This window comes from Meles meles, chromosome 13 (assembly GCF_922984935.1).
Source record: "Meles meles chromosome 13, mMelMel3.1 paternal haplotype, whole genome shotgun sequence".
Classification (NCBI taxonomy): Eukaryota; Metazoa; Chordata; class Mammalia; order Carnivora; family Mustelidae; genus Meles; species Meles meles.
In genome coordinates this window covers 33,156,718-34,167,265 of record NC_060078.1, presented here as the reverse complement: position 1 = coordinate 34,167,265, position 1,010,548 = coordinate 33,156,718, and the positions used below count along the sequence as shown (strand labels likewise).

General features: G+C 38.6%; 18 protein-coding genes, 1 long non-coding RNA gene, 2 other non-coding genes and 1 pseudogene across 70 annotated transcripts; 14 read left to right on the top strand and 8 right to left on the bottom strand.

The window, feature by feature from the left end:
* The first annotated feature begins 4,756 nt into the window (after nucleotides 1-4,756).
* SYNPO2L (synaptopodin 2 like) lies at nucleotides 4,757-14,352 on the top strand. Its single transcript, XM_046026418.1, is given in 5 exon segments — nucleotides 4,757-4,822; nucleotides 4,824-4,862; nucleotides 6,059-6,210; nucleotides 6,677-7,191; nucleotides 10,625-14,352. Coding segments are annotated over 5 exon segments (2,913 nt in total). The 3' UTR covers nucleotides 12,766-14,352.
* A 2,014-nt stretch (nucleotides 14,353-16,366) lies between these two features.
* On the top strand, nucleotides 16,367-23,173 carry MYOZ1 (myozenin 1). Its single transcript, XM_046027650.1, has 6 exons — nucleotides 16,367-16,398; nucleotides 17,581-17,671; nucleotides 18,837-19,015; nucleotides 20,579-20,822; nucleotides 21,193-21,358; nucleotides 22,708-23,173. Exons 2-6 carry the CDS (start codon nucleotides 17,599-17,601, stop codon nucleotides 22,937-22,939), a joined length of 894 nt encoding a protein of 297 aa, XP_045883606.1. The 5' UTR covers nucleotides 16,367-16,398; nucleotides 17,581-17,598; the 3' UTR covers nucleotides 22,940-23,173.
* Nucleotides 23,174-43,451: 20,278 nt separating this feature from the next.
* Nucleotides 43,452-144,501, top strand: USP54 (ubiquitin specific peptidase 54). Of its 18 annotated transcripts, none has more exons than XM_046027327.1 (23): nucleotides 43,452-43,548; nucleotides 85,479-86,008; nucleotides 90,894-90,986; nucleotides 106,375-106,509; nucleotides 108,559-108,672; nucleotides 108,802-108,884; nucleotides 109,302-109,407; nucleotides 109,520-109,666; nucleotides 111,070-111,219; nucleotides 112,809-112,977; nucleotides 114,491-114,661; nucleotides 117,319-117,450; nucleotides 117,606-117,986; nucleotides 118,212-118,443; nucleotides 120,791-120,924; nucleotides 122,217-122,384; nucleotides 125,288-125,407; nucleotides 126,334-126,529; nucleotides 128,498-129,894; nucleotides 136,639-136,763; nucleotides 137,112-137,252; nucleotides 140,975-141,161; nucleotides 143,182-144,501. In XM_046027327.1, the coding sequence occupies exons 2-23, from the start codon at nucleotides 85,862-85,864 to the stop codon at nucleotides 143,739-143,741; spliced, it is 5,088 nt and encodes a 1,695-aa protein (XP_045883283.1). In that variant the 5' UTR covers nucleotides 43,452-43,548; nucleotides 85,479-85,861; the 3' UTR covers nucleotides 143,742-144,501. The 18 variants fall into 18 exon arrangements, 17 of the variants coding, with proteins under 17 accessions (XP_045883283.1, XP_045883286.1, XP_045883282.1 ...); XM_046027330.1 differs by lacking the exon at nucleotides 43,452-43,548 and adding an exon at nucleotides 57,923-57,941; XM_046027326.1 differs by lacking the exon at nucleotides 43,452-43,548 and adding an exon at nucleotides 65,526-65,586.
* On the bottom strand, nucleotides 55,519-59,188 carry LOC123955373 (annotated as a pseudogene).
* Nucleotides 144,502-146,673: 2,172 nt separating the features above from the next.
* Nucleotides 146,674-201,665, top strand: PPP3CB (protein phosphatase 3 catalytic subunit beta). Of its 7 annotated transcripts, none has more exons than XM_046027341.1 (15): nucleotides 146,674-146,827; nucleotides 163,497-163,697; nucleotides 164,429-164,553; nucleotides 167,740-167,851; nucleotides 169,937-170,082; nucleotides 170,354-170,493; nucleotides 170,598-170,675; nucleotides 170,782-170,876; nucleotides 173,815-173,940; nucleotides 185,695-185,772; nucleotides 190,303-190,329; nucleotides 192,404-192,485; nucleotides 193,802-193,899; nucleotides 198,593-198,622; nucleotides 200,047-201,665. In XM_046027341.1, exons 1-15 carry the CDS (start codon nucleotides 146,743-146,745, stop codon nucleotides 200,223-200,225), a joined length of 1,602 nt encoding a protein of 533 aa, XP_045883297.1. In that variant the 5' UTR covers nucleotides 146,674-146,742; the 3' UTR covers nucleotides 200,226-201,665. The 7 variants fall into 7 exon arrangements, with proteins under 7 accessions (XP_045883297.1, XP_045883296.1, XP_045883299.1 ...); XM_046027340.1 differs by having other exon boundaries at nucleotides 192,401-192,485; XM_046027343.1 differs by lacking the exon at nucleotides 190,303-190,329.
* Nucleotides 201,666-203,980: 2,315 nt separating this feature from the next.
* On the top strand, nucleotides 203,981-213,686 carry MSS51 (MSS51 mitochondrial translational activator). Of its 3 annotated transcripts, none has more exons than XM_046027348.1 (6): nucleotides 203,981-204,332; nucleotides 204,491-204,617; nucleotides 209,132-209,374; nucleotides 209,652-209,807; nucleotides 210,846-210,970; nucleotides 211,169-212,606. In XM_046027348.1, exons 2-6 carry the CDS (start codon nucleotides 204,586-204,588, stop codon nucleotides 211,846-211,848), a joined length of 1,236 nt encoding a protein of 411 aa, XP_045883304.1. In that variant the 5' UTR covers nucleotides 203,981-204,332; nucleotides 204,491-204,585; the 3' UTR covers nucleotides 211,849-212,606. The 3 variants fall into 3 exon arrangements, with proteins under 3 accessions (XP_045883304.1, XP_045883303.1, XP_045883305.1); XM_046027349.1 differs by lacking the exons at nucleotides 203,981-204,332; nucleotides 204,491-204,617 and having other exon boundaries at nucleotides 209,069-209,374; nucleotides 211,169-211,735; nucleotides 212,055-212,148; nucleotides 212,483-213,686; XM_046027347.1 differs by lacking the exon at nucleotides 204,491-204,617.
* A 5,094-nt stretch (nucleotides 213,687-218,780) lies between these two features.
* ANXA7 (annexin A7) lies at nucleotides 218,781-245,652 on the top strand. 5 transcript variants are annotated; one of them, XM_046027080.1, is made up of 16 exons: nucleotides 218,781-218,943; nucleotides 220,003-220,059; nucleotides 225,152-225,206; nucleotides 226,616-226,671; nucleotides 226,965-227,169; nucleotides 227,893-228,003; nucleotides 228,994-229,058; nucleotides 229,477-229,542; nucleotides 235,503-235,605; nucleotides 235,820-235,914; nucleotides 238,128-238,241; nucleotides 238,514-238,684; nucleotides 241,267-241,437; nucleotides 241,517-241,592; nucleotides 243,178-243,290; nucleotides 245,193-245,652. In XM_046027080.1, exons 4-16 carry the CDS (start codon nucleotides 226,627-226,629, stop codon nucleotides 245,313-245,315), a joined length of 1,458 nt encoding a protein of 485 aa, XP_045883036.1. In that variant the 5' UTR covers nucleotides 218,781-218,943; nucleotides 220,003-220,059; nucleotides 225,152-225,206; nucleotides 226,616-226,626; the 3' UTR covers nucleotides 245,316-245,652. The 5 variants fall into 5 exon arrangements, with proteins under 5 accessions (XP_045883036.1, XP_045883035.1, XP_045883032.1 ...); XM_046027079.1 differs by lacking the exon at nucleotides 220,003-220,059; XM_046027076.1 differs by lacking the exons at nucleotides 220,003-220,059; nucleotides 226,616-226,671 and having other exon boundaries at nucleotides 218,848-218,943.
* A 5,901-nt stretch (nucleotides 245,653-251,553) lies between these two features.
* CFAP70 (cilia and flagella associated protein 70) lies at nucleotides 251,554-375,475 on the top strand. Its single transcript, XM_046027864.1, has 28 exons — nucleotides 251,554-251,951; nucleotides 253,931-254,033; nucleotides 255,231-255,417; nucleotides 280,495-280,593; nucleotides 280,763-280,842; nucleotides 287,678-287,857; nucleotides 290,608-290,790; nucleotides 292,788-292,882; nucleotides 297,222-297,321; nucleotides 299,361-299,495; nucleotides 307,337-307,507; nucleotides 307,691-307,771; nucleotides 309,277-309,368; nucleotides 317,802-317,862; nucleotides 318,192-318,386; nucleotides 319,877-320,008; nucleotides 325,521-325,646; nucleotides 331,335-331,468; nucleotides 331,590-331,705; nucleotides 331,904-332,131; nucleotides 346,973-347,131; nucleotides 347,684-347,805; nucleotides 349,267-349,419; nucleotides 349,936-350,097; nucleotides 352,320-352,409; nucleotides 356,215-356,316; nucleotides 373,376-373,423; nucleotides 375,196-375,475. Exons 2-28 carry the CDS (start codon nucleotides 253,971-253,973, stop codon nucleotides 375,274-375,276), a joined length of 3,375 nt encoding a protein of 1,124 aa, XP_045883820.1. The 5' UTR covers nucleotides 251,554-251,951; nucleotides 253,931-253,970; the 3' UTR covers nucleotides 375,277-375,475.
* LOC123955633 (anaphase-promoting complex subunit 15-like) lies at nucleotides 278,058-278,657 on the bottom strand. The gene has a single exon (XM_046027866.1). It carries the CDS (start codon nucleotides 278,622-278,624, stop codon nucleotides 278,259-278,261), a length of 366 nt encoding a protein of 121 aa, XP_045883822.1. The 5' UTR covers nucleotides 278,625-278,657; the 3' UTR covers nucleotides 278,058-278,258.
* On the bottom strand, nucleotides 338,150-338,764 carry LOC123955632 (60S ribosomal protein L32-like). The gene is made up of 2 exons (XM_046027865.1): nucleotides 338,706-338,764; nucleotides 338,150-338,510 (listed from the first exon to the last, which is right to left on the bottom strand). The coding sequence occupies exons 1-2, from the start codon at nucleotides 338,762-338,764 to the stop codon at nucleotides 338,150-338,152; spliced, it is 420 nt and encodes a 139-aa protein (XP_045883821.1).
* A 1,708-nt stretch (nucleotides 375,476-377,183) lies between the features above and the next one.
* On the top strand, nucleotides 377,184-378,804 carry MRPS16 (mitochondrial ribosomal protein S16). Of its 2 annotated transcripts, none has more exons than XM_046026519.1 (3): nucleotides 377,184-377,448; nucleotides 377,821-378,081; nucleotides 378,561-378,804. In XM_046026519.1, the coding sequence occupies exons 1-3, from the start codon at nucleotides 377,421-377,423 to the stop codon at nucleotides 378,692-378,694; spliced, it is 423 nt and encodes a 140-aa protein (XP_045882475.1). In that variant the 5' UTR covers nucleotides 377,184-377,420; the 3' UTR covers nucleotides 378,695-378,804. The 2 variants fall into 2 exon arrangements, with proteins under 2 accessions (XP_045882475.1, XP_045882476.1); XM_046026520.1 differs by having other exon boundaries at nucleotides 377,186-377,381.
* Nucleotides 378,805-379,025: 221 nt separating this feature from the next.
* Nucleotides 379,026-386,427, top strand: DNAJC9 (DnaJ heat shock protein family (Hsp40) member C9). Its single transcript, XM_046026518.1, has 5 exons — nucleotides 379,026-381,257; nucleotides 381,413-381,553; nucleotides 382,092-382,346; nucleotides 384,628-384,714; nucleotides 385,068-386,427. Exons 1-5 carry the CDS (start codon nucleotides 381,078-381,080, stop codon nucleotides 385,185-385,187), a joined length of 783 nt encoding a protein of 260 aa, XP_045882474.1. The 5' UTR covers nucleotides 379,026-381,077; the 3' UTR covers nucleotides 385,188-386,427.
* An 843-nt stretch (nucleotides 386,428-387,270) lies between these two features.
* On the bottom strand, nucleotides 387,271-465,582 carry FAM149B1 (family with sequence similarity 149 member B1). 8 transcript variants are annotated; one of them, XM_046026505.1, is made up of 15 exons: nucleotides 465,385-465,582; nucleotides 461,087-461,222; nucleotides 459,487-459,614; nucleotides 451,070-451,117; nucleotides 437,204-437,346; nucleotides 436,088-436,204; nucleotides 424,311-424,478; nucleotides 419,457-419,644; nucleotides 399,007-399,131; nucleotides 396,789-396,895; nucleotides 393,937-394,161; nucleotides 391,902-392,022; nucleotides 391,526-391,651; nucleotides 388,906-388,984; nucleotides 387,271-387,636 (listed from the first exon to the last, which is right to left on the bottom strand). In XM_046026505.1, the coding sequence occupies exons 2-15, from the start codon at nucleotides 461,136-461,138 to the stop codon at nucleotides 387,563-387,565; spliced, it is 1,701 nt and encodes a 566-aa protein (XP_045882461.1). In that variant the 5' UTR covers nucleotides 461,139-461,222; nucleotides 465,385-465,582; the 3' UTR covers nucleotides 387,271-387,562. The 8 variants fall into 8 exon arrangements, with proteins under 8 accessions (XP_045882461.1, XP_045882459.1, XP_045882467.1 ...); XM_046026503.1 differs by having other exon boundaries at nucleotides 459,485-459,614; nucleotides 461,087-461,191; XM_046026511.1 differs by having other exon boundaries at nucleotides 451,070-451,186; nucleotides 459,485-459,614; nucleotides 461,087-461,147.
* Nucleotides 465,583-465,718: 136 nt separating this feature from the next.
* Nucleotides 465,719-503,009, top strand: ECD (ecdysoneless cell cycle regulator). Of its 3 annotated transcripts, none has more exons than XM_046026502.1 (14): nucleotides 465,719-465,880; nucleotides 467,115-467,332; nucleotides 469,990-470,107; nucleotides 473,766-473,853; nucleotides 473,967-474,145; nucleotides 475,627-475,819; nucleotides 476,377-476,505; nucleotides 478,306-478,434; nucleotides 487,168-487,253; nucleotides 496,270-496,376; nucleotides 496,511-496,691; nucleotides 498,236-498,303; nucleotides 499,828-500,042; nucleotides 502,400-503,009. In XM_046026502.1, exons 2-14 carry the CDS (start codon nucleotides 467,128-467,130, stop codon nucleotides 502,628-502,630), a joined length of 1,929 nt encoding a protein of 642 aa, XP_045882458.1. In that variant the 5' UTR covers nucleotides 465,719-465,880; nucleotides 467,115-467,127; the 3' UTR covers nucleotides 502,631-503,009. The 3 variants fall into 3 exon arrangements, with proteins under 3 accessions (XP_045882458.1, XP_045882456.1, XP_045882457.1); XM_046026500.1 differs by having other exon boundaries at nucleotides 467,095-467,332; XM_046026501.1 differs by lacking the exon at nucleotides 465,719-465,880 and adding an exon at nucleotides 466,169-466,292 and having other exon boundaries at nucleotides 467,095-467,332.
* Nucleotides 503,010-504,085: 1,076 nt separating this feature from the next.
* Nucleotides 504,086-519,637, bottom strand: NUDT13 (nudix hydrolase 13). 5 transcript variants are annotated; one of them, XM_046026512.1, is made up of 9 exons: nucleotides 519,551-519,637; nucleotides 513,448-513,539; nucleotides 510,378-510,517; nucleotides 509,029-509,163; nucleotides 508,137-508,243; nucleotides 507,238-507,363; nucleotides 506,966-507,077; nucleotides 506,081-506,235; nucleotides 504,086-505,174 (listed from the first exon to the last, which is right to left on the bottom strand). In XM_046026512.1, the coding sequence occupies exons 2-9, from the start codon at nucleotides 513,528-513,530 to the stop codon at nucleotides 504,980-504,982; spliced, it is 1,053 nt and encodes a 350-aa protein (XP_045882468.1). In that variant the 5' UTR covers nucleotides 513,531-513,539; nucleotides 519,551-519,637; the 3' UTR covers nucleotides 504,086-504,979. The 5 variants fall into 5 exon arrangements, with proteins under 5 accessions (XP_045882468.1, XP_045882470.1, XP_045882472.1 ...); XM_046026513.1 differs by lacking the exon at nucleotides 506,966-507,077 and having other exon boundaries at nucleotides 505,039-505,174; XM_046026514.1 differs by lacking the exons at nucleotides 510,378-510,517; nucleotides 513,448-513,539; nucleotides 519,551-519,637 and adding an exon at nucleotides 508,827-508,902 and having other exon boundaries at nucleotides 509,029-509,166.
* A 1,790-nt stretch (nucleotides 519,638-521,427) lies between these two features.
* P4HA1 (prolyl 4-hydroxylase subunit alpha 1) lies at nucleotides 521,428-624,849 on the top strand. Of its 3 annotated transcripts, none has more exons than XM_046027207.1 (15): nucleotides 521,428-521,641; nucleotides 551,234-551,341; nucleotides 553,487-553,583; nucleotides 554,496-554,647; nucleotides 557,182-557,319; nucleotides 575,229-575,468; nucleotides 578,097-578,293; nucleotides 581,953-582,129; nucleotides 584,912-584,982; nucleotides 601,643-601,742; nucleotides 614,643-614,696; nucleotides 617,818-617,883; nucleotides 621,836-621,904; nucleotides 622,403-622,499; nucleotides 623,790-624,849. In XM_046027207.1, the coding sequence occupies exons 2-15, from the start codon at nucleotides 551,266-551,268 to the stop codon at nucleotides 623,858-623,860; spliced, it is 1,605 nt and encodes a 534-aa protein (XP_045883163.1). In that variant the 5' UTR covers nucleotides 521,428-521,641; nucleotides 551,234-551,265; the 3' UTR covers nucleotides 623,861-624,849. The 3 variants fall into 3 exon arrangements, with proteins under 3 accessions (XP_045883163.1, XP_045883162.1, XP_045883161.1); XM_046027206.1 differs by lacking the exons at nucleotides 521,428-521,641; nucleotides 584,912-584,982 and adding exons at nucleotides 536,290-536,524; nucleotides 586,001-586,071; XM_046027205.1 differs by lacking the exon at nucleotides 521,428-521,641 and adding an exon at nucleotides 536,290-536,524.
* Nucleotides 624,850-645,630: 20,781 nt separating this feature from the next.
* LOC123955866 lies at nucleotides 645,631-645,733 on the top strand. Its single transcript, XR_006821410.1, has one exon. It is a non-coding gene; the product is annotated as a U6 spliceosomal RNA (small nuclear RNA).
* Nucleotides 645,734-669,486: 23,753 nt separating this feature from the next.
* On the top strand, nucleotides 669,487-702,903 carry PLA2G12B (phospholipase A2 group XIIB). 4 transcript variants are annotated; one of them, XM_046027012.1, is made up of 4 exons: nucleotides 669,487-669,832; nucleotides 690,936-691,012; nucleotides 695,334-695,499; nucleotides 702,484-702,903. In XM_046027012.1, the coding sequence occupies exons 1-4, from the start codon at nucleotides 669,622-669,624 to the stop codon at nucleotides 702,603-702,605; spliced, it is 576 nt and encodes a 191-aa protein (XP_045882968.1). In that variant the 5' UTR covers nucleotides 669,487-669,621; the 3' UTR covers nucleotides 702,606-702,903. The 4 variants fall into 4 exon arrangements, with proteins under 4 accessions (XP_045882968.1, XP_045882967.1, XP_045882966.1 ...); XM_046027011.1 differs by having other exon boundaries at nucleotides 669,490-669,832; nucleotides 690,936-691,024; nucleotides 702,487-702,903; XM_046027010.1 differs by having other exon boundaries at nucleotides 669,490-669,832; nucleotides 690,936-691,024.
* OIT3 (oncoprotein induced transcript 3) lies at nucleotides 694,897-731,665 on the bottom strand. Of its 2 annotated transcripts, none has more exons than XM_046027007.1 (9): nucleotides 730,698-731,665; nucleotides 726,305-726,679; nucleotides 725,416-725,523; nucleotides 720,984-721,106; nucleotides 716,133-716,255; nucleotides 714,242-714,402; nucleotides 712,232-712,647; nucleotides 707,318-707,417; nucleotides 694,897-695,074 (listed from the first exon to the last, which is right to left on the bottom strand). In XM_046027007.1, the coding sequence occupies exons 1-9, from the start codon at nucleotides 730,756-730,758 to the stop codon at nucleotides 695,003-695,005; spliced, it is 1,539 nt and encodes a 512-aa protein (XP_045882963.1). In that variant the 5' UTR covers nucleotides 730,759-731,665; the 3' UTR covers nucleotides 694,897-695,002. The 2 variants fall into 2 exon arrangements, with proteins under 2 accessions (XP_045882963.1, XP_045882962.1); XM_046027006.1 differs by lacking the exon at nucleotides 694,897-695,074 and adding an exon at nucleotides 704,700-705,516.
* A 4,353-nt stretch (nucleotides 731,666-736,018) lies between these two features.
* Nucleotides 736,019-941,063, bottom strand: MCU (mitochondrial calcium uniporter). The gene is made up of 8 exons (XM_046027009.1): nucleotides 940,886-941,063; nucleotides 779,085-779,154; nucleotides 760,519-760,689; nucleotides 759,345-759,449; nucleotides 747,675-747,835; nucleotides 745,999-746,202; nucleotides 739,513-739,629; nucleotides 736,019-737,972 (listed from the first exon to the last, which is right to left on the bottom strand). Exons 1-8 carry the CDS (start codon nucleotides 941,030-941,032, stop codon nucleotides 737,895-737,897), a joined length of 1,053 nt encoding a protein of 350 aa, XP_045882965.1. The 5' UTR covers nucleotides 941,033-941,063; the 3' UTR covers nucleotides 736,019-737,894.
* LOC123955812 lies at nucleotides 853,531-853,676 on the bottom strand. The gene has a single exon (XR_006821372.1). It is a non-coding gene; the product is annotated as a U4 spliceosomal RNA (small nuclear RNA).
* A 51,820-nt stretch (nucleotides 941,064-992,883) lies between the features above and the next one.
* Nucleotides 992,884-1,004,906, top strand: LOC123955014. The gene is made up of 4 exons (XR_006821208.1): nucleotides 992,884-992,982; nucleotides 993,879-994,364; nucleotides 996,482-996,556; nucleotides 1,004,713-1,004,906. It is a non-coding gene; the product is annotated as an uncharacterized LOC123955014 (long non-coding RNA).
* Nucleotides 1,004,907-1,010,548: the final 5,642 nt, after the last annotated feature.

The window sequence follows — 1,010,548 nt, the reverse complement described above, 5'->3', positions numbered from 1 at the left end:
CATGTAGCAAGTAATAAGTACTTGACTAGTGAGTGAAAGGATATTTAGAGGGGCTCCTGGGTGGCTCAGTCCGTTAAGCATCTGACTCTTGATTTCCGCTCAGGTCATGATCTTGGGGTCATGGTCTCAGGGTTGTGAGACCAAGCCCTACATTGGGCTCTGCACTGGTTGTGGAGCCTGCTTAAGATTCTCTCTCTTTGGGGCGCCTGGGTGGCTCAGTGGGTTAAACTTCTGCCTTCAGCTCAGGTCATGATCTCAGGGTCCTGGGATCGAGCCCCACATCGGGCTCTCTGCTCAGCAGGGAGCCTGCTTCCCCCTCTCTCTGCCTGCCTCTCTGCCTACTTGTGATCTCTCTCTGTCAAATAAATAAATAAAAATCTTTAAAAAAAAAAAAGATTCTCTCTCTTCTTCTCCCTCTGCCCCTCCCCTAGTTTGTTCTCTCTCTCTCTCCCTCTCTCTTTCTAAAATAATAATAATAATAATAAAATTTAAATTTTGAGAAAGGACATTTAGATACTCTTTTTACTGATGTGATCAAGTTACTACCCAAGCTAATAAATGGCAGAGCAAGATTCCAAGTCCAGTCTAGACACTAAGCCCCAAGTGTTTTCTGACTACATGATACACCAAGGCAAATAGCATTTAGCACACCAGTAGAGCAACTATTCCAGGAAACTCTATAGCTTTTGATAACTCTACTTACAGCATCATTATGTTATGATCTATAACAGAAAGAGATCTCTTCGAGTACATTCATTGAATGGAAACCTAAAAATAGGTAAAAAAAAAAATATTATTAACATGGGTTGGCATGTTTATGGCACACCATTTGTAGCCATCTTTCCATGACCACCTGTGCACCAGAAGAAGTTATTTAATTTAGCCAACATTTACTGAGCACCCATCACATCAGGCATTGCTCTCTGGCTTGTTGATGGGCTACTGCATATAGTCCTTTCAAATTTCTCACCATCTAGGAGGAAGACAGGCCTATAAACAAACTACAATATTGACTGAGAAATGCAATAAAAATATGAATGAAATACATATGTTACCCAGAGGAAGGAAGGATTAATTCTATAGGAAGGAAATTGGGAGATGGGCAGGAAAGGCTTTATGGAAGAGGCAAGAATTCAAGTGGGATAAGGACTGATTAGAATTCCTCTACATTGCCCAGCATTGCACATTAGAATCATCTGTGGTACTTCTTTTTTTAAGATTTATTTATTTATTTATTTGAGAGAGAGAGAAGAGAGAGAGTACACAAGCAAGGGGAGAGGTAGAGGAGAAGCAGACTCCCTGATGAACAGGGAGCCCAAGGTGGGCTTAATCTCCTGACCAGGAGGATCATCACCTGAGCTGAAAGGAAGAGTCAGATGCTTAACCAAGGCACCCCTTCTGTGGTACTTTTTAAAATGGCGAAACTAGGTGCAATAACATGGATGGATCTAGAAGGTATAATGCTAACTGAAATAAGTCAGAAAAAGACAAATATCATATGATTTCATTCACATGTAGAATTTAAGAAGTAAAACAGATGAACAGAGAAAAAAGTAATAATAGACTTATTATATATTTATATAAATAAGACTCTCTCTCTCTCTCTCTCTATATATATATATATATGTCTTATATATAAAAAAAAGACAATAGAGAATAAACTGATAGTTTCCAGAAGGGAAGTGGGTGGAGGGACAGGTGAAGTAGATGAACTGATGACCACTGAGTAATGTATAGAATTGTGAAATCACTGCATCGTACATCTGAAACTAAAACTGTAACGGTGTATGTTAACTCTTATACGGGAATTGAAATAAATAAATAAACAAACCAATAAATCAATAAATAAATAAATTTTAAAAGAAAGAAACATGTACAAGATTTACACAAAGAAAGTTTAAAACACTTCTGAGGAACATAAGATCAAAACAAATGTAAATGCATCCCATTCATTCATTCATTCATTCACTAAAAATAGCACTTACAGCATGCCAGGCATTTTTCTAGGCTTTGGAGAAACAAAACTGAACAAAACAGAGAAAAATCCTTGCCATCTAGGAATATTCCAGTGGGTAGCAAAATCTAACATGAAAAATATGTCAATTCTCCCTAAATCTATAAAGTTCACAATACCAATAAAAATGCCAATAAGGGGCACCTGGGTGGCTCAGTCAGTTAAGCATCTGCCTTCAGCTCACGTCATAATTTCAGGGCCCTGGGATGGAGCCCAGTGACAGGCTCCCTGCTCCGCGGGAAGTCAGCTTGTCCCTCTTCCTCTGCCCCTCTGCCCCACTAGAGCTCTCTCCCCTCTCTCAAGTAAATAAATAAATAAGTAAATTTAAAATGCCGATAGGACTTTGAGGAAGCAAAATATATTTAATATTATTGCAAAAATGGAACGTGCATCCTTGCAAAGATTCTGTAAAAACAAAACAAAACAAAACAAAATTCAAAGTATACTGTGATCCCAAAGTATACCTGTTTAATGTTGCTATGAAAGAATAGAGAGAGCCTGTCCATGCTGCCAGCCTGAATGAGGTATTAGAGTTATGACTCAATGTTACACTATCAATCATTTCTCCCCAAGAGGGAATATAAAAAGAACCAGATTTCCAGGAACAATGAGCCTTGAGTGGGAAGGCTGGCAAAGCTTCTGTGTCTACCTCCCAGACATTAGTCAGAGTCTCGATCTGCTTGGATATACCAAAGGAAAAAAGTTAAAAACAAGAAAGGGAAGGAGGGAGGGAAGAAAAGAAAGGAAAGGAAAAGAAAAGAGAACAGAAAAGAAAAAAGAAATAGCATAGACTTAGGACATTCAGAACCCATTGTTAGGCTATGTTAGTGTTTCGTGATACTGGCTTGCATAAAATAAAGGTATGGCAGAAGAATTGTGTTCCGGGGCACCTGGGTGGCATAGCAGTTTAAGCCTCTGCCTTCAGCTCAGGTCAAGATCTCTGGGTTCTAGGATCAAGCCCCCCATTGGGCTCTCTGGTTAGCAGGGAGCCTGCTTCCCCCCCATTTTTTTTAAGATTTTATTTATTTATTTGTCAGAGAGAGAGAGAGATCACAAGTAGTCAGAGAGGCAGGCGAAGGGGGAGGGGGAAGCAGACTCCCTGCTGAGCAGAGAGCCCAATGCGGGGCTGGATCCCAGGACCCTGAATGAGATCAGGACCTGAGCTGAAGGCAGAGGCTTAACCCACTGAGCCACCAAGGTGCCCCTTACCCCCCTCTCTTTGCCTGCCTCTCTGCCTACCTGTGATCTCTCTGTCTCTGTCAAATAAATAAATGAAATCTTTAAAAAAGAGAAAGAGAGATTAAGGTGTTAAGATGACAATTACGCCTTCATTGAAAAAAAAAAGAATTTTGTTTTGTTCTGTAAAACTCTTGCTGTCTAGATATTCTTGCGTCGTTGCTTATTTGAAAAGTAGAATTAGGCTTAGACTAGAAAAGGGAGTTACTTCTTTTTTTTTTTTTTTAAGATTTTATTTATTTATTTGACAGAGAGAGATCACAAGTAGGCAGAGAGGCAGGCAGAGAGAGAGGAGGAAGCAGGCTCCCTGCAGAGCAGAGAGCCCGATGCGGGGCTCGATCCCAGGACCCTGAGATCATGACCTGAGCCGAAGGCAGCGGCCTAATCCACTGAGCCACCCAGGCGCCCCAAGGGAGTTACTTCTAATTTTTGGCAAGTCCCTAAAATTCAGGAGCTAAATGAACAGGGAATCGCAAAGTGAACAATTACAACAGTTGCTGAAAGTGGGAAAACATTAAAAAAATAAAATGGGAAAAAAATAAAATGAGGGGTGCCTGGGTGGCTCAGTGGGTTAAGCCTCTGCCTTCAGCTCAGGTCATGATCTTAGGGTCGTGGGATCGAGCCCCACATCAGGCTCGCTCCTCGGCGGAGAGCCTGCTTCCTCCTCTCTGTCTCTCTCTCTCTCTGCCTGCCTCTCTGCCTACTTGTAATCTCTGTCAAATAAATAAATAAAATCTTTAAAAAAAAAACTAAATAAAACAAAATGAAATAAAACAGCAATACTGGGTACCAGACCAATAAATTCTGAATTCCTAGAGCTGAGACCTGGGAATCATTATATATATACATTAATAGATTATTTCATTATATAATCCTATATAGTGTCTTGTATTTGGAAGCCAGGAGCTTTAAAAGCTCTACTGCACTCAGCACTGCAGTGAGGTATGGATCTCCATTTTGATTAACAGGCACATTAATACAGCAAGGGGGCACACTTCTGGGGAGCTTGTGAACTTACGGGACAAGGCCAGCCACTCCTTGCCATGGAACTGAAGCCCCTGCTGCTGCCACTTTGAAATGAGCTTTGGAGGAAAGCAGTTGGGATTTGTCTGTGATCCTATCAGGGAAGGCCCAGTCCCTGAAAGTATGTATATTAGTTGGAGCTAGTACTCCGAGTCCTGAGTGAAAGACCCATATAGGAGAATGCGGGAAAGGGGAGGGCAGAAGTTTTTACTATAATTAGCTTTGGATGTAATACAGCTGGGGGAGGGAAGGGAGTAGAGCCGGCAACTATTTTGAGCAGGGTTCAGATTGACAGGACATGTGTACTGGACTGTACTGATCCCAGGGCCAAGTTGCCTGCCTGCGGTGTGTGATGTGGGGGGGAAGGCCTGGGGCAACAGGAGTAGGACAGCCATACAGACAGGCCGGACGGGGGTACCAGCGCCTCGACTTCTCTCCCTGGGACACTATCCAAACTCCGAGGGCCATAGGCCAAGCTGAGCGATGGGTGCTGAGGAGAAGGTGCTGGTCACATTGTCAGGGGGAGCCCCCTGGGGTTTCCGACTTCAGGGGGGGGGCCGAGCAGAGGAAACCTTTACAGGTGTCCAAGGTAAGGGAGAGCCCCTATAATTGAGGTTTCAGGGAAAGGGGAACCCAGGGGAATCTGGAAAGAGTCATGTGGTGGCCTTTGGGGGAGAGGTGGGAGGCTGTGGAGAAGAGGGGTGGGGGTGGGCAGGTGGGCAGGGAAGCATGCTCGTCTGGTGGGAAGAGTAGTTTCTGAGCACAAGCTTCTTGCAGGCGGGGCGGGGGGTTGGAGGGCTCTTAGAGAAGAATTCCTGGTTTCTGGGAGCAGAAAAAAAGAAAGACTGCCTCCGTTCTCTGTGGCACCATAGAAGCAGGGGCCCAGTTCTGGCCGTCCAATCTTTGCATTCCTGACTCTATGCCTCTACTCCAAATTCCAGGAATATAAGGAAGGTTCTAATTTTTCTTTAACTATATTGGTATGTGATGAGCTGAGGCTGTCTTGCCCAGTCCTGCCCTGCCCTGCCCTACCCTGCCCTACCCTGCCCAGGCCTTCAGGGCTCCTCTTGAGGCAAGACTTTTTAGGTGCTAGGAGGGTTATGGCAAGGTCTGGCCTGTCAGATGAAGCTGTTATGTGGTTTCACCATACAGGCTTAGTTTTCTCAACTCTAACATGTGGGTAATAACAGTACCTACTACATAGAACCATTCTCAGAATTAAATGTAATAATACATGTAGAACGCTTGGCACCATACCTAACATTTAGCAACCACTCAACAAATAATAGCCATTACTACTATTATTATTACTTTCCCATATGTACATCCGTGTGCATGCACGGCACACATAGACACACACAGCTACAATCTCCCAGAATCTGCTAGACTCCCTCCAGTCTGGAATAGTGTTCTAAAATCTTGACTGTGTAGGTAATGGCCTAGGAGAGAACTATTGGCTAGTAAAGATACTGGCCTTGAAGGGAAATCTTTAGGGGATCCAACTGCCATTTCTAGTACCCCCGCTCTGCAGTTTCCCCTAAGCCTCTTTGATCTGGTGATTACCCTACCTCCCCTCATGTGATGTACGATGCGTATTACTCCCTCTAATCTGTGCCTTCTTCCCTCTAGATAGGCCCCCTCAACTGTAGCTCCATTTTCCTCCCCATCCTTTCTTACCCTGCAAAGTATATCCCCTCCATGCATAGGTCCTGCCTGTCCTGACTCCTTTCATTCCATTCCCACTTAGAGCCCTCCCTCACCTACAATCTCTCCTCCCAACCTCAGATCCGAAGACGGAGCCAGGCTGGCAGAGCAGGACTCCGAGAGAGGGACCAGCTTTTGGCCATCAACGGGGTCTCCTGCACCAGCCTCTCTCATGCCAGTGCCATGAGCCTCATTGATGCCTCAGGGAGTCAACTGGTCCTCACGGTGCGGAGGTATGGAACCCTCCCACCCCAACCCAGCTCACCCCCCTAGCCCAGGGCTCCCAATCCCTGTCTCAGCTCTATGTCTTACTGGCCTGGCTTCAGCTACTACTAAGTGCCCACTTCTGCTTGTAAGTTTGTGCTGGAGTATAGATGTTTGTCAGTGCCTCCCAGGGGGGTCCAGTGTATCTGCAATTAAGGGCTGGGGATATCAAGTGGGTATTTGAGTGTGTGTGCTTACTTTGAGCCCACTTTGAGCCCTTGTCTGTCTCCTTACCATCACATCTCCCTCGAAGCCCACGTCCACTCACAGCCCTTCCAGCACATTTGCCTCCCAGTTTGTCTGCAGATCCCCACTCTTCCCTGCCTATTCATTCAGTCCCCTCTCTCCCTCCCTTCCTTCTCCCATCCCCTCTATATCTCACTAGCTGTCAGTCACCCAGCCCATTTCTCAAGTCCTGTCCTCTTTCCCATCCAGGGTAGAGGATGAGGAGCCTGTGCGGTCTCCATCCCCTGGTGAGCTTCAGGTGTTGTCACCCTTATCTCCACTGAGTCCTGAGCCCCCTGGCGCTCCAGTCCCCCAGCCTCTTCAGCCTGGGAGCCTCCTCTCGCCCCCTGACAGTGAAGCTTACTACGGAGAGACAGACAGTGATGCCGATGGCACTGCCGCCCAGGAGAAGCCCCGCAGACCCCGCCGCAGAGGCCCCACGAGGCCCTCCCCTCCAGGAGCCCCACCTGATGAGGTCTACCTGTCCGACAGCCCTGCAGAGCCAGCAGCTGCAGCCGCTAGTCCTCCCAGTCAGGGTGACAGCCGTGTGAGCTCCCCATCTTGGGAGGGTGGGACAGCCCTTCAGCTACCCCCAGCCGAGGCCCTGCTGTTGCCCCATGGTCCCCTCCGGCCTGGCCCTCATCTCATCCCTATGGTGGGGCCTGTTCCCCACCCGGTGGCAGAAGACCTCACTACTACCTACACCCAGAAGGCCAAGCAAGCCAGTAAGTGCCCAAACTCTTTTTTCCCTAGCCAGGATCTTTCGGTCTGAATCCTAAATCTACCTCTCCATAACCATACTTTATGCTTTCTTTGGATATAATACTGGGGACAAGTGGAGAAGAGAGACGAGTAGAAGGGGGAAATAATTATTCTCACAGTCCCCATTATTTTTACTGTTTGAACCAGTTTAGCAAAAGGTGTAGGTGCTTCAACCCAACCTAGGAACAGAGTGAGTAGGCAAGTTGGAAAGGGACATGAAATCAACAAACGGTTGGCTTTTTGTTGTTGCTCTGGTTTTGCTAAGTGTAGGACAGGGTGAGGGCAGCATTCAGACATAATGCAGGGGAGTATTTGGAAGCAGAGCAGGGGCTTTTTCAGTGTTAATTTCAGGCATAGCATCAGAGCTACCTTTGACCTTTCTAAGTTCATCTGCGTTCCTGGGGACTGGGTGCATATGGGATAGTCACGAGATCTCTAGGAAGTGGTAGAGGGAGGGATCTTCTACTCCTTATCTCCTGCAAGAATGTAAGCCTGGGCAGAAAAAGCAGTACCACTTATCTCAAGCTCTTTGCTATTTTTGATGTGAGCTACAGAACAAGGTCTAATGGTGAACTTTCTCCCCGTCCCATGCCTCTACTCCAGAGACCTTTTCTTGTCATGTTGAAAATCTAGGATTACCCCCTCTACTTCTCATCTCTCATTCCTCCCCTCTACCATTCTGATTTCTGATCCATAGAATTTTGTGTGTCTAAGTCTGGAACGGGACTAAGGACATTGATTTAGAGTCTGACATCCCTGAGAATGTCCAGTATCCCACAAAGAAATTCCAGATGCATGCCCAGGATCCCATGCTTATCCCCAATTCTCATTTTAGCACCCCTCCCTTCCTTTGGTGCTGGGTAAGACTGCAGTTAGTTGCTCAGGGATATTTTTAGCCAAGCAGACCTCATTGTTCAGCGGGGTGAGGGTGGGAGGAAGGGTAGGCAGGTGTCCACGTCCATCACACCGGGGCTTGTGGGGCAGCAGAGAGAAGGGAGGGGGCTAGGCTCCAAAAATAGCACAGTGAGCTCATTAAGCTGCCAGCTCTGGGGACAAGACAAAGGGGCTTTAAAAGGCGTGGGGGGTGGCTCAAGCTGGTCCTGCTCCAGCCAACACTGCATTTCTCAGCATGGAAACCTTTGAGCCCATCAGCCAAGAGCCCTTCAGCCAAGCCAGCTGCAACAAAGCCCCAGATCCAACTTCTGGGCTCCAGGACCCATTCTATGCAGGTACTACCCTTCCACAGCCAAGAGAGTTCTGGGATCTAGAATGGAGAGGAGTACATCAAAGGTTTAGGAAGGGATGTCTTAGGGAAAGGTCTTATTCCCTTATTCCTTCCTCCTTTTTGACTTCTTCTTTCTTTTCTCAGGAGAGTTTCACTGCCCCTTTCTCAGAATGGGCTGATGCTATGGCCACATGTCAAAGGGGTTTGTGACTGCATGAGCTATAGAAAACTCATGGGGAGGGAGTGTGTGTGAGAGAAAGAAGTGTGAATCTGTGGATACATGAAGGCATGTATATGGGAACACATGGGAGAATATATGCGTGAACAAGCAAGTGTCTGTATACATGTGTACCTGGTGTCAAGAAAGCTTTAATAGTCATAGTTACTCACTGTGGGCCTCAGGGCTGCCATGAAATGCTAAATTTACCTACACTACCTCATCTAGTCCTCATTGCAATCCTATGAGATAGCCATTATCATGCTCATTTACCAATGAGGAAACTGAACTTTAATGAAGTGAAGTAACTCTACCAAGAACCAAAAACCCAAACCGAACACTGACTCCAGTGCCTATCTCTCATGCCACAGCATGAGGTTTCTGTAGTACAAACGTTGGGATGGGTGGCATGAAAGCCCTAACTAGAAAGGAGCTTGGTATCTTGAGTGGAAAGTGGATGGAATTTCAAGAATTTTTCAGGAGGAACTGGGGATCATAGATCAGAGAGAATCTGTGCCCAAGGCAGGGTCCTAGCAGTGGGGCAGGCTCTCCCATTTCCTGGCCCCACCTCCCAGGCGCCACATGGCATGGGAAGCCCTGCCCAGGTTCCCCTTAGTACCTAGTCCTTGTGTGGCTGCCTGTTAGTGGCTCTCTACCTAGAAGGCTGACCCCCAAAGAAGCCCACCCCACTCCAACCCCAGCTGGGTGGGGGTTGGTTGTGGAATATATTTAGCTGGTGACCTTGAGATATCCTAAAGATTTGGAAGGTTGCACTGGAGAGCAGCACTCTGGCTTTTCCTGCATCTCGGATCTGAGGCTATCCCTGGCTGTGAGTAGCAGGGGTGTGAGGCACAGAGAAGTGCCCTGGTGGTTGGAAGGCCAGTATCAGTTGTAAAATTTTGTCCAAACTGTTAGCAACAGGGTCTCTGCAGGGGCAACTGGGAAGGAGTATGCATGTGTGTGAAGGTATTTGAGCGACTATGTTTTGTGGGGGTACATGAGTATTTATATGTGTATATGTGAACTAGGGTGTATATAAGCTGGGGTATATGTGAATGAGAGAGAAAAGTACATATGAGAGAATATGCCCATAACTGCCTCCACTAGACCCGTATTCTTTTTTTTTTTTTAAGATTTTTATTTATTTTACAGAGAAAGAGAGAGATCACAAGTAGGCAGGCAGAAAGAGAAGGGGAAGAAGGCTCCCTGCTGAGCAGAGAGCCCGATGTGGGGCTCATCCCAAGACCCTGAGATCATGACCTGAGCTGAAGGCAGACGCTTAACCCACTGAGCCACCCAGGCGCCCCTAGACCCATATTCTTGTTGAACTGTGTGGTGGGTGTTATTTCCATGAATGTGTATGATGTGCACTACATAATGTGGGTGGAACTGTGAATAAAGATCCTTCTTCCTAAGGGTCCTTTGTGTCCCTATCATAGGGGTAAAGGGGGGGAAGAGGAGATAAGTCCCTAAGTTGCTGAAAAACCCCCTAACATGGTCTCATTTTATCTCTCCCTGGGACCGGCCTCATCCCCTGGCTGCCATGGGAAGTGATTGTCCTCTACCCTACCCCCCACCCCCAGCATTGCCAGCCAGCCAGGAATGGTGGGAGGCAGGGGAAGAATGTATGCGGGGTGGGTAAGAGCACATCTCCGGGAAGTTAGAATCAGAGTAGATGGGAGAGAGGTTAGTAGTAGAGCTGTGATCAGAGTAGTGTCAGGGAGCCAACTAGACTCTGCCTTCCCTTCAACTGTCCTTGGTTTCACCTTTCACCTACCACTCTGCCCCAAGTGGGAGGACTTTATTACAGGCAAGAGATATTGTGGGTCAGGCCAGTTAAAAGACAGAAGGTGGGAGGACTGCAGAAAGTGGCTGGGCTGGGGGTTGGGGTGGAAGCTGTGGGGAACAGGACTAGAAGAGGTTCACTGACCATTCTCCCTTCCGGCCTCCTCAGAACTGCAACGGGCAGAGAGTCTCCAAGAGAAGATTGTGAAGGAGGCCAAGACCAAATGCCGGACGATTGCATCCCTACTAACTGCAGCCCCTAATCCCCACTCCAAGGGTGTGCTTATGTTTAAGAAACGACGGCAGAGAGCCAAGAAGTACACCCTAGTGAGCTTTGGGGCTGCGGCTGGGACAGGTGCTGAGGAAGAAGACGGGGTCCCTCCAACGAGCGAGTCGGAGCTGGACGAGGAGGCCTTCTCTGACGCCCGCAGCCTCACCAACCAGTGCGACTGGGACAGCCCCTATCTGGACATGGAGCTGGCCAGGCCAGGCTCCGCTGCAGCAGAGGCACAGGGCGGGCAGCTGAGTGAGGCCTCCGGCAGAGGGGCCCAGCTCTTTGAACAGCAGCGCCAGCGCACAGCCTCCAGCACCCAGGAGCTCGCCCCGGATGGTCCAGCAGCCATGCCCAACGGGCAGGGCCTGCAGTCACCACCTCGGGCCCAGAGTGCTCCTCCGGAGGCAGCGATGCTCCCATCCAGCCCTTCACCAGCCCCTGTAGCCAGCCCCAGACCCTTCTTCCCAGGCGGTGGAGCCCCAACCCCAGCTCCAAACATCTTTAACCGGTCAGCCAAACCCTTTACCCCAGGCCTACAAGGGCAGCGGCCAGGTACCACTTCGGTTATTTTCCGGCCCTTAGCTCCCAAGAGGGCGAGCGAAAGCCTGGGAGGCCTCAGCTCCGCCCCACCGCCCTTCCAGTCCCCTCCACAGGGACCCACCCTTCTGCCCTGCCACTTGCCAGCCTCCGGTTCCCCCAGCACTCCACGCTCCTCAGGCCCCGTGACAGCCACCAGTTCCCTGTACATCCCAGCCCCCAATCGTCCTGTAACGCCAGGAGGAACCCCAGAGCCCCCCGCTCCTCCTAGCGCTGCTGCCAAGACCTCCACCGCTTCTATCTTCCTATCGGCCCCTCTGCGACCCTCTGCGCACCCAGAGGCTCCCGCCCCAGGCCCCGGGGCACCTGAGCCCCCCAGCGCTCGGGAGCAGCGCATCTCCGTGCCAGCTGCCCGCACTGGCATCCTCCAGGAGGCCCGGCGAAGGGGAACCCGGAAGCAGATGTTTCGTCCGGGAAAGGAGGAGACGAAGAACTCGCCCAACCCCGAGCTGCTATCGTTGGTGCAGAACCTGGATGAAAAACCCCGGGCCGGGGGAGCGGAATCCGGTCCAGAGGAGGATGCTCTGAGCCTCGGAGCTGAAGCCTGCAACTTTATGCAGCCACCAGGGGGCAGGAGTTACAAGACTCCGTCTCACGTGACACCTAAAACCCCGCCTCCAATGGCACCCAAGACCCCGCCCCCAATGGCTCCCAAGACTCCACCTCCAGTGGCGCCTAAACCCCAGTCTCGAGGGTTCCTTGATGGTCTAGTGAATGGGGCAACGCCTTTGGCTACAGTCCCTGAGCCCGCAAGGCTTCAGGGCAGGGGTGGGGAGCTGTTTGCCAAGCGGCAAAGCCGAGCAGACAGGTATGTGGTGGAAGCTACACCTAGTCCTGGCCTTGGCCTTGGCCCTCGTCCCAGAAGCCCTTCCCCTACACCCTCATTGCCCCCTTCCTGGAAATATTCACCCAACATCCGTGCCCCACCTCCTATTGCTTACAACCCACTGCTCTCACCCTTCTTCCCCCAGGCTGCCCGAACTCTCCCTAATAAGGCCCAGTCCCAGGGTCCTCGGGCGACCCCCAAGCAGGGTATCAAGGCTCTGGATTTCATGCGGCACCAGCCCTACCAACTTAAAACTGCCATGTTCTGTTTCGATGAGGTTCCCCAGACTCCTGGCCCCAGCTCCTTAGGGCCCCCCAAAACTGCCCGGGTGCAGGAGATTCGCCGATTTTCCACTCCAGCACCCCAGCCCACTGCAGAACCCCTGGCTCCCACTGTGCTAGCCCCCCGAGCAGCCACTACATTGGATGAGCCCATCTGGAGAGCAGAGTTGGCCTCAACCCCTGTCCTTAGCCCACCCCCTCCTCCAGAGTCCCCCAGGGGTCTTGGGACTTCCCCCAGCTCCTGTGGCTTCCAGGTAGCCAGGCCCCGGTTCTCAGCCACCAGAACTGGATTGCAGGCTCATGTGTGGAGGCCGGGGGCAGGCCACCACTGAGCAGGGCACAGCTCCCAGGACCAAGGAGAGGTGGAACACCCAGTTCCTATAGTTGCTTCTCCTACCCATCCCATGCCCTGTCTCAGGCATTTGGAGGCTAAATACCTCCTGCCAGAGATAGTTTTGGAGTTGGTGTCCCATCCTCCTGGCTCCCAACCTCCCCGCTGCTTTGCAACCTATTATCTCTGCTTTGTTATCTGTGCTTCTCTTTGTCTCTGTAGTTCCTTGCATCAATCTCTATCTCAGTCTGCACCCACACCCCTCCGCTGGTCTCTATTTCTCTACATTTGTGCTTTCTGTGAACCTCATTTTAACATTCAATGAGAAGCACATGGAGAAGTTACTAGTGAGACCTCAGGCAAGAAGCTCACCATCAGGCAAGACTCAAAGGGACTAACTTGATCTCTGTTTGCCCTAAATCGCTTGCTACTCCTCACTCTCATTTCCCAAGCTTGGCTGGCATGTATCTAGATATGTATGTGAGCGTGTGTGTATGTGTATATGCAAGTGTGTTTGGCCACAGATGTGTTCTTATGCCTGGAGCAAGAGTAAGAGGTGTGGTCTAAATAAAGACCCAATCTGGGTCTTCCCTCTATAGTGATTAAAGAAGGGTCAGATAGCCCCTCATAGAGAGTCTAGTGAGGAGAAAGAGATTGACTGAAATTAAAGACCAGTGCCTGTAGCAGGGGTATAGCATCTTGTGAAACTCACAGATTATGAGAAGACCTGAAGGGCAGGGTCAGTATGTAAGGGCTGAGTTATACCAGCTAGACCCAGAACAGAACTCAGAATTCTATTCAGGGGGTGCCTAGCTGGCTCAGTTGGAGAAGCATGTGACTCTTGATCTCAGGATTGTGAGTTAGAGCCCCACACTGGGGGTAGAGAGCACTTAAATGAACGAATAAATAAATAATAGTTCTATTAATCAGGATTTCAGAAAGAGGCCATGTAAGAGGCCCATACTGAGCTACAAGCTTCCAGGAAGTGAAAAGGAAAGGCAGAAAATTTCCTCTGGAATGGAAAAATGATTGGCTTCATTGCCTCATGTACCTGAGACAGAAAGGAGGGGGGAAAGAGCCATGGTGTGGAAAGTGAGGCAGAAACCAGAAGCAGAGTGAATGAATGAAATTGACTGAGCTACAGGGAAGAGCATGGGGAGAGAGAGTGCAGTTTTGGCAGACAGGAGAGTTGGATTTCAAGAAACTCACCATGTACAACGGGGACTAGGAAAAAAATTTGAGAGAGAAGAATGCATTTGTTAGAATGAGGACAGATGATGGTCGGGGGATGTGAGAGTGTGGGCTGAGTGCCAAAAGAATAAGTAGTGTCTGTTCTACCTCCTTTGAGTCTGTCCTTCTACCTTCTGCAGCTTGTCATGATGACCTGGGAAAGGGCAAGGAAATAACCCAGAGCCAAAACCTCTTTTCAGCCCAACCCCATCCCCCACACCCTAGCTCTTGTTCCTTTTCAGCTTCAGGTCCTGATCTCTGATCCTAGATGGGTACGGACTCCCCTCTCACCGTGACCACCACCAGTCAGCCACGTTTGCTGCTTGATCTGGATTGATCATTTCCTTTGCATATTGAGTGTGAGTCACAGTACTTTGGTTTGTGCACAAGAATAAACTTAAGCTCCAAACCTTCTGTTGCCATCATCTCTTGTAGTTTTATACCCAAATCCTGATTCTCCTCCATCTTCTCTAACCCATTTCCCGATCTCCTGATTCCTTACTTCTTTTTCCACTCCTGCCCTATTTTTCACTCTTTGTCCTTCACTCCCTGGTCTTTTGCTCTTCTTAGTAGTTCTGTCCAACTCAGATTTAGCCACCTGGACTATTCCCTTTGGTTCTCTCTCCCTACCTTCTTCACCCAGATTCTTTCCTTTTCCATCTCCTGCTCCATACTTCCCAGTCAAGTCCTCAATTTCAGAACCAAGAGGAGTGGAAAGGCCCTTTGAGCTTTTGCTATCATCATTTCCTAGCTCTCTGGAGGAAGAAATCATGTTTCCATGGGAAAGCAATGCCTGGAGGTGACGGTGGGGTGGGAGAGGGAAGGAGAAAGAGGGTGGATCAGTGTGGATTGAGTCTATACAGAAGAGAAGGCACTGGAGACAGGCTAGAATTAAGGACTTCTGAGAAAGTGCTGTTATTCCAGCAGGGGGCATATTTGTGCAAATAACCAGGCCCAGGACCCGGATGCTCCCGTGTCAGTTTCAGAATTCCAAAGGAAGGGCCCACTGAGCCATAGGTTGACTGTTGTCTTCATCCACTCGGTAGTTTTAGGTACTCAGTCACAGGAGACCAAAATTTTGGTTTGTTTTTGTTTTTGAGAGGAGGTTGGTGGTGATGACAAAAATCACCATTTGCCATTTTTATTTTTTATTTTAATTGCTTCTGTGGGTTGGGAGGGAATGGAGAAAGAGGATTAAAAGATGAGGGACCTGGAGGCTAAACTGGTGGTCTAGGCAGAGGCCAACTAGAGGGGTGCAGGATGATCTTTCAGTCCCTGGCCTGAGCTTGGAAAGTTCAGGATGTGAAAAGGACACGGTCAGGAAGAGCGGAGAGCTAACAAAGTGAAAGAGGGGCATTCTGGAAGGTGCAAAGTCACTTCCTAAAGCTGCCACAACAAGGTGGTGGTGACTGCAACAAAAGTGCAGCAGCAGCTGGTTCCAGAACCTGAGCAGGTGGAAGAGGATCCAGGATGTTCAGGCAGCTACTGAGGACAGGTCTGGGTAAATGACAGGCTTCCCTCATGGAGGCTCTCAAACTTGTGCCCTTGCCCAGGGGATCCTCTGGAAGAGTATGAATGGGACAGTCTAGACCCTAGGGGATGCGTGCTCCCTTTGAAGTAAGTCCCAAGTGAGAACCCTGGGGAGAAAAGGACCTGGCATACATGTACTTCTCGGCCATGAACATGTGTCTTGCAAAGCAGGCCGAACTGAGCACCCCAACAGCAAATGGGGATGAAAAGGCAAAAACTGGTCAAGTCTTCCCCACGTCATCTCTGACATCATAGGAAGCACTGGATTTGGTTAATTTGGTTCCTTAGCCTCCCCAGATCTGGCTTTTCAGGAAAGACCAACCCATTAAGGAACTTTCAATGAGCAGCTAGCTCCATTGTGTACAGACTTCCTTTCCCCAAACATAGCACCTTAAGCCATTCCACCCCCAAAATGCACCTGGATTGGTTTTGGGTGGCTCTCCAGACATGTTCTCCACATTCTTTCTCTCCCACTCTGAATTCTTATCCACCACTTTCTGCTTGCTTCCTCTTTCCATTTCAGTTTTCAACTTCTCCGCGAATGCTTCTTTGGTTCTCAGACCTTAGGTGCCAAGAAAAGGGAATCCCTAGGCAGTCTGATCCTGGCTCAGACAGCTAAGTGGGAGAATCCCAAAGGCCATTCCTCCCCTTCCTGAGCCTCTGGGCAAGGAGGGCGGGATCTTGGTTCCAGGGTCTCAGTACCCCCAGTGCCATTTGAGCCGCCTGTACTCATCATCTCTATTAATAACTACCCTCCCTCCTCCACTGCTGGTGCTGCCCCCACGCCTGCCCAGCTCGGCTTCTCCGGTCACAGCAGCTCAGTCCTCCAAAGCTGCTGGACCCCAGGGAGAGCTGACCACCGCTTGAGCAGCCGGTAAGTTTCCAGTTCTATGGCCAGAGGGGCTGGAGCCCATTCTGTTGACTGCTGTGCCTGTGTCCGTAATTGTACCCTTGATCCTCCCTTATCTATGTCCTGCTTCCAGCTGTTTAATTCAGGGGAGCCACAGCGTTGGAAGGAGAGGGGCCCAGGAAGGTGGGGGGAATGGAGATGTTGGCGGAGGCACTGGAATAGTAGGAAGGGGAGAGCCTGGAAGGAAAAAAAAAAGAACTTAGCCAGTTAGGACTGAGAAAGGGATAGCGAATGCCCATTTAGCAGTTCCTGGAGTCTGGCCTTAGCATACCCCGTTAAGTTAGTAGAATTGCAGACATGTTGTGAAACAAGACTCAGCAGAAGACAGTGTTTTGCTGAGTGTCAACTTCTGTTAAGGAGGGGCTGGAGTTTGAATCTTTTCCCAGCTTGTCCCCCTCCACTGCCAGATTCTATTATGACGTTTCTGTCCCCCACCCATTCCCAACTGTTATGATCTTGCTGAATTGACATGCATCAGGGTTCAAATGCTCTCAGCCCTCCTCTCCATTCTAGCTCTGGGGCCTGGGGCAGGAGTGACTGAAAGGGAGCAAGGAACACTGCTGTGACCTCCCAGGCCACACTCCAGCTGGCCCAATAGGGGAACAACAACCTCTCCTTCCTATGGAGAATGTTTTTGGCTGAATCTCCTCAACCCTGGCAGAACATTTTTCTGCCACCATGGGGCTTGAGGAAGACTGAAGAGAGACCAGAGTTTGGGAGTGACAACCCCAATCTGAGAGCCCCATAAAAATAAAAACTTAAAGTCACACCAAGCCAATGAAACCTGGGTGCAGTACCCTGTCTGTGTGTTACCTGTTTGTTTTACCCATTGCCCCAACACATACTGTGTTCCTAATTCCTGTACGAACTCTATTTACATAGTAGAAAATAGGTGGATAGAAGTTAGGAGCAGAGGGCACATCTCTACTTTCTGCCTTGCCTCCAAGAAAAGAAAAATCCTAAAGCAATGGATTTTTACCTTTTGGGGGGGTGGAGATTTATTTATTTATGTATTTATTTAAAAATTTCATGAAACCCCTTCATCTGAAACCCTTAACCCCAGGTTAAGAAGTACTGCCTTACTGTAGATACTCCCCCTTCCCAGTTCCTGTCCACCCTCCAACTCCCCCTTCCCACTTTATCCAGGTTGCCTCTGCCTCCACAATGCCGCTCTCAGGAACCCCAGCTCCCAACAAGAAGAGGAAATCCAGCAAGCTGATCATGGAACTCACTGGAGGTATGGCATGTTTGTACCCTCATAGTGTAGGACTTCTTGTTGAGAACATCTCAGGCCCGAGAGTCCAAGAAAAATCATAAAGTTATATATGTCTTAAGGTGAAGAGATGTGAAGGGACAAGAGAAATTCTGGGGGATGGGGGCAGGAAGAAAAATGGAGAAAGGATTCAACACTGACCCCTCACCCTTCCACCCTTTTCACCTTGTAATGTGAGACAATAATATTCTTGCCATATCACCCATGCAGGTCCAGGACAACAGGGCTCACAGATTGGTGAGGTATGTGTTTGAGGAAGAGAATAAATACATAGGACGCACATATATGTATATGAGTGACACACAGCAAAGTCTCAATAAATGGTTAACTTCCTTCCTTTCTACCCCAGAGCTAGGGAGCCTGTGTAAGTGCTTAAAATGGAAACATACTCAGGCAGTTTTTCCTGGGGGGCAGTAGGAGTATACGCATGTAAAGAACTGTCCCAATACCCAGAGGGTGTCTGTAGTCAGAGTTCACTGAGAGGGGAAGAGAGGGAAGGAGTCAAGACAGATCCGTATTTATTTATTTATTTATTTATTTATTTATAAAATATTTAATTAATTTATTTATTTGAGAGAGACAGAGATAGTGAGAGAGAGAGAACATGAGCAGGAAGGAGGGGGAGAAATAGATTCTCTGTTGAGCAGGGAGCCTGATGCAGCGCTTGATCCCAGGACCCTAGGATCACGACTTGAGCTGAAGGCAGACACCCAACTGACTGAGCCACCCAGGCGCCCCGACAAATCTGTATTTAGATTTGGTGTTGGCCTTTGGGCTTGCCCGCATGGATAGTTTCACCAGTGGTCTCCATCCATGATGTTCCTTTAGTCCTTTTGCCCCGCACCCCATGCCGGTGACCCTTCTGCTTCCTTCACCCTCTCCACTCTATCATGCCCACTGCTTCCACTCTGCATTCCAGTTCCCGCGCATCGTCTCCCACCCCAAACCCAGGATATAAAAATCTCTCACAAACAAGGTACAGTTTGACCAGATGTCACAGATAGTATCTGCTTCCCTCTGTCATCTCTGCAGGAGTCACAAACTTAGTTGTGGATGGCATCTGGATTCTGAGCCTAGAAAACCCTACTTTACTCTTGTCCTTGTCTCTTCCTCCCCACCTCCTTGAAAGGTGGACGGGAGAGCTCAGGCCTGAACCTGGGCAAGAAGATCAGTGTCCCAAGGGATGTGATGTTGGAAGAGTTGTCGCTGCTCACTAATAGGGGCTCCAAGATGTTCAAACTGCGGCAGATGCGGGTAGAGAAATTTATTTACGAAAACCATCCTGATGTCTTCTCTGACAGCTCAATGGTGAGTTTGGTACAACTCTCATAGCCCTGTGCCTCTCTTCTGACAGCTTCTTCATAAGCCCTCAATCTCCCAAATACTACCAACCTCCCCTCCCTGCAAATTTATAAGCTTATGAAGTCCCCAGATATATTAACCCCCTAACAGCTCAGGGTGAGTTATAGCCCACGTTGGAAATTCAGTCTCTGTCTTAGAGCTGGTGAAGGGGAAGGGGTGAAGAGTACACACCCTCAGGGAGAAAATTCCTTCCCAGCATGGCCAAGTGTTAAGGACAGGGCTGCCAGAGAAGACACAGGATACCAAATCCTGTATTTTAAAGTTGAGATATGCATGAATAATTTTTTAGTAAAGTATGCCCCATGAAATATTTGAGACATAAAAATTCAATTCAATTCAATTTTTAAAACACAGGATACCAGTTAAATTTTAATTTCAGATATACATTGAATACTTTCTTACATATAAATATGTGCCATGTAATATTTGGAGTGTAATTATAGTAAAAAAAGTATTTGTTGTGTATCTGAGATTTAACTTTAACTGGTGTCCTATAATTTTATTTGATAAATCTGGCAACCCCAGGAAGAGGTAGGTGCTTTTTATAACCATCTTCTTCTTGAACCATTCTTTTACCTAAAGGGTCTGTCTAAGGACTCCCTGAAACTATCCTCTAAGATCCTGTGTCCCCTAGTGAGGATCCTTTTCCCAAGAGAGGTAGGGATTGGAAGGGTGCCAGGCACAAGATGTTATAGCTGAGAAGGAGGGAATCTTCTCCATTACCTTTCTTCCCCCTCCACCTTTACTGGGCAGCCAGGGGAAGTGGAAATAGATGCCTACATGGGGCCAGAGTCAGGAGTGTCTGTCATTGGTCCTTACATAGGAGCAGAGGAAAAATGCTGAGCCGGTCATATCTAACTTTAGGAGTCCAAAAGCCCTCGTTCCTGGCTGGGTCTGGTTACAGTGGTTGGAGCAGAGGGGTGTGCATGGTGGGGTGGCTAGGAGAGCCTCCTGAAGGAGTTGGTGGGGTTATTTTTAGGCTTTGGGGCGGAATCCAGGGTTGCCCTTCCCCCTACCTGCTACAGTTTCACGGCCGGGAGGTCTTGGTTCAACAGGCACCAAGAAGGAAAAGGAGAAGAGAAAGAGAAAGAAGAGAACTCTGCCTGTTAGAGAAGATTAAAGAAGCGGACAGGGCAGAGATCTACCTCTTCAAATTAAGCCTGGGTTCTCTGTCCCAACCCCATCCTTTTAAATTTTAACTGAGCAGAAATCTTGGTGCTTTTTGTCTTGGTAAGGATGGGAAAGGGAAGTATAGAGAATGAGTTGCCCCATCTTAAGGTGTAATCGGAGGAACTGAACCAGGGGTGTCCTATCCCTAAAGGAGAGTTTAATTCCTCTCAGCCAGGTTATCCACTGTCCACATACTGGAGAGGGAATCTCAGAGGATTAAGTATCTTCTGGTTAGCCATGCTCTCTGATCATCTCCTCCTTGCTGTGCACACCCATATCTTTGCATATTCCCCCGTACCCATTGCCTAACCTTCCCCTCACTTTGTCCTTTCTTTTCAGGATCACTTCCAGAAGTTCCTTCCCACAGTTGGGGGACAGCTGGGCACAGCTGGGCAGGGATTCTCCTACAGCAAGGGCAGCAGTGGAGGCCAGGCAGGGGGAAGTGGTTCTGCCAGACAGTATGGCTCTGACCAGCAGCACCATCAGGGCTCTGGATCTGGATCTGGAGGTACAGGTGGTCCAGGGGGCCAGATGGGCAGAGGAGAAGCTGCTGGAACAGCAGGAGCTGGTGAGACAGGAACAGGCAAGTATCCTTACCCAAGAGTAATGTGTTTGGTTCCTAGAGCAGAGATGTTCCCAGGAATGAGACCTAGATTGGGTTTAGGGAGCAAGAGAGGCCTGCTGAGATGCCTAGATGGACCCTCTGGGACCAGGAGAATACCAAGATGTATCTATTTCACGCAGAAGCCTTGTTTTTCAGGCTTTCTGGCTTTTCAGTTTCAGTCACAGACCTGACCCCAGGCTATCATTATTCCATGAAACTAGCACAATTACCGGGATGTTATGTTTTTGGTCTCTGGCCCCAACAAGTTCCTTAGCGCAGGGATGTAAGACTAACTTCCACTGGCTACTCACGTTATTATTGACTTAATTTTCTCTCCCATGGCTGTCAGGAGACCAGACAGGCGGAGACGGAAAACATATCACCGTGTTCAAGACCTATATTTCCCCATGGGAGCGAGCCATGGGGGTTGACCCTCAGCAAAAAGTGGAGCTTGGCATCGACCTGCTGGCCTCTGGGGCAAAACCTGAACTCCCCCAGTATAAGTCCTTCAACAGGTAGGGGTTATGAAGAAGGAACCAGATGTTTTCCAGTGTGTGGCACAGTGTCCTCAGCTGGGACGGACACTTTGGTTCAAATGTTCCAGAAGGAGGCTGAGGAGGGAGGGAAGGAACTTGGGGGCCCTAATAGAAGGTCTTTACTTTTTTCACATTAGCCCAGAGAAACAGTGCGGTATGATGAAGGAAACATTTGCTGGGGAGCAAGATTTTAGTTCACTGTACCACTTATTAGTTGTGCTGGTCATGGGAAAATCACTGCACTTCTGAGCCTTGGTTGCCTTGCTGTAAAACGGGAATAATATAGAATGCTTGGGTGGCTCAGTCAGTTGAACATCTGCTTTGGGCTCAGGTCATGGTGGGTCCTGGGATTGAGTCCTATGTTGGGCTCCCCGCTAGTGGAGAGTCTGCTCCTCCCTCTCCCTCTGGACCTCCCCCCATGCTCGTGCTCTCACTCACTCTCTCTTTCTCAAAAGAATAAATAAGAAAAAATTTTAAAGGGAATAATACATTACATGTTTAAAGGACTCTTGAAGTTCCCTTCATTTAAGGTTAGGATTCCATTACTGTCCTTGTAGTATGATTCCATTTTTTTGTACTCTAGTAAGGTTTAAGTATCTATTCTTTTGGAATTTGGCTTCTTTGGACTGTGGGTAGGAGATCTGTGTGAAAGCAGAATAGGGAAACACTAGAGAAGGGTTTTGTATTTGATCCTAAATAACCTGAATTTTCCAGGCAATAATTCCTCTCACCAGGCCAGGGCTATCCACTGGAGGTAGACTGGGGGTTGTGAGTGTGTGGGGGAAGGGGATGGTGTTTCTACATTGTAATTTAAGGTGGTCTTAGAGCCTTGGGTCTATAATGTCTGAGTCACAACTCTCCATGAAACTCTTTATTCAGTACCCACTAGACTCCTTTTCTCATTATTAGCTCTGGGGAAACAAGCAAACCAGGTGTGGGGAATGGAGTACTAAGGGAGAAGAAGAATAAGGAGTGCAGAAGCAATCCCCCCCTCTTTTTTTTTTAAATAAAGACTTTATCCATTTGAGAGAGAGAGAGAGAAACCATATGAGCAGGGAGAGGAGCAGAAGAGGGAGAGGAACAAGCAGACTCCCTACTGAGCACGGAACCTGACTCTGGGCTCAACGTGGGGCTTAATCCCAGGACCTCAAGATCATGACCTGAGCTGGAGTCAGAAGCTTAACCAACTGAACCACCCAGGCACCCTGCAGGAGCAATCTTAAACTAAAATTCACAAACTTCCCCATCCCCCAAACAGGGTAACATCTTACTGATAAAGCTGTTCCTTTTATTCTGATTTTTAATTAAATAATGTGTCCCCTTTTCAGGACAGCAATGCCTTATGGTGGATATGAGAAGGCCTCCAAACGCATGACCTTCCAGATGCCCAAGTTTGATCTGGGGCCCCTACTGAGTGAACCCCTGGTCCTCTACAACCAAAGTCTCTCCAACAGGCCTTCTTTCAATCGAACCCCTATTCCCTGGATGAGCTCTGGGGAACCAGTAGACTACAACGTGGATATTCAGATCCCATTGGATGGGGAAACAGAGGAGCTGTGAGGTGTTTCCTCTTCTACTTTGCATCAGTTTTCTCTTATCAGGTTCCAATTTGGAAAGCGAATGCTGAGCAGGATACCCCTACTATAAATCCAGTATCCTTGTGGGAATGGAGGGAAAAAAGAGGGAGATACTTGTCTTTCTTGTCTTCACTCCAAGTCCCCACTCCAAGCATCTCACCAACTCAGAGCTCCCCTTCCACTTGCTCTGTATGGAACCTGCTCTTTTATGGAATTTGCTCTGCCACCAGTAACAGCCAATAAACTTCAAGGAAATGAACTCATTCTTCCTCTGATATTTAAGGGCAGATCAAAACTGAGGCTAACAATGCACAGAGACTAATTTAAGTCAAGTACTGAACATTCATTATTCAGACTTCAAGACCAGACCTGAGCTCTGGTTGCTTATACATCCACACCCACACCCATACCCACCAGACCATATTCATAGGTGTATACAAAGACATAGTTATTCAATAGTACATAAGATAAGCATGCACAAACACATGTGCTGGCCCATATGTGGGCAAAGCTAAGAAACTGTTGTGCACTGTGGTTAATAAGTAGGTGTTGGTGATTCTAGTGTTAGCTCTCTTTGTGTAGCTGACCAGAAACTTGGATGATCAGGATTACCCAATTATCACAGAACTAGAGCATACCATAGAGTTTCCAGATGACAACAGAATGGGCTGAGGAACACGTGGATCAAAGATTACAGACTCAGATTACAGAAAGGATGGCATACAATAGAGGGCCATGTTAGAATCCAGAAGAAAGTGGAAGAAACCATGTGTAGTATGCCTGGTTCTGTGTGAACACATCAAGAAAAGATCTAAGGGTCACGAGGGTACTTCAGCGGTATTCAGGAAGCACTATAATTGGGAAAAAAACCATGACAGCCCAATAGGGATGAGCAACAATACTCTTTTCATTTTAATTTTTATTTAAAGTATGTGGTTTTTTATTTTTCTTAAAGATTTATTTATTTGATAGAGAGAGACACACATCAAGAGAGGGACCATAATCAGGGGGAGTGGGAGAGGGAGGACCAGGCTTCTCACAGAGCAGGGAGCCTGATGTGGGGCTGGATCCCCGTACCCTGGGATCATGACCTGAGCCGAAGGAAATGCTTAACTGACTGAGCTACCTAGGCACCCTCAAGTATGTGGTTTCTTTAGAGTCCCAGATTTGCCTCTGTGTTCCACAAAATGAGAGTGACACAGACCAGGAAGAATAAATAGATGATTTAATAGGATGTGGGAAAATAACTTCTGAAAAGGGCTGAATTAAGCCAACTTGATGGGCCATTAATGATTTTAATAAGTTGCTAGACTCTCCCTAGATGAATCCAGTTTGCATGGACCTTGGGTCAACATGACAGTTACCTTGATGATTTCCCTTTGCAACCTAAACAAATTTCAGGGGATTCGTACTTCCTCTAAAGTTGTATAACAAACTCTATTTCTTTGTGTATTTTTCTTTTTCTTTCTTTCTTTTTTAAGATTTTATTTATTTATTTGACAGAGAGAGAGAGAGATCACAAGTAGGCAGAGAGGCAGGCAGAGAGAGAGGAGGAAGCAGGCTCTCCGCTGAGCAGAGAGCCTGAGGTGGGGCTCAATCCCAGGACCCTGAGACCATGACCTGAGCTGAAGGCAGAGGCTTAACCCACTGAGCCACCCAGGCGCCCCTATTTCAGTAGTCTTTATACCCAACATGGGGCTTACACTCACAACCCTGAGACCAAGAGTCATATGCTCCACTTACTGAGCCAGTCAGGTGCCCCCCCCACCAACTTTTTAAAGTTACTATCCCTGCTGTTTATTATTCACAAAAATGTATGAAGTATTTGCACTAAATGTTACAATGCTTATACTATGTACATTTGAATGTAGTACATACAAATTTTATTTTTTAAAAAAGATTTATTTATTTATTTGAGAGGGAGAGTGTGCAAGTGAGGGGAAGACAGATGGAGAGGGGGAAAGAGACTCTCAAGCAGACTCTGCTTAGCGTGGAGCCCAGTGTGAGGCTTCACCTCCTGACCCTGAGATCATGAACTGAGCCAAAACCAAGGGTCGGGTGCTCGCTTCGGCAGCACATATACAAAACCAAGGGTCGGATGCTTAACCAACTGCGCCACCAGGCATCCTGCACATGCACATTTTAAATTGAAAAGTTAATTTATTATTATTTTTTAAATTCAACTAATTAACATGTAGCGTACTATTAGTTTCAGAGGTAGAGTTCAAAGATTCATCTGTTGCATATAATACCCAATACTCATTACATCATGTGCCCTCCTTAATGCCCATCACCCAGTTACCCCATTCCCCTACTCACCTCCCCTTCTTCAACCCTCAGTTTGTTCCCTACAGTTAAGAGTCTTATGGTTTTCCTCCCTTTCTGGTTTTTTTTTTTTTTAAGATTTTATTTATTTATTTGATAGAGAGAGATACAGTGAGAGAGGAACACAAGCATGGGGAGTGAGAAAGGGAGAAGCAGGCCTCTCATCAAGCAGGGAGCCTGTTGTGGGGCTTGATCCCAGGACCCTGGGATCACGACTGGAGCTGAAGGCAGATGCTTGATGACTGAGCCACCCAGGCACCCCTCCTCCCTCTCTGTTTTTATGTTATTTTGTTTTTCCTTCCTTTCCCCAATGCTCATGTTTTATTTCTTAAATTCCATGTGAGTGAAATCATATTTGTCTTTCTCTATCTCTCATATGATATTTGTCTTTCTCTGACTGATTTTACTTAGTATAATACCCTCTAGTTCTATCCATGTTGTTGCAATGGCACAATTTCAATCTTTTTGATGGATAAGTAACATTCTCCTCCTTTTTCTAAAGATTTTTCTGTGTGTATTTTTTAAAAAGATTTTATTTATTTATTTGACAGAGAGAGAGAGATCACAAGTAGGCATACTCCGCTGACCAGGAGGCCCAACATGGGGCTCGATGTGAGGCTCGATCCCAGGACCCTGGGTACATGACCTGAGCTGAAGGCAGATATTTAACTAAGCCACGCAGATGCCCCAAGAAGTCTACTTGTAGGTCAAATTATTATTATTATTATTTTTTAAAGATTTTATTTATTTATTTGACAGAGAGAGATCACAAGTAGGCAGAGAGGCAGGCAGAGAGAGTGAGAGGGAAGCAGGCTCCCTGCCGAGCAGAGAGCCCGATGCGAGACTCGATCCCAGGACCCTGAGATCATGACCTGAGCCGAAGGCAGCGGCTTAAACCACTGAGCCACCCAGGCGCCCCTTGTAGGTCAAATTATTATCAGAGGTTGCAATGGTGGTTTTCTTTTCCTTTTAAAAATTTCTTATTTAAATTCAATTTAATTAACATATACTGTGTTATTAGTTTCAGAGGTGGAATTTAATGACTTACCAGTTCCATGTAACATCCAGTGTTCATTACTTCAAGTGCCCTCCTTAATGCCCATCATCCAATTACCTCATCCCCACTCAATGGTGATTTAATGTATTAAAGTGCACACTTACACAGGATCCAGCCAGTGGAATCCTCAAGCTTTGCTGTCTTTGCCTGTACACTGTTCTGTTAAAAAATATTTTCTTCAAAAATGTTTCATACATTCGAATACAGTTCATAGAAGCCACATACTGGCAGCAGATCTAGCTGTCTATACTGCTCATAGACATTTTCTGTTTGTCATCATTGTGTTTTAGTTATTATTTTATTTTATTTTATTTGTCATCATTGTGTTTTGAAACTCAGGAGCTCAGGGAGCTACCCTTTAGATAGGTGCTTGTACTCTCCAATGAGTCCTAGTCCCCACTACTTTTTTTTTTTTTTTTTTACCAGTAGATCATCTTATTGTTACTTGCCTAGCTTCTGCAATCATTTGAGTTAGCCACTTCAAGAATTTCTTCTATGGAAAACACAATGCCCATAATACCATCCCCCAGTCACCCAGGTAGGGTATTCTCTAGTCTGCGGTCTAGAGCTTTTCTTTCCGGTACTAATCACTAGTCACATGAAGTTATTGAGCTCTTGAAATGTGCCTAGTTGAAATTGAGATGCTCTGTAAATATAAACCCCAAATTTTGAAGACTTAATGTGAAAAAAGTAAAATACATCAATAATTTCAAAATATTTTTAAAAATTTAAAATATTGTTTACATATTGAAAGATTTTGAATATGTTGGGTTAAATAAATTACAAAGATTAATTTCATATTTCTTACTTTTTGAAAACGTGGCCACTAGAAATTTTAAGTCACATAATGCAACTCACAATATATTTCTACCAGACAGTATTGGTCTAGACTATCAGAACTATTCAGGGGCTTTGAGGGAAGAATGTGAACGTCCCACTTATTCTATTTTTCTATTTTACTCTTCCTTGTTCACCAACGTTTTTTCTTGTTTTTAAGTCAAGTGCAGCAGTGAGAATGGAGAAATAGTAGAACAAGGAGTTCTATCTGTAAATCAATTGAGATAATTTACTATCTTCAGATCAAGCTCACCAACGTCCTTCAAATCCATCTTCTGTTCCAGATGTTATTCAGTCTGCATTTACAGTTGTCTGAGAGCAGAGAGAAAGGCCTACAACTAAATGTTGAGTCAGGAATTAAGGATGTGTCCACAGAGCAGCAAGCAACAAGTGCAAAGTTCAAATCATAGACCCGTGCGGTCCCTTTCCCGCATTCAAGGCCAAACACCTGTTCTTATGTTCGATTTTTTTTTTAAACCGTTTATTTCATATTTTGGTCTGGCGAACTGATAGAGGAGTGGGGGACCCCTATCAAATAAACAATATTTCTGTGAAACCAAATACCATTTGCAAACCAGTGTGAGAAGAACGAATGAAAACTACTTCTAAGAAGGTTATGAGGAGATGGTAAGGTCAATTTCTGGCTTGCTCACTCCACCCATAACCACTCTGTAAGCATAAGGAAAATGCCTGGAAAACTAAACTTCAACTGAAGGCGACACTGCTCTAACTTCGAGGCACTTGGAGGATGCCACATCCCTGAAGTTATTCCAGTGTAGGGTTCGCCATACTAACTTCCCCCAGCTCAGCCCGTGCTCCCTGCAATAGTTTTCCGACTCTCTCCCGCCAGATCTTTCCTTGTCCTCACCAACCACCAGAGCTTTCCAGGCCACCCCTAAAACGCCTGGCAGCCGCCATCTTACCAACTACTATCGCGAGATATACTTATCCTTCTCGAGCTTGACTCGTTTACTTTCTTGCGAGAAGCTCTTCTCGGCTGTTCTCGCCGTTAGCCGAGGAAAGTGTCGCGAGAGCTGGTTGCCTTGGCTCCCTGTAGCTATAGCAGCCGCGGCGGTTAAGGATGCGGCGGCAGGAGCTGTGAGTGCGACACCCTCAGGGGGGCGGGGTCGGAGGTAACGGGGTGCAGGGGGGTAGCCCTGGTTGTGGGGTAGGTAGGGAGGAATGGGCCCAAGTGAGACGTGTGAGGGATAACCTAGGTCCCGTGTCTACAGGGACCTGGCGCCGGTCTGTACTGGGGCACTCACAGAGGGCTAGAGCTGCCGGGAGGTCCAGTGGGAGGGACTCGGGTGTAGTAGGGTTCAAGGGGCAGGGGCCGGAGCGTGGAGGGTGTGTGTATTGGCAGGAAGAGGGTTACGCGGACTCAGAACTGGATAAAGGGACCGGACTACATCGAGGAGTAAGTGGGAAGAAATGGGGTATCGCGAAGAGGAGGGTATGTTGAATGGGAGCACGGAGGTTGGGCCCGGTTTGCTTTGCACTGGGGGGATGGGGGCCGGTATCGGACCCTTCGCAGACCCTGAGGGTCCGCAGAACGCTGGTCTAGGACTGCGCGCCAGGACCTGGGTCCTAAATGGCGTGGCGGGAATGGTGGCGTCCGGGACCTCCCCTACCACCCGCCCCTTCCAAAGAAATTCCCCACAGACTGTGAGATGTGGAAGTAGGGTCCTGTTGAACTAGTATTAGTTGGTGAGGTTCTTTCTGCGGAGAGATTGTGAGTGGGATAATGAATGATTGCTGCTGTAAAGTGTGGGGTGGGGGCGGGAGAGAAATTCTTGAGGGGAAAAAAAAAAAAAAAAAAAAACAACCCTAAGATGTGCGTCCTCCGGAGCGTATTGAGTTGGAAAAAGGGGTGTGTGTGCTGAGATCACGTTTCTTCCCAGATTCATTCAAGTATAGAATTCCTTTACGGTGTACTTATGAGATTATATATGCTGTGTAAAACCAGTTTAGCTGATACAGTAGAAGAAGTGCAGTACGACACTTAAGCCTTCCACGAATATAATTTAAAAACTAAGAAAAGTGTTTCTATTGCAGCAGCAGCAGCAGCAGCAAGCTGAACACTAGGGTTAGATTTAGTTACGTTGAATATAAAACTGAGTGTGCCCAAAGTGTGCATGTTCAGGTTATTTGCCTTTTAAGAAATGGATGAAGGTTTTTGTTAGTTTGTTTTTTAGGAGATAGAACAAGTTTTGAGTATCTGCTAATTTGAGAATAAAAGGAATCTCCCAGGAGTTAAAATCAAGGAGAGGGCAAAATATTTAGTTTCTGAGTCTCAGGATTGTTTTGTGGAGATGGGTTTGGACCACTTTGCTTCTGAACTCTTATTTCTAGTGCAAGCAATGACTTCAATTCAGGCATAAAAATAACCTACCCATTTCAGTCTCCAGATACAAACTTTCTGATAACTTTTCTCACTATCTTTTGTAGGTATAAATTTGCAGGGTATAACCTCTCTTGATTATGTAACTGGATTTTCCATTGTTGAGGTTCACAAATTCATTAATTAGAATAATGGCTTTTAAATCCTTCTGGCACTAGCCTTGATGTGGTCATTTGACCTATTTATTTGATATGTGTTAGACTAAAACTTTTAATTTGTAATATTCAGAGCTAAACTTTAAAGTAGAAGTGCTTTTCTGAGGCAAGATGCAGCTTTATGTGGTTGGGTCCAAAAGATTGCTGCATGAAGCCATTAAGGAGCTTTACTGAGTTCCTATTATGTATACAGTATGGTGTTAGGCATTGAGGGGGGGCGGAATTCATTCATTCATTTACCCATTCAGCAAACATTTATTGAGACCTATTTTGTGTGATTAAGAAGCCTCAGGATAAGCTTTGCTCTCTGTCTTGCAATGCTTAGAACCTAGGAAGGGAGAGTGACAGAGAACAAATAATTACAATGTAATAAGCACAATATGTGAAAGCAAGCTCGTGAAACAAGGTTCTTGCCCTCAAGAGTTTACCTAGTTGACAAGACTAAAAAGGAAGAAATAATTTAGAAAATTACAAAACATTAAGCAAATTCTGAACTGTGCTGCATAAGTAGAACATATGTTTCTCAGAAGAGATAAAAGTTATAATGAAAGCTTGAGAAAATTGACAGGTCAGTTGATAATTTAAGTCTTTTGTACTCTTAAATACCACTGTATGTTCTTAAGTCAGCAATAAGCGTAATAACTAACATTTGTTGAGTAATTATTAGTGTGCCAGGCACATTTTCTCATTTTATCTTTATAACACTACTCTTCAGCTGGTACTACAATTTTAAAGACAAAAAATGGAAGCTTAAAAAATTAAGGAAGTTGCTAAAAATCACAGAGCTAGTAAATGGCAGATTTAGGGTTTGGAATTGGAAATATGTTTGCTTGGAAAAACCTAAGCAAGATTCCTTTCTTTTGCAGGGAGGGTACCTTGGGATTGGGGGGCCAGAGATTGAAGGTGAATTGGCCAGAAGACCAGAATTCAATCTCTTTATCTTTGTTCATAGATATTTCTCCCTCACATATTTACACTATATATGGAAACTAATTTAAATATTAACATGACACTAAATATGAGATTTGTATTATACAGAGAATTGAGTAAATTGCCATATTCATGTTGTATATAATTGTATAAGGAACTATGTTTGGGAAAATAGTTAACAAGCAATTGTTAACGGTTGCAGTTCTAGAAAGTGATCATTTTAATAATGGAAACGGTTATCTATCTTCACATTCAGTGTAGGGCAAATTTTATTGTAACAGACTTTAAGAGATCTAGTCACTTTCTTTCTTTCTTTTTTTTAATGGTTTTATTTCTTTATTTGACAGAGAGAGATCACAAGTAGGCAGAAAGGCAGGCAGAGAGTGAGGGGAAGCAGGCTCCCTGTCAAGCAGAGAGCCCGATGTGGGGCTGGATCCCAGGACCCTGAGATCATGATCTGAGCCGAAGGCAGAGGCTTAACCCACTGAGCCACCCAGGCGCCAAACACTTTCTTATATTGCTTTTTTTGTATTGAGAAAAATGTATATACATATCACATGTATTTATGTATTTGCATTCAGACTTTTTAAACTCTATATTCTAAAGTCCAAAATGTGATTTTCTGGTTGGAATTCAAATTTTATATCTTAATATATGGTTTCTTTAGAAATCTAAATGAGAATGATAGATACCATCACTGTTAATACTTAGATCTAGACTTAATGATTAGAGGTGGATGAGTCCAATCCATTTCCTTTTATATTAAGGAAAATGAAGCCTTGAGGAACTTTTCAATGACTTGCTAAAGTCACACAGCTGCAATGTCCCAGGTGTCCTGACTTCCAATTAAGTATTTCTTCTACTGTATCACATTGCCAAATTATATTTAATAATTGCTGTACATAGAGGTATAGATGCTCTCAGCTACTTTCAGGAAACCACTGTTGTCAGGAGGCTACTGACAGATGAGAGTACAAACTGATTATTTGTTTCCCTTATACTGTACTTATACTTCCTAATTATACTTAAAATAAATGCATTCAGGTTGTTTATTCAGAAGCTTCTTACATTTCGTTTGTTATATTTCTGTTTCACTTTCTTTTTGTTTTAAAGATTTTATTTATTTATTTGACAGAGAGAGAGACAGTGAGAGAGGGAACACAAGCACGGGGAGTGGGAGAAGGAGAAGCAGGCTTCCTACTGAGCAGGGAGCCCAATGTAGGGCTCAATCCCAGGACCCTGGGATCATGACCTGAGCCTAAGGCAGACGCTTAACTGGCTGAGCAACCCAGGTGCTCCTCTGTTTCACTTTTTTGTGTCTAGCTGCATTATTGGCCCATTTTAACAAATGTTGATGTGCCTTAAAAAAAGTGGAGGGATACAACTATGTTGTTATACATACTATTCTTTTTTCTTAAATATTTATTCATTTATTTGTTCGTTTGTTTTAGAGAGAGTGCATGTGAATGGATGCATGAGTGAGTGAGGGAGGGGCAGAGGGAGAGAATCCCCAGGCTGACTCCCCGCTGAACATGGAGCACAACCTGGGGCTCGATCTCAGGACCCTGAGATCATGACCTGAACCAAAACCAAGATATTCAACTGACTGAGCCACCTGGGTGCCCCTGTAATACATAATATTCTTAATACACACATACAGATTTCAGGGTGAGTCAGGTGACGTTTTTTTCACTGAGTTGACTTTCTGCAACTTTTCTGCGTCTATAGGCTGGAATAGCATGTGGGAGTGAAAAAAATTCTGTGTTTTCTAACATCTTTTAACTAAGTGGGCTGAGTGCCCATGTTTTTCATGTGACTTATTTTTGAGGCATTGAGACATTTTTCTAAGAAAGATTTAGAGTAAGAGAGTGAGATAAGAGGAAGATCCTTGAGGGCAGAGCATGGAACTTCTATCCCAGAAAGGTTGAAAATTGAAATAGTAGTTGAGAATGTGTAAAGTGGATAATGGTCTAAAAGTATTCTGTAACTCTCAACCTCCACAAAAGAAGACCTTTTCTTCTACTTTGATGCACATACTCTCTGGAAAGATTCTATTCATTTACACTCCTCCAGGGATGGGAGTGGGAAAAGTATTAATTTCCCAGCATTTACATCAGCAATAATAAATAGAGATTGAACAGATTAAAAACAGTTTATTTGATGGATGAAAAGTGATATCTCATTTTATTTTATAAAAGATTTTATTTATTTATTTGACAGAGATCACAAGCAGGCAGAGAGAGAGAGAAGGAGAAGCAGGCTCCCTGCCGAGCAGAGAGCCCAATATGGGGCTCGATCCCAGGACCCTGAGATCTTGACCCGAGCCGAAGGCAGAGGCTTTAACCCACTGAGCCACCCAAGCACCTCATGATATCTCAGTTTGAATTTCGATTTCTGGGGCACCTGGGTGGCTCAGTAGGTTGGGGCCTCTGCCTTTGGCTTGGGTCATGATCCCAGGGTCCTGGGATCGAGCCCCGCAGAGCCCCGCATCAGGCTCTCTGCTCCGCGGGGAGCCTGCTTCCTCCTCTCTCTCTGCCTGCCTCTCTGCCCAGTTGTGATTTCTCTCTGTCAAATAAATTAAAAAAAAAAAAATTTAAATTTCGATTTCTTTGATTGCCTGTGAAGTTGAACATATTTCCATATTTGTTTTTCTCTCTAGACTTCACTGTTTGTTTTTTAAATCTTTTTAAAAAATTATTTTTATTAACATATAATATATTATTTGCCCCAGAGGTACAGGTCTGTGAATTATCAGGCTTACAAAATTCACAGCACTCACCGTAGCACATACTCTCCCCAATGTCCATAACCCTGAACCACCCTCTCCTTACCCCCTTCCCCCGGCCACCCTGTTTGTTTTGTGAGATTAAGAGTCTCTTATGATTTGTCTCCCTCTCGATCCCATCTTGTTTCATTCTTTTTTTAAGATTTTATTTTTAAGTAACCCTACACCCGAGGTTGGACTTGAACTTACAACCCGAGGATCAAAAGTGTGTGTTCTATTGACTGAGTCAGCCAGGTGCCCCAAATACTTAATTTTAAAAAAATATATATTTTTTTATTTTTAAGTAATCTCTACATCCAACATGGGGCTCAAGCCTATAACCCTGAGATCAAGAGTTGTATGCTCTTACCAACTGAGCCAGCAGATGCCCAATTTTTTTTTTTTAAAGATTTTATTTGTTTATTTGGCAGACAGAGATTACAAGGAGGTAGAGAGGCAGGCGGGGCAGTGGGGGAGGGCGGGGAAGAAGACTCCCTGCTGAGCAGAGAGCGGGATGCGGGGCTGGAGCCCTGAGAATTTATATCTTTACACTGTTGAGACTTCCCATTTAGAAACAGGATATTCTTGGGTGCCTGGGTGGCTCATTTGGTTAAGCGACTGCCTTTGGCTTGGGTCATGATCCTGGAATCCCCGGATCGAGTCTTGCATCAGGCTCCGTACTCAGTGGGGAGTCTGCTTCTCCCTCTGACCCTCTCCCCTCTCAGGCTGTCTGTCTCACTCTCTCTGTCTCAAGTGAATAAATATAAAATTTTTTTTTTTTTAGAAACAGGATATTCTCTTTATTCAACTTAAAAAAAAAATCCTTCAGAAAAGTTTATAGTTCTCTTCATGTTAATCTTGAACATGTCGAATTTTTAGGTCTTTTACAGTTATTTAAAGTTGTTATGGCAATTGGGATCTTTTACCTTATGACATTTTAAAAAATTGGTTATTGGGGCGCCTGGGTGGCTCAGTGGGTTAAAGCCTCTGCCTTCGGCTCAGGTCATGATCCCAGGGTCCTGGGATCGAGCCCCACATCGGGCTCTCTGCTCCGCGGGGAGCCTGCTTTCCTTCCTCTCTCTCTGCCTGCCTCTCTGCTTACCTGTGATCTCTGTCTGTCCAAAAAAAAAAAAAAATTTGGTTATTGCTGACATATAGAAAAGCTGTTGATTCTTCTATGTTGATCTTAAATTGAATTTCCTTACTAAATGATTTTATTAAATACAATGATTTTTCATTTGATTCCTTTGGATTTTCAAGATAGTCATATTTCCAGTTGGTGTCTATGGCAGTTTTCATTTTGGCATACGCACTTCTTTCTTTTTTTTTTTAATCTATTTTTAAATTTTTTTTTTAAGATTTTATTTATTTGTCAGAGAGAGAGATCACAGGTAGGCAGAGAAGCATGCAGAGAGAGAGGGGGAAGCAGGCTCCCCGCCACTGAGTAGAGAGCCCGATACGGAGCTCGATCGCAGGACCCCAAGACTATGACCTGAGCGGAAGGCAGAGGCTTAACCCACTGAGCCACCCAGGCGCCCCTACACATTTTTTTATTTTGACATGTTTTTTTAAGCTCTATATCAGAAACTATTAAACCTTTATCATATAGTTTGTAGTGTTTTTTTGTTGTTGTTGTTTTAGTTTGTGACTATGGGTAGGTAAAACACTAGACTGGGATATTGGGTTAGAATTCTTTAAACCAAGTCTGGTGAATGAAACTATGAATTAAAACAATGGGAAAGCCCACTTTTGGGCTTTTTCTGTTTAGGTTTGGATGTCCTTACAAGTGAAAGGCATTAACTAAAAGGTAAAGGAAGGCAGAGGCTGACAAGGATAACATTCTAGGAGCTGTGAGTGTTGAGGGATTTTCCAGACATAAAAGAAATTGCTGAGCATTTGAGTTGGAATGGTATAAGTATGGAGTTGGGAAAATAATGGGAAGTGCTAAGGGATATTTAGCTGCTATAAAAACCATATTACTTCCCATAATAAATATTTATTTTTATTTTTAAAAGATTTTATTTGTTTATTTGACAAACAGATCACAAGTAGGCAGAGAGGCAGGCAGAGAGAGAGGGGGAAGCAGGCTCCCTGCTGAGCAGAGAGCCCCATATGGGGCTCAATCCCAGGACCCTGGGATCATGACCTGAGCTGAAGGCAGAGGCTTTAACCCACTGAGCCACTCAGGCGCCCCCAAGAAGAAATATTTAAAATGGATTTTAATGTTCAGATTAATGTTGAGCAAGTCACCAGCCTGATCGTACCTTCTCTAAGATTTTAAGTTGGTTTATTAATATGAAAAATATGGACACATTTTTTATGTTTATTGAAAATTAGTGGGAAAGTAGAATTCACATTGAGGTTCACTTTTCAGTCTTTTTCTCCCAGGGAGTACATCTATAGAAATGGCTATCCAAATTTTTTGTTTTGGGGACAGTGCTATATAGTAAATTTGTCAACTCTCTCATTCTCATTTATATCAGACATGCACATTAACATTTATATGATTGTAGTATATACAAAAACTTTTTTATCTTTAAAAATTTTTTTAATCTTCTGTTGCTTTTTCAGAGTTTTTCGTATTTCTTTCTGTTTGGCTATATAAATGTTCTTTATAGACAAGTGGCTTTCGAGAAAAAAGCTATTAGCCCAGTTGTTGGTGTGCAATGAATGAACTTTTCTGAAATCCATGTTTCAGTATTTAAGTACTTTTTACAAATTTTTAATTTTTATAGCTTTTGTATATTTATTTGTCAGAGAGAGAGAGATAGCAAAAGAGGGAACACAAGCAGGGGGAATGGGAGAGAGAGAAGCAGAGCTCGAACCCAGGGCCCTGGGACCATGACCTGAGCTGAAGGCAGATGCTTAACTGACTGAGCCACCCAGGCACCCCTAGAGTAAATTTTACATTCCCATCAGTAGTGTATCAGTGAACCAGTTTCTTTGCACCTTCACCAGCATTTGGTGGTGTCACTACTTTTTATTTTAGCCATTCTGATACATGTGCTGTCATACTGCATTGTGGTTCTGATTTTCATTTCCCTGATGGCCAATAATGTTGAACATCTTTTCAATTGCTTATTTGTCACTTGTATATTCTCTTTGTTGAAAAATCTCTTTATATCTTGTGCCCATTTTCTAATTGGCTTGCTTGATATTTTACTGTTGAGTTTTGAGAAATCTTTATATAACCTAAGTACTAGTTCTTTGTTGAATATATGGTTTGCAAATATTTTCTTCTAGTCTGTAGCTTATTATTTTTTCATTCTTTCACCTGGGCTTTTTTTTTTTTAAGATTTTATTTATTTATTTGACAGACAGAGATCACAAGATCACAAGTAGGCAGAGAGGCAGGCAGAGAGGCAGGCGGGGCGGGGGGAGCAGGCTCCCTACTGAGCAGAGAGCCCAATGCAGGGCTTGATCCCAGGACCCTGAGATCATGACCTGAGCCACAGGCAAAGGCTTAACCCACTTAGCCACCCAGGCACCCCTCACCTGGGCTTTATAGAATAAAAGTTTCCCCTTCTTGATTGCAAGTCCCCTGTCATCTCTCAAAGGTAACCACTCATGAATTTAATACTTCTCTGACTAGTTTATACTCTGTAGCCTGTTAGTGTATTAGAAGCTTATTGTGGCAGAAGTAAAAATACTGCTGAGGTCCTGTGGAAGGCTAAGGCAGGAAGACATACTTCTTAGATTTTTTTAAGTCGAAACCTGGTTCATCTTCCTTTCAGAGATGGCTGTACATGAAGGTGTACAGAAATATTTGTTGAATGACTACTTGGTACCCAGGTACTTCTGATTGAAGATATTTAGTACCTATATATTATTTTGAAATGATGTCTACATATCTTTTGGATTAGGATTGTTAGGATCCTTTACCAATAAATAGATAGCTGTGACAGAGTAGATGTTTTCTTAGAAGTGGAGAAACTGAGTAGCAAACTTGAGGTTTCAGTATTTATTTCTAACTGCATATAGTACATTTAGCTACCTTGGTTGAGACTTGTGGACAGAACAAACAGTAAGAGATGTACAAGCATTACAATTCCTGGTACAGGAAAGTAAGTTGTAAATTCTGGAAAAAGGGGTTAATTCTGGTGAGGTTTGATGCAGGGTAGGGACCTGTTGAAACAAACAGCTCAGTGTTCACTGAGTAGCAGTGAAGGGCCTGACCCTGACCTCCACTGGAGCTGAAAATGTAATCCTCCTCTAGTGAGGCCATAACTGCTGTCTGAACTTTGTGGTTGTGTGAAGTGGCTATAGCAGGAAATGATTCCATGGTACCAGGCATGTTTAGGGAAGGACTTGTTCTAGTTCTGGTCAAGTGGTTGCACAGGTTGTGGGTGTCACTTTATTTATTTATTTAGTTATATTTTTTGTGGGTATCACTTTAAACATACAAAGACCTGTTCACTGGAGGAGGAGCAGCTTCCTGAGGATCAGGTACGTATCTGAAGGGATGAGCTCATCCTTCTAACCAGACCTGCTCTAGACGCTGAGTGAATGTTTTCCTAATTGCAAGTCCTGCAGCTGGGAGAAGCAGGAAGTGGTTGAAGCTTCAGGCAGTTCGTGAGTAGCAAAAAAATAGAAGCAATTTTGGGACTCTTTTGAAACATGTGGCTGTGAATATCAGGTTGAAGGTGACACACATTGACACTCAGTCTTTGTCTAAGTTGAGGATTGCTGTAAAGTGGTGGGTCGAGGAAAGCTTTGGTGGTTCTAACTTTAATGATTCTTTTTGAGGTGACTTAATAATTTATTTTTCATACTGTCTTGTTTGATTTTGCTGCTTTAGGAAATAAGAGTTCTGGGGTCTCCTTTTTAATTTCCAGAGATGGAAATTTTTTTCTTTATGACTTTTTTGAGCTTCGGTGGATGGGACTTATCCTACTTTTGAAGTCTGCTGTGCTGGCTTTCAGAGCTGTATGCATTATTCTATTTTATTTTGTTTTAATTTACCTACGCTATTTACTTTAAGTAAGGCTCTTTAAAATGAAGTTGGTTTAGGGGTGTCTGGGTGGCTCAGTTGGTTGTACATCTGACTCTTGGTTTCAGCTTGGGTTATGGTCTTGGGGTCTTTGGATAGAGCCTGGTGTAGGGCTCCCTGCTCAGCAGGGAGTCTGCTTGAGATTCTCTCTCTCTGCCCCTTCTCCTATCCACCCCACCCCCCTGCCCCATCATATACACGTGCACTCTCTAAATAAGTGAATAAATAAAGTCTTTAAAAAATGAAATTGGTTTAAAAAAAGAAATATTATTATTTTTATTAGACTTTTTATTTTGAGATAATTCTAGATTCACGTAGAGTGAGGAAAGATCTGATAAACCCTTTTTAAAAAAGATTTATTTATTTGACAGAGAGAGAGTGATCACAAGCAGGCAGAGAAGCAGGCAGAGAGAGAGGGGAAAGCAGGCTCCCTGCTGAGCAGAGAGCCCAATGTGGGGCTCTATCCCTGGACCCTGAAATCATGACCTGAGCTGAAGGCAGAGGCTTAACCCACTGAGCCACCCAGGCACCCCAAGAGATCTAATATACTCTTTATGTGGTTTCCTGAATGGTAACACCTGGCAAAACTATTGTACAGTATCACAACCAGGATATTGACATTGATACAGTGAAAGTAGAAAATATTTTCATCACCACAGTATCCATTATGTTGCCCTTTTATAGCCACACCCACTTCCTTTCTACATCCTTTCTTTAACCCCTCTCAGCCTCTAATCAAAACATCAGTTTTTGGGGCACCTGGGTGGCTCAGTCATTAAACATCTGCCTTCAGTTCAGGTCATGATCCTAGGGTCCTGGGATCCAGCCCCACATTGGGCTCCCTGCTCAGTGGGGAGCCTGCTTCTCCCTCTCCCACTCCGCCTGCTTGTGTTCCCTCTCTCACTGTGTCTCTCTCTGTCAAATAAATAAAAATCTTTAAAAACAAACCCGCCCCCCCCCCCCCGAAAACATCAGTTTCTAAGCAAGAGAATTTAAAAAAAAACATTTTATTTATTTGAGAGAGAGGGAGAGAGAGCACATACAACCAGGGTGAGAGGCAGAGAGAGGGTGAAACAGGCTCCCAGCTGAGCAGGAAACTTGACATGGGGCTCTGTCCCAGGATCCTGGGATCATGACCGGAGCAAAAGGCAGCTGCTTAACAAACTGAGCCACCCAGTCACCACTTAAGCAAGAAATTTTATGTGCAATCTTAAGTAGTTTTGTATTATAAATCCACATAGCCTTAACGAAAAGAGCTGTGGACTGGGATAGAAGATTTTGGTTCACTGTAGCTCTGTGACCTTGGGCAAATAATTTTAATTTCTCTGTGCTTCAGCTTCCTTATGCATAAAATGGGATAATGGTATATTAGTTTCTATCTAACCTATTTATAGGATTTTGAGAAATTGTAAAGTTCTTTAAAAAATAAATTCTAGATATATCATTAGCAACAAGGATGATAGTTTTTTTTTTTTTTTAAAGATTTGATTTATTCATTTGACAGAGTGAGAGCAGGAACATAAGCAGGGGGAGTGAGAGAGAGAGAGAGAGAGAGAGAAGCAGGCTTCCCTCCAAGCACGGGGCCCAATGTGGGGCTGGATCCCAGGACCCTGGGATCACAACCTGAGCTGAAGGCAGACGCTTAACTGAGCCACCCAGGTGCCCCAGGGTGACAGATATTTTCAACCTAGAAAATAGAAAGCAAATTTTAAACCAGAGGGGTGCCTGGGTGGCTCAGGCAGTTAAGTGTCTGCTTTTGGGTCAGGTCATGATCCCAGAGTCCTGGGGAGGAGCCCTGCATTGGGCTCCCTGCTCAGCTGGGAGCCTGCTTCTCCCTCTCCCTCTGCCCCCCCGACTTGTGCTTGCTCGCTCTCTCAAATAAATAAAATCTTTTAAAAAGTTGTAAACCGGGTGCCTGGGTGGCTGAGTGGGCTAAAGCCTCTGCCTTCAGTTCAGGTCATGATCTCAGGGTCCTGGGATGGAGCCCTGCATCGGGCTCTCTGCTCAGCGGGGAGCCTGCTTCCTCCTCTCTCTCTGCCTGCCTCTCTGCCTACTTGTGATCTCTCTCGGTCAAATAAATAAATAAAATTAAAAAAAAAAAACAAAAAAAAAAAACCAGTTTCTGGTTATAAACCAGAAACTGTAGCCCAGGATGTTAAGAGTGAATGCTTTAGGGATGCCTGGGGTGGCTCAGTCTGTTAAGTGGCTACCTTCGGCTCAGGTCATGATCCCAGGGTGCTGGAATCGAGTTTCACATCTGGCTCCTTACTTGGAGGAAGCCTGCTTCTCCCTCTGCCTTTGCCTGCCACTCTGCCTGCTTGTGCTCTCTTTCTCTTTGACAAATAACTAAATAAAATCTTAAAAAAAAAGAAAAGGGTGAACATTTTAAAATGAATTTAAATCTTACGGCTCAATTAAATTTCACAGTACTGAATTAACTGATGATCTCAGAGCCATTGTTGTTGATCTTTGAGAAAGAGAGACAAATGTTCTGATATCCAAAAAGAAGAAAGTACTTGGAAAATTGTAAAGTGGATGTTAAATCCTGGAAAAATTATAAACGATTAAATAGATGATATGGGATACTAAATGAAAGGAATTTGTATGAGGTGATTTATCGAAAATTACTTCTATTTCTGCTCTTGAATTCTGTTACTTCTATTTAGAAGTACGAGGTAGTAGGTCAGGAAATTGTTCTAGTTATATTCTTAATCCCACACTTACACAGTTTTTCATGATGCATTTATGACTGATATGTAGTAAAATGTGGCTTGGCTGATAAATTAAGTGAATGTGTAGAAGATTGAATAATTGGGCCCACTTAGATTGTTGGCTTCACCAGGAAAATCTTTGGTGGATTATTTTTGAACCTTGGGTAGAGTTAAAATTAAAAAAAAAAAAAACAACCATGTTAATTATGTAAGTATTGCAAAGCTGTAGCAGTAGTTAATATGGCAGATGATGAAAAGAGCCTTAAAAATTATAGCCATAGAATGAACTTGTAGGCCCAAACTGAAATTAATTTAAAAGAGATAATCTCTGCGTTTAAATTCAGAATCTCAAATTCTGAGATTCTGAATTCCTCCTCCCCCAGGAGTAGCTGGGTAGAGTAGTTAGTGTGAAAAATTATCTGAAAATTTTGGTTAATTACAAATGTAGCATGAACTGGCTATGTAATGTGCTGCTAAAAACACTTGCAGCTATATTATTAGAAGTTCATCCTGGTCACAAAAATATTGGTTCCAGTATATTTTCGTGCTCGGTTGGAAACACATTTTCCATGTTTGTTTAAATGGACACTGACAAAAGTTGAGAGCACTCCAAGGAAGGCAGGCAGAATTGTACATGGTCTGAAAGCCATTTATATAGGAAACTTTGGGGACTTGTGGAAGGTGGTGTTGATAAGTTTTAAAACTGCAATTATAATAAAACACCCATAATCCCACCATCCAGAATTAACTGCTCTTAGCTGTTCTTTTAGAAATATAAAAAATTGAGATAAAGCCGAATCCCGACTTTCCTCCTTCTTCCTACAAGGAACTCTGGCTTATTTTTATCAAGGTAACACATCTCCATAGTTTCAAAATTCAAATAGTATTATATGCTTAGAAGGAAAAATAGCAGTTATCCCACCTCTGGAGGAAACCGTAGTCATATATCTTAAATATTTCTGTTTCTTTTTTTTTGTTTTAAAGATTTTATTTATTTATTTGAGAGGTAGAGATTGCACACAAGTTGGGGGCAGAGGGAGAGGGAAAAGGAGAAGCAGACTGGGCAGGGAGTCTGATACAGGACTGGATCCCAGGACCCTGAGATCATGACTTGAGCTGAAGGCAGATGCTTAACCGACCGAGCCACCCAGGTGCCTGGATCTTAAATATTTCTTATAGCATAGTCGTAACACTTGCGTTTAAAAAATATTAAACCTATATACAGTGCCATAGAAGATGAACATTTCGTTCTTTTAAATGCATATATGTCTTTTCCCTTATATTCTCAATATGGTTATATAATTTTGGGGGGCTAAATCATTATTTTTTTATTTTACACAAATGTTGAACCTGAGCTATATAATGTATAATGATTATAATTATTTTCTCATACAACTTTTAATTTTCCTTAGGCATAATTAATTACCTTGTTTTTTTTATTTGCTCAGCTTTCAAAGTTCAACTTACTAAATTATTCCCAGATTCTCAGCCAGGACCGTAAAGCTCTGCCCCATTCATTCAAGTCCAATAGATAATTTATAATTTTTTTTAACCCTTAGAGATCTACTTTGTATATTCTGTATGTTCTATATTCTGCTCTAGCATGGATTGGTTGGTAGGTAGACCTGCTCTCTAGATCTCAACGCTGGGATTTCCTTTTACTATCATCCTGGTAATTCTGTTTCCTGAATTACTTGTCACTTTCTTTCTTGGTTCTCCAGAACCTCTCTGAGAGTTAACATTTATGAGAATTAAATTTTTTGAAATCTTGCATATTTGAAAATGTTTTTTTCTATCCTCGATATAAAATAATACTCTATTTAATAGAATTTTCTGTTGGAAATAATTTCCTCATTATTTAAAGGTGTTGCTTTTTCTTCCTGTGTTGCCCATGAAAAGTCTAATATTCTTTTTATTTTATTTTTACAAAAACAAATGGTAGTTTTTAAAAATAAATAAAAATATATAATTTATAGGAATACAGACTGGGCATTTGCAATATGCTTACTTCAGAAGTCTACAGAAAATGTATTGTTTTTATATGCACTTTGCTTTTTTTTTTTTTTAAGATTTCTTAATTCATTTATTAGAGAGAGAGAGTGAATACACAGAGGGAGAGGAAGAAGCAGACACTCCACTGAGCAGGGAGCCCAGATATGGGACTTGATCCCAGGACCCTAGGATCATGACCTGAGCTGAAGGCAGACACTTAACTGACTGAGCCACCCAGGTGCCCCTATCTGCACTAATTCTTATGAAGGAATTGGGATCTGACCATTGAGGTCATTATGCTCCATTATTCTTTTTTTTTTTTTTTTTAAGTAGGCTTCGTGCCCAGTATGTGGAGCTGGAACTCATGATTCTGAGATCAAGACCAGAGCTGAAATCAAGAGTCGGATACTTAACCGACTGAGCCACCCAGGTACCCTCCATCATTTTTGTTTTTAAACACTTTTTTTGTTTAAATATACATAACATAAAGCTTACCATTTGAACCATTTTTAAGTGTATGCTTCTGTGGCATTAAGTACATTTATATTGTGCAACCTGATGCCATTCTGATTTCATTCCTTTGAATGATACCTTTTTTTCCTTCTCTCTAGATACTTACAAAATTTCCTCTTTATTCCTAGTGTTCTACAGTTTAGAATTATTTGTGCCATAATGTGGATTTTTAAATTCATTGTGTTAGGGGCTTTGTGATTTCTTTAAAATTGAAAACTTATGATCTTAAAATCTGGGATATTTTTTGTACTTTTCTTTGATACTTTCCTCTTCTCTTTTTCTGGAAAGCCTGAATTGATTCTCTGTTTTAAAATCCATTATCTTTTCTGTTTCTCTGTCTTTTTATATTTTACATTTTGGGAGATGTCCTTAAATTTGTCTTTCAAATCTTCCATTGAACTTTGTATTATTTCTTGGTTTAGAGATGCAAAATCTTACCTTTCTGAGAAATACATTCTAGATTTTTAAGTTTTCTTATATTCTCTGGATTGTCTGTCTCCTTCAAGCTCCACCCCCCATCCCCATTTGAGTACCATCAGCTGTATGTATTTATAGGTATTCTTTTGGGCCTGTCAATTTTCCCAGACGGAAGTCCTCCATTTTCTTGCTGGGGGAGCTTGGAGTCTGACTACAAGTGGTTTGGTGCTGAGAGGGAGAAGAGGGTTGGGGGATCTCCCCATTTAGTATATAGACTTTCCACTTAATTTCCATGTGCTTTTTTAAGATCGAAATTTTTAAATTTTAAATTTAAACTTAAAAATTGAATTTTAAATTTAGATACAAATTTATTTATTTGAGAGAGAGAGCGAGTAAGAGAGAGTATGAGAGGGGAGAAGGTCAGAGGGAGAAGCAGACTCCGCATGAAGCTGGGAGCCCAAAACGCAGAAGGCAGTTGCTTAACCACCTGAACCACCCAGGCACCTCATTTAACTTCTTCTTAAACACATTTTTTTTTTTTTAAAGATTTTATTTATTTATTTGACAGATAGAAATCACAAGTAGGGAGAGAGGCAGGCAGAGAGAGAGAGAGGAGGAAGCAGGCTCCCTGCCAAGCAGAGAGCCCGATGCGGGGCTCGATCCCAGGACCCTGGGATCATGACCTGAGCGAAAGGCAGAGGCTTTAACCCACTGAGCCACCCAGGCGCCCCTTAAACACATTTTTAAATTGCTTTTCCATTTTTAAGTTCCACCCCACATTCCCTCCTGCAAGGGGTTCTAATCCTGAGCCTTCCCTGGGTTCTGTAGTAGGAGTATGTATGCTTTTGTTTGCCAACATTTACCCTCTGGTTCTTTCTCTGGTATGTTAATCAATTACCACACATTTATCTGCTTTCCAGCTTCTAAAATTTTGTGTAAATTCTACCCCTGTTTTCAGTTTCTTTGTCTTTATGGATTTTTACCTTTTGCATTCCTTGACTTATTTTTGGTAGAGAATTAAATTAGGAGGGTGTGGAGGTAAATTGTTTAATTAATATATTTAAACAGAAATGCAATCCATTTCTTATAATTTTGTATATGTATAAAATGTATCCACATCTAATATATAGTAGTGCTTTATGTGTTTTGGAAATTTTACATAAATGGGAGTGCCTGGCTGGCTCACTCAATAGAGCATATAGCATGTGACTCTTGATCTCTGGTTGATCCCCATGTTGGGTATAGAGATTACTTTAAAATATTTAAAAATAAGGGGCTCCTGTGGGCTCAGTTGGTTAAGTAACTGCCTTTGGCTCAGGTCATGATCCTAGAGTCCTGGGATCGAGTCCCACATCGGGCTCCCTGCTCAGCAGGGAGTCTGCTTCTCCCTGTGACCCTCTCCCCTCTCATGCTCTCTCTTGCTCTCAAATAAATGAATAAAATCTTTAAAAAAATCTTTAAAAAAATTTTATATGAATGGGGGTGCCTGGCTGCTCAGTCAGTAGGGCATGCAACGCTTGATCTTGGCATTTGGAGTTCAAACCCCATGTTTGATGTAGAGATTACTTAAAAATAATAAAAGCTTAAAGAGAATTTTTACATAAGTGGATTGTTTTAGGGATAATTCTACAACTTTTTTCCTCAGCGTTATATTGAGATTTAATGTTTAAATAGATGTAGTTCATTTTTGAATGCTACATAACAATAAATCTTAAGATTGTAATATATTGTATTTTCTTTTGATGAGCATTTAGATTGTTTTTGTTTTCTTTCATAAAGATATGTGTGAGAATTTTCCTAAGCTATGATGAGAGGTGAAATTGCTAGGTTACTTATCTATTGCTGTATAACAAACTACTTCAAAATTTAGTGACTTAAAACAATAAATATTTGTTAGCTCATGTTTCTATGGGTCAGGATTCAAGGTGTGTGCTACCCTATGACCCAGCAATTTTACTACTAGGTATTTACTCCAAAGATACAAATGTAATGATCCGAAAGGACACCTGTACCCCAGTCTTTATAGCAGCAATGGCCACAAAAGACAAACTATGGAAAGAGTCCAGCTGTCCTTCAAAAGATGAGTGGAGGGGCGCCTGGGTGGCTCAGTGGGTTAAAACTTCTGCCTTCGGCTCAGGTCACGATCCCAGGGTCCTGGGATCAAGCCCCAAGTCAGGCTCTCTGCTCAGCGGGGAGCCTGCTTCCTCCTCTCTCTCTCTTTCTGTCTACTTGTGATCTCTGTCTGTCAAATAAATAAATAAAATCTTTAAAAAAAAAAGATGAGTGGATAAAGAAGATATGGTGTATATATAAATACACACACACACACACACACACACACACACACACACACACGCACAATGGAATACTACTCAGCCATCAAAAAATGAAATCTTGCCATTTGCATTGATGTGAATGGAACTAGAAGGTATTATGCTAAGCGAAATATGTCAATCAGAAAGACATTTATCATATGATCTTACTTATATGAGGAATTTAAGAAACAAAACGGGCGCCTGGATGACTCAGCTGGTTAAACATCTGCCTTTGGCTCAGGTCATGATCCTAGAGTCCCAGGATCAAGCCTGTGCAGTGGGGAGTCTGCTTCTCCCTCTGCCCCTCACCCTGCTCATGCTCTTTCTCTCTCTCTCAAATAAATAAGTAAAATCTTTGGGAAAAAACAAAACAAAACAAAATTGAGGGTCATAGGGGAAGGGACGAAAAAATGAAACAAGACAAAATCAGAGAGGGAAACAAAATGTAAGAGACTTAATCATAGGAAACAAACTGAGGATTACTGGAGGGGTGGGGGGGTGGGAAGATGGAGTAACTGGATGATGAACATTAAAGAGGGCATGTGATGTAATGAGCACTGGGTGTTATATGCAAGTGATGAATCACTGACCTCTACCTCTGAAACTAATAATATGTTAATAATTGAAAAAAGTTCACTTATTTGAATATGAAAAAAATAAAGTTCTTAAGTTTTGATTACAAAAAAATAAGAGGAAGCAAAGAGTGTCTCTCATTGTTTGCAATCAGGTTGTTAGCTAAAGTTTTGGTTTCCTCTGAAGATTGAGCTGGGGGAGGATCTGCTTCCAAGTTCTCTCATGTGATTATTGGCAGGACTCAGTTCCTCATGGGTTGATTGACTGAGGGCCTTCATTCTTTGCTGGTTTGTTGGCTAGGGGCCTTTTTCAGTTCCTTGCCTTGTGGGACTCAACACAGAGCAGTTTAAAACACCACACCTGGCTTCCATGACAGTGAAGAAGACAGAAACCAAAGTCTGTAACCTAATTTTGGTAATGACATCCCATCACCTTTCCTGTATTCTGTTTATTACAAGTAAATCACCAGGTCCAGCCTGTATTCCAAGAGTGGGGATTACACAAGGGCATAAATAAGGTTGTGTACCACACTGAGTCATAGTCATACTAGAATATTTAGCCTGAAAGAGGTGATTAAGGGAACATAGGAATTTTGTCTTACATATTTGGAATGCTTATGTAAAGAGGAGATAGTAGATCTGCTTACTTTTAGATCAGAGATTGAACTTAGAATGGTGGGTGTAAATTAAAATCTGTCTTGGGGTGCGGGGGGCTCAGTTGGTTGAGCATCTAACTTTTAGTTTCAGCTCAGGTCATGATCTCATGGGTTGTGAGATTGAGCCCCGTTTGGGGCTCCCCAGTCAGCAGGAATTCTTCTTGAAATTTCGCTCCTTCTGCTCTTCCCCAGCCTGTGTGCATGTGTATACTCTCTCAAATAAATAAATAAATCTTCTAAGAAAATTTGCTGCTTTATGGGATAATGTACTCTCTGTTCTTGAACATATTCTGGCAGAGGCTGAGTGACCCCTTATAAAAAGGATTATAAAAAAGTGTTCTTGGGGGGTGCCTGGGTAGCTCAGTGGGTTAAGCCGCTGCCTTCGGCTTAGGTCATGATCTCGGGGTCCTGGGATCGAGTCCCGCGTCGGGCTCTCTGCTTAGCAGGGAGCCTGCTTCCCTCTCTCTCTCTCTCTGTCTACTTGTGATCTCTCTCTGTCAAATAAATAAATAAAATCTTAAAAGTGTTCTTGCATTAGTTTAGAAAGCTAAGTATATGCTCTTTAAAGATTCTTTCTACTCTAAGATTCTGTAATTACAAATGAATGAGTTTTAAACTGTTCATATTTGAATAGTCTGTTCAGGGAGAAGTGTATAAAAATACATGTGTATTTGTACATTTGAGGTTTTATTTATTTATAAGTGAATCAGTATTGAACTTTTTTTGCTTCTTTTGTAAATAACTTCTTTCCATTTAATGCAGATATTTTAGAATTTTTAAAAAATTATTTATTTATTTATACATGAGAGAGAGAGAGAGAGAGGCAGAAGCAGAGGAAGAAGCAGGCTCCCCAAAGAGCAGGGAGCCTGATATGGGATTTGATCCCAGGACTCTGGAATCATGACCTGAGCCAAAGGCAGACGCGTAACCATCTGAGCCACCCAGGTGCCCCAGAGGTTTGATTTAAAAGACCCGGGCTAAAGAAATGAAATCTTGCCATTTGCAATGACATGGATGAAACTAGAGGGTATTAGGCTAAATGAAGTAAGTCAATCAGAGAAAGACAATTATATGATCTCCCTGATAGGAGGAATTTGAGAGGCAGAGTCAGGGGTTTGGAGGGTAGGGAAGGAAAAAAATGAAACAAGATGAGATCGGGAGGGAGACAAACCATAAGAGTCTCAATCTCACAAAACAAACTGAGGGTTGCTGAGGAGAGGGTGGTTGGGTTATGGACATTGGGGAAGGTATGTGATGTGAGTGCTATGAAGTGTGTAAGCCTGATGATTCACAGACCTGTACCTCTGGGGCAAGTAATACATTATATGTTAATAAAAATAATAATAATAAAGAAGACCCAGTCTAAGAAGTTAAGAGGAGAGCTATAAATTTTACACTTTTAATTACTGAAAAAAAGTCAGTGTTCATATCCTGTTTTTATTTTATATTCCTTTGGCTACTCTAGGATGTTTACTAATATAATTCTTATTTTAAAATGTTAGAAGTGACTAATTTTTTTTCTTCCAGCAAAAAATATTTTTATTGTAAAAAAAGTAGAAAATACAAATAAGGAAAAAATAAGAAGTAAATACCCTATAATATTCCTGCCCAAAGATTATATTAACTATATTAATATCATGATATAATGACATATAATCTCTCTGACCTTTTTTTTTTTAAAGATTTTATTTATTTATTTGACAGACAGAGATCACAAGTAGGCAGAGAAGCAGGCAGAGAGAGAGGAGGAAGCAGGCTTCTCACCAAGCAGAGAGCCTGATGCGGGACTTGATCCCAGGACTCTGGGATCATGACCTGAGCCGAAGGCAGAGGCTTTAACCCACTGAGTCACCCAGGTGCCCTCTCTCTGACCTTTTAATTTAATATGCGCGTGCACACACACACACACACACACACACACACACACACACACACGTTGTTGGTGGTAGTATGTTCTATAACATCATCGTGAACACTGAATTAATGAATACTGAATTATTGCTCCTAGAACAAATATGGGATTAGGTTCCTGTGTACCTCTGGTTATATTTTCATTAACTGATTAATACCTAAATTCATTTTATGTGTGTTGTTTAAAGAGACCTTATTTATTTGGATTTTTTTGAAGAGTTTTAAAAAAAATATCTATTTTTGAGAGAGAGAGCGCGTGCGTGAGCGAGTGCCCAAGAGTGGGGCGGAGTGGCAGTGGGAGAAGCAGGCTTCCTGCTGAGAAGGGAGCCTGATGTGTAACTTGATCCTCGGACTCTGGGATCGTGACCTGAGCCAAAGGCAGATGCTTAACCGACTGAGCCTCCTAGGTACCCTAGGGACATGTTATTTAATATATATTATTAATTCATTTATGTTGAACTCACAACAGATAGCCCTGTAATTTATGCCTGAATGAATGTTTATAACATGTACCATCTCCAGAAGGCACATCACAGCCTTCTTACACTTAGAAACACTGGACAGTCCTTTAGCTCTATGCTTGGAGGTCATTTTGAGCAGAAATCACCCAACCAAGAATACAAAAATATGAAAAATGTGACACCACACCACAAAAAAGGACTTTTTTTTAATAGTATGAAAGCTGAACCAAGAAGGCCAAGCATTTCATGGCCTAGTTTGACCTTAGCTGGGAGTGTGCATTTCAGGCAACTCAAAATTTTTACCATTCTGTACATGTCCATTGACCAGAGAATTGCTGCAAATATTGATTTTGGGGTGACAAATGTATTTTGACAAGTAGGCAAATTTGCATATACAGAATCCATGAATAATGAGGATTGACGTGTGTGTATGTCGTGTGTGTACATAGTGGCTTCTGTTTTCCTTTTTTTTTTTTCCAAAGATTTTATTTATTTATTTGACAGAGAGATCACAAGTAGGCAGAGAGGCAGGCAGAGAGAGGAGGGAAGGCAGGCTCCACGCCGAGCAGAGAGCCTGATGTAGGGCGTGATCCCAGGACCCTGAGACCATGACCTGAGAGAAGACAGAGGCCTAACCCACTGAGCCACCCAGGCGCCCCTCCATTTTGTTTAATTATATAATTATATGTTACATAATTATATAAGAAAGAAGTAATTATATAAGAAAGAAGAAATTTTGAAAGTACTGTTATAATTTGCTCCTTTCACCTAACATCCTAATCATTCAACAAGTATTTATATTTTGCCCACTGTGTATTCACATAGTGTTCTAGACTCTGGAGATGCCATAGCAAACAAAATTGACAAAGTGTCTGCCTCAGGGAGCTTACATTCTAATAGAGAAAGTAGATAGTACTATCTGGTAGTGTTAAGTACAACAACAGCAAAATAAAGCAAGGTAAAGAGGGTGGCAAGTGGTCATTTTAGTTTTAAAAATTTATTTTTTCATTGAAGTATGGTTGAAATAGGCGGTAATTTTAGGTGAAGGGAAGTCCCTTTGAGGAGGGTAATATTTAAGTCGAGACCAGAAAGAAATGAAGGTTCAGACTATACAAAGAGCTAGGGAATAGATTTTCAGAGGAGAGAATTAGCAAGTGAAGAAGTCTTGAGATGAGAAGTTACTTGGAATCTTTGAAAAATAAAGGGCAAAGAGCAGTAAAGATGAAATTATTAAGAGAAGTAGAAGCTGGATCATGAGAATTTAAGATAAGGAATCTAGATTTTATTCAGAACATATCGGGAAGACAACGTAATGACAGTAATTTATTAAAGATTATTCTAGTTGTTGTGTGGAGTGACTGATTATAATGGAAGCAAGGGAGACTGAATAGAAGGTTATTGTAGTATTATTCTAGGCAGTAGATATAGGTGGCTTTGTCTTGGATGGTAATAGTGGAGGTGGTAAGAAGGGATATGTCTTGATAGTAGCACCCATAAGATTTGCTGATGGATTGGTGAGATGTTAGGGAAGGAAGGAAGTCAAGCATGGCTCCAACTTTGGCCAGAACAAGTGAGTGAATGGTAGTACTATTTACTGAGATACGGAAGAGTGTGGAGTAGCTGAGTGGGGTGTGTTTGGTGAGAGTTAAGTTATTTTTCTTTAGGACATGTTAGGTTTGAGACACCTGGTAGACAACCAAGTGGTGATACTCAGTCGGAAGTTGAATGTACATGTTTGGACCTCAGGGGAAGAGAATGGATCTGGAGATTAAGGGTATGATGTTTATGTGTTTATGTAATGTTTATGTAAATATTCATCTACAACATATTTTTTTATGATTGAATCATGATCCTGTCAGCAAGCCCTCTTGGTCAACTATAGACCTCTGACAGTTAAAACTGGAAATAGACAAGACCACTTAATTCATGTTCAAACTAAACCCTGTTGTGTTTATTTTTTATGGTACTTTGTTAATGCATTGACAGAGATGTTTGCAATGACCAAAACATTCCAACTAGCAGACCAGAAAAGCCCTGAGAGCAATAGAATGTCTAGAAGACCACATACCACGACATTCCCTTCCCTGCCCATAATTACCACTGAATACGTATGGACCTTCACCCATGATCAAGTGCTCTCTGCCTGCTCTCTCATGCTACCCCTCTTAACCTCCCCCTGTAAAAATCTAGGTGTCCACCTTGCTGGCAGAGAAATTGGTTGGTAAGTCTTGAGGCTGCCACCTCCCCCGGTTGCCAGCACTTGAAGTAAATCTCTCCCTTTCTCTTTTCCAAGCCCTCATCTCTTGAGTTATTGACTTCTCTTGGGATGAGTTTATCCAAATTTGTTTGGCAAAAGTCTGGGAAACATCCAGGAGCTGTGTCTTCAGTTTGTCCAGTCTGCTTGGGGTTCTTCGGGATGGGGCATTTGGCCACAGCAGCACTGTAGGGCTTACATGTGTTTCCTGAGTTAGTGGTTATGACAGGCCATTCTGTAACATTCCATTGTATTTATATGTACTGTATTTTTTCTTTAAGATTTTATTTACCTGAAAGAGAAAGAGAGCACGAGAGGGGAGAGGGTCAGAGGGAGAAGCCGACCTCCCTGCTGAGCAGTAAGCCTGATACGGGACTCTATCCTGGGACTCCAGGATCATGATCTGAGCTGAAGGCAGTCACTTAACCAATTGAGCCCACCCAGGTGCCCCTATATGTACTGTATTTTGTGATGAATAATTTTGTTAATCCATATTTTAGACTAATTCCTATAGGGTATTTGCAGTAAAGTTTTGACATTAATGAGAATTAGCTCTATTTGCGCCAATTAAGGGCATTGTCCCTCACAAGACTTTCTGCATTTGAGATGCCAACCACAAGTTCAGGAATCTCCAGGCCATCTGTATTTCTGACCAAATTCAGGAGTTCTGAGCTCCTCAGATTTGATAATTCACTAGAACAACTCATAGAACTCAGGAAAGTGCTGTTCTTATGATTACAGTTTTATTATAGCAAAAGGAACCAGCAAAAGGGAGAGATGCATAGGGCAAGGTCTGGGAGATTCCGAAAAGCAAAGCTTCTGAGTCCTCAGGATGTGTCACACTCTCAGCACATCGATGTGTATTACTAACCAGAGAACCTCGCCAACTCTGTGTTCACAGTTTTTACTAGGATTTCATTAGGTAGACAGGAATGATTGAATCATTGGCTGTATGTTTGAACTCTGTCTTCAACCTCTTTCTATTCCCCAAAGGTCAGGCTAATATCATGTGGCTCAGTACACCAATCCTTTAATCATGTGGTTGGTCTTTCCAGCATGGGCAGCCCTCATCTTGAAACTAGGGGCCCAATGTCAGTCACTTGGTTAGCATAAACCCAGTGTGGCTGGAAGAGCCCACCTTAAATAACACAGACACTCCTATCAGTTGGGAAATTCCAGAGATTTAGAGGCTTACCTCGCAGGAACCAGGCACACAGACCAGTCAAATTCTTTATTATACAATAGTGTTAAAACCCAACTCAGTTATTACATCCTTTGGAAAACCTTACTTAGACTTTCCAAGGGCCTTTGTTCACATCTCTGTTACAGTTTTTCTTTTTCCCCTCATTAGTGAACACTTTGAAGGTCCCCTGATTTTGGTCATCTTTGTGTTTTTTTTTTTTTTTTTTTTTTTTTGTCATCTTTGTATCTCAAATATTAGCACTATATCTGGCTTACAGTAGTAAGTAGGCTCAGTAAGTATTTAATGAATTACAATATTTAAGCTATAGTTCAGGAGAGGAGAAGTTCAGTGTAGAATTATCTTATTAGAATTTCAAAGATCAAATAGAATTGTGGTCTCACTTCATTTCTTCTTATTGCATTCATCACCATTTGCTCTACTTGAACATTTTTATATCTTTCTAATGTGGACATCAAATATGCAAAAGAAAAAAGGAGATTTTGCTTTTTAAAATAATATATCAACAGTATTTAAAGAGCAGCCGTTTCTAATGCATTTAAAATATACCAAATTTCTACTTAAACAATTTATAGAGACTGCATTGTCATATAACATAAATATTATCATGCTGAACCTCAGAGAATCTTTGTTTCCTTCTGATGTGAAGGGTGAATAAGTTCTGGGCGCCTGCGTGGCTCAGTTGTTAAATGGCTGCTTTCAGCTCAGGTCATGATCCTAGGGTCCTGGAATCGATCCCCATATTGGGTTGCTCAGCGGGAAGCCCGCTTCTCCCTCTTCCACTTCCCCTGCTTGTGTTCCCTCTCTTGCTGTGTCTCTCTCTGTCAAATAATAAATGAAATCTTTAAAAAAAAAAAAAAAAAGGATGAATAAGCTCTAATGTCCTCTAGTGTGCCCTATCTGTGCATAGGTAGAGAGTACTTAGTAAAAATGGAATAATATTCCCTAAACCACTCTGTATTAAGATAAATATAAATATAAATACAAATATAAATACACATATGCACGCACACATGCGCACACACACACACACACGGATTATCCAAGTATATTTATGGGATGGTTTCCCACTCATCTTGATTCAGGGTGCTTTTAATTCTTTTTTAAAAATTTATTTTAAGGGGCGCCTGGGTGGCTCAGTGGGTTAAACCTCTGCCTTCGGCTCAGGTCATGATCTCAGGGTCCTGGGATCAGAGCTCTGTATCGGGCTCTCTGCTCAGCGGGGAGCCTGCTTCTTCATCTCTCTCTGCCTGCCTCTCTGCCTACTTGTGATTTCTTTCTCTGTCAAATAAATAAATAAAAATCTTTAAACAAAATTTTATTTTAATATATTTATTGTTTGTTTTAAATAATGACAGTTTAAAATAGTGACACCAACAAAGCCAGTATCATTATTTAAAATGTTTAGCATAACCAGAACCCTGCTGAGAAATGTAAGATTATAAAATTCATACAGTTTTTAATTCATCCATCAAATATTAATTAAACATCTAAAATATTCCAGATACAATATTAAGCCCTGGGGACTCAAAGATTAATACAGCATGATAACTAACATTAAGAAGCTTATAGCTTTTGGGGCAAGACACAACATTCATCAGATCACTGAACAATGTATGGAGGTTAAGTTAGAGATTAATGCAGTGCTATGGGGTGCTTACCACGAGTGTGAATATAGTCTGGAGACCTTCCTGGAGTGGAGTGGTGGTGTGTGAAAGTGGGCATAGATGCTTTGCAAACTATAAATACTATGCAAATATAGGCAAGTATTATTGATAGGTGTTCTTAACAAAGAGTTCCACCTATAGGAAAAGATAGTTAAATAGTCTAAAGTGGAAAATGATTACTCATTTTTGCTAAGACTTATACTGCTTTTTCCTTGAATGGAGCTGCTAAAATACTACCTTGTGACTAGTGTTAAGGGAATGTCCAGAAAAAGCAAGAAAAAATTACCGGTGCATTTAGCATAGAATTTAACTTTGAAATCATGTGGCCCCGGGCTGTACATTGTAGGTATTAGATAATGTATATTCAGTGACAGTCACAAACTTGGTCATTGCTTCCAAATAGTATTAAGACCTTAATTCCATAAGGGTGATTTTAGTTCTGCTTCCATCTGAAGGAGCATCCATCTGTAAGCCTTGCTTTTCCTTCTGTACACTGGCAAAGGACAGTGGAGAAGCCAACACACTAAACTACTGTTTGTTCATGGCCAAAGATGGTACTGATTTTGTAGCATCCTGGACACTTCACATCCACCCATGAAGTAGGAATTGGGGCTCTGCATGAGGCACTTCTTGTGCTTACTCTTTTCTTCCTCCAGGGATGGGTAGAGGAGGTCCTCTCATTGGGAGGTCTCATCACTGGAAAGCAAAAAACAAAAACAAAAATAAAAGCAAAAACAAACCTAATGTCTTTATAATTTTTATCTAGGCTGGTTCGTATGAGACAGTATTTCACTGGGATGTATCCTTTTTGGAGAAGTAAAGACACTAGAAATCATTTGCATGAGATTTATTTTTTCTCTATTACATAATTTTTCGTTTTCTTTTTGTTTAGAATTTAAAAAACATTTATTTATTTATTTGAGAGGGACACACAAAGAGAGCACAAGCCAGGTGAGGGGCAGAGGGAGAAGTAACTCCCTGCTGAGCAGGGAGCCTGATGTAGGGCTGGATCCCAGAACCCTGAGATCGTGACCTGAGACAAAGGGAGATGCTTAACCATCTGAACCACCTAGGTGCCCCATTACATAATTTTTCATTTGCATGAGATTAAAAAAAATGCATTTTAAGAAATCTGATTTTTTAAAAATTCCTATCCTTTTTCCATAAGCTTTTAAACACATTATTTAGAACAGTTTTTACCGATTTTTTAAACTGATTTTTATTCTTATCCTTTTTTCATAAGCTTTAAAACATGTTCTTTAGAACAGTTTTAGATTACAGAAAAGCTGAGATGATAGTATGGAGTTCTCTATATATTTCCTCATCCAGTTTTCATTATTACTAACATCTAGAGTAGAGTTATTGCAGTTAATGAATCAATATTGGTACATTATTATTAAACACTTCAAATTTCCTCAGCTTTTATCTTATGTCTTTTCTTTGTTCCAGGCTCCCATCCAGGATACCGCATTAATTTAGTAGTCATGTCTCCTTAGGCTCTTCTTGACTGTCACAGATTTTTCTTGTTTTTGATGACCTGATAGTTTTGAGGAGTACTAGTGAAGTATTTTTAGGATGCTTCTCTTCTGGAATTTGTCTGATGTTGTTCTCATAATTAGACTGGGGTTGTGGGTTTTGAGGTGTGTTAACCTTACTTTTTTTAAGAGATTTTATTTTATTTATTTATTTATTTATTTATTTAAGATTTTATTTATTTATTTGACAGAGAGAAATCACAACAAGGCAGAGAGGCAGGCAGAGAGAGAGAGAGAGAGGGAAGCAGGCTCCCCGCTGAGCAGAGAGCCCAATGCGGAACTCGCTCCCAGGACCCTGAGATCATGACCTGAGCCGAAGGCAGCGGCTTAACCCACTGAGCCACCCAGGCGCCCCAGAGATTTTATTTTTTTGATAGAGAGACACAGCGAGAGAGGTAGCATGAGCAGGGGGAGTGGGAGAGGGAGAAGCAGGCTTCCTTGCAGACCAGGGAGCCCATGCAGGGCTGGATCCCAGGACCCTGGGATAATGACCTGAGCTGAAGGCAGATGCTTAACAACTGAGCCACCTAGTTGCCCCTGGGTGTGTTAACCTTAGAAATAAAACAGTCTTACCAGCAACACTGTTTATTTTACCAGCAAAAATACTTTTATTTGGGAATAACAGAGAATTGCAATTCAGGCTATGCAAGCTATGGCAAAGCCATAGGCAAATCTCACAAACAAAGGAGTGGAACATTATTTTAATGGAGAAAGAGGAAGTTGGGAGGGGTTGTTTTGAACAAAAGTCCATTGGAGAAAAGCAAGATTGTAGGGAGATTTTTCAAAGCCTGAGTTGCAGAATTAGATTTTTTTTTATATGAGACGCAGTTCTCTGTTGGGACCTTTAGTTGACGATTCTTTTCCAGTGATGATTCTTCTATTGGATTTGTAATTGAGTTTCTCCTGTAATTGATATTGAGTGGTACAGCTCCCCCTTCCAGCCTCCCCTTCTAGCATCTGGAGTCTACTTTAGTGAGGTTTCCCTTTATTAGTTTTCACGAGTGGAAGATCACAGACACAGTGCTATTCTTACCACATCATATCAAGGGTATATATTATCGACATGATTTATCATTGTTGATAATGACCTTAATCACCTGGCTGAGGTCAAATTTCTCTGCTAAAGTTAGTCTCCTCCTTCCCTTTTTCTATGCTGTACTTTTTTTTTTTTTTAAAGAGAGAGCATGGGGGAGGAAGAGAGAGAATCTTAAGCTGGCTCCACACCCAGTGCAGAGCCCAGCATGAGGCTTGATCTTATGACCCCAAGATCATGACCAGAGCTGAATTAGGAGTCGGATGCTTAACTGACTGAGCCACCCCGGTGCCTGTCCATGCTGTAGTTTTTGGAACAAGGTCTCCATGCACTTAAGGAGTGGGATTTATGGTCCCCATCTTTGCAGGTGGAGTAGCTGATAAATTATCTGGAATTCTTTTGCAAGGGAAATTTGTTCTTCTCCATTTGTTTATTTAATGATTTCCTTATTATCAGTATGAACTCGTAGATTTTTATTTTATACTTTATATTTTATACTTTGTTTTATTCTTATTTTATACTTTAGATTTGGCTTTTTAAATTTTATTCTTTTTTATTTTATTCTTATTTTATACTTTAGATCTGGCTTTTGGAAGCTCATTCCGTTTGTCTTCTGTGTCCCTTTCAGATACCTCTGTCAATTAAGGATTTTTGTTTTATTTTTACCATTTCCTTAGTTTCTGACATTACAAGATGCTTGGGCTTATTTTGTGTATTTCCTTTGCAGTCCCGGAATCAGACATTTCTTCAAGAAAACTGGGTTTCTTTTGTTGGAGAGTGGTATTAGGAACTAAGTTGGTGTGCTTGTTACAGCTGGGGTGTCATTGATTCTAAGCATTCTTAGGTGACAGAATAAGTAAATATATGTGTATATGCATACATATAAATCTATACATATTTCTAGATGTAACCATCCATATTTTTATTAGATGAAATACAAGTTCATATTCTAACTCTAATCCATTACCACATGGATCGTTTTAGCCTTTTCTTCCTGCTTGTCTGTAATCTCCCATTCCAAAAGTGAGAAACCTTCTACCATCCACCACTCAGTTACCTAATTATTCAGGTTCAGTAAACATGTATAGTGGTTTGAGAATTGTTAACCTTTACACCTGTGGGAAACAGCTTTATTAGCTAGAGTACAATGCTAATGCGTGGTTCCCTGTGCTTTTAGTCTAAAAGACTCCAGTAATTTCCAAAGTTATGTAAGTCAATACCTTTATCCACTGTCCTCTTCAATGATGTTGTTTCATAGTTTTGTATATTTTTATTATGGCAAATTTCAAACATATCAAAAATAAGGGAAAGAATACAATGAACCACATGTACCCATCATCAGCCTCAAGAAAATTATTAAATTCGTGATTAGTCATGTTTTATCTGTATTTCCTCTTATGCCTTCCAGTCAACATGTGATTAAGAGGGAACACAAGCAGGGGGAATGGGAGAGGGAGAAGCAGGCTTCCTGTGGAGCAGGGAGCTGGCTGCGGAGCTAGATCCCAGGACTCTAGGATCATGACCTGAGCCAAAGGCAGATGCTTGATGACTGAGCCACCCAGGTGCCCACCCTCATTGGTTATTTTGAAGTAAATCCCATGTATATTATTTCCTCTGTAGATATTCCCAAATGAGATGTAAGCATAATTTAACCAGTCCCCTATTGCCAGTTTTTATTTATTACAAGTAGTGCAACTATAAATATCCATTTATATTTATCTTTGCAACTGAAGGGTGAATTTCCAGAAGTTGAATTGTTGAGACAAATATATAAGCATTTAAAATTGAGAACTACTGCCAAATTTATTTTAATACCACCAAGAGTAAACAAGAATTTATCCTTCTCTTACCTTCACCTACACTGATTTTGTCCAACTTTTAAATATTTGGCAATCTGAGATCTGAAAAATGATATATATGTATCTTTTTTTTGCATTTCTTTAATTATAAATGGATAGGACATTTTTCCTATCTTTAGTGGTCTTTTTTTTTTCTTTCTGTGAACTGTGCAATTAAATTCTTTGCTTGTTTAAGAAAAGGAAATAAATTGTCACGAAGGTCCAATTTCTTTTCCTAAACCATTAATACTGTGCTGTCTTATCTCCCTTTTCCCTTACTCCTAGTTCAGATTGCCAACTCAGGAGTGGTATTTATGTCCCTTCAATGAAGGTAGATACCTGCCCACTTTTTTTCTTCTGTCCTCTTTTTACCCACCAAAGGTTCTTAGCTCTCTGTTTTCTGTGAGCTCTGGATATAGATTGTCTATCGAACAGATGGGTTCTTTTTTTCCCAAGATTTTGTTTTTCTTTGACAGAGAGATTGAGAGAGAGAGATTGGGAGAGAGAGAGCATAAGCAGGGGGAGTGGCAGACAGAGGGCAAGGGAGAAGCAGGCTCCCCACTGAGCAGCGAGAGCCCAATGTGGGGCTCTATTCCAGGACCCTGGGATCATGACCTGAGCTGAAGGCAGACGCTTTACTGCCTCAGCCGCCCAGATGCCCCTCAAACAGATGGTTTTTAAGTCAGCTTCTGAGGGAGTCTTCTAGGGAAATATGCCCAAGAATCCAGAGGAAGGATTTCTACAGACGTGGGGGACTGTTGGTAATTATTTAACAAAGAGAATGCCCAGGGAATATCACTTCAGCCTGCTTTGTTCATTTGTTTTTTTTTTTTTTTTTTTTTTTTTTTTTAAGATTTTATTTACTTATTTGACAGAGAGAGACATAGCGAGAGGGAAACACAAGTAGGGAAAGTGGGAGAGGGAGAAGCAGGCTTCCTGTGGAGTAGGGAGCCGGATGTAGGGCTTGATCCCAGGACCCTGGAATTATGACCTGAGCTGAAGGCAGGCACTTAACAACTGAGCCATCCAGGTGCCCCTGTTCATCTGTTTTGTCTTTCCATGCAAACACAAGACATGAACTCTGACTTTTGCTGCTGTGCCCTTTTGATGGCATTTTCAGCCTTCTTTTTGTCAGAGTGAATTATCTGTCTCCATGTACTTTGGACATAAGTGTATTCAATAGTATTATTGTTGGTTTCTTCATTTAGGGAAATGGTGATTGCATTCTGTCCTGGATTAAATGACAATGTCAGAGTATAAAATGTAATGACAGACTGATTTTCTTTGCTTTTATATTCTTTAAAAACACCTGTTCAAAATCTCGTACACATAAAAGTTGTTTGCCAAGCATTTGAAGCCATCTAGTTTACCAAGTGGCAGCTGCTGCTGTTCATTGGGCAGAGTGTAGAAAGAGTTCTCATATGGTTCTCCCCCACAGTTTATCCTATTATTAATTTTTTATATTAGTATAGTTCATTTGTTACAAGTAGTGAACCAAAATTGATATGTTGTTATTAGCTGAAGTCCATAGTTTATTCATATGTCTTCAGTTTTTACCTAATATCTCTTTTCAGTTCCAAGTTTCTATCTAAAATTCCACATTAGAGGTGCGCCTGAGTGGTGTAGTTGGTTAAGCATCGGACTTTTGGTTGTGATCTCAGTGTCATGAGATGGAGCCCTGCATCGCTCCACACTTGGCATGGAGTCTGCTTAAGATTCTCTCTCCATCTCCCTGTGTCCCTCCTGCTTGTGCCCTCTTTCTATAATAAATAAATCTTTAAGAAATGTAAAGTTCTGTATTACATTATTTGTCCATTCTTGCTGGCTCCTCTTAGCTATAATGGTTTTGCATACTTGTTTTTGATGATCTTGACAGTTTTGAAGAGTACTGGTCAAGTACTTTGTAAGATGCCCCTCTATTGGAATTTGTCTCATATTTTTCTCATGATTAGACTAGGGTTGAGGTTTTTGAGTAGAGGATCACAGAGATACTGTATCATTCTCATCCAATCATATCAAGGGTATGTATTATTGATGTGATTTATCATTCTTGATACTGAGCTTGATCACCTGGCTAAGGCACTGGTGGTCAGGTTTCTACAATGTAAAAGTTAGTCCTGCCTCTTTCGGTACTCCATTGTTGACAGTTTTTCATGTTCTCATTATTCATTTGTATATTTTCTTTGGAGAAATATCTACTCATATCCTTTTTTAATTGGAGTTTTAAAAGGCATCCATTTATCCTTTGGATTGTTTTTTATTACTCAGTTGTAAGAATTCTTGATATGTTCTAGATACAAGCCCCTTATATATAATTTGCAAATATTTCATCCCATTCTTTGGGTTGTCTTATTAATTTTGATGAAGTCAGATTTATCTATTTTTTCTTCTGCTTATGTTATACCTAAGAAAACTGCCTAACTCAAGGTCATGAAGATATATGCTTATTTTTTTTATAAGTTTTATAGTTTTTATTCATTTGGACATTTTACCCCATTGTGAGTTAATTTTTATGTGTGGTGTGCTTCAGGAGTACAACTTCATTCTCTTGCATATGGATATCCAGTTGCCTCAGTGCCATTTGTTAATGAGAGTGTTCTTTCCACACTAAATTGTCCTGGCACAACTGTTTGATGTTTAAGGTTCAGTTAAATATAGCGAAAAATTTAACATGTACTTTTTAAAAAAAAGATTTTATTCATCTACTTGACAGAGAGATAGAGAGAGAAGGTATGAGTAGGGAGAAGGAGCAGAGGAGGAGAAGCAGTCTCCCTGCTGACCTGGGAGCCCAATGCAGGACTCGATCCCAGGACCCTGGGATCATGACCTGAGCTGAAGGCAGATGCTTCACCGACTGAGCCACCCAGGTGCCCATGGCATGTACATCTTAACAAATTATTGGTAACTCTGCCCAAAATCAGTTGAAGTTTGCTCAAGTATGGTAGAAATCTCAGAGGCTTTCACTACTGTTAGAGAGGACCAAAAATATTCAGGAAACAATATTGCCAAAAATATAAATTACTCTGCTGACACTTGCCACAATTGTAGACTCTAGGGTTCTCTCTCTTTTCCTTTTTTTTTTTTTCTTAAATATTTTACTTATTTATTTGAGAGAGACAGTGAGAGAGAGCATGAGTGACGAGAAGGTCAGAGAGAGAAGCAGACTCCCTGTGGAGCTGGGAGCCCGATGCGGGACTCGATCCCGGCACTCCGGGATCATGACCTGAGCCGAAGGCAGTCGTCAAACCAACTGAGCCACCCAGGCGTCCCTCCTTTTCTTTTTATTTGAGTGTAGTTGACACACAATGCTATATTAGTTTTGGGTGTACAACTTAGTGATTTAACAGGTTTTCACCACGAGTGTAGCTACCATCTGTCCCATTACATCATTAGTACAATATGATTGACTGTATTCCTTATGATGTGCCTTTTATTGACTTATCTATTTCATTACTGGAAGCCTCCCTCTTCCCTTCACCCATTTTGTCCCTACTTCCAGCAACCATCAGTTTATTCTGTGTTTATGAGTAGAAATATATGTATTTGTCTTTCTCAGTCTGACTTACTTCATTCAGCATAATACTGCCTAGGTCCATCCATTTTATCTCAAATGGCACAATCTCACTGCTTTTATGGCTGTGTAATATTCCATTGTATATATACCATATTTTCCTTATACATTTGTCTACTGATGGAAACAGATTGCTTTCATATATTGGCTATTATAAAAAGTGCTGCAATAAACATAGGGGTGCATATATCTTTTTGAATTAGTCTTTTTGTTTTCTTTTTCTTTTTTCTTTTTTTTTAAAGATTTTATTTATTTCTTTGACAGAGATCACAAGTAGGCAGAGAGGCAGGCAGAGAGAGAGGAAGGGAAGCAGGCTCCCTGCTGAGCAGAGAGCCTGATGTGGGCTGGATCCCAGGACCCTGAGACCATGACCTGAGCTGAAGGCTCAGGCGCCCCATATTTCACATTCTTATTGCTTTCTAGGAGCTTTCAGTCTAATTTAAGAAAATTTAAGCCCTTGTTCTAGAGATATGTTGGTCAATATTCATAATGATAATGCTCTTTGAAGTAATTTTTAGGATGCAAAATGTAATTTAATATATGAATTTAAAGGATGGTGATATTGTAATAGTAGAAACCCAACTAAATGGTCTCCGACTGCCTTTCCTCTTTTTTTTTTTGAGAGAAAGAGAGCATTTGCATGAGTAGGGGTGCGGAGGAACAGAGGAAGAGAGAGAATCCCAAGCCTGAGATCATGACCCCTGCTAAAATTAAGAGGATGATGCTTAACCTACTGAGCCACCCTGGTGCCCCTTTCCTCTTTTTTTTTAAGAGTCCATTTGTGTGAGAAATACACAAGTTTTCTTGGATGGTATTACTACCTAGGCCTGTTCTTAATAGCCAAAATTTCTCCAAAATATGCCCTTAGAATCAGGGTTTTTTCCCCTTTTTTTTCTCTTGTCTGCGATATACGTCTTCTCAGTACTATGTATTTAAGTGAAATGATCAGATATTTAAGGTATACACACTATCACTGTGAATAAATCTCAGAATGAAAACTAGATACAAATTAGCTGTATAGTTTTTCTTGTTTTCCATGGACTTTCTAGTATAGTCTCCCTTAGAGTATAAGGTAAAAAGCTAGAGTATTTTTGGGGCACCTGGGTGGCTCAGTGGGTTAAGCCTCTGCCTTCGGCTCAGGTCATGATCCCAGGGTCCTGGGATCGAGCCCCGCGTTGGGCTCTCTGCTCAGCAGGGAGCCTGCTTCCCTTCCTCTCTCTCTGCCTGCCTCTCTGCCTAGTTGTGATTTCTCTCTGTCAAATAAATAAAAAATATTAAAAAAAAAAAAAAGCTAGAGTATTTTTGAGGGATTCCTTGTTAACTAAGATCAAGTCTGTTTCGTAGTTTCATTTTCCAAAACTCCAGTTTTACAGCTCTGAATTAAGCTCCATTTTTTCCCCCCCTGTGAGCATATAACCTAGAGATCAAATGCTACTGTTTCTATGGGCTTCCATTTGATATAAACCAATCTCTACCCTGTTCCTCCCCACTTCAAGCCTCCATAGTTTATTTAGAAGTCCACAGACTTCTTCACTACCCTCTGGAGTGCTAGAATCAAGAGGCTTTTATTTTCCAATTTGGCTCATACTCTGGAGCCTCTCAGCTCTTGCCTTTACTGCCAACATCAGTATTATCATTAGCATCTCAGAAATAAAAACCAACAAAAATGGTTTTGCTTTGGGGTTACTCCAGGAGGGAGTCACTTTGGCTTTTCTTAGAGAAATTCTATTTTTCTTTTATGACTTTAAGAGAGGCAGAATGTTCTTTCATTAAATTGAACATTCTGCTGTACCCTACCTCACTTGCTAGTGGAGACCAATTATGAAAGGTTGTAGTGTCAGTAGGACACTACAAGTAGGAACTTTTTAGCCTGTGTTCTTCCATTAAATCTGCCTCTACTCCCCATTTCTCTTGATTGCTTTATTCAAGTCTTAGAGGTAGTTTGTTCTTGCTAATGATATTTATATTTTTTTTCCCCTGAGGTCTTTATCTCTTATGGTCAAAGGAAGGCTATTATATGTAATACTCCTTGCATAGTACTTGAACAATGTGACAAGTTTTGTGGAAGGACAATTTGAAAAAGTACTGGTGTAACCAGTCATCCAGGTTTAGGATCCCAGGACATTTAGACATGACTTCTGAAACCATATATATCACTCTCTTGACCTAGCAATCATGCTCACAAAAACCTTCCTATAGGCAGTTTGGCACTTACTTCGCAGACACCTGTAGTTACTCAATTTATTTTAGGTGGAGAGGCCCAGTGGTTGATGCAGGGTTGTCTCTGTTTGCGACAGAATCTCCTGTGCAATCTTTTTTTTTTAACTACTTATTTATTTATTTATTTGAGATATGCAGGGGGAGCGAACGGCAGGCAGAGGGAGAAGGAGAAGCAGGCTCCGCGCTGAGCAGGGAGCCAGCTGCTGGACCCAATCCCAGGACCTAGGATCATAACCTGAGCTGAAGGCAGAAGCTCAACCCACTGAGCCACCCAGGTGCCCCTCTCCTGTGCAGTCTTGAAAAGGTAATAAGAAATGTCAAAATATAAGGGAGCCTGGGTCGCTTAGTTGGTCAAGTGTCCCAACTCTTGATCACAGTTCAGGTCTCAATCTCACAGTTGTGAGTTCAAGAAATAACTTCCAAGAAATAACTCATGCAAGGTGGAATATGATTATATAGAAGAATTTTACATGAAGGATTTTCTGAAGGGCTTCAGAAGAGATTACAACCTGTTAGGGTGAGATTTTCCTGTGGATCACCTCCCTTGCCTGGCTAATACATGAAAAGTCATTTATGTAGTTACATTGTAATCAGGGTTGAAGATCTCTAATTCTTCCCCAGTTACTCTAGTTTTATTTGATTAGCCCTACAACAAATATATAACCATCACTGAATGACTTGATTAGAGAGTTTGACCTGGATATTTGTATATTCTTTTTTTGCAGTTAGCACTAATCAATAGAAATTCTGTGTCTCACACTTTGGAATGACATCTCCACCCCTACCTACCACCAGGAAACCTGAGTTAGAATGCTAATGGTTAGCAAAAGAAAAGCAGTATTTTTTTTTTTTTTTAATTTGGGCACTCTTACTGTTGTGAAAGGAGTGTTTTAGTTTAGTATATTGTTAAAATGTAAGAACTTAATTAGTTTGGGGCAGTGCCTGAATCCGTTTCATTTTACTAATAAATCTTAATTAAATCTTTTTAAAAGTCAACTCATATTTTCTCTTGCAACCTATAGAAATACAATAGACCTTCATATTTGATAAGGCTTCTGCTGATGAGTTTTTAATATGACTATGCTTATAAAACAACTCCTTTCAATAAAGTTATTTTATAACTGGGTGTAATACGTAGAAGGGTGTGTGTTGGTCCTCTGGGGCTTTTGTGCCCTGCCTGCAAATATAAGTTCTGGTCTGACTGATCACATGTTTGGAGTCAGGACTCTGTCTGCTATTTGTTCTTGGTGATATAACTTGGCTTCTTCCCCTGAGAGAGGGGTGGAGATCTTTCACTGTCCTTGCCTTTGGTTTTGGCAACCTTTGAGATCCCAAGCATTTTAGAATTGATTCTTGAATTCAGAAAGCTCAGTTCACACAATAACTTTCTTTAAGAGTATGTCTTGTTTAAGGAGGTGTTTTGCTTTTTAAAGTGATATAATTTAAGTCCAGACAGTCTTGGAATTCTGAATTAAGGATTCAAACAATGACATTGTTTTGGTTATTCTCTAAAGTACTATGAATGTGTCTTCTAGTGCTCCTTTTGAGTGTAGTGCAAAGGACTATTTTTTAGGGCTGGCTCTCTGGAAGCAGCTGCTACTCTGCAAACCTTATTGTTACATTGCTGACCTTTGTCATCAGGAATGCCCCTAGAGAAAACAGACTCCCTAATTGTTTTTCTTAAGCTCTTATGAAGTTTGTGATATGTCCTTTCAAGTTGCTTTTGGTTACTTTCTTAAGTTTACTTTGTTTACATTTAATTGGAGGCCCCATCTTTTTAGCTTTATCATAAATTGTCAGTTCTGAGTTCCTGGTAGGTGGTAAAAAAGAATTGCCCTTTCCCTGTTATCCTGTTCTGCAGGAAACCTTTGTGCTTTAGATTCACAGTTTCCCATTGTTGCTAGTTGCAGTTGTCTCCTCCCTTCTGTACTCTCCCCTCCCCGCAACTCTAGCTCTTCCCTTGGTCCTCCTCATTCCTGGTTCTTCCTTGCCCCATAAATGCCCTTGGGATTGCTGGAGTTTGAACATGCTGTCTGGTAAGTTAATTGTCTGTGTGGCAAAACTGCAAGTAGATAAGGGATTTCGTCTTTGTGTCTGGTCATTCTTTGTGAAGTGTTGCTTTTAACAGCAAAGGTTTAAACTTTGAAATTGAGGTTGTAGGGCTGTCTTCACTTTCAGGAGAGCTTCTGTCATATGACTGTTGTTTTTGCTCTTCGCTCTTGTCTATTCAATTGTTAAGGCTTTGGAAACGATTTTTATTATTGCTTTAAAAAACATTCTCATAGATTTTCTTGAGCTCATTAAGATTAAAGCAAATGTTATGGGTTTAATATTTTAAGTTTCCTTCAAATGGAAGTATATTTGTGATATTTTTATATTTATTTTCAGTATTACCATACTGATAAAAGTAATAATGAAGAAAAGATCTATTTTGTGGCTGAGGGGGAAAGTAGCATTTGCTTCTAGACTCAGAATGATTCTTTTTTCCTCTCAGCAGAATATTTTTGGCAAAATTCACTAAGACTTTAGTATTATGTTCTTAATTCTGGGAAATGGTTCGCTGAATACTTCATGATAACAAATGCTTCTGGGAATTATTTTTGGGGAAGTTAGATTTGTTTATTAGCTCCTGCTATAAAATCTCCAAGATCTAGAATCCTTTTGAGAGTAAAATATTAATATTTAGTGTTCAGATTGAGTTGAATATCACCTTAATAATGGACTTTATTATTTCTTTGTGTTGTATGTTTTGATCCTCAACTAAGAAGCACACACCTTTGGTTCTCAAAAAGTATTGCTAATTAAAGTCATTTTTATGGTAGACAATGTAAGGGAAAACTTGTTTGTGGGATGTTACTTACTGTTCAGTTGAGTCATTTATTCAAGTGATAGTTGTGCTTGTACTATAATGATTTCCTGAGTTTCTGTGATGTGGCAGGTGCTAGTTCCTATGCTAAGTACTTTGCATTTACTTCTGATTCCCAGTACAACCCTGCCACATAGGTAGCATTGTCCCTCTGGGAAGCAGTCATGCATAGGGAGAAGGGACATGGGTTTTTATTTTCTGCAAAATGAGAATAATCCTCATTTAGATTTCAGTAGATTTCAGTGGATTTCAGTAGATTTCAGTGGATCCCTGTCCATTCCTCCACCTTCTGCCCCTGTAGAGTTGGGGTTCTTTATAGATGCCCTTCTTTTCTTGGTATCCTCTGTCACCTTCCCAGTCATGTGCTTGGTCTTTCACACTGGAATTGCTTGTGCCATTCAGTACCAGTGTTCTCCCAGCAGTAATGAGTCAAGCTGGTGCAGTCAGTGGCTTCCCTTCCTATTTTCCTCTCGTTGATAGAGCCATCATGCTTTCATTATTGTTTGTGCCGAAAGAATTTGGATAGTGGTGTATTTATAATGATTCATAAATAGTGCAGAGCTGCAATCAAGCCCTTGAATTTAGGAAACTTAGGGGCTTAAAAAATTAAGGGAAAAAATTTCTAACTCTTTTTTTTTTTAAAGATTTTATTTATTTACTTGACAGAAAGAGATCACAAGTAGGCAGAGAGGCAGGCAGAGAGAGAGAGGGAAGCAGGCCCCCTGCCGAGCAGAGAGCCCGATGCGGAACTCGACCCCAGGACCCTGAGATCATGACCTGAGCCGAAGGCAGCGGCTCAACCCACTGAGCCACCCAGGCGCCCCAAAATTTCTAACTCTTAAGTTATTGAGCCAGAGGATAATACAGGGCAACTTCATGCAAATCATAGTTATCATTTTGCCTAATATAGTTATCATTCTGGGGCCTAATTTAATTGCTATGGATTCTCTTTCCTTTAACCCCTGCTGTTACTAGTTTGATGTCATTAGCAGTGTGTTTTAGAGAGAACATTGTGTTAGTCCTTCTGGCCATAAAGAAGAGTATCTTTATTCCACAGACCTTTTGGAAACAGATTGTATGATTTAGTACGATATGATTTATATAGTAGATTCAGGGAAGAAACAGAGAGATGATTTATCATACTTATAACTGAGTTAATCTCTAAACTGAAAAACGTGTTTCACAAAGTTTAGTTCTTCATTTATTCTTTTATTTAACAACTATTGAGCATCTCTTGAGTGTAAGGCAGTGTACCTTCCTATATTGTATTCTAATAAAGTACAGATATATTGGTTAAGTACTGATTAATGAAGTTCCTGAGGGAGGGAATATGTCCCAATTGGAAAGAAGCAGTATTTAGACAATTCTTTGGGAAATGATTTAATATAAATGACTGTTGCTTCCTAATAGGTGTGACTATCATTAGTCTCTGTTACTGTAAGTTGCCAGCAGAATGGCTTTTTCAAACAGTTTTCCTGAGTGGAAAGGATTACTTGTATTAGGTGGTATTGGAAAGATGGGAGCGGGAAAGGGAGTAATATTCCTTATTGAGCAAAATGCTGGATTTGTACACAGAACACACATTTTTTGTGTGTGTTTTAAGGGGATTAGTGGCAGATGAGGTTGGAAATTGTACATGGGTTAAGATTATAGAAGGTCATTAAGGCCAAGGAGTTTTGACTATGTTTTGTCACTGAAGTTTTCTAAGCTAAACAGTGATTGATCAGAGTTTGCTTTTGGTAGAGTTTTATAGACAGGATTAGAAAGGTAATGGAAGTCAATACAGTAGTCTATGTGAATTGTATTGAGAATGCATTATTTTTAGATTACATGTGCCCTCATTTTGATGTGGTTGTGTTTGTGCTATCAATTATAGTTTAATGTCATAGGATTTTTACATTAAGTTTATGTGTGTGTTTGTGTGTGTAAAAGAGAAAGGAAGAAGGAAAGAGAGAGGTATAGGGGATGGCCAGTTATGATTTACTTTTTTTTTTTTTTTAAAGATTTTACTCATTTATTTGACAGAGAGAGATCACAAGTAGGCAGACGGCAGGCAGAGAGAGGGGGAAGTAGGCTCCCTGCTGAGCAGAGAGCCCGATGCGGGGCTCGATCCCAGGACCCTGAGATCCTGACCTGAGCCGAAGGCAGAGGCTCCAGCCCACTGAGCCACCCAGGTGCCCCAAAATTGATTTACTCTTTTTTTTTTTTTTTTTTTTAAAGTAAACTCTGTGCCCAATGTGAAGCTTGAACTCAAGATCCTAAGATCAAGAGTTGCATGCTCTATCAACTGAGCCAGCCAGGTGCCCCCTCAAGCCATCATAATCGGAGCTCCTATTTAGTATTGTCCCCAAGAATTTTGCATATATAATTTTGTTGAGTACTCTCAGCAGATCACCTTTACTGTAGGTAGTAAATGATCTGAAAGTGATGGAGTGGGTTGTGAAATGTAGATTCATCTTATTCTTTATCATCATCATCAAAGCATTTATGTCTCACTAATACCAGGTACTGGGCTAATTATACATGTATGCATTATCCTCATAGCAATTCCATGACTTAGATGTTATTTATTAATCCCAATTTATTGATGAGGTACCTGAGACTCCAGTAACTGATTCAATAACTTGGTCATGATGTTGTTAGTTGTTAGACGGTGGAGTCCAGACCTGTTCCACCTTCTAACTCTGGATCCCTAAGTTGTATAATTCATATTGTGTTCCCTGGGAATGGTACCCCTTGGATGTCCATTGTGAGCATGGTGTTTCCTGAGGTTATGCAATGTAGTTGGCCCTGCAGAGGCTGCACTTTTAACCACTATGTTCTTTTTACTATCATGCTGCCTCCCTCAGAAGTCAGTAAATTATCTATAGAGCTCTGGATCCTTATAAGGATGGACTAAGTAGCCTGCAACTATTATTTCTTGTTTTTTCAGTTATAACAAAGTGAAATATATCTTCTTGCTCTTTTATTTTCTTCCTAACTGGTTTTGGGAAATTTGCTGTAAATGACAGTTTTCTAAGTTCTTATGAAAGGAAAAATAAGGCTTTCTATTTTTTATCAGCATACAGTTCTTCTTGTTGTACATGATGTAATAATTTGAAGCTGCCAAAGTCCAACCCTCAGGAAATTGTTTGAGTTGAGTAACTGTATTCACTGGGGAGTTTGAGATAACTAGCCCATAAATCAACAAATAGCTTAGCTTTTTTTAAATGGTTGTAGATGTTTATCTGTCTTTATTTTCAAGCTTGAATCAGAAGCAAATATTGATTTAATTGATATAGTCTCGATTAGGAAAAATCTGCAGTATCTCAAGCTAGCTATGGGCATTTGGGGGGCTCTTTTACTTAAGGAAAGTCAGAATTTATTAAGGTGTTGGAATTGGTTGTTCTAGGTACTTATTCCTTCAAACAAAAATTTTCTCTTTATTAAACTTTCAATGATTCAGTTCCTATTATATTCAACCTCTGTAAAAAGATGCCCTTAAGGAATATATGTTATAGTCCATGTACACAAATAACTGTAACATGAGGGAGGATGGGAATGCTCCACATGTACTGGGAGCACAAAAGAGGATGAAATGAGTGAAAATGGAAAGGTGGGAGAGGAAGAGAATCTGGGAAGGCTTTTTTTTTAATATTTTATTTATTTATTTGAGAGAGAGTGAGCGAGAGAGAGAGCAGACTCCCTGCTGAGCAGGGAGCCCAATGTGGGGCTCAGTCCCAACACCCTGGGATCATGACCTGAACTGAAGGCAGATGTGTAACCGAATAAGACATTCAGGCGCCCTCTGGGAAGGCTTTTGATGCAGCTTTTACTTGTAGGATACTTACGATTTTTTTTTTTTCTGATACTTATGATTTTTAACAAGAAGAAATGGATAGGAAAGGCACTGCTGATGGAGACAATATTAGAGCAAGGCACTGAGGAAGTAGAGTATGGAGTGTATTATTATACAGAAATGAGTCCAGCTTACTTGGAGTGGAGGATGAGTGAGGGACACATAATAGGTGCTTAGTGAAATGTCTGATCAATGAATGAGTGAGTAGAAGTTGTGGCTGAAAATGGTGGTAAGATCTAAATTCAAACTTTGTGCAGGCGCCAGACATATTGAATTCAATCTACAAATAAAAGTTAATTTTATACTGGCAGAATATGTGAATATAGAAATATGCAGTATAAAAGTCACAATCATGAGAATGGGTCAATAAGGAAAAAATGCTGTCAAAGTAGGTCCAGTTGACTGCTTTTTTTTTTTTCTCTTGAAGTTTGCTATTTTTCATGATTTTGCCCTGTTAGTATTAGAATAAGAAGACAAGAAAAAGTTAAGGGAGAGAAACTTGTAAAAAATTCTTCCATTAATTTTCCCCTTCATGAATTAGAAAATTACCATTTTTCTCTAGCTGAAAGAATGCCCCTTCTGGGAGCCATTGAAGATTTTTGAAAAGGGGAGTAATGTGATATTTTAGGAGTCCTGTGGTAGCTATATGTGGGATTGGAGGCTTGGCAGTGAATCAGTAATGTGGTGCCCTGGTCCAGAGGTGGTGAGGATCTGAACCTTAGCAGCAGCCACAATGAGAATAGAATGAAAGGAAATAGATATCCAAATCAACTCCCTTATTTCTTTTTTTTTTCTTTTTTAAGATTTATTTATTTATTAGAGAGACAGAGATCACAAGTTGGGTGGGGCAGAGAGAGAGGGAGAGAGAATCCTCAAACAGACTCCCTATCAAGCTTGAAGCCCAACGCGGGGCTCCACAGGACCCTGAGATCATGACCTGAGCTGAAACCAAGTGTCGGCTGCTTAACTGACTGAGCCACTCAGGTGCCCCTAGCTCCCTATTTCTAAATAAAAAATAGTTATCAGTTATTTATTTTTTAAGATTTTATTTATTTGACAGAGAGAGAGCATAAGCAGAGGGGAATGGCAGGCAGAGGGAAAGGGAGAAGCAGGCTCCCTGCTGAGTAAAGAGCGCAGCACTGGGCTCATTCCCAGGACCCTGGGACCGTGACCCAAGCTGAAGGCAGATGCTTAACTGACTGAGCCACCCAGGGGCCCCAGAAATAGTTATCAATTATTGGACAACTTTCATATTGTTGGTGTCGTAGGTGTCTTCAGTGACTGGTTACCTCTGGTCCAGAGTCATTTCATTGTATCTTTAAGTCAAATGAGTTTAAATTCTACTTTTGGCTTTACTTTGTGTAAGAAGATGATGAATTATAGATAATATATATATGAATTATGGATAATTTAGAAAATACACCAAAGGATAAAAAATCCATAATTCCATCACCCGAATAACACCCCTATTTTTTAATATTTATTTGAATTTATAAACTTTTTTTTTTTAAAGGTGACACAGAGACAACTTTTTTTTTTTTTTTAAAATTTTATTTATTAGACAGAGATCACAACTAGGTAGAGAGGCAGGCAGAGAGAGAGGAGGAAGCAGGCTCCCCACGGAGCAGAGAGCCCGACACGGGGCTCGATCCTAGAACCCTGAGATCATGACCCGAGCCGAAGGCAGAGGCTTTAACCCACTGAGCCACCCAGGCGCCTCTGAATTTATAAACTTTTATAATAGTTTATTTTAGGAAAAATCCAGCTCTGAGAAACAGGTTCCTGAACTAACAGAACAAGCCATTAACTGCTGTGCTGTGATGTTAAACATAATGAACCCAGAGATTTCACATGAAAGCTTCATAGGCTTCTAGTTTACCAGGATCACAAACTATGTCAATGCCTTCTCTTTTGCTATAAATCTTAGTCCATCTACCTTTATACATATAGATATTAACCTTCCAAATGCCTCTGTTCCCCGCTGGGCCCAAGGTTCCATCTCCTTCAATGAATTATTTACACAATTTAAAGTTTTTTTTTTTATTTTGAACCAATTTTGGACTTACAGAAAAGTTGGAAAAATAATTCAGATAAAGGAATTTTCATATCTCCTTCAGCCAGCTTCCTCTAATGTTATCTTTTTTTTAATTAAAGGGTTTTATTTATTTATTTTTTATTTAAAGATTTTGATTTATTTGACAGGGAGAGACAGAGAGGGAACACAAGCAATGGGAGTGGGAGAGGGAGAAACAGGCCTCCCGCCGAGCAGGGAGCCTGATGCAAGGCTCGATCCCAGGATCCCGGGATCATGACCCAAGCCGAAGGCAGATGCTTAACAACTGAGCCACCTAGGCGCCCCAAGACTTTTATTTATTAATCTAAGAGAGAGAGGACGAACAGGGAGAGCAGCAGGCAGAGGGAGCAGCAGGCAGAGAAGAAGCAGACTCCCTACAGAAGGGAGCCCCATGCGGAGCTCAATCTCAGGACCCTAGGACCATGGCCTGAGCTGAAGGCAAATGCTTAACCTAGACTTAGCCACCCAAGTATCCCTAATGTTATAAGTGCAATGATGAGAACCAGGAAGTTAATATTTGTATAGTACTGCCAATAATTTAAGACCTTTTCAAATTTCACAGGTTTGTCCACCGGTGTTCTTTTCTATTCCAGGATCCTGTCTAGGTTCTCACATTGCATTTTAGGTGTTCTTCTTCCTTAGTTTCCTGGATTCTGTAAAAATTTCTGTCTCTCTTTGTCTTTTATAACCTTAATGTTTTTGGAGAGTATTGATCAGTTGTTTTGTCAATTGTCCCTGAATTTGGATTTTTCTGGCGTTTTTTCATGAGTGGACTGAGATCATATGGTTTAGATAAGAATACTATAAATAATGTTGTGTCTTCAGTGAATTATTACCATGGGATACATGATGTTAGTATATATTATTGCTGGTGATGTTGACCTTGATCACTTGGTTAAGGTGGTTTCTGCCAGGTTGCTCCATGGTAAAGTTACTATCTTTTCCTTTATAGATAATAATCTTGGTGGGGATATTTTGATACTATCATTTGCATAAATGTCATATTCTCTACACATGAAATTAGTAATGTTTACTTAGAGACGTCATGAACTTTATTAGGAAATAAATCCCCTTTAGGAGACCTATCCCCTTCTAAGCTTCCTGCACCTTATATCTGGTTTCATCAAAGGATCCCCAGGCTCTGCAGCAACAAATCCTTTCTAGTCTTCATTGATCTCAGCCATATTCATGTCACATTCATAATGAGGTCTCCAATGTTAGTTACCTGTAGATCTCTGAACCTTGTTTACCTCACTATCTCTTAGGGTGACAGGCTTTTCCTGGCTCACTGTTCCTCTAAACCTCATCTCTCTTTATGGATAAGCCAGTTTCATTTCAGCAAATATTTGAATGACTATTTTGGGTTTTTTAGGAACAGAGGCAGAGAGAAGCTGACTTTGTTGGTGAAGGATGCAGTAGGGGATAATTAGAGTGATTTTGGCTATAGCCTGGTTTATTACTTTGGTCTGAGAAAAATGGTAGCAAATTTTGAGGCACTGGATATACTCTTGTGAAATAATTGTTCTTTGTATTTCATTAATACAGAGAAATAAAATGTTTTTCTAAATTTAATTAGCTTCTGGAGCATTACATCTAATGCTGGCAGTCTTGAGCTATGATCTTTAAAATTTAGCCCTGTCATTTTTATTCTGTCAGCTGTGGGTCCTCAGTGGAATTATTACAGCGGGCTCAAGAATGCAAAATCCAGGGACACCTGGGTGGCTCAGTCGGTTAGGCTGCTGCCTTCAGCTCAGGTCATGATCCTAGGGTCCTGGGATTGAGTCCCGCCTCAGGCTCCTTGCTCAGCAGGGAGCCTGCTTCTCCGCCTCTGCCTGCCACTCTGCCTGCTTGTGTGCTCTCTCTCTGATAAATAAATAAATAAATAAAATCTTAAAAAAAAAAGAATGCAAAATCCAAATGTGCATCAACAGTATAATTTAGCTATTTAGTGCTATTGAACTTTATACAATGAAAACATATACTACATGTTACTTTAATTAATAAAATATAAATTTATTAATATTGCTGAATTTAAAGTAGCTTTTTGAATTACATATTTTTTCAATAATATATACCTTAGAAACCTAGTTTCTGTAATATAACTCAGATTCTAGGGGCCTGGAAGCTTATATAATTGAGGGGTTCCTGTTTAAGGAAAACATTTTATAAAAGTGAAAATTAGGGGGCGCCTGGGTGGCTCAGTGGGTTAAGCCACTGCCTTCGGCTCGGGTCATGATCTCAGGATCCTGGGATCGAGTCCCGCATCGGGCTCTCTGCTCAGCAGGGAGCCTGCTTCCCTCTCTCTCTCTCTCTCTGCCTGCCTCTCTATCTATTTGTGATCTCTCTCTGTCAGATAAATAAGTAAAATCTTTAAAAAAAAAAAAGTGAAAATTAGATATTGGACCTTGAGGTCCTGTGTAAGAGAGGGAACCTGAAGCTTAATCTTCATTAGTTTCTTTGTAAATCTGCCTCTAATTGTGGGGGTCTGCAAAAAGGTTAGGACCCAGTTTTCTATCATCTCACACATGGAAAAGTTTTTAGCCTGCTCATAGGAAGCTAGTGTGTTCAGATTGGGAACAATGTGGGACATACAACTTAGTATCTCTACTACACAAGAAATAATAGGTAATAAGGTAACATGCTTCTTTCTCAATTTTGGCTTCTAGTTTCCTAGAAGTTTACCTGATACTAGAGACAACAAAGTAAAGCAGGATGTTTTGATGTAGTAAGTTCCAGGAGCTGTGTAGTAATGATGACTAAATAAGTATAAAGAAAATTAAAGGTTAAATAAATACAAGTATTTATGTTCAGATTTTCTATTTCTTCATGATTCAGTCTTGGTGGGTTGTATATTTCTAGGAATTTATCCATGTCTTCTAGGTTATCCAGTTTTTTGGCATATATATATATTTTTTAAGATTTTATTTATTTATTTTACAGAGATCACAAGTACACAGAGAGGCAGGCAGAGAGAGGGGGGAAAGCAGGCTTCCTGCTGAGCAGAGAGCCCGATGTAGGGCTTGATTCCCAGGACCCTGAGATCCTGACCTGAGCCGAAGGCAGAGACTTAACCCACTGAGCCACCCAGGTGCCCCTGTTGGCATATATTTTTTAACAGTAGTACAGTAGTTTCTTTTCTTTCTTTCTTTTAAGATTTTATTTTTTATTTGACAGAGAGGGACACAGCGAGAGAGGGAGCACAAGCTGGGGGAGTGGGAGAGCAGAGAGCCCGATTCTGGGCTCAATCCCAGGACCCTGGGATCATGACCTGAGCCCAAGCCAGATGCTTAATGACCAAGCCACCCCGGCGCCCCTCTTGTCTTTTTTTTAATTTAAAAAAACCTTGATTTTTTTCTTCCAAATTTTAATTTAAATTCCAGTTAGTTAACAGAGTGTTATACTGGTTTCAGGTGTAGAATTTAGTGATTTATCACTTACATAAACTGTATTCATCACAGCAGGTGCACTCCTTAATGCCCATCACCTGTTTGATGTATCCAACACCTCCCCCACCTCCCCTCTAGTAACCCTCAGTTACTATAATTTGTTCTCTATAGTTACGAGTCTTAACAATAGTTTGTTTGCTTGGTTTTTTCTTTCTTTTTTTTCAAGATTTTATTTCTAAGTTATTTCTACACCCAACGTGGGGCTCAAACTTATAATCTTTTTTTTAAGATTTTATTTATTTATTTGAAAGAGAGAGAGTGAGAGAGTACACGGTTGGGGTAGAGGGGCAGAGAGGGGAAGAGAGGGAAGGAGAAGCAGGCTTCGCGTTGAACAGGGAGCCTGATGTGGGACTCAATCATAAGACCCTGAGATCATTACCTGAGCTGAAGGCAGGCACTTAATGACTGAACCACCCCGGCACCCTCAAACTTACAGTCTTGAGATTAGGAGTCACATGCTTCACTGACCGAGCCAGCCAGGTGCCCCTTCACAGCAGTTTCTTATGATTCTTAGTATTTCTGTGTTACTGTAACATTTCTTTCATTTCTGATTTTGTTAGTCTTCTTTCTTAGTCTAGCTAAATAGTTGTCAATTTTTTTTCTTTTCAAAAATCCAACTCTATCTTTTCTATTCTCTTTCTTTTTTTTTTTTTTAAAGATTTTATTTATTTATTTGACAGCGAGAAAGAGAGAGAGATCACAAGCAGACAGAGAGGCAGGCAGAGAGAAATAGAGAGGGAAGCAGGCTCCCTGCCGAGCAGAGAGCCCAATGTGGGACTCGATCCCAGGACCCTGAGATCATGACCTGAGCTGAAGGCAGCGGCTTAACCCACTGAGCCACCCAGGCGCCCTTCTATTCTCTTTCTAGTATCTGTTAATTAACTTGTTTATGAGAGTTCTTTCACAATATATACATATATCAAATCATCATGTTGTACACTTCATTATATACTATATTATAATTTTATTTGTCAATTATACCTTAATGAAGCTGGAAAAATTTATGAACAAGTTTTTTGGCTCCTTAGAGTCTATTCAGTAATAGTAAAATATAGATCACTATAACTTTTTCAGAGTTGAGAGCAACACAATAGTAGAATTCTTATATGCTCTTTTTCTTCTATCTTTGATTGATTACTCCATAGTTGTAGCAATTGGCTGGAAACTAGTAAATGTGGGTAAAGATGATACGTTTTCTGTACAGTTTGTGAATAAATAGCTGCCAACTTAGAGACAGCAGGCTACTTGGCAGCTATTGATTCACAAACTGTACAGAAAACGTATCATCTTTACCCCATTTACCCAGGCACCCAAGATTCTATATTGAAACTGTATGTGGAGGGGCGCCTGGGTGGCTCAGTGGATTAAGCCGCTGCCTTCGGCTCAGGTCAGGATCTCAGGGTCCTGGGATTGAGCCCCGCATCGGGCTCTCTGCTCCACGGGGAGCCTGCTTCCTCCTCTCTCTCTCTGCCTGCCTCTCTGCCTACTTGTGATCTCTCTCTCTGTGAAATAATAAATAAATAAAATCTTTAAAAAAAAAAAAAAAAAAAAAGAAACTGTATGTGGAAAACTGCTACCAAACAAATAATGAATGCTCACCAAGTTTCTTTCTTTTCTTAAAACTAAATATCAGTGGGTGCCTGGGTGGCTCAGTTGGTTAAGCATCTGCCTTCAGGTCAACTCATGATCTCAGAGTCCTGGGATTGAGCCCAGCGTTGCTGGGGTCCCTGCTCAACCAGGAGTCTGTTTCTCCCTCTGCCCCTCCTCCTGCTTGTGCTTGTGCTCTCTGGTGTGTGCTCTGTGCTCTCTCAAATAAATAAAATCTTTTAAAAAAATTTTTAAATAATAAAAGAAATACAGAATCTTGCTTAATTTTTATGTCTATTAGATGATGATTAAAAGCCACCACCACCTGATAATGGCAATGATGCTGTATGTACAAATGTATTGAAATTTAAATTAAAACAGCTCCATAGCCTATTGCCTAGAACTCCTCTCTCACTTTGCCCCTCACAGCAGCAACCAAAGGACTCACAGCATTCTGCAAAGAACAGTCCTTTGTACATTTGTCTACTTCTCCCTCTTCCACTGAGCCAGATATGGGCTCGATCCCAGGACTGTGAGAATATGACCTCCACTGAAACCAAAGAGTTGGAGGCTTAACTGACTGAGCCACCTAGGCATTGCTTAAATAAATCAAAAGAAAAAGAAGAAGAAGAAGAAAAAAAAAAGAATTACTTTCCTAGAATCTCACCAGCCCATAGCTGTGTAATATCTCTTAAAATGTTTATAGTGATGGTGAGGAAAAGCCTGAAGTTTTAACTGAGTCATATTATTATTATTATTTTTTTTAACTGAGTCATATTATTATATGTGCTGCCGAAACGAGCACTTAACTGAATCATATTAATATAAAAATACCTTCCTTGAGAAGATGAAACAGTTAATTTGGAAAGTTAAGAAATATATAGCTCATACTTTATATATATCTGTAGAGTCACAATTTATAAATAGAAAGATGGATTATATGACAAATGGAAAAAACTTTGATAAACTTTTGTGATACTATGGGTGCCTGGGTGGCTCAGTCGGTTAAACGTCTGCCTTTGGTTCAGGTGATAATCCCAGGGTCCTGGTATTGAGTCCTGCATTGGGCTCCCTGATTTGCAGGGAGCCTGCTTCTCCCTCTGCCTCAGATTTTCTCGTTCTCTCTGTCTCTCATGGTAAATAAGTAAAATCTTCAAAAAAATTATTTGTGATAATATGTCTGGCAATAACAGATATATGGATATAACACAATTGACTTCTGACCTCTATCCAGTCCCTATTCTTAAATGGGGTGGGATAAAACTCCGTACCCTTTAGGGATGGAGGGTAACATAGGTAGGGGGGAGGATCATAGAAACATTGGTATAAGGGAAACACTGATCTTAAATAATGGAAAACTTTGGGGCACCTTGGTGGCTAGGTTGGTTAAGCCTCTGACTCCGGATTTGGTCTCAGGTCATGATCTCAGGGTCTGAGATTGAACCCTGCCTTAGGGCTTCATGCTCAGTGGAGTGTCTGCTGGAGATTTTCTCCCTACTCCCTCTGTCCCTCCCCCCACTGTGTATGTGCATGCACACACATGCTCTCTCTAAAGTAAATAAATCTTTAAAAAATTATTGAAAATATATAGGAGTTAAGAAATGGGTGCTATATCTTCAGGCTGGGGGTAGTCAAGTAATTTTTTTTTAAGAAATTTTATTTATTTATTTGAGGGAGAGAGAGTGAGAACAGGGGGAGGGCAGAGGGAGAGGGAGAAGCAGGGAGCCAAATGCAGGGCTTGATCCCAGGACCCTGGAATCATGACCTGAGCCAAAGGCAGAAGCTTAACCCACTGAGCTACCCAGGCACCCCCATCATTTCATTTTATAAGTTCTCTCTTTTTCTTATTAATGCTTCCAGTGACTCCAGGATCATGTACCATCAAGGCAGCCAGTGTTAAGTGCTGCAGAAAAATTACTAAGAATGAGGACTATGGAAAAGCCAGTAGGTTTTACAATTAGGAGATTTCTTTAAATGGAGATATTCCATGAAGTAAAATTTTGGTGGTGGTGGAGTAAGGATCAGTACCATGTCCTGAAGAGATTGATGGTGAGCATAAAGAGGTAGCAGCTGTAAGTTATTAATTGTAGAGACATTTGGCAGTGAAAGGTCCAAAAAAATTTGGGACACTAGGCATAGGAGTTAATAAATTCAAGGTGGTCTTTGTTGTTGCTGTTTTTGTTTTTCAAGAATATAGGGTATCTCTGTGTGAATGTCTTTAAAGAGAAAAGAACTCATAAAGAGGAGATGTTAGAAAGTAATGGTAATAACAGTCATTTATACAGTAATTACTATATGCTAGACATCGAATTAGCACTTTGCATAAATTAAATTTAATTCTTATAATAACAAACAAGATATTATAGATGTAGTTGGGGATTATTGACATATGGAATTGAGGTAGTTGCTTGTTGATTTATCAGGGCAATACAGTTTCTTTTTTTTTTTAAAGATTTTATTTATTATTTATTTGAGAGAGAGACAGAGATAGAGTGAGCGGGAACAGGGAAGAGAGGGAGAAGCAGGCTCCCCCTGAGCAGGGAGCCTGATGTCCTGGGAACCCACCCCAGGACATGGGGATCATGATCTGAGCCGAAAGGCAGACGCTTATAGTTTCTTGAGTAAATTATAAGTAAACCGCAAATTACAAGTAAACCAGCAATATATATACAAGTTATAATTGAGTAAATTATAAGTAAACTGCTATCTAGAATAATAGAAAGTAGAAACATGAGCCACTTTCCTGGTTAATTGTTTGGATATCTCAGTGTAGTGCAGTTTGACTTCTTAATGTTTGTATTACTTTTGGCGTTAATCACTTGTAATGGGGCTACTGTTCCTTCATTAGAAACTCAGATACTCATCATGGTTTTTCCATTTGAATCATTTATCAATTGGACATGGTCATTCTTTGTAGACCTTCTAAAATGTTACACTGTTTCTTGTAGTAGGCTCAACTGTTTGCCTTTTTACAAATAGAAAGTTAAACTTCGTATTTTAAAAATAATTGTAAAGAAAATTAAATAAAATTCAAACGTTTCTCCAAGCACATAGATAAATTGTTCTGATATATCCCTTGTCTTATGTGAGGTCTAGTGCTCTTTTTATATGATTAGAGGACTTATTCCTGGTGGCTTACAACTTTCTAGTATCCTGAGGTCCCCAAACCAGAATTTACTTATACTTCTAGGCATTGCGGTTTGCTCATTCAGTGGAACTCGTTATTCATCCTCTGTTTTGCAAACTTGCTAGCACTTTGGCATGCTTATTAGTAAATCTTAACCAGTGTGTTAAATCGGTATTGTGCCATTGTTTTACAGAGCCCCCCCCAAAACAAAGTCCAGGACATTTAAGTAGTTAGGATTATACAAAGTAGTAAAAATGTGGAAATTGAACCCATGTCTTCTACTTCCAGGTCTAGTCTTGGTCCCATTTGTATAATATCATAATTCAACATCACTTGTTCTTAGAACAACTAGACATTATACTGTATTTTAAACTGTTTCATAGAAATAGTATTAAAGCTTTATTCCATTTTATTTTACCCTCATATCTATACTGTTTTGAATTTATCTTTCTCTTTTTCTCCTTTTTCTTTTTTTCATATTTTAATTTGGGATGGCTAATATCTTCTGGCTACCAGCTTAATGATTTTAGTCATTTTTGCATTAAATCATGAATACTACGTACATTACAAAGTAATTTCTACATAATTTTAAATTCTTTTTTTTTTTTTTTTTGCAGATATCAGTTCTCTTTCAACTTAAAAAAATGGTTTAAAACTTACAGTGAAGTTACAAGTTACAAGAAATGGTACAAAGAATTCCCATATCCCTTTCAGCCACATTTACCTTTTGTCAACATTATTGCTATATTTGCTCTACCATTCTCCCTTTCTCTCCATATTTACAAGTATTCACATACCGACACCCATATATATATATTTTATTTTCTTCTGAACCATTTCAGAGTAAGTTGTAGACATGCTCTTTTACCTCTAAATACTTGAATATTGCCTAAGAAGTTCTTTTTAAAAATAGGTTTTTAGATTGATGTGGGTAAAACTTTTAATTGATTTTGTCATATATCTTACTAGATGGCACAGTAGAGGGATTATGTTGTTTGGTGTTGGACCTATAACTTAAGTGAAATGTTTTGTCATCAGTATTTCTTGGGATCATTTGTTACTCGCTCTCTTGGCCCTATTTCTGGCTCTTACCTCTAGTTTCTGACACACCTAGAGCCGGTGTGAGAGCTTTTTGCCTTACCCTACATAATGCTGCCATTCAGAGCCTGAGAATCTTTTTTTCTGTGACTGCTTTTTTTTTTTTTTTCTCTTTGCTCCCTGAACTCAGGGGTGTGTATCATAGGGCAGCCTGAGTTTCAGTAAACTCCTAATGTGGGTGCTGGAAACCCTACCTGTCTGCCAAGTCCTTTTGGCTGTGAGCAAAGTAGAGACTTGGTACTTGTCATTCCTTTGCAGCAGTTGAGCTAAAGGAATGCTGCCTGGCTTGTTGAAGTTGCTTAGTAGCTCTGAATGGGGTGTGTATGAGGGTGTGTATAGAGAGTTGAGGGTCTTTTAATCTGTGTGGGAGATATGGGATCCTTCCAGGTGCCATGCTAATCATCAGGGAGTATTTATTGAGTTCCTCCTTATGGCTAGCACTATGATAAGAGCTTTTGAAAGTCTAATAAAATACATAATTAAAGTCATAGATTTATAATAGTTAAAAAAATTCTAGTTCTGCCACTTACTAGTTGATTTGGGCAAGTTAAGTCTCACTGCTGTTCTGTAAAATGGAACTGTTAACACCTCATAATAGAGCTATTGTAAAGAGTAAATAAAGAATGTTAAGTATAGTGTTTACTACTTGTCTGACACTAGTTAGTATTTCATTTCATACAGTCATTCGGGATATATGACCGATACCATATAAAACAAATAGAGAGTAATAAAAACAAATAGAGAATAATATGACACTACAGTTTGTAGTCAAATACTTTAATTGTGACATGTATATTATAAATAGTCTGGGAATTTAGAGAAGGGAAAGAACAGTCTTGTGCAACCATTTCATGTTCCTGTGCCTCAGTTTTTCCACTGGATATACTGGGTAGTGCTAGGTGATCTCTTAGAGAATGATTAAGATGCTTTTTAGGTGGTTCATTTGATGATAGGAACTAAGGAAGGGAGAAGCTTGGGGAACTGTTGGAAACCAAATTTAATACTTAACATTCTTAATTTTTTCCTTATATGGACATGGCAGCCTTATAGGAAAGCTTAAAGCCGGAGATAGAAGTATTTCCTTCCAGGAAAGGTGTCTGCTTTGGTATTTCTCCCCTGTTGCTTCACTGGCATTTTTAATTAGTTGAAAATGAATGTTGGTCAACAAATGGCCACTGATTATGAGTGCCTCAGATTTAATCTGAGAATTAAATTATTTGTAACCCAAATTATCTCTCTGATCCTCTGGCAAAAATAAAACACACAAACAGGGCAGGAGATTTAGTTCTCTAGGACTTGGTGTTAAGGACATATGGCTTACTTGCCTTGAGTGTTTCTCTGAGATGGGACATCTTTCCTCAGAACAGAGTCCAAACTGATAACTTGGCCTTCCCCCCTTTAAACAGTCTTTCATAGCCATGAACATGTAAATGTAAAACACCTTTAAAAATTTCTTTATTCATAATATCTAACAGAAACTGTTCCAATTCTTCACTGGTATATATTTACTTGGTAATATTTTTGTTACTCTGATTTTGGAAAGTTGGTATTTGGTTTTTGTTTTTGTCCCAATCAACTTTCTTCTAGAAAATTTCAGAGAAGTTTCCTATGAAAGTAAATCTGCTCATATCTTTTTTTTTTCTTTCCTCTTTGGCTTGACTGCTTCTCCTTTTTGTTGTTGTTAAGGTTTTTTGGGGTTTTTGTTGTTGTTGTTGGGGTTTTTCTTGGGGGGGGTGGTCATTGTTTGCCAAGGTTTCAAGTTTATAGTGAGAGAGGTGAGGCAACATTGATCTTGGCAGAATAGCACAAAGCCAGTAGAGTCATTAAGTGACGCAAGCTTTTAGTTTTTTTTTTTTTTTTTCTTTTTGTTAAAGCTGTCTGGCAGAGCTGGCTATTCTAGTCACAGAGGAAACGAAGAGAAGAGACTTCTGAAATTCTGGGTGGAATGTTAGAAGACTTTAGGGGTGTAGTAAAAAAGAATAGCAGCAATTAAGAAAAAAAAAAAACCGCGAATAATTCCAACATATTTTTTACCTTTGTGGATTTTATGTCAGTTGTTTAGAACTTGAGTTTTTGCGTTAGATGATGATGGGACAAGGAATACAGAAGGTGAGGAGGGTTGCACTGAATTCTTGCTTATTTCTCTGCTTCTCCTTCCAGTTGGAAAAAGTCTTCAGTCTACAAGAAGCATCATCAACAAGTCTAAGAAATACATCCTACCGTGATCCTGGATTCTGCTGGAGTTGAGGACTACAGCCACTTCACCACTATTTTATGGAGGCAATTCAAGAAAAATAGGAGGACACAATACCTAAGGATTTCTTTGTTTATGTTAGTACTGTGCCATGTTAAATTTTGGGCATGTGGATCTAAGAAGATACCTGAGTTCCTTGAGCTACACAGATGATGTTTGGAAGGTTGTAAACTCAAAATATTTCAACATAAATTCATTGAATTCTGGATTCTCTTTTACAAGTCAGGACTTAAACAGACAGAAACGATACAAAGCCTTTTCTGAGTTTTCAAGCTAAATGTGAACAATAATGTCTTGGAAAAGAAATTATTTTTCAGGGGGCCGTGGTAGTGTCCAAGGGATGTTTGCACCTCGAAGCTCAACCTCCATAGCCCCCAGCAAAGGCCTCAGCAATGAGCCAGGACAAAACAGCTGCTTCCTCAACAGTGCCCTGCAGGTAAGGGCAATTTCTTTCTTTCTGGTGAACTGTGACTCTTGGTTGCTGATGCTATATTTCCAATAACTCTTTTTTTTTTAAGGTTTTATTTATTTATTTGATAGAGAGAGCGAGCACAAGTAGGCAGAGAGGTAGGTGGGGGGGGGGGAGGCTCCCTGCGGAGCAGAGAGTCTGATGTCGGGCTCGATCCCCCAATAAATTTTTTAAATATAATCCTTGATGGTCTCTGTTTAAGGTTAGCAGGCTGAGATAATTTTTAAGCCTATCTGTGTGATCTTAGACAAGGTACTTATCTCTTTGAGATAATTACCTTTTTTGTAGGAAAAAGGGATTAATAATGATAACAGAAATAATAACTGACTACTGCTTACCTGCCTGAAGGGGAAAGTACATGGACTTAATACTTGTACATGGATCTTAATACTTGTTTATTGGTGCGCCTGGGTGTCTCAGTGGTTAAGCGTCTGCCTTTGGCTCAGGTCGTGATCCCAGGGTCCTGGGATCGAGCCCCACATTGGGCTCCCTGCTCTGTGAGCCTGCTTCTCCCTCTTCCTCTGCCTGATGCTCCCCCTGCTGTGCTCTCTCTCTGTCAAATAAATAATAAAATCTTAAAATAAAAATACTTGTTTGTTGAATTTCTTTTTGCTTCCTTTTTTACCTTTTGAGACCAAACTGTATTGCCCTACTTGCTTTTCTCTAGTAAAGAAAGCAAAGTTCTTTCCACTAGTCAACGGCTTCTAGGTATATTACTCTTGTCTTCATTAGAAGGTTCTTAGCATTCAGGTTCTTAACATATACACTGAATGGAGTCCAGTCTTTGTCCATTTCTTCTTCTTCCTCTGAGCTCTCTTGTAGTCGTTCATGATTGGTGTCTGGTCAGATATGCTTGAACAAATGTAGTGGAAAGTAATTTCCCTAAGGTGTGATTGTCTATTCTAGATTTTCCCTTTTGGTATTGGTTGCCACACTAGTGATAACAGAATCCCAAAGCTTCTTGTCTGCCTGCCTTCTTTGCCTTGTCATGCCCATAGAATGTTAAGTTCATCCCCTTTGGCCTAACTTTCAAGCAATTACTTTCCCCTCTTTTCTGCTCCTCAGAATAAGAGTAAGTGAAATTTGCCACCCAAGATAATTATGCTTGGGTAAAATATTAGTGTTATTGTTCAGATGTAACGAGAAAAGAAGTTGCTATGAGAAGAAAAGACAAGGCAATATATTTGGTATAAAAAGCAGTGGACCCTCTCTCTAAAATTAATCTTTTTTTTTTTTTAAGATTTTATCTATTTGACAGACAGAAATCACAAGTAGGCAGAGAGGCAGGCAGAGAGTGGGGGGGAAGCAGGCTGCCTGCCGAGCAGAGAGGCTGATGTAGGGCTCGATCCTAGGACCCTGGGATCATGACCTGAGCTAAAGGCAGAGACTTTAACCCACCCAGGAGCCCCTAAAAATAAATAAATAAATCTTAAAAAAAAAAAAAAAATGGAGGGAGGCGGCCCTGATGGCTCAGTTGGTTGAGCAACTGATTCTTGGTTTTAGCTCAGGTTGTGGTCTCAGGGTTGTGAGATCCGGCACTGAGTCGGGCTCTGTGCTTAGTGTGGAGTCTGCTTGGGACTTTCTCTACTTCTCCCCTGTCCCTCTCTCCTGTTCTCTCTCATTGCCTCTCTTTAGAATAAATAAATAAATCTTTTTTTTTAAAAAAGCACTGGGAGGGTGCCTGGGTGGCTCAGTGTTGGTTAAAGACTCTGCCTTCAGCTTGGGTCATGATCCCAGCGTCCTGGGATCAGCCTACCTCGGGCTCTCTTCCCCCTCTCTCTGCCTGCCTCCCTGCTTACTTGTGATCTCTCTCTCTGTCAAATAAATAAATATAAAAATCTTTTAAAAAATAAAAAAATAAAAATAAATAAAGTACTAGACTTATGAATTAGTTTTAGTGTATCTGTAGGCTTGTGACCTTGTTCAGATAATAGTATTTCAGTTTCCTCATTTGTAATATAAGACTCTTGCCAAGCTTATTTATGTAATAAAGTTTCATACTTGGGGTGCCTGGCTGGCTCAGCCAGTGGAGTATCTGATTCTTGGTCTCACGGTTGTGAGTTCAGGACCTACACTGAGTTAACAGATTACTTTTAAAAAGTTTTATACTCTCGGTTTTCAAATTTTTATTGGAAAACACTAAAAAATCCTATGCTGTTAAGCCTAGAGAAAGAATTTAACTATATTTCCTCATTACTACCACAAATTTGAGGCAGTTGGGTGGGGTTTGTTAGTTTTTTTTTTTTTTTAAAGATTTTATTTATTTATTTGACAGACGGAGATCACAAGTAGGCAGAGAGGCAGGCAGAGAGAGAGGAAGGGAAGCAGGCTCGCTGCTGAGCAGAGAGCCTGATGCGGGACTCGATCCCAGGACCCTGAGATCATGACCTGAGCCGAGAGCCTGATGCGGGACTCGATCCCAGGACCCTGAGATCATGACCTGAGCCGAAGGCAGTGGCCTAACCCACTGAGCCACCCAGGCCCCCAGTTTTTTTTTTTTTTTTTTTTTTTTTCCACAGATGCTGCATGTGAGTTTTTTGAGTGACATTTCATAAATTAAAAAATAATATTTTTGGATTTTAGAAGCAGGCAAAAAGGGCACCTGCGTGGCTCAGTGGGTTAAAGCCTCTGCCTTCCGCTCAGGTCATGATCCTAGGGTCCTGGGATTGAGCCCCGCATTGGGTTCTCTGCTCGGCAGGGAGCCTGCTTCCTCCTCTCTCTCTTTGCCTGCCTCTCTGCCTACTTGTGATCTCTGTCTGTCAAATAAATAAATAAAATCTTAAAAAAAAAAAAAAGGAGCAGGCAAAAAAAAAAAAAAAGTGTTGATATAGGTGTGTGTTTATCTCCTTCCTGGCCACAGTCCTGTTTTTATAATTCTGTTTTTTCCTGTATGCTCTGTTTGTATTGAAACAACAATATTTATGACTTTCTGTTCTAATTTCCAGTACCATATGGAGCACATAATACACACAAACACACATTTATAAATCCATACTTAAAGATTGAGTCATTGATGGTTTTGGAGTGCCTATTGTAATTGTGTTACAAGTTGAAAATAATTGTTTCTATAAACTAATATTCTATCTTTTTTAAAAAGATTTTATTTATATTTATTTGAGAGAGAGAGAGAGAGCACATGTGGGGGGAGCAGCAGACAGAGGGAGAAACAGGCTTCCACCCAGCAGGGAGCCCGATGTGGGACTTGATCCCAGGACTCTGGGATCATGACCTGAGCTGAAGGCAGACACTTAACTGACTGTGCCACCCAGGCATCCCGTGTTCTGACTTTTGTTATGAATGCTATGTTGGCCACAGATGTATTGAAACCATTTTGTTTATTATAAAAAGATGTTACTTATTTGGGAGTACAATGTATTTCAAAGAACTTCTGGAATATATACTTTGAAGACACATAAGTAAGAAGAAGCTCCAGAAGTACAGTGCCTTTTCAGATATGATGCCATTTAAATGTTTTCTAAGCAAGCGGAGCTTCCTGAGGCATTATGCTATATATTATACCATTTCTTTTTTAGCTAAAGTCCATAGTGTATTCACATTTCCTTAATTTTTGCCTAGTATCTTTTCCTGTTCCAGGATCCCATTCAGGATACCACAGTTACGTTTACTTGTCATGTCTCCTTAGGCTTTTCTTGGCTCTGTCAGTTTCTCAAAATTTCCTTGTTTTTGATGATCTTAACAATTTTGAGGAGTAATACTATTCATGTATTTTGTGGGATGTCCCACTATTGGAATTTGTTTGATATGTTTCTCATCATTAGACTCTTCTGGGTCTTGAGAGGAAGACCACAAAAATAAAGTATCCTTTTCATCACATCATATCTAGGTTACATACTATGAACATGATATATCACTGTTGCTATCACCATTTTTTTATTCTGTTGACATAAAGAAGGTCATACATCTCTCAGAAAGGTCCAAAATTGAGAAAGCTAGCAAAGACAAAATTCTACACTACAATTCAAGCTCTAAGTAAGTTTTCAATACCATATGATTTCCACTTACATATGGAATCTAAAAAGCAAAACAAATGATAACCAAAAAGCAGAATCAGATCTATAAATATGGAGGAAAACTGATGGTTGTAAGAGGGAAGGGAGATGGGGGGGTGGGCAAAATGGTGAAGGGGGTGGGAGATATAAGGCTTCCAGTTATGGAATGAATAAGTCATGGGGAGGGGCATTTGGCTGGCTTAGTTGGTAGAGCATGTGACTCTTGATCTCAGGGTTGCGAGTTCAAGCCTCAGGTTGGGTGTGGAGATTACTTAAAAGAGTAATAAAACCTTAAAAAAAATCATGGTAATAAAAGGGAACAGCATAGGGAATATAGTCAGTGGTATTTTAATAGTGATGAATGTGACAGATGGCAGCTACACTTGTGTTTGTAAGCACAACATAACAAATAGACATGTGGAATCCCTATGTTATAAATCTGAAACTAATGTAAGTGTATCAACTATATGTAAAAAAAAAAAGTTTGTTCCAAAAAAATTTTTTTTTCTTGTGTGGATCATTTAAATATACCCTATTCTGCAGCTTTTAACCCATAAATTAACACTTCAGGATCACATTTAATGTATGTTATACCTTATTTTCTCTGTGTAAACTTCCTTCATTTTCAAATTAATGTATTTTTTTAGAATATAGTTATCTGTCCCTCATGTTAGCTACCTTACCCTTTTGTGACATTTGTTTTAATATACTAGAATGAACTTTTCTCTTGGGAATGAAGATATATTCCGTAGTCATTACCTATGTTTTTTTAAATTCTTGACTCTAAGATCAGATGGAGGCTTTTTGTAGAGTAATGAAGTATTTCCTTCCTTTTTTGCCAGGTTTTATGGCACTTGGACATCTTCCGACGTAGCTTTAGGCAGCTTACAACTCACAAGTGCATGGGCGATTCCTGCATCTTTTGTGCTCTCAAGGTAAGTTCTTCAAATCTGTTTCTTCTCACCACCATTAGGCTGCCAAATGATCAATTTTGAGGTAGTTTGGTTAATCAGAGTGATTCTAAAGAATTTCTTATTAGTGCAAAGATGAATATGATTAGTTTTTCTTGCTTCGAGAAATTGTTACTTGGTTTAGGTTGTCTGTTTTTTTGAAACTTTTTTGTCCATACAGCTCTATTTAATATGATAGGATTTTATTAAAATGTACTTAGATTTTAAGTATTATCTGAAGAGCTAATTCTAAATTTTTATTTCGAAAGGATAAACAACCAGGTATTTTTAGTAGAATTAACTATTGTCTGTTAAAGCTAAATTTAGCAACAAACTCTTCCTATTGAAAAAAACCAGTACTAACATTTTTCTGTTCCGTAATGTTTCCCCCCATTAGCACATTTAATAGATTCATTATACCCATTCTCGACCCCATTGTCTGACTCCCAAGTTTTTCATTTCTGAATAAAATGAAACCCAAGGATTCGGAGTGTGCTGCAATAGAGGAAGAACTAGGTTGTATAAAAGGCCCCATTCTCAATTACTTTATCTGTTGTCCAACATTGAGCTTCTCTGTGTTTTTTTTTTTTTTTTGTTTGTATGTACAATGGATTATTTATGGCTGGATGAGTCTGCATGAGTTCTGATAAGCATACAGTGTCATTTTTCAGACTCAAGAAGTCATTCTTGGTTTGTGACAGGGATGCTTGAGTGTGGTCTTTATATATTTAATTTAGTTGTTTTTACATCTTGGAGTAAGAACTATAACAAAAATCCAGGAGAATTTCCCAGTTATTTCAGGTGTTCACAACAACTGATTTGAAACAGTTTTTTGAGCAGCATCACTTTGGAGTTTTAAATCCATATTGGGCAGATATCTTTAGAAAGAGATGACTGAGTCTTCTGAACATTTTATCGCTTGGGTCACAAATATCTTTTTTCTTTCCCCCTTGGAAGCACTGGAATTTTTAGCAAAGTATATGTTATTGATTAATTGGGAGTTTGAATGTGAATTTTAATGAAACCAAATCTTTTACAAATTGTAACATTTCTGACTATACCCATTCAGACATAAGTCCATCCACAGGAGTATTTGGCTTGATTTTCTGAAGGGCACATTAACATTAAGTATCTAATTTTGGGTCAGCAAGAAATATAGTGGTCCACTGGCCAGCAAATCCAAGGAAAGTCTAGTTCGTGGCATTAAAAACCTAAGTAAGGTACTTGCTAGAGAAATTTGAATCCTGGAGAAATCCCTGGTAGAGGAATCTCTTGAAAGTAGAAGCTCTCATCTGTACCAGGAAGTAATGATAAAACTTATAAGACCCCGTGATGTAACTTTGATTAGTCAGGACTGTGTCATCCTCTTCATTGACCAAGGTGGGATTCTGATGAACTGGCTGTACCAGTCTTGTTATGTTTTAATTTCCAGAAGTACAAATTGTTATTGTGATATAAATTAGTATCATTATAGAAGCCAAATAGATGAAGAAAACCAACAGTGGGACTTCATGGGATACCTTCTGAGTACCCAAGTAAGAAAGGAAGATATTTTTCAACTTATGAGGCTGAGGATGTACTTTGGGACTCTTTCAGAGAAGCAGTTGCTTATGGCAGATAGGTAAATGGGCTTGGGGAATCAAAGGCTCTGTTTTAGATCTTCATAATTCTGAGGAGTTCTAGTATTTTCCTCATCACATCATTGTCTGAGCTATCAGTGAGGTTTATTTTCCTTCACTGCTTCTTTTGTTATATTGGGAGTATATTAAAATTTTTTTTTTAATATTTTATTTATTTGGCAGAGAGAAATCACAACTAGGCAGAGAGGCAGGCAGAGAGAGAGGAGGAAGCAGGCTCCCTGTGGAGCAGAGAGCCCGATGCGGGGCTCGATCCCAGGACCCTGGGATCATGACCTGAGCCGAAGGCAGAGGCTTTAACCCACTGAGCCACCCAGGTGCCCTGGAGTATATTAAAATTTTGATGTTTTCCCGTAAAGTGCTTTTCAGTCCCTCAGTGCTATATAAGTGTTAAATAATTAAGCTCTAAATAATTAAGTTTGCATTCTTTTAATTATTGTATACCTCATTTGAAAATTATAAATAAACTTATATTGCAAATGGATTAATTTGACTGTGTGGATGAACTGAATGTGGTTCTAAGAGTTGAGAAATTTAAATTGTTAGAATAGCCATATTCCTTCATCCAGGAGGATTTCATTTCTGAGAGAAGAGAAGGAATGTTGAGTGTTTGGAAGAGTAAATCTGGGATGGACCATCAGCACCTGGAATGTCTCTTTTTTGTTCCCTACTTTAATTTTTTTTTTTTTTTTTTTTTTTTTTTAAGAAAGAGAGATGGGGGCAGGGCAGAGGGAAAGGTAAATCTTAAGCAGTCTCCATGCCCAGCAGGAGACAACCCGAGATCATGACCTGAGCCAAAATCAAGGGATGGATGCTTAACTGAGCCACCCATGTGCCCTTAAAAATATTTTTATGGAATATGAAATAATATGATTCATCATTGAACTAGATTCTAGTTAGTATAGTAAGACAAAAGGATAAATATTAGAAAGAAAGCAGCAAAGGTATTATTTACAGATGATATGATTGGCTATTAAAAAAAAATCTCAAAGTATCTGCTGATATAGCAGTAGAATCAATAAGAGGACTTAGCAGGTTGTTGCCTGTAAGATTAAGGTATAACATTCAATTGTATTTCTGTGTACTAGCAACTAACAGAAAATGCAACTTAAAAAGAGTTTTTATAATAATAACCAAGAATATAAAGTACATCTGAATAACTCTAACAAAAAGATATGACATTTATATAAAATCTCCACAGAGATCCAGTATAATGAATAATCACAAAATGAGTATCTTGTAATAACTCTTTGGGTGAAAATAGAATACTCTCAGTACCATAGACATTCACCCTGCCTTCCTTCTCAGTCATAGCTCCGTCTTTCTGCCAGGTGTGGCCACTTTTCTGATGTTTGTGGTAATCATTTCCTTGTTTTATCTGAATAGTTTTCCTACCTATGTATCCATTCTTAAACAATCTAATTTAAAAATTATCTGTTTTTAAAAAATTACTTCACTGTAAAAAAAAAATACTTCACTGTAAATGGAATAATTTTTAAAAGATTTATTTATTTTAGAGAGATAGAGGGAGTGCAGCAGCACAGAGGGGAGGAATAAATGGGAGGGACAGAGGTAAAGAGACTCTTAAATAGACTCTGAACTGAGCATGGATCCATCTCAGGACTCTGAGATCATGACCTGAGCTGAAACCAAGAGTCAGTCACTTAACTGACTGTGCCACTTAGGTGCCCTGTAAATGGAATAATTTTATATAAATTTGTGTATGTGTGTGTGTGTGTCTTCTTCAGTGCAGCAATATGTTTATAAGATCATCATATTTTTATGTGCAGGTTGACTTTGTTCATCTTCATTATTATATGGTATTTCATTGTATAGAGAAACCAGTTTGTTTATTCCATTGCTGGTAGACATTTGGATTATTTCGAGTTTTTAATTTTTTATGAACAATATTGCCAAGAACATTCTTGTATATATCTACATATGTATACACATTTTTTGCATATATGCCCAGGAATAGAATTACTGCATCATAGGATATGTAGATCTTCAAAATTTTTTTTTTTTTAAAATAATGCTAACTGTCTTCCAGTATTTCCATAAGTCAGTATATTCTGACTGGCAGGTTTGTCCTGGAAGTTGAGAAAATTGGTTCTGAAATTCTTTTTTTTTTTTAAGATTTTATTTATTTATTTGACAGAAAGAGACACAGCAAAAGAGGGAACACAAGCAAGAGGGAGAGTGGGAGAGGGAGAAGCAGGCTCCCTGCTGAGCAGAGAGCTGATGCAGGGCTCTATCCCAGGACCCTGGGATCATGACCTGAACCAAAGGCAGACGCTTAACCGACTGAGCCACCCAGGTGTCCCTAATTTTTCCATTTCTTAAATTGGGTGGTGGACGCATGGGCATTTCTTTATTATTATTTGACTAAATATATATATCATGCTTGTTTATAATTTAAATGATGATTTTTATTTTTATTTTTAAAAAGATTTTATTTATTTATTTGACAAAGAGAGACATACTGAGAGAGGGAACACAGGCAGGGGGAGTGGGAGAGGGAGAAGCAGGCCTCCCGCTGAGCAGGGAGCCGGAGGTGGGGCTCGATCCGAACCTGAGCCGAAGGCAGATACTTTTTGACTGAGCCACCCAGGTGCCCCAAATGATGATTTTTATTATTTCTACTACAGGGGTGCCTCTCAGGCTCAGTCAGTAGAGCGTGCAACTTTTGATCTCAGGGTTCAAGCCCTATGTAGAGTGTAGAAATCACTTAAAATCTTGACAACAACAACAAACGTACTATAGTCATTTTAGAAAGCACACTAAAGCGTAAAGAGGAAGGCTGGAAATTGCCTGAATTGCATCACAGAGACTGTCATTTCCCTTTATGCCTCTCTTCTGGTCAATGATATTTCTAGTAATAAGTCTTTCCATCCACTTACAATAAAAAGAATGCTTTTTTTCCAGACTCCTGAGTTGCCTCTCTCTCTAGTGTCATCCTATTTCATTTGTTCTAACCTCAGAACATGCTGGAGTGCTGTTTTGAAGTTACTCCCTTCTAGTATAACCTTGAAGGGTCTCCCTGTTAACTCTTAAATCACTTAAAAATGTATGATTATAGGCATTTAAAAAACTAGTTTCTTTTCCCTTTCTTTCCTTCCTCAGGCACTCTCCATTTATGATAGCAGATGGTACACTCTCTATACCTGCCTCTTAGACATTGCAGATGGTAGTCACTTTGCCTGGATCCCTTGGTGCCAAATCAGTAATAACAATAAAAAAACAACACATCCCTTTTATTTTTTTATTTTATTTTTTTTTATTTTATTTGACAGAGAGAGAGGTCACAAGTAGGCAGAGAGGCAGGCAGAGAGAGAGGGAGAAAGAGGCTCCCCACTGCGCAGAGAGCCCGATGCGGGGCTCGATCCCAGGACCCTGAGATCATGACCTGAGCCGAAGGCAGAGGCCTAAACCACTGAGCCACCCAGGCGCCCCAACACATCCCTTTTAAATCCAGCCACATCTAGTCCTTTCAGAACTCCAATTCAGAAACTTATCTTCTTCCCCCCGACTCCAGAAATATATCTTCTTTTTTTTTGTTAAAGATTTTATTTGAGTGAGAGAGAGCACAAGAGGGGAGAAGGTCAGAGGGAGAAGCAGACTCCCTGCAGAGCTGGCAGCCGGATGGGGGACTCCATCCCAGGATTCTGGGATCACGACCTGAGCAGAAGGCAATGGCTTAACTAACTTAGCCACCTAGGCGCCCCAGAAATGTATCTTTTTAATGAAGCTTAAAAAATATTACCTCTATCTAGACCCATGACTGTGTTACTTAATAGTATTTAGCATGGCTGGATGAGTTTTTGGGAAGGTGGTTCAGCATTTCCTCCCTGTTGGTATTCCTTACAGTGCTTGCACCATAATGTAAACACTTAACTTTTCTGGGTTCATATATTTTTTTTAAGTATTTCTTAATTTTAGTTATAAAGTTTTGGGTATTTGCCTTTTTCTTCTCTTTTTTTGTCTTTTATGCGCTCTCTCACTCTTGTTTTACTTGAGATTGTCACTGTGACTTTTAGTTTTAAACTTTTTTTTTAAAGTAGGTCTACTTAATCTGGGAGTTTATGCCTCATTTAGTTAGGGAAGGATGAGATGTATGTGTTGGTGGGGGTCCTGGGGATTTGATGGTGGGAAGATCTGAAGAGTCAAAAGCCTCGGGTTCTGTCAACAAAGCAGTTACCTGGTATCCTACAATTAAATTACATTAAATTACTTTGTGGTGTCCCAGTGTGGGTGTAGTTCTATATATTTAAATCCCATTTTTTTCCTCTGCCTCCTATTTAGAAATTAGAGGAATGTTTGGTGAAGCAAATAAGAATTCCTTTTTGCTGGTACTTCGTGTCATATTTGCATTCTTCAGTGCTAAGGTTTTTTTTTCTTTTTTTCTTTTTTTAAAGATTTTATTTATTTATTTGACAGAGATCACAAGTAGACAGAGAGGCAGGCAGAGAAAGAGAGAGGAGGCAGGCTCCCTGCTAAGCAGGGAGCCCGATTCGGGGCTCGATTCCAGGACGCTGGGATCATGACCTGAGCGGAAGGCAGAGGCTCTAACCCACTGAGCCACCCAGGCACCCCTGAAATGTGAAATTCTTATATCATAGATTTTTTTTCAAAATAGAAAACTCCAGAGTTCTTGTATTTGAAGTACTCTGTAAGAACTTGCCAGTTCTATAAAGTCAGACTTCCTTATGTTGATACATAATTGTTTAGCTCTAGAACCCAGTATTAAGAACAAGAGGAGACACAAACATGTTCCTAGATGAGTCAGAAGCTAGCCAACTTTCCCTTAATCTAATGTTTTGGGTGGAGGATTTGCCCTTCTGAGTCTGGCTAGAAGATATATATCCCTGCTTTTCTCCACTTTTTCCTTTACCTTGCACCAACCATTATAATGCCTTTACTGTTGGTCTTATGTGAACACCTTTTGTATAGTATTTTTGCTTTTTCTTCTGCTCTCTGAATGTTTGTCAGTATTTTTGTGCCTTGTGACCTTGGCAAGGTACCATCGTATATATTGTATCCAGAGCTTACAATTGCTTTTTAGTGGTTTATACACAATATTTAGGGTAATTCATTTCTTTTGGTTCTATAAAATGTACTAAGTTTTTTTTTCCTGTGTTACTTTATACTAAGTTCCTAAAGTAATTTCAGCCTTGAAATCTTGCATGCTGATTATAAATGATGCTTTCATTAAAAAAGAATTTGTGTCAGTGTATCTGTCTTCTTACTTTGAACCATAATGCCTTCCAATGCTGATTTAGCAAAGAGAAGCGATTTGTGTGCTGATTACCCTGTTTTTTCTGAATCCACAAATTTATTTCCATCTAGTGTTACTAAAAGATATTTCCTGACCTGAACTGTTGTCATGCCTATAGCCCAGAGCTCTTACTTATTATTCATATTGAATCTGCCCTTTTGCCCCCAGCCCCCAGGGTATGATTTTACTTTGGTGTTGGCTTATTTATTTATCTATGTCCAGGGGAGGAAATCCGTCCTCTGTCCTTAGTATGCCACAAAGATTTTGTTCTCCTTCCAGGGATTGTGCTAGAGGCTTTGCAGCGTGCCAAGACGTAGGACAGAGTGTTTTTTGTTATAGGCAAAGGAGAATGCTTCATTGATTGATTAAATTCAACAAATCTTCTCAATTAGTGATTTTTCTTTTAAGAATGCTAGTACAAGGCATCAAAGCCAGGGAATGATGGTGATGGTGAGGGTAGCTGGGGAGGAAATAGGTTCTTGTTTATAAGGTGTTGTGTAATGTAAGTCTTGGTAGAGCAGTAAGACTTTTGAAAGGGGCAGAAAAATCTGTGTTCTATAGAGAGCCCCACCTGTTAATTGGGAGATTTGAGAGTGCAGAGCATAAATACCTCAATATATTTTAAGTATGTACTATATAGTTGTTCCTCTATTGGGTATGGAGGCATAAGCACAGGAAGTAAAGTGGTGTAAGAAATTACTCATTGTTCATTATCAGTCCAGTCTTTTTTTTGGTAGATTATTGGAATAGGAGGTTCTTCATGTCTAATAGTCATGGTCAGTATCAGAGCAGAGTAAATCCATTATGCTGGACTATTTAAACCAGGAAATTAAATTTATTTTTATTTATTTATTTGACAGAGACAGTGAGAGAGGGTACACAAGCAAGGGGAGTGGGAGAGGGAGAAGCAAGCTTCCCGCGGAGCAGGGGAGCCCCATGCGGGGCTCAATCCCAGGGCCCTGAGCTAAAGAGATGCCCAAAGACTAAGCCACCCAGGCGCCCCAAAACCAAGAAATTAGATTTCTAATATGTTCCCTGGAAATTTTAGCTGGTAATAAACAGTCTTCACGTGAAGAAGGTATATACTTATGTCTAATGCAAATATCATCTTGAGTTGAACTTGAGTTGAACTTCTTTGTTTTGCTTATCTGTGGGATATGAGCATATATGTGTGGTCTTTTGGTTAACCTTTCTTAGTCTTAAAATCCTAGTAGGCTGTACCAAAATATTCTCAACTAATTTAACCATTGACATAACTTGGATAGTATAAAGTTGAGTCTTTTACCCTTTTTAAAATTTGGGGTTTAGAATTTTGCATAATACTCAAATAGAGGGATGTGGCTGCAAGGAAAAACATAGTAGATCGTCATGATTCTTTCCTTTCCACAGTTTATGGCAGAACCTGAAACTTAAACAATCTCAGAATCTTTGTGCATATCCAGAAGGGTCCCCCTTTTCATTTCCCTTGTGGGGTAAGTGGTTATGGTATTGATTCTCAAAATTTGATTTAAATACTGTTGGTAATCTCTAAGGTCCTGTAGTTTTGATCTTGACAAAAATTAGCAAATTGACTATTATATTTTGTAAAACCTCACCATTAGTTAATGATTTCCCACTATAAAGCAATACCATCCTCTGGTGAATTTGGCCTGCCTCTGTTCTGTGGCTCTCTGTTCAGTGTCTTTTTTTTTTTTTTTTAAAGAGGTAGGGGTTTTGTTTTTTTGTTTTTGTTCTTGCTTTAAAGATTTTATTTATTTATTTGACAGACAGAGATACAAGTAGGCAGAGAGGCAGGCAGAGAAAGAGAGGGGAAGCAGGCTCCCTGCTGAGCAGAGAGCCAGACCCTGGGATCATGACCTGAGATCATGACCTGAGCGGAAGGCAGAGACTTTAACCCACTGAGCCACTCAGGGGCCCCTCTCTGTCCAGTGTCTTGAAGTCTTGGTGTTTCTTTCTGTGTCTTTGTGTGTATGTGGGTGTCTGTCTCTTTTGTACTGGTAGCAGAAATGAGTTTGATAGGTAGCTTGTGATGGTCTTTAACTTCGCCACTGCAAGTCCACAAAGTATTGGGTTATGGGCTCAAAAGAGTGTAAATAAAGCCCATGGAGAGATATGGTCTTGGTAGCTGAATGTACTTAAAAGGACTGGTATAGGATATGCAGATAATTATCTAATTGTGACGTCCAGAAAAGGTAGGTATTTTTAGACATATGGTTAAGGAATCCCAATAGAGAAAATAACCAGCTGTTCTCTGCCTTTTCCAATGTTGGAGCAAGAGTTTCTATTAAACTGACTGGATATTTGATGATATTAAGGAATTACTATTACCTTTTTTTAAGTGTGGTAATTATATTATGGTTATGTTTTAAACAAAAAGAGTTCTTTTTTTTTAGAGGCATACCCTGAAATGTTTACAGATGAATAATGTCTGGTATTTGCTTCAAAATGATCTGGGAATGGGGTAAGTGGGTGGGTTGTATATATGAAATGAGATTGGCCACAGGCTGATAATTGTTGAAGATAGATTATAGGTACATGGGAGTTTATTGTGGTATTTTGTCTACTCTAGTATGTTTGAGATTTTCTGCAATAAAATGTTAAAAATCTAATATTATTGTTTTGGGTGCCAAAATGGCAAATATTTACATATTCTCTTCTTGAAAAAGAATGCTCGAGAGTCCTTTGAACACATAAAACTAGTGAAAAGTTCTTTTTTCTAGTAGTCTTCAAGGAGTAGTAGCTCTTTTATCTTTCTTTCAGAGGATTGTGTTTACAAACAGGCTTGATTGGCCACATTCAGGTTTACAAGTTATTTAAGTCTCTGATTTCTAGGAAGTGTGGAGAAAAGGAGTGATTATGAGAGCCAAAATGATGAGAGATTTGGGAAGCCCAGGTCAAGAAGAGAAAACCTAAGAACTGAGTTAGTAGCAGTGCATAAAGTGTGTCGTGCCTTTGCAAGTTATGGTTGGACAGCCTTCAGGGATGAGTTGGACTGCTAACTTTCCAATAACTTAGGGCCCATAAAGCATCAAATTTAGTGATGGCCCTTTTCCTTGACCCCCATCTTCTCTATGCATGACTTCTTTTAGATGCAAGGCTAGGAAGTCCTGAGAGAGAAGTAAACAGCTGTTCCCCGCCTAAAGACAAAAGTCTGTGTTTTAGGGGGAAAAAACTTAAGCAACAGCTGCATTTGTAGATGCCAAAGCACAAAGACTTTCTGTCTTTATGGCACTTTTATCTTATTTACACGGTTTTTACTAATCCAAATAATTATGTGCTCATGTGGATAGAATTGTTTGCTCCATGATCCAAGAGAAATGGGTGGGGAAGCACCTGCTTTTAGTCATTAAAGTCTTATTGCTTTTGCACTGCATCCAAGAAAATACTTAACAGACAGAAAGTAATTTGCCTTTTCCTGAGAATAAAAAGGAAGATCTCTTTGGTTTCACTTTGTGAAGAAGAGCTGAGCGAAACCTCAAAGGTGGGTTTTCTCTGTTTACTGAAATGAAACCATCAGGGATCCCATAGGGAAAGTGATTCCTGGGTTTGGGTTCTTCCTGCCCTTTCTCACTCCCTGCCACAGAACTCAGCAATTGGAAGAATACCAGTTTTTGTTCCTTATTGGTGCTACCACCTGTTCTTATTGCTGAACTAAATGTTCTTGGCTTTCTTTGGTGTGAACAGGATCTCCCTCTGGGAAAGGTGGGAGGAGGGTGAAAAAGGGAACAGGAGGAGGCCCGTTCCAGCCCTTGTGCTCATGTGAGAGGGACACACAGGGGTTAGTGTGCTGCCCTAACAGAGGGGCTTTGTGCTACAGCTTCTTCCAGAGCTGCAGCTCCACAGATGCATGCTGGGAGAGCTCAGCCTGCTTCATCCCTGATACACTTGCTTTTTCCTAACAATAGCAGAGCAAGACTGATAATAATAGTTACAATAAAATAAAGAGGATGCAGGCATTCTGAATACATTCAGATACTCATTGTGTATGGAGACCATTACCTGTAATTAAGAGATGAGAAAAGAGTATAGTTTAGAGACATGATGACACTGAACACAAGTCGGATTTGTTACTACATACCCACTGTGCATGTAGGCAGAGCTCTGACTTTAGATCTTTCCCTTTCTGTGCTGAAACCGTTCTTAGATAGTCATGGGAAATCTGCCTCTTTTAAGTAAGAGCAACAGAAAGAGAAAAGTTTGGTCCTTCCTACCCAGATTTCAGAGACTGGGGAGGTAGCTTAAAGTAGATGCATTTCTGACCCAAGGTCAGTGGCAGACAGGCTCCTTAGTAACCTAAAATATAATGACAACAACAACAACAACAACAACAATGGCAGCTAATACTTAGCATTTATACAGCCAGGCAATAGTCTAAGATATAGATAGAGATACAGATAATTTATTTAATCTGTAAATATCCCTAGGAAGTAAATACGATTGCTAATCCTCTTTTAAAAGAGGAAACTGAAAACTAGAAAAGTTAAGTAGTTTTTCTAAGGTCATAGAAATGGCAAATAATAGGACTGGGATTATGAACCCATGTAGTCTGGTTCCAGAGTCCATGCTCTTAACCATTACTCTATACCCTCTCTCAGTGGAATCCTGTCCTTTCTCAAGCAGGGTCATCTGAACCACAGACCACACAACATGACTGGAATGACTATTTTAATTCTCTTTGGATAATAACATAACTACTGCTATGCATAGGAGAGAAGTTAGTTCATTAGGAATTGTTGATGCCTTAGAGTATTATGGCTTAATTCTTGAGGGACCTCAGCTGAGAAAGACTAACGGGGCTGTAGTTTGCAAATATTACATTTGTACAGAACTGTCATGAAGCCAGTTTTGGACTCTGGACAAAGAACCAAACCTCATCCATCCCATGCTCTAGAGATAGAGCCTTCGTTAGCAGTAATATCTTAGCATTAATCATTGAGAATGGCAAGTTGGGATGTGATAGTGGTTACTTAGTGTTTTCAGTGGTCAAACCACTCTTAATTGTAGAAGCAGTCACTGCTTCTTTGGCCACCTTTTCCTTTGTTTCTCTGTTCCGCTGTTTCAGAATCCTGTAGGATTGGTTGTCCTCTGAGAATGTTTAACTGTGGACCTAGACCATTCCTTTAGATCTAGTTTAAGGGTCACTGATAGACATTTTTCTGTTTCCAGCAACAAATTATGGTAGGTCCTGCCTTGCCTTTACCTGATCTTAAATATATTTGTGAAAAATGTCTAGGTTAGGGGCGCCTGGGTGGCTCAGTGGGTTAAGCCACTGCCTTCGGCTCAGGTCATGATCTCAGGGTCCTGGGATCGAGTCCCGCATCGGGCTCTCTGCTCAGCAGGGAGCCTGCTTCCCCGCCCCCCTCTCTCTCTGCCTGCCTCTCCATCTACTTGTGATCTCTCTCTGTCAAATAAATAAATAAAATCTTAAAAAAAAAAAAAAAGAAAAAAGAAAAATGTCTAGGTTAATCCAAAATAACTTGGAGTACTTATAATAGATTTCTCCCAGTTCCTAGCTCATAAAATAATACTAAATATGTATTACCAGTAATGTCTCCTCCACATCATATAGAATCCTTTGTAGGGAATAATAGCAGGTTATGTAGCAAATTGTTCTTGAGCTGCTTTTGGGGAAGCTGTTCAATGTGTATGAGGAGGAACAGTGTTACTAAGAGAGTAGAATAAGGAAAAAAAATAGTTCCAACTTGAAATTAGCAGAATGAGATTAAATCGCATTTTGTATTAACTAGTTATATTACCTTAAGAAAAAATTTCAACTTTTCTAGGTGATTCTTTATTGACTTTTAAAAAGGAGGGGACTAGGGATACTTGGGTGTCAGTAGGTTAAGTGTCTGACTCTTGATCTCAACTCAGGTCTTGATCTCTGTGTCAGGGTTCAGGCCCCATGTTGGGCTCCCCACTGGGCATGGAGCCTACTTAAAAAAAGAGGGGACTTAATATCTTAATAAGATCTACTCATATCACATCATCCAGCCATCCAGCCATCTGTCCATCCATCCATCCATCCATCCAAAACTAGTTATTAGTTGCCCTCTATATGCCAGTATCCTTCTAGGTGCTGGGAATAATATAGCAGGGAATTAAAGGACAAAAATTTTCTGTCCTCACACTTAAATTCTAGAGAGTGTAGTCAGATAGTAAATAAGTAAAATACAGGGTATTACAGATGATATAATACATGCCACAGAGAAAAATAAGACAGGTGAGGGTGGAAGGTTTGAGGAAGAGGGGGTGGAGCTTGCAATTTTAAATAGAGTGATCAGGGGACGCCTGGATGGCTCAGTTGGTTAAGCATCTCCCTTTGGCTCAGGTCATGATCCCAGAGTCCTGGGATCAAGTCCTCATTGGGCTCCTTGCTCAGTGGGGAGCCTGCTTCTCCCTGTGCCTACCACTTCCCCTACTTTTGCTTTCTCTCTTTTCGACAAATAAAATCTTTGAAAGAAAGAAAGGAAAGAAAAAAGAAAAAGAGGTAGATCCGTCAGGAAATACTATATAGTGAGGGTAGTATTTGGATGAAAATCTGATGAGTGAGTGACTGAGCTGCTTATATTACAGTTCAAGTAAAATGAGGACCAAGAATTGACTATTCTAGGTTGGTGAGGCCTCCTATTCTTAGATCATATAAGTAGGTTTATAAAATGGTCTCGTTTCTGGTCTCATTAGTAAGTCTGAAAAATAACTAAGGGTTTCTTTTTATATGAAGAAATTACTAGCAAGAATGTTAAGTAAGTTATACTCTTTGGTGTGTTAATATGTAACACATCATTGAATTTATTGTTTGGGTGGTTTAGTGAGGATCTGGGCCACGTGATGGCCCATATTATAGTTTTTATGGGGAATGTCTAATACGTATTCTGGACCATATTCTAGTTTTTGTGGAGAATGTCTAATACTACTTGAGAAGGACTCATCAAGCCAGGTGCCACTTGTTGCTACTCTGTTTCCATTCTCTGGATATCACATTCATCATTGTTTCAGATCAGGTAAAGATGGAGGAGATAGATACATTTAATTATACCAAAATTTAAAAACTAGTCCACATAAAAGACATTAGAAGACTGCAAGAAGATATTTGCCACAAGTCATATTCACAAAAGATCCAGAAAAACTAAATGTAGTTAGAAAGACTCAAATTAACCAGTTTGTGTGTATTAATTAATTGCTGACAAGGATATGGGGAAATTTATGTATATTCATTTACTGGTAGAAGTAAAAGTTGACATAGCTTCTCTATAATGGCAAAAAATTAGAGACTGCCAAAATATCTGTCAATAAAGAAATAGATAAATAGATGTCACATAGACATCTGATCAAATACAATACAGCAGGGGAAAAGAATGAATTGTGTGTGTGTGTGGGGGGGGTGTACATTATGGACAGTTCTCAAAAATAACGCTGAATTTAAAAAAGTAAAAGTGTGATATTTTGTATATAAATAAAAATATACATAAAAGTATACCATAAATGACTCTTAATCTCACAAAACAAACTGGGGGTTGCTGGGGGGAGGTGGGATTGGGAGAGGGGGAGTGGGCTATGGACATTGGGGAGGGGAGGCGAACCATAAGAGACTATGGACTCTGAAAAACAACCTGAGGGTTTTGAAGGGTCAGGGGTGGGAGGTTGGGGCAACCTGAGGGTTTTGAAGGGTCAGGGGTGGGAGGTTGGGGGAACAGGTGGTGGGTAATGGGGAGGGCACGTTTTGCATGGAGCACTGGGTGTTGTGCAAAAAGAATGAATACTGTTACACTGAAAAAATAAATAAAATGAAAAAAAAAGTATACTCTGTATTTAAGGATATATATAAGTCCATGTGTATACATATACACACATACACAAATACACAGGTATATAGAAGTATTAGAAAACAGAAGACTGTGCAACAAACTCATGATAGTGAGTGGCTGGTAGAGAGTGGGTGATCTTAAATGGGACTTCATCTGTAGATTTGAAATAAATGTGTTGCTGTGTTTATTTCTGGGTATTAGACAAGTTGGTTTTTGTTTTATTATTCTTTGTCCTTTGAGTAATTCTAAATTAGGAGAAGGGAGCCAAGTTTCATAGGATGAGCCCTCAGAGAATTATTTACCAAACCATTTATATATAATGTCCTTATTTACTATGGATCTTCTACCTTTGTATCAGAGGAAATGAGGTAACCCTATATTACATTAACTCATGACAGTGGTCTCTCCTAATGTTTTCTTGGTGGTATCACAGTCAGATGGGAGAGCAAGGATCCCTGCTAGCACAGATCATGCCCTTTATTCTGACTCTTGATTTTTTACTTCTTTGTTGCTAACTACAAGCATGTCAACTCATGGGAAGTACATTGGTTCCACTGTCAAAAGCACAGACATGCTAGCTTGACAGACTGGGATATGTAGAAGCTTAATAATAACAACACTATGCTTTTTTCCCTTGTCTAACCTCTTCCCTACAGGGAATCTTTAACCAGTTTCAGTGTAGTAGCGAAAAAGTGCTTCCATCTGACACTCTCCGCAGTGCTCTAGCAAAGACTTTCCAGGATGAACAGCGTTTCCAGCTGGGAATTATGGATGATGCTGCGGAGTGCTTTGTAAGTGTTGGCCTCTGGACCTCTTTGATATGAGGTGAGACTGTTGATGGTCTCCATCAAGGACTGGGTACTTTACTGTAGTATTTACTCTGCCCTTGTATCTACAATTAGAACTAGGATTAGGACTAGGAATTTCCGGAGTTTTTCAGAGCTCTAGGGTGTCTCTGCTAATGAAGTAGGAATTGCATAATGGGTTTATTCTTTTTCCTTTGGGTTTAGAGTAGTTTTGTGCTTGCCATTGCATAAAACAGTGGCTCTTGCCTTCAAAGGAGAAGGGCTCATTAAAATACAAATTGCTATGTCCCACTCCCTTGAGTTTCTGATTCAGTAGGTCTGGATTAGGGTCCAAGAATATCTAGCCAAGTTTCCAGGTGATGCTAATACTAATGCTGTTGGTCTGGGGACCACTATACTTTGTGAACTCCTGCGTTACTAATGATAATTAAACAGAGAATAACTGAGTCCCTAACACAAGTGTAATTTGCTGTTTAGGTAGCTACATTGCTCCCAGTGACTTTAGTAGAAGACTCTTCAGAACTCTGGGTTCTAATTCTAGCCATCTGCCTTCAAAAGACTCTCTCTGTGTATCCATTAAAAAAAATCTGAGAGTGATCTATATTCCATTACAGGGTAAAATGTCACCAGAATCAGAGTTACACCTGAGAAACTGGATCATATACTGCTGGTGGGAATGTAAAATGGTAGAGCCACCATGGAAAACAGTTTGGCAGTTTCTTAAAAAACTAAACTTGCAAGTTATCATATGGTTCAGCAGTTGCATTACTGGACATGTATCCCAGAGAAATGAAAACTTAAGTTTATACAAAAACCTGTACATGAATGTTCATAGAATCTTTATTTGTAATAGTCCCAAATTGGAAACAACCCAATGCATTTAATGGTGAATAGTGAAACAAACTTTGGTACTTCCAAACCAGGGATTACTATGCAGTAATAAAAAGGAATGACTGATTTACACATCAGCTTGAATGGATTTAAAGGGAATTATGCTGAGGGAAAAAAACACGGTATCAAAAGGTTATATACCTACCATATGCTCCCATTTATGTAATATTCCGAAATAACAAGCTTATAGAGATAGGAGAATAGATTAGTGGTTACTAGGTGTCAGGGTTGGAATTGGGTGGGTAAGGCTGTAAAGGAATAATGTGAGGGAACCTTGTGATGGAACAGTTTTATATCTTGATTGCATGGTTGTTATATGACTCTTTACATGTGAGAAAATTGTATAGAATTATAGACACAAATAAGTGTGTGTAAAACTGGTGAAATCTAAATAAACTCTGTAGACTGTATTGATGTCCATTTCTTGGTTTGGTTATTGTACTATAGTTATGAAAGATGTTACCATTGGAGGAAAGTTGGTGAAGGGTATATGGACCCCCTACACAATTTTTTGAAACTTCCTATGAATTTATAGTTACTTAAAAAGTTTTTTTTTCTTTTTCCATTTTATTTATTTTTTCAGCGTAACAGTATTCATTGTTTTTGCAAACACCCAGTGCTCCATGCGAAACGTGCCCTCCCTATTATCCTCCACCTGTTCCCCCAACCTCCCACCCCTGACCCTTCAAAACCCTCAGGTTGTTTTTCAGAGTCCATAGTCTCTTATGGTTCGCCTCCCCTTCCAAATTTTTTTTTTTTTAAATAAACATATAATGTATTTTTATCCCCAGGGGTACAGGTCTGTGAATCGCCAGGTTTACACACTTCACAGCACTCACGATAGCACATACCCTCCGCAATGTCCATAGCCCCCTCCCCCTCTCCCAATCCCACCTCCCCCCAGCAACCCCCAGTTTGTTTTGTGAGATTAAGAGTCATTTATGGTTTGTCTCTCTCCCAATCCCATCTTGTTTCATTTATTCTTCTCCTATACCCCTAACCCCCCAACAGTTTTTTTTTTTTAAAGTAAAGGTATTCTTACCTTCCAAGAGGATTACTATTTCTCTGAGTAAACTGCCTACCAATTTGTGCATTTTTCTTTTAAGTATCACTGATAGACTGCTTTTGTTCTTTCCCTATTAGGAAAACCTCCTGATGAGAATTCACTTCCAGATTGCTGACGAAACCAAAGAGGATATATGTACTGCCCAACACTGCATCTCCCACCAGAAATTTGCAATGACATTGTTTGAACAGGTGAACCTTATCTCTATCTACATCACTTCTTCTTCAAGAACATTTTATGCTGGGATGTGGGGTATTAGATGGGTGCCAAAACAATTAATGACTGTGGCTGCTTGGTTTTGCTTTTTTACCTGGGCCCAGTGTGTGTGTACTAGCTGTGGTGCCACTTCTGATCCACTGCCTTTCATCCAGATGGTACATTACATCTCCACTACTTCCCTTTGGTGAGTCTTAAAGGGTTCTCTGTACCCTTAGGTACTCCTTAAGTGATTGAGTTTTCACTGATGGCATCCATATAGCATTTATTTTTATTGCTAAGACTATATGCTATATTGTAGGATCTCAGAACAACTTTAAAGTAACCTTTGTTCTTCTTCCCTCCTCTCCCAACTTTTCTTAGGTTCAGTTCTGGTTAACAAGGTGGGAGGTGAAATGAGCTTTGGATTTTGGGACAGGCGCTCATTGTGTTTGGGACAGTGAAGCTGATCAGGACAAGGGCTTTTGGTATAGTGAGCATAGTGGGCAAAGGAAGAAAATCAAACATGTGACTTAGGAGTTTGTATGAATAATCTATTTGATTTAGTTATAACTCTGAGTAACTCCTACCATCATCTTCTACCCTTCCATTCCCTATCTTGAAGCAATCAGGCTATTTGTATGCTGGAAAGACGAGAAAAACCCTCACCAAGCATGTTTGGTGAACTGCTGCAAAATGCCAGCACCATGGGGGATCTGCGGAACTGTCCGGTGAGTTAAGTCAGGGGTAGAGTTCAGAGTGGGGAGAGGAGCCCTAAGATTAGTGGAATCGAGGCAGAGCCAGTGGGAAACATCTCAAACTAGTCTTATGTATGTATTTCAGAGCAACTGCGGAGAAAGGATTCGGATTCGCCGTGTGTTGATGAATGCTCCACAGATTATCACAATTGGGCTGGTATGGGACTCAGACCACTCAGACTTGGCAGAGGATGTCATTCACAGCCTGGGTACCTGCCTTAAGCTGGGTGATGTGAGTGTTAGTTACCTTTGTCTCTGACTTGGAGTTCGTGTATCTTAGTATTGCTTAAGTGCAGTGAACACTAAACACAAAGGTATATCCTAGATGACAAATGTTATAGAGTTTTGGACAAATATACTTGTTATATGTGTACACATACATGTGCATGCATGTACCTGCTCACGTACCTCCTTTGGGTAGGTGGGAAAGGCTTTTTAGGAAAAATGGGATTACGTTGGCCTTGAAAGACAGGATGTGCGGAGCTTAGCTACTGATAAAAATCAAGCAGTTTATAGAGTTATTATGTGTCCTACTCATTGTTTATACCCATGTAGAGTAGGAAGGTGTATTCAGCCACAGGTGGAGATAAGGTCAAAAAAGTGAGCAGGCCTGACTAGAGCTATGAGAAGTGAAGGGGTTAAAGTTGGTGACCTGAGTTTTATAATACAAAATTTACAGTGAGGAATCAATGTCTGTTGAGAAGATAATGAAGTAGCTTGGAATAAAATTGAGTGGCTTAGTGGTTTTCTGTGCATCTGTTCAGAGAAATAGGGAAAAAGACTTCAAGCCTAGGGTCCTTAACTTTGTCAGCTCCATGCCCTAGTAGGTATAGCCAGGGTTTTCCTTCAGTTCAAGAGAAGAGCCAGAAATTCTGTAGTTTCCTTTCTACTGGTTTCTTTCTCTTACAGTCCCGGGACTGAGGAGATCTCTTGTCATTCTTGAATGTCACTAAGCTGCAACTGAGAATAAATGAACTATCTGGGACCTTATTTTAGGTCTCCTTCCCAAGGAATATCTGACATGAGTAGGTTATGCACAATTAAATCTCCTTTTTCTAAATTTCTGTAGTCTACGTCTTCTATATTGTTTTAGTTTTGTTTTATTTTTATGATTTTCTCACTCATATAAGTTTCTCAAAGCAAATATCCTTTTTCTTCAAATTTTTTTGTATATGTCTTAGAACCTATGGCACTGCTAGACATCTACGAATTGAAGTACTGATAACCAGCATGGTGGTATTGCTCTTCCTAAGGGCATTTTTACCCCTTAGTTAGGGTCTCAGCAGGAAATTTATATTTGTGGCACCAGCTGATAAGTAACTTTTGAAACTTGAGTGTTTTTGTTTTGTTTTGTATTTTTCAACTTTCTTGGTTCCTCTTATGATAAGCATCAGCAATAAAATATTATTGAAAGTACGAAGATACATCACCACCTTACCAGTTTACTGGCCACTGTCTTGTGTTTTGTCTTTTTACGTTCATTTCTGATGATTAGTATAGACTAGGGAGAATTTTAGACTGAAGAGTGGAGAAACAAGTCAGTACCTCAATAAGAAATGATGGAGTCTGTGGAGAGGTGATTTAAGAGGGTTGAGTATGTGATTGTTTTTTTCCATTCTCTTTTTTCCCCCACAGCTGTTTTTCAGAGTGACAGATGACCGGGCCAAGCAGTCTGAACTGTACTTAGTAGGAATGATCTGTTACTATGGCAAACATTATTCTACATTCTTTTTCCAAACAAAGATCCGCAAATGGATGTATTTTGATGATGCTCATGTCAAGGAGGTAGGAATATTTAAGCCCTTCTTAAAGTGTTTGGTGACTGCAACCAAAAAAACTAGAATAATTACTTGTCTTCTTGTCTTCAATGTTTATTTTCATTGTTTGATGTCTGTTTACCTATCTGTTGAATTTATGAAAGGGTCAGTCTTATCTTCTCCAAGTAGATGGCAAGTTTCTCAAAGATAGGTTGGATATATTTTCTGTTATTTTCTCTGACTTGTCACCATGCAGTCAGTACAGTTTTGTGTTTATAGTTGACAAAGTTTTTTTTTTTAAATGTATTAATTGGTTGATTTGAGTGAGAACAGTTTAATGCTTCAAATTAGGCTAAAAGGTTAGCATGAAATTCAGAATTTCAAAGTTGGAATTATCAGTGGGTAATCCTTTGTCCCAGAGCTGCTATCAATTATTCTCTGATTGTTACCTCCCTGAAGTACCTTAACATGTTTTGGGGATAGTGTAGGAAAGAAAAAATGGGGCTATGAGAATATTTAAAGCTGGAAACTTGTTACTGTTTAAGTCACAGAGTCCATGACTGAAGTAATTAAGGTGATCTGTATGAGTTAGGAAGCTTCATGAGGTAAGATTAGCAGGAGGAGACTCCTGAGTATAATTTACACCAATCCATGGACATTAAGCAGTGTCTTCTACAAATAGTAAAGTCTGTCACATTTCTTGATTGTCTCTGTTTTGCTGTTGTAGTTTTGGGCAATTTATATGAATTCCTTGAGCTTTAGCATTTTTATTTGAAAAATAATACTTGCCTTATAAGATTTTAAATGAGATTTATATGTAAAAGGATTTTTTTTAGTTAAAATAATAACTTAGTTATAAATTTACTGAACATCTATTATGAAATAAGCACTATGCTAGTTGTTCAACTCTTAAGAGCACACCTTCTCAGAATGTGACTGGTTCGAATTTAAGAGAGGGTGAGTTTAGGGATTTGATTGGATTGTTTCCACGCCTCTCCTGTCACTCTTTTGCACTGCTTTGGCAGTGCTGAATCCAGCTCAAAGCTAAGGCCAAGGTTCAGCTGTCTATTCTAAGCAGTTTGACATTTTATGTCCTGCCATGTGTGAACTCTGAAATGGAATGCCATTTATTCTAAGGCAGTCTGTGAGAGTTTCTGCCTGCTCTTTAGCTTCATAAAAGTGATTTTAATATTTAGATGAAAATTATATAATTTATAGAAGTGATAGCATTGCAAATTTCAAGCAAGAGCTTTAATCTGTGAAAAGAAATTGATCACCAAAGCAGCTGAAGTCCCCTCACATAGCTTATTCACCTTTGAGAGCTTTCATTTATATTTCACAACTAAATTGATGTTTCACAGGAATAAAAGTAATTTTATTCATCATTCCTACCTCTTACAGGGGTTTACTACTTTCTAAAAGGATTTAACAACAACAACAAAAGATTTAATAAAAAATTTATAAAATTTAGGTCTAAGGTCTCTTTTGTGGTCTCTTTACCCAATTTTTGTCTTTTTGTCATTCTTATTTTCTTTAGAAAAACGGAATAGGAAGCTATGTTTTGGATTGTGGATACAAAATATAACTGTCATGTTCTTCTGATTGTTTCTGGTTCAGATTGGGCCCAAATGGAAGGATGTGGTCACCAAATGCATCAAGGGGCATTATCAGCCTTTGCTACTGCTTTATGCAGACCCTCAGGGTACTCCAGTGTCTACCCAGGACCTGCCTCCCCAGGTTGAGTTCCAGTCATACAGCAGAACGTGTTATGATAGTGAAGATTCAGGTGAGCAGTCTAGCTCTTTACTTCTTCCTTCTTCCTGAGACAGTTAGGACTCATACTTAAATCATAGCCCAACACAATAGCCTAGCTTGTAGATAGAGGATCTGTTAGAGATGGAAAGAAGTGCCAGCTCGTGCTGAAGCCCAAGGTGTGCCAGGCTTTGTTTCCTTCGGCCTTCAAGAATGTTGTTGCCTAAGTCACCTGGCCCTGATTCAAAAGTGAGAAGGCAATTAGGTTGATTTAGCCTGAAGTAATAAGTTTGTGAGGGAGACTCAGTGTTTAACCTTCTAATAATGTAAGATGACTGATTCTTGCTGTCAATTTAACAGTGACTTCAGCGAATTGTTAAGACCGAGAAAAATTTTATGAGTTACTATAAGACTATTCATTTTGTTTGGGATAAGAGATTTTTGTTTTAAAATGCCAAGTGTAGTAGCAGTGTCCTTCAGCCTATGAATCAGATTTTCACTTCTAATTCAACTGTTTGCAACTTAAATCATGTTTTCCTGTAGACAATTTGCAACTTGATGGCTAAAGTCTCAGGATAGCTCATAGAGGCTTATATTATATTAGAAATATAACCCTAATAGTTTTGGCTTGTTTTCTAAAAAGGAGGAAAAAGAAATATCCTTTTCATTTTATAGATCTAGGACTGTTCTGGAGTATAGTTTTGAAAGAGAAGATGCTTGTCCTTGAAACTTTTTTCCCTACCTTTTGTGCTTCCCTCCCGCTTGGCATCTGGTGTACCTACCCAGACCTTTTTCTCCCTTCAGTCAAACACGCATTTCCCCTTTTGTGCTTTTCTGAGCAAGTTGTTCAGAGAAAAGTAATCTGATTGAACTAATTTACTCCAAAGGATATGTAACAGCCCTAGGGTGCCTGGCACCTGGGTGGCTCAGTCCTTAAGCGTCTGCCTTCACTTGTGCCTGCATCAGTCTCCTTGCTCAGCGGGATGCCTGCTTCTTCCTCACCTACTCCCCCTGCTTGTGTTCCCTCTCTCGCTATCTCTTTGTCAGATAAATAAAACCTTTATAAGTAAATAAATAAATAAAGGCCCCATAGTTTATCAGATGTATTAAAAATGCTTACAATGTCAATTAAATTTTTTTTTAAAGTGATATTTCTGGCAATGTAGGAGAAAAATGATGGGCTGGGAAGCAACTGGTTATGTATGCCAGGTCGTCCTGGGACTCTCCATCTAAATAGATCTTACTTTTCACAACTTTTTCCTTTCTTCCATTTTCCCCCATAGATTTTCTAAAAGCCCCACAGTTTTTCACAGTGGCAGGCAAAGTGAGGGCTTCAGCAAGGTAGGGGCAGGAGTAGGAGGAATTGTTTGTGTCTGGGTTATCTGGAAGTTGGGTGTTGGGAAGAATGGCTCTGGTATATCCTTCTCACTCTTCCATCTAGGAAATTCTTGCCTTATGGACCTTTGTTGCCATCCAACTCTTTGCCTTCCCTCTGTCACTGTCCTCTCTTTCCTTACTTTTGCCTATGTGTCTCCTCCTTCCCTCAGGGAGGGAGCCCTCCATCTCAAGTGACACTCGAACAGATTCCTCAACGGAGAGTTATCCCTACAAACATTCCCACCATGAGTCTGTGGTCAGTCACTTCTCTTCTGATTCTCAGGGGACAGTCATCTATAATGTGGAGAATGATTCCATGTCTCAGAGCAGTCGGGACACAGGTAGGGAGTTATACAGTGGACGCTGCTTGCCTGATTTAGTTCCTACATAGAGATTCTCCCAGGGAAAAGAAACTGGGGCAAGTTAGAAATGTTAGTCATGGAAAAGGGAGAAAGGCACAGAACTTGGGTAATTGACTGGGATGAAAAGAAGCAACACAACTCTGAATAAACAATGATAACTCCATTACACATATGCCTATTAACACCAGCATGTCAGTAAGAATGATTGTAATGTGATTATTGATGTGATTGCTTATTTCAAAATCTGCTTTTTGTTCCTACTATATTCTCGAGCCCTGTCCTTCTCATAGTTTCCCAGTAACCTTTGTGGTCTCGCTCCTCATCATGTTTTCATGTCAGGCATTATCCCAAGTGGAGGGCTTTGAGAGAAGGGGCATATTTATGGGCATGGGACACTTGCTTATCACCTTGCTGGGCTTCCTGAAGGACAGAAAAGCAAAAGAAGGAAAGCTAGCCTGTTTGTTATTGTGTGCTCCATGCAGAGAACATTCTTGAGCTGTTCTGTTAATCTGTAGAAGAATGTGCCTCTTGTCAGTGGAAGAAATCAGTACAGAGCATGAAAGGAAGAGAAGTGCATGACTCACTGCCGAGATGAAAAGTTTATCACCTAATGCATAGAACAGTGCCCATATTCTTAGAAACTTGGAAATTAGTGAGCTCATGACTTCAGATTGGTGGTTCCTACTCTGTGCTTGACTTTTTTTTTTTTTTGAGGTTTTTATTTAAATTCCAGCTGTTAACGTACAGTATAATATTAGTTTCAGGTGTACAATATAGTGATTCAACACTTGTCATACAGCACCCGGTGCCGCTCACAATGAGTGGCACTCCTTAATCCCCATCACCTATCTCACCTTTTCTATAAATATTCGTAGTATGTATCTCTAAAACAAGAAATCATTTTTTAAAATATCATTATCACACTTAAAAATATTAATAGTTCCTAAAAGCCACTAAATAACCAATGAGTGTTCAAAAACATAAGTATCTTGGTTGGGGAACTAGGTGGTGGGTAATAGGAAGGACACGTATTGCATGGAGCACTGGATGTGGTGCAAAAACAATGAATACTGTTACGCTGAAAATAAATAAATTAAAAAAAAACAAGTATCCTGTAAATTTTTTAATTTTTTATCATTTTTTAATGGTTTGTGTGCTTTATTCTGAATCCAAGTGAGGCCTACACTTGATAAGTCTTTTTCATTTCTTTTAAGCTATAGGTTTCTCTATTTTTCCTTGTAGCTGATTGTTGAATAACTAGGTGTAGCTTGTCCTATAGATTGCCTACATTCTGAAGTTTGCTGATTATATTCCTATGGTAAACTCTAGCATGTTTCTCTGTTCTCTGTATTTCTTGTAAATTGGCAGTTGGATCTGGAGGTTTGGTTAGATTCATGTTGAATTTCTTTTGATGACTATTGCATTAGGTGATTACTTTGATTTTTTTTTTTTAGACTGTATTTCTGAAACTGTGAATCAGGGAGAAGTCAAATAACAGGATAAACAAGGCATATTTTCCAGGAGAGTCAGGTTTATGTTAAAGGTTTGTGAATGGCCAGGGGTAGGGGAGTGTACTACCATTGGTGTAACATTGCCAGATTTAGTTACGCCAAGTTATTTCCTTCTTTCTGAAATCTTTCCTTTGGGCCCGGAGGTAGCAAAGGATCAGAGCAATAGAAGATTACGTTGGTAATTTCTGAAAATAGGTAGCATATCAGTACCCTGCTGATATGTGAATTTGTACAAAATTTTTCATATATTAACATATGAAAACAAATTAGCTCTTGGTGCATTTGAGAACCTAGAGGATTTTCTCTAAACCTGTTTTCTAATTTAATTCAGTTGCTTAATTCACCTTTGGCTTCCAGCAGTTTAGATGATTATATCCTTTATAATCTGACCTTTGCTGTTATTATATCATACATTTATATTCTGTGGCCATGAAGCAGGGCAAGTCATGTAAAAGAGCCCATATCTCCTGGGCTTCCCAGTGATCAGTACTGAGGAATTATGAAGTGTAATCTCTGGGTGAAGCCAAGTTTGGTAAAGCACTCTTTGGAGATGGGAATGAGAATTATTCAAAGTTCAAATGCCCTTCTAAATGATTCACATTTCAGGAAGATTTAGAACTGAATCCTAAAGCCACCCACAATCAGAGAGCTCTTGTGGGCAAAGGCTGGGGAACCTGGGTCAATACCAGATACAATAAAAAAATTAGGCTTTACTTGGTATGTGTTGGTAAATGAAAGGAGGCTCTGTCTTTTATTTATGGGAGTGAAAATATGTTGATACATGACATTTTTATACAATCTTTATATCTGTCACCTTTTAAAAATTACCAACTAATGTGTCCTTTCTGGGTCACTGGGAAAGATTATAAGCAGAATCAAGACTGCTAATTGGTCAGGAGACATTGTCAATTTTCAGGCTCCCATTAAATACTTGCGCTTCTCTGCATTTATCTATTGAGAGATTCCTGCTACACTTAAATCAGATAGCCCTGGCCTCTACAGCTTCTGATTCATGGGTATACTAAATTTGTGGCACTGTTATGAATCCCAGAGGGAGACTAGGTTCTCAAGAGGATGGAGGTCAGTCTCAGAAACCAGCTTACCCCCATTTCCTTGTTCTTTCAGGACACCTGACTGATAGTGAATGTAATCAGAAACTCACATCCAAGAAGGGGTCACTGATAGAACGCAAGAGGAGCTCTGGCCGGATTAGGAGGAAAGGCGATGAGCCACAGGCCTCAGGGTACCACAGTGAAGGCAAGCCATTCTGCACTGTTTGTCTTTCTTCATTCATTCTGGCAAACTTGTGTCATACTCCAGACTGGCTTTTCCTTTCTGCTTTCACATTTTGGGGTCTGGGTATCTGTGATCATTTTAAACATTTATGTTTATTTAATTCTTTGTGTTTTTAGGAGAAACACTGAAAGAGAAACAGGCCCCTAGGAATGCCTCTAAACCATCCAGCAGCACCAATAGACTAAGGGATTTTAAAGAGACAGTCAGCAATATGATTCACAACAGACCATCCCTGGCTTCTCAGACCAACCTAGGATCTCCGTGTGTGGGGAAGGGAGGAGACCCGACTGACAAAAAGTCTCCTAGGAACCTGTCTTTACACTGTCGTGACTGGGAAGTAGAGAGTACCAGCAGTGAGTCAAAATCCAGTTCTTCTAGCAAGTATCGTCCAACATGGAGACCCAAACGAGAGTCTCTGAATATTGACAGTATCTTTAGTAAGGACAAAAGGAAGCACTGTGGCTATACCCAGCTTAGCCCCTTTTCTGAGGATTCAGGTGAGGAGACAATTAGGGAAGAATTGGGCTTTTGAATAAAGTTGACTTAGGCATTTAAAAAACCTGGATTTTCTGGTATACTTAGCAAGGTACATTTTTATGCTGATGCTTTTGGAGATAGGAGTTCAGTGAAGGAGTAGCTGGAGGGAGGGGTTGGTTATGTCTTAATTTGAAGCTGATGCTAAAAAGACCTCCTTTTCCATACTTGTCCTTTGATCCGGATAGCTAAAGAATTTACACCAGATGAACTAAGCAAGCCACCTGCTTACGACATTAAAACTGGTGGACCAAGCCCCCAGTATAAGCCCTGGGGCCCCGCACGGCCAGGCTCTCACCTTTTAGAACAGCACCCTCGCCTAATACAGAGAATGGAGTCTGGCTATGAGAGCAGTGAGAGGAACAGCAACAGCCCTGTCAGCCTGGATGCAGCCCTGCCTGAGAGCTCCAGTGTCTGCAGGTATTGTTTGGCCTTTGAATAGTGGCATTGTCCCTTGCAGCAATGTGAGCCACCAGGAGGCTTTTCAACTCACAGGGGTGGAGAAATGGAATTTATTAACAATCAACTTTCTTTCTTTCTTTTTTTAAAAATAGAAATAAAGTTGATATACCATGTTATCTTAGTTTTAGGTGTACAGCATAGTGATTGGACAATTCTGTATATTACACTATGCTCACCCCAATACATATGGTGACCATCTGTCACCATAGAATGTTATTACAATATTATTGACTATATTCTCTATGCTGTACTTTTTATCCCCCATGTGACTTATTTATTTTATAACTGAAAGTTTGTACCTCTTAATCTCCTCTGTTACTTTACCCTTCCCCCAACATTCTTTCCTCTGGCAACCACCAGTCTGTTTTTGTATTTGTGATTCTGTTTCTGTTTTTTGTTTTGTTTTGCTTTTTTAAAGATTTTATTTATTTATTTGTCAGAGAGAGAAAGAGAGAGCACAGGCAGGCAGAGTGTTAGCAGAGGCAGAGGGAGAAGCAGGCTCCCTGCCAAACAAGGAGCCTGATGTGGGACTTGATCCCAGGACGCTGGGATCATGACCTGAGCTGAAGGCAGCCGCTTAACCAACGGAGCCACCCAGGCGTCCCTGTTTCTGTTTTTTATTTGTTCATTTGTTTTGTTTTTTAGGTTCCACATATAAGTGAAATCATTTAATATTTGTCTTTCTCTGATTTTATTTCACTTAGCATAACAACCTGCTGGGTCCATCCATGTTGTTGTAAATGGTAAAATTCCATTCTTTTTTATGGCTCAGGAATATTCTGTTGTGCACATATACCTTATCTTCTTTTCCATTCATCTCTTAATGGACATTTAGGTTGCTTCCATGTGTTGGTTGTTGTAAATAATGCTACTATTAACATGGTGGGGGGGGCTCTGTCTGCTTTCTATGACAACAGCACCCTCTGCTGGAAGAAGGAGCAAAAGCATCTGAGAAAGGAGAGAACTTTATTATGTGTAAAAAGAATTACTTAGTAAATAACTTGTAATGGAAGAATTAGTGAATCAAAACATAGTTCTATGATCAGAGAGAAAATACAGTTGTTATTTATTCTCCCATTTAGGATGGTTTCTTTCTTTTTCTTTTTTTTTTTTTAAGATTTTATTTGATGGAGAGATCACAAGTAGGCAGAGAGGCAGGAGGAAGCAGGCTCGCCGCGGAGCAGAGAGCCCGATGTGGGGCTCGATCCCAGGACCCTGAGACCATGACCCAAGCTGAAGGCAGAGGGTCAACCCACTGAGCCACCCAGGCGCCCCTAGTTTCTTTTTTATAAGGGTCACAGGGATTCTGTGATTTATAAGTCAGTGATACTCATAATTCCAAAAGGTAATAATAATGATTTAATAGTGTTCATTGTACCTTATTCCTGGGGCACAGTTTGCTTTATAAATTTCAGGTTTTCATATGTTGTTTCTACTGAGTTGCCACAGAGGCAAGTTTCTTAACAGAGTTGCTGTTTGCAAAGAGTGACTATATCTTCTACAAGGGTGTTAATCATATACTCATATTTTCCCACTGCTTATCGCTCAACATGGGATCCAGAATTGTCCAATCACCTGTTAAGTTTACACATGAGAAGATGGCTACAGAGGTATAAGAAAGAGGAAGGCAATTCATACAAGAGCTTATGTTTATTAATTCATTAAATAAATTTTGTGCCAGATAGTGCTAGATGCACAAAATATGAATGAGGTGAGATAAGATGGGGGAACTACTTTCAGAAATAGTTTAGCAGGTACTTTAACTATATATTAGCTTAATGTTTTATTGTTGTTTTTTAAAAAGATTTTTATTTATTTAGGACACCTGGGTGGCTCAGATGGTTAAGCATCTGCCTTCGGCTCAGGTCATGAACCCAGGGTCCTGGGATCAAGTCCTGCATTTGGCTCCCTGTTCCTTGGGGAGCCTGCTTCTCCCTTTGCCTCTGCCTCTGCCCCCCCCATGAATAAATAAATAAAATATCTTTTTAAAAATATTTTATTTATTTTTAAAAACATATTTTATTTATTTATTTGAAGATTTTATTTATTTATCAAAGAGAAAGGGAGCAGAAGCACAAGCAGGGGAAGCAGCAGGCAGAGGGAGAGGCAGGGTCCCCGCTAAGCAGAGAGCCTGATGTGGGACTCGATCCCAGGACCCTGAGATCATAACCCGAGCTGAAGGCAAATGCTTGACTGACTGAGCCACCCAGGAGCCCCTGTTTTATTGTTTTTTTGAGGGAATTTAGGAGTGTTGCAAGTTATCACCCTTCTGACGTTTCCACTAAACTCTGGTTTGCTTTTGAAGGGATCCAAGTGCTAAGAGATCAGCTGGGTTGGCACCTTCCTGGCGTCATATCCCAAAGTCTCACAGCAGTAGCATACTGGAGGCAGACTCCATAGCATCCAGGAGTAACTGGACAAAGAATCAGCCCCTCTCAGGTAAGCAGAAAGACACTGGATTTCAAGGGCTGGATTTGACTGCCAATTCTATTCGGAAAATAGCCTTACCTGAGCCCATCTGAAATTAGAGGACAGTTGTATTTTAAATTTTCCATCAGTATGTAAATATGGAGGCATTTGAGCCATCCCATCTTTAGATTTATCTGTTTTTTGTCCTTCGTCATGGCTTGCCTGTTTGTTCTTTACTACTTGGGGAGAGCCCTTGTGGAAATAAGAAGGAACAGAAATATGGTGAACAGTGTCAGTAGCACCTGTAATCCTCAGAAGAATAAGTTCTCAGGTTTTTTCCCTTGGTATAGAGGAGCTCATGAGAATGGATTTCTTATTGTTTAGTTCTATGAGTTGAGATGATGAAGGGAGACATGAAGGCTATGGGTGAAACTAGGGAATAAGTAGGTCAGACCTATCCTTATCCCTGCCTCTATATCCTGTCCAGTATCCCTGCTTTCTTTTCCCTAATTGAGTGCCTTGTGTCCTCATACTCCCTCCTCCTCTTTTTTTTTAAAGAATGCATGGGCAGGGGGAGGGCAGAGGGAGAAAGAGTCTTAAGCGGACTGGACACTGAGTGCCGAGCTCAGTCCCATGACCCTGAGATCATGACCTGAGCCGAAACCAAGAACCCGATGCTTAAGTGACTCTACCACCCAGGCGCCCCTACAAACTCTCTGTTTACTAGATGTTTTACAAACTCTTTAAAGAGATGCTGGAAGTTAAGGCCAAGAAATTGACTTGCTTGAAGATTCCCAATGAATTAGTGGCAACACATAGCTGAGAATGCTGTCTGTTAAGAGCATGGATTATGAATTTAAGCTATTTGACTTTAGTTCAGCTCTACCATTTATCATCTTTGTCACCTTAGGCAAGTTATTTGTTTATTCTCTTCGTGTCTCTGTTTCTTTATTCTTAAAATGTGGGCAATAATAGTATCTATTTCATAGGTTGTCATAAGAGTTAAATGAAATAATATATGTAAAAGTACTTACAAACTATCCATCACAGTTTTAAATGCTCATGGTAAATGCTCAACCAAATGTTAATTTTCACATTGTTATTGTTCTAATAAAGCCACTCAATAAGTATATTACCATCATCATTATAAGCCATAGCCCAGATTTCATCCTGAATCTGATGTGGAAAGCACTGTCCAGAACATGGACTCCAAATTGAATCGAGTTCCAAAGGAAAGGCAGTGCAGTGGCCATAAATGCAGCAGGTGCCTAGTCTTATTTATGGAAATGCGACAATTTCTCTTCTCCCTTGCTTATATTTAGGTGGGGAGATATCTTCCAAAAGCGAACTGGATGAACTGCAGGAGGAAGTGGCCAGGAGGGCCCAGGAACAGGAACTTCGAAGGAAACGGGAGAAGGAATTAGAGGCAGCTAAAGGGTTTAATCCTCATCCCAGCCGCTTCATGGACTTGGATGAACTGCAGAATCAGGGTAATTGTTGTAAGCATAGGTTGTGGGTGATGGACAGCGAGAGAAGGTGGGGGGGGGATTATTCAGGCCTGTAAATTCCTAAACTATTTAGCTAAGTTGTATTTTATTTTATTTATTTATTTTTGAAAATATTTTATTTATTTATTTGACAGAGATCACAAGTAGGCAGAGAGTCAGGCAGAGAGAGGAGGAAGCAGGCTCCCACTGGAGCAGAGAGCCTGATGGGGGGCTCAATCCCAGGACCTTGGGACCATGACCTGAGCTGAAGGCACAGGTCGGTCTTAACCCACTGAGCCATCCAGGCACCCCTAGCTAAATTGTATTTTATCATAATTCACTCATTTTAGTGAGAACTAGTGAAAATAGATGACAAGTCTATTGATTGGAAGACAGGCACTGATTTTGGGCTCACCTATTGAAAGTCTATAGTTTAGAGATAGTGTATTGTTCACGAAAAATATTTCCCATGAGTATCTATAGAAGGTATAAATAAAACTAGTCATAATTCAGAAACAGCACAACAGGGCAGTGGGTGAGCTACATTGATGAGGGAAATTCTGCTTGCTGGGCAGAAATATACTCTTGAAATTGCCCACCTGTAGCTTCAGGGAAGTAAGTCTACCAAACAGGTTCTAAGAACACAAAGTTTGATTGCCTTTTGATCCTCTGTGGATTTGTTTCCCAATCTCATACAATTTTCATGTACTTTACAAGCTTCATCAATTGCCCCACACTAGTTACTTTTCTTCTTCAATTGCTTAGGATGTCATTTTGTATCAGATGAGACTAGTCTTCAAAATAGGAGTTTAAAAAGACTGAGTTATATATCTTAAGTAGACTCCTGAAACTTTTATCTCTGTTTTTCTTTCTATGAAATGAATTTATTGTTCTTATTATTCAGTATCCCCAGATGTAACAAATTATGGATACTATAGCAGTGCAAAGAATAGGGGTCAGTGCTATTTTGGATGGTTGCTTTCTTGTTGACCATTTCCTACTTTTTGTCAACACTTAGAGAAGCTTAGTGGGCTAATTTAGGGCCTATTTGGGGACCATTTTTCTCCTCTAATCCTGCTGTCTTTTGATTTGAGGCAATTGTTGCTTTATATTTCCCAAGGCACTGTATCTGTTTCCAAGTTAGTTTTAAATTCCTAGTTCCTTAGTTGTCCCCACATTTGGATAATTTGGATAGTCTCCTTTTCCTTTTCGTCCTTAAGCTATGTCACATTTGGATCTCGGGTTTATATTGTTTCTGAAGGAGGAGTCTTGTCATCTCCTTCCCTTACTTTCTTTACTTCCTCTGTTAGTTGGGCAGTACATGAAAGTTGAGAGAGAATCCTTCTGGCCACATTTCATTGGCAGTTCTCCATATACTTTGATTCACAATCTCCTGGAAGAGCAAGGAATGGAGTACTAAGATTCTAAGATTAGAATTAAAATCTAGTATGGTGATTGATCAACTGTAGTTTGACTATATATCTATAGAGAACTTTTTTGTTTTAATGGCTCTCACTACCACCTCTGATTATAAAGATTATATAGATTAAAAAAATTTTTTTTTAAGATTTTATTTATTTATTTGACAGAGATCACAAGTAGGCAGAGAGGCAGGCAGAGAGAGAGAGAGGGGAAAGCCAACTCCCCGCTGAGCAGAGAGCCTGATGCAGAGCTCAAGCCCAGGACCCTGAGATCATGACTGGAGCCGAAGGCAGAGGCTTAACCCACTGAGCCACCAGGCGCCCCAAGATTATATAGATTTAGTCAATGTTAAATATTACGAGAAAACTTTAGGCTGTATTTCTTGATGGACCTGAATCCTGGGTTCTTCAGAACCAACTTACTACTTCCACAGCCTTCCCATTGCTCTCTAAAAGCCATGGTGAATTAAGGAGTGAATATTAGGGGTTTGGAAGAGCCTTTCTTATCCAGCTGGAGGTAAGTGGAGGATGGGGACATTATGACTCCAACATTTTGATATTTTTTTCTTGTGAGCTTGTGAAAACTCATCATTAATCCCAATTGTGGGTGAATTTACAATACAGCTTACTACCAATTTATGGTTATGAGTGAGTAAAAGCCAAGGGGGACCATAAACTTGAGTGTTCTTTTACAAAAGTTGGCTGTACAGTACTTTCTTGCTTTTTCATCTGGCACTGTACTCGAACTCTTTTTGCGCCTGCTTTGGTAGACATATGCTTTCAGAGGAGGAAGGAATATTTCATGCTCAGTGTATGGGAATGTGACTCCTGCAGTCAGCTTAGTAAGGGAGGGTATGATGAAAAAAATACTTAGCACTGCTGATAGAAAGTATGTGCTTGCAAACCAACAAGGGTTGTTCAGTTGCCGTGGTAGGTGTATTAAGTTTAGGAACTATAGAGCACCTGTACCCAAGAGGTATACTAATTTTCCAGTTGAGAGTGGCACAGAGAGGACTAATTTGATGTAGGAAAGAAGTTTTACAGATGGCTTTCCACAGAGTCGTGAAGCCACTTTTGCCTTAACATAGCAGTAGAGGTCTCCATGGAGGTCTGGGACATTCTGACACTGGCTGGCAAGATGTATCTTATTGCACTGTGGAAAAACAGATCAGTTCCAGGCATAAGAGTCCACCCTTCTGCTATAGATAATATTTTGGTCTTTTCTTGAGGGTCCCCTTAAGAGCGCTTGGAATTGGAATATGTGGTGGATAATGACATACTCCTCTTTCATGGCCTTGGCAATATCTTGGTTAAGGCAAAAACGGATATCCTACATGTTTCAGAGAATTCTTCATGGCAATGAAGAGTTAGAATAAAGGTAGATCAAAGGCTCAGCAAGGAGCTGTGTGCACTGAAGGGAAACGTCACTACATAGAAAAAGTTGGAACAAACTGTAATGAAAATGAAAAGTGCTGGCCCTTTCAGGGAGGAGTGACGGCTTTGAGAGGTCCTTGCAAGAGGCAGATTCAGTGTTTGAAGAGTCGCTGCATCTGGAACAGAAGGGAGACTGTGCTGCAGCTTTGGCTTTCTGTAACGAAGCTATCTGTAAGTAACTCTAACTGCTATAGCTATGGCAATTTTAACTAACTTTGCGATAGGTATCATTAGAGTCATCACTTAGATGGGATGAAAACAGCTTTTATGTCTCCTCACTGTCACTGTCCCAAACTGAGTTCTTTTAGGCTATCTTTGCCCTTCAGATAAGTGTGCCACATGCTGTCACTGTGGCCTATGGATATTTACTGGAATAACTTAAGCCGGAGTCCACAGATGAACTATCCAGTCATGCCTACCTTCTTATCCCAAGATAAAGTTAGACCTCAGATTTGAGGTTAGTCTGCTCTTTCTCTAGTCACTGACTAGGTAGGTGGAGCTTATGGCAAGAGGAAACGAGTATATTGACCTCGACTTCACAGGCCTGTGACTTTGCACCGCATATTTGATTTGTGTTTCTGCCCTGCTTTCCTGGTATGCTGCACCATAAAGTACAGTGAAGGACTAAGGCTTAGAATTTGTATCTGGTTCTTAAATGTGACCCACAAGAAGCTGTGTTCTGTAAAGACAGATGCAGATTTGGATCTTATTTCTGCTGTTGGCTGTCGGGAAGGGGAAGTTGGGAGCAAAGTGTGGAGACCAGAGTCGGACAGGTCAGTTGCCAAGGACGAGAGTGACAGTCTCTAAGATGGAAGCACCAGTTTCTCTTCCTGACTCATTTTAGTTTAGCTTTTTGTTTGTTTGTTTGTTTGTTTTAAATTTGAATTAACCTGTTTGGCCTCCATGGCTTCCATGAATGTTCCTTAGAGCCAGAGCAGCTCTGTACCCTGGACAGTATGTGCATGGTCCACGCCTTGCATTCCTGCTGCATATTTTGAGTTTTACTGCATATCTTTGCTCATTTTTGGTTCAATTTTATTTTTATTTTTGTTTGTATTTTGTGTTCTGTTTCTGCTATATTTTCTTTTGCATTTTAGCTAAACTAAGACTTGCCCTGCATGGTGCCAGCTCTAGCACGCACAGCAGAGCCCTAGTCGATAAGAAGTTGCAAATCAGTATTCGAAAAGCGCGGAGCCTGCAGGAACGCATGCAGCAGCAGCAATCATCGGCGCAGTCGTCGCAGCCCTCAGCCTGCTTCCCCTCTCAGGGGGCGGCCCTCCCTCAGCCAACAAGGTAGTGCCTGCTATCCACTGTAGTTTATGGACACCAGGGGAGGAAATGACCACGGGTGCTCCATAGAGCTCTCCTTGTCTTGGTGTCTACAGAGGACAGAGAAGAGTCCTCTGGAAAGATTTTCTTCTCAGGTCAGACATACGGTGGAAAGCTCATCCCACTACTGGTCCTTTTCTTAATAGTTCATAGAAAGATACAGGAAGTGTGGCATAATCAATAGACTGTCCATATTTCCTGTGGGTGAGTTTGTCCTGGGACTTGTGTAATAACATGATTATTAAATCTGTACATATTGTGTTTTCAGACATAGCAATCTGAGCTCTACTGTAATAGAAACCATGTGGTTTGTTTTGGGGATTTCAGTGCTTCCTGTCTCTGGTGGAAGCAGAGAAAGCAGTCTTTGCTCTGACTGAACCATAGAGAAAAGACACAAAGATTCCTTTTGTTTGCTTTGCTATGGGCAGCAATAGGAAAAAAGTTACTGGGGCCACTCATGTAGTTTTCATACTTTAGCTCTTGAATTTGGTTCTATTCAAAATACATAGATTTAAGTTAAAATTAATTTTGGCTGTTAATAAGCCTAAGTAGTTCTCAGAATATAAATATTATTAAAACAGCTAACATTTATTGAACATTTCAAAAAAAGATTTTATTTATTTATTTTTAGAGAGAGCAGGTGAGCAAGAGAGAGCTGGGGAAATGCAGAGGGAGAGGTAAAGAGAGAATCCAAGCCCAATTTAGGGCTCAATCCCACCACCCCAAGATCATGACCCAAGCTGAAATCAAGAGTCAGATGCTCAACTGACTGAGCCACCCAGGCACCCCCATTTATTGTCCAGGCACTAAGCTAAATACTTCAGTTCTCACAATAACCTTAGGAGATCAGGCCTGTTACTTAGCAATATTTTCTGAAAGAGGAAACTCAAGCTCAGGGAGTATAATATACATAAGGCACCCAAGATTCCTCAGCTAGTAAGTGGTAGAGGTGTGGACTTCAAATCCAGGTCTGTTTAACTCCATCGGGTCTCCTCCATAAGTATAATAATATATTCTTTATAATGTTGTAAGGGTAACTGGGTGGCTATGACCACAAAAGTTGATAGTATATTATCATTCAAATTTAATGCTAATAGCTAGGATCTTCCTTTTTCTTCTTTTCTCCTACAGTATACCTAGTAGTTGAACACTGATCTGAGAACCTGTGAGAGATATGTTTGAATATAAATGATTTAGGCAGCTAAACTCTTTCTAGAAAACTTACGCCACTTGATATATGTGAGTAATTGAGGCTTTTATTTAAGTGCATCTAACAGAGTTTTTTAGGTCAGAAATAGAAAACAATTAGTAAGAAACCTAGTAAATGCGGTTAATTTCTAGTCTTACTCCCAAATCTCAAGAGAGTCACAATGCATTACTTTGGGAAAATATCTCAGTGAATAATAAAACTGAATCCAGATTATGAAAACACACTTGAAGTGGCTGAATTCTGTGTAATCCCATGAATCTGAATTACCCTGTACTCTGTAAATGTGCCTTTTAGTTCTTTTGGCTGGTGTGCCTCTCAGGACCCCAGGTATGAGTGATTTCTAGGCTTTACTCACCTTCCATGTCATCTGCATGTGGGATTAGCAATTTTTATTTTTTAATTTGCAAGAAGAATATGATTGGAATGGGACTTCAAAGGCAGTGAAGACTATTGACAAGGACTTCACTTAATATTACTGTGTGCAACTTTGGTGAGGGCATTTAATAGAAAGAATTAATATTACCTAGTGCTTGGGTTTGAGCTGACCATGTGCCTGCCTTCTCTTGTGAACCTCTGAACTGTTGACTCTACTTGTGCTTGTCTTTTTATTTTTACCATTCCCTTTGTGGATGGCTAGAAATGGGAACCAAATGAACAGGTCTTTTTGTAAGTGATCTTGTCATTTAATGCAGCTTATAACTGGTTCTCTCCATTTATTTCAGTGAACAGCCTATCCCGCTCCAAGTATTGTTAAGCCAGGAGGCTCAACTGGAACCCTGCACGAATACAGAGTTTGGGGCCAGTTCTTTCATCCACTCACCTGCTTCCTGCCATGAATCACACTCATCACTATTCCCAGAGTCATCTGCCTTGTCTGCCTCACAGCACAATTCCCCTAGTAGGTCTGCCTCAAACCTTCTGACTTCAGTTGAGGAGGACAGCATTGACCCCTCTGCACTCCACAGGCAGGCCTTACCTAAAACACCAGGGAGGACTGAGAAGAATGCTCATTATGGTTGGGAACCATTGGATATACCAGAGGGTAAGCTGCAAGGCTACAGGGTTGACAACAGCAGCTGTACCAGGTTCCCCCCACAAGAAGGAAGAGGCATTGCTCAAGAACAGCTATTCCAAGAAATGAAGGATACTCCTGTCTCATCCCAGGTGATGCCTTGGTCACGCTCAGCTGGAACAGATACCTCTGAGAGAGGAGATGCACACAGTCTAGGCTGTAGTCCTTCCAGTTCATCAGCTCAGCCCAGCCTTCCCCTGTACAGGGCCTGCCACCCCGTAATGCCTGCTGCTTCCTCACCTACGCTTCACTCTCCTGATACTGTGCAGAAAACTAACCAATGTCTCCAAGCCCAAAGCCTCAAAACTTTGTTGACTTCAAAAGTGGATGGAGGCAGTGAGGATCCCTATAAGCCAGAGTTTCCCAGCACAAAGGGGCTTGTCCGCTCACTAGCAGAGCAGTTCCAGAGGATGCAAGGTGCCTCCACAAGGGATGGCATAGGTTTTCAGGATAGAAGTTTGACAGATAGTCTAAGGAAGAACTCTTCCCCTTCTGACTGTAAGCCTCCTTTCCTCCAGGGTCAAGGGAAAGGCCACTGGCCTTGGGCAAAACAACAATCCTCCTTGGGTGGTAAGGACAGACTACCTTCCTGGGAAGAGCCAGCTAATTATCCTTCTGTTGCCATGAACTCTGGGCAGCTTAATAGTGAAACTTCTAGGGGAAGACAGCCCAGGTTGGCAGAACCAAGCATGAACCAAGGAAAGCCATCTCAAGTGAGAGATGCTAGGCCTAAGGAACTAGGCAGCAGTGTCAACTTGGGGACTTCCTTGCCTTTGGACTCTTGGGTGAATGTCACGAGACTCTGTGATTCGCAACTTAAACATGGGGTCCCTGGGCCAGGAATGAAGTCCTCCCCCCATGAGTCCCATACCTGTGTAGCCTATCCGGAAAAAAACCACATCCTTTTGCATCCACATTGGAACCAAGACACAGAGCAGGAAACCTCAGAATTGGAGTCTCTCTACCAAGCTAGTCTTCAGGCTTCTCAAGCTGGCCGTTCTGGATGGGGGCAGCAAGATGTGGTCTGGCACTCCTTTAACCAAACAGGTAGGGATGCAACCATGGGCGGGGAAGTGGGGGACATATAAAAGCTGAAAATGAGAGGACAAGATCAGAAGAGGGGTGGTAGTCTGTCCAAATAACATCCCCAGCTTAGGAGGTAGTAGCAGATCTTCTGATTTTATTCATAAACACTTTAGGACAAGAGCTAGACTTTTTTCTGGCTAGAGTAGAATCATTGTCTAGTTCCCTCCTCCTAAAAGAAGAGATCAATGAATATATGCCCAGGGCTTCAGCATTATGCAGTGCTAAGGAGTGGTTCATAGGTCTTTGAGAGGGACTCAGCATGAAATAGGGGAGACTGAGAAAAAAAAAGTTACCCTTCTATGGCTTAGGAGCTTGAACTAATCCAAGATCCAGTTTCCAGATCCGGCTTGTAACAGGAATGCCCACATTGAGCCATATATCCCAGTGTGGCATTGCCAGATCATACTGAGCCAGAAATAGCAGGTTCTTCCTTGATCTCTTCAGGAACTACCATATATAGAATTTTCAAGATTGTATGCCTGTTCACTGTCTACCCCTTAGATTATATTGTGTAAAGAATGAAGTCTACACCTTAAATGGACTTCACAGACTTAGTTCTGGAAACTGAAGACATGAAGAATATTTATAACTTTGAGGTACTTGAGAACGCCAAAGCCTGAACTATTTTCCTGGTTCCGTCATCAACTGTCAGCATAAATTTGAACAAGTCACTTACTATCCCATGGCCAACTTTTTACCTGTAAAATTAGAGAATGGGTTCAGTGATTTTTTTTTTTATTTTAAAGATGCCTTCCTACTCTTAAAATGATATATATGATTCTATGAAATTGAACTCAGAGAATTTTATCTTTAGCTCGGTATGACAGTTTCCATAACAGCACAGGTTCCTTGCATGCTGCCAACTGATGTTTAAATACAGCCATACGAGTATTTATTGAGTACCTAGAAGCTGTTCCTAGAAGCTGTTAGTGGGGGGATATCACATAAATATAAGATTTGATATTAAGGTAAGTTTTTTAGGGTATGGATCATAGTGTAGACTTTGCAGTACTGTTTATTAAGTGCTCCCTAGGTACACGGGACAGAGTAGTATGGGAAAAATTCTAAAGAATGAGGAAAAGTTCACATCTACCTCAATTAGCTTTCTGTCTAAGGGAGGAAGAATATACAAATGTCAAGTATTTTACGCATAATAATAAACACATATAAAAGAATATATTGCAATTAATTAACTAACTGAATGTCAAGCAATTATATTACCAAAAAAACCCAAACAAACAAAAAACTTACGTTACCTAAAATAGGAAATTTTTCATTGTAGATGCTTTTGAAAATACATAAAGTAACAAAAATCACTGATAATCCCACTCATAATTCCATTAGTTTACTTCTGGCTTTGTTTTTTTATGCATATATACGACGTATTTATTTATTGTTCTTACAAAGTCATTACAATATATGTATGTGGTTTATTCTCATGATATTTTTACATTATATCCATAAGCATTTTCCCTTTGAAAAAAACTACTCTTAAGGACTGGTAATATGCTGCATATGAATATACTGTAATACATTCAACCATTTTACTATACTTCATATACTTCGAATTTTTAGATAAATAGATGATGACTATCTTTGTATGTAAGTGTTTGGCCACAATTCTGATTAGCTCCTCAGAATAAATTTCCAAAAGGATAATAACTAGTTGAAGGTTATATACGTTTATAAATCTCTTGATATGTACTGGTAAATTAGCCTTCAGGAAAATTATGATTCTGAAAACAATTTGAAAGAGTACCTACTGAACATTACTTTTTTGCTTAAGAGGGAACAAAAATTAATTAAAAAAAATCCATCTGATGAGTCAGTCCTCAAAATCCCTGTCAAACCAAACTAGCCTTTATTTTAACATAAAGAAGTGATCAGGAGGAATAAATCAGGAAGTAGGTAATGAAGGGAAATGCCAACTAGGATCTTTGTATAATAGAATATATCTCTAGGGGAGTCCCTCTTTATCTTATCGTAAAGCATTTTTTAAGTACCAAGGTACTTTCTCACCCCAACTTTATTGATGTAATTGACAAATAACATTGTATAAGGTTAAGGTGTACAGTGTGAAAGTTTGACACATATATATTGTGAAATGATTACCACAATAATGTCAGTTAACACAACTGTCACCACAGATAAATTATAGGTTTTTTTGGTAAGGACATTTAAGATCTACTCTCTTAGCAACTTTCAGGTAAATAACACAATATTGTTAATTACAGTCACAGTCCTGTACATTAGATTCCCAGGATTTATTCATCTTCTAACTGGAAGATTATATCCTTTTGACCATCACCTCCCCATTTCCCTATCCTCCAGATGCTATCACCTACCATTCTATGTTTCAGTAATTTGTCTCTTTTTAGATTCCACATAAAGTAAGATCATGTAGTATTTGTTTTTCTCTTATTACTTAAAAAAAAGCTTTATTGATATATAATTTACATACCATACAATTCACCTACTTACGTATAATTCTGTTTTTTAAGTATATTCACAGAATTATCCATCCATCACCACAATCAGTTTTAAAGTGTTTTCATCACCCCATAGGGCACCTGGGTGTCTCAGTGGGTTAAGCATTGGACTCTTGATTTTAGCTCAGGTCATGATATAAGGGCTATGAGATCAAGCCCCACATTGGGATCCGTGCTCAATATGGAGTCTGCTCGAGATTCTCTCCCACTCTATACTCTCCCTCCCACCCAGCACATGCTCTCTCTCTCTAAAATAAATAAATAAAAATTTTAAAGTGTTTTCATCACCCCAAAAAGAAACTCAGTACCCATTAGTAGTCACTCCCCATTTCCCCCTACGGCCCTAGGCAATCTGTAATCCATTTTCTGTTTATAGATTTGCCTGTTTTGGACATATGATATAATGGAATTGTACAGGATATGGTGTTTTGTGACCAGATTAATTTTCATGTTATAATTTCTTTTTTTTTTTTTAAGATTTTATTCACTTATTTGAAGAGAGAGAGAGAGAGAGAGCAGGAACACAAGCAGGGGAGTGGGAGAGAGAGAAGTGGGCTTTCGCCAAGCAGGGGGTCCGAAGTGGGGCTTGATCCCAGGACCCCAGGACCATGAGCTGAGCGGAAGGCAGAGACTTAATTACTGAGCCACCCAGGTGCCCCTAATTTTGACATTATAGTTTCTAAAGAATTATATAAATATTGCCCTTGACATATATTTCTAAATTTCACAGAATTTTGAAGTTAGGCAGACATCATCTTAAAAATAATTTTTTGTTATAGAAAATTTCAAATACATTCAAGAGTAATGAGTTAATGTTACAATAGTCCTCTGATAAGCCAGTACTTATCACTAGCTTCCGGAGTGATTATCTTAACCACTTATCAACATATGGCCAATTCTGATATAGCTATAGTGCCTCCCTCTCCCCCTACATTTTCCCTCCCTACTGGATTATTTTACTATTTATTTGTAAATGTTTTATTTATTTATTTATTTCCTTAAGTTATCTCTATACCCAATATGGGGCTCAAGCTCATGACCCCTAGATCAAGAATTGTGCAGAATAGAGTTGTGTAGAGTCAGCCAGGTACCCCTCTACTGAATTATTTTAAAGCAAATCCCAGACATTTTATTATTTCATGCATAAACAATTTGGAATGCATCTCTAAGAAATAAAGACTTTTTTTATAAGGCAAAACTATAATATTATACATAAAAAATTAACAATAATTTTTAATATAGTAACTAGCCAGTATTCACATTTTTTCAATTGTCCCATAAATGCCTTTTCATAGTTAATTTCAGATTAGGATTCAAACAAGATCTACACATTGCATTTTGTTGATTTGTTTTAAGGCTTTATTAGCCTATAAAATTCCTGTCTTTTTTTCCCCTGTCAAAGGGGAAATTTGGCCATTTGTCAAGTCTACATTCTAGATTTTACTAATTATATTCTAGTAGTTTTGAAAATATGTTCTTCTACCCAATTTTTTGTAATCTCATAGTTTGGGGATAGAGGCTTGATTAAAGCCAGGTCAATTTTTTTTCTTAAGTTTTGTTTTATTAAGTAATCTCTGCACCAGTGTGGGGCTTAACTCACTACCCCAAGATCAAGAGTTGTGCGCTCCTCCAGTCAGACAACCCTCAGTTGTGTTTTCTTTTCTTTCTTTTTTCTTTTTTGTTAATAAGAATATCTTAGAGGTGGTATTTTGTATTTCTCTCTTTTTAAAAATATTTATTTATTTATTTGAGAGAGTGTGTGTGCATGCATGAGCCAGGGGGCAGGGGCAGGGGGTGAGTGAGACAGAATCTCAAGCAGACTCAGGCTTGATCTCAGGACCCTGAAAGCATGACCCGAGCTGAAATCAAGAGTCAGATGCTTAACCACTTAGCCACCCAGGTGCCCTACTTTGTATTTCTTCTTATATCAGGAAGTGTATGATGTCTAGTAGTTTTTCTTCTTGTAACTGTTGATCCATGAGTAGACATCATTCTAACTCTGTCTTCTATCAAATCCATATATCCCCTCAACAGTACTCCTTACAGGTGGCCATTTTCACCTCTGCTGAAATATCTTTAAAAGAATCAGCCTATTCCCTTCAGGAGGTTCCAGCAGCCACCTCCTTGTCTCGTAATCAGACTTTATGAAAAGAACATCACATTCTAACGATTACAGCTGTAATTCTTAAATCTGGCTGCCCATAGTAGTCACCCAAGGAGTGGCTTTTTAAAAAACAGAGAAATAATTTTATATAAATGGGATGACAGCACACATGCTGTTTTTTTTTTAAAGATTTTATTTATTTATTTATTTGACAGAGATCACAAGTAGGCAGAGAGTCAGGCAGAGAGAGAAGAGGAAGCAGGCCCCACGCTGAGCAGAGAGCCCGATACGGGACTCGATTCCAGGACGCTGGGATCATGACCTGAGCTGAAGGCAGAGGCTTTAACCCACTGAGCCACCCAGGCGCCCTGCTGTTTTTATTGTAGACATTTTCTTATTTATTTCTCCTTCTGTTACATAAATTCCTACCTTTTATCCTCCACCTTCTAGGGAATAAGGTAATGTGCATATTTCTGTATTTTTCTGTTAATATAATCCTGTGTAGACCTACATATACAGTAGGGTGTTTTGCCTTGGGATAATATTACAGACTCTTTTTTTCCTTTTACGTTAACAGTCCTTCATGAAAATTCCTCCAGGTCATCTAGTTTAACTCAGTTCATTCTTTTTAGTGAGTGGCTGGGCATATTTGATATTGGAGATACCTTAGTGTATTACCATTCTGCTATCAATGGGCATTACTTCATTTCTAGTTTTTTGGCCGCTACAAATAATGCCTCAGTAAACTGGTATTTTTGTTTCTTATTCCTAGGAATAGAATTGTTGGATAAAAGGGTAAATAATATTTTCAATTTTAATGGATATTTTTAAACAGGTTTTTTTTAGGAGGACTGTAACATTTCAAATTTCCTTCAACAGTGTTTGGGGATATCCTCCTATACTTTTTGGGGAAACCTTTGTTTTATTTATTTTTAAAGATTTTATTTTTAAATAATCTCTGTGCCCAGCTCCTAACCTAGAGATCAAGAGTCACATGCTCCAGTGACTTAGCCAGCCAGGTGCCACTCCAGGAAGCCTTTTAAAAATAAGTATTCCCAGGCTCACCACAAAGATTCTGATTCAGCAGGGCTGTGGAGAGATAGAGGAATCTGTATTTTTACAGCTCCTAGATGAATCTGAGGTGGTATTAGAACTTCTGTACCAGGAAATACTAAAAATAATATTTTAGCTTGGCATCAGGAATATCCTCCTTTAGCCAGATACATGTATTAGAATCAAAATATCAAATCAAGACGTGAATTGGTGATAGACATACATTAAATGTAGGTCAAGGGCATGTGCATTTTCAGAATGGAAGGCTTAATTAGTTGTATGGGGTGAGCCCCTCAGGAGTTACATATCCAGTTTGGAGCAGTTCTTAATAATCTAGCAAAATTTTTAGGAAGAGATAAGCATTTAGTGATTGTTTAGAATTTAAGCAGTTAATGATTGAGAGAATCTGATGGGGAAATAAAAGGGTGTTACACATTCAAAATGTCATTGAAGAGTTCTTGCTCATAGTAATAGGAAGTGAAATCAAGAGACTTGAATTTTAATTCTGATTGAACTACTTACTACTTTTAAACCCTAGAACTCATTTTCCTGTTATATAAAATGAGGAGGTTTGATAAATGATTATTATATTCATCTCAATTTCTAAGTAGACTGAAGATAATGTTCCCTTTGTCATCACAGACACTCTGGAGAACAACTGTGTTAGACAGTTTCCTCTGTATATATTATAAGTCTTGGGCACAAGTCTGACAGAAGCAAAGCTGATTGTGTTTAAAAAATTGAAATGAGGCAACATGAGACATTCAGCTGTCTTTCTACAGAGCCCCTTCTGTACAAGTTCTTCAAGGCTTGTGTCCTGAGACCCTTGTTGGCCTATAGGAAACTATCCATATTCTGAAATTGTTTCTACATTACAGGAGCACATCTCTATTCATTTCAGGAATACATATTTGTTATTTCATGAAAAGAACTCCTGAGGGTTTTTTGTTTGGTTGGTTGTTGGTTTTGTTTTTTGTTTTTTGTTTTTTTTCTGTCAGGCTGACGTTAGGCTCCAGGAGAAGAGATGGCTTCAACTTGTATTTATGTTTTCCTCCTCAGGCTCTGCAGATGGTGTGGGGAGGAGGTTGCACTCAGCCCCTGGCCTTGGTCTCTCAAAGACCCCAACAGCAGAAATGGAGCACAGTCTCCATGAAACCAGCACAGTGCCTGCTTCTGCTTCTCAGGTAGCAGCCTCAGGTCCTACAGTGCTGGCATGGGGTGGTGCGTTGGGAAAGGAAGTGTGGAACGATATGAGTGGTAGGGTTGGTGGTATGGCAGGAGCGTGGTAATGTGGGGCTGTTGGAAGAGCTATGGTCTTGGAAGAGCAACCTTGGAAGAGCAAGGTCTATGATTGGACTTCTTTTAAGTAAGAGGAGATTGCCACATGGCCACTACCTTTCAAATACATTTAATTCAGGTTGCTAGTAGTGAGGTCTTACCCTATTTTTTCCTATACCCCTGGGGACAGGGTCTGTGGGAAAACCATAGGTCTGGTGTTTCGTGTCTGCCTGTGTGTGTCTGTGTGTTTGAAGGCTGCACCTTGCCGAGGCCCCAGGAGGGAATATGGGGAGGATGATCAGTACGGTGCAGAGAACTTTCACCGCATCTCACGCAGTCTCAGTGGCACCGTTGTCTCAGAGAGGGACGAGGCTCCAGTCTCTTCCCACAGTTTTGTAAGTAGAATCAGGGTCTGTCTATTCAGAGCACCCTCTTTCTTTTGCTAAGATAAAAATACAGTGTAGGTAGAGGGGCAGGGGAAACTAAAAGTTGTAATTTGGGGGAAAGCCATGTGCATTCAGCAAAAATGATGACACAGTCATTACTTTATTGACACACATTTTGTTGAGCCCAGAGGAATGTCCCTTAGTAGCAGCTATGGAAGGTACATTATAGGGTTCCCTAGGGTGAAAAGAGTCCTAGTGAGTCTCAGAAGCAATGGCTGCTGATTAGGTCAAAACCCATTGCACTAATCAAGGGAAGAAGGGAAGACATGGGATGGGGTATTGTTTTTGCCTTTTCCTCCCCACTCCAGTATAAGATTGAGTGGGGTCTGGTATGCTTTCATGCTAAAATGAAGCAGGTGCATTAGCAAGAAAAGGAAAGTGATATAAAACAGTCGTCCTCGAGGCTTTTCATATGGAATCAATACAGTGATCTGTAGATGAAAGGGACAGGGACACTGAAGTCAGCAGAAATCAATAACTCAAATATTTTCAGTGACTGGGTTTATAAATTACCCTTTTGAGAATTCCAAACACTTGCCCAAGGCAAGTTGAGTTTTGATTACAATGGAGGTCAGGATGCAAAGCTCTAGTGCGTTAAAGCTTCACCAGGTCGGTTCAATAAAAATTGAAAAACCGGTTTTAAATACATGATAAAAAAAATTAAATGGTATAAAGGATATATAGTGAACTAAGTCTCTGTCCTACTAGGCCTTTAGATCCAGTTTTCCTCCCAAGTAACAGTCATGTTTTTCCAATTTATTGTTCAAAATTTCCTAAATAACTCTAAACACCTTGCCATTCTTTTTGGGATAGGTGGTTGTTTCTGCCTAGCATTTGTTCTTATGTACTGTTAGTGAATTTAATGGCAGACTGTTATTTTTCTAGGGAGTTGGCTTCCTCTCTCCTGACTTCTATATATCATTAATTTATTCACTGATTCATTCTTTAAAACAAAGGCTGATTGGGCATGTGTTCTAGGTATTGTGCCAAGTGCTGGGGATACAGTGGTGGGTGAGCTAGATGTAGTCCCTGGTGGCATTGCCTTTACAGTCTACCTGGGGAGACAGATAAATAATTATAATATGATAGGATTTAATGCTATGGAAGCATAATAGAAGGGACATCTAAACCAGATTTGAGGGATCAAGAAAGCTTCCTGAAGGAAGTAAAGCAACTATAGCAGGTAAAGGAACTTGAAGCAGATACTCACTGAATCAAAAGCAACTCATTTGGTATGCAGAATTAGATTCTGGGGAGGGAAGGACAGTGTTGACAAATGAGACTGGAAAGAATATAAACAAGAGTCATATCATGAACCACCGTATGGAGTTTGGGAGAATAGAGAGAAATGGACATGTTGGAGAGCCAAAGAGGAAGTGAAAATCATTGGAAATTGGTGTCTGATTGGATATATGGAGAGGAGAATCATGGAGAATCAACCCAAGAATTATGGGTTGATAATGATGTATTTGAGGGAAGAGATATGTATAGTATTGGATATATCATGCTTGTGATATCTGGTAGGCCTTTGGATGTGACACCTTTTTTTTTTTTTAAAGATATTATTTATTTATTTGACAGAGAGATCACAAGTACGTAGAGAGGCAGGCAGAGAGAGAGGGGGAAGCAGGCTCCCTGCTGAGCAGAGAGCCTGATGCGGGACTCGATCCCAGGACCCTGAGATCATGACCCGAGCCGAAGGCAGCGGCTTAACCCACTGAGCCACCCAGGCGTCCCTGGATGTGACACTTTAAAGCTTGAAGTCAAGATTCAAGAATCATAGCCATTGAAAAGAGGAAAAGAATATTGTGAAAAGAGGAGAGAAGCCAGGATATATCCCTGATGAGTATCATATTTAAGTGGTTCATCTGAAGAACCCTTAAAAGAGTGAGGATCAGAGAGATAAAAGGGAAACTAGGAAAGTGTGGCATCACTTTCTTCTGTGCAGGAGAAAGGAATAGTTAGTTGGCTATGTCACATACTGAGAGGATTGGCACCTGGTCCTTAGGCTGTATGGTAAATGTCTCTATAATGTACCATGCTGTGGTAGGTACTATGATCATGCCCTGATGAAATAATTCTGCCCTTGATTGGCTTACAACCTAGTTGAAATATGATATACTAGTATGTAGATTATTTTATTTGATTTATTATTTGTTAGGTGCATATAATGTTCCAGGTCCTGTTGAGGGTGCTGGGAATACTGGAGGAAAAAGAAATATATTCTACCAGGGGAGAAAGACAATAAACAAGTAAACACCAAACAATGTGTAATCGAGAAGAATAGAACAAAGCAAGGGGAGAAGGACTAAAGAGGTAATAGTGGTTATTCTCAGTGGTTATTGAGGGAAATCAGCTCTAAGAAAATAACATTTGATCAGAGACTTCAGTGATATGATGGTGTGAGCCATGAAGACTATTCCATGTAACAGAAACAGTTAAGTGAAAAAGCCCTGAGTTAGAATAATCTTGGTGTGTTTGAAGGAACATTAAGAAAGTTGTAGTGAAAAATGGTAGAGATGAAGTGAGAAAGGAATGGTAGAGATAAAGTGAGAAAGATCAGCATTGCTAGCACAGAGCAAATTGCAGGCCACAATAAGGAAGTAGCAGGCTTGGAGATAGGAAGATCAGATTGGAGGCTGTTGCACTGGTCCACTTGAGCTTAAATATAAAAATTGTAGGTAGAAATGGTATTTCTTGACAAAGGCAACTAATGGAATCATGGATGGGAAGTGCAAAAGTAAGGGCAATGTCAACATTTGAATCTAGGTGACTTAGGAAAATGTGGTACCAGGAGGTGCAGCTTGGAAGGATATTGGTTTCATTTGGGGCATATTAGTGTTTTAAGTATTAAAGGGGATATTTCTGAGACTTTACCACAAAAACGAGATGAGTGGAGTACAGAACAGGACACAAGCATCAGTGATTACAAACTTGACTGGCAGAAGACTGGAGTGCAGCAGTAACAGGAGAGAAGGTGGAGTAGTAGAATTCCTAATTATACATTTAGGGAGATACATTTTTAGTTCCCAGTATTTAAAGTGTACAGAGTTTTCTTTTTCAGTCTTGGGCTTTCTGATTTTTCTTTTCTCTTTCTTATTTCTCTATTTTTAAATTTCTATCTCAACCTGATTCTAGTGTTAGCATTAAAGAGTTTGCCAGGGTGCCTGGGTGGCTCAGTGGGTTGGGCTGCTGCCTTCGGCTCAGGTCATGATCTCAGGGTCCTGGGAACGAGTCCCGCATCGGGCTCTCTCCTCTGCAGGGAGCCTGCTTCCCTCTCTCTCTCTCTGCCTGCCTCTCTGTCTACTTGTGATCTCTCTCTGTCAAATAAATTAATAAAATCTTTAAAAAAAAAAAAAAAAGAGTTTGCCAAAGACCTAGATGGTAGGGTTGGGAAGATGAGGGCTATGAGAGAGACAGGTTAATGGAAGAGGATCTGCAGTTCCATGTCTCCACTTCCTAGTGGTCTAGGGATATTCCTAGAGGGGCTGGTGGAAAGAGTAACTGAGTAAATTGGGTCCCCCTATAGCGCTAGGCATATTGGTACTCGAATCCCCTCCATCTCTCCCTGCTTGCCTCACTGTGTTTACCCAACCATATCCGACTGTGTGTTAATCTTCATCTTTATGTTTTTTTGTTTTTTTTTGTTTTTTGTCTTGTCTCACTATAAGGATTCATCAAACACGAGGAAAAAGCCTTTGGAAACCGGGCACCGTTGTTCCAGCTCCTCTTCCCTCCCTGTCATCCGTGACCCTCCTGTGTTTCTCCTTGGTCCCCAACTGTACCCACCCCAACCACAGTTCCTGTCCCCAGATGTCTTGATGCCCAGCATGGCAGGGGAACCCCATAGACCCCCAGGTAACTCCCCAAATCTAATTATCATGTGCCATAATGTGATACCTTTCTAGAGACAACCTAGAAAGATAAAATCAGTACACGTATGGGGGCAGGGTGGAGCCCCAAGGTAGGTAGTAAAGGGATATGAATTACCACTTTAAGATCAAACATTGGTCAAGAAGAATTGTGATTGAATCATTACTTAGTTAATATGGTTGGTTGGTGTAGATCCTTAGTCTATCTACCCAAGAGAATGAACAGGGTCTATCATGATAAGATAAGCTTTTAAACGACCAAGAGGAGTTAATATCGAGTATTTAGGACCTTCCCCAAACAGAAAGTATCATCTCTATTAGCTAGTTTCTATCCTACTATCCCCTGAGTCTCAGCTGAGGGATAGTCTAGAAGGACAAGGAGTGAATGGGAGACCTGGAAACACTTTGTATTTGGAATACCTATGCCGTGTATACAGACCCAGACAATTTTGTGAAAGGTGGATAGCATCCTTCTGGTTTTCTTTCACCCGCCATAAGATTTGCTATGTTTCTTCCTCGCGAAGAGGCTGAGTCTACTTAAAGCAGGGATTCTCAGTGGGAAAGGGAAAGTACTACTGGCATCCAGTGAGTGGAAGCCAGGGATGCTGCTAAACATCCTACAGTGCACAGGGCAGTTTACCTCCATGACCCGCCCCTCTGTAGTAGCCCCTCAAAGTATCAGTGGTGTTGAGATTGAGAAACCCTGGCTTACAGATATAAATGCCCTGGGGCAGGGTGTGGTGGTGGTTCTAGAACCGAAGGCAACAGTTGTATTATAGATATGTGTCCACATTTTAGGGAAGTTTGGATAAGCAGGCCTTCTGGATAGATGAACTTCCTATTACTCAGTGGAGCAGCCAGGTAGTCCTCCCTGTTTGGCAATTGTTATGGGCATCTGTCCCATTAGGCAACATTTAGTGTAGCCTATTCTGGACTAAATGCTATAGTGAACATAGGGGAGAAAGAAGGCAGCTTTCTGTTCTTAAAGAGCTCAGAGCTGTAATAATCAGGATATACATACATACAGGAGTATACTGCAGATGTTGATGGGTTATAAAATAAAGAATCGAAAGTATTTTTTAGAAGTGATTTTTCTTTCTTTCTCTCTTTGTTGTTGTTGTTGTTGTTGTTGGGTGCCTGGGTGGCTCAGGCAGTTGGGCGTTCCAACTCTTGTTTTCAGCTCAGGTCTAGATCTCCGGGTCATGAGTTCAACCCCTGCATTGAGTTCCATGCAGGGTGTGGAGCCTACTTTAAAAAAAAAAAAATAGAAGTGACTTTTTAAGATTTTGTATTTTGTTTCATTTAAGTAAAGGGGAATTAATGTATAGAAAAGGCATTCCACACTGTGTATGTGGTAGGAGTAGTGTGAACAAAAACAGAGATCTCAGGGACTGAGCAAGAATGTAAGCAGAAACAGATTAAATGGAGTAAAAGTACATATTAAGAAAAGCAGAGTGATGTTTTGGAGTGGTGGCTGTAAGAGTAGAGTTGTTATAGTGAGTTATCTATTTGTAATATTAGAGAGCCATTTGTCCGGGGGGCGGGGTGGAGGAAGAATTATAGTAGAGTGAGGTTTCTACCTCACTCTAGTATGACAACATTTGCCCAGGTTGGATGTAAGAGACTTGATTTTGATGTATATTAAGAATTTTTTAAAAGATTTTATTTATTTATTTGAGAGAGAGAGAGAGAGCAAGTAAGCACAAACAGGCAGAGCGGCAGGCAGAGGGAGAGGGAGAAGCAGATTACCCACTGAGGAGGGAGCCCGATGTGGGGCTTGATCCCAGGACCCTGTGATCATGACCTGAGTATAACCAACTGAGCCACCCAGGCGCCCCTAAGAATTTTTAAAAATGAAATTAAAAGCAGAGCTAGACTTCTTCTTTCCCATATGTGTATGCTCTTATGGCTATGGGGAGTTGAGAGGAATAGTCAGGAATGGTCCTTTGGGAAGGAGAATGGTTTTCTGAAGATGCTTTATCTTTGGTTTCTTTTTCTCTTCCCAGGAACTTCGAGGAGTGTCCAGCAGTTTCTGGCTATGTGTGACGGGGGTGAAACTTGCCAGGGGGTCAAGTACACAGGAAGAACTCTGAACTACCAGAGTCTCCCCCATCGTTCCAGAACAGATGCCTCTTGGGGGCCATGGTCAGATACTAACCAGCATATTGGGGCCAGATTCCTGAGTACTCCAGGGTGCAAGCCTCAGCTGACACACACTGCCACACTACCAGAAAGACGCCAGGGCCTTCAGGTTCCTCATGCTCAGTCCTGGGGGGATATTTTCCATTCTTCCTCTCGCCCTCCCATTGTTTACCCTGTGTCTCCACCACCAAGCAGTCTTCATGTACCCTTGAGGTCAACTTGGAATTTAGGTCCTGTTCCTGATTCTCGAGTCCCTGGTCCTCGAAGAGTAGATATGCCCCCAGATGATGACTGGAGGCAAACCAGTTATGCCCCGCAGTCTGGGCCCAGGAGGACAGGGGGAGAGGAGTTTCTTTTTGTTCTAGCGGATGCTCCTGGAAGAGAGCAGATAAGGGCAAGGGCCCTGCAGCACAATAGATGGTAAGGGTTACCTCTTTACTTTCCTGGAGCCACAGCTTTCTCCGTTAGACTGTACTGTGGAGGAGTTAGCACCCTGCGTCCCTCCAAGGTCCTGCTAGTCTCATCTCAACATAGAGTTGGCAGTTTCTCCTAGGGATACCTGGAACCCCTAACAAGACCTGGCTTCTTGAGGGGAATATTTGAAATTCCAATTTCCATCACCTAGCAAAAGGAAGCAACTGCTGTTTAGGGTTTTATTTGAGCCACTTTAAAGATGAATCCATATTACCCTGGACACTAGCCATTCCTTAGGATCTTAGGGTCACCATTTTATCCCTGGATCCTTTATGCCCCCATATGCACCTGAGCGTTCATCTTCTTTTCCCTGCTATACTGCCAACTTCTATTCTTTGTTTTACCCACCTATCTGTATTACCTGACCTTCTGTCTTCCCCATACCCCATCCTTGGAGGGGCATGTAGCTGTGTGGTCATGGTACTGACCATATCATTAAGGGCAGTCTACCTGCCAGGTATTATGGACTGTCAACCTTCCCTGTTCCCCCAAACCTTAGGCCTAGAATGCAGAGCTGCCAACATTAACACTTGTCCTTCTGAACAGATGGAGTCAGGCACACTAACACATCTTCCTGTCCTCAGCAGCAGAGCCATTACTGCCACTTGCTCAGTCACTGTTGTAAACCCTCAGAGTCAGCTAAACTATTTTAGGGCCAAACATACTGTTTTTGTAAAGTATTTTCATTAATAAATCTTTAAGATAGTTGTATTTAATTCCTTGTCATTTGTCTATTTAATGCCTTTTGTATGCTCTTGCTCTTTTATATTGGGGGTGGGGGGAAGGCCTGAAGAAGCAAAAAATACCAATTCCCAGTGGCCTGGGGCTCCCAAAGAGAGAGCCATGGCACAAACATACATGTATATATGAGCGTGAGTGTGAGTGTGTGTGTGTGTGTGTGTGTGTGTGTGTCTGGCTTTTGATGAAAATGAGGAGCTAAATAGTTTTGTTTTTTTTTTAAGATTTTATTTATTTATTTGACAGACAGAGATCACAAGTAGGCAGAGAGGCAGGCAGAGAGAGAGAGGAAGCAGCCTCTCCCCTGAACAGAGAGCCCGATGCGGGGCTCAATCCCTGGGATCATGACCTGAGTCGAAAGCAGAGGCTTTAACCCACTGAGCCATCCAGGTGCCCCAGGAGCTAAATAGTTTTAAGGATAGTTGAAGGAAATACAAATCAATGGGCCCCTAAAGTGGAGTTAACTTTCCTTGTTATTACCGGTGCTAGTATATTTCTTATTCCTTTCTGGTTTAGAGGCCCTCAGTATATTACATACTTCCTCCTTTCCTCCTTAGGGTGATTTTCTTGGGATTCATTAGAAACTCACTCCTGATCTACATACAAGTTTGTGATAGGCCTCCAATCCCTTCCTTGTTCTCTTCCCATGGCTGCCCCTCCCCTTGCCTGCCTTGTAGAATTTCTGCATTTCTCTGGTGGTTCTCAAATCTTTGAATCGGGTGGTTGGTTGACAGTGAAGTGGAATAACTATTGCTCAGAAAGGTCCATTTTCTTTTTTTTTTTTTTAAAGATTTTATTTATTTGACAGATCACATGCAGGCAGAGAGAGAGAGAGGTGGAAGCAGGCTCCCCGCTGAGCAGAGAGCCCGATGTGGGGCTCGATCCCGAACCCTGGGATCATGACCTGAGCAGAAGGCAGAGGCTTTAACCCTCTGAGCCACCCAGGCGCCCCTGAAAGGTCCATTTTCATCTTTCCCCTCACCCCTCCCAAATTCTCCCTCTAAAAGATATTTTGTGGGTTCCCTTTGCAAAGAATACCCTTTGGACACTTACCTCCTCTTTTACCTTTTGCTCCTTTTACCTCAAATCACTAAGACTGACAGAAGAGGTAGAATGTTTTTCCTTGAGGCCTTTGGACCACTGCTTAACATCCTCCATTGTGAACAGATTCTGAGTACATTTAGTATTCATCAGGAAGATGGGCAGGAGTTTCGCACCCCACTTGGATCCTATGCCATCAAGACGTAGATCTTAGTGGATACACTGGCCTCTGTCCACGATTCAGTACATCTCTTACTGTCATACACACACCTTCTAATAATTGTTGATTGAACCATCAGTCAGTTCTTGTCCCACCATCCCTTTTCCCATGAAGGTCCATCTCTATAAAGTTTCCATAAGTCAGCTGGGCTCAGATTTTGTATGTGCACAGAAGTATCATGTGAAGTATTATAAGAAACATTTCCAATTTCCAATTCTCTATATACTCCTCTGCCTTCCAAATCTGTTTTCTGAGTGGATCGAGAGGCAGGCTGTGCCCTTTTCAGGTGAATTCTGTACACTTTGAACATCTCTTGGTGTCATCCCTTCCTTTCCCCTTACCTGCTTTTGATTCTGAACCCTTGGAGCCTATTCTGCTCTACCTATATTTTAACCCTGTACCTTCAGACTCTTGACAGTTCCAGGCTCTAAACATAAGGGCCAGCTTCTCAAACTCCATTTTGAACAGTCACTTCTCTCTAGAACCTGCAATGCCACGTCTATTTTCCTGTCCGTTACCAACCAAAGTACCCAGATTTGGTAGCCAAACTGTTATACATTTTTTTCTCTACTAGCAGATTCTGAGGTTTAAGTCTCCCCGTCGTGTCGGGAGCTCCAAGAGAACCAGTGTTATGTTTCCTAGCACTTATTCATAGCAGCTACTAGCAATCGATAGCCCGTCCTCTTCACTCTCTATTGTTTCTGCCTGCCTAGAATTTTAACTTGATCCCTTGGCCTCGTCCTGTTTCTCTCCCAGCCTCAGTAATTTTGCCCAGGTCCCTAGAGTCTGCCCCGCCCCCGCCCCCGCAAAGCGCGGTGCATGCCGGTCTTAGCCCCTCTGTAGGGAAAGGGTCCGCCATGTTCCCCGGCGGCGCCGCCGCTTGGCTCTGGTAGCCGCCGCCCCCGCCCCCAACCCCGCCCGGCCCAGCGCCTAGCCGAGCCCCGGGCCCAGCATGGCCGCCCCGGAGCCGGCCCGGGCTGCACCGCCCCCACCCCCGCCCCCGCCGCCCCCTCCCGGGGCTGACCGCGTCGTCAAAGGTGAGAGGTGGACGAAGCCCTGGGGGCCTGGCCTGAGGAGCTGTGTGTGAGGGCGGGCGGGAGACCGTCCCCTCCGGAGCGGGCCCGGAAGGGCGGGCGAGTGACTGGCTGTCTCCCTTGGGGAGTGGCCCCTGGGCGGGCCCCTGCTGGGTTGGGCTGAATCCGTAGCGGTGCCTCCACGGTCTCTCACGCCTTCAGGCCTGAGACCGGGGTTTCGCTCTTGCGGTCTCCTAGCCGTAGGGGTGAGTCTCCTAGTCGCATTGAGCCCTTTTCTTTTTTCTCCTGGGCCTGTCAAAACGGCCCAGAGGCCGCGATTAGCTTCCTGCCCCGCGACAGCTGCACGCCTGGCTTCCCTGGGCGGACCGAGGGGCTTGGAGACCTTCAGCCACGCGGGGCCGGGCGATGAGCAGTCAGAAATCACCTCGGCTTTGGCCCACGCCTGCTCCCCAGTGACAGCCGTCAGCCCGATTCGCGCCTAGTTAGCGCCAGCCGCAGGGGTTCGCGCTTGGCCCTCAGGTGTCACTCCACGCGGAAACTGGGGGAACCATGTGGGATTGGACAAGGGTGAAGAGACAGGCAGGATTTGGGGGGCCCGGCTTTAAGTGCCGAATAGATGGAAATAAGACAGCATAAAAGGAAAAAAAGCGGCTTGTGGACAGAAAAAAGCATTTACTTAGAAAACCGGCCAACACTGGTCAAAGGCCAAAAACCTTCACCTTGGAACACCCATAGAATAAAAATTAAATATTTCTCAGCTGGGACAGAATTTATGTTTACCCGCGACAGATTAGCAGATTAATTTAAAATAGAGATACTGAGGGGAAATTGTTGCTTAAGATGTCCATGCTCTCACAGAGCCATCAACTTCAAACACCGCTGTGGAGGTGAAAAACAGTCTGAAATGGTTTTTCTTTACTGTGTAGCTTGGTCAATAAATTGACATCATTTTAGAATAAAGTTTTCTTTGTTGTTTTACGTTTCTTTTGGAAGGCCAGAGACTTCTTGTTTTCATTCAGCTTCTCAAATATAGTGGCACAATGTTTAAACACTGTTAGTCCAGTTTTTGAAATTTGACCAGATATGTTTCTATTAAAATACTTAAAAACAAGAAAGCTTTTTCCTTTGTGTTTTTTATTTTAACTTTTATTTTTTGTAATTTTAAATTTAATTTTATTTTTTAAAAGATTTTATTTATTTGACAGAGATCACAAGTAGGCAGAGAGGCAGGCAGAGAGAGAGGAAGGGAAGCAGGTTTTCTGCGAGCAGAGCCCAATGCGAGCTCCATCCCAGCACCCTGGGATCATGACCTGAGCCAAAGGCATAAGCTTTAACCCACTGAGCCACCCAGGTGCCCCTATTTTAATTTTTCAATTTGAGCCTCCTTTAATAATTACACTGATATGTATCCAGGCTTGTGTAGATAATTTTTTTTTTTTTTTTTTTTTTAAAGATTTTTTATTTATTTGACAGAGAGAGATCACAAGCAGACAGAGAGGCAGGCAGAGAGAGAGAGGGAAGCAGGCCCCTGCTGAGCAGAGAGCCCGATGTGGGACTCGATCCCAGGACCCTGAGATCATGACCTGAGCCGAAGGCAGCGGCTTAACCCACTGAGCCACCCAGGCGCCCCTTGTGTAGATAATTTTTAAAAGTTAGTAGTATAGGGGCGCCTGGGTGGCTCAGTGGGTTAAACCTCTGCCTTCGGCTCAGGTCATGATCTCAGGGTCCTGGGATAGAGCCCCGCATCAGGCTCTCTGCTCAGCAGGGAGCCTGCTTCCTCCTCTCTCTCTCTCTCTCTCTCTCTCTGCCTACCTCTCTGCCTACTTGTGATCTCTTTCTGTCAAATAAATAAACAAAATCTTAAAAAAAAAAAAAAAAAGTTAGTAGTTATCCAGTTGGACCAGGCCTTGGAATGAGCTGAATAAAGAGTTTATGGAATCCTTGTCCTGAGAAATCTTTATAAAAAGAGAACGGGGGAGGAAAAAGAAAAGATTGGTAGTTCAGACTGGTTGTCCTAACATGAAATCCTGGAGTTCTGTAGGGGTTGGGGAGCAGAGACATGGGCTGCCTCTTCATTTTCTGACTGTATATCCACGTTGTATGTTCATTCCCCTGGGCACTTTTTACCTTGCTATTAGATAGCACAACTAGTCACATTCCTGAGCAATGACTTTGTGCTCTCCTTATGCTTGTGAATCTTCTTGTTTTTTGCCATATATATGATAATGTTTTCCTGTATTGTACTGCTTTAATACAGTAAAAATAAGATTCCAAACACCCTTAAGGGTGAGTTGTGAATCCAAGATGGTCACATTTGTAGATTATTGATATGGAATTAAAGTCATTTGATTTAGGTAAATAGGAAAGGAGCTTCTTGGTGTAGAAAATTGTAGTTAAATAGAGCTCATAGGTGTAACATCTCTTGTGCTTATTATGTTCTTCACCAAGACAACTTTCATTTCTTTATGGAATTTGTTAGCACTGGAATGCCTCATAAGGATCACATGTTTAGAGATGGTGGCAACAGACTGGTTTGCACTGCTCATGGAGTCTCCGTTCTGGCTTCCTCAGAAATTACTGGGAAATACACCTTTTATACAGAAATTTGGTTTTGGATTTCATCTTCAGGGTTCTTGCCTACCTTCTTTCAATAATTGTACCATCATGTTATATTTGATGGTAGAGAACACCCTTGTCAGAACATACATGACCACAGTGCTCCTTAAACTTAAGTTCAACTTGTTAAAATCTTGTAAGATTAGTATGTGCTAACTTTGTATCTATATCATTTCATAGTCATAATATCATGGAGATCATTTTTGGCATTGAATACAAGTGGTCTTTCATTCCCTGAACCTTTTTAGTCAGGAGGTCTATATTTTATGGTCATGATGGTATCAAAAGGGCTATAGATCTTTCTGTGTTTAATATCATGTGTCTAAAGTTCATATGAAGTTTGAAATCTTGGAATATCGTAGGTGATTCATGTATTAATTTAATTAGCTTTTCTCTGACATTAAAATTATTAATGGTGATTCCATATTGCTGATTATGGGTGATTAGGTTTCCTGGCTAGTGAAAGCAATATCTTTTTCTTTTCTTTTTTTTTTTTTTTCAGATTGTATTTATTAGAGAGCAAGAAAGCATGGCAGGGTAGGGACAGAAGGAGGGGAATGAGCAGACTCCCTGCTGAAAATGGAACAAATGCTGGGTTTGATCCCAGGACCCCAGGATCATGACCTGAGCGGAAGGCAGAACCACCCAGGCTCCCCACCAATTTTATTTCTGAGCCTGCTCCAGCTGCTGCTGGCTTAGGTCAGATTCTTGTGTTTGAAAGTTGCTGTAGCCCAGTGGTTTAGGTGAGATAGTATGCCCTCTTAAGTCTTATTTCCCATTACACATTTTTCTATTCTTCCACTAAGATAAGTTGGAAATAAGAAAATGCAAACAAACTAAGAAAAAGGGCTAATTGTATCTGCATGAGTGCCTTAACTGCCACATCAGCAAAATTGCTATGGGTAATTAAAGCATAAAACCCTGATTTTATGTATATTGCTCTCTCTCCCCTCCCTCCCCAATTTACTTGACTTGAATTATCTAGATACTACCCTACCTTTTATTTCCAGATATTTTAAAAATGTACTTTCTATGTAGATGTGGTGGTCTCAGATTTGTAAAACTCTATTGTCTCTTGAGATCATTGAATCTGTTAGTCTTGATAAAAGAATCCACCTTTATCATTAGAGGGCATTGTCTATATTGTGTATGTTCATTTTAGTATGCACACTGACTTTCCTTTGCCTTCAGTATATTTTCTTTATTTCCTAGGTTATATTAACCTTATCTCTTAAATTATCAGACTTTCAGATTGAAAGAAAATGCTGAAGAGTTTGTGTGTGTATGTGTGTGTGTGTGTGTGTGTGTTAAGTTTTTAAGCTGATATATTTCAAATAGCCAGCTTCGTAATTCATTTCTGTTCTCTTGCCAGCTGCCCTGCTTATAACTCTGAGGTCATTTGGCTCAAGTGTTTTCCAGTAGGTAGCTTTATTAGGATTGCTTATTTTCATTACAGATTGTTAGATGACCCACATAGGTCTTTGGGTCACATGGCTACTTTAGTGTTTCTTGCTAGTTCTATTTCATCATATTTTAAAGCAACTTAAATTTTAATTTTTTGTTTACTAAATGTATTTTGTGGACTTACCTATCTAAAAAGATAACTCTTGAAAATGATTTTTCTTTTTCCTTCCACCCCCATTAAACTGTTAAGCATTCTAAAATAAATCTTCAGTACCATGTGTCCTAGGGAAAGCAAAGGAACAGAGAAAATAGTGTCTGTGAGTGTGTGTATATGAGAAAGACAGACAGAAAGAGATGGAGGGAGGGAGGGAGGAAGGGAAGGAGAGAGAACATTGTGGTAACAAGTCATCTTAGAAGGAAAATGCCAAGGAAGAAATATAGCTGCTCAGTAGTAAGGCAAAAGCTTTAGATTCCAGAATTATTGAATAATTAGCAAGAGTTGTTAGGAAAAGTTTGATGAAAAGATTCTTGATTTATTAAATGAGGTGTATTTTAATACCAATCATCTGACTTCATTTTACCATAAAACTGTTTATTTATGCACAGATAAAATTAGGTGAAGATAATTGGGCATCCTTCTATGTTATGTAATATTTATTTTGGAACATCAAAGTAATCAAATAGCAAATATTTATTGAATGCCTGCTGTATGCTAAAAACTGTAGGGAGCAACAGAAGTATAAAAAAAAAGAATGAGGGGTGCCTGGGTGGCTTAGTCGTTAAGCGTCTGCCTTTGGCTCAGGTCATGATCCCAGAGTCCTGGGATCGAGTTCCACATTGAGCTCCCTGCTCTGCAGGAAACTTGCTTCTCCCTCTCCCACTCACCCCGCTTGTGTTCCCTCTCTCGCTGTGTCTCTCTCTGTCAAATAAATAAAATCTTCTTTAAAAAAAAGAAAGAGAAAAACAGTCCTAGTCCTTGGAGAAAAAAGTATTCATGAGAAGTTGTTTGTATATGTCATAAGGGTGGGTGCCATTAATAATTGCCAGATAAGTGACTGAGCCAGCAAGAGAGTTCAAAGGAGATACTCATGACTCTGGAGTGGAATGGTCTAACAAGAGTTTATGTAAGGAAGAAGGAGGCCTTGAAGGAAGGATAGGATTTAAATAGACAGAGGATTGGGACCATCTATGTGCAATATTTACTGAGTACCTGCTTTGTACCAAAGCATAATAGGCATTGAGGAGACACAATTGAATTAGATATAATTAAGTAAGATTCTCTTGGAGTGCTGGCAGTCTAATGGGGGAGGCATTATTGCAACTAAATAATATAACAAGGTATGTACGAAGTGCTATTGGAACTGTAAAGAAGTTGTTGACTTTCTTATTTGGAGAGAAAGCATCAATGAGAGGATTATGCTTTGAGGTAGGGCTTGAAGGATGAGTAGAATTTTTCCAAATAGAAGGTAGGACTGGAGGGGCGCCTGGGTGGCTCAGTGGATTAAGCCGCTGCCTTTGGCTCAGGTCATGATCTCAGGGTCCTGAGATCGAGCCCCGCGTTGGGCTCTCTGCTCCGCAGGGAGCCTGCTTCCTCCTCTCTCTCTGCCTACTTGTGATCTCTCTCTCTGTCAAATAAATAAAAATAAAATCTTAAAAAAAAATAAAAAAAAAAAGGTAGGACTGGAGTAGAGGAAACGGCAGCAGAAAGGCATGGATGGAGTTTGGGGAAAAAGTTTGAAACTGTGTAACAGTAGTGTGTAAATGCTTGGCTGTGAGTGGCGGGAGATGACATTAGAAACCATCTTTGGTACACTAAGTTGAGGTGCTGAAACTAAAGCTATCAAGCAGTATAGCCTCTGGATGATGAAGAGGCTTTGGAGTTCAATTGTCTGGGTTTGAATCCTAGGTTACCTTAATAACCTTTTCACTGTGGACAAGATACTTAATATCACCAAGCTTCAGTGTTCTCATTGGTAAAATTGAATTAATAAAGTATTTTTACAGGGTTTTTGAAGGATTAATGGTGATAGTCCATGTAAAGTATGTACCTCAGTGCATGGCGTGGCACATGATTGTCTCTTACGATTATTGAATCTGTTAGTCTTGGTATAAGAATCCATGTTTATCACTTAGAGGGCATTGTCTGTATTATGTGTGTGTTCATTTTAGTACGCACACTGTGACTTTCCTTTGCATTTGATATATTTATTTCCTAGTTTATATTAACCTCTTAAATTAACTAGTGGTAGCCATCATCATATTTATTGAAGGTTTTAAAATAGAAGATTGACCCAATATCTTGGTTTTTGAAATGTAACGTGGTATTGTATAGAACAAAATATTAGAAGGGGAGAGGCTTATCAGGGTGTCAGAAATTAATTATTAAATTTTAGCAAGAGAATTCTGAGTGTTGTAGAGTGGGCAAAATTGAAAAGATTGTAGTAATTCTAGGTGGGGGGAGTCCTTATTCAGCATCTTAGGACCAAAGCAGTCCAAGTGCAGAATGACCAAAGCATGCATTAAGGGAAAGAGAGAAACCATATATGACACAAATTCTGAATAATTTTAGAAGTAGATATATTGGGGCATCTGGGTGGCTCAGTTGGTTGGGTGTCTGCCTTCGGCTTGAGTCATGATCCTGGGGTCCTGAGATCAAGCCCAGCGAGGGGCTCCTTGCTCAGTGGGGAGCGTGCTTCTCCCTCTCCCTCTGCTGCTTTTCCCCATACATGGGTGCATGCTTGCTCGCTGGTGCTCGCTCTCTCTTTAAATTTTTTTTAAAAAGTAGATATATTGGATCAGTTATTGGGTATGCTAACAGGTACAAGACCAAAACTTTTTTTTTTTATTTTTATTTTTATTTACTTATTTGACACGTAGAGAGAGAGATCACAAGTAGAGCAGCAGGCAGAGAGAGAGGGGGAAGCAGGCTTCCTGCGGAGCAGAGAGCCCGATGTGGGGCTCGATCCCAGGACCCTGAGACCATGACCTGAGCCGAAGGCAGCGGCTTAACCCACTGAGCCACCCAGGCGCCCCAAGACCAAAACTTTTTAAGGAAACGATCAGACTAATTTTGCTTTAGGGATTGATTAAATTGAGCAATTGTAGTTAGAGGCAAAGATTGGAAAGACATGTAAAAGACTGAAATGGTCAAAGAGGGAAGGATCTTGGAAATACGTTTGTGTCACCCCCCCCCCCCCCCCGCGCCTTTATTTTTTAGGTTTTTTTTTTTTTTAAGATTTTATTTATTTATTTATTTGACAGACAGGAATCACAAGTAGGCAGAGAGGCAGGCGGGGTGGGGGGGGGGGGAGCAGGATCCCTGCTGAGCAGAGAGCCCAATGTGGGGCTCGATCCCAGGACCCTAAGATCGTGACCTGAGCCGAAGGCAGAGGCTTAAACCACTGAGCCACCCAGGCACCCCAATCTCGCAGTGTTTTGTACAAACAAGAGGGAGGGAAAATAGAACTGAGTTAGATTGTTTTTTAGTACACAAAGCAGTAAGTACTTGAACTAGCATTGCAGCAATGGAGATGTAAAAAGATGAAGAGAATTTGAAGAATCAGTAGGACTTGGAGTCTTAGAAGGAACAATAACACCAAAATTTCAAGTTCCAGTGAGAGAGAGGTGATAACCATGTCAAAAATAAGACATGAAGGGGAACCAATTTTGAGGGAAAGGTACTATATTGAAATAACCACCACAGATTAAAAGGAACCCTAGGGATACCTTGAAATTTTGAGGACTGTACTGTAGGATTTATTGAATCTTTTTTTTTTTTTTTTAGAGCATGTGGTCAATGCATGGCCCCAGAGTGGGATTATACCTATTTTCGTGATGAGGAAACTTTTGATGACTTTTTGAGCCAAAAGACATTGTCATTTTGTTGGTATCAGACAGATTGTATTGGAGTAGCATTCTGAAGACCTCAATTTCAACCATGGTTCTACCCCTTACTAGTTGAAACACCTTGAGAAAGCCATTTAAGTTCTCTGAACCTCTTTTTATTTATTTATTTATTTATTTATTTATTTATATTTATTTGACAGCGGGGGCGGGGAGAGATCACAAGTAGGCAGAGAGAGAGAAGGAAGCAGGCTCCCACTGAGCAGGAGCCTGATGTGGGGCTTGATCCCAGGACCCTGGGATCATGACCTGAGCTGAAGGCAGAGGCTTAACCCACTGAGCAGCCCAGGTGCCCCAAGTTCTCTGAACCTCTTCTCCCATTTATGAAATGGGTATAAAAACCTGCCCTACCAGACTTCCAGATGCCTCTGAAAATCTTACACGTTTATGTATGTGAAAGTACTTACTTTGTAAACTGCAAATAAAGCAGTATAAATATATTGTCATTGCTATATAAATTAGTGTCCAGATATACAAGTGTTTTAGAAACTATATCATTAATTCAGTAAATATTGATTAATAGCAGTGTTCTAATATGTAGTGTTGAAAGACATAGCTCCCTCCCTTCAAAGAGTTCATAAGTACATGGGGGAGATATATTTACAGTGCAATTAGTAAGTGCCATGATATAGATGTGGATTATAGGCTATGATATAGGACCACAATGGAAGGGACACCATTAACTTAGTCTGAGAACATGAGGAAAAGTTTTCAAGAATCGGAACACTGGAATGTGGTTTAAGGACAAGAAGTTAGTTAAAAAAAAAATGCTAATAGTGTACCCCCAAACAACAGGGCATGAAAAAGTACAGAGATTTTTTAAAAATGATATAATTTTAAAAAAGAAAATAAAGTTTCTGGAGTGTAGAAAGTATCTGGAATGTGAGGTAGTGACAAGATGAGGGTTGGAAATGTAGGCAAGGTTCAGATCACAAGGGATCTTGCATGCCATCTGAAGATAAAGAATTAGGATTTTGTATAATAAAGCCAGTTCTGAAACAAGAGAAGGTTAAGATTTGAATTTTAGAAAGAATATACTGACTGTAGTAGAGTAGGCAAAATTTGAAAGATTGTGTAATTCTAGGGGAAAAAATCCTTACTCAGTGTCTCAGGACCAAAGGAACAGATCAGAGAATTATATAGGAGTTATTGGCCATGTAGGGTGAGGAATAAAGGGAATTCGAGGATAATTCCTAATTGGGTAACTATTGGTAATTTTTTTTTAAGATTTTATTTATTTGACAGAGATCACAAGTAGGCAGAGAGGCAGGCAGAGAGAGAGAGGGGAGCAGAGAACCCGACGTGGGGCTCGATCCAAGGACCCTGAGATCGTGACCTGAGCCGAAGGCAGAGGTCTTAACCCACTGTGCCACCCAGGCGTCCCCTATTGGTAATGGTTTAGAGGGAAAAATCATACCCTAAATTCTGTACATAATAAGTTTGAGATATGTATTGAACATCCAAGTACAGATATTTGATAGTTTACAAAGGATCTGGAGTTTAGGGGAGAGATCTAGACTGAGCAATCTATTTGAGGGTCCTCAAAATGTAGATTTGAGTTGAAACTATGGTTATGAATGAGATCACTAGTTCAGAGCAGTGTGATAGGAGGGCCAGAGACAGAATCTTAGGACACACATTTAAGGATCAGGTAAACGACTAGAAGTCCATGAAATAGACCAATCAGCTGTGACCAGAGAAGTATAAGAAAGACCAGGTGAGTGATTTCAAGAACCCAAAAGGAGAGCTGTAGGTGGAGGAATAGAGCAGAAGCCAGAGAAATATGGACTGAGGAAAATAGATAAAAAGTGAGAAAATGAAGATACCCATTGTAGATTTGAATACCCTTTCAAGAAGCTTAATTGTCAAAAAGGATATATATGGCAGAAGCAGGGATGAGTCAGGGTTACTTGTTTGGATTTTTAGATCTTAAAGATGTGTAAGTATGTTTATATGCTCAAAGGAAAGACCCAATGGCGAGTCAGGCAGGGGAAGCAATAAGACCATGGGAGGGTTGGGGAGGGTGACTGAAGTTAAGAGGTTGGGGGAGTGGGATGCAGGAACCAAATGGAGTGTTTAGTAAAGGACAGGAGGAATACCTCTTCTCTGAAATGGGGAGAAATTTAAATACGCATACTGGTGTAGATGTGGATGGAGAGGAGCAAGAAAGTGATGTTTGGTCTGAAGGCCTCGATTTTCTCTGAAATTGGACACAAAATTGATAATCGAGTAAGAGCTAAGGTTGAATGAAGGGTTCAAGAAAGAGGAGACCATTTGAAATCTCCCCTGAGGAGTATGTGAGAGAGAATATTTAATAGGATTGCTGAGAAATGCACATGACTAAGGTGAAGACCATGAATTTGTAGTAGCACTGGGCCATTTTGATGACTTTATACTAAGCACCCAAGTTTAGAAGCCAACTCATCCAAGAATTGCAGTTTTTTTCACTTACTGGTAGAATAGGACAAAAGGGCAAACAATTTAGGATGTTGGTTAAAAAGTGGGTAGATGATGGAACACCTTTAAAATTGTAAGAAGCAAAGGGATCCAGAAGGGAGTTGATAAGGAGGGCTGTCCATTTTGTTTGTTTCTTTCTTTCTTTCAAGATTTTACTTATTGATGTATTTATTAGACAGAGTGAATGGGGGGGGGGGGTAGGAGCACAGGGAGAGGGACAAGCAGACTCTTGTGCTGTGCTCCAAACCCGACAGGGGACTTAATCTCAGGATTCCAAGATCATGATCTGTGCCAAAATTAAGTGTCACTTAACAGACTGAGCCACCCAGGCACCCCTCCAGTTTCTTAATGAATTGAAGAACAGATGGAGTAATGGGAGTGGAACTGGAAGGATAGGAGGTTTTAATCATGGAGCGAGAGATTGGAGTTTAGAATTTAAGAGGCAGAGCAGTAATTACGGCCAAGGCTGAGGAATTGAAGAACATCTCAGTGCCTTTTTTTTTTTTAAGGTTTTATTTATTTATTTGACAAGAGAGAGATCACAAGTAGGCAGAGAGGCAGGCAGAGAGAGAGAGTGGGGAAGCAGGCTCCCTGCTGCACGACACAAGGCTCCATCCCAGGACCCTGAGATTATGACCCGAGCTGAAGGCAGAGGCTTAACCCACTGAGCCACCCAGGCGCCCCAGAACATCTCAGTTCTTAAGTTTTACATAGATCATCCCACATGGACTTAGATGATGGGTTTCAGTGGAGAAGGCTTGTTGAAGGCTTGGAAGCCAGGAACCAGAGTTTCGTGTGAGAGATGACTAGAAGTTTAGTAGATGGCAGGGACAAGGATAAATTAGTTGGAAGGCATGAACCCCAAAGGAGAAGATACTTTTTTCTTCATTGGAGTGATGAATTGGAAGTGGTAATGTGGAGCTGCACTAAGACCAAAGCCTTCTCTGATGAGAGTAGTAGAGTGTGGAAAAATGTGCAGCATCCATTTTGAAAAAAGTGTCTGAAAAATGCTGTCCTTCAGGGAAACTAAGATTTAATTAAGCTAGAGAGATGATAGCATTACGTGAAGATCTTAAGCAGGTGTGTGTGTATAGGGGAGAGCGGTGAGTAAAAAACATAAAATGAGCGTTCAAAATGAAAAGGATTGAGAGAAAGGAGAACTGCCAGAGATGGCCTGGTGTAAAAGAAATACAGAGAAAAATTCAGAAACATAGATGATAGGAGGGACTTTATTTGGATAGTTACCAATAATGGTAATGATGAGAGGCCCAAGTTTCTGATTGATACTTTATAATAAAGTTTTTCAGTTGGCGTAGGTTGCGGGCCCTCCACTTGGTGTTGGGGGCCTCATGGGACTAATAATTTGTAGCCTTTGCTTAGAGTTGGGGTACAGGTTTAGTTAATTTCTAGGATCCCTTGCCCAGTAGTAGAAAAAGAAGTATCTGTGGGCTTCCCTCATCCCTGATCAATATGTATCCATGGTTTATTTTTCCAATTGCCTAAATTAAAACTTCCTTTAGACATTTTTTAAGCCACTTTACATTAAATCTGGATGAAATTAGCTTGTGGATGTTATTGATTACTATACAAATATGCACTTCATTCCAAAATTTAGGTTAAAGGGAATTTTCCAACAGAACAGTTACATCAAAATGAATACTACCAAATCAAGTTTTCTGGTCTTGGAAACTTGGTGATTTGTGATTATCTTGTAGCTCTTTAGCTTATTCCAGCTAATCCTTCTTTTTAGCCACGTTAGTTTTTGACTGTTTACATTATATTTACATATATTTATGTTCTGCTTTTTCCCTATCACAAATATAGACGAGTAGGAAAAGTAGTCTGAAAATAAGGAGAAGGCGCCTGGGTAGCTCTGTTGGTTGTGTCTACCTTCAGCTCAGGTCATGATCGCAGGGTCATGGGATCAAATCTTATATTGGGCTCCCTGCTCAGCAGGGAGTGTGCTTCTCCCTCTGCCTCCACCTCATGTCAACCTCTCATGCATGTGCGCATGCAAAAATAAATAAAATCTTTTAAAAAAGAAAAGGAGAAAAAAATATACAGGAAGAAAATCCTAGAAAAGCAGGAATAATTGACTGAAGATGAATTAGAAATAAAAAGAAAAACCATTTAAAAGCCTGAAAATAGATGGGACTACTTTAAAATGCCTTAGGAATTACAAAACAAAGTAATAGTTGAGAATATTAATTTTTGATGAAAAAACTTTTTTTTTTAAGATTTTATTTATTTATTTGAGAGAGGGAGAGCACAAGCAGGGGGCAGAGGCAGAGGGAGAAGGAGAAGCAGACTCCCCACTAAGCAGGGAGCCCGATAAGGGACTCCATCTCAGGACTCTGGGTTGGGATCCTGACCTGAGTCAGAGGCAAACGTGGGTTCGACGCAGCCCCACAGGTGCCGGAAAAAAGTTTTTTAATTCTCTAGACCAGCAGGGTTAATAATTAACCTCCATCAGCTAAATCCTATTTGCTTGGCTTTCTTTTGCCTGGTCAGATCACCTGCCACAGCTCCTTTCTCCTACTTCCCGAGAGGACGTGCCTTTTCCCTTTTATATCTTTCCACATGACTTTTCTTATGTACTGACATACCAAAATGTACTCTTAATGATGAAGTTTTAGAATATAGATGAGGTTCAATGACATAGAGTTTGGAGGTGATGGACAATAAAGAATTCTTGAGATGTCTTTGGTGCAGAATGGTGGTTTATTAAAGCACAGGGACAGGACCAGTGGGCAGAAAGAGCTGCTGTCCTGGGTTTGTGAGGAGTGGTCCATTATATACTTGTAAGTTGGGAAGAGGGTTGGGGATGGCCGAAGTCTCTAAGGAATTTTGGGAGCAAGGTTTCTTGGACCTTGAGGGGCTAGCTATTGTTTGGGGAAAAGGTTATTCATTACCAGTAATAAAACCTTTTTGTGAGACCCTTTAGATACATATCAGTGGGCCAGAAGCTTGGGAATGATGGTCAACACTATCTTAAAGGGTTTAGAGATAAAGTTTTCAAAGGAATTGTTAAAGTAGACTTACAGGATCCTGGTTGGAGATAGCGGTTGGTCAAGCTAGGATTGCCCTTTGCCGGTAGGAAAGCTCCAGGTGGAAGCAATTGTGTCCTTGGAGGAATGTCACTCTACTTGTTTTAAGGCTTTGTTAGTGGGTAAGGATATACGATAATTTTTCTTCTGCCTGTTTCCCACATCATTTAGAAACTTCATTTTCTACTTTCAGTGTTGTGTTGTTAGAACAACACTGATCTTCTGTAGTTTTCATCTTTCATTTATGGTGGCAGTTCTTCACCCTTCCACAATGTATCCATTCCTTAAAATGTATCCCAGCTAGTTTTGAAATGTAAAAGTATGCCTTGGGATGCCTGGGTGACTCAGTTGTTTGAACAATTTACCCTCTGCCTTCTCCTGAGGTCATGATCTCTGGCTTCCCTGCTCAGTGGGGAGTTTGCTTCTCCCTCTCCTTGTGCCCCTCTCCCACTCATGCTGTCTCTCTCAAATGGATAAATAACATATTTAAAAAAGGAAAAAAGCATGCCTTGAGTTGAAGAAGTGGAAAAGCATAGGTCTATAGATGATTTACTCATGAGCATGAAGGCAACGTATACTTTTTTTCAGGTGAATAAAGACATTCTGGTTGTTGGTTAAAAAGGGGGCAACACCTCAGTGTGAATTGCAGTGGGACATTCACAAATTGTATGAAAACATTCATTAACATTGGTGACTGGTTGAGTTGAGAGGATGGGGAATGGTGTCCCAGTTGGGTTTTTAGGAAGTTGTATATTTTGAATAGAATTCAGCCAGTAGTAGAATTATGTTGTTACTGGAAAGTGTACATAATCTTGAATGCATCATCTTAAACGGTATCTGTTTTCCTGAATAGAGTGATAAAAAAATTCTCTTGGCCTGTTGAGAAAAATATGATTCTATCTTAATCTCAAAAATTCATACTTGAGATAATTAACCTTTCATTTTTATAATGTCCTAAAGTAACTTGTGATTTCTTTAGTAATCAGTTATTAAAATCTGTAGTTTTTAAACAGTTGATTTACTGATAGGGTCAAATTTGGTTTATTTAATCTTTGGCTAGAGAAAAAAATAACTTTAACAGTTTTTTTTTTTAAATTAGAATGTAGGTATACTATATTTGGGGGAACAAAATGTATTTTAATGCTTTGTTCCAAATGTGGTGAAAAGTAGTGGAAATTAATATGTTCTAATGAGAAAATAAGGAAGTTCAAATTTAAGTGTCAAAGAAAGCAAGAGGGATTGGTGATTTCAAAGCCTTTTAGAATTTGTTTGACATCCTTCTGCCTTAATTCTTACTTCACTTATAAAATATTTTTTAAAAATTATGTATTTATTTATTTATTTATTTGACACAGAAAGAGAGAGCACAAGTAAGGGGAGCAGCAGGCAGAGGGAGAGGTTCGCAGGCTACCCGCTGAACAGAGAGCCTGATGTGGGCTCAGTCCCAGGACTCTGGGATCATGACCTGAGCCGAAGGCAGCCGCTTAACTGACTGAGCCACCCAGGTGCCCCACTTCTAAAGTATTGAGTTCTTGGGGCGCCTGGGTGGCTCAATGGTTAAGTGGCTTACTTCGGCTCAGGTCATGATCCCAGGGTCCTGGAATCTTAACACCACATCAGGCTCCCTGCTGGTTGGGAAATCTGCTTCTCCCTCTACCACTCCCCCTGCTTGTGTTCCCTCTCGAGGTCTCTCTCTGTCAAGTAGATGAATAAAATCTTTAAAAAAGTATTAAGTTCTTCCTAATTTGTTTTCCTGGTAAACTAGAACATATTTATTATTCTTTCTCAGGTCATTGATATAATTCTTTTTTTTTATAAAGATTTTATTTACTCATTTGACAGAGAGAGAGAGAGATCACAAGTAGGCAGAGAGGCAGGTAGAGAGAGAGAGAGAAGGAGGAAACTTCCAGCTGAGCAGAGAGCCCATCGCAGGGCTCGATCCCAGACCCTGAGATCAGGACCTGAGCCAAAAGCAAAGGCTTAACCCACTGAGCCACCCAGGTGCCCCGAAGTCATCGATATAATTCTAACCCAGGCTCCTGTTTTCAGTTTTTGTGTTTGTTTGTTTAAGTTGAAATGTGAAGAAGCAGTTGGTCCTGTACATTTGCAGTCTTCTATATAATAATTGATCATTACAGTGATGATTCTGAAACATCAGGAAAATACTATCTACTGAATGCCCGAATATAAAGTGAGTTTTTTCCAAAACAATTTTTATTTCAGAAAAGAGAGAGCTGCCTTAATTTGAGTCTGTATATACTTTTACTATAAATTTCTCTATTTTTTTATTTTGAAAAACAAAGTACTATTTGGTAAAGAGCCTAAAACTGCTTCAAACTGATTCTGAATGTATGATAAAGTCACTTGTTGGAGTCAGTGAAAAGGAATCTAATAAATTTAATATAGTAATTTTTCCTAGCTATATGACCTCAAAATTGTGCTAGATACTATTGAAAATAGACCTTATAGTTTTCCATTCCGTTTAACAAATATGCAGTTTGAAAGAGTACAGTTGATAATTAATATATATGGGAACTCTGGCTTAAGATAAATTTGCAGTGATAGCATTTTATATATGTTTAAAAAGTGTGTATCAAACAAATGGAAGTGAAGATTTGCCTTTGATGTGCATTAAGATTTTGAATGTAGGTGGTTCATGGAGTAGGAGGAAAAGCAGTATTTCAAAATTATCATGATTTATTAATGTTGCCTTAAATGCATATGTGCATCTAAATTAAATTGTATAAGTATTTGACTTTTATCTATAGCTCTAAAAGTTTCTTTTCAAGTTGGCCAGGAAATATTGCTTTTAACTTTCTAGGAAACATGGTAGTTCACCTTATATTTGGGATTTCTTTCTATTCAGGCTTATGTGGTAATAAATTTACATTTATTGTACTTCATTAAGGTAAAGAGTGTGTAATATGATGCGCGAGTTCTGCTAAAAAATGTTATGGCGTAAAGAAAACTTTAGTTATCCTGAAAGAGCTTTTAATTTTTGAGGCAGTTCATTCTCTAATAATTCTCAACAAAGAACATGTTATTATACATAGATTAATAAAAGTATAATTTGATTACTCTTCTTAAAAAACTCTTAAAAATATTAATACCTCTATCCAGTAAATAAAGAAGGAATAAAAACTCCAGCTTTTCAGGTTTTACTCTTATTTACCTAGATCCATTGATAGTTTTTATGTTACTGTATTAATAGTGATTTATTTTTTATTAATTAAAAAAAATTGCAGCTGTACCTTTTCCCCCAACACATCGCTTGACATCTGAAGAAGTATTTGATATGGATGGGATACCCAGGGTTGATGTTCTGAAGAACCACTTAGTAAAAGAAGGTCGGGTAGATGAAGAAATTGCACTTAGAATTATCAATGAGGGTGCTGCCATCCTTCGGAGAGAGAAAACCATGATAGAAGTAGAGGCTCCAATTACAGGTACACTTGTTTATGTTTTGGATATTATTTTTTTAATCATACCATTATTTAGTTGCTCGGATCTAAGGCTGTTTACTTTTTAATCTATGTTATACTAAAATAATACTACAAGGACATTATCTTGAATTTTGAGATAATTTTTTGTAATTTTTTTGGTTTTTGCCTATTTTCAGTGAATAAACATGATCTTAAAGTACCTGAGTGCAGAAGTTGGTCTAACTCGCTTTTGTGAAGGTTTCATCAGTTGTGTTGGCCATAATTCAGTTTGATTCAACAAATTCTTATTTACTTTGCTTTCAATTATTAGGGGCAAATACCTCAGTGTAACATAGCAGTCAATAGAAAGTATTGCATTAGGATGGAGATTATACTACCATCATTATAAATTTTGTAATCCAATTTTAGTATATGTGCTGCCGAAGCGAGCACTAAATTTTGTAATCCTAAGACCTATGCTTCCCTTCTTAAAGAGGAGCTTTATAAATTTAGGTGAAAATTCTGTCACTGACTACAAATTTCATTATTTTGATTATTTCTTGTTCTAGATCTTGAGCACATAAACACTTGTACACATCATCCCTATTAGGACTCTTCGTAGATTCTAAGACTTCCTGCTGAGACCTTTTCTTGATAGAATTTACATTATTTCTTATGTAAAAGAAATTAGAATTTAAGTAAAATTTGTTATTTCAGAGGTTATTTTTTCATATCTAATAATCTTCTTGTTTCAGTGTGTGGTGACATCCATGGCCAATTTTTTGATCTGATGAAACTTTTTGAAGTAGGAGGATCACCTGCTAATACACGATACCTTTTTCTTGGTGATTATGTGGACAGAGGTTATTTTAGTATAGAGGTAATAATCATATACTATCATTTGATTTGCTTTTAAGTGTTACCATAGATGATTTCCATTAATTCCTAGTAAAATAAGTTACTTAAATTACCTATATTGGGTTCTTTTTAATACCTCTGCTATTCTGAAGTTTTTAGGTAAAACTACTACTTATTCTCTTCTGCTTTTCAAACTCTTTTATTTTCTTTGTATTACTCTGTTTATGCAATTATAATTGCCATTTTTCCTAGCAGAAATTATATGTAAACTGAGGGTTCTTTATTGTCCTGTTATCCAGTGGCCCTAAGGAGCTAGTGCTATTTATCTCTCTTGCCCCTAAAGGCATTACCCCATGTGAAAAAAGATTAATTGAATTTTTTCTGATTAAATAAAACATACTATAATGCTTTTATTGCTTAAACCCTAGTGCTTCTATTCCACCTTCTATAGCTATTAAGACCCAAGTCTTTTGTGTGTTGTGAAAGTATTCATTTCTTTTAAAAAACAAGAGGCATTAAAATGACCTGTTGATCATTACTTAACAGCTCATGGTTCTTTTTGCTCCATTTATTCTCTAATTATATAAAAAAAATTAAAAGTAAATGTAAAACTATTTGCATTTTCTAATATATGCATTTCTCTTTCTTTTTTTTAAATGAAAATGTGGCCGTATTGTAATGTTGTTCTGTAACTTGCTTTTTTCATATATCCCTATACTGTGATGTCTTTCCAGGTCAGTATATATAAATTTATAGAATTTTTAATAGCCACATTGTATTCTATTGAATAAACAAACCACAGATAATATCGTTAGACACTTAAGGTGGTCTTAATTTTTTGCCATTATAAATGATGCTTCAGTGAGTCTGATTATTTATACTTTTTTGCACACTTGCTGAATTATTTCTGTGGGGCAGATTCTTGGAGGTAAACTTACTGGATGAAAGCTCTACTAATAGATATTTCTGTGGTGTTGAGTATTTACTGTGTTCCAAGTATATCCTAAGCACTTAACACACATTAATCCTCACAGCACTATGACATAAGTATTGTTATTTTATCCATTTTATAGATGAGGAAACTGAGGCTTGGAGAAGTTAAATAGCTTCCCCAAGGACACATTGTTAGTAAGCAGTGCAGCCAGTCTTATTATGAGGCTGTACTCTTTTTTTTTTTTTTTTTTTTTAAGATTTTATTTTTATTTTTAAAGAGAAAGCAAGCAGGGGAGAGGGCAGAGGGAGATGGAGAGAGAGGATCTCCAGCACACTCCACACGGAGCTTGCAGCCCAGTGCTGGGCTCCATCTCATGACCTTGAGATCATGACCTAAGCTGAAATCAGAAATCAGTCATTTAACCAACTGAGCCATCCAGGCACCTCCTAAGCCTGTACTCTTAACCACCTTTCCCAGTAGTAGATAATTGAATCTTTACCTGGTGAATTTCCATGCTGGTTCCTGTTGTTTATATCTTCTCCAGTATTTTTAACCTCCTTTCTCAGGTATACTAGGATTCATGGTGAGGAAAGGAGTTCAGTGCTCTTTTTGCTCAAATTCCCTAAGGAATTTTGTTACCTCTGAGTTCTTCCTTTATTCATAGTTCCATCACCACTATACCTCAAACTTTCCTCAGAGCTTCAAGGAAACCAGAAAATGGCCCTTCTTAATGAAAAAGATAGGGGCCTTTGACAGAAACAATAAAATGAACAATTTTAGAAAGTTTTTTGGTAACTAAGCATATTGGTGTTTGTGTCCTTGTATTCGAGTGTTTTGTGGCTGACTTAATAGATTTTATTTTTGAAAAGGAAAATAATAAAGAATCAAAATAAGCAAAAAGGAGAGGTAGAATTTAGTATTTCTCTGGCTTAATTGCTTTTTTTCCTTGTGAAAAAATGTAGGTGTGAATAGTTACACGTTTTAATATACCTTAACTGGTTAAAAATAAAGTTTGTTTCCTTTTTGTTTATAATTCTATAAACCAAGCCAATTTCTGTATGAAATATCTTTCCTTTTTTTTTTTTTTTTAAGATTTTATTTATTGAGAGAGTACAAGCAGGAGTAGGGGGAGGAGGGAAGGCCAGAGACAGAGGGAGACAAAATCCCAAGCAGACTCCATGCCGGACATGGAGCCCAACTTGCAGCTCTTTGATCCCATGACCTTGAGATCTCCACCTGAGCTGAAATCAAGAGTCCAACGCTTAACTGACTGAGTCACCTAGGTGCCCTGATTTCCTTTTTTTTAACCAAATAAGTAAAATTTTTAAAACCAAATAAGTTTCTTATGTTAAATCTATTTAAAGGGGTGCCTGGCTGGCTCAGTCGGTAGAGAGTGTGGCTCTTGATCTTGGGTTTGTGAGTTTGAACCCCGTGTTGGGTGTAGAGATTGCTTAAAAATGAGTCTTTAAAAAAAAAAAAATATATATATATATATATATATATAATATATATATAAATCTATTTAGAGAAAAGTGTCTGCTATACTGTTAGTTTAATGTTCTTATTTAAAAAACTATACTTTATTTGGATCAGTTTAGGTAATAAATACCTACTTCAGGTAAGGTAGCAAGCATAACCAACAAAACAACATAAGACATGGCTATTGCCTTCAGAGGGCTGCATGGCATAATGCTTAAGATCAGAGGGTCAGAATCCCGTCTCTATTATTTAAAAGTTTTGTGATTTCAGACAAATTACTTGAACTCTTTGCTTCAGTTTCCTTATTTGTAAAATAGAGATTATATTACATACTTTATAGGGTTGTTTGAGGAATAAACAAGGAGTGTTAAATACATGGCACTTGATACATTGTAAGTACTCAATAAATGGTCAATGCTTATTATTTTTGACATTATTGTTATTTTATTTATTGATATACCTAAGAAGGACACCAGTCTGCTAATTGTTTTTAATAGCAAACAATCTATAAATCTAATGTAATTACATAAGTTTAAGTCATTCACTCAATAGATATTTGTCACTCTTCTGCTGTTTACTAGGTACTTTTCTAGGAGTGGAGGGTGAGAAGTGAATAAGATGACAAAGCCCCCGATTTCATGGAGATTATATTTTAGTAAAGGACAAAGAGAAAAAGGTAGTAAAGAGTAATAGAGATTGTAAGGGCAGTAGGGTTAGAGGAAAATGAGCAAATATTAAACAACTTAGTTTAATAAAAATAAAAAATAAATTCACTCAAAACATTTTCTTTTGCAGTGTGTCTTATATTTATGGGTCCTGAAGATTCTGTACCCAAGCACATTATTTCTTCTGCGAGGCAATCATGAATGCAGACACCTTACTGAATATTTTACCTTTAAGCAGGAATGTGAGTACTGTCATGAGAAATATTTGCATTTCCTCAGTATTCCTGTGGAGTGATATGGGTAGTAAGACTTTATAGTATAACATATAAGAATTTTGTGTCCAAACATATAAAGCTTTGAAGATTATTGTTTAGAGAGTTCTTTAGTGTTTAATGGTGTTTCATTCAGATGTTTTCATTTCAGGGTTTCCTATTAAGTTTGATTTTATAAATATATTTAGAAATGGCTTTGGGTTATATAGCTTTAATGTTTAAGTGATTTTTTTTTTTCCTAACAGGAAGAATAAAAACCAAAAGGAAAAAAATAGTTGTTGCATTGGAGATTTTTGTCCCCCAATATTGAAGCTCTCCCATGAAGATTCTTAAATTATTCATCCTGTCCTCATTTCATATTGCTTCAAACATGCTATTAATGAATTGAAATTCTTAACCTACAGTGTTTACTCTATTTCTCTCTTAAATTATTATGGCAATGGCAATCTAATAACCAGAAGCAAGAATATTGTATAGAGCAGTATTTGACCTTTTTTCACACCTCTTAACTGTATGCTTATTAAGTTAATATTCATGATTATAATAATTCTTAGAGTTAAGTTCTAAAAACAGAAATAATTTCAGAATTATGGAGACTCAAACATGATCCAGTAAAGATCATATTACTGGAGACGTCCAGTAAAAAGAGAAAAATATAGTGGTAAGTAATGGCAGAGAACACAAAGTCATATAACTTTAGGGATCAGGTGGGTAACCTAAATGAATAGGTTATGAATAACAACATAATAAAAATAATGAAATAATAAAATAGTAAAAAATGAAGTAATAAATGGATAAAAGATGAGCCCTGGAAAGTGCATACTTGACCTGAAAGCAAATAATTTAAAATTTTTATTAAACCCCAGTGCTGGAAAACAGCAGACTACCAGTTTAGAACCTCTGGTTGCTATTTATAGGTTTTTCTCGTTAAAAAATTTTAATTTAATTTTTTATTTTATTTATTTACTTGAGAGAGAGTGAGTGAGAGAGAACATGAGCAGGTGGGGAGGGGCAGAGGAGAGGGAGAAGTAGACTCGCCACTGAGCAGGGACCCCCCCCCCCCCAATATGGGACTGGATCCCAGGTGAACTGAGCCGAAGGCAGACGCTTAATGAACTGAGCTACCCAGGTGCCCCAGATTTTCTCATATTTGAATGTTACTCTGTTCAAAAGGGGAAAAGGAACCAAGCTCTTTTTTTCTTTAGATGATTAATAAAACTACCCACAAAAATTATAGCAAAAACGTAAAATAGCCAGGAATTTTAATGATAGAAAGGAGCAAAGGGATGTGTATGATAATCTTAAAAGTAAATGACAGTTGGATTTAGTGGAGTTTTGTCTCTCTGGTGTCATTTTGGCTTCATGCTTCATTGTCCATTTTAAGCATTCATTGTAGACTAGAGGAACCCCTCTGTTCTTCCAATATATGAATAAATTATCTTTTTTTTTTTTTTTCAATTGGGTGGACCTTGAGTTTTGTTGTGATGTTGTAGTAGTCCTGCCTATAACAAAGTAGTCACTGACTCTTAGGATAAAGTATTAAAACTAAGCTTTAAGTATACTTCTAAATTTAGCCTTACTTGGCCTGTAAAGGTAAAGGGTTGAGCTGATTTTAGAGATTTGACTTAATTTATTTTAAGTAATATTTTATGATGATCTACTGCATGCCCAAATTTAGAGGCAGCTAATATTTTGTCTTGGAAGACCAATACTGCCTATTTTACTGATTCTCATAGGGCAAGATGCTTGCCTTTTTAAAAAATGATTGTATACAATAAAATTTACTCTTTCTTGTGTTGAGTTCTCAGTTTTGACAAATGCATAGAACTGCCCATCCCCACAGTCATGATGCAGAAAAGTTTCATCATCTCATAAATTCCTTCTTGCTTCCTTTTCATAATCACCCCCATACTCATTGTCAACCTCTGGCTACCACTTGGCCACTTGTTTTCTGTGTCTGTAGTTTTCTTGCCTTGGTTTTAATAGTCAACTTATGTATCTATCTATCTTCAAAATAATAGTAATGTGATTATCAATTATTTTTTCTTTTTCTAGGTAAAATTAAATATTCAGAAAGAGTCTATGAAGCTTGTATGGAAGCTTTTGATAGCCTGCCTCTTGCTGCACTTTTAAATCAACAATTTCTTTGTGTTCATGGTGGACTTTCACCAGAAATACACACACTGGATGATATTAGGAGAGTGAGTATATATTGCAGTTCCAAGGTTGATTCCTATTTATAGTACTTTGTTGGGTAGACAGTAGAAGCTTCAAACTTCTCTTCACTGCCAAGATTAGGTAATGGTAAAAAAAATTAATATACTGATATTTTAAGGAAATATCTTCTAACCATTCAGAACAATGTAGTATGGACAGTATTCAAAGTTGGTACCACTTTCCTGTGTCCATTCTATTCTCACTTTTTGACAAGTTATTTCTGTTCTTTGTTTCTTTCTTTTCTTTCTTTCACAGTTAGATAGATTCAAAGAGCCACCTGCATTTGGACCAATGTGTGACTTGCTATGGTCCGATCCTTCTGAAGATTTTGGAAATGAAAAATCACAGGAACATTTTAGTCACAATACAGTTCGAGGATGTTCTTATTTTTATAAGTAAGGAAAAATATCCAAGATTAAACACATTTTAGTTGTTAAAATAGCATATGTTTCATATAGAAAACCATTATTTTACTTAATTTGCTTTTTTCCCCCCACAGCTATCCAGCAGTATGTGAATTTTTGCAAAACAATAATTTGTTATCGATTATTAGAGCTCATGAAGCTCAAGATGCAGGGTAAGAATTCTGTTTCCCTGACCCAAATTAACATCTTATGTACAAATCAAACTTAGTAACTCATGATTGATGCTTTACGATGCATATTAAGCTATTTGTTTTACAGCTATAGAATGTACAGAAAAAGTCAAACTACAGGGTTCCCTTCATTAATAACAATTTTTTCGGCACCTAATTACTTAGATGTCTACAATAATAAAGGTAAGATATTGTTGATAAAAAATTGTTAAACAACTTAGCATTTTAATTGACTTTTAAAAAAAATAATAGAAATGAGGCATTGTTCGAAACTGTAACTATCCAAATCTTGTTATAAAAAAGTATAAGATATAAGGGAGGGGAGAAAACAAGAAATAAAAATCCAAAATGTGAAAACCTAAATCATATGTAACCATTCCACAACTTGGCACTCACAGAAGCTATCTTACAAAAAAATATTCTGAATTAAGTCAAGAAACCAAACATGATTTTCTCAGACTCCCCTTTCTTAAATCTTTCCCCTTATAATCAAGAGAATGTTTTCTTATTTACATAAAGCTGTTGCTGCTTTGACCATTTCATGTATTTACACTGTATAGTTAATTTAGTTTATCATGTTTCTTGTTTTATGTTCACTGATCTAGTTTCTCTTTCCCTTTCTTATTCCCTACTTTCACCTCTTATCATTACCCCCTGAAGATTAATAGTTGAACTGTCTTTGATCAGTTCACTCTGACCTCTCAGATATATTCCTCCCTTTTTTCTTACATCTTTTTTCTTTACCTGCTGTTCCACCAGTTTCCATTCCCTTTCCTTCTGTTCAGATTTGATCTGTTTATAATAATTTGGTTTCATTTAACTTTGAACATAGCTTATTGACAGATAATGCCAAAGGATCTTAATCTAGTTAAGTGTGTGCCAAGGAAATTGAAGATGAGCTTGTGTATGTTTATGTAGTGCACATTTTCAGAAGAGAAAATTAAGAAGCCATCTCCTATTCTGTCTTGACATGTCTGGAATTCAGTTGACGGTGCCATAGTTTCCAGGGTCACTGTAGCAGATGTGCCAGGAGGAAAGAACAGAAGGTTAAAGACTTTTAAAAGTATTAGAGAGATAATGAGGTCATTGCTAAATATGGGTCATGGAGTTCAAAAGAGGAACAGAAGAGGTTTTTTTTTTTTAATTATTGGAGATGATGGTTAAAAGATTAAAACATTTGCCTGAGATCAAATAGTAGCATGCTATATAACTTTGATACAGAATATGTTACAAAAACTCAATACTATATTAGTTACCCAAAAAACCCTATACCTTGACTGAGTTGCTTATCTTCAGAAACTACTGTCAATGCAGCCTTTAAGGATTATGCCAGTGCTAAAATATTCTTTTAAATTACAGAATTTCAAATTATAAATTTTAGAACTTGTAGAGAAGTTACCTAATGATGTATGGCTTCATTTTTGAGGAGAAATGTATCTAAGTTTTGACCCTATTCTTAAGAACAGAATAGAGGGCTACATTTAACTTTGTGCTCTAATGCCTCATCTGTAACCTACCCTTGTCAGTATTGCAGGACCTAGTGTTCAGTGCTCAGTTGATTATTGTCTAATTGGTTGTCCTCTGTTAGTTTGATTTAGGGGTTAAGGGATCACTTTTCTGAGTATTCAGAAGAGAAACTCAAACCATTGAATCTGTCTTGTCAAAATCAAATGTCTCTTAGTAGTGATTAAGTCTGTATATAGTGTTAATGATTTGAGTGCTTACATGGTATGTATGTTTGTAATGTTTCATTTCACCTGGAAGGCAATTTTCTAGATTCTCTGTTTTGCTTTAAAACTTAAAACTTGGTATCATTCCTTAATTTCTGATGCTAAATTTAAAATACTTTTGTTTCATAAGGGAAACAAGCATATTACTTGTGCCTTTGTATTAGCCAGAATCCCAAATCTTGGAATTTAATATCTGCATTTTTGTGCTTTTCATTAAAATGGAAAAAAAAGTAACCGCATAATTACTATAATACCTACAAAACATTTTATACTTTTATATACCTTCATGTGAAATAGATCCTCTGATCGTATAACAAACATCTGAGGTAGTCAAGGTGGACATATTAGTCCTGTTTTATAAATGAGAAACAGATTAGTTAATTTACCAAGCATTGCAAAGCTAGTATGTGTTGCAGCTTAGATTGGAATCTAGCCTGTCTAACCCAGTATTCCTTAAAATAATATAACCAGTGGCTGAAATCTGTGTAGTTAATTTAAGATATTATTTCTTTTAATGTATTGAAACATTAGAAAGATACTTGAAATTGAGATGAGTATGTTACCTTTGTGTTATTTGGTTATAATATTTTCTTTTTGGCATTTTAGTGGAATTTTTTCTTTTTCTTTTTTTAAAAAATATTTTATTTATTTATTTGAGAGAGAGAGTGTGAGAAAGAATGAGAGGGGAGAAGGTCAGAGGGAGAAGCAGACTCCCCATGGAGCTGGGATCCGGATGTGGGACTTGATCCCGGGACTCTGGGATCATGACCTGAACCAAAGGCAATTGCTTAACCAACTGAGCCAACCGGGCAGCCCCAGTGGAATTTTTTTCTAAATGAAATAAAACATTTCTTTGTAGTAATTTCACTTGATTTCCCATATTAAATGAAATAAATACATTCATACAGTCATAAAAAACTGCTTTTTTTCTGGGTTTGTTTTTGATTTTTGCTTCATTCCCATCAGCAATGCTTTTCAGGTTGCCTGTAACTAAAAAGATCCTCTTAAATTCCTCCAACTTGTAGGAACTTTTAACCTAGAAAATTGCTCATTGCCATTCTGTGTTTCCTCTAAAAATTGATTTTTCACAATTTTGGATATAGTAAAAGTGCATGTTCATCATTGAATTGTAAAGTAAAATAAACACCTTAGAAAATCTGGAAATTTCATTAATAATAAATATAAATATGACTGTGCTCTACATAAAAGTGTGTTAAAAACAAAAATGTGCTATTACTAAAAATTAGTTCTTATCTCCCTCTAGTAGTCCTCATTCAACTCACACCTTGATTCCTCATCCCTTTAAAAACAGTATTTTTTTGCTTTTATGTATTACAGAGTTTTGGAGCTAAAGACAAGTTGTTACATTCACATTCAAATTTATCTTACAGCTGCTGTATTAAAGTATGAAAATAATGTGATGAATATTCGACAGTTTAACTGTTCTCCACATCCTTACTGGTTGCCCAATTTTATGGATGTCTTCACATGGTCGTTACCATTTGTTGGAGAAAAAGGTATGATTCTTTTTTTTTTTTTTAATGTTTTATTATTGTCACATTTACTCCAGTTTACTATTAGAGGCACATACTTGATAAAGGAAACTGAAGTCTGGTGTCAGTGTGGGTTCAGCTCTACTTGTGTCAGTGGGTGTGGATATGAGAGCCTCAAAGATATTTTGGTTAGCTGTTTATAGCCCCCATGTGAGGGTGTCTGGGGGACTGGAAGAAGACTTATAAATAGCCTGATGTTGTCTTCAGCTGTTGGGTTTTCTTTCTGTTTTTCTTTAGCTTACATATTTTATGAAAGAATGGGAGGATGGCTTTGCTTTAGAATGACACTTTTGCACATTTTAACACCACTTTTGGGGATGTCAGAGTAATTGATAGAAGAATTTAATAACCCTAGTTTTGGGCAGTGTTAGTCATAGCGGTTCTATACTCTGAGAAAAATGATAAGAAGTTCAGGTTCAAATCTAATACTACTTCTCCCATGTAAAAAATATGTATACAAATTTAGTGGTAATGCTTTCTGATAATTTCTATTAATAATATGTTAGTATATATTTAAATGGCTTTTTAAGAGAAATGCTATTTAAGAAATTTGTTGGCGGCGGGGGGACCTGGGTAGCTCAGTGGGTTAAGCCTCTGCCTTTGGCTAAGGTTATGATCTCAGGGTCTTGGGATCAAGCCCCGCATCTAGCTCTCTGCTCAGCGGGGAGCCTGCTTCCCTCTCTCTCTCTGTCTGCCTCTCTGCCTACTTGTGATCTCTCTCTCTCTGTTAAATAAATAAAATCTTAATAAAAAAAGAAAAATTTTTTTCTAGTTGTATAGAATTTTTAGGATTTCCTTATTTCATCACATTCTTCTTTTCTATTTTAGTGCTAATTTTTCCACAAGGCAATGCCTTGTGGAAAATAAGATTATGAGAATACAGACATGATAATAAAACATTTTGTTCTAGGTCCCTTTTTTTTTTCCTCACCTCTTCCATGTTACAAATGTTCCTTTCTGTTTGGGATATGTTACTTCTGGCAATGCAATTTTGGGTTCTAAAATACAGAGTTAATACTTAAATTCTTGTATTAAACAGATTTTTTGAAGATTGCCTTCGGTCTTCATCAGTTACTCAGTAGGTCAACATTAAGCTAATATGGAGATAGAATTACCCACTTTAGCATTTGAGAAGGGGGCCAGTTAAGGGCTTAGGTGCAAGGGATGCATTACACTTATAACCTTCTATCTTTGGTGTATGAGAAATAGTTCAATCATAGCATCATCGGGCTAAAGAGAATTTAAGAATTCATCTTGCTCATTCTCCTGCCTTCAGGCTAGACTGCAACTCAACTATTTTAATGTAATATAAGTAGGGTGGGGGGTGGTAAGAATGGGGAGCATAGGAGGAAAATGGACATTTCATAAATTCTAATTTGATTCTCTAATGTCTCCACAATAAGGAAATACTTCAGTTATTAACTAGTCTAAATATTAGTGCTATCGCTGTTTAAATAAGGAAAGAAATAGAGATAATAGGGGCACCTGGGTGGCTCAGTGGATAGGCCTCTCTACCTTTGGCTCAGGTTATGATCTCAGGGTTCTGGGATCAAGCCCTGCATTGGACTCTGCTCAGCAGGGAGCCTGCTTCCCCCCCCATTCTCTCTGCCTGCCTCTCTGCCTACTTGTGATCTCTTTCTCTCTCTCTGTCAAATAAATAAATAAAATCTTTTAAAAAAGAAAGAAATAGAGATAATAGATTCTCTTAACTAATGCACCTATCAAAAACCAGGACATCTTAGAATTTTAGAACTAATAGTGAACTTAATAATCATGTAGTCTGGCTCCTTTTGAGAAATAAGAAAATTTAATCTAGTTTCTCTGGATATCTTGTAAGTGAAGATGGTGAATCAGGTTTCTATATGCTCCTATATTTGAAATCTGCTACTATGTAATCTTTTGTTCTTTTTTTGCCACTCTAAATCATCTTATAAGATGAGGAAGTATTCAGACCTTTTGACCAGTTTTGTTTTTTTCCTGTGGATCTTCTCCAAATTATTCATGTCTTTCTAAAAATGTGAAGCTCGGATTTGAATATGGACACAAATAGAATCCTAAGCAGTGTTGAGCACAGTAAGATTTTTTTCACTCTTTGCATATTTTTCCATTTTAATATCTGTTAGTTGTTTATATAGCATAACTAGTTGATTCTAATGAAAATTTTCTTTTGTTGTGAATAGCAAATGACATCTCATTTGTTCCACTTTGAAAAAGCCAGTTTGACTCTGATCTAGTCTCTGAGAAGCAACTGACCTAAGCCAGAGGCTTCCTTAGAGGCTGATTTAATCCTAAAGTTAGATGAAATCTGTAGTTTTTAACCTTTTAGAGACTTTGCTTTTTTAAAAAGATTTATTTATTTATTTGAGAGAAAGAGTGTGTGTGAGGGTGCATGTGTGCAAGTTCAGGGATGGGGAGAGGGAGAGAATCCTCAAGCAGACTGCTGAGCATGGAGCATGTTGTGGGACTGGATCTCATAACCCTGAGATCATGACCTGACCTGAACTTGATGCTTAACTTAACCGACTTAACTGACTGAGCCACCCAGGCGCGCCTGGGCTTTTTATTTCTTTTTCTTTTTCTTTTAAAAAAAAAACAAACCGGGACGCCTGGGTGGCTCAGTGGGTTAAGCCGCTGCCTTCGGCTCGGGTCATGATCCCAGGGTCCTGGGATCGAGTCCCGCATGGTCTCCTTGCTCGGCAGGGAGCCTGCTTCTCTCTCCACCTCTGCCTGCCTGTGTACTCTCTCTCTCTCTCCTTCTCTCTGACAAATAAATAAAAAAAAAAAACAAACCTATGTTGGAAAATTTCCAACATGCACAAAGGCTGAGTGAATAATATGGTGAATTGCTGTGTACCAGTTACTCAGCTTCAACATTTATCAAATCATGGCCAATGTTGTGTCATTTATATCTCCATCCACTACTCCCCACCCTACACTTTAATTATTTTGGGTCATATTTCAGCTATTTCTTTTGTAGCTATAAATATTTTAGAATGAATCTCTAAAAGGTAAGGACTCTTTCTTATTATTAAAGTAACTACACAAAAACCTTTTATTAATTTCTTAACACATACCCTTTTGAGAATCTGATTAAAGTTATGGACTTTTGTCCCAGAAAAATTCATATACAAATATATGTATATTTGTACATAAACATAACATTGTCAGTGTGGTTGTAGATCTGAAGTGAATTGGTAATCTCCCTCAGGTTTACTGACCCCAATTTAAGAACTCTGTTCTAGAGGATCCAATATAGTGTGATCTTCTATAGAAGGTCATACATGTAAGATTTATTCATTTAGTAGATTCTTTGGGGGAAAGTCTGTTTTATTCAAGTTACTAAGGATACAAAAACACAAGTAAGATATAGGTCTTTACAAGTTAATAGAGGACTTAAGATACATAAATAATAAAAATATAATACTAGGTAAGTGCTCCTAGAGAAACATAGTTTTATCGGAATTGAGAGGAGGGTTGGAGAAGGGATCAAAGTAGCATTTGAACCAAGGCTTGAAGAATGGTGGAATTGGAATCGTGCTGATAGATATGGGTGAGAGAATTCTAGGTAAGAGAACTTTCTAAGCCTGAGTCAGAAAGCAAGAGAGCGTAAGACCACTAACAAGTGTTGAGGGGTTTAGATTGATTTACAGTTAAGATGTATGAAGGACAATAGTAGAAAGAGAATGAAAAGTTAATTCAAGACTAGATGATGAGGATCTTGATCACCACGCAAAGAGTTTGGAGCTGTGATAAATGGTGGGAAGGAACTGAAACAGAATATAACCATGATAGTCATTCAGAAAAATTGGTGAAATGGACTGGAAGAAAGACTTGAAATTGGGAGACCTGTTATGAAGCTCCATTAAGACTCAAGTGGATATATAATGAAGCCCTGGTAGCATGAGAAATAGAGAGCAAGGGAGAACTAAAGAGGTAAAATCAGTAAGACTTAACAGGATTGCATGTTGCAGGGGAGGGAATGGTTGAAGATGACTTGGATATTTTGAGTCTGGTGATGATATTGCCATTAACACTCTGATGAAAACCTGCTATTTTAGCAACCCCTCACTCCAGTTGTAGCTGCTCTTGATCTTCACTGGGATTGCTTGGCTTGGCCTTTGATCATATCATTTTCTCACTAGTCAGATCCCTCCTCGCCTCTCAACATACCTTCAGATTCCTTTCTCTTTTTTTTCTACTTCGCTTATCTTATAAATCTTAGCCCCAGTAAATGCAACCATCCATTTTCTCCATTCTCACAGCCAGAGTATAGAGCACTGCTAGAGATACTTACACAGCCTTATGCAGTGGTATCACCCTTTGATTGCTAGCATTGGTTGAGCTCTTGACAGTACCCCCAAATTCTTGACAGTACCCCCAAAATATACCCTTAGGGTATATTCTCAATTTAATTTTTCTTTTTCTCTTAAACACTCTTTTTGTAGCCATTTCTCTCACTCTCAGAGGAAACACATACCACTAGTGGGAGCTTTCTCCATTTACTGTTCCTTTGCTTTATAAACTGCACTCACCTTGAATTCCGGTCTTGTTGAAGAGATGACCCTTCCATTTAGGGCTAGAACTACTTTTTCTTCTTCTTCTTCTTTTTTTTTTTTAAGATTTTATTTATTTATTTGGCAGACAGAGGTCACAAGTAGGCAGAGAGGCAACAGATAGAAGGGAAGCAGTCTCCCTGCTGAGCAGAGACCGATATGGGGTTCGATCCCAGCACCCTGAGATCATGATCCAAGCCAAAGGCAGAGGCTTAACCCACTGGGCCATCCAGGCGCCCCATGGGGGCTAGAACTTCTGACTTGAGTCTGGATTCCATTATGCTTCTACTTTTTTAGGAACCTTGCTTCATCTGTTCTTCTGTGTCTTCTGTGTCTTCAAACTCTCTCTACTAAGTTCTTCTATAAATTGTTCAAATCCATCCGATCTTTATTTTAAAGACAAATAACATTTCCCCCATTTGTTATTTTTCCTTGTCTACTACTATGCTATTACTTTCTTGCCTTTCCTTTGGAGGATGAAAAGTGCTATATGCCTAAAAGCTACTATTTATTATTCATAAATGACTTCTGGTAGTTTTGAAGATAAACCTTAACCTGTCACACGAGGTCTTTGGATCTTCCCTACTTTCTCTTCAGTCTCATTTCTCTCCTTCTTGTCTTAGTCTCTGTTTTCTAGCACTAAGGCAGCATAACTGATTCCTGAATATGTTATGCTCAATTAAGTTTCATGTCTTCCTAATTTGTCTTTATTTTTTCATAACAGTTTTACTGAGATATAGTTTATGTCCCATATAGTTAACCTGTTGAAGTCCTACAATTCAGTGGTTTTTAGTATATTTGTGGAGTTGTACAATGATCATTACAGTAATTTGGAAACATTTTTATCATCCTTCCCAAGAAGCACTGTGTCCATTAGCAGTCACTCCCCATTTCCTCCTACCTCTCCTTGCTGGCCCTAGGCAACTGTTACTCTATTTTCTACTTCCATAGATTTGCCTAATCTGGACATTTCATGTAATATAATTTGTGATCTTTCGTGACTAGCATCTTTCTATAATGTAGTCAAAGTTTATCCATGTTTTAGCATGAATTAGCAATTTGTTCCTCTTTGTGACCAAATAATATTCTATTATCTGTATATACCGCTTTTTTTTTAAATTTAGTTTCTCTCTTTTTTTTTTTTTAAGATTTTATTTATTTATTTGTCTTAGAGAGAGAGAGCACACACACAGGCAGAGTGGCAGGCAGAGGCAGAGAGAGAAGCAGGCTCCCCGCTGAGCAAGGAGTCAGATGTGGGACTTGATCCGAGGACCCTAGGATCATAACCTGAGCTGAAGACAGTAGCTTAACCAACTGAGCCACCCAGGTGTTCCTGGATATACCACTTTTAAAATAGAAAATTTATTTTGGCTAAGGAGGGTAAAGAAAAGTTTAATTGCGGTGTAGTTAATAATCAGTGCTACATTAGTTTCAGTTGTACAATTCAACAGTTCCATTTAGTATTCAGTGCTCATCAAGATAAGTGTGGTCTTAATCCCCTTCACCTGTTTTACCTGTCGGGTCTGTTTTTCAGAGCAGCTGTATAGTCCCGCTGGCATTGCACAACAGTGCCATTTTTTTCAAATTCTTGCCAACATTTGTAATTGTGTATTTTTTATTATTACCATCATATTGGATGTGAAGTTGTATCTCATGGTTTTGATTTGCATTTCCCTAATGAATAATGGTGTTGAGTATATTTGTATGTGCTTATTGGCCATTTGCTTATCTTCTTTGAAGAAATGTTTATTTAAATAATGTGTTTATTAGAAAACAAATTTTTTTAGAAAAAGAATTTTTAATTGAAGTATAGTTGGCATACACTATTATACTAGTTTCAGGTGTACAGCATAGTGATTTGACAATTATATACATTATGAAATGCTTACCATAAATAGAGTTAACTACCTGTCACCATACAAAGCTATTACAATATTATTATTATATGGGCTGCCGAAGCAAGCACTATTACAATATTATTGACTATATTCCCTATGCTGTACTTTTCATCCCTGTGACTTACTTCTTTTATAACTGGCAGTCTGTACTTCTTAATCCCTTTCACCTATCTTGCCTATTCCCATCCCCTCTCTGCCAGTGATGAGTTTCTTTGTATTTATGAGTCTATTTCTGTTTTTTAGATTCTATGCACAAGTGAAATAACATGATAGTTGTCTTTTCTGTCTGACTTATTTCAGTTAGCAAAACATCCCATACATTTATCCATGTTGGATAAGATTTCCATGTTGGCAAGATTTCATTCTTTTTTTTAAAGATTTTATTTATTTATTTATTTGACAGACAGAGATCACAAGCCAGCAGAGAGGCAGGCAGAGACAGAGAGAGATGGAAGCAGGCTCCCTGCTGAGCAGAGAGCCCCATGCAGGGCTGGATCCCAAGACCCTGGGATCATGACCTGAGCCGAAGGCAGAGACTTTAACCCACTGAGCCACCCAGGCGCCCCAATTTCATTCTTTTTTTATGGCTGAGTAATATTTCATTGTGTATATATACCACATCTTCTTTAAACATTCATCTACCAGTGGACACTTAGATTGTTTCCATATATTGGCTATTTTAATGCTGCAATAAACATAAGAGTACATATATTTTTTTGAATTTGTGTTTTTGTTTTCTTCAGGTAAGTCCTCAGAAGTAGAATTACTGGATCATATAATATTTCTATTTTTAATTTTTTGAGGAATCTCCATATTGTTTTCCATAGTGACTGTACCAGTTTGCATTCCTTCCAGTAGTGCATGAGAATTTCCTTTTCTCTAAATTTTTGCCAATACTTGGTGCTTATCTTTTGATACAAGCCTTTCTGACTAGTGTGAAGTAATATTTCATTGTGGTTTTGATTTGTATTTCCCTGATGGTTAGTGATGTTGAACATCTTTTCAAGTGTCTGTTGGCCATCTGTATGTCTTTTTTGGAAAAATATTTATTCCAGTTCTCTGACCATTTTTTAATAGGATTGTTTGGGGTTTTGGTGTTGACTTGTATGAGTTCTTTATATATTTTAGATATTAACCTTTCATTGGATATATCATTTGCAAATATCTTCTTCATTCAGTAGGTTGCCTTTTCATTTTTTCTTAAAGATTTTATTTGTTTGTTTGTCAGAGAGAGAGAGAGAGCGCACAAGCAGGGGGAGCTGGAGAGGGAGAAGCAGCCTCCCTGCTGGGCAGGTTCTCCCCCCCCCCAACCCCATGTGGACTTGATCCCAGGTCTGAGCTGAAGGCAGATGCCCAAATGACTGAGCCACACAGGTGGTCCGGTTGCCTTTTCATTTTCTTGATGGTTTCCTTCACTGCGCAAAAGCTCTTTAGTTTGCTACAGTCCTAATTGTTTAGTTTTGCTTTTGTTTCTGTTGCTTGAGGAGAGAAAATATTGCTAAAGGCCAATCTCTAAGAGTTTGCTGTCTGTTTTCTTTGAGTTTTATGGTTTCAGGTCTTTTAGGTCTTTAATCCATTTTGAGCTTATTTTTTGTGTATGGTATAAAAAAGAGGTCCAGTTTCTTTCTTTTTTTTTTTTGCATGTAGATTTCCAGTTTTCCCATCATCGTTTATGCAAGAGACAATCTTCTCTATTATGTATTCTTGTCTCCTTTTCTATAGATTAATTGATAAGCATGGGTTTATTCGTAGGCTTTCTATGCTGTTCCATTGGTCTGTATGTCTTTTTTGTGCCATCATTCTGTTTGATTATCATAGCCTTGAAGTATATGGGCCATTTGTTTATCTTCTTTGAAGAAGCATTCATTTAAATCTTGTGTTTATTTTTAAAATGGTTTTCTTTTTATCTCACCTTTTTTTTTTTAAATCACTGAGTTGTAAGAGTTCCTTGTGTGTTCTAGATGCAAGTTCCTTATAAGATAGATCATTTGTAAGTATTTCTCCTTGTTCCTTGAGTTGTCTTTTCACTTTCTTGATGGTGTCTTTTGAAGCATAAGAGTTTTAAATTTTTATGAATTCCACATTCAGAATTTGATGAATTTATTTTTTGTTGTTGTTGCATGTGTTTTGGGGGGTCATGTTTAAGAAACTGTTGCCCAATCCAAACTAATGATTTTCCTCTATGATATCTTCTAAGACTTTTATAGTTTTAGCTTTTATATGTAGGACTTTGATCTTTTTGTTTTTGTTTTTGAGGGAGAGAGAGAGCGGGGAGGGTGAGGGTGAGGGGAAGATGGAGAGGGAGAGAGAGAATCTCAAGCAGGTTCCATATCCAGTACAGAACCAGATGTGAGGTTCAGCCTCACAACCCAGAGAACTTAACCTGAGGTAATCTGAAATCAAGAGTTGGACACTTAATCGACTAAACCACCCAGGTGCTCTGGTCTTTGATTCATTTTTAGTTAATTTTTGTATATGGTGTATAGTGAGGGGTTCAGCTTCATTCTTTTGCATGTGAATATTCAGTTGTCCCAGCACCAGTTGTTGAAAAGACTGTTTTTCCCTCACTGAATTGTTTTGGAACCCTTGTCAAATATCAGTTGAATTAAAACGTGAGGTATTTCTGGACTCTTAGTTCTGTTCCATTGATCTATAATGACTACTTCATACTTTTTCTAACTTATGATTAGAAAGCCTTATCTGCCCTCTCCACCTGACAAACTCCTATTGCATGATTCCTCTACCAGAAGCCTTCCTTTTCCCTATAGGTCTTTTTGTATAACTGCATTTTTATAGTATAGGGTTTATCACTTTACTGTGGTATGTGTGTGCATATATATATCTGCATATAAATAACTCCTTTAGTAGTTAGTAAACCTCTGCAAGGTAGAGACGGGACCTTCTGTATCTGATTTCCAGAGCTTTAGCACAGTGCCTGGCATGTGGTGTGCTATTAATATATTTATAGGAGGAATAATAGGAGCAGTATTGAATTTTGTTTTGGATGTGTTCATTTCTAGGTATCATTAGGACATCCAGGGGCTAATATTTAATAAGCATTTTATTTATTAATTGAAACTTGTTTATACCTTTTTTTTTAAGATTTTATTTATTTATTTGACAGAGATCACAAGTAGATAGAGAGGCAGGCAGGCAGAGAGAGAGAGAGGGAAGCAGACTCCCCGCTGAGCAGAGAGCCCGATGCGGGACTCGATCCCAGGACACCGAGATCACGACCCGAGCCGAAGGCAGTGACCAACCCACTGAGCCACCCAGGCGCCCCTATACCTTTTTAAAAATACTCATGTGTCAAATATTTATTGAATGCCTCTTGTCTGTCAATCGCTGTATTAGACTCTGAGGTACAATAATAAACAAAACATCATCCTGCATTTATGAAGCTTTCATTTTAGTAGGAGAAACAAGCAATATAAAATGGCTGAAGATGGTTAGCAATAAAACTATCAGGGAAATCCGGTGACTGAAGGCAAGGTCAACACTAGTGATATAGACTTCGGAATCATCTTCACAAAGGTGATACTTGAAACTGTATAGTTACAGATGGAATGGCCAGGAGAATGAGCATATAAAATCACCAAAAGATTGTGGAGAGGGCGCCTGGGTGGCTCAGTGGGTTAAGCCGCTGCCTTCGGCTCAGGTCATGATCTCAGGGTCCTGGGATCGAGTCCCGCATCGGGCTCTCTGCTCAACAGGGAGCCTGCTTCCCTCTCTCTCTCTCTGCCTGCCTCTCTGCCTACTTGTGATCTCTCTCTGACGAATAAATAAATAAAATCTTTAAAAAAAAAAAAAGATTGTGGAGAGAGAGTCTTGAGAGAATATGTAAATTTAGGGGGGAAATAGTCTGATATGTAGGAAAACCAAAAGAGTAGAACTCTGCAAACTAAGGGAAAACAGAAAGGAAAAATACATAGAATGGTAAAGGAGTAAGCCTAAGAAAGAACCACGGGTTCAGGTTATTAGTCATTTGTAATCTTAAGAATTAAATTTTAGGGGACCTGCTAGAGTCAGTTTTTAAAAAATTGAATTCTGAGTACTCCTGGGTGGCTCAGTTGATGGATCATCTGACAGGTCATGATCCCAGGATTGTGAGATCTGAGCCCCATATCTGGCTTTACACCAGAAGTGGAGCCTGCTTAGGATTCTTCTCTCTCCTTCTCCCTTGACCCTCCCCATCCATGCTCTGGCTCTTAAAAAAAAAAAAAAAAATTAATAATTCTAGGGCTTTTTTGAAACAGTGAAACTGTGCTGTAACTTTTTTCTTACTCTAAGGAAATGCTGTATCCATAGATGAAGAATTTAAATGTATACATTTTGATGTTATTCATGTCTAGGGGGCTTCATTTTTTGTGTAGAATCTTTCTAAGACTTGTAATCCATTGAATTTCTTTTGTTTTTAAGACCTTTTTTTTTTTTTTAAAGATTTTATTTATTTGAGAGAGAAAGAGAGAGCGAGAGAGCACGTGAGCACAGAGGGAAGGGCAGAGAAGGAGGGAGAGGAAGAGGGAAAGAATCCCAAGTAGACTCCGTGCTGAGCTTGGAACCCAACTTGAGCCTCAGTCTCAAGACCCTGAGGAGCGCCTGGGTGGCTCAGTGGGTTAAGCCTCTACTTTCGGCTCAGGTCATGATCTTAGGGTTCTGGGATCAAGCCCCCTATTGGGCTCTCTGCTCAGCATGGAGCCTGCTTCCCCTTCCCCTTCTGCCTGCCTGTCTGACTGCTTGTAATCTATCTCTTTCTCTGTCAAATAAATAAATAAAATCTTTAAAAAAAAAAAGAAAGAAAAAGAGAGATGCTGAGGGGCGCCTGGGTGGCTCAGTGGATTAAGCCTCTGCCTTCAGCTCAGGTCATGATCCCAGGGTCCTGGGATCGAGCCCCGCATCAGGCCTCTGCTCAGGAAGCCTGCTTCCCCCTCTCTCTCTGCCTGCCTCTGCCTACTTGTGATTTCTTGTTCTCTGTCAAATAAATAAATAAAATCTTAAAAAAAAAAAAAGAGAGCTAAGAGAGAGAGAGACCCTGAGATCATGATGTGAGCCAAAACAGAGTTGGATGCTTAACTGACTTCAGCCACCCACATGCCCCAAACCTTGGTAATTTTTTTAGTTTCTTCATTCTTGCTTTCAGAATGTATGTCTTCTTGGGTTAAAGATCATTGACCATTGTATGAATAATTGATATGTGTACTTATAGATAGTTGAATTTGGTCCACTAACTTGTAACTGTTGTTTTTTCTTTTTTCATTTTTGAATAGTGACAGAAATGTTGGTAAATGTTCTGAGTATTTGCTCTGATGATGAACTGATGACTGAAGGTGAAGACCAGTTTGATGGTATGATTTTTCATTTTACTATTTTTTTTATTGTGAAATGGTATCTTTTAACTGCCCAGCTTCAATACACACTCTTTTGTGAAATGTAGTCATTGTTCTCAAATGGTTATGCCAATTGATAAGAGTCAAGACACTTTTTTAGGTACTCTTTAAGATTTTTTCTTAGCGATTTTACCTTTTTTCTGTTGGTATGGGGAAGATGAATTTTGGGAAAAGGGAAGTTTGGAAGAACAGAAGGAAAGGAAAATTGAAAGTACTAAAGAATGTGGTTCTTCATGAATATGGACACTGCTTAGAGAGAGAATAAAAATGCTTTTTGTTTCATTGGTACAGTCTTCTTAGTGCATCAGAAACATACCAGAACCCCCAGTGTTGTTGTCACTGTTTTTTCCCAAAAACTAAAGTAGGCTGTTCCCAACCTGTGAGTGGTTGTGTTCTACAAGACCACTTACTGGTTTAATTTGATTTTCAGAAGCATCTTTTCCATAGAAACAAGATTAGATATGGCTGTTTGCTCTTCTATAAGCCAACCAGTGCACTGATATACATTTATAGTATAATTTAATACCATAAAACAAAATTCCTTTTATTTTTATGTCTTGAAATTTTTATTTAAAACTTTAAAACTTTTAAAATATTTTTTAAACTTTAAGTCATTGAGAAACAAAAACGTAAACATCTTAAAGCTGAGAACTGTTTCCTTCTGTATGCTGCTCACATCTTTGTTGCAGCATTCTTTTCATAGTTGTAATCAGTATGTAATTGTTTCCATATATTAAACATGGTCTACATTTTGGTACAACTTAATAGCTACATATTTCTAAGTATATTAATATACCATAATTTTCATAGTTAATCTCATGTTTTTGGCATTTGTGTTGCTTTCAGTTGTCCTTATTATGAATAGCATGCAATGCATATGTTTGTACAATAGCTTTTTTCTTGGGATAAATTTCTTGAAGAGAATTACGGACTTAAATATGTGTTTTAGCTTCCTTATTTTAGCTACGAACTACCAGATTACTTTGCAGAAGAATTGGACCAATATGAAGTACTTTTAGCAATGAATCTATTGACCTCTTTCTCCACAGTCCCCTCATTGGGTTTTGGTCATTTTTACTTATTTTGCTTGGTAGCTACATAGTAGTGAACTACACTTGCTTTAACTTACATTTTTTTGATTTTCTGATGAATTTTAATTAAAAAAAAATTACTGTCTACTTTTTCAAGTGTATAAACTGTATATCTTATTTGACTACCTAATTAAGTACAATCTGAGTAAAAGCTATTTAGAAATTTCTCTGCTTACAAACAGGTTTAATTCTTAAACACTTCTGCTAAGCCCATTTGTTAAAAGTACAAAGTGACTGTACAAGTGTCTGCTACTGCCATCTGTTGGTGGCAAGCAAAGATGTGCTTTTACTCTGGCTTATAGTTTTGTTATCTGAAATAAATTATATCCATTCGTTTTTGGTTTAGATAATAGGCCTTAATGAATAATATTTTTTTTATTTTAGTTCTCCTTTTGTTTGTGTGGAAGTTTTAGCTCTACCATATTTCATTGTATTTGTCTTTTACATAAAATTTTTAAGTAGTTACAGTAAAATACTTTTTCCCTATTCTGCCACCTTTTTCCCTTTTCTCTTGTTAGACTAGGTCTGGGTTCAGACTCTAGTTTCTCATAGTTGTTATATGACCTCAGGCAAATTTTTTAGCTTCTGAGTCTTATTTTTTTATCTTCAAAATGAAGATAATAGTACCTACTTCATAATCTTACAGGTGTTGATATGACTGAAATAATTTTTGGTTCATAGTTCACTTATTTCTTCAGATAAAGTTTTCTTTTATATGTCAAATTCTGTGAAATATCAAGTAGTAGTTTTAATTGGTATCTCATTAAATCCATATCTGCATCTAGGAAGTTTTGTTTTATTGTTCCAGTTTTTAGTATATGTGCTACCGAAGCGAGCACTAGGAAGTTTGGTTTTAATATTTGCTTCTTTAAACTGAGATCAAGATCTCTTGCTCTATATAATTAGTTCATCTACTATAATTACTACATTTAATATATTTAATGTATAGTTATTCCATTTAAAAATCACATAGTTTTTCTCTGAAAAAATCTGTTATTGTCAAGTTAAATTAATACTATAGGATTTTATATCCTTATATTATTACAACTGGTGTCTCTTAACATATATTCTGTGTGTAAGGTATATATTATCTATTTGTGGGTTTATCTTATGACAGCTTGGATCAGCAGAATTATTTCCTACAGTAATTTTTATTTACTTTAACTTAACTTTTAAAAATGTCATTTGCATAAGGCTGCTACTGTTATTTATTTTTCTACATTTTACTTTTATTTTTAATTTTTAAAAATTTGTGTCAATATCATTAATAGTGATTTTTTAAAATTGTATTTTAAGTAGTAATGACAGTTAATGCTTTAGTCCTCTTCCTATAAAAAAAAATTTCCTTGTTACGTCTGTTATATTTGGTTTAGATACTTATGATTTATACAAGGACAGGGGCTGAATCACTTTTGGGATTCAACCAGGAATATGTATAAAATTTTACTACATTCCAAATGAGATGTTATGTATCTAATTAACATTTTTCTCTCAGTGATAAATTATGCTTATTTATCCACTTGTTATATCATTCTTGCAGTCCAAAGATGAATTAAGTTTGATCATTAAAGAGATTTTGTAACTGTATAATCTTGGAGAATTTAACTTAACTTCCCAGGATCTTTTCATCCATGGGTTGAAGGAATAGAAAGGAAATAATTTTAAAATTTGGTAAGCTGTCATTTATGACAGTGTTTCTGTGTGAAAATACACTGAGTTCCAGCTTTGAATACTAGAAATAGATCTCCCTTCACTGCCAACATAGCAGATGTAATTACTCCTCATTTCTTCACCCTTCCATACCAAATATTAGGAGTAGATACTCCAAGAAAATTTTGAAAATATGAATCTGGGAGTTTGTATGGAGGAATGAGAATGGCTTGGGGGAGACCATTGAGAGATGGAGGAAATGGGAGGAGATTAGGGTAGATACTAGGATGGGATAGGGAAAAGAGCTGCTGGAACTGGGTTTATTTCCCTTCCTTAGTCACATTCCCATACTCTTTCCCTTAACTCTGTACATCTTTTGTCCTTTCCTTTCACCATGATAGCATGCCTTTCGTCCTCTCCTTCCTTTTTTCCTGTTTAGCAGTAGAACCATCCAGTGAGCTGGGCACAGGGAGAAATCTGACTTAGAAAGAAAACTTGGTGGTGTAGGGATTGCTGTGGAGGCAGAATAAGAGTTTAGCTTTTCTGTGGGAAAGGGAGAGAGCAGGAATGGAGATATCCCAGTGGCAGGAAGGAAAGAATTGTTTTTGCATATTTAAGGGTGAGATTGGGTAAAGGAGTAAGACTCTCTTCTTAAGTGATGATCCTTGGTATTCTGCAGTATTTAATGTATACGTGGAGTTATTTTTAAAGGCAAAAATTTGCATAAACATTGCATATGTAAGTGCACAGAGCATTCCTTTTAGAGGTATTATTTAATCATTAAAGAAAATTTCTGAACACTGATTCCTGTGATATTTAGAATGCATACTGTTTCTTTCAGATATTTATCTTTTGTCTTGAGTTTGGTAAAGGAAATACAGAATCCACATGTGTTACAGTTTTACTAAACTAAAACTTCGCATTTCCTGTAATGGAATCATGTATCTCTGCATTAGAATGGAAGATATGGAAAGCTCAAATGAAACATTTCTGCTGCCTACTCTTAGAGCTATTACTTGCTTTGAAACAATCTGTTGCTATTTCTGCAAAAAGATGTCCCTCCAACTCCCAGATTGGATTGGGAACGAAAGCACATACTGTTGATCCTGAGTATGTGCAAAAGTTCTACAATTCAGAGTCAAGAAATTATGTGTTCTTGTTATTATGGAGTGTGGGAGGCATAGCCTTTCCGTTATTTTAAGTGGGTAAGATTTTCCATTGAGGTACTTTATAAAGTTACCTACATTTCTCTGTATATACTACAGATTTTGCAGATGTTGGTGTCCTTGAAGAACCACATGAGTTTGTATATCATTTGTGTCATTACCCTTCACTTAACATACTACCATGGGTGACACATTTCCTTAGCGGTATCAGTATAAATGTGCGATTGTTGTTTGCACAGTCTTTTATCAGTCTTATGTGTTTTCACGTGTTTTTTTTTTCTGTCCCTAATTTGTCTACTTTCATCAGATATTATAGTCATTCTGTCCATAATTTCTTCTGACCACATATCTTTTAAGAAATCTTTCCTTTAGAGTCCTACCCAGTGGCATCCCTCTTTTATTCACCAGATCCTACAGTACTACATTTTTCAAATTTCGAATATGAGGGCCTTCATTTTTCTCCCTTTCTTTCTACATTCATTCTTCAGTACCACTGCCAAGTTAAATCTCTATCTTTTTATTTGTCTCAACCACCTTTTCTCCATCATTCACTTCCTTTTTTCTGGACTCTCCATCTGAAGAACGGCTCATATATGGCAATAAAAAAGGTACAGACCAGACAGAGTAACATTGTTTTGAAATATGACTTCCTAAGTTATCCTCATGTCCATGTAAGTTAGCACATTCATTGAGTACCATTTATGCAGAGTCCTTTTGGGCCTTGTGCAAATTTAGTGTAAGTGCTATCTGAGATAGAATTTGATGTTTTTAGAAGTCATATTCCAAGATATCTGTCTTTCTGTGCATGGAAATATTTTTCCCTCTTTTTCATTCCTCTTGTTTTAAAATTTCATTCTTTTGCTTATTTGTAATGTTTTGTACTTTTCCCTGCATGATTAGGGGTGTTTGATTGTCTGTCTTATTCCCCAGAGTAATTTTACTGTGGATATTTACTTTACTATTATGCATGATGTGTTTGTAGACTGATTTAAAATCTTGACTTGTATAGTGTTTTTATATTCCAGTGATTTTTTAAAATTTGAAATCAGTACAGTTTACGTATTATTCAGTTTTACAGATATATAAATTAAGGCTGAAAATATGAATGTACCTCATTGCAGCCATCCTCTCCTATCCCCATACTCCTCTCCCCCAGTCTAGCTATTTTTAAAATTCCATCAATTTTAAAACAATGTTTATGTTAATTAATTCAAAGAAATCAGACTTACCTTATGTTCTTGGACAAAACCATTAATAAACTTAGTTTTGTCATCTCTAAAATGAGGAGATTAAACTTTGCATTATTCCTAATGTCTCTTCAAATTCTAATGTTCTATGATGCTGGGACTTTTAGTAATTTTTTTTTTTTTTTGCATCTTAAAAATAGCTGCATAGTACCATAGTACCTACACAGTTTTGAACTCGCAAGAGCTGTAGCTTCAGTGCTCATAATATTACCCTTTGGAGCATCATAAACATAGTCATGGAACCTGTTTTCTCTAAAATACGTCTTTTGTTTTCGTCTTTGGAATTGGATTTCTTTTCTGTTTCCTTGCAGTAAGGTCCAGTCATCATCTTAGTTTTTAATTATATGGTATTTGTGGGCTGCTTGAATTTTAAATGAGATGCTCTACACCAGAAAACTTATGGTTGTTCAGACCTCTGTATATCCACGGCCCCTTTTAGTCTAGTCTTTTTAGCCTTTCCTTAACTTTCTCCTCAACCATGGTGCTTCTATATGTGTTTCCATCATGCTGAAGCACAGTTCTAAGGAACCACACTCTTGGGTCCAGAGTGATTCTAGTTGCTGTATATGAGATAACAGGACTGGGATTGTTGTTGTTCTTTCTGGAGGCCAGGGGAAGGAAGATACAACTTTGAGTTTTTGCTGAAGATCAAGTTATTATGTTCTGTTATTCTCTTCTGTGTTGGTGATAGGCAGTACAGCTAACCCTTTAGAGAGGAAACATAAGTGATCCTTTAGCCGTGTTTTTTACGGAATCTTTTCTCATTGTTCACTCTCCCTGTGTCATACTCATCTATGGATGTAAGAACTTATATATATATTTGCATGATCTTGAGCCCATTTAGTCCATGAGGTTAAGATGTGCATTATAATTGATATGCTGGTATGGTCCTTAGTTCATCGTCATCTGCACAGTAGTTATCTCATACCATTGTTTTTAAACCCACTTTGAACAAGGAACTTACTCTGTCTTAGGAAGATGGGATATTTCCAGCCTGCATGTCAGAGGCTTCATAGATAAACAGAAGCCTATACAGAGTTATTACCAATTCTTGTTTGTTAGTCTGCATGCATAGGCCCTCATGAGAATTAAAGACTATAGGATTGTTACCCTTTTTCCCCCCTCTGGTTTGTGATACAAGTTGGGTTCTAGTTTCTTTCCCATTGCTGTTTTAATGACTAGCAGTAGTGTGAGAGTCATGTTTGTGGATTACTTTTCATTTGTATCTGTATCAGACCCCAGTATTAGACCAGTGCTAAGCTAAACATTGAAGGAGTGAGAGGCTTTCTGGCATGAGTTCACCTAGTCTCCTCCATGTGAGCTGGTGGCAGAGGGTTTGATGGGTTAAGATGAACATGGTATAGGTTAATACAATGATGCAAGTGTGGATGCCCTAAACTTGAGTCTTTTTTTCTATTTATTCCATTGAAAGTAGGTTCAGCTGCAGCCCGGAAAGAAATCATAAGAAACAAAATTCGAGCAATTGGCAAGATGGCAAGGGTCTTCTCTGTTCTCAGGTAATGATATATTTTCCTGATTATTTGCTTTACAGAAATTCTTTCATTGTACTTTGCTATAAGCAGACACCCAAAAGCAATTTAGTAACATTCTTCCTATAAAGAAGTTAGTTTTACATTTACATAGTGAAGAGCAGAACACAATTCCCTTTGAAACTAGGGTTTTTGACCCTGGCAATTACTATTGCTCACTTTGAGTATGTGTTACTTTTCTGTGATGAAAGCACTAGTTCTACACCTTGAAAATTAGAGTAGGATAAGAAGGAGAGGGTACCTTTGAGAGTATGCCTGATGGACTTACTCGTCCGTATAGGAAGTTCCTTTTCTTGGAGCCACAATCTTCTTAGGGTGAATTCAGGAAGACTAGGTTTAAAGGCACACGTAAATGGGTCAGTCCTTAAAAATGTATTTGCAAAACTGGTTATATCAGACATTTGAACTCTATGCCATAGAAATAACCATATTTTCTTGGAGTGCCTGGGTGGCTCAATCATTAAGCATCTGCCTTCGGCTCAGGCTATGATCCCAGAGTCCTGGGATCAAGCCCTGCACTGGGCTCCCTGTTCAGTGGGAAGCCTGCTTCTCCCTCTCCCATGCCCCCTGCTTGTGTTCCCTCTCTCTGTGTGTCTCTCTGTGTCAAATAAATAAATAATCTTTGAGATTTTATTTATTTATTTGAGAGAGAGGGAGAGTGAGTGAGCATGGGAAGGGAGAGGGTCAAAGGAAGAAGACTCCCTGCCAAGCAGGGAACCTGATGTGGGACTTGATCCTGGGACTCCAGGATCATGACCTGAGCAGAAGGCCGTCGCTTAGCCAACTGAGCCACCCAGGTGCCCCAAAAATCTTTAAATTAAAAAAAAATATATATATATTTTCTCAATTATATGATTCTCATTGACGATGAATCTCATCATATATTTAATAAAGCTTCTTAGGAAAAACAATATACACCTCACTTGTAAGGCATATCCTCTTATCTGAAACATTTAAAATATGGAAGAAAATATCTTAGACTTGAGGAAAATACAGTAATAACATTGAATGTCATAAATTATTTACATGGCCTAACCTCTGGGCCCCATCTCCTCTTTCAAACTATGTACTTTTTTTTTTTTTTTTTTTAAGATTTTATTATTTGACAGACAGAGATCACAAGTAGGCAGAGAGGCAGGCAGAGAGAGGGGGGGAAGCAGGTTCCTGCCAAGCAGAGGACCCTGGGGTCATGACCTGAGCTGAAGGCAGAGGCTTTAACTCAATGAGCCACCCAAGTGCCCTTGTTGGAAGTCTCTGATGTTTGTTATGTCTCTTTGCTATAGGGAGGAGAGTGAAAGTGTGCTGACACTCAAGGGCCTGACTCCCACAGGGATGTTGCCTAGTGGAGTGTTGGCTGGAGGACGACAGACCCTGCAAAGTGGTAATGATGTTATGCAACTTGCTGTGCCTCAGATGGACTGGGGCACACCTCACTCTTTTGCTAACAATACACATAATGCATGCAGGGAATTCCTTCTGCTTTTTAGTTCCTGTCTCAGCAGCTGACACAGGCAGAATACTATATGATAGGGAGTGTCTGCTTAATAACCTGACCGGGGCAGAAAATTGATAGAATGGGTATTACTTTCAACTGAAAATAATGGTTAGTCTCTCAGCTTTCAGTGAAATGATATGGGAATGGCTCATATCATAATGTCTAAATATTTATTTATTTTTGTTTGTCTAATGCACCCTTTTCTTTTAAAAGCCCCAGTTTCAGAATGTCAATCAAGTATATCCATATTACTAAATGGAAATGTAATTCCAAGTTTCTTATTTTTTATTTTTTTAATTTATGTAATTGTATTAGACTATGCTTATATTTTCAGATACTTAACTTTAGAATTAACAATCTGCCTGGGCCCCAAACATTACTTATGCACTTCACTTGCACTTTGTGCAAGGCTTTGTACCCTGGTAAATGATGCCAAAGTTTGTTTTCTGTGGTGTTTGTCAAATGTTCTATGTATAATTGACTGTCTGTAACATGCTGTTTTCTTCCTCTGCAGATGTAGCTGCTTTCCTAAATCTGTCTGTCTTTCTTTAGGTTAGCTGTATGTCTGTAAAAGTATGTTAAATTAAATTACTCTACCAGACGCTTGTCTGTCTTTTGATGTAGAAGCAACTTTGTAGCACCTTGTTTTGAGGTTTGCTGCATTTGTTGCTGTACTTTGTGCATTCTGAATATGAATGTAACATTAGATATTAAGTCATTGTTATAAGGGGTTGAACTTAAATCCTGTAAGTCAAAATTGAAAGGGTGTTATTAAGTGTGCCTTTATTTTGCATGAAAATAAAAAGAATTATACGTAAAGCATTCCTGTAATCTGGCTCATTGAATATTTTATATTTAAAAAAAAACTTATTTTTTTGGCGTAAATATTTGTGTAAATACTGGGTTAACTTTTGAAAGCCCATTACATATTAAATAGAAGAGTGATGTGAATGTTTTAGAGTATACACAAAAACTCAAAGACTAGATTTCTTTCCCCTGTGGTTGGAAAGCAAAAAATGTGATATGGAATAGCTTTAATCTACATGTTTTATTGTAGCCACTTTTGACAGCCCTCCAGGGGTCATTACTCTATTGAAACAGGCAGGAACAGATCTGATGTTTTCTTTAGTCATGACTAACTTTCTTCCTGGTGTTACGATTAGTGAATTTTTTTAAAGCAAAAAATAATTCAAATTTTTGAATAAATTTAAAGTAGATTGACTTTTCAGTCTTATTTCACTCAGTCTCATAATAAATGCCTAAATAAATAAGCAAATTTTTCCTGTAGTAAATAATTTCTCCTTCTAGCCTATACATGTTCTATTTTATATGTTAGTGTGTTGTCTGCTACCAGCACTGGTATATGTGAGAAGTACAGCTGTGTTTTAAAATGATAGTTTCAAATTTTCATTCTGAGTGAGGTTTCCTTTTTTTTTTTATTAAAAGAAAACCTGCTTTGATTTTCTTTACATTCCTTGCTCTCCATTTTTCTTACTATATTATAGACATTAGCAAAGTGAGCTAAAAAGAATTTCGCTAAAACTAAGACCTTAAACATTCAATAAAACTAGCAAAAATAAGTGTTAATAGAAAAGGAAGAACTTTAGTAGCTTGAAATATGTTATACTCTTTCTCTTTTTTGTTCATAAAAGAAAAAAATGAAAGGCCTTATGCTTTAATATATCTCCAGTACAGTCATCTCCATTATCCTTGGATATATTATTACTTTGACGTTGTATCTACAGCAAATCTTTCTTTCAGATGTCACAATTAGTACCTGCTAATTATATGCTTTGTTGGCAGCTCAGCACTTCTCATTCTTAATTTGCATGCAGCCTGAAGCTCAGTCTTCCAACTTTGACCTTACCTCCAAGTGCAGGAAATGTTTGAAGGACAGCTTTACTCTAGGGATTGTATTCCCACAAAGAGTGAGTTACAGGACAGTACTGAGTTTAAGGGGTCTAATTTGAGAAACTAGATAGCTCCCTAGCTGTGCCAGCGATGGCTCTTGATAGTGTGGAGCAATTTTCCTAGCATAATAAGATAAACCCATTTTGAAGCACATAACAAGACTCATACAGAAGCTACATCTGTGTGATTTAAATTTTTTTTCTAATATCTTAGTAGACATGTTCCCTGATATGAATAACTAAGAGTTAAGTATTGCAAAAAGGTTTTAAAATTCTAATACCTCAGTCCTGTCTTCAGAAAATAGTCCGATTGCCTTCTCAATAACCTTAAAGTTAATTTATATTTCTTGAGTGTTTTCACAAACTACACACTCTTTTGGAATAGGAATTGAGTACATTTTCTTCAAGGAAATTTATTTGGGAGCTAGCCCTATAACGCTACCTTCACCAGGACATATATGGGAAAATATGTGGCCATCTCTTTAAGTAATGCCAAGTTCTTCTCTATTATTTATCCCATGTAGTATTGAGGAACACAGTTTGTGACAGCACTGTACATAAACTTACTAAGGCCATGTCAGGATGCCATATAAAACTGAAAACAGAGGAAGAACAGTGTCTTTCAGATTGAACTTTACAATTATCAAATCTCTTTCCAGCTTAATGTTTAAGTTTCAAATGACCTTTTTTCAATTCTAAACATTCAGGCTTGATATGGCATGCAATTTTGAGTGTGATATGTATTTTGTGTCCTCAAAAGGATTAGAAGCATTTAGAAGCTTCTGGAAAGAGCAGAGAATATCATTTGACCTAGAACATGCTTTAACATATAATAGGATGGTTTCAGAAGTATGTTGTTGCATTTCATAATTTGAAAAATTTATTAATAGACTTTTAAACTACTGATGCACTCAGATATTAATTCTTATAGTAATATCAGGTTTTTAATTTATTACCATATATAATACAAGTTATGAAATATTTCATATAAAATCACTTCTGTTACCGTAAGCTCTTTAAAACATTCTGATAGGCATTTTTTCCCCCATTCAGTGTCTAAATTATAAAGAAAATAGTCCATATTTTGAAGAATAGAAATTGTAGGGCTGATCAAGAAGAGGTGGGTCATTTATCCCAGTTTTCTGTGTGGGAAGATACAAAGAATATATTCCAGGTGTACAGAGCTAGGTTTTTTAAAATGGTGATTTGTACAGTGGGTATACAATAAGTATGTCTGCTTGGATTTGTAATACAGTTTAACAGTTAAGGAAAGTTAATTCTTTTTTATTCAGTGTTCATCCTACTTTTTCTGGGTTCCCAACTCACTTTACTATCTGGTTAAGATTAATGAATTTCTGATTTAGATCTACTTTAATTCCCTAGATTAATCAGTTTTCTTTCATATTAATAACTGCTTTGGACAAAATTTATTATTTCTAAATCTAATTGTCCTTCTAGAAGAAGCAAAATAGAAAGGAGGGGCTTATTGTTATAAATATTCTGAGTGTGTGCACTTTGGGTAAAAAATGGAGAATTTGCAATATTGTCAGGCAACATTGTCCTCTGCGGTCTTTGATCCTGGTCCTCAGCGTGAGTGCTTGTACAGTTTGAACCCAGAAATGAGCCAAAAGAATGTTTCACTACAAAATGTATGACTAAATAATGTTGTGATTCTTTAAATGGGCCAGAGACAAGTTATACTACTAAGAATGCATTTCTCCCTTGTATGACCTATGTGTATGTCCATATCATACAGTAATTAGGATTTATTGCCTGTAAGACCTCGCTTCTATCTTGATTCCTCTCTAGTTGGTAGATGGGCTTGAAAAGATATATATATTGTCCTTTTTATCTTCATTTGAGAATGCATGCTATTAGTACCTGAGGCAGATTTGAGTTCATGATAAACTGAAAATAAATAGCTTTTTTAAAAAGGCTATAGATATTAATATCTTTAGATATTTGGGACACCAATGTTAGAATAGAAAGGAAGTTCCTAGAAGACAAGAAGGGTCTTTTTAGGTTATCCACAATCAACAGAGCTACAGAACTGTTCTGCTTCGAGTAATTCACCAGGTTTATAGCCCTTAAGTTTCATCGTGGCCGTACTGACTTCTGCAGCTTTTGCTATGCCTTATGAATTAGAAGCAAAAGGAAAAGCATTACGGACCCTTCTACTTTATATCTTGTGGAACAATTGATAATGAGAATTGTTTCAGTTAGATGGGGGGTGGGGAATCTTCTGTATGCTCTTCTGCTACAATTCTGCCATCATAATTTAACCATAGAGAATTCCCTTGTGATTGTGATGGATGTGATATAATAAATATGTTGAAAACTTCTAAGGCCAACAAAATACTGAATTCACAATAGGTAATTAATACTGGAGTGCATTTGCATGGGTGCTGAGGTGTCTGTGTTTATATTAGGTCCATGTGTTCTGTGCTCTGAGCGGTGTTGTCATAGTGCTGTGTGTAAACTGTGCTGTGTCAGGAATTGGGGGATTGGATGGGGCTCTCTAATATGGTTACTATTTATGTTAAATTGTAAATGATGATGTAGTATGGGATACTGTGATATTTTACGTGATCATTGCCTTTTCTGCTGTACAATATGACCCTTCTCATCTCTCTCATTCATTTTGCATGCCTCTGCTCACTTCTGTACAGCCACAGTTGAGGCTATTGAGGCTGAAAAAGGTACGATCAGAGTCCTTGCGCTGGGCAGAGATCTGTGGTGTGTGGGTGGGCATCAGAGAATGTCCTATGGGTGTGTTTTACTCCTAGTTTGCACAGCCCAAGATGAATCAGACTCACTGACTCATCAACTTTAATAGTCACATTCCTCTTTTTTTCTTTTCCTTTCTTTTCTTTTCCTTTTTTTTTTTTAATTACAAGGACCAATGATAATCTGGTTTGTCCCTTTCCTAGTATTGTGCATAACCAACATTTACCATTCCTGAATTCTTCAGAGTGCAGCATGTTATGCTATATTATTATAGCATTTGAAGTTGCAAAGAAAGGTCTATTCTACATTTTGCATGTTTCTATGCTATTTAGATAATTTTTTTCCCAAATGAAACCCCCTCTAGGTATAGGTTTGAGTTGGTTTTTTACTCGTTTTCAGTAATTCACCTGAGAGTACAGGAGCTGTCACTATGATTTTTATTTTTTTGCTGTTTGGCCTAGAGTTTGCTGATAATATTTATTCATATATATCATATGTTGGCTTGATATAACATCGCTAAATGCTTTGCTGCCCCAACCATTTATTTGGTTCACATGCACAGACTTTGAGTCCCAGGAATTGCACATATTATAAAGCAACCAGATTATAACCAGTGGTATGGAAATCTTTTGTGTGCACAGTTTAATAGCAGAAAAAGCATCATTCCAGATGAAGTGAATGAGAAATTAAAACAATTGGAGGAGGATTGTCATTTATTTTGATTTGGGTTTCCAAAGAACGTACAGTGAATGGCCATTGAATTAAGGAAGACATTTCTTAAAAATATGAAACTGAATACTTTATGCTACCAGCCATATATAGATCTGACTCCTGGAGGCATTTTCCACCTTTTTCATTTCATTCTGGTGGTGATGGGGTGATGATACCTTGACCTCCAAGATAGTTCTGATCTGCTAAATTTTAACATACTTTGCCTCTTTCTCCTCCCAAGCCCTTGGTACAGATTTGTATGTCAAGGTTAACCTTGTTTAGCCTCCTCACTTGCCCTTACTCTTGTTGCTGCCTTACTGTGATAGTCACTGGTGATTTTAAGGTCTGAGGTAGGAGAAACTTGATATAGTAATAGAAGTCAGACTGAGACCCTGAGACCATTGCCTGTAAGTTAATTTGGGGGTCAGGGAAGGGTTATTTTTGTGAGTTCTCTTTTAAAAGCTATGCTAATACTTGTCATCTATGAAGCTATCGTGTTTATGTTTAGGTTTAAACATTTCACATTTTAAGGGGAAGTCTGGTATGGGGGTAGGATTCAGTTAAAATAAGATTTAAATATTGCTACATACAGCTAATTTCTTTCTTCTTAAAAATCATTAATTATGTTTTTGAAATCTCAGAAATGTTTTTCTATTACTGACTTTCAAATTTGCATTTTGTTAAGCAATACGAGGATTCTCTCCACCACATAGAATCTGCAGTTTTGAAGAGGCAAAGGGTTTGGATAGGATCAATGAGAGAATGCCACCCCGGAAAGATGCTGTACAGCAAGATGGTTTCAATTCCCTGAACACCGCACATGCCACTGAGAACCACGGGACTGGCAACCATAGTGCCCAGTGACCCACGGCTTCCCAGGGACTCTCACATCTCGGGCCCCAAATGGACAGATCACCCCCAGGATCTGGAGGGGTCGGCCAAGCTGACTGTAAATGTCACAGTCCCTTTGGAGAAACCATTGTGCTTTTTGAGACCCCAGCCCCCTTCCTGGATGGAGGCTTGAGGGCCCTGGGACATGTGGTGATATCTGATAAGATTGAGTCATCGCTGCCAAGGTGGAGAGCAGTGAGCAAGGGGCTTGGGGCAATTTCCAGTGGAGGGCAACTATACCTCCATTTATGCTTGTGGTTCACACATTTAAGTTTACAAATGAGATTTCTTTTCCCCTCAGTAGAATTAGATTTTGTTTTTTAACCATGACTTCAAATGCAATCCTAAGAGCTAATGTGGACTTTCCCCGCCCATGAAATGTCTTTAAAGGATGAATTAGCATGGTCTTAAAATACATTTCTGAGGTTACTAAGCTGTATTTTGAATTATGGGCAAAATGCTGAGAAAACCAGTTGGCATTTATACAAAATGCTGACCTCAGGTCTATAGTTCTTAAATGTGGCTAATTCTGTAATATAGTCTTGGTATTTTTCAATTATGAATGCATAACCTATTTCTAGGCAGACTCTCTTACTTGAACACAAATCCAAAAACTAATTTAGAATCTTTTTTGCCCAGATCTTTTGAAATTTACACCCCAGAGATTTAAGAAGAAAACCTCTAAATTTCAAAATTATGAAGAATTACAGAATTACTCATTTAAGGTACTTTAAAAGAAGTTTGTACATTGTCAAAGTAAATTTTAATTCAAATCATGTCTGTAAAACTTGACGTATTTTGTGTATGCATGTTTTCATTTTGCAAATATTTAATATATAGACCTATGATGTACAGGTACAACATGTATAGGTTACCTAGATGTTATGAGAAATTTTAGTTTATTGTGAGTACTCAAGTTGCTTAAATAGCCACCAGGGTGATTTGCTGCTGGCTTTCTATCATTTTTATGTTTTCATGCAAAGGAAATTTTAAAATGTTCTGGAAGTGTTTTTGATTAAGCAATGCAGCATAGAAGCAATGGTTCTGTTCAATCATTCAGATGTTAGTGGAAGCATAAAAGTCAAGATTGCATGTTGAACCTTTTCTTTTGATAGTTACAGAACTGCTTGGTTAAACTAAATGGAACCATGTGCTAATTTTTCACAATTATTGACCTGTATTGATTGCCACTGTAGTTTGGTATTTCCCTTTACTTTGGTGGCCTGCTTCCCTCATGCCCTGGAATACAGCTCAGAGCTCCAGGCAGCGGAACCATCTATTGTTTTGTTTGCCAGAAAGTGCACCCTGTACGGTCTCCTGTCTAAGTTGGAAATATTATGCATGTGCAGGACTATTCGAGTATTTTATAAACAGTAGCACACAATAAATTCCATGCATGGGCCGCTGCTCCTATCTCTGTGTTGGGTTTTATTTGGAACATGTAGTCTGATTTGACCTCATGCAAATCAGAAAATCCTGTTAATAGGTCTGGGATATAGCCTTCAGAGATTATCTCATGGATGGTTCATGGTAATTTGATCAATTAAATTCTTATCTTCATAAATTTTCTTTTTTTTTTTTTTAACTTTGGTTACATTTGTCTTACATAAGCATTAATAACTGAAAACTAGAATACTTTGGGTGCCTATTATAGGCCTCCTAAATCTAATACTTAAAATCACTATTTCATTTAACTTTTAGTTGAAAGAAAATGTTACTGTGTAGAGTTTTATTATAGTAGTATTGGGAATTTATTGGGTGTTTTAACAATCAGAGAAAGAATATTCATGATACTGTATTTTCTTGCCATCACATTCCTTTCTTTTCCATAATCAAAATAAGTATGAAATTTTGCAAATTGAGGGAAATTGGGATATTGCTCAACATTTTATAATATAATCATATAGTGACTTAACAGTTTTCAATAATAATTATAAAGATGCACATTACAAAGCATTAATTTAATTTGAACTGTATATACTTGCCTTATTCCAGGTAGCAAACAGAACTCAAATTGTTGATTATTACACCTTGCAGTTGCTGTATTATCAGCTTGCATACATAGCAGTCCTTGAACCATCCTTAAAACTACTGTGCACTGCATACCTTTAAAGGTTCTTCTGGATGTTATTGTTTTATGAAAACTCTGCATCTCTAAATTAAGAGCTTAACTAGTATATCAGGTACCAGGAACTTTCTCAGCCCTTAGGTCCATCACTGGGATTCTTGAGTAAACATAAAACATCATTAACAAGCTAGAAGACTTACGGGTTGATGGTAAAGATTAAAAAGAAGAAGAAAGTGAGAGAAAGGAACAGAATGCCGAAAAGTGGTATACAGTAAGAGTGGTAGAAAAATCACCCAGTGCCTCATAGACCACTTCCTAACTGTTAAATAAGAACCTCTTTCTAGTCTTTCTTTGTAACTGCACCATAAAAGTATTTTTTAAGGTTTCACAATGAACCATAGAAGCATTTTAAGGCTTTTTAAAAAATGTAACTTACGATGAAAGCAAATTGAAAAGTTCAGATCTTTCTAAATTGTAAATTTGAATGTCTACCAAAGCTAGTAGTAGTGATGGTAAAATATAAATTAATATTCAGTATCAATTTTTTCTTTATATTATATCCCTTTATATTAAAAAATGACACTTGTGTGTTAGAGAAGACCATCTCTGACTTCCTGTGCCTTCTGCAGTTCAGCCATCGCTCACAGTACTCATAACCTTTAAAAGTGCTGCCAGTTAAATTTGAAATAGGCCTGAAATCTTTGCTTAAAATTACTCTTGTTTTACTCAGGATTTTTTCGTATTGCTACTGACTTACTTTCTTCCACAGCTATTCTGAATAATATGTAATGTTTCATTGCATCCTTAACACTTACTTTTACTTTCCCTGTGTGTAGTTGATTTCTACAGTTTGGGGTTCCTTTAGAATCCATCCTCTGCATCTATTCATATGTAAATTTTGATTTGCCACATTCCAGGACCTCAAATTGACTGTAAGTTGTTCTGTTCCCCAGTTTGATGATGTTCACAGAGGCAGGTAAGTGACCTGCTAGGACCAGGTATAAGCAGAAAGTCAGGTCTTGCAGTCTTATAGGACCACTGCCCTGATAACTTCTGGTAGACTCTGGAGCTTGATAAGTAAAAAGGAGCTCGGAATGTGTAATCAGGTTCCCTGGATCAGCATTCATTGTAGGAAGGAATAAGATGTTTGAATTGATTATTTTATATTTTCTGTCCTAGAAATTGTGTATTTTTAGCCAATAATATTTTGGTTTTGTTTACTCTATTCCTCTATTTATTCTTCTTTTGAAATAAGTAAGTGAAGTGTGCCTGATGACATTTACTCAGAAAGTACCTTGCTCTCCTTTCAGAGAAAGTGAATTTTACAAATTAATTGTTTCCCCTACAATTGATTTCCTTCTGTACCATTAAATGACCATTTGTATTCTTCTATCTTAGGTATTATGTTTTGTTTAAGCCCAGATTGATCATTGTTGAGTTGTATTTGAGCAGTGTTTGTTACACTCAAAGGGACTTTGGGCTTGGGTTAACTCATCCTGGGTCTGGATTGACATCCAGAACTCCAGGAATTCTGTTGATCTGAGCTAGTGCCTACCTTTCCAACCAAATAATGACTTCTGAACTAATCCCAGGATTTTTGTTTTTGTTTTGTTTTTAATTTTTTTTTCTCTAACTCTGGACTGAGAGCAGAAATGCTGCCTTAGTGAGAGAGGTTCAGGAAGCAACAGGTTTCATCTTTCCTTAGCCTGCCTGGCCTTTGGTGAGTTTGGGAGTGTTGACAGAGTTCTTAGCCTTCTTGGTAGAGAAGGAAGGTCAGAAGGAGAGAAGTCCACGGGCAGAGGGCCAGGTCTCTCCTTACCTCGTTAGGGATAGCGTTGTCTGTCTGGTTGGCAGGACACACCGAATCACAGAGACTCAGCATTTCAGCAGTTTGCAAAGGAAAGTGATATGAAGCGACAGCTGCAAGTCAGCCACAACCTAGATAGGAGGAGGTCAAGCATTTACTTCACTTGGAAGAAAGAGAGAAGGAAGGAAGCCGAGGGCTTAGCAGGGTAAGTTACTTTTCCATCAAACCATCTGCTTGCTTAGTTTCTAGTTGAGTAAAACATTTATCACCCCTGGGAGTGTTAATCACTGATTAAGCAGCCGAATGTGCTTAATAATAGCAATATTCTTAATATATTCCTCCTTTTCTCTTTCTCTTTCCCAGCTCCTTATAGGATGCCCCAGTGACTAGAATCATTTCTCCCTTTCCCTACCTCCCCAAAGATGTTTTGTGTTTGCTGGTGAATTAGAGAAAATTAGATGGTCCTTCCTGGTCTGGAGATAGTGAGAAGGTAACTGGTTTAGGTGAAACTTGAGGCTTTTGGTGATGAAAGAGAAAAATGGGAGACCTGGTCTGGGAATAGGCTAATACTGGAGGGAATTTGGAAATGAAAGATAAGAGTTTTTCTAGACTGTGCAGACTGTCTCCTCTTTAGTCCTTGGTGTTGGTGTTTTCTCTTTTACAGGAATAAATTAGAGCCCAAGTTATTGGGGATGGCTAGAAAAAAGTTGAAGTGATTCCTTGTAGGTGAGGTAGACTCTGATCTCTGGAAAATTCTGAAAGCTTATTATAAATAATTCCTTCCAGCTTCTCACTTGTCCCATCTGTTTTTTTGCCTTCATTTCTCAGTCCTGTCCCTCCCCACAAACTTGGAGGATCCTGGGGCTCATTGCAGGAAAGTTAGAACTAGGGAAGCTGGGTCTGGAGCTAGGGTACAGAAACTCAGATATAAACCTCATGTAGATACAAATGTACCTTCTTACCTTACCTTACTCTACCTTCTTCCCAGAAATTTAGTTCATTTGTATCATGAACGTGCTCTAGACACAGAGGAAACTATCAAGGATCTCATCACCACCACTCCTCCCCAAACTGATCCCTGTACTTCCCAGACAGTTCAGCCAACCCCCAGAGAGCCAAGAGTTAATCTTCCATTGGAGAAAGACCTCTTTGGAAAGGCAGATTAAGTTGGGAAATACACTTCTGGTCTTAATTGGCTTCCATTGCAGCACAAAGGCTAGTTGAACATCAGGAATATATATTTATTATTACTCCTGGGATTTAAGACTCTTGACCTACCTCAAATCAAAGATAATTTTTCTCTATACCTTTCAAGAAAGATGAATCCATTCTTTCAAGGTTCAAGAAGGTATCTTGCCTGAAGAGGCTGGGTAGATAGAGCAGAGGAATGCTTCTCAAGTTGCAGTGATTTTGGAAATTGGACGAGAATGTGTAGTGATTAAAAATGGAAAGAAGGGGCGCCTGGTGGCTTTGTCAGTTGAGCGTTCAACTCTTGATTTCAGCTCAAGTCATGATCTTGGGGTTATAAGATTGAGCTTCAAGTTGGGCTTTGCACTGAGTGTGGGGTCTGCTCAAAATTCTCTCCCTCTCCCTTTGCCCCTCCCCGGCTGCTCACACAGGCTTGCTCTCTTAAAAATATAGATAGATAGATAGGATAGATAAATGAAATAAAGCATATATTTTTTAAAAGTGGACAAAAAGGTCAGTTGTTGGAAATGGGGTACTCAGGTGTGAAGGCATCCTTTAGTAAAGGGACATGATCCTTAAATCTTAAAATAATCTATCACCTTGAGGTCTAATTTCTTCTGTATTGGCGAGAATGTAGAAGATATATACAGATGAGCTTAGCTATTCCTGTTCTATAGACTCTGAAAACATCCATTTATCTGTGGGATGAGGGGAGAGATTACAGGGTTGCAGTGAGAGGATGAGAGAGAAGTACAAAGGAAAATACAGATTAGTTCCCTCATTAACTAAGGACAACAGTTTGCAAGAGCCATGTTGTAAAATAACAGATTTTTTTTAAGTTTTCATTTTAATTCCAGTTAGTTAACATACAGTGTTATATTAGTTTCAGGTGTATGGGGTGATTCTGGGAAGTCTTTGTTTGTTCTGCCACCTACACCTCAGCTGAATGATGATTCTTGGAGTTTTTTCCCTAAGAGATCTGGTCCAGAAGGATTAAATGTCAGACTATTTTTGGAACAAAACCTGATCCCTGATTTGTACTTTAATAGTTACTTTATTCACAATAAAACCAATCACTATTAACGTTTTTATCCTCTGCCATTTTCCTGTCCCTAGAGGCAGTTAATCTGAGGGTTAATAAATTTTTAGCTTCCTGAGATGCCTGGGTGGCTGAGTTGGATAAGTGTCTGTCTTGTGGTTATGATTTCAGGGTCCTGGGACTGAGTCCTGCATTGGGCTCCTTGTTTAGTGGGGAGCCTGCTTCTCCTCCTGCCTACCGCTCCCTCTGCTTGGGCAGGCACTTGAGCGGGGCACGCTATCTTTCTCTGACAAGTAAAATCTCTTTAAAAATAATTTTTTAGCTTCACAATCTCTACAGATACCTTTTTTAATTTTTTTAATTGAGACAAAATTCACATAACAAAATTAATCCTTTTAAAATGAGCATGGTATGTCTACATTCACATTGTTATGCAACCACGACCTCTATCTAGTTCCAAAACATTTTCACCATCCCAAAAGAAAAACCTATAACCATTTAACAGTTACTCCCCATCCCTCTTCCATCCAGCTCCTAGCAGCCGTGAATCTGCTTTCTCTTTGGATTTACCTTTTCTCAATATTTCATATAAATGGAGTCATATAACGTATGATCTTTTGTGTCTGACTTTCAGTTAGCATATTGTTTTCAAGGTTCACCCACATTATAGCATATTATCAGTACTTCATTTCTTTTGATGGTGTCCTATCCGAGAAATTGCCAAATCCATATTATGACACTTTTCCCTATGTGTTCTTCTAAGACTTTATAGTTTTAGTTCTTATATTTATGTTATACTTAATCAAACTCATACCATTCTATTTCATTAATTCCTACAGTGTTCCCATCTACAGTTCTATACTTATGCTCTTTTCTGTGCTTAGAATTCCTTTTTCTGTCTCCATTTATTCAAAGTATTACCATCATTAATGGGTCTGTTCTGACTGCTCTGTGCTTTATAAAGTCTTCTACAGCTTAACTAAGAAGACTCTTTTCCTTCTGATCTCCCATTAGTACTTTAGTTTCACTTTTTTTACAGGATTTATATACTGCCTTATATTATAATTTACATTTGATCCCTCTTTAAGACATTTAGATATTAAGTATATTTTGCATATTTGTTTCCATTATAATTTATAAATGATTATATGTGTTTAGCAATAAATATTTTTTGAATGAATGGATGTTTTTATTTTTCCCAATATAGTTCCTTTTGTTTACTCATTCCTTTGGGAAGGAATGGGAGAAGACGAGGGGGGAAACCTAGGTAGTGGGTAGATAATGGGATTAGTTCTACTACAAAGCTCAGCTCTTTAGGAAACTTTCCTCATAATTTGCGTAACTTGCTTTGACTACAGAAATCTTAATATTGTGGTGCTGATTTTGTATTGCATTTAATTTCTACTTCTAGGTTGAGTGCTTAAAAATGTGATGATAGGTCTTTTAAAATGAATGTTTTATTTCTCTAGCTAGGTGAGGTTGACTGATTCTCCAAATGGTTGGTAGTTGTTTGTTTGGTTTTTTTTTTAAAGATTTTATTTATTTATTTGACAGACAGACAGAGATCACAAGTAGGCAGAGAGGCAGGCAGGAAGAGAGGGAGAAGCAGGCTCCCCGCTAAGCAGAGAGCAGGATTCGGGGCTTGATCATAGGACCCTGGGATCATGACCTGAGCTGAAGGCAGAGGCTTTAACCCACTGAGCCACCCAGGTGCCCCTAAGATTTTTATTTATTTATTTATGACAGACAGAGATCACAAGTAGGCAGAGAGGCAGGCAGAGAGAGAGGAGGAAGCAGGCTCCCGAGAGCCTCACGTGGGGCTCCATCCCAGGACTCTGAGATCATGACCCGAGCTGAAGGCAGAGGCTTTAACCCACTGAGCCACCCAGGCGCCCCCTAGTTGGTTGGTAATTTTGAACACCCAAAATTTCTGTTGCTTTTTCCTCCCTTATTTTTTTTTTTTACTATTTTATTTATTTGACACAGAGAAATTACAACTAGGCAGAGAGAGGAGGAAGCAGGCTCCCTGCGGAGCAGAGAGCCCGATGCGGGGCTCGATCCCAGGACTCTGGGATCATGACCTGAGCGGAAGGCAGAGGCTTTAACCCACTGAGCCACCCAGGCGCCCCTTTCCTCCCTTATTTTAAGTTGATTTTTTCAATGCACTAATAATATATGAATATATTCTTAGTATTCAAGAGTCAAACATTACAGATAAGTCTACAGTTCCTTTTGATTAACCCAGTTCCTATCCCATTACTTCTTTCCCTCTGAGTTAATCATTGTTACTGGTTTTTGTTTTTTTTTTTAAGATTTTATTTATTTATTTGAGAGAGAGAGAAAGCATGAGAGGAGAGAGGTCAGTGGGAGAAGCAGACTCGTTGCTGAGCAGGGAGCCTAATGTGGAACTTGATCCCAGGACTCCAGGATTATGACCTGAGCCAAAAGCAGTTGCTTAACCAACTGAGCCACCCAGGCGCCCCTGTTACTGGTTTTATATGAGCCCTGCCAGACCTTTTTCTATGCATTTACTTACATACATAGTTTATATTTATATAGAACTTCTTAAGTGATACATATATAATTATGTTGATATATAATTATTTTCCTCCTGTTTTTTATAACTGCCTGTGGTGATCAATCATCAGTAGATCCTAAGTAAATCTTAGAGATAGCTAGGTCTGAGAGACTAATGAAAATTGAAAGGTCAAACATATAAAAACACATTGTACTTGTCTAGCTTGCAAAATTTCATTCTGTATCTGTTCTACATATAGTCCCAGGTGTCAGTGGACAGCCATGGCTCCAAGATTCCGGCAACGAAGGCACAAGAAACCCCCTTCGTCGGTGACTCCCATGGTTGTGACCCCACCCACAGTTGTGACCTCTGTGCCTCTGACCCTCTCAAAACCTGACCCTAGCATTGATGCACTTGGCTTCTTCTCCTTGGAGAATAATGTTCCTGGCCTATCCCAGCTAATCCTTCAAAAGCTAAACATGAAAAGCTATGAAGAATACAAGTGAGTGTCTAGCTCTGTGGAAGAGTAATATATTATCTCTGGGAGAAGTGATTTCAGAAAGTAAGGAGGGAATAGAACTTGGGGAATATGGAGCATTTACAATGAGGGAGTTTCTCATCCTGCCTTTTGCAAGATTTATTACTATAGAAGAAATATAATTTGCTCATGTGAGAAATAGTGGGAATAGATGGAAATAAATAGGAGGCAAGGTTTAGGTCATGAATGATTCTGGAGATATTCTTTTTCCTGTTGCCACTTCTCCTTGCCATTTCTGCAGGTCGGTGCTAGATGGGGGTGCTTCTGTATCAGGCTTTGGATTTCGATGCCTTCGAGAAATGTTCCAGAAGATGGAGGACACATTCCAATTCTGTGCTCACTGTAGAGCTCTTCCTAGTGGCCTTTCAGACTCCAAGGTCCTGCGGCAGTGCAAGAGGTGACTAGTTGGGGGCTAATAGGAAAGTCATCCAGAAATGATCCTATTCTAAGACTTCATTGCAGGAGGAAAGGTCTAAGAGTTTTCAGAATAACTTTGGGCTCAGTCCTCATTTTGTGGGGATCCGGACCACAGAAAGATTAGAAAAGGACTGGGCTCCTGCTTATTTGGGGTATTATGGGGAAGTCAGACAATGGTACAGTAGTCCCCCTTATGTGCAGTTTCAAGTTCTATGGTTTCAGTTATGTGTGGTCAACCACAGTCTGGAAGTAGATGACCTCCTCTGGCTATTGTCACAAAGTTAATAGCGTAATGCTGAGTCACAGCACCTATGTTATTCACCTCACTTAATCTTACCATGTTGAAGGCATTTTAGGCATTTTATCATCTCACATCACAAGAAGAAGTGTCAGTATAGTACAGTAAGATACTTTGAGAGAAAGACCACATTCATATAACATTTATTATAGTATAATGTTATTATCATTAATCTTTTACTGTGCCTAATTTATAAACTATCATAGGTATGTATATGCAGGAAAAAACATAGTATATATAGGGTTTGGTACTATCCATGAGTTCAGGCATCCACTGGAGTCTTAGAACATTTTCCCTGTGGAGAAGGGAATAATCTGTATAATCTACTGTATAATTTTCTCCACTTCCTTCCTCTCAAGTATTCAATGGGTAAGATCCTGTCTGTTCTGGGGAGGATGGGGTTGAGCCACACCTGTGATAAAAGGGCAGCTGCAAACTCCTAATGTTTTTTTTTTTCTGTAAGGGATGTAAAAAGTGAGTTGTTCCAGATACAGACTGAGGTGTACTCTGACCCAAGAGAATAATTACATTCCTAGTCTCTCATGCCTCCTCTGACAAATGTAATCTCCAAAATTGGTGCATCAGCTCTAACTCCTCTCCGTAACTTCCCTACTCAGTGATCTTTCTTCCTAGATACAGGAAGTGTAAATTCCCTTCCCTAGACATCCCCCAATCACCTTTGAGGTGTAGGAACATCTGTTTCTGGGGCTAATCTTTCAGGTGCAGAAATGTCTATTACTGTGGTACAGAGTGCCAGAAGTCAGACTGGCCAGAGCACAGGAAGATTTGTCAAGAGCTGCGTCTGATAGCTGTGGACCGTCTCATGGAATGGCTTCTAGTCACAGGTGAAGTGGTGGTACTGGAGAACTCTGCCACAGCAGTCATAGTTGGTTGTACTTAGAAAAAGATATGAAAGCATGTTGTTATGAGGAAAACATGAGAAACTCAGTGGGGCAGTCCTGGTCACAAGTAGGAAGAGTAAATTTGGAAAGAATATTGAAGCCAGGAAAGGATTAGGTCACTCTTATCCCTTCTTTCTACAGGTGCTTTTGTCCTACCTTCAGGACCTTGGCCATGCATGGCTGAAATTGTACAGGGCTGGGATACCTGGTTTTCTATGCGGCATTTACAGCTAGAAGCTACACTGGATGCTGTACTAGGTAGTCATGCCATGAACACCCTGTGGGCCAATGTAGGGCGGCCAAGGCCAGACCCAGATGTCCTGCAGGGCTCTTTGAAACGGCTGCTGACAGATGCCCTATCACGGCCCTTGACACTGGGCCTTGGGCTTCGGGCCTCAGGGATAGATATTGGGAAGACTGGGGGAAGCACAGTGCATGTGGTTGGTGCTTCCCATGTGGAGACATTCCTCACTCGCCCTGGGGACTATGATGAGCTTGGCTACATGTTTCCTGGACACCTAGGCCTCCGTGTGATCATGGTGGGTATAGACGTATCTGCTGACTTTATACAGAGCACCTCAACTTCCCCCCTGGAACCTGGCACAGTTCAACTTAGTGGCCATAGGGGCCTCTATCATGACTTCTGGGAGGAACAGGTAGAGACTGGACAGATAGCCCATCCAGATTTGGTGGTGGCATTCCATCCAGGTAAGAGTCATTCAGGGGAATACTGGTTGGCTTTTCAGGGAATTTTTCATCCTGATTCTTGTATCTCCTCTATTTGGAACCCCACTCATTTGGTCAGATTAAACATACTATGATGACAACCTTGGTTGATCATTAGCTATGCGTGCTATACTTGGGTTCAGAATTTTCCATTGCAGAACCTGGGGTGGATGGTGGTGGTAAATGAGCACTGGAGGTGAGCAAGGTGAGGGGAGGGGTGGACACAAAAAATAAATTGCTTAGGGTCTACCTCAGCCTTTCTCCTCTCTATATCCATTTCTGTTATTTTTTTTCCCCATAGGTTTCCATGCTTCCCCAGATTTGATGGAGGCTTGGCTGCCCACCCTCCTGCTACTTCGTGATTATGAGATCCCTACATTGATCACTGTTTACAGGTTCCAACCTCTTCCTATTTGTGATACCTCCCTCCCTCACTCATACCTCTCTCTGTATAGATGAGCTCATTTCTCTCCCACTTCCTCATCTTCTGTCTTCTGGTGAGGATTTTCTTCCTTTCTAATCCCCTTGGAATCAAGTCCTATGCTAGTTAATCAGGTACTCAGTGAGATATTTGGGAGAGAAGGATACCCTGGCCTGTCTAGCCTTAGGTAATTTGGGGGATTACTGAGTCCAGAAATATCAAATTCTGAGGAATTTCTCTCCTGTGTCTCTCATAATTAGCAGAGCAATTTCTCCCCCCACCCCTTTTTTTTATTCTGTCTCCTATAGCCATCAGGAGTTGGCGGCTTCTTTGCAGATTCTGGTGGACCTGGATACACACATCACTGCCTGTGGAGCTAACCCTTTCGCGTCCCTCAAACCTGAACAGGTCTATTCCAACCCCAACAAGCAACCAGTATACTGCAGTGCCTACTATATCATGTTTCTTGGAAGTTCCTGCCAGCTGGATAGGAGGCAACTGGAAGAGAAAGTAGATGGTGGGGTTTAAATAGCTGAGCCAGATCCTGACTGGACTTTCAGAAAATTGGGAGGTTGTAATGAAAGTACCCTGCTGATGTCAGGTTGTTGCCAACCTTGAAATCCACTATATTTTAAACCTTGGCAACTTGTCTAGGTAAAGAGTCTAAGCTGAATGGGAGTTCCTATATGATTTGACTCCTTTCTAAGAGATAAGCCACAAGTAGCTTCCAGAGACAGGATTCTAGATTTAATGTGTGGCAAGAAGCCCTAGTATCACTCTCCAGAGCCTAGAATTCCTGACATTTTCCTTTCTGAGAAAGTTGTACCTTTTGACTTGAATCACATGCTGCCAGGGAAAAGAATGGCACCTTCTTTTTTTCTGGGAAAAGACTTTCTTATCCAGCAATCTAGGCTGAAAAATGGAGAGGTGTTAATGACTTGAAGTGGTATAAGAATAGGCAATAGAGAAGTGGCCAGGAACATGGGAGAGGTTGTGAGGATTGGCATATTTTTCTATTTCCTGGCTTTTTCTAAGTAAATATCTTATTTTCTTCTTGCTTGGGGCCTTCTAGCCCTAGAACAGCTTTTTGCCTTGTGTTGTATTTAAATATTTCAGGGTAGGAGCACCTGGGTGTGCAGTCATTGTTGAGTTTCTCACTCTTAAGCATAAACTCTGCTTTGGTCACAATCTCAGCATCATGGGATTGATCCCTGCATTGGGCTCCATGCTCAGGGAGAATCTGCTTGCTATTCTCTCTCCCTCTCCCTCTACCCCTGCCACTTGTACTCTCTAAAATAAATCTTTTAAAAAATTAAAAATAAATATCCCAGGGTCTATTGGACTTTAGTTGAATAAACTGGAGTTGTTATTACCTAGTTTATACCACAATAAACTTAGTTTGGGGCTTCTTAAGTTACTTGTTTTGTCCTATGTCCTATTCACTGGCAAGTATTACTTGTCTAGTCACAATACCTCAAGACTGGAGGTTTCTCTCTTGCTAAAGGAGTGATTAACACCAGCTCTCTGTTTGGGCCTGCTACTCTGCCACATCATATCTCATGCCATCCTTCTCTTACCACATTCTCAAAATTAGGATATTCCTTAAGTATTTGTTCCTATAGCCTTGCCATGACCTCAGCCTCCCATCCCTAACCTTAACACACACATACACATTTTTATTGCCCAGTCTGATAGGGGTAATGTTAGAATTCATGTGTTCTGGGGTACCTGGGTGGCTCAATTGGTTAAATGTCTGACTGTTGATTTTGGCTCAGGTCATGGTCTCAGGGTTGTGGGATTGAGCCCCATGTTGGGTTCTACACTGGGCATGGAGCCTACCTTAAAAAAAAAAAAAAAAGAGTTAAGTAAAAATGTTTGCAAAGTTGGAGGACTCACACATTTCAATTGCAAAGTTAACTATAAAACAATGGTAATCAAGACAGTGTGGTACTTGCCTAGGATAGACCTATAGATCAATGACATCACATTGATAATGCAAGAAATAAATTGAGAAGCAAGAAATAACATTTATGCACAATTGATTTTTGACAAGAAGAATAAAACAATTCAATGGGAAAAGAACAAACTTTTTAATAGCTGGTGCTGGAACAACAGGTTTCCATATGCAAAAGGAGGAAGTTGGACCCTAAGTTCTAACTAAGAATTTCTTCTTAGTTAGAGAACTGAGTTCTCTCAATGGCAACTGAAAAATTTAAGATAGCATACTAACCAACTAACTGATGTGAACATCAGTTAGTTGGTTAGTTGAAGTTGGTTTTCAATTCAGTGAAATTATAATATTAAAAAGTTTATCCTGGGGTGCCTGGGTGGCTCAGTCGTTAAGTGTCTAAGCATCTAACTAGTCAGTAACTAACTTCAGTCCAACCGAAGTTGACCCCCCCAACACACATACAACACACAAAAATTAACTCAAAATGGATCAAAGACCTAAAACTATTCAACTCTTAGAAGAAAACATAAGGGTAAATCTGTGTGAAGCTGGATTGGGCAATGGTTTATTAAATATGATATCAAACCTATAAGCAACCAAAATAAAAATAGATAAATTAGACTTTATCAAATTTAAAAACTATTGAAAGGACACCATCAAGAAAGTTAAAAGAATGTAAGAAAATATTAGTAAACCACATATCTGATAATGGACTTATATCCAGAATATATATTAAAGAATGATTATAACTTAACAATAAAAGAACAAAAAATCCAATTACAAAATAGGCAAATATCTGAATAGGTATTTCCCCAAAGAAGATATACAAATGATCAATAAGCACATCAAAAGGTACTTAACATCTTTAGTCATCAGGAAATAAAAGTCAAAACCATAATGAAATAGCACTTCATCCACTAAAACAATGATAATTAAAAAGAGGAATAAGTTTTGGTGATGTAGAGCAATTGTAACCCCTCATACACTCTTGGTGAGGCTATAAAATGATGCAGCCATTTTGGAATACAGTCTGGCAGTTACTCAAGAAGTTAAATTTTGAGTTACCATTTGATCCAGCCATTATCTTCCTTGGTATGTCCCATGAGAATTGAAACCATGTACACAAATGATCATAGCTGCATTATTCACAATAGTCAAAAGATAAAAACCCAAATGTCCATCAACTTATGAATGGTTAAACTAGTATATCCATGTAATGAAATATTGGCCTTAGGAATTACTGATTCATGCTACAACATGGATGAACCTTGAAAACATGTTCGTTGATGTTCATGTTAAGTGGAAGAAGTCACAAACACCACATAATATATGGATACATTTATATGAAATGTCTAGAATAGACAAATCTATGAAGCCAAAGTAGATTAGTGGCAGCATATGGATGTGGGAGATGAGGGAATTGAGGTAATGGGTTAAGGGTGTGGTTTTATTTGGGGGGTGATGTAAATGTTCTAAAATTTATTCTGGTGGTGATATAGCTCTGAATATATTAAAAACTCTTGAATTGTACTGAGTGGACTAGATCTTTATAAAGCTGTTACCAAAAAAATTTTTTTAACTTAGTGTAGGGGTGCCTGGGTGGCTCAGTTGATTAAGTGTCCAAGTCTTGATTTTGGCTCGGGTCATGATCTCAGGGTTGTGGATTGAGCTTGGGCTCTGTGCTGGGCAGAGTGTGCTTGAGGTGCTCTCTCTCTTCTCTTTCTGCCCCTCCCCCCAGGGGGAAAAAATTTTAGAAACTGTAAAAATGGAGAATATTGGCTAAGTGTTTAATGCAATGCCTAGCATAGTTCATACTTAATAAATGGTACCTATTGTTAAATCCATACCATTTTAATTTTACACAGCAACATAAACCTTGAGCTAGCATACTGTGTAAGTATTGATTTGATGATGGAAAAACCAGTTGGATGGGTCTTGGTTCAGACAAGATAATGCGGGTGCCAGATAAGGTAATAAATAGTGTTAGGCCTGTGGTCAAAGGAACGAGACTGATACAAAGTGAAGGTCAAGCAAAGTTTTATTTCACGCCAAGCATCGAGAATCAAACCAACCGTTCAGGGCCGCCTTTACAGAGAGGGGGGACCCCCCCCCCCCACCAGGCCTCACAGACTTTTATAGAGCAAAGGCCATGTGGTTGAGCCTGGCCACACACAGGTGGCCAATGAGATTGAACACAGAGAAAGCTGCACAGCCATGCTAGGTCACACACGGATGGCCAATTGAATTACAATTCCCCGCATAGTAGCTATTTGAACTAGCCTATCACCTTGGTCAGAATTGGCACCCAAAAGGTGGGGCCCACACTCCTTGGTAGCTAGGGAGACAGTATGCGTGCTCCACTGATTGGATGTCTCCATCTCGCCGAACTCATCCCCGCATTTGGCCTCTGTTGTCTCCACCTGACCTGACCTGCCCTTGTATTTGGGCTCTGTTATCAGGGACTGGTCGACCAGTAGAATGCTACTGGTTTCCTGGACTTGCTTTTAAGTAAGTTTCCCTGGGCCGGGGGGGGGCAGGGTCAGTTTAAGTTTTACTGCATAAGCAACAAAATGGCTGTTCAACCAAGATGGAGCCACCTTGGCTAAATAGGCCCTTATAATAGTAGAAGGCATAGAAAGGGAAGGGGTAATTTCTAACAAGTAAATTGTGACATTTTATAGAAAAAGCATGGAAGTAAAGTCTATAGGGTTTGGTTATTGATTATGATGGGTGAAGTGGTATATATCTCTCAGAATCAGATTAGGAGAGAGAAACCGCACAGTAACAAGTGACACAAAAGTTTCCAATTTAGTAATCTGGTGGTGAGAGTACATAAAAGTTTAAATGTCTACCTTCGTGCTAACTGCTGAGAAATCTAAGACAGCTTCTGCCCTTAAAGTGCTTCCAGTTTAATAGAAGAAGACTAACTTAAGGGAAATATATTTCTTAACTAAGCAAATGAAAAAAAATTAGCATTTTAAAAACCATTAAAAATCCTGTAGGATAGTACTAAATTGGATTCTGACATGCTCATTTCAGCAGGTCTATCAGAGCCATTTTTCCTCCAGTATTAGATATAGCTCTGCTTATTTGATCACCAGATCAACTGTTGACTTGGGTTTTGCCGGCCATTCATTTGGGGGAATAATTTTTCTAGAGAATAAATTGGTCTATGTCATTCCCTTGATTCAACTTCTCCAGTACCTTCCCACCGGAACCAGAATAAAATCCAAATTCCTGGCCCACCCTCATGAGGAAGCTTTTGAGTAGAAAAACCTGTAGAATGACAAGTTGGTGGTTCTCAGACGTCAGTGTGCTAGAACCACCTGGACGGTTTGTTAAACAAATTGCTTGGTTCCACCCCAGAGTTTGAGTCAGTAGATTTAAGGTGGAGCCCCAAATCTGCATTTCTATCAAGTTTCCGAGTCAAATTCCTGCTTCTTGTAGGAGGACCATACTTTGAGAACCACTGTAAAAGCTTAACTGGTTTTTGCTCTGAAATAAACTTTCTTAATAAGTTTAAGATACTGGTCTGAAAAGAACCTAGATGTCCATCAACAGATGAATGGATAAAGAAGAGGTATATATACACAATGGAATACTATGCAGCCATCAAAAGAAATGAAATCTTGCCATTTGCGACGACGTGGATGGAACTAGAGGGTATCATGCTTAGTGAAATAAGTCAATCGGAGAAAGACAACTATCATATGATCTCCCTGATATGAGGACATGGAGAAGCAACATGGGGGGTTGGGGGATAGGAGAAGAATAAATGAAACAAGATGGGACTGGGAGGGAGACAAACCATAAATGACTCTTAATCTCACAAAACAAACTGGGGGTTGCTGGGGGGAGGTGGGGTTGGGAGAGGGGGAGGGGGTTATGGACATTGGGGAGGGTATGTGCTATCGTGAGTGCTGTGAAGTGTGTAAACCTGGTGATTCACAGACCTGTACCCCTGGGGATAAAAATACATTATATGTTTATAAAAAAAAAAAAATTGGAGGGGGAGGCGAACCATAAGAGACTATGGACTCTGAAAAACAACCTGAGGGTTTTGAAGGGTCAGGGGTGGGAGGTTGGGGGAACAGGTGGTGGGTAATAGGGAGGGCACGTTTTGCATGGAGCACTGGGTGTTGTGCAAAAACAATGAATACTGTTACGCTGAAAAAATAAATAAATTAAAAGATACTGGTCTGAGCCCCTGAAATGACCTCAGACGTTTAATGCTAGTGTTCGTGTCAGATGTTAGGGCTCTAGTGTAAGGGAACCTAGAATCACCCAACAACTCGTCTGGAGTGGTTTTGATTTATAATGCATCTCGAGTTCTGACTGTCTAGGATCCCAGTAAGTTTTCATTCATTTCATACGGATCTAACAAAAGACAAGGTCTTTATCTCAGGGAGGATGGTACATCAGAGGCCGAGAGGCTGCACCTGGCCTTGAGGGTGCGCGGCCCTTCTCAACCGCCCGTCACAGAAAGGGCTGAGGGATTCCTTAAAACCGCTGTGACTGGAGAGAGCGCTAAAGGGATTGGGGATGGTCCCTGGGGCCAAGAAATGTGATAAAACTGGCTGGTCCAGGCGGAGGGAGCGTCTCCTCCCGCAGGTGGAGCGGCAAGGTACGAACCACGCCGAAGCAGGAGAGGGGCAGAGCCGGGTGCCGCCCCCTCCAGCTGCAGGGGCGTTCCCAGCTGCCGCAGCGATCCTAACGGGCTCGGGCGGAGGCCCCTGGAGCTCCGCCTCCTCGCGCCCTCCCCCGGCTCCATCTTGCCGGCGACCAGGGTTAGGCTGTGACGCTGCTTCCTCGGGTCAGGTGAGGAACGGTGCCCCCACCCCCTTGTGTGCCCCTTTCCTGGGTCACCTCGCTCATGCCAGCTCTGAGGTGCGCTGTCCGGGAGATGGCGGGGCCCGGCGTGTGTCCCCGCGGTAAGCGTTCTGTGGAGGTGCCTGCGGGCCTCCGGGGCGGCGGGCCTCCGGGGCGGCGGGCCTCTCGGCGTGTGGGTCTCAGGATCCTGGCTCCCCTCGCGGGGGTTTTCCGGCGAAGGCGCACAGCATTGGGGTAGACGAGGCGGCCGGCCTCTGTGCCACTCGGATGCTCGGTGGTCGGAGAACAGAGGGAGCAGTGACACCCCGCGCGCAGGCCGGTGGACCACAGGTGGATTACAGGTGGAGAAATTGAGGCCAGAGGATGGCCGTGCTGAAGTGACCTCGAGGAAGGCTGAGTAGGGAAACCAGCAAGGAGCAACGAAAGCTGTCTGGCTGGTGACTAGATTTTCTGGTGACACAGCAAATTTTGGGAAATTTGACCTGTGCTTCACTAGGCCTGGGACAGAATGCCTAAGCCTAAAATTGTACGTTGCCTCAAGTTTATAGTTCTGGAAGCTGTTCTAGGAAATAGCATTCCAGATTTGGTTCCTCTTCCCTGAACAGCCGCAGAAGTGTGCTGATATCAGGCCGACTGTCCTGAGCGAACACTTCCTATACAGCGTGAGGTGGCCGAGGTCCACCATGAAAGTGACGGAAACGAGAAGTCCTAACTACCTTTAAACTCCCTAGTATCTTCTATCTGATAGGAAGCTGATCTGATAATCTGGTGATTAGAGTGTAATGAATTACGTCTCAGGCATAGAAGGAGTTTCAAGCACTAGATGGCAGGGAGAAGAGAGAATTTTGGCCACTCCAAATTTAAGCTGCTTTTTAGTCCTCACTGGCAATGGCTGACTACCCTGTCCCTTACTCTAGTTTTCTATCCAAAGACCCTTTATGACTGACTTAAATTGGCCTTCCCCACCAAGAGGCAGGTTTTGGGAAATTGTAGTAGCTCCTGTTGGCCATTTTCATTTGCCCTTTCTGTTTTATATTTGTTTCATAGATCTGCGATAGCTGCCTCTTGCGTTCCTGGGCTTCCTGCCATCTTCAGACTCATATAGTGAGACCTACCCCTTTTAGTAGCTGACTCACTGGGTGGAGATGGTTTGGAGAACCAAGAATGATTTCTAGTCTTTTAAAAGTAGTTACGGGTGGAGAATGTTTAAAAGGATATATAAGCTTTTGTTTGCCAGTCTAGTCTTCCTACTCCTTGGTCAAAATGAGTAATTTGTTGAGTCACCCTGGAATTTGTTTATTTTTTCACAAAAGCTTTTTAAATCTACCTTTTGAATAGATGATACATGCACAACTCCAAAAGGGCTAAAAGTACATTGAAAATTGATTTTCCTTTTCAGTATGCCTCAGCTGCCTCCTTGGAGGCAGCTACTGGTTTTCCTGCCTTTTTGGGGATACCTTCAGAGATATTCTCCTATACATACAAGCACATAAATGTATTTTCTACACTTATAATTGGCAGTTTATGCAGTTTTTACCTTGCCTTTTCCCCCTACTTACTGTGGTTTAGAGATGGTTTCATGTATGAGTTAGAAAATACGATTCATAGACCAGCAACATCAGCATCACCTGGAAGAATCTCCTGTCCCATCTCAGAAATGAAGCAGAATTTGGATTTTTTTTTTTTTTAAGATTTTATTTATTTATTTGACAGAGAGAGAGATCACAAGTAGGCAGAGAGGCAGGCAGAGAGAGAGGAGGAAGCAGGCTCCCTGCAGAGCAGAGAGCCCGATGCGGGGCTCGATCCCAGGACCCTGAGATCATGACCTGAGCCGAAGGCAGCGGCTTAATCCACTGAGCCACCCAGGCGCCCCCAGAATTTGGATTTTTAACAAGATCCCCAAGTTATTCACATACACATTAAAGTTGAAGAAGTAAAAAAAAAAAAAAAAGTTGAAGTTCTGTTTTATCTAGTACGTTCAAAGAAGGGAGAGAGATTTGAGCTTGTTAAGTCAGGGAAGGGGAGTGAGCCCAGGCATGAGGGCCAAGTCAATTAGTAACAGTGGCTGAAGCAAAGGCATGTTGGGAATGGTTCAAGTGGTAGAGATTTCACATTGGAGGTTAGGTATTGTTAAGAGATAAAGTGAATAGATGAATTGGAGCCAGTACTAAGAAGACCTGAAGGTCAGTCCTATGAATTTTTATGTGATACTCCAGCAGCAGTCTTTGAGGAGTTTTGACTTGAAGAGTGATATACTGAAGGAGGAGCATTTCAGGAAAATTGTTAAGTGTGAGAGTATATGCAAGGACATAAATAGAAAAGTAATTTTAGTAAAATAAGCACCAAGTGATGAACACCTGGTCTAAGGATATGACCATGAGCATAGAAATTACGGGAAAAGTAGAAGAGGCATTTCAAAGGAAAAAGAAAAACATTGGGTTGTTTACTGTACTTAGTAATAGATAATTTAAATAGTACTAGTAACCGGATTTTTCCCCCCAGGTTTTTGTTCAAATCCCAATCAGCCAACACACATAAGGTATTCGTTTCAGGTGCAGACTTTAGTGATTCATCACAACACCCTGTGCTTATCACAAGGGCCATCCTCAACACCCATCACCTGTTTAACACCCCGCCCTCCCGCCCAGTAAGCATCACTTTGTTCTCTATAGTTAAGAGTCTGTTTTTTGGTTAGATAGAGGATATTGAGTGATCTGGTGGGGAAAAAAATGAGTATTTAATTCCACACCAATACTGAAGGTCTCCTGGCTGACTTCCATCTTAATATAGTCCTCATTCTTTTTTCATGATTGTCCATCTTAAAATTATATCCCACCTTTTGCGTTGCACATGGTAATGTTCAGTTTCCCTGCCAATGTATCCATCGCCTTTGAAAACAGTTTAAACCTCTGATCATCCTTTAACTCTCCAATCTTAGTACAGTGTTTTAAGGTAGATGCTAAAAAAACGGTTATTTGATTTTATGTAGATATGCCAGGCATATTGTATCTGATCACCAGTAGTTTAAGATATGGTCAGGCTCTAAACCGGTATTGTTTTGAATATTTGTTTTTTCCCCTCTGTTTATTTGCATTGTTTTAGGTTAGTGGTATTTTCTTCAAATGCAAAAGGCATTTACACACATACATACGTATGTATATATTTGTGGCTTTTTGCTTCACCCTGGCTGCATTTGTTTTACATGAGCTGTGTTTTATTTATTTTAATTTAAATTCAATTAACATATAGTATATTATTAGTTTCAGAAGCAGAGGTCAGTGATTCATCAGTTGTGTATAATACCCAGTGCTCCTCACATCACCAGTTCCCCTCCCCCCTCCCCTCCTCCCCTCTAGCAACCTTCAGTTTATTTCCTATGATTAAGAGTCTCATGGTTTGTATGAACTGTCTTTTTAAAAAAACCCTTTATTATGGAAAAATTTAAACATGCAAGAGTGGCAGAAGAGTGTATCGAATACCCACATACTTGTCACCCAGCATAAATAACCCACTCGTGATGATCCAGTTTCATCTATACTCCTGCCCAACCCTTTCATATTATTTTGAAGTGATTCCAGGATATTACAGCATTTTATATATATTCAGTGTGTATCTCTAAAAGATCAGATGCTTCACAAAAATCATACCAATATGACATCTAAATATGTAATATGTAATAATTTCTTAATATCATCAGATTAATAGGTTATTGTTTGCATTTCCAAAGAGGAATGAGTTCCTTTTGAAGAAAAACACTTTGAATTCATTATTCTTTTTAAGAGAGGGAGAGAAACAATCTTAAGCAGGCTCCATGCCTAACACAGAGCTCTATCTCACAACCCGGAGATCATCACCTGAGCTAAAATCAAGAGTCAGACATTTAGGGGCGCCTGGGTGGCTCAGTGGATTAAGCCGCTGCCTTCGGCTCAGGTCATGATCTCAGGGTCCTGGGATCGAGCCCCGCGTCGGGCTCTCTGCTCCACAGAGAGCCTGCTTCCCTGCCTACTTGTGATCTGTCAAATTAAAAAAAAAAAAAAAAAAAAAAAGATTAAAAAAAAAAAAAAGAGTCAGACACTTAAACAACTGTGTTACCCAGGCACCCCTCAGTATGGACTATAGTTCAGGAAAACCATAGAGTTGATAAAAGGAGATTTCTCAAAGATTGCAGATAATAAATGAAGAAAAAAATGCTAGAATTAGATCTAGGCATTGGTTATCAACCATGAAAAAGAGAAACGGCTGATCATTTATGTGTTCCCTGATAGAGGCAAACAATATTTTCTAAGTATGTGTGCCAGAAAAGTAATCTGATCAAGCTTCTAGATCTGACTACAAATTTTTAGTAAGTAAATAACTGTTAAAGATTATCATGGAGATTCAATTGGCAAAATCCAGATAGAGGGAGATTTCAAGACAAACTGTCAGTTCCTTCAACAAGTAAGCTGCACGGAAAAAAAAAAATAGGGGAGATGAGGCTTTTACAAGAGATTAAAGAGACATACCAACTGATTAGAATATATGGACCTTATTTGTATACTGATTTGAACAACCAAACTGTGAAAATTATTTTGAGACATTTGGGTAAATTTGAACACTGAGTGGACATCTGATAATAGGAAATTAAATTTTTAAGATACAATATTGGTAAATAACTATGCTTAAAAGAGTCTTCTTTTTACAGATAGTATATTGACATATTTATGAGTAAAGGGGTATGATGTCTAGGGAATTGCTTTAAAATGATCTAGGGAAGGGGCACCTGGGTGGCTCAGTCAGTTAAGTGGCTGACTTTGGCTCAGGTCATGATCTCAGAGTCCTGGGATCAAGACCCATGTTGGGCTCTGCGCTCAGTGGGGAGTCTGCTTGTCCTCTCCTTCTACGCACCCCCACCCCACCCCCAGCTTATGCTCTCTCTCAAATAAAATCTTAAAAAAAAAAAATAATCTAGGGAAGGGTACCAATGCAATAGAATTAACTATGACTTCATAATTACTGAAACTGAACATGAAGGTTATGTGAACTTTCATTATATCAGGTTGAACTACAACAAATTTTTATGTTAACACAGGATTTCAGTAATGCCATGCAGTTCAATCTAACAGTATTCTAAAATTTTTGAATTTTCCATAATAAACAAGTACAAAATAAAAAACAGTAAAAATACTTAAAAGACAATAGAAATTTGAACACTGACATATTGATGATATTATGGTTTTATTTTTAAAACAGCCCTGTTAATTAAAAAAAGTTAGTTTGTAGGTATGTATAGTGAAGTATGTATAGATTAAAATGGTAAGATGCCTGGGATTTGCTTCAGAATAATCCAGTGGAGTGATAGGGAATGAAGGAGAGTATTGAAAAAAAAAAAAATTGGCCATGAATTAGTAATTACTGCAGCTGAGTGTTGAATCTATGGGGTTTTTTACACCACTAACTTTACTTTTGATTAAGTTTGAAACTTATAAAAAGGTATGTGTGACTATAAAATGTTAACTTTTTTTTCCCCCAAAGATTTTATTTATTTGACAGAGAAAGACAGTGAGAGAAGGAATACAAGCAGGGAGAGTAGGAGAGGGAGAGGCAGGCTCCCCTCCGAGCAAGGAACCCGATGTGGGGCTGGATCCCAGGACCCTGGGACCATGACCTGAGCCGAAGGCAGACACTTAACTGACTGAGCCACCCAGCAACCCCAGAATGTTAACTCTTAACCATTGTTTCCTATAATGTTGCATCACCAAATAAGGGGATATCTGTGGCACCTGAAAAGCCTTTATTTTAATATTTACATGTTCATTTTAATGTTACCTTCTCAAGAAACTATCATAAGTTTTCCACTTATGGAAGTGATATATGAAGTAATCATAAAATAAACATAAGTGAAAAATTATTCGGCTTAAAAGATACTCTAAATATTCCACAAATAATAGTACTGGTAGTATTCAGATATGACAGATTGTGTGGTATGAGGAGAATGAAGTTGGAACATTTACTATGCTTTACTGATTCTACTGGTGTGAATGGTGAAATGAAGAAGCATTTTACAAATTTGCTTATACCTTTACTATCTACCTATTGAATGCCTGACAGACTCTTTTGAAAAAAGATATATTTTGTATAAAACTGTAAACAATATATATCTTCCAAGGACTTAACCCTTATAAAAAAAAATTACAGAGGACTTTTTTTATTGTTACAGAATGTCATACCCAGGCTATCCCCCAACAGGCTACCCACCTTTCCCTGGATATCCTGTAAGTATTGCCACTTTAAAGAGTCACATAGCTTGTGTACTTGGAACCAGCACTGTGTAAGACTAGCCCATGACAGATCTTACAGGTACGCTAGAGCAGGGGTCATTATCTCAATTGCCCAGAGGTACTGAGTAGAAGAAGTGTGTTGGGTGGGTATTATGGATGAATGAGACAGCACTTGCCTCACTTAGGAAAGCCAGCAGCTACTCAGCTGTAGCCTGAGCCATGGTGGGAGGCTGACTCAGTGTTGCTAATACTCCATTTCTTCAAGTAAAGCCTGAAATGTGGATTTGATGTGAAATTGCCTCATCTTTTTAAAGTGGAAAATTAATTTTTTTAAAGGTTAAATGTTGTATGAGCCAATAAAACATATATGTAAGTTAAATCCATCCCATGAGTCACTGATTTTTAACCTTTGTGTTAGAAGGTTTAAAATCATTAAGAAGGGCTTGACTCAGCAAATTGCAGTAGATTAACGGTCCCTGGATTTGTATTTCTGAGACTGAGTATTTGAAGTTCATTTCATAAATGTGCTACTAGGTTCTGCCTTGTTGATGTCTGGATTGTGAGGACTAAACTCACAGCTGAGACATTTAATTGAGAATTACGCATTTCAGTTTTATACTCCCTAACTGTGTAAGGCTTCTTTCTAACTCTGGGAGAATACAAAGAGAGGCCTATGCAGGTTAATGAGAATGTGTGAGTCCTTATGTAAAATGAATAAATAACTCTCCTGAATTTATCATAGGAGTGATGAGAATTATGACTATGTTCCCAGGCCCCTATATCCTGAACCGGATTCTGGCCACCATTTTGTCAGTGTGGGCTAATTTCTGAAACGATAACCCCAACCTCTAAGTGACTTTGCACAATAAAAACTCATTTCTTACTACTTTAGTTCCTAGAAGTCGGTGGGAAGGTGGGAGGGTGGGAGGAATCAAGGAGGCTTTAGTCCACGTAGTCTCTCAGGTTCCCAGGCCCCTTCCACACACTGGCTCTTCCATCCTGTGCCATAGAGTCCTCCCCTGGATTCTCTGCTTCCATTTGCCTGATGAAGGAAAAGAGGATGAGAGCGGATAGAGGATTGCGCAGGAGGTTTTTAGGGGCCGGCTGGAAGTGGTGTACATCACTTTTGTCTCTGCTCATTCACCAGTACTCAGACATATTCTACTTAATTGCAGGGGAGTCTGGGAAAGGTAGTCTAGCTTTATGGCCAGAGGAGAAAGTTCAGTGAATACGTGACAGTCTCTGCCACTCTGAACTGGGCTCCAAAATGTCATACCCTATGTATGACTCAGGTCAGTTTTCTTCTTTTTTTTTTCTATTATGCAACAGGTTTAGGTGTGTTACAAGAGAGCTGTGAATTCTTCTCTTTAGGATAGAGAGCTGTATCTTTCTCATATTTCCAGGTGCTAGAAAAATGAAGAAACTGATGAGCTTTGTTAGTTTTTCTGGAAGACTTCAGGTTTGTAAAGAGTCTAGATCTTACTCCCAGATAGAGAAACAGACCGCTTGCCTGACACTGAATTTAAATAAAATTTAACTGAGCTCTGACAAGCAAGTGTCCTGACAAACTGTATACTGGAAAACTAGTAGAAGATACTGAGACTTTTAGTGAGATTTTTAAGGTGTAAAAGAAAATCTAGACCTTAACAGTTACTGCTGTTTCTTTCTTTTTTTTTTTTTTTTTTCCTTTTTTTAAGGTGGGTCATATTTCTGGGTGATCACATTCATTTGAAAATTTTCTTATTTTTGCAGCCTGCAGGTCAGGAGTCATCTTTTCCCCCTCTGGGTCAGTATCCTTATCCTAGTGGCTTTCCTCCAGTGGGAGGAGGTGCCTATCCCCCAGCCCCAAGTAGTGGCTACCCTGGAGCTGGAGGCTACCCTGCCCCTGGAGGTTATCCAGCCCCCGGAGGTTATCCTGGTGCCCCACCACCAGGGGGAGCTCCATCCTACCCAGGAGGTGAGTAATGAGTTGTGGCATTAGTGATGATTTGGATTGCTTGTTTTGTATGAGGTCAGAGTTGCTCTTAGCCTACTTTCTACCAAAGAGGGTAAGAACCTAGCTGGCAAGATAGAGGGATAAAGGTTCTTAGGGAGTATGAAAGCTGGAAACAGTCTTAAAAATTCTGTTGTGAAAAAAGAATAAATCTCATGGTAATAAAGGACCAGTATATAACAGTTTGCTTGGTTATTATTTTTTTTAAAAGATTTTATTTACTTATTTGTTGGAGAGAGAGAGAGAGAACAAGCAGGGGGAGCAGCAGGCAGGAAGGAGAAGCAGACTACTTGCTGAACATGGAGCCCAATGTGGGACTTGATCCCAGGACCCCAGGATCAAGACCTGAGTTGAAGGCAGACACTTAACTGACTGAGCTACCAAGGCATCATGTTGATTATTTGTAATCTTAAGAACTGATTATGTTCAGTTAGCATGATTGTGATCTTTAAGACAGCTTTGTTAAAAGGTAAAAAAGCTTAGCACTTTTGTATTGTAAGTTATTTACGCAGATGAATGAAATAAAAATTTTGTAATGGAGAAGGAATTGATAAGTTGAATTTAGACCAGAAGAGACTGCTGTTACAGCATTAATAGCCTATTTTTTCCCACTGTTCTTAGTAGATATTTTCCTAAATTTAACTCTTCAATCGTAAGAACTGTCACTGTATTCATTCTTTTTTCTAGTTCCTCCAGGTCAAGGGTTTGGCGCCGCACCAGGTGGAGCAGGCTTTTCTGGCTATCCACAGCTGCCCTCACAGTCTTATGGTGGTGGCCCAGCACAGCTCCCACTACCTGGTAGGTACCAACTATCCAGAGAAAAACAATAGTATGCTGTCTTAAATCTTTCAGTTGCCATTGAGAGAACTTAGTTTATGTTTGGGATAGCCTTCAGTAAACTTTATTCTAAGTACTTCTGTAAATAATTTTAAATACATGGTTTTGTGAAATGGGCTAATTTGTTGGAAAAGTTTAATCAGTAAGATGGAAATAAGTACCCACTTTTTCAGTTACAAAGTATCTGTTCCAAAGCCAAAAAAGAAAACCTTTAGAAGCTTCTCTGCTTACTCCTATATGACTCCTAAACTCTCAGAACTATGTCCTGACATCCTTTCCAGATGGAGTCGGAATTTAGTTTGGTTTGAGTGTTTAAAGAAAAAAAAAAAGGATTATTTGTTAAATTGTGTAGAACATGAAATATTTTAAAAGGTTCTTATGACCAAAATTGGTATTCTTTCTGGTTTTTTTAGAATTTTTATTTATTTGATAGAGCGCAAGCAGGCAGAGTAGCAGGTGGAAGGAGAGAGAGAGTCAGGCTCCCCTCTGAACAAGGAGCCAGATGTGGGGCTCAGTCCCAGGACCCTGGGATCATGACTTGAGCCGAAGGCAGTTGCTTAACCCAGGCGCCCCACCGAAGTTGGTTTTCAGTTCAGTGAATTATAATATTAAAAAGTTTATCCTGGGGTGCCTGGGTGGCTCAGTCGTTAAGCATCTGCCTTGGGCTCAGGTCATGATCCTGGGGTCCTAGGATTGAGCTCCGCATCAGGCTCCCTACTCAGCGGGGAGCCTGCTTTCCCTTTACTACTCCCCCTGCTTGTGTTCCCTCTCACTGTGTAGCTCTGTCAAATAAATAAATAAAATCTTAAAAAAAATAAATAAAAAGTTTATCCTAGTAATTAACACAGTGTGAATGTTCTCATATCTTTTCCATATTCATAGTAGTCAATGCTGTTTTGAAAAATTAAATCCTTTAAGACCTGTTTACTGTAATTTTTTTTTAATGTGTAGGTGGCTTTCCTGGAGGACAGATGCCTTCTCAGTATCCTGGAGGACAAGTTCCTTACCCAAGTCAGGTATTTCTGCTCCTGTTTTTATATTTCATCCAATTTAATTGGATAATGCCAAAGAAGGGCACCACTCCTTTGCTGACATTAGAGATTTCCAAGAAGCAGAGGAGATGGTTTATTATAGTCACTTGAGATTCTTATCTTTGCTCTGGTAGACTCATTGCTCACTTCCGTCCATCTTTTGCTGTAAGCGTGTCCTGATTTTAAGAAGACAAACATAGGTCTCTTCCCACAGGTGATGATACTCATAACTTTAACATAGAGATTGACTTGGGTTCTTGGTGTTGGTTTTCTTTTTCTTCTCCCCTCACTGACAGTTAAAACTATGAACTTGCGTGACTGCGTAATTGGTATTTCTGGCAGTGTTTGAGAAAGTGTGGATTTGTTTCCTCTTTTACCCTCATAATGTTCTACTCTTTTTCAGATAAATACAGAATCCTTTCCTTCCTATCCTGTTTTTTCTCCTGTTTCTTTGGATTATAACAGTGAAGTGAGTAAGGTTTTCTAATGTTCACTAATTACTAGGTCTCCTGTATGTGCCTTCATTGCTTTTTGATTTCTCATGTATTTGTCTCTCATAACTTCCTTGAGGGCTCAACGATATCTCATTTATCATTTTGTCCTTGTAGTGCTTGACAAGGCTTTAACCATGGTAGCCAATTAATGTTTGCTGAATTGATTCCTCAACAGCCCTGGGAGGTCTCCCATATATCAAATTTTTGCCCCATCTCTGTATAGCCGTTTATTTTAATACTGTTTAGTTTTTAATTGCCTTAATTCTTTTATGTCCTGTGCAAGTTACCAGGAACACAAGCAGTATACTTTTATGCTTCTCTTTGTCTTGATTTTCTTTATTATATTAAATATAATAAATAATAAAAAAGAAATATTAATATATTTCTTTATTAACATACTATTTATTCATAAAGATCTATCATTTTCAAGCTTTTTTAAAGCTGGACTGGGAGGGGGGTTACAGTGTTGGAAGCGAAACACATTAGCTGTTTTCTGGTTTACTTTCTTGATTTAAGGTATTTGAGCTCCAGAGAGATTAAGAAACTTGTCCAGAGCCACACAGCTAGTGAAAGACAAAGCTAAGACTAGATCTAGCTCTTCTGACTCCCAGACCAGTGGTCCACCTGTCACACAGTGCTGCTTTGCTGATACTGTAAATGATGTTCCTCCAAAGCACATAGAGAATTGCTTTTGATCCTTTCTTTTTTTGGTCCTTTTTAAAAATTGAAGTTGATTGTTAATCATATTATAAATCTATAACTATTTTAATAATGTATGAGAATTTTAATTTTATTTTAGCTTAAGCATGCTCATAGTTTTAGAAACATTTTATGACTGAATATAAAAGATTTTCAAACATAAGACACTGAAAATGAAACACACATACACATGCAATTCCTATGTAACAATTATGTTACAATACGTAACAATTATTACCTTAAGATAGAACTAAAACCAGTAGGTGGAAATTTACTGAGTGGTAGATTTTGGAAGATCTTTACATGGAAGTGGAGCAGGCTACTTTGTGAGGAGAGAGCTCCCTGTCCCTAAAAGTCCTCATGTAGAGGGTGTGTGTGTGTGTGTGTGTGTGTGTGTGTGTGTGTGTTTAGGAAGATGAAAATTTCTGTCTTGGTTGGGCATTTGGGTCAGGTGACCTTTCCTAATTGACCCAAATTTTGTTTTTCAGCAAGAAGGTTGGCATCAAATGAATGTCAAAGAGTGGAATTTTTGGTGACAGATAGTGTGGGCTTTGCTGTGCTGAGAGATTTTCCTGAGTTTGAGTTTTGACCTCTAGAACATAGACCCCAGTTTCCTTTAATTCAGTATAATGGCTGAAGGATAGTATTTTTGATGAAGATTCACTTCAAATATAGGCTTTAAACATAGAATAAGACAATTCCATTTTTTCCTACAGATGAAAAATGGAGTAGTTTTTAAAAGTATTTATTTATGTATTAAAAGATTTTATTTATTTATTTGATAGAGAGACAGTGAGAGAGGAAGCACAAGCAGGGGGAGCGACAGAGGGAGAAGCAGGCTTCCCGCCGAGCAGGGAACCTGATGTGGGGCTTGATCCCAGTACCCTGGCATTATGACCTGAGCTGAAGGCAGATGCTTAACAACTAAGCCACCCAGACACCCCAAGATTTATTTTTTTTATAGAGAACACATGCACGTGTGGTGGGGAGTGGCAGAGAGAGAGAGCATCTTAAGCGAATTGCATGCTACATAGGGAGCTTGACCTGGGGCTTGATCTTATGACCCCAAGGTCATGACCTGAGCCAAACCAAGAGTTGGACACTTAACCCACTACACCACCCAGGCACTCCATTTATTTGAGAGAGAGAGAGCCCCCACAGTGCAGGGGTAGGGGCAGAGGGAGAGGGAGAGAGAAATTCAAGTGGACTCTGTGTTTGATCTCACGACACTGCGATCACCATCTGAGCCGAAACCAAGAGTCAGATGCTTAACTGACTATTCCACCCAAATATCCCAGTTTTTGTTTGTTTTTTGAGAAAGAAGAGGATAACAGAACATGAGACTCATCAAATAGTACATGTTGAGGGTTAGTTTCTCTTACTGCCTAGTCCAGTGTATTATAAACAAAGGCTTTTTGCACTACTTAGGTTTTAATGAAGGTGGTTACATCAAAGGAAGCCTGCTTAGTTTTCTTTGATACCATAAGACTCATATAAAGGCTTATGTTGAAAAAAAATTTATACTTGAATATTTGGAGTTGATAATGGTTTCAGTTTTTTCTTAAAACCAGTATACAAATATTTGTTAGTTCCGTGCTTATATTCCTGGCTTAGAAACTTCAGAGTACAGGATGGTTGTTAGAAAAAAATGTTGGTTTGAGAATATAGGTAAGTTTGAGAATTATTGACCCTACAAATGTTTGCTAAAAGATGGTTTGTTCCCTTTCTCCCCATTTACTTCGCTCCTGTAGTTGCTGGCATATTGCTGTATTCAGTGAGTATAACTTTAAATGCAGTTTCAGTTGCCTAAAATGCAATTGAGTCATTTTACATTTTGCAGTCATGTTGAATACATCTTTAAATTATATTTTAGAGATAATGGGTTAAATAAAATACATTATTAAGACTCAGTTTGGGGACGCCTGGGTGGCTCAGTGGGTTAAAGCCTCTGCCTTCGGCTCAGGTCATGATCCCAGAGTCCTGGGATTGAGCCCCACATTGGGCTCTCTGCTCAGTGGGGAGTCTGCTTCCCCCTCTCTCTCTGCCTGCCTCTCTGTCTACTTGTGATCTCTGTCAAATAAATAAATAAAATCTTTAAAAAAAATTCAGTTTTAAGAAACTCTGGTGGGATATCATTTCACTTCATCCCATCTCTCTTAGGCTCTGATTTGAATAGTTTAAGAAAACTATTGAATTGTTTCCTAGCTGTGTATTTTTAAATTTTCAAATAATTTCAGACTTAAAAAAAAGTTATAAAGATTGTACATAGGGGGATTCTGGGTAGCTCAGTCAGCTAAGCATCTGCCTTCAGCTCAGGTCATGATCCCAGAGTCCTGGGATCAACCCCTGCATTGGGCTTCCTGCTCCCCCAGGAGCCGCTTCTCCCTCTCCGTCTGCCTGCTGCTCTCCCTGCTTGTGTTCATTCTCTCTCTGTGTCAGATAAATAAATAAAATCTTTAACAAAAAACTGTAGGGATGCCTGAGTGGCTCAGTTGATTGGGCGTCTGCCTTCAGCTCAGTTCGTGATCCTGGGGTCCTGGGATCGAGTCCCAGGTCGAGCTCCTTGCACAGTGGGGAGCTTGCTTCTGTCTCTGCCTGCAGCTTCTCCTGCTTGTGCTCACTTGCTCTCTCTGATAAATTTTTTTTTAATTGTACATAGAATTCCTGTATACCCTTTACCCGGATCTCCCAATATTAACTTCCTACATAAACACAACACAGTGATCAAAATCAGGAAATAACAATGATATAATAATATAACCCAGCTTATAGACCTTATTCAGGTTTTACCAGTTGTCCCAATAATGCCCTCCTTTTCTGGTTCAGGATCAAATCCAGTATGAAACATTGCATTTATCATCATGTCTATTAAGTTTCCTCCCCCCCCCATTTTTATTTTATTATTTTTTAGTAGTGTCTCTGCCCCACATGGGTCTCGAACTCATGACCCTGAGATCAAGAGTCACATGCTCTACTGACTGAACCAGCCAGGCACCCCTCTTAAGTTTCCTTTTTTTTTTTTTTTTTTTTTTTAAGATTTTACTTATTTGACAGAGATCACAAGTAGGCAGAGCAGCAGGCAGAGAGAGAAGGGGAAGCAGGCTCCCTGCTGAGCAGAGAGCCCGATGCAGGGCTTGATCCCAGGACCCTGGGATCATAACCTGAGCGGAAGGCAGAGGCTTAACCCACTGAGCCACCCAGGTGCCCCTTAAGTTTCCTTTAATGTGACACAATTCTTCAGTTTTTATTGTTCATGACCTTCACACTTTTAAAGAGTGCTACTACTACTACCAGTTACTTTGTAGAAAATTTCTTGGTTTGGGTTTGTCTGATACTTTCTCATGATTAAGGTTAGGTTTTGCCATTTTGGAGGGAATATCACAGAAATGATTTTGGATCCCCAGTGCATTATATATCAGGAGGCACTTATTGACTTACTCTGTTACTGGAAATGATTGATTTTGATCACTTGGGTCTGCCAGGTTTTCTACTATAATGTTACAAACTATGCAAATACCTTGGTTTGCATCATACTTTTAATAATTTTAGCATCCATTGATGATTCTCTCCGGAAACAGTTACTACCATGGCATTTGTTATAATGATTTTTAAATTCCCCCATAGATTTGTATTTTTAAAATACAGTCCCTATTTTGCTTTCTGGTTTATTTCCTATGTCATCAATGAAGAATATTCTACCTCCCAGAATCTCCAATCATTGTTCCCTTTCATTTTGTGCTTTCTTTTTTTTTTTTTTTAAAGACTTTATTTATTTAATTGACAGAGAGAGATCACAATTAGATAGGCAGGCAGAGAGAGAGAGAGGGAAGCAGGCTCCCTGCTGAGTAGAGAGCCTGATGCGGGACTCGGTCCCAGGACCCCGAGATCATGACCTGAGCCAAAGGCAGCGGCTTAACCCACTGAGCCACCCAGGCGCCCCATTTTGTGCCTTCTTATTATAAAACATTTTATTTCATCTTTGATAATGAGGGCCTATAGAAGAAATCGGAGATACTGTCAAAATTATATTGCCTGGGGGTACCTGGGTTGCTCGGTCAGTTAAGCGTCTGCCTTCATTCAGCTCATCATGATCTCAGGGTGCTGGGATTGAGCCCTACATCGGGTTCCCTCCTCAGCGGGGAATCAGCTTCTCCCTCTGTCCCTCCCCCTTGTTTGTGTGCTCTCAAGTAAATCTTTAAAAAAAAACAAAAAAAAAACCTATATTGCTTGTCTGAAACCTCATTGGGCAGCTCAAGGTCTACTTAACTGAAACCCTTATTATATTATTGTCTTTAAATCAAACACCGCTGCTCATCTCACACTATCCAGAGATCGATCTCTTTTTTCCTCCTGTTCTACTAAGAAGAAAATCAAAACTCAGGAAGATTTTGGCAAGTTTCACAAGCTTGACTTTCTTCTCTCCTAAAAGTTTGGCATTTAGCTTTCTTTTGGCAGGAAGAGAATAGGTCTTTCTTGCCTGCTCCAGAATGCACCTTCATAATAAAATACTCATATCCTTTGTCCTAAAACTTAAACATGGCCTCCTTGACTAAGAGTGTTGACTGGGGAAGTCTTAAATCTTTTTTTTGATTATTTATTTATTTGACAGAGAGAGAGGTCACAAGTAGGCAGAGAGGCAGGCAGAGAGAGAGGAGGAGGAAGCAGGCTCCCTGCAGAGCAGAGAGCCCGATGCGGGGCTCGATCCCAGGACCCTGAGATCATGACCTGAGCTGAAGGCAGCGGCTTAATCCACTGAGCCACCCAGGCGCCCCTGACTGGGGAAGTCTTAAGTTGTCTTCCTGACAGCAGAGAGTCCTGACTTTTTTTTTTTTTTTTTAATTGTATTTCTTTTACTAAAGATGTTGAGTATTTTTTCATGTTTCTTTTTTCCCCAATTTTATTGAGATATGAGTGACCTGTAACATTGTATTAGTTTTGGGTGTGCAATATGATGATTTGATCTATTTTTATTTTTTTATTTATTTTTAAATTTTATTTATTTGAGAGAGTGCAAGAGAAAGTGAGCCAGAGGAGGGGGAGAGGCAGAAGCAGAGGGAGAGGGAGAAACAGACTCCGTACCGAGCAGGGATTTGGGGCTCAATTCTGGGACTCCGGGATCCTGATGAGCTGAAGGCAGGCACTTAACTGACTGAGCCATCCAGGTGCCCTGATGTATTTTTATATTATGAAATGATTAGCACAATAACTGAGTTGGATTTTATGCCTTGTGTTTCAGCCTGCTGCGATGACTCAGGGAACTCAAGGAACAGTCCGACCAGCTGCCAACTTCGACGCCATGAGAGATGCAGAAATTCTTCGTAAAGCAATGAAAGGTTTTGGTAAGGAAAACAGGTTTTTAATCTTATTTATAATTTTGATCAATTGAGTCTAAAGTACAAATAAGCTTTATATTACAAATCAAATTTATGTGTCCACCTGTGCACATGACTCAGTGTAGTCTGGCACCAGGCACCTTGTGAGCGTCTAAGAGATGTTGTCAAGGAATACCCAAGACAGAATTCATCCTTACTTAAACATGTATGGTTCTTTCAGGGACAGACGAGCAGGCAATTGTGGACGTTGTGGCCAACCGTTCCAACGATCAGAGGCAAAAAATTAAAACAGCTTTTAAGACCATGTATGGCAAGGTACATATATTTTTTTCTTTTCTGGCCACAGACAGTGGCCTGTAGATTTTACATTTATGTCAGGTTGGATACTATCTTTTTATTAGTGCTGGTGGTGCGTAGTAGAGACAACTAGATTTCAGACACCCCAGGAGTGGTGTGTTCACTATTTCTCTTAAAAGCCTTTCTAATTTTGGAGTAGTCCTTGATTTCATAGTCCTACTCGTACCTCAGATGATGTCTGATATATGATAGATGCTCAGGAGAAAGTAGATTATGGCCATAATAGCAGAACTGATAATAGATAAATTTATATATAAAATAGGTAGATAGGTAAATAGTATAATAGAAAAACAGTTTGGTTCTCAGCCTTCTCTATACAGTGGGATTCAAGGACTTGTTATACAGCCCCTGCTTTTTCTTGGTGTTTGGCATCCTCTTCCACGCCTCTCCCTCCCTCTAAACATACCCTGTATTAGGATGCATGCAACTTTTTGTCATTCCCTGCACACATTCTGGTCTTTCATAACGCTGTGCTTTGTATACATTGTTCTCTAGGCCTAGAACACCTCTTCCTCTTTTTTTTTTTTCTTCATGGCAAGCACCTTCTTGAGGATTTAGCTTGCATCAGATACTCTGTGAAGTTTCTCTCCTTTCTCAGGGCAGAGTTTTGCTGCCATTTTCACTGTGGTACAGTCGCATTTTGTAAAACCTCTGCCATAACTGATCTCCTTGCCTACTCCCTGCAGCAGTGAGCTCCCCTCAGACAAACCATGTCCTCTTCATCTGGGCATTTGTAGCACCAAGTACAGGAGTAGTTACAAATAGCCATTTAATAAATATTTCCTGAGTGGATGATCAGTGACAAAATCCAGCAAGATTCTAGGGCTAAAAAGCGCTGTTGCTTCTGAGATCTGAAGGGGAAAGCTGGATAGCATTATTTTTCCATTTAGATAGAAGTCCTAAAATTTCCTAACATTCACTGGATCCGGTTTACTTTTGTCAGAATGGGAATAGAGGTTCATTGGTTTGTCCCACTTCACCTATTCTACTCTGCCTTACTCTCTCTGCCTGGCCCAGGTCCACTTCTTTAGTCTTAAAGCTGATTAAGTGACACAAACTCTAGATTTCCTTATAGTTCCACATCAGATTCACTATACTAATATAAGTATTTTCCTTATTATGAATCTCTTTAGTTAATATATGCCCTATGCTGTGCTGTCCTGAATTTTCTCCTGTATTAGTTTTGAATTAAAACTAAATTTGCACCCTGTGTTTGTTTTTGTTTTTTTTTTTTTTGCTTTTGTTTTTGTTGTTTGTTTTGCACCCAGCCACCTTTTCTCTTGGCTTCCTGGTTTTTAAAATTAATTAATTAATTTTAATTAATTAATTAATTAATTTTAAAGATTTTATTTATTTATTTGACAGATAGAGATCACACGTAGGCAGAGAGGCAGGCGGGGTGGTGGGGGGAGCAGGCTCCCCCTGAGCAGAGAGCTTGATGTGGGGCTCGATCCCAGGACCCTGAGATCATGACCCAAGCTGAAGGCAGTCAGAGAAAGACAAATGCCATATGATTTCACTTACGTGTGGGATTAAAAAACAACACAGATGAGCATAAGGGAAGGAAAAATAAGGTAAAATCAGAGAGGGAGACAAACCATCATAAGAGACTCTTAACTATAGGAAACAAACTAAGGGTTTCTGGAAGGGAGGGAATGGTGTAACTGGGTGATGGACAACATTAAGAAGGGCGCTTGATGTAATGAGTACTGGGTGTTGTATGCAACTGATGAATCACTAAACTCTACTTCTGAAACTAATAATACACTATGCTAATTAATTGATTTTAAATTAAAAAATAATAGGGTGCCTGGGTGGCTCCGTTGTTAAGCGTCTGCCTTCGGCTCAGGTCATCATCTCAGCCCAGCGTCAGGCTCCCTGCTCAGCCGGGAGCCTGCTCCTCCCTCACCTACTGCCCCTGCTTGTGTTCCCTCTCTCACTCTCTGTCAAATAAATAAATAAAATATTTTTTAAATTAATTAATGAAAAATTCATTTGCGTGAGTGTAGCAAACTCTAAATGTATATATTTACTTGTTTTTAGTATATACTATTCAAATTTGAAATTTTAGGTTTTCATAAAGCAATTCCATTTTCCATATTTTTCTTAAAAAATTTAGGCAGTAAAATTTGGAGAACACACATACTTAGTTTGTATTTGTAATTAAACAGGATTTAATCAAAGACCTTAAATCAGAGTTAAGTGGAAATATGGAAGAACTGATCCTTGCCCTGTTCATGCCACCTACCTATTACGATGCCTGGAGTTTACGGAATGCAATGAAGGTACTGTATCTCATTTACTTTGTATATTTTATCCTATTTCAAATGTAAAACCCCACAAATTACGGCAGTGTTGAATTTACAGTGATAGCTAAATCAATACATTATATCATATCATCTGAATATAAAGAGAGCTTTGCAGGTCTGGAGGCCAAAGTAGTATTCGATGGAATAGTAAGATTTAATTATTTACAGCAGTTTTTTTCTTCTTCTTCTTCTTTTTTTAAATTTTTGTTTATCTTTTTTATAATTCTCCCTTTCCTCATTTCACATAGGGAGCAGGAACTCAGGAACGTGTATTGATTGAAATTTTGTGCACGAGAACAAATCAGGAAATCCGAGAAATTGTCAGATGCTATCAGTCAGAATTCGGACGAGACCTTGAAAAGGATATTAGGTCAGATACATCCGGGCATTTTGAACGTTTACTGGTATCCATGTGCCAGGTGAGTATACCATGAATGTATGTTGATAGAGGGAACATTCTTCACTTTCTATGAGCAGTGAGCATTCCTTATTACTTTTAGTATTTAGCCTACTCGGAATCTTGCCATCGTTACGAGGGGCAACACAGAATCCAACATACAAATTTCTTTGTAGTCATAATTGAGATTTATTTCTGTAGATCTAGCTTTTGTAAGGGATTAGAAATTAACTTCTTTAGGGCGCCTGGGTGGCTCAGTGGGTTGAGCCTCGGCCTTTGGCTCAGGTCATGATATCAGCGTTGTGGGATCGAGTCCCGCATCAGGCTCTCTGCTCGGGGGAGAGCCTGTTTCCCCCTCTCTCTGCCTGCTTCTCTGCCTACTTTTGATCTTTCTCTCTGTCAAATAAATATATAAAATTTTAAAAAAAAGAAAATAACTTCTTTAAAGTTATATGGAATCAGAAATTAACTTGAGGCTCTGTATTTTAGGCTGGGGATGAAATCTTATACTTTAAGCTTAGCATTGTACTGTCAGTTAAATTGGACCATCAACTGAAAATAATGCAGGACCATCACGAAAGTGCTAGAGGAAGTGAAAACTGTGTGAGGAGAGCCCGAAATGCAGAAACATTTCTCAGACTTCATAGTAATGTGGTGATTAGCACCTTATTTTGATTTCCCAGATGTGCTGGAGAAGTGACAGAAAATTCTTCAAATAGAGTATTTGGAATGATATTAAACATACTTATAGATGAGATGATCAAGGTTCATTTGAAGGAAATGATGCAGAAGACCAGCAAACTGATTCAGTATCAGGAGTCAGTGGCTTTCCTGCTAGTATACAAGGTTGGACAGTCCCGAGGGACCTGAGAGTAGACGACAGGCTCTTCAGAGCAAAGGGAGATAGTGGCAGGAAGCAGTACCCAGAGTCAGTGGATGTAGACATGAGAAAAGAAAGCAGATGGTTGAAAAGAAATTGAATTTACTTATGATGGAATAATAGAGTAGAAGAGTAGATTGGATTTAAGAACAACAGCAAGAAACACAAGAAGAAGACAAAAGCAGGAATAGAGACTTAATACTCATTTTTTAGTGCTATTAAGTGGTTATTAAGACTTTATATGAGGTGCTGAGTTTCTTTATGCAGAATTCAAAGCCCAGCTACTTTATAAAGTAAAGGGACCTCTTTCAGGGAATGAGCAGAAAAATGAGGAAAATGACCAGGAAATTGAGATTGGTATTCTGTGTTTGAGTCCAAAGGCAGTCATCTGGAGAGTTTTTCCTAAACATCTTTCATGTGCTATCTTTAGTCTCCCTTTTAGAATATGCTTGTATATTCCTTGTGCCCAGTGGTCTTAAGGATACAACATCTCACCTTCAGGAACACCTCTCTCCATTTTGTTCCACAGACAGGCATAGAGACTGTAGAGGGCAGCCCTTTCCTTCTTTTGGATTTGTGTTTCTATTTTTGAGAGAAACCAAATGCCCGTCTAAGCTTAGCTCTTGCTCAGACCCAGAGCTTCCTTTCCAGCTCTCTCCTTCCTCTTCCCAGGGAAAAGTTTGGTATACAAATTGGCACAGTCTAGCAGAACTTTAGTTATTTATAGCTTCTTCTAAAAAGTTCGTGTGTCCTTGTGTGTATACAGTCAGAATTTACATGATGTATCATTACACTTGGCTGAAGGAAAAGAGGTTCACGAAGGCTCCATATTATATATTCCCTCCCTTGACTTAAATTGTTTGAGGGCAGGGACCTTGTCTTTCTTGTGTCCCTACCACCTAGCACATCCTGTTGGTTCACTTTCTCTGGAGAACCCTGACTAACAGAGCCTCACACAAAACAAGTGCTCTTTAGCTTTTAGCTGCATGAATGAAAGCAAACTGGAACTCAGTATAACACATTGATCTTAAATCCCAGCTAATGAAAATTATAATTTCTTGAGTGGTAGTTTATATCTCCTAGTAGAGATGTTTTTTTCTTTTTTTTTTAAGTAGGTTTTTTTCATTTTTTGTTTTTAATATTTTATTTATTTATTTGACATACGGAGATCACAAGTAGGCAGAGAGGCAGGCAGAGAGAGAAGAGGAAGCAGGCTCCCTGCCGAGCAGAGAACCCGATGTGGGGCTCAATCCCAGGACCCTAGGATCATGACCTGACCCAAAGGCAGAGGCTTTAACCCACTGAGCCACCTAGTCGCCCCTAGAGATGTTTTTCTTTGTGTTTTTGGGGGGAAGGGATGAAGATATGCATGACGTTGGGAATGAAGATATACATGACAGACTTTATGCATTGATCTTCAGTAAATTGTCCCTTTAAGTCCAAAAGTGACTGTAGATTTTTTTTTTTAAAGATTTTATTCATATTTGACAGAGATCACAAGTAGGCAGAGAGGCAGGCAGAGAGAGAGGGGGAAGCATGCGCCCCGTGAGCAGAGAGCCTGATGCGGGGCTTGATCCCAGGACCCTGACACCATGACCTGAGCCGAAGGCAGAGGCTTAACCCACTGAGCCACCCAGGCACCCTCAAAAGTAACTAGATTGTTAAAAAAAATTTTCAATAGAACTTGTATCATGTTTTCCAATTCTTGCCTTCTTCTCTTGCAGGGAAATCGTGATGAGAACCAGAATGTTAACCACCAGTTGGCTCAGGAAGATGCTCAGCGTCTCTATCAAGCTGGTGAGGGAAGACTAGGGACAGATGAATCCTGCTTTAACATGATTCTTGCCACAAGAAGCTTTCCTCAACTGAAAGCTACTGTGGAGGCTTATTCCAGGGTATGAGCTTTTCTTTTGAAGATTTGGCTTAAGTTTTAAGTTGTGAAAGTATTTTAACCCCTGTACTTCTTGTTTGCAGGTGGCTAATCGAGATTTGCTAAGTAGTGTTGCCCGTGAATTTTCTGGAAATGTTGAAAGTGGTTTAAAGACCATCTGTAAGATACTTTTACATTTTGCTTTGTTTTGTTTGTAGATGTAAAAGCTTTGAATTGTTCATTCTATTAAGTGATGAAATTAATATAGCCTCCTGGGAATCTGCTTAGGCAGAGGCTGAGCCAGTCCTATGTTTTTATATATGTAGTTCCCTATGAATGGTGGTGGTGGGATCAAAAAGGGTTATTTGGTCTTTATTCTATATGCCTTTCATGAAGACTGAGCAAGAATTACAGTAGATGTAGCATTTCCATTGAAGTGAATGGGAAAGCCTTAAGGAACTACAAGTATGATCACACAAAGCCTCATTTTGAGCTCCCAGAAAATGTTTTGTTTTTTTTTTAAAGATTTTATTTATTTATTTGAGAGACAGAGCATGAGCACAGGTGGGTGGAAGGGAGGGAGGTAGAGAGAGAGAGAGAGAGGCAGACTGCCTGCTGAGCAGGGAGCCCGATGTAGGGCTCAGTCCCAGGACCCTGAGATCATGACCTGAGTTGAAGGCAGACACTTTGCTGAGCCAACCAGGTGCCCCAAAAAACACCTTTTTAAAAAAAAAGTTTATTTATAATCTCTCCACCCAACATGGGCTTTGAACTCACAACCCCAAGATCAAGACACAGTCCATTGACTGAGCCAGCCAGGTGCCCCTCAAAAAACAACTTTCAGATAGGATCCAGTAAGACCCCTTTCCCTTTTGAAATAATAATAAAAAACGAAAACTTCCTGGTGTTCTTTGAGATGGCCAATGAAATGGAAATTTAATTCTCATGGAGAATATATGACTAAAGAGAGTGTTATTAACACATTGGTATTAACAATTGAGTGTCCTACAAATAGTACTGTAGTAATTGTAGGTAAAGCAGTCATGTAAAGTTAGTATATTTCTACCATCTGCAGGAAGAGACTTTGTTAATTTTCCTAAGAGAAAATGTCAGACTTACTATCATTCTCAAATTTTGACTCAAATCTGTTTATTTTTATTTTTTATTTTATTTTATTTATTTTTAAAGATTATTTATTTATTTGACAGACAGAAATCACAAGTAGGCAGAGAGGCAGGCAGAGAGAGGGGGGGAAGCAGGCTCCCGCCTGAGCAGAGAGCCCATTGCGGGGCTCCCATGATAACCTTGGGATCATGACCTGAACTGAAGGCAGAGGCTTTAACCCACTGAGCCACCCAGGCACCCCACAAATCTGTTTTTTATACTGGAACATATCTCTTATCCTTCTGTCAGCCAAATGATTTATTTGATACCTAGAATTCAGATTTCAGTCATTATTTCTTTTAAGTAAGGTATTTACCAGGGCTCCATTGTCACAGATTTTCTTCCTTGAAGGGGAAAAAAAGGTAAAGAATCTAAGCTATTGCATCTATGGAAAAAATATGGGATTTATTGGCTAGAGGGAATCCTCCAGAATTAAAGGTATCCTGTCTGATGCAGCTAGAAAGATGGATGAATACTGAGAAAAATCGAGATTTCTGAGGTGACTCTAAGGAAGGATCAGAGGCAGGCTGGAAGTGATAAATGAAGCTGGAGCGTGGATACCTTGTCAAGGCATCACATGTGAAGTATCTTTGACTTGCAGTGCAGTGTGCCCTCAACCGCCCTGCCTTCTTTGCTGAGAGGCTCTACTATTCTATGAAAGGTGCCGGCACAGACGACTCCACCCTCGTCAGGATTGTGGTCACTCGAAGTGAGGTGAGGCTTTCTTTTCTTATCTGATCTTACTTGATTTTTTTTTTTCAAAGATTTATTTATTTGAGAGGGAGAAAAAGGGAGGGAGAAAGAGAGAAAATGCAAGCGGGGAGGGGTAGAGGGAGAGAATCTTCAAGCAGATTCCCCCGCCCAACCTGAGTGTGAGTCCATGGAGGGCTCTGTCCCAGGACCCTGAGAGCATGACCTGAGCTGAAATGAAGAGTGACATGCTTAACCAACTGTGCCATCCAGGTGCCCCTGAGCTTACTGGATTTTTGAATGTTGATTTCCTAAAGGTTCCTCAGCTGATGATTAGGAAGGATGTTCTCCCTTTGTCACCTCTGGTAGAGGTTATATAAAGCACAGTGTTCACTCTCCTCAAGCCGTGAGAGAGCATTGGTTTGGGGAAACAAACCACTGTGCCAAGAGATTTTCCTACTTGAGAAGGTCTGTGGAGAATACTGATTTATATCCAGTTGGAAAATATTTATCTTTTCATTTTGCTAATGTAAAAAATTGTATGACAGATTAATCCAATTGGATATAAAAATTCTTGAAATTTAGCATGCCTTCTAATTACAAAATTATTTTTAAAACCTTTTTCTCTTTACCTAAATATACCTCGAATGCTTTCCTTTCTTTGACTTTCTATATTTATTGCACTTCTTCTTACTTGAAAGAAAATGTGCCACTAAATTATGGTAGAAAAGGTAAATCATTTTTCAAAAGACAACAATCATATGGTATTTTTTAAAAACTTTGTGTATCTATACTCAGACCCAAGTTTTCTAAGCATGATCTCTTTAAATCACAATAAAATATATACAACACAAAACTTAACATTTTAACCCTTTTATTTCTTTATTTATAGATTTTATTTAACAGAGAGAGATCACAAGTAGGCAGAGAGAGGGGGGGAAGCAGGCTCCCTCACATTTTAACCATTTTAAAGTATGCATTCCAGTGGCTTAAATTAAGTGCATTGACATTGTTGTACTGCCATTACCACCACAACTTTTTTACCTTGTAAAACTGAAAATCCATACTCATTATAATAATTCACCATTCTCCTTTCTCCCCAGCCCATGGCAGCCCTTCTGCTTTCTCTTCCTATGAATTTGACTATTCTAGGTACCTTGTATAGGTGAAATCATACAGTATTTACCCATTTGTGACTGGCTTCTTTCACTTAGCATAACATTTTCAGGACTTATCCATGTTGTAGCATGTGTAAGAATTTCTTTTTAAGGCTGAATAATATTCCTCTGTATGTGTAGACCACATTCTCTTACTCATCTGTCAGTGGACACTAGGATTGCTTCCACCTTTTGGCTCCTGTAAACACAGGTGTACAAATATTTGCTTGAGTCCTTGCTTTTCACTTTTGTGTATATACCTGGAAGTGGAACTGCAGTATCATATGGTAATTCTGTTTTATTTTTTAGTATATGTGCTGCCAAAGCGGGCACTCTGTTTTATTTTTTTGAGGAATCACCAAACCTTTTTCTACAGCGGCTGCATTGTTACATTCCTACCAGCAGGATACAAGAGTTCCAGTTTCTCCACACCCTTTCCAACACTTGTTATTTTCTGTGTTTTTGAGAGTAACCTTCCTATCAAATGGTTTTATTTTTTTAATGGTTTTTAAATAACCAGTATTTTGAGGATAATAGATGAAACTGGTACAACCCTTCTTCAGTATTTTTACAGAATAGTGAATCTACCCTTCACTGGGTGATGCCAGCAGTGGTATGAATGCTAGCTGTCAAATGTTTGTCACTTGGTGTTTTTTTCCGCCTTCTGTCTTGATTATAATTATGCTCTTTTCACTATTAAAGAATAATTCTAATCTCAGTTTTCTTTTAACAGCTTTTTTCTAATATCAAAAATATCTCTTGCATGCAGATTGATCTTATACAAATAAAACAGACCTTCAGTCAGATGTATCAGAAGACCCTGGGCACAATGATTGCGAGTGACACAAGTGGAGATTACCGAAAGCTTCTTCTGGCCATTGTGGGCCAATAGGAGGGATTTTTTTTTTTTTTTTTTTAAATAAATGAAGCATATCCTTCAGTGATTGACCTGCATGCAGCAGTATCAACCATCACTTAACCAAAAGAGCTTTCTACTAAGGACTGTGTCAGGGTATTGTGCTTGGTTTGCACATGTGGTTACTGCCTTAATTCCAATGATATTTTTTCTCTATATACAATCAATTGGAAGCCATATCACAATGATGTAGTACTAATGCAATGGTTGTAAGGCATAATTCGCACTGTTCTTATCCTAATCAGGATCCCAAATTGGAATAAAAATCACAGCAATTTCTAAGTCTGCATAATAAAGCTGAATAAAAGAAAAAGTTGCAAAACTCTGCCTTCCAAAGCACATGCAGGTCCATTGGACAACTATAGTTGGTAGTATGTCAAAACTGTATTTTTTAAAGATTCAGCTCTTTGGACCTAGAAGAGAAATGTGCATCTTATTTTACATAAATTGGTATTCTGTATTTATAAACATTAAACTTTCCATGTAGGAAAAGGATGAGTATTGCCTGTAGCAACTTTTTAAAAAGGGATTATATGTTTATATGTGTAAAATATATAGCCTACCTTTATGTTTACTAAAACTCCCTAAATATCTTCATTGTTCCGTGGTTTTGAAAAAAAATTATGAAAGACTTTAAAAATTAGTAACAATTTAGTCATGATTCAAGAAAGTGAAGCTTGACAAATAGGAGGTGCTCAATTAGTGAATGAAGCTTATAGTATCTCTGGGAAAATTGGATCCTAGCTCCTTGGAGTAGTCAGGAGCTCACTCAGTGGTGTAGCAGGATGATTACAAAACCCATTGGTTTATCCCCACTACTATGCAATTTCTTATTGAGTATACTGAGCATTATAATAGGTAGTCAGGACAAATACAAAGAAAGAAGATTTGTAATATACTGGGGATTCTAAACAAAAATTAAGATACAAAAAACCTGTAAATGTTAGGTAAGTTCTGTTGAGGATGAGAGCCCTATTCTATGTGTGAAGCTCCCCAGCACAAAGCAGAAATTCAATACAGGATTGCGAGTGAGTGTACTAAAAATTGAGAAGAACAGTAAATATCAATTGTAGTTCAATGAACATTGTTTTTGTGTAAATACCAAGGGGCATATAAGGTGGTATAAGATACAACCTTATTCTAAGGGAGATAGACCTCTCTCTGTACAGTTGTGGTGAAGGCAAGATACCTGGGTAGAAGGATAATGAGTTAAGATGGATGTTAATTACTTTGAAATAGTTTCATTGAAAAAGTTTTGATGTAGATGTTGAAAAAGTAACAGTGATGGAATTTGGTAAATACGAGAAGGGGGGGTAAGGTATTAAGATAAGATAGGAGCAATATATTTTTAAACTTTCTGAAAATTGAGATATAATTCATATACCATTCACCATTTTAAAGTGTACACTTCAGTGGTTTTTCAGCATATTCACAAATTTGTGCAGTCATCACCATAATCAATTTTGAACGTTTTCATCATCCAAAAAGAAACTTTAGACCTACCAGTAGTCCCTCCTCATTCCCTCTCCTCCTGTCTAGCCCCTGGCAATCACCAGTCCACTTTCTGTTTCCATGGATTTGCCTATTTTGGGCTTTTCATATGAATGGAATCATTCAGTATGTGGCCCTTTGTGTCTGGCTTCTTTCAGTTAGCATACTCTTTTTAAGGTTCATCTGCTTGTAGTGTGGGTAAATACTTCATTCTGTTTTACGGCTGAATAATTCACTGTAAGGACTTTTTTTTTTTTTTTTTTTTTTTTTTGGTCTGTGCACCAATTGATGGACATTTGGGTTGTTTTCACCTTTTGACTCTTATGAATAATGCTGCTGTGAACATTTATATACAAGTTTTTGTGTGGACATGTGTTTTCAGTTCTCTTGGCTTTAGAACTAGGAGTGGAATTGCTGGATCACATAGTATCTTTATGTTTAACTTTTTGGAGATCTGCCAAAATGTTTTGCAAAACAGCTGCACCATTTTACAGTCCTACCAGCAGTGAACGCACCTTCCAATTTCTCTTCATCCTAACCCAACACTAGCATTATCTGTTTCTATAATTATAGCCATCCTAGTGGATGGGAAGTGACCTCCCCTTGTGGCTTTGATGTGCATTTCCCTAAAGACTCTTCTTGTGCTTATTGGCCATTTGGATTATCATCTTTGGAAAAACGTCTTCTAATACTTTGCCCATCTTAAAATTGGGTTGTCTCCTTATTGTTGAGTTGTAAGGGTTATTTATATATTCTGTAGAGTAAAGATCTTGTACTTTTTTTTTTTTCCTTTTATGAAATGGTCAGTTTAGGTGCAGCCACTAGAGGAGACAGAGGAGAGGCTGAGGAAAACTATTATATTCAAACATCCTAGAGACGAGATACTGCCAGACACAGGGCCATAGGTGAAAGACAACAGGGTAGTCAGGAGGCCGAGGGGAGTGCTTAGGCCATGATCTTTATTGGGGTTTCTGGAAAGGCATAGCAGGACAGGGTAAACAGTAAAGTATTGGCTAGTTTGAGTAATTTTGTAGCATTTGGGCTACATGAGTGGTCTTTTAATGTCCTCATCCTGGCCACGGGATAATGAAGGCAGAGGAAAATTGCCTCCTGGGGTGAGGGCCTGATAGAGAAGGTATAGCTCTGGATTGGTTAGTTTGCATATCAAGGCATGCTCCCTGCTGGAACTTTGGCCAGCTCAATGAATGGGTTTACCAGGGAGGAGGTAGTCTCTTCCTAGTCAGAAGTTTTTTAAGATAGAAAAACATAATATACCAAAAATTATATATCCACTTAATATAGATTTACAAATATTTTTCTCCTGTGCTGTGGATAGCCTTTTTATTTTCTTTAAACTTTTTTTTTTTTAAAGTAATCTCTACACCCAGCATGGGGTTCAAACTCACAACCCCAAGATCAAGAGTTGCATCCTCCACCAACTGAGCCAGCCAGGTGCCCCTTTTTTACTTTCTTGATGGTGTCCTTTGATGCACAGTAGTTTGAAATTCTGATGAAGTTCAATTTTTTTTTCTTCGGTCACTTGTGCTTTCACCGTCCTGTGCAAGAAACCATTGTCTAACAAAAGGGTAACATAATTTACCCATATTGTTGTCTTCTAATATTTTTATGGTTTTAGCTCTTATATTTAGGTCTTTGACATTTTTAGTTCATTTTTATATATGGTGAGATAGATGTCCAACTTCTTTCTTTTGGATTTGGATATATGGTTATCCAACCATCATTTGTTGAAAAGACTATTCTCTCCCCGGTTGACTGGTCCAAGCACTCTTGCCAGCAATCACTGACCATAAACACAAAGTTTTATTTCTGAGTTCTCAACTCCATTCCATTTGTCTGTACATTTATTGTTATGCCTTGATTAAGCTGTACTTAATGACTTGATAAAGAAAGTAGCTTTGTAGTAAGTTAGAAATTGGGAAGTGTGAGTCCTCCAACTATGTTCTTTTTCAATACTGTTTGCCATTCTGGCTCTCTTGAATTTCCATATGAATTTTAGAATCAGCTTTGTCAATTTCTGCCAAAAAAAAAAAAAAAACTCCATCTGGGATGTTGATTGCTTTGACTCTAAATCAATTTGAGGGTGAGCAATACATTTGATTGTATTGGATGCTATCAGAAATAAATTGACTGGAAATAACAGATTAGCTATTTAGAAATGAGTCTCTTGGAGTAATGAGAAAAGAGTTATTGGTATATGAGTCATTTAGTGGAGGTCTTTGAAACCCAAACTAAAGAGTTAAATATTACAGCTTTTTTTGGCCTCCAAACTTATTTGTATATGTAGATGATTTAATTCTGATTCTCAGTACTATTGTATTTTCTGTAGCACTGAAGAGCTTCTTTTCCATATTTCCTTAGGAAGTTGAGATTTTAAATCAGTCAAAAAAAAAAAAACAAACAAAAAAACAAACATTTGAATGCCTTTCCTTGTAAGGACTATAGGAAATTCAGAGTGGCCACTGTTAAGCATTCCCGGAGAATAAAAGAACTAGAACACAAGGCTTTGCCCTCAGGCGCTCTACACTGTCATTATTGACAGCGATTAATTATGTTTAAGGAAGTGACACCTATACTTACGTTTCATGCCTAGATATCATGAGTGATCCAGTTCCCTAGTGAAGACTTAATAAGCCTCACTTATTACATTAAAAAAAAGTATTTCATGCACAAGGTAGGATGGCTAGTTCAGTGCAAATTCATTCATAGCCCTCACCTGGGAAGAAATCCAGAGAGAAATGCCTTAATAGTTCCATAGGTCTAATTTTTTTTTATTACAACACCACAACCTTTAAGAGATCTTTTCTTAATTTTTATAATTTTAAGGTTTATAGCAGAAATAAAATTTATTTTTAAAATTTGGCTCTGGTAATTCTATATCCTCAGATGTTTCCATGGAGAGTGGTATGTGTCTGTGTGTATTGAAATAATTGTAAATGTACAGAAAAGTTGCCAAAACAGTGCAAAGAATTTCAATGTCACTTTCACCCAGGTTCTCATATAGCTAACATTTTATTGCTTCATTGCTCACTGTGTTTGTGTATGCACGCGTGCATGCATATATTCTTTATTATTAATCTTTTTCTGGACATTTTGAGGGTCGACAGAGGAAACTACAGATGTCATGTTCCATGACTCCTAAACACTCTTGCATATTTTCTGCTGAACAGGGACAGTCTCCTACATAAAAGCAAACCTTCCATATCAGAAAATCAATTTTGGTACACTACCATCAGATCCACTGAGGCCGTTCAAATTTTGCTCACTGTCCCAATAGTGTCTCTCTTCTGGACCAAAATACTCTCCAGGAATACATTTTGCCTTTAGCTGTCATATATCTTCATGTCCTTCATGTCCAATAGTCCTTTAATTTGGAACAGTTCCCCACCTTTTATGTCTTTGACAGTTTTAAAGTACAACACATACTTTCAATAGGGTGGCCTACAGTCTAGCCCCTCTGATGGTAGGAATATCACAAAATGATGCTTTGTTTTTCCCAGTGAGTCTCGACAGGAGGCATGCAATGTAGACTCTTCCCAACCCTGGTGGTTAACCTTAATCACATGATCTTGTTGGTTTCTTCATTTCACCATTTATTTGTAACTGATTAGTATTCCAAAATCATCCCAATACCCTCTTCTCATCAAACCGCCTCCCACCAACTTTAGCATCCACTGGAGACTTCTACCTGAATCATCCATTTCTATAGTGGGTGTCAAATGGTAATTCTCTATTCCCATCATTTCCTCTGCCTTATTGGATTGGAATTCTGTTTTTCTTTCTCCCCATTTGTTTATATCAGTGTGAACTTGTAGATTCCTATTTTACCCAATGGATTGTAATCCATTATCAGTTTATTTTGATGCCCAAATTGTCTCTGATTTGGCCAGTGGGAACCCCTTTAAGCTGGCTCCTAACATTGCAACATTTGCAGATATGTATATTGTTAAGGTTCATCCATGTAGTAGCTGTAGTTAATCATTTAGACTGCTATGTAATACGCTATTTGTGGCTATATTATCAGTTTATTCACTCTTCCATTGATGGGCACTTGGATTGTTTCCATGTTTTTGCTACTGTATTTTACTGTTCCAGAACTCTGTTGAGTTTGAAATGTATTAAAATTTGGGATTAATATCATATACTTCAAGTCTGTTTATTGTATATTGTGTAAGTATTGAGCACTAGAAGTAGGACTGTTTTGCTGCCTCACCAACAGTATATCAGAGGCTCACTTTTAAATTTTTTTTCTTCCAAGTTTTTATTTAAATTCCAGTTAACAGTGTAATGTTAGTGTCAGGTGTAGGATTTAGTGATTAATCACTTGCATAGAACATGCAGTGCTCAATCCAAAATGTGTACTTCTTAATACCCATCACCCATAACCTATATTCTCCTCCACCTCCCCACCCCACTCCCATCCAGCAACATTCTGTTCTTCTACAGTTGAGTCTGTTTTATGGTTTGTTTTTTTTATTCCCCTATGTTCATCTTTTACGTTTCTTAAATTCCATATATGACTGAAATCATTGGGTATTTACCTTTGACATATTTCATTTAGCATAGAGGATCACTTAAAATACTGTTAACCTGCATTTTTCATGGAGAAAGATTTAAATGACCGGTTTTCAAACCCGTGAAACGGGCTTTTGTTTTACCTTTAAATTTCCTCATTGTTTTTCTCCTATTTACGTAGCGATCTTGAAAGAAAAGGGTCGAGAAAACAAAATCGAAAGCTGGAAAACTTTAGGCTTATGCCAAGGCAAAGTTGTACTTGCGGACGAAGCGACTCTGGCAGGAAAGCTCCCGCCCATGCGCACAGTTTCCAGAGCGCAGGCGCAGAAACCCCCCAACCGCTGTTGCCCTCCGCGAAAACTTTATCGCGAGTCTTGGGATAAACTTGTGGTAATTGCCGGAACTAAATTCTCGCGAGAGGTAATTAGTTGCCATAGTTGCGCATAACACTTTTGCGGCGGCCTCCGGTAAGACAGCTGTATCGCTCCCCAGAAAACCCTCTGCGACCACACCCCGTTCCCTCAGTCTCTTCTCTTCAGCTGCAGCCGGTTGGAAACGCAAGGCCGCCTCCGAACACAGGGCACTCTGGTACGGACTTAAACGCCCTCGACCTGGCTAGGCGCGGAAGCTCCTGCCAACCTCTCAGGCCTCCCATTTGAAGCCGGGCTTAAGCCCCCTTTCCGCTTTGTCCCAGATACTCCGCAGTAGGTCCACACTGCACCTCTGTCCCCAGATGACACCCCGTCCATCCTGTCCTTCATCAAACCTGTTTCTGATGTGACTGTTCTCTTGCATTTTCTTAGAAAAAATTGTTTTTAAGTAATCTCTGCACTCAACGTGGGTCTCTAACTCACAACCCGGAAAGCAACAGTCTGATTCTCCACTAGCTGAACCAGCTAGGTGCCCCTCCCTTGCATTTTCTTAGGAGTAATATGGCAAGAAATGAATGCCTCTTGGGGGCAACAGGAGCCGCCGCCCCTCCCCCGCAGCCTGACTGCCCTGACCGTTAGTAACCAGCCAGATTTCTTGCATTCATTATACAATGAATATGCTGCTAAGACAAGGGATAGTGCCAGGCACTCAGGGACTGTAAATATGAACGAGAGATTACTTGTCTTGAAGGGAGAAATTGAGCATTCAGGAAAAGCAGTGCGCATTAATAACACCATAAGTGCCCTTATTTCATAGGTTAAGCAGTTTTACTATTTTAGTGGATATTCACACCAAATGTGAAACACGAGAAGTTTATATTATCTTTTTTACAGAAGGTCAAACTGAGGCTCATAGAAGTTAGACTTTTGCCCAGGGTCAGGCTAGTGAAGGTCTAATTCATGTGGTAGTATTGAAAAGGAGAGTAATGTAAAAGATCATTTCTAATGTGAATTTGATAAGGAAATTGTCAGGGTCACTTAGGCCCAGAATGAGCTTGGAGACAGGGTGTTGAACAGTGATCTGAGATATTTGGATGACTGAAAGAAGGAGTAGCTGAGAAGAGGCAGAATAAAGCCTGGGGACAGCAAAGTATTGCCTTCTTTTTTGTACCACAGTCCTAGATAGATGTACCATAGTGTGTCCTCAGTAAACGTTTGAATTGCCTTAGTTCCATTTTGAATTAGGCAGAAAATCTTTTTTTTTAAAGATTTTATTTATTTATTTGACAGAGCGAGATCACAAGTAGACAGAGAGGCAGACAGAGAGAGTGAGAGGGAAGCAGGCTCCCCGCCGAGCAGAGAGCCCGATGTGGGACTCGATCCCAGGACCCTGAGATCATGACCTGAGCCGAAGGCAGCAGCTTAAACCACTGAGCCACCCAGGCGCCCCAGGCAGAAAATCTTTCTTAAATATATCCAATTTATTTTTGAAATTGTGTCATTAGTTTTGTAAAATAATTAGACAATGTCTCTGACTAAATAAGATATATGTCAGAATTTTTGCTGGTGGACTAACCATGATTCTTTGTGGCTGTTTCTTTACTGTTATATTTTTGTAAAAGTGAGAGATTAACCTTTGAGGGGAGCTTTGTACATTAAAAAAAAGTCTATTGGGTGCCTGGGTGGCTCAGTAGGTTAAGCCGCTGCCTTCAGCTCAGGTGATGATCTCAGGGTCCTGGGATCGAGTCCCACATTAGGCTCTCTGCTCAGCGGAGAGCCTGCTTCCCTTTCTCTCTCTCTGCCTGCCTCTCTTGTGATTTCTCTCTGTCAAATAAATAAATAAAATCTTAAAAAAAAAAAAGTCTATCAAAGAATACAATGAAAGATGGAGGCTGGGGTTGGGAAGTAAGGGAGATGGCATTCCTACCCTCTTTTCTTGGAATGATTTGTGCTTGGCGGGTTAATTATATGCGTAAAGATCATGGTAGCACTAACTGATGGAATCCTTCTTGTGACCAGCTCTGTAAAGCACTATTTACCAGCAAAGGTTGGAAAGGGTACAAAAAAGTGCTGGACGATGCTGGACTAGCTATGGCATTTTCCTAGGTTCTCCCCTAGTATTGGTCAGGTGTTGTAATGTGAGTACTTCTGCAGCTATGGTACTTGAGGGGACAGCTTGATTCATTATGTTTACAGAGACCAAAGAAAACCAGAGGAACTTTGCCCAAGTGCCGCTATGGAACAGGTGTCATCAACAGGCAGACCTGTGCAGATCACTGTGACAGATGGATATGACTTGGTAAAGTTATTTTTGGAAATTAGAGAAGTTCTTAGTTTATTCATTCTTCTTGAAAGTATATTTGTCTTTGAGTTCAGGTTTCCCTTTCAAACATCTGTCTGCAGGTTGCCTGAAGATGTATTGGAAGCACCAGCTGGAAGAATGCTTTTGCACCCTCCTATAACACCAGACCTGCTGGTCTTAACATTGCAATGGCATTTCTTTCTCAGTTTTCCTTTTTGTTAGACTATATAATCAGCAGGTCACATCACTCTGTGTGTAAAATACCTGGGAATTTGAGTACTACATTTAATGGGTGAAACAAGAAGTGATTTTTGTTTTTTAGACAGAAGGTCTTTCCTTCTGAAAAAGATCTGAATTCTTCCAGAGTTTCTCTTGTGATTAATTTCACTTGGTTAATTTAAATAATAAAACTACAATGTAGCTTAAAAATTACAAGAATAATGAAATGGCAAAGTATTCATTCACTATTATGAAGTAAAATAGCTCATTCCAAAACAGGATGTAATGAATGATCTCTACTTTGTTTTAAAAGGTTATATAAGGGGGCGCCTGGGTGGCTCAGTGGGTTGAGCCACTGCCTTTGGCTCAGGTCATGATCTCGGGGTCCTGGTCATGATCTCGGGGTCCTGGGATCGAGTCCCGCGTCGGGCTCTCTGCTCAGCGGGGAGCCTGCTTTCCTCTCTCTCTGCCTGCCTCTCTATCTACTTGTGATCTCTCTCTATCAAATAAATAAATAAATAATCTTAAAAAAAATAAAAGGTTATATAAGAGATGTATCTATAAGTGTGTGTGTGTGTGTGTGTGTGTGCTTACACACACATATATATTCATAGGAAAGACTAGAAAATATATTCTAAAATGTTTCTGATGCTTGCATGTTAGAGTGAGATTATAGGTAATTTGTTTTCCTGTGTGCTTTTCTCACTTTTTACAATGTTTCATAATATACTTTTATAATCATATAAACATAAAAGTTATTTTTAGAAGCTCCCAACATAATAGCATTTAAATAGAATGTTACAGTTAGCTACAACTAGTTTTGTTTAATGACTTTCTACCTGCTCCTTTTGTATTTGTGATATAGCTTGTTAGGAAAACATGGAAAATGCTATTTAGTTCAAGTCGAAATGATTTGCCAGATGGTAGGAAAATTCTGTATTTGAGTATGATTGTAAAGTCTCTTTCTTTCAACAGAAAGGTTTTAAAGGAGATACTCCAGTTACTTTTATTCGTGCAGAATTCAATCAAGTGGTTTTGGGAGACTCTGCAAAAGTTACGGTTTCTCCAGAAGGAACTGCAAAATACAACTTCACGAGCAGTTTTGAATACAGTCCTGAAGGAGGAATTACTTTAGATGACCTTGCCCACAAACCTGTGTTCTGTAAGTCCTTGTGGTACTAAAAGTATTAATTATGTTGAGTATGTTATAAGGAGATCCTGAGATATTAGTAGCTGTTTTGGGGGACAAATGAATAGAGCTTACCTTTTTCACCTAGGAATAACATGGTATACTTTGAGTCCTACCTGCTTTTAGCAGTGGTCTTCATGGCCTGCTAATTTTAATCAGTTTGTAAAAGCCCTTTTGACATTTGACTGAACTTTGCAGCCCTTATCTCCTAAGCTGGGTTGGGAGCTTTTCCTAAATATTCCTATATTTAGGGTTGCCAGATTTAGGGAAAAAAATTAAGACACATATATACTAAAAAGTTATTCATTGGTTATCTGAAATTCAGATTTTATTTCAAATTCAGATTGTATTTTGCTTGGCAACCCTAACTGTAATTCTGTATACAGTACTTCTGTACACTTTTTTTGAAATTCAGTCTGTATTTTATTTATTTCAGAATTTCTAGTGCCTAGAAATATCTGGGACATAAAAGGGCTCAAAAAGTGTTTGCTCAGTGAATGAATGAATGAATGAATGGATATATGACTTCTGTATCCACACTTTTACAGTTTCTAAGTACACAGTATTATCTCTGACATACTTTGTTCTTACACCTATATACTAGTCTAAGGCTTTTGTTTTAATCTATACTCTTAATTTTTGTTTTGTTATTTTTTTAGTGGCACATCTCCTGTGGTACCTGCCCCAAACCACAGATTCCAAGATCCCAGACCCAGAGAAGTGGGTCCTGGGAATCATACAGTATTCTAGAACGTTGCATTCTAAACTTTTTTTTTTTTTTCCATAAAAGTCACCTGAGGCTCTCGGAGAAAATAGTCCTCAGAGTCCTACCCTAGACTACTAAATTCATGATTGCCAGGGAAGGATCCTGGATGGAAGCTGCATGTAGGAACAAGTCTCTGGTACTCCTGGGAAGCACTACTCCAGAAAAGTGATTTCTACCTCTGGCCTAGCTGGTAATCAGTCACTCATGGAGGCATCCATCTGATCCACACTATCTGATCACTCTCTTCTACTTCTTTCATCTTTGCTTTGTGCTTCTCTGTCACTCCCAATCCCAAATAAGGGGAGTCAGTGTCCTAATTGCCTTCCTCCCTGTCATGTTAGTTGGGAAAGGCAGAACAGGAACATTGTTTTAAACGTGTCATTGAACCCATGAGAAAGAGAGGGCCAGCCCTTTGTTCCAGAAGCAATGCAGAAACTGAAACCTGGAACTCTCGAACAGTTGGTATTGATGTGTGGTGGTGTGGGGGGAAAGGACAGTACTCCAGAATCTAGGGGCTTAGGTTTTAGACAAGCTAAGGGGCTTGTTTTGGGTCTTAGACAAGCTAAGGGGCTAGGTTTTAGACAATCTAGGGGCTTTGGTCTTGGACAAACAGAGAACTTGGGCTGCTATAGATGGGAGTTGAGACTGAGACCAATCCCTTTACCACAAGCCAAGACTCTCAAAAAGAATGGACTAGAAAAAAAAAAATCCATGCCCTGTCATATGTATCTAGCCATTGAATAGATGAAGAAAGTCTTTACTAATAAATAATAATCATAAGTTTATGCCAACCATTAAATAACATATATTTTCTTAATATACACAGGGAACATTTATACAATAGAAACTGACCAAAAACTAGACAATATAAGAAGTCCTGCCATATAACAAAGAATCAATGGCATACAGACTTAGTTTTCTGATCAAAATGCAAGTCAACGAAATTAGAAATCTGTAACAAAAGCATAAAAGAAAAGAATCCATTTGGAAATTTTGAGGCACACTTATGTCTAATTCATGGGACAAAGAAGAAATCATAAGAAAAACTATAAAGCATTTAGAATCAAACAACAGTAAAACACCAAATACCAAACTTGTGGGAAAAAGCTAAAGTAATACTTAGAGGTACATTTATGTTCTCGAGTGCAGTCATTAGCAATCAAAAGAGATTTAAAATAAAACCTGGGGGGCGGCACCTGGGTTGCTGAGTCCGTTAAGGATCCAACCCTTGATCTCAGCTTAGGTCTTGATCTCAGGGCCATGAGTTCAAGCCCCATGTCTGGCTCTATGCTGGGTGTGGAGCCTACTTTAAAAAAATTAATAAAGTAGAATCTCTGGATATATATACGTTCCCCTATTCCTTTCACTAAGTACATCTGCAAACCTCAGACGTTTTATGTAAAACAAACATGAGGGACTCTGAAAGGTGGAGAGAAGAAGGAAACATGAGACATGAGGAATGACGTACGGTGAACTGCCTGGATTTTCTTTTTGCCTTGTATATCCCAGACTTGATGCTGAAGCAACCAGCAACCTGGAAACATGAATGAGTGCAGACCAAAAAATGAAAAAGAAAAAAAAAAAAAAGGAAAGAAAGAAAAAAGGGGAGAGAGAGACCTCTGCTCTAACCAAAGACGACCAGAGAATGGGCAGCCTTACAAGACAAGAAACTCAGTAACTACTCTGCACCAGCCAAACACCACAAACAAAAAAATGGCCCCACTCACAATCAAGCTGTATGGAGGACTTAGACTTGTATTCTTGCAAAGCTGAAATTAGGTGCCCCAGCTGGGTGGTGGTCAGGAATACCAAATGGAAGCCAGGGCTTCTCTGCTGTCTGGTCATGAACCCTCTTTCTTACCATCAGGTTTTAATGGAGACCACATAGGGTGCCTGGATTTCTGCCCCAATCTATCAATAACAAGATGCCATTCTACTGTCCACTGGAGTGGTATCAGAGGAAGCCTAAAGTAGGGTTGAGACTTGCCGTCACCTAGTGGTATTGAGTCTACACCCACTGTGGTATCACTGGAAAAGAAGTAAGGAACCAGACTCTCACTCCTTGTCATCAGTAATGAGGAACTGTCCTCCCCTGTCCCCACCACCAGGTATCAATAGAGGCTAAGTGGAGTTAATAGTGGGGACAATGGGGAAATGCCCCTTCCCTTCCTCTGTTGGAGCAGTGTTAAAAAAAAAATCCAGCTAAAACAGATGGTTTAAGGTCCAGAGTTTCATAACGTACAAAAGTCCAAGATTACATGAAAATCACTCATCATACCAAGAACCCCAAGATCTCAAACTGAATTTTATTTTCTTCGACTATATTAGCATTTTATTAAAAAAAATTTATTATGTTCAGTTAGCCAACATATAGTACACTATTAGCTTTTTATGTAGTGTTCAATGATTCATTGCAAACTGAATTTTAAAAAACAATCAGAAGATGCTAACACCAAGATAACATAAGAATTCTTAGACAAAGATTTTTAAAATAATGGATCAGTGAGCAATTGCAAACATGCAAAATAGACTCAGCAGAGAAATTGAAGGCCTTAGAAACAGAAGATATAAAGAAGAACCTAATGGAAATTTTATTTTATTACTTTTTAAAGAGTTTATTTATTTATTTGACAGAGACAGAGATCATAAGTAGGCAGAGAAAGGAGGAAGCAGTCTCCCTACTGAGCAGAGAGCCCAATGCAGGGCTTGATCCCAGGACCCTGAGATCATGGCCCAAGCCGAAGGCAGAGGCTTTAACCCACTGAGCCACCCAGGCGCCGCCTTAATGGAAATTTTAGATCAGAAAAATACAGTAACTCTTATAAAAAGCTCAGCAAATGGTCTCAACAGCAGAATGGAGGAGACAGGAAAGAATCAGTGAATTGGAAGATAGAAAACAGAAATACCCAATTTGAATAATAAAAACTCACCAAATTTGGCAAGAGACATACATCTGTGAATCAAAAAGCTGCTCAAACTCCCAGTAGGATAAACCCAAAGAAATCCATATTAAGAAACATCATAATTAAACTTCTGAAAACTAAAGACAGAATAAAAATCTGAAAGCAGAGGAAAACAATTAGAATGTTACCAGTTTGTCATCAGAAACCATGAAGGTCCAAAGAGAATGGCATAGTATTTTCAAAGTGATAAAAAGAACTGTCACCCAGAATCCAATACCTGGAGAAAAGATGTGAAGGGAAAATTAAGACATTCTCAGATTAAAGAAAACAAAGTCATTAGCAGACCTACCCTGAAAGAATGACTGAAGGAATTTCTCTAAACAGAACAGAAATGGTAAAATAAAGTACCTAGTAACACCAGGAAGGAAGAAAGAGGGTGGTAAACAAAAATGTGGGTGAATAAAGTAAGCTTTCCTTCCCTTTGAGTTTTTTTCTAAATTGTGTTTGACACTTGAAACAAGGTGTAACACTGATGCAGTTCTACAGGAATATTGAAAGAATATTTTAGGCAGTTATAAACAGAAAAGGTAAAGGGACATAAAGGAAGGTGAAGTTTTGGTACTTCAACTATTGAAATGATGACACCTGTAATAGGCTATAATAAGTAATATATATAAAATGCAGTACCTAGAGCAATAACGAAAAAAAACTTACACAAATACTCTTATAAACATTCGGGTACACGTGCCCCTTCGGATCACTATGTTTGTATCTTTAGGGTAAATACCCAGTAGTGCAATTGCTGGGTCATAGGGTACACAAATACTCTTAAAAGTATTATAGATATATTAAAATGGAATTCTAAAGAATCTTCATGCAGTCCACAGGAAAGCAGAAAACAAATGAAAAAAAGAGGACAAACAACCCCAGCAGACTTGAACCCTAACATATTAACAATTACATTAAATATATCAAGAGACAGAGATTGCAGAATAGTTCAAAAAAACACAACCTAACTATATGCTGTCTACAAGAAGCTTGAAATACAACTCTGTAGTCAGCTATGTAAAAGGATAGAGGGATAGAGGAAGATACACGTGCACACATTCATCAAAAAAGTGGAAGTGACTGTATTAGCATCAGATAAAATAGGTAAAAGCAGAAAGCAATAAAATGAAAAACAATAGGGAAAGATCAATGAAATGAGTAACATACTGGTTATTTGAAAACACCAAAATTGACAAAACTTCAGGAACCCTAGCCAAAAGCAAGGAGTGAGGGGGAGAAAAGGCACCACAGATTATCTATTAGAAGTGAAATAGGATAACATCACAGATGGTAGACATTAAAAGAATAATAAAGAGAAGAACAACTCTACATACATAAATTTCTTAAGAAAATGGTCCAGTATTTTGAAAACCCAAATCACAACTCATCCTATGTAAATAAATAAAGTTGCCCTGTAACTGTCAAGGAAATTGAATTCATAGTTCGAAATTTCCAGAACCAGAGAGTCTTAATAATTCTACCAAAGTTAAAAATAATAACTAACACTAATTGTACACAATTTTCCAGCAAGTAGAAGAGGAGGAAACAATTCATTTTATGATGCTAGTGTTACACTGATACCAAAACAAGACAAAGTACACAAATGGAAAACTGGAGGCCAGTAATGTCATGAATATAGACACAAAATTCTAACAAAATACTAGCAAATTGAATTCAATAAGTAAAAAGAATCATACAACATTATGAAGTGGGATTGATTCCAGGAATCCTTGGTTTGTTCAGTATTTGAAAATAAATCAATGTGTTCTACTATATTCATAGTCTAAAGAAGAAAAAGCATTTGGTCATATTGGTCAAAACAACAAGTGGCAAAATTTAACACCAATTCATGATAGAAACTCTCAGAAAAATATAAATAGTGGGAACTTCATCAACCCGACAAAGGCTAACATTATACTTAATGGTGAAAGATGGAATGCTTTCCCCCTTAGGTTGAGAACAAATCAAGGTTTGCTCTCACCACTCTTATAAACATAGAGCTGGAAGTACTAGACAGTGCAATAAAGTAAGAAAAAGAAATAAAAGACATCTACATCTGAAAGGAAGAAATAAATCTGCCCCTATTTTCAGATGACACTGTTGTCTATGTAGAAAATATCAAGGAATATGCAAAACTTCCAGAAAGGAAAAGTAAGATCATAGGATGCAAGGTAAATGCACAAAAGCAATTATATTTCCATATACTAATGATAAATACATGGACTAAAAATACATCATTTGCCATTGCTTTTTAAAATGAAATAGTGTAAATTTAACAAAACATATATAGCATTTATGTGCTGGAAACTATACACTGTTGAATGAAATTTTAAAGAATCTTTATAAATGGAGGAACACACTGTACTCATGGACTGGAAGACTCAACATAGTTAAGATGTCAATTCTCTCCAGACTGATATAAAGGTTAAATGTAATTCTTATCAAAATCCCAGAAAGGTTTTCTTCTAGATATGGAAAAGACTATTTTAAAGCAAAGAAACTAGAAAAAACAATTTTGGAAAAGAATAAAATAGGAATAATCACTATATTTGATTTCATGATTTATTATATAAATACATTAATTAAAATTGTGTGCTGTTGGTGAAGGGATAGACACATAGATCAATGGAAAAAACAGAAAGAGATCCATCAAATATGCCCAATGATTTTCTTAAGATTATATTTTTAAGTAATCTCTACACCCAATGTGGGGCTCATACAACTCTGAGATCAAGGGTCACACACATGACCAGTTGAGCCAACCAGGCACCCTTGCCCAATGATTTTTGATCAAAGTGCAAAATCAATTGGAGGAGAGGTAGTCTTTTCAACAAATGATGTTAGAGCAATTGAATACATGTATGCAAAAAAATGAACCTTGACTTTAGTCTTGTACTAATGCAAAAATTAACTCAAAGTGGACCATATTTAAATGTGAAATGTAAAGCCACAAAACATCAAGGGAAAAAATGAGATAAACTTCAGGATCTAAGGTCAGGCAAAGAGTTCTTAACACCAAAAGCATGAGCTATAAAAGAAAAATAAAAACTGATGAATTGACTTCATAAAAATTAAAAACTCTTGCTCTGTGAAATACCTTATTGAGAGGGTGAAAAGACAGGCTACAGAGTGAGAGAAACTATTTGCAAATCACAATCTGACAAAGCAATAGTATCTAAAATATATAAAGAATTCAAGATTCAACAGAAAAAATACTTCAGACAAACCAATTAGAAAATAGGCAAAAGATATGAAGAGACAGTTTACCAAAGAGGATATACATGTGGCACATAAACATTTGAAAAAGTGTTCAATATCTTTAGCCATTAGGGAAATGCAAATCAAAACCACAATGTGGTAGCACTATACACATATCAGAATGGCTAAAATTAAAAATAGTGAGGGGTGCCTGGGTGGCTCAGTGGGTTAAAGCCTCTGCCTTCAGCTCAGGTCATGATCCCAGGGTCCTGGGATCGAGCCCCACATCAGGCTCTCTGCTCAGCGGGGAGCCTGCTTCCTCCTCTCTCTCTGCCTACTTGTGATTCTGTCTGTCAAATAAATAAAATCTTTTTAAAAAAATTAAAAATAGTGAAAACATCAAATTCCAACAAGGTTTTAAAGAACCTGGATCACTGTTCCTTCCTGCTGGAAATGTCAAATGTCAGAATTTCTGGTGGGAATGTTAAGTGTCAGTCCAGAAAGCAGTATGCAATTTCTTTAAAAACAAAACATGTAAAACGCCATATATAATCCAGTAATTGCACTCCTGGGCTTTTATCCCAGAAAATGAAGACTTAACTTCACACAAAACCAGTATATTGTCAAAAACTGGAAACAACTGAGATGTCCCTCCATGGGTTAAGCAAACATATAGCCATACTATGAAATGCTGCTCATCAACAAAAATGAACAAATTACTGGGACACAAACCAATCTCACTGGATCTCCAGAGAATTACGCTGAATGAGAAAGCCAATCTTAAAAAGACCTACTGTAAAATTACATTTATATAACATTTTTGAAATGACAAAGCATAGAAATGAAGAACAAATTAGTAGTTGCCTGGTATTAAGAAGGAGGCTAGTGGGGGTGACTTTAGACGGGTAACATGGGTTAAAAGGATAACTAGAATCCTTGTGGTGATGAAATGATCTGTATCTTGACAGTATCAATGTCAATGTCCTGGTTGTGGTATTTTACTTGAGTTATGCAGGATGTTACCATTGGGAAAGACGTGTACAAGATAGCTTTCTGTATTATTTCTCACAATTGTATGTGAATCTGAAATTATTTCAAGATAAAAAGTTTAATTTGGGATATTCTATTCTAAAAGGGGGGAGAAAGCACGGTAGTGAGAAGAGTCATGAATCTCAACACCACTGGACTTAGAAATGATAAAGCATTACTGTCTGCTCAAGAGTGAAAGAAAGTATGCAAATTAATGAGTCGACGGAAAGCCACCTCTCTTCTGCATAGAGCCTACAAATTAGACTGAAACCAGGAAGGTAGTGGTGGAAAAAAAATTCTTTCTGAAGACCATGAGTGCCCTCTGCAATATAGTGTCTGTCATCTTCTCTTTGTATTTTCTTGAGACTACTTCATGCAGAGAACCTCTTCTTTCCAACTCATCAAGAGTTAAACTGTATAAAAAAATTTCCTCTTTGCTAGTGGAAGTTGTTAACAGTGTATAAGTCTTCTAAAAAGATGAAAGAGGGCTTCAGCCATTTCATTTTTGAAGCTCTGAGTGTATTAAAAAATTGACACGTGCCCAATGGATACAAAATTGTTTAATTATGGCATATGTTAAGCTCTATCTTTAATAGAATGGTTCTCTTAACATAAAAAAGATTAAAAGCAAATGAGTTTGATACTTAACTCAAGAAGCTACTAAAATAACAGAGAACACAAAAGAATGTAAAAAGAAAGAAATAAGAACAATAATTAATTAATTAGAAAGTGAGCACTAGAAAAGAGCTACAAAATAAAACCTGTTTTAAAAGATTAACAAAATAGACAAAATTTTGGCATGATTGAGCCAAAACAAAACCAAACCAAGAAAACAAACAATGTTAGGAAGAAAATGTGGCTTTAATACAGATAGAGTATACTCTTGAAAATTATAAAAATAATATTTTTGAAGATTCTGGGAAGGTAGGCAAGTAGGAATTACCAGGAATCTGTCTCCCACCCACCCAACACTTGTACTGCCACATTCTGTCTGATAAAACTATTTTGGAACTCTGGAGTCTGTTGAAGGCTTGAAACTTTTAGGGGAAGATTTGGATGGAAAATTGTGGTTAATCTTGGTTAATTTCAGATCTAAACACAGTAGAAGCTGCTCATTCCTCACCTCTAGACATGTGGCAGGGAGCCATGTATGTGTTCTTCTAGTAGGTGCACACAGCTTGTTGGAGCCAGAATGAGCTAAAAGGACCTTGTCCTCCAAATCTTGTGGATCTGTGCTCTGCTGATTGCTGCTTCTGATCACAGAGGTGCAGACAAAGAGCCTATTAGGTGTTGTTGCACCTCTCTCCATCCCATTTTTAGTAAGAACCTTCTTCTCCTATTGAAACCACCAAGGGATGTAAAGGGCAGCATCCTTCCTCCCCCCGCCTTACTTTTTCTCTTTTTCTTCATTCAGGAACCAGGCCTTAACAACTAAGACACTTAAAAACAACTGCAAATAAGGTGGTAAACTAGGAAGTGACCATGCATGTCCAGGGAAAGGCTCAGAAAAGACCTGAAAAGACCTTAACTTTACACCTCAGGCTGACCCTCAGCACAGAGACAGCCTCCAACAATAGCAAATAAAAATAAAAACAACAAGAGACAGTAAACTCTGGGAAGGGGGAGAATCTGATTTCTAGACTTATCCCATTATTAGATTCAAATATCCAAAAAAATCAAAGGCATACAAAGAAACATGAAAGTATAGCCCATTCAAATTAAAAAAAATATCACAAGAAACAACAGTGTTGGTGAGGTTGTGGAGAAGAAACCCTCATGCACTGTTAGTGGGAATGCAAACTGGTACAGCCACTGTGGAAAACAGTATGGAGTCTCCTCAAAAAATTAAAATAGATGGGGCACCTGGGTGGCTCAGTTGTTGGGCATCTGCCTTCAGTTGGGTCATGATCCCATGATCCCTTGAACCAAAATCAAGAGTCAGTCCTGGGATTGAGCCCCACATCGGGCTCCCTGCTTGACAGGAGGCCTGCTTCTCCCTCTCTCACTCCTCCTGCTTATATTCCCTCTCTTGCTGTCTGACACTCTCTCTCTGTGAAATAAATGAATAGAATCTTTTAAAAAAATTAAAATAGAATTACTGTATGATCCAGTAATTCCACCATTGGGCATTTACCCAAAGAATATGAAAACACTGATCTGAAAAGTTAAATGTACCCCAATGCTTACTGTGGCATTAATTTACAATAGCTAAAATATGGAAGCAACACAAATGTCCATCAGTAGAGGAATGGATAAAGAAAATGTGATATGTGTATATATATACACACATTATATATATATGAATATTACTCAACCATAAAAAGGAATGAAATTTTGCCATTTGCAACAAAATGCATGGATTTAGAGGATATAATTTTTTTAAGAATTTATTTTTTTATTTGGCAGAGAGAGACAGTGAGAGAGGGAGCACAAGTAGGGTAAGTGGGAGAGGGAGAAGCAGGCTTCCAGCAGAGCAGGGAGCCCAGCATGGGGCTTGATCCCAGGACTCTGGGGTCATGACCTGAGCCGAAGGCAGCCGCTTAACGACTGAGCCACCCAGTGTCCTAGAGGATATAATGTTAAGTGAAACAAGTCAGAGAAAGATGAATACCATATGATCTCACTCATATGGATTTTAAGAAACAAACAAAAAAGAGACAAATAAAAAAAAAAACTAGACTCTTAACTATAGAGAACAAACTAGTGGTTACCAGAGAGAAGTGGGTGGGAAGATGGATGAAATAGGTGAAGGGAACTAAAAGCATGCTTATCATGATGAGCACTGAGTAATGTATAGGATTCTTGTATCACTATATTGTACACCTGAAATTAATATAATAGTGTATGTTAATTATACTGGAATTAAAAATAAGTAAAAAAATTTTTAAAACAAGAAATATTTCAAATCAACAATCTAACTATACAACATAAGGAACTAGAAAAAAGAAAAGCAAAACTCCAAAATCCACAGAAGAAATCATAAAAACTAGAGCAGAAGTGGGCAAAATACAGAATAAAAAACAACACAGAAAATCAATGATCAAAAGTAAGGTTTTTAATTTTTTAAAAAATATTTATTTATTTGAAAGACAGCGATCACAAGTAGGTAGAGAGGCAGGCAGAGGGGTGGGGGAAGCAGGCTCCACACTGAGCAGAGACCCTGATGCGGGGCTTGATTCCAGGACCCTGGGATCATGACCTGAGTTGAAGACAGAGGCTCTAACCCACTAAGCCACACGGGCACCCCAAAAGTCAGGTTTTTAAAAAAGGTTATTCATTCCTATGGAGAGAGAGCATGTGTGCGCGCGCACATGAGATGGGGAAGGGACAGAAGGAGAGGGAGAGGGAGAATCCCCAAGCATACTCCACACTGAACATGGAGTCCAACATGGGGCTGGATCCCAGGACCCTGAGATTATGACCTGAACCAAAATCAAGAGTCAGATGATTAACTGACTGAGCTACCCAGGTGGCCCCAAAAGTCAGTTTTTTGAAAAGATCAACAAAATTCACAAACCTCTAGCCAGATGGATGAAGGAAATATTGAGAAGACTCATATAACTAAAGCTGGAAATTAAAGTGGGGATATTATTACCTATCATACAGAAATTAAAAGTATAAGTGAGTACTCTGAAAAACCGCTCACCAACATATTGGATAACCTACATGAAATGGACAAATTCCTAGGAACACAGAACTACCAGATTAAAGCACAAAGAAAGAAAATCTTTTTTTTTAAGATTTTATTCATTTATTTGACAGACAGAGATCACAAGTAGGAAGAGAGGCAGCAGAGACAGAGAGGGGGGAAGCAGGCTCAGCAGGGAGCCTGATGCAGGGTTCCATCCCAGGATCTTGGGATCATGACCTGAGCCAAAGGCAGTGGCTTTAACCCACTGAACCATCCAGGTGCCCTCAAAGAAAGAAAATCTTAATAGAACTATAAGGAGATTAAATCAGTGATTAAAAAATTCTCTCAACAAAGAAAAGTCCTGAGCCTGATGGCTTCACTGGTGAATCCTACTAAATACTTGAAGAACTAATCCCAATACTGCTGAAACTTTCCCCCCCAAAAAATGGAGAGGAGGGAATATGTCCCAGCTCATTCTATGAGACCAGTATTATCCTGACACTAAAGCCAGACAAGGACACTATAAGAAAACTACAAACCAGTATCTCTTATGAACATTGATGCAAAAATGCTCAACAAAGTACTAGCAAACCAAGTTGAACAGCATACTAAAAGGATTATGCACCATGACCAGTGGAATTTATTTTTGGAATGCAAGAATGACTCAACATAAAACTCCATCCATGTAATACATCAAATAAACAGAACAAAGAAAAAACCCCACATGACATTTCACTTGATAGAGAAAAAGCTTTTGACAAAATTCAACACACTTTCATGAAATAAACACTCAGCAAAGTAGGAATAGAGGGAAACTACCTCAAAATGATAAAAGCCATATATAAAAATTTCTCAATGAACACTTTACTCAATGGTGAAAGACTGAAAATATTTCCTCTAAGATCAGGAACAAGGCAAGGATTCCTGTTTTCACTTCTTTTCAAAATATTAAAAGTTCTAGCCAGAACAGTTAGGCAAGAAAAAGAAATAAAAGACATCCAAGTTGGAAAAGAAGAAGTAAAATGATCTCTGTTACAGATTATATGATCAATTTTATATATGATTATGTGAGAAAACCTTGAAAAGATTACACACACCCCAGAATAAATAATACAAATAATTTTGATAAAGCAGCAGTATATGGGGTGCTGGTGTGGCTCAGTCAATTAAGTGTCTTACTCTTGATTTTGGCTCAGGTCATGATCGGTGGTGAGACTGAGTCCCATGTCAGGCTCCATGCCCAGCAAAATCTGCATGCGTTTCTTTCTTCCTTTGCCCCTCCCCTCCATTCTCTAAATGAATGAATGAATGATTGAATGCATGCATGCATGCATAAATAAATAAATAAATATTTATTTATTTATTTATTTTTTCAGCGTAACAGTATTCATTGTTTTTGCACAACACCTAGTGCTCCATGCAATACGTGCCCTCCCTATTACCCACCACCTGGTTCCCCCCCCCCCCCACCCGCCTTCAAAACCCTCAGGTTGTTTTTCAGAGTCCATTCTCTCTTATGGTTCGCCTCCCGCTCCAATTTCCCTCAACTTCCTTCTCCTCTCCATCTCCCAATGTCCTCCATGTCATTTGTTATGCTCCACAAATAAGTGAAACCATATGATACTTGACTCTCTCTACTTGACTTATTTCACTCAGCATAATCACTTCCAGTCCCATCCATGTTGCTACAAAAGTTGGGTATTCATCCTTTCTTTTTTTTTTTTTATAAACATATAATGTATTTTTATCCCCAGGGGTACAGGTCTGTGAATCACCAGGTTTACACACTTCACAGCACTCACGATAGCACATACCCTCCCCAATGTCCATAACCCCCTCCCCCTCTCCCAACCCCACCTCCCCCCAGCAACCCCCAGTTTGTTTTGTGAGATTAAGAGTCATTTATGGTTTGTCTCCCTCCCAATCCCATCTTGTTTCATTTATTCTTCTCCTATCCCCCAACCCCCCATGTTGCATCTCCATATCCTCATATCAGGCAGATCATATGATAGTTGTCTTTCTCCGATTGACTTATTTCACTAAGCATGATACCCTCTAGTTCCATCCACGTCGTCGCAAATGGCAAGATTTCATTTCTTTTGATGGCTGCATAGTATTCCATTGTGTATATATACCACATCTTCTTTATCCATTCATCTGTTGATGGTATCTAGGTTCTTTCCATAGTTTGGCTATTGTAGACATTGCTGCTATAAACATTCGGGTACACATGCCCCTTCGGATAACCATGTTTGTATCTTTAGGGTAAATACCCAGTAGTGCAATTGCTGAGTCATAGGGTAGTTCTATTTTCAACATTTTGAGGAACCTCCATGCTGTTTTCCAGAGTAGTTGCACCAGCTTTCATTCCCACCAACAGTGTAGGAGGGTTCCCCTTTCTCTGCATCCTCGCCAGCATCTGTCATTTCCTGACTTGTTAATTTTAGCCATTCTGACTGGTGTGAGGTGATACCTCATTGTGGTTTTGATTTGTATTTCCCTGATGCCGAGTGATGTGGAGCACTTTTTCATGTGTCTGTTGGCCATCTGGATGTCTTCTTTGTAGAAATGTCTGTTCATGTCCTCTGCCCATTTCTTGATTGGATTGTTTGTTCTTTGGGTGTTGAGTTTGCTAAGTTCCTTATAGATTTTGGATACTAGCCCTTTATCTGATATGTCGTTTGCAAATATCTTCTCCCATTCTGTCAGTTGTCTTTTGGTTTTGTGAACTGTTTCCTTTGCTGTGCAAAAGCTTTTGATCTTGATGAAAGCCCAATAGTTCATTTTTGCCCTTGCTTCCCTTGCCTTTGCCGATGTTCCTAGGAAGATGTTGTTGCGGCTGAGGTCGAAGAGGTTGCTGCCTGCATTCTCCTCAAGGATTTTGATGGATTCCTTTCTCACATTGAGGTCCTTCATCCATTTGGAGTCTATTTTCGTGTGTGGTGTAAGGAAGTGGTCCAATTTCATTTTTCTGCATGTGGCTGTCCAATTTTCCCAGCACCATTTATTGAAGAGGCTGTCTTTTTTCCATTGGACATTCTTTCCTGCTTTGTCGAAGATGAGTTGACCATAGAGTTGAGGGTCTATTTCTGGGCTCTCTATTCTGTTCCATTGATCTATGTGTCTGTTTTTGTGCCAGTACCATGCTGTCTTGATGATGACAGCTTTGTAATAGAGCTTGAAGTCCGGAATTGTGATGCCACCAACTTTGGCTTTCTTTTTCAATATTCCTTTGGCTATTCCAGGTCTTTTCTGGTTCCATATAAATTTTAGGATTATTTGTTCTTCTTTGTTCTTCTTTGTTATTTCTTTGGAAAAAAAATGAATGGTATTTTGATAGGGATTGCATTAAATGTGTAGATTGCTTTAGGTAGCATAGACATTTTCACAATATTATTCTTCCAATCCAGGAGCATGGAACATTTTTCCATTTCTTTGTGTCTTCCTCAATTTCTTTCATGAGTACTTTATAGTTTTCTGCATATAGATTCTTAGCCTCTTTGGTTAGGTTTATTCCTAGGTATCTTATAGTTTTGGGTGCAATTGTAAATGGGATTGACTCCTTAATTTCTCTTTCTTCTGTCTTGTTGGTGTAGAGAAATGCAACTGATTTCTGTGCATTGATTTTATATCCTGACACTTTACTGAATTCCTGTACAAGTTCTAGCAGTTTTAGAGTGGAGTCTTTTGGGTTTTCCACATATAGTATCACATCATCTGTGAAGAGTGATAGCTTGACTTCTTCTTTGCCAATTTGGATGCCTTTAATTTCCTTTTGTTGTCTGATTACTGAGGCTAGGACTTCTAGTACTATGTTGAATAGCAGTGGTGATAATGGACATCCCTGCCGTGTTCCTGACCTTAACGGAAAAGCTGTCAGTTTTTCTCCATTGAGAATGATATTTGCGGTGGGTTTTTCATAGAATGGCTTTGATAATATTGAGGTATGTGCCCTCTATCCCTACACTTTGAAGAGTTTTGATCAGGAAGGGATGCTGTACTTTGTCAAATGCTTTTTCAGCATCTATTGAAAGTATCATATGGTTCTTGTTCTTTCTTTTATTAATGTGTTCTATCACATTGATTGATTTGCAAATGTTGAACCAACCCTGCAGCCCTGGAATAAATCCCACTTGATCGTGGTGAATAATCCTTTTAATGTACTGTTGAATCCTATTGGCTAGTATTTTGGTGAGAATTTTTGCATCTGTGTTCATCAAGGATATTGATCTGTAGTTCTCTTTTTTGGTGGGATCCTTGTCTGGTTTTGGGATCAAGGTGATGCTGGCCTCATAAAATGAGTTTGGAAGTTTTCCTTCCATTTCTATTTTTTGGAACAGTTTCCGGAGAATAGGAATTAGTTCCTCTTTAAATGTTTGGTAGAATTCCCCTGGGAAGCCGTCTGGCCCTGGGCTTTTGTTTGTTTGGAGATTTTTGATGACTGTTTCAATCTCCTTACTTGTTATGGGATGTTCAGGTTTTCTATTTCTTCCTGGTTCAGTTGTGGTAGTTTATATGTCTCTAGGAATGCATCCATTTCTTCCAGATTGTCAAATTTGATGGCGTAGAGTTGATCATAGTATGTTCTTATAATTGTCTATATTTCTTTGGTGTTAGTTGTGATCTGTCCTCTTTCATTCATGATTTTATTAATTTGGATCCTTTCTCTTTTCTTTTTGATGAGTCTGGCCAGGGGTTTATCAATCTTATTGATTCTTTCAAAGAACCAGCTCCTAGTTTCATTGATTTTTTTCTATTGTTTTTTTTGGTTTCTTTTTCATTGATTTCTGCTCTGATCTTTATGATTTCTCTTCTCCTGCTGGGTTTAGGTTTCTTTCTTGTTCTTTCTGCAGCTCCTTTAGGTGTAGGGTTAGGTTGTGTACTTGAGACCTTTCTTGTTTCTTGAGAAAGGCTTGTACCGCTATATATTTTCCTCTCAGGACTGCCTTTGCTGTGTCCCACAGATTTTGAACTGTTGTGTTTTTATTATCATTTGTTTCCAAGAATTTTTTCAATTCTTCTTTAATTTCCTGGTTGACCCATTCATTCTTTAGAAGGATGCTGTTTAGTCTCCATGTATTTGGGTTCTTTCCAGCTTTCCTCTCGTGATTGAGTTCTACCGTCAGAGCTTTGGGAATGATCCTAATCTTTTGATACTGGTTGAGACCTGATTTGTGACCCAGGATGTGATCTATTCTGGAGAATGTTCCATGTGCACTAGAGAAGAATGTGTATTCTGTTGCTTTGGGATGAAATGTTCTGAATATATCTGTGATGTCCATCTGGTCCAGTGTGTCATTTAAGGCCTTTATTTCCTTGTTGATCGTTTGCTTGGATGATCTGTCCATTTCAGTGAGGGGAGTGTTAAAGTCCCCTACTATTATTGTATTATTATTGATGTGTTTCTTTGATTTTGTTATTAATTGGTTTATATAGTTGGCTGCTCCCACGTTAGGGGCATAGATATTTAAAATTGTTAGATCTTCTTGTTGGACAGACCCTTTGAGTATGATATAGTGTCCTTCCTCATCTCTTATTATAGTCTTTGGCTTAAAATCTAATTGATCTGATATAAGAATTGCCACTCCAGCTTTCTTCTGATGCCCATTAGCATGGTAAATTGTTTTCCACCCCCTCACTTTAAATCTGGAGGTGTCTTCGCATCTAAAATGAGTTTCTTATAGGCAACATATAGATGGGTTTTGTTTTTTTATCCATTCTGATACCCTGTGTCTTTTGATTGGGGCATTTTGCCCATTAACATTCAGGGTAACTATTGAGAGATATGAATTTAGGGCCATTATTAGCCTGTAAGGTGACTGTTACTGTATATTGTCTCTGTACCTTTCTGATCTACTACTTTTAGGCTCTCTCTTTGCTTAGAGGATCCCTTTCAATATTTCCTGTAGAGCTGGTTTGGTGTTTGCAAATTCTTTCAGTTTTTGTGTGTCCTGGAAGCTTTTTATCTCTCCTTCTATTTTCAATGATAATCTAGCTGTATAGAGTATTCTTGGCTGCATGTTTTTCTCGTTTAGTGCTCTGAATATATCATGCCAGCTCTTTCTGGCCTGCCAGGTCTCTGTGGATAAGTCTGCTGCCTATCTAATATTTTTACCATTGTATGTTACAGACTTCTTTTCCTGGGCTGCTTTCAGGATTTTCTCTTTGTCACTAAGACTTGTAAATTTTACTATTAGGTGATGGGGTGTGGACCTATTCTTGTTGACTTTGAGGGGGGTTCTCTGCACCTTCTGGATTTTGATGCTTGTTCCCTTTGCCATATTAGGAAAATTCTCTCCAATAATTCTCTCCGATAGACCTTCTGTTCCCCTCTCTCTTTCTTCTTCTTCTGGAATCCCAATTATTCTAATGTTGTTTCATCTTATGGTGTCACTTATCTCTCGAATTCTCCCTTAGTGGTCCAGTAGCTGTTTGTCCCTCTTTTGCTCGGCTTCTTTATTCTCTGTCATTTGGTCTTCTATATCACTAATTCTTTCTTCTGCCTCATTGATCCTAGCAGTGAGAGCCTCCATTTTTTATTGTACCTCATTAATAGCTTTTTTGATTTCAACTTGGTTAGATTTTAGTTCTTTAATTTCTCCAGAAAGGGCTTTTATATCTCCAGAGAGGGTTTCTCTAATATCTTCCATGCCTTTTTCGAGCCCGGCTAGAACGTTCAGAATCGTCATTCTGAACTCTTGATCTGACATATTACCAATGTCTGTGTTGATTAGGTCCCTAGCCTTCGGTACTGCCTCTTCTTTTTTTGTTTGTGGTGATTTTTTCTGCCTTGTCATTTTGTCCAGATAAGAGGATATGAAGGATCAAATAAAATACTAAAAGGGTGGCAAAGACCCCAGAAAAATGCGCTGTAACCAAATCAGAAGAGACCCCAAATTGTGGGGGGGGGGAAGGGGATAAAAAGAGGTTCAGAAAAAAAAAGAAAAAAAATTTAAAAAAATAAAACAAATAAAGAAAAAATATAAAAAAGCAAGAAAAAATATATATTTTAGTTAAACTAGTCAAAAAAACGTTAAAAAAGAAAAGGGTAAAAGTTTTAAAAAATTTAGCAGAAGAAGAAAAAGGAAAGAAAAAAATTGAAAAAAAAATTGAATTAACCGCAAGACTAAAGAATCATGGGGAGAGGGGCACCTGGGTGGCTCAGTGGGTTGGGCTGCTGCCTTCGGCTCAGGTCATGATCTCAGGGTCCTGGGATCGAGTCCCGCATCGGGCTCTCTGCTTAGTGGGGAGCCTGCTTCCCTCTCTCTCTCTCTCTGCCTGCCTCTCTGCCTACTTGTGATCTCTCTCTGTCAAATAAATAAATAAAATCTTAAAAAAAAAAAAATCATGGGGAGAAAGCCATGAGTTCCGTGCTTTGCTTTCTCCTCTGGAATTCCGCTGCTGTCTTAGGTATTGAACCTGCTTTCCTTGATAGATGAACTTCATCCTGGCTGGATATTTTGTTGATCTTCTGGGGGAGGGGCCTATTGTAGTGACTCTCAAGTGTCTTTGCCCAAGGCGGAATTGCACCACCCTTACCGGGGGCCGGACTAAGTAATCGGCTGGGGTTCGCTTTTGGGAGCTTCTGTTCCCTGAACGCTTTCCGTAGAGTTCCAGAGGATGGGAATGAAAATGGTGCCCTCCTAGTCTCCAGCCCGGAGGAGCCGAGAGCCCGGGGCCCCACTCCTCAGTGCGCCCCCAGAGGACAGCACCCAATCACTCCCGTATCCCCAGCCTCCACCCGTGCTCCGAGCTCACCCAGCCCGTGACCAGTTCAAGGTAACCCCGAGCTGAGAGTTCAGTCCTCAGCTCTGTCTCTGTACCTGGCTTCTCCGTTCTAACACCTGCGAGCTCTGCGACACTCCGACACCCCCGATCCTTCTGTGACCCTGCGGGACCTGGGGCTACGCTGACCCCATGTGGGCTTCACCCTGGTTCAGCCTCTGGAGCAATGTCCCTCAGTGGAACAGACTTTTAAAAGTCCTGATTTTGTGCTCCGTTCCTCCGCCGCTTGCCGGTCCCTCCCCCCCGCCGTGGTCTATCTTCCCGTCGTTTTAGATTCACTTCTCCGCCAGTCCTACCTTTCAGAAAGTGGTTGATTTTCTGTTTCTAGAATTGCTGTTCTTCTCTTCAATCTCCCGTTGGATTTGTAGGTGTTTGCAATGTTTATATAAGCTATCGAGCTGATCTCCTGCTACCTGATGTAGTCTCAGCCTGCTACTTCTCCGCCATCTTGACTCCCTATCCAATAAATCTTTTTTAAAAAGCAGGATACAAATTTAGCATACAAATATCAGTTATATTTTTATATACTAACTGTGAACAACATGAAAAGCAAGTTATAAATCAATTCCATCAGAAGGAATAAAATACCTAAGAATTAATGTAACCAAGAAGACAAAAGACTTGTACAATGAAAATTACAAAACATTGCTGAAAGAAATTAAAAATGACACAAATAAATTGGAACATATCCCATATTCATGTATTGGAAAAGTTAATATTGTTAAAATGTCAATACTACCAAAAGTGATTTACAGATTCAATGCAATCCCTATCAAAATCCCATGATTTTTTTTTCAGAAATAGAAAAATCAATCGTAAAATTCATATGGAATCCAAGAGACCCCCCAAAGAGCCAAAATGATCCTGGAAAAAGAACAAAGTTGGAGGTCTCACACTTACTGTTTTCAAGACTTACTACAAAACTAGAGTAACTAAAAAAGTATGGCATTGGCAAAAAGGCACATACAGAACAATGGAACAGAATAGAGAGCCCGGAAATAACCCCTCACACATCTGATCAAACGATTTTTGACAAAGGTACCAAGACCATTTAATGAGGAAAAGACAGTATTTTCAACAATAGATGCCAGGAAAACTGGATACCCCTATACAAAAGAATGAACTTGGATTATTACCTAACACCGTATATGAAAATTAACTTAAGATGGATTAAGGACCTAAATGCAAGACTCTAAACAATAAAACTCTCAGAAGAATATATAGGACAAAGCTTCATGACATTAGATTTGGCAATGATTTCTTGGATAAGATACTAGAGGCACAGGTAAAAAAGAGAAATTAGGGGCGCTTGGGTGGCTCAGTTGGTTGAGCAACCAACTCTTGGTTTCAGTTTGGGTCTTAATCTTGGAGTCAAGGGATCAAGCTCCCGGTTGGACTCTGCAGTTGGTGTGGAGTCTGCCTGAGATTCTACCCCACTGTGTACCTCCACCCACCCCAGCTCACACTCTTTCTAAAATAAATAAAATCTTGGGGTGCCTGGGTGGCTCAGTGGGTTAAGCCGCTGCCTCGGCTCAGGTCATGATCTCAGGGTCCTGAGATTGAGTCCCCCATCGGGCTCTCTGCTCAGCAGGGAGCCTGCTTCCCTCTCTCTCTCTCTGCCTGCCTCTCTGCCTAGTTGTGGTTTCTCTCTGTCAAATAAGTAAATAAAATCTTTAAAAATAATAAATAAAATCTTAAAAAGAGAGGGAGAAATTGGACTTAGTGAAAATTTAAATATCTTGTGCATCAAAAGATCTATCTATGAGTAAAAAAGCTGCTCACTTGTTTAATTTGCAAGTCATATATCTGATAAGGAATTAGTATTCAGAATATAACAACAAAAAAAACCAACCTGATTCAAAAATTGGCAAAGGACTTGAATAGACATTTCTCCAAACATCTACAAATGGCCAATGAGCACATGAAAAGGTGTGCAACATCACTAATCATTAGAGAAATGCAAATCAAAACTATAATGAGATACCAACTCATACCTATTTGAATGGTTTCTATTTAAAAAAATAGAAAACAACTGTTGGCAAGGATGTGGACAAATTGGAATCTGTATGCACTTTTGGTAGGAATGTAAAATGGTATAATTTCTATGGAAGCTAGTCATTCCTCAAAAAATTAAAAATAGAATTATATGATCCAGCAGTTTTACTTATGGGAATATGTCCAAAATAATTGAAAGCAGAGTTTTAAAGAAATATTTGTACACTGATGTTCATGGAAGCATGATTCACAAAAGGTAAAATGTGGAAGGAGTCTACATGTCTGTCGACAGAATGGATAAGCAGACTTGTACCATATATATATACAATTGAATATTATTCAGCCTTAAGAAAGAAAGTCAGGCATATACTACAACATGAGTGAACTTTGAGTTCAATATACTAACTGAAATAAGCCAGTCACAAAAACACAAACGCTCTATGGGGCACATCATCAAATATATAGGGACAGAGGGCGCCTGGGTGGCTCAGTGGGTTAAAGCCTCTGCCTTTCGCTCAGGTCACAATCCCGGGGTCCTGGGATCGAGCCCCGCATCGGGCTCTCTGCTTGGCAGGGAGCCTGCTTCCTCCTCTCTCTCTCTCTCTGCCTGCTTCTCTCCCTACTTGTGATCTCTATCTGTCAAATAAATAAATAAAAATCTTTAAAAAAATATATAGGGACAGAAAGGATCCTGGTGGTTCCCAGGGAGAAGGGAGAATGGAAATTATTTTTTAATGGATAGAGTTTCAGTTTTAGAAGATGAAAGGAGTTATGGAGATGGATGGTGGTGATGGTTGCACCAAAAATGTGAATGTGTTTAATACCATGGGTATGATGGTAAATTTAATATGCATGTTACCAGATAAAAAAGATACTAAAAAAGAATATTTTTCAATTACTTTTGAAAACAAAGATCACAGAGTTTGATAACATACCACATAGGTGTGTATGTTATCAAATTGTATTATCTTTGCCAAAAATACTACAGATGAACCTAAGTTTACAGGAAACAAGAACTGAGAAACAAATTAAACACCATGGGGTGGGGGAGACAAATCCAGAAAACAAGATATTCTGCAAATTAACTGGCCTGATGTCTTCATCAGTGTCATAGAAAAAAAAGTGTATCTGGGAGCGAAGACTTCTTTTTTTTTTTTTTTTTTTTTTTTTTTAAGGGGGGAATCAGTCCTGTGTCTTTATTAAAGTGAGTTAGAAAGAGACTATACCTGGCAACCAAAGGATAAAGTACTAGGCAGAAAGGTGGGTTGGGCTCGGGCCCTGGGGAATCAAGGGCAAACTGATGGCCTGGGAGGGGCCAAGGAGACCAGTTCCTGGCAGCAGCTGAAGAGATACCCAAGGGTGAGCTTTCAGGCACTGGGGAAATCAGCTGGTTCTGCAGGGGATGCAGGGTAAGTTGGGCTGGCCTGGAATTTCCCTGAGGCCACCCTGCCTTGTCTACCTAGATCATCCACTGGTCCTGATCCTGTTCGTTGCCTTCCATGTCCACCTCATTGACCTCTCCATCATCAGGCGACTCATTGTAGTCATTCATCTCATCCATGTCCTGCATGTGTTCATCATCCTCTGAGTCCTCTTCACTATCTTCGTCATCATCTTCATCCTCCTCTTTCTTGTCATCATAGTGCTCTGAGGCCGGCTTGCCAATAGGTACCAAGTTGTTGTCTTTCTCTGTGATGCTCTGGAGCCAGGCCTGATGTTGTTGTTCTTGCTGCTGCAGCTCTGTCTCCTCCACACAGGGTCGATCCAGGTTAAACCAGAGTGTCTCCGTCACACGGGGAAAGAGCGAGGGAAACAAGGTGGACATGGCTCCTAGATGCGCCGGGAGGCAGTAGCCAGCGGCGACCCGGAAGCACTTCTCTGTTCTTTTTTTTTTTTTTTTTTAAGATTTTATTTATGTATTATTTGAGAGAGAGACAACATGAGAGAGGGGAAGGGTCAGAGGGAGAAGCAGACTCCCCGCAGAGCAGGGAGCAGACTCCAAGTTCATGACCTGAGCCAAAGGCAGTCGCTTACCAACTGAGCCACCCAGGCACCCAGAAAAGACTGTTCTAAGTGAAAAGACATGTAAGAAACATGAGGACCATATGTTCTTATCCAAAGAGACCATATTTTGGTCTTTGGATCCTAGTTTGAACAAACAAGCTGCAAAATAAATTTGGGGATAATTAAGAAATATTAAATGTAGACTGGACATTAGATGAATTAAAGAATTACACTTAATTTTATTATTATGCACTTGGTAGATTGATAAAGTTATTGTGATTATGTAGGAAAATGCCATATTCTGAATTTGTATACTTTAGTATTTAGGAGTAAAATGTCATGATGTCTGTAATTGACTTGAAAGTATTTCAGCAAACAAGAATAGATGAAGCAAATATGACAGCATGTTAACTATTGTTAAATCCAGGTGATGGCTATATAGATATTCATTCAGTATATCAGTCGCTCTACCTTTTTTTTTAAAGATTTTATTTATTTATTTGAGAGAGAGTGTGAGAGAGGACACGAGAGGGGAGAAGGTCAGAGGGAGAAGCAGACTCCCCGCAGAGTTGGGAGCGCGATGCGGGACTAGATCCCAGGACTCTGGGATCATGACCCGAGCCAAAGGCAGTTGCTTAACCAACTGAGCCACCCAGGTGCCCCAATTGCTCTACTTTTTTGTGTATTTCAAATTTTTCATAACAAATGTTAAACACGTACACTGAGTAATGCTGCAGTGAAAAACCTGGTACATACTTCACATGCTGTATAAATCACTCTAAGGTCAGTACTAAGTCGTTCGCTAGGCAAAATGGAAAGACCTAGAACAGTATTTTTCAAACTACAGACTGAGACTTTCTAGTCATTCCTAAAATTGATTGAAGGAGATCATGACCAATGATTGATCGATTGATTGATTGATTTCTTTCTTTCTTTAATAAAGGTTTTATTTATTTATTTGACAGACACACAGAGAGAGGAAACACAAGCAGGGAGAGTGGGAGAGGAAGAAGCAGGCCTCTCGCCAAGCAGGGAGCCGGATGTGAGGCTCTATCCCAGGATCCTGGGATCATGAGCCTAGCTGAAGGCAGCCACGCAACAACTGAGCCACCCAGGCACCCCATGACCAGTGATTTCTTATACATGAAATAGAATACAAAATGCTTAAGAGTTTTCAGTTAGTAAATAGGAATATTATGTGGAACTTTGTTTTAATTGTTATCAGTTACTTTTAACATAGGTGTGTACCTGATTATGTTGTAAAGTCTGTTTTTTACTATAACGTGTATGCAAAAAGTTTAATAGGTATTTAATAGTATTATTCTTTTTTTAAAAAAAAGATTTTATTTTTCATTATTTATTTGACAGACAGAGATCACAAGTAGGCAGTGAGGCAGTCAGAGAGAGAGGAGGAAGCAGGCTCCCTGCCAAGCAGAGAGCCCAATGCGGGGCTCAATCCCAGGACCCTAGGATCATGACCTGAGCTGAAGGCAGAGGCTTTAACCCACCGAGCCACCCAGGCGTCCCTTTAATAGTATTTTTTTCCACCAGAAGTCACTAATAATGGGGCCTTCTCAGGTTTCAAGTTAATTTCTCTTAAATCTCTTTGATGATGCTTTGTTTGCTGCCCGGTGATTATCTGATGGATGACCCAGACATGTTCTCATTTTCTTTGTTTTGATTTTTTCTAGTAACTATGACTGAAGTTTTACCAAAGGAAAAGAAACAGAAAGATGAGAAGACCTTAATTCTTGGTCAAGCTGTGGTGGACCTTCTTCCTTTACTGGAAGGTCAGATGTGTGAGTCGCTCAAAAGCAGATATAGGAAAGCTCATGAAATTTAGCTCCATAGAAGTGCAAAAATTAACCTCAGTGAATTTGAGGGATTTTATAAAAAGATGAGACCATTTATCTCTGCCTAACCCTTCCTTCTATGGCATGGTTTGCCTTCTTTTTGCAGGAGAGAGTTCATTTGAAACAATGGTCCCCTTGCACCCGGTGCCAGGCTCACCTTTAGAACCTCTTCGGTCAGGTGTAAAGGTAATCAAAGTTAATCTCAACTTTCAGCCTGTCGTTCAGTCTACCAAGTCTGTTATAAAGATTTGATTCAGTTGTGTCCAGTTCATCAAGTGTATTCTTTTCACAGGCACATAGAGTGTTAAGTTCTGGGAAACAAAGATAAATAAATCAGAGTCCTACTTCAGGAGTCCATAATCTCCATGTTGTGGGTTATAATCAGTGTGATTAAATAGTGGAGTGGGGCATGTGGACACAGAGTAGTTATTGGTTACTTTGCCCAGGGGTACACATAGAGAAAGCTTAACCATGGAAATGCCTCTTGAGCTATATCCTGATGGATTAAGTTGAATAATACGTGAATGCATCTAACACACTTTCTGGCAAAGTAAGCCTGAATTGGTAGACTGTGGTCATCTGGTTTGTATTCCAGGCTGTGTTTTCCATTCTTTCTGGGAACCAGTAGCTTCCTGGAACATTACTTTTGCCACTCTGGTGAAAGTGCACTCACTTTCAGCAGATACCAGAACTGACTTCTGTTTTGCAAAGGTAAAAGAGAGAGAAGGGCCCAAATGGCCCAAATATTCTGAATGCAGTTTCCTGATTAACCATTGCTGTGGAGTCCCTTCTTGTTGATTCTGACCTTGGAGCTGCCATACTCCTCTGTCTGCTATGGTCCTCTCCCTCTCTTATTTTTGGCTGTGGTTGTTTGTTTGTTTGTTTGTTTTAAGATCTGATTTAATTTGCCTTCTCTCTTTCTTTCTAGGATTCCTGTAAATATGTAGTCCACTGATAGCACTGATAGCATTTCTTTTTTTCCAGGGATATTGTAGCATTATTTTTTTATTGGATGTAAAGGTGTAATTTAGTATCTTTCTGTAATTCCATGTGACTTGTGCTGGAAAGAGGTATGTGTCTGAGCTCAGTCTGCCTTCACTGGTCCAGTCTCCCAGCTTATGTACTTAGTTGTACTTATGTTGATTTTCCTTACATATCTTTAGAAGAAAAATTAGTCAAATGGATTATGAGTCCTTAGGATGTTTGCTCATAGTATTCCTGTGTTTACTTGTTTTACACATTCAATGAAAAAATATATGACACTTAGTATCCACTCACTTGAGAATTCTCACTAATTTTATAGTTAAGCATCTACACTGGTTATTCTCGAGACTCAAAGAATAAAATGACATAAACCTGACATTGGAAAAGAGTTTCCAATTCACCTTCAAGTATTCCCTGTCTTGATTGAGTGATACAAGTTAGAAAACTTAGGAACACTTATCTTTCCAGAGACATGTTGATCAGAGGTGTCACATTCTTCAATGCCTCTCTTTCTTAAAATCTTCTTCCCTTTGGTGTTCTCTTTTCCCGCTCCCAGACTATATCTTCTCAGGTTCCTGCACCAGACCTCTTTCCTCTGCCTGTGTCTTATGTGTGAAGGTTCTGACCTTGGCTACCTTTTCTTCTTAGTCTGTGTTCATATTCCTGGGCTGCAGGGGGGAGGTTACTCATTATTTAACAGTCACCAGTATGAGTGCTTTCTTGGACCCTAAATAAAACCAATGCCCAAATCTGCCTTTCAGCACACCCAGCCTTTTATTCCTCCTAAGTGCCTCTGGACTCTTCCCTTCTTAGCTTTATTCCTACTCTTTATTGCCTTATAACCTCTCATTGGAACATTACAAATAGCCTTGTAACTGCCCTTACCTCCCTCCAGTTTTGCCTTCTCATTGCTTTCCAGGTGACTTAAAAATATGATCACATCTCAATCCCTTTTCAGTACTATGTAGTTCTTGAATTCCCCTCCCGCTTACATGTTAAGGTCCAGATTCCTTTGCAGGCAAGGAACAGCTTTTATAATAGGAAGGGGCCACTTGTTTAGTATCATATCTCAGACTCCCTTTCTTATGCTTTATATTCTAAAATCCTGAACTACTTACCCCTGAACAAAATACACCATGCTGTTTTAATTCTCTCTTATATGAACTCTTCTTTTTTGTTCAGAATTATTTTTTTCCTTTCTCAACTTACCTAAATTGAAAACTTTTATTTATTTGTAAATTTAGGCATCACCATCCCTCCTCCCCAAGAATTAATTATTCACTTCCTCTTTGGTGCTCCTTGGCTAGGGCATTTTATACAAGTCTCTATTATAGCATTTATCATAAATCATGGAATTACAATGTGAATCCCATAATAAAAGAGGCCATGTCTCCTTTATCTTATATTCCTAATGTAGTGGTAAAGTGCCTGGCATATAATTAGCAGCCAATACACATTGTATTTTATTTATTTCTTATATGGAATGCTTCATGAATTTGTGTGTCATCTTTGTACAGGAGACATGGTAATCTTTGTATTGTTCTACACCAACAATACACATTTTAAAGTTTCTTTCTATTGTATCCTGTGTGAAAACATTGAATATATACATATATATCTATATCTATACCTATATCTGTATATATACGGGTGTATACGTATATATTTGAAAAAATATTTTCTTGTTGAAAAGTACATCTCCCACCCTCCATGCCTGTCAGCCCATGGACTTGTCAGGATGTTGTTCAGCCAACTTCAGGGCCACATGGGGGCCAGTCTGTGATGTACTTTGAGGAATTTCAGAGAGGGGCCTCCCCTGCCTGCACTTAACCTGATGGTTCAAGGGTCCCCGTGGCTAACATTTGTATTGTGTTTGCAAAGCTCCGGAGTCTCAAGTTTGGGCTGTTCCAGGCAAGGAGAAAAATGAAAGATTTGGGTTTTTTCCAGAAAAAAAAAAAATAAAAATAAAAAGCACATTAGCCAAATCAGAATTTCTATTGGAGATATAACTTGGAAATTTCTCATTAGTAGAATATGTAATTCTTTTTTTTCCTTAAAGGATTATTTGAGAGAGAGAGAGAGAGAAAGCGGCAGGAGGAGCAGAGGGAGAGGGAAAGAGAGAATCTCAAACAGACTTCCCACTGAGTGTGGAACCCAAAGTAGGGCTTGATCTCAGAACACTTGAGATCATGATTCGAGCAGAAACCCAGAGTCAGATACTCAACTGACTGAGCCACCCAGGTGTCCCAGTAGAATATATAATTCTTTAACAATATTAATTATTCTTGTTAATGTTGATATCTAAGCAAATAAAAATGAACAAATTATTTTTCTCATGTCTAATTAAAACAAAAAAAAACAAGAGCTGTGTTGATAGCCCTACTTGGATATATCACTAACATTGAATCCTAGGTAAGTCTTCTAAAAAACTAATTTTTTTAATTTTTTTTTTATTTTTTTTCCATTTTATTTATTTTTTCAGCGTAACTAAAAAACTAATTTTTTAAAAAATATTTTATTATTTACTTGACAGACAGAGATCACAAGTAGGCAGAGAGGCAGGCAGAGAGAGAGGAGGAAGCAGACTCCCCACTGAGCAGAGAGCCTGATGCGGGGCTCAATCCCAGGATTCTGGGATCATGACCTGAGCCGAAGGTAGAGGCTTTAACCCACTGAGCCACCCAGGTGCCTCAAAAAAACTAATTTTTGAGCTTGTTCATGCTACCAAGAAATACTTTCTCACCTATGAAAATGGAAATATATATATATATATTTTAAAGATTTATTTATTTGACAGAGATCACAGGTAGGCAGAGAGGCAGCCAGAGAGAGAGAAAGGGAAGCAGGCTCTCTGCTGAGCAGAGAGCCCGATGTGGGGCTCAATCCCAGGACCCTGGGATCATGACCTGAGCCGAAGGCAGAGGCTTTAACCCACTGAGCTACCCAGGTGCCCTGAAAATGGAAATATATTAAAGGATATGATTTTCAAATATTTAGTAGAAAAAACCCTAAAATTTTATTTTATTTATTTGTTTGTTTACTTTAGATTTTATTTAAATTCAAGTTAGTTAACATATAGTGTATTATTAATTTGAGGGGTAGAATTTAATGATTCATCAGTTGCATATAATACCCAGTGTTCATTACATCAAGTGCCCACCTTAATGCCCACCACCCATTACCCCATTCTCCCATTCACCTTCCCTCTAGCAACCCTCAGTTTGTTCCCTATAGTTAAGAGTCTCTTATGGTTTTCCTCCCTCTCTGTTTTTATCTTATTTTATTTTTCCTTTCCTTCCCCTGTGTTCATCTGTGTTGTTTTTTAAATTCCCTATGTGAGTGAAATCATATGGTATTTGTCTTTCGCTGATTTATTTAACTTAGCATAATATCTAGCTCCATCCACATCATTGCAAATGGCAAGATTTCATTCTTTTTGGTGGCCAAATAATATTCCATTGTATATGTATATACAACATCTTCTTTATCCATTCATCAGTCGATGGACATCTGGGCTCTTTCCATACTTTGGCTATTGTGGACATTGGTGCTATAAACATTGGGGAGCAGGTGCCCCTGCTCCAGAACTGTTTGTATCCTTGGGATAAATACCTAGGTGTGCAATTGCTGGGTCATAGGGTAGCTCTATTTTCAACTTTTTTTTTCTTAAAGACTTTATTTATTTGACAGAGAGAGACACAGCAAGAGAGGGAACACAAGCAGGGGGAGTGGGGGAGGGAGAAGCAGGCTTCCCGCAGAGCAGGGAGGTGGGGCTGGATCCCAGGACCGTGGGATCATGATCTAAGCCAAAGGCAGATGCTTAATGACTGAGCCACCCAGGCACCTATTTTCAACTTCTTGAGGAACTTCCATACTGTTTTCCAGAGCTCCAGTACCAGTTTGCATTCCCACCAACAGTGTATAAGGGTTTCCCTTTCTCTGCCTCCTCACCAACATCTGTTTCCTGAGTTGTTCATTTTAGCCATTCTGACTAGTGTGAGGTGTTTTCTATCTCATTGTGGGTTTTTTTTTTTAAGATTTTGTTTATTTATTTGAGAGAGAGACAGTGAGAGAGAGCTTGAGGAAGGAGAAGGTCAGAGGAAGAAGCAGACTCCCTGTGCAGCTGGGAGCCCGATGCTGGACTCGATCCCGGGACTCTAGGATCATGACCTGAGCCGAAGGCAGTTGTCCAACCAACTGAGCCACACAGGCGTCCCCTCATTGTGGTTTTGATTTGTATTTCTCTGCTGCTGAGTGATGTTGGGCATATTTTCATGTGTCTTTTAGCCATTTGTATGTCTTTGAAGAAATGTCTATTCATACCTTTTGCCCATTTCTTGATTGGATTATTTGTTCTTGGCTGTTGAATTTGATAAATTCTTTATAGATTTTGTGTACTTGCCCTTTATCTGATCTGCCATTTACAAATGTGTTCTCCCATTCTATAGGGTCCTTTTAGTTTTGTTAATTATTTCCTTTGCTGTGCAGAAGCTCTTTATTTTGATGCAGTCCCAATCTTTCATTTTTGCTTCTGTTTCTCTTGCTTCTGGAGACATTTCTAGTAAGAAGTTGCTGTGACCAAGGTCAAAGAGGTTGTTGCCTGTGTTCTTCTGTAGGATTTTTTTTTTTAAGATTTTATTTATTTATTTGACAGACAGAGATCACAAGTAGGCAGAGAGGCAGGCAGAGAGAGGAGGAAGCAGGCTCCCCGCTGAGCAGAGAGCCGATGCGGGGCTTGATCCCAGGACCCTGGGATCGTGACCTGAGCCGAAAGCAGAGGCTTTAACTCACTGAGCCACCCAGGTGCCCCTCTTCTGTAGGATTTTGCTGGATCTCCCTGTCTCACATTTAGAACATTCATCCATTTTGAATTTATTTTTTTGTATGGTATAAGAAGGTGGTCCAGTTTCATTCTTCTCTATGTGGCTGTCTAATTTTCCCAACACCATTTGTTGAAGAGACTGTCTTTTTTCCATTGTATGGAAATGAAATTCCATACAATTTTCCATTGTGTGGAAATATTCCTGCTTTGAAGAAGGTTAGTTGACCATATAGCCAAGGGTCCATTTCTGACTTCTGTATTCTGTTCCATTGATCTATGTGCCTGTTTTTGTGCCAGTACCATACTTCCTTGATATTTAAAGCTTTATAATGTAGTTTGAAGTCCAGAACTGTGATGTATCCAGCTTTTGTTTTCCTTTTCAACATAACTTTGTCTATTTGGGATCTTTCCTGGTTCCATACAAATTTTAGGATTGTTTGTCCCAGGTCTGTGAAAGATGCTGGTGTTATTTTGATAGGGATTGCATTGAATGTGTAGATTGCTTTGGGTAGTATAGACATTTTAACAATATTTGTTCTTCCAATCCATGAGCATGGAATGTTTTTCTATTTCTTTGTGCTTTCCTCAGTTTCTTTCAGAAGCATTCTATAGTTTTCAGAGTACAGACGTTTTACCTCTTTGATTAGATTTATTCCTAGGTATCTTATAAAGTTTTCGGTGCAATTGTAAATGGGTTGATTCCTTGATTTCTCTTTCTGCTGCTTCATTATTGGTGTATAGAAATGCAATAGACGTCTGTGTGTTGTTTTTATATCCTATCAGTTTGCTGAATTCCTGTATCAGTTCTAACAAGTTTTGGGTGGAGTTTAATTTTTAAAAAGTACTACATTTAAATTACAAAAATCATCACAGAATATAAACTGGCAAAAAAACGCAACCCAATGTCACTCATGTGAAACTACTATTAACATTTCAGTATAGGACCTTCCAATCCCTCTGCTATATGTATTTGTATACATATGTGACCTCAGTAGTAGAGGGGAAAGGCCTCTGCCTTAGGAAGAAGATTCTTATCTCAGCTATAGTTCTAACTCATGGGACCTAGAGAAAGTTATTTGAATCCTCTATGTGGAAATAAACTTGACCTTCTTATCTTGAATAGTGATATAAAATACAAATAAGATAATGAAAAAAAGGGAAGGTAAGAAGGCCTCTGGCATTTTCAAAATGCTGCGTAATTTTATTGTTTTTCAGCAGTGCAGTCTTGAAGTTAAAGTGTTTGTGGCAGAACCCTTGCTGACCACAGCGCAGATTTTAGGAGGCAATCTACTGAAAGTCACATTGGAGGCTGCCTACTCTGTGCCTGAATCTTTTGTTCCAGTAGGGCCTATGCAAAACTACATGGTTGGTCTGCAAGTTCCATCAGCTGGAGAGGTAAAGCCCTACAGCCAGATATTTATATAAATTTAAATACTCCTGTGGTCATCTCTTCCTCACCTGCTAAGATTTCATTCAAAACAAGCTCTATTAATGGCTGAGATTTTTTTTAGGTTTAAAAAAATTTTACATGTAGATATCTATAGTTTACCTATTTATAATAGTGTATATTACATATAATTTATTTCAATAAATACACATTTATGGTGGAAAATATGTAAAACATTTTAAAATTGACTATTTTTAATGTGTTTCTATACATTACTTTTATGCATATATTTTGTAGATTTTGTACAGTGTACTTAATTATACAAATATTTCTCTTAATTCCAGGTTATTTTCTCAGTCCAAATTTCCTTTTTTTTTTTTTTAAGATTTATTTATTTATTTTAGAGAGGCGGAAGAAAGAGTGCAAGTGTGTGGGAGGAGGGGCAGAGGGAAATGGAGAGGGAATTTCAAGTAGAGTCCTTGTTGATCGCAGAAACTGACAAGCACCACTGGATCCCATGACCCTGAAATTATGACCTGAGCCAAAAATCAAGAGTCAGATGTTCAGCTGACTGAGCCACCCAGGTGCACCCTTAGTCAAAATTTCTATGGAGTGATTGTGTTGGATTTTTTGAGGCTCTTGGTAGAGATTCCCAAATTGCTTGCTACAAATGTATAATTAGTTAATACTACCATCTGTTTTATTCCATCTACATTTCAGTGGGAACGCTTCAGTTCCTCCTCACCATTTAATTCTCACCAGCAGTATAAAGGCTTCTAATTTCTCCATATCCTGGTCCACGTTTATTATTTTTTGTTTTGTTTTGTTTTGTGATGATACCCATTCCAATAAGTGTGAAATGGCATCTCCTTTTGTTTTAGATTTGCATTTCCCTAATGACTGATGACGCTGAACATGTTTTTCAACCCCTATATTGCCATTTGTATATTTTCTCTGGGGAAATGTTTATTCAAGTTCTTTGCCCATTTTTGAATCAGGTTGTTTTTTGTTGTTGAGTTTTAAGAGTACTTTAAATATTCTAGCTATTAATCCCTTTTTGTGAATTTTTTCTCCCATTTTTTATTTTGTTGCAGTGTTTTTTGCTGCACAAAAATTTTTAATTTTAATGGAGTTCAGTTTTACTATTTCTTTCTTTTGTTGTCTGTGTCTTTGGTATCATAACCAAGAAATCATTTCTTAATCCATTGCCATGAAGTTTTCCCCCTGAGTTTCCTTCTAAGAGTTTTATAGTTTTAGCTCTTATGTTTAGGCCTTTGATTCATTTTGAGTTAATTTTTGTATGTGCTTTAAGGTAAGGGTACAACTTGATTTTTTTTGCATGTGGATAATTAGTTTTCTGCATCATTTATCAGAAAGACTGTCCTTTCTCCATTGAGTGGTTTTGGCATGCTTTATTTTGACAATTTTTGCCAACATTTTTTTTTTTAAAGATTTTATTTATTTTAAGAGAGATTACTTAAGAGAGACACAGCAAGAGAGGAAACACAAGCATGGGGAGTAGGAGAGGGAAAAGCCAGTTTCCCACAGAGCAGGGAGCCGGACATGGGACTCAATCCCAGGATCCCGGGATCATGACCCGAGCTGAAGGCAGATGCTTAATGACTGAGCCACCCAGGCAACCACCAACATTCTTGTTTTTATGGAGGAGTAGATTTTCAGAGGTCTTTACTCTACCATTCCAGAATGCCTCTCCTTTACAAAAGTTTTTTAAGCTAACCCAAACCACTAGAATTGGTGAATTATATCTATGACTATTTTAAATTTACTGGAAACTGCAAAATTGCTTTCCATAGTTATACCAATTTATATTTCCATCAACTATGTAGAGAATACCATTCCATTCACAATATTGCCAATGCTTGCTATTTTCAGACAGATTTTGCCAATCTGCAGTTTAAAATGATATGTCAGTGTTTTAATGTTCATTGCAATTGTTAGTAAGGATATCTAACATGTTTTTATTTAAATGGTGGATTATGTAATTTCCTTTTCTATAATTTGCCTATTTATATCTATCAATTTCCTATTGCAAGTATATTTTAGATAAATTATATGTAGGAAAGTGCCCATATTATTAATCCTTTGTCAGATTTAAGTTTATTTTTAAAAAGGTATATCACAGGAGTGCCTGGGTGGCTCAGTGGGTTAAAGCCTCTGCCTTCGGCTCAGGTCATGATCTCAGGGTCCTGGGATCAAGCCCCGCATTGGGCTCTCTGCTCAGCGGGGAGCCTACTCCCCCCTCACCCCCGCCGCCTACTTGTGATCTCTGTCTGTCAAATAAATAAATAAATAAATCTTTAAAAAAAAAGGTATATCATAACTCCCATATAGATATAAAATAACAAAGAGGATATAAACCAAAAAGGGCTCAAAGGACAGTCTGAAGAAATAACCCATATATAAGCAATCAGGAATGTTGAAATGAATTTGCTAATAATTCTAAACTCACCATCAGCCACAGGGCAATAATCAATTACACTGCCACTGCGCAAAATATATTTGCATAGCTACGGACAATAATAATTTGCATAATTATCAATTTTTAATAAGTTAAATAATTATAAAATAGCACAAAGACAATGAAGGGTGCAGGCTCCTCTGTAGAATCAGATAATCATAGGAGGAAGGGTCTGTTAGACAACACCCAACACTACACTGAAAAGATACTTCAGTAATCTTTTTTGTTCATTTTGAAGCCTTTACAAAATTTCCTGATGTATGATAATTTATTCTGTAGAAAGACTATCCCATTTTGTTCAAGAATGGAACTCTGAAGCTTGGAGGGGAAAGAGAACCTGTTCCCAGGCCCAAAAAATGGCCAATTGCCAACATTCTGGCTCCAGGAGCTAATTACATTCCTGATAGTTTCATTGTTGGTGGGCCCTATGAGGAAGAAGAAGGAGAACTCAACCGCCCTGAGGTGAGAGAATTGTGCAATTTTTTGGTGATAAACTAAGTGCACAGACAGATGCCAAAATATTTTTTTAAATCACTGTAATATATATATATTTGTTTGTTAAAACAGTTGTCTAATTCTAATGAAAATGTCTCCTGACTTAAGTTCAACAAACAAAATAATTTATTAAGTTCAAATTTACTATTTATTTTAAATTTATTTATTTATTTTTAAACATTTTAAAAAGATTTTATCTATTTGATAGAGAGGGAGAGCATGAGCAGGGTGAGGGGAGGGGTAGAGGGAGAGGGACAAGGAGACTCCCCACTGAACAGGGAGCCCTACTCCATGCTGGATCCGAGGACCCTGGTATCATGATGTGAGCCAAAGGCAAATGCTTAACCAGTTGAAACACACAGATTTATTTATTTTTGAGTAGGTAATAATATGAACATTGGTCTTGCATATAAAAGCAAATATATCTATTCAAAGGAAAAAAGGAAGACTCACAAACAAAAATATTTGGGAGAATGAAGTTTCCTTGCAAAGAGTGCAAAGGAGTAAGATTTCAGAAAGACTGACTTACAGACATTAGCAAAGTAAAAGTCAGGGATAAAAACTGTTTTTCTTTAGGAAGTCTAGATTTATAGGAAGTATTCAAAATCCTATTATTTTCAGAACTAGAAACTTTCAGGAAGATACTATTTTTCTTTTAAAATTTCAGTGTGTAAAGTGTTTATTTATTTGTTTATTTTTACTTTATTTTTTAAAAAAAATTTTTTTTAAGATTTTATTTATTTATTTGTCAGAGAGAGAGAGGGAGAGAGCGTGAGCACAGGCAGACAGAATGGCAGGCAGAGGCAGAGGGAGAAGCAGGCTCCCCGCCGAGCAAGGAGCCGGATGTGGGACTCGATCCCAGGACACTGGGATCATGACCCGAGCCGAAGGCAAGATTTTATTTATTTATTTGACAGACAGAGATCACAAGTAGACAGAGAGGCAGGCAGAGAGAGAGAGAGGGAAGCAGTCTCCCTGCTGAGCAGAGAGCCCCATGCGGGACTCAATCCCAGGACCCCGAGATCATGACCTGAGCCGAAGGCAGCGGCTTAACTCACTGAGCCACCCAGGCTCCTATTTTTACTTTATTTTTAACTGTTTTTTTTTTCACTAAGTATATAAAGTGCTTAATCATATTGAAAGCAGAGAAAAATGTCAGTTTTGCTTTATATACACACATATATATACATACATGTATTCTTTCCCTATTGTTTGTTTGTTTACTGAAATGATGACATAGTCCCATTTCACAACTTGCTTTTTAGTGTGTCTTGGTGATTTTTCCACAATGCTACCTAAAGAACATTCTTACTCTTTTTCTTTCTTTGCACTTGCTATATGACATGACATCATATATGGACATACTTAAATTCACTTACTAGTCTTCTATTGCTGGATGTTTAGATTGTTGACATTATTCTTTTCTTTTTATTCTTCCCTCCCTCCTTCCTTCCTTCTCTCTTTCCTTCTTCTTTCCTTCCCTTATTCTTTCTTCATTTCTTCTTTCATTCTTTCTTTCTACATCCTGTACTTGTCGAGAGCAGAGAAAATGCCGCAAGCATAATTGCAAATGTTTCTTGAATGAGTTAGTAATCATTAGTGGAAACATTCAATACAATAATTTGTAAAATGAAGATGGTTGTTATTTTAAGTATCTGACTAAATATTTTAAATAGTTGTGGGCACCTGGGTGGCTCAGTGAGTTAGGCCTCTGCCTTTGGCTCAGTTCGTGATCTCAAGGTCCTGGGATCAAGCCCCGCATAAGGCTCTCTGCTGGGCAGGGAGCCTGCTTCCTCCTCTCTCTCTGCCTGCCTCTCTGCCCACTTGTGATCCCTCTGTCAAATAAATAAATAAAAATCTCTAAAAAAAAGTGTTGTGATCAAATCCATTAAAAGAATGCCCCAAAGATTGAGCAGGATGAAGTTATGGTAGACTGAGAAATCAAGTTTCTTACTATTTTACAGGACAAGGAATTTAGGAATCAAGCAGAGAGCATAAAGAAAAGGATTATCTGGGACTTGGAAAGTCGCTGCTACCTTGATCCTCCTGCAGTGGTCAGGTAGGAAGAGAAAGGGAATATGTCTAACTACCAAAGATTGTAGGTGGGAAGAAATGTTACTTTTGTTAATTTTATCTATATTTGAATTAAGGTAATCTGAGAATCTCTTCCATCATATTTGCTAATAACAGAGGCTTTTAGTGTCAGTGGCTTAACCAAGGTAGATTCTGATTTCTTTTCATATAAAACAAATATATATTTTTGTTTATATAAACATATAAAAACAAATCTAGAGGTGGTATATATGGTAGCTTCACAGTGTTATCAGGTATCTAGGTTTCATCTTTCTTTTTGTTCTACCTTCTTTAACATGTGCCTTCCAATTACCTTCTTTTTTTTTTTTTTAAATGCTTATTCGACAGAGAGAGATCACAAATAGGCAGAGAGGCAGGCAGAGAGAGAGGAAAGCAGGCTGCTTGCCGAGCAGAGAGCCCGATGTGGGGCCTGATCCCAGGACCCCGGGATCATGACCTGAGCCGAAGGCAGAGGCTTTAACCCACTGAGCCACCCAGGTGCCCCCCAACTACCTTCTTTAACATGTCCCTTCCATCTTGTTTCATGGCCCAAGATAGCTGCTGGAGCTCCATCCTGCACATTTACATTCCTCACAGAAAGTTGGATGAGGGGGCAGTGTTTATGGATAAAAAAGGACACATGCTAGTTGTATTACCCCCCCTCCCCCATAGAACCTTCCTAGAATCTGCAACCTCAGTTTATATCTCAAGAGCCATATCTAGATGCACAAGAGGCTGGGAATTGTATTTTTGTTAGACATGTTGTTACTCAGACTAAATCAGGAGTTAGATACTAAAGAAGAACAGGGCACTTGATATTGTTTCAGTAACTACATAGCTTCTGTTACAGTGACCTGAGGGGTAGGGAGAGGATGAGAAATAGAGGATTATAAATATAAGTATAATTTGAATGAGCAACTCTGGTTTTCTTTTTCAATTCATAGACTATTTTTTTTAAAGATTTTTATTTATTTATTTGACAGAGAGAGATCACAAGTAGGCAGAAAGGCAGGCAGAGAGAGAGAGGAGGAAGCAGGCTCCCCGCTGAGCAGAGAGCCCAATGCGGAGCTTGATCCCAGGACCCTGGGATCATGACCTGAGCCAAAGGCAGAGGCCTTAACCCACTGAGCCACCCAGGTGCCTCTCATAGACTATTTTTAAGGACAGTGTTAGAATTACAGAAAAATGAGCAGATATTTCAGAAAATTCCTATATACCTCTGGTCCCCCACATGAATGTGGTATATAATATGAATATATATTGTTGGGTTTGACTTGCTGATATTTTGTTAAGGATACATTTTTGTTATTATTACTTTGAACAGTTATCTATTTGATAAAAATAAGTTAAAAATAAGAAAAATTTGAAAATTTATTTTACCTTAATATTGTTCTCTGATTCTCTTCTTTTCTTTTTTTTTTTTTTAAAGATTTTATTCATTTATTTGACAGAGAGAGAGATCACAAGTAGGCAGAGAGGCAAGCAGAGAGAGAGGAGGAAGCAGGCTCCCTGCGGAGCAGAGAGTCCGATGTGGGGCTTGATCCCAGCACCCTGAGATCATGACCTGAGCCGAAGGCAGCAGCTTAATCCACTGAGCCACCCAGGCACCCCTATTCTCTTATTTTCTTAATGCAGATCCAAGTTTCTGACCCATATCATTTTCTTTTTCTCTGAAAACTTTAAGCATTTTTTTTCAAGGCAGGTCTACTGGCCATAAATTCTCTCCATTTTTGTTTGACTGAGAAAGTCTTTATTTTTCCTTCACTTTTGAATAATAATTCCCTGAGTATAGAATTCTAGTTGGTGATTTGTTTTTTTCCAAAACATTGAATATTTAACTCCATTCTTTCCTGGCTTGCATGGTTTCTGAAGAGAAACCAATGTAATTCTTATCTTTGTTTTTCTATAGGTAAGGTGAGTTTTCCCCTGCTCTATCTTCTTTAAAGATTTTCTCTTTCTCTTTGGCTTTCTGCAGTTTGAATATGATATACCTAGGTGTAGATTTTTTTTTGTATTTATGATGCTTAGTGTTCTCTGAGCTTTCTGTATCTGTGGTTTGGGCTCTGTCATTAATTTAGTAAAATTCTCAGTCATAATGACTTCATGTATTTCTTTGTTTCTTTTTTCTCTTTCTTCTTCTGCTAGTCCCATTATACCTTTTGTAATTGCTCCATAGTTCTTGGATATTCTGTTATGATTTTTTTCATTTTTTTCTCCTTACCATTTTAGTTTGGGAAGTTTTTAGTGACATATCTTCGAACTCACTGATCCTTTACTCAGCCATGCTCAATCTACTAAACCCATCAAATGTATTCTTCATTTTTGTCAGTGTTTTTAATTTCTAGCACTTCTCTTTTATTCTTTCTTTTAAAAAATTTTTTTAAAAGATTGTATTTATTTATTTGACAGAGAAAAATAGAGACAGCAAGAGAAGGAAAACAAGTAGGGGGAGTGGGGGAGGGAGAAGCAGACTTCCTACTGAGCAGGGAGCCTGATGTGGGACTTGATCCCAGGAACACTGGGATCATGACCTGAGCCAAAAGCCGACGCTTAACAACTGAGCCACCCAGGCACCCCTCTTTTATTCTTTCTTAAGGTTTCCATCTCTCTCCTTACATTTCCGTCTCCCTATTATGTTATCTACAGATTGTCTGCTTTTTCCATTAGAGTTCTTAACATATTAAACATAGTTATTTTAAATTCCCTACATGATCGTTTCAAAATATGTGTCATATCCAAGTCTAGTTCTTATGTTGTGTCTCTTCTGTATTTTTTTCTTGCTTTTTGTATTTTTTTCCTTGTAATTTTTTATTGAAAGCTGTACATTATGTATTGGGTAATAGGAAGTGAGGTAATTAGGGTTTTTAGTGTGAAGTTTTCTGTTAATCTGGCTAGGAGCTGGGCTGTGTTTAACATTTGTTATATCTTTTTTTTTTTTTTTTGCTCTTACCCTGTTGTGTTGGGGTTTGCCTAAGAACTTTTCTTAGGTAGGATCTGTGTTTTGCAGTTTCTCTGTTATAATCCACTGTTACTATACTGGAACCCTGTTGATATGGCAGGAAGGTATTGGGAAGGAGAAGTGTTTTATAATCCTGTGGTGTAATCTCAGTATTTTAATGGTTTGACTCCCTGGACTGTGACCTTCAGAAGTGTTTAACAGCATTTTTTACTTCTTATGTGAGACTTCTGACTAGACAGAGCTCTAGTCAGATAAGGCTCTGGTAAAGCAGTTTCCCTTAAAGAGTAGGCATTTGTTGTGGATAACAGTCCAGGCATATTTTGAAATTGTTCCTTTTCCCTTCTTCCTGACTAATAGGATTTTTCTCATATCTTCACCATGAATATTTTATGGGGCTCCTTGATTTCAAACCAAAAAACTATGGGGATCCCCTAAGACTGGGCTTCCAGGAGTCTATAATCCAGCCTCCAGCAGTTTGTCAAAATTACCATTATAGTGTTTCCACCAGTTAGTGGCTCTGTTGCTTTCTCCTACTTGTACGCTTATCTCAGCTGTGATTCTCTATACTTTCCTGTATCTCCAGATTTCAGGGTGGTGATTTGTCCCCATGAACTTAATTCTTAGATGGAGCTAAGAAAGGTCATTGATTTTTCAGTTTTACCAGCTTTGTTGTTGTTGTTGTTGTTTGTTCTGAGAACAGGAGCAATAGCTTCTAAGTGCTTTATGTGTCAGAGCTGACGCTGTAAGTCCTACATTATTTTCACAGGAGAAATAAACATATTTCGTACTATTTACATACATGTCTGATTATTTCTTTAGAATAAATCACTAGAAGTGGAATTTCTGGGTCAAAGATTATGACCATTTTAAGGGTTTTCCTTCATATTGCCAAACTGATGTCAAAAATGTAGTTTGTCTCTACCAACAATTCAGTAGAATTATTTTTGGAATTTTATAGATTTGGAAAGGTTTAAAAACGACCTGCCTAATAAAGATATTTATATACGTGTGCCTATTCTGCTACTTTCTTTTAAAAGAGTTATTTATTCATTTTGAGAGAGAGGGGGGAGAAGAAGAGTGCAAGGGCAGGAGAGGGAGAGACAAAGGGAGAGGGAGAAAAGAGAGTCTCCCAAGCACCCTCCACACTGAGCCCTGAGCCCCATGGGGGGTCTCAGTCTCCCAGGGATCAGTCCCATGAGCCCAAGATAAGGACCTGAGCCAAAACCAAGAGTCAATTGCCTAACTGACTGCACCACCCAGGCACCCCTCCATTACTTTTTAAAGGAGAGGAATACTTCCCTTTAAATTACGCTAATCTCATTTTTTTTATATATATAATGCTAATGGACTGGTTTTTGAATTGCAGTCTTCAGAAGCGAATTGCTGATTGTCGATTTTGGCCTGTAGAGATCACGAGAGTTCCTCTGACTACGGCACCCAAAGGGAAAGCTGCAAAATTTGATAAGGTTAATTTGTTTGCTTAAAAATATTTATATAAGAAAAATCTGGTTAGACCCAACATTTTATTCTGCTTCTAATTCTGATACCAAAGGAGTGTGTGAACTGATGTGACTACTCTCTAGAGTGACGATCTTAACCTGATTTGCCAAGTAGTTTCCTGTGTTAGCACTGAAAATCTCATGTCCTGGAAACTCTCTTGTCCCTGGAAAATCAGGATAACTAGTCACTCTAGCTCCTCATTGTCTACTAAAAATTGTTTAGACTTTATTCCCAGACATCCTATTTCCCTTTAGCTCTTTATTATAGTTTTACCATCAATAAAACCACACAAAACAGCCATTTTTATAGATCACAGTAGTTAAATATTGGCAATATGGTTCAACCTAATGCATCTTCCTGAATTTCTTTTAGACATGCTACTTATAATGTTTCAGGCTGATAATTAGAGTAATAGAACTCATTGATGTACATTATTCTGAAAAGATCTAGCTTTGTGAGCCTATAACATGTTCTCTATTGTGAGATGCTGGTCTTTTCTGCTTGTTCATAAACTCGTTGACGGTAGGAATCCTGTCATAGACTGCTTTGTATCCTCCACAGCACCTAGCATGATTCATGGTATATGGGAGATACTTAACAAGTACTGAAATTATTTTATTGATTTTTAAAACAAAGTTTTTTGCATAATAAAAATACTACTGCTAGTAATCACTTCTCCCTTTGTAATATATAATGTACATTGGCTAACTTTCCTTAACAACACAATGTTATTACATGAACATAGGACTTTTTTTTTTTTTTTAAAGATTTTCATTTTATTTATTTGACAGACAGAGATCACAAGTACGCAGAGAGGCAGGCAGAGAGAGAGGGGGAAGCAGGTTCTTTGCCGAGCAGAGAGCCCAATGCGGGGCTCTATCCCAGGACCCTGAGATCATGACCTGAGCTGAAGGCAGAGGCTTAACCCACTGAGCCACCCAGGTGCCCCTGAACATAGGACTTTTTAATCTAATTTCTAATTATTACAATATGTGAAATCAAAGAAATTACTTATAATCTTGTGAGGATTAAATGTGTTTTCTTTTTTTTTTTTTTAAAGATTTCATTTATTTATTTGACAGAGATCACAAGTAGGCAGAGAGGCAGGCAGAGAGAGTGAGAGGGAAGCAGGCTCCCTGCTGAGCAGAGAGCCCGATTCGGGACTCCATCCCAGGACCCTGAGATCATGACCTGAGCCGAAGGCAGTGGCCTAAACCACTGAGCCACCCAGGTGCCCCTTAAATGTGTTTTCTTTCACTAAATTGATTTTTTCCTTATTAAAGTTTTCTATGGCAAACCATACGAATAAAAATTGTGTGGTTATATTAATTAACATGTTATTCATCTTTGTAATGGGAGTTTAGATGAAATTAGAGATGACTAATACATGATGGAAGACTATCATTCTTTCTTGTCATCCATGGCAGATATTATTGATTAATCAAAACACTCTTTCTTTCTGAACTCAGGTAAGGATACAGAATCTTTCTCAATACAGTACTCTGAAACAAATCCACCAATTTATAAGAATTTAGGCATAAGTTAAAGTCTATTTGTCATCACTGGTCTGAATGATTTGTAAGGTCCCTTTCATTAATAAAAATCTATAAACTAAGGCTAAAAGCCACAGCTTCTGAGTCTTTAACATTTTTGTTGTTTTTATTTTATAAAGCTTCACTTTTTCCTTAGAAGCAACATGGTGAAATTGACTTTTTGATTGAATACATATATTATCAATTAATTTGAGTATGTGTTGATCTAACTACTGCTTTTACTGCTCATTAACACTGTTTATGTGTATTAATTCAGTGATCATGGTATTATTAAACTCATTTTGAATATAAAGAAATGTAGATCCAAAATATCTATGTAACTGGCCCAAAGCCAATAGTTATGTAGCATAGCTAGTTCCTAAAGCCATGTCTTTGAATGATTAGGTCAGAGCTCCATATCTTATGCTACATTGTGCTATAGCACTAACAGCTCTCTGGTTTTATTCCTTTAGGCTGATGATGAAGGTCAGCTTTCATTTCACGGTGTGGCTTATGTTAATATGGTCCCATTGCTGTATCCAGGTGTGAAGAGGATTCGGGGAGCTTTTCATGTTTATCCCTACCTAGACAGTACAGTCTATGAAAAGGTAAGAAAAAGTTATATAAAGGTATTGTTCTAATTTATCCTTTATTTATGTGTTTATTTACATCTTTAACATACACATCTTTGCAATTAAAATTTGGGACCAGTTGCTATACTAAGGTATAAATCTTGCAGTCCATCTGTCATTGAATCCTAAAAACTTTAGGATAATGAAAAGCTAAAAACTGGAAACAATCTAAATCTTCATCAACAGGTGAACAGAAAAACAAATTTTGTTGTATATCTGTATAATGAAATACTACTCAACGGTAAAAAAGGAATGAACTATTGATACCTGCAACATGGATGAATCTCAAATACATTATGCTAAATGGAAGAAGCCAGATAAAAGAGCGTACCTAATGTGTCATTCCATTTGAATAGAATTTTAGGAAAATTGTCTGTTGTGACAAAAAGCAGACCAGAAGTTGCTTGGGAACAGGAATAGAGCAAGGGATAGATTATAAAAGAATATGAGGGAAGTATTAGGGATGAGGGAAGTGTTGGTTATATTGATTCTGGTGATGGTTTCAAATGTGTATATATGTGACAAAATTAATCAAATTGTATAATTTAAATATGTAGTTTATTATATTTCAGTTTTACTCAGTAAAGTCAAATACACAAGCTTTAGGATAATGAAAGAAGTCTATTATGTTAAGTATGCAAAAACTTAAATCCATGAGCAGATTAATGAGCTACAATATGGTTCTTTCCATTTTCAGGTGTTAAAATGTTAAAATCAACTATATATCTTTTTACTTATCTATATATCTACATATAAATTGAGAATATATATATATATGTATATATGTCCCCCCCCAAATAAAAAGTTGATTTTACCATGTTGTTTCTTAGGAGAAAGTGAGTCTTTATAAAACACAACAATAATAACAAAAACATATTACTGTTCATCATTATTAGGACAACTATTTTTCAATAATAGAGTCATGAAAGACCTGTCATCTATTTACAAACCAAATGAATAAGATTCTTTCTATATAAGTATCCTTTATCAGAAATCACACTTACAGGGATCTATCTTAAGAAAATAATTTAATAGGATCAGAAACTGCATATTCATAACAAATTTTTGGGATCTATAATAATAAAAACTAAAAATAAGTTTAAATGTCTAATAATAGAGTAAGATTTGGTAAATTATTATAAATAAAAATGATACAATATGTGTCCATAAAAAAGATAATTGTTAATGTTTTATAAATAGTTAAATGGACAAAAAGAAAGCCAAAATGTTACATAGAGCATAGATCAAAATAAATTCCAAATGAGTTTATTAAAATAGTTAAATGTGAAGAATATAAAAGTAGAAGTGTCTATTAATGGAAAGATATGAGTTCAGGGAAGACTTCCTAGGCTTAAAAGCAATGAAAGATAATAAAAGATTAGATTACCAAAAGGGGAATAGCTTCTACAATGTAACTGAAAACTGGGGGGAATATTTGAATACATATCTGAAAGTATTCCTAAAATATAAAGCACCTTATCAAATTGATAAGAAAACACACCAATTTTTTTAAAGGGTGCTGCTTCCTGACGGCGCACTGGAGAAGAATGAGGCACAAACAAGTCAGCTGCAAGAGAAAGGGAGCAGTGGGTGACAGTAGAAAACACTCTCACCCCGAACAACTCCTCAGTCCTGTATTTATTAGATACTAGACAGTAATCAACAAAGGGGCTGAAGAAGGCTGTACATTAATCATATGCCTTGTAGATAAGAAGGAATAGGAATTATTTATTGACTATAAGTCTTATAGATAAGCAAGAAGAAAAGAAGGATATGCCTGGTCAAGCAGTATAAAATTTATAGTTGAGCAAGCACATTCAAAGGGATTATCTAATTAGCCACAAGTGGTCTCTGGAGTAGGGGAGATAACAGAAAAAAGAAGCAGGCAGTGTTCCGCCTTGAGAGAGCTGGGCATCCCCAGCTGCTCAGCTTCAAGGACGTATATCATCCTCTCCCCCAGAGGCCTGTTGCCAGTATATATTTTTCTTAAGGCTATATCTAAGCATGCTTGGTAACTAGTATAATTTCTCATGGGTTATATTTTAAGCAGTACATTGTTCTGAGGGACAGTTACAAAAGGGCAAAGTACGTGAAACAGCAAATCACAAAAAAGAAATTCCAATGGTGAATAAGTATAAGAAGAAACATTTGGCTTTATCTGTAATCAAAGAATTGCAAATTAAAATAATAATAAAATATCATTTTACCTGTAAAGTTAGACAATTCTTTAAAATATGATAATGCCCATTGATGGCAAAGATATAGTAAAACAACAACTCTCATTCACTGCTAGGGTGTAAATTAAATTAGTACAAATTATCTACAAAAAAAAAATTTTTGTCAGTATGTATTAAGAAGTTTAGAATACTTAAATCTATTCCCATAGTATTCCTACTTCTCTGAGTCTATTTTAAGGGACTAAGTAGAATTGTGTCCAAATTTTACTACATGAGGATATTCTTTGGCATCTGAGGGAAACAGTAAATCATAATTGAAAGGTTATAGGCTTTGATGTCAGTCAGCTGCTAGTTTGAATTCTGGAACAGCCATTCACTAGCTGGGTGACTTAAGGCAAGTGACTAACTTTCTCTCAACTTTAGTTTATTATTCATCAGTAAAATGAAGACAATGCTTGTTTCCTAGCGTTGTTTTACATATTAAATGAGGTAAACTATCTGAAGTACTAGGGGTATAGTTGATACATGAACATTTTGATCTTTTACTTTTATTATATCCATATGGTTGGAGAATATTGTGTACACATTAAAAATTATCCTTATAAAAACATGAGATGATGCATGTGATTGTCTATTAAATTCAAAATCAGGATATAAAATTTCATTCAATATGATCACAACCTTTAAAAAATATGATCACAATTTTTAAAATATATAGAAAATATTAGAGAGGACATCTTTCTGTCTATGTCTGAGGGAGTAGGTTGTCAAATTTTCTACCTCTCCCCTTCCAAAAGCAGCTATAAAGCTGGACAAATTGACAGAAAATCATTTCATCATTCTAGAGATGGACCAAAGGCATCAAAAAACTGAGAGTATGAATGCATGAAAAACTATGGATTCTGAGGCATTATTGCTTAGGGCTGCTCCTAAAACTTCCCTAAACTCTTCCCTACTCCATCCACTCCTTTGTCTTTTTTTTTTTTTTTAAGATTTTATTCATCTACTTGACAGAGAGAGATCACAAGTAGACAGAGAGGCAGGCAGAGAGAGAGAGGGAAGCAGGCTCGCTGCTGAGCAGAGAACCCGATGCGGGACTCGATCCCAGGACCCTGAGATCATGACCTGAGCCGAAGGCAGTGGCTTAACCCACTGAGCCACCCAGGTGCCCCCATTCCTTTGTCTTAATCAGTGCAGTGATTCTTCTAGAACAGGATAGGCTGGGAGGACTACAACTTTGCTGCCATAGAAAATTCTAACAATTTGGAGCAGTGAGTTAAGGACTGATGCCCAGTGATGTTGTTGGTTGAAATGGAGATCTTGTGGAGAGCAACCAGTATAATTGTAATGAGAGTCCCAGGAGACAAGAGAGAGTAAGAGGCAGAAGTGATACATAAAGAAATAATGCCTGATCCAGATGGCCCACAGACACATGAAAAAGTGCTCAACATTACTTGGCATCAGGGAAATAGAAAATCAAAAACCACAGTGAGATACCACCTCACACCAGTCAGAATGGCTAAAATTAACAAGTCAGGAAATGACAGATACTGGCGAGGATGCAGAGAAAGGGGAACCCTCCTACACTGTTGGTAGGAGTTCAAACTGGTGCAGCCACTCTGGAAAACAGCAGGGAGGTTCCTCAAAAAGTTGCAAATAGAGCTACCCTATGACCCAGCAATTGCATTACTGGGTATTTACCCTAAATATACAAATGAAGTGATCAAAGGGGCATGTGTACCCAAATGTTTATAGGAGCAATGTCCACAATAGTTAAACTATGGAAAGAACCTAGATGTCCATCAACAGATGAATAGATAAAGAAGATGTGGTGTATATATATATATATATATATATATATATACACTATGCAGCCATCAAAAAACCCTGAAATCCTGCCACTTGCAACAATGTGAATGGAACTAGAAGGTATTATGCTAAGCGAAATAAGTCAGTCAGAGAAAGAATTATCATATGCTCTCTCTGATATGAGGAATTTGAGAGGGGGGTAGATATGAAATGAAACAAGATGGAACTGGGGAGGGAGACAAACCATAAAAGACTCTTAATCTCAGGGAACAAACTGAGGATTGCTGGGGGATGGTGGGGAGGGATAGGGTGGCTGGGTTATGGACATTGGGGAGGGTATGTGCTATGGTATTGTGAATTGTTTAAGACTGATGATTCACAGATCTGTATTCCTGAAGCAAATAATACATCATATGTTAATTAAAAAAAAAAGAAGAAATAATGTCTGGAAATGTCCCATGTTTGATGAATACATTAATCTACATATCCAAGAGGTTCAAAGAATCCTTGGTAGGATAAGCATACAAAGATATACAATATAGACATTATAGTGAACTGTTAAAAGACAAAGAGAAAATCATGAATTCAACAGGAGAACAACAACTCATTGGTTATAGGGGTACATGAGTGTAGTTAACAGCTGATTTTTCTTCTGAAACAGTGGAAGTCAGAAGGCAGTAGAATAACATATTCAAAGTGCTGAGTGAAAATCTAGCAATCAAAAATGAAGGCGAAATAAAGACATCCCAGGATAAAGAAATATTAAAAGACTTTGTTACTAACTCATTTGTCTTGGAAGAATTAATAAAGTTCTTCAGCTTGAAAGGATATGGCACCAATTACTAATGTGAATCTACCAGAAGAAACAAAGAGCACTAGAAATGGTTAAATTTAAGTTAATATAGGGGCTCCTAGGTGGCTTAGTGGGTTAAAGCCTCTACCTACAGCTCAGGTCATGATCTCGGGGTCCTGGGATCGGGCTTTCTGCTCAGCTGGGAGCCTGCTTCCCCTTTTCTCTCTGCCTGCCTCTCTGCCTACTTGTGATCTCTCTTTCTCTCTGTCAAATAAATAAATAAAATCTTTTTAAAAATCTGAGTTAATATAAAAGATTTTAGAAATATATTTTTAAACTTTTACTCTTAATTTCTTTTTTTTTAAGATTTTATTTATTTATTTGACAGACAGAGATCACAAGTAGACAGAGAGGCAGGCAGAGAGAGAGGAGGAAGCAGGCTCCCCACGGAGCAGAGAGCCTGATGTGGGGCTCGATCCCAGGATTCCGGAATCATGACCTGAGCCAAAGGCAGAGGCTTTAACCCACTGAGCCACCCAGGCGCCTCTTACTCTTAATTTCTTTGAAAGATATTATATAAAGCATTAAATATATTGTTGAGTTTATAACATATATAGATTTAATTTATGTGATAATGATGGCATTAAGGAGGGAGGATAGTATGGAACTACAGTGCATTAAAGTCTCTACATTATACCAGAATTAAGTTAGTATTAATGTGGTATAGATCATGACTACTCAGGATGTTGTGTGTGTGTGTGTGTACATATACATGTACACAGATACATATGTGTATAAATGTACATAAACAAAGGAATTAAATGGGAGCATCACAAATATTTAACATAAAAGAAGGCACTTAAAGAAAGAGGAGAGGAACAAAAAAGACAAGATATATAGAAAGCAATGCAAAATGGCAAACATACTTGTAAATACTTCAACAATAACTTTATATGTAAGTAGCATTAAACAACCCAATAAAGGGACAGAGATTACTAGACCAAATTTTAAAAAACAAGAATTGTATGCCTGGGTGGCTCAGTCAGTTAAGCATCTGCCTTCGGCTCAGGTCGTGATCCCAGACTCCTGGGATTGAGCCCCGCATCAGGCTCCCTGTGCTGTGGAGAGCCTGCTTCTCCCTCTCCCTCTGCTGCTTTCCCTGCTTCTGTTCTTTCTCTGTCTCTCTGTCAAATAAATAAAAATATTTAAAAAATAAAAAATTAAGAATCAATGATATGCTGTCTAAAAATGGACGCACTTAGATTCAGATACACATAAATTGTAGTGAAAGGATGGAAAAGATATACTCTGCAAATGGAAATTGTGAGAGCTGAGTGGGTATATTTATATCAGACAAAAGAGAACTCAAGGAAGTATTACTAACAACATAGAATGGCATGTCAGAAATATTAAAGAGTCAATTAAAAAGAAGATAGAATTTACAAATTTATATACTTATTATGCATAGTAAGTATATAAATTATAATTGTATACATACCTAACAACAGAACCTCATAGCACTTCAAGAAAAATCCACCAGAATTGAAAGGAGAAATAGATAATCTGATGGTAACATTTAGAAATTTCAATATTCCGATCTCATTACTTGGTAGAAAAACTATTCAGAAGATCTATGTTAAACACTAACTTACCATACAACCCAGAAAATCATTTTTAAGAACTTACCCAAGAGAACTGAAAGCCAGCATTTACACAAAGACATGTGTGTATATCAGTGAAACAATCACTGTAATGAAGATAATGTAAATATCCATTACTTGTCTCCTCCAACCAAAGTTTTTTGTGTTCCCTGTTTTCCTCTCATACCTCTGACCACTCTTCTCCTCTTTGTTTTTGGTCTGGCTTCTTTCACTCAGCATAAATTGTATTTATATTTCATCCATGTTCTTTAATTAAAAAATTGTTATGAGATTCTCTTTGCAGTCATTTAAAGTTTGAATTTTCTCATACAAAGTCTTTAGTGTGAACTTTAAACTTGCCCTATTTTTCCAATTATAGTTGATAGCCCAGTAGTATACTAGATAATATTTCTTTTCTTAAAAAGATTTTATTTATTATTGATTTGACAGACAGAGATCACAAGTAGGCAGAGAGGCAGGCTGAACAGAGAGCCCAATGTGGCTGAACAGAGAGCCCAATGTGGGGCTTGATCCCAGGACTCTGGGATCATGACCTGAGCCAAAGGCAGAGGCTTTAACCCACTTAACCACCCACGTACCCTAGATAATATTTCTTTTTTTTTTCCTAGATAATATTTCTTATACAGAAATAAATTCTACCACTTAAAGTTAATCTGGAATTGTGCGTGAAAGATTAAAAGCTTTCTGGGAATAAGAATTACGAAACACCAAAATCGGGCAAGGTTGAAAGGTTTCCTCATAATAACTTAAAATTTTTTTTATTTATAAGATTTTATTTATTTATTTATTTGACAGACAGAGATCATAAGTAGGCTGAGAGGCAGGCAGAGAGAGAGGAGGAAGCAGGCTCCCCGCTGAGCAGAGAGCCCGATGCGGGGCTCGATCCCAGGACCCCGAGACCATGACCTGATCCAAAGGCAGAGGCCTTAACCCACTAAGCCACCCAGGTGCCCTAAAATTTTATTTATTTGTTTATTTATTTATTTGAGAGAGTGAGACAGCATGCACAAGCAGGGGGAGTGGCAGACAGAGGGAGAAGCAGGCTCCCTGCTGAGCAAAGAGCTAGATATGGGACTAGATGTCAGGACCCTGGGATCATGACCCAAGCAGAAGGCAGATGCTTAGCCATCTGAGCCACTCAGTGTCCCACCTCATAATAATTTAAATAATAGCATAGGCAGATAACTTTCTATGATGGTTTTACCTGTTCAATAAATATGGCAATCAATAAAATTTTCCATTTCCCCTATCTCCCTCTGATTCTACAATGCTGAGATTATCTAGAAAGCTAAACGATGTTAAAGAATAATGTGAGTTTCTTTCAAATTTGTCTCATTTGCCTGTGATTCACTGCTTTCTTTTGTTGTTTCTTTTCAGACCAAATGTTTATTCAGCTTGTTCCGGGATACTGGCCATCTTTTGACTCAGAATAATAAAATAGGAGGATTTAATTCTCCATTGTCGAAACCTATTGTTTCTAAGAACCTGAAAGAAGACAAAACAGTCAAAGAAAAGGAATTGGAAGGAAGGCTTAGGCCTGGGGATTTGGTAGGTTGTTTAGAAGGTGATGATTTTGCTAGTTTTATTACATGCCAGAGGCTTGCACTGATTTCTTATCTGGCAAATTGTGTCACTTTAGTTTGGATTTTGTTGCAACATAATGATCATTGTTCCTAACACTGTAAGACCATATAAGAATTCAGTTTTTGAGGTATGTTCATTTTCTTTCAGCAAGCACCTAGTATAAAATCTCAGAGCTCAGATACTCCTTTGGAAGTTGAACCCTCTCCAAGCCACAATCCAGAAGGACAGGTAACTGCATAAAGAGTTGGAAAATTAAGTATGATATTGTGAAAAATACTCATTATTTTAGTTACCATCCCATATTTCCCATGACTAGTTTATGACTTTAGGTAAATTTCTTTGTCTTATTGAGATTCTCTAAAATGAGCTGGTAGTACCAAGTTAACTTTAAGGTCCTTTCTAACATTACAAGTTTATGTCTTTCATTAGTCCTACTATATTATGCACTAGGAGGAATGCAAAGATTTATAATCTGCAGCATTTACTTATCTGTGTTCAGGAACTCAATGGTCTGGTGGATGAAACAGATTTATACATAACTAACCATAATATGGAATTTTGATGAATGCTGTAATAGAGGTACAAATAAAAGGGCAGTGAGGGCTCAAAGAAGACAAATTAATTACTCCTAGAATGGAGCAATCTCAGAAGGCTACATGGAAGAGGTAGCATCTGCTCTAAGTAGTGAGAGATGAAGAGAAAAATTTGCCAGATAAAGATGAGGGGTAAGCATTTCAGGGCCAGGGAATAGCTTGAGTCAAGGCACAAAGAAGGTAGCAGAATTTGGAGTATATCAATTAATTTAGTGTATGGAGTAGCGAAATGAAAAGAAAGAGATTCTAGAAGGAGGTGAGAAAGGAGAGGCTACACTGAGTTGTAGAAAGGCTTGTTGAAAGCCTTGTTAAAAAGTTTGGGTTTCATTATATAGGTGATGAGGGACTCTTGAGCCTCATCTTAGAGACTCACATGAAAGGTTTTTAAGTCATGTGGAAATAAGACCTTATATGTATTTAATGGGCAGAACTCTTGCAAGGATGTGAAAAAGAGTGAGGTTGGGGTTAAGATATCAGTTTATAGGTTTTTATTATAGTAGAGATGAGTGTTAGTGCCAGTTTGATTTAGGGAAGAGGTCATAGAAAAAGAAAGACAGAAACTTGAAGAGGCAAGATCTGGAGTTGGGAAGTTTGAGGGTGCTGAGGAAGAGAAGCTGCAGATAACTCAGGTTTCAAGAGAAAAGTCAAAAGAGAGGCCAATATAAGGGAAAGGATAAGTTCAGTTTGGGAGATGTTGTATTTAGGATGCTGGCAAAATTCTGGGTAAAAATGTCCATCAGGTTGCAGTTGGTAGATGGTGATGTAGCTGCTGTGAGTGGGACTATCAGAACGTTATGTGAATATTTCCATAGGACTTGGAAGATGTGGTGGCAGAAAGAATAGCATTCACTTAAAACAGTTCTAAGAAAAGTATTGAACAAGTTAAACAGCACTTCAGCTAGGATAGAACTTTCCAAGAATAAAATTGAAAATGCTTTTCTGCAAGAGATAACCACTGTTACCTTTTCTTTCCAGTTATTTTTCTGTATTAAAAATATTTTGACAGTCAAGATCATGCTATATACATATATTTGTACCTGCAGTTTTCTTACTTGTATTATGAATGTCACGGTACTAAAATTTGTTTATATATATCTGTTTTTAATGGAAAGAATAAATTAGAGAAAAATATCTTTACAGCAATATATAGAAGCAGGGACATACATTGTGTTGGAGATTCAGCTGGACAAAGCCTTGGTTCCGAAGCGAATGCCAGAGGAGCTAGCCAAAAGGTGTGTAGCAATGGTTCTTATACTTGTTTTGCAAAAACATTTTAGGTATAAATAAAAGGAATTCAGATTGTCCCCATAAATATAATTTTCCTAGGCTAAGTGGCAGAAAGTTTTTTGTTTTTTTTTCCCTCAGATGAAATTTCTTTTGTTACTGTTGTTTTCTTATTACAAAAGCAGTATATGCTCATTATAAAAAAAAATCAACATTTTGAAAAATTGAGATCAGCAAGTATATAAAAACACTCAGATTTCTACACACCCAGTGATAACTGCTTTAAAAAACTGGTACTTATCCTTCTGGAGTTACTGTAAAGTTTCTGTGTTATACACACATACCACAAACATACACACCCATGTCACATATAAATAAATATGATTTTAAAAAATGGTTTTTATATTGTACCATAGTCCTTTGATTGTGTTTGTAGAAAATTATCCATTTCATCTATGTTATTCAATTTGTTGATATACAACTGTTCATGATATTATCTTATTATTCTTTTTATCTCTATAAAATGGGGAGTAATGTTCCTGGAGACCCAGATAGGAGGCTTGACTTCACCTTGAGATCATGACCTGAGCCAAAATCAAGAGTCAGATTCTCAACAGACTGAGCCACTCAGGCACCCCAGTTACAGATTATATTTTTATACATTTTGTGCCTATTAGGAAAGATTTCTAACTACTATTTTATGCATTTACCTTCAAAAAACAAATACACAGGAGTTACAAACCAAAAGTACAATAATACTCATTTTCATATTTACCTTTACCAGTGTTATTTCTTCAGTTACCTTCCAGTTACTGACTAGTGTCCTTTCATTTCAGCCTGAGAGGCCCCTTTTGGCATTTCTTATAGATTAGATCTTACTAATAGACTTTTAGGTTTTGTTTGTTAATTTTTTCTTCATTCTTGAAGGGTAATTTACTATATATAGAATTTTTGGTTGACATTTTTTTTCTTTCAAAACCTTAAATATGTTACCCTAGTACCTTCTGGCCTCCATGGCTTGGGTTATTCTTATTGACATTATTGAAATTATCTGTTTATCTTATGGGACAAATCACTCCTCTCGCTGTGTTTTGAGTTTTTCTCTTGTCTTTGGCTTCTTACAATTTGACAATGATGTGTCTTAGTATAGATATCTTCAAGTTTATTCTGCTTGGAAATTGTTATGCTTCTTGGATATATAGATTCATATCTTTCTGGCCCTTTGCCTTTCTCTTCTCCTTCTGAGATTCCCATAAGGTGTATGTTGGTCATACAAATTGTGTATGTTGATGGTGTCCCACATATTTTAGGCCCTGTTTACTTTTTATTTGTTTTTCTTTCTGTTCCTCAGACTAGGTAATTTCAATTATCCTGTCTTCAAGTTTGCTCATTCTTTCTTCTGCCTGACCAAATCTGTTGAACCCTCTAGTAATTTCATTTCAGTTAATGTACTTTCAACTACAGACTTTCTATTTAGTTCTTTAAAAAATTTCTATCTCTTTATTGATACTCTGTTCTTATTTTGTTTATACATAATTTTCCTGATTGCTCTTAATCCTTTGTGGTTTCCTTTAACTCTTTGAGCACAAGTAAGTTGTTTTATTTCACATCTTTTTGTAGCAAGTCCAGTGTCTGGGCTTCCTCAGGGACAATATCAATTTATTTTTTTCTTTTGAAAGAGCCACATTTTTATGTTTTTTTAAAATACATCTTGTGATTTTTTTTGTTGTTGAAAACTGGACAGTTTGATATTATAAAGTGGGAACTTTGGGAATCAGATTTTCCCCTTCCCCAGGGTTTGCTGTTCTTAATTTTGAAGTTGTAGGTTGTGTTCAGCTAGTGTTTTGATTGAGATTTTCTTGAATGCTAGGATCTTGATATAATCAAACAAATAAAAATAAAACAAAAAAAATTTTTTGTCTTTATAGATGATTACATGCTGGGCATTCTCTCTGGTTTCTTTCTTTTTTTTTTTTTAAGACTTATTTATTTATTTACAGAGAGACAGAGCACATGTGAGCAGGGGGAGCAGGGGGACCACATAGAGAGGAAGAGAAGCAGACTCCCTGCTGAGCAGGGAGCCTGAGGCAGGGCTCAATCCCATGACCCCGAGACTGTGACCTGAGCCAAAATCAAGAGTCAGACACTTAAATGACTGAGCCACCCAGGTGCCCCTGGAACAGTCTTTTATTGCTTAACTAGGCTGTTTATAATTCTGCCTTAGCCTTCACTTCCTCTTGTACTGGGATACAGATCAGTCAATGGTGGAAGCTTAAGGTTTTCTCAAGTCTTTTCTGAACATGTATCTCATCCTGAGCATATGTATAGCTTTCTAAATTCTTCTGTACAAGTACTTTCGAATACCCTAATTTCCCAGAGAAACCTGCTTTTCTTCCAAGGCCTTAGGTGGTTTGTTGTATATCAACCACAATCTTTTGTCCCACAGAACTATGGGTTTTTTATAATCTTACAATATTTTTGAGCAATGTGCACCCACTGGTTTTCTTCTGTGAGTGGATTTCAAGATAGGAGAAATAGTATTGAGTGCCTTATGTCAGTCATTCAGGTAACCCCAGAGAGGTTAAAACAAATGCAGTAACTTGTGAACAAGGACTGCTCTGCTTCTCCAGAATCAGAGCCTAGTGTGCCACACTGGAAATGCAGGTTTCCATTTTCAATATTGCCACTGAGCTGGGAATAGCATGAGGCAAGGGCAAGTAAAAATGCCTCTAAGCTTGCTCACTATTATAGTTGCCTTTTTTTTTGGTTTTCAATATCTGGTTCATTGCTGTAAACTCTTGACTATCTTCCACAGTTCTCTCAGAGTTGGTTCAGACAGTTCTGATTATTGTTTTCAGTGTTTCTACAGAAGGATGGGTGAGTTTAGAGTTTTTTACTCTCTCATTTTGCTGACATCTAGACTTTACCTTTTGATGCAAGGGACACTATGCTCAATGCAGGATGAAAGGAAAGGAGATTATTTATTACAAATATTTTTAAGGCCTTTGAAAAATATCTGCAAGTTGCCTTCCAAAAAGTTTGCAGTTCCACAACTGGTGTATGAGCCTGCTCTTTCTTCATACATTCACCAACACAATAATTTTTTGTATTTGCTATTTTGACAGGGGAAAGTTTATCATTTTAATTTTAATCCACATTATAAATGTTTTAGTGAGATTAAACATTTTTTCACATATTAGTCATTTGGAAGTCCTCTTTTGAAAATAACTTGCTTGTAGTGGCACATTTATCCTTAATACCAAAAAGTTTCAAAACTTTTAAAAACTTTGCACTTAATCCCTTTCTGAAAATAAGTTGATAATATTTATTATAAATGATATATATAAAATAAAATTGATAATCTGGAAATAGTTGAAAACTCAAGCCATGGAAACAAAGAGAAAGAAAGTGTTAAATAGAACTTTCATAAATAAGCATCAAATCTTTTTTGTTTAACAAAACGGAAAATGCTATAAATTATGCAGCTCTAATCCTAAAGGAGGACCCATGCTAGTTCCAAAAGAGATCAGATATCTTCCTGACATTAGTTTCTAAAACAGATTTCTTATTTGAGCTCTTACATAGGGAATACTTAGTGACAAAATAACAGCAAGTTTAATGAAAGTTTTATAGCAAATGTAGGTGCAAGTTTTTTATAATTTTTTTATAATTTTTTATAATTTTTTTAATTGACGTATAATTGAAATTTAACATTTTATTAGTTTCAGGTGTACAACATTCAATAGTTGTAAAACTGAAATGATTACCACAATAAGTCTAGTTAATATCTGTCACCGTGCAGAGTTGTACAAAAATTTTTTTCTTGTGATGAGAGCTTTTAAGGTCTACTCTTTTAACAATATTCAAATATGCAATACAATATTTTTGGGTTTCTTTTGAGTTTTATTATTTATTTTTAGTAATCTCTATACCCAACATGTGGCTTTAACTCATGACCCTGAGATCAAGCATCATGTGCTCTTCCAACTGAGCCAGCCAGGTGCCCCTCAAATATGCAGAACAATATTATTTTTTTTATCTTATTTTTTAAAGATTTATTTATTTTTTAAAATTTTTAAAAAGATTTTATTTATTCATTTCAGAGAGTGAGGAGGGAGAGAGAGAGTGCACACACGAGCATGATGGGGGGAGGGTAAGAGGGAGAAGCAGACTCCCTGCTAAGCACAGAGCTGGATGTAGGACTCAATTCCAGGACCCTGAGATCATGACCTGAGCCAAAGGCAGATCCTTAATGAACTGAGCCACCCAGGAGCCCCTATTTATTTATTTTAGAAAGAGAGAGAGAAAGCCTAGTAGGGAGGTGCAAAGGGAGAGGGAGAGAGAATCTCAAGTAGACCCCCTGCTGAGTGCAGAGTCTGATGCAGGGCTCCATCCCACCACTGTGAGATGAAGACCTGAGACACCCAGATGCCCCTGCTCTTGGACTTTAAAAAAAAATTTTTTTTAATTTATTTATTTGACAGACAGAGATCACAAGTAGACAGAGAGGCAGGCGGGGGTGGAGGGAAGCAGGCTCCCTACTGAGCAGAGAGCCTGATGCAGGGCTCAATCCCAGGACTCTGGGATCATGACTTGAGCCAAAGGCAGAGGCTTTAACCCACTGAGCCACCCAGGTGCCCCTAGAATTTTTAATTAGATATGGTTATTACCTGTGAGTTTTTCTTTGGCTGTAGAGAGGTAAAAGGCAGATTTCTCCTTCAAGCTACACCAAGTGTCAATATTACAGAGCAAAGGCGAAGTAAGAATGGCAGTGCTAGAATATTGGACCCAATATTCATAAAAGTTGATTTGCCTTTGGTTCCTGGCTGAGACATACATGTACCTAACTGCTGAATCTTTGTCAATGTATATATTTAATGCATTCTTAAACATAAAGAGAAGCACAGTTATGTTTACAATAAAAGAAATACAAATTTAAAAACTACCCTGAAATACCTTTTTTTAATTGCAGAAGATAAAAAAAGCTTAATAACTCATTAAGTTTTTGGTGAGCACATTAGAAATATGTCCTCTCATTCAAACTAGTGAGAGTATAAATTGGTAAAAATCCTGGGGAGGACAGTGTTGTAATAGCTATTAAAATACATAAGCATGTGTCTTTTAACCTAGTAACTCACTTCCAGTAACTTTTTTTTTTTTAAAGATTTTATTTATTTATTTGACAGACAGAGATCACAAGTAGGCAGAGAGGCAGGCAGAGAGAGAGGGAGAAGCAGGCTCCCTACTGAGCAGAGAGCTGGATGCAGGGCTCGATCCCAGGATCCTGGGATCATGACTTGAGCCAAAGGCAGAGGCTTTAACACACTGAGCTACCCAAGGTGGCCCTTCCAGTAACTTCTTTACAGATAAATGTTCTTAGCAAGGCCATTAATGACTACTGCATTATTAAATCCAATGGTCTTTTCAAGGTCATTGTGACCTGTTATTAGTGTTTAATGATTCAGTCCTCCTTGAAGCTCTTTCTTTACCAGGCTCTCAGAATACTATACTCTCTTGGTTTTATTCCTCCTCCTCTGGCTTCTTTATCTCTCTAGCCTCTAAATGTTGGAGTCTCTCAGAGCTCAGTCGTTGGACCCTTTTCAATCTACATTTACTCCCTTGGTTTTTATCTAGTCCCATGGCTCTAACTACCATCTATGTGCTGATGGCTTTCAAACTTGTATACAGACCATGGGCCTCTCTTTTTTTTTTTTTTTTTTAAAGATTTTATTTATTTGACAGACAGAGATCACAAGTAGGCAGAGAGGCAGGCAGAGAGAGAGGGGGAGGCAGGCTCCCTGCAAAGCAGAGAGCCTGATGTGGGGCTCGATCCCAGGACCCTGGGATCATGACCTGAGCCGAAGGCAGAGGCTTTAACCCACGGAGCCACCCAGGCGCCCCAGGCCTCTCTCTTGAACTCTGGATTCATACATTTAATTCTCACAAACTCTCTGGTCAGAATCATTGTAATCTCTTACCTGGTCCCCCTACATCTACTATTCTACCCTTCAGTTTATTCTTTTTATAAAGTAACAACTTTATTGAGATAATAGTTCACATACCATTCACTTCACCCATTTAAACCATACCCAAACCAGTGGTTTTTAGTATACTCACAGAGTAATACAGCCTTCACCATAATCAACTTTATAACATTTTTCTTACCCCTAAAAGAAATCTCATACATATTAGCAGTCACTCTATATTTCCTCCCAACCCTCATGCCATCCCCTCTCCCAGAACTCCCCAGCCCTAGGCTACCATGTATCTACTTTTTGTCTGTATAAATTTTCCAGCTTTGGACATTTCATATAAATGGAATCATACAATATGTGGTATTTGTGACTGGCTTCTTTCATTTAACATAATGCTGTCAAGGTTTAGCCATACTGTAGCATGTATCAGTACTTCTTTTCTTTGTTGTTGAATAATATTTCACTGTATGGGTATACCACATTTTCCCCCATTCTTCAGTTGATGGACATTTGGACAATTTATTTTAATATAGCCTTCTATACTGACTGTGTTAAAGTGGAGGTCAACCCATGTAACTAACTCCTCTGCTCAGAAACTACCGACCCCCTGGCACACTCTGAGTAAAAGCCTAAATCCTTACAATGGCCTACAAGTGACTATGTATTCATTATGCACTTTGCTCTCACTTTTCCTATCCATTCATACTTGGCTTCCTGCTGTTCTTCACACATGCGAAGCACACTGTTGCAGCAAGGCCTTTACACTTTCTGTTCCCTTTTGTCTGTACTTTCCTTATCCCAGGTATCTACACACCTTGCTTCCTCACTTCCCTGAAGTCTTTACTCAAATGTTACCATCTCAGTAAGTGTCTTGATGAAATGTGTTTCCCTGCTTCACCACCCTAGCCCCCAACATAGCCCGTCTGCCTTCCTGCATTATTTTTCTCTGTGGCACATATCACTAAAATATTTATCTTAATAATTGCCTTTCTTTAGAAAATATAATGGACATTGGGGAGGGGAGGCGAACCATAAGAGACTATGGACTCTGAAAAACAACCTGAGGGTTTTGAAGGGTCAGGGGTGGGAGGTTGGGGCAACCTGAGGGTTTTGAAGGGTCAGGGGTGGGAGGTTGGGGGAACAGGTGGTGGGTAATGGGGAGGGCACGTTTTGCATGGAGCACTGGGTGTTGTGCAAAAAGAATGAATACTGTTACGCTGAAAAAATAAATAAAATGGGAAAAAAAAAAAGAAAATATAAGTTCCATGAATATAAGTTCCATGAGGACAAGGATTTTTGCCTAATTTGTTTAATGCTCTATTCCCAACACTTAGAAAAGTGCCTGATGGGTGGTAGGCACTCAGTATATGTCTTGAATGAGTGAATAAATAACTTTGTCTCTGGAGAGGAAATTGGGTGGCTGAACAACAAGGTTGTCAACAAGGAGACAATTTAGTATATATTGTTTTTATACCCCATAAGTTTTGAATCATAGGATATAATACCTATTAAAATAAATAAAACTAGGGGCGCCTGGGTGGCTCAGTGGGTTAAAGCCTCTGTCTTCAGCTCAGGTCATGATCCCAGCGTCCTGGGATCGAGCCCCGCATCGGGCTCTCTGCTCAGTGGAGAGCCTGCTTCCCTTCCTCTCTCTCTCTGCCTGCCTCTCTGCCTACTTGTGATCTCTGTCTGTCAAATAAATAAATAAATAAATAAAATCTTAAAAAATAAATAAATAAAACTAAAATTAGAAATAATGAGCAGAGGTATATAATTACATAGGACCTATTAAAGAAAAATTGAATTTGTATATATATATATATATTTATTTTAAGATTATTTATTTATTTTTTTGACAGACAGAGATCACAAGTAGGCAGAGAGGCAGGCAGAGCGAGAAGGGGAAGCAGGCTCCCTGCTGAGCAGAGAGCCCGATGCAAGGCTCGATCCCAGGACCTTGGGATCATGACCTGAGCCGAAGGCAGAGGCTTTAACCCACTGAGCCACCCAGGTGCCCCGAGGACACTTTTTATCATAGATGAAAAGGAAAGAAAAGTATTGACTTGCCTGTACCATTTAGACTTCTAAAACTTCATTCTTTCAGAGACTCTGTGGAGTGCACTTATATCATAACACCCATTTCTTGCCAACTCCTGAGTCAAGCAGTCTCTTGAGTGCAATAACACTTTTAAAAAATGTATAAGAGTAAAACCAGAGCTGAAATTAGCCAAAAGTACAGCTTTGCTGATTTCTAAGTAGCTGGCTTCTTTCCCGTTGAATCCATAGCCATATACTGTTCTGTGTTTCACATCTAGGCTTTTACATGAGAGAATTATAATGCTCAAGCATGATGTGGAAACAAAACTTATATCTCTCCCGTACAGGCCCTTTGGAAGTAGGAATAAGAGAACATAAATCTGCAGATAATAAAGTTTGGTTTTGTTTTTATCATTTTTTTCGGTACAGGGTCAAGGAAATGATTCCTCCCAGGCCGCCTCTTACCCGTCGGACAGGAGGAGCTCAGAAGGCAAGTGCCAAAGCCATGGTGAAACTATAAGTAATAAAGTGTTGAGTGCACCAATTTGAAAATAAGGCATGAATTCTTCAGTATGTTTTCTAGAAGGGGTGAAAAATTGTAGCTTCACATATTTCTCTTCCTGGTTCTGTTTGTGACCAGTGACATACAATGAATAATGAATAGTGTTTCCTCTTTGGCTGGTAGTCTCTGAGCTGAAAAGTAAAGGGCAATTTATACCTAAAGCATTATTGAATGTAAAATCCAATCCAGTTTCAGAATTCTATTATATATCTTGATCTCTTTGAGGCCTCTTTACCAGATATTTTGTATTTTGCTAGGCAGTGAGTGACTACCACATGCAGATCAAGAATATTTCTAGAGCTATTCTGGATGAGTATCATAGGATGTTTGGAAAACAGGTGGCCAAACTGGGGAGTAACATGGATAGTGAAACCATGGAGGAGCAGAAGTGCCTGCTCAGCTATGAACTTAACTGCTCTGGAAAATACTTCGCTTTCAAAGAACAGCTCAAGGTAAATATTCATTTAATTGTTCAGTGGATTTTTATGAGGCATCTTCTCTACATTCCTAATTCTTAGTTTTTCTCTGGTCATGTTCAGCTATGCTTCCACCATTCTCGCTGTTGGTGCCAAGAGTTATGTTCCATCTGATAGAACATGAGAAGCTCCACTTGTGCAAAGCCCTGGTGTTAAGTCTTTCCTTGACGCTAGGCCAGATTTTGAGCCAGGTTTCATATTGCTGTGGCAGGTAGAAACTCTGTACCTGGTACTGATTCCATGACTAATTCTCGGTCTCCCATTACCTACCTTTCATAGTCCACAGAATCACTAAGATTTGAGAAATATTACTTAGTAATAATCTTCTGCATCATAATGGTTAACATTTATTGAGCATTTGCAGTACACCAGACAAATTTTTAAATGCTTTGTATTTTACTAATTTAATCCTAACAACAACCCTATGAAGTAGATAGTCTTCATTTTACAGTTGGAGAAATGCAATATTAATTGGTTAAGTAATTTCCCCAAGAGCATAGAACTAGTAAAGGGTAAAGATGAGAATCAAATTCAGGCAGCCTTCTTGCTCCAGAATTCACATTCTTAACTGCTATTCTGGATTGCCTCTCTGTGCACATTTATCATGTGTCCTGTACTGTACTTAACAGATACAAAGAAAGCACATGGAAGTAATAAGGTGAAAAACAACTGATGCCCATGGAGGCGAGCAGTTCTTCTCAGTAGGTGGCATATTCACAACTTAGTTTGATTCCTGGTTCTACCATTACTAGCTGAATGGTCAAATGACTTTACCTTTCTAAGCTTTAATTACTTTGTGTAATGATGAGGAATAATACTAATACTATCATGTGGGGTCATTATGAGAATTAAATAATATGATGCATGGAAAGTGCTTAGTACAAAACCTGGCAATAATGTTAGCCGGGGGGGGGAGTGGGGGGACTGTCATGGCTACAGCAAAATGTTATTTGTACAGCATTTTAAGTTTTATCACCTACTTGTTATCTTTCTTTGGCTTCTCAGTCATCTTCTGAGTAAGGTAATGAGACCAGAAGTACACATCCATATAACAAATGAGGAAAATGAGGTAGTAACTTCAATTTTTGAGGTTGTACAGTGGCAGAATTAGAAGTAGAATTCCATTCTCTAGACTGTGAAATCACACCTTTTCCTCTTGTATCATGTGGTCACCATGAGAGAGGTAATACATAAACCTAATACTGAGTTCTTCTTTAGCTTTATGGCTCTCTTCATATGATATGTGTTCTGCATTAACGGTAGTAGAGATGACATCAAGAAAAGAAGTCATGCAGAGTATGCTGACTGAGGGAAAATCAGAGACCTGACATTCTAGTAGTTACCAAGGGAGAAATCAATTACTTTCTGGAGTTCTGATGAGCCTTAGACCAGGGCTCAAGGGAGGCCTGTGTTGTCAGTGTGGTGCTGGACTCTTTAATCGAATGGATGATCTATGTCTCTTATAGCATGCTGTAGTAAAGATTGTGAGAGAGAAGTATTTGAAGACAACGCCATTTGAAAGCCAGGAGGAACTACAAATGTTTATTAGTGAGCTTTATGTGTTCTTGGTGGATCAGATGCATGTGGCCTTAAACCAGGTAGGTGCTCAAGAATTAAGAGCCCTGGGGCACCTGGGTGGCTCAGTTGGTTAAAGCCTCTGCCTTTGGCTCAGGTCATGATCTCAGGGTCCTGGGATCGAGCCCCGCATCGGGTTCTCTGCTCGGCAGGGAGCCTGCTTCCCCCCTCTCTCTCTGCCTGCCTCTCTGCCTACTTGTGATCTCTGTCTGCCAAATGAATAAAATCTTAAAAAAAAAAAAGAATTAAGAGCCCTTCTTTTTCTCCATAGGACATCAGAGTCTCTGAATGATTCCTTCCTTGCTTGCTTCCTTTCTTCATTCAGCAAACATTTATGAGGTGTCTACTCTGTTGCACTGACAAAGATGAATAAGAAACTGCCTAAATTATAAAACTAGTTTTTGGGAGAATGAGGGAGAATAATCCAACTTCCTGGCATAATAACTTTCATAACTGTCGTAAATGTGATGGATAAAAGAAATATATAAAATCAGCTAATAAAATTATAAAACAAAAATCATCATTTTATTCATTCTGTGAGTGTGTACAATTTTCAGTTTGCTCTCCATGATTGGCAATCAAAACTAAGAAACATTATGAGCTTTCAGATATTTTACTTCAATGACAATGATACTTCAAACATGCCTTTTCTTTCTTTCTTTCTTTTTTTTTTTTTTTTTTTTGAGAGGTGGGTGAGTAGGGCAGAAAGAGAGGGAGAGAGAGAGAGACTCCCAAGCAGGCTCCCTGCCCATTGCGAAGCCCCACACAGAACTTGATCTCACAACCCTGAGATGATGACCTGAGCCTAAATCCAGGGTTGCATGCTTAACCCACTGAGCCACCCATGTGCCCCCAAACGTGCCTTTTCTATTTGACTGTTAGCCTACTCTTCTCCCATTTGTCTCTTTCTATCTATATTTGCACAGCTTGCATATTGTCTTCATTTGCTCATTTTTAAATGTATATAATTGTGGTTTATTTGAAAACAATGACGAAAATCAAAGTCTTTTTGTCCCCTTGGTTGTCTCAAAGCAGCCATGGTTCCTCAAACCTTCTGTTTGTTTTTCCCTTTACTGTCACCATTACTTTTTCTTTCACCTTGTCTAGCCTTTCTGGAGGGGGAAGGTGAGGAGTGTCTGATATCCTAGGATTAAGAAAATAATTCTACCTTGAGCACAGATGATTTAGTAAATTGCCTTGAGAGTTGAGCATGAGATAGTAATTACTGTTGCCTTGTGCTGTCAAGGAATCCCTGTCTAGTAGAGAAGAGAGACATCAAATACAAATAAGTGCTGTAGGTGAGATAAGTGCAGTGATATGGACATATCCATGGGAGAGCAAGTTAGGGGACGCCTAAAGAGTGGTCAACTTCACCCTGAGAAAGGTGTCAGGAAAGGATTCACAGAAGAGCTGTGCCTTGAGCTTGAAGGCTAAAAATTTTCCAGGTGGATGTTTCAGAGCATTTAAGTCATAGGGAACATCACAAAAGCTTGGAAGATTGGAAGTGTGTGGCATATACAGAGACTGCATATCATTTAGGAATGGAGGTTGAAGTGGTTAAGGGACATAGAAGTAGGAGTTGAAGCCAGGGATCAGTTCCTAGTAGGGGGATTGAGAATGTGGATGGAAGCCTTATATGCTACACAAAGAAGTCTTGACTTTTTCCCTTATTAGCATTTGGAAGCAATAAATTTAATTACATTGTAAGTAGAATAATATGATCAGATCTACATTTTATGAAAACCACTCTGATGGCAGTATGTCATATGGGTTAGATGTGATGAAACTGGTAGTGTTAACCAGTTATTATTTGGTAATAAAGGGGTCAAAGATTCTTAAGTTTAAGGCTCAATGATGGGGTAGCTTATAGTACCATTAACTAGAACAGGAAATACAACACAAGTGAATTTGGTAGGAGGCAGGTGATTGTTGAAATCACTTTTAAACATTGGTTCTTGTGGGGTTTTTCTCAAGAGAGAGATCTGAGCTGGAGAGAAGATTTGGGGAACCATGAGTATATACAGGCATTACTTGGAGATATTGACAGTTTGGTTCCAGACCACCACAATAAAGCAAATATCACAATAAAGCAAGTCAAATGAATTTTTTGGTTTCCCAGTGCATATAAATATTTACACTATGCTGGAGACTATTATGTATGCAATAGCATTATGTCTAGAAAAACAATGTACGTATCTTCGTTAAAAAATACTGTATTGCTAAAAAATCCTAACCATCATCTGAGTTTTCAGTGAATTCTAACCACAGATCACAGATCACTGTAACAAATATAGTTAACAATGAAAAAGCTTGAATTATTGTGACAATTACCCAAATGTGACACAGAGTCACAAAGTGAGCAAATGCTATTAGAAAATGGCACAATAGGGGCGCCTGGGTGGCTCAGTGGGTTAAAGCCTCTGCCTTTCGCTCAGGTCATGATCCCAGGGTCCTGGGATCGAGCCCCGCATCGGGCTCTCTGCTTGGCAGGGAGCCTGCTTCCTCCTCTCTCTCTCTCTCTGCCTGCCTCGCTCCCTACTTGTGATCTCTGTCTGTCAAATAAATAAATAAAATCTTTAAAAAAAAAAAAAAGAAAATGGCACAATAGACTTGCTTGACACAGAGTTACCACAAATCTTCAATTTGTAAAAAAAAAAAACAAACAAAAAAATGCAAAAGACCAAAAAAACCAGTATCTGTGAAGTGCAACAAAAGATATGCCTTAGATACTAGTTAAAATATGATCATAAATGAAGCTGCTGAGAAAAACATGAGTCGAGAGAGAAGTGAGCTGTCAGTGGAACCCTATCAAACAGCAGCATTTAAGGGATGGATGAGTAAAAGAATTAATGGAAGGAGGGGCACCTGGGTGGCTCAGTCATGATCCCAGAGTCCTGGGATTGAGCCCCGCATCAGGCTCCCTGCTCAGCGGGAAGCCTGCCTCTCCCTCTCCCACTCCCCCTGCTTGTGTTCCCTCTCTTGCTGTGTCTCTCTCTGTCAAGTAAGTAAATAAAAATCTTTAATTTAAAAAAAAGAATTAATGGAAGGAGATAAGTGAATTTTTAAAAAGGTAAAAGCCAGAAGACAGTGGTATCACAGAAGCTACGGGGAGATAATTTTAAGAAGAAAAAGTAGTCAACAATGTCAAATATTCCTAGGAGTTCATGGGGAGCGAGAATTGGAACAAGGTCATCAAAAGGTATAAACTTCAAATTACAAGGTAAACTAGTACTAGTGATGTAATGTACAGCATGATGACTAATGCTAACACTGTTGTATGATATATGTGAAAGTTAAGGGAGTAAATCTTAAGAGTTCATATCACAAGAAAAAAATTTTCTTTTTTTCTTTTTCTTTTTATTATGTCCATTTGAGATGATGGATACTAACTAAACTTATTGTGGTAATTATTTTATAGGACGTGTCTGTCAAACCATTATGCTCTATGCCTTAAACTTACACAGTGATGTATATCAATTATATCTCAATAAACTGGGGGGAAAAAGAAAAACAAAATTTGAAAAGTTTTTATTGAATCTGAAAATAAAGAGGTTATTAACTTTCACATAGCAATATCAGTGAGCTAATGGAGTAGATTCAGATTATAATGAACTGTGGAGTAAATGAGTGATTAAGAAGCAGGTAAATATAAATTCAAGAAGTTGGAAGATGAAAGGAAGGGAGGGGAAAGTAGTAGCTAGAAATTATAGAGATTTTCTTTTTAAGCTAGAGATGTCTTTAGCATACTCATAGGTTTGGGAAAAGGAGTTAGCAGATGGGAAGAAACTGAAAATAGAAGGAAAGAGAGAATAATTGATGGCAAAGCCCAGGGTATATACAGGTGGGAAAGGATCAAGAACAGAGAAGGATGTGATGCTTCTTCCTCAGACTGAAAGGAAGGATATACAATGGATACAGAAATAAACTCTCTCAGTGCGGAGTTCATTAGCTGAGGAATTTCTGGCCTAATGATTTCCATTTCCTCTGTGAAATAATGTCTTTGCGGACAATGAAGGGAATAACATTTGAATAAAAAGCATGAAGAAAGAGAAGAAAATTTAGGTACTACATCATAGCATTATGGAATTTGTTGTTGAACAAGGACAACTACATAGATTGCAGAGAGTCTGAAAGGCCTTCAGCTAAGGCTGAATGCCAAAGAATCTGTGGCAGCCCAGATATTTCTTTGTGTATGCAGTTTTCCTCAGGACCTGTTAGCAGCTCTTGTCTAAGACTTAAGAAGTCAGATAGTAGGGTTGTTTTAATTGGGAGTCTTCAGACCAAGTGCAGAAGAAAGACAAGGATGCCTGGGACCTGAGTGTGCTGGCGAGAGAGTAGTATGAGTGGATGATCATGAGGTCCAAGCTTACCCACTTGGGAAAGATAGGCATATTGGAAATTATGGAAATAAAGTCAAAGCGCAGTTTTCAGGGGATTAAGTGACAAAAGGACTGAAGACTTGTAACATAGATTCTGGGAGTGGGATATTAGAGGTAGAGTATTTCTGGTTTGCAATGAAGTGTGTTGCTGGAGGGATTTGGAGGTCAAGATCATCAAAGTTAAAAATAACAAAGAACAGCCTTCTTCCATGATCAGGAACTTTCTTTGGCCCATCTCAAATTTAGCTTTACTCTCTACATCCCTTAGTTACCCTACTTGTTAATGTCACTGATAATATTTTTACTTCTTTTTTTTTTAAGATTTTATTTATTTATTTGACAGAGATCACAAGTAGGCAGAGAGGCAGGCAGAGAGAGAGAGAGAGAGAGAGAGGAGGAAGCTCTCTGCTTGGCAGAGAGCCCAATGTGGGGCTCGATCCCAGGACCCTGGATCATGACTAGAGCCGAAGGCAGAGACCTTAACCCACTGAACCACCCACTGCCCCAATATTTTTACTTGTAATTAAAGAATTTGGGGAGGTCTGCCTTGACAATATCTTCTGATCCAGGAGATTACTTACTATACCAGAACTGCTTTCCTGGGTGGGTATATGGAGCATAATATTTTGGGGAGTTTTCTCCTACATTCTGACTATTTCTAAAATGTTTCCTTTCTGGGATATGCTTACATATCTCACTAAAAGTACAGAAGCAACTTCCAAAGCGTCACCCTTCATCTCCTGTTTTTTCAATGTTTGAAGACTAGCTAGTGTTTGCCAACCTTTTTCATGTAATGGCACCTAAAAATGATAATATTTTTCATGTACACTAGAGAAAATGTAAGAAGCTGTTTGAGGTCAAAGGAGGCTTACTTAGAGATTTTTTGACTGCCCTGAGGGTTGAGGAGAATAGTTCTGCCCAAATTAATTTTTACTCAACTCTATGAGCTTAGCTTGTTGGTATTCAGACACCTGAGCTTCTCTTTCACCCTTGATATTTCTCTCTTGGTTCACTCTCACTCTCTTACTATATTGACAAGACTGTAAGAAACCCTAATATCATTTTCAGCCTTATAACTGGGGTCTCACGTCTAGTTTATTCTTATAAGACTCTCTACTTGTAATTGTTTTGTTTTCTTTAACATCTCGATGACAAGACCATGCCAGATGATATCCAAGGTGCTGTTTCAACCATCTATACAAGCAGCGAACAGCTTCGACTCTTTGCATTTGAAGCAGAAGTCAATGAGAACTTTGAAATGGCAGCAGTGTATTATGAAGAGGTAATTAAATGTCTTGCCAGTGGTAATTGTTACTATTATTTGTATAATATGGGTATAACAAATAGTTTTTAATTATTTAAAACCCAACAGGACTGATGAAAAGATAGACACATAAATCAATAAAATAGAACCTAAAAATAGATCCACACAAATAAGGACATTATATTTTTGACAGAGGTGTAAGGAAATCAATAGAGAAAAGACAGTCTTTTTAAAAAAATGGTATTAGAACTATTGGTCATCCATATGCAAAAAAATAAACTTTGACTAAAAAACAACAACAACAAAAAAAAACACTTTGACTTAAGCCTCAAACATTGTATAAAAAAATCAATTTAAGAGGCACCTTGGTGGGGCACCTGGGTGGCTTAGTGGGTTAAAGCCTCTGCCTTCAGCTTGGGTCACGATTCCAGGCTTCTGGGATAGAGCCCCGAATTGGGCTCTCTGCTTGGCGGGGAACCTGCTTCTTCCTCTCTCTCTCTCTCTCTCTGCCTGCCTCTCTGCCTACTTGTGATCTCTGTCTGTCAAATAAATAAATAAAATCTTAAAAAAAGAAAAAAAAAAGGCACCCTTGGTGGCTCAGGTGGTTGAGCATCCAATTCTTGCTCTCAGTCAGGTCTTGATCTCAGTGTCATGAATTCAAGCCCACCACTGGGCTCCAGGCTGGGTGTGGAGCCTACTATAAAAAAAATCAACTTAAAATGAACCATAGATCTGAATGTAAAACATAAAACTATGAAAATTTTAGAAAAAACAAAGGAGAAATTCTTCATGACCTGGAGTTTAGGACATGATGCAAAAGCATGATCCATAAAAGAAAAATAGGATAAATGGAACTTCATCAAAATTAAAATGTGTGCTTTGTAAAAGATAGTATTAAGAGAAAGAAAAGAAAGGTAGATATTAGGAAAAACATCTGCAAAACATATATCTGACAAAGGATTTGTATCCAGAATATTAAGAACTCCCAAAATTCAACAGTAGAAAAATGATTAAATAAAAATGGGCAAAAGATTTAAAAAGATATTTCTTTTTTTTAAATTTTTTATTTATTTCTTATTTTTTTATAAACATATAATGTATTTTTATCCCCAGGGGTACAGGTCTGTGAATCGCCAGGTTTACACACTTCACAGCACTCTCCATAGCACATACCCTCCCCAATGTCTATAACCCCCCTCCCCCTCTCCGGAACCCCCCTCCCCCCAGCAACCCTCAGTTTGTTTTGTGAGAAATAAGAGTCACTTATGGTTTGTCTGAAAAGATATTTCACTAAAGAGGACATAAATATGATAAATAAGAACATGAAAAGATGTTCAACATCACTAGCCATTAGGGAATGCAAATTCAAATCACAATAAGGTGCCACTACAATACATTAGAATAACTAAATGAAAAATGGTGACAATAAGAGGTGCTGGTGGGGATACAAAACAACTGAAACCCTCACACTTTGCTGGAGGAAATGCGTAATGATAAAGCAACCCTGGAAAATAGTTTGACAATTTCTACTCCTGGGTATTTACCTTAAAAAAGTATAATCTTAGTGGTATTCCCATGCATTTTGGCCATTTGTAGATCTTCAGAGAAATGTCTATTTAAATCCTTTGCCCACTTTTCAGTCACTTTTGTTTAATTTTTGTTGTTGAGTTTTAGTAGTTCTTTACATATTCTGAATATTCTTACCAGTTACAGGTATATGATTTGCAAATATTTTCTCCTGTTCTGTGAATTACCTCTCTACTCCGTTGAGTTTCTTTTGATGTACAAAAGTTTTTTTTAAAGGTTTTTGATGAAGTCCAATTTGTCTTTTTTTTCTTTTGTTAACTGTGCCTTTGGTATCATATCCAAGAAATCATTGTGATATCCAGAGTCATGTTACAGTTTTAGGTCCTACATCTAGGTCTTTGATCTATTTTGAGTTATTTTTTGTATATGGCACTAAGTAGGGGTCCAACTTCATTTTTTACATGTAGATGTGGATACCCAGATTTCCTAGCACCATTTGCTGAAAAGATTCTCCTTATATATTGAATGGTCTTGGCCTCTTTTTCAAAAATCATTTGACCATATATGTGAGGGCTCTCTATTCTATTCCATTGTTTTATATGTTTATCTTGATGCTAGCACCACACAGATTACTATAACTTTTTAAGTTTTGAAACCCGGTATCTGTTTTTATGCCAGTACCATGCTGTCTTGGTGATCACAGCTTTGTAGTAAAGCTTGAAGTCAGGCAACATGATGCCCCCAGTTTTGTTTTTCTTGTTCAACATTTCCTTAGCAATTCAGGGTCTCTTCTGATTCCATACAAATTTTAGGATTGTTTGCTCTAGCTCTTTGAAAAATACCGGTGGAATTTTGATCAGAATGGCATTAAAAGTATAGATTGCTCTAGGAGGTATAGACATTTTAACAATGTTTATTCTTCCAATCCATGAGCATGGAATGGTCTTCCATCTTTTTGTGCCTTCTTTAATTTCTTTCATGAGTGTTCTGTCGTTCCTCCAGTACAGATCCTTTACCTCTTTGGTTAGGTTTATTTCCAGATATCTTATGGTTCTTGGTGCTATAGTAAATGGAATCAATTCTCTAATTTCCCTTTCTGTGTTTTCATTGTTAGTGTATAAGAAAGCAACTGATTTCTGTACATTGACTTTGTATCCTGCCACATTACTGAATTGCTGTATGAGTTCTAGTAGTTTGGGGGTAGAGTCTTTTGGGTTTTCCGTATAAAGTATCATGTCATCTGCAAAGAGAGAGTTTGACTCCTTCATTTCCAGTTTGGATACCTTTAATTTCTCTTTGTTGTCTGATTGCTGTTGCTATAACTTCTAATATTATGTTGAACAAGAGTGGTGAGAGTAGGCATCCTTGTCATGTTCCTGCTGTCAACGGGAAGGCTGTGAGCTTTTCCCTATTGAGGATGATAATTTGCTGTGGGTTTTTCATAGATAGATTTTATGAAGTTCAGGAATGTTCCCTCTATCCCTATAATTTGAAGGTTTTAATCAGGAACAGATGTTGGATTTTGTCAAATGCTTTTTCTGAATTAATTGAGAGGACCATGTGGTTCTTCTCTCTTCTCTTATTGATTTGTTCTATCACATTGATTGATTTGTGAATGTTGAACCATCCTTGCAACCCAAGGATGAATCCCACCTGGTCATGGCGGATCATCTTTTTAATGTGCTGTTGGATCATCTTTTTTTTTTTTTTTAAAGATTTTATTTTATTTATTTGACAGAGAGAGAGATTACAAGTAGGCAGAGAGGCAGGCAGAGAGAGAGGAGGAAGCAGGCTCCCTGCAGAGCAGAGAGCCCGATGCGGGGCTCTATCCCAGGACCCTGAGATCATGACCTGAGCCGAAGGCAGCGGCTTAATCCACTGAGCCACTCATGCGCCCCTTGGATCATCTTTTTAATGTGCTGTTGGAGCCTATTTGCTAGGATCTTGTTGAGAATCGTACCATCCATACTTATCAGTGATATTGGTCTGAAATTCTCCTTTTTGGTGAGGTCTTTGCTTGGTTTGGGGATCAGGGTAATGCTGGCTTCATAAAAAGAGTCTGGAAATTTTCCTTCTGCTTCAATTTTTTGAAACAGCTTCAGGAGAATAGGTGTTATTTCTTCTTTGAAAGTTTGGTAGAATTCCCCAGGGAATCCATCAGGTCCTGGGCTCTTATTTTTTGGGAGACTTTTGATCACTGCTGCTATCTCGTTACTTGATATCGGTCTATTCGGGTTGTCAATTTCTTCCTGGTACAATTTTGGAAGTTTATAGTTTTTCAGGAATGCATCCATTTTATCTAGGTTGCTTAACTTATTGGCATGTAACTGTTGATAATAATTTCTGATGATTGTTTCTATTTCCTTGGTGTTAGTTGTGATCTCTCCCTTTTCATTCATAATTTTATTAATTTGGGCCTTCTCTCTTTTCTTCTGGATTAGTTTGGCCAATGGTTTATCGATCTTATTGATTCTTTCAAAAAACCAGCTTCTAGTTTCATTGATGCGTTCTACTGTATCTCTACTTTCTATCTTACTGATCTCTGCTCTAATCTTGAATATTTCCCTTCTTGTGTGTGGAGTTGACTTAATTTGTTGTTGATTCTCCAGTTCTTTGAGGTGTAAAGACAGCTCGTGTATTCTGGATTTTTCCATTTTTTTTTTAAGGGAGGCTTGGATGGCTATGTATTTCCCCCTTAGGACCGCCTTTGCTGTATCCCATAGGTTTTGGACCAAAGTGTCTTCATTCTCATTGGTTTCCATGAATTGTTTAAGTTCTTTGATTTCCTGGTTGATCCAAGCATTCTTAAGCAAGGTGGTGGTTCACTTCCAGGTGTTTGAATTCCTTCCAAACCCTTCCTTGTGGTTGAGCTCCAGTTTCAAAGCATTGTGATCTGAGAATATGCAGGGAATAATCTCAGTCTTTTGGTATCAGTTGAGCCCTGATTTGTGATCCAGTATGTGGTCTATTCTGGAGAAGGTTCCACGTACACTCGAGAAGAATGAGTATTCTGTTGTTTTAGGGTGGAATGTTCTGTATATATCTATGAGGTCCATCTGGTCCAATGTGTCATTCAATGCTCTTGTTTCTTTATTGATTTTCTGCTTGGATGATCTGTCTATTACTGAGAGTGGCATGTTAAGATCTCCTACTATTAATGTATTCATATCAATATGACTCTTTATCTTTATTAACAGTTTTCTTATATAATTGGCTGCTCCCATATTGGGGCAAAAATATTTACAATTGTTAGATATTCTTGGTGGATTTAAGAATTATGTGGTGTCCTTCTGTATCTCTGACTAGTCTTTAGTTTAAAATCTAATTTATCTGATATGAGAATCACTACCCCAACCTTCTTTTGAGGCTCATTGGCATGAAAGATGCTTCTCCATCCCTTCACTTTCAGTCTGGATGTATCCTTAGGTTCAAAATGGGTCTCTTGTAGACAACATATGGATGGGTCCTGTCGTTTTATCCAATCTGCAACCCTGTGTCGTGTTATGGGCACATTTAAGCCAAGTATGAGTTCTCCAGTTTTGTTCTTTTTCAAGATTGTTTTGGCTATTCAGGGTCCCTTGAGAATCCATGTAAATTTTAGAGTGTTTTTCCTATTGCTACAAAAATTATTGAGATTTTGATAGAGATTGTATTGAATCTGTAAATTGCTTTGGGCAGTATTGACATTTTAATAATATTAAGTCTTTCAATCCATATACATGAGATGTGTTTCCATTTGTTTATGTCATCTTTAATTTCTTTTAACAATGTTTTATAGTTTTTACTCATTATGAGATGCTTTTTTTTACATATTTGTACTTAAACTTATATTTGCCATCTCAAGACCATGACAGAATTATTATATGTGGATCTTTAAAATGAACTATAAAATGAATCTATGTTCCTAAGTAATTAGAGGAGTTTATGGTGACCATAACATCGACACTAAGAAGCAATGACTTGAAGATTTAATTTAAAAATTATTCCAATAAGTATTTATTCACCACATACTATGAGCCAGAATAGTATCTGTGCTAGATATTCAGAATTCAGTGGTAAATTTTAAAAATATGACAGTTTCTGCTTTCATACAACTTAGAGTATTTATGGTTTTGTGGGCATAAAAAATATGACATAGTATTACAATAACTTTGGTCCTCCTGGTGCTTCATGTGATAGAGGTTGGTCCGTGAGCCCCAGAACCTGGAACACTGGCTGGACTATGGTGCCTTCTGCCTCCTAACTGAGGACAACATCAAAGCACAGGAGTGTTTTCGGAAAGCCCTTTCCCTCAACCAGAATCATATCCAAAGGTATGTGTGGAAGGGAGATGAAGAATGAGTAGGAGCACATAAGCTTCTATATGAAATTGTCTTGGTTCCATGACTGTGACATGGGACCATGTTGTGAATCACGTTGGTGGTCTCTTCTCAGCTTGTTGCTGTGTGGTGTCCTGGCTGTCCTTATGGAGAAGTATGAGCAGGCAGAAATTTTCTTTGAGGATGCTACTTGCTTGGAACCTACTAATGTTGTAGCCTGGACTTTACTTGGTATGGTATTTTCCTGTGATATGAATGTGTTTTCTTCCATTATAAGATTCTCCCTTTATCTTTTCATTCTTTAATGGCTCATCATATAGTTCTTAAACTTTGGTAAAATTAGGAAAATAGAAGTGAAATGTTGCAGTTCTTCGGTTTCTGATGGTGGAAAAACCAGTCACATTTATTTCAACATCTTTCTTTCTTTAGGTTTGTACTATGAAATTCAAAACAATGATATTCGAATGGAAATGGCATTTCATGAAGGCTTCAAACAACTTCAGGCACGAACGCTTCAGGCACAATTAATAAAGCAGAGGAGCACTGGTCCTTTTGAGTACACTGGAGAAGGAGGGAAATTAGAAGAACACAGTTTAGGTCCTTGGGGAATCACTAATGGTTCTTCTGCAACAGCAATGAAGGCGGAAACCCCAGCAGGTAGGACCGGGAAATGGAGATGATGAATGACTATTGAAACAATCACTGGCCTTTTGAATAGGGCCTGGCACATAGTAGGTAGTAAATAATTGTCAAATGAGTCAGTAGATGGAGTTTTGAGTTATCCCAGGGATACCAGGAAAGATACCTCATTCATATGATTGGGTGTCTGCAGCTATTGTTGCCATTCAGGTTTTTTAATCTTAGAGAATTTACTGTTTCTGTGTTCCAATAAGAGTGGTATGATTGTAACAGAGTAAGTTTCTTTCATTTTCCCCTCACTTTCTTTTCCAACACTCTCAATCCCTCTCTTGTGATTCTTTTTCTTTATCTAAGATTTATTTATTTATTTGAGAGAGAGAGAGCGAGAATATGAGCAGGAGGGGCAGAGAGAAAAGGAGAGAGAATCTCAAGCAGACTCCACACTGGGCATGGAGCTGGATCTGGGGCTTGATCTTAGGACCTGAGATCATGACCTTAGCAGAAACCAAGAGTCCGACGCTTAACTGACTATACTGCTCAGGCACCACCACTTCTCTTGTGATTCTTAAGTTTATTTATTTATACACATGTGTGCATGCACACATGTGCACACACACACACTCTCCCTTTTTTCCCTGTTCTTATCATTCTCCTTTCCTCCATTTTAGGAAATTGATCATTCTAATCTGTTTAATATGTGTTTTTGTTTATGTGTTTCTTGTATATGTTATTTTGTTTATGTGTTATTGCATATTATCATTTGTGTGCATTTGTTTTTAACAGTTTGAAGTATAATTGACATTTCATAAACTGCACATATTTAACACATACAAATTGATATGTTTGACATCTGAACACAACCATGAAAACATCACCCCATCAAGTTAATAAACATATCCAAAATCTCCTAAACTCTCCTTGTGCCCATTTGAATCTCTTTCTCTGGCTTCCATTTTCAGACAACTCCCAGGCATCTCTCTGTCACCATCAATTAGTTTGCATGTCTAAAATTTTAGAATTCTAGAAAATTTCCACCATTTTCTAGAACTTCTAGAATTAAATAGGATCACATAGTATCTTCTCTTTTTTCACCAAGCATGACTGTTTTGAGTATCAAACATGCTGTTGTCTATATTAGTAGTTCATCTCTTTTTATTGCTAAATAGTATCCCATTATATGAAGATACCACAATGTATTTATCTATTCACCTGTTGATAGATATTTGGGGTGTTTCTAATTTGGGACTACTAAAATAAAGCTGCTATGGATATTTGTCTACAAGTATTTTTATGGATATACACTTTCATTTCTTCTGGATAAAATATTTAGGAGTTGAATTGCTGGGACCATGAGTTATTTAGCAGTATGCTTTTAATTTTCTATTTTAAAAAATTATTTAAATTCAATTTATTAACATAGTATACTATGAGTTTCAGAGGTAGAGTTCATTCATTCATCAGTCTTCACTTGATCTTAGCCAAAAGGCCGAGAAGCGATCATTCATCAGTCTTATATAACATCCAGTGCTTATTACATCACATGCCCTCCTTAATGTCCATCACCCAGTTACCCCATCCTCCTACCACTGCCCCTCCAACAACCCTCAGTTTGTTTCCCATGATTAAGAGCATCTTATGGTTTGTCTCCCTCTCTGATTTTGTCTTGTTTTACTTTTCCCTCCCTTCCCCTATGCTCCTCTGTTTTGTTTCTTAAATACCACATATAAGTGAAATCATATAATTGTCTTTCTCTGATTGACTTATTTTGCTTAGCGTAATATCCTCTAGTTCTATCCACATCATTGCAAATGGCAAGATTTCTTTTTTTTTTGATGGCTGAGTAATATTCCAGGGTGTGTGTGTGTGTGTCTGTTCATCTGTTGATGGACATTTGGGCTCTTTCCATAGTTTGGCTATTGTGGGCATTGCTGCTATAAACATTGGGGTGCAGATGCCTCTTTGGATCAAGGATCATTACATTTGTATCTTTGGGTTAAATACCTAGTAGTGCAATTGCTCAGTCATCGGGTAACTCTATTTTCAACTTTTTGAGGAACCTCCTACTGTTTTCCAGAGTGGCTGTACCAGCTTGCATTCCTACTAACAGTGTGAGTTCCCCTTTCTCTGCATCCTTGTCAACATCTGTTGTTTCCTGACTTAATTTTATATGCTTTTAATTTTCTAAGTATATGGGGATTTTTCCAGACATCTTTTTAAAAAAATATTTTATTTATTTTTTTGAGGGAAAGAGAGAGAGAGCACACAAACAGGGGGAGGAACAGAGGCAGAGACTAAAAAAGAAGCAGACGCCCCACTGAGCAGGGAGTCTGATGTGGGGCTCGATCCCAGGACCTTGGGATCATGACCTGAGCTGAAGGCAGACACTTAACCAATTTAATTTCACTGTGGCTAGAAAAAACACTTTGTATGATTTGAATCCATTTAAATTTACTTTGACTTGTTCTATGGTCCAGGGTGTGATCTTCTTTTTAAAAATTTCGTTTTATTTTTTCAGTGTTCCAAGATTCCTTGTTGATCTATCTTGATAAATATTCCATATTCACTTGAAAGGAACGTGTATTTTGCTGCTGTTGAGTGTCCTGTGGAATTTTAGTTAGGTCAAATTAGTTGATTATATGTTCAACTCTCCTATATCCTTTGTAATTTTATGTCTTTGAAGTTTTGTTTGAATAATTCTTCTTGCCTCAAGTCACATTTCTTCTAACTCTATAATCTTCATTTTATGTTTAAGTTTATTTGGATTCCATCTTTGAAAATGATGCTAAGTAGCATCCAGTTCTATTTTTCTTCATTATAGGGATCTAGTTTTCTCAAAATTATCTATTAAACAACTGTCTTTTCTGTTTTAATTCAAGGTATATGTCTCTAAGCTTTTTAATATGTCTACTGGTCTGATCTTAAAATATGGTATTCTTTTTATTGCTGTAGTGTTGTAATATGCCTTAATATCTGGTATGTCCGTTTCTTCCATTTACTTGCCTTTTTATACCTGACTTACCTATTCATGGACCTTTATTTAACTATATAGATTTTATAGTGTCTATCAAGTACATAAACAATTCAGTTGAAATTTTTATTTGGACCCTATTGAACTTATAAATTATTTTAGGGATGATTAACATCTTTGTTCTTAAATTCTATTCTATCCAAGTATATGGAAGGCCTTTCCATATCCTCAGATCATCTTCTGTGTCCTTTATCAAAGTTTTAACATTTTTTGCAATGAGTCTGTTTAAGTAGTTAATAAGAACTTAATAGATACCATTGCTACCATAAAGTATCTTATTTTAATTATACTTTCTCATTGGTTATTACTGGCATTTTTAAATGTATGCTATTGATTTTGATATTTTAGACTTTAGTGTATACTATTGTTTTTTAGGTTGAATTTATATATGACTACCACTTCTATCGATTCTAATAGATTATGTATTCTATTTTTTTCCCTAGAATATGATTATCATATCATCTGGCAACAACAATAATGATAGGGTTACCTTTTCTCTCCCAATCCTCATACTACTCATGTCTTCTATCTCCAATAATATGTTATATATTAATTGTGGTGGTCAACCTTATCTTCTTTCCTATCTTAATGGGACTGAATTTAAAATTTGTCAGTTAAATATAAAATATGCTGTAAACTTTTTCTAGAAAACTTTTATAGAATTAAGGAAGATCCCTTCTAATCCTAGTTTTCAATGAACTTTTTCTTCATTCATAGGTGTTGGACTTTATAAAATTCTTTTTCTGCATCAGTTGAAAAAAAATGATTTTGAACTACATTGATAGATATGTTTTATATTGAACAATCCTTGCATTCAATGGATAAATCCTACTTGATTATAATGCATTATTTTTTAATATACCTTTGGATTTGAATAGCCAATACTTTATTTTAGATCTTGGCATCTATGTTAATAAATAAAATAGCCTATAATGTTCTTTTGTCACCTGTTTTATAATCAAGATTATTAGGAAACTTTTGTTCCTTTGTTATTCTTTATCAACTTATATATGATAGGAATTGTTTTTGGTTTGAAACATTGACACAATTCAACCAATAAAACAACCAGGACGTGAGTTTTGTAGCAGGAAAAGGTGTCTGACTACCATTTCATTTTCTTAATATTTATGTTCTTTATTTCTTATTTTGTTATTCATGACATTTTATGCTTTTTAGGAATTCATCAATTTCATCTAGGTTTTTTAATTTAAAAAATTTTGTATTAATCAGTTGCTTTTAATAGACTTCATTTTTTAGAAGAGTTTTATGTTCACAGCAATGTTGAAAGGAAGGTTTGGAGATTTTTCATATACCTCTGCTCCTACACATGTGTAGTATCTCCTATTATTAACATTCCTGATGACATATGATGAGAAGTATCTTACCATATGCTTATGTGCCATTTATATATCTTCTTTGATGGGTATATATTAAGGTCTTTGGCCATTTTTTAATCAGGTGTTTATTTTCTTATTATTGAGTTTTAAGAGTTTTTTTTTAAATATAATTTTCTTTTTCTTTTTTTTTTTTTTTTTTAGATTTTATTTATTTAATTGTCAGAGAGAGAGAGAGAGCACAAGCAGGGGAAGTGGCGGGCAGAGCAGTCAGAGGTAGAAGCAGGCTCCCCGCCAAACAAGGAGCCCGATGCAGGACTCGATCCCAGGATCCTGGGATCATAACCTGAGCTGAAGGCAGCTGCTTAACTGACTGATCCACCCAGGCGTCCCTTAAGAATTTTTAATATATTTTTAACTGAGATATAATTGACATATTATTTAGTTTCAGGTGTACAACATAATGATTCAACATTTATACATATTGCAAAATGATCACCACAATAAGACTACTTAGCATTCGTCACTACACAGTTACAATTTTTTGCTTTTGATGAGAACTTTTAAGATAGCTCTTTTGGCAATTTTCAAATATACAGTAGAGTATTATTAATTATAGTCACCATGTTGTATATTACCTGACTTATTTATTTATTTTTAGATTTTATTTATTTATTTGACAGATAGAGATCACAAGTAGGGAGAGAGGCAGGCAGAGAGAGAGAGAGGAGGAAGCAGGTTCCCTGCCAAGCAGAGTGCCCGATGCGGGGCTCGATCCCAGGACCCTGGGATCATGACCTGAGTGAAAGGCAGAGGCTTTAACCCACTGAGCCACCCAGGCGCCCCTGACTTATTTATTTTTTAACTGGAAGTTTGTACCTTTTGACTACCTTCACTCATTTCACCTACTCCTATTCCCTGCCTCTGGCAACCATGAATCTGTTCTTTGTATCTATGATTTCAAGGCTATTTTTTCTATTTTTGTTTATTTTATATTTCACATATAAGTGAGATCATATGGTGTTTATCTTTGTCTGACTTATTTCACTTAGCATAGTGTCCTCGTGGTCCATTCATGTTGTTACAAATGGCAATATTTCATTCTTTTTATGGCTAAATAATATTCCATTGTGTATATGTACACATTTTCTTTATCCATTCTTCTATTGATGGATAATTAGTTGGCTTTCATGTCTTGGCTGCTGTAAATAATGCTGCAATGAACATAGGAGGGTGCATATATCTTTTCAAGTTAGTGTTTTCATTTCCTTTGGATAAATACCCAGAAGTGGAATTGCTGCATCCTATGGGTATTTCTAGTTTTAATTTTTTGAGGAAACTCCATACTGTTTTCCATAGTGGCTGCATCAACTTACATTCCCAACCACAGTGCACAAGGGTTCTCTTTCTCCATATCCTCACCAACACTTGTTATTTCTTGTCTTTTTGATGATAAGCATTCTAGCAGGTGTTAGGTAATATCTCATTGTGGTTGTGATAAGCATTTCCCTGATGATTCATGATGTTGAGCATCTTTTCATGTGTCTGTTGACCATTTGTATGTCTTCTTTGGAGAAATGTCTATTCAGATCCTCTGCTCATTTTTATTTATTTTATTTTTATTTTTTTGTAGTTTTATGGTTTTACACAGATATGATGTGCACAACAAGCTATCTATTCATTTTCTTTGCTGTGCAGCCTGGGGTTGGAATTGGTGACTCTGATTGCCAGCTGGTCTGCTCTTTCTGCAATTGCTTTGTGGTTCTTGGAGGAGACATTGTGAACAGTCTCTGCACAGTAAGATTTGTTGCATATCAGAAGCACTTCAAGCTCCTTGACATTGTGGATTAGGATCTCCTGGAAGCCACTGGGCAACATGTGCTTTGTTTTCCTGTTGCTCCCATAACCAATGTTGGGCATCAAGATCTGGCCCTTGACTCTTCTATGTACCCTATTGTCAATGCCTCTGGGTTTCTGCCAGTTGTGCTTAATTTTGACATATCGATCTGACTGGTGCCAGATGAACTTCTTGGTCCTTTTTTTTTTTTTAAGATTTTATTTATTTATTTGACAGATAGAGATCACAAGTAGGCAGAGAGGCGAGCAGAGAGAGAGGGGGAAGCAGGCTCCCTGCCGAGCAGCGAGCCCGATGTGGGGCTTGATCCCAGAACCCTGGGATCACGACTGGAGCCAGAGGCAGAGGCTTTAACCCCCTGAGCCACCCAGGTGCCCCCTCTTGGTCCTCTTTTTAATGATCTTGGACTTCACCAAAGGTCTGAGGATAGCCATGATGCCCAGTAACAGATGGCCACCACCTCCGCAGACAGTGCCTAGGAAGAGAGGGTGAGAGGTCCTCTGCTCATTTTTCCTCCCTCTTAAAATATTTATTTATTTACTTACTTACTTATTTATTTTTATTGTGTTATGTTAGTCACCATACAGTACATCATTAGTTCTTTTTTTTTTTAAACATATAATGTATTATTGCTTCAGGGGTACAGGTCTGTGAATCATCAGTCTTACACAATTCACAGCACTCACCATAGCACATGCCTCCCCAATGTCCATAACCCACCCACCCTATCTCTCCCCACCCCACCCCCCAGCAACCCTCAGTTTGTTTCCTAAGATAAGAGTCTCTTATGGTTTATCTCCCTCCCTGGTCCCATCTTGTTCGTTTTTTTCCCCCTCGGTTCCCCCCAGGACTCTCTGCTCTGCCTCTCAAATTCCTCATATCAGAGAGAGCATATGATAATTGTGTTTCTCTGACTGACTTATTTTGCTTAGCATAATACTCTTTAGTTCCATCTATGTCATTGCAAATGGCAAGATTTTGGGGGTTTTGATGGCTGCATAGTATTCCATGGTATATATATACCACATCTTCTTTTTTTTTTTTCCATTTTATTTATTTTTGTATATACCACATCTTCTTTATCCATTCATCTGTTGATGGACATCTAGGTTCTTTCCATAGTTTGGCTATTGTGGACATGGCTCCTTTAAACATTTGGGTGCATGTGCCCCTTCGGATCACTACAGTGCAATTGCTAGGTCATAGGGTAGCTCTATTTTCAACTTTCTGAGGAACCTCTGTACTGTTTTCTAGAGTGGCTGCACCAGCTTGCATTCCCACCAACAGTGTAGGAAGGTTCCCCTTTCTCTGCCTCCTCACCAACATCTGTCATTTCCTGACTTGTTAATTTTAGCCATTCTGACTGGTGTAAGGTGGAACAAATCAACAAACCTAGAAGTTGGTTCTTTGAAAGAATTAATAAGATTGATAAACCCTTGGCCAGACTTATCAAAAAAGAAAAGAGAAAGGACCCAAATTAATAAAATCATGAATGAAAGAGGAGCGATCACAACCAACACCAAAGAAATACAAACAATTATGAGAACATATTATGAGCAAATATACACCAGAAAATTTGGCAATCTGGAAGAAATGGATGCATTTCTAGGGACATATAAACTACCACAACTGAACCAGGAAGAGATAGAAAACCTGAACAGATCCATAACCAGTAAGGAGATTAAAGCAGTCATCAAAAATTTCCCAACAAACAAGAGCCCAGGGCCAGGTGGATTCCCAGGGGAATTCTACCAAACATTTTAATACCTATTCTCTGAAACTGTTCCAAAAAATAGAAATGGAAGGAAAACTTCCAAACTCATTTTATGAGGCCAGCATTACCTTGATCCCAAAACCAAACAAAGACCCCATCAAAAAGGAGAATTACAGACCAATATCCTTGATGACTATGGATGCAAAAATTCTCACCCAAATACTAGCCAATAGGATCCAACAATACACTAAAAGGATTATTCACCACAACCATGTGGGATTTATTCCTGGGCTGCAAGTTTGGTTCAACATCTGCAAATCAATGTGACTCAATATATTAATAAAAGAAAGAACAAGATCCATATGATATTCTTAATAGATGCTGAAAAAGCATTTGACAAAGTATAGCATCCTTTATTGATTAAAACTCTTCACAGTGTAGGGATAGAGGGTACATACCTCAATATCATAAAAGCCATCTACGAAAAACCCACAGCCAATATCATTCTCAATGGGCAAAAACTGAGACCTTTTCCTCTAAAGTCAGGAACACGGCAGGGATGTCCATTATCACCATTGCTATTTAGCATAGTACTAGAAGTCCTAGCCTTGGCAACTGGACAACAAAAAGAAATAAAAGGCATCCAAATCTGCAAAGAAGAAGTCAAACTTTCACAGTTTACAGATGATATGATACTTTATGTCAGAAATGCAAAAGACTGCACTCTGAAACTGCTAGAACTTATACAGCAGTTCAGTAAAGTGTCAGTATATAAAATCAATGCACAGAAATCAGTCACATTTCTATACACCAACAACAAGACAGAAGAAAGAGAAATTAAGGAGTCGATCCCATTTATAATTGCACCCAAAACCATAAGATACCTAGGAATAAACCTAACCAAAGAGACAAAGAATCTGTACTCAGGAAACTATAAAGTGCTCATGAAAGAAATTGAGGAAGACACAAAGAAATGGAAAACATTCCACGCTCATGGATTGGAAGAACAAATATTGTTGAAATGTCTATGCTACCTAAAGCAATCTACACACTCAATGCAATCCCTATCAAAATACCATCCATTTTTTTTTCAAAGAAATGGAACAAATAATCCTAAAATTTATATGGAACCAGAAAAGACCCTGAATAGCCAGAGAATGTTGAAAAAGAAAACCAAAGTTGGCAGCATCACAATTCCAGACTTCAAGCTGTAATCAGCAAAACACTATGGTACTGGCACAAAAATAGACACATAGATCAGCAGAACAGAATAGAGAGCCCAGAAATGGACCCTCACCTCTATGGTCAACTAATCTTGGACAAAGTAGGAAAGACTGTCCAATGGAAAAAAGACAGTCTCCTCAACAAATGGTATTGAAAAATTGGACTGCCACATGCACAAGAATGAAAATGGACCATTTCCTTACACCACACACAAAATAGACTCAAAATGGATGGAAGACCTCAATATGAGACAGGAATTGATCAAAATCCTTGAAGAGAACACAGGCAGCAACCTCTTTGACCTTAGTCGCAGCAACTTCTTCCTAGATACATCGCCAAAGGCAAGGGAAACAAGGCAAAAATGAACTATTGGGACTTCATCAAGATCAAAAGCTTTTGCACAACAAAGGAAACAGTCAACAAAACCAAAAGATCACCAACAGAATGGGAGAAGATATTTGAAAATGGTATATCAGATAAAGGGCTAGTATCCAAAATCTATAAAGAATTTATCAAATTCAACACCCAAAGAACAAATAATCCAATCAAGAAATGGGCAGAAGACATGAACAGACATTTCTGCAAAGAAGACATCCAGATGGCCAACAGACACATGAAAAGGTGCTCAAGGGGCGCCTGGGTGGCTCAGTGGATGAAAAGGTGCTCAAAATGGCCTCTGCTCATTTAAAAAATCAGATTGTTTTTTTTTGATGCTGAGTTGTAGGAGTTCTTTATATATTTTTAATATTAACCCTTTATCATATATATGATTTGCAAATATTTTCTCCCATTCAGTAGGTTGCCTTTTCATTTTTTTGTAGGTTTCCTCTGCTGTGCAGAAACTTTTTAGTTTTGTATAGCCCCTCTTGTTGATTTTTGCTTTTATTGACTAACAATGTGCATCTTGATTATGGTAGTGTTTAAAAGAATCTATAAAGGGGATAAAATTGCTTAGGACTACACACACACATATATACACAAATGCATATGAGAACTGGCAAAACCAGAATGAGGTCTTTAGTGCATTTAAGTATTGTACCAATATCGGTTTCCTGGTTTTTGTATTACACCATACTATAGTGGTGTAAGATGTCACCTTTGAAAGGTACTATATAATACCATTGACAGTATTATATAATAGGTAAAGAGTACCTATTACTATATGTAATAGGACTATATGTTTTACATTTGCAACTTCCTGCGCATCTATAATTATTTCAAAATGAAAAGTTTAAAAAATCCTTACAAGTAGCAATTGAGAGCACTTAAGTGGAGTCTCAAAATATAAAGCTCCATGTAAACTGAAGACAAAAACACAACCTTAAAAAGGTAATATTCCAAACTTATCACTTCTTTATTACTTTACTACATTTTATTATAATCTGTGCTATTGAAGTTATTTATTTATAATTGTATTCTTAAGTAGAAATGCTATGTAATGGTATTCTCTTGTGCATCCCTTCCTAATTCTGCATGCAGTGATGTAACATTGGTTGCTTGAAATCAGCAATAATAGGAGAATTTATATCATGGAAATCAGCAAACACTATAAACCAGCCTTCAACATATCCAAAAGCCAATTGTTGAACATTTACCAGCTTATCATTCAATATATAGGAAAACTTTAAGTACTTGTAAATTAAACAATATGCTTCTAAATAACCCATAATCAAAGAAGTCACAAAATAATTTGAACTGAGTGATAATGCAACAAATCAAAATTTGTAAGATGAACTAAATTAGTTCCCAGAAGGAAATTTGTAGCTTTGAATGCCTCTATTAAAAAAAATAAGAAAGGTCTAAAATCAGTTATCTAAGAGTCTACCTTAAGAAGCTAGAAAATAAATTAAATTAGACCCAAAGTAAGTGAAAGGAAAAAAAATAATAAAGATCAGAGTAGAAATCAATGAAATAGAAAGTAGACAAGAATAGAGAAAAATAATGAGACCAATAGCTGATTCCTTGAAAAGATCAATTAAATAAATAAATCTAATTAGGGGAAAGAAGAGAGAAGATACATAGTACCAATATCAGAAATGAAAGAGGGAACACCTCTGCAAATCTTATAGATATTAGAAAGATAATAAGGAAGATTATTAATAACTTAATGCCAACAGGTGTGAATGTAATGTAATGTAATGTGAATTTCTTGACAGACAGACATACAAAGTATGTCAGGAAGAAAGAGAAAATCTGTATAGACCTACTCTCCTAAGGAAGTTAAATATGTAATTAAAAAAGAAAAGACAAAACTCGAGGCTTAAACCATTCCTCCCACATAGACTCAGAAAATACAAGACAGAATATTTCCCACAGTTTGATCACAGTTATCACTGTGATATTCAAAACCAGACAAACCCATCCCAGGAGAGTACACACCAATAAGCCTCATGAACCTAGACACAAAAATTCTTAACAAATATTGTTCCATAAAATTTAGCAATAAATATAAAAGATAAATATCCAATTGAAGTAACTTTGTAAGCTTGGTCTTACATTTTTAAATCAATGCAATTTACCACTAGAATAGCTAAATTGTTTTAAAAATTGATAACACTAGTTTATGACAAGGATGTAGAGTAGCTGCAATTCTCAAACATTTGTGGTGGGAGTGCCAAATGGTAACAGTCACTTGGAAATACTGGCAGTTTAAAACTAGTTAAACACACATGTGCCAGCAATTTTACTCCTAGCTATTTACCCAAGAGAAATGGAAACATTGCAAAGATTTGTACACAAATATTCATAACAGATTTATTTATAGAAGGCAAAAACTAGAAACAATCCAACTGCCTATCAATAGGTGAAGGGATAATAAATTTTCTCTTATCTACACAATCAAAAACCATTTAACAATAAAAAAGAAACAAATTACTGATACATACAACATGGATGAATCTCAGAAACATCATGCTAAGTGAATAAGCCAGATGCAAAAGAATACATGTTATATGATTCCAAGTAAATGAAATTCTAGAGAATTCTAGAGAATACATATTGACAGAAAGCAAGTTAATGGTTGCCTTGGGCTGGGAGTTGAGGATTAACCTCAAAGTATTTGGGGTTTTGGGGGTATTAGAAATCTTTTGTATCTTAATTGAGCTTTTTGGGATATTAGAAATATTTTGTATCTTAATTGTGATAGTGATTACATAAATGTGTACATTTGTTAAAATTCACTGGGGGCGCCTGGGTGGCTCAGTGGGTTAAAGCCTCTGCCTTGGGCTCGGGTCATGATCCCAGGGTCCTGGGATCGAGCCCCACATCGGGCTCTCTGCTCTGCGGGGAGCCTGCTTCCTCCTCTCTCTCTGCCTGCCTCTCTGCCTGCTTGTGATCTCTGTCTGTCAAATAAATAAATAAATCTTTAAAAAAAAATTCACTGAAGTATATACTTAAAAGGGAATACTTTATTATAGGTAAATTATACCTTAGAAAAGTTGAATATTAATATTTTTCACTAAGATCAACACCTACTTCTCAATCATCAGTCTGAAGTATTTTTTTTTTAAGATTTTATTTATTCATTTGACAGAGAGAGAGATCACAAGTAGGCAGAGGCAGGTAGAGAGAGAGGAGGAAGCAGGCTCCCCTCCCAGCAGAAAGCCTGATGCGGGGCTAGATCCCAGGACCCCAAGATCGTGGCCTGAGCCGAAGGCAGAGGCTTAACCCCCTGAGCCACCCAGGTGCCCCCACCCAGGTGCCACTCTCTCCTTCCTGAAATACATGTGGCATTGCATCCTACATCTCCCAACAGTTTGGGTTTCCTTTGTTAGCTTCTCTTTCTTGTTAAACTCATTAGAGGTAATCATCTCCCAATAATACAGTCTTACTTTCTAAGAGCCAACCTGCACTCAGTTTCCATTTTACTACTGATAACTCTCAAATTTCTATATTTAGCCCTGACATCCCTCCAGAACCCAGGAGCTGGATTTTTCTACTAGTAAAGTCAACTGCTCATCTCCCAAATTGACTCTACATTACTATATTAAGCACCCAGGTCTATGATCTCAGTCATTTCTGCTTCCTCTTCCTTTCTAGATTGAACTTCCCCCATCCCTATAACAGGTTAATTCTCAGGACTATCTGGTTCTCTTTCAAAATGCTCCTTGCATCTTCCCTTTACAACTTCCACTACTTTTCATTACCAAATATCCAGATTGTTGTAACAGCCTTTCTACAAACCTCATTGTCTCCATTCTGTATTTTTTATTCCTTGCTTCATAGCACTGCTAGAGTAATTTTCATAAAATACCACTTTCATTTTCAGATTTTTCTGTTCAAACCTCTTTATTGTTTTCTCCTTTTGTTTACAGAAGAAAAATCCTAACATTAAAATGCCAGTACAGGGGCGCCTGTGTGGCTCAGTGGTTAAGCATTGGCTTTCAGCTCAGGTCATGATCCCAGGGTTCTGGGATTGAGCCCCACATCAGGCTCTCTGCTCAGCAGGAAGCATTATTTCCTCCCCAAACCCCGCTTGTGTTCCCTCTCACTGTGTCTCTCTCTGTCCAATAAATAAATAAAATCTTTTTAAAACATGTCAGTACAGTCTAGCTCCAACCTTTCTCTTAATCTTCTCTATATTATTCTCAATACCCATTAAAATAATTAGCTCACTACTTTTGTGCTTTTGCCAATAGCATGCTCGCAACCTTAAATGCCTCTCCCCCTTTACCTATCCAACTTCTGGCCATTTTTCAAAGCCATATCTTTTGCTCTAGCTGAGGGTGACCTCTTCTGACTGCGAACCAACTGGCCACTGTTCATTTCCTCCCTGACGTTGCTTTTTATTTTATTTTATTTTTTTCAAATATTTTATTTATCTGACAGAGAGAAATCACAGCTAGGCAGAGAGGCAGGCAGAGAGAGAGGAGGAAGCAGGCTCCCCGCGGAGCAGAGAGCCCGATGTGGGGCTCGATCCCAGGACCCTGGGATCATGACCTGAGCCGAAGGCAGAGGCTTTAACCCACTGAGCCACCCAGGCGTCCCGCTTTTTATTTTTATTCATCAAACATTTATTTATTTGAGAGGCAGCAAGACAGGTTCAAAAGCTTCAGCAAGTTATTTAACTTCTCTGTGATTCACCTTGTTTAAAGGAGCATAGTAAATGTTGTGAAAAATAAAGATTATACATTAAGGTTTTTAGCACAATCTTTAATACAATTCCTGGCATATAGCCATGTTCAAATAAACTTATAATGATGATAATGGTGTTTTTGAATACTAAGATGAAAAGAATTCCTGTTCTTCAAGAGTTTTAATTTAATCTAAAAATATATTAACCTCATTTAGATTCCTCTTCTGGGTTTAGCAAATAACTTTTATAATAGGTATTTGTTTAACATCATCATAACTTAGGTTAGCAGCAGGGTTGGACTAGGGATTATAGTTATAGAAGCTGAGCTGTCAATTTAGCCTGTACTCTTTATTCAGAAATATGAAAAGTCTGGGACACCTGGCTGGCTCAGTCAGTGGAGCATGTGACTCTTGGTCTCAGGGTTGTAAGTTTGAGCCTCATATTGGGTGTAGAGATTTCTTTAAAATAAAATCTTTAAAAATTATATAAAATGTCTACAAAACAAGTCTGTCCATGAAGTATTTAGGAAATATGTTTCTTATGCTTTGAAAATAATTATATTTTTCCTCTTTTAATATCCAATGGAAGAAGGGTTTTTTTTTTTTCCTCATTAAAATTTGATCTATTTAGGACCAGGAGCTCCAGCATCCATTCTAGATGACTTTCTTGAAGAGTCCTCCAAACTGCTTTCTGACTCACAAGAACACATTTTACCCACACAATCTCAGGATCCAACTGTTAGCCAAAAACCATCCAATATACTTCTCAAGGAGATACCAGTGAAAAAAGGTACTTAGGAATAAAGATTTCCACTTGAAATAAGGGCATAAACTAACTAGAAAAGATGAAAACTCTTATGATTACCAAAATGGTAATCTTGTTTGAATTTGATTAGTTTGTCATATTGCCTATGTTCCTTCATATGAGGCTAGACTTTGATAATCCGAACTCAGTAGTGCAACCCTTTCAATAGGCAAGAATTTATATTTAGCTCAGAGAAGTGACTAACTATAGACTTCAGATTTTTTAACAGTGATTCTTCATTTTTAGAATATCAATAGGTTGTGTTTCACATTCAGGAAGATATGAATACTTTTAGAATGCATTTCATTTGGTTGTAACTTGCATTTGAAACACCAGTAGACTAACCTTGAGAACTTTTGAGATCTTTGGGAACCGTTACTATAAAGGAATTTGTTGCTTTTCAGATTATAACCTCTCTCATAGATTAGATTAGAATACTCTCGTTGCTCATTAGTAGTAATGTAGCTCACTGTCTGAGCTTCTGACATTTTTTTCCTTTACATCTAGTCATCTATTCTTTTAATTTAATATTTTCAGAAACCTCAAAATGTCAAGATTCATCAACCTTTTTGCATCCTAGCCCTCATGGTGTTTCCCAAACTCCTGCCACCATCTTCATGGAGACCATACGTTTCTTGATGAAAGTCAATGCTGTCCAGGTCAGAATATTTGGAAAAGGGCATGTAGATGGAAAGTTTTTAGTGAACTACTTATTCAACCCATAGTGGTATCTTTCCAAGCTTTAATATGCATGATGCAGAAATCAAACATGCTTTTGAGAACACACTCTAGGCCTAATGGTGTGAACATCCAAATATGAACCACTCTCTACAGAGAACATCAGAACAGCTCACTGCAAATCTGTTCCCTCAGAATACCAGTGGAGCAAAATTGGACTCTAAAGGCTTATGTAACCTGATATCAATTTATTGTCAGAACTCATATTATGTGAGTGTCCGGGGTTCACAGGAACATAATCATATCTTTCTTCCTTTCTAGGTAGTAAATGTGGGGGAATAAAAATACTAAGTTTTTTGAATTTGTATAACTGGGCTGGATATGTGACTAGCTTCAGATTTGACTTACGCATACAGTCACAGATAGAACTACTCGAGAAGAAGAAGAGCATCCTGTGAGGTCTACCTACCACATGGGAAACAAGAAATATTTCCATGAAGCAAGTAGTAGGAAAGAGAGCAAGATCCAGGAACCAGGAGAGTTGGCCCTGATCCTGCAGAGTATATGTTCCATTTGAGGGTGGCAAGCTCAAGAAAGGGCAAGAATTATGACCTGACTAGGAGTGGGCCACATTAAACAGGAACTTTTAACACATTAATCTTTCCCAGTAGAGAAACATTTCTGTTTCCCAGATTAAATCTGTTTCCCAGATTAAATAAGTCCCTATCCCCACCACCCCATGCAAAGAGCCAGAAATGTAGGTAGAGGGAACAGCTCCAAAACCTCCTCCCACTATTTTTCTAAGAAGGTGTAAGTGTTAACGGGAGTTTCTATAGGATAGGCTAAGATGGGAATGGAGGGAGAAGAAAAGTAGAGCTTCTCCCTCTGCTTAGTAAGTACATCTGACTTTGTTAAATTTTCAAACCTTATATAGTATTAAAAATAAAGAATAGCCCGAAGTATAAAACTGGCAAACATAGATGAGAGAGTTTGTCAGAAACAAACATTTATGTTTCTAAGATCCTGAGCCTAGAATTTTAGAAAAGGGGGTTTTGCCTCACTAAGTTTCCTCAATAATTGTAGCTGCCTGAATATGTTAACTCATGTGTCAGTGGAGTGGTTGATGAAGAGCTTTTGTTTGCTGCATAACATACATGCAAAAATTCATCTAGTTTTCTGACCAGCAAGACCAGAATTGTTCAGTACTGCAGATTTTTAATTTGGAAATGTCTGTATTTGGTGACTAGGTGAATAGTGGGTAATGGAACCATGATGTGCTGAATCTTTATAATTCACCTCTAACCTTTTGAAGTTGGTAATCATTTCATTCTATAATATGTTTCTTATTCATTATTATCGAGCATAATATTCAGCTGCAAGAGCTATGGAACTGACACAATGCAGCTATTATACACTCCTTATAATCCAGTTTTTCCTCATAGTATGTGCACAGAGTGCTTGCACATGAGCTGTTATGCCCTCAAGGAGGCCCCAGCTGTGAGTATTACTTGGTGCTGGCCCAGACACATCTTCTCAAGAAGGACTTTGCCAAGGCAGAGGAATGCCTTCAACACGCAGCCCAGATGGACTACCTGGTAATAACTTTTTTCTAGAACCTCTTGAGTATAGTTTGGGGGAGGGGCAAGCAGGCTTTCTTAAAGGTGATGATGCCATATCACAGGTAGATTTCTAGTTACTAGAGGTGGAGGTCTTCAACTTCCAGTAAACTCATCTATTTCCTTCCATTTGTTTTTCTCAAGCAGTTATGAGTTTTGCAAAGGGCAGAGAAAAGGATAAGGATAGTTCTTTGGCTGATAATTGATCTATTTCATATTTTCTGCATTTCTTCTTTTTTTCTCACTGTGAACATTCTCTTGGTTATGTTTGAATGTTTTTCTTAATATTTACCCCAAAGGCAAAATAGTTTTGAAAAATGCAAGAAAGAAATGAGGGAGCAGACCTAGAAAAATACCTCCCAATGCAACTGAATGGCCCTTTTTCTAACTGAGTGCTATTAGAAAAAGAAGAGGACTAAGTCTAATTTTAAATGTTAAACAAAGATCATTAATGGACTTTTAAATAATACTACTACTTGTTCTTTACCTTTTCAGAACCCTAATGTCTGGGGCGTGAAGGGCCATCTCTATTTTCTAAGTGGAAATCATGCTGAGGCCAAGGCATGCTATGAGCGAACCATTAGTTTTGTAGTGGATGCTTCTGAGATGCACTTCATCTTCCTGCGACTGGGACACATCTATCTAGAAGAGAAAGAGGTGAGGGACAGAGGATGGAGAGTAACCGTGTAAAATAATCAGGTCATGGTCGGGGACCTGAATTCAGTTCAAACATTAACATCCATCTGTGTGGACCCAACACAGTAATATGATATTGATACTTTTATATCCAAAGATAAAGTGATTTGACCAACATTAGATAAACTAGTAATTAATAGAAGTAGGATTCAAATCCAGGCGGTCTAATATTGGAGTCTGTGGTTTTAACCATTATGATACTAAAAAGTTATGTAGAACTCAATAAATGTTATCATAGTTAATATTTAAGGTAACTTTCTTTTATTAGCAGTAGTAGAAACATTCTTAGCTTGACTTAACTAATGGAAAATGTCAAAAGAACTTCTTCAAACTTCTTCCTCAACATAAAGCGTTATATTTAATTCAGCTGAGGCTAACTCCATCCACAGGGAACTCTAACCTGACTCCTTTGTAATTACTCTCCATATTTTAGGAATCACCCCAAGATCTTCTAAAAGAAACTTTGGGGGCACCTGGGTGGCTCACTGGGTTAAGCCTCTGCCTTCGGCTCAGGTCATGATCTCAGGGCCCTGGGATTGAGCCCCATATTGGGAATCTCTACTCAGCAGGGAGCCTGCTTCCCTCTCCCCCTACCCCCAACTCTGCCTGCCTCTCTGCCTACTTGTGATATCTCTCTCTGTCAAATGAATTTAAAAAATCTTAAAGGAAAAAAGAAACTTTCTGTTATGGAAAATTTCAAATACATACAAAGTATGGGGTACCTTGGTGGCTCAGTCAGTTAAGCACCCAGCTCTCCATCTCAGCTCAAGTCTTGATCTCAAGGTTGTGAGTTCATCCCCTGCACTGGGCTCCTTGCTGGGTGTGGAGCCTACTTAAAAAACAAACAAAAAACACAAATAAATACTAAGTAGACAGAATAGTAGAAATGAACTAATGTGGACCCACCATCTCATATCAACAATTATCAACACTCTGCCTTTTGACTTTAGGGTTTTGTTTTGACTTCATTCTATTTCCACCCCTAGAACACCCAATTATCTTTCTATTTAAAATAAAGGGATGGGATGCCTGGGTGGCTCAGTGAGTTAAGTGTCTGCCTTCAGCTCAGGTCCTGATCCCAGGGTCCCAGGATCAAATCCTCCATTGGACTCCCTGCTCAGCATGGAGTCTGCTTCTCCCTTTGGTTCCCCACTGTTTGTGCCTTCTCTTTCTCTGGCAAATAAATAAATAAAATCTTTAAAAAATAAAGCAACAGCAGCAATGAGAAATTGTGATGCCTTATAATTTAAGTATGAAGGCCCCCCCTTAGGCTTAAGAAAGAAAAATCATTATCCCACGACAGTGAAGTAAATAAGAAGTTTTCTTTCTGACATCATTGCAAGCTACATCTGAACCCAGCTTCTGACTTAAATAGTCACTAGGCAAGCAATTTCACTGGGCAAGCAATTCTTAGGCTATTTGCTGAGGCTTACCCATAGTTACGTCTCTCATATTGGAGATGTGAGATAAGAAGAGGTATAATTCTTTTGGAAGTTTGTTTCTTGAGTTTTTCTGAATGTTTCCTGTATTACTCAGCACTAAAAAGAAATAAACTAGCAAACCATGAGGAAACATAAAAGCAGCTAAAATACATATTGCTAAATCAAAGTAGCCAATCTGAGAAGGCTACCTACTGTGTGATTCCAATTGTATGGCATTCTGGAAAAGGCATAACTATAGAAACAGTAAAGAGATCAGTGGTTTTGAGGGGTGGGGGAAGGGAAGTGATGAATAGATGGAGGACAGAGGATTTTTAGGGCCATGAAAATACTCTAATAATGGATGCATGTCATTATACATTTGTCCAAACCTATGGAATGTATAATACTAAACATGAACGTTGACTTTAGGTAATGATGATGTATCAATGTAGTTTCATCAGTTGTAACAAAGGTACTACCCTGTTGGAGGATGTTGATAATGGGAGAGGCTATCATGTGTGGCAGCAGAGAGTATATGAGAAATTGCTATACTTTCCTCTCAGTTTTGCTGTGAACCTAAAGCTGCTCTTAAAAAAACTTGTATCTTAAAAAAAAACAAACAAACAACAATTTAAGGACTCATTTAAGGACTTATCTAAGATTGGTCTTGAGTAAAACTACAGAAGTCTCATGACTATCCTAGCAATATAGCGTTTGAAACTTCCAGAAGAACAATAGCTTAGTCGTGCTTTCTTTCTACAGTATGAAAAGGCAAAGAAAACCTACATGCAAGCCTGTAAGAGATCACCTTCATGTCTTACCTGGCTAGGACTGGGAATAGCCTGTTATCGGGTAAGAGGATAAAGGCTTGAGATTAGGCCTGTGAATATAGCTGACCTTGATTCCTTGGGCTTCTAAGCATCCTGGTAGTTTGTAATGATGGTGAAAAAAGTTACTTTTCAAAGGTGTTCAGTAAACGAAATAGTCAATCCATACTGTAAAAATACAAGTCTTCAAAATCCCATAAAAATCTGAACCAGGAAGCTATATAATAAAAAACTTCATGTTACTTGGTACAGAAGCTCATAATTTCATGATGTTATCTGTAAGGAAAAAAAAGATATGATAAATGAAGAATTTACTCGATTAAAGAAATTTATTGATGCTTATTAAGCTCTGTGGCCCTTCTGTTTCCAGGAGGAGCTGCTGTAGCTTCTGGGAGATCTTTTGCTGAGTTAAGTGAGTTAACTGTCTTGAATGCATTTCCCCCAGGCTTCTTCATGTATATATGAAAGCAATTTTAATGTACAAAACTTTTAACATTTGAATGCATTTCCTGCAGTCTTCTTCATGCATATATGAAAGCAATTTTAATATATAAAACTGTAAATAATATATTTACTGCTTTTTAATATTTTTTTCTACTTAAGCAGTATAGCACTGATATCTTTTTGCATCACCAAATAGTCTAAAACATGATTTCTGATGCCTTCATTGTGTTGCCTGGTTTGGATGTGTAAGTGAATTGACCATGTAATATTTCATACTAACGAGGACACTTCAGAGGATGGAAAGGGTGCTATCAATAATTACACTGGGACACAGGGACTGTCCCAGGTCAACTGGGACATATGATCATTTTTACAAAGGCTGTGTACTCCCCTGTTCTACCTTCCCAGAAAGAATATAAAACATAGCTGTTAGAAAACTGATAACACTGTCAAAAGAACCAGAAACTAGCTCTACAGACTATTCAACATAAGTCATGCTTCTGTTTGTTTTGAGTACTTTAAATAATACTTTCATTGAGATAGAAACTAAAAACAAAACAAAAATCATTTTTTTGAACTTTGTGTAAGTTTTTATTAAATTACCGATTAGGGACACCCCCCCCACACACACACAATGTGAACTTTCCGAACCAATGTACAAAACAGAAATCTTAATAAAAGATAAAGTTAAGCCCCACCACTAAGATGTCCAAGTAATCCCTATTCCCCATAAGTATTTTAGTCATACTATACCTATGTGTGGATATATCATAATTTTTTTGACCAATCACTCATTATTGGGCATGTTGTTAGTTTCTACTATTATACTATTGTAGATGAAACTGGGATAAACATTCTTGTACATAAATCTCTGTGCTTAATTCTTTTTATTTCCTTAGGATATACCCTTAATGTAGAAAAATTTTAAAGTCTTTAAATTATAGTGTCAGTTTGCCTTCTAGAAAGGGTGTATATTGATTTATACTCTGCCAGGAGGTATGAGAGCGCATTTCACTGTTACCTCATCCATAATGGGCATTATTTTTTGCCAATGTGATCGATACCTTAATTTGCATTTTCATCAATAATGAGGTTGAAATATGGGATACACATATCTTTTGACTTGTGAATTATCTGCTCATATCCCAGGTCCCATTACCTTTCATTTCATTGCTATCAGGCTTATTACTTTACCGCTTTACCCTTACCACTTTACTGGCACTTCTGACAGAAGTTCCCTTAACATTCTAATTGCTAAATGCCATAGATACTTAGATGAATTTCTGGCACTTAACCCTGTTGACTGCTTTCTTCCTGAAGCCCTCTCCTCCCTTGACTTCTACAATACTTCATTCACATCCTTCCAGTTCTATGCCTTCTTCTCTGATACCTTTCTCAGCCTTTTTTGTCAGCTCCTACCCTTTTACTACCATAATTGTTGGGTCCTCCCAGGTTCTACAGTCAGCCCTCTTGTCCTGTCAGCACATTTATTTACCCTAAGGAAAAAATACATCTACCCAGTGGCCTAAACTACCACTTGTGCCCTACTGAATTCTAAACCTTTAATGCATAACACTTTTCAAGTTCTGACCCTTATATCAAACAGTGTAATGGACAGCTCCATTTTCATGGTTCCCTAGACACCTTAAAATGTGCATATCTGAAATACAACCTAACTTAACCCTGAAGGATTCTCACATTCCTTAAGCCTACACCTTCTCCTGTATTCTGTGTCTTGGTAAATGGAGCTGTAATGAACCTGATCAACCAAGCCAGAAACTTAAAAGGTATCCTAGTCTACTTCTCCTGTTACTTTTAATTAGGCATCAAATATCCTATTGATTTTGTCTCTTCCACGTCTCTTGAGTCTATTGTCTCCTCTCCATCCTATTTTTATAGCTCCAATTCAAGCCTCATACCTTCTTCTTCTTCTAGCATGATCTCTTGTCCTACCTTAATCCATCTCCCACAATGTTATCAAAGTGGTCTTTAAAATATGCAAATATTGTGTTACTCCCCTACTTAAACTCTTCAGTGGCTACCCCTTGTTTCAGAATAGAATTCGCATTCCTTTGAATGAACACATATCATCTGGTACCTAACTCTTTAGTTTTATCACTCACTTTATTCTCCCTGATCTCTCTCTCTCTTCTCCAGCCCCACAGGCATTCTTAAGATTGTTTCCTGACCACACCATACTCTCCTGTGCCTCCATGCCTTCGTATATGATATTCTTTTTCCTGGGAATGCCTTTCTTCACATTGTATAGCTAATAGACTCCTATTTATCCTTTAGGACTCACTTTAGTGATATTTGCTCTCAGAAGCTATCCTTTAATTCCAGGGTACAATTATTCCCATTTTCCTATGTCCCTCCACTAGATCTATATATGCTTCTATTATAGAAATGTTTACTCTGTATTGGAACTATTTATGTTTGGATTTTCATTTTTTTTACTTATCTGTCAGTGAACTCTTTGAGAAGTTGTATTTTATCTTTTTATTCACAGTACCTAGCATACCACTTGTCACAGAATAAATCCTTAGTAAGTATAATTGATTAATTAACATTGATTGAATGAAATTGGTTGAATAATGAATCAATACATTGACTGAATATTGAATCAATATCTTAAAGACATTTAAAGTGTGGACCAAAGTATGGGCATTGCTGAAAGGCCATTCTTCATTGCCTAGAAACTCATAATTTCCTTTTCAAAACAGAAAAAATGAAGAGGTACTATATTGGTGAAAGGAGTGCCTTATTTCTTCCTTAGGTGATCTTTTGGAAGATTTTATAGGCAGGAGCAATGATATCCATATGTCCAGAGCTCAGGGAGCATTTTAGAGCCTGAATATTGTAATGATTGCTCAAGATCATATTGGTAATAACTAATATTAGTATTTTGACAGGTTAATAGGACTTTAACCTTAAGAAAGGGATGCACAATGTAAAGGAAAAAACAAAGTGTATCTGACATCCTACTGTGTGTGGGGAAATCATAGAATGATGCATGCACAGTAGTTAATACTTCTGGTTTTCCAATCCTGACACCTGAAGCTCCATGGTTCACGGATGCCCTGATGGAATTGCTGTAGAGGGAAGGAAGAAGAAAGGCGTGTAGTTGAGAGCCTAAGAGGCAGAACTCCAGATTTCTCTACTTGCCTGTTTAATCCAAACAGTTCTTTTTTTAACAGGTTCATATATTGGGCTACAACATACAATTTTGTTTGAAGAGTTCTGAGCTGAAAATTTTAAAAGGTGAAAACTGTTTGTATAGGTCACATTACCAATGTTATTTGGACATAATGTTTTCAACTAAACTGACTCCAGCTGGCTTAAGGGAAAACTGCTCTGACTTAACACACTTTTCTTTTTCTATCAAGCTGGAGGAGCTCACAGAGGCTGAGGATGCTCTCTCTGAAGCCAATGCATTGAACAACTACAATGCTGAAGTATGGGCATATCTGGCTCTGGTCAGCCTGAAAGTGAGTGTTTATTAACCCTACACAGTGCCCTTTTAGGGCAAAGATGTAAGGAAGTGAGTAAGGCAAGAGATAGGTAGATGGCCATTAATTGCATGGTAGTTGAGGTTTAATGAGCTTCAGATTTGGTCATTATACTGATGAGGAAGGAGAGGTCCAGTCTGAGAAGCTGCTACTTGGAATGTGCTTAAAAATCATACACTCACGTGTATTTGTCTGGAAGGGAGAATCTAAAAATGAAAGCAAGCCATTTGGACTTGTTGGTCACAGGTGAGCAGGAGTGGAGTGGGCCAGGGCTGATCGCCAGCCAGGATTCTGGATTAGGTGGCTTCCCTGTGGTACTTTCAAGTGGCTCTGCAGGCCCCAGCCAGGTTACACTAACTAAGCCCAGTCCTGCACATCCCCTTCCTCAAGATGAAGGATGTGGTAATCCGAGTCTGGTCTAGGACTTGGGTTAGGGAAGATAAATGGGGAGCCATGTAAGAGCAGTGATTGATGGTGCAGTGGGATAGCAGATCATGCTACGAGGCAATGAGCTGTTTGTTGGACAGGTCTCTTGACCTGCCTGAGCTCTCAAGCCTGGGACACTGGTATGCATTCCTTGTATAGTCATTCAAATTATGCTCTGGATCTACAAAAAATTCATACGTACACTCTGATTTCCCCCTTTATTAGTTATGTATAGCTTAGAAAAACTGTATAAGAATCCACTGATAAAAACAAAGGTGGACTAAGGGCACCTGGGTGGCTCAGTTGTTTGTGTCTGACTCTTGGTTTTGGCTCAGGTCATGATCTAAAGGTCATGAGCTCAAGGCCATAAGATCTAGCCCCATGTAGGGCTCCTCACTTATTGGGGAGTCTGCTTGAGATTCTTCTCCCTCTCCCTTTGTTTCATTGCCTCCCCCACTCATCCATCTCTTTCTAAAATAAATAAATAAATCTTTAAAAAAATAAATAAAGGTGACTATAAAGGTGAAAACATAAATAGTTTACCAACAAACATAAATGGATTATTCAAAAATCTCCTGTAGACTAGAGCAGTTTTTCCCAGAGAGCCCATTGTTTTAAAAATGGGCTTGATACCTACAAAGCACTTCTTTTTTTTTTTTTTTTAATTTTATTGTGTTATGTTAGTCATCATTCAGTACATCATTAGTTTTTGATGTAGTGTTCCATGGTTCAGTGTTTCCATATAACACCCAGTGCTCCATGCAATCCATGTCCTCCTTAATACCCAACACCAGGCTCTCCCATCCCCCCACCCCCACTCCCTTCTAAAACCCTCCATTTGTTTACCAGAGTCCATAGTCTGTCAGGTTTGTCTCCCACTCCTATTTCTCCCACTTCATTTTTCCCTTCTCCTAATGTACAAAGCATCTTCTTTATAATTGTGTGGTTTTTTTTCCTCTGAGGCCAGAATTCGGGAGAGATAATTTAGATATTTACCTGATACTAATCAGGAAATACATGTTATTTATATTTAAATTATATTTAGTTATATTTACGAACCTCATTCCTGAATTCCTTTTTCATTAGTTTCATTTAAAAAAATAAATACACTTTTTATTTTTTTTTTAAAGATTTTATTTATCTATTTGACAGAGTTCGCAAGTAGACAGAGAGTCAGGCAGAGAGAGAGGAGGAAGCAGGCTCCCTGCTGAGCAGAGAGCCCAATGTGGGGCTCGATCCCAGGACCCTAAGATCATGACCTGAGCTGAAGGCAGAGGCTTAACCCACTGAGCCACCCAGGTACCCCAATAAATACACTTTTTAAATGGGAATATTCTTGTATCAGAATATAAGCAAGGTCAAAGACCATCAAAAGAGATGCTCAACTAGCCTTCCTAAAACATTCCTTCCTGTTAAACTGTTGGCTGAGGGTGCTTATCCTTGACATTTATGGGAGATTAGGTAGGGTGTATTGTGGGAATTTGTGATAACTCCTTTATCTATAGAAAATAACTCTCCCATACTTAAATAACTTGTATGTCAGCTTAAGATCAAATGGGAAATAATAAGAGTAGCTTTCAGTTTTCCAATGGCCAATATAACATCAAACTGACAGGAAGTATTATGACTTGAGTTTTTACCCCAACTCTGCCACAACTAGCTATCGGATTCTAGGCAAGTCACTTAAACTTGCTGGACCTTGATTACTTCATCTTTTATTTTATTTTATTTTGAAGATTTTATTTATTTATTTAACACACACAGACAGAGATCACAAACAGGCAGAGAGGCAGGCAGAGAGAGAGGGGGAAGCAGGCTCCCTGCTGAGCAGAAAGCCCGATGTGGGGCTCAATCCCAGGACCCTGAGATCATGACCTGAGCAGAAGGCAGAAGCTTAATCCACTGAGCTACCCAGGTGCCCCGATTTCTTCATCTTTTAACTCAAAGGGTCAAATGAACGATTTTAGTATACCTTCCATAGAAACTGCTGGATTAAATAGGAAAAAAATTAAGGCTATGTAAGATTTGAGTAAAAACAATTAACAAGATTGAACTCAAACTAACAATATAGAATGCTACACTTAATAATTAAAGAATATGTATTCTTTGCAAGTATGAATGAATTGTTCATAAAACTTGACCATATACTAGACTACAAAGAGAGATTCAACAAATACATATAGATAACACTACAGTGAAATTATAAGTAAACAATTATATGATAGGCCAGATTGGGGCCCTGGGTGGCTCTTTCGGTTAAGCATCTGCCTTCAGCTCAGGGCATGATTCCTGGGATTGAGCCCCACATTGGGCTCCCTGCTCAGTGGCAAGTCTGTTTCTCCCTCTCCCTCTGCCCCTTGCCCTGCTTGTGCCCACACACTCTCTTTCTCAAATAAATAAATAAAATCTTTTTTAAAAAAGATAGGCCAGATGACATATATACATTTATAAACTTGAATTCATACTTGTAATTAATTCATAAGTCAAAGAAAAAACCATATAACAATTTCTTTTGGTAGGTAGAATTCTAAAGATTACCCTGCCCCTGCCACCAATATTATTCCATCAAATACATCTATGGGTATTGCTGTTAAGGGATTTTGCAGATGTAATGAAAGTTGCAAGTCAGTTGACCTTAAAATACAGAGATTATCTGAGTGGGCCTGTACCAATCAGGTGACTCTTAAAAAGCAGAGTTTTTTTCTGGCTGGGGGCAAATGGGGAAGTCAGAGATATGCAAAGCACAAGAAAGATTCAACACACAACTGCTGGTTTGAAGATGGAGAGGGGCCACATACCAAGGAATGTGAGTGGCCTGTAGAAGCTAAGAGTACTCCCTACTCACAACCAGCAAGGAAATGGGGAACCGAATTCTGCCAGTAGTCTGTATGTGCTTGGAAATAGATTTCAGGTAAGTACCCAGCTCAGCAGACACATTGATTTTGGCCTTGTGAATCATACCAGACCCTGACCAATGGAAACTGAGATATTGAATATGTATTGTTTTAAACCACTAGGTTTGTTGTAATTAGTTACACTGCAATATAAAACTAATACAGGCCTCCCAGTAGATTCCCCCCCCCCCATTTTAAAAAAGATTTTATTTATTTGAGAGAGAAAGAGAGAGAGCATGCACACAAGGTGGGGGATGGGGCGGGTGGAAAGGGACAAGATGACTTCCTGCTGAGTGCAGAGCCAGACATGCAGAGCCAGATGCAGGACTTCATCCCAGGACTCTGGGATCATTACATGAGCCAGTCAGATACTTCCCACTGAGCCACCCAGGTGCCCCAATTTTTCCCCCCAGTTTTATGTAGAAATCATCAACACACATTCTGCTGAATTTTTATAATAATGGCCCCCATTTAATAGTGGCCCCCATGTCCACTCCCTTTGCAATGTGATGTTGCCACTCCTCCCATCAAGAGGTGGATTCTCTTCATTTCTCCACCCTTTGGAATCCAAGCTGCACTTTCTTTGACCAGTGGAATATGATACAAGTAATGTTGGATGAGTTCTCAGAGTCTAGGTCTGTAGAAGCCCTGCAGCTACTGTTTTTGTTCTCTTAATGCCCTGGGATCATCAGCTGTGAAGAAGCCCATTTAGCCTATAGGAGGCTCAAAGTCCACCTGAAGTAGAGCTGAACAATCCCAACCAATAACTAACCTCAATTTGAGTGAGGCCACCTAGGACCTTCGAGCCTCCAGCCAAGTTTTCAGAAGACAGGAGCTGCATGAGTGATTTCAAGAAAAGCCAGCAGAAGAAAGGCTCAGATTGCTCAAAGAATTGTGAGAAATAATACATTGTGTTTTAAGCTATTAAGTTTTAGGGTAGCTTTTACATTCAATAGATAATTAAAATGGGAATGAAAACAAAACAAAACAAAATCACTATACTTTGGAATTATGGGATATAATTAAAACAATATTGAGAGGATAATATATAGCCTTAAATACATATATTAGAAGGTTGAAAAATCAACAAATAAGCATTTAAATAAAGAAATTAGTGAAGACCAAAGAAGGGATAATCAAGAAAATAAGGAGTAAATACTTGAAACTAATATAATGTTACATGTCAATTATATCTCAATAAAAATACAAGGAAAGAAAAAAGTAGAAGTAAGTGAAATTTAAAACAAGGACATAATAGAATTAATATCATAAACTGCTTTTTTTTAAAGACTGTAATTAGACAAAGCTCTGTGTGACTGATTAAGGATTTAAAAAAAGAAAGAAGGCATAAATAATGAATTTTAGCAATAAAGTGGAAACTGAACTGCAGAAAATGGGCTAAAATTCAACCCATTCATGATTCTTAAAAAAGGAAACTAGCTTTTTTTAAAACTAAAAATGTGTCTTTTAAAATCTGTACTATGAGGGGCACCTGGGTGGCTCAGGGGGTTAAAGCCTCTGCCCTCCGCTCAGGTTATGATCCCAGGGTCCTGGGATCTAGCCCTGCATTGGGCTCTCTGCTCAGCTGGGAGCCTGCTTCCTCTCTCTGTCTGCCTGCCTCTCTGCCTACTTGTGATCTCTGTCTAATAAATAAATAAATAAATAAAGCCTTTAAAAAATAAAAAAAACTCTACACTATGATATGAAATGATGGAAAGTTAGAAACATTTCTCTTTTAATTTTTTAAAATGATATCATTTATTTTTTATTTTTTATTATTTTTTAGTATTTTGATATTTTTGTTTTTTAATTAACAACATATACTGTATCATTGTTTGCAGAGGTACAGGTCTGTGACTCATCAGTCTTATATACTACCCAGTTTCATTGCATCACATATCCTCCTTAATGTCCATCACCCAGTTACCCCAACCCTCCACCCCCCCTTTCCTCAAGGAACCCTCAGTTTGTTTCCTTGATTAAGAGTCTCTTATGGTTTATCTCCCCTCTGGTTTCATCTTGTTTTATTTTTTCCTCTCTTCTTCTGGCTTGATGATTACAACTTTGTAATAGTGCTTGGAAGTCTGGCGTTGTGATTCCACCAGTTTTGTGGGGGTTTTTTCTTTCTTTTCTTTTCAACATTCCTTTGGCTATTCAGGGTCTTTTCTGGTTCCATACAAATTTTAGGATTATTTGTTCCAGCTCTGTGAAAAAAGTTGATGTTATTTTGATAGGGATCTTATTGAATGTGTATAGCATAGACATTTTAACAATATTCGTTCTTCCAGTCCGTGAGCATGGAATGTTTTTCCATTTCTTTGTGTCTTCCTCGATTTCTTTCATGAGCATTCTATAGTTTTCTGAGTACAGATCCTTGACTCTATGGTTAGGTTTATTCCTTGGTTTTGGCTGTAATTGTAAATGGGATCAGCTCCCTAATTTCTCTTTCTTCGGTCTCATTGTTAGTGTATAGAAATGCAACTGATTTCTGTGCATTGGTTTTATATCCTGACAATTTGCTGAGTTCCTGTATGAGTTCTAGCAATTTTCAGGTGGAGTCTTTTGGATTTTCCACATAGAATATCATGCCATCTGCAAAGAGTGAGCGTTCTTATTTGTTCTTATTTGTTCATTCAAATGCCTTTTCTTTTTGTTGTCCGATTGCTGAGGCCAGGACTTCCAGTACTATGTTGAACAGCAGTGGTGATAATGGACATCCCTGTCATGTTCCTCTCCTTAGGGGAAAAGCTCTCAGTTTTTCACTATTCAGAATGATATTTGCTGTGGGCTTTACATATATTGCTTTTATGATACTGAGGTATGTTCCCTCTATCCCTACACTGTGAAGAGTTTTAATCAATAAAGGATGCTGTACTTTGTCAAATGCTTTTTCTGCATCTATTGAAAGGATTATATGGTTCTTATCCTTTCTTTTATTTATGTAATGTATCACATTGATTTGCGAATGTTGAACAACCCTTGCATTCCAGGAATAAATCCCAGTTGGTCCTGGTGAATAATCCTTTTAATGTGCTGTTGGATCCTTTTGGTGAGAATATTTGCATCCATGTTCGTCAGGGATATTGGTCTGTAATCCTCCTTTTTGGTGGTGTCTTTGAATGATTTTTGGATCAAGGTAATGCTGGCCTCATGGAAAGAGTTTGGAAGTTTTTCTTCCATTTCTATTTTTTGAGACAACTTCTGAAGAATAAGTATTAATTCTTCTTTAAATGTTTGATAAAATTCCCCTGGGAAGCCATCTGGCCCTGGGCTCTTGTTTGTTGGGAGATTTTTGATCACTGCTTCAGTTTCCTTGCTGGTTGTGGGTCTATTCAGGTTTTCCATTTCTTTCTGTTTCAGTTTTGGTAGTTTACACGTCTCTAGGAATGCATCCATTTCTTTCAGATTGCTGAATTCCTGGGACCAGATGAAATTAATGTCTCCTACTCTTCTGCCATCTTGAACTCCTAAGTCTAGTAACATTTTTTTTAAAGTCAGGTATAAGACAAAGATCCCTGCTATCATCATGTCTATTCAATGCTACAGGCATACCTCATTTTTTTTTTAAAGCATTTCATTTATTTATTTGACAGGGGGAGAAGATCACAAGTAGGCAGAAAGGCAGGCAGAGAGAGAATGAGAGGGAAGCAGGCTCCTTGCCGAGCAGAGAGCCCGATGTGGGGCTCGATCCCAGAACCCTGGGATCATGACCTGAGCCGAAGGCAGAGGCTTAACCCACTGAGCCACCCAGGCGCCCCGGCATACCTCATTTTATTGTACTTTCATTTTGTTGTACTTTACAGATATTGTGGGTTTTTTATAAGTAGGAGGGTTGTCATAACAACCCTGCAATAAGCAAGTCTGTCTATCAGCACCATTTTTTCCAACATAGTTGCTTATTTCATGTCTTTGTCACATTTTAGTAATTCTCAGAACATTTCAAACTTTTTCATTATTACATTTGTTATGGTGATCTGTGATCAGTGGCCTTTGATGTTACTATCAAAGTGTGTCCATATATGGTGGTAAACTTAATTGATAAATGTTTTGTATTCTGACTGCCCTACTGACTGGTTGTTCTCCATGTCTCTCCCTTTCCTTGGGCCTCCCTATTCTGTGAAAAATGACAGTATTGAAATTAGGCCAATTGATAACCCTAAAGTAGCCTCTAAGTGTTCAAGTGAAAGGAATAGTTGCATGCTTCTCACTTTAAATCGAAGCTAGAAATGATTAAGTTTAGTGAGGAAGGTATGTCAAAAGCTGAAATAGGCCAAAAGCTAGGCCTCTTGTACCAGCTAGCCAAGTTGTGAATGCAAAAGAAGAGTTTCTGAAGGAAGTTAAAAGTGCTGCTCCTGGATACCTGGGTGATTCAGTTGGTTAAGCATCTGCCTTCATCTCAGGTCATGAGCCCAGTGTCCTAGGATGGAGACCTGTGTCAGTCTCCCTGTTTGGTAAGGAGTCTACTTCTCCCTCTCCCTCTGCTCCTACATCCTGCTCATGCTCGCTCTCTCTCTCTCTCTCTCTCTCTCAAATAAATAAATAAATAAATAAATAAATAAATAAAGTCTTTATTTTAAGTACTGCTCCTGTGAACACATGAATGATAAAAAAGTAGAACAGCCTTATTTCTGATATAGAGAAAGTTTTAGTGGATCGATCAAGCCAGTCACAATATTCCCTCAAGACAAAGACTATTCCAGAGCAAGTCCCTAACTCTCTTCAGTTCTATGAAGGTTGAGAAAGGTGAGGAAGCTGAAGGAAAAAAGTTTGAGGCTATCAGAGTTTGGTTCATGAGGTTTAAGGAAAGAAACCATCTCCATAACATAAAAGTGCAAGGTGAAGCAGCAAGTGCTGATGTGGAAACTATAGCCAGTTATCCAAAGAGCTAGCTAATTTAATTCATTAAGGTGGCTAGACTAAAGAGCAGATTTTCAGGGTGGATGAAAAATCTGTATATTGGAAGACTATGTCAACTATGACTTTCATACCTAAAAAGAGGTCAATGCCTGGCCTCAAAGCTTCAAAGAACAGGATGACTTTCCTGTTAGGGGATATTTGCAACTGGTGACTTTAAGTTGAAGCCAGTGTTCATTTACCATTCTGAAAATCCGAGGGCCCTTAAAAATTATGCTGTGTCTACTCTGCCTGTGCTCTACAAATGGAACAACAAAGTCTGGATGACATCTGTTTACAACAGAGTTTACTGAATATTTTAAGCACACTGTTGAGAACTACCACTCAGAAAAAAAAAATCCTTTCAAAATATTACTGCTCATTGACAATGCACCTGGTCACCCAAGAGCTCTGATGGAGATATACAATGAGATTATTTTTTATTCCTGCTAACACAACATCCATTCGGCAGCCAATAGATCAAGGAGTTGCTTTAACTTTCAAGTCTTATTATTTAAGAAATTCAGTTTGTAAGGCTAAAGCTGCCGTAGATAGTGGTTTCTCTGATAGACTTGGGCAAAGTAAATTGAAAACCTTTTGGAATCCAGTATTCACCATTCTCAATTTCATTAAGAACATTAGTGATTCATATGAAGATCAAATATCAATAATTACAAAAGTTTGGAAGTTGACCACAGCCCTCATGGCTGATTTTGAGGGGTTAAATTCTTCACTGGAGGAAGAAAATGCAGATTTGGTGGAAATAGCAAGAGAACTAAAATGAGAAATGGAGCCTGAAGATGTGATTGAATTGCTGTAATCTCATAAAGAAAACCTTCACAGATGAGTTGCTTCTTATGAATGAGCAAAGGAAGTGGTTTTTGAAATGAAATCTACTCTGGCGAAGATGCTGTGAAGATAGTTGAAATAACAACAGAGGATTTAGAATATTATATAAATTTAGTTGATAAAGCAGTGGCAGGGTTTGAGAGGATTGATTCCAATTTTGAAAGATGTTGTACCATGGGTAAAATGCCGTCGAACAGCACTGCATACTACAGAGAAATCATTCATAAAAGGAAGAGTCAATTGATGAGGCAAACTTCATCACTGTCTTATGTTAAGAAATTGCCACAGCCATACCAAACTTTACCAACCTTCACCTTGATCCATTAGCAGCCATCAACATTAAAGGAAGACCCTCCACCAGCAAAAAGATTACAATTCACTGAAAGCTCAGATGATGGTTAACATTTTTTTTAATCAATAAAGTATTTTAAATTAAGGTACATACATTGTTTTTTATAATGTGACTATTATTGCTCACTTAATAGACTATTATATAGTGTAAACATAACTTGTATATGTGCTGGGGAACCAAAAAAATTCATTTGAGTTGGTTTATTATGATATTCACTTTATTGTGCTGATCTGGAACAAAACCTGCAATATCTCTGAGGTATCCCTGTGGCAATAACACACAAACATACACAAGACACTGGAGGAAAAGGAGGCTACAAACTGAAAGATGTAATAAAAAGTTTCACTACTGAAAGCGTAAACAAAAAAAAAACAACAAAGAATGGTGGTTACTGTTGGGGGAAAAAGTTGGGGAACAGAGAGGATAGGGACAGGATAGAAGCAAGACCTCTTAATGTATATCTTATTATATCCTTCTGATTTTTTAATGGCATATATGTATTATCTACTCAGTAAAGTTTAACACAAAAGAAGTGGATTTGCAAGGTTGCTGGATAAAAGATTAATATAAAAAATCAACATCATCAAAATCAAATATCATCAGAAACAACCAATTTGAAAATCTAACTTAAAAAATCCTATTTAAGGTCTGTATGGATAAAAGTATAAAACTTTATTGAAATGTATAAAAGAATATCTAGTAGAGATACTATGTTCATGCACAGGAAGTTTCAATAACATGAGGATGAAAAAAATTCCCAAGTATCTGATTTAAATGCAATTCCAATAAAAATAATAAAAATAATAACAGGTTTTTTAGGAACTTGGTCAAGCAACCTTAAAATTCACTTGCCCGATAAAGACACAAATATACCAATGACAATATAGACAGGGTAATAAGGAGTGAAGGTTTTTCTACCAATTACTAAGCCTTATAATGAAGCTCCAATAATTAAAACTCAGTGGCACTAGTGTAGTAATAGTTAAGTGGAACATAATTGCTAGACAGAAGTAGATCCACATATATATGGAAACTTAGGTTTTGTTAGATTTTGATTACTCAAAAATAATTGGGGTTGGGGCGCCTGGGTGGCTCAGTGGGTTAAAGCCTCTGCCTTTGGCTCGGGTCATGATCCCAGGCTTCTGAGATCAAGCCCCACATCAGGCTCTCTGCTCAGCCGGGCCTGCTCCCCCCACCACTCTCTCTGCCTGCCTCTCTGCCTACTTGTGATCTGTCAAATAAATAAATAAAATCTTTTAAAAAAATTTGGGTGTCCTAGGAATTTACCCTGAAACTGTTCCTCCAACAACTAAAAACTACACATGCATAAGATATTGATTATAGTATTATTGCAACTGCAAAATATTGGAAACAACATACATAGGAGAGTATTTGAATAAACTATGGTATATCCGCATAATGGAATACTATGCTGCTGAAAGAAATAATGGAGAAGATCTCTATGAAATGATGTGGAGTGATTTCCAGGATAGATTGTTCAGTAAAAACAACAACAAAACCTAAAGTGCAAGATTTTCTATAGTATACCACCTTTTGTATAAAAAGGAAGGGAAAAAAAGAAATTATACACAGATTGGTTCATTTGTGCCAAAAAAAAAAAAAAAACAAAACCCCAACCAAACAAACCATAGGAAGGAAAAACCAGAGATTAATGAGACTGGGTTAAATAGATCATAGACAGACATAGGGTGGAAGGAAGGTAGAGAATGAGGGGGTGATCCTCTGTACCTCTCTGTACAGAACTGACTCTGGAACCATGTTAATGTTTCATTTTTAAAAAAGAAAGTAGGAAATGGGAGATTGTATAATATCATAACAACAACAACAACAAAACAAAACTACTTCCCATGAATAACATAATAACACTAAAGGTGGGAAAAAGAGAACTAATTCAATATACTTTTGAAAAACTATTTGAAATATATACTCTCAGACTAAAGAGGAAAAAACATCTATACAAATATTGGATTTCAGTAAGCTGCTTTTTTGCAGAGTCATTAGTTAGCAGTTCTAAAATTACTAAGTATTCTATGATTTGGCAAATAAAAGATTATATTGTGGGTAATGGGAGTCAAGTTTCTTATTGCTGGAAGAGTTACAAATATGGAAACCAGGAAGATAGAATGACCTTGCGTGGAGGATTAAAATTGAAGATACTGACAAAAGCCCCTGATTTGATGGATTTTATAAATAGATATTATATGTAGTTGGGAATTCATGGGTACACCTAATGCTCAGGTCTTGAAAATCTAAAATTGGAGTCCATTAAAAGAAACTAGGGCATTTGTCCGGTTAAAAAAAAAAAATAAAGGAATCATAGGTTTCTTGGGAATGGCTGGTTCTAGAACTTGGATAGGGAAAATACAAGATGAAACTGGAATATCTTTTTGAATCAAAGTAAAAAGTGTTCAAAGAAAGATTGAGACATATCAAAAAACACATAGGGAAAAAAGAAAAGACAAAAGGACTTGCATAAAGGGGAGCCCCCAGTGGTCCTAGTTTACAAATGAGAATCTATGAGCCCACAGTAACATAACTGAACAAATAAATGAATGGTAGACAAGAACGCTTATAGTGGAAGGCCAACTATTAAATGACTAAGGAATTCAGGAATTAGAAAATCACAATTTGGAAACCACCATAATAATAATTAATTCAGGAAACAGTCATCGAAAAATGCTGAAATTATAGATGAATGTTTATGGAGTAAGAAGATATTTACATAGTCTCAAAGTATTTCTCCATGAGATATTTATAAATTACAAAGGGAAGCATAGTAAGGTTATAGTAGAAAAATCTGGCAGATAACAATCTAAACAAATCACCAGTATTACCATCAGCATTTGCCTCCTGATCAGATGCAACACAACAGCATTTTTTGTGGCATTCCTGCCAAAAGTTCAGAACCGATATAATCATGAAGAAGCATCAGACAAACACAAGTTGAGGAATATTTTACAATTACTGTCCTGTATACTTTTCAGAAATGCTAACTAACGTCATGAAACACAGACTCGAGAAATATTCCAGGTTAAAATAAAGGCTGAAGATGAATTTTGAATGCTAGGCATGATGCTAGACTTTATTTTGCTATAAAAGACATTTGTGGAGCGGGGCTCCTGCGTGACATGGTTGGTTAAACACTGAACTTGGCTTTGACTCAGGTCATAATCTCAGGGTCATGGGATTGAACCCTGTGTCTGGCTCTGTCCTCAGCTCAAACTCTGGTTGGGATTCTCTCTCCCTCTCCCCCTCCCTCTGCCCCCTGCTTGTAATCTCTCTCTAAAATAAATAAATAAATCTTTTTTTAAAAGGCATTTGGGGGACATTTAGAAAAGTCAGAATGAGGTATATAAATTAGATAATAGTATTGTATTTATACTAATCTGCTGATTTTGATAATTACACTGCGTTTGTGTAAGACTGTCCTTGAAAACACATACTGAAGTCTAAAATTACATCATTCTGCAATTTATTCTCAAGTGGTTCCAGAAAAGTTAAAATACATGCTTTTACATGTGTGTGTATGTGTACAGAGAGAACTATTTATGTAATCTGTCTTTAACCTGAAATTATGTTGAAAAAATTAAAAGGTAATTCATTAAGATAATGCAAATTAATAACACCATACTACATAATCACTAGAGTGGCTTGAATAAAAAAGACTGACAATACCAAATATTGACAAGGATATGGAGAAACTGGGACCCTCGTACATTGCTGGTGGGGTTGCAAATTAGTACATACACTTTAGAATACAGTTTAGTGGATTCTTGAAAAGTTAAACATTTACTTTCCACATATCCCAGTGATTCCACTTCTCTATATCTAGTTCAGAAAAGTGAACATATGTCCACACAAATGTTCCTCTATTTCATTGCAGCATTTAATAATAAAGACTGGAAACATTCCGAATGTCCATCAGTGAATCAACAAACAAAATGTTGTATATGTACACAATGAAGTACTACTCAGCAATAAAAATGAAATTCTGGGGGCGCCTGGCTGGCTCAGACAGTGGAGCATGGGACTCTTGATCTCAGGGTTGTGAGTTCAAGCCCCATGTTGGATGTGGAGTCTACTCAAGAAAAAAATGAAATTATGATATATGTGACAATATGAATGAACCTCAAAAACATTATGCCAAGTGAAAGAAGCAAAGTTCAATAGATTATATATTATTTTATTCAATTTATATGAATTTGGGGAAACTATTGAGATAAAAATTTATCCCTAGTTCCCTTAGGGCCAAGGATGGGAATTGGGATTGATTGCAAACAGGAATGAAGGAACTTTGGGGGAGTGATAGAAATCTGCTAAAACTGGATTGTGGTGATGGTTGCACATTTGAACCTTAGAATTAGTGAATTTTGTGGTGTGTAAATCAAATCTCAATAAAGCTATTTTAAAGACTATAAAGCCCCCCCAAATGTGGAACAAATGAACTATTCAATAAATACTAATGGAGCAACAGGCTATCCATATGGAAAAAATTAGTTCACATACACACACACATCCAGCTGGTATAAAGGCCTAAATCTTAAAACCTTGGCCTGCTTAGGAGAAAACATAGAGAACACCTCTATAGCCTCAGGATGTGCAAGCTTTCTTATGACCATAAAAGCACTAGTCAGAAATAAAATATCAATAAATTAACAACTTTTTAGCGGGGAGCTTGCTTCCCCCTCTCTCTCTGCCTACTTGTGATCTCTCTCTCTCTCGTCAAATAAATAATAAAATCTTAAAAAAAATAAATTAACAGCTTTAAAATTGGAAACATGCATAACAAAAGACACTAAAAGCTCAAGGACTTTATTATAAATACTTGCAAAATTTATAACTAACAATTATAGTTTATATAATTATATAATATAGCTATTACATAAATATGTCCTACAATAAGGGAAAAGACTTACAAACAATCTGAGAAAAACAGTCACAGAGGCGCCAGGGTGGCTCAGTCACTTAAGCATCAGAGTCTTGATTTTGGCTCAGGTAATGATCTCAGCGTTGTGAAAATGAGCCCTGCTTTGGGCTCTGCACTAGGTGTGGAGCCTACTCGGGATTCTCTCTCACTCCCTCTTCCTCTGCCCCCTGCCTCAAAATAACTTTTAAGATTTTTTGTTTATTTGACAGACAGAGATCACAAGTAGGCAGAGAGGCGGGCAGAGAGGAAGGGAAGCAGGCTCCCTGCTGAGCAGAGAGCCTGATGCGGGCCTGGATCCCAGGACTCTGGGATCATGACCTGAGCTGAAGGCAGAGGCTTTAACCCACTGAGACACCCAGGCGCCGTCAAAATAATTTTTTAAAAAGAAAGAGAAATGGTCACAGGATAGGAATATATAATTTGCCGAAGTAGAAATTGTTAAAGTTAATAACTGTATGAAAAGAAGTTCTGCCTTGGGGCGCCTACGTGGCTCAGTGGGTTAAAGCCTCTGCCTTCGGCTCGGGTCATGATCTCAGGGTCCTGGGATTGAGCCCTGCATCGGGCTCTCTGCTGCACGGGGAGCCTGCTTCTTCCTCTCTGCCTGCCTCTCTGCCTACTTGTGATCCCTCTTTCTGTCAAATAAATAAAATCTTACAAAAAAAAAAAAAAAAAAGAAGTTCTGCCTCACTTGTAATCATGAAAATGCAGTTTAAAATGACAATGTGGGGCACCTGGGTGGCTCAGTGGGTTAAAGCCCCTGCCTTCAGCTCAGGTCATGATCCTAGGGTCCTGGGATTGAGCCCCACAGCGGGCTCTCTGCTCAGCAGGGGGCCTGCTTCCTCCTCGCTCTCTGCCTGACTCTCTGCCTACTTGTGATCTCTGTCAAATAAATAAACAAAATCTTTTTTGAAAATTTAAATAAAATGACAACGTGACAGGGTGTGGCTCAGTTGGTTAAGTGTCTGCCTTTGGCCAAGGTCATGATTCCAGGATGGGATTGAGTGAGCAGGGAGCCCTCTTCTCCCTCTCCCTCTGCCTCTCCCCTGGGCTGGTGTGCTCTCTCTCTGAAATAAACAAAATCTTTTAAAAAAATGACAGTGTGGCAGAAATTCACATCTATCAGATTGGCAAAAATTAGTCTGATATTATCAACATTGATAAGGATTCTCGTAATTGGTAGTGGATATAAATTGGTATGACTACTTTGAAGTGCAATATGGTAGTATTTACCCAAATTCATATCTACAACTTGGCAATTTTATTATCCATATACATTCCTAAGAAAAATACCAGAAGACATATACAACAATGTTTACTGCAGTGTTTTTTCATAATAGCAAAACAAATTGCCACTCTTTTTAAAATCATTTTGACTGTTCCAGATCCTCACATCATTTGGACCTCTGCCTCCCTAAGGCAGAAGTGAAAGGTAATACTGACAGAAAAGGAAGTTGTGCTAGAAAATGAACTGAAATTCATGAACCTCAGGGGGGAAATCTTTGAAGTGTAGATATTATAGGAGAGTCTTTTAAATACTGAAAGTTTTGTGAACAGTAAAAATTTACCATGAACTAGCACTGATCAGGAAATTAGACTAGATATTCACTAGTTTCCTTCTAGCCTGAATATTCTGTAGTTTCCTTATCTATTTAATATTCTGTATTATGCATGTAGTTCCTATTTATGTATTTCTCGTGACATTGCATACTCTAATTTGTTATGCACAAACTTTTAAAGTATAATAGTGAATTCATATTATTCTCATTTAACTCCTAGATTACTCTCATTTAACTCATTTAACTCCTAGAGTGCTTCATTCAAAGAACAACTGGGAGGAATAGTTAGTGTTCTCATCTCATATCCAGATCTGCATGGAAGTAATTCCAGTATCTGCTTTTTCTAATACATAGGATAAAGTATAATAATTAAAAACTTGGACTCTGGAGCCAGGCTGCACTGTTTAAAAACCTAACTCCTCCATTTATTAGCTTCATAACCCTGGGAAATTATTTGTCCTCTCTGTGCTTAGGTTATTTCCACCTGTAAACATAGAATTGTAAATAATAGGTTTTCTCCTAGAGTTGTTTGAGGTTTAGGAATGAAAGTATGTGAAGTGCTTAAAACAATGTAAACAATTAAGACAATGTAAACCACAAAGTATTATATAGATATTATCTATTATTAACAGAATGGCTTCAATCCTGAGAGAAGCATGTAATTCATCTTTAAGCTTTTTTTTTTTTTCATTTTAAAAAATTTTCTTTTTTATTGTAGTATTATTTTTTAATGTAGGCTCCTTGCCCAAGGTGGAGCCCAATGCAGGGCTTAAATTCAGGTCCTTGAGATCAAGACCTAAACTTAAGTGTCAGATGTTTAACCAACTGAGCCACCCAGGTGCTCTTCTTTAAGCTTTTTGAATCAAAGACTGTATGTGTGTGTGTATATATATATTATGTATATATATCATATATATGTATCATATATTATATATTAATATATATTTATATATGTTATATAATCATCTATCACCTTTCATTTTCCTGCTTCCCCTTTGAATTCAGAGGTTCTTAATTAAGAAGGTATGAAGTCCTCTCTTTTGGTAGAAATATTTGTGGCAACATACTTTCCTACCATTATGTTTATGTCATTATCACCAGCTGCTGCTCTTTTTTTCAGGCTGGACGGCAAGTGGAAGCAGAGCAGGCCTATAAGTACACAATGAAGGTACGATGCAGACGCCTCTGCAGTTTGTAGTGTACTGAGCTTGGGCAGTTGGGAAGAAGATGCTGACTTGATTTAGGACTTCAGAGCATTCCGTCATTTCATAATGTGAATATTTTTCTAGAGGCTCTTCTTATCATCTTTGCCATTATCATAGGGCTGCTGGGGGTTTGGAATAACCAAGCCACCCAGGTGTCCCACCCCCCTCCCCCTTTTTAAAAGATCTTATTTGAGAGAAAGAGCAGAGCTAGAGAGAGAGCACAAGTGTGTAGGTGGCGGATGTTTCTACCTCTTTAGAGAATTTGGTTTAATGGAAAGACAGATGGCCAGGGTGTAAGTAGACCTGAATTATGGTCCTAGTTTTACCACCAACTTTACTGTGTTAACTGAGCCTCATTTTCCACATGTACACTGAAGGAATATAGGTCAACAAATTTCGTGTGAAGGGCAAAACAGTATTTTCGGCTTTGTGGGCCAAACGGTCTCTATTGTGTCTATTACCCTCTGCCCTTGTGGTGCAAAAGGAGCCACAGACAACACATAAACAAATGAGCATGGTTATATTTCAAATAAAACTTTACTTAACAAAACAGCAAGCTAGATTTGATTCGTAAGCAGTAATCTGCCCACCCCTGGTCTATTATATTATGAATTACAGTTCATAATTTGTGGCTTAAATAAAGTTTTATTTTTCTCATCTAGTGAAAAGCCCAAGGCTGGTACCGGAGCTCCACAATGTCCCCAGGGACCCAAACTTCCTTTTTCTTTTTTCCAAACTCTATCTTTCTGTTCCACCAATCATAGCATGCAGTTCCCATCCTTCATAGTTTCAAGACAGCCATTGTAGCTCAAACCACCATATACATGTTTCAAGCAAAATAAAGAACAAGAGGGAGGAAAGAACAAGGAGGACATGTTAGCTATTACCCTTCCCTTTAAGAAGCAGTGACTTTATGGGAATAAAAGATATAGCATAGGGAATATGGCCAGTGCTACTGTAATAGTGTTGTGTGGTGACAGATGGTAGCTGTACCTGTGAGCAGTGTAATGTATAGATTTAAAATCACTGTGTTGTACACATGAACCATAGTGTGTCAACTATACTCATAAAAAATAAAGATGTTTAATTCACACGTACATAGCATTTGATGGTAACGAAAATCGTTTCCAGAGAAAAGTATCTACTTTCGGGTGTGGAGAGAGTGCGGGAGAAGCAATGACCTTGGCCTACATTTCACTGGCCACAATTGGTCATAAGGCTACCCCTAGCTCTAACAAAAAAAGGAAATGAAGCTTTTTAGCTGGCTGCATTCCTGCCCTGAAAAGAAATGAAGATTTTGGTAGAAAGAGAGTGGGTATTCAGTAGGCAACTAAATATCTCTACTACACATCTAGAGGCTAAAAATAAATTCAGATCTAGTATCTGTTTTGTGTCTTTGATTCCTGTGACTTGCCAAACTGGAATATTGTAGTCAAGATAGATTGGGTGATAATGTGAATTTTTAAAAAAATACTTTATTATTAAAGTTATTTAACAAAAAATACACAAGTTGTAAATGTTCATATTACTTGAATTTTCATAAAGTGACCATGTCCATGTAATCAGCAATGTTCTGAGGTCTTTTAACGGAGTCACCATGAAATAGGGAATACAGGAAGAGCCCAGTTTCAGGCCAAGAAACTATACTCTTTAACTGTGGCCCAGTAAATGAAGGGCCTCCATATCGGTATATCAGGTATGATATGTATCCTTCCCTTCCTTCCTTCTCACACAGCTGAAACTAAAAGATAAGGCTCTGCTTGCAGAAATCCACATGGTACAGGAGGCAGTTGGCTTTGGAAATCCATCTTTCTGACATCCTTCCAGCTGAAGATCTGTGTGGAACTCTGAGCTCCTTTCCTTCCCAGAGAGATTAAACCCTGGACATTTCACAATATGAGGCCTGGGGATGGAAAGTACCATCCCCATTCCCTTATTTCCATTGGCTAATTTACTGGATGGCTGTTACTGGATATTTTACAGGCTGACAATAAACTGGATGACAATAAAAAATGAAAAAGATTCAAAGTTCATCACTGTGGTTGTGGATTTAATTAAGGTCTACTGAGGTATATATAAAAATATAATTACTTATTTATGTAATTAAGGTAAAGTGGGTTCATTATTAGGGTTGCTGTTAAAAGCTTACCAGGTCATTCCTGGACTGATAAGGCCAACTTCTAAGGTCTCTGGCTAGGTTCACTTTCTGGAACTGTAAGGACCTATTTAGCCAGAGCGCTTCCATCAGTCAAACGATAACTTTGTTGTCTAAAACTTAAACTGTCCCTGCGCCCCTTCCCCCAGGGGACTTACTTAGAAACAAGTCCTGGAAACCAGCCTCAGGTAACAAAGCCCAGATACCAGGGTGGGTCAGGCCAGGTGGAGCCCTCGGATCAGTGGGGGAATGCATACTGTCTCCCTGGCTACCAAGGAGTATGGGCCCCACCCTTTGGGTGCCAATTCTCACCAAGGTGATAGGCTAGGTCAAATGTCTACTATAGGGTAAATTGTAATTCAATTGGTCACTTATGTGTGACCTAACATGACTGTGGAGTTTCCCCTGTGTGTTACAATCTCATTGGCCACCTGTGCGTGGCCAGGCCCAACCACATGGCGCCTTTGCCCTTAAAAGCTAGTCTTGTAAGAGGGGCGGCCCCAAACGTTCGGTTTGATTCTTAATGCTTGGCGGCGAAATAAAGCTTTGCTTGACCTTCGCTTTGTATCAGTCTCGCTCCTTTTAACCATGGACCCATTATTGGGGGACTTATCAGAACTTGGGAATTAAGGCATCAATTTCTAAGGTGGACCTAAAGGAAGACTACTCTGCTGGGTCACTGTATTAGGACAAACACATTAGTTGTAGCCAGACCCTTTGGATCCAGTGGTGAACAGAGCTGAACAGAGAAGTCTGCTGAAGATGGAGGTATTGACTACCTCTAAGCAAGGGTATCTTCATGGATCTAAATCACAAGGGCTCCAAGAAGACTCCATCAACTTTAAAAGATGCAAAACTCTCAACTGAGGCCAGTATTCTAAGACTAAAGATGACAAAGGAACATTTACTTAACTCCTGTCCTGATCACTGCGTAGCAAAACCAGGAATCAAGACTCCTCTTCCTTAATTTTTTAAAGAAAGTGCAGAGAATAGGAGGAAGGTGGGAGAAAGGAGGGAATGTGGGAGGCATATTAATAAACAAGAATAAAACAAACCCTACATTCATTTATAGTCCGCGTGCAGTCTTGGTTCTAACGCTACTTTCTTTAAGAAATCCTCCTGAGGCAACAAGTATCAGGGTCTCTTGTCCTCTGCTCCCCCAGGACTGTGCGCTGTCTACCTCCGTGGGCTCCGGCGTAAACGCAGCATCTGCCCCACGTGACTGTGAGCTTCCTATGGGCAGGACAGCGCCCTTTCAGGTAGGCGTTCTCAGCACTGCCCTTTGGATCTAAACACGTGCTCAAAAGTTCGCTGGAAGAATGGATTTGTGGAACACTTCAGCTCTTCCGGCCACTCCCTGGGATTCTCCCAGTATTCCTCACTCCATCACGAACGCAGAGCCCGGTGCAGGTCGAGAACATCCACACAGCCAGACTGATGCTACCACCCCCAATATACGCGAACTGCAGCGCGCCTTTTTTACGGCAGTTTAAGGTACGTTAGGGTCATGGCGTTGCATTATGGGAAGTGTAGGGGCGGGAAAGCGGAAGGGGCGGGGCAAGCGGAGTCTTCCCTTCCTCCTCAGGGGCGCTAGGGCTTGGGTGGCAAGGTGGTGTGGTCGGGGGTGTTGCGGTGTGTACTTTGCGTTTGTCCTTTGCCCCACCCGAGGCGGTAGAGCTGATTGGTGGCGGGAGGCTGTGCACTTGGAGGCGCGGCAAGTGGCGCACAGGCCTCGGCGCACGTTGGCTGCACCATGGTCCAGCTCAGTGAGTGACCTTCCGGGTGGTCGCGGGGCCGGGGGGCGTATGGGACCCGATGAAGCAGCTCTTCTAGGTGAGCTGGAGACAATCCGAACTTGCAACAGCCACACTACCTTATGTTTGTCCCTTTCCTCGGGTTTTTCTCACTTAATCTTTCCTTAAATTTATGAGACAAATGGCGTTCAGTTTCTAGATAGGCGACTGAGAGTCCGTTGTGGTCACAGAGCTATTAAATGGCAGGCTGGTGTTGAGCGGATTGAGGGGGTAGTCATTTCTGCCTGATGTGCATGAGAGGAGATACCGTCTAAACTGGGTTGACAATAATTGGTTGAATAGAAGCAAGCCACTTTGCCCCTTCAGTTGAGGAAGGGGCTTGTTTTATCTATCTCATTTTGCCCATTTCATGTACTCGGTTCTTGTGTGTTAACAACTTAATTCTCTGCAGCTACTGTCCTGTGCAAAGCCTACCGTGGAGGTCATTTAACCATCCGTCTTGCCCTGAGTGGCTGTACCAACCGGCCTTTCTACCGCATTGTGGCTGCTCACAACAAGTGTCCCAGGGATGGCCGTTTCGTGGAGCAGCTGGGCTCCTATGATCCACTGCCCAACAGTCATGGAGAGAAAATCGTTGCTCTCAACCTAGAACGGATTCGGCATTGGATTGGCTGTGGGGCCCACCTCTCTAAGCCTGTGGAGAAGCTTCTGGGTAACTGAGCTCTAGCCTTACTTCATTGAGGGGATTTTCAGTTGAAGTCACTTTCAGGATGATAAGAGTTAAGAATGATTTTCATTACCTCAGGCTGCTTAGGGCTAGGGTGAAAGCTGAAGTTGTGATCTAATTGTCATTTTGACTGGAGACCCCTTTTGTGGACTCTTATGAGACTTCCTGAGTGAATGGGATTTTGTATTGAAAATGGGAATAGTGTGTCTTGAATGGCTGTCTGTCCATTTATCTTTTTTCAAATAAGGACATTAGCATTAGGAAGTAACATCCACTGTCTCCCAGTAGTAAATGGAGGAGAGGGAGTTGGGGGAAGAGATAAAACAGTTTGGCAAGAGAGGAGCGTGTTTTAAATCCATGCGGTAGGTCAGGACTCTGTTAGACCTCAGCTCTGTGAGGCTAAGTTTCCAGGGAATCATTGGCTTATACCATGTTATAATGAATGGAAATCCTGTTGCTTTTAGGTCTTTCTGGCTTTTTCCCTCTGCATCCCATGACGATCACAAATGCTGAGAGGCTGCGAAGGAAACGGGCACGCGAAGTCCTCTTAGCATCTCAGAAAACAGATACAGAGGCTACAGAAACAAAAATGAGCTGACTTCAATGAGCAAAGCATTGGGGGAAAGGTCAAAGTCCTGTTAAAACACTTATGCAGAGCGCTTAGTTTTATTAGATTTGGAGGTCAATAAATGGGAGTTTTCTGCATCACCCATGCTCTTCTGGACTGTCCTCAGCTGGATTCAGAGAGTAATTTGTTCTTTTTGAAATAGAGCTGGGTCCAGATACTAATGAGCTTTTTTAGTCTTCACTGGGAAAAGACAGTGGCTCTGGGGTGTGTTGGACTTTTGGGTTGCGCCCTGGATCTCTCAGACAACTTTCCAGTCTGCTGCCTTGCAATACTTCCCTGTTTGAAAGCCCCCAGCAAGCCAGTCCATGGTCTGTCTGTGCAATTCCTTCCTTAATCATTTATGGTCAGCCCACTAGCTCAAGAACACAGTTACTTTGTTTGTTTATTTATTTATAGAGTTACTTTTTCTTGTTTGACGTATGATCTCAAATTTACAAAGGAAGATTTTTTTAAAATGAGATTTTAGGCTATAATAGCATACTTTTAGAATGAGAAGAAAGGTAATATTGAAAAGTACCTACATACTTTCTTGACCCTTTAGAGGTAAAGGTTATTCATGAGGATTATTAGGTATCATGAAAGGGGGTAAGATTGTCTCCATTTTATTGAAGAGAGATTGAGGTTCAGATGTGGAAACTTGCCCAACGCCATCTCTTTTTATTTGGGCAGAGCTAAGATTCAGACCCCAATATGCATATCTGGAGAGCTCTTTCCAACACATTATATTGTCTGGCAGGGTGGGTGTGAGATGAGCAAAGATGAAAGGCTTTTCAAAAGTCCACTTAAAAAGCCAGTGATAGAATGAGGCTCAGGTGTCATGAGTTTGGTTAACAAATGACTGGCTGTGCCCCAAGCCTAAAATGTCACATCTGCCTCACCAGAACTGCAGGACAATCACAAGTGTGGATCAGAGGATTTTAGTGTACACTCGGGTGATATAATTTCAAATTCTGGCACAAGACTAGGATATAGAGCTGATAGAGGAGACACTAAAGCCCTATCAGTGTACCAACTTATTTTCTGGGTTTTATATATTGAGAACAATTATCAGCCATCTCATTATGGGGTGAAGAGTCTCCCAGGGTTGTCAGTGGTGGGCGTCCCTGCTTTGAGGGGACTTTGAAGGCAGGGCAGGCTGAGAAGAACGGACTGGATTTGATCATGGATTTGGGAAAGAAAAATGCTATGAAAACCATGGGAACTCTGGAAGTTAAAGAAAATAATACACTCTGGAGAGTTTAAGGTTTTGGGATAAGCTTTAATTGGTAGAGCAGAGAAGAATGATTATGAAAAGTATTGACCAGTAAAGGGAATTGCTGGGAAATGGGTTAAGGTATTATTTTCATCTATTGGGTTTCTGCTAACTCAAGTATTCACTTTATGCCCTGATCTATCCTTCCTCTGTGATTTGTATACACATACTTCTGTGTGAGCACATCCTGTCCCTAATTTCCAGGTTTCCGTAGCTCTAGCCTTACTTTGGATCTGCTGACACAGTTTCACACCATCTCTTAGTTGATTGCATCAGCTTATGTTGTTGTCACCTCAAATCCAACACGCTCAAACCCAGCTCTGCATTAAAAAAAAAAAAAGGAAAGAAAGAAAAGCCTTTGCTTCAGCAACCCTAGTTTTACTCAGTTGAGGGTTTGGGTTATGTTACCTTAACCGAAGTAGAAGTTGATTAGGAACTGGAAGGTGAGTGGGTATGATTCTGTAATAAATATTAGTTTTTAAAAGACCAGTATTTTGTGCTTTTGGTTTACGCATTTTTCTTGCGGGAATTAGGGAAAGTGCTTCCCTAGAAGTTCCAGCCAGTAGGTTGCAAAATTACCGGTTCTTAGAGTTTTGCGTACACTTGTCAGGATCACTGAAAAAGAAATCTATGTAACGATGTTGAACCATGTCAAATCGCCAAAAGCTGGTATTATGCAGTTTTTACTTTAAAAAGGCAAACAAAACAGTAATATGTAGTTTCAATGTAGTATGGACGTGCCATATATTGAATGAACTGCACTGCGACACTGGTGAGAAGATAAGCGCCAGGTTTCTCGAGTAAGGAGTAGAGGGCGTCTGGCACTGGAACCTCCGGTAACCACAGAGGAGGAAGTTCCTGCGGCTGCTGTGGTCTCCACTTAAGTCTTGGCCACACCCTCGCTTTGCAGCTGCCGTAAAGTGCGACGTCGTGCCACGCCTATTCGGCGCTTTTTATGACGCAGTAGCCCGTGGTTTTTTTTTTTGTTTTTTTTTTTGTTTTTTTTTGCGCGGGAAAAGGGGGCAGTCTGGAACTCCAACCCGTGTTGCTGGGGCAGGCAGTTTCTGTGGAGTTGCCGCTCGTCCCCTATCCCTGCCGGCTATGGGGTTACTGGAGCTGTGCGAGGAAGTGTTTGGTACCAACGACCTTTACCGAGTGTTGGGCGTGCGGCGCGAGGCCTCGGACAGCGAGGTCCGACGCGGCTACCACAAGGTGTCCCTGCGGGTGCATCCGGACCGGGTAGGCGAGGACGACAAAGAGGACGCCACCCGCCGCTTCCAGGTGCGCAAGTCCCGGCCCCTCTGGCCGCCTGCATTTTTCTCGCCTCCCAGGCGGAGTGCGCCCAACCGGGCCTGGTGTTTTTCTCGTTTTTATTTCTCGCAGCGCGGTTTCAGCGAGGGATGCGAGGGTGACTTTTTGTTGCTCTTAACCCGCAGATCCTCGGGAAAGTCTATTCTGTTTTAAGCGACAAAGAGCAGAGAGCATTGTACGATGAGCAGGGAACAGTAGACGAAGATTCTGATGTGCTCAGCCAAGATCGGGACTGGGAGACGTATTGGAGGTTACTTTTTAAAAAGGTAGAGGACCCTGGAAATTTCTTTGTGGTGATTCTCTTCATTCAACAAACGTTTACTGAATGCTTTTAAGGTACTGTGCATTTTATGTTGCGTAGGAATGAGGAATTTCTGTTTCATCTTAAAATACACGTATGTGCAAGTATTCTTCGGGAGATAACATATCTTTGAAGAAGAATACGTCTGTTTAACCGTCAAACATACGTACTTTTACTGAAATGGGTCTTTAATTTCCTGTTGTAGAGCAATTGCAGGGGAAAGGTTTAATATTTCATAAGATAATGCTTTATTTTACATATCGACATGTAAGTCTTGAGTTCTGGGAAACTTCCCTTAAATTTTCCTGGTCTGTAGTTCAGTAGTTTGAAGGTTGGAATAGGGAAAACTCTGGAAAAGCTTTGGCATAGAAAGTGTGGTTCCTTGCAACAATTTCAACTGAAGCACCTATTGTACTTGGGACTTTCAGCACCTCACTCTAGTTTTACTCATATACTTTTTATTTAAAATTCTCAGAGTTAAAGCATGTTTCTCATTTGTTTAGATATCTCTGGAAGACATTCAAGCTTTTGAAAAGACATACAAAGGTTCTGAAGAAGAGCTGGCAGATATTAAACAGGCCTATTTGGATTTCAAGGGTGACATGGATCAGATCATGGAGTCTGTGCTGTGTGTGCAATACACAGAAGAACCCAGGATAAGGAACATTATTCAGCAAGCCATTGATGCTGGAGAGATCCCATCCTATAATGCCTTTGTCAAAGAATCGAAGCAAAAGATGAATGCAAGGAAAAGGAGGGTAAGATTTTGAATGCTGTTTTTTTATATGTCAGTTGATTCCAAAAAGAATGTGAGGGTATTTACAAAAATAGAAATATATAAGGTTATTGAGATGAGAGTAAGGGTTAACTCATTTCTTTTCTAATAAAATGAGCATATGAGCTCATTAAGAGAAACTTTTCCCTCCTAGTATGCTCAAGAGGATTTTGCTAGGTGGATTGTTTAATATCATCTTAAAATAACACTGAAATATTCTTTATGTGGGCCTTCTTGTAGCTTTGTCACGGCTTTCCTCAAGAGATAAAGTAACGGAGTTCAGATACATAAGGTGGATAATGGTTCTCACTTGGTTAAAAGACGGGGAGAGGGTGACTAAAACTTTCTTTTTTTTTTTTTTAAAGATTTTATTTATTTATTTAACAGACGAGTAGGCAGAGAGAGAGAGGAGGAGGCAGGCTCCCCGCAGAGCAGAGAGCCCGATGTGGGGCTCGATCCCAGGACCCTGAGATCATGACCTGAGCCAAAGGCAGAGGCTTTAACCCACTGAGCCACCCAGGCGCCCCCTAAAACTTTTTTTTTTTTTAATATTTTATTTATTTGACAGAGAGAAATCACAAGTAGGCAGAGAGGCAGGCAGAGAGAGAGGAGGAAGCAGGCTCCCCACGGAGCAGAGAGCCCAATGTGGGGCTCGATCCCAGGACCCTGGGATCATGACCTGAGCGGAAGGCAGAGGCTTTAACCCACTGAGCCACCCAGGTGCCCCAACTTTTTTTGAACTGTGTCTTATTAATACAGATTTTCTTTTGTTCTTGCCCAGATTGACTCTTGAATTGGACCCAGAATATACATTTCTAAAAAAATGATTTAGTTTATTTTGATGAAAGTGTCTTCCCGAACACACTTGAAGAGAAACCTTGTAGCTTCTGTGGCGTTGGTTAGGATAGGGATGATGGCAGGGAAAAGGAGCTTGAAGACAGCTAAAGTTCTGGGACACAAGCCTTTGTGTCACTGGTCCTTTGGGGAGGACCAGACTGGTACTGAAGTAACCATTGTCTCAACCTGGCTTTCCTAGTGGGAGCTCAGTGGAGAGTAGTGTCATATTTTAGATCTCTGGTGGGTGCCTTATTTTCTGTGGCTGAATTGGAGGTGGAGATAGGTCTGCAGTTTTGATACAAGATACATACAGGAGAAAGCTTGGGTGGGGGTGTGCGTGCATGGAATGTGTATCAAGATTATCATTTTGGGGGTGCATTGCTGACTTAGGCAATAGAGCATCTGACTCTTAATCTCAGGGTTATGAGTTCAAGCCCAACATTGGGCATGGAGCCTGCTTTAGAGAAGTCGTCATTTTGGCTTATAGGCTGCATTTGTTTAGGCCCGCTCTGACAGTTTCAGCTGGTAGTCATTTTCTCCAGTGCAACTGAGCACAGCTGTATCCAGTAATAGGATATTAGCTTGAGAAACTTAGAGTTGGGGGCAGGTGGATGGCATAGTTCTTTAGAGAGACTCCAGCAAACCTAGGGAGTGGGTATACAGTTTTAAAAGAATTTAATGCAAGGACTCAAAGTAGACAGTGAAAATACTTTTTATTGGAATAACAAAATCCTAATGTGTCAGCATTCCAGTATTAAGAGTGTTCATTGCTATTTAGAAAATTGACTGGGGTTTGGGACCTATTATAGTGTTGTTGCCCTAAAGGAACAAAGTCATTAACCTTTCCCAAGGTATTCTCCCCCCCCCCCCCCCAAGGTATTCTTATGGTATTTTGGAATCAGTGCCATGGGAAAATTTGGCAGAAGGTGGCTTTGAAATTAGGTAAAGAAAGGTTAAAACTGAATTTGTTAGTGTTTATTCTGACTACTTGGGAATTTAAAACCAGGGTTACTACTCAAGGCTGCCACCAAGTCACATGTAGTTAAAAAGTAGGTTTCCAGAGGAGAGGAATTCGAGATGCCTGTAATCTGGGCAACATTTTTGAAGACATCCTTGATTAAATGACCTTTCCTTGCTCTCCTAGCATTTTGTTTTTATTCTTACAGCATGGTTTATGAATACTAAACTACTTGCTACCCCTAGCTAGTAAAAATGGGGAAAACTCAGAAATGCTTATTGGAATCAGAGGATCTACTGCACGCTGTCAGCAGTGTTTTCTTTTAATGAATGACATATTTATGTAATTGTCTTGTTTTAATCTATGTATCCGTCAAATTGAAAGGTTCATAGATTTGCTTTTGGGAAAGAGGGTATATTTTTAGTATATGCTAGGTTGCCATGGAGTCTAATGTGAGTTTCTGATTTAGGCTCAGGAAGAGGCTAAAGAAGCAGAAATAAGCAGGAAGGAACTGGGCCTTGATGAAGGAGTAGATAACTTGAAATCAATCATTCAGGTAAGCCTGGCAGGTGTTTTTGAAGGTTGTTGCTACTTTTTTCATGTTCTGATCCCTACTGCTGATACCTTCTTCCTAGTGTATAGTGTTGTATTTTGTTTTCTTCTTTAAAAACAAGTCATATACTATATTTTCATCCTTTTAAAGTGCGTCATTTAGTGGCTGTTAAGCATATTCATCAAATTGTAGAACAGCACTAATAACAGAACATTTTTGTCACCCTAAAAAGAAGCTCGTTGCTCATTAGTTGTCATTCCCCGTTCTCCCTTCCACCAGCCTCTGGCAAGCACTGTGTATTTTTGTCTCTGGATAGCCTTGTGTTTTGAAAGCTTGTGTTTTAACTTCTTAAACAGAGCAGACAAAAGGATCGGCAAAAAGAAATGGACAATTTTCTGGCTCAAATGGAAGCAAAGTACTGCAAACCTTCCAAAAGAGGAGGGAAAAAAACGCCTCTCAAGAAAGAAAAGAAATAATGGAATTTTCTCTTCAAAAGTCCTTAGGTGTTAATTGGTGCCATTGTAGCCAAGATACAGTCAAGATTTGAAGAAAGAAGTTAACGCTGCTCTTGAGAAAAGCTGTCCTTCGAGCCTAAATAAATAATTCAGCTCGACTCTGTAAACCAAGCAGAATCTCTCAACCTGATTTTAGTAATCCTAGAAATCCCCTGACATTCTTTGAGGTCCTGCATGAAGGAATTTGGAGATTTTTGTGGGAATGGGGGAGAGTGATGTACTTCCTGGCAGTGCTTGCATCTGTGATCTTCTATACAAAGAACTCGTATCTAGAATGTGGGTCTGTCCCCTATTGCCTTTAGCCGTTCTTTTGCCGCACGAGTGTGCACACAGCCGCAGAGTATTCGGAGTGACGTGTATGATACTAGAACAGTAACTCTGCCTAGCTAGAATGCTTTCAGAACACTTGGTGGACATCTGTCTTTCAAGTATTTGCCAATTTGCTTTCAGGCTTAATGTTCTTGAATAGATCCTCTCTCCTTTTTGTTTTACTCAGCCAGGTTTTGTACCCTGCTAGAAGTATAGGAGAAAACAGATGTTGAGGTTACTTCAAGCATCTTTGTAAGACTTGTACGTGATGAAATAAACAAGTTAAATATGACTGTTAAGTTCTGGGGCCTTTTAAATGATCCCAGTGATCATTTAAACTATGATCTAGGAAAACTAGTGTTGAGAGAAGAGAGAAGAAAAGTAACCAAGTTAGCTTTATAGTAGGTAGCTAGATTTAAGTAATAGAAAGAAGTGTCCTGCCTGTAACTGTTGAATGTCTGTCCTTAGGCAGGTCGCAGATCTTGTTTGAACTTGTTTCCTCATCTGTGAAAGGGTGAAGGAGTTGGGCTAAATGACTTCCTAGGGGTTCCTTCTGATTCTCTTAACTTTGAAAGGCAGGACATCTCGATCCAGTGGTTTGTTATGCACTCATGTATTGATTTGTGAGAATAGTGTCGAGATGTTTACTTATATTTAGTCAAATTGGTATGTACTTTTCGGAATATATGGACATTTTTTTGGCAACTGATAACTTAAAGTCTCTGAGTTATAGACTCTTATGCATATGGTATTGAATACATAACAACCCTTCTGTTACTGAGTTTTATGTATGATAATTAATCTGAGGTAAGCATATGACACATTTTTAGTTTGTGATTACAAACAAGTTAAAAAATACTCTTTAATTGTATTAAAATATAATTTAACGCAGGTTATTTGAAGCATCTGTCTTCATATGATAGCACTAGTACACTTCGATAAAATAAAAATTACCCCTATTTATGATCTTTCGAATTTATCCCCTCTAAAGATTTACAGTAAGATCTAAAACTGGTATCATCAAAATTAAAGTTCAGTGAAATTTAAATAAAATAAATTTAAGCCATAGTTAAAACCACTGCTGCATTTATGAGTGTCCTCCCAAAAAGGTCCGTGGTGAAGTCAGAAGAATGCTGAAGTTCTGTACTTCTGGTCTTAGGATATGTTTATGCTAAACTAATTACCAGAGTTTCTGAAATACTGAGGTACTGCTGGCTCACTAATAGGTTCTATAAATTTTTGAAGTCTGCTTAGAGTTTAAGTAGAAAATCAGTAAGGTGAGTATAACAGTTAAAAAAAAAAAATATATATATATATATATATGACAACTGAGGTCCTTTAAGAAGAAAAGAAGCATAGTCTAGTAGGAAGCAGGCCTTGTGAGGCTGAGCTGTCCTATCTGAAAATATATATACATTATGACTTATATGAGTTAGTTTATACCGATGCTCCACATTTATGTCTTTACTTAGCCTTTCCATATCTCTTTGCCTATAAGATTGGACATCTAAAGAGAAAGCTTTAGGAATGACACCTGTTTGATGAGTAACTCAGATTTTTGACAGCTTTGTCTCCTAAAACTGCCTTAAAAATGAGTGCAACTCTCCAGAAATTCATACAAGCAGAAGTATTGTGAGGCTGGTGATAATGTTATCAAACTATTATTTGCTTTTTGTGTATGTATAGTCTCATAGAATCCTATAGTAATTGAGCTGATCATTGTTAACAGACAACATGAGATTTGGGGATAATAATTCATTTGTTACATCTTTGGGTACAAATTTTAAGTCCAGTGGAATAGGTTAACTTAGGCTGAAAGAAGACAGGAACTGGAGAGAGAAACAGTACCCATGTAATCTTTGGCGGATCCTCTTTTTTTTCTCAGTTATACCAGATTAACACTTCATGAAGACGGTTTTATGTGGTCTCTTGTATACAAGCTTTGTGTCACAAGATGACGGCACACTGATTCATGAAATTTTCTCACGTTGTTCCCTGCAGCCTGAAGCAGTTTCTTCTCATTTCCCCTATGGTCCCTGCCTGTTTCTAGAGACTGGTCCGCCTCTGTTTTGAGATTTTGTAGACCCATGTAACTGAGGACCTGTCAGACAAAGATGACATCATAGAGTAACATTAGTAGACATTCTAGATTTGGTAATCTCAAGTTCATATTTAAGGGCTTTTCTGCTTCAATTATCAGTTGGACTTAAGTTTGAAGACTGGGACTAAGTGATAAAGTATATATTCATCCAGGCAATAAAAACCACATTTGCATTATTTTATCATGTAAAACCAGAAAAACCATTAAGATACGAAATCTAGTTTTAGAGAAGAGGCCACTGGGTGCCTGGGTGGCTTAGTCATTTAAGCGTCTGCCTTCGGCCCAGGTCATGGTCCCAGGGACCTGGGATTGATCCCTAATATGGGCTCTGCTCAGTGGGGTGTCGCTTCTCTGCCCTTCCTTGTACGCGCATGCCTGCGCTCTCTCTCAGATAAATCTTTAAAAAACAAAAACAAAAACAAAAACCATTAGAGAAGAGGCTACTAATTAGAAAGGACTAACTTGTCTGTCTGAAATGTTACAACTGTCAACAAGGTTGAATGTAGTAACTCTAGCTCAGAGGCAGCATTGCTTCTGTATGAGGACTAATCCAAGAAAGAATCCATGGAAAGCATTCAGAGACTACCAAACAATGCTAACAGGAAATGAACAAGAGAATTCACTTGGATGACAGAGATGGTTTGAGGCAGATTACTTTTGATTACTCTTCTTAACAGGAAAACATTTCAACTGCCCAATACTTTTGCTTTCACCTACAACATAAAAATGACCCTGATGGTTGTGAATATATTTATAGGAAGAATTAAGATATCCTTAAGTTTTCTCCCCTTCTATGAAAATATAATCTATAGAATATGACTTAGAAATCAAAACATAATGGGATGGACTCAGACTCCGCATGTCTTGATATTTTTGAATTTCTTTTTTTTACCTCGGCCTAGTAGGTTAACTGACCGAAGCAGTTTATTCTATAGCGCTATGGTTTTTGCTACGTAATAAAATCCATGCAGTGTTCGAATGTTATAAACATGACTTATTTAGCATAAACTTTTTAGATTGGAAAAAAAAAGTAGTTTACTTTGCCAGAGTGGTGAGAAGTTAATGTATATATCTGGAACTTGGCTCTGAGCAATAGAGGTCTCCTCTGTTTCTCTTATTATCCCATTTCCAAAAGGAATTTGAGGTGATTTACAAAGATGTAGGGAAACAAAATACGATAAAATCTAGAAGAAGGGAAAATAAACATAGAAAACAAAGGCAATGTCTTAACATAGGCACGTCATAGTAAAATAAGAGCCGTGGTCCCACCTGTCACTGCAGATCCTCTACCAGGTCGGGCCTGATGAGGATACTCAACAGCACACGAATGATGATACTGTGTATCTGGCTGCAAAAGAGAAAAGATGACACACTTCTTATGATGTGACTTCTCCCAAAGGATAATGTGTTAGTAGGTTTACAGGGAAAACCTTGAAACCAGACAACCATATAAATGGCATTGTCTGACAGTCTGAGTTTGCTGAATGCATTCTTTTTTTTTCAAGTAAAAAATTCCAAGTCAGAGGCCCACAGATCTATTTGTTAACATGTAAAAAATGTTTAGGTTCTTTTTTTAACTTCAAGTTCTAAACTTAACTAATATGCCTTTAAGAAAATCTTAGCACTTAAAAAAGTCCATATGGTTTAATATTTTTTAAGTATAATTTGCTGCCAAGGGAATTTTATCTAATTAGACTGCTGACTGTTTAAAACAACAGAATGGAGCCTTTTCAGTAACCTTGAAACACCCATGACTTTACCTCCATACTTGAGATGGGACTCTCAACATGAAACATTTCAAAATTACCTCAAGGAATTTAAAGATTTTTAGACATGACTAAAATACTGAAACGCAAATACCAAAAAAAGCTGTCAGTGCCATTCCGCTGGTGCTTCTGGAATAAAGAACATCCCTCTCTATTCCCTGCCAGAGCACTGCCGTCAAGAGATCTCAGGAATTTTTTCTGGTGAAGCCCCATGTTTTTTTTTTTTTTAAATTGGGGTCACCAAACTTAAAGTAGGGGACCAGACAGTAGATATTTTAGGCTTTGTGGCACATACTGTTGCGGCTATTCAACTCTGCTGTCGTAGTGGGAAAGCAGTCCTAGACAGTATATAATGAGTATGGCAGCTCTACTCTAATAAAACCCGATGTACAGAAACAGGCCATTTTTGTGGGAAGCCAAATGGCCCATAACAGTTGCTTGCTGACTCCTCTTTGAGATGAGAACACCAAAGAGCAGAGTGCTAGTCTGAAAGTGCCAAGCCAGGGACCCGGATCTGGTGTGCTGAGTTACACTGAGCTACCAGCTCATCTCCCTTTGCATGACAGCACATTGGGAGAGAACTAGCTAAGGTACGAAATTCTTACTTTATTGTTATAAACATCAGGGAAAAAAAAGAAACTGAAATGACTTCATCTGTTTAGTTTAATTGCTAAGGCAACCAAAAATTAAATATTTTATAGGGAATCTAGCTGTAGAATATAATCATCAAACACTGCGTAGCAAATGCTCTGAATCAAATTATGAGACAATTAAAAGAGGTTTTCAGACTTCCTAGGATTCATGTAGAGTAAGAATCAGCAATGCTCGTGTTTCTCTTTAGCTTCTGTTTTTGTTAATCTCTCCCTAAGTAAAGCATCTTGAGGTTTGTTGAGTAGTGTCCCCCACCCCCTACCCCTGCCAAAATTTATGTCTGCCTGGAACGCGTGAATATGACTTTATTTGGAAATAGGATCTTTGCAGATGTAGTCAAGATAAGATGAGGTCATATTACATTAGGGTCAGCCATAAATTCAGTGATGCGTATCTTTATAAGAGGGAAATTTGGACACAGAGACACGCAGGGAAGAAGGCTGTTTGAAGGCAGAGGCGGAAATTGGGAGTGATGTGGCTGCAGACCAAGGAGTACCAAGAATTGCTGGCGACCACCAGTCTAGAAGAGCTTAAAAAAAAACATCCTTCCCTACAGCCTGAAGAGGGAACATGGTTCTGCTGACACCTTGACTGGACTTCTAAGCTCTGGAACTGATAGAATAAGTTTCTGTTGTTTTAAGCCACCCAGTCTGTGGTGATTTGTTATGGTAGCCCTGGGAAACTAATAGACCATCTCATTAATTTGTTCTCACCGCTCTTAATGGAGAATTGTATAGTGCTTGAGGCTGATACAATACAAGGCTTATAAGTCGGAATAAGTGGGCTTCAGATATCACCATCCTGAAAAGTGGCATAGGATTTGAGGCCCCTGGCCCCTGGCTCCTGGACACTGCAAGTGGCTCCAGTTCCCCAGGCTCTTCAAATGCTCCCCACAAAGCAGATGCGGTGGGGCTGAGTGGCTGGCCTATAACTGGGTAAGGTCAGTGCAGGACCACCAACCTCCCAACTAAGCTTTTTCTAGTACTTGGCTTAAAAGTAAAAGGGCCAGTAAATGCACATTAAATGGTAAGGTGATGGGAGCATCTCAACACCAATTTAAAAAAATGTCATGACTTGCCATCCATCAGACCACATCATAATCTGATAGCACTTTTGCTGTAACTCCCTAAGAGCAGTGTGAGAGGAGCTATGCTGATTTTGATGTATTGGAGTTTAACATTTTTTTGCTTATTCTCAGAAATATCTAATAATTTAATATTTAACAATTTAAATTGCTTAAAATTTGTGACTTACGTATAAAGCATTTTACCTTATTACCTTTTAAAATTCTATTTGAATGTCAGAGGCCAGTTAGAATTTCAATAAAATGTACTTACAATGCTCTTTTTATGGTTAAGAGCCTCTGCTTTTATTCTTAGAGTTGATTAAGGGACTATGTGAAATTTTAAGTCTGCCAAACTAGTTTTTTTCATTCCCCAACTGTCAAGACCATAGAGGAAGTATGTCACTACCAAAAATGATTGAGTTGTATTGGGCCTGGAGAAGAAGTCAGGTAGAAGGAGCCTCTCCTGGGGCTGCTGATGGTTAGGCTCATCCACCACCGCACTTCGAGCTCGACTGGAGTCGCCGTGGGTTTTCTGCAGGGAAGGCAAGGATTACAGAAACTGTTAAAGCAATTTGTAGTGCGAGCCATGCATGTCCTACATCAACCCAAGTAGGCATGGTAACTGTAGGCCAAGCAGCTCCAGTTCGGTTGTCATAAAGTTAGGATTCAGTTTGTACTCTTGAGAAAATATAGTATAAATTAATTCCAGAACAGGGATCCTGCAGAATTACTGTCCATGAGGTTTTGCAAGCATATGGAAAGGCAACAGGAGAAACACATACCATTTGTCTTTGTGGCCCCACGGTGCCCAAGTGTTCCACGTCAGCTGTGCCAATAGGGGGCAGCAGATTGTTTCGGCTCAGGGGCATTGGTGAGGGAGAGAGCGAGTCAGCGGCTACTGGGCTGCAGATCCCACCAGCAAACACCAAGATATGAAAGGATAAAGTTATAACAATAGAAACAAACTGATTAGAATCAAATAAATGAGGGAGATGAGTTTAATGTCATGCACAGAATGCTTCCTATGTTTTTTTTTATTTTTTTTAATTTTGCTTCCTATGTTTTTAAGTAAAGCAATCTCAGTGAAAGGATTTTGGAAAATCAAGAGTTGAGGAGTTGGTTTTCATAGTATTTGCTGATTTGTGTTGAAACTTTATCCTGGGCACATAGCAGAAGTCGACCCTTTGTCTCACAGAGAGCTGGTGTTATACTATTTTGGTTTTAACCTATTACGGATTTGTAATTTCACATCTGGTGGAATTCACAGTTCTGGGCCTTTTGGTTGTCCTTTTCACTAGTAACAGTAGTCATTCCTTATCCATTGTTTTGTTTTCCATGATTTCAGTTACCCATGGTCACTGGGGTCCAGAAGTCGATGATTCTTATTCTGATGTATTGTCAGAAGGTCACTGTAGCCTAATGCTGCCTCACAGTGCCTCCATTGTTAACCTCACTTCATCTCATCCCGTAGACATTCTGTCGTCTCACATCATGACAAGAAGAAGGGTGAGTGTAATACAGTGAGATATGAGAGAGACATTCACATAAATTTTATTCCAGTATACTATTAAAATTGTTCCACTTTATTATTATTAGTCTCCTACCATACCTAATTTAGAGGTTAGACTTTATCATAGGTATGTATCTATAAGAAAAAACAGTATATAAAAGGTTTGGTACTGTCTGCTGTTTCAGGCTCCGTGGAGGGTCTTGGGACATATCCCCTGTGGATAAGGGGGGACTACTGTAATTATAAGTGCCAGGTAAATTTCTTAAACTTTTCTTCCATGGCATTTCTAGCAGTTTGTAGCATTTCTCATACTCAAGACAGTACCTGAAAATCAATGATACTTTCATGTCCCAGAAGAAACAAGGTAACTTGTTTCCACTTTTTAAAAATTGTCAGAAGGTATGAGGATTAATTATGCTTCAAGAACGCTCATCCTCAAATGAGTGAATCTATTATCAATACCAGCATCAACATAGTCAAATAGTGGGTAGGTGAGAAGAACTCTGGTATCCTGACAAAGATTTTTGGGCGTTACGGACATCTCTTTTAGTGAATCTATTGGGATAAATTAAAACAAATTGAAGTCAAATAACACGTTGGGAAAGAAGTATAAGGACATCTATAATTTAGAAGCTGAATTCAAAACATAGTTCCAGCCATATTATCTTATACCCCTGATGATAGTCTTAGACTCAAACATCCTAAGATGTTTTGTGAATCAACACCTAATGAAAGAATTTTATTTTAAAAAGTAGGCTTCTAAATGTTTTTTGCATGACAAAGCTCATAGTGAATTAAGGGTGGGAAAAGGAAAAAATATGGTTAGTGTTATTTCCTAGGAAGAGCCAAGGTATATTTTTCCCGGTATATAGACAAGTACTTATCTGAGGTTAAAATGTTATCATTTGTCAGTGGAATAAGCAGATCCCAGTGGTACAGAAAAATATTAAAGGAGAGTTATTTTGGGATGAATTTCACTGAACACTGAGGAAAGTGATAAGATACATAGATCTTATTCCTTTGATAAGTGTCACTGAAGTATTCTAGCTGATATTTTATTGTAGAAGTAAATAGCTAAATAGCTAAGTAAATAGCTAAATCAATACATCTAATACCTGAATTTTATTCAGATTTAACCACATTTCTTTCTCTGTTGGATTTAAACCAGTGTATAGTCCATCATGAGAATATCTAATGATTAGTTTCTAGGCATATATTTCAATCTTACATTTACATTCATTCTCTATATAAAATTATTCTTCATTAGTTTTACCACCGTTTCCCCAAATTCTGCTTTTGAAACCTACACTCGGGATCCTCTGAGTATTTCTTCCATGGGTCTTGGCGTTCCAGCGCGTGAATGGCTTGTGCTGATGGGATGCAGGGTACGTGGAGGGGGATTCCGTCTCCTGGCAGACTGTACTGTGTATAATAGAGCTGATGTACTAAGCTCCAGGGCTCGATTTGGCCAATTTCGAGTTGAAAGGATGGTACTGGATCCAGGTCTCATAAGTAACTTGTCATCAAGATCTCTAGTGGCCAAATCAGAAACCCACAATGAAATATCAACATTGGTCTGTATAGGGAAACAAGACTCAAAGACTTAGACTATAAAATATATTCAAGGGAGGAAAAAAAGCAAAAGTAAATAACCTAGTTTATACGAATCACATAATCTAGCCTCAGGCATGAGAACATGTTCGTACAAGGACAGCATTTTAGCCATACAGGTAATTTACTAGAATGGAGACTTGGGGGTGCCTGGGTGGCTCAGTTGGTTAAGTGACTGCCTTTCGCTCAGGTCATGATCCTGGAGTCCCCGGATGGAGACCCGTATCAGGCGCCAGCTCCACGGGGAGTCTGCTTCTCCCTCTGACCTTCTGACCGTCTCCCTTCTCATGCTCTCTCTCTCTTTCAACCAAATAAAATAAAATCTTAAAAAAAAAAAAAAAGAATGGAGACTTGGGAAAGCAAGTCCATTATTCACCTGCCATGACAGTCACTTCTTCAGTTACAGTGAAGGCTGACCTGAAGATTCCCTGCTCTGGAGTGCTTCCTGAAAGTTCACCTCAGGGACTGAGATTCCTACCATATCGGAAGCCTTCTTTGTGCTGAAGGAAAGACTTAGTTGAAAGGCAAATAATTACTGCTTAGGAGCAGTGTGGTACCAGCGAGGATCCCACCCTAAGATTAAAATGCTGAGCTCATTGGAGCCTGAGTGGGGCCGGGGGGGCGGCGGGGGGGAGTGTGTTTGGTTCCTTGGAAAGCTGGAGCAGGCAACCCGTCCAGAGCCTCACGCTGCGCAGGGCACTGGGGCTACTGTAGGTCGCTGTCTGCACAAGCAACTAAAGTTCAGCACTTTCCTATAAGTACTCTGATAAGTAGAATACTATGCCCAAATAGTTAAGGAACTTCCTCTGCCCTGCAGATTCCAGTTTTTGTTTTTGTTTTTGTTTTGTTTTTTTAAGTGGGTGCAGTACTTGTAAGACACCTGAGAGACACTATTTGGACAAGGAAATGGAGGGAAAGAGAATTAAGCTCTGCCACATGCTCTTTTGGCTTTCAGCAAGTTCTTCACACTTCGAGGCCACTTTGCTATCCTGTAGTGCAAAATATACCTCAGTGTTTGGAGGACTTTGAAGGGCAAATACCCACCAAGAGATGGAGCTAAACCTTGAGCATTACTCACAAGAGATTGTGCTGGTCTTCCTGCCGTCATAACCATTCACTTACTAGCCTTTTCTTTACACACCTTAACTGCTTTCTGTGACAGAAGCTTTAGCTACTTTATGCTTACCTTTGTCTTCTGAACTACTCATTCGTTATTCTGGATTCAGTTATCACCTTTAGCCTTGTAACTTCTAGATCAACTCCAAATCTGACGTTTTCCATATTTCCGGTGAGATGGCTTGGCATTGAAAACTCAATATGCCCCAAACCAAATTTATCTTTACCCCACAACAAACTTCCTTGAGCTTTGAAATTTCAGAGTTGACTTTGGTTCCTCTATTTATATAGAATCTGATTTCTTTTGCAATATCTCCTAAAATAATACATTCCTTTTTCCTTTGGGACAACCCTGAGTATTGACTTTTAGTAGCTTATGCTTGAACTCCTGTATTAGAATCTTTACCTTCAGTTCCTCCTGCTTCAATTGAGTCTACGTTCTTCTGTTGTAAAATCTATTTTTCAGATTCCTGACTTAAACTGTGTGCCCCCCAAGTGACATTCATATGGTGGTAGGAATGTCAAATGGCATACTTACTTTGGAAAACTGTATGGCAGTTTCTTACAAAGTTAAACATACACTTTACCTATCCTATGACAATCTCTACATATTGACTCAAGAAAAATAGACCATAGGTCCACAAAAAATACCTGTGCAAGAATGTTTGTGGTGCCTTTGCATAAGAGCCGCAACCTGGAAACACCCCATATATTCATTAGCAGAAGAATAGAAAACAAATTGTAGTGTATTCTTACAATAGAATATTACTTATCAATAAAAGAAGGTCACATGCAACAACATGAATGGACCTCAAAAACACAGCATTCAGAACCTTCTAGTCTGGTCACAGCCTTCATTAACTTCATAGCTTCTTCCTTGTGAATCACACCATGATCTATTTTAGTTCTGGAAGATTGTCAGTGATATTTGGTCAGAAGCATTAAAATTCTGACCTATCCGTTTTCTTACTATAGCAAAACCGTTCTGCTTTCCCTTCTAAATAGTTTGTATTTTTTGTCTCCAGACCTTTTCCTACACCATTCCTCCTACCTAGAATAGTCTTGTTGCTCTTCTCTGCTTATCCAAACTCTCATCTTTGAAGGAAAAGTTCATACTATAGTTAGCCACCCAAATACCCCCCTTCTTTGGGACTGTCATGCATTCACTCTGATGAGTACCACACCCTGACATTCAGTCTCAACAATGTGGTTAAGTCTCTTTTTACCCACGTGTGTTTTCTCCTTCCAGTTACATTATCAGCTCCTTGCGGGTGGAAACCATTTCCCTTAGATGTTTTTACTCCCCAGATGTCTCTGTGGTTGCTTGGTAGGTACTCAATATATGCATGATGATTGACTGATTTAGCTTTCCTTCTTTTTTCTCAGTGATCTAGGTAAATTTTAGAGTCTATTAAAATTTTACACTTCTTACAGTAGCTTGTCCATTAGGGAGAGATTTCTTGGCTGTAGAGGCATCCCATGAACCAAGAGACCATTCACATTTGGCTGATGACCACTTGCTGCTTGACAGAGATTCATCTATATGTCAAAAGAAAATGTTACTTGTTACTGGTTGGTGAAGACATTTGCTGTGTTTCCCAACTTTGCCAAAACTTAATATTTTCAAATTAGATAATCTGTGCATTTTTCTTCTATGCCTTAACTTTTATAACGTTTTGGCCATTAGTTGAGCTGGGGCTTCAAGTCCGCTGTCAAGATGACAAGTCAGACTCCTTTTCTCTTCATTTCTAAATGACAGCAGGTAAGGGAAGTCTGATCAAACTGAGATGAAAGCAGTTAACAGCCACTCAGGGGAGCGAGAACTCCATTACTATCATTATTTACGTTAGAAAAGAAAACCTAAGAAGAAAAAATATGGAATAAATATAGAAAAAATTAAGAGTAAACTCTGACATAATCTCTTTCACCATCAAACAGTCTTATGCTCTGCACAAACTAATCCCTTATCTTTCACTACCCCGGGGCAGTCAGCTATCAGTCATAACCTAAGTTCTGAAGACTAACTGGCAAGAGTTCTCGCGTTAACAGGATTTAATCTTCCACGGACTGACGTTGCCACCTTGGAGTGCGGTTGATTTTCTGTCAGGTCATCAGTTCAGTGCACTTTCTGGCCAGCTCCTCTGCCACGGCATGCACTTCCCTCCTACTTTCGCTCAGGAATATGTGAATTAATGCTTCCTTTTCCTTGGTCATTTCCTTGGTCATTCCTTCTTTTTCCTTAGCCAGGAACATTTAAGTTAATTATGCATAACTTAGGGTACCTAACCCATAGTCAGACCACTTTGGCATGTTAGAAGTACTTTATTACCACGAAAGGAACATTAGTTCACCTGGTTAATCCTCCAGTGTGGTAAGAAGATATGGATGGGCCTTGCTGATTTTATTTTTAAATAACCCATTTGTAAATCCAGTAGCACAATATCAGGCCAGTAAACCAACAAAGCAAATACTAAGTCTGGTAGTGAAACCCAGGGTTGGTGAGCATGGCTCAAGGATTAGAATCCCCCTGCAGCGCCCCCATCCTGTTTTGGTTTTTTGTTTTGTTTTTTTGGTTTTTGGCCAGAAGTAACACTGGGAAACTATCATGTAGGAACTAGATAAATCATTACACAGGGATGAGACCAGGCTCTTTAGCCTTCTGTAAGAAATGACCATGTTTATGCTTGTCCACAGACTTCACTGGGACCGCTTGTTCCTTACTTTGGTTTGCCTTTTACACCTCAGTTATTAACCAGTCCTAAACACTCAAAAGGCAGAAAAGTCAACAGATTCAAATATCAAAAATAAAAACCAGGTAGGCTGAGATAAAAGAAAAGGGAGTCAAGTGGAGAAATTCAAAGGATAGGATGTTAAGGCCACAGAACATCTGAGATTGGTCCCCCTTTCTGTCATATCCTTTATTCTTCCCCCAAACAGACTTGGGCCACATAGCTGATTATACATTGCATAACTTAAGGATGACTTAAAAAAAAGAGGGGACTGAGGGGTACCTGGGTGGCTCAGTTGGTTAAGCATCTGCCTTTGGCTCAGGTCACGATCCAAGGATTCTGGGATCAAGCCCCTGCATTGGGCTCCCTGCTCAGTGAGGAGCCTGCTTTTCCTCCCTCTCATTCCCCCCTCCCCCCCCGCTCATGCTCTCTCTCTCTCTCTCAAATAAATAAATAAATCTTGAATAAAATATTTTTAAAAAGAGGCCATTTGTTAAAAAAAGCTGACTGGAAATTATCAATCCTAATTTGCTATTAATTTTTTAAAAATTTCTTTTAGAGCGCATGTGTGCACACATAGGGAGAGCTGGAGGAAGGGGAGGGGCAGAGAGAGGGGAGAGAGAATCTTAAGCAGGCTCCAGGTCCAGTGCAGAAACTGCCCCAGAGCTTGATCTCACAGCCCTGAGATCATGACCTGAGTCGAAATCAAGAGTGGGACCGACTGAGGCACGCAGGTGTCCCATTATTAATTTTTTAAACTTAAACTTATCAATGCAAAGAGTCACTGTCTTATTATGATAAACACATAGCTTTACTGAAAAAAAATTGGGTCATAATAAAATTAAGGCAGATAACTCTGAGCAAGCTTCTTCTGGCAAGAATAGCCCTAGGTTCTCCAGTATATTCCTGTGTAGAGCTTACTGGATTTGAGGTGATGGACGGCACCTTCGACTGTGGCACTCGAGGTAACACCAAAGGCTGTGGTTCACTCAGCACGCAGGGGCTTTCTGAAGCTGGTCTGGTGATTGCAACATTACTCTCATCATCTGAGCAAAGGAACAGAATCTATTACCCATGGATATCTTCAGACCCACAGCAAAACAGTAAAAAAATCTTCCCCAAGAATTCCTAATCTCAAACTAGGCTTCACTCATTTTTGCAGCCCAATTTCATACCACCTGCATGTTTAAAACAACAACAACAAACAGCCTTAAGAAGTTAGTTAGAGTGTTTGCCCAGGCTGATGATGCCTATTGGTACCCAGCAGAAGGAAAAACAAAGATCTCTAGAGCAAAGATATCCAATAGAACACTTGGGGTTAATGGAAACACATTTATTCCTTATACAACCCTATGTTAGTATTATATTGTTCCATTGATTAAAAAAAAACTGAATCACAGTGAGTTTAAGAAACTTGCATAGGGTACAAAGTTAGTGTCAGAGCCAGAGCTCAAATCCAGGTTTGTTTGGTAACAAACTGCTTTTAACCATTCTAGGATATGACTTCTCACAGGGATAAATTTTAGAGCAGGAGTTGGCTAACTATGGCCCATGCATTGACCAAATATGATCCATTGCCTGTTTATCTTATTGCAGTAAAACATGTATAACACAAAATTTACCATTTTAACCATTTTAAAGTGTTCATTTCAGTGGCAGTTAAGTACATGCATAATGCGCAGTCGTCATCACTGGTTCCATAACTTTTTCATCACCTCAAAGGGAAATCTCATGCCCATTACTATTGCTGGTTTTTGTAAATAAAGTTGCAACACTACTTTATTTTCATTGCTGTATAATACTGTCTTATATGAATGTATCACACTGTAGTGCTGTGGGACATTTGGGTAGTTGCAAGTTTTTATTTTCTAGTATGTGGTGCTAATATGGACATTCTTATGTATGTTTTAGTGACATATATAGTGCATACAGGGAGTGTACATAACCACATTCTGTCATGCTCATATTGTTTATGGCCACTTTCAAGGGCAGAGTTGAGTAAATGCAACAGACTGGATGGCTGGCAAGGACTGGCTCTTATACACAAAGTTTGGTGACTTCTCTTTTAGGGGGTCAACTCACTGAACAATCGTCCACTAAACCACTTAGAGATCCTCCAGCTCCATTTCAAGATCAGTTTCTTGAAGTTGGACTTGATACTGAAAATTGAAGGATTTCCTTTATTTACCACTGGTAGTGTTTATTATTACTGCAGTTCAGATGTAACTATGGACTTTATCATTTATCTGTTATTTCCAAAAACTTAAACTCATATGATATAAATCAGGGTTTTTAAAAAAGATTTTATTTACTTATTTGACAGCACACAAGCAAAGGGAGGGACAGGCAGAGGGAGAGGGAGAGGCATGCTCTCCACTGAGCAGGGAACCTTATGCAGAACTTGATCCCAGCACCCTGGGATCATGACCTGAACCAAAGGCAGATGCTTAACCAACTGAGCCACCCAGGCACCCCTAAACCAGTTCATTTTTAAAGGGCGTTAGTTCTCGAGGTGCCTGGGTGGCTCAGTAGGTTAAAGCATCTGCCTTCAACTTGGGTCATGATCCGGGCATCCTGGGATCGAGCCCTGCATCAGGCTCTCTGCTCAGCAGGGAGCCTGCTTCCCTTCCTCTCTCTCTGCCTGCCTCTCTGCCTATTTGTGATCTCTGTCTGTCAAATAAATAAATAAAATCTTTTTTTTAAAAAAAGGGTATTAGTCCCGTTTTCCAATTCCAGCATTATTTATTTTTAAGATTTTATTTATTTGTTTGTTTATTTATTTATTTATTTATATGAGGGGGGAAGGGGCAGAGAGAGAGGAAGAGAGAGAATCCTAAGCAGACTCCCTGCTGAGTACACATGGGGCTCGATCCCACAACCCTGAGATCATGACCTGAGCTGAAATCAACAGTTGGATGCTTAACAAACTGAGCCACTCAGGTGCCTCTCCAATTCCAGCTTTAAAAGAGAACTTGACATGCATACAACAGAGTGGCTTAAAGAAGAATCCACATAGACAGGATCAAATGTAGCAAATGTGGAGCAACTGGAACTCTCATACAATACTGGAGAGCGTAAATGGGTGCAACCACTGTGGAAATTTTTTGACAGTCCCCACTGAAGTTGGAATAGCATATCTTATGACCTAGCAGTGCTACTCTAGTACATATGTTCACCAAAAGACATGTACAAGGGGCACCTGGGTGGCTCAGTGGGTTAAGCCTCTGCCTTCAGCTCAGGTCATGATCTCAGGTCCTAGGATCGAGCCCCGCGTTGGGCTCTCTGCTCGGAAGGGAGCCTGCTTCCCCCCCTCTCTCTCTGCCTGCCTCTCTGCCTGTTTGTGATCTCTCTCTCTCTCTCTGTGTCAAATAAGTAAATAAAATTTAAAAAAAAAAAGACATGTACAAGAACATTCCTGACAACACCATATGCTTTCAAATATAAATTGCAAACGACTCAAATATCCATTAACAGTAAAATGTGATCTACCATATGATAGAATATGATATAACAACAAAACTATTATTCTAAGCAAAATAGTAGTTACTACATATTTTTGGATATGTCTCCCCAAGAAGGAAAACAAAAGCAAAAATAAAAAATGGGACTATATCAAACTAAGAAACATTTGCACAGTGAAGGGAATCATTAAAAAAAAAAAAAGGTAACCTACTGAATAGAAGATATTAGCAAATGATATTCAGTAAGAGATTAATATGTGAAATATATAAAGAACTCATACAACTCAACACCAAATGATGTGATTTAAAAATGGGCAGAGGATCTGAATAAACATTTTTCCAAAGAAGACATACTGATGGCCAACAGACACATGAAAAGATGCTCAACATCACTAATCATCAGGAAAATTCAAATCAAAACCACAATGAGACCTCACACCAGTCCCCTTGTCTGATTGCTGTGGCTAGGGCTTCCAATACTATGTTAAATAAAGTTGGTGAGAGTAGACATCCTTGTCTTATTTTTTATCTTAAATGGAAAACTTTCATGTTTTCACCATTGAGTATGATATTAGCTGTGAGTTTGACATATGTGGTCTTTATTTTGTTAGGTATGTTTCTTCTCTACCCGTTTAGTTGAGAGTTTTTATCATGACTGGATGTTGGATTTTGTCAGATGCTTTTTCTGTATCTACTGAGATGATCATGTGATTTTTATCCTTCATTTTGTCAAAATCCACATTGATTTGTGGATGTTGAACCATTCTTGCATCATTGGAATAAATCCCACTTGATCTTGGTGAATGACTCTTTTAATGTAGTTTCTTAAATATTTATTTATTTATTTATTTGGGGGAGGGACAGAAGAAGAGGAAGAGAATCTCAAGCAGAATCCCCACTGAGCATGGAGCCCAACACATGGCTCAATCTCACAACCCTGAGATCATGACTGAGCTGAAATTAAGAATCAGCTGCTTACCTGACTGAGCCACCCAGGACCCCCTCTTTTAATATAATTTTAAGTTCCATTTGCTGATATTTTGTTGAAGATTTTTGTACCTGTATTCATCAGGGATATTGGTCTGTGACTTATTTTTTATTTTTATTTTTTTTGTAGTGTCTTGTTTTGGTATCAGGATAATGTTGATTTCATAGAATGAACTTGGAAGCATTCCTTCCTCTCCTAATTTTTGGGGTAGTTTGAGGGGGATTTTTGTAAAATTTAATTAATTAATTAATTAATTAATTTTTTTTGAGTGAGAAAGAGTGAGCAGCAGGGGAGAGGGAAAGGAAAAGGGAGAAAAAGTATCACAAGCTGGCTCCACACCCAGTGCAGACCTTGATGTGGGGCTTGATCCCATGACCTGGAGATCATGACCTGAGCCAAAATCGAGAGTCAGATGCTCAACTGACTAAGCCACATAGGTGCCCTGAGAGCAATAGGTATTAACTTGTCTTTAAATGTTAGCTAGAATTAAGCTGTGAAGCCTCATGCCCTGGACTTTTCTTGGGAGTTTTTTGTTTTGGTTTGTTTTGTTTTGGAGATCTGCTGTTTATTTTTTTAAAAATTTAAAAAGATTTATTTAGAGAGAGCATGAGTAGGGGGGAGGGGCAGAGGGAGAGAGAGAACCCTCAAGCAGACTCCCACTGAGCATAGAGCCCAACGCAGGGCTCAATCCAATCCTGAGATTGTAACCTGCGCTGAAATCGAGTTAGATGCTTAACCGACTGAGTCACCCAGGCACCCCATCTTGGGAGTTTTTTGATTACCAATTCAAAATTTTGTCACTAGTAATTGATCTGTTCACATTTTCTATTTCTTCCTGACTCAGTCTTAGAGAATTGTATATTTTTGAAAATTTACCTATCTCTTGTAGATTGTCCAATTTGTTGGTATGAACTTTTTTTTTAAAAGATTTTATTATTTTAATTTGACAGAGAGAGACAGTGAGAGAGGGAATACAAGCAGGGAGAGTGGAAGAGGGAGAAAGAGGCTTCCCACTGAGCAGGGAGCCCGATGTGGGGCTCGATCCCAGGACCCTAGGATCATGACCTGAGCTGAAGGCAGACACTTAATGACTGAGCCACCCAGGTGCCCCTGGTATGAACTTTTTGATAGCAGTCTCTTATAAGCTTCATATTTCTCTGATGTAGTTTGTAAGTTCTCTTTCATTTCTGATTTTGAGTCCTTTTTTTCTTGATGAGTCTGGCTAACATTGTATCAATTTTATTTTTTTCAGTTTTATTTTTTCAGAAAAAACAGCTCTTAGTTTCAGTGAACTTTTCAGATTTTTTTAGTCTCTATTTCATTTATTTCCACCCTCATCTTTATTATTTCCTTCCTTCTGCTAACTCTACTATTTCTAGTTCCTTTATGTAAATTTAGAATAAAACTTTTCTTGGTTTTTGGGGTAGCCCTGTTTTGCTGTAACCTTCCTTCTTAGAGTTAGTTGCCCTTGCTGTGTCCCAAAGATTTTGAACTGTCCTGTTTCCACTATTATTTGTCTCCAGGTATTTTTTCTCCTCTTCGATTTTTTCATTAATACATTAGCTATTTGGTAGTATGTTGTTTATCCTCCATGTGTTTGTATTTCTTCTAGTTTTCTTGTAACTGGTATCTCATTTCATACCATTGTGGTTGGAAAAGATACTTGATGTGATTTAAATATTTATTTGTTTATTTTAGAGAGGGAGGGACAGAGTGAGTGTGAGGTGGAGTAGGGGCAGAGGGAGACAAGCAGACTCGGGGAGCCGGACTTGGGGCTTGATTCCAGGACCCTGAGATCATGACCTGAGCCAAAATCAAGACTCAGACACTTAAACAACTGAGCCACCCAGGTGCCCCTAATATGATTTAAATATTAAATTTATGGAGACTTGTTTTGTGGCCTAATATGTGGTCCATCCTGGAGAATGTTCCATGTGTACTTGTTCTATGTGTTTTCTGCCATTTTTTGGATGGAAGGTTTTGTATATATCTGTTAACTCCATCTTGGGTAATATATCATTCAAAGCTAATTTCCTTATTGATCTACTGTCTGAATGATCTATCTATAATGTACACAGGGTGTTAAAGTCCCTTGCTATTATTGCATTACTGTTGATGTGTCCCTTTATGTTTGTTAATGTTTGCTTTATATATTTAGGTGCTTCTATGTTGGATGCATAGATACTTAGAATTGTTATATTCTCTTGTTGGATTGATCCCTTTATTATGTAATGCTTCTCTTTGTCCCTTATTAAAGTCTTTTAAAGTCTGTTTTTTCTGATATAGGTATTATTAGTCAAACTTTCTTTTGATTTCCATTTGAATGAAATATCTTTTTCCAACCCTTCACTTACTCTGTGTCCTTATATCTGAAGTGAGTTTCTTTTAAGCAGCATAGAGATACATCTTGTTTTTTTATTCACTCACCCAATTTCTTTTGATTGGAGCATTTAGTTGATTCACATTTAAAGTAATTATTGATAGGTATGTACTTATTGTCATTTTGTTAACTGTTTTCCGGTTATTTTTGCATTATTCCCTGTTTCCTTCTTCTTTTATTATTCTCTTCCATTGTGGTTTGATGCCTTCCATTATTGTTATTTTTGGATTCCTTTCTCTTTTTTGTATGTGGATTGGTCAAAGGTTTTCAATGTGGTTACTATGAGGTTCATATATAATAACCTATGTATATATAGTAGTCTATATTAAGTTGATGGTTGCTTAAGTTTGAACACATTCTAAAAGGACTTGACTTTTACTCCATGTTTTACGTATATGATATCATATTTTACATCTTATTTTGTGTATCTTCACTTATTTTTTGTAGATATAATACATGTTACTACTTTTGGATTTTAATCTTCATAGTAGTTTTATAAGTGATTAATTACTACCATTATTGCATGTTTGCTTTTAACAGTAAATTTTTTTTTTGCTTTCAAAATTTTTACTTCTAGTTACATCCTTTTTGTCTCTACTTAAAGCTCTGTTAACATTCTTTGTAGGGCCAGTTTAGTAGTAATAACTCCTTTAACTTTTGTTTGGGAAATTCTTTATCTTTCTTTCAATGTTGAATGACTTTGCTGGGTAATGTTTTCTTGGTTGTAGGTTTTTCATTTCAGCACTTTGAATATATAATGCCACATTCTTCTGGCTTGCAAAATTTCTGCTGAAAAATTACCAGATAGCCTTATGAGGTTTTCCTTGGATGTAATGGTTCCTTTTCTCTTGCTGCTTTTAAGATTCTCTGTCTTTAATTTTTGTCATTTTAATTATTGGTATGCACGTCTTTGGGTTCATCATGTGTGAGGTTCTCTGTGATTCCTTGGTCTGAATGTCTGTTTCATTGTCAAGTTTAGGGACTTTTTAGCTATAATTTCTTCAAATAAATTTTATATTCCCTTCTCTCTCTCCTTCTAGGACCCCTACAATGTGAATATTATTACACTTAGTGTTATCACAGAGTTGCCTTTACCTATCCTCTTTTAGAGTTCATTCTCTTTTTGCTATTTCAGTTTGGTTGCTTTTATCATCCTGTCTTCCAGATGACTGAACCATTCCTCTACATTCTCTAATCTGCTGTTGATCCCTCTGGTGTATTTTTGTTTGTTTGTTTGAGGGTGTGGGGTGAGGAAAAGAGAGAATCTTAAGCAGACTCCATGCCCAGCACAGAGCCCATTGCAGGGCTCGATCCCACAACCCTGATATCATGACCTGAACTGAAATCAAGAATCAGACGATTAACTGACTGAGCCACCCAGGCATCCCTATGTATTTTTCACTTTAGTTACTATAGTTTTTTATCTGACTGGTTCTTTTTGTATATATATATTTTCTATCCCTTTCTATCCCGCACTCTTCTATCAAGTCTGGTGAGTATCTTTATCAGGTAAATTGCTTATTTCCATTTCATTTAGCTCTTTCTCTGTTGTTTTGTCTTACTACTTCATTTAGAACCCATTCCTTGGTCTCTGATTTTTTTTCTTACTCTGTGTTTGTTTCTATGTATTAGGTAGGCCTGGTTTTGAAAGTTGTTGCCTTATGTAGAAGGTATTCTGTGGGTGCTCTGTAGTGCAGTCTACCCGGTCATGAGGACCAGGTGCTGCAGGGCTGTCCCCTATGTGGATTGTCTTCACCCTCTGGTTGTACTTGAGCCAAGGCTACTATAGGCACACTGGTGGGCAGTGTTTGCTTCTTGAGCAGCTCAGTGAGAGGCCTGGTTGCATTCACTGTAGGCTCAGTGGTGAGCAGGACTAGCTAGCCCTCAGCCCCACTGTCTGCAATGACCCACTGTGACAGCTACAGGTGTGGTATTGGGCAGAGCTTCGTTCTGGACTGGCTAGCTGAGAGACTGATCAGCAGCTACTGTCAGCATGCTACTATCAGCGTACTGGTGTGTCGGGTTAGCTTCACCACACCCCAGGGCAGGCATTGCTTTGTAGGTGAGCTGTTTCTGGCCAGGACTGACTGCCAGGTCTCATGGGGTAGGAGCTGCTTTTGGAGGTGACTGTCAGGTTGGTCAGGTTAGGTGGGGGGAGCCTGGAGGGTAATGCTGCGGCAGAGCAAGTAGTACCAACAAGAAAGATGGAGGTGTCAGAACTGCCTTCCATGGGTGTCTGGCTATCTACGTTGGGCAAGGGAAAGGATAATAGTGCCTGCAAGTACTTCTGTTCCCAGAGAAAGCTGCCACACTCTCTGCTTCTCTGGCATATGTCCTAAAATCAGTCAAGAAGTCTTCCTGTAGAGATAGGAAGATGATGGTGGAGTAGGAGGACCCCAGGCTCACCTTGTCCCTTGAATACAACTGGATACTATAAAATCATCCTAAATAGCCTAGAAATTGACTTGAAGACTGACCAAACAAACTCTACAACTAAAGGGAGAGAAGTGGTCACATCAAAGAAGGTAGGAAGTGTGGAGATGTGATTTAGGGGAGAAATGGATCATGGCTGCTGCAGATGGGAGGGAGCCATGGATGAGGAGAAGGTTGGGAGAGAGAGAGAGAGGCACACAGAGGAATGCACAGGGAGACCATTTCCCCATAGACACTGGCTTCGAAAATGAGAGAGGCTGAATTTCATGAGGTCTTGCAACCAATAGGGCTTAAAGCTTAGAATTTAAAAGGTCAGCAAGCTTGGCTGGGATAGAGCCCAGAGGGCACTGTCCTGCTCTTAGAGAGAAGGTAGGCAAGGAACCTGGGGACATACAGTATGGAAACAGCAATCTGAAGAAAACATAGGGCACCGAGTAGAGAGATTATTTGCTCTTCTCAGAGTGTGTCCCTGAGGCAATATTCACAGAGACATCTCTCCACTGTTCTCAGAAAGAACAGAGCTGGCCAAATGCCCTTTTCTCCCCCAAACCCCAGCATAAACACAGAGCCACCTGCAGGAAGCAACACAGCACAGGGGCTGCCTAACTTGCTTACACTAAGCCCTGTGCTCCAGTTGAGCTGCCCTTCTCAGTCATGCTAACTTCGTCCTAGTGTAGCAGACCCCTCCGCCAGAAGACCAGCCAAACCCCTCCCCCAACCATATCTCCCAACCAGAGAGTTTTGCAGGGCCTCAGTTCCAGTGGAAGTAGTGACACGTCTCATTTCGCAAGCAGACCAGGGCACATGTAGTTAAAACTCACCACATTCAAGCCAGGGACCAAACACTGCCCACAGCAGGAAAGGAGAGCCTCTGGGAATAACTGGCTGGAAGGATAGAGCAGCCAGAACACAATAGTACAGCACATGCAGCACACACTGGAGACACTCCCTGAAGCACCAGGCCCTGGGCACTACATGACCTCTTCTTCATAAGGCCATCACTTTCAGAAACAAGAGACATAATTGGCTTTTCTGACACACAGAAGCAGACATAGACTTAGACATAATGAGAGGACAGGAATTCATCCCAAATGAAAGAAAATAAAATAAGGTCATGTCCAGAGATCTAAGCAAAACAGATATAAATAGCATGCCTGATGGAGAATTTAAAGCAACAATCATAAGGATACTCACTGGATCTGAGAAAAGAAAAGAATGGAAAACATCAGTGAGACTCTGACCACAGAGGTAAAAGAGTTAAAAAATCATACAGAGATGAAGAGTGCAATAAATGAGATCAGAAACACACTTGATGCAATGAACAGCAGGCTGAAGAAGCAGAGGGACAAATTAATGACCTAGAGGAAAAAATAATGGAAAGCATTAAAAAGAGAGAAAGAATTATAAATATGCATAGTGGGAATAGACATAGGGAACTCAGGAACTCTATCAAATGTAATAATGTTTGTATTATAGGAGTCCCAGAAGAAGAAGATAGATAAAAGGGGGCAGAAAATCCATTTGATGAAATAATAACTGAAAAATTCCATAATCTGGGGAAAGAAACAGGCATCCAGATCCAGGAGGCACAGAGAAATCCCATCAAAATCATGAAAAGCACACTCTACCCCAAGACATATTGTATTTAAATTTGCAAAATAAAGTGATAAAAAACTATTAAAAGCAGCATGATAAAAGAAATCATTAACTTTCAAGGGAAAATCCGTAAGGCTAGCAGATTTTTCAACAGAAACTTGGCAAGCCAGAACAAAGTGGCGTGATATATTCAGAGGGCTGACAGGATAAAGTCTGCAGCCAAGAATACTTGATCCAGCAAGGCTATCATTTAGAATAGAGATGAAGAGTTTCCCAGACAAATAAAAACTAAAGGAGTTTGTGACCACTAAAACAGCCCTGCAAGAAATATTGAAGGGGACTCTATAAATGGAAAGAAGAGATCAAAAGTGACAGTAGAAAGGCAGGAAAAACAAAAGCAGTAAAAATATTTCTGTAAGGGGCACCTGGGTGGCTCAGTGGGTTAAAGCCTCTCCTTTCGGCTCAGGTCATGATTCCAGGGTCCTGGGATCGAGCCCCACATCAGGCTCTCTGCTACGTGGAGAGCCTGCTTCCTCCTCTCTCTCTGCCTGCCTCCCTGCCTAGTTGTGATTTCTCTCTGTCAAATAAATTAAAAAAAATATTTCTGTAAGTAACATCAGTCAAGGATCTCACAAAAAGGCTATATCTAAAATGTGGGTAGGAGAAAAAGAATGGGTTCAACCTTAAGTGATCATCAGCTTAATATAGGCTGTTATGCAGAAAAGGTTATATATGAAAAAAAGGTTATATATGAACCTGATGGTAACCATATATCAAAACCCACTAATAAACATGCAAAGAATAAAGAGAAAAAAAATCCAAATATATCACTAAGGAAAATCAGCAAAACATGAGAGAGAAAGACAAGAAAGAAACAGAGAAATGCTCCAGAAAGATCACAAAACAAGTAATAAAATGTCAATAAATATATAACTATTATAATTACCTTGAATGTAAACGGTCTGAACACTCCAAAAAGACATAGGGAGTCAGGGATTTAAAAAAAAAAAAAAAAAGACCCCGGGTACCTGGGTGGCTCAGTGGGTTAAGCCTCTGCCTTCAGCTCCTGTCATGATCTCAGGAACCTGAGATCAAGCCCCGCATTGGGCTCTCTGCTCAGCAGAGAGCCTGCTTCCCCCTCTCTCTCTGCCTGCCTCCCCCTCTCTCTCTGCTGCCTCTCTGGCTACTTGTGATCTCTCTCTCTGTCAAATAAATAAATAAAATCTTAAAAAACCCAACAATATGCTGCCTAGAAGACACTAATTTTAGACCATAAAGACACCTGTAGATTGAAAGTGAAGGACAGAAAAACATTATGCAAATGGAATAGCAATACTTATATTGGACAGACTAGACTGTTTAAACTAGACTTTAAAAAACAAAGACCTGGGGCGCCTGGGTGGCTCAGTGGTTTAGGCCACTGCCTTCGGCTCAGGTCATGATCTCAGGGTCCTGGGATCGAGTCCCGCATCGGGCTCTCTGCTTGGCAGGGAGCCTGCTTCCCTCTCACTCTCTCTGCTTGCCTCTCTGCCTACTTGTGATCTCTCTCTGTCAAATAAATAAATAAAATATTAAAAAAAAAACAAAAAACAAAGACCTGTAATAAGAGACAAGGGCACTGTATAATAATAAAGGGAATACTACAAAAGAGGAGCTAACAATTGTGTATAGTTATCCATCCAACACTGGAGCACCTAAATACATAAAACAATTACAGACATAAAGGAACTAATCAATAATATAACAATAGTAGGGGTCTTTAACTTAAATCAGTGGACAGGTCATCTAAACAGGAAATCAAGAGGGAAATAATGACTTTGAATGACACACTGGACCAGATGGACTTAACATATATATTCAGAACATTTCCTTCTTAAACAGCAGAATACACATTTTTAAATTATATATGGAACATTATCCAGAATAGATCACATATTAGGCCACAAAATAGGCTTCAACAAATACAAGAAAACTGAAGTCATACCATGCACCTTTTCTGATCACAACATTATGAAACAAGTCAACCACAAGAAAGACTGGAAAGACCACAAATACATGGAGGTTAAATAACATATACTAAATAATAAAGATTAAAGCAGAGATAAGTGACATAAAAACTAAAAAAAAAGAAAAAATAAAAGAAAACAGTAGAACAGATCAATAAAAGTAGAAGGTGGTTCTTTGAAAAAAATTAACAAAATTGATAACCTCTAGCTAGATGTATCAAGAAGAAAAAAGAAAGGACCCAAATAAAATCACAAATGACAGAGGAGAAATAACCACCACCACAGAAATACAATTATGAGAATATTATGAACATAACAAATTGGATAACCTAGTAAAAATGGATAAATTTAAAAAAAAAATACAACCTACCAAGACTGAATCATAATGAAACAGAAAATCTGAACACCAGTTATTAGTGAAGGAGACTGAGTAAAAAAAATAAATAAAATAAAAAAAAAATCCCACCAAATAAAAATTCAGGACCAGATGGCTTCACTGGTGAATTATTACAAACATTCAAAGAAGAATTAATACCAATCCCTACTCTTCCAAAAAACAGACGAGGAAAGAAATCATCTTCTTCTCCTCCTTTTTTTTTTTTTTTTTTTTTTTTTTTGAGGCCAGCATTATCCTGGTACCAAAGCCAAGGATACCACAAAAAAAGTACAGGCCAATACCCTGATGAACATAGATGCAAAAATCCTCAAAAAAATCTTGACACACCAAATTCAACAATACATTAAAAGGATAATATATCAAAAAAATAAAAATAATGCATCATGATTGTTATTAATCTAGGAATGCAAGAATGGTTCAACATCCACCAGTCAGTATGATACACTACATTAACAAAATGAAGAATAAGTATCATACAATAATCTCTATAGATGCAGAAAAAACATTGACAGAATTCAACACTTTCATCAAAAGTGGGTGGGTATAGAGAGAATGTGCCTCACCATTATAAAGTACATATATGACAAGCCCACAGAAAACATCATGCTCAACAGTGAAAAGCTAAAAGCTTCCTCTAGGATCAGAAATAAGGATGTCCACTTTCACCACAGCATTGGAAGTCCTACCAAAAGCAGTAGGCAAGAAAAAGAAATAAAAGGCATCCAAATTGGGAAAGAAGAAATAAAACTCTCACTATTCGCAGATGACATATACAGAAACTGTAAAGATTCTATCAAAAACTGTTAGAACTAATAAATGAATTCAGTAAAGTTGTAAGATACAAAATCAATACACAAGAATCTGTTGTGGGGCGCCTGGGTGGCTCAGTGGGTTGAAGCCTCTGCCTTTGGCTCAGGTCATGGTCCCAGGGTCCTGGGATCGAGCCCCACATCGGGCTCTCTGCTCAGCAGGGAGCCTGCTTCCTCCTCTCTCTCTCTGCCTGCCTCTCTGACTACTTATAATCTCTATCAGATAAATAAATAAATAAATAAATCTTTTTAAAAAAAAAGACTCTGTTGTATTTTTATACACTAATAATGGACTATCAGAAAGAGAAATTAAGGGAAAAAATCTCACTTATAATTGCATCAAAAAGAATAAAATACCTAGGAACATATTTAACCAACGAGGTAAAAGACCTGTATAGTGAGAACTATAAGACATTAATGAAAGAAACTGAAGAAGACACAAATAAATGAAAAGGTATTCTGTGCTCATAGATTAGAAGAATTAATATTTCTATGAGAATTAAAATGTCTGGGGTGCCTGGGTGGCTCAGTGGGTTAAGCCTCTGCCTTCAGCTCAGGTCATGATCCCAGGGTCCTGGATCGAGCCCCGCATTGGTCTCTCTGCTCAGTAGGGAGCCTGCTTCTCCTCCTCCTCTGACTGCCTTTCTGCCTACTTGTGATCTCTGTCTAAATAAATAAAAATATTTTAAAAAAAGAAAAAGGAACCTAGAATTAAAAATGTCCATACTAACCCCCCAAAATACAGATTCAATGTGATTCTTATCAAATTTCCAATGGCTTTTTTTCACAGAAATAGGACAAACAATCCTAAAATTTGCATGAAACCATAAAAGACCCCAAATAACCAAAGCAATCTTGAGAAAGAACAAAAATGGAGGCATCTTGCTCTCATATTTAAAACATAGCTATAGCATATAGCATATACATAGCTATAGTAATTAAAACAGTATGGTACTGGCATAGAAATAGACACATGGATCAACAGAACAGAATGGAGAACTTAGAAATAAATCCATGCATGTATGTTCAATTAATTTATAACATGAATACAACGGGGAAAGGACAGTCTCTTCCATAAATAGTTTTTAGAAAACTGGACCAGTATCTCACACCATACACAAAAGCCAATTTAAAACAGATTAAACCCTTGAACATAAGACCTGGAACCACAAAACTCCTGGGGAAAAAAATAAGAGGTAAGCTTCTCGGCCAAGACCATGATTTTTTGAATCTCATGCCAAAAGCAAAACCAAGGAAAGCAAAATAAAACATCAAACTAAAAAAGCTTCTGCATAGCAAAAGGAAAAAGCAACAAAATGAAAAGGCAACCTAGTGAATCAGAGGAAGTATTTGCAAATCAACTATCTGATAAGGGGTATTAATCCAAAATATATGAAAACATATACATGGCCAAAAATATCCAAGTTAAAAATGGGCAGAGGATCTGAGTAGACTTATTCCCGAAGAAATACAGATAGCCAACAAGTACATGAAAAGATGCTCTACATCATTAATCATCAGGGAAATGCAAATCAAAATCACAATGAGGTATCACCTCATATCAGTCAGAATGGCTATTATTGAAAAGTCTAGAAATAACAAGTTGGCAAGGAAATGGAGGAAGGGAACGCTTGTGCACTGTTCATAAGAATGTAAATTGGTGTAGTCACTATGGAAAAAAGTATGGATGTTCCTCAAAAAATAAAAAATAGGAGCACCTGGGTGGCTCAGTCCGTAAAGCACCTGCCTTCAGCTCAGGTCATGGGATTGAGCCCACATTGGGCCCCCTGCTCAGTGAGGAGCCTGCTTCTTCCTCTGTCCCACTCCCTCCTTCTGCTCATGCTTTCTTTCAAATAAATAAACGAAATCTAAAGAAAAATAAAGTGTTTTTAAAAAATTAAAAATAGAGGTACCACATGATTCAGCAATTCTACCTCTGGGTATTTATCTGAAGAAAATGAAAACACTAACTTGAAAAGATGTATGTACCTCCATGTTTATTGCAGCATTTATTTACAACAGCCAAGATATGGAAATCATCAATCATCAATAGAGGAATGGTTTAAAATGTATATATACAATGGAATATTCTTCAGTCATAAAAAAGAATGAAATCATTCCATTTGTGACCTTGAGGGCATTATGCTAAGTGAAGTAAATCAGAGAAAGAAAAGTACCATATGATCTTTCTCACAGATGAAATCTAAAAACGAATAAAACAAAGCTCATGGATAAAAGAAAGGTGGTTGCTAGAGGCGGGGGAGGGGGGAACTGGACAAATGGGTGAACATTTTTTGGTTTTTGTTTTTAGAATAAATTGAATTAAATTTTTTTTCGTATCTATAAAAATTAACAATCAACAGACTCACACTTACATACTGGTTGAAAGTTTTAAAAAATGCTTTTAATGAAATAAAATTCATATAACATAAAACACCATTTTAGCCATTTTTACAGTATACAGTTAACTGGTTTTTAGCATAGTCACAATATTGTGCAACCAGCGCCACTATCTAATTTCAGAAAATATCTGTTACTCCAGAGATACCACATACCTCTCAATTTTCTTCTTCCTCTATGCCTTGGCACCAACTAAACTACCTTCTTTCTCTATGGATGTGCCTGTTCAGGACATTTCATCTGAATGAAATCATACAATATCGGGCTCTTTGTGTCTGGCTTCTTTCACTTAGCATAGTATTTTCAAGGTTTAATCCATGCTGAAACATGCAGGATTACTTTATTTTATGAAAGAATAATATTACATTGCATGGTTTATTAGTTACTTAGCCTGCTATAACAAAATACCACAGATGGGATGGCTTAAATAACAGAAATTTATTTTCTTACAGTTCTGGAGGCTAGAAGTCCAAGACTGAGGTGCTCTCTGGCTTGTAGACAGCTTTGTCCTTGTGTGACCTCTTTTCTGTGCATGCACGGAAAGGGAGCTCTGATGTCTCTTCCTCTTCTTTTAAGGACACCACTGTATAGGATCAGGGCCCCACCCTTATGACTTCATTTAACCTTAATTACCTTCCTGAAGGTCCCATTTCCAAACAGTCAACATTGGAGGTTAGGGCTTCAACATATAAATTCTGAGGAGGATACAATTCCATTCATAACAGCTGGATATAACAAATTTGGTTTCTCCATTCGTAGCTGTGGACATTTGGGTTTCTACTTTTTAAAAAATATTTTATTTTTAAGTAATCTCTAATACCCAGTGTGGGGCTCAAACTCACAACACTGAGATCAAGGGTCATATGCTCCACCAACTAAGCCAGCCAGGTGCCCCTGATTCTACTTTTTGACCATGACAAATAATGCTGTTGTGAACATTCAGGCACAGGCTTTTGTGCAGATATGGTTTCTGTTCTCTTGGTTATATACCTTTGAATGGAATTGCTGGGTTATAGGGTAACTTTATGTTTAACTTTTTGAGGAACTACCAAATTGTTTACACAATGGCTGCACCATTTTACCTTCCCACCAGCAATGTATGAAGTTTCCAATTTCTCCACATCCTCACCAATACTTGTTATTGTCTTTTTTTTTTTTTTTTACTACGTAGCCATCCGATGGGTATGAAGTAGTATTTCATTGTGACTTTGGTTTTGGTTTATATTTCCATAAAGAATATGATGTTGAACATCTTTTCATATGCTTATAGGCCATGTGTAATCTTTGGAGAAAAACCAATTCAAGTTGTTTGTCCATTTTTCAATTCGGTTGTTTGTCCCTTTGTTGTTGAATTGTACTTTATATATTGTGGATGCTAGATTCTTATCATGTGTTGGATTTGCACTTATAGTCTCCCATTCTGTAGGCTGTCTTTTCACTTTTTTTTATAATATCCTTTAATATGTAGTTTTAAAACTTTTGATAAAATCCAGTTTATCGATTTTTCTGTTGTTGTTTATGGTCTTGGTGTTGTATTTAAGATTCCACCGCCAAATTCAAGCTCATTAAGATTTACTCCTCTGTTTTCTTCTAAGAGTTTTATAGTTTTAGTTCTTTAATGTACGTTTGTGATCCATTTTGAGTTGATATTTCATATGTATTGTGAAATAAGGTTTCATATTCATCTTTTCCATGTGGCTATCCAGTTGTTTTAGCACCATTTGTTGAAACTATTCTTCTCCCATTCAGTGGTCTTGGCACCCTTGTTGAAAATCAATTGGCCATAGATGTGTGGCTTTATTTCTGGACTCTTGCTCCTATTCTGTTGACATAATCTATATATCACTTCTTATGCCGATACCACACTGTTTTATTTAATGTAGCTTTGTATCAAGTTTTAAGATCAGGAAGTGTGAGGTCTTTTTTAGTATTATTTGGGACATTCACTCAACCTGTAAATCTATTTGGGGAGTATTGCCATTTTAATATTAAGTCTTCAAATCCATAAACACAGGATGACTTCCCAATTCTTTAGGTTGTCTCTATTTTCTTACAATATTTTTTTGTAATTTTTGTAGTTTTCAATATAAAAATCTTACATTTCCTTGGTTAAGTTTAATCCTAAGTATTTTATTTTTTGATGCTATTGTGAATGAATTTTTTCTTAATTTCATTTTCAATGATTCATTGATAGAGACTAGCAGAATTTTGAGAAGTATGATAGAGAAACCAAAAATTGCCTTGAACAGACTTAGTAGAAATCTGGATTTGGAGGGTGCTGTAGGGGAGGGTTTAGAAGGAAATAAGGAACATGTTGTTAGAAACTGAAAGAAAGGAGGTCCTCATTTAGTGTAAGAAAGCTTAGTGAAATGGTCTTCTGTGGTCAAGTGGAAAGCAGGACTTTTAAGTGATGATTCTGGTTATGTAGCTAAGGAGATTTCCAAGGTGTTGAAGGTGAGGCCTGATTTTTTTTTCTTGCTACTTATAATAAAACATGAGATGAGGAAGAGAAAGTGAAGGAAAAATTAATAAATATAAAGAAATCAATACTTGATGATTTTGAAAATTCTGTATCTTTAGATGGCAAAAGAGTTTAATGAAAGAGGGCTGTCAGACCCTCAAAATGCTACTGGCAGGAGGCAGTCTGATAAAACTACTTAGCTGCACGCTTGTGCTACATTTTATGAAAAAGGAAGGATGACTCAGAGGGTAAAACCAAGAGCCCAGGGCACCTGGTGGCTCAATCAGTTAAACATCTGCCTTCGGCTTGGGTCATGATCCTGGAGTCCCAGGATTGAGTCCCGTGTTGGGCTCCCTACTTGGCAGAGTCTGCTTCTCCCTCACCCTGCTCTAGTGCTCTCTCTCACTCTCAAATAAATAGATAAAATCTTAAAATCAAGAACAAAAACCAAGAGCCCAGAGGTTGGAACATAGAGCTGAGAGGATTATTTCTAGGATTGGAACTCCCAGTATTTTCCCAACTGGACTTCAGAATTGTTTTGTTGTTTTTTTTTAAAGATTATATTTATTTGACAGAGAGAGAGAGAGATCACAAGCAGGCAGAGAGGCAGGCAGAGAGAGAGGAGGAAGCAGGCTCCCCGCTGAGCAGAGAGCCCGATGCAGGGCTTGATCCCAGGACCTTGAGATCATGACCTGAGCCAAAGGCAAAGGCTTTAACCCACTGAGCCACCCAGGTGCCCCTGGACTTCAGAATTGCTATGAACCTTTTTTTACCTTCCATTTCTGCACACACACCTCTTATCTGGAATGTCCGTGATCCTTTCCCTGGCCCATTACTATATGTTGCATGTATTGGGGTAAGGTAACTGTTCTCTAGGAGTGGACTGGCTGGACTATATCATTAGATGTTTATATACCTGTGTATATAGCCTTTAGTTTCACAGGTCTATAAATGGAAAGGAATTGTGCCCCAGTAATATTACTTAATGTATCACGGCCAGCAACTTCATTTGTATCAGGGCCTGATTTAGGTGCTAGCATTTTGGACTTGAGCGCCAATGCTATAATAAGATGAGTTTCTTGGAAGCCTTGGGAGTTAAATATATTTTGAATGCTGGAGCCCATGAATAATTGGGGGCCAGTGGGAAGACTGTAATGGAAAGACTCTAAGGTGGTCCCTCTGTGATTCATACCTCTTGGTATTCACACCTTTGTGAAATCTGCTCCCTTTGAATGTGACTTGCTTCAGACCAACAGATTATGGTAAAAGTGATGAGATGTCACTCCCATGAATGTATTATGTTCCATAAGCTTCTGTTTTGCTAGCTGACTAGCTCTCAGTCTTTCTTGCTGGCCTTGAAAAGGAAAGCTGATGTGATTCCTACAGCTACAAGAAACTAGATGCTTCTAAAAAGGGAAGTGGATCATTTCCTAGTTGAGCCTCTACGAGAGAACCTAGTTGTGGCCAATACCTTGATTGCAACTTTGTGAGATCCTAAGTAGAGGACTACTAAGCCATTCTTGGGACTTCTGATCCACACATCTGTGAGATAATAAATGTGTGTTGTTTGAAATTGCTGTTTGTGATAATTTTTTTTGTAACACAGAAAACCAGAACAATTCTTAAAAAGCTAAATATACATTTAACCATATAATCAGACCATTCCACTCCTAAAAATTTATCTAAGAGAAAAGGAAATGTATATTCAAAAACTCCTTATTCAGTAACATGCAGACCAGCTGTACATGTAATAGTCACAAACTGAAAACAATTCAAATGTCCATGAACAGGTAAATGGATAAAAAAAATTATGAAACAATGGAATACTTGTTAGAAATAAATTGCTAACACACAATTACATGGATGAATCTCAAAATGATCACACTGAATGAAGGAAGCTACTAGCTAAAAGTAAATACCGTGATTCCATTTATATGAAACTCTACAAAAGAAAAACTAAACTATAGTGACAGAAAGCACATTTATTGTCACTTGGGGATGGTGGATCAAACACGGGCAGAAGGGAAGGATTACAAAGGTCATGAACTTTTGGGGTGATGGATATGTTCATTGTATTTACTGTTTTGTGGTTTCATGTTTGTATACATAGGTGAATTTACCAAATTGTACACTTTAAATATGGTTTCTTGTGTATCAGTTCTTCTTAAGTAAAGCAGTTTTTAAAATGTATTTGCCACTTGTACATTTTTTTTCTCACAAATAACCATATTCAAAGAAATCACAGTCTAGTCATCATAGAATGGGCCTTGTTACTCATCCATTCATTCTCAAATATTTTTTCAGTATCTGTTAGTGTCTGTGGGAAATACAAATATGAATCTTTTACACTAAGGAAGTATATAATCTGATAAAATAGTTAATTAGGCTTTGGAAATCATCAATAATTATTTTTTAATATTGTTTTCACAAAGATCCTTACCAGAAGCAAATCCCTCCCAATGACTACGTGTCAGCTGCTCCATACAACTCAGAACCTTGCTCCATACGTCGTCAAACACATAAGCAAGGACATCCTCTTTCATGCAGTAAAATGGAGCAATGGGAGGGTATCCTAATTTCTGTTTCTCTGAAGCTGCTTGTAATTTCTTTCCTTGAAACCCCTCTTCCCTGTAACAGAAGCAAATAAGACTTCATGGTTATTCTTTTTTTTTTTTTTTTTTAAGATTTCATTTATTATTTGACAGAGAGAGAGAGACAGTGAGAGAAGGAACACAAGCAGGGGGAGCAGGAAAGGGAGAAGCAGGCTTCCCGCCAAGCAGGGAGCTCGATGCGGGGCTTGATCCCGGGACCCCAGGATGCTCGATCCTAGGACGCTGGGATCACTACCCAAGCCGAAGGCAGACACTTAACAACTGAGCCAATCAGTTGCCCCCAAAATTCATGGTTATTCTTTACTGTGTGTTCACCACTGTCCTTTGTGCTTCTTAAGGAGTGTGGTTTGTGTGCCCTTCTCCACCGCTGACTCGGCGTAAATATGTTAGCAGATGTGTTAAGCTGCCTTGTAATCTAAGGGAGTTCTCAAAGAGGAGAGTGAATTTCCCTTTTTACTCCCATCTTACCCACTACTCTGCCCCCTCCCCAAAAAGAACAAGAAAAAGAAGACTGAGACTCAGTGTATATTTTTTAGCTTTAAACAGATGAACACCGTCAATTAAGCAATAAGCTATGACAAGCATACAGAAATAATCTTTTTGTTGTAATTGGATACCATTTAGGTTAATATTAATGTAATATCTAATCATGGGCATATAACTGTGCCACATAATTACTTGAGGCAATGTTTCATTGGGGAAATAGTGTACTTTTACTAATCCAAATAAACGTTTGGTAGTTGGCTGGAAAGGAAAAGGGGGGGAGCTAAACAGCACAAGAAGCTACTCTGAGGCTCTTCTGGAGACCGTGCATCTATCTGTAGGCCAGAAACTCTCAGTTAGCCATGTCTTCTCTATCGCAGAGTCCCAACAGCCCCAGTATTTTGGGGGCAAAACTCTAGCTGACAGATGTACTTACTATGATAGATGTATTATAAATTAAGATAAAGCAAATTCTGGAACAGTTGGAGTACAAAAAAATATTTTAAGGCCTCTACAGTAAAAATTATCCCTAGGGTAGCAGAGGTCTCAAAAATTAAATGGGAAGCTGTAAGCAGGAAAGAAGGATGCTAAGATGTTTGTACAGGGCAATTTAAGACTTTCTCCTCTTCTTCTCCCAGAAGAGCTGGACTGGCTTTAAGTTGGGGAGAAGGCTGATTAGTCTTAATTATATTTAAATTTGTTTCTTTTTATAGGATATAAGACTTTCGTATGATGAAAAAAATTCAAATTATACAGAAGGAAATGTATATGTGCAGTGAAAAATAAGTTTATTATCTCTGTCCCCCTCAGTCACCATTCCCAGAAGCCAACATTATTTATAGTTTGATCTAGAGAAATAGTTACATTATACACTATGCTGCACCTCTGTCTTTTACTTAACAATGTAACTGGCCCTTAATCCCTATTAATACAGATCAATATGCCTCTTAAAAAATAGCTGCAGGGGGGCGCTTGGGTGGCGTTAAGCGTCTGCCTTCGGCTCAGGTCATGATCTCAGGGTCCTGGGATTGAGGCCCACATTGGGATCCCTGCTCAGCTAGGAGCCTGCTTCTCCCTCTTTCTCTCCCTCTGCCCCCTCCCCACTGCTTGTTCTCTCTCTCTAAAATAAATAAATAAAATCTTAAAAAAAAAAAAACAAACTGCAGAGTATTCCATTAGATATACCACAGCATATCTAACTGGCCAGTTACTGACCAACCAACCTTTTGTTCTTATAGTCAGTACTGTATTTAATATCCTTGTACATAGTTCTTTGGCTACACGGGTATTACATCTGTAGGATAAATACCTATAAACAGAGTTACTGAGTAAAAGGATATATTTCCAATTGGAAAGATATTGCCCACTTTCCTCTAAAGAGGAAAAATCTCCAGTATTGAAAAAATTTTTCAAGTAATTATAAAACCTCTTTATTTTTTTTCTCTGCCAGTCTTGACAGGTAAAATAGTATCTCATTATAGTTTTAATTTGCATTGCTAATTGTGAATGAGATTGAATTTTATTTCCTTTATTTAAAATCCATTTTCTTGGGTGCCTGGGTGGCTCAGTCAGTTGAGCGTACAGCTCTTGGTTTCAGATTAGGTCATGATCTCAGGCTTGTGGGATTAAGCCTCATGTAGGGCTCCATGCTCAACGCAGAGTCTGCTTGTCCCTTTCCCTCTGCTCCTCCTCCCACTTGCATACTCTCTCAAATAAATAATAAAATCTTAAAAAAAATAATAAAATCCGTTTTCTTTTTATGTGAACCATTCATTTTTTAAAAGATTTTATTTTATTTATTTGACAGAGAGAGATAGTGAAAGAGGGAACACTAGCTGGGGGAATAGGAGAAGGAGAAGCAGGTTTCCTGCAGAGCGAGGAGCCCAACGTGGGGCTTGATCCCAGGTGCCTGGGATCATGACCTGAGCTGAAGGCAGAAACTTAATGATTGAGCCACCCAGGCGCCCCAAACCATTCATATTCTTTATCTGTTTTGTCCTTGATATTTTCCTTGTTGATGAACATATGAAGGAAATTAAGTCTTTGTGTATGTATAAACTGCAAATATTTTGCCAGTTTGTCATTTGTCTTTTGAATTTATGAGGTTTTTATGTAGAAATTGTATTTTATGTAGTTTTTAAGAATTTCTTAAATGACTTATAGATTTTGTGTTATGATTAGTTATAAAGGCCTTCCCTATTCCCAAATTATTTTTTTAAAAAACCATCTTTCACATTTTATTCTTCTAAATTTATGATTTCATTTGCCACATTTAAATTTTTTATATATTTGCAATTTATTTTATTTGAAGAATAAGTTAGCAACCTTATTTTTTTAGATGATTTTTTTCCTATGTTGCATCAAAATCATCTGCTGACATTATTATATATCCTGATTTTGTACAGGCATTTTGGTTTATTTCTGGGCCCTTAATCTTTTCTTTTCTTTTTTTTGTTTTGTTTTGTTTTGTTTTGTTTTGCCCTTAATCTTTTCAATTAGAAACATTCTAAAGGTTCAACTACTCTGTCACTTTTTATTTTTATTTTTAAATTTCATTTATTTATTTGACACAGAGAGAGAGATCGCAAGTAGGCAGAGAGGCAGGCCGGGGGCAGGGTGGGGGGGAGAAGCAGGCTCCCTGCTGAGCAGGATGCCTGATGTGGGGTTTGATCTCAGCACCCTGGGATCATGACCTGAGCCGAAGGCAGAAGCTTTAACCCACTGAGCCACCCAGGCGCCCCTACTCTGTCATTTTTAATCAGTATCTCAGTGGCAGTTCTAAAGGGAAGGCTGCCTTTCTAAAAGTCTTCCTATGTTAGGGCACCTGGGTGGCTCAGTCAGTTGGTTAAGCATCTGACTCTTGGTTTTGGCTCAGGCCATAAATTCAGGGTTGTGGGATCAAGTCCTGCATTGGGTTCCATGCTCAGCACAGAGTCTGCTTGAGATTCTCTCCCACACATTTCCTCTCCCTCTGTCCCTCCCCCTACTCATGCATTCACACTTTCTCTCTCTCTCAAATAAATATATTCTTAAAAAAAAAAAATCTTCCTGTATTACCTGAAAATTAACTTTTATTTATCTGGAAAAGGGAAAGAAATGCCCTTGGGACACCTACGATACATTTAAATCACATTTTAAGTTAGTTAAATCAACTTTTTAAAAAAATATAAATTAAACCAAGGGAGAAGACCTTTGCTTTGAGGAAAAGGAAGAGAAATTAGAGATAATATGAGCTAAGCCAGATGAAGTGAAGGTGAAGAGGACAGTCTCTAGAAAACCATAAGTACATAGTTACTACTCTCTTCCAACAGTGAGTTTGCTCAGTGGTGTTATATATAGAAATCTGGGTTATGTTTAGCTGACCCTAGAATTGTTTACACTAAGCAGGAGAGTAAGCATGGCTCAGCGGGAAATATGGTAGGAAGGCCAGAATCATGTGACACAGTAGAAACTAGATCTAACTATAGCCTCATTGCCTAAAACGAAATTCTCACTTCCATATGTGTTGCTCTGACTATAAATTCTGGAACTTTTGAAGGCTTAGAGGAATAGCTTAAGAGGTTACTGTTTGAGAAAGGAAGCATAGAATAATGAAGATAGCACTGGATTTAGTATAAGATGAATAAAGTTTTAGGTTTTAGCTTTACCTCAGACAAATCATTTAACCACTCTGATCCTCATCTATCCTATAAATAATATCTATGTCACAGGACTATTGCCAGACTACAGTAAGAATGGATACAAATATTATTAATTGTAAAGTCTGTGCTAAGTTAAGGTTTTGTATAAACTATATACCTTTCAAACATGATTTATGTAAACAAAGTTCACACCTCTTCAACTAGGTTCTTTTGAAGAGTTTCAGAGTTTCTATGAGTTAACTGGTGATGATTTACAAAAGGTAAAATCAAACTATGAGAAGAAAAAAAAATTAACTCATTTTAAATGTTTAATCTCAGAAAGAGGCAAATGACGTGTACAGGAAGAAAATACAAAGGAAGGAAGTCTGGTACAAAGAAGCAACAGGAATTTGTATCAATTTAGCACATGAACTCTGGATACCTGAGAAGTGATAGGAAATAAATAATCAAGTGACATAAATCTAATTATAGGTAATATTGGCAGTATACTTTAGAAAAAACAGATATTAATAAACAGAATAGGAGGGGAGTAAATCGCTTTAAAGCCATAATACTCACATATCAGTGTGGTCGAAAGCTAGGTATTCCTCTATTATTCCTTCAGAGAAGATTACACAGTCTTCCTCTTCTCTCTCCATAGAATACAAACTAGGGGATTTGGCAATGGAAGATGCTTTATGAGCATAAGAAGATGAAAAATGTAACTTCTTTCCCCTAATACCAAATCTGGGAGAGGAAAAAAACAAATATTAATTATGGACAACATCAACAGTTCTTAGAGCATCTCAGTCATACAGGTTTCAGCTCAAAATCCATTGTCCTACTGACACCTTCCTAAACTACTCTAAGCCTTAATACCTAGTATTTCTCAGTACAGGAGGAATAAACACTAACCATAAACCTACTCTGCCTACTATGCAGGATTAAACACTGCTCATTATCTTTTCAGATGCAACAGCTAGGACTAGTGCTGGGATGTATATATCCCAACTAGTGTTGGGATGCCTGGGTGGTTCAGTCGGTTAAGTGTCTACCTTCAGCTCAGGTCATTACCCCAGGGTTCTGGGATTGAGTTCCACATTGGGCTTCTGGCTCAGTGGGGAGCTTGCTTCTCCCTCTGCTTGCTGCTCCCCCTGCTTGTGTGTTCTCTCTCTGATAAATAAAATCTTAAAAAGAAAGAAAGAAAGAACGAACAAACTATTGGCAAGGAGGTAGAGAAAAGGGAACACTCGAGCACTGTTGGTGGGAATGTAAATTGGTGCAGCCACTATGGAAAACAGTACAGAGGTTCCTCAAAAAATCAGAAATACTACACAACCCAATAATTCCACCACTGAGTATTAACCTGAAGAAAATGAAAACATTAATTTGAAAAGATATATGCACTCCGATGCTTACTGCAGCATTATTTACAATAGCCAAAATATGGAAACAACTGAAGTATCCACAGATAGATGAATAGATAAAGAAGATGTGGTGTACACACACAGTGGAATATTACTCAGCCATAAAAAGACTGAAACTTGCCATTTGCTACAACATGGATGGATCTAGGGGGTATAATCTTAAGTGAAATAAGTCAGACAGGAAAAGACAAATACCATATGATTTCACTTAAATATGAAATCTAAAAACCGAGACAAATGAACAAACCAAACAAAACAGAAACAGACATTACACAGGACAAACTGGTGGTTGCTCAAGGGAATGGGATTGGCCAAAATAGGTAAAAGGTATTAAGAAGTATAGACTGCCAGGGCACCTGGGTGGCTCAGTGGGTTAAGCCTTCTGCTCAGGTCATGATCTCAGGGTCCTGGAATCAAGCCCCACATCGGGCTCTCTGCTCAGTGGGGAGCCGGCTTCCCCCACCCCAGCCTGCCTCTCTGCCAACTTGTGATCTCTCTCTCACTCTGTCAAATAAATAAATAAAATCTTTTAAAAAGTAAAAAGTTAATGAAAAAATTAAGAACATTTATTAAGAATTACAACTTTCAGGTACCTCCGGAGGTTATATGCTCATTTTAGTAACTCCATCATAGTCAAAATGCGTATTCCTTAAGGACAGGATTTCCTTCAGAAAAAGCCAGTCAAATCTGAGTAATCGTTTTTTTAAATGGCTCTGTTTAACCAAATATTAGATTTAACCAATGTATATTTTGTGTTATTCTTCACACTTTTTTGTACCTTAGGTATTTTTTAATGGAAAAAAAAAAAAAGAATAAACCCAAGGTAATTTTCAGCAAGGCTAGTGGGAAAATCTTATTAGAAGACATTTTGGAAATATGTATTGGCAGCTTTAAAATAAAAATACCTGTTTGATTCCATTCATTCATTTATTTTCTCTGTAGGGATTTCCTTCAAGGTTATGACCTACAAGATTTAGCTATAAAAATTGTCATTATAGAATTGTTTATAATTGCAAAAAATGAAAACTAGCCCAAGTGTTCCAAAATACACAGTTGGGGATTGGTTGTTTAAATAATGAAATATTCATGCAATGGAACATTATGAGGTCATTAAATTAATGTTGTGGGAGAAAATGGAAGATGTCCACAATAAAATGGTAAGTATAAAAAAGATTATAAATATGTAACTTCATAAAACTATACACATATGTGGCCGAGAAGGGTAGGTGCTCCCCAATATCCATTCTTTCCTAGTAAATAATGCCAACTTAATTCAGTAGAGCAATACATCCATCTCAAAGACTGCATTTCCCATTACCATGTAGTCAATGTAACTTATGAGATATGAACAGAACTGTTTTGTCGGATGCTGGGAAGGCTGTTTAGAGAAAAATGGCTTGGCTATTTTTTGCCCTTCTGCCTTTCCTTTCTGCTATCTGGAAAGTGAATGCCATGTTTGGAACTCTATCAGCCATCTTGGACCATGATTCTTCATATGTTAGAAAAAAACATCCTGATTTAGCATGATATAGCAACAAGATGAAAAGAGTCTAAGACCCTGAAAACACCATGCCACCACCATACTACCTTTAGATACTATTCCTCCAGACTTCTTTTAAAACAGAAACAATCTAGGGGTACCTGGGTGGCTTAATCATTTAAGTGTCTGCATTCAGCTCAGGTCGTGATCCTGGGGTCCTGAGATCAAGTCCCACATCAGGCTTTCTACCCAGCATGGAGTCTGCTTCTCTCTCTCCCTTTGCCCCTCCCCCTGCTCATACTTGCTCTCTCCCTCTCTCTTTCAAATAAATAAATAAACCTTTTTTAAAAAATAAAAACAAAACAGAAACTTATATAAGCTATTAAATAAAGTGTACAGTATATAGGAAGTGGCTGGAAAGGTATGGCTAGACTGTGCAGAAATTTGTGTGTTAACTTGGGCTAATTGTTAGCAATAAAAAGTACAGTTTTTAAGAAGAGGAATGACAAGATCCTTGCTTTAGAAAATTACGTGGCAGAGCCCCTGGATGGCTTAGTTGGTTAAGCGTCTGACTCTTGATTTTGGTTCAGGCCATGATCTTAGGGTCATAAGATCACCTGTGTTGGGCTCCACGCTCGGTGAGGAGCCTGCTTCAGATTTTCTTTCTCCCTCTCTGCCCTTCCCCCGCCCCAAGCCCTGCTCACTCGTTTGCTCTCTCTTAAAAAAAAAAAAAGAAGAAGAAGATCGCTGTGGTGGTGATGAAGAAGATAATGCACATCTGACTCTTGGTTTTGGCTTAGGTCAGATGGTCTTATGAATCCTGAGATTGAGCCCCGTGTTGGCTCTGCGCTCAGTGGGGGAATCTGCTTGAAGATTCTCTCCCTCTGCCCCTTCCCCAACTCCTGCACATACATGTGTGCACTCTTTCACTCTCTCTCTTAAATAAATAAATAAATCTTAAAAAAAAAAAAAGATAATGTGGTTAAGGAGACTAGTGCAAAAGATAAAACAAGAGCAGATAGGCTGACGAGTGTCTGGACCATAGCAGGAGGCACACTGTATTTGGGGATGGAGAGATGGTTAAGAGGTGAGAAACAGTTTGGAGAACCAACACATGTAAATCGGCTGGTATTACTGTTTACAAAAAGTCTCAGATTTGAGACTTAATGTTTTTTAAGTCTCTGTTCTGAAATTCTAAACAGTGATTCTCAAATCCAGCTAACAGATTCATGCCAATTCATGACAACATTTTTACTGATCTACACCTAAAGGAGGAAAATAAGAATAGTGCCCAGGAAGACTGCCAAATCTCCTTTCTTGAAAAGGATTGTCCTTATTTTGAGATTATGTACTTCATGCTTTTTGTGTGTTAATACGTCTTTTCTTTTACAAAATAGTGATGTTTATTTTTGTTTTGTTTTGTTTTTTACCATAACAAACAAAAGCTGTCAAACGCTGGATACCCAGTATTCCTTATGTTATCGCGCTACTGTGTCATTCCATTTGTATTATTAACCAATCATTTCTTTAATCTGTGGTAACTTTAAAAAAAAATTTTTTTTTTTAATTTCTTTATTTGACAGAGAGAGCACAAGTAGGCAGAGAGGCAGGCAAAGGGAGATGGAGAAGCAGGCTCTCTGCTGAGCAGGGAGCCCAAAGCAGGGCTTGATCCCACTAACAGAATTTTTTTTTAAAAATTAAGGATTTTGTGGTGGAGACAGCGTGAGTAGAGGGAGAATCAGGGGGAGAGGGATAACCAGACTGCACTGAGCATGGACTGAATATGGGGCTCGAACTTAGGAGCCTGAGATCATGACCTGAGCTGAAACCAACTGAGCCACCCAGGTGCCCCTTGGTTTCATTTTTAAGTAAACTCTACAGTCAATGTGGGGCTTGAAATCACAACCCCTTACCCCCACCCCAGGATCAAGAGTTATATGCTCTGTCAATCCACGCCCCAAAGATTTTTTTTTTTTTGAAGTAATCTCTACATCCAACATGGAATTGTACATAATTTGCTTAGTAAAAAAATAATAGTGGTCTTGCCTAATCGTGTATTGCTCTGGTAGTAATATTTAATTTGAGATGTTTTCTTGTGAGAGGAAAAAAATCATGGCATTTTATTCTTCTCCCAAATGCATGGAGGATATAATGACTTTGCTAGGTTTTTTAAACAAAGTTTAATTTGGAGCCAGTCCATCCAGGTATAGTAAGCCTTCATGGAGGTAATCACTGCGGTAATCACCCCCACTGAGGTAAACACTCTCAAATGTGGTTGAAAGGAACATGTGGCCAAGGGCACCTTCCTGACCAGCATCTGAAAAGTATAATTAGCCACTCTTAACTCCATTTCAGACCAACCTTATTATCCAGTGGACCTCTAGAAAGGATTGAAGTAGGGGAAATTTACATGAAGGAGTTATTTCATGATGCCAAAAGGAAGAAAACGTTTATCAGAAAGGAAGTAAGACTGGATGAACTTCCAGTATAACTGAAGTACCTCCATGGCTTTGGAGAGCTTCAGAAAACTCTTTATGTCTAAAAAAGAAAAAAAAATCTGATTTGTAATGAGCTTAACTTCCCCTTCCATTTAGGATAGTTGTAAAAAAGAAATCAAAGAAAATGAAAACAAAGGCTATAATTTATATTGAGTGATACAAGGGAGGTAGGCATAGGACCAATAGCAGCCATACCATACCACCTTAATGATTTTTGTGAATTGTGGTAAAAAATATAATTAAAATTTCCATCATGGGGCACCTGGGTGGCTCAGTGTGTTAAGCCTCTGCCTTCATCTCAGGTCATGATCTCAGGGTCCTGGGATCAAGCTCTGCATTGGGCTCTCTGCTCAGCAGGGAGCCTGCTTCCTCCTCACCCCTCTCTGCCTACTTGTGATCTCTCTCTCTCTCTGTCAAATAAATAAATAAAATCTTAAAAAAAATTTCCATCATAAGCACTTTAATTTTTAAAAAAGATTTTATTTATTTATTTGTCAGAGAGAAAGAGCAGGAACATAAGCAGGGGGAGTGGGAAAGGGAGAAGCAGGCTTCCCACTGAGCAGGGAGCCCGATGTGGGGCATGATCCCAGAACCCTGGGATCACGAGCTGACACTTAATGACTGAGCCACCCAGGCGCCCCCATCATAACCACTGTAAACTGTACAGTTCAGTAGTGTTAAGTATATTCACATTTTTATTGTGTAGCAGATTTCAAGAACTTTTTCATCTTGAAAAACTGAAACTCTAATACCTATTAAATACTAATCCCCCTCCGCTCCCCGCTCCTGGCAATTACCTTTGTACTTTCTATGCTTCTGACTATGCTAGATAAATGACGTGAGTGGAATCATACTGTATTTGTCCTTTTGTGACTAGCTTATTTCACTTAGCATATGTCTGAGTTTCATCCATGTTGTAGCATGTAAAAGGATTTCCTTCTTTTTATAGTAACATATTATTTTATTGCACATAAATATCACATTTTCTTTAGCCACTCATCTGTTGATAGACATTTGGGTTGCTTCCAGATATTTTGTCAATTGTGAATAATGGTGCAGTGAACATAGTTGTACAAATACCTCTTTCAGATCCTGCTTTCATTTTTTTTCCCCCTTTGGATACATATAGCTGGGAGTGGGATTGCTGGATCATATGATAATTTTATTTTTAATTTTTTAAGCAACTTCCATACTATTTTCCACAATAGCTACACCATTTTACATTTCCACTAAAAGTGCACAAAGGTTCCAATTTCTCTGTATCTTTGCCAATACTTTTTATTTTCTATTCTGTTGACAGTGGCCATCCTGATGGGTGTGAGGTGATATCTCATTGTCGTTTTGATTTGCACTTTTCTTATGATTAGTGATGTTGAGCATCTTTTCATATGCTTGTTGGCCATGTATGTATCTTCTTTGGGGAACTGTGTAGTCTAGTCCTTTGGTCATTTTTGAATAGGGTTTATTGTTGTTGAGTTGCAGAAGTTCCCTTTATATCCTGGATGTTAAGCCCTTATCAGATATGTGATTTGCAAATAGTCACTTCCATTCCATAGGTTGCCTCTTCACTGGATTGACTGGTTTTTTGATGCTCAGAAATTTTTAAGTTTGATGTAGTCCAATTTATTTATTTTAGCACTTGCTGTTTATGCTTTTAGTGTCATATCCAGTAAATCACTGCCAAATTCAGTAGCCTGAAGCTTTTCCCTTATGTTTTATTCTAGCAGTTATATAGTCTTAGGTCTTACATTTAGGTCTTTAATCTGCTTGGAGTTAATTTCTTTTTTTTTTTTTTTAATTTCTTTTCAGCGTAACAGTATTCATTGTTTTTGCACCACACCCAGTGCTCCATGCAATACGTGCCCTCCCCAATACCCACCACCTGGTTCCCCCAACCTCCTACTCCCTGCCCCTTCAAAACCCTCAGGTTGTTTTTCAGTGTCCATAGTCTCTCATGGTTCACCTCCCCTTCCAATTTCCCTCAACTCCCTTCTCCTCGCCATCTCCCCATGTCCTCCATGTTATTTGTTATGCTCCACAAATAAGTGGAGTTAATTTCTATATGTGGTGCAAGGTAAGGTTCCAAATTCATTCTTTTGTATCTGGGTACCTAGTTTTCTCAGCACCATTTGTTGAAGTGTCCTTTCCCCATTGTGTAGTCTTTGCACAATTATTGAAAGTCATTTAGCCATTTATACAAAGGTTTTTCTATTCTGTGCTCTCTATTCTTTTAGTGATTTTCAAGGATTACAGTTCTACACATAGTCATACTTTTTAACATCTTGGTAGGTATTATAGTTAGATTATTTTTGCTGAGGTATGTATTTAAAATAAAGGTAGACAGATCCTTATGCTACCTTGAAACAGTAATGAGCATATTTTTTTTTCAAGTGGAAATGTCCTTAAGCTCATATTCTCATGGTCCTTTTTTGTCTGTGTTTTCTCCTTATGCTACCACTATCTTCTATTATTTTATGCTCCTGAAATTCCATTTTGACGTAGGCACTAATTTGTGTTTTGATTGATAACATTGTTTTGCAACCATAATATCAATGTATACATTAATTCATTTTCATATCATTTGGTATCATATGTTATGCTTTAATTTAGTAAAAAAAAACACTGAATGCTAACCACGTTATAATCACTGTGCTAGGTGTTAAGAAATACAAAGAAGAAAATACTGTATTTCTGTCTTTTTTTATTGTACCACTTTTCTCTGGCCCAAGAACTCAAGAATAGAAACTGTACCAAATACCTAGTTTAGTGCATTTGACACCTTAAAGAAAGCCAATGTGAGAGAATTAGTGAATGAGAGAGAGAATGACAGGAAGATAATGAGAGATGTAGGCTTAAGTCAGCTTATGATATAATTTTATATTTTTATCTTAAATTCAGTGGGAAGTTCTTGCAGATTTTTAAGTGGGAGACAGAAAGTGTCAACCCTTAATTTTAAAAGGAAAATCAGGTATAATGTTGAGTGGCAAGAATGGATATAATTTGAAATATTATTTTTGTAGAAAGTCTCAGTCATTTATAAACCTCATTTTGTGGCAAATTGATTTGTTAAACTGAAAAAAATAAAAATGAATTCATGACATATTTTTCCATACCTCTTACAGCAAAAAGTAATAAAACAGCAGCAGCACCAGGTTACAGACTTCACTACCCAAATTTTGTTCTCAAATACTCTTAGCCTCTCAACAGAAGTAGGTCTCCTTACATTTCAGCTGATTTTATTTCTGGAGAAAAAAATTAAATATAGGCCTGGAACATCCTGCTGTAACCAGAAAGCAAGGATACCGTCAAGACAAAAACAAAAGAACTAGCTTGACATGGCCAAGTTGTAACAATCTGAGCATCAATAGTAATTTTGATTAATTAAAATATATATTTTTCAATGTTCTGAGTTCAAACTGGTATCAAGAAAATATCAAGTATGGACAAAGTAGTAGTTACATGAAAGTAAATATCATAGATTATGTTTGTTATTGCTTTCCATAAGCAGTAGTATGATAATGAAGCTGGATAATTTGTTTCATCTAGGTATATGTCTGTGTATGAAGTATAGATAGATGTTTATCTGTATAGTAAATGAAAGTAATAATTGAAAACTGTAAGCAAATAGTCCAGAAAAGCAAATCCAAAAATAAGAAGAGCTAGTCAGCAGCGGGGTAGCAAATAGAAAGGAAAGAAAGGAAGCTTGCAGTATGTTGCTGAATGATTTAGTCAGATATCCTAAAAAAAGAGGGACTAATTGCTCAGGCTTGATTACTTATTTCCTTGGAGATGAGTGTCTAAATGGAACTACTACTTATAAAATAATAAGGCATATATAAATATTATTCTAACAGGTAAATATATTAATGACATGACATGAATTATGCAATTTTGGTCAGTGAGAAAGAATACATCATTTCTGTGGAAGACATTACTTGGTAAAAATCTGGGGAAGTTACATAAAAAGAGTAAACTTTAAAAGGCTTATTGATGTAATACACGAGGTTAAAATTTAAAAAGAAAGCTCAGCCTAGTGACAAAAAGCTTGAATTTAAATCCTTTGAGAAAAGTAGACAGATCCCATGATCTAACTATTTAGTTGATAACCCAGATCCTATAACCATAACTGGCCTAATGCAGTAATGTTTTACTTTGTGGCTTTTGAAAAGTCTACAAGTCCAAAAATATGCATCAAAACTACTGCTACTAAAACTGTTAGCAGTTGATTCAAATAAATAAAACTACAGTCTTGGTTAAAAAAAAACAAAACAAAACTAGGAACAACAACAACAAAAGAATTAAAACTATGATATTTTACAATAGATTTAAGGGTAAACATAGGTTTTGAAATAATTCTATTTAGGTTTTTAAAAATATTTAAATTCCAGTTAGTTAACATACAGTGTGATATTAGTTTCAGGAGTACAGTATAGTGATTTTAACACTTGTGTACATCACCCAGTGCTCATCACAAATGCACTCCTTAATCCCCATCACCTATTTCACCCATCCCCCCCACAACTCCCCTTTGCTAACCATCAGTTTGTTCTTTACAGTTAAGGGATTGTTTCTCTTTGTTTTGTTTTGTTTCTTGAAGTCCACATATGAGTTAAATCATATGGTATTTGTCTTTCTCTTAGTTTGCTCAACATTATACTCTCTAGATGCATCCATGGCAAGATTTCATTCTTTTTTATGGCTGAGTAATAGTCATGTGTGTGTGTGTGTCTGTGTGTGTGTGTGCGTGCACGCGCGCGCACCCCCCTCCCCCCATCTTCCTTATCCATTCATCAGTTGATGGACACTTGGGCTGTTTCCATAATGCAGCTATTGTAGATAATGCTGCTATAAACCTCAGGGTGCATGTATCCCTCTGAATTAATGTTTTTATATTCTTTGGGTAAATACCTAGTAATGTGATTGCTGGATCATAGGATAGTTCCATTTTTAACTTTTTAAGGAACCTGCATATTCTTTTCCAAGGTGGCTGCTCTAGTTTGCATTCCCACCAACAGTGCAAGAGGGTTCCCCTTTGGGCAATTGGGTAGTTCAGTTGGTTAAGCATCTGCCTTCAGCTTGGGTTATGATTCCAGGGTCCTAGGATGGAGCCCCCTGCTCGGCGGGAAGCCTGCTTCTCCTTCTCCCTTTGCACCTCTCCCCCACTCATGCTCAGTCTATCTTGCTCTCTCTCTCTCTCAAATAAATAAATAAATCTTTTAAAAAAGAGGGTTCCCCTTTCTCCGCATTGCTTGCCAATACCCATTGTTTCTTGTATTGTTGATTTTACCCATTCTGATAGCTATGAGGTGATAGTTCATTGTAGTTTTGATTTGTATTTCCCTGATGACCAGTGATGCTGAGCATCTTTTCAGGTGTCTGTTGGCCATTTGCAGGTCTTCTTTAGAAAAATTGTGTTCATGTCTTCTGCCCATTTCTAAATTGGATTATTAATTTTGGGGATGTTGAGTTTTATAAGTTCTTTATATATTTTTGGATACTAACCCTTTATCAGATATGTCATTTGCAAATATCTTCTCCCATTCCAAAGGTTACCTTTTAGTTTCTATTGATTGTTGCCTTTGCTGTGCAGAACTTATTTTGATGAAGTCCCAATAGTTTATTTTTGCTTTTGTTTCCCTTGTCTCAGGAGACATATCTAGAAAGAAGCTGTGATAGCCAAGGTCAAAAAGGTTACTGCCTGTGTTCTCTTCTAGGATTTTTATGGTTTCAATTCTCACATTTAGGTCTTTGTTCTATTTTTAGGATTTTATTTATTTATTTGAGAGAGACAGAGTGAGCATGAGCAGAAGGAATGGCAGAGGGAGAAGGATGGGGAGAAGCAGACCCCCACCTCGCAGGGAGCCCAGGATTCTGGGAAATTGACTGGAGCCAAAGGCAGATGCTCAACTGATGAACCACCCAGGTGCCCCCTTTAATCTATTTTGAATTTATTTTTGTGTGTGGTGTAAGAAAGTGGAATAATCCTATTTAGATTTATTTTGCTGTTTTTTAAAGAGTTTGAGGTATTCAAAAGAATTAGCTGTTCTAAATAATATACTAATTACACAATTTAAGCTAATAAACTATTAGTTCAATTTCTGTAAAGATAGTAAGTCATAATTAATACTACACGTTTAAGAAAATATCAGTTTTTCGGGGCGCCTGGGTGGCTCAGTGGGTTGGGCCGCTGCCTTCAGCTCAGGTCATGATCTCAGGGTCCTGGGATCGAGTCCCGCATCGGGCTCTCCGCTCAGCGGGGAGCCTGCTTCCCTCTCTCTCTCTCTGCCTGCCTCTCTGTCTACTTGTGATCTCTGTCTGTCAAATAAATAAATAAAATCTTAAAAAAAAAAAAAAAAAAAAAAAAGAAAATATCAGTTTTTCAAAATTTTTTCAAAATATCTTTTTTTTTTTTAGATTTTATTTATTTATTTGTCAGAGAGACAGATTGTGTGAGCACAAGCAGGGGGAGCGGCAGGCAGAGGGAGACGCAGCCTCCCTCCAGAGCAAGGAGCCTGATTGTGGGACTCAGTCACAGGACCCTGGGATCATTGCCTGAGCTGAAGGCAGATGCTTAACCAACTAGCCCCCAGGCATCCCTCAAAAAATCTTTCAAGTGTTTCTCAGACCTCTAAATTTTTCTAACCCAGTATATCTACACTTTATTTCAAGAAGGAAGTGCCTGTATTTATAGATAAACATAAATGCAGAGATAGAGATGAATCTAAATAACAAAAATATCCTTAAACCCTAGGGAAATGTCTTACTTTTCAAACAAAAAAATTATACAACAAAATTCTTATGTGCATAAAAATGATAGTCAATCTTAACAGAATTTTCTGTGCTTTATTAAATACCAACAAGTAAAAAGTTTTTTAATCCCCTAGCATAACTGGCAGAACGTAACACTTACACATTTGGATACATAAATACTCACATATTAGAAATACTTACATAGTAGAATCTCTTTCTTGAGAAAGTGTTGCCTCATGTGAAGCTGAAACAACAGAAGGGGATCTAGGATACAGTCCATAACCTTCACTTGGAGTGATTATCTGCCTACCCAGAATCCTTCAAAATGAACAACATAAAAGAGACAATTAAGCACCTTTACCTGTCATTCATACAAAATGTAGATATTTTTGGAACAAATTTACTGGCTCTATATAAAAGTCCAGTACATACTTAGTCTGATACTGATTAAGAATAATTCTTGGGGGCGCCTGGGTGGCTCAGTGGGTTAAGCCGCTGCCTTCAGCTCAGGTCATGATCTCAGGGGCCTGGGATCGAGTCCCACATCGGGCTCTCTGCTCGGCGGAGAGCCTGCTTCCCTTCCTCTCTCTCTGCCTGCCTCTCTTGTGATTTCTCTCTGTCAAATAAATAAATAAATAATCTTTAAAAAAAAAAAAAAAAAAAAAAGAATAATTCTTGGGAGAAAATGTGAATCCAGAGTCTTATTAGAGGTATAGCTCTCTTCCAAAAAATGGAGATGGAAAAGATAAGGCCACAGCCTCCCCACTGTTGAAAAAATCCAAGGAAACTGAGCAAATATTTGTAATTTTCCCTCTATCCTCTAATCTTCATTAAATCTGCCAAAATGGATGAAAGCTAGGCCAATTTAGTGAAAACTATGAATTATATTCTTAAGAACATGATGCTTTATAAATTTTAAGTCATAAGTACAGTAATGTGGTTTCTGAGGAACATTTCCTAACAGCGTATGTCTGCTTTCAAGTATACATAAGAGTTTTCTTGTAGACAACAGTGTAAACAAATACATTTTCTGACCCTCTTGCTCAAAAGAAGAGCTGTTTGGACAGCCACAATACACAGATCTCAGCTACTGGTATAGAAATTGTTTTACTCAGGACAACATAGTGGTGGTTAGGAAAACTCCAAGAAACTTCCATCAACTTGAATTTTCTCTCAACTGAGTCTGTATACCATATGGCCTTATTTAAATTCATTAAAACCAAGCCTATGAAGATTTCAAAATAGCAGGGTTTTTTGATATCTGCTTTACAAGTTTTAGTTAGCCATGAATACAAGCCAACCATGGGGCTCTAATACCTGAGGTGAGGAAAGCTACATGTCCATTGTTGGCACTCTTCTTGTAGACTCTTAGTATGCACACTCAACTTCTGCTCATATAAGAGCTCATCAATGGCTGTGAACATTGCCTGGACTTTTTCAGTGGCATTTTGATCAAGTTCCTAGGAGAAAATACCACACCAAAATATTTAGGTAACCTTTTAAAATCATAAAGGTTGAAAGCAATCAAATTCTGTTTTCAATACTTTATCCATTTCAAATATTGTTGAATTTCCATGAAAGAAAAGCTATTGAATTTTCGTATCTTATAATATTCAGATTTCCTTTATAGTCTTATTCAAAGAAAAATTATAGAAATGTTTATTTTTTAAAGTAACATTTTCTTCATCATAAAAATACTATGTTTATTGTAATTTTGAAAGACCCAGAAAAGTATGAAGAAAAATTAAAATTACCAATAATTCTACCAAATATAATGACTGCTAATTTAAGTATAGTTGCTTGGTTCCAGTATTTTTTTTTAGAGCTCTCTCAGTCAATCCTATATATTTGACTGTTGAACAACATGGGGCTTAGGGGTGCTGACCACTACCTCCCCCCAGATGCACAGTCGAAAATCCATATATAACTTTTGAGTCTCCAAAACCCTAACTACTAATAGTCTACTGGTGATTGGAAGCTTTCCCAATATCCTATATTTTATCCATGTATTACATACTGTATTCTTATCATAAAGTAAGTTAGAGGTTATTGAGGAAATCATAAGAGAAAATACATTTACAGTACTGTACTGTTTTGAAAAAAATCCACATAAAAGTGGATCCACACAGTTCAAACCTGTGTTATTCAAGAGCCAAGTTTAGTCTGTATTCTTCAGTTGCAGTTTAGGTTATGGCCCTGCCCTCTGTAATTCTTTAGCAGCAGCCATAGGGATGGCTATGAAATGTAAATCTGATCACGTTTTCTGGTTTTCTGCTTACCTTCTACTTCATCTGTATTTATGCATCCTTTTATATTCTGGTGGAAGAAAAGTTAAACCTTTTTCAAAAGTATAAGATAAGAAATCTGTATTTTCACTGCAAGAATGAAAATCATCTTCTACCCAATTAAAAAGGCTTGCTAAATAGATATGAAGGTTAACTTTAAAGACTGTTGACCTTAACAAAAACAAGGGTCGGCTATTTTATAAGCAAAATGAGCTTATTTGGGAGTAGCAGAAAAGTGGAATTGGGGACAAGCAAACTTACGGCAAACCACAGGCAAGTCCAGAAAAAAGGAGAGGGGCTTGCTTTTATAGGTGAAAGGAGAAAGCTAAAAAAAGGTCCGTTATGGCTTCTCATTGGCTGAGTGTGGTGGTTTCTCACTAGCTGGGCTGTTGCTGGGTAGGAAGAAATTCTTCCTTCTGTTAAGGGTATATAAAGTAAGCTTCTTCTTGTTGGGGAATACAAGTTATGGCTTCTTATAGAGGTTGGTAGTGTGAGAGAGATCTCCTTTAGGGCTTCTCAACTCTATGTTTAATGACATGTATTTATTTTCACAGGACTCAACACAAATAATTCTAAATAAATAAATAAATCTAAAAATTCCTTACTGTTTTCAAACCCCTGTGGGGGTACAATGGGACTTTACTAGTCTCAGTGAAATTTGTTATTTTTTTTCATGGAGGTCAAAATTCATTATTATAGATAGAATGGGATAATGTTGAGAAAGAAGTGACTAGGCACAATCTCCTAGCAAGATTTCTTTTTTTTGCATTTTGTGCATTTTTTTTTAAATTTTAACTCCAGTATAGTTAACAATAGTGCCATGTTAGTTTCAGGTATACAATACAGTGATTCAACAATTCCATACATCACCCTGTGTTCATCATGACAAGTGCAGTTCTTAATCTCCATTATTCTTTCACCCATTCCCCAGCCACCTGCCCTTTGGTAACCATGTTTGTTCTCAATAGTTAAGAGCCTGTTTCGTGACTAATTTATTATTTTTTTCTATTAAATATTTACCTACTTAAATACTGTCCTCCTTGTTGGTATTTGCCTATTAAAACTTTTCCCATTCCTTTATTTTCAACATTTGGGTGTCATTCTGTCTTTGACAAATTTATTTAAATAGCATTTAGCTGGAATTTTAAAATCCAATTTCGGAGTCCCTTTTATTACTAGGTGAATTTTATCCATTTTTACTTATTGTAATGTGCAATATTTGAATGTATTTCTACCATTCGTTTTGTGTTTGTATTTATCCTTCTTTTTCTTGTGTTGTTTATTGTCTTTTCCTTCTGTTATATTGATTTCCTTATTTCCCCTATTAATTTGGAAGTTATTCATTATGTTTATATTCTATTAGTAGTTACACTTAAAATTTTAGCATCCATAATCCCTTATTTTTCTAACGAAGTCTGATGTTTTTTAGCATTTCGGTTCTCCACTGAAACAAAGCAAGAACTTTGATCATTTCACAATATATACATATATAAAATCATTATATTGTATATCTAAAACTAACATAAAGTTATTACAATTATATATCAATTTTTAAAAATTAAATTTAAAAACTAAAATGGGGGGAAGGAGAACACAGATATGAGCCATGTTGTGTGAGGATAGAATCCACAGAATTTGATGACTGATTTGATGAGAGAGATGGTTAATGAAGATGAATCTGAGCCTCTGTGCTGCGTGATAGAAAGGATGATGCTACGGATGCCTGGGTGGCTCAGTCGATTAAACCACTGCCTTTGGCTCAGGTAAGATATCCTTAACTGAGAAGATCTTAGTGGTCTTTAAACAAAGTAACCAATCGGTACCATATGTTTTTTGTTTAACTTTTTATTTTGACCTAATTTCAGACTTAGTATCAGGTATCTTTAAAGTAGGAGAGGTAAACACTTGAGACTTCTCAGGAAACACTCTTACCAGTTCTTTTTTAAGCTTTAAGAACATGTGGATAATGAAATCAATATAAACTCTTATTAAATAATACCCCCCAAAAGTGAAATAGGATAAAGTAGAACAGAATGTAAATATAATAGTATTACTCATAAAATTATTACTTTATGGAACTTTGTCTTCTGTTTTATGTACACACAATGAGTCAACTACATGTCTATGTCAACTACATGTCAATTACATGTCTTAGTATAAGTTGCAATTTTAAAAGCTTGATGCCACCAATCTAGACAGGGCCCAACAAGCCATTTTTCTAGTGGAAAACCTCCCTACTTCAGTTTACAGGACTAGAGTATTGACTGGAACAGAAAGGGATACAGGGGCTTGAGGCATCTTTCATCACTTTGACAATGAATGACAACCCAACTATGTAAAATATATTTTTTAAATGACTTTGATGTGCTTTAACTTCCCTCTAATATTTTTCATGTAATATTTTGAATATTAGTATTAGTGTTGTTTTTAACACATAGGATGTTATCTGTTTTGGTAACTACTTAGGTTTACCAATATGCTTTGCCAATTACTTTGCTTTCTGTTGCTTCATGTAACCCATTCCTTTCTTCTGCCTCTTTCTTCTTGGTATAATCTATCTTTTTTTTTTTTTTTAAAGATTTTATTTTATTTATTTGACAGTGAGAGAGAGATCATAAGTAGGCAGAGAGGCAGGCAGAGAGAGAGGAGGAAGCAGGCTCCCTGCTGAGCAGAGAGCCCGATGTGGGGCTTGATCCCAGGACCCTGAGATCATGACCTGAGCCGAAGGCAGCGGCTTAATCCACTGAGCCACCCAGGCGCCCTGGTATAATCTATCTTTTAATAGTTCTCTCAGTGTATATATATGGGTGGGAAACTCTTGTTCCATAGATGTTTAAAATGTCTTTATTTTGCCTTCACTATTGAATGCTAATACATCATATATTTATATATCTCATTTATCATATATGAGATATATCAATTCACATATATATATAAAATAGATAGATATATATGAATTCATATATGTGAATTGATATATATGTATGATATGTATATACATGCATATATATATATATATATATTACATACACACACCTACATATATACATACAATTTAGCACTACCAGAAGTGTGTGAGCATTAAATTTTGTTCCACATCCTGGCTAAAACTAGGTATTGTCAGTCTTTATAGTTTTAGCAGTTTTACTAAGTATGAAATGGTGCATCATGACAGTTTTAAATTTGTATTTCTCTGATGATTAATGATACTGGCATATTTCTATATTCTACTTGGTCATATATCTTCTTTCATGGAGTTCAAGTCTCTTGCCCATTTTTTCAAATGCTTTGTCTTCTTAATATGGAGTTTTAAAGTTTTGAATACAAGTCCTTTCTCAGATATATGTACTATTGCAAATATTCTCTTCCTATCTGTGGCTTACCCTTTCATTCCCTTGATGGTATATTTGAAAGCACAAAATATTTTAATTTTGATGAAGCCAAATTTATCCATTCTTTTAGGCTTGTGCTTTTGGTGTGTCATATCTGTATACTGTTGTCTTGCACATTTTCTCATATTTTTTTCTAAAAGATCAACAGTTTTTTTCTCTTACATTTAAGTTTATAATTTTGAGTAAATTTTCTATATGGTATAAGCTAATCTGATTTCATCTTTTTGCATCTGGATATCTATGGGAAATATTTATTGGGAAAAAATACTTTCCCTATTGAATTGCCTTACCATCTTTGACAAAAATCAAGTGACTCGGGGCGCCTGGGTAGCTCAGTGGGTTAAAGCCTCTGCCTTTGGCTCAGGTCATGATCCTAGGGTCCTGGGATCGAGCCCCACATCGGGCTCTCTGCTCAGCAGGGAGCCTGCTTCCTCCTCTCTCTCTGCCTGCCTCTCTGCCTACTTGAGATCTCTCTCTGTCAAAGAAATTAAAAAAAAAAAATCTAAAAAAAAAAAAATCAAGTGACTCTAAATGAAAGGGTTTATTTCTGAATTACCAGTTCTGTACCATTGATCATTATGCCTGTCCTTATGTCAATACCACACTGTTTTGATTATAGCACCATTTTATTAAGTTTTGAAATATGGTAGTGTAGGTCTTCCAACTTTCTTCTTTTGTACAAGTTTTGAGCTTTTGTTAAGTTTATCCCTTTTGTTGTATTGTGAATTAAATTTATTTTTTATTTTTATTTTCAGACTTGTTCATGTACAGTTGTTCATGTTCACGTTTCTACAATGTGTAGAAAGATTCTTAAATTTAGGTACAATTCATATACATGAAATTTATCTTTTTGAAGTGTGCAAGTTAGTGGTTTGGTGTATATTTCCAGTGGTTTGTAGTATATTCACAATTGTGCAACTATCACCAGTAAGTAATCCCAGAAAATTTCATTACCCTGAAAAGAAACCCTATCTCCATTTCTCTTTCTACTCAGTCCCTGGCCACAGCTAAACTACTTTTTTGTCTCTGGATTTGCTCTTCTGGACATTTCATATAAATGGAGTCATATAATACATAGCCTTTTGTGTCTGGCTTCTCTCACTGAGCCTGTTTCTAGGGTTCATCCATAGTATATTAGTGTATTAGTGTATGTGTATTAGTACTTCTTTCCTTTTTATGGCTGTTATAATTATATATATATATAATTATATATGGCTGTTATATATTAGTGTATTAGTGTACATGTATTAGTACTTCTTTCTTTTTCCCTTCTTATGGCTGGATGATATTCTACTATGTAAACATGCCACATTTATAACTGATTTTTGCAAATTGATCTGATATACTGTGACCTTCCTGAAGAACTTCTTTGTTCTAGCAGATTTTGTGGGGGCAGAAAGAGTGTGACGTCTTCAGGATTTTCTACACCATGTCATCTGCGAATGAAGATAGTTTTATTTAGTCCTTTCCAATGTGCATGCCTTTCATTTCCTTATATTATCTTATATTATATTATTATATTACACTGATTAGAACCTCCAGTACAATGCTGAATAAAAGTGGCAAGTGGAACTGGGTATTAACCCAAAGAATATGAAAACACTAATTCAAAAAGATATATGCACCCCTATGTTTACTGCAGCATTATTTACAGTAGCCAAGATATGGAAGCAATCCATGTATCCATCTATAGATGAGTGGATAAAGAAAATGTGATATATATATCTATATGAGATATAGATAGATATAGATATCTCCTACACACACACACGCACACACACACACACACACACACACACAGAAGAATATTACTCAGCCATAAATAAGAATAAAATCTTGCCATCTGTAACAATGGATGGCTCTATGGATAGATCTAGAGAGTATAATGCTAAGTGAAATAAAAGAAAGACAAATATTGTACAATTTCACTCCTATGTGGAATTTAAGAAACAAGACAAATTAAGACAAACCAAGAAACAGACTCCTAACTATAGAGAACAAACTGATGATTACCAGAGGGGAAGTGGGTGGGGGCATGGGTGAAATAGGTGAAGCAGATTAAGAGTTATGATAGTGCTGAGTATTGTATAAAATTGCTGAATCACTATATTGTGCACATGAAACTAATATAATACTGTATGTTAACTATACTAGAATAAAAATAAAAATAAATTAAATTAAAAAGTGGTATCTGGATATCCTTACCTTGTTCCTGATCTTAAGAGGAAAATATTCAATCTTTCCCTATTACATACAATGTTAGCTATAAGTTTTTTTTAGATGCACTTTGTCAGGTTGATGAATTTCCTTTTTATTTCTAGTTTCTTGAGTTTTTGACATGAATGGGTGTTGGATTTTTGTCAAATGTTATTTCTGTGTCTACTGAGATGTCATTTTTTGCCCTTTATTTCATTACAATGATGTATTAAATTAATTTTCTCATATTTAACAAGCTGTGAATTCCTGGAATAAATCCCACTGGGTCAGGGTAAATAATCCCTTTATGTTGCTAGATTTGGTTTACTAATAATTTAAAGGTTTTTGTCTGATTTAAGAAGGATATTAATTTGTAGTTTCTTACGATGTCTTTGTCTAATTTGGGTATCAGGCTAATAATGGCCTCACTGAATGAATTAGGAACTGTTCCCTCTTTTCTGAAAGACTGGCAATATTTCTTCTTTAAATATTTAAATAAATTCTAGAAATACAATTGATTTTTTGTATTTCTACAGTTGATTTTTTATATTGACCTTGAATCTTGCAGCCTTATTAAACTCTATTAGTTCTAATAGTCAAATTTGTTTGTTGGATTCTACAGAATTTTTTGCATACAGAATTCTTGTGATGTCCTTGTCTGGCTTTGGTAGCAAGGTAATACTGGCTTCATGGGATGAATTGGGACATATTCCTTCCTCTATTTTCTGAACAAGTTTATGAAAGCTAGTTATTATTTATTCTCTTTTTTAAGGATTTTATTTATTTATTTGACAGACAGAGATCAGAAGCAGACAGAGAGGCAGGCAGAGAGAGAGGAGGAAGCAGTCTCCCCACCTAGCAGAGAGCCCAATGCGGGCTCGATCCCAGGACCCTGAGACCATGACCTGAGTTGAAGCAGAGCCCTCAACCCACTGAGCCACCCAGGGGCTCCAGTTATTATTTATTCTTTTAAGTACTTGGTAGAGGGGAACCTGGGTGGCACAGTGGGTTAAGCCTCTGCCTTCAGCTCAGGTCATGATCTCAGGGTCCTGGGATCGAGCCCTGTATCAGGTTCTCTGCTCAGCAGGGAGCCTGCTTCTCCCCCTCTCTGCCTGCTTCTCTGCCTACTTGTGATCTCTCTCTGTCAAATAAATAAATAAACTTCAAAAAAATAATAATAAGTACTTAGAATTGGCCAATGAAGCCATTTATGCCTGGGTTTTTCTTTGTAGGAAGATTTTTAATTACTAATTTATTTAATTATTATAGATCTATATGGATTTTTTATTTCTTTTTGAGTCAGTTTGGCAATTGTGTCTTCCTCAAGATTTGTCAATTACATCTAAATTATCTAATTTCTTGGCATGAAGTTTCTTATTACATTCCCTTAAGTCCTTTTCATTTCTGAAAAGTCAATAATTATATCCCCCTCATTCACTTCTAATCTTGTTAATTTGTGTGTGTGATTTTTTTTAAGATGAATTAATTAATTAATTAATTAATTTATTTATTTATTTATTAGAGAAAGAGAATGAGAGGGAAGAAGGTCAGAGGGAGAAGCAGACTCCCCATGGAGGTGGGAGCCCAATGTGGGCCTCAATCTTGGGACTGGATCCCAGGATTCTGGGATCGTGACCAGAGCTGAAGGCAGTTGCTTAACCAAGTGAGCCACCCATGCGCCCTGTTTTTGTTTTTTGTTTTTTTTTCTTGATCAGATTACCTAAAGACTTTTCAATTTTGTTGAATTTTTCCAAAGAACCAACTTTTGACTTTATGATTTTCTCTTGTTTTTTGTTTTATATTTTGTTAATTTCTAATCTGTATGGTTTTCTTCTGCTTCTTTTTTAGTTTCTACAGGTAGAAGCTCATGTTATTGACCCTTTTTATGTAGGCATTTTTATCTGTTTTAAAATTTTTATTATTATTTTCAGGTGCACATGATTCACTATTTGTATATATTGTGAAATGATATATTGTGAAATGATCACAATAAATCTAGTTAAAATAGGCCACCATACAAAGTTACAGAATTTTTTTTCTTGAACTTTTAAGATCTACTGTCTTAGCAACTTTCAGATATGCAATACAGTATTACTAACTATAGTCACCATGCTTTACATTACATCCCCATCACTTATTTGTAACTGGAAGCTTTTAAATATTGACTCCCTTCACACATTTTGCACAACCCCCGACTCCCATCTCTGGCCAACACCAATCTGTTTTCTGCATCTGGGAGCTTGATTTTCTCCCCCCATAGGATTTAAAGCTATTAATTTTCCTCTAAGTACCACTTGAGCTAAATCATACAGATTTTTGATATTTTGCTTTTCCCCTTTCATTCAACTAAAAATATTTTCTAATTTCCCTTGTAGATTTCTTCTTCAACCCATTAGTTAATTAAAAGAGAACTGAACTTCCAGATATTTGGGGATATCCCAGATTTCTTGGTGTTGATTTCTAACTTAATTCTAGCATGTTTGGAGAACATACCTTGTATATTTTTAGTCCTTGTAGAGTTATGAGACATGTTTTATATATGCAAAATATATATTCTGTTGTCTTTGGTGGAATGTTAGATCAAGTTGGTTAATAGTGTTGCTTGAGTCTTTAGTATGCTTGCTGATTTTCTCTCTCTCTAGTTGTTCTATCAAGTATTGGGAGTAGGGTATTATTGAAGTCTCTTGCTCTAATTGTTGTCTGTTTCTCCTTCACTTCTGTCAAATTTTACTTCATGTACTTTAAGCCTTTATTGTTAGATATGTATATATTTGTAATTACTTTATTTTTCTAATGAATTGACCTTTTTTATCATTATGAAATGTCTTTTTTTTTCTAGTAGTAGTCTCTATTTTGTCTGCTTTGACTTTTTATTTCTGTGCCCTTTCATGATCTTCTCTATATCTGCTTGCTGCTTGAATACATGGAGAGCTTATCAGAGCACTATGACTATCTTTTTTAAAAAGATTTTATTTGTCACAGAGATACAGAGAGGGAGCACACAAGCAGGGGAAGCTGCAATCATTATCTGAGCCAAGCAGATGCTTAACTGTATGAACCACCCAAGTATCCCAGCACTATGACTATCTTATTTCCCAGATCTCCTTGATAAATTTCTGGATAGTTTGCCAGTTCAGTTTTTTGCCTTAGCCACTACTAAATCCACAGACTATCTGAGCCACTATTTTGCCTTGTTTTTATGCCACTGAGTTTGCTGTTTTGTTTTTTTTTTATAAAGTTTATCTTTTTTTTTTTTTTAAAGATTTTATTTATTTATTTGACAGACAGAGATCACAAGTAGGCAGAGAGGCAGGCAGAGAGAGAGGAGGAAGCAGGCTCCCCGCGGAGCAGAGAGCCCGATGCAGGGCTCGATCCCAGAACCCTGAGATCATGACCTGAGCCGAAGGCAGCGGCTTAATCCACTGAGCCACCCAGGCGCCCCTGCTACTGTTTTGATGATGGCATTGGGTATAGTCTGTCCAAGTTCCGCTCCACTCTGGTGGTTGAGTTGCTAGTTTTCATGGCTTGTTCCTTTGTAATAGAACAGGCTCTCCTTGTTCTTAAAACATGGTTCTCCTGATTTTCATGAATAACTGCTTTGCTGTTTTAAGTACCTTTGGTCAATTTCAGGGTCCTGAAATGGTTGCTTTGATCATTTTATCCAGTTTTATTGGTACTTTTGGGGAAAAGGATTTGTCAAGCTATTCATTCTACCATACTAGAAGTCCCACCTCATAATTTTCCTTTATGATTACGTTTTTGTCAGGTCTTCGGCATCAGTATTATGCTGGCCTCATAATGTGAATTAAAAATGCTCCTATTTTTTGGAAAAAGTTTGTGTAGCTGTTATTTCTTCCACAAAAAATGCATGATAGATTAAGTATTGAAATCACCTAGGCCTACAGCTTTCTCTAAGAGAGTTGTTTGATTCAGGTTCTTTATGTATTTTACAACTATTCAGATTAAAGAATTTGTCCATTTTATCTAAGTTGTAGAATTTATTGGCATAAAATCAATCCTACTATTAATATTCTTTTAGTGTCTGCCATCCAAGTACTAACCAGGCCCGATCCTGCTTAGCTTCCGAGATCAGACGAGATTGGGCACATTCAGGGCGGTATGGCCGTAGACTTCTTTTAGTGTCTGTAGGATGTGAACTAATCTTTCATCTTTCATTCATGGTATTTGTAATTTGTGTTTCCTTGCTTTTTCTTGACCAGTATCACCAGAGGTTTTATCAATTATTAATCTTTTCAAAGGATCAACTCTTGGATTTGTTCATTTTCTCTTTTATTTATCTGTTTTCTATTTCAGTGATTTTTGCTCTTCATTATTTCTTTCATTTTTCTTGGGTTTAATCTTTCCTAGCATCTTAAGGCAAAAACTTAAATTATTCATTCAAAGCTGTATTCTTTTATAAAATAAGTGTTTAAAGCTACAAACTTCCTTGTAAAAACTACATTAGGAGCATCCACATATTTTGATATTTAGTGTTTTTGTTATCATGTAGTTCAAAATACCTTCTAAGTTTCCTTATAATTTGATATTTGGAAGGGTGTTAATTTCCAAGTATTTGGGCTTTTTCTAGGTATCTGTTATTGATTTCTAATTCTCTTGTGATCAGAGAATATACTCTGTGAGATTTAGTCTTTTGAACAATATTGAGACATTTCACAGTCCACCATACAGTCTGTCCTTGTGAACACACTACATGTGTGCTTCAGAGGAATATGTACTCTGTATTTGTTGGGTGTAGCATCAGATCTTTCATATTTTTACTGATTTTTTTATTTAATTTTTTTTTCAGTGTAACAATTCATTGTTTATGTACCACACCCAGTGCTCCATGCAATACGTGCCCTCCGTAATACCCACCACCAGGCTCCCCCAACCTCCCACCCCTTCAAAACCCTCAGATTGTTTTACTGATTTTCTAATTGTTCTACTAATTACTAAAATCTTTAACAATAATTGTGAATGCACTGATCCCTCTCTTTAATTTTATCAGTTTTCTTCATCCATATTGAAACTCTATTAGAAGTGTACTTATTTAGAATTGTTATGCCTTCCTGCTGAACTGTTATAGAGTGAATTGTGTCCTCTTAGTTTGAATTCATGTGTGAATTCCTATATTGCAGCCTAACCCACAATGTGGCTGTATTTATTTTAAAGAGGAAATTAAGGTTAAATGAGGTCATAAGCTCTTAACTGTAGAGAACAAACTGATGGTTACTAGAGGGAAGGTGGGTAGGGGGTGGGTGAAATAGGTGATGGGGATTAAGGAGGGCACTTGCTGTGATGAGTGCAGAGTATTGCATGTACATGTTGAATCACTAAATTCCACCCCAGAAACTCATAGTACACTGTATGTTAAGTAACTGGAATTTAAATAAAAATTGGAGGAAAAATGAGGTCATAAGGGTGAGACCCTAATCTAATAGGAGTGATGTTCTTGTAAGAAGAGGAAGATATCCAAGATCTCTCCACCTGTGCACAGGCCTAAAAGAAAGGCCATGTGAGGATACAGATTCTAGGAGGAGAGGCCTCACCACAAACCAACCTGGATGGAACCTTGCTTTTGGACTTCTAGCCTCCCAGAACTGTGAGAAAGTAAGTGTCTGGTGTTTAAGCCAGATAGTCTGTAGTATCTTGTTATGGCAGCCTGAGCTAAGACAGATTGCCTCTTATCTCTAGGAAATATTCTTAGGACAAACTCCATGTTTTCAAGTTTACTTTGTCTTTTATTAATATAATCATGTCAGCCTACTGTGTTCATGATATATCTTTCTCTATATTTTAAATTTCAACCTATTTGTTCCTATATATCTGTAGTGCATTTCTTCTACATAGTATACATACAGTTGATTCTTGCTTTTTTATCCATTCTGACAATCTCTGCTTTTATTTGGAGTGTTTAATTCACTTACATTTGTTTTAATTGTTGACATGGTTGAGTTGAAATCTACCATCTTGCTATTTCTTTTCCATTTGTCCCTTCTGTTTTTTGGTCCTCTCTTATTCCTTTCCTTTTTTTCTTTTTCCTTTCCTGACTTATTTGATTAACAAATCAAATATCTGTTAGTAATGCATTTTATTTCCCCAACTGGCTTCTTAGCTTATTCTTACAATTTTAATACTTGCTCTAGAATTAATAATATGCGTTTATAATCTATCAAAGTCTAGTTAAGAGTCAATATTTTAGGGACGCCTGAGTGGATCAGTTGGTTAAGCGGCTGCCTTCGGCTCGGGTCATGATCCCAGCGTCCTGGGATCAAGTCCCATATCGGGCTCCTTGCTCGGCGGGGAGCCTGCCTCTCCCTCTGCCTCTGCCTACCTCTCTGCCTACTTGTGATCTTTCTCTCTCTGTCTCTCTCTGACAAATAAATAAATAAAATCTTTAAAAAAAAAAAGAGTCAATATTTTACCACTTCATACCTCCTTCTTCATACTTCCCACTTCTCTCAATACCTGACACTTCAAAGTGTAATAACCTTAATAGTATAACCCCATTTACAGTCACACATCCTTTCAGCTGTATTTGTCTCATCTTTAGTTCTACAAGTATAAATTCCATCTTGCATAAGTAAGAAATCACAAAAAAATACAGAATTTTATATTTATCCACTTATTTACAATTTCTAGTGCTCTTTATCTCCCCCTGCCTGGCATATTCCAACTGCTTCATCTTCCATGAACTCTGATCTCTGTTCCTCAGCACAGTGGAATCACCATGCCTTGTTTGGACTCTGGCTCACAAATCCATAGTCAGAAAATTACCCCCAATTAGGAGCCAGGGTAAACAGGGCTCACTTCCTTTCTCTCAGGAACTATAGATATATACTGTCTGTTATCCAATGCCTCAAGAGATACCCAACATGAGGTTTCAAAGTCAAAACAGAATAAGGAAAGCATTAATCTGGGAGGGCACCCAGGTATATGAAATTTGGAACCTAAGCAGAGTAATGAGGGTGTCTGTATAGGAAGATGGCCTATTGTATGGTAAGAAACCAAGAGGGGTAGAGAGAAGGTCTAAGTAGTTTTCCTGACCCTGAGAGTGCAAGAGGGATGTTCTAGTTACTATGGCATTATAAGAAATCACTCTAAAACTTAATGACTTAAAACAGCAATGATCACATATTATCTCTCCAGGTTTACATAGATCAGGAATTTTTATAGATCACAGCAGGAATGGTTTATTTCTTCTCCACAACATCTGAGATATCAGTTGAAAAACTTGAAGGCTTGGACCTGAATTCATTTGAATGCTCATTCATTCACTCAAATATCTGGCAGTTGATGTTGGCTTTTACCTGAGTTTTTCCATGTGGTCTGGTCTGAACTTCCTCACAATCCAGTGGCTAGATTCCAAGGCCAAGTGTTCAGAGAGAGAGAAACAGAGGCAGGCAGAAGTTGTGTTACCCTCTGACCTAGAAAATCATGTAGCATCACATTCACTGCATGCTACTGACTGAGGCAAATAATCCATTCAGGTTCAAGAGGAAAAAACTCTCAATGGAGAAGTATCAATATCTTTTAAGAAGAGCATGTAAAATGGGATATATACTGGCATGACTTTTGAAAATAGAGTGCCATAGTTGGTGTTTTCACATGGGGGAGCAGGTTGTTTCAGGGTGTTGGAGCACAAGTTAGATGAAGAGGATGTCCAATGGGAGGGCAGCCAGCTTGTAATGCTGGTACCAGAACAGAGAGAAGAAGGCTACTATGTGGGGAGTAGGCAGCCTCACACAGGATGACAGTCCAAGCAGGGTGAAGAAGATGCCAGTATGGAAGTCAGGACTACAGTGGGTGTCTGGCTCTGAGCAGGGTGAAAAGAACATCCAATGGGTGAAAGAGTGCAGGGGGCAGTGACCAGTACAGGGTGTTGAAACATTTGTGAAGTGAGAAGGTATCTCCAGAGGTTAGGTGGCAGTGGCATTGTAGGAAACTGGTTACATTCAGGGGGATTTATCAAATAAGTAAATATGTTAAGGATAATGGAACCCAGGTTTCTTATTATCAAGGAAGAAAGTTACAAATAAGGAAAAGGAAAAAACTAGAGTGAACTTTGAATAACTTTGAACAACTTAAAAGCAATGGGCACACTTAACACCCAAATATTTCTTTCTAAATATGGCACTAAATAAGCCTGGAGTATCTTGTGCCAGAAAGTAAGTAAGTGCTCAAAGGATGAGAACATGTCAAAATGGCACAGAAGCCAGTATGAAGGGCATTCCACTGGCTAAAAGCTGGGACATTATGAACTTCAAGATAAATAATAATGATATATTACAACTCACAGAATGAAATAGGAAATCTGTGAGTACACTGATGTAAATAAATTCAAAAATTGAAAGTTTGATGAGGAATAGGATAGTAGCTACATAATTCCAAAGTTACTTCTCCAAAAAATACTTTTTTTTTTTAAAGCTTTTATTTATTTAAGAGAGACAGGGAGAGCACGAGCAGGGGGAGGGGCAATGGGAGAGGAAGAAGCAGACTCCCCACTAAGCAGGGAACCCAACTGGGATCATGGTCTGAGCCAAAGGCAGATGCTCAACTGACTGAGCTACCCGGGTGCCCCTCCAGAAAATACTATTAAACAACAGAAAAAAAATTAAGGTGTAAGACACCACACCTTAATTAAGTGATCAAAGTGAACATCATCAATGATGGGACAAATGGAACCATGTGTCACCAAATAGAATGCAATGAGAAAAACAAGCTCGTATCTGTGATATTACAAATTGAGGAACTATTCCAGATGAAGACTAAAGAGATATAACAATGTTAAGTGAACTTTGGGCTATAAAGGATATTATTGGGACAACTAGTGAAATTTTAATGGGGGTCTAGAGATTTTAGATGGTAGCCACATTTCACTGTTAGTTTCCAGAATTTGATCTTACACTCTGGTCATGTAGTGTCTTTGTTTGAAGGAAATACACAAAAATATTTGGTATGAGGGATTATCATGTCAGTAACTTACTCTCAAATTATTCATGAAAACAAGTTTTTTTGTACTGTACTTGTAACTTTCCTGTAAATTTGAGGTTGTTTCAAGTTTTTAAGAAAATACCCTATGTAGCATTTGCAACTCTGATCTCAAAACTTGGATTTCATTAATTAAGACACAACCTTAAAAACAAAATAATGGATTTCATACATGTGATACCCGCAATGAAATGTTTGTGGAATACAAGGAAAATAGAAACATTCTCTATATACTAACTAGAAATCTTAAAAAACATAATCATAGCAATAAAGGTTGACAATAAGTGTATCCTTCAAAAAATTATAATAGTTTTCATATGACCCAGTGATTCTACTCGTAGGTATATACCTAAGAATATTGAAAACATATGTCTACAGAAAAATCTGCACACAAATATTCATAGTAGCATTATTCATAATAGCCAAAAAGAAAAAAAGCCAACCCAAATATCCATCAAGTGATGAATAGATGAACACAATTTTGGTATTTTTGGAATTATATTCATCAATAAAAAAGAAGTACTGACACATGCTAAAACATGGTGAAATCTTGAAAATATGTGAGGTGAAAGAAGCCAGACACAAAAGGTCATATACTGTATGGTTCATTTGTATGAAATGTCAGAATAGGCAAATCCACATAGGCAGAAAGCAGATTGGTGATTCTCAGGGGGCTGAGGGACTGGAGGATTGGGGAGTAACAGTTAATGTGTATGGGACCTCTTTGGGGGGTGATAAAAATGTCCCAAAATTAGTCAGTAGTGATGGTTGCACAACCTTGTGAATATACTAAAAACCACTTTATTGTTCACTTTAAAGGAGTGAATTCTATTTTATGTGAATATCACAGTAAAAAAAATTCAGTGAAAGTTTAATCTAGTATTAAATAGATGAGAAATCTATTAACATATAAATAATCAGAAATTTTAAAAACATGACAAAGAATATAAATTTTGGCCAGAGGCCAACATTATCCTAGAACTCATTTCACTTGAAAAACAGGTACTGTACACCTATATAAGAGCAATAAATCAATTAAAAATGGTGATCACAATGACTAAGGGGTGCTCCAGCTACTTAATATGAAGGGATCATGAAATATTAAACATCCTGCTAGGCATGAGATATTTCTATACAACAAATACACCCAAAATGCCAAAAATGCCCATGCTCAGAAATCCTGAACTAGTCAGTAAATGGTGCTAAAAAAATTCATTATCCATATGGAAAAATTATGTTCCTGCTATATATCATATACAAAAAACAATTCTAGGTGGATTATAGACTTAAATATAGCAATTATGGAAGTTATAAAGCCACATACTAGGAAAAGATATTAGTAATACACTTAAAAAAAGATGAGTGTATGATTGCTACTACTAACCAAAGCAGTAACAGTGGCTTAAACAAAGTTTTTTTTTCTCATAAAAAAATTAGTCTAGGGGTAGGCATTAAAAAGCTGATATAGTGGTTCCATGGACATCAAGGACTGTTTTCTCTATCATTTCCATTCTCAGTGACACTTCATGGTCCAAGATGGCTGCTGCATCTAGCCCCAGTTCCATGTTCCAGGCAGGAATTTGGTGGAAAGGGGTAAAATGGAAAAAAAGGCATTCCAGAAAGCTTCATCTCCTGACTTTTGTGTACAATTCATTAGCTACCACTACTTGTAACAGAGGCTGAAAAATAAATTTTCAACTGGGCATAATACCTGAAGTTCTATAGGGGGAATGGATATAATGTAGGTATCTGACAGTCTATGTTATAAACATCTAGAACAGGGGTCAGCAAACTAAGACCAGTGCTCCACATCTGCCCCACAGCCTGTTTTGTAAGTAAAGTTTCATTGGAACAGTCACACCCATTTATTTACCCATTATATATGGCTGCATACTCACAACAGTGAGAGTTGAGGGTCCTGATGGGGCCTGCAAAGTCTAAAATATTTCTACTTTACCAAAAAAGTATACCGACCCCTAATCTAAAGATAAAGGGCTCCTATTAATTAATATGAAAACAACAAAAAATAAAAATAAATGGATATGAAATATAAACAGGCAAGTCACAGACTACAAATATGTGCAACATCATGTATGAACTTTCCAAACATAATGCTGAGCATAAGAAGCCAGATACAAAGAATACATATTGTATTATTTCATTTATATGAAGGGCAAAAATTTAAAAAGCTAGTGAAAAAGGTCAGAATAGCAGTTATCTTTGGGGTTGAGAGAGGGCATCCAAGAGCCTTGTAGGATGCTAAATACCTGTATCTTATCTGGGTGCCATCTCTCTCTCTCTCTCTCTCTCTCTCACACACACACACACACACACACACACACACACACGATATGTAAGTTGTGCAATTTTTTTTTCTAACCAACCCAATAACACAGATACCTTCTTTTAAAATCTAAAAGTCTGGCAAAGATTAAAAAATTTGGTAAGTCATTGCTCTGGTCAAAAGTAGAAAAGGGGGCGCCTGGGTGGCTCAGAGGGTTAAAGCCTCTGCCTTCAGCTCAGGTCATAATCTCAGGGTCCTGGGATCGAGCCCCGCATCGGGCTCTCTGCTCAGCAGGGAGCCTGCTTCCCTTCCTCTTTCTCTGCCTACTGCTCTGCCTACTTGTGATCTCTGTCTGTCAAATGAATCAATAAAAAAAAAAAAAAAGTAGAAGAGGGGTGCCTGGGTGGTTCAGTCATTGAGTGTCTGCCTTCAGCTCGGATCATGATCCCAGGGTCCTGGGATAGGGTCCCTGCATTGGGCTCCCTGCTCAGCGGGAAGCCTGCTTCTCCCTCTCCCACTCCTCCTTGCTTGTGTTCCCTCTCTCGCTGTGTCTCTCTCTGTCAAATAATAAAATCTTAAAAAAAAAAAAAGTAGAAGAAAACAGGCCCTTCCATATATGTTCCTGGTGAGACTGCAGATTGGAATAACTTCTAGAGACCAATTTGGCAACAGCTTTCAAAATTACGAAAGCATATATCTTTTGATCAGCAACTCCAGCTCTAAAAGCTTATCCTCAGATATATTCACATTTATTTAAAATAGTCTATGTACTGTGCTACAAAGGCAGCATTTTTTGATAATAGCAATGAGTATGCAGCCATTAAAGAATAAGTAAAGTTTTACAATAATATTCTTCAACATATACTGTTAAGTGGAAAAACAACTGGAACTAAATAGTGTATACAATAAATTTTATGAAAAAATAAAAATAATTAAAATGTACAGAGTTAGCAAAGGAATCAATTAAATTTGTTAATGAAGAATTCTTATCTGGTTCCTTATTTTTTTTTTCAGTATTTAAATTTATTTATTTTTTCAGCATAACAGTATTCATTGTTTTTGCCCAACACCCAGTGCTCCATGCAATACGTGCCCTCCCTATTGGTTCCTTATTTTAATTGAAGTAACTTTAGTGTTTTGACATTTAAACTGATATTTCCTATTCAACTGGCAAATAGTTATCAAGTCTCAAGGGTTTCCTCCTTTCTTATTGAGAATTTTTATAGTGAATCATTTTTGAAATGTATCAAATACTCTTTCAGCATCTATTGGTTTGATTTTTTTTTCATTTAATTCATCGATGTTAAATATACTACATTTGCAGGTACTGACCCATCTTTGTATTCCTAGAATAAACCTTATTCGATTATTAAAAAAATATCAACCCAAAGCATATAAAGCTAAAATAGAACAGAACTGGGTTATCTACTTCTGTGACCATTGGCTATAAAATTTTAAATAACTATAATTATGATAAAAGAGGAAGGTCTATCTTCACATAATTATATTAACTTTAAATTTTAGAATATTTTTAAATTTTAGAATATTTTAAAAGAAATAAACCTAGACTATAAAGTCCAGAATGATTATAAAAAATAAATATATTTAGGAAAGTGGTATGCCATTAATTAAACTGAAAGGAAGAAAAACACCAAGACAGTTCCAAGGTAAATAAAATATATAAATACTAACTTCAATTGTAATATCAGTTGCAACTTGCAATAAGATATTTTACTTAAATAATAAAATGATAAACTAAAGGAAGATCTAAATAAAAGGACTGTATTTCTAGCTAGAATACTATGTTAAGATGAGAAATGATTGAAATGCATATATAAAGTATTTAGCACAGTGCCTGGCATCTACTAAAAATTCAATAAATTTTAATTTTCTCTACACCTTCCCTAATCTAATATAAAGTTATAATGCTAGACCAATTAAATCCCTGATGAACATTTTATAAAGTTTGAAGCAAGTGGAAATAAAATTCAGCTTAAGATGTAAAGAGGACACAAATACTAAATAATATATGTTGTTTAATGAACACTGGTAGATTTGCCCTAAATATTTTAAAAATACAATGAAAACTACATGATTTTAAATCAAATATAGAAAAATTGTTCAAACAAAATAGGTTTGACAGCATAAAAACTTAGTTCATACCTTACACCATATATTATTTAAAGTCTGCTGAGTTAAAAAGATGAACACAAAATTCTATAAAATGCTATTAAGAATACTGTAATAGTCCATCTTTTTTTTTTTAAGATTTATTTATTTATTTGACAGAGATCACAAGTAGGCAGAGAGGCAGGCAGAGAGGAAGAGAGAAGGAAGCAGGCTCCCACTGAGCAGAGAGCCTGATGTGGGGCTCGATCCCAGGACCCTGAGATCATTATCTGAGCCGAAGGCAGAGGCTTAACCCACTGAGCCACCCAAGCGCCCCAACAGTCCATCTTTCTAAAGATAAAATCCTGACTAGTATAGAAATGAAGGTAGTAGAAAGAAGTAGTAGTAGAAATCAAGGTCAAAAGTGAAATGGTAATATTGGATCATTAAAAAAATCTGCTACACAGTAAATAACAAAAGGAAAGCAAAGGGAAACATTTGTATGACATTCATAACTTATAAAGAAGTACTAATTGCAATGCAAAGACAACTAATGGAAATTAGGATAAAATTTATATTCTTTACTATGGCCTTGTATCATCTAGTCCTGCCTGCCTCTCTGATTTCTTATGGTTTCTCTGCCTGATATCGTTCCCCAACCACAGTGACCATTTTTCAGTTCCATGAGCACACCAAATACTTTCCCTTGGAAACATGAAGCTCTTTTCGTCCTTAGGGCTTTTGCACATGCTGCTCCTTAACTGTCAGGAAAGCTCTTTCCTCACTCTTCACACAGTTAACTCTTTAATCTGTAAGTTTCAGATCTATCCTATCTGATAATCCTATCTAAAGTAAATCCCCCCTATAATGTCCTGTTTCAGTACCCTGTCATCTTCCTTAGAGCACTTCTCATCTTTGGTATTTTACTTGCTCTTGTCACTCTCCCTCATTAGACTATTCAATTGTGTGAGTCTCACTCACCCTATATTCCCCAGTACAATGTCCAACAACAGATGTACTAAATAAATATCTACTGAATTAATGAAGAAACACTGAAAACTCAACCATCAGATAATAAGGGAAAGCTCTGGGGCGCCTGGTGGCTCAGTGGGTTAAGCCTCTGCCTTTGGCTCAGGTTATGATCTCAAGGTCCTGGGATAGAGCCCCACATCGGGCTCTCTGCTCAGCAGGGAGCCTGCTTCCTTCTATCTCTCTCTGCCTGCCTCTCCGCCTACTTGTGATCTTGCGATCTCTGTCAAATACATAAATAAAACCTTTAAAAAAAAAAAAGGGAGATCTCTAATTATGATATTAGGAATATTATATAAGTATATATAGCTATTCAAATTGACAGGTATGGAAGTAGTAAAAGAAATATTTATATGGAATAATGGTGAATGGAAAAGCAGACCACAAAAGAGGATGCACATATACAACTAAGTAAGGAAAGTGTATATACAACCAAATTCAAATTACTGGAAAATAATTCATGGTGATAATAATAGGCGATAACAATTAGCAGACTTTCGTAAAGAAAAACAAGTTGCTGACAACAATATGGTATAAAGTCAGTATTGTGGAAAAGTGCTTACAAAATAATATTAAGTGAAAAAGGCAGAGCATAACATTGTATGTACACCATGATTACAGCTAGGTCAAATTAATATAGACTGAAAGAAGACACAGAAATAAAAATACATAATATTGCATCAAGGCAAAAATGTGCATAAAATGTGACCTTAAAGTTTTCTTTTAAGGTTTTAAACTTAAAAATAATATTTTATAATGGGAGATAGCCATAAATAAGTAAGTAAATAAATAGTCAATCTCATCTCAACACCTAATAAATAATGACTAAATAACATTTTGGATACATATCTTTAGTCCTTTTTTCTAAAATTCATATAAGCAAAAAATATATGTAAACTCAAAATAGAACCACACTATCCATACTATTTTTAATCTGCTTTTTTCATTTAATCTTATATCATATTCATTTTCCCAGTCCATAGTGGCTTAATAATCAAGTTCTAAAAACAATTTAGACAACAAGTTACATTAGTGGTGGAGAGACACATTAGTGGACTACACAAAGCAAAAGTAGACCCATGGCCCAGATCCATATTAACCTATAACTGTTAAGTCAAACATTAAGCATTTCTAAGGATCTGTATCCATAAAAACAAGCAAATACTGAAAGAGGGTAAAAACTGATAAGTATTAAAATGTAAAGAACCAATCTTCATAGAGTGAAGGAATGAAATATACTGACAAAAGTGACAAATCCTAACCCCCAGAAAGTCTCCCAAGCATTCCATCAGACCAGTAACATACAACTCACACCATAGCCCCAGGAGAAGTCCGAGCTGCCTTCCGTAGAGATCCCTGTGCCTGTATAGCTTGGAAAAGCAGATCTTGAATTCCCAGTGTCAGCTGATGTAAAAGACGATTCTTGTGTGATGTCAGACTCACTACGTGCACAATTTGGAAGGAAGAGAGAAAACAGAAAAATTGTTATACTTTCTCAAGTTTCTGTAGCAGTAACTACTCAGCAATTTACTAGGTGACAAGCATGCATACAAATATATCCACAGAAACAAAAATAAATGAAGAACTTAACATTTAAGCATCATGGAAAAATCCTAATTCCTATAGAATTGATGACAGTGATTCTAAATAATTCTAGTCATAGTTTACAACAAATACTTTAACATTCCACTTACAACATCTACCCTTGAAAACTAAAGACATTTCAGAAATATGAACAGTAATGTCTGAACTTGTATGGCACTTTTACAGTTTACCAAGCACTTTTATAGATGTAATTCCATTTTATCCTCACAACACCTGGTGATGTAGAACTCAGTTTACCCCCTTTTAAAAAAATTTTTAAGTTATATTTATTTAAGTAATCTCTACACCCAATGTGGGGCTCAAACTCATGACCCCAAAATCAAGAGTTGCATGCTCTTCCAACTGTACTAGCCAAACACGCCAATTAACCCCATTTTAAAGACAATCTGAGACTGAGTTCTAGGTATTGAAATTAGGTTTCATGACTATAACTTTTCTGTGATACCACACTGTTTCTCAGAACCCTCTTTGAAAGTACAGCATGCTGTTTGTTTGTTTGTTTGTTTGTTTTTTAGAGATCTTATTTATTTGATAGATCACAAGTAGGCAGAAAGACAGGCAGAGAGAGAGGGGAAAGAGATGTGGGGCTCGATCCCAGGACCCTAATATCATTACCTGAGCTGAAGGCAGAGGCTTAACCCACTGAGCCACCCAGGCGCCCCACAGTATGCTGTTTCTTAAAATGGTAACTGTAGCTAATACTTATTCATTTACCATATGCCAATCATTGTGCCAAGTTTTACATACTTCATCTCATTTATATTCACAACACCCTTTAAGAAATACAACTATCTGGCAAGTAACTTGCCTGTTGTTACCCAGCGAATAAGTGACAGAACCAGGATTAAAAATGCTATGTTGGGGCTCCTGGGTGGCTCAGTTGTTAAGCATCTGACTTCCGCTCAGCTCATGATCCCAGAGTCGTGGAATCGAGCTGCATAGAGCTCCCAGCTCAACAGGGAGCCTGTTTCTCCCTCTCCCCTTCCCCTGCTTATGTTCCCTCTCTAGCCCCTCTCTCTGTGTGTCAAATAAATAAATAAAATCTTTAAAAAAATAATAAAAATCAGATGTTAGAATCTTTCTGAGTCTTGGCTTTTAACTATGTCATAACACTACTTTTCAAGCGTTGTAAGTACGATGTTTCATTAGCTGTTTCAGAATAAAAACTGAATGGTACTGAAAAGGTGATAAAAGTTCTTGTTTTGTTTCATTAGTAGAAGACTAGATATCAAGCCTAAGTCAAAAAACCAAAAAACACTTTTGCCATTATCAAGTGTAATAAGCAAATGAGTACACTTTGTGTTATTACCTTTGGGAACTTGTGTCTTTTTCATGGCTGTCATTGGTAGAAGAAATTTCATCTAGTTGTTCTGGAAGAGGATGATGATTAATAGCATGTTTTGTTATTCCTTTCCTGTGAAAGATTTTTTAAAAAGTTATATTTCCTGTAAAGAAAAAATATATTCTTTTCAATAACTTGACTATAGGTTAGTCACCTACTTCCAGCTGCTCTGTGACTGCACTGTACTATATGGTAGCCCCTAGCAACTAGCAGTTAAAATGTGGTTAGTCAGTGTGGTGAGCACCAGATATTGTATGGAAGTGTTGAGTCACTATACTGTACACCTGAAACTAATATTACACTGTATTTTAACTAACTGGGATTTAAATAAAAACTTTAAAAATGTAGTTAGTTGGGCATGAGATGTGTTTTAAGTATAAAACAAGGGATTCTGATGTCTCAGTACAAGAATGTATAATAGAGCATCAATAATTTTATCTTGATCACATGTTAACATGATAGTATTTTGGATATTCTGGGTTTAAAAATACATTCTTAAAGTTAGTTTCACTGCAAATTTTTTTTTTAAAGATTTTATTTGACAGATAGAGATCACAGTAGGCAGACAGAGAGGCAGGCAGAGATAGAGAGGAGGAAGCAGGCTCCCTGTGGAGCAGAGATCCCGATGTGGGGCTCGATCCCAGGACCCTGGGATCATGACCTGAGCTGAAGCAGAGGCTTTAACCACTGAGCCACCCAGGCACCCTCACTGCAAATTTAAATTACAGAAAGTTATAACCATAAACCTTTTAGAACAGCTAACACAAAATATGGTTGTAACACCCAAGGCGAGCAATGATTTGGAGAAACTAGATGTCTCATACACTGCTGATGGAAATGTAAAAAGGTACAGCAACTCCGGAATAGTCTCATAGTTTCTTTATTTTTAAAGGTTTTAAAAAAAATTTATGAGAGAAAAAGAGAAAGGGAGCATGGGGAGAAACAGAGGGAGAGGGACAAGCAGGCTCTGCACTGAGCACGGAGCCCAACATGAAGTTGGATGTGGCGCTTCATCCCAGGACCCTTGAGATCATGACCTGAGCTGAAACTTAACTGACTGAGTAACCGAGGAGCCCCAGTCTCATAGTTTCTAATAAAATGTGTACCAGTGTCAGTTTCCTGGCTTTGACACTACATAAGTTGTCATCATTGGGAGAAGGTGGGTCAAAGGTTCATGGGATTCTATGTACGATTTTTGTAACAGTGAGTCTATAATTATTTCAAAATAAAAAGTCAAAAAATTAATTTCATCTGTTTCTACTGTTTTAACGTGACTACCTGAAAATTTAAAATTCCGTATGTGGCTGTATTATATTTCTATTGGACAGAGCTGCTCTAGAGAGTTCAACTTGTACATCAGATTAAACTAAGGGATCAATTATTATATGTTCCAGTCTCAATCATCTATAGTAGACTTTCCTCCCCCCACAAAATTCTGCAATAAAATAAGTTTAGGGAACATGATAAGCTAAACAAAGTACATAGGTCTCTTTAGAGTCTTCAGTTTGCAAATGTATATTATAAATCTCTAATACTCTTACCTCATAGGCAAGGAAAGTGAAGCACAGAGAGATTAAGTAACCTGCTTAAGGTCATGTCTATGAAGTGATGGAGCCAGGATTCAAATCCAAGTACTCTGGCTCTGAGGCTTCTCACAACAAATGAATAATTTGAGATTTTAGTGAATGGAACCATTTTTGTGTATAAAGATAAAGCTAAGGGCGCAGTCGGCAGAGCTTGTACTTGAAATTATTTCTCAAATGGTGGGGATGAATTTGTGCAGAGCTATTTGTACTTCTCTCATTCAATGATCTACAACCAAAAACTTGTCTCCCATCCAAGTACTAACCAGGCCCGACCCTGCTTAGCTTCCGAGATCAGACGAGATCGGGCGCGTTCAGGGTGGTATGGCCGTAGACTACAACCAAAAACTTGTCTTTGAGACAGTGGTAGTAAACAGAAATGTGAAAGAAACATAAGTCTGTCAAAGAAATCTGACCATGAAATGATTAGATAATACCAAAGAAATACTAAATTTGATCATAGCATTGTTTTCACATAAGAAAATACTTAGGGGCACCCGGGTAGCTCAGTTGGTTGGGCATTTGTCGGCCTTTGGCTCAGGTTGTGATCCTGGGGTCCTGAGATCTAGCCCTGCATTAAGCCCCACACTGGGCTCCCTCCTCGGCAGAGAGTCTACTTCTTTCTTTCCTGCTGCCCCTCCCTCTGCTCGTGTTCTTTCTCTCCCTCAAATAAATAAATAAAATCTAAAAAAAAAAAAAAGAAAGAAAGAAAAGAAAATACCTATAATTTTTAGAGATGCACACTAAGGTATACAGGGGTGAAATGGTAAGTGTCTGGGGTTTTGCTTTCTTATTTACAGATGATGGACAGAGAGGCTGAAAAAAGATAGATGAAGCAAATATATGAAATTTTTGATAACTGTTGAATGTAGGTGATAGGTGGTTCATTATATTATTCACTATACATGTATGTTTGAAATTTATCACTTTTTAAGTGTTAAGCTGTGTGTTGAAGATTGCTTTTTTTTTAAACTCTTCAATATTTGTAATTTGGAACTATTACAGAGAAAACTAAAGTTCCTTCTTCAAAGCAAATTATCATTCTAACACCTAAAGTAAAAATTGTTTTATTTTACTGTCATTTAGATACATATAATCCCCTTGTCTTCATTATTCATATCATCCTGACTCCTCTAGAAAATCATCTTTGAAGAGAGTTGCCTTTAGAGAATAGAGAGTATCAATCAAATCAACAATAGAGAACAAGTAATGTAACTATATTGGAGTAATTCTCACCCACTAAATGCCTACCAACAATTTTTTCCACAAATGATTTTTTTTTTTACTCTCAGAATGGTCAGAATAATTATAAAACAGATTTTTAGCTAACTCCTGTTCCCTTTACTGGAAAATTACTTTCTTTTTTCTACTTCCTAAAAAGCTTATTATTCGAATTGCTACTGTGTAGATATCCTATTACTTAGTAGATAATAAGCTTCTGAAAGGCAAGGAAGGATCACAGATTTTCTTTGTATGGCTACTGTACCAAGTAAAGGTGGGAAAGGACAGGAAATCACCAATTGCTGAGGATCTACTATGTGTCAAGCCCTGTGCCATCACTTTAGATAGGCTTTCAGAGAAAGTCTTAGTCCTATATTACAGAAATGGATGCTCAAATATTAATCTGCTGAAAAGTCGCATGACTAGAAAAGAGCCTAGCCTGAAACCCAGACTGACTGAAGATCCCATGCTTGCTATTACCATGTATAATTAGTATTTACTTTGTAAATGTATGGTTGCTAAAATTACATAGCTCCAAGGCAAAAAAAAAAAAAAAAAAAAGTTGGAACTTGAGGATTAAAAAGCCCAAGCTCAAAACCTATTGGTTATATAATCTTAGGATTGTAACCTTTCTAATATTTCATATTCTGAATAACTGAAAGATAATCATACCCATCGCACAGAGTTGTTGCAAGGATCAAGATGTGAAAGTCTTTTTGAAAGTATAAAGTATCAACAAATATACAACCTTATCATTACTTGCTAAATTACAACACTTCACCAGGGGTGGGAGGTGGGTTTTTAAGCTTAAATATTTGTTCTCTAGAGCAAAACTTATCCTTAAGGATTCTGATGTTTAACCTCAGAGGTGGGGAAGCAGTATACGTAACGATTATGACTAAAGCTTCGGAGTCAGACTGACACCCAGGTTTGTGTGCTCCACCACTTTCTGCCTGTATAATCTTTGGCATGCAACAATCTTAAATCTGGGATCTTTATTTGTAGAATGTGCAAAATAATAATCCCGATTCTGTATCCTTGCTGATAGGATTAAGTGAGCTAATGCATATAATTAGCTTTGCACTGTGCCTGGCACTAGATAAACTTAACTTTTCTCTAGCACTCAGCTATTAGTAACTTCTCGATTTGTCAATGCCCGTTGACAGGCATGAAGCACTGGGGAAACTACAAATGCCGCAAGAGGGCCCGTCCCTGAGTTCAGGAAGTGTAGCCCAAGAGGGCCAAGTCCTAGGACAGTACAAGTGACATGCCCTTAGCTGGAGATGGAGGCAGACCGGGCAGCGTCTGACAAGTCTGGGAGGAGAGAATTCCAATGAAAATTTTCCTTCCCCCGCCCTGGGAACGGAAAAGTGAGAAGTTGGGAAGGGTCCCAACCAGAGCGCCCGAGGTCCGCCTCAGCCTCCCCCGGCCCGGACTAGTTTAGCAGAGCAATCCACTCACAGCTCCAAACTCTGAGGCACCGCCTTCCGAGTGTATCTGGAGATCATCCTCCTCTTCCTCCTCTGCTGCGGAGGGGGCGGGCACGCCAGGGTGGGGGCCTCCGAACCTGGCCCTCCGGCCGGCTCCGGCCCGGCCCCCTCCCGCCACCTTCCGGCCCCGTCACGCCCCGTCGCCTAGACTCCCGACCGCCGCCACTCCCTGGGTCCCCACCCCTCCAGTTCTCGGATCCCTGCTTCCCCGTAGGGGCGGAAGTGACTAATGCACCGGGGCACCCGCGTAATGCTCCCGTGGACGCACAGCAGTGACGCCACCGGGGGTTCCGGGGCCGAGCGAGTCTTTCAGAGCTTCCGCTGGCTTCAGGTGTCCGCGAGCCGTTTGGACTGACCTTGAGCAAGGCTTTGGCAAGCTACTGGCAGCTCCCGACCGGCTCACGCGGTGGGAGGGGCGGTCCAGGAAAGGTTCCGCAGCGGAGACGCGTGGGGGAGGCCAGAGAATCGTAAGCGGAATTGGCTTCCCTTTGTCGAATGGAGGGAGGGAGTTTAGTCCGAGTAAAGAACACTAGACTCTAGCTCAGTCCTCGACTGCGTGGTCGCTTCTGTATGTGCCAGTTTTCTCACTTGTACAGCGAGGAGTTAGCCTGCGTGACCTCAGAGTCCCTTCCAGTTCTGACACGGTGCTTCATAAAAATGTGTGCTTGGCGTTATGGGCTGGGTGGATGGAATTATCTGTCCCTCTGGGTTGAGAAGCCAAGTGATGATTTGGACAGACTGGGTAGAAGATGCAGGTTCCTTTCGACCTCGTTTTATTAGCCCATGAGAAGACCGAGTAAGAATCAAACTCGAATTGTGCCTTAGAATGGACCATCCAGTACAGTGCCTCCCTTTCCCAAGCCTCATTTGGCCGCAATAGTAAGCGAGTACTTTCGTTGTAAGGGAAAACCCTTAGAACCTAGAGATACCTACCGCCTCTTAACATACCGAAGTTATGTACCACCACCATCACCACCACCACCACCCCCGAAAAAGGGGCAGTTTTAGGACAGCTGCACGATAAAGAACCATGCACAAATTATTTTGGTGTGAGATGATAGGACATGAATGTTTTGGGTTCCTCTAAGCCCTACAACATTCATAAAAAGAGATTTAAATTCTTCAGAGTGAGGGAGATTGCCCTAAAGAGCTTTTAAATAAAAACAATTTAAACTGGGGGAGAAATTTAGAAGTGAAAGAGTTACATTCTCTTTCTACAGTTAAGGAAAAAGCCCCAGAAAGAGAAATTGAGGTGCTCAAAGTGACAAAACTGATTAGTGGCAGAACTGGGACTTTTGATAGTATTTAAACATAAGATGTTACTGTTGTGCTTCTCAAAGTGTGTTTCACACACAAATGTTAGTATGAAGGTAAACTTTTTTTTTAATGTATTTTTTCCAAACGTTTTTTATTTTATTCTTGCATGCTATTAGTGAATTTGGGAATGTGATACTCGATTTCCATTTACTGTATTATGTCAGAAGTTCCTTTAATTTCAAGTATGAAAACATAATCTTAAGTATAAAACATCATTACAAGAATATTAAATAGGTGTTACTATTCATACTTGATCAAGGCAAAAAATTAAATGATAGCATCTGGATAACTGAATTTTGGAAAACGATGAAATCATGTTCAGAGAATTGAATTTTACTTCTCCATTGTTCTATGCGATTTATAGTATTGAAACTTTAAATGTAGTTTTCAAAGAAGAATGGAGGAAAATATGAAGCTTGCTACAGTGGAAGACACTGTGGAATATCACCTATTCCTGACACCAGATGAACCAAGGGACCCAGAAAAGCTCAAAGAGATTCTTCAAAAGTATATTGAGAGGATAATGACTCATTTTGCACCTTTGCTGGTCCCCTATATCTGGCAGAATCAGCCTTTCAATCTCAAATATAAACCTGGGAAAGGTAAGGCTCTTTTACTTATTTTGTTGTGATATGTGTGACTTCTGAGTCTGACAGCAGTGATCTATAATAGTCCATAGTTTGCTCAGTGTTATAAGCAGATTTATAACCTGAACTTTTTTGATCAGTGATGCTTGCCTTTATTTAGTTAGGACCGTAAACTTACCAAAAAAATTTTTTTAAATTAGTTTGATGAAAGCTTTCTAATAGTAATTACCTTGAGAACTAATATATACTCAACATTATTGGACTATGGCTGTTTTTTGGAACTTTACTCTGCTGTGCTGTAGTATACGTAGGTACCTATACTAAACAGGTTCAGGCATCTGGCTTCCTTAACCATAGCTTCCATTAGTGGTTACTCTGTATTCCTCGTTCTTGATCATGTGTTCAGCAGGCTGCCTTGTTTGACAGTTGTGAAACTATGTGGCTCTGCCTGGCTTATAAAGAAAAATAATTGGGCTTATGGCCATTATTTGCTACTCAGAATCATTTTGAAGTTGCTTCACCGCTTCTCTCTGTTGTTCGTGCTTGATATGTGACCTCTGGCCAAATATGGCACTTTTTCTTATCATTTCATATGGCTTTAGTAAAATGAGGCAAAAATAGGTGACCGTGGCTCTGATTCATGCAGGGTCTTCTTTCAGATCAGGAGTCTGGCATCTTTTGACACTGTCAGTCTAGGTCTCAGTGTAGTGTTTATCTGTTATCTTTTGGCTGGCAGTTGCCAGATGTGTTCCCTGTTGTTAATTTTATTGAACCCCTATTCACTGAAAGACATGTGATATTTATTCGCAAGAACACCGTCACATTAGCACAGTACACCAAAACCAACTCCTTATCTTTTTCCTAGAAAATAATTTTTGCCCAATGTTTTCTTGTCTTGCTTAATGATGTTATCTACCTAGTTATTCAGTTTGTTAATAATTCAAAATTATACTCAACTGCTCACTTGGCCATGTTCTATCAAGCACTAAATCCTAGCGTGGTTACTCCTAAAGTAAGACCCCTTCTGTACATTTGTTTGGCTACAATGTAGACCCTCTTTACCTCTTCATCTGAAAGACTACAGCAGCCACCTAAATAACCTGTGGTTCCTGTATCTCCAGTTCTTCTCTCACACTGATGCCAGTGACCTTTGTAAAACACAAATTTGATCACATCAGTCTTTTGCCCAATATCCTTCACTAGTTACCCATTGCTTCTGGATAAAGTTCAAATTGAAGTTTAATATATAAGGTAGATAAAAGTAGACACTAATTGGAGCTTCTCTTGGTTGAAGGAATTTGAGAGATCTGGGGTGCGGAGTAGAGTTGGTTGGGCTGGTCTTCCTGCTTTTTTTTGCCATGGCAGCTCTTGGGACGCTTCACAGTGCGCTTGTTTGACCTTTAGTCTGTTAATGTGGTTGGTTACATTGATTGATTTTCATATGCATTACATTGCATTCCAAGAACAAATTCTACTTGATCATGGTGTATAACCTTTCAGTGTGTTGAATTCAGTTTGCTAGTATTTTGTTGAGGATTTCTGCATCAGTATACCAGGGATATTGGTCATAGTTTTCCTGTATTGTCTTTGTCTGGCTTTAGTATGAGGGTGATGCTGGCCTCATAAAATGGGTTTGGGAGTGTTCCCTCCTCTTCAGTTGTTTTTAAGAGTTTGAAAAGGATTGATGTTAATTCTTCTTTAAATGTTGGTAAAATTCTCTAGTGAGCTTTTCTTTGTTGGGAAGTTTTTGATTACTGATTGAATGTCCTTTACTAGTAACAGGTCTGTTCAGATTCTCTATTTCTTTGTGATCCAGTCTTTCTTTTTTTTTTTTAAGATTTTATTTATTTATTTGACAGAGATCACAAGTAGGCAGAGAGGCGAGGGGTAGGGCGGGTGGAGCAGGCTCCCTGCTTAGCAGAGAGCCTGATTGGGACAGTGGGGGTTGGGATCCTGACCTGAGCCGAAGGCAGAGGCTTTAACCCCCAGAGGCACCCAGGCGCCCCAGTGATCCAGTCTTGATAGGTTGTGTGATAGGTTTCTAAGAATGTGCTCATTTCCTCTAAGTTTTCCAGTCAGTTGGTCTACAGTTGTTCATAATGTTCTCTTATAGTCCTTTTTATTTCTGTAGTATAGGTTGTAATGTTGCCTCTTTTCTTTTTTTTTTTTTTAAGATTTTATTTATTTACTTGATAGACAGTGATCACAAGTAGGCAGAGAGGCAGGCAGAGAGAGAGGAGCATAGCTCAGATACCACATTATATATGCTCAGATCCCCCTTAGCGTATACATCTCTTCATCTTGTTTTGAGATGGCATGGTGGTCCATCTCCTGTTATCTAGACCCTTGGGTCCTCACAAGTAGGCAGAGAGGCAGGCAGAGAGAGAGGAGCATAGCTCAGATACCACATTATTTATGCTCAGATCCCCCTTAGCAGATACATCTCTTCATCTTGTTTTGAGATGGCATGGTGGTCCATCTCCTGTTATCTAGACCCTTGGGTCCTCACAAGTAGGCTTCTTATATCCTGTTCAGGACTACAGCCCCAGCTCCTGTATGGTACCTACAGCATGGTCAGTCAGTCAATGTTTGTTTATTTGAATGATTACTTGTATTTTTATGTGCACTGACAAATTTATTTGGTTATATGATTGCTTTTCTCTTGTTTTTAGGAGATGTTCCTGCTCATATGTTTGGCATGACAAAGTTTGGCGATAACATTGAGGATGAATGGTTTATTGTTTATATAGTAAAGCAGATTACAAAGGAATTTCCAGAGTTAGTAGCAAGGTATTAGTTATTTTAATAATCTAAAGGAATTCTCTTGTTGAGACTGACTACATTTTTACCCAATTAGTAAATTTTTTTTCGGTAATCTGGTGGAGACTACAAATTTGAGACATAGATTTTGAAAGTGACTTTGTGTTTTCTTCCTTTTCTTTTGTGGTTGTAACTTCCTTTAGTTGAGGAAAAATTAAAGTACATTGGAGAGCTTAACTTCCAAAATTTTTAAACAAAATCTTCCTATTTTAGTTTTTTAAAAATAATTCTCATTATGAAAGACTAAATACATACATGATGCCTGGGTGGCTCAGTCAGTTGGGTGTCTGCCTTCAGCTTGGGTGGTGATTGCCGGGTCTTGGGATTGAGTTCCGTGTTAGGCTCCCTGCTCAGTGTGGAGTTTGCTTTTCTCTCTGTCCTTCCCCTGACTCATTCTATCTTTCTCTCTCAAATAAATAAAATCTTAAAAAAAAAAAAAGTTAAATACAAATGGTAAAAAAAAATCCAAACAATAACAAAGGGTGTACTACAGTTTAAAAAAATCATAGGCAAAAAATCCCATTTGTATGTACATAACATATTTTACAAATTTCTTTATAGTGTCTTCCTCTATTATACCTTAACATATATCTTTTTTTTTTTTAAAGATTTTATTTATTTATTTGACAGAGATCACAAGTAGGCAGAGAGGCAGGCAGGGAGGGGTGGGGAAGCTGGCACCCTGCTGAGCAGAGAGCCCGATGTGGGGCTCAGTCCCAGAACTCTGAGATTATGACCTGAGCCGAAGGCAGAGTCTTAACCCACTGAGCCACCCAGGTGCCCCTTAACTGTATATCTTTTTGAGAAATACAGAAAAATTGAACAAAAAATCAGGGAACAATTGTATTGAAAGCAAAGTAGATAACACTGCATTCTAAATCTATTTAAAATGGGAACTGGTAGTTCTCTGTAATTACCAAGTTGTGTCAACAGAGGGCGTTTCACCTAATTTTCCACATACTATCCTCATTTTCCTGTCAGTCCGCAAATTGTATTCTATTCCCCCAACCTCTTGCCCAGCAAAACAAAAAGAAAAACAACTATGAAAACTTATTATTATATCGAAATTTCAAACACGAAAGTAGCGAGAATGCACTCATATGTACTTGTCACCCAGCTTCAAGAATTTTGTAATTGGACAATTGACATTGGTCAATTCATGGACATTCTTACTTTAACTAGACCTTTCCCTTATTCCCCCATTACATAGCAAGATTATTTTAAAGCCAATCACCAACAGTGCCATTTTGGTCTTTAAATACTTTAAGATGTAAATATAAGAGATAATGCTTATTTTAAACACTACTGTTATTACACCTAAAAATAATTAGCAATAATTTCCCAATAAATGATAGAATTATAAGGAAACAAACACAGAGATACTCATTTCTATCTTTACATGCATATTAGGGAGAGAGCAATGCCTTTTGTGTGTGGATTCTGCTATTTATTTTATTTTTTAAAGATTTTTTTTTTTAAGATTTTATTTATTTATTTGACAGAGAGAGATCACAAGTAGGCAGAGAGAGAGGAGGAAGCAGGCTCCCCGCGGAGCATAGAGCCCGATGCGGGGCTCGATCCCAGGACCCTGAGATCATGACCTGAGCGGAAGGCAGCGGCTTAATCCACTGAGCCACTTACTTGAGAGAGAGACATATACACACACAGAGCATGAGTGGGGGAGGAACAGAGGAGAGGGAGAAGTAGACTCTCCACTGAGCAGGGAGCCTGACGTGGGGCTCCATACTAGGACCCCAGGACCATGATCTGAGCTGAAGGCAGCTGCTCCAGATTCTGTTCTGTATATTATGATGGCTCATACCTACACTAGGCCTGTAAAGCCCTTTCAGTAATAAACATCCATTGTCTTAGCAGTTTTTTAAACAAATTAGGAAAAGGAAGAACTTCCTCTATGTCTCTGACAAGTTAATCTTCTTTAGGTAGTGGTCTAACCCATTTTCTGCCCTGGTTTGAAACCTTTCATTCTTTTTGTGTAGAAAACTTAAGTTCATTCTCATTGACTCTGCTAACATTTTTTTAAATTAATTAATTAATTGAGAGAGAGCACAAGCAGGGTGAGGGAGAGAGGGAGAAAGAGAGGAGCAGACGCTCCACTGAGCAGGGATCCTGATGCAGGGCTCAATCCCAGGCCCTGGGATCATGACCTGAGCTGCAGGCAGACACTTAACCGACTGAGCCACATTTAAAGCTCTTCACAAAATGATATAATTGTGCCTTTTTTTTTTTTTAAGATTTATTTATTTTAGAGAGAGAGAGAGCACGAACAGGAGGGGCAGAGAGAGAGGGAGAGAAAGAATCCCAAGCAGACTCTGTGCTTAGCAGACTCTGGGAGCCCAACCCAGGAGCCCGACTCAGTTTCACAGCCCTGAGATCACTACCTGAGCCAAAACCAAGAGCTGGGCACTTAACCGACTGTGCCACCCAAGCGCCCCATAACTGTGCATGTCTAGTCTTGTTTTTTACTAATTGTCATTCTCCAAATATCCACCTTAAATAGCTACCTCTATGATTTTGCTTATACTATTCCCTCTCCCAAGAACATCTCTCCTTTTCTCCTTATAGCCACCCATTAAAAGGGAAAAAACATAGAACAGTATATAAACTATGCTACCTTTTGTGTGACAAGAGGAGAAAATAAGAGTTTATATTCCTATTAGCTAAATCATGCATAAGGAATCTCTAGAAGGATAAACAAGAAATAACAGTGGTTGGAGGGTAAGAAAAGGGCATATAAGGACAAAAGTAGGAAGGAAGCTTCTTCATTGTGTAACTTTTTATGTATTTTTTGAAGTCTTACTTATTCAAAAATTTAAATTTAGGGGACCTGGGTGGTTCAGTTCATTAAGCAGCCAGTTCTTAATTTTGGCTCATGTCATGACCTCAGGATCCTGGGATCGAGCCCCACTGGGCTCTCTGCTCAGTGGGGGAACTTGCTTCAGGATTCTCTCTCCCTCTGCCCCTCCACCTGCTCACATGGTAATGCTTTCTTTCTCTAAAGTAAATAAATAATTAAAATCTTTAAAAAATTTTTAAATTTAGAAAAGTGATAAAAATGAGGCAAAATGGGCACCTGGGTGGCTCAGTGGGTTGAAGCCTCTGCCTTCAGCTCGGGTCATGATCCCAGGGTCCTGGGATCGAGCCCCACATCCGGCTCTCTGCTCGGCGGGGAGCCTGCTTCCTCCTCTGTCTCTCTCTCTCTGCCTGCCTCTCTGTCTACTTGTGATCTCTGTCAAATAAATAAATAAAATCTTTAAAAAAAAAAATGAGGCAAAACAAAAGTATCTCTCAAGGTCCAGGTAACTTCCATAAATGCTTTCCTAATCTTGGCGCTAGGTGATTTTTTAATATTTTTCATATTTTTGTCTGGTGTTATTTATGTACTTACTTTTTCTCCTTATCATCTCCTCTAAATCCTCCTTCAATTTTAGAATCTCCTTCGGTACTTCCTTCAGTGTCTTACATATTATTTGCTTTATTATAATAACCTACACATAGCATGTACTCAGGTATTTACTAAAATGAAAGGAAAAATATTAGAATAAATGTGTTTTGATTCATTGCATATATATGCTTTTTGAATGCATAATTGGAATTTCTTTTGCATTAGGATTGAAGACAATGATGGTGAATTCTTGTTAATAGAAGCTGCTGACTTTCTCCCTAAATGGTTGGATCCTGATAATAGTGCCAATAGGGTAAGTATACCCAAATTTGGAAAATTTACAGAGATGAAATCTTGTAACATTTTCCGTATGTACCTAGAGTTTGTCAGTGCCCAGAATGAAAATTAAAATGTCTCATTTTGCAGGTGTTTTTCTACCATGGAGAATTGTGCATTATTCCTGCTCCAAGGAAACCTGGAGCAGTGCCCTGGTTACCCACCACACCCCCAACAGTCCTACAAGCATTGAATATAATCTCAACACACCCAGAAGAAATTTTGGCTTCAGAATCTATACGAGCTGCTGTGAATAGGCGCATCAGAGGGTAAGGAAAATATTTTCATTGTTAGTGAAGGAGTCTTTTGATTTAGTGCAGCTTAAGTCTTTCATTGCATGTAGAATTTCTTTCAGCTAGTTCATTTTCATTTTGTCTTCCTCCTTCATGAAAGTGGCTAACAGATTAACGTATGTTCTGGGGCACCGGGGTGACTTAATCGGTTAAACATCTGCCCCTGGCTCAGGTCATGATCTCAGGGTCCTGGGTTTGAGCTGCATGTAGGGCTCCGTGCTCAGTGGAGAGCCTGCCTCTCCCTCTCCCTCTGCCTCTTCCCCTGCTTGTGCTCGCTCTCGCTTGCTCTTTCTCTGTCAAATAAATAAATAAATAAATAAATAAAATCCTTAAAAAAAATAAATAGATACACTTGCATGTTTTAAAATTAAGGAATAGATACATCTTTTAATTCTCATTCATAGGTGTTAATATTCTACTCCCAATATTTTTGCATTTATTTACTTAGATACTGTAGCTAAGTATTATCTATATCCATAGATAAAAATTTTGAGACCAATAGGAGTGAAAACCTAAGGGAGGACAATGTACTCTGTGGTTCTAGGGCACTGGATGGCATTCTTTGACCTATGTGGAACACTTTAGGCTCTATTCACAAGACAGCCTTTACCTAGTAACATTAATTTGGCCTTTCATATTTGAGTACCTATTCAATGTTTAGCACCATTCAAGTTTTAACAATATAAAATCTCTTAACTTTGCTCAATATACTTTGTACCATTGTTTTAGAAGAATAAACTCTGATTTTATCCTTGTTCCAAAGAATAGTAGGGTTTTTGTTTTGTCTTTATTGAACTACCTTTTTTTTTTTTAAGAATTTTGTTATTTATTGTAGACAGAGAGACAGCATGGAGTGGGGGGCATAGAAGGAGAGGGAGGAGCAGACTCCCCAGTGATAAGGAGCCCCATGTGGGGCTCAATCCCAGGACCCTAGGATCATGACCTGAGCCAAAAGCAGATGCTTAACCCAGTGAGCCACCCAGGTGGCTCACTGACCCTGTTGAACTACCGTAATTCCTTTTCATTATTTTCCATTTTTTCCTACTTTTTCTCTTTCTCTCTCTTCTTTTCAGCAGTTTTTAGTGTATATAGTAGCTTTAACTTCACCTTCCTTGTCATTCATTGTACCTCTTACTCTTGATGAACTAAGACAATATAAGAGGAAGTAAATGGTAGAAGAATTCTAGATGTTTACACATCATAAAATAAAAATGATTATGGGGCACCTGGGTGGCTCGGTCGTTGGGCGTATATCTTTGGCTCAGGTCATGATCCCAGGATCCAGGGTTCGAGCACTGCATTGGGCTCCCTGCTCACCGGGATGCCTGCTTCTCTCTTCTCTCTCCCTTCTCTCTTCCCTGGCTTCTGTTCGCTCTCACGCTGTCTCTCTGTCAAATAAATTAATAAAATCTTTTAATAAATAAATAAAAATAACAATGATATGTTGCTTGTCACAGATACCCAGAAAAAATTCAAGCCTCTCTTCATCGTGCACACTGCTTCCTTCCAGCTGGCATTGTAGCAGTGTTAAAGCAACGCCCCAGACTGGTGGCTGCAGGAGTCCAGGCATTTTACCTGCGGGACCCCATTGACCTGAGAGCCTGTCGTGTTTTCAAGACTTTCTTGCCTGAAACACGAATAATGACATCGGTAAGATAGCTCTCTTGGTCATTAAGTTTCTATCACTGGAAAGAGAGTTAAACATCATTCTAATTATGCAGTAGAAAAAACTGGAAATAATTCTATTTCCTCATGGCAAGTTAATATACTTTTTTTCTTTTTTCTTTTCTCCCATCTGCGGAGGAAGATTTCAAGAGACTTCATTTCCTATTTTATATCTAAATGTTTCTTAGATAGTTTCTGACCCTATTTTTCCTATTTTCTTTTCTTCTTAAGAATAAGACATTTCATTTCTTCCAGAGACTTGAGAATTATTCTTTATCTTCTACCCACCCAAATTGCCATATAATGTAACTAATGAGAAGAGTTCCATTAGTGATTACTAAAAAGTAGACAGTGAGGTTGGTTTTGTGGCATGTGAACTCTATCTCAATAAAGCTGTTAGTAAAAAATGTTGGCAGTGAATAGGTTGGATCTTCTTTGCATTTCCTACGAATAGAAGCTCATAAATAAAATTATGAACTGTGAAATGATAATCAAATTTTTACTTTTAGGAAGACTCATGTATTTTGTGTTTCAATGTCCAGGTGACTTTCACTAAATGTCTGTATGCACAGTTGGTACAACAAAGGTTTGTGCCAGACCGGCGGAGTGGATACAAGATGCCTCCTCCATCTCATCCCCAGTATCGAGCCCATGAATTGGGCATGAAGTTGGTAATGAACCATAAAATTTTATATTCTTCCTTTAGGTAAAAGGGGTCTTAATGGCGTAGTGGTACAGCAAAGGAAGTCTAGAAATATACCTTACTTTTGTGAGAATGTAGTAAAATATGGCATCTTAAACAAGACGGAAAAATGGGGTATTCAGTTAATGATAATAGAACAGCTGTGAAGCTGTCTGAAAAATTAAAAGTTGATTCCCTCACACCTATCCCAAAATAAATTCCAGGTGGATCAAATACTTAAAAGAAAACACTGAAACCATAAAATCTGAAAGAAAACACAGGAGAATTTTTGATAATCTGAATAGGAAAGACCTTTTTAAGCATGACTTAAAACTTGAAGCTATTAAAAATAAAAAGACTGATAAATTTGATTATTAAAGATTAAACATTTCTGGGGCACCTGGGTGTCTTAGTCAGTTAAGCATCCAACTATGATTTTAGCTCAGGTCATGATCTCAGGGTTGCTTAAAATTCCCTCTCTTCCTTTCTCCTCCTTCTACTCCTCCTCCTCCTTTAAAAAAAAAAATTAAGCATTTCTATGTGGGAAAGCAAAACCCCATAACTAAAGTCAAAAGATAGTAAACCTGAAGAAAGCATTACATTTGCAATTGAAATTACAGAGAGCTAATTTCTTTAATTTAAATAGAGTTCCTTCAAGTCAATATGAAAAAAATACTAATTAATAAAAAATGTTCAGAAACTGAACAGAGTCCACAGGAAAGGAAATGCAAATGATATTTAATCTAAACGTAAGAAAAATGTTGGCCTTTGCTTGTAATAAAAGTAATGCAACTTAAAGCTATAAAACTGTTTTCTACCATTTGGCAAATATCAGAAAGTTTGATAATATATATTGGATTGATGAAAATATATATAGAAGGAGATACTCTCAAACATCATTGATGGGAGTGTGAGTTGATTCAGTCTCTTATAAAAATTTGTGACTATCCATCAGTATATAAATGCACAAACCCTCCTGCTCAGCATTTTAACTTCTAGATATTTATCCTCTGTATATTTTAAATGTGTACAAAGACATATGAGGGTACTCATGACAGCATTATTTGAAGTAGTAAAGATTAGAAACCACCTTAATGTCTGTTTGTAGGGGAATAATTAAATTATGGTCTGTCTATGCAATGAAATGGTTAACTTTGTATGATCATATAAAATGATCTCCAAGGCATATAACTTAGTGAAAAAGCAAGGTTTAGAACAGTGTATGTTGCCATTTAATGACCAAAGGGATGCAGTAGGATATACAGACACAGACCACACATCTGCTTGAATGCATACATTACTTCTGAAAAGATATGCAAGAAATTGGTAATAGTAGTTTTCTCTTGAGTGGTCAGGAAATCTTCCTGTCTGACTTATTTTGCCATGCTAATTCATTATATTTTTTAGTCCAAGGACAATTAAAATGAAGTGATTCCCTTCCTTCTCTTTCCTATGTTCATGACCTTGCTGAACTCATTTTATAATTTCGGTTAGACAAGAAACCTTTTAAATGCCTTTTAAGCAAACAAGAGAGTTTAAATTTCTGGTTTTGTAATCAGCAAGAAAAGAAATCTCTTTGAGGAGGACAAGAATGTTTGTAGTATTTGCTTTTCCTTTATAATTTTTAGTAATCTATAGAAATTGAAAAACTTGGAAATAGTCAGATTTTTCATAAAATTCAAAGTGTTATAAATGTCCATATGCCCGTATGTCCAGTCACCTAGATCTTAAGTGTGGCTAAGTGGAAAGAAAGTAACTTAATAATGAAAATTCTGTCTATTCCATCTAGGCTCATGGATTTGAGATCTTATGCTCCAAATTTAGCCCACATTTTTCTGACTCTAAGAAATCCTTCATGACTCCCTCACCACTCTGGGCTGGCTTCCTTGAAAGTCTGAAAAAGAATGATTACTTTAAGGTAGGACTTGCAAAGCATTTGTAAAATTGTACAATCCAGGGAAAATCAAGCTGGTGCATTAGAGTCCTATGGTCCATATTTAATGTGTAACATGATTATAGACATGAGAATTAAAAAGGACCATTCTAATTCAGTGTTAATGAGGGGGTGGCTATGAACTGTTTTCGGTATTTTGGAAAAATTACTAACATTTACATAGAATGGGTCCAGGAGTCAAGATGGCGGAGAAGTAGCAGCCTGAGACTACATCAGGTAGCAGGAGATCAGCTCGATAGCTTATCTAAACATTGCAAACACCTACAAATCCAACGGGAGAGCGAAGAGAAGAAGAACAGCAACTCTAGAAACAAAAAATCAACCACTTTCTGAAAGGTAGGACTGGCGGAGAAGTGAATCTAAAACGACGGGAAGATAGACCGCGGGGGGAGGGGCCGGCTCCCGGCAAGCGGCGGAGGAACGGAGCACAAAATCAGGACTTTTAAAAGTCTGTTCCACTGAGGGACATTGCTCCAGGGGCTAAACCGGGGTGAAGCCCACGCGGGGCCAGCGTGGCCCCAGGCCCCGCAGGGTCACAGAAGGATCGGGGGTGTCGGAGTGTCGGAGAGCTCGCAGGTATCAGAACGTAGAAGCCGGCTGGAGAGACAGAGCCGAGCACTAAACTCTCAGCTCGGGGTTACCTTGAACTGGTCGCGGGCTGGGTGAGCTCGGAGCGCGGCTAGAGGCTGGGGATACGGGAGTGATTGGGTGCTGTCCTCTGGGGGCGCACTGAGGAGTGGGGCCCCAGGCTCTCGGCTCCTCCGGGCCGGAGACTGGGAGGCCGCCATTTTCATTCCCGTCCTCCGGAACTCTACGGAAAGCGTTCAGGGAACAGAAGCTCCCAAAAGCGAACCCGAGCCGATTACTTAGTCCGGCCGCCGGTAAGGGAGGTGCAATCCCGCCTCGGGCAAAGACACTTGAGAGTCACTACAACAGGCCCCTCCCCCAGAAGATCAACAAAATATCCAGCCAGGACGAAGTTCATCTATCAAGGAGAAAGCAGATTCAATTCCTAAGACAGCAGAGCAATTCCAGAGGAGGAGAAAGCAAAGCACGGAACTCATGGCTTTCTCCCCATGATTCTTTAGTCTTGCGGCTACTTCAGTTTTTTTTTCTTTTTTCAATTTTTTTTTCTTTTTTCTTTTTTCTTCTTCTGCTAAATTTTTTTTAAAATTTACCCTTTTCTTTTTTAACATTTTTTGACTAGTTCATCTAAATATATATATTTTTTCTTTCTTTTTTATATTTTTTATTTGTTTTATTTTTTAAATTTTTTTCTTTCTTTTTTTTTTTTTTTTTTCTTTTTTTTTCAGAAGCTGTTTTTATCCCCTTTCTCCCCCCCACAATTTGGGGTCTCTTCTGATTTGGTTACAGCGCATTTTTCCGGGGTCTTTGCCACCCTTTTAGTAGTTTATTTGATCCTTCATATCCTCTTATCTGGACAAAATGACAAGGCGGAAAAAATCACCACAAACAAAAGAACAAGAGACAGTACCGAAGGCTAGGGACCTAATCAACACAGACATGGGTAATATGTCAGATCAAGAGTTCAGAATGACGATTCTGAACATTCTAGCCGGGCTCGAAAAAGGCATGGAAGATATTAGAGAAACCCTCTCTGGAGATATTAAAGCCCTTTCTGGAGAAATTAAAGAACTAAAATCTAACCAAGTTGAAATCAAAAAAGCTATTAATGAGGTGCAATCAAAAATGGAGGCTCTCACTGCTAGGATCAATGAGGCAGAAGAAAGAATTAGTGATATAGAAGACCAAATGACAGAGAATAAGGAAGCCGAGCAAAAGAGGGACAAACAGCTACTGGACCATGAGGGGAGAATTCGAGAGATAAGTGACACCATAAGACGAAACAACATTAGAATAATTGGGATTCCAGAAGAAGAAGAAACAGAGAGGGGAGCAGAAGGTCTATTGGAGAGAATCATTGGAGAGAATTTCCCTAATATGGCAAAGGGAACAAGCATCAAAATCCAGGAGATGCACAGAACCCCCCTCAAAGTCAACAAGAATAGGTCCACACCCCGTCACCTAATAGTAAAATTTACAAGTCTTAGTGACAAAGAGAAAATCCTGAAAGCAGCCCGAGAAAAGAAGTCTGTAACATACAATGGTAAAAATATTAGATTGGCGGCAGACTTATCCACAGAGACCTGGCAGGCCAGAAAGAGCTGGCATGATATATTCAGAGCACTCAACGAGAAAAACATGCAGCCAAGAATACTCTATCCAGCTAGGCTATCATTGAAAATAGAAGGAGAGATAAAAAGCTTCCAGGACACACAAAAACTGAAAGAATTTGCAAACACCAAACCAGCTCTACAGGAAATATTGAAAGGGGTCCTCTAAGCAAAGAGAGAGCCTAAAATTAGTAGATCAGAAAGGTACAGAGACAATATACAGTAACAGTCACCTTACAGGCTAATAATAGCACTAAATTCATATCTCTCAATAGTTACCCTGAATGTTAATGGGCTAAATGCCCCAATCAAAAGACACAGGGTATCAGAATGGATAAAAAAACAAAACCCATCAGTATGTTGCCTACAAGAAACTCATTTTAGACGTGAAGACACCTCCAGATTTAAAGTGAGGGGGTGGAAAACAATTTACCATGCTAATGGGCATCAGAAGAAAGCTGGAGTGGCAATCCTTATATCAGATCAATTAGATTTTAAGCCAAAGACTATAATAAGAGATGAGGAAGGACACTATATCCTACTCAAAGGGTCTGTCCAACAAGAAGATCTAACCATTTTAAATATCTATGCCCCTAACGTGGGAGCAGCCAACTATATCAACCAATTAATAACAAAATCAAAGAAACACATCAATAATAATACAATAATAGTAGGGGACTTGAACACTCCCCTCACTGAAATGGACAGATCATCCAAGCAAAAGATCAACAAGGAAATAAAGGCCTTAAATGACACACTGGACCAGATGGACATCACAGATATATTCAGAACATTTCATCCCAAAGCAACAGAATACACATTCTTCTCTAGTGCACATGGAACCTTCTCCAGAATAGATCACATCCTGGGTCACAAATCAGGTCTCAACCGGTATCAAAAGATTAGGATCATTCCCTGCATATTTTCAGACCACAATGCTCTGAAGCTAGAACTTAATCACAAGAGGAAAACTGGAAAGAACCCAAATACATGGAGACTAAACAGCATCCTTCTAAAGAATGAATGGGTCAACCAGGAAATTAAAGAAGAATTGAAAAAATTCATGGAAACAAATGATAATGAAAACACAACGGTTCAAAATCTGTGGGACACAGCAAAGGCAGTCCTGAGAGGAAAATATATAGCAGTACAAGCCTTTCTCAAGAAACAAGAAAGGTCCCAAGTACACAACCTAACCCTACACGTAAAGGAGCTGGAGAAAGAACAAGAAAGAAACCCTAAACCCAGCAGGAGAAGAGAAATCATAAAGATCAGATCAGAAATCAATGAAATAGAAACGAAAAAAACAATAGAAAAAATCAATGAAACTAGGAGCTGGTTCTTTGAAAGAATCAATAAGATTGATAAACCCCTGGCCAGACTCATCAAAAAGAAAAGAGAAAGGACCCAAATCAATAAAATCATGAATGAAAGAGGAGAGATCACAACTAACACCAAAGAAATACAGACAATTATAAGAACATACTATGAGCAACTCTACGCCAACAAATTGGACAATCTGGAAGAAATGGATGCATTCCTAGAGACATATAAACTACCACAACTGAACCAGGAAGAAATAGAAAACCTGAACAGGCCCATAACCAGTAAGGAGATTGAAACAGTCATCAAAAATCTCCAAACAAACAAAAGCCCAGGGCCAGACGGCTTCCCAGGGGAATTCTACCAAACATTTAAAGAAGAACTAATTCCTATTCTCTTGAAACTGTTCCAAAAAATAGAAACGGAAGGAAAACTTCCAAACTCATTTTATGAGGCCAGCATCACCTTGATCCCAAAACCAGACAAGGATCCCACCAAAAAAGAGAACTACAGACCAATATCCTTGATGAACACAGATGCAAAAATTCTCGCCAAAATACTAGCCAATAGGATTCAACAGTACATTAAAAGGATTATTCACCACGATCAAGTGGGATTTATTCCAGGGCTGCAGGGTTGGTTCAACATCCGCAAATCAATCAATGTGATAGAACACATTAATAAAAGAAAGAACAAGAACCATATGATACTCTCAATAGATGCTGAAAAAGCATTTGACAAAGTACAGCATCCCTTCCTGATCAAAACTCTTCAAAGTGTGGGGATAGAGGGCACATACCTCAATATTATCAAAGCCATCTATGAAAAACCCACCGCAAATATCATTCTCAATGGAGAAAAACTGAAAGCTTTTCCGTTAAGGTCAGGAACACGGCAGGGATGTCCATTATCACCACTGCTATTCAACATAGTACTAGAAGTCCTAGCCTCAGCAATCAGACAACAAAAAGAAATTAAAGGCATCCAAATTGGTAAAGAAGAAGTCAAACTATCACTCTTTGCAGATGATATGATACTATATGTGGAAAACCCAAGAGACTCCACTCCAAAACTGCTAGAACTTGTACAGGAATTCAGTAAAGTGTCAGGATATAAAATCAATGCACAGAAATCAGTTGCATTTCTGTACACCAACAACAAGACTGAAGAAAGAGAAATTAAGGAGTCAATCCCATTTACAATTGTACCCAAAACTATAAGGTACCTAGGAATAAACCTAACCAAAGAGACTAAGAATCTATACACAGAAAATTATAAAGTACTCATGAAAGAAATTGAGGAAGACACAAAAAAATGGAAAAATGTTCTATGCTCCTGGATTGGAAGAATAAATATTGTGAAAATGTCTATGCTACCTAAAGCAATCTACACATTTAATGCAATCCCTATCAAAATACCATCCATTTTTTTCAAAGAAATGGAACAAATAATCCTCAAATTTATATGGAACCAGAAAAGACCTCGAATAGCCAAAGGAATATTGAAGAACAAAGCCAAAGTTGGTGGCATCACAATTCCGGACTTCAAGCTCTATTACAAAGCTGTCATCATCAAGACAGCATGGTACTGGCACAAAAACAGACACATAGATCAGTGGAACAGAATAGAGAGCCCAGAAATCGACCCTCAACTCTATGGTCAACTAATCTTCGACAAAGCAGGAAAGAATGTCCAATGGAAAAAAGACAGCCTCTTCAATAAATGGTGCTGGGAAAATTGGACAGCCACATGCAGAAAAATGAAATTGGACCACTTCCTTACACCACACACGAAAATAGACTCCAAATGGATGAAGGACCTCAATGTGAGAAAGGAATCCATCAAAATCCTTGAGGAGAACGCAGGCAGCAACCTCTTCGACCTCAGCCGCAGCAACATCTTCCTAGGAACAACGGCAAAGGCAAGGGAAGCAAGGGCAAAAATGAACTATTGGGATTTCATCAAGATCAAAAGCTTTTGCACAGCAAAGGAAACAGTTAACAAAACCAAAAGACAGCTGACAGAATGGGAGAAGATATTTGCAAACGACATATCAGATAAAGGGCTAGTATCCAAAATCTATAAGGAACTTAGCAAACTCAACACCCAAAGAACAAACAATCCAATCAAGAAATGGGCAGAGGATATGAACAGACATTTCTGCAAAGAAGACATCCAGATGGCCAACAGACACATGAAAAAGTGCTCCACATCACTCGGCATCAGGGAAATACAAATCAAAACCACAATGAGATATCACCTCACACCAGTCAGAATGGCTAAAATTAACAAGTCAGGAAATGACAGATGCTGGCGAGGATGTGGAGAAAGGGGAACCCTCCTAACCCTCCTACACTGTTGGTGGGAATGCAAGCTGGTGCAACCACTCTGGAAAACAGCATGGAGGTTCCTCAAAATGTTGAAAATAGAACTACCCTATGACCCAGCAATTGCACTACTGGGTATTTACCCTAAAGATACAAACATAGTGATCCGAAGGGGCACGTGTACCCGAATGTTTATAGCAGCAATGTCTACAATAGCCAGACTATGGAAAGAACCTAGATGTCCATCAACAGATGAATGGATAAAGAAGATGTGGTATATATACACAATGGAATACTATGCAGCCATCAAAAGAAATGAAATCATGCCATTTGCGACGACGTGGATGGAACTAGAGTGTATCATGCTTAGTGAAATAAGTCAATCGGAGAAAGACAACTATCATATGATCTCCCTGATATGAGGACATGGAGAAGCAACACGGGGGGGTAGGGGGATGGGAGAAGAGTAAATGAAACAAGATGGGATTGGGAGGGAGACAAACCATAAATGACTCTTAATCTCACAAAACAAACTGGGGGTTGCTGGGGGGAGGTGGGATTGGGAGAGGGGGAGTGGGCTATGGACATTGGGGAGGGGAGGCGAAGCATAAGAGACTATGGACTCTGAAAAACAACCTGAGGGTTTTGAAGGGTCAGGGGTGGGAGGTTGGGGCAACCTGAGGGTTTTGAAGGGTCAGGGGTGGGAGGTTGGGGGAACAGGTGGTGGGTAATGGGGAGGGCACGTTTTGCATGGAGCACTGGGTGTTGTGCAAAAAGAATGAATACTGTTACACTGAAAAAATAAATAAAATGAAGAATCATAAAAGTCCAAAAAAAAAAAAAAAACATTTACATAGAATGCTAAAAGTTATTTGTATCAGAAGAACAACTTCGCCAAATCATAAGGCAAACATGAAGACACCAAACAGAAAAATTAACAAAGACATGGATTTAAAAAATTACGAAAAGAGGGACACCAGGGTGGCTCAGTGGGTTAAGCCTCTGCCTTCGGCTCAGGTCATGATCTCAGGGTCCTGGGATCGGGACCTGCATCAGGCTCTCTGCTCAGTGGGGAGCCTTCTTCCCCTCTCTCTCTGCCTGTCTCTCTGCCTACTTGTGATCTCTCTGGCAAATAAATAAATAAAACCTTAAAAAAAAATTACGAAAAGACAACTAGCACATTTTTCTTAAAATATTCACTCTCACAAGTAGTAAGGCTATATGTCTGAACACAATAATACTTTTTCACATATGTGAACAAGGATCTGTATGATATTTAGTGCTATTGAAGGTGTAGTGAAGTTAATACTCCTATTCATTGCCATAACGTGGCAAATTGATAGAACTTTAACTGGAAAATAATTTGCTAATGTGTTCCAGGAGCTATAGAAAGGTTCAAAGGTTCAAACTCAGAACCTTTAATTTGAATGATGTATTTTAAGGAAACATCCGAGAAGTAAAGAAAAATTCATTAAGAATATAATGATACAGGAACAGACATTTCTTCAAAGAAGACAGGCCAATGGCCAACAGATACATAAAAAATGCTCAACATTGCTAATCTTCAGAGAAATGCAAATCAAAAATCACAATGACATAACACCTCACATCTCTCAGAATGGCTAAAATCTAAAACATAAGAAACAGCAAGTGTCGATGAGGATGTGGAGAGAAAGGAATCCTTGTGCACTGTTGGTGGGGATGCAAACTGGTGCAGCCACTATGGAAAACAGTGTGGATATTTCTCAAAAAATTTAAAATTGAATTATATGATCCAGTAATTCCACTACTGGTTATTTACCCAAGAAAATGAAAACACTAATTCAAAGGGATACATGCATTCCTATGTTTATTGCAGCATTATTTAAAGCCAAGATTATTTATAGCCAAGGGAAGCAACCCAGGTGTCCCATCAAGAGATGGATAGGTAAAAAAGATGTGAGATATATAGAAAGATAGATATATATATATATATATATATATATATATATATATATATGACTCAGCCATAAAAAAAGGAAATCTTGCCATTTACAACAACATAGATGGATCTAGAGGGTAAAATGCTAAGTGATAAAAGTCAGAGAAAGACAAATACCATATAATTTCACTCATGTGGAATTCAGTAAACCAACCAGATGAACAAAGGAAAAAGGCAAAAAATGGACTCAACTATAGAGAGCAAACTGATGGTTACCAGAAGGAAGGTGGGGGAACAGGTGAAATAGGTGACGGGGAATTAAGAGTCCACTTACTGTGATGAGCACTGAGTAATGTACAGAACTGTTGACTCACTATATTGTATCCCTGAAGCTAATAGAACACTGGAGGCTAACTGTATTGGAATTAAAATTTTTTAAAACATGGTGACACAAAGACTAGCAATATGGAAAGGTGCTTATGATATTGTAGTCTATTTTTGAAAGAATATAAAATACTAAGTATGAATGCCAAAATAAACATACATGTGAAAAGCAGAAGTGGTAGTTAAAGTGGGATTATGCTATTTTTGGGTCTATTTGTACTTTGTTTTATAAATTAATTACTAATCAATTATTTTTTAATAACTAATTAAATATTAGAAAATGGTAGGAAATCTTCCAAATTGGAAAGAGGTCCTCAATGGTGAAAAGAATTAGGAACTACTACACATAGCCCAGTGCCCTTATTTGGAGAAACTAGAGGCCAAAAAGGTACATTAGTGACAAAACAGAGATTGGACTCAAGCCTCATGATTCCTGAACAATGTATCACATACTGCCTCCCTGAAAATTGCTGATGAGCAAATTATTTTAATGATAGCATGTAAATAATGTTCTGATAGGCCTTTTTTTTTTTTTTTTTTTTTTAAGGGACTGATAGAAGGTTCTGCTGAGCACCAGACAAGGCTAGAAATGGCAAAGAACTACTTCCAACTCTCAGTAAACCGATCAGAAAGGTGAGTTCATCACTACGTAACCATGACAGCAGAGTGGTGACCTGCTGGAAGTTAAGGAGTTCCTCATCTTGAGAGAGTTATAGAAGTTGGAGTTGCCGTATTTAAAGAGTTAATGGCAGGATCATGATTGCTGAAGGGGCTGAATTGGGGGAGAGGAGATTTTGCTACAGATCACTGGGTCTGGCACCTGTCGTCATCGTCATCATCATCTAATGGCTAACATTTATTGGTAACTATAATGTATAGGCCACTTAAATTTGTTATCTCTCTCTTACAGTCCTGCGAAATAAGTATGATTATTGTTCCCTGTTTACAGCAGAGAAGCTGAAGCCAAGAGAGATTAAGTAGTTTGCCAAAGGTCACACAGCTAATAAGTGACAGATACAGGATTTGAGCTCAGGCAGTCTGATAATGAGCATATGCTTAATTCCTATAGGAGCCCTTGGCTGTGTCTGGCTACTTTTAGGTACATAAAGCACATATTTTAGGTACATAAAGCACACATTCCTCTTTCAAATCAAATCTCATTCTGACCTGCCATACATTTCCTGGGGGAAGAAAGAAATGAGCACAAGGTTGGGAGGAAGTGGCACCCCTCTTTAAAATTTAATAAAACCGAGGTCTCATAATGGTGGCATAACATATCTAACCCCCGGCCAACTGTAATTATAAACTTTGGTGAGACTGTAACAAACAGTTATTTGAAGCCAACAAAATAAGGCAAAAATTGAAGGAAATAGGACCCTCAAAAAAAGATCACAGTAGATGGCAGTCCATATTATCTGAATTGTCCCCTGAGGTCACTTCCTAGTCAGTGCAGCACCAAGGAAAAAATAGAGCTCTAGCTTTAGTCTTTAGTCTTTCGTCTTACTGAGCTCAGGAATCAAAGGTCAGAATTTGAGTATGAAAAAAACTTCAATTTGTGTGTGCAGAATTGAATTTGAGGTACTCAAAGCTGTTAAATAACATGAGAGAATTTCTTTGTATATATTATGGTTAAAAGGTCCCAAGTTGTGCGTGTTTTTCATTTTGTTTTTGGACTTCTTTTTTTTTTCCAAGTAAAACTTATTGGATTTGAACTCTAGTCATTTTGCTTGCGTCACGAACGTCACTTATTTGTGTAATAGAATGTTCTTTGAAGACTGGTGAAGCAAAGTCGATGCTGAGAGAACTCTAACCTCAGTTGTCTGTGAGATAATAATGACTTTACAGCGGTTCTTAGTCTCAGAACTGTCTGCCTGTGCCTTTGCACTCCCATCGGTTTTATGGCAATAATTGGTGGTAAGAGGATTCCTTCTCATATCATTTCAGAAAACTTGGGAAAGGAGACTAAAAGAAATGGCCATCATGGTTAGGAGAGTCTCCCCTAGATGATTCCCATCTGCCTAGAAGGGCCACTCTGCTTGTGGAGAAGTGTTACCTTACAGACGGGTTAAAGATATGTCAAGAAATTAAGAGAGACTCGTGTAGGAGAGTTAGGGCTCCTGGCACAAAACAAGATAGATTGGTGGTTGGGTAGTCCTTTTGAAATAATGAAGTTTGTAGGGCACCTGGGTGGCTTGGTCGGTTAAGTGTCTACCTTCCTCGCAGGTCATGATTTCAGAGTCCTGGGGTCAAGCCCCATGTCGGGCTCCCTGCTTGGTGGGGATCCTGCTTCTCCCTCTCCCCCAGAGCTCATGCTCTCTCTTTTACTCACTCGCTCTAATAAAGTCTTAAAATAAGTTCATTGTTGTTACAAAATAACATTCACTCATAGCAAATACAGAAGGATGTAGTAAGGAAAAATTCATACCAGAAAGTCAACTACTATTATCATTTTGCTCTACTGCCTTCCATGATTTTCCCCCCATATTCATCTAGTTATTTTTAGAACAGTTGTATACTACACAAAAATTTTGTATCCTGTCCATAATTTTTACTCCTTATTATCTTACTTTTTCCCATGACATTAAAAAGTCTTTATAAGCATAATTGTTAAGGAGCTGCATAACACTTCAGTAAATAGATATAATTTACCACATTTTTACTACTGGAGAAAGAATTTAAGTAGCTTATATGTCCGACATTTTATTTTATTTTATTTTTAAGATTTTATTTATTTGACAGAGAGCACAAGCAGGGGGAGTGGCAGGCAGGGGGAGAGGGAGAAGCAGGCTTCCCGCTAGGCTCAATTCCAGGACCCTGGGATCATGACCCAAGCTGAAGGCAGATTCTTTTTTTTTTTTTTTAATATTTATTTATTCATTTATTTGACAGACCAAGATCACAAGTAGGCAGAGAGGCAGGCAGAGACAGGAGGAAGCAGGCTCCCCACTGAGCAGGGAGCCCTATGTGGGACTTGATCCCAGGATCCTGGGATCATGACCTGAGCCAAAGGCAGAGGCTTTAACCCACTGAGCCACCCAGGTGCCCCCCAAAGGCAGATTCTTAACCAACTGAGCCACCCAGGTGCTCCTACATGTCCAAAATTTTAGAGTGTTGTAAAAGAGACTCCCATTCCCAAACGAGGATAACTTCTGAACAGTTTAAAACCAAACTCACAACTCCCTCCAGACCTGTTTTTGAATTCCCAGTGTATTCGTTTTTTTTTTTTTTTTTTAAATACCTGGGTTAATTCACAGCACTCACCATAGCTGTGAATTGTGTAAGACTGATGATTCAGCCTTATTTGTACCCCTGAAACAAATAATACATTATATGTTAATAAAAATAATAATAATATAAAATGGTTGTTTTAATTAACTAAAAAAAGAAAACATGCAATTAAAATTGTGATGATGTGATTTCTTTAAAAAAAAATAAATAAATAAACCTGGATTAGTATCACAGACTGTTTCCCACTCTCTTTTTAAAGTACTGCTGTCTCCTTATCACCTAAACTTCCTGGCTCTCCTTGGATCCAGTCTCTTTTTTTTTTTTTTTTAAAGATTTTATTTATTTATTTGACAGATAGAGATCACAAGTAGGGAGAGAGGCAGGCAGAGAGAGAGAGAGGAGGAAGCAGGCTCCCTGCCAAGCAGAGAGCTTGATGCGGGGCTCGATCCCAGGACCCTGGGATCATGACCTGAGCGAAAGGCAGAGGCTTTAACCCACTGAGCCACCCAGGCGCCCCTGGATCCAGTCTCTTGATCCTTTTTATTATTATCTTGTGTCTTACATTTTTCTTTTTTACTCTAAGTAGCTACTCTAATTACTTGTTTCTTTTTTTTTCTCCTCTCACTTATTTCTTACTCTGGCAATACCTAAATTTGTTTTCCAACTGCTAGCAACTCTTCACTTCCAATGCAACCAGTTAGACCCAAGAGAATATGCTTGAAATATGCTTCAATCATCTTCAGTCACTCTTCTAAAAATTATTAGAGATTGTAATAGTGAAAAACTGAACAATGTATTAGTGTCCATCAATAATAGATAAATGAATTGCATTGTATTTATATGATGGATTACTATCCATTAGTTAACCAGAGATTAGCTAAATGTACATAAATCTAATCCAGGATTTCTCAGCCTTGGCACTGTTGACATTTTGGACCAGATAATTCTTTGTTGTGGGGGACTGCTCTGTGTATTATATGTTGTTTAACAGCATCCCTGGCTTCTACCCAATAAATGCCAATAGCACTCTACCCCACCCCCAGTTGTGACAACCAAAAATATGGCCAGACATTATCAGATGTCCTCTGGGGGCAAAAGTGTCCCCAGTTGAAAACCACTGATCTAGGGGCGCCTGGGTGGCTCAGCGGGTTAAAGCCTCTGCCTTCGGCTCAGGTTGTGATCCCAGGGTCTGGGATTGAGCCCCGCATCGGGCTCTCTGCTCAGCATGGAGCCTGCTTCCCTTCCTCTCTGCCTGCCTCTCTGCCTATTTGTGATCTCTGTCAAATAAATAAATAAAATTAAAAAAAAAAAAAAAAGAAAAAGAAAACCACTGATCTAAGTAAATAGATTTTGAAAACATGTTGATTGAAAAAGGCAAGTTGTAAATATGTAGAGTATGGATGCTATACATATAAAAATGTTTAGGACACAAAATGTCATGTTTTTTTTTAATTTTTTAATTTTTTTATAAACATATAATGTATTATTAGTCCCAGGGGTACAGGTCTGTGAATCGCCAGGTTTACACAGTTCACAGCACTCACCATAGCACATACCCTCCCCAATGTCCATAACCCCACCACCCTCTCACTCCTCCCCACTCCCCTCAGTTTGTTTTGTGACACTAAGAATCTCTTATGGTTTGTCTCCTTCCTGATCCCATCTTGTTTCATTTATTCTTTTCCTATCCCCCAAACCCCCCATGTTGCATCTCCACTTCCTCATATCAGGGAGATCATATGATAGTTGTCTTTCTCCGATTGAATGTCATATATTAACAGATACATCTATATTCATTTGTTCAACAAATACTTACTGAGAGAAAAACTTCAGTTTGTGTGTGCAGAATTGAATTTGAGGTACTCAAAGCTGTTAAATAACATGAGGGAATACCTTTGTATATATTATGGTTAAAATATGTCCTATGTGCCAGGCCCAATTCCAGGTACTGGGAATAAAACAAATGAACCCAAAGTGTCCCTCTCCTTATGGAGCTTACACGCTAGTGTAGGAGAAAGACAGTAAATCACTATATGATCTTAGATGGTGGTAAGTGCTTTGAATGGAAAACAGCATATGAGAGAGAGGTATAGGCACGGATTCTGATGCAGGGCTCAGTTCCATGAACCTGAGATCATGATCCGAGCGAAGACCAAGAGTCAGTGCACTCAACTGAGATACCCGGGCACCGCTAGACCGCTATTCTGAATAAGTTGATCAAGGAGGCCTTTCCAAGCAGGTTCTGTTTGAGAAGAGATATAAATGAAGTGAGGGAATGAGGCATACGGGTATCTGGGGGGAATAAAATTCCAGGGAAAGAGAACAAACAACAAATACATGCACATGTGCACGTGCACACACATGCTCAGTGGACCAGAAGCATTATTTGTGGGAGCAGTCACCTCTGGGTAATAATGAAATGGACTGGAACTGATAGTGTTGGTCATCAAAGGAAAAATATTAGCTTTATCTATAAATTTTTTAAGTATGGGCATTCTGTTACTTGTTTAATTTTTTGTGTTAAGGCTAATCAGTCATACCTTTAGACTAGAAGTAAGTATAGCAGTATTAAAATTCTACGTGGTAGGATATGGACATTTGTTGTATCATCCTTGTTTTTCTGCTGTATCTTTTGGACTTGTCTGTATTATTTAAATCTCTTAAAACAAAAATTAAAAATAAAAAAGAAGCCATCAGTGATTACCCACTGCTTATTTCATTGAGTCCAAACTTAGCCATTTCAGGCTCACTGTGCTCTCATCCCTGTCCATCTGTTCAGCTTCGTCTTCGATGCTTTTGCCAGACTGAACACCATTTGCTTTGTGAACATGTTCCTCACTTCTTCGCCTTTATACAAATGCTCATTTTCTCCTTTGCCTGAAATTCCTCGACCCTATCTTACTTGTCAGAATCTTCCCCATTCTGGATGCCTGGGTGGCTCAGTTGGTTAAGTGTCTGCCTTGGGCTCAGGTCATGATCCCAGGGTCCTGGGATTGAACCTCACATTGGGCTCCTTGCTCAGTGGGAGTCTGCTTCTTCCTCTCTACCTCTGCCCCTCCCTCTGCTCATGGACTTGCTGTTTCTCAAAATAAATAAAGTCTTATGAAAACATCTTCCCCATTTTTTAAAAAACGCTTTATTTATTTTAGAGAGAGAAAGAGAGCCTGTATGAGCAGGGAAGGGGGGGGACAGGGGGAGAGAAAGAATCTCAAGTAGACTCCCTGCTAAGTGCAAGGCTCAATCTCAGGACCCTGAGATCATGACCTCAGCTGAAATCAAGAGTTGGACACTTAACCAACTGACCAAACCACCCAGGCCCCCCACCCCATTCTTTAAGGCCTAACTCAACTACTTCCATTGTCTTTTTCATTTCTTTTTAACTTTTCTGTAGTTACTGTAATTAATTACCTTCTCCTGTGATTATTCATAGCATTTGGTCCAACTCTTGATTTCAGCTCAGGTCATGATCTCAGGGTCATGATACTGAGCCCTGCACACAGCAAGTGGTCAGCTTGAGATTCTCTCTCTCTCCCTTTTCCTCTGCCCCTCTCCCTGCTTACGTTCTCTCTCTTCTCTTTCTCTCTAAGATAAATATGATTTTATACTGTGTAATTTATTACGGTTACTTGTGTATTTCTTTTTCTCTCTCCTAGTAATATTTGCATAATATGTAGTAGGGATAATTTCCTGTCACTTACATGATTTAGAAAGGTATGCAAATCTTTATTTAAATGAATGTAAGTCCATTAAACTTTATTTGCACCATTCTAAATAGATCAGACAGTTTCCATCAGTTACACAGATCATATTGCCATCATAAAATAACATGCTTGGGATGCCTGGGTGGCTCAGTTGGTTAAGCATCTGCCTTTGGCTCAGGTCATAACCTAGGGGTCCTGGGATTGAGTCCCGTGTCAGGCTCCCTGCTCAGCAGAGAGTCTGCCTCTCTCTCTGCCTGCCGCTCCCCCTGCTTGTGTTTTCTCTCTCTCTGGCAAATAAATAAATATTTTTAAAAATAATAATAAAATAAAATAACATACTCATCGTACAGATAATATCTCTGTGTGTATTTCTTCATCAGTTTATTGTAGGAGGATCATAAGTTAGTATCTGAACACTTGATTTCAAGACTGCTCTAACTCAGTGACCTTTCAGATGTTATAGAACTTCACTGAGCTCTGGTTTTCTCATCTGTAAATGAGAGGATTATTACCTCATAATAGTAATTAGAGAACTGAATAAGAAACTGTATTTAAAGGGCTAGCCTAGGGGCACCTAGGTGGCTCAGTAGTTTCAGTGTCTGCCTTCGGCTCAGGTCATGATCCCAGGGTCCTAGAACCAAGCCCTCCATGGGGCTCCCTGCTCAGGATGAGCCTGCTTCTCCCTCTCCCCCTACCTGCTGCTCCCCCCGGCTGTGCTCTCTCTCTGTCAAGTAAATCAATAAAAATCTTTTTAAAAAAAATTTTTTTTATTTATTTCTTATTTTTTTTATAAAAATATAATGTATTTTTATCCCCAGGGGTACAGGTCTGTGAGTCGCCAGGTTTACACACTTCACAGCACTCACCATAGCACATACCCTCCCCAATGTCCATAACCCCCTTCCCCCTCTCCCAACCCCCTCTCCCCCCAGCAACCCTCGGTTTGTTTTGTGAAATTAAGAGTCACTTATGGTTTGTCGCCCTCCCAATCCCATCTTGTTTCATAGGAGAAGAATAAAAATCTTTAAAAAATAAAATAAAGTGCTAACCTAGCATTTCATACATGCAATATTAATTTTAGTTCATACTTTGTTCTGGGTTTTCTTTTCCTCGTATGTATGCTATCTATAAATTGAAAGAGCTGTACTGTCAGCAGCTTCATAATTGTCTTCCATGCTTTCTGCTGCAGAACCAAAGGCAAAGCTGAAATGGATATACCTCTGAGCTTCCAAACTCCCATTTCAGTCAAAGCAGTTTTTCTTTCTCAGCTTTACTGAAAAATAATTTGAGGAACAGAATTGTAAGATATTTAAAGAGTACATCATGGTGATTTGATATTTGCACATGTGAAGAGATCTAGTTAATTGGCAGTTCCATCACCTCATATATTTATCTTCTTGGTGGGGCAATTTGAACATTAAAGTTCTACTGTCTGAGCAGATTTCATTTATATGATACAGTGTTATAGTCACCATGTTTTACATTAGATCCTTAGATGGTTTTCAGAAACTCTGTACCCTTTTACCAGCCCCTCCTTATTTCCCTCACTCCCTAACCCCTGGCATCCTCTTTTCTACACTCTGTTTCTATGAACTTTACTTTTTTTTTTTTTTGACATTCCACATACGTGTGACACCATGCGGTGTTTGTCATTCTCTGGTTTATTCCATTAACATATTGGAATCCTTCTTTCTCATATATATTTCTTCTTTATCCTTCTTTCTCACATATATTTCTCTGCATAATACATTTGTATATATTATATGTATTTGTAATATAATTGTATCGATTATTATTTTTTATTATTATTATATTAATTAGGTACATCTCCTTTATCCAGTCATCCACTGGTGGGCCCTTAGGTGGTTTCTGTGTCTTTAGCTATTGTGAGTAATGTTGCAGAGAAGGGAGTTGCAGGCATCTCTTCAATATCCTGTTTTCTTTTCCTATATATATATATATATATATATATATATATCCAGAAGTAGAATTACTGGGTCAGATGATAGTTCTGTTTTTAATTTTTTGAGGAATCTCCATACTGTTTTCCATACTGGTTGCACCCATTTTCCCCACCAATGCACAAGGGTTCCCTTTTCTCCACATCCTTACCAACTGTCTTATCTTTTTGGTAATAGCCTTTCTGACTGGCGTGAGGTGGTATCTCATGATGATTTTGATCTGCATTTTCCTGATGAAAAGTGATGTTGAGCACCTTTTCATGTGCCTATTGGCCATTTGTACATCTTATATTCAGGTCCTCTGCCCATTTTTAAATCAGATTGTTTTTAACTGATGAATCATTGAACACTACATCAGAAACTAATGATGTAGTGTATGTTGGTTAATTGAATATAAATTTTAAAAAGTAAATCATATTTTTTGTTTACTATCAAGTTGTATGAGTTCTTCATCTATTTTGGATATTAACCCTTTATCAGATGTATGATTTTGCAAATATTTTCTTGCATTCAGTAGGTTGTCTTTTCAGTTTGTTGATAGTTTCCTTTTCTGTACAAAATAGTTTTTCTTTGAGCTCTTTTATATTTTAGAGTTCCTGGTAAAATTTTAAGAAAAAGGGGGGGGTCTATAAAACAATTGTTTAAACATGAATTAGACTAGATTATTCCTCCCAGCTTTAAAATTCTATTTTTGTGATTATTTTTCTAAGCTGTCTTATAAAAATATCCCCATGTCTTTTTTTTTTTTTTTTTTTATAGTTCTCTTGCTATGAGCCCAGGTGAAGAAATCTTAACCTTATTACAGACCATACCATTTGATATAGAAGAGCTTAAGAAGGAAGAAGCTAATCTTCCCCCAGAAGATGGTAAGTGTGGACCAGGATAGAGCAGAAGTGTTAGGAAAAATGAAAATATTCCACAAAGTCTCACAAGGCCCTCTTCTGAGAGTACCTGCCATGTTCAGTGTGGTATGGCGGTGTCATGTTTTCTTCTTTTTCAGATGACCAGTGGTTGGATCTCTCACCAGATCAGCTGGACCAGCTGCTGCAGGAAGCTGCTGGCAAAAAAGATGCAGAGCCAGTTTCCAAGGAGGAAGAGAATTATGACTTAAGTCAAGTCTCAGAAAGCATGAAAGCTTTCATTTCCAAAGTCTCAACCCACAAAGGAGCAGAGCTGCCTCGGTAATTTGTGTTAGAGTATAAATATCTAAGTAGCTAGAATGCAGATGTTGAAGTCATCTAGTCATTGCCATTTCCACTCTTGTTTTTCTTTTCAGTAAATGATTTGTACTGCTGTGTTTCCCTCTTTTACTGCCTAGTACCGTGATAATTTATCTGGAGTTGTATTTCTAATAGCCTGATTCTTTGCAATTCTTAAAGTGAGTCAGAGAGACTACTCAACAGATCTAAAAATGTCCATCCCAGAGCTGTGCAAGGAAATTGTGTATTTTATTCTTTAAACTTTTACTCAGAACCTTATGGACTCTTAACATCGAGCTCTCAGCAAACCCATACTTCCAATCAGTCTGCCACCCACAAGTTGATGGGAAGCTTCACATTCAAAAGAGGGGTGTAAAAGAGTTTATCAGAGGAAGAAATAATAACAGAAGAAATGGGAAGTTACATTTGGCAAGTAATAGGAAAATAAGGCAGTTGGAATTGCCAGTTGTACAGCAAATATATCTTTATTCATGTTGATGCTCTTGAGCCTCATGAGAAGATTAAAATTTATGTTCAGTATTCTGTTTTTAAGAAAGCAGAGATAAGGAGCGCCTGGGTGGCTCAGTCACTAAGTGTCTGCCTTTGGCTCAAGTCATGATCCCAGGATCCTGGGATTGAGCCCGGCATCAGGCTCCCTGCTCCGCGGGAAACCTGCTTCTCTCTCTCCCACTCCCCCTGCTTGTGTTCCCTCTCTCACTGTGTCTGTCTCTGTCAAATAAATAAATACAATCTTTAAAAAAAAAACAACAAAAAAACAAGAAAGAAAGCAGAGATAAGGGGGTGTGGAGGTGCCTGGGTGGCTCACTCAGCTAAGCCTCTGACTCTTTATCTCAGCTCAGGTCTTGATTTCAGGATTATGAGTTCAAGCCCCATGTTGGGCTCCACCCTGAGCATAGAGCTAGCTTTAAAAAAAAGAAAGCAAAGATAAGAGAAAGTATGTTCTTACTTCTAAAAGTTTAATTCCTAAAGAAACAGACTTTTTTTTTTTTAATTAACCCAGAGATGTGATTTCTTCTGCTAATGCTATATATATATTTATATCTTGTGGGAGGTGCAGGGTGGGTAGGTCTCTAAATCAACATAAGCTAAATGTGCATAAACAAAGTGAAATTTTTACTTTTTTTTTTTTTTTTTAAGATCTTATTTATTTTTGCAAGAGAGGGGCAGATCGTGAGCACAAGAGGTGAGGGAGAGACAGAGGGAGAAGGAGACTCCTGGCTGATCATGGAGCCAGACTCGGGACCGGATCCCAGGACCCTGGGAACATGACCTAAGCTGAAGGCAGATGCTTAACCAGCTGAGCCACCCAGGCACCCTTTACTCTTATTTCATCAGTCTTTCCCATTTCTTTTGCCCTGCAAGACCATTTAAACTACAGTTTTTCTTGCTGCACTTCTTTTGAGATCATATCTCTAGTAGTTTTCCTAAGAATGGCACTGCTTTAAAAAAGAAAGTTCCAGAGAGTTGTGTTCAAGATAAATGGTCTTTCTCCTTTAATCTTACAGAGAACCTTCTGAGGCTCCAATCACTTTTGATGCAGACTCTTTTCTTAATTATTTTGACAAGGTTTTAGGTAAGTTACAGTGTGATGTTTATTTTCATTTTGAAACTATAAGTAGCAAGGCTATTGCTAGAGTACTAGAGCATTGGGTCTGTTGGAAATCAAAGTATTTGCTTTCTCTTGATTATTTTGAATTGCTTTCAACCATGAACTTCTGTGCAGTTGAATGATTTTGTAGAGGATACTTACCTCAGTGCCTAACATAGTAGCTGCTCATTGAATATTTGTTGAATGAACGAATGCTGTGTGGCTAGAGATGGTTTTATCGTGGCTTCCATGTTATACTGCTTTTTCTCTTTTAGACTACAGTACTTAACACTAATAATACAAAGACAAATAGCCCAATTTTAAAAATCAACAAAGGATATAAGCAGGCAATGCCTTGAGGAAGAAATATAGACAAATAAATATTTGAAAATACTTAAAACTGTTTCTAATAAGTAAATACACAATACAAAATAAGAACTTATTTTTTTGCCTATCATATTGCCAAAGATTTAAAATATTGACAATACCCAGTTTTCTCAAAGGGTTGAAGAAATGGGTACTATCAAACTGTGAGCATGGAAATGTAAGATGTCTTTCACAGGGTAGTTTGGAACTCTAGAAAGTTTATAACCTTTGACTTAGTTATTTCACTTCCAGGAATTTTCTCTATGAAAAGACATGTATGTGCTAAAATGGTGATTATAGGGGCACCTGGGTGGCTCAGTGGGTTAAGCCGCTGCCTTCGGCTCAGGTCATGATCTCGGGGTCCTGGGATCGAGCCCCGCGTCGGGCTCTCTGCTCCGCAGGGAGCCTGCTTCCTCCTCTCTCTCTGCCTGCCTCTCTGCCTACTTGTGATCTCTCTCTCCGTCAAATAAAAAAAAAAAAAAAAAAAAAGATAAAATGGTGATTATAGCATTGTAGTAGAAAAAAGTAGAACATCCTAAATATCCATGAAGAAGGAAATGGTTAAATAAATTATAGTACAACCGTATTATGAAATATTATGCAATCTTAAGAAAGAATGAGGTCCATCTATATGTTTTCACAAAGAAGGACTTGCATGACATATAAATAAGTAGAAAAGCAAACATGGTTCAATGTGTGTATGTGTGTGTGTGTGTGTATACATATATATACACCCTTGTGTTTTTATACATGTGTACAGAACTGCATAAAGGCCTGAGTACCCACCAAACTATTAAAAGATGCTTAACTCTGGGAAGAGAGTGAGAAGTGAGACAATAACAACTCCATATGGCTTGAATATTTATATCAAAATATATTCATGTATTCTGTAGCTTTTAAGTTTTTTAAGTAAAAAATTTTAGTAATCAAATTCATAATAAAAAAATAAAGCTATATTTTTCAGCTCAGCCTGTGTACTTTTCTGCAAATATCTGCCCACAGTACCATTTTCCAGAAGAGAATTTTATGAAGTAATTTATCTCTGTATATTGGTCCTTTTCTGCAGATAATATTTAACTCTTTGAGAGGTGTAATCACTGAAGAAAAAATTACCATGTGGCTCTTTCTGTGTTGGGGTCGTAGGGCCAAGTTCTCATGAATCAGACTCCGATGATCTGGATGAGGAAGACTTTGAATGTTTAGACAGTGATGATGACTTGGATATTAAAACACAGGAGACAGAGGAGGATGCATCTGTGAAAGGAACTCTTAATAATCTCAAGTCATACATGGCTCAGATGGACCAGGAATTGGCACATACCAGTATCGGCAAAAGTTTCACCACCCAGAAGCAAATGGTACGTGAGTGTTTAACCTCTTCTCCTATCTGAATATCTTAGTATTATGAAGGAGAGCTAAAACTGTATTTTATCTTACTTTTTTTTTTAATTTTTATCCTTTTATTGGTGATGAATTTGATTTTTTAATTTGAAATAAATAAGAATACAAGATTGCTAATGTTTCCCTAATAGGATGAAGGATTATTAATTTCTTTCTCCTAAATATAAGCTTATTATATTACTTATTCTATGTTATCCATTATGATTTAAAAAAAAAATCATGGTTACATTCTACTACTAACAGCTTACACAGACTTTAAAAACAGAAAGGAGGAATAAGTAAATAAAAATTAACTAATTAATTAATTAATTAATTAAATTTAAAAAAAAAAACAGAAAGGAGGGCATCTGGGTGGCTCAGTGGGTTAAAGCCTCTGCCTTTGGCTCAGGTCATGATCTCAGGGTCCTGGGATTGAGCCCCATATCGGGCTCTCTGCTCAGCAGGGAGCCTGCTTCCCTCTCTTTCTGCCTGCCTCTTTGCCTACTTGTGATCTCTGTCAAATAAGTAAATAAAATCTTTAAAAAAATAAAAATTAAAATAAAAACAGAAAGGATCTTAAGTAAATCCAAATTATTTTCAAGTCTTAATAGTGTTTGTTCTATGTTTTCTTAATTTAGGACCAATTAAAGAATTCACCTTCCACTCATTTTTTTATCCTAGTGTTTATACCAGCAGTGTCTAACCTGGACCTAAGAGACATTATGAAAGAGAGTGGACCCTGGAGTCTTGGGGATTAGGGTTTGAAGTCCAGCTCAGCCATCCACTGTGAATATATATCCATTAACCAGTAATCCTTAAATTGTAGAATTAACGTGAGAACTAAATAAGCCAACAGTGAAATTCATATTAAGGCCCTTAATGAATGTTATTCACCTTGCTTTCATCATCTAAACCACATTTAAACTATAATCACTTCAAATATTGCCCAAACCTAATAGGAACCAAGAAACAATATCTTAGATTTATCTAAAGCAGTGTTTCTAAAATATTAATATGTATATGAGCCATCTAATGACCTAAATAAAATTGAAGTAAAAAAGAAATTAAAGTGTAGTAAATAAAATGTAGATTCGGGTTAAGTAGGTCTAGGGGGAAGCCTGAGATCTTACATGTCTAACAGGCATGTAATGAGCATACTGCTGATTCCTGGGCTGCACTTTGAATAGCAAAGATACTAAGGCCTATAAATCAAGCTACAGTCTTTCACATTCTTTCCCCAACCTATGAAACCACAGAGGTTCAAGTAACACTTCAAATTCTTGGTGGTTTGAGTCCACAGAGCCTCAGGTTTTTACTTGAAGTTTTTTCATTGGGGAAAAAAAAGGAAATTAGTTTCTTTCATTTAGAGAAAAAATTAGATTCTCTTCTATTTATTTATTTATAGATTTATTTATTTATTTATTTGAAAGAGAAACAGCACGAGACGGAGAGGGTCAGGAGGAGATGCAGACTCCCCGCTGCTCAGGGAGCCTGATGCAAGACTTCATCTCGGGACTCCAGGATCATGACCTGAGCTGAAGGAAGTTGCTCAACCACCTGAGCCACCCAGGCATCCCAGATTCTTTTTTTTTTTTTTTTAATGTTCATATTTGCCTATCTCTTTTAAAACTCTTAGGCAAGGGACGCCTGGATGGTTCAGTGGGGTAAAGCCTCTGCCTTCGGCTCAGGTCATGATCTCAGTGTCCTGGGATCAACCCCTACAATAGGCTCTCTGCTCAACAGGTAGCCTGCCCCCCTCCCACCGTCTGCCTCTCTGCCTACTTGTGATCTCTGTCAAAAACAAAACAAAACAAAAACCTCTTAGGCAAGCTATGTCTCCTTAGCCTTGGTTATCTCCCTTGGGCTATTTGAAAACAAGGAAGAAACCCAATTTATAGAAACTTTTCCTAGAAAGAAGTGTGTTAAAAATCTTTGGAACCAGGACGCCCAGGTGGCTCGGTTGGTTAAGGGGCTGCCTTTGGCTCGGGTCATGATCCCAGCGTCCTAGGATCAAGTCCCATATCGGGATCCTTGCTTGGCGGGGAGCCTGCTTCTCCCTCTGCCTCTGCCTGCCTCTCTGCCTACTTGTGATCTCTCTCTCTCTCTGACAAATAAATAAAATCTTAAAAAAAAAAAAAATCTTTGGAACCAAATTCTAATATGTGTGTTAAATTGTGAAGTTATTAGACCTCATTTTTATTTTCTATTATTAAGGATAAGAAATTTCCTTTTTAATTTAGAATTCAGTTTTACATTGTTGCTTAGTTTTTATTGTAACTACCATCTAATCTAATGGCCTGCTATCCCATGATTTTGTTTTCTCTCCATAAATAAGGAACCGCTATCCCAGACTACCAGTAATAATTCAGATGAGGAAGATTCTGGTGCAGGAGGATCTGTTATGACACCAGTGGATGTAGACCTGAACCTGGTTTCAAATATACTGGAATCCTATAGCTCCCAAGCTGGACTGGCAGGACCTGCGTCGAACCTTTTACAAAGCATGGGCATACAGCTGCCTGATAACACTGATCACAGGCCCACAAGTAAGCCGATAAAAGATTAGCCAGCACACCTAGCCTCCCTTTTTTTCTTCTTAAATAAATATGGAGTCTCAACTGTGCTCATGTCTAGTTTAGATGACTCATCTAGTTAAAATGTTTCTTTAATACAAGTTTCACAGGCTAACTTCTCTGTGAACCCCAAATGTTGTCCACTCTGCATAAGTCTTTGTGATCTCAGCTGAGGTACATACAAGGTTTTGAAGTCAGTAGAAGAGAGAAAAATCAAGCCCCTGGACAGCCCGAGAGATTTACACAGTCTGTGTTTAGAACATTAAGCTTATCTTTATTGAGGATTAAAGGAAGAGAAAGGAGGGTGATAGGCAAAAATGTGAAATGAATGAATCGCTTTTTTATTCAGTTACCAGAAATGACCTTAAGCCAGGTTCACTCCAGTGGTAAATACATTTGTTCTAATATTTTACCTGTTTGTGCTCTCCTGCTTCATGGACTGAGTGGCCCTTTTTATCCTTAGCACCTTCATCACTCATTGCCACATGAATATTGTCCAGCCAGATAGGCCCTGTACCAAAGTTCCTTTTCTTTATCTGCCATTTTCAGTACCCGAAGCCTGCCCTCTTTTGCCTCAACTTTCAGATATCCTTGGAGTTCTAAGAAGCAAAGCCCTCTTTCCACTCACTGCCAGGAAACAAAGTTCAATGTTGCAGCTCTTCTATTAGCCTCTCATCTTTCCTTTTCCAAAACAACACGTTAATCCAAAAGCAAACAGTTACTCCGTGGTAAGTTTGAGAAACTCATAACCAGGAATCCTGCACACTCCCCTTTCTATCAGTATTTTCAGATTAGGGATGTGTACACATGTGCTCACAAACACACCCACATAGAGACAGAAAAGATTGGGAGATGGTAATACACATGGACCCTGAACTGTTTTCTTCTAACTGCAAGATATGAAGAAATCTCAGGACCTCTCTTTCGAGAGTGCTTTTCCCTTCTACATGCTGGTTCAGTTCAGGTCAGGGCAAGCTGCCAACCTAACAGGACAATCAAGTCCCATCACATACTATCCCTCAACATTTCCTGGTGAAGGCACTTTGAGTTCTCCAAAGCACTGATGATTTGCTGGCAATGGCAAAAGCAGTGACCTTTTGGGATCAAAGAGAAATTCAGCACTTCATCTTGTCTAGTTCTAGAATCTCTTTTGCTTAGTCCTGTAGACTTTAATGTATGAATAATCTTGGGATCTCTGCCACTTTTGTCTTTTATCACAAATTAGTGCCTGAAATCGTCCGAAGATATAAATCTTTCCCACCCAGTCCTGTTTTCAAACAGACCGAACAGTATTTCTTCTGCCCATCACTTCAGTTGTTCCACACTTGGAACCTGGACTTCAGTGTTTATCATACAAATAGATTCCTTTTCTCCCTCCTCACCCCCTGCCCCAGATTCTCACTTTCTACTATTTCCTCACTTCATAAGGCAAAAATACACATCTGAACCAGGGTGTGGAAATTTTATTTTATTTCCTCCAGATAAATCCTCCCCTATGAGAAGGTGTAGAATGACATATATAAATGGATGAGCAATCCTAAATTTAGTTTATCCCATAAAACAAAAAATGGTTCACCCTCACTAATCCCTTAGCTGAAGTTATAATACTTAACAGTATGCAAATGGCAGTAACCATTTTATATTTAGGAAATCAGACATGGCAAAGTGATCATCTTTTCTTTGGGTCATAAGCTGTCCAAGTAAAAAAGACTTAGCTATCTTAAGCCCCACTGGGATGCAGTTGCCTCAGCAAAACATCACTGCATCTGATATATTACTGAGTACTCTGAGGAAGACCTTGGCTCCCACTTTCTTTATCCCTTCAGATGACTTAAAGAAATATGACTTTTATTTAAATACCATGTACAAAATAACTACCTGTACATGAGTTTTTAAATGTTATATTGTTCCATTTCTCCTAATTCTATGAGGATGAAAAGTAACTCAGTAGTGGGTTGAGATTTGCTGTATGTCTTCACTACTAAGTTAACATTAAAATTATACCAGGCACATTTTGGCAGTTAGTGTAAACTCAGCATTAATGAGATATATGCCAAAAAGTGTTTGCTTCCAAGACCTCGGTTGAAACGGATGCACGGGGGCCTACTTTCAAGCTAATGCTTCAGACTTCCCTCTGATTTTGACATCAGTTTGGCATTTTGATTGCCTATGAATAGGAACTTCCTTAACACTGCTATTAGAGGCATCCTGCTGCAGGGTCACCTCCCACTCCGTCTTACTATGAAGTTGGAGATGGCTGTTGGTCACCTCCCCTTTTATCAACTGAGCTCTCTTATGCCCTTCCAGGATACTGAGAAGGGACCTAGGTGGCTCAATCTGGGCTAAGCAGGCAGGGTAGAGCAGGACGGCTTTTCCACCCACTCCTTAATCAGTTGGTGGGCAATGGCTAACTTGGGGGGCAACCAGAATGTCCCGTTCTGTTGCTGAGTATATGGACTGTTTTTCCTCAGGGCTGTGGCCACCTCATCATGTCTGAACCAGCCAGCTGCCTCTAGTTCTTTCAAGTTCACCTGGATCTAAAAGACATAAAGGAAAACAGAATGTAAGGTTAGGAGTACAAAATTTAGAATACTCTCGCCAAAGGTGAGAAAAATGTTCCCAGAACTAAGCAGGACCTGGGATCTACAGGCTGGGAGATAATTAGTTTTAGATACTGCACAGAAGCAAAAGAGGCATAACTAAAAGGTGAGAGTTAAATATATTTTTTTAAATAGTGTAAAAGAAAAAAAGTGGCTTTTAAAAGTCCCAGAAACACAAATACTGAAATACTAAAGAGTGGTTAACAGTGAGGTGTAATATATAAGTAACTTTTGATTAACTTTCAATTTAAAGAAAAACATAAAATTACTCCTCTCTAAAGGATAAGGGATAATTACTGATTATCAAAGGCACATTGTATCCACAGGAAGCTGAGACAGATGAGATATTATTAATTCTATGCAAACCAAAACACAATAGACTTTGGCGAGTAAGGACCACAATGCCATCTATCGGATGCTGCAGAAGAGCAAGATGAGGTTGGATAAGACAACATCTAAATCCTTTTCACCCAGAAGTTCCTTTGATTTTATATAACTGGTCCCCAACATCCCAAGAGACTTGAACAATAAGACCAACCCTGAAATCAGTCATTTAATTTGATATATTTATTATGTGCCTACTCTTTGTAAGATGCTCTGCTAAGTCCTGCTGAAAAATAGTCACGTAACTGAGATACATACAAAGAAGAATGGTAATTGTGTGGCTGTTCTGAATTTGCATGGAGATTGTTTCCTTTATAAGATTGCAAACTCCTTAAGGGAAAAATCCTACATTACACATCTTTGAATAACGTAGACAATGCTGGACTAAACAGGTGCCTACTGGCCAACGTGGGTGAAGCAAAGGAAATACCACAGCATAAGGGAAGCGTCAGAACTTACCTCTGTCTGCCCTGGTTTCACAGTTGCATGACAAGCAATCATGAGTGAGCTATTAGGAAAGGGCCAGTGCTGGGATGCAGAGTACTGCAGTCTTTCCAGCTCCAATCCCACCTCTTCTGCAACTTCTCTCCGGACAGCCTCTTCCAGACTTTCACCTATAAGCACTCAGATTAATTCAGGACAGCCCTGCAGTGGGAAGGGTGATACAAATGCCCATCTGTGAAAGGAGCCCAAAACTGCTCCAAAGTTTCAATGAATTATTCTTGGGGAGAGCCCTAAATCCCTGAGTCTCTACAACAACAGGACTCAAATCTGGAGTTGGGTGCTGAACTACAATACTTATACTGTTAGTTACTTAGTGAGACTGCAAAGTAAGAGTGACAATTAGAGAGGCTACCGCTGACCTCAGCTTTAACAAAATTCTAATGCCATGTTTCACCTTTTGCAAATTTTATCCCAGTAGACTGAGAAAAAAACCCTATAAATATCTATTGAATTCTGATAAATACAGTGCATGCTGAAATATTTAGGGAGAAGTGTACTAATGTCTGCAAACTATGAATCAAAGAAGAAAATGGATTGATAAATGGATAGAATGGATATATATGTGATAAAGTAAATGAAGAAACCAAGTATAGGATCTAGGTGGTAAGTGTATGGGAGAGTATTAACTGTATAATTCTTTGGGTATAATTCTTTCAGGTATGCCATATGTTTGAAAACTTGCCTAATACTGGACAATTACAATGCCAGAAGGCAGTTTTTTGACTTGTCAGGGAACAGTGTGCCTGCGACTCCGGAACAGCAGCAACAAGATAAAGAAATACCTACTACTGTTAAGCTTTCGTGTCCTATAGTCATCTGTACATGCCCTAAACTTCTTACCTATATCACAAAAACCTGCCAAAGCAGAATACATTCCCTTGGGAAAGGAACTCTGGCGAGCAAGCAGGCATCGAGTCCCATCTGACACTAGAGTGATCACCACAGGAGCCATCTAGGAAAAGGGAATGGAAACTTAGACATTAGGGTTTTGGGCCTGTTAATGGGAGGAAGGAATGAATAACTAAGGAAAGCCTTTTAACTGTATAGGCTTCTATCCCTAGGACAAGCTAGCACACAGTCTTCCTGGATGTCTGTCCTTAAGTAGTGCTTACTTGTGGATAATAGATGATCTTATTAGAAGGGCACACACGCTTGCTGCCAGCCATATTCTTCTTGGTGGGCTGCCCACTTCTGCTACAGAACTGATGAGCATCATGCCAACGGAGAAGAGCCTGAGCCTAGGAATACAAAGATAGGCTGATTTCATTTGGAGAGAATGTGAAGCTCATCTCTAATAGGGCTGGGCCTAGTATTTAGAGCAATTCAAAGGGAAATGCCAAGTCCTTTCCAGCTCACCTACTTTAAGTGGGTATCAACTGTTTGAACTTTAAAAAAAGGAAACTATCTGGACATACTCCTCTAGCATTTGAAATATGAGTAAGAGAAAGTATGATTCATTTAAAATACATAGAATATATAAACTATTATAATGAATGCCCCATGTACTTAGGAGCCAACTTAAAAATAAGATATTTCCAATATTTCCAGTGTAATGCCCCATCAGGTACTCCTCCCTAATAAAAGTGGGATTTTTTTGCAAAAAATGTTTAGAGATGTCTTTTTAAGTTAAATGAACAACCAAAAGCACTTTAACAAGTGAAGTCTAAAGCTGTGAGGATAAGTCATTAAAGCAATCAAAGTAATTTCTCATAGGAATAACATAATGATGTATGTTATGCTATGGGTCATTAAAAATATCATGAGGCTGATAGATCTACATGTCCTTGGGAGAAAATGGTCCTGTGAAAAATAAGGGCAAAAGAAAGGAGAATAAGCAATCTCTCTACAGCACATTGTCCTCTCCCAAGGTTTATAGGAAGGACTGTGATCTGCCTGCTCGAGAGGAAACCAGATGTCATTCTAGCATGGGTGAATACATAAACACCCATTGTATTCACCCATAAACACTGCTTTACTAAATTCCCTCTAGAACTAAGAAGTCAGACTCTACCATGGTCAGCAAGGAGGCATCCTTTGTGTTCAGCTGAAAGAGAGCCTTCGTCAACTCAGTGAAAGAGCCCTTGAGCTCTGTCTCCATTTCTAGTTTCTGTAAGGAAGCTAGAAAATGAGAACAGAGGATGAAATGAAACAAACACTGAACTTTGCCTTGGGGCCCCTCTCAAGTGTTTCCCAAACTCACCTAATAATACTTAACTAGGGAAAACAAAAAATATACAGGTTCTCAAGCCCCAACCTGGGGATTCTGAACAGCAGGTATATGAGGCCCAGAAATCTTTATTTTTTAGTAAGCACTGGGTGACTGTTTACATTCAGGCAAATCTGAGAGACATCAGAGCATAGTATTTCTCAAGATCCTCTTCAGAGTAATAAGAATATTTGCACTAACCACACACTATCCCTGGAAAAGAGGTAAAATGGCACCTCTAAGCTCCTATCTGCTCCGCGTAACAGCATCATGACATTGACAACTAGACCCAGAAGGAGTCTGTAAATGAATGAGCCCAGTAGCAACCATGAACCTTATACCAAACTGGTTCCCAAAGGCAGGTTTGAAGACCCTGAGCATGGTAACATGTTTGTTCACCTGAGATAAGAATGATGTCATGAAAGAGTTAAGAAATATAAAATGTGTAAAGGTACAGAGAATAAAATAATAAACATCTGTGTAGCTACTACCTACCTTAGAAAGTATTAAAATGTTCTTTATCTTCTTATAAATGATGACAGTAGATGGGTAGTATTTTTTTATATCCTAACTTTAAAAAAAAAAAAGGTTGATAACCTTTGGTATTCATAAAATTTTCTTTGAAATTTTACTATTACATGAGATCCCAAAGTCTGAGCACCACTGGGAAGTACTCATTAGAAATAATGTTCTATACCATTTTTGGAAGAGGAGCTGTTTAGACCTAGATCCAGAGCAAACCATGCCTCATGCTGTTCAGAGCATCCAATCAGGACAGAGTCTTCTATTCTTTGTGTGTCCTGTCCAAACTTTGCCAGGAGTCTTTCCAACTCTAAGAAACAAAAGGAGAAGGGAAGAAAACAGAGGTTTTCATTAAATTACCATAGCCATATTAACCTTCTAGGAAATCATCCACTTCAGCTTGAAGTAGGTACACCTGCTTCTAGCCACTGCCCTGCAGCTAATTCGCTATGTAATCTTGGTCTAATCACTTAGTCTCTCTAGACCTCCATCTTCTCATCAGCAACCTAAAGTGTTTAGACTAAAAGAATTCTTGCTGTGTACCACTGTATTCTATGATTGTATCATGAAAGGAGAATATTCCCTAGTTCAAAAGATACATGATAAGTTAATGTATCACGGTGCTGAAAAAAAAAAAGTGTCATGCTTAAAATGCTAGAGACTAAATCAGTTACATATAATTTAGATTACACTGCATGGGTGGCCTGGAGTAGACTATTCATCCAGGATCCCAGTCTGTGTAAGACAAGTGCTGTATAGGGAGAAAATATGTCCTCTTGTGCATGAAGGACATATTTCTTTGTTCATAATACAACATAACATTTTTTCTGTTGGCATCCTGATACACTTCTGCACTGCTAGAAACTACCCATCCAAGCATTTAACATCTGACTCATGGAGGAAATTCACTGCCTTTGTATTTAGAAGTCAGTCAGTGTATAGTGACATCATATAATACTGAAAGTTTGAACCTTGACTGCTAAATCCCAGTGCCTTAGATATCTTTATTTACATACCCTAAAAGAGTTCTCAAATTAATTTTAATTCACTTTTACTTTTGATCCTTCTAAAAGAAATGAAGTTATGATGCAAATCTTAAATAGTAGAACAGTATGCAATTCCATGGAGGCTGAAAATCACTGGTTTAAGCAGAGCTGGGCAAATATTTTAGGTTTTATGAGCCATGTGGCTCTCTGTCATACCACTCTGTTCTGCCACTGTAGTTCGAAAACAGTCACAGGCAATATGTAAATGAATGAGCACAGCTGTGGTTCCAAAAACCAGCAGTGGGTTCCAATTTGGACAGCAGATTCACTGACCCCTAGTTTAAGGCAATAGTGGTTCATACCGTCACTAAATAGTATATGGGCAACTTGGGTTTAAACACTAAATAATGAATTGGTAGAAGTAACTTGAAAAATCTGGACTCTAAAGTTGAAGGAGCCTTCTCAGGGGTTTGATATGGATGAAATTCTGCTTAATGGCCACAGGCTGGTCTACTCTACTGGTCCTCTTTGGGCTTACCTAGTAGGTTATGCCGGGGGGCCTGGTATTGGTGTCCAGATTTCTGAAGCAAAGGAGCCAGGCTATGAAAGAGATAAAATGCTCCTGTCTGCTGGGCTTTTTTACATGCATCATCATCTTCCTTCAGCTCAAATAAATACCTGTATTTTGGAAATAAAGCATTATTAAACCACACTTAGTTACTTGTACAGCATTCATCTTTCAGAATTTGGTTCTTGCATCCCTCTCCTATCACGGTTATTTCCTTTTATTTATATCCTAAATTGCTTTTTCCCCTGAAAGACTATGATCTTCTTAAGGGCAGGGTCAGCCTTAGTTCTGTATCTCCAGTAATTAGATATTGAATGGCTCAATTCAATAAATGTTTATTGAATTGAATTTCAAGGGTAATAAATATTTACTGAATTGAACCTCAGGGTACTTTGCAAATATTACACTGTGAGGCAAGAATTTATATGCAATGGAGTGAAAGGAAAACAAGTACAGTGATAAAACATCAACCACAGAATACCTAGGGATGAGTGCAGACTTTATTATTATAGATGAAGAGCCAACACCATACTTTGAGTTAACTCTCTTTCAATCTAGGGATGATAAAGAGCAGATGTTAACTTCAGTGCATTCCTGCTTCCAACACCTAGCCCCCTAGGTGGACACCATTAGCTCCTTATCTCTACCAAAGAGACCACTGGTGGGAAAGTGAAGCCTATACTTGACCTACACTTACTTAATAAGTGTAATATCTTCAATGGTCAAAATACAAATGTAGAAAAGACAACATCCTATCATTAACTTCTCTAGAAGAAATAGTACTGGATCCAGATCTAGGCTTCAAGCACCTTCATTAAAGATTACCTAAGTTTATCCCTTCAAGAGCCTTGGAAATCAGGTCAGGGTCCACATGATTCGGGAGTACTGAATATAAATTCTCCTTCTGGACCCTTAGGGATAACCATTTTTGCCTATTAAAAGCCCAAAACAGACTCAGATTTATGGCAGATTTTGTCACTGAAGTAGGCAATGCAGTTTATAGGTATTTCCTGTAGGATCTGGGAGCTTTTGTAACACTAACAGAGTTAGCTTCACATAAAACTACAAAGGAAAATGATAAATGTGCCCCAGCGGCATCTTTAGGAACGTATTTTTGACTGTATGATAAAAGGGGTTACAATGAGCTCTTTATAAACACAAGACCAAAGAAACCTGAGATTTTAATACTCATGGTATTTTTAAACTTATTATAAGATACTGTCACTTCCTGGGGCAAAGACTTAATGCATGTCAAAGGAGAGACTTGTGCCACTTAGAAGTTAGCAAATATAAACAATAGAACAAACAAAGCTGCCCTCCTAAAAGAACAGTAAGAGTCATACAACCTGAGCTTTATTTACCCTAATGACCCCAAAAAGCAAAACACCTACAAAAACACTCAGGTTAAGGTCTTAAATCTGGGGCCTCACTGGAACTGCAACTGAGATCCCAAACGTTCCTTACATTTTCCTTCTTGATCAGGAACACTAATTTAAAAAATCCATTTTCCCCCATTAGTTATAGTAGTATGGAAACAACACTAAGATTATTGGACATAAACTTATTTTCCTATTTGTAAAAATAAAAAGTCATCCCATAAAAATCAGAAAATACAGTTAGCAATTTGTTCAAAAAAGGGAAATCATCAAGAATCTCACCCTTCAGAGATGATCACTGTTTACACCTGGGAATTCTTTAAACTATTTATTGTGCGTACCTGTACATAGATAGGTGTATTCAGGATCATACCTACTTGTAGCCTTTTTTCTTTAACATTCTTTTCATGCCATGTTCTTTATTGATAGGATTTCATTCTCTCATGATTTTTTTACTCATTTTAAAATCATTTTAATGCAGTCAGTTTTAGACCATTCAATAATTGTACAGTAATTCAGTCATTGTTCTCAGAGTCTCAGCCTGGGAACTACAAATAACCTAAAATAATATAAGTACCACAATTTCCTTTTCTCACTTTTGTTCACGTATCGTTGTGTGCTTATGTGCCTTGAAATTCTGGACTGGGCACTCACATTTGGCAGAGCTTTTCCAGTAGGAGGCCCTGGTTATGAGTGTATTTTTCTTCAGAGGAGTTTCACCTTTGCTTCTGCAAGGTGCCCAGTGGTCTTATAAGTCTACAACTACTACTGACATTCTTTTCTTCGGTTGGGGTTTGGGGGACATAACACAGATGGTGCAAATTTAAACCCTCAAAACTATGAGAATAGCTAGTGATTTCAAATTCACAGATTTCAAATTTTCCCAGGCTGTAACAAAGAAGTCCTTTACCATCTTCCTGTACTGGAGTAGGGTTTTTGGTTTTGATTTTTCTCCTAGTCTACCTCTAACTGGTAGTTTAGTTCTTTCTTAGAGGGTGAGGGGTGAAGTAATTAGAATTATCTACCTTATTTTCAGGAAACTTCATGAACTATTACTATTCCGTATAGTTTTTAATTTCATCATAGGGGTGTATCATTGTTTAATTAATTTCTCCCTTCTTGGTCACTCATCGATTCAGTAGTCCTTTAGTGCCTACTATGCACCTGGTATTATTTTTTTTAAGATTTTATTTATTTGACAGACAGCGATCACAAGTAGGCAGAGAGGCAGACAGAGAGGGAGTAGGAAGCAGGCTCCCCGCAGAACAGAGAACCCGATGTGGGGCTCGATCCCAGGACCCTGGGATCATGACCCAAGCCGAAGGCAGAGGCTTTAACCCACTGAGGCACCCAGGTGCCCCGCACCTGGTATTATTTTATACACGGGTACCAGAGGAGTACCCGTATGCAGAGGGGTACCAGAGTGGGAAAGACAAAGTTCTTATCTTAATAGAACTTAATATTTAACTATGTCAGATATTTTAGTTATTATTGGAAATTTAGTTTAGAATTTTTCCAATTATAAATAATTTGTAATGACTATCCTTATATGTAAATCTTAATCATGTATTCTTCATCCTCAATATAGGATTTTGAGATATTTGTATTTTATAACTTAATGGGCCAAAAAGAGAATAATAGAGCTCAGGTTGGTCACAACTCACCGGGTCTTAGCGACATAAGTTGACAGCAGCCTAAAGTACCAAAAAGATTTTCTTCTGCAAGCAATTCTACAATACAGGGACATTGTCAGGTCCTTAGAGAAAAGAGAAGTTAAAAGAAAAAAAAAAAGTCATAGTATGCAATTAAAGTAATGAATCACCAAGATGGTTATACTTTCAGCCAGGATAGGATTACTTTTTAATATTGAGAAAAGAAACTGAATAGTAGTCAGATGATCTGGCTTCTAAATTGCATTTGTTCCACTAACTAGCTGTGGGATTTCAACTTCTCAGTACCCCTTTTCTAATCTATGAAATTGCAACCTGTTCTGCCTACCTAATTGGTTGAGACTCTGCTATCTACAAAAAAATACATTCCTCCTCCTAAGAATTGTTGCTAAAAGGTAGCTGCTAAGCCACAATTTACATTTCTCTCCTTCTATCTAAGCAGTGCCAAAAGTAGGTTTTAACAATGCAGTGTGAGTGTAAGTGATGTATATCTCTTCTAGGATGAAGCAGCCATGAAGTGGGTATGCCTAGAGGCTCCCAGGTGGCTCAGTCGGTTGAGCACCAGACTCTTCGTTTCATCTCAGGTCCTGATCTCAGGGTGGTGAGGTCAAGCCCCATACCAGTCTCTGCCATCAACCTGGAGTCTTCTTGAGATTCTCTCCCTCTCTCTCTGCCCTTCCCCCCAACTCGGTGTGTGTGCACACTCTCTAAAGTAAATAAATCTTTAAGTAAAAATTTAAAAATAATAATAATTTTTAAAAAGTGGGTATGCCATCATCCCCTTTCCTCCTCCTGCTTGTAAGACTCTGGAATGGCAGAGCCATTAGATGGAGAAACCTGGATCCTTGAATCACAACATGGAGAAAAGCCACCTTCCAACTAAAGTACTCACACACAAACACTTTGGACGATTTATGAGTGAGAAATAAACTTCAGCCATATTAAGCAACTGAACTTTTAAAGTTTGTTACAGCAGCTAGCATTACTCTAAGACCAGGTAAGACTGGGAATGTCTCCAAGTAACTGAAGTAAGTTTCTCAGAATATATGATAGCCAAAGTCCCTCTGAGAATGAAGAGGAATCCTATAGGTTAATAAAAATATAAAAATCATGGCCATCAAGAAAATATTTCAAAAGGCAGCTATGCAAATCTACATGAATCTAAGATATTTTCTATTTTGTGTGTCTCATTGTGAGAGAAAAAAAATTCTGTATCTTATGCATCCATTCTGTAGAAGGTGATTCCTGTTATTTTTTTTTTAAAGATTTTATTTATTTATTTGTCATAGAGAGATCACAAGTAAGCAGAGATAGGGGGAAGCAGGCTCCCCGCTGAGCAGAGAGCCCGATGCGGGGCTCGATCCCAGACCCCGAGATCATGACCCGAGCCAAAGGCAGAGGCGATTTAATCCACTGAGCCATCCAGGCACCCCAAGATGATTCCTTTTAAATTGTTTATCAATAAATATTTTATTCCCCCATTGGCAATAAATTCAAGAAGTTCCACTGAAACAAGAAAATCAGCACAAGTAACCAACCACCCTTTTAACTGTGCCCAGGGGAGGAAGCTTTGACACTAAACAAATTACTGAGGAACATCTAAAGTTTAGGCTTACTTCTTGGTTGCATAATTATGAATCACTGATGACTAATCCTTTGGACAGTTTTGGCTACAATCAGTGTCCTAGCCAAGGGTAAAATACATTTAGCAAACAACATTCAACAAGAAGTATTTACTGAAAACTGACTTTATGCAAGGTCCTTTAAGGAACACAGAAATATACTGGATGAAAAACCTGCTATCAAGGGTCTCTAGTAGGAGAGAGAAGACAAACAGCTTTCCCAGAAGGCAACATGTGATATGTGGGTTAAAAAGCATGATAGAAGAGTATTAAAAAGCATAATTCCTAGTTTAATAACCTAACGACTTGTGTGATATACTGGAAGAAATATATTTACGTTTCTTGTACATAGATATGTCCTATGTATACGTCTCATGTACAAACTCTGAGAGTGTAAACTGGTATAGTATTTTGGGGAAGGGCAATTTGGGAATATCTATCAACAGGGTAAATAAACATCCTTTTCACCTAGCAATTCCACTTCTATGAATTTATCTTATAAAGAAAAGGATAGGTATAGGAACATTAACTAAGAAGTATGATAAAGGGTAATAATATACAGCTCTTAAAAATAAATAGAAGAGGGGCGCCTGGGTGGCTCAGTCAGTTAAGCGTCTGACTCTTGGTTTTGGCTCAGGTCATGGTCTCAGGGTCCTGAGATCAAGCTACACGTCAGCAAGGAGTCTGCTTGGGATTTTCTCTTTCCCTCTCCCTCTGCCCCCTCCCCTACTCTCTCTCTCTCAAATAAGTAAAATCTTTAAAATAAATAAATACAAGGTAACAGTGGAAACATTCATATACAGTAACAGGGAAAGATATTCACAATATATGTTTAAGTAAGAAAAGCAAGTAATATTTGGTTTACCACGATATAATTAATTTATAAAGGAAAGGACATAGGGGTGCCTGGTTGGCTTCGTTGGTTAAGCAACCAACTCTTGATTTTGGCTAATGTCATGATCTGAGGGTTGTGGGATTGAGCCCTGTGTTGGTCTCTGTACTGAGCATGCAGTCTGCTTAAGATTCTCTCTCCCTCTCCCTCTGTCCCTGCCTGCCCCTACTTCTCTCCTTCTCTTAAAAAAAAAAAAAAAAAAAAAAAAAAAAAAAGAAGAAAAGAAAAACAAAAGGACATATACATATCAGTAAACATAAATATACACTTATTTGTATTTTTAAAGTGACCAGAAGTACACATAACCAAATCTTTAACAGGATTACCTCATCACAGTCCCAGGGAGCCAAAAGGAATTCTTTTTGTTAGTTCCTTGAATCCTGAGAGCCAAGAGCTATTTGGTTGAGCTATTAACTACCAAATGTGTGGCCCACTGGCCTTGGCTGCCTGATGTTTCGTCTAGTTTCTGTTACTAAATTAACCTTAGCCAGTTGTGGATTATCATGGCCTGCTGACTCATGGGATGGTGGTCACAGTTTGTAAAAAACATAGTGAAGTTCTTAATGTAACTTTGAAAAAACATTAACAATCAAGAGGAAAACCAGACTTATTTCAACTGAGAATTGTACCTTCATTGGTATAGTCATAAACCTAGTAGATAAAAATTAAGTCTAGAGGCGCCTGGGTGGCTCAGTGGGTTAAAGCCTCTGCCTTCAGCTCAGGTCATGATCCCAGGGTCCTAGGATTGAGCCCTGCATCAGGCTCTCTGCTCGGCGGGGAGCCTGCTTTGTCCCCTCTCTGCCTGCCTCTCTGCCTACTTGTGATCTCTGTCTGTCTAATAAATAAATAAAATCTTAAAAAAAAAATCAAGTCGAATTCCTTTTCTAAATGGTCCCTTTCATATTTTCATACACATCTTATATAAAAACTATAGAGATTATTGAAAAGTCAAAGAAGAGAAAGTGATTTCCTTAAAAATCAGCTTTAACTGTAATTTTCTCTTTGAAGTATATAATTTGAATTATAGAATTAACATAATTACATTATAGGACATCTAGAAGAGAGAATTGTGAGGGTGTCCATAATATGACCACATAAATATAACTTATGTATTTTCTAATCTTTTTTACATGTACAACTTTTTTTTTTAAGATTTTATCTGTTTATTTGACAGAGATCACAAGTAGGCAGAGAGACAGGCAGAGAGAGGGAGGGAGGGAAGCAGGCTCCCCACTGAGCAGAGAGCCCAATGTGAGGCTTGATCCCAGGACCCTGGGATCATGACCTGAGCTGAAAGCAGAGGCTTTAACCCACTGAGCCACCCAGGTGCCCCTTTACATGTACAACTTCTACATATTTGTAATTAGAGGACACATTTTTGTCAACTGGCTTTCACAAAACACATCACAAGCAGTTTTCTATGTTTTTGTATAAGCTATATAATATTTTTAGCTGCAAAATAATACATTCAGGTAGACTCATCCTTATTTGGCTAAACATTCCCCTGATTTTAGACATTTAGGTTGCTTGGATTTTAAAATTACCAGAAATAAGATACCACTAAATACCCGTGTGCTGATATTTTCAGGCTACTTCTTTTAAGTTTCCCAAAGTAGAATTACTGGGACAAAATTTAGTTTAAAATCATATGGCTCTTTCTACACATTGCTGCATTTACAAGATTCAGTAGTGTTTGGCTTTAAAAAAAAAAATCCTTTCATTTTATATGTTTGTAATAACTACCGAGATTAAAAGTGTTTTGAGATTTAATAGTTCTAGTTTCCCTTTTGCAAACTGTTTGATGTCCTGTGCTCATTTATTTACTGTGGTTTTGACCACTCTAGGTTTTTAGAATATTACAGTACATTTACAGCATTTTTATAACATGAGCACAGAAACACAGTACAGGAACCAACTGGTATATGTGTTGCATTTCTTTATGTACCTCAGTCCAAAAAAAAAAAAAGAAAAAGAAAGAAAGAAAAAAGAGGTCTTTTAACAATGGTGATATGTGAAATTACTTTTAAAATGAAAATATAATTTCTTAAAACTCCACACTATTTAGGAATCTAATGCAGGGAAAATGTGTTGCTTTTTTCTAAATGGTTTGTGATTTTTTACTCTTCTGGAGGTCTTCAGTGTGATGTTTTATTTAAAGTGTATTGGCTCAAGGGCTCACCTTTAGTAAACATGCTGGAAAACAACTGGTACACCTGCCATGATCCTCAAATCCACATTACAAACAGAATTGTTTTTGTTTGAATTGGCAACTATTATGGTATTTTATTCCTGATGGCATGCTGGGGATAAAAGTTCACTATTCCTAAAATAAGTTTTGGAAGAAAATACTAGCACCGTTATTTTACATTAGATGACAAGCTCAGGCTTGCCTTCTCTTTTACAGTCTGTGCTTATCTCCAAACTGAGGAAGGAACAGGGAAGTAAGCACTGAAGAGACTCCGGACTTTTATTTTCCCACTGACTGAATTTGTGATCTGGAGCTGTCATCTAACTCCTTGGAGCTTCCTTTCTGTCTCACTTCTCTTAGGGGAAGAAGGAGAGAAAATGGATCTGAAGTGTATTACAACCATGTCAGGTTTCTACATAATTCTCAGATCTGTTGAACTGTAAAATCTTTAAGGGGTGGGATTGTATCTTCCTAGCACTGTTTCTATCACAATGTAAAACATAATATCGATCGATGGGTGAATGAATGAGTGAACGAATTTATCCCATTTTACAAGTGAGGAAGATAAAGCTTTAACTAATCTGAAATCACAGTTTTAGACAATAGCAGTTTCAAGCCCAGGGCTATCTGGCTCCAAAACTCTTGTTTTGATGAGAAATACATGGGAAAGCATTTTTCAACATTCATTTATGATTATTGTCTTTAAAAGTACAAGGACTGATAAAGATGAAAGATAATATTGTTTTTACCAAAAATTATTTGATGAGGAGGCAAGGCTGTTAAGATTAACAATATCTCTCAAGCCCCTGTAATAAATAATTCCTACATTTTTTATCCTGTTCATTTTAAGAAGAAAGACTACTTTGTAAAGTACTACAGCATGAAGAAAGGGCCCATCTCGAATCTCTCTGGTTATTCTACCAAGAAGTTTGGTAGACTTTGAGAGAGCCCTTTTCAGTCTGTCTATTCATTACTGTGGACCTCAGTGGAATGAGGAAATATGCAAAACTGAGGAGCCAAAGGGTACAGATTTCAAGGTCCCCTTAAGTAGCTTTATGATTTGCTTTCTAAAAATGTTTCCTCCCTCAATTAAAAAATAATGCAGACACAAGGCAAAAAAGTAAGCAAATTCCGTTTTTAAATGACTCTCCAAGAAAGTACCAGAAAAATACTAGCTTTAGTTAGAATATTAGCTTTAGCTTTAGTTAAAAGGATAGTTCTTTAAGTTACGATGCAAAACTGGGCCATTCCCTGGTTCCTGCAGTAAGGAAACGACTAAGCTAAAAATCACAAAATGCTGTGACCGAGAGCTTTTTTTCAAGTTTTGATTATGCCTTCCCATAAAATCCCTCCTTTGCTTAAAACCTCAACAGTTTTCTGTTCCGCTGTACTCACTCTGAATTTGGGGGAGGGTGCCTTCCTAGGCCTCAGGAATCAGCAGAAACCAGGGAACTAGTAAGGCTCCTGGGAAGTAGGGCTTTCCCGCCCCAGTGGCCTCCGCCACACTTCCCAGAATACCCTAAGAGATGCACTCTGGGAAATGTAGTTCTGTTTTCATGCTAGCTGTTAAGTCTTCCAAGGTTAACCATGGTTGTAAGCGTTCTTTTGCCACACTTCCCAGAATTCACCTAGAGATGAACCCTGGGAATTGTAGTTTAATCCAGAGGCATGTTAAAATCCACTACAACAGCAAAGTTAACGATGAGTGTCAAAGGCAAGATCTAAGATCTTCTAAATCCATTACCAGAAAAACTACCAAACTTGTCTTTGGAGAAGCAGTAGATTCACTTTTTAATAACAAAAAGATAGTCATTAAACCCATCCTAGTACACAGAAGGCATACTTTGTGGGGAATGAAAGGGGCAGGAACTAAGCTAACTTTCAAACTTTCTGCCTCTGCCCACTTTAGAACTAGTTCTAACATTTCATGAAATCTGCCAATTATAAAGGACCTGACTGTGTCTAAAGGTGTGTAAGCTTATGTCAGAATGCATCCCTTGATCAACCAGGGCAGGATTCCACAGCACTGAAAGCAGTCTAGAAAAACTACTTTGGTTCTGCTCTTTTCTTGCTTTAAAGTTGCTTGCTTGTAGGAAAAGACAGTTTTGAAGGATCTTCATTCAACATGTATTTAATAAATACCAACCTGGGACTGTTAATAGGCAGCAGATACAGCAGGGGTGAAAAATGGAAAATTTCTGTCTTTGTGCAACTTACATTCCAAAGGAAAAAACAAGTAAATATACAATGTGTTTGGTTATAAGTGCTGAGGAGAAAAATAAAACAAGATAAGAGGAGGGAGGATTTTGCTATTTTATGTATGGTGGCCAGCCTTAATGTAAAGGTGATATTTGAGCAAAGACAGTGAAAGAGTTGAGGAAGGAAACCAAGTGGAAATCTATGTGAAGAGATTCGTAGACAGGAGAAAATCAGCAGATGCAAAGGTCCTGGGGAGGAAGTGTAACTGGCAGGTCTGAGGAAAGCCTAGGACAAAGCATGATAGTCAGAGATGAGGTCAAAGTGTAGCCAAGTATCAGATCACATAGGGCTTCACAAATCTTACAATTCTTATCGAGCGATTGTAATCCTTTTGGTTTTTACTTTGAGAGGGATGGGATATGACAGAAGAATTTGAGCAGGAGAATGAGATGATTTGACTTACATTGTAAAGGAATTTCTGTGTGTGTGGAGGGTAAACTACAGGGGATACTAGTTATTAAATCCTGGATGTTATTATTAATGTGTAACTTGGTTACATGGGAAGGAAGAATAGTAACTCTGGTTGACCAGCCATTTCTTTTGGATCTTTCCATTAACACATGAACCCAAGCATTTTATCAGATTGATTCATTGTTCTTAAGGAAGGCGCAGAAAACTCGAGGAATACAAGATTATAAAGTCAATAAATTCCAAAGACATGGGGAAACATGCTTAGAGAAAGTTAGGGCTCTAATAATTTTTAAAAAAATCAAAATAACTCTATTTTTAAGCTACTAAGTATAAAGTGCTATATAATAAGAATAATGGTATGGTCGGAATCCTCATGTTCCCTCAAAATTCATATGTTGAAATAATAACCCCAATGTGATAGTATTAGGAGGTGAGGCCTTTGAGAGGTAATAGGTCATTAGGGTGGAGCTCTCATGAATGAGATTAATGCCCTTATAAAAGAGGCCTAATGGGGCACCTGGGTGGCTCAGTGTGTTAAGCCTCTGCCTTAGGAGAGCCCTACATCGGGCTCTCTACTCAGCAGGGAGCCTGCTTCCCTCCCCCCTCTCTCTGCCTGCCTCTCTGCCTACTTGTGATCTTTGTCTGTCAAATAAATAAAATCTTTAAAAAAATTAAAAGAGGCCCAAGAGGACTCCCTTGCTCCTTTTACCATGTGAGGATTTGGAGAGAAGTCAACAGTCTGCAGCCTAAAGGAGGGCCTTCACCAGAACCCAACCACGCTGGCACCCTGCTCTTGAACTTTAGGACTCCAGAACTGTAAGAAATAAATTTCTGTTGTTTCTAAGCTACCCAGTCTGTCGAATTTTGTTATAGCAGACCAAATGGACTAAGACAAATAGAGAAGATTTTAACTAGGCATTTACTGTGGTCTAGGTACCATGCAAAGTGTTTCATGAATTGTCATTAGTCCTCACATCCTGGGATCAAGCCCAGCATCGGGCTCTCTGCTTGGCTGGGAGCCTGCTTCCTCCTCTCTCTCTCTCTGCCTGCCTCTCTGCCTACTTGTAATCTCTATCTGTCAAATAAATAAATCTTAAAAAAAAATCATTAATTGTGTTAAACCATCACAGTGCATGATTAGTAAATACAACAAATATGGTATAAATAACCATAATTCTTCTAATGTTTTTAGGTCATGGTAAGGTAAAAATGATTGTTCCTCAGACATATTTAAGTTTAAATCAATGGCAATGTTTAACCATGTAATAAACATACCTTTTTAAGGGCAAAAATTGACCCTCGAGTGGTTGAATCCCATTCTAGCTTTTAGTGGTGAAAGTAACAATGTATTTATGTATTACTTATTTTTAAAAAACATTTATTTTGGGGTGCCTGGGTGGCTCAGTGGGTTAAAGCCTCTGTCTTTGACTCAGGTCATGGTCCCGGGGTCCTGGGATGGAGCCCCATGTCGGGCTCTCTCTGCTCAGCGGGAAGCTTGCTTCCCTTCCTCTCTCTCTGCCTGCCCCTCTGCCTACTTGTGATCTCTGTCTGTCAAATAAATAAATAATATCTTTAAAAAAATAAAATAAAAAACATTTATTTTTCTTAAAGATATTATTTATTTATTCGTCAGAAAGAGAGAGAGCACAAGCAGCAGGCAGACAGAGAAGCAGGCTCTCCCCTGAGCAGGGAGCCTGATGTGACTGTGCCAGAGCTAAAGGCAGCGGCCCAACCAACTGAGCCACCCAAGCCTCCCAAAAGATTTATCTATTTTAGAGAGAGAGCACGCACGCTCACACATGAGCAGGGGAGAGGCAGAGGGGAGATAGTGAGAGAAAATCTCAAGCCGACTCAGGGCTAATTATGGAGCCCCACGCAGGGCTCGATCCTCTGACCCCAAGTTCATGACCTGAGCCAAAACTAAGAGTTGGGTGCTTAACCAGCTGGTCACCCAGTCACCCTGAAAGTAACAATGTATTTAAAGATAAGTGTTTATTAATTCATTGAACAGTCTTTATTGAAAACCTGTCATATGCCAGCCATCATGCTAGAATTGAGGTTATAATTGTGAATAACACACTGTCTCTGCCATCAAAAATTAATTATGCATCTATATGTGTGTATTATGTGTGTTTGAGAGAGAGAGAATGAGTTAGCACGCAAGCATGTGAGAAAACAGCTCATTTACTCAGTCTTCAGCCACTTATGGGAATGGACATAGAATGTAGGGTCTACTTGAGCAAACTTGGAGAGAAATTATAACTTCATTCTGCTGGCAGGTTTATGGTTGGATAGGTCTCATTACATGTGAGACAAGAAAAAGATCTTAGCAAACAGGTGGGAAGTGGTTTATGCGAGAGTCCCTTAAATAATAAGCCACTTGCAAAGAGCCCTATCTGCATAGCTAGTGGTACCATAAACACTGGGAGGTCCTTACGCTTCTCTTCAGGAGCAAGGTACAATAGGTTTCCTTCTCCTCTACCCAAATACAGGATAATGCTTAATTTGAATACACGATTTTGTTAGCATAATGCAGTCACTCAGTTGACTGGATTTCTGTTTCCTTTCAATCGAACTCTTACTGTCTTTGCTTTTGCTCCCCAAACCCCTTTTTTAAATGACTGTGAACCATTTCACTGTAGTTATTAGCATTTCCATCAGAATATTGACAGAAGTTAATAAAAAAAACTACCAGTTTCATTATCAGTTGAAAGGTCTGGCAAAAGGCTTTCAATAGTAAGTTATGACTATAGTCAAATAGCTAGTGTCTTGTGTAATTTCACCTTTACCCCAATATCTAAAGAGGTTCTGAGTATTAGAAAAAGTGTATATTGTGTGTCATTATATCTCCAAAGCAAATATATTTTTTTCTGTTACTTCATCTGGTAATTATTTTAGTTCTTTAAGCCTCACTTGGAAATAACCCTAAATCTCTAGTACTTTGTAATGTTGGTATTATTCAGATACATGATCATTATGTTTTCGATGTTGGATGGAAAGAATTTAGGGATTTCCCCCTGATTTACATGATCCATACTCTCTTTTTTCCTACCTTACAATGGAAGCTTGGGAGGTAGCTTTTGTCAATGATCTATTATAACAATAATGCTTCATAACAAACAATCACAAAGGCACAGAAGCTTACAGCAAGTGTTTATTAGCCACACAACTGGAGAGCTTGGCTAGGTGATTCTGCTGATCTCTATAAGCTCATTTTTATGCCTAGAAGTGGTACACTGTTAGATAATTGAAAATGGTCTTGGCTAGGATAATGGGGGTGCCTTGGCTGTGCTCCATGTGTCTCTCATTCGCTAGCAAGCTAGAATGGGCACATTCTTTTGATGATGATGACAGATGGTAAAAGCACACGTGGAAATACGCAAGTCCCCACAAGAGATCACTCTTACTTCAGATACCAACTACAAGTTTTAAGGTTTCCCAAAACTATTCTCGGGTTTTTTTTTTTCCACCTAAATATTTTATTTATTTATTTATTTATTTGACAGAGAGAGAGAACACAAGCAGGTGGAGCAGCAGGCAGAGGGAGAGAGAGAAGCAGGCTCCCTGCTGAGCAAGGAGCCTTGTGCAGAACTTGATCCCAGGACCCTGGGGTCATGACCTGAGCTGAAGGCAGATGCTTAACCGACTGAGCCACCAGGCGTCCCCATTCTCAGTTTTGTTAGGACTCACAGAACTTACTGAAAGCTATTACACTCATGATTATAGTTTATTAGAGGGAAAGAATACAGATTAAAATCAGCCAAGGGGAGAAGCACATAAGGTAGAATCTGGGGAAGTACCAAAAGTGGAGCTCCCATTGTTCTTTCCCCACACACTTAGGATGCATTACTCTTCCAGCATTAATGAGTGACAGTATATATAGGATGCTGCGGACCAGGGAAACTCACTTGAACACTGGAGTCCAGAGTTTCTACTGGGGCTCCATCATCCAGGGCTCCCACTGTAAATCACATTGTTGGGCTTTCTGGTGTGGACAGTTCCTATTCCAAGGCTATTGGGTATGGCCAATCCTTGCCTAAGTCACATTGTTAGATTCTCAGTGGGCTCCAAGATCACCAGGCAAACAAAGACACTCCTATCAGGCATGAGATTACCTCCCAGAAACCAAGGACAAAAGCCAGACCTCATTTTGGGAAAGGTAAATTTTTTCAAGACATAAGCATGAATACAGGAAGTAGGGAAGAAGTATGACTGTTAGTTCAACGAATCTAATACAGCAGCTCTATTAAAAGTATTCCTTGGGGCGCCCGGGTGGCTCAGTGGGTGAAAGCCTCTGCCTTTGGCTCAGGTCATGATCCCAGGGTCCAGGGATTGAGCCCCGCATCGAGCTCTCTGCTCAGCGGGGAGCCCACTTCCCTTCCTCTCTTTCTGCCTACCTGTGATCTATGTCTGTCAAATAAATAAATAAAATCGTAAAAAAAAAAAGTATTCCTTAAATTGGTATAGAATATTAAACAGTGTTCTTTAACTTTAGGATTGACTTAAGAACTAACATTAATCCCATAGACTAATTATAAAATTAGCATCGTTCTCTTTACCCCTTGTACCCATTAAAATTGGAACTAATCATTCCATTTCATAATTTTTGTGGAAGTCATTGAAACAGATCTAAAACTCACCAACTTTGGCTCTATGATTAAAAAAACAACAAAACATGGGGCGCCTGGGTGGCTCAGTGGGTTAAAGCCTCTGCCTTCAGCTCAGGTCATGATCTCAGGGTCCTGGGATCGAGCCCCACATCAGGCTCTCTGCTCAGCAGGGAGCCTGCTTCCTCCTCTCTCTCTGCCTGCCTCTCTGCCTACTTGTGATCTCTGTCTGTCAAATAAATAAATAAAATCTTTAAAAAACAACAACAACAAAATAAAACCTCACACATTCTATACTATACAGCATCTGATGATGGTCACTCTCCTATTAATATTGTACTTCATGCTTCTTCACAAATTCTCAAAACAACTATCTCAGTCGATTCTCATCTTGTTTTTGTGTCTTTGGTGGGGCAAATATTATTATAGTCATTTGGTGGATGAAGCATGAAAGTTAAAGCAATTCACTTAGGGCACCCTTCTATACTGTTAATGATGGACTAGAACCTGGGCTCACTGATTCTTCCAATGCTCCTTCTAGATCAAAGTTTTTCCACCTACCGAATCTTATGATTCTGTGACTAAATGAATTCCAGGGCCTAAACTCTGAATCTTGCTTCACCAAATAAAGTTGAGTTTTCTGGCATTCCCGCCTGGTTTGTTTGAACACATGACAAGTTCCTTTGGGTGGAAGAATGCATAGACTAGCCAAGCTGTACAAATCTTTCAGACAGCTAAGTCAGATGCTGTTTGTTTATAAACAAAAGCATTCTTCTGAAATGTAACTTTATTGTTTTCAATAAAAATATATTTTTTAAAATTTGTAAATATATCTTATGCTTGACAGAATAGTTTTTGGACATTCTCCTGCAAGCTGTAGCACTTGAAAATATGTAATACTTAGGACTCAAGTTATTTATTTATTTATTTATTTATTTTTAAATATTTTATTTATTTGACAGAGAGAAATCACAACTAGGCAGAGAGGCAGGCAGAGAGAGAGGAGGAAGCAGGCTCCCTGCAGAGCAGAGGGCCGGATGTGGGGCTCGATTCCAGGACCCTGGGATCGAGACCTGAGCCGAAGGCAGAGGCTTTAACCCACTGAGCCACCCAGGCACCCCGGACTCAAGTTATTTATATTTAAAGAGTGATACATTGCTAAGGAAAGATACCAGAGAATAAGAAAGGAGTAGCTGGAGTTTGATACAGCTGTCATGCTATTCAAAAATTGTTCGCAACCAAAATTAATAAATTAATGCTAGATATAATTGCCTGGAAAATTGTAAGTGCTCAATAAATATTTGTTGAATGAATAAATGAATAAGTGAATCACTAAAAGATTTCCTTATTACAATACAATTGATCCAAATAGAGTGTAGGCAAAAGTTGCTTGGTAAAAGGTAGTAGTCTCTTTTTTTTTTTAAGATTTAAAAAAATTTATTCATTTGAGAAAGAGAGAACACGCACAAGTAGGGGGAGAGGCAGAGGGACAGCGAGAAGCAGACTCCTCTCCAAGGTGGGAGCCTGTCATGGGGCTCGATCCCAGGACCTGGAGATCATGACCTTAACCGAAGGCAGACCCTCAGCCATCTGAGCCACCCAGGTTCCCCTCTTCTCCACCTTCTTTTAAAGTTAGTTGTCACCAACAAATTTGCTTTGGCCATTGAAAGTGACATGTAGAACAGTGCTATTTTCTGGTAACCAGTGTCCGCACCTGACAATGAACACACCTCTTCTTCTGTCAGGTTGTTAATATTGGGGGTTGGATCAATCTAGTTAGGAGGGGAGCTGGGCTGGGGCTTCGTACATCACAGACTTGAAATTCATTTAGCAGGAAGACGCTGTTTCCTTAGCATGGGGGCTGGTGTTTCCGAGAGTTTCTCTCAGTGTTCCTGCTTTCCCTGTGCTTTTTTTTTTTTTTTTTTAAGACGTTATTTATTTATTTGACAGAGAGACACAGTGAGAGAGGGAACACAAGCAGGGGGAGTGGGAGAGGGAGAAGCAGACCTCTCACCAAGCAGGGAGCCCAATGTGCTGCTGGATGCGGGGCTCAATCCTAGGACCCTGGGATCACCATCTGAGCCCAAGGCAGATGCTTAATGAATTCGCCACCTAGGTGCCCTCTCTTGTGATTTCAATTGCCCCTGCATTCTTATGCCACAGAGGGGCTCTCTCTCTCTCTCCACACTCAGTGTTAGGCTGGATTTGTAATAAAGATTTTCTATGTCCTAGTCCAGTGTCAGTCTTAGGGAGAGTCAGTGTGTCTGGGCCTTGGGAGGTAGGAGTTCTTCAGTCCCCTCTCTGTGGAAGCCAACTCAGCCTGTTGTCTACGGTTGATCTTGGGCAAGAGTTTCTGCTCCTCCCTCACCAATAGTGGATCTTAGTTTATCAGCGTAGGATCCAGGGTCTAAAAGAATTTCCTGCCTCCCCTGCGAAGATAAAGGGCTTTCTTTCTATAGATCCCCTAACCACAAGTGATCTTTGTCTGTGCCCTGGGGGCCAATACGTTTGCTACCCCTTATCCAGTGGCTTATGGCTTTTACTGCATAGGATAGAAGAGTCTGAGGAAAGACTCTGGGGGTTTTAGGCCGATTCCTAGTAGCTACCAATTACCTCCTTTATGTTCACAACATTTGGTGTTCTTTATGATCTCCTGCCCTGCTTCTAATCATTCATCTCAGTACCACTGAACTTGTGGGAAAAACTTGCAAGTGCAATTTCCTTTTGTGTCTGAGGCTCCAAACTGACATACTAGCCTACACATGACCATTAGCAATTTGTTAAACATTTTGGTGAGTTATTTCCTACTCTCCCGAAGGTCTAAACTGTGTGGCCCATTTCTCCTTGGAACTCCAGTTACTTGGTTGCCTTGCAAACTCAGCTATCTGGTGTGCTCAAAAAAATGTATGATTTTGCAAATTATCTGGCTTTTTTGTCATTGTGGGAGCAAAATTCTTTGCACTTTTTTTTTTTTTTTTTTAACATTCTAAGCAGAAGTAGAAGTCACACCTACCCTGAAATGCTGGGCAGTTTGGAAAGTCTTAAGGTTGGCAACGTGAGGGATGAATTCTAGGTAGGCAGCACACAGTGTCCATTTCAGGTACAAATATAATCAATAAATACAATTCTGGTAATATGTTTTATAAAGGAAAAGTTAGACTTTGTTTAGGCAGTACATAGGTTAAGATAGACTAAGCAATACGGAAGTTATAAATGAGTTTTAGTGAGTTAACATGATAGAAGTTTGTTTTTCACTCAAGCTACACACCCAGTGGAGATTGTCAAGGTAGTGCAGAGTTTGAAGCTTTTTCATCGTGGCAACTCAAGAGATCTGTACTGATTAAGGCTTCATCTCGATATGTGCTTCCACGGTGACAACAGATCTCGGAAGGGACCATGATGAAACATATTTTGACTTTCATACATGTCACTTTCAATGGCCAAAGCAAATTTGTTGGTGACAACTAACTTTAAAAGAAGGTGGAGAAGAGGGGAACCTGGGTGGCTCAGATGGCTGAGGGTCTGCCTTCGGTTAAGGTCATGATCTCCAGGTCCTGGGATCAAGCCCCATGACAGGCTCCCACCTTGGAGAGGAGTCTGCTTCTCGCTGTCCCTCTGCCTCTCCCCCTACTTGTGCCTGTTCTCTCTTTCTCAAATGAATAAATTTTTTTAAATCTTAAAAAAAAAAAAAAGAGGAAGATGGAGAAGAGCAGACCTTTCTGTCTGGGAAAAGTCTTAGAAATATTCGGTGAACGGTACTAATGAATACTATGGGGAGGTAGCCTTGTCTTGCCAACCAGCAGTAGAAAGACATGTGCAGTTAATGTGTGGCTGACTGAAGTTTAGCAGAAGTAATCTAAGGAAACCACAGATCAATTTTAAAGTAGAATCACAAGTAGAGAAGTTTCATTTTTATATAAGATTTCATTATAATATGGAAATCTGCTTAATATTGACAAACTATTAATTGGCAGAATAAGTTTGAAACCAGTGATGACCCTGTCATTTCAAATCTAATAAGATTCAAAATCAAACTCTTCGACCGCTCTGCAAATTTAGCTCACTTTCCCAGCTTCTTTTTTTTTTTTTAAATTATTTATTTGACAGACAGAGATCACAAGTAGGCAGAGAGGCAGGCAGAGAGGAAGGGAAGCAGGCTCCCCGCTGAGCAGAGAGCCCGCGGTGGGCCTCGATCCCAGGACATCATGACCTGAGCTGAAGGCAGAGGCTTTAACCCACTGAGCCACCCAGGCGCACTCCCAGCTTCTTTATTTTGGTTGTTGATACTGTTGGGGTCCGTTATCAAAGGAACGAGACTGAGACAAAGTGAAAGTTATGCAAAGCCTTATTCTATGTCAAGCATTAGAAGTTAGACTGACCCGCCAGGGCAACAAGACTGAGACAAAGTGAAAGTTATGTGAAGCTTTATTCTATGCCAAGCATTAGAAGTCAGACTGACCGGCCAGGGCCGCCTCCGAAGAGAGCGACCCCCTCCCAATCTCACAGACTGGTTTTATAGGGCATAACCGCAGACCCAAGGTACATGACTTCTATTGTTAAGGCATTTACTCCCGCAATCCATACCCGGAACCATACCAGGAACTACTGGGGCGTTTATTCCCGGAATGAAGTCCATGGCTATAAACAACAATATGGCTACCTGGCAATATGGAGTTGCTCTGGCTAAGCAGGCCCTAATAGTTAAACAGGTTTTAACATTAAATTGGCCCTAACAGATACCATTTTTCTGGCCAGCTTTCCAAACTAGAGACCATGGCACTTTTTTTGTGTAACTAATACCAGCTTGAGGGGCCAATATGAGGTCATATGCCTTTTGCTATTAAAATTAAAGACCTTAATGCTTCTGTCCTGCTTATTGAGAGGGCTTTCTTCCTTTCCAGAGTCCTCTTCCTCAGATAATTCCCATGCAAGAATGCTTCCTAGGTAAGAGGTCAGTCCTAATTACTACATTCACTTCTAGGGCAGAACATTAGGAAATTTACTCAGACCCTCGGGAAATGTCACTGTCTTCAGATATTGTTTCAGTCATAGTCATATAAGTGATGAGTGTATTAGTTTCTTATTGCTTCTATGATAAGTTATCACCAGCTTGATGGCTTAAACAGTGCAAATTTATTATCTTACAGTTCTGTAAGTCAGAAGTTTGCCATGGGTCTCACTGGGTTAAAATCAAAAGTATTGGCAGGGCTGTGTCCCTTTCTGAATTGTTCTAGGGAAGAATCCATTTATTTGTCTTTTCCAATTTTTAGAGACCTCCCACGTTTCTTGGCTCCTAGTCCCCTCTCTCCATCTTAAAATCAGCAACATAGCAAATATGTCACTTTGCTTCCATCCTCACAGCTCTTTCTCTAATCACAGCTGGGAAAAGTTTTCAGCTGTAAAGAATCATTTAACTGAATTGGACCCACCTGGATAACCCAGACTAATTTCTCCATCTAAAGGTCCTTAATTATATACAGAAAGTTCTTTTGTCAGGTAAAATAACATATTCACAGGTGCAGGGGAGTAGGATGTGGACATCTTTGAGGGGCCATTGTTTTATCTGCCACAGTGAGCATCCCCATTGAGGCCACATGACCTAGATGGTCTGGCCACCCCATTGCAACCACTTTCCTTAATGCCGCAGTGATAGGATGTTAGTAACTGGAATGGTTTCCAGTTTTAGCTGCATTCACCTCTTGACTCCTGTGTTCCTACTCATGATTAAACAGGAAGTCCCTATTGCTTCTACTCCCAAGGCTCATCCCCATGCCCAGTGACATGGGGAACTCATATTTTTACATTGCATTTTCTTTTGTGACAGGTAACTAACACGATATTGCCTCATTATTTAAAAATACTTCAGTGCCTTCCTGTTGTACTTATTACAGTACCAAACAGGTCCTGCCTAATTTATCCTCAGCATACTGATCATCCTGGTTTCTCCCTTGCTTATGGAACTACAAATATACCAGGTTTCTTTTAGCTTCTTAAATGCATCAAGCTTTTTCCTGTCATATGCTTCTCACACATGCTATTCTCTCTCTTTAGAATGCTCTTGTTCACACACTTCATTTGGCCAACTCAGGTCCCAGTTTATATGTCACATCTTCAGCAATGCTTTCCCTGTATTATCTATGTAAATTATGTCCCTACTGTTATTCTTTTCCATAGCACCTTATTTTCTTTTATTATAATTAATATTTATTTATTTAGTGTAATTTTGGTTTCCTTCAAAGGACTCCCAAGTTATATGACAGCAGGAATCATATATCACGCCATCCAATAAGATTATAAACTCTTTAAGAGACTGTCTAATTAAAGTTTGATCTTCCACAGTCCAACAGGCAGTGTCTTGGACACCGTTGGTAGGCATTCCATAAATATTTATTCAACGAATCTTGGACTACTAATCTAGACTTCACTTTCTTTCTCTTCTAATTTACATAGCATAATATTCTAAAACATTGCTTCCATCATCTTAATCCCCTGGTGAAAAATTTACCCACTCTTACCTATTTTATCCAATTCAACTTTATTATTTCTCCTCTCAAGTAAGGCATGTAGCATTTTATAATCCTCACAATTCAGTACTTATCTACTCTTTCATATGATTTCTAATTGTTTCATATGACCGCAATTTGATTAAAACTCCCTTCAATAAGTCTACATTTTCGATTTTGGCTTTCCCTTTTCTTGGAAGCAACCGTCATTCAAAATGTGAAATAAAAAGCTGATTTATTATTTTCTATGTGTAGAAGCACTACACTTGTTTGGTCCAGTCTCTCTGCTGGTCTTATATGGTATTTTGTGAAAGGTGGAGTTCAGGGATTGACTGACTTTTAAAGATGGGAGTGGGTTGGGTTGACATCAGCTATGAAAGACCAATTATTCTGGTGGAGAGACTGTTTACAATGGGCTGATTTTCAGAGATGTATTCACAAGAGTAAGGCTGTTGCCCTTTGGCTAACTTTAAAAAATGGGAAGTTGTCACTGACAGGCTGGTTTTTTAGAGACTTGTTCAGAAGATTGAGTTACCACCATTGATCTATTAATTGAGCTTAAATTACTTCTGTTCATTAGTTGTTACCATAGCTATATAATAATATTTTCCTAAAAATATGGGACTTTTGATACTTTGTTCAAGAAATATTTTATTGTTGAACATATTCAACTTTTTTCAGATGCAAGAAGAGATTGGAGGTTTATAGTATGGCTAGAGCAGTTCTGTTCTAATGTTTGGTCTTTTTTTTAAATTTTTTAAATATTTTTATTTATTTGACAGAGATCACAAGTAGGCAGAGAGGCAGGAAGAGAGAGAGGGAGAAGCAGGCTCCCCGCCGAGCAGAGAGCCTGATGTGGGGCTCGATCCCAGGACCCTGGGATCATGACCCGAGCTAAAGGCAGAGGCTTTAACCCACTGAGCCACCCAGGCGCCCCGGTCTTTTTTTTTTTGTTAAAGATTTTTATTTATTTATTTGACAGACAGATCACAACTAGGCAGAGAGGCACACAGAGAGAGAAAGAGAGAGAGAGAGAGAGAGGAAGGGAAGCTCCCTGCCGAGCAGAGAGCCTGATGCGGGGCTCAATCCCAGGACCCTGGGATCATGACCTGAGCTGAAGGCAGAGGCTTTAACCCACTGAGTCACCCAGGCGCCCCGAATATTTGGTCTTTCAAAGGGGGAACTGTATCATTCTTTCTCTGTTCTCCAAGGTATCTCTCATTTTCATTCTAACCAAGCAGGGATGATCAGGTTGAGTAGTCATATATGTTGTCCTTTTTGGGCAACCAAACCATATTGATAGGGACAAGTTAGACATTATTTTCAACTTCACAACTCATTGCTGATAACATCATGTAAATTTTTAGGATTATCATTACATTTGGAAGAATCTCAAATTAGAGTGTTTGATATGTGACTTAAAAGAGTTCAGGGCATATCAGTTTTCTTTAAACTGATAATATTCTAACTAGTAGTTGTGGATATCCTTATTCAATTCTAGCAGAAAAGAACTTCCTTTTACTAGGTAAGCATTAAACCTTTCATTAAAATTTTATACATTTGGGGGCACCTGGCTGGCTCAGTTGGTAGATCATGAGACTCTTGATCCCGGGTTGGGGGTCCCCGTTGAGTGTAGAGATTACTTATTTATTTGCTTTTTTTTTTTTTTTAGACATCCAATAAATAGAGGGATATCCCACAGATTAGTTTCAGGCTCCCTAAGTTTCACCTTTTCGTCTGCTCCAAAAATACGTATATTTTTGATGATAGAGCATAGGATGCATTCAAATAGCTATAAAATGTCTGGCCCCGCACCTTTGTTTTACAGTGATGGGTGGGTTGGCACAATGGGTGGTAGGAGTATTCTTGGATGCCATTCCTACACTGGGACAGCTGGCAATATTTTAACTATGCAGAGAAGTGACTGTGAGTTACAAAAATATATCCCACTAAACTAAAACCAAATGTATTCTAACTCAACTTCCCTCAGCTAAATTTAAAAAATGCCTGCGAGCCACTCCTACACTGCTAGACAAGGGGAAGTGTGACAGAAGAGAAATCAGTGAGGAACCAATTTGCAGTCTAAAGATTGCAGTTAAAATTTTTGTGAACTGTGTGAACATACTGCTAAGGCCTCTTCCAGGGCCTTGGAAGAAGGTAGTGCAAATGAAGTTCCCTGAAGCTGAAGTTTTCTTAGCTTTGCATTACATTTGCTTTGGGGTCTGGGGCCATTTTATCTGTAGGGTGGATTGTCAATTTTTAGTCAGCTCATATAGGGCCAGTGGATATGTTGATTACAGTTCCATTTGAGGCGAAGATTTGCCTCTTGTGTCAAAGGGCTTTAGGTCATTTGTTTAGACTAGAAGTTCTCGAATTCTTTGGTCTTATGACCATTTCATTCCTAAAAAGTATTGAGGACTCCAAAAAGCTTTTATGTGGCTCATATCTGTCAATATTAATGGTATTAGGTGTTGAAACAAACATATAAAATATTTATTAATTCATTTAAAAACAAAAACAGTGAATCTATTACATGTTACCAAACATTTTTAATAAAATAGAACTATTATTATTTTTTAACAATTCCTATTTTTTCTTTTATGTTTTGTGTCTAGTTTATTTTTAATTTTTTGAAGATTTTATTCATTTATTTCAGAGAGAGAGAGAGACAGCAAGAGAGGGAACACAAGCAGGGGGAGTGGGAGTGGGAGAAGCAGGCTCCCCACTGAGCAAGGAGCCTGCCACCAAGATGGATCCCAGGACTAGATGACCTGAGCCCAAGGCAGATGCTCAACGACAGAGCCACACAGGTGGCCCGAAACAGAACTATTATTTCGTTGGTTTTTTTTTTTCTTTTTTAAGATTTTATTCATTTATTTGACAGACAGAGATCACAAGTAGGCAGAGAGGCAGGCAGGGATGGTGGGGGGGGGGGAGCAGGCTCCCTGCTGAGCAGAGAGCCTGATTTGGGGCTTGATCCCAGTACCCTGGGATCATGACCTGAGCAGAAGGCAGAGGCTTAACCCACTGAGCCACCCAGGTGCCCCAGAACTATTATTTCAAAGCAAAAAGCATTTAGTGAGAAGAGTGGCACTGTTTTACGTTTCTGAGAATCTTGTGCTCGCTTCGGCAGCACATACATGTTTCTGAGAATCTCTGTAATGTCTGGCTTAACAGAATTCTCACATCTGCTTCTGCATTCAATCTGTGATATCTGCAATATCACCAAACATGTAATCTCTGCAAAAGCTCAGTCTCAATAGGATGTAATTTTGATCTTGTGGACCTCTGACTACACATTGACAACCGCTGAGTTAGACATCATTGTATCTATTTTCTGGATGCCTAGGGCTTCCAAGTACCCGCTATTTCTGTATCTATATAATCTACTCCACCTCCTAGGTAAGAGTCAAATGTTAATTGTTGCTATGCTTTTTGGCATACATGGAAAACTTTAGAAACAACTTTAATCAATCACAAGTCTTAGAGAAGTCATTCTTCCCTTTTACTGACAAGGGTAATAGGATCTTCTTCATTGTCTGCTCCTTGAGGGCAAGGCTTTGTTCCTTCAGGAATATAATGGCCAAGGCAAACGTTAGACTAAGACCAAACACAACATTGGGTGTCTTTTATGGTGTAACAACAGCATCTAATATTTACCAAGTCCTTTCCGCGTGCTAGGCAGGTACTAAGTGCTTCACATACATTATCTCATTTAATTCTCCTATTCTTTTTAATTCTATTTAATTCATTAAATTCTCCTTCTCCTATTCCTATGAGGAACCTACCATCATTCCCATTTTACAGGGGAGGAAACTGAAATAAAGAGAGCTTAATGCCCTGCGTTGTTTACAGGGCTGAGCCAGGAACTAAATTTAAAAAAATCTGTCTCTGTAGTGCGTATTCTTTATCTACTGATAAAGTATAAAGGTGGCAGAGTGAGATTCGTATAAATTTAACAGTAGAGGTGAAAAAGGCAGGTTTTTAAAGCACAAAGCCTCCGGGCCACGACAGCAGATACACCAAGGATGCACTGTATTATTTTCCACCCGAGGCTGCTTTTCTGCTTCATTCTCTACGCTCCCATGTTCCTCTTCTCAAATTTAAGTAATTTCATTGCAGGTGGTTTCGACGCCCAGGCCTGAGGCCGATATTGAAATTAACGCGTTTAAACAACTTGATGAAAAGCAAGGAGGCAACAAGTACGAAAGGCGACGACGGCGTGGCGAACACCCTGCGCAGGCGCAGGCATGCCGGGCCCTCTCGCCCGCCCCCTCCCCGCTCCGCCTGAGACTCTGGGGCAGGAGGGGAGTACGGGTGTGGGCCGCGGGTGCAGACCGGAGGGAGGCGCGGGCTGGGCGCCTGCGCAATCGCCGCGGCGCTGGTGTGATCGAGCTCACGTAGCGAGGGCTACAGTCGCCTCCTCCCTAGAGCTGCTGTCGCAGCCTAGAGGTTATAAAAGGGCTAACTGGCTCCCTCTACTGCCCAGTCGCGCCGCCCGCGGGCTGAGGGGAGGGAGCAGGTATCCGGCTCCAGAGCAGGCTGCAGGGGATTGAGGAACGCGCCGTCCCTGCCGCCCCACTTCCCAGGTGAGAGGCTCCCCCGACTCTGGAGACTGTAGCTGGGGCCCTGGGACCGCTGTGGCCCTTCTCCGGCAGCTGTGGCGGTCCGCTCCCTGCCCGCTCTGGTGGGATGGCTTGGGGGCGGAGGGTTCTCCGGCTCACCACAGCAACCTGAATACCTTCTTTTCTGGAGACTCGGCCCCGCGCCCCCTCGCTGCCCCAGAGGCCCTTCTGCCCTTCTCCGTGCTTCCCTTCCCCGCCTCGTTGCCGGGTCGGCGCCCCCGACCGTTGGGGCTGTGGCAGCCTCTGTCCCCGCCCTGGGAACCAGGACTTCTTGAATATTCCTTCCCTCCCAGGGAGGGCTCGCCCTGTTGATTATTTTTCCGAGCTGCTCTCATACCTGGTCCTCCGTACAAAAGCTGGGGGGAACAGCGAGGGCGGGGCGTGGGTTTTTGGCCTCCGCGGCGGCAGATGGTTAGCATGTGGCGGAGTGGAGAGCGGATTTTAAAGCTTAGGGCAGGAGGCGAGGCTCTCGAGGCATTTCTGCCCTACCGAAGAGTCGTCGGGTCCGGGAAGCGGACCTAGTCAGGGAAGTTCGGGCTCGACTCATCTGTTGCGCGCGGGGTGTTGCCGGAGCGCTAGATGCTGCCCGCGGCGCCGAGTTTCGGGCTGCTAGGTTGAGGAAGGCGGCTGTCAGTTCACCCAGCCACGGGGGAAGCTACTCTTCCTTCCCTCATCTTCCACGAATTTTTTTAAAGGCACATGAGCGTCCCCCACCATCCCCCTTCTCTTTCTCTCAGCAGAGAGAGTGCTGCTTTTTAGAAGTCCACATCAGTTAAAACGAGTGTCGTGGTTGTGTGAGAACTTTGAGTTGGATTTCACGAGAGCCTCCCAGATGTATGTTTCAAGGGGGAGGGAGGATGGTACCATTTCTATTTCTAGGAGACTGTTTCTCCTAAATAATCGGATGTATTAAGTGGAGTTTAGTTTTCAGACACTTAGATGCCTTCCGGGGAGTGAAGACTCTCGGAATTTGGCACTGTTTGCTTTAAGAAAGGGATGAAGAAGCAGCGAGCTCTCCTTTTAGGAATTGATCTGAAAGGCCACAGAGACTTGCCAATTTCAACTTAACTGTTTCTGGTTTCTCGGAGAGCTCTGGCTCTCGGACTTTCCCTTGGAGTGCCCTCCGAAGGGATGAAACAGCCACTACGTGAGTGGGGGAGGGGAAAAGACGTGGCAGCAGTGTTCTTTCCTCAGGTTTTTGCTCCTTTTTGAAAAAGAGTTTCTGGGAAGAAACTTATTACCCCTTTTAGGTTTAGGTGGGTGAATAGCTTTATGAATGAGGCAAGTCTTTTTCTATGATAAATCAGATGAAATAGTAGGAAAATTGCGATTGAATTTATAAAATATTTTAGAGGGATTTTACTGATTGAGTTTCTATGGAGAAAATGGATACCTTAAGCAGGAAATATTCAAGAAGCTGAAAGTGAACAACTTATAATGTGTTGCCTTAATTTGAAATTTAAATAGGCATTCCCTGTGTTTTTTCTTTAATTTTGGCTTTTAGCCTGTGAATAAAATTTCAGAATCTTAAATAAGAACCTCACATTTTACCTTTTTCTTGCTGTGGGAAGCATAGGTTTTATCATTCACCCTCAAAAGCCGTGTCAGTTTTGATTTTGAAACATTATGCCTTGAGTCCTGCCAGTATTTTAGAAAGCTGATGATGATAGAAAGAGGCGTTTAGAAAGAATGCCTCTTGTAGATTTAACTCAGACTAACTAGGAAAAGGACCACCTTGTCTCTTTTTTAGATAATGCTTTTTCCTTTGATATCTTAATATGAGTTTTATTTTGAAGTACTTAAAGCCAGGACTTAGATAAGTGGACAATTACATTGGTCGTTTTGTACCTTGGTAACCAAGGTAGTAAACAGATAAAAGAAATATATACAACCTTTAATTACTGTAGAAAAATTTAGACAGTGCAAAAGACTTTTGAAAAAAGAAAGCTTCATACCACCTAGGTGGTCCAGGTTGTTGCAGGTGAACCTTGGCTTTCTGATGAGATGTTAACCTTTTCTAATGCTGCAAAGTGGGTTGTATACTGACAAATATTATCACTCATAGGGCTATTAAGTTCCAGTTCCTGCTTTTATTCCAGGGATGCAGCAGGAGTTATTCCAGGGACCCAGTGGTAAAGCTATGAGCTTTCATTTCTATGGAAGGAATACCTTCTTTTATTTAGCAATTAATTATCAACTGGGATATAATTACTGCTCTTAGATTTGAGAAGTATACCCTGTGAGATACATAGTAGCAGTTCTCAACTTATTTTGAGGTCTTGAAATCTGTTGGGAATCTGATAGAAGATATGGATCCTGGATCAGAAAATGGAAATTTGCACATCTGCATGAAGTATTATGTGACATTTATAGATACATCTGTAAACTGGATAAGAATAAAAGATGTATGAAGTTAATCTTTAAGTACATCTACTTATCTTGAGGCAGTGTTTCTTGATTATTTCTGAAAGTGGAACTGAGCTGTAAGTCTGACTGGATTTGAGTATATAGATGATAGTAATCAAGTTTTGATCAAATGGTTTTAGCAAAAGTTGATAGGTTGGTGGGAGAATTGTTGAATTGCTATTGTCTAGGCAATCATACATGATATTGCTTCCCCCTCTTCCCCTCCCTGCATGTTTTAATATGTCTTTGGTTTTACTCTGAAAGTAGAAAATGCTTGAATGTAAACAAAAATAAGTTGCATAGGCCCTTGGCATACAGTGAGTACTTGCATCTTAAAACTAAATCATAATGGTGTATTTGTATCTACAGTATTTGAATATGCAAGCCAAATAAAGTGTGTATGTATATTTGTGAAAATAGTTAACGCTTCATTCATGTTCCTACCCAATCTGTTTATTTGTACACATTGAAGCTATCTTCTCACTAGTTTTCCTCTGGCCAAATATTGTGCCTTAATAAAAACTGGAAGTTCAAAAGACTTCATTAAAATTACTCCAACAATTTTTGAACTTGATATAATGAGAAACATTCCTTTTCTTGATGTTGCTTTGGATGATCAGTATGACTATTAGTATATCTGGTTGGACCTTGGCAAAAATACAGTGTAGCAGTCATGCTTCTTACATAGTGTCATCTGTGAATGCATACTATCTTAGACCTTTTCCTCTTCCTGCTTAGTGTTTCATATAAATATGTCCATGTTTTGGTGATTTACATATTTTCCATTTAAAAAATAATATTGTGATAGGTTAATGTACTCAGCCTTTCTCTCTCGTTAAGCATTTGAGCTTTTCCTCCATGATACGTAGTGCAAAGAGAAGGCTGTAATTTAGTGGTTTCTTCTATCCACCTGCATAGCTACAGTAAACCAGTAAACTTTAACACATGACAATAAACCTTTTGTCAATAATTTTTCCTTCCCCAGTGAAAGAATTTTCTAGGGGCATTAGACTGGGCTCTATAAAGTTTTTTAAATCTACCTGATAACAACTAAAGCGCTCTATATTTTTAAAGTGTTGTTTCATATATTATGTAATTTGATCCTTAAAATAATTCTGTGAGGTAGTTTTATATCATCCTTATTTTTCAAATGAAGAAACTGAGGCTCAAAGAAGTCAAGTAATTTGCTCAAGAATATAGTAACTTTCAGAACTAGGACTTGGACCCAGATTGTCTGTTTTCTGATTCACATTTTAGTACTTCATTCTTGGTAAGTGATCAGATTGAGTCTGAGGAAGTGGAATGGAAAAAAAATTTAATAGCATATTACCAAAGTATTATAAGTGTTTTCAACATCCAGGGTTGAAATAAAGTAGGGTCCCTGGTTAGTATAACTAACTTAATCATTCCACTTAATTTCATTTTAAAAACATTTATAATGTGTCTATTAGACTGGGAGACTCAGAAGAGTAATAAGAAATGTTTTGTAGGATAAATGAAACATGAAAGTTACATGCCATGCAAGCATGTTACTAACATTTCACTTGATGTTAAATCTGAATAAGTGCTGAATGGAAACCCATGTCTAGATTGATATCTTCTGCACCCATGAATTCATCTCTCCTTATTCTAGTATATATGACTTTATTTCATACATCTTTCCCTGAACTTGACAACTTTGGATCTGGCATTAGGAAAAAGAGGGAATTGAAGACTAGAATGAGAAGAGGGAGACTAGGGTTAAGAAAAAGCTGCCCAGTGTCCATTAGGGGATATGAGGTGACCAAATAAAACATTTTTGGTACGTGAATATCCAACTAGACTATCCTTGCTCTGTTGAGTTGCCTTTTATACTTTTCCAAAACCAAACAGATTATTTTCTGTGTCTAGATTCTCTATTTTGTTCCACTGATCTACATGTTTCGTTGAAAATTCTGCTTTTGGAATATTTGCCATCACCTCATATTCCTTACTCAAGCTTAAAAACTCTACAGTGTAAAAATCTAAGTTTTATGTTTCACTTGTATCCTTAGGGTGGTGAAGACAGTAAAGTTTTCTTATCAGAACTTCCTAGGTAAATAAAAAATAGATGAAATTTGTTTTGGAGCAAAAGGGATTGATGGCGGTTTTTGTGTCAGCTAGTAGAGCTGGGGAGTTAAACATTTGGATTTTCTCAGTCTGTCCATGATTTGAATTTGTCTCTTCACTTCAGTGCTACTTTGACTTTTTTTTTCTTTCCAGTTTACTTGTTTACTTACAGAAATAGAAATGTTCTACTAAGTGTTTATTAAAGAAAATGCAGAAGTTGAGTGAAGATTATTGTGATCTGACCTCTCAATTGTTAACTTTTTTTGAGTTTTTAGTTACTATATAAAATTTTAAAGTGTGTGTGTTTATACAAAATCTTTAAACTTAGAAATTAGACTTTAAAACTTCTCACATATATGTTTACCACTCTCCAAATTAGAAAACAAACCTAGTTTTAAGAGTTTGAATCTGTAATTGCTGCTTTTTATATTACTGCTGGGTTTTTAATGCCCTAACCAATATTAATTGACATTTATGTTATTAGATACACAGTTTGATTACTGTAACAACTAGTTTGTACAGCCAAGAGAAGTTACTGCAAGGTCTTTCTTAAAATGAGAAATACATAGACAATGTTAATATTTGGAAATACTAGCATTGATAAGCAACAAATCATATATAATTTAGTGGTTACTTCTTTTCCCTTTTCCCTTCCACTGCCTTTGTCCACTTCTACTCAGATTTTTTTTTTTTTAAAGATTTTATTTATTTATTTGACAGAGAGAGATCACAAGTAGGCAGAGAGGCAGGCAGAGAGAGAGAGGGGGAAGCAGGCTCCATGTTGAGCAGAGAGCCCGATGCGGGGCTCCATCCTAGGACCCTGAGATCATGACCTGAGCCAAAGGCAGAGGTTTAACCCACTGAGCCACCTAGGTGCCCCTCCTACTCAGATTTTTAAATTACAAAAGTCTGCATCTGTCTGCTAGAAGACTAGGCTGCTGCTTGTTCCTTCCTTCCCACCATTCTCCAAGTCTTTTCTTTTCCATGTCCCTTGGGACACCTTTGGCAACAAATCCATGTATTCTTAAGTTCTTCCCCACATCCAAAAGTAATGTTTCTTAAGTGTGTTCTATGTGCAAGTATCCTCCTAGGCACTGCCATCTAAATTACTGGTTGTTGTTTTTTTATTATTATTTGCTGGTAGTCAAATTTGACCTAATATTTTGATGCCTTTTTTGCTTATTCAGCTTTTTGCTAAGGGATCACCAAATAAAGGCAGGCATTGATGAATCTTACTAATTTGGGGGCTTTTACTATCACTTCTGATAAATTTTTTATATTTTTATTTTATATTTATATTTTATATTTTATATTCTGTATCCTGGGCATAAGAATTCTGACCTTCTCCCCCCCCTACATTAGGAAATGTATGCATTTCTAACTAAAGTGTTTGAAATAGTTGAGAGGTATATTATACAGTTTAAAATACATAGTTTAAGAGTCAGTGAAGAATGGCACCATTTCTTTCTCAAACCTTCTGCATCAGCCTACATTTATTTGTAAAATGTTTTTGGTTTAGGGGAACTTGACTTTTCTAATTGAAACAAACTTTAAACATTGAGTTTAAGTTCACATTTTTTTAAACTGATAAAACTTTTTATTTCACTTTTGAATTTTTACATTTTTCCTGATTATTCCATGTAAAGTGGAAACTAGAACTGTTTAAAAGGCATACACAAATCTAGACATCAATAACTGGGGATTTTCTTTTTTGCTATGCTATTTTCACAGCCACAGATGTGCTTGCTAAGGCTATATAACCATCACAGAAGTAAAGGTGAGGCAGAATACTGGTAAAGAAAAAGCAAATTTAAGTTCAATTTTAAATCCAAATTCCAGTTTAAATCTTTTTTAAAAATGGATTAAAATATTGATTCTATTTAAAAAAATATTGATTCTAAACTCTATCTCTGATATAGAAGTGGCACTTACTGGATTTCTAACCATTAAGCCAAAAAATTACCTTGTTATTTATTTTTCCTATAAAAATACTAACCACAGGGTTAGACAAACAATTAGGACTCTGGGTTAAACAGAAACCCAGCTCATACTAACACACAGTGGAATTTATGTAAGTATTGTGGGGATAGGGGGTTGTCTTAACAATTGAGGTCAGGAATGTGATTAGACTTTAAGAATATCAGGAGCATCAGAATGTTTTCTTCTGTCTTTTGTCTATCTTCCTCTCTGTATATTTGCTTCACTTTTATTCTTTGCAGATAAACTTCATTTACTCTTTGACCTATATGTCAAAACTTGGTCCATTACTTCTCCTGAGCTTTATATAATTCAGGCATTCAAAGAGTGCCTATGCTTTTTTTCTCAATTTTATTTTCAAAATTTCCAGGAAAAAACTTTGGTCACTTGGTGAGGGAAGAGGTATCACACTGTATTAAATGACTGATGAAACTATGAGGATGAATTAAAGGTAGATTGGGGCAGTTTCCAGAAGAGAGAGTAGTGGTGGTAGAGGCACCCTATAGGCAAAATAGGTGTGTGTTTTTAAATGATACTATATTCAGGTTCTTCCTGACAAGGAAAACTTTGAGTTTTGCAAGAATCTCCAAAAAACAGACTATATAGTACTTCAGTTAAGCCTAATATCTTGATTTAGAGCTTCTTTCCAACTAAATTTCAAAATGCTGTTCAGTTGGAATTACACCAGCGACTGGGTTCACTTCTCAAGTACAGAGAGCTGTGGGAAAACTAGCATGATTCCTGAGTTTTTGTTAGAAAAATTGGTCATAGCCATTAGAGCACTTGTCTGTTAGATTGTATGTACTCGAGATGTGGCTTACTCTCTTTGGGAGCATAAGTATGACTGGAATTCATGGTGTTAAGTTAAAACAAATGGCAGTTTGCCAGAGGGATTATAGGAAAGAGCTGTAATATAACTATTCTATTAGTAAGTACTCTTAGTTGTCTTAGAAAATCCATCCTACTTACATGGGAGAGACATGCCAAGTCTTGGTATACACCATATTGTTGTAGCCTGAATTAGAAGCCTGGATTTGTGTTGGTCTTTTGCATTCATTATAAAAAGTGTTAAAAAAAAAAAAAAAAAAAGTCTAACATAGATGTTGGGAAGACCAATAGTCGAATGTTGGATTTGTATGAGGTTAAGTAAATTTAAGCAGGAGCCCTCTGAAAGAAGATTTGGAACAGCTGTGGAAGGTATGGAGCGACTGGTAGAAGGAGACCTGTGGAAAGTTTTTAGTGTCAGAGAAAGTTTAGGTTAGAATATCAAGCATTCTTTAGTTGACCTTATTAATTTTTAATGACTTATCTGGAAAAGATCAAGTTTTTAAAATGTTGAAATTTTTTCTTGGAAGATAAATGTTAGACTGAAAGGTTAATATAATTATTTGCCAGACCCTGTTCCTGGTAATTCATTAAGTAACTTGTACATGCACTTCAATGAATCCTGATAACTCAAAGTTGTAAATATTTACAATGTAGTAGAACTGTTTTAAATCTGTTCCCAGGTTTTATTGACTTGTGAGTGTGTGGGATTGGACTTTTTTCTGGGAGAAGGACTGTAGGATAGTTTTGGATAAATATTATACTACGCAATTTATTTTTATTCGGGCTTACCTGAGAATATGTTTTCCAGAAAGATTTCTTCATACTTTTTTCCTTATAGTTTCTAAAATACAATACTCATGCATATTAAACACGTGTAATGTACATGTATGTTATAAAAATTAAATAAGCACTCATGAGCCTACCACCTAACCAAAAACTAAAATATTATCAGTAATGTATCTGTAGTGTTTCTATAGTAAATTTAATGCTAGTATGAATTTGTCTTTGACTCCCCTTTGACTTTTTTTTTTTTTTTTGGAGTCCGGTCTTTTCAGGGAGCTGAGATTCACCTTCCTTCCATCCTCTTTAACCCATTTACATTCTATTTCCAGCTTGTTGGAGGATTTAGAACAGGAGACATTGTTATCTTACTATTTAAAAAGGTTTTTTGTTTGTTTGTTTGTTTTTTTACTTTAAGTAACCTCTACACCCATTGTGGAGCACAGACTTTTACAGCTCTGAGATCAAGAGTCTCATGTTCTACCGACTGAGTTAGCCAGGCGCCCCTGTATCTTACTGTTTTTGATAAAACTCCGGTGTCTTTTAGGATGCTTGATTCTTAGATGCTTATAATGATTTGCTATGCAAGCTGCTAACTGATTGAAGATGGAAATAAATGGAAGTGAGACATCAGAAGTAAGGAAACCATTGTTTTAAAAACCTGTGATTGGTAAAGATATGCTTGCTTATTAACAACTATCTAGTTTTAAAAGAGATTGGAGGAGGGGTGCTCGAGTGGCTCATATGGTTGAGGATCTGACTCTTGATCTCAGTTCAGGTCTTGATCTCACAGTCTTGAGTTCGAGCCCCCTGTTGGGGTCCATGTTGGGAATGGAGCCTACTTTAAAAAAAAAAAAAAGATTAGAGGAACTATTCACTAGAATAATTAGACATTGAATTTTATTTTTCAAAAAATAAATTGAAGTAAAATTTTACTCTTTTAAAGGTAGAAAGCACCTTTTGTGTGATTTTAACGGATGTTTGTATCTGGTTTTTCAAAGTGTAATCCCCAGACCAGCAGCATCACCATCACCTAAGAACTTATGTACAATATCTACATGTCTCAGACCTTTAGGGGATTCTGATAGAACTAAAGAACCACTGCTGTATAAGGCTGTCTTCATTTGTTGGGCAAAGTAGTTTGGAGTAATGCTATGTGGGTGTGAACTTTATATTGCAAATGATAGAAATCCAGCTTTTTGTAGTTTAAAATTCCTTAAAAAGGGAATTTAGAGGCTCCCTTTACCGGGTTGGGAGCCGAAGATTTTTCGGGTAGCTCACAGATTCAAAGCAATAATTGGAAAAATCAGGACTATGGAGCTTGGAAATGTCTCTGGGTGACTTTGTTCTGTTTATAGATTGGGTTCCTATGTGTCCTGGACACTCTGACAGTGTAGTTCGTGGCTGGATATTTGGGTTAATTTCATATAAACTTCCTATCTTTGTAGCAGAGAGAGAAATCTGGAGGCTAATACAATTAGAATGTAGAAGAGGCACAAATGTGGATCGTACTCGTTAGCTACTTTTTTGTATTAAAGAGGAGTTACCACTTCATTAAAAGCTTAGGGTGATGTACATAATATGGGAGTTGATGTTTTATTATTACTGTAGGTTTATGATTTTGCACAGAGTTAATTTTTTGTCACTATAAAAGTAAATATACTCTAGGACATCTGGAAAATACAGAGAAATAGAAAAAAATTACCTAATGTTCTGCTGTCCAGAAACAACTACATTTTGGTGAATTTCCTCTGTATATTTTCATGCATAGTTATTATCATATTATGATGTTAATTTTTTTCTTTGTTTTTGACCCATATTTATTTATGACTTTCTGTCAGCATAGTGGAAAGTTAATCTAATTCAGTAAGATTCCACTAGTGTTGTATGATGTTAATTTATTTTAAGACTTCAGTTTTTTAAAAGCAGTTTTAGGTTCACAGCAAAATTGAGAGGATGGTACAGAGATTTCCCATATGCACCCTGCCCCTACACATGGACAGCCTCAACATCCTTCACGAGAGTGGTACATTTGTTGTAACTGACTGAATCTACATTGACTCATTATAATTACCCGAAGTCCATACATAGTTTACATCACCCATTCACTCTTGATGTTGTATATTCTGTGGATTTGGACAAATGTATGTCTAAAAAATAAATGATGTATTTATCATTATGATATCTTAGAGTATTTTCACTGCCTTAAAAATCTTCTCTGCTCCATCTCTTCATTCTCCCACCTCCCAACCACAGGTATTTTTACTGTCTTCATAGTTCTAGAATTTCTTTTGTTGGAAGCGTACAGTACATAGCCTTTTCAGATTGGCTTTTTAAACTTAGAAATATGCAGTTAAGGCTTGTCTCCCTTAGAAAGATCCCATGTTTTTTTCATTTTTTCCCTCCCTACCCACCACGACCATCTCACAAAACAAACTGAGAGTTGCTGCGGGGTGGGGGTGGGGGTAGGGATAGGGTGGCTGGGTTATGGACATTGGGGAGGGTATGGGCTATGGTGAGTGCTGTGAAATGTGTAAGCCTGATGATTCACAGACCTGCACCCCTGGGGCAAATAATGTATTATATGTTAATAAAAAAATAAAAAAAAATATGCATTTAAGATTCTTTCATGTCTTTTCATGGTTGGAAAGCTCATTTCCTTTTAGCATGAAGTAATACTCCATTGTCTGGATGTGCCAGTTTATTTATCCATTTACCTACTGAAGGACATTTTGGTTGCTTCCAAGTTTTGGCATTTTGAAGAAATATAGGAATATCCATGTGCAAGGGGTGCCTGGGTGGCTCAGTGGGTTAAAGCCTCTGCCTTTGGCTCAGGTCATGATCCCAGGGTCCTGGGATCAAGTCCCACTTGTGCTCTCTGCTCAGCGGGGAGCCTGCTTCCCCTACCCCCCTCTGCCTCTCTGCCTACTTGTGATCTCTGTCTGTCAAATAAATAAAATCTTAAAAAAAAAAAAAAGACATCCATGTGCAGGCTTTTGTGTGGACATAAGTTTTCAAATTTGGGAGTTAAATTGAAAGGAGAACAGTTACCAGATTGTATGGTAAGAGTGTGTCTGATGTTTTAAGAGACTACCAAACCGGGGCGCCTGGGTGGCTCAGTGGGTTAAGCCTCTGCCTTCAGCTCAGGTCATGATCTCAGGGTCCTGGGATCGAGCCCCGTATCGGGCTCTCTGCTTGGCAGGGAGCCTGCTTCCTCCCTTCTCTGGCTGCTGCTCTGCCTACTTGTAATCTCTCTCTCTCTCTCAATCTGTAAAAAAAAAAAAAAAAAAAAGAAAAAAAAAAAAACAACTTAAAAAAAAAAAAAAAAAAAAGAGACTACCAAACCATGGTGGCTTTACTGTTTCGCATTCTCACCAGCAATGAATGTGAGTTTGTTAATTTTTAAATTTTATGTTTTCATTTAAATTCACAAGTTAAAGGATATACTCATTTTTTAAAAAGTGAGTGTGCAAAGATGCACTTCCTATGTTTACTGCAAAGTTTCTTTCTTTTGGTTTTTAAGGTTTTTTTATTTATTTGACACAGAGAGAGATCACAAGTAGGCAGAGAGGCAGGCAGAGAAAGAGGGGAAAGCAGGCTCCCTGCTAAGCAGAGAGTCTGATGTGGGGCTCAATACCAGGAACCCGGGATCATGACCTGAGCTGAAGGCAGAGGCTTAACGAACTGAGCCACCCAGGCGCCCCAAGGATATACTCATTTTAAGTTCTGTGACAGATTTATAGCACCTTCTTTACATATTTTTAATTGTGAATTTGTTAAATTTAATTGTTCGTTTGAAGGACAAAAAAATGGGTCTTTGATAACTGAGTGAACTTTTCTGTTTATTTATAGTTCTTCTGTGACTTTATGCATTCTTAATCTTTTCTATTAATATCTTAGTGTTTTTTTTATTTGTATGAACTCCTTAAATGAGCTCCATTTCCTTTAGTTTCCTAGTTTGTACTATATAGGGTTTTGTTTTTTGTTTTTTTGCTAGAGCATGCATGCTGTCCTTGAGCAGGGAGAGGGAGAGAGAATCTCAAGCAGGCTCCATGCTCAGCACAGAGCCCGACGTGGGGCTCAATCTCAGGACCCTGAGATCATGACCTGAGCAGAAATCAAGAGTTAGACACTTAACCGACGGCGCCCTGTTTATGGGGTTTTTAAAAAACACATATAAGCCTAGATTATTTTGTGTACTCAAATTCCATCTGGCTTTTGATAGTTTATTTGTTCTATCTTTTTTAAAGTTTAAAGATTCTTTTCTCCTTGTAGAGATCCAGTAACCTTTCTTTTTGTTATTTTTTGTTGGTTATAGCTCTTTAATACACATAGAATTGGTTTTGCAGCATGATGTGAGGTAAAGGTGTTTGTATTCTTCATTTGATTAATGCTTTGTATTTCTGTGAGTTCTATCATTGTTGAAATGCAGTTTTCAAACTTTGGTTCTCGATTCATTGAGGGATTTAAGGACTTTGAAAGATGACAAAAAAAACCCCTTGAGTTACAAAATACATTTTAACTGTGAAAAAATAACCTCTTACCTGACCAATCTAAACCATCTCATCAGAGTTGAACATTTGGACAGCATTTCTGATTAGCCTTTTGTTAGTAGAGCAAAAGCATTTATATTTTCTGGAAATAACATTTATTCATGAAGAAAATTATGGCAGAAATCTGTGTAAACAGTGAGAAGATTCTAGACTTTTCAGACAGCCCAGGATTTTGAAAAAGGCTTGTGCTTTGGCAGGAGCCCAAGAGAGGAAGTGTCTGCATCTGCTGCATTCTAGAAGCCTTCCCAAAGAGTTACTGTAAAGCAGCCAAGAGAGCAGTGTATTTCACTACTGTGTGGTTCTGGAAGTATCTGGAAGCTTGTGGCAAACTTGAGGCAGGAGAATGTCGGTTTCTGTGGTGATCTATTTTTTATTCAAGAAGGGGAAAGGGGTTTTGTTTTTGTTTTTTGTTTGTTTGTTTTGGCGGAACAGGGAGCTTTCCAATGTGGACTTGAACCTGTTGGTTTAGGTGAAGTCACTTGGAAAGAGTCAGAAGTGCCTGCTCAAAGAGGAATAGGGAAACAAGAAGAGTAACCAATGGGAGCCTGTTACTGGGGCAAGAGGTACTGTAATAGTAACTTCTGTAAAGTAATAGGGAGGACTTAAAAGTCCATGTATGTGATGGTGAAGGAGCAAGAAAAGAGTGCTGTTGGGGCATTTGGGAAAGAAGGGTAAAATCTTTTCTGATGGTTAGTTGATATTTGCACCTGTTGTGAAGAATTCGTTCTAGAAAAGTCAGTGCTACCAGGGACAAAGAAAAAAGAAGAGCTTTGCTGCCAGCTTTAAAAAAAAAAAAAAAAAATCCGTAGCTGTGTACTGGGCTAAGTAAGCATTTTTACATAGAACATAGTAGATAGAAAAACCTCAGCACTAGGTCCCTTGAGAGAAATTGCTAACGTAAATCGACAGGCTGTTTATTCTTTTTGGATTCTGTACAACTTTTTAAAAATAATAGCTTTTATTGAGATATAATTCATGTACCATAGAGTTCACCCATTTAATGGTCATGATTCAGTGGTTTTTAGTACTTTTACTGTGTTCTTCAGCCATCAATTACCACAGTCAATTTTAGAATGTTTTCATCACCCCAAAAATCTATAACTTTTTTTTTTTAAGTAGTTCCATGCCCAGCGTGGAGCCCAACACGGGGCTTGAACTCATGATCCTGAGCTCAAGACCTGAGTTGAGATCAAGAGGCAGACATTTAACCAACTGAGCCACCCAGGCGTCCTGAAAATGTACAACTTTTTTTTTTTTTTTTTTTTCTTTTTTTTTTTTTTTAAGATTTTATTTATTTATTTGACAGAGAGAAATCACAAGAGAGGCAGGCAGAGAGAGAGGGGGAAGCAGGCTCCCTGCTGAGCAGAGAGCCCGATGTGGGGCTTGATCCACGCGGGACCTCGAGATCATGACCTGAGCTGAAGGCAGAGGCTTTAACCCACCGAGCCACCCAGGCGCCCCAAAAATGTACAACTTTTAATTGAACTTGTTTTAAAATTGAAAGCCATGTAGGGAAAACATGGAACAAGTTAGGAATTTAAAGGATAAAGCAGTGGCTCTGAAAACTTTTTTTCCCTTTAAAACATTCTAACATTTTAGAATGTATTTTGGTAATATTTAATTTAAATTACTTTAATGGAGTAGTATATTTTTACGGGAAATTTATAGTTTAGATGTAGATAACAGAAAACTTATTTTTCAGGCTATATGAAAGAGGTACTATCTAATCATTTTAATTATAGTAGTAACTAAGGAGAAAACAAACGGGTTGAATTTTTAAAGCGTAAATATCAGGTGATAACAAACCTTTATATTTTTCTTTAAGATGAAACATAAGGTTAGTACTTTACTGGTATGAAAAGTAAGATAGTAGCTCTTGTTAATTAAATTATTAAATCAACTTTTAAGAATTAACAATAGTCTATGGGCAACCTTAGTGTCTGACATACATTTTGTTCATAGAAAAAATTGGTTAGGAACTTTTCCTACCTTCCTTTTTGTTGTTGTTGCTATTGGTTTAATGGCCCTATTTCTCTTGTAGGTGTGTGATCCTGAAAAATTAAGTCTTCCAAGATGATCTGGTGTATTTTAATTGTAGGGGTTCTACTTCCCCAGTCTTTGGCCCATCCAGGCTTTTTTACTTCAATTGGTAAGTCTTACTCTTTTTTGGTTTGTATTGATCTTGCATTTAAAAAATATCCATTTTTTTAGTGTTTTGGGTTTGTTTGTTTTTTTAAGATTTTATTTCTTTATTTGACACAGAGAGACAGAGAATAAGCATGGGAGTGGCAAGGGAAAGGGAGATACCAAGTGAGAGGAAGAAGCAGGCTCCCTGCTGAGCTGTTACTAGGATCATGACTTGAGCGGAAGGCAGCTGCTTAACCAACTGAGCCACCCAGGCGCCCCATTTTTTTAGTGTTTTTAAATCAGTAAAAACAAATACAGTGTATTCCTAGAGACTGAAGCACTGATTTAGTTCCTTTCCCCCACAAGTCTGTTTTTAAAATTTAATTAAAAAATTTTTTTCTGATCACAAAAACAGTACATTTTGAGGTTAAAACTTAAAAAAATTGGGGCATCTGGGTGGTTCAGTGCGTTAAGCCTCTGCCTTTGGCTCAGGTCGTGATCTCAGGGTCCTGGGACTGAGCCCCACATTGGGCTCTCTGCTCAACAGGGAGCCTACTTTCCCCTCTATCTCTGCCTGCCTCTTAGCCTATTTGTGATCTGTCAAATAAATAATTTTTTTTTAAATTTTAAGAAAATTTAGAAAAGCATATCAAGAAAATTCTTTGTTAATGAGTCCACTTAGATAATTTAATAGTCTTTTTTTAATGCGGAGGTACAAATAATACACTGTACATGATTTCATAACCTGCTATTTCCATTTAAGAATCTACTATGAGGGGCGCCTGGGTGGCTCAGTGGGTTAAGCCGCTGCCTTCGGCTCAGGTCATGATCTCAGGGTCCTGGGATCGAGTCCCGCATCGGGCTCTCTGCTCGACAGCGAGCCTGCTTCCCTCTCTCTCTCTCTGCTTGTGATCTCTGTCAAATAAATAAATAAAATCCTTAAAAAAAAAAAAAAAGAATCTACTATGAACACAAGTTATTTTTTTCTATATCATAATTTAAAAAAAATCTTTGAAAGTATTACTAAAATAGCATATGGTTAAAGAAGAAACAAACAAAAATACATAGAATGTAAGACTTCCACATGTCCTCTTTCCCCCAGAAATATTTTTCATGTTTGATATGTATCCTTTTATGTTTTCCTATATGTATACTTCATCTGCCTTAAACGAGATGTTTTCCTTCATGCTGTTAACCAGTTCTACCCTTGTGTGATTGGAGTGCTAACGAAAACACAAGTATTATATTTTTGTTATCTAATTTTGTGATATACAATGGGGAGTCGTCTTATCCCACTATAAATAACTGCACATGGATGCTTTGAATTTCATTTGTAAAATGTACCTTTTGTTAGTGTGGTTTTAGTTTATTGAATACAAATTTAATTCTAATCAGTCTCAAGAACAAAAAAAGGTGAGAGCAGAGGTAGGGAAGAAGAAAAAGTAGTGTTGTTTTGTAATTTAAAAACAAATTTTTAAATTTTAAATTATTTTTATTTTTTTAATAAACTTTTTTTTAAAAGATTTTATTTATTTATTTGACAGACAGAGATCACAAGTAGGCAGAGAGGCAGGCAGAGAGAGAGAGGGGGAAGCAGGCTCCCTGCAAAGCAGAGAGCCCGATGTGGGGCTTGATTCCAGGACCCTGGGAATCATGACCTGAGCGGAAGGCAGAGGCTTTAACCCACTGAGCCACCCAGGCGCCCCTAAAAACAAATTTTTAGAACAACTTGCCAATATGGTCCAGTTGGCAGAATAAAGTAGCTTGAAAGTTAGAATTGGAACACAATTGTCTTTATTTAGTTAAAAAGAAAAAAGATGTTTTCTCCAACATATCTGAGTTTAAAATCAGTTCAATCTTATCAAAAGAATGAAGCATTCCCTTTTTTTTTTTTTTTTTTTAAGATTTTGTTCCTTTATTTGAGAGAGAAAGCATGAGAGAAAAGAAGGTCGGAGGGAGGAGCAGACTCCCTGTGGAGCTGGGAGCCTGTTGCGGGATTCTATCCTGGTACTCCAGGATCATGACCTGAGCGGAAGGCAGTTGCTTAACCAACTGAGCCACCTAGGTGCCCCAGAATGAAGCATTCTTGATCATTTTAAAATTATTCTAAAATACTTGTGTTGACCACTGTGGGTATTTGATAAACCTTCCCTTCTTCTCCTTCTAGGTCAGATGACTGATTTGATCCATACTGAGAAAGATCTGGTGACTTCTCTGAAAGACTATATTAAGGCAGAAGAGGACAAATTAGAACAAATAAAAAAGTAAGCAAAGCGTTCTACTTATTAGGATTCAACTCCACCTGGATGTTTTCATTCTAGAGCTAAAACATTCTTTGAGTGAAAATGGAAGCCACCTGTCTTAAAAACTGGCTGAAATGGCTAAAATAGGAGCATTGAAAACAAGAGTTAGGCCTGGGCCAGGAGTTTAGATAAGGATATAAATGGGGATAGGTGTTGAATGACAGTTTCTCAAATGGTTGCTAATATCTTCTGTCTTCTTCTAACCTCTCTAATCAAGTCATCTTCTAGAGCAGTTTTCAAATTCTATTTATCCTTCACTCCTTTGGTTCCATTCTAGAGATTACAGTGATAAATATGTTAATTATTAATTGATACAGTTTTTCCTTACCTGCTGATTTATTTTTAACTGACTCAGGCTCAGAGTTAATCCTGACTTGAGAATTCCTGCCTTTTATTTAGTGAGTAGGTGAGTAGTCAGGGTTTTTTTGTCTATTTGTTTTAAAATACAGTTTTTAGATACTGAATGTAAAATTTTGGTGTTAAGTTTGATTTAAATGAACATGTTACTGATGTTCGATTGGGCTAATTTGTATTTTATAACCAATTATTTGGCTTTAAGGACCTGTGCGGAGATGAATTTTTAGACCCTTAGTACAGGGATCCAGTCACACCTTTTCTAAGATAGGTTCCATTTACTGTAGCCATTTGAGAGAAACAAAACTAAAAGAAAAAGATTATTATATTTTTATTTTACCAAGCTAGATTTTACCCATAATAGTCTTGGCTTTTAAAAAATTTATAATTTCATTTTAAAAAGAGTTTTTAAATACAGTTTTCACTCTTAAACCTGGTCTTTTTTCTGAGTGCTTTATTAAGTTGTGTTCTTCCTTATTAAGTGTATGTGTGCTCCATTTATATGTCTTATGTGTATAGATGGGCAGAGAAGTTAGATCGACTAACCAGCACAGCAACAAAAGATCCAGAAGGCTTTGTTGGGCACCCTGTAAATGCATTCAAATTAATGAAACGTCTGAACACTGAATGGAGTGAGTTGGAGAATCTGGTTCTTAAGGATATGTCAGATGGTAAGTCAGATGGTAAGACTAAGGAGCCAAAAAAAGTAAGACAATATTGCTGCCATGTGTGGAAATGCCAGTACTAATAAATTCATTTCCAGAACATCAAGTGTTCGGTGTTGTGACTAAATTGTTGCAGGGGTATATTTGGTTTGACTGGAGTTAGTCTATATCCTGAATTCCTTAATTTAAAAAAAGGGAATAAAAACTGGAAAAAATGAAAATAACTTTAGTGTTAAAAAAAAAAATAAGTAATTTCTGTTGTTGGTGACTAGCGCTGGTGCTTTTTGCTTTGAAATTTACAAAAGTTTATCAATTATTTGATATACAGTTTCAATTCTGAGAGTAATTGTTCCCATTTTAGGATTATCTTCAGATGTCAAAAATTTATGGATAAATCTCCATCATCTCATCTATTGTTCATGTATTGGGAGTGCTACTATAAGGAAAAGTGTTAGCTGTGTTCTATATAGTATTTTGAATCTTAGACTTCTTTTACTTCAACAATAAATTAAAAAACTAAGACCGCAAACAGTAACAGTGAAGGTCTTTCTAATTAAAACAAAGTTGTATTTGGAGTATTGAGGTGTTTTAGGTATTTTAGTAGCAGACACAGAAAACTAAGCCTAGAGTTTAGGAATTAGAGGGAATATGCTTAGATAAAATACTTGTTCAGTGACTAAAGGTGGAATGAAAAACAGCAAGAAGAAGGGATAGAACTGAGTTAACTATGTAAATGAAAATACTCCAAGGGTGCGTATGAGTGTTTCTAAGCGGTAAACTATTAGGCAAAGGACAGAAAGCCTCGAGGAGAAAAATTAAGGCAAGCCCTTGTGAAAACTGCATTGTGAGAAGGAAATACCAGTGATTATTTGATACAGCACCATGACAACATTTTTAAAGTCCTGTATGTGTGTGTGCACACACATATACACATTTATTTATTTATGAAAGATTTTATTTATTTATTTGACAGACGGATCACAGGCAGGCAGAGAGGCAGGCAGAGAGAGAGAGGAGGAAGCAGGCTCACCGCAGAGCAGAGAGCCCGATTTGGGGCTTGATCCCAGGACCCTGGGATCATGACCCGAGCTGAAGGCAGAGGCTTTAACCCACTGAGCCACCCAGGCGCCCCTACACATTTATTTATTAACTTAATTTTTAAAAAATTCTCAATATTTTGATCTTTATGACCTAAGTTCTTTGATAAGGTAAACTTTGAGACTTTGATGTTCTAATCTGTGGTAGTCATCCCATAGTGCTGTAATACATATATTTTTCTTCTTTTTTAGGGAGGGGATTTAAGCAACTTCTTGGATTTATTTTGAGTCATAAGAAAATCTGTAAAACTTGTTGTAAAATTCCATGTGGACATTGTGACTACGGATTGATCTTAAAACTAAAAAATATGCTTGATACGAACTTTAGCCCTCTCCTAGCTAGTTGTTCATTTGTACATTTTCATTAACATAAAAATGCCTGGCTGATCAAATACACACACAAAAAAATTTTTGCTGATCAAAATACACAGTTGCCTGTAAGTAAATGTAAGAGGAGGGAAGTTTCATATCTAATTTTTATTTGCAAATGATATTATTATTAAAATTTTAAATTACTTGTTTTTGTTTTTTTAGTTCCTTAAGGAGTATTTAGCATCCATTCTCCTTAGGCATTATATAATTATCATCATTACTTTGTTAGTTTGGCTGTTGCTATATTTTATATAAAACCTTTCAAAATTAAAATTAGGGGCACCTGGGTGGCTCAGTGGGTTAAGCCTCTGCCTTCAGCTCAGGTCATGATCTCAGGGTCCTGGGATTGAGCCCCACATGGGGTTCTCTGCTCTGCAGGGAGCCTGCTTCCCCCTCTCTCTCTCTGCCTGCCTCTCTGTCTACTTGTGATCTCTCTGTCAAATAAATAAAATCTTGAAAAAAAATTAAAATTAGATTAAAATTAGAACAAATCTTGGTCGATCACTATATTCAGTAATATAACAGATCTAAATATATTTTAATAAATGAGCCACTTTATAATCTTAAACATGTAATTCATCTCTCTCCCCCCTCAAAGGATTATACCAAACTTTGTATATTTACATATTTATATAATGAGTGACACATGGAAGAAGAAAATAGAACTTTTTAAAAATGCATACATTTACCATCTGTTATCCTAAAGTATAATTGGTTGCCAATGGATGTCATTTTCAAATCCATAAATCCATTTTTCAAGCTTAGTGGAGGCTCTTTTGTGTAACTAAATATGCAGTTATCATGTTGATTTTTACCTAATATGATGTGATTTATGCAATGACTTCAGATTACTTAAGTGACATTAGGATTTGGGAAGATTAAATAAGTTAGAGGTATTTCAAGTCTTAGTGTATTTAGTTTTTTTTTCTTGTTGAGCATGTGGAGCTTTAATGGCATGGTAGAAAATTATAATAAAATTAATTTTGAAAAGTCCTTGTGAGCACTGTATATTGCATATTGGAAGTCTATTCTAGAGTTTTTCTTTTTCTTTTCTTTTTTTAAAATTTCAAGGCTTTATCTCTAACCTAACCATTCAGAGACAGTACTTCCCTAATGATGAAGATCAGGTTGGGGCAGCTAAAGCTCTGTTGCGTCTCCAGGATACCTACAATTTGGATACAGACACCATCTCAAAGGGTAATCTCCCAGGTAAGAATTCTTCTAGCATATATAACATATATTACCTAGTTGTTCTATTCAGTCCATTAGAATGTTAATCTAAAAGAAAACTTTTGCATTTTAAGGCTTTTAACATTAATTTATTTCACAGTCTTTGAAGGCAAAGACTCTCTTTCCCTAGGACTTAATAGTTGTGGGTAAGTTTATAGCTTGTTACTGTGAAAGCTTAATATTATAAGAACTTAACTTTAGGCATTATTTGCCTGGAAAAAAAACAATCAGTTTTCCTTATGTTTTTCTTTAGAACATCAAATGTTTGTAAAGTTATAAAGGAATTGGTGTACACAGATTTTTAAAGTGGTCTTTTTTTTTTTTTTTTTTTTTTTTTTTAGATTTTACTTATTTTTTTGTTGGAGAGAGTGCACAAGTAGGGGGAGTGGCAGGCAGAGGGAGAAGCAGGTTTCCTGCTGAGCAAGGAGCCCGATGTGGGACTTGATCCCAGGACTCTGGGATCATGACCAGAGCTGAAGGCACTTAGCTGAGCCACCCAGGCATCCCTTTTTAAAGTGTTCTATAATGAACATCCTGCTTTATGACCCATTTTTGGCAAAACCTTTTATTTAGGTTACAGCTGGTATCATGATATTTGTTTTAAAAATCTTTCATTGTGCAAAAAGTATATAACAAGATTTGTCATCTTAATCACTTTTAAATGTGCGGTTTAGTGGCACCAAGTACATTCACACTGTTGTGCACCCATCACCAGCATCCATCCCCATAGCTCTTTCCATCTTGTAAAACTAAAACTGTACCCATTAAACAATAACTCCCCATCCCCTATTTTCCCTAGCCCCATCATTTTGCTTTGTTTCTATAATTTTGACTATCCTAAGTATCTCATATAAATGGAATCATACAGTAATTGTCTTTTTGTGATGGGCTTATTTCACTTAGCATAATGCTCTCAAGGGGCATTCACATTGTAGCAAATGTCAGAATTTCCTTACTTTTTTTTTTTTTTTTTTTTTAAGATTTTATTTATTTGACAGAGAGAAATCACAGAGAGGCGGGCAGAGAGAGAGGAAGGGAAGCAGGCTCTCTGCTGAGCAGAGAGCCCGATGTGGGACTCGATCCCAGGACCCTGAGATCATGACCTGAGCCGAAGGCAGCGGCTTAACCCACTGAGCCACCCAGGTGCCCCATTACTTTTTAAGGCTGAATAGTAATATGTATATATATATATACACACATATATGTATGTGTGTATATATATATAAAACATTATTCAGTACATATATACTATGTATATATATACATACATATATATGTGTGTAATTGAAGTGTAATTGCTGGATAGAAGTGTAATTGCTGGATCCTGTGGTAATTCTATTTTTAGTTTGTTTTTTTTTTAAAGATTTTATTTATTTATTTGACAGACAGAGATCACAAGTAGACAGAGAGGCAGGCAGAGAGAGAGAGGGAAGCAGGCTCCCTGCTGAGCAGAGAGCCCGATGCGGGACTCGATCCCAGGACCCTGAGATCATGACCTGAGCCGAAGGCAGCGGCTTAACCCACTGAGCCACCCAGGCACCTTATTTTTAGTTTTTTGAGGAACTGCCTTACTATTTTCCACAGTAGATATATTATTTTACATTTCCACCAAAGTGCAGAAGGGTTCCAAATTCTCCCCCTACTCTTCAACACTTGTTATTGTCTCTTTTTTTGATGGTAGCCACCCTTATGGGTGTGAGGTGGTATCTTACTGTAGTTTTACATTTCCCTATCAGTGATGTTGAGCATCTTTTCACGTGCTTTGTAGCCATCTGTATTTCTTTCTTGGAGAGAGGTTTATTGAAGTCTTTTGCCCACCTTTTTTTTTTTTTTTTTTGAAGATATTATTTATTTATTTGAGAGGGAGAGAACAAGAGAGAGAGCACAAGAGGAAGAAAGTCAGAGGGAGAAGCAGACTTCCTGCAAGCAGGGAGCCCGATGCAGGACTTGATCCTAGGACTTTAGGATCACGACCTGAGCCGAAGGCAGTTGCTTAACCAACTGAGCCACTCAGGTGCCCTTTTGTCCACTTCTTAATTGTTTTTTTGTTGTAGTTGTTTTAGGAATTGTCTACATATGCTGGATATTAATCCCTTATGAGATACATGATTTGGAAATACTTTCTCCCGTTCTGTGAGTTGTCTTTTTACTCTGTTGATAATGTCTTTTGATGCATGAAGTTTTTCATGAGGTCCAGTTTATTTTTTCTTTGGTTCCATTTGCCTTTAGGACCATATACAAGAAATTGTTGCCTCATCTAATGTCATGAAGCTTTTCTCCTATGTTTTCTTCTTAAGAGTTTTTTTGTTTTAGGTCTTACATTTAGGTCCTTTATGCATTTTGAGATAATTTTAACATGTGTTAGTGTAAGGGTCCAACTTCATTTCTTTTGCATATGGATATCCAGTTTTTCCAGCACCACTTGTTGAAAAGACTGTCCTCTCCCCATTGATTGGTTTTGGCATTCTTGTCAAAAAGTATATGATCATATATGTGAGGATTTATTTCTGGGCCCTCTGTTCTATTCCATTGATCTTTATGCCATATTAATACCACACTGTTCTGATGACTGTAGCTTTTTTTTTTTTTAAAGATTTTATTTATTTAATAGGGTATGAGCAGGGGTGAGGAGGGGCAGAGGGAGGGGGAGAGGCCGACTCTGCTGAGCTGGAAGCAGGACTTGATACCAAGACCCTGAGAGCATGACCTGAGCCGAAGGCAGAGGAAGGCAGATACTTAATCAGCTGACCCACTCAGGTACCCCTGAAGACTATAGCTTTGTAGTAAGTTTTGAAATCTAGAAGTTTGAGTTCTCCAGTTTTGTTCTTTTTCAAGATTGTTTTGACTGTCTCTTGAAATTACATATGAATTTCAGGATGGGTTTTTCTATTTCTGCAAAGAATGTCTTTGGGATTTTGATAGGGATTGTATTTAATCTGTAGATCAGTTTGGGTAGTATTGCCATTTTAATAGTATCAGGTTTTCCAGCCCATGAGCATGGGATGTGTTTCTATTTATTTATGTCTTCTTTTATTTCAGCAATGTTTTGTGGTGTTCATTGTATAAGTCTTTCACCTCCTTGATTAATTCCTAAGTATTTTATTCTTAGAATTGTTTTAGTGGGGATGACCGAGTAGCTCAGTCAGTTAAAATTTCTGCCTTTGGCTGAGGTCATAATCCCATGGTCCTGCGATCAAGCCCTGCATTGGGCTTCCTGTTCAGTGGAGTCAGCTTCTCCCTTTGCCTGTCCTTTCCTGTTCTCTCTCTGTCTGTCTCTCTCTCTGAAGTAAATAAATAAAATCTTTCTCGAGGTAATGACTGTTCTGAACTTGGTTGTATTCATTTGTCTCTTTATTCTTTACTGCATACATTGTTGTGTTTTTAAAATTTTAAATAATCTGTGTATCTTCCTGCAACCTTTTTCACTCAATTTTTTGAGTAAACTCATCTAACTGCTGTATAGTATTATATGACAGAATAGATTTATTCATTCATGCATGGATGGACATTTTGGTTATCTCCAATTTTTTGCTGTGTCAAACACAATTTCAGTAAACATCCTTGTTTATGTATTCTTTGGCTAATGTAATGCAAATGTTTCCTTAGGGTATAAGAAGGTAGGGTATATGTTTCTTCAGCTTTACCAAATGTGGCCAAATTTTTCTCCAGAGTAGATGCACCAATTTATACTGTTACCAGCAATGTATGAGAGTTCCCCCACCCCCACCCCCTTTTTTTTTTAAGATTATATATATACAGAGAGTATAAGCAAGGAGATCAGCAGGCAGAGAGAGAGGAAGAAGCAGGCTCCCTGCCGAACAGGGAGTCCTAAGTGAAGCTTGGTCCCAAGACCCTGAGATCATGACCCGAGCTGAAGGCAGACCCTTAACTGACTGAGCCACTTAGGCACCTCTGCAGTTTTTGTTTTAGAGTCTAGTTTATCCAATATGAGTATTGCTACCCTGGCTTCCTTTTGACATTCATTTGCAAGATAATGGATTCTCCATCCCCTCACTTTCAATCTGCGGGTGTCTTTAGGTCTAAAATGAGCCTCTTGTAGGCAGCACATAGATGGGTTTTGTTGTTTTTTTTTTAAGATTTTTATTTATTTATTTATTTAGTTGACAGAGAGAGAGAGATCACAAGTAGGCAGAGAGGCAGGCAGAGAGAGAGGAGGAAGCAGGCTCTCTGCTGAGCAGAGAGCCCGATGTGGGGCTCGATCCCAGGACCCTGAGATCATGACCTGAGCCGAAGGCAGCGGCTTAATCCACTGAGCCACCCAGGCGCCCCTGGGTTTTGTTTTTTTATCTATTCTGTTACTCTTTGGTTTTTTTTTTGTTTGTTTGTTTGTCTTTTAAAGATTTTATTTATTTATTTGACAGAGAGAGATCACAAGTAGATGGAGAGGCAGGCAGAGAGAGAGAGAGGGAACCAGGCTGCCTGCTGAGCAGAGAGCCCGATGCGGGACTCGATCCCAGGACCCTGAGATCATGACCTGAGCTGAAGGCAGTGCCCTAACCGACTGAGCCACCCAGGCGCCCTACTCTTTGTTTTTTGATTGGAGCATTTAGTCCATTACATTCAAAATAATTATCCATAGACATGTATTTATTGCCATTACCTAATTGTCATTGTTTTTTGTTTTTTGTTTTTGTCATTGTTTTTGAAGATTTTCTCTGATCCTTTCTCTCTCATGTTTTGCTGGTTTTATATTTACTGATATATTTGGATTTCTCTCTCTTTATTCTTTGCATATTTATTAGTGGTTTTTGGATTGTGGTTACCCTTAGGTTTGTATATAACTGCTTCTGCATGTAGCAGTTTTTATTAAGTTGATGGTCATTTAAGTTCAAACCTTTTCTTTACTCCTCTCCTCCCTGTGTTTTGGGTATACGGTGTCATGTTTTATATCCTTTTATTTTGTGAGTTCCTTAACTGATTTTTTTTTTTTTACAGAAAAATTTATTTTTACTACTTTTGTGTTTCCTACCTTTATACTGTCCTTTTTAGTCTCTCCTGTTTACTCAGAGTCCCTTTAATATTTTTTACGGGGCTGATTTAGTGGTCATGAATTCCTTTACTTTTTGTTTGTCTGGGAAACTCTTTATCTCTCTATTCTGAAGGATAGCCTTGCTGGATAATCTTCTGCAGGTTTTCCCCATTCAGCACTTTGAATATATATCATGCCACTCCTTTCTGGTTTGGAAATTCCTGCTGAAAAATCTGCTCACAGCCTTATGGGGCTCCCTTGTATGTAACTCTCTTCTTTTGCTGCTTTAATCTTTTTTCTTTATCACTATATTTTTTCATTTTAATTATGCTATATCTTGGTGTGGATCCGCTGTTGCTGATTTTGTTTGGCATTTTCTGTTCCTCCTGGATCTGAATATCTGTTTCCTTCCCCAGATTAGAGAAGTTTTCAGTTATTATTTCTTCAAATAAATCCTCCTCTCCTTTTTCTCTCTCTTTTTCTGGGACTCCTGTAATACGAATGTTACTACATTTGATGGAGTCATTGAATTCCCTTAGTCTGTTCTTGTTTTGCATAGCTTTTCTTTCTCTCTTTTGTTCAGCTTGATGACTTTCCATTTCTCTGTCTTCTATGTCATTAATTTGTTCCTCTGTTTCTTCTAGCCTGCTGTTCATTTCATCAAATGTGTTTCTCATTTCATTTAGTGAATCCTTCATCACTGCCATTATTCCTTATTTCTGTGTTAATGGTCTCACTGATGTCTTCCCCTTTCTTCTCAAGTCCAGTGATAGACTTTCTGCATGTAGACCAGATAGAGAATTCATTGCATTAAATTCTCTATCAGGTGTGTTACTCATATATGTTGTTTTTTTTTTTAAGATTTTATTTATTTGACAGAGAGAGACACAGCGAGAGAGGGGACACAAGCAGTGGGAGAGGGAGAATGTGGGGTTCGATCCCGGGACTTGAGCCAACGGCAAATGCTTAATGACTGAGCCATCCAGGCACCCCACTCATATCTATTTCACTTAGATTTCCTGTCATGACTTTGTCTTACTCTTTCATTAGGGACAAATTCCTCTGTCTTCTCATTTTGTCTAAGTCTCTGTGCTTGTTTCTCTGTGTTAGGAAAGTCAGTTACATCTCCTGTTCTTGAGGGTAATGGCTTTATGAAGAAGAGGTTCTGTAGTGCCCTGCAGTATTATGCTTTCTGTTCTCCAGGTCCTGGTACTTTCAGGTGTCTCCACTGTGCTGTGTGCTGCATGTGCTCTGCTGTTGTGTCCTGGCCACTTTATTCTTCAGGCCAGTCAAATGCAGAGCTCTCTTTGCCTGTTGTGGGCAGTTTTTAGATCCTGGCCTGAATGTGGTGAGTTTTAACTAGGTGTGTTCTGGTCTGCTTGTGCAATGAAACCTGTCGCTACTGCCACCACCAGAACTGAGGCTTGGCAAAACTCCCAGATTGGATGTAGTGTTGGTGGGGGTTTGGGCTCATCTTCTGGAACTGGGGCCAAGGTGACTGGGAAGGATGGTTCTTCTGGATTCAGCTGGGGATGGGGTGAGGTGAGGTGGGGAGGGAGATGAGAGGAAGTAGCAAATACCAGCACTGAGCTGGTTCCTGCAGGTGGCTGTGTTTATGCTGAGGGGCATGGGAGGGAAATGGTGTCTGCTAGTTACTTTGTGCACAGAGGGGCCTTTCCAAGAATGCTGCTTCTCTGGGACATGCTCTGAGATGAGCACCTTTACCTCCTGACAGTGTTCTGCAGATGTTCTATAGATTACTGTTTGAAAGGCTGTATGTACACAGGATGTTGGCCTTGCCTAGTCTCCAAAAGAGCCTTAATGTCTTTCAAGCTCTCCCAGAGTCAAGCACACTGACCTTTAAAACTCTAGGCTTTTACAACCTGCTGGTTGTAAGAACTCAGGAAATTCAGACCCTCTCACTTTCCAAGCCAGCTGTTATGGGAATTCCTTTTCCCCATGTGCTCCCTATGTGTTAGTTTGTCTCTTGGCTTTCTTGAATACCACAGCTCCCACCCAACTGCAGTGGCCATGATCCTTCTCTCCCAAACTACCACTATGCACTTCCTACCTTAATGTGGCCTCTTCTCTACCTTTAGTTGTGGTGTTTATTCTGTCAGTCTTCAGATGGATTTCTGGGGTATTTAGGATGATAGTTATCTAGTTGTATTCATGGGAGGAGGCAAGCCTACGGTCTACCTGCTCCACCAACCATCTTTCCCTTCCTGATTCTTAGAACTGTTTGTTCAAAGGGAAATGTCAGGTAAGTAGTATTTATTTTATTATTACCTAATTTTATTTTTTTCCATGTATTTGTCTTTTTGTTGTTGTTGTTAGTGTCAGAAAGGGTATTATGTGATTTCCTTTATAAGGCATAAAAAGAGCCCTATGGAACATGACTTTCTTTTTAATGTTGTTTATAAAATTTTTTTTTTAAGATTTTATTCATTTATTTGACAGACAGAGATCACAAGTAGGCAGAGAGGCAGGCAGAGGAAGAGGAAGGGAAGCAGGCTCTCTGCTGAGCAGAGAGCCCGATGTGGGGCTCGATCCCAGGACTCTGGGATCATGACCTGAGCCGAGGGCAGAGGCTTTAACCCACTGAGCCACCCAGGCGCCCCTGTAAAAACTAAAAAATAAAGGTAGTGACATAATGAGCTTCCATGTATCCATTACCCAGCTTCAAGTTTTTAACACTTTGGCATTCTTATTTTCTACCTCCCTGCTTTTAATTGTTGTTTCTACTGGACGATTTTTTTTTTTTTTAAGATTTTATTTATTTATTTGACGGAGAGAGAGATCCCAAGTAGGCAGAGAGGCAGGCAGAGAGAGAGGAGGAAGCAGGCTCCCTGCGGAGCAGAGAGCCCAATGTGGGGCTCGATCCCAGGACCCTGAGATCATGACCTGAGCCGAAGGCAGCGGCTTAATCCACTGAGCCACCCAGGCACCCCTCTACTGGACTATTTTAAAAGCAAATCCTAGATATGTCATTTTATTCATAAATAAATATGTATATCTAACTGATCAATCAGGTCTTTCTTTTAAATAACAAATCACTTACTATTATCTAACCTAACAAAGTGACAGCATTTCCTTAATATAATTAATACCCAGTCAGTGCTCAGTTTCTCTAGTAATCTCAAAAAGGTATCTTTCTACAGTTGTACATTTTAATTTTATCTTTTTTTTTTTCTTTAAGATTTTACTTATTTGACAGAGAGGACAAGTAGGGGGAGCAGCAGGTAGAGAGAGAGGGAGAAGCAGGCTCCCCATTGAGCGGGGAGACTGAGGCGGGGCTCGATCCCAGGACCCTGGGATCATGACCCAAGCCTAAGGCAGACACTCAACACACTGCGCCACCTAAAGCGCCCCTTGTTTTTTTTTTTTTCCCCAAAGATTTTATTTATTTATTTGACAGAGAAATCTTAAGTAGGCAGAGAGGCAGGCAGAGAGAAGGAGGGAAGCAGGCTCCCCACTGAGCAGAGAGCCGACATGGGGCTCGATCCCAGGACCCTGAGATCACAACGTGAGCCGAAGGCAGAGGCCCAACCCACTGAGCCACCCAGGTGCCCCGAGCCCCTTGGTTTTATCTCTTAAATCTATTTTATTCTTCTCTCCTCCCCTCTTTCCCCCACTCCCATTCCACTGATGTAGTTGGAAAAACCTGGTTATATATTTTGTGAAATGTACATTGCCCAATATTTTCTTTTGTGTTAATTTGTTACTCTAACTCCTGTATTTCCTACGAACTGGTCAGAGCTTGAGTCTCAGTTAGATGCAAGTTAAGTTTTTTAATTAACTCCATAGGTGGCGCTCTGAACTTTCTGTTGAATTGCATGACTAGCCACCCAACATCTCATCACACTTTGTGTGTGACTGATGAGTAGCTTTGGTGGTGGGAGACTGATAAGTCCATATGAAGTTTTCCATGAGTTTTCTTATCATTGTTTTCGCAGACTTTGATGATCCTTGCCTAGAACTATTAGGGGTTGAAAAATGGTGATTTTCTTATCCCATCATTTCTTCTACTTTTATTGGCTGGAATTCCGTCAGTAAGAACTTTCTTTCAGAAACCATTTTTTTATCCTGAACCAGAGTTTGTATGTGAAGGGCAAGATAAATCCTTGATTGTTATTCTTGTGTCAATTTTCAGAGTGAGTTAATGTCATAATAACTTACAGTAGTGACCAGCGATTTTTATCTGAAGTATCATTACAAACTCATGGATTTTTATGTATTTTTATATTTCAGTCCATTATTTTTATTCATCTGATGCCCAGTTATCCTGTTTGAGGCCAGGGGGATCCTCTTTACACTTGATCACTTGATCTTAGCCAAAAGGCCGAGAAGTGGTGGGGGTGGGGTCCTCTTTAGATGGGCTAATTTGTCCTTTTGAAATGATCCTGTTATTCTTTGCTATTAAGGAATTTAATTTTTGGCAGTTTTTTCCAAGCTTATCTTATAAATTTCTACCCCAAAGCAGGAAGAATCAGGCCTTGTCATAGTGAACCTTGTTTCTTTTTAATTGGGAATGATATAGGGAGTGGAGTGGATCTAGGTTTTAGGGATAACTGTTGCTATTTGTCATTGATTCTAAGTCTTTTCAGTGGACAGAGATAGGAAATATGTGAGTTCCTGTTAATTTCCAATTGAAATGTAAGATTATAGGGTTTATACTTACATCTCTTTTGTGTCAAAACTCTTGGTTCCAATGACATTAAACATAATTAGTTTTTTGTATTATCCTATAATAGACCTAAAATAATTTCAGAATAACCGTACTTATATTGTTAGTAACATTAAGATTTTGAGTGCAGTTTATTTCTTTGTACTTTTTATCCTTGGAATATAGGTTAGTCTGGATGCGATCGGTTAAAATATCGTTTGAAAAACACCTGAAGTAGTTCATTTCTTTGTGTAGTTACACCCTCAGTGTTGTATAGTTGGGTTTATTCATTTCAGTACTTTTTCTCCAGTTTTTAGGGATTGTTCTCTTTTTATTATTATTATTGTTTTTGTTTGTTTCTTTTGGAAGCAAATATCTTAGGAGTGAAATGGCTGGGTTGTATGGTAGGCATATATTTAGCTTTTAAGAAACTGCCTAATTTTTTGTACCATTTTACATTCCTTTCATCAGTATGATTTCTTCTACATATTTCAAACACTTGGTATATTCTGTCATTTTAATCTTAGCCATATAATGGGTGCATAGTGGTATCTCATTGTTTAATTTACATTGTTATATATATGTTATAACTGATGACTAACAATGAACATCTTTCCCTGTGTTTATTGGCTAGTCGTATCTATTCTTCGGTGAAGAGTCTGAGAGTTTTCTATATATTTTGGATATAAGTTCTTTATCAGATAATGTGTTGTGAATATTTTAACCAGTCTCTTGTCTTCTTATTTCACATTAGTGCCTTTTAAGAGAGAAGTTTTAAATTTTGATCGTTTAATTATCAATATTTTATTTTTTAGAGGTGGGGGAGGGACAGGAGAGGGAGAGAGAGAATCCAGGTAGGCTTCACACTCACTGAAGAGCCCCAACATGGGACTTGATCTCACAATCCTGAGATCATCACTTGAGCCAAAATCAAAAGTCAGACACTTAACCAACTGAGCCACTCAGGAACCCCAATATTTTCTTCACTTATGCGTAGTGCTTTGGTGTCAAATCTAAGAAATCTTTTTCTCCCCGAGGTCTGACATATTTTTCTTGTTTTTTTTACCTAGAAGTTTCATAGTTTGAGATTTCACATTAAGCTGTAGGATCCATTTTGAGTTGCTTTGTATATGCTAGGCAGTAAAGATTTTTTTTTTAAATATGAATACTTAATTTGTGGAACAACATTGAAAAGACTTTCTCCATTGAATTGCCTTGGCATCTGTCAAAAATCACTTGGTCTATCTCTTGACTTGATTCTATTCCATTGATTTATATGTCTACCTGTAATTAATACCAAACAGTCTGAACTATAGCTTGTGGTTTTTGTTTCTTTTTTTTTTTTTAAAGATTTTACTTACTTGTTTGAGAGAGCAAAAGCAAGCCCAAGTTGGGGGGAGGGCCAGAGAGAGAGTGTGTAGTAGACTCCCTACTGAACAGGGAGCCCAATGTAGAGCCCAGGCCCTCCCTGGGATGATGACCTGAGCCAAACGCAGATGCTCAACCACTGAGCCACCCAGGTGCCCGTGAACTATAGCTCTATAGTAAGTATTGAAATCAAACAGAAGAATCCTCTATCTCTGTTCTTTGGGAAAATTGCTATGGCTATTCTAGAGTCTTTGAATTTCCATATAAATGTCAGAATCAGTTTGTCAGTTTCCCAAAAAAAATGCCTATAGGAAAAAAAAAATGCCTATAGGAATTTTGATTGGGGTTGGGTTGAATCTTGCACAGAATTTGGGCAGCATTGTCATTTTAACAATACAGACTTTTTCTAATCCATGAACACATTATATCTCTCCATTTATTTAGGGCAAAGAAATTGGGGTAGGAGACAAGATATTTTGACCTTAAGGTTAAACCACCATGAGTCTAACTGTTACTGTTTGACCATTGGTGTCAAAAGTTGGAACAGGGGCACCTGAGTGGCTCAGTGGGTTAAAGCCTCTGCCTTCGGCTCAGGTCATGATCCCAAGGTCCTGGGATCCAGCCCCACGTTGGGCTTTCTGCTCAGCAGGGAGCCTGCTTCCCTTCCTCTCTCCTTGCCTGCCTCTCTGCCTACTTGTGATCTCGGTCAAATAAATAAAATCTTTAAAAAAAAAAAAAAAAGTTGGAACGAACTCTCCTCTGTCTCCTCCTTTCCCTGCTTCCTCTTTCTCCCCCTTTAAAAAAAAAAAAAACTAAAAAAGATTCTTTTACTTATTTGCAAGAGAGAGACTGAGTGGGTGTTGGGGGTAATGATATGTAACCTGTAGTTACATACAGGTTTTTCCTATATGTAACAACCATTTTAATAGTTTTTCTCTTTCCACTGTTTATTTTTGAAAATAAAAGCAAATGTATACATATTTCTGTTCCTTCTCAACATAAACACAGAAAGTATGGTAAAATACTTTGTGTACCATGGTGTTTTAATTTATTGATATATCCTAGATATCAATTCATATCATATATAGAAATCTTCATTTCTCTTTATGTCTACATTTTACTCTTTTTTTGCGGAGGTACTGTACTTTATATAACCAGGCCCCTAGGATGATTATTTGGTTTGTTACTTGTCTTTGGCTATTATAAAAATAATGCTGCCAGTATCCTTGTACATATATTTTTGGTTTTTGCTAAGTGATCTTTGGAATATTTTTTCTAGAAGTGATGCCAAAGAATAAATGCATAGGTAATTTTGCTAATAGTGTCTCAGTTTCCCTCCGTAATGGTTGTATCATTTTGCATTTCTTTTTTTTTTTCCAAGATTTTATTTATTTATTTGATAGAGACGCAGTGAGAGTGGGAACATAAGCAGATAGTGAGAGAGGGAGAAGCAGGCCTCCCGCTGAGCAGGGAGCCCAATTCGGGCTAGATCTCAGGACCCTGGGATCGAACCATGAGCCGAAGGCAGATGCTCAACGACTGAGCCACCCAGGTGCCCCTCATTTTGCATTTCTACCAATAATATGTGAGAGTGCCTATTTCCCTGCAGTGTGACCAAAAAAATGTTGCCAGTGTTGTCAGACTGAGATTTCTGCCAACCTGATAGTTCACTTTAATTTATTTTTCTAAATGATTTATTTTCATTTTAGAGAGAGAGTACACACGTGAGAGCAGGGGGATAGGGAGAGAGAGAATCCCCAAGCAGACTCCCCATTGAGTGTGAAGCCCAACACAGGGCTGGATCCCAGTACGCTGAGATCATGACCTGAGCCAAAATCAAGAGTCAGATGCTCAGCTGACTGAGCCATCTAGGTGCCCCAGTTCACTTTTGTTTAGATTGGCTAATATGTATACCAAATTTTTTTTCTTTTCTTTTTTTTTTTTTTTAGATTTTATTTATGTATTTGACAGATCACAAGTAGGCAGACAGAGAGAGGGGGAAGCAGCCTCCCCTCTGAGCAGAGAGCCTGATGTGGGTCTTGATCCCAGGACCCTGAGATCATGACCTGAGCCGAAGGCTGAGACTCAACCCAGTGAGCCACCCAGGCACCCCTGTATACCAATTTTCTTTATCATTCTTTCTTGTACCTCATACTTTCCTTGTAGAATGATTTTCCTCATCTTTTAGGAGTGCTTTGGTGGCATGGTTGGTTGAGTATCTGACTCTTGGTCATGATATCCAGCCCCACACAGGGCTCTGTGCTCTGTGTGGAGTGTAAGATGGTCTCTCCCCCTGTCCCTTAACACACTTTCTCTCTCTCAAAAATCTTTAAAACATCTTTAAAAATATGTTTTCCTCATCTTTTTTTTTTTTGAAGGTTTTATTTATTTGACAGACAGAGATCACAAGCAGGCAGAGAGGCAGGCAGAGAGAGAGGAGGATGCAGGCTCCCTGCTGAGCAGAGAGCCCGATCCCAGGACCCTGGGATCATGACCTGAGCCAAAGGCAGAGGCTTAACCCACTGAGCCACCCAGGCGCCCCTGTTTTCCTCATCTTTGAAACACATCCTTAAGAAGCCTTTACATATATATATTACATATATATGTTGGTTTTGGATTCTTTGTGCTTCCTGACTCTCAAGTTTTATGTGCTTTAATTCTGGAAAATTGTCTACTTCCACTATTATTTCTTTAGTGCCTCTCCTATATTCTCTCTGTTTTCATCTGATGGGACTCCAACTAGACATACTAGACCTTATTTTTCTTCCTTTTAACTAGCACTTTCATTTTTTTTTTTTAAGATTTTATTTATTTATTTGACAGAGATCACAAGTAGGCAGAGAGGCAGGCAAAGAGAGAGGAGGAAGCAGGCTCCCCGCTGAACAGAGAGCCGGATGGGGGCTCGATCCCAGAACTCCAGGATCATGACTTGAGCCAAAGGCAGAGGCTTTAACCCACTGAGCCACCCAGGCGCCTCTAGCACTTTTTTTTTTAAAAGATTTTATTTATTTGAGAGAGAGTGAAAGAGCATAAGAAGGGAGAAGGTCAGAGGGAGAAGCGGACTCCCCATGGAGCTGGGAGCCCAATGCGGGACTTGATCCTGAGACTCCAGGATCATGACCTGAGCCGAAGGCGGTCGCTTAACCAACTGAGCCACCCAGCCCTTTCATTTTTATCTCTCCTCTGCTACCTCCTGGGTAGTTTGTCCCATGGTAATGTATTCAGCTCTCTCTTTAGGTTTATTTTTTTATTATTTTTTTTTATTAAAAGATTTTACTTATTTTATTTGACAGACAGAGATTACAGGTAGGCAGAGAGGCAGGCAGAGAGAGAGAGAGGAGGAAGCAGGCTCCCTGCTGAGCAGAGAGCCCGATGAGGGGCTCGATGAGGGGCTCGATGTGCGGCTCGATCCCAGGACCCTGGGATCATGACCCCAGCTGAAGGCAGAGGCTTTAACCCACTGAGCCACCCAGGCGCCCCTCTCTTTAGGTTTATTATTCCCTATTTTGTTTTGTCTAACTTGCAATTTAACCTGGCCTGTAAATTTTATTTCATTGATTCTATTTATCACTTCAGGAAGTTCTGGTTTTTTTTCCTCCCACTCCTATCTCCCTGGTCTTTTAGGGTGTCTTTTATGTTTTTCTTTTCTATTTTTTTTATTTCTTTAAACATTTTAATCATAGTTATTTTGTATTCTTAACCTCATAACACCAGTATCTGAAGAACTTGGGGATGTCTAATACTGTTTTAAAATAGTTTTGCTGCTTTTGCTCATAGTGGCTCTTTCCATCTTGCCTTTTATAATTTTGGATTGCGTATACTTCTTCAGATTCTGTGTGGTAATGTTGCAAAACTTGAGCTAAGGGTGCATTTGGCCAAGTATAAATGTTGCTTTTGCTCTCAATTTAACATTTTGACATATTTCTTTCTAGATCTTCCTGGCTTTCCTGTATGGCATTTGAAATTATCTTTCTTAGTCGTCTGGGTGGCTCAGTTTGTTAAGCATCTGCCTTTGGCTCAGGTAGTGATCTCAGAGTCCTGGGATTGAGCCCCATGTTGTTATTGGGCTTACTTCTCAGTGGGGTGTCTGCTTCCCCCTCTCCCTCTGCTCCTCCCCTTCACTCAGTGGGTTGGGCCGCTCGGGTTGTGGTCTCGGGGTCCTGGGATCGAGTCCCGCGTCGGGCTCTCTGCTCGGCGGGGAGCCTGCTTCCTCCGCTCTCTCTGCCTGCCTCTCTGCCTAATTGTGATTTCTCTCTGTCAAATAAATAAATAAAATCTTTAAAAAAAAATTAAAAATCTTTAAAAAATTATCTTTCTTAGTGGAAAATGCTGTTCCATAATGTTGATACATTGGCCTATACCTTTCCTTGCTTTTAGTTTATTATAGTTTTTAGCTATAGTAGTTGGTTCAGCTACAAAAATTGTTTATAAAAGGTGTTTCTTCCCCAACCACTAGTACTAAACTCAAGAAAATAATTGGAAAATAGTGTTAATTCATAGGCATGAAATTATTATTCTAGTTTTATATTGTGGGATGTCTTAAGAGTAAAGTTACCAGTTTACAACTCCCTCCCCTATTAAATTTTGCCATTTTATGGTATAATATGACACAAACTTCTAGAGTCATAATGTACAGATTGCAATTCTGGCTCTTTGCTGTGTGACCTTTTGCACAGTAGTTAACCTCTATCTTAGCTCCTCATCTGGATTGCTTTGAGAGTTAAATGAGTGACAAATGCCTGGCACATAGTAAGGCTTCAGTAAATGTAGGCTGTTTAAAAGTATTTTTCTTCAAGGTTGTTGTAATTTCATATTTCTTTAACAATTAGGCTCTTTCCCACTTTTTAATTTTTTTTGTTTTATTTCATGTGAAGTGTCAAATATCTTTTAACTAGTTTTTTTTAAAAAATAGGCTCCACACCCAGCACGGGACTTGAATTCCCAACGCAAGCTCTAGTGACTGAGCTCCCCAGGTGCCCCATCTCCTTTTCTTAAGACAGAAGTTTTACTTCACAAACCAGTTGACATACCAACACCAAAAGCATAACTAATTAAGGATTAATTAAGTTAGACTTTGCCAAAATTAAAACTTCCGTACGTTAGGGGCACCTGGGTGGCTCAGTGGGTTAAGCCTCTGCCTTCGGCTCAGGTCATGATCTCAGAGTCCTGGGATCAAGCCCCATATCGGGCTCTCTGCTCAGCAGAGAGCCTACTCCCCCTCTCTCTCTGCCTGCCTCTCTGCCTACTTGTGATCTCTCTGTCAAAAAAATAAAATCTTTAAAAAAAACCAAAAAACAAAAAACAAAACTTCTGTACGTTAAAGTATACCATCAAGAAAGTGAAAAGATAACCCATACAGTGAGAGAGACTATGTTAAAATCATAATTCTGATCAGAGACCTGTACCCAGAATATATAAAGAACTCTAAAAATAATAAAAGGAATCAAGTTTTTAGTATTTTATTTATTTATTTGACAGACAGAGATCACAAGTAGGCAGACAGGCAGGCAGAGAGAGAGGGGGAAGCAGGCTCCCTGCTGAGCAGAGAGCCCGATTCGGGGCTCGATCCCAGGATCTTAAGATCATGATCTGAACTGAAGGCAGAGGCCCAACCCACTGAGCCACTCAGGCGCCCCTTAAGAATCAAATTTTTAAATGGGCAAAGGATTTGAGTAGACATTTTCCCAAAGATGATATACAGATGGACAAAAAACACATGAAAAGATGCTCATCATCATCATAAGAGAAATACAAATCAAAACCATAATGAAATACTACTTTATACCCAACAGAATAGCTGTAATAAAAACAAATGGACAACAAGTATTAGGATGTGGAAAAATTGGAACCTTCATACATTGCTGGTGGGATTGTAAAATGGTATTAGTACTTTGGAGAACAGTTTGGCAGTCCTAAAATGTGTAAGCATAGAGTTGCCATGGGACCCAACAATCGCAGTACTGCCTATAAGGCAGTTGAAACAATTTGTTGAAAACAAATGTTCACTCGGAAACTTTTACATGAATGAACATAATAGCATTATTCATAAAAACCAAAAAAACTAGAAACAACTTGAATGTCCATCAAAATACAGTCTCTTCATACAGTGGACTATTATTTGGCAAAAAAAAAGATGCTACACCATGAATGAACCTTGAAAACATGTTGAGTTGATAAAGCAATCGCAAAATTCCCTATGTTAAATGATTCCACTTATATGAAATAACCAAAATAGGCAAATCTATAGATACGAAAAGTAGATAAGTGGTTGTCTAGGGCTGGGACAAAGGGGGAGATAATGGGTAGTGACTGCTAATGGTTACAGGGTTTCTTTTTGGGGTGATGAAAGTGTTCTAAAATTAGATTACGATGTTGGTTGCACTACTCTGAATATACTAAGAACTGTTGTGTTGTTTGAATGAGTGAACTTTATGGTATGTAAATTACATATTATTAATGCTGTTGGAGGGAAGGGAAAAGAGAAGGAACCAATTTACTGGTCCATCTTTCTTCCTGTCCATTCACTTTTTTGTCCAGATTATTGGTTAGGAGTAAGGTGTTTGTCCTATGGTGATTCCTGCTGTACTAGAAAATTGCATGCTTCAACTTAATTGATGTTTCATTTTGGTATGATGGCTGATAATTGAAGTCTTGGGTTTTCTAGGTCCACGACCCCTATTAGTGTGATTCTTACCATGCTCCATTACCTTGTAGATTGTTCCTTTGTTCATAAATTTAGGATGATTCTTGTTTTTCCTACCTCAGAAGGTTGTTACAAAGTTCAAACGAAAGTGAAATAGCACTTCAAAAGCTGTATAGTCCTAAATAAATATTTTTAAAGTTATCTTTATTTTCTTTCCTTAGGAGTAAAACACAAATCTTTTCTGACAGTTGAAGACTGTTTTGAGTTGGGCAAAGTGGCCTATACGGAAGCTGATTATTACCATACAGAACTGTGGATGGAACAAGCACTGAGGCAGCTGGATGAAGGCGAGGTTTCTACCATTGATAAAGTCTCTGTTCTAGATTATTTAAGCTATGCGGTATACCAGCAGGGAGACCTAGATAAGGCACTTTTGCTCACAAAGAAGCTTCTGGAACTGGGTATGTTAATTTGGTCTAAATTTATATATAAGTTGCATATGATAATCATTATATATAAGTGTCAAGCTATATGACAGGATAAATATATATATATAATTCTGATATATGACTATGTTGTCTTATATATGTAATGAATATGTATAATTCTGATACATAATTTGTCATATAACTTTGGTACTTTTTTTTTCTTTTTCAAGTCTTTAAATTCCAGTTAGCACACAGTGCAGTATTAGTTTCAGGTGTAGAATTTAGTGATTCATCACCTACACACAACACCTGGTGCTCACAAGTGCCCTCCTCAGTACCTATCACCTGTCTGACCCATCCTCCATCATCTCCCCTTCTGCAACCATCAGTTTGTTCTCTGTAGTTAAGACTCTGTTTCTTGTTTTGCCTCCTTTTTCTCCCTTATGTTCATTTGTTTTGTTTCTTAAACTCCACATGTGAGTGAATCATATGGTATTTGTCTTTCTCTGACTTACTTCACTTAGCATTATACTCTCTAGCTCCATATATGTCATTGCAGAGTTTTCATTCTTTTTTATGACTGACTGATATCCTCTTGGGTACTTTTTATTTGTTATAAGTCAAGAGTCTATCTGTTAGACAAATGTTATCCTCCATTTATCTACTAAATAAATGGCAACTCATTTTTCTTAGCTAACACAGTGGCTGTGTTTCTCTGCGGTGTACTCTTTAGGAACTTCAAAATTGTACCTGACCTAACTAGCTCAGTCAAAACTGCTTATTTACCATGTTGTCATATTAAATATTAACTAGTTTCCTTTGAAGAATATTTTAAAATTGCATTTCATATGTAAAAATAGTGGTTTGAAGTAAATAGACTGAAAATAATTTGTCATATTCAAATGTTAGATAATGCGGTATCCTATGAGGAGTTAGTTGGTCACTAGTATTTTGAACTTGTTTCTCTAAGTATGATCCAAAGACCACGTGCATCAAAATTACTTGGATGCATTATTAGAAATGAAAAATTCCTTGATCTCCACCCCAGACCTACAAAATCAGAAACTCTGGGGGTAGAGTTGAATGCTAATAAATTCAGGTGGCCTTTGGTTTAAAATGAAGCTTTGAAACTTTCTACTAATTTATATTTTTCTGAACAGGTTAATATGTGTATGTTAGAAGAGGCCAATAGTTTAAAAGGATTGGTCTTCATCATCTGAAAATGAACTTCTGACAGGTTATTTCTTGATTGAGTGAATTAATAAATTATTAGTTCAAATACTCTTTTTTCAGTGTTTTGTAGTGATTTTTTCCCTCCTGACTTAGAGTCATAATAGGAAATTTTTTTTTAAATATTTTATTTATTTGAGAAACAGAAATCACAAGTAGGCAGAGAGAGAGGAGGAAGCAGGTTCCCTGCTGAGCAGAGAGCCCGATGCGGGGCTTGATCCCAGGACCCTGAGATCATGACCTGAGCATGAGGCATAAGGCAGAGGCCTTAACCTACTGAGCCACCCAGGCGCCCCCCATAATAGGAAATTTTTTAAAGTAGAAAAGATATGGAAGAGTTCCATAAGCCAATCACTGGAAGATACTCACAAATTTTGTTTCCTTATAGTATATACTCCCTTTCCTGCACATACTCACTTTTCTTTTTCTCTTACAAAATTAAGATCATATTGTATATTACAGCATACATTTTGAGCAGTTTCTCAAAGACAAGTATTTTACAAATCTAAGGCTGGATATCCTAAACACAATATCACAAGTAAAGTTTCTATGTATTGTTCTGTGTGTGTGTGTGTGTGTGTTGGTTTGGATTTTTTTTTAACCCCCCTCTGAGTTAGGTGGAGTAGTTCTCTTTTCCCCTACTAAAAGATAGCTAAAAATGATGACTAGCAATTCAGAGGCAGTTAGTGGATTCTGGCCTATTTGAAAATTATAACTTCAGTTTCTCTTTTTTCCATCTCACTTAGAATTTTGGAACTGAAATTCTCTTAGCCCTCAGAAGTAGGCTCTGTTCTGCATTTGTGATGTATCTGTGGTCAATGTTGCTTTTGAACTGTATACACTCTCTTCCCCATGATTACATTTCAGTCTCAGAAAAATCTTTTCCATTGCTTAAAATAAAGAGAATGAGTAATATTTTAGAATTCATTTGGTATCAAATGAATCATAATTCATTTGGCTGATTAATAAGTTCTAAAAGTAGAATATTTGATACTTTGAAATAAATGGCTGATTCCTTCTCCAGAACTCTTTTTATATAGGGTGACTGTGTGTGATTTACTTGGGGGCAATACTGGTTTATACCTATTGTTTTGGTACAATAATTTTTTTAAAAAGATTTTTGTTTAGCTATTTGAGAAAGCGCGTGTGCGAGCAGGGTAGGGGTGACAATAGAAAGAATCTCAAGCTGGAAGCAGGGCTCATTCCACAGCCCAGATCAAACCTGACCTGAAATTAAGAGTTGGTTACTTAACTGCCTGAGCCGCCCAGACACCCCTGGTATAATAATTTTTATTAGTGCCTCCTTTCACTCTCATAAGTATCCTGGTTTGGAAGGTAAATTATATGGTCCTCTATTTTTATATTACTATATTCCGATGCTTGAAAGACTGTAAACTTAACCATGGTCATGCTTTCTTCTTTACCCAATAGATCCTGAACACCAGAGAGCTAACGGTAACTTAAAATACTTTGAATATATAATGGCTAAAGAAAAAGATGTCAATAAGTCTGCTTCAGATGACCAATCTGATCAGAAAACCACACCGAAGAAAAAAGGGGCTCCTGTGGATTACCTGCCAGAGAGACAGAAGTACGAAATGCTGTGCCGTGGGGAGGGTATCAAAATGGTAAAGTGGAAAAGCCAATTGTGTGTATGTGTGAATGTGTGTGTGTGTTTGTACATAGTTCTAGAGAGAATCAGAGTTCTTTTTTATTGAATCCTATGTGATAAATATTAGAATTAACTACTTAAAGTATTACAGTATGTTTATTGTGGGTGTCACACTTAATGTGCTCCAACTATTAGTAAAATAACTTTAGGATAAAGCTTACGAATCATTATGCTATTTTATTTATTTTTGGTGATAGAACTCTTTGCATAGGCCAAAAGAGGCTTATTTTTATAAGATGGAGGATCAGATAATTTAAGGGACGTGATAAGGTTTTTTTCTTATGTTTTAATGCAAAAGATAATTCTGCAGTCTTAAGCAGAAATAATACACCATCTTAACCTGTCCTATAAAACAAAGAACTCATCTATACAATAATGTTTTGTGGTTTTGCTCCTAGTTGACCTTAACTGGATTGCTTAATGAAATGTGTTAATCTATTTAAAAAAATACTTAAAATGCAGAAAGAGTTTTAGCAGATTTTGACTTTAACATTTATTTTGTTAAATACTCAAATGTGTCTATAAATATCCCTTTCTTTATTGTATATCTATATTTATGTACTTAAAACTCAGAGTACTAGTGTTTCAGGGTGTTAATAGATAAAAGGCCATAAACAAAGAAGTTCAAATCTGGGGAACATAGGTTTTTGTTCACCCTCAGGGCTTTTCAGAGCCTTTTTATTATAATGTACATTATGGATATGTTATACATTGCTTCCCAACATTAATTGATCACATGCATGGAACCCTTTTTTAAGGTATATTGTGTGGTACTAGTTTTCAGTTGAATGCAGGCATATATAGAAGGAATTAGTGAATTTTTGAAGTACTTTTAAATGTAAACATTTGAATAGTATTTCAGGTTTTTCTCTGCTACTCATAAACTCAAGCTGGGCTGTACCTTTTGGTATTGGTGACTTCTTGATATTTGAGGACTTATTATTGACAACTTAATCTCTAACAGCAAATGCATAGATCATATCTATGTTGACACTTGAGAACTAAGTTTATGGACTCCTGGAAGAACATGCTTACTTTTGCTTTGAATGCTAATGAGTAAATACAAGGATAATAAAACTCTATAATAGATTCACAAAACATCTTTTTTTAATTTCACACCTAAATATTTTATTACATATCTATTGAAGATAAAGACTCAAAAAATAATCGAAAAACCATTGTCACACCTAAAAAAAAGTGCACCGTATTTCCATAATACCATAAATCTGGTTAGTGTTCAGATTTCCAGTAGTAAGCAGATACTTTATTACCTTTAATAACTCTTGAAGAAGAGGGGCGCCGGGGGCGCCTGGGTGGCTCAGTGGTTTAAAGCCTCTGCCTTTGGCTCAGGTCATGATCCCAGGGTTCTGGGATCGAGCCCCGCTTTGGGTTCTCTGCTCTGTGGGGAGCCTGCTTCCTCCTCTCCCTCTGCCTGCCTCTCTGCCTACTTGTGATCTCTGTCTGTCAAATAAAATAAAATAAAATAAAAAAAAGAAGAGGGGCGCCTGGGTGGCTCAGTGGGTTAAAGCCTCTGCCTCTGATCCCAGGGTCCTGGGATCAAGCCCTGCATGGGCTCTTTGCTCAGCAGGGAGCCTGCTTTCCTTCCTCTCTCTCTGCCTGCCTCTCTGCCTACTTGTGATCTCTGTCTGTCAAATAAATAAATAAAAATCCTTAAAAAAAAAAAAAGCTCTTGAAGAAGAGATCAAAATAGAACCATAGGTATAAAACAGAAGTCTGCTTAATTCACCAATTTGTTGATGTGACACACCCATCAACTCTGCCCAAAAACAAGGATCATCTTCATTCTCAGAATAGTTAAATTCACTTCATCATTGTATCAAAGACTTAGAATAAATAAACCTTTAGATTTAACTCTAGGTAAATAAAGTACATGGAGAATAAGCATGCATCATTATTTGTCTTAGTAGGTTAGCTAATAATTAAAACAGAGTAGGGGCACCTGGGTGTTTCTCTTGGTTAAGCATCTGCCTTGGGCTCAGGTCGTGATCCCAGCATGCTGGAATGGAGCCTGCTTCTCCTTCTCCCTCTGCTGCTCCCCCTGCTTGTGCTCTCTTACTGTCAAATAAAATCTTCAAAAAAAACCCAAAACTAGTATTATTTTTAGTTCATATATGATATACTTGTTTAATCAAGAGAAGAATCAGCAGTGGATAATTTATTTAGTTAATATAATATACATTGAAAGGAACATTTATTTGTTTTGTCAATGACCTTTTTTTTTTTTTAAGATTTTATTTATTTATTTGACAGAGAGAGAGAGAATACAAGTAGATAGAGAGGCAGGCAGAGAGATGGGGGAAGCAGGCTCCCATTGAGCAGAGAGCCCCAAGATCATGACCTGAGCCGAAGGCAGAGGCTTAACCCACTGAACCACCCAGGGGCCCCGGAAATGACTCTATTTTTAATACATATCAGTAAAAGCACCTGCCTTCCTTAATAAGTTATTTTCTCTTTTTCAGAATTACTCATTTTCATCTTTGTTTTTTAAAACTAAATTTATTTATGCTGCAAGCATCTAACAGGGAGGTATTTAGGAAAACCTGGTGAGGTTTTGTTTTGTTTTTCCTTTCAAAAACTTTTTTCCTGGGTGCTTCTTAGTTACTTTGTGAAGTTTGGAGCAATGCAGGTCATTCCTTTCATATTTTCATAAAATATTTCATTATTTCATTTATATTTAGACACCTGAACTTTATTTTGATGAGACATGGGTTAAAAGTGAAACCCTACCTTTTTTCTTATTCAAGGCCTAGCATTCTCTCCCAGAAAATAATAATTAATAAAACTTAAAAGAAAAAAGGGGTGCCTGGGTGACTCAGTGGGTTAAAGCCTTCTGCCTTCGGCTCTGGTCATGATCTCGGGGTCCTGGGATCGAGCCCCGCATTGGGTTCTCTGCTCGGCGGGGAGACTGCTTCCTCCTCTCTCTCTCTCTCTCTCTCTCTCTCTCTCTGCCTGCCTCCCTGCCTAATTGTGATCTGTCTGTCAAATAAATAAATAAAATCTTAAAAAAAAAATGGCATTGGGAAAACTGGAGAGCAACATGCAAAAGAATGAAACTGAACCACTTGCTTATACCATACATGAACATAAACTTAAAATGGATTAATGGTTCTCTGCTCAGTGGGGAGCTTGCTTCCTCCTCTCTCTCTGCCTATTTGTGATCTCTCTGTCAAGTAAATAAATAAATTAAATCTTAAAAAAAAAAGTTTTTAAATATTTTATTTATTTGACAGAGATCACAAGTAGGCAGAGAGGCAGGCAGAGACGGGGGGGGGGGGGGGGGGGGGGGAAGCAGGCTCCCTGCTGAGCAGAGAGCCCGATTGGGGGATAGGGGGCTTGATCCCAGCATCCTGGGATCATGACCTGAGCTGAAGATAGAGGCTTTAACCCACTAAGCCATCCAGGTGCCCCAAAACTTTTAAAATCTTGATGTCCTATTTGATGCAAAATACTTGCAGAGTACTGTGTTTTATATATTCTTCCATCAATGCTCTATGTATCCACAGGCATGATTATTGTTTCTTTTTTGCATAGGAGCAAGCATTAAAACTATTATTACTCTAATATGTTTTATCATTTTCTTAACTTTATGTTTAGACTCCTCGGAGACAGAAAAAACTCTTTTGCCGTTACCATGATGGAAACCGGAATCCCAAATTCATTCTGGCTCCAGCTAAACAGGAGGATGAGTGGGACAAGCCCCGTATTATTCGCTTCCATGATATTATTTCTGATGCAGAAATTGAAATTGTCAAAGATCTAGCAAAACCAAGGGTAAATAATTTTTTTCTCTTTTTTTTTCCTCGATTTACTCTACCTGTGTATCAGTTTTGCCTTTGCAAGATTATAAAAATGATAATATGGCACTAACACCACAGATAGTTTTAGATATTGTTGTCACAACATAGTAGAGTTGTAAATAAGCTCTACTTATACTAGTTTTCCTCAGTTTGTTATTAACACAGATAACATACCCTGCAGCTGGGTTTTAAGCACTTAATTATGAAATTTTTATTCACACTGATTTTTATTCACAGATGTTTCAGCATCTTCCTGAAAAAGTTTTGTATGTATTTTCAAACACTTTAGTCTCATAGGCTAATCAAAGACCAACTTTCTTTTATCTTCTATATTTTTATCTGAAAGAATACTTGAAGTATTTTTATTTTCCTCTGGGCACAGTATTCCTGGAAAGATACAATTGCACAAGCATCATGCTAATTTGAAACGAGGACATCATAGTTTTCTGAATTTAACTCCTATCATTTTTCTTAAGGAAAACAATTTTTAAAAAAATTTTTTATTTAAATTCAACTTAACATATAGTGTATTATTAGTTTCAAAGGTAGAATTTAGTGATTCATTAAGGATATCAATTTAATGTAAATGCAATCCCATAAACTTCATGTATAGCATAAAAGTTCTTCTTTTATGAGAATTTGAGAAAGACTACCCTTTATGCTTTTGCCTTTTTTCCCCATCAACTTGTTCTTTTTTTTTTTTTTTTAAAGATTTTATTTATTTATTTGACAGAGAGAGATCACAAGTAGGCAGAGAGACAGGCAGAGAGAGAGGAGGAAGCAGGCTTGCTGCTGGGCAGAAAGCCCGATGTGGGGCTGGATCCCAGAACTCTGGGATCATGACCTGGGCCGAGGGCAGAGGCTTTAACCCACTGAGCCACCCAGGTGCCCCCCCATCAACTTGTTCTTAAAACCTATTTGATCTCATTGTTAGTAATACAGACTGCCATCACTTTTGTAAAGAGATTGTTAAACAAACATTAGGCACATCTGTGCTTTCATTATATAGGAGTTGACACATTTTTTCTGTAAAGGTGCAAATAATAAATATATTTTACGTTTTGCTGGCCATACCATCTATCACAACTAAAGTCTATGTTGTAGTGTGAAAGCAGCCATAGAAAATATATAAGTGAGTGTGGCTATATTTCAATAAAACTTTATTTCCAAAAACTGGCAGCAGGCTGAATTTGGCACATGGGCCGTAGTTTGCTAATCCTTATTACAAAAATTTAATTATCTGGGTATCTGTACTCAAAATAAACTTAAGGTCAGAATTTTTGTTGCTGTTAAGTTTTACTATTCCAAATCGGTACTTTTTTTTTTTAACCAAAGATTACATTTTAAGTGAAAAAGACTGGTATAATATGTATAGATACTGTCCAAGGCAATTCTTATAAATCTTTCAAACAGAGCACTACTTATATCACATCATATTCTGTCAGTATCTTTTCAGTTTCTGTTTTAATCCATTCTTTGTGGTCAGTAAACCCAGTAAAACAAAATATTGTGGTAGAATTTTTTTTTTAATTAATTTATTTATTTTCAGCGTAACAGTACTCATTGTTTTTGCACAACACCCAGTGCTCCATGCAATACGTGCCCTCTCTATTACCCTCCACCTGGTTCCCCAACCTCCCACCCCCCCCGCCCCTTCAAAACCCTCAGGTTGTTTTTCAGTCTATAGTCTCTCATGGTTCATCTCCCCTTCAGTTTCCCACAACTCCCTTCTCCTCTCCATCTCCCCATATCCTCCATGTTATTTATTATGCTCCACAAATAAGTGAAACCATATGATACTTGACTCTCTCTGCTTGACTTATTTCACTCAGCATAATCTCTTCCAGTCCTGTCCATGTTGCTACAAAAGTTGGGTATTCATCCTTTCTGATGGAGGCATAATACTCCATCGTGTATATGTACCACATCTTCCTTATCCATTCGTCCCTTGAAGGGCATCTTGGTTCTTTCCACAGTTTGGCGACCATGGATACAGATGTGGTAGAATATTTTTTTTAAGAATTCATTTCAGTTTTAGAGGGCAAGTCTTACATCTTTGGATTCAGAGGCCTCAGTCTTCAAAGGGGATGCCTTATTTGGATTATTTTAATCAAAAAACTCAATGCCAGTAAAAATTATATACACTTGTTAATCTCAGGATTATCATCTTTTTTTTTTTTAGTTTGAAGTCATCATCTTCACTGTCCTCTCTTTCCTACTGTTTTTGTACATTTGTGAGTTCTTTTCATCTGCCTCTGCTAAGTCCAAGATTATTTCACTGAATATGTGAAATACATGAACAGATATGTTGAAGGAAGAAAAGATGGACCTTGAAACAAATTTTGGACAACATTAACCTTTATAAACAGTTCCATCACTAAAAAAATTAAAATCAAAAGTTGGAAATGGATCATTAACTACAAATAGCCATTCTTATAACTGTAGACTTCAAATTTTAGAAATTTCTTTCCTCACAGTCCCATCTTGCAACCACTGAAAGAAATTTAATTTCTAATCTCTTTTGTTTGTGTATACTCCATTCATGCAAAGCAAAAACAAAATTTAAAAAACAACAAAAAAATACGAAAAGCTAAAACCAACTGTCTCTCAAAGCTCAACACAAGGTGACTGGAAGTCTGTGGAATTATTTTCTCTTTTCATCCTCCTTTGTAAAAATCCCAGAGTTCTGACTGGATAAATGTGATTCAATTTTTGTTTTGTTTTGTAATGCAACATTTTGATGGTTGGCTTCACAGCTGAGGCGAGCCACCATTTCAAACCCAATAACAGGAGACTTGGAGACGGTACATTACAGAATTAGCAAAAGGTAAGAGATGTGTATGTTGCATATTTTGCCCTCTAATGAGTGTTTTGTACATCCTACAGGAATTTTCATTTAAGGGAAGTAGGTCATTTTCAGTCTCCAGCTCAAGTCACCGCCAATTTATATACGCATGGATAAATTGCTTTGTGTTTCACAGGTCTTTCCCTTTAACTAGAAGTTCTTTTTTTAAATCTTTAATTGGTCTCTTGTTTTTAGGGAATTAATATGCTTTGCATTTCTCTTCAGGTCAGGAATCAAATCTCCAGGAAATGGCTTGATACTTATTTTCTTTTCCTTTTTCTTGCCAAAAGGAGGGGAAAAAAAAGAAAAAGAAAAGAAAAAAACAGCAGCTTGGATTAATCTGGGAGTAGTCTTTGTTTATATAGTTCTCTTAGTCATAAATGCTGCAGTGAATTCACATCATTCTTTATAGTGATTCGTATTGGCATTTGTTCATTCATCTTGTGAAATACCATTGTCATTTGGAGTAATCTGTATTCCTCCTGTTATTTTAAAAAACTTGCTGACTAGAAAGTTGGCAATGGAAAGCACAGAGTTATGCTTCTGATCTCAGTCTTCCAACTACTATTACTCAAGAACTTATTTGCCTTTTACTTCACCAAAGAGACTTAACAGTTTTATCTCAGAGAGAGTTTTAAAAAGTAAAGAGACTATTAACTATTCTTTTGTCAAAGTACTTAAAGGACATTAAACTTCTAGATCTGAGAAAGCTCCTGTGAAACCCAGTGCTATAAATCATTTACATACAGCTTCAAATGATTTTTTTAAAAAAAGTGAAAGGACAATAAATCTACAACAAAAATGTCAACCCATTTTCTCTTAATTTGGAAGTGGCTTTTCTTATTGCCACCTGTCTAAATGTTTTTGCTGATTTGAAACCATTACCTACCATCCAGACTAATCTGAACTCTTCCAATCACCTGTGGCTTGGCAAAACAAAACAAAAGCCCCAAATTGCCTGCTACGTGAGTAAGTCCTTGTCCTTTCTCTTTTTTTGTAGCTGAGCCGAGCTACAGTACATGACCCTGAGACTGGAAAATTGACCACAGCACAGTACAGAGTATCTAAGAGGTAAGGGAGTAATGGAGAGAATTTTAGTCCTATTTGAACCATTTTCTTTCTTGAGAATCTAATTTTCATAAAACCCTGGTGTGGTTTCTAAGACCTAGGCTTTAGGCATGACAACCATGCCTGAATTTTCATTATAGACTAAAAAACAGACATGGTTATGGGGCAGTTAACAGATATTTTCCAGAAGTAACTTACTAGATTTCAAAATGCCTGCTGAGACTCCTCAGACCCCACCTGAAAAGTGAAGTTGTGTTCCCATATTGAAGTAAGAGAAGTTCCCAAAGAACCTTCATAGAAATAAGGCCTAATTTGGCTTCTACGGTAAAGCAAATGTTTAAAAATCTCTGGGTCACCAGAATAGCTGTAGGTATTTAGAAAGTGCATGCCTTGATGGATTCCATTACAAATCCTTTTTAAGCCAATTGGTTTCACATTCTTTGCTTTTAACAATGTTTAAAGAGAATGTACTTAAGTTATTAACTGATCACTGAAATAATTTTTAACAGATTACTGTGTAATTCATGTATATAACTTTGAAGCCCACAGAATAAGTGACATTATTTCAACAGAACTCCTTTTCCATCTACTTATTTATGTAATGGAGATTTCTTAGCTTTCCTAAAAATGAGGGTATTGAAAATAACAAAATAAGCTCCTTCCATTTCATCAGAAACATCTTAATATATTTTCACTTTTTATGTTGGGTAATGATAGTTTAATCACATTATTTAGACTAATGTGTACTAATGATAATTGTAATAATTCATTCCAGAAGACATTATTTTTAACAATTAGATCTTTATGTTAGAGGAATTTATATTTTTATCAATTTACAAAAGTATTTTTGTTGTAGACAAGTATAATGTAATAAAAGACTTCCAGGCATAGAATATGTTTCTGTAGGACAGGGCTTCTCAATCTCAGCACTATTGACATTTTGGATCAGATAATTCTTTGTTGTTGGGGGTTGTCATAGCTTTGTATGATGTTTAGCAGCATCACTGGCACCCACTAGATGCCAGTAATGCCCTTCATCCCAGTTGTGATGATCAAAAATGTCTCCAGACATTGCCAAATGTTCCCACGTAGGCAAAATTCCCACTACCACCCCCCACCCCCCCCCGCCCAGAGACTTCATCTCACCACCCATGTTGAGAGCCACTATTCTAAGACAAGAATGGAATGAAAATGCAGTTCAAGGGGGAAGAAAAAGAATGATATGAAAATTGCCCAAGTACTAAAAAAAACTTCATTCATGTATTTTTGTTAAAGTGGATCATAGTGGCCATCAAATCGTTGTGGTATTTAGATTCCACTGGATACATTAAAAAAAGATCATTTTTTAGAAATTACCACTATTTCAGTGTGCCATAATTAAATTCTTTGAAACTATTTGATGACAAATTTGTCAACTAAAAAAATCTGCAGAAAATACATAGATTTAACAACTATTTTAGGAGTCACTGAAACAAAAAAAATTTTGAATATTACTGCTGTAAGTCATGGCAAAAGTACTTTGAAGGCTGTACAGAACACATTGTTTCCTTACTCTTTTTGGCAAAGCTGTATGTCCTTCATATGGTAATAACCTTCAGCATGCCCACACATATATCCTGGTTTCCTAACTGTGTGGTCCATGCTACCTGCCCCAGCACACTAGAAGACATGAAGAAAACTTAACTTCTGTCATACAGTTTTGATTTCGGGGAGACTAAGAATTTGTAGAAATTAATTTGGATAATGTTTTGATACATGATTTATAATGCTTCTGTGCATTGTAGTTAACTCTAAATTTCAAGTTAAGCTTCAGCTAATTTTCCACTCTATTACAGAATCTTATTCGTGTCTTAAAAAATTAACCTTTTATTTTTTTAAAGATAAACCATTATATATTTTATCAACATTACTACATGGTTTTAGGCATTTTTACTGTCACATGGCTTGTTTCTAAATTCTCCAGATTTGGTTGCTTTTAGGAAGCACATAAAAGAAAATTTCATGAACTTAGTTCTTTGGAAGTCCTTTTTGGAAATTTTTTATATATACAATGGACCTTTTGAAGAAATATCCAGCCCACAGAGTCACTGGACTCTTACCAATAAGGCAAAATAAATTACTCTTGGAAAGGTAATCTACGGACTTTTTTCATCAAGAACTAAATATTTCTAAACATTTTAAGCTTATTTTAAAAATATCCTAATTTTATAGCTCTGAGAAGCAATTTTACTGGACTTTTTAGAAAGATACAACCATATTTTATATATGTGCTGCCGAAGCGAGCACCATATTTTATATTATAAATGTCAATAGAAGGCTTTTAGCCACCAGCATTAGAAGTATTAAAAGACTAACACCAGAATAAATTCACCCAATCTCAGCAAAGTATGCAGTGTGTGTGTGTTTGTGTTCCAGAAAACCTAGTGACAGTGGAATTCCACAGCACACTGATACTCATATTTACTCCTAAGGAAGATCGTTCAGCAAGTCTCTTAAAAATAAAATATGTATGTTGAGAGAGAGGCCTTAACTGTTAAAGAAGGAATTTGGTCCATAAAATATCCTAAACATTTCATATTTTAACAAGTAAGTTTTTGCTGTTTGGAGAATTTATTGGCTATGCCAAGACATTTTCTACCCATTACTGGAATCTGAATTTTGAAGATTCCTACAAGTGAAATAAACGAGTGTTTTAGGTTTCCTTCAGACATTATATCTCTGAAAAAGGCATCCCAAATGTAAAACAGAAAAATTTAGGTGTACTGATGTCAGTTAATGTAGTTCCTTTTGCTGTGGGAACATCTGTATTTTGAATGGGCCAGAAGGGAATTTCAAATATCTGTATTTTGAGAAATTTCTAAGTGATTGCATCATCTTCCGTGGAAGGAAAAATATGTTCCAGCATCCTAGCAGATAGAATTTTATTTGGCTAAAGTATTTGTAGAAATCCATTACTGTTTATTTACTTCATTGACTATCTCTGAACTTGTGGTAAATCATCTCTGTCCTTTCCATTATTAAAAAACAGACAAAAAAACCTAAAATGTACTACAGCTTACTAATGGAGATGCTGATAGTTTTGGCTAAAGCAGAAAAACGGAATTTTAGTTTTGGAAAAGTAAACATTGAGTTACATTCTCTGAAAAGATAGTTTAGTTATGTGAGCTCATAAAGTCCGGTTAAAGTAGTATTAAGGGATATGCAAATAAACAATCTAGTGTGGTGGAAAAAGCTTCTTTGATTCTGGTAGGTTATTTTTAGAAGTGATTTTCATTTTCTTACTCTGATACATAGATTTCCTATAATATGACATTTTCTTATACTTAAGACTTAATTTACCCATGTACATAAGGAACAAATATGATATTAAAACATTAATATAGTATGGGGCAAATACAAATACCTTTGAATTTTTCAGATTTTTTTTAAATTGGAGTCACATTTAACAACAACATTACCCTCGTTAGATTGAACAGTGTTTCTCAGATTGAGGTAACTGAAAAGGACAGATCTATAGTATGATTGCATAATTATCCCACTAAGAATCAAAGGGCCGGGATAAATTCACAGGCTAGATGATTGGCCTTTCTTTGTTTACCATCAAGCACTTATAGAAGAATTATTGAAAGTTTGCTCGCTGTAACTGGCACTTAGAGTCCTGAATTATTTTTTGCCTTTGGAAAAAAGCACACAGTTTTTATATTAGCTAATTGTAAAATTCATTTTCACTTATGTTGGGTTAGAAGAAGAAGGTAGTGCAAATTATATCACTTGCATTTTCCTTTGGAAGTTTTGTAATAAGCTCCAAAACCTCCAAAATTTTTGGGCTATTTACTTGAACGTGATGTCTTGATTAATATATTAGAAATATAATCATGCAGTGTGAAAATGTTGCTCCTTACTCAAAACAGTCCAGGGGCATGTGGATGACTCTGTTGGTTAAGTGCCCAATTCTTGATCTCAGCTCAGATCTTGATCTTGGGGTTGTAAGTTCAAGCCCGGTGTTGTGGGGTGTGGAGCCTACTTAAAAAAGAAAAAAAAAAAAGCATTCCAGTGATACTATAAAAAATCACATATTAGAAGAAATGTTGAAACATTATTCTGAATGTACAACTTAGATTTGGGATTCCTATGAGTAAGACCAAAAGGAATATTGTCTGTGTTATCTAATTAGTAATGGAAAATACTGTAACCTTACATTCTAACTTGGTTAAAAACACTGAGTACTTAGAAGAAAGAATCTTGATTTCTGTTGATTTAATTTAATGTAGGAAAAAGACTTGCAAATCATAAAGAATAGACAGTTAATACATGTTACAGTATCCTCAGTGTCTCCACTGAACTTTTGAACAATGTTACAACAATATAAATTCATGGCTAATTTCTTATATTACCTGGTAGATCTATAACAGTGTTGCTGAAGACAGTTTAGGAGTTGGGATCCAGGTGAATGAAGTGTTTTAAACTTACAAAGTTCTCCAGCTAACGAGAACCTTTTATTATATTTTGGAGAGGGTTTCAGGTGAAAGTCAAATTAAGTGTAATAACTTTATATGCATAAATAGAGTTTATTTTCCTCTCTAGTGACAGTAACAGAACACAAATAAGATAACAGTTTATTTTTTAACCATTAATCATTAACAACTTTAAGTGCTAAGCCTCAGACTTTCCATTGAGATCACTTATGGTATAACTAAAAGTGCAAAATAAGACTTCTAAATAAAATATTTTTCCTTTAAGATTGGCAAAAAATGAAAAAGATTGATACTGGCAAGTATTTTATGAAATGGGCACTTATAAACATATGGTAAAAGTATAAAATACTTTATGGGAGAACAGTTTGATATCATTCATCAAAATGTAAAAGTCATCTAGCAGTTCCACATCTAGGAGTTTAACCTACAGAGATAGGCCCACAAGTGTGCAAAAATATACAAAAATTGGGGCGCCTGGGTGGCTCAGTGGGTTAAAGCCTCTGCCTTCGGCTCAGGTCATGATCTCAGGGTCCTGGGATCGAGCCCCACGTCGGGCTCTCTGCTCAGTGGGGAGCCTGATTCCTCCTCTCTCTCTGCCTGCCTCTCTGCCTACTTGTGATCTCTGTCTGTTAAATAAATAAATAAAATCTTTAAAAAAAAATATACAAAAATTTTCATTACAGTATTATTTGTCAAGGAGAAAAAGTAGAAATAACCTTATTTAACCAGTGCTTTATTGGTAGATCTTCATGGTCATTTTGAAAGTAAAGATACTTTATTTTAAAATGAAAAGCAGGAGCACCTGCATGGCTCAGTTGAGTATTCGAATCTTGGTTTTGGTTCAGGTTATGATGTTGGGGTCATGAGATGGAGCCCTGAGCCAGGCTTTGCCCTTGGAGCAGAGTCTGCTTGAGATTCTCTCTCTCTCTCAAATAAATAAATAAATAAATATTTAAAAAGGGGGAAAAAAACGGGGTGTCTGGGTGGTTCAGTCAGTTAAGCATCTGCCATCTGCTCAGGTCATGATCTCAGTGTCCTGGCATCAAGCCCAATGCCGGGTTCTCTGCTCAGCGGGGAGTCTGCTTCTCCCATGCTCTTCCTCTGTGCTCTTCCTCATTCTCTCTCAATAAATACAATCTTTAAAAAAATTTTTTTTAAAGAATGAAAAGCAGTACCTAAAAAAACCCCACTGGAATGGGAATGTAAAGTGATAATAGTTGTTATGGAAAAGACTCTGTTATTTCCTCAAAAACTAAACATAGGGTCACTATTTGATCCAGAAATTCCACTGCTAGGTATATACCCAAAAGAATTCAAAGGAGGGACTCAAGCAGATACTTGTACATCCATGTTCATAACAGCATTATTCACAGTAGCCAAAAGGTGACAGCAACCCAGGTTGTGCATTCATGGATGAATAGATAAACAAAATGTCGTATATCTATATAATGGAATATTATTCAGCCTTGAAAAGGAATGGAATTCTGATACGTGCACAACATGGATGAACCTTGAGGATATCATACCAAATGAAATAAGACAAAAGGACAAATATTATGTGATTCTGTTTATGGAAGGTGTGTAGAATGAAACACTCATGCAGACAAAAAGTGGATTAGAGGTTACCAAGGACTGGGAGGAGAGAGAAATGGGAAATTATTGTTTAATGGGTACAGAGTGTTTGGGATGATAAAAAGTTCTGGAAATAGTGGTGATCATTGTACAACTTTGTGAATGCTACTGAATTTTACATTTAAAAATTGGGCTAAATAGGGGTGCCTGGGTGGCTCAGTGGGTTAAAGCCTCTGCTTTCAGCTCAGGTCATAATCCCAGAGTCCTGGGATGGAGCCCCGCATGAGGCTCTCTGCTCGGTGGGGAGCCTTCTTCCCCCCTTCCCCCTTCTCTGCCTACTTGTGATCTCTGTTAAATAGTAAAATCTTTTTTAAAATAAAAATAAAAATGAGTTAAATGGTAAATTATATTACCACAGTATTTTCTTTAAACTGAGGTAATGCTTTATGGATTGCTTTGGAAAGATGTCAGAAGTACTTTCAGGGGGAAAAAGTGAATGTATATTGATGTGGGAGATTGGAAGATGAGTAGATTAGTATTTTTTGAAAAATTCTCTCTGTATATTTGTTTATTCACAGGGAGAAATGTTGAGATGATATGTACCTGTTTGTTATAATGTACGGTTTATCTGTGAGGAGTGGGACTAGGAGAGGGAGGGATTTTTGTATATTTTTGCATTGTTTGAAATTTTTTAAGTATTTCTTTTTTTAAATAGCTTTATTGGGAGATACACAAACCATACAATTCATTGGTTGAAAATGTACATACAGTTAAGTGGCTTTTAGTATATCCAGAGTTGTGTGTCCCTCACCACAATGAATTTTATTTTATTTTTTAGAAGATTTTGTTTATTTATTTGAGAGTGTGAGAGCACAGGCGGTGAGAAGCAGGCTGCCCATTGAGCAGGAAGCCTGATGTGGGGCTCAATCCCAGGACTCTGGGATCATGACCTGAGCTGGAGGCTTAACTGGCTGAGCCACCCAGGTGCACCTCACCACATTGAATTTTAGAACATTTTCATTACCTGAAAGAAAAATTTTGCACTCCTTAGCAATAACTACCCAATCCCCAGCCCCCCCCCCCACCCCCGCTCAGCCCTGAGTGACCACTAATCTACTTTCTATCTTTATGGATTTGCATGTTATTGATTTTTTTTTTTTTAAAGATTTTATTTATCTGTATGAGAAGAGAGCATGAGCAGGGGGATGGGCAAAGGGAGAGGGACAAGCAAACTCCCTGCTGTCCCTGTTGTGCACAGAGCCCAACACAGGGCTTGGTCCCAGAATCCTGAGGTCATGACCAGAGCTGAAGTCAGACACTTAACTGACTGAGCTGCCCAGGTGCCCTGTTCTGGATATTGCCCACAAACAAAATCATATAATATGTGGCTTTTTTTTTTAAAGATTTTATTTATTTATAGACAGAAATCACAAGTTGGCAGAGAGGCAGAGAGAGAGAGAGGGGGAAGCAGGCTCCCTGCTGAGCAGAGAGCCCGATATGGGGCTCGATCCCAGGACCCTGAGACCAGGACCTGAGCCGAAGGCAGAGGCTTTAACCCACTGAGCCACCCAGGCGCCCCAATATGTGGCCTTTTGTACCTGGCTTCTTTTACTTGCCATATTGGTAAGATTCATTGATGTTGATGTAGGTATCTGTACCTCATTCATTTTCATGGTTGAATAACATTCCATATATGGATATATCATATTTTATCTTTTATTCATCTGTTGATAGGCAGTTTAGTTGTTTCTACTTTTTGGCTATTATGAACAATGCTGCTCTGAACATTCCTGTACAAGTTTTTATGTGAACATAGGTTTAAATTTCTCTTGGGAATATACCTGTACCTGGGACTGAAATTGCTAGGTCATATGGTATCTCTATATTTATCCATTTGAGGAACTGCCAAACTTTTCCAAAGTGGCAGTACCCTTTTATAATCCTACGAGCAACGTATGGGTTATTCCAGTTTCTTTACATCCTCATCAACACTTGTTGCTGTCTGTCTTTTCGATGATTATAGCATCCTAGTGGGTGTGATATGCTATCTCATTAGTGGTTTTGACTTCCATTTACCAGTGGCTAATGATGTTGAGCATCTTTCCATGTGCTTATTGCCATTTGTATATTTTCTTTGAAGACTATTTAGATCCTTTGCCCATTTTTAAACTGAGTTGTCTTTTATAGTGGTAATAGTTCTTTTTTTTTTTTTTTAAGATTTTTTTTTTATTTGACAGAGACAGTGAGAGAGGGAACACAAGCAGGGGGAGTAGGAGAGGAGAAGCAGGCTTCCCACTGAGCAGGAAGCCCAATGTGGGGCTGATCCCAGGACTCTGGGATCATGACCTGAGCCAAAGGCAGATGCTTAACAACTGAGCCACTCAGACGCCCCAGTGGTAATAGTTCTTTATATATTTTATTTATTTATTTTTTAAAGATTTTATTTATTTATTTGGCAGAGAGAGAGATCACAGGTAGATAGAGAGGCAGGCAGAGAGAGGGAGGAAGCAGGCTTCCTGCAGAGCAGAGAGCCTAATGCAGTGCTTGATCCCAGACCCCTGAGATCATGACCTGAGCCAAAGGCAGAGGCTTACCCCACTGAACCACCCATATGTCTCTTTATATATTTTAGACACAAGTCAGACATTTGATTTGCAGAAATTTTCTTCTATTCTCTGAGTTGGTTTTTTTGCTTTCTTGATGATGTCCTTTGAAGCACAAAATTTTTTGAGCATACCCAGTTTATTTTTTTTGTTGTTGCTTGTACTTCTAATATCATAGCTAAACTAGTGTCTAAGATCACAAAGATTTACACTTAATGTTTTTTTTCTAAGAGTTTATAATTTTAGCTTTTACATTCAGGTCTTTAATCCCTTTTGAGTTCTTTTTTTTGTTAGTTGTTTTTTTAAAGATATGAGGTAGGGAGCCCCGCTTCTTTATTTTGCATGTGGTTATCCATTGTCCCAGGACGGTTTGTTGAATATAACAGATGTTTCTTGCTTTCATACACACACACACACACACATACATACATACATACATACATACATACATAACATACATACAGACATATACTGGGCTTAAACTCAAGAGCTTGAGTTCAGGATTTGAACTGAGATCAAGAGTTGGATGCTTAATTGACTGAGTTACCCAGATGCCCCACATTTCTTGGTTTTATAATTTTAAAAGTATAAAGCGAAAGACTGGGATGGTAATTTGTAAGAATAGCAAAAGTGAAGGCATTCTTGGTAGCAGGAAGCTTAGGCTGAAGAGTAAGCATTGTCAAAAGATTAAAGATAGAAAGAGAGGAAGTAATTGATAAATTGAGTTACAACTTCTTTCTCCCTGTTCTGAGTTCCTAGTGGAACTAGGAGCTAATCTAGTATGTTAGGGTACCTATCTTTCTGGCTGGCAGCAATTTGACTTAGAAAGGTAGGTTCAATAGTGTAAAGATCCAGTCTCTGTAAGGCTGAAGGATGATGCTTCTGCCAAAGTCTAAGAGAAAAGGTAGGAATAGATGCTTGTGGTAGCAGGGAAGGAAGTTGAGGGTAACAGAAGTAGGAGACAGGTTCTTGGTGGGTGATAGGTTCCAGGATGGAATAGGAAAAAGTCTCAAGATGCATCTAGTTTGAATTTTTGAAAAGATATTTATTTTGAGAGAGGGAGAGAGCGTGCGCAAGCGTGCATGAGCAGGAGGAGGGGCAGAAGGAGGAGAGAGATTCTCCAGCAGACTCAGTGCTGAGCATGGAACCCAAAGCGGTGCTTGATCTCACAACCCTGAGATATGACCTGAACCAGAACTGAGTTGGTTGCATAAACAACTGTGCCACCCAGGTGCCCCTGAAATTTTAATAGTATACTTGCCAGTTTTGTATTGTAGTTATCTATAAAAATCAAGTCAGTAGTTTGTGGATTATAAACTTAAAAATCTATCAAATTGTTGCTGGTTAGAAAGACAGGTACACTGACAGACTAGATTAGCTTCTAGTTCTACTAGGAACTCAGAATTTGGAGAAATAAATTCCTAGTATATTTATCTGCTACACCCTTTATAATAGGAAAATTCTTGGATCCCTCCTACTTCTGATACACTGAGGAATTGTCAGCCAGTCCATATAAATTTGCAAGGGCTCACCAAACAAGTAATTATGGTAAAGTGGAATAAATCTTGGATTAGTTCTGAGAAGTCTCTATAACTCTTCAGTCAGCAAATATTTATTGAGCATCTCCTGTATGCCAGGCACTGTAATAGGCTCTGCAGATATAGTGGTGAGCAAAACCAGGCAAAATTTATATGTATTGGGACTAGTAGTTGAATGAAGACCTCTTACCTTAATTAAAAATTAAACAATAAATTAATATACAGTTACTATGATAAATTCTACAAATTAAGATATATAGTGCTATAAAAACATTAGGGGCAGCTGTCTTCTCCACTTTAGGGGCATGGAGGTAGCCTCTCCCTGATGTGCTCAGTTGCAGGCAGTTGCCAGCTCTGAGATGAATGGTTCTGTGGATACAGCTACCACCACCCTGCACCTTCTAGATCAAGGGTGATTCCCATAGTTCATCCAGCCAGTGCCCACCGAAGTCACTGTGGTCTTGTTATGTATCAAAAGTACTACAAGTGTGATTGCTTTTGTGAAGAGCATCTCATTTCCTTATATCAGAGAAATGTTAAGAATTAACTGCAGAGGAAAATACTTCTTCCCTCTTGGAAGGAAGAGTGCCAACAGAACCTCAGTCTTTTGAGGTAACAGGCTGAAGAGGATTCCCATTAGGTTAGGGTATTTTGACCTTTGTAGCATCTGGGAATGGGATGGATAGTCTGCAGAAGATGATCCAGACTGTGGTAGGTAATGTGTGCTGCTAGAGATCTCTGGATGGAAAGACTGTGATACTGACACAAAGGCAAGGCTTCATGTGGAAGGCAGCATTTTACAGCTGGGAGAATAAGATAGAATAAGATGGCATTCTAGCAGCTAGGAAATGGAGAAAAGCTGGGATGATGATGTATATCTATTCTTTGGGGAGGTAGAAGCACAGAAACTATGACGTGCATTCTACAGAGGAAGATACTCTTGAGCTTGTGGATAGTCCTTGATGCCAAGTTTGGACATAAAATGGAGACAGTTATTGAAAGACTGCAAGCAGCATTGAATGCTTGGTCAGCAACCACCTGTTTTTTGACACATTAGAGGCTCATGCTGCTGAGGAAATGGACATGCATGTAGCGATGGTGGTGAGACATGGCTAGGTGTAGTTAAGAAATGATGAAAAGCCTATAGCTTCCATCAGATCATTCAGCAAACTACTTATCCTTTTCAACCTAGAAAAGAATTTCTAAGGAATACAAACTGTTTCTCATAGTTTGTCCCTGTGGTCTAGTTTATTTTAATGGTAAAAGTAGCTTACTTTAGAAATACACATATATACACACACACACATATGTAGGCAAATATGTATGTGCTCAAATTACTTTCTACAGGTACGTGAGTGCTAAAAATCTCCATTCAGTGAAATTTAAACTTATTTTAAAATCTATTTCTATAAAAGTTGTTTGAAACTACAACACTAACCCCTACTGAGGGCCAAGTATAGTTGATAGAACTATATAGGATCATGACCTGAGCCGAAGGCAGCTAGCTGCTTAACCAACTGAGCCACCCAGGTGCCCCTATCCTGGTTCAGTTCTTTTTTATTTTATTTTATTTTATTTATTTGGCAGAGAGAAACCACAACTAGGCAGAGAGGCAGGCAGAGAGAGAGGAGGAAGCAGGCTCCCCGTGGAGCAGAGAGCCCGATGTGGGGCTTGATCCCAGGACCCTGGGATCATGACCTGAGCCGAAGGGAGAGGCTGTAACCCACTGAGCCACCCAGGTGCCCCCTGGTTCAGTTCTAATAGCATGTCATGTCAATTTAATGTTGTGATTAGGAAAAACAACTTCCTCCTCCTTCCTTTTCCTCTTCATAAAAATAAAGCAGTTTTGGGGTGCCTGGGTGGCTCAGTGGGTTAAAGCCTCTGTCTTTGGCTCAGGTCATGATCCCAGGGTTCTGGGATCGAGCCCCGCATCGGGCTCTCTGCTCAGCAGGGAGCCTGCTTCCCTTCCTCTCTCTGCCTGCCTCTCTGCCTACTTGTGATCTCTGTCTGTCAAATAAATAAATAAAATCTTAAAAATAAAAAATAAAGCAGTTTTGATAGGGAGGAGTCAAGGAAGTCTTCTCTGAAGAAGGATGACTAAAATGATAATCTAAAGTCTGATCTTTGCAAAGTGAAAAAGAATATTCTGGGCAGAGAGAAGAGCATGTGCACTAGCCTTGGGGTTAGATGGAATATGTTCTTGAAGAAGTGATCCTGGGGCACCTGGAGAGAGACAGAATATAGTGGGAGAGGCTACAAAGGAGACCAAAGCCAAGGAACGAGAGAGACTGAAGGAATTATGGAGAATTAGTGAAGAGTAGTTTCGGAAGGATGAACAGTTAGCTACGACTAAAAGAGCAAATACAAGGAGAATTGGAAAAATCTTAGTAGCACAGTAGTTATGGGTGATATTAGCAAGAACAGTTTTGATGGAGTGGTAAGGGAATGAAGCTAGATTGGAATGGATTAAGAAATGAAGAATTGGGGCTCTTGGCTGGCTCAATTGGTAGAACTCTTAATCTTGGGGTTGTAAGCTCAAGGCCCACAATGGGTGTAGAGATTACTTAAAAATAAAATCTTAAAAAAGAAATGAAGTCTGTGGAAAAAGTTGCCTTACCGAGGGAGGAAAAAGAGGTTGGTAGCTGGAGGAAGACAGGCCTTGAGGGAAAGAATGTTTTTTTAAGATTTTATTTGAGAGAGAGCGAACAAACACAAGTTTCAGGAGCAGAGGGACAAGCAGACTCCTTGCTGAGCAGGGAGTCTGATTAGGGGCTTGATTCCAGGACCCTGGATCATGACCTGAGCTGAAGTCAGACACTTAACCCACTGAGCCACCCAGGTGCCCTGAGGGAAAGAATTTTCAGTGTTTGTTTGTTTATTTTTAAAACATTAAAAAAAATTTATTTGAGAGAGCAAGTGAGCACACAAGTGGGGCGAGGGGTAGAGAGAGAAGCAGACTCCACGCTGAGCAGGGAGCCTGATGCAGGACTCAATCCCAGGACTCTGAGTTCATAACCTGAGCCGAAGGCAGACATTTAACCAGCTGAGCCATCCAAGCACCCAATGTTTGTTTATTTATTTATTTAAGGGAAGGGAGACTTAAGCTCAATTAAAAGCTGTGGGAGGAATTGGAGGGGAAAGCTGATTATGTAGGAGAGAAAAGGACTAATCAATGATTTATGCTTCCTAAAATGTCAGAAAATTATAGATTCTAAGGCAGAGGATTCACCTTAGATTATGGAGAGAAGTTTCCTCTTTGGAACTAGAATGAAGGAGCTAGATGAACCAAAAGAACAGACAGATGCAAATGTAGGTAGATTGTATGGTTTCTCTTTTCTCTGAAGTAGTAGGGGTATGTACTGAGAGACAGGGGAAGCTGAGGTGGGTTGAGAGTAGGAGTAGGAAGGTCCCATTTGAAGTTGATGTTCTTGAATTATCAGTGGAACACATTTGTCCTATTTCATGACTTTTCCCCAGCAGGGTTTGGTAACACAGGTATGAGCTTAGAGAAAAAAAATTCATTGAGGATAGTATTTTTGCCAGACAGTTTAATTTAGGCATTTAGCGAGAATGTTGTTGAAATGATGGATCATGAAATCAGGTTGATGAGAGAAGTGAAGAAAGAAAAAAGCTGATAGACCAGGAAAAAAGCATATGCAAAGGAGATAGTTTAATTTGGGGTGCCTTTTTTTATTTAGCTGTAGTCCCATACCATAAAATTCACTCTTTGAAGTGTATAATTCAGTGGTTTTTAGTCTTTTTAGTTGTGCATCCTTTACCATTATCTAATTGCCAAACATTCCCATCACTCCAAAAAGAAAGCCTGCATTTATTGGCAGTGACTTCCCATTTCCTCCTTCCTCTGGCAGTCAGTCAGTCATCTACTTTCTTCATCTGTTGATTTGCCTATTCTGGATATTTCCTATAAATGGAATCATAGTATGTGGTCTTTTGTATCTTATTTATTTAACATCATGTTTTCAAGGTTCCTCCATATAGTGGCACATATCAGTACCCGATTCCTTTTCAGGGCACAATAATCCATCATATGGATGTATCACATTTTATGTATTACTTATCAATTGGTGAACATTTGGATTATTTCCACTTTTTGGCCATTATTAATAATGCTGCTGTGAACATTCATGTATAAGTTTTTGTATGAACTTACGAACTTTTTTTTTTGTTTAAGATTTTATTTATTTATTTGACACAGAGAGAGAGATCACAAGTAGGCAGAAAAGCAGGCAGAGAGAGGAGGAAGCAGGCTCCCTGCTGAGCAGAGAGCCCGATGTGGGGCTCCATCCCAGGACCCTGGGATCATGACCTGAGCCAAAGGCAGAAGCTTTAACCCACCGAGGCACCCAGGCGCCCCACGAACTTATGTTTTAATTTCTCTTGGGTATATACCTGAAGTGGAATTGCTGAGTCATGTATGTTTAACAGCTTGAGGAACTGCTAAACTGTCTTCCAAAGTGGCTGTACTGTTTTTACATTCCTACCAGCACTGTATGAGGGTTTCTTCACATTCTCACCAGCATATGTTATTTGTTTTAAGTGGGCTCCACGCCCAGAATGGAACCCAACATGGGGGGTGAATTCAAGACCCCAAGATCAGGCTCTGAGCTAAAAGTTGAACACTTAACTGACTGAGCCACCCAGGTGCCCCTGTCCACCTGTTTTTATTATAGTCATCCTACTGGGTGTGTTTTGATATCTTTAAAAACTTATTTTTATTTATGCAAGTAACACATGAATTTTTTTCTTTTTCTTTTTTAAAAGATTTATTTAATTTAGAGAGAAAGAATGTGTGAGCAGGGTGAGGGGCTAAGGGAGAGAGAATCCAAAGCAGACTCCCCACTCAGCATCATGACCTGAGCCGAAATCAAGAGTCATATGCTTACCTGACTGAGCCACCCAAATGCCCCTACATGATTTTTTTTTTCTTATAAAATATTTATACTATCAGTACTTAGCCTGATAAATACTATCAGGCTAAAAACCCTCTGACCTCCACCCCAGTCAGTTCTTATAAACCTTATGTAAAAAGAAAAATTGTTTTCACTTTGGTGTGTATTTTTACAGAATTTTTAAGAATTCTCAATGTAATAGCCCTATATAGCCTTCTTACATTAATACAATGTTTCCAAAGAAACTCTGTAATAAATGAGTTTTTTCTTTTCTAACCTTTAACTATAAAATCTAGCATTTTTTTTTAAAAATTACAACACTGTTTAGTAAAAATCGTTTAGTAAAAAAAACAAGCAGGCCAACGAAATGCTTATAGGTAAAGGCTTATTGTCCCATATATTTTGGCTTTTAAAATGATGGCTATTAGTCTTTCTATATTGAAACATAGTAAGTAATATTTTCTTCTCGTTCTTAGTGCCTGGCTCTCGGGCTATGAAAACCCTGTGGTGTCTCGAATTAATATGAGAATACAAGATCTAACAGGACTAGATGTTTCCACAGCAGAGGAATTACAGGTGGGTAATCACATTATTCTTAAACTACATGCTGTCACATTATTTCTTTATGCTTTTCAAAAGATGCTTCAGATGAGATTTCCTAACATTGTACAGTCACTGGATAGGTATTGTAGGAGAATTTGGGACCCTAAAAGTGAATTTGGAAGCTGAAGCCAAGCAAACTGATCTTAATGGGAAAAATTAGGATTAGTCTGTGGTCTCTAAAATTTCTTTATAAAACATTAAAAACTCTAACTATTAAGTATAAATTTATAGGGAATGAACAGTATGTAATACTATATTACGCACACTATAATTTTTGTCATTCCTAACAGAACCTGTCAGGTAACCAGGGGTAGTTTTGTTTTGTTTTGTTTTGTTTTAAATGTGTCTTTTTCTCTTTTCTATTGAGATAGTATTCACATACCATAAAATTTACCCTGGTTTTATTATATGCACATGGTTCTGCAGCTATCACCACTATCTAATTGTAAGAGTATTTCATCACTTCAAAAACTTTCAGCAGTCACTCTCCATTCCCTCTCCCCAGTGCCCCTGGCAACTACTAATCTCCTTTCTGTCTATGAATTTGCCTTTTCTAGATACTTCATATAAATGGAATAATAAAATATGTGGCCTATTGAATCTGGCTGATACCACTTAACATAATGTTTTCAATGTATCAGCACTTTATTTGTTTTCATGCCTGAACGATATTCTATTGTTTGGATGTACCACAACTTCATGTATCTATCAGCTGAAGGATATTTGGGTTGTTTGTTTGTGCTTTTTGACTATAATGACTAATGCTGCTATGAACATTTGTGTACAAGTTTTTGTACAAACACATAAATTTCTCATGTGTGTGTATGGAATAACTGAGTCATGTGGTAACTTTAACATTTGAGGAATTGCCAAACTATGTTCCAAAATGGCTGCACAATTTTATAATTCCATTGGCAGTGTATGAGGATTACAGTTGTTCCCTTGTTCTTGTCTGTTTATTTTTCTCATTATAGCTTTCATTTGCATTTTCCTGATGGCTAATGATGTTGAGCATCTTTTCATGTGCATATTTGCCTTTTATTTCTTTGAAAAAATTTTTGTTCAAATCCTTTGACTAGGGGCCTGGGTGGCTCAGTGGGTTGGGCCTCTGCCTTCAGCTCGGGTCATGATCTAAGGGCCTGGGATTGAGCCCTGCATTGGGCTCTCTGCTCAGCGGAGAGCCTGCTTCCTCCATCTCTCTCTGCCTGCCTCTCTGCCTACTTGTGATCTCTGTCAAATAAATATCTAAAAAAAAAAAATCCTTTGACTATTTCTCAATTGGGTTGTTTGTGGTTTTTATTGAGTTGTAAGTGTTCTTTTTACTTTCTGGATATAGGAGCGTTATCAGATATATGGTTTGCAAATATTTTCTCCCATTCTGTAGGTCATCTTTCATTTTCTTGATGGTGTCCTTTGGCACAACATTTTTAATTCTGATGAAGTCTGTTAGGTCTTTTTTTGTTTTTTGGCTTTGGGATTTTTTTTAGTTGCTTATGGTTTCTTTTTCTTTTCTTTCTGTTTTACTAAATTCCAGTAGAGTTAACATAAAATTTTATATTAGTCTCAGAAGTACAATATAATGATTCAGCAGTTTTGTACATTACTCAGTGCTCATCATGATAAGTGTCCTTTTAATCCCTGTCATCGGTTTCACCCATCCCCACCACCCATCTCCTATCTGGTACATCCTCTATAGTTAAGTCTGCTTTTTCGTTTGTCTCTTTTTCCTTTTGTTTCTTAAATTCCACATATGAGTGAAATCATATGGTATTTGTCTTTCTCTGACTATTTCACTGAACATTATCCTCTCTAGATCTATCCATGTTATTGCAAGTGGCTAGATTCCATTCTTTTTTTTTTTTTTTTGGCTGAGTAATATTTTGTTGTGTTTATATACTATAACTTTACCTATTCATCTGTCAATGAACACTTGAGTTTCTTCTCAATTTGGCTGTTGTAAATAATGCTGCAATAAATGTAGGGGTGCATATTTTATTGAATTAGTGTTTCTGTATTCTGGAATTACTGGATCATGTGGTAATTCTATTTTTAATTTTTTGAGGAACCTCCATACTGTTTTCCACAGTGGCTGCACCATTTTACATTCCCACCAGTAGTGTATGAGGGTCCCTTTTTCTCCACAACCTCGCCAATACCTGTTTCTGCATTTTTCATTTTAGCCATTCTGACTAGTGTGAGGTGGTATCTCATTGTGGTTTTGATTTACATTTTCCTGATGATGAATGATGTTGAGCACATTTTCATGTGTCTGTTGGCCATTTCTATGTCGTGTTTGGAGAAATGTGTGTTCATATCTTATGCCCATTTTTAAATTGGATTGTTTGTGTTTTGGGTGTTGAGTTGTATAAGTTCTTTTGTATTTTGGGTAACAACCCTTTATCAGATACGTTGTTTGCAAGTATCTTCTCCCATTCAGTAGCTTGCCTTTTAGGTTGTTTTTTTTTTGTTTTTTTGGTTTTTTTTAAGATTTTATTTGGCAGAGAGACACAGAGAGCGGGGGAACACAAGCAGGGGGAGTGGGAGAGGGAGAAGCAGGCTTCCCGCTGAGCAGGGAGCCCAGTGTGGGGCTTGATCCCAGGATTCTGGGATCATGACCTGAGCTGAAGGCAGACACTTAATGACTGAGCTACCCAGGCACCCCTGCCTTTTAGTTTTGTGATTTTTTCCTTTGCTGTGCAGAGGCTTTTAATCTTGATGTAGTCCCAATAGTCTTTTTTTGCTTTTGTTTCCCTTGCCACAAGAGACATGTCTAGAAAAATGTTGTTACAGCCAATGTCAAAGAAATTACTGCCTGTGCTTTCTTCTAGGATTTTTATGGTTTCCGGTATCACATTGGTTCTTTAATCCATTTCAAGTTTATGTTGGTGTATGGTATAAGCAAGTGGTTCAGTTTCATTCTTTTGCATGTTGCTCTCCAGTTTTCCCAATGCCGTTTTATTTTTTTTAAGATTTTATTTATTTATTTGACAGACAGATCACAATTAGGCAGGGAGGCAGGCAGAGAGACAGAGAGAGGAGGAAGCAGGCTCCCCGCTGAGCAGAGAACCCGATGCAGGGCTCGATCCCAGGACCCTGGGATCATGACCTGAGCCAAAGGCAGAGGCTTTAACCCACTGAGCCACCCAGGTGTCCCCCCACCCCACCCCACCCCCCGCCAATGCCATTTGTTAAAGAGACTGTATTTCCCATTGCATATTTTTGCCTCCTTTGTCAAAGATTTATTAGCCATATAATCGGTTTATTTTCTATTCTATTCTCTTGATCTGTGTGTCTGTTTTTGTGCCAATACAATACTGTTTTGATTACTACAGCTTTGTAGTATATCTTGGTATCTGGGATTATGATACCTCCCATTTTGTTATTCTTTTTCATGATTGCTCTGGCTAGGCGGCACTTGGGTAGCTCAGTGAGTTAAGCGTCTTCCTTTGGCCCCAGCCATGATCCCAGAGTCTGGGAAAATAAAAAAATAATAGCTAGGAATAAACCCAACCAAGGAGCTCCTTGATTGGGTTTATTCCTAGCTATTATTTTTGGTTAAATTGTAAATCGGACTGTTTTCCTCATGTCTTTCTGCTACATTATCAGTGTATAGAAATGCAAATGGATTTCTGTATATTGATTTTGTATCCTGTGACCTTACTGAATTATCAGTTTAAGTAGTTCTTTAGTTGAGTCTTTAGGGTTTTCTATATATAGTATCATGTCATCTGCAAATAATGAAAGTTTAATTTCTTCCTTACCAATTTGAATGCCTTCTATTTCTTTTTCTTGTTTGATTGGTATGGGTATAGCTCCTAGTACCATGTTGAATAAAAGTAATAAGAATGGAGGGGCGCCTGAGTGGCTCAGTGGGTTAAAGCCTCTGCTCTTGGACATTTGTTTGTTGCAAGTTTTTGTTTACTGATTCAGTTTCATTGCCAAATCAGGTTCTATTTTCTGGTTTGTTTTTTTTTTTTCTGATTTGGTTTTAGGAGATTAATACATTTCTAGGAACCTACCCATTTCGTCTAGGTTGTTCAATTTGTTAGGATATAATTTTTCATAATATTCTTACAGTTCTTTGTATTTCTGTGGGGTCAATTGTTATTTCTTCTCTTTCATTTCTGTTAATTTGAGTCCCCCCCCTTTTTTTTTGATGAGTCTGGCTAGAGGCTTATCAATTTTGTTGATATTTTCAAAGAATCAGCTCCTGTTTTCATTGATCTGTTTTCACAGTTTCTGTTTCATTTATTTCTGCTCTAATCGTTATAATTTTCTTTTTCCTACTGGTTTGGGGTTTTGTTCGTTGCTCTTCTAGCTCTTTTAGGTATAAGGTTAGGTTGTAAATGTGAGATTTTTCTTATTTTTGAGGTGGGTCTTACTGTAAACTTCCTTCCTAGGAGAGCTTTTGTTGCATCCCAAAGATTTTGAACCATTTTCATTTGTTTGCATGTATTTTTTATATTGATTTCTTGTTGATCCATTCATTGCTTAGTAGCATGTTATTTAACCTCTATGTATTTGTGTTCTTTCCAGATTTTTTTTTTTGTGGTTGCTTGCTGGTTTTATTGCATTGTGGTCAGAAAAGTTATTTGGTATGATTTTAATCTTTTTAATTTGTTGAGACTTGTTTTGTGACCTAATATGTGATCTGTTCTGGAGAATGGTTCACGTGAACTTGAATGTATATTCTGTTTCTCCATGTGCACTTGAATGTGTGTTCTGTTTTAAGGTGGAATGGTCTGAGTATATCTATTAGATCCATCTGGTCTAGTATGTCATCCAAAGCCACTCTTTTCTTACTGATTTTTTTTTTTTTTTGCTTGAATGATCTGTCCATTTATGTGAGTGTTAAAGTCCCCTAGTATTATGGTATTATTATTTCCTTTGTGTGTGTGTGTTTTTAAGATTTTATTTATCTGAGAGAGAATGTGAGTGACAGAGAGCCGGAATGAGGGGAAGGGGCAGAGGGAGAAGCAGACTACCTGTTGAGCAGAGAGCCCAACGTGGGGCTCCATCCCTGGACTCTAAATTCATGACCTGAGCTGAGGGCAGATGCTTAACCCACTGAGCCACATGGTGCCCGCCCCCTTATGTTTGTTATTAACTGTCTTATGTATGTGGGTGCTCCCATGTTGGGTGCATAAATATTTATAATTGTTATATCTTCTTATTGGATTGTCCCCTTTATAAAGTGTGTCCTTGTCTTTTGTTACAATCTTTTTTTTTTTTTTTTTTTAAAGATTTTATTTATTTATTTGACAGAGAGAGATCACAAGTAGGCAGAGAGGCAGGCGCAGAGAGAGAGAGGGAAGCAGGCTCCCCGCGGAGCAGAGAGCCCGATGCGGGGCTCGATCCCAGGACCCTGAGATCATGACCCGAGCCTAAGGCAGCGGCTCAACCCACTGAGCCACCCAGGTGCCCCACAATCTTTGTTTTTTTTTTTTTTTTAAAGATTTTATTTATTTATTTGACACAGAGAGATCATAAGTAGGTAGAGAGGCAGACAGAGAGAGTGAGAGGGAAGCAGGCTCCCTGCTGAGCAGAGAGCCCGATGTGGGACTCGATCCCAGGACTCTGAGATCATGACCCGAGCCGAAAGCAGCAGCTTAAACCACTGAGCCACCCAGGTGCCCCACAATCTTTGTTTTAAAATCCGTTTTGAACAATGTAAATATTACAGTCCTGGCTTTCTTTGCATTTCCACTTGCATGATAAATTCTTTTCCATTCCTTCACTTTCAGTCTGCATGTGTCTTTAGGTCTGAAGTGAGTCTCATAGGCAGCATGTAGATGTGTCTTGTTTTTTTTGTCACCCTGTTTTTTGATTAGAGTTCTTAGTCCATTTACATTCAAAATAATTATTGACAGGTATGTACTTACTGCCATTTTGTTGTTTTATGGTTTCTTTTGTAGTTCTTTTTTCTCTTCTATCATGCTTTGGTGGCTCTCTTTAGTGATACACTTGAATTCCTTTCTCTTTATATTTTTGCATATCTGTTACCAGTTTTCGATTTGTAGCTACCATGAGGTTTATATATAAAACATCATATGCATATGGCCGTATATTAAGTAGATCACTTAAGTTTTTACTTCTCTACCCCCACTACATTTTAGGTATATGACATACTGTATATCCTTTTATTTTCTGAAACCCTTGATTGATTTTTATAGATAGGCTTAATTTTATTGCTTTTGTGCTTCCTACTCTTCTTACTCTGCTTATGGTCTTTCCTTTCCATTCAGAGTCACCCTTTAACATTTCTTATAGGGCTGGGTTAGTGATCATGAATTTCTTTAATTGCCATTTGTCTGAAAGCTATCTCCTTTTATTCTGAATGATAGCCTTGCTGGATAGAGAATTCTTGGCTGCAGGGTTTTTCTTCTTCTTTCAGCACTTTGAATATATCCTGGCACTCCTTTCTGGCCTACAGAGTTTTCTGTTGAAAAATCTGCTGGTAGCCTTACGTGGTTTCTCTTTTTATGTAACTGTTTTCTCTTGCTGCTTTTAAAACTCACTGTCACCACTTTCTGCCATTTTAATTACTATGTGTCTTGGTGTGGACCTTCATGTTGATTTTGTTGAGGGTTCTCTATATCTCCAGGAGCTGGATTTCTGTTTCTTTCCCTGGATTTGGGAACTTTTCAGCTATTATTCTTGAAATAAATTTTCTTCTTCCTTTTCTTTCTCTTTTACTTCTAGAATCTGTATAATGCAAATATTACTACGTTTGATGGTGTCATTGAGTTCTCTTAGTCTATTTTAATTGATTATCTTTTTTTCTCTTTCCTGTTCAACTTGATTTTTTCCCCACTATTCTGTCCTCCAGGTCGCTGATTTGTTCTTCTACTTCCTACTTCTACTTCCTACTGTTTATTCCCTCTAGTGTATTTTTAATTTCAGTTATTGAGTTGTTCATCTCTGATTGGTTCTTTCTTATGTTTTCTCTTTGTTGGGGTCCTTCATTTTGTTCTCAAGTCCAGTGAATATCTTTATAACTATTACTTTAAATTCTCTATCAGGTATATTACTTACCTGTTTCACTTAGGTCTCTTGTAATTTTGTCCTCTTCTTTCATTTTGTGACTTGTGTCTATTCCTGTGTGTAAGTCAGCTATGTCTCCTACTCTGGAAAGTAGTGGCTTTATGAAGAAGAGGTCCTGTTGTGCCCTGCAGTGCAGTGTGTCCTGTTCACCAGAACCCAGTGCTCCAGGGGTGTCTCTTCTGTATGTCACATGCACCCTACTATTGTAGCTGAGCCACGTTTGCCTTTAGTCCAGCCGTGTGCAATGGCTCTCCTTGACTGTTGTGAGCAGGATTTCGTCCCTGTGTTGTTAGGGGGCCAGTCTGGGGCTGCTGTGGCCTTAAGTTGAGTCAGAGCAGACATCTTCCAAATATGTAGTAGCACCAGACTGCAGGGTACTTTTCCTGAGAAAGCTTTTTTGGGGGGACAGGGCCTGCAGTCAGACCAGCCCTCTGCTGGGCCACAGTCTGAGGCGTGTATATTTATCCTCACCTCTCCCCAGGGCAGTAGTCACTTTGGAGTGGTGGAGGCCCCAGTCAGAACTACTTGCACACTGCTAGGCTTGTGGCACTGCTTTGGATGGACTCTGGCTTAGAGTATATTAGAGAAAGCCGGGACTCATGGCACTAGCAAGATCTGCCCTGGTTTGCTGTGGGAGAGGGCTTACACCCCCTGGGAAAACTCCTGCCCAGTCTAGAATGGAGGGCTAGGTCCATCAAGGAGCTCAGGGAATGAGGAGGTGTGTTGTTGGTAAGGTTCATGCAGGTCTGCTGTGTGAGGGGATCTGAAGCTGCCTGGGATGGAGAGACGTGTCTGCAGAAGAATGGTGAGGCAGGGCTCTGTTAGCAGGAGAGTGTTCTGCTGCCCTGGTTCCCACAGGTATCTGTGTATCTAGGCTGGGGGAATGAGGGAGGGAAATGGCACCTTCTAGCTCTTTTGTTCTTATAGAAGTGTCCCCCAAACCCCTGTTCCTCCAGCACATGCTCTGGGATTAGTAAATAAATCTCCTTCCTATATACCCCAGGCATTTTTCAGACTGCCTCTTCTATGCTTTATTTCATCTGGACTCTTTGTTGCATTGCCTATTTAAGGGCAGGGACTCAGTTTCTTCTAGCCCTCCAGCTCCCAAGAGCTGAGCTTGGTGATTTTTAAAGTTCCAAGTGTTAAGCCCCACTGATTGTAAGAACTTGAGAAGTCAGGCCTCTCTGATTTGCAAAGCCAGATGTTATAGGAATTCATATGCATATAACCATGCATGTCCCCCATGCCTGGGGCAGAGGTCTGTTCCTCTTCCCTCTCCACTCCATTGTGTCCCTCCTTCCCGTAGGCAGTCTCACAGTCTGTTTGGCTCACAGCCATGTCTCAGCCCTTGCTGCCTCTTTGTTGTGGCCTCTTCACATTTAGCTGCGGAGAGTCTGTTCTGTCAGTATTCAGGTCATTTTCTGGGTAATTTATGCTGATTTGGTATTATCTAGGTATATCCATGGAACAAAGTGAGCCTAGGATTCTCCTGCTCTGTCATCTTAGTCCCTGATTGCTTGTGCTTTAGATGTCTAAAGAAACCATTGCCTAATGCAAGGTCACAAAGATTTATACCTGTGTTTTTTCCTAACAGTTTTATCCATACATTCCGATCTTGATCCATTTTGAGTCAGTTTTGAATATGGTATGAGGTGGAGGTCAATTTCATTCTTTTCATGTGAATATCCAATTGTTCCAGCATAATGTGTTTAAAAAATGATTCTTCCCTACTGAAATGTCTTAGTAATTTATAAGTATTAAGAATTAAAGTGCTTTATTTTTTTGCACTTATCAAGTATAGTTTAAACATTCCTTTACCTTCTCATTGTGAAATGATACAGAGTAAGCATGTTTTCTCTGCGTTTGCAAATTGTCATACTTCCAAGTTTGGGTTTTCAACATTTTATCTTTTGTGCTTTTAATATAAAGTATCCATGAGGGTTTTTTTGTTTTTTATTGTGAAGATTTCTTTCCAACATTATTTCCTCCAAGACATCTTTCTCCTTTCCATCACAATCACTTTCCATATGTTAGTAAGTTTGCCTTCACCAAGTTCCTCTGGCTGCATAGCTAGAGTTTCTTGAATAGCACAAATGGAAACCTTCCCCCTTGTCAGTTCTTTTTCCTTCGTCCCCATTTAGGTTTGATTTGAATTTTACTTAAAGCATCATTAACTTTCCATATCTGTGCTGTACGTTACCTTTTTTTTTTAAGCATATAAAATGTTTTTATTTGTTTTATGCTTCAATTATTCTAGTATGATATGAACACATGTAAGAAATCATTAAACCCTAGGGAAATTATAACTGGAAAATCTTTGCACAGTTACCAAACAGAACACATGTAATCTGCATAATTTGTGATGCTTTTAATGAAAAAGAGAACAGATAATAGTGTGAGATCTAAACACTTTAACATTTTTCTCAGTGAATCTATGATTTTTTTTTTTTATTTCTCAGGCTGTAGATCATTGGATATAACAAAGGAATTATGACAGTGTAAAATAGAGTCCATCATATCTTTTTTTGTTTTTTATAAACATATAATGTATTTTTATCCCCAGGGGTACAGGTCTGTGAATCGCCAGGTTTACACACTTCACAGCACTCACCATAGCACATACCCTCCCCAATGTCCATAACCCCACCCCCCTCTCCCAACACCCCCCCCCCCCAGCAACCCTCAGTTTGTTTTGTGAGATTAAGAGTCACTTATGGTTTGTCTCTCTCCCAATCCCATCTTGTTTCATTTATTCTTCTCCTATCCCCTTAACCCCCCCATGTTGCATCTCCACGTCCTCATATCAGGGAGATCATATGATAGTTGTCTTTCTCTGATTGACTTTCTTCACTAAGCATGATACCCTCTAGTTCCATCCACGTCGTCGCAAATGGCAAGATTTCATTTCTTTTGATGGCTGCATAGTATTCCATTGTGTATATATACCACATCTTCTTTATCCATTCATCTGTTGATGGACATCTAGGTTCTTTCCATAGTTTGGCTATTGTAGACATTGCTGCTATAAACATTCGGGTGCACGTGCCCCTTCGGATCACTACGTTTATATCTTTAGGGTAAATAACCAGTAGTGCAATTGCTGGGGCATAGGGTGGTTCTATTTTCAACATTTTGAGGAACCTCCATGCTGTTTTCCAGAGTGGTTGCACCAGCTTGCATTCCCACCAACAGTGTAGGAGGGTTCCCCTTTCTCCACATCCTCGCCACATCTGTCATTTCCTGACTTGTTAATTTTAGCCATTCTGACTGGTGTGAGGTGATATCTCATTGTGGTTTTGATTTGTATTTCCCTGATGCCGAGTGATGTGGAGCACTTCTGGATGTCTTCTTTGCAGAAATGTCTGTTCATGTCTTCTGCCCATTTCTTGATTGGATTGTTTGTTCTTTGGGTGTTGAGTTTGCTAAGTTCTTTATAGATTTTGGACACTAGCCCTTTACCTGATATGTCGTTTGCAAATATCTTCTCCCATTCTGTAAGTTGTCTTTTGGTTTTGTTAACTGTTTCCTTTGCTGTGCAAAAGCTTTTGATCTTGATGAAATCCCAATAGTTCATTTTTGCCCTTGCTTCCCTTGCCTTTGGCGATGTTCCTAGGAAGAGGTTGCTGCCTGTGTTCTCCTCAAGGATTTTGATGGATTCCTTTCTCACATTGAGGTCCTTCATCCATTTTGAGTCTATTTTTGTGTGTGGTGTAAGGAAATGGTCCAATTTCCCCAACACCATTTATTGAAGAGGCTGTCTTTATTCCATTGGACATTCTTTCCTGCTTTGTCGAAGATTAGTTGACCATAGAGTTGAGGGTCTATTTCTGGGCTCTCTATTCTGTTCCATTGATCTATGTGTCTGTTTTTGTGCCAGTACCATGCTGTCTTGATGATGACAGCTTTGTAATGGAGCTTGAAGTCTGGAATTGTGATGCCACCAACTTTGGCTTTCTTTTTCAATATTCCTTTGGCTATTCGAGGTCTTTTCTGGTTCCATATAAATTTTAGGATTATTCGTTCCATTTCTTTGAAAAAAAATGCATGGTATTTTGATAGGAATTGCATTAAATGTGTAGATTGCATTAGGTAGCATAGACATTTTCACAATCTATTTGTTCTTCCAATCCAGGAGCATGGAACATTTTTCCATTTCTTTGTGTCTTCCTCAATTTCTTTCATGAGTACTTTATAGTTTTCTGAGTATAGATTCTTAGCCTCTTCGGTTAGGTTTATTCCTAGGTATCTTACCGTTTTGGGTGCAATTGTAAATGGGATTGACTCCTTAATTTCTCTTTCTTCTGTCTTGGTGTAGAGAAATGCAAATGATTTCTGTGCCTTGATGTTATATCCTGATACTTTACTGAATTCCTGTACAAGTTCTAGCAGTTTTGGAGTGGAGTCTTTTGGGTTTTCTGTACGTTAACTTTTGTTAGCCAGTTCCCTCTTCCAGCTATCCATTTTTGTAAAATCTCACATGGGGAGGAAACACAGTTACATATTTTGCTGCCTGTGTGTGAACTGAATAACAGATGTGCAGTGACCAGTCACTGATGGACTTTGATAGAAGTGATAGGTAATTGATCATGATGTGCAGCTATTACTTACATAGTAATTTCTGGTCTAAAGCGCTAGCAGCAACATTAGTACTTTATACAGTTACAGTTAATACGCTGTGGTAACTGAAATTTAAGCTATGTTTTTAGGGGTCTGGTGTTAATGATTAGCTTAACATGCATTTTGGAACTGTGCAAAGAAGGGTTGTCTATACTTAAATTTGCTTAAGTTGCCATTTATTCATTGGTAATCTACAGCTTCCTTGGTATTCATTATATTATTAAAAACTCTTGTATATATATATCTTTTTCTTTCCTGATCGGTGTTTATTCTTATTTGCTTAAAACCTTCACAGAATTTTTCAAGCTACTTGATACAGTTTAAACTCCTTAGTAGGCTGATCCAACCCAACATATCTACACCATAAGGAATCAAATATCCAGAGTAATAATTTACATAGGACTTGGACTTTGCTGTGGGCAACACTCGTTTAAATATGTTCTCCTTTCATTTCATCAGCAGTGCTGTTTAAATCCCATTCTCCTTTCATGTTGTCATATTGGGATGCAAGGAAGGCATTAAGGAGGGTATCCTTCTCCTTAGTTTTCAAATAAGAAAACTGAGGTTGTATTGAAAGTTACATATATAATATATATTATATTATAGAAAGCTAGAACTTACACTCAGACCAGATACTTTTCTTACTTTCTTTTGCTGCTTCACACTGGAATTGTCATACCAACTGAAATTGTTAGCACTCTCTAGCAGGAATAATTAAGTTTCGTGTTAACTTCCTCCCTCTTTTACCTTAGGATAAAAAAAGTAGGAGGAAATTTTATTAAAATAGATTGGGAGTTTCCCAGCATTTGGGGCTTTGGAAAATATGAGTCTTAATTTAAACTCCAAAGGAAAGTGTTTAATAAAAATTAATAATAGAAACCTCAAAACTCTATCCTAGAAAATTTTAATTCTAAACATTTTAATTTTAAAATGCTAACTCAAATTTTAATTTAAGTTATGTATTAGAGGAAAACATGTACCCCAAACATGTACTAAAGAAAAGCATATTAACTAAGGTTCTAAAATAATCATGTAGTAGCTATCCTAGATTTTTATCCTGGTTCCTTAAGAACTCATTGATTTAAACTGCTTTGCTTCTCATTTCTCTAAGAGTACGTAACCATGACATATAAGACACCAAAATAGGACTTATTAATTTTTTGAATAGTAGTTCTTGATTCTTTTTAATGAATCCTTGTTCCTTTCTTTCAGGTAGCAAATTATGGAGTTGGAGGACAGTATGAACCCCATTTTGATTTTGCACGGGTAAGTTAAAAAAAAAATGGACGTAAGCGTTCTACTGAAGCTCAGGCATGACATGTTAATTCTGTTCTTTTAGTATTAAAAACTTATAGTCTGTTTGCAATTTGTGGAAGTACGGTGGAATAGAGACCCTATAAAACCTTTTCAGCAGTTAAAAAACCCTTAGATACACGTTAAAAAAAAAAAAAAAAAAGATACTTTTAAATGCATTGCTGAGCCTGGAAGAAAGTAAAGGAAATTCCCAAAGGCAAAATGAACAAAGAAAACCTAGAAACTAAAATTAGAGTTAAAGGGGGTGGCCAAAAAGTTGAAGCTGAAGGCATATGCCTCCAAGAGTCGAGAGCTTTGGAGACTAACAGCTCTGTGAGAGGACCTACCCCTGTGTAAGCTACTGAACCTGAGAGACCCATGCATAAAACCCGAATCTCCAAAAGGATAATATTCTCAGAGAAAGAATAGCCTTGAAAATAATCTGCTTTGAGTTATGAGCTTTAAGGAGAGTTGCCTGTCATCACCCGGGTTGGGGCTGGGGAATGCAATGTGTATGAGAGCCTTTTCTGGGAGTTTGAAAGCATTGCCGTGCTCCCACATGAACCTTGGATTTGAATTTTCACTACCCTGGAAGAGCAAATTTGTTCAGTTAGGTAGTACTCCTTGGTACTCCTCCCTGAAAACAGTCATCCTCATTATAACACCTCAGGAATTTTAAAGATTAAGGTCAGTCAAATATGAACTCTAATATTAAAGAAATCACTAATCACTAACTGGTAATAAGACACCATTGGTGAGACTGAAGTACCAACAGATTTAGATGCCCCAGGATGTTAGGTACTTCAGTTAACTGTATAACATTCTTAAAAATAGAAGGATAAATATTAAACTTTCAAAATGATTTAACATATTTGAAAAACAAATAGAAGCTATAGGGAGAAAAAAGTGTTGAAATTTAAAGTTTGGATAAATTACAACAGGCTAGAGACTGAAGTAAATCAGCAAATTAGTGATGAATCTGAAGAAATTATAAGAATACGCTGAGCCAGAAAAATTAAAAAATACAAAATAGATGTAGAGAAACACTGGAGAATAAATAATACTGAAGCAGTTTGCTAAAAAGATGTAACTTTTCTTTTTTCACATTCAGCTATACATTTTATATATATATAACCAAATCTTAATTAATTAAGCTTTATCATAATTATATGAATTATAGGGGCACATGGATGGCTTAAGTCAATTAAGCATCTGCCTCTAGCTTAGGTAATGATCCCGGGGTCCTGGGATGGAGCCCCATGTCAGGCTCCCTGCTTGGTGGGGAGCCTGCTTCTCCCTCTCCCTCTGCAGCTCCCTTGATGGTGCACATGCTTTCTCTGTGTTAAACAAATCTTAAAAAAAAAAAAAAGGTAAAATGAATTCAGAGAGAAATATTTTTTAAAAATTAAGTGAATTCTAAGAACTGTCTCAGGTATTTTAATAAACATCTTGATCTTTTACCATTTTAAAATAAGGGTATAATCTTTTGAAAGACAACAGTCTTTATTGTGTTATAGCCCTTGGCCAGCTTTAGTCCCAGAATCCTAGATTTCTTCTATGTAGGCCAGTAAAGAATATATTTTTAGTTTCTTTCCCTTCTATTTTCAATTACTGAAAAATGTCTGAGAGTCTTGGATGATGGGAAAGAGTATAAAATTCAAGCCCTGACATTAGTGCAACTAAATTTTTTCTTACTTTCTTATTTTGAAATCATTACAGATTCTTAGGAAGTAGTAAAGAAATATACAGGGAGATCTCTTGAACCCTTCCCTCAGCTCCCCCCCCCCCCCCACAGTGTTAGCATCTTCCATTACTATAGCATATTATCAAAACCAAGAAATAAGCTTTGGCACAAGCCACCAAACTTATTCATGTTTCACCAGTTATATTTACACTAATTTGCGTGTATGTGTGTGTGCAGTTTTACTACATGTGTAGCTTGTGAAACGGCCACCACAGTCAAGGTGCATAACCGCACCATCACTGCCAGACTCCTTATGGTACTGCTCTGGAGACGTACATACCCTTCTGCTTCCCGTGCCTAACTGCTGGTAACCACTAATCCAACTTGTTCTTCTCCATAATTGTATTTCACAAATGTTAGATAAAGGTAATATGCAGTATATATCCTTTTGAGATCTTCTCATTTCACTCAGCATAAGTCCTTTGAGGTTCATGTTCTTACCAAGTTTAATAATAGTGTGCTCTTTTTATTGCTGAGTACTATTTCATAGTATGGACACATCTCAGTTTGCTTAGTCACTCATCCTTTGAAGGACATTTTGGGGCTATCAAGGTCCTATTTGGAGCTATCACAAATAAAGATAGCTTTGTGTAAATTTGAAAAATCCATTTTCATTTTTCTGGGATAACTGCCAAGAGACTGTATTGTATTTTAATTTAGATTTTTAATTTGAGACAGAGAAAGAGCAGGGGGTAGGCACAAAGAGAGAGGGAGAAGCAGACTCCTTGCTGAGCAGGGAGCCTAAAGTGGGGCTCCATCCCAGGACCCTGAGATTATGACCTGAGTCAAAGGCAGATGCTCAACCGACTGAGCGACTCAGGTGCCCCTAATTTAGATTTTAATAGCCCAGATGTGAATTCTCCAGCCAGATTAAAGTGCTGACTGTCCAAAAGAATGAAAACAGTAGCAGTAAACATTTGAATGGCTCATGAGTTCAAAGTAAATCTTAAGGTAAATTTTTTACCCACAGAGTAGAGTTCATGAATGTGGCTAAAAGGCCCTCATGTCTTATTTGTTTTTTGGGGGTTTTTTTTTTGTTGTTTTTTGGAAGCAAAACTATAGGCATGAATTTTATTAATGATCTGTAGGTAGCCTAAATAGTGAAAACCAGTATCTACTAATAAATCTGGGGTTTTTCCCTATAGTGGTCTTATCAAAAGTATTCACTGTACATGCTGAATTGGCATCAACCAGTATTTGAGTGCCTGCTATATATTGTGCACTAGACTTTATAAATGAGTCTTTTGGGGTTTTGGCATATCCTTTAGCATATTACTGGTGTTTAGTTGCCACGAGAAAATTTGCATTACTGAATTTTATACTATTGAATTCATTGTGTTTTATTCACAGAAAGATGAACCAGATGCTTTCAAAGAACTGGGGACAGGAAACAGAATTGCTACATGGCTGTTTTATGTAAGTTACAGCTAAAATTTTTATTTTAAGATGGGATTTTTATTACATGACATTTATTTTGATGTGTTCAGGTGTTTGTTTTCCTTAGCCCTTATTTGATGTTCTGATTTAGAGTTTTTACAACTGAGTAACAGGAGGGGTTTTTTGCATTTATAACTTCTTCAAATTGTAATATTAAAGCCTGAATAAGAATGCTAAAATTAGCATTTTAGCGCCTGGGTGGCTCAGTGGGTTAAAGCCTCTGCTTTCGGCTCAGGTCATGATCCCAGGGTCCTGGGATCAAGCCCCGCATCTGGCTCTCTGCTCAGTGGGGAGTCTGCTTCCCACACCTCCCCGCCCCGCCCCTGTCTTTCTTTATGCCTACTTGTGATCTCTCTCTCTCTGTTAAATAAATAAAATATTTTTTAAAAAATGCTAAAATTACTAACAGTCTCTCTACTTGGAAACAATCATAGTTGATATTTTGGAGTATGGACTATCTGTTAATATGTGTATATAGGCATCTCTATATATACTCACACACATTTTAAACTTTTTGAATTTTTTGTTGCTATATGTCAGAAAAAGTTTACAAATCATCAGTACTATAACGATAAATTTTCACAAAGTGAACACATTTGATGTAAGCAGCAGCCAGGTCAAGAGCACATTCTAGGGGCACCTGGGTTGCTCAGTGGGTTAAAGCCTCTGCCTTCCGCTCAGGTCATGATCCCAGGGTCCTGGGATCAAGCCCCGCATCAGGCTCTCTGCTCAGCAGGGAGCCTGCTTCCTCCTCTCTCTCTGCCTGCCTCTCTGCCTACTTGTGATCTCTCTGTCAAATAAATAAAATCTTAAAAAAAAAAAACACAAAAAAAAACACATTCTAGCACCCTGGAAGCCCCATTAAGAGTAACCATTTTCTTTTCGTCGGGAGTGAGATAAAACAGCAAAAATAGATGCCATTTTCCTATCATTCAAATGGAGATAGGGATGAAAGTGCAATGAAATAAAAAGTCTAGATATAAGATACATCTTAAGTTAACAAAGGTTACAACAATGTAGGAGATTATATTTTCCAAATATTATACCAATAAGTCCTGTCTTACATGTTCTTTTTACATGACACTGATATTCTTACCGAGTGGTACGGACTATGTCCTTGGCCCCTGAACCTTGTAATTGCTTTGATTAGTAAAATGCAGGAGAAGTAGTATTATTTGACTCCTGAGGGTAGGTAATGAAAATGCGGTGCATTTCAGCCTTGCTTTTTGTGGAGATATGCGCTCTGGTAATCCAGCACCATGCTGGAAGAAGCCCAGACCACATGCAGGTATTCTGGACAAAGCCAGTCTCAACCTCAGCCTTCAAAATGACCCCGTGCCAGTCATCCTCTGACTGCAAATGCATGAGAGATCCAGAGCAACAACCAGGAGTGAAGCCTGCTCAACCTCACAACCGAGAGAGATAAAAAGTAATTTTAATCCATTCAGTTTTGTGGTGATTGTTATGAAGCAGTAGAGAACTGGAGCAAATATTATGACCAAAGTTAAGATTGCTCATATACCTAAACATATAGAAAAAATTAAAAAAAATTTAAAAATATCCTAAGTTTTTAAACTTTAATAAACAATGTGAAAATGGTTACTCTTTTTTTTTTTTTTAAGAATTTATTTATTTGACGAACCATAAGAGACTATGGACTCTGAAAAACAACCTGAGGGTTTTGAAGGGTCAGGGGTGGGAGGTTGGGGTAACCTGAGGGTTTTGAAGGGTCAGGGGTGGGAGGTTGGGGGAACAGGTGGTGGGTAATGGGGAGGGCATGTTTTGCATGGAGCACTGGGTGTTGTGCAAAAAGAATGAATACTGTTACGCTGAAAAAATAAATAAAATGGGAAAAAAAAAAGAATTTATTTATTTGACAGAGAGAGAGATCACAAGTAGGCAGAGAGCAGGCAGAGAGAGAGGGGGAAGCAGGCTTCCCACTGAGCAGAGAGCCCGACGCGGGGCTCGATCCCAGGACCCTGAGATACGACCCGAGCTGAAGGCAGAGGCCTAAACCACTGAGCCACCCAGGCGCCCCGAAAATGGTTACTCTTTTTTTTTTTTTAAAGATTTTATTTATTTATTTGACAGACAGAGACCACAAGTAGGCAGAGAGAGAGAGAGAGGAGGAAGCAGGCTGTCCGCAGAGCAGAGAGCCCGATGTGGGGCTCCATCCCAGAACGCTGGGATCATGACCTGAGCCAAAGGCAGAGGCTTTAACCCACTGAGTCACATCTAAAACAAGGGACTTAGAGGGGCACCGGGGTGGCTCAGTGGGTTAAAGCCTCTGCCTTTGGCTCAGGTCATGATCCAGGGTCCTGGGATCAAGCCCTGCATCGGGCTCTTTGCTCAGCGGGGAGCCTGCTTCTCCCTTTCTCTCTACCTGCCTCTCTGCCTTCTTGTGATCTCTGTCTGTCAAATAAATAATAGAGTCTTAAAAAAAAAAAATCAAACTCTGTTTTCTTTATTGTAACATTTGCTTGGCAAATCTTTTTGTTTTCAGTGTTTCTAAGTTCCTTGTTTTATTTTTTTAAAGATTTTATTTATTTATTTGACAGACAGAGATCACAAGTAGGCAGAGAGGCAAGCAGAGAGAGAAAAGAGGAAGCAGGCTCACAGCTGGCAGAGAGCCCGATGCGGGGGCTCGATCCCAGGACCCTGGGATCATGACCTGAGCCAAAGGCAGAGGCTTTAACCCACTGAGCCACCCCGGTGCCCCTCTAAGTCCCTTGTTTTAGATGTGACTCTTGGATGTAGCATACTTGGGTTTTGCTTTGTGATTCAGTCTTTATGATCTGTGCTTCCTCCATTTGGAAGATTTGTGTTTTTTTTTTTTTTTTTTTTTTTTTTTTAAAGATTTTATTTATTTATTTGACAGAGAGAGATCACAAGTAGATAGAGAGGCAGGCAGAGAGAGAGAGAGGGAAGCAGGCTCCCCGCTGAGCAGAGAGCCCGATGCGGGACTCGATCCCAGGACCCTGAGATCAAAATTTTTAAGATTTTAATTCCAGTATAGTTGACATACAGTGTGATACAGTTTCAGGTATACAATTGAGTGATTCAACACTTCCATACATTACCTGGTGCTAATCACAAGTGCATTCCTTAATCCCCATCACCTCTTTAAATCATCCGCCCCAACTTTCCCTCTGGTAACCACCAGTTTGTTCTCTATAGTTAAGAGAGTGTTTCTTGGTTTCTGTCCTTTTTTTTCCCCTTTGAATCCACATATGAGTGGAATCATATGGTATTTTCTGTGTCTGACTTACTTCACTTAGCAAATACTCTTTAGCTCTAAGTCATTGCAAATGGCAAGATTTTATTTTTTATGGCTAAATAATATTCCTCTGTGTGTGTGTGTGTGTGTGTGTGTGTGTGTATACACACACACATCTTCTTTATCCATTCATCTTTCAGTGGATACTGGGGCTGCTTCCATAATTTAGCCATTGTAAATAATGCTGCAGTTAATACAGGGGTGCATATATTCTTTTGAATTAGTGTCTTCATATACTTCGGATAAATAGTAGGAGCACGTACTGTTACTACTCTAGACACTTAAGCTCAGCAATGAACAAGTGAAAAGTCCTGCCCCCGGGGAGGTTGTATTTCAGTGCTATAAATGCCTAATTATACCCCTGTGTTACTTGATTTATTGGTTTTAAATGATGTCTTTTTACCTCTGGCTATGAGATACAAAAGATATCCTTATCTCCCTTCCTGGCGCTCTCATTTATTTTTTTACTTAAGTATGTAAACGTAAACCATATGTTATTTTGTTTAAAAACTAAGTAGCATGCACAAACCTTTCTATGTTAGGTAGAAGTCCAGATGTTCTCCTGTTCCCTGTGGTATCCTGTTTTCCTCACAGTGGCATATTTAGCTTTATTGTACCAGTGCTTCTGATAATACTTCTCTGGAATTCTTATAGATGAGTGATGTTTCAGCAGGAGGAGCCACTGTTTTTCCTGAAGTAGGAGCTAGTGTTTGGCCCAAAAAGGTAAACTTGATTTGTTTATTTTAATTTTGGGGGTCTCTTTATTTTTTTCCCTGAGGAAGAGATGCACCTCAATTTCATGGTTTAATTAATGAATTACATTTTTAAAGGCAGAGATACATGTAAGCCTTACTAGGTAAAACTTACGTACTAGGTATACCAAGTAAAATTTTGAATATTTTTATGGCACAGTTTACCATGATTACCTAGAAGTAATGAACAACCAAGGATTAGTACTTAAAAGTTTTCGTTTCTAAAATGGGTTCCATATGATGTTTATCCCTCCATCTTGCTACTGTAAGATTTGTTAAGGAACTTTGATACTAACATTTCCATATGATCATCAGAATTTTGTAAATGATTGTCATATTTTTAGAATTTTATTAGAAAAAATATAATGCTGCCATAGATGAGTACTTGCTCACAGAGGAAAATTTAATTCCTGCAAAAAGTGATAACCTGCTATCTTATTTAGAGATAATTTTTTATTATTCTCCACAGGGAACTGCTGTTTTCTGGTACAATCTCTTTGCCAGTGGAGAAGGAGATTACAGTACACGGCATGCGGCCTGTCCAGTGCTTGTTGGAAACAAATGGGGTAAATATTTCCTGTATTCTCTTGTGATTTCTCCTAACATTGAAAGGGATTCAGCCACGCCAGTTTCTGATCGTAATATAAAGTTTGCTTTTAACAGCTCAGAATTCTTATGACAGATTTTAACAGTATTGCCACTTGAATAAGGTAGTATCTTTCCCCCAAGGAGTTTACAATGGTCTCTGATGGAGACAGGCGAATGGATAAATTAGAATATGGTATGGTACACACTAGTACAGAGACGTAAACAAGATGGTAACTCCTTATAGTTGGGGAGGCTTCTTCAAAGCTTAATTTTAAAATTTGGTCTTGAAGCTAGAGCAGTATGTTTTCCAGGCCTGTTAGAGACGGGGGCCAGGACTCATGTGAAGCTAGGGAGACACTTAGGGTCATGCTAGTGCAAATGACCAGCCACATGAAAACAAAATAGAAACATACTGTTTAACTCCATAAATCCATTTCAATATGTGTCACTAGCCACATTTCAAGTATTTAGTAGCCAAATGTGTCTGTCTAGTGGCTACCATATCAGACACAGCAGGACTAAGAAATAACATCCGATGGTTAGGATTTTAAAAATCTTCCCTGGTGATGTTTGGCAATCACTGGACTAGAATGAAGAGAGGCCAGTGAAGGGGAGAACATTTTAGAAGGCTCTTTTTCCTTGTCTAAGTGGGCAAGGATGATAGCCTGGACTAAGGCAGCAGCAAAACTGTTGGAGAGTAAAGAGATTGAAGAGGTATATAAGAAAAAGTGACAGGATTTGATGACTGAAAGATTGGAAACAGGAGTTGAGAAAAGATAAAAGTAATTACGGGTCCTAGTTTAGATATTTGTACACATTGATGCCACTCATTGGGCTTTCGGATATAGGAGGAGTAGAAAATTCCATGTGAGGTACACTGAAAAGCAGTATCTTGAAATCAAGGAAACTCAATGAGCACATAATAGTAGTGACTGTAGGATGGTTCCTCTAGAGTGGAGGTTTTACATTCATTTTTTAAAAGTCTCTGTTAGAGGTTGTATTTTGCAAACAGGTTAAACAATGTTCTGACTGTACCTACATCTTAATTCCAATTGTGTTTCATTTCAAGCCTTTCATTGAACATCAGAAATTTAGGAAATGCACATACATAGACTATCAATTGAGTTTTTAACATTTAGAGAAGCTTTTAAGAGTACTCAAGTACCATCTGCCTTCATCTTATTTGGTCTTGAACTTACAGCTCATGTAGGGACTTCATTAAATTAGTTAGATAATAGAGAATCTTAATATATTTTTTTCTCTCACAGTATCCAATAAATGGCTCCATGAACGTGGACAAGAATTTCGAAGACCATGCACCTTATCAGAATTGGAATGACAAACAGGCTTCCCTTCCTCTCCTGTTATACTCTGATGTGTCTGATATGCACATTGCCCAGTCTTCACTTTCCAGAGTTTACAATTGACTAACACTCCATGATTGATTTCAGTCATGAACCTCATCCAGTGTTTCATCTGTGGACAATCACTAACTTTGTGGGGTTTTTTCCTTGTGAAAGTAACACTAAATCACCATATTGTACATATAAACCTTTAAAGTTCAGTTGGTATCACAGAGGATAAAGCAAGGTAGAGTTAAAAATGAGGAATTTTTACACTTCTATCTTAAAGAACTTCTAGGTTGGCTAAAGAAAACAGTTTAAGCATTTGATTATAGTATTTCACTACATCTCAATGTTCAGGGGATAGGCTAGAATGGGCCATGTGATTAAGTATGTGCCTAGGTCTTAGGTCTGCCTGATCTTACTTCTCTGGGTCTGCCTGAAGACTAGGAATAAACTAGTCCTCTAATCTGGGTTCCATTTGATGTTTGCCCCATATGCTATTCTAAGTTGATTTTTCTTCCTTCCAGATCTTTTTAAAGAAAGTATACTATATTTTCCCAGTCCCATTCTTTTCTCATAGCTCCTCTGTGGTGAATTTAGTCTGGGTTAAAATACTTTGCTTAAACAATTTTTTAATACAAAGCCCTGTATAACAACACTGGGTCTTAACTAAAATGATCATTAGCCTGTTTTCCCCCCTTTTCATAAATGATGATTTTGTCCATAAACTTTGCTGTTTTTCTTAGTGCTAATACCTTGCCTCTTGCTATATACCTTGCTATAGCAGGGTGATGATGTTGGCATTCTGGTAAAATATTGTGCCTTAGGAGACTGGAAATATTAAAATGTACAAGTCCTTTTAATGATGAGGGAATTGATAAAAAATCCTTTCTAAAAAGCCAAAATGTTTGTTTTTCTCAATTCTGAGATGTGTTGTGACAACAATGACCTATTTATGATCTTAAATCTTTTTTTAAAAATGTTTCTGTTTTCTGTGTGGTATTTTTTGTATTTGAATGTGAATGCATGCTATAGTGGCAACAGGTGATTTCTGTTGGTTTTTTTTTTTTAATGCGTAGGACTTAGGTTTATCCCCCTGCACTCTAATGTCACAGGGTCATGGTAGAAAATTGAGACTGTTTGAACTTTCAGATACTTAATCAAAATCAGCTTCCTTCAAAAAGAGCTCTACAACTTTACTGTGGTTATGAAGTTATTACACTAATGTTACTTGAGCTTTCTCTTACGCAAAAATAAGGTGGACTATACAGCTGTGACCCTAATGAAGTCTACTAATGACCTTTCATACTAACTTTTTACATTTCTTATGGTGAATCTTAGTTCATACAAGGGATTTCTATCCTTTATGCACTATTTAAATATAAATTTAAGAAAGTGTTACTTGTCTGGGTAAGAAGGTATTATTACTTTCACCGGTTAAAAAAAAATCAACTGTAAAATTCCTTTCTCCCCAAATACCCTTTGTTTCACCACCACAACTATTTTGGTAAGAAATATTGAGCATTAGCTTCAGTATTTTAATCTGCTTAGATTTTGTGACCATAGATGATTTTTTAAAAAAAAAAATCATGCTAGAAGCAATGCAAATGCAAAAGTATAGAAATAAAATGGGGGAGGGTTCAGTGAATGGAAACTAACCTTTATTTCCTTATGTGTTTTAGCAAGTAGAATAAAAGTAATATATATTTCAGAGGAAATGACATTTCTAAAGATTCCCTTATTATATCCAACCCAAACTCTCCATGAGGATCAATAAACTTTTTTCAGTATTAGATCTTACAGAACCCTCCCATGTTTCATTACCCACTATTTTTCTATACAAATGGAAAGGAGAAAAAAAATCCTGTAAAAAGTTTTGAGTCCAGTGGTCACTGCAATCTTTTTTTTTTTGATGGAGAACCTTAAAACCAGTGAGGACTTCATGCCAGCCCTGGGTGCCCTGGGGCACAGAAAAAAAACCCCATGGTTTTATTTGTTTGTTTAAGATTTATTTGTTTGACAGAGATCACAAGTAGGCAGAGAGGCAGGCAGAGAGAGAGAGAGGAGGAAGCAGGCTCCCCGCTAAGCAGAGAGCCCGATGCGGGGCTCGATCCCAGGACCCTGGGATCATGACCTGAGCTGAAGGCAGAGGCTTTAACCCGCTGAGCCACCCAGGTGCCCCCAAAAAACCTCATGGTTTAAAAGGAGCAACTATATAAAGGAACCGTGCCAAAGGATGGCGGAGCTGTTGGAACTCTCTTTAGTTTGGAGGGGCTGGCAAGTGCCATAGTTTATGTTCCCCTTCAGTTTGATAGCATGGATAGAGGCAGGGTCTGGGCGCTGTAGCAGGCTTATCACCTTAGTGAGACCCAGGCCTCTAGCCTATGCCAGTCCCAGCCATCCCACCAAAGCAACTTCAGCTGCAGCCAAGATGGGGCACACACAGAACACCCTTAGTGAGTGCTCACTATACCTCAATATAGCCGTCTCAGGCAGTTGATACAGGCGCAGAGCACCCCAGAACACTCCAAACCTGCACCTGAGGACTTGTCAGCGCACCTGTGGCACAATACTCTAGGCACCCCTGTATGGAGTGCTCCAGGATTCTCTGGCCCATAGCCTGTCTTAGCTCCAGCTGCTCATGGAGGGCACCCCCTCCACTGAGCCCCCCAAAACACCCCACCTTGCACCCACATCAGTTTCAGCTGTCCTGCCCAGGTGCCCTCTGCACCAAGAGCCCCAGAACCATGGCCACTTGAGCTACGTTCACCTGGCCAGGGCACACTGTGGAGTGCCCCAGAACCTCCCAGCCCACACTCAGCGTTGGCTTCAGCTACCCTACAAGGGTGCCCCGTGCATGGAGCACAACAGATTTCCCAGCTTGTGCCTCATCAGAGTACCCTCTTCAGAGATTCCAGGGACTTCCCTACTGCATATACACTTCAGCTTCAGCCAGCCTGCCATGGTACCCTCTGCAGAGAGAACCCAGGGACCGCTTTAGACTATGCCCATTTCAGCTCTGGCCATCCCACAAGGATAGCCCCAGCACCCCAGCCTTTGCCACACACAGTTCCAGCCAAGCAAACAAAGTCATCAGGTACACACAGTCTACATGGGATGGCCATACACAAGACCATTCCTTTGAGTTTAGAAGTAGCCGTTCCATTTAATTCATAGAAATAAACACAAAGTCAAGCAAAATGGGGAGACGAGAAGTATGTTGCAGAGAAAAGACAAAACCTCAGAGAAAGAATTAATTGGATATAAGTAATATGCCTATTAAAGAGTTTTAAAATAATGATCATAAATTTGCTCACTACACTGTAGAGAACAAGAAAACAAAATATTAAAAGAATTGAGTTGAAGAATGCAGTAACAGGGTGCATGGGTGGCTCAGTCGGTTGAGCATCTACATTCTGTTCAGGTGATTGTCCTGTGTTGGGCTTCCTGCTCAGCAGGGAGTCTGCTTTGCTCTCTGCCTCTCCTCCCCAACATTTGTACTCTCTCTCTCAAATGAATGAAGTCTTAAAAGAAAAAAAAAATGCCATACAGGGAATCAACAGATTAGCAAATGTAGAAGAATGGATCAGTGGTCTGAAAGATAGAAAGCAACCAACCTGAACAGCAAAGAAGAATTTTTATTTTATTAAGGAGGCTCATTCCCAGAGTGTAGGAGCCCAACATGGGGCTTGAACTCATGACCCTGAGATCAAGACCTGCGCTGAGATTGTGAATCAAATGCCTAACTGGTTGACTGAGCCACCCAATATCCTGAAAAAAGAATTTTTAAAAATCAGGATACATTAAGGGATCTCTTGGACATCATTAAGCAAACAAACATTCACATTATAGAGGTCCCAGAAGGAGAAAAGAGAGAGTAAGGGGCAGAAAATTTCCCTTACTGGGGGAAGGAAACACATGTAGGTACAGGAAGCAGAGTGCCAAACAAGATGAACTCAAGGTGGTCTACACAACAACACATAACTAAAATGTCAAAGATTAAAGAGAATTCAAAAAGCAGCAGGAGTGGGGCGCCTGGGTGGCTCAGTGGGTTAAAGCCTCTGCCTTTGGCTCAGGTCATGGTCTCAGGGTCCTGGGATCGAGCCCCGCATCGGGTTCTCTGCTCAGCAGGGAGCCTGCTTCCTCCTCTCTCCCTCTCTCTGCCTGCCTCTCTGCCTACTTGTGATCTCTCTCTGTCAAATAAATAAATAAAATTAAATTAAAAGGCAGCAGGAGTGAAGAAAATAGTTAGGTATGAGGGGAAACCCCATAAGACTATCAGGTGATTTTTCAGCAGAAAGTTATAGGTTAGAGGGGAGTGGCTGCTGAAAGGAAAAAACCTGCAACCAAGACTACCTGTAATATTACCATTCAGAGTTAAAGGTGGGGCACCTGCATGGCTCAGTGGGTTAAAGCCTCTGCCTTCAGCTCAGGTCATCATCCCGGGGTCCTGGGATCAAGCCCCGCATCGGGCTCTCTCTGCTCAGCGGGGAGCCTTCTTCCCACTCCCTCTCTCTGCCTGCATCTCTGCCTACTGTCAAATAAATAAATAATCTTTTACAAAAGAATTAAAGGAGAAATAGTTTCCCAGGTGAGAGTTAATTACTACTAAACCAGTATTACAAGAAATGGTAAAGGACTTTTTAAAAAAGATTTTATTTATTTGTCAGAGAGAGAGTGAGCACAGGCAGGGAGAGGTGGAGGGAGAAGCAGGCTCCCTGCTGAGCAAGGAGCCTGACATGGGACTTGATCCCAGGATGCTGGGATCGTGACCTGAGCTGAAGGTAGCCACTTAACCGACTGAGCCACCCAGGCATCCCTAAAGGACTTTTCATTACATGTAAAAGAAAAGGCCATAATTAGAAGAAAATTCTGAATAAAAAGATGTATGGTACCATATACTGAAAACATGGTGGCAGGGGATTTAAAAAGTTTTTTTACAATGTGTTCAAACTGAACCATCCACTTTATACATACATATTTAGGATGTTATATCTGAACCTCATGGTAACCACAAACCCCAAACCTGTAACCCATACACAAAAAATACAGAGAAAGAAAAACAACACTAAAGAAAGGCATCAAGCACAGCAAGAGAAGAAAAGAAGAACTACAAAATCAGTCAGAAAACAATGAACAAAATGGCAATAAGTACATACCTGCCATAATCACTTAAAGGTGAATGGTTTAAATGCTCCAGTCAAAACACACAGGGTGATGGAATGGGTAAGAAAACAAAAACAATCTATATGCTGCCTATAAGAAACTCACTTAAGGCTAAAGACATATAGACAAAGTGAAAGAATGGGAAAAGGTTCTCCATGCAAAGAGAGGCGGGGAGGGGGGGGCGGTTGGGAAGAGGCCAGGGTAGATATACTTTTTTCAGACAAAAAGAAGACTACAACAAAAGACAAAGAAGGCCATTAACAATGATAAGAGATCAATCCAACCAGAGGATATAATAATTGCAAATATCTATGCACCCAACATTGGAACACATGAGTATTACAGCAAATATTAATAGCCATAAAGGGGAAAATTGACAGTAATACAATAATAGTAGATGACTAACTTATATCAATGGATAGGTCATCCAGGCAGAAAACTAATAAGAAAACAGTGTCGTTGAATGCCATATTAGACTGAATGGACTTTACAGATACAGAACATTCCATCCAAAACCAATAGAAGACACATTCTGTTCAAGTGCACATGGAACATTCTCCAGAATAGATCACATATTGGGTCACAAATCTCAATACATTTAAGAAGACTGAAGTCATATCATGCATCTTTTCTGACCACAATGGTATTAAATTAGAAATCAATCACAAGAAGAAATCTAGAATAAACAGATATATGGAAGTTAAGTAACACGTTGTTAAACAATAAATGGGTCAACTAAGAAATCAAAGAGGAAATAAAAAAAATACACTAAGACAAATGGAAATGAAAACACAATGGTCCAAAGTCTTTGAGATACAATGAAAACAGTTCTAAAAGGACAATTTTCAGCAATACAGGCGTACCTCAAGAAACAATAAAACAAAAAATCTCGAATATGCAATCTAGCCTCACACCTAAAGGGGCTAGGAAAAAAAACATCCAAGGCCAAAGTCAGTAGAAGGAAATAAAGATCAGAGTAGAAATAAATGAAATAGAGACCAAAAAACAAACAAAATCAACGAAACCAAGAGCTGGTTCTTTGAAACAAAACTAAAAAAACTTTAGCCACACTTGTCAAGAAAAAAAGAGATAACCCAAATAAATGATGTCAGAAATCAAAGAGGAAGAGTAACAACCCAACACTACAGAAATACAAAGGATTATAAGAGACTACTACAAAAAAATATGCCAACAAATTGGACAACTTAGAAGAAAGAGATTAAGTTTTAGAAACTTCCTAAACTGAAGTAAGAAGAAAAACAAATTCCAAACAATAATTACAAGTAACAAAATTGAATTAGTAATCAAAAAATTTCCACCAATCAGAAGTCCAGCACTACATGGATTGACAGGTGAATATTACCAAACAATGAAGAGTTAACACCTATTCTCAAAATAATCCTAAAAAATAGAGGAGGGAAAGCTTCCCAAAACATTCTATAAGGCCAACATTGCCCTGATAATAAAACCAAAGACACTACAAAAAGAAGAAAACTACAGACCAATATCCCCTGATGAACATAGATGCAAACATCCTCAACAAAATATTAGGAAACCACAATTGTTAACAATATATTATTAACAATACATTAAAAGGACCATTCACCAGGGTGCGGGTGGCTCAGTCAACCATCTGACTTGATTTTGGTTCAGGTCATGATCTCAGGGTCATGAGATTGAGCCCTGTGTCCTGCACAGGTTCTGCACTCAGCTTGAGATTCTCTCTCCCTCGCCTGCTGCCCCTCCCCTTACTTGCTCCTGTGCTCTCTTTCTTTCAAATAAAACTGGGATTAAAAGGATCACTCATGGGCGCCTGGGTGGCTCAGTGGGTTAAAGCCTCTGCCTTCAGCTCAGGTCATGATCCCAGTGTCCTGGGATCGAGCCCCGCATCGGGCTCTCTGCTTGGCAGGGAGCCTGCTTCCTCCTCTCTCTCTCTCTCTGCCTGCCTCTCTCCCTACTTGTGATCTCTATCTGTCAAATAAATAAATAAAATCTTTTAAAAAAAAAAAAAAAAAGGATCACTCACCAGGATCAAGTGGGATTTATTCCAGGCATGCAGAGATGTTCAATATTTGCAAATCAATCAATGTGACACACCACATTAACAAAAACAGAAAAATCATGATCACCTCAATAGATGCATTTGACAAAAACCTAACATCCATTGATGACAAAAACTCTCAACTCTGGGTTTAGAGGGAATATACCTCAGCAAAATAAAGGCCGTATGTGAAAAACCCACAGCTAACATCATACTCAGCTGTGAAAATCAGAGCTTTTCCTCTTAAGATTGGGAACAAGACAAGGATGTCCAGTCTCACTAGTTTTATTCAACATAGTACTGGGAGTCCTAGCCACAGCAATCAGACAAGAAAAATAACAGGCATTCTAATTGGTAAGGAAGAAGTAAACTGTCACTATTTGTAGATGGCATGATACTGCATAGAAAACCTAAAGACTCCATCCAATAACTACTAGAATAAATGCAGTAAATTTCAGGATATAAAAGTTATACGTAGAAATGTGTTTCTATATACTAATAATGAACTACCAGAGAGAATTAAGAAAACAATTTTATTTACAATTGCACCAGAAAGAATACCTAAAAATAAAAAAGGAGCTAAAGGACCTATGCTCTGGAAGCTATAAAACATTGATGAAAGAAATTGTAGATGACAGAAAAAACTGGAAAAACATTCCATACTCATGGATTACAAGAATTGTTAAAATATCCATACTACTCAAAGCAATCTACATATTCAATGCAATCCCTACCAAAATACCAATAGCATTTTTTAACAGAATTAGAACAAATAACCCTAAAATTTATATGGAAGCATAGAAGAATCCAAATAGCCAAAGCCATCTTGAGAAAGAACAAAACTAGTGGTATCACAGTTCCAGATTTCAAGATACACTACAAAGCTGTAGTCACTGAAGTAGTATGGTACAAAAGCAGACACATAAATCAATGGAACAGCATAGAGAGGCCAGAAATAAACCCGTGTATAAGGTCAGTCTATAGCAAAGGTGATAAGAATATATAATGTGGAAAAGACTGTCTCTTCAATAAGTGGTGCTGGGAAAACTGGACAGCTTCATGCAAAAGAATGAAATTGGACCACTTACACCATACACACACAAAAAGAACTCAAAATGGATTGAAACTTAAATGTGAAACATGAAATTATAAAACTCCTGAAAGAAACATAGGCAATAATTTCTTTTACATTAGCCTTAGCAACATTCTTCTAGATAGGTCTTTGGGTGATGGGGAAAAAAAAAACAAATATAAACTACTGGAAATATACCAAAACGACAGGTGTTTTTATAGTAAAGGAAATCAATAAAACAAGAAAGCAACTTAGTGAATGGGAGGATATATTTGTAAATTATATATCTGATAAGGGATTAATATCCAAAATAAATTAAGAACTTATCCAACTCAACACCAGAAAGACAATGTGATTTAAAAATGGGCAGAGGACCTGAGTAAACATTTTTCCAAAGAAGACACACAGATGGCCAACAGACACATCAAGAGATGTTCGACATCACTTGTCATCAGAGAAATGTGAATTAAAACCACAATGAGAGGAAGATGGTGGAGTAGGAGGACCCTGGGGTCACCTCTTGCCTTATTGGCCATTTAGAGAGCACCCACACCAGCATAAATAACCCAGAAAGCAACCAGAAAGCTGGCAGAACAGATTCTCCATGGCCTGACATAGACAAGAGGCCAGAGTGAAGCAGACTGACCCTCTCCAATCACTCTTGGCAAGATCCCATCAAAGCATTGCCACAAGCCTGCCAGTGTGCAAGCTGCCCAAATGAGGGCCAGCACCACTCCAGAGTGAGTCCTGCTCCAGGGAAAGGAGGAGAGAACCACAGCCAGTCTGACTGTGACTCCAGCAGTGGGCTGGGAAAAGGTAGCTGGTCTCAGGTGCTCACAAAAGCTGCTCAGGGGACAACACAGGGATGGTGCCTGCACTTTGCTGCTACTTTATCTCTGGTAAGTGCCTTGTCTGACTCAACTCAAGCCCAGGGCAGCCCCTGACCGGCCCACTAACACTATGGGGACCAGACTCTGCCCACAACAGGCAGAGAGACATTGCAGGGTGAACTGAAGGCAAATACAGCTCTGCTACAATGGCAGGACACCCCTGTAGCAACACACATAGGAGACACCCCTGAAGTGCCAGGTTCTGGGAACAGGAGACATTGCACTGCAGGACCTCTTCATAAAGCCACTACTTCCCAGTGTGGGAGACATAGCTGACTTTGCTAACACAGAGAAACAGACACAGCATTAGACAGAATGAGGAGACAGAGGAGTATGTCCCAAATGAAAGAGCGGAACAAAATCAGAACAAGAGACCTAAACAAAATGGAGATGATTAATATATCTGATAGTGAATTTAAAGTAATGCTCATAAAGATACTCACTAGAATTCAGAAAGGAGTGCAGTACCTCCATGAAATCCTCCACCAAGAGATAGTAGACATAAAAAGAACCAATTAAAGCTATTGGACTCACTGAATGGACATAAAAATAGACCACTTGGAAAAAATAGCAAACAAGAGGAAGTAGAAAAATGGATCAGCCACCAGGAGGACAGAATAATGAAAGTAATCAAGCTAAGCAGGTGAGAGGGGAAATCAAGATGCAGAATAAGAATAGACCCAGGGAACTCAGTGACACTGTCAAGCATAACAGTTTCATGACAGGTGACCCAGGAGGAGAAGAGCAAGAAAAGGGGGCAGAAGATTTGTCTGAAGAAAGAATAGCTAAAAACTCCCTGAATCTGAGGAAGGAAAGAGAAATCCAGATCCAGGAGGCACAGAGAACCCCCAACAAAACCAACCAAAAGAGGTCTGCACCAAGACATGAAGTAAATAAGATGGCTAAAATAATGATAAAGAGAATTTTAAAAGCAGCAGGAGAAAGGAAAGCAGTGACATACAAGGGAAACCCCATATGGTTATCAGTGGGTTTTTTCAGCAGAAACTCTGCAGGCCAGAAGATACTGGCATGATAAATTCCAACTGCTAAAAGGAAAAAATCTACAACCAAGAATACTCTATCCAGCAAGTATTTCATTTAGAATAGAAAGAGACAGTTTCCAAGAAAAACAAGTTAAAAGTAAAACCAGCCACATCCCTGTCACACATGATGCCATCAGCCTGTGGGCCCCAAATCTACAGTCCTGCCACTCTCCTGCCCAAGTCAGTAAGCACTGCCTGCCACCTGCTCAATGCCAGTCAACACGCCTTCACTGCAGATTGCCAAGGGCTTAAATGGCACCCTTCCCCTCAAATTCCAACCCCTGTGCTCAAGTTTGTGCACAAAAGTGGGCATAATTATAACAGCAGAATGAAGAAACCCAAACAATGACACTAATTCTGTGGAATATATAAGGGATAAAAGGATTTCACTATTGGGGCGCTTGGGTGGCTCAGTGGGTTAAAGCCTCTGCTTGGTCATGAGGTTAAAGCCTCATGGCTCAGGTCATGATCCCAGGGTCCTGGAATCAAGCCCTGTAGCAGGCTCTCTGCTCAGTGGGGAGCCTGCTTCTCTCTCTCTGCCTGCCTCTTTGCCTACTTGTGATCTCTGTCTGTCAAATACATAAATAAAATCTTTAAAAGGGCGCCTGGGTGGCTCAGTGGATTGGGCCGCTGCCTTCGGCTCGGGTCGTGATCTCAGGGTCCTGGGATCGAGCCCCGCATCGGGCTCTCTGCTCCGCAGGGAGCCTGCTTCCTCCTCTCTCTGTCTGCCTCTCTGCCTACTTGTAATCTCTCTCTCTGTCAAATAAATAAATAAAATCTTTAAAAAAAAAAAAAAAAAAAAAAAAAAAAAAAAAGGAATTCAGAATAGAACATTTCAAATAGAACACAGAGTTATATGTGCCCTCCTTAATACCTCCACCAGGCTTACCCAACCCTCCATAGACAATGAATCTTGGAACACTGAAAAAATAAAATGAAGTTTAAAAAAAAAAAGAACACAGAGTTATAGGTACTTTTATATTTCAGGGCATTTTAGAGAAATGAACTGTATCTTGAGTCAATCTTTTCTAGAAAAGGCATTCACTAATTTTAAGTGTAGAAAAGACTCAGAATTATTATTATCATGTCAATTTTAAAGGCATAAATGTAAACTCCACTGCAATGTAGGTTTTACATAGGTTTGAATATATCAGGAGTTAGATTACATTATGTAAAATAACTACATACTCTTATCCTTTGATATCTGCATAATAAAACTTATTGTAGTCGTTAACTCTTAGAAGATAAATCAACTATTATGTAAGTTATTTTTAGTTATGTTCTATTTTTACTTTACATTTATAAGGCAACAAAATTAAGGCTTTGTAACATGAAAAAATTGTCAGACTTCTGTTGTGAGATGGGAAAGAAATGGCCCTTATTAAAAATAATCAGTGTTATCTCTTTCACATTCCCTTTTTAATTCTGCAACCATAAGAAAATATTCTATAGAAAGTTAAGCTAAGGTAATAATTAAAAGTGCTCTGAAACAGTGCTACTTAGAGCAGCCTGCAGAGGAGTTGCATGGAATTTGTTACTGGTCCACCACAAGATAAGAAAATTAATCAAAATGTAAATAAACTACATTAATAAGTACAAAATAAGTTTTGTTCTGTTGACTTTCATAGCTAGATTTTCAAGATGAAAAAAGCAGTGTGTTATTTACATTGTGTTACACATTCTTATCTCAGTGAGAACCAGCTTAAACAGCATTGCTCTAAAGCATACAAATTGTTTGATTCTGCATTTTTAAGAGCTCTAAGAGTTAATATGTGTGGTTTGCATCTTGTTTGGGATCGGGGGAGCAAATTCTGAATATCTTAACATAATGGGGAAAACCACTTTGGAATAATTATTTAGCTTTGCACGTAATGTATAAAGGAATTAAGAGTATCAAGATCAATGTATTGTCTAGAGGAAGATAGCAGATTAGGAAGTTCCAAACCCTTGCTTCCCCTTGGAAACATGAAATAAACAACTAGAAACCGAGTAAGATAACTTTATACATGTCTAGAGGTCTGAAAACAGCCAAAGGTTTACAATAACAAAATGAATGCCCAGTCAAGAAAAAGCCACACTCAAAATGATAGGAAATTTTGCCCTACCCTAAAACTGGTGCTGAGTAAGTGGTAGGAAGTAGTTGCCCAATTCCTCGTTTCCTCTCTTGAACCACAGGGAATGGAGAAGGCTTAGATTTTTGTTTTTTGTTTTTTAACATTCTAGCCTGTTTGGAAACTGTCCAAAGGACTGGTCCACTACACCTAACTTAGAGTTCAGATAAGAAAAAGCTTATAACCAGAAAAAGCCCCGGGAAGCATCAGACACTGTTAAAGGTATATGGGGCAAGATATATGTTAGCCAAGAGATTACAGGTAGCCCAATATAATAGAAGAAACCCCAAACAAGCTGGGATGAGAGTTTAAATTAAGAGATTTAAAAGTGGCCATGTATATGGGAAGATTAACACACACCCCCACCCCACCCCCCCACACACAGGCCAAAACTCATGCCAAGAAAAGACCTGAAGTCTCCACTCCAGGCTGATCTCAGGGATCAGATCTTGTCCTGCTAATTAACCGAAGGTTGTCCTCAGCATGGAGCCATTCAGCAAAACTGGGAGGTATGGATTTTTTTCAAGTATCTGATTTTCTTTTCTTTCTTTTTTTTTTTTTTTAAGTATCTGATTTTCAATTAAAAAAAAATCACAAAACACACAAACTGAAAAACATGGTCCATTCAAAGGAAGAAAACAAAAATGGAAGAAACCATCCCTGAAGAAACATGAACACTGGAGGTATTAAATAAAGACTTTTAAATACCTGTCTTAAATATGCTCAAAGAACTAAAGGAAAACAAACAAAAAAACTAAAGGAAGTCAGGAAAAATAAGAGTATCAATAAAAGGATCAAAACTATAAAAAGACAAGCAAAAATTCTGGAGCTGAAAAAATACAGTAACTGGATGGAAAAGTTCATTAGAGACGTTCAGCTGGAGACTTGAATCAGTTGAAGAATGTATCAGCAAACCTGAAGCAAGTCGTTTGAATTGATCAAATCTGAGAAGCAAAAGGAAAAGAATGAGAAAAACAATTGTACGAAGCCAAAGGGACTGTAGGACACCATCAAGCGGCCCTGTATACACATTATGTGAATCCCTGGAAAGAAAGTTGCTGAGAGAGCATTTGAAAAAAATAATCAAGAGGTTTCCAAATTTGAAATTGGGTATGTACAAATTCCAGAAACATAAAGAATCCCAAGTAGGAATCCCAAGTAGGTTAAACCCAAAGAGAATGACATTGAGATGTTTAACCAAACTCCTGAAAGACAAGGACAAGGTGAGAATTTTGAAAGCAGCAAGAAAAAAATTGACTTGTCATGTACAAGGAAACCTAAATAAGATTGTCAGTGGATTTTTCAGCAGAAACCTAGGAGGCCAGAAGGCAGTGGAATAATACATGTGAAATGATGAAAGAAAAAAATGTCAATCAAGAATTCTATATTTAACAAATTGGTCTTATAAAAAAATTAAGGAAAAATTAAGACATTCCCCGATAAACAAAAACTAAGGGAGTTTATTACTACTAGATCTGTCCTACAAGAAATGCTTCAAGTTTCTTGACTTGAAGCTATATTGACTTAAAGCTATAGAAAAACATAAGTATCTATAATAAAGGTAAATATATGGATAATACACAAATCAATATTATGGTTTTAATATGTAACTATACTTTTTTCTGTAGGAAAAAAACCTAAAAAATAAATCTGTGTAATCTGTGTTAATGGGTGCACAACATATAAATATATAATTTGTGACTTCATTAACAGGGGAATGGAGCTGTAAAGGAGTAGAATTTTGTGTGATTGAAGCTAAGTTGGTATCAATTTGAAATAGATTGTTATAACTTTAGGATATTATGCATAATCTCCATAATAACCATAAAGAAACTACCTATAGAACATATATAAGAGGAAATGAAAAGTAATCAAAATGCACCATTACAAAGAACCAGCTAAGCACAATGAAAGGCAGTAATGTAGGAAATGAGGGACCAAGAAAAAGCAAAAACAAAATGGCAAAAATAAGTCCATCCCTGGGCGCCTGGGTGGCTCAGTGGGTTAAGCTGCTGCCTTTGGCTCAGGTCATGATCTCAGGGTCCTCGGATCGAGTCCCGCATCGGTCTCTCTGCTCAGCAGCGAGCCTGCTTCCCTCTCTCTCTCTCTGCCTGCCTCTCTGTCTACTTGTGATCTCTCTCTGTCAAATAAATAAATAAAATCTTAAAAAAAAATAAGTCCATCCCTGTCAGTACTTACCTTAAATATAAATGAAATAAACTCTCCCATCAAAAAACATAAATTGATATAATGGCTTATAAACATGACTCCAATATATGCTGTCTACAAGAGATTCATTTTACATCTATCTTCTTAAAGATTTTATTTATTTGACACACAGAGAGAGACACATACAGCTAGAGAGGGAACACAAGCAGAGGGAATGGGAGAAGGAGAAGCAGGCTTTTCCCCCAAGCAGGGAGTCTGATGCGGGGGTCGACCCCAGGACACTGGGATCATTACCTGGGCCAAAGGCAGATGCTTAACCACTGAGTCACCCAGGAACCCCCCCAGGAACCCCTTCACTTTACATCTAAGACACACACAAGTTGAAAGTGAGAGGAGGGAAAAATATACTCCCTATCAAAATCCCTGTGATTTTTTTATGGAAATAGAAAAAGCCATCTTAAAATTAATATGGAATTTCAAGAGACCCTAAATAGCCAAAACAATCTTTTTTTTTTAATTTATTTGACAGAGAGAGAGAGATCACAGGTAGGTAGAGAGAGAGGAGGAAGCAGACTCTCCGCCGAGCAGAGAGCCTGATATGGGGCTCAATCCCAGGACCCTGGGATCACGACCTGAGCTGAAGGCAGAGGCTTAATCCACTGAGCCACCCAGGTGCCCTAGCCAAAACAATCTTGAGTAACAATAGAGGTCTCAGACTTCTTGATTTCAAAACTTACTACAAAGCTACAGAAATCAAAGTAGTATGGTACTGGCATAAAGACAGAAATACAGACACTTGGAATTAAAATAGCACAGAAATCCTCATAATTCAGCAACAAAAGATTTTTTAAAAATGGATGAGGACTTGAATAGCATTTCTCCAAAGATAAAAGAATGGTAAGTAACTACACAGAAAATACTCAACATCCTGAATCATTAGGGAAATGCAACTCAAAATCACAATGAGATACTTCCTACCTTTTACAGTGATTATCACAAAAAATAGAAAGTAGTAAGTGTTAGTGAAGCTGTGGATGAATCAGAATCCTTGTGCTTTGCTGGTGGGAGCTGCTGGCAAGTGATATGGTCATTTCTCAAAAAGAAAAATTAAACAGAGTTACCATATGAAGCAATTCTATTTCTGGGTACGTATCCAAAAGTAATGAAAGCAGGGACTCAAAAAGGTATCTGTACATTCATTTTAATAAAAGCAGGTTTTGCTCACAACCAAAAGTTAGAGGCAACCCAAGTATTCATCAACAGATGAATGGATAAACAATGTGTGGTATATACATATAATAGAATACTATTTGACTTAGAAAGGAAGGTTATTCTCGGGGCGCCTGGGTGGCTCAGTGGGTTAAAGCCTCTGCCTTTGGCTCAGGTCATGATCCCAGAGTCCTGGGATTGAGCCCCGCATCGGGCTCTCTGCTCCACAGGGAGCCTGCTTCCTCCTCTCTCTCTGCCTGCCTCTCTGCCTAGTTGTGATTTCTCTCTGTCAAATAAATAAAATATTAAAAAAAAAAGAAAGAAAGAAAGGTTATTCTGTCCCATGCTATATGGATGAACTCTGTAAATATGCTGAGTGAAATAAGACACAAAAGGACAAATATTGTATGATTCCAATTAGATGAAGTATCTAGAATAATCAAATTCATAGACACAAAAACAGAATAGTGGTTGCCAAGGGCTGCAGCCAGGGATTAATGAGAAGTTATTGTTTAATGGATACAGTTGCAGCTGGGAAGATGAGAAGGTTTGGAGAGAGATGGTTGGTGACCTTTGCACAACAACAGGAATGTACTTAATGTACACTTTGTAAATTTTACTATAATAAAAGAAGTTTGAAAAAAAATAAAATTACCCTGTGATCCAGCAATTCCTTTTTTGGGGTATATACCCAAAAGAATCAAAAGCAGAGATTCAGAGAGATATTCACATACCCAAGTTCATAGCAGCATTATGCATCATAACCAAAAGGTGAAAGCAATCCAAGTGTATTGACAGATGACTGGATAAAGTAAAAAAAAAAATTTTTTTTAAGAGGATAATTTTTATTTTTATTGTTTATTTTTTAAAAGATTTTTATTTATTTGACAGAGAGAGACACAGGGAGAGAGGGAACACAAGCAGGGAGAGTGGGAGAGGGAGAAGCAGGCTTCCCACTGAGCAGGGAGCACAATGCAGGGCTCGATCCCTGGACCCTGTGATCATGATCTGAGCCAAAGGCAAACACTTAACGACTGAGCCACCCAGTACCCCCAGGAGGACAATTTTTAAAATAAATAAAAGAATCAAGAAGAAAATGACATTGAAAATAAGCAAAGAAGATCTAAGGAATTTCTAAGTAACAAAGTGAATAGAATAATGCTTAAAAATATTAAGGAGGGTATGTATTGTGTGGAGCACTGGGTGTGGTGCATAAACAATGAATCTTGGAACACTGAAAAAAATAAAATTTTAAAATCTTAAAAAATTATATTTCAATAAAACTTTCTCTAAGTGTCTACCATTAAGTTTTTGATTATAATATAACTGCTTAACATTAAGCCTTTGATTGTCAAGGTATCCATTTCAAAGACACCCATTTCCAGTATCTCCATATCCATCAAAGATATTGCCGACTGTATAATTGTATTTTGCTACAAGCAAAACAGCTGGATAAGGAAGCAGGCTGTCCCCACCATCAAGTTCTTCTTTTAGAAATTCCTGGGTAATCTGGATAAACGAACACTTGAGTGTCCCTGCTTTTTCCTTCCCATGCACTAATTTCTACTCTTACGCTTGGATTTGCCAGTAAAGAATGAACTTAAAAACCTCAGGCACAGCACCTTCAGACCCTAATGAAGACAGAGCTCAGGTCTGTGCTCCTGCCCATTCTCTCTTCCTGTGATTTTTGTCATGTAATCCTCAGGCAGGTCCTGTAGCCTCCAGAATCTGCAAGTAATAAATGTTGTTCTTCTAAGTCTCTGATGGCTTTTGCTAAGGTGTACCCAGCAATCATAAGAATGACAAGGGATGCTCTGGCACCAACACTGACTTCAGTCTAGGAAATTTCTATTGGAGTTTGCCACCAGTAATACGGTCTCAGGCAAGTGTCTCAGGATTTCCTAGGTGACAACATCATTATCAAGAGGCTGGGACTGACACAACACTTTCCTTAAGATATTTAAAACTAGGAGTGCCTGGGTGGTTCAGTCATTAAGCATCTGCCTTCAGCTCAGGTCACGATCTCAGGGTCCTGGGATTGAACTTCTCATCGGGCTCCCTGCTCAGCGGGAAGCCTGCTTCTCCCTCTCCCACTCCCCCTGCTTGTGTTCCCTCTTTTGCTGTTTCTCTGTCAGTTAAATAACTAAATAATAAAAAATAAATAATTAAAATATTTAAAACTACATATTGAAAAAGAACATTGTGTATCTGTGAATAATGAGTCAAAATGACCAACACCAAAACATTCTTGTAAATTATCAGATTTTAAAGAAGGAGAAAATTTCTTTGAGCATTTTGACAAAAAGTCCACATGACTTATAAGCAAGAGAAAATTAGATCATGATCAGATGTTGACAGCAACACTTTAATCTCAGAAGAACATGGGTTAATATATTTAAGATAGTCAAGGAATGAAAATGTGAAAAAGAATTTTATATCGGGCATAACTAATATTCAAGAATAAAGGGCACAGACAAATCTATGAACATGTAGGAATTTCCATGTTTCTATGATCCCTTCCCAAGAAATCTAGAAAATGAGCTTCAAATATCAGGAAATTATGAAATAGTTAGATACAAAAGACAATGAAAGCTGTGGGATACAACAGCATTTATAGGAAAAGTAACTTTTAATGTTTATAGTAAAATATAAAAATAGTTTTAAAATCAGTGTATTTACAGAGCAGCTACTACAGAAAACAGTATGGAAGTACTTTTAAAAAATTAAAAATATGGTGGGAGGCTGGGTGAGCCTGGTGGTGGGTATTAAGGAAAGCACGTATTGCATGGAGCACTGGGTGTGGTGCATAGACAATGAATTCTGGAATACTGAAAAGAAATAAAAAAAATAAATTAAAAATAGAACAACCATATGATCTAGTAACTCCACTTCTGGGTATTCATCTAAAGGGAATAAAAGCACTAATTTGTAAAGAAATAAGTGCCCCCCATGTGCACTGCAGCATTATTTACAATAGCCGAGACATGGAAGCAACCTAAGTGTCCATCAATGGATGAATGGATAAAGAAAATGTCGGGGGGGAATGTGTGTGTATACATACAATGGAATATTATTCAACCATAGAAAAGAAGAAAATTTTGCCACTTGTGACAAGATGGATGGACCCTGAAGACATTATGCTAAGTGAAGTAAGTCAGTCAGAGATAAATAGTATGATCTTATTTATCTGTGGACTCTACAAAAACAAAACAACAAAAAAACCTGAACTCACAGATATAGAGAACAGATTGGTAGTTGCAGAGGGAAGGGGGGTTGGGTGAAATTGGTGAGGTAGTCAAAAGGTACAAATTTCCAGTTATAAAATAAATAAATCCTGCGAAGCAATATCTACCCTTTTAATTATAGTTAATAATACTGTATTGTATATTTGAAAGTTGTTAAGAGTAAAGCTCACAAGTTTTCATCATATGAAAAAAATTGCAACTGTATGGTGATGGATGTTAATGATTTATTATCATGATTCTTTCACAATATATATAAAGACTGAATCATATTGCACATCTGAAACTAATATAATCTTGTATGTCAGTTATGAAAGAAAGAATGAAAGAAAGAAGAGAAGAAAAAGAAAAGAACAAAAGAAAGAATTATTAGGCCCAAATGTCAATAGTGCCCAAGTTAGGAAACCCTGATCTCAGCAGTCTGACCAAGAACAGGTGATAGAGGGGCGCCTGGATTGCTCAGCAATCCAGCAATCCAGCTCCTCTCTCTCTGCCTGCCTCTCTGCCTACCTGTGATCTGTCTGTCAAGTAAAAATAAAATCTTTAAAAACAAAAATAAGAACAGGTGATAGAAATGTATTAATTGTGATGAAGTATTTTCTTGAAGAAATTCAGAGAAAGACAAATACCATATGATTTCACTCATATGTGAAATTTAAGAAACAAAGAAGATGAACATAAGAGAAAGGAAGGAAAAATAAAATAAGATAAAAATAGAGAGGGAAGCAAATATAAGAGATGCTGAACTCTAGGAAACAAACACAGTCACTGAACAGGCAGCAGGGACAGGGAAGGGATAATCGGATGATGGGCATTAAGGAGGGCACTTGATGTAATGAGCACTGGGTGTTATATGCAACTGATGCATCACTAAACTCTACCCCTGAAACTAATAATACACTATATGTTAACTAAATTGAATTTAAATAATTTTTTAAAATTCCGCAAGTAAAACCCCTCCATTTTTTCCCAAGGAATACTGCAGTTGAGCTTAAGAGATATACACATCAGATATCATGTTTTTCTTTTTTTTTCTTTTTAAAAACATTTTATTTATTTATTTGACAGACAGAGATCACAAGTAGGCAGAGAGGCAGACAGAGAGAGAGAGGGAAGCAGACTCTCTGCTGAGCAGAGAGCCCGATGTGGGACTCGATCTCAAGACCCTGAGATCATGACCTGAGCCGAAGGCAAGCAGCTTAACCCACAGAGCCATCCAGGTGCCCCATGTTTTTCATCCCATTATTTTTTTCTTAGAATATTAAATCTTAGAATATTAAAGGACATTATAAAAAACATAATAAAATAAATATATTTAATTAGAGAAAGAATAGAGAAAACCCTTATTAAGTATGAAGGAAATAATTAGTGCTTAAAAGAAAGTTTAGAACACTTAGTATCAATCAACATTAGAAAAAGGTCCAGGGGCGTCTGGGTGGCTCAGAGAGTTAAACCTCTGCCTTTGGCTCAGGTCAGGATCCCAAGGTGCTGGGTTCGAGCCCCACGTCCAGCTCTCTGCTCAGCGGGGAGCCTGCTTCCCGTCCCCCTGCCTGTGATCTCTCTATGTCAAATAAATAAATAAAATCTTTAATAAATTAAAAGAAAACTGGAAAAGCCATACAATGGAGTAATACTCAGCAACAAGAAGGAATGAAGCATTGATACATGCTGTAAGATGGATGTACCCTGAAAACATATGCTAAGTGAAAAATCAGTTACCAAGGACAAAATATTGTATGATTCCATATACACGAAATGTCCAAAATAGACAAATCTATAGAGAACAAAAGTGGTTGCCTGGAAATTGGGTAATCAGGAAGTGATGCTAAAGTGTATAGAATTTTCTTTTGGAATAATGAAAAATGTTCTAAAATCAACTGATAATGAATACACAATTCTGTGAATGTACTAAAATATATCAAATTGTATATTTTAAGTTGTTGAGTTATATGGCATGTGAGTTACATTTCAATAAAAATGTTTTTAAAGGTTAGAAATAGAACAAATTAAATCAAAAGCAGAAGGCAACTTCACAATAAAGAGCAGAAATAAATAAAATAGAAAACAGACCAAATATAGAGAAATTAATGAAACCCAAACCCAATTTCTTGAACAGATTAAGTTGATTAGCTTCTAGCCAGAATGATAAAAAAACAGAAACAAATTACCAATATTAGGAATTTAAAAAGGGACATTACTACAGTTTCTACAGACATTAAAAGGATAACATTGGAATATGATGAACATCTATATCAATAATTATACAACTTATATGAGCTGAACCCATTTATTGAAAGGTACAAATTATCAAGAAGATATGGTCTGAATAGCTCCATATGAAGTAAAGAAATTGAATTAATAATTAAAACCATTACCATAAAGCAAAGTTGGTGCCTAGATATCTTCAGTAGTAAATGCTATAAAAAAATGTACAGAAGAACATCAATCCTATACAAATCCTTTAAGAAAATAGAGGAAGATGAAAGCTTTCTTACTCATTTAAGAATTAAGCATTACCTTGATTCTAAAACCATGCAAAAACAATAAAAGAAAACTACCAATAAAAGCTCTTGTGACCACAGAAGCAAAATATCTTGCAAAATATTAGCAAGTCCAATTCAACAATAAATAAAAAGGTTAATATTCTATGACCAAGCCATATTTATCTAGGAATACAAGGTTGGTTTGACATTCAAACTTCAATCTGTGAAATTTACCATGTTACCAGAAGAAGAGAGAAAAAATGATCACATGATTCAGTAGAAGCAGATAAAACTTTTGACAAACTTCAACAGCATTCATATTTTGAAAAATAAAGCAGTGCTCACTTTGGCAGCACAGACACTAAAATTGGGGCAATACAGAGATTAGGATGGCCCCTGTACAAGGGTGACAGGCAAATTTTGAAGTGTTCCATATTTTTTTTAAAGACTTCATTTACTTACCTGATAGAGAGAGAACGCACAAAGACAGGGGGAGTGACAGAGAGAGAGGGAGAAACAGACTTCCCGGTGAGCAGGGAGCCAGACATGGGCTCAGTCCTAGGACCCTGTGATCATGAACTGAGCCAAAGGCAGATCCTTGACTGACTGAGCCACTCAGGTGCTCCAAGTGTTCCATATTTTTTTAAATGATTTCCAGTTCAGAAAAAAAATTAAAGCAAACTAGCAAGAGAGAAACTTCTTCAACTTGATAAAGGGCACTTATAAAAACCTTTCCTATCATCAAGTATAAATGGTAAAAGACTGAATGTTTTCTCACTATGTCTGGAATAAGACAATGTTTCCTTTCCCCCCTCTTACTTAACACTGTGCTATGGCCTGAATGTTTGTGCCCTTCCCCCACCAACTGATATCTTGAAATTATAATCCTAACTAATACCATCATATTATGATATTAGTTGGTGGAGGCTTTGAGAAGTGATTAGGTCATAAGGGTGAAGCTCTTATGAAATGGATTAGTGGTCTTATAAAAGATTTTACAGAGCTCCCTAACCCCTTTTACCATGTGAGGACACAAGAACTCTGTGCCCTGGATGAAGCCTCACCTGAATATGTTGGCAGGTCGATCTCAGACTTCCAGCCTCCTGAACTATGAGAAATAAATTTGTATTTTAAGCTACTTTGTCTGTGGTTTTTTGTTATATCAGTCCAAATGGACAAGACACATTATATGAAGATCCTAGTCAGTGCAATAAGGTAAGAAAAAGAAATAAAAGGCACATACATTGGAAAGGAAGAAGTGATCTTTATTCACAGGTGACATAATTGTGTTTGCAGAAAATTATAGGGAATCTACCAGAAAAAAAAGCTTTAAAACCAATGCAGATTGGGGTTCCTGGCTGGCTCAGCTAGAAAAGAATGTGACTCTTGATCTTGGGGTCATGAGCTCGAGCCCCATGTTGGGTATAAAGATTACCCAAATACATACATATAAAATAAGCTTAGGGCACCTAAGTGGTTCAGTAGATTAAGCATCTGCCTTTGGTTCAGGTCATGATCCCTGAGTTCTGGGACTGACTCCCACATTGGGCTCCCTGCACAGCAGGGAGTCTGCTTCCTCCCTCTATCCCTGCCCCCTGCTCATGATCTCTCTCTCAGCTCCCCTATCTCAAATAAATAAATAAATGAAATTTAAAATAAACTTAAAAAAATTAGTACAGAGGCACCTGGGTGGCACAGTTGGTTAAGTGTCTGACTCCTGGTTTCAGTTCAGGTTGTTTTCTCAACCTGGGATTAAGCCCTGTGTTGGGTTCCAGGTTGAGTGTGGAGTCTGCTTGGGATTCTCTCTCCCTCTCTCCTTCCCCACCCCCATTCTCTCTCTCTCAAATAAGCATTTTTTAAAAACTACTACAGATTAACAATAATACAAAGTCCATATATAAAAATCAACTTAAAATGGAATTTAAGGGGTGCCTGTGTGGCTCAGTCAGTTAAGCCTCTGCCTTCAGCTCAGGTCCTGATCCCGGGGTCCTGGGATTGAGCCCCACATCAGGCTCTGTGCTCATCAGGGAACCTGCTTCTCCCTCCTGCTGCCACTCTGCCTGCTTGTGCTCTTTCCCTCTGTCAAATAAATAAATAAATAAAACCTTTAAAAATTTGAATTTAAAAAAAGTATATGTAAGACCCAAAATGTTAAATTTAGAATTAAATCTAACAAAATATGTGCGTTAGATCTGTATTGAAAAAATATTTTTTAAAAAATCACTGAACAGGGGCATCTTGGTGGCTCAATGGGTTAGGCCTCTGCTTTTGGCTTGGGTCGTGATCTCAGGGTCCTGGGATGGAACCCTGCATTGGGCTCTCTGCTCAGCGGGGATTCTGCTTCCCTCCCTCTCTCCACCTACTTGTGATCACACTCTCTCTGTCAAATAAACAAAATCTTAAAAAATAAAATAAAAAAATCACTGAACAGTATTTCAAAAACCCTAAAGAAATGGAGATACAGATCATATTTATGATTCAGATGACTAAATATTATTATCCCCAAATTCAACATGATCCAAGTCAAAATCTAAGCAAGTTTTTTTTCCCCCAAATTGACAAGCTCATTCTAAACTTTATATGAGAAGAATGTAGTAAGAAAAAAATTGGGGAAAAAAATGAACAAAGTTGGAAGTTTTATATGACCTGATTTAAAGTTTTATGAAACAACAGTAGTTAAGATTGTGTGTATTGTTATAAGAATAGACATATAGAATTAAAAATAGAGCTTCCCTATGACCCTGCAATTGCACTGCTGGGTATTTACCCCAAAGATACAGATGTAGAGAAAAGAAGTGCCATTTGTACCCCAATGTTTATAGCAGCAATGGCCACGGTCACCAAACTGTGGAAAGAACCAAGATGCCCTTCAAGGGACGAATGGATAAGGAAGATGTGGTACATATACACGATGGAGTATTATGCCTCCATCAGAAAGGATGAATACCCAACTTTTGTAGCAACATGGACGGGACTGGAAGAGATTATGCTGAGTGAAATAAGTCAAGCAGAGAGAGTCAAGTATCATATGGTTTCACTTATTTGTGGAGCATAACAAATAACATGGAGGACATGGGGAGATGGAGAGGAGAAGGGAGTTGTGGGAAATTGGAAGGGGAGATGAACCGTGAGAGACTATGGACTCTGAAAAACAACCTGAGGGTTTTGAAGGGGCGGGGGTTGGGAGGTTGGGGAACCAGGTGGTGGGTAATAGGGAGGGCACCTATTGCATGGAGCACTGGGTGTGGTGCAAAAACAATGAATACTGTTACACTGAAAAGAAATTTTAAAAAAGTGGGAAAAAAAAGTGTAATTGAGAGGCACCTGAGTGCCACAGTCAGTTGAGCATCTGACTCTTAGTTTCAGCTCAGGTCTGATCTCAAGGTTGTTAGATCCCGCTCTACCTTGGGCTCCCTGTCTCTGCTCCTCCCCACAGCATTCTCTCTCCCTTTCTTTCTCTATCTCACTAAAATAAATAAATAAATCTTTTTAAAAATGTAAAAAAAAAAAAAGAATAGACATATAGCTCAACAGAACTAAGTACAAAGTCCAGAAGTAGATAAATATATGTAGTCAATTGATTCTTGTCAAAGGAGGCAAAGTAATTCAAAAGGAAATGTACAGAATTTTCAACAAACATTATTAGAATAACTGGGTATTTATCCCTTTTCCTACCTGCCACATGTGTCATTATCAAACCTCAACTGATACCTCACACTATACACACAGAAGAACTTGAAACAGATAATATACTTGAAAGTGAATGGTAAAACTATAAAAATTTAGGAAGATATACAGGAGAAAATCTTTGTGACCTTTGTGGTGTCAAAAATTTCTTAGGGCATAAAAAGCATTAACCACAAAAGAAAAAAATGTTGATTTTACTAAGATTTAATACTTCTATTCTTTGAAATATACTAAAGAAAATGAAAAGATAAGCCACAGATTGGGAGTAAATATTTGCAAGATGTACGTGATAAAGGACTTATAGCTAGATTAATAAGAAGATAGCCCAGTTTTTAAGAAAGCCAAAAGTTTCACAGTCACTTCACCAAACAAGATAAATGAATGCCCCCAAAACATATCAAAATATACTTAATTAAGATCATTAGTCATCAGAGAAATGCAAATTGGAGCTAAGTAAGATACCACTACATACCAAATAAATTTAAAAGATTTTAAAGGGCTGACAACACTATGTGTTGATAAATATGTAGAGCCACACTGAAACTTTCATATACTGCTGGTGGAAATGCAAGATGGTACATATACTTTGGAAAAAAGTTTCACAGTTTCCTATAAATGTAAGAATGTGCTTTGCATATAACTCATAAATTTCATTCCTTGGTATTTATCCAAGAGAACTGAAAACATACCCACAAAAACTTACTTGTAAACGAATGCTCATAGCATTTTTCATGATAATTAAAATCTAGAAATGACTCAGATATACATCCATAGGAGAATGGACAAAACATGGTATGTCCATTTAATTGAATACCTCTTAGCAATAAATCAGTGATATATATAACCACATGTAACAAACTCTGAAACATGCTGAGTTAAAGAAGCCAAATACAAAAGAGTAAATATTCTCATTAAGCTTTCCCCCTACAATAGTATATAATCTGTAGTGAGAAAGTAGATTACTGTTTCTGAGAGCCAACAGTGGAATAGGGGTATGGTAGGCATTTGACTAGAAAGAGCACAAAGGACATTCTGGGGCGAAATTGTTTCCCATCGTGGTAGTTACTCAGGTATATCCCTTTGTCAAAACTCTTATACGATGTATTTAAAATATGTGCATTTTATTGTATGTAAATTATTCCTCAGTACAAATTTTAAAAATTAGCAAACAACTTGGCACTGCCAACTATAAATAAAGAATATCCTAACTAGGTATCATCTATCCCAAGAGTGTAGGGATCAATATTTAAAAATCTATTAAAATACAGTCTTAAAAATATAATATTAATTGTTGGGGAAAGGTGTAGGACATACATTCCTGATTTAAAACAAATAAACATGGGGTGCCTGGGTGGCTCAGTGGGCTAAAGCCTCTGCCTTCGGCTCAGGTCATGATCCCAGGGTCCTGGGATCAGTGCTAAAACCTCTGCCTTCGGCTCAGGTCATGATCCCAGGGTCCTGGGATTGAGCCCTGCAAGGAGCTCCCTGATCAGCAGGGAGCCTGCTTCCCCCTCTCTTTGCCTGTCTCTCTGCCCACTTGTGATATCTGTCTGTCAAATAAATAAATAAAATCTTTTAAAAACCCCCAAAACAAAAACGAGAACTCTAAAACTAGAAGTAGAGGGGAACTTCCTTAATTTCAGTAGGGGTATCTACTACACACTTGTAGTAAATTTCATACTCGATTGTAAAAGTAGTTTTAAAGCATTTCAGTTAATGTCAGAGGTAAACGCAGGTGCAGCTTTTAGGCAATAGACTTGGGCAATGAAAACTTCAGCAAGGCACAACGGTCCATAGCGACTCCCTAGCTGATGCAAACAGGCTTATTAAGTAACCCAGCTTGAACTAGCCCCAGGCCTCACCAATCAGGAGGCCATCCCACAGTAAGGTCAAAATGCTTGCTAGCACTTCTTTGACTGAAGATGTTTCCCAAGGGATTGCTGGGAAACTGGCAGAGTAGGAAGATGCTAAGCTCCCCTTGTCCAAGGGACACAACTAGATAACTCTCACATCAGTGTAAATAACCCAGAAAATGACCCGAAGACTGGCAGAACAAACTCCACAACTAAATGTAGACAAGAGCCCACATCAAAGACAGTAGGAAGGGTGGAGACCTGGTGAGGAACCAGACAGACCTCAGGACTGTCTGTGGGAGGAGTGGACCCACAAGTGCTGAGAGGGGAGAGAAACAGACAATCACAGCAGGGAGACTGCATGAGGATGAAGAATCCCCAAAACATTTGGCTTTGAAAACCAGAAAGGCAGAATTTTAAGAGTTCTTACAACCAACAGAACTTAAAACCTGGAATTTAAAAAATCAGCAGGCTTAACTCAGAGAGCTGGGAGGGCAACAGGAAACAGAGTCCCTGCCGTTAAAGAGACAGCACCAAAAAAAGCCTGCAGAGATACAGCACAGAAGCAGCAGTTTGAAAAATGCCTGAGCATACGGGAGGAAGGATTATTTACTAATCTCAAAGGTTGTCTGGAGGGACAGAGATGGTTGGGAAACTCCTCCAGGAACAAAGGAGCTGGCAGGCAACATTTACCTTTCCCCACTTCCCAGCATTAACACATAGCCACCTGTGGAAGCCAGTGTAGTGACACCATACACCACCTAACCTGCTTACTGCACCCTGCTTCCCCAACTTTGGCAGACCTGCCCCTCCAGCCAGGGTTGCCTCAGTCCTGGCACTGTGGGCTGCCCCCCACCCAGAAGTCTGAGCAAACTTTGCTAACATTGTGTTTCCCAAACTAAATGTGGGGCCACAGTCCCAGTAGCAGCAAAGTCCCTCCTCCCAGGGGACCTGTGCACAAACCTTGCTAAAACTCCAAGTCCTGCCCACCCCCCACATTTGTGGATTTGCCCCCTCTAATCTCTATGCCAGAGTCCATTCCAAGTGGGGCCACAAACCTGGCAGTGTACAAGCAGCCCTGACAGGACCACCACCACTCTGAAGTGACTCCTGTTCTGGGGAGAGGGAAGGTTATCCACATAAGCCAGCCTGACTGTGATCCCGGCAGTGGGCTGGGGGCAGGCAGCTGGTCTGACTGCAGGCCCCACCTATCAACAAAGCTTCTCAGGGCACAACACAGGGAAAGCACCCTGCAATTTGGTAGTATTGCATCTCTGGCAAACTCCTACTCTGACTCAACTCAAGCCCAGGGCAGCCACAGACCGATCCACTAATACCACAGGAACAAAACACTGCTCACCAACAGGCAAAGAGAGTCACTGCAGATGACTGGACTGAAGGAAAAGGCAGGTTGGTCAAACAGCGAGGTGCACTGAACACACATAGGGGGAGACACTTCTGTAAACAGAGACACCACACTGCACAACACTAGAGGATCTCTTCTTTATAAGGCCACACATTTCAAGAGCAGGAGACATATCTGACTTACATAACACAGAAACAAACACAGACAGGTAAACAAAATGAGGAGACAGGGGAATATGCCTCAAATGAAAGAATAGGAGAAAACCACAGCAAAAGACCTAAGTGAAACAGAGATGAGATACCTGACAGAGAATTTAAATAATCATAAAGATACTCATTAGACTTGAAAAAAGAGTGAAGGGCATCAGTGAGATCCTTAATGAAGAGGTAAAAAAGAATCAATTGGAGATGAAGAACACAATAAATGAAATTAGATGGAATAAATGGTAGACTAGAGGAAGCAGAAGAATGGATCAGCAACCTGGAGGACAGAGTAAAGGAAAATAATCAAGCTGAATAAAAAAAAATTATGCAAAATAGAATAGACTTAGGGAACTCAGTGACTCCATCAAGCCTAGCAACATTTGCATTATACAGATCCTAGAAAGAGAAGAGAGAGAAAAGGAGCCAGAAAACTTATCCAAAGAAATAAAAGTGAAAAACTACTAAATCCAGGTAGGATCCAAGAGGCACAGATCCCTCAGCAAAATCAACCAAAGGATGGGCAACTGGGTGGCTCAGCTGGCTAAGCATCCAACTCTTGATTGTGGTTTAGGTCATGATCTCAGGATCATGAGATTAAGCTCCACATCAGTGGGCATGGGGGCATGGAACCTGCTTAAGATGCTCCTCCCTCACCCTCTGTGGTCTGTACCATCCTCTTCCCCTTCATGCACTCTAAATCAATCAATCAATCAATCAAACAACCAAAGGAGGTCCAACCAAGCATGTAGTAATTAAAATGGGGAAAAGTAGTGAAAAAGAATTTTAAAAGCAGCAAGAGAAAAGAAAACAGTTACATACAAGGGTAACCCCATGAGACTATCAGCTGATTTTTCAGCAGAAATTTTGCAGGCCAGAAGAGAATCAAATGGCATATTCTAAGTGTTGAAAGGAAAAAATCTGCAGCCAAGAATACTCTAACCAGCAAAACTATCATTCAGAATGGAAGGACAGATAAAAAGTTTCCAAACAAATGTCAAATGAATGCATGACCACTAAACCATTCCTACAAGAAATGTTAAAGGGGACTCTTTAAGTGGAGAGGGAAGACCATAAATAAGAGTAACAAAAGTAGGGATCATAAATACAGCAAAAATAGGGGCACCTGGGTGGCTGTTAGTTAAGCATCTGACTCTTGATTTCAGCTCAGATCATGATCTCAGGGTCATGGGACTGGCCCTAGCTCAGGCTCCACACTCAGCAAGAAGTCTACTCGGGGTTCCCTCTGTCCCTCTCCCATTGCCCCTTCCCCACCCCAGCATGAGCTTTCACTAAAATAAATAATTTTTTTTTATAAACCAGTAAAAATAAGTATACCTGTAAAAATCAGTCAAGAAACTCACAAAATAAAAAGATGTAAAGTATGACACCATATACCTAAAATGCGGGAGGGAAAGGAGCAAAAAAGGATGCAAACTTAAGCTACCATCAACAATATAGGCCCCTATATGCAGATGTTATATACCAAATTCATCCTGAGGCCAGCATTACCCTGAACCAAAACCATAAAAAGCTGCAAAAAGAAAGAACTACAGGCCAATATTTCTGATGAACACAGATGCAAAAATCCTCAACAAAATGTAGCAAACTGAATCAAAAAATACTTTAAAAGAACCATTCACCACAATCAAGTGGAATTTATTCCATATACAAGGGTGGTTCAATATTTGTGAATCAATCAACATGACACATTACATCAATAAGAGAAAGGATAAAAACTATATGATCATTTCACTAGATTCAGAAAAAGCCTTTCACAAAGTACAACAAGCATTCATGATAAAAATCTCTCAACAGGGGCACCTGGCTAGTTCAGTTAGTGGTGCCTGTGACTCCTGATCTTGGGGTTGTGAGTTTAAACCCCATGGGCTTAGGGCTTACTTACTTACTAAATAAATAAATAAATAAATAAATAAATAAATAGCTTCAACAAATTAGGTTCAGAAGGAATATACCTCAGATAATAAAATCTACATATGAGGGGTGCCTGGGTGACTCAGGCTAAGCTTCTGCCTTCGGCTCCAGGTCAGGATGCTGGGATTGAGCCCTGAGTCAGGCTCCCTGCTCAGTGGAGAGCCTGCTTCTCCCTCACCCTCCGTCACTACCCCCATCATATCCTTGTTCTCTCGCTCTTTCAATCACAAATAAATAAAATGTTTTTTTTTAAAAAAAACTATATATGAAAAACCCACAGCTACTGTCATATCAATGGGGACAAACTGAGAGCTTTTCCCTTAAGATAAGGAACAAAAGGGTATCTACTCTCACCACTTTCATTCAACATAGTACTGAAAGTCCTAGCCACAGCAATCAGACAACAAAAAGAAAAAGCATTCAAATTGGTAAGGAAGAAGTAAAGCATTCATCATTTGTAGATGACATGATAACTACATGTACAATACCCTAAAGATTCCACCAAAAAACTACTAGAACTGATTAATGAATTCAGTAAGATCACAGGATATGAAAATCAATGCAGAGAAATCTGCTGCATTTCTATATACCTTAATGCAGCAGAAAGAGAAATTAAGAAAACAATCCCATTTAAAATTGCACCCAAAATAAAAGAATACCTAAGAATAGGGGTACCTGGACAGTTCAGTGGGTTAAGTGTCCAATTCTTGGTTTTGGCTCAGGTCATGAGCTCATGGTTATGAGACTGAGCTCCAGTTGGCTCTATGCTAGGCTGAGTGTGAGTCTGCTTTGGATTCTCTTTCTCTTCTTCCTCTGCTCCTCCCCTGCTCATGCACTTGTGCTCTCTCTCTCTCAAAAAATAATTAAAATTTAAATAAAAAGAATATCTAAGAATAAACTTCCCCTGCACTGAAGCAGGTATATGCATAGAAGATCTGAGAAAGTCTTAGAATCCTTAGTGAGGATGACAGAAGTTCCTCCTCTCCTAAAGGCATTCATTAAAAACTAGAGGAGATGACCCTTACTTCAAATGTGAAGACAGCAACACAAGACTTTAAGGAACATGAAAATCAAATAAACATGACAACACTAAAGGATCACAATAATCTTTCATTCACCAAGAATCCTAGGGGAGATGGCTGAGTATAAGGACCCTGAGCACACACCAACCCATGTTTATAGCTAGATGTCACTCAAACTGGGTGTATAAACCAAGGATGATCCAAAGATGGGCAGAACAAACTCCACAACCAAATGTAGAGAAAAAAGCTGCATCCAAGAGGTTAGGTAAGGCAGAAACAGTTGTCAGGAGCGGGCTCTAGGAGGGAAGGAGCTTTTGACACAAAACAGGGAAAGCACCAGGGAGCCCACACAGGAAAGACAAATTCTCATAATGTCTGAGGGCTGAATTCTAGGAGTTGGCATAACTAGCAGGACTTGGAGTGAGCACAAGCAGGCAGAGTGGCAGCAGAGGCAGAGGGAGAAGCAGGCTCCCCGCCAAGCAAGGAGCCTAATGTGGGACTCGATTCCAGGATGCTGGGATCATGACCTGAGCCGAAGGCAGCTGCTCAACCAACTGAGCCACCCAGGTGTCCGGAGGCTGGAACTTTAAAAGTCAGATGACTCAGCACTGGAGCCAGCAAGATGAGTGATCCTGAGTCCTCACCCAGAAGAGACAATAGTCCATGGAGCAGCAACAAAGAAGGAATGGTTTGCCTAACACCTGGGACAAATGGGAAGATCTATTTATTTATTATTATTTTTATTAAAGATTTTATTCATTTGAGAGGGAGAGAGAGCACAAGGAGAGGGGGACAGAGGAGAAGCAGACTCCCTGCAGAGCAGGGAGCCCCATGCGGGAGGATCCCAGGATGCTGAGATCATGACCCGAGCTGAAGGCAGCCGCCCAAATAACTGAGCCACCCAGGCACCCCGGAGATCTGTTTATATGGCATTTGGAGCATGTTGAGGGACTTCTCTGGGAACAAAGGAGCTGGCAGGAGCCATTTTCCTTCCTGCCCCACCACTCCCAGCATAAACAGAGAGCCACCTGAAGGAGGCAGCACTGTACAGACACTTGCTACCTAACCTGCTATTGTTGCACTGGCCCCTGAGAGCTCCTGAGGACTCACCCACTTGGCCCCGGGGTTAAGTGCACATTTTGTGAATGCCATTGTGTGCCTTGCCCAGCCACTGCTCTTTGAGGACTCCAGCTAGGACTAGTGGTTCAGTGCAAATTATGCTAACACTGCCACTTCCTCAGAGCTGGACTGCTTGGGTCTCCCTAGCACCAGAGAGCAAGGACCGCCAACAATAGGCCGAGTCAGTGCAGACATCTGGACTGAAAAGAAAAGTCACTCAGACAAAATAGGACTCAAACAACACACATAAGAGATGGCCCTGAAATAGCGAGTTTCTGATAAACAGGCGACACTGGAGTGGAGGACACTGCAGACTCTCTGCATAAAACCACCGCTCCAAGAGCAGAAGACGTAGCTGACTTGCCTAACACACAGAAATAGACACAGCAAGGCAGACAAGACAGAGGAGTATGTCCCAAATGAAAGAGCAGGACAAAATTATAGCAGGAGAGCTAAGTGAACAGAAATGAGTAACCTACTGATAAAGATTTAGAGTAATGACTATAAAGATACTCACTGGACTTCAGAAAAGGGTGGAGGACATGAGTGAGACCCTTGACAAAGAGATAAAAAAAAATAACATATCAGAAATGATGAACTCAGGGCGCCTGGGTGGTTCAGTAGGTTAAGTCTCTGCCTTCGGCTCAGGTCATGATCTCAGGGTCCTGGGATTGAGCCCCACATCGGGCTCTCTGCTCAGCAGGGAGTCTGCTTCCCCCTCTCTCTCTGCCTGCCTGCCTCTCTGCCTACTTGTGATCTCTGCCTGTCAAATAAATAAATAAAATATTTTTTAAAAATGATGAACTCAATAAATGAAATTAAAAATACAACAGATGGAATAAATAGTAGGCTTCAGGAAGAAGAGGCATCAAGAGTTCCATCTTCAAGCAATTCTTCAAGGACTGGAAAGGAGGGTGGGCATCTCCCTGTCCCCCTCCTCCTGCCTGTTTTCACTTTCCCCAGCAGCCTGATGAGTGCTGAGGTGCCCCCATGGATGTTCAATAAAGGAGACTAGGGTTTTTCCAGAAAAAAAAAACCAAACAAACAATGGGGACAATGCAACAAAAAGTTATAATAATAGTAAATATGTATGCATCCAAATACATAACAGTTAATCACAAACATAGTGGAACTAATTGATAGCAATACAGTAATAGTAGGAGACTTTGACATCCCACTTACACTGATGGACAGATCAACCAAACAGAAAATCAAAAGGAAACAGTGGCTTTGAATGACATACTGGACCAGATGGATTTAGCAGATATATTCAGAATGCTCCCTCCTAAAACAGCAGAACACACATTCTTTTCAATTGTACATGGAATGTTCTCCAGAATAGATCATGTATTAGGTCACAAACCATGTCTCAATAAATTAAAAAAGACTGAAGTCTCCTGTACCCCTGAAACAAGTAACACATTATATATATATTATATTTTAAAGACTTTATTTATTTGACAGAGAGAGAGGTCACAAGCAGGCAGAGGCAGGCAGAGGGGAGGGGGAAGCAGGCTCCCTGCTGAGCAGAGAGTCCAATGTGGGGCTCGATCCCAGAACCCTGAGATCATGACCTGAGCCGAAGGCAGAGGCTTAACCCACTGAGCCACCCAGGTGCCCGATAACATATTGTATATTAATAAAAATTAATTAATTAATTAATTAAAAGACTGAAGTCATAACATACATCTTTTCTGACCACAATGCTCTGAAACTAGAAATCAACCACAAGAAAAAATGTGGAAAGGCCACAAATACATGGAAATTAAATAACATGTTTCTAAACTATGAATGGGTCAATCAAGCAATCAAGGAGGAAATCAGAAAATCTACAGAAGCAAGTTAAATGAAAACACAATGGTCCAAAATCTTTAGGATGCAGCAAAAGTGGTTCTGAGGATGTTTATAGCAATATAGGCCTACCTCAAGAAGAAAAATCTCAAGTAAACAGCCTAACTTTACACCTAAAGGAAATAGAAAAAGAAACCAAACAAAACCCCAAGCCAGCAGAAGGAAGGAAATAATACAGATTAGAGGAAAATAAATGAAATAGAAACTAATAAAACAATAGAACAGAGCAATAAAACTAGGAGCTGTTTCTTTAAAAGATCAACAAAGTTAATAAACCTCTAGTCAAACTCATAAAAAAAAGGGGGCCTCAAAATTGCAAATGAAAGAGAAATAACAAGAAACACTACAGAAATGCAAACAATTCTAAGAGAATATTACGAAAAACTATATGTCAACGAATTAGACAACCTAGCAGAAATGGATAAATTCCTAGAAATATATAACCTACCAAAACTGAAGCAGAAAGAAATAGAATATTTGAACAGACTGATTATCAGCAAGGAGACTGAATCAGTAATTTCAGTTATCAAAAAACTCGCAACAAACAAAAGCCCAGGACAAGACAGTTTCACAGGTGACTTTTACCAAACATTTAAAGGAGAGTTAATACCTGTTCCTCTCCAACTATTCCAAAATATAGAAGAAGGAAAACTCAAATACATTCTATGAGACTAGTATCACCCTGATACCAAAACCAGATAAAGATCCCACCAAAAAAGTGAACTACAGGCCAATATCTCTGATGAACAAGGATGAAAAAATCTTCAACAAAATACTAACAAATGGAATCCAACGGTACATTAAAAAACACTCATTCGGGGTGCCTGGGTGGCTCAGTGGGTTAAAGCCTCTGCCTTCGGCTCAGGTCATGATCCCGGGGTCCTGGGATCGAGCCCCGCATCGGGCTCTCTGCTTGGCAGGGAGGCTGCTTCCTCCTCTCTCCCTCTCTGCCTGCCTCTCTCCCTACTTGTGATCTCTATCTGTCAATTAAACAAATAAAATCTTTAAAAAAAAAATACTCATTCCCCACGATCAAGTGGGATTTATTCCTGTATGCAAGGGTGGTTCAATATTTGCAAAATCAATATGATACAGCACATTAATAAAAGATAAAAAACACATAATCATTTCAGTAGACACAGGAAACGCATTTGATAAAGTACAACAGCCATTTGTGATAAAAGCCCTCAACAAAATAGGTTTAGAGGGAACATACATGATAAAGTCATACATGAAAAACCCACAGGTAATGTTATACTTAGTGGGAGGAAAACTGAGAACTTTCATCCTAAGGTTAGAAACAAGACAACGATGTCTACTCTCATCACTTTTATTCAGTATAGTACTGAAAGTCCTAGCCACAGCAATCAAACAACAAAAAGAAATAAAAGGAATCCACATTGGAAAGGAAGAAGTAAAATTTTTATTATTTGCAGATGATATAACACTATATATACAAAACCTGAAAGACTCAACCAAAAGACTACTAGAACTGATTAATGAACTCAGTAAAGTTGCATGACACAAAACCAATGTGCAGAAATGTGTTGAATTTCTATACACTAATAATAAAAGAGAAGAAAAAGAGAACAATCCCATTTAAAATTGCACCAAAAATAAGATACTTAGGAATAAACCAAAACAAAGAGGTGAAAGATCTATACGCAGAAAACTATAAAACACCAAGGAAAGAAATTGAAGATAACACAAAGAAATGGAAAGACATTCCATGCTCATGGATGGGAAGAACGAATGTTGTAAAATGTCTATACTACAAAGGCATTTAGAGATTTATTGCAATCCCTGTCAAAATACTAACATCTTTCACAGAACTAAATCCTTAAATTTGTATGCAACTGTAAAAGACCCTGAATAGCCAAACCAATCTTGAAAAAGAAATACAAATCTGGAGGTATCAACAATTCTAGATTTCAAGTTTTACTACAAAGATGTAGTCATAAAAATAGTATGGTACTAGCACAACAATAGACACATAGGTCAAAAGAACAGAATAGAAAGCCAAGAAATAAACTCACAATTACATGGTCAATTTACCTACAGTAAAGCAGGACAGAATATGCATTGGGAAAAAGACAGTTTCATCAACAAATAGTGTTGGGGAAACTGGACAGCAACAGTCAAAAGAATGAAACTGAACCACTTCCTTACATCATACACAGAAATAAACTCAAAATAGATTAAAGACCCAAATGTGGGACTTGAAACCATAAAAATCCTAGAAGAGAGCACAGGCGGTAATTTCTCTGACATCAGCTATAGCAATATTTTCTAGATATTTCTCTTGAGGCAAGGGAAGTAAAAGCGCAAATAAACTATTGGGACTACATTAAAATAAAAAACTTCTGCACGACGAAGGAAACAATCAACAAAACTTAAAGGCAACCTACAGAATGGAGGAAGATATTTATAAGTCACATACCCGATAGTTAGTATCCAAAACATGTAAAGAACTCGTACAACTCAACACCCCCAGAAAACAAATAATCCAATTAAATATGGGCAGAAGATGTGAACAGAGATTTTTCCAAAATGACATCCAGATGGACAACAGACCAAAAGATGCTCAACATCACTCATCATCAGGGTAATACAAAACTACAATAGGTGTCACCTCACACCTGTCAGAATGGCTAAAATCAACAACACAAGAAATAAAGGTGCTGGTAATGGTGTTGAGAAAGCGGAACCCTCTTGCACTGTTGGTGGGAATGCAAACTGGTACAGAGTCTGTGGAAAACAGTATGGAGATTCCTCAGAAAGTTAAAAATATAACGACCCTACAATCCAGCAATTGCACTACTAGGTATTTAACCAAAGAATACAAAAACACTAATTCAAAGAGATATATGCAACCCTGTGTTTATAGCAGCGTTATTTACAATAGCCAGGATACAGAAGCAGTGCGTGTCCATAGATTGATGAATGGATAAAGAAGCTGTGGTACACACACACACACACACACACACACACACACACACAGGAATATTATTCAGCCATAAAAAGAATGAAATCTTTCCATTTGCAATGACATGGATGGAGCTAGAAAGTATAATATTAAGTGAATAAATCAGAGAAAAACAAATATATTATTTCACTCATATGTGGAATTTAAGAAACAAAACAAACAGCAAAGAGAAAAACAGAGAGAGAAACAAACCAAAAAACAGAAAATCTTAACTATAGAGAACAAACTACTGATTACCAGAGGGGAGGTGGGTAGCAGGATGGATGAAATAGGTGATGGGGATTAAGAAGTGCACTTGTTATGATGAGCACTGGGTGATGTATGGATTTTTGAATCACTATATTGTACACCTGAAACTAATATAACACTGTATGTTAACTATACTGGAATTAAGTAATAAAAAAAAATCAGGCCACACTCAAACAAATCTTCTAGTAACCAGCCTCTGATTTTGTTCCAAGGTTTTTTAAAAAGCACAATTATAGTAAAACATCACATATTTAAAAAGAAGTAATCAGAGAAAATGTTCTTATATAATGTGATGCCAAAAAGAGAAATAATCATCTCCCTTTAAGGGAGGACTAAGGAGCTAGACATAGATATCTGTGATTTGTTTTTTTAAAGAAATCAGGGGTGTCTGGGTAGCTCAGTCTGTTGAGCGTCCCACTCTAGATTTTGGCTCAGGTCATGATCTCAGAGTCGTGGGACTGAGCCCCACATCAGGCTCCATGCTCAGGGTAGAGTCTTCTTCAGATTCTTGCTCTCTCTGCCCCTCACCATCCCCCACCCCAGCTTGTAAGTACACGTGCTCTCTCTGTAATTAATACATAATCTTTTTAAAAATTTGAAAAAAGAAAAAAAATTAAAGAAACCAAAAGAGGGGCGCCTGGGTGGCTCAGTGGATTAAGCCACTGCCTTCGGCTCAGGTCATGATCTCAGGGTCTGGGATCGAGCCCTGCATTGGGCTCTCTGCTCTGCAGGGAGCCTGCTTCCTCCTCTCTCTCTGCCTGCCTCTCTGCCTACTTGTGACCTCTCTCTCTGTCAAATAAATAAATAAAATCTTAAAAAAAAAAAAAAAGAAAGAAACCAAAAGAACTGTTTTAAGGTTGTTCAATGAGGTACATGAGAACACAAAAAGACAATTCAGTGAAATCAGGAAAAAAATACAGGGACAAAACAGGAAGTATAAGAGAGACAGAAGTCATAAAAAGAACCAAACAGAAAATCTGTAGCTGGAGAACACATGAGTAAGATGAAAAATGCAATAGAGAACACTAACGACAAAATGGGTCAAGCAGGATAAAACAAAACAAAACAAACAAAGTGTGAATTAAATAGTGTGAATTAGAAGATAGGACCTTTGAAATAATCCAGAGAAGGAAAAAAAAAATAGAGAAAGCCAACCTAATCTATGGGATAACATCAAAAGACACAATTTGTGAATTATTAGAGTCCCAGAAAGAGAAGAGAGGGGAAAGAGTCAGAAAGCTTATTTAAAGAAATAGTGGGAAGGAACTCCCCAAATCTGGATAGAGATGATAATATCTAAGTTTGTGAAGCTCATTGGTCACCAATGAAACTCATATTAACTTGAAGAGATCTTCACCCTTATACAACACATTAAACCAGATGGATTTAACACACATATCTAGAACATTCCATGCAAAAATAACCCCAGAATACACTTTTTTCTCAAGTGTACATTCTCCAGGAAATATGTTAAACCACAAAACAAGTCTTAATAAATTTAAGAAGATTAAAATTATATCAAGAATCTTTTTAACAGCAGTAGGAAACTAGAAGTCAATCACAAGAAGAAAAACAAATTATAAGGGAAAAAAATCACAAATACGTGGAAATTAGGGGCGCCTGGGTGGCTCAGTGGGTTAAAGCCTCTGCCTTCAGCTCAGGTCATGGTCTCAGGGTCCTGGGATCAAGCCCTGCGTCGGGCTCTCTGCTCGGCAGGGAGCCTGCTTCCTCCTCTCTCTTTCTGCCTACCTGTGATCTCTCTCTCTGTCAAATAAATTAAAAAAAAAAAAAAAAAGGGAAGTTCACACAGTGATAAATGCCTACATTAAGAAACAAGGAAGTTCTCAAATAAACAACCTAGCTTTATATCTCAAGAAACTAGGAAAAGGAGAACAAATGAAGCCCAAGATTAGCAAAAGGAAGAAAATAAAGACCAGAATGGAAGTAATGAGTTAGAGACTAAAAAGAGGAAAGGAAAAAAATAGCTGAAATTGATAGCTGGTTTTTTTAAAAAGATAAACAAAATTGAAAAACTTTTAGCTAGACTGACCAAGAGAAAAAAAAGGATATAACCAATACCACAGAAATACAAAGGATCATAAGGGACTACTATGAATAATTGTACACCAACAAATTAGGCATCTAGAAGAAATGAATAAATTCCTAAAATATACAACCTACCAAGACCAAATCAAGAAGTAATAGAAAATCTGAACAAACCAGTTATAATAAGGAGATTGAATTAGCAATAAAAAATCTTGCAATAAACAAAAGAACAAGATCAGATTGTTTCACTGGTGAATTCTACCAAATATTTAAAGGATTAATACAAATTCCTCTCAAACTCTTCCAAAAAATAGAGGAGGAGAGATACATCCAAACTCTATTTTATGAGGCCAGCATTATCCTGATGTCAAATCTAGACAACACCACTAAGAAAAGAACAGTACTGGCCAATATACCCAATGAATATAGATGCAAAAACCCTCAACAAATTATTAGCAAACTGAATTCAAGAATACATTAAAAGGATCATACACCATAATCATGGGGGATTTATTCTAGGGATGTAAGTTTGGTTTGATATTCAAATTAATCGGTGTGATATGCCACATTAATATGATGAAGGGTAAATATCATATGATCATTTCAATAGATGGAGAAAAAGCATTTGGCCAAATTCAATAAACACTTATGATAAAATCTCTCAATAAAATGGATATAGAGGGAACATACCTCAACATAATAACATCCATATTTGACAAGTCAACAGCTAATATATTCAACAGAGAAAAGTTGAAAACTTTTCTACTAACATGAGGAACAATCCCAGAATGCCCATTTTCAGCACCTTTTTTTTGTTTGTTTGTTTTTAAAGAGAGGGAGCAGGAGGAGGGGCAAAGGGAGCGAGAATCTTAAGCAAGCTCTACACTGTGCATGGAGACCCACACAGTGGCTCCATCTCACGACTCTGAGATCATGACCTAAGCCAAAATCAAGAGTTGGATGCTTAACTGACTAAGCCACCTAGGTGCCCCCCAAAACTGTAAATTGAACCATTGCAAGTTAGGGACTCTCTGTACACAGACACCCATAATGTGGTAATGAAAGTAATTGAAGAAGACACAGTGGAAAGATACGCTATGTTCATGGACTGGAAGAATATTAAAATGTCCATTTTACCCCAAAACATTAATTGATTCAATGTAATTCCCATCAAAATTCCAATGCCTTTTTTCACAGAAATAGAACAATCCTAAATTTGTATGGAACCACAATAGATTATGAATGACCAAAGCAATCCTGAGAAAGAACAGAGCTGGAGGCATAACTTAATGAGTGCAAACTATACTACAAAGCGACAGTAGCTAAAACAGTATGGTATTGGCATAAAAGCAGACACATAGATCCATGGAAAAGAACAGAGACCCCAGAAATAAACCCAGGCATATATGGTCAATTAATTAACAACAAAGGACCCAAAAATATAAAATAGGAAAAGGACAATCTCTTCAATAAATGGGTCTGGAAACACTGGACAGCCACATGCGAAAGAATGAAAATGGACTACTACTATCTCTCACTATAAACAAAAATCAACTCAAAATAGATTAAACATTTGAATGTAAGACCTGATACCATAAAACTTCTCAAAGAAAACGTAGGCAGTAAGCTCCTTGACATTGACCTTGGTGATTATTTTTTTGGATTTGACACCAAAAGCAACAAAAATAAAAATAAAAAAGTGTGACTACATCAAAGTAAAAAGCTTCTGTACCACAAAGGAAACCAACAAAAAATTAAAAAGAAACCTATGGAATGGGAGAAAATATTTGGAAATCATATACCTGATAAGAGGTTAATATCCAAACTCATGCAACTCAATAGCAAAAACCAAACAATCCAATTAAAAAATGGGCTGAGTGTTCTGAACAGACATTTTCCAAAGATGACACCAGGTGAACAACAGGTACACGAGAAGGTACTCAACAGAACAATCATCACAGAAAAACAAATCACGTCACACCTACTGGAATGGTTGTTATCAAAAAGACAAGAAATGACATGTATTGGTGAGGATGTAGAGATTTATTTATTTATTTGACAGAGATCACAAGCAGGCAGAGAGGCAGGCAAAGAGAGAAGAAGGGGAAGCAGGCTCTCTGCTCAGCAGAGAGCCTAATGCAGGGTTTGGTCAGGACCTGAGCCAAAGGCAGAGGCTTCAACCCACTGAGATACCCAGGCCCCCCAGTGAGGATGTAGAGAAAAGGGAACCCATTGTGCACTGTTGATGGGAATATAAATTGCTACAGCCACTCTGGAAAATAGTATGGGGGGGGGTGCCTGCATGGCTTCATCTGACTCTTGATTTTGGCTCAGATCATGATCTCAGGATCATGAAATTGAGCGTGGAGGCTGCTTAAGATTCTCTCTCTCCTCTCCTTTTGCCCCCAACCCCCAGCTCATGCATGCGCACACTCTCCAAAAATAAATTAAAAATAAATAAAAAAAGAAAACAGTATGGAGGTTCCTCAAAAAATTAAAAACAGAACTATCATATGATCCAGCAATTTCATTTCTGGGTTATATATCCAAAGGAAATGTAATCAGAATCTTGAAAAGATCTATGCTCCCATGTTTGGTGTAGCATTATTCACACTAGCAAATGTATGGAAACAACCTAAGTGTCTGTGTACAGGGAACAGATAAAGAAAATGTCACACACACACACACACACACACACACACACACACACACACACACACAGGAATATTACTCAACCATGAAAAAGGAAACCTTGCTATTTGTGACAACATGGATGGAACTTGAGGGCATTACATTCAGTGATATGAATCAGACAAAGAAAGGCAAATACTGTGTTATATCACTATTTTATGTGGATTCCAAAAAAAAAAAAAAAGCAGAAAGCATAGAAATAGAGTTGAGAAGTGGTTGCCAGAGGTTAGGGGTTGGGGAAATTGGGGGAGATATTGGTAACAGGGCACAAACATCTAATTACAAGACAAAAGTTCTGGGGATGTAATATACAAGATGTTAACTAGAGTTAACTAGAGTTAACAATATTGTATTGCATACTTGAAAGTTGCTAAGAAAATTGGTGTTAAATTGTTCTTACCACAAAAATGACATTGTAATTATGCAAGATGAGGGAGGTTAACTAATGCTGTTGCGGTAATCCCTTCATGATATTTAAGTGTATCAAGTCAACATGATCTACATCTTAAGTTCACAGAATATTACATCAGTTGTATCTCAGTAAAGCCGGGAGAAAAGAACTACGCAAAGAGGGACTTGAATAGACATTTCTCCAAAGATGATAAACAAATAACCAATAAGTACATGAAAAGATGCTCAATATCACTCATCACTGGAGAATGTAAATCTAGAACAGTGAGATGCTATCTTGCACCTAGTAGGGTGGCTACTGTTAGAAAGGAAGGAAGGTGTTGAAGGGTCAGGGGTGGGAGGTTGGGGCAACCTGAGGGTTTTGAAGGGTCAAGGGTGGGAGGTTGGGGGAACAGGTGGTGGGTAATGGGGAGGGCACGTTTTGCATGGAGCACTGGGTGTTGTGCAAAAAGAATGAATACTGTTACGCTGAAAAAATAAATAAAATGGAAAAAAAAAAGAAAGGAAGGAAGGAAGCAAGGAAGAAAGGAAGGAAGGAAGGAAGGAAGGAAGGAAGGAAAATGAAAAGGAAAATAATCAGTGCAGGTGAGGATGTGGAGAAATTGGAACCCTTGTGCACAGCTGGGGGAATATAAATGGTGCAGCCACCGTGGAAAATAGTCTGATGGGTCCTTGAAAAGTTTAATATAAAATTACCACAAGATCTAGCAAATCCAATTGTAGGTATGTTCCCCAAAGAATCGGAAGCAGGGACTTGAACAAGTATGTTTATACCAATATTCCTAACAGTATTATTCATAATAATGAAGTATTGGTAGTATAACATGGATGAACCTTGAAAACATTATGTTAAGTGAAACTCTCAGACATAAAAGGACAAATGTATGATTCCACTTCTACGAGGTGCCTAGAATAGGCAAATTACTACAGACAGAAAGTAGAATAGTGGTTGCCAGATGCTGGGGAAGAGTGCAATGGGGAATTACTGTTTAATACGTATGGAGTTTCAATTTGGGATGATGAAAAAGTTCTGAAAATGGGCAGCGATGATGCAGAACAACACTGAATGTACTTATTGGGCTTAATGCTACATTTTAAAACGGTTAGAATGGCAAATATTATGCATATTTTATCACAAAAATAAAAATTTGATGGTATCAAGAAATAGGGGAAAATATTATTATTAGTTCCAGTAATATCTGCATCAGCACAAAGATCCTTCTCAAAATTAAAACTTATCAGATATTATTTGTAAGCTTGCATTTGCCAGGAGCAACGGACATTGCTTTCGAGGATATGAATTGAAAATGAAGTTAATAGGAGTGTGAATCTTGAGCTAGTAAATGCATTTGTAGAAGTCAGAAAAAGCTTAAGATCAGTGAAGACATCACATATTACTAAAGTAGCGTATTCTGTAGGATACAAAATTATGACTCTGAAAATACTGTTGTAATTTGCAAGTTTATATTGTTACTCAGTACTCAGTTATCAGTATTATCCCAGGATATCTTACGAGTAGTAAGACCTTTTAAAAGGAAAAGCTTTATATTTGAGTTCCTTTGGTGCACTTTTTTCCTGCTTTTTGAAAAACAGCTTCTCACTTCCATTTTGACCAGGCCCCACAAATCATGTACTTGACCCTCGCTCTGATCCCCCTTTTACCAGTAACAACCTGCCCATTTCCGACGGAGTCCTTTTGCCTTTCTAGTTCACCTGTGTCATCTCGCAGAATGGAATGATGTCTGCCCTGCTTCGCAGAATTGATGTGAAACAGTGGTTTGGAAAATGCAGGTGCTTCAAAATACTGGTGGCATTTTTGTTCATACAAAGTATTTTTTAACCATTGCCCTTTCTGGAGTCGGAGTGTCTAGACAAATAGATTTCTTATCTAAAATAAATGTAATTCATCATTTCCTATGGAATTTTCCAGACTTCTGAGAGAGAACCTAAATGACTCATTCTGTTCCTAAAGGTATGATTTATCTAGACTAGTGATCTCATGGATGGAATTTATTTCTTTCTATGACTAAAAGCCAAGTATGAAAGTGATGCCAAACACTGGACCCCAGTCAAAGGTCCTAAAGCCTAAAATTTCAAATACTGTTTCTGATAGCCCCCTAACTTCTAAGCAGCTCCGAGTAAAAAACAACAGGAGAGCAGAGCTCCCACAACACCGTCCCTGGGCAATCTGTAGGTCTCGGACCCCAAGTGGAAAAAACACCGCAGGAAGCAAAGAGGCAAAAATGTCCCAGCACCAGGGCGGCTGCACTTAGGAGCTCTGCCGGATTCTGAGGATGGAGTCTGAGAGCCAAGAAGGGACCAAGGCAGAAGTTGGGGTCCCAAATCTGAAAGCCCCGTTCATGCACACTCAGAGCACACTCTGACTGTACACTGACCGTTGGTACAGGTGACAGTGTTAGCCCACGGTCACTGGGGGGTTCCTGAGCCCTCAGGACATCCTGCCAAATCTCCCTAGAGACCATGCACGGGTGACTGACTCCAGGTGGCAGGGACCTGGGGACAAGCTCTTGTGTCAAGCAGCTAGCAAGCCCTGAAGGACCAAACTCAAAGTTGATCAGTAGGTTAACAAGCCGGTTGGGGGCAGAATTCTGGTTGCTCCACTGCTCCCTGCTCCTGGCCTGTGGGATCCACTTTGAAGTGTTCTCGCTCACTGGCCATCCCTCAGACAGGCCCTCCCACTGCCTAGCCTTTGCCCTTTCTAATTGCCCTGATCTCATCCCAACCTCCATAGCTGTGTTTAAAGTCCACCTCTGGGGAACACACAGATTGAGTGTTCGAGATAATCCCCTTCCCAGTCCTGCTTGACATCTGGCCAGCAGGCCGCGGACCTGGACTTCCTGGGACGCTGGCTGGGGTTTGAGGAAAGACCTCAGTACCTACCTGTCTCCAGGATGAAGCTGGCCACGGGCTTCTTGATCCTGTGGCTCCGCCTGGAGGGTGGCCTGGCTCAGAGTGACAGCAGCCCCGAGGCTGAGGAGTCCTATTCAGACTGGGGCCTTCGGCACATCAGGGGCAGCTTTGAGTCTGTCAACAGCTACTTCGATTCCTTTCTGGAGCTGCTGGGAGGGAAAAATGGAGTCTGTCAGTACCGATGCCGATATGGTGAGTGCACGCATGACTTCTCCTGGTGGACTGCAGACAGCTGGAGTGGGGGACCCCGTCTGTCATGCTCTTCCTCCTGTCAGCCCCCTCCTAAGTCGGCCTGCCAGACTCAACAAATACACACACAGGACTCCCGGTGAAATTTCATTTTCAAATAAACAACCAATAATTTGTTAATGTATTTGAAATATTTGGAACCCCCTCATGCTGACACATTATTGCTTGTTTGTCTGAGATACAAATTTCACTGAGCTTCCTGTATTTTTTCTAACAAATTTACTCCAGGGAGCCTGGTTCCCTGGGGCCATTTTAATGAATTTGTTGTGAGGCCAATTCTGAGGAAGAAGAGGCAGGGGTGGGGGTGGGGAGGGGGTGGAAAATGAGGGGTCTCTGGGAGGAGTTCCTTGGGATTAACACTGGAGATGAACATTTGGAGAAAATTCCACCAGCTGGTGAAACAGCTTCCTCAAGTCACACTGCGCTGAACTTGGAGATGGAGTCTCCTTTCTCCCTCATGCAATTCACACCTTCTTTCTGGCTCTGTCGGTCTCTGAAGCGCCTCAGTGTGTCTGACCCTCCCAGGAGGGTGGTCCCTGCTGCCGCTGCCTCAGTCAGCAAGGGCAGGCCTGCAGTGGGTAGGGAGGGCTTGCTGCCAGCCCTCTCTGCCCACCATGGGACAGGCCCTCAACAGGCCTCGCACTGTCCCTCAGGCCTGGCGTCTGATGTACAGTTGTGAACGGGAAGGAGCTCTACCTGCCTGAGTTGTAAAGAGGGGACCTGGGCACCAGCATGCCCATGTGCCTGCCAGGCGTCGTGCCTGGTGTCAGGTCCCCCTTTTCTGCACCGGAAGTCTTGGAAGGGCAGCAGAGAGTGGGGCCCTGGACCTCGCAGCTGGGAGGTGGGGGTAACTTTAAATGCAGCCGAGCATGTTTTCAAAAGATACAGGTTTATGTAGCATTCGTTTTATGCTTTAGTTTATCAAATATTTCATCTTGAGATTGGATGAAAAGGGTGAATCAGGCTAGCTTAGCAGGAAACCATTTGAGAAATATTTTCACCAAACACTTAACAGATAAAACGCAGCTTCGAGAGAGACTCAAAAAAGCTGCTTAATTGCTGGACTCACCCCTTCTGTCTGGCTCACTCCCTTCTACCTTCGAGCCAGGGACATCACTTCCTGATGAACCACAAGTGACTCAGAGACAACGGGTCATCCTTGCAGTAGAACCAAAAGTCTCGCAGGACACATGTTTTAACCACATACAGTTATGGTGAACAAAGGAGCTGCATCATCTTTGAGATGATCCCTTAGGGTAAAAAGTCATCTGTGCTAGGACCCCCTGGACACCTCCTTGTCCAAGGTGGGTTGGACACACGCAGGGTGGCCTTGTCACTGGATTGGGCTCACCCAATCTGTATCAATGGCAGAGGAAGGGGGTTAACTGGCTTCGCTGTTGAATAAACACAGGTGCTGTTTTCCTGCCTGGAGGCAGTAAGAGACTCAGGTGTGTGCTTTGGCAAAGACAGAACCACAGGAATTTTTTTAAGGAAAACAAGAATCATACCTTCTACTTCCTTCTCGAGCAAAGGAGCGTGAAAAGATTTCAGCAAAATTTGGTTGTAAGCCTCTACCTGGGCAGGGTCAGCAGTCAGGGGTGGGGGATGGGGGATAGTCAACAGAGACATCGCAGGAAGGCAAATAACTCCACTCTGAAAACAGAGCCCATAAGGAGGGGCCTGAAAAACACGTAGGAAATACGGGGTTAAGCCTTATTACCTTTGGAACTCAGTGGAGCCGAGAACCTGGGAGCTGTGGCCAAAGAGTACGAAAATATCCTCTCAGGTTGACTGTGAATCAAGTAGTCCTTGGAACAGATAATGCCTAATCATTAACTGGGTCTCTGTCCTTTCGCAGTTTGCTTTGTGATACACTTCTCGTGCTTCTCTCTTTAAAGCAGTGGTTCTCATAGCTTCTCGACCTTTTGGCTAAGATCAAATGTAAAACAGTGGTTCTCAAACTCCCCTATGCTTTGAATCATGCGGTGGGCTTGTTTAAAAAGAGGCTGCCCCGACCCTCCCCACCGCCCACCACCATCCCCCATGTTTCTGACTGGGTAGGGCGGGAGGTCAGGGATGGAGCCAGAGAATTTGCATTTCTCAGAGTTCCCAGGTGATTCTGATGCTGCAGGTCCCGAGACCACACTTCTGAGAGAGAGAAATATCTGCTTTGAAGGCTGCAATCTTTTGTCAGAAGAAATAATTTAGCAACAATTAGTCTATAAGAAAAAATTTCTATTTGATAGGTACTTAGCCACTACTTAAAACTGTAGTTCTCTATCTTAGAGAGTCCTGCACTTAGGATGCACCTGGGGGCTTTTGAAACGCCTGCAGCCCAAACCAATGTAACCCGAATCTCAGTGGCTGGGAGACCTCAGTATTTTTAACGTTTTCCAGGTGATTTACCAAGTGCAGTCAAGGTATGGAGCGCTATTTTAGGAGGTCATTCTTGGAGAACTTCAGCCCCTGGGTTGTTCTGACAGTGAAGGTGTATTTGTGTCCTACAACATTGCGTCAATGTTGGTTTCCCCACTTCTTAGATCTATAATAGCTTGTTTTCATGTCAACACACAAAATCTGTAATTGCCAAGGATTGGGCTATAAATACAATGAGATTCAGCAGGAATCAATAACGGATGTAACCCAACTGCTAGATTCTGGAACTGCACAGGTGGTTCTTGAACCAGACTTTGAGAAATCACTAGTAATGGAAAAATCATGGGTTTGAACCGTGGGTGGGGGTGCAGGAATTCCATTGCCAGCAGGGACCTTGGGCAAGTTACCTAACTCTCTCAACTTTTGTTGAGTCACGTTGACAAATAATGTTAATAACACCTACCTTACAACCCACAGGTTGTTATAAGAATTAAAGATAATATATTTAAAGAATTACTGCTACGTATGGAGCATGCCAGATACCAAACAAATTTTATAAACGTGATGAGGATGATGGTCTGATGAACAGGTTAACTATGTATTCGGATTCTTCCCGTTCTCTTTCAAAATAAAATTCTAAAACACAGAAACCCCAGTGGCTGGACAACACCCTCTCAGCTTCTGGAAGAAATCATTGCATGATAATTTAAGTGTTCTGTGCCTTTACGAAGGTCTCTGGATGAGAGCATCTGGTCCAGACTTTCTGTGTCTCGTAAAGCATGGTGGAAGATACTGTCCACATTCATACTTTAATAAAAGGACCTCATGATGAATTTCTTCTTGGGTTTAGTTCTAGAAAACATATCTCTAAATATCAGACTTGTTTTTTTCAAGAGGGCTTTTTATGTGTGAAATCTACAGCAAAATCTTAGGAACCGGTGAGTTTGTATATTTTTCCAGGGAAGGGATTCACAACCTGCATCCGATTCTTAAGGGGATCCATAGCCTGAGAAAAGGAAACAGCCGCTGGTTTAGAGGCAAAGATTGTTCTCGTGCTGGGGCGACCAACTGTCCCGGTGTGCTGGTGACAGAGAGAGAAGAGTCAGGGTGGGGGTGGGGATTCCCGGGGTGTGGATTCGCAGTACTGACATAAGGACAGTCCCAGGCAAACCAGGACGAGTTGGTCATCCTCCCTCCTGCACTAACGTAATCTGTTTTAGTGACTGAAATAGAGTTATTGCTTCAGTAAAATTGTCGTAGTTCTGCTTTGTTCCCTTGATGTGTTCCTCATGCTATAGTTGAGTGTTTCTGGAAGGATATACATTTTTTTTTTTTAAGATTGATTTATTTATTTGCGAGAGAGCGTGCACACTTGAGAAGGTGCAGGAACGGGGGAGGGGCAGAGGGCGAGGCCAAGAGAATCTCAAGCAGATTCCCCGCTGAGTGTGGAGCCCAATTTGGGGCTTATGCTAGGACCCTGAGATCATGATCTGAGTCAAAATGAATAGACGCTTAACGACCGAGCCATCCCGGCGCCCCGGAAGGATATACATTCCAAATAAAGTACTTTGATTCTTTAGAAGATTTCTAGTGGAGCACAGCTGCTTCGAGAGCCAGCGGGGTGGGGAGAAGGGACACACCCTCCCGGGGAAGACAGGACCCTTGACCTGGGTGGTAAAGCCCAGACGTTTTTACTGTTCTTTTCAGTGAGTGAACCGAGAGGAAAGAAAGGTTGGGTCCGGGAGGCAGTGTGGTGCCTGTGGCAGAACTCTGGTTCTGTGGCTAGCCCTCCTCCTCCGTCTCCCTCATTTGTCTATTGAGTGTCTGACGTGTTTTATGGTGTTTCACTTTGTTCAGAAGGTTTTTTCATTTTCAGGAGATCAAGCCTGTCAGTCTTTTTCTTCGTGGCTTCTCAGTGTTGTGTCTTGCTTAGAAAGCCACCCTCACATCACAGTTATAACAACCTTCTGCTGGTTTGTTTTCTGTGAAAGCAACCCTAGCTAATATGTAATGAATGACTGTGGCTGTGCTCCAATTAAACATTTTTATGGACACTAAAATTTGAGCTTCATATAATTTCCACATGACACAAAATATTATCCTTGTTTTGACCCCCCCAACTGTTCAAAAATATGAAAAGAATTTTTAGCTGGCAGGCTATACAAAACAGGCAATGGGCTGGTCTTGGGCCATTGTTTGCCAACCCCTGCACCAGAGGATCAAGTGGTCAACTTCCCACTCCTGTAAATAACCAACACCAGAAAATAAAATTAATCTGTGGACATAGTACATTATTGGTGCTTAGACTCGAAGTATCAAACTGCAAAGACTCAATGCAACTCAAAATAACTCAAACAATAAGTTGAGGATATAGTAAATGATTTCTGCCCAGATTCAAACCATTGCCTTTTTTCTTAGAACTTTTCTCTCAGGCTTCATTCCTAAATGGAATTCCTACAGCTATCATGAACTATTAAGTACCAAAAAAAAAAAAAAATCATCATAGCAGGACAGGTAGGAAGTGTCTGGAGTTGGAGTTCCATTAGCTTTCAAACTGGTTTATTAGAATTTTATCTTCTGTGAGTCATCAAGTGCAAAAAGGCAGAGGGTAACCCAGGAAACTGCACTGCATCTGTTGCAAAAGCTCTTAATCAACAAAATTATTAAAGAGATAAGTTTTATCACAAAATTTACACATTTGTTTCTTCATGAAAAATCTCCCCCCTAATTTCTATAAAGCTTGTATGTGTGGGACATTTGTAAAAGAACAATCCAAAGAAAAAATAAAATCACCATAATCATCTCACCTACAAGAGACAATTCACATTTAATCTATGGCATAGCGTGATTATTTTCATATGTGTAATTTGATTGCTAACAGTATTTAATACACTTTACCCATTCCCCAACTCCAAAGGAGTTACATACTGTTACAGACACACACTATACATACTGTAACAGTATTAAATACTGACACAGACACATAGACACACACACACACACGTGTGTGCGCATGCACACACATAGTAGGTTAGTACTATATCAGTGTAGGTTACATTTCTCAAGAACTTTGAAAAGTCATGTAGGGGTTACTGGTGGGTTGGCGGGCTCCACCAATAAGCACAGTTCCTCGCCATTACAAATAAGAAAAATGTTGGGTGAAAGGAAAACATTTTAAAAAATACACCCTCAAGCTAGAATGGCATAAAGGGAAACCTATATGTTCCAGTTGGAGGGGAACAGTAGTGTCACAGGGGTGAGCGGGGGCTGATGCTAAAAACCTTGAAGTTTTTAGTCAGAAACATATGTAGACTCTAGGAGGGGAGGAATGGGTTTTTATACTCATACAAAGAGGGGCACCTGGGTGCCTCTGTCAATTAAGCGTCTGCCTTTTGCTCAGGTCAAGATCCCGGGGTCCTGAGATGGAGGCCTGCATCAGGCTCCCCGCTCAGTGGCAGGCCTGCTTCTCTCTCTCCCTCTGCCCCTCCCTCCTGCTCATGCTCTTTCTCAAATAAATAAATAAATAAATAAATAAATAAGCTTTTTTTAAAAAAGCTATAAAAAGTACTCATATGAAGAGAGAATATTAACTTTCTCTTGGGAGAATTGGGAATTTGGAACTGAACAGGCTGTATAAAGCTTAGAGCCTGAGGATTTGCCCAGTCTGTTTAAATGAGTTAGAAAAAAGTCTATCCAATAGTCCAAGAAAGTAGCAGGGATGATTTCCATCCCCCTGTGGGCTGAGGCTTGAAGGCCGACTAAACAACACCCACCAAAAGATCCCTACTCCAAACATATTCTATTCACAAGTGAGGAATTCGAAATTCTACAGTTGGCCTGGTGTGAGTTCCCCAAGCTGAGAAAGTAACATAAATACTAGTGTTTACAGAATCTTAAGACTCCTCGAGCCATAGCAAAGGTAATTGAGGAACCACTTTGTAGTACATGACCAGGGCCCAGGAATTCCTTTAGAAAAACAAGCCCTTCTGAAGCTGAAGTCTTACTAAAATATTACACACCATGTGAAAAAATAATCCAATAAGAGGGAGATGCAAGAGACGTTAAAAACTGATTTAGCGGGGCGCCTGGGTGGCTCAGTGGGTTAAAGCCTCTGCCTTCGGCTCAGGTCATGATCTCAGGGTCCTGGGATCGAGCCCCACATCGGGCTCTCTGCTCCGCGGGGAACCTGCTTCCTCCTCTCTCTCTGCCTGCCTCTCTGCCTAGTTGTGATTTCTCTCTGTCAAATAAATAAAATATTTAAAAAAAAACTGATTTAGCATCCCAAAGACTGGAGACCATAAAATAATATAACAAGAATATTTGAAATTATTAAAGAAATAAAAGAAGGACTAGAAAACAAATTTTTTAAAAACCCAGAATTCAGTGAAAATGAATATACAGATTTAAAAGAAGGATCAAATAGGATTCCAAGAAGTGAAAATTATAGTCATTGAAAGAAAAAACTCAGTAGATGGATTAAATAGCAGATTAGTGAACCTAGAGAGAATTTTAGTGAAATGAAAAATAGACTTGATGAGCTAGTCAAAATTCAGTACAGAGACAGAGGAAAAGATGGAAAATGTAAAAGAGAAGTTAAGATATATAAAGGATAGGGTTAAGAAGATTTATCATTCAATAATATGAGGCCCAGGAGAAGAAAGTAGAGAGAATGAGGAAAGGAAAACGTTCAGACAGTGGCTGTGAATTATCCAGATGTGTAGGAAACCAGGCCTTTGGATCATTCCAATCAGGAGAAGAGTATATAATCCACACCTAGATATAGTGCAATGAAACTGTGAGGAGATGAAGAAATTGGAACCCTTGTGCAGTGCTGATGGGAACGTAAAATGACGTAGTTGCTGAAGAACACAGTTGGATAGTTTCTCAAAAAGTTCAGCATTGCCTTACAATATGACCCAGCAATTCCACTCCTTAGGTATATGTCCCCAAAAGAATTGAAAACAGATATTTAAACAAATACTTGCATACTAGTGTTCATAGCAGCACTCTTCACAATAGCCAAGAGATGAAAACAACCAAAATGTCCATCAATGGATAGATGAATAAACAAATTGTGGTATATCCAGAGAATGGAATAGTATTCAGCCATAAAAAGAACAAAGTACTGATATATCCTACAACACAGATAAGCCATGAAAATATTATGTTAAGTGAAAGAAGGGACTGACAAAATGTAACATATTGTGTGATTCCATTTATTCAAACATCCAGAATAGATAAATCCCTAGAGACAAAGCAGATGAGTGGTTTTCAGGGGTTGGGAGGAGGAGAGAATATGTTTAATGGGCATTTGGTCTCCGTTGGAGGGTGATGAAATGTTTTGGAAGTAGAAAGAGACAATGGTTGCACAACATTATGAATGTACTGAATGCTGAACTGTATTCTTTAAGATGGAAATGTGAATTTCACCTTAAAAAAAAGAAAGTAGACAGACTTCATGAAAATGAAAAGCTTTGGCTATTCAAAGAATACCATCAAGAAAGTGAAGAGACAAGCCACAGAATGGGAGAAAGTATTTGCAAAGAAGACATATGAGTGGCCAATAAGCACAGGAGGAGATGATCAACATTATTAGTTATTAGGGAAATGCAAATCAAAATGACCATGAATACTGCTTTACACTCACTAGGATGTCTGTAATCAAAAAGGCTATAACAGGTGGGGAGAGGATGTGGAGAAATTAGAACACTTACACATTGCTGCGGAGAATGTAAAACTGTGCCACCACTTTGGAAAATAGTTTAGTAGCTCCTCAAAATGTTAAACAGAGTTAGCATCTGACCCAGAAGTTTTATTCCTCTGGGGAAATGAAAACACATTGTCCACACAAAATGATGTTTGTAGTAGCATTTTTCATAATCACCAAAAAGTGGGGAAAACCTCAATGTGCATTATATTTACTCACAATAAAAAGAAATACTGATCCATAGCTACAAAATGGATGAACCTTGAAAACATGATACTCAGTGAAAGAAGCAGACAGAAAAGGTCACATATTGTATGATTTCATTTATGTGAAATCTATAAATCTATAAATAGGCAAATTTATAGAGACAGAAATTTGATTAGTGACTGTCTAGTGCTGATAGGCACATCTTGGAAGAAACATACCTCCACTTCTGCCATATTCTCTACAGCATATAGACCAACCCTGGGACAACACACGAGGGCATGGACACCAAGAGATGGGGATTCCTGGGAGCCATCTTGAACTGTGATCTCATATACACGTCCTACCAGAGAAACAAATACCAAACAGATTGTGGCAGAGACTGCTTTGTATCTCCTATTATCTTCCCCCTTTTCTATAGTAATAAGTCCCTCCTCCCCAATTTTAAGCTGGGCTCATGGATACCTACATTGAAAAAAGACTTAAATTCCTAGTCCACTTTTGCAACTAGGTATTGCTCTTTGATTAAGTTTGGCCAAAGGGAAATAGGAGAAAGTGATGTGTGTACCCTTCTGGAGGGTGTTGTTTTTTTTTTTTTTTAAGATTTTATTTATGTATTTATATGAAAGCAAGAATAAGAGAGAGCACAAGAAGGGGGAGGGTCAGAGGGAGAAGCAGACTCCCGGCTGAGTAGGGAGCCCCATGAGGGACTTGATCCTGGGACTCCAGGATCATGACCTGAGCCAAAGGCAGCTGCTTAACCAAATAAGCCACCCAGGCACTCCTGGAGTGTGTTTATTAAAGAGTGGGGGCTGTGACCCTTCTACCTCCTCTTTTCATCCTGCTGATTGCAGTATGTATGTGGTACCGGAAGCTCCATCTTGAGCCATGAGAGCCGGGTTGCATTCTAGGGCTGGTAGAGCAGAAGGCTAGAAGCATCCTGGGTTCCAGAAAAGTGCAGATTTGCCATATGAGGCTTATGATCCTTAATTCTGGATTATGGTATATTCTATTTTGTTTAAGCATCTGGATAATACACTATGTGGGGAACAGAATAAATGCATGGTAAAAGTTATAATACTCTCTTGAAGGACATGAAGGAAGACCCAAGTAAATAGAAAATTATGCCCATGTCTGGGGAGAGAGAATATTCTAAGAAAAGTCAGTTGTCTACAGAATAATCTAAAAAGTCAATGTATTTTCAAACAAAATCCTGCACTATCTCTTGTAGAATTTACTAAGTTGACTCTAAAATTCAATTATAAGACAATAGGTCCAAGAATAGTCAAAAAAAGAATAATAAGGAGGGTGGGCTTTAAAGCAGAGACTAGGTATCTAAAAATTAAAACAAGGGAGTGTAAAGGTGGCTTCAACTGTACTTGTAACATTTAATTAAACAAAAAATATGGATAGCAAGTTTGGCTATGTTAACATTTATTATGTTTGTGTAATGAGTACATGGGTATTTGTTCCTCTGGAGTTTTTCTTCAGTTTTGAAATATTTCATAATATCAAATAATTAAAAATGAAATACCTTGTAGGAGAAGGTAAAAGAAAAGAATGAGAAAAGAAATGCTATGTGCCTCACTCTGAGGATTAATTCTTAGCTGATTTCCTCAGTCTTTTCCTCTGTCTTGCATTTCCTTAAAAAAAAAAAAAAAGGCAAAGGAATGTAGTGGAATGGAAGAACATAGGCTTTGGAGACATAAAACAAGAAATCAGGATTTATATGCCATTTCCCCCACTTAGCATACAACTTAGATAAATTACACTCCCCTTAGTCCTGTTTTCCTGATCTGGATAACAGAACAAAAATACTCATTGCCAGGACTGTCCTGCAAGATTCTCTTTATCTATAACATTGACAAAGCTTCTCTCTACAGAACTGCAAGATTGTAAAATAACTCAAAAGCCATGTAGCAGAAACTAAGAAATTATATGCCTGTCAGATTGTTTCAGCTTGGTTCTATGATACAAAGCTTCAAATACTGCCTGGTGATGTTTTCTTTGCTCTTTGATCAACAATGCTTTGCTTACATTTATGGAATCTTGAAAAATTTTCTTCAAGTTATTCCAAAAAATGTTTGAGTTACTGTTAAAGTTCTGATTTGCTAAGCATGTGATCAGTGTTCTGTTTTGTCTCACAGTGGATGGAGGAGTAAGACACCTCGAGATTTATTTTATTTTAAGATTTTATTTATTTAAGAGAGAGAGACAGCACAAGCAGGGGGAATAACAGAGGAAGAGGGAGAGGGAGAAGCAGGCTTCCCACTGAGTAGGGAGCCCATCGTGAGGCTCAATGCCAGGACCCTGGGAACATGACCTGAGCTGCAGGCAGACACTTAACTGACTGAGCCACCCAAGCGCCCCTATTCTATTTTGTTTTTAAAAATTAATCCAGGGGCGCCTGGATGGCTCAGTGGGTTAAGCCTCTGCCTTCAGTTCAGGTCATGATCTTGGGGTCCTGGGATCGAGCCCCATGTCGGGCTCTCTGCCCTGCGGGGAGCCTGCTTCCCCCTCTCTCTGCCTGCCTCTCTGCCTACTTGTGATCTCTGTCTGTCAAATAAATACAGAAAATCTTTAAAAAAAATTAATCCAGGGGCGCCTGAGTGGCTCAGTGGATTAAGCCACTGCCTTCGGCTCGGGTCATGATCTCAGGGTCCTGGGATCAAGCCCTGCATCGGGCTCTCTGCTCCGCAGGGAGCCTGCGTCCTCCTCTCTCTCTGCCTGCCTCTCTGACTACTTGTGATCTCTCTCTCTGTCAAATAAATAAATAAAATCTTTAAAAAAAATTAATCCATTCATTTTAGTGAGAGAGAGAGCATGGGCACAAGCTGGGGGAGGGGGCAGAAGGAAAGAAAGAGAATCTCAAGCAGACTCCCCGCTGAGCATGGAGCCTGACGTGGGACTCAATCTCATGACCCTGAGATCGTGACCTGAGCTGAAATCATGAGTCAGAGGTTTAACTGACTGAGTCAACCAGGTGCCCCAAGACACCTTGAGTTTAGTTCCATTTTGCCATGAACCTGATCTCCAAAGTCATGCACTTAAGAAACATTAGAGAAAGGCCTATATTGTTAAATACTTTCCTCTTAGGACCACCTTTCCTGTATCCCAAAGGTTCTGAACTGTTGTGTTGTTTTTTTTTTAAAGATTTTATTTATTTATTTATTTGACAGACAGAGATCACAAGCAGGCAGAGAGGCAGGCAGAGAGAGAGAGGAGGAAGCAGGCTCCCTGCCGAGCAGAGAGCTCGATGCAGGGCTCCATCCCAGGACCCTGGGATCATGACCTGAGCCGAAGGCAGAGGCTTTAACCCACTGAGCCACCCAGGCACCCCCTGAACTGTTGTGTTTTAATTTTCATTTGTTTCCATGAATTTTTAAAAAAATTCTTCTTAAATTTCCTGGTTGACCCATTCTTTCTTTAGTAGGATGCCCTTTAACCTTCATATATTTGTATTCTGCTCTTCATCCTTGACAACATCTGTCATTTCCTAACTTGTTAATTTTAGCCATTCTGACTGGTGTGAGGTGGTATCTCATTGTGGTTTTTTGTTTATTTAAAAGATTTTATCTATTTATTTGACAGAGATCACAAGTAGGCAGAGAGAGAGAGAGGAAGGGAAGCAGTCTCCCTGCTGAGCATAGAGCCCGATGTGGGGCTCGATCCCAGGACCCTGGGATCATGACCCGAGCTGAAGGCAGATGCTTTAACCCACTGAGCCACCCAGGTGCCCCTCATTGTGGTTTTGATTTGCATTTCCCTGATGGCAAGTGATGTTGAACATTTTTTCATGTGTCTATTCGCCATTTGTATGTCTTCTTTGGAGAAATATCTGTTCATGTCTTCTCTCCATTTCTTTTTTTTTTTCTTTCTTTTTTTTTTTTAAGATTTTATGTATTTATTTGACAGACAGAGATCACAAGTATGTAGAGAAGCAGGCAGAGAGGGAGAGAGGAGGAAGCAGGCTCGCCACCGAGCAGAGAGCCTGATGCGGGGCTTGATCCCAGAACCCTGAGATCATGACCTGAGCTGAAGGCAGAGGCTTTAACCCACTGATCCACCCAGGCGCCCCTTCTCTCCATTTCTTGACTGGATTATTTATTCTTCGGGTGTTGAGTCTGATAAGTTCTTTACAGGTTTTAGATATTAGCCCTTTATGTGATAAGACATTTGCAAATATCTTCTCCCCTTCTGTAGGTTGTTCTTTTAGTTTTATTGACTATTTCCTTTGCTGTGCAAAAGCTTTTTATCTTAATGAAGTCCCAATAGTTCATTTTTGCTCTTGTTTCCTTTGCCTTTGGAGACATGTCTAGCATGAAGTTGCTGCTACCAAGGTCACAGAGGTTGCTGCCTGTGTTCTCCTCTAGGATTTTGATGGATTCCAGTCTCACATTTAGGTCTTTCATCCATTTTAAGTTTGTTTTTATATAGTATAAGAAAATGGTCCAGTTTCATTCTTCTACATGTGGCTGTCCAATTTTCCCAACTCAATTTGTTTGAAAGACTGTCTTTGACCATTGGATATTCTTTCCTGCTTTGTTGAGGATTAGTTGAGTATAGAGCTGAGGGTCCATTTCTGGGCTCTCTATTCTGTTCCCTTGATCTATGTGTCTGTTTCTTGTGCCAGTACCTTGAAGTACCAGAGTCTGTACTTGTACTTGTACCAGAGCTTCAAGTCTGGAATTGTATGCCCCTAAATTGGGAGCAACCAAATATACCAATTAATAACAAAATTAAAGGAACACATTGATAATAATACAAATTCTGTTCCCTTGATCTATGTGTCTGTTTCTTGTGCCAGTACCTTGAAGTACCAGAGTCTGTACTTGTACTTGTACCAGAGCTTCAAGTCTGGAATTGTATGCCCCTAAATTGGGAGCAACCAAATATACCAATTAATAACAAAATTAAAGGAACACATTGATAATAATACAAAAATAGTAGGGGACTTTAACACCCTACTCACAGCAATGGACAGATCATCTAAGAATCAACAAGGAAACAAGGACTTGGAATGACACACTGGACCAGATGGACTTCATAGATATATTCCGAGCATTCCATCCTAAAGCAACAGAATATACATTCTTCTTGAGTACACATGGAACATGCTCCAGAATAGATCACATACTGGGTCACAAATCAGTTCTCAACTGGTACCAAAAGATTGGGATTATTCCCTACATATTTTAGACCACAATGCTTTAAAACTTGAACTCCATCACACTCAACTGCCACTGTTGGTGGGAATGCAAACTGGCGCAACCACTTTGGAAAACATTATGACCTTCCTCAAAAAGTTAAAAATAGAGCTACCCTATGACCCAGCAATTGCAGTACTAGGTATTTATCCAAAGGATATAAACCTAGTGATTCAAAGGGGCAATGCACCCCAATGTTTATAGCAACAATGTCCACAATAGTCAAACTATGGAGAGAACCCCGATACCCATCAGCAGATGAATGGATAAAAAAGTTATGGTACATATACACAATGGAATATTACTCAGCCATCAAAAATTGAAATCTTGAGTTAGAGGAGTCAAGATGGTGGAGAAGTAGCAGGCTGAGACTACATCAGGTAGCAGGAGATCAGCTCAATAGCTTATCTAAACATTGCAAACACCTACAAATCCAACGGGAGATCCAAGAGAAGAAGAACAGCAACTCTAGAAACAGAAAATCAACCACTTTCTGAAAGGTAGGACTGGCGGAGAAGTGAATCTAAAACGATGGGAAGATAGACCGCGGGGGGAGGGGCCGGCTCCCGGCAAGCGGCGAAGGAATGGAGCACAAAATCAGGACTTTTAAAAGTCTGTTCCACTGAGGGACATTGCTCCAGAGGCTAAACCAGGGTGAAGCCCACATGGGGTCAGCGTGGCCCCAGGTCCCACAGGGTCACAGAAGGATTGGGGGTGTCGGAGTGTCACAGAGCTCGCAGGTATTAGAACAGAGAAGCCGGCTATAGAGACAGAGCCGAGGACTTAACTCTCAGCTTGGGGTTACCTTGAACTGGTCGCGGGCTGGGTGAGCTCAGAGCGTGGCTAGAGACTGGGGATATGGGAGTGATTGGGTGCTGTCCTCTGGGGGCGCACTGAGGAGTGGGGCCCCAGGCTCTCGGCTCCTCCGGGCCGGAGACTAGGAGGCCGCCATTTTCATTCCCGTCCTCCGGAACTCTACGGAAAGCGTTCAGGGAACAGAAGCTCCCAAAAGCGAACCCCAGCCGATTACTTAGTCTGGCCCCCAGTAAGGGCGGTGCAATCCCGCCTCGGGCAAAGACACTTGAAAGTCATTACAACAGGCCCCTCCCCCAGAAGATCAACAAAATATCCAGCCAGGACGAAGTTCATCTATCAAGGAAAGCGGGTTCAATTCCTAAGACAGCAGCGCAATTCCAGAGGAGGAGAAAGCAAAGCACGGAACTCATGGCTTTCTCCCCATGATTCTTTAGTCTTGCAGCTAATTCAATTTTTTTTTCTTTTTTCAATTTTTTTCTTTTTTCTTCTTCTGCTAAATTTTTTAAAACTTTTACCCTTTTCTTTTTTAACGTTTTTTTGACTAGTTTATCTAAATATATATTTTCTCTTTCTTTTTTATATTTTTTCTTTATTTGTTTTTTTTTAATTTTTTTCTTTTTTTTTCTGAACCTCTTTTTATCCCCTTTCTCCCCCCCACAATTTGGGGTCTCTTCTGATTTGGTTACAGTGCATTTTTCCGGTGTCTTTGCCACCCTTTTAGTATTTTATTTGATCCTTCATATCCTCTTATCTGGACATAATGACAAGGTGGAAAAAATCACCACAAACAAAAGAACAAGAGACAGTACCGAAGGCTAGGGACCTAATCAACACTGACATTGGTAATATGTCAGATCAAGAGTTCAGAATGACGATTCTGAATGTTCTAGCCGTGCTCGAAAAAGGCATGGAAGATATTAGAGAAACCCTCTCTGGAGATATAAAAGCCCTTTCTGGAGAAATTAAAGAACTAAAATCTAACCAAGTAGAAATCAAAAAAGCTATTAATGAGGTGCAATCAAAAATGGAGGCTCTCACTGCTAGGATCAATGAGGCAGAAGAAAGAATTAGTGATATAGAAGACCAAATGACAGAGAATAAAGAAGCCGAGCAAAAGAGGGACAAACAGCTATTGGACCACAAGGGGAGAATTCGAGAGATAAGTGACACCATAAGATGAAACAACATTAGAATAATTGGGATTCCAGAAGAAGAAGAAATAGAGAGGGGAGCAGAAGGTCTATTGGAGAGAATTATTGGAGAGAATTTCCCTAATATGGCAAAGGGAACAAGCATCAAAATCCAGGAGATGCAGAGAACCCCCCTCAAAGTCAACAAGAATAGGTCCACACCCCGTCACCTAATAGTAAAATTTAAAGTCTTAGTGACAAAGAGAAAATCCTGAAAGCAGCCCGGGAAAAGAAGTCTATAACATACAATGATAAAAATATTAGATTGGCAGCAGACTTATCCACAGAGACCTGGCAGGCCAGAAAGAGCTGGCATGATATATTCAGATCACTAAATGAGAAAAACATGCAGCCAAGAATACTCTATCCAGCTAGGCTATCATTGAAAATAGAAGGAGAGATAAAAAGCTTCCAGGACAAACAAAAACTGAAAGAATTTGCAAACACCAAACCAGGTCTCCAGGAAATATTGAAAGGGGTCCTCTAAGCAAAGAGAGAGCCTAAAAGTAGTAGATCAGAAAGGTACAGAGACAATATACAGTAACAGTCATCTTATAGGCTAATAATGGCACCAAATTCATATCTCTCAATAGTTACCCTGAATGTTAATGGGCTAAATGCCCCAACCAAAAGACACAGGGTATCAGAATGGATAAAAAACCAAAACCCATCAGTATGTTGCCTATAAGAAACTCATTTTAGATGCGAAGACACCTCCAGATTTAAAGTGAGGGGGTGGAAAACAATTTACCATGCTAATGGGCATCAGAAGAAAGCTGGGGTGGCAATCCTTATATCAGATCAATTAGATTTTAAGCCAAGACTATAATAAGAGACTATAATAAGAGATGAGGAAGGACACTATATCCTACTCAAAGGGTCTGTCCAACAAGAAGATCTAACAATTTTAAATATCTATGCCCCTAATGTGGGAGCAGCAAACTATATCAACCAATTAATAATAAAATCAAAGAAACACATCAAAAATAATACAATAATAGTAGGGGACTTTAACACTCCCCTCACTGAAATGGACAGATCATCCAAGCAAAAGATCAACAAGGAAATAAAGGCCTTAAATGACACACTGGACCAGATGGACATCACAGATATATTCAGAACATTTCATCCCAAAGCAACAGAATACACATTCTTCTCTAGTGCACATGGAACCTTCTCCAGAATAGATCACATCCTGGGTCACAAATCAGGTCTCAACCGGTATCAAAAGATTAGGATCATTCCCTGCATATTTTCAGACCACAATGCTCTGAAGCTAGAACTTAATCACAAGAGGAAAACTGGAAAGAACCCAAATACATGGAGACTAAACAGCATCCTTCTAAAGAATGAATGGGTCAACCAGGAAATTAAAGAAGAATTGAAAAAATTCATGGAAACAAATGATAATGAAAACACAACAGTTCAAAATCTGTGGGACACAGCAAAGGCAGTCCTGAGAGGAAAATATATAGCGGTACAAGCCTTTCTCAAGAAACAAGAAAGGTCTCAAGTACACAACCTAACCCTACAGGTAAAGGAGCTGTAGAAAGAACAAGAAAGAAACCCTAAACCCAGCAGGAGAAGAGAAATCATAAAGATTAGAGCAGAAATCAATGAAATAGAAACCAAAAAACCAACAGAAAAAATCAATGAAACTAGGAGCTGGTTCTTTGAAAGAATCAATAAGATTGATAAACCCCTGGCCAGACTCATCAAAAAGAAAAGAGAGAGGACCCAAATAAATAAAATCATGAATGAAAGAGGAGAGATCACAACTAACACCAAAGAAATACAGACAATTATAAGAACATACTATGAGCAACTCTACGCCAACAAATTTGACAATCTGGAAGAAATGGATGCATTCCTAGAGACATATAAACTACCACAACTGAACCAGGAAGAAATAGAAAGCCTGAACAGGCTCATAACCAGTAAGGAGATTGAAACAGTCATCAAAAATCTCCAAACAAACAAAAGCCCAGGGCCAGACGGCTTCCCAGGGGAATTCTACCAAACATTTAAAGAAGAACTAATTCCTATTCTCCGGAAACTGTTCCAAAAAATAGAAATGGAAGGAAAACTTCCAAACTCATTTTATGAGGCCAGCATCACCTTGATCCCAAAACCAGACAAGGATCCCACCAAAAAAGAGAACTTGATGAACACAGACGCAAAAATTCTCGCCAAAAGGATTCAACAGTACATTAAAAGGATTATTCACCACGATCAAGTGGGATTTATTCCAGGGCTGCAGGGTTGGTTCAACATCTGCAAATCAATCAATGTGATAGAACATATTAATAAAAGAAAGAACAAGAACCATATGATACTCTCAATAGATGCTGAAAAAACATTTGACAAAGTACAGCATCCCTTCCTGATCAAAACTCTTCAAAGTGTAGGGATAGAGGGCACATACCTCAATATTATCAAAGCCATCTATGAAAAACCCACCGCAAATATCATTCTCAATGGAGAAAAACTGAAAGCTTTTCCACTAAGGTCAGGAACACGGCAGGGATGTCCATTATCACCACTGCTATTCAACATAGTACTAGAAGTCCTAGCCTCAGCAATCAGATAACAAAAAGAAATTAAAGGCATCCAAATTGGCAAAGAAGAAGTCAAACTATCACTCTTCGCAGATGATATGATACTATATGTGGAAAACCCAAAAGACTCCACTCCAAAACTGCTAGAACTTGTACAGGAATTCAGTAAAGTGTCAGGATATAAAATCAATGCACAGAAATCAGTTGCATTTCTCTACACCAACAACAAGACAGAAGAAAGAGAAATTCAGGAGTCAATCCCATTTACAATTGCACCCAAAACTATAAGATACCTAGGAATAAACCTAACCAAAGAGGCTAAGAATCTATACGCAGAAAATTATAAAGTACTCATGAAAGAAATTGAGGAAGACACAAAGAAATGGAAAAATGTTCCATGCTCCTGGATTGGAAGAATAAATATTGTGAAAATGTCCATGCTACCTATAGCAATCTACACATTTAATGCAATCCCTATCAAAATACCATGCATTTTTTTTCAAAGAAATGGAACAAATCATCCTAAAATTTATATGGAACCAGAAAAGACCTCGAATAGCCAAAGGAATATTGAAAAAGAAAGCCAAAGTTGGTGGCATCACAATTCCGGACTTCAAGCTCTATTACAAAGCTGTCATCATCAAGACAGCATGGTACTGGCACAAAAACAGACACATAGATCAATGGAACAGAATAGAGAGCCCAGAAATAGACCCTCAACTCTATGGTCAACTAATCTTCGACAAAGCAGGAAAGAATGTCCAATGGAAAAAAGACAGCCTCTTCAATAAATGGTGATGGGAAAATTGGACAGCCACATGCAGAAAAATGAAATTGGACCACTTCCTTACACCACACATGAAAATAGACTCAAAATGGATGAAGGACCTCAATGTGAGAAAGGAATCCATCAAAATCCTTGAGGAGAACGCAGGCAGCAACCTCTTCGACCTCAGCCGCAGCAACATCTTCCTAGGAACAACGTCAAAGGCAAGGGAAGCAAGGGCAAAAATGAACTATTGGTGTTTCATCAAGATCAAAAGCTTTTGCACAGCAAAGGAAACAGTTAACAAAACCAAAAGACAACTGACAGAATGGGAGAAGATATTTGCAAACGACACATGAGATAAAGGGCTAGAATCCAAAATCTATAAGGAACTTAGCAAACTCAACACCCAAAGAACAAACAATCCAATCAAGAAATGGGCAGAGGACATGAACAGACATTTCTGCAAAGAAGACGTACAGATGGCCAACAGACACATGAAAAAGTGCTCCACGTCATTTGGCATCAGGGAAATACAAATCAAAACCACAATGAGATATCACCTCACACCAGTCAGAATGGCTAAAATTAACAAGTCAGGAAATGACAGATGCTGGTGAGGATGCAGAGAAAGGGGAACCCTCCTCCACTGTTGGTGGGAATGCAAGCTGGTGCAACCACTCTGGAAAACAGCATGGAGGTTCCTCAAAGTGTTGAAAATAGAACTACCCTATAACCCAGCAATTGCACTACTGGGTATTTACCCTAAAGATACAAACATAGTGATCCGAAGGGGCACGTGTACCCGAATGTTTATAGCAGCAATGTCTACAATAGCCAAACTATGGAAAGAACCTAGATGTCCATCAACAGATGAATGGATAAAGAAGACGTGGTATATATACACAATGGAATACTATGCAACCATCAAAAGAAATGAAATCTTGCCATTTGTGACAACATGGATGGAACTAGAGGGTATCATGCTTAGTGAAATAAGTCAATTGGAGAAAGACAACTATCATATGATCTCCCTGATATGAGGACATGGAGAAGCAACATGGGGGGTTAGGGGGATAGGAGAAGAATAAATGAAACAAGATGGGATTGGGAGGGAGATAAACCATAAATGACTCTTAATCTCACAAAACAAACTGGGGGTTGCTGGGGGGAGGTGGGGTTGGGAGCGGGGGAGGGGGTTATGGACATTGGGGAGGGTATGTGCTATCGTGAGTGCTGTGGAGTGTGTAAACCTGGTGATTCACAGACCTGTACCCCTGGGGATAAAAATACGTTATATGTTTATAAAAAAAAAATTGGAGGGGGAGGCGGACCATAAGAGACTATGGACTCTGAAAAACAACCTGAGGGTTTTGAAGGGTCTGGGGTGGGAGGTTGGGGGAACAGGTGGTGGGTAATAGGGAGGGCACGTTTTTGCATGGAGCACTGGGTGTTGTGCAAACAATGAATACTGTTACGCTGAAAAAATAAATAATTTTAAAAAAAGTTAAAAAAATTGAAATCTTACCATTTGCAAGGAAGTAGACGGAACTAGAGGATATTATGCTAAGTAAAATAAGCCAGTCAGAGAAAGACAAATATCATATGATTTCACTCACATGTGGAATTTAAGAAACAAAACAGAGGATCATTGGGGAAGGTAGGGAAAAATCAAACAAGACTAAATAAGAGAAGGAGTCAAACCGTAAGAGAATCTCAACTATAGGAAGCAAACTGAGGTTGCTGGAGAGGGTTGGGGTGGAGGAATGGGGTAACAAGGGTGATGGGCATTAATGAGGACACGTGATGTAACAATGAGCACTGGGTGTTATACGCAACTGCTGAATCACTGACTTGTACCTCTGAGACTAATAATATACTATATGTTAATTAACTGATTTTAAATAAAAGAATAAAAAGTAAAAGTTAGAAAAGAAAAAATAAAACAAAACACGAGAATTGTTAGTAGATGAATGCTCATAAAATTCTTAGAGATTAGGAGAAAAACACCAAACTAGTCTGAAAATTATTACCCTTTTATGACATTATCATCATTATCACCATCATTACCACCTAACTGGAATGTGACTATCTGGTGAGGAATGATGACTTTTAAAGGAAAATTTGAATATGATTTTAGATAATTTTTATTCGATGAATGTTTCCAAATGCTTAATTTCCTAATATTTCTCCCTGCTTTTTTCCTCTCTTTCTCCTGCTAGGAAAGGCACCCATGCCCAGACCTGGCTACAAGCCTCAGGAGCCCAACGGCTGCAGCTCCTATTTCCTGGGTCTTAAGGTACCAGAAAGTGTATGTACCATTATCATTATTTTCTTAGTTGATTGGTTTTAATGAAGGAAAGTCAATGAGTTATCCCTGATGGGCATGATCATTTATGGAATATAGGCAGTAAAATTGTTTTAAATTGGAGGGATGCCTGGGTGACTTAGTCAGTTAGGCATCTGCTTTTGGCTCAGGTCATGATCTGAAGGTCCTGGAATTAAGTCCTGCTCAGCAGGGAGCCTTCTTCTCCCTCTGCCTGCCGCACTCCCTCCTTGTACTCTCTCTCTCTCTGACAAAAAAGTAAATAAAGTCTTCAAAAAAACTGGATACAGAGTAAGGGAGATAATTTTCAAAGAATGTATCTGATTTCCTCTTATCAGAGGCAGCTGTCCCTCAAATAAGACCTTGTGTAATAAACTTGAAAATCACCACTGCAAGTATCAGCCAAATTTTAAGGACTCACACAAAACTTCCTATGAAATCTAACAAGTCTGACTTAATGTAGATTCAGTGAGACTTTTCCTGTGATGTGCTGGAGTCATTGGCACTGAGCAGCAAAGACTTTTCAAAGTGGTTGATTTCATGCTGGTAACATCAGATTGGATATTAAGAGTATTAAGATCACAGTAATCTACACATACCCAACCACATACAAGCCTCCAGCCCCCAGCCGCAAACCCCACCTAGCCACTGGCTAAACATTTCTCTTCATGCTGCTGGCCATTTCTCAAACTACTGACCTCTCCTGAAAACAAATAATAAACTGATTGATTTTAAGACCTCTTGGAGGCCCCTTTATCTGTTTGACTTCAAAAAAGAGGAGTGATGTAAAATGGAGGTGGATGGAGGTAGATTTTGAATTCTGCCTTAATCAGGCAAAAATTTCACTTTTCAGCTGATTCAAAAGATTTTACTTTGTAATAGTTTTCTAAGCAGCATAATCTTTATTCTTCTATCAAAAATGCTGCCCTCTGGGGCATGTGAGTGGCTTAGTCAGTTAAGCCTCTGCCTTTGTCTCAGGTCATGATCTCCGGGTCCTGGGACTGAGACCCTCATCTGGCTCCCAGCTCAGCGGAGAGTCTGCCTTTCCCTCTGCATGCTGTTCCCCCTGCTGGTGCTCTCTCTTTCAAATAAATAAAGAAAATCTTAAAAAAAAAATGTTGCCCACCATTATGGCATTTTTGTGCAAATTGGGAAAATGTCTCCTTTCCTTTTCCATCTGTCAGAAATTTATCCTAATATACTGATTGTTAGAAGAGGAAATTTGCCATTAACTAGACATTTTTCTTTCTTTCTTTTTTCAAAGATTTTATTTATTTATTTGACAGAGGGAGAGAGATCACAAGTAGGCAGAGAGGCAGGCAGAGAGAGGGGAAGCAGGCTCCCTGCTGAGCAGAGAGCCCTATTCGGGGCTCGATCCCAGGACCCTGAGATCATGACCTGAGCCGAAGGTTAAGGCAGAGGCTTAACCCACTGAGCCACCCAGGTGCACCATCTATCTTTCCTTCTTTCTTTCTTTCCCTTTCTTTCTTTCTTTTCTTCTCTTTTTTACAGATTTATTTATTTGAGAGAGAGAACCATGAGAGAGGAAGGGGAGGAACATAGAGAGGGAGAGAGAATCTTTAGTGGGCTTCTGCTGAACATAGAGCCCAACAAAGGGCTGGATCCCATGACCCTGAGATAACAACCTGAGCCAAAACCAAGAGTCAGACACTGAGCTGACTACACCACTCAGGCACCCTGCCTAGACATGTTTCTTAAGAAATGAACAAATCTATGATGTCTTGTGGGGAGCTGTCCCCTTTGATAGGATGCTTTTGAACATTGCACCACCCGCATGGCCATAGGCCCAGCCTTGTCCACAATCGACAACACATGTATGGAGACAGAGGAAAGGCAATCTTTTCAAATATTCCTTTATATTAGAGAAATCCCTTTTTTGGCTTTTTTAAAATTTCAGCGTAACAGTAGTCATTGTTTTTGCACCACACCCAGTGCTCCATGCAATACGTGCCCTCCCTATTACCCACCACCTGGTTCCCCCAACCTCCCACCCCCTGCCCCTTCAAGACCCTCAGGTTGTTTTTCAGAATCCATAGTGGCTTTTTTGGCTCTTATACTTGATACCAATTTGGTAGCTATGGAAGCCGTATCGAAACGGATATAGAAATGTACAAGTGGATGGAAATTATTAAGATGGACACATTAATGCTTCAGCAAGGCTTGACTTGAAAACAAATTTTTCCCTTCCTCATTCTTGAAAACTTCCCCTTCCCATCACTGTTTTTCTGTAGAACTTTTGTTCTAGGAACTCGGTATGGATGTTGATGCTTAGCAACGAGATGCGGATGGCTGGCATCGGCATGTGAAGACATAGGGGACACGGCTGGTAGCACGAACCAGATTCCTACTGACACTGCCCAATCCTGTATTTTCCTATACATCCTCTCTCAGCCTCTTACCCCAGGATGGGCTCAAAGTCTGGGAGCTATTAGTCCTGCAGCCTCCTTTGCCTGACAAAGGAGTAAACGATGTCCCTTCCTTATCCCCAAACTGTCTTCACATTACGTATCTTGGCTCCGGAGCCCAGAGGTCAGTTTTCAACAGCAGGCACTTTATTTTGGGAGTAATGTCATTTGGTTTATTGGTACAAGTATTGTTTAGAACTAGTTCAAGTATTTCCAATTTAGTTGACTTGAATGATCGCAACAATACTCATCGAATTTTCAAGGACCTCTGCTGGGATATATGTTTAATTGGAAGCATGAAGTATAAGCAAAATGGAAGGAATCAGATGATAGGAATCTGCCCAGAAATGCACAGCCCAGGCTGTTGCCTTGTCTAATGAGTTACGTAATGTACTCTTCATGTAACCATGTGTTTGTTTTTTTCTCTCAGAAGGGCATTTTAAATAGCCAATGTCCATATTCTGCCCTTAGGTGGCCTTGGAGTAAAAGTTCAAATAATGGACCATTTAAGGTGGAAAGGATCTGTAATAACTGCTTAATCAGTCACTCCCCACCCATACCGTAAACCCAGATATTCACAGTCTCCCCTCAGTCCAAGACTCTATGATCAGAAGAACTGCAGAAGATTGTAAGATTCTGTTCCTATGTCTAGACACCCCGATCCAAACTATTTCACAGACCACAGAACCGTCACTCTCTGCAATCATTCATTCTATCGTGTCCTTGCCTTCCTCCAGAGTCTTTATCAATTCTTACCAGTTACTTTGGAAGTCAGGGCCCTCCACCAACTTGCCTTTCTCTCTAAGTAAAAAATAATAAAAAAAAAAACCACAAAGAAATACATCTGTGCTAAGCCCTTGAAAGACTAAACAAACTGACTTGCTCACTTATGATTTGCTCATATATGATTTGTTCTCCTTTCTTTACCTGCTACACCCTAAGGTCTATCTTCAACCCTGATAAGCTTCTCAAAAAAAAAAAAAAAAGCAAAAACAAAAACAAAAAACAACCCCATATAAAGGTATCAAACTCTAGATGTGGCATTCTATGCACCTCGTTGCTCAGTTTATGCCACAACATTTGCAACTGTTTATAGGATGCTTAGTACATGTCCGTGTGTGTGTTAGATCTCACCATTGACCGCAGTCCGCCCTCGGTCAGGAGCCAAGGGTTCTAGGCCCCACCCTGCTCCCTGACACATACACACACTTTTAAAACTGTGCCGTGTGGGATGGGTCCCTAATAAATGCTGGTGACTTCTTTTTTTTTTTTTAAAGATTTTATTTTATTTATTTGACAGAGAGAGATCACAAGTAGGCAGAGAGGCAGGCAGAGAGAGAGGAGGAAGCAGGCTCCCTGTGGAGCAGAGAGCCCGACGCGGGGCTCGATCTCAGGACCCTGAGATCATGACCTGAGCCGAAGGCAGCGGCTTAATCCACTGAGCCACCCAGGCGCCCCAATGCTGGTGACTTCTTGATGAATGGAGGCTTAATTTTTCATACCTCTGAGCCTTTGGATCCTTTGCTCAAGCAAAATCTCATATGACATAGCTTTTGGTTGAATTCAGAGGTGACAACCTTCTGATCTCTATTTTCATCACTGCAGTGGCCTGCAAATTTGAAAATTACTACAGTTAAAAGAAGAGGAAAATGAGCTGCTCAGAGTTAATAAACTAATAACTAAACCATGATTGAAACTTAACATCTGGTAACTGTCAACTGGACAGATTCTCTCGAGTGTCTGGTGTTTTGGAATTGATCTGAATGTGTAATAGGAATTTGAGGGCTGGCTAGTTCATAACAAGGAGGGCAAGGTTGCCTCAGGTCCTTGGTCTGAACATGGCATTTTCTTCCTTCACTTTTCCCCAGATGGACTTGGGCATCCCAGCAATGACCAAGTGCTGCAACCAGCTGGACGTCTGTTATGACACTTGTGGCGCCAATAAGTACCGCTGTGACGCCAAATTCCGATGGTGTCTCCACTCTATCTGCTCTGACCTGAAGCGAAGCCTGGGCTTTGTCTCCAACGTGGAAGGTAGGCATCTTAAGGGCGTCTGCTGGTGAGCGGGGAGATCAGTTCCTGTTTTCATACAGAAATGTATCCAGAGCCCCTTTACACAAAGAAACCATTAGAGCTCACCGAACTTTCTTTCTAGAACACCGTGACAAATCTAAGAAGGGTGAAGGAAGATTCTGGGCATTCCTTCCCTAGGGTTCTTGCTGCCCTGCCCAGGAGCTGCTGGCCCCACTCCTGATGGACAGGGCCACACCAAAGCCTTCCCAGAGATATAAAAATCTATCCTTTAAAACCGGAGAAAGAGTTGCCCAACTGGCTTTGGCTATTCATTCCACGATTAAACAATTTTCCATATCGGGAGTTATTCTGTATAGGACCACTTGGTTTGGTTTAAGCCCTTTTTTCCTTATTTTATTCTCACTTGGGCAAAGAATTTTAAAAAACCTATCCTTTCTACATAAAGCCCTGTGTATTCTTGAGGATAATTATTTTTAAACAACTGCTTAGCTACTCAGTTTCTAGCACTGATTGTGTCATTTCTTTTCCCTAATTTGCCTTAAGAAAAGCTTTAATCATTTAGTTTCCAAAGCCAGACCATTACATCCAGGTTTTAGTATTATGTAGTTTTAGATGGCAAAGTTTGACATTTAAGCTTCTAAGGAGCTGGCCTCGTGCCACTGAGAAAGTCAGCAGTAGAAAGAATCTTGTATTGTTTTCATAGATTAATGTCTGGTGTGTAGTCTTAAAAGGAATGTGCGAAGGCTTGAATATATGAATAATTAATTAGGCCCCATAAAAAGGAGTATTATCCTATCCGTACTGACAAAAGGTGAATAAGTACCTGCTTCTAATCTAGGGTCAGGTCAAGTTGCTTCCTCTAAGCAACGTTCTATTGATTCTTTTTCCTAAATATCTCTTTGACATACCACTTGCCTGGTTACTGTAAGTTAATCTAATCTCTAGGTCCCATCCAATCTATTTTCCCTATAGGGACGAGACATATTTTTGTGCCACATGAATCCAGTCATTTCCACCCTCTGTGTAAGTCCTTCAATTGGTACCTCTTCCTTGGGATTAAATCCAAACCCATATGATATACATAGCCTTTTCTGATCTGGCCCTATCCTACCTCTCCAGCATCATAGTACTTATTTTTTTTTTAAAGATTTATTTATTTGACAGATAGAGATTACAAGTAGGCAGAGAAGCAGGCAGAGAGAGAGAGAGAGAGGAGGAAGCAGGCTCCCTGCTAAGCAGAGAGCCCGATGCGGGGCTCGATCCCAGGACCCTGGGATCATGACCTGAGCTGAAGGCAGAGGCTTTAACCCGCTGAGCCACCCAGGCGCCCCCATAGTACTTATTTTTGATTTCTCTCCTGACTTCTGCCATTCCAAACTCCTTGAGTTGATGGACCATAACTTTCTGTCTCTACAGGTCCCTCTGCTTGGAACATTCTTTTTTTTTTTTTTTTTTTTAAGATTTTATTTATTTATTTGACAGAGATCACAAGTAGGCAGAGAGGCAGGCAGAGAGAGAAGGAAGCAGGCTCCCTACTGAGCAGACAGCCTGATGTGGGGCTCGATCCCTGGACCCTGGGATCACAACCCGAGCCAAAGGCAGAAGCCCCAACCCACTGAGCCACCCACGCGCCCCTGCTTGGAACATTCTGATCATTCATTTTTTGTTGTTGCTGAACAGCTTTATTGAGATATCATTCACATACTATACAACTGAACCATTTAAATGCTTTTAAAATATGTTCAGAGGACTACGTGGTCAGCCCCACAATCAATTTTAGGACATTTTCAACACTCCAAAAGGAAATCCCATAGCCATGAGCAATCTCACTCCATCTTTCCCCTGCCCGGCCCTTGACAGCCATGAAGCTACTTTCTACCTCTATTGATTTGCCTATTCTGGACATTTCATATACGTGGAATCATAAAATATGTGGTCTTCTGTGACTGGCTTCTTTAACTCAGGAATGTTCATCCATGTGGTAGCATGTATCAGTATTTCATTCCTTTTTATTGCTAAATTATATTCCATTATATGGATATAACATATTTTCTTTATTCATCAAATGAAGGACATTTGGGTTTTTTCCCACTTTTTGTCTATTATGAACAATTCTTGTATAAACACCAATGCATGGGTTTTTGTGGAGACATATTTTTTCATTTCTCTTGAGTATATATATCTAGGAGGGGAATTCTGGGGTATAATGGTAATTTTATGGCAAACTGTTTTTCAAAAAAGCTGTACCATTTTACATTCCCACCAGCAATGTATTAAAGTTCCAATTTCTCTTCATCATTACCAACCCTTGTTATTATCTTTTTAAAAAAGTTTATTTATTTAAGCAATCTCCACACCTAACATGGGGCTCAAACTCATGGCTCTGAGAGCAAGAGTCACATGCTCTCAAGGAGCCAGCCAAGTGCCCCTCTGTCTTTTTAATTATAGACCCCAGTGAATGTGAAATGGTATCACATTGTAGTTTTGATTTGCATTTCCCTGATTACTTATGATGAGCATCTTTATATGTGTTTATTTGGCTATTATATATCTGCTTTGGAAAAAGTTCTGTTCAGATCTTTGCTTTTTTTTTTTTTTAAGATTTTATTTATTCATTTGACAGAGAGAGAGATCTCAAGTAGGCAGAGCAGCAGGCAGGGGTGGGAGAAGCAGGCTCCCTGCTGAGCAGAGAGCCCGATGTGGGGCTCAGTCCCAGGACCCTGAGATCATGACCTGGGCTGAAGGCAGAGGCTTAACCCACTGAGCTCCCCAGGTGCCCCAGATCTTTGCCTCTTTTTAATTTGGATTTCTTGTCTTTTTAATATTGAGTTATAAGGGCTCTTTATATATTCTGGACATATGTCCCTTACTGAATGTAGATTTCACTAATATTTTCTCTCATTTTGTGTTTTTGTTTTTTGGGTTTTTTTTTTTTTTACATTCTTGATGAAATTACTTGTAAAGCGGAAGTTTTACATTCTGATTAAGTCCAATTTATCTATTTTTTCTTTTATTGCTTCTACTTTTGGTGTCATTTGTAAGAAGGCTTTATCTCAAGATCACAAAGATTGCTCTTCTAAGAGTTTCTTCTTCTAAGAGTTTTGTTTTAGCTTATATATTTAGGTCTATGATCTACTTTAGTTAATTTTTACATATGGTGTAAAAAAGAGGTCCAACTTCATTCTTAGGTACTTGGAGATACAGATGTTCCTGCATATTGCTGAAAGACTGTTCTTTCTCACATTCAGTTGTTTTTGCACCCTTATCAAAAATCAATTGAATATAGATGCAGTGTTTATTTCTAGACTTTCAATTCTATTCCATCAATCTATGCCAGTGCCACACTGTCTTTATTATTGTGGTTTTGGGGTAAACTTTGAAATCAGGAAGTATTCTTCAACTTTGTCCTTCTTTTTCAAGATTGTTTTGGATATTCTGGATGCTTTGCATTTTCATGTGAATTTTAGGTTCAGTTTGTCAATTTCTGAAAGAATTGGCAGTTGGAATTTTGATAGGGCTTTTATTAAATCCGTAGATCAATTTGAGGCATATTACCATCTTAACAAAATTAGGTTTTCTGATCAGTGAAAATGAGTGTCTATTTATTTGGATCTTCTTTATTTTCTTTCAATAATGTTTTATAGTTTTCAGAACACAAGTCTTAACACTTTTGTTTAATTTATTCATAAGTATTAATTTATTCATTTTGTTGTTATTATAAATAAAATTTTATTTCATTAATAATGTACAGAAATACACCTGATTTATATATATTGATCTATTATCCTGCAACCTTGCTGAACTCACTTATTAATTTTAATAGATTTTAGTGGATTCCTTAGGTTTTTCTATACAAAAGAAAATGACCTCTACATATCATCTTCCTTTCCAATTTGGATGTCTTTTAAATATTCCTCTTGCCAATTCTCATGTCTAGAACTTCCAGTACAACATTGAATAGTACAATATTGAATACTGAATAGAAGTGAGAGAAGTGAGAACAATGTAAGAGCAAGTAAACAAATGGTACCAAGCAACCAGAGAGCCAAAGAAGAAATCAAAAGAGAAATAAAAAAAATATATTGAGGGCACCTGAGTGGCACAGTCAGTTAAGTGTCTATCTCTCTATTTTTTTTTTAAGATTTATTTATTTTTATTTTAGAGAGAAAGAGAAAGAGTGTGGGGAAGAGGGGCAGGAGAGAGAGAGAGAGAGAATTCCAAGCAGACTCCCTGCCTTGCGCAAAACCTGATGTGGGGCTTGATCTTGATCCTGAGATCATGACCTGAGTTGAAATCAAGAGTTGGACACTTAACTCTCAGAGCCACACAGGCGCCCCAGCATCTGTCTCTTGATTTTGACTAGATCATGATCTCAGGGTTGTGAGACTGAGTCCTGCATCAGGTTCCATGTTCAGTGGGGAGTCTGCTTGAGATTCATTCCCTCTGCTTCTCCCCCTGCTCTTTCTCTAAAATAAACAAAATTTTTAAAAATATATTGAGACAAATGAAAATGAAAATACAACATTCTTAAACTTATGAGATGCAGAAAAAACAGTTCTAAGAGGGAAATTCATAGCCATAAATACCTATATCAAGAAAAAAGAAAGATCTTGAAAAAACTCTAGCTTTACTCCTCAAGGAAATAGAAAAACAAAAGGAATGGAACCCAAAGTTAGTGAAAGAAAGGGAATAACAAAGATCAGAGCAGAAATAAATGAAATGAAGGCTAAAATAACAATAGAAAAGATAAATGAAATTAGGAGCTCTTTTTAAAAAGGTGAACACATAGGCAAACCTGTAGCTAGACTCACTAAGAATAAAAGAGAGAGAACTCAAATAAATAAAATCAGAAATGGAAGAGGAGACATTACAACTGATACCACAGAAATACAAAGGATCACAAGAGACTACTATGAATACTTATATGCCAGCAAATTGGACAACAGAGGAGAAATGGGTAATTCCTAGAAACACACAGCCTACCGAGACTGAAAAATGAAAAAATAGAATCTGAATAGACTGATCATTGTAGCATGATGGAATCAGCAATTAAAAATCTCCCAACAAATGAACAAGATGGATTTTTAAAGTGGCTTCAACATTTAAAGAAGAATTAATCATCCATTTAAATGACTTCATCATTTAAAAAAATTAATACCAGGGCGCCTGGGTGGCTCAGTAGGTTAAAGCCTGTTCATTTAGCTCAGGTCATGATCCCAGGGTCCTGGGATCAAGCCCCGCATCAGGCTCTCTGCTCTGCGGGGAGCGTGCCTCCTCCTCTCTCTCTCTGCCTGCCTCTCTGCCTACTTGTCTGTCAAATAAATAAATAAGATCTTAAAAAAAAATTAATACCAATCCTTCTCAAACTCTTCCAAAAAACAGAAGAGGACACAACACTTCCAAATTCACTTTATGAGGCCAGCATTACCCTGATACCCAAACTAGACAAGGACACCACAGGAAAAGAAAATTAGAGGTCAATATCCCTGATGAACATACATGCAAAAACCATCAACAGAATTTTAGCAGACCTAACTCAACAATACATTAAAAGGATCAGACATCATAATAAAGTAGGATTTATTCAAGGGATGCAAGGATGGTTCAACATCAGCAAACCAGACAATGCGAAGCACCACATTAACAAAATATCATACAGTCATTTCAATAGATGCAGAAAAAGCATTTTAATGAAATTCAATATCCATTTGTGATGAAAACTCTCAACACAATAAGTATAGGGAGATCTCAATATAATAAAGGCCACACATGACAAGCCCACAGTTAACATCATGCTTAATGGAGAAAAGCTGAAAACTTTCCAAGATTAGGAATAAGACAAGAATGCTCACTTTCACCACTTTTATTTAACATAGTATTAGAAATATTCTAGCCAGAGCAATTAGACAAAAAGAAGAAATAAAAGACATTCAAATTGAAGTGGGAGATGTAAAATTATCACTATTTGCAGATGACATGATATCATATATGCAAAACCCTAAAGACTTCACCAAAAAACTGTTAGAATTAATAAATTCAGTAAAGTCGCAGAATACAAGATTAATACACAAAATCAGTTTTGTTTCTATACTCTAATAATGAATTATCAGAGAGAGATATTTAAAAATTTTTCATTTACAATTGCATCAAATGAATAAAATACCCAGGAATAAATTTAACCAAGGAGGTGAAAGACCTGTGCATTGAAAACTGTAAGACACTGATGGGAGAACTGAGAATGACACAAATAAATGGAAAGATACTCAGTGATCATGGATTAAAAGAATATTCTTACAATGCGAATACTACCCAAAACAATCTACAGATTCAATATAATTCCTATCAAAATTCTAATGGAACGTGTTCTGAGATGCCTTCCCTAATAACTCTTACCCTTGAGAGAGAAAGACTCTTTCTGTGGGTTCCCAATCAACCTTGATATCACTTCCATAATGGTGTAGTGTAACCATTTGTTTACTTATCCATCCTGTCCACCTCTTTGTCCAAACCGTGAGTACTTGGATTAGGATCTCTTTGGTCTTTGTGTCCCTGATGCCTAAGAGAATTATTGACCAACATACATGTTTTTCTAATGAGTGAATTGTTATTCATCCCACACTTGAACAGAAAAAGTTATTGGAAACATAGTAGAGTTATTTAGGGAGTATTCTGCAAAAATGATAGGGTTTCCATGGAGTGAGCATAGTGGTATGGGAGCTTCTGATTGCTAAGCATGATTTTGACCTGGAGGCCCATAAAAGAAGGATATCCCAAAGTATATTCTGCTTTACCTGATTGAATAGAAGCTTATGAAAATGCTTCTCTTTCATGTATGTTTTCTTTTTAATTCTGTATTTGGATTACCGCCTTTACTTTCCTCCAGGTATCATGTCATCCTTGGAATTACATTGCTTTTTAAAATTACTCAGACTACTTGGGATAGTCTTGTATATTAACCTTTTATCTCTCTTCATCTTTTTCAAGCAGCCTGTGATTCTCTGGCTGATACTGTGTTCAATACCGTATGGACCCTGGGCTGCCGACCTTTTATGAATAGCCAACGGGCAGCCTGTATCTGTGCAGAAGAGGAGAAAGTAGAGTTATGAGAAAGAGGTGATCCCTTCCTGGTTTTCAGTGACACCACGGCTCTCGTTCTCTGAGATGATAGTGTGGCAGATGTGTCTCATCCTTGCTTCCAAAAGTTTGGATATCACAAAGCAAGAGAAAGAAAACCTTGTTCTACTGCTGAGAAGTGAGTCCCATCCCTTGAGGAGCATTGGAAAAAAGCCATGGAGTGATTTGAAGACCACTCTTCATTTTAACAATGGTTTCTCCAACCGAGACACATTTTCTGGCAATTCAGTTCTTAGTTTAAAGACTAAAATAAAGACTAAAATACTGGGATTCCTGGACTTGGTTTTTATATTCACAAGTGAAACATTGGAGAGTCCACCCATTTGGGAGGTAAGGACTTTCCTCTGGTCCATCTTTCAGTTGCCAGTAAGCATCTCACATTTAATAAGTAGTACTTTTTAGAAAAGAGATGAATGACGTCCATTCTCACCACTCTGCTTCTGTTTCACTTAGAGGAGAACAGAACCCATCCTGGTAAGTTCCATCATTGATAACCATCATTCCCACTGGTGCTTGGAGAGATGAGAACAGGAGGGCAAGGTCAGAGACTTACCTGGATAAGGCCAATGAAGGTGGAGGTCAGATGGAGTTAGGTGTCTGAGGTTCCATTTTTTTCCTTCAATGAACTATTCCTGTTGATATTCCCAATTCCCAAGTGGTGTTAGTATCATATTAAAATCTGAGAAGTAGGTGGTAAAAATTGCCCTTGAAAATACCTAGGAGAAGTCCCTGAAATCTGAGGGGATACAAATGGTCTGTCCCTAAACTTTGGTTCTCAATCCTGACTGCAAATTAGAATCACCAGAGGAGCAGTAAGAAACAAACAATTTCTGGGCCTGTTATCTACCTATGGGTGTTTTATAAATGCTTCCCACCTGATTCTGATGCACTGGGAAGGCTGAGGTCCACTAAGATCAGGGGTTGGCAAGTGAAGCTCATGGGCCAAAGCAGGCCTAACATCTGCTTCTGTGAAGTTTTATTGGACCACAACTGTGTTTTCATTTGTTTACGGCCACTCCTGTGCTACAACCTCAGAGATAAAATAGTTGTGACAGACTGGCCAGAAAGCCTAAATGTTTACCATTTGGCCCTTGACATAAAAAGCTGGCCAATTGTTGACCTAGGTCATTCTGTCTTTTCTCTTCCTTTTGTTGATTTTACTGGTTCCATTAAGAATTATTGATGATTGGGGCGCCTGGGTGGCTCAGTGGGTTAAGCCGCTGCCTTCGGCTCAGGTCATGATCTCAGGGTCCTGGGATCAAGCCCCGCATCGGGCTCTCTGCTCGGCAGGGAGCCTGCTTCCCTCTCTCTCTCTCTCTCTGCCTGCCTCTCTGCCTACTTGTGATCTCTCTCTGTCAAATAAATAAATAAAATATTAAAAAAAAAAGAATTATTGATGATAACCATTTTAAAGAGAACAAGAAAAAAAACTGTTTCTTGATCTTATGTAAAGTCAAAAATTAATTGGCATATTAAGAAATTGGATTCAATTGCATATAACATTTTAAATATAAAATTGCATATAAAATTTATTCCTGTGGTTTATAATATTTATTTCAATAAAATTTATTGAACATCTACCTACAAAATGGAGTATGGTATAATTTTACAAATGGACTATGGTATAATTTATTCTGGGGGCATAGAATGCCAAATAACAGGGCATATGGTACCAAATTTTAATTTTTTTTACAGTTCAGTCGTTGAACCTCTTACATGCAAGTTAATAAATTAAAAAAAAATTTTTTTTTAATTTGACAGAGAGACACAGTGAGAGAAGGAACACAGCAAGGGGAGTGCGAGAGGGAGAAGCAGGCTTCCCACCGAGCAGGGAGCCCGATGTGGGGCCCAAACCCAGGGCCCTGGGATCATGACCCAAGCGAAAGGCAGATGCTTAGCAACTGAGCCACCCAGACACCCATGTTGATAAACTTTTTAAAGATTTATTTATTTATTTTGGAAGGGGGGAGGAGGGCAGAGGGAGAGAGAATCTCAAGTAGAGTCCATGAATGGGGCCTGACATGGGGCTCAATCTCATGACTCTGAGATCAGAACCTGAGCTAAAACTGAGAGTTGGATGCTTAACCCACTGCACCACCCAGGTGCCCCGCATGTTAATAAATTTATTAATTGAAAATATTTCACTTAAGATGGTATAAAAACTTCAAAAAAGAAAACATCATGCAAGGGGAAAATCAAATAGTAACTTTTAGTACACACTTACATCGATAAACTTCCTAATGCCCTGTAAATATTCTGTGCTTGAATTGAAATTTCAGGGTATAATTATTATTGACATATTTAAGGAGTTACTGGGTATTTAAGTCATAATTTCAAGCAACTATTTAATTTATTTTAAGTCTGTAGTTGGGAGTGTCATGCCCAACTTTTGGTTGTAGTGGTCCTATGTATCCTACACTAGGTGTTTTATTGTAGGGAGGAAACGTGGGAAATGGAGCTGCTTTCGGAAGGGAGAGTGCAGCTTTCAACGTCAGGAGGATGAAGCCCCATGTGGGTCAGGTCAGTCAGTTGTGAAGTGACTTTTCCAGTAGGGTCCCCAATCAGAATGAGTCCGTTATGGAAGTCTGTCTAAACCCACAGTATGAGGTTTAAAGAATGTCGTGTTCTAGGGTATTGACTGATGTTCTCAGTGGGGAGAAGTTCTAAAAGGAGGGCAACCCAGAGCCAGGAGTCGGGTGTGGGGCGGTCCTAGTCCTCCCAGTCGATCCTGATCGGGCCACCTGTCAGCATCTGGCTCTGGGGACCAGCTGTATCCTCTCCTTCCACTGCCTCACGACGCACTCGCCGGTGGCAACCCTGGGCACAGCGGGAATGCTCATCCAGCCGTCCACAGACAAGGACCTGGCAGTGCAGAAACACTTCCTGGAAAGACCATAAAGGATAATTAAGAAAAATAGTGATAACAGATGCAGCTCGTAGGGCCCCGTCTGGAAGCCAGATGCTATACCAGATGTTTCATATATAGTATCTCATCTCATATAAACAACAGCCCTCTGAGGTAGATGTTGTCATCCCCATTTTACAGATGAGGAAACTGAGACTTAAGTTAGTTTGCCCAGATTCACACCATTGGTCAGGTGGGCAAACACATGGAGTCACGTGGGTGATCTAACCCCACCCCCACCCCCAAGCATAACTCCTGCCTTTGTATAGGGACAGGAGAGACCTTCGAGAAGGGAGCACCTAATAACGTTAACATCTTTGTTCTTCACATCAAAGTCTGGGAAAAACATTGGTGCCTGCATGCTTCTGTGTAAAATAACAAGTTCTTTGTCCAAGCTTCTTCCTCTAAATTACCTCCCAAATCATGCTGCCTGCTTGGGGAGGGAGATCAGGATTAGCCATCATGGTTAACAGTTGTTCTAGAACAGTGATATGTCAGGAAAGGACATGAATTCACTTAAATGCAGTGTGGAAAAGATAGTTGGTCTCTTAAACTTCCTTTGGTTTAAAAGTTTCAACAACTCTATTGAAAAAAAAACCACAAAGTTTCCACCTTAACATTCTCTCTATTGCCTCTTATAACCTCTGTGTGTGTTTTTTTCAAAAATGCAGCATACCAGGGCACCTGGGTGGCTCAGTGGGTTGAAGCCTCTGCCTTCAGCTCAGGTCATGATCCCAGGGTCCTGGGATTGAGCCTCACGTCAGACTCTCTGCTCGGCGGGGAGCCTGCTTTCCTCTCTCTCTTTCTGCCTGCCTCTCTGCCTACTTGTGATCTCTGTCTGTCAAATAAATAAATAAAATCTTTAAAAAAAAATTGCAGCATACTCAATATGCATGTAAATTGTTATGACATATCACTTTTAATATCTCCTTTTCCTATATTTCTCATTTTAATAACTGCTTAATATTACACTAATAAATATGTGGTAGCCCTGTTAGGGGGCTTTTTCTCCTTCTCTATAACATCCAATAAATCTCATTTTTCTTTTTTCACTTGTTTTTGAGAAACTGTCAGAATTAGAATTTTTAGATAAAAGAATCTGATGATTTTATGGTTATTACTACATATTACCAGACAACTTTCCAGATACCATACCCATTTATACTGCCACTATATACTTCTCCCTATAACCTTGCAAGCATTGTGATTTATAATTTTTATAAATTTAATATGTATAAAATAACATCTTATAATTGTTTTAATTGGCATTTTAAGTACTGTTTTCACTGAACAAATCACTATTTGTCTTTTCTGTGAATTTTCTGCCCATATCCTTTGCCATATGACTACCACACAGGCTTTTCAACCATACCCCCCCACAACAATTTAAAGTTATGATCATAAAGGGGCTGCTGGGTGGCTCAGTCTGTTAGGCGTCTGATTCTTGACCTCAGCTCAGGTCTTGATCTCAGGGTTGTGGGTTTGAGCCCCATGCTGGGCATAGAAATGACTTAAATAAAATAGAACTTAAAATAAAAAAAAATAAATGATCATATAGTATTTTCTTTGAACAAACACAGTGATTTTACTGGAAGAAAGGCAGATAATTGTGACATTCTAGATAGCTAGTTCTGCGGTGTTTTTCATAGAGGTAATGCGGATCCCAACTGTGAGCTCACAGAGAATGTCAACAAACAAGCAGGCCAAGAAATGAGGGTCAGGCCTGAGGATGGGGGAGGGGGTGCGGTGTGGGTTCCAAGATAAAGGTGTTAAGCTCACCTTGTGGTCTTTGCCCACAAACTTGAACACTGGGACCTGGAAGTGCTTTGCTAGGTGGTCCCGGGCCGTGTACTGCTTCACGGAGTCATCTGAAACACAGCTGAAAGCAGGACAGGAGAGCACGTAAGACTTGATGGCTTCAGCAGAGATGGAAAAACAATCTGGTCCAATGTGTTTAATCCAAAGAAATGCTGACTGGGTGGAGGAGGCTGGGCTGCACTCAAGTTTTTGGAGAATGAAGGAAAAATGAAATTCCCTCCCTGCAAAGTCGTCTTCAGCCCTGCTCATGAACACTGTCTGTCCCATCTCTCATTCTCTGTACCCACGAACTGGGCACAAGGACCTCTCTATACGTCAATGTATTAAAGCAGGAGCAACAGCAACCACATTTCTTTCAAGGATACCTTTTGAAATGAAGATATCTCTGATATTTCCGGAAGGCTGTGTTTTCATTTGTAATACATCACAGGAATTCTGCATTCATGTCCTTGATGATTGGTTTAAGATTTCAAAAATATTTATTGGGCACCTAATACATACTAAACCCCAAAGGGGGTTCAAAGGCGAGCAAGCCTCAATGTATGCAACACAAAGCTGCATAAAGATTTAAGTTCCAGAGAGAGTAACTGGTTCTACTGGGAAGGTTCATTCTCCTCCCAACTGTTGAACTTCATTTTTTCCCAAATTTAATGCAAAGTTGTAGTTTGATAGGGTCTTGGGGTTTCCATCTCAGGTCTACTCCTTAAAGTGAAAGTCCTAGGCTCACCTCAAGGTTAGCTGGGGAAAAGAAGTCTTACTGATTCTCAATTTTGAGACCAAGGTTTAGTATTTGATGAACATTTTCTCCTGAGAGGACAGGGATTACACTTGTATCGTCTTTCCCACTGTGAATTTTAAAGGAACTTTAAATTCTGGGTGTATTTTCCTTTTTCTGGATACCTATTAGTTCTTGTCTACCAGTCCAGGAAAAAAAAAATGTGGGGACCAGAAAGAAAAGTCTATGAACCTGGATCTTTGCTTCACATGCTTACAGACCACTTTCTAGTTCATTGCTAAGTACTGTTTCAGTGCAGTTCAAAAAACCCAATAAAACTGTTTAAAAAGAAGACATTGTGATATATAATACTCCTAGTCCATATTCCCTTGACCTGAAGAGAATCTAAATATATTATGCAATTTCAGTTATTTCTTGTATTTATGTTCTCATTTTCATTTTCTTGAGATGAAGTTAATATATACCATCTTTTGATTATGTTCTGTAACAAATACCTATCACATATCTAATCTGTGCAACGTGTTCTGCTGGGAGCCGCAGAGGCTATAAAGATGAATAACATGGTCTATGATGTCAAGAACTTTACTGTCTGTATCTAGGACAAAAATAGTAACATGATATCAAAATGGCACTTTCATCTAAGGGCCTCACCATTTTCAATTACTTTTACCTAAAAATACCATTGTTTTTCTTTAAGAGAGAAAATGAGGCAGGAAGAGTTGTTATGGGGTAATATACTACAGAATAGGACCCAGGACAAATTCTGGCTCTTGACCAGGTGTTTGCTGTGATTAGACAATGTGGTTCATCAACTCTAAGTTCACATGCTAAAAGAAAGTAAGGATGGTATAGGATAATCCAAAATAATCGATTACTCAGAAGTTGTCCAATGTTTCACTTTGGAATTCAATGTTTCTTTTTCTGGAGATTACCTTTCTAATTCTACTTTGCTGAGGTTTGCTCTAAGTTGCTTTGCATTCTCTGAGCAAACGTCAACTAAAACTGGAGAGAAGTGAATGAGCTGTGTTGAGTATCAGGGGGAAATGACCTGATTTAAATGCAAGCTGAGAACAATGAATAATCAAATAATTTATAAATGTAAGCTTACTGCATTATGTTTATTTTAGGGCTCTGGACTTGCCTCAAATGATTATTATGATAAATACCCATTCAATAGTTCATTTGACAGCTATTTAATGACCCTTACTATAGGATAGTCACAGAGGGGAAAAGAAAAGGAAGGAAAATTTCTAGCTCAGGGCGGAAGGAATCAAGGAAGGCTTCATGGAGGAAAGAAATCCAACTGAATCTTGAAGGAATAGGGAGACTTAGGCAGGAAGAAAAGGAGAAGATTTCTGCAGAGGAAACAGCAGGTGCAGCGAGGAAGGTGTAGGAAATAATAGAGTCTGGGAATTGCCTGTAGTTCCCTTTGTTAGGAGCAGAAACTGGAGAGGGCAGAGGTCTGTGTGTGAGGCACCATGAGCCAAGCTCAGTGCTGGATTTTATCTGGAGGAATCGTCTCACAGACACCATTCCAGTACTCTCCATTATTGTGCCAGAGATGGGACCATTTGACTGTTTACTAAATAGACCTCTACTGCTGAGTTTTTAAATTCTTGCCTCTGGCTTTTAAGCATTTTAATTTCTCCTGCAGCATATTTTTAGCTTTTAGCTATTCTGTATGAGCTAAGGGCTAGAAAATTAAAAAGCACAACTTCTTAGAACTCTCTAAAATAAAAAGTAGATAGTCCTTAACTGAGCATCTGAATAACAAATATATAAATAAACTTTACAAGCTTTACTAAGATTGTAGATTACATGTTTTGTCAGTAAGCGAGTTATGATTATGCATTTATTTTTGCAAAAAGTAAATACAGGGGTAGGAAAAGACTCTTGGAATGAGAGAAATGTTCCCTATCTTGACTGTAGTGATGGCTTCAATGAATGCATACATCAGAACTTACCAAACTGTACACTTTCAATGTGTATACTTGTTGTATGAGAATGGTATTCCAATACAGCCATTAAAAAAAAGGGGGGTGCCTGGGTGGCTCAGTGGGTTAAAGCCTCTGCCTTCAGCTCAGGTCATCATTTCAGGGTCCTGGGATCGAGCCCCACAAGGGGCTTTCTGCTCAGCGGGGAGCCTGTTTCCTCCTCCCTCCCTGCCTGCCTCTCTGCCTACTTGTAATCTCTATCAAATAAATAAATAAAATCTTAAAAAAAAAAAGGAACCCACATCTACTCCCCACTAAAAGTAAATCCATTCCTTAATTTCCTTAGCATTAGGTATGCGAATGAAAAAAAAAAAAAAGAAATAATAAATGATATTTCTACTTTTCATTTTAAACCTTTGTGGAGGTTATTTTAAGATGGCAAGAAATCCAAAGAGTTACAGACACCTATGAGACCTGTTACTGGCCATGCAAAGCAGCTCAGAATGATACATTTTCCATGTTCTGAAAACAAGCTAAGGGAGGCTACAAGTACTCCTGCTAGCAAAGAGTTAAATTTACCAACCAAAAGAAATCAAGAGTCATCAAAGGTTTTCAGCAGGGATCTGACTACATGTGTGTGTGTGTGTGTGTGTGTGTGCGCGCGCTTGTATATATATATATATATATATATATATATATATATATATATATTTTTTTTTTTTTTTTTTTTTTTTTTTTTTTTACCCCTAACTTTTAACATTTGTTTTTCTTTTGACTGGTTACCCAGGGATTCTTGGAGCTGAGATTTGAGAGTTGGGATTCAGGGGGCTGTCGTGAGGCTGTGTTTGCTATCCAGGTGAAAGGTAAGGGCTGGAATTAAGACAGAGCAGAACAGAGGGAACAAGTCTGGGGGTACTGCTTCTTCCACAAAAGCCTCTTGGTTGATCCCATGTGCTTCAAAGCTGAACATCCCTGTGCAAGAGACTGATGGCAGCAGATGGAGGATGCCTGCGGTGAGAGAGCCAGTAGACAAAACTAAGCAGACATTTCAGAGTCCATGAGGTCCATTAGTAAAGGGCAGGGTCCAGGTGGTGCTCTTGTTATATCATTTCCCTTTCACTGAGCTGTGGGTCCTGACCCTACCTGTGCTACGTCCCACCTGACACTGAGAACAAGGAAGAAGCTGATAAGATTCTACCCTGAGTTTGGGGTTTGCGTGTCATTTTCCTGGGAATGTGAGCAATGGGTGTGACAACTGCTAGGCCTCCAACAGGCTCGTGAGACACACACAGTTCTCAATCCAGGGATCCTTAGGAAATAAGGAAATCTCTTTTGTATAAAACAAACAAACAGGGGCGCCTGGGTGGCTCAGTGGGTTAAGCCGCTGCCTTCGGCTCAGGTCATGATCTCAGGGTCCTGGGATCGAGCCCCACATCGGGCTCTCTGCTCAGCAGGGAGCCTGCTTCTCCCTCTCTCTCTGCCTGCCTCTCTGCCTACTTCTGCCTACTTGTGATTTCTCTCTCTGTCAAATAAATAAACAACAACAACAACAACAACAAACAACAACAAGCAAACAAAAACCAAATTTCACTTGATCATTCTTCTCCTAAAACCTTCTAAGTAATTCTTGTCTCTCCTTCACTACCAAGCTTCCTAAGAGGAGCTGACATTTGCTGCTTCCTCTTCCTCATCCGCCTGCCATTATCTGCCTTCCCCCAGCCCCGACTCGCCCACTCAATGCTCTACCCTCTCTCTGGTCAGGTTAATCAATCCTATGTTTCCAGCAGAAACAGGGATGATTCTTGGTTCTTTATCTCTCTCTAGTCCTGACCTTGTTCCTGGGTTGGATACACATTTCCAACTGCCTGCTGACCTTCTCTTCCCATGTATCCTGAAGGCGTTTACAATTCAATAGTATTATCTGGACTTGTCCTATTCAATATTTCACCTCAGATCTGCTTTTCTCCTTATGGCCTTCCATCCGGGTTAACGGCATTGAGTCAGTCATCCGTGCTAGACCCCCTTGGAGTCATTCTCAACTTCCTGCTCCCTCACCAGTTTTTACTCCAATGTCAATAAATGGTTTTTGAACCAATTCAGAGCTCACGGAAGTGCCCTATGGTTTTAGGAAATGACTGTGTATGCTGTGCACTTAGAAATCGGGTATGAACTGGGGATAATAAATCGTGTAGGCAGCATAATTACCCATCCTGGATGAGGTAGTACTTCAGGATCTCGTCGATCTTGGAGGTGGGGGTGGCAAAGCAGCTCTCTACCAGGCTTTCTAAGCCATTCACGTGCACCACAGGCTCAATGCCAAAGTAGAGGGAGTCTCGAAGCTTGAGGGTGGGCAAAGCTTCTCGGTAGGGCTCTTCAAACTCATTGTCCTTGAAGATCTCCAGAGTGAATGGGAAGATTCCATGGCTGCGGCTCATGATTTCCAGGGGGGTATTTCGAAGGTGGGGAACGTACCCTTCTGAAATGGTGTACAGGCGTGGAAACTCGCAGGTCACCGGGATCAGCACTTTGCTGGTTCGGATGATGATGTCCCCACTGCTTCCTGGGGTCTGCTTGGGTAGACCTGTCACAAGGTTGCTTGCCACAATCTTGTCATTTACCACCTGAGTCAGGCCAGGGCCAGGAGAGGAAAAAGACTGTAAGTCTATTTCTCCAGAGCTCCCCAATCCACCCTATCCCACCCTCCCACCCAATCCCTTTCTTGACTGTAACATTCTCCACGCTTCTATTTACATCAAAACAATTAGAGATTTGGTTGCTGAAGCCTGAAGGCTTTTTAAAACATCTCTTCTACTCTTTTTAGCGAGATGCTCTGACTGTTAAGAATTTTATATACTACTTCATGGTCAACCCACACATTCCTTTGGAGTACTACTCATTAAACCTGAGCTATGCAGAATCAGCAAATTCAAAGCTCTGGTATTTTAGGAAAGAATGGCTTCAGTATATTATTTTTTTTTCTGGAATCCTAGACCTGCTGATCAGGCTGCGGCCTGACCTTGTGCTGAACTCATCCACAGGCCCAGAACTTCAGCTACCGCATTTATGCAGACGGGAATGCAGACGGCTTTTTCTTTATCTCCAGCTTTGTCTGCTCCCCAGGGGGCCAGCAACTCCAACCCACCGCAGGGCATTTCCACTGGATTATTCACAGATACAATAAACACAATTTGCCTGATGTGGGATCCCCTTCTCCTGGGATAGCACCCCCAAATCCCACCCCGGTTCTCATTAGATTCCTGATTTTCTCCATCAGATTCAATAAATAAATATTTGTTTAATTAAATGGTTGCAAGAACCGCGGCCCTGATCTTCTGGATCCAGGTCCCCTTTATTTCCATCCGTCTGGTACACTGCTGATCTCATCACTACAGCGCCAGCAACCTCACTCTGGGGGATAAAGCCCAAATATCTCACCCTCACACACAAGGCAGATCCTTGGAAGCACAGTCTTCCCCCACCTACTTCTCCAGTTTCCTTTTCCAATACGCGTTCCTTGCCAGTCAGTCCGCACTGCCCATTCACTCAGCATAAGCCTTAAATATTCCCATCTCCAACACTGGCTCACTTGTTTCCCATCTGAAACGGCCTTTCTTTTCCTCTCTGTCTGGATACGCCACACACAGGCTTCTGCCCCATTTCAAGGCCCACTTGTCTAGACTGCTCCAGTGTTTGTCCCTCTCTGGACTGCAACGGCACCTGTCCTCTCTATCACTGTTTCTTATTTATATTGTGTGTGTGTGGTCACCTCAGGCCTACTGCGCATGCGCCCCAACGTGAAGAATCTTATTTCACATCCCTCAGACTCCGGTGCACATTCTTAGATGACAGTATCAACCTTTTCCCTCTACCTAGTTCAACACTTGAACTCCCCTGTTATTGGTCAGAGGAGATGCAACCGGCCTCCCGGTGTTGGGGCTGATGCACTCGGGGAAATGTCTGCTCATATCAGAGAGACAGGACTACCGAAGAAGGGAAAAAGCAGAATTCTTCTCACCTCCCTGCGCTCACAGGGCCAGGACCACAGCAGATGCTCAATAATACATGTGTTAAATGAATGGCATATGAGTTTTTGAGCTGCATTCTTTCATGTGGAAATATTTCATCTATGACAAGCCACACAGCATACCTCTGTCAACTACCTCCCAAATAACTGGCTTTTGGTCATCCCCCAAGTGTCCTCCAGCAAGAACCTACATCAACCACCGTGCCACACGTCTTGAGGGAGAAGAGGATGTTGACGTGGGTGCCATTGGACACTCCTCTGCAGGAGGTGTTGGTCAGGAAGAGCTCCAGCCCGCCAACCAGGTCCCTGGGGATGCTCACTTCAATGGTATTCGACTTGCACAACACGGGGACTGTGGCAGAAAGGGGGCACTGTTAGAACCGAGAAATCCGAATTGGGAGAAGGATAAGGAACGCTTCTAGGAGAAATAATTTTACCCTCCCACAACTTGAGCTTTTTGTTCCGAAATCTAAGAGACTCAAAACAAGTTGGTGAATGAAACCAGGACTCCCCCAGCTGTGGTCAAATAATTCTCCTCAAACCCACTGATCTCCAAATGAGGAAATATTGCTCAAGTTTTGATTCAACATTTATTTCAAAGTATGGATAGCATAGTTCTAAGAACTGAAACACCTCACGGAATAACTTTTAGTACAATTTATTGTCAATACAGAAAAAGTACTGCTTTGATATATGCTTAAATTACATAACAGTACTGCTCTGACTTTACCATTAATTATGTCTCATAAAACAGAGGTAATAAAAAAGGTAATAAAAACAATGTTAGTGTACTTGGGGACGAGTTCCAAATTACCCTTGCATTGTTCAGTAAACCATAAATGCTGACTATAAATTCTACTTTAACTTAATATGAAAAGGATTGCTTTTCTTTAGTGTTCCTGTGTTCACTTTTCCAGGCTCTACAAATACCCTAAAAGGAATATTTATGGCGACTGTCAGAAAATATGTGAGAATATATCATAACAATGACACAGCATAAAGAAATCAAAGGTAGGTGCTCATTAAATATTTGCTAGATGGGATGAGTTAAGATTCGAACATAAATAACTCGATTTCCAGAAAATAGTTGTCAGAAGACTGTTGATGCTCATATTGTAATTGTAGGGAGAAATCAGTTCTCTAAGGCTTTCAGCTTAGTTTCACTATGCAATTATCTGTTAGAAAAGAAAGGAACTGCATCAATGTCTTAGACTTCAAAATTAACTACTAATTATACTACTAATAATAGCAATTAGGGGGAAAATTTGTAAGTAAAAAGCAAAGGAAACTGTATGACCCAGCAATCCCATTTCTGGGTATATGTCAAAAAGAATTGAAAGTAGGATCTCAAGGACATATCTGCGCACCCTTGTTCATAGCTGCATTGTCCACAGTATCTCAACCACAGAAGTAACTCAAGAGCCTATCAATGGATGAGTGGCTAGACAAAATGTGGTATATAAATACAATGGACTATTATTCAGCCTTATGAAGGAAGGGAATCCTGGTGGTACAAACATGGATGAACCTGGTGGATATTATCCTAAGTGAAATAAGTCAATCACAAAAAAACATAGACCACAGGACCCCACTTACACGAGGTGTCTAAAGAAATCGACTTCATAGAAATAGAAATAGAAATAGAAATAGAAATAGAAATAGAAATAGAATAGTGGTTGCCAGGGCACGGTGGGGAGGAAGGAATGGGGGATTGTTGTTTCAAGGCTATAGAGTTTTAGTTTTGCAAGACTAAAAAGTTCTGGAAATCTGTTGCACAACCATGCGAATATATGTAACACTACTGAACTATACATTTAAAATTAGCTTAGGTGGTCAATTTTCTGCTATATGTTTTTTTAACCACAAGTTCTTAAAAAGCAAAGGAAAATTAAGTTTTTGGTAATATGTTCTTAGAGAGCTTCTCTTTTGAATGATCCCAGAGTAAAGATGCATGGATACCCACTGCCGAAGGAGCTGGTGTCCTAATAGACGAGAATCTTGACCTACTTGAGTGAGGAAGGCAGGGAGGTTTGGGGCGGGGCAGGGGGTGAAGAACAGAGGTTGAGCCCATCCATGTACTACCTTGGCATGTATGGTTATCCTCAGACAGCACCAAGCCCCGGGGACATTCACACTGGTAGCCCTTCTCAGACACAAGGCAAAGGTGGCTGCAGCCACCATTGTTACTGTGACATCCTTCGACGTCTGCAATAAAACCAAAAGAAAAGGACATGAACTTGCAGGCCTCTTCCCCGAAGATTCTGATTCTTGGGATGGCACTTGGCATCAGGGAATACACTTGGCTCACCACAGTATCACTGGAGCCTAATTCAGTCAGTAAGTCATGTAGGGAAGCCCATGAAACACTGTTTAAGTGAGTTGGGGGGAATCAGAGGGGGAGATGAACCACGAGAAACTGTGGACTCTGAGAAACAAACTGAGGGTTTTGGAGTGGAGAGGGGTAGGGGGTTGAGAGAACCTGGTGGTAGATATTATGGAGGGCACGTATTGCATGGAGCACTGGGTGTGGTGCCTAAACAATGAATATTGGGACACTGAAAAAATAAAATAAAGTAAAATGGAAAAAAATGTGATTGCTACGAAGAGCAATCTTACAACATGCACAAGCTCTAACCTCTTCAGCTGGTCATTTTGTTGAACGTCTTTCAGTCTGGATTTGTCTGTTTTTCTCAGGGTGGTGTTATAGTTTGGGGGAGGAAGACCCACAAGTCACTTCTTAATGGCTGTAATATTTATGGTACCCATTTTCAAATTTTATAGAGTATTACTGATGTAAGGGGACTGACAGAATAGAAATGTAACTAGACTAGTTAGGTGGATGAGTTAGTGATTGTCAGTTGGTTGGATCGCCAGACCCTCCCCTCAAATCTCTAGTAATAGTGGAACTGGGATATGTGTCTCAGGCTGACAGCACACTAAAAATGAAGCCTGGACGACACCCTTAGTCCACTCCACTAAGCTCTTTGTGACATACCTCTTTTGAGTACATTTTTAAAAGTTACCTTTTAAAAAGTTTTGCATTTTGGGGGAGCACTTGAGTGGCTCACTCAGTTAAGCGGCCAACTCTTGGTCTCAGCTCTAGCCTGGATCTCAGGGTCATGGGTTCAAGCCCCACCGAAAAAAAAAAAAAAGGTAAAAAGTTTTGCATTTTCAAAAAGCATACTCAACCAGATGGACAAGAAAAAAGGATTCAATTGAAAACTAAAGGAACTACCACATAATTTTATAGTTAGTAGAGAAAAATTAATGACTTTTGTGGGCTCTAAGACATTATCTTTTATTAAACTCTAGCCCATTGTACAACCTTGTAAGTTTTCCCGGTACACAGCCACACCCATTCATTCATCTATTATCTATGAGGGTTTTCTCACTACAGGGCAGACCTGAGTAGTTTCAACAGATTCCATATGATCCACAAAGACTAAAATATCTACTTTTTGGCCTACACAGAAAAACTTGCTGCCCTTGTTCTAGGGGTAAGATAAATTTTAAAAATGCTCTCAAATCATCTCAGATGGTCAAAGAAAGATATAAACTGATTTCCAGTTATAGTCAGAATTCTCAGTTCAATAATAGTAAAAATTATGTATTTCTTTGGAACATCAGTAAATTAACTGGGGATGAATAAATTTTTGTGAAACATACAGAGAGTATAAACTTACAGTGCACTAATCCTTGCAAAAGTTAAGACAGATGAGGCTATTACCTGTTTATAAATCTTGATACTTAAAAATAATAAAAGTATAGGCAGGGGTTTTTGAAACAGCTGAACATGACATATAACAATGTAGACGACAGCGTAAAAATATACTATAAAACATTAAGATCAACATTAATGGGACTTTTTTTTTTTTTCCTAAAAATGATCTTCCTGGGGTCCTGGGTGGCTCAGTCTGTTGGGCATCTGACTCTTGGTTTTGGCTTGGATTGTGATCTCAGGGTTGGAAGATCAAGCCCCACGTAGGGCTCCACACTTAGTGGGGAGTCTGCTTGGGATTCTCTCTCTCTCTTTCTCCCTCTATCCCTCCCCCTGCTCATGCATGTGCTCTCTCTCTCCCTCTTTCTCTCAAATAAATAAACTTAAAAGTCAATCAGTAAAAATTATTTTCCTTAAGTCATTTAATTTCTCGGGGTCTCAATTTCAATATTTGTAAAAAGAAGGGGTTGGAGTAAATATTCACTCTGGATATTTCCAGGTCTAAAACTGCAAAGCACAAAATAAGCTGAAATTCTGAGTTAGCTTAAAAGATATAAGTCTCTTATGAGGATATTCCAAAATGTTTGGATAGATTTGCCAACTGGAATTGTGGGTCATTTTAGTTATCTTTCATTTATTCTTCCATATTTCCTTCTAGGAACATAATTTTCATAATAAAACAAAACAATAAAAATTATCTAAAAGTAAAAAGAGTTTTTTATTTAAAAAAAAAGTCTAATTTTACAGACTAACCAAAGAAAACAAATATGTTTGAACTATCAATAAAACTTAAAGGTTTCAGAGGCACATGGGTGACTCAGTCAGTCGAGTGTCTGACTCTTGATTTTAGCTCAGGTCATGATTTCAAGGTTGCAAGATAGACCCCTGCAACATGCTCCTCACTTAGCAGGCAGTCTGCTTGAGATTCTCTTTCCCTCTGCCCCTCACCCTCCCCACCGTGTGTTCTCTCCCTCTCTCTAAAATAAATAAATAAATCTTAAAAAAAACCTCTAAGGGTTTCAAATATGAATCTTAAGGCTAAAGTATAACTCATGTACAAATTTTATCTTCTGTTAAAATACTTTTTGATCGGGATTATTAGGTTTTAAAATTATATGAGGATTAACAGTAATATTTCCAATAAAATGCTCATGAATAATTACAAATGTTCCTCACGGAACATTTCATTAATATTCACATATGCAAAGATTATTACATAAAATAATTAAGATTTAAGGAAGATTCAGGACATTATCCTTATTCAATAAAATTTAAAGTACATTTAGTCTTGTTATAAGGGACAGTAGTTTGATATTCTGGCTAATGGTCCTTCAGTGAATAATGCAAATTTTGTTGCATGGAATAAATTATGGGAACTAGCCATAATTTTTCCTTTTGGGGTAGTATTTTATTATGTTGAATATAACTAGAATAAAGTGAACTCTTATAAACAGCATTATACCACTAATTCAATTAGCCTCAGGAACAAATCATATGTCCTCTGTAAATGATAATTAAGCCATTTATCTCTTTATATAATCTTCAAAGAGGTGTTTTTTTTTTTCTTTTGTTCCCTCAACTCCTAACATCATGAGATTCAGACTTATTTAAGTAGAAATGGTAACATTTTAGTTGTGATAATTTGCAAGGGCAAATGTGCCTTACAGAAGGGACATTATCTAAATTTCCTATCATTGTCACAGTATACAATTTCAACTATTTGACATATATTACAAATTCTTTTTTATTACTTAATCATGTAAAATATACATAGTCTTCCTGTTGTCGACTGAGCACCTGACTCTTGGTTTTAGCTCAGGTCTTGATCTCAGGGTTGTAGGACTGAGCCCCGTGTGGGGCTCCACGCTCAGTGGAGAGTCTGCTTGAGATTCTTTTCCCTTCCCTCTTCCTCCCCTTCTGCTCCTTCCCCCTGCTCATGCTCTCTCTCTCTCTAAAATAAATGAAATCTTGGGGTGCCTGGGTGGCTCAGTGGGTCAAAGCCTCTTGCCTTCGGCTCAGGTCATGATCCCAGGGTTCTGGGATGGAGCCCCACATTGGGCTCTCTGTTCAGCGGGGAGCCTGCTTCTTCCTCTCTGCCTGCCTCTCGGCCTACTTGTGAGCTCTCTGTCAAATAAATAAATAAAATCTTAAAAAAAAATCGTAAAAAAAAAAAAAAGGATGTTACTTATCTCCCCCACAGTATATCAATCTCCAGTAAATGCAAAGCATAGAGGGGGAATAAAATGGCTTCTTGTGAACCAGTTTCCCCAACCTCCAAGATGGTAAGACTCACCTAATGGAACTTGGTAAAAACACAAACTGTAAGGTCCACCCCACTGAACAATGTTTCCAGGAAAGAGGCCTGGGAACGGCCAGGTGTGAAAGCATCTGGGTGATTCTTCTTTTTTTTTTTTTTTTAAAGTTTCCGTTTCTTTCTTTCTTTCTTTCTTTTTTTTCTTTTTTATAGATAGAGATCACAAGTAGGGAGAGAGGCAAGCAGAGAGAGAGACAGGAGGAAGCAGGCTCCCTGCCAAGCAGAGAGCCCGATGCGGGGCTCGATCCCAGGACCCTGGGATCACGACCTGAGCGAAAGGCAGAGGCTTTAACCCACTGAGCCACCCAGGCGCCCCTGGGTGATTCTTCCTAACAGGGATGCTGGAGAACCACTGCTATAAACCATTTGTTATGCTACCACCTCTATTATCTTGCTGCTGCAAGTTTGTTCCTTGGACCTGTGGCAGAGATGGCACCTAAACGTTATGTAGAAATGCACTATCTTTGCCTGAGCCCAGACCTACTGAATCAGCATCTGCATTTTAAAAAGATCCCATACGATTTATGGGCACATTAAAATTTGAGAAACACATAAAACCCTATTTTTATTTCCCAAATTAAAATGTGGGAGGGAACCTGGATGGCTCAGTCTGTAGATAGCCTGTGACTGTTGATCTCAGGGTTGTAAGTTTGAGCAGCACGTTGAGGGTAGAGTTTACTTTAAAAAAAAAAAAGAAAAGAAAAGAAAAGAAAATGGCTCTCTGCCTCTTGCAAAATGCAAGAACTCCCTCCTTTCAAATATTGAAGATAAAATCAACACTGAATTCTGCCTGCAACATGACCGTCCTCAATGACAATGTTGGACAGTTTCAAGAACATCAATGAAGGAATAGTGGTTTAGTCTGGGCTCTTGATTTGAATCCCTTCTTCCCCATTCTCACCTTCACATGTCTTGCCATCACTTCTTAGCACACGGCCAATGCCACACTCACAGCGATACGAATTTTTCAGGTTTACACAGATCTCACTGCAGCCACCATTGTTTTGCTCACATTCGTTTTCATCTGTGGGAAAGAGACCACACCACTTATGTCCTGTTTGCTGAGCAACTCCATCTTTCCCCAAGCCCCTTAACAGAATCTTCACATCTTTAAGAGCCTGTTGGTTCATTGACTTCTTTGCTATGATCCTTATAACCACTTCCATCAACCTGGTCTCTTCAACCAAGTTATTTGTCCATTTGCCCCAGCTAGAGCAGCAGGCACTTAGCCATTTGCCAATTAATCCCCTTCTAAGACCAAAACAGGCAAAATGAAGTTTTGGGGGTTTTTTTGTTGTTACCTGGATTCACCTATTTTTTTTGTATGGGTGAATATCACTTTCTCTAGTGAGTTCCTGAAGATTTGCTAAAAAAAGATAGACTTGAAAATCAAACTGTATTTTAAATACATCGAAGGAACTTATATCACAGAAGTAAATAGCTGATAAAAATTTTGTGTGAAAGTCTTCTCTTATAACATGAACAATAGCCCTTGAAGTCTATTTTATTTTTTTATAAGATTTTATTTATTTATTTGACACAGAGAGAGATCACAAGTAGGCAGAGAGGCAGGCAGAGAGAGAGGAGGAAGCAGGCTCCCCGCTGAGCAGAGAGCCCGATGCAGGGCTCTATCCCAGGACCCTGAGATCATGACCTGAGCCGAAGGCAGAGGTTTAACCCACTGAGCCACCCAGGCAACCCTGAAGTCTATTTTAAATATTGGACTATTTCCACACTATACTTAAGCAATGATTGCTAATCTTTTTAAGAATATGATGAAGGATATGGACTCTTGCAATTAAAAAAGGCGTAGCTGGGAACAATTGTCGATCCCCTTCCTTCTACAAAGAAAAGGAAGCTTGGGAACTAAATGTATCATGGCTTGGGGTTGGGGTACTGGGATTTAAACAACCACGGGGTGGTAGAAGGCATGGCCTTGGGCCCAGGAGAGGATGTGAGCTACAACAGAAACCCTGCTTATCTCCATGACCTCAGAAAAGATATCCCTATGCTGAAGCGGGGAGTAGAAGAACTTTGCCCCAAGGCCCACGGACGTAGTAAGCAAGCCTGCTCTGAGGCTCCAGGAGAGAGAAAATCCTTTATAAACAACAGGAACCCCAAGTCAGGCCTTGCCATGGTTGAAACATGAACTTGCAGCTGAGAAATTGGTATAAAATTTGGCTTGGACCAACGAAGCTTCAGTGATACCTGACAGAAGCATTTGAAAAACCGCTCTGTAGGCAAACCTCCACAAATCAGGCGGTCAGTGTGGTTCCACAGAAACACAATTTCGACAGAAGGTGGTTTGCCACGAAACACTACACAGGAGGAACTGATCCACTATGAGAATGACTTGGCAAGATAACAAAAGGGTGGCTTTCAACTGGAAATAACAGAATAATCCAGAAAAATCCATAATACAAGGACTTTAAAAATTACTAAGCAGATAAAAGAAAGGATAGTAACCAAGATAAAAGAAGTGAGCAAAAAGACAAGGCAGATTTGAAACCAAATAAACACAGCACTTGTAGAAATGGAAACTATAGGGATGTCTGTGTGGCTCAGTGGGTTAAGTGTCTGCCTTCCCCTCAGGTCATGATCCCAGGATCCTGGGATAGAGTCCTGCATTGGGCTCCCTGCTCAGTGTGGAGTCTGCTTCTCCCTTCTCCTTTTTTGAATGATTGGAGTATGTATTTTATACCTAGAGCACATCTCAATTTGGATGCTAAATTTTCATTGGAAATACTTGATTGGTATTTCGAGTTGGAGCCACTACCACCTGGAAGGTGGATGGGGACAGAGACGCTAGCAGCTCTCCTGAATGTGGCCACACGCTGTCCCAAGCCTGCACAGTTTACCTTGAGACTGATATATATATATATTTTTATGTGAGAGAGTAATACACTTGTACTGATTTAAGCCATTGTTATCTGGGAGTTTGTTGTCATTTACAACCTTAGATACTCTGTGTCCCAGCCATTCCACTTTTATGGGTTTGCTCTAGAGAAAATCTCACGCATGCAGTATCATTTTAATGTCAATTTTAAGAACAAAAGCAATGCTATATATTCTTACGGGTATATACACAAAGAATAAAAGCCTAAAAACAGGGACCAGAAGAATACACACTAACTTCAAAACAGTGATTGGCCCTGGAGGGTGGAACAGGAAGATGAAAAAGGAGATGGAGTGAGATGGCTTTACTTGTATTTGTAAAATTTTATTAAAAAGAAAAAGGAAGAAAAAAATTAACTGTAGTTAAATCTGGGTACATGAGTTATGTTATTATAGCATCCTGGCCAATAATGCTACTGTATTATTTTCCTTTACTCTTCACTCTGGCTGAAAAAAAGTACATAATTTAAAATGAAGAATTAAAAGTATCTTACACTTTTTTTTAAAAAAAGGAAAACTGACATATGCACGTTAATACAAAATTTTGCCTTTAATTTCAGGGAATTCATGATGTTCCTGAAATTGACAGGCAGACCTCAGGTAGGAACTGGGGGTTTTCTCCTATGCACTGCTAGGCAATTTATCCTAGATAAATTGTTATGCAAGAGATGTGTATGATATGCAAATTTTGGCCTAAAAGGGCAGTAAATAGACATATATATTTGTATTTTTTATATTTGCCTAAAGAAACGCTGGGAGCATACATAAGAAAATAATATAAGAGATTATCTGAGGCTCAGTTAAATCTCTGCCTTTGGCTCAGGTCATGATCCCAGGGTCCTAGGATCGCGTCCCACATCGGGCTTCTTGCTCAATGGGGAGCCTGCTTCTCCCTCTGACTCTCTACCTTGCTCTCTATCTTACCTAGTCAAAAGTTATATTGAAACAAAAGCTGAGGGGTATCAGGTAGCTCAGTTGGTTACGCATCTCTTGATTTTGGCTCAGGTCATGATCTCATGGGTTGTGGGATCAAGTCCCAAGTCAGGCTCCACACTCAGTGTGGAGTCTGCTTGAGATTCTCTCTCTCTGCCTCCCCCATTTGCATGCACATGCTTTCTCTCTCTCAAATAAATAAATTAAAAAACAAACAAACAAACAAAACCCACAAAAGCTAAGTAATGAAACAAAGCCTGTCTTAAAATGACATCAAATATTTTCCAAGCGTGTATGTGTGTGTGTGAGAGAGAGAGAGAGAGAGAAAGAGAGAGAGACAGAGACAAAGATGGAGGGAGGGGGGAAGATCAAAGAAACCATCCTCTCCTACATCCCAAACCTTTTAGTATTAAATCACACAAAGTCCATCACATAAGAGCCCTAACAGCTGGTATGGGAAGGCATAAACATGCTCATAGAATGGTCAGTGGGTTCATTCAGGAGGCTGAAGAACAAAAATTTTTCTAAAATAAGAATCTTTTTATCTATTTTTCAATCGATTCCCCATTCTATTGTGACCAGTTACTATTCTTCTTGAAGAAGAGGGTATGGGCCAATCCCCCCTTTCTATCTGTATAACTTTTAAATCTATTTGAGTCTGCATACAAAAAGCTTCATAATGGGAAAAGATATGATCTTCAATCTTGGGTTTCTCAACTCTCTTTTCTTCCAGTTACAGACAACAACACATGTGTACAAGTAAACAACTCTAGATTTCCTAGAAAATAATCTGACTCTCCTTTCTTGCTACTCAGAGAAACCAAAATTATGGTAGTGAAGCTGTAGGAGTTTGTCCTTAGATAATTCTAGACCAAAGTCATCTAACAGAAATACAAAGCAAGCCACATAAGTAATTTAAAAATTTCTAGTAGCCATATAAAAAATTCTAATAATACATTTTATTTAACTCAATATGTCTAAAATATTTCATCTCAATATAAAATCAACATTAAAATCATTGAGACATTTTCCATTCCTTTTTTTGAATGAATTGAGTATGTGTTTTACACCTAGAGCACATCTCAGTTTGGATGCTAAATTTTCATTGGAAAAACTTGATTGGTATTTAGAGTCATAAAATTTACATTTGATTACTCAAGTTGTCCCAAACATTTTCAGTTTTCCAATGACTGAGCCAAGTATCAGTTTTTAAATTAAAATTAAGTAAAATTAACACTGAGTTTTTTTCAGTCATACTAGCTACATTTCAAGAGCTCCAAGCCACACATGTCTAGGGGCTGCTGTACTGCACGGATCAACTGAATCTGTCTCCGCTCACGATATAAATTTGGTTTAAGGCCTTAGTCATGAACTAAAAAAGGCAAACACTATTCTAAGTGTTTAGAGACACAAACTAGAAAAACAACAGAGCTTTGCGTCAGGAAGGGTTTGATGTGTCCTTTTGATCGGAATGGCCCATTTCTACTTCAAGATTAGTTTCTTACCAAAGCATGTCTGCCTGTCGGGGCCTAGCACTGTCCCTGGAGAGCACGTGCACTCGCTGGTGTCCACACAGGTGCCATGGCAGTCCTCGTCGCAGATGTCATAAAAATCTGTGGAAGGATGAAGTTGACTTTGCATGAGAGGCAAGGACCAGGGGACACTCTCATTCGTGAGAAAGCCTCATGAGTTCAATCATAAGGTATGAGTTCGTGGACAACATTGAGAGAGTTCTCGTTTTTCAGGGTTTATGTGACCCAATGGAAAGGGATACTGCCCAGGGACATCTGTCATTCAGAACAATGGTTCCCAACTTCAGATCCAGGGGCAGATAATCTCTGCAAATCTAAAACCTCACGAAGCTGTAGAATAAAGAAGTATTTTGCCCTACTCTTCTATGTACTCTGTTTTTTAAATGCATATAGATTTCGATAGGACTAACACAAAAATTCATTTAAAAAATATTCCCGACCTCAAGTAGCTTTTTTTCCATTACATATCATTTAATGAAATCAGTGGATACTAAGCACAATGCTAACTTGTGAATGTCTGATATACATCTTATAAAGGAGTCCTCCATACTCAAAATGGTTGGAAATCCACTATGTAGATAACCCAAATCAGCACTTCATTTCCTAATGTTTTGTTTGAATGGGACAAAGAAAATAAAAAAGAACTGATCAGAGTCACAGCTCCTCTCCCTTTCTGTTTCTTTAAGACATTTTCGGAAACCCAAGAACAGATCACAGAAATCACAATCTGAAGTTACCTGTGGCCCTAAGTCAATGTTATCCAGACTCTGAGATAGTACCATAACCGGATTTCATATGGTATTTTCCTGATGCCATCTGATGCCTCATGGGGGAGGAAAAAGAGCACAGAGAAGGTACTCACGACCACAGTAGACATGAAAGCAGACACTGGGCTTGGTTAGACGGTACACGTAGTAGCCTCCCAGGCAAGCCTTGACTTCCACCGTGGTGTTCCAGAGACAGCAGTTCCCATTGAAGCTGGCACAGGCCTGGCGTTGCACGATGCCATCACCTTCTAGAGGGTGGCTGCCATTGAGCCAGACGGGGGCATGTGTTCCACAGTGGTTTTCTGGTATGCAAAAGGTGGGCATGGCATCCCCTGCCATGCCCGTGAAGCGGTACCACTCCCCATCCACATGGTTGTCACAAAGAGGGTGTCCTTGAGACTCATCGAACTGATGGTCAGTGTTCCTCCACGGCTCATTCAAACTGATGTAAGCAGAACAAGGATCTAGGGCTGGGAATGAAAAGACACGTCAGAGGCACCTTGTGAAGTTTCTAATTACAATGGCAATAGCCTGAGTCCAGCTTCTTGATCTTACATTTTGGTTTTTCTTTCTTTCCTTCTTTTTTTTTTTTTAAAGAAAGAAATAACCTAAAACCCCCCACAGTAGCTGTTTAAGATTCCTCACGTTGACTTAAACATTTTTATAAATGCCTTTTACAAAATTATTTTGAATCTGTTTAAGGTTTAGTGTTACTTTGGGACCAAAGTATCCCAGATTTATCCAGAGTAATCATTTGCTAGAGGATAGTTGTTCAGACCAAGGGAGGTTAGGATTATAGTCTTGTTGAACTCTGTAGTGGTCAGAAAATATTCTGAATATTATGTTCAACTGGAGGCCATATTATATGAAAGCATGGACAAACCTGGTATCCAGAGAAAAGTGACCAGACTTGAAAGGAGTAAAAAAAAATTACCAACTGGAGAAGAAGCTAAGAACTATAGTTTGGAGGAAAAAAAGACCGAAGAGTGTGCATCAGTTCTCACTACTCTAGGTTTTCTGGTACGAGAGCAAGACCAGACTGCTGGGAGAGAACCTTTTGGTTCAGGTATGGAGTAATGGAGAGGACTTTCAGTGTTGTAAGCTCTTCATCTTTGGAAATTTTCAAAAACTATTTCGATGTTCCTTTGTAAGCAAGATTGTGGATGAAAGTTTGCCCTACTGTGAAGTGTGTTTTGTTAATAAGGTACACAGCTCATTCCACTGAAAAGGAAAATACCTCTGGCACATGTCTGCTATATTGAAATACACAGCATACTGACATATTATCACCAAAGATATTCTCAAAGTGAATGTTGGTATATATGCCATCAGCTCATTGAAAATATGAACTCTGTGTATAAAAAATCAGCATGGCACCACTATGTATAATAGAGCCAAATTTCTCAAGCTTGCATTTTTAGTGCATAAATTGCATGGACAAATAACTCACCAAAAATATTTTAATGACTAGAGACACCAGTAACCCCAATAGTCTCGTTGTTTCTCTCAATTTCAGGGAAGCATTGAATTTATGTAGGGAAATTGTCCTTAGGAAGAGCCTATAAAACCAAGAAATTCTAGAAAGGAACACCAGCCAGAGAGTACCACCCTTTGTAATGCACAGGAGGCAGACTTACCTAACATTGTAGGCAGAGAATTTACATTAAGGCCAATACATTTTGTAGGCAGAAAATTCAGTTTTAGCAAATACTGCACAATAATTAAATATGATGGGCCATGATCATAAAATTTAAGTTGTCTAGAAAATATTTTGGATTTTCTCAGTCTCCATTTCAAACTCCAGCTCACTGTCTAAATTCAGTCACATACAGAGGAGGGTGTAGCCTAGTGCTAATGACCCCAAAGAGAATATGATAGTATGGGACAGGAAATAAATAGGCTGTTGCATTTTCTGGAAATAACACGTTTGCAGAGTTGCACATGGCAGGGGCCACTCCCTCTTTTAAAATGTCCCTGAGATTTCCCAGCTGTGCCCTGGACCATATTCGATGTCACTTGAGGGCAGGGAATGTCCTCATACAGACTTTCCCCTCTCAAACTGCAAATTCCCTCATCTGCTCTCCCAGCTGTGGTTCTCTTAAGAAGCAAGGTTTCCAGGGCAATTTCACAGGTGATTATAAATTCATAGAAGTGGTTGGTTGATCTCCTTGGCTCTAATTTTATAAGAAATGGTTAGGTACTCAACTTTTAATGGCTTTTGCAGAAATTCCTAAACCGCCCTCAATAACTATTTCATGATTTATAAAGTTTTTCCTTAAATGTAACTGTCATTTCTTGTGTTATTTATTAAAAGTTCACTTCCTCTCGTTGAAGGGGACATATGGCCCAAATGGGGGAAATTTACCAACTAGCTTCTATAAAATAAGTACATTTTTTAACTTCCCCACGCAATATTTCTTCCTTCCGTCCTTCCTTTCTTTTCTTTCTTTCTAGTTTATTAATTTTTTTTTGACAGAGGGACAGAGAGCACAAGAAGGCAGAGTAGCAGGCAGAGGGAGAGGGAGAAGCGGGCTCCCTGAGGAGCAGAGAACCCCATGCGGGGCTCTATTCCAGGACCTGAGCCGAAGGCAGACTCTTAACAACTGAGCTACCTAGGTGCCCCACCCACCCAAGCAATATTTCCTGACATTAAGTAACCCATTCCTCTCCACCCGTCAATCCTTTAATAATCTGGCCACTGGTACTCTTGTATTCAGTCTCCCCTGGGAGCCTGGAATTCGGTATTATGCACACTGCATTCTTCGTTGCCTTAGTACACACTCCTTACATGGGAGACCTTCAGAAAGACGCCCGGGGGTTCCTTTCAAAGTTGAGTCCGGGCCAGGCCCGCCAGAAAGTTCCTCGGTCTTTACCAGAGTCCTGCCTGGCGGCCCCTCCCGACTTCCCCCACCCCGGACGCCCGGACGCCAGCGTGTCCCCAGGGCCAGCCCCTCGCGGCGGCCAAGTGCGCAGAGCAGACCGCAGGCTGCGTCCCTGCCCTTCCGCTCCCAGCAGTCCAGGTGCAGGGGACGGTGCCCCCGGGCTGGGTCCTGGGTCCGGAAGCTCCCCGCGTTCTTCCTTCCTTCTCCCTCCCTTCTCCCTACGCCCCCCCTTTGCTTCCTGCCCCCTCCTCCTCCTCTCCTTTCCTTCCCCTCCTTTTCTCTCACTTCCCTCTGCTTCCTCGGAAGACTCGCTCCCTGCTCCCCACCCCCCAGAGCTTTCCCTTTATCTCCCTTGTGGCATTGAGTCAAACGTCCTAGAAGGGCTGCAAAAAATAGATAACAAAAAAGATCTGGGATGGGAGATGTGGGATGGGAACAGGAGGTACTAAAGGGAGAGTAAGTAAGAAAGAAAGGGAAGTGGTAATTCCGAGGTGGTGGGGCGACTTTTCCTTAGACAAGTCTTGGCTAATTATTGGCAGCAGATAGATACAGGGTGATTAAACTTAGTTCAAAACTCTAATAGATTTTTTTTTTTTTAATGTCAGCTCTAGATTTAGGGCATACTTGAGAAAACAGAACAGAGTTTCCATATACTCGGTGCCATTTTCCCTATGATTAAACATCATTCGTTGGTGTGGTATCTTTTACACAATTAATGATCCAGTAGTAATGTATTATTATCAACTCAAATCCATAGTACAGATTTCCTTAGTTTTTGCTTGTGTCTTTATTCCAGGATCCCATCCAGGATACCATATTACCTTAATTTCCACATCTCCTTAGGGTCTCAAGCCTATTTTTAATGTGTACCCTTGAAGGTGCCAGCGCAAGATCTGAATTATCGTGAAGAAATAAATCAGGGTCGATTAAACAGAACTACACAGAAGAGCCAAGAAGGATGGCTCTGTCCAACTCAACCTCCTCTCACCCTCTCTTCCAATTAGAACTTAAATTCTATTGGAAAAAGGAGAAATGCATTAGTAACTGGAATTGAAACTTCGTTTTGCCTTCTTGGCAACTTTTGTGCCAAGGCTGAGAAGGGAAAGAGTTTAAGATTCCCTCAGTCTATGCAATAGTCGTATTTTTCAGATGTCCAGACTGAGAAGTTCTGTGTCTTTCACAGGGATAGAGTTTTCATTCAGCACCTTGTAGTCATTAAAGAAAAACAAAGCAAAACAAAACAAAAAAAACCCTCTATCCTCAACTCTAAAGGTTCTATTTTTGCTCTTAAATTTGGAATTACAAAAGTGCCTATTACATAAAGAGGTTAGAATTCTTACATGGACTCCGAGAAATATTTATCTAGTGGAAAGCTGTTGGGGACGGTAGGTCCACGGGAATTCCGGATGCCCAGGCGGGAAGCTAACTGGAACATGAAATAGGAATTCTTTGAAAATATATCTATGGTAGGTTATCATAGGTTTTCTGACACTATTCTAAAACCAGTATTTAAGATATTGGAATTTAAGATACTCTTAATCTGGACATAATAGCAAAGTCCTACAACAAAAAGTGTGTTGTGCCAAGTACTCAACACAAGACTCACCCACTGGTGATGCAGGTATCATTGTGATGAAGAGGCAGGTGAGAAGCAGGGACTGAAGCATCCTTCTGGACCAGCCACCAGAACAGATTGGAAATCCTCTTAATTCCAGTTGTCCTGTGTCCCTTTCTTTTTCAAGCACTTTTTAAAAAAAGGCCACTAGGCTCTTCTGAAAAAAGACTTTACAGTACTGGCTGGGGCTTTATCAGAGGAAGAGGATGAGTGGGATACAGTATCCCTTGCTCTGGCCCTGACCCCAGATAGAAACACTGTTTTACACTGTCAACAGGGTTATTGATATTTTTCTTTGGGGGGGGGGGGGCCCATCACAATCCCTCATCCTCCTTTTGTTTTCTCTCAGAAGTCTCTGCAACAAGGCCCCCAGTATCTTATCCAGAAGGAAACTCTAAATGAAGGACATCCCCTCTTGTCAAAATCTTGTTTTGTGACTTCTAGGAATTAATTTCGTGATGTTGCAGCCCTACCATTGCTTACGGAATGAGAATGGGATAAAGCCAGACTGATGTAGCTGGTCATTAGGAAATGTCTTGGTCAGATGGTGAAGGAGTTTACAATAGCACACAAAAAAGTAGTAAGGAAAGGTGTGGAATGGGGACGATATTGTCCTGAAGCAAGCTCTTAAGTGTGTTCTATGATGGTCCTTGGTCTCAAAATTTTCTAAAGAAACCAAGCTTAGTTGTGTTTTTACCAATTCGAGCAGCAATACCTCATGTTTTCATAGTGCCTTTCTTCCCCAAATTTAAAATGGTTTAGTTACTTATTTTACTAATTCTCACACTAAGATAGAGGTAGGGGCTTCAAATTAGGAATGACTCATTAAATTAACAACACTAAAAAGTGATATTTACTAGAATTTCATTTTTAGACCAAAGAGGCAAAATGAAAGGATCTGTGTATTGCATGTCCCCAGACAAAAGAATGCTAGCTCCCTGACATTCTATGGTGTGTGGACACATTGGGGCGCCTGGGTGGCTCAGTGGATTAAGCCGCTGCCTTCGGCTCAGGTCATGATCTCAGGGTCCTGGAATCGAGCCCCGCGTCGGGCTCTCTGCTCCGCAGGGAGCCTGCTTCCTCCTCTCTCTCTGCCTGCCTCTCTGCCTACTTGTGATCTCTCTCTCTGTCAAATAAATAAATAAAAAAATAAAAAAATAAAAAAAAAAAAAAAAAAAAATCAAAAAGAATTAGTAAGCACTGTTAATGAAGATAATGAGAAGGGGAAGGACAAAAAGAATTGTGGGGGGGAAGGTTTTGTTTTTATTTTTATTATTTTACCATTTTTTTCAAGTAGGACACGCCTAACATAACATGGAGCTTGAACTCATGACCCTGAGATCAAGAATCACATGCTCTACCAACTGAGCCAGCCAGGTGCCCCAAAGTTATTTTTTTTTAAGTACTTTATTAAAGAAGGATATGAATGAAACCAAAATTTCTCCCTCCCAATCTTACTTGACCTGATGCTTTGGGCTTCTATCATTCTTATCCTTTCTCTCATCTATGTTTCTTGTCCTAATCAAATTTCTAGTGACTGGGGAAGGAATATTTATGGTCTTAGGAAGTAATTTATAAACTTGTCTTCCTAATCTCTTATCACAATCTTTTCCGGCATTCAAATTATTGTGGCCCCTTTCCTCTAAGGGTTTCAGTTCAATTAAACACGAGTGCCTACTAGGGGCCAAGTGCCATGCTGTCTCTTGTTTTTGACAGTGATGAAGGTAAAAGTGGTTCCCACAAGTACAGAGTTTACCATGCTCTAGCATGGGGTTTCCTGTGATCTGAATTTATAGTTAGCCACTTTATCACTAATGCTAGAAGAACACAGGCAACTTGACCATTTTTAGCTTATTACGTTGCAATTTGATGGCAGCAATTGATGGTTCTAGGACTGAGGAACTGCCTCATTGCAGTTAAGAGTTAGTGTTAACAGAAAAAACAAAACCCTGCAATTTCCTGTCCCTGGAAAACTATCTGAGTGTTTCATATGTGTTGCAGAGAAACAGAGGACGTGCGCATGAGATAAACCCAGATTTGCTGCCAGGATTGATTGCCAGAGTCAAGGACTTTTACAGATAGCCCTTTGGTTCTGTAAACAAGCATTCCCAGGATGGTAAGACTTTTTTTTCTTATTCCTATTTTTTCCTTTTTCATTAACCTGCCCTCTCATTTTAATTTTGAAATTTTAATTTTAATGATGAAAAATTTCAAACATATACAAAAGTAGAAAGAATAAGGAACATAGCTGCAATTACTAATATTTTGTCAATTTTTTACACTAAGATGCATTTCCCTCTAAGGGAATTTAATGCACAAGGGGGAAATAGATCAGTTAGGAGGTAGATAAACCAGTTGGCTGTTCAGGAAAGATCTGAGCTTACCTAACAATTTGAGAATTACTGGCATATAAATGGGGGTGGGTGGGTGAGATCATCCATGGAAAATGGGGTCTGAGATGGAACCCTGGAGAAGCCCAGCATCAAGATGTGGGCAGAGGAGGAGGATACTGCAAATAAGACCAAGAAGCAGAAATTTAAAGATGGAAACCCAAGTCGAGTCACAGGAGCTGAGGACAATGTCAAGAATGAGGGATTGCTTGATGAATGAGACATTTATAAAACCTATGCAAATGAAAATTTGTAAAGTGGGTCAATTTTATATTCAGTGTAACTCATTAAAATTAACATATACATTTATCCTAAGGAATTATGTAGTATGTCGGGAAGACAAGGAATTCATACTTACTTGGGAGAGCAACAAACTAAAGATTGTTGGTGGTAATAAAAATGAATCACAACTGGGGCACCTGGGTGGCTCAGTCAGTTGAGTGACCGACTCTCGATTTCACCTGAGGTCATGATCTTGGCATTGTGGGATGGAGCCCTGCTACTGACTCCATGCTCAGTGGGGAGTCTGCTTGAGATTTTCTCTCCTCTTTTTTTTTTTTTAAAGATTTTTATTTATTTATTTGTCAGAGAGAGAGAGCAAGAGCGAGCACAGGCAGACAGAGTGGCAGACAGAGACAGAGAGAGAAGCAGGCTCCCTGCCGAGCACGGAGCCCGATGTGGGACTCGATCCCAGGACGCTGGGATCATGACCTGAGCCGAAGGCAGCCGCTTAACCCACTGAGCCACCCAGGCGCCCCTCATAACTCTCTTTTTTAAAAAAGATTTTGTCAGAGAGCGAGCAAGAATGAGCTCAAGCAGGGGCAGCAGCAGGCAGAGGGAGAAGCAGGCTTCCCTCTGAGCAAGGAGCCTGGTGTGGGACTCGATCCAAGAACCGCGGGATCACGACCTGAGCTAAAGGCAGACATTTAACTAACTGAGCCACGCAGGCATCCCAGAAAAAATAACTCTTAACAGTTTTGGTGAAACTGAGTTCCAAAATCTAAGAAATTCCACTTTTCTGTGAAATCTTGCTACATTGATTTTTAAAATTCAACTTATTTGGTTTTTTTTTTTTTCCCCCAAGATTTTATTTTTGAGAGAGTGAGCATGAGCAGGGGGCAGGGGCAAAGGGAGAGGGAGAAACAGACTTCCTGATGAACAGTGAGGCAGGGCTCAATCCCAAAACCCCAGGATCATGACTTGAGCTGAAGGCAGCCACTTAACTGAGTCACCCAGGTGCCCCTATTTTTGTTTTTGTGAGCATCTACTATGTGCTCATCACAAATTCTCCTGACACTAAGCAAGATACAATAGTACATGTAACATGAGCTCTATTCTTTCCATTTACCATATTCACCATACTCACCAGCCTCTGTCACTCTGGTTGTTTGGTCATAGGATTCACTGATAAGTTCTGACATAGATGTCCTCTGGTTTGACTAGATCAACGGTTCCCATCAAAATCGCCAGAAGGACTTATTAAATACGGATTGCTGACCCCATGCCTAGTTTCTGATTCAGAAGGGATCAGAGACTTGCTTTTTTTTTTTTAAGATTTTATTTGTTTATTTGACAGAGAGAGAGAGATCACAAGTAGGCAGAGAGGCAGGCAGAGACAGAGGAGGAAGCAGGCTCCCCACTGAGCAGAGAGCCAGATGCAGGGCTCTATCGCAGGACCCTGAGATCATGACCTGAGCCAAAGGCAGAGGCTTAACGCACTGAGTCACCCAGGTGCCTCGAGAACTTGCATTTTTAACAAGGAGATACCAGATTGCCACTCCAACAATCATACCACAAGAGAACCTTTTTACTTTTGCCAGCTTTAAAGGTCTATCATCTTTTAGTAAAAACCGCATTATTTACACTAATGGGTTTACCTCTTCTCATTATCTCCACTGAAAATTCACTAAAGCCTAACAATGTTGTTGAATATGTAGGCATTATTCTTGAAATAAAAACATTTTCAATATTATCTTCTTACACTCTACTTCTGTCCCAGGGATGTCTGCCAGGAGGCTCTCGTACATCTCACATTGCACTGAATACAGGCGTTTAACGTACGCTTTTTGATATGCCTTCAATGGAGTAGGTAGCATGTGGTATTTTCCTGTTTAGTGATCATTATTTGCTTTGATCAAATTTGATACAAAGTCTTAAAAAATGAATATTTAATCTTGGTTCATTCTTGGACAGTGTTCTGAAGTCCAGGAGACCACACTGGGCAATCTGGTGTCTAATATAATGGACAATTTTCCTGTTAATCAGGATTTAAGGATATTAGTCTCAGTACTGCCACTGGCTTGACTCTGCCTGTAGAAGTCACTTAACCTTTGATGGCTCTGGAAAATTAAAATACTGACCATCTCAGATTCAGGAAGCACTAAAGAAATGCCCGTTTTTAAAAATTTATTTGTTTAATTAATTTATTTATTTGGCAGAGAGAGAGAGCGAGCGCAAGGAGGGGGAGTGGCAGGCAGAGGGAGAGGGAGAAGCAGACTTCTCGCTGAGCAAGGAGCTCATGCTCTCTCTGTCAAATAATAAAATCTTTAAAAAAAATGCCTGTTTAAAAAATACAGGCTCTAGGAACCAAATTTAATTTCAATGATATTGTTATAAGAATTAATTTTAGGGCGCCTGGGTGGCTCAGTCGTTAAGTGGCTGCCTTCAGCTCTGGTCATGATCCCAGCGTCCTGGGATCTAGGCCCACATTGGGCTCCCTGCTCGGCAGGAAGCCAGCTTCTCCCTCTCCCACTCCCCCTGCTTGTGTTCCCTCTCTCGCTGTCAAATAAATAAATAAAATCTTTAAAAAAAAAAAAGAATTAATTTTAGAAGTAAACAGTTTTCCACTAGAATCACAGGAAAGTAAGTTTTGTTGCTGCTGCTGTTGTTTTTGGTTTTGCTTTAAAGAAATAGAAGCTAAAGTTCAAAAATTGAATAAGTATTTATTGTTCCAGAAGGTACATTGCTTTTTATACATATTTCATAAATGATACAGGATTTTACACATGTTCAATATTTTGCTATTTGTTTAAAGGACTTTTCTCCACATTTCCCTCCCTTGCCTCCCACACACCCTGAAAGGATTTGCTCATTGCACTGTGCTGTTTCTTCTTAAAAACCCTGCACACAAACAGGATAGATGATTTAAAAATAATTCACAGAGCTTAACAAAAATAAATGAGGGAAAGGGTTGAACGACTCGGGGGCACTGGAAGGAAGGGGAGACATGCATCCTTTCATTCCATCATGCCAGCGGAAGGGGCGGCGGCAGGAGCAGAGCAGCAGCGGTCTCGGCAGGCCTTCAACCTCTGCAAGGCACCTGGAGTCTGGGTTTGTCATCGCAAGTGTTTCTTTTCATACACAATGATCCCAAAAGAGGAAGAAAATGAGAAAGGACCTCCTTGCCACAACGAGGAGGGGCGAATCGTGTGAAAGAAAGAGCCGATCAGCTGTGTGGCAAGCCTCATCATCCTTTCCATCCTGCCCCCACAGTCGTTAAAAACAGGATATTAGACACAGATTCCTTTGACTCTTCAAGTGCAGATGTCATCTGGAAATATGGTAGAAAATATTTTGATAGAGTATAAGATTAATTCTTCCTTCTCTCAATTTAAGATAAGAAAAAAGAGGGTGAAGAGGGTAGGTTGAAGGAAGCCGTAGAAATGTATTCCTGTATAAAGATAAGTTGCACCCTTGGAGATCCACACACTCGATTTACAACGACTGAAGTGGTGGAGGTCGGGGGGCTCACAAACAGTGTGGAAGTGTGTGTCCTTCAAGATAAAGTCTCCAGACAAGGCAGCGCCATCTGGGTGGGCTGGAATGCTGTCACACAAGCAGATTAACAGCAATGAGATTATTCTGGTTTGAAATGGCTAGAGAGCCATGATTTTTAGCCAATTTGTAAACCTTACGTCTTCCTGATTTGGTAATATAGCTGAATACCGCCCCCCCTCGGATTTGAGTTATGGAGGGAGAGGGGAATATCAATAGGATAGTTAAATAAAGGAGGGAAATTCTGCCTCCTCTTAAAGATTAATTAATAAAAAACAAAACAAAACAAAACAAAACAACCTCATGCAGTGTTGCCAATGATTCCTAGATACTGATCCAGAGCACTGGAATATACAGACATCGAAGAAGGTATTATGGGATAATCCAAAGTGTCAATTATTAAACAGTCGTAAGTTGATTCCAACTCTCATATGGATAAAATTAGCATAACCAACAGGATTGGGTGGTCAGAAAAGGGACACGAATAGGAGAGATTCCTGGTCACTTTGCAGAGACTGGGTCCAATTTAAAATAAATGCTAATGACATGGGCTCAGACTCTGTTTGCCACCCGCATACCTTGAGGATGTGCCTTTCTGGTATCTTTATTTACTCCTATGTCAAAAATAAGAAAAGTCAAATAAAAAAAAAAATTAGAGCTGAATGGGGTGCTGGTGTGTTACTGTTTTGCTGACCCTGCAAGAAGATGCAAGAAAGGAACACCCCCAGCATCCTTTCTCTTTATGAATCTCTCAACTATATAATGCATCATTTTCATCCAGAAACTAAGATGCTTGATTAAGACAATATTCACTAAGCCCTTTGAGCTTATATTCCACAAAGCCTGATCCTTAGATTTTAACTTCCTCTTCTTCCCTAAGATCCTTTTTGTTTTGTTTTTTAATTAAAGGTAAAAACCCTCTACCCCGACTTGGCTCCCAGCTTCCACCTGCAATGCTTTAATTAAAAAGGCAAGAGTTATAAACAGGTGTTCCTTCTGCCAGGATTCAGAGGCTCTTCGTAGATCAATCTTTTTCACCAATTTGTCGAAGGGGCAGATGTACTTGTAATGGGTCTCTCAGTCTCTTAAGGTCCATTTCTGCCTAAAATAGAAACAAAAGGTGAGAAAAAACTGGCTAGTGAAGCTTTCAATGATATTATCGTCTCCTGAGAAAAGGTAATTGTCTTTTTCTACATCACTATGAATCCCAGAAATCATTTCAATTACTCTCAAATTGAGACTGCCTCAGAAGCAAAGGGCTTTAAAGGCAGAGGACAACCAAGGGGGACCAGAATGGAAGTCTGCCCTGGCAGGATCGCCTGTCAACAGAGCCTCCAGGAAAGGCTGTGCTGACAACAGGGCAGGACTCAGAGGCTCAGGAACGTGGGAGCATCTGATGCACCCTGATGGCGTTTCTCAAACCTTTGCCTGGATCTAGAACTTTAATTTCCGTTGCTCAAGACTTGAGTTGTTCCTCCAGTAGTTGTTTCAGTTTTTTTTTTGCTTAGAGTGATTTTAAAATCAGGGATGTGCTGTCAACGGCAGCACTTTCAAAACTCACACTGGCTGGGACCTCAGCTGGTGGAGCTGGATTAGTCAGCTGGGGGTAGGGCTGAAGCATTCGTAGTTTTAACAGCTCCAGGGATGCTTCAGCCCCACCCTCAGTCTAATGCGCTCCCTCCGGTTGAGAACCACCACACAGAGCAACAGAAGACATAAATCAACTTAGGCCAAGGCAGGAAGACAGACTAAGCCTATTCAAAGTACAACCCCACCACCAATAAGGGACAGAAAAGAGCAAACAAATGTTAAAGAGGATGGTAGAGTTTCTAGAGATTTTGAAAAAAATCATTGAAGTCATATAAGACTACAGAGAAGAGCAGGGTGCCTGGGTGGCTCAGTGGGTTAAAGCCTCTGCCTTCGGCTCGGGTCATGATCTCAGGGTCCTGGGATCAAGCCCCACATAGGGCTCTCTGCCTATTTGATTTCTGTCTGTCAAATAAATAAATAAAATCTTAAAAAAAAAAGACTACAGAGAAGAGGAATGAAGATTTATTCAGCAAAATCAAAGATATTGGAGGGACGCACAGGCAGAAATTTGAAAGAGGTAACTGTTACGAAAAATAAAAGACATCTCTTTTAAAACTGCATCTTCTAGTTCAATAAACTCTGAGACTTGTGCCTGGCAAACATTTCCAGTAATCTTTTTTACCTGGATTTTATTTTTGCCCCATGGCCACCACACATTTTAGGTGGAAAATCTTTGGAAATTGTTGTAAAAAGATTTTATAAAGAGAGAAAAGTAAAAACAGACAACTTTAAAGAAACAAAAAGAAAAAAAGTAAAAATAGTTCTACAAATTTCAATATGCTACTATTAATAGGATAGATAGGACCCATCGCCTTTTCACCTGCTGTGTTCTAAAACTTTCCAGAGAGGTGTCCATGCTAAAATACACATTTTTATTAACTGAGGAATAATAAATACAGGAAGAAGAGGGTGTGATCATTCTTTCAGAGTTTACCCACTGAAGCACTGCAGTTCTGGATAATGATAATAATAATAACAATAATAATTATTATTATAATACCAATACTATACAAAATGGGGCTGGAATTTATTTTTATTTTTGGAAAACTTACCTGAGCAATTGCATCCTTGAGTTGATTATATTTCTCTAGGTCAAAACGTGACTTTTTGGCTCCTTTATGGAAAAATAATAAGTATTGTCTGTCTCTGGCTTCTGGATAAACATATTCCTACAAATTAAAGGAGAAATTAAATTATTAGTCCTTAGAACACTATCTTTACAAAATGAGCACTAACTGCTGATTAGGTTCACTACACGTGCAAAGATATATACTGATATAGGTGCAGTGTTAAATATTTCTTTTTTTAAAAATTTACTTTAAACGAATCTTTTAAAGATTTTACTCATTTATTTGACAGAGAGAGAGAGAGCGAGATCACAAGTAGGCAGAGAGACAGGCAGAGAGAGAGGCGGAAGCAGGTTCCCTGCTCTCAGAGAGCCTGATGCGGGGCTCGATCCCAGGACCCTGGGATCATGAACTGAGCTGAAGGCAGAGGTTTAACCTACTGAGCCACCCACGTGCCCCTAAATATTTATTTCTTGAACATTTTTTATTGTCAGACACACATGTAAGAGTACACAAAAATGTACATCACAATGAATCATCACATAATGAATAAGCTAATCACCATCAGATAAAGAAAATCAAACACTGCCAACAACCTGGAAGACATCCTCCCACCTCTTCCCAATTATTAGCCTAGTCTTCTTTCCCAAACTCATCACTATCTTACCTTTTATGGTAATTATTTTCTTGTTTTCTTTACAGCTTTACTGCTTAAGCATGAATCCCCTTGAACTCTATGGCTTAATTTTACCTTTTTTTTTTTTTTTAATTTTATAAAAATGGAGTCAGACGGTAGGTATTGTGTACGGCTACTTTTGCTTAATATGTTTGTGAAATTCATACTTTTGTAGTCCATTCATTTTCATTGCTAAGTTATATTCTAGGTATGACTACATCACAGTTTATTTATCCATTGTACTACTACTGTTAGACTTTGGGTTGTTTCCAGGCTTTCCTTTTATGAATAACGCTGCCTAGAACATTTTTGGGCTTATCTCTTCTACTGGATGTACACCTATGAATGGAGATTCTAGATCATAAGGTATGCCTGTGTTCAAATTAAGAAGTGATATAAGGGGCGCCTGGGTGGCTCAGCGGGTTAAAGCCTCTGCCTTCGGCTCAGGTCATGATCCCAGGGTCCTGGGATCGAGCCCTGCATCGGGCTCTCTGCTTGGCTGGGAGCCTGCTTCCTCCTCTCTCTCTCTGCCTGCCTCTCTGCCTATTTGTAATCTCTATCTGTCAAATAAATAAATCTTAAAAAAAAAAAAAAAAGAAGTGATATAAAACCTGTTTCCAAAATGGTGGTACCAATTATACTCCCATCAGCAGGATAGGAGAGTTCCCATCATTCCATATCCTTGACAATACTTGGTATTGCCAGTTTAAAAAAAGAAAAAAAAGCCATTCTGGTGTGTGTGCAGAAGTACTACCTTATTTTTCAAAAACAGCTTTAATGAGATATAAATCACATACCATACAATTCATCCACTTAAAGTATAAATGTTTTGTAGTGTATTCATGAAGTTGCACAACCACCACTACAATCAGTTTTCATCATCCTCAAAAGAAATCCCATTCTCTAGGGACACCTGGGTGGTTCAGTGGGTTAAGCATCTACCTTCCACTCAGGTCCTAATCCCAGTGTCCTGGGATGGAGTTCCACATGGGCTCCTTGCTCAGCAGGAAGCCTGCTTCTCTCTCTGACAAATAAATAGATAAAACTTCATCTAAAAAAAAAAGAAGAAAGAAAAGAAATCCTGTACTCTAATAATCACTTCTCATCTCCCTCAACATCTCCAATTCCAGGCAACTATTAATCTACTTTATGTCTCTACAGTTTTGCCTATTCTGAACATTTCATATAAATGGAATCATACAGCATGTAGCCTTTTGTGGGTGCCTTCTTTCAAGGTTCATCCATTTGTAGCATGTATTGGTACTTCATTTTTTTTTGTTGTTGCCAAGTAATATTCCATTGAATAGATATGCAACATTTTATTTATCCATTAATAAACTGATGACATTTAGGTTGTCTCCACTTTTCTGGCTATTATGAATAATGCTGCTATGAATATTCCTGAACAAGTTTTTGTATGAACATGTTTTCATTTCTCTTGGAGACCTACAGCACTTTCCTGATCACTCATGAGCCTGAGGCATTTTTGTTTCATATATTATTAGCCATTTGAACTTCCATTTTTAGATGTGCTTATTCAAATCTCTTGCCATCTTTTTCTATTTGGGTTGTCTGGTTTTTTCTGACTGATTTATAGGTTTTGTTAATATATTCTGGTTATGGATCCTTTGTTGGGTATATGTCCTACAAATATTTCCTCCTAGCCTGTTTGCCCTTTTAATGGTGTATTTTTTTTTTTTTTAGATTTTTATTTATTTATTTGACAGAAAGAGATCACAAGTAGGCAGAGAGGCAGCCAGAGAGAGGGAGGGGGAAGCAGGCTCCCTGCTGAGCAGAGAGCCCGATGCAGGGCTCGATCCCAGGACCCTGGGATCAGGACCTGAGCCGAAGGCAGAGGCTTTAACCCACTGAGCCACTCAGGCACCCCTAATGGTGTTCTTTAATAAATAGAAGTTCTTAATTTTTTAAAAAAGATTTTATTTATTTACTTGCGAGAGAGAGAATGAGAGAGGTGGGGAGGGGTAGAGGGACAGAGAGAGAAAAGCAGATTCCCTGCTGAGCAGGAAACCAGATGCTGTGGGGCTCAATCCCAGGATTGGCTCATACCTGAGCCAAAGGCAGACACTTAACCAACTGAGCCACCCACGCACCCCCAGAAATTCTTAACTTTAATACAGTCAGCTTTATCATTCTTATTCTTTATGGTTAGCACTTCATTCTGGGTAAGAAATGATTTCCTAATCCACAGTAATTGACATATTTTCCTATATTGCCTTCCAGAAGTTTTATTTTATTTTTTAAAAAGATCTTATTTTTAAGTAATCTCCCACACCCAACATGGGGCTTGAACTTACAATCTTGAGATCAACAGTTGTATGCTCTACAGACTGAACCAGCCAGGTGCCCCTCTTCCAGAAGCTTTATTGTGTTAGCTTTCATATTTAGATCTATAATCTATCTGGAATTAATTCTTGTTAATTAAGGATGTGTAAGGATGGGGTCGTTTCATTTTTTTTTTAATACGGATATTCAATTGTCCTAGCACCATTCGTAGAAAAAGACTCTTCTTTCTTTGCAGTGTTATCTTTTTAAAATCAAAAGTTCATTTATACCACATCTGTTTCTATATTCTCTCATAGATTCCATTGGACTATTTGTCTTTGTGCCATTATCTTAATTACTATAGTATTATAAATAAAGCTATAGTCTTCCATATCCTGTAGAGCAAATCCTCTTACCTAATTTTTCTTGTTCAAGGGTTCACTGGCTTTTCTTAGACTTCTACATTTTCACTGAAATTCTAGAAACAGCTTATTCAAATCTCCTCCCCTTCATCCTCAGAATTGTTGGAATTTTGACTGGGGTTGCACGGAATCAAACAGATCAATTCGTATACAACTGACATTTTTTAATATTTACTTTGCCGTCTGTGAACATGCTCAGAAATTCCCTTTAAATTTATGTTTTTCTGCACAGAGATCCTGCACATCTTTTGCACGGTTACTTCTAGTTTCATTTTATAATTGTTGCTGGCATATAGATATGCAATTGATTTATGTATATTGACCTTATATCCAGTAACCCTATGAAACTCACTTATGGATTCTAATTAAATACATGTACATGTTTTTATATATTTTCTTTATGTATGAAGATCTTTGAATAACATCAGTTTTCTTTCTTTCTTTCCAGTCTTTATGTTTTTTTATATTTTTTCTTCCAGGGATAATTTATGTTTGCTTCTGCCCGGAGTCTATGAGCACTAGCAGTTTTGTATTATCACTATTCTAGGAATACCTTAGTCTACTTGAGATGAATGAAGTTGGGCTATAGTTCAGAGAGAACCTACAAGAGGCTCCTCCTTATTCGATAATGGTAGCTATTAGAGGTTCCAAATCAAACAATCTCTATGGTTTTGATCCTTCTAGATCATCAAGTATTGCTCAGCTTCTTGGTCTCTGTCTTACCCTGCTTAGTCAGCATAAATCCCCAGAGGTATAAGCACACTCAGCACCAGGTTCACCTTCCTGGAATTTCTCTTCTTCAGGTCCTTGCATGGTAATTTTTGCTATCTTATAAGCTCTCTAGTGTCTGTAGGCAGATATATTTAACGTTTTATCTAACTATTCTAACTTTTCCTCATGGGAGGATTGGTCTGATGCCTAGTATGTCATAAAAGAAGCAGAAGTGAATATTGAATTACAATGATGACAATAATGGATTAATAGTAGCTAAAGGCGAGGCATGCCTGGGTGGCTCAGTTGTTAAGCTCTGTCTTCAGCTTAGGTCATGATCTCAGGGTCCTGGGCTGCAGAGAGCCTGCTTCTCTCTCTCCTACTCCCCCTGCTTGTATTCCCTCTCTCCCTGTCTCTTGCTCTGTCAAATAAATAAATAAAATCTTAAAAAATAGTAGCTAAAGGGAAATAAAAATTGGGGAAAAAAAAAAAAACACACCCTGAATGCCTCACCACCTAAGATATTATAGTCTAGTAGAGGAGTGAAGACATTATATGTGAATAATTATAATACAAGATAGCGTAGGATAAGTGAAATGAGAGGTACAATGTACTACAAGAATTCAGAAGGAGAGTTCAAAGTTGTCTGTAGGGAACTGGCCAAAGGTTCATGAAAGATCAGTATTTAAGAAACCTTGAAATATAACAGGTAGAGATCAACAGGGAGAACTCTCCCAGTTGATGGAATGATGGGAAGTAAGGAATGAAGTGGTAGAAAGCTCAGGGCACTTGGGGGAATAAGGAATATAATTTTATTTGTTTAAAATACATAGTAAGTATACTGTAGGGAACTGACAGATCTTTGGAGAAGACAGGAAGGAACCAGGTATGACTATCAGGCTAAGGAGTTTGGACTTCAATCAATAGATAAAAAGAACCTATTAAAGGGGTGTGTATATGAGGGACAGGAACAGGGAAGAGAGGAGAAAGAGAAGGAAAGAAACACAGACAGACAGACAGACAGACAGACAGCAAAGCCATGTCCAGAGCTGTGCTTAGACATGACTGATCTGGTTGTTCAGTTCTGTTCACTCAGAGTAATGAGTATGAGTCAGACACGGGACTAGGTGCTGGATACTCTGGGCAAACAATGGCTGGACATGAACAGTTTATTGTCTCTCTTCTCTACTAGACAAGTTTGGGAGGCCCAGAAAGGTTAAATACCATTTTGGGGCTTTCATTTTCTCACACATAAATAGGCCTGTGACCAGTGGTCTAACAACAATAGAAACAAAATGCCTATGTTCAATCAGAGTTATATAAAAATATAAGAGAAGCAATTCTCAGCTTTGATACCTAAGAAAATAGAAAAAGGTTCTCATGTCTCACTTACTGCAAATGTTTTTATCAAGGGAAGTTGAATCTGTGTGGTATCACACAGATAATAATGAATGATAGTAAATCCTTCATACTTTTTAAAGTGCCAGAGGATTTTCACGCTACTGTAAAAATAACACTGGCAACAAAAATTAGTTCCAGATACTGATATTTAATAAATGAGTCTTGGTTGCTAGAGAATAGGCCAGGCATATAAAGTGATTAGATGTCTAATTTTCATCTCTCTTCTATGAAGCAAAAACAATAACAAAGAAGCTTACTTATACTCTTAATATACTTAGAAATAGTCCAGAGTTGTATTTAACTATCTGATTAGTTATCACCATCTTGCCATTCCAAGAATTCAATAAAAACCAAAAGCTAGGGTGCCTGGGTGGCTCAGTGGGTTAAGCCTCTGCCTTTGGCTCAGGTCGTGATCTCAGGGTCCTGGGATCGGGCCCCATATCGGGCTCTCTGCTTAGCGGGGAGCCTGCTTCCCCCCCTCCCCATGCCTGCCTCTCTGCCTACTTGTGATCTCTGTCTGTCAAATAGATGACTAAAATCTTTAAAAAAACAAACAAACAAACAAAAAAACCCAAAAAACCAAAAGCCAAGCCAACTTGGCTGAACAAGCTATCCTGCAGCAGATCATTCTTCTCTCTTTGCCCTCTCATTCTGTAACTTACTGTAAGGTATTTTTTTCTAAATTTAATGGCTTATATGGCTCACTTTATAGTCTGTGAGCTTCTTGAGGTCAGGAGCCATGATTTACGTCCCTACCTTTAACACTGAGAATAGAGCATAATACACAATTAGCATGCATGTGCACGTGTGCGTCTGTGTGCATCTGTGTGTGTGTGTGTGTGTGTGTGTGTGTGTGTAGGATTAAAGAGTACTTAAGGGGAGCTGGCTTTAGAAAGAATATGAGAGAAAAGAGAACTATTGTGACAACCAAAGCTTCATTAGCATCTCATAAGAAGTTTCTGGAAGAGGAATTCTTACCTGGCGTGTCATTACAAAATACGCATACATTGCCATGGCACTTCCGTAAGTGATAAAGTAGGTGACTGGCTCCATGATGTCCCAGGAATATTCCCACCAGGTAAGCCGGGCCAAAATGCCAAACTGTGTGGCCATGTAGGCAAGTCCACCCCATAGCACCAAAGTGGTCCTCTTCTCAGCTTTTCTGCTAATCTCAATTCGTACCTACAGAGCACACATGATCAATCAATAATACGGCTTTCTGACACAACCAATTTTAAATTTAAACTGTTTCACTTTCACGGAAGAAATAGGGCTCATAATCAGGACACCTAAGTCTCCCTTCTAATAAACGTAGCTTGTCTACCTAAACAGTATCTGTAGTTTTCACTGAATATTTATAGGAGTAACACTTTCTTAGGACACTTGTGTTTTATGTTTCATCTCAGACGTATGAAAAGATGAAAATATGGTGAAACTACAGGAGTAAGTTAGTGTCAACAACTCTTTATCCAGCTACACATTATCTTTTTTGAGGGAGGGTATGAAAATACGCCAGTGTTCTCTTACTGGAGCATACAAGATTTCATCTACCGTCACTGTTTACTCACGGGGTCTGCTGGGGGCAGAAAGTACAGAGAGTCAGAGCACGGACTCTGGATTCAGAGCAGCTGTGTGCAGGCCCTGCTCTGTGTGTCGTCATCAGTGTATATAGAGTTTTCCGAGGACGAAATAACGGACTACAGGTCAAATATTTGCAAGTTCCCAGCACATAGTAAATAGTCAACAAAAGATGATAATTACTATGTTATAGCTGGTACATTAAAAAAATGCTTTTTTACATCTTGAAAATGCCAAATTTAAATCTCATTCTCCTTCACAACAATTCAAGTCTGATTTATCACATTTCTAATGATCTTAAATTTAATGAGAACCTTGAGATATACATTCATTATTTTTAAGGAAATGAGAAGAAGCACAATATTAAGAGTATTTGTTCCCTCTTAATCTCTGATAGTCTAATTTCTTACAACGAAAATATCTGCATCATCATTAAAAATAAGAATGACATGCTTATTATAAAACACCTGGAAAAATGTAAAGAAGAAAACCAGTCATCACTCTACCACTCTATTAGCATTTTGGAATATACTTCTGATATTTTTCCTGTAGGTTACATATACATATCTATAAACATGCATAGCTATATGCGCAACACATTTAAAAATTAGATCATAGTATACACTAATATGCACATTATTTTATAATACACTTTGCATCAAATATCATAATATTCTTCTATTGCATATGTAGATTAGGGCTACACAATCATTTTTAACAGGTGCATAATATTTCATATAATATTGATTCTTAACTTGGCCAAAATCATTACCCACTACATACATAACTTTTCTCAATCCAGTAATTAACCCAATTGTTGCAAAGGTCGTAAATCGGGTTATGGGCAGACATTTAAAGCTCAAAGTATTATGTCCATTATGAAAACTCAAATCCATTCCTTTTCAAGTTTTTTCTTAGCTTTGATTGGACTTTGTTATGGTTCAGTTCCCAAAACTAAAGGACTTGTTTGACTGACACAACTCAATTACAAAAAAAAGATGGAGGGGGGAAAAAGCAAACATATATGCTCTAGAAAATTACTGTTGAAGAGGAGAGTCTGAGATTTGAATGGGCACCTTTTCCAGGGGAGCCAGTTGCTCTTTGAGATCCTCTAATCTTTCAATAAGCTCCCTTTCCTTGTTTAACTGGTGCTGCTCGATGCACAGCGTGGTGTACAGCTGCTGGACGAGTGTCTTTACATCATTCAGTGTTGCTGCATTTTCATGGCTTAAGAGGTCTGAAAAAAAAGGGGTTACAATTTTCTTTTCGTATTTGCCTTAGATGGAGCATTCCTATTCCCAGAGCTATTAGACAATAACAAAAACAAGACATACTCATTTGCTACAGGAACCCCACCATCCGTGTTCAACTGAAGGAAAGTGATAGTTCCTTTTCAAAAAAAGAGGTATCTGCAAATCCTAGAAAGTCAGTTCATATTTAGGTGACTTGAAAATTTTGAAGCCAACATCTACTTTTATATTCTTGGAAGTCAAAATGCTACAAATAAGATTATAAATAATAATCTTCATTAGATAAAAACAAAAAAGGGGTGCCTGGGTGACTCAGTTGGTTAAGTGTCTGTCTGCCTTTGGCTCAGGTCTTGGGGTCCTGGGATCAAGCCCCACATAGGGCTCCCTGCTCAGCAGGGAAATTGCTTCTCCCTCTCCTTCTGCCTCCTGCTCTGCCTACTTGTGTTCTCTCTGTCAAATAAATAATTAAAATCTTTAAAAAATAAAAACAAAAATCTTAGGCAATATGTTAACTAGTAGAGAGGTTCAGAATTTATCATGCTTATCAAAATGCTTATCTATAATTTGTCTGTGTTCCTGCCATTTTAATTGGTGATTTTCTTCCTGTTTAACACAGGAAAAAATACACAGTATTTCAAATTTGCAAATACAAAGGAATAAATAAAAATACAATTATCCTAAAACTCTTAGTTTCCATACACCTTCCCCCTATCATATCAAATTTGACTTACCCCTGTTGGGAAAAGAATATAGTTGTTTGGGCTGAATATCATGTTTTAGAGGGCATGAAGTTAAGAGAATGATTGAAAAGGTAACACATTAAATTCTTTGATTCAGCATCCTCTTCTGGGAGTAGCACGTGTTTCCAGAAATCTAAAAATTTTGTTTTGAAAGATCTAATTTAAAAAATCAGCTGATCTCAGTTGTCAAAGAATAAAAACAAAAAACACAAGAAAGAAAACTTTTGCTTTAAAATCTTGTTAGCCTGATGATTCACAGACCTGTACCCCTGGGGCAAATAATACATTATATGTGAATAAAAAATCAAATCAAATCAAATCTTGTTAGCCTTAAATGTGACGTTTTGTTATGTACAGCATAAGGTAACTCATCTGAATCAAAATAAGCCATAGTCAGAATTAGCCATGCATTTAAACTTTTTTCAAGGATGTCCTTTAGTACAGTTATCAAAGAAATTCAATCAACGAAAAATTCAAGTAAGGGCAGCAAATTGGATTAGAGAAGAGCTGATACAGTAAAATGGTAGCACAGTATCTTGCACACTTCAGTAAATGTGTGCTGAGTTAATGGGAACAGACAAAAGCAAGAACACTTTGAGTTCTAGAAGTCATCTATGTCAACAGGGCTTTCTTTGCACTGAAGTTGGAGCTCACATTTGCATATGGCTTTAGACTTTCCAAAGTTACCAGAACAGAAAGCTGCACTCTGGAAGGCAATAGCTTATCCGGAATGTTACAGTGCAGTGGTAGAGTCTGTGTCTCTTGACCCCATGACTGGAACTGAGTTATAATGTTTCTACTAGGTCAGTAACAATATTTCTCCTGAAAGCTGGGTCCCCTTTCAAAAAGACATTTCTTAAGTAGTGATCAATCATCTACAGTTAACAAAATCTCTTTACATACATTATTTAAATCATGTTATCCTCACAATAACAGTATGAGTAAACTTGGCAGCCAAAATTTATAAAAGGGGAATCTGAATCCGAGAGATAAGATTAACAAATGTTTTTGTACTAGGTACTGATCTAGTCACTACAGAGGAAAAAAAATCAAGTATGAGGTGGTTGCTCTCTTTAGTGAGGTCTAAAACTAATACTCACAAAGTTGCATAGCTCTTAGGGAATGGAGAGAAATCATCTGACTGGTAATCCGATGACTTTCCTACTGTATGCTCTTTCTTTTTCCATTTTAACTTTTTTTTTTTAAAGATTTATTTACTTATTTGAGAAGGAGAGGGAGAACAAGGGAGGGATAGAGGGAGAGAAAAAATCTCAAGCAGATTCCACGTTGAGCATGGAGCACAATGGGGGGCTTGATCCCACAACCCCAAGATCACAACCTGAACTGAAACCAAGAGCTGGATGTTTAAAAAACTTGAGACACCCAGGTGCCCCCATTTTAACTTTTAATACTGTATTTGCTTAGAAGTCCAAGGAAGGAAGGGAAGTAAGGAAGGAGGGAGGTAGGGGAAGAAGAAAAGAGGAAAGGAAGCAAGTAAGCAAAACTAAACAGAATCTCTTCTCTTCTTTTTCCTAATGCACCATGGACATGTTAATGATCAAGCATGTATAGATAATCATATCCTGAAAATCCGTAAAGTTGGAAATCAGACTTGGAATTTGTCTTACAAAAATTTACATTTACAAAAATGTACGTCTCTATTAGAATACTGTTCATTGAAAGCTTGTTTAAAAATTAATATTTGTTTTAAGGGTTCTGCTGTGTAGAACATTTATTTTTTTATATCAATATTTTCTTTTATGGCTTCTGGGTTTTATGCTATAGTTAGGAAGCTCTTTTTCAATCCAAGGTTATAAAAATATTTCTCTTTAGATTGGCTTTCAGGTGCTCGCTTCGGCAGCGCATATACTAGATTGGCTTTCAGTACTTTTAATATTTTTCTTTTTCAAAATTTAAATTTTTGATCCACATACCCTTTGACACAGCCTTCCACTTCCAGGTATTTTTCTTACATATACACTCATAGACTTCTTAAGTGATACATATTCAAGATTATTCGACATTACAGTATATACTATAGCAAAATATGAAAACTATGTAAAGTCCATCATTAAGTTTCTAGATACTTTCTTGTCTCTCTTTTGTGTTTTGCGGATTTTCTTTAGTGATATATTTGGATTTCTTTCTCTTTATTCTTTGCATGTTTATTAGTGGCTTTTAATATATGGTTACTATTAGGTTTGTATATAATTTGTTCTGTATACAGCAGTCTATATTAAGTTGGTGGTCGTTTAAGGTTGAGCCCATTCTTTTCTCCTCTCCTCCCAATGTTTTAAGTATACGTTATTACATTATATATCCTTTTTTTAGTGAGTTCCTGGAATTTTTATGGAAATACTTTTTTACTGCTTTTGTGTTTTCTGCCTTTTATACTGTCACGTTTGGTCTCCCCTTTCCACTCAGTAAGTCCCCTTTAATATTTCTTATAGGGTTGGTTTGGTGGTCATGAATTCATTTAACTTGTTTGTCTGGAAACTCTTTACCTCTCCTTCTATTCTGAACAATAGCCTTGCTGGATAGAGTATTGTTGGCTGAAGATTTTTCCGATTCAGCACTTTGCCTGTATCATGCCTATCCCTTCTGGCTTGCAAGTATCTGTTGAAAATCTCTTGCTAGCTTTATGGGTTTTCCCTTGTAAGTTACTGGCTTCTTTTGCCTTACCATTTCAAGAATCTTTTATAATTACATTTGGGAAATTTAGTTACAATGTATCTTGGTGTGGATCTGCTTTTGTTGATATTGATGGGAGTATTATGGTGCCTCCTGGATCAGGATGTCTGTTTCCTTCCCCAGGTTAGAGAAGTTTCCAGCTATTATTTCCTCAAATACATTTTCTGCCCTCTTTTCTCTCTCTTCTTCTGGGACTACTAAAATACTTACATGTTATTATGTTTGATGGAGTCCCTGAATTCCCTAAATCTATTCTTATTTTGTGTAATACTTTCTCTCTTTTGTTTAGCTTCATTGCTTTCCATTACTGTCTTCTAGCTAATTAATTTGTTCCTCTGCTTCTTCCAGGCTGCTGTTCATCACATCAAGCATGCTTTTAGTTTATTGCACTCTTCATGTCCGATTTCCTTTTTAAAGATTTATTTATTTATTTATCTGAGAGAGAGCGAGGGGGAGAGAGAGCATGAGGTGGGGAGGCACAGAGGGAGAAGTAGAAGCAGACTCCCCACTGAGCAGGGACACCCCCCCCCCCCCCCCGGTAAATACAGGGCTCGATCTCAGAACCCTGGGATCATGACCTAAGCTGAAGGCAAATGCTTAACCATCTGAGCCACCCAGGTGCCACTGTCTGATTCCTTTTTAACTCTTTTATCTCTGTGGTAAGGTTCTCAGTGATCTCTTCCATTCTTTTCTCAAGCCCAGTGAGTATCCTTATGATTGCTGCTTTAAATTCTCCAGCAGGTGTGTTACTTATAAGTTTGCTTAGATCTCTAGCTGCAGCTTTATCTTGTTCTTTCATTTGGGATAAATTCCTCTGTCTTCTCATTTTGTGTTAGTCTCTGCCTGCTTCTGTGTGTTACAAAACCCAGCTATGTCTGCTGCTCCCTCTTCAATGTAGTCTCTTCTCTCCCATTTTTTTAAAAAAGATTTTTATTTATTTGAGAGGGTGAATGAGATAGAGAGTGAGTGAGCATGAGCAGGGGAAGGGGTAGAGGGAACAGGAGAAGGAGACTCTCCTGCTGAGCTGGGAACCCAATGTGGGGCTTGATCACAGGACCCTGGGATTATGACCTGAGCCATACAATGGCAGACACTTAACTGACTGAACTACCCAGGCACCCCATCTTCTCTCCCTTTAGGTGTGGAGTTTGTTTTGTCAGTCCTTAGGATGATTTCTGGGGTATTTAGGATGATTTGATAATTATCTAGTGTACTAATGGGAGGAGGTGGTCTAGGGTCCTCCTATTCCACCACCATCTTCCTCAGAATCCACTCTTACTTCTTCAGCTTCATCTACAATCACATAAGGTCTCAGTCCTATAATAAATATCTTATTCCAAAATACCTATATGGTTCTGCCTCCCCAACTGAACCCGGACTGATACAAATACTATGTATGTATATATGTATGCCATTATTATATTATAACATATATATATAAAACATGTTATAAAAAGGGAAAAAAGTTATGCATTCATATTTTCTGACAAATCCATCAATAATATTTGTCAAGAAACATAAGAAACTAAGAACTGTGCTTGCTGGTACAGAAGGAGCAAAGGGTGGATGTAGAACAAGGAAAAGAAAACTTTTCCCCATACATTTTTTGACTTTGGGAGTTAACCTTGTGAATGTACTACCTATTCCAAACAAATAAAAAAATTTAATGTGCAATCACACACCTTCTAACAGCAATTAAAAAACCATGAAATGATAATTCAAAGATCAATCTCACAGATGTTCAACTACTAAAGCCCCAGTAAACTCAAGAAAATTGGCTTTATTTTGTTAGATTTTCTTGTCAGGAAGAATATGGTTCCAAAGTATTGTCATAGTGGAGGAAAACATCAACCTCAAATCCTTGACCCAGAAAAATTTGCCCACATATTTGGAGATGAAATTATGAAAGAAGACAAATCTGCTAATGGCTTAACAATAACACTTTTGGATGACTTGTGTATGCTTCACTAAAAATGCAATGAGATATTTGTTAACATTTCTGCACATGTCATCAGTGCCAGGAAATTCAGGTACAGAAAGGCAAGGAGATGTGTTAACCAACAAGGATTAGAAGTCTTTTCAGCTACTAGAATGGTTTGAGAAGGACTTTGATTGAGTCTCTGATAAAGTATTTGTTACTGTTTGTATTTAGTTTGCCCATTTAACTGTTCCTCTCAAGACATTTACATCATTAAGAGAGAAGCAAGGGCCCCAATATCCTCTGGATGGATATATGGGGAAAGGGCTTAGTGGTGCCAATCAAAATGATTCTCCTTATCACAACAACTTTCAACAACCAGTGAGTTAGATTATATTCTCTTCCTCCCCAATAACTAAGTGGAAGGTAGTTTAATTACTACTTCACCAAGGACTGAGATAAAAGACCTTTTGTACTCCCTTTCCATATTCCTCCCTCCATTCTAGATTTAGGTTAGGTTTAAATAATCTAATTGCTAAAACAGTTACTCTTCTCATTCTGCAGTGGGCAGAGGGCAATCCAGCCATACACAGCTATGGTAGCCAAAAGAGCGCAATGATGCTTATAGCTAGCCTTAGTGCTATGACCTGCCCCCTTGGTTTTTTCTGCCTCTTCCCTTTCAGTTTTGGGCTTAGGTACAAGGGTTGTCAGCACTTAGGTATCCATAATACTTATGGACTGTCAATCCCACATACACATTAAATGGGCCTTTATTAGATCCTCTATCAATAAGCCCTTTATTCTCAGTGCCTGGTGTAAGTGTGTAAAGTTCAGGTTTACTGATACACAACATACAGCATTTTTAGTTCTAAAGTGCTACCAACAGGGAAATGAAAGGGACGCCTGGGTGGCTCAGTCCATTACACATCTGCCTTCAGCTCAGGTCATGATCCCAGAGTCCTAGGATGGAGTCCCACATCAGGCTCCTTGCTCAGTGGGGAGCCTGCTTCTCCCTCTGCCTGCTGCTCCTCCTCCTTGTGCACAGGCACTTGGTCTCTCTCTGACAAATAAAGTCTTAAAAAAAACAAACAGGGAAAAGGAAAATAGGAGAGAAGTGAAAGTTAAACGGTGGTGGGGGGGCGGTGTTGGCAGAATTCAAAACTTAAAAAACTGTCCTAGAAAAGTTCTCCTTCATTAACTCTTTTATTAGATTTGTTCCATTGCTCCATATATATATAAAATCCTCGTGTTCCTCTCATTTGATACCTGAGCTCTAGTACCTTCAGTTTCTTTTCTGTTTAGCCTTTTCACTAAAAAGAGTATGTGGAGGGGCGCCTGGGTGGCTCACTGGGCTAAAGCCTCTGCCTTCGGCTCAGGTCATGATCCCAAAGTCCTGGGATTGAGCCCCACTTCGGGCTCTCTGCTCCGTGGGGAGCCTGCTTCCTCCTCTTTCTCTGCCTGCCTCTCTGCCTACTTGTGATCTCTGTCTGTCAAATAAATAAATAAAATCTTAAAAAAAAAAAAAAGAGTATGTGGGGAAGAGGAATATGCCTACTCATCTGGATGATTGCCAACTTTCTCAAACACAAAAATTCATACTGCTCTCTTGATGCAGTTGAAAAAGTGTGGTGACTTGGATGCCAGTAATATCTTCCTCACAGCGGGAGAGGAAGATAATATGGTGGAAACAAAATTAAAACCTATTTTATACATTATCAAAAGGAAATGATTTTCCTTACTATTTTTTTAAGATATTTTAAAAAAATTTAAATTCTCATATAGTTAACATACAGCGTTATATTAGTTTCAGGTGTACAATATAGCGATCCAACACTTCCATACAACACCTGGTGCTCATCATAACAAGTGCCCTCCTTCATCCCCTGACCTGTTTCACTGATCCCCCCGCCTTACCTCTCGTAACCATCAGTTTGTTCTCTTTAGTTAAGAGTCTGTTTCTTGGTTTGTCTTTCTCCTTTGTTCATTTCTTTTTCTTAAATTCCACATGAGTGAAATCATATGGTATTTGTCTTTCTATGACTCATTTCACTTAGCATTACACTCTCTAGCTCCATCCCATGTCATTGCAAAAGGCAAGACTTTGTTCTCTTTAACGGCTGAATAATACTCCATTGTATACATATATGCACCATATCTTCTTCACCCATTCATCTATCAGTGGACACTGGGGGTGCTTCCATAATATGGCTATTGTAAACAATGCTGCTATAAACATAGGGGTACATGTATTCCTTTGAATTGTTTTTGTATTTTGGGGGTAAATACCCAGTAATGCGATGACTTCATCATAGAGTACTTTTATTTTTAACTATTTTAACTGTTTTTAACTGGCTGTATTAGTCTCCTTTTTCTTTATATCCTCACCAACACTTGTTGTTTCCTGTGGTTTTGATTTTTACTATGTTTTAAAAGTTTGGCTTCTCTGAGAAATGGTATGTAATGGCACAATTTCTCATTGTTTAATAACAGAATTAAGAAAGCTATGATGTATGAAAAAATTTTTTTTAGATTTTATTGATTTATTTGAGAGAGAGGGAGAAGTAGGTTCCCCACTGAGCAGGGAGCCCAACATAGGGCTTGATCCCAGGACCTCAGGATCATGACCTGTTTCGAAGGCAGCTGCTTAACCAACTGAGCCACCTAGGTGCCCTTGAAAACATTTTAAATACTGAAAAGATATCTTAGGGGCACCTGGGTGGCTCAGGTGGTTGAGTGACAGGCTCTTGGTTTTGGCTCGGGTTTTGATCTCATGGGTCATACCCCTGTATAGGGCTCTACACTCAGTAAGGAGTCTGCTTGAGATTATCTCTCTCTGCCCTTCCCCTGACTCGTGCGGTCGCTCTCTCTCTCTCATAAATAATCTTTTTAAAAAAGATATTTTAAAATTCTATACCAATGCTATTGAATTACCAAATTTCACATTTCAATTTATAATTATACCATGAATTAAAGACTTTTGACCCTTGCAAACTAAAAAAAGCTTTTATTTTTAGGTAATCTATACACTAAAATTGGGGCTCAAATTCATAATCCCAAGATCCACAGTTGCATGCTCTACCAAGTGAGCCAGCCAGTAGCCCACAAACTTCATATTCGAACTGACTTCTAGGGAAGCCTGCTAGAACTCTGAGATATAGATAAAGATGTAGATAAAGTTGTTAGAATGATGAATTGATTAGCAGAGAATCAAAGAGAATATCTCCCCCTTCCATTTTCTACCTTTACTTTTCATTCAACTTGGGAATAACCCTACTTAAAAATCTAAAATATTCATTTCTGCTTTGAAAACACAGTATTAGACAAGATGATCAGAATTAGTTATTGATTAAAAGCCCCTAGTTTTCCACAACATAATATATAGAAGCTTACTGTCCTCCTTATTATATTTTATGTAAGGATGTATTAGTGAACTTTTAAAATTTTACTAACAGTAAATTTAAATAGAATGAATTCTCTAAGCAATTCACATACACACACAAAATACTCCTAAGTAGAATGCTCTCAAGGTCTACCCAGTCTGTCACAAACGGCAGGTTTCCTTTTTTTTCACAGCCGAATAACATTCCATTATATGTATGTACCACATCTCCTTTATCCATTCATCTGCAAACAGATAATTAGGTTGTTTTTATATCTTCACTACTATGAATAATGCTTCAATGAATATGGGAGTGCAGGTATTTCTTTGAGATCCTGATTTCATTTCCTGGTTATATATCCGAAAGTGGGATTACTGGATTATATGGTATTATGGTATGGCCAGTCAAAGAGTAGCCAAACTTCCAATTGTAAGATGGAGTAAGTTCTGGGGATCTACTGTAGAGCACGGTGACTATAGTTAACAATATTGTATTGTATACTTGAAATTGACTGAGAGTAGACCTTAAGTGTTGTCACCACACATACTCACACAAGTAATTAGGTGAGGTGATGGAGGTGTTAATTAATCCTATTGTTGTAATCATTTTGTAATATTAAAGTGTATCAAATCATCACACTGTGTACCTTAAACTTACAATGCTATATATCAATTATATGTCAATAAAGCTGGAAAAGAAAGAGCAAATTTAAAGAACAACAACAATAACCAAAAACTGAGTAAACTAAGGCCTGTACTTCTGTTATTTTAAAGAGAACTTCTAGTCCCCAAATCAGGGAATAAAGAAAAACATATCAGCATAGCTGGCATGTAGCTACCAATCCCCAGTCTACATATCCAGTTATTCCAATGTAATAAAGTCTGGTTCAGTAATGGCTTACTCTTTAAAGCCTACTTTCCCATTCTCGCTGTATTTACTAGACTTTTTCTAAGCTAGTTTCATTTCAGCTAGCTTGCACACAGAAGAGAATCTGCCTTTTGAACAGCCAAAATGCTACCACCTTAACTCACTTATTTCACTCAACACAGAATGACCACCTGAGTCAATGCAGGACACAAAAATCACAGTGCCTTCTACCTGAGCATTAACAAAGAAGAGGAATAAGAATTCAGAGAACAGATTAGTCACTTCTGGTTGGCTGGGAGTCAGAGTGAGAAAGAACAGAAAGAATAGGATTATTAAAAACCTTCATGAAAGAGCCGACCTTGACAATTTTGACACAAGGAACAGGTTAGGAAGAAAGAAAAAAGGCACCTTAGAGAAAGGTGAGCAAACACTGAGATGGCAAAGAATGGCACAGTTCAGAAAAAAGCAAAGGAATAGAGGGCAGAGGAAAAGTAGACAACATGTAAGAGAAAGACAAAAACTTTTAAATTAGATGTGGACCAGATTTTGGAGGCTTTCAATGTTCACGCTTTCACTGAGAACATTTTCTACCTTAGACAAAATTCTCAAAAGCAGAATTGAAAAGAACGGACATCTTAGGAGGCTGGTGATAATGGAAGGGGCATGAACAACAGCAGTCATTGACGATAAAGATCAAGGGCAGAGAGAGAAAAGTGACCAAAAAAGACCCAAATCGAACGCTATTTTAGAGAACTATCTAGCATCAGTACTGTGCAGAGGCAGATTAGAGTCTGGGATAAAAAGAAAAATCAGCAATACCAACTGCCTTCATTTAAATTTTTTTTTAAAGATTTATTTTATTTTATTTTATTTATTTATTTGACAGAGAGAGATCACAAGTAGGCAGAGAGGCAGGCAGAGAGAGAGAGGGGGAAGCAGGCTCCCTGCTGAGCAGAGAGCCCGATGCGGGACTCGATCCCAGGACCCCGAGATCATGACCTGAGCCGAAGGCAGTGGCCTAACCCACTGAGCCACCCAGGCGCCCCATTTAAATTTTTGATATTTTGTTCATCATGGGTTTTTTTGCATTAACTTTAAAACAGTTCATTAAAATATTATTTATCTTGATTACTAAGTTTTTTAGGGGCACCCTCTTAAAATGTCCACCTGAAGGGGCGCCTGGGTGGCTCAGGCAGCAAGCATCTGCTTTTGGCTCAGGTCATGATCCCAGGGTCCTGGGATCAAGCCCCACACCCGGCTCTCTGTTCAGCAGGGAGCCTGCCTCTTCCTCTCCCTCTGCCTGCTGCTCTGCCTACTTATGCTCTCTCTCTGTCAAATACATAAATAAAATCTTTTAAAAAAATTTGCTCTGAGGCAAATACTACAATTTTTATATAAAAAATATACAAATCAGAAGTTCCAAAGGACTACTATTACACACTAATTGACTTTCACGCTACTGACCTTGAGCCATGAAAGGAAAAAAAAAAAGATTAATTCCTGTTACAAATGTTTAAGAGGATAGGAAAGTCCTATTTTTTTTTAAAAGTCCTATTTATTTTTAAAAGATTCCTCCTGCAATGTTATTAAAATAATGTGACTTTTAGCTCGTATAGAGGGAAGGAGCTTAATTTACGTGGAATATCCATTTCTGTGAAAGAGTGACAATATCCAATAATAAAGCATTCTAGTGTCCAAGGCAGAATCCAAGTTTCAGTCAGCGTACTAGCCAAGTACTCAAGAGTGAGGTACCCAATGAGTTGTTCAACTGAAAGAGTTTATCTGGATGTAAGACTTTCAGTTTCTTTGAATATTATCTGCTTCTCAAGGTTATGCAGGGAAAAACAAAGTTCTTTCCAAAAGCCCTTCCACATTTCTCTGACCTTAGATTACTTTTTACCTCTCTTTGGTGGTCGTACATGATACGTTAAGTCATTAATGACCAGCTTAAAGTCATCAAGGAGTAGGAGGTCTATCCCTGTTGAGGCAGCAACTCGAACGCCATCTGTGAAAAATTTAAATGTAAAAATTTAAACTTGTCATATGACCACAATTATTTGAGAATGAGCAGGAAAAAGCAATCCTCAAAGTCAATTTTAAAAATTATATCTCCTCTTTTAAATTCTAGTTCACTTTTGCCTCATCCCCAAGGTCTATGCTAAACAAAGCTTTTATTACCTGAGCTTTTTGCTTTCATGATCTCAAGCCCATGAAGATTTAACAATATACTTTTCTAACAGAACTTTATGAATAAGTAAAATAATTACATAGATCTATAGGTGTTATGTGGAAATCTAGGGTCTCTGGGAGAGCTGAATGGATGTCATATATCTATCTATGATGGAAGTTGGTTGAGTAAAAGTAATTTGGTAGGGACAGATGTTAGGGTCAGTAAAGTACACCATTCTGGTCTACTAATTATATTACTAGATAAGATGAAAATTAAGTATATTTAAACTACTTAAAGTATAGAAATGTGGCAAATTATTAACAACTGGTAAATCCGAGGGTAAATAGGTACTTCCTATATAGTCTTTTATGTTTTCTGTAGGTTTAAGATTTTTCAAAGAATGGGGAAAAAAACCAAGGTACTTAAATAAATAAGTAGGATAGATATCATGTCAAATGGGAATTTTTAGTGCCATTCCTTTCCAATCACATATGTCTTAATTTTGTAAACTTTCATGTGAAAGACAGAAGATCTAAAAAGAAGTCCTAACACTTTGTATCTCCAGAGATGAGGGCTCAACCACTAGAAGAATTTATTTTATGCCTATGTAATAAAGTTAATAACATAAAATGTGATTGACTGCTCATCTTTGCCTGGGGCATTATATGTGAGATGCTCCTGAATGAGACTTTTTGTATATATACAGTCCTAAAATCGAACAATTATACTTTGCAACCTGGGAGAGAAATTACTGTCTCCTGACATTTGTTAAGCAAAAAAATATGCTCTAAAGTTAAGAGTGGGGTGTTCTTTCGCAGTGGGGTGTGTGTCTGTGTGCATGCACATAGAAGTAGTCTGGGGTGAAATGAGGGTTGGGTGGGAATTAAAATGAATGTGACTGTACCTGGTGAATAGATTGCAACTCTGTCAATTCCCCGATCCTCTTCTTGCAGTTGTCGTAAAAACACACCAACCGAGTCTGAGATAGGTTTGAGTGTGAACTGGCAGCGTTCACGCCGGGATGGTAGCCTCACAGATATCACAGGTAACCCGTTTTGATACACCACTGTCACATCTGAATGAAAAAGACCCATAATCATATGATAATCAGATTTCACTATAAGTTAAAGCTACAGTATTACTAGTCTTATGTAAGGTCTATTATTATCAACGTGGTTTAAAATATTTTCAAAGGTTTCAAGAATATGCCCTTTAGCTTTAGTTGAAGGTTATTCTGAGAACTGGCTTATGGAAGATCAATCATATGGCTCACACAATTCACTTTTCAGAAGAAAAAAAAAAACATGCAAAAGATTAGATTCTAAGTAGGTCAGGGAGAGACTTGCCCAGAAATCTGAGATAAAGATTTTGGTGTTGGTGAATATAAGTTCCCTAACCTGTAGGAGGTGGCTCTTAGTAGCCACAGCTTTCGAGAATCCCCGGGGAATAATATGTGAAAATACATTAAAAAGTGAGACCCTTTCATAAGGATAGTTAATTCATATTTATGGTATAATTATTATTTCCAAGGTGCTTGATAAATAAGTATTCTCTTATGCAATATGAATATATTATGATATATTAAAAAATTCTTTTTATGTTCTCTTGAACATCATCCTGAGGTCAGCTAGAAGCCAAATTCAACTACTTGGGATTTTCTAACAAAAATTATTAAAGGAAACATTATCATAAGCTATAAATCTGAAAAGATTTTCTACATTACAAAACAGAATTCCCATTTCCTTATCTTTTTCCTCAACGGGAAAAAAAAAAGCCTTAGTCACTAAAACAAGTGTCTGAATAAAGGAACTCTTTTGAAATAATTTTCATATGAATTTTTTAAATAAATAAATTTTAAAGCTCATGTAAATTTTTTACATGAGCAACCAAGATTTAAAGATGATAAGTTAGCATTAGGCTGTGAAGCACTATTTAATATCATTTTCCTTTTGCCTGAAAAGCTTCCTTAAACATTTCTTGTTGGGCAGATGTGTTGACAATAAATTCTCCTCACTTTTGGGAACTCTGAAGTTTATTTCACCTTCACTTTTGAAGAAAAATTTGCTGTGTAAAAAATTCTAGGTGGGGCGCCTGGGTGGCTCAGTGGGTTAAGCCGCTGCCTTCGGCTCAGGTCATGATCTCGGGGTCCTGGGATCAAGTCCCACATAGGGCTCTCTGCTCAGAAGGGAGCCTGCTTCCCTCTCTCTCTCTCTGCCTGCCTCTCTATCTACTTGTGATCTGTCTCTGTCAAATAAATGTTTAAAAAAAAAAAAAATTCTAGGTGGACACTTTTTTCTTTTTTTAGCACTCTAAAGAGCTTAGGTCTTCCAGTTTGCCTAGCATATGATAAGTTCATGTATATTCTTCTTTATTCCTCTGTACATATGTCTTTTTTCCTGTGGTTACTTTGAATATTTTCTCTTTATCACTGGTTTCCAACAATTTGATTACAATATTCCTTTCTAGGTTTCCTAAGTTATTAAATTTCTTAGCTCTGTGAACTCATAGTTTTCATCAAATTTGAAGAAAATTTTGGCCATTACTCAAATATTTTTTCTAGCTCGTACCCCTTTCCTTCTGGGATTCCAGTTATACTTATATTAGACAATGCAGTGTTGTCTCACAGGGCACTAAGGTTCTCTTCATATAAGGTTCTCTTCATTTTGGACAGTTTTAACTGCTATGCACTTCACTGTCAATGATATTTTCTTCTGCAGTGTCTAAATCTGTTAATTCCATCTATAACTGCTTTTCATCTCAGATATTATTTATTTCAACCCTAGAAGGTACATCTGTTTATTTTTATATCTTCTGTTTTTCTTCATATTATGTTTGTTTTCCTTTTCCCCCAAATATAAAGATCACATTTATAATAACTATTTTAAAATCCTTGTCTGTTAATTCCATCATCTCTGTTGTTTCTATATCTGTTTCTATTGACTAATTTTTCTTTTTCTCCCCCCCCCCACCCATTCTTCATATATCTAGTAAGTTTTGATTCGAGGTTAGACATCATTACTTTTACATTGTTCAGTGCTGGATCTTGTACAGGTTTTTGCATATTATTTTGATCCTTTTAAGTCCCTTAGAAAGTTTCTTAGGACAGATCTAGAGATTCCTTTATTACAGGGCCAAATTTGGCCCTACTAATAAGATTCAATGAACATTGAATGTTCATAAATTCAGTGATGTCTCTTCTCTGACTGGAGGGAAGTCAAATAATTTCTGGCCCTGTATGAGCACTAAGAATTATCCATTTTACAAATTCTGGTAATTGTTATTATAAATTATTCTAGCCTGGTCTTGTGGCTTAGCATTTAGCCAAAGCCTCGGGCTGTGCACTGAGGCACCATAGAATCAATTCCATTTGTTTTTCTTCTCTCAGAGATCACAGTTTTGTCCTTATTATCCAATGTCTAAAAACAATGTTTTTTATATATTTGGTCTGGTGTTCTAGTTGTTTACCGCAGGGCAACAATTCCCATAGCAGTGAATCCTCTGTGGATACATGTTTGAATTTTTACATAAAAATTAGGTGGTGCCTGGGTGGCTCAGTGGGTTAAGCCTCTGCCTTCAGCTCTGGTCATGATCTCCATTCCTGGGATCAAGCCCCACATCAGGCTCTCTGCTCAGCAGGGAGCCTGCTTCCCCCCTCTCTCTGCCTGCCTGTCTGCCTACTTGTGATCTCTCTCTCTGTCAAATAAATAAATAAAATCTTTAAAAAAAAAAACTTAAAAAAAAAAGACAGAAATCTCTATTTCTTTAATTCTTCCAAAAGGGTAGTCTATATTTCCTAAGCAGGAGGAAGTCAAGGATAATAATATGAACTTAATATACAGTAAATACTATCTAAAGTTTTTTTTTTTTTATTTTTATTTCTTTGACAGAGAGAAATCACAACTAGGCAGAGAGGCAGGCAGAGAGAGAGGAGGAAGCAGGCTCCCTGCCAAGCAGAGAGCCCGATGCGGGGCTCGATCCCAGGACCCTGGGACCATGACCTGAGCTGAAGGCAGAGGCTTTAACCCACAGAGCCAGCCAGGTGCCCCCTATCTAAAGATTTTAATGTTTAAAGATATTTGAAAATTTTGTCATTTTTCCCCTCATTTCTAAAAGAATCCTTAGTGGGACATCTGGGTGGCTCAGCTGGTTAAGTATTTGCCTTTGGCTCAGGTCATGATCCCGAGGTCCTGGGAATAAGTCCTGCATTGGACTCCTTGCTCAGCAGGGAGCCTGATTTACCCTCTGCCTACTGCTCCCCTGGCTTGTGCTCTCTTTCTCTCTCTTACAAATAAATAAAATCTTTTTAAAAAAATTTTTAGGGGTGCCAGGGTGGCTCAGTGGGCTAAAGACTCTGCCTTCAGCTCTGGTCATGATCCCATGATCATGTGGGATCAAGCCCCACATTGGGCTCTCTGCTCTGCAGGGAGCCTGATTCCTCCTTCCTCCTCTCTCTCTTCCTGCCTCTCTGCCTACTTGTGATCTGTCTGTCAAACAAATAAATAAAATCTTTCAAAAAATTTATTTATTTTTAATTATTTTTAATAAAGATTTTATTTATTTATTTGACAGAGAGAGAGAGAGAGAGAGATCACAAGTAGGTAGAGAGGCAGGCAGAGAGAGGTGGGGGTCGGGGAAGCAGGCTCCCTGCTGAGCCTGATATGGGGCTTGATCCCAGTACCCTGAGATCATGACCTGAGCTGAAGGCAGAGGCTTAACCCACTGAGCCACCCAGGTGACCCCCCCCTATTTTTTTTTTTAAATAAAAGAATCCTTAGCAGTCCAGTGTTTCCTTAAAGTCAGAGCCATTAACACGAATATCTCCACTTCTTCTATAAGCAGTAATGATGTTGGCATCATAAAATTAGATGACTAACTTATTTATTTCTGCATTCCCGCCCCCATTATCTTCTCTCTGTATGTGAAAAAACTATTCAGCCAGATTTCAAGAAGCAGACAAAGGTGAATTTAAATAAAAGATGGGAGTCTTAAACACAAAACTATGGAAGTTTTCACTAAAACATGTTTCATAGGTTAAGTGCTTAGGGGTTACTATTTTAAAATAACTGAGATAAAGTCAACAGAGAAAATTAAGGTCTTTTTCAGTCACTTTAACTTTTTACACTAAAGATCATGAAGCCTTTCAAAGGAGTGAAATATGAAAGCTTTGAGAAACTCTGCATGGAATAACACATTTCAGGACTGACAAATCTTCATTATAATACCGCTTTTGAAAAAAATCCCCAGGTCTCCTTTCCCACACACTAGTTTGTAATGTAAATGTCAGATTTCTTGGTTTGCAACCAAAACCAATTACCCAAGTTCCTCAAGTTTTACAATATGTAAAATAGCTGCTGGTTGTAACAAAGTCACAATAAGCTACTGACAGTTATCAGCTCTTATTCTCTATAGACAAATATTCTTTTTAAGTGTAAATTGCATCAGGTAGTTCTTTGGTTGGATTTATTTTTAATCTTTTGCTTTGATTTCCACATCAATAAAATAAATAATCTAAGTATGTTCTACAGCAGTATTTGCTTCAAAGAAACCCAGAAATTATGGGTCAACCAGTATGAATAGTGAGGAGAATATGACAGTGGATTTAGGCACAAAAACAAAAAGGCAAGGGATTTTCCAGACTAAGAAGAGAACTGCAAGGACAACAGACATTTGAGGTTGAAGAAGGAATACATTAAAAACAAAATGTCTTTTTGGAAGATGGAGAGGAGAAGGAAGTTGGGGGAATTGGAAGGGGAGGCGAACAATGAGAGACTATGGACTCTGAGAAACAACCTGGGGGTTTTGAAGGGGCGGGGGTGGGAGGTTGGGGGAACCAGGTGGTGGGTAATAGGGAGGGCACGTGTTGCATGGAGCACTGGGTGTTGTGCAAAAACAATGAATACTGTTACGCTGAAAAAATAAATTAATTAATTAAAAAAAAAAGAGGCTGAGAGCCTAAAAAAAAACAAAAAACAAAATGTCTTTGGGGAATCAGGTACAGAAAAAGTTGTAGAGTAAAAATGCTTGTTTTTTTTAGCCAATTGTTAAGTGGGAAAGTTAAGTGCATTTGGGAAATTTATTTGGTGTTCAAAATAATGGGTAAAATTCCTCTAAAACAGATCATCTCATGTATGAACATAGCTGTATACATCTTAAGGACTTATGAAAGGGAACTGGTGCAATAAGGAAGCACATATAGGATGTTTTCTGCAAAGGTACTTAGAGCTGAACCTTATGTGTGATGGATGATTCCAGTGACTTAAGATCTTGTCTGTTTCTTTTCTTTCTCCTTTCTGTAATATTATGCACCAAAAATGTAAACTATAAGCACAAACTTTCAGTGTTGGAAGAAACAGAGAAATCATATAGACTATGTCCTTTATTGCAGCTAAGAATAAAGTCTGGCATGGTTAAATGATATTACTAAGGTGACAGAGTTCAACCCAATGCAAAGTGGCTTTGGATCTCATCAATTGATTAAAAAGTCACTTTCTCCCAGGTCATGTATGATTTAGGTTGCTAAATTCAGTAGGAATTTTAGCCCTAACTTGCTTGTTTTAGCAACATCTAACGATGTCAACCTACTCCTTCACTTTATAAAAAGTTTTCCTTTGGCTTCTATGATTCCATACTCTCCTGGTTGCTCTGTATCGTCCTTTCTATACTTTCTAATTTTCCTTCATAGGTTCTTTTTCCTATATTCATCCCTTTTGAAAGTTTGAAAGTTTCTAAGTGCTCTGTCCTTGGCCACTGTGCTTCTCAATCCACACACTTTCTAGGCAATGCCCTTCCATACTGTCAGGTATGATCTAAATGCTGATGATGTCCCAAACCTATATTCAACTGTCTGCTGAGTTTCCTGTACACTTTTTTCCTGTACACTTTTATTCCTAAAAGTTGAATTAATCTTCCCTGAATCACTCATTTCTGACATTTCTCATTTCAGTCAATACCACCACCAGTATTTAACTACTGCCCAATCCAGAAAACTGTCTGATACTCCTGACTACCCTTAGAACCAGAACATGAGATTCCTCATATCTAATCAGTCACCATGTCCTTTCATTATAGTTTCTAAACATCTCTAATCCTTCTGGTTCTCTCTACTACTACCATCTTCTTAGTCCACCTTTCTTATATCAGCTACATTGTAATTGGACTCTTACTTTATTTTTATCTTTACTTTATTCTACCCTTACTCCATTCAAAACATTATCCACACTTAAACAGAGTAATCTTTCTTTTTCCAACGGAAACCACTATCTTGAAGTTGGTATTTGGTGTCTAGCATTCCCATCCATAATATACATACAAGCAGAGACACAGAGATAGCTCAATATACCATATGTAGTATATGGAAGCCAGCCTTTAAGATGGCTCTCCAAGATCCTTGCCTCTAAGTATTCACATCCTTGTGTGGTCCTATCCCACATCAAATCAGGGCTGGTCTGTAAAAATCAGTAGAATACAGCAGATGTGATGGTGTGTAACCTCCCAGGCTATGCCATAAAAGACTGTAGCTTCTGTCTTGCTCTCTTGGATTGCTTCGAGGGAATCCAGTAGCCACAAGGACAATCCTGCAGCCCATATGGAGAAGCCAGAATTGAGAAGTGGAGTCTCCTATCAAAAGCCAGTACCAACTTCTCAGCCATGTTGTAAGCCACCTTAGAATTGAATCCTCCAGCCCCAGTCAAACCTTTAGATGACTACAACCCTAGCTGACATCGGATTGCAACCCCATGAGATCCTGAATTATCGGCTAAACTGCTCCTGAATTCCAAATCCATAAAAACATGAGATAATAAAGGATTATTATTGTTTTAAGCAACTAAGTATGGCTATAATTTGCTATATGGTATTAAATAAATATGGCATGGTTTTTTGATATACTTAGATGTTACATAAATGGTTGTACTCAACCTTCTACAACTTGCCTTTTATGCTCAATAATGCTTTGAGATTTATCCAAATTGAATCACATTTGTGGATCATTCATTTTAAGTTCCACATAGAATTTCACTGTATGAATATACTACAATTTATTCATCCCTTGAAAAACCACATTTTTTTGTTCTTTATTATAAATAAAAAGAAGGCTAAGAGAGTTAGCAGCACTCCTTGTTTTTAGTTTCCAATAAAAATTTGGCCAAATTTTCTTTTCCTTTTTGAGCTCTTTGTTACACATTTTCCTCCTTATGTTGTCTGGAATTTACTTCCGTGAGGTAAGAAGTCAATTTTAACAGCAGTATTTATTTAATTTATTAGAGATTTTATTTATTTGACAGAGAGACAGAGAGAGAGAACACAAGCAAGGGGAGTGAGGGAGGGAGAAGCAGGCCTCCTGCTGAGCAGGGAGCCCAATGCAGGGCTTGATCCTAGGACCCTGGGATCATGACCTGAACCAAAGACAGATGTTTAATGACTGAGCCACCAAGGTGCCCCTAACAGCATTATTTATTGAATAGTCTGCCTTTTCTCCTGATTTACAATGCTAATTTTATCACACATCAAATTTCCATATATCCAATGTTTCTCTAATCTAACTTACAATTTTTCCGGAACATTATTTCACTGTTTTGATTATTATGGTTTAAAAATACATCTTAATATGTGGTTTGGGCAAACTACCCCCCGCCCCCCTTTTCTACTACAAATTTATCTTAGGTATTTGTATAGTTTTATTCTTTCACGTAAATTTTTGAATAAATTCAGCAGCTCCTGTTGGGGTTTAAGAATAGCATTGCACTGGAGTTTATAAATTCATGTGAGGGAAGTTATAATTTTTACAATGTTGTCTTCACATTCATTAATGTGTTATAACTCTGCATTTATTTTTATCTTATTTTATGTCCTTCAATAAAGTTTATTCTTCTTAATATGTTTTACAAAATTTTTTTACTAGTATCATGCCTAAATAGCTTCAAACTATTTATTTGTTCATTTATTTATTTTTTTAAAGATTTTATTTATTTATTTGACAGATAGAGATCACAAGAAGGCAGAGAGGCAGGCAGAGAGAGAAAGAGAGAGGGGAAGCAGGCTCCCCGCTGAGCAGAAAGTCCGATGCGGGGCTCAATCCCAGGACCCTAGGATCATGACCTGAGCCGAAGGCAGAAGCCTTAACCCACTGAGCCACCCAGGCACCCTGCAAACAATTTTATTTATTTTTTTAAAGGTTTTATTTATTCATTTGGCAGAGAGAGACACAGCAAGAGAGGGAACACAAGCAGGGGGAGTGGGAGAGGGAAAAGCAGGCTTGCCGCCAAGCAGGGAGCCTGATGCGGGGCTAGATCCCAGGACCTGGGATCATGACCTGAGCCAAAGGCAGACTCTTAACCATCTGAGCCACCCAGGCGCCCCAACAATTAATTAATTAATTAGTTAATTAATTTTTAAAGATTTTATTTATTTGACAGACAGAGATCACAAGGAGGCAGAGAGAGGAGGAAGCAGGGTCCCCACTGAGCAGAGAGCCCGATGTGGGGCTCGATCCCAGGACACTGAGATCATGACCCAAGCCGAAGGCAGAGGCCCCAACCCACTGAGCCACCCAGGCGCCCCCCAACAATTTATTTTAAATACTAACTTCTACATTCATAAGTTTAATTCCAAAAGTCCATATGTTTTTTCATTAAAGTATATGTTAGACAAAACATAAGATTACCATTTTTAAAACAATAAACTAAATATTATTTTGGTGATAGTAAGGCCCTTCCTTACATTATCGCAAAAATGCATATGTCAAAAATATCCTTGAAATCTGTAATTAGCATGTATAAACAAAATGTACTTGCCTCACAATAACCTCAGAAGAATCTATTTAACTAAGAAAAATAAATCATTGAAATTTTCTTTACATTATTCGTAATATATTAAACATACTAAATCTGTCACATATTAACATCATTTGAGGAATACTCCAGTTGAAAACAAGTAAATTTGTAGGAAATTTCTTTCTACAGAAATATAAGAAAGCCCAACTATATAATCATAACTTTAGTAGTTTAATAAATCCAATTGTTTCTTTCTAACCAGTAGTATAAATTAATTCTTTAAAAAGATTTTATTTATTTATTTAAGAGAGAGAGAGCGCGAGCAGGGGAGGAGCAGAAGAGAAGGACAAGCAGACTCCCTGCTGAGCGCAGAGCCCAGTGTTTGATCTCAGGACCCTGAGATCATGACCTGAGCCAAAACCAAGAGTTGGCCACTTAACTGAGCCACCTGGGTGCCCCTATAAATTAATTTTAATCACATCAACTACATATTTCACTTTTGTACCTCAGGTGAATCAGTATTTGCACAACTGAATCTCTGTAAACTATGTAAAACTATTTTTGTGAAGTTATTATGAGGCTTAAATGATGAAAGTTGGAAAAACACGAAGTTATAAATCATCTTTGAATATTTGGTATTGTCAGTCTGACATTAAGTAGCCATATAACCTATGTACCTTTTGTCAATTCTGGTTCTTTTCACATGAATTCATGAAAATATTTCTCATAAATGTCAAAACCATTTGTGCTAAAAGGTCATCCCCTCCTTTCTTTTCATTCCTGTACTCATTCTACTGAGAATTAAAAATTTTTGTTTGCTTTTATAAAAATGAAGTCCTGTAACTTCATTTTTATAACATTTTTTGTAGCATTTTTTCCTTTTAAAACTAATGCTTTCGGGGTGCCTGAGTAGCTTAGTGGGTTAAATCCTCTGCCTTCAGCTCAGGTCATGATCCCAGGGTCTTGGGATCGAGCCCCACATCGGGCTCTCTGCTCAGCAGGGAGCCTGCTTCCCTTCCTCCCTTTCTGCTTGCCTCTCTGCCTAATTGTGATCTCTGTCTGTCAAATAAATAAAATCTTTAAAAAATTTTTTAAAAATTAAAAAAATAAAACCAATGCTTTCAATGGTGCTGCTGTGAAAGTAACTTTATTAAACCTTGACCTTTGACCTACTTTAACTTTTGGGTAGTGAGAAGCAGAATATAGTCCTAAAGCACAGACAGTGGAGTACAGTAGAAAAAGCATGGTTTTGGAATCTCAGCTAGATAGTACTCAAGTTCTATCATAGGAGACACCTTGAATCCATGGGCATACTACTGAATATAACTGTACCTCATTTTTCTCACAACGTAGGGGTTCTAGTATCTCACAAGGTTGCTGAGAAGATTCAATGAGAATATGTGAAAAAATGGTTTTTTAGTAGTTTCTCTTGATTTTCCTAAAAAACTATAGTCTTAAAACCCAAAGTCTAAAATCATAGAATACATCCAATAATGCCTTTAAATCTTAAGAAAACAAATCTGACTTGTTCCATTGAGGGCAACAGGAAGAAAAACAGTATATACTATACAAACCAATTCCATATTTCTTAGTATTTTTGTGTAACTGACCTCTTTGAGACACTGATAAAGGAATGGATGCCTCCCTTGGCCCTATTTCCTGAAAACACTCAATTTATATATAAAAATTTTAGATATAATTCATTTTTTTGCATCAGAAACTGATTTCCTTCATATTCCCTGAATGGACTGAATTGTGTGTCTGTCCCCTACCCCCCACCCCCCCACCCCTGCCATTCATATGTTGAAGTTCTATTTCTCAGTATGACTACCTGGAGATGGGTCCCTAGAGGGTAACTAAGGTTAAATGAGGTCATAAAGGACATAGGACAGGCCCCAGTCTGTTAGGACTGTGTATTTATAAGAGTAAGAACTCTCCCCACTCCCTACAATGTGAGAACACAGACAGAAAGTAGCTATCTGCAAGCTAATAGAGTTCTTATAAGAACTAGACCATGCTGGCACCCTGCCCTTAGCCTTCCAGCGTCCAGAACTGTGAAAAAATAAATTTGTGTTGTTTAAGCCACCCTGTGCACCTATGCTATTTTGTTATGGCAGCCCTAGCAGACTACTACATTGACATATTTTTAAAAAAATGTTAACAAAAACTGAAGTATTTTCCTCATTTCTAACCCCAAATTAATGGCCATTTCCTATTTTTCAAAAGAGATAAAAGAAAATTGTACAAATTAAAGTAAACTTTAATTCTATAAACCATTTCAATTATAAGATTGCTATTGTTTGGTTTGTATAATGAAGTCACATAGGGGCCTGGTTTTAGAACATGGTTAACTTGAATATAATCCTTGATATCTAAAAGGTGGTGCCTTTTTGTTTTCACAAAAAGCAGTGAAAACTCTGACTCTGATAAAGATATGTGGTAACAAATATAATCACGAATCGCTTTGCCAGATGATGATGGTAGTCTAGGTGTGTGCAAGGAACCCAAGAATTTCCTAAGATTCTTAGAATTGAGGGGCGCCTGGGTGGCTCAGTTGTTAAGCATCTGACTTCGGCTCAGGTCATGATCCCAGGGTTCCGATACAGCCCTGCATTGGGCTCCCTGCTCAGTGGGGAGCCTGCTTCTCCCTCTCCCACTTCCACTGCTTGTGTTCCCTCTCTGTGTCTCTGTCAAATAAATAATAAAAATAAAATCTTTAAAAAGAAACAAAAGACTCTTAGAATTGAATTCATATCAAAATCACTGTTTTGATGTAGTATCAAAAGACTACAAATCCAAAATCTGATTTTAAGATTTCTGAGTGGAGGTAATCTTTAAGAGCCTTGAGGTTTTCAATTCTTTTTTTTTTTTTTAAGATTTTATTTATTTATGTGACAGACAGAGATCACAAGTAGGCAGAGAGGCAGGCAGAGAGAGAGAGGAAGGGAAGCAGGCTCCCTGCTGAGCAGGGAGCCCAATGTGGGGCCTGATCCCAGGACCCTGGGATCATGACCTGAGCTGAAGGCAGAGGCTTTAACCCACTGAGCCACCCAGGCACCCCGAGGTTTTTCAATTCTTGTAGAGAAACTGAGAGAATTTTCTATTCATTACTAGCCCCAAAGAAACTTCCTCCAGCGGTTGGAAAATTCACAAGGTTGTCTATTTCTAATTCTGCTTGGTTAAAGGAGCTCATTATTGTTCTATCAAATTCGTAATGACTAAAAGGTCTTAAACTGGAAGATTATGCTCATTCATAAAATCCCAAATATCCCCAAATAAATCAAGCCATAAGTAAACACTTCCTTGTACCAAATTTTCTCTTCTCTTAAAGAGCAAAACTCCTGTCTAAAGTTTAATCAAGCAAAGGAAAATATTCTATTTTGATAAAATCATCTTCTCGTGATGGTGATTACTTCTGTGGTAACAGGCAAGGCTTCTTTTAGGGCTGTTGGAAGCAACTTCAACTATAGAATGTGCAAAGGGAAAAAAAAAAGAAAGCCAAGGTATTATTACAATGGGTGGGGCTCCTTTCTTCTCTGAGGCAATATAAATATGCATGTTACTAAGCTTGGAAGATGCACCATCTGTGCAGAATACCAAGATCTTCCTTAGCATCAAAAAAATTTTTTTTCTGGTAGTTATTTTGGCAAAGAAATTTAACAATCTTTCAAAAATGGTGACAACCATTAATGTTAACAGCTTTTCTAATTTCTGTAAGAGAATCTCACATATTTGAGATTTTTCTTTGACTGTGTCAACATGCTCATTAACAGACAAAAACTAGGAACTAACGCCTTAGAACAAATCAGTAGTTTTCATCAAGTTGCACTCTGGAGGGAAATGGGATAATTTCCAACCTTCAAAACTTCAAATTATTGAATAAATGATAGGAATCCTAGAATGGATGACATCATCTGACATTTGACATAAATTTGCTTTTACTCCAAGCTAAGTCAGTTCAAAACCGTCAGTACATAAAACTTAAAGGTCTTTCGAATTTCACGTGGCAGCTTTTCTTGGCAACGTGAAAGTCAATTTTTTAGAACCCTTTCAAAAAAAGGCTTTTGTGATAGAAGAAATTCAATCACATTTTGGTAGTTCCTAACTGAAACTTCTACTTACAACAAAAAATCCAAACTATAAGATATATTTTAAAAATGGAATACTATAAGCTCTCTCAGCTTTTCCAACTTCATACCTAGGTTGGTGAGAACTCTGCCACATTAAAAAACTAAGGCTTCACATTCTATCATCTTTGGTGATTAGGTGATTTCATTTCTTTTTTGTTGTCAAGTTTTTAAAAAGTTGGAATGAAAGATAGTAGAGGAATAGTTTGTGCCCTCAACACAATGAAGACAATAAATACAGAATTTCCAAATATGTATAGGAGTGGCCATTAACAAAACAAGATAACTCAAATAAATCTTTCTTTTTCCCAAAACTATTTGAAAAGCAACAGGAAAAGCTCTACAATATATAAAGAATCCTTACAAATCAATACTAAGATGGTCGATTTTTTTTAAATGGGCAAAAAGTCTGAATGCTTTTCTAAAGAAAATATGTGAATGTTTAATAAGTACTTTAAAAGATGCTCAACATCAGGACGCCTGGGTGGTTCAGTTGGTTAAGCTTCTGCCTTTGGCTCAGTTCATGACCCTGGGGTCCCGGGATTGAGCCCTGAGTCAGGCTCCCTGCTCAGCATGGAGTCTGCTTCTCCCTCTGCCCCTCCCCCCTGCTCAAGCTCTCTCAAATAAATTAAATATTTTTTTAAAAAAAGGTGCTCAACATCATTTGTCATCAGTAAAATGCAAATTAAAATCACAACAAGGGTACCTGGGTGGCTCAGTCAGTTAAGTCATGATCCTTTGGCTCAGGTCATGATCCCAGGACTGGGACTGAGCCCCAAGCTGGGGGGTCTCTGCTCAGTGGGGAGTCAGCATCTTCCTCTTCCCCAGCCCTCTCCACCCCCCAGTTTATGCTCTCTCTCCCACTCACTCTCAAATAAATTAAAAAAAAATGAAATAATATTACATATCCACTAAAATATCTATATCAAGAAGATTGATCCAAATAAGTATTGGGGAGGATATAGGGAAACTGGAACACTTATATGCTGCTGGTGGGAATACCAAGTAGTACAGCCACTTTGGAAAACAGTCTTGTAATTTCTTCAAAAGTCAAGTATATATACCGTATAATCTAGCCATTCCACGAAACATCTACCCAAGAGAAATGAAAACATATGTTCACGCAGACTTTTTTTTTTTTATATTTTTATTTATTTGACAGAGAGAAATCACAACTAGGTAGAGAGGCAGGCAGAGAGAGAGGAGGAAGCAGGCTCCCCGCTGAGCAGAGAGCCCGATATGAGGCTCGATTCCAGGGCCCTGAGATCATGACCCAAGCCGAAGGCAGAGGCTTTAACCCACTGAGCCACCCAGGTGCCCTGTTCACGCAGACTTTTAAGCAAAGGTTAATACCAGCAGTATTAACAGTCCAAATGGAAAACAATCCAAACATCTTTAACTTGGTGAATAAATAAAATGTGATTGTTTTCACATATTAGAATATTTCTCAGCAGTAAAAATAAAGGAAAGAACTGCAACACCCACTACAATAGTGATAAACATCAAAAGCATAATGATATGCCAAAGACTGCATATTAATGTCCATTTATATGACATTTGGGAAAAGATTTACTTATTATAGGCAGAAAGCAGATTAGTGGTTGCATGAGGCAGAAGGTGGGAGAAGGGACTGAATGCAAAACAAGAACAAGGAAACTTTGAGGGATGAAGGAAGTCGTCTAAAGCTGGACTGTTGTGATGCTATGACATGATATGTGAATTTTATGTATATCTCAATAAAGCTTAAAAAAAAAGGAACAGCACAAAAAAACAAAGAAAAAGTTGAGACAAATACTTAGTTCTCCAAACCATCCATAGACCTTAGGTTAAGAATTTATATATTATCGGGGCACCTGGGTGGCTCAGCCGTAAAGTATCTGCCTTCGGCTCAGGTCATGATCCCAGATCCTGGGATCAAGTCCCACATTGGGCTCCCTGCTCCACGGGAAGCCTGCTTCTCCCTCTCTCACTCCCTCTGCTGTATTCCCTCTCTCGCTGTGTCTCTCTCTGTCAAATAAATAAATAAAATCTTTAAAAAAAAAGAATTTATATATTATCTATACTTGGGTTGATTAAATAGATGATTATTTGTTTTTAAGATTTTATTTATTTTGAGAGACAGAGAGAGAGAGAGAGAGAACAAGTGGGAGGAGGGGCAGAGGGAGATGCAGACTCCCCACAGAGCAGGGAGCCTGACGCAGGACAGGAATTTTTAATAACCTTTCATTACTAGAATCATTTGCCCTCAAACAATTCTTTTAAGAAATGTTGTACCTTTTGTTAACTACAAAATAAACACAACTGTCTACCCCAAATTCCCAGTACAGGGTTAATTCAGTGGCATTACATTCTGGAAAGAGAAATGAAGACAGCCAGAAGAGACTATTTTCCTTGCTCTTATTCTAGATCTCCTTTGTCACTGTCCCAATTGCTATGGTGAAGATCTGTCCCAGCTTAAACTACTAAAGATTGTCAGGAAAAGTCTGGTTGTCCCCTTTTCATCCTCAAGAGTATCCTGGCTTGGATGATCAATTGTACATTCAACCAGTCTGTAGCAGAATTACTCTCATCCTTAACTTTCATTGACATGAAGGGCAATTGCCCCCGAAGGTTCTGGAGATCATAAGTAGGTATAAACTGTTCAGTTGTACAGATTTCGCTGTTAGTCCTTTTGTAGTTGAAGAACAGGGGCACAGAGAAAAATGAGAAGCCTCAAGCCACACTTTTTAGATTAGAGGGCTTCAACACTACCACCAGCACTGTTAGTCGATAGAGTAAGTAGTCCTGGTGGACAAGGACCATTTCTGCAGGATAAGTGCATTTTTCTCTCTGAGGCAGTACATTTACTATTTTCTCCATTTCACAGATGAGAAAAGAGCTTTGAGAAGCTAATTACCTTACCTACGGTTATAAGGTGGTTAAATGGTGAAACAGGGATGTAAACTAATGTCTGCTTGATTCCAAACGTGTCTCTTACTTAACCTTGAAACATAATGCTTCTCCTGAAAGGGAACACAGTCATGGACATGGGTATCGCCTGTGCGCCATGTATCCAAAGCGGTTCTCCAACTGAGGGTCTGTGAGCTGGCTCGAGGGAGTCTGTATCACTAAGAAATTTTGTGTAAAATTCCATATATATCTATATATAGATATATATGTATATACTTACATATATATAGATATATATAAAACTTTTCTCTAAGAAGAGTCTAGAGCTTTCACCAGATCTTCAAAAATATTTGTGTGTAAAAAAAACCAAGAACCTGATTTTAGACTGCTTTGGTAAGAAGGTTAAACATTTAAGATAATATATACCCTTTATATCAGCTATTATAGTCACGATTAAAAGATGCATCAAATAACACAATAAGTGATTACTGAAAGGTAGTAGAGATCAGGCATATATACATGAGGTACATAAAGATAATATGGTATTTTAGGTTTTGTACTTTTAAAAAATGGGGGTCCTCGTTTAATACAGAATATGATCCAACATAAAGAAGATGTGGTATATACACACAATGGAATACTATGCAGCCATGAAAAAACACAAACTCTTGCCATCTGCAATGACGTGGATAGAACCAGAGGGTTTCATGCTAAGTGAAATAAGTCAACCAGAGAAAGACAATTATCACATGCTCTCTCTGATATGGGGAATTTGAGAGGCAGGATGAGGGTTATGGCGGGGGGGGGAAGAAAAATATAGGGAAGAAAAATATAGGGAAGAAAAAATAAAACAAGATGGGACTGGGGAGGAGACAAACCATAAGAGACTCTTAATCTCAGGAAACAAACTGAGGGTTACTGGGGGGTGGGGAGGAGGGATAGGGTGGTTGGGTTATGGACATTTGGGACGGTGTATGCTATGATGAGTGCTGTGAATTGTGTAAGACTGATGATTCCCCGATCTGTAACCCTGAAGCAAATAATTACATTATATGTTAATAAAATGATAATAATAATAAATAAAAATAATTAAAAAAAAAGAATATGATCCAGCAGCCCAAACTAAGAGCAATGAATGATGGTAGAGATGTTTACTACTGGTGGCTAACTCTATTGAAGTAGCTGTGTATTAGGCAGTTTTCCCATATGCTATACAGACCTAAGGTAAAATTGGTTTAGAAGTAAAAATAAGAGGGACGCCTGGGTGGCTCAGTTGGTTAAGTGGCTGCTTTCAGCTCAGATAATGATCCCAGGGTCCTGTGATCAAGTCCCGCATTGGGCTCCTCTCTCAGTGGGGAGCCTGCTTCTCTCTCTGCCTCTGCCTGCCACTCTTTCTGCTTGTGCTCTCTCTCTCTCTCTCTCTGACAAATAAATAAACAAATCTTAAAAAAAAAAAAAGAAGTAAAAATAAGAAAGATGTATAATTTGGGGATATAGTAAGGACAATGAGTTGCATTAAATCAATTATGTGCCTCTATTTCTTGATAACTAATACGAGTTGGTTTTCTTAAGAAGGGGGCAACAGTACTGGTAGGAATTTGGGGAGCCACACTTTTTTTTTTTTTGAAGTATGTATCTTTTCAACGCCTTATGCAACAGAGGGCAACCTACTAGCATTTACACCCTAGAACAATGTTCACCAAATACCCCAGTACAGCTGTACCATTGCTACATTACTGAAATACTTCCATATAGGGTAAAAGCAACTGCATTAAGTTCAAAGAGCTTTGGGGTGGGGGAGGGTTCTGATAACACTGTAAATATCTGTTCTAAGGAGTAACAGGGGATCCTAGGACTTGCAAAATTCCTCTGAGGCTTCTTCACTTTAGGTGTATATAAGTTTGCTAGATGCTCTTTTGATGGTTGCTTTGCCTATAAATTGATGTTTATTGTTGAAATTAGAATTCTATCAAACTAAACTTGATATAGAGGAAGTAAATATAACATTCAACCCTAAGCAAACAATCTAAGCTGTAGATGTGCAATACTAGGTAAGAGAAATGACAGTAAGGTTGTGAACATATTTCCCTACTACTGTAACAATAGCCAAAACCTTCATCCTGTTGCCAGTTTGCAGCATCATGGACATTCACAAAGGACTGTAAGTGGTCCCCAAGCGTGTGTTCATTCTTTCTCACATCAAAGAAGGGTATTAAAGCCCTGAGTCTAAGGGAAGGAAAAAAAAATCAGGGCAAGAGGTCTCAGATTTTTGAACTGCTTCTGTCTATACACTGATGACATAAAGGGGCTAGAGAGTTTGATCATGATTCATAGTAGGAAGACCCAATGGTTAGGAAATACCGAAGATGTGTTTCTGTGATCTTCACATTACCTATGTCCCCAGTTTTAAAACATAAATGAAAAGATGAGAAACAACATTCCACGATCTATGAAAACTTGATGGGTCTATTAGTTTTTCTTTCTGATCCCTCCTCTAAATTCATTGCCTCTCCATTCATATTTTATTTCTCTCCTTTAGTACTGTCCACCCCCCAGGTTCCCTTCTGATTCCAACTCCATCTTAAGCAAAGGAGTATGATTTATAAATTCATATGTTGGAGAATGTAAAACACTGAGTTAAAGAAAAAAAATTATACATAAAAAATGGATTTGCCAAAACTCACCATCAGAGGGCACAACAGTACTGCAATAAACAGCTCCCAAATTCTGCCAAGAAGAGAGCCTCTGGTGCACCTAGAAAACAAAAAAAGACACATCCATGGTCAGGACAGAGCAACAAATGTGTGTACTTATGATAGAATAATTTTTTGATTATTTAAGTAATATGTATTCTTTGCAGAAAAGTTTAAAAGTATCATTTAAGAAAGTCTCACACTCATATCATCCTAAGATCATAATAATGAATATTTTGGTTTGTTTTCAAAATTTTAAGCAAACATATTTACATATACACATATCGCACAATTGCTTTTTCATCTACTTTTTAGACACTCAATATTGGTTTTAACGGCTATCAAGTCTAACTAAACTTTTATGCTTCTTCCTCTTGCTAGCATTTAGACCTTGTATTTCCTTCATAACTAGGTGTTAAGTAGTTCTAGTATGAATTTGCTGTTATTGGGTAGAGATCTAGTCTCTCTGTTTTTTTTAATTTAAAAAACTTGGTCAGGCAGCTTCACTCCCGGAGTCCCTAATAATTTCCTTCTTCTGAAGGATAAGAATATATTCTGAATATAAGAAGGAAATCACGTAAAATCTTACTACCTTCTCCAAGAGTAGTGTCATTTTGTAGATTCAGGTCTTGAACTTAGTTTCTCACAATTAAACTAAGTTTTAAAAGGAATATTAAATATGTTTCTGCCTTGTCAAATGATTCATTTATCCCGTTACCTTCCCAGCCACAGACAGTATTAAAGGAAGGCATTAACCAACTAAAAAATAATGTCTGCCTCTGAGGCTGATATAATATTCCACTCCAACAGCCCTAGAAGAAAAATCATTTAGGACTCTATGACAAGACTTAACACAATCATGATGCATAACAGAATTTATATCCTTCATATGAATATCAATTCCTGCCTCCTTCCAACTTTAGAAAGCATGCAGAAATATGAGACTGACATTTGCTAAAAATGTAAATACAGTAGTCCCCTCTTACTCACAGGGGCTATGTCCCAAGACCCCTCAGGAGATGCCTGAAACTAGGTATAGTACTAAATCCTGTATTTTTTTTCTTATACATACATGCTTAAGATAAAGTTTAATTTATGAATTAGGCTCAGGAGATTAGCAACAACAGCTGATAAAATAGAACTGTAACAATATACTGTAATAGTTAAGTAAAGGTGGTCTCTCAAAGTATCTTACTGTACTGTGCTCACCCTTCTTCTTGTAATAACGTAAAATGATAAATACGCTTACATGATGAGATAAAATGAAGTGAATGAAATCAGCATTGCAACCTAGTGTTAAAATACTAATGACCTTCTGGCCATAGGTCAGAAGGAAGATCATCTGCTTCTGGACTGTGGTTGACGATGGGTAACGAAAGTGAAACCACAGATAAGAGGGGACTACTGTAATCAATCAAAACTATTAGACTTAGCTCATAGCTGATCATGACACACTAATGTGATTTCATGCTGGTGAGAACCTTTAAGTTAATATATACAATTACTTTACTGTGACTTCCACAGTTTTTTAAAAAAGTTTCAAAACATTTAAACTTAATTTTACACACTGATTCAGGGATGCACTGGTTAAAGATGGGTGTGCTGGAAAACCCCACAATCCTGATCCTCTGCTTGAGCCCTGTAAGGGGATCCAAAGAATCCATGGACTTCATAAAGCAGTTTGAAAACTAATGCCAGAAATCAGGGGAAGATAAATCCTACCCCTTATTCTACAAATGAGAAAAATGAGACCCAGAGGGAAAGTGACTTAAGAGGCACGTATCAGGTAGAATCAGGATTTAGAATCCAGGTCTCAATACTGCTAACCATCTTCTATACAAAACACACAGGGCCTTGGTCTTATCCTCTGCAGGTCTTTTTGTTTGACTATACCTAGGTACCGTCTAGTAGTGTAATTTTATTTAAAACGCTTAAGTTATTTCTTTTAAATAGATACAAAATTCAAGAAACAAAAACTAAATAAAAAATTAAGTCTTTTAAGTCTTGGTCTTCCTCCCATCCCTGTGGACCTGCAACACAGTTCTCTCCAGAGATAACTCGTTAAATCTGAATATCCTATCAAAGACGGTGTTATATATTTACAAGCTTGTGCATATACATATATATGTATTTGCAGAGGTTTTTAAAAACACAAACGGTAGCATGCTAGAGTTTCATTACTCATCTGGCTTTTTTTTTTTTTCTAACTTAACTCACTGTTTTTAGTGACTGAATAAAATTACATTGGTTAAATAAATTTATGGTACATCTTTATGATTGGCTGTTGATAATCTTTTATTATTTTAGTACATGATACTGGAATGAAAATTCTTATGTGTAGGCACCAATATCAGAAGATAAAATACTTCAAATGCCAAGTTAAAGGTACATACACTTTAAATTTTGAAAGCTATTGCCAAACTGTTTTTCATGGAAATTTACATGAATTCACAGACCTGTAGATTATAGTCCTATTCACTAAAGGAGCATCTGATTCCTAAAACCTCCAAACCAATGTATCATTAAACTTCTTTATTTTGCCAGTATCAAAGTTGAGCAGTATTTCATTTCTTGTATTAAAAGTGAAAATTTTTACATATTTTTATCTAAGAATTAATTGTATTTGCTTTTCTATGAACTAAGTATTTACACCCTTTGCCTTTTTTTCAATTTATTGGAATATTATTTTGTAGAAATTCTTCAAATATTAAGAAAATTAGCCCTTTGTTAACATGTTGTTGCCTGATTACTTTCCTTTAAGCATTTTCCTAGTTATTCTCCAACTCTTGAACTTAGAGTCAGTATGTCTAGTGACACAACACAAATACACAATCCCATTAATTTCAAAGCAGTAGAATAGCACAGCGGGTAAAATCACAGAATTTGTAATCACCCTGCTTGAGTTTAGATTCTCATTGAATAACCTACTCCAGCTTCAACTTGGAGCAAGTTCATTAGTCTCTTTGAGCCTCAGTTTCTTCACTGAAAAATGGACAAAGAGTAATACTGGTACCTACCACATAAACTTGCTGTGAGGAGTAAAGTAAAGTATGTAAAGTATTTAGAACAGTGCCTGTCATAGAGTGACTGCTCAATAAATGTTAACTAGTTTTTTGGGGTTTGTTTGTTTTTTTTAAAGATTTTATTTATTTATTTGACAGAGAGAGATCACAAGTAGGCAGAGAGGCAGGCAGAGAGAGTGAGAGGGAAGCAGGCTCCCCACCGAGAAGAGAGCCCGATGCGGGACTCGATCCCAGGACCCTGAGATCATGACCTGAGCCGAAGGCAGTGGCTTAAACCACTGAGCCACCCAGGCGCCCCTGGGGTTTTTTTTTTGTTATGAAATTGAGATATTAACTCTAATTAACAGAAACTGACTTCTATATGATTTTGAGTATTCATATCCAAAAACCTTATAAGTCTTTCCATTTAAGTCTGTATTTCTGTCACTAAAAAGCATTTTAAGGTCTTCCTCACATAGATCTTGTACGTCCCTTTCCCTAATGTAATGCTTCTTGTACTAATTACTATTCGTACTAATCTTTTTTTTTTTTTAAGATTTTATTTATTTATTTGATAGAGATCACAAGTAGTCAGAGAGGCAGGCAGGGAGAAAGGAGGAAGCAGGCTCCCTGCTGAGTAGAGAGCCAAGATGCGGGGCTCAATCCCAGGACGCTGAGACCATGACCTGAGCTGAAGGCAGAGGCTTTAACCCACTGGGCCACCCAGGCGCCCCTATTTGTACTAATCTTGTCCAATAATTAGATCATGACCCCTACATTTGTTTTTAGTTTGTATATGCCTGTTATGCTTTACCTATCCTCTAATTTTGCTATTCTTTCAAAGTTTGTTTTAGAAATTATTCTAAATAATTTTTGTGATCTAATCTGGGAATCGTTCAATAGGAAAGTTTAGCCTATTTATATTTACTAATATATACTTAGTCTCCTTTCAGTCACCAAATATTATGCTATAAAATTTTATGCTTTGTTTTTATTGCTGTTCTTTCTTCTTAAAAATAGTTTACTAAATGGTTTGGGCTTGCTTTATTTTAGTTACACATGTATTTCTTCTAATAATATGGGAAGTTTACTTTGGTTTGTAGGGTTGTGCGACCAGTTTCCTGGGCAGGATCCGGGAAAGGAAGAAATCTGGTGAGAGCCCCTCCCCAAGGAAGAGCAAGGGTCCATGCCATAGGAGTCCCCCAAATTTAGAGTTTTTAAACTCAGTCACATGCCTGAGATAAAAATGCTCAGTCACAGGCCAGGTGAACAGACTTCTGATGGAAACCGGGGAGATGAGTGATTGATGCTTTTCTGTGAGGGTTCACTGAAGAGTGTGTGTGGGGGGGGGGGTGGAAGTGTGCCCAGAGGTGTGCAAATTTTCATCTCTGGCGCTAGAGAGCAGGGTGCAACCATATTCATCCAGCCCATCAGCACTGAAAACCTTCAGGGAGCAAAACAGTGCCACCTAGTGGAGCCCAGAGCTGCTTACACGGAGCCCTCGCCTCTGAGCACTGGAGGCACTTCTCCACTAGAGCAAGTCCACCTGAGAATCAGTGCAACAGGCCCCGCCTCCAGTTTACTGATCAAAGAGGGCTTCAAAACTTCAGCTCTTGGGGAAAACAGTATGTTTATACCATTCTTGTTATTTTCACTCTTTAGTCTATTGGCATTATACGTCGTTAATTTTTTCAATTCTTTTTTTTATTCGTTTTAATTTTTATATATACTTTATATGTATATATTTTTTTTCTTTCATTGTATTTATACACACATATATGTATTTATATACACATTTATATATACACATACATGTGTTTCTCTTCTTATTTGGGTATCTAGTTTCTTTTAACAGGCACACCAAAACACCCAGGATCTAGTTTAGTTTAGTTTTGTTTTCTGTTGTTGTGGTTGTTATTGTTATTTTTGTTTTTTCTCTTTCTTTCCTCTTTTCTGGACATAATGAAAAGATGTAGAAAATTACCCCAAAAGAAAGAACAGGAGGAAGTACTTACTACCAGGGATTTAATCAATATGGATATGATTAAGGTGTCTGAACTAGAACTTAAAACAACGATTATAAAGATACTAGCTGGTATTGAAAAAGGCATAGAAAAACTAGAGAATCCCTTATTCTAGAGAGAAAAAGAACTAAAATCTGGTCAAGCAAAATTAAAAATGCCAAAAAAAAAAAATTAAAAATGCTATTACCAAGATGCAGTCCCAAGTGGAGGCTATAAAAATGAGGATGAACAAAGCAGAAGAGCAAATCAGTGATACAGAAGAAAATAAGGAAACTCAAAAGAGGGAAAGAAAACTATTAGATCATGAAGGCAGACTTAGGGAACTCAGCAAAATAATATGTATATTAGTATATATATTAGTGTATATATGTATATATATGTATAATAGGAAAAAGCAAAATAATATGTATATTATGAGTCCCAGATGAGGAGGGGGAAAAGGGGCAGAAGGTTTATTTGAACAAATTAAAAATTTTTAAAGATTTTATTTATTTATTTTAGAGAGAGAGAATCTCAAGCAGACTCCATGCTGTGCATGGACCTGGACACAAGGCTTGATCCCAGGATCCTGAGATCATTACCTGAGCTGAAACCAAGAGTCAGACACTTAGAATGGGCTACCCAGGTGCTCCTGTTTGAACAAATTATAGCTGAGAACTTCCTTAATCTGGGGAAGGAAACAGATATTCAAATATAAGAGGCAGAGAACTCCCCTCAAAATCAACAAAAATAGGTCAACACCTTAACCTATATTATAGTGAAGCTTGCAAATTACAAAGATAAAGAGAAAATGTTGAAAGAAGTTCAGGACAAGAGATCCTTAACCTACAAAGTTAGACACATAACGCTAGCAGACCTGTCCACAGAAGCCTGGTAGGACAGAAAGGACTGGCATGATATAGCCAATGTGCTAAATGGGAAAAGTATGCAGCCAAGAATACTTTATCCAGCCAGGCTGTCTATTCAGAATGGAAGGAGAGATAAAGAACATCTAGGACAAACAAAAACTAAAGGAATTTGTGAACACTAAATCAGCCCTGCAAGAAATATTAAAGGGGATTTCTTTGAACACAGAGAGAACCTAAAAAGTAACAAAGACTGGAAAAGAATGGAGACAATCTGCAGGACTTTGTACGTAATACAATGGCACTAAATTCTTATCTTTCAATAATTACTGTGAATGTAAATGGACTAAAAGCTCCAATCAAAATACACAGGGTATCAGAACGGATTAAAAAAAAAAAAAACAAGACTCATTGATTTGTTGATTATGACCCATTTTGGACCCACAGACACCTCCAGATTGAAAGTGAGGAGGAGAACTATTTATCAAAATAGACATCAAAAGAAACATGGGTGGCAATCCTTATATCAGACAAACTAGATTTTAACTCAAAGACTATAATGTGAGATGAAGAAGGACACTTTTTCATAATAAAGGGTTCTATCCAACAAGAAGATCTGTTTTAAATATTTATGCCCCTAACTTTGGAGCAGCCAAATATATAAACAAATTAATAACAAAATTAAAGAAACTCACAGATGATAATACAATAATAGTAGGGGATTTAACACTAGGAGCTGGTTCTTTGAGAGAATTAATAAGATTGATAAGCCCCTAGCCAGACTTAGAAAGGACACAAATAAAATCATGAATGAAAGAAGAGAGATCGCAACCAACACCAAAGAAATACAAACAATCATAAGAGAATATTACGAGCAATTAATGCCAACAAATTAGGCAAACTAGAAGAAATGGATGCATTCCTAGAAACATATAAACTACCAAAACTGAAACAGGAAGAAATGGAAAACCTAAACAAACCTATAACCAGCAAGGTTTTTGAGTCAGTAATCAAAAATCTCCCAACAAACAAGAGTCCAGGGCCAGGTGGCCTCACAGGAGAATTCTACCAAGTACTTAAAGAAGAATTAATACCTATTCTTCTGAAACTGTTCCAAAAAAAAAGGAAGTGGGAAGAAAAACAACCAAACTCGTTCTGAGGCCATAGAATGAGTTTGGATGGTTTTGATCCCCAAACCAGACAAAGACTGCACCAATAAGGAGAATTATAGACCAATATCCCTGATGAACATGGATGCAAAATTTTTCACCAAGAGAGGAGCTAATAGGATCCAACAGTACAATAAAAGGATTATTCACCACGGCCAAGTGGAATTTATTCCTGGGTTGCAGGGATGGGTCTACATCCACAAATCAATCAATGTGATATACCACATTAATAAAAGAAAGGACAAGAACCTTATGATCCTCTCAATAGATGCAGAAAAAGCATTTGAAAAAATACAGGATCCTTTCTTGAAAAAAACCCTCCACCATGTAGGGATAGAGGGAACATCATTAAAGTCATATATGAAAGACCCACAGTGAATATCATCCTCAGAACAGAATAGAGAACCCAGAAATAGACCTTCGACTCCTTGGTCAAATAATCTTCGATAAAGCAGAGAGAATATCCAATGGAAATATCCAATGGAAAAAAGACAGTTGCTTCAACAATGGTGTTGAGAAAATTGGATAGCCACATGCAGAAGAATGAAACTGGATCACTTTCTCATACTATGCACAAAAACTGACAGCTTTTCCCCTAAGGTCAGGAATATGGCAGGGATGTCCACTCTTACCACTTTTATTCAACATTACTACGGGAAGTCATAGCCTCAGCAATCAGACAACAAAAAGAAATAAAATGTATCCAAGTCGGAAAGGAAATCAAACTTTCACTCTTCACAGACAACACAATACTCTATGTAGGAAACCTAAAAATCCACCAAAAATTGCTAGAACTGATACAGGAATTCAGCAAAGTCACAGGATATAAAATAAATTCACAGAAATCAGCTGCATATCTATATATTAACAATGAAGCAGCAGAAAGAGAAATCAAGAAACCCATTTACAATTGCACCAAAAACCCAAGATATTTAGGAATAAACCTAACCAAAAAGGTTAAGGATATGTAACTGAAAACTATAGAACGCTCATGAAAGAAATTGAGGAAGATAAAGAGAAATGGAAAAACATTCCATGTTCATGGATTAAAAGAACAAATATTGTTAAAATGTCTATGCTACCTAAAGCAATCTACAATTCAATGCAATCCCTATGAAAATACCATTAACATTTTTCACAGATCTGGAAGAAACAATCCTAAAATTTGTATGGAACCAGAAAAGACCCCAAATAGCCAAAGTTATGTTGAAAAAGAAAGCCAAAACTGAAGGCATCAAATTCTGGACTTCAAGCTCTATTACAAAGCTGTAATCATCAAGAAAGTACGGCACTGGCACAAAAACAGACACATAGATCAAGGGCACAGAATACAGAACCCAGAAGCAGACCCTCAACTTTATGGTCAAATAATCTTCAACAAAGCAGAAAAGAACATCCAATGGAAGAAAGTCTCTTCAACAAGTGGTGTTGGGAAAATTGGACAGCCACATGCAGAAGAATGAAACTGGACCACTTTCTTATACCATACACAAAAATAAACTCAAAAATGGATGAAAGACCTAAATATGAGACAGGAATCCATCAAAATCCTAGAGGAGAACAAAGGCCTTGACCTTGCCCGCAGCAACTTCTTGCTAGACATGTCTCCAAATGCTAGGGAAACAAAAGCAAAAATGAGCTATTGGGACTTCATCAGGATAAAAAGTTTTGCACAACAAAGAAACAATCCACAAGGGGCACCTGGGTGGCTCAGTCGTTAAATGTCTGCTTTCAGCTCAGGTCGTGATCCCAGGGTCCTGGAACTCACCCTGGAACTCCCAGGGTCCCGCACCGGCACTGCTCGGCAAGAAGCCTGCTTCTCCCTCTTCCACTCCCCCTGCTGTGTTCCCTCTTTCATTGTGTCTCTCTCTGTCAAGTAAATAAAATTTAAAAGAAGAAGAAGAAGAGGAGGAGGAGGAGGAAGAAACAATCCACAAAACTAAAAGGCAACCTATGGAATAGGAAAAGATATTTGCAGATGACATCACCTAAAGAGCTAGTATCCAAAATCTATTAAAAAAAAAAAAAACAAAACAACAACTTATCAAAACGGGATGCCTGGGTGGCTCAGTGGGTTAAAGCCTCTGCCTTCAGCTCAGGTCATGATCCCAGAGTGCTGGGATCAAGCCCCACATCGGGCTCTCTGCTCCGCAGGGAGCCTGCTTCTTCCTCTCTCTCTCTCTGCCTGCCTCTCTGCCTACTTGTGATCTCTGTCAAATAAATAAATAAAATCTTTAAAAAAAAAAAAACCACAAGCTTATCCAAAAAAAAAAAAAGAACTTATCAAGCTCAACACCCCCAAAACCAAAAAATTCAGTCAAGAAGTGTGCAGAAGACATGAACAGACATTTCTTCAAAGAAGACGTACAAATGGCTAACAGGCACATGAAAAAAACGCTCAACATCACTTGTCATCAGGGAAATACAAATCAAAACCACAACGAGATACCACCTCACACGGCCAATGTGTGATTGAGAATGATGAAATTTAGCAACTCAGGAAACAACAGCTGTTGGCAAGGATAAGGAGAAAGAGGTACTTTCTTACACAGTTGGTGGGAATGCAAACTGGTACAGCAACTCTGAAAAACAGCATGGAGGTTCCTCAAACAGTTAAAAACAGAACAACCTTATGACACAGCAATTGCACTACCAAGTACTTATCCAAAAGATACTAATATAGTGATTTGAAGGGGCACATGCACCCCAATGTTTATGGCAACAATGTCCAAAATAGCCAAAATATGGAAAGAACCTAGATGTCCATTGACAGATGAATGGATAAAGATGTGGCATAATGGGGTGCCTGGGTGGCTGAATTGTTAAAGTATCTGCCTTCGGCTCAGGTCATGATCTCAGGGTCCTGGGATAGAGCCCCACGCCAGGCTCCCCACTCAGCAGGCAGTCTACTTCTCCCTCTGACCCTCCCCTCACTTGTTCTCACTCATATGCTCTCTCTTTAATAAATAAAATCTTAAAAAAAAAAAAGATGTAGTACTTACTGAGCCATCAAAAAGAATGAAATCTTGTCATTTGCAATGATGTGGATAGAAGTAGAGGGTATTATGCTAAGTGAAGTAAGTCAGTCAGGGAAACACAAACACCACATTATTTCACCCATATGTGGAATTTAAGAAACAAGATAGAAGAGCATAGGGGAAGGGAAGGAAAAATAAGATAAGATAAAAACAGAGGGAGGCAAACCATAAGAGACTCTTAACTACAGGAAACAAACTGAGGGTTGCTGGAGGGGAGGGGATAGGGGGATGGGATAACTGGGTGGTAGGCATTAAGGAGGGCACTTGACGTAATAAGCACTGGGTATTATATGCAACTGATGAATCACTAAATTTTACTCCTGAAACTAATACACTATATGTTAACTAAATGGAATTTAAATAAAAATATTTTTTAAATGTCAATCCTCACAACTGGTACTCCTGATATAGATAGCTAGATAGATAGAGATTTATACAGATATACAGATTTATACAGATATACAGAGATCTACAGAGATAGATGGAGATTTACAGACTTCCTGTCTCTATTATGAGCAGTGATGAACTTAATGTAACTATGCCTTTTTAAAAAAAAAAAGGTTTTACTTACTTATTTATTTGAGAGAGAGCGAGCGCTACTGGGGAGAGGGGCAGAGGGAGTGGGAGAGAGAATCCCAAGCAGCCTCCACGCTGAACATGGAACCTGACATGGGGCTTGATCTCATGACACAGAGATCATGACCTGAGATGAAATCAAGAGTTGGACGTTTAATCACCTGAGCCACTCAGTTGCCCCTAATTACGCCTCTTTTTTTCCCTGCCCTCTACAATACAGTTTAGTTTATATTACTTCTCTTAAGTGCTTATCTATTTATCTATTATCATTTACTTACCTATATACCCCACACCCTGGATTTATTGATTTTAAACATCTTTTGGTAATGTTATAAAACAGAAGGTTTATACCATTCTATATCACTTTTGTCCCTCACTCTTCCAACTTTTGTTAGTTATATCAATACTACTTTGTCAAGGTTTTAAATATTCATATTTGCTCTATAAAACCTAATCTAACCTTCACATTTATTTTAGTCTTAATTTTATGGATCAGTGGACTCTGCTCACTACCAATACTTTAACTATAGTTTCTTCCTTCCATGTCTTGGTTGTCTGCACTTTCTCTTATAGAAGTAGGGCTCATGAGAATAAAATGTCCCTGAAATTTGGCAGGTTAAAAAATATCTTTGCCTTTATACTGAATTATTATTTGGACTGGCATACTATTCCTTTTTTCTTTTAAGATTTTATTTATTTATTTGAGAGAGGGAGAGCAAGCAAGCATGAGAGGGGGAAGGTCAGAGGGAGAAGCAGACCCCCTGCTGAGCAGGGAGCCCAATGTGGGACTCCATCCCGAGACTCCAGGATCATGACCTGAGCTGAAGGCAGTTGCTCAACCAACTGAGCCACCGGGCACCCAGCATATTATTCCTAAATAAATCTTTGAGGAATGCATTCAGTAAAGGGTTAGTGTTGAATGCTGCACTGGAGAAAACTGAGGTCAGATAGTTCTTTTGCAGAGCTGAACTCTCATGGCTTTTGGGGGGATCTGGAGCCATAGCTACCGTCTCTCAGAATCCTCTCACACCCCTACCCGGCCTTCACTGGATCTGGCAGCATTTTCAAATACCAGGCTTTAGGATTGCAGAGATCCCTCCAGTTGTGCTGAAGATGGACCTTGCTTTCTTATTCACTTTCTTATTTTAAGGTTACTTCAAGAGAAGGGGAAAACTGCTGCCTTTATCAGGCCATTGTTTACTTAAATAGTAACTTTCTAATATGAACATTTAAAAATATACAAAGAAATAAAGAGCACAGTGTAATCAATTTCTTCCATGTACCATCGCCTACTTCTATATTTATCAACATTTTACCAAATCTGGTTCATCTATATCCACCTAGCTTATTGCCCCCCATAATATCTTAAAGGAAGTTCCAACCAGTACATTACATTACCTGAAATTATTTCTGTATACATCTACGAAGCCATATTAAAACAGGAAGTCCTCTCTTCTGTGATTTTACAAGTTATCCTTAACAATAAAAAATGTTTTTGTGGGGCAAAGAATTGCATAAACACATGGCTGTTTATGAGTATTATTTGTTAGGTTGCTATAGAACATAGATTGGCAAATGAAACACCTGTTTTTGGAAATAAAGTTATACTGGAACACAACTGGGCCCATTTATTTACTGTCTCTCTATAGTATGTCATCAGTCATGTACTTCCCCAGTATAATGGCAGAGTAGAGTAGTTGGAACAGAGACTATACGGCCCAGAAAGTCTAAAATATTTGCCATCTGGCCCTTCAAGAAAATATTTCCTGAGCCTTGCTGTAGAATGCTACCTCTGTAGTTCTGAGGTAAATCACTTTCCCAAAGTCTTTCACAATCACTTCTATAATGACACTAGTAATTATCAAATATTATTTAGTTAAGTATTTACAAACACACATATAGGTCCTTTCCTTTCTTTAAACCTTCTAATACTGTATAGTCTAATAGGCCAATAGAAACAGAAATGATTTTGCTCTTGACATTTTTCTTTGAAACATGCAACAAGAAAAACAAACTAAAAAAGATAAAACAAAGGAGAGGACTGTACATGCCCAAGTCCAAAGAGGTACATTCTAAACTGTCTTTCATGACTCTCCTGGACTGAATATATTTCACTGTTTTAATTGTATATTCTTTTTTAAAAAAATATTATTTATTTATTTATTTGAAAGAGAGAGAGAGAGAGAGATATCACAAATAGGCAGAGAGGCAGGCAGAGAGAGAGGGGGAAGCAGGCTCTCTGCTCAGCCCCGATGTGGGGCTTGGTTCCAGGACCCTGAGACTGAGCTGAGTCTAAGGCAGAGGTTTAACCACTGAGCCACCCAGGTGCCCCTTAATTGTATATTGTAAATAAATGACAAGAATATAGAAAGCTTTTAATAAATTCTTGGCTTATGCTTAAAGTTTAAAAAAAAAAAACAACCTCAAGAAGTTTAAAAAAAGGAAAACATTCAGGCAAATGGCATGTATTTATTCACACATTTAAATTTCATAGGCAGAGATGAAGATTAAGGTTAAGAAAGCAAATATTCAAATGTGCAATAATTTTAAGAGTAAATTTGAAGGCACAATCAATGACAAATGAATAAGGTAATTTGGTGTCAGTATGATTCCTTGGAAAGAAAAAACAAGTTCATACTTCTGGTACAAAATAGTCCACGGAGTGCCTGGGTGGCTCAGTTGGTTAAGCATAAGACTCTTGATTTCAGCTCAGGTCATGATCTCCCCTACTCAGCAGGAAGCCTGATTGAGGATTTCTCCTCAATCTCCCCTCTTCCTGCTTGTGCTCCCCCTCTCCTCCTCCTCTAAAATAAATGCATAAATCTTTTAAAAAAATAGCCCACATTTTTTTTCTTTTGTTCTTTTTTGTTGTTGTTTTGTTCAAGTAATCTCTATTTGAACTCACAACCCCAAGTTCAAGAGTTGCATGCTCCCCCAACTGAGCTAGCCAGGTGCCCTAAACAATTATTCACATCTTTGATAACTAATTTGAGAACTTCTGGGAACAACAGGGGCTTGTCGTTAAATATAAAATCTGCTCTGGTACTACAATCATTTCTTAAATCTTAACCCCAGGAAAAGAAAAATGCTGGCATTATCAAGTTAGAGTCAGCCTATAAAACACTATAACATATTTTCCCAAATCATAAAATTCAAGCTAATAAAAAAATCAAACTTTAGTCTTATAAAAAGACATTTCATGCCCTCAGAGCAAATGACTAAATTCAAGTCAAAACTTACTTTAAAACTTGACTACTATCAGAAATTTATGCAACTTCCCCTACACTCACCTTTCACTGGTCAGAAGAGCAAACTCAGCAACTATTTCTGTTAGCAACTTGGGAAGAATGCAAAGTCTATATAACCTGGCAATAACCCCAAAATATTCATAGCCAGTTAGACACTAGACCATAGGGGTTAAAACAAAAGAAGGGGGGGGGGAAGGAGAGAAAGGAATACAGAAAAGAAAGAAAAAGGCAGTTCCTTTTTTGCCCAATTCTATTTATTTAAAAAATCTTAGATTAACACTGTAAAACTATTTCAGTTGACCTCAAGCGAGTGTCAAAAAGAAAACCAGAGGCCCAGGATGGCATCACTCAGGCTGAGACCCCAAACCGGGACTTTACATATAGACGTAAGTGCAGTTTCAACTTCCCACAGAAATGAGTCTTAACTGGTCATCAAGAATTTTCTAATGGATGCCACTGAATCTGCCAGCAAGGCCTTCTCCATCCCCAAAGGAAGATAAGATACTCTGTAACGATAAGACCCTCTGTTCTTCTCTCTAAGGAATAATCCTTTCCTTTTGCTAATAACTTCCCTGCCCCAACCTCCTTCTTATAAAAAACTTCCATTTTGTACAACTCCTTGGGGCTCCCCTGTACTTGTTGGATGGGATGCTGCCTGATGCATGAGTTGTTTAATAAAGCCAATCAGATCTTCAAATCTACTCAGCTGAACTTTGATTTTTAACACAAGACAAACCTACAACAGCTTCAGTTACTTGGCATCAGTTTTCCCCACATTCTTGATGTAATACAATTGTTGAAGCATCACATCTTTGATAATTTTTCCCACTTCAACTATATCAATACATTGAAATAAGCACCATGACTCCAAATCCTCAAGATCTGCTGTATGGGAAAACACTAAAAGACTTGGGCCCAGATCCAGTTTACTATCAATTTCTACCCCTAAGTCTCAGTATCCTCATTTGTTAAATATTAACACCAGCAATGACAAAAAAAATTGACAACTTCACAAAGCTGATTTCATTTAAGGATAAGTGACAATATAAATATGACAACATTTGAATGACTAATATCCTACCAAAATGTAAGATATTCAAAAATATAAACTCAAAATAATCTTCAATCTCCTTAAAAGACTATTACTGAAAAGAATTTAGTGAGTATAATGTATTTTGAAAGCCACATCTACCTCTAAACAAAAACATACAATATAAATACCTTATGCTAAAGATAGAAAGATAAAGGTAAGGTTTTAAAAGAGAATCTCTTCATAAAAAGAGAGAGAGAGAGAAAGAGAGAATCTCTTCAGGTAGCACCATAAAAAATATTTAAAGGGTTAAGACTACAGATAGGGCCTATTTAATTCTTCTTTCAGTAACTCACCAAGGAAACAAAGTTTCTTATGCAGTTTAGTGAAGGTGCCATTAATATTTTGTGAGTTAAATTATGTTACAGTTTAATATTGGAAAATTATTTTCTCCTTGGAAATAACAGTTACTATATTTTATTATAATACAGGTAACACTTCCCCGACTAGAACATATTGTTACTTTATAATGGAAGTCAGGATTCAATTTATATACCTTTGATTTCCAAGAGAATTTCTTATCTATAAAACAAGGCAATATGAAGCTTTTCTTTCTTTCTTTTTTTTTTTTTGAAGGACCTTTGTTGCATCTGGTCAACATCAATTTTTGATTTAGGATATTAAATCTAGTTCCCAAATTAACAATAAGGTTCTTTAAAAATTAATACTTGTGGGGCACCTGGGTGGCTCAGTGGGTTAAAGCCTCTGCCTTCGGCTCAGGTCATGACTCAGGGTCCTGGGATCGAGCCCCGCATCGGGCTCTCTGCTCAGTGGGGAGCCTGCTTTCCCCCCCACCACCGCCCCACCACCTGCCTCTCTGCCTACTTGTGATCTCTGTCAAATAAATTTTAAAAATCTTAAAAAAAGTTTAATACTTGTTCACGGATATGGGGAACAAAGGCTATATATATATATATATATATATATAGTGACCTTCCTCCAGGAACTCAACTGCCTCAAGGTTAATACTTTGCTAAGGGCAAAAGGCAAGTTTAGTTTAACATTAGCACGACCTCCATGATCCTTTAAGTCTCCTTTAACATATAAAAATTCCTCTGGAATTTCCCTTATCTCTACCACTCCCCCCCTCAAAGATATGTTAGCAATCATCCTCCAAGCATATGGCCCATTGATTTGTATCTGAAGAGTCTCATGACTAAGGTTTTTCTACATAGTAGTGAATGACTTTTCCTAACAACAGCAAGCTCCTCAAGGTCCTAGAAACCTTGCTTCAAATTCCTTAGAGACTTATGCTATCCCTAACCCTCTTCCAACTTCAAAGTACATAATTAGCCACTCCTCATAACCCCAGTGCAGCTCTTTCTGCTCATGGGTCCTGTCCTCGTGCTTTAATAAAACCATCTTTTCGCACTAAAGACACTTCAAGAATTCTTTGTTTACTCCGAACCCCAACAGTTTCACGTCATTCACCATGCTCATAGTGCTTTGAGGATCAAATAATATAACATATGTAAAAGCATACAGGCAAGACCTTAACCATAAAATTCTGCACCACTGCTGATCTAGCAATAGATTAAAATAATCAGAGCACTAAAACCTTAACTGTAACTAGCTGTGCCTCACATTTTCCAACATAATATAAACTGCTGAAAGGTCATTTCTTTTATCCTAATAAACACAAATATTTATCTGTTTAACTGTATCAAGAAATGCTTATTGGGGCGCCTGGGTGGCTCAGTCACTAGGCATCTGCCTTCAGCTCAGGTCATGATCCCAGAGTCCTGGGATCGAGCCCCACATCGGGTTCCCTGTTCGGTGGGAAGCCTGCTTCTCCCTCTCCCACTCTCCCTGCTTCTGTTCCCTCTCTTGCTGTGTCTCGCTCTGTCAAATAAATAAAATCTTAAAAAAAAAAAGTAACGCTTATTAATGCCAATTCTCTTACATTAGGTCTTGAAATTAATAACTAGGTTTTAAGACTTAAAAGATTAGTGATATTTCTAGTATATCACTACTTAACAAACAAGATAATTTGGCATGAATTAACTTCCTTGATATATAATGTTTCTATTTTAGATTTTGGTATTACTTCAAAATTACAATGTATGGTTTATACTGTGCAAGAACCAGAGTCCAATATCTACTAAAACTTCAGTGTAGAGTCTAGATCCCCAGTATGTGAGGCAACTCTACACCTCTATTTGGAATGTGTTTATATCTTAATGGTTGCTACATTTCCCCCCTGTGGATGCACTTTTACTCCCTTGGGTCTCATGAAAAATATGTTAATGAAACCAGAGCAAGGAATTCTGCTTTTCTTTTTTAAGATTTTATTTATTTATTTGACAGAGAGAGAGAGCACAAGTAGGCAGAGAGGCAGGCAGAGAGAGAGGAGGAAGCAGGCTCCCCACTGAGCAGAGAGCCCAATGTGGGACTTGACCCCAGGACCTTGGGATCATGACCTGAGCTGAAAGCAGAGGCTTTAACCCACTGAGTCACCCAGGCGCCCCGAATTCTGCTTTTCTTAAGCGACAACCTTCCTTCTCCATAGTGAAATAGAAAGTTCTTTTATACCTTGTTCCTTTCCTCCGATTTATTAAGAACCTACATTCACACACGCAAAAAAATTTTGGCCTCTTTATACCACCTTTTCTGGGTTTTTAAACAACTATTATTTCACCCAACGTTTTATTATAAAACTTCTCAAACATGCAGTAAAATTGAAAAAATTTTCCAGTGAGTTAAATTATAGTTTATAATTTACACCCTTTTTGCCCTTCACCTAGATTCAATATTATGTTATCTATCCATTCCTTTAAATTTTACAAAAATCTTTCATTCTTACAGCTTATCAATTTTAAATGCATTACCTTCTCCAACTCCAGATCCTTTACAACTCTTCTGCACTGCTCTCAGATTTTGTCCTTACCTGCTTTCACCTGTCATAGTGTATTCTAATTGTCTGTTTAGATGTCTGCCTTCCCTTTGGAGTAATGATCACCCTGAAGACTACTTTCATTTCTTTACATATTGTTACCCTCCCCACCCCCCATACCCTAGGAGAAAACAGAAGCTTACTAAATATTTATTTGCAGTGTCTTTGTCTTCTTCCTTATACCTCAATATCATTGACAAGTTTTACACTTCGCTTTGTCCCCTGGTTTTCCTCCCTTGGAAATTATCACTGACTTTTATTTTACTGCTAAAGTACCCTGAGAAATAAGGAAGTAATTTTGATTTCTGTAAGCATTTTGGGAGATATACAGAGTGTCAATTTCTTCATGTACATACTAAATATCTATTTTATTTTTAGCTGCTGTCATTGTGTAAATGTATTCCATGTTGTATTGGGATGGCCATTAAACTGCTAATCATTGTTTTTAAATTACACAAAAAACCAGATGCAAAATCCTCAAAGGACTCACTGTCACATAAAACCTAGCTAGCTAGCATTTGTACCTTTCAACAATCACTTGTACAATTCAGAGCAGCATAAAGATCTAGACATAAGGTAATGAAATCAGAAATATAAACCACACTGGAACATGAACTATCAATAAGTGTTAAAGGAATACATGAAGGTTTGAAAGATATTTTAACTGAGAGTAAAACTGGAACTTAATTGGTTGTTCTTTTTGATTGACAGTTCAATTTGGCTACAGCTATTTTTATCACCTGAATTCGTATTTCCCTCCATAGAACCACTGAAGTTTGGAAGCTCAGTATTTGTTGATATAACAATATTGGAGAAATAAGTAGTCGCATCTATAAATTAATATAATGGGATAAAACTCCCATTTCTGAAGTGGCATAAAAGTTAGGAAAATAACAACTTTTAGAAATACTTTGTTTTTGCTTGATGATGAGTAAACAGGATTAGTTATATTACTCTCTATACTCTATATAACTGAAATATTTTGTAGTTTTCTCTACTTTGCTAGTGTCTGGGGGCTATGAGACTTCTGGCTTGTTCTAGATAACTGCCGCTAAAAATATCCTCCACGGGCACGTATTGCATGGAGCACTGGGTGTTGTGCAAAAACAATGAATACTGTTACGCTGAAAAAATAAATAAATTTAAATACTGAAAAAAAAAATACCCTCCACACATCTACAGCATCAGCATCAGATAAACATGTTAGAAATGCAGATCTCGGGCCCCACTTTAGACTTATCTAATCACAACCTGCATTTTAACAAGACCACTAGGAAATTCATACGCACATTCAAGTTTGAGAAACACCACTATCGCTCACCCAGCTGAGTCTCAAGGGGGGGTTACATTAGATGGCTAGATGCAGTACTCTCAGACCTTTTACCTTTCTTGTTCAACCATATCCCAGCATAAGAATCTAGGGGTTGTGGGGAGGCAACATGACATACTAGAAAAAATATAACACTCAGAATCTGAAAAGTGAGGTTGTAGTCTCATCTCTAGTTATGTGACCCTGAACCTTAGTTCTTCTCGTTTGTAAAATGAATGAGTTACACAACATACATTGTAAGGCCCTTCCAACTCAAAAAGTCTATGAATTTATGAATAAAAATATCAACAGATATTTAAGGAAATGGCTTAACTATATGTGATATCTCAAGGAAGTGGGCCCACTTTCAATGCTATAGGGCCTTGTCCATCAATTCCTTCATATTTATTTAGGTTTGAAAATCAACCTCTATCTTTCACTTTCACACTTGGTTTCTGGAAGATACATACTGGTGAATAACTTAGGAAGTGGGTGGCTGCTATTAATAATTTCCCTTACTGCTTCCTTTGTTCTTAAGTGCTGATAAAACACAGGTAATAGACAGGATTCAGGAAAAAGTAAAATCAGATCTGTGTTTTGTGTAAGAGGAAGAGAACGTTATTGCTCTTGAGAAAAACATGGCTGGAACATTTAGAGGTAAAGATTATGATGCCTGACACTGTCAGTGGATCAAAAAATAATAAAATTCATGTGTGTGTGTGTGTGTGTGTGTGTCTGTGTGTGTCTGTGTGTGCGCACGCGCCCACAGTGTGTGTGGGGGGGATAATAAAGCAAATGTGGCAAAATATTAATAACTGATGAATCTAGGTGAAGAGCATAAGATCATAAGACTATACGTTGTACTCTTTCTGTAATTTTTTGTAGGTTTGAAATTTTTTTCCAAATAAAGTTCAGAGAGAAAAAAATTAACATAAATATATTATCTCCTAACCCTAAAATGCCCTGTTGTAGTCTCTCTTTCTTAAAGTAAAATATAGATTTATTTTTCTGTAACCTTTAAAATGCAAGAGGAAAGTTAGGTTAGAAGGGGAAAAAATAATTATTTAGACGATTATAAAGAAGTGTAAGTGCAACTTATGCTACCATGTTGCTTCTTTATTTTGTCTTTTGGTTACAGACTTGCTTAATATTCTTCCTATCTAAGGATAAAATAAAAGGGGTGAAAGAAGTGGTGAGAAGTTGCCTCATTATCTTTCTTATATTAATGAAGTAAACAAGTTTAAGCCAAAAGTAGGCCTTGTATGATTTTCAGTTTTGCTCTAGCTTTAGCTAATAATGAAAAAGAATGTAGTGATCACTCACAAATAAAAATAACTACAGGCCTTTTTAACTCCCCTGCAAGAAGAGGGATACAACAGCTGCTATAAAAATCACTCTCCACCCTCCCATGTGCTGTGTAATTGTAATAGACTTATACCATGAGAAGACCAAAACATAAAAAGGGAAAGAGCAAAGTGGTTGGTTTTGTTTCAAAATTCCTTTTCCATTTCCTGTAAGTTACTTTACTGAATTAAAAACAAAATAAACACACTGCCTGTATTTCTAACCTAACTGTCCTGTTTATTGTAAATCTCAATCCAAAATTCCAATAATAGACTCATGTACTAGCTGACTACTAATGTTTCTTCAGTCCCTCTAGACTTTCCCTAACAGGAATACCATAAGAACAATAAATCCATCTTCAGATAATTAGAGATTTAAAAAAATTCCCAAGTTTTGTTTTTAACACTCTGGTGTTAAAAACACAGATTTTTATAAACTTTCCTCCTTCTATTTACCTTTCCCGAAGGGGATTTATTTTAATTTGCTTAATTTTAAAAAATATCTTTAACAAAGCCATTCTAGGGTATAATTTCAGATAATGAACACATTACTTAAAATTAATACAAAAAATAGTAGTCATTAAAGGTCTTAGTGCAGTACAAATGGTAAGATCAAATAAGATAGTTGAGATGATTTTCATATATAATTCAAAACTGAAAATACTCAACCCAGAATGGTCCTCATCCCACATCCTCTGACTCCAGCTGATCTCTCCATCTGTTTAGGGATCACATGGGAACTAGCAAACAATCCTAGTCACAACTTTACACAGTCTGAGAAACTGACAGCCTTATCTACAGAGAGAGAGATCCCCGAATCATGATCACTACCATCCTTTTCACTTTCTAAGCATGCACAGGGTCCAATTTTTCAAATTATTTATCCTTGGTTAGTTCTACAAAGAATCTGAGGCAACTACAACACAAACATTTATGATAAAATTGTCATTAATTTTAAAAATTTTGAAATCAAAATTTAAAAAAACTAGTACCAAGGAAACAAAAATACTAGAAAACAAAGCCTGGGGAAAGAGTATGTGGACCATTAAAACTTCACAACTGCTAAATTAAGTTCTGTACTTGGCTCTAAACCTCTGTAGTAGCCAGAATAATGGCTCCCAAATGTCCATGCCCTAATCTCTGGAATTTGCGGGCAAGTACATGGCAAGGGGAAATTAAGGTTGTAGATGGAATTAAGGTTGCCAAAAACCAGAATCTAAGATAGGGAGATTATCCGGATAAAACCAATGTTATCATGGGGCCTTCACAGAGTTAGAGCAAGATGTGACTATGTAGAACAAGGCAGCTGTTAGTAAGACTGAGGAAGATTCTACCCAGAGTAACTAGAGGAATGAGGCCAAGGCAAGTATGTACCTCCTGGAAGCTAGAAAAGCAGATTCTCCCTTGGAGCCTCCAGAAAGAAACACTGCCTTACTGACATGTTGGTTTTAGCTCAGTGAGACCTGTATTTGACTCTTAACCTGCTGAACAGTAAGATAAAAAAATTTGGGGTTGTTTTAAGCCACAAAGCTTGTGGTAATTTCTTAGAGCAACAATAGAAAACTACTACAGCCTACTAGTTCCTAAGACAATAAGACTCATTCTCATAAGGGAAGAAACATAACAATTTGTCAGGAAAGGCAAAATATTTTCTAACACAAAGATCTGAAAAGAAATTTCTGATGTGGCGCATTACATAGGAGGCTCTGAGTAAGAACAGAGGATACAGGGTTCTCAATAATATTCTGGATATTATACAAGACATTTCACATGATTTTGTCTTACATTATTCTCTGATACAAGTTAAGAATATCTTTATCATCTTAAAATACAATTGAGTAATGTCAATCTTTGAGGGAGTAAAATAATATAAACCAAGTATGGATTTTTTTAGGCACAGTCAGCCTGATTTGAAAAGATTATAACTTGGGGAAAAAAAGATTGTAACTTGGAACAGCATAAATATTATGGGTAATTAAGTATAATAATTCATATAACAAAGTTCATTCAGAATTTAAAACTATTAATAGATCGATATTGGATAAACGTCAAGATTTAACAATTATAGAAGGATAAGCAAAATTACAATAGTGCACAAGGAAAGTTAAAAGAAACACATATGTATCATTTTACTTTTTGTATAAATTAATATATACATATATAATAATATATTCAACATACTTAAATATTAAAATATATGGGAAATATATAATTTTTATGACAATTATCTCTGGAGAGAAAGGATTTGGGGATTAGGGATGGGAAAAAAGGCAGCTTTAACTCTATTATATTGTATATTGCTTATTTTCTTTCCAATTTTTTTTAGCATATGTGCTGCCAAATCAAGCATAAGATATTGTTTATTTTCTTAGTAAAAAGGATCTGATACTTTGGGCACACCTGGGTGGCTCAGTTGGTTAAGTGTTTGCCTTTGGCTCAGGTCATGATCCCAGAGTCCTGGGATCAAGCCCTGCATCAGGCTCCTTGTTCAGCAGGGGATCTGCTTCTCCCTCTCCCCCTGCTCCTGCTCGTGCTTGCTCTCTCTCTGTCAAATAAATAAATAAAATCTTAAAAAAAAAAGAAATGATTAAAAAAATGACAAAATGTGAATATTTAAATTAGAGGTATAATTTTCTGTAATTTTGTTCACAAAATTTTCAAATTAAAAAGAAAAAAATAAAAGGCTATCCTTTTAACAGTCTTTGACAAATACCATTTCTCCAATTAGGCTTTTTTATGGGTGTTGGAAAGAACCCTGAAGATTTTATGTTCTGATAAAGGTCTGGACTTCAAATGAATGGAACCATATAGCATTTATTAATTTGAGTTTGGCTTTTGTTACTCAACACTATACGTATTAGATTCGTCCATACTGTTGAGTTGCCCTTGCTGCATATCTGTGTATCCATTATATAAACCCACTGTATGAATTTTCCAAAATGTACATTTGGACTATTTCTAGATTTGGCTAAAAATGCTGTGGTGAACATTCTTCTTCTTCTTCTTCTTCTTTTTTTTTTTTTTAAGAGAGGGAGAGAGAAAAGGAGGGAGGGGGAAAGGGAGGAGAGAGAGAAGCATAAGCAGAGTCAGCACTGAGTACAGAGCCCCACATGGGATGTGATCTCACAACCCTAAGATGGTGACCAGAGCCAAAATCAAGAGTCAGACACTTAACCAACTGAGCCACCTACACACCCCTATATGCTTTTGGTACAGTTAGGTATGCATGTCCTTTGGGTTTTACTAGGAGAAATTGCTGGGTCATAGGATATGCATATGTTCAGCTTTAACAGATTTTACCAGTTTTTAAAGAGGGGGAGAGCCCCCTTAAACATCTATTTAACGTGTAAGAGTTCCAGATACTCCACATTCTCAGTATTGTCAGTTTTGTTAAATTTGGGCCATTCTGGTAGATGTGCAGGTTATTTCCTTGTAGTTTTATCCCTTGATGATTAATGATGTTGAGATCTTCTTCATATATTTACTGACCATTTAGATATCCTCTTGTGAGTATCCAATCAAGTCTCTTGCTCACCTTTTCGTCAGACTTTTTTTCTCATTGATTATTAAATTTCTTAATATAGTTGGGATGAGCCCCTTCGTCAGACAGATGTATTGCTAGTATCTTTTTTCACCCTGCACCTTGCTGTTTCCCTCTCCTAAAAGTATCTTCATGAACAAAAAATTTTAATGTAGTCTAATTAACAATCTTTTCCTTTATGGCTAGCACTGTTTGTATCCTGATTAAGGAATCTTCTCCTACTCCAAGGTCATGAAGATATTTTCCTGTGTTTTCTTTAATAAGCTTTAATGCTTTACCTTTACCATTTATATCTACATTTTATCCAGAAGTTTGCTTTGGTGGGGGGGTTCTGATATGAGTTGAGGCCAAGATAAAATTTACTTTAATTTTTTTCATATGGTATCAAATTGATCCACCATCATGTACTGTAAGACCATCCTTTCTCCACTGAATTGAGATGAGCATTTGTTCTAAGTTAGGTGCTAGGGTCTGTTTCTGTACTTTCTACTTTGCTCCATTTGTCTATTTATCTACCCTTGCACCAGTTCTCCACTATCCTAATTACTATAGCATTACATAGTATGCAAAGATTTACATAGTTTCATACTGTATATAAAACTTTATATATATTTATACAGTCCTAATACCAACTAGTGCAAATTTTTCAGTTTTGTTTTTCTTCAGGGTCATCTTGACTATGCTTAGCCCTCTGCATTTTTTTATAGATTTTAGAATTAGTTTGTTAAATTCTCCCCCCAAATTTTTTCCTGGTGTTACATTGAATATATAGATCAATTAGCAGAGAACTGATTAATTAAACAATGTTGAATCTTTCAATACTTAAACACGGTATATTCCTCCATTCATTTGAGTCATCTTTGTGATTTCCTTTGTAGAGGTCTGGCACATTTTTCATTTATTATTAGATATTTTTATGTTACTTGATGTTATGGTAAAGAGTATCATTTTTCAAATTTCATTTTCTAATTGTTGGCATATAGAGATACAACCAGGTTTTGGGGGGACTATACTGAAGTATAATATGCATCAGAAAAGAATATCCTAAGTATTACACTTTGGTGAATTTTTACAAACTGATCACAAGCATATAGCCAATTTTTTTATACTGATTTCATTTCTAGCAACCTTACAATGTTCACATATTTTAATATTTTGTCTCTAGACTGTTTTGGATTTTGATGTAAACAATCACATCACCTGCAAATAAAATGGTTTTGAGTCTTCCATCCCGAATTGAGACTTATTAAAGGAATTCCCATCTATTCCTAGTTTGCTGAGAGAACTGTTTTTAGTTTTTCATTTTTGTTTTTCCTTTTTTTGGTTGTTGTTGTTTGTTTTTTGGCGGATATCTGTACCTATCTTTAAGAAGATGGCTTATGGTTTTCCCCTTTCTTATAATGTCCTTGTTGGCTACAAAACAAGTTTAAAGTATGCCCACTTTTTATATCCTCTGGAAGAATTTAAGATAGCTATTATTTCTTCCTTAAATGTTTGAAAGAATTGATCATTGGCACAATATCTGGGCCTGGAGTTTTCTATGTGGGAAGTCTTTAATTATAGATTAGATACCTTGGGGCGTCTGGGTGGCTCAGTGGGTTAAAGCCTCTGCCTTTGGCTCGGGTCATGATCCCAGTCCTGGGATCAAGCCCCGCATCAGGCTCTCTGCGCAGCAGGGAGCCTGCCCCCCCCCCCCCGCCCCCTGCCTGCTTCTCTGCCTACTTGTGATTTCTCTGTCAAATAAATAAATAAAATCTTTTTTAAAAAAAGCATTTAAAATAAATAAATAAATAAATTAGATACCTTTTTTAAAAGATTTTATTTATTTGAGAGAGATAGTGAGAGAAAGCATGAGCTGGGGGGGGGGGGGCGCGTGGAGAGAGAGAAGCAGGCTCCCCCCAGAGCAGGAAGCCCGATGTGGGGCTCGATCCCAGGACCCTGGGATCACAACCTGAGCAGAAGGCAGATGGTTAGCTGACTGAGCGACCCAAGTGCCCCTAAATTAGATTTCTTTTTTTTTTTAAAGATTTTATTTATTTATTTGACAGAGAGAAATCACAACTAGGCAGAAAGGCAGGCAGAGAGAGAGAGGGAAGCAGGCTCCCTGCTGAGCAGAGAGCCCGGTGCAGGACTCCATCCTAGGACCCTGAGATCATGACCTGAGCCGAAGGCAGCGGCTTAACCCACTGAGCAACCCAGGCGCCCCTAGATTTCTTTTATAGATATGAGACCAACCAGATTTTGTATTTCTTCTAGGATGGATTTCACTAGGGTTTTTTTGGAGGGGGAGGTTGCTTTTTTTTTTTTTTTAAACAGTAGTATTGACATATAATTCATATACTATATAATTTGCCTATTTAAAATAAATGATTCGTTTATTTTAAGAATAATAAATGATTCAATGTTGTTTTAATAAAGATTTTACTTATTTATTTGACACAGAGAGAGAGAGACCACAAGCAGGCAAGAAGCAGGCAGAGAGAGAGAGGAAACAGGCTTCCTGCTGAGCAGAAAGCCTAATGCGGTGCTCGATCCCGGGACCCTGAGATCATGACCTGAGCCGAAGGCAGAGGCTTAACCCACTGAGCCACCCAGGCACCCCTGATTATGGTTTTTAATATATACATAGAGTTGGGCAACAACCATCACAATCAGTTAGAACACTTTCATTATCCCCAAAACTTTGTACTTAGCAGTCATTTCCTGTTCCTCCTGACCTCCAACTCCTGACAATTACAAAACTACCTTCTGTCTCTATGCATTTGACTATTGTAGACATTTCTATAACTGACATCATAGAATATATGATATTTTGTTACCAGCTTCTTTTATTTAACATAATCTTTCCAAGGTTCATCCATGTTTTGGCTTGTATCAGTACTCCATTCCCTCTTGTTGCCAAATGATAGCATTGTATGGATATATGATATTTTGTTTATCCATTCATCTGTCTCATCTCTCAGATCAGATGTCTGAGTTGTTTCCACTTTTTGGCTACTATGAATAATGTTAATATGAACATTTGTGTATATTTCTGTGGGGACATATGTTTTCATTTCCCTTAGGGAGTTAACTAGGAGTAAAATTGTGAGATCATATGGGAACTCTATTTTATCACCAATGTGTTTTATAAAGTGACTGTACCATTTCACAATCCCACCAACAATGTATAAGGGTTCCAGTTTCTCTATATCCTTGCCCATACACTACCTTCTTTATTATAGCCACCTGAGTAATGTTAAGTGGTATTTCAGTGGGGCTTTGATTTCTATTTCTTTGATAACCAATAATGTTGAGCATCTTTTTATGTGCTTACTGGCTATCATATCTTTGTTAGAGGAATGTCTACTTGGATTCTTTGACCATTTTAAATTAGATTGTCTTTTTATTATTTAGTGTTGGTTTTGTTAAATTGTTATTCTAGGAACTTGTCCATTTCATGTGAAGTTTAAAAATTATTGGCATAAAGTTGTTCAGAATACCCTTCTAACTTTTCTATTTTCTTAATGGCTATAGGATCTGTAGTGATATTCCTTTTTTCTGTTCCTGATATTGGTACATTGGTTCTATTTTTGTTCTTAATCTATTTGAATTATTATTTCTTCTTTGAGGTACTTCTCAAATATTGGAATATTTTCCAATGAAAATGCTATAATTTCCAGCTTAAATCCACTATGGTTAATGAACATAATTTTCATGATTTCAATCTTTCAAAATTTATTAATTTATGGCCTAGCTTATGGTCAATTTTGGAAAATGTTTTATGTGCATTTGAAAATAGCCAAGTATCTATAGCTGTGGTGTTGCCAGAGGCTTTTAATACCAGCTGAGTTAAAGTTGACATTTTTTGGCAACAATTAAGGGTTTAACTATTTCTTGCTTGACTGGAGAGCTATGTACCTCTGGAAAGTCAAAACCTTCCAGAAACTGTTGTGAGGAACTTCCCAAAAAGAATATGCCACTACCCTAAACACTGCAGAGTTAAAGTCAAAGCAGAAAAGTATGTTTGTTTTGGGTTCCCTTCAGGTGAAAAGGATCAATTTCATGTTAAGAACCTAATCGTGCATATCAATTCTTATTAAGACTAGAAACAAAGGTTGGACTGGGTTGTTTTTACTCTAGTTATTTAACCAATTGGCTTTTAAACCAGTTTCCTAGAAAGAGTATATATTCTTCAAAAAGCTTAATAACTCATAATACATAAACAACAGAAGAAATTTAAAATTAGTTGACTATTTCACTTCATTTTATATGAAGGGTACATTTCATTAGGAAAATATCAACTTTGTATTTCATGCAGCCTTTGGGGACCAAATGTTCTGGTTTAAAACAATTTTTTTAAACCCTTATAAACTTTTTACTCTTTGATTTTCATCATAGATCTCTGTTTTCTTTCTACTCTGTTTCCTGCAATATAGGAGCCCATTGCCTCTCCTAGATGGGAATAATGACCACAAGGAAGTCAGAAAATTAAAAATGGGACAATGCTTTAGCGATAAAAAGCAAAAATCAATTTCAGTTGGCAGAATGGACAATGAGTCTAGGAACAGAATTTGCTATACAAAGTTCAAGCCCTGGTCTCAATACTGATTTGCTCTAAGGTAGACGACTGTGTGAAATCTAGTATCATGTCACCATTTGAAAAAAAATGGAAAGGGAACGTGTAGAGGATGTGGTAAGGTATCACCAGTGACCAAAACACTGTGAAACTTCATTTATTATCTCATTAAAAATCCTAGCCAAATGGATGAATAAGAAATTCAAAAGGAGATACCTACTTGATCATTTGCCAGCAAAATATTAATTCCTTAATTATGCCTCTCTTTCAAAGCAAAGCTTGAGTAACTGTGACAAATAATCACCTAACATCTGCCCTCTAGCTAATACAAGCATGGAGTCAGATGTAAAACTGAGATACCAAAAATATTTCCGCCCAATAATTAAGCTGGGAAGTTGATGAGAATAGCTTGTCTAATACGAGGATAAGAAAAATTATTAAGAATCAAATTAATAAGGAAGGGGGTACGGGGATGGGTGAGCCTGGCGGTAGGTATTTAGGGGGCATGAATTGCATGGAGCACTGGGTGTGGTGCATAATCAATGAATCTTGGAACACTGAGAAAATAAAATTTAAAAAAAAGAATCAAATTAACAGCTCTCACGATACACCACACATAGTATCTTATTTCTTATAGACAAAATTTTGTGCAAATTTTAGCAAGCAATAGCATCAAAAACACAATGTATGGAAACCTCTATTACATATATGCACAACACAGATGAAATAATCTTTGAAACACAAATGTAAGGTAAATATTTTCTGAAAGATTCTCTTTGATAAAAGATGCCCCCTTTAAGCACGATTGTTACTTCCAGCCTTATAACAGATATATACTACTCAAATCCAGAGAAAAAAATGCCAAACACTTTTCCCTCAAACTTATCTTCAAGAGGGAATATGTATTTATCTTTCAGGTGGGCATAAAAAATAATTTTCCTTAAGTCAACAGTACCATCTAATTGTGATATGTTTATGTCAATGTTAAATTCCTTGAGTGTAGGGGCGCCTGGGTGGCTCAGTGGGTTAAGCCGCTGCCTTCGGCTCAGGTCATGATCTCAGGGTCCTGGGATCAAGTCCCCCATCAGGTTCTCTGCTCAGCAGGGAGCCTGCTTCCCTCTCTCTCTCTCTGCCTGCCTCTCTGTCTACTTCTGATCTCTCTCTGTAAAATAAATAAAATAAAAAATCTTTAAAAAAAAATTCCTTGAGTGTAGTAATTACATTATAGTTATGTAAAAGAATGTTTTTATTCTTAGGAGACACGTATTGAATTTTTCATGGATGAAGAGTTAATGATGTCTCAAAGGCTCAGTGGGAAAACAAAAAGTATACAATGGCAAAATACTAACAATTAGTGAATCAAGATAAAGATGTCCATTGTACTATTCCCTTCAAATTTTCTGTAGATTTGAAATTTTTCAACATAAAAGGTTAAAAAGGAAAGCATTTATTAAAAAATCCCCAAGGGGCGCCTGGGTGGCTCAGTGGGTTAAGCCGCTGCCTTCGGCTCAGGTCATGATCCTGGGGTCCTGGGATCAAGTCCCGCATCCGGCTCTCTGCTCAGCAGGGAGCCTGCTTCCCTCTCTCTCTCTCTGTCTGCCTCTCTACTTGTGATCTCTCTCTCTGTCAAATAAATAAATAAATAAATTTTAAAAAAAGCTTTTAAAAAATCCCCAAAATGCTAAGGTTGATGGGCTACTACAAGCCAGGGAACTGCAAGTGCTAAATACTTGGAATATTCTAAATTCCTTGAACGAAAAAAACTTTCCTCTTTAACTTCTTATATTTATCTTAGCATTTTTATACTTCGTATGTTGGTGTCTACACTTACTGGTGAGTATTTACTATGTTAGGGTGAGAGAAATAGTGGGAAATAGGAGTAGCCACAATTAATGAAAGGACTAACAACTTGTGTCTTAATATTGTGTGTGTGTGTGTGTGTGTGTTTCTTAGTCTTCTCTAAAAACCTTGCCTTAAAAAAACAGATGCTTGGGGCGCCTGGGTGACTCAGTGGGTTAAAGCTTCTCCTTCGGCTCAGGTCATGATCTCAGGGTCCCGGGATCGAGCCCCGCATCAGGCTCTCTGCTCAGCGGGGAGTCTGCTTCCTCCTCTCCGCCTCTCTGCCTACTTGTGATCTCTGTTTGTCAAATAAATAAAATCTTAAAAAAAAAAAAAAAAAACAGATGCTTAATTTTGGGACACTCTGAGATCGTCAATATTCCAAAGCTAACCTAGGCAGAGGAGCAAGGGAAAGTAAGAAATTTCTTGATTATAAAAGTCAAATAAATAGGTGCTGCAGGATTCATGCTGGGTTATTTTGTTGGTCAAAACACTGCAATACCTAAGTGGGGGCCCAGTGATGATAGATTGGCAGTGGTTCAGTGGTTTACTCCTACCCCCATACCCTCCAATGTGAAGGTCGCAGTATCCACCCCCCACCAACGTGCTTCAATTACAAAACATAATGTTAATCCCTAATCCCTATCCTTTGTTAAATCAATTTTGAAACAGGTATCACAGGTTTCAAATATATATGAGACAGATTTGTGTGTATGCCTAATAAAAACGGTCTTCTTTCCTCCTTTTCTTCTCTATTGCCACTCTCTCACCACCAAAATGTCAGACTTACTATGAAAGCTATCTCCTCAAAGCTTTTCATTTGAACTACGTATGACTTGCAAGTTATAAGGCCTATTCTGGTTTCCTCCAATTTGTCAAAACGTTGAAAACTGATTTAAATCCCCCTCTGCTGTTGATTTTTAGACATGCTGGTTAGTTAGGATTAAGACACTATTCTCCATGGGATTTTCCCACCAAATTTTCAAATGGCATCCAACAAAATACCTTATATCCTTTCTTTTTCATAAAGATTTATTTATTTATTTATTTATTTATTTATTTATTTATTTATTTACCTACTTACTTACTTGATAGAGAGAGCAAGAAACAGCATGTGTGGTGGAGGTAGTGGGAGAGAGAGAGAGAGAGAATCCCAAGCAGACTCCCCACTGAGCACAGAGCCCAATGCAGGGCTCCATCTCACAACCCTGAGATCATGACCTGAGCTGAATTCAAAAGTCGGATGGATGCTTAATGGGTTGAGCCACCCAGGAGCCCCAAAATACCTTGCATCTTTTTCTACCTTTCCCAGCAAAAGAAAAGTATTATAAAGACTTGACAGAGTCAAACTGGCATCTGTGTATACACACTGAATTTATGTTTCCATAAAAGGAGGATTAAGAGTTTTAAGAGTTAGAAGTTACTTTTATTTCTAGTGTATAACTCTCAGTGCCATTATGTGTGTCATTGAACAGCATCATTACAACAATGCTCTGAGCCAATGCTGTCTTTCGATGGCTTAACAACACAAGCTCTTTGAGGATGGCCAGAATATCACATTCTCCCTCTTTGGATTCAACACTACTAAATAATTTACAAAATGATCTTCAGTAACAATAGCAATAAATAAAAGCTGGTCAATTCTACAATCAGGTGTGTTAAAGGAGTTCAAGTTTCTAAAATGGACATAATCACTGACATCAAAAGAGCAAAAGGAAAACTTTAGTGGTTTCTAGGAACAGTCCTTTGGGTATTATTTTCATAGAGTAAGAAGGCAAAACACTGTATCATTATTACTACAACAGAGCAATCATAGTTTGCTCACTCTTAGCTTTTCCCCTCCTACTAATCAATCTACATTTGAAGTATATGAAATTCTGAAAAGTCACAGAAGAGGACAATGACCTAGATTACCAGGAGGAACTTTTCATTCTAAATCACAATCCTATGATATAGCCAGAACAGCTGCTCAATTATAAGCTGTTTTAAGTCTCTCAAGTTTTCTGCTCCATATTGTCCTATCATCTAGTTTTTTTCCAAGAGGGAAGCTGAACACTGCCTATTTTGCCTATTTTCAAACAGCTATTTTCCATTTTACAAAATTCTAAAAGAATAAAGCAAGTCAAAATATTACCCACAGTTAGAGATTTGAGTTACAACTTGATTGCATCTTATTAAAGTACTTAGTACATGCAAAGCATTCAATAAATGTTAATTCCCTTTGGGAAAGAATTTCAGAGTCCTCTGTATCAACCAAGTCCGTTAAAAATCTCTATTACTGTTGGTGGGAATGCAAGTTGGTGCAGCCACCTTGGAAAACAGTGTGGAGATTCCTTAAGAAATTAAAAACAGAGCTCCCCTATGACCCGGCAATTGCACTACTGGGTATTTATCCCAAAGATACAGATGTAGTGAAAAGAAGGGCCATCTCTACTCCAATGTTCATAGTAGCAATGGCTACAGTCACCAAACTGTGGAAAGAACCAAGATGTCCTTCAATGGATATAGAAGACGTGGTCCATATATACTATGGAGTATTATGTCTCCATCAGAAAGGATGAACTCAACTTTTGAATCAACATGGACGGGACTGGAGGAGATTATGCTGAGTGAAATAAGTCAAGCAGAGAGTCAATTATCATATGGTTTCACTTATTTGTGGAGCATAAGGAATAACACGGAGGACATGGGGAGATGGAGAGGAGAAGGGAGTTGGGGGAAATTGGAGGGGGAGACAAACCATGAGAGACTGTGGACTCTGAGGAACTAAGTGAGGGTTTTGGAGGGGTGGGAGGTTAGGTGAGCCTGGTGGTGGGTATTGTGGAGGGCACGTATTGCATGGAGCACTGAGTGTGGTGCATAAACAATGAATTCTGGAACACTGAAAAGAAGTTTTTAAAATAAATAAAAAACTTTAAAAAAAGAAAGGTAAAAAAAACTCTATTACTCTCCCTCTATCACTTTATTAATACAAAATAATATACTTCCAACTTTTTCAATACTATTCCAACTAGACAGCAAACACTTTGAAAAATGCAGAAACAGCATCATATACTTCTCTCAGTGTTCATGTATAGTAACTACTTTATAACTGTAATATTATAGACAGTAATAATTCTAGTATCCAAGGCCAGTGGCTACTGCAAGTGACACCTACAGAAGAGATTCACAAGCTTATCCAAAATAGTATTAGGTTTCTGTTTAAACTATTAGCAAGCCAGTGTACCTCAGACTATCTTTAAGGTAAAGTCGATAAAACCAAACAATATTGGCACTCTGCAGGGAAAGGCTATGTGATGAGATGGAACGAGCTAGGACTAAAGAGCCCTATTACTGTATTGTGTAAATGGCAGCAGCTAGAAGGGTAAGAAACAAACATATCTGAGGACAGTATACCTCCAAAATAAAAACTTAGTCACTGTAATTATTTTACATGTAATATATACACACAGGGTATTTGCTTTGCAATAGAGAGACAACGGAGTAAGCAAATTTGAAGGGAGAGAACCAATGAAAGCTTATTTTTCTGGATGCTTCTGGGTTAAACAGATTTTAGAGTGTGTGCAGGGGGAGGAGGGTGAAGGAAACCAGCTCCAATAAGTAACTGTAAATCCATGGCAATGAAAAGAAATAGAAAAAAATTTGGCAATAACTTTGCTGCATAACGCTTTTTATTAGTCAAACTGTTAAATGCAACCATTTAAATTATAACATTATGCTACCACTCCTCATCCAGCTTTATGGGTTTGCCTGGTTGCCCAGGAGATGTTTTTATAAGGAAGCTCAGAACTTCACCAGGTTATGTTTTAGTTTTTATCATTCTGAATTAGCTACTTAAAAGCACATACCAACTGGCTGGAAGGGAATACCTTTCGGTTACTGGAGTGTAGGAAACCAGAGGAAATTTCCTTTTAGTTAAATGACTACTAAAAGTTCCACTGTGCAACCAAATAAATCTCCTTATTTTTTGCTCATTCTAACATATCCCTACATGTTCTTTCTAGAGTATATTAAACATTTCATTAAATTACCTGAAGAAAAACATATAAGACTTGCTAACAAGTGCTACACATATTACACAGTAGTCCCTAAAAGACCCCTCTAGAGTTAAGAAAAAAATTGTGAAAAATACTATGAGACTGGAGCAATTTTTTAGCCATGTTCAACTTTAAGGGGCATTTATGATTCCTTACTACGAATGATGAAGAAAGGAGCACATTTATACTTCTGTCTATCCCCTTCTCCACCTGTTTTATTTATTTTTATAATATTAAGGTTTATAAATTTACAATTTATTTTGAAAGTATAATCTCCACTGAAGTATACAAATTCTGTAATGAAATAAATTTAAATTTTGTATTACCACACTGTTTTTGCCATGGTTATTTCTGAATTCTTTATTTTGCTTCATCTCTTGATTATGTCTATTTTATCATGATGTAATTTGCTTTCAAAGGTCTTATGGGGGTGTGTGCCTCGGTGGCTCAGTCAGTTAAGTGGCTGCCTTTGGCTCAGGTCATGATCCCTGGGATCCTGGGGTCCTGGGATCGAGACCCACATCAGGCTCCTTGCTCAGCAAGGAGCTGCTTCTCTCCTGCCTGCCATTCCCCCTGCTTGTGCTTGCTCTGTGTGTCTCTCACTCTCCTCACTCTCTCTGTGTCAAATAAATAAATAAAATCTTAAAAAAAAAAAAAGGTCTTATGGGTATATATTTGTTCAGCTTTTCCATGCTAGTGTACATCCATGCATGTGCTGAATTTATGCTTCAAGAATTTGGCTGGCTAAAAAAAAAAAAAAAATCTCAGATGAAACCTCAGGACAAGGTAGAATTCCTCCATTGTTTTCTAACATTGGACCTACTTTAGCTTCTTTCTCAACAAGAGACAAGTTCTATCCCTATCCCACTACTTAGATGCCTACAGAATTCTTTTTTCAAGTTAATAATTTGACCAGGATATGCCTTGATATCAGTTCTTGTACATCAATTGTTCCTAGGCCATAGGGTAGTCATTTTGATTAAAGGTTTTAATTATTTCAGGAAAATTTTTTTTCTATTACAACTCTAAATGTATTTTCAGTTCCATTTGTTGTTCTCATCAAGAAAAGAGGTCAGCAAACTAAGAGTAGGTAAAATCCACCCAAACCTGTCCTTGTATATAAAGTGATACTAGAACACAGCCACACAGAGTGTCTATAGATGCTCTGCACTGTAAGGGGCAGAGCTGACTGACTGTGACAGAAACTGCACTGACCCCCAAAGCTGACTAAAAATACTGACTAATTGGCCCATTCCAGAAAAAGGTCTGCCGAACTCATGCATATGTTATATCCCTTTGGGTTTCCCCTATCTTCTCTAATTTTTATATTATTTAATGTTATGTAATTTCCTTAAGCCACTCAGCCTTGTCTGATTACATTTACTCTCTTTTTAAAATCTCAGTGCGGTTTTCATTACTCTAATTGAGGTTTGCCTACTGATATTTCATCTCCTTCTACTGTCCTAATACTTCTTCTTAACATTTATGTTGGACAGGTTTTGAAAAATTAGACTGTATTTTCTGTAACAGATCATGTCTATAACTTCTTTGTGTCTTCTATGGGACCTTTTGGAACTCCAATAAAGCCTCACCGGTTAAATTTTTAAAGTAATATAACACTTACTTTTAGAGAAATCAGTGTATTGCTTGGGTTTCCCAGGGGAGGTTCAGCATCCTCCCACATATGGAATAGATTTCACAGTATATAGCAAGTTAAACTACATTGTTTCTAATTTGGGCTTAGCTTTGTGCCTAATTTTACTAATGATGGACTTATTTTCTATTTTCTTGTCTTTTTGTTTTTAGTGAGTTACAAAGGAGAAGGGAAGAGTAAAAATGTCTTCACTCTGCTATCTTTAACTGAAGTCTCCTCCTGACACATTATATTTTAGGATGAGCTCATCTTCAAAGAAATAAATTATAAGTTTGACAGGTTTGAATGCATCAGGTAATGAAAGAAAAAAAAATCCAACATCAGCAGTGGGAAAGAATTGCTTAGAAGAAGCTGTGCCAGGAACAACATTTGTTTGGAGATCTGTTCAAGCAGCTGTGCCAAATCAGTTGTGAGACTTGGACTAAAAGTAGCTGTAGGGGCACCTGGGTGGCTCAGTGGGTTAAAGCCTCTGCCTTCAGCTCGCGTCATGGTCTCAGGGTCCTGGGATGGAGCCCCGCATCGGGCTCTCTGCTCGGCGGGGAGCCTGCTTCCTCCTCTCTCTCTGTCTGCCTCTCTGACTACTTGTGGTCTCTATCAAATAAATAAATAAAATCTTTAAAAAAAATAAATGTAGCTGTAGAACACTGTACTATAAGACTTTCATAGCATGTTTAGAATTAAGTTTAGGATTACGATGGGCAGTTTCACCTGAATATCACTTTATAAAGTCCCTTTGCACTCTTCCATTTGATTTGGCCCTCATTTGTTGACATATATGTGTATAATTGCAATTATTTTTTTCATCACTTACCACACTAGTTCAAATATCCCCTCCCATTTTAGAAGGTTAGATTAGGTGATTTTTTTTTTTTAAGATTTTATTTTTTTATTTGACAGAGAGAAATCACAGGAGAGGTAGGCAGAGGGAGAGGAAGGGAAGCAGGCTCTCCGCTGAGCAGAGAGCCCGATGTGGGACTCGATCCCAGGACACTGAGATCATGACCTGAGCTGAAGGCAGCGGTTTAACCCACTGAGCCACCCAGGCACCCCTAGGTGATTTTTTAAGGCTTAAAATTCTTTGGGTCTAGGTATTAAAATATCATACTGTTAGTTATGATACACACTGTTCAGTATAAACCTGAATTATATATATATATATTTTTAAAGATTTTATTTATTCATTTGACAGACAGAGATCACAAGTAGGCAGGGAGGCAGGCAGAGAGAAAGGAAGGGAAGCAGGCTCCCTGTTGAGCAGAGAGCCCGATGCGGGGCTAGATCCCAGGACCCTGAGATCATGACCTGAGCCGAAGGCAGAGGTTTTAACCCACTGAGCCACCGAGGCACCCCCTGAATTATATTTTTAAAAAGGTTTTATTTCTTTATTTATGAGAGAAAAATAGAGAGAGAAAGGGGGAGGAACAGAGGGAGACAGAGAATCTCAAACAACTCCACGCAGAGCCCAATGCAGGGCTCAAACCCATTACCCCAAGATCATGACCTAAGCTGAAATCAACAGTCAGATGCTTAACCCGTGAATTATATTTTTAATATAATAATATTATATTATTATTAATGCCCCTGAATTATATTTTATCAATTATAGATTAAGGGACATATGACAAATAGACTTACAGTTGATTATATCTATACAGTTTCCAAATTATTTATGGTAATCATGTGTTATTTCACTGTCAGAAAAAAATAAAAAATATGGTATGTATAGTACAGTTATCAAAAGATATGACAAATTAACAAACTCTCTTACATTTCCTTCCCAAGTTCTGCCTGATTTTTTAATCACCTTCTGTAATTAAAGGTTTGGTTTTCTGCAGTCTTCAGAGTTGTTTACAGCTCTGTATCTTACATCTTATTGCTGGTAGATGTCTTTGTGCATAAAGAGATCTTCTGTCTCTAAGTGTTAATATCCAAGTTGGCTGGTCAGCAGCTCTCACTAGCAGTCCATGGTAGGCTAGATCATTTGAATTTGTGTACAATGAGTTCTACTCATCTTGCTAAAAGCTGTCTCATTTCAGCTTCCTATTGGGAATCTGTGTGGATTCCTAACATGAGTCATCCTCAGTATATAAAAATTCCAGAATGTGGGGCTGGAATAGTGAGCTAATAACTAGACTATGTTCCAAGTGCTGGCAGCAGTGAGCCCTCATGCTATTTAATGTTTAGTACAGCTCAGAAATGACACTGATGAAAGTGATCCCGGAATCGGATGTGACAGTTAAAGCACATTTTGAATCTCCAAGTCTCAAAGATGACTAAATTGTCAAGCTGCAGATCTTATGTTTGCTCAAGGGTTGGATGTCCCGCTCTGCCAATCTCCCATAGGAAAATAATAAACAGACAACATAAAACCTAAGAATTTGATAAAACATTATTTAAACCAGTAATGGGTAGAAAGCTTACTTCTTCTTTGTATTGTTTTGCAACAATGTGCCCTAAATTGCAATGGTAAATTTATTTTAGAGCATATTTTCAATAATGAATACTAAAGATTACTCACTAGAGACCAAGTTCCTTTGCCCCTTTCACATTCTGTATTCAACCTCTTTATCTCTTTATAAAATTCTGTTCTCTCTGGTCACTGGATCAGAGGTCCTTTTTCTCCTTTTGTTGTGTCTCTTGCTCTGCCCACTATCTCTACCTCATGTTGATAATGAAGAAATCTTGAAATTTCAAATTAAAATCATTAAACTTTCCACGCTAAAGAAAAATGCACTGAACACATCAAAAATGAATAGGTAAATATGGTTTTTTTTTTTTTTTAAGATTTATTTATTTGAGGAGGGGAACCTGCAGGGGTGGGGTGGCAGAGAAAGAATCTCAAACAGACTCCCTGCTAAACCCAGAGCCCAACATGGGGCTTGATCTCATCATCCTGAGATCATGACCTAAGATGAAATCAAGAGCTGGGGGCTTAACTGACTAAGTCACTCAGGCATGCCCTAAAATATGTTCTTTATATATGAGAAATTGCCTTTAAGTATATCTAGTACTTAAATGATAAGGAACACAGTCTTGGCTAAGTGAAATTTATTTTTCTCCTGAAAAGTAAGGCATATACAGTGCTTTAGGTTGTGTCTGTGATGAAGGACAAGACATCATTTAGAGTTTTATAGGTAACAAAGTAAGACTGAGAAGCCAATAAGGTCTTTTGGTAAACTCTGGGAAAAAAAAATGACATTATCTTGAGAAATTATCATTTGTCTTCAAGGATAAGTGGGTTAATATGAGACTTATTTTTCAAAAATTTAAAATATATTTACTTTTTAAAAGACATTTATTTACTCATTATTCAATCCTTGAACACAGACAGAGAAAGCAATCATTAAACAATTTAAACAATAAGCTCAAAGACAACTTATACATTTGAATAAATAGCATGTCCCTGTATCAAACTAAACTGAGTTTGAGATTCCCTTCTCCCTGCTCTGACATTCTAATGCACTGATTGAGAGAAGAGCAAACAAGGATTGGGTAGTAGCCTAGTCAAGCAAAGAAAATCCACATGTAAGAATAATCTGATTACCGCACTGATTTTACAGCACAAATCTTGCTGAATCGCTTAATAAAAGATCAAGTCTATTGGTTACATTAGATACCTACTACTCAAATAACTACAATAGGCACAAAAACATGCTTATCTCATAAAAATGCCAATTCAGTTCAGCAAAAAACATACATGCATACATGAACACATCAAGATGTCAACATTCACAACATATGATATTTTGGCTCATTGATGAGACAATGCAAGTTTTCTTTAACATAATGACTTTTTCTCAAAATCACCACCACTATTGAAAAGGCAATCTGGGGGTGCCTGGGTGGCTCAGTGGGTTAAAGCCACTGCCTTCATGGTCCTGGGGTCCTGGGATAGAGCCCCGAATCAGGCTCTCTGCTCAGCAGGGAGACTGCTTCCTCCTCTCTCTCTGCCTGCTTCTCTGTCTACTTGTGATCTCTGTCTGTCAAATAAATAAATAAAATCTTAAAAAAAAAAAAGGCAATCTGGACTTAAATCTTATCATCCACTATTTTGTAGCCTACCTTTCCTGTATTATAAATTATGCATTTTGGTTTTAAGAAACCATCAGTAAAAATGTGAGTCTAAACTCTCTTGTTTCAAAGTGTGACCCCAAGGAGTCAACTAATAAAGTGTACACTGAATAGCTATTACTAAAAGCATGTTAACAGGTTTCTTACTGGGTGTAACCAAAAGAAATTACCACATCGTTTCAATATTGTCCCTCAGCATATCTAGGTCTAACCTCCTTGCTTTACTATTCCTACTCAGTATAAGCCTTATTTTGGTTACATTCTCTAGGGTCTCTCTCAGGTTCCTTGATGTTCTAGACCCACTCTGCCAACCCTTACTTCCGGTAAGTCCATTCCATCAGCTCCTGTCATAAGATGAAGCAAGAACTATAAAAAAAATGCAATATAGGGGCATCATCAGACCTCTGATCTGGCTTAGTCATTAAGCATCTGCCAACCATTCAGGTCATGATCCCAGCGTCCTGGGATCAGAGCCCCACATCGGGCTCCCTGCTCAGTGCAGAGCCTGCTTCTCTCCCCACCCCCCTTGTTTTCCCTCTCTCACTGTCTCTCTCTCTGTGTGTCAAATAAATAAATAAATAAATAATCTTCGGGGGGGGGGGCAATATAATTGTGTTAAATGACATCACTACAAATTCATGTTATCAAGCCTTAGCTAGATGGCCCTGAGGTCACAAATGGTTTAATCCACTTACTAATTTTGTGATTTTGATCAAGTTCTTTACCTCAAGCCTTAGTTTCTGCATCTATAAATCCAGAGGTTGTAAGATGTCACAGGACCAATGTATAAGAGCAATGACACTCAAAAACACTAAAAAACAAAACAAAAAAACCTCTGCTATTGCTAATTACTCCTGCAACAGCCTCCAATCTTTTGTCCTTCTAATAAATCCAAAAGAACACACCAGTCCTCCTTCTAAATAAAAACTGGATGATACCATCCTCTCTTGAAAACCCTTTCACTGGCTTTTCTTTGTTTAAAGAATAAAGACAAAACTTCTTAGGAGTTTCAAAGCTTTTCACAAAATTAACCAATCCCAGCTCTTCCTCAAGGTCTTGGAAGGATATTTCCTTTTAAAATATACCTTAAAGATGTGTATCATTAGAGTTTTATTTCCTTTATCTAACAGCTATCTATCCCATGAATATGAGGAATACACCAGAAAATTTAACAAAAACTTTTGGAAACTTCATTCTTGAGTCAAAATTGTAGAATATTTTCTCGGGATTCTGCAAGGTTTCTGAAGTTTGTATTTCTGATGCCCAAGACTGTTCCTGCTTGACAGACTTCTACAGTACACTTATTTAATTTCAGGGCAAGCATTTACCTGAATCCTTTCTCATCTGGCTGGTAATGAGCTCTGCATAATGAGCCAAACACAAGAGAATCTGGCTAAGTTTCAGAAATTGCAGGTGGAAGAAAAGGTAAGCCAACTGCTAAATATAATGACAAAAGAAACCTAATATCCATTAGTGGTGGTGATAACTGATTGTAAAAAACATGATTATTCTTTAAATTCATGTTATTCTTTTCCTAAGTATTTCTTAGAGAAATCATCTATTTACTAAAATAAGTGTATAAAGTAAGTAAAATATTTGTGTATAAGTAAAGTAAAATAAGTGTAAAAGTAAAGTAAGATAAATGTGTCTAAAGATTACTGCAAAGTTTCCTATTTCATGTTGCTTATTGACAAGATTGCATCAAGTGATTTGTTTCTATTTGGAGAAGTAATTAGATGTTTAAGTAAGTAAATGGAATCTGGTTAGGGATCAGTTATTTTATGCTTTTTTTATATTTCATCACTTTTTCCTACTAATAGTTTATAAATACACATTAACAGAATACATTATTTTATGAATTGTACATGTTCCTGGAGGAGAAAAAGGAAAAGGTTCTCAGAACCCTATCTTCTTTTGGCCATCCCTTAAAACAGCCACTCAAAAGTTCAGTAAAAAAAGTCCAATGTCAGGTTTATCTTCTGAGCAAAGCTTATGTGTGTGGGGAAAGGAGGGAAAGGAGACAGACGGTATATGGATACATGAAGGGAGGAGTAGAAAAACCAAAGTATTAGATTCAGTATCTCAATAAACAATTTAGAACTGAATTACGTGGTAGCCAACCTTTTGCTTTGATTATATTATGATTAGCCTCCTTTTTAAATAAAAATGACAAGAAAAAATAACTCAATAAAGTTGGGCAGATTTTAGTCTTCCTGGCTTAGACCACATCAAAGTTTATTGGCTCTAAGGAAAAGCACCTTTTGTGTTTTTTTTGTTGTTGTTTTAAACATTTCAGAAGAAGTTCACCTCCCTGGATGAGAAGTCATTAAAAATATTAACAATAGGTAACATATTTCTCAAGATTCTCATTTAGGTTTTATTTCAGGTGGTTGTGTTGTTAATGAGGAATTATTACAAAGTCATTAAAATATTAACAATAGGTAACATACTTCTCAAGATTCCATTTAGGTTTTATTTCAGGTGATTCTGTTGTTAATGAGGAATTATTACAAAGTCGTCCCCCCTCCACTCCCTAAAGCCGAATCATCTTATGATGGTATTTATTTATGCCCAAAGTCAGGTTTTAAACACACATAGATATCCAAATAATAAATGAAAATGCTGCTCCTGTGTGTGAAAAGCAATACAATCCTTATTGTTTCTCAACAACTTAAGAAATCACATTAATTAGCAAAGGTCACTCTTTAGAGCTGTAAGAAAGTATAACCTAGATAAAATTGGAGTAATGCTAGGAAACTCACCTCCACATTTCTGTCTTGCACTGTACTAGTGCAAAGAAGTTCTGGTAGCTGTGGCAGACATTATGATAGATGGGACAAAGCTTTTGTATCATTTCAAAAAGAAACAAATAATGATAGGAGATTGAGTCATCACACCACATAGTAATATATGTATGCTAAACTCATAACAATCTGAGCAGTGGTAATCAGCGCCATAATCATATTTCAAGTTGGCCATTTAATGTTAGTAAAGCATTACCATATAAAATTAAAGCTGCTTAAATTTTACTTGTTTTATAATATGGTTTTATAGCAATATAGGAGCTATGTGCCTCTCTGACCTTATTTTGTAACTCTGTATTTCTTTACTCCATGGGTCCCAGCTCAATGCCTTCTTATACTTCCTTGAACTGGCCAAGTCTGCTCTGGCCTTATGGCCTCGCATTAATTATTTTTCTCTGCCTGGAATAGTCCTTGCATAGATTTTCATATGATTGGTTCTTTCTTGTCAGTCAGGTGTCATTAAATATCTCTTCTATTCTAATCCTCCCTTTCTATCAGTCTGAAGTAGCTCAAAGTGAACATAAGAATGTGAACACAAGACTACTTTATTTTAATCTTGTCACTTCTTGTTGTGTGTGTCTTTTTTACAGATTTGTTTTTGTCCCCTTCCCTTCTGCCTGCACCACCACTAGAACATAAGATCCATGACTGGTTCAACTCTGTGTTCCTGGCACCAAGACCAGTGTAACTGACACATCATAGACATAGTCATTCAAATAATTATCGCATATTAGAATGAATGAATTAATAAATTAAAGGCTTCCACATACCTGTCTCAGCCCTTTGTGGCCTAGTGTCTACCTATACCTTTGGCTTCGGGTCACATCAGCCTTCTCCTCACTCAGTACTTCAGTGCACACTGATTTTTTTGTAATTAGTTAAATTCTACATTCTCCTCTCTAGGCAGAGGGCCTTTCCCCATTCAGTGTGTTTAGAGACAGACCCCAGTTTATTCCCTCTTCTGATTAATGCCTATTCATTTTGCAGATCCCCTCAGGTCAAATCCCCTTACCTAATGTTTGTTTTATAAAAGTTTATTTTTAAATAATCTCTACACCTGGGGCACCTAGGTAGCTCAGTGGGTTAAAGCCTCTGCCTTTGGCTCAGGTCATGATCTCAGGGTCCTGGGATCGAGTCCCGCATCTGGCTCTCTGCTCAGCAGGGAGCCTGCTTCCCCCACCCCACCTCTGCCTGCCTCTTTGCCTACTTGTGATCTCTATCTGTCAAATAAATGAATAAAATCTTTAAAAAATAATAAATAAATAAATACTCTCTACACCCAACATGGGGCTCAAACTCATCACCCTGACATCAAGAGTTGCATGCTCTTTTCCAGACTGAGCCAGCCAAGCATCCATTACCTAATGCTCTTCAAGTTTTTCATCTCTCTCTATAAGCACCTGGGAAATTATAATTTTACATTTTTTTAAAAGTCTACTCATTGTTTTTTTAGTTATTTCTTTTTTTTTATTTTTATTTTATTTATTTGACAGAGAGAAATCACAAGTAGGCAGAGAGGCAGGCAGGGAGAGAGGAGGAAGCAGGCTCCCTGTGGAGCAGAGAGCCTGATGCGGGGCTCGATCCCAAGACCCTGGGATCATGAACTGAGCCGAAGGCAGAGGCTTAACCCACTGAGCCACCCAGGCGCCCCTGTTTTTTTAGTTATTTCTAACACCCAATGTGGGGCATGAACCTATGACCCCAAGATCAAGAGCTGCACATTCTTCCAACTGAGCCAGCCCTGTAATTTTACATTTAATTGTGAGACTATTTCATTAATATCCCTTCGTCTACTAGAGTGTAAGCTCGGTGGAAGCAGGAACCATGTCTCCTTTATAGTGCGTGGCATAGGGGTACCTGGATGGCTCAGTGGGTTAAGCATCTGCCTTTAGTTCGGGTCATGATTCCAGGGTCCTGGGATTGAGTCCCACATCAATCTCCTTGCTCAGCTGGGAGTCTGCTTTTCTCTCTTCCTGCAGCTCCCTCTACTTGTACTCTCTCTCTCTCTCTGATAAATAAATACACAAAATCTTAAAAAAAGAAAAAAAAAGAATTACAGTGTGTGGCATAGAACAGGTACTCAGTATATATTTACTATATGTATAAATATATACATGAAGAAGGATGAATGAAGAAGGAAAAGAAAATTTAAGAGAACTTCCCGTAATCTAAGTAAAAATCTTTCTCATTGTATAGTTCTCATTTAAATGAAGGCTTATTCTGGGACTTAGAGTTGTTCTCGGGGTCTTTTTAAAGAAAACAATACATATCTAACATTACAAAAGAAAAACAGAAACTTGTTTTGGACATTAAAAGTTCCAAACTGGTATTTAAAGTAATTCTTTTAAGTTTATTTTAAGTAATCTCTGCACCCAATGTGGCACTCTAGCTCACCCTAAGATCAAGAGTTGCATGCTCTTCTGACTAAGCCAGCCAGGCACCAACCCAAGTGGTTATTTTTAAAGCAAAATCTCAACATCAAGTTTTTAGACTGTTTAAAAAAGTTAAAGTGAAATTGGAGGGGTAGTGCAAATAAAAGTAGAGATATGTAAACAATGTACCTTCTAATTGATACAGTAGAAAGTATATAGATCACCCGTGATGTATTCTTGCTAAAAACTGAACTGGAATCTGACTTCACCTCTAAGTTTAATTAACAATGTGTAGAAATACAGGAGATATGGAAATTCATTAGAAGATGCCACAAGGATTAGCAAATTCTTCTACAGCATAAATGGCCTGATTTGTTCAACAAAAAGGGCAAGGATTAAAAAAATGTAAGTGGGGGCACCTGGGTGGCTCAGTCCTTCAGTGGCTGCCTTAGGCTCAGGTCATGATCCCAGGATCCTGGGATCAAGCCCCACAGGGGCTTGTTCAGCAGGAAGCCTCATTCTCTCTCTCCCATCCCCCCTGCTTGTACTCCCTCTCTCGCTGTCAAATAAATAAATGAAATCTTTAAAAAAATAAAATAAAAAAAAAATTCTAAAAAAAATTCTAAAAAATAAATTCTAAAAATTCTAAAATTCTAAAAAATAAAAAATTCTAAAAATTCTAAGAATAAAATAAATTCTAAAAAATAAAAAATTCTAAAATAGCTAAAAAATAAATTCTAAAAATAAAATAAATTCTAAAAATAAATTCTAAAAATTCTAAGTGGAGATTCAGTTCTTATTGACACCTAGTCAAAATGGAAGTTCTCTTCTGTCAAAAATATATTCAATAACACACGCATACAATTATAATGCACAGTACCTTTGTTGTTGTTGTTGTGGGAAAGAGCACAAAATAGAATTAATCAATCAACACTCCTATTTGGAGAAATACTGCAATGAATGCATTTGTGTGTGAATTTACTTGTTTTGTTTGCATCCTAACTACCCACAATAAAAAGCAAAATGCAATCAACCATGCTAGAGAAAAGACTAAATTAGTTTTTACACTCTACAGAAAAGTATCTTAGAAAACTGTCATATGAAGAAGTGATCTAAGACTATGAAGACAAAAAATGTGGAATAAAAAGCACTACAGAAGTGCATTAGACAGTTAATTAATAAAAATGTTTTGTTATTATTTTGGAATATGTATTTGTTGGCTTTTAAAATGTGTAAATTGGTGCAGCTCTTTTCTCATTCAAAATACATACTTACATTGCTAAAAAAAATGAGGAAAAGGAATTTACAGATTAAAACAGAATTTAATGTATGGTCCTCATTTGGATTCTGGTTCAAATGAACCAACTGTAAAGCGCCTCGGTGGCTCAGGTGATTGTGTCCGCCTTCAGCTCAGGTCATGATCCCAGGGTTCCCTGCTCAGTTGTCTGTCTCCCTCTCTCTCTGTCCCTGCCCCTGCTTGTGCACTCTCTCTTGCCCATTCACTCTCTCAGAAAAATAAAGTCTTCCAAAAAAACCCAAATGAACCAACTGCAATAAAACATTTATGGGACAATTAGGAAAATCTGAATAATTACTAGTTATTTGATGATACTAAGAAAATATTGTTGACATTTTCAGATGTGATGATGATATGGTAGCTATCCTTATGTCAGAGAAATATAATGAAGTATTTTTTGAAATATGATATGATAAATAATTTGCCTAAGACAATACTGTATTTGTGTGTTATGTGCAAGTAAATGGGTAAGGGTAAAGATGAGATAAGATTGGCCGTGTGATAACTGATTAAGATGGGATTCATTATTCTTTTATCGTAAAAGTTTTAAATTTTCACAATAAAATATCAATAATACAAAATGGAAGCTTAAGGTTATTTACTACAGCTTAAGGTTACTTATTGGATGACAGGAATTAAACAGATTTAGGGATTTCTCTAAGAAAAGCCTTCAAAAACAAGCTCTCTTTTCAGAGCTTTAAACATGGATAGATAATAGCAGAGGACCCCATAAGGAACAAACTTAACAAGCTAAATTTTTGAGTTTCGATGTTTGTGTGTGTGTGTGTGTGTGTGTGTGTGTTTGTGTAATATCTGGTCATTCTTTCCACTACTACATTATTAAATAAAAATCCTGCAGCTTTCATAGGCTCTCTGAGTCTTTATTACAAAAGGCAAACAGAAGGTAGAGGAAAATGAGAGCCAACTAGATGAAGAAAGAGGAAAAATGAGAACTGCTGTTGATTGTAAGATAAAGTGGCTTCTAGAAACAAAGACACAAGCAAAAAAAAAAAAAACCATTTACTATATAAGCTATAATGTCTACCACAACAACCTAAGTGAAAACAGATTGCTCAGATGGAAAGACCCGCCTATTTTGCTCCTGAAAGTACTCTGTTTTAAGTCTATCTTTTCTGACAATAAAACCCACAAAGAAGAAAGAGGGGGAAATAAATTATTTTTTTGGGGGGAAATAAATTATTATTCTATTATAAGGGAAACACAGAAACAATGAGTCATGAATAACACAAATGAAATAAGAGACAATTCTCTTGGTCGTGGCCTGAAGGTTGTATGGGGAACGGAGCCACTGCTGATTAAGGTGCAGTGAAAAGCTGCTCAATTCAATTACTTGGGAGTTATAAATATTTCAAAATAAATTTGAGTGGTGATGTTTTTGTAAAGGATTGAACAGATTTACCATATCACTTTTCACAGGCATTTACAGAATACAGATAAATATATAAACATATTATTTTAATGTTCAAATAAAGGCATGAAACACAAAACAGAAAGTGACACGTTAAGGGTTATGCAAAGGAATGGATGTTGGGGTTTTTTTGTTTGTTTTGCTTTGGGTGTTTTTTTTTGTTTTGCTTTAAAACCAAAAGTGGAATGGTGAAGATATATACATAATAAATATATTTGAGCAAGGTAGGTTCTGAGAGCTGTGGCTATCCAACAGCCTAGAACAGTTAAGTATTTACCTTTACCATAATTTTTCTTTTCACTCCATTTCTAATGAAGTTAAACATTTGTAGGCCTCATTTAGGTGCTTCCCAGTTTCACTAAAGGACATTTTTTTTTTAATTTATTTATTTGACAGACAGATCACAAGTAGGCAGAGAGGCAGGCAGAGAGAGAGAAGGAAGCAGGCTCCCTGCTGAGCAGAGAGCCCGATGCGGGGTTCAATCCCAGGACCCTGGGATCATGACCTGAGACGAAGGCAGAGGCTTTAACCCACTGAGCCACCCAGGTGCCCCTCACTAAAGGACTTTCAAGGTATTGTTCAGAAGCCCTGGTCAGAGCGCTTAGCTTTGCATCACTCATAAACCTTTATCTTCTTTTTTATTTTTTTTTCCCATTTTATTTATTTTTTCAGCGTAACAATATTCATTCTTTTTGCACAACACCCAGTGCTCCATGCAAAACGTGCCCTCCCCATTACCCACCACCTGTTCCCCCAACCTCCCACCCCTGACCCTTCAAAACCCTCAGGTTGTTTTTCAGAGTCCATAGTCTCTTATGGTTCGCCTCCCCTCCCCAATGTCCATAGCCCGCTCCCCCTCTCCCAATCCCACCTCCCCCCAGCAACCCCCAGTTTGTTTTGTGAGATTAAGAGTCATTTATGGTTTGTCTCCCTCCCAATCCCATCTTGTTTCATTTATTCTTCTCCTATCCCCCTAACCCCCCATGTTGCTTCTCCATGTCCTCATATCAGGGAGATCATATGACAGTTGTCTTTCTCCGATTGACTTATTTCACTAAGCATGATACGCTCTAGTTCCATCCACGTCGTCGCAAATGGCAAGATTTCATTTCTTTTGATGGCTGCATAGTATTCCATTGTGTATATATACCACCTCTTCTTTATCCATTCATCTGTTGATGGACATCTAGGTTCTTTCCATAGTCTGGCTATTGTAGACATTGCTGCTATAAACATTCGGGTACACGTGCCCCTTCGGATCACTATGTTTGTATCTTTAGGGTAAATACCCAGTAGTGCAATGGCTGGGTCATAGGGTAGTTCTATTTTCAACATTTTGAGGAACCTCCATGCTGTTTTCCAGAGTGGTTGCACCAGCTTGCATTCCCACCAACAGTGGAGGAGGGTTCCCCTTTCTCCACATCCTCTCCAGCATCTGTCATTTCCTGACTTGTTAATTTTAGCCATTCTGACTGGTGTGAGGTGATATCTCATTGTGGTTTTGATTTGTATTTCCCTGATGCCGAGTGACGTGGAGCACTTTTTCATGTGTCTGTTGGCCATCTGGATGTCTTCTTTGCAGAAATGTCTGTTCATGTCCTCTGCCCATTTCTTGATTGGATTGTTTGTTCTTTGGGTGTTGAGTTTGCTAAGTTCCTTATAGATTTTGGATACTAGCCCTTTATCTGATATGTCGTTTGCAAAAGAAAACTCAAAGAGGTTTGATTTATATCTCAATTAAACACAAAATTATGTTTAAGTGGAGATGGGGTTAACAAAATTTCTTTGTCTTATTTTTTATTCCTACTCTAAACTCACTGAAAATGCTGAAGGGGTGCCTGGTTGGCTCAGTCAGTTAGATATCTGACTCTTGATTGCAGCTCAGGTCATGATCTCAGGGTTGTGAGATTTAGCCCCACGCCGGGCTCCATGCTGACCATGGAGCCTGCTTGAGGATTCTCTCTCTCCCTCTTACTCTGCCTCTCTGCACCCACATGCACTCTCTCTCTTGCTCTCTCTTTAGGAAAGAAAGAAAAGAAAAAGTATTAACTACACTGTACCTATAAAATCAATACAACAGAACAGAGCAGAACAGATCTTTTGGAAGTGCTTTCAGCATAAACTAATGAAAGTGTTATAAGTCAATACTAATTATCCAGAAAATTATTTAATTAGTCACATCCATTTGGAAAGCACTCTAAATTTCCATCATACAGTAATAGTTTCCTAGCTTAAGAGGTGATACTGTATCATAACACTAAAGTACCATAAATTTTGTAGAGAAAATGTTCCAAGAATTATGAATATGGTCTCTACCCACCTCTATTTCCCCAAGTTAATGCCAATATGCTCAACTTTCTGATTTTTCCTCTCACTGCAACGTTCTGAAAAATAATCCAACACCTAAGATTTATGTACTTATTTGCATATGAATATTTCAATTTAAAAAGATTTTTTAATGCATGCAGCCAAGGTTTAAAAAAATCATCCAAACATAATTCAATTCAAAGATTTTGTTAGGAAAATACAATTTTCTCTTGTGTTCACCATTCTGTTAGAGAATGTTTGCTTTTATTATTAGTGATGTTCAGGCTTTCAAATGAAGAGAATAACTATGAGGATGTAATTTTTAGACAGGGGAGATGTATGAACTCATTAAGTCATTCAGTAAATAAATCTTGACTTACTGATTCATGAACAAGAGGCTTTTCCATCTTTCTGCACTGTCAGAATGATTATAAAAAAATAATTAATAATAGAAACTGTGATGATCCAACCAATATATTTCAAAAGCAATCTATTACATACATCACAGTGAAATGAGTTAGGTTTTTTTCCTACATGATCGGAATAAAGAGATTTAGCAGTATCTAATGTCTGCTCTTTCATATATTTTCTGTATTGAACCTGTCACAAATATCCAGAGATGAGTGTTCACTAGAGAACAGTTTCATGAACTCTTGAACTTAGTTTTATTTACTACTGTGTTTTCAAGACCAAAAATAGTGCTTGGCACAGAGTATACTCATTTAAATACATAAAGAAAAATGAATGTTTACTGTGGCAATGTTTATTATAGTGAATATTTGGAAACGATCTCAATAAATTAAGATTTATCAATACAATGAAATACTACATAGCTATTAAAAAGAATGAGGTTGGGGGTGCCTGGGTGGCTCAGTGGGTTAAAGCCTCTGCCTTCAGCTCAGGTCATGATCCCAGGGTCTTGGGATCAAGCCCCACATCGGGCTCTCTGCTCAGCAGGGAGCCTGCTTCCTCCTCTCTCTCCCTGCCTGTCTCTCTGACTAGTTGCAATCTCTGTCTATCCAATAAATAAATAAAAAAAAAAAAAAAAAAGAATGAGGTTGATCCACATACATATCTGTGAAAAAAATATATCACGGAGATCTTAGGTGCAAAAATTAAGTTACACACACACACACACAAAAGTTAAGTTACAAAATTAAATGTAGTATGATTTTAAATTTGTGTTAAAATACATAGCATGATTCTATATTTGCACTTAAAATATATTCATGTTTTATACGCACAGAGAAAAGTCTGGAAGAATTTATATCAAACTGTTAATGGTTTGATCTCTAAGCGGGGGATCACTTTCACTATTTACTCTGTAACATTTCTGTACTGTCCATTTACTTAAAAATATCACATATCATTCTAATAAGAAAAGATTTCTAAAAATTAAAAAAATGCAAATGCATAAAGAACAAAGTTCTGGGAGGATACAATAAAAATACAATAGATATCTTTCGGTACTGGAATGATGGGTATTTTTCCCCTTTAAGCATTTAGTTTAGTTAAAAAATAATGCCACACTGAGTAGTTTTCTTTTCCTTTTACACATTTCCATATTGTTCATATTGTATGCATCAATGCATAATAATTCATAATACAAATTCATAATATAAATTATTTTTGTGGTTAGGGGGAAATAACAGAAAAATTTTAAACCTCAATATAATGAATTACAATTACACAGTTTTACCATTGAACTAAAGTTTATAGAGGTTAGATAACATGTACAAGACCACACAGCTAGAAAGAGATATCTAAGGCACTCCTCCAAGAGTAATGATTCACAACAAAGATATAACAACTATGAATCTCTATGCACCAAACAGCATAGCAGCTATTTATCATAAAGTAGAAACAGTAAAACACACAGAAACACACCAGTAATAAGAGACTTTCACTGCTTAGAACACCAGAGATAAAGTAGACAAATGAGGAAAAGGCAACTTAATCTAGTTAGTAAACTAGAACATCTGTGCATATAGGTATAGAAGTATGTTCTGTACCCTGAAAATTAAAAACAAAATAACCTCACCAAATGCCGAAGTAACATTTATGAAAACTAACCACATTAAGTCACAAGGAAAAACCTCAATAAATTCTAAGAAGTAACAAAAATAAAGAGGATATTCTTTAATCATAGTGTAATAAAACTAGAAATCTATAACAAACTCAGAAAATAAACCCTATCTGGAAATTTTAAAACTCTCTGTTAAACAATTATTGGTCAAAAAAGAAGTAAGGATTGTTTCAATTTCCCTGTTAAGGCTTTGGCCTTACCTTAGATTGGATGGGCTATCTCTCTAACAGTTAAATGTTTCTATTATTTGAGAAATATTAAATTTCTATTTTTGAGAAATTGAATAAAAATATCTTAACAGTTAAAAGTTTCTATTATTTGAGAAATATTAATATTAAACTGCATATAGTTTATGGCAGGTGTTCTCAGAGTAACAGATCTGGGTTTCTTAGTGTTTCATGAGAAATCCCTGGTGAATTATGAGCCCTAACAGTTAAAAAGTGGCATTATTTTTAACCAAACTATTCTCTTGTGCCAAGAAACAGACATTACATCATAGGTGTCTCATCAGAAGCCAACATTTCCAGTCATGAGGAACTGTGATCAAATTGGGTGATGAATAAGTAAGTATGCTCATGTATTACTTCGTGTTAAAGAAAAATTTGGCCCAACTTCCTAGTGTGTATTTTTCTCATAATTATGGCAGACAGAACTTTAATATTATAATAGATTTAATGCTGAAACAGATATACTTAGTACACAGTCTAATAAAAAACATATGCAAGCTTCAAACATTAAACATGGGATTTCAGAGAAAGTTCACATTTGCCAAGGACATCCCTAGGATCCTGAGGGGATATACTTCTCACTCTCTATAGCTAGAGAATAGCTTGAAAATTACCTTATATAGTGAATTATTTTGTTATGATGCCAGGTGAGATCCAGCAAAGAAGACCATGGGGTAGCTTTTGTGGATAAACAAAGTATTCATAAAATTAAAATTTTTTTAAAAAGGAAAAAAATTGAAACAAAAGCTTCAGTGCACAAGTGTAGGTAACCAAAAATACCATATGATGCCTCATTTGTTTGGTATGGTCAGAAAATTGAGTGTTTCACACAAGTGAGTTTTCCATGAAACTAAAGCCTATCCCTTCAAGCATAAAATATTTTCAAGTTTTAAATTTATTTCCTTGGAAGAATTTCCAAAGTATTTTTACTTTAACTTTTTATTGTGAAAAATTTTAAGTATATACAAATATATTCTACAATGAATTCCCCATGTACCCATCACCCAGAGTCAACAATTACTGACTTAGTTGATCTTTTAAATAGTTTTTTTTTTTTTTTAAAGATTTTATTTATTTATTTGACAGAGAGAGATACAAGTAGGCAGAGAGGCAGGCAGAGAGAGTGAGAGGGAAGCAGGCTCCCTGCCGAGCAGAGAGCCCGATGCGGGACTCGATCCCAGGACCCTGAGATCATGACCTGAGCCGAAGGCAGCGGCCTAAACCACTGAGCCACCCAGGCGCCCCACTGACTTAGTTGATCTTATTTCATCTCTTCTACACTTGGGCTGAAAGGCACAGAAGCACAACAAAATAAAAGGAGGCTTGGCCTTGGGCTTCCCAAACCTCTAGTAAAGGTTACTCACCTGCAGAAACAGGCTACTTTTATGGGAAAGCAAGAATGATTCAGCAGACTCAAGAACAAGAGGGCAGAGCCAAAAATCTAGCAAAAAGTCCCATAGAAAAACTGAGACCTTCCTAATCAAGGAACTGGCAATATGTGTTACCAGTCAGTAACTGCTGTGTATCTCGTGTTTTTCCCCTTTTTTAATGGGAAGATGTAGCATGGTTATCCTAGACCTGCCCTAGGATATGTAGGAACATTATATGTTCCATTTATGTAGGGCAGATAACTTATCTCTTTAGTCACCAGTCTTCAAATCAAGAGGAATGGTTCTATATGCAAGAAACTGGCACTTGTGGAGCCTCATTCATACCTGGACTTGGTATAGATAAGAGCCTGGACTTGGAGCTGATGCTGTACTAAAATGTGAAATTGAGGATCTTGGTAGAGGAGTTGAATGCATTTTGCATGTGAAAGGGATGTGAATTCTTACAGCCAGAGGGCAAACTGGCAAATTGTGTCTAGTGAGGAAGGCTACTACAGTATTATCCCATCCCACACATTTTTCTCACAACATGATGATGCCTATACATTCTTCCAATCAAGAGGAGGGTCTATGATTCTTCAAATCTGGGTAGGACTGAATAAGGAAGTTATGATACATGATTTCTGAAACTAAGTCATAAAACACAACTTCTACCTGGTTCTTTGGATATGCATTCTTGGAGTCCAGCCACCTTGTGTTAGAAAATCTAAGTTACATAAAGTGGCAGTATACAGACATTCCATACTAACAGCCAGCCTCAGCCAGACATGAGTGAGGAAGACCCAACCATCATCTAACTACAACCATTTAATATACTCCAAGCAAGAACTCTCTCTTTTTTTAATTAACATAAAATGTATTATTTGCCCCAGGGGTACAGGTCTGTGAATCATCAGGCTTACACATTTCACAGCACTCACCATAGCACATACCCTCCCCAATGTCCATAACCCAGCCACCCTATCCCTACCCTCCACCCCCCAGTAATCCTCTTTGTTTCCTGAGATTAAGAGTCTCTTATGGTTTGTCTCCCTTCCAATCCATCTTGTTTCATATTTTCCTTCCCTACCCCCTACAACGCCCCTCCCTATCTTTCAAATTCCTCAGGTCAGAGAGATCATATGATAATTGTCTTTCTCCGACTGACTTATTTCGCTCAACATAATGCCCTCTAGTTTCATCCATGTCACTGCAAATGGCAAGATTTCATTTCTTTTGATGGGTGCATAGTATTCCATTGTGTGTGTGTGTGTGTGTGTGTGTGTGTACACATATACACCAGATCTTCTTTATCCATTCATCTGTTGATGGACGTCTAGGTTCTTTCCATAGTTTGACTATTGTGGACACTGCCGCTATAAACATTTGGGTGCATGCATCCCTTTGGATCACTACGTTTGTATCTTTAGGGTAAATACCCAGTAGTGCAATTGCTGGGACATAAGGTAGCTGTATTTGTAACTTTCGGAGGAACCTCCATACTGTTTTCCAGAGTGGCTGCACCAGCTTGCACTCCCACCAACAGTGGAGGAGGGTTCAACTTTCTCTGCATCCTTGCCAGCATCTGTCATTTCCTGACTTGTTAATTTTAGCCATTCTGACTGGTGTGAGGTGGTATCTCATTGTGGTTTTGATTTGTTTTTCCCTGATGCCAAGTGATGTGGAGCACTTTTTCATGTGTCTGTTGGCCATATGGGTGTCTTCTTTGCAGAAATGTCTGTTCATGTCTTCTGCCCATTTCTTGATTGGATTATTTGTTCTTTGGATGTTGCGTTTGATAAGTTCTTTATAGATTTTGGATACTAGCCCTTTATCTGATATGTCATTTGTGAATATCTTCTCCCATTTTGTCAGTTGTCTTTTGGTTTTGTTGACTCTTTCCTTTGCTGTGCAAAAGCTTTTTATCTTGATGAAGTCCCAGTAGTTCATTTTTGCCCTTCCAAGCAAGAACTATCTTGTTGAGCCCAAACAACCCACAAAATTATGATAAATAATAATACAATGACCGTTAAGTCATAAGTTTTAAGGTGCTCTGTTACAAAGCTATTGATAGGGGCGCCTGGGTGGCTCAGTGGGTTAAAGCCTCTGCTTTCGGCTCAGGTCATGATCCCAGGGTCCTGGGATCAAGCCCCGCATCGGGCTCTCTGCTCAGTAGGGAGCTTGCTTCCCTTCCCCCCCCCGCCGCCTGCCTCTCTGGCTACCTGTGATCTCTGTCTATCAAATAAATAAAATCTTTAAAAACAAAACAAAAACAAAGCTATTGATAATAAGACCCAAGTATACTCCTCTTTAATAAATTAAACTCTTATGTCCACAAAGGTATTTAGAGAACTGTTTACCTATATATTAAGTGGTCCCAGACTCCTGAATTTCTACAAAATTTTCTGATAGCATAGACCGATGGGGTTAGGAGTTCCCAGGGAAAAAAAAAAAAGGTGAGACATAATCTTCTTGACATAAGAGAAATCATTTTAGGCCCCCTAGTCATTTTGTGATCTATGCCTGAGTGGCATATGACTTATCCAAGCACATTCCTTGTAAAACTTCCTGGGATACATTAAAATTGCAGAAAATAGACCTCAGTAGTTAATGATTTTAAAGGAATGAAAGAATGCAAAAACAAATAGCCACTACCAGGCCAAGAGGTAACCTAACCATATCAGAGACAATAAATCAGTGGTAAAATTCCCAAAGCTGTTTCAAAAGTAAAGACTGACCTAACACACACTCTTGAATTCTTTCGGCAGGACTTAAACCCCTCTGTGCACTCAAACACTGGACTAACTGGAGCCAGAGAACTGATGATGCCGACCCTTACCCGCCCTTGCAACTTCAAAGACCTAGGATCTAGACTCCTGTCAACTTAGGATGACTTCTGCCACAATTCTGCACTGAACTCTCCTTTGCCAAGACCCACCATGAGTACGCAAGCACACTCAGCTTAAAACTTGACCAGTTAGATCGTTGGGGGAAAGGGCAGGCCCTGCTTTAGGAAGTATCCCGTGTTCTCCCTACTTATTGCAAGTAAAACCCTCCCTTTTCCCACTCTGGCTTGTTTGTGTCTTCTGGCTCCATACCCACCAAGAGGCAAATCCAGTTTTCAGACTACCATAGTTTTTCCTTTTGCTAGTTTCTCCCTTTTTGAGTGGTTTCAACATCTGGCTTCCTATCTGTTGCTTCATTTTGCCCTAGCGAAGTTCTGAGGCAGGCTCTGCCTCACCTCTGTAATGATTCTTATTTCTAAATTCCTAGCTATACAGCTGCCCCTTGAACAATGCAGGGGTTAGGGGTGCCAATCTCCCTCACAGTAGGAAATCTCTGTATAATTTTGACTCCCCTAAAACTTTACTAATAGCCTGCTGATGACTGGAAACCTTACTAATAATATAAACAGTCAATTAATATATTTACATGTATTACATGCTGTATTCTGAAAATAAAGCTAAAGAAAAGATGTTTTGAAGAAAATTATAAGGAAGAGAAAATACATTTACAGTACTGTACTATGAAAAAAAAGTCCACATACAAAGTGTACCCGAGTGGTTCAAACCCATGCTGCTCAAGGATCAACTGTATTACTGCAGTAAACCTTGGAAACGGGCATAATCATCAGTGCCCCCAACATCTACTGGGCACTAGCCATGTAACACATTACACCTCACAAGCATTGATGTCATTTAGTCTTCAAAAGAAAGAAACTCCTAAGGAGATATTATCATTAGTCTCATAAACACAGAGAGGTACCGAGTGACTTTATCCAAGGTCACACAGCTAGGAAGTGGCAGAGCCAGGATTCAACTTGACTTCAAAGGCCCCACTCTTTACTACACATTCAGCTCCTTTTGATAAAGGGAACTGAAGCACGATTCTCTTCTGGATAGCGTTAATTTAAAAATGTTTATTGTTTTTTGGCATTTAAAAAGAATTTCCTACGAAAAAGAGAACATGTTCAGAAGGAGAAAAATTGAATCTTATATAATTTCATATTCTTACATAAATGTGCCACTACAACTAATATACCTGCACTCAAATAGTAATTACTCAGATTAGCTGCATTTAGTGATTCATGGCATTTTAATTACAGGAAAGCATACTGGCTGAAAGGCTTCCTGACAAAAATAAAAATAAATTATCCTATATCTAAATATGCAATATAATTAAAGCAGAAACTTCTAAGAACGAGAAAGACAGAAAAATTCTAGCTTTTTCGCACTGTTTTTTTTTAATTTTTAATTTTTTATTAACATATAATGTATTATTAGCCCCAGGGGTACAGGTATGTGAATCGCCAGGTTTATTCAGCATTGTTTTTTGTTTTTTGTTTTTAAAGATTTTATTTATTTATTTGACACAGAGAGAGATCACAAGTAGGCAGAGAGGCAGGCAGAGAGAGAGGAGGAAGCAGGCTCCCTGCGGAGCAGAGAGCCTGATGTGGGGCTCGATCCCAGGACCCTGAGATCATGACCCGAGCCGAAGGCAGTGGCCTAATCCACTGAGCCACGCAGGTGCCCCTATTCAGCATTGTTTTTAAAAAGAAAAACAATCTCTAAAAAGGAGCCATCCAAGGACTAGTATAACTCTGACATCCTTCTCCTAGACTAGGGGTATAGATAGGGATGGTAAAGAGAGTAATAAAACAGAAAGGAGTGAAAATAATAAATACTAATGATTATGGTTTGCAGCCCATACATGACATTAAGTTAAAATCCTCTTTTGTCCATTTTGTAATAAGCTACATTAAGAGATGGTCAGGCAGCAGCTGAACTTTATAGACTTAAATTTGATTTTAAACATTATAGTCATTTTGTAATATAAAAGAACTTGAAAGACATAAGACCCATCACTAATTTGAAACCATTAGGAATAAGGTAGGACAACAAAGACAAAATGTGCTTCCACTTCTTACCTCTCAATAATGAGGAGATCGTTTCATGTAAAATCTTAATATATGCTTGCAACTCTCCCTTGAACCGGCATAGACGGTCAAGTCTACATATCATAGGAACACTATTCTTCCGGGGACAATCAATCACTCTCAAGAATATTCACTAAGTATATACCAACAGAGCAAGGCTTTCAAGATTTTGAAATGCCTCCAAAATTTCTATCTTTGTCAGACCACAATGTATTTCTTTGTTTCTTATTTCTCTATAATCAAAATGAAAAGCACTATTATGATTTAAAATATATACTGGATTTGAGATCCTAGGAGACTGCATTTCAATTGAAGTGCTGTTATTCATAAAAGTGCTACTGCAATCAGAGCTCTCTGAGCATAGTAGCATATAGCACACCCAGTAGCTTTTATTACGTAGCCACAGCCTTCCCTAGATAGAAAACTATAAATAAATAAACATCAGGGAATCCCAAGAATGTCCAGGGTTATTTCATCAAGCAAAAAGAGATTCAACCCAACAGGTGATGTATATTTCAACTCCATGCTTATTATACCTTTATCTCCATTCCTCTCCAAAATAATAGAACTCAAAAACCGAAACACATCAGAATGATCTTGCAGAATTTTCTTTCTAATACCGCAATTTCTAAAAGGAGAACATGATTCATCTCAGTTTTTCATTAAGTTAACAATCTTCGTGTTTGTTGAGGCTTCTGAGGTATATAATACATATAACTTCCCCTGTAGCTTGCCCACTCCCTTAACTAGGGATGGAAGAATGAGGATAAGAAACCATTATAAACTATAGTATATAGAGACTATATAGACTATAAAAAGTCTAGAATTGGCCTAAAAGTTATTTCTCTTCTCTTTCTATAGAAAAAGCCAGCATTCACTTAATACAGATTAAGGGAATGTCTCCCGTGCCCCACCTTCTTTGCTGAATTTTGCAACATGAAAGACATCCTAGAACTAAACCAAAATACTAGCTAGTATCAGGACTACAATGCTGCAGGGTTAAGAAAGACTCAGAGTTCAGAATTCTGAAGTCTATGTCTACAGTTTAAGTGGCCTATGACAATGCATGGCACAGAACAGGTTCTCACAAAGTCTCCTGAATCGAACCACTGACCAAACCAGAACCAAAGCTAGTAAATGTATCACAAATGTGTAACCAGAAACAACTGGTGGGCCATGTATTAAGAATAGGAACAGTTTTTTGAGGATCTCTGATCATGCTAGGCATTTTTCCAATTTCTTTTCTAGTGCTCCACAGTTTCTTATGTTATTTACGTGGCTTGATAAAGTCTGAAATGCCTTTAAAAGAGGACAACTAGGGGCGCCTGGGTGGCTCAGTGGGTTAAAGCCTCTGCCTTCGGCTCAGGTCATGATCTCAGGGTCCTGGGATCGAGCCCCGCATCGGGCTCTCTGCTCAGCGGGAAGCCTGCTTCTCCCTCTCTCTCTCTCTCTGTCTGCCTCTGCCTGCTTGTGATCTCTGTCTGTCAAATAAATAAATAAAAATCTTAAAAAAAAAAAAAGAGGACAACTACTTTTGTACTATGATTAGAAATATGAACCTAATTTCAAAAGCCTAGAAGTGTTACAAGGATTATTGTACTAATAGTCTTTTTCTTGTGTGCAAACTTGATGGAGAAATATGAGGGAACAGAACTCAACAAGGGTTAATGGAAACAGAATGGGAAAGCTAGAAATCCTGGAGATAAACTTCACCAACCTTACTTTTGAGGGAAGGGATAAGAGGAAGATCTAATTCAGTGTGTCAAATCTGATTTAATCTTACTTCATCTGGATGCAGAATGAAAACGAAAGTTTCTCCCATAAAACAAAATCAGAGAGAAAGCTCAAAACAAGATGATTAGACTATAAAATGACACAAAGCTAGCATTATAAATTCTTATAAGCTCCTACGCTTACTTGACATGAAGCTAAAGCTAATGTGGTTCTAAACACATCAGAAAAGCTACAGACATTTGACAAAGGCTGTATTATAGCTAATATGCAAAAGTAATCACTCAAAATGCCCCCACTTGATTCTATTAGCTATTAACTGGTACTCATCCTCCCAATAACAAAACTTGATTACATAATATTATTTAAATCTAAAATATCTTACTACCTATTGTGCTAAGAATACTCTCTTAGGTACCTTAACCATTTCCAAAATTTCCAGCCATTCAATCCCATTTTTAGAACTCATCACCTCACCCAATTATCAATTTGTTCATTTGACAGTGGTAGGTTCTGATCCCTAGACTGTACCTGAGCACAGATGAACTCAGAAACAGTCAATGGGAGAACCCAAAGAAAAGAAGTTACAAACCTGTTCTCTAATTTTTACTCATCTAATACCTCAAACTCAACTCTTACAAGACTCAAAGAGTAGACACAGTAATCATTCTAGAGAGGTACAAATGAACCAGTTACAGGAGTCAAGGACCCTAAGCACAGTCTTATTTTTTTCACTTAGGGAAGATAACAAGACTTAGGAGAGTCAGGAAAATAGCCAAACTGACTCTAAGATATGACACCCCATCGTAGACTGTCATTAGAGGAAGGGATTCAGACATACCCAACCCCTACCTACTATCTTTAGACCCTACTTAGCAAATATGAGGTTTATTCCAACAAACCACCATGTCCATGGCAGTAGCTATTCAAAAAGGGGGATGCTGTAGACTAGCAAGCAAGCACATTATCATGAGCCTGTAACTAATGATGTGTTACTAGGTGACAAGGCAAAATATAAAATAATTTTTTAAATACATCTTCCTTACCCATCCCTTAGCAATGTGGGTGTGGTGTACAATTTCCACATAGAATGTACTAGCTGAACCTTACTCATTACTAGATTGTGTGTGCAACTATTTATACAGACTACTACCTGTGTTTCCCCTACAATCTTATCATTTCAGTATTATATTAGTCATTGAGTTTTTTTAACTAGCTCAAGTCATACACCCAAAGTCAATAACTACTTGTTTGGGTAATGGCTAGATACTTATTGAATGAAGGGGACAGAATTCCCTCCACAGACTGGAATACAGAATAGAATCCATATCATTTTCCTCAAGTAAAAGGTATCTACTCAGAGCCTATTATGTATAAAGCAACAACAAGGTTCTGTGAAGAAAATAAAGAGTAAGACAAGGTGTATGGGGGTGCCTGGGTGGCTCAGTGGGTTAAAGCCTCTGCCTTCAGCTCAGGTCATGATCTCAGGGTCCTGGGATGGAGCCCCACATCAAGCTCTCTGCTCAGCGGGGAGCCTGCTTCCTCCTCTCTCTCTGCCTGTCTCCCTGCCTACTTGTGATCTCTGTCAAATAAATAAATAAAATCTTTCTTTAAAAAACGAACATACACTGGTTTATAATAATCCTCAAGTGCCAAATGAGAGGTAAACCCAATGAAATTTAAATAACCAAAAGAAATTGAATTTTCAATGAGTCAAGATTATTGTGGCCAGGAGTGGCTACAGAAGGCTTCTTGGAGGTGGGCTCTCACCCGGGTCTAGCAGGATATGCTATTTTATAAGGTGCAAGGGGCAGCAGGTTTGTCTTTTAAATTATGTTTTGTTTAGCCTAATATTAAAATCATTTTATATTACATTATTAAGCTGATGAAAGTTTATCCCTTAAGCTTGAGATTAAAATATGGTCCTTAAGAAATCTCCCCCTCTATATAAGTTTTCTTTACTCTTTTGCTATTTGAAGTTCAAGATGACTTACGAGAGGTAGGAAAGCACAAATGTGGTGGTTTGCATAAGAACAAGTCCTGTAAGAAATACCTAAAGCTTCAAAAACACATATTCTACCAATGACGGCTTGTTTCCAGGAGGACTGAATTTAGTATGAGAACTGGGGAAACATTTATGTGTTTCAAAATAATCTAATCCCAACAAATCTGTGAGTTATTAACTATTATTCTAATGCTTCCAATGAGCAAACTGAGGTTCAAGGAGGATACAGAGCCAAGAATCAGCACAGCTAGGATTTGAAATCAGATGTTTCTGATTCTAAAAGCTCATTTCTTTCTACTATACATGACTCATTTTTACACGGCAAAAAACAGCAGTTGCTCACTCCACGCTGATGTGTTCAAATACAACACTGAGAACCTATATATTAAAAAACAAAAAACAACTAGTCAGAATTCGACAAACAGCTATTCAGAACTACATTAATTATCTGGGTGACATCTCTGAACAACAATCTCATGTCTTATGAAAAGATCTCTATGGCAGATCAGTCTGTTACGTATCATTTTATTCTTGAACTTTTACTGCATAGCATTAATACCTTATTTAATACAGTCTTCATTCACTTCACTTACTGTTCAATGGACAATTTTCATCTCCTCAAACTGGTAACACACACCTTGGAATCCATCTACTATTCTTTTTTAGAATTTGTGAAGTGCTCAATACATTCCATAATATATATACACAATAAATACCTGTGAACTAGGAGGTGCTAAGCTATAGAACTAACTCTGGATTGACAGAAGGGGCTACATACATATTATAATGCTTTTCTTACTAATTAAACCAAGGTGAAAACTGCTGCCCTTGTAAAGTCTTTCTACAGACAGTGGTCAGAGATAAAGAGAGCCCTTACTTACATAAAATGAGCCAAGAAGATAACTTTACAGAAACATTGAAAAATGGATAAAACTGCAGTTCTGGACTACACGCCAACGCACGAAAGCAGCTCATTTCAATCTGTCAGATAAACGCCTACTCAGCCAGGATGACCTCCCAGAATATATATTTGGCTATTTTATATCCTGTTCCCTTAATCTGCCACCAACCGTGACAATCACAGAATGTTTGGGGATGGAAGTGGCAGGAGGGGAGGTGAGGAGAGGCAGGGAGAGGAGGAAAAGAAAGTTGTGGCTTCAGTAAATACACCACCGCTAACCTTGCTGCAGAGACAGCAAGGTGATTAGAAATCGGCACCAGCACTGCCAGGTCTGTCTGGAGCAGCCGTCGCTACCATTTGCTTGGCTGACTGGTATATGGGGAAATTGGGGGGAGATTCTCCTGCTGGATCATGAAACTGTATCTGCATGCTAAATATCCAAGAAAGCCCTAGGTAAACGGAGAGCAATCCCTGGACTATGTGGAATCCCAACGTTGTTGACAACAGCAAGATTCTGCCTGAACAGCTCTATCAAGCAAGTAAAAGACATAAACACTATGACACACTTGATTCAGCTTTTAATACCATTGCCTAGGTGTTTTTTGCTCTCCACTCTAACAAATGCACGGTCATTTTAGAGCTGAAAATACCACAGCATTAGGAATTTCCCCAAATTTGCTGTGTAGGAGGAATTCCCCCACAGCATGCCCATAAAAAAGCAAAGCTGCTATGCAATATACTTCAGCCAGAGGCAGAGTGCACCTTGGCCCTCACAAACACACCCACGCCTACTTAGGGACAGGCTTTCCCCAGCATCATGCACTGAAAGGAGAAGGCTCCCTTGTCTCCCTGCACAGTGCCACATTAACATTTACAGAAGCTTCTGGGTGCACAGAGGACTCTTCTGACAGACAAGGACATCCAGAGATCTAATCCCCACTGACAGCTGCTTTGTAGGACTTTCTGTCCTTCTTGGATATGCCACTAAGCAGCAAGCATACTTAAATCTATTCTTTAACTTCTCCTACAACTAAATGTACACAGTCTTTGCATAGGTTTTCAAGAAGGAATAGAAGGAAAATGCTAACCCCTCAGCAGATCCAGGTAATGGGCTCTTCAACCTCACAGCATGACATGAAAGATTAAGCTAGGAGATACAGGAGCCAGTGGTACCCTATCTTCCTCTGGCTTCCTTTGGATCAAGCAGCAGGGTTAATTATGTGAACAGCCAAAAAGGTACAGTAATTGGATATTGACTTTTGGGTGCTGGTGAATTTCAATAATGCCTGTGGCACTAGACTTCATGATAAGCTTCTCCTTAACCTGTTTTTGAAACTAAAGAATCGAAGACAAAGTAAAAAAAAAATTTTTTTTTCTTTAGAAGGAAGGAATGAACGAACAAATGAAAGAAAGAAACAATACTACCTTAAAAAAATGTCTGGAGCTAATCATGGGGAAGATCCTTCCCACATGCATCTGATTTTAGAGATTTCTCACATTTTCATCTCCGCCTCACTCCACTTTTATTTTTCTTGTCATGATCTCTGCCCTCTCCCTTCCTTTAAGAAAGTAAACAGTATTTACTGTATGGAACACTTTGGATCCAACAGCTTCCCCCCAAAAAGCCTATCTTTCATCCTACAATGTTTAACTTGGCATATTTTTCCTCAAAAGGAAATTGGGCTAGAAATCCCAACACTGCCTCACTAAGCAAGCTCTTCTAAAGAAAGGGTTCACACAGTATATGCAACGCCTCTCAGATGCCAAAGACAGGCCCAAAGGAGTGGCATATGGCAATTCCTTGTCTGAGTCCAAATCACATCCCTTCAAGGAACTACTAGTTTATTTTTTACCATATCTTTGTCCTAAATGATATTCTAAAATAAACAGCATCACTACTTATTTTGGACATGAGGATGGGGGTGAAGGAATGGGAAGGAATTGAAGGTATCCTTCAAAATATCTGGCAGCTTTACCTACAGTGTTCCCAGATGATGTACCTATTCCAGGTAATAAAATCCAACTTCAAAACAATCTAAACATTGACATTCTCTAGCCAAGGTGGAGCACGTGCAATGCAATGGTTTCATTTAAACCACTCAGTGAAGTACTTAGGGTAGATATTGATTATGCTTTAAGTGCATTCAGCAAAACTTTCAAACCAACTGAGTTCCTTTTTTATGGCTGGGAACTCCTTTCACACTTTCCTGTAGAACTATAGACTGCAAATTGCTCTGGTTTGCCTTAGTGGAAGGAAGGTCCATTGAGAAACACCACCAGTCACAAGTATTTCTAAATTCCCTGGATTCATTTATTTTGTTTCCTTTAAAGTTTAAAGGCCAGTCCCTTGTACACTACTGCGGGATGTTGGCTCATGGTTACATAGTTACACTAGAGACACAACTACCTCTGTTATTCCCGGCCTTGCTAACTACCAGCCAAACACAAATAATGCAAGAGTCTTATGGGGTGCCTGGGTGGCTCAGTGGGTTAAAGCCTCTGCCTTCGGCTCGGGTCATGATCCCAGGGTTCTGGGATCGAGCCCCGCATCCGGCTCTCTGCTCAGCGGGAGCCTGCTTCCTCCTCTCTCTCTCTGCCTGCCTCTCTGCCTACTTGTGATCTCTCTCTGTCAAATAAATAAATAAAATCTTTAAAAAAAAAAAAGAGTCTTATAAGAACTTACAAACTAGTAAAGGAAACTAGACACACATCCTTGTAAATTTAAATAAGAAAACAAGTTAGGGATGCCTGGGTCAGTTAAGTGTCTGCCTTTGACTCTGGTTATGATCCCAGGGTCCTGGGATCCAGTTCCACACTGGGCTCCTTGCTCAGCAAAGAGCCTGCTTCTCCCTCTGCCTGTTCCCCCTGCTTGTGCACTCTCTCTTGAGAGAGAGATAAATAAATAGAATATTTTTTTACAAACACACAACAAAGTTAAAACGAGTTCCTCAGAAGAAGTAGAAATTCAGTTGGACTTTAAAAAAAATGGGCAGAATTTAGATAAATGAAAAAGTACAAGAGAGCATTTGTAAGAGTATGAATTTAGGAATACATATGGTGTAAAGGTGAGAATGCACCAGGCACGCTACAAGTGGAAATGGACCAGCTCGAGTACTGCTACACCTCTAAACCACTTCACAAAGGAAATTTCAGGCAGATTGAAAAAGGATATAGCATTCGTTTTTTTTTTTTTTTTTAAGATTTTATTTATTTATTTGGCAGAGAGAGAGAGAGCACAGACAAGCAGAGTGACAGCAGAGGCAGAGGGAGAAGGAGGCTCCCTGCCAAGCAAGGAGGCCGATGTGGGACTCGATCCGAGGATGCCGGGATCATGACCTGAGCTGAAGGCAGCCGACCAACCAACTGAGCCACCCAGGCGTCCCGATATAGCATTCTTTTACACTGTCAATTCTGAGGTTCTTCCCAACCAAATGTGTGGTTAGAGTAAGACTGTGGAATCACCAATGGTGAAGGAAGGTTCCAGAAAGAAATGAGAAGAATCATGCCTGTAGAGAGAAGTCTACAATCCTGGCAGCACTTACTGGTTTCCTTTATAGAAGTCACCAAAATATTTGATGTGAGTGAAAAGGAGTTCCCCCTTTTTTTAGCCTAAGCATGACTACAAATCACAATGTCCTCATTGTTAAACTGACCATTTGGATCATCTACAGATCTTGTCACTAAAATAGTGATCCGGGATCATCAACCCTTTGGCTGGCCACAAAGACCTTAAATATGTAACAGCAACAAAGGGAAGAGGAGGGGAAAAAAAGAGAGAACTGACTGAAAGTAGGTATCCCTTTTTCTGAAGTATGTCTGAGAACTAAGCAACTTGGCACTCTCACTCTTCACCCAGTCAGTTAGCTCAGGTTAAGCTTCCACACTTAAGGCTCAACTGATTCTCAGGAGAACAAAACATTTGCTTATGTACAACCACACAACCATCTGTTTCTGAAAACAGGCACAAATACCTAACCCCCCAAAGCCTTGTTTTAACCACAGTAGAATGAATAATGTCTCACTCACAGTATACTTTACGTATATTTTGCCTTTGGGAATCCTTACCACCTATAACCTAGCTAGCCTTCAGTTGAATGTAACCCCACGATTCATTTAAAACTAATAAATCTAAGAAACTGAGGCAGCTATATGAGAAAGCAAAGTGTCACAGACAAAGTAAGTCACGGGGGAAAATTCTTGCAGTCCATGCTAAGGATATAAGAAGTCCCTATAGGCTCCAAGTAACCTCAGCCTCAACAATTTCTTATTTCCAAAATTCTTGCCTGACAAATTCAATTCATCTTCCTGATTACAAATAACAAAATACCAAATTCTACTTCAAATCTTATCATTCCCTCCATGGATACCATCCCCCTTAATCTCACTCAAATGTTCAATCCTTATACTAAAATGGCAAAAATATCCAGAAATGGATGAATAAATTATTCATTGAATTATTGTCTCTATATGTCAGTCAGATCAATTAAATGGGCATTACAATGTCACCAAATCAACACAAATACATGTTAAATTACATTTGTAGAATTTTTTGTTTTTTTTTTTTACGTAATCTCTATGCCCACCATGGGGACTGAACTCATGACCCCAAGATCGAGAGTTGCATGTTCTGCGAATTGAACCAGCCGGGCACCCTCATAATGTTAATTTTTAAGAGCTTTTCCTGTCTAAAACTGCATCTGATTTTCACAATAAGCCTGTGAGTGTGAAGAAAGTATTAACAGGAGAAAACGAGAAAGCAGGTGACATGGTAAAACTCAGGTATCACTATTTCAGGAGTTTTGTTTGTTTTTGCTAGACCTTTCCAGATGATAGGAGGGTTGGAAGGGGAAGGAGTGAAGCTCGTTGTGGCTTTCCATCTAAGTCAAACAGGCATCATGCTCCTGTTATCATAAGAGACTGTGGTAAATTTGTTTTAACGAGTGGAGACAAATGCATCTTTCCTACGCTCTTTCCAATTCATACAAAATACTCACACACACACACACACACACACACACGCAAGTATCTGCCAAACAATATCTTAGAAAATTGCTTTTAAACCCCAGCGGACTTTGTTTTCCATTTCCTCCTTCTACAGTGTTTTTTTTTTTTTAATAATTTTGAGATACAATTCACATACCATAAAATTCACCTTTCACAATTCAGTGGTCTATTCACAAAGTTCTACACCTATCATCACTGTCTAATTCTAGAAATATTTGTCATTCCAAAAAGAAACTTCATGCCCATTAATATTCTCTCCCCGCTCCCTTCACCCAGCCCCTGGCAACAACTGACCTACTTTCTGTCCCTATGGATTGCCTATTCTGGACATTTCATAAAAACAGAATCAAACAATATGCAGCCTTTTGTGACTAGCTTCTTTCAATTAACATATATGCAAAGTTCATCCATGTTACAGCATATATCAGTACTTTATTCCTTATCACTTTCTGTTTATCCATTCATCAGCTGATAAACATGTGAGTTATTTCCACTTTTGGGCTATTATGAATAATGCTGCTATAAACACTGTACAGGTTTTGGGGAGGATATATGCTTTCATTTCTCTCTGGTATACACCTAGAAGTGAAATTGCTGGGTCATATGAGAAATCCATGTCAAACACGTTCAGACACTGCCACGCTGTTTTCCAAAGTGGCTGTACATTTCACATTCCCACCAGAAATATATGAAGATCCCAATTTCTCCACATCCTCACCAAAACTTGTTATTTTCTATTACTGTTGTTGTTGCCATAGCAGGGGATAAGAAACGGTATCTCTTTGTGGTTTTAATTTGCATTTCCTAAGAAATGGTGAAGTTGAACACCTTCTCACGAGTTTATTGGCTACTCATACATCTCCTCTGCCGAAATGTCTATTCAAATTCTTTGTCCATTTTTTTAAATAAAGATTTTATTTATGTATGTGACAGAGAGAGTGAGATAACACATACATGGAGAGCAGAGGGACAGGAAAAAGCAGAAGGAGAGGGAGATGCAAGCTCCCTACGGAGCAGGGAGTCCAATGTAGGGTTGATCCTAGCCTGGATTGTGACCTGAGCTGATGGCAGATGCTTAATGACTAAGCCACCTAGGTACCCTCCTTTGCCCATTTTTAAATGAGGTTTGGTTTTTTATTACTGAGTTGTTAAAGTTTGCTTTTAACATATTTGAGGCAAGTCCTTTATCAAAGATATGATTTGCAAATACTTTCATTCTGTGGGTTATTTTCTCACTTGCCTATTGATATCATTTTGCAGCAAAGAAATCTTAAATTTTGATGAAGTCCAATTACATATTTTTTTGTCACTTGTGCATCTGGTATCGTATCTAAAAGATAATTTGCCTAATCCAAGACCATGAAGACTTACATCCATGTTTTCTTCTAAGTTTTATTGCTTTAGCTCTTAAATTTAGGTCCTTCATTCATTTTGAGTTAATTTGTTTCCTATGTTGTGAGGTAAGGATCCAACTTCATTCTTTTGCCATGTATATTCTAGCATCATTTGTTGGACAGATTCTTCTTTCTCCTATTGAACTGTCTTGGCATCCTTATCAAAACTCTGTTAACTGTAAATATAAGCATTTATTTCTGGATTCTCAACTCAATTAAATTGTCTATCCTTATGCCAGTTCACACTATTTCTCTTACTATTGCTTTGTAGTAAGTTTTGAAATCAGTAAACATGAGTCCTCCAACTTTGCTTCCTTTTTCAAGATTATTTCAATTATTCTGGGTTACTTGAATTCCCATATGAATTTTAGGGTCAGCCTGTCAATTTATATAGGGAAAAAAAGCAGCAGAGATCTTGATAGAGATTATGATGAAGCTATAGATCAATTTACAACTATTGCCACCTTAACAATGTCTTCTGACCCATGAACATGGGATGTTTTTCCATTTGTTTAGGCTTACTTTCTTTCAATAAGTTCTCAGTGTATAAATCTTACACCTCTTAGGGTCTTTTTTTTCTTTTAAGATTTTATTTTTATTTATTTGAGAGAGCGAGAGAGCACACGCATGAGTGGGGTGGAAGGGCAGAAGGACAGGGAGAAGCAGACTCCTTGTCAAGCAAGAAGCCCAATGCGGGACTCGATCCCAGGACTCCAGGATCATGACCCGAGCTGAAATCAGACACTAAACTGACTGAGCCACTTAAGCCACCCTGCTTACACCTCTTTTATTAATTCCATAGTTACTTACATTACAAAGATACATCTGAAACAGATGTTCCATTGATGACTAGGTATGTTAATGGTCCTCACTATATCTGATGAGTATTCACATACAAATTTATCCTTTTAATTTTTATTTTTCATCTATTATACATCCATATTAATTTGGAACTTTAACCTGTAAACTGATTACAAAAATAGCAACCCATGACAGCTACTCCTACCCCTAACTTCCACTCCTCACCCCCAACACAGTCACCTCACTTCTTTTCCAACTCCCTCAGGTAACCACTCTGAACTGATCTTTTTGATATGTTCTCTCATATCCCTAAACAACACAATCATAGTACCACTCCTTGAAACAAATACCAATAATTTAGTAAGTGTTGAAATCACTAATGAAAACTTTCAAAGCCTCTGAACCTTACCTGGAAGAATGGCCACCTCTGAATTATTACTTACATGTATTTTATTACAGTTGGTACAGAAATCCACAATGTGATGGCAAATATACATATGGGAATGGTCTACTCTTACAGCTTTGGAATAGCCGAGGATTATCCAAAGATGAGATACACCCTTCCCAAATGACACTGGCTCCAGCTTTTACTCTGAGACACTCTCAGGATACTTCCATCATAGAAGCTCACATGAAACAAATGGGCTCAGCTTCAACTGGTATACTAGCCCTTTCTTGGGACTCACCTGATTCAAATGATAAGCATGGCAAACCTATTGATGACTTGATTACCAACTACTCTGGTAAATAAATATAAATATACATAAAATATATAAATCAGAAGCAGTAAAGATGGTTGAAATGTTCTTTTTTGACAATACAGAAATTAGTGATTTACATGCCTAAATTTCTTAGGTGCCAAACGTCTTTAAACGTTAACCATGTGAATTTAAGTATTTATCAAATAGTTAAAGAATAAACAAAAAAGAAAAAGAAAGAAAGAAAGAAATCTATTTTAACTAGTGAATAAATGAAACCTTAATAAATATCACTTTTGGAAGTTTCTGAATACCTGTACTATACACTGACCTGTCACCATGCACTGGCAATTCCATGATGAAACAGTATTCTTTCTAAAAAAGTAAACTTAAGGGTTCATGGAACAAGGAAAATCTAAAGACATTTTCCCTCAGGACTTGGTCTTCTGCCACCAAAGGAAATCAAACATCTAGTCAACTCTAAGTTCTAACAGACATCCAAGTAGAGAGTAGATGGGAGATTCAAGGATTCCATTATAACATGTGCCCAACTGTTATTTCTTTTAAGGCATCTTGTCTAATACCTCTGGCAAGTAAGTGTCAGGAAGTAAATCCTGGTCTAGATAATGATTACACAAAATGTGCCTGCCATGAAGAACTGGGAGTACAAGAAACCCAAAAGATTTTCTTTTCATAAACTAGTTTAAAAGTATGAATGAAATCACAGTACTACTCAAGTAAAACAATACTTGTTTCACTAGAACACCATGTTGAGAGTCAAGAGACGATTCTTCCCCCACGCCACTCACCAAAATAGGAAATCAAAGAGAAGTGTATTTCTCCAACAAACTTGCTTTATCCCTTGTATTCATTCTCTCAGAAAATGGCACTATCATTTAGTTGTCAAAATTATAAACTTGGCCATCGTTCTTAACTCCTTCCTCCCACCTTCCTTCCTTCATTCAGTTACCAAAGACTGTGGATTCTATCTCTCAAATAGCTGTTAAATCCATCTGTTTCTGTATCTCCAAGTTTGGACTGCACCAATTCTATTCTCCCTGCCTACTATCTATTCTCCACAACATAACCAAAATTATCTTTCTAAAATGCTCGTCTTTTCATGTCACTCCCTTGCTTAAAATCCATTTCTTTAGCTTTAAGAGTTTTAAAATTCCAAATATTTAGGAGAAGAACAAAAGCAGTTACAGACTTTCAAGAGTCAGGTATCATGAATATACTTGGGAAAGGGCCAAAAGAAAAGATATGGATTAGTAAAATATCGGGAGGAGGGAGAAGAGCATCAGTGGGGGCCAGGCTGTGATTAAAGCCAATGCTAAAATTAAAGATGGCATAAAAGGGTGCCTGGGTGGCTCAGTTGGTTGAGCGACTGCCTTTGGCTCAGGTTATGATCCCAGACTTCCAGGATGGAGTCCCACATCGGGCTCCCAGCTCCTTGGGGAGTCTGCTTCTCCCTCTGACCTTCTCCTCTCTCATGCTCTCGCTCACTCATTCTCTCTCAAATAAATAAATAAAATCTTCAAAAAAATTTTTAAAAAAAGATGGCATAAAAACCATTTTTTTAAAGTGAGTAAATTGCCTTTGGCATATTAAATCACAATATTGCTTCAAACAAGCATTTATGTTAGATTTTTCAATTTAAAAACTGTTTACTAGAACTCCAACTATATGGAAGGCTTTGGAATTTCCACTTATATCCAAGAAGCCACCAGTCCAAAGACTTGCTACAATTCTACTTCCCCAATAACCTACTCTCAAGACAACACCTTCTCCATCTTCACTGAAAAAGTTACAAAGTATTTATGTATAGAATAATGTGTCTGAGATTTTTTTCTTTGCTTGATTGTTTGTTTTTAAGAGAGGGAGAGATGGGAGGAGGGGCAAAAAGGGAGGGATAGAGAGACTCTTAAGCAGGCTCCATGCCCAGCCCCAAGCCCAATGCAGGGCCCAATCTCATCACCCTGAGATCATGACCTGGGCAGAAATCAAGAGTCGAACACTTAACCAGGTAACCACCCAGGCATCCCTGTCTGAGATTTGCTTTAAAATCATTCTGGGAAGAGAGCTAGTTGGGGGAGAGGAAAGATAAAACAAGTTTGGCAAAATTTTCATATGCAGAAGGTGGCTGGTGGATATGTCAGAGGTCATGGGTTAATTATACTACGGTCTTTATTTTGCATATTTTTGAAAAATTTCTGTAGTAAGTAAAACAAACCTAAAACAAAAGCCAACCAAAAAATTATAAGAAAAATGATTCAATGGGTGCCTGGGTGGCTCAGTGGGTTAAAGCCTCTGCCTTTGGCTCAGGTCATGATCCCAGGGTCCTGGGATCGAGCCCCACATCAGGCTCCCTGCTCAGCAGTGAGCCTGCTTCCCCACCCCCCCACCCCCATCCCCGCCTCTCTCTCTGCCTACTTGTGATCTCTCTCTGTCAAATAAAAAAATAAAATCTTAAAAAAAAAGGAAAGAAAAAGAAAAATGATTCAATGCTGAAAACGTAATGTTTTCTCATTCAGTAAAGTTTCATATAGGACAGGTAGGTAGACTTTCTTATTTCAGGCATCACTTTGATTCGATTCTGAACCACAATCAGAAAGTTATTCTTTCAAATTCAATTGTGGAACAGAAAAACTTATACCAGAGTATAAGAGAAATGTAAGACAAGTCAAAGTTTATTTTTTGATAACAGCTTCTCCAACTAACATATAGAAACCATATTTACTTTAAGAAAACTTTAGTACCATACTTCCATTCTTTGTTCCTAGACCCATTATTTAAAAGAAAAAAAGAAAAAAAAGGTTTCTTACAGTTAGTACCTATTTCACAAATAATTGATTTTAAACAGTCCTGATCTATATTAGAGGATAGACTATAGGGCATTTCATACTTCCAATAATAAAGTTTTCAATTAGCAATAATCGCGCCTCGGATAAACCTCATTGGCTACGATACTGCCACTGCGCAAAGCTCCAATAATAAAGTTTTTATGAATATGATCATGCTATTCCCTTTATCTCTAAAACTAATCTTGGCTTGGCTATACTGCCCTACAGCAGGGTTTCTTAACTTTGGCACCACTGACATTTTGGACTGGATAATTCTTTTTTGTGGGGTGCTGTCTAGTATGTTTAGAAATATCCCTGGCCTTGGGGCACCTGGGTGGCTCAGATGGTTAAACCCTCTGCCTTCGGCTCAGATCATGGTCTCAGGGTCCTGGGATTGAGCCCCGCGTTGGGCTCTCTGCTCAGCACGGAGCCTGCTTCCCTTCCTCTCTCTCTGTCTGCCTCTATGCCTGCTTGTGATCTCTGCCTGTCAAATAAATAAATAAATAATCTTAAAAAAAAAAATCCCTGGCCTCAAGGGGCCTGGGTGGCTCATTTGGTTAAGCGTCTGACTCTTGATTTCAGCTCAGGTCATGATCTCAGGATCATGAGACTGAGTCCCACATAAGGCTCCCTCCCTGCTTAGAGGGGAGTCTGCTTGAGATTCTTTCCCTCTGCACCTCCCCCCTCCCGGGCTTGCATGCTCTAAAAATAGGCAATAATAAATAAATCTATAAGAAAAAGAAATATCCCTGGCCTCTAGTCACTGATATCAGTAGAACTGCCGCCCCATCCCCTCCCCTTAGCTGCCGACAACCAAAATGCTCCAAACATTGCCAAATATCTCTGGCGGGCAGGGGCACAAAATTACCTCCTATTGAGAAGCACTGCCCTGCAGCAATTAGTACAATTTCTTAGGTGCTTGTTTAAAAATAATTTTATTCAGCTTCATAAATACATTTCCCTAATCTAAAATAGTGAGACACCCTGGAATGTGTGTATATATTGCTATCATTTCTAATGGGCACAGCTTCCTAGTCACAGAATCATAGAAGCATCTTAAATTATCTACTTTGGTGCTCTCAATGGGAACCGTAGTCCAGATCTGTGGCTATGTATTCAAGAGTTTAGAAGTTCCCTATAAGGAATTTCAAATTTTATGCCTTATCTTTGAAAACTAGAAAAACTAGTACCAATTCAATCTCCCAATCTCATACTTCATAAGTCTTTTTGAAATTTAAGAAGTTGCTGAAATACTGCATTTTTTATGTAATCGTGAAACATGAGAAAATTTTTCCAACGTTATGGTATTACATTACCTACAGTACATTCATATCATGGAACACTTGAGTAAAGATAGTGACTAGTAAATGATATTGTATATGAGATTTGGTGTTAAATGTGTTATACGACCTCATCTACTCTTCACAACAATCCTGTAACTTATCTCCATTGTACAAATGATGCTTATTCACCAGGTCGTGTAAGTGTTAAGCTGAAAAGTCCAGAATCAAAGTCTGATTCCAGATTCTAAGCTGAAGCTAATGAAAAACTGCTACATATTAAAATTCTAAGTGAATGAAAAGACATTCAATGTAATGCTATGTAATAATAAAGTCTTGAAACATTTACAGGAAAAGCCAGAAAAGTTCTATACCAAAGTGTTAACAGTGAAAACATCATTGGGTCTTATTTTCACATATCTGTATTTTCTAATTAATTTATTTGCAGTGAATAAATATAGCTTGCTGAACAAAAGAATCTTTTATTGATACAAGTCAAACAAGTCAACAGACTTATGCTATGCAATGCAGTCATCCACGGCAATCTTAGCAAAAAGACCCCCAATGCTCTAGTTACAAATTATGACTTGGGCTCCCAAGTGTTTAAAAATAAGAAATCTTGGGCACCTAGGTGGCCCAGTTGTTAAGGATCTGCCTTTGGCTCAGGTCATGATCCCAGGGTCCTGGGATCGAGCCCCACATTGGGCTCCTTGCTCAGCAGGAAGCCTGCTCATCCCTCTCCCATTCCCCAGGCTTGTGTTCCCTCTCTCACTGTGTGGATCTCTCTCTCTGTCAAATAAATAAAATCTCAAAAAAAAAAAAAAATTAAATTTAAAGTAAGAAATTTTCCTTTTTCTATTTCTTACACTAAGTAGTCTCACCCAAAGAGGATTTACCTACAAATAAGGGAAACGAAGAAAAGTGTACCATTTTATAAACTGATGTTTTCATGTACCAATGTTGAACATCTTTGATGCGATGTTTACTTAATACATTGCAGTTTTCATAAAGCTTACCCATGACACAATTTGAGAATTAAGTAAGAAACTTAACAAGTGCATTAAACATTAATCAGTTTAAAAAAGAAATACTGTATTTGTGAAACTTAATGGTTAATCACTTAAAGGACACATTCCTTTCACTATGTTTTTAAAATCCATTTACCTCTGAAAGAAGCCTGTATCTGCTCAAAACATATGTCTTAGATGAGCCTGTAGTGACACAAATTATTAGCTCTTACTAATTTTATTTTAGTTCTTGGTTTTGAAGCAATAATATAAGCAATCACATTGGTAACAGCCAATGAAAAGGAAAGCACTGATTTGGTAAAGTAGAATAGCTATGGAATTATTTGCATGAAATTTATAATTAAAACTTTTTGCTCCAATCTACTTCTCATTTCACTATCAGAAACATAAGAAAAGTGACATTAGAAACCCTAGTGGTAATAGCTAAGATATAAAACTATGAAATTGCTTAATACTAAAAAATAAAAGCCAATTTTTTCCTTAAGCAAAAATCAAAGTACTCTGAAATTACAAATATTTCAGTATCACTAGAGTGCCTTCACCACATGGTTACAGTAAGTCAGGTCTCCCTTGCTTTATTAGTTTCCTATTGTCTTTGTAATAAATTTCACAAATTCAATGGTTTAAAACAACACATATTTATTCTCATGAAACTCTGGCGGTCAGAAATTCAAAATGAGTCTCACTGGGCTAAATAAAGTCAAGCAAGGGTCTAGAGGCTCTGAGAGGAGAATCCCTTTCCTTACCTTTTTTAGCTTCTAGAGGTCTCCTGCTTTCCTCAGCTCATGACCTCTTCCTCACATCACTCCAACCTCATGCTTTGGACATCTTATCTCCTACTACTAAACTTTCATATCCTGTCTCCCTATAAGGACCCTTGTAATTATATTAGACTCAACTAGATCATGCAAAATAATCACCCATCTCATGATCCTTAATCACAATATCCAAAGAAAGAAAATAATCCATTTGGAAAGTACTACATATTTCCTACACTTGGTTAGTACATATCTCTGGAAAAACAATTGGCCAAAGAGTTCAAGACTAGAAAAGATTTGTGACTCAACAGGGAGGTGTGCAACTACATTACTCTCAAGTCTCTGGAAGTAATGAAACTATTTCATCTTCTGCTAGTTCATACCTATAGGCATTCTCTATTTGATGAAAAGTAAGGGCAATAAAAGGCAACCTTATAAGCCAACCTTGTTACGAGCTAATCACAGACATTCTGGATCCAAAAAGTACTTTGCTGCATTCCACATCCAATAAGGCCCAAGGACAAACAGCTCTGTATTTTCAGCTATATAGATATAATGGGAAATAGTGAATAATATATACTCTCAGTATTTGCTATACATTCTGCTCCAGCTTATGACATATGTAACATATAAAAACTCAATTAAAAATATTCATCAAGGGATTGGGAGGGACAAACCATAAATGACTCTTAATCTCACAAAACAAACTGGGGGTTGCTGGGGGGAGGTGGGGTTGGGAGAGGGGGAGGGGGTTATGGACATTGGGGAGGGTATGTGCTATCGTGAGTGCTGTGAAGTGTGTAAACCTGGTGATTCACAGACCTGTACCCCTGGGGATAAAAATACATTATATGTTTATAAAAAAAAAAGAAAAAGAAAGGATGAATACCCAACTTTGGTAGCAACATGGACGGGACTGGAAGTGATTATGCTGAGTGAAGTAATTCAAGCAGAGAGAGTCAAGTATCATTTGGTTTCACTTATTTGTGGAGCATAACAAATGGCATGGAGGACATTGGGAGATGGAGAGGAGAAGAAGTTGAGGGAAATAGGAAGCGGGGGCGAACCATGGGAGACTATGGACTCTGAAAAACCTGAGGGTTTTGAAGGGACGGGGGTGGGAGGTTGGGGGAACCAGGTGGTGGGTAATAGGGAGGGCACGTATTGCATGGAGCACTGGGTGTTGTGCAAAAACAATGAATACTGTTATGCTGAAAAAAAAATAAATAAATTTAAAAAGAAAAAAATTCATCAAGATCAAAAGCTTTTGCACAGCAAAGGAAACAGTTAACAAAACCAAAAGACAACTGACAGAATGGGAGAAGATATTTGTAAACGACATACCTGATAAAGGGCTAGTATCCAAAATCTATAAGGAACTTAGCAAACTCAACACCCAAAGAACAAACAATCCAATCAAGAAATGGGCAGAGGACATGAACTGACATTTCTGCAAAGAAGACATCCAGATGGCCAACAGACACATGAAAAAGTGCTCCACATCACTCGGCATCAGGGAAATACAAATCAAAACCATAGTCATATGTCTAAATGTCATAATTAGTCAGAATGGCTAAAATTAACAAGTCAGGAAATGACAGATGTGGCAAGGATGCAGAGAAAGGGGAACCCTCCTCCACTGTTGGTGGGAATGCAAGCTGGTGCAACCACTCTGGAAAACAGCATGGAGGTTCCTCAAAATGTTGAAAATAGAACTACCCTATGACCCAGCAATTGCACTACTGGGTATTTACCCTAAAGATACAAACGCAGTGATCCGAAGGGGCACGTGTACCCGAATGTTTATAGCAGCAATGTCTACAATAGCCAAACTATGGAAAGAACCTAGATGTCCATCAACAGATGAATGGATAAAGAAGATGTGGTACATATACACAATGGAATACTATGCAGCCATCAAAAAAAATGAAATCTTGCCATTTGCGACGACGTGGATGGAACTAGAGGGTATCATGCTTAGTGAAATAAGTCAATCGGAGAAAGACAACTATCATATGATCTCCCTGATATGAGGACGTGGAGATGCAACATGGGGGGTTAGGGGGATATGAGAAGAATAAATGAAACAAGATGGGACTGGGAGGGAGAAAAACCATAAATGACTCTTAATCTCACAAAACAAACTGGGGGTTGCTGGGGGGAGGTGGGGTTGGGAGAGGGGGAGGGGGTTATGGACACTGGGGAGGGTATGTGCTATTGTGAGTGCTGTGAAGTGTGTAAACCTGGTGATTCACAGACCTGTACCCCTGGGGATAAAAATACATTATATGTTTATAAAAAAAAAAAGAAAAAGAAAGGATGAATACCCAACTTTGGTAGCAACATGGACGGGACTGGAAGTGATTATGCTGAGTGAAATAAGTCAAGTAGAGACAGTCAAGTATCATATGGTTTCACTTATTTGTGGAGCATAACAAATGGCATGGAGGACATTGGGAGATGGAGAGAAGAAGTTGAGGGAAATTGGAAGGGGAGGCGAACCATAAGAGACTATGGACTCTGAAAAACAACCTAAGGGTCTTGAAGGGGCAGGAGTGGGAGGTTGGGGGAACCAGCTGGTGGGTAATAGGGAGGGCACGTATTGCATGGAGCACTGGGTGTTGTGCAAAAACAATGAATACTGTTACGCTGAAAAAAAGAAATAAATAAATTTAAAAAAAATATTACTGAGATTTTCTCATCTTACACTATCCTTTTGTGTGGGCATTCAATAAATAATATAATAGAGTGTCATTATATGGCTTATAATGGGTTATCTAACTTTGTAAATAAATGGTAAGAAACTTTAGATACTATCAATCCATCTTCCCTCAGGCTAGCCACAGCTGTAGTACTAAGACAAGGCTTAAACTGAATTTGAATCCTTTTACTTGCCCTGTGGCAACTTTCTGCTAGCCAAAGAAAGTGACATGGTAATTAAGTAAGACTTCTTTAATCCCAGAATTTTTTTTTTTTTTTAAAGATTTTATTTGTTTATTTGACAGAGAGAGATCACAAGTAGGCAGAGAGGCAGGCAGAGAGAGAGAGAGAGGGAAGCAGGCTCCCTGCCGAGCAGAGAGCCCGACGCGGGACTCGATCCCAGGAACCTGAGATCATGACCTGAGCCGAAGGCAGCAGCTCAACCCACTGAGCCACCCAGGCGCCCCTAATCCCAGAATTTTAAAAGGCACTTAGCTTAGTTCACATAAGCAAAATATCCTACATTAGACAGAAAATACTTTGTTCTTACCAACCCTTTAGGTCAGATAAACAAAAAATTCTCATACTACAAAATATGGACAAATGCTGGTTGACAATATAACAAATACCCTCTAAAATGCATAACTGTGCACAAAGAAAAAAATCCCCACAGGCCTAAAAATGAATTGAGAAGGGAAAACCAAAGCCCCAGAGGAAGTTGCTTGATCTGGGTAATCTACAGGCTTGGGTTTTAGAACTCCCCAGGGTGGGCTACATCAAAATTAAAAACTTCTGTGCATCAAAGCACACAACCAAAAGAGTAAAAAGGCATCCTAAGGAACTGAAGAAAATATTTGCAAATCTATATCTGGTAAAAAGTTAAATAAAGAACTCGTGTAACCCAGTAACAACAACAACAGAAAATCCAAACAACTCAATTAAATAATGGACAAAGGACTTAAGTAGACATTTCTTATACAAATAGCCAACAAATGGCCAACGAGCAGGTGAAAAGATGATGAACATCGCTAATCACTAAGGAACTACAAATCAAAGTCACATGAGATAGCACCTCATACCCATTAGGATGACTACTATTAAAAATAATAAGTGTTGGGGCACCAGGGTGGCACAGTTGGTTATGCATCTCCTCTTGATTTCAGCTCAAGTCATGATCTCAGGGTCGTGACACTGAGCTGCACATTAGGCTCTGCAATGAGCTTGGAGCCTGGTTAAGATTTCTCTCCCTCTTCCTCTTCCCCTCCCCTGCTCGCACACAGTCTGTCTCTTACTAACTAACCAACTAAATAAATAAGTAAATAAGTGTTGACAAGGATGAGGACAAATTGGAACCCCTGTGCACTATTGGAGGGAATATAAAAAGTGTATAGCAACTATAGAAAACAGTACGGTGGTTCCTCAAAAAATTAAAAATAGAACTACCATATGATCCCGCAATCCCACTTCGGGCTACACACCCAAAAGAAATAAAAACTCAAAGAGATATCTGCTGCAGAAGCTCTATAGAGGCAAGAGCTTCTGAAAGGTCTAGGGGTTCGCTTCTTCCACTCAGCCCCCATTCATAGGGAGTTCTACCACGGCAGGCAGGCCAAGAATGCTGTGATCCCAACTGCCCTTACCCCTGCTCACACAGTAAGGTTTCCACAAGAAAAGAAGCTGAAAAGACCAAGCAGGAGTGTCATTCCAAGAGAAGAGGTCAGTATCTTCATTTTCAGATCAAGGGTAATGGCAGAAGTTTAGTCCAAAAGTAGAGGCAGGCCATAAGAAAAGAGAGAAAGAGAGTCTTGAATCTCTTCCTAAAGGAAACGACTATTTAGAACACACTGGGGGAAGTGTAAGCCTTAAGGTACTACAAAACAACAGAGATTTCTGGGGTAAGCAATTATGAGACTCTATGAGAGTAACAAGCTAAATCACAGAAGAGCTAGAATTTAACCAGAGAGAATCAAGGAAAGAGACAACCAAAAAGACTCCTTCTGAGTTTAGAACAAACATCAAAGGCTGGCTTCAAAACTGCCCTGCAATGAAGCCCAAATTTAATTTCATCAGCCGGTGGAACAAATTCATGCCATAGCATTACTGATAACAATAAAGCAATCAGCTGGCAATCAGTGGAGGCTAACAGCTGGGAGTGATACCTAAAGAGGCAGACAGCATAACAGAGAGAAGAGGGAAACGAAAACCACCATCATCTTAGGATCATTCTGCTTATACCAAACTGTAAGCTCTGAAAAACAGTATTAGAAGCTACATACTGCAGAAGAAATAAACTTCACAAAAATGGTCCAACAAAGTCACGAAACAAACAAACAAAATAGCAAACGACAACAACCAGTTTGGTCAGTGAGTGTGTGGGAATTGGGGGTGGAATCATTATCTGCACTTGCTACAATATGTTATTTAAAATGTCCAGTTTTTAGATGGCCAGAAGACACATGAAAAGATGCTCAACCTCACTCATCATCCAGGAAATGCAAATCAAAACTATAATGAAATATCACCTGACACCTGTCAGAATGATTAAAATCAACAACACGAGGATATGGAGAAAATCTTGAAAAATCTTGAAAGTCCCAAGAGAAAAACAGCTCCTCACTCACAAGGGAATCCCAAAATTATTAACAGCAGATTTCTCAGAAATAATCAGAAATAATGAAGGCTATGGAGCAATTGGGTGGCTCAGGCGGTTGAGTGTCTGATTTGATTTCAGCTCAGATAATGATCTCAGGGTAGTGGGATGGAGCCAAGCATCACAGAGCCTCATTGAGATTCTCTCCCTCTCTCCCTCTGCCTCTCCACCTGTTCAAGCTCTATAAATAAATAAATAAAAATTTTTAAAGAAATAATGAAGGGTCGGCTCAGGTCATGATCCCAGGGTCCTGGGATCAAGCCCCACATCGGGCTCTCTGCTCGGCAGGGAGCCTCTCTCCTCCTCTCTCTCTCTGCCTGCCTCTCCGACTACTTGTGATTTCTGTCTGTCAAATAAATTTTTAAAAAATCTTAAAAAAAAAAAAGAAATAATGAAGGGTAACATCAGTGGGATGACATATTCAAAGTTCTGGGAAAAAGAAAAAAGGCAACCAAGAATTTTATATTCAGTAAAACAATCTTTCAAAAAGAAGGCAGACAAAGACACTGTAAGTTAAAAAAAAAAAAAAAAAAACTAAAAGAATTTATTGCTAGCAGACCTTCCTTACAAGAAGTAGTAAAGGATATTATTTAGCCTGAAAGCACATGACCCTAAAAGTAATTCAAATCTACATGAAAAAAAAAAAAATCAAAGAGCTTCAGTAAAGGTAATTTACATGGTTTTAAAATATAGCATAAATGCCTATTTTTATGTCTATTTACTATTTTTAAAGCAGTTGAATGAAACAATATGTATGTATTTGTATTACTGAGAATATACATTTATGGAGATAATATATTTGACAATAATAGCATAAAGTGAGTCAACAGGAACAAGTTTGTACTGGAATAAGGAAATGACACCAAAAGGTTACTTGAATTCACAGAAACAAATGAAGACAACAAATGCTAAATAAGAAGGTTTAAAATAGGAAATTTTATAAACTCTATACTTGCTCTCATCTTCTCTAAGAGGTATAAAATTATATAAAGAATTATAGAACACTGTTAGGTTTGAAACATATACAGCTATAAAATGTGCAGTTAACCCTGGAAAAAGAGGGTCAGGGTGCCATCCACTCCCCCCAGTGGAAAGTCTGTGTATAACTTTTGGCTCCCAAAAAACCTAACTACTGGGGTGCCTGGGTGGCTCAGTGGGTTAAGCTGCTGCCTTTGGCTCAGGTCATGATCTCAGGGTCCTGGGATCGAGCCAGGCATCGGGCTCTCTGCTCAGCGGAGAGCCTGCTTCTCTTCCTCTCTCTCTCTGCCTGCCTCTCTGCCTACTTGTGATATCTGTCAAATAAATAAATAAAATCTTAAAAAAAAAAAAAAGGAAATTAAAAAAAAAAAAAAAACCTAACTACTAATAGCCTCCTTTTAGTTGGAAGCCTTACCAATAAATGAATAGTTAACTAATGCTATATGCATTACTCTATTTTTACAATAAAGTAAGGTAGAAAAAAGAAACTTATTTTAAAATATCATAAGGAAGAGAGAATATATTTACAGTGCTAACATGTATTTATTGAAAACAATCTGTCTGTAAGTGGACCCATGCAGTTCAAACTCATGTCATTCAAGGGTCAACTCTATAATAATAATAGCATAAAAAGAGAAAAGGAAATAGAGGTAAATAGGAGTATTTTTTTAAAAGATCTTATTTCTTTATTTGACAGAGAGAGAGAAAGAGAGAATATAGCCGGGGGAGTGGGAGAGAGAGAAGCAGGCTTCCTGCCAAGCAGGGAGCCTGATGCAGGCATTGATCCCAGGACCCTGGGATCATGACCTAACTGAAGGCAGACACTTAATGACTGAGCCACCCAGATGCCCCAATAGGAGCATATTTAGATGCTTTACTGGAGTTAAGTTAGTACAAATCTGAAGTACATTGCGCTAAGATAAGCTGTTGGACACTCAGCAAGAAAATAATCCAAAAAAACAGTGAAAAAATCATCAGAGGAATTAAAATGTTACACCAGAAAATATTCAGATAATGCAAAAAGAAAGCAGTACAGAATAGAGGAATAGAAAAATAAGACATCACATGCTAGGTCATAAAACTCCCATCAGTAAATTTAAACAAGATTGAAACCATAGGAAGTATGCTCTCTGACCCTAAAAGAATGAAATTAGAGGGCGCCTGGGTGGCTCAGTTGGTTAAAGTGGCTGACTTTGGCTCAGGTCATAATCTCAGGGTCCTGGGGTTGAGTCCCACATCAGGCTCCCTGCTCAGTGGGGAGCCTGCTCCCCTCCTCCGGCTAACCCTACCTGTGCTCTCTCTCTCTGTCAAATAAAAAATAAAATCTTTTAAAAAAAATGAAATTAGAAATCAATGCCTGAAGGAAATTTGTAAAATTTAGAATGGAAGATATTTGGGGATGAATGAAAATGAGGACATAACAAAGCTTATGGAATATAACTAAAGTGGTACTCAGATGGAAATTTATAGCTATAAGTGCCTTGCATTAAAAAAGATACCAATTCAAAAATCTAATCTTTCATCTTGACCACAGAGTATATGATTCTATTATAGAGGTGTCCAGAACAGGTAAATCTATACACAGGAAGTAGACTATTGGTTACCTAGGACTGGGAGGATTGGGGAAAATAGGGAGTGGCCGACAATGGGTATGAGGTTTCTTTTCGGGGTGATGAAAATGTTCTAAAATTGACTGTGGGCATATTTGTACACGCCTATGAATATACTAAAACCACTTAATTGAACACTTTAAATGGGTGAATTGTATATTTTGTCATTATAACTTAATAAAGCTGTTAAAATGAACACACCCAAATACATAGTAAATACATATAAACATATAGCACCTTTCAACAATACTATGACTTTTTTTCACATTTTAACATCTTTGAAATCAAAATGCATCTACCTTCAATGGAATCTCTGAGAGCAAAGCAGCAATTGACACAGTTGTCATTGCCTGTGCAAGCAGGAACTTAGTTTTCTCCTCACAGTTTCTGTTCAACTGCAACCTCTTCATTTCCTTCAACAAATCGCTTACTTTTCATTTTAAGAAGAGTCCTCTTGCTGTTTAGACGTTCCACTGATACTATGATCAAGACACTGCCAGCATCAAAAGGTGCAGAATATGTGGTTAGGAACTTGGAAGAAAACTCTAGAGACAATATTGAAGCATTTTCTAAAAACACAAGATGGGGGGATCTGGGTGGCTCAGTCGGTTAAGTGGCCAACTGTTGATCTCAGCTTGAGTCTTGATCTCAGGATTTTGAGTTCAAGCCCCACTTTGGGCTCCATGCTGGGTGTGGAGCCTACACGCATACATACATACACACAAACATAAACACAGGGTAACATCTTATGGAAAAACATAAATATCCACAACTCTGAGTAAAAGAATGATTCACAAGACTTGGGCTCTAAAATACGAAGAAATTTTAAGGTTACCTTAAGCAATTTATTTCATTTATATATTCCTTTTTATATGTCACCATTAGGTGACACTAATTTTTAAAAATATCTAGGGGTGTCTGGTTGGCTCAGTTGGTTTAGGATATGACTCTTGATTTCAGCTTGGGTCTTGATCTCATGGTTGAGTTCAGGCCCAAGGTTGGGCTCCACGCTGGTCATGGAGCTTACTTTAAAAAAAAAAAAAAAAAAAAAAAAAAAACTAAATAAATTTTTCAATAAGCATTACATTAAAATATTGCAATGACAAAGTATTATGTCATAGTTTAATCATAGTTTATTCTAACTGCTACATAAAATGGTCTGTCTTATAACTGATGGCAATAATATATAGTATATTAGTAACAACAATCATTGTGAGTAAACAAAATTCATCATTTAAGAAATTACCATATGGGGGCATCTGGGTGGCTCAGTGGGTTAAGCTTCTGCCTTTGGCTCAGGTCATGATCTCAGGGTCCTGGGATGGAGCCCCACATCGGGCTCTCTGCTCAGCAGGAAGCATGCTTCCCCTCCCCCCTGTCTGCCTCTCTGCCTACTTGTGATCTCTGTCTGTCAAATAAACAAATAAAATATTTTTTAAAAAAAGGAAAAAAAAAGAAATTACCATATGGCTAACTCTGTTCCTACAATGCATACACTTCAAGATAGTTTGTCTAATTCTAATTTCCCAGAATTCTAACATAAATTGAGAATTCCTAAATTCACTGAGATTAAAAACAGGTTTTTAAATCAACAATTACCACAATCTTTTGTAGAGAAATTCTTCAGAACCTCATTTTATTGACTATAAAGCATATTTTTGAAGAAGACATGTCTATCTTGCAACCTGACAGGAGAGGTTAATTATTAAAATGCCAAACTGACTTCACAGTTAAGTAGCTTCATTTAAGAGGACCAGGATTCCAGAGACAGAATTTAAGAAAGATTTCATGGCAATTTTATTTTGTGTAGAAATAAATTCAATTTTTTTAAAGCCATTTTTTTTTCTCTTCTCAGTTTAAAAACTGACTACTCTTTATTCCCAACCCTTTTTTCCCCCTCAGAAACTTTTCACTCTAAAAACCAGTCATTTTAATGTAATACTTTCTAAGTTCCCTTAGAGCTTGTTTTTAAAGTTGATCTGCTCATCTAACACGTGCCTAAATAAAAGCTAAGAGCTTAAACTTTTTATATAAACATCAAAACATGCTCGTCCAAGTCAACAAAAATCTTCTTGGGATTTTGGTAAGAATTGCATTAAATAATTAATTTTGGGAGATTAAAAATAAAGAGTTAAGAGTCTAACAAGATGAAAATGGAACAACCAATATACTCTCTCCCCAAATTAAATAGACTTCTATTCATTCACACATTCTCTTTTAACTCCTAAAATAACTTTACATTTATATATATATATATAATATATATTATAATAATATATATTATAATTATATTTATAACATATAATTATATATAATTGTATAATTATATATAATTATAATACATAATAATTATAATAAATATATAATATATATTTATGTATATAAAACTTTAAATTTTTATTTTAGAGGTAAGAAAACTTAGGTGATAAATTTTATAGTTCAGAAAACTAAACTTTAGAAACCTTGTGATTTGATTAAAGTCACTAAAAAGGGGGTGGCAGATTTAGCACTCAAACACAAATCCTGAATCTTTTATTTTATCCTTTGTAATATAAATATTATATATTTTAATATATTATATATAAAATAATATATACAATATTATTTTATATATATAATATATAAATTATATATATTATAAATAATATAAATATAAAAGGTTACTCTGAATTTATAATTCATCAGAACCTAATATGCCAGGGACAAAAGAATTAGAAAGAACTGATTTGATATTAAACCCACTAATACAGTCAAATCAAAATACATATTCCTCTCATAAGACTTCCAACTAAGGGGCATCTGGGTGGCTCGGTCGTTAAGCATCTGCCTATGGCTCAGGTCATGATCCCAGGGTCCTGGGATCGAGCCCCACATCAGGCTCCCTGCTCAGCAGGAAGTCTGCTTCTCCCTCTCCCACGCCCCCTGCTGTGTTCCCTCTCTCACAGTCTCTCTCTCTCTCTCTGCATCAAATAAATAAATAGTAAAATTAAATTAAGGAAAAAAAAGACTTTCAACTAAATTCTTGAACAAGCAAGAATTCATGTGGTGCTGTATTAATCTCTGGGTCTTTACCCTGTGTCTCTCTTTTCTTCTCTGTAAACTGCAAGTAATATTTTCCTAAGGAAACTCCAGAGCTAACCAGACCATTAGAGATAGCAGAAGAAAACTTTTAATTTGGAAATCCCTAAAGTCCTAAACCAAAGTAATCCATTAAGATAATCAATAAAAAGACATAAAATAATTTGAGTTTCAAACAAATAACACTTTTTACATATAGAATCTAAAACTAATCTACAATGATAGAAGTGGGTAAATGGTAGTCTGTGGCCACAGGTAGAAGAGATTGCCTGCAAGGAGCACAAGGGAACTTTTTTGAGTGATGAAAATATTCTATCTGCTTGATTATGGTGGTGGTTATATGGATATATACACATCAAAACTCAGTTATTATACATTAGGTTTATTTCGTTGTATGATAAATTATACCTCCATAAAGTTTATTTTTAAAAAGGAACAGAAGACCTAGAATTGAGACCAGGCCCTACAGAGTTACCCCAACATGAACAGTCTTTTCTGATTAATACTTTCATACCTACTGGTCTTTGGAAAGTGTTTAATGAGCTATTTAAATCAGAAGAAATAGAGTTGTTAAAACACAGAAGTTCATCAGAAGAACCACACAACGTTCAATAACTTGGTTTTCAATCATAATCGATCAATAGAAGCAGAGGCAATATAGTATCCAACCAGTTTTACAGAGAGACAAACAGCAGTACTGGGAAATGAACTTCTGAAAGTTCAGTTTTAATGTCCTAACTACAGGATTCTAAAATCTTCTAAAAGTACATTTGAAAAAAGAGAATTATTTTTTAAATTATTTGAAGGTAAGACTGAAAAGTATTCGAGGGTTTGAGGATTCCAAGCAGCCCTAACTATAGATTACTAATTTATGACTCTCTAAACATAATGAATAAACACAGGCCTTCTGCTTTTTGCATATTTGATATCTAGCAACACTGAGAAGCCATCCAAAAAAACCTCATATATGAATAGCAGAGACTGTGGCAAGCCTTGATTTTACCATGTATTTATAATGCTAATTAGATGCTAAGGCTGGGTTTAACTATTTAAAATCCGAGAAAATCTTGTTGTACTCTTCCTATTGAACATAAAAATAAAGGAAAGGGAAAAGAATGACATAAAAAGTTACTCTGAATTTCCAACCTTCTCTTAATTTTATTCCAATGGAAATAAACTTTAAAAATTGAAAAATAATAGTTTAGATTATTTTTATTCTGGAAAGTTTCAGAGCTTCTGTAAGCTTTCACCACAGGTGAAAAAAAGGGATTCCCTATTCTTTATTTTTAAGATTTTATTATTTATTTGACAGACAGAGATCACAAATAGGCAGAGAGGCAGGCAGAGAGAGATGGGGAAGCAGGCTCCCTGCTGAGCAGAGAGCCTGATGTGGGGCTCAATCCCAGGACCCTGAGATCATGACCTGAACCGGAGGCAGAGGCTTTAACCCACTGAGCCACCCAGGCGCTCCGGGGATTCCCTATTCTTGATGAAGTCATTTGCTTTTATAATTTGCCACAGAAAGCCCTACAGGCTACTAAAATAATCTTTTAAACCTAAGACACATCCCAGGAAATAATAACTTTCTAGGAGAAGCTGGCATAAAGCAGAACAAAAGGCTAATAAACTTTTCCTTCCCTCCCACTCATTACCCTCTCTCATCATCTCTCATCTTTTACACTACCTCTAAGGAAAACATTTGCAGATTTTGCAACATTATGAACAAAATTGTTTTCATTAATACATTTGTAAGTGGTCAGTCAAATTAACTATGCTATGTTATCAACAACTAAATTCTCACAGGCTGAGTTTGTTTGGGCAAAGCACAGTATTTTCATTAAGACCTTTGCTCTCTATGCCCTAATATCTATTTCTTCCTAAAGGCAAAAATCACATTCACATCTCTCATTTTTATCACACTCTACAAATCTGTGGTCATTATTGACTATGTAGTGCTACTAATCAAAGTATGTACAGTGAACTTGTGCTATAAAGAAATACAGAAAATCCCTTGAAAAATCACATTCTCTTTATATAGCCAAAAAATAATTAAATCAACTTCCAACTTCATGGCAATTACATTCCTTAGTTACTGTAAGTAGACTGTGCATTTTTTTCATTTAGAAATATTAAAAATATAACCTGAAATCTGTTTAGGGGAATGCAACCATTTAAATGCATATTATGATTATTCCCTACTGCACACTCTTCCTAATGAAAAGGTGTAATTACCACTTGAACATTTTGTAGGTTGAGCAGTGTATGCAGGAACTCTCAGACCAGCTGGTGAACAGAAAATATTTGGGCATGTGTGCTACAATATGTTATGCTACCTTTCAGCTATGAGACCAAGCACAGGTTCACCTTTCAAAATAACTGGATTTCCTAGCTATGCAATACATTAAATTGCTGCATAACAACAAGAAAAAATATCACATCTACATGTAAATTCTACTCCCAATCAGTAACCATCTTCCCCCAGTTTTTTTTTTTTTAATATCTTGAAGTCATAGTTCTTTCTGCAGCCAAAATTATACTGCCCATTAAATTGAATTAATGGACTGTTTGGCAAGCCAGAAACTGGCTCAATCACCACAGCACAACGAAGGAAGAGAAAGTAAACTGGAATATACTTCTACGATGCCCTGATTCCTTAAATCATTTAGTGGAAGTGAAAGCCACAGGGCAGGGAAAGGTAAAATATGTGGCGAGTCAACATTATGTAAATGTGAAGTGGATGCCAAAGGAGAAAAAGCTTGCTCTTAAGAATAGAAAAATCTAACAGTTGAACCTAATAAACTCTTTGCTTACTTACTAATGGTAAATGGCTACTTTTAGAGAAAGAATCTGAGAATTTAGGTTAACTCACTATCAGGTGGTTCTGTGTGTGTGTGTGTGTGTGTGTGTGTGTGTGTGTGTGTGTGTGTGTACTGGTCAGCAGGGCGGGGGGCGGGGGGCTGTGGAGGGGTGTTGGTTATTATTACCTTCTATCTCTCAACCAGTTCTGTAGTCTTCCATCTCAGATTGTATGACACAGTCATCTAAGGCAAAAACTTAACCAGCTGAGTAATATATGACAATACCTGAAAAAAGTAACAGCTTTTCCCAATGTCTCTTGATCTCCAGTCTTACTCTTTCCCTTGACCACTGAGAATGATCTATCGAAAGGGAAATCTGATCACATAACTCCTCAGTTTTAAACCCTTCAATGTCATTCCATGGTCTATAGGATAATCCCAAACTCTAAAGACAGTATGCAAAATCCTACCATAATCAAACGTCTCTCCCCATCCCACCATGTCAAACTACACTTTCAACTAGTTTTTAGTTCCTTAAAAAATAAATAAGCCAGGCTATTTTACACGCCTTTAGACACTCATATAGCTCCCCTAACTCAAATGTTTTCCTCTTCTCATCTTGATAACTACCTGGAGACCACTTCTCAATATTCCTCCTTTACCCAATTCAAGACCCAGCTGATCTTCTCCTGGAAGATTTTCCTAAACCCCTAAACTGGATTAGGTGCCCAACTTGTGTTCTTCCATATATCCTTGATATGGTAAGCAAAATAATGGCCCCCAGATATGTCAACACTTTAATCCTCAAAAATCCATGAATATGTTACCTTAGGTAGCAAAAGGGACCTTACAGATGTGATTAGGGGCTTTGAGATTAAGATTTAAAATCATCATCCAGGATTACCCAGGTAGGCCAATCTATTGACAGGAGTCCTTAAAATCAGAAAACCTTTCCCAGCTGCAGAGACCCAGAGAGATGATAATGACAGAAGAATCGAGCCCACTGCTGCTGGCTTTGAAGATGGAGGAAGTAATTATGAGCCAAGGAATATGGATTGTCTCTAGAAACTAGAAAAGACAGAGAAACAAATCCTTCTGTAAAGTGTCCTGAAGAAACACAGCCCTGTTGACACCCTAATTTTAGCCCAGTGAAATCCATGTCAGATTTCTGACCAAACAGAACTGCAAGACAATAAATTTGTTTTTTTCAACTCACTAAATTTATGGTAATTTATTATAGCAGCAATAAAATACTAGTATTTTGGGGCACCATTTTTATGATGCTATGCTATTACTGTCTATTTCTGCTCAAGGGTGGGGGCTCGAGCTTACTCAAAATTGTTTTCCAATACCTAGCTCAGTTGCTGTCTCTAGAGATGCACAACAGTAATTTAGAACTGATACAGGTTCATAACTTAATTCTAAAGATCCTTACTACTGTAATTGAAACATTCTTCTTCAATTCAGAATCTGAACTGGCAACATGAATTGCTTTCATTTCTACATTAGTCATTCTAGGCACAGAGATCTATTAATACTAGTTTGCTTCTTCTGACTTGTCTCCCTGACACAGTCTTCCCATGGAACTTGCAGATATATAGCTTTTTCTTAAATCAATTTTCCTGTTTCATATCACATACCATATTTTTTTAAATCATATATATGTTGTCATCAGAAACACGTTTTTAGTTCTATCAATTCCAAGATCCATTAAGAACTATTTTATTTATCCACTGTGATTTTAACTTAAGTCTCTTGAGTATCTGACAAAATAACTATTGGAAGTTCATCTCTTAAACCTAGGATTTAGAAATATTCAGAAATTGCCATTTCACAACCCTCTAAAATTGGCATTATTTTCCCCTCTTCAGAGGCATGCTCACTACTATAATTCACAGTATCAGCTGACATTTTTGAGGGCATAATATGTGCCCATCTCTGCGGCATTCGTAATCTTTACAATGACCCTTTAGGTGATTCTACCTAACTTTATAGAGATGGACGTGGGGGGCTCAGAGAACTTAAGTATCTTGCCTGAGATTAATTACACAGGTCAAAAAGTAGGAGAGAGAGGAATTCAAGTCCAAAATCAATTAAAGAGTAAAAAGAGTAAATTTCTTAGATCAACCCTTATATAGCTTTCTCCTATTCAAAAATGGAATTTGGGAAAAGTCAGCTTTCACTTTGACAAAGAGTTTTCTGACTGGCAGGTACTCATGAAGGTATGGCAGTTGCTTTCATAAAACACCAAAACATCCCCATCATGTGACAAGGTGAGAAGAAGTATTGTGGCCATAAGATAATTTCATTTTCTTTGTCACTTAATATACCTTTTCTAAGATGAAGATAAGACTGTAAGTCATACCAGCCCTGTGCACCTTTCCTATCAACTTGTACTCCCATTTTTCAGGAGATAAAAAGTAAAATGATTCTAAATTTCATGCTCATTTTGTGGTTTAAGGCTGGTTCCATATGCAATTCAAACCTCTCATTTGACATCTTCTGAAGCCTCTCATTACTAATGATTAGCATTTACACAGGCTTAAAAATGGACTGTAATACATTGGCAGTATTAATCTTCACTTCACCAATTAGCTCTGCAATCTTAAGTCACCTCACTAACTCTCTGGTCCCTGGTTCTCTCATCCATAACGTAAGAAAGTGAGATTAGATGAAGTTTCTAAACCTTTTCCTAATTCTAATATCCTAGAATGGCACTAACATTTGCATTCTGCCTAGCATTCTACTGAGGTAAGTATGGCTGATAGAAACTTAGAAGAAATTAAGATATAATTAAAAAGCTTCAGAGGGACTACTTTTGAATCTCAGTGCTATTACTTACTAACTGACCTTGGGTAAGTCTTAGTTGCCTTATCTGTAAAATAAGGACAAAAATTGCCACCTATGATTCTTTTGAGGATTAAATTTTTAAATACTTTTTAAAAAATATGATCTAAAATAATGCCTGATGTTAAGTAACTACTCACTAAATATTCCTTTCTCTTACAGTTTGACTAGTATTATAACCACGTTTTTCAAAGAAGCCCTTTCTTGAAAACAAGATTTTAAAATTTTGTAGGATTTAAAGATAATGGAGTTTCAAGAGTGTCTTAGTTTACTAGGGCTGCCGTTTACCATAGACCACATGGTTTAAACAAAAGAAATTTATTTTCTCACAGTTCTGGAGGCTACAAGTCCCAGACGATGGTCTGACAGAGTTGGTTTCTTTTTTTTTTTTTTTTTTTTTTTTTCTTTGCTCTGTTTACTCTATTCTTTTTTTTTTTCCATTTTATTTATTTTTTCAGCGTAACAGTATTCATTCTTTTTGCACAACACCCAGTGCTCCATGCAAAACGTGCCCTCCCCATTACCCACCACCTGTTCCCCCAACCTCCCACCCTTGACCCTTCAAAACCCTCAGGTTGCCCCAACCTCCCACCCCCGACCCTTCAAAACCCTCAGAGTCCATAGTCTCTTATGGTTGGTTTCTTATGAAAGCTCTGTTTCTGGCTTATAGACAGCCGCCTGCTCACTGTGGGTTCTAGTGTTCCTTCTACTTCTTATAACGGCACCAGCCTTGATGGATTAGAGGTCCATCTTTACAAGCTCACATAATCTCTATCACCTCCCCACAGGACCTGTCTCCAAATACAGTCACATTGGAGGTTAGCACTTCAATGTATGAATTTTGGGAGCATTCAAATATTCAGTCCATAACAAATTATGTTACTTTATTTTTGCACTGAGAGTTTATTTTAAAGCAAAGTTTATAAATTTCAATCAAATCTCACACCAAGTCTCTAAGATGAATAGAAGTACTACGATCCTGCATGGAGACCTGAGGAACAGATATGGAGAGGTTAAGCAACATAAACTTATGACACAACTGAATAGAAGCAGAATTACAAGTAGAATTTGAGACATATAACTTGGAAGCTCATTCCATTAAATAATACCACATTTTTGAAACCTCTATTTCTAAATGTATTATCATTTCCTCTCTCACATTACTTCTTAAATCTGCCCTAAAATTCTGTTTTCAATAGAAAATTTAAATAATATTAAAGAAAGGGGAAAATTATTAAAATGACTGAAATTCTCAAAGCCAGGAAAATAGGTTAAATAGAGCCATGAAAACCAGGGTTTAATTAGCTCTATGATTTTGTGATTTCTGCCAAGAAACTGACACATTCAGCAAAGTCTTTGGTTTATTTCTTGACCAACATTCATCAATGAGGCTCATCCACCCACAGACAAGCTGGAGTTAGATAATTATTTCCAGTCACTGAAAGTTGCCTATTCATGCTTTCAGAAAAGAGAAATAGATTACTTTAATAATTATATTTCACTTTCTCTGGATGGCAGAGATTTTACACACCATCTCTTTGGGTGGCAAATACTACTACACAACTATATTTGTAGACATCATACAGTATAGAAGATTGTTTCAAAAAACATTCTCATAGGGTAGGGGTGGGAGGAAAGAATTCGTCAGCGGAGAAAAACACTGGCTTATATTTGGTAAGTATTACTCCTCAGACCACTTTAGCTAGGCATTAAATTCTTTTCCTTTTTTTAGAGATTAAAAAAAATGTAAAACTGGTGATGTTATTCCAGTTTTTATCCTTAAGCACTGACGTGCAGGCTGGCACCTCCCAGAAAAAGTGAGAAACTTCCTATTCAAAAATAGCAATTTTTACGGGGTTTTCTGTGCATTTCGGAGGGGAGGGAGAAGAAGGGAGATGGATCACATTGTACTTGTCCTTACCTAACCAAATTTAATATCTTATTTTTTTCTTTCCCCTTTTCCTTCCCCTGTAACAATGTTTGTACTCACTACAAAAAAATATAGTACCTCCTTGTGTTTCTTCATTTGGAAGGGGAGGTGGTGGTGACTTCCTGTTGTCGATCTCTAGATTACCTCGCCCGCCATCTCTTATTTGGCTTTCAGCCCCTTCACTGCCTGTGTTATAATTTTCCTGCATCAAATTCCTTCTGTTGTAAATACCTGAGAGTTTCCATTTTCCTGTCGGAGTAAGACTCCGACTGAAAAAAAAAAACACTTTGCAATTTTATCATTTATTGTTTTTTAAAATGTTAATTAGCTTTTTCATATACTTATGTGCTTTAATATGCCTCCTCAAGTAAAAATCTTAACCTTGAATTCGTGGACTGTGAGATCCTAACTCTGACTTCTTAGGGCACACACTGAAATCAGGACGAGGAAAGCAGAGGGGAGAAAATGTGGGCACAGAAGGTCAGTGAACAAAATGGGAGTAGCAAAAGCTACTCATGTAACATGCTAGCTATGACAAAGTAATGTCAACCAGGGAGTCTCTTTGAATACAGCAAAAGTATTATTAAAAACAGGTCAATACATGTTTTGGCAATGAATATACCAAGCAATGATAATGCTATTATATAACCTCCAAGAATCAAGACTCCCATTTATCCAGTGAATTATGTAATTTCTTCAGAGGCTCCCCAAACTGACTAATAATCCAAAAGAAATTCTTTATGTATGAGTAATTGTTAGTGGCTATAACTTAGAGCAATCTACTGAAAATATAATTCTTAAAGCAATCTACTGAAAATATAATTCTTAAATACTAAGAGTACAAAGATAGATTGATACCACAATACAGTACAAACATTATTTTAGGGGAAAAAAATAGAGAGCACTATATGGCTCACGCACACCTCTTTCAGGAATTGGTTTCAACTGGGCTAGTATTCCTAAAGCAATACTTTGACACACTCTTTGAAAACTTCTGCCCAGCAAGAAGACCCAAGAGACCATATTTAGATTGTTTATGTTTCAGCAAATCAAACTGCTTCGACTTATAGGCACAAACTTATAATGATGTAATACTAATAACAACATCAGCTAGCAATTAATTAAAGAGTAGTTACTATATTCATGTGCCAGGCCCTTTTCTAAGTGCTTTCTATACTTAACTTATCTAGTAATTCCCACAGCTCATTGGGATAGGAACTGTTACTTCCCACTCCACTTCCACTATTACAGACCAGGCTAAAAGACAGTAAGAAAGTTGCCCAAGTTCACATTACTAGTAGGTAACAGCTAGAATTTAATCCCAGGTAGTCTGATTCCGCATTCCATGCTCTTAATTATTATACTATATTCTGTCCCTAATTTGGTCAAGGTGATATAGGGAACTGGGTGGTGAAATCAGGAATTCAATACAAGTCTTGAGCTACATTTAATGAAAAACACATTTAATTAATTGAGAGGTTACAATTCTTTAGCTCTCCCCTTTTAAGCCCTTAGAAATCTTTACCATCACCAGCAAACAATGCCTGTGCAATGAGGCAATGGCCATAGCACAATATGGACCCCAGTGCCATTTGTAAGTCAACTGGTACATAACAAAAAGAACAAAGTGTTTATGGTCAGAAAAATGTGGGTTAAAGTCTCAACTTTGCCATTAACTGGCAGTATGCTATGAAACACAATGCAGGCTCTGGAGTCAGACATACCTGGGTTGAAATCCTAGCTGTAAGATCATTGTGTAGAGTGGCAAAGTTTATATACAGTACAAGGGCACCTGGCCATGAAAGCAAAATGGGGCTGAAATTCTGCCTCCTTTCAGGTCATCAAGCCATCCACCCTGGAATGGGGGCCTACCAGTGCTGGTGCCAGGAAGAAGTGACACCTAACACAAGCCCCCAGGCTACTACCTAGAGTAGTGTGGCAGCCCAGAAGTTTCAGTTATTTCATTGGTTCACCACAGGGGGCACTTTTTTTTCTAACTCAAACAGGGGCTTTTCATAAGCTAGAGGTAATTCTGCCTACTCTAATACTAGCTATGTAATCTTGGGCAAGTGACTTCATCACTCTAACCTCAGTTTCTTCATCTGGAAAAAAATGTTTTAAAAATAGTACTTGCCTCATAGTGTGGTTTTGAGGATTACATAAAACAATACAAGTGTTTAGTACAGTGTCAGGCACTCAATAAACGCTCAATAAGTTGTAATCAATAAATCATAACCATGTGTAGCATCACAACCTGAGACTCAGATCCCTCTGATGTTAGAATGAATATCATCTACTTCACAAAACATTTCCATGAATGTTAAATTGTGATAAGAAGGCATTTTATAAACTATGGCATGTTTATTTACAATTCTGATATAAAGAATTAGCAAATACAAAAAGTTCTTGGTACCCAGTATTTAGTATTTAGTAAATGCAACAAATGTTAAATGGTATTGTTGCTGTTAGTATTGACAACTCATTAAATTTTTTTGCATCATCCATTCATGTTCTGGGTATTTCTTATTTTAGGGAGGATAATCGTGTTCTTGGATCATTTTAAATTGTGAGAGGAAAACTATCTCATTAGAGAGATCTGTAAACAGTACAAATCTAAGGAGCCTAAGACTAAGTGGTATCCAGTCAAAAAAAAAAAAAAAAATCCTACAGTCTATCAGGTTTGAACTAACTTTAAAATAAAAAAAGAAAAGAGGGGCACCTGGGTTGCTCAGTCAGTTAAGTGTCAAACTCTTGATTTCCACTCAGGTAATGATCTCAAAATGGTGAGACAGAGCCCCGAGTACGGCTCAGCATTCAGCGGGGAGTCTGCCTGAGATTCTTTCCCACTCCCCCACCCCCCCCACTCCGCCGTCACTTGTGCACAATCTCTCTTTCTCACTCTCAAAATAAAGCTTTTAAGGTCCATATATACAACGGAATATAACTCAGCCATCAGAGAGGATGAATACCCAACTTTTGCATCAACATGGATGGGACTGGAGGAGATTATGCTGAGTGATGTAAGTCAAGGAAAGAAAGTCAATTATCACATGGTTTCACTTACTTGTGGAGCATAAAGAATAACATGGAGGACATTAGGAGAAGGAAAGGAAAAATGAAGGGGGGGACAGTCAGAGGGGCAGATGAACCATGAGAGACTGTGGATTCAGAGAAACAAACTGAGGGTTTTAGAAGGGAGCAGGTGGAGGGATGGGTGAGCCTGGTGGTGGGTATTAAGGAGGGTGTATACTGCATGGAGCACTGGGTGTTATACAAAGACAGTGAATTTTGGAACACTGCATCAAAAATTAATGATGTATTTTATGGTGACAAACAACACAATAATTTTTTTTTAAGTAAAGTTTTTAAAAATGAAAAGAAAGGGGCGCCTGGGTGGCTCAGTGGGTTAGGCCACTGCCTTCGGCTCAGATCATGATCTTGGGGTCCTGGGATCGAGTCCCACATCGGCTCTCTGCTCAGCAGGGAGCCTGCTTCCCTCTCTCTCTCTGCCTGCCTCTCTGTCTATTTGTGATCTCTGTCTGCCAAATAAATAAATAAAATCTTTAAAAAAAAATGAAAAGAAAAATCACAAAAGAAAAATCACATCTGAAACACTAAACCTTCTTGCTTAAAATTAAAGTCTCTCAACAGAAAAGAAATTTATATCCACATGACACATATAAACCAACAGATTTACACATAGGGCATAACTACAGTTTCTCTGAACTTGGAAACAGTATTCTTCAGAAATTGCCTGTTGATCCATTTCAAACTCAAAATAGATATCTGACCTTGCTCTTTTAAGAAAAGGGCTCTTTTCACCCTTTGGGATATTTAAAGTTTCTATTACCATAAATTCCAAGCTTATAAGTCAGCTACAGCAGCTATAACTCAGCTACACTGAACACACACCACAGGTCTGCAAACTAGAGGATTTAACAGCCTCCAGTTCTGCAACAAAATGAGGTTTATGGTGACCCATGCAGCAGGCAAAACCTGAAATATAATGAAGACCTAAGATTGCTTATACTTGCTTCATGTCTGCCCTTCCAATGTGCTTATAAGTTTTGTTGTTTTGTTGCTGTTCACAGTTACTACCACCAGCAGAGTGCTAGTTACACAACTACTGATACAGTACTAAGGGAAGAATGTTTTCTCAACTTTATTAATGCCTGCATCTTCTTAGCACTCAAGCATAAAGCACATTCCATATTTACTGCAGATTATTTTCTCCATCAAGACATTTTGATGGAGGGCCAGGATGGCTCAGTTGGTTAAGCGTCTGACTTTGGTTCACATCATAATCCCAGGGTCCTGGGATAGAGCCCCACATTGGGCCCCCTGCTCAGCGGGGAGTCGGCTTCTCCCTCTCCCTCTGCCCCTTCCCCTGCTTGTGCTCTCTTTCTAATAAACAAATAAAATCTTTTTTAAAAAAAAAAAGACATCTTGATGGGATGGACACCAAGAAGCTCTGGATTCAAATCTGAATTGGTCAATAAACAGTGTTATGTCCTCAGCACATAATTTAACCTCTGCAGGTCTCCTCTGATGTAGTATATGAAACAGATTTTTTTTTTTAATTACAAAGTGATATACACATGGAAATGATTATTTCTGCCAACAGTATGTCATACAAATAAGTATAAAAATCCCTGCTTAAGACAAACCATAAATGACTCTTAATCTCACAAAACAAACTGGGGGTTGCTGGGGGGAGGTGGGATTGGGAGAGGGGGAGGGGGCTATGGACATTGGGGTATGTGCTATCGTGAGTGCTGTGAAGTGTGTAAACCTGGCGATTCACAGACCTGTACCCCTGGGGATAAAAATACATTATATGTTTATTAAAAAAAAAAAATTTGGAAGGGGAGGCGAACCATAAGAGACTATGAACTCTGGAAAACAACCTGAGGGTTTTGAAGGGTCAGGGGTGGGAGGTTGGGGGAACAGGTGGTGGGTAATGGGGAGGGCACGTTTTGCATGGAGCACTGGGTGTTGTGCAAAAACAATGAATACTGTTACGCTGAAAAAATAAATAAAATGGGAGAAAAAAAAAACCCTGCTTAGGTTTTTCAATTCACTATAAAGGAAAAGTCATGAAAGTGCTTAAGAATAGAAACATTCTACAAATTCAAGACTTACGAATTATTTCATCTTTTAATTCTTTTTTTTTTTTAAGATTTTATTTATTTATTTATTTATTTATTTGACAGAGAGGGACACAGCAAGAGAGGGAACACAAGCAGGGGAGCAACAGAGGGAGAAGGAGAAGCAGGCTTCCCGCTGAGCAGGGAGCCCAATGTGGGGCTCAATCCCAGAACCCTGGGATCATGACCTGAGCCAAAGGCAGACATTTAATGACTGAGCCACCCAGGCGCCCCTATCATCTTTTAATTCTTTATAATCTTATTATAGCACCCGCTAGAGATATTATACACAAATGGCTCAGTCAAAGGTAACCATAATTTGGAAATTTCTAGAAATATAAGTATTTCTTATATAAGTATTTCAATATTCTATATGACAGTGGGGATGATTAGCTTCCTCAGTAATATTATCTGTTTGGCAATACTTGCTGCTTTCTTTTGGCTTTTTTAGTAGTATTTTATGTGCCACATGCTACTTCTACAAAGGCAGTAAATGAAAAGCCTCAAATCTGCCTATCCTGACATCTCTCATGGGTACACAAGGGAAGCAATATTACTTCCATTTAATAAATGAGAAAAGTCTCAGCGATCATCTAAATAAAAAATGAGACCAGACCTAGAGCAATAAATAGGCTACGTATGCTGTCCATTTTCCTGGAATACACTACCTTCCTTGGGGTAGAACAAACCTCCACAGTGAAAAAAATAAAAATAAAAAAAACTTCCCTGTCCTTTCTTGCTCAGGCTTCTCTGACACGCAAATGAGACATCTGCACAACAGAGCACAAGAAGCAAAAAGTTTGTCCCATAAGGCATAGTGAAGGTTGAACTTCATAAAATCTTTGTTTTCCACTTGGCATCTCTACAAACCATATATAAACTGACCTCCATTAAGATCAAGGCCAGACTCATGTGACTCACACTGCTCCATTTGAGAAGGAAGCCCTGGACATCTGGCAAAATAATCTGTCAAAGACAGGGCTCCCTATATCATGAACAGGCAGATGAACATGACTGTTAAACATCAAGTATGATACAGACTGACTACTGCAAATGTGTATTTACCTCATTTTCTTTATTTAATGTGCATTACTACTAAACTACAACCTCTCTAATCCAGAGTACACCTCACATATAAAAAGCATGGCCACTAAGAAACAAAACCACCACCTCAACTGGCTTTTAAAGCCAACTAAGAAGCGAGCAACGTAAGGACAGTTTAAGAATTGCTCAGTGTGGGGCACCGGGGTGACTCAGTCAGTTAAGCAGCCGACTCTTGGTTTTGGCTCAGGCCATGATCTTAGAATCAGGCGACTGAGCCCCCTGTGGGGTTCTGTGCTCAGGAGGGAGTCTGCTTGAGATTCTGTTTCTCCCTCTGCACTTCTTCCCTTCTGGTGTTCTCTCTCGAAAATAAATAAATCTTAAAAAAAAAAAAAAAAAGAATTGTACAATTATCCCTTGGATAATGCAGGCATTATGGGCACTGACCCCTGCATAATCAAAAATCCGTGTGTAACATCTGACTCCCCCAAAACTTAACTACTAATAGTCTACTGTCAACCAGAAGCCTTACCAATAAAGGTTGATTAATACATATCAAAGGGAGTGCCTGTGTGGCTCAGCGGGTTAAGCCTCTGCCTTCCGCTCAGGTCATGATCTCAGGGTCTTGGGATCGAGCTCCGTATCGTGGTCTCTGCTCAGCAGGAAGCCTGCTTCTCCCTCTCCCTCTGCCTGTCTCTCTGCCTACTTGTGATCTCTCTCTGTCAAATAAATAAAGTCTTTAAAAAAAATACATATCAAAGGATAAAAAGGATACATTGTATCCTTTTTATCCTTTGATATGTATTTTTTTTAAATTTAATTTTTTAATCTTTAATTTAATATTTTAATCTTTTTTTAAATTTTTTTTTATTTATTTGACAGACAGAGATCACAAGTAGGCAGAGAGGCAGGCAGAGAGAGAGGGGCAAACAGGCTCCCTGCTGAGCAGAGAGCCTGATGCGGGGCTCCATCCCAGGACTCTGGGATCATGACCTGAGCCAAAGGCAGAGGCTTAACCCGCTGAGCCACCCAGGCGCCCCACAACGTATCCTTTTTTAAAGGATTTACTTATTTTAGAGAGGGGGGAGGGGCAGAGGAAGAGAATCTTTCAAGCAGACTTGTGTTTCTAATATTGTGTTCACATATAAGTGGACCCATGTAGATCAAATCCGCATTGTTCAAAGGTTAACTGTATTTCCCTAGTAGTGTACAAACATGTTGTCATTGGGACAATATTTTGCCAACAATGTATGGCAACACTGACAGGATATACAAGCTAAAAATGGCTCCTTATCTAGACATGAGGTCTACACATGAAGTAAATGATTTGGTTTTAAAACACTAAATATGTTTCAGCTGCTGAAATGCATCACCAATCTGAATTTATACAGAGAACATATTGAGTCCATAAAATTTAACAGAACAGTGTACAAACTTTCAGAAGGCAGAAAATGAGGGAAAAAAATTTTTTTTGACCAGATACATGTTTTTAAGTTGAGACAGAAGTTATGACACAGAGGTTGTTATTAAAGACTTTTGTATCTGACAGATCTGTACTCCTGTGGCCATGATTGGATAAGAAATGCATTTTAAGGGGCATCTGGGTGGCTCAGTGGGTTAAGCCGCTGCCTTCGGCTCAGGTCATGATCTCAGGGTCCTGGGATCGAGGCCCGCATCGGGCTCTCTGCTCAGCGGGGAGCCTGCTTCCCTCTCTCTCTCTGCCTGCCTCTCTGCCTACTTGTGATCTCTCTCTGTTAAATCAATAAATAAAATCTTTAAAAAAAGTAAAAAAATAAAAAAAAGAAATGCATTTTAAAACCATTTAAAGTGAAACTGACATTTGAAACTCATCAAGGTATAGTTTATTCATGTGAATTTTCTTACATAGTCTCTCTTTTATGAAAACTGTATTTGGGCTTCTGTGCAGATAAGCTGGCCGACTTTCATGGTTCATAGATGATCACTGTTCCAAATTTCACATGGGATTGTTCTGCTATGCCAAATTCCATTTCCTGACACACAACAAATATTCTGGGTTCCTGGACCTAAACATGTGTATGAAGGGGTTTCCCAGTATACCAATAAACAATTCTTGGACAGCCGCAGGTTATGCAGTAAATTCAACTCAATTCTGACACCATCTATCTGGAGACAGTATCAGAAACTCAGGAAAAGCCAGATGGAAGACATGCATAAGGCAAGGTATGTGGGAAGGGACAAGGAGCTTCTATGCTCTCTCCCAGCATACCATTCTCCCCCCATCTCCACATTTTACCAACCCAGAAGCTCTGAACAAAGATTTTTGAAACGGAATGTCTAAAAAGGTATGAGTGCCTAGGTGGCTCAGTTGGTTAAGCATCTGCCTTCATCTCAGGTCATGATCCTGGAGTCCTAGGATCAAGTCCAGCATTGGGCTCCCTGCTCAGCCAGGAGTCTGCTTCTCCCTATTTCCCTCTCCCACCCAGCCCCCCCCCCAATAAATAAAATCTTTAAAAAAAATAAGAAATAAACAAATAAATAAAAGATTAAAGTAGGGACCCTTGATTTCATGTCAGAATCCATCGAAAGAGTTGTTTCATCAAGGACAAATATTTAAAACTATAATTATATAGAAAACATTTCAACTTCATTTTAAGAGCTCATTTTAAACAGAAAAATAAATTAAAGATAATAACGGTCAACTTATAGTAGGAGAAACATGAATAGCTAATATATTTTTTAAATGCTCAGCCTCACTCATAATCAATAATTAAAAAGACTATAAAATTCCATTTCATATCCATTACATATATAAAAAATAAAAAATCTGGGGCATCTGGGTGGCTCAGTTGATTTAAGCATCTGTCTTCAGTTGAGGTTATGATATTGGGGTCCTGGGATCAAGCCCTGCATTAAGCTCCCTGTTCAGTAGGGGGATCTGCTTCTTCCTCTCCCTTTGCCCCTCCCTCCCGACTCATGCTTTCTCCCTCTCACTCTGTCTCTCTCAAATAAATAAAATCTTTTTATTTTTTTAAAGATTTAAAAAAATGTATTTGAGAGCAAGTGAGAGGGAGACCAACACAGATTGGTGGGATGGGGGGAAGGGGCAGAGGGAAAAGCAGACTCCCTGTCAAGGAGGGAGGACCCTGGGATCTTGACCTGAGCTGAAGGCAGACACTTAACCAAATGAGCCACCCAAACACCTGATAAACAAAATCTTAAAAAAACAAAAACAAAAAACCTGACAACACCAAGTATTGAAAAGGATATAGAGCAATGTAAACTCTTTTTAAAAAAAATTTTTTTAGAGCAATGTAAATTCTTATACACTGTTGTTTTTCAAAAAGTAAATTGGTGTGACCACTTTGGGCAGCATCTAAGAAAAAAATTCCAAATCCTATACCCTAGCAATCCTGCTCAGAGGCAAATGCCATAGAGAAAGCCTGGGCCACGTACCCAAACAGAAATGGACAAGAATGTTCACAGCTGCATTTTTATTATAGGAAAAAAACAAAAAAAAAAAACCCAAAAACCCTGGAAATAGCTGCCTATCAATAAGAGAACAGAAAACAAGTGCTCAAAAACTGTTTGCTGAATGAATGACTCTAAGGGATGGACAACAGTGTTCTCAAAGAAGGTCATAGACTCAGGAATCCTTGAGACAATACCAAAAGGTGTAACAACCACATCATCAGAGAAGTGAGAATATGCGCAGAAAAAAAAAGTTTGAAGAAATAGTGGCTGAAAACAATTTTGGTGAAACAAACTGTGGTAAATCCATACAATGGAAAACTATTCAGCAATAAGAAGGAACAAACTACTGATACATGGAATAACATGTGTGGATCTCAAAGGCATTATGCTGAGTGAAAGAAGCCAATCTCCAAATGTTACAAATGATTTGATTCCATTTATATGATAATCTTCAAAAGGCAAGAGTTTAAGAACAGAGAACAGATAGAAGGTTGCCAGAGGCTGCAGATGAGAGGTGGGTTTCAGTCCAGTAGACAGCACAAGAGAATTTTAAGGGTGGCGGAACCATTCTATATCCTGATTCTTAGGGGGGTTACACAAATCTACACATGTTAAAGCTCACATAAATGCACACACAAAAAAGTCAATATTATTATATATAAACTTAAAAAAAGAAAAATCTAGGAAAAAAAAATCCATCTCCTCCAAAGTCATCTCTATGTGATATATGATATCACATATTCTGTACCTTTTACATACAATGTAAGAGGCCACCAGATCAAGCAATTATATGGCTATCCACAGAAACACTATGACATCTCCATATGGTTAACAAAAAAATCTAAATAAAAGCACTGAACAATAAAAATCAAATATGTAATCAATGTCTTGCAACATAATTTTATCAGGAAGAAAGAACTCAGTTTTTTGGCGTTTTTGTTTTTTAAAAATTTTATTTGTCAGAGAAAGACAGACAGAAAGAGCACAAGCTGGGGGAACAGCAGCAGAGGGAGAAGCAGGCTCCCCACTGAGCAAGGAGCCCGATATGGGACTCCATCCCAGAACCCTGGAATCATGATCTGAGCCAAAGGCAGACGCCCAACCTACTGAGCCACCCAAACATCCCTGCTTTTACTTTAAGTAATCTCTACACCCAACATGGGGCTCGAACTCACAACCCCAAGATCAAGAGTTACATGCTCCACTGACTGAGCCAGCCAGGTCCCCTAAGTGCTCAGTTTTTTGTACTTATTTTTATGGAGTTAATCTAGAATTAGAAGACAATAATTTTGTACATTTAAAAGGAAACATTCTTCCATTACATTTCACACCTATAAAACCTTCTTGTAGGAGATGGGACATATCGCCTGTTAAATTAAAATTAAGTCTGTTAAATCAAAACTTTTTACCTTTTCTTTCTCATTCAACCTCTCGAGTTCAGTGTGCCCTAAATAAAAAGTTATCTTAGTCCTAAGATGGGGATGTCACTGACAATACAGGCCGTTCACAGTAATAATTTCCACAAATGCAATTTCCACAGCCTATGAGGATTGCCAAAACAGAAGCTAGCTAGCAAAGTTACAAAAGCGCACTTTAACTTGGGTGACCATGTGTCATAATCTGTCCGGGACAATTCTGGGTTAAGACCTGCTGTACCGACATAATTCCATAATTCCATAATTATTTATTTATTTATTTATTTATTTATTTATTTATTTATTTTTTGAGTAGGCTCCACACCCAGCATGGAGCCTAACACGGGGCTTGAACTCATGACTCTGAGATCAAGTCCTGAGCTGGGATCAAGAGTGGGATGCTTAATCAACTGAGCCACCCAGGCATTCCCTGACATAATTATTAATAGCACTCTCTCTCATTCTAGAGGTGCTAAGGTTTAGACAAAATGGATTATATGGACACCCCACACTTAACCTATTTCCTTTACGGAACCTAACACACAATCCCTACCTATCACAACGAGACCTAAAAAGTAGACCTCACAAAGGGAAGCCCTTACCAAAAAGCCCTTACAAAGGAAAGGTCTAAAAAAAAGAAAAAAAGACACAGAAAAAATGAATTTGATTAACCTAATATGTTTATGTTGTGTTTACTTATTTTGTCAATTATAGCTACTAAAAATTCTCTTTGGGTTGTATATTTTCATGAAAATAACCCAGCACTCTAATTAATCCATACCCTAGTATCTTAGGAGAAACTCTGTCAGTCACATTGAAGAAAAACAAATCACCCATTTAAAATCTCTACCTCTGCCTCCATTCTCATTTTAAAGGCACTGAATAGCATGGAAAGGCCAATGCTTTTTATTCCAATTTATGACGATGCTTGCCAAATTCTAGGCAATTCTAATATGCTGTATCTCCAGAAGGAAAGTTTATCTCTGCTTCCTTGATGTGATATTGTTAAAAAAAAAAAAAAAAAAAAAGAATAGATTTCAAATTATAATTCTTTCTTGAGACTGTAACAATGTGTGGATCGGGATATCTTTCTTTTACAGTCTACCTAAAACCACAAACTTGCTTCCTCAGGAAATGAATAGCCCAGCCTCCTTCTATCTCTTGTCATCTACACTTTGGGCATTCATTGAACAGGGTAAAGTCAATATTCCTTCTATCATTCCTTGGTAATAAATCTAATGGGAGAAAGAGAATAAGGTGACAGACCTACACTGTGCGTTGTAACATGTCCATGTCTTGACTTGATACATGTCTCATTCCGAGATGCAGGCATGGTAGGATTTTTACAACTTACTACAAGAAAAGAATGTAAAATAACATTAATAATTTTTAAATTGAGTACATGTGGAAATAGTATTTTTGGTATTTTGTATTAAAATATACTATATAGGGGCACCTGGGTGGCTCAGTCAGTTTTGGCTCAGGTCATGATCCTAGGGTCCTAGAATCAAGGCCCACACTGGGCTCCCTGCTCAGCTAGGAGTCTGCTTCTCCCTCTCCCTCTGCCTCTCCCCACCATCCCCTTGCTTGTGCATCCTCTCTCTCTCTCTTAAATAAATAAAAAAATAAAGCTTTTTCAAAAATTATAAAATATATAAATCATCTGTTCTTTTTACTGTTTCAGTGTGGCTAATATAAAGTTTTAAATTCCATATACAGCTGCATTATATTTCTATTAAATAGTCCTACAATAAACTATGCTTTCATATATTTCCATAATAATTTTTATTAAGAACAACAGCAGGCATAATACTGACTTAGTTATAAAATCTTTGCAATTGCACCACAGGTGTCAAAGTGACAAAATTATCTATAACAAGAACAGTCCTTGTTACTCTACAGTAATAACCATTATATTCTCCTTAACAAATTTTAAAAAGAAATGAAAACCAAAGCAAAACTCAGAATATTTTTAAAATGCAATGCCCTGCATTTTTTCTGTTCAAGAGGTATTTTTAATTCTCTAAGAATATATTGAGTACCTACTATTTGTCTAGTCACCGTATGATTCCCGAAATATCTCAAAGCAACCAACCACAGACTTTTTTTATTGAAATACATTTGATATGTTATATTAGTTTTAGGTGGAGAACACAGTGATTTGACAATTCTATATGTGACGCAGTGCTCACCACGGTAAGTGTGGTTACCATCAAATGGTTACCATTTGTTTGTAATAACAAAGTTATTACAATATCACTGACTATATTCCCTATGCTATACTTTTCATTCCCCCTGACTTATTTTATAACTGGAAATCTGTATCATCTTTTTTGCCCATCCCCTTCTCTCTGGCCCATGTATTTGGGTCTGTTTCTGTTTGTTTAAGGAAGCAACCTGAATGTCTATTGATAGATAAATGGATAAAGAAGGTGGGCATGCCCCCGAGCACACACACGCACACACACACACCATGCATTATACAACAGGGAATATTACTCAGCCATAAAAAAGATGAAAGCTAGACATTCGTGACATGATAACTAATCTAACTGAAATAAGTTAAACAGAGAAAGACATTATAGGATTTCACTGATATCTGGAATCTAAAAACCAAGACGAAACAGCCATAGTGCCAGTTTGGGAAACCTGCATCCACAGAAGAGTGTAATATGGAAGAAAGAAGCAAAACCTAGGCCCTGAACATAGATTAGATGCAGCAAACAGGCAAGCTGAGTTTAAACAAAAATAAACTCAAACTATTATTCCAAATCACTTTGTCCTATATCTACTCCTAAACGTTCCCTTATATTTTTAGTATATATTTTTAGCTGCTTTTGGTCATATCTGGAGATACTCAGTTAGGTTGAAAAGGTCTAGACAGTTTCATTGTTAGGTTCTGAATTTCCTTTATATTTCCAAATTCCAAACAGGCTAACTTCATGCTTCACAACCTACGATTTAGAGTTTACCAAACTTCTAAGTAAAAGATAATAAATCAAGCCCCTCCCAATCCCCTACATACTAACTACAGGTCTTGGTATCACAGAGTTGGCATTAAAAGTTATAAATTATTTTTCCATACCTGGGTCTATCTTACATGGTAGCAATTATAACAAATTTTGCATTTAGATTTCAGATGGCTGCTGACACTGTAGTCATAAAATAGAATAAGATCTCCAAACACATATCAGTAGTATAATGTCTATTTGGAGGCAATTTCAGGTATCTGAAACACTCTAGTCTTATTAACACCCCAGAATAAGACCTGAAAATAAGGAACCTCAGACTTACTGCTTAGGACAGCCACATCTTCATTAAAATAGCTCAAGTGATATATCTCTCTATAGCCAGATTTATCCACTTTCAGATTTTTTTTTAATTTATTTATTTGACAGACACGATCAGAAGTAGGCAGAGAGGCAGGCAGAGAGGGGAGGGGGAAAAGCAGGCTCCCCGCTGAGCAGAGAGCCCAATGCGGGACTCGATCCCAGGACCCCAAGATCATGACCCGAGACAAAGGCAGTGGCTTAACCAACTGAGCCACCCAGGCGCCCTGGATTTATCCACTTTAAAAAGGAGGTTAAATAAATAAATAAATGGGACATAGTGTTTATCTAGATATAGGTAACATTTATGTCTCTTTGACACTTAAACCCAAGAGCATTGTACAGCTTTTATTCACAACCACAATAAATCTTTTGGATTCCCCAGATGTGTGATGTGACTTGGAGCTTCTACTCAAGTATTTTTTTTCCTATTAAGTCTGACCATAATTCAAATATCCCCATGAAAAATATTTTTCCTTTTGATTTTTGAAAAAACTACAGCAATGCTAGTGTGGCTAGTAGCAGGTAGTTCTCTATTTGAATTATTACAGGTAACAGTTAACATCACTAGGTTCCATGCCCTACCATATACACACAAGGTGCTCAATAAATACTTCTTGAATAAATAAATGAGAAGAGGAGAAATATGCACACTGATATAATGCTGCAAAGAAAAACTTGATGCAAGAAAACAAAATACAGGCAGAACCAGAAGGGATGCCCTTACACTAAAAACTGCAAAAAATAGCTACTCAGTATGGAATAATGAAAAAAGTTCTCGTGATAGATAATGGTAATGGTTCACATCAATGAAAATGTACTTAATGTCACTGAATTGTACCCTTTAAAATGGTTAAAATGGTTAACTTTATGTTATGTATATTTCACCACAATAAGTTTTTTTTGGGGGGGGGGGGCAGCCGGGTGGCTCAGTCGGTAAGTGTCTGCCTTCCGCTTGGTTCGTGATCCCACCATCCTGGGATCAAGCCCCACATCAGGCTCCCTGCTCAGTGGGAAACCCACTTCTCCCTCTCCCTCTGCCCCTGCTCGTGTTCCCTCTCTCTGTCTTTCTGTTAAATAAATAAATAAATCTTAAAAAATTATAATAATTTTTTTTAAGCAGGCTCCACACCCAGTGTGGAACTTAAACTCATAATCCTGAGATCAAGAGTCGCTTGCTCTACCAACTGAGCCAACCAGATACCCCTTAAAAACAAACAAACAAACAAAACTTTTAACAGCTACTCAGCCAAGTGTGACTATGGACTTTCACAGGAAAACACTGAGACTACGATGGTGAGAAATTCTGGCCATGTAAAATATTATGGTACATGGCACAGTAAAAACCTTAAAAATAAGTGAAAATGCTCTCACTGAAAAAGCTGTACTGTGAGAATACGTTGTTTTACAAAATACTTTTGCCAAGTTCTGTGGCAAAAGTAACATAGTATGGTAGCTGTTTATGTATAAAATACAAATACTAAGTAGTATTTACTCCACTGGAAGAAAAACTAAGTATAATTTGAGATAAACATAGACTTTGAGCCTTTAGAAATAAACATACTTGCTTAAAAAAGAAATTAAGAGGCACCTGGGGGCCCAGCTGGATAAGCGTCTGCCTTCAGCTCAGGTCATGATCCCAGGGTCCTGGGATTGAGCCCTGCATCCAGCTCCCTACGCAGAAGAGAGTTTGCTTCTCCCTCTCCCTCTACCATCTCCCCCCGCTCGTGTGGTGTCTCTGTCTCTCACTCTCTCTGTAAAATAAATAAATAAAATCTTTAAAAAAAAATTAAACTGTTTAGATCTAAATTGGTCATAAGTCTTTCAATTTCGTATTTTTAAAAAAAAACTCATAGGACCAATCACATAAACAATTTTATAATATTAATATACTTATTCACAGATCTTGTTACACAAATCCAAAAAAAGAGGGGCAGGTCACTTTAAGGACAGAAAATTCTATACTAAACATCCAAATATTAAAATATCCTAGCCTAAACAACCAAAGATTCAAATTAAATACAAAATCTCAACTGGTGATATGGGGACTATTTGCTGACCCAGAGATCTATCTCAACAGTCCTGCCATTCTCTCCAACAAAACTGCAGGGAATAGGTCTGGCAGAAAGAAGTCTGCACTGTGGCTCAAAGAAATTTGGTATGTTAACAAGGGAAAATGGGCCTATGACTAAATAACCGCCAGCCTTGCTACTTTATGTTCTGTCCCAAAGCTGTGACCGTTCAAAAATTCTAGGTTTTTCTCCTCCTCGCCAAACTCTTCTAGATCTAAGGAGCTACTTGGCAAAACTAAGTCAGTCCACTGAACAAAGTCTGCAGTAAGTCTGTCACTAAGTAGGAATATTCTATTACCAGTCATGTTAACTATCCAAAAATCTTTTTTTAAAAGATTTTATTTATATTTATTTATTTATTTGAGAGAGAGAGGGAGGAAGAGCATGATGGCACTCACGCACATGAGCAGGGGAGGGGCAGAATGAGGGACAAGCAAACTCCCCACTTGAGCCAAGAGTCTGAGGGGCTCATCCCAGGATCCTGGGATCAAGACCTGAAAAGAAAGTCAGATGCTTAACCAACGGAGCCACTCAGGCGCCCCTCCAAAAATCCTAAAACAAACCAACTCAAAAAACTGCTCTGGATCTAGAATAGAAAAAAAATGAAACCAAGAGATACAGTTACTACACAATGTAGAGAAAAAGAACTGTAACATATATAAAAAATACTTCTTATATTAAAGGTAGGTTAAAAAGGGATTGGGTTAAAATAATTTTCAAATAACAAAACAAAAGAAACAAAATATATAACACTGTCAAGGGGGGAGAAGTGAAAATGACTTACAGCATAACCCACAAAAAAACAAAGAACTGCATAATTTAATCATACTGTAGAACAGCACCTTGTTCAGTTTTCAGAATCAGCAGCACCAGGCACCAAGAGAACTTCAAGCAGAAGTAAAACTACTATGTAGAAAGGTGATTTTCACGTTTAATTAATTGGTCTCAAATCCTAACACAGATATACCAAATCTTTCATGATTTCTTCATAGCTACTCTTTCAACAAAGTATCCAGTAATACCAATCCTCTAATAATGCAAAATGAATTTTTATTTGTTAAAGTTTCTTTCATTTGTTTCTAAGTTCATAATATAGTAATTTACATCATAAAGCTTATGCTTACAAGCTTCCAGAAGCAAAAACATGGTTTATAGGACACCTTAAATGTACATGTACCAAAATTTAAAGTGCTTTCAATGATTAGAACAGTGCCTGATAACACGGCAGGTACTAAGTATAAATATTTGCTGAATGAATAAAGAAATTATAGTTAAGGAATTACAATTAATTATAGTTAGGGTGCCTGGGTAGCTCAGTCCGTTAAGTATCTGCCATCAGCTTGGGTCATGATCTCAGAATCCTGGGATAGAGTCCCTGCTCAGCAGAGAGTCTGCTTCTCCCTCTCCCTCTATCCCTTCCCACTGCTTGTGCGCTCTCACTCTCTCTCTCTTCCCCCTCTCTCAAATAAATGAAATCTTTAAAATAAAAAAAAAGAATTATAGTTAAGTTTACCATCTCCCCCTCATAAAATGCTTATATTACAGTGGCTCTAGAATCCTTTCTCTAGATAGCTCAAAACCAGGCAAAGCTATAAACACAATCTGGTGACCAAATGGAATGCTCTCCCCTCTCTGCTTCCCTCACCACGCCTAATACACGCACCCATCTGATACCAAAACCAAATTTAAGGTACCTGTTTCCTTCCTTTTCCCTGACTTTCTGCCCTGAACAAAACCCTCAGTAGTATTTTTAAAGCTTTGCACTCCCTAAAAATCAGCTCAGAAGTTGCCCAAAGAGCAAGGGGAGTGCATCTAACTACATCTTCAAGAGAAAGACCTTTCCTAACTCGGGTTCTCTGGTGGGCTCTTTCTTCTCTAGTGGGCAAAACCTGCAATTTATCCAGAGTCCAGGTCCTGCCCATGGGCAAAGATTCCTTTAAAAATCAGTGGCTCTTAAAAAAATAATAATAATGGTTCTTCATTATTAGACATACCTGTACATGTGGAAGTTGATGGGCAAAACACATGTCTCACTTATCTTTCACTCACTTATCTTTCTAACTTTACTAGGTGCAGTTCTCACACAGTCACCCTAGCCAATGAAAAGGCAAGCACTTAATGAACCCATGAAATCCATGATTATTAATTTATAAATGAAAATATTGACCAGTGGTGACAAAGAGGTTGCGACTGGAGGAACTGCATTCATTTCTGAGCATTATTTACTTAATCAAAGATCCAGCAGTCTAAAATGTGACTGAAATGTATATAAAAATGCTGAGAACCTCTGAGGATATATAACAGAATATAAATAAAGTAAAACTGCATGTCTGGAGAAGGCCTATGATGACAAAGATGGACACAGTACACAGAAAAAACAAGAACAAGTGGAATCTAGAAGACTGATCAAATAAAAGTTTTAGATACAAATAATCCACAAGCCACAGTCAACTTGGGAGCAGGGTACAGGCAATGACAACAACAGTGACTGCAGACCACAGGGAACAGAACACTCCTGTCACAGGATAGATGCCTTTTAGCCCACCTTCCACTTTCAAAATAACCTTCCACTTTCAAAAGAAGACTATGTTTGTCTTTTACAGTGAATGTCTATAAATCACAGGGCATATTTTTCACACAATTTCCTTATGCCTATTGAAACCTATATTTAATCATGGTCAATTAAATGCTGCTTTCTCAAAAGCTTAATTAACTAAACTCATTAACTATTGTATCTGAAAGGAAAAAAGATTGTTAATTGTGTTTACAACTAAATATATGAATAAGTACATTAATATTTTATTAACAACTACAGAAGTATTTTGGAACAGCCTACATGACACCAAATATAGCTAGAATCTTTTTATACATCCACTAAGTCTTTGCCTATTAGATCTAGAAATGCCTCTCTAAGAACCATGCTGTCATCTCCCCACTGGCACAACTGGATTAAAGATCTGTTCTGACAGTGCATTAAGAGATACAACCACACCTAACAGCAACACGCTGGCTGCCCAGGCATAGAAGCAAATGACTCATGGTACCTGTTGGTTTGAACTCACCCTTGTGTTGCACTAGCTTTAGTGACCTCCCTGGAATTGAAGTTGGGGATGAAGAAAACAAATAACATGCAAATTAAAGAGGCGGAATCAGAAGTCAAAAAGAAACGCAGAACTAAAAGTCATAATTCTGAAGCTTAGTTGTTCAAGAAATTCCAAACAAACAAAAACTGGCAAGAATTGGGGCACCTAGGTGGCTACTCAGTCAAGTCAGTCGAGGTCATGATCTCCTGGGTCTCCCTCTTCTTCTGCCCCTCCCCCCTTGCTCCCTCACATTCTCTCTCTCTCTCTCTCAAATCTTAAATCTTAAATCACAATCTCAAATCTTAAAACAAAAATCACACACACTGATAAGTTTTGTTCTGGGAAAACCATTCTTAATAGGATATTCTGTCATTTCACTGTTATGATCAGCCACGAATATGGAGCTGCCTATTTTGAGATAATGAAAGAGAAAGCCTCACACTAGAATGGGAAAGACCATGATGAAAGCATTCTTTTCCAGGCGGCTATAAAACAGTAAGCAAGAGAGTTATTATTAATCCATATACAGCAAGGGGAAAAAACACTGACTGACAGGATCAAAGCAGAGTTAACAATAAAAATCTTCACCGGTTAACTTAGCATAGTTAACTATACTAAGCCTTTAAGGGAAAAGGGCTGAAAAACCAAATATCCGAAACCATACTCTCACAAAAAGACTACAAGATCATAGGAAGTTGGCTTTCTTTAAAATGGAAAATTCTTCTCTATTTCATAAACAGAGATGCCTGAAGGAATGCTGCAAGGGAGGCTATTAAGATGCTAAGCGTGCCCAGAATGGAAATTAATTAATTAGCTAGAATTCAAATTTAAAAATATATATATAAATTAAATTAAGTATAAATTAAAAAATAAAAAATAAAAGTGTATAAAAGGGAATGGTCTACCTCAAATCTGAATATAAACTTCATAGCAATGCATACTGGACATTACAATCTTCTCTTTTTTGGCTATGAGTCAACAACTCACCAGTAGTCAAATAAATTTTAAGGTAAATTACACCTAGATACTCCAATTTATAATATTTACTTCATTAATTTAGTTACAATGTCTTTTGCATCTATTATATGCAGCATGTCATTGTGACATGACATGTAAGCCTAAATATTTACACTAAGTGCACACAGTGCTTGCCTTCTAGTACATACCCAACCGTACCTTTGGCTCTAGCTGAATATAAAAAAGCAACAAAAGAGCTGGAGCCTTCAAAAATGAATAGCATTTTGGCCAGTAGAAAGGGTCAGGAGGACATCCCACAAAAAGCTGTGAACAAAGAACCATAAGGCAGGTATTAGGAAACTAGCCCAGCAAAAGCCTAGGTTGCAAAAGGAAGAGGAGAAAAAAAGAACCTGAGACTAGACTGGGTTCAAACCACAAAGGACTTTCAACACCAAAGCTCACGAATTTTAAGCTTTATTCTCCAGGCAACTGGCGGCAAAAGATTTTGAGCAGAAGGGTGACCATCAAAAACCTTGTGCTAAATACAGAATTTCTACAGATAAGAAATTATAAGCTTCATATAACATGTCCTTATGTCCTGTTATTTATAATCCTTAACTACTGAAACATGAGGCTAGGATGTCAACATCAGGGCTATCAGTACTCAACATTTCCTTTTTCAAGACAATTAAGAATGCACATTTCCTTGCTTAGCAAAAATTTTCTAAAATGGCTTTGTCTTCTTGCCCCATTTTATCTAAAACAAACAGCACAAACCATAGGGAAAAGTAGTCTTTTTAATGTTTGCTCAATCTAAAAGCTAAACCCAGCACACAGGATACACGTTGGTATTATAAGACTGGCTCTACTCCTCACTCCATGAGGCTATTTTTGATTTGTTGGTCATGTAACTAAGGAGAGATGAGTGGGAGGAATTTCTCAGTGGCCCCAGGGTACTTATTCATGTAACTTCAGGCCAATTCCACCTCTATCTCCCTCAAATAAATGTTCTGATTACTATAATTATAAGCTTTATTCCATTACCAGAACTTGAAAGCTTTTCCAAGGGTTTTTTTTTTTTTTTTTTAAAGATTTTATTTATTTATTTGACATGGAGAGAGAGATCACAAGTAGGCAGAGAGGCAGTGGGGGGGGGGGGGGGGGGAAGCAGGCTCCCTGCTGAGCAGAGAGCCTGATATAGGGCTTGATCCCAGGACCCTGAGATCATGACCTGAGCTAAAGGCAGAGGCTTCACCCACTGAGCCACCCAGGCACCCCTCCAGGGGTTTTTATTCGTAATGACTATAACTCTGTCCCCAATTCCAGTCTAGGCTTTCTCATTCTTTTAAAATTATTAGATTTCTCCAGCAGTACTAATTCCCAGAAGCGTTCCCGTAGTGTAGTGGTTATCACGTTCACCTGACTAATTCCCAGAAGCCTCTAAGTCCTAATGACTACTAAAGTAACAACTGTACGTAAAGAAAACCACTCAAAAGTCAGAGAATGGTAAGGCCTTGTTAGGTATGTAATCAAGAGCTTGTTACACCTATAAACAGGGATAGACCACTCTTGAAACTCAGATCCAAAATTAGGAAGCAGAGGGTCTCCTGGGTGGTTCAGTCAGTTAAGCAACTACCTTCGGCTCAGGTCATGATCCCAGGGTCCTGGAATTGAGCCCCACATCCTGCTTCTCCCTCTCCCACTGCCCCTGCTTGTACATGCTCTCTCTCCTTCTCCCTGTCAAATAAATAAATAAAATCTTAAAAAAGAAAAAAAAAAAGAAAGAAAGAAAAAGCAGCAGAAAAGGGGGGAAACACTGACAGCTTTCCTCCTAAGGAATTCACATGGGATTGCTTCCCTTATACTCTCAAGTTTTAAAATAGAAATCTCTTACAATTGGGTTATGTGCCATTTGAGGTCTGAGGCCAAGGCCTAGCAATGTGGTATTTTACATGGAAAATTGGTTCTTTTTTTTTTTTTTTTTTAAGTATTGCTTGTGTGGCAGTTTCTGCACATCTGTTTTACCACTTCTGTTTCTATACTGCTCTAACAGAAAGCTCCTGCCATTACATTAGTAATCACCCTTCTTTGTTTTCTTACCTCCAAAACACAGTTACGGCTTCCTGTCTCCAAGAATGCAAGCTCATGACTGAAGACTGAATTATTCCACTTTTATGGTACCAACTGAAGAATTTCTTAAGTTTGGAAAAAGCCAGTTACGAGTTATTTTCAAGAAAAATGTGTATGTCCATTTAGAGTATAACCCACAATACACATGCCCTACATGCTTCACTAAGAAGTTTTGGTAACACTGTAGCAAATTATAAACAAGTTCTTGTAGAAACTTTTTATAAACACTGAAACCAACCAGTCTGGGAAAGCTCCTTGACCAAATGCCAACAGAACTATTTCTCCTCCCACTATGTCTCAAATACTGAACAGCTTCACGGTGACATCAAGCACAATGTCAAAGATCGTCCACCATTTAGACTGCTAAATGCTTAGCCTAAAAGTCATCAAAACGGCACTATTAAGTGAAGGCAAAGGAAGTATAGTAATAAAACTCTTCACTGACAAATGTCACAGGTTTTAAAAGCAGAGGAGAGAACTACAGCATTTAAATCATTAGAATCTGAGCTAAAATGTACTGACTGAGATAATAATGGGAGGAGGAAGGGTGGTTCCCGAGTTTTTGTTTACAACCTATTTTCTAAGGCAGCTTAGCAACATTTCTCCTGAACACCTCCTGGAGGGAAATGTTGGTCATCATCCTTCTTTCCCAACAAGCATAAAGGGCCAACCTTTGTCTCTGTGGGATACAATAGAACCATCTGAGGGAAAACAAAAGATATCTGGGTTACAAGGAAATATTTTCCTAAGAGAATGCAACAATTTTTTCCACTCTTGCTTCCTTTTAGAACTGGGTGAATACATGGGTACTAGGCAGAAGTAGTCAATGGGACGAGAAAACGAATCAGAGAAATTAGTCAGAATCTTACTATTTAGTTATCTAATAATCCAAACCTGGGGCTGGTGGTAAATCTGAGGATGCAGAATGACCTGTCCAAGCCCAACCAAATTTTACTGCCATCATCCAGAGAACTACTAAAAGGAATAAAGACAAACATTAAGCAAAGCACTCTTTCAAAGGCATAAATTATTCATGTACCCAACCTCCATGTGTACACACATCTCTCAATACATGCAAAGGGTTGTAACAAAAAAAAATGTTTATTTTACGATTATTTTTGAAATTTTCAGAATTAAAGTACTAAATTGTATCAATTTACAAAATAATATTTACAACTTCCTTTGGGTTTTTTTGTTATTGTTTGTTTGTTTGAAATGGAGTCAGAGATGCCTGGGTGGCTCAGTCCATTAAGAAGCTGCTGCCTTCAGCTCAGGTCATGATCCCAGGGTCCTGGGACTGAGTCTCCACCTGAGCAAGGAGCCTGCTTTTGCCTCTGCCTGCTGCTCCCCCGCTTCCATGCATGCTCTCTCTCTCTCTCTGACAAGTAAATAAAATATTTTTAAAAAATAAAATGTGAAAATAAAGTAATGCATACTATAGTAAAAACTAAATTAAATACAGAAATACGTTAACATGGTAAGTGACAGTCCCCTGCAATCCCAACCCCCCAGAGACAACCACTGTTAAACAGTTTAAAACCTAATATTTCAAAATGTTCTACAATTACAAAAATACCTCTACAAAGATAATAGGTATAATGGAACATCTTCTCTATCCCCACACTCCTAGAGATACTAAAATAATCTCTACAATGTCCCTGCCAAGTGTTCAGGCAGTCTCTGCTTGAACAAATCCTTTGACAAGTACCCGACTACCTCCCAACTCAGTCCACTCCACCTTACCATAGCTTTTATTCTAATGCTGAGTGGCTACTACCTTGCTATCAGATCATTCCAGTTTCTGTCTTGAATATGTCTGGTTTTGGGGTTTGTTTGTTTGTTTTAAAGATTTTATTTATTTGACAGACAGAGATCATAAGTAGACAGAGAGGCAGGCAGAGGGAGAGAGAGAAGCAGGCTCCCCGCTGAGCAGAGAACCCTATATGGGGCTCAATCCCAGGACCCCGAGATCATGACCTGAGCCGAAGGCAGAGGCTTTAACCCACTGAGCCACCCAGGCACCCCTGAATATGTCTGTTTTTAAAAGTACACCCTTAAAACCAGTACCTTAAAACCAGGTACTGAAATGAACACAACAGTCTGAAACAATCGTTTTCGTTCTGGGCACTATGCTTCTATTAACAGAGCCCAAATCACACTATGGACTCACACAAACACGGACCGCCACTCTAGTCCCACTCTAGGTGATTTCACATCACCTGCTGTTAAACTACATCACAATCATCTACAGTAACACTTATTTTTATTTTATTTTTAATTTTTAACACTTATTTTTAGAATAATATGTGGAATTTTGCATTTATCAATGTTCAATAAATCTTGATCAGTTTAGTCCATTTCAGTCATCAATATTTTATCTATGTTATTAATAAAAATGTTGAGTGCTGAAAGACTACTCAGCTATAAGAAGAACTAAAATTCTGAAATATGCTACAATATGGATGGACCTTGAGAACACTACGCTTAGTGGAATAAGCCAGACACAGAAGAACAAATATTGGATGATTACACTTATGTGGCGCAGAGAATAGAAAATTTCATAGAGACAGAAGGAAGACTAGAGGTTACTAGGAGCTCGAAGGAGGGAAAGTTATTGTTTAATCAGTATAGAGCATTTTGGAAGATGACAAAAAAGTTTTAGGATAGTGACAATGATTTAGTGGTGATGGATACACAACATTGTGAATATATTTAACGGCACTGAACTGTATGCTTACAAATGGATCAAATAAGGACTATGTTTATTTTACCTCAATAAAGAGGAATGAATTACTAATATATGCTGACTGAAAGGAAGCCAATCTCAAAAGGTTACACACGTACAACAGGAGTCCATTCACACAACATTCCTGAAATGACAAACCTACAGAAATGGAGAATAGGTGAATTGTTGCCAGGGATTAGAGACTACGAAGGGAAACGGATGGAGTTGTAAGAGGATAAGAAGGATCATGGACTTGGTCTGTGTCTTGACTATGCTGGTGGATACAGAAGGCAACACACATAACAAAACTGCACAGAAATAAATACACACACACACACACACACACACACACACACACACACACACGAGCAGAAATAATACTGAGAAAATCTAATACAATCTGTAGGAGCGCCTGACTGGCTCAGTTGGTAGAGCATGTGGCTCTTGATCTCTGGGGTCATGAGTTTGAGCCCCACGGATATACTTACATACACCAGAACTTTAAAAAAAGAGAGAAGAAGATCTGTGAATTGCATCAGTGCCTATATCGTGATTGTGATATTGTACTATAGTTTTGCAAAATGTTCACTGGCTCAAGGGGATACTAGATCTTACTGCATTATTTTTTTCAATTGCATGTGAATCTACAACTATCTCAAAATTAAAATTTTAATTAAATGTAAATCCTGAACAAACAATGGCCAAAGCATAGTGTCTGCTATTCCTACCATTTTCCCGCTGTCTCCTATTAATGTGGTCACTACAACTGGAACATCTCACCATTAGACATGCATTCTCTTTAGTCAAATTCTTTGGTTATTTAACTAGTTAAAAGTCCATTTAATTATACAAATGTAAAGTCCACATTATTTTCCCACCTGTTTACAAGGAAATTATTTTAAACTTGGTTAAATACTTTAAATTTTTCAAAAATAAGTTAGTACTTTAAATTTCTCAAAAATAAGTTAGTACTTTAAATTTTTCAAAAATAAGTTAGCAACTATTTCTACACTCAAAGCACAGTGCTGTTCAATACTTCCAACAGAAATATTTGAGCCACATATACAAAATAGTAGCCACATTAGTAAAAAAAAATTAAGGTAAAATAATTTTAATAATATATTTTATTTAGCACAATATATCCAAAATACATATATTTTTAACTTTATTTATTTGACAGAGAAAGAAAGAGAGCACAAGCAGGGGAAGTGTGAGAGGGAGAGGGAGAAGCAGGAAGCTGGATGCAGGGCTCAGTCCCAGGACCCAGAGTCAAACAAAGGCAGATGCTTAACCGACTAAGCCACCCAGATGCCCCTTATTTCTATTTTTTTTTTTTAATTATTTATTTTACTTATCTTGGAGAGAGACAGAGCACACAAACAGGGGGAGGGGCAGAGGGAAAGGATCTCAAACAGACCATGCTCTGAGCACAGAGTCCAACACGGGGCTGGGTTCTCAGGACCCTGAGATCATGATCTGAGCCAAAATCAAGAATCTCTAATTAACCAACTGAGCCATCCAGGTGCCCCCAAAACATTATTTTGACAGGTGGATAATCTGTTGTGTAATGATGAGAACAAAGGAGAGAATTGTAGCCAAAATTAAATGTCCTTACAACTTGCAGCCCACTGATAAATCCCTGCGGCATGCAAAACATGACATTCCTTAAGAAACCAATCTTAATGTTGATACTTCATTAAAGACCAAAAAGGACCTTATCTGGACAAATAGCCAGATCTTCAAGGTCCAGCAGACCTTACTTTCAGCATAAATTCCTTAGAAAGTTATATTATGTCTACTACGTTCTTCCCTCCACAAACAAAAGTAAATAATCAGTCACTCAACAATGAAAGAGCACAGTGCAGCTCTTTCTTGCCTAAGGGTCCTGTCCCTGTAATATAATAAAAGCACCTTTCTGCACCATAAAACATCTCAAGAATTCTTCCTTGACCATTGCGCTCAGCAGCCCTGCATCATTTTACTCTTAATGGCACATCTCACTTTGAACTCGCCACATTTCAAGTCACCTATGGCTAATGATTACTACATCAGATAGTGTGGATAAAGCATTTCACTCAATTACTAGTTTCGAATCCTATTTGGAAAAATGTTTACAAATTTTTAAATTCCTTTTTAACTATTTATTCTAGAATCCTGCCTATATCACTAATCTTTCTTTGGTCTACAAATTCACTTTCTTCTCTTTTTCAGAAGACACATTTTCTATTTTCCAATACTGTACTTCTCTCATTTTCTGAGATTTCTCAAAGACCACAAATAATCTCATATACATATATAAGTTCTGAGGGCCATGTATTTCCTTTTTTATCTGGGAAGCCCTGCTTCCTTTTAGGTTCTTCACTATTCCAAGGCTCGGACTGCTCTTTATTAGTACATTTTTCATCCTTCATGTCAAAAGAGGTTCTTTTTTTTTTTTTTAAGATTTTATTTATTTATTTGACAGACAGAGATCACAAGCAGGCAGAGAGGCAGACAGAGAGAGAGGAGGAAGCAGGCTCCCTGCCAAGGAGAGAGCCCGATGCGGAGCTCGAACCCAGGATTCTGGGATCATGACCTGAGCTGAAGGCAGAGGCTTTAACCCACTAAGCCACCCAGGCGCCCCTCAAAAGAGGTTCTTCATTGGAAATGTGAATAGGAAGTAAGGAATTGTGCTTTCATCTGTTTCATCATCCTTAAGTAAAAGTAGCAAACTTATCCTTACCTATTCGTATTATTCCACAGTTTTAGAAAATGTTTTTGTTATCTCAGTAACTTCAGAAGCTTCATCTCATTTTAAGCTCATTCCCTAATACTCCAAGGTCACTCGTGATTGTGTAACCTCCTCACTGATCTTTTGTAAACGTCTGTTTTAGACCTGAGTAAAGCGAGGAATCTCTTTTGTAGTATGAATCAGTCTTTAAAGGACCCTCCTCCACTTCTTACTCATAATTCCCAATTAGCATTGCAAGTACTTGCTTTTAAAGGATATTCTTTCTTTCTTGAGCCACACCCTCATATTAAGCCTCTGTTCACAGATTTCCATTTTTTTTAACTTCTTAAATATAACTTACAAAGTGATTTCCCAAATTTCCTTCAACAAGCATATTTTATCACTATAATCAAAAGGTTAAAAAAAAAAAATAGGTCCCAGGGGCGCCTGGGTGGCTCAGTGGGTTAAGCCTCTGCCTTCGGCTCAGGTCATGATCTCAGGATCCTGGGATCGAGCCCCGCATCGGGCTCTCTGCTCTGCGGGGAGCCTGCTTCCCCCTCTTTCTCTTCCTGCCTCTCTGCCTACTTCTGATCTCTGTCAAATAAATAAATAAAATCTTAAAAAAAAAATGGGTCCCAGTTTGCTTTATGTACCTTCTGTGAAATTAAATTATCAGAAAGGCTTGTCAAGATTGAGTAGATGCTCCAATTTAAGCTAAATGAGACTATTTAAATTCCCCTCTCCCAAAAATACATATATTTGAAGCAATAAACACCAGGTAAAACTGACTGGTGCCTATTAAGCACTAGCCTATACGCTTTTCATACATTGTCTCATACGCTTTTCATACATTTTATCTTTCAGGGTAGATTTTATCCATCCCATTTTATATATGAGAAGACTGATGTTTCAAGAGATTATAGTCATTTGTCCAAGGTCACCCAAGGAGGAAACGGTAGATTTTGAAACCTAGTTTGGCACCAAAGTCTGTGCTCTTTTCAACCCTCCCTCTCTACTTCCTTACAGATACTCTATTTTATTTTTCCATTTAATATTAATAAGGCATAAATGCTCCTACTCAAAGATTACATTCATAGTAAACCCACTAAATGTGGGGGAAAATCAAAAGGACAATTCTGGTTTCTTGGATGCTCTCTCCTGTAATTCAATCAAGCTAAGAATATATTTAACAATAGCCTGCATTTCCTACTACAAAAGATGGCACATATGATAGCTATGTAAATCATTCTCATGATCCAGTTAAACCAGTTATGAATTCTCTGAATACCTAAATTCCTATTGCAGGAGGGTAAAACAAAAACATAATCTAAGTGTTATGTACAAAACCCGGGCACTACTGGGTACAAATATTTCTTAACCTGGTGAGGAAGAGGGCTTAAGGAGTGTGCCAGAAACCAACAGCCTTTGTTTGACTCATTTAGTATTCCTGGCTTTCCTACTCCATCAGATTCCCAAAGGCATTTAAGTCCATTTACCAGATCCTATCACGTTTGATCTGTTATTAGCCCTTTATAATTTCTTCCACTGATCTGTCTTAATAAACAATCTCTCTTTTAATTTTTTAAAAACATGACTCTTACTCCTTCTATAACCAATATTTAAAAAAATGAAAAGGGCACATGACTACATTCTTTGGAAAAAGACTGAGTTATCAGTTTGAAAAATGAATGAATGATAGGCAAAGAAAAGCTTAAAAAAACATATCCCTGGGGCGCCTGGGTGGCTCAGTGGATTAAGCTGCTGCCTTCGGCTCAGGTCATGATCTCAGGGTCCTGGGATCGAGTCCCGCGTCGGGCTCTCTGCTCGGCGAGGAGCCTGCTTCCTCCTCTCTCTCTGCCTGCCTCTCTGCCTACTTGTGATCACTCTCTCTGTCAAATAAATAAATAAAATCTTTAAAAAAAAAAACAAAAACACATATCCCTGCTCTCACAACTCAACAACAGAGAGACAAACAACCCAATTTAAAACTGGGCTAAGGATCTTTATTGGCATTTCTCCAAAGAAAATATACAAATGGCTGATAAGCACATGAAAGTATGTTCAACATCATTAGGAAATGTAGATCAAAACCACAACGAGTTATCACCTCACACCCACTAGGATGGCTAAAATAAACAAGACAGATAATAACAAGTATTGGTGAGGACACAGAGAGAGACTGGAACCCTCCTCACACATTGCTGCTGGGATTGTCAAATGGCATAGTCACTTTAAAAAACATTTTGCCAGTTCCACAAAAACTAAACACAGAATTATCCTATCACCTTATAATTCTACCATCCTGGGTATATACCCAAGGGAAATGAAAACATGTCCACAAAAAGCCTGTAAAAGAATGTTCACAGCTGGGGTGCCTGGGTGGCTCAGTCAGTTAAGCATCTGCCTTTGACTCACGTCAAGATCCCTGAGTCCTGGGATCAAGCCCCATGTCAGGCTCCCTGCTCAGTGGGGGCCTGCTTCTGCTGCTCCCCGTACTTGTGCTCTCACATTCTCACTCTATCTCAAATAAATAAATAAAATCTTAAAAAAAAAAAAAAAGAATTTCACAGCAGAATTACTCATACTAGTCAAAAATGGAAACAATGCAAACATCCATCAACTGTTGAATGGATAAATAAAATATGTATATCCATACAATGAAATATCATGGATTATATTTTGCAATAAAAAGAATGAAGTGCTGGAGCACCTGACTGTCTCAGTCAGTAAAGCATCTGACTCTTGATCTTGGAGTCATGAGTTCAAGCCCCATAATGGCCACAGAGCTTACTTTAAAAAAAAAAAAGCATGCTACACAACATAGCTGAACCTTAAAAATATGTTAAGTGAAAGAAACAAGTCACAAAAAGCCATGTATTGCTTGAGTCCATCTAACTGAAATGTTCAGATTATAAAAATCCATAGAAATAAGGAACTAAACTAGTAATTGCCAGGGATGGGTATCAGGGGAATGGTGAGTGATTGCTAATGGGGATGAGGTTTCTTTCTGTGGTGATGAAAATGTTCTGGAATTAGATCGTGCAGAACTATCTAAAATGACTGAACTGCCTATTTTAAAAAGGGTGAATGCTATGGTATGTAAATTACATCTCCATAAAGCTGTTATTTAAAAAAGAGGTATCTCTATCCTTTGATGTTAAGGACAACCATAGCTTTCCAATATCCTTTTTGGATATTTGCTCACTGATAAGAATACCTAGAATAGAAGAGTCTGAGTCTGAATGAGTTAGATTTATTTTCTCACAGTCTTGTTCTCTGCACATTCTTGATGATGATGATGATGACGGTGATTAATTGATTGATTTTTGCCATTTAAGAAGAATGAGACTTGGGACTGTCTGGGTGGCTCAGTCAGTTAAGTGGCTGCCTTCAGCTCAGGTTATGATCCCAGGGTCCTGGGATTGAGTCCGCATCAGGCTTCTTGCTTAGCAGGGAGCCTGCTGCTCCCCCTGCTTGTGCTGTCTCTCTCTCTCTCTCTGACAAATAAATAAATAAAATCTTAAAAAAATAAAAAAGAAAAGAAGAATGAGACAAATTATTTTCTTTTTGAATATTCTGAAGAGAAACATATACAATCAAAAAAAATCAATAAAAGAAAATCATAGTTGGATAAATAAAATATGTATATCCATGCAATAAAATATCACGGATTATATTATACAATAAAGGAATGAAGTACTGGGGCACCTGACTGGGTGGTTCAGTTAGTTGAATGGCCGACTCAATTTCAGCTCAGGTCATGATCTCAGGGTTATGGGATTGAGTCCTGTGTCAGGCTCAAAAAAAAAAGGGGGGGGGGAGGAAGGAAGGAAGGAAGGAAAAAGGGATGCCTGGGTGGCTCAGTCGATTAAGCGTCCGCCTTCAGCTCAGAGATCATGATCCCAGGGAGATCAGTCCCAGACCAAGCCCCCAAATCAGGCTCTCTGCTCAGCGGGGAGTCTGCTTCTTCCTCTCCTTCTGCCCCACCCCTCACCCTGCTCATGCCCTCTCCTGTGTGCTCTCTCTCTCAAAGAAATAAATAAAATTTAAAAAGGAAGGAAGGGGAGAAGGGAGGGAGGGAGGGAGGGAATTTGGGAGGGAGGGAAGAAGGGAAAGATGGATGGATCATAGCTGGGCTTTCTTGGGCTTAGAAAATTAAAGAATCTCTGAGAACAGTAAAAAGAAAGTTTTGGAAAGAGAATAAGGCTCAAAATCAATAAATGAAAAGAAAAAACAATAACTGGATGTTATTACAGCCCTTAAAATGAAGTTTTATATGTATAATATTCACAGTCATAAAGTGGCACACTCTACAAATATTAAATATTGCATTCAAATAAAGCAATCTGTTCTATGAGACCTCAAGTAACTCAGTCCCAATTCCATTTCCTGGATGAGGAAAGGGGGTCAGTATGATTTTCATCCACATTCTAAAATCTGAAAAGTTCCCAGCAATTAACTCCAAAACAGCACTACTATCATGTACACCTATCAGTCAGTACTCTTAGTTACAAACAGAGCAAAACATATTTAAAGTGTTTTCAGCACTATGGAAATGTATCGTTCATTATAGAGCAGAGGCAGGAGTGGGCTTTGGAGCCAGTTCACGATATATTTCCAAGCACCAAGGCTGTGTTCATCTTTAACTTCATGCTGGTTATTCCTGTGATTTTGAGATAGCAGCCAGTAGCAACTGGATTTGCAGACTTCTCTATACTTCATGAAGTAGAAGAATGAAGGTTCCCTTATCCAAAGCCTTTTCCTTCAGGTTGAGTGGGCCATGTAAGATCATATGTGCATCCCAGAATTAATTACTGCCACCACACTGGCTTAAACCCAGGCTCCTGAACCAATCACTGGCAATGCAGATGGAATTATCATGATTGGCTTAAACCAGTGGCTTTCTAACTTTTCCAGCTGCAAGCCACAGTAAGAAAGATGACTCATACACATACATATGCACATATTCAGACAAGTTAACATTCTGTAAAACAAAACGTATCCTTACCAGACAAAATGCACTGATATTTTCTTAAATACATTTATAATTTTTTTTCAGTTGCCACTCTACTAAAGTGATTTTCTGACCCTTTAATAGGTCACATTTGGCAGTCTCAAAGCCACCGGCTTAGGCTAATCAGAGCTCTCACATGAGGCAAGTGTCAAGTTCAGAAACCTAACTGCTGCTGCACAGTGGGGGAAAGGTGAAACAGTTAATGAGGCATCAGCCACTGCATCCATTAACATCACCCACAGTGCACTTTCACATATGTGTAACAATTATGTATTTATGTTATCTTACATGATCTTACACAAGTAGTCTTGGAAAAATCTATAGGATACACACACACGAAAAAGAGGTTTTTGTCTTCTCATTTTGAAACTATGTTAAAACTTCTGCATATTTAAGATAAGGAGGTCATATTCAGAACTGTTCACATGGATATATTCTCTGCAGAGCACCTATAAGTACGGTCATCAGATATTATTATAAAGGACAAATAGGACTAAGTTTTATTTTATTTTATTTTAGGACTAAGTTTTAAAAGAAAGTTGAAAAGCTAGAGTGGGAGCAGTGGTTATCAACCAGGGATGATACTTGGCAATGTCTAAAGATATTTTTTTGGTTATCACAAGTGAGAAGGGGTGCTACTTTTATCCAGTGGGTAAAGGCCAGGGATGCTGCTAAACAGATTACAATGCAGAGGACAGTTCCCCTTTCACAAAGGATTATCTTACAAGGTATCAGGAGTGACAAGGTTGAGAAACTCTGCATAGAATATTACTACCTATGGTCCTATTAGTCCATCTACAGTCCAAGTGCCCACTTTGCAGAGTGAGAATATTAGATACATATGGACTATCCATTCGAGTTTGTATTCAGAATAGAAAATGGAAAAAAGAGCGAGCAAGAAGCAGAGGCCACTTTATTCAGAGTAGTAACTGCTCCGCATTCCAAGGCAAATTTATCTCACTTGTTTATGGACTTGATTTCTTAAAAAAACAAGAAACAAAACAAAACCCTAGAAAGCAGTTTTGTATCACTTCATAATATAATGTAATTCTTCATTTTTTTTTAAGATTTTATTTATTTATTTGAGAGAGGGCGAGCACGAGTTGGGGGGAGGAGCAAAGGGAAAGGCAGGCTGTGCACTGAGCAGGGAGCCCAACGCAGGCCTCCATCCCAGGACCCTGAAATCATGACTGGAACCAAAGGCAGCCACTTACTGACTGAGCCACCCAGGCGCCCCAACAACATAATTCTTTAACAGGAAAGATCTATCAGTGCAGATTTGAGGTTGAAGTCTTTCCATTATTCTGAAGCAGTCACGTGAGCTATCAATGCAACCAAACAAAGCACTGTTCTCATACATCAAGGTAAGAGGAGAAATCAAGAAGGGATTTCTTTCAAGGCCCACTAGGTTCAGACACCAGAATGAAAATAGAAGGCTTCATCCCACTACTCACTGGACATGCAGTCTTTCTAGTATTTCCTATCTTTGCTAGAATTCTCATGCTGTTCTCCTCCTAAACAGCAACCAAATAATTTTAGTCACTCCATGATATCCAATAGCTCACAGGTTTAATAACACAGGAATATAGTCTTTTCTCCACACCCATAATTACATGCCTGCTCTCAATAGGACATCTTGGGGGAAAAGTAAGATGTGTGTCCTCAAACTTCTATTAAAACAAAACAACACAAAAACATCCTCTCCTTTATAATCTCCCTCTCACTCACCACACTCCAGCAACATCAGCCATCCTGTTCCTCCTCCAACAGACCAAACTCATTCACCACCCTTTGCCTCAAACCCCCACCCCAATCCTAAACCAGGGCGTTTAGACTTGTTCCCCTGACTAAAATATTCGTCATCCTTAACATTACATGGATTTCTCCTTGTCATTTAGGTCTGAGCTTAAGCATTTTAACCTCAGAGAGGCTTTCTCTGATCGCTCAAATCTAAGTTAACCCCACAATCACACTCTACCATATCAATTTTTCCATGGCTTTTAACTACTCAGCACCTTTAAACAGCCTTCCCTGTTTGGGAAATTTTTCATCTTCTAAGTTGTGTCTCCCCAAAACAGAAGCCAGAAATTCACTTTCCCAGTCTCTTCTGCAAGTAGGAAGCAGGTATGTGACCTAGATTCTCCCAACCAAACACATCCACATGATATTTCAATTAGGAAGCAAGCGATATAATGGAAACACCATGTTTAATCCATTCTGCAGTACATTTCAGAGAGATACACCTTCCTTTCAGAAGCAGAAATGGCAGAGGTCCTAGCAGTTCCATCTCCTACTGGGCACGACAGTGCAGGCTCCATACCTGTTCCCACTGACAAAGTAGTAATGTCTCCAATGATGTAGCCCAATGTTATAATTTAGACATTGTTCCTAGCTAAGTAGTCTCTAAGACTGATTCTCCATTTTTCCCCCAAAGATTCTATGAGCTTATATAATACCCTTATTTTTTTTCCCTCCATATTAACTAACAAAAACTTCCCAAAACTTGCTACTAAGTTACTAAGTAGCTTCCCAAAACTTGCTACTAAGTTATGATTCATTCTTCATAAATGTTTTCATAAGATTCTTGCTGTCTGATATTTTCTTGTTAATTATTTTATTTATTGGCTGTCTCTCTCCACAAGAATTAAACCCCCTGAGGACAGGGACATTGTCTATCTTCATCCTTTATGCCCAGTATTTAGAATAGTGTTGCATATACAAGAGGTACTCAATAAAAAAAAAAATCAAAAAATTTCTTCACTGGTACATAAATGTATACTTAGGAACCAGTTGGGAGAAATTCAAAATATCAGTGCTATAGGAGTTAAGAACTAAAAAAAGATCAATATGGACTGGAAAAGTCAGAGAGACTTCATGAGACAGTGCTTGAGTAATGAAAAGATAAACTGTAATCCTTCTTTCTGCAGGGATGCAGACGGGGAAATACATGTCTTCTAAAGGATGAGAACAAATGAATGGCCCTGGGAATAAATGTGGCAAACACAGAAATAAAAGATGAAAGGAAAGTGTGTGGAGCTCAGTGGTAAATATCTTAGATATGTAGGATGGGCAAGATTATGAATGGCTTTAAATGCTAGGCCTGGGAATGTTGTATTTGATGATGTTTCAAGAACACTAATCCTCAATGAGCATTTTCATCTATTCTTTATCCTAGATGTTATCTGCTATGTAAAACTACAACAGCTACCCACACATTTTCTACAGCATTGCCTCTCCGAACACTGGTGCTCTATATTTATCTGTTCAAGCTAAGACTACTAGAGAAAGAGATTCTTATAATTAATCCTCTTATAACCAACTGAATACTCAATTTAAAGATAAAAATCTATGACCAAAATGGCCTTTATTTCCCAGCTCCATTCCCAAAGTCATGTTTTAACATTTGTCTCAACTTCATTTACCCTCTAGTCTATGAGATTATTATGTTGGTACCAGGTACATGAACTAGAGGTTTGGGAAAAGAATTTTGTTTTATTTGTATTAAAGTAACACAGTCACTGAGAACACAGAAAGACAATTTTATAAAGAGACCTCTTTAGATAAAATCTTCTAAGAATCCCCCAAATCCTATAGCTAACAACTATAAAAAGCTACATAATTATATTTTATGGTCTCAGATGAATCAGAAGGGACTTGAAAAAGACTGTTATGTTGTTGGTTTTGGAAAACAACCTGTAGTAATTATAAATATTACTAAATATACATGTAGCATATGTATATATTTTTAAACCTGAAATCCCACTCCTGATTCTTTATCTCATAGCATAAATGTACCAGTATATGAAGGTATGCACAAGATGCTTACTTCAATGTTCACAGTGACCAAAAAAAAAAAAAAAAAAAGAAAAAGGGAAACAAAGTAAGTGTCCATCAACAAGGGATTGGCTAAATGAACAAATGTACAGCTGCACCAAAAATAATCTCATTCATAACAGTATATTTTTTATACAGTCAATAAATGAATGTTTTAGTGCTATATTAGTTGATGCGGAGAATGTTGTACTAGTTACTATGAGTGAGAAAAAAAAGATGCAGAACAGAATGCATAGTATGATCCAGTTTTATTTAAAAAAAAATTATACATACACACATGAGCCTAGAGTAGTGTATGTGTCCTGATAGGTAGACAAAAAATAGACAGGATGGTGATTCAAGTATGGGGAAAAATATGGAAAGATATATACTATACAGTTACTTTGGAGCAAAATGAGAAGTAAACGGGGAAAGGGAATTAGGCAAGAAATGAAAAAATTCATATAAATTCACAATTACATAAAAATCATATGCATAAAGAAATTGGTATTTTTAAAATAAAAACAATATGAAAATAAAAAGAAGAGTTATTAGAAACCACCTAATCTAACCTCCCGATGATCCCTCATTTATTCAACACTAAATGCCGATTTCATGCAATAAACAGCAACAGGGATTGGTATCTCCTTTCCAGTAATGGATCTAGTAACAAAGAATCCATTTGCCCAAGGGTGCCCATTCCATTTTAAAGCTGATCTAATGAGAGAAATTCTTCCATTAGATAAGCTTCTTCCATGTGATTAACTGAAATTTGCTTGTCCATAAGGAGTAGGAATAAATCTAACCTAACCTCTATTTACATAATTTTCTTGACAGGACTAATATCTTGTTTACTTAGCAACACATTCACAGGTAGTTTCCTGCTTTTATACATATTATAGCCTGTAAAATGTGTCTGGTTGAAAGTGTAGACTCAGATTTAAGAAATTAAAATGTTAAAAAATGACAAACTGAAAAAAATTGCAATCAGATCACAAAGAGTTTCCTTAATATGCAAACAACTCCTAAAGATCACAGAGACCACTTCCAAGAGTCATGGAATAAGAATTTAGTGCACAGTAAAAAGAAATACAGTTCTTTAAAAAGAAGTCCAAATTCACTCACTAAATGCAAATTAAATCTATATTATGATATTTTTTCACCAGTCAGACATAGATCCAAAAGTTTGGTAACACAACGTGTTGGCAAAGATGTAAGCAGATAGTAGTTCCCATACTTTCTGCTTTTATGAACACATTCCATAAACTCATACAGGATAATGAATGCACAAGGTTATTCACTGTGGCAATGCAAATAATAGCAAAAGACTGGGAGCAACTTAAGTGTTTAAGAGAAGGGAATTGAGGGCACCTGGGTGGCTCAGTGGGTTAAAGCCTCTGCCTTCAGCTCAGGTCATGATCCCAGGGTCCTGGGATCAAGCTTCACATCGGGCTCTCTGCTCAGCGGGGAGCCTGATTCCCCCCGCACCCCTACCTCTGCCTGCCTCTCTGCCTACTTGTGATCTCTGCCTGTCAAATAAATAAATAAAATCTTTAAAAAAGAGAGAGAGAGAGAAGGGAACTGATTTTTTGAAAAGTAGAGTACATCAACATACCTGTGTGAAAGATTCACAAGGTATGAAAACACCATTTAACAATTCTGAAAGAAGAGTTTAGAAGACAACTATTTCTTAATATCTTGGTTACCAAATCTAGAGATGGAAGGATGGGCTTTCCAACACCCTTAGAAGAATCTTATCAGTTTCCATTAAAATAGTAAAAGGGTTCTTGAGAACAGCATGTCAAACAGATGGACTTTAAGAGATGTTTTAAATAACTTTATTGTAATTTGAGGCTGTTACTTGTGAGTGTATAAGAACATGGTGAGGGTGGTATCCAATTCTGTTCACACTGTAAGATAGTACCGAAGGATCATCTGGTGAATATAGGTTTTTTTTATTCTTTTCCAATTTTCCTGAAACTTGTTTCAAGAGAAAAGAATGTTTATTCTTTAAAACTCTTGAATGTGCCACCAAAAAAATCTATTTTGAAAATTGTACTGTAAACACAAACAGTAGATACAGACACTCTTAGGAAAATTAAGCTGCCATTAAATGTTTATCAAAGGGCCACCTGGGTGTCACAGTGAGTTAAACATCCAACTCCTGGTCATGATCTGGGGTCATGAGATCATGCCCTGGGTCAGGCTCCACACTCTAGCAGGGAGTCTGGGATTCTTTCTCTCCATCACCTTCTCCCTCTGCTCCTCCTCTCTCTCTCAAATTATTACATAAATCTTTTTTTTAAATAAAATAAAATAAAATAAATGTTCGTGACAAGTTCATTAAACATTTAGTATAATGCTAAGCAGAGAAAGCAAAATTTAGTTTCATGTAGCATATAAAAACAAACAACAATTAGGACGCCTGGGTGGCTCAGTCGGTTAAGTGTGCCTTCAGCTCAGGTCATGATCCTAGAGTCCTGGGATTGAGTCCCACACTGGGCTCCTTGTTCAGTGGGGAAGTGGGGAACCTGCTTCTCCCTCTGCCTGCCATTCCCCTTGCTTGTGCTGTCTGTGACCAAAAAAAAAAAAGAAAAGTACTACTATTTTACCAAAAATGAGATGAACTCCATAAAAAATGTCTGGAAAGAAATGCATAAACATGTTAACAATGGTTGTTTCTGAGTAGCATTTTCTTCTTCCTTCCAATTTTCTGTATATTTTACTCTTCTCTAATTTAGTACTTTCACAGTAGGTAAAAGCTTTTAAAAATGAATAATAATAGCATCATATACAGGAACAGGAAATTAAGTTTATCTTTGTTCTGACAGATTTGTTGAGCAATTATTAAAATAGTAGTTGTAAAAATAAATCTAAATCTTTTATCTTTTCTTCACTTTTGTTGTGAATCTTAGACTACTCTAAAAAAATTAAGTCTTCAGGGGCACCTGGGTGGCTCAGTTGGTTAAGTGTCCAACTCTTGATTTTGGCTCAGGTCATGATCTCAGGGTCCTGGGATCAACTCCTGCGTCCAGCTCCATGCTCAGCGGGAAGTATGGTTTAGAGTCTCTCTCTCTTTCTCTGCCCCTCCCACCACCTTTCAAATAACAAATAGATAAGTCTTTTAAAAAATAAGTCTTCGTTTTAAAAATTCTAGAAGATAAACATTTTCTAAAGACAAAAGTGATAGAATAAAGGAAATTAAATTTTCTATTTAATAAAACATTTGTACCCAGAACTCTTACATTCAAAATAAGACAAACACACATACAAAAATAAGTGTTAACACCAGACGTCAGAATCCGGAGTCTCCCTTGGAATGATGCTCCTAGTAAGAAGGTCTTCACTTGGCAGCGAGCGTGCAGCACGGCGCAGAGCCCTGCCCCTCAGGGGCACACACCCTGAAGTCATTCTGGAGGAGGAGTCCCCTAGCGTGGAGGACAGGCTTTGGGCTGAAAGCCAGAGAGAGGCAGGAGGACCTGCACCTACGCAGACCCCCTCTGGACTGTAGGTAACTGATGGGCAAAGGTCTTGAACTAACTCTTAACAAAAAACACAGAATAGCCATGAACAGAAACCATCCCAGTGACACCGGAGCTAGAGAGGGAAGGAACACACACCCTCACCTAAAAAGACAGTCTAACAGGAGGAGAGTGTCATAATTACTCCTTGCAAAATGGAAAACAGGCGAAAAGATCCATCAGTTTACTAAGCCTCGACTTAATTTCTCACAGGTTGCTCACAGGTGTAGACAACACGGAAGCATTGTGATACCCAACTTAAGCTTTCTTAAGAGAAAGGAGCTTTCTTGCCCTTGTCCAAAAGTCTTAAGGAAGGAAATATCAAAAATTTTAGTTAAGGGGTGCCTGGGTGGCTCAGTGGGTTAAAGCCTCTGCCTTCGGCTCAGGTCATGATCTCAAGATCCTGGAATCGAGCCCCACATGAGCAGAGAGCCTGCTTCCCTTCCTCTCTCTCTCTGCCTGCCTCTCTGCCTACTTGTGATCTCTGTCAAATAAATAAAATCTTAAAAAAAAAAATTTTAGTTAAAACAGCACCCAAGAAAGTAACACACAGAAAAGAGCAACCAACTTCTTTTCCGTTTCTTAACTATCTGCAGGGAAGAAGTGACAGCTTTCAGTTCAAGCTACTCTCTTCTCTGACCTCTGTGAATCAAATCCCAAAACAAAAATGGGTTATTGTGATTACCCAAAAGTTAACTTGGAAAAAGTAATGCTGTCTACCATGTTTTCAAGTGTTATTAGAATTTTGTTTGTAAAAATACTTAAGTATAAAAAAGAGAGAAAGAAAGAAAACTCTGGCAGTCGCTACAACTCGGTCTTGCTACCTCATTGTAATTGTTGTCTATGCCTAAACTAAGTGAAGCAGAAGGCTGAATGAAGTAGAGAACGGGGCGTGGGATGCAGTAACTGAGACCTAATTCACAAGAAGTCATACACGTTTTAATTATAATAAACCAGTATGCTAAACTGGTCTATGATTTTAGTATTTGTACAAGAAATGTCCTCATAAGCCCATCTCATCTTCAAGTAAATGTACAAATTGCTTTCTCATCAGTTATCACAGATCCTCAAATTCACACTACCCAACACACAACCATAAATATTGTTGAGTTCCTCATAGGGAGCATAAGTGAACAACGATTTCAAATTGCAATTACCAATGACAAGGTTTAAACTAATTTGTTTATATGTTTCACAGATATTTTTATTTAAACTAAAATGAAATGCTTCATTTTCAATCTCAAAAGCAAATATAACCATTACCCACCTACAGACAACAGTATCTAGAAAATAGCAGTAATGTATCACTACAGTAAGGAATCAGTGAGATACAAAAACTGTAGTATATTTGAGAAATCATCTCAGGATGACCAATAAAATGAAAATTAAAAATTCCATCTATACAGAGGATATTCTGAGATGGGGAAATACATTCAAATGTGCACTTTAAAAGAGTACATTATTAATATATAAATATGTAATATTGGAAGTGCTAAGAAAAAAATAAAGCAGAGCAATAGAGAATGGGAGTATTGAGTAGCTGGGGAAAGTCTGCAGTTCTATACAGGCATACTTCATTTTACTGAGCTTTGCTTTACTGCACTTCAGATACTGCATTTTTAATAAACTGAATATCTGTGGCAACCGTGCATCAAGCAAGCCTATCGGTGACATTTTTCCAACAGTAGTTGCTCACTTCAAATCTGTGTCCTATTTTGATTAATTCTTGCAATATTTCAGACATTTTCAGTATGATACTTGTTCTGGTGATCTGTGGTCATTGGTACCTGAAGCTTGGTGCAGAAAGCAAGTCCAAAGCCAAGATAGGCCAAAAGCCAGGCATCTTGTACCAAACAACCCAGTTGTGAAGGCAAAGGAAAGGTTCTTGAAGGAATGTGTTTCTCCAGTGAACACACGAATGATTTAAAAAAAAAAAAAAAAAAGTGAAACAGCCTTATTGCCAATATGGGGAAAGTGGTCTGAATGCAAGATCAAACCAACCACGACATTCCCTTAAGCCAGAGCCTACCCCAGAGCAAGACCCTAATGCTCTTCAATTCTGTGAAGGCTGAGAGAGCGGAAAAAGCTATAGAAGAAAAGCTGGAAGCTAAGAGAGGTTGGTTCTTGAGGTTTAAGAAGCCGGACCCCATAACAAAGAAGTACAAGGTAAGGCAGCAAGTGCTGATCTTCCATCCAGAAGATCTGGCTGAGATCATTCATGAGGGTGGCTAAGCCAAACAACAGATTTTTCAGTGTAGATGAAAACAGTCTAAAAAAAAGAGAGAAAGAAAGAAAGGAAAGGAAAGGAAAGGAAAACAGCCTATATTGTAAGAAGATGGATCTGGAACTTTCAAGGATAGTCAATGCCTGGCTTCAAAGCTTCAAAGGACGGACTGACTTTCTTTTTAGGGGTTAATGCAGCTGGTGACTTTAAATTGAAGCCAATGCTCATTTACTATTCTGAAAATCCTAGGGCCCTTCAAAATTATCCTACATCTACCATGCCTGAGTTCTATAAATGGAACAACAAAGCCTGGATGACAGCACATCTGTTTACAACACAGTTTACTGACCATTTCAAGCCCACTGTTGACACCTACTGCTCAGAAAAAAAAAAAAGATTCCTTTCAAAATATTACTGCTCACTGACAACTGATCACCCAAGAGCTCTGATAAAGATGTACAGCAAGACTGTTTCCGTGTCTGCTGACACAAGGTCCATTCTGCAGCCTGTGGATCAAGGAGTCATTTCAATTTTCAAGTCTCATTATTTGAGAAATGTGTTTCATAAAGATATAGCTGACACAATTGATCTAGGCTAAATGAATTGAAAACCTCCTGGAAAGGATTCACCATTCCAGATGCTATTAAGAACATACGTGATTCATAGCAAAAGGTCAAAATATCAGCCTGAATGGGAGTTTGGAAGAAGTTGATTCCAGCTTTCATGGATTACTTTGAGAGGTTCAAGATCTCCTACAGGTGCGGTGGAAACAGCAAGGGTACTAGAATTAGAAGAAGAACCTGAAGATGTGACAGAATTGCTGCAAGCCCATGACAAAACTCGAATGGATTAACAATTGCTTTTTATGGATGAGCAAAGAAAGTGGTTTCTTGAGATGGAATCTACTCCTGGTGAAGATACTGTGAAGATTACTGAAATGACCAAAAGAGATTTAGAATATCGTGTAAGCTTAGTTAATAAAGAAGCAGTGGGGTTTGTGAGGATAGAGTCCAATTTTGAAAGAAGTTCTTCTGTGGGTAAGATGCTACCAAACAGCATTAATGCTACAGAGAAATCACTCATGAAGGGAAGAATCAATAAATGCAGCCAAATTCACACTGCTGTCTTATTTTAAGAAACTGCCAAAGCCACCCCAACTGTCAGCAACCACCACCCTGATCAGTCAGCAGCCATCAACACAAAGACAAAACCCTGTACCAGCAGAAAAATTACAGCTCAATGAAGGCTCAATGGTTAGCAATTTTTAGCAATAAAGTTTTTTAATTAGGGTATGTCTATTTTTTTTTATATAATGCTATTGCACACTGAATGTCTCCAGTATAGTGTAAACATTAACTTTTATATGCACTGGGAAACAATACATTCAAGTCATTTTATTGCCACATTCATTTTATTTTAGTGGTCTGGAACCAAGTGTGCAGTATCTCCACGGTATGCCTATACAGGGAGATCATGGAAGATATGTAAACAGACTAGAGATAGATAAGAAATAAGCAAACATGCATTGTATTTCAGAAAAGAGCTTTCTAATCATAAAACTGCAAATGCAAAGATCCTGTGAGATGGGTGCTATCTAGCATGTTTGAGGAACACGAAGGAGGTCAGTATCATAAAAATGAAGTGGGTAAGCGGAAAGCAGCAGCAGGTGGGGTCGGATGAGGAATGTTCAGCAATGGTAAGCTGGAGCTGACTGGTACCAGCTGAAGAACAGATTGTTACACATTCCAGAACTTTGAATCAGCTGTAGGGGGATATTTATACCACAGAAATAGTCAAATGGTATACAAATCAGTGGCTTTCTCCCTCTGAAGATCCAGTTTATCAGCACACTACAACCTGTAGTTCACTTTAAATACTTTATCTTTTGTTCTGTATGAGATCAGAAGGACTGGAAGGATCACCCTCTGTCCAATATCGCCGCTTGAGTTCTGATCAGAGAGAAAAGGGCAAAAGCAGGAAGACTGATTTGGAGGTTGTTGACACAATATAGGTGATATAATGGAGATGAGATATGCTGGTAGTCTAAATCAAAGTGTCAATGGTGAGAACATGAGAAGTCAAATTCTGAATAAGAGCTGCTCTGATTTGCATCAGTGTGTGGCAAGAGTTACCAATCTTCCTACCTACAAATCAATGATATCTAACTATGTTATTTCTGGTTCTGAATTAAGACTGCTATTTGGATTCATAGAGCTTCAAGAAGTACAAAGAACCAATACAGAGTCTCAGAAAACATCACATTTCTTCAGCTATCAACGGTTCCATTATCATTCCAAATGATCAACACAGACCTGTTACATATAAGGAACTGCAGGGGATACAAAAAGAACTATAATCCAAGCCCTCAAGCTAAGGAAGTTACAATCTAAGGTTTAAGCTAAATCATCTGTATATAAAAAGAAACAGATTCAAGGCCGTCCAAGTACAAAGTGTGTAGTAGCCCTTAGGAACTTTCTATAAACTGGGGGTAAAAAGAAGAATGAAAAAAAAAAATCACTGGACTTGAGATTGGCCTTTCAGGATGGACAGAGTGAAACTGTGAGAGAGCGAAGAAAGGAACAAGTAAGGGAGTTCCAGGCAATGGATCTGCAAAGTTAAAGAGCTAGGTAAAGATGGGGATGCACTTGATGGTTCTAGACTGGCCTACTCAAGGCATTCAGGAGTACTGGGAGATAAGGACTACAACTATGGAGTGTGGAGACCCATATCTGAACTCTCAATTGTATCACTTACTTGGGCCTGTTTTTTAGAACCCTCTAGCCTCTATTTCCTTGGAAGTGCCAATTACAGTATCTACTTTATAGGACTAAATTAAGTAAAATCGTGTATGTACTGTGCTTCACACAACTTGGAAGTCAGTAAATAGTCATGGGTTATCAAAAACAACATTCTCATTAAAGATAGAAAGAGACTGGAATCAATTATGGAAGGTCTCAAATATCAGACTAAGAAACTTACATTAAATCCTGTAGGTAGTGGCAAACAAAAGTTTTATGTGGAGCAATGATGTGATGGGATTTTAGAAAAATAAATCTGGCAGGAAGATATAGAATGGGTTGACTGCACAGTAAACACTGGAAGCTGAGATGCTATTTAGACAAAAGGCTAGACCTACAATAAGAGTTTCAATAAGGGGGCACCTGGGTGGCTCAGTGGGTGGGGCATCTGGGTGGCTCAGTGGGTTGGGCCTCTGCCTTCAGCTCAGGTCATGATCCCAGGGTCCTGGGATCAAGCCCCACATCCGGCTCTCTGCTCAGCGGGGAGCCTGCTTCCCTCTCTCTGCCTGCCTCTCGGCCTACTTGTGATCTCTCTGTCAAATAAATAAATAAAATCTTAAAAAAAAAAAGTTTTGATAAGGCTAAGGATAGTGATAATAGAACACAAAGTGCAAAGGGTGGGATACTGCACTATACAGGTAAGAAATGGTTAAGATGGTACATTTTTATGTATTTTCACCACAATTTTTTTTAAAAGATCAGAAAGGGAAAGATGACTCAAGTACCTGGAAAAACCAAAGGTACCAATAAAGAAAAACAACAACAACAATAAAGTCAGGAAAGGGGGCTATATTTGGGAAAATGACTATACAACATACTGGTTAGGTTTGAAGTGATGCCTTGAAAATGAAAAGGATATGTACAATATAGAGAAATATAAGACTAAAGCTCATTTGCTGATCTAATGAAGACACTCAGTGGGAAAAAGAAATTTCACCATGTATAAACATACTAATATACCCAAGTCACAACTACTTGGCTTATCAGTCTTTAATGTAAGAAAGGAAGGAGGGGTGTCTGGGTGGCTCAGTTGGTTAAGCATCTGATTCTTGATTTCGGCTCAGGTCATGGTTTCAGGGTTGTGAGATTGAGCCCCACATCCAGATCCATGCTTGGCACAGAGTCTGCTGGAGATTCTCTTTCTCCCCCTCAGCCTCTGCCCCTCCCCTTCCTACATGCACTCTCTCTCTCTCAAAAAAAAAAAAAAAGGGGGGGTGGGGGATGGATCTATGACTTGGTAACTGCGCTTTAATACAGACTGAAAAGATGCCTTTTCTAAGACATCCCCAAAACCTAATTACAATAAAAAGCAGCCATTAACACAATCTACTTTATTCATCTTATAATACATATAGGACTGTAACAGATCCAGGAACACAATGGCACTTTGATAATCCTATAATTCAGACACCATATATTCTAAGATATAAGGTTAATATGTTCAGTGTATTCTCTATATATCCTTTATATGTTAGCAGTGAATATTTTCTTTGAATAACATGAATACAGAAAAAAAAATATAAACTTGAACTTTCACAAAGTGAACACATCCATATAACCAATATCCAAAACAAAAGCCAGAACATTACTTGCACTCCAGAAGGCCCCTTCATATCCCATTCAAACACTTTCCCCAATCCCCAAGGGTAATCAATCTCCTGACTTGTGACATCATAGATAATTTAACTTGTTTTTGAAATTTATGTAAATATAAATCACAGAGCATGCACTCTATAGTGTCTGGCTTCTTCTGCTCAACATTTTATCTGTGAGTTTCATAGTTATGTATAGCCATAGTCTGTTCATTCTGATCAATGTTTAACTCATTGTGTGATTATGTCAGAAACTTATTTATCCATTCTAGTGTTGATAGAGATTTGGAAAATTCCAGTTTGCACTATTACAATTAGTCCTGCTATTGACATTTTTGTCCAAGTCTTCTGGTGAATATACACATGCTAGGAGTGAAAATGCTGAGTCACAGAACATGCAAGTGTTCAACTTTAATAAAACAACTAATTAACTTTAAAGGAAGGAGTATTTTTTTAAAGATTTATTTATTTATTTATTTATTTGAGAGAGAGGGAGAGTGAGGGCATGGGCAGGAAAGGGGCCGAGGGAGAGAGAATCCTTGAGCAGACTCCCCGTCAAGCACAGAGCCTAAGGTGGGGCTCCATCTCAGGACCCAAGATCACAACCTGAGTGGACAGCTCAACCAACTAAGCCACCCCGGCACCCCCAAAGGAAGGAATACTTTAAGGTCTTTATAAGGCAGATTGAATGATTAATGATGTATCAGAAGGTGCTTGATGAAAACTCTATCAAAAACTACTTTCAGGGGGCTCCTGGGTGGCTCAGTTAGTCAAGCAACTGCCTTCACCTCGGGTCATGATCTGGAGTCCCGGGATCGAGTCCCACATCAGGCTCCCTGCTCAGCAAGGAGTCTGCTTCTCCTTCTGGCCTCTCCTCTCTCATATTCTCCCTCACTCTCAAATAAATAAAATAAAATAAATCTTAAAAAAAAAAAAACTACTTTCAGGAGAATAAACACACTGAAGTAGGATTGTTGAACCACATGGCTTCCAAGGACAGCAATTTACTTTAGAATATTTTCACTAGCAATTTGGAATGTGACAATAACACTTAGAAGTAATCAAGTTTGTCTTGTCTTTTCTAGAACTGCTGATGCTGAAAATTTAGAAACAGTTGAAGAGCCATTACAATCAATAAGATAAAGTAGTCACTTTCTCAACACATTATGGAATATAAATGTTACATGTCAGACCTCTGCAGCAGTTAAGACTGTACTCGTTTAATCACACTCCTGGAAAATGAAAGGGACTTCAAAACTAGTCTAACCTTCAGGTGGTCATATCAATGCCTTCTAAATCAGTGAGCATGCAAACAAAAACTCATTTAATTCTGGAACAGAAGAAGAATACTAGGGAAAAACTAAGGAAATCTGAATAATACACACTTTAGTATGTGTTAATACTGGTTTATTAATTATAATGAATGTACCAATCTAATATAACATGTTAACAATAGGGGAATTAGGGTTGGGGTATATATGGGAATGCTTTGTAACATCTTAGCCATTTTCCTATAAATCCAAAACTGTTTAAAAATAGAATTTATTTTTAAAAATCCATTTAAAACTCTGCAACATAATCTGCAGATTATAATACACCTGCTAAACTCCTCTCAGAATGAAATCCAAATGCATTTTAAGAGCTGTAGACACCCACACATCATACATGCGCGCACACATACACACACACACACACACACACACACACACACACACACACTTTCCATCTATGGGCTTAGACACATAGATATATGAGGGAAGCATTCTGTCTATGCTGATTTTGGTTTTGCTCCTAGCTATAAAATTATGAACAAGGTTGAGACTTCCTTTTTTAATCCAACTAACCTAACCTTTTTGTGTGTATGCTGTAAGCACTTAATGATTCATTAAGAAGCACCCCCCCCCAGTTAATCTTCAAACAATAAAATAAAAGCATCCAAAGTCCAAGTAACATCAATTTTCCAATAAATCACATCTCTGTGGTTTAAATCATTGAGTCTTTGCTTTTACTTCAGAGGGAATAAAGGAAAAAGACTGTGCCTTATAGCTAGTAGGGAAAACACGTAACCCTAATATGGTATGAGACCTAGTGGAAGGAACCCTGGGCAAGGAGGCAAGAGACCTAGCTTCTGGTTTCAGTTCCACCACTCATCACCTCTGTGATCCTCGAACATTTCCTTGAACATCTCTGATCTTCCATTTCCACGATCTCAAGTCCATTTTAACTCTAATATTTGTTCCATGAATCAAGAGGTCCTTTAGTTATCACTTCTTGATTATGCCAGATAGCCTAGTTAATTCTTTATCTTTATCTGTTCTATAACATTTTTAAAGCATTTAGAAAGAAAAATAAAGTAATATCCTGTCATGAATGTTTATTTCTATCAGGGGATGGAGGGTGGGGGAATATAATGAGTGAAAGAAAAGAAGTTGAACACTCATCACAGCTTCCATTCCATTAACCTTGTATTAGTAATCCCATCACCAAATACATGGCAAATATTTACTTGTTAGTCAGCATTTTGACTCATGTCTTGACTTTCTCGTTAGAAGACTATTTGAATTCACCTGTGGTTCCAGCAAATTTACATCTAAATACAACCTTAAGTTTGGTTCTTCTATAGAAGGAGTTGGCACACTTTTTCTTAAAAAGCCAGGTAGTCTCGGGCACTCAGGTGGCTCAGTTGGCTGAATATCCAATTCCTGGTTTCAGCTCAGGTCATGATCTCAGAGTCTGGTTCCACATTCAGCAGGGAGTCTGCTTGAGGGTTCTCTCTCCTTCTACCCCTCCCCCAACTTGCATACACTCTCTCTCTAATAAATAAATAAATCTTTAAAAAAAAAAACCAACAGATAGTTTAGACTTTGTGAAACATATGGTCTCTGTCACAACAACTCAACTCTGATACTGTAATGCAAAAGCAGCCATAGACAATGTGTTAAAGAATGGGTGTGTGTTCCAATAAAACTTTATTCAGAAAAACAAGTGATGGTCTTAGCTGTAATTTGCCAATCCCTATTCTAATATCAAGGGGAGAAAAATCAACTCTCAAGAGAGATTCTATAAAATTACATCATGACTTCACACTGACATTAAACTCTGTTTTGTTTGCAGGGACAAAATATTTATGAATCATGATCTTCACATACCTGAGAATGTTCAAGATTCCCCTGCGTGAACAGGTCACATCACCAATACCTAAGACAGAGCAGGAAAACACTCTCCCTTACATGGTTGTTATGACATAACAGAGGATGTGTTAATTTATATAGGCAAAATTTATAAGGTGACCTGCAAAAGTAAAATACCAGGTTTTAGCAACTTTAGCAATAACAGAAACCCAAACCTGATTAATGCCAACCATCACTTCTATATGTTAAGCTAAATTAATTCAGGTAAATGTCAAGGTCATCAACTTTCCTGAGAGAGCTGTTCTGTTTCCATGCAACCCAGTTGTTTTAGACCAGCAGACCCTTGGTCATCCATAACCTGTTAAATTTCAGAAGGCTAGACTGTCTGAGCTAACAGAGAAGTTCTGATTCACTCTGGGATAGGACAGGAGTTGCTCATCACCATATATGGGCTAATTAAGCCAACATCAGATCTATCATCTCTCAGGGTCTGTCCTAATAAAAAGGTTCCATTCTGTGATAGTCACCTTGCTAAATTCAGCCCCCTGTTAACTATCAGATGTTCAATAGCAAGCTGGAGCAAAAAGCCAGCCCACAAGGATCAAGCAAGTGCCTTTTTAAAAACTAATCTTAAGAAGTTCCTCTACATGGCTTTGCAAAGTAAGCAAAAACCATGCCAAATAGTAAAAAAGGCACTTACTTGACTCCCACAGGCCAGCTCCACACTCTAGCTGCTAAGATGTCACTGGCATGGTACATGGTGAGTGAGGTAGAAACGGTATCTTGTCAACCACTGTAGGAATGGTACTGAAAGACCTAAAAGAATAGAAAAAAGTAAAATCAATGTCAAAGGTAAAGGCTCTCTTGAGCCTGCTGACATGGATAGCTCACCATATGACAACAAAGAAAAGAAAGTGTGAAAAGATGTTGTTTAGGTCACTCTTAGCTGCTAGTTATTACAAGTGATCTTTAGGACAAGAGGGCACTTTTGAAAGAATTTTAGCAAGAACCTAGAATAAATCCAGAACGTTATGAGAAACTCTCAAATATACATTTTTTCCCCAGAGAAAGTACTGAATCTTTGATTACCACATGGTAAGCTCATACAGATGTAAAAATAGAGAATCTAAAGCAAAAATTCATAGACCAATATTTTTAGAAATAGTTTTAAAGAAGCAAAATTTTTTCACTCTTCTCTATGCTTCTAGCATTTAAAAAAATGGAACCCTATAAAACAATGAGGAAAGAAGAAAAATTTTTTTTAAGATTTTAAAAGTAATCTCTTCACCCAATATATGAACTTACAACCCCAAAATCAAGAGTTGGATGCTCTACCAACTGAACCAGTCAGGTAACCCTCCCTTTTTTTTAAACAAGAAAATTTTTTTAAAACTGAAGGAGACCCTGGCAATAGAAGTCTCAGCTTATCCAGATTCATTCAGAACTTTCACTAGTTTCAGAAACAAATTTACAAAACTTAGAAGGCTTGGTGCACTAAAAAAAAAATCTAATTCATGCACCACAGCCCTCTGATTTAGGAGTTCTGTTTCAAAATGCTTGACTCTTGGCAAATTTAAACAAAGATCTCTCAAAACCCAGACCAATAACAATATTTGTTCAGAACAACGACAATTTTAAAAAGAGCCTGTTCACATAACACCACATCCTCTCATAAAGCCCACATTATTTGTGGGTGAAATAATGTTAATAAAAAATTGAAACTTGCAAGAAGAGCAGCAATAGTGAAAAAACAAAAATCATTCTTAAAAATCAGCTAATTCTCAATTTTTAATTCTCAATACTCTCTCTTCCATCTAATCATGCCAACCCTCCTCAAAAAAAAAAAAAAAATTACTTTTCATTATCTCTTCCTTCTTGCAGGTCCCTTCAGCATCCTTTGCCTCAGAACCAGAATGGAAGAAATAAACAGGATTCTTGAGGCACGAGAATCTCTCCAATAAGAAAGCACAAAGATAATCTTTTGTTGCGAATAAGTTTTAGGCAAAAGACTATTCTTGCATTTTTCCCTAATTCTAAAATGCTTAAAGTTGGATCACCTTTTTAACAGACAGTCTGATGACTCAAAAATGCCCAAGCTTCAATTAATTTAATTAGAATGGGATATTCCGGGTTAACAGCATTATTTGGCCAGACCACATCTTGTGCGCCTAGTTCACATATTCTTCTTAATTTTGGCTTATGTTTGCCTTGCCTTAGCTACAGTCCCTGGAAAGCATCCCATGTATTAGTGTTTCCCTTCCTGCATCAGCACTTCTGGTTAAAGCACAATAGCAAATCATTTGGAGGGACAACCCGAACGGAGTTCTGTACTGTGTATTCTGCAACATGATCCAAACCATTATCAAAAATGTTGCAAATGAAAGCAACTGCGTGAAAATGGGAAGAAACAAAAATTAATCAGAGATTGCCTTTCTAAAATAATGACTACAAAGTAAAGAATACTCAATGGCAAATACATATATAAGGTATATTAAAACATTTATTTCACATCAACTATCTACCTCAAAAAGTACTCACCCCCCATTCGTAGACCTCGTTTTTCCTTTGCTCCATAAAAACATGACACCATTAAAGAACAGCCTTTTTACCATTTAAGGCGCATATCCTTTTTACAAAAGAAAGCATTCCCAAACTGCAAATTATTCCAAACACACAGAAAAGAAACAATGAATAAAGGCCAACAAGTTTCCTTCCACAGCTTGTCTGCACTTCAAAAATCTGAGCATTTTTATAGAGCAAACCAAGTTTTTGCTGCAGCAGCTCAATACCACATGAGCTTGCTGTATTATAGCAGATGCTGTTGGGCATTTTGCACAAGACATGTTCATCATCCTCCTTCTCTCCAGAAGTACAAAGGATTTTCCCAGGAATAAGAGAATGAGGACATTCCACACCAAAAAAAGGTGGGGGGGGGGGGGGGAACCAGCATTCCTAGTCTAACTTTTAAAATGATATTATATTATTTAAATGAATACAATACAAATGAATACAAGGTAATTTCCTTATGAAGAAACACACTCCACCCACCCCACCACCAGTCCATCACCCTCTGGTGACAGAATGCCCTCTCCAGGTGAGTTTTGACAAAGGGCTCAACAGTACTGACCTGGGTTTTCTTCCACTAATGCTGCTACTTTCTGATGCTGGCTGTGATGTGACTCAGATCTATAACTCAAGGCCTGAGCTTGTCTCTACTTTTAATCTTACCAAGAATACTCTTTTTAGGGAAAAACAAATCTGCTAGAGTTTCCTTTCAATTTCCCCTTTTTACTGCTAAAAGCTCTAGCAATTACTAAAAACAAAGTCATTACATATTTAAAGCTCACCCGACTGTGTGGCACGTGGCCAAAGGAGGAACTTGATTTCATTATGAATCAAATGTCAATGCAGAATGAGATATTAAAATTAAAGAAAGTACTGATTGCAGTTCAATTTTCCATTTAATAAATGAATATTTCAAAATTCTGTAGTGTTATATATTACAACAGTTTTACCATCTCAACGATGATTAGACATTTTGTTTTGAAGCTTAAGTCAGAGCCGGAAATGAAAAAAAGAAAAGATTTCATTTTTGGAGGGGGTGGTGAAAGCAAGAACAAAATAAACAAAACTGAATTACTAACATGCATATGTGTAATGAGACATTCACACAGAGCATACCCTTGGGATCCCCTCAAAAGATAAAAATACAACAACAACAACAAAAAATCACTACCACCTCTAGGGGATCAGAAAACTCATTTTTCCTGTGTATTCAGCAGTTTCGAGCACCAGCAAGCAAAGATCAGAGAGAGAGGGAAAAGAGAGAGAGAAACTGACAGAGACAAACATAAGCTGGTATTCCCCTGTTTACAAAATAAATGTAATTCCATCAAAAGCAAATGAGAAACTTTCAATCTTCTCATTAGGTTTTTACTATTTCTCCTACTCCATTCAATCTATCTGTAAATACTTCTTTGAAGTATTCTGACATCCATACTCTGTTTTAAAATGAAAAATAGGTTTTATCACACTTGGCCACTTGCCACAGCCCTGCTTCATGGCAGCTAGCAGAATTCTGGCAGTGCAAGATACAGGATACAGTGGGGGCAGAATGGAAATACAGATTAGTTCCAAAATAAACACCTCCAAAAATCTGTCATCTTTGGAAACATATACATGTAGGGAATCTAGAGTTGGCAGCACCTCTTTCAAAGAGTTCCTTTAAAGCTCTCTTCTGCAGTGCCCAGCCCTTCAACCCTTCCCTCTTCCCCTCCACCTGCTCCAAATACTTGCCAGGCAGATGCATGTGTCAATTTCTTAAATCATTTATAACACAAAAGCACTACAATATTTTTCCATCACCATTTTTATTTAGTATTTCCTAAAGTCCTGCTTGTTTCAGCATAACCTGTGAACTCTTTTAAAATGATTTGCTACTGCTTGAATCAAAGAAAAGTAATTCCTTCTTCATATTTCCATGATTCCCATCACTGTATTATCTAGGTACAGAAAACAAGATGATCTACAGATGCATTTTCCACAGGGCTGAAGGGTTTAGAGGATGGTCTTTAGGAATTTTTAACTCACTGACTCTCATTTATCCAACACTGAGTGTTCTTGACACTGATTAGGCTCAGTTTACTGTGTTGGGAAGAACAGACTACTAAGAGCAACTAATCACCTGACGTTTTCACACTCAGAATTCCTGTAGCATAATTACAAAAGAAAACAAACATTTTCTGTTTCAGACTGGCAAGCCACAGATCAGAATTAACAAGTTATTAGAATGGTCCATCTTGGGGCGCCTGGATGGCTCAGTCAGTTAAGCATGTGCCACTGGCTCAGGTCATGATGCCAGCCTCCCGGGATCAAGTCCCAGTCTGGCTCCTTGCTCAGCAAGGAGCCTGCATCTCCCTCTGCCTGCCATTCCCCTGCTTGTGGGCTTGCGCGCGCGCTCTCTCTCTCTTTCTCTCTCTCTCTCTCACGCACACACACACAAAAAAATAAATAAAAGATTTCAGGGCGGTGGGGAAGAACAGTCCATCTTATCTCAGCACTTTAAGATTAGCTGCTTTTTTTCCTTCCCTCCCCTGTCTCTCTAAATCTCCGGATTCCCCCACCATATCTTCACCTCTCCCCCCACACCCTCAGAAGTTCCAATGGGAAAAAGAAGCCAAAAGAGAAAGATGGGACTAAGGCATAATGAACTGTTTAAGAGGAATGCAGGGTAAATTGTCTATCAAGATGTCAGAAGTAATTATGCAAATCATCCTAAAAAGGTAATGGGAGCTATTTTTCTTCAATCAAACCCTTGACCCTTGTGAAAATAAACAAATACATTATGCTTGGGTTTATGATTTTATACACACCTCCCACCATGAAATAACATAACAACCACTTATATGAAAATGATAGATGTCTTAGAATTAGAAAGCCCTTTATTTAACCTGATCACCTGATCAGGCCCTCTTATTTAACTGACCAAAAGATTTAAGACCAAAGAGGAAGTCACTTGCCCAAGGTCAAACAGCAAGTTAACAAACAAGAAATGAAAAGAACCCACACTCCTATTATATCACATGGTACCTCATCCTCTTCAATTATTTACTTTTATTTTGGTGATTTAAACACACATACACCACTTCCATCTCTTCTTTTATCTACCTCAGAAAACTAATAATTCTGTGATGATAAAACAATCCTTCGCTCCCAGAGATTTCAAAAGGCTCACTGTATGACAAATACAATCTCTTCTGGCAAAGCAGATACTGTAATGGCTCTAAAACTTTTGACAGCTGGAATGCCTGGGTGGCTCAGTCAGTTAATCGGTTGACTCTCCATTTCAGTTCAGGTATGATCTCAGGGTTGTGGGATCAAGCTCAGCATAGAGTCTGCTTGAGATTCTCTCCCTCTGCCTCTGCTTCACCTCCTGCTCACCTGTGTGACCCCGCACACACACTCTGTCTCTCTCTTAAATAAAATGTTTTTTAAAAACAAATTAAAAATGTCATAGTTATCAAATACTTACCTTTGCGTTATAAAATCTAGAAAAATACCACAGAATAGGTGTTTTCTAAATAAAGCAATCCAGTAAAGTAATTAAAATACTAGAGAATCACTCCATATAACTTGTTCTCGATGATTACGTGGTTTTATTTTTTATACTTCTTGAGAAACTGGGATGGCAGAAGCAGTAGGAATCTTGTACCTTCATTTCTAAGGTGATCAAGGAGATTGCTAAAATTTTACTAAGAAAAGGCTTCATGCTTAAGAATAGCTAGGTTTTTGTTTGTTTTAAATATAAAAGACTATCATATATACAATGCTCAATATTCTCTAAAGGTAACCAAATACTACAAAAGTGGAACATCCAAGAGAACAAAGTCAAAGGAAATTACTTAAAAATATTTCTCTAATTAACGTAATGTGAAGAGTCTCTTCCTTGGAAGAGTACAATACACAGAATCCATACTTTCAACTAAGTTTTGTTGAGTGCTCATCATGTTCTATAAACTTTTCCCATACTGGTCTGTAGATCTTTTAGATTCTGATGGTATGAGGTAGGGGAAGGGAGCAGGAAAATGGGGATAAGGTGGGAATCTGATATACAAATTAGAAAATCATTAAACCAGGTCAACACATTTTTATATACAAGAGTAGAGGTACAACAATCACAACAATGAAGCATACTTAACACGACCGTAAAGAGAAACACACAGAGACCGTCCAGAAACAAAGTTTCAGCACCCGAGTATTAACAAAATCAGACAGCCCTTGAAATGAATTACCTTTCTACCTGGTACCAGCTGAGTGATAGTCCACATCCAATCATCAAGTTCTATCAATTCTACTTTCTAAATCTCCCTTTTCTCTATTCCTTTTCTCTATCCCCAGTGCTACTGTCCGCAGTCAGGCATCTTTTGTCTGGTCCATTAAGATGTCCCTTACTGGCCTCTTGGCTTTTCTAGTCCCATCTTCTCCAATCCAGCCTTCACACAGCTGCTACTGTAACCTACCAAAAAGCACAAACTGATCATGTGATTCACTTGATTGAAATTTTTCAGACACTCACCTATTGACCAGCAGTATTTTTCTGAACTGTAGCTTAAATTGTGGAATCAACTGAAGTGGGTCCCAACCAGTATTTCTTGAACAAAACTGCACAGGAATGATGTAAATCATACATAGTAAAAATACTGTCTCATGAAACTTTTCCTACTTTTATGCACACATGCACATTCTGCGTCATGAAATAAAATGTATATCTACTGTGGGTTGAGTTAAAAAACAAACAAACAAACACTGACCTACATAATAAAATCCCAACTCCTTCACAAGTCCCTTCACAGTGTGATTCCCTCACCACAGCACAGTAGCTAAGAGACAGTCACTGGAGCCAGACCCCTGGGGTTTACTTGCCAGGTATGCCAGTCACAGCTGTGTGATCCTGAGCAAGTCATTTACTAACTGAGTGTCACTTACCAGCTGTAATCCTGGGCAAATCAACCAATCTGAGATAACTCAGTTTCACTATCTATAAAAGGAGGATAGTAAGAGTACCTACCCACAGGGTGTCACATGAATTAAGTGAGATTACCTATGCAAAGTGCATAACACGTGGTGTACTTAATATTAATTATTACTGGTATCACTACTACTGCCCAGCTTAATCTCTGGCTATTCTTGCCAATACTCCATCATGACAAACTACTGGCCATTTCTCAAAGACATCTTCCTCCCTCAGACTATCATGTCAGATGCTGGTGCTGTCTAGAATGGGAACTACACCTTTCCAGTCCCCCACACATTATATTTCCTCATATTTTAGCTTAAGTGAGGCCTCCCTTATAAAGCCTTCCCCATTCCCCAGTTTTCTTCAGTATGTCTAAATGCTCCCATGGCGGGTAGGGGGCAGAGCATAACCACTTCCGGTCTTGCTTGTTAGTGTCTCCTAGCCAAACTGTGACCTCTTTGGACCACCTCAGGGGCATCTCTCTTTCCCAGAACAGCATGTTACAAACAGTAGTTCAACAGGTATTTTTTGAATGATTCCAGTTACTTACCCTTACCAGGTTTTCATTTTCTCATCTGTACCATGGGGGTAGTATTTTGCCTGAAGAGTTGTTGTGGAGTACACCAGACAATGTTATAAAAACGCTATAGAAGCAATGCTCGATAATGAGTGGGATTTTCTAAAATCCTTATCTAAATTACAAAGATCCTAAGGAAGCAATACCTTAGACTCTTATTACCTAATACCTGGAGGAGAGGGTAGAGAAAGAGAGTTAAGAAATCTAGTCAGAAAGACAGTGAGATCTCTTGGAAGAAAACTTCAGCAGATGCTTGAAAAAGAAACATGGCTGAGAAGACAAAAGGGAAGGAGGCCCCACACTGACAACCCACCAGACCTAGACTTAAATCTCATGGCCAAAACCTGTGTCGTGTATATCATTGTATCCCTAGCGTTAAAACAGTTTATGACACTTAAGAAGAAATGAACCTACCTCATCCTCAATGTTCTCATCTATAAAACTGGGATAACAATGCCTCTCATAGGGTTTTAGTGAGAATTCAATGAGGTAACACAATGGCCTCAGATCTTAGATACTTCCTTCTGTATCTACTCCTCTACATATCTATCCCTCTACATAGGGTCGGGTAGGGTAGTTCAAGCTAACCTATTTACTCTCCTGTTAATTGACCAAAAAAAAAAAAAAAAAAAATCAGTCACATTAACTTTCTCTAAAGTTTACAGGAGATATTAGTATTCTTAAACATCCTATAACACCACTTACTATAGATAAGAAGAACAATGTAGCCTATCTTAGAATGCAAAAAAGAATCTAAAGGATCTTGTAATCTATAAGGCATTAAGTACAGCTTAAGACTACACTAGAGACTATCCTCTGGACAGCCTCACACACGTAATGGAGTCCTCAGCAATTCTCTGGTGATCATAACAAATGCTCCCCAAACAATAAAGTAGACAACAAATAGTAAAAACTGAAAATTTCAGAAACAAAGTATAAGAGATAAATGCCCCACTCTTTTGATTAATAAATACTATCAATGTCCTTAAAGAACCTTTGGAAGGGCTCTTATTTTCAAGAGAGATGTCAAAATGCAATGTCATATTTTCCATTTTTTCCAGAACTACATTAGAAAAAGTTCAGTTTTAGCATGCTATTAGACCCAGCTGGTGATGTAATTTACCAAGTTACATTTTTATCAAAATAAAAGACTCGGGTCACCTGGGTAACTCTGTCAGTTAAGCAGCTGCCTTCGGCTCAGGTCATGGTCCCAGGGTCCTGCGATGGAGCCCCACATCAGGCTCCCTACTCATTAAGGAGTCTGCTTCTCCTTCTTCCTCTCCTTTTTCCCCTTTCCCCCAATTGTACTCTCTCTCTCTCTCTGATAAATAAAATCTTTAAAAATAAAAAAATACATAAATAAATATTCACACCTATACACAGTTTACAAGTCAACAATTCACTAAACGTATTAAAATTACTCTGCTTGAAGTCAACTTTCAAGTTACACAGGCTCTCTCACTGCGTTTAACAAAGTACAATGAAATAATTAAATGGAGGGTTTCTCTTGCATGTTCAACATGCAGGGGACAAGTTTTTTTAACATGTGTCATCAAACTTGACCTAAATCAGGGAGTAATTATTCAAGACTGGATTTGAGTTTAGGCACTTACTGAAAGAATATAGCCCCAATTCACTTTTTAAAACCCATCTCTGCTTAACTGTTTTTAAACAAAACACACATTTGTGTAATTTCTCAGGAAAAGAACTGAATGCAAAGGTCAGCAGATGGGGGAGCCATTTTCAGCTCTGTAGTAACCTGATGGGCTACCAAGGAAAAATCCATTTCAACACTCTTGCATTAGTTCCTTAACCTATGGTCTTTTTGAGATCTCAAGTCTACAGTTCTTTTAAGTACATGTCCTCCATGGTGACATCTTAGTTTTCCAAAAAACATGTTATTCCAGTAATTGTAAAATATCCATGAGCCGGGCGCCTGGGTGGCTCAGTGGGTTAAGCCGCTGCCTTCAGCTCAGGTCATGATCTCAGGGTCCTGGGATCGAGTCCTGCATCGGGCTCTCTGCTCAGCAGGGAGCCTGCTTCCCTCTCTCTCTCTCTCTCTCTGCCTGCCTCTCTACCAACTTGTGATCTCTCTCTGCCAAATAAATAAATAAAATCTTTAAAAAAAAAAAATCCATGAGCCATGATATGACATTAATCAGTCAAATAAAGAATAGAGGATTCCCTTATGTTAAGTGATTATCTCCAGATCTTAAAAGGTAGTGTTGTCCTGAACCACAAAAAGCAAAACAAAACAAAACAAAAAAACAGTAATTTTTAAGAACCCACAGAGGCAAAAGCTAGAATATAAAAAAGCAATGAGGGGGTGCCTGGGTGGCTCAGTCGGTTAAGCGTCCAACTCTTGATTTAGGCTCAGGTCATGACCTCAGGGTCCTGGGATGGAGCCCCAGGTCAGGTTCTATGCTCAGCGGGGAGTATGCTTGAGGATTCCCTCTTCCTCTCCCTCTACCCCCTTCTCTCTCTCACATTCTCTCTCAAATAAGTAAATAAATCTTTTTTTAAAAAATGAAAGCAACATCTCTGCAGTTATTCAGATAATGGTGTCAATGAAGTGCTACTGCAGAAGATAATGTCCACTCTGGATTTCAAACATGAGGCAGCCCCAAAACCAAAAATGATCTTTGTTGTTATCTTTAATATACACCATTTTTGATGTTGCATTCTCTACTTAGATTTCCTCTTGGAGTAGAGTTCCATAAGAAACAGAGCCCCTTGGGACTTAGAAAAGTTCAAATAATCATAATCTGTTGAATAAATCCAAATTTACTCATTCAAATATTTTGTGCAAATATTTTGTGCACATCGTATAAAATAAGCATGATTTTAAGACAAATAAAAGGATGGTTGTGGGGCACCTGGGTGATTCAGTTGATGAACTGTCTGCCTTTTGTTCAGGTCATGATCTCCAGGTCCTGGGATTAAGTCCCACATGGGGCTCCCCACTCAGCAGCGAGTATACATTCCCCCTCTCTCTGACCCTCCCCCACCACCAGTGCTCTTTCACTTCCTCTCTCCCTCTTTAATAAATAACAAAATCTTAAAAAAAAAAAAGCATGGTTGGTTCCTTAAAAACAAGTCAGCTTTTGGAACTAATGTAACATTGTGTGTCAACTATATTTCAATAGAAAATAATGAAAATAATAGTAAATTTTAAGTCTGCTCTAAACATTTATCCAGGACCATCAAAATCTTAGCATGGCAGTTGACTAAAACAACAAAAACTCTAGAACCTGATTCAATCATGTATTTATATTAATCTGGGTATTAATCATACTTTTGCTGGGCTTTGGGCAGAAAGCAAGTACCACCATAGAGCTAATCCAAAGGTACCCACTCTGTGGGTATACTACCATAAAGAAGTATAATATACAATCAAAGTATAATATACAATCAAAGACAGCACTGGCAATACTAAAGTTAAAGCAATTACCCATATGTGGTTACTTAAATAACAGGCCATTAAATAAGTCAAACTGGGGACAGGGGCCTGGGGGTGTGGATGAGCATATCTTTTCAGAACTGGCAAGCAGACACAAAGGTGCATATTCAATTAATGCACATCTGAGCATCACCTATATACTTAGCACTGTGTTGGAGTCTATGAGAGACAAAAATGCAATACTGCCCTACCTCTCCTGTAATATAAGGCACCCACAAACGAAATCTTTAGATAACAAGTCAGTGCCAATCGGTGTCCTGCTAATAAATTCTATCAGAATTTAGACAGGACAGAATAAGACAAAAGAGAGGGATTAAGAGCCAGGAATCACACAAATTAAGATTCTGACTAGAACATCTTGAAGCCACCACCACTTAAAGAATTTTAAACTCAGATGTCATAAACCACACATAACCTAATAACTCATTTCCCTCAGTTGCCATTAGGTCTGTTTCCTCATCTGTAAAGTGGGTAGGTTAACCTCAAAGAGGAGTCGTAGGTCACGGTCTCTAACCTGAAATGGACCTTAGAGGTTAGAGGAGTGATTAAGACTGAAATTCAGTTGCAGCAACTACATAAACATTTAGTACAGATATGCGGAACACTGGCTTAAGTACAGTGCAGTATTTGTGGAGTATTTATGCTGGGATGGATCTGGCTAAATAAGACTAGCCAGACCATGAGAAACCCAATTAAAGAACTGAGACTTGCCTCTGTGTCAGGTAATATAACCTCAGTTAAAACTGTCAGGTTAGGGGCGCCTGGGTGGCTCAGGGGGTTAAAGCCTCTGCCTTCAGCTCAGGTCATGATCCCAGGGTCCTGGGATCGAGCCCCGCATCAGGCTCTCTGCTTAGCGGGGAGCCTGCTTCCTCCTCTCTCTCTCTCTGCCTACTTGTAATCTCTATCTGTCAAATAAATAAATCTTAAAAAAAAAAAAAAAACTGTCAGGTTAAACTGAAATGGTATCACTGCCAAAGAACTATAATGCGTAGAGAGAGACAGCCACAAACTCTAACAGTCCAATGACACACTTAAGCAAGAGATTTAGCTGTTGACCACTAGGAAATGTTAACAGTCAGGCTTTCATAATCAGAGGTGAGACAGTTTGATTTAGCAAGGCAATTACCCAGCTCACGATGAAACGCAGTTGCCCCTCAAAGAATCATCCTTGAAAATAGCAGCCACCTTCACTAACCACACAGTAAGGCATACAACAAACATTTTACATGTCTTCATTACAGTCACAAACTGAGGAGCAGTAACAGGCTCTTCACACAGGAAGGGGAAAATTACACTAGATGGTGCTAAAAATACCAAATAAGCCCCTGCACCTTTATTTCTATTTACTCAGTTGTATGATCTTTTAATGAGGAAAGTGGGAAAGGAACAAGTTATGTTTTATAACTTTGAAACCACATTTAACAACAGGCTGAACCGTACTACTTTGGTCTCATTCTATAAACTTGGAAAAGATTTCAAAACGCATGCCTCTCAAGCAAAAAATTAACCAGCACCATAATTGGTTATGTCCCCCTGGATCTAATTTACTGTACCTACTACAGCAGAACAAAAGTGGCACAAGCTGGGCTTGTGATCTAGTCCAATGCAGAGTGCCATCTGCTGCACATGCACAGAATGTGTCCTATGCAAGATTCAACCTTAGTGTCTCACAGGGACCTTTGTAAGAGCAAGATGTTCATTCCCATATTTGCCTCATTCCACAGCTCTGCCTCCAACATCTACTTACAGGAGAATTCCCATTCATGGTTGTTTAAAATACCAATACTTTCCTAAAAATGGTAGTTTTGAAAAGGAGATTATGAAGGAGCACTTGTGTCTTATAATGAAAAGAACACAATAAGGGGGTCAGAATATCTGGAGTAGGTGGGAATCCTAAAACTGGTGCGTATTAGCCGTGGAATCCTGGCCAAGTCCCTCCCCTTTCTGGGCTTCAATTTCAGGCATAAAATGTCAAGAGTTAAATCCCTAAGAGATACCTTTCAAATTGAGTCTTGTGAGGAATCACAGAATAACAGATGGAGACAGCTATATACAGAAAGGCTTCAGAGCAATCGTAGAAAAAGAAAAAAAAAACCTGTTTACATATTTTAATTAATCAGGTACAACTTTTTTCAAAATTGTACAATTCTAAGTTCATTTACAAGTCAACATTCCCATGATAACACTTCAGCCCTTCAGAAATAACACTTCACTTCAACTGTGCTTTCAGTTACAAATTCAGCACATCACTTTTACCCACCCCAGAATAGCACAGAAGAACACTTTCATGAAGTACCCACACAAGGAAGACACTCATAGCCTGACAGATTCGCATAGTGGAAAATATACAAGGCATAAATTTAAAAATGTTAAATGAATACCACACCCAAATAGCCTTAAAAACAAACTGTGCAAAGTCAAAAGACGTATTAGCAAAATACAGGGATAAAGACAACTTGGGAAGCCTTTAAATAGTTTGAGGGAGAGGGGAATGCCATCAGATTTCTGGATGGCTTTATGTTTTTAGGAAAACAAAACACATAAATGGAGGCTATGAAACATGCAAATCTAAACTGAACTGAGGAAAAGCTCGGCTCTCACCCAAAAGCTTCAGCAAAGCAATATGTCAGTATGCCAAATATGAAGTACAAATTTTCTTCACAAGAATGAGGATAGGATCCATACGTGTGACTAATAATAACAGTATCATCTTGCATTTGCAGACCATTAGTTCTTTTCATAGCTCTTGCAGACACCTGGTTTCATGCTGTCATCAGACTTGGGGTGTCCTCTCTGAAAACCTCCAGTTCAGCTTCCTCTCAAGAGCTATGTGATCAGAATAGGACAGGTGGATGTGTTTGTTGAGATCTGGGGGTACTAGTTCCTTCTATCAGGCCGTCTGCAGGGATTCTCTCATTCCCACACTATACAAGTTAGCCTTAGGAAATAAAATCTACACTCGTTCACTCACAGTTGGCCGGGGACCAACACAAATGGGTCTAGAAAGTCCAAGGAAAGAGAACCCGCTGACTTGTTAGGTCAAGAACTCCATGCCAAGTTGATCTCTTGCAATTGAAAAAAGAATTCACAATCACTCACCAATACATCCCGAGGCTGTTCAAACAGAAACTCTCCTTCCTTGCCAGCCAATGAAATCCAGCAATAACTGGTTAATTCAACGACCAAATCCCTGCCTCTGAGAACAACTTGCCATATCCACTTCCCCTCTGCCAGCTGTCCACCCTTCCTTCTTCAGGCACGCGTGAACGAGCTGGTAAAACCAGCCCTCCGAAAGGACCACCGAGGACCTTTAAGGACCTGAGGGGATGGAGCTTGCCTCCTGAAGCAATGCAGCATCCATCGCGAAGGGGCTGTTCCCCATGCCCACACACGCAGGAAGTCACGGAGGGGGATAAAGTTTGATTATCCTTCTTGGCCGTTCCCAAAGGGCCGAGAGAGGACGAGGGAGCAGCCCCGCTGGGGTCCTGGGCTGCTCTCCGGAGGCAGTGACCAGAAGCATGGCACTGCCACTCTCCTGACACATACACCAGGCAGCCGCGGCAACTCAGGACACCCCAACCCGCCCGGAGGAGGAGGGAAAGGGGACAACTTGCACGGGGCTCAGTACGCGAGCGATGGGGCAGAGCTGTTTAAAAAAACGGAGGGAGGGACCGAGATCGGGGGCGAAGTCAGTCAGTGAGAGGTTCAAGTCCCGTCCCTTCCCCGCCCTGGTGCCCCGGGTCCTGCGGGAACATCCCCGCCATCGCCCCTCCTCCTCCTCCTCCACTCGGCTTCCTCCGCCCTCCCTCCCTTCCTGGTCGCCGCCGCAGGCGCCTGAAGGGCACGGCGGCTCCTCCGTGCCCGGCAAGCTCGGGAGCGGCCGCGAGTTGAGGTAACTCGCCCGCTGCCCCGGCGGCCTGCCCGCCGGCGGCTCCCACACGCCAGCGCCGCCCCGCCCTCCCCGGAGCCGCCGGGCGCGCTCGCTCACCGTACGGTGGTGCTGCTGCTGCCGGTGGCGGCTGACGCCCAGCCCGGGGAAGCAGCCGGCAGTCAGCGCTCCGCAGCCGCCGGCGCCCCCGCCGCCGCCCCGGGAGGAGAGGAGCAGCAGGAGCGATCTACCTGCGGCGGCCGCCATCTCTCAACTGGAAACGGCGCCGACCCAGGCAGCGCAGCGGACGGCCGGGGCGGAGCTAAGACCCGCCACTCACCGTCGCCGGGCCAACTGCCGCCCTTGGCTGAGTTGGTGAGGCGGAGCTTCCTGCAAGGCCCAATCGACAGGCGGGAGAACCACACTTGAGGCTGCCTGTCACTTCCAGAGTTACCTATTGTGGGACATAGTCAATTACGGGCAAATTCTAAGGAACGGGTAATTGGCACCCGAGCCCCTCAGAACAGCAGCACTAGAGATGGCATATTCGATTTGGCTAATCTTCACCAAGGATAAAGCTATGATAAGGGTAACTGGGGAAACAGATATTTGTGCTAAGCTTTGTACTTTGTGAGTGTTCTAAGTTGGCAAAATATGTACCAAATTAGTAATCATTAAACGAGGGATGCTAGAACTCTCAGTGACACGCCCAGAGTTATCATTCATAACTGATGGTATTTGGACATGCTGAAATTAACCCTACGTCAAAGGGTGATCTAATGACCGTGCTATGTAGCATAATAAAGGAGGGGTAGAATGCTTATGATATCAAAGTCCCAGAATGAGTACAAGCCTTCAGGGTGAATTAACAGACCTATATACATTTCAAATACTCAGTTCATTTTTACAGCACATACTCTTACACACTCCAGAAGGACTAATCAATATCTTTGGCCCTGTGTGCACTTATTAAACTATGGAAACAGAACACGTTGGTAATGCAATAAAAGTCATGTAAAGGTTATTTTAATAACTTTTCCTAATTTAAATAAAGTAGCCAATAGGATACACTTTGGAATAATTCATGATTGCTTTCTCTTGAAAAATACTTCTTTCCCCAAGAAACAAGATCATAAGAAATCTCATTAAAGACTGCGAAAGAAGTATTTTTTTAGAAGAGGATTTCCTTGCTGTCTGTTATTATAGGCTGGTTAGTCCTCACACCTTCTTTTAAAATGTGAAGCAGGAAAACAGTTCAGTAAGCAGCTGAAAGTATTACTCTAGAGGCGCCTGGGTGGCTCAGTACGTTACCTGCCTTCTGCTCAGGTCATGATCTTGAGCCCAGAAAGCCTGCATGGGGATCTGCTTCTCCCTCACCCTCTGCCCCTCCCCACCCCTGCTCATGCTCTCTATCTCAGATAAATAAATCTTTTTTTTTTTTAAGTATTACTCAGGGCGCCTGGGTGGCTCAGTGGGTTAAGCCTCTGCCTTTGCTCAGGTAATGATATCAGGGTCCTGGGATGGAGCCCCACATCAGGCTCTCTGCCTGGGATTGGAGCCATGCATCACGCTCTCTGCTGGGCAGGGAGCCTGCTTCCCCTTCTCTCTCTCTGCTTGTCTCTCTGCCTGCTTGTGATCTCTCTCTCTCTCTCTCTCTCTGTCAAATAAATAAATAAAAATCTTTTTAAAAAAAGTATTACTATAAATTCTGGAAAACATCTTAGTAGTATAGCCTTAGGCAATCAAGTTAAAACAAAAATACACCACATACAATTTTATTTTATCACTTATTCTAATAATATTTTTTAAAGTTTAGCTGAAATGGTATTTGCTTGGCTAAGAATTGCTAAATAATGAAGTACGGCTTTTGGTTTGTTTAGTCCTTCCACCCTACCTCAGAACATTAAAATGATTGGCTTCTCCGGGTGAGACTATCACACCACTCACCCAAATGGCATTTATTGCCCAACAAGTGGAACCTGAGAGCTCAAGAATGAGATGAGCCCCTCCCCACATTCAACAGCTGCACTCACTAATCCCCCCTTAGCTGGAAATCTGTGACATTCCCGGAACAACTTCACTTACAATCATTTTCTGCCCATCTATATTTATCACATCTGCATGTTATGTATCTACCAATGCTGTGCCATTTCCTCCTCCTTACTAGGATTGCCAGGAATTTTACTTTTCTTTTATTTTCTGTTTCTTTTGCCATACCTGCGTGTGAATCAGGATTGTCTATCCATCTCCACCTTATACTTCGAGAAGTTCTACTGGAATTGTCTTTCTCCTATTTTTCCAAATACAGAAATTAGACATGCATCCTGAAGTTCTGAGATTTAGTCCTATGCATTTGCAAAAGAACCACAATAAAAAGATTTTTTTAACTGCATAAACCTGAAACTAGAGGGATTACCAAAAGCTTCCTTCTTAGTTACTAAGGGTGTCATCTTTTGTCTACCAAGATAAAACCACTGATGCACCCCAGGTAGGCTGTGTAATCTGAGGTTCCACTGACCAAATTGAGTTCTAATAATCCAGGGCTAGAAACTATACAAACGTTAATTACCTCCTTTTAAATTAATTAATTAATTAAACGTTAATTACCTCTTTTCCATAGCGCAAAGGAGGTATCTCACATCAGTTGGTTGGCCAGGCCCCATAATAAGAAAGTGTGGATAGTTTAACAGAAAGCATCCTCATTCCTAAAAAATAATAAGTTACATATGAAGGGAAAGGGAATTAATATTCATTGAGTACCTGTTATGCCAGGCACTGTGCTGATCACTCTAGCGATACTTTTTTAAAAGATGGCAAAGTGACCACAAAAATAAAAACGGCATTAACTTTTGAGAATAAAAAATTAAAGAAAACCTAAATGTTTTCTAATAGGAATTTGTTAATAAGAGACTAACCCCCAGAGGCCCCTGGGTGGCTCAGTGGGTTAAAGCCTCTGCCTTCAGCTCAGGTCATGATCCCAGGGTCCTGGGATCGAGCCCCACATTGGGCTCTCTGTTCAGCAGGGAGCCTGCTTCCCTTCCTCTCTCTGCCTGCCTCTCTGCCTGCTTGTGATCTCTGTCTGTCAAATAAATAAAATCTTTTAAAGAGAGAGAGACTAACCCTATAACAATATTATGTAACCATTAACAAAATGAATTATTCCATCTATACTTTAAAAAATAATATGGGACAGCTGGATGGCTCAGTCAGGTAACCATCTACCTTCAGCTCCAGTTGTGATCCCAGGTTCTTGGGATTAAGTCTCGAATATGATCCCTTGCTCTACCTCTGCCTGACACTCCCTCTCCTTGTGAGCTCTCTCTCTCTCTCTCTCTGACAAATAAGTAAATAAATACGTAATTTTTAAAAAGTAATAATGTAGTGCAGATGAGCCTTTTTAACTTATATATATATAAGTTACTTATGTATACTTTTATGTGTTATATGTGTATTTCAGTTACATAGTGACTTCTGGAAAAATAAACATGTTAGCTCTGGAGACTTTTGAGAAGTAGCTACCCTTTAGAATGGTTTAACATATTCCCATCTGCATGTTATTTTTATCATTATGAAAACATGGTCACTAAAATCTACATGGCCACAGAGTTGTTTTCTCTGCCAATCCTTAAAACAGGTTGATCTTTTTTTAGCTAAAACTAATCAGAACAGATTTCCTGGAGCATGAAACCCTAACTAGGCTTCCTACTAAAATGTACACGGAAGTCAGCTCCCTATTATGACTCAACTCAATGGAGTATTTGCCTAAAAGCATTCCAGAATAGCCAGGATAGGTGATGCACACAGTTCATTGACACGGGTAAGAAACCATAACAGGGATCTGCTTAGACATCTGGGGGCTGTGTTTCATGGTTCACAGATGGTGTGAATTACTATGCAAGTGAAATCAGCAATTCTTAAAGAACAGGAAAAAAGTATATGAAGAAGGAGAGCAAGAGTAAAGAGTTTACCCTCAAATATTTATCATCTCATAAAACACAGCCTTGATCTGTTTTCCGGCTATTTGGGATTCACTATCTTCCCAGGTATCATTTCCCATTTCTTTACCCCTACCCATCTGCAGGCATCTCGCCATCACTACCACTCACTTTTCCATGACTTCTCTGTTTCTGTAATCTTTTATGTTTTTTCTCAACTTCTCTGGACCAGAAATATTTCTAGTAAGTGTAGCCGAACTCCTCGTAAACCCCATCACATATCCCTTCCTGCCTATATCCACATCTAGTCTCACTTCATTAAACACACATTTTTTTTTCCTTCCTCATTTTTATTTCTCTCCTTTTCTTCCCCTAATACTCCCACCCCACTTACTCTAATGTAGACTTGCAACCTTACACTGGATTGTGTACATACTTTACATACATCATTTACATAGATGTACTTACATTATGACCTCTTAAGATTTTTGTGTGCCGGGAGTCTCATGCCCCAACCTCCAAAGAATGACTGACTCCATACACATTTTGAAACTCAGAGACCCTCTAATCAAACATTCTTTCCTATCTGCAAGTTTTCTTCTATCAAGAGCAGAACACCAGGAAAACACTCAGTTGAGGAGGGCAGGGCTTGTTCAAATAGGACCGTCTTTGTTCACGTTTCTTAAGATCTGAGAGGTTGGCAGTAAACATTAATGCTGTCGCTTCTGTGTTGGATTAGTTGCGGCTTTCTAGAGCCTTTGCTATTTACTAGACCTTTGGAGTCAGGACGTCTTTTGCCTCTATCTGAAGTGATTCAAAGGTACAGAACACTAATTTTGCACTCAAATAAATCACACAACCATAGGAATTCAGCCCATGTTCTGAACGAACTGAACACCATTCCAGAGTACCCAAAGGTGCCAAAAAATCATTAGAACATTCTCTGACAAGACTGAATCAGAACAAAATGCCAAATTGCTAAAGTGCTCTCCTCTCTCAGCCATCTCCAGGTATTTACTCCCTAGACCCTGAATATGCCCCGACCTTTCAACCTTCAACTCTGTCTGCTCCCGCTGTCCCTATAGGCCACCTACCTGTTCTACTCTTTTGAAGACCAGCTTTGCCTCCTGTGAGAGTAAATGTCCAGGTAAAACTAAACTCTCATAATTTATTGTTTGACTTTGTATCATAGTACTTTGGCACTTGATGTGAGCTGATCTGACAATGAGGTCGGCCACACTCCCTTGGTAATCATACCAATTTGAATAGACTAATCTCGTCTATTCAACGAGAATGGCTGGGCCACAGTCCCCTTCTCTCATCTTCTAAGTATAATCTGTATCAAAATTATTTATGTTACTATATTTCTCTTACAGAACTCTTCCAAGTTAATGTTGCCAATCTGGCAAACTAATTTAAGCTAACTCTTTAGATTATGATAAGGACTCCTAGGATTGCCTCTTTCATACAACATTTAAATTTATAGGACCCTACCAATGCTAATAGCCAAAATACTTTCACAAAGTATGACAGGTCTAACAAGATAATTCTGGGGCGATGGGGCACCTGGGTGGCTCAGTGGATTAAAGCCTCTGCCTTCAGCTCAAGTCATGGTCCCAGGGTCCTGGGATCGAGCCTCACATCAGGCTCTCTGCTCAGCAGGAAGCCTGCTTCCTCCTCTCTCTCTCTCTCTGCCTGCCTCTCTGCCTACTTGTGATCTCTGTCAAATAAATAAATAAGATCTTCAGAAAAAAAATTCTGGGGTGAGATAGTCCATTTAAAGTCTTCAAAAATTCGTTAAAACCTAGCCACATTAGTCTACCTACTTAAAGGTCAGATTTGTCTTTATATTATGCTGAGTGTTGCCCAAATTTCAGCTCCTCTGAAACTAAACAAATTTAGTGTCAACTGCTATATTCATTGTCCTTTTGATACATGCATATAGTCTTTATCAGTATTTATTTATATATGAACGCATAAAGACTCTGGGCTGTGGGTTGCACTTGGTAGGAGGCAGAAGGTGGAAGAAGCTGTGGGCGTGAGGCTGGTCATTGCCAGTTAACAACAGGTGCGAATACTGCTCTTTAAATTTAGCCATTGCACTTGGCATCTTGTCTCTCAGCCGTCACTTATGGCAACCACTGCTGATTTGGAAAGGATCAAGGAAAGAATGACAGAAAGGGTCACATTTATGAAAAGGCAGAGAGAAAAGGGGCTTTGTTCTCTTTTATTTGTTGAAAGCTAGCCTAAGAAATAAAAAGCAGCATGAGACTTGGAAAATGTAAAAACAGCTTAAAAGAGTAAAAGGGGGAAGAAAATTATTCAAAAAGATAATAATTGTTAACAAATCATTCTTAATTAAGCACTTAAAAAGCCATTCCAGCTGCCAAAACTTAGGAGCAAAATTATCTAAAATGTGGGTAGAGACTCAGAAAATAATTACAATTAATTGGGAGTTGGGATAAGAGGAAGGGACAAGACCTGCAGGAGGATAATTCATTTATTCATTCATTTGATCAGTCAGTCAAGAAAAATATACTGAATCCCTCTTCTGTGTTGGGCAATATGTGTTAGGAGAAACTTCCCAAAATTCACATTTTTTGTATCATGTATTACTTTTTCTAAAATGTTCATCCTAACCTTGAAGTGGGATCAATTCTTCCCATAATTTTGCAGTCCAACATTTATAGATCATTCAAAAGAATTGCAGAAATATCCCTTGAGTTATCTTGGAGTCTCAATATAACATAAATTTAAAACATACTGCCAACATAATTAATCACCCAACAAAATTAGTAAGAAGACATATGAAGAAATGGTAGTTTTTTGTGCTATCATTATGTAGTAGGTTACAATTCTATTTAAATAGTTTTTAACTAGTTCATTGCCAGAGTATGAAGAAAATTTTAATCCCAGAAAATTATAAGAAGACATTGCAGCCCTCCCTTCATGCCTTGCTCTGCTAAGATGTACAGATTAGATTGAAACAGCGTTCCTTGGCTTTTCCAGCATCAGAGAGAATAACTCATTTAATAGACTTGTTAAAATTTAAGCAGATTTATAGCACCTATAGATGCTACTACTTTAAGGCCCTGAAGCAACTTGGGTCTCTTGGCTATTCAATCAAAATATGATCCTTATTAAGAAGAGGAAATTTTCATATAATACCGCTAGATTATAAACCTAGGATAGCATGTAAATGGGTGCTAATTCAGAATCCTGAGCTATTTGGGTTATTTTCCATGATATTTTATAATTATTATTAAATTCCCATAATATAGAACTCATTTAAGAGGATATGAAAAAGATTATTAAGTTCTGATGGTTCTTCTAAAAATAGGCCTTTGCTGCTTAACAATTTTGTGTTTCGGAAGATGAAAAAATATAAATATAGACAATTTCCTTTTTGTGAACATGGGTCCTTTTCCCAAAAACAGGCCTGAGAAATGAAAGAATCTTGTTAAATCAAATTTTACATATAGGTTAATAGTAAGCAATCTAACTTTGCAAAGTAAAACCCTGGTTAATCATTTCCGGAATGCATTCTTTAGGATTGTAATTGGCAATCTTTGTTCCACCCTGGCAAATAAATTTTAATACATGGTCATCACAAACAATAGCTCACTAAAAGTATCTTAATAAATAAGATGGACTTCAGCTTATACAAAATGCCAAATGTGTTAGTTGTAATACTTGTGCCCAAGTATCTCCTTATATTAAAGGATCTGAAACATTTCTTGAATTTAATAAGAGAGCTTATTGCAGTACAGTATATTAACTACAATTATGGCTATCCCTGAGTTCCAAGAAATTTATTCATTATTTCAATAAATAAGGTGATTTGTTGGTTTGGTTACCACAGCTAACAAAGAAGCAAACAGACAAAAGAATCTGTCCTCAAAAACTTACCATAATAAAAGGTAAGGGAAATAGGAGAGTATTGTAGAAGGGCATTTTACTTATTTTTTGAGAATGTGGGAAGGAATCTCAGGGGATTCCTTTGGTTGAGATCTGACAGATTAGTGGGAGTAAATGCCAGATGGAGACTAGTAAAATATGATACCAGAGAGGCATCAAGAATCAGTTACATAGCATCTTATAAACCATATTAGGTAATTTGGACTTTATCCAAAGAGTATAAGTTAAGTCTTGAAGAATTTTAGAAATGGGAGAGATTAGAGAATAGATTGGAGACCAGAGAGACTAGAGGCAAGAAAATAAATGAGGAGAACTAGGCAAGAAATGCCGACAATATGGTTTATAGTACTGGTCATGGGAAAAAACAGACTACTTTGAGAGAGACTGTATATAAGAAGTTGAATTAAAAGGTATTGGAAAGGTGTTGGTGGGGTGCCTGGGTGGCTCAGTGGGTTAAAGCCTCTGCCTTCACCTCAGGTCATGATCTCGGGGTTCTGGGATCCAGCCCTTCATGGGGCTCTCTGCTCAGCGGGGAGCCTGCTCCCCCCCACCCCGCCTGCCTCTCTACCTACTCGTGATCTCTGTCTGTCAAATAAATAAATAAATAATCTTTTAAAAAATAACAAAAAAAAATTAAAAGGTACTGGTAATTGATCGGATATTTAGGGGTGGGAAAAATGAAGGAGAGTTCTAACTGTCTTACTTGGGCAGCTTGGGTAGATGCTGGTGCCATACACTGACAGAGAAAACAGAGAAAAGATTTATTGGGGAAGATGATGAGTTAAGTTTTGAAAATGTATGACAGGGATGCCTGGGTGGCTCAGTCAGTTGAGCGCCCGCCTCTTGCCTTGGCTTGGGTCATGATCTCATGTGTCATGGGATCTAGTCCCACATCAGGCTCAGCGCTCTGCAGGGAGTTTGCTTGGGGGATTCCCTCTCTTAGCCCCTCCAACGACTCACACATGCACCTACACATGCTCTCTCCCTCTAAAGCAAATAAATAAATCTTTAAAAAGAAAGAAAAGAAAATGTTGTATGACAAGTGACTTGAGACATCCAAGCAACAATACTTATCAGATAGTTGGTTATTTGAGCCTGATGAATAGATTGTAGAAATAGACGTAGGGGTCATCAGCGTATAGATAGTTGGTAAGGGAAGCCATAGCAGTAGTTGAAACCATCCAGAATGAGTATGGGGAAGAAAAGATGGTGAAATTAGTTTCCATTTAATGTTCTTCCATAATACATGCTTAATAAATATTTGATTTCAGTAAATGAATCAATGAATAAAAACAAGAGTCAATAAAATCTAGAAGACAGTTTTAACATTTGCACAGGACTTTTTCAGTATTCAGTATTGATATTCACTGACCTCAGACAGTTAGTGCCTATGAGCCGTTCAGTTTTCAAAAATGTTCTGGGTCGGGGCGCCTGGGTGGCTCAGTGGATTGGGCCGCTGCCTTCGGCTCAGGTCATGGTCTCAGGGTCCTGGGATCGAGCCCCGCATCGGGCTCTCTGCTCCGCAGGGAGCCCGCTTCCTCCTCTCTCTCTGTCTGCCTCTCTGCCTACTTGTAATCTCTCTCTCTGTCAAATAAATAAATGGAATCTTTTAAAAAAAAAAATGTTCTGGGTCCTTGAAGATTTTTTTTTAACTTACTGCAAGATTCTTATTTTATTACAATGACAATATGTGTAAAGTTCCCAAGCAGAGTTCTAATACTTCACAAAGAAGCAAATCCACATACTTAGGATAGTTCCTTGCACATAATTAATGGTCTAAAATCATATGTTCAAAGAGATTTGTAGATCAATAAATAAATACGTAAGTGAAATACATATTCCTATCTTCTCACAATAGAGAATGTTATAGTACCTCCATTCCACTGCTCTTAATGTTTGTTGAGGTAATTCAGTCCCGAGGGCCATTTAATCAAAGAAAGAACATGTGTACTAGTCATGCTGCCTAGGCGTATTTTTTTTTTTTTATTTTGCCTAGGCATATTGACAGAGACCTGGGATGATACTGACACGAACTCGTGTCCAAAATATACAAAGAGCTCTCATCAATAAGAAAAAGGCAGCAACCTAATAGAAAAAATGGACAAAAGACTTGAACAGATAATTTACAAAAAGAGGAGATCAAAATAACTAATAAACAAATGGAGATGTGCTTCACTTCATTCCCCAAATGGAAATGCAAATTAGAAACCATAATGCAAGGGTGCCTGGGTAGCTGGGTTGGCTAAGTGTCTGCCTTCAGCTCAGATCGTGATCTCAGGGTCCTGGGATCCAGTTCTACATGGGGCTCCTGGCTGAGCAGTGAGCCCACTTCTCCCACTCCCTCTGCCTGCCGCTCTGCATACTTGTGCTCTCTCTATCTCTGTTAAATAAACAAATAAAATATTTTAAGAAAGAAAAAAACACAGAATGCAATATAGCATTTGAAGCCCAGCAAAATACTCAAAATGAAAAAGATGAAAAATACCAAGTTTTGGCAAGGACATGTAGCAATCTCAACTTTCATATGTTACTGGTGGGAGTATAAATTGGCACAACCACTATATCAGTCATAAAGCAGTCAGGAGAAAGAAACCACACCAATTACTTGAAGAGGCAATTTAATATAAAGAATTGCTAATAAAGTCCCATTCTCTAGTTTTAATAATTCTAATCATTTTCTTTTGTTCTCTTAGCCAGATGGATTGTAGCTGCTTCTTGCAGTTGCTACATCATGAGTCTTTAAAGTTCTCTTTTTACCCTTGCAGTTAGTTAGTTAACATCTTTCCACCTAGTTAACAATTATTTATATTAAATTAACTCCTCTCAAGTAACTGGTATGGTTTTCGTCTGCTGAGTGATACAGAATTGATCCCAGGAGTGATCCAAGAAGCAGACTGTCAACTACAGAACTGGAGAATTGTTGTGATCAAGTCTGTGGGCTTGAAAGCAGTGCTGAACTCTTCATCAATAAAAACCACGATGCTAGAGGGGCACCTAGGTGGCTCAGTTGTTAAGCGTCTGCCTTCAGCTCAGGTCACAATCCCCTACTCAGTGGGAAGTCTGCTGCTCCTTCTCCCTCTCTCTGCCTGCCACTCCCCCTGCTTGTGTACTTTCTATCTCTGTCAAATAAATTTAAAAAAAAAGAAAAAGAAAAAGAACCATGATGCTAGAAATCCATGGCATGCAGTATATTCACATTTAATCAAATTATCACCTGTAGGTGAATGTGATTAATTGCCTTCTAAGTAAGACAAGTATCTTGGGATCCAAGCGGCTGCTGCACTTTATCAATATGGGAATAACGATGACTTCGAGGATTGTCATGGGGCCTGGGACCTAGATACCTATAGATGTGGTTTTTCATGTTATCGAGAGTGGAAGTACAGGAGCGAGGGTTTTCTGATTGAAACTGTACACCTCTTACATCCTAGTCACCAGCAGTGATCCTCCAACACACTATGGGAGTAGTTCAGACTTAGAGATCTTTCTGGGAAACTACTCTGTGCACATGGGAGGAATAATTGAGCTATTAAATTCAAAACTGGCCAAATTACTAAAACACACATTTCTATTACAAATAAAAAGATAGAGACTAAAAGGTAGAAATAAAGCACCTTGGAAATAATTTAGTCCTAGTCTCTGATTGGACAAAAAAAAAAAAAAAAAAATTTACAGAGACCCAGAGAGGTAAGTACTGAGGACCTACTAGCGCTGAGTGCTTTAATATGTATTAGCTCATTTAATCCTCTCACTAACATTATGACTAAGAATTAGCATTCCCCTTTTGCAGATGAGGAAATTGAGCTTAAGCAATTCATGCTAACTCAGTACCCAAACTCAGGAATGAAGGACTCCAGCATCCACACTCTTATTTTTTTTATTATTATTTTTTTATTTTTTTTTAAGATTTTATTTATTTATTTGACAGAGAGAAATCACAAGAGAGGCAGGCAGAGAGAGAGGAAGGGAAGCAGGCTCTCCGCTGAGCAGAGAGCCCGATGTGGGACTCGATCCCAGGACCCTGAGATCATGACCTGAGCTGAAGGCAGCGGCTTAACCCACTGAGCCACCCAGGCGCCCCACACTCTTAACCATTAATGTAATCTCTGGAAAGCAGCCTTATCAATATTCAGTTCTTTTTTTTTTTTTAAGACTTTATTTTTATTTACTTGAGACAGAGAGCAAGTGAGAGAGCACAAGTTGGGGGACAGCCAGAGGGAAAGGGAGAAGCAGACTCCCACCAAGCAGACAGCCTGACCTAGGGCTTGATCCCAGGACCCTGGGATCATGACCTGAGGCCAAAGGCAGATGCCTAACCTACTGAGCCACCCAGGTGCTCCTCAATGTCATACTGTTGAAGCTACAACTCATCATTGCTTTACCCCCCAGGCTGAATAAGGATACAGTGTGGGGGGGGGAAAGCCACACAGAAGGTTAGACCTGAGAAAAATTTCACAGGTTCTCTAGTGCAGTCTCAGTCCATGGTGACGTCATTAAAGTCTAAGCACATACCTGACTTGTCCAAAACCACAAAGCTATTTTTCCCCCAAAGGAGAGGACATTTATTTATTTATTTTAAAGGGTTTTTTTGGAGGGGGGGGTGTTTGTGGTTTTTAAAATAATCTCTATACCCAATGTGGGGTTTGAACTCATGACCCTAAGATTGATAGTCCCATACTCTTCTGACTGAGCCAGCCAGGTGCCTCTCACAAAGCTATCTAGTGGCAGAGGCAGAACTATAATCCGAGTTTCATGACCCTTAAGGCAATTTTTTTTTTCACTATACCACAAAATCTGCCCCTCCCACATTCTCTTCCTTCAGAGGTAGGTATTGGTATAGGGTCCAAAGTTCTTATTGACTCTTTAAATAGACTGGCTGATGTGAGACAGGCAGGCTTGTTCATTAAATGTTCTCAGCTTCCCCTTCCTGGTCTGTGGCCATCTTCAATGCCACCTCTCCTTTGGTACACTGGCAGACAGGGCAGCTACTATGTGCTGTGCTGAAAAGACCCCTGTTTCGAACTGCTCTCCATGACCTTTGCCTTGATACTTCAAGTTCTCACAGTGTTTGCTCCCTTGGGTGGAAACACTGGAAACCTCTGCTAAAATGCCAATGGCCAGTATAACTAAAGGAAGGTCTTGTGGATTCCTTAGCTAGAATTAGTTTATGCAATTAGCACTCATCTCATGGAAGAGTCCTGAAGGAGCGGGACTCTGGAGAGATTAAGAGTTTTGCAGCAGAACTGAATGGTATAGGACAACCTGAGACAGGTGAGACAGGTTACACTGGAAACTTCGGGGGACAGGTCATAGCCATATGAAGTCACTGAGCCCCTGGGGAGGTGAGAAGAAAGTGGAGCATGTTTGTATAAATTAGAGAAAGAGACCTTTTCTGAGCATCTTGGAAAATGGCGCACAGACTAGATTTCTACTTTTACCGGCCCAGCTTGCACACTGAACAACCATTTGTGATAGACTTGTGTAAATCACGTGCATCATCATATCACTGGGGGGCTGTCCTGCCTGCCACCCCTGCTGTTGCTCATTTCCCCAAGATAGCCACAGAAAAAAAGAGAACTAACCTTCCTAACCCTCAGCGAATTTACTGAGCTCTTACTCTGTGCAGTCCATCCTCACAAAAAAACTCAGTGAGCTAGATATTATTTTCCCAGCTTTACAGATGAGGAATACAACGGCCCAAAGAATTTAAGTAATTTCCCTCAGGCACACAATGAAGACATCATCCAAAGAGGCCAAGTACAGTGTGAGGAGCTGAGTCAAGCTGGGTCTGTCTGATTCAGGCTTATCTTTGTCTCCCACCACCACACCTCTTCACAGAAAGCTGCTTCCTAGAGCCTCCATACTTGCACATTTTCAGTTATGCCAACCCTATTCTTTACTACACTGTGTTGACCTTCAAGGGTCTAATTTAACACAGGTAAGCACACAGGTTTCTCATTTCTAAGTGGACCATCTGGCAGGCAGCATATGGAAACAGACCCTTGGACAAGGTCATAGGAAGGTTAATTAAGCCTAGATTGTAAAGTATTTTTCTAAAATCGGAAAGAAAGAAAAAAAGACCGTTAATGATAATATTGAGTACCAGTGGGGCGCCTGGGTGGTTCAGTTAGTTAAGCAATTGCCTTCAGCTCAAGCTGTGGTCCAGGAGCCTGGGATCAAGCCCTGCATCAGGCTCCCCGTTCGGCCATCCCTCATGTCTGCTCCTGCTTTCTCTGGCTATCTCTCTCTCTCAATTAAATAAATAAAATCTTTAAAAAAGCAATGAGTACTAGCTAACAGCAAAGTGTTATCCTGGGTGCTATGATAAACATTATAACATTTTGCTTAATCCTCACCATAGCCCTTTGAGGAAAATACTATACAAGCCCTTTTTTTCAGGTAAGGAAAACAGGACATTGAGAGTTTACTTGCTACAGATCTCCTGGCTGAAGTTAGTGGAACCAAGATATGAATCCAGGATATCTTCTACCACATACTTGTTCCTCTATATTATCTCCCCTGATAAATGGAACAGTTTAGTGCATGATAAAGATCTCAGAGAAATTCCTGTAGTATCTTATACCATTAACTCCAAAGTAATCACCCTGAGGCCTTAGGGTTAGTGTCATGATAAAAATAGCAATATAAAGGAGAGTTTGTGTTTTTTAAATAAGTCCATTGATATGTTAATTTCTTTGGTAGGTTTCAGTATACTAGATGATTAGCACATTTTGGGTAAAGGCTGTGTTTTTCATTTTTTCTGTTTCCTTCACTCACTCAATCATTATTGAATCACTACTCAACAATATTGATCTTTCACTGTGGAAAAGGCACTATAGTGCCTAACACTGAACTTGGTATATAATATAATATAACTGAAATTTTCATTGAATGATTAGTTACAGAAGAAAGAGGCTTTATCCGAAGTTCTCTAGATGTAATTCCATAGGAATTAATCATTAATGATTTTGATAATTTCATCACCAACTTACTAAAACAGTATTCCAAGGTAGGGATTGAGTCAGAGTTTATGTCTGGTGTAACAGCTTGAACTGGTGGTAGTAGCAAATGCTAGTAATTATAACTTTTAGGGAGTAAGTAAATTGAAAATAATACTTGTTTGCTTTTTCTCTAAAATTTTATTTCTTTTTAAAATGTATTTATTTTATTTTTTAAATTTATACGTTGTATGTTAATTAATTGAATTAACATATAATGTTTTATTTCAAGGGCACAGGTTTGTGATTCATCAGTCTTTTTTAAAAAAATATTTTATTTATTTATTTGAGATAGACAGAAGGAGATCACAAGCAGGCAGAGAGGCAGGCAGAGAGAGAGGGAGAAGCAGACTCCCCGCTGAGCAGACAGGCCGATGCAGGGCTCCATCCCAGGACCCTGAGATCATGACCCGAGCCGAAGGCAGATCTTAACCCACTGAGCCACCCAGGCGCCCCTCATCAGTCTTATATAATACCCAGTGCTCATTACATTACATACCCTCCCCAGTGTCCATCACCCAGCTACCCCATCCCTCCACCCCTCTTTCCTCCAGCAACTCTCAGTTTGTCTCTAACATTTTAAAGACTCTCTAATACCTAACATTTGGCTATGCTAATATCAAAAGTTTGTAGTCCAGTTTATTCATTAATGTCCTCTACCTTGTTTTACAAAATAGAAGAAATCCTTTATTTACAGCAAGTCAACTCATAGTTCTCACTTCAGGACTCGGCCTACAACCAGTAAGTTCATTTGTAGTACTCTTAGTGAACCCAAAACGAATATGGTGCCCAGACTTCTGAGGAAGTGCATTTCTACCTTCTTGCAACAAAAAGAGCTACAATCTGATGTCTAATGTCTATACTTTGGTGAAGAAATATACAAGAAAAATAGGTATGCCAAACAAATATTCCCACATCCAATTCTCAGAAAGTCATCAAGTAACCTAAGGTTTATCTAGAAATTGCCTCAAAGGTAAAAATAAAAATATTGCCATAGACTTCTGTAACATAGTGGAAAGGGTATTGGAAGTGGTTTTGGAGAACTATATTTTGTTGGTTTTTTTAAAAGATTTTATTTACATATTTATTTGACATAGAGAGAGAGAACACAAGCAGGAGAGGAAGAAGCAGACTTCCTGCTGAACAGGGAACCCAAAGTGGGGCTCGATCCCAGGACCCCAGGATCATGACCCGAGCCATAGGCAGACGCTTAACCAACTGAGCCACCCAGGCAACCCAAGAACTACATTTTAAACCCAGGTCTAACTACAATACAATCTGTGTGGTAAAATACTCAACTTCTGCTTCCTCATCTGTAACACAATATTCTCCTCGCTGGGTTTTTACAAAGGTTAAAAAGATAATAATGCCTATGAAGCTAAGTGGCATTCTAAAAAAAGTCAGCTTAATTAAAACCAGAAATATTTTGTTAAGTATGTTTCTTTTTTTCTTTGTTTTTAACAGGAAAAAGACCAAACAGATATTTAATAACATGTATACCTCCTGTATACATGGGAGATATCCAGAGAAACTAAGTAACCCCAAAGAAGTCTCTTTATCTGCTAATTTGCTGAAAAAAAAAAAAAAAAAAGAATTATGAAGACATAAGATCTTTGTTTCTTTCTTTGGCCCCTACCTTCCTGGCATTCTAATTTATATAAAGAGTTTCACCGTTGAGGAAGTCCATATGAGCTTTATATCCCATCCAGCAGGGCAAAATGCCCATGTCCTCACGTAAGTTATGTGAGAAGAGGATCATGTGTCAGCTTATATAATGAGAATTCATCTCACTGTATTGCATCTCCTAGAATCTTTCTTATTTAGTGAAAAGTTTTTTGACTTCCGAATTACGACTTCTCATTCACTCAGTTTTACAAGGTTAAACAGCAGATCCCTTAAAATGTGGGACAAAAGATGACACCCCTCCCCCCATTTCAATTTTTTTCTCTCCTTCCCTGGCCTATTCTCAGAGCTTAGAATGGACCACATTACCCCTTAGACTGAGACAGTGGACTAGCCAACACTGAAAAACTGAGGTTTCCAGCTTGCTGATTCATACCTTCTTTAAGCAAAGATGATTGTTTCTAACTTATAATGTCTTTTTTCTGACACCTAATGAGCTTCAGTCAACCAAGACCCCTTTTATATAAGCAACAGAAGAAATGACGATGTGCAAAAGAATTCCAACTCGAGATGTTTTTTTCCCATATGTAAGCCAAAATACGAATTCTTCTGTCCATCTATAATGAAAAGTTAACTGAACTCACTCACGCTGGTTTGTCTCTAATAGCATTCGGTTGCCACTTTTTGATGAAGTTCAGCAAATCAGTCCTGCAGCATAATGGCAGGATCAATGGACAAGGAGTTAAGAAGACTTGGACTTGGGGCGCCTGGGTGGCTCAGTGGGTTAAGCTGCTGCCTTCGGCTCGGTCATGATCTCAGGGTCCTGGGATCGAGTCCCGCATCGGGCTCTCTGCTCAGCAGTGAGCCTGCTTCCCTCTGTCTCTCTCTCTGCCTGCCTCTCTGTCTACTTGTGATTTCTCTCTGTCGAATAAATAAATAAAATCTTTAAAAAAAAAAAAAAAGAAGACTTGGACTCTATTTTCTGTTCTAGCTCTGGCTCATTACCATTTCTTTGCCCTGACCATCTTCTATTATTACTTGGAATCTCAATTATATCAACAATGCAGAAAGATTTAGAAAAACCACCCTGTAAGCAACCAGTGAGATGCGGCAGTCTTAGTTCTGCAATTGCTGGATCGTTGTGGTCTCAGGCAAGAAGCTGGCTAACTTGGCACCTCAGCTTCTTTATCCATGAAGACATGATAAATTATTTGTTCCTCTTTTCCCACCAGTTCCCTCATAGAAATGCAGTAATGGAGATGGTATTGACGCTATAAAAGATTTTGACCTCTCCAGGCTTTGCTAAGTAAAGAGAAAGTCTTTTTTATATCTCAATTTGCATTTTCAGGTACTTAGTGCTGCCTGAGGTTGCCCCATATCAGTTCTATTTGGAAAAGATTATTTTATATACGGTTATTCTTTGCAGAATATTTGCAAGAAATAAAACGGGTCATTAAGAATATGCTCCAAGAAAACAAAATTTTTTCCAAAAATTTGTGATTGTTGGCTGTTAAAAATTCTTCTGATTCAAATGATCACCGTAATCATCTTGACTTGAAAGAGACAGCTTGTTCATTCAGAGCTGTCTATTGCCATGCTGTATAGACAGCAAATACCACCTAAAAAATGAGGATACCACTCAGTTGACCCTAGTTATTCCAGGATTTTTGTAAAATAGCAAAGAAAAGCATGTAGGTACTGAGTGATCCTAAAATCTAACAGTAGCTGACAGATAGCTTCTAATCTTGGTTTTGTGTGTGTCAAACCTAAGAATGTTGTAGGAATAGTCACCTATCTCATGTAGATAATAGGAGCATTGATAGATAATAAGTCTATCCTGTCTAATTGCTAGAAGAATGATTATCCTTACAATGCCCATTTTAATTTTTGAGGATTGTGATGGTAATGTATCTTGTTTTATAATCTCTCCCCCCATTTTTTTTTTTTTTTTTTTTTTGTATTCGAAATGTGTTAATTGGGATGGTTTCCCACTCATCTTGATTCAGGGTGCTTTTAGTGCTGCTTCCATCTGAAGGTGGAAGTAGCATTAAAAGCACTTTGCTTTTCCTCCCGTGGGCTGGCAGAGGACGGTGGAAAAGCCAACACACAAGCTATCGTTTCTGCATGGCTAAAGATGGTGGTGATTTTATAAGATCCTGGGCATTCCATGGCCATGAAGTAGGAATCAGGCTCTGCACCAGGTGTTTCTCCTTGTGTTTCCTCTTCTCTTCTGAAAAGGGATGGAGGAGATCCTTCTCAAGGAGCATGTTCTCATTGGGAGGTCATCACTGCTGAAAAGGCTGTTGTACAATCTCTTTGTCACAGCATACGAACAGATCCAAAGCTCAGGCAATGAAGGAAAAAATTATTAGACTGAGACATAAAATTGTATTAATTCAAAGACAGATCTGAAACTGAAAAGATGAATTTATAGGGCAAAAGAAATAGAAGAACATATGTACCAAAATTTGCAGCCAAGGAAGACCCGAGATGTCAAATTGAGCTGGTAACTGACAGAGATTCCTATGGGCAAGTCAGAACTGCATGAGCCTAGCAACAAGTATTGGGGATTAGTCACTAGGTAACTGGAATCCAAAGGCAGGAAATTCAGTTACTTTGGTTACAAAAGATACACATAACCTATAAAACTCTTCAAGGAGACAGCACTCGTTCATTCAGTAAACATTTTAAGCACCTATATATGCTGGACACTATTTTAGACACTGGGAAATAAGCAGTGAACAGAACAGAGTTCACTGAACTTGTGTAGCTAGTTGGGGTGTGGGGGGAGGGCAAACAATAAACAAATAAGTAAAATACATAGTTTGTCCATAGAAGTAAGTTTACAGAGAAAATTTAAGTGGGGGAATTTCTGGGCTTGGGAAAACGAGCTGAAGGCAGACACTTAACGACTGAGCCACCCAGGAGCCCCAGTCAGGTTGCAATTTTATTTTTTTAAAGATTTTATTTATTTATTTGACAGACAAAGATCACAAGTAGGCAGAGAGGCAGGCGGTGGGGGGGCAGGCTCCCAGCTGAGCAGAGTGTCCGATGTAGGGCTTGATCCCAGGACCCCAGGATCATGACCTGAGCGGAAGGCAGAGGCTTAACCCACTGAGCTACCCAGGCACCCAAGGTTGCAATTTTAAACAGAGTGATAGAGAAGGCCTCCCTGAGAAGATGGCATATAAGCAAAGACTTGGACTAGACAAGAGAGAAGGAGACAGTCATGCAGATATCTGCGGAAGAGTGTTCTAGGCAGTGAATAGAGCAAATGCAAAGACCTTGAGGCAGGATCCTGCCTAGCACATTTGAGGAAAAGTCAGGAAGCCATCTTGGAGCAGAGTGAGGCAAGGGGAAGAGTAGTAGATGATGTCAGAGAAGTAAGAGAGAGACACCAATTATGTCTGGCCCTGAAGATCATTGTGAGGCATCTGGCTTTACTTTGAGTGAGATGACAAACTATCAGAAAATAGTGAGCAGAGAAAAAGCACAACATGACTTCCAGCTTAAAAGGAGGCATCTGACTATTGTTTTGAAACTAAACCAAAAGGGGCAAATATGGAAGCAAGACCATTCAGGACGCTATTCCAATAATCCAGGGAAGAAAGAAAAGGAGCTCAGGCTGCTGTGCTGAAGTGAGAAGTAATCAGAAGTGATTCTGAAGGTAGAGCCTTCAGGATATGCTAATGGACTTGAAATTAGAGGGAGAGAAAGAGAAGAGTCAAAGATGACACCAAGATTTTTGTCCCGAAAAACTGGAAAATGGAGATGCTCTTTACTGATATAGGGAAGAATGTGGGAGGAGTCTTAACCATCTTTGTGTCCTCATGGCCCTAGCACAATGCCAGACACTTGGGAATGTTTGCTGAATACCCATAATCTAACCTGAATCTAGTTTCTGTGTATTTGAGATCAGAATTGTTCTAGATACAGGACTGACTCCTTGGGGTTACTTAGTGAGGGCTTGGTTCCAGACTCTGGGAGGAGATTAAAATCATTGACCTGCTAAAGCTAACTTGTACTAGCTAGCAACAACCAACTGCTAAGTTTTTGAGACACTGCAAGCCAGGTGGTGAACACAGTGTTGTTGTTGTTGTTTTTTAAATTAACATATAGTGTATTATTAGCCCCAGGGGTACAGGTCTGAAACACAGTCATTTTTTAAACTTGTTACATATACTTACAGCTGGTAATTAAAAACAAAGTTAAAAGTACCTAAAATTCATCACTTCTTCATTATTTTACTACATTTTACTATTATCTGTGCCCTTAAGGTTATTTGTGTTTGTTGTATCCATACGATAGAAATCCTGTAGAATGGTGTGCCACGGTGCATCTCTTCCGAACTCTGTGTTCAGTGTTGCTATGTCAGTAGCTTTAAAAGGGCCGTGGTGTGAGTATTTACAATACAGAAATTGGCAAATGCTACAAATGAGGGCTCTCCCCCCTACCTTTCCTGACTCAGAGCTGCTTAAATCTGTAAGTGGAAATTTAGTCGTGCCACCTTTGAAGACAATGACAGGGAATGAGCAAACCATCACGTATTTTGTGAATACACACAAGGTATAGGAACTGCACTCAGAGTATTTATTATAGCATATGGTTATGCAAGAGGTTTTCCCTGTTCTGGTGAGCGAGGGTTGGGGACTGAGGAAATTGTAGTAGGAGAAAGACACACAGGGAAATTCCACATAGGGAAAGAAAGGCCTTACTGATTGACCCAACTAGGAATTGCTGAAAAGATTAACATCTATAGTCAAATCAAGGCCTTGGTAGAATAAACCTAGAGCAAATTACAAACTGTTAACAGAGGACATTAACAGCTTCTGACAGCTTGTTTATCTGATATTACAAGGGATAAGGAGAAAATAGGGACTAGTCAATGCCATGAGTAGTGACTGCATATTTGCAAAGTTTCCTGTATTAAGAATCTCATATTTTGGGGGCGCCTGGGTGGCTCAGTGGGTTGAGCCTCTGCCTTCGGCTCGGGTCATGATCTCATGGGATCGAGCCTCACATAGACTCTCTGCTCAGCAGGGATCCTGCTTCCCCCTCTCTCTCTGCCTCTCTGCCTACTTGTGATCTCTTTCTGTCAAATCAATAAATAAAATCTTTAAAAAAAAAAAGAATCTCATGTTTTGTTAGGCCTTGTAAAAAAGAAACATCAAGGATACTAAAGACACTCTCTAATTATTCCTGTGAGACAACTAGAAAAACAGCATAGTTTAGTTTTGTCATTTTTATTTTACAAAGAAGAAAGCTGGAATCCAAGGAATATAATATGAACGGGTTATTGAGGATAACAGAGTGAGTGAGAAAATTTAGGGGGGAAAAGTGTATTCATATATATATATGTAGGTGTGTGTTTATATATATATATATATATATATATATAAACAGACAACAGTCAAAAAGCCCACAGCATTTAGTGATTGATTTTGCAAGGGAAGCAAGAGTAAAAATATATTATTAGTTACAAATGTAGCAATTAAAACAACAAAAACGTGGAAATGAGAAAGGAGACTATGAAAAATACATCTTCGATCCCCAGTTTTCCTCAGATCTTTCTACTTCACAGATTCTAAATGGTTCAAAACTGTTCTTTTTTTCCTATTCCTTAAAAATATTCATTCTTCATCTCCCATTGGCTTTTTGTTCAAAGCGCAGTCTTTTTTATTTATGATGTTTTCACAAAGTTGTTTTGCATAACACAGTAAGAATTCATATTTAGCAGAATCTCTTGGTTTGAGCATTAGCCTTTTTTTCCCCCAGACATATTTACGAATGTGAGGATGTAGAATTACTGGGTAAAAGAATAGGAACATTTTGAAGGCTTATGGGTTTATCAAGACTTTAGTGATGTATGAGAGTACCTATTCCTTGTACCCTGACTTATTCAATATGATTGTTTAAAATATTTACTAAGTTCCTAAGAGAAAAATGGATATTTTATTAATGTTTTAGTTTTCATTTCTTTGATTACTAGTGAAACAATTTTTTTTTCATTTTTTCTCACTAATATGGTATCTTTTACTATCCATTTCTTTGAGGCTTAGTGTGCTTTTATCAATTGGTATCAATTTCTTTATATAAGAAAGACAACAGCCCCTTGAATTCGGTAGTTTTCACAGATATTTTCCCATTCTGTTGTTGCATATTGACTTTGGTTAACTTAAAAAAACTCATATTTTCCTTTGAGTTTTAAAAAATTGCTGCCAGGTATATAAAAATAATTACCTTTGAGAGGCTTATTACATATTCTGTTCTATTTTCTTCAGGTTTTTCCATTGTTTAATATTTTATACCTACTCTTTAGTTCATCTGGAATTTATTTTGATGTATATTATGAGAAGATGCTCTAAACTACTTTTTTCTTTTTTTTAATCTTTAATGATTTTTATTTATTTATTTGAGAGAGAGTACAAGCAGGGGGAGGGGTACAGAGAAGGAAAGTGGGGGAAGCAGACTCCCTGCTGAATGCAGAGCCTGACAGGGAGCTGAACTCCAGGACCCTGAGATCATAACCTGAGCCTAAGTCCAGTTGCTTAACCAACTGAGCCACCCATGTGCCCTTAAACTAATTTTTTCTAAATTGATAACCATTTTGGGGGCATCAGTCTGAGTCAGTTGGTAGAGCATGCCACTCTTGATCTCAGGGTTGTAAGTTCGAGGCCCATGCTGGGTGTAGAGATTATTTAAAAATAAGATCTTAAATAGATGGATAGATAGATAACTATTTTGGAATGGTTCGTTCTTTCTTGACTGACTTGTGAAATCCCCTGTATACACTTATTTTTTTTTAAGATTTATTTATTTAAGGGGCGCCTGGGTGGCTCAGTGGATTAAGCCGCTGCCTTCGGCTCAGGTCATGATCTCAGGGTCCTGGGATCGAGCCCCGCATCGGGCTCTCTGCTCTGCACGGAGCCTGCTTCCTCCTCTCTCTCTACCTGCCTCTCTGCCTACTTGTGACCTCTCTCTGTCAAATAAATAAATAAAATCTTTAAAAAAAAAAGATTTATTTATTTAAGAGAGAGAATGAGCAGGAGGGGTAGAGGGAGAGAGAAAACCAAGCAGACTCCATACTGAATGTAGAGCCCAACACAAGACTTGATCATACAACCCTGAGATCACAACGTGAACCAAAACCCTGAGCCAAAACTAAATGGGATGCATAACCAACTGCGCCACCCAGGCACACTGACCCCATATTACACTTTAAATTCCGGTGTATAATGGACTATTTCTGTCCTAGGCTATTTTTTTCACACGTACTTCCCTATTTTAATATAGCAGCTTTGGTATATTAGTATATTCAATTGGTTTTGTCCTTTTTTTTTTAAAGATTTTATTTGTTTATTTGACAGAGATCACAAGTAGGCAGAGAGGCAGGCAGAGAGAGAGAGGGAAGCAAGCTCCCTGCTGAGCAGAGAGCCCGATGTGGGGCTCCATTCAAGGACCCTGAGATCATGACCTGAGCCAAAGGTAGAGGCTTAACCCACTGAGCCACCCAGGTGTCCGGTTTTGTCCTTTTTTATAATTAAAAAAATGTCTCATCTATTACTTTCATTCTTATTCTCCCAGATCAAGTTCTGAATTATTGTACCTGTTACAAAGACTTTGATAGTAACGACAGTCATTTTGTCTTTTATAGAACAATAGTTACTTCCCTAATATTACTGATTGTATCAGCAATTATTAATTAGGTTAACCATAAAGAAAGAAGTTTATAAAGTTAACTCATGCTATTGAATTCTGTAGGATTGTCTGAAGTACTTCTAAGTCTTAGAATTTGGATGAAAAAAGATTTTTTAAGACTTAAGAGTGACAGGGGCACCTGGGTGGCTCAGTTGGTTAAGCATCCAACTCTTGATCTCAGCTCAGGTCTCTGTCTCAAGGGGATGAGTTCAAGCCCTGCATTGGCACCATGCTGGACATGGAGCTTACTTAAAAAACAAACAAACAAACAAACAAACAAAAACGGGCACCTGAGTGGCTCAGTGGGCTAAAGCCTCTGCCTTGGGCTCAGGGCACGGTCTCAGGGTCTTGGGATCTAGCCCCGCACCGGGCTCTCTGCTCCATGGGGAGCCTGCTTCCTCCTCTCTCTCTGCCTGCCTCTCTGCCTAGTTGTGATTTCTCTCTGTCAAATAAATTAAAAAAAATTTTTTTTAAATGAAATCTTAAAAAAAAAAAAGGAAGACTTAAGAGTGACAAAAAACAACTATGCAAAGTTCTCCCTGGGAGGCTATTTTATGATTTGGAAGAAGAAATATTTCTCTTTGAAGCAAATAAATACAAAGAATATAAAACTCAAAGTGATTGAAAATATAAATTTACATGCTTTTGAGTATATTTTATATGTCACAATAAACCTTTCACAATGCTTCTAAAACGAAGCTTAAGCATTGTGAACAATTCAACTACAGAATTACTTGTACTCATTGTTCTAATTCAAGTTATTTTCCACATACATTAATTTGTCTAAACATCACTTAGAGGCCCCTAAAAGTTAAGATTTTCTGGGGTGCCTGGGTGGCTCAGTGGATTAAGCCGCCCCCTTGGGCTCAGGGCATGGTCTCAGGGTCTTGGGATCCAGCCCCGCATCGGGCTCTCTGCTCCACAGGGAGCCTGCTTCCTCCTCTCTCTCTGCCTGCCTCTCTGCCTGCTTGTGATCTCTCTCTCCATCATGTAAATAAATAAAATCTTTAAAAAATAAAAATAAAAGTTAAGATTTTCTTTCTCAAATTTATTTGTTCTTCAAAAATAATACAATTCTTAAAAAATAATATAATTCTAAGAAATCATCTAAAAATTGAAAGAAGCTGGGATGCTAGGAGGCTCAGTTGGTTAAATGTCTGACTCTTGATCTCAGTTCAAGTCTTGATCTCTCACCATCATGAGTTCAAGCCCCATTTATATATTTAAATATAAAAAAAATTTGAGAGACGTTGAGAACCACTGTAACCACCATAGTCTAATTATGGTAAATATTTTTTGGTACTTAAAAAAGTGGAATTTGCATTCCTGTGTTCATTTCAGCATTATTCACAATAACCGAGATATGGAAATAACCTAAATGTTCATCCATGGATGAGTGGATAAAGATGGTGTATATATAGACAATGAAATATTGTTCAGCCTTTTAAAAAGAAGAAAATCTTGTTATTTGGGACAACATGGATGAACCTGAAGGACATCATGCTAAGTGAAATAAGCCAGATGCAGGAAGATAAATCCTGCATAATCTCACTTATATGTGGAATCTAAAATAATTATACTCAGAAACAGAAAGGAAAATGGTGGTTGTTTGGGCTGCAGGAAGAGAGAAATGGGGAGATACTGGTCAAGGGATATAATGTTTCATTTATACAAGATGAATAAGTTCTGAAGCACTAATGAACAACAACATAATTATAGTTAACTATAGTATATTGGAAATTTGTTAAGAGTATAGATCTGGGGGCATCTGGGTGGCTCAGTGGGTTAAGCCTCTGCCTTCGGCTCAGGTCATGATCTCAGGGTCCTGGGATCGAGCCCCACATCGGGCTCTCTGCTCAGCAGGGAGCCTGCTTCTCCATCTCTCTCTGCCTGTCTCTCTGCCTACTTGTGATCTCTCCCTCTCTGTCAAATAAATAAATAAATAAAATCTTAAAAAAAAAGAGTATAGATCTGAAGTGTTGTTACCACATATACACAAAAAACATAATTAATTATGTGATATGATCAATTATGTTAATTATCTTGATTATGGTGATTATTTCACAATGTATATGTACTTCAACTCAAGCTGTATACCTTAAATATATACAATTTTTCCTGAGACAGAGAGAGAGGGGGGTGGGGCAGGGAGAGGGGCAGACATAGAGGGAGAGAGAGAATCTTAAGGAACCTCCATGCCCAGCGCAGAGCCCAATGCAGGGCTCTATCTCACGACTCAGAGAGGATGACATGAGCCAAAATCCAGAGTCAGACACAATAACTTAGTCACCCAAGTGCCCCCATACAATTTTAAAATTTTCAACTATACCTCAATAAAGCTGGAGGTGGAGGAGTAAAAATTAAATGCCATTGTCCTCACAAGAACTACTAAGCTTTCACACTTTTAGATGATTCTCTACAGGGCTCCACTATACCGTCTTCTCTTTAATATATGAGTGTAAGTCAGATGAAAGGTAGCAGAAATATTCAATTTGAAGTATTTTCCTAGGAGTCTATGATAATTCTTTAGAGTCTTATCTACAGTTGTTCCTAGCAATGTTTAAGTTTCTTTATTATTTGACAAAGGCGTTAGCCCTCCAAAAATAACCAGGAAACTGGACTTGCCCGATAGCAAGAGCCATTCTTTGTAAATGGGAAGCAGAAGGCATGAGTGGGAACTCACAAAAAAACAGCTTCATATGTCCTACATTTCTTTTTCGAAATGATTCTATCAAAGATATTTTATTATAATCTTGGTTTCTGTTATAATTGGCTCCCATTTCAAAAGAAGCTGGCCACGTTGGAAAGAATGTCAAGAGTATCCAAGATTTATATGTTCCCTTTTGTCATTTATAAAGTCTTTGAGATATGATTTAATTTTCTCATCTTGCTTTTCTAAACTCTTGCTTATAAAACACATATCTTCTACCTCTGATTTGTCATGTTTCTTTACACTGAATATTTATACATTTTCTAGATCTCTGTATTACTTGATTTCCGGTTGCTGAACCTTGCTCTGCTATCTTAATAAAGCATAAATGGTGTCTGCTGTGGAACTAGGTTTACCAAGGCCATTGAATAACCACACCCTTATAATTACATATTTGGTAGTCTCCACAGAGTGGTACAGTCAGCACTGAAATATTATGCCACAGGCATTTATGTAAACACTATTTTGAAATGAATCTGGAAACCAGCCAAGAAAAGTCACTAAACACCGAGAATACACTGCTTATTCTTCATCTCTATGCAATTAATAAGCTAAAAATTTAGTAAGAATGATCTCACAGTTACAAAAGTATGACTTTTTATGTTTTTCACAGCTCAGAGAAAGTCTGCTTCCTCCTTCCCCACATTAACTAATAACCAGCAACTGTTCGAATTATGCTGGGAAAACTTAGAGTAAGGGGATTCTGGAGGGAATGTGATAAGAAATCAGTAGATGTTAGCTTCAATGCTTTTCCAGAAAACAGTCAAAACCTTTTAAGAGTTATCTGCAACAATAGGGGTGGTTAAGTAAACTATAATTAATTTACACAAGGGAATGTTATATAGTCATTAAAAATAATGAGTAAATTTGTTTTTATTGAGAGAGATATTTGAGAGAGATTATGGAGAGATATTTATAACACATAAATTGATAGAAGGAGCATATAAAAAACACGATCTCACTTTTGTTTAACATAAGAAAAATAGTACTTGTATATATGCATGAAAAGATATGTATCAAAAATATAGCTTGTGGGGCGCCTGGGTGGCTCAGTGGTTTAAGTCGCTGCCTTTGGCTCAGGTCATGATCTCAGGGTCCTGGGATCGAGCCCTACATCGGGCTCTCTGCTCCGCGGGGAGCCTGCTTCCCTCTCACTCTCTCTGCCTGCCTCTCTGCCTACTTGTGATCTCTCTCTCTGTCAAATAAATAAATAAAATCTTTAAAAAAATATATAGCTTGTGGGTGATGAACTAAATATAATTTAAATTTTCTTCAGGTTTTTTTGTATTTTCTGAATTTTTTATAATGAGTATTTCATTACTTTCATAATCAGAAAAGACAAGAAGGATATTTCTATTTTTAAAAATGATATATATGAATTGCTTGCTGATGAAAAAACAGGTTCTCTCTCACCTTTTCAATCTTTCAGTTCTGCTTGCCTCTGCATGGTGTACTGGTACATACAGGCTCCAGTCCCAAAGTGGGGAAGATGACTCTTGCTGGCTCCAGACTCCAAAATGGTATCCATAATTAAGTCCAGCAGATAGAGACAATCTCCCTTGTGAGCTCCAGCAGAAAAATCATAGGGCAGACTGATTGTCTTGACATGAATTAGGAACCAAACCATGGAGGGGAATGGGTGGGAGTGAACAGATGTAATTTTCTGATGGGACAGATCTTGGTCACATTATACCCTCTATGGCCAGGGAGGAGAGAGAGTCTACATTGAGTTGGTTCCCAATAGGGAAGAGCAGTTTTACCCCCTGAAGAAGAGAGGAGGAAATGATGTTGAGGAGACTAAAATAAAAACTATCCATTTCAATACCCATCCTAGACACTCATAATAATGATAATAAAGTTCGTAAAAAGTTACCACAGGGATGCCTGTGCTCAGTCCATAGAGTATGCAACTCTTGATCTCTGGGTGGTGAGTTCAAGCCCCACATTGGGCATAGAGATTATATATATACACACACACACACACACATAAGAGTTACCAAAGACTTTTTCAGTGTCTGAGAATCAGAAACCACCCTTCAGTACCTAAACCACAGTACTTATTCTTTCAATAAACATTCATCAAGTATCTACTATGAATGTCGTACTCTATATCCTACTGGGATGAGCAGTGAACAAATAAAAACAAAATACACCTGCCCTCATCCATCTTACATTTTCAGACAATGGTAACAACTCTAAAAAATGAGTCTGCAATTGGTCTCTGGATGGAATTTTTACTGCAGTAGTTAAGATAAAAGAAAACGCAATTTGGCTTTCATATAATTTTTTTTTTCATTTGTCTAGGGTAAGATCCTGACTCTTGAAAGAAATCAAGCTGAGTCATGAGATTTACAAGCAAATGAGAAGAGTATTGGCTTTTGATAGTGATGGAAAATTACATTATCTAGACACACCCCAAGGTCTTCTGTAGCATCCTTTTTTTAAAAAAGATTTTATTTATTTGTTTAACAGAGAGAGAGAACACAACCTAGGGGAGTGGGAGTGAGAGAAGCAGGTTCCCTGCTCAGTGGGGAGCCTGATGTGGGATTCGATCCCAGGACTCTGGGATCATGACCTGAGCTGAAGGAAGACACTTAACGACTGAGCTACCCAGGCACCCTGTAGCATCCTTGAGCTTTAGTTTCTGTGTTACCTTACCTGCCTTCACAGTGATGCCGGGCAAACCAATCTCATGGCACATATTTAATTTCAAGCAAAAAGTCCTGTTACAGTTGACTGGTAGCAATGAGCAAACTCCTTTTTGCAGGTCAATGGGTTAGAGTACATGGATCAGAGCAAGATATTCTTGTTCTGTTTTATATCTTGTTAGTGTTTCTCTGCTATGGACTGCAAGTCTGTCCCCATTTCCCCCAAATTCATATATCGAAATGTAATTTCCAACATGATAGTATTTGAAGATGGGCCCTTCAGAAGGTGGTTAGGTCATGAGGGTGAAGACCTCATGAATGGGACCAGTGTCCTTTATATAAAAGAGTCTCCCTTGCTCTTTCTGTCATGTAAGGACGCAGCAAAAGGCCGGGAGCAATTGACGAACCAGGAAATGGTCTTCACCAGACACTAAATCTGCCAATACGCTGATCTTGGACTTCCCAGCCTTCAGAACAGTGAAAAATAAATTTCTGTTGTTTAAGCCACCCAGTCGATGATATTTTGTTATAGCAGACTGAACAGACTAAGACATTATTCTTGGTATAGCCAACACCCAACACTGAATTTAAAAAGCTTTGGAAGGAGAACAAAAGCAAGTTTTGGCAAATGTATCTTTATGCTTCTCTCTTTTTTTTAAAACCTTGAAGAACATACCGATTATAACTCCCTAACACAGTGATTCTCAACTCTGACTACACATTAGAATCGCCTTTTAAAAAATAACCGGGGAGGGGCAGTGGGAGGTGGGGATGGAAGGTGAGGATGGGGCACTGATAATCCTATTAAAAAGTACTTTAGGTGATTTCAATATGCAGGTAGGGTTGAGAGCTGCCTAAACAATAAGACATATCCACTTGGGGCAGTGGTGAATATTTTTAATCTAGAACACTTGGGTATCTTCATTTTATTGCCAGTCTGATTGTCATCCATGAATCACTTTAACGTTGACCACTTATCCACCTTTAAAAGAAGGATAAATGATCCTGCATCCATTCATCCATCCACCTTCCTTTCCTTCTTTTTCTCTCTCCTTTTCTCTTCCTCACTCATGTATTCATTCAGTCACTCATTCATTAAACAAATATTTATTAGAGATAAATACTGTGCCAGGTACTAAGGATACAGAAAGGTAGTTCATTTCCATTCCAGTTTTATAATATTAATAAGGTAGCACATGTAAATCAATCATCTTGAGATTCTCAAGTAAAGTTCAATTTAAAAAAAATAGTTGAAGGGGCACCTGGGTGGCTCAGTGAGTGAAGCCTCTGCTTTCAGCTCAGGTCATGATCCCAGTGCCCTGGGATCGAGCCCCACATCGGGCTCTCTGCTTAGCGGGGAGTCTGCTTCTCTCTCTGCCTGCCTCTCTGCCTACTTGTGATCTCTGTCTGTCAAATAAATAAATAAAATCTTTAAAAAAAATAGTTGCAAAAAACCACACATCAATCTTTCTCCTGCTTGATTTACTTTGTAAAAAATTGTGCTGAAGCTTGAGTTGCTGTGTTAGACAAACATCAACATTCCTGACCTTCTGTGCTTTCAGTAAGTCATATAGTGAGCCAACCATCTGCCACAGTGTGATTTTCAATCTTTCACATAATGAATGAAAGAATGTAAATGACTATAATTCATTAGATTCTACATAAGAAAAGACTGAGATGCTATCAACTTTACTTAGAAATTATTCTCACTTACTGTTCACACATCTTTGGAATATTTTGTGAGGTTCTATTACTTCTGATATACCAAATCCCATGTAGACTCTAGCCACGAATGTTGATCTTTGACTTCTATCCAATTCCCAAATCTGGTTACTTTGTAGATGAAGGCAGAACTCTACATATTAAAAGATAAACAGATGCTTTTTCGCTTGAACTGTTCATGCTGTTTTCCCCATTTTTAAGCTCCAGGTTGCAGTATAACAGCTGGTCAAAAGCACCATGCCAGTGGCCAACTCTGAGACTCGGACTGCTAGATCCCTCTTGGGAAGTTGGACATTATCAGACTGCTGAAATAGTTACTGACACATTTAAAGCTAAGAACAAATGCAGGCTCACTTCACCCACAGAAGCACCATAAGCACCCACCTAACTCCAAAATACAAAAGAAAAATATTTTGAATTAAAATCAACATCAGTAGGAAAACAATAGCAAGGAATAAAGGGAGAACAATCTTCCTGCCAAGAACAAACACAAAGCTAATAGATTCCAAAAGAACAAGAACAAGCCTTACCCATAGCGTAAAGTTCCTTATAACCAGGAATTTGATATTGGTACTGCCACATAATTGTAATTATTATGAAGCATGAGTTTGCTCACAAGAAGAGAGATACAATCAAAAAAGAAAAAGGAGAATTAACAGGAGGGGACTAAAGTAATTCCATATCTAGGGGCAGATTTACATTTCTGAGATATATAACCACAGTACTCTCCACGAATAAACCATTGTGGCCTAGGAAATAATATTATTACTAATAATAGCAAGACTAGCTAACAATTACTGAGCATTTATTTATATTATGCCAGGCAGTATCAGTGCTTTACATGCATTATCTCATTTAATCCTTACAACAATCTTATTTACTAATGTTCCCATTTTCCGGATGAGAACAATGAAGATAAGAGTTTATGTAAATTGAGTAAGGTAACCCACTATCCTAATTTATCACTAGAGATTATATAGCTACAGCCACCTGGGACTTCTTAAACCTTCTGTATCTTTGCAGCTCCTCTGGGCCTTTTGCAATCTATCTGTCACCAGTAATAGACAACTCTCTAATTGTGATACAGTACACTGGCAGGGAGTTGCAAACAGAAAGCAATTTATAGCTGCTGACTGTGCACTGTACAAAGCTAGTTGCACCCTCCAGTTGGGTGCAAATGTGAAAAGAAAGCAAAACCCATTAATATATATTGTGGTAACTAATTACAAGGAAGAACAATACTAAGACTAATTCTTCCTTTTTAAAATTAAAAAAAAAGTTAAAAGGGTTAGGGGTTTAAAAAAAATATTTATTCTTTCTTTGTATTGAAAAGTAGTAAATACACACACACAGCCAACTCTTTCAGTATCTTGCACCAAATGGCGCTGACTTCATTGTGAGTCGATTGTGAGTCACTAAGGACAGGTTTCTGGCCCACGACATACACTTCCATATGTTTTGAACAGCCTACATACATTCGATGTAGGTCTCTATTTGCCTTCTGGATTTTAAAACAAGTTTTAAAATTCACCATCCATAACTTTCAGTTTAACAATGATACTTAACTTCCATGCATATAGCAGAAGGTTTAAAAAAAAAAAAAACACTGACTCAGGAAAAGGGGGTGGGAATTCTGGTGATGAGCTTCAGGAAATATAAATAGGCAGATGTGTAACTTGCCTTGGGAACCCCTTGAAGTGTATCTACATAAATATCTTCAATAAATATAGGGGCGCCTGGGTGGCTCAGTGGGTTAAGCCGCTGCCTTCGGCTCAGGTCATGATCCCAGGGTCCTGGGATCGAGTCCCGCATCAGGCTCTCTGCTCGGCAGGGAGCCTGCTTCCCTCTCTCTCTCTCTTTCTGCCTGCCTCTCTGTCTACTTGTGATCTCTCTCTGTCAAATAAATAAATAAAATCTTAAAAAATATATATAGGAAGGTTGGGCTCATATTTATAGGCTACCTACCCTGCGTTGGCCATCATGTCAGGAAAACCAAGGTCACGTCCCCAAAGTTGATATTGCTGCTGGGTCCCCCAGGAACACAGTTGAATCTAAGTGAGGTGATACACAGATACGACTGTTAACAGTGGCTTCTAGCGGCTGCAGGTGATCTAGTGTTAGTGCATCTCATGCTTGACCATACATGCGAACCACCTGGAGAGCATGTTAAAGGTATTTTAAAGATTACTGGTCTTCACCCCAAAGATTCTGATTCTGTGGGTCTGGGGTCCTGTGGGAAAATCTGCATTTCTGTTGAGCACTTAGGTGAGAGGAAAGTTGCCCATGGAAGGACTATGCCTTGAGTAGTACTCAAAGTCTCTGTGAATAGAAAAGTTCACAAATTCTGAATTGAATCACATTCCTGTTTGAGTGTGAATCTGAATGCTGTACAAAGTAAGCTCCAGAGAAGGTAGAAATATCCTTTGGTTGGTTGGAACCATGATTCTTGAAACAGTAAAAAGTTGTAAGTCTTCAATAGAGGTCCTCTGTGAAACAATAAAGAAAGGCCTTTTTTCTATCTGATGGTGTGGAATGGTGTATACAGAAACTAATGAGACTGTTTGTTGATGAGTTTAGTCCTAAATTAGAGAAATAATTCAGCTTGAAGCAAATATCCTGATTCTAAGCCCTTCACAGTTATAATCTTATGATCCTGGGTGAGTGGTTGCTGAACTAGCAGCATCAACATCACCTTGGAATTTGCTATAACTGAATTCTTTGGGCCACACCCCAAACTTATGACTTATTGAATTAGAAACTCTGGGGTGGGGCCCACCATCCTGTGGTTCATCAAACCTTCCAGGTAATTCTACTGCATACTAAAGACTGAGAGTTGCTGCCTGACTAGTGGTTCTCAAATTCACTGCGAATTTGAATCGGAATTATCTGGGAGGACATGTTTAAGACATAAATTCCTCAGTGGGGGCCTAAATTTTGTATATTTGGGGGGATTTGAATGTAGACAACATTTACAGAAACGGCGTCCTAACCTAGAGGCTTTCAAACTTTGTTACCAAGACCACTATTTACATGAGGACTCAATAAATATAAAGCTATTTGTAACTAAAACAAGAGTTTCATAGAACCATACTCTTACACGTTAAATACACTCTAATATTTTCTGTTCTATTTCATTTAAAAAATGCTGGAGACGAAAGGACTCCCAACCACCTCCATTTTTTTTTTTTAAGATTTTATTTATTTATTGACAGACAGAGATCACAAGTAGGCAGAGAGGCAGGCAGAGAGAGGAGGAAGCAGGCTCCCTGCTGAGCAGAGCCCGATGCGGGGCTCGATCTCAGGACCCTGAGATCATGACCTGAGCCGAAGGCAGAGGCTTTAACCCACTGAGCCACCCAGGCCCCTCCAACTGCCTCCATATTAACCTCACTCTGTACTTTCTAATTCTTCTTCTCAGTTTATCTCTTCACTCAGTAATGGAAACTGAAACTATTCCCTCAAGCAGGAACAGCTACCCTGAGCCAGCAAGACCCCGAATGGTTGACCCCAAGACAACGATCTGATGTGACCTTCATTGTGAAGTGAACTTCCACATGCATGTACCCACTGCACTTTGTCCCACATTTTCCTCATATAAACTAGAGGTATTTTCAGCCCTTTAGAGGCAGCCTTGGAGATGTCATCCCCAGCAGTGGCCTCACTGAAATAAATTGTTTTTTGTTTCACCACTACTCACTTCTCTGCCTTTGGATTTTGTCAGGGGCAAGTGGTCTAACCTGTTCTGTCTGGGACTTGTTTTTTTTTTTTTTTTCTTTTTTTTTAAAGATTTGATTTATTTATTTGAGAGAGAGCATGAGAGGGGGAAAAGGTCAGAGGGAGAAGCAGACTCCCTGCAAAGCCGGGAGCCCGATGCAGACTCTGACCTGAGCTGAAGGCAGTGACCCAACCAACTGAGCCATCCAGGCACCCTGTCTGGGACTTCTGATGCCAGGAGCTCTTGTACTCCTGGGCCCCAGTTATGACAGAATTACTAAACTGATTTCATGAGCTGTTAATGGGCTATACCTACCGCTTGACAAACACACCTCGGATTGGTGCTTCACAAATGTTACAATACGTGTGATTCACCTGGAGACTTTGCTATAATGTAAATTCAAATTCAGTAAGGCTGGGATGGAGCCTGAGATTCTTCATTTCTAACAGGCTGCAAAGGGTTACAAATGCCACCATCTGTATATTACTCTTCCGGTAGCAAGGCCTGGATCATAAAAAGGTAAAGTGTTGCAGGATTTTTTTCCTCTGTCCGTGTCCATAGTTCTTGGTCACACCACCTTGAAGAATGAGAGGTAGACCAGAATGGGGGGGCGGGGCAGCAAAGCAAGTTTCACTGAGTGACAGTGGAAACCTCCCAAAGGAGGAGGTAGTTGCCACCGGAGTTTCTAAGTCTAGGGGGTTTTTATGGGCTCATTGGCAGAATGTTTTAATCTGATTAACTCCGGCTGCGCCTGTCATCCAATCAGGTTTTGTCACCTATCTATCTATGGAAGGGTGGAGGGCTCCCTCCGGGATGGTGTAAAATCCTTTTAAGGGCGGTTTCCTCTTAGGGCGGGGCCTTGTCCCTGCCGGCCTGCCTTCCAGTGATCCTTTGTCTCAAGAAGGTAACAGCAAACTTGATTCCTCTCCCAGTCATGAGCCTATTTCTCTTTATGATAGCAAACAGACTATGGTATTTATCCGGCCCAGATGTACTAGACAGCGAGTTGTCCTTAATATCATTGTCAGTACTTATGGGGTTCAAATTCTCGACCTATGTGGGTGTAAGAAAGCACTGATTCGCAACAGATCATGTCAGATTTGTCCATTCCTGGGGTGCCTGGGTGGCTCAGTTAAGCAACGGCCTTCAGCTCAGGTCATGATCCCAGGGTTCTGGAATCAAGCCCCATGTCGGGCTCCCTGCTCATCAAGGAGCCGACTTCTCCCTCTCCCTTTCCCACTTCCACCCTGCTCATGCTGTCTCTCAAAAAAAAGAAAAAAAAATCAGTATCAGAATTGGAAAAATAAAAGACTAACTAGGGTCATTTAGTTATAGAACAATGATACGTGTGTCCTGTGTGACATGATTAATATATCCCTTCATATAGGTGAAGTTTAAAGGAGAAGGTGATACATGGAGAGGCCAGGGTATTGCCAAGGCATTGCCGGCTGACTGACCTGTACAGGCGAGCACCATCTGGGTGACTTCACAAGCCAGTATCTGGCCCTCAGTCTTGAAGACTAAGAGGCCTGAGATGTCAGCCACAAAGTTGTGCCAAGACTCTGAGAAGGCTGGCTGACATTAACCTAGTTCATAGAGACTAATTATAAAACATGAGCGCTGGATTGTTTATTTTACAATAAAAGTATGACTGCCAGGAGGACTAACCCTTGTGTCCCTAGGTGTGTGTCCTTTCTCTTCCTTTCAGAACTTTATATGGGAAGGTAAATTATAATTACAAGGTTGCTGGGAAAACACAGAATCAGAAAAAGACATTCATTAAATATTTCAGATATTTATACATCATTTCCATAATATCACACCTGCTTTAGAGCATCTTTTCACTTGGCCAGGCTTTAGAGGGCCCCTCCATTGCCTCTGGAAGGTTCTGTTTTCTAGACTTCTGCAACTGACTGATCCCCATTCCGATGTAATCTTCAACTACGTTAGCACATTAAGTCAGTACATCAAGTATTCTGTATCGTTTAGACACATGTCTCTGCTCTAACCCATAATTACATGTTATTTGTGTTCTCTCAGAGAGCAATTTAATTTCCATTTTTTTTTGATGGACATCTCATTTGGTCCCTTTTGTTAACTACCATAGGGTTAACTATTAGAGTCAAGGAAATATCATTCTCGGCCTATTTCATCCTAAATATTTTCCATTCTTTTTTAAACTTTTATTTCTCTTTTTAGCACATGAAGATAACACATTGCCTAGATTTCAAAGCCAATAATGCTAAAATAATTGTAACAAAAAATGGTGGAACACCGTCCCTCCCCTCCCAACACTTTCTCTGCAGCTTGGAACCCGAGGCAGCCATTTTCAACTTTTACCATCTATTTCTACTGGCAGTTCCCTCCATCCATGTTTCTAAATAATATCTTTAGGCTGTTATTTCTTGAGTTTTCTATTCTAGACATTATTGACCGACCTCTTCCTATGGAAGATGAGGATTTGGAAATCTTTCACACCCACACTTTTTTTTTTTTAAAGATTTTTTATTTTATTTATTTGACAGAGAGAGATCACAAGTAGATAGAGAGGCAGGCAAAGAGAGAGAGAGAGAGGGAAGCAGGCTCCCTGCTGAGCAGAGATCCCGATGCGGGACTCGATCCCAGGACCCCGAGATCATGACCCGAGCCAAAGGCAGCGGCTTAACCCACTGAGACACCCAGGCGCCCCTCACACCCACACTTTTTACCCCTGTTTTTTCTCAACTCTAAATTTCATGCTATCCTGATGTTTTCTTTTTTTTTTTAAGTTTTTAATTAATTAATTTATTTTTTCAGTAACAGTATTCATTGTTTTTGCACAACACCCAGTGCTCCATGCAATACCTGCCCTCCCTAATACCCACCACCTGGTTCCCCCATCCTCCCACCCCCGTCCCTTCAAAACCCTCAGGTTGTTTTTTAGAGTCCATAGTCTCTTATGGTTCGCCTCCCCTTCCAATTTTCCTGATGTTTTCTTAAGTTAGTAATTAGTGTTTCCATTATTAGGATTATATAAATATTATCACTGTTGAGCCATGAGGTTTACTATGAGTGTTTCCTTTCTTGTATAATTTCCTGGCTTTCCTAAAGTTAATGATTGCCTCCCATTCCTGCCCGGGATCATGACCTGTGCTGAAGGCAGAGGCTTAACTCACTGAGCCACCCAGGCGCCCCAAGTTAATTCTTTAAAAGCCAAAACAGATGCACAAGGGTTTTAGATTTACAGAAAAATGATAAGGATAGAATAGAGGGTTATTCTATACCCCACACCAGGTTTCTCCTACTAGTAAACTTTTATATTAGTGCAATGCATTTGTTACAATTAATGAACCAATGAACTAGAGTTCATACTACATTCAGATTTCCTTAGTTATTACCCACTCTCCTATTCCTGTTCTAGAATCCTGCATTCTATTTTTTTCAAGATTTTTTTTAAGATTTTATTTATAAATCTTTATAACATATAGAATATAAAATAATAATTTTATAAATAAAATTTTAGAGAGAGAGAGAGCAAGAGCAGGGGGAGCAGCAGGCAGAGGGAGAAGAAGGCTCCCTGATGACCAAGAAGTCTGATGCTAGACTTGGTTCCAGGACGCTGGGATCACGACCTGAGCCGAAGGAAGATACCTAGCTGACTGAGTCACCCAGGCATCCTGAAGATTTTATTTTTAAGTAATTTCTACACCCAACATGAGGCTTGAACTCACAACTCCAAGATCAAGAGTCATATACTCCACTGACTGAGCCAGCCAGGTGCCTTGCCCACATTTTATTCCACAGTTCTGTCTCCTAACACTGAAGTTTGACTGTTTCTCAAACATCCATGTTTCTGATGACCTTGACAGTTTTGAGGAGTACTGGTTGAGTATTTTTGTAGAATGTCACTTAGTCAGGATTTGTCTGATATTCTTCTAATGGTTACAGGGGGCTTTTATGTTTTTGAGTGGAAGATCATAGGGAGAAAGTGCCATTTTCATCCTTTCAGTATAGTCATTGTGTCTGCTTTGGTTTGTTTTTCCCTCCTGGAGGCATTTCTTCTAGAACCCTCTCCCCTGCTCCAGTTTGGATTTGGTGTTGCCTGCCAATTATCACCCAAGATTCATCTTCACATTTTTCTTTTCTTTTCCTTTTTTTATTTTATTTATTTACTATCAGAGAGAGAGAGAGAGAGAGCACACAAGCAGGGGGAGCAGCAGAGGCAGAGGGAGAAGCAAGCTCCCCACGAAGCAAGGAGCCCGATGTAGGACTTGATCCCAGCACCCTAGGATCATGACCCGAGCCAAAGACAGATGCTAAACCCACTGAGCCACCCAGGCATCCCTACCTTCACATTTTTCCTTGAGATTCTTTTAACTATTCCTCTGTAGTGGATTTCTATTGCCTGGATCTCTTTTCTTCTTCCTCTTCTCCTCTCCCCTGACTGCGTACAAACATTCCAGGAGTTGAGGGGCAGTCTCAGGGTTTGGGAAACTCAATCCCCTTTTCAAGTTTTATGTCTCTTTCTGCTCTCTACTTTGCCTAGTATCTCTGACCTCAAGGCCTTTCTAGTTCAGTTCAATAGGAGGTTGCTAGAGAAGGGATACTTGCGCTGACCCTGCCAGGGGACAGAAGGGACCTGTGGGTCAACAGTCTTTGTATATTACATAATCAACTTACTGTTTTCAGCTCACTTCTCAGCTTCTAACACACCCGGTAACTTCAGTTACTGACGTTTTTTAGTTTCTGCAACAATCAGCTTGCTTCTTATTGGTTTCTCTTTTGGCAAGACAGATTTCAATTTCCCTTTCTGTTTTGCTAACTTAGTGACTACTCTTCCTTCTATTTTGTGTCATTTTGGTCTTGTCCCTTTCCATCTTTATCCACATGTAATAGAGCCTTTTGATTCCACATCCTAATTATCAATGTGTTTACTCCCTATCTGTCCATTCTCATTGTCATGGTTTTAATGTAGGCCCTCGTCATTTCTCTCCTATACTGTTAACAATAAAAATCTATGTGTTCTCCATGTTTTCCATCTTTTTCCATATCCACTGCTCTCCCCATTTTCTTTCTAAAACATAATCTTATTTTTTTCACTTCTGTTTAAAATTCTTTGAAGTGTTCCCTGTTACTTACTAGAATAAACTCCAAACTCTTCAAATACAATCCTTCTTCAAAATCTGGACTCTGCATACCTTTTCCTGGTCCATTCCTTGCCGCCATCCCCAGCATGGTACTCTACCTTCAGAGAAAACTATTTTCTGACACACGCTCAGAACTTTTCATAACTCTTTTCCTCTTCCAAACATCCTTCCCTTTTCCTCTTTCTGGAAAAGTATTTACTCATCCATCCAAGCTCAGAGGAGCCTCTCCCAATCCCCAAAATGAATGAAGTCACTCTTCTCTATACTCTCACACCACCTCTCACAAACTTCTATTAGTCTTTTAACATTGTGTGATGATTGTTACAAGTCTATTTCTCACACAGCCTATCCTACTCATCTTTGTACCCTTCTTTTTTCTTCCCTCCCAGCTTATAGTATGATACCTAGAACACAGTAAGGCAACTAGAATGTATTGAGCATTTAGTCTCTTAATAAATATTTGTTGAATAAACGAAGGCAACACATGAGAGATTTCAGGAAATCTGAGATTCCCTACTGATGCAGTTTCCAAAGGTTGGTGAGGTCCGTAGCTGACCTCTTTGGTGTAAATAGATGGTTTTATTTATATATATACTTTAAGATGTTATTTATTTATTTGACAGAGAGAAAGGGAACACAACCAGAAGGAGTAGAAGAGAGAGAAGCAGGCCTCCTGCTGAGCAGGGAGCCTGATGGGGGGCTCAATCCCAGGATCCTGAGTTAGTCATTAGATGCCTAACGACTGAGCCACCCAGGTGCCCCCAATAGGTGGTTTTATTAAAGCACAGGGATAGGACCCATTGGCAGAAAGAGCTGCTGCGCTGAGGTTGTAAGAGATGACTGATTATGTACTATGGGGTTGGAGGAAATAAGGAAAAAGGGAGGTGTTCAAGAGGATTTTCAAATACTAAAAGAAGACCCTTAGGATACTGGAGGCCTTGCTACTATCAAGCTGAGATTGTTTTTCCCTCTAGCACAATATTAACATTAAGATAGTTGGAAGAAGGGGTGCCTGGGTGGCTCAGTCCTTAAGCATCTGGCTTTGGCTAAGGTCATGATCCCAGGATCCCAGAACCGAGTCAGGCTCTAGCAGGGAACCTGCTTCTCCCTCTCCCTCTACCTGTCTCTCTCTGTGTCAAATAAATAAATAACACCGTAAAAAAAAAAAAAAAAAGATAGTTGGAAGTTGCCTGGAGGAATGTCACACATATCCCACCCAGCAGTGGGGGGGCGGGGCGGGAGGTTGCTTGGTATCAGCTTGTGCTTTGTCCTCAGCAGGCCTTCTGCTCCCTCATCACCTATCCTTAGGATTTTCCGAGGTCCTTATTTTAGAGGTTTACACAAAAATACGCATGCAGGCACAGGTGTGCATTTGCTTAATTGTGACTAATGACAAGACAGGCGTATAAACTTCAGACCAGCAAGGCTATAACTTAGGCAGTCTTGCCCGTAAGACACTTTGAGGCTAGCTAGAATGTAATCTCCAGAAAGTAGGAATTTTCATCTTTTTGTTTACTGTTGTATCCTCCGTGCCTGGTACATAGTAAGTACTTGTTAGGGTACCGACAGGAAACAGATGGCACGCTCAAAATAGGATAACTCGAGGGGAGACCATTTATAAAGGTGTAGGTGGAGTGTAGGGGAACCACAAATGATGGCAAAGTAATCCAGGGCTTTTAACAGTGAGACGCTGTTACACCAGCCTAGGTCTAAAAGGGAGAAATTACGTAAAGTCGCTACCCTGCCCTTGAGAAAAACGACTGGCAGTCACGGCCACCTGGTTGCTGGAAAGAGCACTTCGGTGAGGGTAACGCTGATCTAAATCACAAGGTTCAAAAGCGTCAGAAAAACTCCGGCTTGATGGCTGGCATGAATGCAAAAGGACTGTAAACTTGCGTGGGGATCAAGCAGCAGGAATCTCTAAGACACGGCTGGCAAAAGCATGGCATACATGCCACCACCATCCACATTTCCCAATCTTGCCCTGAAGGCAGAGACTTTCTCTGTCAATTATTTCACTCAGAGAAGGCCCCACGGTACTTTCCAGCACAGTGCTCCAGGGCGTGAGCGACTGCAGGTAAATTGTTACCTGATAGGAAACTTAGTTGCCAAACTGGCTGGGGTCAAATAAGAGTACAAGAAGGGTGAGTAGGGTCTTTCCAGTTTGAACTAGGTCCCTAGCAGTCAGCTGGGGATGCAAAGTTTGGATCGGCTCCCAGGAGAAGAAACTGCCAACTGCTGGACTAAGCAGATTTTGGGGGGGTCCAGACAGCCAGGCTAAGCGTTCGAGTTAGGATTCTGTTCCACAGGGAGGAAATGATGCAAATCATGAATCAAAGTGAAAATTCTACAAACTGGTCAAAACAATTGAGAGTTGAGGAAAAGGCATGCAGTAGGCATAGAGGATATGTTTTTCAGAGTAAGATTGATTTTAGACTCCTTTGCCGGTAGAAATGATATTTCTAATATACCGTTAAGGATGGTATGGACTGACTCCAGAATGTGGTACGACTGAACTCACAACAGTCAGATCTTAGGTACCTGCAGCTAATCAGGGAAAGATGGGGAAAGGAGTAATAATCTGCTTTCATTTTTTTCTTCTCCCCTCCTTTTAAAAATGATTCTAAATTAAGCCAAAACTTTTGCTGTGAATGTTTAATTAAAATAAGCATATGAGATCATAATAACTACAATTTACTGAGTATTTACTGTTTTATGCTTTAGATATATTCTCATTAATCTCCGTAACAGCTCCATAAGGTATATATAATTATACTTATTTTATAGATGAGGAAATGGAAGTTTAGAGTAATAAAACAAATAAATTGTAACTTTAGGGTTTTGTTTTTTTTTTGTTTTTTTTTAAATATTTTATTTATTTATTTGACAGAGAGAGAGGTTACAAGTAGGCAGAGAGGCAGGCAGAGAGAGAGGGAGAAACAGGCTCCCCACTGAGCAGAGAGCCCAATGCAGGGCTCAATCCCAGGACCCTGAGATCATGACCTGAGCCAAAGGCAGAGGCTTAAACCACTGAGCCACCCAGGCACCCCTAACTTTAGGGTTTTGATCCAAGCTTACTTGTCTTTAAAGCCTGCTTTATTTCTGGTACGTCAGCTGCCTGTGCTATCTTGTTGAGACCCATGATTTCAATCAACCTCATCTTGGATTCCTCTAGGTCATTATAAACGATGAGGACAAGCAAACTTACTGTGATAAGGTCATAGGAAGATAGGTATAAGCACCTTACAAAATATCAACGTGGTTAAGACTAACCAGAATATTTTACTCATCTTTAAGTTTTTCTATGTTAAATACTGTATATGTGTATACTCCAAGTACTTTCTAAGAGAGAGCATGTCACTCATGGCTTCTTTTTTTTTTTTTTTAAGATTTTATTTATTTATTTGACAGAGATCACAAGTAGGCAGAGAGGCAGGCAGAGAGAAGGGTGGGGGGAAGCAGGCTCCCCACTGAGCAGAGAGCCTGATGTGGGGCTCCATCCCAGGACACTGAGATCATGACCTGAGCTGAAGGCAGAGGCTTAACCCACTGAGCCACCCAGGTGCCCCTCACTCATGGTTTCTGAGGGCCAGGTAATTTGTACTATGCTCTTTTTCTCTTGCATACTTCCCCTGCCCAGATGTGTGGCCCAGAGACAGGCAACTGTCCTAAGAGCTGTCAGTCCTTCAGCTAGCCTGTGACCTTCCACACAGCCTGGCTTGAAAAAACAAAGTAAGCCACTTGCCTGAGATTTTCTCACTTAGATATTGGAATTTGCAAATACAGAGAATGTTGGGGAAGGGTAGAGAAGGAGCCTTGGTGGATCATGGCAAACCAAAACAGAAGCTGTGAAATAAAACACACACAAAACAAGATAAACAAATATGTAACTCAGGGTTCTAATAGGAAACAAAAGATGTGCAAATGATAAGTTGAGCTGAGTTTATCTACAAAGGAACTAATTGGAAATGTGTGGGCAGGGTGTAAGGGAGCTACAGGGATAGCAGAGGAACCTAATCTGGGTAGCAAGGGAGTTATTGCCACCCCTAGACCTGAAGGGACAAGGGAAAGAACAGGTTGGCAGGGGACAGTTGTATGGAGCGAGTCACTTTGAGAGGAGCAGTGATCCTTGGTTGAGGGACAGTGTGCCTAAAGTGACCTTGCAAGGAGGGAGCTAGGAGACTAAACAGACAGACCTCATTCTATGCAGGTCAGGCTTCCAGGAAAGAGAGCCCAGGGGTGAAGGATAAAAAGTGGATCTGGAGGAGCAAACTGAAGATATTTTGGAAAAATAAAACAATGAGTAGAAGGAGGAGAATAGAATGGACATGCAGAGAGAAAAGGTTCCTGTGAAAGAAAAAGAGACGCTACCCGCAAGAAAGACTGAAAGGGTGGCTAATTCCTAGAGTTGCTTCAGATCTTGATGACTTTCCAGTTTGAAATCCAGTTCCAATTTTAGTCTAAGCATAGCTTTACAATAGACTCTCTTCTTTTAAAATAGTCTATGAGCAATTCATGGTCTCTTGTAGCCCTAATAAAAATTCTGGGTACAATGAGAGTAGTTTATTCCTCTTAGAAAGCCTGCAATTAGGGGCGCCTGTGTGGCTCAGTCAGTTAAGCATCCAATTCTTGATCTCAGCTCAGGCCCTGATCTCATGGTTGTAAGTTCAAGCCCTGCTTTTGGCTCCACGGTAGGTATGGAGGCTACCAAAAAGAAAGGAAGGAAGGAAGGAAGGAATCCAGCAAACAAAAACATTTGAGATACATAGAGCCACTTACTGAGAAAGAATCATGACACTCTCCTCAGCCTTTTTTAAAGTGTCCAGATTTAAAAATAAAGGTGTCAGTGTTGTGAAAACCACTTATGGTCAAAATTGAGAAATTATAAAACTGACCTAATTAAGTGAACTGTCTTGAATTATGAAAAACAAGCTGCTCTTTGAAAGAATCACAGACCATTTATAAGAAATTAAAACAACAATATTTTTCTTTAATTACCTCTCTCCCAGCTTTATTGATTTATCAATATAACAAATGATTTATTTTTAAAATAAAAAAATGATATATGTAATATGTCAATTTTGATATATGTATTCATCACCATCAAAATAACATTTCCATCCACTCCAAAAGTTTCTTGTACCTCTTTGTAATTTCTTCCTCTACCTATATACCCAGGAAACTATTAATTTACTTTCTGCCACTTTGCAGTTTCTAAATTTTTTAATAAAGATTTTATTTATTTATTTGACAGACAGAGATCACAAGTAGGCAGAGAGGCAGGGAGAGAGAGAGGAGGGAGCAGGCTCCCTGCCGAGCAGAGAGCCCGATGTGGGGCTTGATCCCAGGACCCTGGGACTATGACCTGAGCCGAAGGCAGAGGCTTTAACCCACTGAGCCACCCAGGCACCCCTGCATTTTCTAGAATTTTAAATAAATACATCAAGCTATATATTCTTTTGCCTGTCTTTTTCCTTTTTTTTAAGAAGAGTTTTTTTTTTTAAGACTTTATTTATTTATTTGAGAGAGAGAGCAAGCATACACAGGGAGAGGAGCAGAGGGAGAGGGAGGAACAGATTCCCCGCTAAGCAGGGAGCCCAAAGTGGGGCTTGATCCCAGGGCTCCAGGATCACAACCTGAGCCCAAGGCAGACACTTAACAAACTGAACCATCGAGGGGCTCCTTACTTGCCTTTTAATTCTGCAGAATTTTTCTGAGATTCAACTATTTTGTTATATGATCAATAATTCTTTTTTTATTGCTTAATAGTTTGTCCTTATACGAATATACCTCAATTTCTCCATTCATGTCTATTTTTTAAAAAGATTAATCTGTTTATTTGAGAGCGAGAGGACATGTGTGCATATGGGTGGGGTGGGGAGGAGCAATGGGAAAGAGAGAGAATCTCAGGTAGACTCTGTGCTGAGACTGATGTGGGCCTCAATCTCATGACCCCAAGACCATGACCTGCACTGAAAGTAAGAGTCAGACGCTTTAACCCACTGAGCCACCCAGGCACCCATTCATGTCTTTTTGAAAATTAAGGTATAACTGATACACATTATCTTAGTTGCAGGTATATGACATAATGATTTGATACTTGTATATATTTCAAAAAAACCACCACAATAAATCTAATTAATATCTGTCATCACATATAGTTACAGAATTCTTTTTCTTAAGAAAAGAACTTTTAAAATGGACTCTCTTAGCAATTTTTAAATATGTAATATAGTATTATTAACTATAGTTGCCATGCTGTCCATTACATCCTCATGACTTACTTACTATAATTTGTACTTTGTATCTTTTGACTCCCTTCACCCAATTCACCCATTTTTTATCCCCTTACTCTCGCAACCTATAATCTATGGGATTATTATGTTTTTAAAGATTCTACATATAAGTGAGGCAGTGTGCCCCGTGGTTCTGTAAATCTGTCTCTTGTTTCAAAAATGTTTAGACAGAACAGACCCAGCCTCCGACCACCCTCCAACCTTTTTTCCAGTGTTAAATTTCAGAGCCATTTTCTTAGCCATCCTCTGTCTCCTGAACCAGCGAACACCCTATTCTGAGCTTAGCTCCTTACTACCAGTCAACCATGAGCAACCAGATTCATCAGAATTATTCCAGCAAGGTAGAGGCTGCCATCAACTGCCTAGTCTACAGGCATCTGCAGGCCTCCTACACCAACCTGTCTCGGCTTCCATTTTGACCTTCATGATGTGGCTCTGGAAGATGTGGGCCACTTCTTCCACAAGCTGGCTAAAGAGAAGCCTGAGGGTGCTAAGTGTCTCTTGAGGCAAAATCTGTGTGGAGGCCTCATTCTCTTCAGGAAGTGCAGAAGCAGTCCCAAGATGAGTGGGGTAAAGGCCTGGACGCTGCCCTGGTTCTGGAAAAGAGCCTGAATCAGGCCCTTTTGGATCTGCTCTGGTTCTGCCCGTGCAGACCCCCATCTCTGTGACTTCCTGGAGAACCACTTCTAGATGAGGAGGTGAAACTCATCCAAAAAATAAGCAACAACCTGACTAACCTCTGCAGGCTGGCCGGTCCCAGGCAAGTAGCTCTTCGAAAGGCTCACTCTCAAGCACGACCAGGAGCTTCTGGAGCCCAGCACCCCTTGAGGGGCCCCTCTGGCATCCCCCGGGTCCCAGGGCTTGTGCCTGAGCCTCTCCCTGCAGCCATGAGGCAGCTTTTTTTTTTTTTTAAGATTTTATTGATTTTTATAGATTTTATTGATTTTTAAAGATTTTATTGATTTGTTTGACAGAGAGACAGGGAGAAAAGGAAAACAAGCAGTGGGAAAGGGAGAAGCAGGCTTCCCACTGAGCAGGGAGCCCAATGTGGGGCTCCATCCTGGGACCCTGAGATTACGACCCGAGGCAAAGGCAGACGCTTGACAACATACCCATGCTGTCACAAAAGGCAAGATTTCATTCTTTTTTATGACTAATATTCTACACTACATCTTTATCCATTCTTCCATCAAAGGACACTTAAGTTGTTTCTGTATCTTGACTATGTGAGATAATGCTATGATAAAGTGAAGCCCAATACCATACCATTTTGATTACTGTAGTTTTGTAGTATAGTTTGAAATCAGGGGGCATAATGCCTCCAGTTTTGTTCTTTTTTTTTTCTTTTTAACGATTTTATTTATTTATTTGACAGAGAGAGATTGCAAGTAGGCAGAGAGGCAGGCAGAGAGAGGGGGGAAGCAGGCTGCCTGCTAAGCAGAGAGCCCAATGTGGGGCTCAATCCCAGGACCCTGAGATCATGACCTGAGCCAAAGGCAGAAGCTTAACCCACTGAGCCACCCAGGCGCCCCTCCAGTTTTGTTCTTTTACAAGGTAGCTTTGGCTATTATATAACTGTTAATTTTATGGTAGGAAATAGGGATAGTATTTTTATGGAAGGCTAAGAGGTGTTAGAAGCAATTGGTTCAATAAATGGAAATTCAAAGCACTAAACCTGAAGTTGGAGATCTTGGTTGGTCATCCATAAGCAATGGGACTTGGGCCCTATAACTTTAAACTTGCTGAGCTTTGATTCCCTCATCTGTAAAAGATTAATAATATTTGCCTTGCATGGTTTTGTGAGGACTGAATAAGATAATTTATATATTTAACTCTGTTTAAATATTAACTTTGATTACTTATGTAAGTATAGACAAGAACATTAAAAAGTTAGGTCCTCTTTGTGGACTCCTATATTGAGGGCCAAAAGACATGATCAAGGATCACGGCTCTGAACAAAAAGATAAAATGTGTTGGTTAATGTTTCTTCCTCCTTCAACCTCCACATTCTCCTGTCGGTCTTCCCCTACCACTCCTCCCCTTCTCCCTCTCCCTAGCTGTTTGTTACTGTTGGTGCAGGGTGTCTCTTTCTTCTTGAGGGCAAGATCCATTTCCTTTCTTCTGCTATCATTTTACTTAACATATTATTCTTACATCAGGTTCTCAATGAATATTTATTGAGGGAATAATAAATACTTGTGTAATGTTTTATAGATTACAATGCATTTTCAGATGCATGATATCATCCTGACCCTCAAAACTTCCCAGGGAAGTAGAGATAAAGGATAATATTATCCCCATTATCAGATGAAGTACTAAGGCTCAGAGAGGTGAAAACTAGCTGAGATAATAAAGTAGTTCTTTAAATGTTAGCTCAGAGTGCCTTCACCTCGGCATATTGCCTGCCAACATTCTTGACAGGATTCAAGTGGGTTCTTCATACTCCAGTAATACTAATATATAAAACCTTTGCAGGATAAGACCGAACTTTATTTTTAGAGAACTAACAGTTGGTGGCATATTGATGCTTACACGGCAATATATGTTTTTATAGGCAACCACACGAGATCTGAAGTTTTCAGGATGTAGTATTAAGACTTCCTTCTTCCTAAATACAATTCTGAGCAAAATAAGAATTTAAGGTTGCTGTAAGTACTCCGTTCTAGTTAAAAGTATTTTCTTTCTAGGATATTGTTTCTAGTTTAACCAGTATGCTAGACACTGTCTGAGGATTAGTCATATCTGATTTTTCTTATCTCCCTTTATCTAATCTTACTGAGAACATTTTAAAAAAGATTTTGTTTATTTATTTTAGAAAGAGAGAGCATGGGGAGAAGGGCAGCGGGGAAGGGAGATGGGCAGATGGGGAGGGATAGGGAAGAGGAGAGAATCTCAAGCAGACTCCACACTGAGCCTGGGGCCCTATTTGGGGCTCAATTTTATGACCCAACCCAGAGATCATGATGTGAGCCAAAACCAAGAGTCAGATGCTCAAATGACTGAGCCACCCAGGCACCCCATTTTTTGACCTATTGCAAAGATGTAATAATTTGCAGCACCTAATATATCCATTTTGCATTTTTATCTATTTAGAGAGTTAAAGGTTTTCATTTTTCTTTTGGGCTAATCTTGTTTCCCCTAACTTTCTCCTAAAAGAGTTTTTTTAGTTGTTGTTCTTTAGATAAAAGAACATGAAATAACTGGGGATGCTTCTTAGACAGTCACTTTGTATTTCTATTGCTTGATCTTAAATTAGATGTTATCTCATAGGATCTAAATTGGTACTTTTTATGGTTAGCATATGACAAAGAGCTCAGCAAATGCGCCTGACATGGGATAAACTGGACTGTGTACTCTTTGTAATTAAAGTTGTAGATGTTATTACTCTAACTAATTATTTTGAAACTACAATAAAAACTACTTATTATAAAGAGGGATTCAACCTAGCTGGATTACAATAATTTTAATAAAAGTGAATTGTTAAAGAGGTACAAAAAGATAAAAAAGACTTAGGTAAATATTTTTCTATTCATTTTCATATAAATGAGATTTCATATGTCATATTCCATAGTCTGAGTTTATAACAAGGCTTGTAATATATTAAATTTTCTAAAAATCTAGAAATTTATAAACTTAATTTTAAAATTTTTTATTAGTTTGATACTAAATGCTCTATTAATTAAAGAATGCTAACAGTTTTTAACTATAAGAGTTATTGGCTGTGGTTTATTTATTTATTTATTTATTTATGGGAGAAAGAGGGAGAGAGAGAGCATGAGTGTATGCAGGCATGTGAACAAGAGAAGGAGGGACAGAGGGGGAGGGAGAGGGACAAGCAGACTTGGAGCTGAACACGGAGGCCTACATGGGGCTCAGTTTGATCCCACAACTGGGAGATCATGACCTGAACTGAAATAAAGAGTCAGATGCTTAACCAACGGAGCCACCCAGGCACCCTGAGAATTATTGGCTGTATTTTAAATACACTAGGTAGTGCACCTGTCTTGATCTATGGTTGGTAACAATCCTAGAATACTTTAAACTGATACTTTAGCAAACCAAAATTGATAAATTAAGAAAGACAGGCCTAAGCATATCATTTAAGATTCTAAAGGTAATTACTGGCGTACCTGGGTGGCTCAGTCGGTTAAGCGTCTGCCTTCAGTCCAGGTCATGATCTCAAAATCCTCAAGCCCCACGTTGGGCTCCCTGCTCCTCAGGGAGTTTGCTTCTCCCTCTGCCTCTGGCCCTGCCCCCTACTCGAGGGTTCTCCCTCTCTTTCAAATAAATTTTTAAAATCTTAAAAAAAAAAAAAACAAATGAAGGTAATTATTAGAAGAAAACAACAAAAATGGAGGGGAAGAGTGGATAAGGTAAAGTGAGAAGTTATTTAAGAGTGCTAAATTTTCTATCTTTCATAATTAGCAACCAATAGATGGTGAGAGTGGAAATGTCAAGATAGGTTAAGTATCTTCATTTTTATTTTGTAACTTGTAGTCCTGTTTAAAAATGTAAAAATCATGTGCAAACATTACTTACATAATTAAAAAATTAAAACATGGCATAGTACTATTTTTAAAACACTTAGCTAGAACAAGTATTTTGAGCTCCAATTCTCCATCCCTTAACTGATTCAGGAGACAAGAAAGCGGCTTCCCAGGTGTGTGGCTGTACTTTGCTCCTACTCAGAAGAAAGCCTTACCTAGGGCTGTGGAGTTATGTTCATTACTCCCCATTGAGAAACTAAAAGAAGTGGACTCTTCCTGCCTACAGCATAAAGGTGGAAAGCAGGGAGACAAAAGGAGGGGATCTGCCAGTCTTTGGTCAAGTAGTAATAGTCCCTTGAAAGAGAAATATTTATCATACTTATGGAGACGTAGGACATTCAAAGATGGGAGTCTCCACTGTATATAGTTAACATTAACCGATTAAAAGCTTTAGCTTAGAAAAAAGTTAAGTTTTGGGGCGCCTGTGTGGCTCAGTGGGTTAAAGCCTCTGCTTTTCGCTCGGGTCATGATCCCAGGGTCCTGGGATCGAGCCCCGAATCGGGCTCTCTGCTTGGCAGGGAGCCTGCTTCCTCCTCTCTCTCTCTCTCTATGCCTGCCTCTCTCCCTACTTGTGATCAAATAAATAAAATCTTTAAAAAAAAAAAAAAGAAAGAAAAGTTTTGAAGAGGCTTGGATCCTAGCACAGTATTGTACACATAGTGAGCACTTAGTAATTTTCTATTGAACTGAGAGGGGAATATGTAATGATAGATATTGATGCTAATACTGAGCCCATCCCCGTGAATTCAAAGTCATTTGAATTGAGAAGACAGTCTGGGAAAACAAAATGGGCTGATGAGGAGGAGCCATACCACCTGTTGAATTGGAAGGAGAACCCTCTAACATAGAAGGTGCCCAGAGGACCTAATCTTTGTTATTCCTTTTATTTTTAGGAAACTTCCTTCTGATATAATCTGACTCATAACATTGAAGTCTGATAAATAGATTTCCCAAGCCTCTGGGTGGAAGTCCAACCCCAGCGAAGTATAACACACCTATAAAGTGTATCAGAGTTTCATGACTACCTCTGACCCAAGAGTCATTATTGTAACATCTTGTTGGTATGTGTACTTCTAAGCATTTACACTGTGTATATTCTTGAAAACATGTCATCAAAATTACAGTACAATTAATTACTTGGTAAAGGAAGTTAAATCAGTCTCATTTTGGAGCAAACAATTATACAGGATGAAGCTAAGTTTACCATGCTACAAAGTATGGTAGTTCAGTCCATCATGCTTAAACAACTTTTATACTCATGAACAAAGAAGTTGTATTGAGGTAAGGATGCCTTAATGCTTCATTGTCTTCATTGGGGGTTCCCCTATAAGCGTGCCTAAGGAGATTCAAATGCAAGTAGTTTATTTAGAAGGGCAGGGGAATGGGGAAGTAAGATAGGAAAAGAAGGCAGTCAATAAAGGGTACATTATCAAGTTGGCTACTGAGGTAATATGGGAGGGGCACCAGCAGAAAACTAGATGAATTTCCAACTACCTTTCCTAATTGGGCTGTGACTTTAATTTATTTAACAAAAGAAAAACCTAGTGTATTATTTCTTGTGCATCCAAGTTTGCTGAGTGAGATCGACACTCATTTAGTTCACCTTCTAGTTAGTATTTGTTAATATTATCTAGCTTAGAAAGAAATTGAGTTTTGCAGAGGTTGGAACCGTAGCACAGTATTTTGCACGTGGTGAGCAGTTAGTAATTTTCTACTGAATTTAGAGAGGAATCCATAATGATATATGATGATATGAATACTGGGCCCAACCCCATGAATCCAAAGTCATTAGAATTGAGAAGCTATCCTGGAAAAGATAGGGGTGGGCGTGGGAAGCCCCAGTCCATAAGAATTATTCTAGACCCTTTATGATTCTGGATAACATCTCAGGGTCACTTTACTAAGTATGTCAATCAGATTTATGGCAAAATATTCAAGTATGTGTTCTTTTTTCATTTTTATTTCAGGCATTTTTTCTTAATATTTGTTTACATTATGAAATATATCAAACATACAGAAAATTATACAACAGACACCTATATACTCACCATGTAGATTTTACTTTATTTGCTTCTTTTTTAAATTTTCCATAAAAAGCTCTAGATAAGTTCAAGCACTGCCTTTGCATCAGCCACCTGCTTGTATTCACTAACCCTTGTTTTATATTTTCCCTAAAGTCTTTCAGGCTTACCTCTTAACTCGGGCAAATGAAACCCGAAACCACCCATCAGGTGATAGCAACCGCCCAAACTGACCTCCATTTGGCTCAGAACACCCACGCTGTTTGAGCTAAACCCCTGACTCATGCTTGTGCAGATGGATGATGGAGTGACCCCTGGAATGACTGGAAATTGCCTTTACCTCCTTATATTACTAAAATCCCCACCCAAGGAGAAGCATCAGCTTCATTTCCATAACATACAATGTACGTTAGGCGTGTTTCCTTAAGGGACATGTGTGACTGTATGCCTGCCTCTACATGCCAGGACAAGGCTTCCTTATCTAAATATCTATCCAAACCCCAAACAGAAGTTACCCATTCATGCTCTCCCCAGCAGTCCTGGCTCCTTATGTGCTGCAAATAAAAGTTTTCTTTGTGCAACAGCTCAACCCAGTGCAGTTTCTGACTCACGGAGGAGTGAACTCATGTTGGTTCAGTTACAGTATGTATGTTTGTTTTTGTACTTACCTTACATGGATCTATCAATAGCCTAGCATTTTTTGTGTTTTTAAACTTAAACAACTGGCTTAATAATTTATATTGCCTTTTGAAATTTAATCTTTTAACATATATTTCAGTGATGTATCTATGTTGTTACGTTTGGTGTTAAATAGATTTCTATAGTATGAATAAATTACACAGGTTATATTCTTCTACTTGTGGATCTTATTTCCAATTTTTGCTATCATGAAAAATGCTTCAGTGCATATATGCTCAGTATTCTCCAGAGTATCTACATAGAAATGGCTTGTCTTTTCATGCAGCTTAAAATAATTTTTGCAGGATAAAAGTTTTACCTTTTAGGTTTTTTCTTTTTTTAAATAAAGATTTATTTATATATTATTTAGTTTTAAGATTTATTTATGGGGCACCTGGGTGGCTCAGTGGATTAAGCCGCTGCCTTCGGCTCAGGTCATGATCTCAGGGTCCTGGGATCGAGCCCCGCATCGGGCCCTCTGCTCTGCAGGGAGCCTGCTTCCTCCTCTCTCTCTGCCTGCCTCTCTGCTTACTTGTGACCTCTCTCTCTGTCAAATAAATAAATAAATAAAATCTTTAAAAAAAAAAAAGATTTATTTATTTTGGGGGCGCCTGGGTGGCTCAGTAGGTTAAAGCCTCTGCCTTCGGCTCGGGTCATGATCTCAGTGTCCTGGGATCGAGCCCCCGTTGGGCTCTCTGCTCAGCGGGGAGCCTGCTTCCTCCTCTCTGTCTCTCTGCCTACTTGTGATCTGTATCTGTCAAATAAATAAATAAAATCTTTAAAAAATTATTTATTTTGAAAGAGAGAACGTGTACATGCACATGCACATGAGTAGGGGGAGGGGCAGAGGGAGAGGGAGAGAAAGAATCTCAAGCAGACTCCCCACTGAGCTTGGAGCCTGATGTGGGGCTTAATCTCATGACCCTGAGATCATGACCTGAGTTGAGATCAAGAGTTGGATGCTCAGCCAACAGAGCCATCCATGTGCCCCAACCTTTTATGTCTTTAACCCAGTTGGAATTTATTTTTGTGCATGTGGTGAGGTAGGATCTAATTTTATATTTTCCATATGGAAAATATGAAAATTTCCCATTTTTTCACATTAAACTGATGCATTTCAGATCTCTATCTCTCTAACAGATAAAGACTAAAAACAAAACAAAAACAAAACACTTGTAAACACAATGCCATTGTCACACCTAACAAATTAATAATAATTCCTTAATATTATTTTATCTCTCATTAATGTTCACATTTTCCCAAATATCTTTGGGATATTCAAATCAGGATTCAAACAAGGTCAACACACAGTATTTGGTTAACACATCTCTTAAATCTTTAGTTTATTAGAGTTTCTCCTCTACCAATTTTTTATGCCGTTCATTCATTCATTTTGATTCTATTTATTTATTTTAAAGAGAGACAGAGAGAACATGAGCAAGGAGAGGGAGAGGGGGAGAGAGAGAATCTCAAGCAGACTCCCTGATGACCAGCGAGCCCCACTCAGGGCTTGATCCCGTGACCCTGAGATCATGACCCGAGCCAAAACCTAGAGTTGGATGCTTAACGGAGTGAGCTATCCTGGATCCCCCATGGCCTTTATTTATTTAAGAAGCAGAATCATTTGTGAAATCTTAATTTGGTTGATTGCATCCTTATGGTATTGTTTAACATAGTTACCTACTCCCCACATTTCCTATAAACTAGTAATTTAATCTAGATGCTTGATTAGATTTCAGACTTGCAGGAATATTTTGTAGTTGGTTCAGTGAAACTCCTATTTCATTAAATCACAAGGAACTAATCTCTGGTCATCTAAATTTTTTTTAGTAGATTTTACTGTTTGAAACTGTTAGATTTACAGAAAAACTGATCAGATAGTATGTACAGAGTTCCTGTATTTACCCTACCTCCATTCTCCCAGCTTCTCCAATTACTAACATTTTTCATTAATTTAGTATATCTGTTGTAGTTAATGAACAAATATTGGTACCTTGTTAATAACTGAAGTTCATAGTTTATTCAGATTTCCTTAGGTTTTTTTGTTTGTTTGTTTATCTAATGTCCTTTTTCTCTTCCAGGACCCTAAACAAGATATCAAGACTATCTCACTTTCGACAATGCTGATTTTGACCAGTGGGTTCAACAGTTTTCAGGTAGGTACCAGGTTTTCAGGTAGATCAGTTATAAAAGTCTCCATTCTTTCTCTTAATGGTTTTACTATCTATTTATAATCATTGCCTAGGTACATTATTTTATTAGGAGTAGCAAAACTGTGATTTTTAAAATTCTATGATTTGGGGGATGCCTGGGTGATTCAGTCGGTTAACTGTGTGCCTCCGGCTCAGGTCATGATCCCAGAGTCCTGGGAATGAATCCCGTGTTGCGGGGGGCGGAGGGGGGTGGTCTTTGCTCAGTAGGGAGCCTGCTTCTCCCTCTGTCTTCTGCTTCCCCTGCTTGTGCTTGCTCTCCCTCCCTCTCTCTGACAAATAAATAAATAAAATCTTAAAAAAATTAAAAAACAGGGTGCCTAGGTGGCTCAGTTGATTGAGCAATAGCCTTCGGCTCGGGTCATGATCCTGGAGTCCTGGGATTGGGTCCCACGTGGGGCTCCCTACTCGGCAGGGGGTCTGCTTCTCCCTCTGACCTTCCTTCTCTCATCCTCTCATGCTCTCTTGCTCTTATTCTCTCTCAAATAAATAAATAAATAAATAAAATCTTAAAAAACAAAACAAATAAATAAATAAAATTCTATGATTTCTTCTGCAATAATTGCCTAGAATTCTCCTACCAAGGAGAACTTTGCCTTTTCATCCATTTGGTTACCTTTGAAATACTGTACAATTTATCTTGCATAGATTTTAATGGTCCTAAACATTAATGATTCTAAAATAACCATGGGATATGTCAGAAATTTCAGTTACTTTTAATTTTTAAATTATTTGCACAAAAGTACAAAGAAAATATTTTATATTGCTAAATAAAAACTGTGGGTTTCATCTTCCTGAAAGTAATTTCTGCCATTTATGCAGACTGCACAAAAATATGTTGAAAGGCTAATTAAAATGCTTAAAAATAAAACTATTATAGCATACTTGTTTTGAGCCAAAAAATTTCAGGTACTTAACTGGCATTAACAATTAGTTCTCATAGTTTTTTTGAAACTTTGTTATAATAAATACTATTCCTAATTAATTTGCATGTTGTAATAACAAATAACATGATAGTTTATAGCTGAGGAACTGAGACTCAGAGAGTTAAAGGAAGTGGCCTGAGGGAGTAAATAATTTAGATCTACAGACCTATTAAAGAGAATTAGCAATGAAAACACAAGAGGATGTGACTCCTTCTATAAAGTTACAGCATGTTAGTTATTTCCCTTCTCCCAAATAAAATCTATTTGTACAGAGGAAACTAATTTTATTTTTTTTTCTTAGAGAGGGAGAGGTGGGGGAGGGGCAGAGGGAGAGGGAGAGAGGAATCTCAAGCATATTCCATGCCCAGCACAGAACCTGATTTCACAACCCTGAGATCATGACCTGAGCTGAGATCAAGAGTTGGGTGCTTAGCCAACTGAGCCACTCAGATGCCCTAAACTTAATTTTCTGATAGTAAAAAAATTACATAGTATTAGCACTATAGAAAAAGAATAAATACCTAATAATCAGTCAAAACTTGTTTCCAATAAAACACAATGGCCTATTGGGTTCTAATCAACAAAATAATCTCCATGATTCACTATTTTGCTCACAAATATCAACACAATTGTTTAGAAATTAAGAGGGCGTGATCCAAAGTTTTAGACATGTAAGGGGTTGTTGGCTAGTTCTTGAAGGAACTTTGCACATTGTGCACCCCTAAACATATTATCAGAATGTATGTTCCTAAAATTTGATAAGTACTCCATCGAATATGCTAGACTTACCTATGTCAATGACCGGGAAGCTGACAGCTGAAGGTGAGAGAAACGCAGAATGGATAGTGAAGGAGGGAAATTATGAATATCCATTGTGACCAGAGACTAACTTTGTGGCAGAGATGGGAGACCATAGCTTATCCCATTAATCTTCCTCTTCTGAGCTTCCCCTTAGGAAAAATGGCAACAGGAACCACGGCAAATCTGCTTCCTGAACATATATGGAGAGATGGATCAGGACAGGACAAGAAGTGGACTGTGGTAGTCATGGGGGTGCCCCATTCTGATCTCCTTTCTAGAGATACTGTAGATTGACAGCGGACACACTCTCAGCTCTAAATCATTAGTGCCAGGCCTTGCTTCCCCTAAGCTTCTCCCAGTCAGTGACAGCACAGCAGGGTAGAAGAACCAGTCTATTGTTGCCTGAAGCAGGATTCCTATAATTTCAGCTTTAGTTCAGGGACTTCCCATTAGCCTGGGTAAGATTTTCTTAGAACTGCTCTACAGTCTGAGGCCCTTTTTACTTAATCCTTCCTTTCCTCTTTCCTGTCATAGGTGTTAGACTTGTATCACTCTCCCTGTCTACTCCTACTCCCTTACCCCTTGTCTTTCATAAGCACTCCCTCCTGTAAATCCCTTGAACATCTGATCTTGGTGTCTGCTTCTCCATAGATTCAAATTGATAAACTTATACAAGAATTTCGCCCATTAGATTAAATGCACAACTGTTTATAGCAAGTACAAATAGCTTATTAAAAAACTATATAGCTCAATAGGATGGCTTACAATTAGAATACATACTTTAATTTGAAAATTAATATTAATGCACATTCACATATAAACTATTGAATGGTTTTAGGTCTTAGTGAGCAATCGGAGTCTCTTTGTGTTTTTGGTCTTAGAAGTTACATCTATCCATTATGTAAGTGCTATTCTTTCATTTGGGGATACTGTGATTATGTACAGCAGAACTTTCCTTCTAAAATTTATGAATTTTATGATAAAATCTACTCATAATTCAAAATCTACTTTTCCATTTGTTTTTAGCTCTTAATGGTGTTTGTGAGATATTAAGGACCTGTGTTTCTATATGCTATTTAGTAAAGCATATTGGCAGAAGTAGAAACATAAAGTAAAAAAACTAAAGAACTAAAAGAACTATAGTTCATTGTTTATTAATATCTTTCTTCATACTAGCAGCAATGCTATAACTTTGCTGTGCTTTATTTTTAGTGCAAAACTAAAATAAATGGAAACAATGAAACTAGGCATCCCCAAAGCCAGCTGATCCTGGAACAAATTTACCTACCCTGTGTTTCACATACCATTCTATACCATGCTGAGAAAGCTGTGGATTCCTTGAGTATTTTTGTCTTGATTTCCTAAAAGAAAAACTAAAATTGTAGTCATTTGGCTTTGGCTATGATGTCCATCATAGTGATGTCCATCAAGAACAATAAAAGGGGATGGGGGGCCTGGGTGGCTCAGTGGGTTAAGCCGCTGCCTTCGGCTCAGGTCATGATCTCAGGGTCCTGGGACTGAGTACCGCATCAGGCTCTCTGCTCAGCAGCGAGTCTGCTTCCCTCTCTCTCTCTCTGCCTGCCTCTCTGTCTACTTGTGATCTCCCTCTGTCAAATAAAGAAATAAAATCTTAAAAAAAAAAGAACAATAAAAGGAAGTTTGATTGGGGGGGGGAAGTGTCATTATACTTTTTTGGCTTAACTTTATATAGCCTCGTACCTTAGAAGATATCCAGCACTTAAGGAACACCTGGGAGGCTCTGTCAGTTAAGCTTCTGACTTTGGCTCAGGTCATGATCCCAGGGTCCTGGGATAGAGCCCCACGTTGAGCCCCACATCAGGCTCCATGCTCAGCAGCAAGTCTGCTTCTCCCTCTGCCCCTCCCCCCACTTATGCACATGCACGAGCTCTCTCAAATAAATAAATACAATCTTTAAAAAAAAAGAAGCTATCAGCATATAATAAAAAAAGTTATGTTGTTGACAATCAGTGTCAAATATCAAAAGGATGCTGAAATTTGAAATATCAAAAATGATACCTTTGTATGTAATAAAATAAAGCTCCATTTTCTCCAGAGTGATTATGAACTGTGATTCCAAGTTTACAGAAAAATAAATGTAATAAAACTATAAATATTAGGTCTTATTAATTTTAAATGTTTTAAGGGATTAAAAATTAGGGACTTACCAGAGATAATATTGCTTGGGGTTTGTGTGCAGTGTTTTCTATTATCTAATGAATGTATTTAAGGCAAATACTTGCAAAGGACCTGTATATATTCCATTAATATTTACCAATTTCCCATAATGTTCCAGGCACTATTCTAGGTTTTAGAACATTTGGAGATCCTTAAAAGGGGAGATAACTCCCTGTTTGGCCTTAGAGACACTTTTAGCTCAGTTATTCTTAGAAAGTGGCAGCCTAGGGGCACCTAGGTGGCTCAGCTGGTTAAGTGTCTGCCTTTGGTTCGGGTCATGATCCCAGGTCCTGGGATCCCACATTGGGATTCCTGCTCAGGGTGGGAGCCTGCTTCTCCCACTCTCTGCAGCTCCCTCTGCTTGTTCTCTCTCTGTCAAATAATAAATAAAATCTTAAAAAAAAAAAAAAAGTGGCGGTCTACCAATTTTGCCTTTTTTTTTTTTAAAGATTTTATTTATTTACTTGACAGATATGAGATCTCAAGTAGGGAGAGAGGCAGGCAGAGAGAGAGAGAGGAGGAAGCAGGCTCCCCGCCAAGCAGAGAGCCCGATGCGGGGCTCGATCCCAGAACTCTGGGATCATGACCTGAGCGAAAGGCAGAGGCTTTAACCCACTGAGCCACCCAGGCGCCCCCCAATTTTGCCTTTTGATTGAGAATTTTATGTTATTAAATCCTGGAATATGTTGTTTCTTTCAGTTTTCTTTCCACACTACTGTGCAAATTATGTCTAATAAATAATAATTTAGACACCAATCTGCTGAGTGCTTTTACCATATCTGAAGAAATTCTACAGAGAAGAGAGAAAATAGGAGGAAATTATCAAACAAATAAATCAAGAAGTTTTCTTAGAGCCAAAGGACAGAAAGTCCTCTGATAAAGGACCTACTGAATGGCCAACAAATTAAATTTTTAAAAGGTCCAAAAGGAGTGCCTGGGTGGCTCAGTCAGTTGAGTGTCTAACTTAATTTTGGCTCAGGTCATGATCTCAGGGTCGTGAGATTGAGCCCCACATCAGATCTGCACTCAGCATGGAGTTTGCTTGAAATTCTCTCTTTCCCTCCTCCTCTGCCCCTCCCACTACTCATGCCCTCTCTCTCTCAAATAAGTAAAATTTTTTAAAAGAGATTTTATTTTTAAGTAATCTCTACACCAAACATGGAGTTTGAATTCACAACCTTGAGATTAAGACTCCCATGCTCCACTGATTGAGCCAGCCAGGCACCCTGGAAAATTATTTCTACTCTAGAGTTTTATACCTAGTCATACTATCAATTAAGCATACAGCTGGACTAAAGACAATTTCAGACATATAAAATCCCAGAAACTTTGCATTCTTTCTTAGGAGCCTGCCACCAAAAGGGAAGAATAAACTAAGAAAAAGAAACACTATTGAAAAGAGGGAGTGGGGCACCTGGGTGGCTCGGTGGGTTAAAGCCTCTGCCTTCGGCTCGGGTCATGATCCCAGGGTCCTGGGATCGAGCCCCACATCAGGCTCTCTGCTCAGCAGGGAGCCTGCTTCTTCCTCTCTCTCTCTGCCTGCCTCTCTGCCTACTTGTGCTGTCTGTCAAATAAATAAATAAAATCTTTAAAAAAAAAGAAAAGAGGGAGAAAAACAAGAAAGACAATGGGTCTAGGTACTAGTGGATCTATCATAGGAGAAAGGTGAAGCCAATACTCAAATTGATAATGAAGGCAGGTTCATAGCTGACAGCTATATAGGAAGACAAGAAAACAAATGATAGAGATTGGGGGGTTCCAAGAAGCATAAAAATTGGAAATAATAGTTTTTATGATCAGTTTGAACATTTTAAGGAAAAATATATTCATTCATAATATTTTAGTGATCACCGTCAGCCACAAACACTATTCTCATTGAGCTTTCATTGTAGCTTAGGGTGTAAGGTAATAAACCTAAAAAATAAATTCTGTATTAGAAGGCAATAGTATCTACAAAAAAAGAAAAAGTAAAGCTGGGTAAGGAGGATTAAAATTGCCATAGGTGGTGGGAGGGGAGGGTGTGTATTACAATTTAAAATAGGATATAGAAGGGGTGCCTGGGTGGCTCAGTGGGTTAAGCCTCTGCCTTCGGCTCAGGTCATGATCTCAGGGTCCTAGGATCGAGCTCCGCATTAGGTTCTCTGCTCAGCGGGGAGCCTGCTTCCCTTCTTCTCTCTCTCTCTGCCTGCCTCTCTGCCTACTTGTGATCTCTGTCTGTCAAATAAATAAATAAATAAAATCTTTTAAAAAAATTTTAAAAAAAATAGGATAGAGAGAATAGACTTCACTGTAAAGTGACATTTCAGCCAAGACCTGAATGGAATTAGGAAATTAGTCATATGGCTATTTGGCAAAAGAACTTTCCAGGCAAAGAGAACTGCCAGAGGGGGTGGAGAAATGTGAGAGGGGTGGATGCTGGAGTAGCAGTAGGAAATGAGGTCAGAGAGGTAGAATATGAGAGGTGAAAGATATGTCATGTAGGGCCTTATAGATCACTGTAATAACTGATGTTTCTTCCAGGGAAATTGAAATCCATTGTAGGAGTGGAATGGCTTATGTTTTAAAGAGATTACTCTGGTTGCCTGTTTGAGAAAATACTCGGCAGATAAGGGTGGAAACAGGGAGATAATGAGACAAATGGATTGCCTAAGGAGGCAATTATTCCAGTAATTTGGGCAAGAAATGTTGGTAGCACAAACTATAGTGGTCCATCTGTTGAAGGGTTGAAAGAAGAGTTCGTGACAGTGTTGCAGGATTTTTTCTATGTCCAGTGGCCATGGTTCTTGGCCATGCTGCTTGGAAGAATGAAGAGGTAGACCAGACAGAGTGGTGGGCAGCAAAGCAAGGTTTATTGAGCTATAGTACAAACCTCCCAAAGAAGGAAGGGACCTGAAGGGGTTGCCCCCAGAGTTTCTAAGGGCTTATAAAGGTTTGTTGACAGACTGTTTTAATCTGATTAACGCTCCCTGTGCCTGTCATCCAGTCAGATTTCCATCCCCTATCTGTCACATGTCCCCTATCTGTCACATGGGTGGAGGGCTCCTTCCAGGGTTGTGTAAAATCTTTTAAGGGTGGTTTCCTCTTGGGGGGGGCAGTGGAGGGGGCGGTGAGGGATGTTGCTTATCCCTGCTCCCTACCTTCCAATTATCCTTCTTCAACACTCACATAAAAAACTAAGCAAAGTTAAGAAATGAGCCAAGTGGGGCGCCTGGGTGGCTCAGTGGGTTAATAAAATCTTAAAAAAAAAAAAAAAAAAAAAAAAAAGAAATGAGCCAAGTATTGACTATGGGAAAAACAGCAATGGTATAAAAAAGGAACGAGAATTATAGTAGTCCTCATGACTCAGTTGTGAACAATGTTTCTGTAGTCATAATCACCTAAACCCAAAATGTTAATTTAACCAACTATTACCATATGGTTATACTGGAAAGGTATGTGGTAAGAGTAAGGCTAGTTTCCCTAACAATGAGTCCCTACACATCACTTAAAAAAGAAAGAAAGAAAGAAAGAAAGAAAGAAAGAAAGAAAGAAAGAAAACAACCCAATAGGAAAATGTATGAAGGCTAAAAACAGTTCAAAGGGGGGGGAAAAAGGACAGCTGGGTCTTAAACTTATAAAAAGTTCAACTTCCCTCAAATAAAAGTAAGGAAAATTAAAACTACACTGAGGTATTACGTTTCACCTAATTAGACTGGAAAAGATCCAGAAGTTTGATTAACACTCTGTGCATGAGGGAATACGGGTAAATAGGCATTCTCAGACATTCTCAATGGGCATATAAATTGGTATAGCAATTTGGAAAAAGCTATCAAAGTCACAAAACGTAGACATCCTTTTGGGTTGGACATGGATGTAGGACACCTTGGTATCCCCTTTCTGGGAAGTTCTTGCTGTCCCAGCTGCTAGAAGTTCTGCAGTAGATAATCTTCCATTGGCAGTCCCTTCAAGTTCTGCCTCACCAGCAGAGTTGCCTCAGCCAACGTCAAGCCTTTAAGGAGCAGCCCACATCCAGTGTCTGATGGAGGAGAGGTATAAAGGCCAAGCTATCGCCACCCAGTGCAAGTTGATTCTGATGTCATCAGCTCCACAGTTTCCTTATAGGGTGCCTGAAGCTGTTTCAGGTGCTTCAAAGCTCAACTTCCTCTGCCTGATCCCTCTTTCCCCTTCTTCCTTCCACAGGTCTTAAACCCAAGATTACTCCCCAGTAAACATCCTGCATTCTGAACTTCTGTCCCAGAGTCTGCTTACCAGAGAACCTAACTTGTAAAACTTTAGACCCATAACTCCATTGGTAGGAATTTATTCCACAAATTACTCACACCAAGTCAAAAATGTATATTCAAAGTTATTCATAGCAGATTATTTGAAAGAGCAAAAACTGGAAACACTCTGAATATCTGATTAAATAAATCAGGTGACTGATTAAATAAAGATGTATCTATATTGTGGAATATGTATATGTTGTAATATGTAATAAAGGGAGAAAGCCCTTTATTTAATGATGCAAAAAGATCTTCAAAACATGTGTGTTTATATGTGTGTATTTGTATATGCAAGAAGGATGCATAAAAACTAGTATCATTCATTGCCTATGAGTAGATTTGGGTGTCTCAGGGACAGAGGTAGAAGGGAGATTTTTCATAATGCACACCTTTGTACTTTTTGCCTTTAAACCATGTGAATGGGTTACATAAGGATTAGAAAAAACTTTCACTAGTTGAATTGTTTGTCTTAAAACTACATATAGAAAACTACATATGCACAGCTTTGAGAAAATAAAAATTAAATTTAAAAATACCTGTTACATAAGAAATAAAGGAACAAATTGTGCAGACTCATTTCCATTTTAGAAAAAAAATGTCTACATATACAGATACACACATGGATATAAGCATGCAAAAGGGTCCAGGAGGAATAAAAAATGTAAAAGTAGTTGTTATTCTCAATTGTTTGAAATTAAGGGAATGTATATCTTTGTATCTAAAAAATAATTCTTTAAAAATTATGAGACAAACTAAAACTAAAAAATGGGGGAAAAAACCCTGCTTACTAATTATTTTGGAGGAAACTTTAGATGATGCTTTTAGGAGGTTGAAAAACTAGTAATTTGAGGAAAATGAAACAAATGTACTGCCTCTGCTTTGTCTTGCTTGTTTAACCTTGATTCAATGGAATAATTGGCTGAATTAGTCCATTTCTTAAAACACCTAGAATAAAATTTCAGCTGTAAATATCAAAATTCCTACAACTGGGATTAGGAAATCTTTTGTCCTTTTATAAATTCAGCTGCTTTTCTTCTTACTGCTTGTATATAATCAACTAAAATTATAAAATATAACTACTATTTGACTGTGATAATGATAGTAGAAATAAAAGGACCAAAAATAGTGAAAAGATTCATGAATGTTCTAGTCCATTTTGGAACAAAGTCTAAGAGAGAGAGAGAGAGAGAGAGAGAGAGAGAGATCGGAGGATCCTTAACTGCTTTCTTTTTAAAAACAATTTAAACATGGGGGGGCCTAGGTGACTCAGTCAGTTAAGTGTCCTGACTTTTGGTTTCAGCTCAGGTCATGATTGCAGGGTCTTGGATTGAGCCTGGGTGTGGAGCTCTGTACTCAGCGTGGAGCCTGCTGGAGATTTTCTCCCTCTCCCCCTGCCCCTTTCTTTGTATTTATCACGGGCATTCTCTTTTTAGGAACACTCTAAATAAATAAATAAATAAATAAAACCCTAAACTAAAAAAAAAAAAAAAAAAATTTAAACATAAAGAAAAATTCCAAGAATAGGACAAAGAACGCCTGAATACAGTTTCTTTAAATTCACCGATTTTTAATGTTTTACTGCATTTGCTTTATCATTTTCTTTCTAGGTATTTGGCTTTATTTTTTCCAAACCAATTGAGAATAGATGCATACATTATGCCCCCTTAACTCTTCATACATTAGTATATATTTACTAAGAAAAACGGTACTCTTTTATGTAATTATCGCAGTTGTGAAATATGGAAGCTACTTAAATCTACGGTCTATATTCCATTTTTTTTTTCAAAGATTTTATTTATTTGACACAGAAAGAGTTCACAAGTAGACAGAGAGGCAGGCAGAAAGAGGGGGGAAGCAGGCTCCCTGCTGAGCAGAAAGCCCAATGCAGGGCTTGATCCCAGGACCCTGAGATCATGATCTGAGTCAAAGGCAGAGGCTTAACCTACTGAGCCACCCGGGCGCCCCCATATTCCAATTTTGTCAATTGTTACAATAAATCTTTTCTAGTATTTCCCTGTAACTGCTACAAGTTCTAGTTTAGGATCATGTATTAACTTTGTAGTCAAGTTTTTATTCCCTTTCAGCATGGAACAGTTCCTCAGGCTTTTTTTTTTTCCCCCTTACATGGTGGTTATTTCAGAGAATGTTCCCACGTATGGGTTTGGTTGACGTTTCCTCATGATTAGATTCAAGTGATAAATCCTTCTCAGGGTATCACGTCAGGAGGCACATGATCACTGATGAAAGTGTGTTGCCTAGTTTCTCTACTGTATTTTTCCCTCCCAGAGAATACACAATATGTGGGGAGATACTGTGAAAACAAAAATAAGTTGCTTCTCTTCAAGTTTTCCCCCTGGATTTAGAATCCATTGATGCTAAATTGATTCTCCAAACCATTCACTTCTGATAGGTGCAGTGACAAATTTCCAACTCCACCACTCTCTCTGTATTTACCATGGACATTCTCTTTTTAGAGACATTTCTTTCTCTCTCTCTCTCTTTTTAAAGATTCTATTTATTTATTTGACAGAGACCACAAGTAGGCAGAGAGGCAGGCAGAGAGAGAGGGGGAAGCAGGCTCCCCGCCGAGCAGAGAGCCTGATGCGGGGCTAGATCCCAGGACCCTGGGATCACGACCGGAGCTGAAGGCAGAGGCCCCAACCCACTGAGCCACCTAGGCGCCCTGAGACATTTCTCTTTTTAGAGACATTTTCCCTCTTTCCCCCACTTATCTCTTTCTCATTAGTATAGACTCATGGATTTGTTTTTTATTCGATGGATCATAATTTATCATTGTTCTTATTTTGATACTCAAGTTATCCCAGATTTGGCCAAGGAAAGGCCCTTTAAGCTGACTCTTGTTGACATGCCCCCACTTTATTTTTTGAGTGTTCCTTATTTCTGGTTTCCTCAATTTTTAAGAAGATTTTATTTATTTATTTGAGAGAGAGAGAGTGAGGGAGAAAGAGAGAGAGAGAGAGGGAGCAAGCACAAGTTGGAGGAGGGGCAGAGGGAGAGGGAGGAGCAGACTCCCCACCGAGCAGGGAGCCCGATGTGGGACTCAATCTGAGGACCTTAGGATCATGAAATGAGCCAAAGGAGGACACTTAACCAACTGAGCCCCTCGGGTGCCCCTGGATTCCTCATTTCTTGTACCTTCCTGCCCTAACCCTGAAATCAGCTGTTTCTCTAAGAAGCCCTGGTTACTTTTCATGGGGACAGGTATTTAAAAATTAAGATCTGAGCAGGGAACCTTTAATTTTGAAGTTAGTTTTGATCATAAACCAAAAGGAACACATATAGATTTGTACAAATCATCATATTTATGGCTGATTTAGCTATTTCCTTTTTTTCCCTTTGTGGTAAGAAAAAGAAGAAACTTCAGCTTGTTTTTTGGATTTTTCTTATTTACTTGAATTTAATTAATTCTGGCTGCAATTATTAGCAAAGAATACTCACTATAACAGCAACTATAGACCTAAGTCTCTAGATAGCTATTGGAATATAATGTAGCATCAGAATAAATTTGTGATGGAAGACTGCATAGGGTTTGAAATACTATAACATAATCTGTGAAACCCTGAAGAGAAGTGTAATGAAACATGGGATATCTCACTGAATTCATTTTAAAGAAATTGTATCAAAGCTCTATAAAATAACACTTTCTGCAGTCAGATGCTTGTTGCAAAAGATGTTTTGCTTTTTACAGTGGTGTGATGTGTGGAAAGCTGCTGTGGTAATATCTCACATTATTATTTTTATGCGATAAAGGCAAATGAACTATAAAATGTTTGAAATAAGTACATCAACTTCTATTTTAACTGAAATTAAATACGTACTGTCTTGATAACACAGATCTTTCAACAATGACATACTTTTGAAATACTGAAGATGAAATAAAGAGATCATATTTTATGTGTAATAGCACTAGGGGTGAAGACCAAATTCATTTGTTTGATGCATGTATTTCTCATTGCATGGGAACCACCTTTGTCACTTTTTAAAAATCCAAATTCCTAGGGCACCTGGGTGGTTCAGTGGGTTAAGCTTCTGCCTTCAGCTCAGGTCATGGTCTAAGGGTCTTGGGATCAAGTCGCGCATCAGGCTCCCCACTCAGTGGGGAGCCTGCTTCTCTCTCTCTCTGCCTGCCTCTCTGCCTACTTGCGATCTCGGTCTCCCTGTCAAATAAATACATAAAATCTTTTAAAAATAAATAAATAAATAAATAAATAAATAAATAAATATTCCTGAGCCCCACCCTGATCCACTTCAGTATTATCTCGTGATCCAGGAATCTGTATTTTAAAAATCTCCCCAGATAATTCTGAGACATTTGATCATTAAGCTGATTTGGGAACTATTGGACATGGCAAAAAAATACATTTATACCAGGATGTAAGTCTCATTATAAAAATAAGCTGCCCAAGGGCAGGAACGGTGCTTACAAATTTTTGTAAGCCCAGCACCTATTATGAGCCCCGGATATAGTAGGCATTTGATATATACTTATGAAAAGAATTTTGACTTCAAATTTTATTAGTCTTAATATCTAGTTTGTGCATGGAATACAAACCCACATTAGGGATATTCTATATTCATGTGAGAGGAACTACTTTGCACAGCAGGCTAAAAGACAGTATTGGATCGGTGGACTGATTTCTAATGCAGAAGTGGCTGTGTTCAATTATAACCTTGAATTCTAATTTACTCTATGTTTCTGGAAAATGAAGAAAGAATGTTCACATTTATGATTGAGCTAGTCTATAAATTTCTCTGTTTTGTTCCTCTTTTCACTAAATGTTCTACTTGTTGCCAATATGGCTAGAAAAGAAAATAGCAGCTAACGTTTGTGTGGTATGACACAGTAGTTCTCAAAGCGTGGTCCAAGGAGTCCTGGGGTTTCTAAAACCCTTTCTGGTGATCCATAAGGTCAAGACTTTTTCCCCTAGTAATATTAAGCTGATATTTGCCTTTATCACTCTCACTCTCTGAGTGTACAGTGGAGTTTTCCAGAGGCTACATGATATGTGTACTGAAACAGATTAGGGGTGTTTGGGTGGCTCAATCGGTTAAATGGCTGCCTTCAGCTCAGGTCATGATCCCAGAGTCCTGGATCAAGCCACACATCGGGCTCCCTGCTCGGTAGGGAGTCTGCTTTCTCTCTCCTTCCACCCTGTGCACTCTCTCACTATTTCCATCTCTCTCTCTCAAAATCTTTTTTTTTTTTTAAGTTTTTTAAAAGATTTTATTTACTTATTTGACAGAGAGAGATCACAAGTAGGCAGAGAGGCAGGCAGAGAGAGAGGAGGAAGCAGGCTCCCTGCTGAGCAGAGAGCCAGATGCGGGGCTCGATCCCAGGACCCTGAGACCATGACCTGAGCTGAAGGTAGAGGCCTAAGCCACTGAGCCACCTAGGTGCTCCTTTCTCTCTCAAAATCTTAAAAAAAAAAAAAAAAAATCAATGAAGAAAAGATATCAAAATTAGCTTCCTTCTATAACCGGGACATTAAAAAAATTTGCAGGAATGTAAAACCATGCTTCTCTTCTTTGTTTTTGGGAAAATGTAGTTATTATTATTCATAAAATGTTATTTATATCAGCAGATAATGGGTTTATTATTTGTAATGACTAAATATTAACGCTAATTTCTAATATGTTAAATTTTAATTTCTAACATGTTAAGTATTGATATGTATAATATACATATACAACAGTTGCTTGGGATCCTCAATAATTTATAGGAAAGTAAAGGG

Excerpts from the sequence above, each read along its gene's own strand:
- LOC123955632 (XM_046027865.1), bottom strand. The coding sequence starts at position 338,764 with ATGGCTATCCTCAGACCTTTGGTGAAGTCCAAGATCATTAAAAAGAGG. Across the intron at positions 338,511-338,705 it reads AAAAAGAGGACCAAGAGGGG|GACCAAGAAGTTCATCTGGC; the intron begins GCACCTGGGTGG and ends AAAAAAAAAAAG.
- OIT3 (XM_046027006.1), bottom strand. The coding sequence starts at position 730,758 with ATGCTTCAGTCCCTGCTTCTCACCTGCCTCTTCATCACAATGATACCT. Across the intron at positions 721,107-725,415 it reads CGACAGGCAGACATGCTTTG|ATGAAAACGAATGTGAGCAA; the intron begins GTAAGAAACTAA and ends TCTTTCCCACAG. Across the intron at positions 705,517-707,317 it reads TTGTGGGCAAAGACCACAAG|GAAGTGTTTCTGCACTGCCA; the intron begins GTGAGCTTAACA and ends TGGTCTTTCCAG.
- ECD (XM_046026502.1), top strand. The coding sequence starts at position 467,128 with ATGGAGGAAAATATGAAGCTTGCTACAGTGGAAGACACTGTGGAATAT. Across the intron at positions 478,435-487,167 it reads AAAAGAATGATTACTTTAAG|GGACTGATAGAAGGTTCTGC; the intron begins GTAGGACTTGCA and ends TTTTTTTTTAAG. Across the intron at positions 487,254-496,269 it reads TCAGTAAACCGATCAGAAAG|TTCTCTTGCTATGAGCCCAG; the intron begins GTGAGTTCATCA and ends TTTTTTTTATAG.
- PPP3CB (XM_046027340.1), top strand. The coding sequence starts at position 146,743 with ATGGCCGCCCCGGAGCCGGCCCGGGCTGCACCGCCCCCACCCCCGCCC. Across the intron at positions 185,773-190,302 it reads AGGTGAAGACCAGTTTGATG|AACGGCTCATATATGGCAAT; the intron begins GTATGATTTTTC and ends CTCCATCTGAAG. Across the intron at positions 190,330-192,400 it reads CATATATGGCAATAAAAAAG|TAGGTTCAGCTGCAGCCCGG; the intron begins GTACAGACCAGA and ends TTCCATTGAAAG.
- DNAJC9 (XM_046026518.1), top strand. The coding sequence starts at position 381,078 with ATGGGGTTACTGGAGCTGTGCGAGGAAGTGTTTGGTACCAACGACCTT. Across the intron at positions 382,347-384,627 it reads TGAATGCAAGGAAAAGGAGG|GCTCAGGAAGAGGCTAAAGA; the intron begins GTAAGATTTTGA and ends TTTCTGATTTAG. Across the intron at positions 384,715-385,067 it reads ACTTGAAATCAATCATTCAG|AGCAGACAAAAGGATCGGCA; the intron begins GTAAGCCTGGCA and ends CTTCTTAAACAG.
- MYOZ1 (XM_046027650.1), top strand. The coding sequence starts at position 17,599 with ATGCCGCTCTCAGGAACCCCAGCTCCCAACAAGAAGAGGAAATCCAGC. Across the intron at positions 17,672-18,836 it reads GATCATGGAACTCACTGGAG|GTGGACGGGAGAGCTCAGGC; the intron begins GTATGGCATGTT and ends CCTCCTTGAAAG. Across the intron at positions 21,359-22,707 it reads CAGTATAAGTCCTTCAACAG|GACAGCAATGCCTTATGGTG; the intron begins GTAGGGGTTATG and ends TCCCCTTTTCAG.
- LOC123955633 (XM_046027866.1), bottom strand. The coding sequence starts at position 278,624 with ATGTCCACCTTGTTTCCCTCGCTCTTTCCCCGTGTGACGGAGACACTC.
- MSS51 (XM_046027349.1), top strand. The coding sequence starts at position 209,154 with ATGGCTCCAAGATTCCGGCAACGAAGGCACAAGAAACCCCCTTCGTCG. Across the intron at positions 209,375-209,651 it reads AAAAGCTATGAAGAATACAA|GTCGGTGCTAGATGGGGGTG; the intron begins GTGAGTGTCTAG and ends CCATTTCTGCAG. Across the intron at positions 209,808-210,845 it reads GTCCTGCGGCAGTGCAAGAG|GTGCAGAAATGTCTATTACT; the intron begins GTGACTAGTTGG and ends CTAATCTTTCAG.
- CFAP70 (XM_046027864.1), top strand. The coding sequence starts at position 253,971 with ATGGAACAGGTGTCATCAACAGGCAGACCTGTGCAGATCACTGTGACA. Across the intron at positions 290,791-292,787 it reads GAGAACTCAACCGCCCTGAG|GACAAGGAATTTAGGAATCA; the intron begins GTGAGAGAATTG and ends ACTATTTTACAG. Across the intron at positions 349,420-349,935 it reads CAGCCCAGATGGACTACCTG|AACCCTAATGTCTGGGGCGT; the intron begins GTAATAACTTTT and ends TTACCTTTTCAG.
- PLA2G12B (XM_046027010.1), top strand. The coding sequence starts at position 669,622 with ATGAAGCTGGCCACGGGCTTCTTGATCCTGTGGCTCCGCCTGGAGGGT. Across the intron at positions 691,025-695,333 it reads GTCTTAAGGTACCAGAAAGT|ATGGACTTGGGCATCCCAGC; the intron begins GTATGTACCATT and ends ACTTTTCCCCAG. Across the intron at positions 695,500-702,483 it reads CTTTGTCTCCAACGTGGAAG|CAGCCTGTGATTCTCTGGCT; the intron begins GTAGGCATCTTA and ends ATCTTTTTCAAG.
- P4HA1 (XM_046027207.1), top strand. The coding sequence starts at position 551,266 with ATGATCTGGTGTATTTTAATTGTAGGGGTTCTACTTCCCCAGTCTTTG. Across the intron at positions 553,584-554,495 it reads AAATTAGAACAAATAAAAAA|ATGGGCAGAGAAGTTAGATC; the intron begins GTAAGCAAAGCG and ends TTATGTGTATAG. Across the intron at positions 584,983-601,642 it reads CATTACAGAATTAGCAAAAG|TGCCTGGCTCTCGGGCTATG; the intron begins GTAAGAGATGTG and ends TCTCGTTCTTAG.
- USP54 (XM_046027327.1), top strand. The coding sequence starts at position 85,862 with ATGTCTTGGAAAAGAAATTATTTTTCAGGGGGCCGTGGTAGTGTCCAA. Across the intron at positions 117,987-118,211 it reads CCCCTTTTCTGAGGATTCAG|CTAAAGAATTTACACCAGAT; the intron begins GTGAGGAGACAA and ends TGATCCGGATAG. Across the intron at positions 122,385-125,287 it reads GGATGAACTGCAGAATCAGG|GGAGGAGTGACGGCTTTGAG; the intron begins GTAATTGTTGTA and ends TGGCCCTTTCAG.
- MCU (XM_046027009.1), bottom strand. The coding sequence starts at position 941,032 with ATGGCGGCCGCCGCAGGTAGATCGCTCCTGCTGCTCCTCTCCTCCCGG. Across the intron at positions 746,203-747,674 it reads AACTGGCTCCCCTGGAAAAG|GTACGAATTGAGATTAGCAG; the intron begins GTGCCCATTCAA and ends TGTGCTCTGTAG. Across the intron at positions 739,630-745,998 it reads ATTTTGTAATGACACGCCAG|GAATATGTTTATCCAGAAGC; the intron begins GTAAGAATTCCT and ends TTTAATTTGTAG.
- ANXA7 (XM_046027076.1), top strand. The coding sequence starts at position 225,153 with ATGTCATACCCAGGCTATCCCCCAACAGGCTACCCACCTTTCCCTGGA. Across the intron at positions 225,207-226,964 it reads CACCTTTCCCTGGATATCCT|CCTGCAGGTCAGGAGTCATC; the intron begins GTAAGTATTGCC and ends TTATTTTTGCAG. Across the intron at positions 238,685-241,266 it reads TACTGGTATCCATGTGCCAG|GGAAATCGTGATGAGAACCA; the intron begins GTGAGTATACCA and ends CTTCTCTTGCAG.
- MRPS16 (XM_046026519.1), top strand. The coding sequence starts at position 377,421 with ATGGGACCCGATGAAGCAGCTCTTCTAG. Across the intron at positions 377,449-377,820 it reads CGATGAAGCAGCTCTTCTAG|CTACTGTCCTGTGCAAAGCC; the intron begins GTGAGCTGGAGA and ends AATTCTCTGCAG. Across the intron at positions 378,082-378,560 it reads GCCTGTGGAGAAGCTTCTGG|GTCTTTCTGGCTTTTTCCCT; the intron begins GTAACTGAGCTC and ends TGTTGCTTTTAG.
- FAM149B1 (XM_046026503.1), bottom strand. The coding sequence starts at position 465,431 with ATGATCTCCAGATACACTCGGAAGGCGGTGCCTCAGAGTTTGGAGCT. Across the intron at positions 419,645-424,310 it reads GCTTTCGACCACACTGATAT|GGAAGAGGGGTTTCAAGGAA; the intron begins GTGAGTATTATG and ends CTTCTGTTACAG. Across the intron at positions 394,162-396,788 it reads TCCCTAATGGACAAGCTACT|AGATCTTGATGACAAGTTAC; the intron begins GTAAGAAGTGTA and ends TTTGGCCACTAG.
- NUDT13 (XM_046026512.1), bottom strand. The coding sequence starts at position 513,530 with ATGTCCCTGTATTGTAGAATTGCTTGCAGAAGAAAATCTTTTTGGTAC. Across the intron at positions 507,364-508,136 it reads ATGCCTCCTTGCTGACCATG|GCTCAGGCTCTTCTCCGTTG; the intron begins GTAGAGTCTGAC and ends TTGTATTCCTAG. Across the intron at positions 505,175-506,080 it reads TGAAACCAGGGCAGACAGAG|ATCCAGGTGAACTTGAAAGA; the intron begins GTAAGTTCTGAC and ends TATGTCTTTTAG.